Here is a 1,153,433-nt window from a genome sequence, read left to right on the forward strand (position 1 = left end):
TCGCTTCGATTACGTAAATAATAAGTGGAATGTGGATTTCTATATAATATAATATTTTGATGGATATAAATTAAAAGATAGAAATAATTCTGAATGGGCAATTGAGATATTCCTACAAGGAATTTTTAGTTTAATCAAGAAATATTTATGTTAGAAAGTATGTAGGAGGAGGAATATCTAAATAAGGTTCACAGATCATAGTGATTCATGTACGTATCTTCTGCCAAATCTAACAAAGAGAATATTGAATACATTCTATCGCGTAAGATGCAATAAATTTCATGTATCGAACTTTCAGAATATATTTATAATTGTTATTTGGAAGGATCAGCAGATTCTAATATCTGCAATCACACGACAAGTGTAATTGTCTTTTAATCGGTTTAAGTTTAAACACATGGTACATTAGCTGATTAATAGAAACTCGATGGCTTTTAAACTTGATTCATTGATTCTAACGTGGTATCAAATGTCTGTCCCGGAGATATTTATTCTTTCATTGGTAAGTGAATATTCGTGATTAATTAACGAATCTCACTATTCTTATTCTTCTTAAAATTCACCTACTAAATAATTTCTATTTCGATGAATACACGACGCTTTTTCAAAAGATTCTGAAATACAGTAGGACATAGGCTACTCTAATTCATCACGGCTCGCGTTTTTCGGATAAACGAATAACTTTGTTTTCACACGAGGAAAGATCATTGTTACGCCACGAGGCTTACTATAGGCCGTATTTCTAACCGTCGCTCGCGGTTCTACAGTGTCGCAGACAGATCGCCTTATCTGCCCGACGGAAAATATGCAATGTATCGACGAGCGCATAGTTGTCACCAAGCAGCGAGTTCTAGAAACGTCGATTTCGGTCCGTTATTTCATGCACATAAAGAAGGTGACATACGTGATCATAGGTGCGAACGGTGGCATGATCCGAGCGTAGTGGGGGTCGTCTCCCAGAGAAGACAACGAAAAGGATCGAAGGACAATTAGTCCCTTCTGAAGAGTCAAACGTTATATGGTATATCAAGAGGTCTGACGATTAAAATTAAAGTCGCTTAGTCTAACGAGTTCATTGAGAGATATCGTAAAGTCGGGTCGAATTTCTGTAACATATTAACTGTATTCATCGCTAAACAATTTGTGGCGTTTTTATTATTACGTTCATTATTGTTAAATATACAAGCTATATTAACCTGTTAATTCAGTGTTAAACTCATTTGTATCATCTCTGTTATTTTAATCGAAAGAGAGGAACGACTATTTCGCGGCGTCGATTAGCAGAATCGTAGCGAGAATTTACGCCTCTCGCTGACGTGTTTTCCTCGCGACCGCGTCTCTCCGCGAACGGTCGCAACAATCATATATTTCGTATCGTTTTATCAAGCTTGTAAGAATTTTAGAAAGTTTATAAGACTTAGAAGTTAATTATAAGGATATCATCCCGACATTTTCCACTAATCGATGTTCCAACAATCGGTGTTGATAGTTGAGGTTCTATTGTATAAACTGCGGAATTTTTCGCGTAATTATTCGGAGCCGTGTATAATCTGGTTGCGAGCCATCAGACATTCTTCTTGGCCAGGGTAGCCACGTCTGGCGAGTTCTTTTATCGCCTCCTAAAATATCGTCATCATTGAGCTTAATCGCGTAATAAAACGTTTTTGTTCCCCTGTTTGTCTAGCCGGTAGTCCCCGGAGGGTGAAGTTTGCACAGAGAAAAATAAATAAATCGCTATGGCGCATCGCCAAACCTTACTTTCCGCCATTGCCGTTACATTTCTTCGCCCCTCTGGCTTTCCACGACCTTTAGTTTCGACTGTTCTTTCGAAAATTTACCGGCGAAAGGCCAAGGATGACAGCGAAAACTTTTCCTTTCCTCTTATGCCAACGACTAACGCGTCTTTTATCGACGAGCAAAGTTCGAAACAAAACACACGCAACAGAAGATTTCAGAGGATCGTTCGATGAAATTTCATGTACCGAGAATTCAGCGGCATAGAAAGTCAGCTGCTCTGTAACTGGTCGTTATTTCGATTTCTTGTGCGATTGAACTAATACGATTGCTATGGTCACTTAGTATCGGCTTTGTTGTGTGTACGTATATGTCTGCAGAGAGGAGGTACGGATTTTGTAATGGTTCCGTGACTTCTTGTATCGGATAGCTTCCAAAGTACGTAGTCTTTTAACAATTGATACGTTTTACGATAGATTTTAGCGGAATTGAAATAGATTAATCTATTAGATACAAATTTAAACATGTACAATAAATTTTCTAAGACCCCCGAGCGAAAATGTACTTATCTATATAGGTATGGCTATTTCAAATGTGTTGCAATATTATTTCATAATATAATGGTTTACGTATACTTGTTTGATATTTATTTAATTTTTTGCATTCACTGCATGACAAGAACTAGTATAAACGACTCTCCATTTGCAGTGAAAACTGGACAAAAGTTAAAAAATCAGAGAACAGGCAGCTATGGGAGTTGGAAGAGAGGATCATCGATTAGCCCCTCGATATCGAATCCGATGGGAGGAACATTTCAGGGCGAAAACCGTGAAATTTCGATTGGCGAAACAATAACATATCGGCGGCTCGAAGGATCGCTGACCAATAAATAATGCTTTTGTAATAAATAATCGTATTACGTAGCCACGTGGGGCGGTGGACTGCGTCCACGCAACCAGATCACCGACCTCGTGTACGTACGGTTACGATGGTATCGTGATAATCGACGTTCGATAATATCCTCCAATAAATTTGCCCCGATAACGGCTAGGATTTATATTATTGGAGCACCGTGGACTATAAACGCCGGTTACGACGTGCTACGGGGCCAATTTATTCTCCTCTGACGGGTATCATCTACCTCGTAACACGATAACGAATTTTCTTCGTTTTATCTTAAAGCCTGTACATCAATTTTACAAAACAGAAAATGATTTATTTTTCCATACCTTCGTTTGTATCGTATAAGTGGATATTTATTTTATAATGAAAGAAAGTTAACACTTTGACTGCCGCGTTGGTCATATATGACCGGCCACGGTTTCTCCTGTGACGCCACGGTGGTCATTGGTGACCGGAGCGCTTGAACTTTTTACAATCGTAAAAATTCTATGAAAATTTATAGTTCGGGCATTTTGAATATAACCAATAAATAGAAGATACTTTGAAACAAAAAGTGCCCCATTGAACAATTAAACATTTTTATTGGAACATTAATAAAAAAAAAAAAGAGGACAAATCGTGCATCTAACGGTGCACTGTGTTTGCATCCATATCTTTGAGGGGTAATCTACGAATATTATTGTAAACACACCTTAGAAAATTATCGTAAATGCTGGTTTATGATCATATAATTGAAGTTAGAAGTGCGCAGATACCTTACTTTTATATATAGAATGAGCGAGTACTGTTTACTAATATCTTCTACACGTTTCAACAATATATTCTGGACGTTTTGCTTACGACGAAATAACAAATGCGAATGGTTTGTTGAAATAAACGAAGACTTGTTATAATATGTCGCTATCAGCTGTCAGCAAGGCGCCACAGTGGTCACCCGTAACCACCAATAAGATGAACGGTCTATTGGGGAAGAATGTTGTCATCATCAATTTATTATTATTTTGCCGTTATATGTTTTGAATAATATAAATATTCCCGTGAAGTCCCGAGCGTAACATGTGATTTCGGCAGTCAAAGTATTAACGTGGGAAGGGCTTATATTTGAAAATTTCAGAAATGAAGATATGATCACAAGAAACGAAAGATTCTGGGCAATTTCATTAGAAAAATTTCCTGAAGACTTGTTACGCGTTACTATACGTGTAGTTTAAAGATTTCAGAAATCGAACTGATCGATGCAATCGTACGTTTCATTCATCGTAAGTCGGAAAGATCAAATCACGCGTCCCACAATTCCCATTAGAATGGACTGCACGCATGGGGTGGAAAGAAAGTGATCCGGTTGTAACGAGGCAGGGATCGAAGACGAAGGTGAAAACGAAGGAACTGGGCCACTCTTCTCTCATCCCGCGTTGTAATTGGAAACCTTCTCGAAGATCATCCTATGTATCAACAGTCCATTGGATAACGGAGCGTTCTCTTCCGCTTATCGGATAATTACGGGGATGAATCGTCTCGTTGCCACGAATCGAACAGAAAAACCCTGGCTCATCCAGGAACAGCCAGCGTTTAGCGATGGGATTAAGTTCAATATATACGTAGAAACCCGAATCAGATCCAATAATCAAACTCCGCTTCATAGGGCTGGAGTAAGTAGACTGCGGAGTTTTATGTACTTCGTGCGAATCAGATATTTCTATGCGAAATTTCAAAATGCAAAAACGCACGGAACATCTGCGAATCAGAGACGAATAATATTTATTTGATCGCTGCATTAGTCTAATTTATTTAATAACAGACTATATAACTAACGTCATTAATGTTACTTAAGCGCAAACGAGCGCGACGTACAGTTTCAACAATTTTAGAAATCGCTTGACAACGTGTCTATTGAATTTTAAAATCGCTTTTCGATAAATGACAAAAAATATGATTCATCGTATTTCTCATCCGTGGTCTTCGTACAAAGTATAAGAGCTTCGCATCTAATCTCACTGTTCGAATCTACTTGCGAAATACTTGATGCCATCGCTACCGGTGTTCCTGGAGGAAAACGAAGGCACGAAAGAAGAAAGGGAAGTGGGACTGTACCGAGGGAATGAGAAAGAGAAGTCGTTACAAAAAGTCAGGTCGGATCAAGTCGAGGGGCTGCACACTTGTGAAAGGGGATGTAGGCGTTAGATTAGCGTGATCTCCAGTGATAACGTTCTTTTTTCCCTCTCTTTTCTTCTTTCTATCCATCGAACCGTTTTCCACGTTGCAAGGAGCCGTCACGACTCTCTCGTAGAGTCTGCCTATCCTCGCAGGCGAGCAGCATCTTAGCACGTTTCTAGCGTGCAATTACTGACCCCTTAACGAGGAGGGTTGCGGATGCAACTTTTGAAAATCTCCTATTAGAAATAACGGCCCCTCCGGCGTACGTGTCCCGAGCCGCTCGGCAAATTGGAATCTGCGCGATGAGAAGGGTGCACTTACGTTTTTCTGCCCCTTCATTGCAACCCCCTGTCGAGCGGCAGGCCTCCTCGAAGGGAATCGATTTGTGTACCGGCAGTTTCGTTAAGACGCGATTAAGCCAGCCGCTGTGTTTTCGCAACGAATTGTTTCCCCGGAGAGTTTCCCCGTGGGATTTCGCGTTTTTCCATGCTAATTTACCGACGACTGAGCGTAGCTGTACTGACTAACGCGTGAAAATCATTGCAGTTCGTTCTGAGATTAAGAGATCCTTTTTGTGTTTGCTTTTGATCTGAAAGATGAAATGAAACGTCAAGATTTTCTTTTAAGGCATTTTTTCTCAGGTTTTAGAAGTGTTTTAAAGATAATAATAGGCGACAAGTGAAATTTTATCGGGGTAGTTTTACGGTGTTTGAAAGTCGTGGCGTTGGTGTTCTGTTCCAGTACGAAATTATCCTGGAAACTTTCTATTCTATTTTTTAAATATGCAACAAATATCGGAAAATTCCCTCTCATTCTGTATTTAACATATGTATAACACATTACGTCATTTACTAGAAGCTCATTTTCTAACGATTAAAAGCAACAAAACGCGAGTAATGCCATTAAACCGGCCATTGTGAAAGGTTAATGCTAGTCGTAATCACTTTCGGATTGTTACGCATCTCACTTTACCACCGTTTGGATGGCTGTCAATAAAGTTCATTTGTATTTGTCTAATTAACCGCAGCTGCATCGTCTATGACAATGCCGACTGTAATTACAACCGTGTGACTTTGCAACTGCGTCCACCTATGGCGATAGATAGATTTAGGAAATCGCGTATTGTCGCGACGAATACCCAATCGATTGTGTTTCGTCATGAAATCAGCGTTACTCTCGCTTATTTCATCGAAGTTTCATTGAAATACTCGAAGCAACACCTTTTAACCCTTAGAAGCTGTCACCATCTTACTCTAATATCAACTACTCTAATATTAATTATTATACTCTAAATAATATTAGGTTGATGTATTATTAAATAACGTTTCATACAATAAAACATTCATTGTACATAGTTTCTTCAAAATATCTTACATTTCATCAAAATAATTTTCATGTCATTCAATATATTTTTTCAATGACTATTTTTCTTTGATCATTTCAAATTTGTAAGAATTGTCAATTTTAGAAACTAAGAAGCTTCAAAACGGTTCTGTCGTAATTTCTTTGTTCATACATTTCTTTAATTTATTTATGCATTAAAAATTACTTAGATAGAACATGAAATATGCTGAACTTTTTCTAAATGCCACTTCTTTTTCAGAAACGAAAGAATTTGCTGGAAAATAGCGTTGCCCGTTATGAATTCCAACGTTTGTTACGGATGTATAAACGCTGTGATATGTTTATATTAAAAAGGAAAATAAAGAGCTCGAATAAAATAACGAACAGCGGATCTGTTTGTCAGAAGAAAGATATTTGTAATTAGTAAGCAAATCTCGTTACACGGAAATAATTAAAGGGGATCGATGTAAATATTAAGGAAAGAGAAATTCTTTCAACTCGTTATTTACGTTATTCTCGGATTATATCTCGTTTTATAAAGATATTGAAATTTCTAACGAGTTAAAAAATTACAATTAATTATTAAAATTAAAGATTTTACTAAAATTCTTGACACTGTTCATGTGATATCATACTAATCCATCGTCAGTTCCTTAGAAGAGTAACACAATTATTATAGAAAAAATACATGAATTTTCCAAAAAGTTCGTTTGACATAGAAAATTATGCTTCCTTAATTACGAAGAAATGTTATTTCTTTTACATTTAAACTAATAATTTTTAGTTGTCCAGAGTTTTTAATAAAATCTTGTTTATGTATATCGTGTGCTATAAGAAAAAAGATTAAAACAGATTGTGAATTGTGAAATACTTAGACTTAACTTAGACGATGCTATTGTACCTTCCCTCAACTCAAATCTCGACCATAAGATCACCAAAAACCGCATTAGATCCTCTCATAAAGCCTTTCATTTGATCGCATCCCATTCGCAGCCCATTTATAGAAAGAAAAATCGCTTTATCACGGCGTTTCGACGATAGTGGCCGACAATTTTCGAAAGTGAGTCTTTGACAATTGTGACGAGACGTGAAAACGGCGTTCAAGGTAAATGAAGAACATAGAAAATGCTGGAAGAAAAGAAGAGAATGGAAGATCTTAGTAATGGTCGTGGACCGAGGGTCAATTTAGACTTCAAAGGGTTCCCCGGTATAAAGGATATATAAAAAGGAGTCTCCGGTCTCGTATATCCAGAAGAGAATTCCATCTCGACGAGTTATTGGTGCCTATGATCTACGAACAAACTCGCTCCATTATTTCTCAATAAATTCTCAACACTTAAAAGACAGAGTTCTCTTGTTCCCAGAGGTCCCTTTCCTCGATCGTTTTGTCCAAGTCCAGCACGAAAGTTTCAAGTGGTTTTAAAGTGTCATCGCACACTCTCGCGCCATCGACTCGACTCGTTTCGTTCACCGTATCGATAAACTATAACGAGACAAATGGATGTGGGAGCGGTGCAAGCCTCCTCCTACACTTTCTCTCGGAGAAGATAGACTATACTCGTTTCTTCGCCCACTTTCTCCCTTATACGCTCGGCTAAATTCTTTTTTCTTCTTCCGACACGGTCGCTTTTGTCTCTACTTCTCCTATCGCGTGTCTTCTCATCGGTCTTTCCCAGAAAGAGAATCAAAGTTGCAACTGTATGTGGCCTCCATTTTCTCTTCATCCCTTATCCCCTACCGTTTCACCCTTCGGCAACGCGTACTCTACGCGAGAAGTCACCTTGACTCCTCGATAGATATAAATGAATTCCTTATTTTCGAAGATAGCGCCTTTTCCTTCCGAGAATACGTTTCTTCTAGTTTGCGTTATTGAATATCCAACTCGCTTTATCGTTAACGTGGTTTATGAGAATTACGTATCTCGCTATCACAAGGATTGATTTCAATCTCGCTATGATTCTTCATTCTTTATATTTCGATCTTCCTAGGATTTTAACAAAACGAATATAATTTTTAATATTCGAAGAAAATTTTTAAAAAATTATTATAAAATCTATCATTCGGATTATATATAAATATATTATTGTTTCTTAGAATTGATGGTTTCTAATGTTTCGGAATCGTATTTTCTGATATATTGCATCAACAAAAGGAATATTAAACTACTACGTGAAAGATAAAAAATAGAATTACGTATATAATTTTGAAACTAATGTAGAGTTTACGGATCGGTTGGCGGAACGAGGAGATCGAATATGCGATATATGCAGGTGATCAAAAGGAGTACGGATCAAGATCAAGTCCACCATCAGTCTCGGTGTATTTGATGTCCGAGAGATGGCGGCGCCAGTACCTCGACGAAGAAAGCAATCCAATTTTGTACTTTAGTAAAAGTAGAGAGATCTTCGTATAAAAGCTCCTTTTATGTGAAATCTGATACGTTTCAAGCAACAAGCATCTACTCATAAGATATTTTATGTTTCAATCCAAATCAAATTATGCGTTATATTAAGCATCTTTCTCTTTAAGTTGATTTCGCAATTGAATTAAAATTACTGGATATTGCAATTGTTTATTCCATGATATAATAAAATTGCACTTAGCTTTATTGAAAATAAACTACATAATTAGCTTTAATTCAACGGAAGCTAATGATATGCATCTAAATTTCTACATGAAAGAAGAGACTTATCGCAGGTCGTGTAACATCTGTCGAAGCGGGACTCGAATTTGACTAAAACTCCAACGACTTCGCAAGTTCACAAGTGCACATAGATCTGCTCATATCGGACTACCGGACAGCATGTTCTTTTTCCTGATCCAAACGCATCTCGTGTCCAATCTCATCCCGTACGATCCCTTGAGATGCGAACTGTATCTCCGGACATCCACGCGCGGCCGACTTTATCTGAATTCGGGCATGCAGGCTTCGATATAACGCAACGTTACGTTCCACGCTCTATCGACTGTCATTGCAGGTTCGACTTTTCGTGTTTCTATCTCATTAAATAACCAATGAACGCAAGGCGTACATTTTTGAATTCGAAATACTAATTAAATACGTCCATTACAAACTTTACATTTAACTATTTTAGATTATTAGATTATTTAAACTATTGTTAATTTAATGGTGAGTTAAATACAATTCTATGTATAAAGTGTTTCGTTACCGTGTTACTACTCACTTGCTAAATCCTTACTTCATAAATCTATCAGAAACAAATTATCTTCGACGTTTCCTAAGAAAGAAAAACTCAATTATTTTTGTACATAATAGAATTCATACGAATTAAACACCTAGTAAATATTTTATTTCGATACTGAGATAGTCACATCTTACGATACTAAATCATCCACTGGGTGCAAACAAATTATAATTTTCCCTTGAATTTTGTATCCTATTATTGTAAACTTCGTAATTTAACGTTACAACATATTATAGAACGTATGAAATTTCATATTCCGTTTTATATAAACAATTAAAATTCAAATTAGAAGTTCCATTGGTGCCCCAGGTTTCCCGGCAATGTTCACGGCCCTGAAACAATGGGCCTATATATCGTGCGGCACATGCGTGCGAAATCGTATTAATTTATCGCGGGGCAATTACAAGGAGCCATATATTAGGCAGCCAGCCTAGGAGCGTAGCCCTGGCAGACCTACGAGAGCCACGGAACCAGAGGAGAGGAACGTAACTATCCGACAGGGAGCGGTGGAAATTGGGGGGAGAAAGAGAAGGCAACGTGGGAGAGACGAGACGTAGACGCCAGGCGGAAGAAAGGGAAGGCGAGACCTGGGGACCAGAAAGAGACTCCGAGTTCATTTCGATTCGCGGGGTGCCTGCAGCGATAACGCATCTGTCGCCTTCTACCCCAACCTCTATTCCTACCATTGCCCCTAGAATACTGGATCCCTGATTTCTGTAACTGAAATGTACTGGTACCGTCTTTACTGTTCCACTTTGACTGAAAATTTTAAATTGGAGATTTTGTCTTCTCTTTGGCGTCCTTGCTTTTTTTCTTTTTTTTCAATTTATTAAGTATACAGCTTGCTCACGGATTAACATGTTCGAGATCGACGTAGTACGACAAGACTGCTTCTAATGGCTAAGTTATTTTTGCGATTGTAATTTCTTGTTCGATAAATCGGGACGATCGGTTACATACGAGACATATGTACGAGTCAATGCGAAATATTCAGCTTAAAAACAACTGGACACCGAAACATTTAGTCGGATCGAAGTAGTTTCAGAAATATGAAAAAGAACATACTTAGACTTAGGTATGAGAATATTTGAATAAAAATGTCATATGCTACAAGTCAAACAAGTGTCTATATATCAAATAAGATAACATTATTCATTCGGATTTTAAGCATTTTACGCATTCATTCGAATGGTATTATTTGAGATAAGGTAAGGAGTCAAGTCATGAATTCTGGACAGAAAAATATTTCTATCCTTAAAATGAACTTGAACTTTATATCTGCGTATTCCAACAACCAAGATTCTTCTTCATCGCTCTTCTTCTCCATTTTCTTCTTTTTCTCTTCTACTCACATCGATATCGAAAAGGAAGAGGAGAGAAACACCTGGCGGGCAGCCGCGAGCGGAATCCAGCGGCAGGCTGTTCGTTACGAGAACAATGAGAAAAGGCGTAATTTATGGTCGACCCGACGAGATTCGGTGACCTGGGGATGGGCTCGAGCAAACGTGAATTTAAATAGACTTTCTCGATTCGCGTGCAATTAACGGACTGAGAGTTCGACGGCGGGAATCGCGGATGCGAGGAAAGTGTCTGTAGAGTTTTATGGATTGGACCGTCGTGTAGTTTCGGGAGCCAAATGGTCTGCCCAGAGTGCATATTGGATCTAACGGATTATTTGTAAAGGTTACTAAATTTTCAGGTTAAAAGGTTCCAATGTGGAATCTTGAAAGCGGAGGATATACGCTCTCGTTCGTAAGCATTAGGGAACCTTTTTGTTTCGTACAAGACGTGATAACATATATATTTTGCCTATATATATAGACAAAATGATTAATTCATCGCGATTTTACGTTCGTGCAAGGTGTTCGGAATTTTGAATGGTCGTCCGCTTATGGCACGGACAAGCCCATTCCCTTCTTTAGGAAATTCCGAATTGCATGTCCTCTCCGAGCTGTAAACCTAACGACTTCGAGGTCAGGTAAAAAACGCCTGGAAGAGACTAGCCGGAAGGGCACGATGGTCAGACGAAACCCAACGGCTGGTAGGGAGAATCAGCAACGTAGAAGGACAGTTCATCATCAGACATTGTACCATACGATTGAAAAACTTCACTCCCAACAAGATCTTACCACCGCCGTGCATCACATCGCACGTTACGTTTATATAACAACTTCAACACAGTGCTGGATTACTCTAACACTCGATATATCAAACCTCCTCCACCTTGAGCGTTAATTCATTGGAGGTACGCGATATCGACCGATCGGTTTGACTTGACCGGTTGCTGTTTAGTCGATAATTCGCAACACAAGGTAACCGGGGAAAAATTTGTCAAAATTATTTGTAAGAGTGATGAAAGTTTTATTTGCAAAGGATGATAGAACAGAATCACACATAAATTTTACACGAACAAATTTATATTGTACAAGCCAATATTTGGAAAAATTAGCTTCAATAATATAAAAAATTAAAATTCTATACTTCTGTTAAATGAACTGATCAGATTATGGAGGTTTTATTTCAGCTTAACGAGGTATAAAATCATAAAACTTGATTGACAATGGTACGTTCTGGCCGCATGAACGCCTATGCTTTTTACCAATTTCATCATACGAGGGAGAATTCATTATTTAACGAAGAGATCGATGTTAATGTTTATGTAGGATGTAAATTTGCGTATGAATCCGATAATAGATACCGCATCCATAAGTTACATTCACATAGGCGTGTGTCACATATGGTAGCTACAACTAAACTATTATTTTTAATTTATGTTCTCAATTTACCGACTAACGAAGCTCAACGCCGGGGCACCGGAATAATTAATGCTAAACCGGCTGCTCTCGTAAAATTATCTGGCCGATAATTTTTGTTGAAACTCGCCATTAAAGCGTGTGTACGCAGATAATCACCCCTGTTTACGCACACGTGTCCCTCTCATTTTCTTTATCAAGCTTAATGATGTTAATTTCCGCGCAGCTTGGCCCAACATTTTTCTTTTCGCTAACCTGCCATGCGTTGCTCACTACCTTCCCGTATCGAATATGCCTTTTTCCTTTTCTATCACCGTTAAATGAAATATGGGATATATATGTGTAGTTTTATGTACTCAATCTCAACAATCTCTTGTTCCCTTTCGTCAACAATACGATTCACTCGATAGGATCCTGGTGGCGTACAATTTTATTCTCTATCTGTTTATCTCCGTTTCCGTGGAGATTCCGTAGGATGTTCCTGGAGCCGGTGGTATTCCAATTTCCAGGGACGATGTATCTTCCCAGTTGGCTGGTTGCACTCACGGGCAAGAACGTCGGCTTGCCAACTGGAAGTTCATTAACGAACTAAATTACCGTATCCGTTACTTTTATCGTGCCACCGCGAACGTATAGTACAGCCTCCAACCCGGGAAATCGTTTCTGACGATATTTGGCTCTGTACACGGTTTGCCGGGTTAACTGCTGCAAACAGAATTTCCGAATATCCCCCTCCCCCCATTCAACTGAAGCACAGAGGAGCACGACTCTGCAACAATAATTTTCTACTCTGCATAAGATGTTGCTCGCTCTATGCACATCCTATCATTCTAATTCATCAGTTTTAGAATATATAATAAGCCAAATGAATCGTTAAAACGTTTCAGATTTTTTCAATAGTATAAAATATCACGTGTTACTTATTTTATTTCCAGGCAATTTACCAGAATTGAAAGCTCGGGAGCGAAGCGTCCGCGTCAACGAAACATCAGCAAAAGTTTCCAATCTTTACGATCTCCCAATAATCTCGACAAATATCCCAAAACGATACCGTGATCGAGTATCCCGAAATTAACGACACGTGAACGTTCGAAAATATTCGCATAGCTGCCTGGCAGTCGGAAATGGTATTAAGATTCATTTATGTGCTCGGCTAATGAGATTAACAGCGAGGGGCAGGGCGTTAAAAAGTCGCAGATTAATGTGTTAATGAACCGGGTATCGTGTGTTTGTGCGGCTATTCTATTATCTCGTTGGAATTTCGCCGCTTTTAACGTTTTATCAATGACGATGACGCCACGTGCGTGGTCGCGCGCGCGCGCGCGCTCGCGTTTACGTTGTCCGCGCATATGTTCGCCGTTGGTCGGCCAATAAATAGCGATAATGCCGCGGCATTATAGCAATAAACGGAAAATATAAATACAAATTTAGCGAGAGGCCGAAAGTGAGCCGATATTGCGAGCAAGTAGTGGTGGATGGCCAATGAAGAGGGGATGGGGGTTGAACAGGAAACCGGCTTATTATAAATTGATCTAATCTATATGCATTAAAAGCGTGTTTCGATACGCACACCTAGCCACGCGGCTGCAACCGATATCGCATTTTGATAATGCGCCGGGATATTCAAATTAGGCGAGTTTATCAGATTTAGCGGAGTGTCGCCACGGGATCGAACCGATATACCCGCAGAGATTCCACAGCGTTTGCTATCTTATCCTGCGAGACTTTTCCGCGATTCCCCGAACAATTCTAATTACCAACGTTTACATGTTCGCCTGAAAGGCTCGAAGCGGTCAGTTATCGGTTTTAGTGTTGGGGCTATTGGCAGTTTCTGGTGTTTTATCGGAGATTGTTTCATTACAAAGAGCAGTAGTGGAAAATGATGGAAAATATTTATAAAACGTCATTCTATCGGATCCAAGGATATGCGATAGCGCAGCTATTTATTGCAAATTATTGTAAGTTGTAAAAAGAAGTAGTTGAAATGTAGTAGTAGTTGAGAGTGTAGGAAGCGAAAAATTGGAAATAGTTAACTTCGTAACAAATGTATAAAATGTAAAACTTCAAACGCTATTTTGTAAATCGCGGAGAAGAAAAAACTGATATTTGCGATTTTGATAGATTTGGTTTGCTGGATTCTACTGTTAACTTTCTCATTATATGCAAATATTGCCCATAGCAAAATACAATAAATAACAACAAATGTTACACCGTAAGTTTGAAAATATGGAAAATAAGTTTGTCTGTGATTTAAGGATTTTCGTCAGAATGTTACAAAATACATTTCACTACCTCGAATTCCAAACAATGGTGTAGTCAGACGCACATTAAGAGAAAGCCCGAAGGTAATTGACGAACTGCGTGTAATGTTCTACGGAAACGGGGGATGTCTGTGTAAATGACTCACAAATTGCTATCTGAAATGCAAATAAATTCATTCGTTTCTGCGTGTGGTTACAGGGGAACAATAAAGAGGCTGCAATAAAGTTGGAAGGGAAAGTGAACGAAAAGGGCGGAGGGGAAAGAAAGTAACGATATTTGCAATAAAAATGTAAATATACGATAGAAATAAAACCATCAACTAAATGTAACTCCTTACGACATTTAGATTATTTAAATTGCGCGTCATTTTGATAATTTGAAGTTTCATTCTTATCAAACTATAATAAATATTTCACGATGATAAGTGTAACAGACAAAAATAAATTACTTTATTCTTTCAATTACGTAAACAATCATTTCTGCCAAGCATTGCAACAAAATATTTAAAACACTTTTGTATATTTATGCTACCGCTCGGAAGTTTTAAGACGATTATTATATTTGCTTTAAAACTAGAAAAGGTTAAGTACCTAATTATTCAAATTCACGAAGGAATTTAGCTCGATATTTTATATTTCAAAAAGCCACCCAATGTTTAATGTGCTAACGTATTAAAATTTATATTATGAGATATATATAATACAATCAACTTTTAAAGTGTAATCGCGGGCCTCTCGTGTCTGATATATTTTTCACTGGATAATGTGTATACATATGTCATATATACAAAAAAAACTAAATTTGCATAGATATCGGCAGTCAAAAGTAATCATGTAATTTAATTGAAACAGTAATCATCGATGTATTTAAAGGTATGTTGACTTTTTCGGAGACTGTAACTACAAGAAGGCGCGATTTTATGGGGACTTGCGGCGTGGCGCGCGCGTGCGCCACCCCTATATAGCGTTGGCGAGTAGAAAACAAGGGATAGCGCCGACAACCGACCGGCACAGAGGATTATCCGACAAGTCGTGGCCGGATAGGGCCATAAATTATGACGGGAATTTGTTCGTTCGCTCTATAATTCCCTAAGAGTGGAGTGCATGAAAAAAAGAGAGGGAGCCTCCAAGTAATCGGACGATCAGTCTCCTCACGAAAATTTTAGTTGTTTCTCCTCTAATACCGATTCGCATTACGGTCATTGAATCCTGTTGTAATAACATAAAGACGTTATTAAAATGTTTAAAATGAGAGAAGCAGTTAAACCTATAATTTATAATATAATTTTGTGCTAAAACAATTAGTTCTAATTTGTACATATTGTAGTGTATATATCATGGATGCATTTAACAGATTGTCATTCAATTTTTCATCGTAGGCAAATAATAACGAAGATTGAAAGGATAGACGATACCGATTTGTTGGAATTTACAGAGGATTAAAATCTCCACTTGGACAGTGATACGGTTTCTCTTTGAGACTTTAAATCGATCGGTCTACCCCAAAGCCAACCTCGCAGATTGGAGGCTCACCGCGTAGACATTGTGCGGAGACGAATGAATCACCGGGGATTATCGCATTCAAAATTCGTTTACGCCACCTTTTCTCGGACGCGAGACGCCTCGTAGGTAATTTTATAAAGGGATTCAATTGGCTTTACATCCGACCGGTGAAATATGAGTCTGTGCCGCGTGAAATAAGACCCGATTGGATTGAAAGAGTATCTTACCACCACTAGCTGTCTACTTATATGTATGTATACACCACCGTCTCTTCTTCCAACTTCCTGCCCTTGCTGTTAATATTGTATCGAAATCTCAGCTGTGTAATCTATGGGATGCCTCTTTGCAGTTATTACTGCGTTACGAACAAATTTCACTACATATCTCTTATTCGCTGCAACAATTACAGAACTGGAATTTAGTTCATCCAATATTCAACGAACTGAATAAATTTTCGGTAGAATTTGTTTAGATTGGTGACGGATTTAGTTGATTAAATTTGATAAACACAGTCCTTATTAATGTCCTATAGCGTTACAAACAAGTCTCGCTTATGTGCTGTTCAGAAGCCACATTGATCAACCTCATTGATTCAAAAGTACAGAAGAGCGATGTTACTACAAACATTCTTTCTTATCTTATTTGTGATCCTTTTACGATAAATGAACTTTTGGAGGTAAGAAAATTACCCTTTAAGAATTCCATTGAATGTGTATTTATATTATAAAATTACGGAATTTTTACAAAAAGTGATGTTGGTCGATTTGACTTTCGTAATATACTGATCTTTATCGAGATACGGTAAATGAATCGAAAAATCATAGCTGGTCCATACAGAAAGCATATTGAAATAGTCATTCCTATTTAATTACAGCTGAATTCCCGATGGGTTGGTCAGATAGGGTTCGAAAAGAAAGGTACATCAAGAGGAACCATGTCGAAAACCAATCGATACCTCGACGGGATTTTAATAGCTACAAAGGATGTACGAAGGCTCCCTTGGGAATCGGGACCCGCGTTCGACACAGAACGATATGTTTACCTCGGTAAAAAAGGTGCTTGTCATTCGTATTTCATTGAACGTTACAAAGTCGACGCCGGTTGTTTCATCGCGGACAGTCGTTGATGATTTACCTTTGTTATTAATTTTTAATTAACGAGTCTGTCACCGGCGATAGAAAGGGTACACGCACGATACGACGAGAAACACGTGGAACAAAACGACGCTGCGTACTTCTCAATGGAGTCGAGAAGAAAGGGGTTAGATTAGGTTGGGGCTCGACACAATGATTTCACGCACTGTCGTATTTGCGCAACGTGTTAATTATCGGACTGCTTTCGTGGAAGCGTTTCAAGTCGAATTTTTACCTCGCGGAGAAATTCTATGTTGCTTCTGGAGATGTCATATTTTATAAAAATCAAAATATCATAGAAACATTAACGTCTTCATATGTAAATATTAAATACAATATATGAATACACGTTACGATAAACGATTATTGAACTTGATTAATTAATTTATTATCACTGACTGTGACGATATTAAATGAAATATAAGATCAAATAAAATGTAAAAGGTATGAAATACATATGGTTAAACATATTCAACGATTGAACTATCGTTCTCTTGTTATACGACTCATAATGTGAAATTTATAAATGAAATCGATAAACGTAATAACGTAGAATTACGAAATAAAAAATGAATAGAATAACGAAACACGTTCCATTTTACATAAAATTATGTTAGTATAGGATTCGATGCGTCGTGTAACGATGTAAAACAAGGTAAACGGAATCAAGTGAATTCCATATCACCGATGGTGGTATTAATAATCAACCGTGATCGGCATCGAAATTTGCATAGAATTTAACGGCAACCATGTACGAAAAGAAAATGGCGACTATCCGTGTATAGAAGGAAACGAGGTAGTAACGAATAATCTCGATGCACACGGTCTCATACATATTTATTCGCGACTTGTGTACACGATGAAAGCACCAGCGATCCATATGCATGTGACGACCGAACCGCATATTCGAGGTGCAGGATAGCCTTGTAAAGGGCCTCGTTCACGGTCTAAAAGCGCAATCAGTTCCTTCTTCATCGATTAACTCCTGCATTATACGTAAGACGCAATTTGACCACTTCGAAATCAGTTCCAAATTATCAACGAAGATAATTCTCCGCGAATGTTTAATTCTTACATTATTTTATAACAGATTTCATTATGTATTCCTCTTTCTGTAAGTGCTGTAATGTTTATGAATGGGAATGTATGCAATATTCGGTACACTTTAACGACTTATTAAAACGCACTATTAAAAACATCAGGAAATATGAGTGTGTAATAATTATAGTTTACTGATAGTTAAAAATGTATTTGTTTCTCTGTTCTGAAAGTGCTAATTTGGAGTTTCTAAACGGATGAAGAATATACATCATTACACAGCCATGACAGTGGGAAAAAGTTTGGAAAATCAGATTCAACGGTTTCAAAGCATTGACAGATTAGCAGCGATCGAGGTGCATAATGTGTTCGTTAAAGCTTTCATTTACTATCGGCGAAACGTTTCGTTTCCGTAACTATTCGCCACACGTTCCGGACTGGCGGCAGTTTAAAACTCGAAACGGCACTTTAATCGGGCGTTCTTCTCGCGCAGACAGTTTCCTGCCGGTGCGCCATTCACCAGGCCAGAAAATCGTCGGATCGTTCTACGAACTTCACTCTTTTTCGTTCCCAGCGCCTTACGAATTCGTGGATAAGTCGCTGATATATCGACGATCGAACCGCAGATGGAAAACGTCTTACGAGTAATTTATTCCCGGCTAAGGAAACAGCCGGAAGGGAGAAAGCTCGCCAAATCCCGCCATTGTTTCGCTTTCCATTGATTTTTTAACCAACGGCTGTGTTATTTGAGCGTGAAATGATGATGGAAGTTCTGCAGGAACAGATGTTTAAACTCGTAAATGAAGAAATTTTATGTGAATTGTGAATGTGTGACAAGTGTGACGATTAAAAAGATTTCACGCATGAAATTGAATACAAAACAAGACTTGTCATACTGTTCGAAATACATAGAAAATATTGTTTTATTTTTATTCCTATTACACATAACAAATACATTTTTTTTGTAAGAAATTAATAAAAACATTTGAAAAATGAATAAAATCAAAACGTCTGCCACCAATACTATGAATTATCTCTGCAATGGACTAGAACTCGTAAAGTATTATATTCCTTGTATTATAAAATAAATGATAAATAAATAATGTGCTATAAGATGAAGGTTCTATTAAGATTAAAGAATTAATGCCTCGTAACGATTGCAAAATAAAATTTTACGTAACGATAGAATGACCTGATATTCCCTCTGGTTGGAATTAATTAAATTTCGTGAATGGTGTTAAGGAAACGCATACGCGGAGGAAATTATGTAATCTTAGGTGTCGAGGTAATTTCGTTCCTTCCATTGGTATTGGAAATCCAGTGATTTCAAAGGAAACAGGTACGTTCTGGCGTTGTCGGATCGAGCTTTCATCGGTGTTGATGTTTCTCGCTTTTACTTCGCGATTCGGACGATATGTAAATACCTTTTACGCAAATGAAAACTGCATACAGGCACGCGTGGTGGTGTAAGTCGCAGCGAGCAGCGCGCATATATCAAAAATACGAGGGTCATGAAGGACGAAAGGCTAATATGGAAAATTAAAAAGGAGCTTTCCCCGACTGGTTCGCCAAATTACTAGATTTTCCATTTCAGGATATCCATCGCAGAAATTGCCACCATGCAAATGTATAAGTTGGCACGATGCATCGTCTATAATAATTTTATCTACTTTTTAGAATTTTTTATATGATTTTACGGGATAAATATAATTTTGTGCCGTATTATTTAAAAAGAAGTTGTATTTATTAAAACAAAATTCCATTCGCGTTTCTTCAAATATTACAGAGACTATTTCATTAAAATTCATATGTTAGAAATATTTTTGTCGCTAAAAACGAAAGAGAGTTCGATTTGCTTTTATTCAGATGTTTCCGGAATTGTTTCATGAAGAAGCTATTGATTCGAATCAAATTTCAGGATTCACGTATTAGATAAATTTTTGTTATTTCCTAAAGAAAGAAACAAAAAGACAGAAAGAATTCGATCTCTTTCGTTGTAAATGGCTGAGTTTGTACAATATTCTCTAACGAGACACTTTCGTAAGTCAGTGAATCGAAAATAATCATTGCATTACACGTAACGATCTGCGTGCGACGGGTTTCACTCTCACCGTCTGCTCCCCGCTTTCTGGGCCACGAATCCTGGCGTCGTTACAATGTTATATGGAGGTAATGACCTCCAGGTCCGCCATTAACATGAAAATGCTTGTCATACACGGTGATAAATAATGCATCGGCGTCAAAGACCCTGCTACTTTTCTCCCCCTTCATATTTCGTCCCCATCTTTCCATTGCAGGGAACAACCGATAGCTCGTTGCTGCAACGCCTGCATACAATACCCGAAACCCTCCGAACCAGTCACATTTTTCGTCTAACGAAAACCTTTTCGGAATTTGATTCGCACTTTTAGAAAAGAGGCAAGACAATACCTTTCGTTTTACAAAAGAATATACATAGCCTGGCGGAAGTATTCGAACACTTGCAGATACCTTTTATCGATATATTATGTACGTTATACTCCATTTTGAAATTTCATTTGCATCGTTACGAGACTCGACTCGTTTGAAACAAATCTCAAAATATATCTAAAAATTAAAATATCCACATAGTAGAAGCGTATATCTCGCAGAATTGACAAAAATATTTAAACAATCAATTACCTGTTGAATTAATAAACCCGATGTTCAGCATCACATTTGGCATATATTATACAGTTAAGATACCTATTCATGCTATATACTAATGCTTTACTAAATATAAATATCACATATAAAGCTGAATGTTCTTTTGTCTTTGTGAAACTGTTCTTTTGTCAAAACATGAAAAGGAGTTGAAGATAGCATTTAGCGAATGTTGTATTTTAACGTGTGTTACGAAACGATGAATATTCGTAGAACCTACGAAAGAAGGCTGAAAACCGATCTCGTGAGACGATCCTGTGCCATTTTCCAAGGGAACAATGCCAAAAGAGTTGATTGATCCTGCGGCAATACCAACCGGTTTCACGGTGAATTCCTGTCCACGTGACGACGACCATGCACTCTTTGCTGCGTCCCATATGTCAGCCTGGAAGTCCGGGCCTTTGGCCATCAACGAGTACAAAATTCGAAGACCAGCATTTTTCCAAATAGTCCGTTTATTGGTCACTTTTTCCGGATGACGCGTCAAACGCGATCATCCGGCAATTGATCGATTCTCTGCCAGCATAACTGATCCTTTTGGTTCCTGTATATGTATATACGATTCCTGGATTGTTCGTAATTGGTTCCATTTCGAATATAATACACTTTGTATACTTTTACTTCGTATTTAATACATTTCTTACTTTGTTCTTCGTATTTGATATACCCTTGACGATTTTTCTTTATAACGTTCCCTAAAATCATAAGCTGTGATATATATACAAAGTACACATAAATAGAAGCATGATTGATATAGTTAAATGGTTTTGATAAAAAATAATCGAAGGTAACGAATATTGCAATTTATGAGGAAGATCATTAAATACAGAAATATGAAAATAGCCGACACTGGTACTAATTCTTGAAATATCTGTGTGGACGTTGTCAACGTTCAATGGGCCGTATGATCATTGGTAGAATTTGTATAGAGAGAGTATTTTGCGTCCAGTCGGTAGGAATTATTCGTTCGGGTTGGCCATTCGTCTTCGTTGGTTGAAACGAAGTTGCGGAAACTGCAGCACGCAGCTACTATTTTTCAGCGGATAAACAGGTAGAAATTTTGCGTGGACTCGCGAGTACGGTCTGGCCGGAGTTTAAAAATTCATAAGGGAGTTCGCGCGAAGATACGAAACAATGGGGCATCGTATGAATTTTAGAAGAGTGGCGAATTTGAGACACGCTGCTGGAACATTTTATCCAGTAGAAAAGCACAATCCGGTAACCGTGCTTTATCTCCTGGCGCTCGGTAAATTTTAAGGATTATCTTTTGAAATAAATAGTTCGTGGAAGCGAAGATGCACACGCTGTTGACGTAACCGGTCGACATATCGGTCGTGTATAGGGTGACAGAAAAAATCGTTATCCATCATCATTATAATTCCTCTATATATACCTTAAAAATGTTTATTAAGTAGTAATTATTAGAATTATAAATATATACAGTATAGTGTATATATATAATTTATATCTATAACTATGTATATTGTAATAAATATGAAAATCCTATAATTTGATATTTGAGTCACTCAGAGATCATACTGATCAACTCCGTAAATTGAAAAGCAGGGAATAACGATTACAAATAATGCTTTTTAAAGTTTATCTTAGAATTTGCGGTTATTTATACTAATAAACTGCTGAAAATTACGTATCTTTATGAATTCTATCATGTAAAAGTGGAGTTAATCTGTTTGGCTTCTAAGGGAGCATTTAATTACCACATCCATTCAAATAAGTAGTTTCAGATTTTCTGTTTTATAATTATTAGAAGTATGCAAGTGCTTATATAGATGTATACATGGATAAAATTACACGCGACTTATTTCGCGTTTTTCATTCGTTGGAGAAAAGAGATCAACATCGCCACGTTCCGGGTGAATCATTTTTCTCTCACCCCATATATATCTCGAAGGGACAAGCGTTCTCCGTGGCTGTGTATTTGCAGGTCCACCGCGTGTGCACGCGCGACAACGCCAGTAAAAATAACACGATAACCTCGCAGATGTCACCTGCCAGAACACTCGCGCGCTCCGACAACTGCATCTGGGCAATGAAAAAAAAACACATATAAAAAAAAAAATAAAAAATAAAAAATGGCCCACTTATGAAAAAATCCTCGACACGGTTGTCTCTCTGTCTTCCTCCTTCGGGCTTCATTGCGATTTTTAATTAGCGATTATCGAACTCCAGGTGTCACTGACATACCTCGTGACTTCGATCGAAATTCGATTGCATCTCGCTATCGAATATACCGCGCGATGACCTGTACGCATGAGTTATAACTTTAATTATATAATAAATCCTTCAATTTCGAGTGATAACGCGCATTGCACGGGCTTCGTTACGCAACAATCCGCGAAACTGATTGCCTCGATGGCAATTTCCACTTAATTCATGGAAACTGGACATTGTGGTTTCGCGAGAAACTTGCGAATCTCATTGATTCTTTTAGAGAAGTAAAATGTAGTAATTTGGAGCGTTACTATATTATATACGGTCGAACATTGTATTCTTAAGATTGATTAATTAATAACGCAATAAATGTACTATCTCTAATATCAATTATCGACTAGAAATCGAAATTATCAATAATTGCCAAAAAAAATTCCTTTATGCAGTCTAAGGAGTATTTATGCGCGTGGTCCTGAAAGACTCAATTCTTACTAGAATTTTTAATTATACTGTTAAATATCATAGTTGGTAAATTCTTATTAAAACTTTTAATTAACTTTGCACGTATAATTATAAATTATATTTACTATGAACAAATTAACGAACCTAAACACTATAATAATAATAACAATAATCCTATGGTGACCTTTGTAAAAAAAATTTATCATTAGAAAAGTAGCAACCGACGAAACATTAAATAAGAAGATGCACTCAGTGCACGAATCTGAAAATTGCCATCGCCCTAGAAAAAAAACAAAGAAAAGAAACGAGTCAATAACGAGAGAAAGGATTAAAGAAACAGAAAAAGAAGGATGATGAGAAAAGAGACTTTGCCGCGATTTCCCAAGCGGTGTACGCGCACCTGCTCTGCCAGTCGCTCCATTTCTCGCGAACACACGATGCAGATCGTTCTCAAAGATTCTGCCGCCTTCAAACACGCTACTTACCTTCTCTACCTGCTGGAGAGCTTCGTACGAACACCTGATTGTTTCATGCATATGTCGCGAGCAGTATTCGTGTGGTTGTATTCGCGCGTATGATCGTGACCTGATCGTACCGTGTCTCGGATGACCAGGTGGTCTCCAGATGTCGGTAATTTTGATAAAGAGGATGATGAACGTGAATTATGATCGTCAAAGATGATGAAGGACGAGATTGTAAGAAGTTGCGTGAGGCACGTACCTTGTGACATGCTTTTGACGTATTGTTCTGTTTTACGTATAACGTACAGGTCGAAAAATAGTGGCGTCCGGATTTATATGTATCACTGAGATTAAACGATGAAGAATTGTTCGGCTGCTGGAATTATAAATGATGGTAAAAAGTTATAAGATAGAAGAGTATGATAGACGAGATAGACATCTTTTAAAGTAAAGTCACTTGGTAATTAACAATAAAATGACCTTTCATATAATAATCGAGCCACGACTTTGTTTCCGAGCAATTATTAATTAGAAAAAGGAAGAAGTATGAACGATATAACAATATCATTGTAAACTCGCTCACGACGAGAATGTCGTAACTGCGGATTGACAGATGCAAATCCCTTCGCGCACTCGCGACAGCTATTACGTGATTTCACGATGTACGATCGCATTACTATGCAAGATCGAAGATGCGTCTAATCGATAATCACCGGTCACGTTCACCTGATGAAAGCACTGGAGCGCGATCGGTTGAAACGCACGTGACCAATTCACGCAGAGACGTGTGCCGATATAACACTCTAGCGCCGTAAATCAAGATAGTTCCACCGGATCTATTCACGTTGTTTTCTTTAATCTGTCTTCCACCTAACACCATGGGTGTTTAATACATTTATGTACATTTGAGACATTCACCGATCGGGCAATTACAGTACGTGCGTTCTTTCTTTGCAGACATATGAAAAACTTGTAAATAATTGTATGCTTAAGAATCTAGGACGTTCTAAAAATTCGAGACATTTTAATTTATGGGACAAATTCTGCAACCAAAATTGTATTTATTAAATACCTCTATTAAGAACATAAAAATACAAGGTTCCATTTTAAAGAATTAACTTAACTTTGACATACCTCTCGTTACTACATTTAAGGAAAGATTATTTCTATCGTTTAATGTCCTACATATCAACCAACTTTTCTAAGAATATTTTTTCCGATAGCTTCAATTCACTGCAATGATAAAAGGAATTAAATGAATATAGTATAGACCCAAAAATCTTGTTTTTCTCCTCCAAATATGTATCACTGCGCAAAAGCAGAAACACGACAAAAACAGGAACACGATTGATTCTTCTATTTGAGTATTCTTCTACATCTTTTTTCGATCGTTCCTGTGAATCGTTATTGCTGGTTACACCTGTAAATCAGGCCCTAGAGGCAGTTACCACCCACGGGATTCGTGGGCAGAACACGCGCGGTCAGATCTACAGATTATACGGACGACTGGTATCTTGTTGCTTTCCTTCCCTCTCCTCTCACGTGTTTCACCTACGCCGTACCCTTTGCCTCTGATTCCTCTTGCATATTGTGTTTATGTACACTTTCGTTCAGAAGTGTTGGCAGACTTGCAGAAAATAGACCTAAAAATTATTATACAACTATTAAAACCTATAAGAATGATTAAATCTTGTTTCAAATCACATTATATTATGATAAATATCGAATACATTGAAAATATAATAGATAATGGTAACGCACATTAATAAAATCTTTAAAGCATATTAATAACGATTATGTATCGTTCCTTACAGGATTATTCTTTTAGTGTTAATAATAATTGATAAATTCGTCGATGATCTAGGTCAATCATCACGTTTCGTAATCAAATGTTCCTATACTTGTGAAAGGAACTGTACATACATGTACAGGACAGACAGCAACATTGGTTATTCTGACCAATCTGAAACAACCTTCCTGCCTAGCTTGCAATAAGCCAGCGTATAGGTAATTTAGAACTGCTTTCTGATTGATACGATTAATTTTCTACCTGAGAGTACCGTTCAGATTGCACACTTATGTTTGAGCAGCGATCGCCATTACTGCTTGATGAAGTTCTGGTTTTCGTAGCAGCATTGCTTGGCGAACTTCTATGTTTCGATAGAAACAAGGTTAAAGAAAACATAAGAACATTTATAGTACTTTGTCATTTGTAATCATAAAATTCATACAAATTTATCCACTGAATCAATGAATTGAAAAATTATAAAATTCGAATTTTACTAACATATCAAATCTCTGAGTTGCTTTAATATACGCAAAGATCTACGAACGAATAAAAATTTTCATCGGTAGATGGGGGCATTAATTTTATTAGAAAGATTCGCAGAGTTGCATTAAGTAAGTGGTTAAATACATCGTTCCGCTGGTTATTGCACCGTCTTCCCTTATATCCGGCCTCGGTTCTGGTTATTATCGTGCTATTTTCGCGGCGAGCAATTACAGAGACCACACGAAATCTCTACTTTCTTTCCTGCCTCGCCGCGTTTAGGACAGGCATGCATAAAATTGCAGATTACGCAATAGCCGACGGCGCCATCGCTTACCCACTGCAACAGGGTTTAATGCAGTGACGTTCGTTATACGCGATAAAGCGAGCTTCGGATTCGCTACCTAGAACCCTCTCGGGGATTCGTACACTACACCGTCGTGTCCTTTTGCTCCTGCTGCGAATTTAACCCAGCGGAAAAGAAACTATTATTTATATCATGCGAATTCTACTACCAATTCGCGCTATTTGAACGAAGTACTCGATAACATGAAACGGAATACTCAATAACATAAAACGACAAAATCTACTCTTCATTTTTTCTTTAGTTCTTCTATTGCGTACGCAATATGTTACTTATAATTAGGCTGCAAATTTTTATGCAATTTTAGATTCTTGCGAACGTAACTAAAAGGGAGGAATTTAAATAGAGTTTCATCTACCGAATGTTGTAATAAGTTATGTTATATCTACTTTGGATATTTTTATACTTCATTTAAGTACTTGGAAATATGCACAAGGTAGAGAAAACATACGGAGAAAATCGAACTTTTAAAGTTTAAGTAATTTAGTAAAGTATAGAATGGAATTGTTTATAATAATTTGTAATAAATATATCAGTTACCAAAACTAATAAGCTTTCATACGTAATACTTTCAAAATTGAAGTTGTAAGAAAAGATCTTGATTCGGGGAGCTCGTTTCATACTTTTTATTGCCCCTCTCCCGGAATACCTTTCTCTACCATTTATACGTTATCGAGTCTCGTTAGGTCTCTTAACCAACGCCGATACTACGAAGTTTATACGCGAAATGAATGGCGAATCGAACGAAAATACAAGGGACGATAAAGAGTAGTCAAGATCGAAATTCAGTTTAATTCTTCTAGCACAGCGCAGGTTAATTTCAATGATTAATAGCAAGAGAGGTTAAGTCATTACGCGGCTCGCGTGGTCATAAGGCAGAGCAACGAGACGGGGGAGTGAGAGAGTATGGAGAAGGGAGAACACAATACGAAGAAGGAAGAGGCAAAGCAGGATAAGGGCCATGGAGGTACTCTCGATGAGGGATCCTACCGTGGGGCACAAAGAGAAAGAGGAAGACGGGGTAGAGGGCCGTGGCATTGAATGCTGCACCGGCCTTCCTCTACTGGTCCCGCAGTCGAGCAGTTCCCTTTAGTTTATTTTTCCATGCGTAATGAACTCCTCCTCTCCCGACCATTCGTCGTTGCATCGATAGGGCCGACCACCCTGCTACTCGCCACAGACTAAACCCTGTTTCGGAATTCTATGCTATTTCACGTCCGACCGTTTCCCTCCATTTCCCTCCGTTCCTTTTGATACCGCACGACCAGCAAGCTCGCGGATATTTTTGTCTAAGTTCCGCTCAACTTTGTTCCTCGCGTATCGTAACCGGGAATCGGCCATCCGAAATGTTGAAGCGTTCCAATGCTAAACGGTCGACCATCGTTCAGAATACTGGTTTGAAAGTTTGATTTGATATAGTTGATCGTTCGTAATTATAGATATACTGCTTGTAGGTATTTAAAGAAAATAAAGTGAACCTCAAGAGATAGTTAGGAACTTGTCAATGCTTCTTTTTGTAAATAATAGAAAGTTTAAATTGTAATATAAAATATAATATAAACTACAAGATAGTGTAGAAACCGAATCGAGCTTCAATCGAAGATTATCAATCTATACAAAAATGTCTTATACCTGTGCCTCGATGGACTTGCAAAATATAATTGTATTTTTTTTTTATTATACAGGATTTGTTTACATAAAAATAGCTTTCTTATAAGATATACGAAGAATTTTGTTGTAGACTATAAGCATCTAAATGGATTTTCAGAATTCATTCGCATTTATTTCTCGTCGATTTGCTATCAATTAGTTTTTCAAGATACTGTCTTCCTCCATAGTTGGTATTCTCACAGACGAAATGAGAAAGGTAACTTACAGATAACACTAGAAATCTCGTGAGGGGAGGTTGATTTTTGGTAGTCCCATAATCAGAGATCCAAGTCCAGTTTGTTCTCAATCGGCTAATGTCATCGATTATTGACGCCGGACGTTATCAACGATTGATCAGGAGCAATTAACACGACATTACAGAGATAGTCTCGAATGGAAAATCCGTTGCATCGCGGCGGTGGTGCCGGTGTAAAACATGATAAACACGCTTCGTATCGACGTTATCGATCGAACATGTCAATTCGACATCGTAGGTATGGCCAGAAACGTAAGTGCGTCCCCTAGGGGCTAGAAATCGGTTATCGCGACAGTTCGAACTTTCCGATCAATCGTATGTAGACCGCTTTTCCCGGTGTCGAGCATGAATGTGGTTGATACGTGCACAATCGATACTCCAGGTACATTGGACCTTTGGTCGGAGATCGTGTTTTCGGGTTCGTCAGAGTGGACAGAGAGAACAGAGTGTGGTAAAGAAGGGACATAGAGAAAGGAAGGGAGAGGAATCGGACAATAATGATGCGTTTCATTGGATCCATTGTGTCTCGAATTCAAGTTCACAGGCACAATTGGTGTGTATCTATTGCTGCTACTGTCCAGCGTCGCCATTCAATCGACTTTCAATCTCTGGATGGTGTCGGCTCGCGAGACTGGACCAAAGGAGACCCTCCTGTTTCCAGCATTAGGCGCATTGTAGCTATCGATTGTACTTGGAACCGTCGTATCATTTTCTTCCCCTTTTCCCCTTTTTCTTTTTTCTGCGTTTACAGCACTGAGCATGAAGTCTCGTACAGATTTAGGGTTAATAATATCATCTTTTGATGTAAATATAATTGACAGTGCAATAATCACCTACTTTGCGATTTGATCCCCCACTTAACCGATACAAGATTAAAAATAACGAACACACCTTGAACAGAATTACCCAATCGTTCATTAACTTTCAGATTCGTTCCAACGAAAGGGATACTGTTTTTCTTGTGCTTCTCTCGTCATAATCCGTTTCAGAATCAATTACACGATACTTTCACGAGCATGTAACCAGTTCAATCTCGGATTTAATGGAGATGCAGTGGAAAGTGTGTGAAAGCAACTGTACGCCAATTTCTTACATCGATCGGTATTTTATGGGCCAGGTGCACGTAAAATGTCGTTTGCACGAAATAATAACAGTACTGTTTCACAACCGATTATTCACCGTTATTATTGTAATCGGCGATACGTCGAGATTGAAGGTGGTCATTCAACCGCACGATTATGTTTTACATAATAACCTGTCATCATATAATCAGACGAACTTTCGCACGGAATTATTCCCAACAGTATTCTATGGAGATGTGACGTTTTTAGCCGGTGTAAAAGGGATATCATCCCACTGTGTAGGAGGGAATACTGCTTATTGTGCACGACGTCTCCACCTTTTTCCTGTAGTCATTACAGGAACGGAGAATATTGTTAAAAAAAAAAGGAGGCAAGAAATGGGGAAGATTCAAACGTAATAGTGCCCCTCAGACTTAACAATATTGTGTAGTGCGTGTAATGTAATAAAAGCGTTAGAAGGAGATTAGAACGCGATGAATACTTGAAGTTACAAAGACAGACCAATCTTTTCTAAAAATTATGAGAATCGATCTAAATTCTCATTATGTTTAATCCTTATGCTCTCTCGTACAGTAACAATGTACATAACTATGCATTGTACACCGTATACAACAGCACACTGGGTACTGATAACAGTACAGAGCATAAAAATAATCGTATGTATTTTAATTTACGAAGTCAACCAGCATGTACATAGTTCGTATTATAACAAGAGATATGCTAAACTATGGAAGAAATTGACAAATATAGGACCCGATGACATATCTGCAGATAGTACAATGCACAAAAATAAGAATATGACAATAATACATATGACAATCAATAAAATATTAATTTCCAAGGAACAATCGACCCGTTTGTCCAATTAAATTAAAGAACAGAGAATACGACTGGAATTTAATCGTTCGTATTTGTCTTTCGCGTGGAACCACGTCAGCCGGTGGTATGAATAACTTAAAGCGTTAATAACAGTCGCGGCGCAGAAAGCACCGTGGCACAATAGAAGGCTAGGTGGAACTTAAACGGAACGAGCGCTGGATTTCTCGATTGCGATTCCATTTGCATACGGTTCTATTCGGCGCGGCGCGGCGCGCGCGACAGAAAAGCGAAGTATTTGCGATTTACGTTTGCTCTCGTTGCAATGGTGGACAAGTGCATATATCCACGGGCACGTGTAACAAGAGGTTGCCTTATCAACCGGGTACATGTCCAATCAATTTTCAACGTGACGGCACACGCCGCTTTTGTGGTAATATCTATTATTCGATGTCCCGAGGCCGGCTGAGTCCCACTCTCGCGCATCACACACGTGATCTCCTCGTGACAATAGCTTCGTGAATACCACGAGATCCCTGGCGTCGCCGACCCCTCCGCTTTTTAGATCGAAAACCACGGATCGCGAGTAATTTCGACGAATACGCAGCCACCGACGAATTTTCGCAGGGGTTACAACTCAGACTCCCATGCATTTTCTTAAAAGCCTCCACCGTACAGAGGTGACCCCTAGGATGTTAAAGAGAAACTAAACTTGGAAATTGAAAATGTTGAAGTTGTGAGAGCTTGAGGTGAAGTGAGTAACTGTCATAATTTGTAAGCAAAGTGTCTTGACACACAAAATTGAATTAATATTATCAAAAAGATTTGACAAAATGTTTTATCTGTATAACTCGGCAATTCCTGAGTTAGCTCTAAGGGGTCGAACTTTGGAGGTTGGTTTTATCCGTTGAACTCGAATTATCGCAGTTAAAGAAGATAAGTAGCTACTATCTTTTTCTTTACTGTTCTACAAAGTTTCATCAAAATCGGACCCGGGCCGATCGCGGCCCTTCTTTACGAGCAACGGTACGATTTTTCCACCGGCGAATTATCAAACATATGGCCCCTCGTTACAGAATGGCGTCGTTCTTGCGGTATGGATGCTTCGTTTTCCTGTCCCCGTGTCTATGTGAATTCCCCCCGCTCGTCCAGAGAGTACGGATAATCTAATTATCCTGGACGACAAATCTCGTTAGCCGTGCTATGCCCATAGTCGACGACGCGGCACGACAACGAGGACAATGTCGTCCTTGACGATGTAAACGCAACGGCGTAACGCAGTGGCTCGTTGCAGTCCGAATAGAAGAAAAAGGAGAGCGACACCAGAGAGAGAAAGAGAGAGATCGATTCAGATGAGAAGAAGACGACGAATATTCGGAAGTAACAGAGAGGAGGATATCGTTAACGTAATCACGAATTTCTTCGTGAAAATTATTCGTCCGCTTCGCCTCTCTCTCGTTCCTCGGCCCAAGAGGAGCCAGGGTAGAAAAGAAAAACGTTTACGGGGGCTTATGCAAATGCAGGTAATTAATTTCGTGAATCCTATTAGCCCTGCCCAACGGTCGTAGGTGCACGAAGGCGGAAATTCTACTGGTAACCCCCCACTTTCTACCCCTAACACCACCCGCTACCACCCTTATCGCGATACTCGACTTTTCGAGATCCTCGACTTTCGAACGTAGCCCCGTGTCCTCCACCAAGGGTTCATTTCGAAGCGAACAACGATTATACATTTCGGAAGTATTCGCTTAATTGGATCGTTCTCTAAACTCGTACCAGTAACATGGGCCTATCGAACGCGCGATTTCGATGCGTTAGGTCGATTGTTCTACCTGAGGATCGTTTGGTTAAGGGCTTTATTTCCATGTGATGCGATAGCAGTTAGAAAGAGAAAGTTTTATCTATGTGTCTAGATTGGATGGTTGGTGATCGAAGTATTTCTTGCTGGGTAAATTAAGAATAAATAGTTGTGTTCTGCTATCAGATTTTCTGACAAGAGTGTAATTTTAATCTGCATATTGTTGAGATAAAGAATTTTCAAAAGTGAAAGATTATAAGTTCAGCGCAGTTCAGTTATACGTTTCCAAACAAAATCCAACCATTTCAAACATCCACCAAAGACAGATTTCTCTGTAAATCACGATTCACATTTTGCAATTTCCCTATTCGCACGTGCAGAGAAACGCAGCATCAAGTTCGTAGCCAGGTAAAAAAAAAGAAATATATATATATATTTTATATATATATATTTTATATTTATATATATATAATATATATTTATATATATATATATTATATATATATATTTCTTTATATATATATATATATTTTATATTTATATATATATAATATATATTTATATATATATATATTTTATATTTATATATATATAATATATATTTATATATATATTTTATATATATATATTTCTTTATATATATATATTTTATATTTATATATATAATATATATATATTTCTTTATATATATATATATATATATATATATATATATATATATATATATATGTACATATATATATATACACATATATATATACCCACGAAGCTATTCGATTGTATTTCTGTCATTCCGCGGGATCGTTCGCATCATTGTCATAAACGGTTCGACGCTTCTGCTGACCCAATCGGTAGCAGTTAATGTGCCTATCGTGAAAAATTCGTTAATTTCACAGTGACTGCGTCCGACCCGTTGCTCCTCGTTGTGTACAACCCGGTCCCTTCGTTCGTACGTGTTTTCGTGTGTGTACGTTCGCGTACAACTGAATCCGTATCGAGCAAACCAGGACGACACACGACTCTCGCAGCAGCTTTTCGGGTTCCCACCGGAGAGGGTTTCTACCGCCCTTCCGACGTCACGTATTATTGACGGCTTAAATTCATTAGATTCTCTCGCGGAACAATGAGAGAGGGTGAACACCATCAGAATGTAAGTTGGAAAAGGATGGATAGAATGAAGAAGAGACACGTGAAACGCGCGTGGTATTTACGCATCGAGATTGAGATCAATTATGGACAAAAAAAAGAGTTCAAGGAAAATTTAGTGTGTTGTAGCTTTAACAAGTTTTACTTCAGTTCACAAAGTTTAGTTTGGGGTATTGACGTAAATTTTTTCTAAACAAACAATTTATTGTAACTTTTTACATTTTCTAGAATATCAATAAATTGTAACGTTGGCTACAAAGATGGGGAGTATCGCCGCCTCTCGAGAAGTCACATATAATGTCTAAAGTCTCTCTTTCTTGAAACCTCATACTACTTGCCGAAACTCTGCAATAACGATAATATGTCGAAAGAAATGCATAGCGATATCGATCGAAATAAAACACCCATAGCATAAACTTCCAATACTCTATATAATGCCGGAGAACATTACGAAGTTTCGATAAATTCCGATGCAGGGAGTATACGTATCCAGGCGAAATTGCTGAGACGTGTTTTGGAAGGAGACCGAAAGTTGTAACGACCACACGAGAGCTCGACTGTCGTTTCCAATCGTGAAACGTAATCCCGGACGTTATGCTTCGATAATACACAGGAAAAGTACGGAGTTACGGGAAATTCGTTGGTCCTCCTTTCATCAATCGATTCATTTACCAATCCCGATTGAAAGACCACGCGGCGAATCGATGACCTATCCTACTTTTAAATCAATTGCTCGCTACGTGGGAACGCGCATCCGATGAAAAGCCAGGCCCTAGCCAATAGACCGGCTCGATGAAATCAAACCTTGAGCTCTGCCAAATTCGTTTCAGAGAGCACCGGCGTGCAGTTTGTTCATCGCGCGAATAGGACGAAGAAGGATGCAATCTGAAGGGATTGAACGATCGCACCGGGAATCAATTAATTCTTTCGATCAACGATTCCGTTGAGTAAAAATATTTTACACCACCAGAGCAATGCATCAATCCAGTGCACAACCTCAAAAATTCTCCCTCATACTGGTTAGTTTATTCTACTTTATAGAATATAATTAAGTGTCTATAATGTATAATATTGTATGCAGAATATAGCATAGAGTATTGCGAATATAGCGAATTTTGCAGTTTGTATAGTATCTTTTATAGTTTCACGAAGACGTTAATGGCAATTTTATTCTTTTTATTTTTTTCTCTATACCAAATATATAGCTTACTCATAAATATTAAGATACATACTTATACTTATAAAGTATATAAATTGAGCGCATAGCTGCTTCAAAATATTCCTCTGAAATACTTATTAGCAATATGACGATCGATAATGTATATAAGCACAAATAATAAAAATATAAAGATACTAAGAATGATTTTCTTAAAATGTTATGTAACTTGTCAAAATCTTCAAAAATCAATATTTATCCAGAATTTATACGTAAAAGTATTATATATTAGAAATTCGTTCATGTGATACAAATCAAGTTACATACAGATGTAATCGAATTAGCATTGCCAAGGAAGAACGAAAGAAGTAAATTCGAGAGTCGAAAATGCGTATCAAAGATTCGATCAAAGTAGAAGGATGGAAATCAAAGCGGTTCTGGTAAAAAGATGCGGGTTGGAGATCGCGTCTTTCATGCGATCCTATGCAAAGAGAAAGCCGACGATAAGGTTTAATCCTGAACGGTGCACGGCGAATGCGGATAAAGGCGTGAAAACAGGCGAGCGTGGAAAAGAGAGGTTATACAGAGAGAGGACAAGACGGCGCTCTATCTATCTTTATTCCCAGTGTCTTGGTATTAATTTCACGATTATTAATTGTGAGGACATTATTAACTCGAGCCTCGACAGACTTTCATAGAAAGGGTAAGGTGAGATATAACCGGAGGATGAGACGGTTTAAAATGCGAAAGGAATGCACGAGAAACGCTTCATGGGACGAGGAAGAGACCGCCAACGCTGGATACGACGAAGGTCACGAATACTGCGTTAATGAAAGGGAAGTTAATCACTCCGACCAGACGATAAAGACTATGTCGTCGCATCCCCACACGTACACGTAGAGTATTGGTGGGGGCAACGCGCGCTTTTTGCTCCACAGTTTAAAGCTCTTTAAAGCACTATATAGCTATGTATTTGGAATTTTTGAATTATATCTTTTAATGGAATAACATTCATCTTTAATTTTTCGCGTTTGTACGTGCTTCGAATTTAATGGAAGTCGATGAAAGTAGTTTTAGCTGTTTTCGTTCAACTGAGACAAATGAATCTATATATATTAGGTTGTCCGAAAAGTTTCGTTTTATAAGGAAATAATAGACGCACAATGTTTTTTGTTTTATATTAATTTATTAAATTATGCATGAACATAATAATAGAAATAGAACGAAATGGATCATACCTAATTGAATAAAATAATATAAAACAGAAATTGTTGTTCATCAATTATCACCTTATGAAACGAAAGAAACTTTTCGGTCAACCTAATACATTGATTCAAGAAAATATTCCATTTATAGACATCTTTATGAATATATCATGTGTGTTACACGAAACATGTAAAGTTTCATTAGCATTGTAATGAGACACTACTATCAAAATTATATTGGTACAATTTGAGACCGACTTGAAAATGTATGTTTAGTATAACACATACTATATTCATGGAAAATTTTTATAAATGTTCAAATACTTCTGTGAATCAATGCAGATTCAGCGGGTTAATTCCACAGAAGTGCTCGATTGAACGAAATTTCTCGTAAATATAACAAATCGGGAGATGAAATGGTATCGTCGACGATGTTACCCCTCGAAGACTTTCACAGCATCGAACTAAAGAAATAACTTACGCCGCTCCCCGTTCTTAGTATCGGAAGAAAAATGCGTTTGCACCAGACCCGCGATTGGAGGGTACAAAATGGATGATAGAGATATAATTCTAAGAATGCAGACGGAATCTTAAATCACTCTTTTTATGGTGAATTGAAGAAGGCTCGTCTGTGCGAATTTCATACAATTTCTCGAAAAAGGAAGAAAAGGAGAATAAAGAGTAATTCCTGTGGGAGGTGAAACTTGTTTGCGAAATGAATTAAAGATCCCCGACGAACTTGAATTTATTCTTCCATCGAAATTTACGATTATACATCCTGTGCGTATTCTCTATCGTAATTCGCAGAAAATTGAAAAAAGATTGAAATCTAACTTTCTACATTGTGGAAGAAATTAACATTCGACAAAAGTTTTGTCGTAAAATTTATGATCAAATTTTCATTAGATAATTTAACGTGCATGTTACATGAATTCTCTGCATTTTTGTAAACTAAAGTTTTCCCTAAATGCATAAATATCTCGAATCTAGTAGTAATTAACCTCCTGACATTCTCGTGAAAGCTAAACCTTGGCTGCTTCTCTAGAATCTCTTAAAAAGTCCCAGTTTCTATTGAACGGAAAGTCTGTAATACATTTTCTTGTGTAATTTCGCGATATAGATGAACGAGGACGAGCGTATCGTACGATTCCACGCATTCTGAGAATGAGAACTCGCTCATGGCATGAATAATCATACACACGCGGATTGTAGAGTGACAAGCCGCTCGCAATTATACAAAATGTAACCAGCACCGGTACGAGAACTAATTCGGAGATGCGCGAACACATCGTCAAAGGGGAAAATACGTTTCTTTATCGTTGCGCGAATCGCGAGCGGATAAAAAAATCTGCCAGATATTCAGCTTGAAGCTTCGAGCTTCAACGTTTTAACCCAGAATTTTCTTTGATAATGCAGCGGAACCTCTATATCCGCGAGAAATGCATCCCCTGAAATTACCGCCAAAGCGAAATTCGTATGCTGATACGAGGTTAAGCGGAGGAGTGGGGGAAACACGCGCGAAAATCGAGTTACGTATTGTCACATACGTATTTAAATACATGCAAACATTAAATCGCAGACCGTGATAAAATTTCGAATGAAAATCCCTCCGAATGAATCATACGTGTTACAGAAAAGAACATGCCTTCTTTTTTCGCTTTTGATAATTATTTCTTGTTGTAATGATCGATAGATTATAGATGTTTTGGCAAATACATATTTTTATGAATATGATTGGAAGATGAAACCTGAATATTGGTCTGAAATATTGCCCTCGTCGAATAAGATGATTATACATCTTGTAATTTTTAAAATTTGCTTGCTAAGTTTTATTTATATTATTAAAAAACTTCATTAACAAACATTCTATTGTTATGAAAATATAGGACTTATTTTATCTACTAAAAATTATGACGATTATTTTACTCTGGACACTTAATGTATGTTCCCTCATTGTATGCATTTTCGCACCTTTAAATTTCATACTTGATTTTAAATTCTGTTCTCTTTATGCAAAATATTAGGGAAACGATTAATAGGACCAAATTTTTTATTAATGTAAGATAACAATTCAAACTACATATACAGAAGTATTTGCAAAAGTTAGAAGAAACTAAATATATTAATATATCAACTAACTGACCACCATGTATTGATTACAACATTTTTATATAAATGATGATAAAAAATGCAATTAGAAATTTGAATACGTGGATATTTTTAGTATAAACTTCAAAATGAAATAATTTTCTAGTAACTTTTCAGGTTAATTTCATTTCACCATTGGTATTATTTATAATATCTTTATATGATCGAATGCATTAATTCACACTATTCAGTTCGAAAATCCATTCAAAAGATTTAATACATGGTTCATTACAGGTCAAGCTTCCCAGTGACTTTTTATGTTAACCTCGCTTCACCAGTGTCATAATAATTTACCAATATCCATGCACATAATTGTTCCACAACACTGAATGTTCCTGCGCACATACATAAAATTCCAATATCTAACCTAAAAAATTTTAATTGTCTACTAAAAACATACATACGTATCTCTCCTACGTCTAGTTATGTACTATAAGTACATAAAATTTGCGCAATTTGAGGTTAAGCGTACTCGAAATAGTTTTCAACTGTCATTTCTTACCTTCTTGTTGCAATGGCTGGTGCATCAGACATAATCAAAAGTCGCGACGAACGAAATTAGGAAGGCGGTAAAGTTTGAGGGAACAGTCTGCGGTGCGTAGAAAGTGGCGTTGCGGTGGTCAACTCTCTCTTCCGTCCCTTGTTTCGCCTTTTCCGCAAACGGAAAGTGCTCGTTGGTCGCGAGTGCAATTAACTGCGGCACAGGCAAGGGCGCTGAGAGAACTCTTGCTTGTAATTCGTAAGGTATTTCGCGCGGTTAGACGAAACTTGATAACTTTAGCGCGTGACACCTGCCGCGCGTAATCAACCTGCCCGAGTTAACTGGGTTTCTCGTACTAACCGTGCCCCCACGGCCCCAAAGCATTCCTTTTGCTACTGCTAGCAGCCGACGCGTATTGTCTCAATCTGGCGTTGTTGTCGAGGCTGCTGAGCGAATTCATGCTTGATCAGCCAATGAGAAAACGTGAATGCTATGTTATGTTGTACCTAAATTTCCTACAGGGGGCAGCAAGTTAATATGCGCCGTGGTTCTCGCGAATAGTTGATCGTTTCTTGTGTAGTTGAAATTTTGCGAGTGAATGGCCGTACGAATGTTTTATAATAATGTGCAACGTAGTCATATTGTGGTGTATATAGAATTGTTATTGGATATAATAAGTAGGATAAACCGTAGGTGAGCGTAGGACTGATATAATTTGAGAGACACGAATGTTGATTTGACATTGAAATCTGAAAAATCTTACAAGAATGTTGAACGTTGTTGAACGTTATATGCGTACGCGCCATGTAAAACGATGAAAATTGAATATCAGAGACAGATTTTCAGTAGTATATATATTTGTAGAGTGGTGAAGTGGCATGGTATTGGAATTCGTATAGATTTTGTCCTAAGATTCGTTTAATTTTGATTGCCTTGGTGAATGAAAGTGATATCTTTGTTTCATCGCAGAAGATGCAATTGGCGGGAAGCACGCATCGTACATTGTACATAGATAAAAATGGCGAGTATGGATCGACGATATCAAGTTTTGAATTAATCGAAATTGAGAGGTTTGATACGAATGGCTTAATTGTGACAGGTTATATGCTAGAACGTTAAAGATAAAATGTTAGATGTTCGTTAGTGAATATGATATTCAACAGTTTTATATGGATTTTCAATTCTTTATGAATGAAAGCAGTTGAATAAACGACATATTTGTTTTATCCGGGAAGATATAATTGGCGGGAAACGATTTATTACGCGTGTATTATACAGCACAATGGCGAGTGTATGGAAATAAACAGCAAAGTTGTCTATGCAATAACGGTAAAATGTAATAATACAATGTATTCTGAAATTAGTTTATCCAGGTCACAATTCGTTCAAACTTCTAAAGGAAAATAAGTATTAAAAAGAAGAATATTACACTCAATCGTATACGAATGAAAAAAATTCATTCTTTAAATATGTGAAATTATTAAAGCATAACATCCAATCGTCATTTTAGATTATTTATAAACATTAAAGGAACTATTCCTAAATATACTTTTTAATTGTGATGGTTGCAAATTATGACTAACTATGCAATATACTCGACGTTATAGAAGAAACTAGAATAATTTTTAAAAAATTTCATTACATATAAATTTTACTATATGTATATAAATTTCATTATACGTAATTTTCCCTACATCTGCAAATAATTATAATCTGATACTTAGCAAATATACTATATACTATATACGATGACACAATAATGAAATTAGACACGCTTCTGAGATTCGAAATTTACGCGGCTGAATCGTCGATGAATGAAGTCTGGTGTAAGTGAATGCGCTCTCTGATTGGAGCGACCGACGACGAATTTTATTTTATTTTATTTTGCTCGAATGTCTTGATTGGATTGCCCACTGCATCCTTCTTTTTTATCGATACTGTGCAAAAGTGAAATGACGTAGACTTCTATATATTACAGGTATTTCTAACGAAATTTTAAAGTGGATGCAAATAGCCAAACTTGTAGAAAATTCCAGATAATTTACAAATGAAAACTTTGCTAACATCAATTCGTTAATTATTATAATATTTAATAAAAGTAGTATATTAAAAGGTTTTAAGAACAACGATTTTTAATATACATATATATGTGTAAGGCCCATACAACGCTCTAAAAAAGTTTGTCAATTACTTAAGAAAAATATTGCACTAGAAAAATTTAAGAATAGAAATCTCTGATGACGATCTTGACTCGCGCTAAACTTAATAATTATTTTTGAAAAATACCGGATATATATACAATAGTTTATATTTTAAAGATACTATACAAGAAAATGTTCGCATTATATAAAGATAAGGCACACATAATATCACCTACAAGACACTCGTCGAAATTAAATGAAATCTTCGACGCGGCAGCAATTACAGCGAGGCCGCCCTTTAACCATGTAACGCATCCGCAGAGAATACAAGCAGAAATGTAACAAGAGCAAGAGCAACAAGTGCTCAAGACGTAATTACCCCTCAACTTCGCTTCAGAGACCGTTAGCCGGCTAACAAATCCGCGTTCTGCAGAAACAGCAAAATAAATCGTCAAACTTCCACCAGGATTCATGTCGAAGGAACTCATTAAATTCCTCTTCCTAATCCTCGTTGGGAGAGGGAGAACGTTCAAAGACACGTCCTCATCCGGAAGTAAATTCAATTTCGACCTTTAAACGAATCGAAACGGTGAATCTTATCTTCTTGCTCCACCAAACTAAAGAATCCCCTCCACCTGCTCCCGCGGAAAAAAGAAATTTTTCACAAAAATACACTAATGAGCTACGTTTCATGATTATATTGACAAAATTTGAAACTACAGTCTGAAAACGTATATAGAAATTATAAGATAGTCACTGCAAAAAATTTAGTATAGTTTATGAATATTCCTTTTAACACGTACACATAATAAGTGTAGTCTCACTAAATATTTAGGCTTATTAATAAAGTAGAAAATTGGCTGTTGAAATAGTTCTGTGATGTCAATAAAATATATGCATAAATATCTTGTAGTTTCTATTTATATTTTCAGATTAATGGATGTGCTTTCGATGGATTTTTTCACCTTCAAATTTCCCACAAATACATACGATTACGACTACGTGTATTCCAAAATTTATTGTTATTAATGGATCACGAATGACTTATATTACCGATCTGCTTATACTCACCTGCTTGTCCCTCCACAGGTTAATATAAACGGAGTTCCACCGTATAACGAGGGTTAGGAGGAAAGAAGATGGGACGAGACAAAAGTTGGGAAAGACGAGAAAAGGAAAAACCGCCTGGCAACCACCCTCCCGTGGTGGATGCACCTCCGCGAGTAGCAGCCTCCCTCCAAAGCATGGAACGTGGCGCATGCTCATCCGGGAATCGAACCCGCGAAGGCACAACGTCACCGGCGAACCAGCCGCAGGGATCGTCAGTGCGTTTGGCGAACAGTTCGCGAACGGACGTGTTCCTCGTGGTCTCTTGGAGAACGATCTAAACCCAAACTATAAACACAGGAGAATCTGACAGAAACACGCGGCGGTTGCGTCCACTGGTGGTACCAACCAGCAGAGGACGCGTCATGCTGAAAACCTTTATGTCGTTTCTTCGTGCTTGATTCGTTTCTTCATGATCGATGATAACGCTGGAGTTTGCGTGTCCTCGTCGTAAAACGCTTCCTCCATAGGTCTTCAAAGGATTAAACCATTCAATTCGTGTCTTTGATCTTGGTAATAGGTGAATGACGTGCTGGTGATCTTCTCGGGGAAGCGTGCACCGAGACACCAAGGTCGTTCACGATCAATGTTCGCCGCCACGTGACGAGATTCGCCGTGCACTCTGCGTTCTGTTAAAATACTTCAAATTTCGACATTTACATTTTATAATTTATCATTCTCGGGACCTTCGTTCGCCTTATTTCTTATTCGAAACATTGTATGAGAAAAAAGGACACCAGAAGAATTCTACTCGCAAGATATCGATAGCTCTCTTTTCTATATTTCGGAGTATTTCTCTTCTATGAGGAAAGAAGCCGTGAATTTGATGTAAATCCTCTATTTTGTCGCGTGATCATGTGGTGTGGTGAACTTTGTATTGTATAGAAATATATTGTACACTGTACATCGTTGAACTTTTGTTGAGTGGTTGGAGATAGAAACACGTGAGAATAAAGAAAAGGAAGAGAAAAGAAAGAGACATAGGAAGAGGGACACAGTGACGTGCAGTGCGATCTGTGGTAAGAAGACTCTAGGGACTACGAAAGCCCAGTTACGACGTGACATGGCGGGGAAATCATAAACGGAGAGGGTAAACGAGAACGAAGGGTGAAGAAATTGGAAAGAACGCGTGGTTTCGGTGAACGTGGCTCCTGAAGACTGGATTTTCGTCAACGTGGCTGGTGAGTCTCGTTTTATTTATTATTAAACGCTTGTCTTATCGTTCTACGAGGAATGTAGGGTGTCAAAATGATTTTCCAGCGATACATGAATGAATATAAGTCTCGTTGAATGAGAAATGGAAACATCAATCTTTTGTAAGAAGGAAAGAGCAACAAGTGTTGCTGCTGATATCTCACCGCGGAGACAATCTTTGATATAAATTTGTAAACACTGGCGCGCACGCGGTTTCCACGCCGATATCAATAAATTCGCGCATTTTGAACCAATTTTTGATTCTTGTGAAACTTGAAGCAAGGATTGTAGACAACGTTATATTAATTTTATCAGTGATGCTTTGGTTGATTAAAAATTGACACAATGTTCGCGGTGGATTAAGATTTCAAAATATTTGGTAATTAATTTTAAATAGCGTCGCTATAAAGGAATCTTTGTGCTATTAAGAATGAAATGATTGTAGGTTTCAGACATGCATAATATTAACTCATTGCACTCTTTATTCATCCTTGAACGATGAAAACTAAATCAATTTTGTCTCACGTAGATATTTCACGTTTATTGCTTACAAATAGTTACATAAAAATGATATTTGAACATTATTTCCTATAGTCTCTTTTCATTATGACAGTTCACATGCAAAAAATTGAAAATTTTTCCGTGTTATGATACTATTTTTATGTTTTCGAACGCTTGTTTTCTAGTCAGTAATAAAGGAAGAAGTAAATATTGGTAACTGTTAACATAAAGTTACAGCAAGGAAATCGGAAATTAAGAGGTAAATAGCTCCGTGGTACTTTATCGAAGGCAATTTCGTTCAATTATTAAGTTATCTCCTAAAGGTTCTTTTCCTGAACTAAGCAGCATAGAAGAGAGAGCGAGAAAGATTATTCGACTGAAAAAGTTTTAATAGCTTTTGAAATATTTTCTAAATGCTTTTTCTTTCACATCTGTTTTATAAGTTTCCTTTTATCGACACATTCCCTTGGTGCTGTTCGACTCGAACGTCTTTTGATTGTGAGATCGAGAATACTCGGTATCGATAGCCAATAGAAAAAATTAATATCTACACTTTTTAAACTCACTGTTGAAAAAATTCTAGAGAAAGATTTTGAAAGAAAATGAAAGTATCTCTCTTCTTAAAGAACAGAAGTATTACGTACGTGTCAAGTATATTCTATACATATAAAGATATTATTAGAGTAGTTACAGAGTACATATTAGGGTATTTACATCTCGCTTCATCGATTCATCATATTTGTAAAAGATTGAAAGAAAAAATTTTTTAAACGATATAGTCATCTTTTCCGTATCATTAAATGTAGCGATATAAGACTAGATTATACTCCCAATCATCATATTGTTGCGTTCGTTGTTGAATGAAAAATCTCCTTTACCATACCATACCAATTACCATAAAATTTCATATTTGACTTCAAAAGTACACTAATTATTTTCTAATTATAGTCAATCCAAATTCAAGGATATCATATTTTCAGCAACTCGTAACAATCAACCAAACGCGTGAACGACACACGATAACTATAACCTTCTAACCTTATCTTTTCACGTAACTTCATTAATTTAAAATATAATCAAAATTAAACGATCGGTCAAGTCCAGGGGTTAAGTTAGGTCGTCGAGGGGTGGATCAATGTGGCTGTATCACGCGAGTACCGTTCCGTATATCGTGGCTTATCGTCGGCTGGAATGAAGTCGAAAGAATTCAGAGTCTCCTCTGAAATGGCCCAGAAAATATTTGCGTGGGATTCCAGTCGCAACATCTTTCGTTTCCCTTCCGTTGGCGACGCGTGGCGTCGTTTTTGCGACACGACACTTGCCACAATGGCATGTCGTCCCGTTAGACATTACAAGTCCTATTACGCGGGAATTTTCGACGATAACGAAGTCCTGCTCCTTCCTTTTTCCCTCGACGTAGTTAATCGACCGAAGGATTGTTAGCTTTAGGTTATTGTGTTCAAATCGTATACTTAACGTTCTACAATATAACGTCTGTAGCCTTTCAATTTATGAAACAAATTCTGTAATCAAAATTGTATTTATCGGGTGCCTTCATGATGTGTATAAAATAAAATTCAAAGGCTCAAACATAATATTGAAACTATTACGATAAAACAAAGTATCTCGTGTTCCCAAGTTTGGCCCATAGGCTTGGTAAAATACTACACGATATCCCTTTTTATCTAAATTGACAAGTTTAATATTGAAAATCATCTAGTACATTATAGCACCTTAATATTTAAAAACGGGAGTATGTGTATGTTTGGAAGTAACAAGTATCGATATGTTCGAAAGATATCGAAAGAAGGGTTTGTCAGGAACATGATATTACTAGTCGGAAATTATTTTTTGCTCGTGGTGACTGTTACATTAGCGAGGAAGAATAAAAACGAGTAATATAGTCCGAAACGTTGGATGACAGCCGGTAAACCCCCATTCCGCCACGGCTTATACTCCATTGGACAAATTGCCGCCAATCATAAATAATTGACAGACAATCACGAGGGATTTAGATTTTCCAGCTCGGCTTGTCCATAAATTTGATACCGGTTTTCGTGACAATTCCGCCATTCTAATTTACAATGCGTTCCTCACATTTACGTCATATTTTTCATACTATCATCTGTCAGACCGAAAAGCAACTAATAACGTTCGTTTCATAATTTAATGAAGCATATCTGCTATGTTCATCTTATTATTGAAAATTCGAAGGATTGGAAGCTTGTAATTTGACAGATTATTAGTTGGTAATGTTAATAATTCATGAAATCTATGAATTATATATTTGATGAGAATTTTAATGCGATGGCTAATAGACTGTGGATGCTTACGCACCTATAGAAAATCAAAAAATGCAAAAGTGTTGGAATTTTTTGGTTAAAAATTGATAAATTGCTGTTTCATAACTCTGTAAATTGTTCAAAATTCTTACGACGAACGTTGTATTATATAATTGTAAAAAATTTAATTTGTAAAAAATATTCCTTTTGATTTTTTGGGGATCACTGAGATATGGGATATAAGATCCTATTCTAGATGAGACTTTAAAATTGTTCATAACATATATTTTTTTTAATTTTTCGTGCATCGTTGCATTTATTACAAATAGAAAAATTGTGTTGCCTTGAAAAATTTAAGTACACCTATCTTAAGCTTAATTACAAATTCCTGCTCTGCAACGAAAATATAAATACTGTAAAATTTGTCAAATTCTTATCTCTAATTCTTCGAAGATTGGAAAAGAGTATTTGCACCTTTCTATGTGCGAAGACTTGAAAACCAGAGTAAATTAATTATTCCTTTGTTCATGCAAATACGAATACCATCGTGTAGGAAACAAATGACAAATTTATTCGTAAAATTCAAAGGCTTCCCTTTTTTGAGAAAAAATCACTGAGGGGTTGGCTCGCGTGTGTCTCGAGAATTTGTAGGGATCGCGCGTGGTTCGAGGAACAGCCGTCACGGACACACGTATACATCAAGATCGCGAATGCCTCGGAGTAGCATGCCTTCTGTAATCAGATAACGAGCCTCGCAAACGAAATCCCGCGATGATATTTTTCCTTTATACGTTTAACAAAATGCCATTCGCGTACATTCAAACGGCACGTATCTTCATGTAAAGTAAGCGCTCAGATTGCGATCAATGAAATACCATTGTTTCTAATCTAAATTTATTTCTCTACCGTTGATTGTCTTCTCGTGTTTTGTCAATTACTATATACCATAGTTAACGTATACGATATTATTGGCACACATAGCGTCCACTCAGTAATTTAACTAATTCTGTTCTGTTTTAGCTTTTATGTGTTTCGATGGAATTATTTTACCACCACAATATACAGCATAAAACGTCACAAAATATTGGATTGACCTTTGTTTTCGTATTTAACATGGTTTTGTAAATATTCACAGTAATATGAAAACTCGCAATTGTTTCAAGAGGTGGTTTCACTTCTGTAAATCGTTTGTTAGCTAAAATAAAAAATGTCGAATTGCCGGATTTCCGTCAGGGTTTTTCGCAAAGGCTGTTTATTCGAATATCATTAAAAAATGAAACTACAAAAAATTAAACAACTCTGTACCGCCAATAGTGTCTTTTGAGTTATATCATTTCTTAAATGAGTGTGTGAAATGCATGATCTCTGCATCTTTGAATCTTTAAGTACCCATACATGCATAAAAATCCGTAGTCTACTTGTAAAAACACATAGAACGTAACTAATACAACTAACGTCGCGAATGATATTCCTAATGACATATACCTAATTTGTCACAAAACCCAGTAACTTGTCTGAAACCTCCCTTAAACTCTAATACACATACATGGATCGAGCTCGAATCGTGCAAAGAACGACGGAAATGGCAATTCCCTTGGTACACAGAGCACATAGGAACTTCCGCCGAGCAGACAAGATACATTTCCGCGTATAATTGCGCGAGATAAGATATAAGGATTTCTGTTTCGAGATCGAGCGCTCGTTCAGGTTGGATGGAAAGTCGGATCCAGGGATCGTGGAGACAGGAGAACCGCGACATTCAGAAAGGGGTACGACGACCAAGTTTCCGGGGGGTTTTCGGTTGGAACTCGTTCGTAACCGGAGTCCGATCCGGGCCGTAATTACAATTCGAACAAAGTTATGCTGGCCTGGATCAGGCGGGGATGTGTCAAGTATTTAATCAGGGCCGAGTCGAGTCTACGAGAGACAATAGATGGCGACCAACCAACCCTCCTTCTCCTCAGCCTACCTAACCCCTTCTATGGCTCTATCTTTCTCTTACCATCGTTTGCCTCCTTCATCTACCCCCTCCTGTTCTGCCAGCGCTATGACTAGGGGTGCAATTATGTCGACCTCATTTCAGGACAGCTTCACTCCTCCCTTTGAATTGTACCGTAACTCCTCGTATCTCCCTCTGCCCCTTTCCATCCACATTTCTTTCCCAGGAGATCAACCTTTGAGTTATTCCTCGATTACTGGTAGCTGTACGTTAGTGTAAATTATATTTTTTTAAATAACTTAGTTTCCTAATCCTTCGTTTCTTATAGCGTTGGAAATTTGGTTTATTTCTAGATTGCGGATTTTGGCGTACCTATTTATAAGGAATTTAAAGGTATGAAGATGAACAAAATGCGTGAATTTCTAAGAATCGACATTTTACATACTACTATCTGTTTCACAGTTTTCTTTCTTTGCTTTTAGATTCCGCAAGATTTTCTTTGCCTTGGATTATGCTTGTTTTATTTCTCTTTATGTAGCTCCTTTTGGTGTTACGTTTACCTCGTTGATTTCTTCATGAGTCTTGTTTAGAGCAAAGCGTCTTGGTTGAGATTCTTCTTATATGCTCGAATAAATTATGCTGTTTTTCTTTCGCTTCTTGTTACATCGCAGTAGCATTGTAATCGTGTTAGCACAGAGAGTAATCGCACGGAAAGAAGGTTGTTGCTGTTTTGACAAGATATCATAAAGTTGCTTTTTCTTGAGTAGCATTTTTCATATTCAAAGTTGGGTTGACAGTTTCACGGAAATGTAATTGGCCGTGCGTCATAAAATATTAATTGGGTCAACGCGTTCACTTCTAAATTATGCAATAAAATTATAAATCGCGAAATTGTGGAATTGTGGAAAAATATTTTTCAAGTAATCTGTATCAAATGTATATGTAAAGTTTTACGATATACGAGGAAATTGTACGAAAATACAATTATATTCACTATAAAAATTATTTTTTAGCACGTAGCATTGCAGATATGGAAAATTGGATTCATAGTGAATAAATATAATTTTTATTTTAGGAAATTTTAAACGAACTAAGTTCTAGATAATTATGAGGATGCACCGTATGCGTTAATAATCAAAGGAATGTATTTCTATAATATAATTAGTAAATATACTAATATACTAGTTTACTAATCTACTAATGTACTAATGTAATATTCTTATGTTGCTTGATCCTTTGAGCCTATAATGTAAACTCAGTAGGATTAAAGAGGATTTGCTTAATTGTGTAAAAAAATGCGTTTGAGCGTGCTATTGTGAGAAAAAGATAAGAGGCTGGTGATAAGGCTAATTAAAAGAAAGAAAATAAAAAGAAAAGAAATTTAAGCTACGTTGTTCTGTCATTGTATGTAGCATTTTTGCAATTTGGTAATTATTTCAGGTCTATACTATCAAATATAAAAAATGAAAATTTCTGTGATTATATGAAAATTACAAAGCCGGTTTTGAAACATAACACTACAAATTATTTTCAAGTAAAGGATCTGCAAACTTGCTTCACCTTGAAAAATAATTTCAGCCAGGCAACAAATTTTGTTTAGCGTAGCAACAAAGTTCTTGATAATAGTTAGACAAGCAACTCGTGTCATGATTAATTCAGACATTTATGTTCTTTCTCGCCATTTTGAATTAAATAGCTGGAAACGGAATGTGTTTTTGTTTGTTGCCCGGAGGATTGCTAGTACCACATAAAGATAACAAACGCTGCTACGTCTTTTTCCTTCATGAATTGCAAATTCTCGTCCTCATGCTTCTTCCGCTTTCTTCATCAGCTTTACCATGTGTGTATCTTTGAAACTTTAAATCCGCTTTGCCCGGTTGTGCCACGAGGTACATAAATTCAAACGCTTTTTGATACAGCATCTACCAATGTTCACACGTTTATACACGATGGTATTTGGTTGGTAATTTCATAAGAAGAAAAAGGAGATTATTAGAAGGCATTAATATTGGAACAGCTATTTAATAAACAACGGTTTATCGGTAATCGATTATTCCCAACAGCAAATCGGTTGTAATCAGCAGATACTGTATAAAAAAACGAATAGATTTTATTTTTAGATGTAAATATTTAAATAAAACTTTATTAATATTTTCACGTGAATATCGTCTAAAAATGTAATAATTACACTACTGATGTTTCACAGCAATTAATTTGTGGAATTTTGCAAAACTTATTCTTAATACATTTCATATATTAAAACCTAAACTTCTATTTTATTAATAAATAAATAATGGTAATTTTTTCGTTATGAAAGTATCTAATATATCTATTCCAGGGCGTAACAACCAAAACAGGGCGAATATTTGCGGAAACTAAAAAAGACTACCTAAACTATATAAGGCACACTAAACTTTTATATTACCACTAAAAAGAAAATCGTGCATATTATTTATCACAAAGTTGCTTAACTAACCTATTCCACTATATTATATGATTTTTTTTCCATAAATCGAGGTCTGTAACAATATCCAAGTAAATACACGATCAGTTCTTGGAATTTCGTGGAAACAACGGTGGGCCAGTTAAGCCATTGGGTTTATTACCGAATGAATTTTCCGGCCACGGCCGCGTCGCCGGATTATGCAATTTAAAACGAGTTAATTGAAGTGCAATAAGTCGTTAAAACTCTTGAGCAAATTAATTAATATAAAAGCCGGTTAGAATAGCGCAGAGCTAAAGCGCACAGCTCTCCCAGTCCTGTTGCCTCCAACCCCTTGGTTCCCTTGCCCTAACCAACCCCCTCTGCAACCCTTTCTCTCTCTCTCTCTCTCTCTCTCCTCTCTTGCTCTCCTCGTTGGAGAGAGCAACGGCAGCGGTAGCGACGATGGCGCAAGCAACGGCGGGGTCAGAGAGGTAGAGACCAGGGAGGAAAAGTACGGTTAATGAAATAATGTACGCCCGAGGTAGTCCTCGAGCACGCAGCGCGCAGCGCGGGATTTAACTTTTCCACGAAAATACTTGCGCAAGCTAAAGAGGCGACACCCCATCCCTTGGCTAGCAGCTACCGGCTACCCTCTTGCCGCTTTGAGTTGCAATCGCGGCGAGGGTGGTACTCGGTGACTCGATCGTTGAGAAATCAAAGGAAACACGAGACGTAACCTGTTTAATTAAGAACTTCGTACGATAGAGTTGGTATGTAGCCACGTTAATGATTTAGCCCCGGTGCTACCGCCTTTCGCCGATGCCATTTGGCAATCGTTTCCTTTCGTTTGTTCGGATGTTGTACTGTACTGTTTGCTAGTAGATGATTTTATTTTGGTAACAGAAAAATTATTAGTGCCGGCATTGGATTATTTACATAAGACACCAAATTATCCAAATTCGCACTAAAATTATATGAATTTATTAAGTAAATTTGCATGGAATAAAGAAACCGGAGAGAAGATGAAAGCAATATGAATCCCGGCGGATGTTGCGTAATTTGTTATTTAATATTGTATTGTACATTCCTGATGGTGAATAGAAGGAACATACGAGATCGGGATTCCCGACCTTGGATTTCGCGCGACGGAGCCAACATCGTGAAGCACGGGGGAATATTAAATCCAATCTGACACGAAATTCAATATCGTATTATTCGAAAGAAATCGAAAATATAGCTCTTGATGCAGCGTATTACGTTCCGTGCACCGTATTACGTCCCTTTACATCTCTACCTATGGGCGCACAGTGGTCTTTACAATCGCACGAAAATATTCATAACTCGATTTTCAATTTGCGCGTTGGAATACCAGACGCGATATATCCCCGGTTTATCATGCTGTTTCTCCCCCGGGAAACTTTTATTTCATCGCACTACCAGATAATTAAATATATAAAAAAAACGGTGCTGTTGACAAGCGAAATAATAAATCGCGTTAAATACACCGAAATTGAGAATACAGCGTCCAGTTGGAAAACATCGTTTATTAAATCAATCCTGGCCCCGATGTAATCAGAAAAAGTATGAAAGCTCCATCTGAAAATTTGACAAAAGCAGTTCTAAAAAGGGGACAAATTGCGACTAGGCTCGGGCCAAACGAAATAATTAGGACGCGAAAGACAACTGGAACGACGACGAATAATTTGCAAATTACTTTTTTCATCTTCACAGCCTCTGTTTAAGATAATTAGCATTCATAAAGCGATGAGACAGCGTTACACCTGTCGCAAACTGGTTCCGGCAGCGAGATACAGCCGCGTCTTGCCACAGTCTCAATTAGCTCGGCTTCACAGTTCGTTAGGCCTTTTAAAACCGGTTTCCAGAACTGAATGTTCTCAGTGAGGACACGCGCATAACTGAACACGACTGATGAAAGGGTGAAACGATAAAGCATTCGAAGAAGGGACGCTTCTTGAGCCAATATCGATTTAGATTGCGTAACATCCACGTAGTTGAATAATTCGGTGATGTTTGACATGGTTTGACATGTTTGGTTCTTTAAATTAGCAAGCTCATTTTTCTTAGACGGTTTATCACTCTAAACATAATATTCTTACATTTGGAACTTCTTGTTCAAAAGTTTCCGAAACTTTTTTCTTTGACAAACAGGTTCAAGTATCGAAACTAAAGAATTTCTTATTGTACTTTTCAATTTTGCAGTAAATCTCACAAAATATTTACACCTGAAATGTCAAATATACAAGGGTTCAAAACATTTTTCCCCCATAAACACATCAAAATATCAAACTCAAAAAATTGTCTATCTAACAAAACATTTCTGCTCATAAATTATTTTATTGTACTCGCTGTATACCTCAATAAACAAAACAATGAACGTTTCAGCGCAATCGACAGTGGTTGTAAATCGGGTTCTCGCTGGAGCAAAGATCCGGCCTGGGTAATCTTCCCTTATCAGAATGGATCGTATAATGCCTCGTAACGAGGATGCAATGTCAGCTGAAATCCCTGCCACGTAGGGCGGCTCTGCGGAGGATTGTTGGATTCGCAGGAATGACGAAACGCATCCTCCGTATGTAACCGTGTACAGGTGCACACGTACACTCCCGTTCATAACTATTACGATACTTTTTGGTTTGGGATAAGTTTATAAAACACGATAATTCGTTTAAATCATCAAGCAAACGATTAACCGATCGCGATTTTGCACCTGTACAAGATAAAAACTTGTAGAATCTATTTGTAAGAGTAGCAAGAGGAATGGGCGATGGTTATGAATTCAGAATCATACGTATCGTATACAAAATTCTCTAACTTCGTTGGAAAAGTTTTGTAACTTGCAACAGCTCGTTTAAAATCTCGATGGAAATTGAAAATTACGCTAAAAAATTGGATGACACAAGTGCCAGGATTGGTTAAAGAAACATTCGCGAGATACAGTTAAAATAAGTAAAGATACAGTAAAAATAAGAAGAAATTATACGCAAAGATAGGATTTTTATTCTGACGTTGAACATACGAATTCATCTTAAGATTTTATGATCTTTGTCTGCCTCTGTAATAGTTTGCGTAAGTTTCAAATCAAATGATAATTGTTAAAGGCTTTAGCAAGTTCTTAATTCTCAGATTAACTTTCTCCAAGTGTCCCAACACTTATGAACCTGAGTGTACATACTCGATTCTGGCTACTAGCAAGAAGCACATGATCCAGAGGCTAGTAGAGCAACAAAGAGGGTGAGTTTGGAGAGGGTAGGAGCGTAAACGGACGAGCATGCGAGGCAAAGGCAACCAAGCGGGGAATCGGCGGGAGCTAGAGCTGAATTAGCATGGCTATCTGGGTAATATATTGGACTGTATCGTTGGACACGACCAGCCAGAGCCACGTGATATACTGACACCCCGGCTTTTATTGGCAGTACGTAGTCCACCCTCTCCCTTTTCGGGATAGCCTCACCTCTGCCCGGCCCTTGACGCCCGGCTTATCCACTTTCCCTGTTAATCCGGCAACCGTAGTCCGGACCACCGACGCTAAAAAATGTATTCCCTTTCCATTACTTTTGCCATGCTTCCGGAGAGTCCTCCGCAACGACAGCGCCTAGCATTGGATCCCATGTCTAGCTATTTTCGAGGTTCGGCTGCAAGTGGAAAATAAATTTTGTCGTCAAACTGGAGAACTAGAGGTGGTTGTTCCTTGCGGTTTATTAGCATGTTGAAGCTGATTGATTGGCCGTGCTGTGGATCTTCGTCGAGGGAATAAATAAATGTGGTTTAAATTGGGTCCCCTAAAGTAGTGCGTTGATGGTGATTGCGTGAATCTTTATGATTGCTTCGCGAGGAAATATGTGAATGAACTACTTTCACTCTCGTCCATAACTCACGAAACACTTGTAAATTTTAAATACATATAGACGAACGATTACACGAAACGATTAAATGATCCTGGTTATTTTATGTAAAATCGTCGAATGAAAAGATTCTTAAATAGAGCCATTCAAATATTCGTAATACATTTCTATGTTATGATTGTCAATGAATATTTTAATCTGCTTTAAATCCTTATCAATCTATAGTATGTAAAGAAAAGCAAATAGCTGAATAATCGACTGGAAAATTCATGGGAAGGTGTATTAAATAAACTGTTCACCTTTCTCACTGTGTGATTGATAGATACCAATAAAGCATACTCTGGTTTTGTCAAACTTGACATAGTGCGGCTGCGGTACTTTGTCTGTTCTGAAAAATGTTGTATGTTACAGATTTCGGACTCGTGAATCTGGTAAATTCAATGGAATTTCGAAAAAATGAAATTCTCTGGAGTATTCGAATAAATTGGAATAGTTTTTTTTTCAAAATTGAACGTGTAATTCTATTTTCTATTTCATTTGGTACTTACACCACGTTTATGGTTGTGAAAATAATTTGGTATAATATAAGAATATAAGCGTGGAAATAAGTCAGTGAAATGGCGTGAAAAGTTAACCAAGCACACGCATTGGCGTGATCGCGAAGCTCGTGACTTGGCTATCGATCGTCGACGGTAATTAACGCGCGGTACACCCGAGAAAAATCGAAAACGATCAAGCGTCGGTACACGCAGCTAACTAATTACCCGCCGTGGATCGTGATTGCACCGCTTTGTCAGTCTCTCTGACTAGCCCTCGTCTAACCTACATGGATTTGCATTCTGATATTTGTTTCGCGAAAACGTCGCTCTATTTTTAACCGATATCTCCCACGATCACGCGCATCAACGGTCTAATAGTTTACCGTGACACATTTGCTATCTGTCTATCTGATGCTTGTCGCGCGTTTATTTGTCATCGGTGAAATTAGCACTTGTCCCTTGTTTCATCATTAATTGGGCAACTCGCATTCTCTGTGACCACAAGGTATTGCTTTCTATATTGAATTTCGTTATCTTCTTTTTTATTGATTATTTATAATTGCATAAATTACTATAATAGTAATAAATAATAAGTGAATAGTATAATCAGAATTTAAACGAGTTTTATAATTTTTATATGTTCGATTAGAATTCCTTAAGTTATCTTTTACGATTTTATTGATTTTGAAATTTTCATTCTTCGGTATTTCAGTGACGGATAAAAATTTCTTAATGTTGAATGCGATATAACGAAAGGGGTAAATATGAATAATTTTTGTAGTTTTCCAGTGAGAGTTGTTATTAAAAATTACTATAGAAAGACATTTAAAATGTGAGATTTCTTCTGTTTGATAATAACTGTTAGTTATTTCATTTTACATCGAATAATAATCCGCAATTCATGACATGATTCATACTATTCGAAAAGGACATAAACCAATTCCAAATAATTATATTATAATTTCAATAACGAATGATCTATGGCGCATGAAACGTGAAAAGACTAGGTAATCGACAGGTTAATTGAATAAATCGTTCCTCTTCATTCCCTTTCTTTCAGTTTTATGAATTCAATATTTTCTATTTTTACTGACGCGACGCTTCGAATATTATGTTACTAACAAAGAGCTTCGTGCGTTACTTTCCAACAAAAGGTTATTTATTTCGCACAATGGATGACGCGTTTTTAACAATTTGACACTTTTTGTATCACCGGTTTACTTTGCAATATTTTAGTTATTGATGATATAGAGGAAATATTGCATGCAAAATTTTACGCCATAGAAGTGAAAAATTATTTTTTGAAGTAATTATCGCTGCATTCTTTTTTTTAATGGAGTTTAATAACGCTAATGGACATTTAGTTTGACTACTTTAGGTGCCAATATCACCGATTGCTACTGTCCATCCTAACTCATTTTAAGGTTCAGTTTTTGATTGATCAATTCAGTCCTATGAATAGCAATTATTTTTATGTCAATTTCAATTTTTCGATTGAAACTTGTTCGAAGGAAAATTCTTTTTGAAACGTAAGATAGGATCAAGTGAAACAGAGGATGATGACACAATCTGGAACTTCAAGGTCGCCGATCGTCGCCAAACGTCGCCCCGTTCTGAAAGAAATCCGGAAAGCTTGGAGTGGCTCGTAAAGTTTTAACGTTTGTGGGCCGTACAAGCGTTCGAGTAAAATAATACGATCGGTGCGTTTCTGAAAAGTGGTTTTCCGAGGTTGGATCGCTCGCTTCGCGTGAATTCGTTCGGATTTTAACGAACAACGAAGGAACTTTGAATCGTAAAACTCGATCGAGAAAGCGAGAAAGAACGGGTCCGCGGCGTTGGCGGCGAGGCCGAGACGTTTCGGGGTCGTTTTAAAGCGAAGTAAATCTCGGGGATAAATCGGTCGCGTCGAAGACCAGATCGCAATAACGTAAAAGTTGTGTGACACTGAAGGCGGAGGCAAGAGACGCGCACCTGTGCCGAATAGCCCACCGGTATATATGTAACGCCTTATTTCGCTCTACTGGAATGTGTCGCACGAGTCTCCATTCTCTTCGTCGATTTATTTTAGTCGAGGCCTACCCGTGCTTGTAGACGAAATTTGGATGTTAACTTTCTTGTAACGGTTCTACGAACGAGTTACACTTTGTTTGTAACTTTATCAATATGATTATGGTAGCCGTGTCTTGTTCTAGTACTAATGAAATTTCACTACTGTGTACATGTAGCACTATGGTATGAATAGTCGTCACCGATTTTTATATTTGAAATTTGTTATCTCTTTAAGAAACAAAAATAATTCGTAATGTTTTAAGATTTATAAGAAGAAATATGGTGTTATATTTATAGGAAAATTCAGTGATAAAAAAGTAGAATAATAATAATAAACAATCAAAGAAATATATACTTCTCATTTAGAAATATACGAATGGATTCCACGGTGCTTTACAATAATTTTTACAACCATCACAATAATTTAAAAGCAATAAAATTGTAATGCATTCTGTGAAAAATCTGTTTTACTATACTTCCCTATCATAATACAATAAATTGGAAATAAAACGTCCTATATTGATTTCCATTGAAATTTAAATGACTTTAACCAGTACATTGAAATTTCCATTGCTTGTAGGTATTTTGCTATTGAAAATTTTACAAAAGGTAGCATGCATTCAAAGCTACTAAATGAGTTTTATTTGAATTTAGTAAATAAAAGCAGCCGTCCAAACACTGAATATTCTAGAGAAGAATATGATTGAATATCGATTTTATTGAAATACGTCAACGCATTATCAATACACTATCTTCTTCTTAATTAGCAATTAAAGAATCGTTGAGACGACTATCCATTATACTATCTTCTTCAATCCATAATTACAGCTTTTATTTAAATTTTGAATATTATTTTTCGAAGAAATTAAGTAATCGCTCACTTACACACGCCGTTTAAGTTTACGAATCAAATCTAATTTCCATTATCAATAGTCGTATTATAAAATTCCTTACATACCTAAGACCATTAGAAAGATTTCTAGAAAGGAATAATATTTATGCATGCACGCTTTTTTCATTATGGATGCTTTCTTTTAGGTAATAATTTCTAATCTACCACTGTTTTGTTCGATTATTTAACAAATTTCGTTGAAATTCCTAAAAAATCCTACATAGTAACGCTACATACTTACATTCTTGAATAATTGCATTGCATAGCAAATGTATTAACTGAAAGAATTAAATCACACGGACGCGAACCTAAACTTTACAAAGAAGCTATATTTCTCGATAAGAGTATAATCGCAAAGAATTTTCGTATAATCCTTATTCCTCGGACAATATATCGCCCATCTTCCTATATCGCTCACAAACCTCTCAATAGAATTATGACAAAATTGAAGAAAGAAGAAAGGAAACAGAAATCGGTTATCTAGCCACGTGTACCAAGTAAAACGTTGAATGAAGAGATTGTGCGTGCACATGGTAAAAAGAAAAATATTAAAAAAAGAAAACAAAAAGAAACGAAAGAAGGGAGAGCCGATAGAGTCAGGTGGAAAGATTCAGTCTGTTCAGTGACTAGCAGCGGGTTTTACACGCGACCTGTTTACACGACAATACCTTTGACACACTCGACTCTTGTGGTATCACGACTTCAAGCGACATTTCTATCTAGCGTGCGTTCTCCTTCAAATTGTACGTCTTCTGCACCGTGCGCTATTGTATTCTTTAGCAGCGTACCTTGTAAGAGGGTGTTTTCAAACAGAGAGTCCACCGGTGAGGTAACGTTGAATCGTTCGTCGAGAACGTCTCTCGATTTTCAAGCTCCACGGAAGCACGGGGAATTGTTCTCGGGATGTGTACGAATCGACGCTCTGACGACTTGTTACTACTCTTTCGACCAAGTTTATTGTCGTCCCGACAATGCCACGCCTTTATGTTTGCATGAATCTCTCGTGGTCACGTGAGCCATAATCTGAAAATACGTTTTTCTGTAGGAAATTGAATTTTTAAATTATTTAGACCTTTGATGGCGTAATGAAGCACGATGAAGAATTTAAAACGAGGAATTTAAAAGGTATTAGGTTGTTGCGTATGAAACTTCTTTTTTTCCAATTATATCTAATAATTTATATACTTTGAGATTCCTTACAATATTTTAAAATACTTAATGATTTCTTATAAATCGTCTTATAATATCCTAACATTTTTATGTGATATTTCTTACGAATTGTACAAGTTTTTAAGCAATATACGATTTTATTTTGTTTTATGAAAGATGGAATAAAAATGAATATTTTTAGCTGTATAGTTTCACGGGTTTACGTTTGTACAGGGAATAAAGTTCTTATGCGCATCTTGTTTACATGTAGAATATGTTTGATTCCGTACCAACAGGAGGTTAATAAACATTCGTACCCGTTTCCCGTTGCATTGTACGCTTTCTACATGCTACACCATTGTATTCTTTAGCATCGTGCTTGAAAACGGCATCGAATGTAAGTATCCGTGCTATCGCGTTGGTGTTAACCAGTTACATCAGCGTTTCTGTATGAAGATAACATGGTTGCTCTGCAAGTGAATAGCAATTTTATTCTACGTTTATTGGTTTGTGGCATTATTGAGTTTTTTTTACTGTAAGAAAGTACAATACTATTAATACCTCTTTTTCATTGATATTTTATTAAAAAACATATTGATCATAAACTTAATGAACGATATATAGAGGTAGAAAAATTATATATCATCACGAGATCTCAGGAAACAGAGAGATAAGAAAATAAGCATTACACCAAACATGTTATCTGAGCCGTGGGACCTGTTATGAACTAACAATACAACATGGATCATTCCACAGTTATTTCCACGGTCTTCGAAATGGTCGAAAATCACCACAGGCAAATAAGAATACGTTGTGCAGAATTCTGCATCGTGGGACATCCATATAACTATAACAATGGCTAAAAGCCAGTCTCAAGAACCATAGCCATAATGTCATAGTCGTATTAGTCGAAATCCCAGGATTCAGGGTGACTTGATCTGGTTTGATCATCTAAATGAAAAATTTACGTTTCATTCCATTAAACATAAATTGACCGCACCTTGGCTTCGATCTTAGGATATTATCGATTTAAATGTAACTGAAGACGAAATCTAATCGAATCATCGTATTATAAATTCAACTCGTTATCAAATAAACTACCATATCGTTACTTAAATATTTATATCGTAGATTTTTTACTCACTCTGTAAGCATGACAGATCTGTAATATATCCACGGTTAAACGAAATCTGTGAGCGTTCATCTGGGAGATCGATATCGAACAGTTTCGCTCGACTAAAACGATACACAAGCAAACGAGAAAGAGGAAGTGAGAGAGAGAGAGAGAGAGAGAGAGAGAGAGAGAGAGGAAGAAAGAGGAAGGGGGAAAGGGTTGGTCTGTGACATCGGAGCCAGCTTGTCGAGTTTGTTCCCGATGTTTGCCGAATGCAGTCAAAGTGCATGTGAATTACCGCACTAACCTGGTCTCAACCTCTACGCTGTCAGCGTGCTACGTAATTAAAACATTCTTGTCACTGAGCGAAACGTCACTGCAAACAGATACCGATCATTTCGATTTGAATTCATTTGGTGGCCAAATAAATTAGCATCAGGGAGCGTCGCATCAACGACTCAACAGGAGACGAAAGTATACGCAAAACGAACAACTGTTGAACGTTATATTCCCTATAAACATGCCATTCAAAGATCACAGTTGGAGGGATAGAAGGCATGAAAGAGGTGGTAATAAAATTCCACGTTTCTATTTGAAGATATCGAAGCTATAAAAATCTTAAGTAATAAGATATTGCACAGTAGAATAAAGATAAAATGCTATTAGTATTTTCCAATAAAATATAGTAGAATTATAATAATACGAAAATATCTTTCGTACAAAAGAATAAGAATTCCAAAATTATTCCAATGAAATTCAGTATTATAATGGAGCAAATTAACATTTTTCACCGAAATAATGTATGAATATATAACGCATCTGGCAAAGAAATAAACTTTTAAAATAATTTCATTAAAATTCAGAACTGTAACAAAATATTTCACGGCAGAGTAAATTAATATTATTCAATAAATAATTGGAAATACAGAATCTCTCAAAAGGTAAGAATGTCCATTGAAATGCAGCATTGTAATAAAATCCCATGGTTCTACTTGAAAATATCGAAGGTATAAAAATCTTACGCGAATACAGTACGTAGGAGAGGATAAAAACAACCCTCGTTAATCCTTGGAACAGCCACAGCCGGACTATTCGCAACACATAAAACGCCCTCGAGACAGACTTGTCGCGCCAGGCTTTAAATGCGGTTCAACATTCCATAAAACATGGCACTCGTCATGGCTAGAGCACGCTCCTGAACCACCATGCACAGTCTGAGTACTCGACTGTCAGAGTCATGGGATTATTTATGCGGAACCTCTTTGCCCGATGGTCGTTTTCTCACTATTTATTGGCCCTGCGAAATGCGGCCTCTACGTTCGCGGACCAAATCCAGAATCGATTTCGACTGGGTCGAGCAGCTCCTTAACTTACAGTATCGTTACGAACAGGGAAACGACCCCAGAATACCAAACACATATTTCCTAAAGACAAATGACCTTCCTCTTATCGATCAAGAAGATTTCAATCTCTAGGAATGCTTTAAACCTTCCATTTCGAGAACCCTATGAATGATAATGGCGTTCTTCCGCTATTACGCATAGTATGTAGGTTAAACGAAATTGCTATTGGGACGAGCATTAACGACTACTAAAATAAAATATGTCACAGATAAGTATTCCAATGAAATGATATTAGTTGAGGGTTACTATGGAATCGAGTTTCGATTCTAACTGTTCAATATCATGGCTTTCTATATAGCCAATTATTATAATAAAAATTTAGTTAATACTAATATCTGAATCGGTATATATTTTTACCATCTGTTGATCAGGTTTAATCCAATTTTTCATAAGTTACAAGCAGGTGTTCATTCATTTTAAAATTTGTAATCCTCCATTGAGTAAATTAGGAATAGCAATATCGTACTGGCTAAAGCATTTTGAAACAGTGTAGTAGGAGAAAAAGTTAGCCCATTTGAAAAATACAATTCATTATAGTGGCCATTGTATCGTGTTATCCGGCATTGTTTCACTTGGTCAATATTGGGCAGCCACCAATAGGGTACAAGTATTCCATTGGTAATTTAATTAATGTCGGTGGCAGAAGATTCGTGCCGAATGAAAGACAGATCCACGAAACTCTTTTGCCCTGGGAGTTCGGTCTTTTCTATTTCCTCCTCAAAGGTCAAGCCGCTTCTATTCTTCGCGAGGTTTTCTCATCCACTATCGGCTCGTCCTTCTTATCTACGAAAGTCCGAAAGGCTTTTCGCTTCTTTGATTCGGGAAACAAAAGACCGTAGATTGAAATTCGCTTGTTGTATCTTGGCTACCCTTCTATCGGATTCAACGTTATACTCCGATAAACCCGGCGTACTCGATTCGTGATTTGGATGTTGCCTTTTACTCTTCGATTTTTCTGTAGTGGTTTCGGGTCCCTTTCAAGGATGTGATCGAAAATGCCGCACGTGATCCTACAGGAGCCACTATGAATTCTAATCTCGTATTTAAGATGGAAACCAATACGAAAGGTTTCGTAGATAATGATTCGATTTTTTTTATTATAGCGAAATGTAAAATTGTGAAATTTTTCTTTATATCGAAGCTCATTGACTAACGAATTTTTAAATCAATTTAATACAGGATCAAGAAGTCATGTTTAATGTGAAATGAATACAGAAGCCGGTGTATAGGATTCGTAAATGATGATACGATCTCTTTTATCGTATCATAATTTTGTTTAATATTAAATTTCTCTATTTATCGGATTTTTTAAATTTATTTAATGATAAATCAAAAATTAATGTTTAGCGTGAAATCCACTATTGAAGATCGCGTATAGAATTCGGAATAAATAAAAACAGAAATTAAATTCTTATTTACCAAAGTTTTATTCTATAGTATTTTGTCCTATGTTTAAAATAATAGTATCAAATAACTGACAATGTGTCAATTTTATTAGAAATCGATTGTCAATTAAGAAGATTACATGATGGAAAGAAGGTTATTGTGTAATTTTGTTGAAAAATTTCTCTTCTTCTAAAGTATGGAGAAAATGTTACAATAAACGTTACAATAGAGTTGATTGATGTGTCGGTCAAGACTTCAATTAACAGAAAAGTTTGGTTAGTCGAGAAACCACAAATTCGAATTGTAGTTAATTATATTCCGCTAATAAATTTCGACATTTGCGGGGCTTTGCAAAGTTAACTTCCAAGCGACTTTCCAAATTCTACCAACTAATATCGTACAATAGCAACGTATTAAATTTATGATATAGATTCTAACGTAATCTATATATGTATATGTAACATCTATTATTGTTAAATATTTAATCAATCATTTGAATATTCCGTCTTTTTATTACTTTCAAAATTTGCTTTTGTAATTTTGTAACGTGATGTAAATTTTTTAATTTTTATTTAAAAATACGACAATGTTAGACCAGAAGATATCAATGTTTCAATTGACATCGAAATCGTTATGATAGCCACAAAACTCAAGACACGGTGGTTTCAAAATATCAAAAACGTTTGTGACGGCGCTCGAAAATTTCATCGATGCAAAGATTGAGAGACAAGCGACGCGAAAGAAAGAGAACAATGGCCATATTGGAGAGTTGTATCCGCCGATTCCGGATACTCGAGAAAATTCGGAACGGATAGCAAGGTTTGTCTATGCTAATTTATCGTACCATCACTCTCCTCTTGAACTCTGTATACGAATGTTCTTTATTCCTCTTTGCCTTCTTCGTCACTGACTCTCTTACCTTATTAGAATATTTTATGTTCGAAATGATGAAGGATAGGTTCGATTTAACCCTTCTGGATTAGCTTAAGGAAAAAAACTTTCGTCGGTTCTTGAATTTTTATCATTATAGAATGCCTTTGCAGTCAAGCAATCAGTCGGATAAACTTTCTAAAATTTTTCTAAAAGTCTCTTCCTTCGCGCGAACTTTCGTCTCGAATCTTAGAATGTTATTATTACGACTTTTTCTTCGATGAGTTATGGGACTAGGTAATCTTGAGTCGAATTAGTGAAAATTACGTTTTAGGAAAGTTGAACTGTTTCTTCTCCACGACGATGAACAAATTTATATAATTATAAAACATATATAACAGCAACTTAATTACTCGATAAATTTCTATATATAATACGCCATTATACAAAAATAGAACATGTATTCAATAACTTCAAAGACTTATAATAGGTATACAAATTTGGAACAGCTCACTATCGAATATTTTTTCAAAATAATTTTTACTAGGGTCAAAGATATTTATAGACTATAACAATAGCTGTATAGATCGATTCGAACTATCGTAAAACATCGATTTATCGGCAAACCAATCGGTCGGTAAAATTCTACGTCAAAGTTTCTACAATCAATCAGATCATCAGCGCTTCGCAGTAACAATCTCGCGCAATTCGTTGGCATTTCATTCGCATTTCGTCAACATGGTGTCTTATAAAAGATGTTCGCACGGACCGTTTACAGAAGACAGTGGACAAGGGGCGATTCGAACGAATGGCTGCTATAAAGATTGTCATCGCGTATTCGAAGACATCGGGATTTTTCTTGTGTCCACAGGCTCGGACTCGGAAAATCGAGCTACCGGGATAAAACGTTGTTGCAAGCTATGCAGAGCTGCGCAGCTTTGCTCTTCAGCCTTGGTTTCGATGTAAAGAGATCCCGTACATTCGGAGACGTATTTCACTGTTGAGAAGATTTCACGTGTTGCCCGAAGCTTCTGATATGCGTTTACTTTTTGCATTAGCTGAATTGAAGGAAATCCGGTATTTGCAAAAATATTAGATTTATGTCTGGAAAGAACGATGCATGCTATTATTCGATGAACATGGTTTGATGGCTCGTTAGCCAAACAGGAGAAAGAAAATTTCCGTGCATACGCGTATGAACGTATATAGTGGTTCACGATAGTATTTGTACAGTTACCATGCGAAACTTTTGTAAATATATTATGTATGTTAAAGGGAACTTTTTGAAATTTCATTAACAGTATAAATTTACATGGAAGTTACAAAATATGTATTGTAAACATGCACTTAGTAAAACTGTTAAATGAACATGAACTGTGAATTTGAACAAACAATCAGTCCTAAAGATGTTCTTACTAAATATCGTAGCTTATTAACATATTCAATAATTGTCTGCTCGAATGGTGATCTTTGTAAAATGTATGCTTACGATAAATATCTTGTAGCTTATTAATATTTTTAGTTGAAAACTTCTGGATTTGAAATACACACTTCTTCATGAGAATCTCATGAGAGATAAAAAAATTAGACATAAAGTTTTCTTTGCAACAAGGACCGAGTATTAGAAGCTGACACGCTCCGTGGAAAGGGATTACATCAAATTTGAATAAACTAGCTGTTGCTCAGAGAGCGTGAAACTGGCGTGCATAGCCACAGCTCGAGTATGTTTGTTGCTCGTTTGCGGTGGCCTACGTTTTATGAAATACTGCTCGGCGAAAGTTCGCTGTTGGACCACCGAGTCGCTGACACCTGCAATCTGCGTTCTCAGCTGCATTCGAGATGCACGTCGGGTTGTCTTACGCTGCTAGGTGTATTTCACGATTACACCCGCCTGTTTGCTACGCTACGCGACCCACGCAAACCGAAAAACATTCTCTTTTGTTCTTCTTTCCGTTTGGGGTTTAGAGTATGTTATACGATGTTCCTTTGTGGTTTAGCATTTTAGCGATGAAGTTTGTCCAGTATCGTTCTGACAATATTAATACGTACTATGATTCTTTAGGATATTGAAATTTCTTTAAACAAGCTTAGTTTTATATCATTTAATATATGGGGTACAATGCGAATAAATGCCTAATTAAATGTTTCTCTAAATTGCGACGATCAGGTATGAAATTGTCTAACCTAATAGAATCTACTATTCAAGAAACGGATTAACTTCTTCATCCGTATGGTTTCTCCTTTGTATGTATATCTTGTTCGATCTATTTTTAAGAACAAATCGAATTGCACGAGCTTTTTTATGTCAGAGTTCCTGTACTGAAATAATATTCCTAATTTAATCGTAGTATCTCTGTATCAGGCCAATGAACTGTAGGAATTCGATATATCACTATTTTAAAATTACTAAGCAAATTCAAATAAAGATTCGAGTTACCTCGTCATTCAAATTTCTGAAAACATAATTCCTTTATTTAGGAATTCTCAATGAAATCGTGTCTTATTAATTAATTGTCGTGAAAGTTAATTATCGTTATAATGTTAATACTCGTTTCCTTTTAATATACTATAAATTAAGAAGTATAATATTGCTAATGCAAAGTTACATTCTATGATATAATACTATTACTTTATAGGTGCGTAATATCGTTCAATTCCATCTGACCGATGAAACGAATCAAATGCTACGATATCAGCTTACTCATATCCAAAACATTAGAATTGCAGATAAATCACGGCGCGACCGAGCAGAAAATTATTTATGCTCCTGGTCTGTCTAGGGATTTGGAACTTTTAATAGTTCAGTGACGTTTGTTTTCCAACGGGGGCCGTGTATGACGCAACGCATATTGGGATTCTCGGTCGGAGCATCTTGCCACCTTATTTCCAGGAAAGTTTCACAATCGAACTTTCTTGAGTTGTTTATGACGTCGGTAGGTGCCTATGTGACTGTCCAACGTTGAGTTACGGTGCCTAACTTCAATATTTAAGAATGTCAGTTTCTTCAAGTGTACGCGACTATCTAGAATCTTTCAAAGTCTCTCAAATGTCTCGCTAAGTTTTGCATAAGATGAAAATCATGGTTAAAGGAAAATCAAATCGATTACTTAGACAGATGAAAAATGTGATTTTTCAGTATACAAAGTCACTGTCTTGTTTTTTTTTTTTTTTTTTTTTTTTGGAGAAACTTTGTTTTTCGGTTATATAGAGAGTTAAACTATTCATTATGCGAATCAGTCACCACTGTGTATTTAAAAATAAAAACTTTAGAAAAGTAGTAATCATCTATCTTACAAAGTCAATTTGGTATCAGTGAATTGCTTGAACATGTTAAATTTAACAAATATTTGGTTTTACGATTTATACTTTCGAGTGAAAACTATGAAGAGAATTGTCCTTTTTACTTTCATAATTATTCACTCACGACGATTCCGGGTGGCAACTACGGAAGTGTAATGAGCATCGCTCGAGTATCCTCGGTCTCGTCCGCCATTTTCACAACATATTTCTCTCTTTCTCGTAGCCTCTTCTTCATCCATTCTTGTCCCAGGCGGCTTTTACTCGCAAGTCACAGCAGATTATTAATAGCTTGCTCTCGTGTGAATTATCGTGCACTCTGCGAGATATGATCGAGAGCACGCGCGACATTCACCAACTTCGCGCGTTCAAACGCCATCTAACATTCGAAAATTTTCCTCCACGATACTCCTTACATTCTGCAACGTATGTTTCTCATGATTTTCACGTCCACTGTGAAGAATTTATATTTTTTATTTCGATAAAAAAGGAAATTTCGCTCGTATCTTATAATTTACAAATTTCTCTTTGCAAGAATACTTACGTTAAACGGTTGTGTTCTTAATGCGCGTTGTTATTTTTTAGTATAGTACGTTAATTTATATTCGCATTTCGTAAAAAAAAGGGAAACAAATATGCAAGATAATTTATATTAGCTATCGAAAATCATAACGAATACTCTGCTTTATATTATACCATACGCATTCTGTTTATTTTTGCACCTTTAAGTGCCGTATAAATGCATAAGAATACGCTGTCCAACGATTAGCATATTCGTCTGTTGACCTGTGAAATGCTTCGAATCGTTACGCAAAGCACACGGTTTCTTCTTTTCCCGTCGAATCATCGATTCATCGAACAATAGCGATTGTTAAACGAAGGAAATCACGAAGGAGTTGTCGCGGCGTCCCTTTGACTTCGAATCGAATTCTCGAAATTCCGACGCCGACTTGCACAAAACGCCGGAAAAGAAAGGGACTGAATTATTTATCGGTGAATTTGACTCCGATATTTTCAACGGCGAGGGACAGATTATTCCGTAAGCCAGGCGCACATGCGAGTAGAGACGCTGCATGATTTATAGCAGGTTCGTTGTTTCATGGATGGGTGAATGTGCTACCACTAGGATCATTCGCTGCCCCTTTGCTTCTCACGCACCATATTTACGAGAACTGACCAAGCGAAAACAATATGTATACTGGAGGACAGTCATAACTTTCCGGTAACAATTACTCACTTATAGATTCAATCTCTTCTTTAGTTTTCTTTTCTTTCGTTTTCATTATTATTAATGGCTGGACATTGTGATTTCTTTAACTGTTTCATTATGAACATAATTTGATCCTTTCTTATCAGAATGTACAGTATAATAAACAACTGAGTGATATTTTAATTTAGATAAAGAATAAATTTCTGTATTTAGGAAACTTAATTAACATAATACGAGTGTATTTGGGACTAACAACCCAAAGTTTGTATAGTGTAGTAATAAGTATAATATAATATTTCTTATAAATACAATGCTTCCGAAATATCGCGGAAATTAAAGTAAAGCATCAATGAAATATATCTAGAAATACGAGTTATTCACTAAACCTAGCACATATGAAATATCATCCAATACGAAACTCGCAGACTAACAATATTCTATTCATTCCGTTACGAAACAATTTATCGGTAAGCGAAAGAATTTATGAACCAACGAGAATCGTCTGTTAAGTTGCATTAACGTATATCTACATCCATTCTATACTATAGTAACTACGAGGAGACACGAATTTGCGTAATCACTGGCTCTCGTTCTCGAAAGCTCCGGACGAAATAGGAAGCCCCTGAAAATCCTGCGGAGGATGAAGTTTCTGGTCCATCGAGTGCGACATTCTGTGGCGGTGGTCATTTAAACGGCGCACAGTAGCGCTCCCATCCCGCGGATATTCGTTCATTGTCAAAGCCCCGCAATCTCTCGTCCGCAGCCAGATATTTCGGCTGCTATGAATGGATTTTTCGAGGTCTTCGCCGGGCCCTTTTAACGAGCAGCAAAATGGAGAGTTCGGAACGCGCTGCGTGCAACTGATAAATCGTACGTAATACACGCGACAGGTTGCTACCAGCGACGAGTAATTTTCGCGAAAATGATACTACTCGTCGAAAACCTAGCAGAAATTCTTGGCTAATTTATACCAGAGACGTTATCTACTCGTTGCGTTTCAATCTGGAACGTGTACGATCGAGGGATCTGTTATGGAAAGTTTCTCGATCGATGAATTTCAGAGAATACGTGGCTTCCTCTGTGACTAAAAAATCTGAGCAAAGTAGCGTATGTCCGTAGGGATCTATGGCCGTTCCATGAATTCAATGTATCCGGAAAAAGTTGTTGATAAAATATGTATTTGAATAGAATTAGAATAGAATTTTATAGAAATATTTAATTTCACTGAATTCACTGATACTAAAATCTGCAGAAATTTGTAGGAAATGAAGAAAAGATTCGATATCTCTATACGTGTAAAACTACATAGATATCGTCAGAATCATAGACATTTCCTCCAAATTTATAATCTGTACATCTCGTTTCTGTTTGATTTTCAATGTACATAATCAACAGAATATCGAATAAAATAAACCGACACAGCTCGATATTTACAGAGTACTCGAAAATAATACTTCACGCTGGGAATCGTTTTAAATCGATAGAATGTTTCGTTTAATTACTAATTCGAAAAAAATGAACGCTTATCGCGTTAAATTTTGTGTAATTTGATGTCGAATAGCTTGTACACTGTACACCTTTCCGAATAAAGCTTGATTCATATTACGCAGCAAAGTGTCTCGTATTGTTTGTGCTTAATCAACCTTTAATCAACATCGGAAGTTAGTGAATTGTATCATTAGTTAACGTCTGAATATTCGATAACGAGCAATTTGATAGACAATTGCGATGCCCTTTTACGCTGTCAAATTAATGAGAACGCGTATTTGTGCACGATTTACAAGGAAATATCGTACCATGAATTTGTGAACATTGATTCCACGCTATTATTATTATATTAATTCGGGTCGATGTTAATTTTCTACAAACAAAGTAAAATATCACTTTATTAATTCTTTATCTTTTTCGTTAATATTAAATGATAACAATTTATATCGCTAATTTATGTGCTACGTTGAAATTCTAAATTCTATTTTCGTCGTCTATGTTCATTATGGAGGCATTTAATAAATATAATTTTAATTATAGACCGGGAATTTTAATAGAGTCTTAGACAGATTCTCTATACTTAGAGAGATACTAAAATTCTAACAATTCACTTAAATTCAGCTCACCTGTTATTATATATTTCTGCTCTAAAGAATATATTTCGTAATATTTGAAATATTCTGCAACCCACTATTTTCCACTTATTTCGGATAAATTTCATCGTAAGTATACATTATAGAATATCCCATTTTAATTTTATGATGCGTTTATTTTGAAAATCGGGGATTGTTCGGTGCGGATAAAAATTGCTTCACTCATATTTTATATCATTCAATTTGAACGAAGAAAACCGAAAGAAGCAGTTGATTTTTGTATTTTGTAAACGCCTATAAAACAAATTCATTTATAGAGAGAGCGTAAAATCCCATTCGCTGAATGTACGTACATTGTACATATGTATATGCAGTTTTTTTAGCAATCAATATATCCATTACGCGCGAAATAAAACGTTACGATCAAATTTACGACTTTATCTTGCTATTATGAGATATTATACCGAACGTTATAGAGTGATTAGATGATTTACTGGAATTTCACGTGTAATAGAAACATAATTTTATAATAAACATCATTTTTTATGTGATCATTTCTAGAGTTAACGAACCTATACTGCACTATCTAGCAGTATAATCTAAAAATTCCTATTTTCGCGATTTGAATAGAATTGGTCGCAGGCTTGGAACAAATATCACCGATCAAAGCTTGGATTTCTGGAACGATTCCATTAGTTAGACAGACGATGGGTATTAATTCAAGTCAATGATCTACAACGCGGACAGAAAGCAAAGTACGAAATCACGTTCGACGAACTTGAATTTGCATTCGATTTGGAAGGAGGCGAGCGATGAACGACGGATTACCATTGAAAAACGACATCCGTCGTAGTTATTAGACATTCCCGGATAGGAATACGCGCGCGTTCCAACCTTTTTTCTTGTTTTATTTCACTTTTTCCTTTTGGTCTCGATCGACGTGGAGAGTCTGGACACGTCGACGCGAGCGTCGATCACCAGAGAAATTTTGGGTAAATTTAATTTTCTTTTTCGCTTCGGCCCCTAGTCTAAATCGAGTCACTCGTTTCTGTCGATGATTCGTCGATATTTCTACAATGGAATATTCCCCACGGAATAATTGACTTTATGGGATTATCCCGGCTACGTCCTCCGATACGTGTGCGCGTATATAGGAGGCACACGATGAACAAAATAAATGCTCGCAGCCGCCACGAATTATTTCGTCGGCTGAATCTCGCATCTCTCCGTTACAAAAAAAAAAAAAAAAAAATCGTTTATATTCCTTCCCGTGAAAACCGAAATGCTCCCTATGGTACCCGAAGGAACGCCGATTAAATTGTCAATATTAACACTGAAAATTCCTGTCAGTTTGGATCCACGGATAGGATCGAAAAATGGAAAGCGCTTAGAAAGGATTTGTTTCGTGTGTCTGTGTTATTTCGAGAAACGTTAACCTCTACGCGTAGAGAATGTAATAATTAAACCGGGGATTTTTATGCGAATATAATTAGGATACCAAAATTTTTAACGGAATTGAAAATATGTTTTAGCTATCAAGAATTCTAACAAGTTACTATACGCCATGGTGTTATCATTTTATTCAATAAATTGTATAATGTGCGTTGTCAATTAACCGAATCTCGACTTGAAACACACGATTACGACAGATCTGGTAAAATACCATATCTCAATTGAATCGCGAGACACGTAGTGGATGTAATTATTCGCAGAACGTGGAAGGAACATAGTTACGGCTCATTTTTGTGCAGACGTAGACTCGTGTGCGTGGTGGCACGTTAATCGAGATAAATCTCGATATTTATAGTCGACAATCGGCCGGATACATCGGCCATTGTACTTCTATAAATGCACCGACGTATCTGCAGCTGCAGCCCAGGGATCGGAGGGATATAACATTTGAGCTTATTATACACGATCGCGGTATGGCGAACGATCGGTCGTACCTCCATTTTTGTTTCCGCGTTTACGTGCCGTGAGTCGATACGGAAGGACCGTGCACGCGATTCGTGATTTATGGTGTCGTACTGATACAAAAATTTCCACCACTGTCATATTCGAGCGGAACAAAAATTTGTCGAAATTATCCGAGAATACGCTCGCGATTCACTGTTGCTCCATGGGAATTTCAATCGTACACATTGGTATTAAACACGATTTTATCAACTGGTATAAATTGATACTTTACACCGAACCATTGCTGGCTCGTTCTGCTGAAACTCGAATGTTTCTGACCAGTTTATAATTTTGAAGAAAGTTATTTTCGTTATATTATTACCTTGCTGCGTATCAAATGTCGTTTCATACAATAAAACTTAAATTCCACGAAATATCGTATATTTAATCAAATTAATTTCTGTATCTTTCCATATACTTTTACAGTAACTACTTTGTTTTGTTATCAAATCTGAAACGTTTCTATCTCAATATTATCACGAGCATACTCGAAAGCGCATTTAGAAAGGTCGGAAAATTTTTCATCTGGATGTTTCGCTTTACTATCCGAAAAAAAACCGCGGAATAAAAACTGGGCGCGAGAAGCTAGAGAAACGGCTGAGAAAGAAGCACATACCTCGTAAGAAAAGTAATTGCCAGCAACAGATCATAGGGTCGGCTTCATGATGGCGTGCTGGCGGCATTTGACCAGAACGAACGTAATAAAGTTTCGTTTCGCCACCACGGCCGAGAGAGATCTAATATAAAATGAAAATAAATCAAAGCTTCTCTCGTCAGGCTGGCCATTAACTTCTGTTTCTTTGTATCACTATCGTTTTCCTCCAGCAAAATTATTAGTCGCAGCAAAATAATTTACTTTATAGAAGTGTAACGATTCTACGAAGAGGAAGGAGCTCGCTGTTGCTCGTTATCGATTGCTCGGGAACAAGTAGAAAATTACGAGTTGGTGAAACTTGGTAACACGATTCATTTTAATTCGACCTGCATTCCTCTTCGACGAAGACAATTAAATTGTTCTGTAAATCGAGAGAATATTAAGTAGACGAATTAGAAAGAGTGAGTGCAAAAGTTTCATCGGTTTTACCTTTTTATTATTTTACTTATCTTCTCTCTATCTACGTATTGTTCATTTAATTTTTTTCTATTTACTTCACAATTGATTAATACCTGATTAATACTTAATGCTGCACAGAACTTAAAGTCATCCGTGACACGTTTGACTTGTTTCTCGATTGTAAATGCTGATAATTTAATTGTGTTTCGTATTCAAGCGATATACAAATCTCTAAAATATCGTTTCTTATTTGAAGGAAGAAGGATGAAGTTGGAATTCATTGAAAGAATCGTCGTGTACCATGCACTGGTGATAGCAATTAATTCCGGGCGCGTGTAAAATGTCGAGCGTTTCCGGCCACACTGCGCAGGGTCGACTAGGTGTCGCGATGAATTTTTAAGGTGTACGTATTTTCTGGCACGCTGGAAACGGACTCGTTGATGTCCATCGTGCCAGAAATTAAATTACCTTTCAGGTAGGCCACTGGCGTGACTTACCTTTTCTCTTGCACCTCTTTTTCCATGTTCACGGGTGCAATGTTAATATGCACTTTGACTGACGTCTCGCTTTCCCCCTGTTGACGAAGGAAAAGGAATGAATGTCGGAATAATTGTAGGAGGCACGGAATGGAGAGAGAAAAACACATTTAAAATGTATAAATAAGAATCAAAAACGTCGGAACGAGCGACTGCGACTGAATGTTGCGCGTCAGATGCTTACTTCTTTAATTCTTTAGTACACAACAAACTCAGCCGACTTTACCCTACTGTGCTCTTGTTTTTCTCTAACTTAACCAACCGTGTCTTCTAAATCTACCATTAAAACACAGGAGAATGTGTGTAAACTATGCCATTGAAACGAAACTCCACGCGTACAATAAACCTTTGTCTCCAGCGCTGTACACATTCAATAGTGACCAACGTTTATGTGCTGAATATTCATTACATTAACGATCCGATGCGTTTCTGCTTGAAATAAAATCGAAATAAGAGACAAGATTGATCGTAAATGTAACGGGTATATGGGTATAGACGGATGAAAGAATTTTTACGAGCAAACATATCTAACAAATAATACATAGAATCTATAATAGTATCCAATCGATAGTATTTCATCGAAACAATATTTCTTTCGAATCACAGATAGCTTTCCTATCGCTGAATCGAACATAGATCTCGAAGAAAGTTACTTTAAAGAAAGCATGGGAGAAAGCAGATCATCTCGCTTTATCGGTTGTATACGTGTCCACCACCATAGGCTTGAAGTCGATATCACGCGATATATCGTATTGTTCTGGGTTATATATCACTCCGATACAATTCCATTGCTCTTCCCTTCTCCAGCTTAAGAAAAATCCACGACGTTTCTTTTGAAATTCCTTTGCCCTACAACGCTTCGCATATAATCTTTGGTGTTGAGAATTCCATAAGAAATGTTTTTTCCGAAAAAAGGTGTTATACGTTCGATAAATTCAAAACTTCTATTTTTTATTAGTTGGTGATATACTTTATAAGTACTGGTAATAATATTTAAAAGATCAAATAAATTTATATTTAAATTCGAAGCTCTAAAACAAAAAGAATTTTCATAAACATTTGTGGTAATATTCGTGCGATATTTAAAATTATTTGTCACGGACAACTCAATTTCTCACTGTTTTACCCGCTTATGGTATTTTTATATTCCCGAGGAAATTTATGTTTAACATTTATTTCGTCTCTTAATTTATTTCCAGTATTCACCTGCGCAAGAGAATATTAACGCGAAGGAAAAGTACGCTGTTAGTGGAAATTAAGTAATAAATTTAACGAGCTAAGTTCATATAATATTTGCAAATAGAACGCCAGCTAAATTTCTTTCCTTTAAATGAAAATGCCAGAGATTATGCGTTCAGAGTTCAGATTTAAAATTTACTAGTTATTCGAGGAACACGCAGGGGCACTCTTAATTTACACAAGTTTATTTTTTCGAAAATAATTTTTTTGTTCTTACAGTAGAAACGAGGATACACATATTTATATATGAAATTGTGATAGTGTTATATTTGTATGTACATATTTAAATTTGTATAATATAACATAGATATACATATTTTAATCAAGTTATCTTTATTTCTGTTGCAGGTATGTAAGATCAAAAAGTTATAGCGTGTCATTAATTATTGTTGAGTAGCGAATGGTAAGTCAAAATAAATTAATTAGTTATTGCAACTTATTGCGGACACCAATTTAAAGTTTACGCGTTTCTTTACAACTTTCCCATCGGATAATTCCCCTCCCGGACAGATAATAATGATTCTCATACTCCTTAAAAAGTATTAAAAAAATATTATAAGAAACAGTAGAAGAAAGAAAAGACAAGAAACAAATAGGATATTTAAGATTGAAAACGTGAATGATCTAGCTGTCGATGCACCATAACCATAACCCGTTCCATCTTTTTCTCCCTACGTTCCGGTAGTCGCAGGCGAGCGACGAGACTTGTAATCAAAAAGTCATTATCCACCGTTATCTTGGAGCCCTCCAACTTTCCGAGTCCTGGACGAAGACCACAATTCCTCGCCGGTTCCCGGCATTGGGGCGACGCGAAACCAGAGACAATGACACTACTTCATATTAATTTCCCTCCCTGATGCTCTGGCCCCTTATTCTTTTTGCCGACAGGCATCCTCACTCGACTCGTTTCCTCTCATCCACCCCACTGTTGGCTCAGGAAACCGCATTGTTACCGCCTGCTTTCATCTTCCGTTTGCCTGACCAATTTTACAGCATCCTACCGTGTGTATCCGCGTTCTACATGGAAAACTAGAAGAAAGACAACCACAATAGCTCTGGATTCGCTATTATTGTTTGTCGAATTTGCCGTGCTTTGCAAAATTTCTTCTTGGACAGGGCGTTTCGCGGGTATCGTTGAGAGTTGATGATCTTAAAATTTGAGCGTCTTTGTCAGCTTTGAGTGGTGTAATATTCTTCAAGCAAGGTTCCCGGGAGTTTGGAGCCGTGTACTCCGCTTGAATGACACAAAAGTGTGTGTGAGGTGGTTTACTGAACGCGTTGGTTGGTTTATTAAAGAGATAAAATTGTAATAGTCAGTGTATATTAAAATCACTGTAAATACAAGTACAGAGATAGTATATGCCGGTCGTAATCATCACTTGCTCAACGCTACTGTTCAACTATACGCTCGTTATTCGACTAACTGACTCGCTATAATGACTGTCCTAGAAACTACGTTCGTCCATTTGTATCGACAGGTGTTATCATAAAAAGTTCCAATGTAACTGCGGTTGACGATTACAAATAACGGCGATAATATTTTATCGGGAGTTTGTTTACCTTTGAACCTAGCAAACCAAAACAACGTTGGTATTCCAAAGCACAATAATATGAGTCTCTCCCGATTCAAACTGTCCGCTGACTCGTATGCCGCTATATGTGTAATACAAATATATACACTCCTCGCCAAAATAGCCAGATGTGCTATCTTTAATTTCTCAATGACGCGTGTAGAGTTTTTCGTCTGTAACGTATATGCGGTTCGTTGAAAATAATTAAAAATATTATGAGGTTTAGCGTGTAACAAAAAAAAATTGTTTTATTTTAAGAACGAAATGATAGCACTTGTACAATAAGAAAATAATAATCAACATAAATTGTGACTAACAATAATTACTTATCAAACGTATATATTTATTTTATAATGGGTACATTCCCCTTTATTTTCTATTACTTCTATTGTACGATTTGGTATCGATTTATATAGTTTCTGGATATAATTTTGACTTAACGTATCCCATTCGCATACTATATATATATATATATTTATATTATATATATATATATATTTTATATTATTATATATTATATATATATATATTTTATATATATATATATTTATATATATACATATATATATAAACAAATGTATATGTACAAATGCCACATGGGAGATTTATAATTGCTGCTATAATTATTAAAGCTGCTATAATTTATAAGTGATGCTAATTTGTCTTGTTTATTAAAGTAACATTCTTTGATTGGTTCTAATTGATCGAAATATAACAAGTCGAATCTATCCATCTATATCTTTCATTTATTTAACTGCATTAACTTTTTCATTGAAAAAAGCTGCTGTTTTTGATGAATTTCATGAATGGTTAGTAACTGACCACGAAATAGTGAAGAATAATTACATGTTACTGGAAGCCCTTGGCCCGGTAGGTTCAGACAGGCTTGGATCGGTAATAAAAGAGAGGGACGACATCGCACCTCGCCAGGACACTGTTTGACGATACATTATTTAAATCAGCGCCACGCTTGTTTGCCGTCTCTGTGTGCAACATGTAAATACAGTAGCCGCCGCCGGTGTTCGACAGGGGAGACGAAAACACAAGCGGCGTGTGCACGCAGCCTCTATCACGACGACGATGATGGCGGACGCGGTTGGTGGCTGCTGTGCCATCCCGCAAACTCGATTCTGCTCGCTTTCTATCGGGCGCGTAACGTTCCGAAAATTCGTGAATGCCGACGTTGCTCGATGATCGAGTGCCCGACGCCATTGTGTGATTGGTGTTGCGATAAAAAATGTTGTCCGCGTTTGACGTGTTATTTATTCGCGGACCCTACATTTCATGCTCTCTGGTTCCACGTTTTACGCCTCTGTAGCGCGAATCCGAATTAGCCACCTCACGTCGGAAGCATTTACATAATTACGAGAAATGTAACGCGCGATATTACAATCGAGATTTTGAAGCGATCTAGTGAAAGCAAATAATTTAAGGTGCAGTTTTAAATTTAGTTTTTGAATATCTCAATTAATTTTTTGTTACTTCGATGGTTAACGTGTTGTCTGTTGGTTCGAAGTTGCGTAGCCTTCGTTGCGATTGAAATTTCGTTCCTTGATACTTGATAATCTTCCCGACGCTATTTGAGAACAATGTGTTAATATTATGCTAACATATATGACATACTATAAGATATAACATAACGTAAAACGATATATCAATATTCTGAAACAGGAATATCGTGTAAAGCAATAAAATTCACATAGAACTGGTCACGTAGAGCGATAGAAAGACGTGTTACCGATCTTCGATACGAGAGCTCGAATGTTTAACGACTTCTCCTAACTTGCCTGGATATCTCGCTAATGGAGCCGATGTCTCGGCAAGCAATATCGAACGAGCTTGTTCCGTCTTTGTCGTTCGCCACAGTGCATTTCGTGTTTCTTCCCGGAATCATCGGTATTCCTCGGTTTTTCCTACCGTTCTCCTCCCTTCGGCGGTTCGAGTGAGCCATTCCGCGAAACCGTTTTGCATAAACACGCGGCACCGCACAAGTGTCATGGATTTCCGATGCGGAAGATGACGCAAAGGTTTCAGGGGATTTCCTTTCTGCTAACATTAAGATAGAATCACGACAGGGACCAACATACATAATCACGTTCACGTACACGTAGTTTTATATTCCATGTACAATATTCCTACGTAGTTGTACTTTCGCGTAAATACGCGTTACCACGCGTTAACTCCTGTATCGATGCATTTATTTTTATTACATTGAAATATCGTTTCTTTGAGTTTCGAATTTGATGCGCCGACATCTGAATTAACGTAAACGCATTGTTCAAATCTTCGATCTTCGATGTTTAGAATCACATCCTATGAATACGGATCAAGTTTTCATTCTATATCAACTTATTGTGTCTTATTTTATCATTTAGTTAAATCAAATGGATATAAACAACTGCACATAATACCAATACGATACTTCACCATTACGAAGAAGCGCGTTGTAACGTTAATTTAAGGGAGTTAATATAAAGAATTTAATTTAAAAAGATTGTGTAAAGAGTAAGGAAATAAATATAACCGAGCTAATATACAGATGTCGCCATGGAGAAATCAATGTAGAAAAATTAATGTGATGAAAAAGAGAGAGAAGATTTCTAAAAAATTTTCAAAAATCAGGGTACAAAGCAACGTAGATTCCATTGAGTGTGTTCCCATCGAATCGGTGTCACTCATTGCGAACGTTCGACCGTGGCGCCGGAAACTCGCTCGTTATTCGCGCGCCGATACTCTTCGTGAAAGGTAAACACACCGCGAAGTTATTCTCGCGCTGGTGGATTCGCGAAATTTTAATCTTGAAAACGATGCCTTTCAACGTCGACGAGCGAGGGTTAGCGAGAAGTCGACACGGATTTCAAAACGGCATTCATTTGCTAGCGGATATGATCATATTAATGACATAAAGAGAGAGATATTCGTTGGAGAGAAATTTGACCAAGTTTTGAATCTTTTTCTCCCTTCTGTTTTTCTGTATACGCTTTATTCGAGAGATATTAATTGGCGATATAGAGACACTATGAAATCAAATATTTAAAAATAATGCAAGGACATGCAGGAATTCGTAGAAATAGACGATTGTACCGTAAAATGTACACGAAAAATTATTCCCGAGAATAACAATTTTTTTACATTTTGTTTGAAAAATACAATTGGGTATGAAATGGCTGGAAGAACGTGAAAGAGTTAAATAATTAATTTAGATTTATAATTGATAATTTTATTAAAATTATATAAATTATATAAAAATAATGTATAATTAGGTGAAATGAAAAATATTAATAATTTTATTAATAAAGTTGTTCTATGAGAAAAGTGAATTTAACTTATATTTCGTTGCAGTAATCTTACGGATTGATATTTATTTATATCCGCATGTAATTCAATTCAAAGAAATTCCCCTTTCTATCGAAAAATGTAGATTGCTCCAAAAATAACGTGAATCAGAATATGTATTTGGAAAAGAAAAAATTGCAATGGAGGTAGTCTAACGATGCATTGGAAAGAAGTCGAGCATTCATGCAAAAAGCAGACAGCTGTAAAGGTGAAAATACACTTTTACGTTGTAAACTTCTGGCTGGAGCCAGATACCAAATGGACTGAAAAATTTAAAATGCCAATCAGCGGTGCGTTTCAAATATATATACGTATATATTTTCGATCGATCGTTGTCGTAAAATGCAATGGCCTGGTAATAACTGCGCCCAACCTAGCTAAAGGTAAAACTATTCGAAACCAGAACACACGTGTATCTATACCCGTTTCACTTTTACCCTTTCTTCTCTGCTTCGCCTCCTGACTCATCTCCGATTATATCCATTCGATTCATTAAACTTTATCGTTCGTAAAATGTTGATAACGTTAATAACATTCTATTCAAAACAATTGTCGTGCTTCTCGATTGTTTCTTTATTAGTGGGTCCTTTGTTTTAAGTATTAGATCGATATGTATAAAATATTGTTTCTTTGAAGTGTAAAATAATCGTTGAGACAGTATATTATATAATATGGAAATTACTTCGATTAAGTTTACGATATTTTGTAGAAATTATGCACGATTAAAGTCTCAATGCAAAATATGTAAGATAACGGAGTCGACGCAGCATGTGCGTCAGTAGAGATGGACATGTTAATCAGACATACCCAATAAGATTATTATTTAGTAGTTTCATTGGTTTGGCTGTTAATTTTTATGGACTTAACCTACTTAGCACTTACGAAACTTTCGAAATAAATACAATTTCATAGCAATTATTCTTCATTGTTAATGATACGCAATACAGACAAAAGCGTATGAAATTACAATCTAAACGGATAAGAAATCCACTTGCAGCTGAAGATCGATGAATTTACTCGCACCATCGTCACAAATCTTGCTTTCTTTATTTTGATTTCAGTCAGAGTCGTAGATAGTGGTGGACAATACCGCCATTCACGTCGTGAGAGAACTAAAGAAGTAACAGAAGAAAAGTGAATCGAAACCTTGGCATAGCTTGAGAGACAAGGAGGCGAGACAAGAAATCTGCATGAAGCTTGGCAATAAATTAGTAACAGGCTGCCGTTTCGTATCGGTATTTATATCGAATCCGGCCATTTACTCTGTACACAGAACGATAACATTGTCGTTTGTTCGCCGTGGAATAACGTTACCTCTTTGACAATGCCTACTTTAACATATCTGACCCGTGTATCTGTTGAATGTTCGGCTTCTTAACTGACCAAGTTTCCGCAAATTAATGAACGATAGCTTTGAACACGCCGCCTTATACTGGTTTCTTTCGAGTTCCGCCTTTATCTTACGCCGAAGTTTCTTCGATTAAATTATTCATGGAGACCTTCCACCTTGACCCTTTGACTTTCCATCGACACACACTCAACAAACGTCCGGTCAGCAGTTTCCTCTATAAGGACGAACAATGAATTTTATTAACCACGGTTCGTATCGTTGGTGACTCCTTTGATTTTAATGCGTGAATCATCTTTAATGGTAATTTGTAGATTGCGGATGCTTATGCAAATTTATTCTTTTATGGACACAATGAAAGAAGTGAAATCCAAGTAGGTGCGTGTTTCACTCACCAATCATTATAACGAGTACTGTATACAGAATTTGAATATTTTATATATTGATTTATATATATATATATATATATATAACATAATTATAATATATGTATAGTTATAATATATATAATTATAATATAAATATATATAAATACATAATATATATAATATAACATAATATATATAAATACAGTATGTGGATGGAGAATAATGAATAAAAACTAAAATAAAAGACTTTATATATTTTTATATATTATTTGAATTCTGTGAATGTTTACACCTCTAAATTTTTCATAAGTGCAGAAACATCTACAGTCTTACAGCGATTTCCTTATTGAAATTTCTGGGAAATTGATTACAGAGTTATTATTATATGTACGATTATATGTACGACTACAGCTAAGACCTTTAATTGTTGATTTTCCTGTGGAAAAAAATCGTAAAAGGAATTTTCAAATCGTTGAAAAAGCAATACAAAGAGATTCAAGTTTAAGTTACAAAAACGGTGAACATCGTTTTACTAAATCCTAAGAAGAAACCTTCAAAGCGTTAAGGACATGAACTACCATCTTCTTTAGACGATTCGGAAAATGGGTATGTGCTTTTTAGGTTTCAATCTTGATCCAGGGTAAATACACGTGTGATAGGTAGAGATGTAAGCAGCCGGTGGTGACTGTGTGAGAAGCAGCTCGTCACGTCGTTGACACTACGAGTATATCTGTCAGCGTCGACAAGCGATGTTTGTACGGAGCTTTCTTTTCGAAACGTGACTGGCTTATAATCGAAAGCCACGCCGCCTTAAAGTACTCTTCGCTACAACTGCGTGACCGGATGTTCCGACAAGGGTGAAAACGATCGAGTTTATTATTCCAACGACCGACCCCGCTATCGACTTCTCTTTCTCTCTCTTTCTTCGTACTCTCGACAGAGGCAGTAGAGCGCAAAAACACTTGAGAACATGTGTCCTTATCCCTGAAGGGGTTACCACTGCAGTTTCTACTTCGAAATCGTATCCTTCTCGTGTAACTCGCCCCGCGAATAATATCATGTTTCACTGGATTTCGTGGAACAGCGTTTCGTTTTACGTTTTTCGAACCCGTCACCGTGTTCAATCGCGTACAACGTTCTACGTGGTTTTAAATCGTTTGCGATAAAACAGAATTTTTACTTCTCCTTTGCTATCTTCCCTACTTAAAATAGCATTGCGAACAAATAGACAATTGTAGGTCAGCAAGTGTTCCGTTACTATAGCTTCCTCTAAAAAATATTAGGACAGTCATTAAATCTGTTTCAAAATTTGAAGAAAATTATGTATAACATATCTAAGTAAATATTGGAGGTCGGTAATTACAGCAATAAAATTTACGCTAATCGGTCTACGCCAAGTATGCCAATTTTATTGAAAAAATATAAAACGTTGCAGAACATTTGAGCAAGAGTGTATAATCTAATAATTAAAAAGAAGAAATTATATTTAGGACTCGGAAGATCGTGATTAGAAATGAATTGCTTTAATACATCATGATAGGTATCACAAACAGCGATAAGTATTATAGATCTGGGTCTCGTACTTATTCGAACTTGCACGTTCGCCATAATCGTCTATATCATAATGAAAAATGTATCTTGCTAGCACATCGTACGTGAATCAAACTCGGTCACATTTAATCATTTTATAATTATTTACGATTATCCTGTTTCTCCCGGGATACGTTAATAAATGTTAATGAGGGCGGACATAAATTTCCCTAATTCCCAGTGGGAAGTTTAAATGAAAAAGAAAGTAGCGTGTAATTAAACACGGTGATTGACACTCGAACTTGTGTAAATGAAGATTCTTTTAATTAAGGCCACGCCTCTACAAATTTCCCAACCTTGTCAACCGTTGTCGGACTTGTTTCCATGATGTTTGGTAACTCTCGGTCCTGACGCTATTAGAAAACTCTGATCAGATCCTTAGGAACGGTTTGCTTAAATTAAATTTCAACTACATCTCTTTTTTAAATTAAATTTCACTAAAAAATTGCGTCTTTTCTTTTGCTATAATGTTAACAGCAATCGTGAAGCATGAGTATACGATAGACTCGAGTATAGGTCAGAGAACCTTAGGAAAAGGATGTAAAACTCCTTATAAAACTGAAATTTCCTTTTTGAGGCAATTAGACCTTGAAACCATGAAACTCTGAGACCTTAAGACCTTGAAATCTTGAGAGCTTTAAAGGGACCTTGAAAAAGAGAAAATTTGCATTTCCTCAACAGAAAGTAGAAACACAGGACGAACGCGATTAATTTTTCTCGCGTCCTTAAACGATGTTTTCGGCGAACTTAACAAACCTCGTTAATTAAAGGTAATAAATCGCGTTAGCGCGAACGTGCATTGCTCGTAAATCGATATATCAGTCACATAGATGTTGACGGATCATTCGATCGGCCATCGTGGAAGCAGCTGCGAAGAAAAGGGTGCCCCGTGCTGTGATACCATCGTAGGGTGGATCGAGAAGCGCAATGTTTTCGTGCGAGGGTAGCTGTTTTGTTATTTATGGTTGCATTACCGAAAGCGGTGTAAGGACAGTAAATGCGTGAGAGATGCCGCGTGCAGGACTAAAGTATGTATAAAGTGGAGAAGCACATTTTTACGATGCCACGCTGAGTTTAATCCGCTCCCACGATCGATTTCATCCCCCCGCCCCTTTCTTCCTCTACTTCCCACGGGTGCGTTTCTTCGCGTCTCTTTCACGCGTTATATAGCGCGTGTTACCTGCCACGAAACTTGCCTGCTGCTGTTTCAGACATTGTTCGACCGAGAATTTATCTTTACGACGAAAGAACTCGTTCGCGCAACAAGACTTTACGGTGAGCCTTTAAAATTTATACGAATGAGCTCCAAATAAAGCAACCGGTTCGCTACGTGAAGAAAACTTCAACGCAAGGATTGCTCGATTTGTTGTTAGCGTAGGAATAAAATATGCTACGGAGCATTGCGTTTATATTACAGGATAACCAAGCTCTTGGGTATAATAATTCATTTTATTTAAAGATTTTATATCTCCTTTACACGTTATTCCATTTTTGTTACAAATAAATTACAATAGAACCTTGATTAGTGCAACTTCTGAGATAATCGAATAACCTTATCTTCGTATGAGAGAAAATCATGATATTTGATGAAAGTTATATATTAAAGAAGAAAAACTTTCCTTAAGTGACTTCAATGGTGGTACATATTATGGATGGACGTGGTTTATTTGTTTGATTTTTGTAAAAATCAATTGTTATTGTTTACGGACTTTCTCGTAATTTGAGTTTGAAGATGTTGCGAATATTTCGGGTTGGTTCGAGTACTGCTTTATTCGTCTCGCTTCTTCCATCATTGAGGCCATTAGAACGCGCCAGTTGGGTGGCCGATTTCGAGCGTCCATCGTCATCTTCATCGTTTTCGTCGGCATTTCTGCGTCGCGCTGTTTCGTCGTCCGAAAATAGTCGACATTTCTGTACCGACGCGACGTGCGTTACTACAGTTGGAAATCCTCTGAGATGCTGGCATTTCCGTTTCAAGCGCGCAGGGTGGTCCGTCACGTCGAAATTATCGGTATTGACAAATCCATGCTCGTCGCCCTGATTCACGAGCAACGATACACCAACTCCAATCTGTATTCCGCTCTCGCGCGATTCACCAAACGATATCTCAGAATTACACCGTGTAAAATTGTGTACGTTTCGCGGCGTGAAAAGATTTCTTATTGCGGAAAGATTCTTCCACGAATTCTTCGTGTCCGTTAAATCTTTTTTTAGATAATACATATGTTTGTAAGAGAGAATTCTACAAGAGTATTCTACGACCTGTGATTTAGCTATTGTCAATTGACAACGAAATTAATATTATTACTAATATTGATAATGAAAGTAGCAATTGATCAAAAATTAATAAACAGAGTTTAGTCAGTATTTTTGCATAATTATTAAAAATTTTTTTTATAATTTGTAATTATTTTGCATAATTTGTAAAATGTACTTGTGAAACTTTATTTGTTTTACTGATCGTATCGTGTAAGAAAATTTTTTATAAACTTATAATTTTTAATTTGAAAATTTTCATAAACATGATGCGTAACGCAACAGTATGTAAAAGTTGACAACAAATGTGACTTATCATTTGTAGTTTTCATATGGGAGAATATCCCAATTAAAATAAGCTTGAACAGATTGTTTACACTACTTAAATGGCACTATTATTTAAGTATAATTAATATTAATCCATTTGTGAATATCCTGTTGTGGTTTGTGTTGGCATTTAAACGTAATGTGATATTAAGGTGTAACCATGTTTCTCGCATGTTACTGTATTTGAATAACTAATTAGTTAATTTTATAACACACGGAGAAAATTCTATTCTACGAAATGTGGACTGTTTTAATGATAAAATGAACATAGCTTTCCTTAGTAGAATGAGAAAAATTAGTAAGAAAACTAACTTCCAGAAAAGTTATTCCTATGTATGTATGTACATATTCTGCAATTATTCATTAATCAAGAATGATATCGATATTACTTACACGTGTTTTTATTTCGATGCAAATTTTCTACCCTTACACTTATTCGATCTCGATCTGAGATCGGTTTTCATGTCTGAAAAATGCGTGCGTGTGCGTGCGTGTGTGTGTGTGTGTGTGAGAGAGAGAGAGAGAGAGAAAATTTGAGCCTCTAATTCAAAGCCAATAATTCGATTGATTTCAAAGCACACGAGGTAAATAAAGTGGATACTTTTAATCTTTCGTAGCAATTTCAATGCGGCTTTTTAAAATAAACCGAAATGCGATGTACACGCTCATCCGCTTTCCGTGGGATTTTTTTCGATATTTATGGTTCAATGGCCGTGGGTTCCATTTCAAATACTAACTTTTCGGGAACAATGTATACAGAACGGTTAATTCGTTTCCATTAATCCTCTTATATTCCCTGAACCGTGCCGCTGCGTGTACTTTATCAAAATTTCATTTGTTTTATCAAGGATAAATCTTATTGCAGTTTGCTTTATCGGGAATTGTTTTCTGACTCTTCCATATTTCCGTAATATTTGTCCTTTACGAGTGTGTTCATTGCTTCGCTCTTTAAAATAAATACGCGGAATCTAATTAATATGCAACTGTTTCAATTATCGAGCTACGTAATAAGTACAGTGGCTCGTGAAAGGATTTCAATACTTACAGTGGTTATACAAAATATTGCCACATACTCTTATTTCCCGATGAAGCGTTCCTTTTTTTCATTCTTTTTCATTCTCATAATATCCAATTTTTACAATCGCACGAAGATACTACTAAATGATACGAAATTTAGTATATTTAGTTCTAATTAATTAATATGTAAATATTACGATAAATAGAATGGTCTGCCGGTACTTGGCGCTGCCAATGTATTCTGTGTTATATTTTGAACAGAAATTACAGACGGGCAAAGTTTATTTTTGTTATAAGATCTTCGATAATCGCATCTTACATGGAAGTAGATGTCTTATTACTTCTAAATAGGTGTATTTATTATTCACTTGTGAATATTTCAGCTTGGTTCGACAACATCTTTGAAATAGTCTTTGCTGTCTTTTAAAGCTCGCGCATGACTGATCTTTCGAGCGGCTGAAATATTTCGCGGACACGAAAGAAACGAGGCGAAATTGGACTCAATAAATTTCCAGCTGAGATACATCGGTGATGAATCACCGGTTATCGCTATGCGACTTCAAACGAAATTAAATGTCGTGACTCTTCTCGTACGCGTTAAAAAATTTGTCACGACAACAATGAGATGAGGAACGTGCCGAGAGGCGGCGACTTTGTAACGCATACGTGCGTTTCTCGATCGATCGATTGGTGAACCTTAAAGATCGAATCGTTGAGGGAAGACACCACGAAGTTTCTGTGTTTTGTAAATTAAATTATGGAACAATAGTTTCTTAATCTTCGTTCGGATTATATAGTCAAGTTGTCTGAATTCACGAAATTCAGATTCAGTTTAAAATCTCTTCGCCAGGATCTGGAAATACGGAATTATTTAGTTAATATGAAATATTCTCTCGAGTTTTTACGCTTATCCTCATTAGCCGAGCCATTTAGCTTTAAAAGATGTGATATTTTTATATATATTAATGGGAATTTTGATTTAACGTTTAGCTGTTTTCAGGTTTCAAACGAAGTTGTTCGCTCAACTATTTCTTGCTTTGAAAGGAAGCCTATTATCGAAAACATTTCTATGTACAAAATCTATTTTATGTTTCGAGTTTTTCACTTCACAATAATTTTAACTTCGATAATTATGAATTAATTCCAATGGAATTTATTTCGAAATACGATAAATTACTTAATTAAAAAAATTTCTTTTGAAAAAAAGTATTATCTGCATGCAGTGAACCATTTTAACTTAATTTTCTAATTATATTACATCTTGTTAACTCGATATAACAAAACTTCCAGATTCATCCTGTTTCACTTCTCGGAAGCTATCCTCTTTTCCCTTCGCTTGTTGAAATACCATATCTTTACATGTACAAGCAGGAGAATATTATTTCCACTATTCTTATATAGAACATTGAAAAAGAAGGTTAGCGAGGATACGGCAGAAGGCAGTATGCAATAAAACGTCGGAAATACACGTTCAGTTGTATCTGTTACTACAAACACTTGGGATCATTTATTCATCATGTACGCGAGTGCATTCGAGTTGCGATACGGAGCATTTTGAACGTACTAAGGGAAATGGCGCGGTCTTAAACTTTCCTTCGCTTGAAACGCTCTACTTCTTCAATTTTGATGACAAAGAAGAAGCTTCTACTAAAATCTTGTTTATTAAGTTTGGTAAAACATCGAGAAGCATAGGAAAGTATACAAAATCGTGTACTTAAGATTCTAGGTTTTATGATTTTTTAATTTACGACACAAATTGTACAATGAAAATACTTTTGAGAATCGTCGAGAAACAAGAAACCCAATGATTCACTGCAGTGTGCGTGTTTTTTGACACGCCTGTATTAACAAATATTTCGATATAGTGAAAATTAGTTGCTTGTCTAATGGCCTTCGATTTCTTTACTTAGTTTTGCAAATAAGCACGGGACACACGGTTTCTTATGGGTTTAAATACCATTCTTTTTTAAATAAACAACGTACAAAATTCTTATCTTCGAAATTTTAATTTGATACAGAGTTGTGATGATGTCACGAATCTGGTATTTCGCGAGGATACCGTGCGCAGTACGCATCTCTAATAATTGGGGTTTGCACAGCTTGCAAACGCTTAAATGCGCACTGAAGTGGTTTGGCGCGGAACATAGCGATACGCAGTCTACATTACAAATTGGATATTATACAATTACTTAGTCATTAAATTAGGCGCCACTGAATCTGTAACAGCTACACCGATGCGAATGATAGCGAGCTGCTATACCAGCCCCTTGGAGCAGTCGAGCTTTGTGGAAGGCCTTCAACAAGTCTCTATTGTAATCAATACGACCAAAAACGATTCATTATCGCGCTATCTAATTCTATAATATCACTGATGTAAGCCGCCTAGAATCAAAGAGATCCAACACTTACTCTGCGTAGGTATTACCATTCCCATTAAAAATAAATCGAACGTTCTCTATTCGATTATTGAAAAATTAATTAGTTTAGAAATATTTCGTACATAAAGCACGACCTACTTTTTAAAAATCAAAGTAATTACACGTATTGCTCATCAGGAATAAAAACACCAATAACTTCGGACGGCGCTCCTAACTTTACAAACGCAATAGATACGCTTGGCTTGTATTATTTTGCAACTGCTTCCAGGTAACAATTTCGCGAGTAATCCACGTTCAGAGTCGATGTTTCTGTCAGTGAAGATAACCTTTATTTTTCCATGATACGGTAGAATGGCGAGAATCCATCGCGAAGTAGCGCCACGTCCACTAATCACCCGTCATAAATCCCAAACACCACGAGTGCAGTATGAGGAAATCCATGAAAGCTCTGTAGAGCTAAAGCTTCGTGTAATGTGTGACAACGTGACCAACAGGATCAATGGTAAAATTAATTACTGTTAATTAACCGAGCGAAATACTCGAGCTCTTCGACGAACACCTAGAACGGACCGAATGAAAATTAAAACGTCTCTCCGGATGTGTGTTGACAGTTTTGTGATTGGATCGAAAAATGCAGTGAGAATTAAGCCCTTCATGGTTCTAGATTATATCGTTGAAAAGCAGAATATGGATATATTATAATACATAACGAAAAATAGTGGCGATTCAATTTTATCCATAATTAGTCGCCATATATTTATGACAATTCAACCTTACGCATTTGTTCAACCAAATATAAAAATAAAGAAACTCGTGGTATGGAATGATTTTCTATAAATATTCTCATAGAGCTTTCCTTATAACGTTTACGACATTTACTCCGTTCATTTCCATCTTTCGTTAAAAACAAAGGAAAAAGAATGGGAAGAGGAGGGATAAGCGCGGGGGTGGGAAAAACACGAAATGCGGGATTAAAGGAAGAAAAATGTACGACTCTCTGCGTGGATTTTATACTCCACGCGAACTACGTATCTTCTTAGAGCGGGATCGTAAAACTGCGTGCATATAGCGGCAAGTTATTTTTACATTTAAATGCATTATTTTCTGTTGGCAGTTTTTTGGAGGTAAGTAAGCAAGAACGAAGTTGAATGGACTCGTATTGATAAGTATGTCTGGATTCTGATGGACATGACTACCCAGTAAACCCAAACGTGAACGAATTCTCCTAAAAATGTTTGTTTAAAAATGTTGAGCAAAGTATTAGGACAGTTTTCGGTTTCATATAAAATGTGACAACTCGTGTAAATTATCAGTAAAATTATTAATCAATCAAGCCTTTTCATTCTTTTGCAAGATTATCACTCAAAACTTTGTAAGAACTATCTATAAAAGTCACAATTTTATTAAAACTTCTATATGGAATTACTTGCATGTTATTTCTATGACAATTCTAGAATTTTATTAATTTTAAAAAGTAACAAGTGATCAAAATAACACGAAGTATCGTTACGTTCAGTACATAGTTTTAGTATCGTATTGTACACATCATGTTTGCTATAGAAGTTGCAAGCCTGAAGTTACTGTAGAGCATATATCGTCGGTTGCATGTAAAAATAGCCGCGCATGATCACGATGGCGAAACAAAATTTCGTTGTGGGATAATGATCCTTGTATACAGCGACTCGAGTTTCGCATCGGCACGAACGGTAACGTGTTAAATGAGATAAATTATGCAAAGATAAATAGTCGGCAGACTTTCGCTCATTAGCGTAAGCTTTTCGTACTTGGAGGAAACAACGCAACAATATTTCCGCAGGCAAAAGTGCGTTGTACTGTGTGCAGTGAAAATCGTGTTGTAAAATAAGAAGAATATTAGGTACAAAACAGAACGGTTGCAGAGGTGCAAGTCCGTCAGTTTTTAAGGGGATGAATGTGAAAATATAGCTTTAATGACCATACGTATAATAAATTATAATATAACGTATCATTCGATGTCCGACAAATTGTTCTCATTTCTCATTATGCCATATTAAGATCTTTCTGTTTCAACATAAAGACAAATTAGAATCAGAAGATCATCAATGTATTTAGTGGCCATGTCTTTCTCTTGTGATCTTCGTATTTAGTTCATCGTACTATCATTTAGATTTCGTTATAATATAATACGATTTAGAAATGTTATATGTTCTATATCATTCGGTATCTTCGTCCGATTTTTCTACTTTCTATTTCTGTCAGTGACTGCTGCTCGATATCCCTCAACGTGAGTGGAATAGATTGAAAGAGAACAGTCCGATTTGTGCATTCTCCGTGTTACCGATTCACGCTTGACAAATGTCCCTCTAACTGTGTTATCTGCGCGGGACACGCCGAACAACCTGTTCTTTGCATTTCGCATAAGAGTGATTTACGTAGTGCGAACGCTATCTCGGGAAAGTTATGACCAAGGAAAAGAAGTTGCTCTGGATTATTTTCTATCCGCTCTTCAAACGTAGTAATCTGCGTTATTTATTTTCTTATAGTAATTTATAATTATTATTTTAATATAATTACTCTAATTATTTGATACTATAATTATTACAATATTAGTTTATTTCGATGACCCGTTTCGAATTATATAAACCGAGCGCTTTTCTCATAAGAAACATTATGGACAAATCTCTTTCAATTTTCTAATTTCCAATTTTACGTCCGAAAACGCTTCAACAGCGAAGCATAGTAACAATAACCACATTGAAACTAACCCTTCTTCCACGTCACTTCAGAGCACTTATATCAAGTCGCATCATTGGAACTTCTCCGTGTCCTCTCCATATTATTTCAATAGAAGAAAAATAACTGCGAAAGATCAAACGATAAAGCGCCTGATGTTTTTTCCAGTAGGAAAAAGGGTCGCAAAAACCTACTAAAAAAAAAAAGATCAGCAAAAGTTTTTTTGAATGTTTTCTCTATTCGGTCACGACGTTCATGAAACGCGAAGGTTCCCTGTGAAATAATGAAAATATTGACATTCGTGGCAGCCACGATGCATTATCTTGGCGTTTCCTAACTCGTAACGTCGCTCCCAATGTTTCGAGGAGTTGCGCGGCTTTTAGCGCCCAGTTTTTCGGCCGCATCCTAAGCAAACAGACTTTCCCAAGATGTCACCCTCCCTCCGACCAATTTCTTTTTTTTTTTTTTTTTGCCCACTCCTTTCTTTGGGAAAGGGCACGAACCTTTCTCAGGCCACGCAAACGTGTAACAACACGCGAAGGGCTGGCACGTTTTTCAGCGTGACGGCCCATCGACAAATATTCTTATAACTCTTCACGCTACTAGGACGTGTGCAAACAACCCACGGGCAGTGAAAGAAGTCAAAATGATGGAAGGATTGGTGACTGAACGCGATAAGTGCGTGCCTTGGAGGAAAATTCTTTAATATTGGGCTAACAAATAATTAACTTGTTACGACCTTGTGAAATACTAATTTCTATTAATACTAAATTCTAAATTCTAACGAAGAACAGACACTTATTTCTCGGTTATTATATAAGATGGCGTATGATCGATGAATCATGCTTGATACGGTTGTTATCTTTAAGTGGCTGTACAATTCGTTTCGTAGAACCGTTAACTGAAGAAACAGACGACGAATGATCTCTTCGGTGGAGGTCTTTCGTCCTCTTGTCCCTCAGACATCCTCTTCCGGTCCCTTGTCATTTATTACTTGCCAGATGACTTTCTTAGTTATACACCGGCAAAATTTTATGGGCCACTTAAGTATTACGATCTTATAATTTTTCCAGATACGGAGAACCAGCAGGTTAAATGTTAAAGTTATCAATTGCTTTCGAAGGCGAGTCACCATTTGATAATTTAATCTGTTGTTTTCGTAATTAGTAACTTGGCTACGTTGATATATTTCTATTAAGTAAAGTCTTTATAGACAAGAATTTATCTTATATGTTAAAAGTAAAAATTTATTATTTCAAGCTTGCTTCGCCAGTTTCATTTTAAAAACATAATGGTGTCTCCGCAAACTCTGCCAGGCGTTGCCAAATCATTCACACAAATCGATCTCTACGAAAAAGCATGGACTAACTCGTAGCAAATCGAAAGGATCACGAAAGTGAATAATAATTTGCCTAAAAGCGTGTCTAAGCGTCAGCCAAACGAAAGAAACATATTTATTATATAAACGGGATAAAATAGCGGCAACGTTTCTCACTAATAGCCTGGTAAAAAAGATAAATTGCTGTGGTATAAATAACAGTGAGGGCTCCCTCGTCAGCTTGGCGCGGCTGAAAGACATTCGTCTGTTTCGACAGGTGCGTGCCGGACGCTTCCGCGGTTTCCAAACGAACAGACACGTTCCGCCATTTTAAACGTTTTCCGTGTAACATCCGTTATATACGCGGTGCCCAATCTTCTCACGCGTGCACAAGCGGAGATCCTTTCAATTCGGACGAAAAAATTGTTGCACGACTTTTTAATGAAAGACATCGATTACGGGAGAGAAATAAATACGAAGCGTTCGTCAAAAATCTGGCGATTCGGAAATTGTTAGGGAATATTCCAAATAACATATTCTCTGATACTAAGATATAGCTATCCCATATACAGATTTTTTCATTGAATGACGAAAATTCTGAACTGTACTAAAATTTAAAAAATAGGAAAATTTCATAAATGTATGGCGGTATGGTCGTTTCTAAATGAAAAATTATATTGTGCCGTATCATCATTGTAAATTATATCGCAGAGTACAACTGATTTAAACAAAATGCTACGTATGTAAGTAAAAGAAAAAAAGTTGTATGTCGGAATGTAAATTCGTAGAACGTACATCCTCTTGTTTAATTAAAAAAGGGAAGTTCGCTATTTTGCGCGATGAACCTGACGGAGCTTCTAATGCAAAATAGTTTAAATGTGTTTTTAAATGAACACGATTCTTCTTCAGTGTGGTAATATAATGTTGCATTCCTTACTTGGCATTTTTTAATCCAGAATTCGTTATTCCCGCCGAATGAAATAAAATTTAGCATAACATCCCGGTTTTTAACAATTTCAATTCGCCTCGAAATTCAAAATTCGAAGTTTCACATTCGATTCGGAGTTTCGATCATCAAAACAGAATTGGTAATTTCACAGAATATTGAAATATTTCACAGATTCAGTATCAAATATCCTTAAAATTCAACACGATTTTTAATACAGTCAAATTCTCTATTTTATCTTTTGTATAATATAATTTTATGGCAAAAATCTTCTCAAAATATTATAGACGAAATTATTGCATAATCACACGCATATATGCATAATATAGCAGCAATAGTAGATTACACAGGTAGATTGCTCCTGTGCGATCGACTGCGCAACGCACACGTACTTTGTAGATAATGTACAAGGTGGATGGAACACGTATGATACAGCGTACATGGACTCGCAGCCAAACTAGGCTTTATATCAAATGCATAACAACGCTATTACTGCACTCAATTGGTATAAGCCGCAGATTGCGGATAATCTGTCCGCTGTCGTCACTCTCTATGGCTCTTACCAGAAACACTTACATTTTGACGTTATTATAACGTTAATGTATCAATAACCACGAATGTTAATTGATATTATCGATCGACTACTATCCAGAAACAGTGCAGGCCAATATTAACTTGTCAACAAGAGAGACATCTTCATTTTATAAAGTAATAGAATTAATTTGTTTGGAAAGAGCGTAAAGGGTTCAAGATTAATGTGATCAGGAATATTAATTAATTTTATCGGCTATCCAATTAGTCGCGGACAATGTTAAAGGATTTACCGATAAGAGGATATAATTTCATTTGCTTATTGCTCATGTATATGTATTTTCGAAACGATTGTGTAATTAATATTTATTAGCCGAAGGAAAAGTAATATAGAGAGGTAAATAACTTTTAGTCTATTCTACGAAGTTAATAATTATTTCATGATCGATAACCGATACAAATTTTGGACGTAGAAAATTTCTCGTTACATAGATATTGAAGTTACGATTCCATATATGAAATAAGGAATTGCACGCAGTCAACAGAATAAGTGTTTCTCGTCCGGTTTGCTAACGCAAGAGAAACGTAACTGTAAGTTTCGATATTTATTATACTCCGGTAACAAGATGGAGCTAGAGTTAGATACACAGGAAACCTGAGAAACACTATTAGGGTAACGAACCATCAAGGATTCTATCTGCTTCTGTCCGCGCTGCACGTAAACAGATCCATATGGCAACACAAATAGTCGCTTACGTGATAGGCGTCCTATCAACTCAGGTTAGTTTTATAGTTTACCTGTATGCTCGTTTGCTCACGCATGAAAAGCATCGTTGCTTCTTCCTGAAATTATTTCTTTACGAGTGTCTTGTTATAGAAAATTTACGGATAAATTGTCGTGGGTGGACAGAATATTTCTACAGAATTTATTCAGGATAATAGAATGCACTGTAGTATGCTTGCAGTCTTTTATGGATCATTTCCGAGGTATATTATATTGTTTGATCGTTATTCAAGATGTTACAGAAAATGGTACTTATGGTACTCGACGAAAGGATCAAATTTCATTAATTAAAGGAAAAATTCATATTAAAAAAATATATAATAATTCTGAATTTTGCAGTAACCAAACGTTTCCACGTTCTAAAAGGATCTATTTACCATCTCATCGAGTTGTCGGAACTTTCACAGGAGAAGAAGCGATCAGAAAGTTTCACAGCTACTTGACAAGTATTGCTGATGATAGGTACGAACGCCGCAGACGTGGCTGAATAAAGGGAGGAAAAGAATGAAAGGAACAAAAAGGGAGGATAAAGCGTGAGCCGGGTGAGAGACCGTGATGTTAATTAATATCAGAGAGATAGAGAGAGAGAGAGAGAGAGAGAAAGAGCAGAGGCCGAGTTTCTGACCAAAAACTTTTCACATTTTCCCGCCATCGTGAATCGCCCAACGAGCCTAAAGTTCACGAAACTCTTTCCTCGTTAAACTCTTAGCTGCATCCCGGGTATCGTCGAATTAACACGGTTTCGTGATTACATCAGAGTTCGTCGCATTATTATTAACTCTATAGAATACGAACAAACGAAGCCAACACCATGGCAAAAGATCGATTAACATATTGATGAATAGAGAATTCTACGATAGAACTAAGTTCAAACGATCTTCTGCAAGTATCTCTGATTGCTTAATTAAGTTAACAAAGCGTTAGTTATTTCGTCTCCGATGTTTAATAAGGTTTTTCTGATATAGAATTCTTTGTCTAATATGAATAATATTTTAAATAGAATTGTTATTTTTATTTTCCTACTCAGAACGAATTATTTTCTCTTAAGAGTTACACATAAGCCACACTTAAGAAATCACTTAAGAGTTTGTTAGTGAAAATTCCGAATATATTGGTAGAACAAAGGAATAGAAAAAAGTATCCAATACGTAAACAAATTCCCAATAGATCTCGTTCATCGAACTATTCTGTCATTCGAAAACTTCAAAAGAAAGGAATTACACGAGTTGAGACTTCCAAATCGAACCGAGCTCAGAGCTGCAAAAACTTCATCTCGCCAGATCTTCAAACTGGCTTTGTTCGATATTAATTAACATCGTAGGTACAGCAGCCCTTGTTGCAAAGGCAAAGTTCGACTTCCATCGTATTATCGATCCTCGTCGGAAAATTGGAGCAGAGGGCAGAGAGAATGTCTTTCGACGTCTTGGAGCAAACCTGGCGTAGCTAGAATCCGGGTCCATCCGTTTGTTCGATTACCGAAACTTCGGCTAGGATAGTCTGGGAAACGGCGGGATAATTAAAGCATCCTGCCGATAATTGTTATCGACGTGACGCGAAACTTTCAGGAATGCAGTTGTCAATTGGAAATCCAGCGACCCTATCGTTCGATGGGAGGAGGCGATTCTCAACATGCAGAAAGTCCAGCAGCGTTCCTGATCTTCGTTGTTTACGTCCACGGGGACACAGGGCGTAAGCTTTGAAGAAAGTACCCGATGAGAACTTTTAATTGAACGTTTTGAATCTTTCAACGGTACAGAAGCCCAAGTTTCTTTGGTTCGATTCGAATCGCCCCTGAGACTAATCCGTCCCTTTCTGTCCACCAATACACCCGTAAGGTCTATTTATCCACTTTAATTGCTTCGATTGTCTCGACATATCCTTTGGTCCTTGGATCTTCGATGACAGAGACGATGGATAGTTCCAATGTCTCGCTGGATTTGGCTATTGTTCGCTGTTGTTATTATGGAGACGTGGGGAATGTCACGCCGAGGAAAAGTTTCCACGTGTATACACTATCTGAACTCTCATCGATCCGGTAACAATAATATTATGTTAATTTTACTGAAGTATACAGATCGATAGAAAATTAATAATAATAACGAAATTAACTCATTAATGAAATGATAATATTGGTTTGAAATTTTCGCGATCACAACATCAGAAAATATATCGTTTTGTCATTCGTCATTGATAAAAGAAATTTGTCTTAAAGTCTAAAGTCGAAATGGATCTTTCTATTATCGATAATTGGCAGAAGAAATTCTTTTTAACATCTAGAGGAAATTTATTCAGAAATCGTTTGTTCTTGTGTGCGTGAATCTAAAATCACTCTAACATTTGTAAATCTTATACAAACAATGCATCAGCAAAGATAATTGATTTTTATGACAAACTGATTCGAACTTTTTAGCGATCACTGAATTCCCGATAAATCCTGGCCAGTTTTAAATTTACACAACCTCGCAGTTTAAACGCACGATATCGGATGACACTGGCCAATTATCTCATTAAATAATAATCAGTGATGGTTGATATAAATCTCCATAGACAAATAACAAATATTTACGTCAGTTCAATATTCACAGCGCTTCGATGTTAAAACATGAGTGACGAGCGACTTTCTAAAATCCAACGCGACGTATTTTCAATCCCCGACACGTAGGAGGCGCGATTCTTAGCCGCGTGATTGATGAGCCTAGTTTTTGTTTGAGAAGCCTAAGATCCACGTACGAGCGTGGACATTTTTAGTTCCTCGTCGGTATTTTCAAACGTCATGACAAATAGTCGGTTGTCGGCGCGTCGAATAAATTTCTGCTCGAAACGTCGTAATGAAGAAGGAACCACGCGTTTCCAACGAACAGATAATTATATTTCACGCGATACAAATTCAGCGTCTGCCCTTGTTTCTGAAATTTTGAAATTTACAACTTCTTTTATAGAGAAGAAATTATTTATCCAGGAGAGAATTAGCAAAGCGCTGTTTGTAAATCATCTCCATTCATCTTCATGCATAAAGTTTTCATCAAAGGAGAGAAAGAAGAAAAGGTTCTACGTGTAAAATTACGATGGGGATTGGCCATAAATAAGAAACCGAACGTTTCATATAATTCACTGGATTTCCATACGATGATAAAACGGATGCTTGGGCCAGTGAACCGATGATTTATAAGATCTCCACTCTTCTCCAACGTTTAAGAGACGTTTTTGTCTACCTACGATTCTCTGCAAACCGCCGAGAATGTTTGTTTGCGAAAACCAAACATTACTCTGCTCTCCTTAAATTAATTACAATTTCCTACCTATCATTCAGATCAAACTGGAGTATAGGTATTAACAATAAAATTCTGAATATTTCTGTCAAATAATTCTTCTCATTTATGCATTCTGTATTTTTATAGAGAACTTACGAGCGTAAAAATTTACAGAATTTACCTAATACAGAAAAATATTCAAATTAAAATACTTCTTACCATAATTAGACAGTGAAATAAATTTGTATTTGCAAATTGTTTTTTGTATAGACATTGTATAGACACAATCGAATTTGTATAGACACACGAGTCTAATGAAATCAATTAATGAGAAAATTTCTGCGAAATATTTCTCTGTCATGAACATCTTTCGTAAGAGAGACTAGACAACGTTCGAGGTCAGATAGCGCGTTGTAAAAGTCTCAGAATTTATTTGTCGGATCAGAGAATTCACAGTTAATCCTGGAGATTAAATAAGACGCGATGAACCGCGTCTTTCGTTGCGTTAAAGAGCGACCGGATTTGCCTTCGTCAAGTTTCTAGTACTTTCGATGTGCGAGGCAAACTTGGTAAGCCTTAGGAGTTATGCGTTCCCAGGGAAACTTGGAGCCTACGAGGCAATGGAAACAACCGCGTTAGCCGTACCATCTACACGGGACGACTTGAATAATAGACATTGTTGTACGAATTAGGAAGGGAAAGGGCGCTAGCCACGAAACGTTGCGGAGACCTCGCACTCGGACCATCGACTTTAATTAACGGTGTCTGAACAGTCAGTCAGCTCGAGGTATTATTAACTCGTCCCTTGTCGACGTCGACGTCCCTCCTCTGGAAAACGACCAGAGAATTCGACGATCTCGTCGATCGTGAGACCTCGTCCCTTTTCAAACTTCTTCGGGTCCTTTCGCAGACTGGCGGAGGAATCGAGAGAAAGAAAGAAACATGGATGGACGTTAATATCTTGTCAGTTCATGGATCGAGGATTTATTGATGATCGGATACATTATTAGATGGGAATCACGGGTTTCAGTTTTTGCCCTTTTCTGGCTGATTCCTTTTATTTCTTTTGGCTGGCGCGTCATGGTTTTTAAACTGTGGATACATTGACTTTGTCTATAGCGTTGTTTAGAGAGTTTGTAAAACATATTTAATATAAATGAATATATCAAATCTTTTTGTTTATATTCGTTTTATCTTTCGATTACAATTTGGTCAATTTTGTTATTTGTATTATGTATTAAATTACGTTATTAAAACAATGAATACTGCTTCTATCGTATCATTAGGTGCAACTGTATTTACCTTAAATCTAAAGTATTCGAGTAACACGAGTAATGAAAATAGGAAAAGACAATAGCAGACAATAGCATCGGATGAATTCCATTTTTTTCATCGACGAGATTAAGATTTTAATTGTGCAGTACAGTAATTACGGGGTAAATTTCGTCTCGTGGAAATTTTCCTGCTCTTAAGGCCGCGTGTTTTCCACTTCTTCTTGTTCTTCTTCTTCTTCCTGTTCACTTCCGCTTCCACGGGACGTCGTCGGAGCAGAAGTTTCGTGCGGTCAACTCGCGCGATTCGACTGAGTTTTCCTCCGTGCAACAACACCGAGAGAACCGAGCTTCCGCCGATGAAAACAGGTGGAGGAATATCGCTTTCCTTCTTCACGGACAAGGCTGGAATAATATTTGTAGATTGCAAGCTGCGGAAGTTGGTCGTTCGTCGAATGGAACAAAGAGGATGAATTTCAGCTGGAAAATGAACGTCGATGAATCTTAGTCGCTTCGGGTACTGCTACGCGGCAAAATGTGTTAATTAGTTCGGGAAAAGGAAATGGTAAACAAACGCCGCTATGGCTTCTGGCGTAACGCGGAAGTTGTATAGAAACGATAGCAAACGAGTTGTTCTAAATTGCGAAGGAAGAAATATTATCGTTGCGGAATATATAAGGAGTATTTTCGTGCACAGAACATTTTTGTTATCCGATTTTATGAAATAAATCGTGACTTTATTTTAACGACCTTGAAAATGAAAAAACAATTATAGTGCAGTCGCTTGATTATTTATGAACCAGTTTCTGCTACTTTTCGTGAATTGAATAGGCTCACGCCTGTTCTTGCATGTATTTTCTTTAATTAAAAATATCAGAGATTATACAAAGTATAAGGAAACTATCGTCACGTTTGTGATGCCGATGAAGATGCTTTAATTATCCGCGTAATGAGTACGAAACTTCACGAAGGACTTTAAGAATTCGCTGTAACAGTGCCCCTCTCTCGCAACAGGGATTATTCAGGAAAGTCGAGAAATATTCCACAAAGTTCCCTGAACTTGCTGTATAATCCACAAATAATCCGCCTTCGATTAATTCGGAATCTACCGTGCAATTCTAACATAGCCTATAAATTTACCAAGTAAACCAACACACGAGACTATACATAGAACGTCATATTGTAACAATAATCACGAGCCAGTTTTAACGGAACAGATAAAAGGAAAAGAGTCTTCCGATTGTCAAATATTTGACACTACTTCCAAATAGTTTAAGATACGTATATATGACGTTAGTTATATTTTATATAGTTGTGCAAATATAGTGTAGAGTTTTTACTACAATTAGTTCATTTACAATAAATAGATTAAACAGATGTTGGTTAAACAGGAAACGATGGTTGTTTAACATGAACTAATCACAATAACGTATTATAATTAAGACAACTAGATAGTTAATTTGCAATTCTTGTCACCACGGATTCAACGCTCTCTCTCAAGCGGACCACACTCCCTCGACAACGCTAGCAACACTATCTCCCTGACTTCTCCATTCACACTCTCTGACTTCTCAACTAACACTCTTTAACTTCTCAACTAACACTGACTGTTAATTCGTTTTTGTCCCTTAGCATCCCTTTGTCTTTTTTCTTAGCCCCACCACGCACGTGTTCAGCAACCGCTCATGGCTAGGGTCACGCAGGCCTTTCCCGCGAAACTACTCGATTAAAGGACAGACGATACATTATTGGGCCTGTCGGCACTTCGGCTTTCTCGCGACATTGTTTATAGTTCGCCCGATTTCTCTTAAGCCTTTCATCCACGATGCTACAATAATTATACAAATATAGTTATACAAATGCACGCTATAGTGTATTGTATTCGCTAGTATATTTACATACACTGTCTACTACCAATCTTATCTATAGTCCTACTTATACAGCAGAATAAATAGAGCATCTCACCTATAAAATACAAGGGAATAAACCACTATGGTGTTTCTACTGCAGCTTGAAGAACACGGTGGTGCAGGATGAAACGGATAGGTAGTAAGAACGTTGCCAATTATCCCGAAGGATCGTAGTGAAAAATCGCATGAGTCTCGAAGATGCTGGGATGAGCGTGGGCCAGCGGCGTAATACGAGCTTAGTTGAAAAGCTGAATCGCACTCTTGGGGCAACGCCTAGCTCGTTGCCTCGCGGAACCCTTCTGACTTACGAGCAGATTAAGAAACTCCCAGCTTCTCGAAAACCAGCCTCCGAACTGCCTCGGGTCACTGCTCGTCCGTGAAACGATATCCCACCGGAATTCACCGTAGATATTATTTTCAGACCTCGCTCTCTCCGCCCGTGTTAATTACAGACAAGCTTTATGTTATTAAACCGCCGTGCGCCGCCCCGATTCAATGCCTCCATGAAATTTTACGATCGACCGAATTTGTCCGTTCTACAACGCGCTTCCGCTGCTTTGCCTCTTAAATACTACGCTTGATCGAGGGTAACGCCACTATCGATGCTTCTAACCTTTTTACTCCTGAATTATATCGTCGTAACGTTTTTACGTACAATTTTTCCTCTAAGTATTTGAAAGTTGATTAGACAACGTGTATTTTATGTGTATGTACTTTTCACATCCCTTAAAAGTTGAAAAGGTAATATATACTCTAACAATTATGAATCTTACAATCTTTAACATTAGAGCTACTTACTGATCTTTAATACGATGGATTAGAATTAAAGCAACATGGCAAAAATAAATAACTATATAAAAATCATATAGGGAAGATGACAAGTCACATTTCAAGTGTTTGATAGAAGTGTTTTTCAAATGTATTCAAAATTGTTGATGCAAATTGTTTCTAAATACGTGAGCACAACTTGTGGTTTACTTATGTTCGCTATAAGTAGAATAGGTCTTCTGGTTCAGTCAACCTGATCTACTCTGCGTCCCGTATGTCTGCGGTCCTCGTAATAAATTCTTATGTTACTGGCATTACAAAGTGCTATTCATGTTAAAATTTACGTAGACATTTGTAGATTGAAACGAATTTTCATGAAAATTAAACTCAAGATGAAAATTTTATTTAATTAAAGGATTTGGAATTATCAGGTATTTTATATTAGCTAGATATTGTTAATCGATAGTAATAGTCGTGTAGACTACTGGAAAATTACGCTGGAGAATGACATGTAAAATTCACAAATTACGTAGAATTACCGTGTAGATTGCGCCTTGGAAACACCGCGTTTAATTGATTGTACCTGTTGATATTCTCATCTATTATTTAAGCTACCTTTTCTTAACATCCTATAGAGAATACAAGTCGTGTAGAATATCAATTTTTTCTTTCTTTTTGGAGACTAAATTCCTGGTATTATACTTGAACACATCTATTCGAACTCGATTTTCGTAACTTATAATGTTAACAAATAATTTTTGTCGTATAATTTTCGTATTTCACATGGTTTCTATGCTTATTAATAATTATAAAACTACAAATTATTTCCATAAAAATCTATGAAACCTATAAAAAAATGAAATTTGACTTTGTATATAATTGTTTCAATATAAAAAACCTAAGTTAGTATATCTATGTGTAATAGCTATGCCAGAACGGGTATAATAATTAGTTCGTTTAATAATGATTTACGATCGATTTGTTTGGAGGAGTCTTATCAGGTAAATGAAGCGCTTCCGGTAGTGGAACAATTATGTGATAAGTAAACGAAAGGGTTGCACGAGTTTCTTAATTTAAAGTGTTATCTGTACACACGAGCGAGATCCTCCGAGTCCGAAGGAAATATAGCTACAGAAGCTAATTTTGGATGTTTCCCTTCGAGGAAGATATTACTTGCCGCTAGTCATGCCCGTTTATCTCCTTTATCCGCTTCAATTTTAATCTACCACGAAGCTGCTTCAGTGTTTCTTACTTACAATCTTCCTTCATGTCATCTTAGAATGCAAATATAATTCAGTCCTATGTGTAAAGGGTTGCAACGTAAGAAAAACACTCTTTGATCTTCTGCAATTGATAGTCATCGAATCGTAATTATATATGCAATTTAAACGGAAAGCCTGTTTCCATCGAATGATCGATGGTATTTACAATTACACGTGCACTTTTCGTCGGATATTAGGAGATGAACAAGGCGCGAAGTTTGAGAGGATGGCTTCGATGTAAATGGAACAGTATGCGTCGTCCGGCGAGCTCCTTTTAACCCTTTGTAAGCTAACGTTCAGGTAACTGCAGAACATTGAACGAGCGAGTCTGTTGTTCTGGCGATGGTTGCTGGCTTGCTAACTGCTCGGTCGACCACCTCTCTCGCAAATTACCTGCAATTTACCACTAAAGTTGCATCAGAGTCTCGTTGTCCTCCTCTCTAGTCTTGGATATCCATTGCGTCCCCCCTTCTCCTCCATCGAATAATAGCGTCATCCTCTCCACCAACAAAATACTCGAACTTCATATAATTTATCTCTTTTTTTATATCGTGTTATTCTTCTTTAATTCAGCCCGACTATGTAGTCTTATTCTACTTACAGCAAACAGAGGTAAATTATTAATTTTACTTCTGTATTTAAAAACAATTTGGGCCAATGGTTCAGAAAAATATTGCAGAAATGTCAAATGAATTTACCACGTTGATTTTCAAATTATTTCATAGGAATTTTAATATATTTACATATGTAAGCTTTATGTTGGCAATTAAATTACTCCAGTTATTCAGTAAACGTATATGTAAATATGTAAACGCGACGTTCTCACTAGAAAATAGAAAAATTGCTAAAAGTAGTAATAAATGTTAATTCATAGTCAAATATTACTATATCTACTTAAAGAACAAATAATTCGATATTCTCAAATCAACTGCTTCTCTATGAATCTCAAAAAATTAAATATGCAGCTAATTCGCAAATCAAACGTAACTATACCATCGTAACTATATCCACTTAAAGGGAGAGTAATTTCATATTCTGAAATTAACCACTTTCGCTTTAATTCCAAATGAATAATTGTCCAGTTAATTCATAGTCAAATCGTGTTGCAACAATGGATCTCATCGATAAACGGTATCTTACGTCGCTATTCCTCCAGCAATTTTAATATCGGGCCGGTGGTTTCTTTTCATTCGTTCACGGTTCGAAGTTGGCCGGTGCGCCCCTGTTTTCCTCGGAACGTCCCGATTTCATTATCGAAAGATATGCCTCTTAAAAGTCACGAGACTCGTTCGATGACGCGATGGCGGTTCTTCGTCTTCGTTGGGGTTCTGTGCGCGCACGAGAAGCGCCAAGGAGAAATAAGAGACGACGGTGGAGAAGTCGTCGTTGTGGAAGTGGCGGTATGCAAATGTCCAGTCTCGGCAATCTGCTTAACTTCTCGTCTCGAAATTTCCCGACTTTCCTCTGGAGCTTATGTAAAGTCAGCCGTCTATTAATAATGTATTAAGTAATTACGAATACGGAAAAAGAGATGTCGGGCCTGCAGTTTCAAATACGATTTGCACACTTATAGACGTTCAGGTATAAACGGTGGAACCAGATCGAAACCATTCGACTACTAATTTTTCTGAAACTTATGATCGATTAGCGTTTGAGAACTTTTGCGAAAGTTGTGTTTCCAGGAAGTATATCATATCATACTAATTTCGATTATAAGAATTAATTTGTATTGAGAATTGTGGATCTTAATTGCCGAAATAAAAGTAAAGGAACACTAAGGTTACACTTAGAATTCATTAGAGTTTTAGATTTATTTAATAAACGATTTCCAGGATCTTCGTCGATATACATTTGCACGCGTCTCAGCACTCTCTTTCTCTCGCCATCTACCATACCACACTGCCAACGGAACAGTTACATTCATCTGTTTTTCGAGACGCCGCGCACACGCATACTTCCATACACTCATATTTACATACGTGTGTCACTACTACGCGGCCAATCTAGTATAGCACACAAAGTTATACATATCTTAATAATATTGTTAAATGTAGAACTGTCTACCAAATAGAAATATCTTAACGGTTTTAATATCTTGTTATACGCAATGACTTATAAGGTTAGAATATTTCGTCTTCAAGTTAAAGTCAAAAGGAAAGAGCTACGTACATTTGTTGAAAATTGTAGTTATCTGTAATTCAATGTGACAAATTTTGGGAAGGGAAAAGAACATACGATTATTCGAAGACACATTTTGCTACGCATAGAGTAGAACTGAGAGAACCTTTGGAGAAAAAGAAGCACTTTCCACGGACTACGCGAAACTTTCGCGACAAACCGTCTTCGAGGATATCCCAGAGCTACTGTTCTTTACACCTGTTCGCCTGTACCTGAACGGAAATTTTGTAAAACCGCAGGCTTCGCGATTGTGGGAATTGTTGCAAATTATGCGAACAACTTCAGAATCTTGCAAAAATTTCGAATCTTTCTAGTTATCATCCGTTTACTTATCCGAATTTTAAAATATTTGATAATATAACATTTGCATACATAATATCTACTTGAAAATCTTTTAAACAGATATTATAGACGCTAGAAAAGGAAAAAGGAAATATCGTAAATGTGAAAAGGAAAGAAAGTTTATGCTGTAATATCATGGCATTCCCTCGAATAAAATAGCACAGAGAATTCTTTTCTTTGATATTAAAAGGGAAAACGAATCTCGTGCAAAAAAAAGTTACCATAATAATTTACTATAATAATAACTAGCTGCAGGATTTTCAATCGATGTTACCTCGTATTTAAAAAGGAAACAAATTTATCGCGTTATTTTTTTGTTGTAAACAATTGTATAGCCTACAATTAAATCATTTCTTTAATAAAATTTGTCGAATAATATAATTTAATTCGAATATCGAAATCAATTTATTAATATCAAAAAATTACTTTACTAATTGAAAAATCTGAGTCATCGAGTTCGGATTATTGTTTCTTTAAGCAATTCCTCGACGAATTCCCAAACAATCAATCAAACATTTATCTCATCGTTATTAGAAAAGAGAAACCTACGAAATCCGTGAAAGCCATTACGTCTGTCAATGAAATTATTTGCACCTGGTCGATAATCGAACTAGACGTCTCAGCCGAGACGCGATTTCGCGGACGAATTGGCATCGGTGAAAGTGTCCGTGGAATCGTGATATTGAAACAGAGACTGGGGGAATAGTTGGCCATTAATTACTGCGAGGAAACGTTCTACTTAGATGACAGAGTGAGAGAAAGAGAGAAAGGGAGAGAGAGAGAGAGATCTGTCTCGCGACAAAGTTTCCTCCACTTCCGGCCGCGAGAGATCCATGAACGACCGTCCCATATGGGAGTTAGTAAGGCGCGAACTCGTAACGGCATTAATATCGAATCACTCGTTCGTTGAGAAAGTTGGCCGTGCACTTTCCGAACGGAAGAACAGAGAAAGCTCGGCTCCGCCGAGTAAATCCGAGTCGGTAATTCTGGAAGGAGTTTCAAGCTTTGCCGAGGATTTGTTTTGAAGATCGTTTCGTCCAACCTTTCCCTCTCTTCTCTCTTGGTTTCCACCTCTTTATCCAAGAGAAGTCTAACGCTGTATCGACAGCGTTAACGTGTAATACCGATCACCGTAATTCCATTAAATATAACCATTTAGTTATCAAAGATAGTATACCAGAGAAATGTTTGCCGTATAAACGCGATGTTGTTTATCGACAGTCTTCGAGAACAACAATATTGTTATTAATTTTATTTTACGCTTGACTTATTCCAGTTTCGATCCGATCGTTCCGTGTTATATTATGTGTAGATAGTACAAGGTACGCTCTACCACAGGGAATCCGTATGTTTAGTAAGATTTCTTTTTATTTGTGATTGGTGTACTGCGAATATTTATGGAAATTCCTATCGTTTGGAACACAACTAAAGCAGAGAAAGAAAGAAAGAGAGAGAGAGAGAGAGAAATTAGCTTGGCAAACGGTTACAATCGAAGTAATTACGGTACATCCGTACAGTTAATTTTTCCGCACAGCCAAGCCTCCAATATATTTCAAAGCTTCGCTCGACAGGAAAGTTTAATATCGCCATTCGGAGATTTATCGTCCTACCTAACGAACGTACACACATATACATATCGAATGTAAAGACATGGAAATTAATTAACAAACCATATTTGTTCAATTACGTGGAATTACCCGAGCGATTCGATTAATTTCTTTTCCAGCAACACTATGTACGAACGAATCGTAGTCTGGAACAAATTATAATCAGGATTGCTGTTGCGGTTACATTTAGAAAAATCATATTTAATTTAACTAAAAGGCACATATATTTCAATTCAAATATCAAATTATTCATTTCTGTAGGGATATTATTTAAAAAATGAAATCTAACAGATCGATCGTTTTACTTCTCAAATATTATAACGAGTAGTATATTTTCTACATTTTAGACATATTTGTGTATTACGTGTATTCCAAGCATTTCCCATAAACGCATAAGCGTGCAAATTGTATTTGAAGCCGCTACAAAAAAATCGACGGTATTAAAAGTCAAATTTAATTTAACACTTAACGGGATAAACGTATCGCGTAGCCAGTTACGCTCAACGTGTTTCCGCGAATACGTGCGACTGGATTTTAGCGTTCTAGAGGGTAGCACACTCGGAAGGCACGATCGAGTTATAGCCACACGTGACTGCGGTTCGGTACTTACGCAATTAGCGAAATGGCCTTTGCAAATTGAATCTCGACCACGGGCCACGGATATCGAGGAGAAAGAGAAAGAGAGAGAGGAGAAAAGAAGTTAACGTTCACGATATTACGACTGAAGTCGGTCTAAAAGAAACGACAGAAGAGAGATCGTTGCCGAAGACCGTATTCCCAGTAGTCTTCGGTTCCCAGATACCGGCCAAATTAATGCTTTCCGACTATCCTGTAGTCAAAGAATACGAGAAGTACTTTGGTATATGGACCATTGGATCGCTGACGAACCGCGAAACGTAGTTTCCTTACATAAAGTTAAGGTAATATCACGATGAGAGGGGAATTGTAATTAAGAAAGGAAGATTGTAATGAAGGGATTTTTGTTGGGATATATTAACTCGGTTACGCTCTTTGATAAATGAGAATACAGATAATGTCGAATTATCGAAAATCAAGACTACATCAGCTGCTTATTTATCAAATCGGTTCACTTCACGGAACAGAAGGTAGAGAAAATTAATGAAATTATGTAAGATAAGAAACAATCAAGTGCTTCCTTGTACTATCTAACAAATTGTAAAACGTTTATACAATACAAAAAAAGTAATTAATCATTTTGGTTTGTAGACAGTTCGTGTATTTTTAAAAAGTTTAAGAGGAACGAACAAGAACATGATCAAGTTATCCTTCTTTCGATACGGAAATGTAGCGAATAAGCGTTTATTCATGAAACATTCGCACGTATTCGCGAAGCCGCGCGCAAGTACCGAGACGATATATTCGACTCCCTCGTGACTACGTTCTTCGTATGCTCGGGGCTAGATTGCTCTAGTTAACGACAGGTATTTCAACGCTAACTACGCGGCTGCCTTGGCGTTGTGTTCGAAATGTTTCCTGGGAGAAATTGTCCGTACGCTGCGTTATATCAACGCGCGGGTCTGATTCCGTACGTACGCGTCGTATAACAGTCATAATGCGATGCATCTTTCGCGGTAATACGAAAATTTCACGAGCCGCGGAATAATTGCCAAGTATACGGAACAATTTCGTTCGAACAGGATTATCGGCACGTCGTTGCTTATTGGTACGCGCGCGCGCGCGCGCGCTTTTCAAACGTTCGATATCTCGCAGTACAATACCGCGACCGAAAAATAAAATCGAGAGATCCAGCAGGAATATTTTATTAACTTTGCCGCTGAACTTTATTTCCGTTGGAAAATATTTCTCGCCTGGTGTTTGTTATTATTTTAGAAATTACGGCGATGCCTCGATTGTATATGGATTTTATTAGTGATGGTAATTGCGACGTTTCCTTCGAATCAATTACAATGATACCGTGAGTTTTGAGAGTATTAGATACGAATTATACGAACTATTTGATAGATTTACATATTGCGCATTTATCGATTTACATTGTGAATCTTTGAAGCTCGAAAGGTACTTGTCCAGGTTTAACCATCTATTTATTATTTATTATTATCAAGGTCCAATTCGTTTTATTCGTGCGGTCGTTTTCATCTTTACATAGGGTCTTACTTTGTTTAATTCTATTTTAATTTCCATTACATTGATTTCTTCCAACACTAAGTACAAAAATTTGGGACATACATTGAGCTTACAATTTGTATGTTTCATAAGGAATCTTACTATATACACACTTGTTTCATTTTGACTTTCTTCGTTTCATTTATTTTGGGCCAAGGAAAGGTCCAAATTCTGGAACAAAGAGAACTGCAAGACTCTTCGATACAAATGACGTATCGTAAACTTGGGAGGACGACAGATTTCAAATAGAGACCATAGAATTACAAGGCAACTTCTTAAGTCAGAGGTATGAGCTGCGCTCTCCTGTATTACATTCCTGTATAGCCTGTGCAGCAAGTTTGTTCAGGTCACATGCAAAATTCAAGGAGCTACCCTAAGAATCTGCACCGGCCTTCTCGCGTAACCCTCTCGCTTTGCTCGTAATCCTTCAGGCATATCAAAGAAATCAGAGAAATTAGAATCTACGTAAGACTACAAATTAGTTGCTGCAATCATATAATCGTAACACTTTGGTTTAAAAAAATAAATAAACATATAGATTCAAAATATAAATACAGATGGGTATTTATATTCTATAATTCTAGTGTTAAATAATGCACAGGTTCAATTACCTAGATGTATTTGGTTATCCGAAAAGTTTCTTTCGTTGCATCAGGTGATAATAGATGAACAACAATTTCTGTTTTATATTATTTTATTGAATTAGGTATGATCCATTTCGTTATATTTCTATTATAATGTTCGTGCATAATTCAATAAACTAATATAAAACAAAAAACATTGTGCGTCTATTATTTCCTTATAAAGCGAAAGAAACTTTTCGGACAACCTAATATTTATTCAACATTCCTATTAATATTATTTCGATATTTAATTCGCAATCGTGGTTAAGGATTCTAAAGCGTCATCAATAGAGGCGTGAGCACGGCGAGATGAATAGATCGCGAATTACAGACTAAATAGGATGTCACGGTATAACCCTCTCGTCATTTTCCACCCCTTCTATGTCATCGTTTCTCCCCCTGTCTCTGTAACCGTCTCTTCTTTTCACTTGCTGTTTGCTTCTCCGACCCTTTCTGTTTATAGTTCGTCCGGTACATTCTACTCTCGTCGATATCTCTCCATCTCTTTCTCTCTCTCTCTCTCTCTCACACACACACACACACACATACACGCACATACACTCTTTCAGTATTTCTCTCTGTCGTTTGTCACCCCTGATTCTCGTCTCTGTTCAACGACAACGTAACAAACGCAAGCACGGCCGCATCCATCATGCGAGCCACTTTGTCACGGCGGGATCAACAGCGCTTAAATTGTATTCGCGATTCGAGAACAGCCCATAAATTCTCATCGCCACGATGCGACGGGCCATCCTCCTTAACACGTTTCTCCTCGCGCGCAGTGATTCGGCTGCTACTCATCCCTCCTGCTCTTCCTTATTTTTCGTCCAGAGAGATTTACGACCGGGTCTTCTAATTCTCCGAGAGTACAACGTGTACTCTCTTTATCGCGCCTAATGATTTCTTCCTTTCGTACAGGAGGATTTATCGTGTAGTTCAGGTTTAGGGAATTCGCAGACTGTTTATAAACGAAAGCGTTTAGGAGATCTACGGTGCTAGTGAGATAGTTAAAGTTGGGTTTCAGGATTTGGGTAATTTTTAAATAACTTCGTAAATGTGTAGTCACAAAAACCTACATACACAGATACCTTAGATATTGTAATAAAAACGTTAGTCCTAAGAATTTTGTTAACACGTTAGAACGTATATTGTTAACATGTAACACAGTTTATCTACTTTTACATTTATTAAGAAAAAAAAGGAGTAAACAAAATATAAAATACATGCCCACCCCCAACGTAAACGTCAGTAATATCCTGCTATCTTTTTGGCATTGAACAAATTTTAAGATTCTGTAATTTCCGATATAATTTTATACCAAATTAATAGAACAAATTAATTAATAGATTATTTCTTATCTTTGACTTTCATCTAGCTAATAGGTAGATATCGCGTACGGAGATGTTTGTTAAGCGATATTTCAGTGTACAATGCAAGTTTATTGGAAATAAGAAGAATCGAAGCTGTATTAAGTGATTTAATGAACGGGTCGATTAAGCAGAGCGAACTGTAGCTTTATCGGAAATATCAATTTTCCCTGGAGCTTGGTTAATTTAAAAGACGATGCCTTTTTAAAGGATCGTATCTGTTCATTTGTTCCTTTCGAAGCTTTCCACGTATCCGTTTCGTTTAAATACAGCGACCTGCTGAATTATTGGCCCCTGCCAGCCACTTGACACGGAAGCGTTGAATAGGAAATTGAAAAACGTGTTTCCAGATTTTTTTCGTTTAAAGTTGCGCGCTTCGTATGTCGGGAATAAAAGATCGAACGTTCTAATTAGAATTGAGTCGATAACGTTCGATAAATAATTAATAATATAGAATTCTCTACAGAGAAAATAACGAGAAATCTATTTTTAATATTTCCTGTGCGAATTCTACGTTTATTCTATTCGAATCAAAGTTCATCTTTTTATTCATCATTTGTTTCTTTATTTATTAAAGCTTAGAATAAATTTTCCAATTAACGACATGAATTTTTATCGTTCTTTATTTGAATGGAATCTGTTACGAGTAATAATTCCATAAAATAATTTGCCGAATAATTTTTATATTACTTATTCGAATGATGTACTTCATTTCTTTATACGAATAAAATTTGTTATATCACAAGTGATATTTTCCCAAAACAATTTTCCATGTTACGCACCATCGTATTAATCTCAACTCTGATTTTCAAGTTTCGTTTACCGTATAAACCATCGTGCTTTAAGAGGAATGCTTTCGATGTTGGAACAGCGTGCATGTTATACAAGGTTCAGAATGATGTCGTGCTAATGCATCAACTTTGTTGTGATTTGTGTACCCTGTCTCTATTCTCAGAACGCAATTAGTTCGAGAGTGGTGTATAATCAGAAACAAAATTCATAATCATCTACTAACTAAAAATTCTACCAACTACTTTTATCTTTCTGATGTTAGAAAATAGATATTATAGGCTCGAATAAAATATGAAAAGCTTATCATCGATATGAACGATTTTTCTTTTCGATTTTACGTGAAACATTTTCGTAGAAATTGCATAATTGGCATAAAAAAGAGAACTGTATTGTATTCACTGTATATCACAAAACAATAGACTCACAACAAGAACAACCTCAGACTCTCTGTACATATAATTATTTTTTAATAGCCCTTGACGAGCAAATGTTGTTTCTGTGGTTATATCGTAACCAATTATCGTAAATCGAATAAACACATTTGAATCCTTCGTTATCATAACAAGCAAACGAGTAAATAAAAAGATAATACCATGGCACGGAATTCATCTAAAATAACGTGAAATGAACAGTCGAGAGAAAAAATTCCAGATAAATATTTACACGAGCTGTGTTTATACCAAAGGTGCAAACAACGGTACAACGATAGCAACATGGTTTCATTGTTTCCGTGCTTTCTCCAAGTAGCGTTTGTAGCGGCCCTTTATCTCAGTTTCAGCATAAACATACCCTTACGATACTAGCTATGGCTACTTGCAACAGAATCATTACATATATATATATATATACGGCACATTCAGACTTGAACACAAAATCATGAAAAAGAATAGAGTCACTGGTTATGAGTGCACGAGACAATCCGACAAGGGATAATTGATCATGATAAGTAATAACGTGACTATACATCTATACCATATAGTATTCGATGGACGAGATAGATAAAATTCGCCTCTTGCCAAAAGAAACCTGCTTTATAAACGAATTTCGATGTTTTTCCTAAATTCTCTTTAAACTAAGCTTAGACAAAAGTTCACGGTAGAAACGAATTTTCCAAATGACCTACTAAAGCGACGTATTAAAAAATAAAGTACTTATGCGATTTATGGACTATTGACCATCGGGCAGCAAATATAATCCATGAAACTGTTCTGTGATAAAGGTATAATTCTGTGTTCAAATACTTTGGCGAGCTACCGTACGTTTATCGTGCTACCGTATGTTTATCGTAAACGATTCACGCGAAATTTCATTGAAATTCGACGCATCGCTCGCGAGACAGAGATTGGTAAAAGACAGGAAGGTAGAAACTGCAGTGCATGAATATTCCATGGATAGGCGCTTGCGCAATGCAGGTATCACTTGGTCAGGTGATTACACCATATCGTACGTCACTGCCCTCTGTGCGAATGGTTTGGACGCCGGTAAAAGGGGGTGCAAAGTCGATGCAGGCGTCGGAGTCACGTTTCGAGTACTAAGGGAGATTCCGGAAGTCACCTGGACGTTTCCTATTTACGGCGCTTCCTAGCGAGCTAAATTAACCGAGAACGCCAGCGATTCTTATCCCCCCATGTCCTCGCATTTTGCCTCGTTCTGAAGAAGGATCGGAGGCCCGAGACGAAACGAGGAAAAGGAAGAAGGGGTGGGACACGAGACTGGTGACTGCACTAGCTAGAAAACGACGATCCTCTACTGCTCGAGGTCTACGTGACCAAGCAGATAAGAGGGCGAGGACGTCGTTAGTCTCTAGCCCAGGCGGAAGAACGTCCTCCTGCACGCGAAAACTATAGCTGCGTCGAGATTATCGGGCGTTACTTCGTTTACAAATTTCCTCCCACTGTTGCAGGCACATCGGTGCGCTTTTATCGTATTATTTACCAGCTTTCACGTATCTTTTTCCACGTTCGCCCATTCTCCACCGGTTTATTACCCCATCCACGCTGCGGATCCTGATGTACGAGCTCTTCGCCCTTTAGCGTTCACCGATCCTTTTACCTTGTTTTCTAAGGTCGTTCTTCGTCCTCGATTAATTACCATTGAACATCCTGTGAGAAGGATCTCAGGAGCAATAGTTGGTCTACAGTTGTTTCCAAAAGTTTGGGTAGCCTATACAAAACTGCAGAATGTCAAAGTTATTTGTAAAGCTACATTGAAATTCAAGGACGAATTCGTACGTCCTTTTTTTTTTTTTTATAAATGTTTACCGATTCAAAGGTATAGAATCTGGCTATGGCGGTTCCTATTGGAATTTTTATTGACGAACATTTGAATGTGATGAAAAGTAATTGTCGAAGGACCGTCAATTTTTTGTTTAATTAGTTAGGAGGATAAGGAGCGATATACAGATGTAAGTTTCGAACAGACTTTAAGAAGGTAACGTTTATTAAGTAAATAATGTGAGACCTATATTGGTTATGCTGGATGTTTTGGCCTCGAAGAAACTCTGCAAGACGTCGTTTTATAAATAACGCTTCCACGTAGTTGATATCCCCGGGGTCGTTTCAGGCTCGTCGATGAAACGTATATACGCTTGCTTTTTCACTTCTTTGTGTACACTTACGTCTAGTGCGAAATGAAACCAAGGAGATCGATCCAAACAAACTTTCAGAGAGCGGAATAACGGCGGCGCTGACAGAGAGACGCGCGGAAGAATTTAACCTTTTTTACCTACTTCAACTACCGCGATATTATTTCTTCCTACCCGTTTCGCCGCTGGAACTTTCCAAAATTGTTTGCATAATAATACGCAATCGACAAAGTTGAAGGAGTTTATGATGTTTGCCTCACTTTTCGCTGCGAACCATCGCTTTTCTCTGTGTCTCCTCTCCTTCATTTTTTTTTCTTTTTTTGCAAAAACCAATACAACTTCTAATACCTCTATATTAAAAAAAAGGAAGTTCATTGATATCTAAGACGGAGCAGAAAATAGCACTTTTCTCAATTCTTCCTTGTTCGAGAGAGATTTTTATCGACAGAATTAATCAATAGAATGTCTATTATATTTTTGCCGATATTATTAACTTTTATCGACTTCCGTTGATTAAGAGAACTCGTACTTCTATTCTTCATTTGTATTTGAAATTTTTGCCATTTTCGAACGTTTTTCGAACACGCGCATTAACGTTTCTTTCGCAAAGTCAACGCAAACGTTAACACGACTGGCAAAAACGCGTTTGGTTAAACGTACTTTCTCTTCCCGGGATAATTAAAGCGATAAATCTCGACAATCAAAACTCGGTTAGCGCGGTATCGAAAAGTGCAAGTTGGAACTCAATTGTCTGCTAATTTCCATGACCTAATTTCCGGGGCAGCGGGGAGAAAAGGTTTTATTCGGTACTTAGAGGGAGCTGTTCGCGCGAACTCGATTATTACGACGTCGCAATTCGCATTTGCTTTGTAATATTTGATATGGTGGAACGAATTAAAGGGAATTCGAGATAAAAGATGACACTCTATCTTCGCAGTTGCGGGTGCGCAATTTCGATTCAACGTACGTAATTCGAAATGTTGAAATTCGTTTTCCTAAAATCGTCGTTTTCCGGCTTATGCCACTGTTGCGTTAAATGAACGTCGGAAGAACCGTATAAAGCTGTAGAAGGATGCGGTAGAGCTAAGGTTGAGAAACACTGCCCCTACTGATTTAGGTGTTCTCCGGTGCGCTATAGGTGCACGGTAAATTCTACTAATGGAATTTATCGTGACGTTACGAGCCTAGATATAGAAACTCTCGCCTCGGAGTTACCTTTTTATTGGACACCGAGCGCACGCCTACCTACCTGTGGATGCCAATCTTGTCTTAAGGAGAATATTGCACCGGTCTTACGCGTCGACAGAGATATACGAACTTTTGGAAATTAATTCATCTTACACCGATTTCAGATGAACGTCGTTTAAAGTTTTTCGCGTAGTTTTTCCTGCTTTAATTCATATGAATTAATTATATCATATGTATTATGCTAACAATGACAATTTCAAAGTGCAACACATGACGTTTCACCAAAAGAGGGAATCAATACAATTCTTTCGCAATTAACGCGGATACGTCATCATACGTATAATCGAATTTTATTACTCTTCAAATAGGAGAAACTTGTAGAAAGCCGTATATCATGCTTGTCTCCATAACTAAACAGAAAGAACTGGCGGCCATTTATCAGTGAATTTTCACCATATTGAAGTGTTTGTCAATATAAATTTATTACACAACGCGTACATCGCACTGAATTATTAGAATTGTTGTGTTTTCAACATCTTATTTTCATCGATTCTAAGTAGTTTATCATAGCGTTTTGGTAATCGAAACGTTTTAAAATCGTACTCTTCCCTGGTATCGTGAATTTGAAACGTAGAAACGTAATAAAAAAGATCATTTAATGGGAGGATGTGTTATTCGATGTTCAAAGGAAGCTGCATTGAAGTTTCAGATACTATAATCCTGGGAAATAACGGTTTTTGGAATTACCAGTACCTTAAACCTTTTTTCTATAATGCAGATAGGCTTGGAAACTGTTCCGTTTGCGACATAGTCGGTGTTGCACTCTTTAAATAAGTAAATGCCTAGACGTAGCGAGTGTATCGCCACTCATGTTAAACCGAGTTTCGTCGGAACTCTCTTTTTCCCGTCTGTGATTTAAATATTCAGCCTAGTGAATAATGCACGCCAGAGAGGCTAAAACTCTATGAACGGATTCAGTCGGTTCGCTCGGAGTCGTAGGCGCGGAAGTGCGGAGGAATTATTCAGAATATCATTCCGGCTTGCACGGTTTTGTTCTGCATTGTTTCGTTCAAACAGTGTGTCGCGTACTATCGCTCCTCTCTATGTAATTAACGATATTCCAACGAATCACGCGCTATCGTCATTAGTCGAGTGTCGCTTTACGGATAAAAAACATATTGATCGAATGACGAACGGTTCATTAATACATATGAACTGTTGCTTGAAGTTTGAATTTCAGTAGAAGTTTAGTAAAAGCTCAAAACTGATAATTCTTACAAGTCTGGAATAACGAAACAAAGCAGTGTTGAAAAAGTAGTATAACGAATGATGTGGAAATTGCTTTGATTAAATATACAAAATGAAAACCATAAGGAACGCTTTGAAGTTCAGTTTCGTGGAAATGATTGTATACTGCTCACATTTCGTTGTATGTGGGTATATTTTACATTGTATCTAAAGTTCTATTGAGAAGATTTTGCTTTGTGATAAAAGATAGCTTGTTGAGTAAATTGCAAGAATATTGAGAACTTTTGAAAGTTGAGCATCTACCACATTAAAACAGAACGATGGGCTAGTATTTTAAGTAATAAAAAGTTCTCGAGCCGCGAGGATCTCGTAACAGACAACAAAAGATCACTTTATTGTGGTATTTTCCAAATGAAATCGTTTCATGCCCGCATGAAAAATCTCTCGTCAAATGAAACTTATCCAACAAACGATAACAACCTGGATAGATCTGAGTGTCATATTATATGACGCCAGTGAAAAAGTCTCGTGTCAGCAAAACTATAGTTTATTAAAAAAAAACAGTTAATAGAAATACTTCATTCGGATAAATGAAAAACCTGAATATAATTATTACTAAAAGATTTATATTATATTTTGCCGAAAGAAAAATCTCGTATCTATGAAAACGTTATGTACGTGTATAAATGAAGTAATTTCTTGAAAACTTGAATTCAGACAGACGGAAGAAAAATTGAAACTTCCAGTTTACTAAGAATTGTTTTATTTAAAAACAAACATACACTGTGAAACATATGTTAATGTCTAATTTTCCCTAAAAAATCAGTATAATTGAATATTTGATAACTTTACATAATATGAATCACAAATTTATTTGCAGCGCGATTCAGTTGAAATAATTTATACAATTTTTTAATGATTCATTTCTGCAGAAAAATAATTATAATTTAATAATTTATGTAATTCTGTATAAATGCCGTTCAGCAGTTTATTTATGGCGGGGGATCATTTAAATCAGACAAATGGAATCTTTGATAGCAAGTTATTATCTCGTTTTATGCAAACTTGCTAAAATATCATGCCGATATTTGCACACTTCACAAACAGCGTAGTTATTTTTTGGCAGCGTTATTTTCAAGAGCAGCGTTCCACTCGATTCAGAAAGCTTAAAAGCTTTCAAAAGGCGATTTACTCTCTTGCAAAAGCGGATGTGCAGCATGCAAACGCGCTTGGATAAACATGACGATTGAGTTAACCTTAATTGTGTTTAAGATTGATTTCCCAATGTCAATATACCATGTCAATACACTACATAGAAAATATTGCAATGTACGCTAATAATGAATAATAATTGACTTCTAATATTTTACCAAGAATAAACTTTCATTCAACATTTCATATTTAAAAAAATACTTATATATTTACAATTTTAAACACATACATTTTAGCGCTCTCAAATTAAAAATCTTTAACGCTTTTTTCTTTAAGGAATTACGAACGAATTTATTACACAACCTAACGTCAAAATAAAATTCGTATCAGTCGAAATGTCATCGATAATAGCCCCCCCCCCCCCCCACTCCAAGAGTTAAAAGTGAAACAAAAATCTCCACTTCTACGGAAAATTCGCTGACTTCGTTCGAAAGTTACAGATTTATCGCGCCATTGTCGATGTTCGTTGCACGGAATACACGTTCAAATTGAACCCATCCTTGCCCCTCTCTGTCTCGCAGCAGGTCGTCCGGTTGGAATCGTCACGAACGCGGAGAACGTCGCTACGGACCGAATTGAATCTCCACGAAATCTCGGTAGGCGTCCCATGTTCACGTTGCAACGCTGCTCCAGTTGACGTTTCAGATTTTCAGCCGGGCATTAGCATGCACCGTGAATCGCGTTTCGTCGATGCGTGTCACGTCGACGCCATGGCGTTGCATTCTTGCGGAGGCGTCCTTAAAGGGCGACACGTTATGCCGTTTAGCCAGTCTCTCTGTTGGATATCCGTTAAAGAGAGACCTTTGGATCTCGATCTATTTTGCAAAGCTTGCCGGTTGACAAAGGCCAATCGACGTCGGATCGATAGCCGTTTTCAAAAATGTTGCTAAAAATATTTACGTGTCTTGCAGTTTCGTGACAAATGCTGCAATAAACGTTGCATACGTGGACAGACGACTGGAAGTTGTTTGACGAGAGGAAAAGTGTATCAAATAAAACTTGAATTGCACGCAATTTCTTTAAAATATCGTACGAGTGCAGATTGAAAAGTTTTCCCAATGACAACGACAGTGACAAATAAAGCAATTTCTGGCGACAGTTTCGAAAATTTGTCAATCTGTCCCATCTAATCGAAGCATTTTCCATATCATTTAATATATTTTTTCAATGATCATTTTATCTTATTTCTTCAGATCTGTAAGAGTTAACAGTTTTAGAATTCAAAAGGAACTGGAACGAAATTGGTGTAACTTCTTCATTTATGAATCCCTTTAAAATTATTTACGCATTTGAAAGATTGCACGGATGGGATAGGAAATGTCTTTAACCTTCCGTAAATGCTGAATTTACATTTTATCAGGAACAATTGTGGAACTTAAAGTCGCAATAACGAAGTTTCATATTTTTGTTCTACATCTACTTAACCTCGAATTGATTTATAATAAATTCCTCTCTCTTTAATCTGTATTAATACGCATTAATAATTCATCGATAACAGCAGATAACAAATTGAACGTGTGGTATTTGACACGCTAAATTCCAACTTCAAAGAAAAGCGTTTCATATAGGCCAACGTAATATCATTTTAATTAACATAAGCGTATACTTTCTTTCCATTTTACCACTCTCAAATTGTCCGTAAGCGCGTGAAAGCCCTCGTACCATCGCTGATCGACACGATGATGCCCATTCGAAAAGACAAATGGCTCACTTTTGCACCGCGACAACCACGAAAGAAGGAAAGTGTCGAGTAGCGAGTTCGAGAAAACATTTTGATTTGCTTCTGTGCGCTCGCGCAACCGTACAAGGAAACATAAATAAAAAGTTGCCGGGTGCGAGGATAGGGAGCGCGTGTGCTGATGCACGGAGCCTCGAATGCATCCAGCAGTCGTATTTCTCGGAAGCTCTCTAGGTACCTAGGTACCTATCCTGCCTTGCCTTCGGTATCACCTAGGAAACCGGGCAGAGTGGCTTGTTCGTGACAGTTGGAAAATAAATATTTGCACGTATTTCAACGATTAGTCCGGTATAAGCGACGCGAGACGACGACGACTACGAAGACATTGCTCTGCACCATGGGGTTCTCCCATACCCTCGGTTTCTCAGCATCCTCTTTTCACCCATTTTCAGGCAACCTTCGCTCCGTCATCCGTGCCTGACCAGTTATTCCAGCCGATATTGAAAGAGCCAAGGGCATAACTCGCGGCTACACATGTGCTCGTGCAACGTGGCTTTTCTTCTTTTTAAACCATTCCACCTCCTCGCGTAGCTATATCTCTCACACACCGTTGTTACACGACGAAAGCTTTGCTGTCGTTCCACGTTCAATTTGGAGATTTATTGCGCTGATTTAGGGATATGGAGTATTGGCTTTTCCGCCGCTCTCTGTCTCTCCTGGTCGCGCGTAATTTTCGTCGCTCTCCTCGAATGTTTCTTAGTAGACATCTAGTGCCATTGTTCGCTTGTGCGTGGTCTCTGCGTCGAGATTTTACATTATCTAGGTGGTAGGAATAACTTATGGGGTAATACATTTAACGCGTCTGTTATACGCGAGAATTGATTGCGAAATTAATTTTGATTTAATTCTAAGCTATGGAAGAAATGAATGTAATAAATGACTGACGCGGAGGCAATATCAAACATGATTCTTGATTCAGTTTGATTCGAATCAAATGTGATTAGTTGCCATTATTGGATTGTGATATTTCTGTGCGATGCCGTATATGTTTGATATGAATTATTGTTAAAATCTTTTTCCGCAATTCCGTGATAATATCCTCCACACGCGCATCAAACACTGTTTCGTTGTCAGGCAATTTTCCAAATTTTCAATTTTGAGAATTCACCGCAACAGACTACTACGTCTCTTCAATCTACATTAATGCTAACCTAATCAACGCTGGCTACATACAAAAGTCGGCGCCGACTATAAAATATTCATCATTTCAAACTACACTCGTTAAGAGGATAAAACATTTACCAAAACGAAGTCACTTTACCAGAATTACGTGGCCGGGAAGGTTCGCAGAGGAAACAGAAAAACAGAAAACGCTGCAGACTAGGAAAAAACACGTAAGAATGTCATCACAGGGGGATAGGCCCGTGTCTGCACCTACACTTCGTTATCAGGTTGATGCACATCCCACCTAACTAAATTCAGACGAAATCGCGAAAATCCCTCTTTGCACCGGCGGCTGCGCCTCACTGAATCGAATTATGAGGGACCGAGGACCAACACCCTCCTCGACCGTGAATTTCACTTCCGTCCATGTAGGGCCACAATAAAACGGACATTTGATGGACTGTGGAATGGCGAAAGGACAGAGAATGAAAAAACGCCTACCTACGTGTACTGGGGGTTTCTCGGAGTTTCAAGTGAATTACCTAAGGGATGGTAAGAAATGAAAAAAGAAGAAGTTATTTGGAATTTCACTGCGTCTTTCGCTAGAATATCTTTAAAAGTGAAAGATTCCGATGATTATCAGTCGAAAAAATTCGACGCTAAGAATTTGAAGAAGTAAAGATAATTTTGAAGTTTTGAAAATGGCTCCATTTTCGAAGGAGACACGTGAATCATGCGATGCACCATTGGAAACTATTTAAATTCCCTCTAATGAAGTTTTATCTCTTGTTGTTATAACGTTACGACCTGGCCAAATTGTGAGAAACGCCCTGTATAAACGACTGATATCAGATTTTCTGTGCTAACAGTTAACTCATTGAAGCTGATCTTGTTTCTCTCTATTTGTTTCAGGTAAGTGGAAAATAAGTAGCGAATCCTTTCATCTTCGCCCTGTTTCCATTGTCGATGTAAGTAGAAAAAAGGAAATTACCATTATAATCGTATAGCATAATTTCTATGTAATTATTATCATCGTTTAAATTGTTGTATCCAATATCACCGTTGCCAATTAACTTCCAATGTTAAAACACTTTATACGCCCACATAAACGTACATGCACTTAAACAAAACGAAGAAAGAGTAAAAAAATAAACGAAAAAACATGTTAGTGGCCTCGTCACTAGAACCACGCAGACAAAACGCGCGCGAGCACAAAGGTAAAGGGGCGCGGAGGTGAGGAAGAGCGACTATGAAATTACGGGGTAGGTAAATGAAACTGTTGCAGAGTCTCATGCATGCAGCTGCCGCCGGTAGCAGTCTAACCTGACTGAACAGTGCAACACCAGCGCCAGTGAGAGGGCGATACTTTTATTTTTATTTGCCTTTCGCTTTATTTTCGCTTTAATTTCTCCCTTTTCGTCGCGGCACGGCGCTTGCTAATGGGGATGCCGGTGGGCGTGGGGTAGAACAAGGACGCTGCACGGAGCAGATAGGAACTGCAGAAGCAACCGGCCGTGCCTTCCTCTTTCTTCAAGCTAGCCGGCGACTCCTACTAAATCCTCAACGAAACTGCAATTCTTCTTCCGATGCCGATAAAATTAATTATCCTGTCCGCTCCGCTTCTATTCCACTTACCTCCCTTTCGTCGCGAGCAGAGGTGAATTCTCGGTTAGTTTTAGGGTAGAATCGTAAATTCTGAATGTTAGGATTCGAAAATTCTTGATTGGTAACCTGATTGTGTGTAAGGTGAGATGAAAGATGGAGAATTCTCTACGTGAATATTTCTTACATTTTAATTCATTGGAATGCTAATTCTTTCGTTAAACGTTCATGCGTGTTGTGTTTTTTCTCAACGCAAATTATTGTACCATTCTTCAACGGTATTTTTTCAAAGTTTGCAGTCCCCGTATCGTTCGTTTTGATTTCTTTGTTACAAACTCTACACTTTACTTATTGATAGCCCAAGTTTAGATGTTAATAAAAGGTGACTACATTACCGCATTAATTTACAATAATTTCATAGTACTTTTTCTCGGGGCATATTCTTTTCTAATAAGTACAATAATCTTCTTCTTTATTGAATATTAACTAACCGGTCTTACTTCTACACCAAAGTGAAAAGAATGAACTTATGGGATCGAAAGAAGTTAAGGATGTCATTAGAATTTCACAAAGGAAGATCAAAAAGCAGCGATGTCAAAGAAGATGTCAATTTTCCCTTTTTCTTTCTTCAACATAGAACATTGTACCACGTGTACCTTTTATGTCAGGTGTAACCTAAATAATTATTATATGTGGTCATTGAAAATGTTGTGGCGTCATATTAAACAGGATGCTTGATATATCTAAATTAAACTGTTGATTGTTAGTTCGATCGGTGAATTTGTACGGGTAAATCGCGTTCGCCTACATATCGATATCTCGACATGACCTATATCCAAAGCAAATATGCAGGAATATTACAGAAGTGGGTGCTGCTAGGAAGCTTTTATGTGCGCCAGCGTAATGCACCGTAATCTACGATCTGCTGTGTTAGCGTTCAAAATGTTCAATCGAAAATGAACCGACTGTGACGTATATTAATTACATTTACTGGTATATGAAGTCGATTATATGAATTATTACTTGGAAATCTATCAAAGATAAAGTTGTTCTTCTTATTCTTAATTAAAAAATACCTCTACTCTCTACATAAAATGTTACAGTGTACAATCTTATTAACGACTGAAGAGATTCGCGTATCTATAATCGTAATTCTTTAGTTTCATGGATGTCGGTAATGACGTTTCAGTTTTTCTTCTCGCGTCTGTAATATTGCGCGGTTATGCAAATATACAAGAAGATTAATTATTATATATAGTAAAACGTTGGAGATTAAGATTACACACTAATGATATAGTTAGCTTGGACTGTGTCTACGAATTAAAGAAATATTTATTTTAAGCGGAGCTAGATTGTGCCGTATATATTAGAAAAATTTTGAATGAATTAGATTCGTGATTTTCGAGTTCTGTCATTGTCGCATCAAATAAGCGATACTTACATACCCCGAGGCATACTATTGCAACGACGTTTCACGTTTCGAATCGAGATTTCATGTCATGGATATACGATTTAACGCGTAGACCAAGAAGAAATTTCGGGTATCGGTTCGATGCAGCGATGTTTGTTGGCCGGGAACCTACAACGATTTCCACTTACTTCTTTCGGGAACTTCGGGATAGAGATAGGGATGTCTTGTTTTTTCTTGGACCAAGAGTCTACTCCTCGGTGGAGCCGCGTGCCGCTTTCCCTTTGCATTCCACCTTCGTCTTGGCTCGGCCGAGTATCCCCGAATTGCGAGACTAGAAGGTATCGCGGAAACAGCGTCAAGGCGGCGGCGCGTCCGGCCGCTTCCGTCTCGCTCGCGCGCGCTCGCGACCTCGTTTTCTCTCGCGCTTTCTCTATCTCGGGGTGGTATCGCGCCCCCACCGACACCCCCTTTTGCACTCTCCGTCTCGGTAGCCCCGCTCGTGCCGTCAGTTGAGTCCAGAGGACTTCGCGATTCGCACTTCCGACCTTCGTTAAGCTTCCTCTGCCGCCAACGCGATCCATGCTCCATCGTGTTTATTCGTAACTTCATAGCTTTCCATAATTTTATCCAATTCGTGATTTTATCGTTGATGGTACTTCGACATGATTTGTTGAATTATTAAATGAATAATAGAGCTACGAGAATTTTAATAAGGATCTTTTAAAAGTGGACTCTGTTGACATTGTTGTATCTGATCTATTCGTACAGATGAGTGATGCTTCGATATGGTTTGTTTAATTGTTGAATGAATAATAGCTAAATCGTGGAGAAAAGCTTTGGTAAAGTTAAGCATTAAAAGTGGATATCGTTGACCTTGTCCTGCATGATTCATCTCGTATAAATGAGTGATGCTTACGGAATGAATATTTACAAGAAGAATTCAGTAATACTAACTTCTGAAAGTGAATCTTATTGACATTATTTCATTTGATGTCCTCGATACAAATGAGTGATTCACATTGAATAAATAGATGAGAGAAGAATTTTGATAAAAGTAACATTTAAAAGTGGATTTTATTTGTTTCTATTTTAATATTAATGATTGTTATAACGAGTATATAAGTATAAGATATATGTACGTGTTGATTTTGGATGAAATTTCGTAGGAGTTGAGGAAAATCTTCAAGGTCGATAACACGATACCAAGTAAACACTACGCATCAAGTGTATCGTCTCGCCGCCATATTGACAGGCGAACACGTGAGTTCTCTCCTGCTTTTCCATCGTCCTTCACTTGGTTTTCCAAGCACTTTGCTCGATGTTATCGGAGCTCTCTATAGCTGGATCCTCGATATACACGATTTCGAAATATTTTTGGATCATCGAATAACGTCAAATCATCAGCAAGATATGCAATAACATAATAGAATCGAAATTTGGAGATTAAATTAAAGAAAAATTCAGTAAAAATTGAACAAGGTTAAATTTAAAAGTTGGACAAATTCAATGGAAATTCAGGGAAATTTTAATTTAAAAGTTAAATACCAAAATTAATGTTTCGTAATATATAAACAAAATTTCCAATTGAGATGAACGAAGAGAAAATAATATTTAAAATAAATATTCCAGAGCTATAAAAATATAAATCAATTCGAAAATAAAATCTACAAAGTTATGAAGAATCAACAAACAATTATTCTAAGATTTTGAACATCGTGTCACGTGATACGAACCTTGGCCTTGAAGGATTGCTCATTGGTTGACTGCAAGTTTCAAAGGTACAAAAGTTTAGCGAAACTAAGAGAAAGAGGGAGAGAGAGAGAGAGAGAGAGAGAGAGAGAGTTCAAAAACCCTATACATAAACTAGCATCTGTATGATTGTACGAGCGTCGTGGATATATTTCGAACTGTGTGTTGATCGTTCGATGGAAAGTGGTTCGTGATAAATGTGTCCTCGCTATCGAACGTAGACGGTGACCTTCGAAAAATCCGCCAAGATTTATGATTCGTCGAGTAAGAAAGTGACGGTGGAAATTTTGTTCCTTGAAAGCTTCCCTGCTCCGACGGAAAAAGCTTCTTTGTTACATTCCACATCTTCTATTTTCTGCATTAATGTGACGAAGTGTCTGCTGACAGTAATTTCCAGGTAAGAAAATTACGCTCCTGGCCGCCATTCTAACTGTAATTCTAGAAAATGAAATTCTGCGTTTTTCAATAATATTTCATATAATGATTTAATTGAAAACAGAAGAATTAGTGCCTGACAGTATTTTGATTCCATTCTTGTCTCTTAAGAAACGTTTAATTCAAAGAATTATCTCGAAACATGTCGATTAGATTCAAACAATTAAAATTTTACATTATAGCTATTTATAGATTGCTGCTAAATAATGTCGTAATTATTTCTGTCATTTTGTTTTCAATATTCATTTCCATTTTTTCCTTCCTTTTTCGTCTAGTACATTTTAAATAATCCGATAATAGTGCTGTATCATATTTAGACCAGTTTGTTCTATATTTGTAACAAATTGCAAAGTCGAAAAACAAAAATATGAAATATTACGAAGTTGATAGTATATGGAAACATTGTACCAACATATTTATAATTTTTATTATAGTAACATAGGTGATTTAAGAGATTAAGGGATTAGTATAGGCAAAATTAAAATATTATTTTAAATGAATTTGTAACTCTCACGGAGTGTATCTTCATAGTTTATAATAATATGTAATATATCCGTTTTAATGTCTATTTTATAATACATGTAATTTGAGAAAGGAGAAAAATAGAAATGGTTTCCCCGTGTGGAAATGTAATATGTGTGAAGCAGATGGTTCCCGCGTGCGCAAGGTGTAACACGTGAGAATAACCCATTTAATATATCTTTTTTCTTATTCTCTTCCATTTCAATACCTCATTGACTCGACGTGATTCGACATTAATTATTTTAACGTTATTAATATATATCAAAAGATAACAAAAATAGAATTTGGAAGTTTAAATATAGATATTAAAGTAAAGTACCCAAATTAGTGATAAAACAAAATTACTTCAACTAAAGATAGAAACGAAAATGCTCGGTAAAAATTTTCGATATCAAACATGTCAATAGATACTGTTAATATATCTCTTCGTGATCACCAAAATGTTATGACACGCTTTTTAAACCCGTCAGAAGTAAGATCGGAACGTTTGAACATACAAGAGACTTAATAATTCAGTGCAGCCTACGTATTTTATAATAAAATTCTATTCACGAACATTTCAATATGGTGATAAGTAACTATCATGTCATATTTTGTAAATAGTTATGGAGATAAGCACGATATACGATTCCGTATAGCTTCCCTTTAATTTTATTCGAGTATTAAGTTTCATTTTTCGAAAGGGTTTATTTTTACTTTATTCCTTCGAGAGGAAATTTCTTTTCCCTAGAGGAAAATAATGCATAAGAAAGAGTCTTTATTGGCGTTATCATTGAAATATCGATAACAGAAGTCTTACGGGATTCATCGAATCTCGAGTCTGGCATTCTGCAACTGAAATTAATTGTCAAACTTCGTTTCTACGGTACTCTCCCCGGCATATTTTTTTTTTTTTTTTTTTTTTGGAAATGTACCGCTTTAATTCCGCATGATCATTTTTATTCAAAACAGAATGTTGAACGTATATGATAGTGAACTTTTAGTAATAACGAATAGAACGAATCGCATTGATAGTTTCCTCTTGAAAATTGATCCGTTAACCATGCAATTCTCCAATATTTTTCGAATAGACAGTAATTTGAGCATAGTTATGGATTGAAACGTGTACGAAACGAATATATCTTTTTCGCAAATTTAATTTCGCACCATAGAGTGATTTACGGCGATACATTGGCGCATTAACCTAAATTGTACAAACATTGAGTACTCCTAAATTTGGTGTAATTTCGAACTGAAGAGCTGTCAGGATTTTAATAGGAATGCAAGATCCAATCACATATTAATATATTTATGTTGATATCTTCAATCTTATTAATAGCAGGATTGATGTAATATAATTTAATTTTTTTCTATGAGCAGTATCTATTATACTTGAACACAAGTGAAACAAAAATATCTTGATGGAAATTAACGAATTAAGAGAAAACGTAACTGAAACTTTCATGAAAACAATGTTTTGAAAACAGTCAGTTTTTCCAGATCGTCAATTAAAATGGTAAACGACATCAGCCACAAAAATGTTCTCCTCGATTCTCTTAAAATAAATCGCAATTCGTTGTCTTCTAAAAGCGTATAGAACAATCCGGGGAAAATCGAACCGCAACTATCTATCGGAAACTAACTCACGAAAAATTAGTTGAGCTATGAAACAGTAGTTTATTGAGACGGAGTTGGTATAAACTCGGATCGGGTGTTACCCGAATATGAACGAAAAATCGTGATAGAATCACTATACGAACGACGTTTGTTCCCTTTTTAATTTTCCCAACCGGTGATTCTCTCTCTCTCTCTCTCTCGCTCGCTCTCTCTTTCCCATGTTCTACGTCCCGTTCTAGCTTTCCTGAAAGCTGCTGCGATCGACCAGTGGCCAATATTGGTGGACTGGGATGTAATAAACCCTCAGGCGTCACACAGATCATCTCTCTTGGCTAGCGTTATTGAGGCAATATTATATGACATAGCGTGTCTCTGCATACGCAACGTGTAAAATAGAAAGCAAACGTGTTATGAGAATCTTAACAGGCTACCTGTCGTTTGTTTCGATTACCAATTGGCAGCTTTAAGATCTGAGCAGTTTCTTGGGGAATGACCTATAAAACAAATTGGGCAGAGTAAATTGCGTCGGAGGTTTCAGTTCGAATCTTTCAATATATCATGAAATTAATAACATTCAATATCGTGGAAGAATAATTTTACGAAATACTAATTGTCGCTCGCGACTTCGTCCGGAGCTAAGTTTCCTCCTTTCTATCATCGATAATCCAAAATGATCGACTTCATTGTCCTTGTAATCAAAATTCGTGCCTCGTAACCAAAACATCAAACAGTCTGAAAAAGTTCTGACTAGGTTGATTTCTGGTGAGTTCACTGTTCAGTCATTCATCAGAGCGATCTCGTAAATTCGATAAGTCGTTGCACAAGCGGCGGCGGTACGTAATTCAGCGAGGAGGCCGGTACCAAAAATCAATCGAGACCGTCGTCTGAGGAGTTTCGAAGCGTACTGCTGCGTTCAGAGCTGCTGGAAGAGGGGGTTGATGGTGGAAGAGAGGAAGAGGGAAAGTCGAGTACTCTGTCGGTACGCCTCGTCCCTTTCCAACTCGCAGGATTCCCGATAAAGCCGTCGAGCATTTGCTTGGAAGCCTGCAGTGTACTCAGCTAGTCCGACTTCCGGAAGTTTCGTCCCTGAAGTTTACCCTTTCGCTCTGAGAACCGAGGAACGTCGGAGGAATCTCCGAGAGGTCAAAGCTGTGCACGCAAGAGTTTGAGAAGCTGAATAGGCCGAGTTGGGAAAAAAACGTAAAATACGGATAATTCGAACTGGACGTTGCTTTATAATCTCGATAATCTAAATTCTATGGTAACCCTAATTAAGGATGACTGTCGAGAAAATAGTTGTGAGGAGCGTGAGTCGTTAGATGGCTATTTTTGGCATTGTTATATTTTACAATATGTAGATTAATTTAATATCAAGCTTCAATCAGAATCGTTGATATGTAATAATTTCGATTACATTTTTTAAATTTAATTTGATTATGTACGATATACATATAATCGTTATCTGTTCCCGATAGCACAGATTTCCGTGGAGATCTTCGATCTTAATCAATATACTACGCCACGACAATATCATTTACGATAAATTGAAGATTATCCTTAACGGTTCAGTAGTTTGCAGGAAGTTTACGTCGTGCTAATAAACTTCTCAGTGTATCGAACAAACTCATGGCGTTTACTGGGACACTAATCCGACGAGATTTATAGCTCAAAAGGTTGTTAAAAGTTTCTTCGAAGTTATAATGTGCTGAACGAAAGGCCTGTAATTACCCGAGTATGCCATGATTAGGCCTCGATTTCTTCTACTTTTTCCAAATAAAAGGAACATTTCGTTCTATTGTCAATCGTGTACTTCATTCAAATTCGCTTGTCTCACGCAATTCCTGCTAAAATTGACATATATAGTATAATAAATAACAAGTCTTGTCATTATACAAATATATATGTAAAACAAATTGCTTTTAATAAACATCTAATAATTTCCATACATATTTTTAGATTAACTTAAATCTCAATAACAACAATATAATCATGACGATCGTGTCTCGTTACAATGCTAATGAAATTTTCAGATGTTTTATATGAGATATGGACATAAAAATTGAGTTCAAATATTTACATGAGCCAACGTAGGTATATACATATATAGGGCCAACCTGAATCCATTGTGACGAATTTTCGACAATCGATCGTGAGCCGCGTAACTTGATAATCGGTCGTAAACATCGCCTTAACAACCGGTGGTAATGTCCAATACGTGTATCTGGTAGTTGACTTACGCGTTACAGGCCGTAACACGGTACGCGGCAATAATTCATCAGAATGAAATAGGCGTACGTGTTTAACGCGAGACGTTTATTACGCGGCATTTTTGCTTGACTCGCGTTCGTTTCACCCGGAAACGGATATTCGTCTCTTCAGCGGAAAGTAAATCATCGCAACAATGTTTTATCGAATCGTTCGTGCGTTCCAACGAATCATTTCCAGCATATCTTTTTCACTTTTATCGCTTTCGTTAACTTCCTTCAGTTCCAGTAGTTTCAATGCAAGAATGTTTATTTATTCTTAATTCTTATTCTAATTAATTCTAGTTTAAGTTTTATCAGTCTGAGTCAAGTTTCACTTCAAGTAGCTTGCTTTCAAACGAATATCTAATGAAAAATGAAGCAAACTGGTTGTGCATGAATGCCAATGGAAAAGGTACTTCGATCTTTATATCACTCGGTGGCTATGAGAAGATATTTCAATGTGATTTAGTTGAAACGATCTGTTATACGCACATCGTAATTGTAAGAAGATTTGTTGTGGTGCAAGGAGAGAGCATAACATGAAAAAAGGAGAAGAAGAATGACAGATGTAGTTGGTACTGAGTGATTTCGTTCATCATCCTATTGAACGGAGACCTTTGACCCGCAGCGATCATGGAGAGAAATTACAAGCGGTGTAATTACTGGATGATGTATCGCCACGTTTAATAGGCATTCCCTTAGCTGTTTGATGATGTTCGTATCGCTGGACAGTTCTATCTGGCCTCTTCGAAACACGGGCCAATGTACTTGATTACGTCTAATCACATCGTTGTAATACCATCGTTGCCTTACCCTGTTTCGGGTAAGTTACGCATAGTCGACGCAATAACGCATGTGTGCAAGTAGGAGGATGTTTGCATAGCTAAATGAGTAACATAGATTACCTGGAATTTCTATGGAAAGCCGAATAGGCGCTGACAATGAGCGAATAACGGAGATTTACCTACATGTATGAGAAATTATTGTACATAATTTGCAGATTAATATTCGCGAATCTTGTTATTATCTTTTTTATATATATTGTAACTGTATCGTTTGACGTATAGTCTCGCTCATAAGTATTATTATACAAATAGTTCATAAAATTTTTTACGCGGTTACCTTGTATCAGCGAAAAATCCTGATCGTTTGCTTGATCTGTTAAATTGCGTTTAATGCAACAAATATGCAACAAACCATTATCTTGGTGTTTATGAATATTTCTATGGAAATAGAACGTTAGTGATTTAACTGATTCGTTCAGCGTCAGTCATATAGAGCATGTACAATTATTATGATCGTTCAATTTCCCACGAACTATTATCCTACTTGAAATAGCCACGGGCTATTGTTACGAATGATACGTCATGATGGGAGAAATCCGTGGTATGATGCCTTGCTGACCATGTGTTATTTCGCGCAAATCAGTTTTGACGTAAACGCACTTTGTCACGTTTATCAACGCTTGATCGTATGAAGATTTATGCCAAATACCTTCTTGCTTAGTTTTACTCGGCTCTGCTGTCTTTTTTTCTTCACACAGTTTTACAAAGTATTTAACCATTTCGAAGTATATCGCAGATTCCTTAGTTAGAAAATTCTTATTGTTGTGATATAAGTTTCAAATGTTAATAGCATTCTAAAGAGAGTGCATTCACTCGATTTTAATAATATTCTAAAAATATCTGATAAAGCTAATGACATAAATAATAACAAACAAAAAGATATTGCATAAAAATATCCATTTCGAATTTTTCAATTGTTAAGATTCTATATTTCCAATAATTAGGTTACGTATAATACGAAAGCTGAAGTTCTAATTAGAAATCACATAACGAAAAGTAGCGATCATTTATTCTCGGATATTGATCAGAAATTATATCCTTTATCGGACTCACGTATTGTCCGAATGCAAACGAGCATCGAGACTCGTCATTTTCGAGCAGAAATTTCTGCGGGTCGCTCGATAAGGAACAAAGAGACTGTCAGAATCGTACGTGTCCAATCACCATCACTTCCTGCTGGAATTGATTATTAATTGCCGGCACGTGTGCTGCGTGCATCCATTCGAATCCCAGACGATGCGATGGTGCGAGGACATCGCGCGCGTTTCGGCGGCTGATAAAGTTATGCCTGTCCATCGGCTACTAATTAGCGATTGATTGACTTCCCTCCTCTTTCCTTCCGCTAGGTATCGTCACTAAGACAATTCGAAGAACGATTATTCCCAACCCCTCTCGTTGACAAACGTCTCTATGGGTGATACCAGGCGAATTTTAATAACTGCTTTATTTAAGCGTGAAGTAGTTCCAGAATACTTTATGGAAAATTAAAAATAAATGGTAGAACAAGAAATAACTTTTATGAAATGAAAACGGATATAGCAAAACATAAGTTTAACTCTTAAATCGACACATAAATAGGAAGATATATATACAGTATAGAAACTTAAGGAAATAGAAACTTAAACACATTCTGATAATGTGTCTGTTTATTTAAAGCTACGTAATACTTCTCTGGAAGATGAAATTTCTTTATATCTTGAAAAAATCACTTTCTTTATACTTAAAATAGATGAATCAACGAAATATAGTAATTACAAAATATGAAGCTCTTGCGAAGGATATTACTAATACGACAAATAATATTTAACTGAAACATTTGAGTTCCTTTGTTAATATGTTCGATTGAAAATATGGAACATTGCGAATTTGAAATACGCTTGTACATTTTATGTATGGGTATTTCTAGTGTTTCCGAAAGCGTATTAAATCAAATGAATGATATTGTAAATTCATTAAACTTCCGCGAATTTTTCGTTATGGCTTCTTTGGCATATCGTTTAAAATATTCTTTTATCATATTTGAAATAACTTTGATGTCGGGGCAAGTGGCACGTGTTGCCGACAGCGAGCGATGTCTTTGACACATCATCAAAAATATAATTATTTCGTTAATAGCTTTTCGAGAACGTGAAAAATTTATGCGTCTCAATGGACGGGTAACTCATCAATTTGTGCTCGTTTAATGCACACGGAATATAATAATTATTTTTACCTTCATCGTCGAACTCGACTCACTCTTTGAATAGCGTTAAATCTTCCTAATTTTTCCCTTGATAAAACAGTAGCTCTGGAGTAATGAAAGAGTTAAAAAGCTAGAAAATTGTTCAATAAATTCACGAATAAAATCACTTTCTATTAACATATTTCATAAACTTTTTATTAATTTTGTTTTATCATGAAGTAGGAATATACGTATTGAACGTAAATATATTAAAATGAAGATATTTTTGGAATATACACGAGTCGTAAATTTTTATTCAGTTCTGCTAATTATCTAGAGAATTACATTAGTAAAGTGTACTTTACGTAATCTACTCTATGTAATAAATTACAGAATATTTTCCTGTTAAAGTAGGTAGGTACGTAAAGTGTGTAATTAGTAATTCAAAGTTTATTATCAACCTGCTTTTTATAATGAACTCATTAAGTTAAAATTATTATTATATTAATGCTGTTACATTATGATATACATAAATCACGGTTGACCGATAATTAGACCATAATTAGATTGGCTGCATATTGATAATCAAAAATGCAAATAATAGACCCTGAAGAAAATTCATCTTGTTTATTTTACATAATATAATGCTATTTATTTAACAAGATACTGTGTTAAAGTATTTTATAATTGGAAGATATCACTAATTAAGAAAAGTACAATCTTTTGTAGTTTCGTTTTGTTCTAGTAAGCTGCATTCAGTTTTCTCTGCTTATATATATGTAATATATTTTATTTCCGATATTAATTTTCTACGTTCAAAATTTCTAATTTGTCATAATTGTCTTCGCTTCATTAATCAAAGGGTTCTAATACAATATTCTCGATACCCATTAATATCATGTTGGAAGTTTGACGTAATTAATTAACGTCATAATTTCGGAAACAATCAACAAGTCGTAATAATTGGTTGGGCGAGCGAGCAATTACTTCGCTCGGAGATTAGAAATCTGCGGTAAGAGATATCGAGCAGCAGTTAATAATTTATGTAGTCATGAAGGGTTGTGCTTCGCATTGCAACATAGGTCACCAGTAAATTATTCGACGGTGCCATGACACGAATACTGTTTAGTAGCCTGGAAATTCAGGTTACAGAAATTTCCTAGCCAAACAATACACTTACTTATCTCATTCAGTTAAAATAAAATATTTTTAATATTAATATGAATGAATATTTATACGAATAAAACTATGTATGTAATTTTAAATATTTCGTTCGAACTACATTAATTATATTAATTATAATTATTAGATTGCGTATATCTATACATTCAGATTTTTGTGGAAGTGATTGGAAAAATGGATCTAGGTAGAAAATTGTTTTATCTACTAAACACAATGAATACTCTGCTATGGATGCCTTATATAATTTTCCATATTATATGCACTCTATGCACTTTGCATCTTCAAATTTCCCATAATTTTTTATTACATTTAAATTAATTATTTAAGATTATAGATTACACCATACAATACAGTGAAAAACGATAAAAATAAAATCGATTACATTAGTCGATATCTGTAAGACAAAAGATCGAACACTATAAAAAAAGAAAAAGAAAACAGATAATGATTAACTTCTACCAGTCTGGCAGTAGTAAACTGAAGCCAGTAGTATTGATCAACGTCATAATCGTCATTCGTTGCGTAGACGTCCCTCCTTTATTATATTAAATCTTATTTTATAAGGAAGAAACGCGTCTTCGGGTAAGACGTATGGAAGATAAGACAAGCTGAGATCGTAGCATATTGGCTGGTTAATATAATAAACAATTGCCTTAACGAGGCAACAATGGAGTCGCAATATTGGTTCTGGTTCCTCGCTAACGATGACTGACAGCGGTTTTATGAACGCTCTTACGCACACCCCGAAGCTTTGACTCACCTACAGGAAGTAGTAGATATATATAAATAACCATTGATGCGTATAATATCGGTATTATCACTTCCTGATAATTTAAAAAATTAATTTTTTCAATTATTAGGTCGTCCGAAAAGTTTCTTTCGTTTCATAAAGAAATTTTTCGTTTTATATTAATTTATCGAACTACGTATGATCCATTTTGTTTTATCAAGATAAAGATCACAATGTTCGACAGATTAGGTCTGATGTTTGTATAAAGATGCGTCGTTATAAAAGACGTGTCTGTAAAAGAAAGACACTTTTCGGACAACTTAATATTACAGGTGCTGATACAGTTTCTTTGTCGATTTTTCTTTTGCTCCAGAACTTGTATGTTCTTTATGTGCAAACGTTTCTTTCGGCATTATTTCCTTAAAAAGTATTTCACTTTCATTATTATTTTCCAAGTGGCGTTGTACAGTGACAATTTTCTGCTAGCTACACGAGAATAGCTACTATATTTCATTTTCAGGCAGGACGAAATTGACTAGAAACATAATTCGATGGTTGATTTATGAATTACGTTTCATCCGGCCCTTCGAAAAGAGGACCAATTAATATGTCAGGATAGACATCGATTTCGTGGTGGTCAGGATGAAAGACGACGCGTGTGGGCGACGTGCGTGGCCATTAAACTAAACTGCAGTTGCTTGCTATGGGCCAGCGTGCTTCCGCGACGAAAACAGCGTCGTTTCAAAGTCGCTGTTCGTAGATGGAAGTAGCAACGTAGAATTAACTCTCTCGCGACCAAATGACGCGTTTTATTCACACGGCAAGTGCGATCAGGCCCTAGCGTGCACGTGGGCGTGTACAGAAACGTTTTCTCATTGAACGTTACGCACATAATAATGAAGGTGGGTGAGGCGTCTCGTTTCTGCCGCCGGATGTCACGTGGCTTCATGTGACCGCACGCGGTGCTCCTCTGGCCACCAAGAAATCACCATACCCTTTATCCATTCTGTTTTATTCTTAGAATTATTTTCTGTTCGTTTCGTCGTGACATTTTAATGGAAGAAGAGATTGATATGGAAGTGATGAAGTTAGAAGTCATTAAAGTCTGGATATTTTATTTTCTTTTAACTGCTAGTGTTACGTCTAATAAATGAATGATTCATCGCGCATAATATGTACAGTATGAAAGAAATAAACCAGTAGAAATTTCCTTATATTGCCCTCGAAATTAGAAAATTTATTGTAGGAAATGAAATCCTCGGATTATAAAACAATGAGTCAAATTATAAAAAGGATATACACGAGAAAAGCTAAAGGTGTAGGAAAATTGGCATGGTTTTAATTGCTATACGACAGTACCATCATATTCTAAAAACGCATTACGCAGAGGATGGAGACTTTCATCGAGAAACGAGTTTACACGAGCAAAAGGAAAATGTTAGCGTTAGCATAATGCAAAGCACTCTGCGCGCTATAGTTTAGTCCGGCCCGAATGAGTCGCGAGAGTGGTGCGGTTGCGAAAAATAAATCCGCACTTTTCGTGTCATACAATGTGCAATTTTAAACGTTGCGCGACTGACAGAATAGTTGGAACTTCATCTGTGGAAATGTGTACGTAAACCTGCCCGTCGACCTAGTTTGTAACCACAATTTGTGAACACATAGCTTTTTTTATTTTTCTTTACAGAAACTTCGTTTCGGAATACGCTTATGTAAAATATATCGAAATTCTACGTTCTATCATCGTATTTATTAAAAATATAAAATTTTCACAAGTATTAGCTTGATGCGTATGATATATTACTTCTTTGGAATTTGAATTTGGTACAATACCCGAATTATCAGTAGCAAAATATTAAAGAATTATTTTATATGAAAAAGATTATGCATTTCGTGAGGGTTTAACAGTTTAAAGAATAAAGCGAAAATGATAGGTACAAAAAATGTAATTATAAATCAAAGAATTAAATGCTAGTCTATTTTTCGTTGGTAAAGTAAAATGCGAAAATTCGTTGTTTTACACACGGTATGTGTTACGTTCAAAATAAGTAGAATAAATGTTCGCCGTAAAAAGAAGAATACGTTGGAATAAAAAAAGTCGCATGCAATGGCACACATTGTTTGTCGAGTAGGTATTTAATTTTCACGGTGCAAATGAGCACGTTCAATCTTCCTCTGGAGTACGATTATTTCTACCAATAAATTTCATTTATTAAGCACCGTCATATTTAAATGTCATATTACGAATTTTTTTAAATTATTGTGATTCAAATATTCTTAGTTAGATTTACACAGGCTAGAAAGGATTTGACACGAAATAGAAAAAATTCAATGAAATCTTCCATGGATCTTTATTTATTTATTTATTTATTTATTTATATGCGAATAAATTATCTTTTATCCATTTTTCAGGAATGAATAATATTTCAAATCTTTCTTTCATAAGGATACGTTTACGAAATTTTTACTTAAAGATATAAAATAATACATAATTCCGATTTTGTAATTTTCACGGAAGACGATCATTTCTAGGAAACTTAACGTAATTAATTTCTAATTGTAAAAATAGAGAGATATCTGTATGAATAAAAGTCGTCATAATTTTTAATGATATACATAATTGCATGCAATGTTTACTCTAAATTAATAGCTAGCGTGAAAGAACTGTCAAATTGTAGTTTCTGTTCAAAATACAACATTCTGATATCACGATATTTTATCAAAGAGGGATCGTAATGATATATGTGTATAAAGTATTAAACAGAGTAGCGATATTCTTAAAAGAGATGCATAAACGTAGGTAACATAACTCATACTAATGATAAGCAAATGTTATCTCAGGATGATTTTCGAGATGTATTTATTTAGAGCAAGATAAATAATCTTTTCATCGTGGTACTCGACATATCCCAATTTTAGTAGAATATTATAATTCAAAATTCTAATAGAACATTACAATGAACACAAAATCAGTCAATTTTTCTTGCCTTCTTCTCTAATGTGCGTAAGTAAAAAATTACGGTACTTACTCAAGAAATACTAACAAAGACACTAATATACAGTGTTCTCATAGTATTGTGAGTTTTTGAACGAGTTTTAGAGATATTGGCGCCAATATTTGAAAATTGCTAAAATTCAACAAGAAGCGATGGTAACGAGAAAATTTCGGAGGCACAAAATGCAATGATAAAACGTAATTTTATCGCGTCTTTTCCAACGAGGACAAGGTTCCAAACGACAAAATTGTATTCTATATCTCGTGTAAAGAATTTTCCAACAAGTGTAGACGTCAGAGCAAATTCCTCGTTTCGTAGATTCTCAGGAACGACTATGTCAACTACTGCATCTGCGTGTATTCCCATTGCAGTTAATTCCGGGGAATTTTCTGTGCTGCATAAACAGATCTCCGTATAATGGAAATTTCGAATAAGCTGCGCCCCGATAATCGGCATTCTACCATGCCAGCACTTTGTTCCGGCAACTAGCAACACAATTTTTCTATTAAAATTATGGAAAACCAGGCGGTTGAATTAACCAACTGTAATAAATCCTCTTTCCATCTTTTGTCTTTCCGATTTTCCCTGTAGTATATTCAGGGAAGTTGAGCGAAACCGTGTTAATAAATCAAATTGGACAGCGAACAAATTGGACAATCAGATTTTTCGTGGAAATATATAAACCAAATACCAAACCATTCTTATTTTATAATTTTATATGAAGAGTGTTATGATCGAAGGAGAAATATTAGAAAATATAATTTAATTTAATTACTAATTACCTTAAAATCATTATCTCTCATAAAAATCCACAGATCAGATATTAATAATTTCTTTTTCCTTTTTTAATCGCTACTCGATAAGTATTAATCAATCATGTATTTCCTTATCCTAAATTATTTTAAATTATCCAAAATACGTTACAATTCATGAGAAATACAGATTAAACGTCCCCTTCGATAATCATATATTTAAATTATTTTAAATTATCAAATAAGTACGTCACAGTAGGATATAAGAAGAAATTTCCCGGGAGAAAAGCTTCAATCGTTTTCCGTATCGAACATTCTTTCGCGACAAGTCATTAGAAAAGGGAATCTATACCTACGTTCGCGATCGTTTGTCCCTTAGACAGACAGACGAAAACGAGGCACATTCTCTCCATCTTTTTTTCCTCCTTTAATCCTCGGACTTTCTTAGTTTCGTCGTTCTCCCCTCCTACTTTACCCTCCTCGCTTTATTTTATTTGTTCTTGCCGCTCGAAAAGCTGTGTTCATTCTTCGGCTACGAAAGAAGAAGAATTGGAACAATGCTCCGGCGGTTATCGGAAGTTGTTTGTCGACCAATTAGGAAAATGGCTTGCCTTTGCTCCGTTCCATCTCCGAGTAGCACACCGATTAATACGACGGGAGAAAATAAAACGACTCTGTAATATCCTTTTGCACGATTCAGAAACAACGGTTGAAACGGATGAAAATAAATATATTTCACAAAGGCTTGCAGCCAGACGGGAGACTGAATTTTCAAGCATTTTAACGAGGTGCCAACGAATATTTAAATATTTCGATTCAATTGCAAGCGGTTCTCTCTTGTTTCGTCGCTTTCTTTCTCTTCTCTTTTTTTTTTTGTTTGTCGTTTATAAATGTTTCGTCTTTGAGAAACATCTTTTAATCGTAATGTTTCTGTATTTGCTTGCATTAATGTTCATCATTGAGAGTTTTTCGAGCTTTATGCGGAGTATCGTTTATTTGAAAAAAAAGTAGTAAAAAGAACTCAGTTTGCTGGTAATCACTGAATGTAGTATTTCTTTTTCCTCTTGACATCATTAATATTGATCACTGCCAATGAAAGTTAAAAAAATTCACATAGAATAGACATAAAGAACGAGGTTATTTTATTTTACAACAATTGTAAAAGGAATTGAGCTGCATTATTTAGCTTTGTTTTGAAAGCGGAGGCTTTCGTTTCCATTCATTTCACTCGCATCATTTTTACACGTATTCATTTCTTCTGTGTATCATATATTCGAAAATAAGATTACGAACGGCATGCAAACCTTATTGATAATTACAGAAATGAATTCGTTATCGCCGTTATTAATTCGTATGTATGAATATAATTCATAATACACGTGCACATTGTTGCCTCATAATTACTGTTTCAGTGAGGTTTTATCGTTCCCTTTGTTTCCGCGTGTCCCACGTTTTGTCTCAGCATATTGTGTGATTCTTTTATTGTACGAATGAAGACTGCTGCATGAATTTTATAATGAATGCAATTGCAGTTAAAATTTCCTAAATTTACATTCGTTAAGCGATCAAAGCTTATTATTACATGCTCGTGATATTTTACACCTAAAAAATGAATGCTTTCCTTATAAGTGTGATATAATGTAATTATGCATAATAAAGCATTTGTATAATTCTGCTTTAGTCTTTCAAACCGTTCCAGATACACCTAATAAATATAAAATTAATAGCGATAAAAGATATAATTCGCGCCTTTTTACGTTTTATAATTTGACCTCACTACCGCGAATGAATAAAATTTCAATCTTTCGTTAATCAAGCGTCCCAGTGTTGAGCGTCGAAGATTTCTCGATTAAATTCATTTACATAGTTCAATCATCGACGCTTCGATAACTTTCGTGGAACGTAATCGTGCACGCGACACGATTACCTTCGAAAGATTAATAATTACAAATGCAGCGATCTTTCAAGACGTATAGCGAATACGGCTATTCGGCTGCAAGTAGGTCGCTTTTAATTCGCTGCTAATTCGAGCTCGACCGACTAAATTTAGTCGGTCGTAAAGTTTTCAGATTATACACGCCGAGAGAAAAACATCAAAGAACGCATTACAGCTCCATTGATTAATTCCGCGCGGTTGAATACAGAGAAAAAGAACTGGCTGGCAGAGATCGTTTGATTTCTTTCTCCTCAAAGACATCGTCCCGCGTAACAGTGTCATTTCTACTCTTGACTAGCGATCGGGAAATGGGAATTCTTGAAACGAATGGCAAAAAATGCAGAAGGACCGATTGCACGTGAAAGAAAAAGTATGAACAGAGGAAAAAGGTCAAGGATTACTTTAACCATGCATTTTCCGATGAAATAGAGTATTCTCGATTACAGGAAAAAAAGTTTGGAAAAAGGAATGAGTTGTACTTACTATACAGCTTGTTGAAAGTACGTGTCCATCGCAAAGTGAGATCCTATTTCAATAACGAAGAACACAGTCAGTCAGAAGATTTTACGTACAACGAGTCACGAAAGAGAATTTGAACATTTGTAAAAACTTTTTATGAAGATAATATTATGTGTGTTAATAGTATTATGTGTAGTAAGATTCGATTATGATCTGAAAATGTACAATATATATTCAGACCTATTAACGGAAAATACTTTTATCACAGTATCGAAGTACGTGTATAAAGAACGAAGCGTAAACTGATAGATTTGACTACCAAATCTTCCTTTGTAAGATTACCAGACAGTAATAAAGGAAATCAATATTTGTTCGAAATGAATAAAGAATCGTACGTCCAACATTCGCTACTTTTCATTACGAAAGGTATTCGACTGTTTAGCTTTGCTTTTCGAATTAACAAACCGCTTGAAAACAAAACAGTCACGAACGCTAATTAAAAACCTTCCCATCTTGCCGAGAATAAGTTCATGAAATAAATAAAAAAAGTATCAAAGATATCAAAACCTTTTCCCTCTAAAAATGAAATCCCTTTATGACTTCCTGTGTCAGTCGAATTCGAAGCTTCACCGGTTGAGAAACTTATACAAAAAAAAAAAAAAAGAGAGAAAAAAATGAAAGGGAGAGAAAGAGAAAATGTTCGTTCAGAGTTACGGTACGAATATTTTAGAAAAGTGGGAAAGTATAGCCGGTTGGAAGTGGAAGTAGGTCATCAATGGCCGAGGAAAATTGCCGGCCGTGTTGTTGGAATTTAAGGTAGCTCATAGTCGTTCAAAGGATCGTAGCTTTCTGCGAGCTACCAACCGACTATCGTAAAACCTTGGCGAACAGCGCGAGCACGTTGGAAATTCATGACAAAGGTGCAAGTGAATACGTACGAACGCTTCTTTGCTGGACACGAACGATAAAATACAAGTGGAATACAAAAGTAAGAATGGGTCAGGTTGAGGGCCGATATACACGAGGAGGAATTTGATGATGATAATCGCAGACGATTAATGTCACGCTTGGTTATCGCGTTCCGCTGTTTTAGTCTCTTACGTAGAACTTAATGGGCGTAGCACGTCAATGAGTAAATTACTCCCTCCTTCTAGAAAAGTATGAATAAATACAACAATTTTTTTTATGTTATGCATAGTATAGTTTGCATTGGTGGAGTATCGTATTAACGCTCGACGACATGAGCGCCACGTAAGTGACTGTACCGTATAATATAAAAAGTATTCGAACACCTGTGGAAAATTTTATGAATATATTATGTGCGTTATATCTCCACGTTCTGTAATTTCGTTAATACTGGCCATAGATTCGGAGAACTTGGTCATTCTTTATTTAATAGCATTACGAAATTATCCTAATTGTTAAGTATAATATTATTTAACGTATATAATTGTAACTAATCGATGAGCTGGAAGAAGAAAAGACTTTATTTTAATAGTACTCTGATTAAACTGTTGAGTTCTGTTTCTATTGTTGTATGTTAATTAGGAAAACATCTAATAAATACAGCTTTGGTTACCCGCTTTATCTGATAAATTAAGAAGTAACAGAACTGGAATCTGAAGTATACGGTTTGTTATGGATTTCCCATATGCTTCTTCTTCTTTCTGCGCGTTCTTTCTCACACTGTTATCTAGACGAACGTTCTTCATTAACACACGGTGGACAAATGTGATTCTATCCTAGTCTCTGTGAGTGCGTTACGATGTTCAGGATTTCGGGGTTGGGCATTTACTCCATTTACTGCTCGCGTCGATCTATTTCCTCCCTCTGAAAAATTCATCGAGGCGAGGTATCAGCACGCGGAAAAAGAGGGAACATTAGGTGGAAGATAAACACCGGGCCACGATCCTTTGAACTTGACAAATCGTGGGTAGAAAAGGTCACGGGGAAAAGGGTAAACGAACCCCCTCGCGCTGGTCCTTGAACCTTCCATCGTCGTATCCGTGCATTATTCGAGACGGCCAGCGCCACTGGTAATGGCTCCTTATGATTTAGCGAGAGTGTTTTCTTAGTTTCCGCGAAAGTGGCGCTCGCGTAATCGTTTGTCAAGCGGCCGACGAAATAATAGCCGGGCACCGCCTCCCTCTTGGCGAGGTCCCGTGGCCCAACCGTGAAATCCTGCCGCGATATTTTACCGTCATCGCTATTAAAGGCCATTCCCCAGATGAAGAGTAACGACGCGTCCTTCGCACGGTCGAACCGACGACGTCGCTCGCTCCTTTTTTTCCAAGCCATTTTCTTATCTCGTGCCCTTTAACTGCTCACGAGCAGGAATGGCGATTAATCTGAAATCGAAGGTTTGTTTCGTAGAATCCAAATATTATTTGTATGTAGTAACCTCTGATTTTTATGTAAATTCAAATGTTTTTGTAACCTAAGATTCTGTACTTTATTTTGTATGTTTTAGAGTATTTCTATATTTATATGCCTTCTGTGTATTTTTGCATATTACGTCTATTTTCATACGTTCAATACCCAAGATTTACTTGAAATTGTAGAATATGAACATGAAGATTGCTTCGATCAGGTCACGTCAGGCACCGGTCAAAATCGCTTACACGTAAATCCAATGGAAGTATTTACAGTAGGCGGTTTGGTCAAGTCGAATGAAAATCTATTGACTATATGGCGTCGGTTTGCTAGATCGCGGTCGATAGTGGAAAAGGGCCATGGAGGACAAGCGGTTAATTGAGTTCGTACGAAATTCCAGCGAACTATATCATTTCAGTGTACTTGGAAAACGACGTTTTCCCCGAGTGAACGAATAAAAATGAAAGAGACTGCGAAGAGATTTGATTGTTTCTGACCGTTTAATATAAATGACTTGGTAAAATCCTAGATTTTGAGAGACTGTGATCTGAGCGAATCTTTGGCCGCTACGATGGATCCGGTATAATATCATTTTCATAGATATCTACCTTTGCAAGACTTTTCAACTTTCCAACTATCCTGGTCACAAATTATAAATAAGAGGCATCAAAATCAAAACATTACCCGAAACACCATCGTCGTTTATAATATCTAATTTTTATTGCAAATTCAAAATATCTAAATCCACAAGATTTTTAAGAAGACGTCTTAACGTCTCGCTCTTGACGCCAATTTAAAGAAAAAGGAGAAGATTTCACGTCCAGTTAGCACATTTCGAGGCTTTGCAGGGTAGTTTATGTCAGTTTAACACGATTCACCGATAATGACGGGGTCGTGGCCCCGTATCCACTTGGTCAGCTTGATGCTCGCGTCAAGTCACGCAATACAGCGTCACGCGACCGTCTCTCTCTCTCTCTCTTTCTCTCTCCCTCTCTCTTTCTCTTTCTATCAATTGTCACGGCATTCTAATGCTTAATTATTGTCTTCCATCGACTGTATACTGTCTCGGTCAGGATGTCGTGCGTAGCAATCGACAAAAATCTTAAACACAATGGTTACGTGCGTGTTTCGACGGTGATCGTTTGAAGAGATATCCGGTGTCTACGTGTAGCTTGTCCATGGCTATCGTTTGGTTTAAACGGAATGGCATCTTGAAGCAACGCTTGACGAAGGAGCTACCACGGAAGCAGCCGTAATCTCGACGATAACCCCGGGAATACGATTGATGTGACGGGACCGCTTTGCCTAACACCGGAACTGTTAATCTGCGTGAATCTCCCGAGTCTTTCGTTGCACGCATCTGTGCGTATGATTCGATATCTACTTCAACGCTTCTCGATTGAATACAGCAGAGATATTCAATTTAAATCGAGGATTATGAAGAAGTAGGATTAGATATAGTTGGATTGATAAAAATCGGTGTATTCGATGTAGCTTTTAACAAAAGTATACTTCTTATTCATCGAATGTCGTGTTAATCGAACTTGGACACATATTTTGAAAAATAATACAATTTATTACACTTGTTAAAAAATGTGACTATCTTGTCTTTGGTTTATACACTAAGATTGCATGTCTCCTATACAGCACTTAAATCTAAAATTTAAACTTTATCGCGGGCCATTTAAAAAATCCACCTGGTTCTTTTCTAACAAATTTTTCATATTTTGGATTCGATACGTTATTCCCTTTTCCAGATACGTTATATTTAACCCTTTCTACACATCGAATAGCGTTAAAATTAGTGAGATCTACAAATTATTAATATAATTCAATACACATGAAATTATCAACACAATAAAAAAATAACATTACTAATACAACTTTAAGGCAAGATTTTCGGTAAGTGTTTGCTAATAGAAGCGAATTCACAGTGCCAGGAAAATGGGCGACAAGACTAAATTCGTGATATGTACAAAGAATGCAATTTCCCGGCAATTTATCTGGTTGGCTCTCATTTTCTTTTCAGCAACGAGCAAGCAGTAGGTGAAAGAATTGCAGGCAAACGTCAGTCGCGACCGCTAAAACAGCAGTTGTGGCCGTGCGAATGTAAAACAAAGATCACTTCGCGATAGCGGACACATGCCTTGCACGGAGTGAAGCATAAAAACCTCGTAAAATCGTCCGCCCAGTTACGCTCTTCTGCCAGCTCCTCTATTTGCAACCACGAGATACTCTTTTCCTCCACACTGTTCTCTATAGATTCTTCAACGAGTTCTTCTTTTCTGCCGCTTGTTTTGCAAATTATTTGCAAACGTATTCGTCTGCAGAAAAGAAGATGTGGAAATATATCTTGCGTAATAACTGTTTCTAGTACAATGGCTGTTTGTTTCTTCCGTCTTCTTAATCTTTATAAAGTATGGAAGAAAGTTATATTAAATTAAATATGGAAAATTATTTATTGCATAGAATATTTTTGCATTAAGATCTTCGTGGTTGGCCCTTTGCTTAATTCAATAATTCCGCTTTTAGAAAATTCGAATTTCTAAATTCTAAAATTCTAAAATTAGTAACTTACTAAACTTGTAACTTACAACTCATCATATTCTATCAGAAAATGGATAATAAATATTTCACAAGAGGCAGAAAAGAATATCGCACGTGAATCGAAGATTATAGATAAACCGGGTGGATCTTCTTAAAACGGTTAAGTATGGATTTTACGCTTAGAGGATCCTTTAGCTGGTGGCAAGGCACATCGCCGTGAAAAGACGCGTTACCATCTTGCCCTTTTTTTCCGATAGAATTTGCGGGGTTTCTTCTTTTGACAGGCCCGGTGATTTCAAAGGAAGCGGTAAGTGGCTCCTCGCATAAAGACCGTACGTGACCCAACCTGGTTTACTCTTCGCCGTGCGATCACGGTCAGAATTTTCCTCATCACACGCATCACACGAACCAAACATTATTCTTCATGCCTAACAACGGTGCCCGTGTAAGGCGCGCCTATCTCCCTGGGCTCGTTTCTATGAAAAATTTATGTTACAGATTCCCCATCGAGATCCCTTTTATTCCTTACTTTATTTTACGTGTTTCGTCAGATTTGTGAAAGCTTTCTAAGTGTGACTTACATTTACGTAGATTAAATACACGTGATAAGGTTTATCTTATTCAAATAAAATTCAAATCACTACAGTTTAGGGTAATTATAACTAACTAATTGTTACAAATAAAACTAGCAGCTTTTTTGTTTACAATATCTTTGCAATCGTGTACATGGCATCGCAATGAGACAAAATCTAAAACTTACCTTACATAGTTCGAGTAATATTCATAATACGTGAACATAGTCTCAGAAAGTTTTCATTGCAAACGACTCGTCAAGCTCGAATTATCGAATTTGCTCGGTCATGTTCGACAATGTCCTTTTCGTTCGTAATTCACTATACTGGCATACTTACAGTTTCGAAACGAATGGAAAGCAACGAAAGGCAGGAAAAGTTTGAAGGAAAGGGAAAAAGAAGGAAGTAGCTCCGATCGAGGAAGAGGATCATTTGTTATGCGTGACTGGCGGCCAACTGAACTAAAATTGTGGTAGAAACAAGGGTTGTCTGGATAGTGAAAAGAAGGCGGAGAAAGTATAAACTTGCGAAGAAACTCGGTCCTGTGAGGAATAAAAAGGAAAAACTTCAACTTATCGCGCCTCTGGCGAAATCGCAGAACTTGTATCTACGAACGAACGCGACAAAACGTTACTCCGTTCGAATAATATTTTATTCTCTCCCTTTCTCACACTCTACAACCAGTTACTGGAAAATGCAGCTTGAATACGTAACTTCGTTTTGATTAGAATATCGAATATGTTCGTACGTAGAGCGTGACGCAGAGGAATGTACGATTTTATGTTTACAATGGAGAATATTAACGCTTAGGTTACCAACCTTCAACATGTTACACATAAATACTTAATTACAATGAAGACAATATGATAAAAATAACTAAGTACGTGTAACTGTATTTCTATCTCAATGAATAAGAAACACTTTGCAGAATCGTTATATTCTGTCGATTTCCAAAACAATAAACGTTCTGACTCGTATCCGATCGTGCGATACCATTGAAAATGGCAGCCATTCGGTGTAACGGTCAACATCATAACTCACGGTTCTTTCAATCCGGAGATTAAAAAAGAGCTTGGAAGGCGCAAGGTCGCCGAAGCGACGATGTTACGAGGATGATATCAACTTATCTGTAACCTAGAGGCAAGGTGGCCCGAGACCTTCTATGGTCTACAAGAAGAGGTGGAGGCTCACCTTCTCATCTCAGTTGAGCCGATACCCGACCTTGATTGAAAAGCAGATGACGTGGAATAAGGAGTTTCCCGGAGGGGGGAGTGGTCCAGAGAAAATGTCTTCTACCCTTGGGGCTCTCCAATTTCTCAGAAACGCGGAATTTATTTCATTCCCCTAGCCATACCGGTGGGTGAGGCAAAGACGAAAGAAGGAAGAAGGATATAGAGAAGGAAGAAGGCCGAAAGACAAGCTTCGATGGTGAAACGTCTCTGGGCTAGAATGTCTGCGTTCGATTTTGCCGTTTCGTTATGATATGAAGCCCATCGATATTGTTAGTGGCTTCTCCCACGGATTTGGAAATAAGAATTTATTCCATTTACTTTGAATTTTTGTCTTGAAAATTGTCATTCGTAGTTTATATATGCAGTCATATGTAGTTAATATTTATTTCTCATTATTTTTGTTAATATCAACTAATATTTCACTTTCTCTTTCCGTAGACATATAATTCTGAACATAAGACGTTAAATTGAAATAGAAAGCAACAATAAAATTCTCCGCTTTTCTAAATCACGAACAACTCTTCCATCATCACGAAATTCTTCTATATAGAAATTACCTAATATATCCAGAGAACGGCACCATCACTATTGGAAGTATTCCCTAAATAATCATATACCCTCGAAGCATCCAAAGAATCTAGAACGTGTTCACGATTACCATCATCCTATCGCTGCTTGAAAAAACATCCCTTAAAATAAAAAAAAACATTGACCACGAACAATCAAAATACTCGGAAGAAACGATACTAGTTGAAATAAAGAAGTAGTAAGAATATAAATATATATATACAGGGTGGTTGGTAACTGGTGGTAGAAGCGGAAAGGGGGTAATTCTACGCGAAAAAAGAAGTCGAAAATATAGAATAAAGATTTTTCGTTCGAGGGTTTATTTTCGAGAAAATCGACTTTGAATTTTCGCTCGGTACGCGTGCACTTTATCACGTCTCGTTATAACGGATCTCACTGTAGATCGTTGTCTCGATGGAAAAATATAAAAAAGAATAAAAAAAATAAAAAAAATTTTTATTCTATATTTTCGACTTCTTTTTCTCGCGTAGAATCACCCTCTTTCCGCTTGTACCGCCAGTTACCAACCATCCTGTTTATTGCAACGTATCTACTATATAAAATTAAAGAATAACTTATGAAATCCAAAAGCAAGCACACATAAACTACGTCGAACTTGCAAACTATAAAGCGGAATACCCGATCACAGTTATGGTTAGGAGATAAAGAATCAACAGTAGAAAAGTATTCTCCTATCATAATTTTGAAAATATATCAATAATCAAATACATTTCGAACGAACTGTACCAGTCATCCAAACAGTAGCATAAATCATTCATCGGTAGATAAAAAGAGGCATCAACGATCAAAGATCCAAATCTTATCATAGGACCTCGCAGTAAAGTTTAGCTTACGAGTACATTCTCCTGTATTAAGGAAGAGGTTTGAAATATTGTTCCAACAGCATGGTGAAACACGAGGGACCGCTGGTCAATCGAGCAACCTTGGAGATTTTCGAGTTGTCCGCGAAGAAGGGGTGGGAGTGTGGCGAGAAACAATTGAAGCTTCATCGTGCTTCAGGGTCTGGACGTTGGATTTCTATAGAAAAGGACGTGGTCCGAGACTGGGAGAACAAAAGCCTCGGTGGACCAACGGACGAAAAGAAGATGCTGGAACCAATATGTAGCTCGCTCTTTCGTCTCTCAGGCTCTTCCTTCTTTAGCCAGGGGCAAAACCTTTGTTACTTGTTAGTGACTTTTATCTGGTCGCCCCCGGTGCTCGATTTATCTCGCTATTCTCTCCCTCTTTCTCTCTTCGAGCTTTCGCTTCCCCTTTTCACGTTCGGCGCGCTATCACCTACCAACAGCCCGCAGCCTCGAACAGCCCGGAACTTCTTATTCCGGATTTTAGACCCGTAGGGGAAACTCTTTCTTATTCCTTTTTTTCTTCTTCTTTTTCTTCTTCTTCTTCTGCTTCTCCTTTCCCCTTCTCCACCTCTACATTCTTTCTTTTTTTTCAGTTTTGTTGAACGTTCCCAGGACCTAGCACCTGCTTCCCTTTATCAGTGACAGCTTAATCTCTCGTACGACTTTCGGTAACACAGACAACCGCGACAGTACGCGTTCGGAAACGACGACTTTCTTCCAGTAAACTGCCCTTCCTTATCTTCCCAAAGACCAAACTTTCTCCAGCCAACGTGGATCTTTGATTCCTCCCGCTAACCTCTAATCTAGTAACAATAATCCGCATCACACAAACCAATCATCATTCCCCGCTAGGGCGGAATGAAATATTCGTATTTTGCAGGGAAACATTTTAGGTCACATGCATCGTTAAATTTGAGGAAACTCTTCAAACGTGATGAACATTTTTCAATGAATTAAATACGCGATCATGAAGTTTGGTAATAACATTAAGATTCGTTAGATTCGTAAGAAACTTTACAGTGGTGGATAGAAGAAAGTTAGAAATAATGGCATAATTTTATAAGGCGAAGAAACAAAATAAATTGTTTGTAATAGAAAAGCGGATGTATACCTCTAGCTATTTTTGCAAACTAATCAAAATAATTTACGAAGACAAATTTTATGCCAATGAAATTTCAAAACGTTTTGTATAGTATATGTAATATATTAGATTATATTAAAATGTATAGTTTCAGTAGTATAAATAATAGTGTATAGTGTCAGCGAGTATATCTGTACTTTTAAATCTATGGAAATGATGACAGAAAGCGATGACTTTCTTCCGGCAAACCGGCCTCCTTCATCTCTGCAAACTCAAGTTTCTTCCTCAAGAACCGACGCTTCTTCCTTCGGATGGCGTGAATTCTTGATTCCTCGCGTTAGACGCTGATCTATATGTATAATGCCAATAATCCGCGGGGTTTCTTCGTTAAATCTCGGAATTACTTTATCGAGAAATGTCGGCGCAGATAATTCCATAGCAATCGGACGTTTGAAGTTATTGCTGGGAAGAAGCTGAGGTTTCTTTTAATGGTGAGACTGGAAATGGATCGGTGTTCCCCGTGTTTGAACTTGTGGGGTCTCTGGGGTGATAAACATCTGTATTCAATCAAAAGGAGAAAGTTTTAAAGGCGCATGGTTGTCTAGATCGTTTATAATACATGAGAAATGTAAATAAGTTTAGATGTACAATAATTCTCTTTATTATGTATGAATCTTTATAAACGTTCATTGTATATTTTCGTTATATTCATCTTTATCTTTACGTATGAAACCTTATGAATATATTATATGTATCATAAGGAATTTTTTGCTAAGAATAGAGCTGTTAAAGGATGTTACAACGATTTCTACACGTAATATCGTAATCATAAAACAAAATCCAATACAAATCTAATTATGTGATTTAGTTTGATATTCGCAAGAAATTCGTATCTTTTATCAGAGGTAACTTTAAATCAGTTTTAAGTTGGGAATGGCGACAACGTGAATGTTATTTCTTACACCTGGAAGACACGTTCATTTCCCTATCGCGCTGATCGATCAGCAATCGACGCGTTTCCAATCTCGCGAAAACGCGACGGATTTCGCGATATAGCATAGCCAGGCTTGTCGAACTCGGGGAAAACGCTTTCGTATCGCCGGAAGGAACGTTTCGCTCGTCCTTTCCACGATGCCAGAGAGAAATGACAGATGTCTACGACGCACCTGTGTCGGCTGTCGCCTCTACCGCGTTTCCTGCTCGTCGCATCTGTGTCCTTAACGGGAACCGATTGTACCTCGTGCATTCCTACACTTTTCCATTCTTAATAAAAGAAAGATACGGAAAGGTACGAAAAATGTTTCATATGTTCTAACGTTTAACGTTAGAATGTTGGTATCTTGGAATTATTAACAAGGGGAGTCCTTATATTAAATTTCGCTCGATTTTATTTGTGATTATTGTTGTTTTATACAGTAAAATTTGAATAGCATATAGTTTCTTCAAAATATCGTATGTTTAACTAAAGCAATTTCCACATCAGTCGATAGTATTTTTTCAGTGACTATTTTGTTTCATTATTCCAGGTTTAAAAGAATTATCAATTATGAACTATATGTTAGAATGAAGCATCGTAGTTTGAATCTATTAAAATCAACAGGTACAAGAATAGAACTGCCAAATGACAGACATATGAGTGTGTCTAATTAATACATCCATTTCTACTTGAGCATATGGTGCGTCGATTCCATCATTTTATACATTACCTGTATGACAGGATTTTAAAGGAAGTTATTACGAAAGAAAACAGTTAAAAAAGTATTTAGACAAATGGAATAAGGAATATGGTTAACCTACCTTAAATACTTTATGATTAGACATTATCATATGCCGCGACAATAAAGTTTCATATTTTTATTATAAATCCTTTTAACTTGAATGTATAATTATTTTCATTGGTATCATCGTTGGTATCGTGGTAAGTAAAAATGGAATTACAATATTTGCATAACAGAATTTACAAGCTATACATTTATGAAACTTATATATTTCGATATACATTTTTATTTAGAACAGAAATGAAAATTAAAATTTATTTTAATGAACCACACGAATATTTGATTAACTTTATAACATCACTACAGTTTGTTAAACATATATTTAATATGGAATGAAAATGTATATAAATTTTATTTTTATGGAAAAGCCAACAAATTTATTTATTTATTAAGCTTGTTTCCTTTACGTTGGCAAACAATCATATTATTGCAAACAACTATTTTATACTACATATTTTATAAAACATGAAACGTATGATGTCAGACTGCTGTTATTGCATTAACATACCTCGGTAGTTATAGTTTTCCTAATATCTTGTTTAGTATCATTGTAAGCGTGAGGATTACACAGCTGTTTACATATTTTCGTGCTTCCATCTGCGTATTACGAGTCTGAGATATAAAATTACGAAACTTCCGTGATTCAGTTGCGTTTCATTTCCACTTACACTTTCTGTACACTTAAATGTAACTTCTCATTATTTATGCAAGTTGTTCTACTAGATGGTGATGCCCGATCTTCGTTTTCGTAAAAACTTTTGGAACATCAATCTCCGGTTTGTACGTACTGAATTTTTGTTCTTTAACTCACAAAATTATACTATTTAAATTTATAATATTATACATGTAAATATATACAATATCGTATTTGGTTAGTAATTCTAATTATTTAAATCAATTACGAATTGTATGAATCGTACATATATTATCAAAACTGTATAAAAATTTGCAGAAAAAGAATAATATATGTAATTACATACATGAAATATGAAGATAAATAAGATATTTTTATTAATTAAAAATTTGTAAAAAGTGTATAATGAACGTAATTACATAAAGTATAATGGTAACTGGAAACGTAATTATATACAAATTTGTAAAATGAAGATAATAAATTTTAAAAAGAAATATTATAAATTCAATACCTAACAACTTCAAAAATATAATACTTAGACAATTGTATTATGTTTTTCTGTACGAGAGATTCAACACGCGAGACAAGATTACACACGTCCTTCGCTTCTGTATATTTTCGTTATTAACATTACAATTAAGAAATTAAGGTTTACTATCCTATGTTAATGTTGATTAATATTTCTCTGTTGTTTCAACAGGATACAAATGACAATTTTTTTAATGGAACAGTAAGATTTATCCTTTCATTTTGTCTTAGAATGCCATGTCTTTTAAAGAACATTGGAAATTTGTTTAATCAACGTCAATATAAAAATCGTTTTCGCTACGAAGGAAATTACTAAATGTGAAAACGAATTAAAAAATATTTTCATTGACCTGATAAATACGAAAACCTCGGCTTGGCAAAGGTTTATTCACTGGAATATAATAGAAGACTAATCGGGCTGTCCCTGTTATCAGCACTCGCCATTGATCGATATTCATTCCATTTCTAGAATATCAACCATTTTGAAAGCTTATCATTACTTTGTGTGATGGTCCGCGACTCGATGATTGATAAAACTTAATTGAATGCGCGTTTTTCATTACGTAATTAGCGCGTGAAGTTTCGTCACTTGCGCTTTACAACGAAATTGTTATAATTACTACAATTATTTTTATTTATATACAAGAATAATTACAATAAAAAAGATAGAGAAAAATGTGAATTATGAATCACGTTATATAATTCCCAAAAAAAGAACACGAAATATTCGAATCGCTTGTGATAGAGTTCACATTTCGACGATTTTCGAGCTTTTTGTTTTGAGCTCGGTTCAACGATATCCGAAGCTAACTTGGCAAAAACGAAATTAACCGACGCGACGTTCGTTATTGTACGTAGTGGTCATTCCTGTTTCGTATTCTCTGCAACACTGATTATAATTAGTACGACGAAGAGAGTTAGCCAAGTGGACTTTGCCGCAATGATGTTCCTGCTTCATTTGTTATCAGACTCATTATCATCGGACCCGCTTTTCCACCCACGTGAAAGGTCATATCGCAGGTGAAAGAGCTCTTTACCATTTTGTACCGTTGATTGCACAGTATGCGTATCTTTTATTCCCGTCTCTATCTTCTCTCGTTCGTTCATTGTATCATAAGCGCGGTTAACTCTTTCTACGACGATTGTTGTTATGGAAAGCACGTGACATCAAAAGTAAACGCTCAACGCTGAAAAAGAGTGCAATGATAAATGGTACTTCGAAGGAAGCTGTTTATTAAGTTTTTTGAGTAGTTTCAATCTTCTTTGGAACATTCACTTCAACCCTTAACGTTATGGATTTTTTCATGAAAATATGAAAGACTGTCGCGGTTCGATAAGTATAACATAATATAATATAGGTAACTAAATAAAGATACAGACATAAAAATGAAATCGAGAACATAGTGTAGCGGCACATAACTCAATGGATGATTTCAATTGGCAGAGGCTCATATTATTGTGCCTTGGAATACCAACGTTATTCTGGTTTGCTAGGTTCAAAGGTAAACGAACTCCCGACAAAATGTTACCGCCGTTATTTGTAATTGTCAACCGGAGTTACATTTGAACTTTTTATAATAACACCAATGTCGATATAAATAGACGAACGTGCTCTCTAGGACAGTCATTATAGCGAGTCATATATAGTCGAATAGTTAGTCGAATAGGATCGTATAGTTAAATAAAACGACATGCACTATCTCTGTACTTATACTTAAAATGATTTTAATATAAGTAACAATTACGAATTCCTCTGTATTAAACAAATCAACACATTTAATAAACCAGCTGAATAGAAATTAGAATGTAGAATAAGATATCATTCATGAAAATTCATTATTCTTATGAAGTAACAACAAATTCAATGACATATCTTAATTCAATTAAATTGGAAAAAAACGTTTACAAATGTTATCGAGCCACAGAAATTCCTCTTTATCCCTTCTAATACGAGATTAAATCGACGAGCAGCGATGTACGAAAATAAGACAAAGCGGAAGATTGTGGTAACAGGCGATGTGTGAATCCGACTGGAACAATAGTTTGGACTTTGTTGATTAAATGTCAACAGAAGGCAGACGCTTGAGCCGCTTTTCGACCGGTTCACAGGATGAATCCGCGCATTGGTGTGTCCTGCACCTGACGTCGTAAGGGTTGGACGAAACGAGCCGGTGGGAAAGGTGTAGGAAAAAGATGAACAACGAAGGGGGAAGGTCAGACTAATTGGATGTCGGAGGCGCAATCTTGTGGTCTCCATTTGTCATTCGAGAACGCGAGAGGCGACTCATCCTTTTGTATTTCTACTCTCTCCTCCCCATTTCCATTTTTCTCGTCTTACATTCCGTGCACACGCGCGAGTATCTTCTCGTGAATTTGGTAATCGTTGCGATATTGCAAGAATTCAGCAATTCGATTCACGTATCGCTGAAAATGGCACCAACATTTCCGTGATTTTGCATCGTTCGTGCGAGATTGTTATTCGACGTAGAACGGGCTTGCTAGACCAAGTGGAAGTTTAATGGCGAAGATGGGAAGAAATTGAAGTAGCAAATAAAGATTTTTTTATCTGTAAAGTCACTTTCAAATTCTACCTTTAATAGCGAGCGTCTTTATGAATCAAATATGCGTAACGTTTTACGCTAGTTATCTTGTCGTCTAAATACTTAGAATGGAATAGTATTAGAAAGGATTAAGCAAATTTAGTAGAAAAATGTCTGTCGCAATATCTAAGGAGAATATATCGATGTATTTAATACAAATATTTCCTCTGCTAAAATATATACGTTCGGTGTAAACGTAACGGAGAGCGGAAGGGAAAAAGATTTAAGCTAAAATGTTAGAATGAAGTTGTAGAGAAGACTTTATGCGGGAATTGAATTTATCGTTCGATATTGAAATATCTTTGAATGTATTATTGAATCGCTGTTAAGAAGGCGTATACAAATATAACCTGACTGTAGATGCGACGAAGGCTTTTCCAGAGAAAAAGGAGACTATTACCGGCTGTCAGTTTATGAAAGGTTACCAGTTGCTTCGAGTGATATTGTTCCATGCGCTATTGAGCACGAAACATCCATCGCCTTCGGTTCTTCCGCCGATGCAGCGAAAAGAAAACCGGGTACACCCATCCAGAGTGTAGATAAAGCTTCGAGTAAAAGACATTTCTTGACTTCACGGCGTTCAGAGAACGGTTGTAGTTTTCGGTTACTAGAAGAAACATCGGTTGTCTTTTATGTAACGTACCTTCCAAATCGCTGAAAAATTCAATTTCTTCGTTCCTAGTTTTCTTTTAGCTCTCTATCAATGTACATGGTTTATTTCGAATACTCAAATTTATCGTCTGAAGTACTTATAATTATTATAGTTGAAATTTAATATTAAAATATACAATTTTAGAATTTATAATAAATTTTCATACGCTTTAGGATTCGTAAAAAGATCATTTGTATCATATTCCACATATATGTATCTGTTTACAATTCTCATTTATCTATTATCGATGTTATAGAAATAAAAAATTTGAGTGTCATATAAATCCTTAAAATATCATGAATTTTCTGAATGGCAAACGCAAAATCATTAATATATATGAGTTTCTACGATATCCAAATCATCTACTAATTGGAAATTAAAATTAAATTAGTTATTAGTTTTGAAAATAGAAAACTCGCTGTTATTCAAATTCTAAATCTATTAAATCATATCACTAGGTATAATTTAATGTTGTTTACAAAGCATAATTTCGAAAACGTTAAGTACACCAAGTTTAAAGAGTAACAAGCTCACAAACAAGGTAAAATTGTTACTTGCTGGCCAAATCTACCGCTATCGAATGCATAAATCTACGTGCTCGTGTATTCGTACGTAATTAGTGAAAAATTACCTACCAGGAGAGAAAGTAGTACAACGTACAAAGCAATTGTGCAAGTTTTCGACTGGTGAAACGTTTCAGAAAGTATTCTAAGGACGAAGAAGCAGTTAAACGGATAGGCAATTGTCTATTTCGAAAAGAAGACATCACGCGAGCGGAACACTTGTGTTGTTTCAGAAAGAACGCGTCGAATGCAAAGGCATGCTTCGCGGCAATAAATCCATATGTTAATCGCCGCGAGCGTCGTTATCCTAAATCACTGCATAAGTTAACTGGCGTTTAACCTAATAACGCGAAGGCGTTCGTGACACGTAAGGTGATCATAAAAAGCTTATTTAAGGTTGCTCCACTAACTCGCACGATTAACTTGATTACAAAGAAGCCGATTCAGTTGTCGAAAACGTGTTTAATTCTGCAAATAAATAGCTATTTAACAGATACGAAGGTTTGAAAGAAAGAAAGTACATTGCTGGACATAATTGAAAATTTTGCACCTTTTTACTCATTAAAAGGGATGTGTGTATTTAGTTTAAGTAATGTCTATGAATTAAAGAAATAATTCATTTGCATTGAATTACGTAACATGCGTGAATTAGAAGAAAAAATTGTAATGTTTGTGTTATATTATTAATATACAGGGTGCTTGGAACTGGTGGTACAAGCGGAAAGGGGATGGATTCTACGCAAAAAAAGAAGTCGAAAATATAGGATAAACATTTAAAAAAAAATTTTTTTTTTTAATTTTTCCATCGAGACAACGATCTACAGTGAGATCCGTTATAGCGTATCGCACACGCACCGAGCGAAAATTCAAAGTCGATTTTCTCGAAAACAAAGCCTCAAACGAAAAATTTTTATTCTATATTTTCGACTTCTTTTTTCGCGTAGAATCACCCTCTTTCCGCTTGCACCACCAGTTACCAATCACCCTGTATAATAAATGATGTACAACAATAGGCTAAAAATTCTGACAACATTAGATGCTTGCTGTAAAGTTGATTCACCGTAGATGGACGGAAACGTGCAAGCATTTGCCAACAGATAATTTGCAGGAAACTCAGGTGAAACGGTACGGTAAATCTCCGAAGGCAAGGAACCGGGACGCGTGATGCATGCGACGTCCATGTTTGTTACTGTTTCACGTACATGGTGAACAACTCCGTTACTAATTGCTCATTAGGTCGGATCAGAGACATTCCTAGTTGTGAGAACCGTCGTGCATTTCTGCTCGATTAAACGACAGTTCGAATTTCTGTTCTAATTCTGCCTGATTAATCGACCAATCGAAGTTGAGTCTTTATAAATTCGTGTTCATTGGCGATTCTCAATCGAGATACGTTACATGTTAAAATAGAATTTCTATCATTAATTTTGTCATATCTGCATTTTCATGAAGTTTAGTTACATTTAAGAAATGTAAGTATTAAATTTCCAAATATAATTATTAAATTGCGAATGTTTAGGCATTTACAAGATAGATACCCGCAATATTCAAAAATATAAAAAATATCCGTAGGTTATAATATTTAAAGAGGAAATGAAATTATTTAAGATTCTATCCTTTGATATGCACCCAAAAAAGTATGCATTTTTGCATAAAAGTTAGCAATCTAGTAATTATATTATTAACATTTATTCACATTTATGTTCTGTTTAATTGCATAAACGTATGCGTTAAGAAATTTGTAAAAAAGAAATGGAAAGTTTGAAATATTCTGTACCGCATAAATTTGAAGAGACGAGTTGACAAACATGGAATAATTGATTTTTACGATTAATCAACGTGACTGACTTTATAATAAATGAATTTTTCTGTCCATCATGTTTTAATTTTTACCATCGAAATTTTGTTTGCCATTGCTTTCCAATTAACACATCAGTTTATACTTATGAATATTTGAATATCAAACCAATATTTAAAACTTATACGAACATTTTTTACGAATAGAATAACATTAAATCAGTGCAAATATGTGAATATCTATATGATGGCGTAAAAAGTTAGATAAATAAGTTACTAAATGAAAATTAAATACATATTTACTGTTAAACAACGGAGAAAAACGATGAATTATTCGCAAAATATTACCTCGAAGTAATAAAATTATCTCGTATTTGTTTGAACGCAACGAAATCGTATAATTTCCAAAATTCTTTGATCTTCACGTAACATAATGTCACATCAACATTTTCATATATCTTCTTATGTACGTACATTTCTCAGAGCTCCTGGAGACGAAAGAAAATACCAAACTTCCTTTCGACAGTGCCACTCGAGTGCCAGGGATATTTCTTCAACTATTTCTCAATCGTCGATGTTTTCTACAGGAGAATTCCTCGCGGCTTTGCAATTCAACAGCGTCGCCAGAAAGCCGCATCTTTCGTCACAATTACTAAATCGCTGGCAGGAAATAATCTCTCTCTTTGTCCACGTGGTGTCTCGAAACGGCCAGATATTAATTCACCGCGATTAATCACCTGAATCTAGAGGAACAGCTGAGAATGGCGAACCTTCCAAGCAAAGAAACAAACATTAAAATAGCATATATCAGCCTTTTTTGACTCCCTTTTACAATAGCCTTTCTTATGAAAAAGAAACTTTTAACAAGATAAAAGATACATTAGAGGCGAATCGGATATTTTAGAACGTTCTGTTCAGATAAAAATGTTGATTTACGTTATTTTATATTGTAAACGAAACAGAAGTGTACTTAAGTTTCTAAAAATGGAAAATATGCATTGGGAAGTAAATGTCTTAGTGGTACACAGTTATCAAGTTTCAAATATTTATTTATATTTGTTAATAATTCTATGTTAAATTGTACTATTTACTCTCCATTAAGTTATTAAAAGTTTCTATCTTTTTCTAGTTTTTCTTCTTGCTTCGTTGTTACGTTCGCTCGCAAATTTCATTTCTCCTATATCAGGAAGCATTAGGTCGAGACTTCTTCAAAATCTCCAATTTCAGCGAGATCCCTTTCGAGCATGTTAATTAATTACAAGATACCTCTCAAATACTTCAAACTCTCGTTATAACCGATCTCTTCCGTTTTGGTCCGTGAAAAATTCTTAAAACATGATACGACGACTCATCGAAAACAAACCTGCGCCTGGATATAGATACGCTATGAATGAAATTTTAAAAAATGTCTTAATAAATAAAATAATTTCCAATAAATAAGCAAAATTCTAGAATCATTTAGAATAAAAAACTAATTATAGGATTCTTTTATAGCGTTTGAATTTCTTTATAGGTTATAGAACAAAATCCTTTTATAATATTTGCGCTTTTCATTCTTAGAGCTTTAACACTAGAACTACCGATAGTTAACACGAAACTATTTCTACCAAAATCAGTCAAAATGACTGGTCTTTAAAAAATACCTAATAATAGAATATTTTTATATTTATTGATTTATTACTTTCATACAGAAAGAATTGCATGTTGTGTAGTACATTTTTGGTATTATTAATCTGTGGCGTTACTCGACAACAAATACCGCCACTCGACACTAACACCCGGACAACGGTAGCGCAGTGGTTAGCGCCTTAGGTTACGAACGTTTGGAACCCGGGTTTGAGTCCCGGCGCCCGTGTCTTATTTTTCTTCCATGTAACTAAATTAGAAGAAAAATAGCAGTACCCCAGCAGCGACATCTACAGCCAGCAGCTACAAGTATTTCGGACAATACTTACACCTCAAATCTATCTGCGACTATGATCGACCTAAACGAGAATTGACACATTTATAAAATTGTAGGACCAGTCATTTTGACTGGTGTGGCATTTCTAGCGTTAGCATTTAGCGATCTAGCGATCGATCCGGAATTTTCTTGATAACCGATATCATCATATCGAATGATACGCGGTAAAAGTTTAAAAAACGTGTGGAAAGTTGTACAAAACGAGGAATCTGGTTAATTGGGGTTCGATAAACAGATTGCAGAATGCTTTTACACTTTGACTGGTGTTGGTATAAGTAGCCTTGATACAAAATTATTTTGAATTTGAATACATAAAAAAACAAAATAAAATTCATTATATTATTCTTTTAGTTATCGTTGCGAAAGTCATTACATCATTGTGGACAAAAATATAACATGAAGAAGAAATTTTAAAATAAAATTGTAAAACCAATCAATTTGACTGGTGTGGTAGTTCTAGTGTTAATAAATAAGGATTACCACTAATGTGCAAAAGTAATATGTATGATACATTGATTATGAAATAATTTGTATTCCTTCGTTATTCATTATATTGCTTTAAAATATTTACATTCTTTAAACGATTTTTAATCGAGGTATTAATAACGAACAGAAGGTTTTGAATATAATATACAATGAGTTTATGGATGAAAATATTTAACAAGAGGAGAAAGGCTAATTATTCAAGCTCGCGTGTACGGGTGTACTTTTTTTCTTCTGGCGAATTTTATCAAATTTATCCCGGGCGTTGGTAAGGAACCACGTCTGGTTATACCGTAAAACCCAAAAATACTGGCTGACGCGTTCGTACGGGCTCTGCCTACGTTGCAGTTTGCATAATTACCCAATAAAAAAAGAACCTATGATGCTATAAAATAAATAGAGCGATTCTAGCACAACCTCGAAGAAACGCGATCTAACAAATGCAACCCCATAACAGTAATGAATTCTTTAATCCTCTGGTGTTTCAGCCTGTCAAATAAATTTTTTAAAAATCCGAGAATGTACTCGGAATTCTTTTAGATTTTCTTGATTTGAAATTCTTTTGAAAGATGGACTGAGTTATACTTAAATTTTTTAATAGGAACATTTCCATCAAAATATTCGCGAAATATTCAAGAATGAAGTAAAAGAAGGCAGTAGGCCTGTAATAAATTTGGAGGGTTATGCTTCCGCATGTAGCGATGATTTTTCGGATTGGCCTGGACGCATAAGCGGCCCGGGTGTAAAACATACTACCCCCGAGGGTAAAGCGTACCCCTCATTATCCGCGTGTTCCGCACTTGAGTTACATCCCGCGCGCACATACCCTTTATGTCAATTTGCATACTAAACTCGTTGAAACAACTAACAAGGATTCTGCTGGGGGTAGCATAAGCTACTAATATGCAAAATATTAAAAAGCCAATTTAGAATAAGTGAAAACGTACCCTACGATCCTGTGAGCAGAACAACTACGATGTCAAATAGAATGATAATTCGGGGAAATTTTATCATACGTTTTATCATACTGTGAAGAATGAAAAAATTAAAAAAAGAAAAAACAATAGATAGGTAATTTGTATTTGGTGTTTCCATAGTAATTTTGTATTAACTCCATCTTCTTATATTTTTGTATTCGATTTTTCTTCTTTTTTTTTATGAGAAATTTTTATCTTTTGCAAGTAGTATACAATTATACAGATTTTTTTGATAGTGGAGTTTTTTATTATAATTGACATGTATATACATGTATCCATTTTTTGTAAATATAAAGTATGACTTCTTTTTATAGAAATTAACTTTGATGAAGATTTTTAACTTGGACCGATACTTATAGAGAGAGAATAACTTTAACATTTCTATTTGAAAATTGAATTTCTGACTTATAATAAGATTTCACCAGAACGAGTCTATAGATTTTCGAAGGGGTGTGCTCCGACAGCTGGCGCCACAGTTGGCAAACTTTCGTACTAAAAATCGTAGAAAAATGAATATATCTCGTATGAAAATTGTTCAAATCTTCGGTAATATCGTTAATTCGATCCCTTATCCACCTTATTTTTCTTAAACATATTTCATTGATTTTTAGGTATAAAAGAACGTATACAAGAATTCCCCAGAAATATTGAATTTATCATAACACAAAATTACAGTAATAAATACAATATAATATGCAATATTTGTCGAACTTATATCAACTATGTTGCCAGCCATTTTCTTCCAGCCATTTTCGACTAAAAATTTCTCAAGCTTGAAAGAAATATAAACGAATTATCATTAATATGTTTAGTTTCTTTTATCATTTTGTCATGAAATTCCTATCCAAAATGCCACAATAAACAAAGTTACCACTCCACTAATACAACTGTTACACTAACACAAAATAAACGAATTTCAAAAATTTGATTTTCTACTGTGAATGAAGAAATTTTAATAACAAATACACGTTAAGGTTTCATACAAGCATAGGAGAGATAGTTTCCGCAGTAATTCGTTAAATCCAGACCATTAAAAGTAGCATAAAGCTGAAGTGTAATATCGAGTCGAAGGATCGATTGTCGCAGGGTACTGTGAACCTCGTCGATGCAATAACCAACGCGCTCCACGCTGTAGATAATCGTCTCATAATTCACATATCCAGCGTCATTATTATTCATACTTCGAGTGAGACCACGGTATGCGAAGGCAAATTGCCAGCCAACGCTGGCAAATACCACGTTGTACTTCCATACGTAGCTACGTAGGAGTTTAGCTTTTCATTGAGCATTATGTAACGTTCCAGCTATGCGCAGAGTGTGCCACCCGTGAAAAGAGTTAGTTTACTTTAGAAGTTAATAACGTGTTAGACAACCGAACAGGCAAATGTAGTCTCTTGTTAAACCGACTGTACCCTCGAAATGCGTTTCAATATTTAAAACAGTTTTTACAAGTACCAGCTTAGGGTATGTCTACTGTCGTTTCATGTAATACAATTTTTATCGCAACTGGAATTATATCTAATTCCAGCGACTATCTTCTTTCTTTATTCCAGATTTTAAAGAATTATCAGTTTCGGAATTTGGGAAGTTTTAGAACGGTGCTGTTACTATTTCTTCGTTCATGAATTTCTTTAAAATAATTCATGTATTAAAAAGTTGTTCAGGTGGAATACGAAACATTTTTAACTTTCCTTAAATACTAAATTTACGTTTGCAGAAACCTTCGTGATACTTTCTCTAAATTGAAGTTCATCTAAGAAAATGTCTTTATTATAAAACTTCTTACTATTAAATAAACGTGATTTATTACACATTTTTTCTTCTTTAATATGGTTATCTAACGATCAATGATAAAACAAAATTAAAGGAATGGCATTGACACGCCAGAAATACCAAATTTCAAAGAAATGACATTTTATATATGCATCGGAATGATATCAATTTTCGATCGAAGAGAAACAGTGAAAAAAAATCTGCTATTCGTTCCATAATTCCATCGCGATCTTGTAAATGTCGAGCGTCAACATGATCGATAATAATCGAGTGAAGAGGTATTTTATTGTTTCAATTAAATGTGAATTATGCAACGGAATGCGGTGGCGGGCTGGTCGATCATTTTTACCACGCACCCCATACGTTTTCCTAGAGCGGTTGATGGCCAGAAAAAGAACAGAAGGGACTTGAGCGATCACGCGAGCACCGTAAACGGTTATCGCATCACTCAACCGGAAGTTCACCGCTGCTGCCCGGAAAAAATAGCCGGATACGCACGTCCCTGTAATTATGCTTCGTAAAATTCAGGAGTTTTCTCGCGTGCTAGCGCAGCCAGATTGGATCGTTCGTGGGATGAGACCAGACGTAAAATTTAAATCCCTTTTGAGTGGCGGGGAGCCCTTTCACCAGGTTACGAGTAATTTCCTCTTAACTAACTCTGCAATTTCGAGCGTTAACTTATCGATCCAAGATTTACACGCGCACGGATTATACGCTCCTGTCAATTACGATTCGAGTTTTCGATAGTTCCAACAACGATATTTTGTCCTTTTTCCCCACGTGATTTTTTGTTATTTTTACCATTGACATATGTTTTCATTTTATCAGAATCGTGTACTAATATCAATATTTTCTCCCCGTGTATTAATATCAATATATTTCGTTAAAAAAAGGCTTTATCCAAAGGTATTCCAATGCAATTAATCCATAAATTTTTAAAGACAAACAGGACTCGTTGCTAATTAAATTACGAGGAAAATACTTCGACTCTCAATTCTCGCAAAGTAAGCTAACAGCGATCTGTTTCATTTGTAAAGAAAATATCTCTAAAATTCACGACGACTGCAGAATAATTTACTTAAAAAATAAATTACTTTCAATAAGAAGATTACGAGAAAAATATTTCCAGTAGCTTTTACGTATAATTCGCATAAACTACCACTAATTTTTGCAAGGCAAACTTTGCTATACTTTACCATCAGTCGCAAGCGCATCGAACCACACACGAATATGATGTCTCTCTGGATATTCAGACTCTCGGGACATCTTTTTCTTCGTGCCTTTCAATCATATCTTCTATATAGTATTTCCTGCTACGTTTCGATCGTGAGTATTTCGATCGATCGTGAACGTTCGCGAGGAACTGAATCTCAAGAAACAGGAATGGCGGATCTGTCCCCGTGTGGCAAATGAAAATATATCAGTGGCAGTCGGCGGTAGCCGAAATCAGGATGCGGTAGCGTTCTCATCAGCATGCGAAAACTTTGTTATTTGTTTGAACACGTTCAATTATGCATGCGCAATATGCTGACGGTTTTCAAGGGTGCAGAGGACGGGAAAAGGGGTGGTCAAGGGAGGCACGAGAGGGAGGTAACCGTGTGCCGTATTACGTCGCAAAAGAGGAAACGGCAATCCTATTGGAAGGGTGCGCTCTCGTTCGGACGTAATTGAAATGATAATAAAGCGCGAATGCGCAACAATGACTGCAACTTTTTGCATCTCGCGTTCCTTCTTTAAGGGTGGCGAATAATGTAGTGACAAAATGAAATTAGGGGAAATTTCTGGTGATTGATAAAAAAAAAAAAACTCTTTTGTTTGTTGCTGAAACAGAGAAGATTTGGTCTCATTTATTCAATTAATTGTGGTTTCTTTACAAGTACATCGTATATTCTTTGTTACGAGACAGAAAAAAACGCGAATTAAAGATACGATTTTTGAAAGCCTTAACTGATATGGATCACAGCGTTTATTGCGTCGAATCAACTATCCTTGTTGTGACATGATTTCTGAGGTAGGTAAAAGTGACCAAGATATTGAGAATATCGTTTTAAGTCCTTCTTGTTTAGTTTAACGGAGGTGTTAATAAAATTCGTTCAATTTGTATTTCTTATTAACATGACAGAAGAGATAATATATTTTAATAAAGAAGTAATATAAGTTTATAAGTAATATAAGAAGTTTCCGGAAATAAAGCTATCTTAAGAATTAAAAATTTGAGGTGATTTCTAGCGTAAAGACTTAATGATGGGAAAACAGATTTTTTAACGTTGAAAGTTTCATATAACAAAGCACGTTTAAGTCCAAAATTAATGCAAGAAATAAATTACGTACGTGCTTGTAAAGAGATAATATATTGCTTGCCGTATATCTGAGACCGCTATCTTCAGCACTACAACGTGGAACATAACAAATGAACAGCTGTACTATCGTTTACCTTACATTTTCTTCGCATCTTTCAACTAGAAATAATCGCTATGTACTTCTCCTATGTAAAACGATCGGTTCAAAACAAAATAAGATTATTAAATTATATTTCTATTTAACAAAACCCTATAGTAATAACATTTTAATCAAAAAGGTTGTAAAAACAAATTTTGAAATAACAAGATCTTTTAAGGATGTAAACGATTTGCTACAGACTATGATTGCCTGAACTAATTAAATTCAGACAAATAAGAAATTTAATGTATAATTATACATAATTAACAAATTCATTGTAATATTAAATCTAGGACAAATTCCTTGTAGCGTAAATTAATTCTTCAAAGTTTGAACAATTTGCCAATGATAATTCATGTAATAACGTGGCAAATTCAAACTTTTCGCATGCATCAATCAAATACATTGAAACATTGAAGCTTCTCCACAAAATAAAAACAACTCTCGAGAAACCAAGCGTAAATAGACTTTTAACCGCTGCTAACAAGATTCCTATTGCCTCGTATATCTCAATTTCAGTTCTGTTTGCAGCTGCCTTGTTTCCAACACTCTATCAAACGCCATCAAACAGTCTTTACCTCCTCAAGCCACGTCACGTCACGAGATTACTATGCACTGGGCCAGCTTCGCGCATCGTTAGCCGACTGTTCACCCGAAAGCGTGAACTGGGTCATCGCGAAGGAAACGAGGGGACGGTGGATTCGCGAATCGGCCAAGTATTCGGAATTATTTCCTTAGCGAGAGAAAAACGGGCAGAGGTCGGCGGAAGGGAATGAGAAAGGGAACACGGAAGGTCGACTCGGTTCCCGGCATTCCACGGAGTCCAGCAAAGAATTCAATATGCCTCAGTTGACGAGGATGAAGCGAAGGTAGGAATCTCGAAACTCGGTCACCCCGTTTCCAATTGACCGGCTCTAACCGCTCGTCTCGATTCCCTGCGGACCGGGATTGCATTATGCGAACTTCCTGCAGATTAGTTGTCGTCAAGTTTAATATTTTACCAGGTGATTCCGCGTCGACCTGGCTGTTCCGCCAACTACCACAACCTGCGAGTTGTGTATAGAACAAAGCCATAGTTTCCTCCGAATATTGCATTCCTTAGAAGGAGCGCGCATAGATTCGATAGCGGCCAATATAGACTGAGATTTTACATTGATTAGGATTGTCTTTAAATGGATATTTTGAGTTCATTAAGCAGCAGATCGTTAAATTGCAATCACGTACACGGATATGATCAAATGATTACTATCGATTCGGCATTGGTAGAATCAAGACTATTGGTTCTGTGTAGATTGCAATGGAGAAATCCTTTCAGCTTTGATAGCAAAGGTAGAAAACGCGGATGCGCGGAATTAACGCGCGTACATTTACACCTGAATACCTGAGCTTGGAAATCGTATATAGGATACGCACGTGAATGGAGTGCTCAAGTGCAGACACGTGGCATGTCGAGACCTTAATAGCTCAGTCTCACGACTAAAAGGGATTCGTGGTTGAAAAGCACCGAGGGCGGTACTGGTCAGACTGTTAGCAGCTGCATTTTCAGTTGTTCCACACATTCAATTCACCCTTTGATAGCGCTGACCCAGATTCGGCTCCGAGCAGACACGTCGAAGAGCAATCGATAACCTCTTTCTACGCAATTAACTACTCCTAACACGCTGCCGGCGCTCTTGCCCAGAAAAATTACAAGCAGATGTGCTTCAGGAAATTAGTAGCTCTTATTGTGTTTAGTGGTTAGAGGAAGAATATATTTTTCTGTGTTTATATCGAGTTTATTGTCGTACAAATAGGGGGTATGATGGTATCTCTCATTCTCGTTACTTCGTTTTGTATTATGTTTGATCGATGGTTGTGTATCGTGCTTTATCGATCACAAGAGATAAACGCGATAAATCCATTTTTCTACAGTTCTGATTTTAACGCCAGCGAGTAATTCGTTGAATCCAAAGAAAAGCAAAAGATATAAGAAATTAAAAAATAGTTGATAAGTTTTTCGAAATGTTGTAAATGACGATTTTGCTATTGATTCTTTTAAAATATTCAGGAGTTAAAAAAATCAAATTAAACGTGTCTCTTCCATCTCAACAACTACTGTTTTGAATTCAAAACTATCAATATTCCTATGAATAATTATAAAGATTAAAGGATATATTTGATTTCATTCATTATAAACTTAAAACTCTAGGGACATTTTAGAAGGTAAAGGTGAAGGTTGTATTACGTATGCACAATTAGGAACGCAAGGTCGGCTGTGAATGAACCCATACTTTTCGACACCTTGAACCTCAAGCCAGGCGTTCGTGCCACAACCTTCCCCTAGGAACCTTCGAGAGACACATTCGCAGCCAGACCGCACCGTTATTACCAGCGATAAATCGCCACCTTTAATAAGAGTTCGCATGACGTTCCAGACGGAAGTCAGAGACGCCGGCGTCGCAGCTAACGTCAACCAACGGCCAAAGAGAGGTGCGATATCAACTTGACGCGAGAACAATGCGATATCAACCATCCACGATAGTTTGTTCCTACGATTGTAAGACCAGTTTTAGGAGCATTTTCTGTTGATTTACTTTATCATAGATAAAGGAAAGTAGATAAAAAGGTGTTACTTCACTCTTAGAAGTTGACTTAGAAATTTGAATAGATAAATGGAATTAGTATTTCGTTCATAAAATTCTTAATAATACAATAAATTCCTATTACAAACGCTATCATTAAACCTAGTTCTCTTTGAAGTACGATATAAAAGCTTTCTTCCAAAAATGATTTATACACACACATTACGATAACAGCTCGTACGGATTTGTATTCAGTGGAAAAAATAATAAACAGCAATTCTGAATTACAGGAAGGTTTCGTTTGTCTCGTATAGTAAACGCAGCTGCGAATCCTCAACACAGGAAGCGTTATGCTGTGTGGAGCTGCGTTAGATTAACAATTCTTGGCGTTTCAGTGTCGCTTTGGATGCGTTGACGCTACTTCAGGCTAGCTTCGAGGCTCGACTGTAACGAGCTTCAGGATTGATTAACCGTGGCGTCGAGCGACGCGCGAGCAACTCTACTTCTGCCAAGTCTGGGCAAACGAGTCGACGTCTCGATCCCCTGGCGAAGGATCAGCGGAGCCTTAATTACGCTTGATTAATAGCTTCTTCGACGGATTGTCGGCTGACGGAGACGGCTGTTTAACGGAGGTCTACCATAATTTTTCGGTGAGACTGTTCCCTCGGCTAATTTTCGGTACACCGCTTAAAATAAAACGTCACGAAGTGGTTAGTCTACTCGATTGATGGGACAGAATCACAACGATACGTTTTCGTCTTTTAAAGTGTCCCTTTTGATTGATTGCCTGGTTTTTCCCTTTGTTACAGGAAGATTGCCTTTTATCTAACTTTGATTAAATTTTCTATACAATGCGCTGGAATTTTTTGATCGACAGATAGAATCTCGTTGTTATGCTGTTGATATCCGTTAACCTCGAGGTATTCTTAATCGAATTCCATCATTTTGTAGCGCTCATTATTATTTTATAGGAACAATAGAATAATCCTGATACGTCGTGCAAAATAATGTAGTTTCGGTAACTGGATAAATCCAACTAATAGTTGCGAATTTTGTATGTTTCAATCTCGTCAACGATCCACTGTTTATCAATATCGTATTGCACTGGAAAGATGTAAAGATCTCAGGCAGGTATTCGGAAACAAACGATGTTGTGGCAAGTTTAATCGACTGTGAGAGATGTTCTTTAACGTTTTTAGCGACTAAGAAACAGAATCATTCTGTGGATTCATTCTACGCCGTCTAGAAAATAAAACAGCTACTCGAACATCTAAGAAATCGAGCCATTATTATTCATAGACATTCTCTCTGTGTTTCTCTTCGTTAAGTGTTGTTAAAAGCGGATATATTATTCTCATCTTTTATATTAATTTTACGCTAAAAATATTTTCAAGACCATAATAGTCTTGTTATTTATAAAACCAAATAGTATAGCATTACCTGCGAAGCATTTTCCGCTTATGTCTCGATGAACGAAGCGGTAATTGGCAACAGGCCACAAAGCAACCTGAAACTTGCGAATACAGCGATTCGTTCAATTTCCGCGACTCAAAATCTTCATGAAATTTCCAGGGACGAGACGACCGCACTCTTTTCTCGAGCGGCGGTCTTTGATATCTTGCTGGTACAGGAAACGTTTCAAAGGAGAGGGGAAATGACTTAGCTGTAATCTTCCGTTTTTCAACTGCGAAGCTCGTCGAAACGGCCGGCTATAGCACCGAAATAGATTACAAACGTAATATTTCAGCCGCCATAAATATTCTCCGTTAAAGTTGCCAGAGCTTTTCACTCTCGGTGCTCTTTCGTTGGATCTCTTGGATGTTTCTTTCTAAGCAGAGGGCAAGAGAGCGGAAGGGAGTCTTTCGCGGAGTGCTGGTCGCCAACGCCGCGATCTAATTGGGATAAGACGGATTTTTGTACCAGGTGGTCCTTAATTGGTCGGCCATCATTACGGGTGGTCTCGCGGTTCTAATTACTGTAGTCCACGTTACGCAGACCTTTATACGCTTCTGCACACCAACTCTCGAAAGATTTTCGCGAATATAGAATTATTTATAACGACCGTCACTACTTCGTTGATACTCTACTGCTTGTGTGCCATTGTTTCGAGTTACTTTATTTAAGCGTTTGGTATTTTAATTTTAGATTTTTTTAACAATTCGGTGATTTTTGATTTATTATTGAGAGTATTAGAATATAATTTGAGTGTTTAGATGCAGCATTTATTTTCTGGAATTATCAAACTATAAATTTACGTTACGTATTAAGAGACTCAGTAATAATAGTTCACAATAAAGTTCACGATTCGCTGTTATGTGTATCATTTTCATGTAGATCATCTTTTTATTATTTGAATAAAGTGGTTTCTATCTGACCTATAAGTTGCAAAGGAAAGAATCCCAGAATGTTATGGTAAAAATATTTGGATACTTCTAAAATACATTAGAGAAAGTTTCTTAAAATATCTTAAAACAATTTGCTTTTATTATATTTGAAGTACCTATTAACCACACACTTTTAATAGAATAAACATTTATTGTTATTATTTATATTTAAAAAACATGTATAAAAATTTGACAATAATCTACATAAAACATAAAAGTTCTAGTTTAATTCGTAATTTATAAATCTTGCAGATCTTTCTATTTACGAATAACAGGCCAAAGTTTAACAATAGTAATAACAGTGAAATATATTTCTGACTCGTCATCACCATTGCTATGGCGCTTGGTTCCATGGTTGAATCTCCGCCGATCCAAAGATCACGAATACAACAAACGCGGACGTTTGAGCAATAATATTAATCCAGAAGACATACCTCCACTTTACCATAGTGTGCTAAATTATTAATATAATACGTGAGATCAATAAGAATAAGAAGAGAGAGTTCAAAAAATTCACGATGATTACACAGTGAACTTGAAAGAGAAAATAGTACAAAATTAATTGTTTTATTCGAGAAATAATGCTGCTAAATTAAATTTAACAAAGAAATTAGTCAGTGTGTTAAAAGATAATATTTATGTATAACGTACGTTCGAATGATTCTCGATTATATTTTAAATACTCTTTTCTTTTTCCTTCACTTATTACTAAGCTATGAATGTTTATGCTCCTATCGATGCATTTCTCATCATATTTAAACGTTTCTTTATTTTTTTACGATCAAATAACTTCTTCTATATAGAAAAGTTCTATGTTCATCTTACCCCAGTTTCCATAAGCGCGCCAACCAAAGCAGGCAGAATAAACGCAGAAATCGTCCCTGGAGTATTTGTAATGCCCATTAAGATTCCAGCATAGTTTGGTGCCAAATCATTGTGATTGGTGAGATGTCCAACAAAAATTACACCGCAGAATACTATGCTCAGTATTAATAATATTGTGGACCCTACGCGGTTGCAGCCGAGATAAGCGATTATAATAAGACATAAACTCGGTGGGATACAACCTGTAACGTTAACGAAAACCCATAGGTTGACATATAGTATATATAACTTGACGTATTTATCATATTTAAAGTAAAAATGAAATCATTCGTGTTATTATGAATACTTTTCACCAAATTTGTAGATGAAAAGAATTTATAAGATTGAGATATATTATATCGAATATAAATTATATAGCGAAACTTACTTATAAATACTGCTACTTTTCGACCACCTGTCTGTCTCCAATAATTCTTTTGTCTGCCCCAGTCCAGTAATTTACCAAGCAATGGGTTTACTATTGCATTTATCAGATATGGAGAGCAGCTCAGGGAAGCATTCTACGCAAATAAATAAATACGTTGACGACTGAATGATTCAAAACTGTACACATAATTTATTTTATCATTTATGTAACATCATTATATATTATTTCATAATTATTTATATCGCTTTTGTATTATGATTCGAAATTCGATGACGAATATAAAGTTTTATTCGTCGCTGTATTATTATTATTATTATTATTCGAATCACTTCCTCGTTTTTGATATTTTTTGCTTTCTGGATCTAAAGAATACACGATATTTTCTCATTCTTCTGTTATTGTATTAAGACTAATGGAGTATCAGGAAATATAATAAGTTTGATCATTTCATGTAAAAGTTCAAAATTGAGTTTCAAGTTTAGGTGACAAATAATCCTATCTTATTATACAGGGTGTCGCTACTTTTTTCCGCATAACTTTTCTAGCAGATCCTACTAGTGAAAATGAGAAAAATATTTCATATAGACATACATAAAAATGCTCTGTCAAAGAAGTATAACAGAAATTCGAAATCATAATTGGTTATTTATTTGCATTAACTCTATTTCAAAGTGCCGTCTGTTCTTATAAATACAGGCTTGATATTTTGTCAAAAATTGAATTTATTTCATTGCGAATTTCACGTCAATTTCCTTTCATGTTGTTAAACGCATCATAAGTTCCTTGCGCTAATTCCTCGCATGTATCAACGACTTCAAGTTTGATACAAACGTGGCTTGTGTAACCAGATCAGATAAATATCGCCAATCTGTTCTTATGCTATATCGAACGAAAATCAATATTTCGTTGTTACTTTGATTTTTTATTATAATTTTCTAACAAAGCATTTTTGATCCCACGTTGTTTTTCTTTTCTTCTTACTTTTACTCGTAGAATCTGCTGGCAAAGTTATACGGAGAAAAGAGGGACACCCTGTATATTATTATCAACTTACCGATTTTATATCGAACCTGAGTATCTTGTTCATATACAGAGGCAGTTGTGTGAGTAAAAAATACCAACAGAAGTTCCCAAAAGTATTCGTATAAATCAGTGCCCAAAAGGGTACCGACGTGAAGATGGCTTTCCACGGAACGTCCATGTGTGCAGATTCAAGGCTTCTGTGCCCATAAGAGGTCACAATGAGTTGCCTTTCCTTTTCAGAAATGTACTTTTGCGTTTCTGGATTGTCAGCGAAAAACCAATAGAACAGGGCACACCAGATCAGTGGCAGTGTACCGTGAATGTAGAAAACTGCCTTCCATCCGAACCAGTCGAGTATCAGACCAGAACTCAAGATGGAGATCACGGTACCAAGCGATGTTCCAGCGTAGATGATGGCGAACCACGTGCTTTTTTCTTCGTAAACAACCCATTTACCAACGAGGACGTTCACCACAGGTAGATGCGCTGCGCTCACTAGGCCGGTCAAGAATCTCACAATATAAAGGATCAGTAGCACGTTGGCTGCTACTGGCACCAACAACGTCAAAAAAGCGTTCCCTAACACGCATATCAGCAGCACGTTCTTCGTATTGAAGCTGAAATATGAACGATTAAAAATTTGAAAGTTTTGAGAATTCGAGAATTTATAAATTCGAAAGTTTGACAATGCATGAGTCTGAAGAACAGGTCATGAGGAATAGAAATCTAAAGTGATCTAAATCACTGTACTGATTATGACAGTAGCGGTACATACATATATAATACGTATAGACGTAGATTATGTTGAGGAGATACTTAGATATCGAATATCTTGATAGGAAGACATTTATCACATAAAATTTAAAAACACTGCTTTGATGTTACACCATTTGATAAAAGATAATTCTAGTTTCATGAACGATCATTACTATTATTATTACTGCTAGCTACAATATCTCCCTTATCTCATTAAATAATCTCAGTCGACAGATTTTTGATAAGGGGAAATAAACTTATTTTCATACACAAAAGATATTCCATAGGAGACTTATATTTCTGAATTAAAAAATGTTTAATTTTAAGTTTCACTTACCGATCCGCGAAATATCCACAAGGAAACATACCCGTGAGGTAACCAGCGAAATAAATGCTAACGACCAAGCCCTGCTCAGTTGTCGTCCAATCAAAAGGACCATCTATATCGACTCCCGAAACGTCTTCGTCGCCAAAATCACATTCATAAGTTACATCGCCTGGACTATTTGAATGCTTTTTAGATTTCACCATGCCAACGATAGCTGTCGCGATGTTGACCTTCAATCCATAGATGATCATGTTCGCAATGCAAAGCATTATAGCGAACAAAAACCTCACGATATCCGCTATCATAGTAAAATACAAAATTCATAAATATTTCTCGTCAAAATTCCTGAGAGATGTATGATAAAGATTCATGTCAAGTTAATTTTTGTGCGTTTGTCATTTCCAAGGAAATATTTATTTTTTACTATGATATTTAAATTAAAATATTCTGCGCTACGAAGCATGTGCTACACGCCACTTAAAATAAAATTACAATATTACAATAGAATATATATATTTTTAAGTAACAAAATATTTCTGTTTTAAGTAACATTCCAACGCACTGTTCATAACATTTTTCTTTCTTCCTTCAAAATCATTTGGTTAAAGCGCACAAGGATAAAGACGCGACATTTGCTTTAGCAGCAACGAACGTGTTAAACAGAAAGTAAATGTACACTAACTATTATTCAAAAGTATTTATTTGGGCATTTTCTTATTCTTGATGCAATGATTCTTGGCAAAATTTACAATAACAAAATTGATACTTATAAATGTTATGAATGTTTTGTTGTTTCACAAATCTTTCTTCATACTATAAGCGTTTAGTTTCTAAGCTACGGATAAGATAAGAAATATAAACCTAAAACCATTGAGACTAAAAAATTCTGACTAATATAATGTGACTAGTTGTGATTAATAGGAAATTCGCATGTTAAAATAAGATCATGAAATAGTTAAAATAAAAATGATAGCTCACGCATGTTTGTGTCTCTGCTTCAAGCTTGGAGATTTCAAACTTTTCACTCTTTTTGCTTCGTTACGTTGACGATCATCACAGCTCGATTCTACGTACGTCTTCGTGCAGTGTCTCTTGTCAGTTCTTGTCTCTTTTCGCATCGATCCGATCGCGAAAGTCGTTCTTTCTCTGCATTCGACGGCTCGACGACGACTATCGAATTATCGTTAACGACGCAGTCGATCGAAGTATACTAGATTTCTCGTTCTCCGGATATCTTCTTCGACACGACGCGTCGAGACGAGATTACGCGTGACACCGTGTGGTTCTGAACCGCGTGTGTCGCTTGTTTCCGAAATCGATGTGGATTTCGAGTGTCGATTCTGTTATCGCACAATTACCACTCACTTTTCCTCTTAATTGCATTACATCATTCGTTGGTAATGCGCTTTTTCTCGGAGATGTATGTATAGCAATGGAACTTTAGAAGTCACAGTGGAAGTTTCATCGAAGAGAAGTAGAAAGTTTTATGGATAAATGATAATGTAGTCGTATACTTCTGACATTGTGAAGGAAAAGATTTTTTCACGTATGTATACAAGAAAAATCATCTCGTTTATCAAAAAAGGAATACATCATAGATTATTTTTAAAAATTGCCGAAGTTTTATATTAGTAAGCAAATTAAATGCACGATTTTTCCAAACGCATATAATAAAATACTTTGAAATTGCCAATTGATGGCAATAAATGTGTGACGAGATGGTAGAAACATAATATTAAGAAATTGTTTCTTTTTTATTTCATTTTTTTGCTCGAGGAGGAAGTTATAACGCATCTAAAAAAATTTAATTAGAACGACTTTGATTAGACTAATAAACGTATATCTTTTCTAAATTTGACGAATTACGAATAAAGCTGTTACTTCCCAAAATAGTATCCATTTCTCTTCATATTTAATCATAAAATACAGAAAATAATTATATGAATTACAGTTATTAACATAACTAATCTGACATCATAAATCTGATTGCTTTCAGGAAGTTAAACGTGTCTGCAATTGAAATTCCCACGACACGTGCATGTTTATTCGATACTTATGACGAATTATCCGCTGATAGGAATCGCTAATGTCACTAGATTCATAGAGAATGCGGTGGAAATGTAACGTATATAGTAGAAACATTCAACAGGTTGATGTCGCACAATAAAAACTTTTAAGCGGTCGATACTTCTTTAAACATCGCAACCGACGTTAAATAAGAACGATGTTGCCACCAGCTAAAACAAGGTCAAAGCAATGAAATCCTCCGAACACATAATTTACCCACTGAGCAAAGATTTCACTCTTAACAAATGATATATATTGTACAATTTATAGATTATTGGTGTCCTTGAGTTTTATTAAGTCCGCTTTCAAGATCGTAAATTTCATTCTTTTCGACGAACAATGATTGTTTTTAGTCCTCTTTCGTGTAAACTAGGAAACATTGTGGGTCCCTGGATAGAAAATATTATTTTGTATTTTAATTGTTTCTCCTTGATACATAAAATATTGTTCTTTGCGAAAATCGGTGAAATTCTTTCAACGTTCTCTACTTCTTTCTCCTTTTAATTGTAGAGAAAACATTGATAATGCATTGATAATAGAGAAATAAAGAAGCTCCCTGCTTTTTCTTATCAACTCACTAATATCATTAATTACTAAATTATTGCGTACATCTTTCCTAGTATGGTCTATATGCTTCTAAATATATTAATATTTAACTTTTTCACTTCTTGTGTAAAAAAAATTAATTTATTTGTGGTAAAAGACCAGTAGTTCGTATCATTAAAATACACCTTGATATCTGCGAAACTTTATCACCTACTTTATCTATACGATATTTGCTAACTTCGTTTTATATCAGCTGAATTTCGGCTACCAGTCTGTTACATAATGGCAGCGAGTAGTATTTACTATCTAACGAGCCTCCTATAACTGTCTTCCTGAACAAAAGGCCATTGACACAAAGTACTGATAAATTAGTGCATAGCCTAGTAATACATAACCAATCTATTGAGATAATGCGCGAACATGCATTTTTGTACAACGTCACGGTTGTCAACGCTCTTACGTAACTTATTGACAAAGTAAAATTTGTATTACGTTTCATTTGTAATAAAAAAATCGGAAATTTTTACGCATAGTTTTAGACATTCCATTAAGGAAATAGAAATTAGGTGTTTGTTTTATCTATTAATTCGTTAAACGAATCATTCTTTAATTATTTTTAGAATTATGAAATTGGATATTAATAAAATCGAATCAATTTCAGATATGTTAATTTTTATTTTTCCAATTATAAATATAATATAATTTATTTTTAATACAAATCAGAGGACAGAATTAAAAAGTAGAGACTCCATAAATAGAGAAGTTATTATTTCAAAGCATTTTGAAATTGTAACAAGTATGCGTATTCTATTTCGAATATTCTATATATATTTCCATGTTATACAAGTATTGTATACGTCAACTTCGCGTGAATGCGCACAAATTTGTACTTTTGTGATAAATATTGGATTTTGCTTTTATTATTCCTTATATAAAATTCTTCATCATTTGTATCTGAATGATAGTTAATTAAATTCAAATCGTATTTGCTCGAATTATTGTAACGTGTCGTGAAAATATTGATCTTAATTTGATGCTAAAAACTGTTTCCTGATAGATTTACATAAAACATAGAGCATAAAATATTAAATATTTTTAATCCAAATTAATGCTAACCTCGATTTACAAATATTACTAAATCAATTATCTAATCAGCGGTAAATTGTTAATGTCGCTGTTCTGATACGGAAAGTTCAAATGGAACTCATTGGATTTTATATTTATCATGTGCATTTGCACGCTATTTAATTATTTTATTCGGGAGAATAGAATTAGATTTGGAACATTTCATGGTTCGCATTCTACTATCACATAGCGATCATCTACAGTCAATCACAATAATGTACATATACTTATAGAATTATTATCTGCTTTATAAAAAAAAAACTAAAACAATGTTTTATCATAAAACACATTTATGAACATAAAACAAAAAAATCGGAAAATTTTATTCCAAAAGAATTGCTGGAACCAATCTCATTGTTGTGCGGTTCCTAACGCATTTATCGGAAATTTGAAGACGCAAAGGTTCACAAAATATAGACAGAATGTAAAAATATGTAAAATATCCAAAGTATAATACTCGTAATAATATTTATCAGGTACAACAAGTATCTACTTAGATGTGTAAGCATTTCTCTTACTTTTTTAATTACGTCCATAAAAATACGAATTTGCAGAAATATCCTCAGCTTAATTACAATATCTCAAACGTATGATAGTCTATATATATCTTATCAATTACGTATCTCGTTCAAACATAGACGAAACTTCCTGCTGCGCCCTTCTACACACAAATCATTCTTCCCCGGCATCGATCCCAGGAAATTTTACCTGTTCCATTCATGCGTGCCGCTCGTCTACCGCTCGGCTTGACACATGTTTGACAAACGTGCACCTGTAACGACCAACAACAGGCCGATCGATACACCGGAGACTTCCTTTAAACGTCGGCTCCTTTCACGTCGCGATGCAAACGACAGCCGTAACGAAATGTTTCGTAGGAACGGGAACAGGAAGGATAGGGGTGATTACGACGACAGCTTACCGAGACGGATGGCGCACCCGAGGTCGCATAATATACATATGCTTCCGTTCATCAGTATTAGCAGACTTAGAGAAAGTGCGTTTAACCTCAGAAATGTTTAGAAACCTATTAAACCTTTTAATAATTATTATCAGATTTGAAACTTACGCAACGCAGAATTGAATAAAATTCACGTATTCAACGTTATAATCGTATGTTATATATGAGTAAAAAGTGTGCTAACATATGAACGATAGCGTAGTCACAAACTTACGTAAACCATTCCTAAGATTAAGAAAATTTAACAAACGTCTCTTGTACCTAGAAACAGTTTGACTTTGTATCGCCTTGCGTTACTTTCGCGGTAGGTGGTCCGAGAGTGTCGGCAAAGAACGTCAAGAGAGCATCACGCTTGTTAGCAGAACGAACTTCCAGCAGCTAATTGGTATTCCTCCGGCGGGAAGTGTCAGCCTTTGACTGATTCTATTTCGAGTAGGTTGCGGTCTTTTCAAGCTGCTCGGTGTGTTTACATTCTGGAGGGAATCGTAAGACAGCAAAGTGGCTGACCAACGTTGACCGAACACAATGCAGCATCTCGAGGGCCTTGAATCTTCTCAGACCGGTTCCATCCGAGGATTTTCAAGCGCTTCTCCTTCTAATCGGTCACCAGGCATCGTTGTCCTGACGCCTCTGAGAGTTCTTCGTGCCCGTGAGCTGTCGAGAAACGGGTTGCCTCTTCTTATAAAACGCACCATCTTCGTTCTTTCTTTCTTTCTTTCTTTATTTCTTTCTTTCGTCTGCTATACTGGCTAGTCTTCATTCTTCTCTCTGCCGCAGAAGCGTGATGGCACATTCATTTTTAACGTGTCGAGGCTTCGCATTTTCTCGAGTGGATTTCACGTTTCTCCGGCATATTCTGCGTACGGATATACGCGACCGTTCACCCCGTCTCCAATGCAACGCGTACGTGTCACTCGTGGGGACAAACACAAAGAGATACTATCTCTGGCTATCGAATTAAGAAAAGAAGAGAATCCACTTTTAAGAATGGAAATATATAGTATATATAAGTAGTGCGTTAGATGCGTCTTTGTTTGTGCAAATTATTAATCATTTGATAGGTGTATTGTGAAATGTCATTTCTTTGAAACTTAAATTTCCTCTATAACGGCTCCGATATCGAAATTATCACCAGCAAATTATTAAGATCTTCAAGAATTACTTTACACTATAAGGAAGATTCGTAAACTGTAATAAAACTATAAAAAGATTTCGTATACACAACATTAAAATAAATCGTCAATTAATGTCGCCTTCGAATATTGACTATTCGAATTCTAAAATTGACGACTCTTATAAATCTGAAATACATTGATCAATAACAAAGAGTACATTGGTCGATGTAAAAATTGCTTCGATTAAATGTATAATATTTTAAATAAACTACCGGAAGTTAAAGTTTCATAGTATAGAACGTATGATATATACACGAACCTAATACTCGGATACTATCAATTCCACTGACAATCTGATAGATACACTTGATCCAAGCAATAAACCAATCCATTGGAAGAAGTTCGAGAAAGACAGAAAAGACGCCACACGTTCAGTCTATTACAGGAGCATCGGTGACTGTTTGTCATTCTAACACCGTTGATCCGCACCTTTCATCGGTTCCTGAAGGAATTTCCTCGAGTGGCTCGCATGAGCATGTGGATGACGCCGGTGGAATAGTATATGCTCTCGATGACACGGAAGGTGAATTTGGACACCGAGATCACGGTGCAAGAATGAAAAATGAAGGTACGAAGCGGAATCGCAGGGAAGTTGACGCATTGCGGCGGGGAAATATGGGTCGTTCCCGATTATGTTGGATATGTATGGTGCTACAGTGGCTCACGAAAGTATTTCAAAACTTTTATCTACATATATTACGTACGCCGTATAAAATACTTTGTAATTTCGTTTGCACTGCAACGAGATGTGATTGTCATGATTATGTATTAGGTTGTCCGAAAAGTTTCTTTCGTTTTATAAAGAAATAATGGATGCACAAGATTTTCCGTTTTATATTATCTCATTGAATTACGTATGATCCATTTTGTTCTATCAAAATAAAGATAACAACGCTCGACAGATTAGGTTTCATGTTTGTATAAAGATGCATCGTTGTAAAAGACATGTCTTTAAAAGAAAAACACTTTTCGGACAACCTAATATATTGGACAAATTTGAAACAAAAGGCAAATATTGCATGAAAATTATTTGTTAACATAAAGTACTATGAAAAGAGAAAATCGAATGAACTCGTTGGAGGTGTATAACAATGTAAAATGATTGTGTTATTGACATTTTTCACAAACAATATTAAGAATAATCGACAGAATAATTTAACCTGTCGAACCAATTTCATCAATTTTACGTAGCAATCTTAAATAGACGTACACTTGTATGCATATATACGCGGGGCAGTGAAGACGATGGTGTTATTGGACGGGCATAAAACGGGTTTATTTGTTCACCTAGTTTACACAGCTCTCAAAGTCAGCGGCAACTTCCGCTCGACCGACTATCGTTGAACGAAATGCTAACGATGATGGATGGCCAGCTATCCTTTTCTTCCTCTGAGTAAACCGGAGCTAAAAGAAAATAATAGAAACCCACGTCTCAAACATGCTCATCATAAGATGGCCTGATATTTTAAAACTATTTCACAACATTTCATTTTTTTGGCTTGTAATTAACCTTAAAGGATGCTCGTTTGCATATTCAAATTAGCTATAGAGAAGAAAGTCAAACACCAAGTGGAAACATTCGTGGCTCTAATACGGTGATCCGGTTTCTTAGGGTGAGCTTAATTCATGCATGGGAATGTTCCTTTTTTTTTAAGGAATTCTTTTCTAACCCTTCGTTCGTTCGATTGAGTCTATGAATTTTTGAACAGTGTTTTGCATGAGAAACGCTACAAGCGATGGAAATTGAATGGAACGGTAATTAGATATATTATATACAGGTGATATAGTAAAATTGAATAACTATATAAAATTCTGAAGCCTGTATATATACTTGAAATTGCATAGATTCTATTCTACCAATTATTATATCAGTTAGTTACCCACCTAAAATAATTCTAAATAAGATAACATTATAAATAATTCCAAATATGACTAATAAAATTTCGTGCTAAAAAAACATAGATTATGCCATTGTACCGATTACCATTATATCGATTAACTTAAATCTAATTTAAAAGAATTCTAAATAAGATAAAACTATGAGTAATTTCAACTAAACTAAAGCTACAAATAATTCCAAGCAATCTAAAAGTAAAAGGAAACTCCAAATAAAGAAATAAATGAAGGCACGCGAAGGATTTTAATCGAGCAACTGTTAGCTAAAGATAGGCTGGAAATAGACGCGACACCTTTTATCGCATTACGAGCGACGAGCCGTCAGCTGGACAGCCGTATCGCCATTCTACTTACCTACACCCACTGTCAAGATTCTCCAGGTGAGACGAGCAACCTTCTCGCCTTTCGGATCAAACTGAAACGTCTTACGGGATCTTGGACACGAACGATATGATCCTCTTAATATGTCCCACGGCTTACGAGTATTATGATATTCCCTGCTCTGTTCCTAATTCTTATCGCTGGGAAGAAGAGGCTACCCTCTTGCTTTAAGCCGGACGACGAAGCCCCGACCAACGTCGGCTTACATACATATTGATGCTCCCTGAACGTAGACACTCGCATATTTATACGATAACGAGAACTGTGCTGGTTTTTAGTCGATCTGTTCGATTCAAACGTGTATATATCTTAATAAGATCGATTTACAAGCGTATTATTAAGTGTATTATTTCCTTTACCGCGTCTCTTTCTATCGAGAGAACGATCTTGTTAGAGGATTTTTTGCGACTCAATAATTCAATAACAGATTAATTCATATTATTTCGAACGTGAGAGCTAATAATAATTTTAATTGATTACTAATAATTTAATTATTAATCACTTTATTGAGCCAAAGTACTGCATTTTATAGAAAAATTCCTTAAAGATCTCAAGGTGAGAAGTGGAAAGGTGAAGGGAGAAATACGCGTAGGGTGTTCAAGGGATCGAATTACCAGCATCGTATTGTCCCGTCAAGCACAACTACTCTTCTTTCCTTCAATGATACTTCGAAACTGATTTAAGGTCAAGTTTACAGACACTTGACCCGATCAACCCTTCCTGTTTCAACACTTCATAAGGCAAAATTTACACAGCACGGTTATATTGTAGAAATAGAATAAAATTATAGAATAAACTAATTGCATTATGATATATTTAAAGGCTCTGAAATAGAAATGAAAATCTAATGGAAAGATGAAATTTTCTATCTGTTATGAGACAGAATTAATCTAAATTGATCAGATAAAACAACGAAATTGAATTTAATCTTAATTTTCAATTTAATTTTCATTTTCGTTGAACTAAGCTGAAGAATATATTAAGGTTTACAAGGTGATCTAATAATTACCCTCAAGATTTTTCAGACACTTTCGATAGACGGATAAAAGATGTTTCGAACAAAAGTTAATCAGCTTTCTATCTAAGGAAAACATAAAAGCAAAAAGTATTATGCATCTTTCTTCGTCTTTCACACCATAAGTTCTACAACATTAAAGCTAAAATATCTCTTAAACTAATCATCTTCCCACCCAAGTATCTTAATACCGCTTATAGAAAATTAAAAAATATATTGCACAAAAAAATGTATTATTCCATTTAAAGAGACAAAGGTGACCTTGACTTTTCATCGAAGTAAAGCTTTCTTTTTTTTTTAATTCATTGGACTGCAATTTGAACTCGATCGAAAGCTGATTAACTTTTGTTCGACTATCGGAAGTACTTGAAAAACCGTGGGATCTGATTTTTAAACCACCCTATATAGAACTGAAAAATGGTATTTTTCCCTTGTGCTCGTCCAATTACGCCACCCATTTGTTTCAAACTTCACATATTCTACCTACGTTCTGTCGATCTAGCTTTCAGATTGAACATTTATCGACAACTTTCCATATCAACCAGAAATCTCCTTTTCTTTCTTAAATTCAATCTTTCTGGAGTGTAATACGGGAAATTCGAACAGCTGTCAAATACAATATCGTAAAGTACAGGTCTTGCATTTTGTTGTTTATAACGTAATTACGCATGAAGATTGATTACATATCAGAGCATAGCTTTACCGTGTTGTTGGTAATTACTTCATTTTCACGCTTAGTTATTTATTATTAACTGTAATTAAGTTTTACTTGCAATGATTTACATTTATAATATTTTAATACTACGTATATTACTAGATATTACATATGTTTTTTTCTCAAATTTCCATTCTGTGCATAGCATTTGCTTTTGAACAATCCTCGGATACGAATATCCATAGTCACGTCGTTAGTTCTGCAATTAAGAAACCCGAGTAGGAACACGCGAATTCCGCGAATGAGTATCGCGCATTCAAGAATGTCCAGGTCCTCGGCAAAGGCAGAGAAACCTCGCTCTAACGAATCCGCGTGATTCTTTTCGCGTCAGCTTTATGATCTCTTCTGCGCCAGTTCTCTTTCTTATGTCTCATCAACGAAACGCTTCGGAATTCATGGCTGCATCGTCATCACCGTCAGTCGCGATAATGAGGACATCTTGCGCCGCTAATAAGACGAGTGTCACATCTCTTGTTCTTGTACATCGCCTTCCAGCCTAGAGTTCTCGCGAGCACAGGAATATCATAATGCGGTCGCTTTGCGAATTTGCTTAGTCAGAACAGCGTTGAACGAGAACCTTCGTACGATTTTGGGAAAACGAAACGCGTTGGATTACAATACGTATAGTAATAACTAAGGCAACGCGAAATCCGCGTTTCACCGCGATGACAACCATCAGACAGCTTCGAGTGCTTTCACGGAAATCGGGATCGTGACACGTGTTATACACTTTCGTTCATAAGTATTAGGATATTTAGAGAAAGTGATGTTAACTTTCGAAACTTAAAGCTTTTTGTATAACTGACAGAAAATTTAAATTCACTATAACATCATTTTCACATATTTTCTTTTTTATACTTTACATTCAATTCTATTTCCAGAAATAGTTTTTTTGTTTAATCATAATTTTTTAACTCTTTTGCCCCTGACAAGTATTTAATTAACTGAAAGACAAATGTATGTGTTTGCCGTAAAAATTGTTCTGAAGAATCATCCAAATGAGAACCTGTTCTTATTATCAATAATTAATAGACGATAATTCTTTATCACAAATTTATTTCATTTTTCAGTTAACAAAAAACGTTATATCTAAATAAAAATTCAATTCTGAAGATATAAACTTGCTAAACATGTAAAGAATGATAAAGAAGAAATAAACGCGGAAGAATTGCCAGTCTTACAAATGGCGAAGAACGATGATTGTATGACAAATGTAATTCCCGTCACGAACTTCAACGGGGCATGTTACATTAGATTGATGCTGACAACGAAATCATGCACGAAAGCACGACTGCCTGGAAATAATGCATCGCATTTGAAAGCCAGAACAATAGTGACAGTTACAATCATTGATCCTCTCCATTTGCTTTGCTTTAATGTCAGCCTGTTTCATTACCATACATCAATAAATTTCTTCTCATTGTTCAAACGAATTAATTACGAAATAATTAGTATCGATTGTAATAATATCTGATTTATTAATTTTCATACGTTCTTCGTTTTTCTTTATCTTTTTATTTTTATTTATATGTAGTTGGATCAAGATTTCAAAGACTTTTCAAAATTCAATAATATCAAAGAGATGCAAACTTACTCGGACACTTAAACATCACGAGCTGAATATTCAACCCACTTCGTTCTGAAGCTATTCGTGAAAGCAGAAATGAATACGCGTCCTTTGAACCTATCTCTCAAGATCAAAATACTGCAAAGAATCAATTTAAAAAGCGAGTCCCCGTCTATTCGAATATATAAGGAACAAATATAACTGCTCAACGAGCGGAAATTATTTGCAAAAAATGCAATATACGAAAAGCAAACAAAACTGTCAGGAAAAGAAAAATAATTCTTCCAGAAGATATAAACAATCAAATATTTATGTGTCGTTTCTTTAAGGTTTGAAGTTGGCGCGTCAATAACCATTCATTTAATTTTGTACCATCGTTACTTAATAACCATATTAAAGAAGAAGAAATTCGCTACATGTCACGTATATTCAATGCTGAGAAGATTTACATTGAAAATATGAAACTTCATTATCGCGTAACGTTAATGTATAACCAGATTCTTTAGAAAAAGTATCAGGTCGTCCAAAAAGTTTCTTTCGTTTTATAAGGAAATAATGGATGCACTAGATCTTCCGTTTTATATTATTTTATCGAATTACGTATGATCCATTTTGTTCTATCAAAATAAAGATAACAACGCTCGACAGATTAGGTTTCATGTTTGTATAAAGATGCATCGTTGTAAAAGACGTGTCTGTAAAAGAAAAGCACTTTTCGGACAACCTAATATATTTCCCATTCCTCCAAGACGAATTTTTCATTCTCATGATTTTATGCGTTTGATTCCCACGTTGATATTAATTTAATCGTGACTGACTATTCAAACGGAAACATTTTCACAACGAGAAACTGAAGGTTGCCCGCGTGATGTTGAACCGCGTATCTGATGGCCGGCGTAACGAAATCAAAGACTCACGCGATACTCGCGCTTATATTCTTCAATCCAGGTCGTGAATCGCAGCGAGATAAGGAGCAGGAAGGGTATAGGTGGCGGCGAGGAGAGGGGAAAGGGCGATCGTTATCGGGCAAAGAGACAGAGAACCCTTTGACTTCGGAATGTTATCGCGGGAAACAAAGTTCCTCTGGAAAGCATAGTTCATTCGGTAAGGAAAGGGCAGAGCTGTGTTTCCCTGCGGGACGCCCAACAGTTCTGATTGAAGAGATACGAGGATATTAAAAGCGACATTTTCTTCGTCCTCGCGATAACTTCGATTTGCAGCCGGCTAGACGTGCACGTAGAAATCGTTGATCGGCTGATAAGACACGGGAATATTCGATATCGTGCGACTTTTAAGTTAGATCGCAACAATTACACCATTTTACGAAACAAACGTATTTACCTAATAGTCGTCCAATAAGCTCATCCACAATTATCGTTTACATTAAGTCGGTGTATATCAAAGTTTTAATTGTAATTGTTTTAATTGTAATTTAGATTCTTCAAAATATCGTACATCTAATTAAAGTAATATTCAACATCTTTTAATATACTTTTTCAACCACTCCTTTGTTACATTGTTCCAGATTTGAAAGAATCATCGATATCTAAAATAATAACATTGCCAAATGCCAGGCATACTTCTACTGACGCACATGGTGCGTCGATTTAGTTTCATGTACAATTTAATTTCATATTCTTATTCTTACTTCTCTCAACACTGAATACATATGATTTATAATAAATCTCTTCTTCTCTAATGTGGTTAATAATTAACGGTGCGGCAAAGTTAAATGGGTGGTATCGATACACTAAATTGTTAAAAAATTTCAAAGAAATGTCACTTTAAAATGAACTTTGTATATTTTTCGTGCACCGGTGAAAAGATTTCACAAGGTTGTTGTAAGTTTGTTGCGCATGAAGATTAATAATGGCATGGTGTGTAATGATTTGAAAGCCGAAATATCCGTTAGGACGATGAAATTAGAGGAAGCGAAAGTCCGTTAATGGATTATCGCGATCGAGTCAGTCATTGCCGAACTAGACAGGCGTACCGATGTGCTATCCTTCTAATGTTTCATTTGCTGGTGAGTCCGAGGTTAAACACATGAGAAAGCTGTATTGAAGCACTGATTACCTGCAGCAATATCTAGAATTATTAGTATAATCTCTTAATTCATAATAATTTATTTGATACAAAACAAACGAGCAATCAAAAACATCTTGTAATTGATGCATATAATTTACATATGCTTCATTTGTATAATTGTATATTTTATCAGTAAAACATAAGATTCTTATTGACAAATTTTCTAATATATTCTAATTTTTTTTAATTGACAATTTTTTTTTAATTTTCTGTCATAGTAAAACTTTTCTAAGATATTCGTCATAATATCCTCTTTCTGTATCTTATGATATCTTATATAATATCTTAAATTACACGAATATCTTTTCAAGATTATGGCAATCTAAAACAACATACCTTCCGTAACATTTTCAAATTAATAATTACCTATTCTTTCGCTGCTAGAATCGAACTCGCTAAATTACACGACGAAAGAACCTGTATCACAGTTCAATTATTAAACCGCATTAGTGTTTACAGATCGATTTCTTGTATGACGTAAGAGCTGGAAGTTGATTCTTAAATCGATTTTCCTGTTCTCGAGCAGTTCCTTTCCTAGCTATGCATAAATGAAAGGATAAGGCGGAGGCACGATCGGAACGAATTAAAAAATAATAAGAACAGTCCTCGATTTTATCGCTTGTTGCCGGCACACAAACGTCGTAGAAACGATTCATAAGGAGGAATAACTGTTCGTCAGCGAAATAAATATCTGGCTTTAACGAACCGGCTCTTGGATACTATCGATCCATGGCGGTATCTCCTTCCCGCGTCATTAATCCTAAATAAGGTTTATAAAATAAAGTGGAACGAGCCCGTGGAGATCGATAACCTAAGGGAATAGTAAAGGTTATTCCGAGCTCACCTGAGATTCACCGATATGGTCAGAAGCAATACTTTCCTGCCATTGCACGTTCTTCATTCTTCCTGACGTTAGATTGCTTCCTTTTTTTTTTTTTTTTTTTAACTGAATCTCGCTATAATTTATACCAACTGTTGATTATCCGGCTACCGTAATTCCTACGCTTCTCAAATTAAGCGTATAACTTTTATCGATGAGATTCCACCAAGTAATTCCTTTCCAAACGCCTCGGATCGTGATCGATGGCATCGTAATCGCAGAATCGCCGCGAAACGATCGATGAATCGTTCCTTTTTCAATTATTAATTCCAATGAATTCAATTCCGCGAATTTATTGAATACATTATTGAATTATAATTTTTATTTCCTGTTTAATCAATGCGATTGTATGGATTCTTTTGTCAAATTAATTAGACTGTAGCGTATGGATGAAATGTCGTTTGTTTGAAGTTGCAATTTGACGTGGCAATACCTGAATTATTATTAGCGAATAATTAAAATCTTCACAAGAATTATTTCACATTGAAGTAAATATTAAGATTAATACGTAGGATATCTTAATATTTAGAAATGAACGTTTTTATGAAATCTGCGAATGAAGTAGTTTTTAAACGGATAAAAAAACCAAACTCTTAAAATTAAGAGATTAACTACGAAGTTTAAAAGGATAATTTGCGAATTGGTTATTTTCAGCAGCTTTTAAAAGAATTCATTTATTTAAAAAATATGGTGAAATATTATTTATGCTTTTGACAGTTCCATTCTCGAAATTTATTTATTGAATTCATTGTTTACAACAATAACATTTATCGTACGCGAGAGCAGCGCATTTTGAACGAAACAAGGAAATAGGTACATGAAAATGGAAATCCTTACAAAAAGAAATATACGAATAAAGAAATATTGCCACGTACGAGAATCGTGAATAAAAATGTAAAAATAAATGAATTTCTTCGCAACGTGGCGCGAGAGAGATTCAAGCAAGTTAAATTATATTACACGTAATATAATTATTAAAATTTATTCCATATGAGCAGTTGAAATTACGCGTTTTTTGTACTTGACGTCGGTTACGTAAAAAATGTTCACAATTTCTCATTTTATCGGAACGACGAAAAATTAAGAGCTAGTTATACCTATGTGCTTAGTCCGCTTTTACAAAGAATTTAAATTACTGCTATTATTAGAATATCAATTATCTCAATATGTGAAAAATTTGTTAATGATTCAAAGAACGTAGAAATGCAATTTTTCAACAGAAGGTCAAAAGTTTTGTCGCGATGAAGTAAAAGATTAGCTTAATCCACTTAGATTAAATCCACTGCTTAATCCGCTAGAATAAAATGCATAAAACATACTCCGGCATCGTCAACTGAATATAATTTCTCAATAAATAAATAAGAATTTAATTACAATAATTTGCATAAATAAATTTGATTTTTCTTTTTCGTGCTTCTCAAGAAATCCGAATGAACTCGTTACAGAACCTAAAAATTCAGTTTATTCCATGGTTATACATCATTTCTAATGATGGTAGAATGCAAAGACGCATGTAATCGAGGGAGTGCAAGAGAAATACTACAGCCGTTGTTCGTGAAAGCCGGTGCTGAGTATTTCACGGTTGTACATGCTCATATTTTATTCGATACATTTCACAATATCCTAGTGTTTTCAGCAATTTCCCGTTTCAGCAACTAGGGCGGAAGAAAAAACAATCCGTTCCAGGTAGCAACGTGAAATTACCAACCATTCGATTCATTTCACGCTAGGCTAAATCACTAACGTATACAACCTTTTATATAGTTATCGTTTTTATGGATCGCGTTCACCGCCAGAATATCAGTGATGGCATCAACATTAATATATTCGCTTATGTTCGCAAGTAAAATTGTGATCGATTAATCAGTTGCTTGATGACTTAAACGAATTATCATATTTTGTATGGAATCGAAAAATGGACTAATACTTATGAACAAAAACGTATCTATCCAGATTGTTTCGAAATTTTACAAATACGATCACGACATTACAGCGAAAACGAAATAAAAATTTTCATATAATACACATAATACGTTCATAAGAATTTTCTATGGTAAGTGCTCGAATAAATGTAGTTTAATCAGATAATGTTCAAATTAATACTGAATATTCAAAGGTGATTAGTTATTAAAATAAGGAGCATTAAAAATTTTGATGAATTTTTATGAATTTACGGGATATGATATCAACAAGATCCAAAATAGTGAAAATTCAGTTCTTCTTGTACGACTTTTTCCGTGCGTGTCATTATTTTTTAGCAGCATCCGCGGTTCGTGAAATACAGCCGCATGACAGAAAATCTATGATTTGATTTGACGTGACAGCAAGATAATGGATTCGAATGTCGATCATCTTCCAATACTACGGTGAAGAGTGATCGCGAAGACAACAGGTGCTCTTAATTCTTTGTCCGACACGTTGAAAAGATTATTAAATTATATCAGCGTGAAATCTGATTTAATTTTAAAATGTAATTTGGTTTTGATTGGAAATCAATGGTAATCCATTGAAAGTTTATGGAAATGATATCTCGAGGACTATTTTTATTCATTATTAAAATTAAAGTTCATGACGGTATAATTATAATATCCAGATTGTAGATTTGTATGAATTTATAAAAAAATTTAAATGTGCAGAAATAAATAACATTTACCAATTAATTGGTTAAATTTAAAGTTTGTCGAAGGTAAATGTCTCGTTAGAATATTTATGGAGTGGAAGAGATTTCTATTCAGGTTTCATTACTTCAGGTCTATCCATAAAAATACGAATTTCCATAGAAATTCTCAATCCATTAATATCTGTGTATCAACAAGTTTACGATAGTCAACTTAGTTAGAAATTCAACCATTTTTCATCGTTTGCTTCGAAGATTTCATCACTTTATCACATCGTCAAAGGCTTCAAACGATCAAACCTTGACGACCAATCGTGACATCCCGATACAATACGTGTAACGTAGAAAAATGGAGCATCGTGTACTATCCCATCTACATTCAGACAAAAGACTGAAACCCCCAAGTCCCATAACCATTACTTTAACAGTGGTACCATCAGCCTGATCAGTATTTTATTCGGTGCAAGCGTTCGAACACCGCCGAGGAACCACAAAACGCATCCTCGATTGGTGTATAGATCTGATTGGCGAGATCTAACGAGAAGAAACCCGCAGCTCGGATAAGATTCATAGAGGTGATCTAGCACGAGGGAGAAAAGACGTAGGAGATGGCAGACGTCCTCCTTTTTTTTTCTTCTTCCTCGTCTCCTTCCTCTGGACGTGAGTAATGAGCGGCGTGAGAGGCAGGCGTGGCTCCATCAGACGATCCTCAGACCACGAAAATCTTATCGGCCCGAATACGCCTGATTCTAGATTGAAGAGCACGGTTTCGTCGATGTGGGAGTGGGAATTACCGATCAAGGACCGATTTCAACACGACGCGGAATCACGTAATCAAAGATAGTCGTCGAAAGTTCGAGGAAATTCGCTTTTTACGGTTTATTGATTTGTTTTTGTCGTTGCTCGTCGTTGAAATCAGTGATCTCGCGTTGCATGAATATACGCAGATATCTGTTGCAATTGATGGAATTAAAGTTGTTAGCGTGATCGGAAAAACCAGTTATAATTTTTTATTCGATCTCCGCAAATGACACAGGATACACTCGGTATTAATAATCTCATCAAACTGAAAATTAAAAAGGTACGAGAAAATACAAATTTGCATAAATATCCGCGAACTACTGTGTGTATATCCCAAAACTGCAAAGTCTAAAGCAATACGTCAACTTTTCCAACGAAGCAAACCTCGCCTGACCTCAAACTCCAAAACGTTCCTTTCTATTCTCCATTTCCAAATCCCACTAATAACACAGACCGATCCATACACGGCCTATTTCCATGAAGGCTACTCGGTAGCGTGATTTAGTATACCAATCCTCCGTTTCTTGCCGAAGCTATAGCGCAAAGGATCGGCTGCGGTTGTCTAGATCCCTCGGGCTAGCTTCTCATTACCCCTTGCCGATGCTTCTCGTAGGATGGGTCCCGCGATGGCAATGGTTGGATGGTGGCGGTCGTAATCGTGGCTCGCGTCTCAACAAAGGAATCGTTATTAAATGGCGCGCTCGCTGGGAGACGGTTCGCGTGGACAGTTCCCGTGAGGAAAGATGGATACGTTCAATCCAATCCACAACGCCCGCCTCGCCACAGGCCTGAGGGTAATTTTTATAGAAGCCGCGATTCACTGTTCCACCGTTACTCTGCCACCCTCTTTTCTCTCTTCTCTTCTGTCGTCCTTCGAGCGAGTAATTTCTTGTCTAGGATCCCCGTTTCTTCTGTATCAAGTACGGAAGAAGAGGAAGAAGAGAATAAGGAGATTCTCTTCTTCTTCTTCATCTCCTTCTTCCTCTTTCTGTTCCTTTGCTTCTTCTTTTTCGTTGTGTAGGTTGTACTTCACCTTCCATCTTAGTGGCGGTTACCGGCGCCAAGATTCCAGATAAGACCGGGAGAAAAATGCGACCGAGTATCTCTTCCCTTCTACGTACTTACCTAGACGTAAACGATTTCGTGGATTAAAGATGACGCGCCGGGGAATTCCGGCCACGCCAACGAAATTCGAGACGAGGCTTGTGTGTGGAATTGCTGCGTGTGCCCAGAAGAGCTTCTTGATCGCTAGCATTAATTACGTCCCGCCAGGTTTCGATATACGCTGCCGTTCGTAAGTATTAGGACACTTTAAGAAAGAGAGATTAATCTCAGAAATTGCCAGAAACTTATTAAAGTTTCTTTTTTCATATGACAGAAATTTTAGATTCGTATCATCATACATCGTCGTATACAAAGTGAACCAAACTTTAATTGTAAATTAAAACATATAAGTTCCTCGTACCTATCTTAGATTTCTTACACCTAACTTTTTCTAAAAGAATCTAAAAAAATCTTTGTTCCTATTTAACAAATTTTGATGTCGAATCCTGAGTCTGAAGTATTTTCGTTTTAGCGTCGATCTTAACACAGAAACCTCCATTTAACAAACAAATGTATAATTAGTTGATGATGCATTATGAACGAAAGTGTCAAAGATTGAATCGCTCAGGAGTCACGGTCAATTTTGTATCGTGTTTATATTCGAAGCGTCTCGCGATTTCGAAACTAGTTAGTCGTTCCACTGTGTTAAGATTAAGAAATAGGCAAAGAAAAGTAAAAATATCGATCGGTGTTTTACAGAACCTTCTATTCTGTGTTAAAGAGTAAAGAAAGAGAAAAATATGCATGACTAAAGTTTGAAAAAAAGCTTAACCGATGGTATCATAGAGTTCTTATTTCGAGTCTCCAGGGCGGAAAGAAAGGAAGGAAGAAAAGGTTTCTCTGTTCACGATCCGCCATCAATTTCAGGCAGTTTGAACCGTGTTAAATTGCCGTTGGGCTTGATAAAAGGAAAGGCGAGGGCCTAGTTAGTTCCCATTACACGCTAATACCTGTGTAAATCGGTCCTTAAACAAGATCGGCTCCACAAAGGCAGCAGCTGTCGCGTCAGGTTCTTAGCTCAAGGGTTTGCGTTCCTTCCGTAGACGGTAGATGCAATTCTGTATTCGATTATAGTCCTCTCTGTGAATTCTTATTTTCTTGAACTCGATGCACTTCGATTATCCAATCTAATTGAAGAACGGAGAACTGCGTATAATCGATTCGTTTAGATTTAGATGATCGAACGACAGGTATTTAAATGGAAGATCGATTGCTTATTACCGGACGGTGAATATTTATGCGAATTCATATATCACAGGCTGACGAACGATTTTTTAATTATTTCTATATACAGGATTCACTTACGAGTAATTAAAAATGGAAAATATTTATGTATATGTTATCGAAAATTTTTTAAAGTGCTATTTGTTACCAATGTTCTTTAGGACATTTTGTTAGAATATTAATACTAATGTCTTAAATAAAATTATATGTTGAATATTAGTACTAATTTTAACTTCTTTTTTTGTTTCAGGTACGTACGTTGTTAACACTCTTTCCTATCTAGAAAAACACGGTGAGTGTTTCAATCTTTCGTTGCATCTAATCAAAAGCATTGTACACCATTAAGAATTTCAATTTTATCAAACTTTCATTGTCATTGAAATCAAATGTTTAATATATCAAATTTCCAGAAGCGAAGGAAATTTATTTTCTAGCGAAAACTATGTTCTTAATGTTAAAAAATGAGAATCTTGGGAAATATTTCGTTCTAAAGACACTCGCTTCATCGCTATTCGCATCACCTTTTAACACAACAACGCAACTCGCTGTAGCAACAGCACACAGGTAACTGTGTACGTGATACTTAGCACAATATTTGCTTCCATCATGTCATGAAATATAAAGCAAGCACAGCAAACAACTTTGCATAAAGTGTAGTGAAAGTTAAAGATTAAGGGGAGAAAGATAAAAGGAGATCGACTACAGCACAAATCTCTAAAAAAACAGAGATTGAAGATGTTCTTTAACGAAACAAATGAAGTATATACTAAATCTAAATATTATAACGAGTCATTGATTTCAATATCTTGTATATGTTCCAATATCATGCACGACCTACTTGTCAGGAACTTGGAAAACAATAAATTCCTCCACTTTCAAACGATTAGTAACAATAAGCTTACACTCAAACCTAGAAAAGATGTGTCTTAATCCACTTTTGCTATCTATGCTTTAACTAAAATAAAAAGAAAAAAGAAGGAACTATCTTCGACATAGAATCTTATTTCATTTGCGCGATTAAACGTTCTCGTGCGCACGAGTGAATTCACCGTTCGAACGAGTGAAGTTTGTCGAACCTTAGCTGTCTCTCGCCTGCACGAATCCTAACACTTACCGGTACTAATGAGTCTTCTCTCGAAGAGTGGTACGTAAGAGCGACTTCGTAATGATCGTTTATCTAAGTACTCGGACGTAAGTTTCTGCAAATTGACGTGGAGCAGAGAGAAAAGAAGGGAAGGGAAGAGAGAAGATAGAAGGAAAAAGAAGAAACGGGCGAACGAACGAACGAAAGAATGCAATAATAGAAAAGGCGTGTACGTCTTTCAAATGTCAAAGCAGCCCGAGCCAGCACGAGTTCGCAATTATACTCGGATTCTCGTTAAGACGGAGGATAGATGTTTTATGTTAAAGCTAGCCAGCAGCGCCCTCTCATTAAGAGTTCTTAAAAACACCTAACCTGGATTCTTGTTCCAGCCATGATTATCGGCTCCTTTGAATTCAAACCCAGAATTATCGGGAAGATTCGGAAGCTTGCGTTTCTCTTTTTCTTCGCCTCCTTCGGTTCCTTCCTCGTTTCCTTTCCCCTCATTTTTTCCTCTCTCTTTTTTTAATGGCCGGTTCTTAACCAGGCAAGAGCAACGCGCAGTTTAGATCGATTTTATTATAGGAAACGAAGTTTCAACTGCTTGTTTGGGTTCGACAGCGCAGAATTTTACGGTGATTACCGTGTGCTGGAAAAATACAGTGGGAAAGGAAACAAGCCCCGCAATTACATCTTAATGAGAACGAACGGTCACAAATCTCCGGTTAACGAGTGTTCTGGCGAGAAATCTCGATTGCGGAGGACGAGATCGACAGGTGAATTCGTTACAAGGGTTACTTCCAAGATCATTCGATAACAAATTGTAGTTTTGCGAAGAGGAAACAGTAAACCCTGAACAATATAGCTCGTGACATTATGAAAAAATTCCAGGCTTGGGCTTTCACGACATATTTCTTCGCCTCTTTAAATGAAATTTGTCTATTCAATCATTAATAGTAGAAATACATTCTTTTGAAGTTCCGTACAAGCGTAATTCACTACAATTAGGATAAGTTTCACTGAAAAGTAAATACACGCCCAACGTTTAATTAGTTGCTAATTTAAACCAACTACTTTCTAAAATACTCATGAAAATACTCAAACTTGAAGTAAGTTAGTTTACTAAAATATTTCTGAAAAATCGACTAATCGTTGGATCATTCTACGACTACTTCGTGTTGCAAGATAGATATCGTTTATTTCTATCAATTAACATTCGAACACGTGGCACAGCTGCAATGCGATACCACTATTAAAAACGTACCCCATCACCGGAAGTGCGTTGTTTCGCCTGAACGAGAGATGGCGAACGATATAAGTACACGATGATGCCGAAGGAAACCGGATTAAAACAGCATCAAACGTGGAATGGATATATAATTACGTTAGTCTCGTGCTATCGGTTGAAAATAATAGGTTAGACGCGCTCTCGCGCATGGCGAGCGATAATTAGGTTGTATCAGGTTCGTAAGCCGCGTTCTAAGCGGATGCGCAAACGTAGCTTCCTTCAAACACGTTACGCTCTAATGGCACCCTATTATCTTTCGTTATAGCTGCAAAGTGTTACAAACTTTTCAACCTTATTTTTGTCCCTTTACCACGTGTCTCGTTTGCTTTCTAACGGGAACGTGAGTTAGAAGCGTTGATTAAAAGTCGATTGTATGACGAGAAGTAGTAAATGAGAATGTCCTAACAATCTTTTTTACATTATCAGCTTGATACGTATGAAACGTCGTGTCTCTGGAGTTTGAATTTGGCGCGTCGATACCGCTCGTTGAATTTTGTCATTTTGTTAATTATCAACCAACTAAAGTGGAAGAAATTTAATATAAATCGCGTATATTCGATGTCAGGAAAAGTTTTACTTATAACTGTCGAGAGGATAGGTAGATTTTTAAATAGAACTCGAAGGAATACACCACAAAAATCATAAATATGTTACACTACCTCTTCCTGAGTGACTGCATTCCACATGATGTTTATTCGAGGAAATTTCGAAGGACTGAACTTCGTCAACTGCAAAGGCTCTCTATATTTCCATTAGTAGAAAATATCGTGTATCTTTCATAATTAGGCTCTTGGCCAGAGCAGTTTGGCGTAGTTAGTAGAACGTCGGTGGGCTTCCAACCCTATTTCAAAGCGAAAGAGATCGCGGAGAATTTTAATGTTGGAACGGAACAGGGAATACGGCACACGTTGGTTGATGCGAAGGTAGAAGCGTTGCGGATAGCCCGGTTGTGTTCTCATTTACCTGAAATTTCACGTAGACACCGTGGCAAGCTTGTATACGAGGCTTTGAGGGTAGTTAAGAAATATCCACGTTTCGAGAGGGATAAGATTGTTCGCTACGTCGGGAATTTTCGACAAACTTTCTTTTACGCAAGTTTTGCCACTTCCGCTATTTTATATTTCCGCCGATCCTGTAAGCTAACTTCTCGGAAACTGTACTTAAAACGTGATTTTGCAAGCCGTTGTATTTTTCCACCGGTGTAATCAAAAGTACGCAGTCTTGTAAACTAGGTTACGCTTTATCCTTTGGTACAACGAGTTTTCTGTCGTTATTGGTTCGTTGGAAATCAAGCTTAAGCGACTTCTGTACTCGCGAATTCATACTCGCACTTTTATTTCAGCGACTCGTCTACTCGTTTCTCTTTTTTCTAAATTGTAAATTTTTTAGTTATGTCATTAGTTATGAGAAGAGCGAAGGACGAAATTACGATCAATTTAATAAAACAAAGAAGGAGAGGATGGTAAAAGAAATAGCATATTTTTACATCGGCGTTTGGAGTAAAATGGCGCGTTGCACGAGACGAAATTATTTAAAGCAGACTGCCCTTTGAAACGATTCCCTGACGGGAAGCCGCGATGGGAAGCAAAAAGGGAGCATCTCCCTTAGTTCAGCGAAGTGAGAGTCGTAAGAAAAGAAACTCCTACCCCGTTGCTATAGGCAATTTGACTTTTCTGCCCTTTGAGTCGATGATCCTGGGTTGTAAAGAAAGAATCAGTTCCGAGTAAACCACTCCACTAGAAGGGCCGCCTCTGAATAAGGTAATGTTCCAAAAGAAATTTTTTCCCTCCTTTCCCCCTCGCGTAAAACCTTTAATCGGTTAAAAAATGCTTACCCATCCACGTCCCCTTCCATGAATATTTTCTTTTTTATTACAGCTATCGCAGTGGCCTCGAATCAATTCGATTGGAAATAGGGGAAAGTGTTTTACGATGGTTTTTTATAGATATTTTAAAAGTTTCGTTCGTGAAAAAATCATTCCCTTTTTTTCGTGAAAGATAGAGCATAAAGTAGTCAGGTGGATAGCTTTTTATTTAAATATTTAATATAAACCAGAATTTTCAAAGGAGAATGTTTTGTTTTTTGACGGTTCAAACTTAAAAGCGTTACTATTTTTTGAATTTTTGACATCTCTTTTAAATTCTGGTGGTTCCTTTTTTGGCTCATTTTTGTTATCGTTCGATAGAGGCTTTACGTAATGGTACATAATTCACGTAATTTCGTATAAGAAAATTTTGAACGTTCTCTGAACATCGATAAACATGTGTGCAAAAATACTGATCCACAAAATTCAGAGAGAATTAATTTTTTTTAATAACTATTTCATATTTCGATAGATCAAGTAGATTTACAATAATTCGGAGCTTGTCGTATAAGTCGATGTAACACAAAGAGTGATACAATAATAGAGATAAGCGCAACAATCGTTCAAATATGAGGCGCGCATTATTTTTCCAATTAACGTGGTCGAAAAGTTTTAATTAAAATTTAACTGGCAACAGTTAGAGGGAAGGACATGTGTAGTCTTGCATCCCTCGGGTAAACCGCGGACATTGCCAACGAAAACGTACGAATTAAGCAAATAAAATTCTCCGTTTCGTGACAGTACAGTTTTCGAGCATTTATCGCCGTGCTACTCAAATTAAATATCAACTAAATCTACCTGCTACGAATTTGATTATCAGATAATGGAGAATGCGAGCGAATGAGATTCATAATGCGTTTTGTTTTCCATTAAGATGAATGGATTTTCGTTAAAAGCGATATGGCAAGTGTTTGATAATAAGGACTACAACAGTTGATAAATATATTTTTTACACCATCGCTACCTTCAAGTAAAATGAAGAAATAATGTACAAATGATGATTAAATTTATCGATATACAGAATATTAGATCTTAATATATATTAGGTTGTCCTAAAACCTTTCGGTTGTCTTTCTTTTACAGACACGTCTTTTACAACGACGCATCTTTATACAAACATGAAACCTAATCTGTCGAGCGTTGTTATCTTTATTTTGATAGAACAAAATGGATCATACGTAATTCGATAAGATAATATAAAATAGGAAATATTGTGCATTCATTATTTTCTGATAAAACGAAAGAAACTTTTCGGACGCCCTAATAAAATGTTCTACATAAAGAAAAAGAAGGAATTGTTCCTTTTGATCTGGCTAGTAATTCTAGAACTCAGAAAAGAATAAAGAACAAAGCAATTTAAAAATATCTGATTAATGTAATTAAGCTTTTATCGCGTAAAACATTTTATACGTATCAACAATTTTATCGTGTTAATCGGTACAAGGTATGATACGATGTCTTTCATTTTAAATTAGTTATTAAAAAGAAGCGTTTCTCCTTAGCGTCATATCCTATCTAGAAAGATAAACGAACTCATCCAGAACTAGTTTCCGAGGCAAGGTGAAATTGGCATTCTCACCGACGTCTGAATGCCAAGATTCGACGTTAGATTTTGGACACAGGATATTAGCAGAGCGGTGGACGCTCTGGGAAACGTGCAGGAATTCAGCTTGGAAACATTCTCCTCTGGCTGTATTATCTGTTTCCCCGCTCGAATTCCCCCCTTGCAATCTTGTTGGCTGGAGATAAGACTAATTACCATTGTATCCATGGAGAATGGTTCATATACCATCATCTTAGAAATCTAACCCTTAATAATATCGCTGTCAGTCAACAAGCTACCTACAACGAATCGGTTAATCGCGTTTAACCAATAACACTACGGAATCCCATGCTTACCAAGCGTAATTGTAAATGTTTTGATATCGTAGCATGCTCTGGAATCAGTCACTTCAAACATGCTGGAATATTATACCTTGAAATAGGATTTGTTGGTTGAATGATTTTAGTCGTGAAATATTTGGTTATTGAAAAAGTTAGTAGAGCAATTAAAATTTAATTAATATGTTCACAGTGATAAATATATTATGATTTGTGTATAGATTGTTCTTTTCAGGTAGCTTTATGAATATTTTTTCGAAAATCTCGTTTCCGATAATGATTTTCTCTCTAATCTTTCTCATTAAAATACATAAAACGTGCTAGGAACTTATGGAAGAAAATTTTCAGGATTTGATAATCTTTGATTAAAAGTTAGATAATTTTTATACTATATATAACTTAAGAAGAAAATAAATGAAAGTTTTATTAAGATTGGCGCACATTTATACTAGTAATAAAATATTTTATGTGCTCGTGCCTATGACAGACAATTGAACAAGAAATTCATAGAATGAAGTTTGAAAGTTTACTAAAAACTATTAAAGCTAGTTTTACTACTAAAGTTGTGACGGATCGATTAACTAGAAAGATAATTAAAGTTTAACGACCAGCAATTTATTTTATAGGGTTTTAGTTCACGAGGTATATAATATTGTATTTATCTTCTGGTGTCATTTCTATTTATTTTCTTAACGATATCTTAAGCTTTAAATTATATTTTCCTGTAATTTTTAATTACGCAAACACAATGCGATCGTTTCATCCATAATACAACTACAAAACTTAATTGCTTAGTGTTGTATTTATTATAACATTAACGTACTAATTAATTAGATGAAAATATTATATTAAATTTCGTATCATTCGACCATGCTATCGTACAAGTATACAAATTTGATACTATGTGACTAAAACGCGAAACCTGATGAAAACCTCTTCATTGAAAAATGAGGCTATGTGTAAATACTTTTTCTAACCACTGTATATCGAACACCGATACAAAAAACCGATAAAACACATTCCTACGCACATACAATTTTCTCCATATTACAAAGTCGTGAATTCAGTACCGAAGCAGGTGAAACTTACCGCGGACGTTATGAAAATTTACGGATATTAAATGCCCGTGGACGGGCATGGGCATTAGAAGTTTTTGCCTCGTGCGAAACTTTGCCCTTCTTATCTGGCTTTATGGTCGAGTGCCGTTTCAGAAAGTGGGCTAACGTGAGTATCTTGAAGCAGACGCATCGATCTCTCGGGACACTCATAAAGACGCAAACACATCGGCCCGAGGAGAACGCGGAAAGAAACAAGAGCCAGGAACTAGAATACAATTCCGGAAATTGTAGTGGACAGTGTCTACATACATGGGAGAAGTAGTTCATCCCTCAGGGGGATAACTCGGTCCGACACTGTGCCAGTGACACATCGCTGATAACTTTTACACAGACGATCGACAACGGAAGCTGACGGAAACGAACGATTCTACCTTTCAGTGTAAAGCATTATGCGGAATTTTAAATCTTAGAATGGTCTAATTATATGCTGTAATCGAATCTTTGCTTTTCTTGTTTTGAGGAACGTAAGGAGAATTTAATAAATCGTGGATGTGGTTTGAAACATTTTACGGCTAGGTAGTTTTCTGAAATTTCTGCTCCAATTATTTTGGTATTGATAAACTCTTTGCTTATTGATAAACGTTTCGCATCTCTTATTTGATGAAATAAAGAGAAAATTGGATAAATAGTGGAGTGTAACATGAGATCCCTTTGGATTAAATATTCAAAACTGAAGTTCCGTTTGTGTGGGCAAATAGATCAGGTTTGGTTTCGTTGTTTGTGGGTACATTTCGTCAGTTTCGATAGCAAGGGTCGTCGAGATAATTTATTTATGCAGCAAGTCCGAGGTCGAGACTCTTGTCTTCCATGCAACCTGCTGGGCCAACCAGTGACAAAGAGAGCTGGTGTCGGTAAAGTTGCTAACTTTATGCTCCGCTTGTTTAGATTAGGCAGGAAAGCGGTTCCCCGGTTCTCAGCATTGTTGGTAATTTGGCACCGACTTTGTTACGAACCAGCCGGTGCCTTAGCTGTAATCACGAAGCTGGACGAGTTTCCCCGAGTCTGAATCACAAGAACCTTCGAGCTGCTCGTATAGGTATTAGTCGAACCCTTGGTTCGAATCTGCAAGACTGAATATCAACGCCAACTGACTATGCTCGCTCAGCAGTTGACCTGGTTTCTACGTTTATCGCATGGAAACGCGCAAATGTTCCAGTGTTGGCGTAAGATTAATCGTTAATTATAGCTAGTGCTTGATATTTCATTGAGTGGCGATCAGAGAATGCTCGCCTTATGATAATCATTTTTACGTGTTTCTAAAATCTACAGTACGCGTGATTATCGTTGCGTCGAGCTTTCAGTTTTAAACTTGCAATACGTTTAATTCATTTAGTAGTGGCGTTCAAAAATGCGAAATTAACTCGTACTAGGAACCATAAATAGTTTATCGTAATGTTACGAATACTTCGATTTCAAATGTAAATTATCGTTTTCGATATAGTGAATCATGCAACTAGTCTGATTCGACCACATTCATCGTTATAAATAGTTAACTGACTTTTCTCATCTTATTACTGAATACTCTCTTGTTATAAAATAATACTGAATTACTCGCCACTCGCAAATACCATTAACCCATCCATTCTTTTTACAAGCTTCAGCAAATACTGCTTTCTTCTTTCTGCCGGTAAATTCCAGGCGCGATCGCAAGTATAAAGTACCGGTTTCAAATGAACCCTGCGGAGCGTGAAAAAGTTAATCGACCCCTTTTTTCTTTTCGTGTCCCGTTACCTCCACCATTCTCTTGATTTCTCCTTATTAAGGAAGTCAGCTATGAAGCGACCCTGCGGAATGCGAAGAAGAATTTCGAAATTGGCATTACATTGGAACATCCACGGCGGATTGGCAAGTGGAGAAAGTAAGTTCGCGAGGCGGGATGGAGCGTGGAAATCGACGGGTGCGACAGTTGGCAACTGTTCTGCGGTTATTGGAACCGTATAAACAGTCCACTCGTTCGCTGGAACTCGTGACGTCACGACGATCGGAAAGTTATCGGAGAGTACATAGCGAGGAAGTGAAGCGAATGGTTGGCTAAACGGCTGCTAGATACTTCGTGAGGGTACGACCCTGTATTTCCTCTTTTTATTTTTTCCCTTTATGCTTCGTAAGTTCTTACTCGTTACAACGTGCTTCCACGCACCTGGCGATCGTGGAATTAAGAACGCACGATTATTTATAACGACTCGACCCTCGCGACTGAATTTCTATTAAGTTCCACCGCTGCGCTTTCTCCGGACAGTTTCTTGGGAAAATTATAAAGGACGAGTGTATTTAAGTGCATTTTTAATCGGCGGTTTTCGCGTGCGGATTTTTATTAACATCTTGAACCGTGTTGTTGCCTGAGGGTTATCTCGATGCTAACTCCGGAAGAAAAAACTAGTCGACTCCGTTTCTTATTAATTCGATCCATTTTCCTGACTAGTGTTATTTTTTGAGAAGAATAAGATAATTTAAAAATGAAATTGTGAATTGCAATTGTAAGATAATATTTTGAACTTCGTCGCTTTCTTGCACTACTTTCGAATATGGATACTTTTCTAGTGACTCATATGATATGTAAATTTCGCTATATATTGAATATCACGACGTGCCAATAATTACGATGTTCTATTTTAGATGTTATATTATATTTCATACATGAACATTTTACAGAAATTTCATTTTACGTTGACTTTGGTGCGAATTAACGTTTTTCAAACATTTTTAGAATGATAGAGGAAAATTAAAATTAACTATCCTTCACACTATGACTAGGTGAAACGATCACGAAGCTTCGTGAGACACACGATGACGTTACACAAGAAAGTTAGCAGCTTAGCGTTAACACTTGACAAATTATGCTCTTCCTTCTCTTTCACCGGTGATGACGATCTCCATATTCAGAAGCAACAACAACCACGTTCCTCTTTCTCATACACTCATATTTAACACGCCCTAACAACTGACACAACCAAGTACACACACACACACACACACACATACACACACACAAATATATATGTACATTCTACTTCATAAGTATCTATATTAGGAAACTTTCTGCTTATATAACTACGAATAACTATGAATGATACAAACGAATAATCAATTCTGTATTATTGCAAGGTAATAGTGTACAAACTTATAAAAACTATTTGCAAAAATTATAACAGGAACATGATGAGTGCGAATTAAGTATCATACACACGATCGCCTAGGCTCGTTGGAAAAGTTTCGAACGAATTAAATACAAGGATCCAGAGATGTTTATTTAGAAGACTGGAACGACGATAGAAAATAGAATTACACGAGTGGCAGGGTCGTTAAAGCTTTCAACAAGTTCCTAACAATTTCTGAGATTAAGTTCAGACACTGTAAATGTTCTAATATTTGTGAACGGGAGTGTACACCGTTGTTGTCGGACTCGGCGAGTCGTCTAGTTTGGCTGTAATTAATAAGAATAAAAGTAGACACAGCGTCGAGGTGGATCGAATGAGTTTGATTAATCGTCTAGTATAGCATTGATGGATGGTCGTGCTTGAAATCTCGAAGCTTTACTTTGACCTCGATTAATGCACAATCTCCATAATCCTTTCGTTGTGTAAATTAGTCTAAATCCAAGGGAACATCGTTAGCAAGCCTCCGACGCGAGTTAATGTAGATAAATTGAAAAGCTGATAACACGAGCTTATACTAGATCGTGCCAGTTTTTAAGGCTAACGAAATGCTACTTTTTCTTCCTTTTTTTCCCCCGTTTCTTTCCAGGTTGATATGAATAGAAATTTATTATGCAATTCTTAAGGAAATAAGGAAGTTATCTTAAGATTCTTATAATCGGTTAATCGTGCCGTTCATTGTAATCGTTATTGATTATTCATGTTTTAGAAATTACAATTTTTGTTACGGTAATAGTGCCAACAATTATTCACTTAAAATTACTTCTTATAATGAAGTAAAAAATATTGAATCGGAGAGAAAATATTTGAAAAATTGAGCTCATTAAATGTATCAGCAATACTAGCGTATTCACAATTCTCTGTAGCGACAGAAATGATCTCGACAGGCTTGAATTACGACGTGGCGCGACTCTCACGATTTGTCGAAGGATAAGGGCGAATGTAAAAAAATCTTACAGGATACAGGATCATGATTTCAACGTTAATCGAGCATTTCACTGGTCGCGAACCACCCAAGTAGTATGACGGAATGGGCAACACATGTTTGCAGTCGCGAGCAGCAGACTGTTTCGCACGTCGCGATTAATCTTACATGCGTTCTGCGAATTTCGTCTCGGAACACACGCGCAACCAGAAGACCCAAGAGTTGTTGAAACGTGTGGAAACTGACAGCCATCGGTGGAACAGAATCGCCAAGAAAGATCATCATCGTGATAAAAGGCAGCCTCAGTTTCCCTAAGTACGATACAAAAGGAATATTTTTCTCGTCTGAGATTCGCATCTTTGTGTCACGATTTTTACATCATAACTCTCCATTTTGTACATAAAATGACGCTGGGGATGATTGAAATACATATAGCCCGCTATATTTTTGTGAAATGATAGCTTTCATTAGTTTACTTTCAAATTCTTCCCCATAAATATTATTAAATAATGCAATTTGCGCTAGAAACGAAAAATAAATTACTGAAATCACGAAAAATTCTTGAAAGCGAGAAAAATAATTTTGCAATGACTTGTAGCGTCTCAAAGAATTTATCGATCAAAATCAAATTTTAATAACTTAAATACCACGTTTCTTTTCCGCTATTAAAATACGCGAATATCATAACAAAATGTTTATATTTCGCTGTTCCTCGTATTTTGTTGTCCCTTATATTTCGTTTCGTCCTACGCGTTCAATGATTCTGCAGATTTGCTTCATTTACATGGCTTTCCTTAAGTTTTACACGTTCATGAATTCTTTATCGTTGCCGGTTTCCGAAGCAGAGAATTAACCACGCATAGAAGAATTTATGCTCTGCCTCTGTACAATCTGAAATACCACTAACACGTACATTAGCATGTTGTTAAGTGCATGGCACGTACGTGTAGATACCACAAAAGATGAGGTTAAAATATTGCTCGCGCTGATAGTGCCGCATGTTCGCTATGCAATTAACGTTAACGCTACGATTTAACGCGAATATAACAATCTATTTCGCTGTTCATGCGCGTCAAACTTTCCAACGCGACAACACTAAAGTTCTAACGAATTGCGTGTATTAGTGAGGCACGTATTTCGACGATATTTACGACGATGGAGATTTCTTTCTGCACTTTTAGAATTTTTAAGCTCGACTGCGTGTGGCTGTTGAGAAAATATGTAAATTAGGTTGTTCCATTATAGAGAAAAATGTGTGAGTTAGGTTGTTCTCGGGGTAAGTGTATAAGACAAGACATTTATAACATATGAAACATAATATATAGAGTTGATACAGTTATTACTAAAAACATTATCAAGCCTAATGCAGTTCTATTTTGTTCCTCGAACTTTCCATGCGCGTTGCACGTTTCATTATAATTCCTATTGAGAATAGTATTTCAAGGAAAATGTAATATTTAATTTGTTACATATAATATTTAGTTGTCATAAAAATAAAACAGGATTAGTTGTACAATTCGGATACACTAATAAACTATTTGACAAAGTATAACATATGATAAAAATGGGGTAGTACATATACTAAACTCGGGGTTGAAAAATGGTATGGCAGTATCACTACTTCCGTGATCATAACAAACGCTCTGTTTGATAGCGGTAGTGCACAGTACAAGTACATATTGTCAAATCAGAAAATTTAGAACACCACCAAACTTTCTATAATATTTCTACCTACATTTTGATTAACCTTCGAATCATTATAACTGAAACTATTAATGCGATATAAAAATTTCTGTTAATTCTTGTGTATTTATTTTATCATAGAAATTGAAAGATTCACTAATAAATTAATAAAGCGATTACATTTAAAGTCTATTTATAATTTCAAATAACACGATAAACCAAAATAAAAAATTCCAATAAATCTTCTAAATCGACGGTACTCTTCGGGGCGAAAGAGGAGTAAACTCGAACGAATCGTAAAGGTATCATACGAATTTCATGGTGGAATTTATCGCGGCGGACGATTGCACATAACAGTGTTGAACGACGTTCCACCATGAAAATCCAGGATCGTCATGATTTCACGTCGGGTCATCGTAGGTAGCGCAAGGAGAAGGACAATTCTTGTGCATTTTTCACGGCCGGTTCGCAGAAGAAAGCTCGCGAAAACGTTCTGGCAGCGTGTGCGGTGTGAGATGCATTATTCGTAGATTGCAAGGGAAGAGAGAGGGCTTTTCGAGTACGTCCGTCGCTGTTTCAATAAACTCATGGGAATCGACAACGCGTACGATAGGTTGTGTGTCGCCAAAACCGGCTGGTGGTGCTGGCAGCGGCTCTGAAATATTAAACGATCCACCGCCGACTGCAGTACACGCGCGTTCTCGCTCACGCCCACGTGTGCACCTATCTCCCGTGCATAGTACACCCATGTTCATAAGTATTACGACACTTGCGAAGACTTAAGTTAGCTTGGTATGCTATTAGAAAATTATTAAAACGAGAATTACTTGGTTGTATGAAATGTATCATAATTTCTTTCAAGTTTGAAGTTGGCGTGTTAATACTTGGATCGTGGTGTTTGCAAAATATTAATATCTCCAACAATTATTTTATACTAAAATGTCATTTCGATATTCAATATTACAATAAATTCTCTAACCGTGTATAATGAAACTTGTGACTAAACTTGTTACTTAATAAAATTTAGGTAAATTTCATTTCGATAGTTACTAGAAAATTATTAATGTTTAGAATTATCTCAATGAAAAAAAATCTTATTTTCATACATTTATTTATCATAAGAAGATAGTATAAATAATGTAAGTTCCAAGGAGAATGTCTTTGTGCGAGAAAATTCTTGCAAATAGATTCAACAAATATTTTCTTAGATACATCTATCCAGTTACAACCTTACATAAGTGCAACATTCCGATAGATTAATCGTTTCATTGATAATTTACATTAATTATCACGTTCCGAATAAGATCAGTAAGTGCTTGAATACTTGTGAAGGGGAATGTACACGGATGCTGGGTGCTGCACCGATTTACTGTTTTACCGGACCAGCATATACCAGCATATTAGCCAAGCTCTGATGTCCCTACGTGTATAATTAGGAAGATGTTCGTAGGTTCAACGTACATACGATAAATATTATAATTAGCCGGATCAATGTAGACCCTAAACATTTGCATGACGATTCTTGCTGTGCTCTTCGACGAGACCGCTTTGGGGAACCAGTAGTCGTTCATTATGGAACATTATGGAACGAGATAACATATTACAATAATTTTTATGTTACCTCGTTCTATGAATCCTATTCCTCTTATATCGTTTCATACACTTATTCTACTTCCTTCAATTATTCAATATAAACATACCAAAAATCATATTTTGTTCATACTTGACAGTCGAAATTAGCCAATAACCAATCGTCACAGTGTCAACCCTTATCTCTCCAATGCTGTCGCTTGAAATAGAACATTGGTTTGCGATCGTCAATATTGCTGGCGATTTCAATAATAAGGTTTAAAAACATTATACTTCACCTAAAGGATCACGTTCACTTTCAGTACAAAGCCATTCACACATACATAGCATGTACAAACATCAACCGTCCAGCTAGCTATTGGAATCTATCGGAAGACTAACGCGTCTCGAAACGCGTTTCAGATGAACAGTTTGCTCCCGGCGAAGCATCGAACGATTGGTCGATCGAGCATTGTTAATTCCTCAATTATCCCAGCAGCTAAATCGAATCCCCATTTATTAATTAACGCCGCGGTAGACGCATCAGGCGGCCTGGTCCCGCGTAACGACACGTATTTTCCGACGAAATTGGGCTGACGTGCCGTATGGAGTGCGTATTGGGAATCGGGAGTCACTCGATTCCGACCACTGGCTGGACGATTGCTCCGTAATGCCTGGACTATGTGTAATACGATGGCCCTGCCATTGTCATGGGACTGGATCCGCGTTGTATGGGATCCCAGTGTCGCGCCATGCTGTCTATTATGCCAGGCAGTGGCATCGAACTGGGGGAACCACCGCGTAAACGAGTTACATCGTTACCAAACGGGCTAATTGTAATATTTACTGAACTCTGCAGGTTACAGGGGACACTCCGCTGATATAGTGGCACCATGTAATCCGATTGGCTGCCGGAGACTGCGAAACATTTCATAATTAGTCACAGCCTGGAAAAATTTGGACGCTGTGTGATGGATTTTCGGGGGAATTCACACGGGACGATTATGCAAGCTGTAATGGACTATTCGTGTTCTTTGAGAATGTCGTTAAATTGGTTTTCATGTAGGAAGAAAGTAATGCAGTGGCTCGCGAAAACTTCAGCATACATCTATATAAAACATTTTCAAACTTTCATTAACAGTGCAACGAGACACGGCTAACACGATTATTGTATTTTGTCAGGTTTGAAGTCAATCTGAGAATATATATTATATAAAAGTTACTAAATACTTATTGTAAATATATACTTAGTGAAAAATTAGTATGCAGTATGTATAACGTCAATGTTTATTAATATAATGAATAATTGACTGTTTAAGTACTTCTGTGATCTCTGTCAGATATGATACATCTTATTATAATAATACATATACAATTTCATCTTTTATAGTCATTCATCTAACACTTTCAAATATTTTGAGCAATTTAGAAGGCGATGCTGTGCGAGGTTAGAAAACGCAATCACTGTAAACCTTCGGGAACAAGCTCTCGAGTAGAATCAATTTTCACGTAAATTATACTTGAAACGAGTTGCATTGTAGCTCGGTGCAGAACGATCGTGAAGTTTCTGAATCGATATAACATCGTCGCGTCTTGATTTATGTCGCGTACAAAAGATAGCTGTGTACCGTGTACCATGCTACACGGAATCGCATGTATTCAACTCCGGCAAACATAGATTTACCGTTTATCTTGACCGTCTAATGGTCGAAGAATAAGTCCATTCCCCTCGTTTCATGTCGATGCATTGACTACATATTAATAGGAGTGATGGGATCGAGTTCAATATGGTCTTCTACACATATTCAATCTTTGCTACATTTATTTTCGAATGAAATCTCAAAGCGTTCGGTATAACCCACATATTCCATTCGTAAACAATTCCATTGATAAATGTTCAAATATTTTCAGAAATAACTGTAAGCTTCGTAGAAAGATTCTACAGAGAATTCTAATCCAGTGGATCAATATTCGAGCCAACTTGCGACGAGCTTGAGGCCATCGCTAGTTAATGGCGTTCAGGTTTCTCTTTCGCGATACACGGCCGACACGGTATAATGGAGTGATCTCGAACAGAACAAGCGAAAACAAAGAGAATCGCGAGTGTGAGTAAGCTCGCAAGGACTGGCACGCGCTGCTGTGTTAAATACCGCAGAGCATACGGTCCAGGCTGCGCTCTACACGCACCGTAAATGGCTGCAAGAAAGACTCAAACGGCCGGCGATTCGTGTACTGATGGAAATTGGACCGTTGAAAGCCCGTGTCTTAAGTGTTAAGTAAAGCGCAGCGCATTTGAAATTGCTTTGCCAGCCGCGATATTGCGCGAGGTTCTACACGAACATCGTATTTGTGTCTGTGCGAACGTTGGTTAAAGTCGAGTAAGAAAAGAGCCTCGTCGAAAGCATAATCAACGATATATACTAAATGTGATACAAGATATTGTGCTCTGTTTAATGGAATTGTTCTCTGATACACGTGCAACATGGTTCACTTGTCTGGATATTTATTTCGTAGAGTTGTGCACTTTTATTTTGAAAAACTTTACTTTGAAACGTAGTATAGTGAAACATAGTATTTTCTATAAACGTAAAAACCATGTTTTCTAGATTATTTAATACGCACAGCTAAGTAGACTATTAAGAGAAACTTTATTTTAAAAAAATATAATCCTTGTACTATGTGTATAGAAAGATCTGACATACAAATTTACTATATTTCAAAACTCTAGAAAATAAATATATACGATATGTACCGAGTTAAATATATATGTAATACAATATAGAGAGCAGAAAGAACGTTCTCTTCAGCCAGTGTCGATCTACAAAGGAATTCAAGGGAATGGCAATTTCAGCGAGCCATATTTATTGCTACGTAGCAGGTACACGTTTCGAGAGCAATATGGCACACGTGGTTGGATGGTGTGTCACCGTCATTTATTACAGTTTTAACGACCGATGCGTTTCGCGTGGCCGGGTCATCACTTTTCCGTTTGAGAAGCTCGCAAAAGAGGTAAACGGCCGGTTGTCAGCGTGGTCGCGCGCGTGCACAATGACACACACACATACACACACAAAATTAAATGTCTCGTTAACCTGCGGCAACCACCGCCACGAGACTTTGTCTCGCGTCGAATAATGTCATTCGAATCTGGTCTTGCGTGGCTCGTTGCATGAAACGCTTCAAAGATGCTCAAATAAAAAACCGTAACGCGAGCTTTTGCTCAGAGCCAGAGAGCCGCGCTCGTATACGCTCCGGTCTACGTGTTGCATGCAAATTATACGCGGACAGGATCCCGCCGCGGTAACAAGATCTCATTTCGAGTCTCGAAACTGATTCGTTCATGCCGAGTTAAATTTCTTCGCGCGGACGTGGCGTTTTTAGATATTGTAATTTGTTTTGTGCAACAGAGAATTGTTCGACTAGATCTTTGATCATCCTGATGCATAATATTTTTGTTATGTATCAGTCAGATGGAATAAGGCTTTAATTAGGATATTTGTGGTAGAAATACCACTTTGCTTTTTTATTGAGTTGCACATCAAATGTTACTTTATCGTATTTTATCATACCTTTAATCGCATTTATATCGTATATTTAATTAGAAGTATTCTCCATGCCATTCGATATGCTTTTTCAACGGCCATTTTCTTTCGGTGTTGCAGATTTGTTACGCGCGTTTCAATAAAGTGGCGTAAAAAGACATTTGAAATAAAGACGTTTTATACGAAAAGAAATGCAACTTCAGCAAATAATCAATTCCTTATATTTATACTGGCAATTGTAGTATTTTTTAATATCTTTCTAGAAACACTTTGTACGTCACTTTTGTGCTCTAGGTGTCATTTCTTGTTGTCGAAATACCGTTTACGTTGCGTATTCTACGAAGACTGCGGTATAAAATAAAACGTAGGAGGAACGGTCTAATGCCTTATTTTCTTGCTGTTATATCGTATTGATATTTCACCTTTATACCTGTAACTTTATGCTCCTGTGTAGTGTACGTTTCACGAGCGCTGTTTTCTATCATCCGTTTTACGTTTCGACCCGATAGCCGTTGGCCATATATTAAGATCCTGTTAGTATAGCTTCTGCGTGCTCGTGTATACCTCTATCTAACAAAAATGGAGCTACTAGGTGGAGATATAGCAAAAAACTGACCTTAGATTATGCAAGATCCCCTAAGATTCTTGAAAATATTGTTAGACGCGAGTTGAAAATTTCTATCATTTTTTAAAAATAATATTGTACATTTATAATTTTAACAGAAAAAGACTTCTCTAAACGTTTCAAGATTTCTCTAAACGTCGTAATTAAAAAGCAGTCAAAGTTACTTATTAGCGACGTAAAATGCAAATTACAGAGGGGTATGGAACGCTATAAGAGACAAGCAATGTTACATTTCCCCCTTCCTTCCACTTACTTACGTTATCGAGCCGAGTCTCTTCCTTGTTACATTTCCTTACTATTCCTTCCTTTGCCTTCAGATATTGCGGTTGCTAAATGGATTCATCAGCATTACCACGTCAGTCTGAATGTGGCTCAACCGTAGAGGTGGTTCACCCTTTTGCTCCTTCCGTCAGACTTCTCTCATCTTTGTCAATATACTTCACCCAGTTTGTGGCACGCGTAGTACACAAGATATGGGAATTCATTGGCCCGCTTTAAATGATTACATCTGATTCTTAACATCGATCCAAAATACATCAATACAAAATTAGCAATGACAAAAATTTGATTAAATTAAAATGAAAAGGGAAATAGGTGTACTTCCGCTACTATTTTTGAAGTTAGGATTTTCATTACGCTTTTTATATTATTTCGTCTACCTTTATAGTTCATAATATAACTATAACCCGCTTAGAATGTAAAAAGAAACAGTATTATCAATTTTATATAGTATAATATACATTAACTATTAAGTAAAGTACTTAAACAGTAAAAATTGTTTAAGACATAAAGTCCATGCGAGTGTCGTTAATTTCGAAGCTGCGAAGCTCGAAGAAGCAGCTGGATACATAGTAGTCAGTAGAACTAGAAACACCGCAATCTGAGAGCTCGAAGAAACAAAGCTTCTGTAGTACGCAAATCGGAAATCTGCAATTCACACAAGTTCGGAATACATTGAAGAGATAGGGAACTATTGAAGAGTCAAACTGGTGACACAGAGTATATGCAGGGACTAAAGATTCAAAGGCTGACAATCACCAGGCACTGTAGACTCGGAACAATGCTTTAACAATCCAGAAATTCAGTATATCAGACGTAATACATTCCAGAAGGCCAGATACGCGACAATCAGCATATTTGGGTTACGTTCCATGGAACTCCGTTTGTACTAAACGTGTACGAGTGATTACAGGTATAATAGGAATGTCGCGTAAATACAGCATAATATTTGTTTATTTGCAGATACCAAACATATAATTTTTTAGAAAGCTGAGCACGATGTTTATATTCCTTTTGTGTTACAAATTAATTTAGTAGAAATGTGATAAAATAGATGTATCGTTGCTTACAGAAATATGCCGATTTATCGACATTATGTATGTACCAGAATGTAAACCAGTTTGATTCTTGATTAAACCATTTAAATCTTTTTTAGCTGCAAAATTTAAAAATCAATGAATACATAAACTATATGTTAAACCTACAGACATGTAGAATTATCAAGAACGTCAAGATATTGAAACAAGGCAAGGCATTGAAAATCATCCAGAAACATTCCAGTAAAACTGCACTAATCTTCATTTGCTTAATACCAGTATGGTGGGTATTGGAAGTTTATAGGAAAATAAGACATTTATTTACTTGAAATCTTCACGAAATCTCGAATTTGTAAATCGTCTGATTTAGAGTTTTTATGGTGTAAGCACTTAATCGTAGAGTGTATATCGAATGACGACAATAACATAGATTATCAGTTTTATTAGCACGGAAAACACATTAGCATTGAATTTATGGTACAATAATTTATGATCTAATATTATACTTATATAGCACGTGTCGGGTGTCCTAATCCCAAAATCCGATTCAGTTCAAGTCCCTTGGTTCCAGAGTAATCCACTTTGGATCTCTAGTGAGACTCGTGTCCATAGTCTGCGAACATCCTCGTGTTGATCTCATTCGAATTTTTTTAAATATCTTTCACCCGAAATTATAATTGTTTATTTTCCGTGTTCTTAGTGTTCTTAGTATCGTACTATTCGAGTATATTTTGGAATCTGGAATGTTGCCAATATATATTTTGGTTTTCTCTTCCAATCTTTTCGTGAGAAACACTATATGACAAGTTTGAAACGTGAGTAACGAGTATACATATTTAGTTACTGAAACTCTACGTATTTCTCCTGTTCAGTCAAAAAATGTACTAGCTCGATTGGAAAGTTCGATCCTTGCATATTTGCCACTTTATTTCGGAATTCTCGTAAATTGCGTGTAATTGGAATTTAACTACTAAAATACAAGCTGTAAAATCTACACTAAAATAAATTTCATCGACCACTTAGCAATAAATTTCCTTTCTTAAAAAAAAAAGAAATAAATGAAGAGCAAAAAAAAAATAAAATTGATTTAACTTCGAAAATACTAACAGTAAGATTCCAGAAAAAATAAAAGCTCCTAATAAGGAATCGCTTTATCGGCACAAGCACAAGTTCTACGAATTCTACTTTGGATAAATTTTTGTCAGCGCTTTATACCATAGACGAACGACTTTGGTAGCGCGTGCTACTGCCAAGGTTGCGCGCCTCAACCCCCTTACACTGCAGTATCCAGGTTTCTCATGGTATCCCGGTATGGCAGGGGATTTAGTTGTATTTTATTCAACCACTTTATTCCGGGAGTTGTCACACCTTTACATTTCCATTGGCTGCAGTCAGCATCTGGCGCGTCGCTGTCTATTTTTGTACGTACACTCCCACTCATAAATAGCAGAACACTTTTTGATTTCACGTAAGATATGATAATTCGTTCAAATTATCAAGGAAATGATTATAAGCAATCATGATTTTATATTCGTGCAAGGTAACCACGCAAGAAATTGTAAAAGCTCAAGAGGAACATGATAAATATAAGTTAAAGAACATTACGCATGATTTCCTAATCACATTGGGAAAGTTTTGTTTTGATTAAATGCAAACCTCAGAAACGTTTATTTAAAATCTCAGTTGAAACTTAGAGTTACGATAGAAAAATTGAATAACAGAGTATCGAGATTGGTTAAAACAATGATCATGAGACATAGTGAATATAAACGAGGACGAATTTAACGTTATCGTATGCAAAAATAAAATTTTTATTGTAACGTTCGATATACGTAAATGTTTATTCATCTAAAGATCCTATAGTCTTCATGTCTTTGCATAAGTTTCAAAGCAGATAATAATTGTTAAAGGCTTTAATAAATTGTTAACCATATCTGAAGTCAACCTTGTTTCCTGTAAGTGTCTTAATACTTACGAACAAGAGTGTATACTGTGTACACAACACTGAACGAGTATAGCTACCTCATCAGCAACTCTTCGCCACTTTTCCTGTTCGTTTCTTCTTCGCACATTCTGGTCGCCCACGGTGAACGACACACGGCTTTCCCTTCGATATATCGCCTTACCATTTTATTGTTTCGTCGTGTTCTCTTTTCACCACCACCGGTTCCGTATACTTTATCATCTCGTTATTGCCCTTCAGCCGTACCACTTCATTCCTGTAGCCGGTTTTTCAAACGGGAAACTAGTTTTCACGGATTTTATTGTGCGTTGCCGTTATCGTTGAAATACGCATACGAGAACACATTTATCGAAACACAAAGCTAAAGCGCAATATCGATCGTTCGCAAAAACTAATTTGCAAAGTGCAATCATATGTAACGAGTATCCCGTGTAATTCCCTTTTAAAAAATTCCCAAATATTCTCTTTCAATATATTTTTTAATCTCTTCGAAAATATAAAACGAACATTTACATTTCCGTCATTTCTACGAAAAATATTTTGAAAAGGATATATATATATATCGTTTTGTCATACATACACCTATAATTAACAAAAGTACACAAAAATAATATTAATATGCTGCAGTATTATGCAAACTCAAATTTTGTTAAGCTCAATTGAAGAAATAGAACGAAACTGTTATAATTTCTTCATTCTAAGACATTTCGAATTCTAAAATTGATCATTCTTTCAACTCTAGAATAGCGAAAGAAAATAGTAGGGATAGTTGGGAAATTGTAGCGAATGACGTGCAAAGTACTTCGATTAAATACATATCTACATATATTTTGTAAAGACTGTACTTGTAATTTAATTTTTTCTACATAAAATAATTAACTTAATAGTAGGCAAAACGATTTTCTACCCATGTCTCATTTTTCAATTATTTTCATAACAATTCAAATTTGCATAAATATCCTCAGTGTGTTCACGAAATTTCAAGCTCTACCCTTGCAAACATGTTCCACAAATTCGTCAGACTACTCTGTCTACCCTTTCCTCAGGATCGTTCGTTTTAAGCCCCAAAAAAGTGGGCGTAACTTAGTCGGAACAACGGTAACATTCGTTCACATTCCAGGAAATGTTGCAGCGTTTCCATTCCTCTTCCGCGGGCATACATACCTACCGTAGGGTACCTTGGATGACCGGATGCATTATCTCCCTGTTCGGACAACGTGTAAGTGTAATTAACACGCCGCCGCTCATAACGAGGACGATGTACGCAGTCACACTAACGAGAGCAAATTAGCTCGTTTGTGCCAGTTTAGCTTCGTCTCCTTGCTTCACCGTGCCGCCATCTCTGTGCTCTCTGGTCCCCTCTGCCGCTATTTGCGGTCAAGAATGCAAATTTGGTCGTTTCGTGCTCTCCTGTCTACACTATGGTGAACATGAATTTCTGTCGGGGCTCTGGCTGACGAATTCAGTGGACTAGCGGCGGTTTGTGCCACGTAGTTTCAAAATTCATGGTCAACATGTTACCGGTTTGCCCCCACTTTGATAACACTCCGCCCGGGACAACATTGACATTATCTGTTGATCTAAATGATGAGACCTCGAGAGCTACGTTTTCTTATCGGTAATCGTTCGATGCCATCGTGATTGAAATATCACTGGTGGATGTACAGGTTTGACGGTACGTCGGGACGATAACCAAGCTAGAAGAATACTGATAGCAGACTTTACGATCGAAAGCTCAAATTTCACGTAGTTTTACTCTGGCGAAGAGCATGTAATGGTTAATTGCAAGGGATTTATGTATGAGGACGTCTCAAAGCTTGATGAAGTCAGATAAGACACACTCGAGGAATCTGATGTATGTAATTATCCGAACAGATTGCTTGATTGCATAAATTTTTAATAACTATTATTATAATTTACTAAGTAATGATATCAGCGAATTGATAAATTACAGGATGCCAATTATCCTAAAGTACGGTACTCAAATGACTTGTAATTTGAAGTGTTATATGAAATTTATATTTTTCTCGACATAACTAGTTGTAAGGAAGTGAAATAAAAAAGATTATCTTCTTAATATCTCAATCAATATCTTTTAGATATTTTGTATGTTTTTTACACATCTAAATTATATACAAATTGTAAATTTTATATTCGAAGTCAGGAGAAAGCTGAGAGGAAAATTAGAATTTGTAATATAGGTTTGACGTTTTTTTGTCCACTTTCTCTCATGTATCGATAGAAACGCTAGAAGAAATATTGTTCGCGAGAAGGAAATCGTTTGACTTGGATAGAATATACTTATCACCGCTTCAAAGCAGCTGCAATAGTTCAATTCCATGCAAATCTCTGGGGGTATCCCCGGCGCGCCAGCCCCGATATCGTTGAAACGTCTGTTATCGGGACGGGTCTATTTTACGATCAACTCGAACCGCTTCCTTGACTAGCCAAGTGAAGAAAATCGTGATATATTTAACGCTCGCGTCCCCAACACTCATTTAGGTTCATACAAAATAAAAATTTTCTATAAGTATCGAAATATTAAATATCATTGGTAGGTTCATTTGATACTATTTGTAAAAACTAATCGTAATAGACTGCGGCTGTTTGTACGTTTGTGATAGTTCTTCTGCTTTTTGTAATGATTTAGTTTCTGAAGAATCAAACACTGATTGTATTTTGCGTGCATTTTGCTGTTAAATATATTTCTGAAAGTAAAGAATATTTCTACAGTTTATTCATAAATGTAAGAAACATAAACTTTGTTAGGTGTTTTCAGCAAAAGATTTCTAATAATTAATAATAATGAACAATAATGAATGAATTATAAATTATAATGTTGTTATGTATATAGTATTCGATATACCAGAAACGTAACTACTTCCTTCCTTATATTTTTGTTGTTTAAAAACTTTGATAACAAACTTTTATTACATCGCGAATGCATTCAAAGTTTCGCAGGCCGAAACGGCGTTACAGAAACAATGTACTATCACACTTTCTTACTTCTCCTTCATTATTATCATTCTTTTTTCTCCTTTCTTGTTACCATTCTCACGCCACTCCATATAACAAAATTTTTAATACCGCATCGTAACTTCCCTACCAACTTATTTCGTTTCCTTTTCTTCTTCTTCCCTTTTTTCTTTTTTCAAAATCTCAGTGACAATGGCATCGACGACGGTTTTCTTTAGAATGAGCACGAGTATAAGCGACTACTTGGAATATTCATGAAACGCATACAGTTCGCTTTAATTTAAGTTTTTCCTTAAAGAATCTAACTGTGTGGTGTTTTAACTTTTTCTTTTAAAACTTATACCGTGTAAGTCGAAAGAAGAATTAAATGTACGATATTTCGAAGAAACTACACAGTTAAAAAAGCTTTCTCTCTTTGAAAAAATGAATAATAATTCGAATAATTACAAGGCTTTTGTTATGATACGACGATAGAAGGTTCAAATTCCCGGTTACCTTACTTTGCAACGTTTCAAAACGCGCTGGTTATTTTATGATAATAAATTTCTTCCTCTCTCTCTCCCCCCCCCCCTCTCTCTCTCTTTCTCTTCTCTTCTCGCGAACAAAACAGACGTTGAATTTTAATAATTCGCGTAAAAGTAAATGTTATACTTGAAATTAAAGTGTTACGAGGAATTCGTTTAATAATTCAGTTCGATGTGGTTAGCCTGCGTGTAAAATATGTTTGACTGTGAAAAAAAGTGGAATAACAAATTTTCTATGCTGAATAATGGCTTAATAATTCTATTCTGGGGTGTTGAAAATTTCAATGCAAAAATCATGTTATAAAATAAATTCTTAACCGTTTGTATTTAAGTAGGTTAAACATTAATTCATTTTTAACTTTCAAAGAAGCATTTCTTTGTACGTTTGTTTGAAAAAAATTCGCGTATCTTACTACTGAATTAATCTGATATTTTATTTTGGGTTCTACTGAATAACTTGAAATGTTATAGAAAAGTGTGATCACTAACATACCTTAAATAGTTTTCATTCTCACGTCTTGTTTCCTGGAAACATTTTCCATAGGAAATATGTCAGAAAGGACATCGTGCTCGAAGTGACGAAACAAGATACCTCTGTACTAGGACTAAAGGTTGCTGGTTAAGTTTCCACGCAGGTTAACCACAGCGTCACGTTATAATTCTTGGCGGACAGACAGGCGAGCAAAGTGGCATGTGCCAACGTAGCTACCGAGAACCAGACGAAACGCATATACGCGAGATCATCCTACAAATCGATCAAGACATTAAAGCTCTTTATCCTTTCTCGCCTCATGTAGCTTCTACGACAACGTGATTTCACGTTTTTTGATTTACACTCCGGAAAACAAATTTATCTTCCAAATATTTGATGAGATTACTGATACGTTAGATGATACTTTAGATGAGAAGCTTTTAGTTTAAACATATTAGTAGTTTATAATGATGACATTTTGTCAAATATACATACATCTACGAAAACCATGAGCAACTTCAAATTTAATTTTATCAGAAATCTCATAATATTAGATGCATATTTAGTGGAGACTCGCAGGTTACAAAATTCCATAGATCTATCTATTTGTAGAAAGCATATATCTTTGTTATTAATTTTAGAATTCTTGCTCGCTAATCTGCATAAGCTCTACATATTATTGTACAAATTTGCTATTTCCACTCACTCAACAATTCAAAACATTGAAACTCGTTTCTCTAAAATCCTGATCTTTGAGTAATGTCATTGGTGCAACAAATAAAAAATTGAAAATTCTTTGGCGGTTTTATAGATATGAGACGCAGTGTATCGCGTACTAACAGTTAATTAACCGCACACACATGTGGCAGTAGTTTCACATCATCGGTTGTCACAGTATTAACACAATACTCTTCTAATGCAAAACTATACTATGCACGGCACAAGAGCAAAAGCACGAAAAAGTTCGTTCGATTGAACGAATAGTCTACTCGTGCGTATAACTACTCGATCCCAACTTCTGTTCGGCATAAATAATTCCGTCTCCGTTGGCTGCAACGGCGTTAGCCCGTTATGTGCAGTATACATTAACCAGACAATTGCCGATGCGTCAACTTTGCCCGATAATCGATCGAGGACATTTCATTATTCACAAAGTTACGCAAACTCGTTCGGTCCTGACCCAGAAAGTGCTCGTTACATCGGGAGAAGGAGGATGGTTCGCGTCTATGACTTTCATTCAATGAAAACGTTTCTGCGAGGCATCGCGTCCACTCGCTTTCTCCGCGAATAAAATAAGAAAAAGAATTGGCAAACGAGACGGTTTGTAGCCGAAGGCATAGCGGCATCTAGAAAGCAGCTTCTTCCAAGTGCGATAACGAGATCAATTAGTGTGTCTATGAATGTATAATATGAATTTTCTGCTTCTAAAAACCGTTGCGAAATTACTCTTGACGAACAGTTGCTTCGAAAAAAGATTTCCTATAAACGTGTACGTTTAAGCCATTAAAAAACAAATTATGTTTTACTTGTCATCTTCTTAATCAATTTACGTCATCGAATTCGAAATATTTTGTCTGATTATTAGTTCCTCCTCCATCTGGATTCTGCAATATTATTTTGGAGAAGTTGAGGAACTTTAAAATACACACTATGGTAAACCATTCTCTCAAATTATAGACATTTTTCTGTTTATAATAATATTTTATTCTTTTTATTTGTAACAAATTATGTAAATTCAATCATGTATCTGTTACTCTAATACATTTTTTCTAACTTGATGAAATTTAATAATTTATCTTATTTATGGTTTTCAATAATATCATCCTATGTAATAGCATCTGGTATATAAGTTTCTGAATTTTTTCATTTTATTTTATTTGGATTATTACAACGATGCATGAATAAACCGTAGGTATTAATAAAGCAAGTAGCTAAGCTCTGTTTAGGTAGGAAGTTACGTGAATGGGATAATTGACTTTGCATTTGTTGAAGCATAACGTTGCTAGGTGTTAAAATTAAATGGTGTAGTGTAGAATATTGTTTGTAGAAATGAAGACAGAGTTACGGTGGGCGATAGTCCGTTATAATGTTGAGTGATATTTGATAAATGCAAGCGAGATAGCCACCGTCAATTGTTATAGGATTTCCAATTGCATGCGTTATTTGTTTAAGCAAGGCAAAATTATAAATTGTTTATTTATTCAGTATTTAATTTTCAATTTTTCATTAATTCAACTTGTTTTTCGATCCAGTTATATGGGCATTGCATTCTTGTGTAGTTTTACATTGATTATTTCCATTAATACGACACCAATTACATTGATTATTTTCATTAATAATACTTTGTTTTGTGAGTCCAACATTTATTTTCAAATTCATATTTTCGCTGGACTTTGTATATGCACAATTTTTACTTTAATAAGTTATTAACTAACTGAACGACCTATTTTTTTCATAGGCCACAACGAATTCGCTTCTGAAAGGGTTAATTTACACTATCGTATAAAATATATAAAACACATATATACATACACATATATGCAATTTTCGCGTAAAATAGCTAGAATTTATAATTCAAAGATTATAAAACGATTTTATCCTCTCTCAAATGCATGATAATTATAAATTATATACTGAATGAGACTCAATCTGAAAGTAAACAAAAAAAAAGAATAATAAATACCAATTTGTATAAAACCGAAAGAAAAGATGAAATATTTATTACGAATAGATTCCAAAACTTTCGACTAGCATTTTCATCGATTATTCCAACCTCTTTGAATTTATATACCTTCTCAGACCCTAAACTTCTAGAAATCAGTAACAATTATCGTACTCGAATTTAGACACAGAAATCCATACACTTGTTTGTCACCAGTTTCACATTTATCCTGTTCGCTCTTTTTGTTTCAACTAAGCGAAACACGCGAGGCACCAAACAAAAACAAAATAACTACCCCATGCATCTCTCATCAGATAACATTGCGTTTCTCGTGACACACGACAATCGCAATTTTTCGGAAAGCTTCAGGACTGTTTCACGGACCACTGACCCAAGACAATTCTCCGCGTGGTCGAGAAATTTAATCGCGAGACGTTCTCCGTACGATTAAACGTCACGGACGCACGCGACAGACCAAAGGGACAGGAAGAGCGTAATAGAGCGAGACACAGAGGGTGCAAGAGTATATCGAAAGGCGAGGAGACAGAAGGACGAAGGGTAGATCAACGGGTCCCCAGATTTCCCCAGCGATTGTCTCACAAAGTCTCGCGGAGTCTCGTCAGGCCATTCATCGGCGACGTGCCGAGACTTAAAGTCTCGAAGGCTCGCCTCATCTCCGTTCAACCGTTTCTCGACCTCAAAGAAACCAACGGATAGAAACGACCAGGCTTATTCAGTTTTATACCGTGATCCTCTCTCTCTCTCTCTCTCTCTCTCTCTCTCTCTCTGTGTGTGTGTGTGTGCGTGTTACACATAGAGAATCGGTCTCTTCTTCGCCCTCCATGGACGTTGGTTCTCTCTACCTTGTTACTCGTTCCCCTGTTCGTCGACGATAGGGTTGCCAACTGGCCGATAACGCTGATTGAAAAAAGGCTCCCACGCAAAATCGAATTTCCAAGTTGGAGCTCCCCTGGTAACGGGACACGCCGCGGCTGTCACGAGTACCGATTGGTTCTGATCGCTACGCAATTCGGCCTTCAGCTATTGATCCTTGCCGGCCATGCCTCCAACGTTTGTCCACAGAGGTGGACGCGCGACTTACGTTGTTTGCCGATGCACTATGCCATAGGTCTAGCTTGATCATCGTTGTAGGGTGGTGCGTGACTGCGTTTGAGATTTGTTTGCACAGCTTCATAGATTCTGGAATTATTGTGCAGTGCTTTGAGTGATGATGATTCATGGGTTGTGTCATAGAAAAAATTTTATTATTTTCATTCATAAGCAAGGAAATTTGATTCCAAGCAAATGACTACTTGAGAGAAGTAGAAGAGGAGCTCATAAGAAAAGCTTTATAAAACACATCAAAGATATAAAGAATCTTCATACTTTAAAAAGAATTCATGGTTTATGATAATGTGTATTCGAGTATTTGTGACTATTCAAATTTCTCCAATCTTCATAAAACTATAGAATGTAAATGAAATTCAAGAATATAAATTAATTAAAGAAAAGCTAGAAACTAAGAATTTCAAAATTTGCATCGATGTATCGTTAGCCTTTAGTAAGTTAGTTAATAGAGGAAATAAGCTTTCCTAATCCTGCAAATACCAAAACGTTCTCCAAGCCTAAACTGAAAACTAAATTTTACTGCAACGAATTTCCCGTGAAATTTCCATTTTATTCAGTTCCAAGCACCAACATCTAATATCGTTCGACAATGTCGTCGGAGACGAAAGGCAGCCGGCTGCAGCTGGAATTCTTCATCCTTTGATTGTTGAACCTTTAGCCGGGGTGGCGCACGTCGGCCCGCTTTGTATTAACGCAGCAAAATTTGCTGCGGACCTGACCATTCGCCCGTCGCTCCCAACGTATTAATTAGAAGCTCGCCCTTAAAGCACCTGCACGGTCTAGCCTTAAAGTACCGCACCGCGGTCTGGCGAATTCACTGCTCGGATTTCACGTAGCCAGACTGGAGTTTAGTACACCGTGGGGGTAATTATTCAAGCGGCATCTCCCGTGGCAAGGGAGAGAGAGTCACGCGAAAGTGGGGGTGCCAGAAGTGGGAACCCATTACAGGGAAGAAGAGAACCAGAGAGAAAGAGAGAAAGACAGAAGGAAAGAGAGAGAGAGAGACAGACAGAGAGTTTCTCAGAGCGTCATCCATCACTCCGTAACGTACGCATGTACGAAGCGAGTGGCCTGAAATAATTGAGCAAGCGCGCAGAAATCGCCTCCGCCAAGCTCAGTAACAAGGATTTTCAGGATATTTGTGCAGCCGCCCCGTAAATAATAAATGACGTCGTTGAGATGCAACTTTTCGCCGATTCGTTTTCCAGCAACTTGTATGCTCGCGGGATTCAAGCCTAGATGCTTACGTTTGGCGGTTTCTGAGGGAAAACCGCACCGTGAAATTTGGTATTCTTGAATGAGAGAGATTGGAGAGAGGAACTGGATTTTGGGGTTGACAGTTTGAAACGTTTGAGAAACGCAACTTGGCGATGATTAATTTCCTACTTGGAAGTGAGGATTTTTTGTGATATATTCGTTGGGAGGTACCTCTCTTTCACATGATATTTAAACATAATAGGTTAGGTGTTAATGGTTGTTTGGCGAAACTATTTTTGGTAACGCGAGTCGAGGAATAATTTCTGAGTAGAAGGAAGTAATCTACCGAACCCTTCCAATTTAACAAGGTAACTTGATATTACCCGATCTCGACCTAACCTATACTGAACCTAGCCTGAACGAGATTGCGAAAGTTTTCATGGAAAGTAACGTCTATGCATAAATCGTTTGGCCGTGACTTTGCACGGTTTCCTATGTGCTCCTTTCTTTGTTACGGAACGAGTGAAATGAAAACATACGAGTAAGATATGCAAAGAATAAAATCCCTCTTTAATGATGTTTTACCTTTACAGAAAAATAATTTCAAAAATTCCCTCAAATACTTTTTCAGTTCCAATAAATTATTTCATTTTATTTTTTATAAAAATTTATAAATTTGGGAAACGATATATATATATATACATATATATGAATTTATAACTGAGGAGCTTTTTGAAAAAAAAAACAATTTTTTACATTTACAACAATAACAATTTTAAATTTCACTAAAAATTTATTTAAATATTTAATAGCCCTAGCTTCGTTTTTCAGAATTATCACCAATTAGTATAATTACGCCGTAAATTATAAAATCGTTGGTGAAAATACTTGAAAATATTACTAGAAAACAATTTCAGTTGACGAGAACGTACATAAAACGATTGTTCCTCTAAATCAACACATAATATCCGTGGACGGAAAACTCATTTAATCTGAGATGAGTTTATGTCCCATCAAGGTGATCTAAAACCTTTTCCACAGTACTCTACTTCCGCCAAGGGCTATAATATATTAAATATACCGCGACCTTTCAGCAACGAAGCACAGCACTCTGTCACCGCGCTCCGCAACGATCGTCGATATATTTCGCGCATATTATTCTCGTTGCGGATACTTTTTCCTCCTGCATTGAATCGTTGATCCTTCCAACTTCCAAAAATATCCCAGTTTAACTTTCGATGAAAAGGTAAAGTGAAATAGACTGAAAAAGGGAATTATATTTTACGTTTCTCAGCTAGATTTCACCCTCCCTTTTTCGCTAATTCACTCATTCCCTGCCATTGTCTCTTTTCTCCTTTCACATTGTGTCTCTTTTATGCACTCTCTAATTCTATCTCATTCTTTACCCCTTTCTCCACCAAGCAACCCTTTCTTCCGTCTCTCTGTTGCACCAAGTCATTCACTGCACCTCATTTACCTTTCCTTTCTTGCATTATATGGGGTGTTCCAGGATTTATTTCGAGACGAATCTTTCTTTTAATGAACGTCATATTAAAATACCAAATTTGTATAATAAAATGTCGAACTTGTACTGAAACGTTATAATATTCTCATTAGAGATGGATAAATTCACATTTACCATTAAACCTACTCGCTATTAACACAAAATACGGCACTCTTCTGAAACTTTAGTAAAACTCACGCTCATGTTTGTAACGCAACTAACAACTACAAATTTTAGGTTGGGTCGTTACTGCAATAAACGAATAAAAAAGCAATGAGTAAAAAGCAAAGACGAAGTTACGATCGATTTAGATACATAAAAAGAGGATTAAGAAAGCGGATGAAGTATTTTTAGGTCTGCGCTTCGAATAATTATAATAATTTTAATATTTTTCCAGTAGAACATAAGAAGGACAAATTTTGTCTGTTAAAACATGGGACACCCTGTATATTTCAGTCGACCGTTGGCAATACGAATACTTCCCTTTATCCAGGCGCCGGGTGCACACCTTGGTCCCGTCGAAACGCCGATTTCCAGGAGCACGGAGACGCGACTGCTCGTCAGGCGGAATACTAATTCGGGATCGCAGATTTACAGGTTCTTAATTTCGTAGGCAGCTTTATAAATTGGAACGGCGTGGCGCGTTGCCGTGCTGAACGTAATGCAACGACTTCCCCTCGTCGCTTCTTTGTTCAGCCAGGCCTGTTCCTTCCCTCGTTTCACATCTTGTCCCGCATAGTCAAGAATACTAATGACACGGCAGTAGACTAATAAAAATTGTAGCGACGATCGTGAGCGAGGCACAGCCGGCCCGCGTCAACTATTTGTCTTTTTCCTTCGCTTGCAATTTCATATCTCTAGTTCCTACCGATGTAATTGAAATCTTTCTGTCTTTTGTTTCTTTGCAATTTCTTGGTTTCTTTAGGTTCTAATATGTTCTTATTTGAAATTCTTTCTCATTGGCTAAATGTTTTATTGCTTGATAAAAGGATTGTCTTAAGCTCTCTTCTTTCTCTACATTGGTTGTTTGCATAATTCGTTTTATCTTCTTTTCAATCATCTACGTCTCTTGATTTGCTTTTCATCCCTTTCGAATAAATAACGCGCGGTAAACGTGTTTCTTACTAAATCTCAATATTTTCAGGGCTTCGTTTCCTTTCTTAATATTTCATTTCCTGGTAATTCTTTTCACCTTTGTTTAAGATGCTCATTATTTTTTCCGTATCTTACTGACAATCTTCATTAAACTCTGGTATTTTCGGAATCCTCTTCTCATGACTTCTATAATTCTTCCCTTATGTCAATTCGTTCTTCGCTGTTCGCTATTGGACGGATGAGATTAGGGGGTCAGCGAAGCGATGAATGAACACGACGATGAAATTGATTAGATTTCATTCGTCGTTTAATCAAACGGCGCTTTTAAGTGCCATTAAATCCACGATGGAAATTACCACGCCGCGAGCTCATGGTTTAACCTTGTTACAAGTCCCTCGTTACGATCCGTGATGCGACCCTTCTTATGCATGATGGTATATTTGTCGATGGTTTGCGACCGTTTTCTCGTAGATTTCCGATTGAATGTCTTATACGAGGTTATTTGCTTTCTGCTGAAAATAAAAGGTCAAGCGAATTGTCAATATTGATTTCTTAATTATCGGGAAACTGAAAATTCCTTTATGCAAAGTATACTTGTGGAAATATCAATCGAGCAGCTTCCAAAAAAGAAGAAAAGAATTGTAGATCTATCATATATCAAATATGTAGCATGGTTTAAATTAATTTTTTTCTAGATACAGAAATAACAAATGACGAACGCAGTTCTTAAGATTCACTATGATTATCAATATATTTAATAATTAATATAATTATCAAATACTTATCAATTTAAAAGAATAATTATCAATATAATTATCAAACGTAATTGATATTAAAAAATTAAAAACTCGGGACCTTTTTGTGGGTCCTTTCTCCAGAAAATTTCTCTATCAAATTCGATTGAAGTTTTCTATCACTGCGAATATAATTGTGTTGATAATTACCGTTTAACATTATTATTATTATACATTGCAAACAATATTTCATTAAATATCCTAGGAGCTAATGAAAGTAATCTCGGCAATTAGGTTGGGAATCTCAATCAACAATAATCTGCGCCATCAGCGAAAAGCTCAACCATCAAGCTTTTAATTCTTCTGAAAAGAATGCTCCAAAGACAATTCTTATAAAAATATATAAACTGCTTAAAATCCTGATTTCGTGGCATTAAATTTTAATTTGATGGACAGAGAGAGAGATGATAATTCGCACACATTATTCCCAGTATAGATAATATCAATTAGAAAGGACGATAATTGAACGTTAGCTTAACGAACTGCAAATATTACAGTGCGTCAAATAAGGATTTACCGTCCATTTTGCTTTTACTACAAACGCTATACATTGGCAACGTGCAACGCGATTCCCTAATTAATCGTAATTATTAATCGCACGCTGTTGGCATTACAAACTACGCCATTTATTGACTTCAATGTCGAATCGATTGATCCAATAATGTACCCCTGTCGGATACGTGTCCTGCCGATAGTTAATTGAACGATAATTCCAATTTGATCAAATGACTGGACATTAATTTCACCGGTTTGCTACATTTCGTTTGTTAAGAACATGTACAGCGATTCATAGTTAACGTTGCTTGTCTGCAACGAATGTACATAAGTACATATTTGGTTGTTTGGAGAATTCATATCGAAATATAAGAAGCAGTCAAAGGCAACATTTTATTGGATTATATAATATAATACAACTTTGTGATTTTTTCTTTGAAAAATTTCCCATCTTTTCACTATCTTGTCTAATTCAGAAGCTTATGTTGATTGCTAAAAACGCTACGAAATTTCTGAACACTCCGATATTAATCAGTTTCGACGAAGGGGACTGTTCCGTGACTTAAATTTAATTTTGATTTCTTTTTCTTAACTTTTAGAAGCTTTATCGATGAAGAAGGTTTCTAAAGCTTTTTGTCTTCGCTTTATTTCCCATCTTATATCGGGACTTTCTGCTTGTAAATAACATTGATAAAAGTGGATAGAAGTAGAACAGAAAATATAACTCTAATTGAAGTTGTGTTTCATTAAAATAGTTTTATAATAGTTAAAATATTTTTAGAAAAAGTTTGCCTATGTTTTGTTTTCTTCATTATGTTCCTAAAAATATGAATTGTCATAAATATTCGCAGTCTAATTATTGATTATGAAAATGTAAAAATTTATACAAAATTGTAATAGTAACTTATTAATTATAATGAAATAATAAATATTCTAACCCTATTCAAAGTATACGTCTACTGCAGTAGAAGAACATATGCAGTATGTAATATGAAACAAATTTATACTCCAACCTTGATATCTGACGTATTCAAGCAAATGCTATAAGCGATTCATAATCAGCCGTATCCTATTACCTCGTACCGGTGCGTATAGTTTGCCACTGTCAACTCCCATTAAACCCAACAATTCAATAATCTTGAAATCACCACGAAGACCTCTGTATTAACTCTAAACATATTTGTTCAACAACAACTTTATTCCATTATTCCAAATTTGGAAGAAATAATTGTCAATTTTGGAATTCGGGAAGTTTTAAAATGGTGCTGTCACAATTTATTCACTTATAAATCTGTTTAAAATAATTCAGAAAAATTGCATTAAAAATAACTGAGGATACAGTTTTAACCAACCTCGTATGTGCCACAAAATTTCTTTTTTGGATTCTAGAAATTTCCAAAAAAAAATATATATATATATAGACCTCACATATATAAAATTTAACAGCTTTCGTACAATTTCTGTGGCGTTCAATAAAGGGAACCTTATGGTGCAAGTTAAAATCATATTATATTGTATAGAATTATATATTTTTATTTTATATTATATTTATATTACAATTCTATAATATATATATTATATATATAATTCCACATAATGCTATAATTCTAATCTGCACCACAATGTTTCCTTTGTCGAGTATCACAGAAATTGTAGGAAAGGGTGTTAAAGTTTATACTATCTGCCACACAATTGTACTATTCGTAGCAGCAGACGTGAGCGAGAATAAAGACGTTATACCTCGAAATGATTGAATATGCGTCGCAGTGAATTAGTGGCGGCGTTGAATTAAATATAAGACGCTTGAGGGGTCGGATCTTGGACGGTAGTCGCTATTAATGTCACCAACCCTAACCATGGGTCATGGATATCGCGTGGCTGGGGTGCATTCTTAATCAGTTGCGCCTTTCGGTACAGCTGTACGCCCCTAACGCGATGAGATAATAAAACTGCATCCGCGGCAAGCCCCAATAATTTCCGAAAATCTATCTCGACTGAGTTAAGTTCGACCCTAAGTCCATCACGACGGTACAAATGTAATCTGCCGGAATAATTCTTTCTTATTCAGAGGCAAATGCGAGTAAGTAGATACGTGTTCGAATTGAATTATTATAGTGCGGAAATTGTGAAGAATGAATGCACGTTATCGAAAGTCAGCTGATTTAAATAGTTTAATATGTATCAGGCTATGAATGCTTCCGTAAAAACTCATGCATACGATTCATGCTGGTAATGAGGATACGGTGCACTGATTATCGAATGCCTGAAATTGATAATTTATTCATATTCTCTGTAGAAGGTTATGTTGTAAATGGATTATGGATTTTTCTGAGTTTATGGATAATTTAAAGATGAAACATACATGGAATGCATATAATATACAAAAATATATATATAGTGTCTAAAGTATAGTACCTATTTGCGATAATATTCGCTTGATAGTAGCATTTAATTGCATTCATTAAAATATGAATTTGTATTGAATTCTCACATACGAAGCAAAGAATCAAAGAAACTATAAGCATCGAATTCGAAAATTAAACGGAGGTCTTCGCGACAAGTGCGATTCATTAATAGCCAAATAAACTCATTTGAAATTACAATCGGATGTATTGTTGGTATGTAATAGAAGTGATGCTGTTGAAACCTTGCTGCAATCCGAATTTCTGAAGATTGTATAAGTAGAATTATATTTAGTATGGAAATAGATTCAGACAAAGCCATTTTGCTATTGTAGTGCATAGAAGTGTAAACCATTGGGATAAGAGATTTGATTTTCAACAAGATATGTTTCTGGATAGTTTCTACAATTCATTTCGTGTTTCTAACGCAGAATTGCATAAATTTATGTATATAATTATATTCCCATATATAATTTCAGCAATATGTACAATTTAATTATGTGATTTTCATATCAAATAATTCAATTTAATTATTATTGTATTTATATTATCAATACACTTCACCTTGTATTCCATACGATCGAATTATTTATAAATAAAGTATATTTTCGTTTCAAAATTCAAGCCTTATCGTGTTAAATATTTATTAGACTCGAATGGATATGTTATACAATACACTATATGATACATAACAAACCCACAAAAAATACTTCATATAATACAAAATAACACAAAATAGATATAAATCTATATAATAGCATAAAACATATATAAAATTACATTTGAACGGATAATTTTTACAATTAAACAATGTCGCATATATTTCGGGATTACGAGAATTGGATATCCGATTTCTTTTTTTTCCTCTTTCTCTTTCTCTATCCCACTGTTCGTAAGGCCATTTTAATTTACGATGGAATACTATTATTTCGCTGGTATTCCACGGATCCTCGGAGCCGCTTCTTGAGAATTTTTCATCCGTTCGACTCTCGAACGGCCGGGGCTCTCTCCGTTTCCTCAATATCTCTTTCCATTAGGATCGCTAATCGTTTTATCATCTCAAGATTAATGGGATCAACGGGGCGCTTTTAATTTCTGTCGTCAAGAACCCACCGCTTACGTCAGCTCCTTCGTCGGCCGAGGGAAATGAAATTCTCGTTTCATATTCCAGATTAGAGATCCTTTTTCTTCCGAATGCGCGGAAGAACGCTTATCTCGCTAAACGAAATATATATTGGAATATACGCGAGACGTACCTTTCTGAATGCTAGATAACTCCTATTTCTATGATTATAATGTAATGGAGATATCATTTCCAGAACATTGATTAATTGAACGTTTCCGTTTAGTGGAACATTAATCTGATGAATAGAAAGATGTATCGTGTCCTTCTTTTCAAATGTGATTAATTATGTTGAAATTAGAGTTAACTAACTGAATTTTTTAGTAATTTTAGGACAATTCGTTCCTTTCTTAATTATTAAGGCTACTGAGCTAAATACGATATGTAATTGCTTTTTTAAAAGAAAGTATTCGAATGAAAGATGAATTATTTTGGAGAAATGGATGAAGTTTAGATATAAAAGAGACAGGACTCGACTAGTTTGGGATACATCGCGTATTATATAAAGACAGGCAAAGAGGTAAATCTCAATTCTCTCGTTATTCTGTTAAAATACACAAACCCTATCTATCACGCCTTTTTTCCTCATAATCAATCTCCTAATCAAGAAACAACTCTCAACAGATTAATTAATTCCTCATTCCAGCCGCGAGATCGGCTATGAATCTCTTTCAACGCCACTCTCTGACTCATCGCGACACGCTCGACATAAAATGTAACTATGGTACACCCTGGTGAATCGCACGCAATGCGTATACATATTCGCGGTGCTCGCAAAGGGTTTCCAGAGTCGCACGCACATTATTGCGTATTTATGACGTTCACTCTTCGTACAATCTCGTGGTTACTCAGGTTAATTACACATTACGATATTGCTGCAACATTGACATAACTAAAAAAATCACGATTTTAGAAAGAATGACTAAAAATTTTGATTCGTTACAATTTTACAAGAATATCGTATTAAGATGAAAAATTGGTATGATAAGATGAAAATCTTGTACAAAAATGTTATAATATTCTCATCTAGTTCGATGAATTCGCCTTTGAAGCCTAAGTCTATTCTAAATTCTTTTGATGACAATTTTACTTCGCGATCGAGACTTGTTTAATATTACGTCGTCATTGTTAAAGAAATTTCAACAGGAGCAACGTTTATTCTTCCATCTACAAAATCATAATTTGAAACGATACATTATTAACGATAGAAAAAGGAAAAGGAGTTAGAATTACCACTATAGCAATATCACGATAGCATAAGATATGACATTATTTTCGAAACATTAATGAACTTCATGCTTCTATTCTAATTGAAACGATTAAGATACGTCGTCGTTAAAGTAAATCAATAGGAGCAACTGTAAAAATGGAATGGGAACATAAGTGTTTGACAAACGACAAATTTTGCAACAAAGAATATAAATTGTTATATACGTTATTAAAAATTATTCGTTGAGCCCAGATAAATGAAATATACTGTATCTTAGTGTGAAACTAGCTTTGTCTAATAACGTGATCGAGCCGACAATGACACACAACTGCACACGGCTATGGGCGCCAATGGCACACTACTGCACATGGCTATGGGCGCCAATGGCTAATAAAACGACAGAAGACGAAACATAAAAGGAATTGCCAAAATGAAATTATAAATTACAAGCAGAGGACTGTCTAAAATACGATCGCGTCACGGCATCAAATTTTACGAGGCATCCGTGGTTGGGGTTGAAGAGTTTCGGATAGGGAGGCTAGAACCTTTAAACCTTCTCCCCCGTTTCTTTCGCTCATGAGAAAGTCTCCGCCTGTGCTCTCGTCTTTTCGCGCGTTCTCCTCTTTTTGCCGTAGGATACGACGCGTTTTCGGACTTGGACGAAAAGTTCCTGTGAAACTTTCGACACTCTTTGCGTTTCTACGGAAGACACGCGGCCCGTGAAAGGAAACGTACGTCCCTTTGACGAACGATCGGCGATGGCCGTGTAATTTTCGAAAAAGTTTCGTGCCGGGAGTTCGACGAAAGTTTTCGGGGGCTTCCGATGAAATGGCGCGATGTAATTGGAAAGTTAATTAGTTCTTTCAGGATACGGGTTCGGCGCTAAGTGTTCGATCGTGGTGATTTTGAATCTGACACGTTGCGATTATGTATAGATTTTTACACTTTTAGATTTTCTTCTGAATTTCTATACTCTATATTCTATATATTTTAATTTCTATATCTCTAGATGTTCCTCAACAATTTTTTTATTTATTATCAAATACTTCACAAAATTATTCTATGCCTTAAATATTTTTACGCCAAGATTTATGCAAAGGTTCTTGCGAGTAAAAAAAGGATAGGACAAAATAATGTACATGCTGTTCTAAACAAATACGGTGGAACCTATCACGTAGCCTGAAGGTTCAGTAACATTATCCAGACGATAGTTTTATGTCGAAAAACTTCATAATAGGAACTTTGCTCTCGAGACACCCTTAAACTCATGGATATCGTTAGATTCTATAGAGAACGCGTTAGACCGCCTAATATTCGTCTGTAAATTTTCTGGGCAATTCAGCGACACCTATGCGCCATTCGGATGCGCATATCGATATATCGCTTAATTTTAACGACGCTGCGAGGGTATATAATGTAAACTCAATACCTTGGAGCATGCATGTTGGTAAGCGCCATACGATCCGATCCTGGATACTGGCATCAAATCCCCGACATGGCCATTATACGCTCATTTCAGGTTAATACTTGGCCGATGTCGGTGCATTGACCTAACGACCGACACCGTCGGACATTAAAGTTGAGCACCGCTGAGCTCCATCGCGCGGGCCGCATTGTCTGCCCTTATTTGCGGAGTTGCCGAGCAAATTATCCTGAGGATTTTGCCGGGGATATTGACAATGTCGAGCATCCGTGGAAAGCGAGAAGAAATGTTTGCGAACCGCGAGATAATGTTCCACGATTCCAACCATTTTACCAGCCAGTACTCGCGAAAATTGTTCGAATTTTCCTCGTGTTTCGTCGTCAATCGGCGACTAATATGGCATTGTCTCGAATATCGTTGGTTACAGGTTCCAAGCAAAAATAAAATGTCTGCAAAAAGTATTTTCATATTGTTGTATTTATTATAGCGTATATTTAACGTAGAACATGATTAAAAAACGATTCATCGGAGAATAAAGGTACGTGCAAACATCATTTCTAACCAACGTATATAAGGGATTATACTGGTTATAAAAAGATGATGGGACGCTCAGAATGAATTAGGTTAAATCGTATGAAATCGATCTCTACTATTTTGTTAGTAAGGTTACACCGTGCAAGGATTAAATTCACTTTTTCCTGTGCAAGGATTGCCTTTTGGCAAGAATATTAATTTCATTATAAAACTATAATACTATTAATACCTCGAACTGTTATACGCGTAAACTGCAAAGTATTATAAAATGTAAATTCGAGACTCGGAGGGTATTAGGAAAAGAGGATTAAAATTTTTACCATTATTTCACGGAAGAATACTTAACATCGTGAACCAGTTTTATTAAAGTATGTTTAAGGTCATAAAATACATATATATGTATATATATATTTGACGAAGTCAAAAGTTGAAGTAAACGTAACTTAGCACGATGAACCAATTCGAGGAAAGGCTATAATTATGAAATATGTATATTTCTGGGAAAGAATTAAGATTATAACAATATTTAAAGATTAAAATCCAAGAGTTCCAACCAACTCGCATAGCAAACGCGATTACAGAAACCGTTGAACTACACGTGACGAATGGACGAAGAGGGCTGACTACTCGCGGAGATAGGTGGTCAATCGGGACACGTGGGAAAAGGAAAACGATAATCTAACGAGGACACGCGACAATTGGATCACAGGTTGCCTTTTCAGCTTTCGCCTTTTTTTCGCCCTTGTTGGCGTCCATAAAGGGGCGATTCAAGGAGCAACTCGCATCGTCGAAAGGGTTCAAAAAGCAAGATTCCCGGCCGATTCTTCTTTTCTCTTTTCAATTTTCTTTAGAACGCTTACGCACGTACGAACCTACACACACGCGCGTTGCCTCTGCCTGGATCTAAGATAGTCTTGATTCTTAAAATTCCCGATGCAAGTCTCTGCCGCGGGCGATATTGGAAAACCTATCGATGCCTTCTCATCTACTCGTTGGCATTCAATAGAAACCGGACGGAATATTCGGACGCAATTTCTTTATGATAATTCAATTTTTCCCTCGATCCCGTCGTGGCCATCCTGGCTTTCGCGATTCCAAGAGCTGGCCAACGCGCAGCCTACATACCTGACGTACCGACCTTCTCCAACCTTTTATCCTGCAAATGGCCGGACCTTATTCGTCCATATTGCCGCGAACAGCCTCCTGACTAAAGAATCCTACTGGCTCTTTCGTGAATTCATTTTGAATACCCTAGCCAGCTCGAGAACCAGCGGCCTTCTCCCCCATGCTGCATGAAAATTGATCGATTCGTGCCTCAGGGCGTAAGAAAATTTATTGTATAACGTAGCCCGCTCTTCGATGTCGAACTACCTAGCTTTAGGTAAAGGTTGGATCGGTCGTGGAACGGTTGAACGAGATCGTTGGTGACCTATGGAACTGCAAACGTCAGATTGATGAAGTTTTCACGAGGATCAATTGTATTCGAGTTTGTAAAATGATAATCGAGGTTAGTTCAAGTCATTTCCTTTTGTTAATATATTCCTAGCCCATTGATGGTGGTAAATGGTCGATAGCCCGTGTGCTATCGACTATTAATATATATTAAATATATATACTTAAAAGTTTTAAACAATAACGATATATGTTGATTGTTATCTATTTTTGATCTTGACGTTGAATTAATTGCACCTGTCAGTTACAAGTGGCCATTGATTACTTACATACATTTCATTTTTTGTGAATGGTGAAATTGTTTTGTTATAAACTGATATACTTCCTAAATCTCGAAAATCGACTTTCTTAAAACACCTACTTATCTGAACAATTTTCTTGCTTGTATTTTGTCAGTGTCATGATTTCATCCAAGATATTCCGTGTATACTTAATCCATTTCGTATCAATTTATCTGGCATATATCGTATCACATCCGTAAGTGTTCTTCCCTATCTTCATTTTTCCGCTTGCCGAAGTTTCCCATTATACCCTGCTGCCTTGGAAGGGCAGACGTTATCCGATTATTTCGTTCAACATTTACCGCCGCGACACAAATGCATTCTTCGGTTACCGCCCGCTCCGATTGTATTCTCTTAAGTGGTATTTGCTAAGATAACTTCGTCCACTTTCTCCTAATTCTCCTCCAATAGTTACTTTCCTTTGGCGAACAATTCTGATGAAGATGGACGTCGTACAAATGCTTATCAATCAAACATTCCATTAAATGAATGTAATTACTGATTACGTATACCATAAAATAAATAAATTAAATAAATTAATTAAATATATATATTTGACGCGCTTAAAAAGTATTCAATATATTTTAACACTAGAACTACCACACCAGTCAAATTGATTGGTTTTACAATTTTATTTTCAAATTCCTATTTCATGTTATATCTTTTTTCCGCAATGATGTAATGACTTTTGCAACGATAACTAAAAGAGTAATATAATAAATTTTATTTTGTTTTTTATATATTCAAATTCGAAATAATTTTGTATCAAGGCTACTTATACCAATACCAATCAAAATGACTGGTACTTGTCAAAGTGTAAAAGGGTCCTGCAATCTGTTTATCGAACCCCAATTAACCAGTTTCCTCGTTTTATACAACTTCCCACACGTTTTTTAAACTTTTACTGCTTATCATTCAATATGATGATATCAGTTATCAGGAAAATTCCGGATCGATCGCTAGATCGCTAGATGCTAACACTAGAAACACCATACCAGTCAAACTGACTGGTTCTACAATTTTATAATTGTGTCAAATCTTCTTTAGGGATTATAGTCTCAGATGGATTAATAATACTAAAAATGAACTACACAACATGGAATTCCTTCTGTAAGAAAGTAATAAATCAATAAATATAAAAATATTCTATTATTACGTATTTTTTAAAGACCAGTCATTTTGACTGGTTTTGGTAAAAATAGCTTCGTGCTAATTATCGATGGTTCTAGTGTTAAAGAAACGCGCTATTGATGTTTCATTGTATTTACTCGTATTAGATGACATTTGATACGCATCAATCTGATAATAGGTAATACAAATACTTTATTTAATTTTTGGCAATAATTCAACTTAACATCGTTTTATCGACGGATAACGATATATATCGATAACACAGTTTAGCTTTATTTGGCTTTAGCAGTATCTTTAATACCTTACAGCGTTATCGATCAGCTGTTACTCGAGTTACGTTCCCTACTCGTCTTCTCTTCGTCCATCTTGCTCTCCTTTGGCCGTCAATGCCGATTGGAAAATCGAAGTACCCACGAGGGTGGTTACGCAGACCCGTTAAACCCCCTTAGTGGTGGCAATATACGAGAAGGACTTATTGGCTAACTAAGCCAATATCACCGCAAACGATGTGTCCATCTGGCAAGCTAATTAGCAACTTATGAAACGAATCGCGACGTATTAGCCCACTTTATTTGTTTCACGCTCCTGCAAGTGTTCGTGTACTGTGACGATAAAGTGCTTACCGGTTTTTATTGGTTACTGGTTTTTCAATGACTTTAGCTTGTTTGGTTATTCGTGAGAATGTAGGGTCAAAATTATTACACCTACGGATGTGTATCAATGAGCCTAACTTTCAGTTAGAATACTCAAAGATGCCGTGAAAAGTACAAGACTTAAAAAATCAAGATTCGCTGAATTAAAATAGTCGGATAATGAAATAGACGACTAACGTTAAGAGAAAATACTTCAATAATTGAAAATATTTTAATTTTTAGAAATTGAAGTGAAACTCAAAAAAACGTTTTTTTATTTGCAAAAAAAAACACATACACACAGAATCTAAATTTAAAAGCACAGAATCTTTTCGTACAAACAAACAATTATGCCTAATCGAGATCGCCGAATAATGAATTTTAAAATATCAAAGTAACTATAATCATTTAATCCTCAAAAATTCACAATAATTAATACGAAAATGGAATTGTTACAGGTGTTAGCGTGTATCTGTGCGATCGCGACTCCGGCCAGGAGTAACCATCGAGGTACATGAAAGAAGGACATGAACTACTCTCAAGGTAAGCTGTGTCCGATCTCAATTCCAGAATCGCAATTCAACCAGTATACAATTTCCATTCAATCTTGCGGAACGCGACGTTGGTACATATGTATATAGACACGTACACAAATGTACGGAAACTATAGACGGTGTATATGTATGTGTGCGTGCGGAAAATTCGCCGAAGGTTTGTCGCCGTCCGATCTCGAGCTTCGCTCGAAGCCAACACGAGCGGTCTGAAACAGTTCGGAAATTCACTCAACTAATCAAATACCGCTAAAACCGCTAAACAAGTTAGGTTAGCAATCTACGTGCTCCGAATGGCAACTCCGAACTGCTCTGCGGCTGCGAAGCGCGAAAACGCTCGCGACTGCTTCCGCAATCCGCACGCCAGCTCCGACCTACCCTCCTCCACCTACGGAATCCCTTAACGAGGGGAAACGACTCGACGCAGACGTGTCCGATTCCTTCTGGCCGCAGATACAATTCACTATCAGCTCAAAGAAATTATTTCTTCTTCGACTTCCTCCAGTCCGACGTCTGCGTTTCTCTTAATCGACGTTTGTTGGAAAGACCGAGGTTTTTGTTTTATTGGGTTTGTTGTCGGGTGTTTAATCCTTTTGATAGTAGCCCTCATAACGTGGTATATATAAAAAATTCCACAGCTTTCTCTATGAATACGCACGTTATTTGGTATACGAAGTTATTTGGTATATTCAGAGATTTGTAATTTATAGAAAACATAGTACAAGAAAGTTTCCATACACGAATCTAAATAGGAAGACTTTCTTCTGCTTGAAAAAATTTGAAAAAATTCTACAAACAATGCTTTACATTACACGCGAAGCGTTTAATATTCACCGCTGTTACTAATATACAGTTGCAGAAGAATATTTCTAGCGTTATTCGCGCGATGATCATTCGAATGGTCTCTTTATGGTTGCTGAAGAATTTAATTTCGCTCGAAAAGCCATTATGTAAAAGACCCATCGTGTCCCTCGACCGCTATGTGCACGAGTAAAAAGTCACTCGAAAGCTTCTATGTAAACCGAACGAGTTTTTAATTGTAAAAGCATCACGTACTGCTCTGCCACGCTCGAACATCGGGGTCACTTCGTTCCGAGGGTTGAAAAGACACGTGCGGTTAGCCCGTCAAGATGTTTCCTCCTGACCCCCTTCTCTTCCCTTAATTGTTCTCATATTTGATGGTCGAGACGTTATCTTGCGTACGTGTCCTTTCTTAATTTGCATACATATACTTCTGTTTATAAGTATTGAGACATGTACGGAAAATGAAATTAACATACGATTCTTAATTCATTCCGCTTTGTCGTTTTCACGACTATAAAAAACATGAAATGTTTTTGGCAATTCGTATTACGAGACTAATAATAATAAGATGCTATAAATAGACGATAAATATATATTTAGATAGAAACGTGACTACGTATTACCTACTTATCTTCGTCACATTGTTTAACTCTAATTCAGTATGCACAACATACTTAGATACGCATTATCATTTTTCGTAGTTAATTTCTAGTGTTAATTTTATCTGTTAATAACACAAAGTCTCTATAAAATCTCATTGTGACGGTATATAACAGTACGTGTTATTATAGTCTCTCAAAGAATTGGCATTTCATTCGATAGAAAAGAAGAGAGAGAAGATTCTAGTGTCGATATTGCATGATCAATAATACATCCCGATTTGGAATATTGAATTGAGCCACGTGCTATCACGACCCTTCGAGAGTAACCCCGCGATCGAAACTTCCTTTAGGAGGGTATAAAAAGGAAATTCAGAAAAACCGGCTGCACGCCAGCGTACCGAATAGAAGGCAAATAATGAATTTAGTCTCTTTTAAAGAGGTTATTGACGGAATCCATTGCTGTTCCTAAACGCATGGCCGACCGAGCGAGAGAGCCAGAATTTCCCCCGGTGCTTCACCCCCTCCCCTATAACGTAATTACGAAACTCGTCCTCGACCGTGCCAAAGGGGTTGTTTCTTTGTAAATTTTTTCCCCCCGGCCAGCCTCTGTGAAACCGATGTTTACTCGGATGACCACTTTCGCCACAAATCTCGATCGCAAAGTTCACGCCGACGATCGAAGCTAAAGGTTAACTTTCCTCTCCGCTTTTCCGTTATTTTTGGCAACGACGAAATTCAACCAATGTGTTTTGATGATATATTATGTTATTGTGTTCTTTATTATAGTATCTTTATTGGTTTCGGTTGCATTTGAAATGTACGTATTTATTATCTCGTACAACTATTGTTGAAAACTACAAATCAATAACATAATATCGCATTAAAAATATCTGTACAACCATTATGTATGGAGAAAAGATCGGCGATTTAAATTATTTTTTATATATTCTATGTCCTCAAAATGACATTGAGTAATTCATTATCGAAAAATTTTTTGTAAATGGAGTTGATCAATTTGCCTTCTAAGTAACTTAATTGTGCCTTTACTTCCTCCTTTGTTCAATAATTCGTATGAAATTCTATTACAAATATTATATATAACACTATAAGTGTTGCAGAATATTATATCATCATAAACAGTAAGCACGTCACGATGTTTTATCATATTATAATATTGATGCGAGATAAGTTGTGTAACAGAATATATTCTATTATTCATTTAGAGAATAGTGTCTATAAGCTATAATTTAGAGAATAGTGTTATAAGCTAGGGATAAATATTTGATATCTATCAAGTAGCTTAAAGGTAATTTAATTGTATCCACATGCCAAAACACGGGCATGTATCTCAACTAAATTTAAGTATCTAAAAACTAATTTCTTCTTCAAAGGCCAAACTCCGTGGCATATTGAAATCCAATATCCTCTGTTGTTCGAATTTCTTATTTCGTGGTTGATGTACTTTCAATTACTTTAATCCTTCCAAATATTCCAAATTCCTATTTTATTTTATTCTAATTGTGTTTAAACGAATGAATGATCCTTTGTGACTTTAAAGCAACTTTTAGCGGCGATAGAATAAAACCAAAGTAAGAGAGATAGGTCGATCCAAGCATCCTTGACAACCATCTGACTTATGTATTGTAAATACCATGTAATCCGATGACCTCTCGGCGACGGTCCCTTCATTACCGGCGCGGTTGCCATTGTTCCGTTGCTATAATTGAATTCCCAAGGCAGCCGCTGGCAACCAATCCTCATCCTCTCAGCATCAGCGATCCGAGAGCACCGCCGATTCCACGTCGAAACTCTACGAGATCCTGATTTACCCCATTCAGCCGGGAATAATGCGATATCCCGACCCCAAAAGCCACGTCGAACCTCACTTCGAAAGCGAAGTCATCTTAGCAAGGGTTAGTCTGATCTCGTGCAGAGTCGATTCTAAATGTCCGTTCGCTCGTGTCACCCGGTCGCTTTTCCGGCCGACAGCCGGACGTGATTTCCATCTTGAAAACGAACCGCGAGTCCGCGCCTGTTTTATACATACGACTGTCTGTATCTGATAAGCTGAAATCGAGGCTTCGTTCTAGATTCTCTGTGATTAAAATGCAGAATCAGTGTGGCTGAGAGATATAGAGGATGGCTGGTAGGATAGCACTTCGTTTAGAATGCTGGTGAACGATGCGATCTTTCTTTGGTGTTGGAGCGTCTTTGTTCTGCGAAAGGAGAAAGTTGGGGTTTAGGAATGAACGTGAAGTTAGGATCGGTCGGCTGGTTTTCGGATGTAGTTATTTGTGGTGGAAGATAAAAACGAATGATAGGTTTCAATATTAATTTTTTAATTTATTCTTTTTCGATATATAGCGTGTAAATATGCTAATTAATTGTAATTCATGTGGATGCTTCTTTTCGTCGATTTAACACCTTTGTAATATTAATCGTAAATAATAGAATGAAGCTTCGAATAGCAAGTAATAGCTTTTAATACCTTCGGTTACAGTCTTCGAATAGAAACGAAGGTATTTAAATTATATTTTAGGAAGAAATAAAGTTTCCCTCTTGTTAAATGCATTCCTCTGCTCTAGATACTGTCTATTGCATACTACAAACCTACAATTTAAATAGTCAGTGTATCGACGTACCATGTATGCAATATAGTTCGAAGTGATCTAGTTTCTCTTGAATCTAGTATATCCTAACTCACATTTTATTCATCGCATCACTTACATACGATTTCATTCCTTCAAGATTTAACGATGTACACTAACCTGAATATTTCTCCTACTGCAGCTCTCTTGAAATATAAATGCTTCTAAAGAATTTTCTACATCAATCTCAACCAAATCAATGCAACAAGCTGTCAAATAGATTTCCAAAATTGGCTAATCGGAATTCAAACTATAATTTAATAACGATATCGTCAGTTAAAACCTCAAAGAATACAAACATATCACCCTGCCAACTTAACCAGCTATCAGATAAATTCTCAAATTGCATAATCACAGTTCAAATCGTTCCAATCCTGAAAAATCTCTTCATCGTTGCACTTTCCACGAGAAATGGAAAAAGGCTTGCGTCGAAAAGGATAGAAACGAGACAGAAAAATACAACAACGTGCAATCATTGACGCGATCATAGATACAACGGGTATATGGAAAGCGGGGATCGACAATCGTTCGAAACGATCGACGTGTCGTTGCGGCTACTAATCAACGCGCAGATACCGCATATTAGCGAGAACAACGTTACGGGGGTTTCGTCGAATTCGCGTCAGTCTGTCGGCGGCAGATTTTTGGTGCGGATGCGTTATGGGTCAGTCCGGTGCTGGACAGTTACGTCGACGTGAACAATCGATGTTAGCCATCAGTTGCAGTTTGCGCGAGGCAGCTATACCCGGGACAATTGTTATTGACAAATCGTAATGCCGGTCATCAGTCATGGTGGAGACAGGACGCCTGTAGCGGCGCGGCCCGCGCATTTATACGCCTCCTGCGTGCACCCACATGTGGGCGCATCCACGCACAAAGACCCTTCGTACCATCTCTATCCTCGATCACTCCATCACTCGTCACTAACCTAGATTTGCATTTGATTGCTCAAGATATTAGTCATTTCATCTAAGACGCGAGTAATTTTGGGACTAAGTACTGAATGAAAGTTAATGAAAGTAGTTCGTTGCAGTTCATCCAACAATAATTCTAGCTTCGAGTGTGAATATCTAAATTATAAAGAAAACTACTTCTCCGTCACATAGAAAAAAAAGGAAGCAAGAATAATTGCTCTTCATTCACGTCACCGCCATATTTTCCCATAAAAAGAAGAAAAAAGCAACTAAAACGATCTTTCACAGCTGGCACGCAAAATAAGAATACGAATATAAAAATCGTACAACGAGAGTTGAGCTCGAAACAGATGGAAAAAGCAAATATTGATTGCAAATAAGAAGGCAATACAGTCGTGTATTAGCTGGAACATTCTATCAGCGATAACAACATTCACGAAGCAAGTTAGCTCCGTTCCATAAAAATGCAGACACGCGGATTATAACGCGGATGCCTTTCAACGACCAACTATTATACATTTCTCCAACAATACACGTAACATCGCAACATTCATTAGCGATCGTTATTCCCATTCATGCCCCTGAATCATCGAAGGGAAGGCAAAATCCCTCAACAACGAGCAGAAGAAGGAACACTATTTCCCATTTAAGATTAAACGCACGACGGTCGGTTATTCCTTCCAATTACACCTGATTTAGGCAGCGTTACGCTTAACTAAGCCCGCAAAAAGCGGGATTCGTGCGCGTCGTGAATGGACTTGCCTCACGAAGAAGCATCGGTATCTGTAGTAGGTTAACGTTCACCAGAAGCTGGCCCCGCCAAGAACCGGAGGCGTGCTCGAGGGCCTCTATTGAATTAACTCCATTCACCAAATTGCTCTCGCATTATGCTGGATCACGCCTGAGCTAAGTTCCACCCTCGGGCCGTGTGGTCTCTCTGTCACAAACGGAGGACAAAGTCTTCGTACGATTGAAATTCGTGGCCCGTTAGCGAGTCTACATGGATCGGGATATGCGAACGATCCCCTCTTCTCCTCTTGCTCCTCCTTTTTCACCCCCCCCCCCCTCCTCTTTGTAATTCATCAAAGACCTACAGCTAGTCCAGAATTTCTTCGCCTCCTCCAATTTCCCTTCGTCGACGAAAATTTTACTCGCAGATAAGAACGAGTTCTTTCGACTAACGCTGAAAGGATTACGCTGTTACCCGAACCTTGTTCAAATTTAAATTCAACTCTATCTTTTCTCTTTGGAAGCCTCACTTTCTTTTTCTTTAGACCGTAATACGGTATAACGATTGTTTGATGATTCTGTTAATTCATTAGCGGTGATTTTAGGTTGATTGCCTGGCCTTTTGGTTGGCTCGGTTTTCTGGGAATAATAATGTGTAAGAAAGGATCTTCCGTTCTCTTAATGAAAAAGGATTTTTGAGGCACGTTTGATTATAAGATAAATTTGTTTTAGTTCCTGGAGGTCGAGCGTGGATTTATCTGCTCGAAAAAATGGGTAACCTTCGAATAAAGATAAAAAGTGAGAATTAAGTGTTTTTCGTTGTGATTCCTTGAATTAGGAAATACTGATAATAGAGAAAATTAATATCGTATAAAATATCAAGGCAAACGTTATTTCTTTATAGAGTTAATTTCCTCTGATTTAAAAGCAAATATGAAACTGAATAAAGTACGAAAAAAATAAATAATAAAATAAAATTTAATAAACTAAAGCTGAAATTTTTGAACGAGGATGTACCTAAATACGACGATGAAGAAAATCTGGGAATTTAGTCTTAAGCCGTCTTTTATATTTTCCTTTCATACCTCGTACGTTCTTATATTTGCCACACGTTGTTCCCCACATATAACATCCTGACCAGGAAAAGAGAAATACGGAACGGACAAGGATAGAAATCTTGAATTGTAGAAGAATAAAGGGGGAAGAAGAGAGAAGGAGAGAAGAAAAGCAAGAGGACATTCGCCAATTTCTCCCAAGGCTACCGCGTGCTACTGCAGCTGTGAGTAAACGAACGATAAATTTGCCCTGAAAAATAAAAATAAAAGGAAAGATCGAGCAGAACCGGAGAAACATCTCGCGCGATGCACAATACGAGTCTTCTCTCTTCCTTGCTTTTCCTCCGTTTCTTTTTCTATTTCCCCATTTCCTTCACGTGGAACTGTTCACCAATCGAGAATCGTGTCGGCGATCAAATTCAATTTCCGTTATCGATTCACTTTCGCGCTTCTTTATGGTATAAACAATCCAATAATGAAACGATAGAAAATCGTGTAATCGGTGTTCGAGAAACGGACATTAATTAATTTTATATTATAACGTTTTATTTCTGTTCAACATTTGATGAGTAAAATTTTCTAGGTGTTAACTCTTCTTTCCAAATTTTACTACTATAGAATCAGAGTTTAATTTGTTGAGAATTCATTATAAATTGTTCTTTATACGAGTAATACGAGAATTATGTAGTCAGTTTCATTTCCATGTAGCATACACGGAATATAGGTTATAAACACGCTCATTCAAGTTATGCCGTACATTCTACAACTTCGAGGTATTCTTCTCCTTCAAACTCTACTTCGAAAACCCTGCTGTGTATTTCCATATTGTTCCATAAAGTTAAATTTACGCCGCCGCACTTTCTCCATTAAAGTTAAAAAATATACAAACACATTGTTTCCAAAACGCGTGTACATCTCTGAAAGAACAGAAACTGGGGCTCCTCAATATTGAATTACCTTTTCCTAAGATATGTGCATGTATCGTTTCTCATGCTATTAAAGATCATGCTAAAAATGTAGTATTTCATGTTAATTCCATACCACATGTAATATTCTTGCTTTTTTATACATTTAGTTATAATTTTACCAAAGTGTGTTATCCATGTAATAAAACATATTTATTATTATTATTATTATCTCTGATATAATAATCTAAACAATTTGTTCGCGTCACTCTTTCAAAAGGATACACGTACAATATTTCATATTAAAATTCGTCCGGAAAATGTCGTCATCGTCGACGTGATAATACAAAATTCGAAACAATCAGGTTTCGTGTCAATGCACAAGCGATCTACTGAAATTCGCGATTCGTATCTCGCTCGTCCGCGCTGACCCTCTTTCCGGAATACATTATATCGTAACGTCAGTCCTAATTATCGATTGCACACACATACACACCGTGTACAACTGCATCGTCCCACATTTCACAAGTGGTTTTCGCCCTGCAGAATTTCTTCTCCATTCCTGTTTCTTTCTTAGCCCCTTTAGCAAAGGCAGCGCGACAAGGTAAGCTTGATCTCGCGGGGTCTGCTATTTACTCATGGCACTTTGATTAAAAAAGAAGGCGTGAAATTTCTTGGTAACGAGCAACGAGGGCCCGAGGATTTTTTAATTAAAAACCGAGGCAACGGTTGCGAAAACATTCAACATCGACGTTCGCAATCGCGGGCGACGATCTTTCACAACGAAATCCAGGTCGAAAACACCGACAACGTTGTATTATTTCGAACGAAATTACAAGGCGAAACAGAAAGAACGTCGAGGAAACGACGGAAATCTCGTTAAGGCGCGCGACATTATCTTGTATTTGCTTGGCGCATATGAAATGTCAAATGTTTATTTGAAGTTTGAATTTGGCGCGCCAATACCACAATCGTCATTAGTAAATCAATAAAGCGTACAAGAATTATTAAATATTTTAGTATACAATTTTTATACCAAAGAGAAATCGTACAAGCGACGTTATAATACACTCGTTAATCGATATAATTAATTGATAAATTATATGTATGGATATCAAATTAGAATCGTGGAATTCACAATCGCTCTTTTATATGCACAAAAACACTGAAAATTACAATTATCTTACAGATATACAAGTTTCAATGCTACCATTCTGTGTGGTACTTATCTCGTTCCAATTCAATCTACAATTAAAAGCATAACAAAGTTTCTTCACGGAATAGCACAAGGAAACAGCTCTTAAAAGTAATCAATGTAAAGTGTGAATCTCCATGATGTTAATAGAAAGAAAGACGCTTCTTTTGTTTCTCTCACCGAGGTAATTCTCTCCATCGAAAACAGTTCTTCATAAAAGGAGCACGTTGAACAAGGAAATGTCATTGTGAGGTTATTTCAAGGTAGTTTGACGAGAATTTAGTGTTATTACAGTCATTGGGGGCGTCCAGAAACGTATTTCAGGTACAGCCCTTAATTTAGCACGAGAAACCTAGCTAACAATCTTTTCAGAATTTAGATTTCTATCTTCAGATCGGTGTCCCGTGATATTCTATGTGACGTTTTTAAAACCATCTCTAGTCAGGGCACGTACTTCTAAATGAAGATTTATAGTGTGTGCTTCAGTAAACACGCTTTCAACAACGAATTTAACGCACTGAAATAGCGAAGAAGGTTTAATCTATTGGTAGAAATCACTAACGATAAAACTAATCACTGATTTCAAGTCTTTTTATCCAAATTCCTTTCAAACTTTCATATTTGTAGATCTACTTATTAATAATTTATTAAACTTTGGTATTTGTAGATCTAAGCTTGTTATATTTATAAATCCATTTTTATCAATCTTCATTCTTTACAAATGAATGTTTTTCACATTTTGCTATTTATAAATCAATTTCTTTCAAACTTTCATATCTACAAATCCATGTTGCCCATAATTCGTGTACCGATAAATCCATCCAATTAATTTCAGAAATTTCAAAATAAGTTCTTTCATCGACTCACGATTATCACAGTATACCATTCATAAAAACACGAGGAATTATCCAATTCGCAGAAGAGCGAAATAACGAGTTCGGTGGATTTCTATTAAGTCATTGCAGCGGCTCGAAACGCGGCCGCCTTATCAGTTCGGTAATGCACCGCGGCGAGGGGTGTTTTTTTGTATAACCAACCACCCTTCTTGCAAGTTATGCGCCGTTAAGGTGGTCGCAGTTTAGGTACGTAATGAAATTTAAATGGCAGCCAAGTCTAACGGCGACAGCAATTGCAGCAACGCTGGCTGACAGGTCACGTTACGAGACTTCTTATCGAACGAGTGTCGTGCACACTTGCTCCTAGCCCGTAGCTGACTATACAATCCATCCTTTCTACCTACTCATCGTCACGTGCGTTTTCAACGTTCCTCGAATTCATGCACACAGGTTTCGTTCAATTCACCGCGCGGGAGGGAAAAGCTTCACGCGTTTAATCACGCTTTACGGATGGTTCGATATAATCTTTGTTTTTTCATCAATTTGCTTTTTCGTGAGATATATATTTGCTAGCAATTATTTTATGTTATTTATAGTTGGTGATATACGCATATATAATATTAAAATATATATATTTATTTATTTACTTATTTATTTATTTGTACCTGTCACTACACTAATTTATATTTATTTATATAATATTTAATTTGAATTTTTATAATAGAACGTCATAATCTTAAAAAATTGAAAATCACACGAGATAAATACGATTCTTTTGGCAATTTTCTGATTTTCATGTTACTCTCTATCTAATAGAGTATATCTTAATATAAGAGGGAAGTAATCTGTTTTAAATTCAAAGAGATGAAGATATTAAGTCAGGAGATGTTCCAGTTAACAAGTTAAATAAATTCCTTTAGTATTACAAGCCAGATAGATAAAAAAGATACAGAAAAAAACCTAGGAGATAAAACATTTCGAACGAACTAAAAGAAAGATCCTATTTTATAACAAAAAATCACTCGATAATACGTTCAATCTGTAATGTTATTCTTTCGCTAACGATGGACCGGTTTTGCTGGAAATAGAAGTAATGGTGACTGGAAGACGGGCCATCCCGGATGGAAAAATCGATTTCTATAATTGAATTGCGAGCGACCGAAAAAAATGGGAGGTGAAACGAGCTTCATCGTCGCCGAGTATCCCGGCATAAAAATTTCAACTAGTTCTCTCTAGTCCCTCTGCAATTTTTTGCATGGAAAACAAGTCGTGCGCCCTTTCCTCGTTTCTGGGTGCTCTTTTTATTATTTTTCTATCTTTTTTCTTTTTATTTTATTCGCTCATTACCCTCCCGTTGGTTTACGCCTTAATTTCTCTTTGCCGTCCACCCCTCTTTCGCAGTGCCCGACCTTTCTGGCCGCTTGACCATTATTTACACCTACCCCTCGTCCATTCTCCCCCTCCTCCCACCGCCGCCCCTCCCCCTCCCGCCTTGTTCAAGCTCGATTGTATCCCAAGCGTAAATAAATGACCCCGTGATTTTTAATTGGACTCGGCCCGGGCTCTCGAGTTTTCAGAATAAACGAGCTGTCCGACGAATAAGATCGCGACAGAAGTTGAAGAGGGGGTTGCGCGTCGATTCACCGCTCAACTTTTCCCTACGAACAGCTTCCACCCTTAAAAAACGTTGCTACAATCACATTATGTAAGTTAACGGGAATCCATATCTGAGTTGGATGGATATCACCATTTTATGTTTGGATAGAGATACTTGAAGTGTTTTATGATTAAAACACAATACGCTACAAGTATCTGCATGCGTTTACAAATATTCTTATGTAGCGATAGGTTTGATAATGAAACGAATAAATCTTTTAAGCATCGATAATAAGACAGGTAAGTTTCACAAATGAAAAGTTAGCTGATTGTCCAATTTGACATAGGATTAACAAATCGTAAAAGAGAAGTCAACATCTTTAACCCTCTACGATATAAATCGTCATTTGTATCACTTATTTCTGCAATACCCGATATACTTGGTAATTTGATCAATCGCAAAATGGCTTGAAAACACATATGTTTTCCAAAAACTCTGAACATCGCCTCCATGAAAGAAATACGAAATAAGAAATAACGTAGCAAGCTAAAAACAGAATACACGTCCAAACGATCACGCGAAACCTAGCCACGAACTAATAAATTTTTCAAAATTCTCAATTCCGGCTGAATCGCCCCGTAAATCCGGCGCCACAAAAATTCGCCGTAACACCAAATCGCCTGTCGGTTTCAGAACGTGAGTTGCTTGCATCGTGGTGCGAAACGATGGGGTTTGCGCTCGGTTATTCGTGGGAGGCGAGCAGGATCGGGTCAGCGAAGAATGTTAAACGTAAATCTGGCGCGGTGGTAGCGTTAGAAGCGAAGAAGTCTGATCCAGTTCGAATTCTGACCCAGTTTTTAGGCGATACAACAAGAAATTGTTATCAGGTCGCGATATATACACTGGTTCTTTCGAATTAATACATACGTGTGTAAATTCGTTTATGAGTATTGGCGATGTAAGTTTGATAAATTATTAGGACGAGTATTGCGCCAGATTCGAGCTTCAAAGAAACGTGTTTTTCGGATGTATTAACCTAATACTATCTAGAACCTTAAAAAATTTATTAGAATCTGTTTTTGTTACGAATGACAGATTTATTACGTTAGATACACAACAACAAGTTTATTAATGATTACGAATGTAAGAGTATATCGCCACGAGACAAGAAGTTCTGGCATTTACGATGCAAACGAAATCGGGTTCTCGCCATATTCCCCTCTCTCCGCGTCTCTTTCTCAGTCCTCCGGTTTCTCCACTTTGGAATACGTTAATTACTCAAAGGAATTTGCCTGGCCGGCCCTCCTTAAGCGTTATCAAGTTTCATGGATTTAGTAGCTACGCGTCACGGAATCGTCGCTGTGAAACGTTGATGGAAAAAAGGAACGTTAGCGCCCACGCGAGAGTAATTAAAACTTTAAGAGATTTCCGACCGGGCCCGCCGGGCGGATCAGTCTTATTATAAATCAGGAAAAGTGAAGAACGCCGTAATCCGGAAAGATCTCGTTGCTTCTGAAACATTAACGTTGCCTGCTCCACGAGTAACAATGATGATTACAGGATTCCTTGTGTCTTTCTATCATGTAACGTTGGTGACGTGATTATATGCTTTCCAGGTATAGGGGAGACTTTAAAAGGGATTGCTTCATTGTCAATTTTTCTTTTCTTTTATTATAATTTCTCTCACTTGGTAGGAGGTTTTTGAGAATTGTAATTGTACTTCCAATTCTTAAACAGTCTTCAACTTTTGATTTCGCCCAAATTAATTTGCATTTCCTATGATTTTCACTACTTATATACTGTATCTTTATGCCAGGCAACAAATCAAAATTTACAATTAAACTCTTCGATGCAAGATCAAATTCAACGTAATATCAAACGCATACACGTACCAGCATCTGGTAAACCGCTTGGTTTTCATTCGCATTCACCAACAATAAGGCGATTCAATTTCACGCCTACGTAACGTGCTCTGTTCTTACGGAATAGTCGACGTGGTATTGTTCGTCTTTTTGGTCGATCGATGGATCCGTGACAGAGAAGAAAAGAGAGATGCGCTTCCTACTGACCCAAATCCGCACGGGCCGCTGACGGCACACGAATAGAGAGAGATAGAAAGAGAGAGAGAGAGAGAGAAATAGAGAAAGGAACGTGTACGTAGGTACACTTTGTAATCTGCATATCGATTTCCCGAAGAAATGCGTTATTCATGGGGGACGGAGTCGTACATCGCAGAAGCAGAAGCTGATACGCGTGATCGCGATACTCTAAACCCATTTCGAGACTCAACGACGACACACTCTGACGCAGGGGGAAGAAAATGCGAGCAGACAACTGCTTCAGACGGACAGGTAAGCGAAACTGAAGAATCTTTCCGTGGAGTGGACGAGAAAGCGTGGAGAGACGTACGAAAGGTTTATGACATCAGCGATGCCTCGCCATGTTACTGATTTTGAACGATATTGCAATTACAGTGATTAAATGATATTTTGAAGGAGCTACGTGCAATTAACATTTCATTGTATAAAACGACCAACCTGATATAACACATAATATAATCTAATTAAGAACCAATGATATGTATATACCATAAACCATAAACGTACAATATATAATTCTACAAGAGGATGAAACTCGTTAATTTTACAAAAGATTAATTTGGTAAAATCGCTCGAGCACAGTGAATAGATCACTGATGATAACGATTCGTCGATTTCACACTTTTCAACGGTAGTGTGTCAACGATCTTTGGATATTGATCAAGAGATCCGAATGTCGATGAGACCGCGGGATTTTCAGCGCATTGCGATCGTAATTAAATGGCTACGATCGGCAACTAAACGCAACCCGGTTTGTAATAAAGCGAGAGAATGCGGAGGTGCACTCGTTCATGGTGACAATAGCCGAACGACCCGGGCACGAATCAATTAACTGAAGTTGACGCAGCGAAACCGAAGTGTCATTATCAGTGCAGGCTAATGCGTAATGCTTTTGGAGATTGATTTCGAACAGTTCGTTTCGAAAATCACGGAGCAAATAACAAACGAGAAACCGATCGACGAGTGCGATTTATCTTTTTCAATCTGAAACAGAAAACCGTGTTTCTTCCACTCTTCTTTTGTTCCTGTTACAGTCACTTGATTGATTTGGTTTTTCTATGGCGTTCGACAAAGAAACGATACAAATGATAATAATAAAAACAATACTTAATAACGAAGGTTATACATAAATAATTGTGGTAAAAATAATGCGTCGTTGTCTCCTGTTAAAATTGTCAATTTACGTTATTAAGAGTAATAAAACATTCTTCTATATAATAGAAGAAGTTAGATACACTATGACACGTATTAATAAGTTTAATAATATTTTTATCTGAACTTGAATATTGCTCATTAAAGTCAGCTTTGTATGAATTATTATAAAAAAGTCATAATCATGTTTTCGTCTCAATGAAAGTAAACATTAATATCACGAAAAACGCTCGTATACTTTGATAGTTTCTGTAACAAAATTTTAAAAAATTACTCTTAATAAAATTCGTCATTTTGACTAATTTGATAGATTTGGTATTGACCCGCTATACAGTATCTGTTATCAAATCAATTTCAGTTTATATCTACCTAATTCTCAGAAGTCTTCCTTTAATACATCTTAAGCATTATACTTTATATTCGCTTTATTAAATTCGAGCGGCGAATCAAATGATGCTCCGGACCAATAAACAGAGTGTACAATAGTTGCAACCATTCATAAATTATCCGCATGAAAGGATAACGCTGTACCTCGCGTACGAACGGGCGAAACATCAAAGATGGAGGATCCTCTTTATCCGTGCGAGCTTGGTGTTCTTTCGCGAAAATAAAAAAGTCTCGAAACGTCTTGAGTGATTGTTGCACGAACGGGTTATGCGTTCTGAATGCGCTTTATTATAAGCATCATTTGTTATCTCTTTAAAAACGACAATGCTATGGGTTTAGCACGCGGCACAAGCGGATGAAAGCAGGCACGAGGAGCGATTTATCAGCTCGCACGATGACAGGATCAGTCATCTCCTTCTCGTTCGTCTTCTTCTCCGTCTCTGCTGTTGCACCTTGAATCTTTCTCCAGATATTCATCTCGAAAATAACATATTCCACGCTGTTTAACCGCATTAATGGAATTCGTGTTGTCACTGTCCTACCTGAACGACTCTCTTCTCCGTGTTAGAAATTAATTTATTCTAAAATGTTTTAACCTCTTGCCAAAATGAATTATTTTGTAATCTATACATATGGACAAAGAATTGTCTTCTTACAGGTCTGAAAATTTAGAATCAGAGTTAGCTCGTGATAGAAACCTTTCGTATACTTTACTTATTTTTGTATACTTAGGACACTTAAACTTTAAAAAGACCGACGTTTCATATGCACCAACCTGATATTCCTTTCTCTATATATAAACACGAACTTGAATAAAAATCCGCAATCCAATCACCACGAACCTAAAACTACGTGTAAATACAGTGCCAAAATACTTGGAAGATCGAAAAGACGAAGAGAAGCAGCGGAATGAACCTCGTACGCCCCAAATCTCAGAGTACAGGTAGCTTTGTTTCCCATTCGAAGAAAATGGGACATGGTGACAAAGTCGCATCAGTGTTGGATGAGCTAAAGAGGAAAGTACCAGGCGAGTTCGCATCACGGACAGGCAGCTGCAAGGGTAATCTGTCAATTTATCCGTCAACGGAACTCTCACTGGGTTAGCGAGGGTTTCAGAGATCGCGGATATATTCTTCTTTTCCCAAAGCTCCCTGTGCATTGCGTCGTGAGGTCACGTATACCTTCTGATCCTGTTCCACGACTATCGTCAGGGATCTCTATACGTTGGGACGACGACGACGACGACTACGACGACGATGACGACGACAACCCTCAGGAACAAGCGGGAATTTTGAGTTCTGACGTGAGAAGAGCTCGTTATCGGGTAGTTCGATGAGATTCGCTCGATCATCTCGCTTTTCTGTCGCTCAAAGAGCCTTGAAATTGAAAAGGATCCTTTTCTCCGTGTCACAGAAGCTGCCCCTTTAGTCCGACACGGAAAAATCAAGAGGTCTCCAGCCGTTTCGAAAGCAGTTTACATTAGAAGTGAATATACACATACGCTACGAAAACTAAAGAAACAGAAAATTTCTAGAAATTTTGTTACTCTGTTTCAAAAATTCTATATTCTGACCGAAAATTGATAAATTCTTTTACTTGTAAATAATTTATATTCCAACCTAAAAGCTCCAAGTTCTTATGGGTAAACACTTATATCGCGGCTCGTGGAAACTATAGAATTATTAAAGATTAAAAAATATTCATATTAAGGCGATGAAACTACATCTCGTAGAGAAAATTGTTGCGAAGCGCGGATGAATGTACGAATTTACCTATACGCGAAAGTGGAAACGCCACTTCGTCATTGCTTTACGGTAACGGTTATGCTTCTTGAAAGTTTACTAGTTTGCTAGCATCCTCTGCTGTCTCTTTCGGTTCTGAACGTCCATGCAATCGTCGTATCTTTCTCCCTTTCGGCCTCTCTCTCTCTCTCTCTCTCTCTCTCTCTTTGCATCCCACACGTTACACCACTTTCGACCCCCTTCGAAGCGCTACATCTACTCCGCTAAGAGCTAAGTTGTACATATAACACCACGACGTTATAAAAAGTAGAAAAAGTATAGAAAAAGGGAAAAGAAATGTATGAGTGTGCAGGCTGTCGCGTAACTTGTACAACCGACAAGGGGTTGATTCTGTTAAAAAAGAATTCAATGTATATTATGGGAAAATATTGTTTACCCTATATAAAAATCATTCTATATAAGAGAAACTAATACAAAATATAGACAAACGCTTTATTCTACATAAAAATAATCCTATAACCTATTTATAATAATTAAGAATAATCAAGATAAGAATATAGAAAATGACAAGGTTTGCCTTATAATATCTAAGTTTTATTCACAATTAGAAACAGAAGTTCCATTTCGTAGTTACGTACAGAAATAATTTTCACTTCAATTCATAGTATTTAGCATTTAAGAAAAAATGAACTGGTTTAACAGAGATTTGAATTTCGAACTAAACCAACGTATCGATTTATTTCTACAACAACAAGAACATTTCTATGCAACAATAAAAATCATTCGTAAAATTAACGAGCGTGACAACAAAGTTCAAACGGTATTTTACATATCGCACATTTGTGTTGGCTTGATGATTGGCACGATTAGCGAATCGTTTTCTGATTCTATCTCTTTCGTAAAACGAAAAGCAGATGTCACATCGGGTCGAGTTCCTGGGCAAAATTTCCGAATTAACCGGACATTAAACGGGTGGGGGAGGGAGGAAGAGCGAGGTCTTTCGTTTGACGAAATCCGTAAACGCGTTAGTAACTTTCGGCGAATTACACGGTCCAGGAGAAAGTTCCCGGTTAACTCGCCTCCCTGTATCACCCCTTGGGAAAGTTAGTCGTACCACACGTAAGTCCCACCATGTCACGTAATCGTACAGTGATCATGTTAATCGGGCAACCGATAAACCAGCGTGAACTTGGCTTACCACGTTGAGGTTTAATCATCTGTCTTGGCTAACGATCAACTCCTAAACATCCTTTGCTGCTTTATCTTTTCCTTATCAAAAATACGAAGTAAATCAAACGTCTTGATAGTTGGTCTGTGAGTAACTGGACGATTCTATTTATGAGACACGAATATATCAGACACGAATTACGATTTCATATTTCGTTTGGTACAAGTTCCACTGATTCATAAGTTGACTACATGGATTATTTAGAAAGTATTTCCCTTGCTACGTAGTCTTTTCTCTAGAAATTATCAAATATTTAGACTCGCTGCATATTAAAAAAAGGATTCTAACGTTTAATTTCCTTTGGTACCAATATCTTTCCACAAGTCGTTTCCAAGCCACGAAATAGGGAATATTCTTCCCCGATTGCGCAGAATATTTAAATAGGCTCTCCGACGTTCGTTCTGATTTCAAAGTGGCAGCTTCTCAGTCTGTCTTTTTCGTGAATGAAAAATTTTATTTCAAACAGGAGCAGGATTCCGTGGCTGGTTGGTGAGATGGGAAAGAAGGAAATCTCACGGGACGTCAGCCAGGATTTTCCGGCTGTCCCTTCGTTTCGAAAGACCCCTTCGACCCGTCACTTAATAATCTTTATCCTCTAATTCCGTAGGATACGTAAAGTCGAGCGGTTAAGTCCGCTGGATTAGACCATGACCGACGAACAGAAAGACGAGGGTTCAACGGTTCCCATCATCCGTGCCTCAATCGTTAAGAAGAAGGAAAGAGTAAAAGGAAAGTGTTAGATAAGCGGAAATTAGGTTGGTGCATATGAAATGTCGTTTCTTTGAAGTTTGAATTTCGCGTGTCAGTGCCTGAATTATCATTAGCAAATTATTAATAATTCTTGAAGAATTATTTTACGCTAAAAATAATATTATTCGGTATTATTATAAACTTGTGAACTATGTACGATTAAATTAAATTATTTAAATTTAATTAAATCTACCAATGCATCATTTATTTTAAAGAGGTTTATGGATCTTAATACGTAATTATCTTAGAGATTTATAACGTATGGACTTTTATTTGTAATTGGTTTGCAATGTATTATGTATCAAAGAATTGTTGTTCTTGCATTATTTTTTTCTCTTGTTTAATGTTAAATGATTATATATAGACTTCAGTAACATAAGAAGAAGAAAGAAGAAACATAAGAAAGAAAAAAAAGAAAATAAGAGAGAAAAACGTTACTTAAGCAGGTAGAAATATGAATATTCATAGAAACTTCCCGAGCGAAAATAGTTCAATTTCGAAGACTTCTTTTCGATATTGAGCTTCTAACGGCGATACATTCTCCAATATTGACACGAACGATTGCACCATATTACAATCGACGTGCTCCAATTTCTTTCTCTCTTTCTTCTTTTGCTATTGCAATGATCCGCCACTGTATTATCCTCCGTGTTCTATATTCCACCGGATTTTTCTACGTATCTATTATATTGAACCTACACATACGAAATTACGATTCGAAGAACGTTTAATATGAATTTGAAGGTTTCGTTCGTTGTTATAGTTTTGCCTTTAAACTTAATCTTACGGAAGTTTTCCTACTACAAACGCCTCTAAACAATTATATTTTTAATACTAGAACTATCAACCTCTTATGCGTGCATAATCTAAATATAAATTACAATTATATAATTACAATGAAATAATAAGTGTATAATCGTAAATATGCCGACTTCAATAAAAATGAATTATTCCAAATATACCTACATCTTACGAAAACTAAATTATTAACTGATATTAAAAGAAAAACGAATTTTACAGATTTACTGACGTTTCGAGTTTCATAAGAGCGTGTTGCAAGATCAACATGCCGAATAATTCGAGGTGCAAATCTGTTTAATACGCAGTTGTGGATCTCTTCCTTAGTCCTCTTCCTGTTGGCGCCCCGTTTCCGTCGAATGTTCTTGCTTTTCAACGTGGTGCCCTTGTAAGATAGCTTTAGGCAAGGCACGCAATATCCGCGTAACGTGTCCTCTGCCCTATCGAAATCGGCACGGCTAATAATTACCACCCTCGAAAATTCTGTTGCTCGGGTGGCACCCTTCGCGCCATTTCACGCATCGCTAAGTTGACGCAACGATCTCGAAGGTGGGCCAGTGTACCAGGCTTGGTTGAGTGCCTTCACTCGCACCCGTTCAGATATCTTGCCTTCGGGGCTAAAATCTTGCGGGGGACGACTGCAATTCAGTGAAATTGAGGGGATGAAATCAGCTTTCGCGTCGCTCAGTCGTTACATTTTTCCCGTCATCCATTCCTCGATGGATACACGCTCGATCAGCGGCAATATTATTCGGGAAAATTAAGTGGAAAATACAACCGGTAATCGTGTGCCTTTTTTTCTTAGACGACACATTTTTGGACCTTTCTCGATGAATCTTGATATCTTCTGCTCGTTGCGATGAATAGGGATGTTGCGTTACGAAGATGATGATTAAACTATGAATTTTTATATTTTATGCTGAGTATAAAATATGACATGGATTTTAAAATTTATATCTTGACAATGTGATCCAATTCTGGACGTTTTCCAATTCTGACGTTCGATCGATTTTCTTCAAATGATTCAGGAGTACCAATATCGCACAATATCCGCGGGACTTGCTTGCCAAAAAGTACTGTATAATTCGCCATTTTTCTTTGTAAAGTATATTTAATCGAGAATATCGAGGAATTTTGCGAGCGAGTTTCCTATTGTCGACGTTCAGAGCCTGGAAAAATCGCGTGCTCGTATCAAATGTTGCGCAAATTTACATAACATACTTTCCAGCCGCGTAGCTGTAATGCTCATCAAGTTGTTTACAGACTGAAAAATTCATCACGGCCGACAACCGTTTGCACAGCACTGAACCCTGCATCGTCGTGCACGTAATCACGGAAATTATTTAAAATGCCTCGCTATCGTGTACTTCGATTTTCAACGGACTTCTTATAACGTACGAACCATAATCAAATACGAAAATGTAAATGATCGGCAACAATTGAAAGAAAACTACTTACGAAGATACGAATGATACACGCTTCTGTACAGATTTCCCTTACATATATGATTAGTAGTTAATTTTTCTGTCAGTTGTTCTAAAAATATCTTGAGTTTAAAATGACCCAACCATAGGATCGCGGAAGTTAATCTCAACAAAATGCCATGTTTGGCCATGGCGTGTATGCTAAGGTAATTCGAGTGTGTATGAAGCAGCCCAGAGACGTTCGAACTGCCGAGTACCCTTGAATTAAACTACACAGGGAACCTAATACAGATACGAGCCGAGCCACGACGATGTGTTGAGCTATAAAAGATCGTTTCAGCGCCCCGCAGATTGGCTATTAAAACCTTCCATACGAAGTGCCTCAAGAGCGCGCGTTCACTCCTACGAAATCCCCTAACTTCACTGCCGACGAGAAGGGTTGTTTCCAATTTTCCTGAATTACGCCCGCCACGACGATGCGTATAGTTGATAAAATTCGTTTTCAATCCCTCTCCGTGCTCGAATGGATGGCTTAATATCGTTGTTACTCTCTCGCGCGCGTTAAATAGCGTCGTTTATGCTTGGAAAGTTCTCCGCTAAAATTTCGATACGAGATACACTTTGCTTCGCGTGTGATCGAGCCGGTGTGATTCGGCTGTGTTTAACGCGTGTAATCGTGTTCTTTAAGTCGTTTTCGAAAGTAGTTCGAGTTTATTCGTTTGTACCAATTTTTTTAAATTTGACAAAAATATGACGTACCAATGTTGAAATTAGGACAGAAAAATTCGAGAGTTGTAACACGGTTGAAGTAACGAATTTAATCGCTTTATTTAGCGATGAAATGAAGTCAGTTAGGTGGATGAAAAGTGATTTACATTAGAGATATGACACGCTTTCGTAACATTAATTTTTAAAAAAGTCATTCGAAAGCAGAATAGATAACGTGCAGTTAAGAACTGACCTCGTGAGATATCGCTGCGTGAATAATAGCGATATATTGTCTATCGTTTCTGTTTGCATCGTGATTCTTATCTATTGTTCCATGGAAGAATGTAGAAATGGAGGTGAAATAATGATTGGCTATCACTTTCTTCGTTAAAAGCAGCGTGCCGAGGTAATGAATTATTTTCAAGCGTACCCTAAATTTGCTGAAACCAGTTGATCTTCACGTTGAAAGGGTAAAAGTAGCTTTACAATTTCTGCTATTGCTTGAACTAAAGGATCATTATTGGTCAAATTACTTTAATATATTTTTCAATTCTTTCAAGACAACATCACAAAACCTTCGCAATGTTCTTCTTTCTCGCGAGAAACTTTTTGTTAAATTCAAGACGAAAAGTAACTGTCACTTGATAAATATCTTATCCCTAACATTAGCATTAAGAAAGTGTTCTAATAAAATTAGAAATAATCCTAATAAAAAGCAAGTATCGAATAAAATTGGATATTGATCCGAATGAAATATTTAGAATATTTATTCCGAACTGTAATTACGGAAACCTGGATATCTGAATCCTCTAGGTTAATTCAGTTCTCGTGGACGTTTCCTTCAGTAATTCAAAACAATCGGGCCAATTTCACGGTCGATTTCTTCGATGACCCTTGCATAGTTAATCGATAGCCATCTTCTTGGGACATCTAATTGCGTTTTTGTATAGGCCCGGAGGATACGAGACGGAAAGAATAGAGTCTAGGGTATCTTGATGTTGGACATCCGATGAGAGAGGCAGCATGATAAGGTGGAGGCTCCTCATGAATACAATAATAGCACCGTGCCCTTCGAGCAACGAACCCCAACGTCGTGGCTTTTAATGAGGAATATTGTCAATGTAGACTACGTTTACCAAGAATCTGTATTCCCCGTGCTTCTTTATTAATTTCTCGAGGTAATGGAAAGCGAGCTGCCCGTTTCGATAGAACGGTTCATCATCGATTTATTGATCCACCAATGCCGTTTTATTAACAAGAAGAAATTATATTAGAAAAAATTTCTTTATTAGAACGAAAAATTGCAAAATTTGTACGAATTTTTGAGATTGGGACAAAATAAAACACATCAAAAAAATGGATGCCTTTTGTGGAATATTATATTAAGATAAAACAACGTCAACAAAGGTTATTAACTTTTGTATCTATACTTTTCTTTGGTTTGACTGAGAGAAGACAAGAATCATGTGAAATTTTCAAAGTTAATGCAGAATAAAACAGGTGGAGATATTTGAAGAATCTTGTACTAAATTCGTACTTTGTCCATTCAATTAAGAAATACAGTTGATTGATAAATATGTTATATATTGTTATTCGTACACATTGTATTAGAGCCTATGGAGTATAAAGGTCTACCATATCTATTTTTTCGCGAATTCTAGCGAAAAAGCCAACGGAACGTGGCTGTGAATCGTTCCCAACGGGTCGTGAATGAATGTTATATGAGGTATGAATTCTCCTGCCGTCTTTCCATTTCTCGAGGATCATTCGTCGCGTAGCGTTTCTTCGACGAGAGGAAAAAATGGGACGAGGGATGACAATGGATAATCGAGCCTACCATTTCTTCGCGTGTTTGTTTCGGTCACATCGAGGGGAACGCGAACGAAAAAATCTGCATACATCGCTCCCAGGACGCTCGTACACCCCCCCCCCCCCCTTCGCCATTCGCTAACACTCACTCGTCTACCAGAAAGTGATCGTTGGGTTCAACGTTTGGGCGACGAGGGCTCACTTCGATGTCAGAGAGAAGCGTTAAAGGTAGTCAACGAAGTTTCATCTTGGTAGTCAAGAGTCCCTTGCTTGCGTTCCTATACCACAGGCTACGGAGTCATAATGAACAATTAATATGCAAACAGCGATTACTCGATTCCAAGTTAGGCGGTTGCTTTTAATAGGCTGCTCTCAGAAAGCTAGGTCAAAATCGGAGCTTGCCTTCATGCGTGCCTATCTCCTCTTCATTGTGTTTATCCGAATCGAAATTTTCTGTCTAACATTCCTTGCTTCCCAGCCACTCTTTTGCGCGCTGTCTCGTGCCGCAGCGGGTGAAATTTTATGGCGTGATAAAGCAACAACGCTAATTAAAAAATTTCCCCTCTCTATAAATTTCTTATCTTACACTCGATTTGCTTTCTGGTGACGTAAATTGGATTATTACGGCCACGGTAAGAAGGACGAGTCTAGTTTTCAGACGGCCTGGCGCTCGAATAATGCTTTCATTAATAATTTGAGACAACAAACGACGGAGGAAGGGAAAGAGAGAAATGGAATCCGTAAGCCGGAGATATTAAGCGCGTATAATGAAATAGAGGCGGCATCGTCACTACCAGATAGTACTTGCAACTACTTTCCTGTAATTTTCATTTTACCATTTCTATTTTATAAAAGGAAGAAAGGCAGAAATTTTATTGCATGTTTCTGAAATAAGATAGCCAGTGTGACAGTTTGTCATTCTTTCGTAACTCGAAAATTTCTGCTATACATGGAATTATCTTGAAATTTTATATTGATATAAATAGGAATTTTAGTTATTGTTAAGTTCAATAACATCAGATTATATATTTCTTTCTTTAATAGATCATTTAATTTTTACTATGAATAATTTTCCATTAAAAATATTAAGATTATTCCGCGGGTCAAAAAAATGAAAAGATCAAATGGATTACGCAGATCCAATTTAAATAATTTAAAATAGAAAAAATCTTACTTGATCCTTATCCTGTTACTTTCTTTTTGTTCCAGGTATGAGCAAAGTAATCGTTATTGCCCCCAATAAATACTGTAAGCAGTAAGACAAGTATGTATTATTATAACATGCATTACTGTTAGTTCAAAATGGACTTGATATAATAACTACACAAATCATCTATTATAATATACATTTAATACAGATATTCTCCATCTTATTCAATCTATCATCGATTTATTCCTCGAATTCAATATTATAAATCACAATTGTATTTCATAAAACATACCCACAAAATTAATTAGCATAGATAACGAAATCCCTAAAAGTACATTTCCCGATAAAACCTCAGCCTCTTTCTCTCATTTTTCTCATTATTCTACCGGTACACGCCCTCTCTTCCTTAAAATTTACAAACACCATCATTTTCGACATATCAACACGTGCACATTTTCACCTAGGAAAATAAAAATCGCGCCGGTACGAATAACTCGAGCGTAGAATAAGAACGAGCTCGGAAACCTCGAGTTCAGGGGTGGTGGTTACACAGCATACGCGGAGAACATTTTGACCCCGGAAGAAGATCGGGGACGCGTGAAGCCCGAGGCTCGATCCGCAAAAAGTTTCCGCTTTACGAGGCCGCGCGTCTTGATTCGCGCCTCGAGACGCGATACTGAAAATGTGCGACTGCATCGAATCGCCTGCAACTCTGCTTTTCCTCTGAATTTGGTAGCGGTGCATCGATGCACAGGTTCACGATGTGAAACTGGAAATATATGCGCGTCGGAGCACAGTAATATCAGATCTATTTTACGAGCGCGAGAACGCCAAGGCCTCGATGATTCACCGTAACTTTTAGCCCCCATAACGGATGCCATTGCGCGTTCCCGGCGAATTTTTATTCGCACCAATGCTCAAGGTACAAGGTTCCTCTTCTATCTTCTATCTGCCCATCTTGTTGTTTTTCTGTCTTTGTTTCGTTCATCGTTTGCTCCGCTGCTTGTCTTTGATCCCCGCTGGTGCTGCAGTTTACGAGGTGCCCGTTGAAATAAATAAGCATTCGCGAGGAAGATTCGTTTTTCTGTCGTTGGTGTGGGTTTCGAGTCAAGAGAAGAATGTTCAAGATATGAATAATTTGCACTAAGTCGTATTTTCATATCTCTTTTTGAACAAACTTAACTTGAAATTGATCCCACTTAATTTTTATTTAATCCCAACAGCTTAAAAATTTATTTCAGAATTCCAGCAACTCCGCTAAATTTTCGAAGATGATAATAGATGTAAAGTCGAAACTAGGATGCCTTTGAGAAATTCGAATTATTCCGACAGGTATAAGTAATTCGAGAAATTAACGCGCGAACATTATTTTATGTAAGTAGTAAACTCTGATTTCTCCTTGACACTGGTTTCGCTTAGGCACGCGGAAACTGGGTTGCGGATTATTAAGATGCGAGCTGTCGCGACGGTTAGGAGGTTTTTTACCTCGATTTTTCACTTTTTCTCACTCCACAGATACGTACGCTCTGGTGTGATGAAAAAAATTTTGCGGGGATACTGGACGATGTAGCACCCCAGCAGCAGAATATAAATTACGCAATTTGTATAAAGAGCGGAAACTACTCCTGCTCCGCTCGGAACTGCCAGTCCTGTACAGGATGTCCCAAAACACATGGCGAACTGTTCAGACACACGATATTTTTTAAAATCGATAAAACGCGAGATTCGTTTCGCACGTTGGTTCGTAAATGATTCGTTTTGAAACAAAAAAAAAAAAACAAGTTGTGTAATCAATCGGTATTCAACCAACAAACACCTATACAACAACATTTAAAAAAATTATGACGAAAGTATAAGGTATAAACTACTAAATAAAGATTAAAATCTTTTTCAATATAAACTATATGGAAAATCTATAAAATTCCATAATCGAACTCGACGTCTTATGCTCATTTACGCGTCTGCTTTCAACATCAACATTTCTGAAAACGAAGCTTCGAGAAAAAAAGAACCCTTCTAAAATATTGTTTCTTCAAAAAAATTAAAAAACGTCATTTAGTTTGTAGTTGAATATCACAAACCTGTACGGACACAAAGAGGCGTGCTGCGTAAATGCTTTTATGCTCAACAACGTCTGCATGATCAATTCGAAGTTCGGATCGCGAAAGGCATAAAAGGAATTGAAGAGAGGAACAAACAGAGAGAAAAAGGAAAGTGGCGATCGGTTTTACAGAGAAATACGTGTATATCCATAAAGCGTGAACGTTTCGAACGACAAGGGAAGATCCATTGAGAACGAATAGAATCGACGAGTTTCTTTAGTCATTTACAATTCAATTACTCTTGTAACATCGATCAGGGAGCAGATGCGAACGATTTTCACGACTTTCCGCGATTATGAAATATTTAACCTTAAGATATTATGCGGAATAACAAAGCGTCTGCTTTATTTACGTCCGTACAGTCTATAATATCGAGATAACGCGATTCGAATAAAACTGAGAATGAGAGTAAGTCTGAGAATGAGCGATGAGCGCTGGTAAAATTTGACATTTGTTCAAAATTCGCAATATATTGACCCATTACTACGATGTTTCGTATAAATAAATGTCGACTTCTGACGATTAATATATTTTGTCTGCCTCGTGATGTAATATTTCTTTATTTATATGTTGTTAGTTGACGAAGCATTAGGTTCAGAAATAGCTTTCTGAATCCAAATTTTTATTATAATTACATTATTTCTTACTAGATAAATATTGTATTGTTGCGAAGATTGAAAGGTTCAATTTTCAATTTTCTTTTTCTTTTCTAATTTGGAACGTTCTTTTAAATCGATCAATGAACAGTAATTTGTATTTTTCGTTTTTGCTGGAATTTATGGAAGAACAATAACGACACTCGATTGCGTGCAGCATAAAAGAAAAAAAAATAAAGAGAAACAAAATATATTAATAGAAAAAAGAGTAAATGAAAATATTGTCAGCGCTATAATGAAACGGATGAAAAATTGCCTGTCAATTTATCTGGCGGCACAATGGAAGTAATTAGTGGCGGAATACAATGGTATTAAATTAAATGGTAACAGCGGCCGTTCAATGGGACGCCTGTAATTTGTTCAACGCTGTAGCGTATTCAAATGACAGCCGGTGAATTTGTATTCGTTAAACAATTTCCTCGAATTCTCGGAACACGACTGTACACGAAAGAAACGTAAGGGTTAACGTTTTAATCAAACAGCGCTCTTCAATATTCTCGTTAGATAATCCACACTGCGCGTTATTAAAACAACTATCTACTAACTTCATTTTACCCCAAAACTGTCGACGTCGTAGTTCTAAAGTTACGTAACGTCAGTTCTTGCGGATAAACAGCCACTTACACTGAGTTACGACCCTAAAATCTCTGCTTGCTCAAAATTACATGAAACTCACGAAAGGATTTGAATATTTCCCGCTTTTATGTATACAGGGCTACAAAAAATATTTTCATAGTATTCTTAGTTCAATTGCTTACAATCAAAACTTCCAAACGAAGCTTGACCATTCCCTAATAGTTTGTTGGCTTTTACCTCGTTTTCTTCTATTTCAATACTTATAAAGAACAGGTGTAAAGTTTAATACGAGCCAGTAGTCTGTAAGGTTTATCCCGGCATCGAGTTAAACGCAGTCATTTTACTAGCCGTCGTTCTAGTTTCGTTGTGTCAAGTATTAACCCCTGTACGTTAACCTGGTCGACTAATTTGCATACACCCCGTCTATTACGTCCTAGGCTTTCTCTCTTACTCAGTCTCTCTCCCTTTCTCTGAACGACTTCTATGCGGGATCCTGTGCGCAGGGTTTCCAGAGTTCCACTTGCATAATGGACTGAACCATTTGGTATCCTTTGTACGCCCATCGTTCGACTAATTGATTAATATGACATTCCACCGTGCTCGATGCACTTGAACACTGGCTGAAACCACGCGGAAGGGTGTTATATGAAAACAAATCGACTCGGAAATGTGAGCGCCAATTTCAGCGATGCTGACGTGGAGAATAACGTTTATAAAGTATTTCGATGCTTATCATAGAAAAAAATATAGGTACTTAACATTATAGATATTTGTTGTATGGTATACGCATTAAAAGGTTAAAATCTATTTTCTATACGCTAAAAATCGTGTTAAAGGTTGTTACCTATCTACCATTATTGGGTTCTTAAATTTTCTTCTTATAAAAGAATAGCTGCTGCTTCAACCGTTTCCTCGCGTGTCAGAAGATTCTCGTTTCCCTTGGTCACTCAAAAACATCGTGCTACGATCTCGTAGCAGGTAATTAGCAGATGTTGGATTCTTTTTAATCGAACCATCGTTACGGTCGTATCCAACAGGGATTAGAAATTCGCGTTTGGCAATCGCGCCGTCTGTAAAACGGTACGTCGTTACCGATCAATCGATAAAAGAGGATCCGGATTTACGAAACAATGAAAAAACAACATCATCAATCACCTTTCTTCGTTTCACCACTGTTGCTGGTGAAAAATGACCTACCCGCAATTATGACGCCGTAGTCCAACCAGGCAAACAAAGAGATACAGATTCGATTAAACGAAACAACCGAGCCAGCGTTCGATTTGCGAAACTGCAAATCGAGACAGCAAGGGATTAAGCAAAAATTAATAGGACGTAGTTTTTTAAATTTAAATTTTTGCAATATGAAAAAATAATATTACCATAACATTTGTATCAATTGACAATGTAATACAAGAAATAGAACGGTAACGAAATTGCAGAAACATTTTATTATGACAACAGGGGATTCGTCTCGGTATTCGTAGCCGTAAACACGGTGCAATCAGTTCAAAGCGAAAACGGACAAAATGGAAGCATTCAATTTTCGCAAAGCACCCTCTGCAAAGCCCGTATCCTCTTACGGTAACAATGGAAGATCATTCGATGCCTCTGAGAGTGGAGTGACAATGATATTGTAATAGAATGACGCGAATCAATCCGAACTCGCGATTTACGTTTCGCCCCCTGCGTCCCGGTTACTCGATGAAATAGGATTTTCAGCGCGAACGAGACCCGGAAACAGGAGCAATAAAAATATTTGCCATTTCAATCGGCGAGCTATCGTTTTTCATCGATACGAATTGCAACTGCGATGCGATTCCCAACCAACTCCTGCGGTTCCAAAAGTCAGACGCGTTTCGTTGTTATTTATGAACATCTTTTTTTTTGTTTGCTTTTTTTAAACATCCCCGTGACGATTTATTTGTAAGACTTTGCCAGAAAATTCTTGCTGCACGTATCGTTCGTCGTTTTGTTTGATTTATTATACGTGCATTTTCGATGTATATAGTGGTTCACGAAAGTATTCCAACACTAATAGAAACTTTTCATGAATATACAGTGGAGTGTCGGTTGTCCAAAGTTCCGTATTATCCGAGGTACTTTGAACTTTACCATAACTTCATTTTCCTTGAAATTTGAACACGAAGAATACGAAAGTGTAAATAGCCGGGTACCATGAAAATAGAAACTTTCAACTGATTCGATCATTAATTAAACCTAAATATGTACACTATCACATCATCAAAATTTTTCTATGATTTTATTATACGATTTATGAACACTGCTGGTCTTTTCCGTATTTTCCGAGTTTTCGGTTATCCGAGTTATGTTCGGTCCACATCACCACGGATAATCGAGATTCTACTGTACTACGCACGTTGTACGAAACATTTTGAAATTTCATTAGTACTGTAATGACTATGGATAGAGTTTGAAACGAAGCTAAAAATGTTTCTTTGAAGTTTGAATTTGGCTCGCCAATAAACGTTCTAACAAAATGTTACTCCGTATTTTAAATTGTAACATATGAAGTGTCCATTTGAAACTACAGATTCCTTAATTAGATTCTATTACGTTAAAAGGGCATCGTAATTCGATTATCGTGATTGTATTGGCAAAATTTGAAATAAATTTGGAAATTTGTGTGCATTGCCGATTATAAATGCTGGGACACTTTTTGCTTTCAATAGACAAACATCAAACGAGCGATTAACTGGTTGTGAGGCATAAATTTGTGGATATAAATTTAACTTCATTATACTCACAGACAAGATTTTCATTGCAACGTTGAATATATGAATTCTTTATTCATCTTAAGACTCTGTGATCTCTCGTCTATCTTTACATAAGTGTCGAAGCAGATAGTAATTTGTTAAAAACATTAATAAATTTTTAATTATTTCCGAGGTTAACCTCGATTTCTGCCAGTATTAGATTATCCGAAATGTTTCTTTCGTTTTATAAGGAAATAATAGAGGCACAATGTTTTTTGTTTTATATTAGTTTATTGAATTATGCACGAACATAATAGAATGTAAAAGAATAGAAATAGAATGAAATGGATCATACCTAATTCAATAAAATAATATCAAACAGAAATTGTTGTTCATCTATCATCACTTTATGAAACGAAAGAAACTTTTTGGATAACTTAATACCTTATTACTTATACGTTATATTATAATTTTCATTGATTTAATAATAGTATTCAATATGAACAAACTTGCATCTGAAGATCAATACACTTTCACAGTGGCACAATTCGTCAACGCCTAATTCAATTTGATGACCCACGCTTCCTGGCCGAGCCACTTTGAATAAGGGAAGCTTGCTTCGAGTTGAATAGCAGTCTAGTCGGTCCATGGATTGATCAGAAACTCATCTGTGATATGACTTCGACGAACTTCTGGCATGAAGCTTTTTCACGTGCACACGGTGCATTGATATCGACATGAATTCGCGAAATGTAACGCAGCTAACGATCTAACGTTTATATATTCTGATAGATCGATATCCTGAGTGACGAGTTTCCTATTGAAGGCCATTTGAATAAGGAGTACATATTCGTTTTTTCTTTTTCATTCGATTCTACTTGACCCATGGATGGTTGTCGCTTAATCATTCGATCGTCCAGGTCGATGCATAGGACGAACCTACCTTTCTTCCGTTTGCCCCTTTGAAAACACCCATTGAAAACTCACATTTGTGCATGTATATATGTGATTGTGTGTAGATGTGCGTGAGAGAGGTACGAGTGTGTAATAGCTGCGCAATCGACTCCCTCGTCAATAAACGAACTCGCCTCTATTTACTTGTTACTTCATCATTGGAATCCGTACTTCTCTCCCCGTGTTCGCAATCTACCGAGCCACTGATTTACACGGCTGCGCGAAAAATCCAGCAGGGAAATAAATCTCGTTCGGTAGCCGGCCGACTCTCAATGACATCCTTTTATGGCATTAACGCTGCCTACCATGATCGATAACGTGATGAGCGAGATGACGCGACGGCTATGCGATTCTACGATGTAACCTATGGCTAACGAGTGTCTTTTTTGTAAATTCGATTTTGTAGCAAGCATGTAAGTACTGGTTCATTTCATATGCACGTCAATTATATAAAATATAATTTCATATATATAAAAGACATTAAGAAATATACATACGTATATAAATACATACACATTCGCTTTTCAAAGGAATGTAAACGCACTTATTAAAAACCCTAATATTCTAAATTTCTCTGTAAAAAAAAATACACGTTTAACTTTCATACATTAATCTCTACAAAATATCCCAAAGCACATACCGTAAACCCACTCCAGTAACTGGTAGAATTTTCCTTTCGACTACGAAGCGACGCTTTTCCTCTCCGAGCCCATCCACTCGTGAAAACAAAGCTTCGCTAAACGATACTTTTACCACATCTCATTACTCCAATGAATAACGTTTCTAACAATCGAGCGAGTGCGTGGCGAATAATAACGTCTCTCATAATCTACGGTCGCAATTTGTCGGGCAACATCCACTATGACAACCTGTCGTTCGCGATCGTATTCGTCGAACGTACACGGAATTCACGGTGCGCGCGCGCAAATAAAATCGCAATAGCCTCGCACAGCTCGCGGAATATCGCAACTTTTTGCACTCTTCATCCCCTCCGTTCCCTGATATCACTGTATACGGGCAGCTGCGGTGGCGTCTCCGCTCGTTTCGCTGTGTTCGAATGAATGGTAAACGCCGGGCCTCGACACAACACACCGAGTACACCGACAAGAGTTACAACTAGCTCGAAACAATTCCAACGACTTTTGATGGTGTTGGATATTAAATTTCGTTTGCGTCTCCCAGTTTTATTGGATTACGGGTAACCAGCCGGGACACAGTACGGCACTCGAGCGTGCGCTACCCCCCTCTAAGTACCCTGTGCAGGCAGCACGTCTGCATCGGCACGTAACGCTCGAGTGCCGGCTGCCGCTGGTATGGGTGGTTGCTCTGGACCCAGTGGAAAGGGGCTGTTTGTACGAAAATTAAATTCATAACGATAAAATCCTTTGCGGGATCCGAGCACGCCCGCGACTGCCATCGACATTCAACCGGGGACGCAATCAACCAAACTCGCGAGAAGCCTCCCTGTTTGTGCCAAGCGACTGCCAAAGTCAAGCACTGACTGAGTAGCCATTAAATGCGCCATTGAATTCCTACCCCTTGCCTTCGAATGCGCATGTAAAACAACCGAGTGGATGGAAAAAGCGAATGAGGCTGAAAAACCACAGCGTCTGAGTTTCGTGGTTGGAGCTGATACGAGTCTCTTTATCTTGTTCTGGGTAATTTTCGAAGAATTTTCGATGCATTACGTTGCATTGATGGCGCTTTGAGAGATGATCGTATGTTAACTTTTGTAATTCTGGATTTTACGGGATAAAGCTTATTTGAATACTGTATTTGTGGTTTAAAAGTAAAAATTCTAATGTAATGTTTTTGGAAATGAATATCAGGATCATCGTGGTATAATTTTTATTTGTTCCGAAATGTAAATATGGATGTAACGCTAAGAGATGAGTGCTGCGGAAATGAAGAGAATTGTATATTGCCCAGAGTAATTAGAATACCCAAAGGCAATATTTTGAAAATATTAAATTCTAACCTTAAATTGAAATAAATATTGTATATTTAGCATAGTAAAAAGTGCAACTACATTTCATACAGCTTCACATTACCATTCTTCTATTTTCACATTATCATTCTTCATTACACTACATACTTCACATTATCATTCAATCAAATTATTTGTAGAAAACTTTATGGTAATAATTAATTTATGTTTCAGGGAATTACATACATGATTTTTCTTATTGACTTGAAAGGCAACATAATTTTTAATTCTGTAATCATAGAAATTTCTAATTAATTCTAATAATATAATATCTACATATCTATAGTATTTACAGAATACATGGAAATCTGGATGAAAATTAAAGTTTCGCGAAATGGATTTTGTGAAAGTGTAACACATATTTTCGCATAACGAACTAAATCCGACCTACGTACTTACCCTTTGGTAATCTGCTAGTCCACCAGTTTATCCTCTGCGGTGTAGACGCATTCGTACTTATCGTTATTAATTAGTTGAACGTGTCCTGTAAGTCGGGACAAGGGTCGTATTACTGTCTCAACAAATCCGATTTTCCCAGTTCAATTCTGAGTATGAACAGCAGCGACTGTTTATCCAGTTTCTATATCGTCGATAATAACAACCCTGTAGTAGATGCATATACACAATTGGGGGATGGTAAAATTGTCGTTGCTATTTTCACCGTAAGTTACAAATATTGCCATAATATCGTAGTTATGCTTTGCAACTAGCATAATTCCTAATAATCGAATTGTCCTCCAATCAAACTTTATGTACATGTATACACATTTATAAATGTACATGCATAGTACATGTAAAATGCTTCGGATAGTATTTTGGAATGTTATTATAGAAATAATCGTTTTCAAAATAATCTATTATGCTATAATATTTATGTCCTAATATAGGAATTCTAAGTACGTCTCAATATCTTTTAATATAGTAATAAAATTGTAAATAAAATAAATTTTAGATCAGAGATGTCGTTATACACATACGTAACGTGTAAAATACTTATAGGTTTCGATCGGGGCAGCTGCCAACATAATTAAAGAGAAAAATACAGCGCTTCCGGAAGGAATACGTTTCACTAGAAAAACGATCGATTTGAGAATAGGGAAACGAAACATCTGGCTTCTTGACAACGCGGTGTTTCTATAGTCACCCTTGTCTGATCTTCGCGTTGTATGTTCAAGTGTTTAATCTCACTCTGTAGGAGAGCACGCGAAGCTCCTGCAGTCGCCTAAAAAGATATACAGTCCTCTACCTGGAAAAATAATAATAATACGTGTGTTTCCTTTATGACCGCAATATACGACTTCTTAATTTTCTTATATTTGCTAGCAAAGAAACTTATATAAGGGAAAATTGAAGACTCCTAACTTTTCAGCATTTGTCGTTATTAATTATAAAATATGTTTAAACAGTAGAAAGCATAATACTATGAAAATATTCCAAATATGGCGGACATTAAATAGTGTTTAGTCCTTACACGTAAATTTAATTAAATAAAAATAAAATCGTCCAATTGTATTAGATGAAACAATTAGGGAATGAAAGGAAATCATTGGTCTTGCGTCATTGGTGCCAGTTAAAAGAAGTACAAAAATTTAATGAAACCCTAATTAAAGGGAAGATTACATTAATTTAAAGAACATAATAAAAATCTTGTTAAAAATTTTTTGTAGCTATTCCTACGATTCTTCCAAAGTGTAAATACTTCATTGCACCAAAGGACAATTCTCAAGGCAATATGGCTATCGTCAGTGCGGCCGATTAACGTATTTGAACGCGTCCACGCAGAAAAGTTTCGGTTTGCCGGCAATAACAATAGATCTGTTTAATGAGCCCCTAAATAAGGGAAAGTAATTTCATGTATTTATGCTTGAATTACCGTAGCTACATCTAGGAGGGTACGTCCGGAGGCAATTAACGTTGACTTCGTAAAACCGGTACTTCCACCAAGCACCAAGGAACATCCCTACCTAGGAACGCATCCGCAATACACGTGCCGATGTACGTGTACGCATTACACCGACCTTTAGGAATGGCACAACCCTTCGCTGTCCTGCTGAAACGAACTAATTGCCACCAGCTCAAAATAAATACGACCACGCACGGAAAGCAGGATCACGGTTTCGGATGTAGCCAGGGTTAATTCGGTAACCGCAGCGTCGCTTCGACTACATAATTGCCTTGGCACCCAACTTTTGGGTCAATGGAAGGCGCTCCAGTTGATGAGCTCCCACGCCTTAATTGTTAAGAAACGTTTCCTGAACAGTTGAGGGGTCGTATGGACAATTTTAGGGTTTTTAGAGGGTCGTGTCATACGTCCTTTCGGTTAGATTTGTGGCTTTGCAATGTGGGAGGTTGTATACACATATATAATAACTCTCGTTCAAAAATCACGGAACATTTGTTAATTTTAAATATATTAATTATAGATGTTAACAATAAAATCCGTAATAAAATCTTCAAAGAATGTAGTTCTAAGAATGTTTCTAACGGGGAAACATTACAAACAACCACCATCGTGACAAAAATATCTAAAGACTCGTTTCTATGTAATACCGTATAGCGTGGAAACATTTGTCAAAAATATGATCAGTTGTTGTTAAGACGTTTTGCACAGTATATAGACAACTTCACAGCTGACAGAACATTTTCATCAGCCATGTCTGAAGATAAACAAGATTCGCTTCTTCGCATTCGCTTCGTTAACTTCTAGCTCGCGTGTTTCCTTCGTAATACCGTGACACAGGGTCTCGATAATTCGGCAGAAATCCGTATCGTTGAAGTGACTCAGGAGGCGAGTGAAGCCCATAGGACCCATGAAATCCAGGATCTCGAAAGTCTGTCGGATTAAGCGCAGCCGGCTGTTCGCAGCACAGGCTTGCTTCGCCATTGCACGATGAAAGGATTAATCGTTGGAACGGGAGACGTGTTAGCCATTCAATGCATTCCTCGAGACACTCTGTGTAACCGTTGTACCGTTTAACAGGCGTTCTCGACTTGGAAAATCACCAGTCAATGTCGAAGTTTCCGCTGTGTAGTCCGTAGATCAGTAATCTTCGATATTAGAGGAGCGAGTAGGTAGAATTAAAGACATTGAGATAGAGCAACTGATGACAAATGGATCTCTAGATATATTCGCATTCTTACGGATACACCTAAAGAATTTCAACTTGAAAGTTTGTCGAAAAAATGTTTTATTTTCTGAATGTAATAATATGTACTTTACTTTTCATATTTTGTATGATTTTACATTTCTGGCAACTATCACTTTAAAGTCAGACTGGCTGGCGGTGGTGACCATCATTAACCAAGCGATCAGCCACATGTTTCATTTTTATTTATGAGACGCGTGTAGACCACGAAGGGATATGGCTCGTTCCCAGCCGCATGACCAGGAACAACAAGCGTAAAAAAAAAGGGCATCGACGATGCTGCAGCCTATCCAGCTACGGCAGAATTTATAGCCGGCACAGCGATGATCGTAACAGACCCGGCCATTACGACACTACGAAACAGCTTTTAATTACTACCGGTTGATACATTACACAACACCGCGTATCGTTGCCCGCGGCCCGATAGTTATTAGCCACTCGTCGATCTCACACGTTATTACGTCGGCCAGCTATAGTTGGCGAAGAAAAATTTTTGGCTCAAAAGCAATTCGCCTCACGTTATGTCACTTTTGCGGTCTACTTGTTTTTTTTGATACATATTTTGTGTGAAGGGTTTTTAATAGATTCTGTAGTTTAATATTATATTATTGAAAATTGGAAATTTTCTTAAATTATATTGAAATATCTGGTTAGAATGTTCAGGTGACTTTAGAAATTTTGAAAATTTATTTTATTTTTTCACATATATATGAAGTTCCATTGAAAATAAATTTTACACGTGTCTCTTTGATCAAATATCTGTTGCTTCCTCATATTCAACAAATGATCTAAACATTCAATATTACAAATTTCTCATCCAGCACGCTTCACTACGCTTTATTAAATCCACCATACATCCATAAACGCAAACAAAGTTCACACAAGTACACAGAAAGCTTGAAAAAAATTAATCAGAATGATAATAACGACGTTCGCGTAAAATCGAAAGGATACAAAAGGTGGACGACCCATTTCCATAGTCGGTGGTCGAAGAGGGTATAATTTATTGCGTTAACCGGTATTGTGCGCGAGGGAACGCATTGAGAGCCGTGGACGATTCGTTTGGAACGCGGTGGGGTACGCAAATAATTGGCGGGCTCGCGAGGGTGCTCCCTTACATTCAACATCGCATTACGTAATAACCAGTCCAGTTAAAGAGGGGAGGAGCAGGGTAATTTGCAGAGAGGCAACCTACGTGCAACTAGGTAGAAGCCTTTTCGGGAGTTGATAGGGGTCGTGCACGCCCCTTCTGCCAGCCGGCAGAAGATTTAAAACTGGCGCGACTCGCTAATGACCATTAACTGCTTGTCCTCCGCTCCACCTACCGGCTGGCACACGTTTGTCGTGTCGTTCTCGGTGCGTGCCGCGCTGTCACGCTCGCCTTTCCCTTCGTCCCACATACAGAAACGACCACTGCTAACCCCCGCGAGATTTATGCACCGGATGTGACTCGGCTCCCGTACTTTATGGCTTTCGAACTGCGCCTCGCGCATGACTGCTCTGGTAGTAACGCTTTGTTTTCTTAATTTTCGAGACGGAGTAGTATCCTGCCTTTCTTAGTTAATATCTTCCGTCATCTATCTACGCGTTTTTTGTAATAGATTGAAATATTTAAAGCTTTATATGTTTTTGTACTTTTACAGTTATATCTAAGCTGCCGATGTTTATGTACATTCATATTTTCGTGGAGTAGAGATTTGTTTCATTCCGTATGTATTATAATGAATGCTTTACTACTTTCTATTTCCTTTTCATATAGCGCGCGACTCATCGCGCTCGATTCGGCACACTTCGGCAATCATCGCCGATGATCGTGAGGTAGCGCATTGCGCGTTTGAATTCGGGAAGATGTGACAAGTTGAAAATGGCTGACGTGTGGTGCTACCGTGAATTTGATATCGTTAATCGAAATGAACGGATATGGGAGAATTTGCGTGAATGATTCGTGTGAAAGGATAGTGAAGTGAGTGAATGTTTAGGCTACAGTATTGGTTGTGATTGTAGATCGATTAAGTTTAATAATGCGAGTGCAGATTGGAATGCATGATGTCGCATGTTTTTGTTATGTGTAGAAATGATGTGTGTTTTGCCTCTGAAATGTATAGCAGCTGTAATTGCCAACTGTGATTGAAATCTTGAGAAACATGATTAAGATACGAGAGAATGGATTTGAAACAAATTCCTGGAAATTATTCTGAATAAATTATCCTGCACGAGGTACATTATACATGTTAACACTATGCTCTTCTGTTTATGCGTCAATCTGTTTATAAGAAGATTAGACAGCTATTTCCTAAATACATATTTGCAAAAAATAGAATAAAATTAACGAAAATAGAAAAATGTAATAGATTTGATCGAGCTTTTTTTCGTGCGCACATATGTGTTTGTAATTGAGGTTAGGAAAAATGGTCGTAAAACATTTCTACTACGTTAGTGATATGGATATTAATAATAGAGGCATTCTTAACACATTTGGGTCTGAATAGAACTGGTTATTTAATATTTTATGGAAAATGCAAGCCTGAAATTTGCTGTGGATATTGCGCGGGATATTGTTTATTCGTCCTTGTTTGATTTTACAAAGAAAGGGTTAAAAAATGTTGAACTTCTGTTGGATATGATTTATGAAACACGAATGACGTTCTAGATTTCCTCCATATTGTGTTTCTGCTTGTAGATTCTATCTAACAGCATCTCGTGAACATGAACGCATTTTGAAACAATTCATGGTAATGGATAAACGTGTTAAAATATTATATTACGAACTTTAGTTAGTTTTTCATAAAGTTACGGGGTACAATTTTATTTTGGTGATTTTAAATACTGGTCTCTGTTATAGTTATTAATTATTTATCAGAGAATTTATTATCATTTCATTAATTTTTAGTTACGTTTTGGTAAGTTTGGTCATTTTATTTATATATTAAATATTACCCTTCGGTAATTTTAGATATAAATGTTACGATATTTAATTGAAATTTGTACTATATTTATTAATTATCCATTCTCTCGAACAATCGAAAGACAAATTATCCTTAATAATTGTATCGGTACACAAAGGTTTGTGTATCTTGGGTATCTCGAAGCTTGTGAATTGCGACAGACATTCTAGAGGGACATCCCCAGTAGCCACAGACGTTTTAGCTACTCATAATCATCGTTACTCATGAATACAACAGTTATTCGCAGGTACGGAATCAGTTAGAGTCACTTGGAGTTAGTTTGGGGCTTGTAACTTTCGAGTAACTTTGAGACTATGGTACTTTTGAGACTGTATAACGTCAACTTCGTACTTCGCGGACTTATAGTAAACTTTGCAGCAAGTTTGCGCGTTTGTAAACCTCGTAACTAAAAATACATAATAAATTCATGTAATACCTCGCACGGATACTCGTTCCATAATTTTGAATTATTTCAATACATTTCTCAGCTTTTCACGGAAAGTATGAAATTTTTTTCGCTTATAGAGGCACAGAGATGTCTCTCCTTACAGGATCTTAGGGTAATATGAAATATAGGAGTAAAATTTTCGCGTACTATTGTTGACTTCTAATAATGAATAATAGTTGCTATCTATTGTGGCATTTAAGTGATTAAAATCTGAATATGACTAGCAAATTTTTCGAGGTGCTATAAGTCACTAAAAATTATTTTTATCGTTGTCATAAATTTTTCATAGTTTCAATTTACTTTTCGTATTCAGCAAATCATGTTTTTCTTACGAGATAATAACATTTGTGAATAAGAAGTTGGAGATAAATTAATGAAAGCTCTTATTTCACAGGAATTCTTTGCGGCATTTCAAAAATTCATTCTACAAAAACTAATTTTTGTATTCACGTGACAAAAATATATACGCAATAAGTACACGGTAATAATAGCCAGGAAGAAAGCACAATTTCAGTAAATCGCATATCTTCATAACCTTCTATAATTGTCGACAGATATTTCTCGTCGATATACGAGTTTCTACGGTAACATGCAACGAAGCGGACAAAAATACCTCGACATTTAACTGCATTAACATCGTTCTCTCTCGAAAATATCATCTCGTGGAAGCACTATTTTATTCGACCTTTGAGACCCAAATTTTGTTACATACATTTATGCTTTTTATTGCGAAATAGTCAGATATGTTGCAATTACACTAAGTATGTATTAAAGGAAAATTGCATTACGAGAAAATGTCAAAATGACAATCGTAAACTCTTTTCTGTAACATTAAATGATTATAGGATATAAGCATACATCGTAAGCTTAAATTTATAGTACAAAATGAAATTCAGGAAATTTTATGGCTCAAAATAAATAATAGAGAATAATAAAATTAAAATACTGTTCCCCTTCGAACTCCTCAAAATGGCTTTCACCATAATTTAATATAATAATTATTCTTTTCCATATCAGTTTCTTTATCGTGCATAAATATAAAGCCCTAGTCAATTAATCATTTCCAGGATAATTTGAATCAACCATCAATCTCATATAAACCCAAAACTGTCCTAATATTAAAAAAAAGGGAACATAACTATTAGACCATAGCGTTCTCGTGAACGACTAGGCTCGATAGTAAGGTAACAGGAAAGAAAAGTGTTGAAAGACGACGATTACGTCTACTAGGACGATGATGACGACAGGGACAAGAGGTAACAGGACGTCGACAATAACGCAGTTCACGGATTGGCCGGAAGCTGAGGAGCTAACTCCAGCTTAAGGCTGCTACGGACTCTCTCGGGGACGGTAAGATCGTCTTCGAAGAACGAAGAAACTTGCTGGGAACGGCGGAATAAAGAGAGAGAAGTGATAGAACGGCGACAGGGCAAGGGGGATGAGACGAGTGGTGGCGAGACCTTCGTAATATCACAGGCAATTTCCTGAAGGAATTTGATCGGTTCCTATATCGTCGGGAATATTTTTCCCCGTCATTTATTTTTCGAAACGTCTCGCGAAGCTGCTACGATCTTATCGTACCTATCTACGCGAATATGTACGCCGCTATGCTGGGAGCGTGAGCGTGAGTAGATTTATAGAGCGACAAGGTTCCTTCTCTTCTTGGGACGAGTCTGCTCGCTCTTCACCTGATACCACGATTATCGACAGGATTTCTAAGCTATCGGGTAATAGTAGGATTCTTTAATATTTATGTGATTTTAGGATCCTTACTTTCACTATAATGAAACTTTATTGCACGTGATAAAAGTATATGTTGAGCGTGAGTCTTTAAGAATGCTATGTATGTGATTCCTCGAACTAAAGTTTCTTAATAGATTAGAATAATGTAACAAAAATTATATATTTTTTAGTATCTTAAAATATTTTTAGTAGCTTTTCTCATTTTGCTCTTTTTTTTCGTCCCATGATGGATCTATCTGTTTGAGATGTTTAAATTGCTTTCGCACCTGAAAGATTTTCCATCTTAATTCGAATGTCTCTAGATGTATTGTAATTTATCGCCTAATTCTCGATGCGAATCCAATTTGTCCCATGATGATGATTCACGTTGACAGAGCAGTGTGTGATTATGCATCATGCTTCTAGTTGCTGGTGCTGCAGTCTGATTTATTAACGATTCCTAATTTGTAGTTTCTAACTCTCCAACTCTGAATCTATCGAGATACCGGGATTCTATATGAATCGTGTACAATAAATTTCAATCTTGATCGATTCATACAATATACGATTTATTGATAAATGTTAAGAATTTCAATTCCCCAGTTGAAATTTTAATCATCGAGTTTAATTCTCATCTTTTAATATAATCATAATATCACATTTAATATAATTAGAACCTTCAGATGTTATTAAATAAGTTGTAATATGGTTGAGATTAGAATTCTATGCTTGATGTTTTCACTCGTCTACCCAAAGGCAATTCATAGTCGCGGATAAAGGATTTTACATACCACTGGTTGGAATGCACGTTTGATACGACATTCCTGATTTTACGGTTCTTTCCTTTCGCATGCGCCAGAACGTGTGTAACCTGTGATTCGAAATATAAGAAACTCTTCCGGAGGTATGTCCCTGAGATATATCCCCTCGAGAATTGTAAAGGTAAACGGAGTAAACCGCATCCATCGGTAATTTCTCTCATCTGTACCAAATATACAGTCATATTATTTAGTAATTCGATTCCTAGCTAATACCAGAATCATCGAAGATTAACGTATGTCTGATAAATAATGTGATATAATAAATTTTTCTTTTTAATTATAATTGTTAACGATTCGATGAAGCAATTAGCTTAGCATCGTAATTATCTAAGTAAACGTGGTTCTTGGCTATTGGCGTGTCTTCAATAAACGTTTAATTATTGTAGCTAGAGATCATTATAGCTGCACGCGTATGAAACATAAATACTGAACAACATTAGCTCAGTAATTATTATTGCCGTTACGTCGAGTTTAGAATAAACAGCAATCTCTAATTAAATAGTTTCTGCTACACTCGAGACGTAATGTACTGGTGAAAATTTGATATCCCTTGTTCCACGTAACGTTGGGAAGCGCCCAAGGAAATTAGATATACGAAATAATTTTGATATTTGAGTGTATTCCAATTACATTACTAGAATATTCTAATTTTATAGCCATTTTATATGCGTATTTTATAATTTAACAATTTCTGCGTGAAATCATTCGTGACTATGAAAGACAATAAACACCTTCTCATATATTATTGGATATTACTATACGTAAAAATTCTTTTTCTGCTATGAAAGCATTCAGGTAGATTACATTCGTTAGTTTCTTCATATACCTGAAATAATAATTTTGCATCCATTTTTATGAGATTTGACCCTTCTCCATCTAAATTGTCTCTCTCAAATGATGTAAAATAGGATTTCTTATATAGCTATTTTTTAAGTCCCGTGCTTGAAAATGAAAATAAATATATTTAAAAATAATTAAAATGAAAAATATAAAAAACTAAATAACTCCAATTGATGTTGTTGGACGTGTTATAATAACGTGTTGCAGTAAAACGTATTTAGTAGTTACAAATTATATATTATATGTATCATAGTAGTTAGAAATTACTTATACTTGAAAATACTTCATCGTTTTGCTATTGAAAGAATATACAGGGTGGTTGGTAACTGGTGGTACAAGCGGAAAGGGAGTGATTCTACGCGAAAAAAGAAGTCGAAAATATAGAATAAAAATTTTTCGTTTGAGGCTTTGTTTTCGAGAAAATCGACTTTGAATTTTCGTTCGGTATGCGTGCACTTTATCACGTCTCGTTATAACGGATCTCACTGTAGATTTTTAAAAAAATTAAAAAAAAAATTTTTTTTTCATTTTTATTCTATATTTTCGACTTCTTTTTTCGCGTAGAATCACCCCCTTTCCGCTTGTACCACCAGTTACCAACCACCCAGTATATAGATGTTGCAATTTTTGTATTTCATGTAGAATACACAGTCGTTCGTTAAATCAGACGAGGCGGTAGCATCAGCGACAGTATTCTCAACAGCCACTAGGCAGCCTCGATGAATTCTCCTCTTGGCAACCAAACTCCTTATCCCCGTTGCTTCCCCAGCTAGGTCCACGTATCAATGTTTGTGGCGACACTAACTAGGAGAGCATATTTGCCGTGCAGATCCTGGTTATATGCAGTCCAAGTTGGCTAGACGGAGAGGCACTTGCTGCGGCCGCCACTCCATCTCTGCTTCAACGGAACTATGTCATGCTTGCCAAACTGTTTGAGTAGTCGTCGAGGGTATATCGAAGGAATCCCAATCCTTGTTATAACTACTTATACCAGCTGAATTTGCTTGTAACTTTAAGCCTTGATCCGCAGTTTAATTACAGCCCACGTTGCTGTAGTAGCTTTGAAAAAATCCCTGTGAATCGCTAGTTTCATTTGACTGATCTGATAGCCGTTCTACATAAGATCTGACTTAAAATTCTTAGTTTTCCGTAAATTAGCAAAATTGAATAACATGTACGATGGAACAAATGTTAAATCAATGTAGATCATCCTGTATAATTCTTTATACTAAGATTTGTTTATGAGAATATTCTAATTGCTCCATACAAATTTTATTTTGAATTTCTTTAAAATAAATTACGAAGACAACACCTATCTAGAGCAAGCTCAACGTATCTCTCTAGACAGCAATCACATAAAACAGAATCTGCGTTCCTTTATCCTCCATTAACAGTTGCGTGCAGCGACGAAGGTGGTGAACGTAAAGTAACTTCCGACACCGTTGCTAAACGTGTGATTCGGATCGTTAGCCTATGAATTGCTGTGTACAGGAATACTCCACTACCTGCTACAAAATTAACGCTTATTACCTCACAGGAAAGTTCTTATATCTTTTAAGATTTCCTCTGAAATTTGCCCACTTTATTTGTTCCAGATAAACAAGAAATTACCGAGGGGTTAAAAATATTACTTCCCCTCATATTTTTCATAAAATTAAATTTTGAATGGTCTTCAATTATTTTTCCCTTGTTGATTTTATATCTACTTTTAAAGAATCGTTATCGTCTTAAAATGGATTAGACGAAAAATCGTCTTAATATGGATTATAATTAAAACATTAATTGCCAAATTTTATTTTATTTTTTTATAAGTGTCTTAATACTTATGAACGATGGTTGTAAATGGAGTCGAGGAGGAAAAAAATAAGGCGCTCGAGAAGCTTTTGGAAATATACATAATCTGGCTTTCCCCTCACTTTTCGTATTTCGCTACGTAAATAGTGGCACGTGCAAACCACCGTGCAACCCCTTTTGGCTCGTTGCTACCGAACCCTGAGGCCTTTCGGATCCGGTGCTGTTTACCGGCACAATATTTACCCGCGACTTATAACCATCGACTGTTAAGCCGGGTGTAAAGCGGTTACACGATGCGCCGAATATATATTCATATTTATTTACATACGACAATCTATACGTGGTCGCGTGTACACGCGTGCACGTGTATTTTGTTTTATTTGATTTCGCTTAATTGCAGCCATCTTGCTGGGTATAAGGATTCATACTGAATGCCGAACTTAAGCACAGTGTGCCATAGTGTGTTGTTATAGCGGATCTCTCTAAAGACTTTTCGTTGTTTCAACTAATGTGTTCTTTGATCCTGTTTAGAGTAGAATTCCATTTATCTGAATAACAATGTAAATAATATATAATATGCATACAATGTGTAATACGTGTAAATTCATACAATGTATATAATATTTAGAATTCTATTTATCTGAACCAAAGCAATTTATGTAATTTAGAAAATGACTATATAGACAAACTTCTGTATATAAATTTACTGATTGAATATCGCCAATCAATTAAGTCACGATACAAACTTCAAAATGATATATTTTTACAATTAATTCTGAAATATAATACATAGTTCAAACTAAATGGAAATATCAAAAGTATGAATTGTTTCATATGTTAGAATTAATTACAAACCTCCAAGTAAATCAGTTTCCAAGAATCATTTTCATTCCTCCAGGAACAAAGGAGAGTCTCCGATAACAATTTGAGACTGCATTAAAACAATTATGGTCGTGTCTCGGCAAATGATCGTCTTCCTCTCCTTTCCGGCGGTCATTCACTTATCAACAACTTGTGATACATTCTCGCGTCGCTTGTTGAGACGAGAATATACGCTTTGAGACGCTGCGTCGCGCCGTGCCAGAATTTACTAGGTCACAGTTTACCATACTCTATTTTCCTCCTTGTAATTATACATTTCGTCGGGACGGTCTGAAAAAAAAAGAAGAATTTGTTTTACGATTATACCACGTAAAACCCTGGCAGCAGCACAAAGAGAATGTAGTTTACAGATGGTGACGAGTTATATACTATTATTTATAAGTGTTCGGACAATTTCAATTTGAAGATAAAGAGATAGTCAAGTTTAAATATAATTGTACAAGGTTTGTCGACTATGAACGATTGTTTATTAATGTATATTATCCTTTAGGGATCACTTTAATCCCACCGTAATAATTTTATCAAAGTCATCAAAGTACACAATTTATTCGTAATTCTTCAATGAAAATAGTCTGTCGATACTTTTGAACGATATGCATGTATTATTTATATTTGTAGTGGTTGGATTACGATTGAATGAAAGACTAACCAAAGAAAGAGAGAATCCTTTTCCTTACTCTTCTTCCATCTTGCTTTCGCCCTTTTCTGTATCCTCGTTCGCAGCATGTCGCGTCATTGACATGCGAACCTCCGCCGTAGGCTGAATGGCGAATTAGATCTGGCTCGCGTTTCAAACACGGCTACATATGCAAATTTTTACTTTGCTCCGCGGAATCACCCCTCGTCAGTTCGGTTCGTCAGAGGAAATTTCCGGCTCCTGTCCTACCTTAATTCATCCGCTACCGACAGAAAGTGCGGGATCACTTCAAGTGCTGGCTTTTATACCGTGGGACATGGATTAATTCTGCGGTGATTCAATTTTATTTGCATTAGTTTACTACCAGTCGTATCTTCGTACTTGTATGGTTGTGATATCAAATTAAATTTCTCTTTGATAATCCAGCAAGAGACTGTAGTTTAGAAGTGTAGGTATGTTTTATATCATAACATTGTTATTACTAGCGTTGGAAGGAATTCATTCCTGCGCTGTGCTTACATAAACTTTTATATATTGTTTAATTCTTCTCAGACTAATGGAATACCGAGCCACTATTTATAGAAGATTCTGAATTATTATAATTTTTCGTGCAAACGATGGAAATTCTAAAAGATAAAATAATACTATTACAAATCCATTTTCATATTTCGGTATTACCGTGAAATAACAATTCTTGAAGCAACGAATAACTTCTTATACATTTTGCTGTTGTTATTCGTATATAATTGAAGTTGAAAGGAATCGTTAAATATTGTATATGACTATGATATGCCAATCAATTCTGACTTCACAGGCTCTATTTTCCCCGTTGTTTATCTTGCATTAATATCCTGCTCACCGAAATGTTTCACGCAAATATTTCCACTAACAAAAGTCACGTGAAATAATTACTGAGTATGTACGTGCGTGCGAATTAATGATTGTATAATGATCCACTCACCTTCATGGCCCCTACCTGATGTTTGCGGATGAGCAATTTATGGATATTATCCTCTTTCATTTAAACGATACGTACAATAATTAAATATCCCATCGGTATCATTGTATACTATCATGATGCGATATTTGTGTAATTATTGTCGTTATCACGTCCACGCATCAAACGAATCATCAATTTGTATAATGCGTTTCCTAGTGGCCCATACCGATCTCACCGAAATATATTAATAGGTACATATTTCCATGGTTCACCGAAACTTTTACACGAAAACTATTTGGTAAATTTGGTGAAATTATAATTTCAGTCTTTTCATGAACGAAATTGTATCGCACTGAATAAACAAGTAGTCAGTTGTAATGAAAGCAAAGATATATAAATATTGATTATTTTATAAGTAATCTTGTTTTTCGTTTCACTCAGCCGTGAAATTTTCAAGTTTACTCAAAAATCAATACGCTCGAAGATAAAATTTCGCTAGCTACTGATATTTTCTAAGTGATAATTTCTTTAATTTCGATTATTTTAAAATTAGAATTAAGGATCAGAACCACTGCTAAAATAAGAGAGCAGAGTTTGGAGTCTTTAAATTTTCATTTTCAATTTTCATTTATGAATAAAATTATTTCTTTCGGAATCTTAGCAAGCTTTAAGCTTTATTAGGAGCTAATAGTTAATGTTCAGCGTCGTACTGACCAGTCACCACGACTAACAAGACGTTCTTATATGTCTGTTACCTATCTATCCGGCTCGATAAATAACCTTAAGCTTCTGTGTAGAGGCCACCAACGTCGTGTGCCGAGATTAGGATTCTAATTACGATTAACGTGGACATCAGGACGCGTTGACAGGTCCGTCCAGGCGTGCATGCCCTTCCGTGACATCTGTCGATTTGGGGTGCACGCGACACGAGAAGAAAGAAGGGTGGAAACAAGGAAGGTGAACAGGAAGAGTAAGGGGTGAGAAAGGCTGGGTAAATGAAAAGCAGTAAGCTGAGCAGAACCGTATTTGGGGGTTGACTGTGTTTGAGTAAGGCACGTGACCAGGACCTCGCGTGGTCCATGCCAGCTGCGAAAAGGCTCCTCTTCCTTTCGACGTCCCGATTTCACCCTGTTTACCCCCGCAATCATATCGGCAAATACGGCGCACAATTAAAGGCAATATAACGCGACCGCTCTTGACATGTGCATCGGCACGAAAAATACAGCGACTGGGGGAGAGACGATATTGTTCCCAACGCATACACACACCCGTGCCACGTATTAATTGAATTGTAATATTCGGGGACAAGGCGTATTAACGCGCGGCCGCGAGATGAGCGCTCGTCGGTGACGTGACAGTAACAGTCAGCTCGAAAGTTCGGGCTTTTATTAAATTTTACGCCAAAGGGGAACGTGATTACTACCCACGTTAAGACACCATGCGATTAAAGGGATACAGGCGCATTGTAATTTTGAGGAATTACGTGGAGAATAGAATGATGATGTAAATTAAGACGCGCGTCTTTGTCGGCTATCTTTTAAGCGACGCATTTCTGTTGCGAGATAAGGTGGAAAATGTTAAAATTTTAGATAGCTAAGACGTGAAAAGTATTTATAGGGTATCACTCTATAATGAGAATTGCAAATGAACAATTATTTACGTTATTAAAATAACCGGTCGATATTTATAATTTACGTAAAAAATAATTGACATCATCTTTATCTAACAATCCTATTTGTTCAAGGATATATGTTTGTAATTATACTGTGTCTTATTTGTAAAGTATTATGTATTAATTGAACTCCAAATTGAAGATACGGATACATTATTTCGTAATATAATAATTAGTTCTAAGGTGATCGATTTGTCGGCGAGGTACGAAATAATATTTGTATCTTCCAAGCAAGGAAATTTCGCGATAACGTGTCACGGATGAATTGCAGTTTTAGTGAAATTATAGTTACTGCGAAGGAGAGAAACGCTTTAAAAGGAAAAGCAAACAGCGCGCAACTAGGATCATTATCGTAACCACAACCGTTTCTGAAACAGCTTGAGAAAACAACAAAACCTACCGTCGGAGGAATAACCGTGTAGAATGTAGAAAAATGGCGGTTCGCCGTGGAACAGGCACAACGAGTAGAACAAAGTGGCCAGGATACGTTTCGCGCGAAATGGAACGAAAATTTCGCATTTCGTTGGAAAACCAGCAACATCGAATCGGAATTAAAGTCATTCGTCAAAATCACTGGCCTCGGCTGTAAAATATTTACTAAAAACCGTCAACTTAGTTCGCGACAAGTTTGACGTCGAAAATGGAGCGAAAATTCGCATCAGTTTTCACTGATGGAAAAAGTTTGATTTAATTAATCGTGACCATTCGAACGTGAAATATTATGAAAAAATAGAATTATATATTAATATTTACTTTTTATAACGTTTACAAGTTAGATGACTTAAAAAGCTCTTGGTATACGAGTATATGTGCAATTCGAGGCAGGAATGTCATACATTCATACGTCAATGTGTTCAAACAGTTTCACGCTTATTTCTATACTCACTATCGTTGGAGTTGACTGAATCTCAGTTACTTTAACTCCAAATGCAACTAATAGCAACTATATATAATAAACATGTATAATAAACATACTGACAAATTTTTTGACACAACAAATGGAACTCCGAGTAACCGAAGATTCTCGAACCAATTCTTCCGCGTTCGGTAGATTCTCATTTCCGGTGCTACTTCGCTCCTCCGTAGATCCTTGTACAGCAATATAAAACAAGATTAAAAAAAATAAAGGGCAACGCCTATGGAGTCTTCTGGCCGTGGAAAGGATGTCTAAAACCTTGGAGAGGGGGAGAAAGAATAGGGGTGGCTGAAGCAGTGAACCGAAGTTAAGAAGAGACCGGTAAAAGGGAGAGACGGTACGATGTGTAATCTGCAATCCAATCTTAAGTTAAATGAGAGAAAAAGAGGGAACAGCAGCCGAGAGACGAAGAAGAGTGGGGATCGCGCGAGATAGTCAAAGATAAAGGCGAAGACCGCGCGATTACGACGAAGAAAGAGACAGCACAGGGACATAGAGAGAGAGAGAGAGAGAGAGAGTGTGTGTTCTGGTAGAGAGTCCTTGGCATCCATACTCTCTACTGCCGGAATCCCTTCAGGATCTCTCCAAGATCTCTTCTCAGCACTGTCTGCAGAAGTGTGTCGGGTGGGAAAGAGGATGAGGAAGGGGCAGAAGAGACGGCACAATGCGCACGAGGCTCGCGAGACATTGTCAGCCCCTTCTTGCTTCCCTTTTGTGCCCCCACCTCTTTATTCGAAGCCACCGAAATCCTGGAGACTCCTCTCTCTCTCTCTCTCTCTCTCTTTGTTTCTGGCTTCTCGAGCGTGTGAAAATTCCAGCACGCAAGCTGCATTTAGGCCACCCGCCGGATCGGAGAGGATGCTCAGGAAACGTCGTATACCGCGCGAATTATCCCAGACTAATGACACTTCCGATGGTGTTAATTGCACTGGTTACCAGATCCGCCGTCAATTTGGCAAGATTCGTTGGTTTTATTAAGAAATGTTGGGAGATTGATTGGTGATTTTGAAAACCTTAGATCTTCTTGTATTTTATCATTTTCTTACTTTTATCCTATCACAAACGACGAAGTGATTTTTAACTGCGGATAATATTATATTTTCTTCGTAAATAAGACTGTTCTTTTTATTAAAATGTAAGTGCACTTATAAAAGGTCGTTTATTTAATAACTAATTGTAATGGAAATTGTGGAGGTATCTACAATTGAAACTAGAATATTTCAATGCAAATCTAATTCATAAAAATTACAATTTGGTATTTTCATATGGAATAATAAATTTCATTTCTTCTTTACTTGCCGAAAGCAATTAATAAACGTAATATACGTAAGGGACACGAACTCGGATGTGGAAACGCATCACTGTAACAGATTAACGGCCGACCAATTTGCAGCTCGCATTCATCCACTAACGCGAAGGTAACATCCTGATAGAATTAGCAAAGTTTCTAGGAGTGTCGAGCTAGGGTACATCGAGAACGCATCAAGGAGGATACATGACGAGGATACACACGTGCAGGGCTAATCCCTCGATAAGTCGTTCGACTGTGCGTCCTAGTTAGTCGCTTAATATGAAAGAGAAGGGTGACGCAAATTCTACAGAAACAGCGATTCGTCGGCTGTTTCCTCTGCTTGCCGATGCTAACGTCTTCTAATTTTCCTATATAATCGTACCGATGAATCAATTCGACGATGCAAATCCGACATCCAGTTACAGACACGTGGATACACTAATCCTCAAAAGCATCTATAGATTCTTACTCGTGTTCGATGAGATGTACTTCAATTTGACTATTTACTTCAACTTATATTACTTTAATTACAGAGTACAAAAATCAAAACTACAATGATTTTATTACTTGTAATCACAGTAGCTATAGTGCTCGAATACTTACGAACAATAGCGAAAAAGGAAAATAGGTGACGATGAAAAGACGTTTTATCGATGGGCAACGATTCGCTTGATACAACCAACCGTTCGAGTTCGTTAATGTAATACTTCGAATTACAAATGACAGAAAATTGGTTGTAATCGGGGCCATAGGAAATCTCACTAATGACACTATAAAATTACTTATGGCGCATTGGTCCCCGTGACGGGTACTAATTTCAACGGCGGGATAATGAGGCGCAATGGCCACGCGTAAATAATGCTTTAAACACGGGTAATCGGCACGTGCGCCGCGTCATTGTTCCTGTTGTAACCAGAGAAACTTTCATTCCGTTGTAATTGCCGGCAACGTGAAATTTTATATGTTTGGTACTCGTTTGGGCACCACCGATTAAAATTTTATATACGCACCTCTAATTGGTCGAATTTATTGCTGATAAAAATACGCAAATTTATTTGAAACGGAAATTTCAATATTTTCAATACCGTTACAATTCTATCGTATCTATTAAATGTTAGGAAAATTTATCGCAAATATTATCTTTTATATTGGGAGAACACAAAGACATTTTAGGTTCGGGTTTAGATAAAGACTTTCAGATGTTGTATTCAACGTTCCAAATTAATTCGATAGATAACAACTTTAAAAACATGAAAATGAAAATTTGTATCTATTAGCCGTGGTACTTACTTTCGAACTTACAATTGCAGAATTGTGACCGACGCAATTCTAGAACCTCATGACCCGTCCAAGTAGGAGAACCAACAAGATCCGTAGAACCTCTGGAACCACTAAAACCCTGACAGGGTTAGGGGGTTATAACCCTCTCTGTCGACCGCTAGAACCTCTTGGAACCAACAAGACTCCAATAACTCGGCAAATCACCGAAACCTTCGACATCCGTTGGGATCTCCATAGATTTTCGTCTACTCGACATCTAACATTCTCGAAATTCCAACTATCATTGCGGTTCTCAGATTGGTGGAATTTTAAAATTTCTAATCCCCGCGTGCCAATGTCTTTTGGTCTATTAAATCTTAGAACTTGTCTTACTTCGAAACTGACGGAATTCTTGTGTTGTATGAAATCCGTGCAATCTAAATTTCAATAGCGTTGTGAATTTCAAGAATCTCGAGATGACGTACTGTCGTATTTTACAACTATGCGATTTCTGTTATCAAATTCTTTTAATTAGTAGAAATCCTCCAGTACGATTAATTCAGATTTATTTATATTGTTCCCTAGGCATTGAAAAATACAAATCAAACCTTTTAAGTTTGTGAAACGTAGAAGAATCGTTATTAACAGACACGACTTCTATCTTTAGGTGTATGCTAAAGTTATCGCTTAAAACACCCAAAGTTCGTTTGCTCGTTAAAACGAATGATTGATACGCAAAAATTTTGAAACCACAACAAAATCAATTTTCCCAAATCTGACTGCTGTACATCAAGCAAAAGACATCCAACGCTGAAACGTATCGGCATCTCACCGTTTCAGGTACGATTCACAAAGCCAGATTTCTTAGCAATCGCCTTTTCCACGGAGATGGAGAATAGATACTTCCGTGGCCGGAAGTATCGCAAGTGAGAAAACGAAGGGTAGGAGAAGGGGGAAAAGAAGGAGTCGGGTGAAAAAAGCAGGATAAACTCGCCTCTCGGAAGTTAGGAACGAGTTGGCGTTAGGGAAGAGGGCAATGAGCATCTGGGGAAATCTTGCGAAATAAGAGGAGGCAGGGTCAGAGAGAAAACGAGAGCTAGACGGAAAGAGAGAAGGTAAGAACCTGGCTCGTGTAGCTTCCAGGTCCGGTTACACCGCAAACCCGATAGCCCACTGCTCCTGTTGAGTAGCTTGCTTCGCGCCATGTCTAAAGATATCCTAGAAAGTCCCAAAACTTTTCACTACACCCTTCAATCCAGCAACTCGCGTAAAATTTCCATCCTCGTCTCGGTTTCTTTCGAACGCTTTTCCAAGCGAGAAAAATTACACCGTCTTGATGAAACGTTGTTACCTGGAATCCATTGTCTAAAAAGGCAAAAGTAGCTTGCGTTTTTTAACGAAGTTTAGTCTGAATTCTATCTTTAGTGTCGATTTCCAGGACTGAATGTTGCTAACTGTACTTTGATTAGTTTGATCAAATGTACGATATTTTGAAGAAACTATATGCAATTAATGATTTATTGTATAAAAAAACATTTGATACGTTTCTAATGCAATAATTAATTTAAGGAGCTATTAAAAAAGTTTCGAAGCGAGGGATTAAAAAATATGGAAATTCTCTACTCGCAATTATACTTCTATAAATCATTACAATATTTCTCAAAGAACCTAGAACTTCAGAATATGGAGAAATTTAATCAACACGCACGCGTCGTAAAACCGGCCGAGTTACGAATCTCTTTGGAGTTTTATCCGAGCAATTATCCGTATCCTTGCTCGATGCCAGTAAACGCGACTAGGAAACGTGTACTACGGGGGTTTTACGTGAATCGAGTAGGTTTTTTCCCCTATCCTGTTGAAACTTGCTCCCTGGGGCTGATCGGCATAGAGAGAATCGAGTAGAGGGAGTGGCAACGAAATATCGACACTGTGAAATTCAATGGGTTGATTTATGACCGCCATAAGTCATCAGTGACGTCACGCACCACCCTGCACACAGGTTAGTCGACACGAGCAACCCCGTGGAACGCGCGAGCCACCCTTTACGATCGACGTTCCGCTCGCACGTTTCCCATCTCTGCGTGAACGTTGTTCGACGATCCAACCATCGGCTGATTTTCCTTCTCCTTTTTTCTACAATCGATGGCACGGTAGTAGTCGTTTGAATTTGTTCTGTCCTTTTTTATGGAATGGCGTGGATGAGGGGACAAGGGTAGATAATAAATGGAGGAAATTAATTGCTCGCGCGCGATACATCGCTGCTTCGTTTGATCAGTCACGCTTCATGACGCACTTTACAGGCTAGATTGAAGCTCGTTTCCCTGCGTGCTGCGGGAATTAACTAACGCCATGCATGGCATATTAAATAGATTCGAAGGATCTTCTTCACATTCTCTTTTTCCTCGCTTTATCTTTTTCAACACAAATAATTGAAACGGCACAACATACACACCATAATCAACGAATGTATCGAGAAATAATAATTCCATTTATTTTTCTATATGATTCTAATTATCTAATCTCTCAAGAACAGCTCACTTTATTTCAATATCGGTATATTCATAACCTTCTTTATCTCGCTGTATTTCCCCAATAAATCATCGTTAATTAATCCGAACTCCCGATGTTGCTGAAAGCTTCCCAAGAATCGAACAATACCATCACTCGTTAATACATCAGTCATCCCAGAAACTCTTTCCCCGTTACCTAATTTACTGTCCGTAGAATACGGACGAGCCTTTTGTTCCTCGGGGGAAAGATACAGTTCGGCGAGATCGACAGCGCGCCTCGTAAATTTCGTTGATAGGATCGTCGGTTTGTTTGAAACAGAGAGCCGAATTTCGAAATTTCATCCAAGCTCGCGTATCGAGCCGCGTCATGCAAAAACCACTAAAGATAATGAAAAAGAAAGGCGCGTATAAGGAAGACAATTACATAGTCTTTGTCTTCCTTATACTATTAGATCGGTGCATATCAACAAATGTCGTTTTGTACAATAAAACTTTAAGTTTGTACGAAATATCCTATACTTAATGAAAGTAATTTCTATGTCATTCAATGTAGTTACAAACGAAAGAGAACTTGGTTCTAGAGAGTAGTTAGTACAAAAGACAAGAAAGGGGTCGATCTTACGAAATTCTTGAGCTATTCTTACTACTTATCGGATAACGAAGTGACGGCAATAATTTATACAATTAGCCAGGCACGTTGCAGTTCGCGACAACTCTGGTACGGCGTATATTTAAATTATCAAAGACCGGCATTCTCCCCTCGCTATGTACGCTACATGGCCAGGCGAATACACTTTGTTGTCGTGAAGCAGGCACGAACCAGCATAAATATGCGGTCTATGTACGATAGATGCGTGTGTACCTATTCGTGCTTCCATGCCACGCGAAACCGCGCTAAAGTATTCAAATTTCCCTCTAGACACGAATCTCTGATACAAATATCATTATCATCCATGATAATTAATAGATAGAATATGAGTATAATAGAAAATTAAGAACTTTGAAAACAATTTATTGCACGGTTGGATCAATTGGTATTATATATTATATAGGAATTTCCATAATATAAAAATGTACGCGCAAACAAAAATTATAAATTTTGGGAATTTATTGCTTAGAATTGCTCGCGGGATATGAAGATACAATAGAGCTATTCTTTTCCATTCCATTGAAATGTATTGAAAGATCAGACCTGTCAAGTGTAAGTAAACCGAAATCGCCTCATACGAGATTAAACCAGCAGACACGCGGCGAGGCAAGTACGATGGTGTGCAGAGTACTTAAAAGCTCTCGATACCTAAGTGTGCTCGTACCATACCACTGGCCATATTTATGAGTACAATTATACGCGTCGATCTTCGTGCGCGCGTGCACGCACTCGGGTTTTATGTAGGAGAATGCTTGGCGGCACGGTGCGACGCGGTGATTTCACCGCACGGAAAGGTAGTTGCCGAAGCTAATTCCGGAGGCACGCGAGCAACCGGCGGGCTTCGAATCGATGCTCGGTTGATTGTCTTGATTTATACTTAACGTGCATGAAGAAGCTAATTATTGCCTCGAGCTCTGCACCGAGCTTACTTGTACTAGTCTGCATTCTTTCCTCTATAGAACTGGCCTCGTTTATTCTCGTCGTGAACCAGCAAATCCGTGTCATGACTTGCCTGATATCACTAGTTGTTGATTTCCACTTGATTCATTTCAATGCATTTTATCAATAATTAACTAGTTCTACCATATGGTTGATAATTAATGGCAAGAAAAAATGTAATGGAAAACTTATTAACTTTATTTGGCATAAAGCTAGCAAATATTATAAATATCTATTGTATAATAAAACATTATACGTGTAGATTGCGAATTTCAAAGACAATAAACTAGCGTTAAATGATTAGTCGGGACGATTATTTAGCCGACCGGACATTGGCGTCTCCGGGATCAAATGAATTGCCGAGACGGACTAATAAAGACACATACCACGGCTCACGGTCCCTTAGATACAGAAACTCTCTTCCCCGCCATAAAGATTAGCAATGGCCCATATAATTCGGCGAGGTTCGTCTGAGCAGCGGGTCGTCTTCGAAGAAACCTTAATTGGAAGACGAGGAATTAAGATAGTTCGCGAGGCTGATAGCTTTATAGAATAAAGGGCCATTTGTTTCTTAATTCACGTCGTGTGACTCATCTTTCCGAATTCTAGGATCGATACACCAGTTTCCCATAAGCGAAATGCTATCGAGAAGTTTTCTGGAGTAATGGCCCTAAGACGAAATAGTATATGTATGGATAAAGTATCTTTTTTCTTTCTTAACTACGTTTGAATCGATAATTAAATGGCGCTTAACCCCACCACGTAGTATTGCAAGATATGTAAATCGCAGCATAGTATGATATCTCATCCAATTATCTTCTCGAAAGGTCGAAGAAATTTTATATTCAAATTAACTTTTCCTTGTGGAGAAAACTTTCTTTCGTTTTCAACAAACTGCGTCAACCAGTCGGTATCCGACAGAAATCTCCATTACTTTCTGTTCGCTGGGCTCTGTGTGAAATTGTTGCAGATACGTAGTTAATTACGTTGGTCCATTATTAAGAGAATTTGTATCGTAGATGTTAGGTTCGAATGATGTATCGAAGTTGAGTGCGCTTCAATCGGGTTTGTAGCCTTTATAAAGTGCGCGGCTTTTATTCGCGGGATTAAGAATATGACGAATCAAACTATATTATCAGATATTTATCAGTAATTGCTACGGTTGTAATTTGAATTAATTATCGGTAATTAGAAGCAAATTAGAATTAATAATATAAAGCAATTTCGTTACGGTTGTTGGCGATCAAAGAGACGGTTCAAAAGCATACCTACAGGAAAGAGAGAAAATTGTTGCCAGTTCCGAGTTATTGCAATTATAAATTCTTGCGTTATCGATTCGACGTGGTTCTAATTGAAAATGTAAAATCACGTGGCTTGTGTTTGTTTTACGTGCTGCGGCGATTCCTGGCAGCAATAAAGGCGCCGATATTTCCCAAAGAATCATTCTTAATGCTTGGTAACTTGTTTTACCATTACAAACGTTTGCTGAAGTAATATGAAAGTTGAAAAACTTTCTGGGAAAGAAAATCATATTAATTTACGATAAATATCTTATGGTAGACAGATTTATAGAATTTATAGAAATCTACATTTTACGAATATAAATGTAAGAAATATAAATGTCTTTAAGAATTAAGATTATCAATACACAAACGTAACTAATATTAGGAAACTGTAAAACTAAAACATTCTTCGCAATTTATTTGATTCGCAATTTTATCTTCTGTGCATTTTCTCAAGAATCTTCTCAATAATAAAGAGATGAAAATCCTACAATATTTTACTTTTGGTTAAAAATAAACGTTTAATAAAGTAACACTTAAATTCTTAATAAACTGTAATTAACGTTCTCATGTTACACCAAAGGAGTAATAACGCTATTAGACGAATGGCCACTCGTGTTCCATAATAAATTACTGTATAGCTTTGAGTATTTTTTATTCACGAGTATTAATAGAAACAACTCGCATCAGCTGGCATAAAGCGTAATATACACTTTAATATGTCATTCTAATGAACAATTGTTGCTATTAAACCAGGGAAATTTTCATGTATCCACCACGGTAACTACTAATTACATACATAATAGGTTTTGCCTGACCTACTTTTACTCTACGACGCATTGTACCGTCTATTGTGCAGGAAATTGCGGAAAGTTACATAGAACCACCGAAAAGGCAGTAGGCGAGGCAACGTAGATTTCTGTTCAAGTGGACAGAAACTAATTTGAAACAAATCTTAACTAGCGGAAGCTCGTTTAAAACAAATCTTTATCAGATATCATCAGGCTCCTTTTGTGTGTAGAATAAACACTGATCGTGTTTGATCGCTATCTTGGCTCTATTAATTGTAATTTTCGCCTAATAGGAATTTTCTCTAATAGGATGGAACGAAACAATAAAAATTACGTGATTATCTTCTAATAGTGAGAGAAACTTGCTTCTACTCTGCCAGATTCAGCACTGGATTTTAGATGCATCGGTTGAGTATGTTGAATTTTGTCAAACGAATTTTCGAGGTGTCGCAAGGGTTTCCTTGGAAAAGAAAAAAATAGTTTTTCAGTGGCTTGAGGCACTGCAACAAAATTGTTCAAATTCGGATCTTAACTGCTTAAATATCACCGTAGAAGGCGACTTTCGTTCACTATTAAAAGTCGCGAATATTTGAACTAGCTTACTTGGAACATGCAAACGATCATTGTCAAACAACCATACACCGTTTACACGCGTGCATGTACTTGTATGGGTACACAGATCAAGGTATAAGTGGCATAACCGAGCACTCTGCAACTCGCTGAATGTACTAACCACTCGAGTCGAATTCCCTTCTCTCCCTCTGACTTTTTCCTCCCGTACCATGTACTCGCTTTTATCTACCCCTCTATTTTGTGCACTACGCAAAGATTTACTCAACAATACATTCTACCAGGTTGTACCGCTTTTACCCTATTCGCGCACGTGACAGCTATCGAGGATCGTTTCGAGATGACTCACCTGATACCATATCCTTCCCTCTACCGTAATGATACACCTGTCACCAGAGTTCATTATTGAAGTTTATGTTTAAGAGATTTCGTGTATTTTATTATATTTTATTATATAAACTTTTATATCTTTTTTTAAATACGAATTTTATACTTTCTTTATGTTATATATCATGTAAGTTTTGTAATTCTGAATTTAGATGTGATTAAGTTTTGAAGTCGTTTGAAGTCTTATGGCACTCGAATTTTTATTTCCAAGTAAAAATACTTTCGAAGCTCTAGGAGCACGTTTAGTATAAGATTGAGACGAGATATTTAAGCGTATTAATAGCGAATCTTACGTAAGAAAATTCTAAACTTGAAAAATTCAAATATTTGAGAATTCGAAAGTTTGAAAGTGTAGCCAAGGGATAAGCTGGAAATCGTGCGTCGAGCAAAAAATAAACGAGAGAGAGATTCGTCGCGACGTCTTCCTCAGTCGCCGCGGGAGAAATCCGTTTTCACTTTTCGTCCTGAATCCCAATGCCGACTGCTTGAGAAACGAACGAACAAAACGTTTGGGCCACCGCACTGGTGGCCATTGCACCGCAGTCAGCCTGCGACTCGGTATGCAAATGCGCCCTTCTCCCCTTCTATTCTCATCCCTCTCGAAACCGACGTTCTTTCTCTCTTTCTACAAGATTCTCTCGCTACAGCAAGCTCCAAAGCCTCACGATACCAGTACGAGAATATCTGCATCGTCGACTGCTTCGATTCTTTATTCCTCTGTTTTCTTTCGGCTGCCGACAAAGAGACCGAAGCTCGCGCATGTAGTTGTATCGAATAATATACGATGTGTAACGTTTGGAATGGTTTGAGATGCTTAGAAAATTGGAAGATCAACGTTTTTTTGAGAATTGGATTAGCTAATGTTAATGTTCTAGCGCGAGAGCTTGAGAAATACGAAATAGAAGTTGCGGAACGTTGGTGAAATTTGCAAGCAATTGGAAGTTTGCAAGGGATTAAAGAGACTCGAGAATTTTTGAAGTAAATCAGTGCTTAGAACATTTTGGGAATTTTTGAGAACGTTCTAAGAAAATTGGGAAATTTAGGGATTTTAAGTAGCGGAAGGTTCAAGGGTTCGGAGGTTTGTTCGAAAGTTTGTTCCTATTAAAATACGGTCCTATTAAAAATCAATATTTTTTGGTTATTTCTGTTGAAAAGTATCCAACTAGACACGGAACTTAGAATTTCGTTTGATTATATAATATGTACATATCTGCCACCAAATATAAGACATTAAGCATCAAATGTCAGATAGACTATGAATCTTCCGAGATTTGTTTATATTATTCATATAAATGAAATGTATATATAGCCCAATAGTATAATTAGATTAAATCGTTTATAGGAAATCTCACAATAGAGAATATCAAAGGAGAACCATGAAACATGGTAAATGAGATTTAGAGATCGCCACATGTAAAATTTGTAAAGCATATTATATCGCTATCACGCGCACCGTTAATGCGAAATTCGCTGCACTCTTGAACTCGCGTAAGTCGATTATACGAAATCTATTACTATCGCAGCGACAAATTAATTAAATTTCCAGTTTCGATAATCAAGATTAAATTCAAATAAATATACCTATCCGGGCTCAACATTCGATAAATTAAAAGGGTATTATAATCGATTTGTAATGACCTACGCGAGTATCGCAAGCATTAAGCCTGATTAACACTTTGCCTACCGCTAAACTTTCTACGCACTATCGACCGATGTGATACCTCATTCGGTCGCCGATACATCGTTAGTACTGATAAAAAAAACGAACGATTCAATAGGCTTCCGACCGATAAACGTTGACGTCGAAAAGCCTATTAACAAATTTCCGGTAGGTAAAGTGTTGAAAAGCATTTTCCAAAATTCATCTGTACTATGCATGATAATAACCTCTTCAAATTTTCATATCAGGTACGAACATTCATAAATTTTCTGTAACTCGTCGTTGAAAAGGAAGTTCTTCCTTATCCGTTTTTGATTGTTCTTGTAGTTTGACATGAGCTTCAGAACTGAGTATTTTGTTGGTATTATTTAACCACAGCATACATTAATTAGCGAAGGCTGAGGAGTTAGTGAATTTTAACTAAATAAATCACCGAAAAAAAGGACGATAAAGAATTTAAAAATTCAACAAGCATTCGTATCTTATCGTTTCAGGATCTACTATCAATAGACTACTATATTATATAATGTCCAATGCATTCGTAACGATTCAACTATGCATTTTTCTGCACTTGTGAAAGATTTGAAATATACATAAAGTAATATACAAAAATATATCAAGTACAGTATATACCCGTTATCGTTTTTAGACGAAACACACCTTTGCTTAGATTCTACTTCTTTAATCACGTTCATGAAAATACAAAAACTTCCATAAGAATCCGCCGTATAGTAAGGATTTTTTAATTAATAAACATAGAACACAATCCGTATCATGGTAGCATGCGAGGCGGAGCAATTTTTACACTTGTATACCGTAAACTGGTGATGCAGTGTCGGAGAGAGGACCGCCGACTGGAACCTGTAAGATTTATGACCTCGTAATCATCTGCTGATCCACGAGCTGGCCTCATCCCAGCGTCCACCTCCGACCACCCATATTTTCTATCTGGAGTATCCAATGTTCATTGTTCGTTGCGGACCTGTAGCACGAGCAACGGGGACCAAGCGACGAAACACGGTAGAAAGATGAAGCGAGACCACCACAGGGTGAAAAGGGTTCTCCGTTGGAGAGGCATGAAGAAGGGGCTGCCACCGCCTGTGTTTAATTCGTTTCACACCTTCTGGCCTGGTAAATCGAGAGACGAATGGCTCCACCGCTGAAATTTGCTCGCGCCACTGCTGCATCGCGTTTAATACGTCGAATCTTCCTTTTTTCCACCCTCTTTTCACCTCTAGGTTATATTTGTTCTAGGTTAGACGCTTCGTTTTTTCGTGCTATGGCACGAAGATCGGAATGAAACTGTGAATTAATAAATAGTCTTTGGTCTGTTTCGAAATACAGGGTGTACCAGAACATGTGGTACCTACATCGGGAACTGATTGTACACCACAAAATAATGAAAAACGTTCTTAAAATCATATGTTCCATCTGTTTTCGTTTGTGAGATGTAACGAATGTTGCGTTTTGACTTAGTGTTATCTAATTATCTTTACAGAAGACACTCAAAATGACCACCTTACATCTCAAGTCGACCCGTAGATATCTTGTCATGGATTGTTCCTAGTGTAAACCGAACCTTTCCTCTAAACCTTAGTATTTCAACTATTTTCAATAGGTGTTGTTCTGTTTACAAAATTCGTTATATCTCATAAGCGAAGACGGATAGAGCACTTGTTTATACGAACTTTTTTCATCGTTTTTAGGTGTGCAATCAACTCCCGAAGTAAATTTCACGTGTTTCGTTAAGCTCTATTATATAAAAGAATGGGTTTCTGTTTGCAAAGCTTATATCTAAGGAAAAATATTTTTCGATAGAAGATTAGAATATCGGTAGCAACGAGCGTTAGTTTCTTTAGGATTAGTTTCAGTCGAAACGATGCTTCGAATCGCGATGTTCTTCCGGCGAAAGTCTCTACGCCGGCGAATAAAAAGATCCCCTGTCGTTTGAATTTCCGGGTATCCGAGGCGTGTCGTTTTAGGGAACTCCTCCCCTGTTATATATCGAGATTCGTAACGAGTAATATAATCGGTATCGCGACGCGCGATCGCGCCACCGATGCGTGATACAGTCGAACCGTTTACGTCGGACGGGCAGGGATATTCGATTTGCCCGTTGCCCGTGAGTAAGGACATTAAAGGATTAGGGTGAAAATCCCCGAAATTATTAGGCGATATCCAAGTGGAAAATGGAGCGCGCTGCTCGGAAACGCTGACTGGCCAGCGGCCGGTCTGCACGGTATACGGTTTGTCCATCTGTCCCGAGGGACAGCTCGGTGTACGATGTCTATGCTAAAAGGTTGACCGATGCGATTGCTCGACGGTAGCACGGGGGAAATGGCTCGAATTGGTCGGTAGGTGGGCGACGAAAGAGGATGAAGAGCGGTATTGTGCGTGTAATCACGCTAACCACCCGGAGAATGGATAACTCCCAACTAGACTCGACCGTTGCACACATGCGTGTACGCACGCTCGTCGTCTTTTCATGTCGTTTTTCAAAGAATTTAAAAATTCACACCGATCCGCTGTGCTTAAAGGACGCACTCTGGCGTCGTTGCGCTACCTATCATACGTTCGTAAATATTCTTACGTTTCTAATTATCCAAATGCAGGTGCGTATGTTAGAACTTACATTTGTGATAGAATTTGAAAATTGTCAATCAACCAACTTTAAGGAAGATCGATGTTGAACTCTCATGTTTTGCATATTTACCGTAAGCAGATTTCACAATAAATTTCAAGAACGTAGTATACGTAAAATTTCGCTACTCTTTCAATTTTGAAGTTATTCAGCGGTGTTTCGAGTGTTTCATATATGAAAATGTACGAATAATAACTGACGATTCTTTCCTTTTCAATGTCTCAATGATGTCCATAAAATACCATAAAAATCGAACAACTCGATAATGGAATCACATGTTCTTCTATTGATCTCATAGATTTTTGAATCCTTTGTTACGCCACTTTTCTGTTAATTTTAAAGCCTCTCAAATATACGTGTATCTACAACTCTGTGTACTTTTGACGTCTGAAAAATTGGCAGGTTGAAAGATTGAACCCCTCTCGAAACGAGAAGCACTTTCTTGGTCATTCGATGAATCTTTCATCCGACTGTCGTAACATCGGTGATCGTGAATTCTCGATCGGTTACTCGAGTGCTGGTAACCTATCTCTCCTCGCGAGCACATCGAATCACGAGGTGAAGTCTCGAAGGGATTTACTACGGGGTATTACATAAGCCAGTCCATTTAACGTTATTACTTGCTGCAAAAAATGAGCCCGGAGAACCTCGTTACTTCGACTCGCGTTTGTCTTTCGTACACGACCCGAACTGATTTCAACGAATTGCCGCGGCTTCACGACGTGACGAAAAATACCTCTCGATTTTATACGGAACGAATGCTGAGACGAAAAACCCTTAAATGCGAATTGGTGGAATCTCAGCCCTAGCGAATATTCTTTTAATTAGATACGAAACATTAATATACAAACATTATATGATAATTATTTTCTATTTTTCATCTAAGACTGCATATTATAAGAATTTTATTTTCTTTTGATTTTACTGATTTTTTAAATATAAAACAGCTACTCATTTATGATAGCATTATGACGTGATTTCTGTTAGTGATATCTTTTAAAGATTAAATAAAACCTCTGTTGGATTCTTGTTTGGAATTAGTGAGTTAACAAACCCTTGAGTGATCAAAATTTCAAGTTCCAATTATACGTACATATATGAAAAGTTCCAAACTAAAAACTGTAGAATATTAAAAAAATTATATCGATTGTAAAATTAGATGTGGTATTAGAAAATCATTTTTGGCGTATTTTTTCTGCAGTAAAAACAGATTTGCGGGCCATGAGAGATAAAGTCAACGATTGAGTCGGTAATTTTATCGCGGCGTGGTTAATGCGGGGCCTCTTTTTTACCATTTTTTTTTTTATCGTTGAGCCTTTCGATTAACAAAACGATCCACGGCTGCACACTCCAACCCCGCTCACTGCGAACCAAACGATAAACATAAAGTCTAATTGAACGCGGCTCGAAACGGGTCGTTCTCCTTTAAATCTCGAAATCGCACCCAACTGCGAGTTCAGCTTGCCTCTTTTTTTATAGACCAAGAGCCGATGGCTATCGGATTTTACGGTAAAACAAATGCATCGGCCCGGTAATCCCGAAACTGTCCTTCTGCCGGCTCAATTTATTTTATAGTTTTGTTTTTTTTATCTTCGATTTTGCTGCCTCCCTCGATTTCCTCTCTTTCTTCCGTATAATCGTGCGTTTCAGTCCGCTAAAATTTAACCATTCGCCTGTGCACCACCGATATTTCTATATTTGTTTTGTTGTTATTTATTATATTATTTCTCCCTTTGATTTATCTCATAATTTTGTTTTTTCCTCTTTAAATTATCATGATCACCTGTTATTCCTCATCTTCTTATCTAGCGTATCATTCCTTATCTCGATTTATATTGTAGTTTTCTTTCTTTGATATGATGATGTTTTATACTCTTGATACATCTTGAGAAGTAACTCGAATTCTAATAATAGTAAAACCTTGATTAAGCGAATTAACCATGATACACACGGTGTTCGAATAGTCGAGTAATTTTGCTTTTATACAAAAAAAAAAATTTATATTAAAGAAAATTATTTATTTTGAACTTTATAATAATTAGTATCAAATACAAATTTTTGGATAAAAATGTAGCAATCTTTTTCAGTTTTTATTTTCGCTGTACTTGACACAAATATAAAAATGTATTATTTGTAAACGTGTTATTATTTTTTTATGAAATAAGGGAGAACGGGGAATACTATTAAGCAGGTCATACACACAGCAGTCAGTCAAATGTTTGATATTTGGCTCTGTCTTATACCAATCTTTTTTATGCTGCTCTCTGGTTTCAATCCAATTAAGTTATCTGTAAGCGGTTCGCAATTCTTTGCTGAAGCAGAGATATGCGAGTGAAAATTTTGCATGTCCCCTTATTATTTTTTTAAATGAATAAGAAACCGTAAATATTACTTTATCTTATTATTTTTCTTCCAATTTTTACACTATATCTAAAAGATAGCTTTACTCTATAGGCTCAAAGAAAGTTTTGCCATTTTAATGAAAAAATTTTATTATATTTAAAATTTTATATTTAGTTAGCTAATACCGATCAAAAGGAACTGAGGCTTCTCGAACATCACAACCGACCAGGAACGATTTTTCAGATTATCTGACAGTTTCTTTCCGTTTTTAGATGGCGAGAAAGTGGATTAGAAAATCAAATAGAGAAAATTGGGACGATTTGAATTTTTGTCTTTAATATCAAATTTATACAGGGTTATACAGGATATGTACAATAAATATATCACGCTGTATATTATTTTGTTTTCTCGATTTACGTGATATGGAAGAAAAATTAATCGGTATTACCCCATAGGTGAGGGAATTCCAACCAATGCTCACTTTTCGTTCTTTTCAATATTTTTTTTCCAAATGACTAACTTTATGTATCTCATATTTTACCATGACACAAATAGTACACTGATTTACGTATCTGGTACAGAATTTTTAGTAAATCTGGCAATCCAAACTCCTTTTAGTTCAAACTTTCCTTAAGTGTTTGGTATTCATTCATTTTCCTTTAACAAGTATTAAAAAGAATCATACTACATCTACGTTATAGTGGATGGTATTCAGAGGCGGTGACATTTAATATCAGCCATCTGCTTGAGGTTCAAGCATAGCGTATCCTTTAATCGTCGAACAAATCCTCAATGACGAACGTACGGAAGCATTATAATGGGGTAACGTATACATATACAAAAGCATGAACGTCGCATGGAGCGCATCAGCCATGTTCTCTATGGTATTTTACGCTGAATCTATTCGAATGCGCCGCGTGCTTGAAAGTTTAAACGAGAAGGAAGTTAGGAAGACTTGTTATCACGGTCGTTTAATCATTGCGGATTATGTAATGGGTAGAATGTGCAGTTAATTAGCGTGGAAAGGTATGAACTTTCAGTCTTTCACTTCTCTCCTGGCATTTTCAACTTTTTCTCTCTCTTTCTCTTTCCCCTTTGTCCAATAATTTCTTGTCATTATATTTCATGCATGAACATCGAACCTAATTAATGTTAATTAGATAAATTTGTTTAGATACGTGTTTGTTTACAGTTCATTATCTGTATTTATAGAATGTTCATTGGATATATAATTTAACGAAATTTAAACAATTCTTAATAAAGAATAAATATAGCTTATGGATAACAATATCGAATATGTGTATATTCTTTCTAGTGTTAAATAATTCCTGGTGGTTTCAACAGTTTGCTAATAATAATTCAGGTATTAGCGCCAAAGTCAAACTTTAAAAAATCGAGGTTCAACGTGTACCTTACTTAATGCGAACAAACGATATGTAACTTTTAACATTATACGACGAAATAAAATAATGTAGAGTTTTTAAACGGACATTTCATATGATACAAGTTAACATATTTAATACTATTTTATCAGACGGCGATAGAACCGGACAAAGTGTTTAACAAAGCTATGTACACCTTCTGTACTTCTCTCACGGTTTGCGAATTCTCCCCTGCGTTTCGCACCAGTCGTGTGTGGAATTCCCCTACGGATAGCTGTCCGATGCGAGCCGTTTTGCGCCGTTGGCGAAAACATAAATTCCCACCAAAAGTGAATTCACCGGGCGTTACCCATATCGAACCATGAGGCAAATGTGCGCTGAACCAACGCACCTATATGCCTAGTTTTGAGCTTATACTTGTATTGTTGTGGTACGTGTCGACGTTCGTGATTAGGTTCGTCGTCAATTTATAAAAAACTTCTTCCTTTGGGTGATTGCCAGAGATGGGATAGGTGAAAGTGTAAAAGTAGAATTATATTCGCCTTCACTTGCTAGAAGACAAACAGTTCGTGTAATAATAGTTCTTCAATTTTCTCCAATTACAGTTATTATTCTTCGTTTTTGTAATAAACGTCCATGTTCAGATAAGTGGATTCATTGTACGAGACATATGTAATACACATATGTAGTACACATATGTATATGTGTAAATGAATTTCAAAAAATGTAATCACACGGTAGAGTAAATTGAATAAAAGGTAGCCAATCTTTCTGCGATATAGTATGTATATCTTAGCTTTCAGAATAAAACGAAATAACTATTTTGATGTTACCTTGTAATTTAGAATCAATTCTCTGGATTTTTTTTCGAAGTAATGTGCAATCTGATTTTTTATAAAATACAGCATTGTGCCATTTTTCTTTTTGTCAGTCTGCAACCTTATGAAGGAATTGCGTAGGTATGTTAACGTTTGATGATCGTTGGAATATACATAGTTGTGATGCTGTAGAAAGCTTCGTGTACGTGTGAGGCAGCAGGCAAAGTTGCGTTTTATCCAGCAGTTGCTGGTAGATTCATTAAAAAATTTAGCAAGGCTTCTTAGCAGACCCGTACCTTGGGTACAAGAAGGTTGAAGTTAGGAGATTATTTTTTGGGAAACTGAAGGATTAATATGGAAACTTATGTACAAGACCTGCCGTATGGTGTTATGAGGGATTTTCTTGTTTTTTCTTCTTTCTTTGGCATGGAGAAAAGTTGCTTCGCATTTTTTCTATCATGTGTGATATAGGACTAGAATTTTGCAATTTTTTAATATTACAGTGATTGTGAAATGTCGGGAGAAATACAATTCTGTTTTGAAATAATAAAACTTTCATGTGTATTCATTAAATATTGGATTAAAGTTTATTGAAGAGGTTATAGAATACAAAAACAAATGTATAACATTTTTCTGTTACTCCAAGCAACAAAATATAAAACAAAACATCGAATAACAAAATATAGCAATTTATAGAGTATGAAATTTCCAATTGATCCTGATACCTTTTATTTTATTACTCGCAAATCGAACGATATTTGCTTAAAACAACGGAACCGTTTCCCATTTGATATGAGAATCAATTTAAAGAGTGTGGGCAAATACGTGAAAATACAGCTAACTATTTGTTACAGATTTTCTTTCCTACATTAAAATGTAATAATTTACATATTTTATCTGTTTATAGACTATACAATAAACGGTAAAAAGTTCTCCACAACATATTATACATTATGAAAGAACTGAAAGGTACGAATGACCTAACTGATGATTCGAACTTGATAAAAATTTTTCTCTAAATTCCAGAAAGGATCTTCCGTAACATTCATATCCTTGAACATACAATATTTAAATTCGACCAAATCGTTTCCAAGTTTCGAACACCTGCAGTTACAATATCGACTCCATGTTATGAAGGTATTTCGAAGACCGAGAAAGGAAATGGTGGCGGGAAAAGTGTACGCAACGAGCGGTTAGATTCGAATGATCATGAAAGGAAAAGAAGAGGCGGGAACGCGACGAAATGCTAACGCGGACTTTAGCTCAATGAATATTTCAGCAAGTCAAAACCTTGAAGCCGGTTTCCAATATTCCAGCATCCATTTTCGTTCTTTATCCGTGACGGAATTTTCGCAGCCGACGAGTCCGTTTCTTCAACAGGAAGTTGGAGAGGAATAGAGATGTCCGCCGCGGCGTGACAAGCCACGCTCCAAAGATACGAGACGAAACCGATAGCAAAGAGAGAGAGAGAGAGAGAGCGAGAGAGAGACAGAGAGAGAGAGAGAGAGAGAGGGAGAAAGAGACAGAGAGAGAAACCTTTTGAGAAACGATTTCATTTTATTCTGGCCCTTTTCTACCATCGTGTTCTTCTTCTTCTGTGCCGGGATTTCCGCTGATATTCGCTGACTGAGGCGTTACGAACTCGGATATTAATATATAATTGCGTTGTCCGAAATGGATACGATTATTAACGTATTATTATCGTGATGTCATAAAATATTTCGTTAAACTGTGTGTTAATGTCTATATTTCAGACAATTGGGTGGAATTTTGTCTGCAATCTTACTACGATTCTCGAATTTGTATATTTAGATTTTGGTCTCATTTTGTCAATTCAAATGAATTTGTAATGTTTCAAGAAAATGTTCGATCTCGTGGCATCTGTCTGGTGTATTTGGAATATTTGTCATAATTAATGTCGAAAGATAATTGGAGTTGGACAGTTGGAAAAGTTGAACAGAGATTTATAATAATTTGTCTCGAAATATCGGCAAAGAATCTGCCTTATCGTGTTGAACTATTGGTGAACTTATGAGCACGATATTCCACGATTTTCTTTCTTGGTTGAATATGTAGATATAGTTTCGGAAGTTCGTTGAATTGGATAGAATTCTTGTCTTCTTAAGTACGTAAGGTTGGAAGAAGGGTAGAGGAAGAATGTTAAAGTGTCATTAGCGATGATTGATAGGCGGAGATGTCAAAGATACTTCGACAACGTTTATCTTTTATTAAATGATCCACTCGATTTCTAGTGCAATAAGATTGAAGTTATGTCATAATCAGTGACTTTCTAAGATGTATTTAAAGAATCCAAAAATTACGTATTTACGTATTTAACATAACAAATGTTTTATGACTGATACGGTTGAATAATGTTTAATGTGGTTAATCATAAACAATATTTTATTATGGGCATGGTATTAAGAATTATTAATTATTATGTAATTATATTATATTACTATGTTATTATATCATATATATTAACATGCGCATTAATATCATAAATATTAACAATATAAACTGTATTAATAACAAAATGTAACAATAATACATTAAATTGTTTCATGTTGTGTCACAATAGACGAATATTAAAGTTTGATTAATTTTAATTCATTACATTACACATTACCTGACCACTAAAATTTAGTAGAAAAATGCAACATAAAAACATCAACTTTATTTCATTTAATCCCAAATAATTAGTACGCGTATATGAACAATTAAATTGGACAAACGACTAAATATGACAATATTACTATTTCTACTACGTTCATGATAACGTTCTTTTTTTTCTGTATTTGAAATACAATCGATCAATGTTCGAATCGAGGAAAGTGGACAGTAGAAATCTTTTTCTCGGTGTCTTTGTTTCCGACGAAAAGGAGAAATTCGTAGAAACGTAGATTACGGTCAGTACCACGAATCCTGACAAAAACTGGGTCCGTCATCAGGAGCCAGTAATAAGATAAGGTTTTGTGCCCATTCGTTTGTTAGGGGCGATAGGGATGAACGACGGAAGTCAGACTCGAGATTGCCCAGAATAGAATGGTAAAGCGTAACAGGAATGAGCGATATCGACCAACGTAAAAACTCTAGCGATATGCTCTGATTCTAAAAATATAGATATGTATATATAGTGCATATATACGTAGCGAGTTTTCTATTTCAGATTTTTCACTTAGTAGGAAGATAAGGAACAATTTATCGAGAAGATAAAGGAATTCCTAGTATTTGATGACCTGAAATTGAAATAATTAACTACGTGACGAGATTGAGATTAAATCGAGACTCAAACCTCATTCCCAGCCTTCTATTTAACTGATCTCATCACTGAACTGATTAACAAACAATTTTCCATTTCCATGATTTCATTCTCATCATCCCTCTAACATCTTCATAAGCCAGTAATCAAAGATCGGACGCATTACAGTGCTGATACAACGATTTTGGCCCAAGGCAAGCGTACTTCGCAATGAAGTTTCCTATTGTACGCTTTTATTCACTTATCACGCGTCGCACGCTTCCGGCCCCCGGTTAATCTACACACACGCGCATGCTTTTACATTATTTTATTTATTTCAAGAATTAGTTCGCCTAAATCGCTAACTCTTTTCAATTTCAAATGAATATTCCTTAATGAAGATTAGGAGAAAGATAGTATGTATAAGTACAATTTTATTGATTTTCCTATTTACACCTTATTTCATGGTTCATAGTTAAAAGAATAAACTTCAATGTAACATAGTTGAAAAGAGAAGCACTTTATTCGCATACATTATAACTTTTTTAACAACTGTTCTGAACTATTCATAGAATATTCTGACAAAATTTGGCTAATTAATCTGTGGGACAACCTGTATATTATTTGTATATGAATTAGTATAATTAACAGTATAATTACATTATTAGTATCCTTTGTCGGTATAATCCATAAGATGGGAGTCTTTCGACCCTTCTGTTGTCTTATCTCGTCACGCCTGCACCTTCTGCGATGCAAATCTTCCCTGGAATCGTGCAACGAGGGCTGGCACCCTCGCAGCGCGAGGATTTTAAATTGATGGGACCACCTATGGAAGCTATCTCGCTTCCACGATCACTGTATTGCTTGATGGATGTTCCTCGCGACGAATGCGACCTTCTTCACCATAGCAAACACGCTCGACATAGAAATCCAGAGAATTTATTGATTCATGGAAGATGCGTGTGAGACCAGCCTGTTAACGATCGTTCAATGTCATCAGAAATCGAAAGATCGATATGATATGATTTTTTCGTGTCCCCTAAAAGCAAAGCTATTCCTAAAATAATAAAAAATTAAGGGCAAAATTAAGGAAATTTTTCTTCGAAGAAGGAATACGAAAATAATTGGTTGCCTATCCCATTCAATTTAGAAAAGGGAATGGATTCAAAGTAAAACCCGTCGTAACACTTCGCGTGATTTATTGGGTATGCATACGAAGAGTAAACAGGAAAAGATATATATTAATGTTACGCTCTTTGTCATACATTGCATATTTTAGAAATATTTTTCATTGCAATCGAAAGGGAAATCGGTTGGTCAAAATCTTCGGCTTTAATTACAGAGACGTAATAAAAATTTCAATAAAAGGTCTGCACAATACAACACATTATTACTTTTTTCCTTGTCTTCGTTTCATTTTTTCTTTCTCTTTTTGTCTCTTTTTCTTTTTCGAACTCGTTACCTCTGCAAAGTGCTCTTTAATGGGAACCGCGCCTTAAAAGTGATCAAAGGACACGCTACGTTTCTGAAATACGTAACGAAAAACGTCGAGCGACTTTTTAGCGAAAGCAAAGCAACGTATCGTTTCCATCTGACGAGTACAAGCTCGGCGAGCAAAGGCCACCGTTAATTAACATAAATTGTTTGCTTTTTCCCCGTTTTCACTGTTCCTTCTCCATCTTTACCTTTTCCTCCACCTCCTTTCACGTCGTATTTCTACCTTTGATTACATATCAACGTTCCAACCGCGAATTATTCGTATGATGTGTCAATCTCCTTGGAACTCGCCTTATTACTTGTCCACAGAAAATTCTACACAGAAGAAATAAAAAATAGGGATATTAGTTAAGTTTAATGGTAGAATCTGCTTTGTTTCCCTAGGTTTGCTAGGGAATTTAATTCGTCTTTTGATGTAGAAACGTAGAAAATATGATGGTCGACAAACTGAAAGTTTCAATTTGAAAAATATGAATCGTCAATTTGGAAAATTGTTGTGACACTTATAAATACTATTTATTTATTCTATAACATTTCATTAGTTACTCTATAACCTAATAAAACAGAGAAATTATAATAGCTTCATTCTAAAGCTTCCTGAATTCTAACATTAATAATTCTCGCGATAGATCTTACAAAATTGGAATAATGAAATAAAATAATAGTTCAAAAAATATATCGACCGATACGAAAATTACTTTGATCGAATATGCGATATTCTAGAAGAACTACGTACCTGCAATTCAAGTTCCATTGCATAACACAACATTTTATATGCATCCACTTAATAATTACATATTTTTAATTTAATAAATGAAGTTTCATGTATATAACAGGTGAGCAGTCGTATTTTAATAGCAATGCATGTGTTAAAGTGTTAAAGGAAGGTAATAGCGTTTGTTAGGTGAGACATGGCTAGCCTGGTCTCTAGTTTTCCTTGAAGCTGGCTTTTCCTCGATTGTGGTAGCGCAATGGTGGTCTTTCATGGTGTGGATCGAGCGAGGCACGGAAACTCAGAGGCCCGGATACCGAGCGTTATTAGTTCCGCGTTCGGTCTGTGCTGTAACGTGAACCTAGTCAAGCTCTTCTTCCTTTATAACCACCGTTCGCGTCATTTGCCTCCGCTCGTTTCCGTAATTAATGCTTTCCTACTGTGTATCGATTCTATGTCACTGATAGTAACTTGGCTCTCTTATCATTCAGAAATTTCATCAGAATTAACGTAGTATATTATAAGCAATAAGAATTTGTATTATTCCCTATGGAACTTTATTAGAAAATTTCGAATTACACGAATAAGAATATACAAAATGTTCAGCTGTTTCATAGCCAAGAAACTAATTTAAAAACACTCTAGGTAAGAATCTACTATTTGGGTGTACTTGTATTTGATCAGTAAGAATTGGAAGACCTTGATAGGACGCAGGAGTCTGTCTGATATTATCAGGTAGGTTGGAGACGTGAAAGTCAAAGGTTATCACCCTTTGTGATCCGAGATAAGTTGGAAGACAGGGTGATCAGGGTCTCTGGACTGTAGGGTCATGTGGTGTCTGAGCGTGTACGAGGAATTCCACGAATACGCCAATGCAGATCGCTTTCCTTAAATCTCCAAACTGTTTGGCCTCGGTTCCAAAAGTATGGAATTTAATGATAATGGAAAATTGAACTATTTTCTAAACGAAATGAGAACACATAAACACACAATGGTTCGATGCGTGTACGCGTGAAAATAATTCTCTATTTCGGAATAGAATGAAACCTCGGTACGATAATTGCATAAACAGGGAATCGGCGGAAGCAGTCGTTAAAATTTAGCAACGCGTACAACGATAGGAGAGGCGTCGCGCGATTGTACACGCGCCCGCGTTTCACGATATCATTCACGGACAATTATGCGAAGCTGATAAAACGTTGCCGCCAAACTCAACCACGATTTTGTTATATTTATGTAATCCTCTTAAAAGCTATAAATCAGCGTGTTCTCGCGCTCTCGTGTAGAGCCGGTAGGAAGGAGAAAGAGAAATTTTGGTCCCCGAGGGATCGATATATAACCGACAACGCAACTGTGAAATTGAGCCGCTCACGTATCATTTTAGAAAACGAGAAATTATTAAAACCGAATCCGGCCAGTAATTCGTTCGCAGATTAAAATTTATTTCAGCCAAGACGCATATTTGCTAAGCAGTTTCCATATCATGTCGCGGATTTTGATCGATTATGAGGTGTAAAAGTTTGATAAATAACATAAAAATATTTAGGTACTGAAATATAAAAGAAAGGAAGGAGTCAAAACTTACACTTGTTACATCATCCAATAGAAAATACAGAATAGATAAAGTGTTACTGGAAAAAATGTCTTGTATCAGGGATAGTATTGTTCAATTTTTTAATTATAGAAGGAAATTGTTATTTTTCCTGCTAACTAACTTGCGATTTCAGAAAACTGATGTATATGTAGCAAATAATTTTTCGTTCTTGTAAAATATCTGTATCGTATAATGTCTAATATCTAATACATAATTTAAATTATTGACAAAGCAATGTGTAATCTACGTATTTCAATAACATTGTGTATGCATATTAACGAGCTAATGGATGTTTAGCTTCGGAATGATTCGCACAACGCGTTAATAATTGAAATTACAGAAGCATTGAAACATTATTGTGAACAGTAAGAGAATTTTATTAAAATCGTACTGTCTCCTGAAACCCACTAAAACGCACATTTGCTGTAAATGGATATTTAAGAGCTTCGATGGCATCTATAATGAACTTATTACTGAACAAACTTTGCATCAGCAACAATAATATCGTTTCTTTTCTATTCCGCATACAATAATGTACCATATAAAAGAGTAATATAATCAAATGAAAGAATATTGCAATTTATGATTTTTTAGTAACTAGATAGAATATTCTTCCATTATAAACAAATTGTAGTTTGAAGCAAGTATTACATGTTTCGATTTAGAATCTTATCTGCTGTAATTCTTTTTGCTGCGGTAAATAAAAGTCATCATTTTCAAGTTATTAATAAATATCATTACACATAAAATCTTGAAAAATGGAAGAGATCTTGTCATGATACAAAAATAGATTCTATTCTTTATGAATATTATAAAATATGAATTGTATTCACATTTTTAATTCAAATATATTAATCATGTGATATGTACGACTGGACACAATAAATGGAAAAACTGCACACAAATAATAATATTACAACAACAAAAAACTATTCAACTTTCCTGATATAAAATTCCTCGAAACAATTTAAACTACAATATAACACAATTATTCCTGTGCCTGGAAAGAGGTCGCGAAAACTCGTAATCGTGACTGCGAAAAATTGAAACTTCATCGTTGTCACGAGAAGTTGTCAGGTGAATGCAATTTTACAATTTTTAGTTTCTGGAAAATTTCCTAAATTTGACGGCATAATAGATGGAATTGTGTTCTAGTTTGCGAGCGTCGTTTTAGAAAATGAGAGAAGCCAGAGACCGGATAGAAAACAGGTTTTCGGCGAGAATAGAAGATAAGTAACTTCCTCTCATTCGCATAGAAAACTGGGCCCGTTTCCTATTTTTACGCGGACTTTTTTTTCCATTTGTTTCCTCCCACAGATGAAGGGAAAAATTGCAGGCGAATGACGCCGAGGAGGATCCTCTCGACCCAAATTTTCTGCATTTCCCAGCCGGAACTGTGGTACTTCCGCCGTCAGGCGCAATATTTTCGCAGATTATCCGCGAGTACATGTATCTATCCGTCCATGTCCACTAATATCTCACCATATTTGCTCATTCTAATCGATTCTTCCATTTCAGTTGAGTAAATTATTCTCAAAGTAAAAGAGAAAGAAAAATAATTTGTTTGTTCTTAAATTCAACTTTTGACATTTTTGGAAGTAATGCTGTGTGACATTATTTTTAGCTATCTGACTTCTAAAATGTCATTTTCTTTATTAAACTTTATGAAACTTGCTACTGCTACGTAAAATTATATTAATAATATTCATTCCTACTAATAATTATTGATAATGATCGCATGATAAATATCATAATGAAATAAATTTAATACGCTCAGTGAAATGTTTCATGATACCAAACAAGAATCCAAGCGAGGAAACAAACGATAATCGATGTATCCGTGTTGTAACTACCGTAACCTCTCCCTTTCAAGCTCCGTCGTCTATAAAGAAAGATTAATTCAAATTAAAATCCAATTTAAGCGGTGTCTCTTATTCCTGCCCCCCCCCCCCCCCGCCGCCCTCAACGAGCCACTCGTTATGCTTTAGGAGGCAGCGACGCTCGTTAAGTTCTCGTCGAACTCGAGAACCAACCAGCCTCTGTTTCCCATTCTTTCTTTTCGTTATCTCGCCCCTTTGCCGCTTCTGAAATTTCAGAAATTAATGTTCGACATCGCCCTTCGCTGTTCAGATTTGAAAAAAGAGGGGAGAAACAACGGGAAGAAACGTGTCCACTTATCGCGAAGGTTCTACATCCTTGTGCAACCATTACCACCAATTGATTCTATCAGAGTATAGAATCAAGCTACCCTCATTGCATGAGGCACATATCTTCAGTGAAACTTTCTCAATCGAAGACTACGATTGTTTCACGTAAAATTTTTCATGAGAACAAGGTTTATATCGTTTTGTTGCGAAATAGGAAGCGTAGAAATTCTATAGAGCGCGGAAAAAAGTTTCCTCTTTTGTCAGCTGTCTGGGGATAATGAACAAGGTCGATCATAAATGGAAAAGTAAATGGGCGGTACTCAATTTTTGGTGATCGATGGGAATTTTTCCAGAGGTTATGCGAGGAAGCGAAGGGGAAAAGATATTTTATCAGTGTAATAATTTGTTTCGGAAGTACATAAATATTTAAGAACGTTACAATACAGTTTCCGAGTTATATGAAATATATTAATAGAGACAAGAACGTTTTATTAATCAACGAAAGTCGTATTACAATTCTTCTAAAAATTCCTCAGCACCAATGCATCTGTGAAAAAATTCTATAATTACATTTGTCAAGCTTATCCAACCAAACCAATCTCATTATCTCCCCAAACCTTCCATCCCCTAAATCGACACTTCCAAATAAATATCTGCTTTCTAGATTCAACGTCTGCATTCATCCCCTAACCGATCGCCAGCCCCAAGTCACCTCATCATCAACCACTAAACTTTTCCTTTGGAAAATGAAGTTTTTCGTCTGGTCTCGTTCGTTTCTCGCAATAACGACGGAAATGACGGAAAGCACGCGTTAGGCTGGAGCCCCTTCGCGGCAAAGTTGCAGAGGATACAGACATTAAGGGCTAGGGTGAGGTTATTCCACGAAGATCGTCGGAGATGGCCGAGAACTGAACGTTGCGCGCGGCGCCCCTTCACGATCAATACGGGCAACCCTTGTTGTAATACCGCGTTGCCCGGCGCGTGCAACGTTGGCTACAACTTTTTCACAGATTTTTCGTTAGGAATCTCAGAACCGATCCGCGGAATCTCGCGGAATTTCACGGCGAGCCTGACGTGCCTCGGAATCAGTCCAGCTGACTGCCGAACTTCCGATCCTCTCCGCAACAATGGAAGCACGCGATACCCAGACGTTTTCATCCCTTCTTCCGCGTTTTGTGTCACTGGGTTAGAAGATTGTAATCGTGTTTCTTCCGGCCGAATTGGGTTAAAGTTGAAATTCACTGCCGTTTTTGCAATTGTTGATTGTTCGTTCTTAACTCTTGATGTATATTCGCGATTATAAGTATTGAAACACTTTTTGGTTTCGTATAAGACACGATGATTCGTTTAAATTACTGAACGAACGATTAACGGATCGTGATTTTGTATTCGTGCAGGATAACCAGGCAAAAATGTGAAATAATTATTTGGAAGAGTCAAAAGAGGAATGTGTGATGAATATGAATTAACAATTGTACGTGTTGTCTAGGATAATTGTTGGTAGCAAGACATTCTTTAATTAAATTTCTATTAATTGTTTCTTCTATTCTTTCGATGAGCCATTTTCTTTAAGATTTTTTTATAGTATATCGTACATATTATAAATTACGTAATAAATTCCAGAGCAAAGAACAAATAGCGTACACATTTCTAAATACTGACTCCGTGGACTTCTATCGTTTACAGAGGGAATATTCATGGCTTCCGTGGGAATCTCTTGTAAGCTCGGAGAAGATCTTCGAAAGAATAGAAAAATATTAGCTTAGAGGCTCGATGGGGTCGGGGATTCCTTAGGCAGTGTATTCAAGGCATACCGTGCTCTATTTCACGATCGTCTTATATATCTTCGGGCTCAATTATTAAAAAATTCCCTCCTTTCCTTCTATAGTTCAATATCATGGAAATTACTTGTCTTGCTATCCAAAGCTTCGAATCTCAATATCAAAGACATGATTTCTTTATTGAAACGTGACAAAGAAGTTCGGCATCCTGTGCTACCGGCCAATTAAATTCAGCATAGATTTCATTAAGCTTTAAATAAATAGCTCTCCTACTGAATACATGAATAGCGGGCTAGAAGATCCCCAGGAGCTTGTACAGATTTTTCGACGCGAACAATTTCGTTACAATTTTTGCGGTTTTTATCGCGCGATTTCTGGTGACAAAGGCAGACATGTTTTATTCAGTTACTTCGATTACACTTCTTTTTTACATCGATTGCGGCTAAAACGACATCATATTTTAATATCGAGACTTTGGTAGCTTACAATTATCTTTTGAACCAAGGTATGCATATTTAGCCTTTGGAAAGCCGCTTTCCCACGCTTACCTTTTCGTAGCTTTAAGCTCTTTGCGATGTTTATCGTCACTTTGATATTTTACAAATCCGATAATATTTCACATTAATGGACAGTTAGCAATTTTTCTTACAAATATTTCCTTCGCCTAGGTTTACTTCAAATTGATTAAAAGTAGGACACATACAGTGCAGAAAGAAACAACTAACAGATTGTTTCCATTTTCGATTATGTAACATTAAAATTCTTCTGATTATTCATAAGTTAAACTTAGACATTAAAATCAGAAAATCAACAAAAATGAACTTATCATATTCTTATCCTGTAATCTTCATACAATACATTAACATTGTGTTAAATAATTTGTGTACTTTAAAATTCGTAATTTACATCAAATACCAAAGTGTCATTGAAATTAGGAAATTAGAAATTCTTAAGCTTCTTTTTAGATATGTGTTATTTGCATTAAAGTGTCTTATTAGCGAAAACAAAAAACATCTGATACCAGTCATTTTCGCTGGTTTGATAGCTCTCAACAGCACTCGTATCTTCACCATTATCCCTGCCGATCATCGATGTAATTGTCCCGATAAGGGAATATTCAAGAAAACGAAGATTCTCATAGTAAAAGGGAGAGGTGGAAAACGAAAATACAAAGAAAGGCAAGAAGAAGAAGTAGAAGAGAAAGTAGATAGAGAAGAAAAGTGAGCGTGAGCGAGAGGGTGGAGGTGGCAATTTCCAGTTATAACGGCTAATCCGTATTTCATCGCCTAAACGGCGCTCGTTCGTCTTCGTTCCTCTGCGGTTCAGATAGCTGGGATGGAAGTCGGAGTCGAGTCGCAGTAAAATATAATTGGGTTTCGGGGATTATTCCGCGGCCGACGTAGATCTCCGTGCGACTACCTCCACGAGGTGTTCCTTTTGCCCTCTAGAATCCTCACCAAGCTCATCGTCCCCGACCAATTGCAGCCACGGCATCCTCGCGCACCCATCTGCGAATTTATTAATCTATACCGTCTAGACTTCTTAAACCTACCACCTTTTGCGATTGATCCATTAACATTTTCTGCTTCCTAATCTCCAATTTTTTTGGTCATTTTTACAAGGAAGTATCTTGAATGGTATGCACAATATTTTTCAGAGAAACACAGTGCAATTATTTTGATTATAATTATTTATATATCATATTTTTAAATCGGTAGTGTTAATCGTGTCGACTTATAAATATTTTGTAAATGGAACCAATTTAACCGAATGTTGCTATTGATGGAAGATATACCGGTTTTTAAGAAATTATGTATTATTTATATGTATAGATAGATAGATATTAATTATGATGTTTAAGAAATTGACTCGGTTTGGACTAATATTTAACATACAATGAATATGAATCGAAAAGCCTCTCCAAGTCCTTAATCGTTGCTATCAACAAGAAACTATTAACAAGATATAGTGATTAAAATTGAATTTGTAACTTGATATACGACGAAATTTTATTTACGAGGTAAAGAAATAACTGATCATCGTATGACACGAGAGCCTTACGCAAAAACTGTGAACCAAGCGCTTTATTAATTATACTGTGCATAAGACGATTATATCGTCATTAATATGTAAAAGCTTTGAGATTTGTACGTGTACTTTACAGCACAAATTTTATTCCTGATTTTTAGACTTCTCTTTCAATTAGTTACTTTCTCTACTCATCTTTTTTTTTTTTTTTGAAATCTTCTGTTCTCTATTATATTGGAGATTAGGTACGTTTCCGTTTCACTTCATAATTACAATTATATCACAATATTTATGATATCCTCATCGATATTAGCAAAGAATTATTAATAAAATAAATAGCGAGATCGAAGAGAAACGGAGGAACTAAAACCAAACACGAGCATGTGAATGGGGAGGGTAGAGAGGAAATACGTGAAGAGAGCGAACGAAGAAAAATTAAAAAAATGGACGAGAAGAGCACACGGTAACTAACCATTCAATAAATTGGCTTCATTCATGGGAGAACTTTTCTACCGCAATGTAGCGGACTTCATCATGAATCGTCGTTATCGAATGTGCTACGAATATGTTCGTTGAATCTCTTTCGCTGCTACCAGCAATTGCCCGATGGTAATTAATCTCTATACGAGACAAAACCGATGGTCGATCGGTATTTCTTCTCTCTCTCTTCCCCTTTTTTCTTCTTTTTTTTTTTTTTGAATTCGAACTCTCCGCTTGATTCTACGCGTTTCATTCTCTCCTGTTCTATTTTTTTTTTCATGTTTCGATTATCTTCCGCTGCTATCTCGATTTAATTTCAATTCCTTTTGCTCCGATTACAAAGCAAACTCAATTTTTCATATTCAATCTATCGAGGGAGAAGAGATGGGGCTGAAAAAAGTGAAAGAGAAAGAAAAGTCCGTTGTATCAATAGAACCAAATCAATGAAGAGGTTCAAAGTACCTGCTAACGTCACCGCGTATGTTAAAAAGTAAAAGTTCTACGTTTACACCTTCGTGAAATATATAGATACTTACGCGCACGATTCCATAAGTCACATATGCAAAGGTCGAACGTGACTAAATCGGAAAACAAGATGTTTTCTTGAGATAAAATCAGAAGGATAGAGAAACGTACGTAGCTCGTATCATATCAGAAAACAAGAATAAAAATATGAAAACAAAGAATGTCCTAATACTTATGAACGTGAGTGTATATTCTCATTTTCATCCATCTGGAAGACGAATATATATGTAGGTACTTACGCGGTCGCTTTTCTCTTTTCTCGTCAGCGATTCCCCAAGTTTCCGCTCGACCGTGGAGAGAGAATCGAAACCAGCGAGCGAAGCCATTTCTTTTATCTGCTTATCTTTATCCACGGCTGCTTAAAACCGTCTAGCTTCCCTTCCGGCAGCGCGCGGCCGCCTTTTTCCCTCTTTCATTCTCTTAAGTCCTTGGTCCCTTTGCCTTACCGCCGCGTTCTTCTACATTCTACACTCTACACCTTTAGCCATGTTCCCGCGTCGACTTCGTTGCGCTCCCCTCTCCCCATGGCTAGTTTCCATTCTCATTAGTCGAGCTTCGTGCACAATGCAGTCGGCAACATTCCATCCGAGTGTCTTCTCTCTCCCGGTTTTCTCCTTCTCTTTCTCCGGTTCCGTTCTTTAGGTTAGAAACTATTCCTTTCGGCGTGTTGCTCTTTCTACTTCATAGGAGTTCTCGCGGGATTCTTCTAGCACGTCGTTGCAGACTCCTTCGCCGATACCACTTCACGTGTCCTCTTAACGCTCCGCTCCTACGTTTCGTTACTTTTCAGCGACATGTGATGAGACACCCCGCTCTATAGAGTGTTTTTGTGTCCGCTCCGTTTCGTCGTATGCTGGGTGATTTCGATGATTATTGATTATTTTACATTGAAATTGCTGCATTGACTAAATTTTGAAATTAAATTAATTAATTTAAATTCATTTAAAGTGTTGGATTAACCAAAAGGGACCAATTTTCGCGATTTTACATATATAAGAATTTTATTGATTTTAGAATTATGCATTCTACGGGATTCCTCGTGACTTTTTGTCAAAGGATTTTGTTAAAACTTTTATTAAAAATATGATATATTTTTGTCAATGCAGATAAAGACTTACTTTTCGTAATTTCATCACGTACTTTTTCATAAAATGTAGGTATATTTTATGTCTTTAAATCCTGCGAATTTTTATATATTTTCTTCGTATGCCATTTGTTTTGATTTACTAGAATATTTTTTATGCAGCGGTCTCCTAGGTGTAGATTGGAATATTTTGGTTTGACCGTATCGCATCGAGTTTATCAGGTTATATGGCTTTATTCTCAGCCTTGGTAATCAGTTTTTCTTGATGTATGAGGACAAGTTTAGATCCCTTATGTAACTAATTAACGCGTGTCGCCTAGACTATGTTGTAGAGAATGTATACACGTATATACTTCCAGCAAATATTTGCTCAAATTTTCAAGGCACATGTACTCGTCTTTTGTGAAGAAAAGGTTAATATACTCTGCTCGTTGATGACATTATTTAATCTGTTCGCAATGTAATTCATGGTTTTAAATAATTATTAACTTACATATTTAGAATTTTAAATCACATCAATTTGTTACTCTTAATCCCTAATCAATGTTTTTCTTTGGATGTAATTTTGCAAAATGGAAATCATCCTCCTTCCATAATTACAATATCTATACATGGATCTATAAAATATCCATTTATCCGAAATAAACCAAATATGATTTACGGACAACAATATACTTTCTTCTCGTAGAAACACCTACTTGTTATGGTTCGAAAGAGAAACACTGAAAGTTGGATAGGGTAAATACCGACAGAGAGAAAGAGAGAGAGAGAGAGAGAGAGAACTGTATAGAATGTAGAATATAGAGAAAGAAGGAAGCGGTATCGAATTGGCTGCAGGAAAACCACCCGTGTGGGTGCTGCTTCAACTGATATCAAGAGACACGCGCCGGATTTCCTGTGCGTCTTATCCGAAGGCGATTAAACGGCCAGATAACGCCTGGCGACTCCTCGTTTCGCGACTGTTTCGTGCAACTGCTTTCGAGGGAGAAGTTAAGTAGCAAATGCCTCTCCTCTTCGTCTTCTTTTATTCTTCTGAGAGACGGAAGAGAGAAATTGCCGAGAAAATACGTGTCTGATTACAGAGACAATGAGGAGGAATTTGGTTGAAATAGTTATTCAATTAAATAAAATTACGTGTTTAATAATACTTAACGAAATCTGCTTCATTTCTAGCAAATTGTAATATTCCAATATGAAAGAAAATGTATATTAAATATAGATTTTATATTTGCATAATTTTACAGATACATAGAGTAAATGTTTAATATGCAATATTTGATAATTTTGGACGTATTAAAATGTGAAACGCATGATTTTTAATAAAGGTCCTCGGCAAAAATACACGTCGCCAGCGCATACGCTTGTATCCTCTCAGGGTTTTCATATTCGTTAGCTCTATATGAACAGTGCTCGACACGTTTCAGACTTAAAAACATTTACTTTAACAGGAGAAAATCCAACGAAGCGAGTTTCAAGGGGATCAACATTCTATGTCCATAATCGACTATTTTCCTTCCATTGAATCCCGCTTCAACGCGGTTTCCAACTTTTCCTTCCGTGAATTGCTGCGAAATCCTTTGAAACCTGTTCCAAAGACATCAACGTTCCGCATTCAGGATCAATTATTTCCCTGACTTTTCAATCTTCTACAGGCTAAAGGAACATGTTGCAAAGCGTTTTCACTTTGTTGTGTATTTCAAAAGTCCTTTTAAAAATGAATCAACATAGAATAACTTTGACCTAAAAGAACCTTGATGAATTTTAACATACATATTATGATCTAAATGGGTGTAATAGCTATAGAGTAGTAAGATTAATATTATTATTATATACGTTTCTTGAATTGTTGTGAAAGAATAATTTTTCAATGGCTGGTAATATTATTGTCTTCCAACACATTTTAATTAAATTTCTTTATTCTTTACTTTCTTAACATTCTATGTGCATTTTCTTATCATTCTGAAACCCTGCCAACTTTTCAATATATACTAATAAATTTTTCACACGTTTTGATTGAACTTCTTTATATACTTATATTAGTAGGTATACTTTTTACAACAAAAAATCGTTTATTCCTCAATTTTGTTCAATTTTATCTTTTTGTTAAAAATGCACAGACGCAAATGCCAGTAAACTATTAGCGGATTTATAAAAGGCACATAAAACACGATATGTTGGTAACGATTGCAACAATAAAGACTTTAAAGCGGAAAAGCGCAAGTACTATACGTACATGCGTGTACGTATGCTGATTTATGTACATACTATATAACCCGAGTTGCCCCTTGAAACTCATGTACACAGCTCCGTATCGCTTATCATTAACAAACTCCCTCTCTGCGTGAATAGCACTCACTACCCCCGAGACTTCTCCATCATATTCTAGACTTTTGATTATTTTTTAAGTACTGTTTGATAATACTATACCCTTCTATATTAGTTACAACTCACTGTAGCTCCTCTAACTATAACTTTTTATAAAGTTATAACTAATATGTTATAACTTTGGAACTTACTTCCATTGAATATCGATGGAGCAGAGTGACTTTTATGCCTGATAACTTTCTAGATCAAACTCTGAAAATATCTGATTTGATAAACTGTTTCGTTTTACGCGATTGTTTTGAATAAGAATTATAGTTTAATTCTTGCTCTATAATTATAATATTTAGCTGTATTCGAAAGATTTAATGTGAGTCCCTGTATTCGTGAATTTACGTCAGTGGCACCACAAAGTCCGCGAATCTCGCTGAAAAAGCAAGCTTTTGCATTTTCCCAGGGAACTTCACGGGTTACGCGATGCAGGCGGTGCGGCAAGTTCCTCCCCTTTTCCATTTCTGCTTCTCTCTTTTCTTTTACAAACAGCATCGGCAAAGTTTCGCGAGTTGCGCGCCAACTGTTCGAAAGTTAAACGAACGACTCCAATTATGCAGCCCACCGTTGCAACCAGCCACCCTCGGACGCGGCTGTTTATTTTACAAATTTATTATTGGCACTACGTTACGAGGAATTGCCAAACTTACTCGCTCTCCTGCTTACCGAATTCGTTTCCTTCGTTTACGTACGTATCCTTTCTTTTCATTATCAACCTCCTTCATCGTGGTTTGTTCAGACTTGGATCTGTTTGTCTGGTGTCTTATTTTCAAATGAGTTGTTTGGTTCGTGGTTAGTATCAATTTGAAGTATATTTTAATTTGATGGATTGGATCCTCTAAATAGAAAATGATTTTGGACCTGGTATTTTGAGACTGTTACTGTTGTAATGTTTCAGAGAAAAGTTACAAATTTAGAGTTATAAGGACGAATCATTTCTACTGTTCAAAGCAGACAAATTTTCGACATCTTCTGTTCGATAGAAAAAGATTCATCATCGAATGAGATTCAATACGTGCATGAAATACTATCCCGATAAATACAAAATATTTCATTGCTACGCAGACTCTGGTTTCATTTCAATGAAATCGTCAAATTCAATTAATTGGAAACTGAATACTTTGCAGAACGCAAATATTGCACCTTATAGATACAAACTGACGTCAAAGAAGAACCAAAGGTAGAAATGGCGAGTGCAGTCGATCGAATGGTGGACGAACGTCGGTCAATTTTCTGCACGCCAAGCTGCAATGTAACAAGTCGTAAAAAATTGGCACGTAAAAAAAGGAGCAGCTTGTCAGAGCAGCTAATGAGGAGCTACCGGTCGCGCTTCCCTGTGTCTCGGCCACGAATAATTAGGCGGCTGCCGCGGCTACTGCCATAATCCTTAGACACGCGCCGTAAAAAGAATTATTAAAGCTCTGTGCTCTCTTGGCCGACGTCACGGAAGGATCAACTTGTTTTAGCGGAAAACGCGGGAACGAAGCTTGTCTGACGGTGGCAACCACCTGTGCGAGACCTGTGGAGACAAATTTGTCCCGCTGTCGGATAAATTGCTCGTACATATCGAACAAAAAATCCCTCGGCCCCTCGATGACAAACAGTGCGTGCACTACCACATTTTTTCCACCGCCTATTACGCGAAACATTGGGAAATATTCCGCTACGTGTCTGATTGCTGCCAATTTTTGATGGAGAGAGCATAGTTTGATCGAGATCAGTGGAATAGTCGTGAGTGATTAGGTCACTGGTGGACTTCTATCTTAACTCTATGTACACACATAGTGCAGGATTAATATTCAGTTTTCAAACAGCAAATGACTTATTTCCATAAGTTCTAAGGCAAATTTAAAAACTAGTGTTTTTCGCGTTATCTTTATTTTCCAATTTATGGAGTTGATTAATATGGCTTCTGAACGATTCAGTTACTGGCTGATTTCTATACGTACATTTTAATGCTTCAGGAAAATGTTTAATATAAAATTGGATCGAAATATATTTCATTCATACTGGAGTTACTTTTTAACGTTAGAAAGAAATAATCGAAAGAACTTAGCAAGTTTAATACGTTCGCTCTTTAGACTATGTGTATGGGACTGACTTAAATATGAAACTCGAACTAAAACTAACGAAATTATGAATTTCATTAAAATAAAATTGTATATATATCGTGGATTTTGATGGAACCTATACTTGACGGACAGAATAGATCTCTGTTTACGTTCATAAAAACGTAAAGTTACACAAATATCTGCGGTCTAATCGCTATCTTGCGTCAGCTGTAAAAGCAAAACCACTCGCAATCACTAACAAAATAAAAATTCAAAAATTCTCCATTATAAATACGCATATAGCAATCGATGAAAGCATTTAATCGACGAATTATATCAAAATTGCACCAAAGTCTCCTCCATCCATGTTTCGATAATTGTTCGACTCTATCAACGCAACGAGGCGATCGATATCGTGTGGAGTATTCCGGAAAGAGTTGACGAAACATTCGTCGATAAAACTCTGCATTCCGCGTATTCTACGTGGCAATCGCGTTACAATATCCGGAGCATGGACTGGCGTTCTATCGCGGGACCATTAACTCATCGAGCGGCTAATGCGTATTCCTTTTGGCGAGGAGCAATTATCGAACGACGACAATCATACGAATGAAACGTTCGGGGTTGGCAGCACGCGGAGGCATAATTCGCAACGAAAAGCCGGGTACAACGGTGGAAAGCGGCTTTATACGCGCTCATATACGCGAGGCGCGTGCCTATAGGCCGGATTGTTCCGTGTCGGGATAGCGGCACGGTGGGTTGAAGTTCCAATAGCTGTCGAATTATTGGCGAACGATTAAAGCAATGTAAAGTCTGCTCCGGTTCGTCCCGCGACGAATAATTTAAGCGTGCGATTGCTGGCGGGCAAATAATGCCCGTACGATAAACAACGGGCCCGCCGACGCAAGTTAATCGCTCTATTGTCCGATTGCGTCGACGTGCGTGAACGAGTTCTATCGGTACTCTCCCACCCGACCGACGACTACCGTATATGTCTAAAGCCGAACACACAGAACCGAATTCTCGTCCATTTAAGTATATACCACCATCCTGATACGTTTAAAAATAAGTAAAGTTGACCAATTCTTTTCCCATAATGCTCATCTTCTACATCTGTGACGTAACTTTGGAATTTATCAGTTATCGGTATAAAAAGCACGGTTACTGTTTGTATCTAACAAAAATACAGAAATTTCTAGTGAAATTATAGTATGATTATTTAGTAATATTAATAGAGAGAATTAAATAATAATTTATTAATAAACAGTTGTTACATGAATAGGGTATTAGTTTGGCGGATGATAATTTATATCAATTTAAATGGTTACGTAAAATTGATCGATTAGTTGTTCAGAGCATTAACAGGCAAAAGTTATATGCAAACAAAGTCATTTATTTAACGCTGTAACGTAGATTTTACAACTGGTTTCGATGGTAACAATTCGTAACCGCGTAATAATAAACGAATTAAACGGTAGGTTACACGACGAGAACTTCAATTATCGATGCAGCGTAGCTTGTGTAATTCCACTCGGAGACTTGGTTGTCGACACGAAAATCCCGAATAACACACAGGAAAATCAGCAAAAAGGGGTAACGATGTCGTCGATAAAACGTACTTATTCCGATTATTTCGAGCTGCAGCTCGTTATCGCTGAAATTTCATTTAACGAATGACTAATTAGTCTGTCATGTGGTTAACGTTCGTGTCTTGCAACGATAGCATTATGTTATAAAAATTGATTTATTGGATAATCAAAGTAAGACGAATCATATGTGTGTATTATAATTTTATAACGAACTTGGTAATTTGGGTCTCGATTAATATTGATATTGCTGATATTCTATATCTACCATTTTAAAACTGAAGAAATTTAAAGTTTCACCTGTATCTTTATGCTATTTTTATTTTGTTCGTTCTATTTGAAATACATGTTTCGTTCTTGGTTTGCCTGTATGATAACTTTAGTTATCAGTATTAAGGATTCATTTGGTCTACTTATTAACGCATTGTAGCGTATTAAAAATGAACCAGAGCAAGCCATCTATTTCAAACTTTCAACTTTCTATCTTTCAATAAAGCAAATAACTAAAACATACCTACGCTTGACATATTTCTGGTCCTTCTGCGTTCAACCGTGTTATTATTACTAGTACGCTGTGCTTTGTTTCCTCGTTACGTGAATATTCCTGTTTACTTCTCTCGTAGAAGCGATCTGAAATTTTTACGAAACGCCACGACAGAGCGCAACGTGCTAATAAAAACGCGATTGGAAACCGAAGAACCACAAATATGTCACCCAATTTTACAAGTTTAAAATTTAAAACACTTGCACTTCTAGCTCGCGAATCTTTTGTATCTTCCTTTTACCCTTCCTTGACTCATCGAACTCATTGACTTTAGACCCAGTAATTCCATAAGGGTGTCCGGACTCCAAAAACAGGGGCTGCGTACATAGTTATGAGGTTGTACGCGGGCATCGCAATCAAGAGGGTGAGAGAAAAGCAAAAAGTCAATCAATCGGGTCGGAGCATTGTTTGTACGAGGCTTAACGTTAATTCCTATTTGTAGATCTGATTGGATGGACGACCGCGCGCATCGGATTTCCTTTTCATAATCCGTTATACGGGGTCGAAACCGAAACGAGGAGGTGTGGGACGATCGTTATCATGCTTGAGAGAACGAGACGACTCTTGGCCCCGGCCACCGATGATAGATTGCTTGTCTCTCGTCGGGGCTTCGATCGTTGATGGATAATTTCGCGAAAACGCGCCGCGCGTTCCCGTTGATTAATATGCTTACTCAATCACCGGTCGAGTAGCCCGCGATAAGGGTATTGGAAAATCTTACGCGATGAAATTCACCGGACTGCGCGCTAATTCTCCGCACGTTTATTTTTCCAACTGCATCCGGATCGGTATGGGCTTGTGCGAAGTGTTATTAATGATTGTTTGCCCTCCATTTTTTGTTTTTTGGGAAGTTCGAGGCGTAATTATTTGTTGAGGTGAAGTATGTGGCTTGCTGGAGTTGGGATTTGTTGTGGAATTTCAAGTAAAATTTGGAAAATTATTTCTTGTTAAAAGTATTTTATTAATTAGTGAATTTCATTACATATATATATATATATATATATATATATATATATATATATATATAAAGTTCTGTAGTCCATATATATATATATATATATATATATATATATATATATATATATATATATATATATGGACTATATATATATATGGACTATATATATATATATATATATATATATATATGGACTACAGAACTTTGTAACTGTACCATTTAGTACAAAACAATTTTCAAAGGAAATTCCTGAAATACTTTTTGTAGCAATGTGTTTGGAAAGATAACTCGTTGAATATATTGAATATTTAAACATACACTTGAATTTATAGATTCGTTACAATCGGTCATTTCAAATGGGCGGACATTTAAAATGGAATTACATAGACTTAAAATATTATTGTTAGATCGTGGCAAAAATTGTATAAGGTTTTATTTAGTTCTTCTCTTTGCAATTATCAAAGAAATGTAGGATGATTTTGGCAAAATTAGCGTGGATTTTTATTAGACAAGCAAACGTACTAAAATGCTTAGAACCCCGCTGAAATTTTATTACAAAATAGATTCTCAAGGAGCCAAAAAGAAGCTGCAATCCGCAAATAAACAACCTGAAATCTTCGATCGAAAGATACAAAAAATTTGCCAGAGTTATGGTCAGATATATCTACTCCACGGAAACTTTCAAACTTCCTCCTGTACTAGAAAACAAAATCAATGAGTTGGCTTGGCAGAGAACGGTCGATCATAATCATTTATGGCCACGTCGTAAACACGTACTCGTGTCCTGAAAACGTTGAAGAGGGTCCGCGCGAATAAATCGACAATTTCTCCAGGCAGATTAGGTCTCGGAACCGTTACTTCATCCTTATTGTTGGAAAGGGTCGCGAAGACGAGCTAAAAGGTTGCAACGAGAGCGCCATTGGCCCAGGACGTGTGCCATCCTACCGATAATACTTTCACCTAGCGCGTAAACCCTCCTGGTTCGGGAGAAAGTGGCGGAAACTACCAGCAACCCTGGTGAAGCTCGAATATATATCTATTCCTGGGGAGCCGTTAGCTAGAGTATGACTCCCAGGGGATAGCAACTCTCAGACTCATCCTGGCAAGTAACGACCGCGTACCCTCTCTTATTCCGCTCGATCTGGGCCGCTTCCTTCATCCTCGTTACCTTAGTCGACCTTCTTCCCGATCTTTAACATCTCACCTTGCACCATTTAGCCCACCTTTCGTCGAACATGTTTGTCTTCCTCCTCTTTCTCGTTACCGAACCAGGATTCGACCAACTGCACGCGTTTATCAGGATTTATCGCACTGGATTACCTTCGCGTTTCAGACAGTTAAGTAAGATTGACTGAACTGCCTGGAACGTTTTTCATCTTGGATAGGAATTGTAGTCTGGCTTGGTTTTGGTGAGGAAGGATGCTTGTTTGATGAGCAATCTTGGGGAGATTTGGAAATAATTGGAGAGGGATTTGTGGGTAGGTGGAGCTTCAATTTTACTGGCTTGTGGACTCTTTGGGGTTAGTTTCAGGGTACTACGATTTTGTAATGATCATTATAGAAGCGTGGTAAATTTTAAGGACGCTATTTTTGCAAGATGTTACGTCGAATATATTTATTTTAATATGTATCTATTATACACTAAGGTAGCGAGAAATAAAGTAAAATTGGGAAAACACAATCTCTGCGTTAAAATTATGTTTTAGTTATATTTTAAATATTCGACTGAGATTTTCTCCTCGTAACGATTAACGAAACGTAAACATTTGTGAAGCAAAGCCGGACGTGGAATATCACGTTGAACTTTTCGATGTGGGAGGAACGTAAGCGGATAGAACATCGTTGGAGCGGCAAAAAGTCGGAGCAAAATGATACGGGACAGGGCAGGACGCAACAAGAACGCAATACTAATTTGTCCAACATCGCGAACAATGTTGGTTAATATGTATGATGTACGAGTGTCGTGTTACGTGTGGTCAATGTCGCGTATCATCTTTATCCGGCATAACGAACACGACTTTCTTGTCCTCCGACTCCGAAACAATGGTCTTGAGGTTGTAAAGGGTGGACTCGACTTGTTAACGAACTTCTCTCTCTCTCTCTCTCTCTTTCTCTCTCTTGTCCTGGTTCCTCTATATATGCGTCTGATTACGAAACCAGATACAAAAACGGAATGAAATTACACATCTCCTGAAAAACTCCAGCATCAGTTAGTACACGTAAATTTGGATAACGATGACACTTGAAAGGTTCAAACTAATGACTTTCAAGGTCTTCTCTTTTAAATATGTTGAGATTGACTGATAGAAGAACGAGTGGATGAAATTGTAATAGAAAAATATATTGAAATAAATAATGATATAAGTATAATGTATAAGTTTATGCTGATCCAGATCCTAACTCTCATAGTGTTACAATACAATAGAATCGATAGAGAGCACGTTCATATATTTATAGCAAAAGGACATTACCAAAAAAGTTAACCTTATAGCTCTAGCTAAAAGCCACAAGGAACATAAATAGAAATTTATTTATTAGTTTCTTTGTACCTAGACCTTATAACCGAAAACATAATTTATATTCAAGGGCACAATAATATGGATCTCTCCTTATTTAGAATATTTCTGTTTCACTAAATTCTATTTTCTGCGTAACAGCGGTCTCCAAGTCACGGATATACATAAATAAAGATGTAGTGTTTTTCTTGAAGTAATTACTTCAACAAAATAAAAAGTGTATTGTCTATGATATACAGTGAATTTTTATTTAGTCTCAGATATCTATAATTAGAGTTTTGTGCGTTATGAAATCTCCTCATCCTTTTTAAATTACTAGTTTACAGTACGTTGTTATAGTCAAAATACGAATTTATTAATTCTCATCTTTACGCTAGAACAGAATTATATCGAAAAGATTTTCAACTGATGGAACCTGTATTTAATACAGTAATTTTTACTAAACAAAGTAGATACAATAATTTTTTTTTAAGCGGAAATAACATTGATATTTTAACAAGTCTATTGTTACTACTTAGTGACACAAATGAACATATTAATATTAAATAAATGACTTATATTAATAAACTAATATCAAATATATCCAACGATATGAAATCGAAGCAGAATAAACTCGGGCTAATAATTACATATCGGACTATCAAGACAGGTCAAATTGGAATTCATTTATAAAATCGTGACTAATGGTTTGTCGACTGTGAGGTAAGTACAAACGTCAGACAGACGCGGTGAAGAAACGCGAGGATTCTTTGAAGTTTATAAAAAAAGGAAGGATGGAGATTGAAGAAAAGCGAAAGAGGGAGGAAGTCAGTAAACATTAATCGAATCCTTTAATCAAATTCGCTTTCATCTTTCGATAGGCGGTCTAAAATAGAGAGAGGTTGCTTATCGATTCAAACGGCTACCCTTAAAACGGCACTGGAGTCAATTCGCAGACTCCTGGACTTGAAGAAAGAAGAGCGTGGAATGAAAGGATGAAAGGTAGAGTAATGGGGGAGGATCCGGCAGGTGGAATGGAAAAGTTTGCAAATTTCGTGTATGAAACGCCTCTTTATACAGTCACGAAAGAAATTTTCAATAGGAAACAACTTTTCTAGCAATATTAAATAATTTCTTCGTAACTTATATTTTAAATAGAACAAGATCAAACTAACATAATTATGTAATCCACAAACATTTAGTGCCAGAAATTTCTATCGAACAAAAATAGGAAAATAATATTCTAAAACTGCAAATAGAATTAATTTTGCTCTAAAACCACTGGAACACCCCAGTGCTATTTTCAACATACTGTAAGCCCATTGATTAAGCAATGGGCCAACAAACTAATTGAAGCCACATCCACAATAACCTCGTGCAAAATAAGCTCAATGACAGAGGCGGGCAGCATCAATCAGAGACGATGTGCGTATGTCGATCGGCAATCATCAAAGTAGCTACTCTTGAAACGGTCCCCGTTACCAACGCAATAAGTTAACGCGTATGGGTATCCATCGATGCAATTACTATTAACGTGTCCTGTGTACGTATGTATATCGATATAACGACATCGTAACTTTGATCGTCCCTCTAGGCTTTCACCGTCCAATTCGCCAGTTCAACATGGCATAGCCTTCGCGTATGCCGTCATTTTGTACCTTAAGCCGCGTTCTCACTATACCAACAACAACGAATTTGCTAGAACTGACTCGTAACTTTCATAGAGAGAATATTTCTTTCGTCGCAGGACGAGGTGTTCTGTCGTTAATGCGACGTTGTGCAATAGATATAACGGATTTTAAAATATTTTCTATAACACATATAATGAATTCGTAGAAAGGTTCTATAAGTTTTCGCCATTTAATTTGCTACTACGACGTCGTGTGTTACAGCCTACGCCATATTGCAGCGTTATGGCAATTGGTGGTGCGAGCTATGGGTTCTCGCAAAACGTATCGCGATATTAAACGCGACGAAGGGAACGCGAGGAATATGGTAATGTTAGGGGAGCAACGAAACTACGACAGAACTGGACATGGGGTAAAATTCAGCGGAACAAAGGAAACGTCCAGCGTTATTCCGTTCAATTTCACCGCCCGGAAGTTATCCGCGCGCGTCGACAATAACGCTTTCGCCTCCTATTCTCCGCGTTTTCGAATTTCTCCGTGTGGTAAAAGCCCGTGATATCAGCCGAGATTTCACGGAACCGACAAAATTCGAGGCTCGCGGACGCCCTCTTTGACATTCAAATCGGACACACCAAGCATTAAATTGCCACGCTCGCGGGTACCTGCGATGATTTTCTCCAGAAGAATCGTTTAAGGAAATTTGGAGAAAAGTTTTCATTGTGAAAAATGGATCGCTAGGTAGGTAGTTTAGAAAATTACAAACAGTATCTTCATACAGACGCAGTTATAGGCATCCTCTTCGAAAACGCTGTAACGGTCCTGGAAAACGAATATTCAAGTTAATATTTCATGTTTCTGATTTATTACAATCCAATACTATACTATTACAATCTAATTTAATATTGTACTTACATAAATGCATTTACAAGATAGATAGTGATAATATCGAGATGAAAATGAATTGGAATATTGCAGGCTAAATAGCTTATGTAAATTCATTTTTTATATAAATTTATATAAAAAATAAATATACATTTATTATGTAAATTCAATATATAGATGTTACTGTTTGTTATCAAGTATTATCAAATTCCTAAAACAAGCTTTTTCGATCTTTTGGACAAATGAAATATAGCAGTTTGATGGAATATAATATACCGTGTTGATACAGAATCTCGTATCGTTTTACGTAACATTTATAGCCCTAAAAAACTCACAAACAAAAAAAAACTGGTTTAAAGTTTGCCAACAATTTTGTACGATATTGTCAAGGACATAAAATTTAAATTCTTGGTGTACAGCATGGCGATTAAATACTTGTGGCTCTGAACAGGCATGCTACAACATACCGAACCTAACGCAATAGTTAACGTGTTAATATCGAGCTACGCATCGTTCGAGCATTCCTAAAATTCTCTGTGAAAGATACAACCGCGTTACAAACGAGCTCTGTCTCTTTCTGCATCCGCAGTTTCCATCGCTTTCCGATTGAACGGGTGGATCGTATCGAGAAAAATTCAGCTACCCGCGAATGACTTCATTCGTTTCGTATACGCGACGCGTGATCCTTTACCGCTCGAATTTCAATACCTTTTTCTCCGAGAACATCATCGAGCAACCGGCTTACGATTCGTGCGATACATCAGCAGCGTTGCCTCACTTTTGAAATATGATTCGTTTAAATCGATTCAATTAAAACAATTTCCCTCTTTTCCACGTTTCTTCACAACATGTTGCAGAATTATAACTCAATGAAGCCGGAGTTCGTATGAAGTAAAACGACCAATTTTAAGACGATAGAGCGTATATGCAGATTTCGGGAACCTAGCAATTTGCTTTCGTATTTACTTTAATTGAGTGTTTACCGCGGAATTAGCCAGTAGGTTATTTGAAGACTGTCGCAGATGTTTATGCAAATTTCAATTTTTATGTAAATCATTGAAACGATAGAACAGAAATAAAAAGTGTTTTTATCCTCTAGCTATTCTAAATGTATAGTACCTTATTGGGCAAGCAAAGCAATTTAGGCCGACGCAGCTTTTGGCCCATTCGATGAAACGAGCAAGTCCATGAGGAAGGGTTGGGAAATTAGTGTAGGAGGAGGAGGACGTAACTCAGACTGTGCCTAGCCTATCTACATGGTAGATCTGGCATCTAACACTAAGAGCAACGCCCACTCACACTTCTGCTCGTGTCTGCGGTGAGGCTGTTGCGGCTCCTCTCGAACGGATCCACATAAAAGCCGGTGGTTCGTTGTTGGGGGGAACATTGAACAGGTACATCCTCTTTCAGAAATATTTAGACACCTATGAAACTTAAACTATATTATTAAGAATTTCCTCGTATCGAAAAGGAAGGGATTTGGGAAAAGTTCAACAAATTTTCTATCACACTCAAGTAATTTTTTAATGCGTCAATTATTTTCAAAAGATTTACTTCATTATTCTGAACAAAGAAAATGATAACAACTACGGTTTTAAGATTTTTCTAACGTTGATAAGCTTTGAGAATCTGCAATAATGAAACAAAATAGTCGTTGGAAAAGTATATGGAAATGACGTATATGGAAATTACTTCGATTAAATACGCGATATTTTCAAGAAACTATGTGCTACTGTTTAAAATGATATTTGGTATGCATCGACCCTAATATACATAGCAGGTGTCCTAGTACTTCTGAACGAGAGTGTAGGTCACACACACCCGCCACACTATACACACATGAACGCGCGACGAGGGTGGATCGCGCACAATTACCCATTGTCTGATACAGAAATTTATGTGTGGATAGCCTGGGCCCACGTAACTAACGGATGGTCAGCTCCGGCGGAGATCCACTAAATCCAAAGGCTTGCAGCAGCATGCGCCTTAGACCGTGCAGATAAGCGACGGATAGGATATAGGAGGGACGTGCTTTGTGATCCGGAACCCGCAACAGTCAGAGAGGGAGAGAGTGGTTAGCTGGCCCATGCGTACACTTGACAGAAGCCTCTGCACTCTCTGACTTGTTTTGTATGTAAAAGAGTAAAGGAGCCGCACCGTAACCGCGTAAATAAAGAGGAGGAGTCGATGGACCTGCATTCTTCTTTCACGAATTTCGACATCGTATTGAAGATGCGTGTTCTTCTCTCCCTTTTTAGGGTTCATGGTCGTGTTATCTGCATTGTGGTATTTAAAAAAAAATGTCTACTCAAACTCTTCCATTTGCTTCTAATGAAAAGAACATACAATTTCTAAAGAGGAGGACCAGCCGTTGCATTGTGGTAGCGGTGAATGTGCTAACTAAAAGGTTGGTTCGTGGAGCAGGCATGCAAATGAAGCTTAAGAAACATTCGAAAAGTTATTTTGTTCTAATAACGAACATCGTGAGATACAATGTTCGAACATATTTGAGTAACAGTTTCTCTAACAGTATAGGCTTATTCAACGAATTTTGACATTTGTTTATTAAGAGTTTTATTCTTTGACAGAATATATGCATTAAAATGTCAGTGGATGTTGCACAGCATGTAATCCCATCGAAAATTCGAGACGCTCTGTTCGAATCCGCGGAAAAGTAATTCCGATGTTGAGCGGCGCTCATTTAATTAAGGAGAAGACCGATCGTAATGAATTTCACATCTTGATGCGATCAAGGAATTTCTGGTCTCGTTGAGCAGCACCACGGTGGAAATTGCGGCGCTTCTATCGTCAAATTTCTGAAGTCGAGGAAACTTCATGCTCGCGTTCACCTGCACGTTTATGCACGCGCGTACCCGATATACAGCAAGAAAGAGAAGGAGAGAGAGAGAGAGAGAGAGAGAGCTGATTTTACGTGTCCCGGTTTAACATGGAAGGGATCGTTATCCCGCGAATGCAGTGGAGACTTAGCGACGAATTAGCCTGTGTATCTACCACTAAAACGTCGTTCGACGATCCACCCGCCTTTATTCCCGCCTCGTTAACCGCTTCGATGCTTTTCCTAGCGAATTTCTGGCTTCATAATTTTCCATTGAACGCGAAAATCGCCTGAATGCGTTCTTGTCAGAGTATGTATAAAATAGCATGGTGATAATCTAATGGATGATAGTAAAGATGTAATTCGTAGAAACGCATCGATGAGAAAGAAAAATGGTCCTTTGATGAAAGCTTCGCGGATTTACTATAAAAACTATTGACACGTATTCTTATATCACTGAAGTGATTTTTTATCACGTTCTCTGTTTCATTTTTGTAGTATCAAATTATAATGTTCTTGAAAGAGAAGATATAGTAGATTGAAATTTAATTATAATAAATTATGTTTATATCTTTTTAAAGTTTCTTGAAGTTTTTAGGTAAAAGTTATTTTAATTTACAATAATAACAAAAAGTCCTTTCAATTGTTCACGCTTTATCACTGGTATAATATCATTTATTGGAATTCCATTTGGTTCCGCATCCATCGAGGAAAGATATATCAAGTTTGTCACAAAAATTCGTCTACTCAGCGTAACTATCCGTTCCACTCGCGTTTCAATCATTGGCAAACCAAAACGAACACGTGACCCAAATTTCTCTCGTCTCCAATTTAATCCCGTCACACGTCGTTTTTCCTGTCGCGATTGCCGTGCAATGGACTTTGAAAAACATCGTTCTCGCAAATTTTGCCTCCATTACCATGGAAAATACCAACAGCGACTAGAACCATTCATTATATTACAGACGTTACATTTAACTAAGTAAGAAGTTGGATTAAATTACACATAATTAACGGATTTATTGCGATATTATTTTTGTAACATGTTTCTTAATATAATTAAAATAATTTTTGCACGTTTCAATGATAATTCAAGTATTGGCGCGCCAAATTCAAACCTCTGAAGCCAAATATTATTAGGTTGTCCGAAAAGTTTCTTTCATTCTATAAGGAAATAATAGACACACAATGTTTTTTGTTTTATGTTAGTTTACTGAAGTATACACGAACCTAATAATAGAAATATAACGAAATGGATCATACCTAATTCAATAAAATAATATAAAACAGAAATTGTTGTTCATTTATTATTACCTTATGAAACGAAAGAAACTTTTCGGACAACCTAATACAATGTTGCGACTTCCTTTTCTTTTCTTTTTTTGTGCCGAATTTAAATTCAAAAGGAGAAGGAGAAACTCGTACAGTAACGGTTGGTAATTTTTCTAAAGCAAATGGACACTGCGGCTGCGTTTCATTTGTACGTGGCAAAGAGGAAAAACTGTTATGATCGTAGTGTAACGCTGTCCAAACAAGCATTGCCAGCAGGTGCACTGAACGCGGGTATAGGAACATAGAGAGGCGGACGTGCGGCATCCCTTATTTACTCATGTGCCAGGCTAAGCACTTAGTATTGTGATATTGCCGGGGTAAATAAAAAGTATCAGGCAGCAGGGGCGGTGAACAGTTCAAAGGACCAAGTTTAAACACGTATGGTCAGGGTTACCGCAAAACGCATGGTGACATTCTCAGAGAGAAACAGGGAATACTAATACGTCAAATTCTTCTGTCTATTTCTCTTCTTTCTTATCCTTTTAGCGTGTTTCCTTATTTTACACAGTTATGGAATTCGACTATCATGATTATATTGGTAAAGTTTAAAATGAAGCTAAAATTATACATATTATATAGAAATTACAAGATATTTAACACAGGTATATATTTTGTAGATATATTACGATAATCTTTAGACAGTTGATTATCCATTGTATTAATAAACCTGGACATTCATGATGATCATTCATCCTGTAGACTAATTTTTCTTCTTATAATTAATATACACACTTTTTCATTGCTTTTAAATTTGGTCAATGATAATCATAATCGTGACTCAGTCTCCTTACAGTACTAATGAAATTTCAAAATGTTTTATGTAACACGTACATATTAAATGGATACCACACCATGACAAATGTTCATATACATCATTTTGTTTCAAGTCTCCATATAAGTGGTGGATTTTTCGGGCCTCGTTCGGTGCCACCATCAATCCACCAGAAAACGTGTGTGTATGTGTATGTGTGTGTGTGTGTGTGAATGTTCGAATGAATTATTCATGCCATGTCCCAATTCCATTTCGTACGCATGTTAATAAATACCCTTACAACAGGCAAATATGCAAGACGCGGACCAAGTCGAATCATACTTTGTTTCTGACTCACCGCACATTTTTAACACATTCCCGTGGCCCGTGCATCGCCCATAGCCACAAAACAGACGTCAGCCGATGTTTCTTTGAACGATATGTATCATCTTTATACTTTACTTCTATCAGATCGTTGGAAATGAAACGATCGAATTTTTAATTCACTTCACTTCTAAAATTAGTGTATATACTTTCTTACTTCATTTCTAATAGATTGTTGCAAGTGAGATGGCCAAACTTTTAATTTGTATTGCTTCTAAGATTATTGCGTTATAAAGTACCTCACTCGTATTAAGCGGTTTCAAATAAAATGATCGAATCCCAAATAAAATTTGCGTTGAAACGTTTACAGCTTTCTCTCAATGGAATTACTGAGGCAATTGTATTGACGCCCACGCGTTAAGTGGTTAACACTCCGATTCCACGAACGCAAGTACGAAACAATTGCGATTTGCGAATTATCACAATTAAAATCTCTTTCGTTTAAAACTATTTTCCCCTAAGATCAACAACGTCGACCGACAATTTCTAGCATAACAGAATACATTCTATGCATATCAGCAGCGAATCACAGCGATGCGGTGTTAGTAAATTTATACGTCAATACTATATAATTTCTGGGTCCATATTTCAAACTGGGTTAATAATGCAGCCGAATTATCACTCACCACTGTTTGATTAATTACGCAGCGACAGAGGATAGATCAGAAAATCAGCTCTCTGTTTCGAAATTGAAAGGCCGAGATAAAAATATTTGAACCGACGTGTGATATAATAATTCGTCCGATAAAATCAGCCGAGTCTACTACAGCTGCATAAATCACGTACAATCGGAATTTTCAATTATGCATCTTCATATATGTACTATTCTAATTGTATGGAATAGTTAAAGAATTATGTGTAGATGGTGGTGGAATGATCGATAGGAAGGATCAGAGAGCTACTGAGAACCCTTGACATCCGGTCTAGTCGAAGCCTCAAATGTATTTACGTGACTTATCTGTATTACGATTCGAACACGTGTGAATCATCGCCAAGATTATTCAGATTTATCGAATGAAGCGTTGACGTAGGAATTTACATAAATTTCGACATACTTAGCTACGTACACTATTGCTCATGGCTATACAATAGTCATATGTATTCGATAGTCGATGGATAGATTGCTTGAACAACCCAAATTCAAAGCACGTACTATTTCTAAGGAACAACGTGAAAACACACATTCCTGTGACACGGATAGACATAGTTATTAATCTAGTCGATTAATTTATTCATCCATCTTCATGGATTCAAGCTAAAAGTATTGCACATTTCAGAAGTGACAAGCTTTACGGGAAAAATGAGAAATTGTTTGGAAGCTTATGAAAGATCATTCTCGCTGGCAAATTGAAGAAGGATTTGTACATAAAGAGTTAATTATTATTTCTAAATACGCGTACGCGTAGCTTGAAAAAATATTTCTTACTTCTTAAAAAGCATACTATTGTTTTTCATGTATATATCATAGTTTGAAGAGCTATCCTGTATCAAAATTAAGAATGTGCTAATTCTAGAACGTTTTGGTCCAAGCTAATCAACATTAGTTTGATTGACACGATAAACACTATTAGTACATTATATGTACATAACCATTATCAATATCAGCAATATTATCAACATCATTACCAGTACCAAATTTGGTAATGTGTGCTTCTCGATATAATGGCTATTATTAAAAACCCTATGTCACCCTATTGTCACTAATAAAAAGTTCTACAGATCAACCGTTTGACTAAGACAGATATTGGAAAGAATTAGAGAACTATGTAATCAATAAAATGAAGTTTATTATTGGATACTAATAGGCATCGGCAGCAACAGGAAACCTGAAATTTGTGTACATTATCGGTGGAATAAGTTTCCTAATTACGTCTACCGCTCGACCAAATTGTAATTGTAGTTTCAAAATTTATTGACCACATCCAATTCGATAAAGTATACAGTTTAGAAGAGTCGCTTCATTATGGAAAAGCCCATTTCATTCTACAAAATTTCACTTTCTATTAAAATAACACAGTTCTTCTTGATCAAAATTGGGACGTTATAGTGCGATTGGAACATACGTATCCAGTAATATTTTACTCGTGATAAAAGTATTTACAATTTTTATGAGATGTTAGCTATCTATCGGAAATAAATATGCGCTTTGAGTGATTGCCTTGCATATAAAAACGTTTTTCAATCATAACTTTAAAAATATAACAAATATATAAAGATTCACATTTTTCAAAAGATTTTGATTGAATTACATCAGATTTCGAATCCTTATACACGGTAGTCTACATTACAGAGATATGGCGATAATGGCGTGACGTTGGTGTTAATATTAATCGAGCGGTGCTCGATAGATCGCATCAATTATGAGAAACGCGGCGAAAGTAACGCCGTGAATGCGCGTAAATTCGTTTCGACTCTTGCATCATACGTACAACGGTGCGTGTGATAAATAACGTAGCGGGTAATTAACGGAGGATGGAACAAACGTTTATCTATCTGCGCAGACGCCTTTATCACGCTGCCGCCGCATAACGCGCTCACGCACGCCACCGCGTTGCGTACCACCGCATAAAAGCAACATTATGCGTCCCACAAATTGCGTTACCGATAACGTACGACTTTATGTTTCCCGCGACCTTTCCGCTAGCTCAAACTCCAACTACATTTTACCTTATACGCATTCTAGTCTCTCCAGTTCGTTTCAAAACGAAAAATCCTTCGATCCCTCGTTTTGCTTAACGCCAATGCATTTTTTGAGTCATATACGACGTGTAATCGTGTCTTTCGTGCATTTCCTAATTAGATTGCGGACATTTACATAATTTTGTAGTTTGATAAAGACAGCCAAAGAATTTCACTCTACATATATGGTTTTATTTTATACTACTACAAATCTTACAATATTTATCATAATCTTAATCTTATCATATTTCTTATGATCTCTTAATCTTAAATCTTACCATATTTAAAATATCTATAGATATATGATTAATTGTATGCATTCTGTAGATATCTACACTCTTAAATTTCCGAAAAATGTACGCCAACATCAGCAATCTAGTCGTCGCCATTAACAAAATCTCAAAATACACCTAACTTTACTCAAAGCGCGTTCGTTCCTTTAAAAAATCAATTATTCATTCTATACATGTTCTAATACATATTTTACATCATAAAATCACTTAAAAATCCAAAATCGATTTGAATGGATCACTGAAGCGTGACCTCCGACTAAATACACGCGAAGCGGAAATGGCTCAGCAAGCGCGGGTGGTTCAAACCGTGTGAGTTTGAAGAGGGCGTGCTTGTTTTTTAATCCGAGTCTCGGGATCGACCACATAGCGGAGAAGCTTATGAAAGCCGTGGCCAGGTTAAAACAAGCGAGTGGAGAGCGCTGTGTCTCTCTCTCTCTCTCTCTCTCTCTCTCTCTCTCGCGCGCGTATCCACGGGCCATCGATCACGCGTACACGAACACGGGGAGCACGACGATCGAGCAGAAATTTACGACGTAACGCGAAAATCGTTTCGCAGTTTGTCAGCCAGCCGAGCCTTCCGGCAGTTCATGGGTTCACGTGCTCCGTCGGCATAAAATATGAACTTGCCGTATGTAAAGAGTCATCGCGAGAGAGAACCAAATGTTCACAGCGTTTCGTCGCTCTTTACATGTATACACTAGCCTTCAAAAGCATTCTCACGTTTTCTCTTCTTTTTCTGTTGATAATGCGTCACTTTAATTAATATCGTAAAAGATACAAACTCGTGAAATTGCAGTAACTTTCTCTTTTGTCTGCATCGTAGTTATGTATGATAGAATATGATTCTTATTGAAGCATAAGATAAATTTGTAATTATATAAAGTTACAATTCGTAATACGTTATATAATGTGTAAATTCTTATTTTTATCTCCAATTATTCTTATTAAAAAAAAAAAATATATGTATTAGGTTGTCTGAAAAATGTCTTTCTTCTATAGACACATCTTTTACAACGGTGCATCTTTATACAAACATGAAACCTAATTTGTTGAACGTTGTGATCTTTAGTTTGATAGAACAAAATGGATCATACGTAATTCGATAAAATAATATAAAACGAAAAATGTTGTGCATCCATTATTTCCTTATAAAACGAAACGGACGACCTAATATATATATATATGTATATAGCAATGAGTACACATCAAATCTGTAGCAACGCTGATACTCCCTTCGGTTCTTGACTTTGGCGAAGTTATGCACAAAACGTTTGCACGCAGGGTTAATTAGCGTACGTAGATAACGAGCCGCTGAAAGATCGATCACCCGACTGTGGAACTACCGAGTACGCAGTTCATGTAACTTTTTCTTCGAGTAACTTTTGTCAGCGACCACTTACCGATTTGAATAAAGCTGCGAGTAAATATGCATAAAGTTACGTAACATGCTCGCCATAGGAAGTTCGCTTCAGTACACGTTCATGTGTAATAGGTCAGATCGTGTATTAGCATACTTTTACGATAAATAGAAACATCGATCTTCCTCAACCACCGCTTCAATCCATACTGTCTGCACACCGCTGAAATTTTTATCCGACTCGCGTCGAACATCGATATCTCGTTATTATTAGACTACTGAAAGAATCGTTTTCCAACTACCTTCTTCGACTATACTTTCAAAGTTACGAGAATTCCTCTTAAAAATATCATAAAAGAGATACGAAAGAATTAGTTTTATATCAATTGCTAGATTTTTATGTAAATTTGTATTTTTATAAGCGCAATTACAAAAGTAGGACTTAATTAAAGATTTGCTTTATCTTAAAAAGTAAAACGAGCGTTCTACTTTTTTTTTTATATATATATCTTTGCATATTACCGTAACGCACACGAAGATCTGTATTATAATTTTCACCGAACAAATAACAAATTTATCGTAGGAATATTTATACTATAAAATACTATAAAATTTAATACGAAAGTAAGTCAATTTCCTACGTACAATATTTTCTAATATCTGTAATATTTTCATAAAAGGTTTCGTATATGCCAACATGCAGAATTCGTAGTTGAAGAATGTCCGTTCCAGTAGCTACGAGAAGGTATTTTCTAGAAGTAACAGGGAAGAAAAGAAATCGAATACATCCGTTCATCGAGAACAGTAGATAGTTAGAAACGTACTTGCCTGACCGTTGACTTTAGATCGATATTCGAAGCACGCCTTACATAGCCGACGCTCATCCAGATGAGTGCCATACGATGCCATCGCAAGAAACCTATAATTTACTCTAAACACCCGTCAGCGGATGGACATCAAACGTTATTCCATATATGGCAACCTGTCGAAGATACGGATGACGTTTGTGTTTTTCTTGAATCATAGTGAATTCTTTTCCCAAGCGACATCGTCCCTCTTTCGACTATTTTAATTTGTTAAACGAGTCATTCTTTAACGTTGGGTAGGATTTAATGCAACGTAACTAACAACAAGTAAGATTCTAGAAACTTATAAAAGTGCCCGTAACACTTGAAATATTCTATGAATGTCATCGAAAACTTTTCTAGATAAATGTGTGGACGTGAAATCGCGTGGCGTCTAAGAACGTGACTCACCAGTTACCATTTTGGATTTAGCATGTTCTCACGTATTTATGACGAATTAAACGATCTTTCGTGGAAGAATAGTAAATGTGATTGTTATGCACCGAGCGAGATTTTGAAATCATATGTAAGTAGGTACTTACGTAGGTATGCGCTTGGAGATCAGGGATTTGTTATCTTTCACAGAACCGCTTTGTAATGTTTGAAACGTTGAGTGAAAACAAGACTGATTTGAAATAATACTATGTGAAATGTTGCATCGTCTAATAGATGGCAATTAAATTGCCCTAATAATTTGTAAATAGACTGGCAGATATTTATGCAAATTTACATTCCTGCGAGTACAATTAAAGAAATAAAAGCTAAGAATTATAACAAATATTCTACTTTCAATATTTTATATATCTTTGCATATTACGTGCATTCTGTGCGTGTTTGCGATTTTAAATTCCCCATAAATTCCGCAGTGTACTCATAATATCCGCTATAGCCGTTGCAAGAAGGAGGCAAAAAAAGGACAAAGCATCGTAAAATTCGAAATTACGCTGTTCGTCTTTAATGTGACTTCGGTGGCGCCGAATTTTGCGCGATACTCGAGACGATCTCGCGAGAACATGACGATGAAGTAGATAAACAAACTAGGTCGAAGCAATTGTGTGAATCACAGGGAATAGACACCCCGATGAAACGTCCTCTTGTAAAATCGAATCGTAAAAAGGCTGCGGAGGTATATGAATTAACGAGATTCCCGGCGCAGATGCGTTGTCTGTGATTTTTATGCCCGACGAATGCCAGATGTGATCGTAAAACAGTTCTCGGATATTTCAGAGAGTCACGGCTGGGACTTTGAATTTCCTGCTCAAGTGTCTGTCGAATGAGATAGAAATTACTAGCTTAGAAATTCTGATGATTATACTTGTTTTAAGTGAACTTCTTTTTTATTTATACTCCTACGTACAACATAAATATCCTTTTCTATCTTTATGTCCATACGTAATGGAAGCAAAGATCGCAATAATGATGAAACATTATCAATATACGCTGCATCTGTCTCGATTAGGGTATGAAAAAAATGTCGAACTTAAGACTTATGGCGAATCGACACAAATCTCTACAGCTTATTTACAGTTGTTTATACATTTGTAGGAAATTTAAAGCTACAAAAACGTCTATAATGATCTATAGGAAATTTTTATCTGCGAAAATGCACAAAATACGCACGATTTATAAAAAAATATAAAATATATGAGAAATGCGAAACAAATTTCTGTTTGAATTCCATCCCTTCGGTGATATTCGCCAAAGCTAAATTTGCATAAACAATCGCAGTTTAATCAGGATTTTCTCGCTCCCACCAATAATTTTCCTCTATCCATCCTCTTCCTTATCGCCCATCCTTTTTCTAACCAGCTCGATCGGCCCTTTTGAACGTTCCGGAACCGGTTCCAGAAATCCAAAGCTCGAGACGCGATGTCTCAAAGCAACGTGCATGAATGCAGTTAGGCGCCCTTCGAAGACGCGTAAGTCGCTAGGGATAATTGGCTGGTGGCCTGCGGCAAGTGCCATCGATTTGCACCACCTGCTCTCCCGCATTGCTGCGACCTACCATACATCCGAGTATTTATTCTCGATCTTGTTAAATGGTTCACGAGGCTGGTTTCCGTGAGAAAAATTGAAAACGACCAGCGATGGCGAACGAATAAGAGAGAAGAGACCGATAGAATGAAACGAACTGGTACAGAGAAACACCAGACATCGTGTTTTCTTTCGATCCGGTGATTTCTGAAGTTTGCTCCGCGGATTATTTGTTTAAGGTCTGCGACGCGTGAAAATTCAGTGGATATGATTTTATTTTGAGAATGAATATTGGGATTTGTTAAGGATTAGGAACGTTGTGAGATTTAATAACAGCAATAAAGAGCAGTGGCAAAATAATTAATTTCTGTATTTAAAATTTGAGATGTTAAACTTCGGTTTAACACTTCATCTATATCATTTCGTTTAGAGATATTAAAATGATCCATATAAATATAATCGTCATAATTGATAGCGTGGAAACAATACACTGTTGCGAAAACCATAAACTTGAAAATTTCAAGACAGTTAAAAATATGTTGAATTTTGGATTATTTACGTAATACGAATAAAGAGTAACAATTTTCCATGTCGTCAAATCTGACGTTATTAATCAATAACTTTCTTAATTTCTCATTGGAGAACTTGTAACATAGTTGGACATTTTTTATAATGTTCCTGAATGTTTCACAAGTTAAACAATTTACCCATGAGGTGTCACTATCGCGTTTTACAAGCTTGACCTCTCGCCGAGCTATTTGACTTTAAAACATAGTCATCTGACTAACCTGATACTGCCCTTTGAAATAGCTCCGCGTCAAGTATTCGTTGTATTTTTTCCTTTTCGCTAGGGGCTGCTACCGTGAAGACCGATTCTCACGGTTCCCTGGCTCTTATCTTCCCAAGCTTTTGTTTATCATCGAAGCGCGCGTAATCAGCTAATAGTTTTCATCAATATGCGAAAGAATAACGTTGTTAAAAGGATTTGTTCGTTCAAAAGCAAAATTTAACATTTTACGCATTGTATGCATATTGAATACATTAAGACTTTTACATTCTGAGTCATCTAAAAAAAACGTCAATTGTTATAACACGATTTCTTTTTAATGAAATTTCAGGAATTTTGTTGTTAAAAGTTCTACATATTATGTTCGTTGACGTTTTATTGGAAATATCGTGATACGGCCGTAATTGAAAGTCTATTTTCTACGCGAACGAACCAAATATTTTGTAAAAAAAATTTGTTCTTCCGAAATATAACCTGACTTAAATATAACGAAACCTAGATTTCCTATATAACTTATTAATACGATCGTTTGCCTCGCGTTAATAAAATATATCGATTATCGAAGCTGTTGCGCAACTTTGTCGGTTAAAAATATTTCAATATATTTCTACATGCGCGCGATTTTTCAATGTTACGAAAGTACGACAGTTTCGGGCCAACGAATGAATTGCAGCCGGCGAAAAAATTTTTCTCCAATAACAGAAACTTTCCCCTTTCCCTGATGTACGACCTAACTTCGCATTTTCACCGTGCACGCATATCTATATGCATTAAGCTTATTTATCTCTTCTATTTTTTCTCTTTTTTTCAATGTATTATACACCGTGGTAGAAAAAAATTCATATTACAAGTTCGAAGAATAAGAAAAATCTCCCTGTTAGCTTTTTCAGTCATAAAATACAAGTATCTCGAAGTTGTACGAAGTTAACTTCGGGGTACGCGGATTTCGTTTAAATTCTATGTAAGTCAAGAAGTTCGCGTGTATTCATAAAGTTCTAGCGTAAATGTCGTTCTAAGAATACTCTTAATGTGTGACTTTATATGTAATAGTTGTGGCCTGTAATAGTCACGTGCACGCGTTTTATTGCCATCATGCAACCTAGCATCGTGACATCGTGTTAAAGCCATCCGACACGCGTTTATAGATTGTTTATTAAACCGTTTCTGGCTCGGAGATTCATTATCATTATATTAGAATAATGTCATCGATACTTACAATTCTTTATCAAATTTGAAAAAAAAAATATTCTCACATTCAAGTGTATAGTCTACGCACGTATATGATGAACGACGATTGCTAAACAGATGTGCAATAAATATGCATAACCGACTGTCTCTCTCGATTGCTATAAATCAATAATGGAGAGTATTAATCATTTAAATTCGACAATTGTATTCCCTTTTGGGTCCAAGAGCGTCTAATCATCGCGATCACAAGGGAGAATAGGTTCACAATTCGGTGAAGATCGAAGCACGGGCACGCGCAACCGTTTCATTCGGTGAAATGCTATCATCGGAGCTAAGTCGATTAAGCCAAAGGCGATTCAAATGTTCTCTAGTCATGCCCGAGCGTTTCCGCGAGTATTCTAAAATGCCTTTATCCAATTTCCCGATGAAGGAAAACGTCTATTGTTCTATCCACGACGCGATCTTTTGAGATAGAATCTGAGATAACGCGTGCACGAGAGTGGACGTAGAACTCGTTTACCTCGTAACCCCGTCAAGTCGCAGCTATTCGCACGAGACACGGGAAAATCGATAGCCAACGCTTCGTGCTGTGTCGCTTCGTTGTACGCTACACTGTTTCATGGGTCTACACCCTCGCTGCCAGACAAATACGGCATTAGATAATCAGGTGATACCGATATATCGTTATCGACTGCCACTATTATTTCATAGTGTCGTGAGAAACGGTGTGCAGGCACGTACAATGTGCGTCATTCGCCACGGTCGGCCATTCCCATTTTACCAAGTGATTTCAGGCGTCGCGTCGCCACCACTTGCTAATAATCCCTATACTAATTCCGGTACAAATAATTCCCGCTGGAATTGCAGAGGTTTATGGTAACGTCGAAGATAAGCGACAAGTATCGCGTCATTGAAGTTTTCAGAAATTTTCGGAATATGTTATTGCCGATCATTTGTTATTTTGCCTCGGAGTATCAATATCGTGAGGAAACACGTAATGTAATAATAAATAAACTCCGGGCAAAACAATGTCGCCGCTACATGCAACCGTCAAACGTAGACGAATTCGAATTTTCCGGCTCTCCCCCGACCAGTATAAATAAACAGACGCCAACGTAAGGAAGTCAGTATCCACGAGTATCTATGAGTATCTGTGGTGGCACTCGACCACGGAACTTTCCAACGGCTTCGCAACACAAAGCGCTATACACCTTCAAAGCGTAAGGTCGACACGCCTAATGTACCATCGATATCCCTACGGTTCTTTCGTCGAATATTCGGAAGAATGCATACGCGGCAACCGTTGCGGACATCTAATAAACGCGTGCGTAGTGGGGATGTCGAGAGGCAACAAAGAAAACAATCCGTTTGGTTTCGAACCAAAGATTCATTCTGCCCCGAGTTGCGAAGTGCGAATGGTTAGCGTCTTAGCGAAGCAAACACTATTAGAGATACGTGATTATAACTCTTGATAGTTAATCGTTAATCGTTAATTGTTGTTGATAGTTAATCGCTAATTGTTGTTAATTGTTAATCGTTAATTGTTGACCGTAAATCCTTGACTGTTGACTGTGAATGGTTTAATAAACTTTTCTGTTGAACATCAAGAGTATTTCTTGGAGGCACCTTCACCAACATACCACCTCATATCTATCGAGTGTCTATCAATTATAAACGAGTTATCAGCGAACAATTATACACTGTTTTAGCGAACTTGTTAGTACGAGCGTCTCAGCGAATATTGTCTGTATATTAATTTATTTAATTATTTTAGATACATTTGACGGTTTACAACAGCGAGTTATTTCGTTATTCTAACTACCAATCCTCTACAATCCTCTACAGGCATCAGGAATGTCGTATCTCTGATGTTTGAATTTGGCGCGCCAATACCAGCTATTTAATTTCATAGCGTCGTTGATCATTAATCGCATTAAAGAAAGAATGTGTTACGTATCGCGTATGTAAGAATATTTCAAGACGAATAGAATAAGTGAATAAGGTTCGCATTAGTTAGTCTGGTGAGTTGACCAACCGGGAATTTGAGTAACCGGGAATTTGAGTAACCGGAAATTTGACGGTGCTAAATAGGTTCCAAGTTACAGGAATTTAACTTGGTCAGTCTGAACGAAGATTGTAACGTAATGTAAATCATCTTCAGAAGCGGTGGTGATCGGAATTGACTTGTCCAGGAGCGTCGCACGACGCTGCAATCGATAACAATCATTTCCGCGTTACGTTAACGAAATACTATTGTCCGTGACGCGTTAATGGAATTATAGATTCTCGCGTACGCGGCGCGTTGTTGCGGTATCATGGGAACGATGATGGAATTATGTGGGTTAACACAATCCACGTTCGAGGTTAGGAAGAAATTTACAAGCCTTCACGCACGTGCGCGCATAAGCGCTGGATATATGATCGCAGGAGTCTCTATGGTGGCCACAATATTCCCCCATGGTAATTCGATAATGTATTATGGATACGTGAAATTCGACGAGAATCTCCACTGGTCGCGTAACAGGAAAATACAAAGTGTTTGGCCGGCGAGTATCCACATGGAAGAGATCGTTTCACGCCTCTTCTATGCTCACCTTCCCACGCTCTGTTCCTTTGTTCACTTTGATTCTCTTCGCCCGATTCGAATTAAACGAATTCATTCTTGTACCGACCAGCCAATACATTTCTGGTTGTCGTTCGATTCAACTTGCAAAAGTTTGCTCGCTCAAACGGACCGAGACTTCTTCGATTTTGGGAAACAAGCTGAAACTATGTTTAGCTATATGGTGGTTAAGGAATGAAACGTGGTTGGGATATGTACATTATACCAAAAGTTTGATGGGATGGGAGGAATTTATATAGTTTAGTTACTTGGTAGTTTCATTGCTGTTAACGCATTTGGTGCACCACGATAATTAGTTAATAATAAGTAATGATACCGATAAACGTTGTAACAAAGAACCTAGAAAGACAGAAAGAAAATGGGTAGTTTGTTATAAGAAATATTATTATTTGTACAACTTGTTAGCTGTAAAATTAATAACTTTGTTAAAATAATTAGCGAGATTGAATAATAACCGTGAAAATAAAAGAGTCATTAACGTAAAACTGCATCCTTACGAACATAATACTACGTTATCTTCTAGTTCATAAAAGTTAAAAGCTTGCTCTTCCACCCTTGAATACGCCAAAGTTGATAGACATCAAAATAATATTATCCTATTATCCCATCCTATCTTATGAGATAAGATTGAAATACAGACTAAACGACATTAGCGATAGCTGGAACAAACTGTATTACAGGATTTCTTTATATAATCTGTATAAAAGCGAGTAGATGGTCCAAAAATCACGTTCCATTTACAATCTTTTCTCAGACAATTTACATTATTTGCTTCTGCTTTTTTAACGTTAGTATTGTGAAAGCTAGTTCTCTTTACTTAAGTTCTACGGTTCCATAAAAGATAAAGAAATTGAAATATTTATATCTTTTTGAAATTTGCAACTTCCATATATATTTTCAAATTAGTTTTGAACTTTGCCAATATAATTACGAAGTCGGGTCTCATAACAGCGTTGATGAAACTTCGAAATGTTTCGTATCGCACGTAATGTGTTCCTGTAACGTGTCTACAAGTGTTCGAATACTTTCGCGAGCTTTCATAAGATACATAAGAGGAAGGAAAAAGAAATACAAAAAAAGGAAGAGAATAGCCGCGAACCATTGATTCGATCAGCGGCGAGTTAACTCGGTTGACGGAGCAATAGATTGCATCCATTAACGTTGTGCGCGTCTAAACCTCGTTACAAAGGATGCCATTTCATGATTGTACCTCCTTTTAATAATGCCGCGTTGAAGTAGTGGTGAGGAGAGTCTCTTTCACGAGAAAGGTTGGCGGTAAAAAATTATTTGAAAACTCGCCGAGAGGTCGGGGGAATCGCAAACTCGATGCATTACACGCAGACCATAATTAAATGTCGTGCAACTCATCACTGATGGACACACCTAATTTCATTCGCTGCCATAACTTCATTAATAATTTACATCCCTTTCAGCTTGCTTCGCTATCCTTTCCACGCCGTGGTAATTGTAGTTCAAAAGATTTTTCAGCATCGTCCGATAACGAAACTCGGCCAGCCGTGACTTCTTAATCTGAAAGAAAAGAAAAATTCAATCACCTTGACGGATTCTTCTTCTTCTTCTCAGCACCGATAGATCTGTCGTTTTCTCTTGTACGTATCTTTAGTGACAGAATTATGGACTCGCGTAAATTCGAATATAAATTCTGCATAACGACACGTGAAATTTTTGAAATACTTTAATAAATTTTCAAGGATATACGAATTAGAACGTCCAATAGTACTGAAAACATAATTAAGTTTCTTCATTGACGACGCAGTAACGTTCAATGAAGCCGCTGACACTTGGCTGCGGTAACGGGAGATATCTCACATTAAACATTAGAAGAGAACATCACACCGGCGGTGTCCACTTACCAAAGACATAGAAACGCTACATTAAGGCCCGGAGGGTTTCCCCGAAAAGGTAGCAAAACAATTCTAACGTCACACACACTTGGACAAACACGGAGGAACATGGGACTTCCGGCTCCTCTCAGCCAAGGGGAGACGGCCAAACGGAAAAATATTCTTTCTGAAGATTCTTCCATCATATGACGTCACCGTCTTCTCTTGCCTGAAGCTACAGTAGCTCACGAAAGTATTATCATAGAAAGTATAACATTTTGAGATTTCAGTACCACTCTAATGAAATACGACTGTCATAATTATATTCATAAAGTTCGAATCAAAACTAAAAATATACAGGGTGGTTGGTAACTGGTGGTACAAGCGAAAAGGGGCTGACTCTACGCGAAAAAAGAAGTCGAAAATATAGAATAAAAATTTTTTTTTTTTAATTTTTCCACCGAGACAACGATCTACAATGAGATCCGTTATAACGAGACGTGATAAAGTGCAGGCGTACCGAGCGAAAATTCAAAGTCGATTTTCTCGAAAACAAAGCCTCAAACGAAAAATTTTTATTCTATATTTTCGACTTCTTTTTTCGCGCAGAATCACCCCCTTTCCGCCTGTATCACCAGTTACCAACCATCCCGTATATATTTGGAAAACCAATAATCGAATCATCATTAGAAGTTATTTAAGTCTTCAACAATTATTTTACACTACAAAGAATATTCCTTTTTAAAATTATTTTAATGAGATTAGGGAACCAGAATAATTATCATTAAATTATTATAACCCTAGTCTTAGCCGCTAAAAGGTTTCCACAAGTGTTCGAATACTTTTGCAAGCAATTGTACGTTCGTAGACGAACTCTCCGTGAGATTTCTCGAACGTTTTTGTCGCGAAAACTTGGTTAGAGAGCTTGGTTAAATCTCGAAAGAGAGAAGACTAATTGATCCCATGGGTGGCCACGAGTTGTCATCGTATCTCAAAACGGAACAGATGTTGTTAGGTGACGAGGGAACAGGAAAACCAGTTTTTGGGTCGTCGTAAAGGAAAAGAGAAAAGAAAGTGAGGAAAGTGACGGCGATGTCTTGTCACGGGCAAGCGTTTGGGATAAATCGCGCGAAAACTATGATCGATGCCTTTAACCTTTGACTCTGCTCCTCCACGAGCCACTGCATCAACCAACCGTGTTATCGAGATATCGATATCCACGCTTTTCTTTCGCTATCTTTAGCTTTCCTCCATCGATCCAACTTTGCCTGGGGGAACTTAGTGATGGGATCAAGTTCAATATGTACACCGCCGTTCTTATGTAGACTACGGATGTTTGTGCAATTTGACATTTTTACAATCATAACTAAAGTAAGGGAACCTAACTAGAATATCGTTGTTAATAGCTTAATGATACAAAGTGATTAAAAGATCGCATTGGCCAAAATTTAAGTAGCACTAAAGTAAACAAAAATTAAAATTGTTGTAGAAATTGTACAAAACAATTTCAAAATATGTACTACACATATATTGTCGTGGAAATGTAAAGGGAATCACATCAAATGAAATTCATCAATTACAAATAAACAGCTTTGTAAAGAATTTACGTTGTATAAAAATTGTTCGTATTCTTTCTCACAATATAAAATTTTGTAGATTTTAACTGTGTCAACAGAATCGAATTGTTGCATAAATGAAACAATTGTACGCCTCACTGTGTTTGTTAATAAATAAGCTCGTAATAAAAGAGAATCATATTAATCTGTAATGTAATAAATCCCTAGTCTCTGCATCGTGAATAGAATATCGTTTTAATCCACACTCTCATGGTTTCTTTCATTCACAAAATTATGATATAAATATCATGAATACCGCGTATTAATCGAATACCAAAATAGTGTAATAAAATTCCAGACAAGAATTCAATAACCCAGCAGGGAGAACGCTTTAATCGCTCCATTTTTGTTGTGAAACTCTCCTACACAGCTGGATATTAATTGCCTAATAAAAGCAACTTTCCATAAAAAAATTTTATTAAATAAATAGCTAATAGGATACGTACGGTGGAAAATAATTTTTCTATAATAAATCTTTCCTAAGTTCAGAAAACATATACTTAGACTAAGAAATGAAAAATAATACGTCCATTAAAAAGTTAAGTATAATCCTAGGATTGATCAAAACTGCAATAACAACGGATTACTAATAACGCAACTAACATATAAAACATCTATATCGTAATAAGATTATCTTGTAAACAGATAAAAACACACAAAATTATCGTAATATCCAAAACGAAAGGATCCATCAAGAGTTTGAGTGACTTAATCGTTCAGCAAATGACAAGCCCAGATCCCGAAAACGAGGGGTTAACACCCTCTTTTTCGTGGCAGCTACAATGTCAACGTTAATACAAACGCACATAGTCGACTCGACATGGATGTTTACGTAGAACATTTTTAACGATTGTTCCAGGGAAGGGACGGCTCTACCCGGCCTACAGTTTGAGCGGCAGCGAGGGTGAGGAAAATTCGCCAAGCCTGCGAGGTCGTGCTCCCGCCTACCCTCAAAATAATCACCAGACCACGCAATCACACCTGAATCACTACAACGCCAGTCAGCATAAACAACGTGCCTATCAACAGCAACAGCAGCATCCCCTGTATCATATGCCCAGCACTGGTGCTGGACTTAGCGACACACCAACTTCCGGTAACGCGTCCGACGAAACCCTCACCGACAGTGACTTGATCACTGTTGCCCGTGACTCTGCTCTGCTCGTTCATAACGGTGAGTAACATTATTTGTTCCTCAATTCCTTCAAATAAAACAAATAAATTAGCGTTAGTTTATTGAAGAAGGACATAAACGTTACTTAACGAAAACAGAAACGGGGATGGCAATTATAATATGAAATAATTAGACCTTTGATACTATTTGTTATCGCTTTGTTTAATATATTTGTAGGGATTTTACGGAAATCAGTCACTTTGATTACTTTGATTGACTGATACTTCTAGCGTTAAGAATCTCAAGCCTACAACGCACATTCTTAGCATAGTCGAAACATTTCATAATCTCAAGTAACCTGAACACGCGTGAAGCTTATCAGAAACGTATCTTTTCATAACGTTCCCACGCAATAACTCTATTTCTCATCCGATGGTACATCTATTGCATACATCACCTTATTTGTTCCTCGTCTTTCACCGTGTAACAACATCCTTAAACGAAGTTGTCGTGTGAGTTTCGCGCTAAATGATCCGATTGACTCGTCTCGTGTCTTCCACGTGATAAATACCTTTCACGAGCAACTGTCCAGCAAAGACTTCGAATCCAGAGAGTTTCCAGGTGTTATACGAGACGAAGCTGGCGCAGGTTGGAGTAGACGTGGCTGTACCACGCTCGGTATACCTTCGAAGCGATACGTCATCCGTGACAAGCCGGTGTGCCGATAACCTCCGTCTCCGACAAACCCCCGTGTGTGGCCTCACACCTCATCGCGGCAACGACCATCCATCATGTTTGAGTAATGTAGGGACACGATTTCACGTTATTGCAAATGACCGACTCCGTCTACGTAGCAACGTACCTCTACTTCAGACCGATTACCATCCAAGAAACTGACCCTTTATTAGAGGCCATTATCGATCGCGCCCTGTGGCCCTGATTTTCAGCTGCGAGGTCAACGCGATCCACGTTCAAGGTGCATCATAATGTATTGGGTTGTTCGAAGAGTTTCTAACGAAATTTAAGGAAAGTTAATTTTAATAACTTAATTTTGTAGAAGTAGAATGTTATTAGTGGACTGCGAATGTTTATGAGATTTCAGTGAAATTTAAGTGAAGGCTAAATAGAAATTTGTTTCACTCGTTAATCATCATTGCAACCGCTTCACTTGCCATACTCTATATATTCATTTTTTATTTCTTCGTGGAAGTGAAGGACGAGTGATCGAAGACGTTATATCGTTGTTAATCCTAGCAGTTCGATACACATGACGCTACACTTGGTGTAACCACGAAGCGCACCCTATCGCGCATGACACGTTGCTTTCCACTGTCATGCTAATCCCTCGCAGGCGTAATTGCCGATTTATGCGCGGGAACATTGGTCTCGGAGCATAATGCGTACACAATGTGTCCCGGGGGTTTGGGATTACTTATCCCATGAAGAAGGAAATCGCACTGGTTTGATGGATGATGGAACCTTACGATCCCAATGTCTCGTCACTTTCTCATGAAACGTGGACGTACTTACTTAGTATAGAGTAGTCATGCTAGTGGAACGAAATTCGCCAGAAGCTCTTTATTTCCCTGGTTTCTGCACGAGGCTAGAGACAGAGTCATTGTGATTCAGCTGAAATCTTAATGGAGTATCGAGAACCGCGGAGGAACGTCTATTATGAACTCGCCTGTTTCCCATTACGGTCAATAAAAGGGGAGATTCAAAGCACATTTTTTTGCACCGCAGAGTGAGGCTAGAAGAAGACGAGGAAAGGGGGGAAAGAGAGAGAGAGAGAGAGAGGAAGGTTTACTAGGTACGCTGACGTGATTTTAGCCCGCGATCCATTCTCCGCAACGCGACGCGGGGAACACTTCCATTTAGATGCTCATCTCGCGGAAAAGATTTCACGAGGATATATTACCGTGACGTTATGTCTCCTTTCGTTCGAGGAAACCGGAACGAGATGCTATCTTTGAAATAAACGATCACGGTTAAATGCTTTGCTTGCAATACGAACCATTAACGCGCATCCACGCTAATATCCTGCCTCTAGTACGAGATGCAAGCAGCGACGGGATGTCTTCCTCTAATTAATTTAAGACAGACACTGGTTACAATATGCTCGCGTCGATCTGAATTCCAGTAATTTCTTAAAATACTCTGCAATCGTCAAGTACAGTCCAAATAAAATATTTTGACGTTCGAATAATCGTGTAACTCCCGTCAAATAATTTCTAGTTAGAAAATCGTATTAATACAATATTCAGAAATATTGGTAAATTTAATGAAATATTCGAAAACAATATCAAATTTAATAGAATATTTCGATTAGTAAGTAATGATTCCCAAATTACATTTTTCTATGCCCTGTGAATAAAAAATCATTAAGTCTATCAAAGAACAATATAAAAGAAGCTCGAGAAATTAAAAATTGATTAGCAAGCAAGTTTGTAAGATGTTCAATAAACGATAAAAGAGTGAAATTTTAATGGAATATAGGCGGAGTGAGGATTTCAATTTATCGTTGAACCAGCTGTTTTGTATCTATCTATAAATCTACACGCCTAGAGAATCTACGACATGTTTACTTACCAATGTTAATACGGACTACAGTGGCAGCGTTATCCGTGGCAAGTATTGCTACTAGCTGGGACCTCGTAGATTACTGCTTGTTCCGTTATTGTAAGGTATGTAATTACTACACCCACTATCATCAGCATGTGTATAATTACTACATGCACTATCATCAATGGATATCTAATTTCTACACGTACCCTTGCCAGTGGGTGTGAAATTACTAGATGTACGATCCAACCTGCCCCTCTCAACTAATACGTGTACTGTGGATTGTACAGTTGCGAAATGTACTTCTTAAAATGAAAGTTAACGACGCATCAGAAATCTTTCGACGTTCAAACGATCACCTGATTCCCGTCAAATGGTTTTGACTTTATATATCAGCATAGTTTGCCAAGGATTGAATTTTGTAACGTTATTAGCATAAAGTAAAGATGAAACACTTGTTTCAGCGGTATTACCTCTTATTATATAATGAATACGACGCACCATGTGCGTCAATACCAGGCAAAGTGTTAAATAATACTTTAGTTTTTTAAAAGCTTCTTAAAACTTTTTACACATTTCTTATTTCCAAGGGTGTCGGAAGGTTTTAAATGCTTTATGTGCAACTTGTTGCTCGTTTGGAATAATCTCTTACCTACTATAAGACAAAAATTTAAGAAAGGAAATTTAAATACGGATTTGGAAATAATACGACTAATGACATTTACGTGAATAATTTAAAACAGAGAAATCCGCAAACTATTTGATAAAGCAAATATAATATTCGCGTGTTACTAAAAATTAGAGGTATTATCACAGATAGTAAAATCATACGATTCAACGATGAGCAATTATTTCAATTCTGCGTGTAACTTTTGTAAATGTATAGTCTTTAATCGAGAATAACACACCATGTGATTGGCAGAAACTGTGAAACCCTTCGACACTCTGTTTCCTTGAATACCGATAGGTTGGTTTTTTACAGAGTTGCGCCAAGTTTTGACACAAACTATTCACTAATAGTCTGCGATATCTGAACGACTGGTATGTAACGTATAATGGCGGCGGAGAAAAGAGAAGTTCGCGGTGCAGTATACTCGTGGAATTCAAGGCAGCTGAAGGGGATGGTGGTTGAAATGTGGAATGTGTAGATGGGAATAGAACGGCACCAGTTTGTCCGTTCTTTTTCCGGACAAAAAAAAAAGAGTTTGTGAAATGAATGATAGGTGTCTCCAACTGCTTCTATATACAAATTTTTATTTTCACCATTAAGTCTAATAATTTTCACTGACAAGTTTATTTCCTTTATTCGTAAGTTTTTTATTTTATCCAAGATAATTATTTTAAACATATTCTTCCCCTTCGAGTATAATTACTTGCAAGTTTTTCTCTTTAGAAGAAGAGACGAGTGTCTCTCTCTCTTTACTTCGATATATTACTTAAAATATGAAAAGAGTATATTTGAGAGAAATCGTAGGAAAAAAGCTATAATATTTCCAACGTCAATATTAAAAACTGTTATTACCGAAAAACGTTTGTCTTCCTATTATTTCAAATATGATGGCGGCTGCAGCGTACATAAATTTCGACTCTCTCGATGGTCGACTCGACCCTTGACCCACGTAGCAACCTCTCGCACAGTAAAATCAATGGAGAAAATTCTAATTGCTCCCTTTCGCGGAGGGCTGCTGCCACTCGAGCAAGAGACAAGATAATCGTTTGCTCGAACGCGAGAACGCGACGAGGGGCTATAGATCAGAAGAAGCTTCCGGAATTAATGTTCAAAGAGAAGAAAGCAATATACCAGAAGGGCGGAGAGAGATTAATTATCTACGAGACGATAATTCGTAAAGAGGAACGCAGGCAAGGTGTGCCGGGGTTCGTGATAAAGCGCGGTTTTCCTTCGTGTTGGAACGGAGTCGAAGGTCGGAAACGACGTGGATTAGAGCCGCGCGACCGGAATTTCGCGGGGAAATCCATTCCTACGCCGGAACCATGACCGACCCCGAGCCCAGCTTTCAACCAGGACGAATGAATACCCGAAGAGAACACGAGGGAGGGGGATTACTTCCGTCTCATTAGCGTGGGCCACGATTCCACGCGGCGAGATCGAGGAATTCGTCACGCCTGCCGACCATACACACCCACGAAAATCCTAATTCATTTCACGACGAAACCTCCAGTCTGATGATTAACCAGCCGATGATGACGGAAGCCGAATTTATCCGACGCTCCACGTCGCCAAATTACCCGGGCTGAGTCACTTCGGTTTTTGGTTCGCGCCATGTTGCATAATTTATAACTCTAATATGTCATATTGTAGCAGTGTTTATGAATAATGCAAGAAGTGAATCCCGGGAGGGAAAGATTTCTTGTTTTGTGATTCGGGATCATTAGTACATGTACATTGCCGTTTAAAAGTATACACATCTTGACCAATTTATGATAACAATACGCGAATATATATATGTATGTAATAACGTAAATCCTTAGTGTAAATCAGACGATCGACTCTGGAAAATCGAGTTTATTACGAGAATAATTAAATTAAATACAATAACAGTTAATAACAAATCTACTGCAAATTTTACCTGTAAAATCGAGAATCGATTTTCTAGGTTCTAAATTACCATTTTTCTCTCGTGATCTATTCTATTCAATAAACGACTGCCGATAAAACAAAACAAAAGTAAAAATGTCGGTTTGAATTCTATGAAATTTACATATATATACGAATCAGTGAGAAAGTAAAGATCAGAACCAATATTTACTCTCTTCTTCTGGAATGAACGTATTATATCATATGAAATATTTATTTAAAATCATATCACGTTAAATACGTATCGTTCAGTTAGAAGTTTTAGGTTTTCTTATCATTCACGTCGAATTGCATGAAATGTAATACTCGTAAAAATGGCTGCCGTCTGGGTTGACCGTCATGAATCACGAACACTATCAAACTTGTACACGTAATTCGTTTCACGATTTCTGAAGGCGTACACTTTGTCAGCCTCCGGTAAATCAAAGAGTCACACACGTTCCGATCGAAAGGTTTCTCTTAAATTGAAAACGTCCGAGCCAGAAGTAAGATAAAATAAACAGGACGAATTCTGGGATCAGTACAGCCATACCACTTTTAGGATTTATTAAAGTATCGAATTACTTTAATATTTCTTGCAGACGAACTCTATTTTTGATGATACGTATATTCCAGCTATTCCTTTGAATTTGCCTCAATTAAAGTAGAAATATAGTTTAAATTAAACATTTTTGCAAATAAATTATTATTTATTATAATTTCTTACAAAATCTGTATTTAATCACTGTAAATGCAAACCTAACTATATTGTATAATAATCAATATTAGGGGATTGTAGAGGAATTTATTCTGGAAAAGGAATCATATCAAATGACTCGAATTTTCTCTCTATATCACATAGAATAACATATATTAAACATATTTATATATTAAACATATTTAATTGAATATTCAAAATTTCATCAGAGAACGATATTTGATATTTTACGTATACACCAATTTGTTATATCTTTTTCAAGCCAAATAATCTATTAATGACATGATTTACTTTCAATCGCATAATTGGTATCAGTTACTTATAAATTAATTGCACATTGAACATATTGGAAACTCTAAACCTCTGATTAGGATCTTAACAATGAGTGCATCATTAAATGATTACATTTATAATTACCAAGTTACGAAATTCGAATCCAATTCGAATCATATGATATTCAGTGGAAATTATATAATACATGTTTCCCACTCAACATTGTTTTCATAAAACTTGTTCTACTTTATTGTTTACGAGATGATAAATTATTAGAGAAAACCTGTTATTTTTCAAATATAGAAATACGTACACTTAGAATTTCTATGCAAATTATGAACTTGGTTCGGTACAAAAATGTACAGATGCATAAATATGCAAAAATATATAAAATATCGAAAAAATATACGAAATATCGATCAAGTATATTTACTACGATTTTTAATAGATAAAACTCTACTTAAATTCTATTCTTTCAGCTGTCATAAAAATTCCCAATCTTGAGGAGAAAATGAAATTATCAATCGTTTAATAATTATCTTATCAAGTGGCAATATGACTTTATAAAATTAATAATTGATATTATTCGAATAGCCAATGGCTAAACTCCATGTGAATGGACAATACTCTTAGCGTGATAACCAAGTAATTTTGGATTAGAAGCATAAGGATATTACTGATAGGGTCTTCTGTATACCCTTATATATCCGATACCGGTTGTTAACGATATCCGAAGATCCTTTGTCGATGGCATTATGAGTACAGTTCGTTACATCTAAGGAGTCCGTGATTTATGTTTCAGAAGGCAAAAAACCTTTGTTGTCCGTGTAGCATGTTAAAAGAGCGAACCAGGGATATCGAATTTCGTCTTCGCCATTCAAAATTAACGAGCAGCTACCCTTTGGGAATCTTTGTAACAATCGGTACTGTTTCAACGAGTTACACAGGTACGCGCCCTTGTTAACAATCCGTTTGATCCTATTACAGACAGTTTCACACTGTGTTGAGCAATTTCTGCGACTCAAAAAAACCATTTCGCGTCCATCAATGTTTGTTACCGCAGAAAAAATCTTTTCATTGAAATAATTCCAAAATGTAACATTGCGTACTGACACTTTTTATTTTGGGTAAGGTTTGTGTCATGAATGATAAATAATACCAACCAAAGTATTATGTCAAAGTATTAAGTAGGTATTTATTACGATAAATGTACTGTTTGATATAGTGTTGGCTTGAGATTATACAGAGTGTGGTTGAATAGGATATACATAAAAGTAAAATAATATTAAGAAACATTCCTAAAAAATTTTTCATTTCCGACTTAGTTTTCGAGAAAATCATGTTTGAAAATTTATCTATTTATATATTATTAATCAAGTATACTCAAACATAGTTAATTCTGGACTGGTAAGACTAAATAATCGTAGAATCAAATTTTCTGTTTCACGCGTGATTGTCAAGCAAACAGAGTTTAAACCTGTTTAGTCGATAATCACTCTAGTACATGCCTATGATAAATTTTCAAATTTATTTTTCTTGCAAACAAAATGTCTTGTGAAAAAAATTTATCCTGCATATTCGATTTACATTCACACACAGAGTGATCTAATGTCAATTATTTAATTACATGTTATTCGGCCGGACCCTGTATATTGGTGTTCAAGATACGCACAATTATACCAATTAGTGAATCAAAATCCGAATTTGCAGATTCTAAAGTTTATTCAAAAGACAAATATATTTATGTATGGAATCAATCTTAATGTTAAAATCAAGAAAATAATTTTCATCGGCCTTTCAACCAAATATTTCACTGTGCGTTGCGATAAAAGTGCAGTTTCACCGCATTTTTGTGTAATGCGTATTAGATAATTACGTTTTCTTATTTCCAAGTGCTTCTTTAAAATTAAGAAAATAATTTTGACCAGCTTTTTGGCTCAAATACTCCACTGCTTGAGTCGAGGAGACAATACAATATGACGAACAATAAGAGGACAATAAGAGGGGCATGAACCGTTCTGTATGAGCGGATCTCTTAGGCCCCAGACCAATATCGGACGATTCAGTTGCGTGCAGCAATGGAAGTTTCGATTCACTGCGGAATTCTGACGAGAAGGTGGTGAGTTGCGTGTAGGCGTTTCGTAGCACGATCGTCTCGAGAGAAGAACTTCCGTGGCGTCCCTTGACGAAGCCCCGAAGACGAACGCCACGGTGTATCCTGTCGATCGTTTGGGGGAAGTACGAGCGAGCGAGAGGGAGTTTCATTTAAGTTAGAAATTGCTTCTTCCGCAGCGATGATGGGCCGCAAATTGGGCGCGAAACTGAACGCGAGACGAGAAGAATGTAAGAGAAAGAGAGAGAGAGAGAGAGAGAGAGAGAGAGAACAGGAGACGTTAAGCAACGAAAGGAGACGTCAAATAATATATTGATTTTTGTTCACAAGTCGAAGATTACTCGGGTTTGAACAGCTGTCTTGGAAAACACGGATTGGAATTATCTTTGCTTCCAGATTTCCGAGAGTAATTCTTCGTGAAGAAGTAGATTTCGACAGATTGTGTATTGTTCAATTTTTAGTTTGAAATATTAGAAAGATTCTAATATAAAATGTTACGTAGCTAGAGTAAGGTAGGATTATTTGAGTCAGTTAAGTTTCAAGATCTGGAATTTTATGCGAAATTTAAAGGTACAAAAATGCATAGAACATGAAGAAATATGTAAAATATTCAGAGTACAACACTCGTCATAATTTTTAATAGGTGAAATATATATATCTTGACTCTACTCCTTCACTTGTATTCATAAAAATATAAATCTCCATAAAAATCCACAGTCTAATAATGATGAAAGAACGAGGAAATATCTGAGGAAAGCTGTATTAAATAAGTAACAATAGATATAAATGGTATACATCCGTAATTATTATATTGCTATTATTACATTAACAGAAAAAACCATTTAAAGTGGATCTTTTGCAGAAAATTTCAAACAAAATATAAGTGGATTTCCATATACTTTTTGACGCCTTCAAGGTTGGAACGTGATCTTATTCACAACGTGGCACACAAAAGTGCTGGAAAAAAAGTTAATGAACTTAAGTATACATAGAAACCCAGCTTACAAAGCTTTCTAAATTATTCCTCTGTCTCTGTTACTTTTTCCTCGACTTTTATTCCCCTTTTTGTAGAACCGTCTACTTACATAGTTTAACTTACGAAGATTAAAAGATAAAAGTATTGTTTCGTAGGCTTAGCGATCCGTATTTTCACATAAACGTCACTTTAACTAAGCCATCATACAAAACTTACGGTAAACTTAACGTCAACATGGTGGCAAGAATGAAATCGTATACAGGATGTTCCAGTAACCGTGGCACAATTAACAGGTGAAAAATTTTTTCTGAAAGAATAAATCGAAAATGTAGAATAAAATTTGTTCATACGGCACTACGTATTCGATAAAATCGAATTTAAAGATTTGTTTGACGTACATGTAATTAGCTAATTATCGACGGGCTATGAAAAAATATTCAACAATGGGTTGTTCTACATGCGGAAACTAGTCGAAAATGTGGATTAACATTTTCACGTTTATGGCCTCGTTTTCAAGGAAATGCAGTCTGAAACGTATACATAATACATTTTCAAACTTCATTTTCTCGAGAACGAAACGTCACATGAAGAAACATTACTCTTCATTTTTTATTTATTTTCTTTTTTTGCCTTGCTGCTTGTTCCGTGGTTACTGAAACATCCCATAGACATGGTGATTTTAAATAAGTTTTTACATATCTCTTTAGTTTGACACTTGTTCGATAAATTGTCCACATTCCACATTCAATAAACCAAATCGTATCAGGGTAATAGGATTAACCCGATATACGGATTAGCCTACTTTCTCTCTTAGACATATAAGCTAAGAGCAGCTTCAAACCGCTTACAAACTACTTGTTATATTCCTGTCAAGATCATGACACAAACTTAGATTATCCTGGAACTACACGCAACTCGTTACGCTTTCGGTGATACTATCGCCCGCATTCAATGTACCCCGATATTCTCGCGTTTTCGGCGATCTCCATCGTTAATTAAGCCATGTATTTCATACCACGTTGATAGGTCGCGGTTAAATCTCATCGCATGATACTAAAAAGTAGTAAAAAGAAGAGGTAGTTATAGACAAAGTTGAAGTTTAAATGATCATTTCTTTTAATCTGACTCTGAGCAGTGTGATTTAAATTTGTTACAAATTTTGTTTTTGTGTCTTCTACTGCCACTTATTTGAACATAATACTTAAATTACATTCAATTAAATTTATGATATCAAATATGATATAGTACTTAATAAATAACAAAAGGTGCATTAATGTTTTGAGCTCATCTGATTGATCTGTTGCTTCAGTAGTAAAATAAAATTAAAAAAAAAGAAGACCAACAAATAGTTGAAAGTAGACAAACTTAAAACTCTATCTCTATTCGAACATTTTTGTTTCTATTTAGTACTAGTTTGCAAAGCAATTCGAAGTAAACTGCTTTCTCTCAACATGAAAACGAAGTTCACTGATCTAAAACAAAGATCATCCAAAAAATTCGATTACTGCACACTGCTTTTTATCGACGTAATTTGAATGTTCGTGAAGAGGTCATTTTGCAGTGGCTGATTTAATATTCGATTACACAAGGGTTACGAGAGTTTGAAGCTTCGTCTTGCCCTTTCCCATCTGAACGATCAAACTACCTTACCCGAGATATTTGGGATGGCCACGAAAAGCGATTCTCCCCAGCCGACGTCGTATTGTGTTATGCGTTCACCATAGAGAATTCTTCTTTGGGTGTACGATCGGCAATAATCAGCTATCAGCCCGTAGAACTAGCAGCCAACTATTCTCGTTACACCTGATAATCCGTTTTCAAAGGTTTCGATACCGTATCGAACTGTATCGTTACTGTGCAACAAGATGTAATAGCAATTATGGTGTTTTGGAGATTAGATCGTCCTTTGGAGTTACCAAATGTCTTTCATTCTTTTTTATGGTTTGCAAATTGGGTTATTAAGTGCTGGTGAACGTATTTCTTAAAAATAACAAAAATTATATTACGAAGAGTTTATACAAATACTATGATATATCGTGTATAAATCTTATACAAAGAAAAATCTGCAATGTATTATAATATGCAAATATTATGTAGGATAATTGTTGAGGTTGACTAATAGAGAAACGAGTAGATGAATTTGCAATAGAAAAATATATTGAAATAAGTATAGGTATAAGTATAAGTATAGATATAGCGTATACTGATCCAGATCCTCACTCTTACATTGTCTCAATACAATAGGAAGAAGGTATGATAGAGAGCACGTTCATATATTTATAGCAAAGAATATTAACAAAAAGTTAACCTTGGTATATAGCTCTAGCTGAAAGTTACAAGAAACAGCAATAGAAATCCACTTATAGCTCTTTTGTTTCTAGATCTTGTAACCCAAAACAAAATTTATATTCAAATTTATATTCAAAACAATAATTTGGACATCTCTTTATTTAAAATTTTTTTCACTAAATTCTATTCTCTTCGTAACAGCGGTTTCCAGGGCACGGATATACAAAAGAAAAGGTATAAAGTTTTTCTTGAAGTAATTAATTCAATAATCTATCTTTCTTTAGAAGGCTTATATCTTTGCCACGGAGATAAGTCACTAATTCGTACAAGTTCGATATCTCATTGAACCGATTGGGCGTACAAACGCGATGTTCATTCAAAATTATAACGATCCAAGAGATTGAAATTCATTTTTCCTAAAATCATGATTTTTGGATTACGTCATTGTTACAGCGAAGAAACGGGCACACGATACTAAAAAGACAATACATGAATTGACATATTACAATTTCTACTCTACAATTGCATTATATGATAATAAAATAACTTAAACTTCCGTGGAACATCGTTGTGAGATTCGTACACTGTGCAAACCGACTCTTGCTTAATCAGAAAAAGGGATGTAGTAGTGGAAAATAGAAAGACAGGAAGGAAACAGAGAGAAGACAGATTTGCGAGTCTATCGAAAATTCTCGTTGGCGAATCCGGCTGTGTGGAGCCCTTGAGACAACGCGGCCAAGATTACTCTGTCTTCGAGTAAGCGCAGAGTCGACGAAGGGTTACCCGTATTTAATTAAACTGTTACTTCGCATTGATTGCCAAACTTGGGGCCCGGGGCCGCTGCAGGGAAGATTATCGAAGTTCTGCGCGCTCCCACTTCGGCCATATCGAGAGGCTGCTAAGCAATCTTGCGAACTTCCAGTCGTGTGATAGCGCTAGCCTTCTTTGGTAACCTCGTTTTATTACCACCAACTAATATATCTATTCATATCGTCACGTCGTTCCGATAAAAAATATTCGAATAAAAGAAAATGAAATTGAAAAAGCTCTATGAGAGTGTGTATACCCTTGTTCAGAGGTATTAGGCTACTTGTCTCGTATCGTATGATAGAAGGTGATCACTGATCTAGATTGCTAGAGAAACAATTAATTAACCGATTGAAATTTTGTACTTGTATTTAGAGTAATTTTTCAAAATATAACAGGAAAAGGTATGAATATTTTGCGAGAATTTTAGGGTAAAATGATAAATCAATAGTTGTAATGTTCACAGTTGTGTAATTTTTTGGTCTAACCATTGTTAAATACAAATGACACGCGAATAGGTTGTCAATGTTACGATAAAATATCGAAATGTACGAGTCACGGTCGAGTAAGCAGTATCTTCTTCGTAACATTCTTCGGTTCTTCTTCCTTTTCTTCCTAACATGCGCGATACGCTCAGCTGCTAGTGTCACGAGCAACTTCTTTACTCTTGGGAGTTTCCGTACGGCTGATTTCGATTTTCGATGAAACTTCACTGCTCCCGACTTCTTCTATTCGTACACTATTGCTCTCTCACCAATACTGGGGAATCTTCTTTGCTTGTTTACGAATTACCAGGCTCATTTCCATCCGTTTGTCCTTCGAAACTTGATTTCCACGTTGAGAGGACAAACTTTTACTGTTTATGCATATCCGGATGAAAGTGGATGCGTGATGATGCAGTCTGAGTGACCTATATCTTTGATGCATTTTATCTTTTGGAAATGAGATCTTAATAATTTGGAAGATACTTCGGAAGATATTAATTATTATAAAATTAATATCGTTGGTACCGGTGTGTTCGATCTTTTAAACTAAATAATTCATATTTACTTAGTACTGATTGGTAATAAATGGTATTCGGTACTTTGTATTAAAATCAATTGTAAAAAAGGTATTTTAATATTCTAAATTTGTCTTATCTCCTATCTTTATTTTAGATATTTTGTATATTTTCACGTATTACGTGTGTCCTACGTAAATACAAAATAAATGGCTATAGAAAGACTTGAATCATACTTTAAGAAGGTATATTTTCTGTCTTACCTCAATCTGTACTCGGTAAATATTGATATTGTCCTATTAATAAAGATTCGTCTTAACACCTTGTATAATTAGTAAAATTTTCAAAATATGAAATGATCTCCACTTAAATCCATTAATATATCATAACAGTTTGATTTCATGCTATTTGTTTAGACGATATTAAAATTGTAACAATAACATTGAATGTATTAGCCAGCCAACAACACTATTTTAAATATCTACGTATCACTTACAATTAATAAGAAATATAATCGGAGCAATTAACTAGTTTTAACCAGCGATTCGATTGCCCTCGATCGTACATTCGTAATGTTCGAACAGAAAATAGAACGACCCGAATCTCTTTTAATATCGTACTAAGTGGGGAATGATGTTCTTCCCTTCTCCGCCAATAATCGAGAGGAGCTCTATTCTGAGGCTTTCGCTACGTTATCACACTCAAGTTCAACCTATGCATTATTCAGAGAAAGAGTAGGCAGCCCGGTTCTGCCAGGGGATGGAAAGAAAAGAGGATACGAGGTAAGAGAGAGCCTATTAGCATCGAACCAAATTACTTTTTCACGATAACGTCATTCGTACAATTTGCTGTTATGGACGGCCGTAGATTTTTCAAGTTTCCTCTATTACCGAATTTATGTATTTGTGCCAGTTAAGTGATTCGATCTTGAACTTTGATAGAATAGTCAAATTTATTATATTTATGTGATGATGTACGTACTATTATTCACAGATCATACGATGCTTGCTATATATCACATCCGATAATTCTTAAATTATTTGGTGGAGAAATTAACCTATATCTTTGCTACGTCGCGTGAAACGGCCTTGACGGTCAGACAATGAAGGACGTCGCACGGACCGTTTCACGCGACGTAACACAGACTTTATTTTTAAGTATACCCACCACCATTCATACATCATCCCTTTGAAACTGTTTTACGATTCTCTTCGATAAGAATCGACTTACCTATATATATCGGTACCGATAGAGGAAAATAAAAATAATCGATTGTAGAAGACAATCAGTCAATGTTGCTTGAAAATACGGTCAGGTATTTCTTCTTGTCCGCTGGAAGTAAAGTAAACAGCCCGGTCTTCCTATGACCTGGCCTCCGCAACTTCGATACCCGACTCATGCGACGATGCTTGAATGTACAATCGAAGTCACGAGTTCGAGAAATTTAATCGTTGATCGGCCGTCGCATTGCGGGAAAACTGGCAGAGCAGAAAAATTTCGTGTCTAAATCCAGATATCGTATACTTGGAGAAAAATCTTGATCCGATGGTCGGTTTTATTCTACTTTAGAATCTTTAAAACGAATAGTTTCAGTCGTTTAAGGTAGGATTCAATTTCTGTTCTACTTGATTCGTTTCTACTTTAATCTTTAACAGAACACTCGTTCTCTGTGTAAATTACAACGATAATTGAAGATTCCGAATTTCTTTTTTAATTTTGCTGTTAAAGTTAGTAAAAAAAGAAATCCTTTTAAATGTATAAAATTCCTAGATCCTTGAATATCGAAACTTAAGTTAATAGAAATGTATTAACGTAGACACAAATTATGAACAGCCTTTGAAAATAACCTGTTGTGTACGAATTTCAATTCAACAACACTCGATGCAACAATTTTGGGAAAAATTCATATAATTCGAACGAATGCTCAAAATACCAGTGACGTTCGTAAAAATGGAAGCGAAGATAGCCGATGGAATGGAATCGATAGATACAGAAAGAAAATCAACGAAGAGGGATACATGCGTGTCGGAATGTAATTTGTTGTCTGCAAAAGACAATCGAAGAATTGGTCCTGACGGAAGGACATCGGTTCAAGCGAGGATCTACCGAGATACTCATGGAGCTAGTGAGCCACGGATCTTTTCCTGGCTAGGTCGGGGAAACAATTTCAATCGTTCGAAACGTAGCTTTGATGTTTCCCAAGGATACCTACGCATTCTTCTGCTTCTCTCCTGGACCTTGGCAATTCGTTCGAGAAAGAGAAAGCGGAACTGACTTCCATCCCTGAAACGATCGTCTGCTGCTCTAACTCCTCCTTTTCTTCCGCTTCTCTGTCTTCTTTCCGGCAAAGGACACACATGCCACGGCATTACCTTCGAATTTCTTTGGCCCTTTGTTTGCCTCTTAAAATCACGGAATTTTCGAGTTCTATGAGCGGAAAGCACCGAGACACAAACTTTAATTTTATTGTGTTAAAGTTGGAACAAATATAAAGGAGTATCTTGAAAGGAGGTTCTGCAGTAAGGTTTTGGTGACCATGCAAATATTTAGCTCCTTTTTCTCACCCGACAAACACAAGACATTTCTGCGAGCGACTCAAGTTGAGAAAACAAGAAGAGAGTGTTTTATCGAGGAATAAGCTGTGTCGTTTCTGGGAAACCTTCAGAGGATACCGAGTCTTGTGATTGTTAATAGCGAGATGATCTTTGTTGCGGTGTTCAGTTTTTTTCCACTTTAATTTTCGTTGATATTAATTATTTAATTAGGAGGCAGGATAGAGATTTTTAAATAGAAACAAAATGATGCATTTAATATAGCAGCAATTATTATAAAATATAAAGAAATAAACATTTAATTAAATCTATAACAGAATTGCGGTGTACAGAATGTTATGACGTTATAATTTCATTCGCGCGGTTCGCCTTCGTAACGTAAAATATTAAACAAATTAAAATTTCTCCAAATTTTCCAACAAACCAAGTAAATGTCCCAATGTTATATGTAATACAAACATCCCAAAACATGTTCCAAAACAGTGTATACTTTCTGAATTCGAATGGAAATTCTTATTTCTTGTGAATCCCGACCAGTGGTCGTTACGCTTTATCGAGGTGAAAAGGATAATAGTGTCGATGCCAAGATTCATATGGTGGAGGGATAATAACGGGGTCGCGAACGTTTCAATACTTCAACGACGCTCTTTATGCGTCTGCAAAGTTCTTAAACGCTCATGCAAAGCGCGTAAAAGCCTGAAGGGAAGCCAAAGGTCGGAGTCGCGAAGTACTAAATTCACAATGCAATAGCATTATCGGTCGGTATTCTTTGCACGTTCACGATCCCCGGCACACCAATCGGAAAAGCGTTGCTCTCGCAAAGCCGTGAGAAGTCGCGAATACGAGGAAATAACAAAAGAATAGGTCGGTGGAACGGAACGAAAGTTGTCGGTGAAGCCAGCGCTTACCTGAGAACGCGGTGAGATCGGATACCTCGTGTCGAGTATCACCGAACACCGTGATGTTGCGATGTTCTTTTCTTCGAGAGCTCTCCGCACTTGATCGACCACAGTGTGAACAGATAATTGAGGGAAATTTCGTTCTTTACAGAAGATCGTGTAAGAATTAACTTTTCGGAACACCGTGTCACTTAAAAGTTGCTCATCTGTGTACATTTATTCGTCTCTTAGATATTAATCTGTGCATCCATTGCTTACTTGTTTTATTACGAACGAGCAGTTTATTTTACTGACGATTAGTTGCTATTTCTTCTACTGAAATGAAAAATTAGATTTTTATCACAGAGAAACAAATTTAAATACAGCGAGCAAAAAATAATTTAAATAACTTGATACCAAAAAAAAAAGGAGAGAAAAATGAAGGTACATTTTAATGGATTAATCTTAATGCATAATAAATTATTGAAAAATTATTTCTATAATGTTGGCGATAATGATAAAATTATCCAAACTTCTCAATTTCCTTTCGGGGGATCTCGTCAGAAGCTTCAATTTACATGTCATCCGAAAATACGGCTTTGAGGTGTAAAAACTGAAAAGAACGTTGTAGACATAATTCTTAAGACACTGGCCAGAGGGTAGACCGATAGTAATAGGGGAAGAAAAGCGTCGAGGGGCGAAAAAGGAGCGTGAAGAAGGTAAGAAAACAAATTTCGTTATTACCTACGATGGCCGCAGGGTACGATGAGCCGGAAGTTGAAACAGAATAAGGGAGACTTCAGAGATACAAGTAGATGGTGCAAGCATCCGAATCCCAAGCAGTTGCTATATAATTTTTGAACACAAAAATTAATTTTGACAACACCATTTTCTACATGCCTCAGAAATAAAATAATAAATTAAAGATTCGACGAAAATTATATCAAATCTAGGTTGCATTGAAAGATTTCTTCAAAATCTGAGCTTGAATTTAATCTAGATTCTTTAATCTAGTTATTAAAATGTCATCAAGTTCAAGTTAAAGCACAGATTGATGAACTTCTCTATATATTGCTGCATATGATAGTAACATGAAATAAAATATAACTATATTATCAATCATAAGGCAATTACAAATATAATGACATTCAAATGATAGAAGCGATATACTTAACTTTATTGAAAAGAGACTTGTATTATCGTGGCTGAAGTAAAATAAAATAGATCGAAGAGTAGGAGATTTCGATCCATATATCGTACTTTGAAGACGCCCCAGGGTGTTCCATTTGGTTACTTTAATTTCGGGCCTTCGATAGCAATATTTCATTGTGGACGAAGGAACAACGATTTCGGCCTTAGGTTATTAGTAACTGACTATCGCGTTTCTCTCGTTTTGTCCATCCCCTTCGTAACTATTTCCTCGTCGTTCCTTCGATGTTCGACGCCCACACACATTCTACTGCCACCCTCGAAGATCTACATCGATTGCCATTCGATAGTCTTGGGAAATCAAACAGAAAAATATGAATCTTTTGATAACAAATACGCGCTTCTTTGTTAAGTTGAGTGAGTATACGAAAAATTCTAAAAGGATATTTAAAATTGTAAAATTGTTGAGCGCAAGTATTTCTTAAGAATAGAAAGTATAATGAACAGTTAATAACAATTTATTCGTTCGAAAACTTTTCATTTGTCTTGTGACAATTCCATGACTTTTCAAATAATATTTCTCTTGATGATTATCGAATAAGTCGTTGTGTGAGTTAATATGTAGTAAATTGTACGCTTATTAGTACTATATTTTATTTTAATTTTATAAAATGAAAAAGCCATTGTTCTATCAAATAACTTAAGATTATTCTTGATCTCGAACAAGGTCAGTCTTTCTCCGATCACGTCGTCCAACTTTTGTCTAAGGAACTATAATAAATTAGAGTGCATGGGTGGCCTCGCAACATAGAGCATCGTTCCACTCCTTCGCAGGTTCTTGTTCACTCGACCTTTACACTCTATTCACAATCCTACGAGCTGACCGATAGGAAAACAATTTTATTGCAACAGGAAGAGCTTTGTTTCGTGGAACGTCAAGGAAGTCAGGTCTCAGCCACAGCATGACCGACTTATTTGCCTTCTCTGAAAAATTAATAAACACTGGAGATCAGTACTCACCATACAAATTGTAGAATATCGCCGGAAGTCGAGATCAAACTGTGTCTTTATTGTTCTTCGGTGTATCTGTAGATTTTATGATTTGACGCTTGGATTATGTAGAAACAATACCGCGAAGCTACTGTTTATTTCTAACATAATAAATATTTTTTGTAGGCGAGCAAGTATGTCAACCTTCGAATCTTTGTGTCGTATCCTCACTTTTGTTTCGATAAATAAAGAAACTTCGAACGTTCTGAAAAAATATTCAAAACGAAATTGTACGCCAATAAAGGTCGTTTCACATTTCCCTTAAAGTTAACAATTCTTTTGACAGAAAAGTATAGTTGAAAATATGACGTCCTTGAGAATCCAACACTAGTTACATATAAAATGCAATTTAAAAAGGAATCTTCTAACGCGACATAATTTAAATTTCGTTTGCACCGCATTTCATTTGCATAGCAATAAAATTTACGTTTCTAGATGAAAACTTAAATATTTTTCGCGATATTAGCAGACGGTGTGCTCACATTTCCACAAGAATTTCTTTCCCCTTCAGCAGAACGTGGGTTACGAACGATCATAAATAATTTGTTATTCGCTGAAATCTCGGGGTGGAAGAAAATGGCGAATGGCCGAAATACGACTCTGAAACTCTCTCGCCTTTTCCGTGGTTTGAAGTTCCTAACAAGACGTCGCAGTAGGCTGGTAGGAGTTACGCTTATTAATCGACGATTTATAATTGCCGGCAGCCATTCGTATGGCGGCCAGAGGCATGTTGCGTGCGCCCTGTAAGGTGCTGCCGTTAATGGGGCGCTGCGCCGATGTTTGATTAGTCCACCGCAAAATCTACGACTCTCCTACCATCTTTTTTCCCCTTTCCACCGACGACGTTTTGCATTCATTCTGTCTCTCATTAACGCAATCACCGGAATTGCTGCTCGCGGGCGTGCATAATACAGAGAATGATAAACGCAGTGTTCACGTCATTGGTGTCTGGCGTGTTTTCTTGCCAGGTACAAGGGGAGAATTTGTACGAGATTAATATCTCTATCTTGTTACCTTAAGGTGCCTGCGAATCAGTAGAAATAGGGATAAATTTAAATTCACAAGTGTAAAGAGAAAAACATCTTTTTTTACATCTTTCCCTTTTTGTTCACTCTGTAAGTTTTATATTAGAAAGATTATAAAAAAGAATATATCTATATATTAGTAAATCTTGGGTAGCATCTTCCCAAATATTTCTTCTTTCAATTGTAAAAGTTCATACAGCTATTCTCTATTTCGAATAAAAAATTTATTTTCCATTCCTGGAAGCACGGTATTTCCCCGTTCTTAATCCAACAAGGAAATTTTTAGAGAAAGCTACAGATGCTGTTTTCGAAGGAGAATTAAGAGTAGCAAGGAACACAGTGATTTTTAAAAGACGTCATGTATGACGAACGTAGAGGAGAGTGTGGGGAGATTAGAATCGCATGAGTGAAAGTGACAAAGGTGAAACTGGAGGTTCTATGACTCTCTTTGAGGCTTTCCTCTGCGTATTCTTCACCCTCTTCTCTCTTAACCCATTTGTACATTCTCTCTTTCTCTGCTTTGAATCCACTTTGTCACCACGTTGCTCTTCTTTGTTTCGAATCCCAGTACCTTCCTTCTTTCTCTAGACTTGCAACAATCGCTTTCTCGCTTGTTGCGGATATAAACGAGGCGTTGACTATAAAATAATGAAAATTTATGGTCCCTCATACCATGATTCCACCAGACGACGAATAGAACGCAAGGGGTACGCAATTTGTAGAGCTTTCAGGGAGCTTTGCTCTCGGCTTCTGATGAAAATGGTGGAGCAACAGTGACAATTACCAGGAGCCTTGTCGCGTTTCACCCTCGTCTCTAACCTCTTTCTCTTATGCTTTCTTTCTCAGTCTTGGTACCCTCGTTACAAGTGTTCTCGTTTTATCGTCGTAACTTGATAGGCGCGTTATTTTCCGTCGCTGCGCTGTTAAATCGATGTACCCCCAAAAACGAAGCTATTCCGCCCTTTCCAGCAACGGCTATTAATTATATCTGAAATAGAACGTAATAGGCGCATGATAAATAAAACTAATTGCATAACTAAGTACTTTGGTTGTCAAAAGATCTTAGAAAATCTTAGAAACAGATCTTAGGTGAAATGAAACAGAATTAGTAACGAATTTAATAGTGTTAACACTTTGACTGCCACGGTGGTCATTGGTGACCGGAGCGCTTGAACTTCTTACAATTGTAAAAATTGAGTGAAAATTGACAGTTAGAGCATTTTGAATACAACCGATAAATAGAAGATACTTTGAAACAAAAAGTACCCCATTGGACAATTAAACATTTTTATTAGAATACCAATAAAAAAAAATGAGAACAAATCTTGCATGTAACGGTGCACTGTGTTTGCATCCATATCTTTGAGGGATAATCTACGAATACTATTATAAACACACCTTAGAAAATAATCGTAAATGCTGGTTTATAATCATATAATTGAAGTTAGAAGTGTGCACATACCTTACTATTATATATAGAATGAGCAAATACTATTTACTAATATCTTCTACACGTTTCAACAATATATTCTGGACGTTTTGCTTGCGGCGAAATAACGAATGCGAATGGTTTGTTGAAATAAACTAAGCCTTGTTATAATATGTCGCTATCAACTGTTACCAAGGCACCACGATGGTCACCCGTGAACACCAATAAGATAAACGGTTCATTGGGGAAGAATGTTGTCTTATATCATCAATTTATTATTATTTTGCCATTATATGCTTTGAATAATAAAAATACTTCCGTGGCGTCCTGAGCGAAACATGTTATTTCAGAGTGGTAGTCAAAGTGTTAAAAATTACGGTAATAGTCGTATCGTGATAATTTACAATTTACAAGAAAGATATCAGTATCGATGTACAAAGTTAATGATAGCATTTTTTATTTGGCATTATGTTCTACAAAATGACACAGATATATATTATTCTGTCGATAAGTTAATTAACTAGGATTGACAGGTCGATTAAAGCTTCGTTCAGTTTGTACGTTAGGTCGTAAAATGAATTTAGTTTTCCTATCGCTTATGCAAAAAGGCTTTAACAAGTTCCTATCCATTTCTGGGGTTAACCTCACACTCTGTAAATGTCCTAATACTTCTGAAAGGGAATGTATGTATATTAAACGCATTCATCTTGGAAACTCCAAGAGCGTCGAAAGCAAGTCCCCTTTCTCGAAAAGTCCTTGGATCGAAAAGTTTGAAAACTCGGGTCACAGAGGGCCAGGAAAGGGAGTTCGGTGTCGATTTCCTCGGGGATTCGAAGACATCGTTGCCGAACAAAAGAAACGTATTTACAACCGCGCCGGGATGCGACGCGGAATCTCGGTAGCGTCGTTAACGTTTCTCGCGGAAATATTACCATGTCAATTCTGCGCGATATTACGTTACACCGGCGAGTATCGCTTTCCTCGGGGAGTAACCCGCGAGTTGAATGCGAACGTAGGTAAACGACGCGATTGATACGCATCTTCCCGAAGTAAGGAAATCCTATGGGGACCCATTACAGGCTAGTTCATTCCCGTCTAACGCGTTATGTCGCTAACCTCGAGATTGTACAGTTGTGGTGGCGTAGGCGGTAAAATTACGAGCTAGAGATTTTTTAAGCGAACGCAGCAACGACTGATCCTTCGAACGATCAGAGGATCTTGGGTCGGCAAAGTTTATTGGATCCTCAAGTGTTTAGCATTTCACCTATTGTTAGAAGGAGTATCACAGTATGAAAGGTGAAGAATAAGAAAGTGTAGTTAATTGCGTGTGAATTAGTATCATTGTTTAACATATCCGAGATATTGGATAATGCCAGTTACGTAGTTACTGTTATAGTCAAAAGGAATAGATTGGCAATTTTAAAAAAGACAAAGATCACATACTTGTATAGAATATATTTATATTACAATTTAAATATTAATATTGACATTTGTAATCTTTGCATTCGCGATTGATATACATTTTTGAATATTCAACTTAATTGTGCATATATTCAAATATCTGCATCATTCGATTAGTATGATTTGAAAGATTACGTGTAATATTGTTGTTGGAATAAGCTATGAATAATATTCAGGACAAAGCTTGCGCGTGGAAGCGTAGTAGTAGATTCAGATTCTTAAAACGATTCGTAATTTTCCATATTCAAGAAACTTCAAAAACATTAACAAATTTTAATATGAAACAATCGTGAGAAAATAGATTAATTTAAAAGAAGGGATGAAATAAATGAAATAATCACCTAAACACATTACAATACTATAATATACTAAATCAATATATTAAAATTGTAAAATTCTTCTTCTTTTGGAACTATATAAAAAAATTGAAAGAGAACAAAGAAAAAAGTACATTGCCTGCTTCTTTATTTCTGGGTGCGACTACAGAATCGAAACGTAAACTGTATTCCATGAAATTACAGATACAACGTAGTTATCTCGCGATAGTTCGATGCTCTATATACGTGTTCGCGATTTCGAATTCTTTATTCCACGCAATTACCTTTTTACACGCAGATATCCGATGTTCAGCAGCTACTTTGCATTCAAATCCACGTATATACCATATTGGAGGTATTCACGTGCGAAGAAACCGCTTATTCCTTATTCCAGCAGCGAGTATAAACTATTCACCGGCGCCACTCCAGGAATATAGAAACTACTTATTGGATCTGCGAGTGTAGACCAAGTTTCTTGCGCTCCAAGAATTAAACCCCTAGCTGTATTACCTCTGAAAAGCGTGCTTTCCTAACCGAGTAATTCGATTAATTTTGACACACGAGGTCTTGCCTAATTTGTGCCATAAATCTCAACTAACTTCGCTGCCTGAAACACTTCTTTCATTGTCAGAATAATAAGAATTAATTTTTACAAAGATTTCATAGCGCTGATAATATTGATATTGTTCTTAATAACACAGTAATTTGAACGATATTAATATTAATATTATTATACTACTATAGAAAAATATACTTTCCAGTTCTCGGATTTCGTAAAATTTTAAATATATTTGGAAATATTAGGTTGTCCGAAAAGTGCCTTTCTTTTACAGACACGTCTTTTACAACGATGCATCTTTATACAAACATGACATCTAATCTGTCGAACGTTTTGATCTTTATTTTGATAGAACAAAATGGATCATACGATTTATTTTACTATTCGATAAAATAATATAAAACGGAAAATGTTGTGCATCCATTATTTCCTTATAAAACGAAAGAATCTTTTCGGACGATCTAGTAGATACGTATCAAATGATTGATTAAAAATGTAATAATAATGGATATAAAAAAAAACATGGTTGAAGACGTAACTTCAGACTGTAACCAGGTCTCTAATCCCTGAAGTCGAAACTTCCTAATCCCCTTCTATTACCCTAGGTTCTGTATTAATCGTAGGATGCCCTGAACCTTTAGAAACGGATTATTACCTGTAACGAGAATAGTTTACTGATAGTTCACCCTTCCGATAGCTGCTTATTGACTAACTAGACGGTCAAAGGAGACTTCTGGAGTATACCATACGGAGGCGTACCTAACTATTCAAAGCTACCCTCAAATATCCAGAATCGAGAAATTTACTTGCCCACAAAGTATCTTTTATTCATCTAAAATGACAACATTCGTTTAAATTCTCATTCTTTTCAGTCAGGTCTTCATATTTTTCGTAAATATAAATGCTTCGTTTGTCGTCATTTTTTAAATTTACCAACATTTTTAAAGTTTCGAAGCTTACAAAGATCTTGTCTCTTCCATCTCTTTCCTCCATCTCCATGTTATTTTTTCAAGACGTAGGTCATAGACGATGCGTATCGAGGCAACGCAAGGTTGTGGGTGTAATAACACATGATGGGTGAGATTACAAGCTGACTAATGTTGCACGATACCTAGGGAAAGGGTGCAACTCCGTTAAACTGCGCCTAGCTGCCGCCGACACGCTTTAATTTGCACACGCCGCATCAGGGATCACAGCGATAATTGCATGATCGTTGTCACATGGCCAGGATATTAAAATGGTTAGCATTAATTAAAGGCAAGCGAATTACCGATTTCCCGCCGTCTACCCCATCATCGCGTCTTTCGATATTTCACAGTAAAATTCGAGTGATCATCGTCTGCCGAATAATTTTTTTTTCTTTGGTTTTTTAGAGTTCTCGTTTCTAAATCACAGTAAAATAGCGAAATTGTTACGATATTGCTACAAATTTGCAAAATTACTATGATATTGTCGGAATATTGCAAATCTGCGAAGTTATCACGATATTTTTAAACGTCGGAATGACGAGAATTTAAAATGTCCATAGAGACGAAAAGGAACGCGTGTCACGTATTTTATTTGATAGTTTGGTAGATATCATTGGATGCTTCAACTTGATTAATAGGCTCGTGACAATTGAAATTTATTACCGTTCGATTCGAAATTTATTACTTGCAGTTCAGCATGCAACTATTTTTAGTACTTAAAAAGAGATATTTTTTCTCTTCGATTAAGATATATCGCGAAATATTCCAATATTCAGGAAAAGATAGAAAAAATATTTATTTTCATTTGCGAGTATTTTACAATAATTTTACTAGCTTTTGCAAGTTTTATATAGAGCAAACGCCAATAAAAATTATATACTCTTTATAATTTATGCACATCAATATGGCTATCTACATTATCATAAATTTTCGATCGACGAACATTTATGTACTTTTTGATGTTCATAAAACTCGTAAAGAGGTTAGAAGTTTCAAATTGGGACTAGTATTTTTAACAACTGAACTTCTTTCGTCTTTGTGCTTCATAAACTTCTTAACGCAATATTATGGCTTTAAGTTTGAGCAAAAGTTGTAGAACCATGACACTTTAGGTTACAACATCGAGTAATTGCAAGTAAAAGTAACAATATTTTTCTGTGAATAAAGATATAGCAAAATTAGGTCAAGTAAATTCTAAAGTTAATTATTTTAGACTCTAACTAATTGCTTGGCTAATTTTAACGAGCGTCAAAGTCACGATAATAATTTTCTAATCGAGTTGTCATACTTTTAAGATAAAGTGTGTTTTTAGAATTATAGTAAGAGTCTTTTCGAGTGACAAATGGATGATGACTCAAAGAAACTGTAATGATAAGATTTTTCATCTTGATCGTTATAGAATATACCGAATGCAGTTTGAAAATATAGACTTGGATATTTCGGTATATAAATAAGGAAAGCGTATTACCATACTCGTACCACGATTAAATGCAAGAGCTTCCAGTTAATGGCATTCGTAACTTCCCAGAATAAATACAGCCACCGGGAATCGAGTCCCTTACCGAGGTCGAAATAAATGAATCCTCGTTAAGTCAAACCGGATGGATCTTCGTTTGCGTCATTCTAAGACTCACGATTCAAACGAACCTTCGCATTTCGATGTTGCTACGAGAACTTCTCCGGAGGAAATCAATCGTCCTGATAATTTTCGTCTTCTATCTTTTTTCTTTTCTTTTCTTTTTGATATAAACATCAATTTTGATAATTTATTCGTTTTATCGTAAGTTCGAGAATTCTTTACTACAATCGTTTGATGTTTACTCGAATAAAATTCACTAGTAAATAAATAGAAATTCATTCGTGATGAAAAATTGCTTGGTAATAAAATTAAGACAAAAAAATTTAGGAAAATTTAAATAGAAATTGAAATTTACATTGCGTTTATACAAATGTTTATACAAATTCATATTTTTACGAATATCATTTAAACTATCGAACCCATACAGAAATTTGTTTTGCCTATTAAATACTATAGCTTATATTATGTCGTCCGAAAAAATTCTTTCGTTTATAAGGAAATAATGGATGCACAACATTTTCCGTTTTATCGAATTACGTATGATCCATTTTATTCTATCAAGATAAAGATCGCAACGTTTGATAGATTAAGTTTCATATTTGTATAAAGATGCATCGTTGTAAAAGACGTACGTTGTAAAAACGTAATACATATACATCTACATATACGTATATTATATTTCGGATACTTTATATATTCTTGCATATTACGTACGATCTGTAAATCTTCCCACTCTTTCCACAATTTACCAAAACTGCACAAAAATCTATTCGTAACTTTGAGACAATGATTTTCTCAAAATGGTAGGTATAATTTCTTCAATTTTTGCTGCACCTAATTACACGTCGCGTATTAGGGACGCATAATGTAATTATTCATCAAACAGAGAACGTTACCATCGAGATACACGCATAGAGCAGGCAATGTAGGGGTTGCTGGAACAGTCGTATTAAATTTGCTACTTTCACGTGCAACGTAACGTTATTAATCTTGGGCATCGTCGGGCTGGAAAGCGGGCGCGCGTTAATAAGTCGGGATTTCAGCGTTTCGAAATGCACCGGCTGATCTGACACGCGATATTATCCGCGCTCCCCTTTCTGCACAGTTTAAATAGCGGTGCCCAGCTGAGTCACGGTCAAAGTCAGATACGCGCATGATAGCCAGAGGGGGAGAAACACACAAACGACGACAGAGGCATCCGGTTCCGGCGCTGTCGCCAGTCTTTCGATCTACGAGGAAAAGTCTTCGTTAATTAGCCTCGTGTTTCCGTTTTGCGTAGATGTACAAGTGTGACGATGGCGTTCTATGCTACTATGAATGACAATGTCCTTCTCAGCTTCCGTTCTTTTCGCAAATAATCATGGGTATTATTAGCTATAGAATATTTATTAGGTCGTGTAGGTATTATTATCATCAAGTACGGAAGAAAAACGCTAACGTGATTTCTAATAGCGAACAAAATTTCTCCTCTGCAATGGTATTTGAGCTGTTAAAATTTGAATTTAATTAATAAATTGATTGAGGTGCCGTGAATTGCTGAAGAATTATTTTCATCATTCGTAGGAATTTCTGTTTTCGGGTTCGAGCAATTCTCAAAATATTATAAAAATATTCAAATGCTATATTGGCAACATATAGTTGTCGAATAAAATATATCTGGAAGGAAGAAATGCTTTAAAATCGATGACAGATCAATTTCCGGAAATTTCTACGTTTCTTAACTATTAGAAACGTTTATCCGGAACAGCAGCGAATATTAGAGTCCATTAGAACTGGTGAGAGCTACTCGTCATTATTTGACTACGGCCACGTAATAATACTTGCATTGTTACGTGTATACCAGGAAATTGGAGGTTTCGAAGTTCGGGAAGCCTCTTACGAATATTACTGGTGAAACGATGACTGGGCGATCGACGCACGATATTGAGGCACTGCTTCCATTTTCCAGCTGCCTTCTCCGCCACGCTTAACACCGGTTCTGTCACTTGTTTCGTTGTTTAGCTCGCGCAACGTATTGCTTTGTCACCAGTCTGACGATAGGAAACGCGATTGCACGTGTGGGTACACGCGCAGGAAAAGTGGCACGCGCCAGAAGGGTGTCGCTTAACGATCACTGTCACCACCAGCTCGGCCTGTGTAATGATCCTTCGATAAATTGGTCAACAGCCTCTCTGCTGCCTTTGCTTCTGCACGTGTTCCTGGTAACGACTGTCCGTTTGTCAAACCTGCGTCGATATGTTTTTTTGAAAGAGAACTATAAACTGTCTTATATTCTGCCAGGAGCAATGGAAAGTAACTAATTTTAGAGTCTATCGTATACGAATGAGGTTGATATTAAACGTCTTGCTTTGTTTAATAAAGAGACGAGGGATAAAATTGTAATAGTCAATGTATATTAAAATCACTATAAGTACAAGTACAGAGATAGTGTATGCCAGTTGTAATCGTTGCTCGCTCAATGCTACTGTTCAACTCTACGCTCGCTATTCGACTGTACGACTCGCTATAATGACTCGTTATAATGACTGTCCTAGAGAGTACGTTCGTCTATTTATATCGATCAGTGTTATTGTAAAAAGTTCAAGTGTAACTCCAGTTGACGATTACAAATAACGGCGATAATATTTTGTCCGAGGTTCGTTTACCTTTGAACCTAACAAACCAAAACGTTGGTATTTCAAGGCATAATAATATGAGTCTCTCCCGATTCAAATCTTCCGTTGACTCATGTACCGCTACACGAACAATTTTACAAACTAATTCTAAGATACCATTATTTTAATATAATGTTTAATTATTTGAATTAATTAATTAGTAAAATTATTTAACCAGAAAACTGAGTGTTAATAAATATGAAACTCCTTAGTAGCTTATTTTGTTATAAAATTACGTATCTGACAAACCTAAGTTTTAACGCAAAAGTTCTAATATTAAAGCTTCAAACTTACGCATTTGTTGGATAATCTACAGTACAGAATTTTCATTGCCTACTAATCGAACAGACACAGACAGACATTTGCCCGACACAATACTATTCATTTTTGTTCTTTCTCTCAAACCTTTTTATCAAAATGCACAAATTTGAAAACATAGAAGTACGCGATGCACCGTCGTATGCATCAATGGCATTGAAATAGTCAAGAAATTGCACTGGAAATCGAGAAACTTGCAATCCCAGCCAAATGCCATGATACCATTCATAGAATTTCACGGAATTCTTCTTTAATCGAAGAACAGCATCGATCGAGATCTGGGATCGAGTCCCACCCATCCCTTGAGGAATTAATTCAATCGATGAAAAATGCAGGACATAGCAGGAAGACCGTAGACGTCTAGACCAGGAGCGCGTTGGGACGGCTGCCAAAAAACACGAGCATAGAACCGCGACGCCGTTGAAAAGATCTTTATCCATCGGTGTACGGTTGTATCCGCTTATGTATTTTCGCGTATACATCGGCTTTTCGAAGAGGATTGGCAAGCTTCTCCTTACGGACGATTCGGTTCGCTACATAATGCGGCGAATCGCTTGCTAGCGTATGGTCATCGCCTGTTGTGAATTCAACAAACGAACCATGGAAAACGCAACGCCGTGCTGATGCTTTCATGTAACACACCGCGGGCCGACAGTGAATCTGTGAACGCTAACAAAATTCTTCTTTATTGAAACACGGGACTCGGTATTGGTGTTTTGTGAAAGAATCGCGCTAAAGAGAGGATTACATATTTGGTTTGGAATAGTCTAAACTTTTGATCGCGGGATACACATTTCTTTGGAAAATATTTTCGCGCTTATTAGCCGGCAGCCACTAAACTTATAAAATCGATAAAGCTGCCATAAAACCTACAAAGTCTACAATTAGCTACGATGAAACCTGTGAAAATAAAAGTACCAAATTATGAGAATAACCGAAACAAGTGAAACTTCCCAAAAAATCATTAACTGTACCAGCTCTAATGAAGTCCAAAACGAATTCTGGCGATCGGTTAGAACATCAGCTGGTATTTCGCTAACTGCTAAATAAAGTGCTGAAGTTTCAACTCGGTTTGCGGGTTCGCTCAGCCCCGGGGCGTATGTGGGTTAATCGACGTCGATGAAATTCCGGAACGAAATTACGAGTACCAACGATCGTTTCGCCATCGATGAAGTCCAGAACGGCGTTTATGTGCCTCGCCAAGGACAGAATTATCGCGAGCCGACTAGTCCATGGGGATTTGGCATCCTGAGCAGCTGCATCCACGTCGACGACTTTGCAACTGCCTAGAAACCGCGTTCACTAAAGATCGAATGCTTCGATAAAATTCTCTGCGCAAAGATTTTTTTCTCCTCCTTCTTCGATGACGAATCGCTTGCGTAGATCGAGGCTAGCGCTTCTCAACGAGAAGACTTTGTGACATTCGTTTAAAGCTTTGTTTTCAGAAGATTTGTTATGAAGGTGTCGTTGCAGTATGGTAATCTGCAAAAAATTTAGTATTCAAATTTGAATACTAATATTAGATTCAAACTTAATAATTTAAATTACTAATACTAAATGGTAATACTAATCTGCCACGTTTAACATATAATTCTGAACAATAAAAAAGAAAAAGAAAAGATATAACCAGTTTACTTTAGAGACACACTATTTATATTTGTAATATCTGATACACTAAATTATTCACAAGACATTGAATTTAATATCAATATTAAATACCAATAGTAATTTATACTAATTTGACACTGATATTAAATGCTAGTACTACTGTTAAGTATTCATAGTAATATTAAATTTCGTATTTTAGCAATAAATTATTGGCACAAGTTCTATATAGACATTATAGAAAATAGAATACATAGTGATTTTTTAATTAAAGCGATCCGATAACATTGATTAATTACACGGAAAAATCTTGTACCAAATAAATACACTCGTCTCTCAAGAATTCCCATACAGCATAATATGTTCGAAAAACTCGGTAACAGGGTCAGAGAGGCCAGCAACTAATTCACGTCAATCACGTCCTTTCATCACTTTTACCATCGAGATCACTCCCAACACCGTCGGCACACACAGATTTTTATAAAATCCTATTTCCCTACCCCTTTATCTCTATGAAGCCCGGCTGGTATTGTTCAAAAACGCCAGAACATGACGTAGCTGCTTGAGCCAGGAAAATCGCATTTTTTCGTGATGCAACGCACGCCAATCAAGATCGCCGAATTTCCACGGTAATTACGAGATAGACCATGCTCTTCTTCATTCTCTCTCTCTCTCTCTCTCTCTATCTTTATTTCCTCGTGCACTCTTTCCTCTTACGGCTGGCTAGCTGGCGCGCTGTTCATGACACAATTCGTTCGTTAACCGCGTGAAATAATAATTATTATCCCCGTCGGTAGCCCCGAGCGATCGCACGGGCCATTCAAGCGGACGAGCGTAGGGAGAATGATATTTTATGCAGTGGAACAATCGCTCTGAAAATTGATAAATCGCTCGTTTCTCGTTTGTCGTGGGCGGCGATCCGATCGGCGGACGAATCGTCAGATAGGGCATTGATCGAGGAACGCGTCGAAATATTTCCGAATAAATCGAAAACTAATGAGTCCAGCGTCCCAACGCCCAGCGATAATCATAATTCTACGTTATTACGTTTCTCCAGCAATTCACCTATGATGTTTCAAGAGTAATCGTTACACGCCTAGGTATATTAGTATACTTACAGAAAATGAAGTCAATCTGAAAAATGGTTGGCAATTTAAAAGATTTTTCGAATAAGTAATAGAAAATCTAAATTCATCCTATAACATAAATGTACAAACTGAAGGCAGCTTGGATTAAAATTACCAATCTATGCGATTTGCTTTTAACTTGTTGCAAATTCTATGGGGATTTTTGTTTTCACTTGAGATATTTTTATTTCAAAGAGTAAACCCGAAATGCTTTCATTTTAACAACTACCTTAACACGCGAATGTTGTTTCACTAATAGACGAATGTATTATCGATTTCTAGTGCACTACGAATGAAAGTATCGAGAATCGAATCACTCTGTGTTTATACTCGCCAATGTCCTTTATTGAATTAAATTTATTGAATTTTTCACATATTTGTTCGATGATACGTATAAAATGGGGAACACATTAACGACGAAACCTGATCACGCCGTTAAAAGCTGGCAAATAAACATTGATTATGTTCTATAGAGCAAACATAAAATCAGATGCCGATACTGAATGTTGATGATTATGTTCGCCAATTGAGCTGAAGTAAATAGCACCATTTCGTTTTGATCTACTGAATGGTAGTCACTTAATGAAGGTCTCGATTTGATCGCACTGTTCAATCATTCAATGACTGTTTTATTAGCATATCTACCTTCATTGATAAATACGTTCTGTACTCCGCAATTAGTGTTATAGATGTTTTAAGAAATAAACACGTCTATGATGTAATAATTCATTAATTCATACTAACACGGTGATTTACAAAATATCAAGATAAATCCATTAAGATCTTAAACAAATATCTACAGATTTAAATATATATAAATATATCAAGTATATGTATATATATTTCTTTTTTCATCAATTTCTATTAATTTATCTGTACTGTTGCTTTCATAATTATGTGTAAATAGATTTCAATTTTCAAGAGCTTGTAACATTTAATAATAATTAAACGTGTCACAAGGATAACCGTATTTTATAGTATAAGAAACTTGATATTCTCCTAAATATTCGAAATTCGTTATAAACTTTTTAGATCAACTTGAAACATTTTCATTTCGTTACCTTGAAAGAAGACGCATATACTAAATTTATCGTAAAATTATTTTAAAATATATGTTAAGAGTAACATATTTCCCTACTAAAATAATTAACATCTCTATAAGGATTTTAAAAATAATATTTTCTGGTAACATATCATACATTATATTACATTCGAATAAAAATCACATATCAACTTTTGATCTGCATCAAACTCCCAAAGGCTCCATCCCATCATAAAAAAAAGCACGCGCCAGAGCTCGGAACAGAACGTAATTCCAGATATGAAGTACATTGACCCAGGACCACGTGCCTTTCGATGTTATTCAGATAAACTCCGATACTTAACGATCACCGCTGAGCTCCTATGATTTGGTGCATCGATCAATCAAGATTAAGGTCCCTAATGAAAAAGCTCTAAGACGTCGGAAAGTCAAAGATTTGAGATCCAAGAAGAAGTCCTCCCCTGGGGAGTAGCAGGTAAACGGTTGTCAAGCAAGCAAAGAGAGGGAGAGAAAGAGAAAATGGGATCCAGAATCGGAATCTTTGAGCGTGTGTGGCCCGTTGATCCCCCGTTGGGCACCCTATGGTTCCATGTGAAACAAGAATGACAACAAACCTAGAAACAAGCACCGCGCTTGTCCCCTGGGGCTTGTTACGAAAGCTGAAAATATGTGTTTCGGCTTTAATAGCGACCGAAGGTCGCGACCTCTGCCTCCGCTTCTCTCTTCGTTTCGCTGCAGCGAGCGTTAATACGAGCGATAAGTCGAGTGCAAGAGGCGGAGAAAAGGACTGGTCGGACACGTGCCTCAGGGCGAACATGATTTACATACCCGCACCAGAGGTGCACCTGGCCTGCCAGATTTTTACCGTGTATCCAGAAACTTTAAATCCTCCGCTCTCTTCTCTTATTCACCAGAGATATTAGTATATCTGTATTAATGTGATTCGTATCCTCTCTTCAACTGAGCAATAAAATCCTGTTCTGAAGTATTTGCATTCATTGATGTCTCTGTCTTTTGGAAATGTATCTGAGAATATATTTCTTCATGGGACATTCATTATCTCAGATTAATATTCAGATTTCAGATTTATAGATTGCAGTCAATTATTTATCGATCACGTTTATTATTATAAGGTTTCCGTCTGCTTAAAATCGTTCGAGAAAATGAAGGAAGACGTTCAGAAAATGACTGACATTTTTTCGTGTTCCATTAGGAACATAGGAAAGCTTAGTGAAATATTAAAAGCAAATGCATGTACAGGAGACACAGTTCATCTTAGAACGACGTGGTTAATGCATGCGGAACTGTAGGTAATCTTGAGCGACGTTTTTTATTTCGTAGACGTATATGTATATTTAATTCGTTCTCCTACGGTATAATTGCTCTTCCAGATAATGCGTCTTCGGATAATCGACATCTCCATTAATCGACGCCCGAATAATCGACACTTTTCTGGATTCCGCGAGGTTTCTCTGTTTTTATTTTCTCATGAGAAGGCTGACGAGGCGAAAGGCGAGGCTCGAAAAAACTTTCAAGAAAAGAGATCCATTAGCCGTTGTACAAAAACCTGGACTCTATACCAAAAGGAAAAATCGAAATGAAGTATTCTAGAGGAGGATTAATCGTTATTTTCCAAAGTTCGTCTTTCTCCCTTAATATACAGTTTAAGTTGCCCTGAAGGATTAAGGATACGTCGAATCGAATCGAAACAAAACACTATTTTCAGATAAAGCCCATTCTTGGAATATTTACGATATTTATAATCAATAACTTCGTTGTCCTTATCTCATTGGCATTTTCAAACACGTACAAAATAATTTATTTGGCAGAAGTTAGCGTTACTAGTCATTAATAAGTATAATTCATTTACATAGTATATTTCTCCCATCGTTTGTAATTCTTGTAATTATGTAATTCTTAATTATATTATTTCTTTTCAAATGATTAAATCAGTTCAGTAGCAAGAAACGCTAAAAAACTGCATAACAATATAATGTGAGTAATCGGAATTCAATACAATAATGAAGAAGAATAAAAAGGTACCAAAAGTGCAAAAAAGTTGCAAAATACTCTCCATATATATACTTGTTTCAGTTAAAAGAACCTACAAATGAAGGGGAATCATTCATCTAATTTACTATAGCTTACATCAATCAGAACAAACATATCCTTGCAAACTGGACGTATTCCTTTCGACTTGTACGTCATCCAGAATAGCGAACATAATATCTTCTAATGATGTGATGAATGCAAAAGCACCGTAAAATCTCGGGCCGCGAAGGCGAGCTCGGTGATTTATACCCAATTACTGACGAATTCATCCTTGAAGCAGGGAAAAGAACGTGAATCCCAGGGAAAAGCCGTAGGATTAACGACCAATCAGTTTCGTTCTTGTGGCCAACCTACCGTGAACGGATACGAAGAGAGTTTATTCGACTCTTCTTGGATATATCAGAGACGATGCAATATTAAATCGCACCAGTGTGTCCCTGTAAACTCGTTTAATTGGACGCCACTTTATCGAATCTTCAAGAATATAATCTCGTTACATGGAATTATGAATAAGTGTACTTTTGGTTTTTAACGAAACCTTTCGGTTTATCGTATCGGTTAAATCGTAGAAAATCTTTTCGAAATATTTTGATGCTACTGAAAAAGGCTAATCTATATCTTTATTTAGATCTTCTTCTTCTTTTAAACATTTCTTAATTTCTGGCTAGTTGTATTTAATATAATTTCTGAAAATTTTCTTTTTAATTCTTCAAATCTTCTTCATCTGCTCTTTGCCTGATTACAAACATTTCTACTTTCTGTATTGATATAATTTCATAAAAGTATATTTATTATTACACGTTATTAGATTTTGTAGTTTCCTTCAAACTTCCCAGTCGACAACAACGTGTCGATATGCAGTGTATCATTTTACCAACAAGCTCGATATAAAATTGTAGAGATTCTGCTGTATACGATGATTATTCCCAAAGTCGAAAATTATTTCTAGCTGGGAACACGCGACTATTTTATCTTGCAAAGGAAACAGAGGGAAGAATAGAGCAGTATGATGGCATAAAGAGCGCAAAAATTGAAAAGTAAAGGGAGGAACCACATTCGATGGCATCTTGGAATTCTAACATCGAAGAGACGTTATTTCGATACGCTTGACTTCCTTAGAAGACTCAACTCAAAGTGTCTTCCTGCGTTTCAGCGTGGTTCCCCATCGGGGATCGTCCTGCCGACAAGGTTGCAGACGATACACTGTACACCAAAGATCAACTCGCCATACGCTAATGCCGATCCACGTCAAAATGTCACTCTACTTTATCTCTTGTTCTCTCTGATGTCTGCTTCTTTCAAAAACAATTATTTTTCTCTGAGATTATTCTCCAAAAGAAGGGAATAAGAAAGTTGCGAGAGATCATGGTAAATTGATACATAGGAACTTTATTAAAACAAACGCAACCTAAATACAGGTTATGAATAATGGCGACCGCTGAAGGCTACATTTCAACCATCTCGTCACTGGGTCAAGTATACCCATTCTTTCATATTTCATGAAAGCCAGTTAGGTGAAAGCCACCTTTGTCTTCATTCTGTTAAATAGATTCAACAAAATCACCCCGTTAAACCAGAAACTACGGACTAAAATAATGAAAATAAAAATTTAGCATATAAAATTCAGTAAAAAATCGTAACGTTCGCAGATCTGTCTTGATAACCGATACGATGTTCTGAGTTAAATTTAAATCTTTTAAAAATTCTCAGTTTTAAAGGTCACTTTACTTAATATAAAAGTGACTGAAATATTAAAAAGTTCCAAGATGAACAAAACCCTGTATATAATGACACGTTAATATTACGAAATACATACAAAATTCTTTCGTTTAGAATTTTATCGTCGCGTCAAGCAATCGAGAAATGTAAGAATGTTTCAGCGAGGTGAATCTAACGACTGAGTCTATTCGACGATAGGAACAAGAAGGCTAGGAGAACGCTAGGAGGAATTCGCATGCACTATGCATGTAAGATGTTTCTCTTTGAACAACCCTATAGCTGTGTCTCTTCCCTCCAATTTTCCGCGAAGACCGGGGAGTAAAAAAGACGAAAGAGAGAGAGAGAGAGAGAGAGAGAGAGGAAATGGTGTGCTATTCACCGCGGCCACTCTGAAAAATTTAGCTCCGCATAACGAGTGTAAGCTGAGTAGATGAGGTCATACTTGACAGTTTTTTCGTTCGCAACAGGAAAGTACATACTATCGTCTACCCCGTTTCCAAGGAATCGTCTATTCACTTGGACTTTCAGTTTATGGTCGTCGATACTTATTTTTTTACAGAAGATTCAAGCAATCATTACGAAAAGATCGTTTCAAGGTAGACGAAACCTCGATTATGAAATTAACAGGACGGTAATTGTTCCCTTTCAAAGACAAAGCTACTTTTTGCAGTAGTGCAAACAATTATTTAATAATATTATCTAATAAAAATAATTAATATTCCAATAAAAAAATAATTATTTAATAATATTAATAATATCATCGTGTTTATATAAATTATTGAATAATAATATCGTGTACGTAAATAGTACGTTAGTATCTTACAAAAATGATAATTAAAAAAAAAAGAAGAATTTATAATGCTTTTACTTTGATCCGATAGACTTCGTTCTGATGCAATTGTTCGCACAGGAAAGAAAGAAACTAAAGTACTATTGATTCCAGAGTAAATGAAACACTCTGTGTATAATTGTTTTTAAAAAACAAAAGGATTGTGTTTCTATTTGAAAAAGAAGTGCTCTCGATGTATTTTAAACGAACTCACGATGTTTTTTGTTTGCCGAGTAAGTATAATAAAATTTCCACACGTTACGCTCTGTATCATCAAAAATATCGGGGTTTTAGGTGCGAAATTTAATCAAAACCGGCTTTCACGCTCCAGTTTTGAAACTGATACTCGCGAAGAAAACATGTTCGCTACTAATTGGGTGGAACCACTGTTTCTAATTAGAATTTTCGATTTTAAAAACATTCCTCCGTGATATTCTATTAATCTGTATTTGTAAGCATATATAATCTATATTTCGTAATCGTACATTCTATAAATGTTTACAGCTTGAAATTTTCAATAAATTCATACATATTCATAGTCTAATAATTTCTATTCTCTAAAATAAATAAAATCAATAATCGAGTATAGCGTCACAAATATGAATTTGGAAAATACATTTCCACGAAAATCAACAAGGAACTCTACACCATCATTAAACCTTATCTATAAGAACCAAACAGAAGCGCGTTGTTGTAAACCGAATATTCGAAGACGCGTTGGTGATGCAATTCGCTTTTACCACGAGACCTTAAAAGTCGTCGTACAGTTTTCCCTAATCCTATCGACGATATATGGCTCCTGTTCTCGTATTTTTGTGAGACGACCATGTTTCGGTCGACTATTAAGAAAACGTTGAGCAGAAAATGGGATGCTCGCGAAACTGCATCGTATAATAATTTCCGAGGGACTTGCGAAGGTGGCGAAGTGCACGTGTATACTTCGCGGTAGTAACCTCGAAAGTAACCCCTTTAAAAGTAACTGTCGCAACACCTGGTCCAGGCCAGAACCATCAGTCGATCCTCTTCGCAATTTCTTCCCTCGACCAAGGGTGAAAACATCGGATCAACGAAGTTCTTTATAGACCATTATAATTATTGTAAACTGCAGACTTTTATACAAATTTATATTTTCATGGACAGAACTAACGAAATAGAATTTAAATGAAGAGTTATTTTATCTATTAAAAATTATAATAAGTAATGATATTTTTTGCATTCTATCTGGTTTTCCAGCTTGGAATTTTACATAAAAATATTGAAAATCCTGAAATTTTCGAAGCAATTTACTTACTGATATTACCTATCGTGTATACGTCCTGTGACTTATGGATGAAAATGTACCTACATATATTTCTATTTTTTTTTTTTTTTTTAACGACAGAATAATAAAGCAGTAAGTATCAATAGGGTGTACAGTGATAGTTGTTTTGATCGCCAAGTCAGCTACGACCAGGAGGGTGCTACGTTACGAGCGCGTTACGACCGATTTTACGAAGGTTCAGTCTTTTGCGTTTGGTTATTGAACGGATGTAGGATCGGATAATAATAAAATGTAATATGGTGATGTGGCGATTGTAAATGTGACTCGCTCATACAGAGGTGATTCAGCACTTTGAATATTTCAAGCAAACACATTTTCATCGCGATTTTAAGTAGCGTCGTATTCAAGATACTCCCTTTCGCTTGGAATTTTTAACTTTCGCACTAAACAATCTTCGAACTTTATAACAAACAAAAATACTTTCAACTCTTACGCTGAGTAATCTTTGGATTTTAACGTAAATAAAAATACCAATTTCGATCAGACTATGGAATCAGTGCTCGTTAGAGGTTGATCTCTCGAAATCTGGTCCTCATCAAAAGATGGTGTTTGAGAGAGCAGGATCGACACGCAAGAAACACTTTTACCCGCGCTGCAACGGCCAGCCGCTTGAAGACTTCATTACCCTGAGCGGGCGCGATTAATTTTCATGGTCGCTCCACTTAAGCGATCGTAAACGAGACTGACGAGTGTACACGGGACAAAAAGGACGTCGAAAAAATCCTACGCGTTTCGAGAGAGGTGGCGGCGAGACGTGGTAAAAAGAGCAACCCGAGGAAGAGTTAGAAAGGTGAGGCGGAAAGGAGAGAGAAAAAAAAAGGAAGAGAAGCCGAGGTACAGGTATAATGCAGGCGACTCGCCTCAGTTCGCTCGTGCTCTGCTCGTTTATCGTTTTATATTAGTCTCGTGTAAACGATATTCACCGTTTGATTCCTCGTGCCACACGCTTTCCGCCTCGAGCGTGTGTTTCAACGTGTTTACCACTCGTAACATTTGAGTTCTTTATCTTTTTGGGATTTTTACTGATCTTTTCCCTTGATAATTAATTTAGAAATTATTTTTTTACTGATTTTTCTTTTTTTATTAGTTAATTTAGAAATGCTAAAATTTTTCTCCAATCCTTTCTTTTTTTTTTTTTTTTTATGTCGCCATAGGTAAAAAGTCGGAAGATTAAAATAATATGATACACAATAATGTAATATATAGATATACAATAGTAAAATGTTATCTTAAACACAGGGAATATTTAGATAGAAGATCTGTCGATAATCGTATAGATACATATTTTAGTGTATAGAGAGCGATTAAGAACGGAATTATATAGCAAATTGACAATTTCATTTGTCGCATTCCGCGTAATGCAAGTTTAATTCAGAATTGTCCGATTACACAAACCGCACTTGAAACAAGACGCAACATGATTACGAGTTATGCATGCCACGAATAGCTACATTCTAGCAGTCTAGGTAACAAAGGACCATTAACTGGGCGAACTTCCGCGTAGATTAAACCTACGGTTAAATATAAATAAGCTGTAAACCTTGCTTATGGTATTTAATCTCGACATTCACGTTTCCATTCCATTCCCAATCTTCCTCTAAATATTTGTCCAAATGTTACAGTTCCTTTTTATTTGCATACCTTTCGTTATTATAAATTTATACTATATTCTAAATTTTATTACACTTCGTGATTAATATTTTCAATTCCATGCAATATATCGGTAATTAAATATTACGCAGAAACTCGTACGATATCATTTTCTAGAACGAATTCTTTTTAAAGACTTTTATATAGAAAATTGAATTCTTTGTAAAGAATGTTGCAACGCATATAAATAAAAGAGTCTTATAATATCCTTAAAACTATGTATTTGCATAGAAACTAGCCGTTGGAGAAAGCAAAAATTATGGTGAACTTTTGAAACGGTATATCGCAAAGAGAGAATGAGAATTCGATGTGGTTCGAGGCTAATGAGAGGACCACGCACTACTTCGGTCCATGAAATACGAAACTTTTTCACTCGTAATCCGATTATTCGTAGTGGGTGGACGCGATCTAACCTTCACGAGGCGCAGTGTCGTATTTCGTTTGACGAATGCGACCCGTAAATTTCGTTGATGCGGCATTAAAAGTCGATATATCGTTACGACTCCCGTGATAACTCCTCGTAAAGGGATAACGATAAATGTCACCAAATGCCATGGCTTTTCGTGGCTTTTATGCTCACGTTTCCTCATTCATCTATATAGTTCCCCTTATTAAATGATTTATTCACTTCGACATTCTCCTTTTCTTCTTCTTCAAACGAAAAACAGTCTCTAGACTGTCGTCTCGCGTGTTCACGATGTTTTATAATGGTGAACTTATAATTACGTTTCTATTAGGTTGTCCGGAAAGTTTCTTTCGTTTTATAAGGAAATAATAGACGCACAATGTCTTTTGCTTTATATTAGTTTATTGAATTATGCACGAACGTAATAATAGAAATAGAACGAAATGAATCATACCTAATTCAATAAAATAATATAAAACAGAAATTGTTGTTCATCTATTATCTTCCTTATGAAACGAAAGAAACTTTTCGGACAACCTAATACAATTCTTATTAAACCTGTTTACCAAAACGTTTCTTAACTAAAAAACATTTACAGTTAGAACATCAGAAATTAGTAAAAATAAACATATCTCTTTCATTCACAGAGGTAGAAATTTGTATAAACTCAGCGTCTCTATTAAGGTATGAGTTTAATTCAAGATAAAATTACTGCATACCAACACCATCGATTGCTTCGATTTCAAAATAACTTTTCCAGCGGTCACACTAAGTTTTTAGGAGACCCTTAATAATGCAATTGGAGTAAACGCGCGTGGTTCGAGGGCAACGTAAGATGTCACGTAATCCTGGGTGCAGTTCCCTCTGGTTCGTGGTTTTATGAACGCGAACGCTCGTATAACAAGGTTGGATTACCAAATGACCAGCCTTGAATCAGTGTCTACCGGCTGAAATGCATGACAGGTTGGCGTGTAGGGTATTTAACGGGGCCACGAAAATTCCATTTCCCGCTGCTGCATTTCCGCTTAAGACGTAATAAACGTGCCAGAAATTGTGGCGCGAACGTTGGAGTCGTTACATGTCCGGCCACTTCAGCGTCCCCGTTTATTTCTTAATATTCGGTTTTATAGGCAAGTAATAGAGTTGTTCACGATATAGTTTTCTCTCTTTTTTTTTTTTTTTTTTTTTTTTTTTTAGATAAGTATAAGTAACATATTTCGTTGGAACGGTTACATCTGTATAATATATATCTGTATAATCGTACAAACGTATAATCATTATAGTATAGTTAGACGTTATATTTTAAGTTTTCAAGAATTTTGTTTCATTGAATTTTGAAAGTTTCGCATCTTTTCCCTATTCGATAAATTCTTCGATAAAAATATTTAGCGAATGTCATTCATCATCAGATCCATAGGATCTTTATCACGTGTTTATAGAATATCTTTCTATGATTCTAATTTTAATTAACAAGTCCCTATTAATTATTTCGCTACGATACACTATCACAACAATATATTATCTTAATATTTCATTCCAAGGAATTTTCAAAACTTCATGTCTTTTTCTATAAACGTGTCCAACACAAACTATTCTGAATCTCTATTTAATTAAAAAATTAATTCTAGAATTCTAACTGTAGCCGTGAAATTTCCGCTATTCTCTCGATATCAAGGAAAAACGAAATTGGTACGCGATAGGAGTTTCAGGGATGCAAGACATAATAACTCCCGGGCAAATTCTCCAAAAGTCAGATTACGACGTCAGCTCACGCGCGGCTTAAGTTTGAATCGTTAACCTAAACGTGGGATAGCCTCGTAGAATAACGTGTGCACTTGACAGCTCGTTGAAGCGTCTGACCCTGCTAGAACGTCGACAGAACGCCAAGTCAGCACCTTGACTTGATGGACATTAACGCGAAATACGCGTATTTCTTCCTAGCCTAGACACAATTATCCACGATTCGGAACCTTCCTGTCGTTTTCCTGTTCGACCAATTCTATACGATCTTCTCATCCTCATCTTATTACTCTTTGACACAACATCAGACAAACCATATCGTCTTTACTTCTCTTTCAATCCTCCACTACGTTCTTCGAATCATTTTCGACTTGATAGTAAAACATTGGTAAATTGTTGTAGTAATAAAAAATGTATCAAAGGATTGTTTCATACGCAATTATCATTCCCAAGTAACAGATTCTTAAAAGGCAGCACGTTGAAGAACGATATCGAGAAGATCCATATATGGCCGTGCACAGGTGCTCCACATGTATAATCCACTAGTTAAAGCACAGCTACAATTATGGTTTCAAGGCTGTTCTCGGAAAGAGTTACAGATTTATTTAGAGATTTCACGAGCAGCTGTATCCAGCGCTGCGGCAGCTGATACGAGAACGATCGTAGTGTATTCGATGCCCACAGCGAACTGATATATTACATGTAGTGGTTCGCGAATGTATTTGAACGTTTACTATTATTTGTATTTGAACGATAATTCTTAAAAGCGCGAAATAACGAAAGAAAATAGTGAAAAAGAATTGAGAAAAATGTATCGAATGATATGGAAATTTTGTTTTGTTATACTAAAACTAGAGTGTAAATCGAGTTTCACTGCGTAAAAATAACAGATTCGATGTGCACAATTTTTACATAAGTCCTCAGACAGTCAATACATATAGCTTCAGATAGTAGGAAAGATTTCTACAAGTATTCGAATATTTTCGCGAACCACTGTATATCGACGTAGCACCTGAACGGATACGAGTCGTCCTTGTTCCGACAAATTCTTCGGGAAACGAAACACTTGCCGCGATAAAGTTGCGTTCCCACAGGTACAACAAAAGAGGTTTATGAACGTATTCGGCGAACAACTGGCGCGCAGCGACGAGAAAAGGAAGCTGTTAGCGAGCATTCTCGTAGAATAAGCGCTCACGTAGGTACACTATGACAATGATGGAAAAGAATTCAGAAAATATTACTCTACCGTGTATGGAGCTTGTGGTACTGCATATTGTTCCATGGCTATTTCGTCAGCGAGTAAGTTTGAGTGCTTGACTGCTAAGACATTCTCACTTTTTACGATTACATTGGTTTTTAGAAGAAAGGAATAAGTCGCGATATTTGTTGTATCGAAATTTGAGCTTATACTGCCATTAATGTGTAAGGCGTTCTTGCGTGCTGGATTTTAGGATCAAGTTAATTACGTTCAATTAGAAGGAAAATTTAATATTTCTGAATGAATTCTTATAGAATATCATCAATGATATTACTTTGTCTAATGGAAGATAATTAATTCTTCTACAATTAAAGTAATATCATTGATGATATTCTATAAGAATTCATTCAAAAATATTATTCGTTAAAAAATATCTAATTTTTGATTGTCTAATAGAAGATAATTAATTTTTCTACAATTAAACAAAAATTGAATATTTTTTAACGAATTGCCGTTCGCATAGACATAAATACACAATTTAATGTATATGAAGTATTACATACGTAATAAACAAGAGTCATTCGCGCGATTACCTTCAATACCAAATACCCATAAAACGCAAATGCTCGAATAATTAGAACATGATATGATGAAAATTATTCCCTAGAGTAATATCAAGAATATTAACGCAGCAATACCGCGTGGCAACAGATGAGTCTGTAATTTGTCTGTTGGCAAAACTAAACAATAGAGGTAATTAAATGTCGGCGAAGGCGTCGAGTCGCGTCTGAATGAAATAAGAGAAAAGTCGATGGCGGAGGAGCTTGAGTTTCCTGTGTTGCTACCTTGGAGGAATGAACTGTCGTTCGAATTCCGCCAATTACTAATTGACAAGTTTACTTCTTGTCATTAAGGAGGAGAAAGCGCAGGCAGATACGAAAGTTTCGTATCGAGCCGCAATTACGATTGATAACTTGCCAAACGATTTTCCACCCTCGTTTTCTCCGCATCCTCCCATCTTATCGTTCTTCCTAGAACCACTTCTCCTATTCCGCTCTGCAAACAACTTTTCCCGTTACACTTCAGCGTTCGGAAAGTTGGCCCGATATTCGACCACCAGGAAACGTCTAGGGTTTCTGGAAAAAATTTTAAGGACACGCGCAATGTTTACGATGGAGGAATAGTGCAATACGAGATAGCTGCAACCTTGATCGACAGATTGAATCACTGTTGCAGCTAGCGATATTATATGTATTCTGCATAGTCGACCGACTATTTCTGTCTGGTAAGATTGTTTGTTCCACTCACATAGAATGATATTATGATTCAAAGCAACACTCAGAAAAATGGTATAAATAATACGAAATAAAGAAGAATCGTAAAATATATTTTTAATTAAACAGAAAGATCGAATATGCAGTATGAAAAGCACACGAAATATTATTCGTCGATGTAAAATATTGATGTTTGAAAATTATGTATATAAATACAAGTAATATAATGAAAATGATGCATAATTAACTGTTGCGTTGCTACTTCAATTTATCAAATTTATCTTTCACTTTATATATTTCGAACTATATATGTAATTTGAAATAACTCACCTCTTTTGCTACGTTTTACAATTGAATTTTACGATACAGATTCGTTTTCCAATTCTACGTTCAACTCTGACCTAACACATGCATGTAAACTAAAATAAACTTTTATAAAGATTTTAAATGTTTAATAAATAAAATAAAGCATACACTCTAATAACGGCAATACACATATATTTATATAATTGTTTATACGTGATAAATAAATAGCACGCGTCCGAGGATAAGTTTCTGGCTGATAGGATCAATTTGGCGAAAGGTGTAGGAACATCAACACGATCGGCGGCAAAATTGCATCTACCAGTTCCTATGGAATTTCTAACAGGGGTTTCCCCCCCATAACACAGTGAAAACTCGCGTTGGCGTCATTATATCCGCGCACCAGGTTCGCGAGTGCGTTTACGCTACAACTATACGAGAGTTTATGTGCTTTGCGTTATCTTGCTGCTCGCTTCTATCCCTATCTGACTCGTCTGTGTGAGGCTACTTATCTACTCTGATGTATTGCTCCGGAAACTCGGCACACGAACGCGTTCGCCTGGCCCTCCTTCACCCCTTTTCCACCCTCTCTTTCTCTTCTCCTTTACCCACCACCGTTCGTTGCGCCTCGTTTTCTAACGGTTACGAGAGCTCTACGCCAATGGTATGGAGAAATTCGCGAAACTTCACTTTCGAAAGTTGTGCATCCGCAGCACTTTGCGGTTCATCGGCCGCCTCAAGTGAAGATAATTTGCACCGAATTCGACCGAATTCCGCGAGCCAAAATTGCCTTAGTTGCCACCGCGAGACGATCTACCTGGAACAGAGTAGAAAAAAGTATAGTTTTCGAGAAGCTACGGATCTAATACTAATCTAATACTGGGTGGTAGACAGAGAATTCGTATAAATATAAATTTAAGCCGACAGATCATTGTGCAATTACTAAAATGTGTGAAATTAAAATGTAAAATTACGGTCTGAAGCAAATTATCTGAAACGAAATACAACGACTTTCAATATTTTTCAATGCCAGGTAATTGTATGAATACTTCTCGTAATTAGATTTTCAAGAGAATAACTAAAGAAGTGGAAGCTGAACAAAGATTTGTTTTACTTGGTGTTTATTATAACGAGTACTTCTTCCATGGATATTTCATCTCGTTGATATATACACGTAACTGGAAAATCCTGGAATATCGTAAAATTTCCAAGGAATATCTATTGCATATCAATCACTGAAAATTAAACTAGCTTAAACTAAAATTCGAACGAACAATTTTCTATTGCATTCAAAAGAATTGGCTACAATTAATGTACATAATTAAACTTGATTCATCGAATTTTTGCTGTTTTCTATCTTAGAAATAGTTAATTGACTGTAACGATCGGCGAAGCTCTCGTATATATATGTCGAATCATCGAAACTGCGCGATGGTTTCTCGAATGATCTTCGAATATTCTTTCCTGCCTCGTTACTGACAGAAGGAAATTCGGTCTTTCGCTGTATGCTATTGACACAACTGTCGATAAATATCGATGCGGCTGACAAGCGTAATATGTACTGGGAAGAGAGCGTGATTTACTGTGACACTCATATAGATATAAAGTTCTCGTACTTGGAAGGAGATCCATGCATGCGTGTTTGCCTTCTGCAGCGGATTCAAAGGTAAACTAACAGAACTCGCTTTATACAGTAGATTGCTTTTGGCTTTCTGCGCAATACTTTATTCTGGCATCTCGATCAATGTTTCTTTCATGAACGTCTCTGTGTCACCACTCGTAACTTTAATTTAAGTTAAGCCCAAAGATACGCCGTGTGTATTGTAAAAGATGGTCAACATTCAAATGACAAAATCTCTAGTAGATCCGAGATATTTTATTTTCCACATTCTATAGACTTTACCTATATCTGCATAAATTTCAAAATAGATAACAGTTATTAAGAGCTTTAACACTAGAACTACCAATAATTAACACGAAGCTATTTTTACCAAAACCAGTCAAAATGACTGGTCTTTAAAAAATACGTAGTAATAGAATATTTTTATATTTATTGATTTATTACTTTCTTACAGAAGCAATTCCATGTTATATAGTATATTTTTGGTATTATTAATCCATCTGGGACCATGATCTCTAAACCAAGATTGACACATTTATAAAATTGTCGAACCAGTCATTTTGACTGCTGTGGTATTTTTAGTGTTAGCATCTAGCGATCTAGCGATCCATCCAGAATTTTCCTAATAACTGATATCATCATATCGAATGATACGTAGTAAAAATTGTAAAAATGTGTGGGAAGTTGTACAAAACGAGGAAACTAGTTAATTGGGGTTCGATAAACTGATTGCAGGACCCTTTTACCCTTTGACAAGTACCAGTCATTTTGACTGGTATTGGTATAAGTAGCCTTGATACAGGATTATTTCGAATTTGAGTACATAAAAAATAAAATAAAATTTATTATATTATTCTTTCAGTTATCGTTGCGAAAGACATTATATCATTGCGGAAGAAAGCTATAACATGAAGTAGGAATTTGAAAATAAAATTGTAAAGCCAATCAATTTGACTGGTGTGGTAGTTTTAGTGTTAATAACTTCCTTACCATGTCTGAGTTTAACCTCACGTTCTCACAATGTCCTAATAATTATGAATACGAGTGTGCGACATAAGTAATTTCCCCACTAATATTTCCCTACCAAAGTATTACAAAATAAGTATTACAAAATCGCTATCGATTTTGGTTAACATTTCCCCAGGTTGCACTATGCTCGAGGTAACAGCTCCCCGTTGAGCTTCCTTAGATAAAGTTTTTCGTTAGCATATTGGAAAGTCGCAGATAAGCGACGCTTTTCCTCCTTCGGACAAGGTGAATTCGCTTAAACTAGCCCCCGGTATTCTATGCACAAAAGGCAAAGCGGCGATATCCTGAAAACGCAACCCCCATCGTCCGTCCCTTTCTCTCTCTCGTTCTTCTCGGCGTCATCATTTATTCCAGGCGCCTATTTACACGCAAGCCTTCAAAGTCGCTTTCACGAGATAACCTCGGCTCGTTCGAGCAGGATAACGTCAAAGTGCTCTCCGAAAGGAAGAGAGAAGGTTACGGTCAGAGACGACCGATTGAAATAGCCACCGTCAGCAGAGCAGGCTACTATTTTTGAGGATGAGCGATCAAAACGATCGGATGCGGCACCATTGCGAAAGTAAATGCCAACCGATAGATACCTGTGTCTCTCCGGGGAACGAAACTTTCGTTTCCCAGGCATTTACCGCGGAAATCCTTCAAAGGGTAATGCACCGCAGCTCCCAAGTCCCATTCAATATCACCGAGATGAATAAACCGCAAAAAATCTCTGTGTGTACAAATTTTCCACTGCACGTAAATGATATCTCGATATTCATATTCCGTGAATGCTTCATGATGGACGACGTTTTATCATGCAGAAATTGAGCAACTAATACAGTCCGGAACAAAAATGCAAGAATATCTAAATATCTACATAGCCTGCATGCATATCGTATTATACGTAGAAAACATACTGATAATCGATTTCATGGAACATAGTTTACAAAAGTCAGGGGAAGGATTGTAAAAAGAAGCTAAAACAAATGCCACAAGATCGTGGCGCTTGCACATTTGTGCACCTTAAATTCCTTATTAATCGCTAGTGAGATCATTGAGAGATTTCCGTCTAAATTGAATAAAGCGTGGAAATTCAGAATTTCAACATAAAAGCACATAGGTGGATCGAACCGCTCGATACTCTGTAGAAGAAAATTTGCGAAAATTCAAGCTCTCCGAAGTACGAAATATTTTCATTAAAAATTTCGTACGATACCGTCAGTGAGATACTCGTTAAACATCTGATTCGTTGAAATTTCCGCTCACGCACATGTTCAGCGGCACTCGTCCGACGATTACGTTGGCTCTCGACATCACCGCTTGCCAGCAAGCAAAACATTCTAGGATACGGGTACGACGAGTTAAACCATCGTCAGAGTAGAGGAGTGGCTGGAACATTAAATGCACTCTTGGCGTTTCATCGTTGCAACGAGCGTTCGTGAATCGAGTGTACAAACAAAACAGGATAGAATGACCAATTTTGCGGGAAACGATACTGCCTGCTCGAGTTCTTTCAATCCTCGATGAGACGTTCGATGCTCGAAGAGTATGGAGAGTACGAAACGTGGAGAACCATTTTAATAGAGGAACGATCAAAGACTGGCACGGTCGTTGGTAATGAAAAGGCGAATGTCAGGTTTTATGAGGAGGGGTGAGAGAGAATCCCTGAATTTCTTAGCGAACTAAGAGGGTATAGAGGAGAAGACCACTCCATATTTCGTACGACGTAGATTTCACTGCGTCTGAAGAAGGGAGAAAATGTCGTGGCGCGACGTCACGTTTAGTCGAGCACGTCAAAATGAGCATCTGCAAGTAGAGTTTTCGAATTTACGAGCTACCTCGGCGAACAGGACTAAATAAAAAGTTTCCCCTCTCTCCGTAATCGATTTATACGCTCACCAACGAGTTTATAGGCACACATAATGCCGTGGAATGAACGAATTGATGGAAGACAGCGGAATTTTAGCTGTCGAGTTTCAAATTGATTTAAATAAATGTGTTATATTTAAAATAAATCACAAATAGTCATAATTCAAATAACGTTACTTTATTGATCTCACACATTTGCTACGGTTCGTCGTTAAAGGTAGTTGATATTAGAACTGCAATTTATATAACAAATTAATTGTGCAATTACGTAATAATATTTATATAGTCGCACGTGCATTCGATATGAATTATAATATTTCATACATCGAATTTGAGAATAATATATTTCTCTCATTTTTATTCCTCGTACGTTTATCAAAATTTATCGGGAAATAAATGGAGCGACCTAAATATTTCGAGTACTTTACAATTTTCGTGAAAAGTTATAAATCATAGAATGATGCTGAGAATATCGGATAAAACAACATAGCTACAAATCAAAGAAAGCGTGTACAGCTTTTAAGTAAAGCTTGGAATAAAAGTAAAACATTCGCCAACCGCTTTCTTATATTAACAAATATTCCTGCGTATTTCTCTTTTCTTCGATACTTTATCATCAAACAGTTTTTTCGCATTTTATATTGATATGTGAGACAATAAGAAAAAAATATAATAGTCCGTGTCTGATAATTTTGTCACGTGTATACTTAACAATCAAAAAGAGGATTACCAGAGGAAAACATTTTTGTATAAAACAGCTAAAGATAAAATAGATGATAAGTCCATAATGCTTTATAAGAAACGAATAATATTATTCGTACGTTCTTTATATACAATTGCACATAGTATGCAATATAATGTATTAATACATATGAATTATGTATAAAACATTATATGTTATTTTATTTTTTGTATGTATGTTATTTTTTATCTTGAGTTTTATTTCGTGAATCAGACAATACGTATCGAAATACGTTATCAAAAGTCATTTTCCCGGCACAATTCCTGAACGAACACAAACACCTGCAGAGTGTTAGAGACCCCATAGAAATGTAGCAGCATAGAAACGCACGCGCTTTTGCAGTCCGCTTTCTGTCAGATAGTTGATTGGCGAAACCATTGTTCTCTGAGCCGCAGACCTCGTTATTTGACGGAAATCGTTAATTACTCGCATAATTAGACCTGCGAATCTCATTTACATCTACGTTCTGTACAGGTGCAAAATTTATTATGAAATTTCTTTGTCTTATTTCACTCGACTGGAAATATTATGAAATAACCCTCTTTCTATTCTCGTCGCGTTTCTAATAAAAGATCGTAGTATGATTCGCATACAGGATTAAAAGAAAGGGAAAATAATTTTCAAAATTGTCAAACTTTTGATTACCTTGGAATATATAAATTTGTTCAATTTAAATATACGTGATCGAAATTATGTCACGAAATTATCATTATGATCACCCAAGTTTATCTTCTTTAATTGAATTTAGATGAGAAATTTAATTCAATTATGCGTAACACAATTGACGAGTTTATTGTAATATCGGATATACGAATTATTACTACTATACTAATTCTTGAAACTTTCAATAATTTGCCAATGTCGATTCAGATATTTGTCGCGTCAAACTCAATTTTTGAAGAAACGAAATCTCATATACACCAACTTGATAGAAGGCAACAAAATCACTGAACCTTCTTTATTCGTCTAACTTACAATATATCTACTGATATATTCTTGCTCCAGCAAAATGCGACGTTCGATAATTTTCGATGAGATGTGATTTGCAAAAAAAAAAAAAAAAAAAAAAATGGCAGCTTCCAGCATTCAAAGGGGCAGATAACGTGGCAGCATCGCAAATTACGGTTGTAGAGGATGCGAAGTAGCGCGTGGCACGCAAACGTTGCCAAAGGATAGTATCGTATTTATGCAAGAAGAAGGATGAACGCGACCAAATCAGAGTGGCGGCAGATCAAAGGGAAACGGAAGATGGGAACGAGGTGCTGAAGCGTCGGTGCTTGGTAATCCATCATGCGCTGTCTATACCAGTTCCGTAGCACTCGCTCCGGGCTAAACCAATCCATGCGTTTCATTCCGGTGACTTCCTTCGAACCCGTCATTTTTCTCGCTGCATCGTCACTGCATCATCGCTTTCTGATACGAAAGCTCTACTTACGTATGTGACGCCACCCCTAAACGCAGTCATCATTCCTCTTTCATCTTGTTGACAGACACATGTGGATTACTCGTATGTAAACCAAAGCAAGTCCTGTCAGAGGTGAAGAAAAATTTTGAAAACTGGAACGAATGATGGATGAAAAATCTCTGTAATTGGTGACTGATGTTTTGCAAATGATTGTGAGTTGTTTTGTAGGTGACGCGCTTGCCTTTAATCATTCTCTGTATCATTGTGATTTATCCAGGATCTTATAGTTCGTGTGTGTTTATGTCATGATATCGAAGGTTGCTATGTGAAAAGCTTCGTTCTATTATTACTACATTGCAGATTTCTATGCAGAGTCATATTTTTGAGAATACGTCTTAAAATACATCGTATTTACATGAAATCTAATATAGCCGAATACATTATTTTGCACTTTCGAATTTCCTATAAATACATATGTAAAATTCGCAGTCTGATTATTATGTTTATTACGAAAACACGCAAACTTTTAACGTAATGCGTGGTACGAGATACGTAAATACACTACGGTTTATTCAACAGCAGAAATGATATCGTCAAAAACTAGATGCGATTTTGTAAAAGAACATTGTAAGTTATTGAAATACGAAGCACAATACTACGCGTTTCACCAAATACAGACGCATTAGGGATGGCGGAATCGTAAATTGTCTTTTCGATGTTTGATATCGCACTCGATATTGCTTTACGGCGATAAAGATTCGAAATGGGGGTGGAAACGCGGAAGAAAGATAGGAATAAACGGCACGATAACTTCCTCGCGTACATTCGCCACGGTACTCGACTACGATTCGACGTTCTGACCCAAAGTTCGGCGACGAGAGTTAACGGGCTCCTCGAGGAGCCATTCCGATGATTGATCGTTTCTACAGGGATAGAAACTCGGTTCCACTCGCACAAAGCATTCGACACGACGAACAGTCCTCTGGTATTCTTCTAGCGTGATTACTTATCGTTTCATCCGTGCAAAATTTTTTTAGTGGCGAATTTGACGAAATCGCAAATAGTCAAATACCGAAGGAAATTATAAAATATATTCGTAGCATGTATAAGGAACATAAGCAAATTAAACAAGGAGAATCGTTAAAAATTCATCCCTTTACCGCAAATTATTATACAACTCTGTAGATTTTAATTAATTTTCAACGAAAGGATATTTAATCTAAAATTCCGATATTCTACATCCCTTCGCTTAAACAGCCAATAAATAGCGCGAAACTTCTTCGTTCCAATTACGACTGATAATGACAAACGAAGATTTCTTCGACAGGGTATCTGAAGACGTTAAACAATTATCATTTACAACAAACTTTCCACATACGAAAATATCAAATAATCTTTGATAAAACTGGATATTCCATCTTTTCTCACTCAAACATCTAGCAACCACTTCAAGGTTCTCCAATTAAATTACGACCCATAATAAGCGCGTATTCCTTTGATAGAGAGTCTGATCGTTTGATTTTGACGATACCGGTGATAAAATAAATCGCAATGCTGTTGGTAAGCAGACGCGATGATCCCCGCCGCGCTTTCTCGCGCTGTGCCGCGAATTCCGTAATTAAATCGGAATCCACGAGGCGAGAGGCAAAGTAAATGAGCAACGCGGAGAGACTGGTTGCAACGCTGTCGCTACCTGCAACGTTGCTCTCTCATCGGCATTGGCAGTGAACGCGTAGAAACTCGAAAAGGAGAACGACCGAGGGGTTACAGTGAAAGATCGACGAAGAGGGTGAATCGCGGAGGGTGTTTGCATCGCCTGTGTGTCTCGTGTGAATGCTATCCGCGTCAAGGGCTCAATTAACGAGCGATAACGAACGCCCGAGAGTAAACACGATGACGGAACAGACGGAGGAATCCGTGAGCAAACGTCGACGAATGTCTTATTCGTTTGATACCGGAATTCGGCAAACTGACTCCGTGTTTAGCGAAATGTCACGCTTTGATTTCTCTGTGAAAAACGAGGAGAAAGCTGTGCGAGATTTCTTGGATGTCTCTTTGGTCATGTGACTATGAATTAGGAGCTTGTTTTCTACGATTAAATAGAATTACAATAATTACAAAAAAACATTTGTACGCCATTATATCTATTACTGCATTTACATATTAATTAATTAGGTTCGACTATGTTAAATTTTATATCACTTAAATTTGATACTTTCCGAAGATAAAATGTAGAATATGAATGGAATAAGCGTTTTAAACCATTTTCTCATTTGTTTAATAATTTCATAATAAATATTGTAATATCTTCATAATTTATATATTTCTTTATCTTTCTACTTTGATGAACGTATTACTTCAATAGCTGTGTATAAATTTTTCAGAATAGTTTTGTGTTTATAGGATGTTCGCGAAACGAAATCCCTTAAATATAATGAGAAAATCATAATAGCCGATAAAATATTCTAACGATCGAGTCAGAATCAAAAACGGAGCAAATAACCCACGCTTTAGTTGATATTGTATCATAAAACAAGGAGAGGAATAAATAATCCCAGATTTCACTTTATACGGATATAAAGTTTGAAAATATAATCCTATAAAAGCGCTTCTCTGATAACGAGAAAACGTATACTGATTCGTTTTTAATGTTTATAACGACATAAGGGACGCACAACAGAGGAACATTATTTCATAATGATGATAAACATCCGTTCGGTGGTTGTTAACACTGTTTTAATAAAACCTTGGCTCTTGTCGATCTGTCATTATCATAAATCATCGATGTCATTAATATATAGTATTATATAATATTATAATTATATATATAAAATATATATTTATATATATATAAATAAATATATATAAAATATATATATATATATATATATATATATATATATATATATATATATATAATAAAATATATATTCATAGTTATGAGGTGGTATTGGATGTAAGTGCTCAAGGACTACTCTCGATGTTCAACAACAAAGGTTTATTTAACAATTAACAGTCAGTAATCAACAGTCAATAATCAACAATCAACAATCAACAATCAGCGATCAACAATCAACAATCACGCTTCTCCAATGTGTTTGCTTCGCTGTAACGCTAGACCCTTCGCACTTCGCTGTTCGTAACGGAATGAATCTTTTGCTCAAAACCAAACGGATTCTTTCCTTTGTTGCCCCTCGATATCCCCACTATGTACGCGTTTGTTACGTGTCCACGACCGTTGCCGCGTATGCATTCTTCCGAATATTCGGCGAAAGAACCATAGGCATATCGATGGTAGATTAGGCATATCGGCCTTACGCTTTGATGGTATAGCGCTTTGTGTCGCAAAGCTGTCGGAAACTTCCGTCGTCAAGTGCCGCCACTGTTATCTGTAGAAAGTAGAAAACGGTATTTTGGTTTTCTAGAGAAATTGTTTCAACAGAGTTATCTTTTCTAATCGATTTGTAAAATCGTCAGTAAAAATTATCATTCAAATTGTCGAAATTCGCAAATTCGAATATTGTGTCTTCAAGTGTTCAAATTGTCAGATTTCCAAGCATTCGAATCTTCATACTTTCAAACTCTCCACACTTTCAAACTAAATTTCTTTCGTAATCACTGACATATTATAATTATTAATTATAGAACTAGATATTTGTAAGACATAGAAATCGAAAATCATTTTACGCGCAATCACATATGAACTCACGTTCGTTCAAAATCCATAAACCTGGGTTTAAGGGCGCGATTCACGAAAACTACCCCTTTGATGTAATTACTATGAGCGAGCAAGTAGTTGACCTTGCGTGATAATTCCACGCTATGAAAGCTGGGCTTAGGTCCTTAAAGAGGTTTAATCGTAAGCTGATTAAACGTAAACAGGACCTTCGGTCCTTCTAAATCGATCAGCATGTTCAAGATTCAGGAGGGACGCTCTGTTGTTGCACGCGTTGCGTAAGGTACATATTGTAAACACTCGAATTTTCTCCAATATATTACCTATCACTAATATATGTACGTAGAACTAGCATAATTTGCACATGATAATTTTCACTACTCAGCCACTTGACTTTTTCGAGTTTATATGAAAATACCTAATACGATACGTTAAAAAGTTCTATTGTCTCAATTATCAATCCTATCTAATCTTTCACGCTCTTTTAATTAATTTCACTTGCAATATTTTATATATCCGATCGATATGTCGTTTATAGTCATTCTCAGTATTCCCAACCTCTAATAAAAAGCTCTCAATTTTATTTCTATGTCTTAGCTTTCAAACATGAAAGAAAATAATTCTCCTCGCTGCATTGGAGACATCAATCAAGAGCAACGATTTCGATGCATATTTAAGGCTGATGTCTCTTATCATAGCCTTTCGATTTCGTGTCGTACAGAAAGAAAAAATATTTCATCGTGGCTTCGTAATTTAGTTTCCCTCGGCCTTGATGCTCGCGCGAGAAGGAAAAGAACCAAACTAAAGAACAAAACACCTAACGCAAAGAAATCTAAAACGAACGAAAGAAGAAGAAGAACGAACGGACTGAAAGAAAGAAAGGAAGAAAGCGAGAGAGAGAGAGAAAGAGAGAGAGAAAATAAAAAGGATCCTTTTCTTGGAAGACGTTGGCAGCCGCGTTTCGCGGTTCTCCAGTACAGAAAATATTAAGCCGCGTTCCTTTTTCCCTTGACTTTGAGACGCGAGAGCCGGCGCACTTACCATTCGCAGCCTATAATAAATTGTGCATGGCGGAACATTTTAACAGCCTCGTTTCTTCCTGTGTTTAAAGCACTGCAAGAAGAAAAAAAAATTCCAGGGAACGGAATAGACGCTCTTTCTTTCTCTCTCTCTCTCTTTCTCGCTCTTTCTTTCTCTCACTCTGTTGATGTGACAGAGATAGAAAACGGTCAGAAAGTGAGGGTTGAGAAGGATGGTGGAGGAAACGAGGGTGAAATGTCTGGTCGGGGCTGCCAACCCCCTTAACTGAAAGTGTAGACGGTACTTGGGAGCATGGAAAAGAGAAACTTCACGTAGAAAACGCCGAAAAGGCAACGTACGCGCCGATTTCCTTCCGCGTAGCGAAAGCTTTAGACCGGTTTTCCCATCCCTTGGCTTAAACCCCCGGAAGCCTGAACCAGCCAACCAGTCAGTCTGCCCATAAATGCACGCGTTTTCATCTTCGCGCAAAGCATTTAGGTATGCGTACGCGAAGCGCCCTGCAAACTCATTAGGAGCTGAAATAAATACGATGCAGTCGTTGCACCCGGCTGGCTAGCACGCTGCACTTGCTTATAGAGAGTCTGCCTTCATGCTAGAGACCCGAAAGTTTCTCTCCTCGAGCTCGTATATCTGTCTATATACAGTATATGCGCATAGATATATTCACAGGGTGGTGTAAAAAATAAGGGATGGATAGGTCTAGCGACTCGTCAGTACTTCGTCTTCCACTTACAATTTCACGTTTTGTCGATCGATGATACCAAAATTTATTAGTAGAAGAATAAATTTTTATTTACGGGTTTCAGACGATAAATTTCATCCCTAATGAAGTTGAGTACTATATGAGAATTTGGTTAATCGTGGAAAATAATCGATCAATGTAAAAGGTAGTGATTCAATCTGAGAGAATGAACCGAATATGTTCATTAACATTTTTTATACGCAGCTTCGTTGTCGGGAAAATTGAGGCTGAACACTTGTCAAGTAGATCGAACTTTCCTAATTTTCGATTGGATAGAAGTGAAATATCGGTGGAGAATTAGTCTGCGTGCAATTATTAATCGAAAACGTAAAATAGGATTCTTTTGTGTAAGCTTCTATATTTGTGGGAAAATAGAAGTCGAAAGTTTATCAAATATACTTTAACTCGTTAGTTAATTTGCAATTGGATAGGGGTGAATAACAGACAGATTAATTTACATGTGAAAAAGAAATCGAAAATGTAGAAATCACCCTGTATATACATGAGCGAATCGCAAGGAGAGGGGAGATGAATGACGAAAAAAATAAAACAGAAAACAGAAGGAAGGAGGAGGCAGAGCAGTAGGAATCCCGATTTTCCAACGTCAGATGGTTTTTTCCGGTTTTCGTCCTCCTCTTCGAGCGTGCCTTTTTCTCAGCCAGCCCTACACTCTCCACGCTTTAAACCGTTCGAGCAATCTACCGCTTTCTGTTTTCCTCCGCGACACTATTTTCCTTCCCTTCGATTCTTTCTTTCAACCTTTTTCTCTCGTTTCGACGCGTTTCCTGCAAGCGCGGCTTGTTTCTGATATCATCGGTGGACTTGGCGAAACTTTTCAATGGAAAAATGTAACGAGCAGAGTCTCCGTATGATGTAGAATCGAAAAAACGGGGAAATTTCCCTGGGTTTTACCGCGGTTTCCCCATTTTTTCCCTCATTGCATTCTCGTTTCCTTCGAACGCCTAACACGATCATACTTTGCTCTTTTCTCGATTGTCACGACTGTTTATTGACTCAGGCGAAACTATTCCATTAAGAGAAACGGTCTCTGTTCTTATAATCAGGCAGGCGTCACATAAATTGTAATTTGTAGTCAAATAATTAACACTTTTACGTCCGGTGGTATCAACGTGTTGTCAAGCGCAAACAAATGTTATTGTCATTGACAACACGTTGGTGTAAAACACCGGCTACTGGCTAGACTTACCAGTAAATTTATACGGACAGCCAAGTACTAATATTTTGATAAATGAAAATATCGCTCATTCGTTGCGACAATTGCATAACTCAAAATGTACAGTTTTTGAGTTATTGATATAGTAGAAAGAGTTGTTAATATCATTTATACGTGTTTTCTCAAAAATGACAAAAATTATATAATTATACTAGGAGTTAAGGAAGTTTGCACAAGTATCACGATACATTACATATAAACATTGTAGAACGTAGTGGATTTACCTATTTTTAGCTAGAATACTTATACTTTTGTCGCTAATCTCAAAATTCTATTCCTTATACAAATTCCACATCTCATTAAATCAATTCGACACGAACCGCGAAACGACCGCCGAACGAACTCAGAACGATTCTCATATCTGATTTTGCTGTAACTGAATGATATTTTTACAATATTTCGTAATAGGCGATGTTGAAATATAAAATTAATTTTAATCCATGAGAGACGCGTGTACATGATCCGTTGCACAGGGCTGTAGCTGTACGGATTAGCCTCCTCGTCCGGTGACCTGCTTCAGCACCACCCCTGTTAAGCCAACCTATTCTGTGATCCGCTTTCGCCATTTCAATTTCGTTGTCCCCTCGTGTCGCTCCTCTTCCACGTCTTCCGCATCCTGAGAACATCTACAGCTGCGCCTACAGCACTGGAAAGAGCGAGTAAGAGTGATAGAGGAGAATAGAAGAAGAGAGATAGAGAAGGCAGACTCTCTGTCGAACCTGCGAAATAACACGGTACTTCCACCTTCAGACTTTGCAACCTTTCTACCGGTGGCTTCGAGGACGGGACCAGAAGAAAGGGGAAAACCCAGACTTCGTCTTCGAAATAACCGAAATAACCTTTCTCCTGTGAGGATAATCGTAGAACGATAGACTTGGCACGAAATTCGCGAGGCCGGGAATTAAGTTGCTTCTTGTACGGCTTTGCGAATGGGATTTCGACAAATCGAAATCACCTTCGAGTAGCCAGGCCTTCGAACTGTCTCCGTGACTTTGTCGTCTGCCAAAATTGCGGCCAGGCGCTTTGTCGTCGGCTAAATCTAGCCGCACCGTGAAATTATACTGTCACGTTCACGCGTTCCAATATTTTTATTTTTTTAATAAAGGAAAAATGAATTTGGAAAGTCACCTGTGCCAGTCCTTTGTGTTTGTCTATCATTGTTTTGCTTCTACTACATAAAATCGATTATTTTGTATTAAAACTTCGTTATATTGAAATATATCAGAGTAGATAAATTGGTAACTATAGCAAAATGACGCATGGCAGTTTTGAATTTGATCTATTAAGTGTGAACTATTGTGGACCAGTCACGATAAAATGCTCGACGCAACTTGAATCTCAAAGAGCCAATTTCTGTCGTAACTTTGGGAAATTTTGATAGGAAAACTGATACAAAAATATCGCTCTATTAGTTCACGTTTTCATGACGCGCGTGTATCTACCTTTTATTTATCTAGATATCAAATTCTTCTCATATACTAATAAAATATTTTCCATTTCGAATCCTATTTTTTCTCTTCGCTTTGTTTACATTCGAAAGTGACCATTCGCCATTGTAAATTCCAACGTGAAAGTACCAACAGTTAAAATAACAAGAGACGTAATCTCAAACAACGGTGGGAAACAAACCAATGTTTCAGCGGAATCAATTCTTCGACAAGACACGATCAGTCGTCACTGCACCTGCACGTACGTCAACAGTCGCGTTGCAACTGGAATTCACTTCTCGACTAAGAGTCCCGTAAGACTATAAAAGAGCCCGTAAAAATGTGGTACTTAAAGATAGCAGCTGGCTCGACTATGCAGCGAAGATGATCACGAAAGCTATTTGGAATATACATAAGAAACAATTGTGAAGCAATACATCTAGCGCCGATAACTTGAGCTATCTGATCTTCTTGCGTCGATAACAGTCTTCCAACGACGGCCAAATTTACGTTCTCAAAGCTAGAATAATCCCCGTAGATTAACATCTGATAATTCAGTTACAGCGTACTGAAACGGAACTTGTAGCCATAAAGATTCCTACGAATGGTCCTGGAACTTGCTTTCTTGGTTTTTAGGTACCAAATCAAACGCACTAAAAAATGGTAAAACATTATTGTTCCGTGTAATTTTCCATAGAAATACGTAAGAAAATTAGACATTCAGAAATAATTCGTTATTCTAGAATCAAGAAATTCAGGAACGATTTACTACATTTTTCATTATTACATTCGAAAATCTTTATATCGAGATTCGTATTTTGATAGTTGCATATAGTTATATGATCTAGTTATTAGAATATTATCGCACAAATATTCGCAGTCTAAACATACGTAACTAATCTAAATTTCATTAAATTTCACAGTCCAATAAATTTTGAAATATTTTCCAACTCTACATTAACAACCAAATATTCCAACTTGCATCGTTAAAAATTGTAAAGAAAATGTTTCTATATATATACGACCGTATTTCTTCGACCAAGCACGGGATATAAACGAGCGGAGTATCCAACGATGATCATCTTCGACTACGCATAAACACGAAACACAGGTCGTTTCATCTCTGTCCGCGTTCTCGAAATCAGATTAAAGGTGGACCATCCGACGCCCACAGTCCGAACGATCCATTCCTCAAGTTGGAAGAACGCGTTTCGTCTCGTATTCGTGTACGAGACATCTTGATAGGATCACCAATTATTCTTGTGGCTGGAAGTGCGGAGTACGAGCCTGTCAATTATCTACCTGGGCAGTGAATCCATGAGAAACGATCGTTCGAGAAGAATCGTTACACACCATTGATAAACACCATTTATTCACAAACTGGTTAAACGAAAAGAAAAAGTATATGGAGTATGATTTATGATGGGCACGTGCGCTCGTGTAACCGAGTAATCCCTGTACCTGCCTTCAATTTATAAGTATTAGCACACTATTTGGTTTTCTATGTGATGTGATAATTTGTTTAAGTCACTAAGCAAGCGATTAATCGATCACGGTCCTATTACTGTAACTCTACTAAGGGAAAATAAATTTACAATGAATAATGTTTGTTCAATAATAAGGAAATGCATAATAATGCTAAGAATGAAACTTGTATATCTTTGTATTTTGCATATTATGTATATTAGAATAACAATAGTCTATAGCACTAACGTTTATCTAATAATTAAAATAATCGTGCGATTTTCCCAAGTGACATTTTTGAAATAAATACCGTGAAGATCTCTGGAAAAATGGAATTAAAGTTTTATCGCATAAAACGGCATTTGTTATACATCTAACTTCACGAAAGGACAGGTGGATCTGATGAGCTGTGCACTAACTATCACACTCTCTAAATTGCCAGGAATAAAACGGAAAAGAGTTACGTGAAAATTTTGCAGAAGATCGTGTCGTGTGACGGATTATATTTTTTAAACAAACGTTCCACCCTTTCGGGCTTGGTCGCTGCTCGTTTCCGATGCGAACTACTATCTTTCTTTTTTTCTTTGCAATTATGCGAATGGTACGTCGCAATGTACACACACATACAAACACACACACTCATACACACACACGCACACATCGTGCACGCGCGCGCATACGTACACATACACATAACACGATGTGTTTCGAGCGGATATATGAATCCTCCGTACTTTGCTTCGTACCTCGCTTCAACCCTCATGCATGTGTACATAAACTCGGCGCGGCTCGGGCTCAGCCGTGTATATTTTAGCGTCTGTGAATAATCAGCAATCAGCAGTAGCTGCGGCAATGGCGGCGGTAACAAATTGCACGTGTACACACACAAACTAGGCATGCAAATTCGAGAAGCGAGCGGAGACTTTGCCCGAATCCCAGCCTACGAGGATGTCCCTTTCGGGCTAACGAGTCATGAAACCGCCGCAGAGAATCGACGTATTGCTCTTCAGGGACCAGTCGAGAAATTCACCGATGAATGAGTTTACCTTCGCTACAATGCTATTTCCAAAGACGATCCAGTTTTACATTTGTCTTGTAAACCTCTATATATATTACAATTTTCACATTTCAAACTTTACATTTACGTATAGAGTACATTTCAAGTCTCTTAATATCCAGAACGAACTCGAATAACAATTTTCGCAATAGTCAGTGTCGCTATGATTGTGTCAATAGAGTGCGAACGATTACTAATTAGAGAAAGAAATTTGCTTTCATCCAAATCGTCAGTAAAAAAAAGTGGAAGACGAATAGTAAGGGTGTATATATTACGTGGCGTCGTTGCAAGTTCTCGTAGAAATCGGAGTAAACGGAGTAAAACGACACGCGGCAACGACCGACAAGGGGTTTCGTTCCGCGTTTTCAGTGAGAAATTACGATCGTTACCGATAATTAACGCGAAACGTAGTCTACGGGCTACGAGCATTGCATAACCTCGTATAACATAAACGAGATACCGCCGTGGCAATTATCGCTGCTTACGACTATTAATAACAGGATTTTCTTGGCAGCAACGCTCCAGGAAGATCCTTTCCTCCTCCTCCTTCCGGTTTCACAGAAGGGTGGCATCGACGGTTCTTGCCATCGGTGGTTAGAAAGTAGCTCTCCAAGCCACGATCCATTGTACGTTCCAGCCCAATTTGCCATGATTATTTTACACTCGGTGAAATTCATTTCGTCGGGTGGTTTGCCCTTCGGTGGTCTTCCCTTCTCTTGGAACTGCATAATGGATGAGTCGAGTATGAATCGACCATCGAGACATAAATACTTCGTTGACACCCTTCTTCGTTCGTTAGGATTCACAATCCTTTTACTTCGATCGAGAAGTAAATAGTTAAACGAATGTTTCCGAGTTCCTTTTAAAAAATACTTTCTGTTCTGTGTGCTATAAGTTGTTTTGTTAGAGAGACAGTACAGTTAGAGGTCAGAGTCGAGTTACTTAAAATATAGATCTTAGTGGGTTATGTTCGTTGTATCTTCATGTTGTAAAAGCTGAGAACATCGAGAAGCTTTACGAACAGTCATGTTACATCTTAATAAAAATTAGCATTAAAACAATTAATGCATCCGACGAACGATATTTACACAATTCTTCTTGCATCTGGAAAATATATTTGATTATATAAATATTTTCTTTATGTCAAACCACTGTCTTAACTTGAAAGGATGTCTGATAGAAAAGAAATTGGATTAGTCAATCGTAATAGCTAAGTTTCCGCTGTTCATCTTTTCTCTCTCGATCTTTTAGACACATTTTAAATCACCATTCCATCTCCAAACCATGGGAAAAGCGTATAATTCGTTTAAGCGTGGCGATCGAAGATCACAGGGCAGAAAAAGGTCGTAAAAATGGTGGAAAATTTGGAGGAAATTTCTAGGACAAGAACCGATGTAGATACATGCAGATACAACGTCGATAGGAGTTGCTTGTCAAGCTTCCCTTAAGCCGGCTGCAAGAGACAAACTCTCCAACGAAGATAAGCTCTTGCTCATAGTAATTGAACCGCAGTTGCTCTAATCTCGACTGGACGTGTTTCCAGCGAGAGTCGCAAGTGCAAAGTAACGAGAGTAGTTAAGGCAATATCGCGTATTCTGTGGAATCGTCGAATTACGGAGTACTCGGAAATACATTTTAACTAATTGAACGTCGGCGAACTTCTGCCAGCGAAACGGTGAAATCTGACGCGAGTATCGGATTCCTCTTCGTTTAAAAATCAATGATAGTCATCAAATGGTGGAAATATTTCGAGTACGTATGTATATCGTTTAATACAAGAGAAAATGAAAGAGGAGGGCTATAATTGATGGTCTTTTTTTTAGTGGAAAATGGAGGAGAAAGAAACAAAGGTCTGAGAATAACAATGACCACGAATTGGAAATAATTGTTTGTTGTAATTGTAATGTATAAATATGTTAAGTATTATATGGTAGATAAGATTTGCATAATGAAATATATAATATAACAAGATAGAATGAACAATTACACGCAATACTCTATTTTATGTAATTCTAGCTTTAAAGGATAGAAAATTTTCACGTAAAATTTTATTTTGTAGAATTTTGCAAAAAAAAAAAAAAACAACGAACAATGTCAGCAATCACTGTTATTACGCAAATATTAGAAATACAGGGAGTGTCTTAAGACGAAGGGTTGATGGAACGTCGCGCGACCAATCTGCGATATTGTCTATATTTTTCTGTCGTCTTATTCCCCCCCTGAGAGAGTAGAGAATAAAAAAAAAGTGTAAAACGGAGGGATGCAGAGTCATACTGCGACAAAATTGCCCTTCAGACTGAGCTTCATAACTGTGCGACAAGTTCGAACTAGCGAACAACGAAAATGAGAGTGCCTGACGTCTCGTACATCGCCATAATCCAGATGAAACCTGTAGGAATAAGAAATGAGAATATCTAGACAAAGAAATCACAACTACCATTTCGAGTCTATAGCACAAATATAAATTCGACTCTCCTTGCCTCTCTTTTTTTTTCTTTTTTTTTTTGACGATGAATATGTTTTCTTCGCCAATATTCTCACGTTTAATTCAGTTGAAAACAAAATATTTCTCATTTAACTCTCCTGCAGCTTGTTTAATCATTTTCAACAAAATAATATTTTTGTATCGTAAATTTCTTAAGTTCGGATATTATTATTATTAAATTTAGAATAAAATGTGGATAATATTATACAATTAAAGTCGTATAAATCTAAAAGTTATTGTGTATTAAATTTCTACTCCTTGATATCGTTGTTTTCGTGTTATTCCTTTGCTTAAGATTTTTCGAAATATTACATATCGAAATTTTGTCTTAATTAAATTAATATTGAAATATTAAATCCTTGATTTGTTGAAACGAGATTTAAATATAAAAATTCGAGGACTTCAGCGTGGTTAAGGCATATTAGAGAGTGAAATTTCTCAACACATTTGAGTAAGAGAAATCGAAAGTAGAAATTACAATCTTAATCAACTTCAGTTAATAGACATCTGTTTCCGAAAGATTAATTTAACTAGCATATAGATCCTCTTCATATGTATTAAATTATAATGTGAAATTAAATATGTTTCGTCTGTTCCAGGTGAGTACTTATACGAAATCATCTTGTGGATGAAGTATGCGACTTCAGTGAGTGTTTTAAGAACGTACATATTTTAATTGGATTTACTTTATTTAGTTTGTAATTTAAAATAATAGAACAGTGGATAAACATTGTTTGAAAATGTAGAAGTGTATGTAGAAAGTGGAATATTACTATAGCCAGAACGCTAGTTACTATGAAGTATTTTCAGGAATTAGGAGATTTTCTAATATTAGCTCGCCACCAATCTCTTTACAGATGAGTAATTTGATTGCTATATCAGAAACTGTGATTTTGCTAATAGTGTCGTCATGTAGTATAAATAACGTGTATTACATATTGATATCCGCATTAAATTTAATCTCAGAGAACGTAGTTAATTTTTAATATTCACATGAAAGATTGAACGTGTGCCAGAAATGTGTACAGCGAAGATACAGTATTAATAACAAGGAAGATTAATAACATTAAGAATGATACTAATGAGACACTACAGTTTATCTGCTGAAAGCTGAAATGAGAGAAATATAATGACAAAGATATTCTGATTTTTATTAAATTAACATCTTATTCAATTTTAATAAACTTCTTCTAAGATATTTCAATACTTGTTTCAAAACATACTTTCTCATTCAACAATCATGCTATTCCTAACTCCCAATTCTACTCAATCGAATGAAATCAAAAAGTCAAATAGAGAGACCAAAATCGAAGAGACACGCGAATAACATCGAACAACAAAATCGAATACACAACGAATCGAAAGTGAACAGACACGTAAAAGGTATGGACGTTTTTCATCGACTTAACGAAGTCGTAAAATATAGTAGCTACAGCGTGTTCTCTAGTCCAAAGCTGAAGCACGAGAGAAAGAGAGAGTAGGGCGAACGTGTGTAGGAAATTGCCGAGCAAACAGAGACAAGAATGCACACGTGGTACAACGAACGTGTGTAGGAATCGTGGTTCATACGTGCGAATACACGCGTAGGTAGTGAGAATACGGAGAGCGGGTCAGAGGCAACCCGATGCATTATTCAACTCGGTCAACCCTAACTCACGCAAGACGCATCCTCATCCACCCTCGACCACATTTAGAATGAACCACGTTAACTACCAATCCGCGTGTACAAGTAAGCCTCAGGATGATAGTAAGCCACTCTCCGATCGCGTAGTACTCCGCTAGAGTTTAACGATACAAACAACTGCTTATCAAGAAGTTTCAGATTAGTCTACTTAGTGTTTTCAACTTAGTTTAACTCCACAGCCTTGATTTTTCAGCCTGAAAATTTCCGTGAGCGTGTGTTTGAAGGTTTGAATGATGCAATTTCATCTTGGTTTCTTTTATATGAAAATATTTGTTTTCTTGTTGAAAATTCGAAGTGTTCGTTCTTATGGTTTGGTGGATTATTTACTAATATGTTATAAATTTAGTATTATATAAAAGGTCTGTCTATTCAATTTCATCATTTGGTTACAATCATGCTTTTAATGTTCGAATAATTTTCATTTCACACCCAGCCACCCTGTAACCAATTTTGCCTTTTTTCTCCTCTAGAATAAACGAATAACGTGTACCTACATCGTAAAAATGTCGAAAATAAGGTCAGCCGGAATAAACATTTGTACAAACTTTTTTTGATCATTTCTATGCAGTGAGTTCACCCCTGAAGTAATACATTTTATGAAATGCTCTGTGTGCTCGCGATCTTAATTTTCCTCATAGCACAAGCTTGCTGCGTTCGCTTTAAAACCACCTTCACGAGATAGAAAGATACCGTGTTCCGCTGAACACAAGCGAACTTAACGTGTCACCTACAAGAAAGCTTCCTATATAAATTATCATAAATGTCCGCTTGTATTACGCGTTATTCGACTTTTTTTTCTTTTTCAAACTTTCAAGCAATGAAGAAGTAGAATTTAGTAATTGTTGTAAAAATTATTTCCAGAGTGACTTGACTTGTTAAGATCATCAAGATCAAATTAGCTTCTTTCCGAAGATTAAATTCAACTAAAAATCACGTTTTTCTCTTTTACTCTCAAAGAACTTTATTCTTTCTACATTCACAACATAAATCAACATTTTATAATAATTCAACCATTTGATTAAAATATACTCTAGATCTGTAGGCTTCCTTCTTTTTACAAAGTTTACTGTCTATAAGAAGTAAAAGATCGTCGCTGTTGTTTATCGTTCACACGGTCGAGCGCACGATAGTAAGGGTCGAGAAAAATCGGAAGGAACTGGAAATGTTGGAGACAAGGAGGAGCAGGGTCGCTTTTGGGGGAGTTTGAAAAGTCCTTTGCGAGTCGCGGTCTGATTCGAGAGTGGTCAGGCGAATCGAAATGGGTATTTGGTATTCTGACGAAGTAACTCCGGCCTCTTTCCTCTTTTCCGCTCATCGCACATGCACGCCAACTATCTTCCGATCGTTCAAGAGTTCCCCGTGTCTTTCGTCTCCGAAGCGAATAAATATTTGCGACAACGACCAGACCACGAAACTCTTCATACAGCAAAGGCCGAAATAGAATGACTCTGCCTACTCGACTGCGCTTTCGTTTGCTTCTGAAAAATAGAAAATGCTCGACTCGTTAATATTAAACTCTATACACACTGTATAACGAAATGTATTGCAAAAATGAGAATTGTGTACTTTAATGTCTTATTAGCCCTATTATCGAGTATAAAAATTGCATACGTGCTACTTATTTACGTTATTAAAAAAAAGTTAAATAACATAAATTATTGTTTTGTCGGGGTATGTAAAATAATTCGACGTAATTCAAAATCCATTCCAAAATAAATAAAAAAAAGGGAGAGTACAACAAGGAATAAAGAAAATTGATTGAATTTCAGCTTACCTCGATTCACAGCGCCTTATCATTCAATTTATACGTCGTAGAACTCGAATTCCTCAGTGACCAAGCTACAATTCCTCCCCGAGCACCAACAATCGATAATCGAGCCAAAGAATCGGAAGACTCGTCCCAGCGACTACATTGGGTAGTTTCCAGTTTTTAATTAGCGTTTCTTTACGTAATTCGAAAAGCAATTTCTTAGCAAGTTAACAAACAGGACGATGTCTAGCTCAAGTCTTTGGCGGAGACTTCGATTTGAAGCAACTCGCGGTAAACATTCGAGATGCTCCAACTTTCCACACGGTCCCCTTCGCGACTTAAGACGAGAAAGGAGTCGTTTTCATCCTTAGCCTTCTCCATTCTTCTTTCCTTATCTGTCTTTTCCTTCGTGAACTATCACAAGTTCGCGAGGGCTATCGATTTGATCGCATGGCGAATTCGTATCAAACGAACCGATTGCAGAAAACTTGTCGAGAGCCCGACGAAATCCTTCCTTACCTCTCTCTCTCTCTCTCTCTCTCTCTGTCTGTCTGTCTTTCTAGTGAACCACCCTCCAATTCTTGCAGCCCTCTCCGCAACCGTGTTCTCTTTTTCTGTATGCTACATCCCTCCTCCGTTTCTTTCCCGATTGTCCTGGTTTTATTCCAGGCCATTGCCCTCATCGTCCTTCCTCGCGAGACGCTACAGGGAATATAGTAAAAGCTACGAGGTATGAATCAAAAGACCTCAAAGGATTGAAAACACTCTTACGAAGATGCTGTTCAGTTTCGATCACCGGTTAGCCGAATCCGGAACGCCGAGAAATTGCTGTATTCTTCACGTCCCGTGGTAAATGGCCGCGGTTTGTCGATCGAACAGACACACTTTCTGTACACCCTGTCGCAATGGTAGTTTTGAAGTCTTTTTCTATCCTGCGAATCCTGTATTTGGTGTTGTAACAGTTGTAGATTGTAGTAGTTTGGAAGATTTATTATATATCTGCCAATTGCTGTTAATATATCGAGTAGCTTTTCCAAAAAACTATTCGTTGTTTCAGTAATGAGACTTGTCGCGAAACGAAATCTTTAGAATTAATCAGGAACAACACTACTTTTAAACTTAGCATTTCTATGATATATAATCCTTCTTTAATCTCCTATCAAGTATAACGCAGAATATATCTACTGTAAAAGAGGTTATGAAATTTCCAAACGACTTAATGCTTCAAAGATAAGTTTAACTCTTTCGATGAATAATCGTAGGTTTAAAAAAGAAATTCGAACATCGCGCCTCTTGGCACTTTGTTTTTGCGAGATATCGGGCACGGACAAAGAAGTGCAAATTTCAGAACTTAGACGTCATTAAGCGAAGAGTGGCAGTCCCTCGAAAAGTTTTATCAGTTTATTCAGGGTAATCTCCTGACATTAAATTAATGAACGTCGTGGCTCTTGTTTTGTCACGTGGTTTTCTAAGAGCAAACAACTTCGGAGGCAAGGAAGCGGGCTCCATTTTACCCTAAGGATGAACATTTCCTGTGCCAACGCGTAATTTTGGAAGCAACAAGAAATGAGCTCCTTTATTTTACCCTTTAATTTACCTATAAATCTCGCAATACTACAAAACTTTACGAGGGTTCAACTGAATAATTGAATTATATAGGTAGTCAGTTGCTTTTAAATTGCCACTGTACCGTACATTGTTACGAGATAAATTAGACCTGCCGCCGACTTCTCTGTATAGTTCCTGCTTCTCCCTCCTTTCAAATTAGCAACCTTCATTCCACGCTTACGATTATGGGCATAAAATGTCACTTTCATTTGTCACCAGCTTAAAATCTAGGTTTATGGAACATGTACCATTCTATCGGATATAAAGTTTTTCATGATCTTATAATTCGTTAACGTTTTCAAAGGGTGTGTTAATTGAAAATTATTTGATTTTAAAACAGACACGGTACTTACTTTTTACTGTCCCTTTGATCTGTAGTTTCGCTGTTTTATATTGTAACTTGGTCCAATTCTTGGAAATTCTGCGTCTGTTTAATATTCGAGGACTAAGTTCTGATACCTGCAGCTATTTCACGTTTATTACTTTCTGACGGTAGATTACATTCGTACGTTATTATTATATCAGACTATATAAAAAATTCAAATACAAAAATCGTTATCGCTAGACTGCAGGTGTTTAAGTGTTTTAAAATATTCTTATAATATTATTCTATTGTTTTAGTAGAGACACGATTGAATCTTTTATGAATATTGAAACTTTGGTAATCGTCAGTTTTCTATATAGAAGATATTTTTGAAAACTTTCGATAGAGATAATTTGAGATAAAGAAAGGAAAGAAATTTTTCTCTCTTTGCAATGTAACGCTGATGATCCGGTCGTACTGGAAACGAGGTCATCGTTCTTCTTCTCGTCGATCGGATCATGGAGCACTAGTGAAATACAGCGAACACTAGATTGCCGTACAACGAGATCGTATACAAAATTCACGTAATCCTGTCGACTTTTAAGATAGCCTTTAAATCATTTATCTTCGTATCGTGCTTGATCGAACGATAAATATTTATTAATCATACTCGAAGAAACGTATCTACTTACGTACGATACCTTGCTGTGTACAAAAATTGCTGCTATATATTTCCGCTTGTCATATTAAAAATTGAAAGATCTTAGCATGCGTATTTTTATCTCAAAAAATTTAGTAGAATCATTTCATAATTATAGAAAAGCAGAACAATTTTTCACTAAATCGTCTCCTAAACTAGGATCGAACTTATTAGATATTACGTAGAACTCACGTATTACCCATTTGCATGCAGTTTTCTGACTGAAAACACAATAATATGCAAATGCGGTTCATTATATCGAAAAGAAACAAAGGACGCATCGACACAACTTTCCAACTGAAACTTTAGAGAATAGTTAGCGAGCTCGCATAAATTCGCACCTGAAATATTTTCTGGAAAAGGAGGAAGGAAGGTCTGGTGGCTCGATGGCTTTTGCACGTCCTTCAGAACCTCGGCCCGTGTTGCCGATAACATCCTAACATCCTTCAAATCCAACGAGGTGTACACACACGAAACACGCCTGAAAGCGGAACTCATCGACGTTGGTCGACACACACCGATGCACATCTCAAGCCCCGGTACCCATCCATCTTATACACGCGTCTCTGAAGAAGTTTTATTCTGTACGTTTCCAACCCTCTGGCCTATCTTCCTTTGCGCGCGATAACGTCAGCCTCCGCAACTGATTGTGAGAGAAGGATGTCGCCCCCTATACGGAATTTCCTTCTACGTTTCGTTCAGGATCATCCGAGACAACTTAAATCTTCGACATATTCCTCGTGAGTTCACATCGATGCCCTTTTATTACGTCGTACATCTTGTTATATCGTTTATTTTTTCTTTTAAACCCTTTCCTCGATAGCGATAATTATTATGGTATTTATGCATATGCCTAATCGTTCTAAGAACACTTCTTACAAACAAATGAAATATTTAGGTTATCATAATACCTTCATCTAAGTCAGTAAGGTGAGCTCTACGTAATGTACTATTTCTTCTTTTTATATATTAAAATAACTATTTCTCCATTTATAGTTTTCAAAGCTTTGAAAAAGACGTCTCTTCTTCCCATTGAATAATTCAATTTTCTTTTTAACTCAAATAGAGAAGATAAGGGAATTTGGACGAGTTTCCCTCTGGGAATGATCGATGCAGAATGAATGTGCATGTATGGAAATGCTGGCTAGGAGTCGTCACTATTCTAGGAACGCTTTCATATTTACATATTCGTAGATTGCTTCAGTTAAGTCTGTGCACGATACAAAAGGACGATAGGATAATGGCTCTTACTGATGCATATGTAAATCAAAATCGAATTACCTCGCTGGATCTTCCCGAAGCATCTTTCGAAAAGATGACTTGTAGAGGAGTAAATAGGACAGAATCTGACGTTTAAATATTTATTAACTGTGACTATCTTTCACAGACTTCTTTATTTAAATACGCCACAAAGGCACTCGGCAATTTTGAAATACTTCTATCATGCGGGTTATTGAAAATTTAAATTTGAACGAAAGGAGAGAAAATCTGGCAAGAGAACATTCTATTTTCTAATATATTTATCGACAAAACATAAAAAGATAAAATAGAATAGATTATAAAACTGGCTGAAAAATGAATGACACTACGCTTCGCTACGTTGAGAAAAGGATCACTTTTCTTCAATTTTCAGTGATTTCGCCTCATCTCGCTCGCTTTCCCTTTCATACGGAACAATCGTATAAATATCGGCACACCACCGATTCTTCGAAAGATCATCCTCCTTTCTTCGCCAGAAGTCGACATTGAAGAGCAAGTAGGATGAAAACAGAGCGTAGACAAGATTCTCAAAGCCTGCCTTCCTTGCTCTTTCTCTCTGGTAAACGAACTATTCCAGAGCCCCGCCTCTATTCCTTCCATTCTTTCCTTGACTGCATTTGTTCCTTATTAGATATTCCGTTTTATTGAACGAAGCCTAGAAGCCTTCCTTCCTGACGCCCTTTCTTGCATCCTTTTGCTTTGCTTCAGCTACATACGAGGATATATTCTTCTTCTGTCTTCTTCTTTGCTCTCTCCAAACCCTCTTTGGTTCCTTACTTTCCCTTCGATGCGAAACGCGCGGCTCCTCGTCCACGACATCATTTTATTCCGCGTCTCGAATTTCAAACGTTATTATTCACCCTTCCGCGAGCCCCTCCTGCGAATCTTAGATCTTTCTCGTAGAGCATTTCCGGTTAGGTGCGCACCCGGAAGCCATTCTTTCCTTCTTCTTCTCTTCTCTTCGATTCGATTCTTAGAAATGTTTCGCTCGGGCTATAGTCGTCGATTCCATTTCTTGTTCACGCGCGGGGGCGTCCCCGACAGGGAAATTTCTTTGTACATTCAATCGGGGATCAGAAGTGTATTTTGATGAGGAGACAAAGCCCGGGTTTTATCGTCACTCCGTGAGTTGAAGCGTGAGCGATCATGGATATAGTAACGTAATGCGATCTCTCCCGTCGTATCACTCGTATACTCGCATCGTAGTCTACATAGAAATTAATCTGTGTGAATATTATGTAGAACCTGTTTTATTTTACAAGTTAAATTACATTGTGTCTCTTATTTATGTCTACATTCGATTCTATAACGTAGAATGTGCATTTTTTATGCAGAGGCATGGTTAAGTAGCCTGTTAGAAATATTATTTTTAAAATAAGAATATAAATTTTTAATTTGTAACGAAGAACTTAAGATAGAAATTAGTAGCTAAAGAAATGTAGTTTTACACTCACTATTCTATTATCGGATAATAAGGAAAAAAGGTAGAAAAGAATTTTTATTATTTTCGCGTGATCTATATTAACAGTACAGAAAAGTGAGCCACTTGCAAGGCAAATATTTGATATTTTTCCATATTAGATCAATCGAAAATTAAAAGCTTTCCCTTCGACGAAATAACGAAATTTTATCATTTTATCGATAGGAGGAGACTACGCGCAATACAACGTCAATCACAAAGGTGTAGAAATTAAAGCGTAATATCGTAACATTGGAAAGTATAGAGCGTCGTCACTTTTTGCTCGCGGAGAAGAAGGAAGGAAAACAAACGAGTTCTTCCTGTAATTCGAAACGATAGAACACTTTTAAAACGAAGTTACCGGCAACAATCTCCGATAAAATGTTTCTAAAGCTCTCTCGTTACTTAAGCTGTATAACGATATTGAGTGTCACTGGCATGTTCTATGCCCGTTCTCACGTAATAAAACAATTTCATTCACGTTCGAATGAAATACCGTGAACGGCCAAGAGACCGATGGTGGATCGATATCCGAATGATATTTTATACGTGAAAGCTTCCGAAGGTAGCGATAATAGTTGTTTCTAAACGTGTCAATGTTTTCGAATAATTTATTTGCGACTAAATAACGCACACATCACGATGAAATACATGTATCGGATCTGACGATCAACAAACGAAACATTATTTATAACTTCTATTTATCTCCAACACAAAAGCATCTTCGCATTAAAACTATTTCGGCGATGTTAATTTGTATCTTTTAAAATCTTTCTTCCCACTAGCGAGTAACTCGTATAATTGCCATTTCGTTAAGACAATATGGTCAGTTTAAAGGTAACTAAAAGAAGTCAGAAAGTGAACAATCAATAGTCAACCTCTAAAACCTTCCAACTCATTAAACCCAAATGCTCAAATAATAAAACAAGAATTCGAAACGTGAATAATCAATATCAGTCAACCCTCCCAGATTCCTCAATCTCTTTTCCTCCCTTCAGCTTCGAGAATAACGAACGCAGCAATATCTGATCATCCTAAATTGGTCGTACCCTTTTCACGGTGCTCTTGATCCAGGCAATCGTCCTGAAGCCATCATCCAGGAGTGACCCCAAGAAAGTCGTCCCTGTGTATCCTGTACGTTTTGTTCCTCTGTCCATTCCTTCAATTTCTTTTCTCGCTCGTCTCTGTTCACCTTCGATACGTATTCCTTCCTGGATTCCTTCTCCACTCACATCAGTCGTCAATCTTTCCTCCTGCATCTATCGTCTTTTCTTTTTCATTTTCTCTTACATTCTACGAGGCTCTGTCGCTTTTTCTTCACGTTTTCCCCCTTGGACCTTCGATTCCCGCGTTTCTCACCTGAACAGCCGATTATGTCAGTCGGAGTTAAAGCCACGTTTGTTTATCTGATCCCACGTTATAACTACAGACAGACAGGCTACCGGTGGCTGCTCCGGGCGCTACCTCTTGCGTATTCGAGCGAGACGAGCAGAGATAGAAGATAAGAAGAAACGAAAGAGAAAGAATGAGAACAGCGTGCTCCGTAATGTCGCTCGAGGCGAGGACGCCTCTCCTTCGGAAAACAGTTTAGTTACGATGAATGGAGCGAATGAATCACGCGAACCAATTAAGGATTACAGTAGAAGATAGAGAGAAAGCAAGAATCGAGGCTGCTTCTTCACGCCTGCTTAACCTTCGCTGGCTCCCACTTAATTGCAACTGCTAAATATACTTTCCTCCGATCGAACGTTCCGTAAATTTTCCTCGAACGCGTCCAACGAACGTTGAATCGCGAGTTAAGTCGACTTTCGTAATGCCCCGAGCAGTCAATTGAGTGTGTCGTGGCCATTGTGGGTCTGCGTGCAATAGCCGAGGACGATAGCTTCTATTTAGTCCTGCTTCGTGTTCACGGTATATAGTTAGGTTTATCTTTGCTAATTACAAAATGTAATTGTAGAACGTGAGTGTGGATAATATCTATTATCTATTATCTATTGGTAAAATCGATTGGTAGACGCAGATTTTGCTATTAAATGGAAAGAGAACTGTTCTAAGCGCAGTATAATTATTCCTTTCGTTCGTTATTTATACCATACAATACCCTTACTTACTTATTTTTCCATAATTTGATATTTCATAGTATTCCAATTTTCCTTCTCAAATTGTTGCAAATCTGTCATCTTGGTATCGTATTCAATCATCAAAATTGTGAGTCTATGCTGCATAGACTTACGATAAATTTAAACAAGGTGGGTGTTGCAGCAGTTCCGTTTATACGTCCAGAATCAATTTAGTTTATCTGTTAATCTGGCAGTTTATCTTCAACACGAAGCATTCGTCTATGTTTTTCCTCTGTTTTATCTCTAACGAGATCCACATGCCATGCATTATGACTTTAATACAGTGAAGCACCAAGCGTTTAAGCTTATTCGATAGCTATGTGATTTCAACAACATTTGTTTTCCGTTACAAGAATTTCGGCGAACAGGATGAATTTTATTCAAGATTTTTCAACGAAGAATGATATTCCGATCACGTTGTACTTTCATTTAAGAACGAATTACATACATATATAATCACATCACCGACTCTATGCTATCCTCCTCTAATAATCTGATCTAGGTAATCAAATTTAATTTTATACTCCACTTCTTTCGTAGCTGAAATAAGAACGGACCTAATCTACTGCTGTTGGTAGTGCTCGCGTTACGTCCTCGAGCGGGCGTCCTGGAGAAGAGGGTATTTGACGCGAGAAGCCGACACCTCTTCTTCCCCGGTCTTTTCCTACGGTGGCACTGGTGGCTCGCGCTCTCTTCTCTGGGGCGCGGAGTGCCGATTTAGGGGATGAAACACGGAAGTAGGTTCGCGTGTACGCTCACATAGGTGCACACGCGTTCCTGTGTGTACGTAGATGGACAGGATAGGGCAACGAAGGGAGAAAGGGGTAACAATGCCAACGAGGACTACGAGCAGGACGAAAACGTCGACGACGACGACGACGACGACGATGTCAGCGACGGTCGTTGACGACGGCGCAATGTCGCCACGGTGTCGCACGCATGCGCCACGTAGAAGTAACAGCCGCGGACTCGGGTCGAACCGGGAAGCCAGTCAGTGTATTGCCAGCTCCTGAACCGCGAACGCTGAACTCGCACATTCCTATATAATCGCGAATCTAGCCCCTTACTGGCCACCGCACACAGTGTTCCGGTTTCCTCGCGACAGACTCGAACCATCGACTACGCCTCGAACTAACCCAAATCTCTCGACCCTCTGACAATATCATTCTTCTTTTATGATTCTCGTTGTGATTTCGTTCAATGTAGGAGAATCGAGATCAGTGGAGAAGAATAGTGCAGGACATTGGCGTGTACATGTGTTGTGTGCCTTCCAGCGGCAGGATACACCGGCTGTCTTTGGATATATGTAGCTACCTTCCCGTGGCACGGATTCCTGCGACTGCATTGCACAATCGGCCTGTAAATCGACAATCGTGTTTCGTATCGATAAATCGGTGCTTACTATGATGATGATCATTATTATGGTGATTTGAGAGTGTGTGCAGTGCTCGTGTGCAATGACACAGAGGGCAACCGCCGGTGTACTTATAGGATCTTAAATGTACCAATTAGGTGAGTAACGCATTCTAGCGGATCTTTCACTTTTTGAATCTCCTACGGAGACACGACTTCGTAGATTAAGTATTGTATGTTAGGCATGTATATACCAGTTATTACGAATATTTAACCTACTAATTGCGTGACTGTTTTTTGAGCATTTCTGAATTTACAAAGTTCCTATAGAAACATAGTTTCGTAGATTAACTATGCTGTGTTAGTACGTAGATATATTGAGTTGTTAGGATTTTGTTGGTAGTGTGTTTGTTACTTATGGTCAATCGCGCGCTCTTTCGGTGTTTCTTGCCTCCCCACCACGCCCAGAGTTTAAGCTCGTTCGTTGTCCCGAAAGTTCGAACTCGGCAAGTTGACAAGCGCTCGGTTTTTTTAATGCGAGACGTGATTGCTTTATCTCGCGTTCCAACTGCCGATTGATGGACAATTGGTGGGTGAAAATGGAGCGCTAAACTCGCGATTTCATTCAAAGGACATGCAATTACCTTTCATATACATAGGAACAGGAGAGAACGGAAGAGCACGTTTAACAGTAGCATTATTCATTAAGGTGTATGGTATTATGGTTGAAACTATAATGAGAGAAACGACAAACGTATGACTATACTTATTAATATTCAGATGTGAAACAACAGTTATATATATAATACACAATTTGTTAATTTCAATTTTGCAGTGAAGGTAGATACAGTAAAATCATCACATGATTTGGAACGAGTGAATTGTGTATTAAAAATACATTCAATTATATGAAAGATATCTTAATATCGTATAATTTTTTTCTCATGGTGTAAAATAGATATACATGCATTAGATGAATTAATTTTATAGGCATATGAAAATATAATGTGAATTTTCGTCCGTCAATTTTTTTTAGGTTTCGTTGAATAGTCGATGATAGTTCGATTCTGTGAATATCCGAGTGTTCAAATTCTTCGAGAAATATGCATTTGTACTTTCTTAAATTTCTGATTGTCACTTCTAATTATACTCCTAATTATTGAAATTTCTAATTGTTGTAATTTTATATAATTAGTGGATGATTGCGTCATTTGTGTCATTTTGTGATACATTTCTTGAAAATATTCTCATTCTTAAAGAAAACGTAGAATTAGTATCTTTTAAAGAAAACATAACATAAGAATTACAAATTTATATTTCTCATAAATTTGAGCAAAATATCTGAAAAGTAAATATGAAAATAATAAATTATAAAATATGTGGTGACTTTTACGGTAAATTTTTTTAAATATTCGCATTAAATATACTTATTCTGAGCTGTTATCGGATATATTTGCACATATCAGGACGAAAACAAAAATTGGTTCTTGTTCGTTCACGGACACGCTGTAAAGTAAATTTGTTTAGAAGCAAGTTCGCTGACGCTGGACATTCTTGACATTCGCGTTAGAAGAAACGTCGACCTGCTGAATGTTTAGTGAACAAGTTCGTAGAAGCTTCTTAGCGTGGTATTTTGCTCCGCGTGAAAGCTCATACGACGATGTGAAAATATTGAAAAGTCGGTAGTAAAGTTTGATTAGAATATTCTCAATAAAATAACGAAAACATTTTTCTTTATCTTCGTCACACTCTTCGAATTATTTTCGATTCCATCAATCAATGGGGTTTTCCTTTCAATTAAGTTTGATAAATTTTCATCCTAAAGTGTTAAGAATCTGTTCGTTTGTTGAGTGATTGAAATAAATAAGAATCAGATGTTGCTAAATCCAGAGAATAAAGTGAATGTCGTAATATTTTATCTAATGTTGTTTTCACTACGTGAAACTAATATGACCATGGTCATGTTGAAACAGAATTCAATTTATAATTGATCATCATCGTATTTCAACTCAATACCCATGAATGCAGTGTTGTTGCTATTATTACGATATTGGAAACGCAAGCGTGTTTCATTCTTTTTCAACATGACTAACATTGAATAAATATCAAAAATTGGCATGTTATCAATGTGTGATGGTAATATTGAGGAAAGAACGTTGAAACATGAATTTCGTAAATGGGCAAACAATGCTACTACTTTTCCAATCGCGTTGTGCTGGAATTAATTAAAGAGTTATATTAATTGAGTATATGGCTTGCAAATGTATACATCAATGCAGATATGAAAACAATGTGTCACTATATAAAAATCATGTGTGTCTTCTGTTTTTAACGCGCTTTGTATCATTTCGATCCAATGTGTGTATTTTTCTCTAATCAAAATAATTTTTGGTTGGAGGAACACGTGAAAAAAGTTGTGCTTTTTTTAGAAATTAATTCATCACTGAAAAAGATTGAATTAATTAATAAATTTTAATTTTGAAAGAACGATGCGTTACAGGCGGGCGACCTATCGGTGGCATTTAAATGGAAACAAACGCGACGCGCGTTTTCGCTCTTCAAAACGACAGCACGTTCGGTTCGGCGTGCGGGTAGCGTGTCACACGTGCCGTTGGCAGCTACGAAAATAGTTGCGCGAAAAATAATGACCCGCGTTCAGCCACGCGAGCGCTGCGAAGTAGAAACGCGAAATTGAGCAGGATATGGTAATAGCGGCGAGGGCGTGTTAGCCTCCGGCCACACCATTAGGCTTCTTGTCACGTAGAAAAACTATACGCGACGCTAGAATTACTAATAAAATTCTATTGTCCCAAACTTTCGATCTTTGTAACCAGCAATCGTTTTTACTACACGTTCAATTTAGTCATAGACTTTTTTGTATATTTGTTCGTACTGTGAATGGCAAATGACCCTTTACTAACACTTTCGTTATTATTGATGTGTATCGCTTTAATTGCCTAACAATCAGTTTTTATCTTCGTTAAGTATATCTTTCGATCAAATTGTCCAATAAGGGAAACCTGTATGAAACCGTATACTTACAGTTCTGAGTCCATAATCTTTTAATTTATGAAACAAGCGGTGCAATTAAGATTGTATTTACTAAATACCTCCATAATGAAAGATCAAGACACTTAAAAACACAAGAAACTTGATTCACTGCAGTACGTGTGTTTTGTAATAAGCTTCCAGTGAAAAACGCTTGAATGTGGTAAAACGTAATTGCCAAGGGGCCGCCGGTTTTTTTTTTATTTTAATTAATTATGGAGATAAGTATGATAGACGGTTTTGTACAGCTTTCTCCTAGTTGTGGACGAGAGTGTACATGTGGGAGTTGTAAAACGATTTCGTAATGAAACTTGTTAGAAGGTGAACGTTGACCGGGAGCGATACGGCGCGAATAAAGCCAGCGGGTGTTAGAATCGAAGAATGCATAAATATGTAGGCACACGCGGACTACATTTGCATGTCGATGCTATCGACGATGGCTGGGTCGACGACCGGCCAGTTAAGTATTTTTAATAGGCGGTCAGACCAAAGGAGCGCTTCGTTCTCGTATTCACTGATCCGTTCTATCAAGAGCAATTGATTGCCATGCTACCGAGAAGCTAATCGCAGTCATTTGTCGTTGTTCTCAACTTGTCCCGCCGTCAAATAGCATTCAATCGTCTTAAGACTATCGGATACGTCCAGTCTTCGTGAATCATCTGCAAGCATCCAAGCCTGTCTTCGAATCTCTGACCACTTTCTTCGCTAGATAAAGAACCGAGGTAGAAGCACGATCTTCGACCTTTCACCTCCAACGCTTCCTCCTCATTCTTTCCAAATGCCTGTTTGTAAATGCGCACGTCAATATCGAACAATATACATACATATCATTTCTTGTTAGGATGTCGTTTAAGGAATTATTAGTTACAACTATAGATAAGCCTAATAAGTGAAGAAACATCAATAGTAAATATAATGATGTAAATAACGTTCTATGAGCTGTTTTCTATGTATCGAGTGTCTTATTGGTAATAAAAAGATTATTTAATTATTTTAAACAATAAATTAATTTATATTCACTGAATAAAGTAGACTTTCCAGCTGATTTGTTTGAAGCAGAAAGTTTAGAACCTGAATAAATAATTTCTCATAAATAACTTACGTTTAGATTTTCAAAGATATCTTCAATCGTACAATTAACACATTTAAAGTCCTAAGTAATAATTATTAACGGAGAGTGTAATATTTGATTTTGAGTTAACTGACCATCGACTATCCTATAATTTCGGAACAAATGCTTTCGCGCCCGCACGATTAACGCCGTATTCGAACGTACAAACAACAAGCATGATGTTAATTGATGCCAGGTCAATTACGTAGTTCGCAGACGTGTCATTAACTTATAGTCCCCGGTTGAATTGCATGTTTGGAGAATATTCTATTACGGATGAAATGACTTAACCCTGTCGCTTACACAATTAGCTGAGAGATTTTAATTTCTGATTTAACACGTTTTTCATCGAGGGGCTTGTAAAGCCTTCTATTTCTTCTCATTGCGTGACTATTTACTTGAAAAATATAGACGTATTTTATTAGCTTTTTTGTAGTTTGAAACGTATATGAATGATCTGATGAAAGAATCGAATCTGATCGCATTTTCTATTAGAATACTATCTTCTCTTTCTTCTATAAATATCAATCAGTGTTTAATAAACCAGTTGTTCTAAAATGTAGTTAAAAAAGTTCTGTCTTTAATAGATTAGTATTTTAGAAATTAATTCATCATAATCAGAATATTCAGTTTTTTCTTCTCCATTTATCTTTATACGAGAATTAGACAAACACGACAAAGAGCCACAAAAAACTCTCGACCTCAAAATATGCCAACATGAGTTTATGGTGTTACGCAAAAAGCATTGAAATTCCCGTAGCCAGTTAAATTATCGAGGCGCGTCGACAAAGATATTTCGTTGCTTAGTAAATATTCATTTCGAGAGCATCGATCGTGAATGTAATCGGGCAGCTTAGCGTTTGCTCCAGGTTCGAAACAGTGACCGACATTTTCTCTGTCCAAACTGCACAGAAGAGTGAAGCGAAAAAAATTAAAATTATACGGCAACTTTCTAATAGTAAAAAAAGCTCACTTCAACTCTTTCAGATAAGAGGTTTAATGTAATAGTGCTATACTTCGTTCTCCTCTACAACCTTATACTCTAACTAATCACGACGAAAATATCTCGTTTTTCTTCCTTTAAACATCTTTTGTACCCAGAATTCATCGATGCAAAGCAATTTCTCAAGAAAGTGGGATACTTTACATCGGGTTGTACAAAAATAAAAGGGTTAGAGGAAAGGTATCGATAGAGTCTCTCTGTCGAAGTGCACTGTTTCAAAGAAAAGAGAAGAGAGTAGGTGAAACGTAAAGTCGGAGGGTGAGCGTCAGACCGAGGGAAACGACGGTTGTAGGCTTGAGGACGACAGATGAAGGTGAGAAGAGGGACGTACGCAGCGGACAGTCGCGTTTAAAAATGCAATCAGGATAATAGCGTGCCTTGAAGAAGGAATTCCTCTTTATTTCTCTGTTTCCCCTCCTTAGTTGGAGTCTATGTCTCCTTTCGAGGCCCTCCCTCTTCATCTCGCCGACTTACTTTGCTTCCGGCGCGTGTTTACTCACGAACAAAGTCCACGTTCCTCAGCTTTAATTTGTTAAAAGCACGAAAGACAGTAGCTGTGGAAATTGGAAGGGTGAGAGAAATCACGCGTGCAAATTTGAGAATTTTTATGGTGGTTACGAGAAATGTATATAGAAGCGTGGAAACATCGTATAATAGGATAGAAAAGCTTCAATGAACGTTGAATAACACTGAGAAGTATTTTCGATACGGTTGAGGACTTAATCATTCTTTATAACGATAACTCTCCGTTGGCTCAAGTTTGAAAAGAATTTCACACAATTGTCACGAAATAAAGCTTGAACGAGTGGTACAGTTTTTACTAATCCTGAAACATTACTTTCTTGGCAAGTCGAACTTTCCATAGGAAGTTTTCTCAACAGGAAATAAACTTCTGTTATTTTCAAGTGGCATAAACTCTAACCGTGAACGTTTGCCCAAGGGAAACTATGTAACGATTACGCTGTGGGAGAAGTTGAAGAAATACCGAGCCTTAGATTACGATAATTTATGTTGAAACTATTCCTTAACATAATTCTCGTTAGGCAGAAAAAGAGTAACAGGTGAAGTGCAGCGATTGCGGTAAATATTAATGTTTTATTCCATCCATTGTAGTGCTTTCAACACAATACAGATTTAAAAAAAAATTATACGTTAGAAATTAGAAAAAAATTAGATAAGAACCGTAAAAGAGGAATTTTTATCGAAAAGTTTTTGTATTTTGAATAGTATGATTAATAATCAATAGGACGTTTATATAAATTCATATTTTTATAAAGATAAATAAGAAGTTAATGTTTATGTTAGATCGGTATATATCAAATGTCGTTTTATACAATAAATCTTCAGTTGCACGTTTTTTCAAAATATCGTATATTTATTCAAAAAAGTAACAGTTAATTTCCTTCTTTATATAGAGATTATAAAGCGCGAATCTTATGATTCGGCACACCGGCGGTCACCGCTTATGATTAACCGTAATCGTTACGATCACCGTAAGGGAGCGCATCGTGCGGTTTGAATTCGCGAAGACATGACAGCCGAACATGGCGGATACGATATTGCTATCGTCTACGTATTTAGTATTCTGATTCACAATGAATGTAGTTGAGAGAATTTGCGTGAATGATTTGTGTGAAGTGATAATGGAATACGTGAACGTGTATTTTAAGATATTAACGTTGTGAGTGCAGGTTAGTTGAGTCGGAAAATGTAAATATAGATTAGAATCTGCGTGTTTTGGTTATGTTTAGAAATGTGTTTAGGGTGTGAAATTTTTAAGAACTGTGATTGAAAGCTCTGATTGCAGTCTTGAGAGGTGCGATTGAGATGCGGGAGAATGGATTCGAGATCAATTCCCGAAAATAATTCTGAATAAACGAAGAAAATATTCTACACGAGGTACATTCAACATGCAATATATAGTCACATTATATACATATATATTTAGGAAAAATCGAGCAAAACAGAATCTCACAATGCTTATAACACACGATTATCGAATATGTATACATTCTTTTTAGTGTAAAATAATTCTTGACGGTTTAGTAATTTGTTAATGATAACTCGAGTATTATGGCGCACCAACTTCAAACTTCAAAGAAACGACATTTCATACATTTGCATTAACCTACATACACATAATTAGCGATGGTACTGTAATACTGAATACATGAATTCTTTTTACTATAAGATAGTAAATAATTCGTGAAGATTGTAATAATTTGATTATTCGTTTTTACGTTTAAATAATTAAGAAATTTAATTGAATTACATGTACATAATTGACGAATCTATTGTAACATTAAATTCTTTTTAATATGAAAGAATCCTCGAAAGTTTGAATAATTTGTTAAATAATAATTCAATTGTGTGTGGCGTATCAAATTCAAGCTTCAGGTAAACTACATTTTCTTCCTCAAAATCCGGTAAGCAGATCTTATTCTATACTCTCATTGATCGATATGGAGCGCGTCTTAAATTAGTCTGTAATATTGTAGGGGGTGATAAAGTTGATAGACATTATCGCGAACAGGGAGGTCGGATGTCATAGAGCCTATATGGCTGGGAGCAAAAGCCTTCCTATATTATTGTGTGTATCGTATACACACGTACACATATGCATACGCGTGTCACATGCACATGTACAATGTACACATATGCAAGGCGTATGCTGTCATACCGATATGCACACGTTCGCGCGCATGCTTTGGTGCATCGACGAATCCGCGCCGCGACGCGACGTTTACGCAGCAGCCTGCTCGACGTCGTGCGAGCTCACTGCTTTTGATTACATACATGTACGTGTGGGTGTATAGACGTAAGTGTACCATACACTGTACACTGTATAAGATGTGTATCAGTGGCTCTTCCACAACGCATCGTTTTTATTTTTATGGAATTATCCCGAGGAGTCCGCTAAAATACTGCTTATATCATTGTCTTTCTATAATCATATACAGTATAGAGTATTCATTTTAGTTGAAGCCCTTTTCTTTTCATTGGTGTGTATCATATGTGTATGATGTGTGTATGATGGTCTATGGAATTTTGAAAATTTAATGGTTCGATGGGTTGAATGAAATAATGGCAAATAATGATTAGTAGACTGCGGATTTTTATGCAAATTAATGTTTTCATAAACATAACTAAGGCAATGAAACCAACGTAGAAATTTGTTCCACCCGCTAAATATTATAATGAGTATTATTATATTTTGAATATTTTATATATCCTTGCGTTTCATATGTATTATGCACATTTTTGTACAATTAGATTTTTCATAAATGTATAAAACTGCCGCAGGCTAATAATTAAAAAAATGAAAGCTAAGCGTAGCAAATTAACACAAGTGTGGTGTCAGCATCACATTTTACGTATTTTCAAGTGGTGGGATGCAAGACATTAAATGTTTATGTGACTTTACAAAATGTAATAATAAATAATAATTATATACTAATACGTAATACCAACACGATGTAAGGTGAAAATTCACTAGGATATCAATTTTTCATTATTGTATAATCAAGAATTTTTCTAAAATTTAATTTCATTTTGAAATTTTTAATAAAATTTCAAAATATAAAGTTTAGATTTCGACTTTGCTTTAAATCTGACAAATATTCCAAAGCCAGTAGAAGCTTTTTGATTCGTCCGTAGTATTTTTATTCGAATTATCTGTCTCTCATAGTCAGTCCGTCAAAGGAGTACAGCAAGTACATTAATTTCGGGACGACACCCCGAACGCAAACTTACACACATGTGCCTGTACACTCTGTCTGAATATGTACATATATATGTGTGTATGGTCTAGCGTATAGGTGGTCCGGGATGGTGACCACGACACGGTATATAGCTACGGCTAAACCCTGCTAAAGCTCGTAATGTATAGCCTAGCGCAACCCGTGCTACGCCCTCTGGCCAAACCCCACGATCCCTCTCTCTTCTCTTCTCTTCCTTCTTGTCTCTTTTACTCTCTTTTCCACGTACATAGTCTGTTTTTCTATTACTTTCAGTTCCTCGCCCGGAGTTTCGATGGCAACTAGAAACCACCCAGGACGATATTGAACTATCGCGTTGGATTTAACCAATCGTTCATTAATTACGTCGAATCGTTTCGATTTAGGTAGTTTAGCGTGGCATTATTGGTAGTTTAACCTAGTATTAACGCGTGAGAGTATGAATGTTATTTGAATGGAATGCAGAGAAGATGAGACTGGATGTTCCGCTGACGTGTTTGTGACTGTTGGAATTGCGGTAAAGGGTAACGCATGGATTAGGAGGGTTTGAAATGAAGGCGGAAAGGAGAAAGGGTTTAAAAATGAAAATTGAACGAAGTATTATTGGTATTGGGATAGATATAGCTTTACGATCGTTATTAGTGCCTAACAAAATTGCTTTAGCTAAGTAGAATTTTAAGTATTAGGAAAGCATAATTTTAGATATTAAGTAGGTAAAATTTGTAATGTATTTAAATATTAGATACGTCGAATTTTTAGTATTATAGGATTTTTGATATAGGATTATTAAGTAGGTAGAATTTAGACATAGATAGGTCAATTTTTAAGTATTATGATTAAAATTTGTTAGTTTTGTGAATTTTTCAATAAATAAAACCATAAATGGCCTAATAATGGTTCTGATTAGCAGTTGATATCGAATAGGATGCAAGAAGATTATAGGTAATATGATAAATGAAAGATTAACGCTGCACCGGATGAAATATCATAACTGAACCAGGTTGAAAGTGCGGCTTACGATATCGTGATTCAGGCAGAGTAATGTACCGCTGATTAAATTATCAAAAGCGTTGAGGTTATTGGGGTGAAGGGTGGATAAGTCGTAGCCGCTGCGGATTCCGCTTTACCGATCGAGGGGGAACGGCCTTAGTTCAATTAAAAATTTATGAAGGGTTCCCCAGCTTCTGTAGTTTCATTATGTACCGATATTAATATTTCAAGGTTTATCTCAGAAGCATCGTGACATTCTCTTTCTCTTCATACCTTTCGTATATTTTTTTCTTCGTGACGCTTGCACTCCCATTCAGAAATATTCAGACACTAATATTTTGCTTCTGTATAAGATCGATAGATCAAGTAAATTTTCCAATGGTCTTTCGTATGAGACAATAATTCTTAAGCGGATAATTCTCTAACCAACCAAACATTATGAAATTAAAAGTAATTAAGAACAATTTAATTGGAACAAAACATTAAAAATTAAGAGATGCATAAACAAAGAAATTATTGTATATATCCGAAAGATTAAAAATTTGAGTGACGACTTCAATTATCTTGCTTGGTTTATGGGTTGTAATTTCTCCATGATTTTCCAAATTTAGTTAGGTTTTTGTAAGCATTCCAAAACTAATAGACGAAAATGTGTAAGGTATCTTCTAACATCTCAGAATTTTGTCCACGCCCAGGGTGGGCAGAAAAGAGACGACCATGGGGCATCCTCCTAAGGGAAGGTCCGAAAGTTCCCACTTTTCTAGGTGGGGTAATTCCACCTCCTCGATCCTCGGTGATTCAGTGCGTTCACGGGAACGGTCAGATAACGAGTGAGTCTTTAAAGCCTTCGTTCTGGCATCACAAATCACGTTAGGATTAAGGGCGGCGGCACCGTCGGAGGTGGCAACGCCGACTCCAATTACGCTCACCGACCCATAGTCGTTTCCTTCTCCTTCGTCCTGTTTTCTTAAACCTGAATTTATTGTTTATTCCCCGGCGCTTTCGTTCGGCCCCGGTGTTTCTCATGGGAGACACGGTTAATAAATCTTCGTCGTGTTCCGCGTCGAGTAGGAAAACAAGGTTCTTGTCTTGGTTCCCCGTGGCCTTTTCCTACGCGTCACTTCCGGTGAGATCTTCCTCCGTTTGGAATCAAGTCGTTGCGTTCCCCTGAAAACACTACATCTCAAATTAAAGAAAACACGGACTGCTAGGGACTACGATATTTTCAAAGCTGGATAGAGCCAATTAATGTAACGCGCTGGAAACTAATTACATGGGCTCCAGAGTGTCCTTGTTGTTGTGTCTTGTCTTGAATTCTTTTTTTTGTGACTGAGTGAATGGGGGATAAAGCGTTTAGTAAAATGTGAGCGGGTAAGTGGATTATAAGATTAATAGTTTCTTTAATCTTGCTGTTTGATTAATGCGTATGGCGATTGTTCATTCATTCTAAATTTCTATATCTCGATATTCTATGTCCTTAAAATTCTATTATAAAAACATACAATTATGATAATTTAGAAATATAGAATACATCACGATATTTATATATGGTACATACATATATAATCTTCATATCGAAACGATAATAAATTTGAAATTTAAGTATTTTTTAATCAAAATATTCTAAACCAATAACAACGAACAAAAACAATGATTTGTTTCGAAGTATCCGACTATATATGTGTATATATATATATATATATACTTGATATAAACGTGATATATACGTATATAAACGTGATACTTGTTGTATATATATATTGTGTATCACGTTTCCCCAACGATTCAAGGAAAATCAACTCGGCATGAGTACTTTCGCGTTCTTTTTTCTTTTATATCGTCTGTCGTTTTTCTCGTCAACCAGTATGTACCAGACAGGCTTGCACTTCGTCGATGGCCCACGGGTAAACCGTACCAGATATTGTTTTAGGGCTGCAATCTGAGCATCAGCGGGGGATAAATCTACAGGGACGTTTTGTTTCAGCTTCTTCCACTATCTTTCTCCTTTTTTTTTTTTTTTTTTTTTTAATACAATAACTCGGCGATGTTTTTTCTCCCTCTCTCATCTGGCTCTAGTATTTCTTTGTTTCCGATCCTCTCGTTTTTAACGGCATCATTTTATGGCGATACTAAATTTCGCTAGGTGCGTGAAACGAAACGATATCTAGCGGTTTCGAACAGAGTACAGTTTAAGAGTTCAATTTTCTATCGTAATTCCAAAATGCCTTTTGAGATTGCAAGGAAAACATTTGTGAGGTTTGCATCTATTTCGTACAAAACTTTCCGAAGTTAAGTTAGGGAACTGCGTGTACGACACGTATGATTCTTAATTCAAGTTCATCGTGTTCACTCTTTCAAACATTTTTTCCAAATTTCGCATGGTTACCTTGCATGCACGAAAAATCGTAATCGGTCAATCGCTTGTTTGATAATTTCAACGAATTAGCGCACCTTGTATGAAACCAAAAATTGTTCAAATGCTTATAAATAGGAGTGTACGTGTACCGACGCTAGTGGCGGACTCATCACCAATCCCCCGCGTAGAGTAAATCGAGGGAAATCGGCGATCTCGTTTCCCCGTTCCCTCTTTCACCCCTATCTACTTTCTTTTTTTCCCATTTTGTTTCATTTTACCAGCGATCGAGCCGCGAGGAAGGGTAGCGCGAACGCGAACGGACGAGAGGTATTAAAACCGGTCTAATTGACACCGATAGGGAAATTTCGCTGTCCCAGTTACAATTGCCTCGACGTCCCATGTAATTGGCGTGGTCGTTTGAAAAAAAAACAGACAAAAAAAAAATACCAACAACGAAGTTCCTGCAATCGGTCCGCGGCTACTTGATTTCTTTCATATTTTGTAATGATTTCAATTGATTGTGTCTCGAACACGTGTAGATTGGTTTGCGAAATGTTCGTTTCGATTCGCAATTATCGTACTAGTTTCAGTGCTTGATTTCGCGACATGAAATAAAAATTGTGTCATCGATTTAACCGCGCGCATGGAGACATTACAGTGTTTGTCGATTTGCGAATAAATAACTTTGTTACTTTGGAAAACGTGATGCCTCTATATAAACGCGTTACGTTACTGATGTCACTGTTATGCAAGGACTAAATTAATGTTTCGTAACAAAATAGAACTTAATGTTTCATGTAAGTGTAGAGATATACAAATACCCATTTTTCGTTTTCATAGGAATCCTTTAGGTTTTCAATTAACATTATGGAATGTAATTATCTTTTTATCTTGAGAGATTTCCTATCTTTCTGATATCAGATACAAAAAATACAAACTTTCAACGTTTGATGAAAAATAAATTTCTTCTTTATCAGTCCAAATCTCTTTCACAACATTTATAATGAATTATTGGGTACTTGTAGGATATTTACACTTTTTATAAAGATTTACTCATACATATTTTGAAAAATCTGAAATATTCGTTTGTCTATTTTGTTATCAATTATTCTTCGTTCTCAAATAATATAATGTCCTAATTGAATTACTAAAACGAAAAAAAGAAAAAGGGGGGACGGTAAGAAACTAATCGGAAATAAAGTCGTGTTTAATACCTGGCAGTTGGTAAAGTGAAGAGCTCGCTAATCTTACTTTCGCCAGGAGTTAATTAGACAACGAGAAAAACGTGTTACGCAAGGTGTATTGGCAAGCAGCGAAAATTTGTTGCGGATTTGCATATTCACGGGGTGCGCACGTACTTACCCCAACGCGAAAACATTTACCTTCGGTCGTCTTTATTATTCCTGGCCGTTACGAAGCCTTCGAATCCGAAACTTTGCTCTTTCCAGACGAATAAGTTCCTGCCTTCTCCTGAAACTCTCATTATCGTGCAAATGGAAGTAAAACATTCGAGAAGTGCCGGTTCTTGTTTTTTCCCTCTTTTTATTACCGGTCAATAAATTCCTTCGAATTTCCTATTCTGTGTAACATCGTGAACGTGCTTGCCAGATTTGCAATATGTTATTTTGTTGAAAAAATATTAACAAACATTAATCAATGAAAAATTAATTTTACTTTTTACTGTTATTTTTACCATTTTTGCTATTGTTAATATCATTTTTATTATTTTTGTTACTTTTGTTATGATTTATAACTTATTATTATAATGTATTCAGAAGCTGCTTAGAAGGGTTGCTTTTCTTGGGATTTCGCTTTGACTGGCGAATGTCAACGATGATCGGGGACGATTTTATTCTTTCAATCCACCTTCCGAACTACCAGCCAAGTTCTCATTATTACAAAACTACTAACGATCCGTTTCAGACCATTCAATTTCTCTTTCTCTCTCTGCCGTCCATCACTCAGCCTCCTTTTGCGCCTTTTCCTCCAGTTATCTCTGTTACACTTAGGATAGTAAACCAAATTGAGTCGTTTTCTAACTTGTAATTGCGAGCACGAAATTAAGCTACTCGTTTGAAAGATTGTACCGATCTGTGATATGAAATACGTACAATCACTTCAATTACAATATATGAAGATATCAAGATCTATTACCATTCGTAAAAATAAATTTCTAACAGACGATTTAATTATAATTACCAAAATACCTAACCAATTCTTTAAGAAGATACAAATCCACTATTTATCTACCAATTTATCAACCTAGAAAGATCCACAATTTTATTCACAACAATCAAAAATTAAAAATCATTGTCTCCATTCCAACAACAGGTTAACAACTCTGGCCTTCTTCCTAAAAAAAGATAAAAGAAATCTTACTGAAATTCATCAAATTATTTGGAATGCGGCGTTCTAACATAAAGTTTCCCAGCTTTGTAACGTTTCCTGAAAACTGTAGAAACGACCAAGAGAGAGAAATGGAAAATCGTCTGCATGGACGAAGAGAGTGATATAGAGTGAGAGAGAAGCATTTGGGGGATGAGATATATAGGCATCGGCTAGCATCGGCGCGATACATAAATAACGATATCGGTGTTTTCACAAGCACACGCTCCGAAGCGTGTACAAGGGAGGTTACTCTAGCGTGGCGGCGGGCTGCGGTATATAACTCACCCCGTCGAGAGTCGTGTACGCTGAATAGAGTCACCGGGATCGATACCTATTGGCCTGTACGTAGATACAGCTCGCGGGACAGGAATTTTTCCGCTCCTTCCAATTTTAATCCTCGTCGTGCCACCGACATACACCAGACCCGTCCCGCCCGCGGAAATCGTTCCCGCTACGGTCATTCGTTTCCCTGTTTAAAATGATAGGATTGCTTCCTCATGTTTACTCGGTCGACGCCACGCGAGCCAACATTCAAGTTAACTGGACGTCCAGACTGTGTGTCTGCGGTCTCTCCTCGAGATGTTGTAGACAGTGAGTGAAAGATCGATCAATTAGAAGCCAAATATGTTTGGTTCTTGATCACAATTGGTGTCTCGTAGACAGATGATGGTGTGCTCCTTTGTTTGATTGTGTTTTATTAAAATGAATATAATAATAGACGAAATATTTTATTGAAGATGTCCGTATTGCTCCTCATTCTGGTATTTACAAGTTTCAAGTTTGAAACTAAAATGGTGGAAATTTGAAACACATTCTGAGTCAATGAAGCCTTTTTATTTTATATCTGCGAATGCAATCAGGAAGAGTTATTTTGTTCGACTACAACAGCGAATGTTACTGTATTTCCTTTGAACATACATTATGTGTTATATAACTATTCATACATAACAAAGTATTAAAAATTTCAATTTCACTGGTGGGTTTTTTATATGTACAAATAAAAATGTCCACTATTCAATAATTTCATCTTGTCAATATCCTTTCTGAGCTAAGCTCGATTGTACAAGATCAGTCGATTTTGTTGCTTATCACACTCTACGTTTATAAAATACATTGTGAAAAGTATAGAAACACAGCGGCACCAACTTATTGGGCGACTTAAATCTATATAAATATATATGTATAACATTACGCTTATGATACAATTTACGAGAAGACAATGATAATTATACAAACAAAGATGCACCAACTACTTCGGATTTATTCGGAATTATAAGAAATTAACGTTTTAAATGAATTTAAAAAGAATGAATAGAAGTAACAGAGAGTACATTCAACAATGTTGAAACGAAGTAACGATTCTCCAATCCATTTGAGCTTTCTTATCGTTTAAAACCTGGCCGCGATCAGGAGAATCGATCGAGGCAGTAGTCATGACGCCGTACACGAGATCGCGAAGCTACAAGCTCAAACCATTGCGCACCGAACCTAATTCCGCGCGGGATTTGCTAATCCAGGGTTGCAGAGTCGGTCATTATTTGGTGTCGCGTGATCCCGGGGGTAAAGCAGCACACGGGGCGTACACCGGACCACAGAACGCGCTGTATTTATCCCCCGATATATCACCCAAACCCCTAAACACCCTGGAAAAGCCCATCTGACCGAAACTGGTCGCGTATAAAGCGTCACGGTAGAAACCTACAGTAAAGTATTTAGCAGTGACGCGGAAATTCGAACGCGAACCCATTGTGAAAATGTCCTCTGTTTCCGTAAATCGAGCGCTATTTCCACGATCGTCCGATAAATAAGCATCCCAATAGCACAAATCGTACAATTTTTACGTTTAGAAAGCTACGAAATATTCTATAATATATGATCTATCTGTTTCACGCCAATAATACAGAAATATTAAATTTTTATATCTACGAAGTTATGAAATATTTTATAATAAATAGTTTATCCGTTTCGTTTCAACAATGCAGAGAGATATTAAATTTCTACTTCAAGAGATTAAATAGAAGAGATTCTTTTTAACCATTTGACGAAAAATGCAGAATTTACAATTGTTAGATACAAAGCTTTTGTAGGAAATAAATATTGATAATCGTATTATGTGCGTGTGCTACATTGTGAAATAGTTGTATGGTTTGATAAAAAAGAACAGATTACCGTAACAGTCGCTGAAACAGATTGAAGGAAAATTCAAATGGACTTTATTTAAACCAGATTTTCCAACATTCAACAATATTTTACCTAATGGTTTAAATATAATGGTAAAATATATGTCTATATAATAATTATGATCAAAATGGAACATAAAATGGATATATATATTTTTTTTTTACTCATTTTCATTATCAAGATTCATTTTCATGAATTTGATAGTTTAAGTATTCTAGCTTCTCGCACTTCCTCAAAATGACCCCATGCAGACGGTTAATGCTTCACGCTTGACGCGATGACGCATTCCTTAATTATTAACGCGGTTCGACAGATGCGCGAACGATCAGTAGGGAACACGCGCGATTTGTTCCACATCTCGATGTATCGTTCAGCCACCGATACTTCTCGAAAATGTAACGCGCAACTCTAAGGGGAGAGTGATGCGAAATGCAATCGATCTCATCAGGATTGTACTACTTTCATGAATAATGCAGCATCTATATGTAGCGGCTCTTAGTTCTACTTGCAACAACTCCATTCGCAAGTGGAAAGCTGCGGATGTTCCTCGATAATCTGGTGGGCCAATCTAATCGGTAGCCTTCTGCACCAAATTTGATCTGTCTTGTCAGAAACTCCGTGAATAATCAATCAAGCGTCGCTTTAAATCCCCAACTTGTCCCACGTTATATGATTACATTCAGGATTTGTGCATCTGATGCATGATATTAATTAACACTTTCGCTGTTGAGGCGAACGGTGCGCCTTTACAGCGTGGTCCGTAATTCACAGTTCAAACGGGGTCAGGGAGATCGTAAGGCTCGAAATAAGACGAAAATCAAGACTAACACAATTGCGTTGAAGGCTTCTGTTTCTTTTTTTTCTTTTTTTTAGAAAATCAAGTTCGAGCATTTGTGAGATGCTTAATTTGGATGAATAGAGGCGATCTTTCCGCGCTATTAGACAATAGTCACATAATTTTGCTTTTTTAGTCTCGCTGTAATGTGTATTCAGAGGGGTTTGCCGTTGCGCCGGGAACATGGAAAATTAATAAAGTAAAAGCAGAAATGGTTGCCAAGGTAAGGAGTAAACCATGCCGCAACTAGATTCGAGCTTCGTGTGTAGAAGCTTCGTGTAATCTGGCCGAGTTATATTTGCATTTTTAGATAGCCGGATAACGTACGTAGAGCATGGCGCGGCATAATGCGCGGTTACCAGCGACACACGTTCGACGCCATTAAAATTTCCATGAAATTTGTGCGGTTCAGCGTTGGTTAAGTGAAATTCGATTCATTAATCATACACGACAACGTTCAATTAGAAGTCGGTGTACAGATATAGCTCTTTCAATATTTCAACCGAGTAAAGATTCTCTCGATTCCGGGGCTTAACGCCGATAGAAGGAAGCCGTGGCTCGATCAGAAAATGCTCGTGTTTAATCCACGCGCCGTATATGAATATGGAATGGAGGAATCGACGCGCGAGACGTGCGTCTTTTATCGAATTTCGCGCGCGCGTCTGTTCGCGTTACATTGCTAGTTTTCGAAACATTTTCTTCATCAATTCGCGAGAAATTTTCATTTTTGATATAATCAAACACTACAAGTGAGTCGCTTTAATTAATATCGTAACTATTACGACATTTACTTGCTATATTTATTGGAAAAATCGAATAAATTTTATTCCATTTAGTACTTTATATTATAATACGAATAGAATATCAGATTTATGAGAAAATAATTAGGAAATAAGAGATAGAGAAGCATTCAGTTCGTATATAACCGGGTGAGTAATAAGTACAACGAATATGAACGAAGAAGAAATTAAAACATTTATTACGTAATTGGCAAGATTTTGATTAAAATGTTAAATATATGAGTCATTTTCGATCTGAAGTCGCAAATGAAATTTAACGATATATATACGAGGTCAGGGTGATTAAGTAATGAAGCAGCATCATCGAGAGGGGCTGATGAATTTTTCAAGCGTTCTCGCAGCGGCAGGCTGCTCTACCCGGAAATAAAAATGCCATAAGTCGAAGTGAATCGATAAGACGACGAAAGAACACCATTGGAGAGAAAGACAGAGCCCTGAGAGCAATGTAGGTGTAGGAGTCAAAGCGGTGAGGGAACAGAGGGCTATAACAAGAGAGAAAGAGCAAAAGCACACACAGTCGATGCAAGAAGCGCTTGCTACTAAAGAAATGAATTCGAAAAGGGGTTATCCACGCTCAACCAGTATCTATACCCGTAGCCTATCGATCTGAGCATTATTGCTGCAGGAAGTAGCGACCTCAAATTCAACCATCTGTGCCGAGAGAACACGATCATTCATATTTCATCGCGAGGTGGTTGCACCGTAGTTACCGGCACCGCTGCAACCCTGATACGTCTATGCACGCTTCCCTCTCGTAGAACACGACGAGTTTCTTCCTCGGTACACTTTTTATCATTAGCCAGACCCCACAGGCTGTCGTCAAGCGTTTACTCGGTCACAGCTGCGAGCATTCGCGTGCACGCACCCGTTTAGTTCCTTTCTTCCTACAGAGTCCTCGAAAATAGGTCGACCATTTCTGCGATTCTTCGTTTCACTGTTATGTCGCTATTCATAGTGATTCACAGAATCTTGTGTTGTGTAAATCTATAGAAATCTCATTAGATACTGATGCTTTTCTGGCTATTTTCTTTCTAAGTTTGTTTTTTAAATTCTCTTATTATCATACTTAAATGGATTAAATATACCAAACAGGCGTGAAAATTATAATTATCAATTTAATGACGAGGAGGTAATGCAAAGCGCGTGCATGTTTTACTGGCTCCTTGTATTCAAAGCAACTACTGCCCTAACCGTTACGGAAATTTGATCAACTTTCTGAAACAAGCCATCACTACGAGAGCCAGAATCACCGGTCCGCTAAGTGGACCAACAGAAACGAGGGGACAAGCCCGTAAATTTGATTAGTCTGCGAATGCGGTAGCGTCTGCACTTAGCAGCGCGTATCGAATATTCAGAATTGCAGAACGCGACAGGAAACGAAAAACCTTTGGATTCTCCCGTGAGAAATCACAAAAACCAAACGAGAAGTCGGGGTCAATTAGACTCGTTCCATCGATTTCTTAGCCGTGACTTGCGTTAAGAGTTTCACTGAATCCCCTTCGATATTTCATTATTATCGAGGAAACCAGCCCCTGGAGGAGTTTCTGTTTATTTCATTTTATACAGGAAATTTCTGCTTCTCAATTTACACAGGCTCACGAAAGTATTTGAAAGATGCAACTACCTATGAATATATTAAGTACGTTGTACTTCTACATTTTCAAATTTCACTAGCACTCTTACGAGATCGACTATCGTGGTTGCATTAGTAAAGTTTGAAACGAATCTGAAAATATATAGTATATAAATCGCAATATATTGGAAATAATTCAAAGGATAAATTAAATTTTTAGATAAAAGGGTAGAAGTTCGATAAATGATTTATTTGCAATAATGGAAAAGCAAGTATCTTTGACATTTCTTTAAAGAAATATAAACGAACTTGTGAACGGTATTCTAGGATTCATTAACCCTTCGGTCTACTAACGCGGGTGAATCCTGGCAAACTAGACTAACGGTTTGTAGCAGATCAGCCTAACGGTAAACGGACCAGGGTAAAATGAGAGAAAGATATAACTATCGGACATTAAAGACACCGGAAAGGATAGGATACACGAAGAAGCAAAGGAAGGACTATGTAAAATAGAAAATGGAAGATAGAAGGAGAGTTTGGGAGGACCAGGGTAGGACAGAAACGCTAGAAAGGGAAAAAGAGGGTGGTCGACGTTACCATGGCGACCCTGTGAACCAAATGGACCCACACGCTGTCGAGGTATGCCTGGCTCGAGTGTGGAACGGTGAAGGAGGGAAAGAGGAAAGCGAGAGGACGCTGTCATCTCTACTACTACCATCAGCCTCGTTTCACCATTTTCTCGTAGCCGCCTTCACCCGCACAGCCTCTCTTCTCCTCGACGAAGGCGCGCAGCCAACGGAATTATGCTAAATCCTCGACGAGGAAAATTCGCGACACGACGTCGCGACGTGTACCTACCTCTACGTGCTGTATCGCCATCTCGAGAGAAATCTCGGAGAGCAAACCCCCTGTCTACCGTCCCCGACGACAGTTCGATCTAGATCGATCCGCAGGGAAACGTTTTCATTTCGTGTAGGCTGTGCACCAACTTGATACCGATCATCCAATCGAAATCTAGTCCCTTTTCGTAACGTTACGAAAGTTCATAGCGAAATTCAAGGAACATTTAACATTCTATTAGATAATATAAGCATTGTTCCTTTCAATGATCCTTTTTCCAGGAATTTTTTATTCTTTTTATCGGACGAGTTCCTTCAAGTAGATTCTATTTGAATTCCTTCGAATTCTTGAAATACTCCATTTCTCGTAATTAAGAGAATTTTATAAAACTTATAAGACAAATGCGACAGTTCAATTCTTTTTGTCTGCTATTCTTTGATATACGAGAGATTCGTTAGCAACTTGAGAAAATAAGATTTCATTTATGAGATGCAGAATATTAATTATGTAACTGGATAATATCAATTTGACAGCTGTATAAAAAATCAAGGTCACCAGTTTTGTTTCTGAGCAGCTTGTTTCATAGAAATTTATAGCAGAAACGCTACGATACTTGTACCCAATAGAGAAATGACCTTGTTTACCAACTATTCCGTTTTGATTTGGAGAATGACGCGCTTAAAGGAGCGCTTTCCACGGGGCTTTACTTAAATCGACCAATGCAAATACACGGCGAACCTTTCGATACATATATATCCAGCAGTTATGTCACCCATGGGTGCCCTCTTTGCTTAAGCCTAAGCGTCGACTCACGTTCTTGCCCACGACACAGTATTAAAGATAACAAATCTTGAAATATGTCGCTGCCTCGAGATGGGGCTTGCGATAATACAAGGGGAATATCGTAAGCTTTCTACATTATTCGCGCGCGTATATACGTTCACGCGTGTGTCCATAGAGTATAATATATCATCTTCATCCGTCGTTCGCGCATACACGTGCACGTGTCCAAAGCATACGTAAACGTGTGCTGTGATTTCAAAGATTTTTTTGTCAGTTTTCACGCATACTTTACGCCCTTTATAGGTATTAATACGAATATTTCTTGGTTCCATATAAGATACGATACTTGGTTTAAATCATCGAGTAAATGATCTTTTCTATTATTATTAAGCATCTGAAATTTTACGCGAAGTTCATTTCAGTCGTACAAGTATTCATAATATTTTTGTAAACAAAAAGCACGTAATTAGAGTATAGTATAATATTTCTACATATATAATATATATCATTTTAAATTGCAATTCAAAAATTTGAAATACTTTAGAAAAAGTTTATTTATTCCTTGTCTACATAGGAAAATATGTATTGTATTCTACTTTGGATATTTTATATATCTGTATCAGGTCATCCAAAAAGATTCTTTCGTTTTATAAGGAAATAATGGATACACAACATTTTTCGTTTTATAGCGGCCGACCAATCCACCTCAGTTTTATATTATTTTATCGAATAGTAAAATAAATCGTATGATTCATTTTGTTCTATCAAAATAAAGATCACAACGTTCGACAGATTAAGTTTCATGTTTATATAAAGATGCATCGTTGTAAAAGACGTATCTGTAAAAGAAAGACACTTTTCGGACAACGTAATATATATTATATACATTCTCTATACTTTTGTATCTTTAAATTTCGCATAAATATTTCTATAAAAATCTAATCGTCACGAAACTATGAACATCATAGGAAATCGAACAATGTGGAATGGACATCTAATTTAATCTGTAGATAACTGCTGAATGAAAAATGCAGGAAATGTATTTGAAGTCTTCTAAATCGAAAAATTCATTTGCGATAGATCTCTGTCTCGATTCACAGGGTGAAGGTCACTATATAGTAAAATAGAAGTCAGCAGCATGAAGAATCACGAAAGGAGAAAGATAAGAAAGACGTACGATGTCTGTGACGAGATATGCGTTTGTAAAACAGTTTTCCTCGACGCGACGGGTTGCTCAGTACATAGCTTCTCCGAGTAAACCAATCAGGTTGAATAACAATCCGTGCAAACACATCGAGCGTGTTTTCCGCGACGGGAGAAGCTTCCCTCGTTTCAGTTTGCGTTCGAATTTCTGCGATCCATGCCGGAATCTATTACTGTTTTCGCACTCCGTGAAATCGCGCATACTCTCCTGCTGATCCTACCTTACCAATTATCTTGATCGCATTATCGCGGGAATGCGGTTGAAAGTGAGGTGAAGTTATGGGAAAGCCGTACAAATCCGTGTACTTGAGACTCTAGATCGATAACTTTTTAATTGCAGAAATAAATTCTGCAATTGAAATTATATTTATCAAGTGACTTCGTAGTAAGCCTAGAATAACAAAAATCTAATTCGCAAGTTTAAAAATAGTATTCAAATTCACGATAAAAGAAACTCTCTTCTCCTTAAATTACCTAATTATTCATGTGTTTTGTAATAAATTTCCATTCAGAAACGCTTCGACATGGTGAAAAATAGTTGCCAAATAAAAACTGTAATGTATTACAAAAAGCTTAGAAGACGTGTGATTCATTTTTCTTTCTCTTCTATTTGGTAGAATTTTTACAATCAATTTTCATTGAGAATTGTAAGTAAATTATTTTGGCGTGGTACTGTAACTTGGAACGTGTGATTCATCTCGAGAAAAACGTGAACGGTTCGCTTTGAACAGATTAGAGCGTATAAAATAATCAGTCGAGCGTGTATTTTTTTTACCCTCGATCTTTTTTTTCTGAAAAAAGCAAAAAGAAAAAAGAGAAAAAAGAACAAGAACTCGTAAATTATCTAAATGGAATATAACGTTACAGCTATAAACGATATCGTTGAACGAGGAGAAGCTGGATTAGAGTCTGCTTTATATACGAACACCATGCTCTTTACTAGCCTAGTCTTTTTTAGACGTTCGAGCCACTCGACCAGATTGTTTTAATGGGACTTCTAAGTGCTCCTACGGACCTTATCTGCATACAACCCCGCGGCCGGCCCACCCACGAAATTCCTTCCACGAACCGACTCAAAGAAAGTGTTATATCCCCTGTAAAGTCGACTCTCGTTTCTCAAAAATTGTCGGAAGAAAAAAGGGTACGGATCAGGAGACCCGGCCACACCCTTCGTCTATCAAGAAGGTTTTTATTCCGCTGTTAGGGAAAGGAAGGAATGCGACCTACCCTAACAAATTGGTGAAATAGACCATGTATGTATATAGCGTTCCGTTGCATATAACGGTGTTGGTCTAGAGACTGGGTAATAAAAATTGTTTACAATTGTGACAGTAAAGGGGTTGGCGCAAAAGATATATTTTCACTTCATTAAAAATACATTTCTCCTTCTCATTTTTCTATTATTACATATTATACAATGACATTCTCTTTTTAGATAAATGTATCATTCATTTGTCGACATTGCTTCTCTGTAAATCCTATTATTTTTACTTTTAATTGAAAAGTAAAAATGATTTATAATTGATCCAATGTATTATAAAGGCATCAAGTTAATTTCTACGCCTAATATTATTTCGTTCTGTTTGTCCTTTTTTCCCGATAATCGATACTCGGATAATCCGCGTTTTCATTAATCGACGCATCACTCTCGCGATGATTCCCCATGACTCTCGGCCCGCAAACACTCTCCAACTCCCCGCTTATTTTCAAAACAAGCCTGGATTAGCCGTTTCATCGGGTAAAACACAATCGACAAATCTGGAAGCGAATCACGGGGGAAGCAACGTGATGTCAGCTGGCCGCGTCAACGAGATGCGATGACGGCTGTCCTCCCTCTTTTTGTCACGCTAATACGCATACCTGACAGGCCACAATACCTCACTTATTTCGTTACCAGTCACGTGTGCTCTGTCACACTCGATCTGAATGTTACCGATAATAGTATGCGAAGGAGAAAGCACATAACGTGAGAATGTGCTCTATCTCGTTACTACATGTTTACAAAAATACATATGTATGTACTTGCGAAAAAAACGTAAATAATAAACCTAAAAAATGATTAGGAACTCATTCACGTCTAAATTCATTCTATAACATATGTAACTAGAAAAAGTATTTCGCCACGATTGTATTTATTATATTTATTACACTAATAAATGAAGTCCGAGTATATTACATTTCATATCAATTATTAATATTTTAATATGAGTGTAAAAATTTGATATCATCTGCAATGTAGAACTTTATTAAAAAACAGTTCATTACAAAATAAGGGTATTCGAAAATACGTTTCATAATCGCTATATATGTACAATACAAGGAACGCTAGGTGGGCACATTTATGTTAGTATCTGTTAATTTTACGTATTTTTTAATGAACATTTCATAATGTGTACAACGGAACTCCCCGTGCAACTTGATATTATATCACGTAGAATTTTAACGATATCGTTCTAGGTTGAAATAAATCACAAATTCACATAGTTTGTATTTAGAGTTTTAGATTGTATTTAGTATTTTAGAGTTTTGGTATTTGGAACTTTCGTTTCGCGGCATTTCGGAATATTCGATTGAAAAGTTGTATTGGTTGAAACGCGGCACTCGAATTTCAAACTGGATACAGTTTTCAGTACAATCACAATCGCATCGAATGATTGTTGCTTTCCCAGCGCCAGTTAAAAAGTCAATTGCATCAAACGAGTACGCTATGCATTTTAACGGGAAGTTAGCTTTGATCGGAACCAACTTCGAGAATGACCCTTAACTTATTCGTAATCTGTATCGAACTCTTTGTTTAACGTCATCTACATTCCAGTTTAAATTGTGCTTTCTCTTTATACGTACAAATTTCTTACTAACTTGGTGAAAAGGATACTCTTTTTCGTTCTGCAGGAATTCTTGACAACAAATCTACCAAAGATAGTTGCAAAATTCTCTTTGGGTAATACTTTTTTTAGCACTAAAGAAATATTTTTGTGCAACCTACAAGTCTACATACAACAAAAAACACATACTTACCCATAATAGTATTGATCCATTTGTTTATACAGTACATTTTTAAATGACAAGAAACGAAGCACTTTAGAAACAATTTGTCAAAAATTCACTATTTATTATTCAAGTTCACAAATTTCATTAAATTTGAATAAGATATTTTATTTGATATTTAAGACGAATTTATTACAACATTCAATATAAAATTCTATTTAGTATAAAATAGTTCTTAGTGATTTTAATAATTTGTTAATGATAATTTAGATATTTAGCACACCAAATCCAAACTTGAAAGAAACAACAATTGAATGATAAGAAACATTTTGTTTGAAAATACAAACAACAATCTCAATTAATTGATACAATAGCACAGTATATCGAAGGAATGTGATCCAGTGAAATCGATACGGACCAGATTATCGATAAAAAAAAAAGATGGATGCAACGGGTGAAAATAGATTTCTTCGTGTCTACAAGAGACACACGCGAGCCGATGGAACCGAGCCGAATACCGTTCGTTGGATTTGCGCACGAGTGGATAATGGAAAACGCATTTTCGATGTATTGTCACCGATCTCTTCTTTTTTCATCGGTATCTTCGACACTATTGATTCTTGCTCCCGCTGGTTCGGCCAGGTAGGCATGCACAGGATGTCCCCGATGTTTAATGCACGCTCGTTCACATCGTTCGTCCTGGATTAAACGGCCTGACACAGCTATTTTTACAACGGGACACGAAACCGTACGTGTCGATGAATATCCAGCCAACGATGTTAATTCATGAATTAACCTTAATTGGGCTGAATCGATCACCTCGATACAATCAGAGAACAATTATATCTTCAAACTGCTATTCTTTGCTGATTATCATTCTGCTTTCTTCGCATTGTATATTGTTAGTGTATTTTTAGTATTATAAGTATTCAAACCTTTTGAAAAACTTTGGTCGACTTCTACAATAGTAAATTTATATGATATTAAGGTAATATGGAATTAGTAATTAAAAGTAACAGTTGTTACCCTTTTAGGAAATCACCAGACTATAAATTTGAATTAGCTATTGTAAAACGTAGCAACAAGATATTTTATTATTTATTATATGTACATATGTACTGTCACATACATTTGCTTTTTAAATATCACTGGTTAATATCAGAAGTCCATCTATCAATTTAAAAGACCCTTTAAAATTAGAAAATGAAAGAACGTGAAGAATCTGACATGGAAAATATTTGATTATTTTTGTATAATTAATCTGTCCATTACTTAATATGAGAAATTAGTTTTTTATTTTAATGGTCTAATTTACAGTTTACTAATAAAATATATATTTCTTAAATTACTTATTTAATTTATTACGTTATATAATCAAATATTCCAATCGCGTATAATATTAATTATCAATTCGGAAGATGACAAGAAAAATCCAATATGAACAATACAGAAATTAAAAAAAAAAGCATGGAGAAACGTGACGCAACTAATTGGCGTACAGCCATTTGAAATCTAAAGAACAGTCGCGTCGCGTCGTCCTATAAAATTGTTATCCGTGACAGTCACAGCGTCGAGTGATATACGATCGAACTGGAAATACTAGAGTTGTAGGTAATTCTATACAAGAGAAATTAATATTTCCCCGCGAGTCACACAATAACTGCGTGTTGCTCGTTACCGGCCGGAAAATTTAGAAACTTGCCTTTATATAGTGGAGCATGACCGTAGGGTGAACAATAGCGATTCGATAATGACTTACTTTTTCCGACCGAGTACAATCGCTAATTAAAGTAGCGAAACATATATACACGTATGTATGCATTCGGTTAACGAATTCAATTTATAAGTTTTAGAGTGCATGATTAAGCTTCAAATGGATGTCGAATTTAATGGAGCTCGGTTAAAAAAGCGGCCCCAGTTTGAGAAATTTGGCCGATTTTTGGCACGTGAAAATAAAATTCTTTTTTTCTTGGTACAAAATATCTGGTATATAATATAAAAAAGACTAGTTATAAATTTAACAAACGCATATTCCTAAATCTAAATATTTTCCAAAATTCAATTCTGAATCGCTTAAACGTAAGCATAAAAAAAGACATGTTTAACTGTACTGTGTTCATTTTAAATCATTACAAATCCTTGTTGATTGGTAAAATTGGAGCAAGATTGAAATGTGAGAATTCGAGGATCATAATAGAACAAAATTTCTTACGTATTAGATCACTACCTTCAATTACGAAATCAAAACAATCAACGGATTCCCGCCACTTAACTCGACCATTCAAGCCACGCTAACCGCTCGCAGTACAAACTTATCTCGACGAGAGCCGTGAGGGAGGTAAAAGACAACGTTGCGGTTAACGAGCGATCATTTACCAGGGTCACGCAGCCACTAGGCTTTGAGAAACGGAAAAAGACGAAGAAATTCGCGCGCTCGGGTTCGTTGGACAGATACGAGTGTCTTCGCGACTTCCCTCTTTTCCTCTTCAGTCTCTTCTCTCTACTGAAAAACGAGTGTTTATCAGGCCACATTTAGCGTAATCTCACCTCCTGAGGCACTCGCGTAATTAGGATCGCCTCCACCGGCGCGCTACACCCGCTACTCCACAAACGTACACTCCCATTTATAAATATTTTCGTTTTCCTGATATAATTTCTTTAAATCGTCAACCAAACGATAAACCAATTATGATTTTGCATTCGTGCAAAGAAAGGCAAAAATTTATAAAAGCTTTTTCTATAGAAGTCGCAAGAACAACGTTTTCTTCCGTCTACTTTCTCGTATCCTGGTTGGACAAGTTTTGTATGAATTAGATGTAAAAGTGCAGAAACGTTTACTGAAAATCTCATTGAAATTTAGATTTACGTTAAAAATTCTGTTGAGGTTGACTGATAGAGGAACGAGTGGATGCATTTGTAATAGAAAAATATATTGAAATAAAGATAGCTATAAGTATAGTGTATGCTGATCCAAATCCTCATTCTTACAGTGTTACAATACAATAGAAGAAGGTGATAGAGAGCACGTTCATATATTTATAGCAAATGACATTATCAAAAAGTTATCCTTGGTGTGTAGTTCTAGCTGACGGCTACAACAAACAGCAATAGCTACTTATAGCTCTTTTGTTTCTAGACCTTGTGATCCAAAAACAAAATTTATATTCAGAGGCACAATAATATGGACTTCCCCTTATTTTGAATTTTTTTCACTAAATTCTATTCTCTTCGTAACAGCGGTGTCCAGGTCACAGATATACAAAAGAAAAGGTGTAGAGTTTTTCTTGAAGTAATTATTTCAACAAATTCAAATAACACGAATGTCAGGATTGATGAAAGATCAAGAGACGTAGTTGATATAAAGGAAGGGGAATTTAAAATTATTACACGCGAAGGTAATATTTGCATTGTAAAGTTGAATAAATTAATTCTTTATTCGTCTTAAGGTTCTACGGTCTTTATCTGTCTTTGCATAAGTTTTAAATCAGATAATAATCGTTAAAGACTATAATAAGTCTCCCTAACCATTTCTAAGGTTAATCTTACTTTCTGTAAGTACCTAAGTCTTAATACTTATGAACAGGAGTGTACGTTTACGCGTTCTCTTTCCCTATCTTGCTTCGACTCTCACTAATTTCCAAATTCCTGCCCTTTATATTTCCACGTCCTTAGCACTGCATCCTCCATCTTTGTCTCGCGAAGGAAAAGCTCGCCTTGTTTCTCTTTTGCACGCGTTACTCCTGCCTGACTCTCTAATTTAGATTGGAGGTAAAAGTGGGGTGGCTCGTGAGGGGTGAGACTTTCTCTTAGAGAATTTCTCGGCTGTTCTTGGTGCTTCATCTTCCGTGGCCCGTTTCCCCAGCCTTCCTTTTATTTGTTTCTCGCCCTCTTTCTCAGCCTTCGTCCTTATCGCGCCTCCTTCACCGCCGCGAATAGATTACCCTTGACGCTTCATTTATTTGTCCGCGATAACCAGTAACCTATCTACAGGTGTAACGTTCGTTGATTGTCTCGTTTAATGGCTGTGCTACCTAGGATGTTTGCATAATTCACAATCAGCTCATAATAGAGAAATGTTAAACGACTGGCCATTTGTTCTAGGTACCGGAGAAATTATCACGAGACATTTAGCGCGGAATTATACAGTTTTAAGAAATCTAGGTAAGGATTGAATGGACTGATTAGCACCAACCCTTTTATTATGCCACTCTCTAAGTTAAATGTAAGAGCGAAATAGGTTTTAGCGACGTGTAGGACATCTTCGTATGCAGGTATTCAAGTTTTCTAAAAAATCATTTACATCATTATCCATCGGCCCACTTACATCTTCTAAGATATGGACCGTACGGAATAAAATTGTGTTATTACATACAATACTATTGTTATAATACGTTATTACAATTAAGCATTTTGTCAGCCACCATTGTATTTATCATGACACCATAAACACTAGAAAAGACAGAGAATTTATTAAAATACCGATAGATATACCAAATTCCGCAATATCCAGTAGCAAATAATTCGTCAAAAACCATCGAACAAACCGCAAGATCGCGGCGAAACCATGAACTCCAATCAAATGTCCATCCATCAAAGAAATATTTGAAATCGGCTAATCGAACCGCGGATAACGACAGGACGGTTCGTTTCTAATTGCAAAATAATAACCGCTATCGATAACGCATTATACAGAGAGCGCATTGAACGCGGTGCACGCTTTTATGTGTAGCCTGAAACGCGAGCAGATAATGCGTTCGTCTAACACGCGTCAGATCAGTCGGCGAACATTAACTGTTCCGGGGCGATTCGCGATAAGAACTTAGAAGCGCACGTGGCCACGGCGTCTGTCGTTTCAGGGTGGAACACGTGGCCCGTGTCGTCGAAACGAGGGAAATAGAAAAGACCAGAGCCAACATAGAATAGATGATAGTCGCTGTTATCGCGACATCGGCAATGCTGCAGGGCTACGCAGGATTATCGAGGGTCTGTGCTTCATTCGATTTACTCTAACGCAGTGCTCGGATCATCCGAACTATCATTTTCGATTTATCTTGAGAACCGTATGCATCAGCCCGCGTAAAAAAATTGAACCGAGGGAACGAATCGAACCAAAGTTCGTTTCAAATGCTATATCGCATGAATTTTCAAAGTAGAATACGGGACTCGGTGAGTCGCAAACTGGTTTTGGGTGGGTCGCATTAAATATGAGAGTTCATAAAAGTTGATATATGTACAGTATTGTTCGATAATCTTAATGAAAGACCATAAGAAAAATATACGATAAACAATTTTAAAATTCAATAATTCGGTCCTATGTTAAAATTGTTCTTCCATTTAGCTGTGGGATTAAATATATATTTTTGCATCGGAAATTATTTCTAGAAAGATACAAAATTATAATTCGGCTTGAAATACCATATGTTACGATAGAATACATCTTTAAAACAAAATAATCGCGGTATACCGATCGGAAACCCTTTATTTTAGAAAATTACGAAGACGATGTATCGCCACGAAACAATCTGTTTAGCTTGAGACCCGTAAATTAATGTCTCGCCCACGCTCATATGCCCATTGTGTACGAGTCCCTAAATCACACGTGAAAGCCCTCCGAAGAAGTTTGTCGGTAGAAGCAAACCGCATAGCGCGTTTCCAAGAAAGGCTACAGCAAATGTGCGATAAAAAGAATACAATATAACGAGCAAAAAGGAAATTCTGTATAAGGAATCGAAATAAGAAAGAACTCAATTTAGAAATGATTAATTATCTAAATAACTAACTAATCAAATAATTAACTAATTGACTAAATAAGAAAGAAAAGGATTTGCAACGTTCTAAGAAAAATTTCAGTATTCGTTTATACTGAGAAATTCTATATCAACGACTGTTTCATACCTGAAAAGTAAAGAAATTTGTTAAGATTAAAATAAACATTATTATACTTGAAATGATTAAAAAAACGCAACAGGGTTAATAATTGCTGAAACATAATTGTTCTTAAAATTTTCAAAAAATTCACTTCTAGAAGTGTTAACCAACTTTCGTTCCTCACATTTTTCGAGAACTTGTCTCCGTTTGTTACCATCTCCTCTTCCGACAAACCACAAAGACACTCGTCCTCAGAAACCGTGACGGGGCGATTCGTTGGTGTTCCTGTTACATCGAAAACCGACCCTCCACCACGTTTCGTAGCCTTAAACATGATAGATACGTTTTGTCTCAGGGAAATCCTCAGCAGACAGACGCCTAGACGCGACTGGTTTTACGAGTTCCGAGATGGATTTAAATAAGAAGCTTCGTTCGGTCTTGTTTGACGAGTGGAATCGTAGCTGGCAGCCGGCTGGCCTGAATAATTACCAAAAAATGCGTTAATTGTCCCGGAGGCCCCCGTATCTGCTACGCACGATCTACGAGAGGCCATTTTTAATGGGCATTCCTGCAGAATGTTGTTCTTCAAATGAGACGGCTCTAACAAGCCTCTTTGGGGCCGAGAGTGAATCCGTTCAATGTTCTACTCGAGCGTGTATGTGTGTGTAATGTGAATTTATAGCGCTGTAATGGAACGCTCTGACATTGGTTTCCGCGAAAAGTGCGCAGTTAGTTTCGTTTTAATCCTTCCGTTTAATTTTATTTTACTTCATTTTATTGTTAACGGAGTAGTTGCTATTGGCGCACACGGTGCGTTAAATTAGTGATAGTTTATAACGTAATTAATGTAATTACATTTCTATTTTTGCGTATTCGGACAAAGTGGTTTAGAAATTAAGAGAGGAAGATGAGTTGATATAGCTGTGCTCAAAAATCTTAAAACAATTGTCATATTAGCTCGAAAATTGCAGAACATTAAGCGAACTAATTAAGTTAAAACCAATAGTATTATATAGCTCAAAAAAATCATTTAATTTCTACTAAATATCGAATGTTTCCAATGCGAAAAAGGCAACTTTCCAATGACCTCTTTGAGGAAGTAGGGAAAATGTCAATTCGAATCTAAAAATACGAGCTCGTAATTCAACATACAGTGCCGGACGAAAGTATTCGTACACCTTTGAGAGTAGAATAGCTTTTTAAAATTGGATCAAACGACTTGAACTTTTTTGAGAGATTGGGGGACTAATTGACTACATGACGTGTAAAAAGTTTTGGAGGAATGTAATCGATCGGAATCGCGAAGAAGAAAAGTAAGGGTCACTTTTTACATTTTTAACCGGATTTGTAATGAAAATTTAAACAACACATTTGTAAAAGCAAGCAACAGGCGCTGAAAGATGGACAAAAATGTAAATTTATTACAGTTATAGGCTAAAAATCGTAGAAAACTGCGATTTTCGTAAATTTTAGGCGTTTGTAACACAATTACATAGCTGACGTAACTGTTCAATATATGTTGTTTAAATTTTCATTACAGACCCAGATGAAAAAGTTGCAGAAGCAATTTTTCTTTTTTTCTTTGCATTCCCCATCAGTTACATTTTTTTCAAAATTCTTCTGCACTTCATCTATTCAACTAATCCTCTTAACCTCTCACAAAAAATTCGAGTTGTTTGGTACAATTTGAAAAAAGTTATTCTGTTCTCAAAGGTATACGAATACCTTTGTTCGGTAACGTATGTAGTTATTACTTATACATTTCTGTTGGAACAGTTTGTATCGTATGACAGCTCTACCTGTCATGAATTAAACGATTCCTCGCATTAAACTGTTTTCATGACTGGTTACTTATAATGCTACAGCATCGAAGAATGCGAATCACATGTGAACCGAGTTGCAGTACAAGGAACACGTGCAGAGCATAATGTGTCGTTATGTCGGCACTCCTCGTCCGGTTCTCTCAGGATGTAAAAGCATAAACGGGGCTTGGTAGCTGTGCCACGCGGAGTCCACGAACGATTGGCTACAAGTTTACGACCGCGGGTCGTCGTGTTGTCGTTAACCGTGCCGCTGTTATTAGACAATATGTCCTGATGCAACGCAGTATTGCCGACATATGCAGCTACACATACTAAGAGTAATGAAACGTATCAAATTTAATGTTTCATTTGTTTCCTGCCAATACAAACGCATTCGTGTACTTGCAAATTTAGGAGTTTTCTTACAAATGTACATTTCTATGACAAGATACTAGATATAAATGATAGACGTTTGAAGATTTGATATTTAAAACTTTTGTAAAATTGTTGATGTATAAATGGCTAAAGGATAGTATCAATACTGTATAAATTTTCTTCTACAAAATGAATTCAAACCAAATCTTCTCGTATGATGGAAGCTTCTATTAGATAAGAAGAACAATAAACCAAACTTTGAATTAAAATTCAATAGATATAAATAAGTTTAAAGATTTGATATTTAAAACTTTTGTAAAACTGTTAATGTAAAAATGGCTAAAGAATAGGATCAATACTGTATAAATCTTTTTCTACAAAATGAATTCAAACGAAATCTTCTCACATGATGGAAGCTTCTATTAGATACGAAGAACAATAAACTAAACTTTGAATTAAAATTCAATCGAAATATCAAATACTCGACGGTACTACAATAAATTATCATTTGAAATAACGTACACGACTTCAAGCAGAGCGACTGCCGGATAGTAACGTCATTACACTTGGAATTAACGTCAAAGTTAACAGGCCGCGAGCCCATGAACAATAAACGTACCGAGCTAAAAGCAACTCCAGCTGCATTCTCCTCCTCGATGCGTTTCGAGTTCGATACGGAGAACGATCTGAGGGAGCTTTAGGCATGGCTTCTCCTAATTGACTCCAATTGTTCCATTAAAAATGAAGGCATATTCGAGCGGTGGCCCTCTGCTGCGAATATTTCATCAGCAGAGTTTTGGTTTCATGCGAACATGATTTTTATTGGTTAATCCATTCGTGCTAAACTAAAATATGACTGGTTATATAATAGAATCGAGTGAAATACTGTTAATCCTTAATGAAAAAGTGTCTTCAATAATAAATCGATGTCCGTAAATGAAAAATAAGAGAAACTTCAACCGCGTTCTAACTAGTGTCACCTCCTATAAATACAGAGCCGCGTGTTTCTCAGGGACATCCCCAGCTTCCATTTTCTTATTTCTCCCGCCAAAAATACTATATTGCTCAAAATTTGCACTGCAACCAAGGCGACGAAGGATGTACGAACGATGATGAATCTCTCGTAGCTTCCAATCTTTTCAACCTCAGTTCCAAGACGTGCATCTGTCTCTTTCTCTCTTTCCGTTTGCGACCACCCACGTATTTCTAGACGCGACGAGAAGCCTGCATTCTCGTGGAAACACATGGTAATTCCAGACCAGGATAAAAAGAAGAAGGAAAGACGAAGTGGAGAAATGGAACGAGCGAGAGACGACGCTTCACGCGATTGAAGTTCATATCATGATTCCACTCTCGCGTGGTTATCGCGGTCGGACAATGCGGAAGGTGGTAGCTTGAGGCGTGCTTGCACGGACGGTGGAACAATTAAGACTAATTGCAATGTCGTACTACGATCAGACATTTTAATAACGCAGCCAGGGAATATTAAATCCGCGTACGGTCCGGCTTTGGTTCTGATTCGTTCGGTCACCATCGAGAGAAAATTGCGTCGAAGCGAACCCGAGAACGAGCGATTTCCTTTGTCCCCGCGTGCTCTCTTAATTTTTAAATAGTCGAGAAATTACGCGTTCGTGTCGAGCCACGGTTCTCTTGAGAAGACCTCGCAAAAATAATTTCAAACTTGTCTTAAGCGTTTAAAGTGTTGGCTCCTATTGACGCACACCGTACGTCCATGTGATTTATTCAAGTAATACTACTTTGGACGATTTCTATAAAATTCATTACGCGGTTATAAAAGTAGTAGCCTGTATGTGAGGATAATTATTAATTTCTTATCAATCCTTCATCGATCAAATGTTTAATTCGTCTGCCCTTGTTTCATATACCAATATAAGTTTGACTTATAATACAATAAACCGTATTATAACTGTTAAATTTTCTCTGCCATTCATCAACTTTCTAACCAAACTCGTACTTGCATCCCCAAGAACATAGTAATCCGCGAAGACTTACTATCTTACTATCACTTACTATCTTACTATCAACATATATCACTCTTACAACTGCTTTTAAAACATAAAAACCTGGATTTCGAGCTTTTCAACGTAAAGCTTGCTAACCTAAAAGTACGACGTATTCCACGTACTACGCAAGCTTCCTAACCTAGAACGTCAATCATCAACATCAGTGTTCTCTTACTGAATACCAATATCAATTGGCAAATTTTAAAACATAAAAACCTGGATCTCAAGCTTTTCAACGTAAAGCTTGCTAACCTAAAAGTACGACGTATTCCACGTACTACGCAAGCTTCCTAACCTAGAACGTCAATCATCAACATCAGCGTTCTCTTACTGAATACCAATATCAATCGGCAAATTTTCGTCGGTGTCGATTTCAAAGAAATGTATCGTGGCTGCAAAAGGAGTATAACTGACAGCAGGTTGTAATATCAAAAAACGTAAGATTTTCAACGGCGAGTTTTCTCTGGACGTTGGGATCCATGGCGTTTGCCCGGGAGAAGGAGTCCAGCCGGATGGAATATTGGAAACTTTATTCCCGGCTGTCAGGAGGAAGATAGAGGGACGGGAGGGTGAATAAGAGAGGGAAAGAGAGAAGAGGGCCGGATGGCAGCGGCTGTAAACCATGCATCCCGTTTTCCCATTCAATAAGGGGGATGCGCAATGATTTAGGCGAGCCGGCCAGCCGAAAAAGGTGCAATAAATAGGAAAAGCTTACGTGCTCGGAATTCGCTTGTACCTTCGACGAGCACGTCGATTTCGAAGGGACGAATCACCGAGAAAGATTCTCGAGAGCGAATCGTGCACTGGGTGAACAGGGGAGGAAAACGAAAGAGGAGGAAGAGGGTCGAGTTCGGATTCCTAGTGATGGAATCAAGTTCGATATGTACACTTCCGTTCGTAGGTATTGTATTAGGGCACTTTTTGGTTTCGAATAAGACACGATACGTAATACGTATTACACGGCACACGAATTTCATATATTTTCTGTGAGTGTCATAATATATTGAAATATAGCATAAGCGTAATATTTCATTCGTGTGAAATATTGTATTCTCTGTCAATGTTGTCTAAATATTCGTGTAGGAAATTTTTTGATCGGTGTTTTGATCGGAATTTATGTTATTTTAATCATTCTGAAAAATTTAATAACGCGAGTCACCGATGGCCACCGCAACAGTTAACATATTGAATCATAAAACAATAATTAACTGATCACAATTTTGCTTTTTATACATAACATCGTATTCGAATAATTCACTGCTAAGCAAATACATATACGTTTTATAATTCTTACATATGTACATATCCAATTGGTTGAAATTCATTTTAGTATTAATGAAATTTTAATTTTATAATATACATAACACATAATGTACATTCGTAAAAATTTTCTAAATGTTGAGATATTTCATGAGTCGCTATAAAGAATTTGAATTCTTGAGTCCATCACTACCTTTTATGGAATAGATTTTCTTTGGAGATGGGGGGGGGGGTTGAAACGAAGGGTGGCCATTTTCGATTGGACCAAGTCGTCTGAAAATACGGCACCAGAATGGGGCGGCATAATTCCGGCTTGATAAAGCACGGATGATCGCCGAAAAAGATCCCCTTTCTCTTTTACGCTTATGTTTCACGTACATACGTACGTATAAAGGGAAAAAGGAGCAGGCTGTTATCGCGGCATTATCTGGCCTGGAAATCGACACTGGCTTATTGGCGACGCGATTTGAATGCATCACGGCACGCGGCTGTGCTTTTGCGTGCTGCGTCCATGTTGATTGAAAAGCATACATGGACCGCATGACGAACCGAGGAACTCGTTAGGATTACTGGCTCGATTCATCGAAAGAAAAACTGTGAATGCTACAGAGAATACTTCGATACTTTCCTGTTTTATGCTGATAGGAGATTTGGGGAGGTTTTGAACTAGAGCAAAATGGATTATCATTTGGAAATCTTTAAGAATTTACACTGGAACTATTATGAAATTCACCAAAATGTTTGGAATTTCTAAGAAGATTAATATACACTTTTATTCAGATCGGATTTTTATTATAAAATATACTTTTTCATTTTCATCGAGTCAATTGTAAACGTATTTATTTATGCGAAGTACATTTGAGAATGGAATAGTCTTTGTTCGTTGAATAAAACAAGTACCGAGTCTTCTTTTTCCATCTCACCAATTCTTTCTACACGAAAGATTCGATTCGACGTATCGATTCGATCTGATCGCAGTATCGGATCGTACGATCTCCAACAAATAGAAGAGCGAAATTAAATAAATCAAATAGGGGCTGAGCCGCCCCTTCTGCCTTTTATCTTTCGTCTATCTACGATCGTTCTAGGGTCTGTCCCTCTGCTTCAGGAATCCTTCGTTTACAATCCTAACCCCGACGAATCCCTTAAGCGAGATTTTCAAGACTCTTTGCCCGTAACTCGTAGAAATGGCCCCGCTAGGAAAAACTTAGCCCTGAGCGACCCTACGCTTCGTGCCACGTATAAAGTACTCGTGCACAGTCGAAGGTGGAGGTTGTAATACTTATCTGAAAGTCGACTACTCGGGGGATCAAATTCTAGAGATTTCTTCGATCATGTGTTACTTCCGTCTCTCGCAATTTTTATTACATTTAATAAATAATTATATGGAAAATTGTATAAAGGATTTGTAATATTTGAAAATGGATTATAGGAGGAACGTTTTATAGAAAACTTGAAGTTGCCCAAATTTAGATGAATTTAAATTTAAGGTCGATAAATATAATCGGAGAGCTCGCACGTACAACTGTTTCCTTTCTGTAAATATTCACGTCATTGTAGACGTAACTTGAATATAAACGTATGTATGCGCATATAAATACTCTAATCATAATTCGAGCAGCTTCACTTCGCTGTTTCGCTATTAGCGCCAGCCATGAAATCGCTTACGTGAGTCTATTAATAAAATACAACTAATGGTTGAACGCTACAAAGCAATGCCAAGTCCATCTCATTGCAATAACGTGTGTATTAATTCTTCTTAATTATATTCTTTCGTTTAACTCCCGAGATTATGTCATTTTGTATTATTAGATTATAAATATTTATGGAAAATATTATATTATATTATATTATAATATAAATATTATATAGGAAAATTTGAAAGTATAAAATTATACAGAATGCACGGAATATGTAAAAGTATGTGCTATCCAAAGTAGAATGTACTATATATAAAAGTATAACGTGTTTGAGGAAAATAAGGAAAGATCGTGAGATTTCTGTTTTTAATTTTGTACAAAACATTTTCTGAGAATACTGAAAATCCTCTTTTTTTAGTTCAAGCGAAAGAGACCTTGAGATGTAAAAATCTCTGAGATTAAATATGTGTCACCCAGAAGCCATATTGATCAACTCCAAAATGATGATTACAAACATAATTTTTCAAAATTGATTTTGGAACTTGTTACAAATAAATTGCTGTAAATAAGTTCCTCGTTTCCTTAGACTTACAGTACGAAATTATGTATCCATGAATCCTATTGTGTAAAATTGGGATTAATCAGATTGGCTTCCCGAAAGGCTGGCATAATACACAAAGGCACGCAAACTCCCATCGATCATTTCACCGTTTTGCTATTCCCGGATCGCATCGGGACGAAAAATTGGCCAATCTACAATCGAAACGCGGCACGATAGTTCGTCTGGCCCTCTCTTCGGGTTCCCTTTCAACGCAAATTTCGAGGGACGAGTCGAGCGTGCATCGTACACGCGTCACGTAGCTGCAATTCGTACAGACCGATCATGTCGTGTAACTTTCTCTGTACTCGTGCACACGTATCGAAATTACGTATCGAATCCACATACATACACACATACACAAAGGCATACATAGTATGTAGAGAATACGCGTTACATACGTCCTCGCCAGAGAGAGTGAGTATTCCCAAGGTGGCTATAGAGCCACTCGAATACATTTTGCCTTAGTCTCTGAATGTACACTGGAACGATAGCCAGCTGATAGGAGGAACGAGCGATGACCGGTTGCTTTGACAAACCCTTGACCATCCCTTCTCTTCGTTTTCTCTTTTGATTCGCCCCTGAAAGTCTACCATGCAACCCTCTCCGCGTTCCTCCCTATTTCCTTTTTAGCTTGGCGTGCACACCAGTGATCTGGCTCTTTCAGATCGCGGACCCGGGTAATTCCCGTAACGAGAACGAATTAAAAGGCGAATTAATCGAATCTCTCGCGTTCGCGCCGCGTCCTCCGACAATCAGCGATGGACACACGAAACGAATTCATTTAGAGGGATTCGATTTTACGCGTAAGCTGTCCTCTACTGGATTTTCATTAAAATCCAACGTCCATCTTTCGAAAAGGGCATTTTACAGTACACTTATAGAAGTTCTCTGAAATGAAACCTAAGTCGACGGCTACGTGTATGCATTTTTAGGTTATGTTGTAATATGTGTTTCAGGAATGCAAAATTTCGGTTGCATCCTTAAAATACGCTTTAATTTGATAAGTTTTGGAAATATCAATCGATCACGTGAGTTACTAACAACGCTATATTTCTACTCTAGCGCAGAATGCACACGTAAAACAGAGCATTGGACAGTGAAAGAAGAGTGAAACCACAGTGATGAGACGTCTGCTGGACGCATAAAGATTCGAAATTATTTTCGCTTCTTTCACGTGGCCGCTCGTTTACGTTAGCAGCCAGACAAAATAAGCGTCTTTGTCTAGACGCTGCTTTTGTCGCGTCTCATTTTTGTATAATTAAATCTTCCCTGTGGTTGCACGAGAAAAGGGACAAATTTCGAGATAAGGTCGCCTAGCCCAGAGGCATGTATCATTTTTTATTTTTCTTGTGTCGCGTAACCATCCTGTCGCAGCCCTTACTGTTCCTACGAAGATTATGCTACGCCAGCTGACCGCCCTCAATATGCTCCTGACATATCGTTTTGATAAATCGTAACAATTACTCAACAGAGAGGTCGTACGTACGCATATGTCGAGGGTTGCTTTCGAAACGCATCCTGCACCCTCGGTATGCTGGCAACGTTTTTTGTTAGTCGTGTTCGATATTTCGAAGGATTATGCGGACCCGCCTAATTGTAAGCTGGTACCACTGGGGAACCTCGTTCGATGAAATCGTGGTAATTCTAAATTCGACGGTTGGAGTATACTCACTTGAAAAAGCAGATTCAATATTTTATATGGAAAATAAAATCTGTTTTAGATCGTATTTGTTATGCGTGCACATTTCTTTACATTCGATCACAACTCTGTTTAGTGTTCTTATTATTCGTACAGTGAAAAATTGTCCAAAGATACAATCAGAAGAAACAACTAAATGTCCCAATCTCCGCGAGACCACCAATCCCATTCCCAAATCCAACTCTCTTCCGATAATCCTATTCACGATAACCATGTTAAAGCCTAATCTCCGAAATTGCGATTCGGAAACTGGGATCCGACTTTTTATTCCATGGTTATCAAAATTCTGTGACCTTTGAACAAAAAAGACGGTTCCATTTGCTTCATCCGTACTACTATGGCAAAAGACACGAAACCAGGTTGCCAGCCATAGTCCACGAAGCTAGTTATCCCGGTAATATTTTCTTTCAATTTCGTCTAGAGGGGTAGGCGAAGGGAGAGAAGCGAAATATACGAAATGAAAGGGCGACGAAGGGTGTTTCGGGTGTTGACGTGCACAGGGACCACCGAGAGGTTTCATTGCGCAGCGCTGGTATCAGCGATGCCAGTCGGCAAATTATAGATGAGTATCAACCGCACGTGATCCGAGCAGATAATGCGGCAAATGAATAGGCTAGCTCGACAATGAGGGACCACCGTGACTCTTTCATACGGCCGATCCGGGCCGTAACTCCTCTCCCCTTAATCAGTTTTCGATCCCCTAATGATTTTGGGCGCGGTTACGGCCCCTACAGCTTTCCACCGAAACCGATAGCCGATGCGCCACGTTAAAAGGTTTACATAGTCATCGGAGCGACGCGCGTAATTCGCGATACCCTGATGCACATTTCCAGCAAGATTGATGGTCCATCTATCACCGGGCTGGGTTGAACGTTTCTTTTGATGCCTGGTTGACGTCTATGTCGTGGACGTTTGATAACGTGCCGTTGTTTAGATTCGCGAAATGCAAAAGATTTGTCAGATGGGTTGAATGAACTCTTTTATTTGGGCAATTTCTATTTTCGTTTACGTTTCGTTTCTGAGTTCGAGTTGCCGATGTAATTTATACAATTTATGACAGGAGAATATTAACTGTTTCTTCAATTATTTTGGCTATTTTACAATCCTAACAGCGATGTATCAATCTTAATTCTTAGGATGCAGGATTGATCATGATTAGATTACGGATGTTTAAAAGGAAATTTGAGAATGTAAAAATGTGAATGTAAAATATTTTATCATATTTAAAAGAGATGTTAATGAGTGAACAGTTTTTAACCTACTGATTCGATATGGTTTTATCAGACAATATGTATTTTATAATTTTACGTAGCATCGCGAATAAAAATATTTAACGTTCACGATATATTCTTGTTATCGTCACACCAGTCGTTTTTACTTTCCCTTCTCACCTTCTTTGTCAGAATTCGCTCTAAACTTTCTAAATCCCCTTTGTTCCTTGTACGCTGTGAAACGCCGTTTTTTCAACGAATTGACCGCCCTTAAGAACATTTACCACCATACACATGTACATTCCACACCTTGGCCTCCGTTTCTCTACCACCTTTAGTTCGCCCATACTTTTTTAGAATCTTAATTTTCTTCTCCACCCTGTCGCGTTTCGTTTGTAAAAAAATGGAAGAATTGTATCTCTAACACGTTAACTGAAATTAATATTCTTAACGCGACATTTTTATATTTGTTACTCATTTTTCTACATTTTTCTATTACTGATTATTTTCACCTATAAATAGAGCAGTTTTCGTATAATTTCGACATCTGTGAAGATTTATTAAGATTAGTCGAGAGATGTTAACTAAATTAAGAAAAGTTTTTCTAAAATCTCGCTCATCCAACGTGCGTGAAATTGATTCAACAAAAATCTCCAGTATCATTGGAAATAGTAATCTTTCCATCGTTAATAACATTTGCTAAAAAGCATATCACCACGCTATATTAACAATTCGCGACTAAGACAGACAATTAACTCACAAATGATTAAACCCTACAAGAAGCTGGAAGCAACGTACATGTTGCCTAATAGACAGGAACGACAAGATTTAACAAGATCAGACGTAAAGAGAAGTCGCATTAAGCAGAATACGAACTAACGAATCAATGGCGCTCTCCTTAAATCTGGATTCAAAAGGGACTTCGAGGGGGTGGAAATATCGCGACAAAAGGGTGTCGTAAAACAATATCGCCGCGTGGATTGCAGTTATTACGAGGTAGAACGCGAGCTAGAATCATCCGACCAGTTAAAGATTAAAATCTAATTAATCAAGTCGACGGGCCGTGGAACGGGGGAACGAAGCAAGAGAATGGAGAAATACTCAATTAAGCTCCGGGCCTTTTCGCCTCTCCTGGGGACTCCCAGAGAGATTTATCTTGGATAACCAGTCGCGGCGGTTGCGTATTTAAATCAAAGTGGTATTGAAGATAAAAAGGAAGGGAAGAGAAGATGTTGAATTCGGGACAAGGTACTCTCTGTCTTTTTCCAACGAGATTCAGAATTAACATATACATGTAGCTATGTACATAGTCCTTACACGTTCGAGAAAATATCTTATCCCACCATAAAGCATTCGAACGCTTGTAGACACCTTTTATGGTTATTTTTATTGTTATAAGTATCATATGTACTATTTTGAAATTTCATTGCCACTGTTACGAGACTCGATTATCGTGGTTATATTGGTAAAGCGTAAAACAAATCTGAAAGTGTATATAGAAGCTATAAGGAGATGTCAAAAAAGTGCTTAGACAAACAATTAGTAAATTACCCATTACATGAATAAACCTCGATATTCTGTGTGATTTAATATTTATTATATGCTTAGCATGACTATTCATGCTACATACTAATTTTTTACTAAATATATCTTTGCGATAGATCTTACAACTTTTCATGTACATTCTCAAGTTGGTTTAAAATTTGATCAATAAAATCACGACTGTCGTGTTTCATTACAATGTCGATGAAATTTCAAAATGTTTTACATAACATGTACAATGTGGACATAAATGTCTCACGTGATAATTGCAAGCTAGTGTTTATAACACGGAAACAACTGAAAGCTTCGTCTCTGAAGACGAATACCGACTGATCGAAGGTAGTTAACCCTGTTAACCGTGCCACGGATCGATTTCTCTTCTCTTCGTGGATATTTCTTGAGATCGGATTACCGGTGTCGAGAATGCCGGGGTTAAGATGTTGAGTGTACCCTTGAAGTACAAATGGTACTAGCGCCTCCACTTTTCCTTTTATTCCGGAGAGCCTGTTTACCACGATCGAATGTTTACGGAGACGATACATGTAGAGTGAGAATTCTGCGCGATTATTTTTGTGAATATTTCATTTATCGTGGATTTTCATTCAAATCAGTATTTTTATGGCCATAGTTACAAGAAATGAAACTTAAATAGAAATTTGTCTCATCAGCACAATAATTTACCAATTAATAATATTAATAAATTGACAAGCTACAAGTTACATGTTGTAAATTTTCCCCTTTAAAATTTGATATCTATTAAAGATAAATTATAATGACTATACATATAAATCATATACATTTGTATAGGTTATATTTGCATCAATGGTTGGATCATAGGTTCCATTGATTATGTTGATAACGTTGCGTTATAGGGTGTTTGTTTTGTGTAATTCTCTCCTTGATCATACCTATTAAATAATTGAAACTTAGTAAATCGTGACCATACAGGTGATTTATAGTACGTATATTTTGTTGCTTATGGGATTCGTGTGTAACAATATAAAGTCCAGAGAGACGTAAAATAAATTCAATCTGTTTTCCTATTACGTATGATCAAATTTACGATTTCACAGTTGATTAAATTTACATTTACATTAACGTATCAATTATCTAATATAATCTAACATAGTAATTATTCCATTTATGGACAATAACAAATTTACATTCCTATTTATATATAAACTATTTACACATTTGACATTACGAGTGTTATATAGTTGCATAAAGTCGCTTTATCGATTTTCGTGTACCATTGTAATTGAATTAACAATTTTCATCTTCAAAAAAATGAGAAGGCATCTCTATATTAAATTTAAGTTAAATTTAAGACATTGAAATAAATTTGAAAAAAGTAGAATTAGTTTTAGAAAATCAATTTGTTGTTGACTCTAAAATTAACGTAATACAGTAGATAAAGCAACAAATATTATCAAACAATTTACATTGAAATTTTTATTTTTCCTACATTTTGCAAGAAGGAAGATTTATATTAACTCACAGTGACTGGACGGTCGTTAGAGATTTCATAAATTATTTCAGACACAGCGCGCGTAAATTAAATAAAACAACGGTGTGGAAATTGCGAGAAAGAAGTCTGCGTGAAAAAATTCGTGGACAAAGGCTTGCTGCGAGATTCAATGTTTCTTCACCCTTCGATAGTTTTTCTAAGTTAAGAGGAGGCAGAAACGTGCTGAACAACGGCGACGATGCGTTGATTAAAATGCATTCGTTGGATTTTTCGCGTCGACGCTTCTTTTTTTCGCGTTCCGACCACCGCCATGCGTGTTACCGGTTGTGCCCGTAATTAACGTTAATTTTTTAATTAGAATACCACCTCGAAACAACGATAACGTCGGCGTGCCACGTTCAAGAACGTCGTGACAGTCGAACGATGCAAAAATAGGAACAATGATGACGCGAGAATGTTAGAGGAAAATAAAATAATGACAAAGGCCTGTGGAGAAGTTAATGGTTGAAAGAATGAAAAGATTCGTTGAAGTGTGATTCTAACAATGTGTTATTGAAACTTTGGATCTTTTATTGAAATAATTGAAACATTTATTGAAACTTATTTTTCTGTACTTGTTTGATTGTTTGTTGTTTATTACTTGTTTATTCGCAGTGTAGCTTTCTTAAAACACATTCAGCTTTTGTTAAGAAAAGTTTTAGTAAAACCATTATGAGTGTGAATAAACTTATAGTTTATTTCTGTAAAAGATTTTTATATATTAGGTTGTCCCAAAAGTTTCTTTCGTTTCATAAGTGAAATAATAGATATACAACATTTTTTATTTTATATTATTTTATGGATTTACGTATGATCCATTTTGTAGTAATAGAATAAAATGGATCAAACATAATTCAATAAAATAACATAAAACGAAAAATGTTGTGCATCTACTACTTCCTTATAAAAGGAACTTCTGGGACAACCTAATATTTAACAAAGAAATTTGTAATAAAATAAAGATATTCGTAATAAAAAAAAGAAGGCTGGCAAAGAAGGGATTATAGAATTTTATGAGAAAAATCTATTTGATATTAATAGTTAATATGGATCAAAGGAACAATAATATTACCCAGCTCGTTCGATTTTTTCATTTTTATCAAACCAATTGCATTACTACAATCCTTTCGCACACGAGGATGAACGATGATTTCACAGCGGACATTTTCTCCTTTTAATTCGCGCTTGACACGGCCGTTTGCTGTCCCAGGCAACAGGATATGCCTTTCAATTATTCCATCCATGCCACGCGTAACGTAATTCGAACTGTGCTCGCACTTTTTCGTATATACCTCCATACTATACATCTATATACCTCCTTCTATTTCCCTGGGCTCGTTCCTCTCTCTCTTTCTTCCTTTTTTCCCTGTTTTGAACGCGTGAAAACTGCAAAGTGTACCGCTGCGGGAAACAACAGAGAGAAAGAGAGAGAGAGAGAGCGTGAGGGAGAAAAATGGAATTTTCAACGACGCTTCGCTACCGGTCAAATGGGCTTTCGATCGACTCAAATGACCGGCGCTTTAATTGCGTTCCTTTTCCTTTTTCCCTATCTTTCTCACTCTTGCCTTCGTGGAATCTCGTTTTTTCTCAGTGGTGACCTGACCGTGTAATTTGCAGCGTCCAACGCGGAGTTTATTCGTCCTAAGTGATGTAATCGGCGAATTTAATGCGTGCCCCGGAAAAATCCGGGACGTTATTGTTTTATCTGCAATAACGGACGCAGTGAGGGCGATTTGGCGCCTCCGTGAAAGGATTCACGCCTCAATACCCAGAATTTTTGTTCCTTAAAAGCAATATGGATTATAGAATATTTACAGAAACTACGAGTGAACTGTATTTAAACTTTTGCAAGAATTTTCTGTGTCAGCTGTTTCATATTTTTGAACTATGTTAGACGAATGACTAACTAACCAAATGTTCATTTTTTTCTGTTACAGGTAAGTGTGATCGATCATAAATCGAATAAACAGTATACTCATCATCAAGAATCATCGAGTCACCAATGGTAAGTTATTTGATATGAGCCATCAGGGTTTATCGGTCGATTAATAAGCAGCCGTTCGACAGTTTGCGAGAGAAGCCGTCACTCCCCTAATAAATATAGATCGAGGCACGCGCAAGTTTGAGGAATTAATTAGTGAAAATTCAACAGTGGAATCAAGGGAAAAGGCGGGTTGGGCTGTAAAGATTGGGCTGCATGGGCTAAGGGCGCGAGCGATGGAAAGCGGTAGACTTTGGTACTCGAGACTTTGCCCTTCCAAACCCTCGTAGCAACGAGCTTCTCCCTTGGGAGCTGCTTCTCCTTCTACTACTCATTCAACCTCGCTCTTCTCCATTTTCCACAGCCTCTCTCGTCAATGTTGGTATGGGAATCCGTAGAAAATCGTATACTTAAGGCTTTAGCTCTAACACTTTTCATTTTATGAAACAAATTGTGTTTTCAAAATTGTCTTTATTAAGTGCTTTCATAGTGAACACAAATAGAATTCGAAAGTTTAAACATAATGTTCGAGTTAATGATAAAACTTTCAACGATAAAATTTTTTACCCTCTTTTTCTTTTTTTGGCTCTTTCGACCGATACTCGATATTAACGCGTCCAACGTCAAGCCGTTATCGTTATAATAAAGAAGTAGAAAAAGAGTAACAAGGGAGAAGAGGCCGTAGACTGGGGTTGGGTGAAACGAAAATGGTGCAAGATTATCTACGACCACCAACGAGACTCTGTATGACTAGCCTGCCGTGCCAGATCATTTCGGAAACGACTTGTAGAAAGTGTATAATATTTTCCCAACTCGGCGTAAATTGGCACCCCCTTGGATATAGGGGTAATATTTTATGGTTATACGTTGCGACAGACCAAAGTTTGGGGAATTTGGCACAGAAATGTTGCGTAGCTCGTCGCCTCTCGTTGAGACTTCGTGTGGGGCGATTAAACGGCGATTGAGAAGAATTGAGGTGGAATAAGGGGATGAATAGTTTTGGAATTGTGGAAATGGAACTTTAATAAGTTTTAGAATCTTAGAATTTTTGAGAAATTTCATTAAAAATTCTGGTAGTAGATCGCGAACTTTTATCTATTTATAAATAAAACTAATAATGCAACTATTGATGGTTAAATTAATTTTTATTTGGAATTCTAAAATTGCAGAAGATTTCACTACTTTTTCCAGAAATGTAATCAAACAAGAAAAATGTCACGTGTATCTTTATGCTCGTTTCAAAAGCTCCATCCAACCAAAAACATGCAGCCGCTTTTCACCGCATCCACACGATAGAGACGACAGAGCCGTCGTCGAGTTCCGCGCAGTCCTTCGCGTTTTCATTTTTTCCCTCCGATTGTCTTCTTAGACGAATTACATCCCCGTTCCCTGAGCTCTTCGTTCTCCGTCTGAATAAATGACGAGGTTCCACGCAGAACATACTCGTGCACGCTCGTTGTTTGGTGATTTTTTTACGACTCGCCGGCGAAATAGCGGCACGAAGGAGGGTTCGAGCACACCGGGACTCGTCACCCCCCGGGGGCCTAGCCCTCTACCTCCGGTTTCGTTTTCACACTCCACTCGATTATCCCGCGCGAAAATGAATGAATATTCGTCTTCCACGCCTAAGGCGCTATTCATATACTCCCTGTTTTAAAAACTTAATGTCGAACCTTATCAGAACAAGAAAAAGATTTAAGTAAACCTGAGTTTAAATATCATTAACTTCGAAGTTTTAAGGATGTGATCGCAGTGAAAGCATACTCTGACGAATTGTCATTACCAAGACTAAAATATCTGAAGACTAGATACAGTGCTAATGAAAATTCAAAACGTTTCGTACAAGACACATAATACGTTCATGAAAGGTTTCTACAATTGTTCGAATATTTTCGTGAGCAACTATATATTCGTTGTATGTAATAAACATAGAGACAGGATGAATTTATATTACAATTCAATATTTCACAAATGATAACGTATGAAACGTATATATAATGAAAACATCTTATAACGTTTTAATTTATAGATCTACTAATATTTGGACTCACATCTGTTACGGTCCTTTCGTTTGATTTGACAAGTACCTCGTGCTCCTCGAGTTTGAAACAGCCCGTATGCTTCCAACTTTTATCTCTCTTTTTCTTCGTAGGTTCGCAAAATTCCACGCGATAATGTTTGTATTAGGCTCGGCAGAGACAATCATTAATTGTATTTCTCCCGCAGACGGTCTAATTAAGGCCACGGATGAATGAGCGTCCAGACTCGTCGCAGTGCGCCCAGCCGAGTGTTTGATTATTCATCTACGCCTTTCTTCCTCGCTTTTTTAGTTTTCATCCTCTTTTCTTCGTAGTAGCAGAGGCGGTGAAAAGAGGGTAGAACCAGCGAAGGCCTACGGTTATGCAATCCCTGGGGCTAGTCCTTTCTCGCTGCTCACTCTCCTTTCACTCTTCACCACTCGACCACCTCCGCGAAGGGAAAGCCATTCTAATGCCCCATTCCGACTTTTTCCAACGACCCGGAACATCTAGCTTACGCTTTTCCCTCCAAAAAAAGAAATGAAACCTACCCTCTTGCAACCCTACTCGTATTATCTTTCGTTTCCTAGATGTATTGGATTGTCCGAAAAAAATTCTACCAACTGTGACTATCTATGCATATTTGATAAATGAAATATTCTTGTCTGATTCTTGAGAATCTTACTAAGGTTTATAGCAAAGAGAAGTGTACGTCTACATTTGCAATTGACCAAATCGAAAGGTTGTATAAACGAATACGATGTTTCGACAATCAGCACCGTTACTTCGATAGAAAATTTATTTTTCTTCGGCACAGTAAGTAATCGCGATTTTCATTTACGATACAAAAGATCGTAATAATATTTAACGTCCAAACCAGAATCGCAATTCGAAACAGCAAAATCCATTGGAAGCAGTTATTATCTCTTATTCATCACACGATCCATCATCCCACAAAAATTGACTTTGCAATACAGTTACAGATTGTCTGGCTAGTATCTTCGTTTAGAGCTGATAACTATCTGAAGTTCCGTTTCTAAACATCTCTAGCCCAACTCGGAACACAGTTTCTGCTCGACAAACAGAGCTCGCTATTCAGCTTCCATCGAATCTTACAAAACGGTCGAAAGAAAGGAAAGAAAAAGAAGAAACGAGGTTGAAGCGAGGCTAGACAGGGGCAGGCTATAATCATAACGATGGAAAGAAAACGTGCGCGCGGAGGAGGTAGGCGGCGAAATAATATCGTGGAATAAAGCCCCGAGACGAATGAGCGGAATTTATTATCGCGTCAGCGGATAGTTGTTACGTTGCGAGGAAAACGAGCAAAACGAGGGGGAAAGCCGCGCGAGGGGGCGAAATGGAGAGAGCAGCGGTGGTCGTACGAAAAGAGAGAGGGTGCCTCTTTCTTGCCGACTCATGAATAACGCTTTAACGTCATTTTTTACGTCTCCCGCTGCGGCGAGCAGTTTCCAGAGAAACAACCGCGGAATCTAAGTGGCTCGAATGTGCGTATTCCGAAATTCACTGTTGCCTCCAAGGCGATATCTAGGGGCTCGTCGCACCCTAACACGCAAATTTACAGAGCTAGATGCATTTACCATTATCCACCCCGAAATCAAACCGAGAATACTTCTATTATCGGATCAGACGCGAGCTCCAGCACTGCAAAAAGCTCAGACAAAGTAGTTGACATTATCTGCGCTGGAGGGGATAAAAGTAACGCGATTGTATCATGCGTGATTGTATATGCATTAAAGATGCACGCAGAGTGAAATCCGATGAAGAACTCGATGAGCTTTTTGGGAGATGAGAAAGTACACGAAACACGTTTATTTCGATGGACTTCTTGGAATGCTTGTGGCTGGTTTTTGTTTGAAGACAGTGGAAGCGTGTTTGAAGTGATATTCTAAATTGAAAATGATGGATATGTTTCAAAGAGAATAAGAATTATATTTCAAGGTTTAATTAAATATATGTATATTATATTCAAATTGTGAAATTTCTAAGGTAATACAGTGAAGAATATATATGTAACACGAGAGCTAATTAAAAAGTTGTAGGAAGCTTTATTACATAAAACGGGCGAATAGGTTCGACGATAATTCTTAGATAACATTTTTTAAAAGCTTTATGTGACAGGCAAGTATCGATAGAAAAGGACGATTCAAGTTTCCCATAGTACATACAATATAAGTTTAAAATATCGAAGTATGGGATTTAATAGAAGTTTCAAAATAATTAGTAGCATCTGGTTAGATGGAACATTATGTTCTAGATTAAATTTTTCATTAAACGTCGTACTAGTTCGTAGTAGTTAATCAGAAAAATAAATTGATACTTCCTGATTAAGAAAATAATCTACGAAACTTTCCAACATGTTTCACTGTAACCTATAATTGAATTTTGCTCTAGATTTCGCCGATTTAATCTTCCAATGTCTTTGGTTTATAACCTCGTAATAGCTACCCTCAATATAGATTCTATAATTATCCAACCAACATTCAATCATGCAAAATTAATTCGTCATTGCATGAAACATCATGAGATCTAAGCTCATTGGTCGGTTCGATAAATTTGTATACTACAACGATAACGGTCGCTAATTGCTTTCCAATAATGAAAAAAAGCGGAAGCAGGAGCAAGGTAAAAACGTGACAGAAGGGTGGCTGCACAGGGAGCAAAAATGAGAGGAACAACAATCGAAAAGGGGATGAATAAATCGCGTGCAACTTTGCGATCGATTCGATTAATGAGGCGTGAAATGGTCGAAAAGGAAAACGCGGAGAAACGAGCGATAAAACAGGCAACTAACTTCACGCGATCCACTAATAAATGATTTCTCTTCGGCAAGTCGCTTCAAAGTTCGAATCAAATCTGATGCTCAATAAAAATTTTCGGCATTTACCAGTTTTCTTTTTAATAAAATTGCGGAGCGTGAGCGAATTTTATATATGATAATAAATGTTATTAATTACTGAAATGTTGTATATACACATTAATAACTTATCATTTATGTATATATACCATAATAGCTTATCATTTATGTTACTATATGCGTTATACGAAACATTTAAAAATTTCATCAGTAACTGCAATGGGTATTCATCTCATTTTAAAGAAATTCATATAATACATATAGTTCATAAATTCAAAAAATTGTACATGTAAGCGTTCAAGTACTTTCATGAGTCACTGTTCGAAGCTACTTCGATGTACTTGAGCTGATCGCTAAATCTGGATGCTTTAAGCGCAAACAGTTTCTGGATTCGAGGCTTCTTCTCGAAGGAGATTCCCGCGTACACGCGTCCTCGTGTAAATCCTCGTTCATCCCATAAAATACAGGAAGACGCACCCCTCTGCTAGTCGTCGAAATTGCCGGAGGAACGAGGAGCAATGATAGAAGGGATTCGCGTTCCTTCCTCTTCTTTCTATCTCGTTCTTCCCCTTTCTCGATTCCTTAACCTCACCCTCTGTTACTCGTAGATTCTCGATTATCCGAGACGACTCGGTGCTTCGAATCGCTCGTAATCGGACAAGAACTCGAACAAAGAAAACCAGAGACAGCGTAATGGCACGCGTAGACCGGTGCGGTAGCCGTGAGCGAGACGGAGTGACTGATCAAAAGAAAGCAGATTCATCGGCGCTGATGCGCATTAATGAACAGGAGGTCTTGTAATGGCGACGATGACGATTGTCCTACGAGATCGACGCCAGACGATGGAGTTGGGTTAGACAATGCGAATAGACTCCTAGATTTTTGACATTCCACGACGAGGTTTCCCCTTCCTCTCATTGTACGATGTAAGTAATATATGTGTAGGAATGTTTGAGAGAATTGGATGTAGCGTGAGTGTGTTGGTGATTTTCATAGAAGCTTGAGAATGAAAATAGATTTTTAACTGAGATGTCTAACTTTAAAATTCTAGATATGGTATTTTTCAAAATAATTGACATTTTTAGTCGGATATTATTAAGTCTTCGTATTACCATTTATTACTCATTTATTACACCATCTCTGCGAATAGAAGAATATAGCGGTAAATATTATTAAAGATTACGAATCAGGTACAATCGTTCTTCTGAAAAGATGACAGGCATATCTGGGTTAATAATACGATAAACTTAAGTTTTGATTAAGAATTTATGTCTATCTAGTATCTTAGAACAGTCAATACATCAACTAATACATCAGAATGATAACTTGAAACGCGAACACATTACGAGTATGGTAGGATGTAGAATCCGTGACGTTGGTTTCTCGAAGGCGGGCGAGTAGCGGTCTGATTTAAATTTATTTACATTTGTCCCTTTTCTACAGGACGCTTCCTGCGCGCCGCTATGAACCCGACGGCGCTATTGATTTCGTCCTCACTCACGAACCACCTACACACCCCTTTTGCAGCGACTCTGCTCGCAGAGTACATCCCCCAGCCACCCAAGAGCACCGCGCCACCCTTTGCCCGCGGAAATTCGCTGTTACGAAATTCATCGATTCGTCCTTTCTGCTAGTTATCGGGACTTGACAGCGATGTCGGCCCATTCTCAACACCGTAAGTCGTCGGTTCGTCGATTCGGCTATATGAATTATCGGGGAAAAGAGAATAACACGAATCAATCCTTCTTTTCCTATTTACGAAGATCGGCTACACTCACGTTCAAAAGTCACAGAATATTTCTTTCGTATAAGACGCGTTAATTCGTTTAAACCGTTGTCGTAAAAACGATTAGCACGATTTCGCATTCATGCGAGGCGACCATGTAAAAATTAGTAAAAAGTAATTTGCGAGAATCGCAAGAGAAACATGAGAGATGAATACGAATAAGAATCACACGTGTTGCACATATGGTCCCCTAACCTCGTTAGAATATTTTCGTTTGTTAGAATCGTATTTTTGAAATTCTGCTGGTTCCTGAGAAGTTTGATGATCGAAACAACTGACGATTGGCTTGGTTTCGTTTAGACTTGATTGTTGTGTATGCCTAGAAAGATTTTTGCAGAATAGATAGTTTCTTATTGGCACTTGCTTGCTAGTTGAAAACTTTTGATAGTCACTTGTTGTTCTCGTGTGCGAGAAGTTTTTGTTGGCTGTTAGGATTTGGGGCTGTTGCTGCTACGTTACGTTGATTTGAAAATGGTCTTTGGAAATGTTCCTATAGAGATATTTAAATTTCAGTTTATCATTTATATATATATATAGTTGATTTAGTAAATAATATACGTCTTCCTTTCTTGTGAGACTTCGATATAAATAATATTAACGTGGGAAAAATAAGAAATCAGAAATTATCTTTTCAAGCTACCTGTTAGCAACAAATATAGACAGTTTAAGACATTTAAATGGATGGAAAATATACGTGGAAGATAATAGCTGAACGATCCAAAATTCCTGGATTTTCTGATCCGATAAGAAATTAATCATTGCAGCCTACAAAAGGGACCATCGCCCACGCCCAGCACAAAGAAAGGGAGAAATTTACATGCAAATAAAGTCAAGGTCTGTTGAAATTGAAAGAATGCTCCCTGTAATGCTATGGATATCGTTAAACACGCGAAATAATCGCGGGCGAAGGAGGTTTATCCGAAAATCAGTCGATCTTTCGCAGTTTGCTTGCGAGAACAAAGGATTCGTCGGGTCACGCTTTAGAAATTTTCAGGGGCGAGAGTCTCCATTGAGATGGAAATATCCAGGCGGTGGTGCTATTCAAAATTTAGTATCGGAACTCTTCCGAAATTACATTTTATAGAGGCAATTCGTTCCGCGCCGCACCGGGATTGGCTTGCATTAATAATGCCTTTATGGGGCGCACCGGGTGACCCCGAAGTCAGCAGTCTGCCTCGATTTTTCACGATAACCTGGAACCAAAGCTCTTTCAGTGAAGGCACGAACGAAAGAACGATGCTTTCTATTTCTGCGTCTTAAATTTTCGATACTGATCCCTTGTATATATGACACAGTGCTCGGTTTTTCTAATAGAAGAAAGTCGACTAGCAGGTGGATGTGTGTTATATTAGATATTTAATAAATAAAGTTAAATGGAATAATGTAGATCAAGCAGGTATAAAGGAATAATTGTTGTGATTTTTATTCATCATTTGTTTTCTATTGTCGATAGTAATTCACAAAATCTGATGAACAATTTGATTAGGCAAGATACAATGGTTAAACACAATGATAAATATGAAATAAAAGTTTCTTGAAACCTAGCAAATATGTATCTTTTTCTTCTCATTTTTATAATGATTAATATTTAATTTTATCTGGTTAATAATTGCACGCTTCAGTAAAAAATTTGAGAAGACGGATTATGTATGAAACGTATATTACGTATAAATGTTTCTTGAGGGACGAATGCATTGGCAAGAAACAATTTGATTAAACGAGAACTATGGGTTTCGGGTTTCAAATTGAAAATTAATACCTACCAACCAGAAATCGAAACTTTGCTGTAATACTAAAATGAACAGCAACTAGCAATAAGCAATAATTAATGGTAATTTCGTGAGCGACCGCAATTGCTGCCGCCACAAGTGGAATTGTTGCATAGGGGCCACAACTTTGTCCATGTCATCCTAAATGGAATCAAATTTAGTTATACTAAAATGTTGTACAGGTCTAATTGCCGACACTTTTACCGATCATATTATGTACGTATTAATTTTGAAGAATTATTATAAGATATAGAATTATTATAAGATATAGAAGAAATTGTATTTGAGATATAGATGGTTTTATGGATAACGAGATACAGATTGTTCTCTACAGGTAGAATGATGATTATTTTAATTTCCGATTTAACGAACTTTCAATCATTTATGTGCTAATTATCGAAAATCAATTATACACAGATTCTTATTAAACATTCATTTTTATATTACTCACGTATTATAACTTTATTTCCCTATCTTAGTTAACTATCTACTATTTCATTACTTTCTTACTTAATTATCCAATTTCCTTTTGTTCGAGTGTTTTGCAAAAGTCCTTACATAATAAATAATTTTCTTTAAATCTTATCAAATATTCATATAATATCCAAGGTATAAGGAGAATAAATCGATTGTTAAAAAGCCCTAGGTGCTTTCCGAATAACTCAATAAAAGGCAAAGAGATAAAAGTTTACTCGTAAGGCGTAATTGCAACAAAAAGGAAGAGTTAAAATAACGAGTTTGAAATCCGATTAAACTCTCAAAACGACTATCAATTCCTCTCTCTGCTAAGGTTTCGAGCACAGTTCTCTGAAACTCGAGAAAATTGTAACCGCGTGACGCGATCATACGCCAACGGAAAACCCATAAATTAAACCTTCACCCCGGAGGGAAGAGGGAATATTTTCCCAGAGACAACGGATAATTTCTCGAACATCTCGACTGGTTGACCGCTCGCAAACTTTCTCCCATCGAGCGCGAAAGTTAAAGCGGCTTTTTAACTTCGACGCATGTTACTCACTGGGAAAATGGATTTGCAAAATCCGGATAGATAAAAATCGATGCTTCGAATTTGTCGTCTCACTTTGTATCTGTAATAGCGTTTGCTATGTAAATTCTATAATAAATACAGCGCTGTGCAAATGTATTTTGTAGCCACTGCATATATATATATATTTATTTACCAGATAAACATTCTGATACAAAAAGATATAACGAAAATTAACGAAGCGGGAAATATACATAAGAAGAGAAAAAGAAGAACCAGATAGGCGTAATAAAATAAATGGGACAAATAATTAAAATATACGTTAAAATATGCGGAGCGTCTTAAACATTCTAGGGATTCGTCAAATATGTCACTATCCTGATAAATGAAGTTAGTATGCATAGACATTCGAGTTAAGATACACTTACAATAAAATACAACAAACATACTTCCACCTAGACCATCGTCTCATATTTTTGTCTGCAATAAAAAATTTAATTCTCTAATTTTCTCAGCTCTTTACATACCTATCGTAGCTCATGTGTCCGCAATTAAATTAAGGTACTTTTCGTTGCTTTCTCATGGAACGAATCTTTTTGCTAAACGCATTCGGCGCAAGTAAAGTTTAATGCAGGAAAATCGCGGTGCGGTGACACACGTAACGTCGTAAGTTCGTGTCATGCCTCAGGGACGCATTACAGTCGGTTAAGTGTGTGTGAAGGTATATACGAGCGAGTTTTTTTATGGCTACCTTGCCGATTTTTATGATATCACCAAAGAGGCTGTTTGGTTTAAGTTGCAATACCAAGCCTTCTTGGCCTCTGTGTCGACCAATACCGTATTGAAGCAATTGAAGAGTATCTATATGGAGAAAGAATTACTGGTTCATTTTTATTGATTTTCTTGCCTTTTATGTCATTTAGTTGCTCACAGACAAGTGTTGATCGAAAGTCTAAATAAGTAGACATAAAGAAAAATGCCACTTATTTATAGTTACAGACTAAGATATTTGAAAAGGAAATAACTTCTTATTTAGGTCGAAACATATAAACATTTTATATTGCATTCAAAATATTACTTCTTTCTTTGGATTTCAGAACTTTGCATTTTCTGTTGTAAACTAGGACGGTGATAAGCATGTAAAGTGGAGATTAGGGGAACGTATGAGGTAACCAAAAAAATCCTGTTACTTTCTTTATAAAAGAAAATAAAGATCTAAGGAATGAGGGGTTCATCAAAATAAAAGTGACTATTTCGGTAATGAAAATTATATTTTTTTGTATTGCTATATCATTCTTCTCTGTCGCAAAGGAAACGGTATAACTTTTTTGATTATTTGATAATACCGTGCACCAATTCACAATTTATCTGCAACTTATAAAATTACTAAATTATAAAATTACTAATACCGACAAACGTATCCGAATATTCTACTTCGATACACGCTTTCTTCTTCCTCTTCTATCAAACGGAAACCACGCTCCGCGGGGCGCATCAACCAGGATTTAATTGATCGTAGCGCGCCCCGTCACCCGCCGCGACCCCGACATTCCTAAACGAACGTTTGATCGATCCAACAATCCGAAAACGAGTCGTAACATGTACCTACCGATGGCACGTCGCTTTAATCCCTCCCTTTGCAAGAAAAAAAGAAACACAGAAGAGGGTAGACGTCAGGAGTAATGAAAAATGTATCGACTAATCGCGAGATCGGCCCGCGATACGTACACTCCCGTACATAAATATTAGCACACTTCTTGGTTTTATATAAAATGCGATAATTCGTTCAAGTCACCGCTCAAATGATTACTACCGACAGTGATTTTTCATTGCAAGGAAACCAAGCAAAAGATTGCAAAATCTACTTGTAATAGTGGCAAGAGGAACTTGGATATTAACTAAGATTCGTATGTATTGTATAAACGATTCTCTAACTTTAATGGAAAATGTATGTGCGAATTAAATGCAAAACTCAAGTGTTGAATTAAATTCTCAGTTGGAATTTGGAATTACGATAGAAAATTAAATCACGCGACTGCCTGTAACGGATATAGAAGAAGAGAAATTTAACGTTATCATACGCAAAGATGAAATTTTTATCGTAACGTTGAATATGTGTAAGTAATTATTAAGACTTTAATAAATTCTTAAGCATGTCTGAGGTTAACCTCGCTACCTAGAAGTGTTTCAGTACTTGTAGACAAGAATGTACCAACGAAATCTCGTTGATCGCGTTTATTTTCCTACTTCTAACCCACATTTCATTCTCTACACTTACACCGATCGATCGTTTTACCGTGGAAGGTGCAGCAAGTGCATTCCGTGCTCGATGAAGAATGCGAGACGGAATCGCATTTGAAGTGCAAACGCTCGCAAGATAACGGAATCGCCGTTGGCGACCACAGTTACGCTGCTTTCCATCGATTCGATCAATTCGACGCGACTAAACTCGAATAGAACTGGATCCAGGTAAACTCGATTCGGCTTACGTACTTCGAATTAGAGACGAACTCGCCGGTTAGCATCGTCGATCTCTGTCACCTGTCGATCCAAGATGGTCTCTCTCTCTCTCTCTCTCCCTCTCTCTATGTAACTTTCGATTTGAAACGTTAGAGTTTTGACTCTATAGCGAAACAATGCGTGCAGAATTTCGAAGATTTAAAAAAAAACTTTTCCAACGCTTCGAACGCAATTGGATGCTTCGAAACATTCCTACTGTTTTTATTATGAATTTTTATCTAACGATGACACGTTCGAACAAATACTAGTTCTATTTGGATACTAAAGAGAACAATAAACTTAAATACCCATATGTGCCGATTGTCATCGATTATTTGCCAGTTTTCTATTAAACCTTTTTTTATGAAATTTCTATCCAGCTCTGTCAATTCTCAGGAAAATCGCGTTATTTGTGTGACCTAGCACAATATAATCGTCAAATTCGATAACTTGTGATTAAGATCTTTCTTTAAATCTGTATCTGTAAACAATATACGATGACGGCCGACCAGTACTTTTCTTTTTGCCATAATCTTCAACATTTTATAAGAAACTGTGTATTACTTCACGACTTCTTATTACTTTCGATATTTTTCCTACTTATAACTGTTGCTGTTTTAGTTCAAGAATTTGCTTTTTTTCAGACTCGTTTAATTTTTTTCCGCGTCCCATACTTACAAATTTATATAACATTGTACTATAATTTTTACTCGTTGATAGATCATAAACTTCTGAACAATTTCTAAACATATTAACAGACTGCACTATCATTTCGTTCTCAAAATAAAACAATTTTTTTTGTTACACACTAAATCTCATAAGATTTTTAATTATTTTCAACGAACCGCGTATTCTGAGCTCATAATGTTTTGATATTATACGTTACAGACAAAAAACTTTACACGCGTCATTGAGAAATTAAAGATATCCCACCTGGGCTATCTCTTTGACGAGGAGTGTATCTTTCCTCGATGACATTTGGTTATTTCATCGAAGATTCAAATGGTTAATCGACTGGCGGCTCGCGTTTTGGCTGGCGTTTTCGAAAACGACTCGTGAACTCCCACCTGGGACACAATTAGTCACAATCTACCTTAGTTATGACTTATTCGCCGCAGCTGGCTTGGCGCACAAATTACTTAACTTGGTCAGTTTACTCGGAACTTGTTACGTGGCGCGTAACTTTGGGCCCTGACTTTACACCCGTCGTAGATTCTCATTAGCCGGCTTTTCGTCGTTGTCGTCAATGTCGTCATCTTGGTACGAGCCAGAAAGAGCCCTTAGGGTCCGTCGCGATCTCGCTACCATGATATTAGTTCGCAGTTGTGTAACTGTTGTACCCTGAAATACGATGCATCTCGTTTCGCGAGGACCGCCAAACCCTGTCAATCGTGGAAATTCGATCGATCTGCCTGAATGTTATCTTCACGATAATGGATCTAATTAATTACATCCGTATAAATGCGGCATACAATTTCGTCACGACTTTACGGAAATCGATTCTCGAATAATTAAACGTATCAGGGAAACTGGTATTTACAGGCGATTGGACCCAGCTTTATTTTCACTCGATGCTCAGTTTGTTTGAACTGGTTTTCCCAGCTTTTTGTCGTAAACTGATGGAGCGATATTTATTTTACACAGATAAAAATGATCTATTTGTCAATGATGGATCGTGGGTGAAATAAATGAATTTCATTTGAGTCTAAGAAAAGATCCAAATTGGATCTAAGAATTGAACCGGCGAGGTATTCGGAATTAAAATAAGAATGTTTGAAATTTTGATCTTATCAAGGGCTGTGAATCTTAATTCCTTGAAAAATTGTCGAATTACATTGCGTTAGCCCATTTTATAAATAACGAAATTTTTCTATTTTTTTCTTTTTTTTCGATTAAAATAACGACAAAATTTTTATTCTCCATTTATTCAGATATATACGCGAATCGATAATATTCACAATTTTATGGCACATTGTATCGTTATTTTGTTTTTCGACTAAAAATGATCAATGTCCAGCAGGCCATGTCGCATTTCGACAGGCATCACTATGAGAAACAATTAACCGGTTTAAAAAATACCGAGGCACTAGAAATACCGATTCGATCGGGCAACGTTTTAACAAGTGAGACTGGAAAATGACAAATTTTCATGCGAATGGAAGCCCAGTGAATTTAATGAGAGCACTGCCGGCACGCAAGGATCTGTAGGACGTTATTAAATGCGTGCGCGGAAATATGTAAAATAACGTCGGTATAACGGGATGTAGAACGTTGAAAAACGGCGCAAGCATGTTTTTAATATTTACTCGGTGGTTGTGTATGCGCCATCGAGCGAAAAATCGTCGATTTTCGATGAAAACGACTAAACATTGTCGCGGATACACCGTATTCGCGTTTTGCATCTCCATATACAAGGTGTCAGTTGAAAGAAAGGTTCGTCAGTTGATTTAAATACTATTAGACTGGCGTATATGAAAATGACGTTTCTTTGAACTTCAAATTTGGCGCACCGACATAATCCATCCAATTTTGCTCTGTCATATTGAAGGAGAGGAAATTTACTATAAATCACATATATTCGATGTTATTATTTTTTTACAATAAAAATATAAAACTTCATTACCGTGATGTCAATGGCTAATGAGAACATTCGTTTGATTTTCCTATGCGAATTAAAATTTATAAAAGGTTAAATACGTTTCTCATCAACCACTATTATATAAACTATCGTCATATAAACTACGTACAATTAAAATTTTATTACTTACACGCACCTTTACATAATAGTACGTTTCTAGGCCTCACGACATTTTTCTATATAAGTCGTTTTCATCGTTTTGATGTTTAAAATCGATTTATTTTGTGACGCCTTGTGTAGTCCATGTTGCAGCAAACCGAGTTCCTTCGTGGAAATTTCCAGTTTCTCTTGAGAGGCAAATTGCGAGCGTCCTGTGAAAAGCTTTAAATTAAATTTCAATCTTGTTAGTATTACGTTAACCACCGAACAATCCCGAGCGTGGCTTTCATTGCGAGTCGCGGAGGAAAGTCGTGCTCGGTCTGTGCAAATCCACTTTGGCCGACGAGAGAAACGAAGAAAGGAAGACAAACGGTTTTACGAAAAACCACGATCGACTCGCTTTTCAAATCACCCCTTATAAGTTTCCATTATTTCCTCTGGCCACAATTGTGCCCGGTCCACTGGACGTTCGATCTTTTGTGCTAACCTTTTCTTCTCCGTGACCTGGCACCCAAGACAAATAACCTCCCGATCGCCTGTGGGCTTTCGTCAGTTTTTAAACTAGGGAAAATAGTGTCAAACACCGTGATTAAACAGACTATTCGTTATTGAGGAATGTATAGAAGAGAAAGAAGCTTGGCAAAAGTTTCACAATATCGTCTGGCACAATAATTTACCAATTAATAGAATTAGAGAATCGAGAAGTTTGAAATTATAGGTTACAGACCTCTCTCCTACGATTTTAAAATTATAATTTATAAAATTTACCTCTATAAAATGTCTTACTTTATTAGCAAACATGTCACTGTTACACAATTACGTGACAAGTTTCATTAGTAACAAAATTCATTTTATTGAAAATTCAACCACAGTGATCTAGTTAATCCATATTTGTTTAAAATTTAAACGGTGCAATAATAATTGGATCTTCATGTATAAGCTAACGCCGAACGAATATAATGTGTAATTTTAACATCATGATAACTAGAATAAATAGAATAAAAATAATATGCATAAAATATATGAAATATCCAAAATGCTTAAATGAAATTTTCAATTATTTTTTTACAAACATGAATTCGTATGAACATCCTTAGTCTAATAATAATTCAACAATAAATAAGGAACTTTTTTTTTTGAACTCGAGGAAGAAGCAGTAGTAAAGGTTGCCTGGTTAACAGGGATATCCCTTTCCCCGGGAAATAAACTGATGATTTAAGGCGTCTGAAAAAGGGATCTTTATTTCGCGCGGCGCACTTATTTCTGTAACGGGTCCGGGCTAAGGGCTGATTAATGGGTGTTAGTTTTATTCGTTCGTACCCAAGCTTTCTAGTTGGCTGCTGCTTCGAGGCTGGCCTTTATCCCCGAGGTCGAAAACCAGCTACCCCCTAGAATCTCGCGTCGCTCGACCACTGGACCATGAAATGATATAATGAAAAAGACGCTGTTGCCCTCACTCCCCCCTCGTCCTCTTTATTATTATGTTTCTCATCCTTTCTCTTCCGTTTTCACGGAGAATTTCTCCAACCAGAGGAATTCTTTCCTGCTTTCCATTACTCTACCACCATTTTTGCTGCTGTTGCCGACAGGTTGTGTAGATTGTCCCTGTATAGTGAACGATACGCGAACAATTTTATTCTCGAGATGTATTAATGCCGCTGAGAATCGTTATCTACGAAATAGAGATCATCGAATGAAGAGTATGAATTTAGCGAAATGCGAGCTTTAAACGTGCGCATTGAGGGCTTTCGACGAGTAACACAGGTTACTGGTATTCAAATTTAGTCTATACCTATACAAATCAGAGAAAATCGGGAAACTGATTCTTATAAAATATAATAAAACTATCATTCCCTTATAATTTCTTTAAAATATTCTATATTTGATCAAAGTAATTTCCGTATTTGCTTCGTCATCGAAAAGTCTTCGAACGGAGCTGTTATAATTTGTTTATTTATAAAACTCTTTAAACCAACTGGTTCAATTAATCGGAGATTTTTATTACGACTTTACACACATGAGTTCTTTACAATCTAAGCTACCAAATGGCTTGCCAAGCTTTTCCTTGTTCTTCTGTAAAAGTCCTGATACCTTTGAATAAACGAGGGTGCAAATATACGAGTAGTCTAGTTACACCGCATCTATTTGACTACACGCGAATTATGCTTGTAAGAGTTACCCAGGTCTCGACGCCCATGTCATCAAACTCATGACAACTACTTAGGACCACTCGGAAATTGAGGGATCTCGATCCCATGGGACTCACATAGGGCTAACCTTGGAAATTCGTCTATTCTGACCGTGAACTCGTGGGATTCCCAGAGGGTCAGCTTGGGATCGAAGGATTCTAACCTCTCTGACTCCCTAGTGGTGAAATTCACGTGGAATTCAAGCCCCAGTCTCGAACAGACGGGCCTTGGCATCCATAATTTTCAGTTGCTGGATCATTCTGGGTTTACTTTTCGTAAAACTTTTGTTGATCCTTGATACTAGGTTAAAGTACAAATATTCTTCGTATACTTTCATTGAAGTTTCTTTCAAACTCCATTTTTTTCTCAGTTTCTCAATTTTATTTCACGAGTATACAATTAACGTTCGATTTATTTCCACGAGTGTGTTCGTGATAAAGAAGATTATACGCGTGATAATAGCTTTCAATGTGAATTAAAAATATTTGCAATAAAATTTTGGCTATCAACGAATTTAATTTAGCTATCAATCTCTTTTCTTACGATTTCCGCTCAACAATTTGTAAACTGAATACACCGGTAAGTCACAGCGTAAATTAAACTTCAAATTAAGCTTCCTCAAACCGTTCTCGCCTCACAAGAGAAACAGTTAATCCAGAAATCTCCAAAGATCGAAACTTTACTATGAAGAAGAGAAAATCAAAGAGGAACTTAAAAATTCAAGAACGCTCGTGGTCAACTGGAGAGGAACGTTTCTGGTAACGAAAGTTCGCTGTAAACGTTGGGATCGAACAAAAGGCGAGTCGAACAGCGCTTAGCGGTTGCATTTTCAGCGATTTGTAAATCGCGATGGCGTGTTACGGCGCAGGTTGGCAGTAAAAAGGTGAAGGGAAACTTATGGAAGTAGCATCGTTAATTTAAAAAGCAAGGATCTCTTACTGGAAGAAGCTTAGCGTGCGCTCTTTCTCTCCTTTGGACGTGGAGAGTGGGCATGAAACGAATGGACGAAGCTGGTATTCGTTACAGTCCAAGAAAAGGAAAACGAGCGAGCTGCTTGAAAAGTCTGACCCCAGTTTCTCTGTGCCGCACGCTTTTGACCCAGTATTACGCCAGTGGCACAAGTGGCCTAGCTCGACGTGCTCAAAAAGCGTATGTAGATAACGAGGAAACGTAATAGCCACTTTGTCCACGGCGTTTCCATGATGTATCAACAGCCGTCTGCCCCGCGCGTTCTCATTCTACTGTCTGTGAATTTTATTACGTATACTGCGTGACCACGTTCACGCACACTATAATTGACAAGAAAGAGTGTGGAACACTAGTCACCAGTTTAGTTAAAACTTTATGTACTCAGAGGTTTCCTTAATTCATTAACGAATGGCGAGATGATGAAAATTGTAGTGGTACGTAAGTCAGGATTTAGAGTATTTAAATATAATTACGCACTTCAACGCTTAAAAGTGTCATCTTTTCAGTTTCATAATAGAACAAGCTTTATGATTATATATTAACTAATTATATACTGCAATATATTTTCGTCAGTTGAAAGGAATATAACAAGTCTTTTATAATAACGAGTGATGAATATTATTTTATACGAACTATTACAGACATTGATAAATGATAATTTTATCATACCTCACGTGCATGTATTTCAGGCTTGATAAATTGATCGTTTGTTAATTCCATCTTGGCAATATGCCCTACGTTCGTTTAGTTGAAACGATTCGCTCTAAATGCGTCAAATAAACGGACATTGCGTCAAATACGGAGATTTGTTCATAAATGAGAGACGTGTTCGTGGTACAGGTGTGATACATTGTATATCACTAGATGTCATAGTTAGTCGAGTAATTTGTACGTACGAAATCAGTCCGAAAACGTATATAGGAGCCGTAAGATATTTGCAAATTTTCTACATTGCAAACATATACTTTTTAAAGTATGAAAAGATAGTATACAGCATGTAGACTTAAATATACAGTTAACGCTAAAGATAGTCTCGCTAAATATTGTTGCTCATTGATATAGTTTGATACCGTACTTATACCATATGCTTCCAATAAATATTTTGTAACTTTTATATACATTTTCAGGTCCGTTTAAAATTTTACCAATACAATCACGATAGCCATTTCTCGTTAAAGTGCTAATGACATTTCAAAATGTTTTGTATAATATACACGTAAAACGTTTCTAAGTGTTCAAATACTTTCGCTAGCCAGTGTACATATTTGAATTTACAAGTTTATAGATTCGTCTGAGAATTTCGATGGTGTTTGTGGAAGAGCCAGGGGCAGGCGATTGCTTTATTTTGATACACGGTTCACTTTATCTGGCTACGTGTCGTTGGACGCGAATATTAAGCTGCACGATCCGTGTGCCAGGTTAGTGCATAAACAAAACGGGCATCGTTAGCATCGATCCATCGGGTTGTGCGCTTCGTGTTATCGCGTCGCGTTTCGAAATCGCTTCTGGTCAATGATCAGTGAATTCCGATTGATGTCGGCTATGTTGGTTTTGTTTTCGATTACGTTATTGCACGGGGACCGCGTTTTTGATAGGGACGCTGGTATTGTCCGTGAACGAATTCCAAAGTTACAATGACCAAACGAGCTTAACGGAAACGCGTGGGTGGAGGATTATATTGTCCACGTTTTTATTCTGCCTCGTTACGATCCTTTTTTCCTATTTATGAAAATTAACAACTATACTCTCGTTCGCAGGTCATAGAACACTGTCCGTTTTTGATAAATCTTCGTTATTTCATCACACACCTCCATATTGGGACACTTTTTGCTTTCACATAGGATGTGATAGTCAGATTTTCTTCGGAAATATAAAAGGAAGAGAATTTCTCTTATTAATAATTAACACAAAAAAATCTCCCTCGCATTAACAATAAAGAATAAATTATCACGATAGACGTTAAAACACAAGGGAACGGAGAAAAACGTATTCCAGTTGTTTTAATAACAGAATCGATCAAATTTCTCTTCTTCGAATTCCCAATTCGCGAAAGACTTTTTCCATCAACTTCCACTTCGTACATTTCGAAATTGTCGAAACCAAACTGGATTGTTATTTCATCGAACACTAGCATCGCGAAACGTAGTCCTTTCTCTTTCTCTCTCTTTCTGTCTCTGTCTCTGTCTCTCTATCTCTTGCTCTTTCTAAGCATCCGCGACTGAGACTCCATTAAGACGGAAAGTTGTGGAATCGGGAGCAATTCGGGCGATCGGCGCCGATGGTTAATTAAATCAGAATCAACATCGAATTAAATTGAAGCCTGGTGCCGCAGAATCATCTCTTATTCTACGCGGTGGCGCGCGGATCGTCTGAAAACTTTCGATAAGAAGAGAAGAAAGAGAACAAGGAGGCCGGAATAGCAAAGGGTGGGCACACAGGTAGTGAAAAGAGAGAAAACTGGAAAGGAAAGGCGACTAGAGTAGATCGAATAAGAGTACCCCGAAGTATCTGGTCGAATTCAGGTTCATTCCTTCCTTCCTTCCTTCCTTCCTTCCTCGAAGCTTCCTTCCTTCCTTTCATTCCAAGTTTCCAATGTATAATTCCGAACTTTCCGCCGACAATGGCAGTTCGCCGCAGTTCCGCAACACAATTGATCGCACCGTCGCGATCCGCCTTACCCGGCTGACACCCTCCGTTTGCCACGAGCTTGAAGAATCGAAAAGAAGAGCAAGGTACTTCGAGTCCCATGTAAGTACTCAGATACGCGTGTGCCAGGCCTAATTTAAGACATCTGCAGACAGAACATCTGTTTCTTAGATCGTGTTAATCCTGTTGCCATACGCAATTGTTATCTTTCGATCTTGTTTTAGCAAACAACAAGATTTGCATCTAATGCTGCGATGCTGTAGAAATTATGTACAATAACAATTGGAAACATGAGATATTTTCTAACATTAAAAAAATACAATTAGGTGGAGAATGAGCGCAGAAACATTGCGAAGTTATGATACTGATAGACACCTCCACTGTTGTTGAAATTTTAACTTTTATCCTCAAAAACGACGTGTTTCTTTGATCCTATTTGTCGTTATGTTTAACTTTGTGGACGATCTATTTAAACAATGATTGGTGAAATATTAAAATTATCGATAGTCTAACATTAATGGAATAACGAATATTCCAATTATATAGTAAATATTGTGATATATAGCATAAATGTTGCATCATAGTCATGAATTTTTATTCATATAAATTTTCTAATGGAACAAACAGAGAGAAAAAATTTGTTCCAATGTATTTAAGTGAAACCGTTCGATGACCTACATAGAAAGCCAATTTGGACTAATGCGTGTTTCTAGCTTCAAATATAAATCAAAGTGGCGAAGACTAGTATCCAGGTTTAAAAAAAAGGAAAATAAGATATTGTGTGTACGCAGGTGTACGCAGTATTCGTTAGAGTCGTGGAAAGCGTATGTATGTATCTATATGCGCTCACGTATCGAGATGGAACCATGTAGAACATACGGCATATGAGGATACGTTTTGGTAACGAGAAGTATCGGCGTGCAAACTGACGAGTTGATTCGCAACGTTTGAAAACTCGAGAATTTACATTGTATCGGGAATAAACAAGTTGATTGAAAATTGAGCAAAGCTTCTCTTGATAGTTTTGCCTCAAGTGAATCAATTTTACTGGGTAGCTTTTATCGAAAAAATGTCGACGTAAAACACAAATTTGGCGGCAAGTTTTAGTGAAATCTATCTATTTCAAACCGTTCCTTTGTTTCAAAGGAAACCTTTGTGATACTTCAAAAGTTCGTTTGCCAAAAATTAGCTTTTACATGTTTAATCTGCAGAGTAGAAGTGAAGATTTCTTAATTGTTGGCAGATAGACGAATAATTTTTTTTTTTTCGTCACGCTCTAATACACAATTCATATCAAGATAAGTCATCTTCATGACGGTCCCTCAAAAATTTCTTTGCTATCGGAAACATCGTAACAGAGGGACACGCAGCTCGTGCAGAAAATATGGAAATGGTGGTTCGACGTGTGCAACGTTCGCCAGGGGGAGACAAACCTCGCGGAGGGTTGGTTTCGTTGGTGCAGCGAAGGATTCGTGCGCGCGATAACGGAAAAAACTGTCATAAATCACGGAGGCTCGGGAGAATCAGAAGCGACGGATAAAGGAATAGAAGGAAGAGGAGAGAACGTGAAAAAGGGGATGGTACATAGGGGTGTGAGAACGCAAGAAAGGGAGAAAGAAAAGCGAATGGGGAAGGCTCGAAAAGTCGGAACGAAGGAAATATATCACTGAGGCTATCTCGACGTCTCTCGAAGCGTGGCATAACTAGTGTAGCGAGATGGTATCGTTACCTCTCTGACCGGTTGGATCGGGGCGTTGGATGAGTATATTAGACGGCCAGACCCTCTTAGAATTCGCTTTGCAGCGTAGCTGATGAATGTGGCGTAGACACGCGCCGTACGCGAATATTCATTCCACCCGGTGTGTAATGCGCTACACTCGTGTTCATAAGTTACAGGACACTTGCTAATCTTACATTAACTTTGGTAAAATAGATCTGTAATAAAATCTTCGAAACAGTCAGATAATCGTTAAATGATGGATATGTGGTATTTTCTTATCTAGTTAATTTCAAATTGATTTTTTCAATACCACGTATGTATACGTTTAACTTGTCAGGTGCGAATAGTCGAAACATAATATCTGTTTTTCTATTGTATAAACTACATTTAATTTAAATTTCTCGGTTTTAAATTTGAATTTCTAAAATATTTTGAAACGAAAATATTTAGAAATTTGCAAGCGTCGAGTGACTTCTGAAGGATAGTGTACCTTGACCCTTGTTTCGTTTCGGTTCGTGTTGTCGTGGGGACTATGCTAAATCTTGCTGTTTTCACGTCACGTACGCGAAAGGGGGAGATAATAGCTATTCAAGGTTGTTTAAATAGCGACTGATTAATTTCGACCGGGCTGACTTTCTCGTTTCGTTTCGGACGACGCGACGTTGATACGAACGATAATGGGGCGTGACATGGTTGAGCGCGGTCGTGTTGTTTTGAGAAATGGGAACCGGTAGATCGGGGGAATTCGAAGCCGTTTTGAAATCAAGTAAACACCGGATCGGAATGTATGGTTTTATTTGAACACGTATAATGATGTTCAAATGATCGTTGGAGGATGTAAATGTATTTCGATTAGGGGATTATGTTCTTTAAATTATTGCTTTAGATTTAGAACACAGGGTATTTATTTTTTTCCTATCGAATTTTTTTATTCGAGATCTTGCGCAATGCAAATATTTTTGTATTACAATTAGTATAAAAATTATTAACAATACCATCACAAACTACATTGTTCGAAAAATATACATATCTGTTCCAATAAACCGTAAATACACGAGTAACAGCTATTAGAACTACTTGAAGTTTAAACCATTACCGTTGCAAAATTATTGAAAATCCTGAAATCCAGGTACAATCGCTAGGAAGAGTAAACCTTCCCTTGCAAAATGCTTTTTATTTTATTTCGATCCAACTCTCCGCTACTGAGATATCATCGTTGGATCAGAACCGAATTCTTCGATAATTCTCTAGCGCTGTTTCGCTCGCATGTTCAGACTTCTCACTCGCACCGCGTCACTGACCAACCACAATCTCGTTAGTAGTACGCTGGTCAGTGACAGACAGCGTCTGGGTTTTTTTACCATTAGTATTACTAAGCGTACGCGTTTCCTGGAAAAATGTAGGTCAAACCGTTGCATGTTATAGACTTAGGTTGGTACGTCTATTATACTTTGCAGTATCTTCAGAACCGATTGAGCTATCGATTTAAATCAAAACGTATTGCGAAGGATACATCTTTGACTATCTTTTACGTAGAGAATATTTACAAATTTCGTCACTGTTCTATATCTATTATTTATAGAATATTGTATTTACTATATTTTTCGTGATTTGCTGTTCTCTCTTCTTTTTTTTTTTTTTTTTACGTTTTTATTTCTTTAGATATCCTCGTCTCCCGAAATACCGAAAAAAGGCGCGCAAACTTAAAAGTCGTGTATTAAGTTAAAAGTTAGCTTAAGAGTTCAACTTGAAAGTTAAAGGAAAGAGGTGGAAATTAAAAATTCGATTACACAGTTATTGGCAACGTTTGTATGATATAATCGTTCACATAAAATAAACAAATACGTTCACGTAGAACGATCATAAATTTTGCACAACTAATCAGCACCACGTACTCAGGGGATATGAAGAGAAAAGAAAGAAAAAGCACGTAATTGCTTCTCTTTCGCGTTCTAGAGAGATTAAACGACGGCCATAATGCATGGTACCGGGGAATCTGCTTCGTTGAGATTTAGATAAATTTGAGAAATTGGCTGCAGTTATTCAGATTTTACGACAGATTATAACTCTGGCTAGGGTAATTAAGTGGCGGTTCTGGTCTGCTCGACGAACGTGCTGGCCCCGGCCTTTTTGGCGGACCACCATGGAATTTCAAGTGGAATTGGGGGATTATTTAATTCGCGTCTTTTGGGGTAGAGTTTCCTGCCCCTACGTACGTTCGTCGTTTTAAGCGTTTTCCATAATGCCTGCGTGCGTTTACCCCGGCCAATTACCATTTTAATTAGAGAACAGTACTCTAGTTCGACGTTTGTACGACAATTCCATTATGCCCTTTTAATCAATCCGAAATTTCTTGTCCAGAGACGGATCGATGTTTCTCCTAACATAGAAATCCTCCCATTGCACTATATTGCTATCTTGTTCCTAGAAATTCAAAAAAAGTTTCGCAACAACTCGATGTTTTTCATTTTTCATTTCCAAACGTTCAAATGAAACTCGAACGGACACGGAACAAAGGAAAACGAGTTTCTCAGGGAGGAATCAACGAAAGAAACGACGCGTATATTATTTGATAGTACGCTCACTTTTTCTTGAATTGCGGTACGAACTTTCCTGTCATCCAAATATCTCCTTATTACAGTACGTTTATTTTTAATGGATAAAACGCGATATCTGGATAGATGATGGCGTAGTATCTAAGGAACGCCGCAGCTTCCGTTTCCCGAACGCCCCCGATTTCCGGCAACTCTGGTTTATCAGACGTCGAACGGAGCGTACATACACGGGTTAGTTTAATATCGATGTCTCGCGTTGCAGGGCCGTAAATTTCTGGCTGTAAAGGGGTGCACAGCAATAAATAGAGAGGCGAGGGGTGGCTTGCACTTATCGTTCGTAGGGCTAACCGCAAAATAACGGGTTGCGAACTGCGAACAGTTAATGCGAGGGCGTGTGTGCGTTTGCAAGGCATCACGAATCGCGATATACACGCTTTGCTTGCTGTTTAGCCACCTCCGCCGATTTCTTTGCTTCTTTCGACGTAATGTAAACGTATCGGACGCGCCTAACAACCTGCAATTTTTTTTACGGCCCACGATCAAACATTTCCGATAAGGTTAGCCCTTACGAGCTGCCTCTATTATATAGCATTGAACACTTGGTGCTGAGTGCGTAAAAGCAATTTCAGTTGGAGCTGGAGAGATGAAGGCAGATTGTTGATTATCTTAGCCAGGTTAACCGTTCAAGTGTGTAATGAAGTGGTGAAATCGAAATGGAAGATTTATGGAATAAGTACTTCTTTCTAAGAGAGATTTCTAAGTTTCTAGGTCATTCTGTACGACTGAACTATAGTAACGCTAATGTATCCAATAAGGAATTTTATGAATTACATTATCTTATGGCGTAAATATAATCAAATTATAGATTAATATAATGTAATTGTAAGTAGTAACTGTGAAATTATAACAGCGAAGTCTGTAACTTGGAATTTATTACTTGCCAATACATCAATTTTATTGGCAAGTAAGTAAAGATTAAAGTCGTGTCGTCCTTGTGAGTCCTTGATCCCACGTCCGAGGTGAAGAAAGTTTGAGAATTTGGTAATCGTAATTACAGTCTGACTTTTGACAGAGTGGTAAGTATTATACGTGTTTAGAAAGGTGTTTAGGAAGGTGTTTCATTAATACGAATAAGAAGATGTTGATCAGTACCATATTTTAAAATAAAGAAAATCGTGAAAAAGACTGCGATAATAATAAATAATACAATAAAGAAAAAATGGACAACTGCAATAAGAATGTGCTATTGCTATTCATACGTGCGTTTCAATTAAAAATCCTTTATTAGTGGATGTTTGTTTAGGCTTTAATTGTCATTGACTCGAAGTAAGTCTCGTTAACGACAATAATTAGATTGAAACGGTAGTTTCACTCAGAAGGCACGATTGTTTCCTAGTAATAAACGGAGTAGCAGTTCTCGTAGAACGAGCTCATTGACATAAAACTTCCTCCCGTTTAATGAAACGTAAAGCTGTCTGTTAAAACGATAAATTAATTGCTTGAAATGTTTATCATTTCTGCTATTATCTTACTAAACGATTATATCACTTCCTGTTTTATACTATCTTTCAGCCATTGCGTACCAGTACGATACTTCTTACAATAATACATTAAATAACTAAACGTTTATTTCTGTCAAATTATTAAAACGTCTTCTCGTTACAATTTCTAGAGGCACGAAAATCATACGTCGAAAATCAAATTCAATGACTTGCTCCATCCTCATCTGTCCCATCGATCGATCGAAATGAAAAGGGAAGGAGAAAGGTCGCGGGCTAAATTTTTTCGATAGGTGTGCTCGCACGAAGCCCAAGAGCGTAGAAAAAGGACCTTTAGCCGTTTGTTTACTCGGTCGTCTAGGCCGGCCACAATAAAGGAATCGGCGAAAATGTAGAATTCGTCCTGACAGTCGGAGCTGGTAGTGGTTTCTTGTAAGGAGCGACGAAAAACATGGCAACGAAATTCGCCGGGCGAGGCAAAGCTGAAGAACGAGAAAAGGAAGCAAAGAGGACGAGGGAAAAAACGAATACAGCAAAGAAAAGAAACAGAGAGAAAGAGAGAGGATGCGCGCAAGAGTCGGTGAACTGGGATGGGTGAATGGGCTTCTTGGAAAATGAGAAGAGACTTTATCCAGCATGGATAGATACCGAGTGAGAAAGTAACCCCCTGCAGCCAGTGCGAAAGCTCCACGGAACGGAATACTCGAAAGCACTTTGGCCTTAGCCTGACATCCACCGCCGACTTTAATCGTATCCATTGCCCTGAGACATTCACGTTCATTCCCCTTTTCTTTTTTTTATCTCGCGTTATTAACTCTTTACGTACCAAACCGAAGTTCGTCAAGGTATATGTTATTTTGATGGCGTTTGATAAGTATTGTAATTGTAAAAAATTAATCAACAGTAATGACACTTTTTGAAATTTCCCTACTGTCGTAACGTCAGAGATACGAGATATTTAGTACAAGTATATATTTCACAGAGATCATTAGTATAAGTCCCGATAATAAGATGGACCATATGTAACACTTGTTTGCCTTTAAAATGGCTATTTATTATATAACAATAACAACATAATATTAGATATATTTTGGTGGTGGAGTAAATTTCACATCAAAGAATGGATATTGGTAAGAATGGAGGCAGCTTTAAGGATAAATGTGAATTTATCAGATTAAAGAAGAATATTATAATTCTTTTCTTATACTAATTTGTCATTTTAATACGATGTTCTCATAAAAGTATAACAATTCAAAACGTACAGACTCGTTTTTTCCAAAAATCGTGGTTTTTTAGTTATATGAATGTTGCAGAAAATGAATCCAACACAACGAAGAACGTTTTAATAAGAAACGTTTGCGTTTACAGTATAATAACTGGATAATAATACGCGACAGAGTAGATGGCAGTAGATTACAGCTATGATTAAAGATAAAACTGTTTGCGACGAGGTTTCTCGGATACTGGTAACTCTCTTTGCATCTACAACGGGAGGCAGCCTCGAGAACGAGAGAAATATCTACTTTTCGAGAGGTCGGTGTGTTTTGGTCGCGCTCTTGCAAGATAATTGAATCCGATAGGTTAGGTCTGTAACGACTGCTTAGATTTGAATTTCAGCAGAATTATCGTGGAATTTGAGTGCAAGGTAATGGCACATGAAACTTTAAATGTGGATACTTGAATATTACATTACGTTTTTGTAGCCATTAGCCAAAATTTTCTGAGCCTCTAGAAAGCAGTCGAACCACCGAATCGAGCACCGCATTTCCACTGAAATCCAACAGAGTCTATATTTTCAATAAACGCAGGTTACTCTGAATGCGAAGTCGTTAATATTAACGAGGGGAACCCGATTAAACCGGTTATTATAATTATTCATTTACGGGATCAATAATAATTTCATGAATGAATGCTAGTTTAATTATGACGGACAAATGCGTCGATACGGTTTAAGGTAATAAATGTAAAATTTGTAATTGTCACTTGACGGTTCAACGCAACATCTCAACCTAGACATGACTACCAATTTGGCCACGGTCAGTCCTCATTCATGAATAAAGCAAGATAGCGGTATTTGAATCAAGTTAACGCTAGAACTACCACATCAATTGAATTGACTGGTTTTACAAATTTGTTTTCAAATTCCTACTTCGATGTAACGAGTTTCGCAACGATAACTGAGAGAATAATATAATGAATTTTATTTTGTTTTTTATGTATTCAAACTCAAAATAATTTTGTATCAAGGCTACTTACACCAATACCAGTCAAAATGACTGATACTTGTCAAAGTGTAAAAGGATCCTGCAATCTGTTTATCGAACCCCAATTAATCAGTTTTCTTGTTTTGTACAACTTCGCACACGTTTTTAAAATTTTCACTGCGTATCATTCGATATGGTGATATCAGTTATCAGGAAAATTCCAGATCGATCGTTAAATCGCTAGATGCTAACACTAGAAATATCAGTCACCAGTCAAAACGACTGGTTCTACAATTTTATAAATGTGTCGACCTTCGTTTAGGGATCATGGTCCCAGATGGATAATAATACCAAAAATGTATTACATAACAGGGAATTGCTTCTGTAAAAAAGCAATAAATCAATAAATACAAAAATATTCTATTATTAGGTATTTTTTAAAGACCAATCATTTTGACTGGTTTTGATAGAAATAGCTTCGTGCTAACTATCGGTAGTTCCAGTGTTAAGCAATATGTGAAATATATTCTAAGAATATGAGAAGTGATATAGTATTTTATAAAAACAAATCAGAAGATTTGAGATATCTCGTGCTATAGACTTACAAGTATAAGATTACAATATTATATTACATATACATATGGTATTAAAATTGAAAGCTCACAGTCAGTTGAAAAGTCGAGATGTTAACAGTCGCAGAAATATGTGCTTTGAATATTTAACGAGATTCATGATTAACTTTGAGTACGGGAAGAGAATCTAATATATGGCAAGTCTAATGTGTGATCTAGGGAAATGATACGAAGTTACATTTATCTGCAAGTTTCTAAGTAACGATGTACAGATATAATACATGGTAGTTGAGATGAACACTGAGAATTTCAGTATTTATTATCCTTTTCATGGACGATATTCTTGATGTTAAATATAATCTCCTCGAGATATAGGTAATATTTCTCATGTAAATATCGGAAGTTTCGAATTGCTCGATCATTTTGTATAACGAATTTGTATATTTTTTGTATAATTTATATAACCTTTTCAAACATCTTCAAACCACGAATAACAATTAAATAAAAAACATAAAATGTCGATTTCATTAAATTATTGATTGAGTATCTAAATGGAAAAATGACTGTCCATAATTGATATACTTTTTTTTGCGTTTATAGAATCAGATAAACGTGATATCTGTAATATTAGTGTATTTAACGATTGTTGACGGGCCATAATACGAGCTTTTGTATTATATCCGAGATTTAACGGGGCAATCTAATGACCGTGTACGTTCGTCCCTTATCGAGTAATGAAAAAATAATTAGTAGCCTTTTGGGGACGTGCTGTCACGAGGGATCGTTATCTCTCACGATATAAAGTTCATTGTTTGATTATTGAGATTTGCGTGTCACCAAAATGAAAGGGTGCTACACAGTTGAAATCCTCGAGGGCCAGTGTTCAATAAAAAACAAAAGCTTGCATGCACATGTTACATTATCGTATTAAGCAACCAATATCTCTTCTCTGTTTGATATCTCGTTCATTCTGAAATGTGATGTAACTATTCTTGCATTTATTACTTAATTTTATCACAATTGGTAGACGAAATTTAATAACGTAAATTATACTAAATCTAGCGCAACGAAATTTTCGAATATCCGCATAACCAAATATAGAAATGAATATTGTTGGACGAAATCCATAAAGTAGAATTTAGTAGAATATCATCGCGATGCAAATTTTGGTTCCTTTCCCGATAGAATCCTCGAAACGGGCATCGAAGAAACGTACACGCTCTTATAAAAGCACAAGAAGAAACGTAAAAAGCACGTCGTTCCAATTCCTTCGAGTTTTCTCAATGACATCGCATTACAAGATTAAATCGTCGCACTTTAACAGACATTTTCAATCTCCTTGATAAGAATGTGCCTGGTATGTTTGCACTCTCTTTCATGCGTTCCTTTTCTACTCGAAAACTGGAGCATCGAACTCCCTTGCCGAACATTTTTACAAAGTAGACGCGGCAACATTTGGTCGGAAACATTGCGCAAACAGATGCTACACGTTCTAGAAGGAAGATACATGTGTAGTTCATAGTTCATACGATACTGAATTATGTACATGGCTGTACGTGTGTTGGTTTTTTAATATTATCGAGAAGAATTGAGATTTGAATAACAAGAACAAAGATTTGAATAACATCATCGGTTAAACGTATGCAAGTACGCTACAATATTTTACAAAAATAAAATGATATAGTTTCATACATATCTCAATCTATTGCGACCCTCCAGGAAAAATATATAAACTGTACGTGGCGGTCAACGTGTTAATCATTTATTTGACGATTTAAACGAATTATTGCGCCTGATATGAAACCGAAAAGCATGTCAGTCTATGAACAAGCGTTGTAACCTGTAAAGGTGTTAAAACCTCTTTCATCAAACTCTGTGTGACAGTTCAATAACTAATTGATTAGCGTTTTCGTGATTTCGAGACGACGAAGGGATTCGAGAGTTTGGCGGTAATTAATCGTTGCCAGGGAGAAAGAGATAAGAAGAAAGAAGAGAAGCGGTGGGTGAAGTGGGAGACGGAGGAATCATTGCCATTCGGGGCGTGTATGCAAATGAGCAGTAGATGCCGCGATGCTTCCCTACGCTGGAAAACGGCTGGTTGCGTGCACGCTCGCGGTGTTCGCTCAGATAGTTGCCGCGATTCGGCGAATTTGCATTTTTAGCGAATTTACAATTTGATTAGGCCCCGAGTTGGAGTCGTCGGATCCGCTTCGCGGCTACGGACGACCACGCCAGCCGCGTCGTTATCTTACAGACGCTTTCTGGCCACGCCTGGCTTCGTAGAAGACAGATTTTGGATAATACAGTCACCGGCCACTTTTAATCAGGCCCTCGTTTCTCTTCTTCTCCTTCTGCTGGACGATAAGCTCGTGTTACTCGCGACTCTTCTTTTAAACCAGCTACTTAGCCGCGTACCATTTGAAAATAAATTTGACGCAAGTACAGGTAGAAAAGGAAATTTGCTTGAAAGATGATTAACCGCTTGTTTCGTTGCTTGTCGTTTATGGTAAACTATTTATAAAAAGGAATACTTACTATCTTTTTGTAAAATCCACAGATATATAATAATAGAAATTGTTTATTTAAGACTTTAAAAATATTGAATTAAAATTAAATGCTTAATTCATGAAAGTTTCGAATATTGAAGATAATGAAAACCTTAAGTAAATTCCTTTTTTCTTGCCTATTAACTTTCTAGCTTAATGACAATTCTTATGAAGGATAAACTGGTCCTGGATTTTTGTATTTATAATTTCCTGATTAAACTGTATTCTTCGCCTCTGATCGGTTGGTGTAACATAAACGTTCGTTCTACTTATCTTCTGATAAAATTCATTCAAGCAGTGTATTTTAGACATTGGTATTCTATAAAATCAATTTTCACTCCGACCATTTTAGTAATCGTATGTAAAAAGAAATTTAACGTAACCGGTGAAATACAGTAATATTTAATAATATCGTGATAGGATTTAATTAAAGTATCGTAAAGTATCGCATGTTTGTTATCCAACGACAAACTCTTCTATATTCTTATCTCTGCTCTGTGCTATCAATCACGATACTGCCTTTGTACAAAATCACGAAACCTGCGGAATGGTGCTATTAACCCATCGTATAATCACCAGAAAAATCATGGAACGAGGTGTTTAATGCCATTAACAGCCAGCAATAAATCTACACTGACAATTATCTGCTAATGAATTAAACACATTAGGTACCGCAGTTACGAAGTTTAATGTCATAAAATTAAACATTGATAGATCAGATACACGGGGCCTGTTATTTCCATTCATAGAACGAGCGAAAGCTTTTTATCGTTTTTGATATTTAATTGAAAAAGACAATTTATAAACCTGGCTTTTCCGCGTCTAATTGTATTCAAAACTGCTGGTTTCCGTGCAATTCAGTCATAAATATTGTAGTTTGAATCGACGATGAAACGAGATAGGATCGAAATAAATTCGAGAGAGAGTTGGCAAAGGTCAATATGGGGTCAGGAACGTTTAAAGCTCAAATCAAACAAAAATAAATCCACAAACATTTCTCTAAAACAAAAGAAAGATAAGAATAGCTTGAAACTGTTTGCTTTTAAATTATTTCAATAATAATTCCTGAGTATTTGCAATTTTTAATTACTTTAACAGTTTTTCTTAATTTCTTTGTGCGTTGTTAAGAATGATTTTTGATACTGAAGATAATTTTCTATTCGAGGGAGCATACTTAATAAATAAATATATAATTAGTGCATTTTAATAAATTGACAAATTCTAAAATTATATTACAGAATATTATATATTATTATAATTTATTGTCTTTATTCTTTCTTGCAATATAAAAATAATATTTTTATGTTTAAAATTCTAATCCCAAGTATACCATATACGTGGAATAAATTTGTGTCTATCTAATATTTTTAATTTCGTATAAAAATAATTCTTCATTTGTTTAAGATCAAAGCTTTTATATAATGTGTGTGTATGCTTATAAAAATAATATTGTGAAATTCTATTCGTATGAAATTTAGAACCTGAACTTTATACTAATGTTCTAGCACAATCGTTGAGCGAAAACGTTTCTGGCCGATGTGATTTCCCATGCGGTCGCGAAAAGATTAGTGGCATCTGTGGTACAGTGAACGAAATGTGGTCATATCACTCGCGATTGTCAATAAAAGTGCGGTTTATGGTCAAAGCTATCGATTGCCACTGCTCCGATTCAAGACTGATGGAATGAATAAATATCTTCCTATTATGCCAAAGGGGGTCACTGTACAATGATCGCAAAGTAATGACAATTGGCGCTCGAAGTTTATTTTTTAAATATATGTATAGTATCCGTAAATTGTTTACTTTTGTTAGGATATTTTAGAATTGAAATATTATAGAATTATACTTTCAATAATAATAAGTAAAAAGAAATTAAGTGATAATAATTACTAAATAAAATAACCTGTTTCGTATCTTACGATTTCGTTCCTTAATATTAATTCTGCGATTTTACTTTTCATGATTATACAATGCATATAACCAAGGAAATTTTAATATTGGAATGTAATATAATTGATAAAAGGCGTGTTTGCATTATTAAGCGATCTCAATGGATCTAAATCATTTGAATTGATCACTTAAATTAATTCATAATGCTGTCATTAATAAAGAGAAACATAGTGGTTTCTATTGAAACCTTTGAACTGACTTTCGCGTTCGATCAAGAAGTTCGATGTATCGAACGCATGTCCTGCCATATGGTGGAAACACCACGAAACACCAAGAAGGAAAATCGAAACGCGGACCCTTGGAGCTCGTCCAGTTGATCCTTTATTTATTTCCCTGGCTCGCTGTAATATTCATCGACCAGAAATTGATTTGAAATTAGACCTCCTCTTAGACCTCTCTTGTACTTCCTAGACATTCTCGAGGGTAGACGTCCCTTCGAAGGGAGAACCATTCTATGGTGACTACCGCCATCGCTCTTCCAGTAATTTCGGGCAATTCTTGTGCAGATTTCTCCCGGTACGAGAGATTAAATTGCCCATTCTTAGTGGTAACCATAGATTTACGATTGGGGAAAAATTACTTTATTTTGTCCTAATATATCGTGGCGTACAATGTGCTTCAATCTTAGGTGCAGTTTATGTTAGAAGAAAGTGGAAAAATGATGAAATAATTAATTATTATGATCAACAAATGATTATTAAAATTAATATGAACGTTGAGATATGTATAATTTTCTGTGCTGGACTGGGTTAAATGCGTAGTAGAGATACTTGTATGTGAATATCAGTGTGTGGAAGTATGTGTGTGTGCGCAGCGTCTCGAAAACAGAGGAATGTAAACTGTTCAGTCGGTTAACAGTCAGGTATAAAAGAAAGTGCTGAGACGCGTGCAAGTGTGTATCGATGAATATATAAGAAATCGTCCATGAAATAAATATATTACTATTTTAATATTAATCCTCAGTATAAATTTAGTGTTCCTATAACGTTATTTCGGCTTCAAAGATCAACAATTCTCAACAATGAAATTAATTTTTATATGAGGATATAAATCTATGTTCTTTGAGTTCAATTATATTATTGGAAAATATAATCATAATTCGTGTTGTATGATGCTGGATATTATTGGGTTGGCAATTAAGTGATTGCGGATTTTGTCAATACCACTTAATGACAAAACTCGCAATCACTTAGTTGCCAACCCAATAGTACTTACGAAATTTCGAAATGTTTCATACAAAACACATAATATATTCATAAAGATAATTTACAATACTTTCATGAGCCTGTATATATTGTTCGAAAACTAACACTCGTTGAGCCAGGATTGTCAATACATTTAGCCAAGCCTACCCTTCAAAACGTGGCTGATTCAGAGTGCATTCCTTGCTATTCCATCATCAAAGTTCATTGACAGACCGTTCCAGCGTATTAGCTTTTGCTCCATTAGCGGCGGCAGTCTGCGAGACCTGATAATTCAGCAGCGAATCTCCACAACGAAGCAAAAGGGGTGGCCAGCGATGGAAGGGCTGCTTCGGACGCGCGTAGGGACGCGGTCAGCGCACCCTCGTCGCCAGAAACAAGGGTCAGAACCGAGATTTTTCCCGATAGGTCGAGGCGTTTTGTCAAGCGGCTAAAGTGGTCCGCTGGCTCTGGTTTAGCCGGCCATCGTCGTCGAACCGACCGAAAACGAGAGAGGAAAAGGGAAGCAAGGATAAAAGGGGTGGGTGGCGTTGGTCGATGGTTGGAAGGAAGGGGCTGATTCTCGACGGCAGGTTCGCGTGTAGGGACGACATGGCATGTCAGGTTACTCCTTTCAGATCGGTCGATGGTAGCGCGCCGTTAGCTTTGACAGCGTGGCTGGCGTGATTCCGAAAGCTTTAGAGACCGCACCGGATATGAAACTAACTTCGTTCGTACGAAGCGAGCTTCGAGAACGCCATGGTAGGATGGATAAAACTCGAATGAGACATTGGAAGGGAAAAAGGGATCGTGACTATTTTAATATGTACACTCCCGTTCATAAGTACTAGGATACCTTTTGTTTTTATAACAGAGTAAGGATTATTTGGAGAATCAATGATTCAAACGAAGCTAAGCAATAAATATTAATAACGTTGATTATGCAGGTTAATGTTGATCAAACTACCGTAACGACTAAGCCAATGTTATTTGTATCTTACTAAACGTTGTGGATTTATCGTCCACTTAAAAAAGTTTTATCGAAATCTCGAAATTACATTTGCTGGAAAAGAACGTTGTATTTCATTTGGCAGAAATTTCTTCACGCTTATTCTGATGATGTTACAATTTTATGGCCATTGATGCACATGCAGTAGTAAAAAACGTTGTTTACGAGTCTCGCGTTTCGAGCGGACGAGATTGTTCGATTTTCCTGGCTTCCGCGCGGTTTCAAACTGTAATTTCGTCGAACGTACTTAAATGAAATTTCAACCGGGTGATAGTCGATTGTTTTCGCGTTCATAACATTGCCTGGAGGGGGTGAGAAGAGGAATATACATGCGGCGTTATATCACGCGTGAGCGAAACGCAATGCGACCGCAGGGGATGGCTTTTATCCCTCGAAACGGGCCGAAAAATCGAGGGGTTGATTAATTAATATAATTTCGATTCGCCGCTTGTAAACACGTTAGTCACGAGTTTCGCGTCTTCAATTAACACTTTTCTGCGTGTATCGTGAGTCTCGCGCACTTCGTCTCCGTTAACATCGTAGCGATGGCCTCGAGAACATCGCAAGTAGCATAAACGTAAGAATAAGCCTACATCGTGTGAATGATTCTGTTCGTAAAGGGAATCATCCCCTGTACACTTTTGCTATTATTGAAGTACGCTTTGCGTCTCACCAATTATCTTACTTATAGTTTAAATCAATTCGTACTAAAACAATTGCATTTTGAATTTAAAAAGGAAAATAAACCAATAAACGATGTATCAAAATACAACGAATTAAAATTCGATAACTCTGAGAATACGAATACTTTTGTGTAAATCTTATTCAAAACATGTTACTGTTGAGAAAAGGTAGAGAAGTAACCATTTAAGTGCATAAACCAGCAACGCTGCAAATCCACCTCCATCGATATCTATATGAACGTTCCCAGAAATACGAAAAGATCGTAGTAGATTTAATTGGACACCACTTGGATGACTATCAGCGGGGCATCGATAAGTACCACTTTCAACTTTCTTCTCTTCGGTTCGCGTTCCCGACATGCTTTACCTCTTTCGAGCAAAGCCACAAAGTTTCTTATGCTATTCCCCGAGTCTCATCCACCCTCTTCTTCGTCCATTCCCTCCTCGACCAATCGTGTCGTTGCTCACCAGCACGGATGTCGGCTAACGAGCGACGTTAGACAGGATGCAATTAGCAAAAGTCCTCTTTTCAGGCCAGGTATACGTCTTTTCCTTTTGCTCGAGGAACAAGTGACGAACTGGAGGAAAAAGTCCCAGGACACCCCCAATTGAAAGTCACTTCGCCGCGCACCTAATTTATTTCTTTCTTTCTCGTTCTTGTTCGGATGTAAATTCGTCCTTGGCCAACGGTGACGCCCCTTTTTATTTTATTTTTTTTATGAAGGAGACAGAGAGACGAAGCGAAGAAGAGTTGTCAGTGGCCCAACCCTCTCAGGATTTGGTGTTCTCACCCTCTTCTTCAACGTCCCATGGTTCACATCAGTATTCCTCTCATTTGTCTCGCACTGATTGTCCAGGAAGCGTAATAGCGCAATCTCTAGGGCCGAGTGCCGTGAAACCCTTCGCCAAGTCACGTATCATCCCTGAATCGGCAACCTACGTACCCACCGGGATAATCAATTTCTTTCGTCGGAGAAAAAATCCGCCGGCAATTAAGTGCTGATACATGGAAAATGGAAATTATACGAGTGCTTTTAGGGGATGATAGAAATTTTCTAATCGACGAAGTGAACAGTACCATGCAGATTTAAGGGTGAAATGTATGCTTTGTTTAATTTATGAGGATTATTTTATGTACAAACAGTTGGGAAATTTGTGATGCAGATATTTAGGAAAATCGATATTTTATTAATACCAACTTGAATTTTTTATTATTCTACCAATATTATCGCGATAATCGAACGACAGTGCTGATCGAATTTCAAAAATATTTTGCACAACGCGTACAATATATTTATAAAACGTTTCTATAACTGTCCAAATACTTTGGCGAGCAACTGTAAGCGTGACGAAAATGCCAGTGACTTCGTCAGAGGCTTTGAAATGTCAGTGAAATTTTTTCTACATCTCTATCTATCCCTAAAACCTATGTACAATATGCACGTAGATACTCCTAGGCTTCGAATTACTCAGAATCCGCGATCCGTGATGACGTTTACGAATCAGATCACGGGTGACCGAAACGAAACTCATCGTTGCTCACGCTCCGGTTCACAAGCTTGGGTACCTACACGTGTTGGACGTGTCGTCGGTTGGGACCGGTTCGCGCGCGTATTCGTCAAGCGTGTTCTCCACGCACGTCCACCGACACGCGTGATCCTGGGAGACGGGAGACGCGTGCGTACCATTCGCGGAGCGTATCGTTGGTTGGCTGACGGTTAACAGAGCAAGGGGGTCACGGACGACTAGATCGCGTTAAGGGTCACGCTCGGTTGCATCTAACTTGCACTCGCACGCCGCCGGTCAATGCACGTTGACCGGGCAATTTCTGATCCCGGGGCACGTCGTGTGCGAACGAAGAGAATGGCGAATTGAACGGAGGAGATGCATCGAACGATCGTGATACCAAGCTTCGAGGAAGACGCAATAGAGAATGGAGAAGGGAGATTGGCGCGTGGGAGCAGAAACAGATTCCTCGGGCATAACCGGTTCGCACACACGTTCTGTAGTTTCCGTAGTGAGTTTATCGTGCCGCGGGCTAGCCGACGTCAACTCGCCGCACTGGGGTTAAGTAACCGACGGAATCGCAGAGAAATATTCATCGACCCACGTCCCGGCCTGTCTTCCCGTCGCTCCGCCATCGATTTTTAATAGTCTTAATGATGGGGAGCCGGATAAGCGGATGGACGGATAGGTTATGTTGCATGGACCAAGATTACGGATAGATGGGATTCCAGCTATCTTTGAACTGCAGAGTCCTTCCTTAGTTACAGCAGTGTTTCCCAACCATTTTTGGATCGTTCACCGCCGCAACGCCTCAAAGATTTTAATGGCATTCCTAAAAGCGGTGATCTTCTTTGAAAAATTCAAATACAACCAAGTTTTGGTAAATTACGGTATAAATAGATACTTGGAGCGAAAAAGAAAGGAAAGTAGGTAAAACTGTTTTTAATTTGACTGCTTTCAATGAATATAAATGTTTAAAATATGAAAGATATCATGTTTGCACGACATATCACGTTTAATGTTTGTCGTTGTATCATGTCATCGTGTTTAACATATCATATTTATAGAACGCACAATTATGGCAAAATACAAACCTGATACAATTGTATATTATATTGAATAGCGCAATTTTTGGGTAATCAAAATCCTAACAGCATATAAAAACGTTATATAAAAGAAACGCTAGCGTAAAAAACGATCGTGATTTCCTCAACTGTAATCGTAATTTTTTAAATTGTATAATAATGGTAATGGGAATAATTACATTATACATTACATACACAAAGCCATAAACCATTCAACCATTTTCTCTGTAACAATCTAACGTTTGAAACCTAATAATACTTTCTGCTTGAGAAGAATTACAAAACGCAATTTTTTATTGAAATGATTCCGCTTCAATGCCGTCGGAATTTTCTATATACGAATAAAAGTTGAGCAAATCCAAATAAAGCCCGCGGTGTGTTATTTCTAAAATCGAACGGGAATTCTATTTTAAATTACCGTTCGGTTAACCTAAATTCGAGCGCAAGTCAGCCGAACTACTTCGTAACTTCATTTTCAAGCGCATTTCACTCATATAGCGAAATCTACAACGGAACAAACGATTTCAATTACTATTTTAGTCGCGAGCTATATTCAACGCACGTTCTCATGATGAAAGCACAATTTCATTACAACAAAACCATGTCGTTCTAACGAAACATGCGCTCCGAATATATCTTAAGTCTGCGTTACAGAAGTGAGAATGAAACGTACACTTGTGTTTCAAAAGGGTTTGAAAGATATCGTGGATGTTTGGATGAGCTTGTAGACGATCGATAAATGGTTTTGGAAACCAAGAATTGCAAGTTATTTCGTTGGATGTCCTTTGGATTGAACGGTACCTGAGTAGCGCGTGCATCGATGCCGCGTAAGCAGTATTGATCGAGCAGGTGCATTACGGTGGTGGCCCCGCAGAAGATGGCGGAGAATACGGGGTTGCAGAGATCTTGCCAGCACTGGCTAGCCAACACCGAATATAAAGTAAATTTAACATTTGGGGAAGATAAAGATAAAGACTATTCCATGTAAACAATTTTATAACGCATGGATTATTCTCGAAAGTTTTATGAACGAGGAAATTATTAGTTATATAAATCACTTTAAGATTGTTTGAATTTTAATATTGATAATTCTTTCTGATTTGAAATTCCAATGAGATGAAATAGTTGAAAAGGTATATCGAATGGTATGAAAATTGTTGTTATTAAACGTTGAAGAAATCACGTGCATTTAAAGTTTTCATGCATAAAACGACATTTGATATGGACCGATCTAATCTAACGTAAGATACGAAGGGGAAATGAAAGGGTTAAATTTGGGTAATTTGGTTCCATCGCGCAGTGACGAGCAATTTCTTCCCGTATCGGGTCCTTTTAATCACGTAATGCGTTCCATCTAACTGCTGATAATTAGCTGCCAATAACAAGCGAAACCTCGACAGGCTGGCGCGCCATCGAAATCAGAAACATAGGCTGCTTATTAAATTGCACACGGAACCCATTATCTCGATGAACGTCGATCGAACGGCGAACCAAGGGGCCCTGCCAGAGCATTCTACTTCCATTCGCAAGTAGCGTATCTCGATATCTGTTGGTTGCTGTTCCGTTTCGCGCTTAAGGGCATACTCACTTTCGGAACTATGCCTATTAATATCTTTGCCATGGGATTCTGCTGACCGCACCAGGTCAGAGGGAACGAACTAACGAAGGCACGAGGGGTTGGCGACCAACCGTGAACCATCGATAGTTCAACCAGACTCGCTGGAACCTCCATGTTGGCCTGTAGACGACTATCCAAGAGAGGATTGATCGCTAGCTAAGAGAACTATAGCGTACATAAGAACGAAGGTATATAGAATTTTAATTGAAAAAGAAGTTGCTTGTTTGCGTTAGGATATAAAGATGTCCATATAGGAATGACAGAAAAATAAAACTAATAACCTTCGATTGATATAATTGGATCGTATGTTTTTAGCGACAGGTCTCCCTTTGATTCTATACTGTTCCATTGACGTTATATGGAAAATAGACAAAGTAAAATCGATGAAATCTATTCGAAGAAATTCGGTCATCGCGATGATTAAGCGCGCGCTCGTACAAATATACAGGCGCGCAGCGCGATATCCACCAAGCGACCTCGCATTTTCCGATTGAGCCGCCGATGCCGCACCTGCTGCACTATCCGTTTTAATTTCAAGTCATTTAATCAATGCGTCCAGGCAGCATTGAATCAAAACGTCCGGCCGGTCCGTTACTATGGGCTAAACATTCTCTCTCTCTCTACACCCTTTACGCACGTGCGTTCGTGAATGCGTCGCGTACGTGTGAGTTTGCCATCTCTCTCGCGCAATGAATTAATCAACCAGAGTGATGAGGGACGCGTTCCTACATACCGATGGCAGAGGATCGCACGCGATTCCTAGTCGATCCACACGCCGATTTGCTTCAACGAAACCTGCGACACATCATGTACAGCATCGATGTGCTGAGTCTCATGATGAATTCGGAGATGCTGTTAAAGATTATTGGTTACGTGGTGATACAGTACACAGTAAGTAACAGAGAGCTGGCAAATTAAAGCATTCGATAGTTGTGTGATTTGTTGATGTACCGAGTATATGGAACATTTGAAGTTTTCGTGTGTTTCAGGTGAATTTTTTTTAGATTCTGGTTCTAAATTAAAGGACAAAGCAGTTTTGTGATTTATTGATATATTGAGCTATATGCGATATTTTAGGTTCCTGTTTGTTTCCGATGGGCTGTATTGAGATTTTAATGGTGATTGAACGCGATGTTGGCGGTGTCGAACTTTCGATTTGATCTACAACGTAATTGGTGTAGTATATGGATGAATCGTTGGATGGAGAGGATTTACGTCGTACGTTGAGATGATGTTGAGTATTCCAATTTCGGATTGATTGGTTTTGTCAGTCGATGAAGGAAATGTGAAGAAGTGCTTATAAGGTTTCTCTATGCGATTTTGTAAAACGAAATTGAATAATATTTTAAGGTTATTTCTTGGATAATTATTCACCAGTTAGAGAGCCCGTTTTAATATTTTAATTCATTAATATTTTTAATTTATTAATGTCACGATTTTTAATACGTTATTGTACACTAATGCATATGAGCGATGGACAGTTAGATTTTGATGTAAAATATTTGTACAACTCGTAGTAATAGTTTCATAATGTATGTTATCTGGAATCTGGGACGCATTTCGTGGAAAAAGTGAGCGCATATGCTTGATGTTGCTTGAAAAGAAAGCTCAATATTCTCGCAAGAGCCGTTGTCTTGAAAAAAACATACAAAAAGGGAAAAATGTAGAACTGTGGTTGGCTGACAAAAAGTGCGTTTTGCCATGTCGACGTTTCGAAAAGGATGAATAGTATAGACAGATATGTATGCATGCTGATGGAACAAATTTTCGTACATATTAGATATTTCTATATATGTTTACTTCTCTACTTACTTTATTTCTGACAAAATTATATTTCAATAAATTGTATTTCAAATTAATTTTAAACTTCCTCACACACTGCCCGACTGTGCATGTTTATGCAAATTCATATTTTCTACCGACATTAATAAAACAGTAAAATTTGAATGAAAGTATGCCTCAACACACAGTATGTTGTAAGATGTAGTGCCTTTTTTTAAATATGAAGTTCAGTTTAAGGTTTAAATTTGAAATACTAATTCAATTTAGTTCATATATTATTAAATTTATTTATTTTTAAACCATTATTCTAGATACTATGTCAATTTAAATGAAATTCTCTTCATATTGCAATCAACGTGGAACAACGTATTCCCGAATTCGTTCTCTCGAATGATGGATAAAAAAAAAAAGCATTGGATGAGAGACAAATCGAACGTGGACATTCCTATTGTACGTAGAAATGATCGATCCGTACCATCCCCGTTGCCTTTCAAGGCGCACTCTCGACTCACAGCCGAAGTCTTTTCTTTTCTCAACAGCGACGTTCAGACTATTCGGGTCGATACCTTAGCTCGCGCCTGTCTTCCGCCAGGAAAGATCCTATCTGCCAGAAACGCGACGACCTACTTTTGCTGTCGAGTCATGCGATATCAGCTCTCTCCACAAAGTGATTTGTACGGTCAGAAAGTACTTCTGTTATGGTCAAATCGGACCTCACTATCGTACATTCCCTTTCAACCTACCGCTTAAATGGTTCGAGTAGTATCCGTTCTTTGACTTAATCCACATTTTTGACCATAAGTGTATATACATGCTGCAAATGCGTTAGATCATCAAGTATTAATTATTATATTAGATTTAGTTGTAACAGGAAAAATTAATTGAACTTGAAGCAATTGGGATTTGGTTGTGAGGTATCCTAGGAACTTGTAGATAATTTTTGGAATTTTTAGATTAGATTAGGAAGAAATAAGAAATGAATATTACTTTAAATAGAAAGCAATATGATCGATTTTCTCAGTGGACGATCGAACGGTATTGTATTTGCAACAGAACGCAAATATTTTGTCGAATATTAGCGCAAACAAACGGAGAGGCAGTCTACGCAGAAAGGCAATAGCTGGTTAACTGTAAAATAAACCGGTTGTATTACAGTGTGTGGACGAGGCAGTACGACATAATGCCGTTAATTCCGAATCGAAGGGGGAAACTTTCCGTTAAATCAAACGAGACATTCATGACTGTGGCGAGCGTCTGATCAATGCGACAGCGTTTACACCACTTCCGAGGAAATCGAGTTAAAGAGCGAAGTGTCCACACTCGAATCTGTCCGGACGGTATATACATTGATAGTAATCCCAGCACCCGCTCGCCACCCGAGCTACGTAAACTTGTTAATAACGGGAGAACCTCGAAACTATTGATTTCCAGTGACACCCTAAACTTATACAATTCCCCGTATACTTACTTTGGTTTGCATATTCATGCAGAGATCGACCGAAACTAAGAGTTGTGGAAGTTAATGCACCTATCGAAATTAGCTACGAAGGATGATTAATGGGGTGAAACGAAATGTAGGGACAAAATTTTGCTATACTATTCATGATTTCTAATAGTGAAATAATGTTGCATTCTATTAGGAACTGAAGTTCCTAATACATTTTTTAAGATATCTCAAGCCACTGAAAAATTGTTTTTATCGCTTTCAGGAATTGTTGGTGATTTTAGTAATTTGCTTTCTTCTTTATGTTTTTCTTACTATATAATAATATTTGTGAGATAAGAATTTGGAAGTAAATTAGTGAAAGCTATGATCTCGTAAGAATTCCTTATTTGGATTCTATTAAATTATTTTGGATCATTGTATTTTTACACAAAAATTATAGAAAGAAAAAGATTCACTTAACACAAAGTTACAGGTTAAATGGTTTGATGGTTAATTGATAATTAGAATAAAAAGCTAAGAATCATTCGACTCTCGCTATTAAACGATAATAAATTTGAAAATTCTTCAATGTTATCAAAAACGAATGCCATTTATCCTTTACTTTCTTTTATGGATGTTTCGTCTATAAAACAAAACAATCGGAATTTTAGGAAGTCTTTACCAAAAAGCAGTATAAATATTAAAGGGTGTAAAGCCGTTTGATTCGTTGAGGCGTCGTTCGGTGCATTTTGATTGGGCAGGTCGCGCTCAGCGTGTGACCAAGCAGCTAACTCGGAAACACGCCGAGTGGGAAAAGCCCACCCGTCACGTTTTCCATGCTGACGAATCGTTTGAGTCTGGTGTACATTGAATATAAACCGGGCGCAAGAATTATTTGTTCTACGCGGAAAGCTTTATTAGCAAAGGAAGAGCAGGAAGGTTTCGCGTCTTGCTTTTGTATTTCGATGAACACGGTTAATTCAACACCGTGCCGCGCTTCTATTTTGCCTGCTCTACCTGTCTACGAAAATACACGAACAGACAGGTAAAGATAGATGAAGAAACAAAGAAAAAGAAAGATAGAGACGAGAATGGTCAGAGAAGGAAAGTTCAGAGGTAATGCTGATTACTGGCGACTACGTCAGACAGAAAGATACAAAGAGAATAAAAAAATACATATATATACATAGAGAGAGAAAGAGAGAGGATGGGAGAGAAGAGAAAGACTGAATGGAGAGAAGCTAATAAACGAAAAAGGTGTTCTCTCTGGTACGAACCTCTTTGTTGGTGTTTTAATAGCGACAGATATCGATATCTCCTTTTTACTTCCGCTAGTCGCTGTTTTGTTTGCGGATCTATTATCTGTATTTGCCTCTGTCAAAGTAATAAAGAGATTTAATTAATATGCCGTATAATTGCACGTGACTACGGGGATAAATATGATATACGTCGGATATGAACGATGTCAATTTCTTGTTCTATTTTATGCTACCGAACTTTTATTTTAAAGTAAGTATTCTGTCAGGGAAATTTTTAGAAATTCTCTTTCCTAGGTGTTCAGTAATTTGTAGATTATCGTTTTAATCAATTTTATTACGTACTTCGCTCCTATTAAACTCGTAATTTTTTGAATCATTGCGTCTTAGTTTCTAAATTTCTTTCAGTTTCGCATTACGTGTGTAAAATATCTTCTTAAAGGATATTCAAAATGTTTATCTTGTCTTCCCTAACTCTCCTTTGTGTTTTTCTTATAAATACTTATTGTCACTGCATATATCAGTTTTAAGTATTTTACTCGCATCCTTTACAATCTTCATAAAAATCAAAATAAGATTGAAATATCAAATTTATTTTGAGCTAACGCGTGACATTCAAGTCTTCCCTGATCTGTGTAATTAAATTCCAAGTCTTAATATTTCAAATCTTTGCACTTTCCACGTAAAAGTTGAGATCCGAATCTTTCACTAAAAAGTAAACAGGCTGTGCGCATTCAAAGATACATCAGAGTAAAATCATCGTATTACCCACTTCCAAGTTACCATCCTATCACAATCCGCATTTCAATTCACTAATCACAACCAATCGGCTATAGCTTGACATTTCAACACCTCCAGAATCCTGGAGAATCGTCAATCTAACATGGCTTTGAGGACAATCATCGTCTCCTCGACCCAGAGTCGAGACATGGAGGATTGACGTTTGAGAATTTAGCAAAGTGAAGGGACTGTCTTGGAAACAAGAGCAAAATGGCGGAGTATTAGCCGGCTATCGATCACGAGGATCGATTTTACACGTGGGATAATTGGATCGTGGCTACTTTGTTGTACAGGGGTGTAGTTCGGTGTAGCTGGTCGGTTTAATAACCTCGTGCCCGAGATTCGTCGGCTGTCAAGCTCGATTCGACGAGAGACGAGCTCGAGCAGAGGCGTGTGTAAGCTGCAAGCGCTTCCGGGTGTTTCCTGCATCGACGATCGCCTTTGGGGACACAGTGGGGTGTTCAAAGGGTGGACGCGTAAATCGAACGTGCATGTTTTAAAAGGCTGGCCAGCCGAGCCGCAAAATTTTCAACGCCGGAAAAAAGAGAGCCATGTAAATTTCCACCCAGGCCATTTACATCGTTATGGGTCGGCCAAGTTTTCGGGTTTATCAGGTTTCCCGGATGTGAGGCGCGCCGCTATGAGCGATGTCTCGTCCAATGTCTCGTCGTTCGCTGCGCGTGTTTGTGTTAATCGCGTTTTCTGTAGAGGAAAGCGTGGAATTTTTAGGAATATCTTAAAATAATGTCATGGACTGTTTCAAAGTTCCAAATTTATTGCAAAATTGTTCATTTTATGAAAGGCTCTGTTCCATGATGTTATATATCAATCGTATTTTCTAACGGGATATCGATAAAAAGATGAATTTACATTGAAATAATATGAAATAATATCGTTTGACATATTTAACGTATACAAGCGTACTTAAATTTTACAAATACATAATTTATAGTGAACTTCGTGCATAGAAAATATTCCTTCTATATTTTAGCTACTATGTAGGTATGTACGTAATTCCCCACTTTCTCGACACAGCTCTATCACATTAATTCTGGATAAAGATAGCATAGTTGTGACGCCTCACGCTATTCTACAGTTTCGCTGGAAACAGCTGCTTTCATCTTCGTGCATACCCCTAACATGACGTACGTTATGTATATACTTCATACTCCACAGATATAACGTAGCATCATGTACCCTATTACCTGTCGCGGATATATCGTGAATCTTATAAGGTATTGAAACAGGATACCGATAAGCAGAATATTTTTGTGTTGGCAAAAATTGTCGATACCTCTCGAATATCTGTGCCTTCCATTAACCGAAGGAAATTCATACAGCATAGAAATATATTTTTCGAATATAGATACGAGTCAGGATATTATAAAATTCAAATGTAAAATATGGAAGTCAACGTGTTAGCATTTAACAAATATTGTCCTGTTTGAAATTTATTCACGTATTGATAGAAACCACAGAATCCTAAAGATGAATGAAGTGTATTCAGCATTGTAAAGCCTTGAGCATTAGTTTGATCGAACTTGATCCCATTGCTACTGTCCTCTGTTAGATGGATTCATATCTTGGAAATCGCGGTCCTCGAGTACAATTAATCTGTAGTGTTAGTCAAAATTTCGGGTCAAAATTTCGGGTCAAAATTTCGTATAAAGTTAGGAAAAATGCGTGTGTGTTGTTTACGGTTCGATAAGTTTGCGCTTTTATATATCGCGTGCACGGCAAATATCTCTTTGTCAGGCGTAGAACAATTTTTTTCGCCTGTGATGTTTCTAAAATTACACTTTTCAAAATACACCCATATCTTTGACCAAAGCAACGATTTCATCCGTTCGACCGTACCTGTTCGTAAAAACACACAATGTAAAAACATTTCCGGCCACGGATTCCGAACTGATCGGTTCTCCGCTTAGCAACAACAACTGAAGAAAAAAAAAAAAAAAGAAGAGCGATCTATTCAAAATTTCGATAGACCAGTTTTTTCGTATTTTGTATTCCGTGCGAATTCACCAACAAAAAGACGCGAGATTGGAACATGGTCGTACTGCTATACAATAATAATGAATTTCAAGAGAAATCTGCTTGAATAGAGAATAGAGTAGTTCCGAAAAAGCTGTACAATGTAATGGCGTAGCTTTAAGATAAGAGAGGACGAATATTGTTTGCTTGTGAACCATCTGTTTGTATGAGAATGTTTAGGCGTGCAAACAAGAAAATCTTGTATAATGTGTATGTGGTCTCGTTGGGTTGCTTATCGAAAAGTGGAATATAAATATTTGACTAATTTATGTTAATCTAGAACCAAACAGTGAAGAAATACGTAAAATTTGTGTAAGCGCAAAATTGTTAAGAATTTAAATTGTTTCTATACGTAACACAATCTACTGTGTATACAAACTATAAATAAAAAGGATTTTGCGATTAAAAAGACAATTATCCGTTATAACGTGTAAATGTTTAAATTTCTTCAACCCTCACAACAATTTCTGAGGTTCACCTTATTCTCCGTAAGTGTCGTAATACCTGTAACTCCCTTAGAACGAAAAAGAAAAGAAAGTTGCAAGGTGTTGGCGATAATGCGAGAATTCTCTCGACAGAGCACGCTGAGCGAAATAGAAGTCGGAAGGCAAAGTTGCAGAGCGTGTGCCGCGCAGCGTGTTAAGCTGTGGTAATATTTCGTTTGAGGTTGGCCTGTGCAGCCGCGCATAACCGACTAAAGTCCTCCGTGTTGCTTTTTCTCACCGGAAATTAAAACTCTTTTTGTCAAACCGTACAGAAACTGTGGACACATGTAGAAAGGAAGAAAGAGAGTGGACCTTCCTTCTGCGTACCCCTATGTTTTAGCGGGGCGTACTTCATTTCCTCGATTGAATAACCTGTAATTCGCGTCTTCTTTGCAGTGGAATCCAAAAGCCTAACTTTCCGAAGAATATTTAGCCAAGCAATATTCTTCGTTCTGAGAGACGATATTATTGCCGTTTCGTTTCTTCGGTTATGAGGAATGATCGCCTTTTATCCTCCTAGTAATTTGTTCCAACTATGTTTTCTCGAAGAACTCTTTGTGACGAGGATTTGTAGTTTCTGCCGAAACGAATATTACTTCCGTTATGGTCTCGAACAATCGCTTTTGAGGTTCTAATTAGAAAATACTCGTATATCAATGTTTGTAACTAGAATTTGTAATGTTATGAAGAATGAATATGTTTCGAATAAACGTAAAACTCGTTTCAGCTTCATATTAGTTTGGTTAATATTTAATGTTATATAACATTTGATAATATTATTCGGTACTACTAGTCGATAATTTATTAAATACAGTTACCGAAATGTATCGAGTTTTCATTTTATCAAAGCTTCCTATTAGGCTTGCTATTTTAGGTTAATTTGAAACACAAATTCCTTGAGTATCTATAACAAGCGTGGTACACTGCAATTAAAAGGATAGTTAAAATTTTACTATCTTCTGTGACAATTATTAATAATTAATATTGAGCGTATAATAGTATACGATATTTAAGGATAAGATCAACATAAATTTTATCATTCGATTTCGTGTCAAAATGCCTTGACTTCCCTACCTGATTTAAGGTTCGGAATAATTGTTCCCAGAACAATAGTTCTCTGGGATAGATTTTATCTTGGTTGTTTTTGAAAACGGCTCTTTTTATTATACTACGCGGTTTGAATCCGCGAATCGACAAACTCGACGAGGCAATTGATTCGTACTGACACCGTGACGCGGTCAATCTCGCGTTTTCATTACTCTCCATGAAAATAAAGTTTCGCTTCAACTGGTTTACTATTTTTCCTTCCTCTTCTTTTCTTTCATTTGTCACATTTTTCGTTTCCATGTGTATCGTGCATAACGATAAGCTCTCAAGTATATCGCAAGTAGATTCGGGTAGATTTCAACCCTTTATATGATGACTCGGAAAATTTTTCATGAAAGATCTATTATACTTTATGTAATAAATTATCAAGATTGTAGAGGACTCCGGCTAGAGTATATTTTTGTATGAAGAAACGCGCGAACCAAAGGAAACTATAGTCTACAATTCGCGTTAAATATCCCGCAGCAGTCTCGCGCAATTTCCCGAGAAAGGTAGCTCGCACGTAGCCGATTTTATAAACTGCGAAGCATCCATTCCCCACGAAGCTACGAGTCACGAACACGAGAGTCTTCCTCCATCGTACAGAGAGTTTCGACCGGGACGACTTGCCCGGGTACGGGGCTAAATTTCGAGCTCGTTTCTCGCGGCTTAAATTGTCCGGAACCACTTACGGCACGTTCGCGAACCGCACGTCGAAGAGTATCGACGCGAGGAACACACAACCAGAATTCCTTGTAACCGTGTCTATATAGTACAGTCGCTGGCCTTCGAATTAGTTCTACATATAGAAATTTTACTTTTTTACCTACAATGTCATGTACACTCCCGTTCACAAGCATTGAGACATTTTTTTATTTTATGTATAATTCATTTAAATTATTACCAGATCACGACTTTCCATTCAAAGTACGTACAGTGGAGTAAAAGTGCAAAAAGTATTCCAGCATTCGTACATATTATGTATACTAATTGATTAAGTTCAAATGTAAGTCCATCAAGTTTCGTATCATTTGGTAGTAGCATCGTATGATTACAGAAAATTAGTAACAAGAAAATGAAACGTGGAAGCAGCTAAAGAAACGTTTCATTGGAATAAAGTAACTGTGGATACAAATATTGTTTGTAATTGTCCGGATATATTTTAACTACATATGGTGTTATGTATCGCTTGCAACTACAATACCCACGATTTTCTCCATTGGCAGCGAGTTGAAAACGTTATACGGGCAAGACGAAGAGATATTGGCGCAAAAGTTGTGCTATCAAAGAAAGACAAAGAGAGAGAAAGAGTGGTATGCTGCTGACTCTGCTGGCGTGGCTCGTCTTCAGACGTCGTCGCCGAGAGAAGCTGGAAATTCGCCTGAATCCAGCTTTCTCTTGGTACAGGCGACTCTTGTCTCTCTCTCTCTTGCTCTCTTCGCGTCTGCCCTTTTCCCGTTTCCATGTCAGTCCTCCATCCCACGGGATCGACGTAATCCTCTTCCATCATTTCGCAACGATGATATGAAAAGAGTACTTATGTGGGTTCAATTATGGGGCTCCATACCAATAAAAACTCTCTCTCTCCTCCTTCAATCCTCTATCTTCTCTCTCTTCCTTTCATTTTCTGTCTTTTCTCTCGCATTGCACTCTGGCTTTTCAGCTCTATCCTATGCGTAACACGCTCTCTGTCTATGTAGTCGCTTCTTTCCTCCTTTAGTTATCTAACTTTAATCTTAATTCAACGGTTTTTGTACGGTATCCAGTTGTAATGTCCCGGGAAATGGAATAGTCAATGTATGGAGGTTAGACTTATTAACGTGTTTCAAGGTGTTTCAGATGATGATTTAAACGAATTGTCGCATCTTACACGAAACTAAAAAGTGTCTGGGCATTTCTGAACGGTGATGTATACGTTCAGTGTATTCCTCCGATCAGCAACTAAGAAATCTTTTCCATAGTCGTTCTTTAATCCATTAATTATTAATCACATTAAGCGAGCGTTATTAGCTGGCGAGCCAATTTGCGTGCGCTGACGATGATTGCGGTCGGAGCTAATAAAGGATAATAAATAATATTATCTTATTACCGACTAAGTAATTGATGTATTGCAATTAGCGTTCGCGTTACACGTTCGTACAATTTTTCCCTGTTTCCAGCCCGGTTTCATAACGACCAGTTACAATTCAAATTAGAAGAGTATTTCTCGAATTATCGATCCGTCGTGCAAACGTGCGCATATGTGTGCCTGCGTGTACGCGTATGTGTACGTAGTTCTCTAATTAATTCGACTACGGAAAATGGAAAGAAAGTAAAAAAGGAAACGCGAAGAGGGTTAAAATAGATTTCGCCCTAATTAAACATAAACCTTCGACTCGCCGTTCTAACGGACTTTTGCTCGTTGTGGAGTGAATTTACAATGAATCGGAAATGGATGGGGCAGTATAGGCGCGTTTTTGTCCTGCTTCCATTTACCGTCATGTGAACGATAAATAATGACACCCGTGATAATAAGCTTCCCTCTATTGGCTACAGATAATGCGCGCGTATGCATAGGAACCCACAGATTATTGATTTTAATTGCATGTCGAATTTAAAGGATGTAGTATCAACGAAAGCTGCACAGAAAATTTCGGTGAGGGTATCTGAATATTTTAGAGTAGAGAGAGAGAGATAAACATTTAAAAAATATAGTATACTTGTGCCAAATGTCTAAATGCGTAAAAAAAAGTGCCAAATAAATTTGTTAAACGTAAAATGTAATTTACCACTACTAAATTGAATCGAAAAATCTATCCTTTAATCTTCGATAATGTATATCGTACAAAAAAGAAACGTTTCATCAAAATGATGCGAATTCCTTAAAACTTAATCGTAATTTCCTTTACATTCATATCGTATTCATTGAATGCATTACGACGGAGGGATCCAATTAATTTCTGGAGGATTCTCATTTGGTCAAGAGCCGAAAGAGCTGTTCATCGCTTAACTCCGAACTATTTTTTTATATACGATTTCCGTTTTCGTTCGTTAACAACATTTATCGGTTAATTATCTCTCTGTGATAGCAGGTAATTATACGACGGAAACTAGATCACGCGTGAGAGTGTGCTGGTTGACCGGAAAGATTGACCGGAAACGTTGCTTTCCGTCTGAGATTCGCTCCGCTGCTTTTTTGATACCCTCCCGTCCACGGAAATGGAAGTAACTTCATTTCATATATAAGTGATACAAGTATTTTCAATCTCTGCGTTATCGCTCGAACGACAACTGTGTGTAGTAGACCTGTTTTATTTCTTGTGTCTTCTACCAACCGTAATTCCATTCGATAAGTTTCTATTTTGCAAGTGCTTATTGTTTGTTCTATATTCTATACATGTGCCTGTCGGAAGTCAAATCGATCAGTTTTGCGAATTTCACAATTTTATTACATGGGTACAGGACAAGAACCATTTTTACCTACCAATATATCCATTCTTCGCGACTTTTATCACTAGACTGCGGATTTATATGCATTTATGGGGAACGTAAAGGTGCAGAAATGCGTACAATCAATCTCGAAAGGAAATAAATCATAATATGAAGAGTACGGTATTATTCGATCGATGGATGCATGACTGAGAATAATGAAATATTAAAATGGATCGAGGTGTCATAGCATAGATCACGGAACACACATTATACATCGCAGCTCTCTATTAATAGCTGTATGGCATACGCGTCTGCCACGGTTCGTCGTATGTCATCATTTTATTTTTCCAGTTACCCGCGTCCACGGTCCCTTTCATCTTCAGCTTGGCGAGGAACGATGTATCCCTTCTTGTAGTCTCATCGTACGGTTTCTTTTCGAGCTCGAGGACGTCGTAAATTGTGGGCCGGAGTCACGACGCAACGCGCACCTTTGCCTGCTATTCACAGATAGAAGAAACCGCAATGTTCCGCGGCGCTGCCTTACGGCAGCTGTCGTACTCGTTGTGCCCGAATAATCGCCGGTAATTTCTCCCGTGCGCCCGGTATATTGGCGCCATTTTCGTTTCTTTATTGCACAGCCAACATGGTGAAGACGACCCCGGTCTGCGTTTCGGTTCTGTAATTAGTTCTGTACGGATGAAACGGGCGCTACGATACATCGAAGCTTCGTTAGGCGTTTGGTTACCATGATTCATAGTCATGCGCTCCTTTTAGGATCTTCAGAGAGTCTACATAGTCATCTTAGTCTTCAGACAGTCGTCTCAGGCTGGAACGAAACATAGGAGTAAAGGTTTGTTTAGTCGTGACTCGTAACAGTGGAGAAAAGCTGTCTTCTATAACGGTAATTACAATTGTTAAAATTCGAATTTTATGAATCTTTGTCGTAAGACATTGGAAAATTGTTGTTTTTGTTAATTTACTTTTTGTCCTCGGTAATTTATGCATCCAACGATATACGTAGATAAAAATTTGAAAGTGAATACTTCTATTACTAATTCTATTGTTAATAGGAGCTATCATTTAAAGCTAAAAATTGAAGAATTTAAATTGAGGTCTGTTTCACTTATTAAAAATTTAAATCATCATAAAATGGATACTCTATTTTCGATGTTCTATACATTTTTACATATCGCACTTTTGCATTTTTAAGCTTTCTACAAATGCATAAAAAATACGCCATTTGCTTTTCGTTATCAGGCAATAAATACGAAATAATACTAAAAAAAAAAGCAGTTTTATTGAAAAATAGAAGATATTGAACCCTAAATCCGAAAATATTAAAAACAAGAGAATTCGATATGTCGATTATCATTGGTTTGGAACGAGTACCCTTCGAAATGTAAATTAGCTCGTTTAATTACGCGGTCCTTTAATCACTTGGAGTGGTGCGTATATAAATTACACGTCCATCAACGGAAGACTGGTCGAGTACGCGTTATTCGACAGTCGAAGGTAAAGATTTTCTGTTTTAACGCTTCTTAACTAGACGATGACGATGTTCATGTCACTTTCTGGACAGTCGTTTCGCCGACAGGTCCACGAATAATCTCTCTCCGGGCACCGAGTGCTATCAACGCCAACGAATGCCACCCCTGATAAGCAGGAAACGGTCGTCGGTGCATTCATTTGCACGTTAATTAAAAATAAATTTTACTCGTCACCGTGGACGAGTGCATGATCAACCACATAGCTCCACGATCATTCTATATGTAATTTGTATTTACCTCCTACCTATTATTCTCGTATTTTTGTGCAACTAGTATGTGTAATTTTGGATTCTAAATTTATAAGTTATTTTGGAATAAGTGACTCGAGGAAATATTTCAAGCTACCAACTTTATATCTGCATATGCGGATATTGCTGTACTCTGTGACGCAAATAATCAGTGTATTTGTATTCCAGGAAGATAATATTGTAAGTAGTCCTTCTGGTTATAAACTGTATTCTTTTTTTAAAGAAATACGAAGAAAAGCCTCTGACGTTATCACGAAGAATTATAAACAGATTTGATAGTAGGTGGAAATATAACGGAGTCACACAGGAATAAACGATTGTTATTTTAAAATATGAGGTGAAGGTTACAGGTGACAAAAGTAATAAATCACTTACTGTGTTATTTACAGAAAATTAAATGCATACCAAAATTTCCAAACGCCTTTTTCTTTAAATTATCAAACGAATATTTCATTTGTGAAAGCTTGAATCATCAGTTTTAAAGATGCTGTAATATTTATGAAATATCTAGAGCATTTGTGTCTCCCATTCCTCTAAATATCGTATTTTTTTTTTTTTTTTTTTGCAAGTGATTAATAGCAGAGAATTTTGTAAAAAAGGAAATGTCAGTAAAGTAACATTAATACAGTTGACAAATGTATATATGATATGCACGGTTTTATGGTTTTAGGTCACGAAGAATAAAATGAAAAATAACTTTTTCGATGTAAAAAAAAGTGACATTGTACATTGCACTATGGATGATTAAACGCTTATCTTCATTCTTCTTCTACGTATATTGAGGTTTAATCTAATAATAATTATATCGTCATGCTTCCCGCTTAGATCATGTGTGTTTATACAACTACATATATTATAATCTTTGTTCGCATAAATTCGAACAAGACATTGAATATTATTCATACATGTTATGAATCATTGCATTCTAGATTAATAATTACTAATATTCCAATATAAAATATATTCGTAATATAAATTTTATGTTGAAAATTTACATTCATATGACTTTTAAAAATCATTTAATTAAAGAGAAACGCGAGAAATTAATAAATTATTAAGGTTTCGTTTTTATCAAAGTAACGTTAAGCTTCGTACATCGAGAGAAAGCAATGGATCTTGATTGAAACATTAAATTCCATTCACTAATTATGCGTAACCGAATTGTTTAAGGATTTGAAGAAATTCGTCTGAAATCTCTGTGAAGAAAATCTGTATGAATAGAATATTCAGTAGAATCGAAAGAACGTTCAATTCTTCTGGAACTTTGCTACGAATTTTCGGAACAACTTAATATTATACAGAGAAAGATAGGTTGTTCGTCAGCATGAAGCTTTTTCTACGAGGTAAATCAATTCTCCCGACGTAACGCTTTTTCAACGACAGTTTTTTATTTTTTTTTTTTTTTTTATTCCGACGATCCGACTCTGGCCGATCGTTAACTGGCACGTGCGTTATATTGGAAAAAATATCGTTGCAAAAGCCAGCCTGCGCGATTCGGTTAATCCTGAATGGCTACGTAGGATGGGAGCGTCGCGATCCGTTTCGCAACAGTTGAATTTAGGAAAACTGGTGACAAGGTAACATTATTTTCACTGATATTTTCTAGTTTACTCTTAACCTCTGTGGAAATTGAGATACAGTAAGCCTCTAATGGGATTTTGAACGTTTCAATAGAAAATTTGTATTTAATTTAAGTTTACAAATTACATTAGATTGTGTTCTCATGATTTTCATCCGCATTTCTTTAACATATAGATTGTTTAGAAAACCTTAGTGTACTAAATCTAGATTTCATCAAAAATGATAATGCAACTTTAACCTGCTATGTGAATAGTTTAATTGATTCTGTACTATCTTGTTAAATTTGATTATGTTCGGTGATCTTAATTTTAAGAAAACATCACGAAATTCATAGTAAAAACGTTGCGATCTTCCTGAATACGTCAATATAATACGAAAGTGTCTATATTACATTAATTAACAGCAGAGTTACGGAGATACGCGTATCAGCGGCCGTAACGCATTAAATCGAGCATTTCCGGTTGATTAATCGACGATTGATGACCTCTGCACAGACTGGATGCGTAATAAACTGAGCCGGTGCCATTGACACGTAGAACCAAGTCTCGATATATGTATAGATCGTAAAACAACTCTCAGACGCTTGTATCGCAAAGTTATCGCGATCAGTATATGATCGTATAAGCAGTTTGTTTAATTAAACAATATATACATAGTGGCCTATGAAAGTATCTATTTTACCGTAGAAAACTTTTATATCCATATTGTATGTGTTTTATGAAACGTTTTGAAATTTCATTAACACCGTAATGAAGCAGTGCTGTCATTTTTTACCTCAATCTTAAGGACTCTTTTCACCTTTTAAATGTACACTCTTACCGATAAAAGAAATACGTGTCTGATATTTTTGGATGCACTACAAAATTTCATGAAAATCAGCATGTTGCATTTGGCTAATATGCCTTGTTAGTAGGTAGAAAACAATGTTTACATTATGAATAAGTATGTATAAATTTCTGCATAAACACGTGCATTCTAATTATAGTTATATATACTTAGAATTTCCGGATTTCTTCGTTTCGAGATGTTCGCGTTGCGTTCTTATCATGGACTCTTTCGTGTCTTTATGTTTCGCTCGTGAAACAATGAATCACTTAGTTTGATGAAAGAGGTTGTGTATTGTCTTGCAGAGGTCGTGGAAGCTTTTATTGATTTCATTGTTACATTATCTTCCTTTGTGCTGATTAAATGTACCTAGAGTACGTAAGAAATTATGATTTAATGAGTGCAAGTTGAATGTACTCGTTTATATGCTAATTGAAACGTGAGCTTTGTTTAAGTATAGTAGCTTGTTAAATAAGTAGCTTGTTTGGATCACTGTTCTTAGTATAATGTGTATTAGTAATATTTTATAAATTCAGCGTAGAAACTACAGAAATACATTGATCATTTTTAAGTAAATTTACGATCTTGCATTTTGGAAACCTACAGCAATGATATATATTTATCAGACCTAGTCAAGTCTGTAATAAAATCATTTCACGCACTGAGGAACCTTTTTCTAAGGGGCTTTAATTAGGCAAGCTTCGCTCGTTCTTCCCAAAGCAGATTTTCATTAGTAAATCGAGTTCAAAACGAAGGCAACGAAATTAATGTACAGACCATAGAAGAAATACTACAGGAAATTAAGAACTTGCGTTAAAAAATAACTCCATCAGTAAAATTGTCAATTTAAGGTGTTTTACAAGAATTGAAATAAGACAAAAAACCAAGAAAATGCACACCATCATATTTCCATAAATTTTTATTGAAAAAATCATTATGAACCTAAGCTCGGTTAAGAATTCCTGTCTATACATTTATAGTATAGAACTCTTTCTTATTAAGTATTCAATTAAGAATACAAAAAATAATTAAATATCTACACATATATCTTTTTTCCTATTAACACAGACAGTTTTTATCTCTGCATAAAAGAGATCTTTCATTTCACGATATCGAACGTGTTTAACCAAATTGCTATTTCATTAATTTCCCACTTCATACTCAAACTTCGATATTCAATTAACACTTTTCTCTATTCAACAAAAATTACCACATATACAAAACATGTAATTACTCTCCACCTTAATCACAAGCACGTATCTTCTTAAGACTTCGTACTTGTAACGTGCAATTAATTCCATCCTCTTCCATCATTTATCAAATATCTACTTTTATTGTACAACCAACACGATTAATCATTCGATCGCTATATATCAGTAACGTTGTTCGCGAAGGCAAAACGCTGACGTTCCACGTTTTTCATACGTTCTATCGTCATCGATGGAAGCGACGTGGCTATTAGAACGTCTTCGTCAGGCGTGCGGAAAGGACGTGAGCAGGATCAGAGACGGCGAGAGGATTTTCCGCGAGGCACCGTCAGGATCGTCTATATATTTTCGAGCAATTAGTGTCACGATCTTTTTCTAGCGCGCGCTTAACTTTGACACGCTCTGTCACTCCGAGCCCTGGTACCCTTCAATCCCAGTTGTCTGCTATTCGGATGCGAGTAATTACGCGTCACTCATGGCTCTTACGTTCGACGAGCGTGCCGGCGAAGTTTCCTCGCTTCGAACACCAGCCACGGCGAAACTTCTGTCGCGACGAGCGTGCACGGCCGTTCGCCTTCGTGTTTCCGCCCACTTTCTACCCCCTTTCCGCTATTTTCACCCGTGATCGCGTTCCCCCGCCACCTCCAAATGAAATATCGGAAAGATTCGTGCGCGATGAATTGTTTATGCGAAGTAGAGACTGCCAGATCCATTTGATTCCTTGAATGAAACATACTGCGATTAGTGTAGAAATTGACCTGCTGCGTTTTTAGTTTTTAGACTTCATAGTCTATGGGCATAGTCTTTAGAAATCTTTTTATTCGTCTGAGTTTTTTCAGATATTAAGAATAAAGTGGTACAATTTGAGGTAGCGCTAGATTTTCAACTTTTTCCATCTTGTGACAAACGTAAATTAGTTACCAAAATCCTACGCCATAACAGAAAAATATATTTGCTTTGTTTTATTCGTAACTTTCGACCATCCGAAGAATTAATTTAACTAACGACTAACTTTGTTTGGTGCACACGATATTCACGTTCACGGCAACGGGTTGGCGTAGGTCGTAACCTTTCCGGTGTCGAGGTAAGCAGACCGTGTAGCAGACGGCTGCAGCTGCACATCGGCCGTCTCCAGTGGCCGGCGATTTCCGTTTTGTCAATTAATTCGCTGCGAAACAGGCTGCGCGCTTTTCTACCAGCCACCCCAGTGAAATTGCATGGTCGACGAATCATTTCACGGACGACTCGCGGAAGGGACAAATTTCGTTATTAACTCGACGGTCACTGCCTTCTCACTGGAATGTTGGATGAGTTTAATTCTTCGCTTGGGGGATAGAGCTCGGATATTGTTTTCTTTTTGGAAACTTCGGGGGTGGATATAGAGGGTAAGATGCAAGAAGGAATTATTGGATCGTCTGATGGAGTGGGTGTACTTGGTGAGTTTACCGAAGGGTAGTTTTAGCAAGTGTGTTTGTGTTTGTACGTTGGGTTGGTTGGCTAAAGGAAATTGTCTTGATCCGAACGGAAGAAGTCCAGAATTTCATATAGATATGTTATTATGTATTTCATACAAATTTCGTTATTATATTTTTCTCAAATTAAAGATATTGGTATAAATTTCCAATATTTTATACGTACATTCCCGTTTGTAAGCAAAGGACACTTCTTAAATATAAATTCAAAATCGTATACATTAGATAAAAACCTCGTAGATGTTTTTTTAGAACGTCAACTGAAATTTGGAATTAGGACACAATATTAAATTGCAATGAAACGGGGAGAAATTTAACATTATCATACAATCGAATGTAATATAGTATGTATTAGGTTGTCCGAAAAGTTTCTTTCGTTTTATAATGAAATAATAGACGTATAATGTTTTTTGCTTTATATTAGTTTATTGAATTATGCACGTGTATAATAATAGAAATAGAACGAAATGGATCATACCTAATTCAATAAAATAATATAAAACAGAAATTGTTGTTCATCTATTATCACCCTGTGAAAAGAAAGAAACTTTTCGGGCAACCTAATACTATAAAACCAGCAGTTCAATCAAATTTCTTGATATTAAATTTAGCTTGATATAAAATAGAAAAATATCTAAACCAAGGGAAATAGAAACAAAGAAACCATGAAGCGCACCTATATAAACCGGAGGGACTCATATATCCCGTTTGAAATTTACTCTCCGTGCCTCGTTCTTGCGCCCTTAACTTCACCCTCCGAAAAATTCATAGTTTGCCGGGCCAGCTGACGCGGATCTATAAACATCAGACACTCGGCATCTCTATCTCTGCCGTTTAATATATTGAAAAACTTTAATTGCCGACAGAATGCACTTGAACGAATGCACGGTTCCCAAACGAGTAGTTGTTTCTCCTTGCAGCACACGGATGAGTAAGCGGCTTTTCGCCGTGGCTCGCCTCCCCCCCGAAAACTTTGTTCTCGTTTACCTTTATGCAACCGCGAGCTCGGCAGTGATTTATTAACTTGTATAATCCTACAACTGCTGGTGCTTATTAGACTCTGGGACGCAGGCAGTGGTGTTTCGTAGACTGTGTCTGGCTACGCTTCGATCGAAAGCGTTTCCCTGGCCGCGTGTGTGCCGTTTATTTTCGTTTTAAACAGTCGATGCGGTTCGCTGGTCGATCGGGCTACGCTGAATTTTAACATAGGAAAACTTGTATGCGCGGGTATTTTAGATTTTGCGAGACATTCTTTTAGTTTTGCTTCTGAATTTTGTTGACTCTTCTTTATTGTTAAGTTTTTGTTGCTGTGCCTTTTTCTATGCGTTCATCAGTTAGAATTTTTTTAATTCAAGCGAAATTCACTTTGTTAATTTCTTAACGTCCAAGAAGGTTTTTATCCAATTGTAAAAAGTTAATAATTGAAAAAAAAGAAGGTAAACTGAGTTTCTGTATATGACAGAAAATTTTTTGTTTTGATTCGATGCGAACAGGCAGTAAAGGGCAGTTAATAACAGAAACTTTCTTTCGTTCGTCGAATATTAGTTTATCCAAGTTTTTGAATGTAAATTGTAAACGGCCTAAACAAACATTTCCACAAATGAAAATTGTTTAATAAATCATAAAACGTTCTAAAATAATACATATTAGTAATAAAAGTCAAGAAATTTAATAACATTTTCTCTGTCACGAGAAGCTTCATACGTGCAAGTGAAATATGTCCGTTATTGTTCAGACTGTATTCTCAGGCGATTTCGTAAGACCTGCTTGATTTGTTAATGAAACATAGGACACGAGTTATCTGCATTAAGTTTAAGCTCGTGTGGAAAATTAAAGGTCTTTAAGACAGTAGTTACTCTGTTGTTCGTAACTTATTTATCGAAAGTTTGAGAAAAGAAAAGGAACTGTTATGAAATATCAATTATCTATTTTACATTCTACGAAAAGTATATGTGCAAGAAAAAAACAAGAATAATACGCTTCCTCTGAACAGTTATAGACATTTCATCAATTGATCAAAGTACTTACATTAACAAAATTTCTAAAAAGTGCAGTCGATTAGTTTGACGTCTGAATGGCTGATACGTTAAAGACAGGAGTTAATAAACTAAATATTGGATATTATGGATCGTAATATTATGGATCGTTTATCAAAAATTCATTGAAACCTGTCGCAACCAACGAGCGAGTGATCACGCGCGCGCAATGTGATTGGAGCTCGCAGCTCGTTAGGCGGAAGCTGGGGCAAGCGTACCGCTTAACAGGGCAAAGCTTACGCTTCTCAAGACTCGCCAGAAAGCCACAGACCGACGCTTATTAAACCGCCCCTAATTATATTTCAATATACGCTCGCGAGCGCGGAATATCAAGAAAGGAGATTGGCCGAGTCGAGAAAGGATGGCGAAGGTAGCTCGAGAAGGGCTGTAAACGGTGGTATGGCAAGAAGCTTGGAGGGCGAAGGGTACTGGAAACTGCGAAGGGATGCTAGGAAGCTTGGCATCCATCGTGCAATCCCTCTCGACCGCGCTGGTTACCCTCGTTACCCTCGTCGATCCCTCAGTCTCATCACCTGCTCTGCTCTAATTAATAGCTTCGTCATAGATTACTGAGGGATATTAAAATAGCGTTCGATCTCCAGCGTTACAGGGACTATGCAGAGCCTTTTGAGTGTCAAACCCTTCCAATGCGCAGGAAATAAGGATTCGTGGAATTTGTTTTTATAGATTGAAGGATCTTCCTGTGTTAGTTTGCGTTCAAGTAATTAATTATATAAATTTCTGAATAGCATGTTCTATTTATTATAAAACGAATTTCTCTATGATATTAAATGGCGAACAAGTTGAAAATAAGGAAAGATTATTCAAATAATGCTGTGATATATCCATGTCTGATAAATGTGTGTTGCTTTCTGTTACAGGTGAGTTAACTTGAAAAACTGAAATAGCTATAACGATCACGAACTTGTAAGTACCTACATTTATGCGTACCATAAAATTCTTTTTTCGGATCTATCACGTGATAATTTTTGTAGCCAAAACACCAACTATTTTCGTCTTTTTACAACTTTCAGTAATCCGAATACCATAGAAATAATATTTATTCTAACAACTATATAACATTTTCATTCACCTTCATTAAAACACGTAATAATAATATTAATAGTATTACGAGTAATACCAATAGGAATTTAACACGCAAGATAAAATCTCGAAATATTGTTTGTTGAATATAAATATTACTAACGTTGAATTGCAATGGCATAATCAAAAAGTGGCGACTGCCGTTATGCTGCAACGTTTCAGATTTTTTGATCTGTACTCATAACACCCAGGAACAAAGTCTACTCTCCCCCTATAATCCGTGGAAAACCTTCACTCTCTCGTCATCTGTTTCGCACCTACCCCTTTCACCTTTACTGGCCTCGAAATATCGATTGCCTTAGGCGCCGATTTCTCTCTCTCTCTCTCTCTCTCTTTCTCTCCCCCTCCCCCACTCTCTGTTTCTCTGTGCAATGCACTCTGACACAAGTTCACCGACAGTAATGGCTGTAATTACAGACGAATGATTCCATTAAGGGTTACGAGACTTACAAGCACAGTGTTTGACCTCCTAATCGACGATTAAACGTGAAAATCCAACTCTTATCCGAATTCTTACCAATCCTTTTTTGTCGATAGATACAGTGCTAAAAAGATTTTTAATTGTAAAATGTTTAATTGTTTATTTTAAAAATTCGGAACTTTGTTAGGATTCTTTTTAAGAATTTAGGATTTATTTGGAATTTCATGTGAAATTCGTATAGTATAAATTTTTAAATTTGGGTTATAAATTATAACTGTTGTAATAGCTGATACTATTATCAATACATCGTTCTTATCTGTTATCTTTCAAAACAAAATTTATCATGACTTCGAGCTTAAGCGAATTTGGATATTTTGTATAATTTAAAAACACGCAAAGCATTTTTGCAGCGGATATTACGAGCGTTTGAAAATGGACTGTTCGGAACATGATTCTCGATCGCAAAAAGGGAATCTTCCAGCGACGCATAGCTTTGCGCGATAAACAACAGCGTCATGTTGCCGTTTTGAAAATCTGGTACAAGTGCGAGCAATCGTGCAAACCAGCAAAAGAGCGCCTCGTGAAGTGTGCAGCACGATCCATCACTCGTTAAACGCAGCTGCGCTCGCCGATTTCCATTGTCTGTGCACCTGCTGTTGCATGTTTGCCCGAATTCCCCGCCATCGTACGCTCTCGACCTTCCGAAAAACGCCGCATAACATTTCCTAATTCGTGGAATTGCCCGTTCGCATTTTCGTTTTCGAAAATTTAGATCGCTATAGTAAAATATTGAAAAATATATCTACATGCAAAATTATGGAAATTCCTATTGTTTATGTTACTATTTTGAAAGTAAAATTTTTTTCAAATGAAATACGACAAATAGATAAATTGCTTTGTTCAAGAAAGATATAGAAATAAAGATACGAGATACCTTAAAGTTTCAAAAAAGAGGAAGAAATGAGAAATTAAAAGAAAAATTGTAAGAAACAATTCTAAAAATGGTACGTATCATTTCTCTCAAGCGAATTATATGTTACTATAATTCCATTAACGAACGAACAATTGTTCTTTGCAAAATATGTAATTCTACTTTCAATATCTTCGATAGAGGGATAATAGTAATTCACGCGTCATGTGATGACGAGAATACACCGTTCCATTCCATTTTAACGCATCATTTCGCTATCTGTTTATCTGGCTATTTAGCCTGTCTCTCGTGAGTTCACCACAGCCGCTTGTATCGATTCGCATAGCCTCATCGAAACGTAATGACTGTAACGAACATTCCGTGTCAAGTGGCTCACCGGTTATCGCTGATAAGTAATCACACTTTACCGCACACCCTCCATCAGCGTGGAAATAAAATACAACAACGAACTGACAGAGCGGAGGAGCGTGGTGAACGATTACGCAATATCGTTTCATCTAGAATCGGCGATCGCGATCCACCGATATTATTTACGTAAACAGATCGTGTACATTGTGAATATACGCATGGATTTACGTAATGCTCCGATCTTAACCATTTACATAGACAAACTCATTTGCGTCTAAACCTAATTCTTTGTCGGTTTTAAAAAATTGGAAAAAATTCCAAGATGTAAGAAAATTGTTTTCTATTTTACTGGATAATTATTTAATAGATCTAATTTTTCAAACTTTTTTTTTAAGTAAATATAAAAATCCGAAAAAATTAAATTATAATTTGATTGTTTGACTTTGAAACATTCTGTATAAGTATTTAATACTAAACGATAAGATTACGAGTTAAATCCTAAAATATAATTTAATTCTATAGAATTCCATAGGTCATATACGTTAATATTTTGACACGTTGTTAATTAGTACAGCACTAGTTATCGACCAGTCGATTCTTACAATCGAACTGTATTTCCTCCAGCAAGTAACTGTATACGTGAACATCGGAAATTGCTAAGTAGCGAGTGTTGGAACTCTCGGTAAATGCGAGCAAACTGTCGCGTTGCATTTGTACTATTCGCAATGATATCGAGTGAAACCGTTTTAACTGATTGATTCGGTCACTCCTGTCTTTGTGACCTCGGAATAATATAAGCATTGTCTTGCTTTCAATTTATATACCATCATCCAAGTTCCTACAGGATGACAGTTCCGCCAAGTTTGCGAAGAAAATAAAGCACGAATGTTAGCCTATTGTAATTAAGTTTCATTTAAAACTTTTTTTAATCTGAAATATCCACAATTTCATGACATTTTATGAATTTTAATTTTAAATAAAAAATGGCTGTTTTCGTTTATGTTTGAAAAATAGCTTAGACAATGCGTGGATTGTGCTGGGATACAAAAATAAAATGAAATCAATTTTTTAACTTCAATTCAGTAAATTTCAAGTTCCTTTAGAATTTACATATGTAGAGTTCGAACGAGGTTAACTTTCGACTTAATTATACTGAAAAGGTTGTACGAACGTAAAACCAGAAAATTATATTATCATTTTTATAATTCTCTCTCATTTTTTTCCAATTTTCTTCCTATGTATTATGGTATTGAATTGCAGAATGACAATATCTGTTTAATAAAAATCCAATTCGCAGCAGGCGTCATTTACAGCAGTATTCATTCACAGAGATTTGTAGGACCATGACAGGTGCGAACATTCTTCCCTGAAAATATCTCTCTAGTGTTATAAGGTATTTAATGTTCCGTATAATTGATCGTTCTTTAAACGGAAAAATTTGGATGGAACTAAGGCCGGAACTGGGTCAAACTATTTAATCATGAGTCAAACAAGACTATAAATATATCAAATGCAAAAAGCAAATTCTTCGAAAATTGTTAAATTTAGTCACTTAACTCGGCGGAGCGTGGAAAACAGGCCACCCTTCGTTCAGTAATATTTCCTTAAACGAGTCTGCAATTAATTTTCGTGTCACCGCATATTTTATCGTTCGGTTTTTCATCGAACGTTGCTTTCATGGATCCTTGCGAACACAAGTATTTTCCCCCGCAGTGAAAAACGCCGGTGTATTAAACTCTTTGTTGTCTGAGCTACGATGACGTGGGAAAGCCCCAGGATGATTAATTATCTGCTTAATAAAAGAGTTTCAACGGAATATCTGAAATATATTAAACCATTAAACTTCGCAAATATTTCCCGTGGCTACCGTAGTCCCTCAAAAATTTCTGATCGTATCACTTCGTCGTATGGTAATGTTCTTTTACAAACGAAATTTATGATTAATCTTACATTACATTAATATAAAAAAAATGGGAAGCCAGGTATTTTGAAAACTATAAGGTGTAAAGGATTCACAGATATATTCGAAACACGTACACCATCAACACCATCAGTATTCGTAAGTAAATATTTATATTCTATAATCGTGTCATTTTGTCGTACGATGATGTTCTTCTAGAAGCGAAATTCGCCATCGATCGTCTTAGATACAGTGTTAAAAAATCTGTAATATTACGAAAGCTAAATGTTTCTATTCGTATGCATATCGTTACATAGCAATTCCAGCAATTCAAAGGCGCAGGTGGATAATTTATTTCGCAACGTTAATCGCGAAATCTTTTATCGACCAGCATTTTATTCTTCGCGAGCATCAACACTTTCGCCGTGAAAAACGTCCGTGTTGGCTGTACATTGAATTTTTTTCCAGTTCGATGCCGCGAAAAACTGGACCCGATGATTAATTATTCTTTTAATGAAAGAATTAGGCCGGTCGAAAAGAAAAACACGGCGGAGCAACACAACGTGGCATTGTCTCGCGCTCGTTTTCCACGACACGACGTCGAGGTATTTGCACCTTCGCTTCGGCATGAATGACGAGGGTGGCCCGAATGATTAATGAGCGAACCGAGTTTTGATTGTGGTGCCTCGGAGGGTGGCCCGTCATGCAATTAGAAGATGAATCATTTGTAGCTTGAAATCGCGGTAATCCAGCGGCGGGGACTTACGAGAGTGAAATCGAGATTGCGAAAGAGTTATGAATTATTATTAGACCAATTTCGACTGTGTTTAATGTCGATGCCTAACGATTCCAGGTTATAGTTTTTCACGCAGTATCGTATAATTTATTTTCGTTCGTTTCGATTAAAGAATTGATGAGTTTTAAAACGATGACTTTATTTGTGTTCTGTATATGTATAATACTTATTAATCTTTGATGTGTTCGTTTCTAAGATTTTTCTTCCAATCACCGTGAAGCAATTTATTATCCAATTTATCAATATATTTGTCGAAAGATTTTTCTTTTTGAAAAATATAAATACCGTGCTGCAGTTCCCATCGCGTGAAAGAAATCTTATTATTCTGTTACTTTCTCGTAATTCGCAAAAAGTACGAGCAATAATCGCGTTAAACCGTACAAATTCGAGCGACGTTTCTCACCGGGGCTTAAGCACGATAATCACGCCACCGAAAAGCAATGAGGTCGCGAAAAGAGTAATTTCCACTGGAATTTTCAACCGTAACGTGATTAATATTTTTGGTCGTGTCAGTTTCTCGCGTCTAACAAAATAATTTTCGACCTTTATGATACCAACTCCCTACGTATTATAATCCTCGTCTGCTACGAAACTCGACGTTTGTTGTCAGTGATTTTATATATTTGAAAGGTTTCAGTTACAGAACATTCGCGAAATATCTGTTTGTGCATCGATCATTGCTAATTATCACACATAAGACGATTAGGAGAGTATTGCCGTTTGCTAATTAAGAGATGACTTTTGATTACTGCAGTTGCCTATATTACAGGATTAATTAAACTTTCGTGGCAGAATCAACATAAATAAATTTCAAATGTGAAATACTTCGATTTTTTAATTCTTTATATTTTAGAGAAATTACAAATTTAATGCGAGGTCATTGAATATAATTAATCTTAACCATTTCAGGATCAAATTTCGTCCTAGTTATGGACAAAATTTCTTTCCCATCAATTATATATTAATAACAGAAATTTCTGGAAACCTTGACTTACACCGCTATGATTGTCAGTCCGTGTTTGATTTGTCTGGCAACTTTCCTTTTCTCAGACAGAGTTTCTCGACAGTTCTTTAAAAAACTGGAAAACGTTTGACGCGCTTTTGCGCGGAAATAAACTCTTATGCGATGAAATACCGTTATTTTGTTAATTCGCCGTAATTGCAAAATTTAAGTTGAATGCATACTGTGATGAGATTCGCGAATGTTTCAACAACGTCGCGCGTGATTTAATTAAACGCTTACGTTCCCCGCAATCACGGATGCAGGGAGTAAATTGAAATTTCCGTGGAATATTTTGAAAAATTTATTGTGCAATTAAAACGTGATACAGGTTTCTGTTTATTTTAATCTTACATCCCGCATCGAGGAATTTAAGTACTCGTGATGCGACTTTTCATTTTGTCGAAAAATTCGTAAATAGAACTGTAAAATGCACTTTACTAAAACTGCGATAAAAACAAAATATAATAGCTGTTTGTAAAACATTCAAAACTAGTAAAGCAGATTCGTGTAATTTTTGTTAAATTTCATGCGGAACTTTTTAAAGGTCCTTAATAAGTAGAATATTTAATTAAAATTATTTTTCGTTTCGTAAATATATTTTTACCTGAAATGCGTTACAGTTTCACGAATATTTTCATACTACGGAATAATAATATTAATTTAAAAGTAACTATATTTAGCATTATTTGTGTTCCAACGCTAATTTATCGATCAACTTTTTTAATATACAAGCGTTTACAAAATATTTATCTACGATACTAATTATTTAATAGACATTTAATTCAAAAATCACTCCCACTATAAAAATCTCATTCAACCCCTATTGCTTGCAACATCATCGACCTCTCGTTACCCGGTGGCACGCGATCAACGAATTCAGGTTGACTTTGAAACGTTTGGGCAAGCGAGAGGCCATAAATTAACGGTGGCACAACGTGCAGCATCCGATTACACGGGGATCGATCTTCATCAGAACCCTTCAGCTTATCCCGAAACCAAAACAGCGCCTGCTTCATCAATTATGCTTCGACTCGATAAAAATATCTTGGGATTCAATGCTGTGTAAGAGTCAACCAATCTTCTGGAGTGGCGTTTTCTCTTTCTTCTTTTTTCTCTCTAACGTGAGTACAGTTGTTCGCGAAAGTATTTGAAGAATTATGATAACTTTTAACATGTATAATGTATATTATATAAAAGAGTTTGAAGCTCTTATTAATATTTCTATTGGTTATCTATTATTGATTTGTATTGGTAAAATTTGAGACAAGCCTAAAAATGTATGTAGAAATTACAAGGCGTTTATCGCAAACATCTATTAACAAGAGAAATTCAAAAATTTCTAGAAACGTAATTCAAGCGACGTTAACAAGGAAATCACCGTTTATCAGAAATTTGTGTCTCGACTAGTAAAGATCCAAAGAACAAGAAACTCCAATAAACATCTTTTTATTTCATTGTTCCATATTATGTATCAGATATCTTTACTCTCTCCATGCACTCGATCGAAACTTGCAATAACTGGGTATAACTTCTAAATAATCAACAAACTGCTCTGCAATTATAGAATCTTCTCTACAAAAGCATATTCCATCGTATTAAAAACAGTTTCAATAAACTTCTTCCTCGCACCATTGTCTCATACAAACCAGAAGTCACCCTAACTCTCACAGTCTATCAAACACTCGATCTAAACGCACTTCTTCGACAGACGGATCGGAATCGCGAATCGAGATCCCTAATCTGAAAAGAATCCCGCGGTGGAATAACGTAACGAGCGGAATGAATGGTTGGTAAGCCGTGGAGCAGACAACGGTCGATCTTCGAGCTCTTCTGCGAAGTGTCTTTCGAGACGAGCACGGGACCAGGATAGGCACGATGTCAAGACAATGATGCCGCTTGATCCAGGCTCCTCTCTAGGGACCAACGATGGCGTACTCTCGCGCATCCGAAAGACCTCGAGTGAGCTTTCATTGCCTGCTGTGATCTCGAGATAAACAATCGACGCCATTGTAAGGGCGGATCGTGGCTGCATAGAGCGCTGACACGCGTTCTCGCGTGTGTGCACTCGCGTCTTGGCTTTTTCCCTCCTTTCTGCTTCTCGATGTTCCTAACACGAACGAAAGAAAGCACACGCGATACGGAGAGCACAGTGCCAGGCTTGTCCAGGTCCAGCTGGTTTCGTGGAGCGATTCAACGCTCTGATGATCCTTGTACAGTGACTCACGAAAGTATTTTTACGTTTATTGTGAGGAAAGTTTGCTGAATGTACAGGGTGTTAAATAATTAAAATAAGGGCTGCATCTTTGGCTTTTTGTTAAAAGAAACTTTGAACTCGCTTTAATCACGTTGCAATGTCCGATAAAAGCACAGATTGATCGAATCGAAATATTCATGGATAGTAATGTAACGAAAAAATACTATGAATTGTTAGACAAAAAATATTGTATGATCAATGCCCATGTTAAATTTGAAACCAATTTGAAAACGGATATAGAAGTTACAAATCATTTACTGCAAACATACGAAAATCATATATATCTATATAAACAACATAAAAAACTGTATCGTTTTACAGTTATAAAGTATAGAATCGCGATTCACCATGGGATACCTAGTGCGCCCCTATCGACGACCCCAATTACTCCGTTGCTGGTTGTCGGGATAAAGGACCGAAAGCCAGAAGAAAAAGCAAACAAAGGAAAACATGGTTCTTTGAGCGAGTCGAAGTATTACCGATAAAACGCGGTGGGAACAAACGTAACACCGTGGAAATCTCCCTTTTGTTACGTGTTCACCCTGGCCTATCGCTGGATAAATATCGATTGGCAGCGTTACACACACGTCGCGTTTCTTGCTGTCGAGCCCGATTTCGCCGCGATCATGACGAGTGTGCTCATCGAGCTTGCCTTTTTTTCCCTCTCCTTTTTTACTCTCTGTATGCCACTTCTGTTCCGAGACTTTTTTATCGAAGAGAACCAGAGCTAGAATGAACGTCGCCGATAGCTTGGCTGTCGCGAATCTCCAACAAGAATCGAACCCGTCTCTGGGATAGAAAACGTTTCGAAGGAAGGATTTTAGAGAGGATGACGGGTAAACATGTAATCCGTCGTAATACTATGCTACAGTTGCCGCGTCTTATTTGCTTCGTGTAATCGCCACAGCGGGATTTACATCGAGATCGTATTACTTGTAGAGCAACAGAATACGTGGTGAGCAAGTGTACGGTTAATTTCGCTTACGGCTTATTATTTTGACACTGCTCAGGGCTTTTGCCTTTCTAAGTTAATTACTCGATGGAGTTTTGTAACCGTAGAAGGCAAAGCGAAAGGAAGCTTTGTGTCGAGATTCTGTGTTAGTACGTTTAATTAATATTGATTGCAAACGAAGAAATTATGGAAAAAGTTTTCGAATCCGCGGTTCTTTCAAATTTCATACACGTATTATCTCGATGGGAAAATCGGTCTAAAGAATAAGTCAATAATTATAAATATCCACAAGCGTACTCCAGAAGCTTTTAAATTCCCAAACAAATTTCCATCCACTCAAACTCTAGCCTAGTACTTATTCCTCAAAATGGTTTCAATAGATCATTTCGTCATCCTCTTCACTGGAATTCTTACCTAACCCTTGTCTCAAATTTCATAAAAACAGTCCGAAGTGTCATTAACCACCCACATTGTAGCCTTTTAAAACCGAGCCTAAATATCGAATGCTCTTTTCAAACGAAAATTCAGAACCGTAGCCAAGAGCTGCAAAGTAAACAGTAGCACAAGTATTCACAATCTCACCCCTTCATAACCAACACGAAACTCGACCATAATCTAATCTCTCACCACTCCATCATCTATTTTTGCCATCTACCTATCAAACCAACCAAACATTACTCCCCTCGCTCATTCCACGCTTTCCATGTCTCGCGGGAGCCTTTCAGAAGAGTCGATGTTTTTCTCGTTTAAAAAACAGGATTTCGCATTGAAAGCGTGCAAAGCGAGGATTGCGATCCTCGTCGCCATTTCAAGGGACGTAGGGGGATGAAAGGGTGGTTTAGATGGGTGGACAGACGACTGGGGGTAAAACGGACGGGGGTGCACAAGAACGAAAACATTGCACTCTCTCAGCCAACAAGCCGGGCTTCGTTGTAATTAGTTTCTGTAGAGCAAGAGTTCAGCTAGCTCAGCATAGAGAGGAAAACACAGAGGCTGCTGTCCGGCCGCGTATACGGCCAACATTCTGCCACGAGAACACGCGCCTCTATGCACATACATACATTGAAAAGCCACGTATAAACATAGACAAACTCGCATTGGGTAAAACAGATATATAAGCACACATTGGACAAAACACATACGAGTATACGGGTATACACCTACACTTACAAGTTGCCAAGCTACGTACATTCCCGTTCATAAGTATCGAGACATTTTTTCGTTCCATATAAAATGCGATAACTCGTTCGGTTTATGAAGCAAATTAACCGATTATGATTTCGTATACGCGCAAGATAATCGCGCAAAAATTTCTAGAAACTATTTGCGAGAGCCGTAAAAAGGATGAATATGAATTACGGGTCGCACGTGTCGTACACGTTGATATTCTCATCTTACTGGAAAAGTTTTCTACGAATTAGACGTCAAACTCAGAGAATTGAAATTTGGAGACACAGTGGATAGAAACGGCCGGAGAATTTTAACGTCCTATTGCCTTCATTTATCTTTACAAATGTTTCGAGCTACATAGTACTCGTTAAAGGGTTTAGTAATTTTCCAACCGTTCTGGTGCCAGCCTCACATCCTCCAAGTATCCTGATACTTATGAACCTGAGTGTATAAACACACACACGCGCGCCGTTGCATATAGATGGTAGAACACGAACAGAGCTACGTATACAAGCGTACATTGGATAAAACACACATGCTTGAGTACATATATACCAACGTTAGCAGAGGTACGTGTCGTCTGGCTGGCGCTATTGCGGCCACGCTGATGGCGGAGGAGCAAATAGGACGCAATAAACATGGCACTACATCATCCGCGAGCAACCCTTTATCCGTGGAGGATCGGCCGCGGGGCCAGCATTCGAACTCCCTGCGGATAGTTGGTTACGTCGCACGGGAATTACCGTCAGGTATGTATTCTGTCTGCCTCTTGCGTTTCCGCCGCATGCCGGCGAGCACCAGCGGTGTAGGGAATAGGCAGCTTCATAAAAATGAGCGGGACAGAGAGCGGGGGATTGATTAGTTGCTCGGATGCTCGTTAGCACGGCAGAGAACGGAAGTTATGAGTTTTGCGACCGCTGGAAAAGCGTGTATTGGAATTTGAAGTGGCGGGGACGTGAGAGGTTGAGGTTGAAGAAATTGATGTATTACAGCGCAATGGACGAGGTTGTAAGAAGTTTGAAGATTCGAATTTTTCGCGTTAGCTTTTTTGCGAATTTCAGTATGGTATTTAGGGACGAAAGATTTTATTTGCGCTGTGTAGAGTAACATATATATTGGAAATCTGAGTGAGATAACGATGTCGTAAAAGATCGAGTTTGAAGATGTGTTATGACGTGTTGAATGAGGCTGTAATAATTTTTGAATGCAATAAAATTGGAATTTTTCAAATTAGTTTCTCTTAGTAACATTTCGACCACGAGAAGGGAATATTTTATTTAAAAGAAGCGGTTTTTTTACCGTGTGAGGAAAATTGTATTTTATTAAATTATAAATGCTACATAAAATAAATAAGCATTATACAATATAAATGTTTTTATTACTAATCGTTCTCTTATCCACACTTGGAAACACACATGAAAGATGTGCAATATTGATAAACGCGATTAGAATAAAACACGAGGTAGTGTAATCACCGTTTAGCAATCTAACCACGTCAGATTGTGTAAAAAAGAAAAAAGAAACATGACCCTGTTATTTTATTTAGTTCAACTTTAATATTAACAAGGCCTTGTTCTTTAAATATACTTCTCCGATTTAATCTTTCTAAATATACTTCCACTAAATCGTGTTAAATGTAAATTTAAAAATTCTCTATATTAAAGCTTTACATTCACGAGTTATTACTATCTACACCTGCGCACAAAAAACTTATTATCTTCGATTTTTAATGAAACTTAGATATTTAATAGATTATGAATTCTATTACGTATATTTAGACATTTGAATTCTAAAAAATTGACATTATACGTAATATCGATCGTAGTATCTCTAATATTGTTTTACAACATGTTTTCATTTATTTAATTCATTTATTTAGTTTGCGAATAACCTTGATTTTTCTATATGTTCTCTCAATATTCTGCAATAATTCGTGTCTCATTCCAACATACGTAAATTGTAAGCAACATTTCACGAAACGTCCAGTTAAATTCGTGTTATTGATAAAAATCGTAGAACGAAGGCAGTCGTTAGCTGCGTGTCTCTGTACTACAGGATACCATTTTCATCGTATCGGCGTGCAGTAAACGAGCAGTCGATTTCTCCTTTTGTTACACTTTCTCGGGCCATTGTGCCCTGGCCGTGCAACAGAAATTCACCCACATCCCCGTTATTGGAAACGTAATTAGCGATTGTTTGGCCCCGTCAATAACGAATGATTTCGGAGCAAAGAAAGAATGATAAAATCATTAGCAGACTCGAATCGACGACGAATTATGTTTTATTTCGATATGTGTTAACCGTAAATTGATCATGTTTCCATAATTACCATGTTTAATTTGAAGTTAATAGAGATACTGCTTATTAAAATCATTTAATTGATCGTTCAATTCCTGTTGAAATTGTGTCAGTTCAAATTTCACAATATGTAGTAATACACTTTAAATTAAGATTTCATACTTATAAATTATTATTACGTAAGTACACGTTCGCTGAAATGTTTTAAGACAGCTATTACTAGATTACGAGTGTTTATACAAATTTATATTTGCACGAATTTAATCAAAGAAATTGAAATCTAAGAATAAACTTCTTCTACCCATTTTTGCATATTACAGATATTTTACGTGTTCTGGTAGTTTCAAATTTCTTTAAGCGTATAAACGTCCGTAGTCCATTACAATATTTGCTTGGGAATTGAAAAACAAATTCTGACTAAATCAAGCCATAATGATTCAGTTGACTTGATAAGTGACTTGAGCATTAATACATTAATACTTTGATTCAAACTTGCATGTAATTTATCATACACATACTTCTGAAAAATTTTTTCCCCTCGCTTTTATCATTTTACATCCACAAATAGCTTACATCAGCCGCATCGTAATTTATAACACAATTTAACCTACACCTTGGCTGTCAGAGCTTAAACTTCTTCTAATGTCATCAATATTCCATCGATAGGATCTAATTGATAATTGTCAGCGGCACGTCGGGCGCAGACCGCGTCGCCTCGTTTGCATGATACATTTTCGCATAAAAATTAGAAGATAGAAAGCAGAGGAAGAGATGGTGAAAATCGCTGGAACTGTGGACGGGATAAATAAAGAAAAAACATGGAAAAGAAAAGAGAGGTAGATCGGAGTAGAGAAGACAGATAACGAAAAAAATGAGAGAATGGGTGGAGGGTTGAAAAACGAGGAGGTTCGATGATTGATGGATACTGGTCGATTGAAAACCGCGCCGGCTGTCTGCCCGCACGACTGAATTTCATGTTTAAATTCGCCTGCCGGAAAGTTTGCGTTTTAGGCTTCGTTTGGTGACATCGTTTTTCGTATTTTCCAACCCTGATTACACCTTGATAGGTCAACACGAAAAATGATACTTCGAATAGATCGTTTTTCTTAAAATGCACCCGTTCAAGAAACTTGATGAACTTGAAAAATTGCTTGCGAAAAATCGCTAAGCGATGGATTGATTTCTTTTATTCGTGGAATATTTTATTTGATAAAGAGAGGTCATGTTAGCGTTAAGTAGTCTTGTTCCTTTTTATTTGATTGTTGATAGTCGCATCAATCAATGTAATGACATATCAGTATTTTTAATATGATATTTATTTCTCTGTATTTTTTGCGATACATGTTATAAACGAACGGGTCATAAATATCCATTTTTTATTTCCTTTCGCTTTATGCGTACGCACCAAGAAACACAATCTCGAAACGAACAACGATAATAATAATTTTCGAGAAAACAGGACAAATTCTCCGCAGGCAAACAGAACGATAGATATCGATGTACATAATCCTTTCATTGCAGCTTAAATTTTAATTACCTATTTTCGATCCGTGTTGTATTTTCTGTTGTTACGTTTATTAATGTCGAAACAAACGGCCAATGAAAACGACGATTTTCGTGGGCGTTTTATTTTTGGCAGAAAATTCGGTGCATCGACGGTAACGAGTTGATTCGGTATGAGAAAACAAGGTATGATCTAACAAAGGGTTCTCGTTCATAGGTTCGTTTGCATATTATACCGGTGATAAATAATCCGGTCTCGCTCCACGTTGCGGCCATTCACGTTTATATTGAAACGAAACTTTTATATAGTTACGCCAGAGCTGCACAACTTCGTAACACGTTCCCTGGCAATGCTTCTATTGACAATTATTGACGTTACCATTTTCATATCGGCTGCATTATAAATTTCCGCCCCGTTGCTTATTATTTACCAACTAAGAATAAAAATTCTCTGTATTAACTTTCGTGATGCTTTTTGCGATTTTATTAATAATTCTCATCCTGTTTTATTTCCGTCTCACGCCTTGATGGACAATTATTAGACAGGAAGCATGTAAAATGTATTAATTATATTTTCTCCTTCTTTTTAACCGCTTTTTTTTAGATATTACATAATTATTTTCTTTTGTTATGGTACACAAATAAACTAATATCCAACAATTTTCATTCGAACAGTTGATATTCTGATTGGCACGTTAGATCAATACGTTGCGTATTTCACCAAAAACATCATTTTCAATAAGTTCGCAATTGCTTCACGAGATTTGCTTTTAATATATAACGTACAGAACGCGTCTAAATAATTTACTATAATAACTGTTCGTTTCTTTGAAAGACACGCACGATAATTAATTAATTTGGTCGCGCTGGTCTTAAATACAAAGCCATTTGGTGAGAAACTCAATCGAACATTTCGACCAACTATTCAACAGCTTTTTGTTTGAATATACATAATAATAAAGTAAATCATGTTGTGATATAAATACAGGCCACAGGTGATACACACAGGTCATATTTCTCGTCTTTTATAAAACAATTTTAATACAAAATATGATATAAGACAAAATATAAATTACAAAATATAATAAAAAACTCAGTATGTATCAATTTTACATCAAAGAGGTCTTATTATTTGGTTTTAACATTAAATATGTGTTTTCTTACCCTTTTGAACATTTAACAAATATTAATAACACTAATTGTGCAGACTAATATTAATCGAGTTTAATCGAATTTGTTAAATTAACGTGACGATTAAGCTAATATTATTCGTTTCTTTCGTACAAAACTATTCGATCTTCTCGTTTTTGATATTTTTCTTACCCTTGTGTTATCATATTAGACTTATGGTGTCTTATAATATACGATAAATCTCATTGTTCTATGCAAAGATTAAATTAAAGATGTTGAAACTTGGGTGACTCGAATAAATCTTATTATTTTATATTAAAATACTTCTTTTGAGCTATCGAATGATACAAATGTGAGAGAATCAACAAAAATAGACTTATCATGCCTTTGCCGCGTGATCTTTAATTAATATCGATTTTATCAAAGTTATTTCGACGAATTAAGCGTAGAAGAAAATTAAACGCGGGTTACATTCAGAATTTCATGCGTTGGAAAGTCAAAATACGCGATAGTCGTGGCAGAAAATTCTTCGAGTAGACCAACTTATCTTCGATTCGCTTGTTTCTTTTTCACTTTTCCGTCTCCCTCGACATCTGCGGGGATCGGATTATACCGGTGTGCTGATTGTTTTTCATTCCGTCTTTCCTGGACGAGAAAGAGAGAACAATCCAAGGAATAATATCGTCAGGAAACTCTAAGGGTGAATAATTCATAAAACGCCGGACCTGTCGACGTTATTTATTAAACGAACGACCCTGAAAAAAAGAAATGACGAGTATGAAACGTGAGACACACGTATGATTGTGTTCGTCGAATTATCTCTTTTCCCATTGAAATTTATAGGATGATCAATTTAGATTAAAGAAGAAAAATTCTATCATCGAATGAGTAGAAGATATTTATAGAAGACTTTAAGAAAATTATGTTAAATATATAAATTGTGTTGCACAGGACAGAACAGTGTATTACGCTTTATTCAGAATCGTTTCTCGGAATAACTTGCGACGTCAGAAACACTTCTTTTATAATTAGAAGCGAATCTGACAACTTATCCATTTAAATCTCTATGTAAAAATTTATTTAAATTATTTACGACTAAAAAAGAATACGAGATCAAGTATTCTGCTGCTTTTTTCATTTTTAATTTCGCTATGAGTGTTTCAACAAAATAAACTTGACTTCATGCATACAGGTATAATACGACTATATATATCTATCCATTCGTCGATATGGTTTACGAGAGGTCACGTTCACAGATATCATCCTGTCGTCAGTTTCAAAGGCTACACCGCTGTTGGAAATCAAAAATCACGATCGACGGCTATCGCTGCCAAATTATGGAAAGTATCGAACAATCGGTGAAAGCTTTCGTCAATCGGGCTAATAAACGATATTGTTTTTAGCGAGGGAAATCGCCTCTCGGATCATCGCATTATTTTTCCCTCAATATTTTTTTTTTCTTTTTAATACGCACATTTTCCTAATATTTTTTCAGCCATCCATTCGATCTTGTATTTTCAAATATGAAATAACATTTGTATTTGATTTATAAGGATCAAATGTCTGATCTCTTATCTTATTAAAAAATACATATTAGATATATCTTCTTAATATTATCGTAATGTATCTTAGCAATTAATAAACTGTGGATTTTTATACATTTTTAAAAAATTTTAGAAACGTACAGGACATCAAATTTCTATGTATGTACAGAGTCAAGTAAATTTTAGTTCAGGTTCCATTTCTTTAGTCGTATTCGTAAAAATACCATCCATAGGATTAAAAGTTCTACAATTCTCCAGCTCTGAAATTCTAAAATTCTAACTTTAGAATTATTTCGTTCTATTCATAAAAATCCCACAGTCTGGTAATTTGAAAAAAGGAAAACTGGCATCCATGATATTAATAATTAGTACTTTTAATGTTAAAAACTACCAAAATTAAAACTAAAAGAACCATAATGTATTAAAAGTAAAATGACCTTTCTACGTATGAAAAAGCGGAACGATACAACTTGGATTTTTCGGTGCAGCGACGATCGTGCGTGCACCTGTTCCACTTTTTAATTAAACTGCACACTCGGCCCAATGAATTCGCTAATCACGTCATTGCCGATGACTGGCCGGCCAGGGCGAACGCGCGATTTGTTCTGTAAAATTTCAATAAAACGGCTTAATCGATTAATCTGCCAGTCGAAATATAGGGAGAATACCATGGGGAAGAATGAACGGATACACGTTTGTATTTGTACGCAAATTGGATAGACGTACCTGGTCTCAACGTAGTTTTCATCGATTTCCAAAAAACCAGATAATATATCACGATACCAAAAATATCAAACACATCTAAGCCCGATTTTTTCTATCAGGCTTTGTACTTTCAAAAAATCTAGGACTGTTGTACTTATCAGTATCCTTGAAGCAATTTACGATCGTTTATCAAGTAAAATATTCGAAACTTTCAGCAATAAAAATAAAAATTCGAGACGAAATAACTCGAGGGTAAAATTTCATTTGAATCTTCAACGAAGAAATTTATCTATGAAGAGATAAAAATATATGACGGTAGGAAAGATAATAATACAATATATACATTACATAAAATAGTAAAATAGTATTTAATCTTATTATTAAAATAGTAAGATAACGTTTAGTAAGATTTATGTATTATTACATAAAGTAGTGTACTAATCCGATGAGTAGAAATTTCAAGCTTTTATTTATTGTTTTATTTATTTCCTGCGTGAATAAATGAAACAGATAAGAAATAGTAACAAAGGAAAGATCCATGGTAGAATGTGGCTTGTTTTTAAACTATTTTCCCAGTTAATAACAGGAGGTTCTCTTGCTAACGATCCTATAAATGCGATGGAACGGCCGCAGGGCAGCTCGAGATTTCAGGACGCGGCGTATACAGTACGTACTACGAACATATTATGCACAAAACGCGAGCTACATTGAGACTTCTGTACGAGCACCGCGGGTATTGTTATCGCTACACCAGCTGCCAAGCCGCGGGTTTACCTTTCCTGCTAGCAGTCGTATATGCGACCCAGAAATACACCTATCCGCGCACTTGAAGCGAAATTCATGTGTACTAGCTGCTTCCTTAATACGCCCAGTATCGAGCTGGAATTTCTCACGAAATATTATTAGAATATCTATAAATCGTAGCCTGTGTAATGAAAATTTGTAAAATATTTTCTGTTTCATGGAAATTGGTGTATTCATTAAATCAGACACTGCACCCACCAGTTTTGACAATTATAACTCAGCCACACGACATTAATTTTGATAAATAGCAATAAATGAATATAATATGTTGAATAATTTAGTAACGCAAGAAAATAAATAATTCTCTTACGTAAAATAATTATTACATTTACATTATTACATTACATTATTACATTTACTTTAATACGTAAAAGCAAATCTTTCGAATCTTAATTTTCCGATACAAAAGTATCATATTTCCCGAAACAAGATTTCCATCAGATAACATAGCAAACCTCGAAACCATACTAGTAAACCATCTTTAACCCGATACATTTATCCAACTCCTTTAAAAACACAAGCAGCTTTAACTAGGTCACAAGGAGTCCATAATTCAGAAACAATATGATACCCTAAACGGCTATTTGCAGGAGCATCCTGCGTTATTTCTGCAAGTTAAATCCGTCCGTACTACGTTCGCCGCAAGTTTGGAAACACCCTGTACAACAAAAGATATGTATATATACGAGTACGTACACGAAGGTCGAACGCAGAGTCTGGTCGAGCCATATTCGCATAACCCGCGGCCAAAACTCTTGCACAAACGACCGAGGTGGCCCAGTGCCACTAATTACGAACAGTGTGCCATGGACACATCCCTTCTCTCGCGAAAATACTACTTTTTCTCTTTGTATGCGTTAACGGCGCTCGTTTCGTCCTTTTTCTCGTCTCACACATCGTGTTTCACTCGTTTCAGTTTCTTATTCTTCTCCACGTAGTATCGTGCGGAAAATCATGTATGATCAATTGATCTTTTCTTACCATGTAACATTCCCAAGTTGGTAACAATTCATTCGTGAAAACGTTTTATAAAGCAACGATATTGGGATTATGTTTACTGAGGCGCTTTTGCTTGTTCGAGCAAATTTTTCTGGTTCAGAATTACACGAAGAAATTTCGCTTTTCTATCTGCGATATTTCATGTTCACTACGTACTGCGTCAGATAAATGGCAAATTGTCCTTGTCCAAATTGTTACTGGTATCGTTTATAAGTATCAGGACACTTCTGAACAAGAAAGTACAGATATTTTATAATTTTGCATATTTCCTATGAATTAATAGAAAAGTTTGATTATAAAACACAACTGTAATTTCGGTAGTATTACGAGGATAAAGTTTCTTCGTAACTTAGAGAATTGTCCTAGCTTTCGGTGTGTACATCAGATGAGCACCCTGGGGACCCTTTGGGGCTGTACCGCAGGGAACACGTGTGTCTCGAATCTTGAAGAGCCAATCAGCCTTAGAAAAGTTGCTACGCTGTCTATTCTTGTCTCTTAATTACGACTACCGGGGGTGAAAGTCTGAAGAAAGTTGGTACGATTGTTTCTTTCTCGCGAATACATGAAACTTTGTTTATCAGTTTTATCCTTTTGAAACATTATTTTATGTATGGAAGCCAAACTGCGATTATTTGCTATAATGTTAGGTAATACAGGATACATTGTCACGTATCATAAGACAATGCAGTTAAATTATTTCTGATACGATACAATGTGATAAAGTTAGATTTAGGTCAAATTTTTGAGAATTCAGTTTTATTTTGTTTCGCGTTATTATGGATTTTTACATATGTTATTATAATTGTAAATTGAATATTTTTTTATTAATATCAGATAATTTTATCGTAATAAGTCTTTGGTGTATGGTTCTGTAAGAATTATTTAAAAGAAAATACATTCTCTTTATTCTAATTCTCCCAAACCAGCAAAAAGCGCTGGCCAAAAGCTTTAGGACGATTCTCTGCATGTGCGATCGAAACGTAAGGGGCAGAATGAGAAATGGCGGTTATAAGGGGGACAGTATCCCCTCGATGCAAGGAAACTCCCTAACAAAGCGTTCGAACAGATAATTCCCCGTCTGCTGCAACGTCATTAAGTTCTTCTTATTGCGCGAGTTACACCCTATACGCATTCGTCGTAACGTAACGGGGGTTGGTAACCCTCCTATGTTATTTGTAACTCATCGATCAACGATGGGAAAGAACAGGAAAAAAGAATGCTGGGTATCTACACCTCCGCGAACACGGATTTCCTTCGTAATCGAGTTTGTTCTCGATTATTGGCGGTCGCACCTACCGGAAATGTGGCGTTTCCGTTTCAACCCCTGTTTTCGAAACCATCGTTACGTTATATACTTATGGGAGTGGGTGAAACGAAAATACAGCGTTTGTTTGTCGACGGTGCGAGTCGCGTTGATAGGATTCTACGTTTCGAAGAAATAAAAGAATTTTTGTTACAGATATGAGGAAATATTCGCTGTTTCGTTCATTTGTATCTACAGTGACTAAACAAATTTGATACTATGAAACTGAAACACAGAATATGATAAAAAAATATGTGATTGGAAAAAAGGTGAATGTATCAGTCCTTTTTGTAACTACTGTATTTACAGTTGGTTACAAAAATCTAGACACATTAGAGTCGATTTCAAATATCACAAAGAAGATGAAAGTAAATTGCAGAAATCTTTTCACGTCAAATTTTATATTAATTGAATTTAATAGTATATGTATATACATATAATATGTAATATGCATATACATAATATTTATATATGTGTGTATATATACATTGATAAATATATATTTTTATATCTTATACGTCTTTCGAAATTAATACTTAGACATTAATTGCGGGAATTAATAAAATTGAGGTAATTTTGTAATTTCCAACGTAAGAAAATTCGGTAAGTGCATACAGACTTTTTTGACTGAATGTTTCTCATTGAAGTCTGTAATAAGTTTGTCGCAAATTGTTTCGAGGTTATTTTTGCTTTTCCATCTTAGATTGTGTACACTTTTAGGATGATTTTAATAGTTAGATGGAGATTTAAGAGGGAATATAAAGATAGCTGTAATTCAGAAGTAGTATCTATATACGCGTTTATATAAACTCTCTTTATTGCTGGTACGTATTGAGGCTACCCCTGAAGCCTGTCCCAGCAATAAAAAACGCTATAATAAAACCTGCAATCTTTTATACGTGAGATCATGGATTGTAAATCTAAAGGTCCGACGAAACGGTTTGTTGCCTGAGTATTTGATCATAAGGATGCCTTAAATTGAAGTTATTACTATAACTATAGTAATACATATGTATACTATCAAACAGTAATTCTCAAAGAGAAGATTCGTCACTCGGAAAGATTCACGCTAACTTGCATTTTTCCCGTAGAAAGTGCAATTTCATCGCGATTCGAGCGTGTCCAATCCCCCACAATGTCCAAAAATTGCAAACATATGTGAGAAGAGGATAGAGATACACGCGACACGGTGTATCGTTCGTGTTAATGTCGTCACAGGGAAATTCGTCGAAACGCTTACGCCGTCGCGGTTGCCGATCGATTTGTCACGCTGTCAGACTGCAATCCCATAAAACATTCGATAATGATATTCATATGTCGCGCGGTGCGCCGATGAATACCAACACAGGAGGAGAAATCGTCGAATCGAGTCAGTGGTCCCGCGGGTGAAGTCAGCTAAACGTCCCTTCGTCCCTACAGGACGATCGTCACCAAGGGACATGGCACCCTCTCCTTCCTTTTGACCACGAGCTAATGAAATATCACGTATGCGAAATTGACAGCAACGAAATAGACTGACGATAATTCAACCCTCGCGCTAACGTTGCTTGTTCTTCCCTCGGGAAACCGCAAAAGATCAACTTGCCCTTCCGCTCTTTTTCCGGGTTTTTCCGCGACGATTTACAGGAGATATTGCCAGCTATGTAGAAATCGATAGGTTGCGTCGTGTTTCTTCAAGTGTACAGTATTGTGTAGGATTTTTTAACTATTTATCGTAGTAGAGTTCGTTTATTATTTCCATTTAGTGTTTTATGTAGAGGAACAAATTTTTGGGTATTTTATTTATTGTGCTATTGGATCACGGTTTTCGAAAGAATACATCAATAAGTAAAAACCTGAATTAATAATTACAAAATATGTATAGAGAACGTAAGTAAATTATTTGAAACGCCACAAATGAAGTGACGAAAGGAGTTTATTGGAAAATTATCTGACAAGATCGTCGAATGAACTTTTGCTGTTAAAAAACCAAAAAAAAGCTTACTAAGTACGTTAATTATTTCAAATTAATAAATGTTCATCGAGTAAGTTAAAAACACGTCTTAAAAAGTGAAGATTTGAATTTAAAGAACGACAGGTTTGATATAAAAACAAGTGGCTTTATATTCATTTATAAAAACAAAACATTCTTTGTAAAATGGTTAAATCAGTAATGGTTCGCACTATTTAATATTGCTATACGTTTGTCTTTTTCGTGTTTTACCTTCCTTGTGCCCTGTTTCTTCTATTTGTCAGTATCTATGTGTGTTCCTCTCTGTTCGTGGTTCATGTCCAATCGGCAGTTTTAATTTCAACGAGCACTTCTGCATCGGTTTGTATTCTCGTTGAATTGGATAAAGTAATGCATCGCAATTTGAAAAGCGTATAAGCAGACAGAGTTAAATCGCCGGACGCATTGAATTTTTCGTTTAAATATCGGCATATTTTCGATCTTCGTCAAATATTTGAACTGGTAAAAATCTTTGCGTTGCATACGCCGCGCCGGAACTGATATACGGTACGTATAACGTGCGTATATTGAAACTATATCGCGAACCAACGCGATACAGGTTCGGGTTTAATAATTGAACGCGTAATTACAAAATTAAAATCTATTTGTAACGATGTTTTGTACGGTAACGACTGCCGGATATTAATTTAGCAATACGATGTAGCTGGACAGACTCGTTTACTTGTGTAAAAGTTCCGATATCTTCGTGAAATTTCATAAAAAGACGAGTATTCAATAGCAAAAGGAAGAAACAGAAATTGAAAGTTTAATTAATTTAATTTCTGTTATTCTTCTTTTCAACATTAATTCGGAAACTTCAGGAATTTGAAACACGAGTCACGACTTTTTCTAAATCACAACTTTCTTCATTTCTAACTACAGAAGCTGACACGTTACGTCCAAATAAAGAAACTTCACAATCCATAAGAAATCTGCTCTTCGCTAAAAAATCGTTTAACTTCAAACTCTTCAAAAAGTAGTCAGGAGATCGTAATGGCCGCAGAAATCGTCTCCGAGATCGTATAAACGTTGGGATAGTCCTGCAACCATTCTGGTGTACTACACCTTGATCAAACTATCCAACGTTCCGTTACCTTTTACGCTCGGTCAGCGTTCATAAAAATGAAAGTTGTTGCACATAACAATAATTTTCCGTACATCGGTTTTAAGAAGGTAGAAAAATCTTTAGACGCAACTTCGTAGCTCGATCAAGCGTACGAGAGGAACATTTCCGGCATGAAATGGCACTCGTAAAAATATAGCAAACTTCTCATAAAACATAATCGTCGATTAGCCTGGGGAGGCGAAACGATGACTCTCGACTGGTCCAGCTTGCTACCGTTTCATCCAAGCATCTCCTAAATAGGTGAAACCCGATAGAAACTTTCCTAGACTTAATAGAAAGATCCGACAAAGTTTGATGAAGATTTGATCGTAAAATAAATGACACAAGCTTTTAAGATAAAGAACGAATGATATGATGTATTTAAGGATTGATATAGACATTACATTTGAAGATCAGAGTAGATCTTTGCTATTTTTGTGGTATTTTATAATTAAGAAGGAATATTTTAATATATATAAAATAAATAAAAATGAAAAGAAGCTGTTAAGTTTAAAGATATAGTTGATGAAGTTTTGTGGAAACCAGAACTTTATATGCTAATAACTAAAAAAATGCAAACTTTGAGTTATGCCATTGTTGTGGAATATTCCACTTTATGGAATGAAATATTTTTATCATATATTTAATTTCTACTGTCTAGAGACAAATTTTCATTAGAATATGAGGACACGATTTGATTGAGACATCGTTTGATCCACATATGACAAATTAACTGTAAATGTTACATATGTACGATATGATCATCCTTGATTTAATCCTGTTCTGAATAGATAATAGGAGAACAAAACATAACCGTGCGTGATAATTAGCGAATTTCGGAGTACGCTGGTCGGATTGATTCCTCTGTTATTTTACTGGGAACAAAACGTAACTCATGATATAACAGGACGTCATTGTTCTTCATTGCAAATGAATCAAACAAAGAATGGAGTGGATAGGAATAATGGAATTTCTATAAGCGTTATTGTAAAACAATGGTCGCTGAAAATGAAAAATATCAAATATCTAATTGTCTTCACTGTTATTTATTTCACCAGATATCATTTCAAAAATTCCGAGCTACACTGGAAAATTAAAGAATCATATTTTTCAGAAAATTTCAGTGTGTGATTATTTTTTCAAATATTACTTTAAAAAATTAAACTTTTAAATATGCAAACTGTTCGGAATAATTCTTATTTTTAGGAAAATTAAAGAAAGAAAGGAATGGTGTAGCAAGAAACAGTATCTACATATCAAATATAACAATATACATATATATATATATTTAATAACAATGAATTAGAGCAGCATAAACGTAACTGGAGATTATAACTTGGAAGGTCTATTTTCTCCGTACACAGAGCACTTCGTGGTTCAATTCTCAATTTCTCAGTTACATAATTCACGTTTTCTCTTAAAACTAACAGAAGCTAAAGGATAACTTGGTTGAAACTTTTCCCCTTAAACCTGTGTTTCGCTATGTGTGGATAGAAAACAAGATAAATTTTCTGCTACTATAGCGCGATGATATTTACAGAATGTACGAGTAGACGAGTTATAGTAGACTTTTTTGATATTCTGCATTTAGCTAAAACTTAGGAATAAAGTTATTATTTTATCAAGCCATATTGTTTTATAGATCAAATCAAACATTTATCGCTTCAACCTTTTTGCTTTTTAAATATTCCAAGTTTTAAATTTTCCTACTTCATCGATTCTTGTGGTGAAATGTAGGTCGTATTATTAAAAAGAAGTAGAATATTCTAAAAACGTTCAAGTAATCTTTTCTGCTTTATCTCCGAAGCATATAGGTACACCAGCGTGCAATAAATGTGAGAAAATTCGGTCTCTTGATAAATTTGTCGGCTTCTCGATCTCACTTATATTTAGAGAAGTATATTCACGTCACAGGTGAACTAGGTAGAGAGAGATCGGCAATACTGTTCGCTTTGTACGAAGTTAGCATAAGCAACCTACTTCTGTCGTTCGAAGATGCATTCGACCGACGAAAATCTCGTCTTGCACGCACTTTTCTTCGTCGAATAGTTGTTCGAGGGTCGATTGTTCCCAATTTCGTTTCGAGAGACATTTAATGCGCTTTGTCAACGCGATTTATCGATCGTTTCACGAAAAATCCTATTTCCATGGCTAACAAAAATCTGCTGTGTCGCGTTACTGAACCATTTTTCGACGTGAGCCGTTTTCGGCACAGGTCGATGAATCGCTGCGAGACCCAGACACACTTTCCATTGTCGTTAACGGCGTTATTAGGGAATTAGGAAGCAGACGACGACGGATTAAGCCACGTGACGGCGTACTGTTGCGTGTTTCAATGGCGAAACGGGAGGAGCCTCGATGTGAATGGACCTTTAGACCCTTAAGCTCGGTCTTCCGCCTTTCCTCGACCGCCTTCCGGTTTAGCGACCCCTCAGCTTTCTTTCTTTCAATTTTCACCCTCCTCTCTTTTTCTGTCAACGTCCTGCGTGACGCTACGTCGAATCTCTCTCGGAGAGATGTCGTAATTAGCCAACAAAAGTCGAGTATAGCAAGATATGTATTATAGCGCTATCGTAATTTTGTAATTATAGCAAAAGGGTAATTAACCTTACAGTCGAGTAGTGTCAAAAGATCACGATCACATCAACGAAACGATATAATGACCAGATTCGGCTAAAAAAAAAAAAAGAAAACAAAACGATGTCCTAGTTGGAAATTCGGTGACTTTCATTTGGGGGGAACAAACGGGCTGGGGGTGTAAATCGAAAATGTTAAAATTGTCTGACGTAATTAACCGCAGCGAAACGAAGTTGGCCGTGCTCTCGGTATCGGCTCTGGAAAATACATTTGTCCGCCGGGGTAGAATTTGATGAGATTTTATATTGTCCCGCATTTTATCATCAGTTTCGCGCATTCGCGACGCATTAATTTCGTTAGCGTGCGTTAACATAAATACAAATGGAAAGTAGCATCGGAATTGGATCTGAGGACTGTATCCGGTGATTTTTCGGAGGTAGCTTGCCAGTTGATAAATTCGAGTACAAAAAATAGGAAGAAAGAAAAGAATATAATAAAGCTCTGTTAATATGAATGCCTGAAATAAAATTCTTCTGTATACTTTTATTATTCACAATCTTCCTTACTATTTCAAAATGTGTATTTCATGTCAAAGTTACCTAAATTTTGCGATATAAGTTATTCATCATTATGTCTTCCATAAAGCATTCCATTGGATCACGTTAATATATCGCGTCAATTGTCCGAGCTCATAGCATGATACTATAACTTCGTCACAAAATAAATATACAATGAATTCGTTAAGCATTGCACGATTATTATACTCGCAAATTAAATCGTAAATTTCTAAGGCTGAAACATTGTTAGGAATTTTTGAGCAGATATTTGAAAGGTAACAGAAAGAATGAAATGAACTCTGTGCTATTATATGAACCTGTTTGGTCCTCGACAGGCTAATATGAAGGAAATTCTACTATTACATAGAAGGAGGAGCAGCGATTATAACAGTGAGCAGACATAAAAAAAAAGGACAAAGACGTGAAGGAGTGGGCACAGTGTTGAAGTCGTTGAAATTTTCGTCAGTCTCGAAAATGAGCCGCGTTATTTAATTGCGGCCGTAATTATGGCACGCGTGCTTAACGATAGTAATAACAGGAAACATTTTTCACGATTAAAAGGAAACGTTTCGTGAGTACTCCATTACGCTCGTGCATATTTCAAATATGAAATTCAGTTGCACGCGTGGAAAATCGCATCACTTCTCCCCGCCTCGTTAACATTACTTGGCCAACGTTTATATTAAACGTGGCTGCTGCTGTTGAAGAACAGTTCGCAGATCGAACAAAAAACCTGGAAGACGAAAAACTTTCGAATCGCGCTCTTTTTCCATTAGCGAAACGAATTTTACAATATTAACGACTCTTGGCATATCGTAGGAAGCATAAAATTACTAGCTACTCTCCCGCAACTAGTAACTATGTATTGAAGAAGCTAAATGAAAAAAAATGTTGCATTCGCCCGGGATGCTACCAAAATGTTCCACAGTGGAACAAACTTTGCACTTTCGTTCGTGCAAAAACGAGAATGCATGACGGTCGTTGGAGCTCTTCATTTCGAGCATAAACAAAGAGTTTGGCTTCTATGCGCCGGATGTACGCTATGTTTTACAGACCAAGCATATGGCCCAATTGTCTGCTCGTTTTCATGCCGAGGATACCAAGAAACATCGCTTTCCAAGCAATATGTCGGAAACTATAGCGATCTAAAATAGAAATCCACGTTTCGAACAGTATACGCTATACATTGTGCGATTCCATATATATCATAATTTCGTATTTTCATTAACGTAAGAAACTAAAGGAACGGAACCTGCATAAAGATTTATTTCCCCCATTGAATATTATAACAGATATTCTCCTCGAATATTTTTTACACTTTTCCATATTATGCGTATTTCTTACATTTCTGCATCTTCAAATTCATAAAAATCCGTCTAATTATCGCGTTGTATATTATATCAGCAGGTATCCTAATACTCGCGAACAAGGCTATAAACACAACGAATACGACAACTCGAGTACGTTGTAACCTCTGAACGTATGTAGCTAGGCAGGCTATCGGCATTCTCCCGTCGACCCTTTCTACTCGTGTCCCGTCGAATATGACAGGAGTCGTGGTTCTCCCTTTGGAGACAGTGCACGCGTACGTGAATAGGTTTGGTGCAGCTCGCACACCCACGCAGCTTCGTACACGCAGCTGGGCTTGCTAATGACCAGACGCATCCAGGAATCAAATTCAGATGACGGGGGTACGCTCGTCTACGCGCAATTTCAATTGTAACATGTTCGAGGGCCGAGCGTTGCCTCGACCACACGAATACACGATACCGATGTTCGCGTAGCCTCGCCCATTCATGCTGCCAATTATTATCGAAAGAGCGACGTAACCGTGCGCTCCACGGGGAAATTGGCTTCCTTTATGCGCTGGCTCGCGAAAGTATTGTAGCACTTATAGAAACCTTTTACGTATAAATTCTATGTGTTATACGAAATATTTTGAAATTTTATTGACACTATAATGAAAAGTACATTGCGAATTTTTATGCATTTAGGAAAAATTCGAAGATACAAATTTTTACAGATTTTTCTTGTAACATTAAATGTACCTATATGAATTCGTTATTCATTAGAATATTCTATTGTCTTTGCTTGTCTTTTTATAAATTTCAAACCAGATAATAATTGTCGAAGACTTTAATAAGTTCCTAACTATTTCTGAGGTTAACCTCATCTTCTATAAGTGTTTTGTTACTTATGAAACGACCGTGTATATAACTGCTGTACATTTCGCTACTTAGGGGTAGTTTTTATCGAACCGTTTTTGGTTCGCCACTTAATTCTTGCAAAGAAGAAACGATCAGTTACTTGTAGAATTCGATCTTCCTTTCACTCGCGTCCTTTTTTTTATCCTGTTTCGAGAGTTGAGCGTATATTGTTTCGCGGCGAATCGATTCGACGATGCTGAATAAAGCGAGACAAGTTTAACAGAGGTAATATTTGGTTCGATATCGGACTGTCAATGTATTCCACGATAATTTTCGAGTTGACGAGCCAGTAATGAGATACTTCTCTCGGTTACCTGTAATTGGAAGCGCAGTTAACGTTGAACATTGGCGAGAACTTCTTGAGATGCTCTCGATCCTGGATTTTACCGAGTATTCGGACTTGGAGGGATATTTTATTCTTTGCCAATCTCGGGATCATCTTCCAGATATTCTGCTTTTTTAGGATACAAAGATTCAAAACTAGAGTTGTACGTCGTAAATTGTGTCATTTTGTTTCTGTATACACTTTGTTAGTGACCGTTTCTTTCTTTACATTTGTTTTGCAATCGATATAATTTCGTCTTTTAACAACTTTTGTCGATTTTAAATGATTTTTAATCGTTTCCGATTTATTATTAACGAAACAATTCCTTTTTATTTTATATCAATAAACTATTGTATTTCTGATAGTTGTAATTTAAATCATTTCGTAAATTAGAAATTTAATAAGCATTTAAATTTTCTATATTTTCTTATTAAATTTTCTTATTATTTTTATTATTAAATATTGTCATTTTACCAACTAAAAAATACAGCACAATCAATAAGAATACAGAAATTGGTATAAAGAATATCAAAAGTGCAAGGATCGAAAATATTAAATACCTTATTTCCATTAACAAAACCGTTTTTCAATGTACGATACACGAAACTTGATTGTAAAACAATAGTGTTAACGAAACCACTTACGTTCGTTTAATACATCGACGTAATAAAGCGTTGTGTAACACGCGAGTTATTTGAACAAGGAAACGTAGGGAAAAGGGTAACTCCTATCAAGCAACGACAGTAAAGAGATCGTCGGGGTTGGTTTCGAATGTACCTCTGGAATTGCTTATCACGTACGATACGGAACGATAGTGTGTTAGCTTTATGATACGTTTCGTGACCACAGCATTACATAGCTGTACATATACCTCAATTTCCAAGCGGCACGAGAAGTCGGCGAGGGCTCACGAAAGAACTGGAAGGAAAGCTTATCCTTGGGTCATCGACTAGGTCACCCACTTGTGAGTAACTATCGTTGCCTACGAGCCACGATCAAATGGGAAAATGATGTTCCGTGAATAACAAACTTACCACTTTCGCGGTATCGAAATAATAAGGATTAAGATAACCACGAATTTATTTTGCATCGTTATCGCTCGATAATCCCGATATGGCAACGATCTTTTCTTCATCTACAATCGACGAAAAAAATTCATTCGTTTCACTTAATACTTCCTTTTCTCTTTTTATTGATAAATCTTGCGATGAACAAGGATTTTCACTTCTTGTGCATTGTACATTGTGTGCATGTAGATTTTTTTAAGGTATTCACCGTAGGGGAGGGGAGCCTTATTTTGACGTGTGCAAAATTTTGAAAAAAAGTTCCATCGCTGCAAAAAAAAAAAAAGAATGATGCCAGGATGGACATTAAACGGGAATCAATTGAATTTCAATAAATCTCGAATCTACGAAATCTCGGATAGGATCGAAGGAGCTCGCGGATCTCTGGTGAATGGGAAATGGAAGTTACAGGATGTCTGGAAATGAACGATTTCGAAATCAATTTTCTCGATACAAGCGTGGTGACGGGCGGCCGCGTGCGAGGGATGAAACTGACACTTTCGTGTCGCGCGGAGGAGGGTCGGTTTCGACCCGTTCCCAGTCCCCGTCATGAATAATGGAGGATGTTTGTCAAAATTTCTGAAATATACAACGGCCGCTTATTGGTTACGTCACGGGGATATAATATTTATACACGTTGCTCGCGCAAACTTTTCACAATAGATAGGAATTACGAGCGTTCGTTCGTCTGACGAACTTTCTTCTGCAAACAGCTTTTTGTCTTCGCCGCGTTCCTGTCGATTTAGCTCAGAAAATTCGATTATTCGTTCGAGAATATCCGACAGTTTCGAATATTTTCCATACAAATACGTAAAGTATAACACTTGAGTAAGTGTAACACATACATAAACGAAGACATGAAATTTAAATCGAGAACACAAGAATTAATCTTTGCTGATATAAATGAAGTAAATAAATTTAGCTTCAACTTTAAAGCAAGATAAATGAAAATGAAGTCTATACTCTACATTATATCCACATTCTACATTAATTTCTATATTACATCCTTCCAATTCCCTCGTCCGACCAAGCGAAAACTCGATACATCAAAATAAACTGGTCGGAAGCGTCTCCGGTACCCCGTGGTTTCCGGTTGTTCACCCTCGTTCGAAAAGAAATTCTAAACAAGTAGCCGGATCGATAAAGTCCAGCTGCCAGACTATCCTGCCTTTGTGGACATTAATTCGGTTCATATCAAAGGACCCAGCTATGCGAAACCCTTTCTATTTTCCGCGAGTCGATAACTGCGGGTAAATGCGAATTCGAGCCAAGTGAGAATATAATATTTTCATACATGTTCGACCATCCTTATTATACGAATTTAATGCTTCAATGCGATGTCTTTAAAATCATAACGCTTTAAAATGTTACCTCATATTTCTCTTTTTCATATTTCTCTATTTTATTAATCATATTTATAAAAACACTTACTCCCTTTCATTTGCTACCATGTGTGTTCTGCGTCTCACTCTGTTCAAGATGTAGGATATAGCATTTGAATTACAACAAAAATATATTATTATACGATTTCGCCAAAAAAAAAAAAAACAAATTGTACGTTAAAGATATTTATTTTGCCAGGATCAGAAATCGATATTACTCTCTCAACTCAATATATTATAATATAAGAGCTTCTCTAGCAAGAAAGGGTAGCAAGAGCAGGAAGCGATTTGAAACACTGGCAAGAATAATAAGATAGCCAAGGGTAATCGGTAAGATGCCGCGAATGGGGATGAAAGTGGCGGGAAGAAGGGTTTGCGAGGATGGTCCGTTTGAAAGGAATCGCGGGAAGTATTTCGTTCCTGCCGACAGCCAGGAATTTCGGGCTCTTTGTGATTGGCAATAGACCGAGGAAATTGGTTTGAAATTCGCGGGGCTATGGAATGTATTGGCAATCAGATTTTCCATCCTTCTCAGCCCCCTCTCCCTACACTCACACACACATACAGAAATCCTTTTCTTCCTTGTACGTGTTAAGGTCAGTCTTTCTTTATTTCTCTCTCTTTCTTCTTTGGTTTTTCTCGCAGTTATTCTCAGAATGCGGAGCGTAATCGAGACGGCGGCTATATTTTCTAGAATTTCTTTCCGCGGGAATTCCGCGAACCGAATCGAATACGCGGATCGAAAGGCGAACAGAAAACGACCCCCGTGGCTAACTGAGCGACTCCGCGTAACACGCCTGTACTGCCAGTAGCCCATTATCCCTGGCGAGTTTTATGGCCAGCTGTACGGAAAATACGCTCCCAGTCGCCGTAAAGAAAAGCAATATCGACCGATCTCCGATCCTAAGAAGAGGAAATCCAGCAAGGTGAGGGCGTTAGCGGCTATTGTTTCAGAATTGTTCTGGAATTTTAAAGAGTTGGATAGTAGAGTATGTGGTATAAAAGTGTTATAGAATTCATAATTCATGTCAGAACACTCGTTGTCTCGACGAGGAATTAATCGATCAGAATTTTATATTCGTGTAAGATTACGAGAAAGAGATACATAGTATAATTTGACTTTTTTGATATTCTGCATTTAGCTAAAACTTAAAAATAAAATTTAATAATACTTTTCCATACAGTTCTATCTGTTACATTAAATCAAACATTTTTATTATTTTATCAAGCCGTATTGTTTTATAGATCAAATCAAACATTGACCGCTTCAACCTTTTTGCTTTTTAAATATTCCAAATTTTAAATTTTCCTACTTTATCGATTCTTGTAGTGAAATGTAAATGGTATTATTAAAAAGAAGTAGAATATTCTAAAAACGTTCAAGTAATCTTTTCTGCTTTATCTTCGAAGCATATAGGTACGCCAGCGTGCAATAAGTGTGAGAAAATTCGATCTCTTGATAAATTTAATAAATTTAAATAGTTAAAACTATTTGTTAGAGTTGAGATGTAGAAATATATAATAATTACGTGTTGGCCTCGACAGTTTTCTTACCTAAATCTTAGAAAAAATGTCAGGCGAAGCTCCAAAAAGTCTGGTCAAAGTCTGTGTATTGTTAAATCGTTGAGAACGTGCATAGAATTAATTGAACAGAAATGCACAAATTTTGATGAGGAAAAATTCGTAGGATATATAAGTGATATGATAATATAATATATAATATAATGGACCTTCTTCTCTTCAAAATTTCCCATAAATGCATGAACATTTGCAGTCTGCTCGTAACATCATTTCGAGTCAACTCACAATAATCACGCGTGACCTAAAACTATCCATCGGTAAAACAGTTTCTCATAAAATTATGAATATTCGAAGCATATTCACTTGACTATATTACAAGAGAAACAAGAAGATTATTTCTGGCCATCGATTTCACGAAAAGCACGCTGGGTAAAATCAGTTAGAAGGATTTACGATTGGCGAGGCGGTTTCGAACGTGTTGCACGGCGAAATATTGGCACTTCCACTCGTATGCTGATAAGAACTGCATCTCACGACCTTTCGTTGCGGTTGTATCGCACGATGCCCAGTTAAAGCAGCCCAGGAATAAAGATGAAACGAAGGATAGAGAAATTTATTGCCATGCTTGTGTTTCAGCGGAGAGGTATGATAGGTTCGTAAGTCTCGATGCTTGTAAACAGCTTCAGACGCAAGTATAAAGATGCTTTCGCAAGGCAACTTGATACTCGTTCAATAATTTCGATGCAAATCTATAATCCTGTGGCCTACGCCGTTTATCCATGGCGAAGATGTTTTTCAGTAACGTTTAGTAATACTTTGTTAGAGCAACGTAGTTTCGATAAATTTTCGTACTTCCGGGTGTACTGTTAGCTGAACGTGTTTGAGAAAATTACTTTTTCATTCATTTTCGCAAGCTTTAAGAAAATAGGGAATTATAATCTCATAACTAGAGGAACTTCGATAGTTATTTAATGAAACCGGAATTACTCGAACATGCTGTATGAAACCGAATTTATATGTTAAAATGATTTCACGATCGCATGATTTCAATGTTTCGTATATTTTAATTGCGACGAAATTATTTCACACGAAATATAAATTTGACAAAATGCCACATTGTTTAAGCGATGTGACGCTAGGGCGAGTCTGTTTTAATTGACGATCATGGCATATTGAAAAATACGGCATTTATTAGTTTATGGAGACCAATACACGTTTTCGCTGTAACAAATATAATCGTACATGGAAATGGAATTTTTACAGAATATTCCCGATTTTGCCAATAACAACGTCAATATCTGCTCGCGTATTACGTCAGAAAATTCTATACGCGAAATATAAATAAATCCGAAACGTAAATACGTGTCCTATGTTGCGCATAATGCGTTTAACATTCATCTCGAATCCATAATATTTCAATCATCGTGAAATTTCAAATAAACCATTGGAAAATTTGACTGACGGAATTAAGTTCCGTTTATACATCGAACGGAAGAACACGTTTACACTGCATCTTCTTGCACTTCCGAAAAATATTTCCAATAATTATAGGAATATTATATGTTCATGATAACGATCCGCCTAGTTTGTTAACTTTAGTCCCGTTCAAAAATTTGAATCGAATGAAAAATTCGGAGAATCTGGATAATAAAAAAAAAGTACAGAAAGTGTTCAGATTGTGTACAGAAAAAAATTAAGATTGATATAAAAGCAAGATCGATAAATTGAAGCTCAGGGGACAGCAAATGATCCTGCCTTACAATATGACAGAAGAAAAATTTCCCAAAATTTCCAGTGTTCTCTAAATCTCGACAGTCAGAGCTCTTCCACAGAATGTGTAATCCTTCATCTGGTTTTATGACTTCCGGCGTGGTTTTTTTCGCGCATCCCCGCTGATATGTTGACGTCCGGCGAAATTAAGAAGGTCGTTCGTCTTTCGTCCAGTCAGTAAAGAGGAGGCCAACTTGGTTCCCTGTGGTGTTTTTGTATCGTTTACGGAAATGCGAAAACAAGCAGGCCCGAAAGAAAGAACCCGCGATCACGATGACGACTATTTTTCACTGAATCAATGCCGATCCCGAAGAAGAGCACGAAGCTCGAAAAAAGAGAGCCGAGTGTCTCTTGAAATCCGTCGAATCCCAGGATGCAATGATTAATTCATTACTTTCAACTCGAAATAGGATGACAAACTGCGGGGATATGTCTCTCCGTTCTCCTTTTTGTTCTTACTCTTCTCTTACAGGGATTGTTTTCGATCTCCGAAAAGTTTATGATTTTTTTTATTAAAATAGCGACTACAACTGTTCAAAGAGTACTGTTAGTAATGTAGTAAGTATAGAGATAAATTCGGTACTCTTTTTTGATAAATTTGTTACTCATTTATCTAGTTTGTTTCTCAATCAATTCCAATTCGTTTACCTTTGATTGGAAAGCGAAAATAACGTCATTTTATTTATTAATGTTCCTCAAGGTTATCTTTATATTATATTTTAAAATTCCATAAGAAAATAGTTAATATATTTAATTAGTTCAGTGTACTGTAAAGGAACCAAATTATTTGCCTATTTCTTCGTTGTATACTTTTCTACACTTTTCACGAATAAAGTATTTCGAAATTTGAAAAGAAAATATCGAAAGAACAACGTGAAGAACAAGTGGAAAGAACAGCAAAGTTAATATTATACTACTCATGAACGAAGATATCCATCAAATTATTTCAAGTAATATACGCGAAAGGTCTAGAAGAAAAGGTGGTTAGAAATTAGGAAAAACGCGAAACGATCATTTTTCAAGGTTCGACATTGAATCATTAGAACGTCCGCAGGATTTTACGCGCTGCATTTATAAATGGCGGTGCAAGGATCATAGTCCGATCGAATATCCATTGGATTCATCGTCGAACCTCGATTACTGTAATTAATTCGCTGGCAGGTTATTCTTTGACGCTGCGTCATCGCGATCCAGCTTGTGATTAATTAAATTTAATTAAGCTCGCTCGATTTCTTGTAACTCGAGACCTGCGCGTACACCTTCTATCGTACATCATGCAATAATTAATGCGATCGGTTTAACTCTGACAACCCGTGATACAAAAGGAATAAAATTTTATATACGTCGCTTGCAATTTGAATGGACCGAAAGAAGAAAGAATCACTCTATTCTCAAAAGTCACTATTCAGGTGGATTAAATGTATAAATATTCCTGAAAATCATAGTTCTCAGAGTATTGAGTTCGGTAGAGGCTCCTCATCCGAATAGCCTAAGCTTTATTATCCGAACATAATAGCTCCTAGTAACGGATGCTTTTGCTCGTTTCAAATATGTACATATTTTATTAGCATTTATATATTTGCAATGTATTCTTTCCTTTATTCGACCGAGTGAATTCTGATTATAGGAATTTAGTATAGCGTTAATAGCGTTCTAACTGTCGAAACAAAATACGGCATAATTAAAAAGAATTGGAAAGTAGTGTAATTGCAACAGAATTAGTAAAAATATATGACGTTGGAGAGGACACGATCGCACACATTAAAAAACAAAAACGTGATATCGAAAATAATTGGAAACAAGTAGATCCTTAGATGTTGGCAACGGTAAAAAAAATCTTGAATGTGCTGAAATAATGAAAGGGTTTCATTTCGTTCAAGACGATAATAAGGCGATTTTATAGAAATGCACGCAGCAAACGAGAGTGGTAATGGGGAAGTACCTTCTCGTGTCGAAGTATTCATGGTATTCGAAAATGAGCTGCGATGGTTCGAAGTACAAAAAGAATGTAACTGTATGCAATTACTTACGCTGAAAAAATTATGTGACTTGACAGCTGTCAATTAATTTTAATTCGTATTTGAATATTCAACAGTTTTGTTTCCCTATTAATTCGTATAAGGGAGATTCCAATATGTTCTTAAATTGTGTATAATACTTTTATAGATTTGCAGTCCGCCATATAAAAGTAAGATATTGCAAAAACTATATTTTAGTAATTTTTGAAGAAACTAGTTGCTAAGATCGTTAACGAAAATTAATTACACGTGAAAGCAGCTGGACATTATAGCATTAATAAAGATAATTTAAAAAAGAAAGTAGCACTCTAAAAGCTTCTCGTGTTTTACAAATCGAATTGTTCTGTAAATTGTCTCGTTGAATCGAAATGTTCTGTGCCATCTCATATACAACGTTGCGGAATTCTTGTATGCACTTAATTTATTTTATGGAGGCTGATATTTAGTGTACCCAATAGATTGTCCAATTTCTCGAATCAATGTGCCTTGCGTAACGTTTAATTTTACTGGAAATTTTCCATGCGAATTAAGCGAAAGTAATAAATAAAATAATGTGATAATCTGTTGAAAGCCATGAACTGAACAAATAAATAAAAGCACTTAACAAATGAATAGATCTTGAAAGCAATTAACAAATTATATCGTAAAAAGAATAAAATGTGGGAAAATAATAAAAAAAAAAAAAACACGAAATAAAATATGGAGAAACTTTTAAATTCTTAATTTCTTCGATACGAAACATAAATAGAGGACGTCATGCGAAAATGTATCGAAAATATATTCAAAAAATATTTATATAAAATAAAACAGAGTATCGTTTTATAATATTTATACGAAGTGTATTTATTGTATATTTACTTGCTAAATATATACTCTAAAATATACGTAAATATTATAAAGCTATGTGTTCTCTGTAACGTAGAATTATTTTTATTTGATAACGAAAGAGTTCAATCACGTAGAGTCTATCAATCAAAATCGATCTGGTTCACAAATCGGTGCACACAAAGAAAAAGATCGAAAAGAAGAAATCACGTTACGTGAGAAAAGAGGAAAAAACCAGCTGTCTCTATAATAGTCGTTCACGAAGCGCGCGTGACAAATCGAGGCGCGAAGAATCGCCGACTTCCGGCACCGTTGACAACTAGTCAACGGTGTCTCTTGGCGCATGCGGGTAATTCCAAGTTTTCGTAACGATACGTACTAGCCGAATTAAGATTTATTAAGAAATTACACAGTAACCAAATGAAGAAAATTTATTGAAGTTTATTAAACGACAGTTGCATAGATCTTTTGATGTTACTTTAGTTTCCTTTTTTATATATTTATTGTTTTAAGAAACGATTTTAAGAAGAATCTAATAATGGATCAATGTTTGATAAGGAAATGGTCAAATGATATTTTGTTCAATCAGAATAGTTGTTAAATTATAGTGCAAAAATTTGTTTACAAAAAATCGGTTCTCTTCGCAAGATCATCCACATTTTTCTTTTCCTTTTATATAAATACAAGTTCTGAAGCAGTATTGAACGATCAATGCTCGTTCTGCGTTTTTACGTTTTCGTTCAGTCGCGTGAATGTCTCGTGGGACTCGAGCTCTCCTCGTAACTCGGCGTTGGAATTTTGAGTTTCATGAACAGAGAACGAGAGAGAAGAGAAAGCGAGAAAGAGGAAGAGAAAGAGAGAGAGAGAGAGAGAGCGAAATAAAGCCCTTTAACTCATCACGAACTCGATTCCACAGAACGACAGACGGAACTTCGACTTGGAACGGATAATTGGACGAAATTGAACACCGTTTGACCGCTTTCTCCGGAATCAATCCGACAGACTGATGGACGTTCTTCGAGCGAGACCAGGCTTTTCGAAAAATATTGAAAAATCGACGCGTATTAAAGGACAAATGGAAATCGTTATTCTGACGATGTTGAGAGATTGAAACGGGATTGTTCTTGTTATGGATTGTTCTTTGTGGAAAGTTTTAGATTTCGTATGTTGGTAAATTGATGAGTGATTGCCTGTAGTGTCGTATATTGAAGTTACAGGATGAATCATTGCGAATAAAATGGCGAATGGTTCGAACGTTCTAATATAATAATTGGAATTCAAACGTATTTGCTAAATTTGTATTATTTAGAAGACAAAGATCGTCCTGTTTTCGTTATGAATTTTTCAATTTACAAATCTGTCCATTTCCCATCTCTCTTTTCTCAAATTACGTCAAAGTTCTTCGACGCGAAACGTCGCGTCAATTAGTCCATTTATTAAACAAGTAGCGCTAAATCTCGCCCTCCTTCAACGCGGAAAGAAAAATATCTGCGCTGGCGAAGAAGCTCGCCCTCGTCTCGTCCTTCTTCATTTGTAGCTTTTCACTGAACAAGGGGCCTTATAAATCTAATACTTCGTTCGGTGCGAGCCGGTGTTGCGATATTTTCCCCGTAACCAAACGTGCAGACGGGTGGCTAACACCATGCAACACAGGGGAAGGAGGCAAGCAGACTGCACGAAACAAGGAGAAAATCACGACGCGAAGAAGAGAATGGGGGGTGAAACCGGAGGAAGGCGGAGAAAGAGACGCGTCAAAAGAGAGACGCTTAATTTCCTGTCGCGCGCGCTTTATTTCATTAAAAAGTCGTCAATAATATTACGTTAATTACATGGCCGTGTATGCGTGTGTACAACAGCAGTTATACACGCTAGCTAGGAAACACGAAGCTAGAGGAAGCTTCGTTCGAACGTTCGTCACTGGTTTCTGGCTGATTCAATGCCATGTTGTTTCCTTGCTTCTTCCTACCATCTTTAATTTCATTTCTTTCTTTTTATGATACAGAGTATTTCGATTGTATGTTTCCTTTAGTTTTTCGTTTGTAGCTTGATTGATTTAAGCACAAACTGTGGAGATTTTTAATATCTCAAAAGTATACATAGCAAATTCATTGTGAAATTTTACGACGATAAATAAGATTAGATCGAAAATGATTCGAGGAAGCCAACAGAATTAATTTTTACTGTCTGAGTCTTTAACAGTTTTTTATTATGTCATTGCGGCTTAAAATCGAGAAATTCGATGGAATGATTTTTTTTTTTATTTAATTTCATTGATTCGAAAACATCAGTGCAATTTCCGTTGATCGTTAAAGTGAGAAAAACAAACTATTTTATTCCCTTACGACTTGTACTCTGACGTTAAACTCGCCATCAACGTTTCGGGAGATGATGGTGCACGCGACGCCGTTATCTCGTCGCTGTAATATCGCCGAAAGCGTCGCGTCTGCGATGCATTTTAAACGGTCGCAGCTTGAGGGCAAGGAGAACGCGTGAAACACGTGGAAGAACGTCGGAGGGCGAAAGTAAAAGCGACGTTCCGCGATGTAATCGGAGAAAATATAGCCGCTCCCGTGAATTACGCGCGGCGCCTCGCACTCTATAACAATTTAGACCGAATAACGGCGTTTTTATTAAAATACTCGACAACGCGACTACGCTACCGTTCAAAAGTATCCGGTCGCTTACCTATTTTTTTATAAGACGTTACTTTACCTTGCGGAAAGTTCACAGATTGTACAGAGAAACTGGGAAAAACTTTCGATTCGTGAATCATGTTTCATCATCGAAACGAATAATATTACTAAATAGACTGTGGATAAATATTTATGAAGATTAAAATTTTTGTCGACACAACTAAAAGATTGGAATCTCAGCAGAGAGTTCTTTCACTTTCAAATATTTAAAAATTAAAGGGGGAAAGTAAAGAGGATTAAACAGATAAACGTGTACATTACTAATTAACAGACATACGTATTAGCACCCTACAGCCATTCTTAACGACCATAATCAGTACAATTTTGTAACTGACAGTATAGGAAAAAAAGAGATGCCTGCAAGAATACTTAAGAATTCGATTTCAAGTTGCGAATCATCGCATTGTAATAAGTGACCCGTAACGATCATCCTTTCTTCATGATCGATCACGATCGTCGATGAATATCGCAGGATAGGATAATTAATATCAAAGTTATGAGTTTCGACATGCTCCTCGAGCGTTATCCTATAACATCCAAGATTGAAGATCGACTATCCTCGATACTCCGTGCACTTCACTCTTAACGCTCCAGTTAATTAATTCCGATTTAAAACATCGATTACAAGCAAAGTACTCGGTGTTTGTTCGATTCGAAACAATTCGCGTTAAATCGGAGAAAATTTTTTCCCTTGGAAAAGCTTATTAACCGTTACGTGTCACGAGAGCTGGTATAGTTTTTTGTTGCTTCAGCGAGGTTTCGTGTTAAACACGCTCCTGCTTAATGCTCTAACTGTGTTATAAACAAGGAACGTTTCTACTAAAAGAGAAAATAATTTGTCATTCTGAAATAATTTCATTTGGACTGAAATATCGCCGCATGAAACATTCTGAGAGATTTTATGATACATTTTGATACATTTTTGATATATGACGACGTACCATGGAGTTTCTAGCAAGATCTTTTAATAAAATCGTTTATAGAAATTCTCTTTTCAAACAATTTCTCTGTTCCATTCTCGTATTACATTAAATTCCGAATTTTTAGATTTTAGGCGAAAGAAAAATATTGTAGGGATGTTGTACCAATAGGAAACATCTTTCTTCGGTGTTTCCTGTTTTTTTTTTTGCGTACGAAAGAAGTCTCATTTCCACCTCTCAGGAGAGTTTCAGTAAACCCAGTTTTATATTGCAAATTTGAAATTTTAACCCAGCAGAGTTTGCAAATTTTTTCACAACTTTATGAATTTTTTAAACTTCCTGTAATCCTTTTGCAGATACACTTTTACATCTGTAAAAACCGATGTGAAAACAGAAGAAGAATATATTTCAGTTTTCTATCCCTCTAACTCGAAACTTCAAACTTTCAAGGAAGAAAATAGACAAAGTAAAAGAAACCTGGTATCATCGATATAGCGAATGAGATGAAATGAAAATATAAATGAAATTTTCTTAACGTCGTACCATCCATTGAGTCACCATTTTGTATGAAATTCGTTTCTGCTGTAAGGGCTTCGGGTAATCCGTAATAGGAGCATCCACCGTACGTTAATCTACTTTGGTTCAGCAGTAATCCTTCGAGACTTAATTGAAAAGCTCGATCAGAAAATTTGCTTTAATAATAGATTCTATTTTTCGTTTAGAAATATCCTATCCGTATTTAATCACGCTTGATCATGATTCATTCACCTAACTGTATAAAATCCAATTACTCTTTAAAAATGAATACCATAGTTCAAGCTAATTTTGCGAAATAAGCACGATTGTTCGCTTCGGTTCAGTTTTCATTCGCCTAATACTTTTAATTATTTCTCTCGAACTGTCAGGCACTGATCTAGAGACGATCGTGCCCTATAATGAAAACAGAAATGCTCGGCAACTGCAGATATATCTGCTCTCTAATTAAGGTTAATAATTATGTTCAGAGAAAGCCTGCCCCAGATCAGCTCCAGGGGGCTAAACCGTTCTCTCTCACTCTGGCTCGACCCAAAGCCTGATTGATGCAACTGTAATGGCCTGGCAATTATACAATGAATTACCAGTTCGTTGATAATATCTGTATTAAGCTCGAAAAAGACGGACGCTAGTGGAATATATAATAGCATTATTTAAATAAGGGACGATAGAACGATGAATAACTTGTATTGTAAAATTTAAACAACTTTTAAACAAGAAAAAATGTGAATAATGAAAGTAAAAGCATTGCTCCGTTGTTCACATCTTAAGCATTCGTGTAATTGGAGCTTATTAATGTTTGGATAATAGAAATTCAGTTATAATCTCAACAATCAGCTACTGACGGCAAGTAAAATTTCATTCTTATAAATGAAATGCGGTTCAGATATTCTAAATAAAATCTCATCCGTACAAATGAATTTCAAATAAATAGAATCCTATCATACTCGTAGCGCATTTTCCAACACTTTGAACTTACGAAGTAAGTCAGGCAGATGTTCACCGAGAAGAAAGCGGATAAAACTGGGGGGCTACGTATAACCTGAACAGCAAGCAGCACGAACGTTAAAAAAAAGAGAAAGAAAAGAGAAGACGAGACAATGTACGAAATCTCGCAATAAGATGCAACCGGAGATAAGCTAGGACCCCCAAAGAGACTTCTCATGGAAGGTCGAGTTATTATTACGAATGACAGAGTTTCCGTGGTGCCAGGTGCCTCTGACAGATCAAAGAGATCAACCATCGTGATCTCCGAAAACGGGTACGTATTATTTTTCTACAGTGGAAAGGAGGAAAAGGAAAGACACCTTCTGTGATATTTCGCGTCTGTTCTCCCTCTTTATCTATATTTTGCTCGATGTCTGCTCGAGGTCGATCGAAGAACACGAAAAGCTGTTGGCTATGCTGTGCTCTGCCTGTCCACACGTGTATCCTCTCTTTTGTACCACGAAAATTGGGACATCGTGTTCTGGTCAGGCACGATGCAACCAATCGATAGCTAGCGACCTGTGTACATGGCCATTCTCACCTTTCTGCGGGCCGTTCTCCTTTTTTAACGAGCCAGAAGAACCACTTTGTCCTCGAGGATGTTCCAGTCAACGATCCAGCTCGGAGAATTTAAAGTGCTGCCTTCGTGAACGTGCTTTTCAGTCTCGGATTTATATGATTAGCATCGGTTTAGTTTTGAATGAAAATGTTTGAACCGTGCGAGAGTGTTTATTTAATTGCTATCTCTGCTTGTTTTGAGGTTCGTGTAACGTTTTACTAGTTACGATGTATCACGACGATAGAAACGTATTTTACCATTACCTGTCTGTGAAATGATACGACACGCACAACCAATCTTAACAAAATTGATCTTAGATCGAAGACTGGCAAGTAAAAGCAATGATAGGTTAGATGAATTGAAATCAAAACTATCACCATCGTGCTGCAAACAAGGCGTCAATTTATGGTTCAACTCACAAAATTGACAAATTTGCTGTATCTCGCCCCATTGAAGTTCGTCCACAGAATTTTCTGACAGTTTTGATTGTTAAAAACGGAAAGTAGTACTTGAATTTTATGGCCAAGAATGTTATAGCTTTTTCTACTGTTTGAGCCTCCAGATAGCGTATTTTTACGATTCTAGATTTCGACGCGGCTTTGCTAGACTTTACGACTTTAAAACAAACAATCTACGATGTGTACGCTATATTTCCCCCTCTCTTCCCCTGCTGACGCCTGAGAATTTTGGGATTTATGTCTCCTGTCAACGATAACGAAATCGTTCCAACCTATATGTATTATATACATCTTGAGCTCCGAAAATATTGCGTTTAGTTGACAAGAAGTTATTGATCATTAATAAATATTGCATAATGAGAATGCTTCGTGAAAACAACTTTAATAACTTCCGATAAGAAAATCTCCTCTAAGAAATACATCATATCGATAACTTAAATTTATCTTTCTGGTTTGAAGTTTAGAAGTCTATAGTCTGAAATAAACTCCAGAAAAACTATCCCAAGCACTCGTATCTTTTCTTTTTCTAATATTCAATATCTTTTTCCTCTCTTGTTTTCATCAACTACTTAACTCATATTTATATAAATTGTAATACACAAAGCTATCAACTATGCAATATATATATATATATAATTCCAAACCCATGAACGGTTTAAAGAGGATACGAGTTGCAACCTCCAAAAATGAATTCGATCTATGCCAGAGTTTACAAAAGATATTTAAGCTTCTTCGCCTTTCTTTTACAAAATGTCACGTTACAGTACACTAAGAGAACTATAAATTAATCAGTAACAGCACAAGCTCCCAATAATTCATTGCAACCCTCTCAAACCAGAACCTGAATCCTGATACATCGAAGGACCACCAAGGAACTTTGGACATGACGTAACAATTTAGACTGCCCCGAGTGTCGTGTTTCGAATAACAGTCACGTGTACAAAAGAATCGCATCGGAAACTCAAGAGCAAGAGGGGAAAGACAAATTATAGGAAAAGCACGTTCGCAAGGGCGAGAGAGAAGTTAGATCTGTTAGTTTAGGGCTTGGCTCGGAAGAAACACGACACCGAGCGTTCAACAACGTTCTCGAGCCATTAGCTATTTACGGAAACACCGCTGCAAATGGGGCGTTCGACAATTTTCGTTTTCGTCCCGTCGACGGAGAACTGGATGAAAGAACTATAGAGCTTTTTTTTCAGCTCTCCCGAACATCCGAAAGAGCAGAATATCAAACCATGGGTGAAAGGGTTGCGACGAAAGGTTGCTTCTTTTATTTCGGGACTCGCGTGGAAAATCGTACGTAACGATTGCCGTTGAGAACCAAGAGGATGGCCTCACCCTCTTTTTTCAACGTATCGACCTCCTTCCTTTCCTTTTCGCCTTCTTTTTCTTCTATTCTTCCACCGTTTTAACGCTCCATCGCATTGGAGTCGAGACAGTTGTACCGCGCGACGAAAAGAGCCGTGCAGCTTCCCGACTATTTTTCTTACGGCCATCGTCGCGGTAATTAGCACCGCGTACGCGTTTCTTCGAAGGGAATAAGCTTGACGAGAGTTGGAAGCGGGATAAAGCAATTAGTCGTGGTGTTTTGGAAAGAGCCCGGTGTAAATCTGTCCGATGTTTTACATTTGGTGTGGTTTCTACCTTTACAATTGGTAGGAAAACGTTGCTGAATAATAACATAATTTTTAATTCACGACATTGGTCAGAATTATATAGCAAAACTATATACATATACTATAGTTATCAACTTACGCTGTTGATCGAAAGTAGTATAATTTATACCGCAACTTACACTACTGAAATCACTTTCTCGATTGTTCAATAAACGACATCCCTATAGCGATGTATCGATCAGAAACCTGCGCAATGATATTTTCGCAAGTGATACAACGTAGTTACGTATTAGAAGGGACAGCGGTCGTTCGATCCTCTCTTTTTGTCGCCTGGGTTTGCTCATAAATTTTTCAGGAAGCAGAGTGGTCCGATCGCGTGCGCTAATCTCGCAAGCAGATGCCACGCGATGCTTCGCAAAACCGATTACGGAGACTCTGACAAGAGAGAGTGGATCGGTCGTGTGTCGCGCCGGTAAAGAGACCTATGGAGGATGAAAGTGGTACTTTTATATCCATCAAACTGCCTATAAACCTGGCTACGGATAAAGCGACGTCCTTTCTAACACGGCTGGCCGCTCTTTTTCATCGAAAAGGACACTCGGATACCGTGACTAAACGGATTCCTCTCTTTTTCCCGGAGATCGTCGGTTTCATTGTTGAAACGTATGCACGCAACGCGATTACCGACCATAACTGACGTGACCTAAATACGTGAAGATATTTTCGGGATCGTATATATAAGAGACATTCTTTGTTCTTCGCACGGTTGCATGGTATGTAACTATATCGGTGGTGCCTCGTTAGGTTAAAAAGGTGTACACTCTCGTTCAAAAACATTGCCTTTGGTTTTATACAGCTAAGATACGATAAATCAAATTATCAAACAAACGATCAACCGATTACGATAAATGGAATTACGATAGAAAGTTAAATAACACGAGTACCAGAATCGGTTAAAGCAACGATCGTGAGACGTGGTGGATACGAATTGAGGAGGAGGAATTTTACTTTATTAGAGAAAAACGAAAGAATAATCACCGTTGAATCTCAACGAGACTACCAAAAATTTCGCCAAATATTGATCATTTATGTCGTAACGTGTATTCATCTTGTTTTCTCCGTTCATACAATGAATATAGGAACAGGACGAATGTAGTACATATGTTACAACTACACGTTACAAGCCGATACCTCAAAATTTCGATTTAAAATTGAAAGCATTTCATAAACGTTCTATAAACAATCGCCGTGAAGTAGCCAATCAACGAATAGTTAGAAAATCAATAAAAAAACAGGATAGTTTGTCAATACGAGAAATCAAGGAACGTATTTAATCTTATTGTCAGTTAACAAACAGAAGGATTGTTCGCGTGCGTAAGTACGTAGCTTGTCAATAAGCCTCGTTTAAACGGTTACGTGCCTTCGTACGGCTTGTCGTCGAATTAACGTCGATTAGTACGTCCATTAGGCAGACGTTGAACCGTCGTCATCATCGGTCAGCCAGCGTCAATGCAATTGCGAGGTCAAGCTAGGATTTGTATCGAGAGCTTACCTATAATTTGCTTTCGTCACTATGCGGGGGGTCGTTTCCGATTCCGACCCCGACAGGAGATTTAAACACGAGCTACTCAAATATTGAACTGCGTCCTGTTTCTTATCGTTGGAGGGGGTTGTGTATACTTCATGCGCCCCCAGGAAGCGGCTCGATACTCGGGGTGGGGTAAGAAAGAAGGTAAATAGAACTGCGATACTTTCGCTAACCCGATGCTTCTTTTTGTGAAAGAAATTGCTACTTTGTTACTGTATTGTGCTATCGCAAACCTTTTGCAATATTTTATTAGTAGTACTCCCGACGCTAATTTGTCGAAGAAATACAATAGTACCAAACTTGAGAGAAAAGATTCAATAATATTCTATTAAGTTGGTTATAAGATTATCTACATTTTATCGAACAAAAATGATGAAATCTATCCAATGAAGTTAAGTTATTTCGTTCCTCTATAAATCCTGCATAAAGTTCCTCTATCAATATCTTCTATCAAAAAGTTCAGGTATATTTCTTACATGTTCGAAATAATTTCTATATCGTCTTTTGTAATCCATAAGGTAGTGAAAGATGGACGAACTTATTACTTAGTCCAATATAATTTCAATTAAATATTCTATAGCATTCTATAGTTTATATTAAATATGCCAATTCTAATCACTGGCAAACATCATTCCAAACACATCAAACATCATTTCAACACACCTACCCTAACAACCTTGCCATCTAACTTCAAACCAAAGCACTCTCGCCCAATATCTCTTAACACGAGCATCGTTTCTTCACTGTCAAAATATCTGGCGAAGACAGTGATCCTCGTAGCTTTAAAACTCTGCTTATAGCATCGGGGAGGATTAATGGAAATGCACGTCCGACCGGAGGAGACGATAGACGTATGAGAAAGAGCCGGGGGCTCGGTTCAGGATTGATAAAGGCAGCTTTTAACCCTTAACTGGTATTCCGGCCTGGTAACGATGATATATGACGTGGCAGGATCACGCCTGACCTTGATAGCTGCCGGAACGAGGATAAACGGGACTATAGCTTTCGTTTCATCGGCATTCTCACGCGTTAAATATCGATCGTTTGATATATACGACGTCGCTTCGAACGCGCGTTCTTGTCCGCAACATCGTCCGATGGTTTGTCAGATCGCTATCACCACTGAAAGACAAGCCGGTCATTCTGTTCGACGCTCGATGCACACGATGCTCCACGCGACGATGAAGTAATTGTCGATCCTCCAGGAACAGGTAGATTATATACGCGTGCACGCGTATTCAACAGGTGTCGTGCTAAGAACCACCTCATTTCCTTTACTTTTAGTTTTCTCCTCCCTTTTTTTTGTTGTGCATAGTTGCATCAAACGCTTGCATGGGCTATTAGCGATGCAAAGAAATAAAATGTTGTGATTATACAGGGTGATTCTCCCGCTAGAGGCCTCACTGTACCTGAGCACACGCGAATATTGAAAATAATTCGAAGCTTCTAGAAAGAGAAGTTTCAGCCTGTATCGACCTTTCTATAAATACATAGTATCATAATCGAAGCTAAAAAATTTTAGTGACATGAAGAAGAAATGTCACTTATAGGAATTTAATTTTATCATATATCGTTATTTAGTTTTTAATAAAACAATTTAATGATTCAATATTGTGTATACGGCCACTCAGAGTAAATACTTTACATAATTTGGCGATTATAATATTACCTTTATTTAGTATTGTAGTATCGTGGACGAGGAACCTGGGGGGTATCGGATGAATTGTAAACAAGCGGTTGCGGAACATGTGCGTGGTGGAGCTAAAACAGAAGAGATGAGGCTAAGACAAAAGACAAGGGGTTGCTAAAGGACATAAACAAATTAACAACAGTGTTAGTCGAGAAGTCAGAGAGTGTAAATCGGGAAGTTAGGGAGTGCGTATTGCGTTGTCGAGAGAGCGTTGGATCCATGGTAACGAGAATTGAAAATTAACTATCTAGTTGTCTTAATTATAATACGTTATTGCGATTAGTTCCCGTTAAACAACTATCGTTTCCTGTTTAATCAACACTTGTTTAATCCATTTGTTGTAAATAAACTAATTGTAATATAAGATCCTACAGTATTATATTTAATCGTAAACTTAATATCTGCAATTACACGAAAAACGTAGTACGTCACCGAAAAGGCATGTGTTTTAAAAGAGAGTGGCAAAACTGATGCGAAACCCAAGGGCAATTTCTGTGGAATGGCAGTTCTTCTATCCTCGCAATTTCCCGTGAACTAACGATCCCTTTTCGGCCTGTAATTATCGGTCCGTGGCATGAGTCATTGCGGTTCGGATTAGACTGTTACGCGAATCGATTAGCGATCTCGAGGCGAGCCACGATCATGATAATTCGTCGAGGTACCCGTCATTCTACCTGCTAGTAATGACCTTCGCCGGAGGGTCGAGTCATTCGTGGGAGGGTCGATCCTTCTCTTGAAGACGTATCCGATCCACGACCATGAGAAAATAATACCGGCGAAACTTCTCTAAATACTTTTTAACGAACAATCGCAACCTTGTTCCTGAATAATGCGGCTCGTGATTCACTTAGAAAATACAAACCCCCCGGGTATATGATTCTCTGCATCACCTTTATTACTGTTATGGAAATGATTCTTTATCGAAATGTTTGAAATTTCATGGGAAAGAAATATCTTCATTTCAAGAGGCATTTCAATTTTTATTTCAAAAGAGATTTGTCATTTTCATTTCTTTTTTTACACTTTTCGTTATGTGACTTGTTTACGGAATGTGAAAAAGATTGATAGAAAGATTTAAAGATAGGACGAGAATCGAGTCAAGACTAAGATGATAGGAAAGATTAGAATTTAGATTACAATTTCTTACATATTTCTATATTTCAAAAACAAGTGTTGTTTACTGGATATTTTGAATGGTAATGTAAATGGAATATTTCGCGTGTAAATTTGAATTTTATTTAAACAGCATAATTCAACCATTTTAAGCTTCCTGATAAATAAGCTAATATCCAAACCCGTAAAAATTAGAATAAAAATTACCAATTTCTCTCATCAACTTCTCAGCATCTTTCAACCGAAATCGAAGAGGAAGCAAATCGTTGAACGAGACGAAAACCGTGGACGTTCGCCGGAAAGCCAATTAACCGAGGAAGTAATTTTGATTTACGTTGTGCTGGCCCGGTAGAACCGCGGGCGGTATCCTTTATTCCCAGAGCTAACACTGCCACGGGAACCACTTTAAGGGGGATAAGTTATGTACGTGCTCGCGGTCACCTGCTACATCGGCCCTCGAGATGCTTTCGAAGCTCGTTGCGCGAGAGCAGGTGCATTGTGTGCGCTCGTCGTCGTTCGAACTTGAGGATCGCTTACGCCCGGCAACCCGCGTGCAACGAAATGTTCAAGCCGAGGCCGAAAACCGGCCGAAAGACAAAGGAGCCACGGGGGCTAGCGTAGTTGAAGCGTGCACGCTCTTCATTCCGCCTCTGACCTCGAGACTCCAGTTAACACAAGAGATGCCTCGGAATAATCGCACTCTGACTTTTTGCACGTCGAGTGTTTTCTCTTACACGTTAAGTGGAGGTTCTGTGTTCAGGTGAAGTGATTTTGTTAGGGAAAAATCGAGATAGGGGTTGCTTGGTTTCTCGAGCTTTGACTGACAATGTTTATGTAATTTTATATTTCTATATAACTAAAGAAATTCATCTGGTGAAGATTTCAGAATATTAGGAATGTTGTGTTATAATTGGAATTTTTATGTAAATTCATACTGTTGTGATCGATGGAATCTCCCAGAAAGTCAGTTAAGGAATAGATACATATTTCAAAATGCAAATGAGAAACCAATTGAGGAACGAAACATTTCGACGACTAATACTATTCATCTACAAATTCGTTATACATAATACATATTATACACGATATACATGTTATTACAAGTATTATAATACTTCTAGAGACATTTAAATTCGCTTGAAAGATTCATTTTTCGATCCATATTTTCTTAAAGCGCCGCTAGTACCTTCCTCGAATATTTAACGCGCGGCTTGCACCGTTTTCATTCCGTCGCGGTAGAGAAGGAACCTCTTACCGCAAAATGAAAAAGCCACCCTCTTTTTCACGCGGCAAACCCGCGGGAGAACGCGCGTTCGTCTGAATTTTTTTGTCGCGCCATTGTGGTTATTCGCAAAGTGCAACACGGCAACACGCGCAAGAGGGTTCACATCCTGAATGTAGGATGGGGGAGAACCAGACACGAATTAACATCGCCAGGGGTTGCGTTTTAATCTGAGGTGTGTAGAATTCGCTCGCATGAGTGACAAACTCTTTCCACCGGACACCATACGGATTTAGATTGTCTTAGTACATATTATTACTATTATTATTACGATTGTTATCAAGGCACACAGTCATATTGTCATTTTGTAAATTAGTACCTTTTCTTATTTATTTTTGTTACGACTCTCTTTAATTTGCGAGTTTTTTATTTATGTGCACGTATTATGAGTCTCTCTCAGCAGCCAAACTGGTTAACTCCACCTTTACATGATACAATAGAATTTATAAATAAATGCAGGCAATTAGTAGATTATGGATTTTTATGCAAATTTAAAAATTCGTTTTACGTATTAAAAGTTATAATGTATAATGACTTTTTTACGTTTATGTATATTATATGCATTCTGTGCGTTTTTGCGTCTGTAAATTTTTCATAGATGCATAAAGATCCGTAGTCTAATAATTAATATCCATGTGAAAGAACAAAAAATTTGTTTATCACTAGGAGGTACTATAAATAATCACAAGATTCAGCGTCATTGGGGCGAGAACGCGGCGACTAGAACCTCTGTCACTCTACGTCATAGCATTCACCAACCCTAAAGATTGATGGTGACAGCGCAGGGGTAGGTCCAGTCATCGATTTGGGAGAGGAAAGTTTAAAGTTTCTCTCCCAAACACGTATTGCCTCTTAAATACACTTAAGCTTAACAGTCATTTTTTGCGTGGGTAGTGGAGATTTAACATTTTTACTGGATATACGTTGATGACGAAGAAAGTTGGTAAAGCTATATAGGTGGTCTCGAAGTTTTCAGTGATTTTAGTCTTGATCTAAAATACTTAGCCGAAGAAAGAGGTCTGAGATGACTGATTTAAGATGTAAAGAAAGCATTTCTAAATATTTTTCATTATTGACAAAGTCTATTCGTGAATGAGGTTAAGAAAAATGGTAATAAAAATTGTATGTTCATTTGGAATCTTTACGAACCGATAAAATTTAGTTCTTTTTTTTATTAGAATTAAATTTAACAAGATTCAACCATTAATTGCCAAGTTTGATCAAACTTTATTTATTGATAATTATCCACATTTCTGCGAATATTCGTCATGTTAAATCAAACAAAAGTTGTTCTAGGAAATTTCACAAAATGTAGCAACTGATATCGCAATTTTTCATTCGCACAAATAATTTTTTAGTTAACTAGAATTTCAATAATATTTTAATAATAATGGACACTAATGAATTCTAGCGAAAAGTAAGCAGTAGTTTCGAGGAACGTTTTGAAAATGTTTTATGACAAAGTTAGAGAGAAATTGAATGAGTTGGTAATTATATCACTCGTATTGTATTTTAATTTCTATGTTTCATCTTTTTAATTAACGAATGGTTTCTCTTTTGTTTCAGGTACGTACACACGATTTTAACATACGATGCACACTGATGCGCTCCACTAATACAGACACGGACGAGACGTCGTGTAAGTAAATTTGAAGGATTCTAAACGTTCACAGGCCTCCTCTTTTTTTTTATTTTCTTTAAATCTTTTCCCTGATTCTGTACATTTTCCCTGTATTTATGTATTTTTTTTATTTGTTACTTGATAAAAATTTGGGATTTAAAAAGGTATGGAAATATGGAAGTTATCGGTTGAAATATTAAAGAAATTTAGTATGAGCCATTAACGTTGAACGAAGAATATTATCAAAAGTTTTCTTCGCTTCATTTAGCATTTTACACTCGAATGGTGGGTAAATCTAGATCTTTACTTTCGTAATATATTATAGATCGGGCGTAAATATTGCGGATATTAGAGCGGAAATGATACATTTTTCAAATATTGCAGTTTCTCTAAAGACATCGAACGTCGAATTTAAAAATTTGTGAGATAATCTATACACCATATGTATTATGTCTTCAGCATTAAATCTTTAACTTTCAACAATCTGTATAGATACGACGATCGAAAAATTAATATTAGAAGCTTGTATAAATACTGTAACTTAATTAATTAGAAAGAGAATTTCTATTTTTTTACATTGCAACATTGAAAATCATACATTACCTATATTTAAAGCAGTCCAAAATTTGGACGTCAACAACTTAGTATTAGAATAATAATATCTAACTAATATACATATAATAAATAATAATATTTATAGAAATATATAAATACAATAAAACAATAAGAAGTAAAACGCGTACTAAAAAAACAAATGAATGACATAATGAAACGATTACACATTATTTCATCATTGACTACTCATAGAATAAATGAACATAAGAAGACAAAAGCACATACACTTTAAATCTAAAGCTCTAATTTCAGCCCTTTGATATATGAAAAGCGACAAGAATAGAAATAACTTCGAAAATCACATAATCTCAAGCTATATTTTATATAACATCAGTACCAGATTTCTCTTTCTAAGAACCATCCTCATACGATCATCTGGTTACCTTGTTTATTTATGAGTCGTTGAAACATCGACCAATGATTTTCCAAGGTTCGCGCAAACGAGTTTCATCTCCCACGACATGTGGTTGAGCCGGTCGCTTTAATGTTAAAATGATTTTACGGTTTTAACTTAGCCCTTGCCGTATCCCTGCTTCGATTTCTTTTTAAGTTTCTCGGGAACGTCAGAATTCACGACCTAATGTCTTTTTAATTGACAAGAATGATTATTCGATGTACTATCCCGCTTGCAAGCTGATTTCCTTCTTCGAAACAATTTGTAATCGTTCGTGGGATTGTCAGTTTTTTGAAATTCAATATAAATTCAATACCATTAAACCAAATATATTTGCTGCGTTTCCCACAAAACTACAAAACATTCTAAAAGGATCCGAAAATATCAATCAAGGTAAATTGCTTTTTGTTATTCCCCCTTTTTATATTTCTCTTTAAGAAAATCAAGAATATTCATTCAATAAAAATTATTCAATAAAAAAAAGAGGAGGACAATTTTATTAGCAATAATCTGACAAGCCAATTGTCATTCATTTTCTTGACATACACAAAAAAAAAAGAATAAAATAAATAACCTATAAATACTACAGGCTTCTTATCATAATAAAAGTATAAAAGAATATCTTTCAAGACTACAGATTTAACTTTTTCTTCTCGAAAAAAAGAACATATTGAATGAAGAAACGTAGTTAGATGCAAAGAATTCCGAGAGGTTACTAGATCCACGTGGCTGAGAAAGCAGGGCCTTTCTCGCAATATTATTCTACGTTATGTTTGAAAGGCGAATAAAGTCCACTTTCGAGGACATCGAGCAAGGAATACAATCGAGCTAGCACTTCCGCAACAAACCATTGTAGGCTAAAAGGGCGAGCCTCTTTAAATCTGGCCTGCTTTATAGAGAATTTTACCTGCTTTCAATCGACCATTTCACATGAACGTTTCGCTATGTTAAATCGAGTACTGAAGCTGTTTGTGCAGCCGTCCCGCGTTTATCCGAACGAGAAATCACCTGGAGAGTCCAAAGACGTGTCCTTACTCAGTGTTTATCGAAGCAATTTTCTGCTAACTGAGCCAAAATAGCCCCATTACGAATGTCCAAACCACTTTTCTGGTATACTTAACCCTCACTTTGTTTATCTTTAACTCCTATAGTTATAATTATCCTGATTAAACTATATTAGTAGAAGTAGCTATTTGAATAATTTTGGGAAAATTGGAGATTTTTGTTCGATGAGCTTAAGTAGCCGTTGTTTGTATTGTTGTTTTTGAAGATTAATGGGGGAAAAGCTTATGGAAATGTATAATTTATTATTATTTAATGATTTATTCATTTAAAGTCGCGCTTAAATGCAGAATGTTTTATTTATATTTCCGGACAATATGAAAATAAGTTACTGAAATCGTGAAAAATTTCTGAAATAAAAATAATTTTTGTGTCAGCTCAACAAATTCAGATTTGCACAGCTTAAATGCGATCGTCGCACGACAATGCAATTTTCCTTCGCTATTAGAAATCGTGAGTAGCGTAACAAAATTTTTCTCCTACATTTCGTTTCCATCCTATTCTACAAACTTAATTTATCGAACATTCTTATATCGTCTATCCAACACAACATCTTACAATCGAACGTAAATGTGGCTTTTAATATAATCGGGACATAGCAGCTATCGTTAATAGTGAAAAGTAAAAAGTAGAATAGTAAGAAATTCGTAAGTCGTCAATGAGCAATTGAGTAGAATAGTGACGTTGTATCGTATCGTATTACAATGCGTTATGTTTTCACATCATCTTCATATTATTATTATTATTATTATTATTATTATTATTATTTGTACGCAAATGTATACATATATCTGTCTAACACAGGCAAATATAGTGTCAATAGAGTTGCATAACTTAAAAAGCAGACAACAACTGCTGTGGAAATGCTCCGTTATTCGAAGATAAACGACACGCGATTCACTTTGACTAGTGTGTTCGCTTTACACGAGCGAATGAAGGCGATAATCAGATTTCTGTTGGCGTAATCGTTTCGCCCGGCGTCGAAGCTTTCTAGCGAACTATCGCGGCTCTCTTCGTTAAGGTGGAATGAAAGCTAACGCTATTTTCCAACAACTAACAGGGTGGTCTCGTCACAGACCAATCAACCGCTGCTCGCTTCCGAATAGCCCCTTGAGGTACCTAAAATTACGAGGTCCGAGACTGGGCTTGGCCTATCGGTCTCCTAACGACTCAATTTCCCATCCACTATCTCCTATACACTCATCTACTAGTCGTCCTCATTCTTCGTTGTTTGTTTTTCCAATTTTCCGCAGAGCCGGTAAACAGATAGAAAAAGATAGATGGAAAGTGAAAAGAAGGAAGTCGTTGCTGACAAAGGTATTTCTTTTGGATTTGGGTTCCCAACTTGTACGTTGATTCTTAATATTGCAACTTTTATTTATAGTTTGGCTCATCGCTTTACAATCGACTTAAGATCATACAATGTTGATATGAATTGAGAATGATACGTTTAGAATAATTTTAATTTAAAATAATACGCACACGATCAGAATAATATTAATTTCGAATGACATATCAATTATAATAATGACAAACGAGATAACGTATATCTTGTGGATCGCGAGTGTGTTAATGATGTAACACTGATTTTGAATAAATGAAAGAGAAAAGATGTAATATACAGGGAAGTCACGTATTGTTTGATCTCAAAGTCTTGAAAAAAGATTGAGGAACACTGTCCAAAACCAACGGTGTGACACTCGGAGGCTAAAAGGGACTAATTGTGTCTACGGAGAAATTAGGATTGCCGTCGAGGCGTACTTCAAACATCCTTTCCGAAAAGGAAGAGTCCCTTTTTCAGCTCGGACGCTAAAAGATATCCCTTCTGATAGGTAGAAAAAAAATACTGACCCAGCAGGAGACACGACGCGGCGTCTGGCGTCCAGGAGGGCTAAACCTCTATTGTCCTGTATTCAGGCGCCCCGTCAGGACTGTTTAGGCTTTAAATGCAAATTCTGAACGAGGACAATACCTGCCACGATTGCCAGGAACCGTTCGCTTTGGGTGGCAAACGCAATGTGTACAACAGACACCAAGTATATACATAGGGAATGTTGCGAAATGAAATCTTAGGTAGTCTGGACCCGTAAAGAAGAAACGATGCCGATCTTTAGGTTAAAGAGACCGGCGTGTGCACCACGTGTCACTGGTCACCGATAAACAGTAAACACATCCAGCTCCATAGTAGAGAAAGCAATTGAACAAAAATACAAAAATTCTGCATTTGCATTAACACGTTGAAATACGATGACTTTTATTAACATTGAAACCACTATTATCGAATTGAATTAATTGTTCTTTGATATTGGATTGTTCGAAAAACTCGTAGCAAATTTAAGAACGATTGAAAGGTATTGTATTTTTCTAGAATAATAGAATTTTATTAAATAATCAATGCATCACTTCTTTTATGATAACATCGTTATTTAATTTATAACATTTTACACTCAACAACATTTTATAACACTATTATAAACAAATATAAAGTGTCTAAAAATTAGTAAGAGTCACTATGTACACGATATATTGCGAAATGAAATCTTCTCTTGGAAGGAAATCTGTACTCGTCAGGAAGAAATGGTGGCAGTCTGTGTACCACGTGCAGTTCACCGGTGACCGGGAAAAAGAAGGCCGCTACGTGACGAAGAACAATCGTAGACAGATCCTGGAACAGATGGATCGACGATACCGCGACCTGAATCCGACCAGATGAAATCTGGTAACACTCGGCACGTTCTGGTGTAGAATAAGAGAAAACCTATGCAGTGTGCAGCTTTTTAAAGCTTGAACAGTTTCGTCACTTCTGCTAGATAACGAATTGTGCGGGCTAAAGAAAGCTGCAGGACACGTACCGGAAAAATGTTCGGTTGGAAGGATTTATTATATTTCATTTTGTAATAGTGAAGATTTGTACAAAGCTTGATTTTCAAAGTCATGGGATCTTGGGTTTAATCAGACGAGGTTGTATAAATCGATTTCATTACGCGGTGATGAATTTTTAGAATCAGTGTCTGTGAATGATGATTCGTTAAATATTTCCCATGTTTGGTTGTATTTGAAGAAAATCGTATTTTCTAAATCTCAGTTACTTTCTAATCTTGAGATAAGGTTTTTAAACACGTTCTTTGTTTACGTAGGATAATCTATTCAGAAAGCTAGAAAGTACATTTGTTGTTATGGTCACTAGCCAGGAACCTGTCCTTTTAAATAACACTCGAACCACTAACGATAACATAGGATTCCTCGAAGTTAACCCTTTTAGAACACTAATTGCTTCTAATGCACGTTAACTTTGTGATTAGATAATATAGCAAGTCCCCAGAAAATTTTCAGATAGCTCTTTCCAAGTATCTATCCTAAAAATAATAAAGCTATACTATTTGAAGAAAATACACGTTTTGTCTTAAGAGCACAGAATATCATTTCTATTCTCCTATTTCGCGGCAAAGAATATTTTCTGAACTAGGCTGGACATCTTCACACTTTCCTCAGTCACAGCTGGAATTGTTTGCGTTAAGAAGTGTCGTGTTCCCTCGTGGTCCATCTGGATGTCGGGTCAGAGATCACGCTTCGGGTTCGCAGGATGTACAACTCGAACGTGACGTGATATTTTGTTTCCTTTAGATCTTCGCGTTTCTAATATACCGCTTTCTTATAGCCAGTTTAAAATAGAGCTGGACTACGCAATACCGCTATCGGTACGATATTTGGATAATTCAACTAACTACTTACTTATATAGGGTGGTCCGTCATGTTTATCGAGTGTTAAAATTGTTTATCATATTTTTATCTCGTGATCTTCATATTTATCGATCAGTGGTATTGCAATAAAGAAGTTAGTGATATTGTACAAAATATACCATATGCGAAATTTTCCAAAATATCCTACGAAATTGTTTTGAAATAATTTGTGCTGTACAATAATATAGAACGCATTATTCTGTCAACAGCGTTTTCGAAATAAAAGAAACAAAGAACGGAAATATAGGTATAAAATATATTGAAATAACAATCACGATTTGAATTAATTCACTCGTTTTATCGTAACGTTAAATAATAAACCACGTATCGAGATAATAAAACATAAGAAATTATGTATAAAAATATCATAAATGAATCATTTTCAATCATTGGGGAAAAATAGTCACGTTATACAAAATATACATACAATACATCTCTTCTTTTTATCATTCTTTTAATTCTATAATACTTTCATGTTTTGTATTAAATGTATTATATTTTACTGAACGATAAATCATTAATAATCGTAGCGAAGCTTTATTCAAGAGTTAACAATCGGATTGTAGAAATCAAAGAGCCTTTTTGCAGAGTGGGAAATCCAAGGAAAGAGTTCTACTTTGAGTACGGGGTGCTAGTGATCGATGGCAGTATCGATTGGTATCAGGGGGCAATATCATACCCCAGGGATGTAATACAGCCGCACTTGGAGAAATTGCTAATCCCCCACGAACCCCGTTCCTTCGATACCCTGTCATGGTATTGCGTTTGTTGTTCGCTATATTTTGCTACACGCTGGAAATTTTCTTTACCCTAAACGATCATTTTCCTATAATATTTCCATGGCACTACTCGTTTATGGACTCTGATAAGACTTACAGTATCGAATTAAATGAAAATTAAGTAGCGCTTTTACTCGTCAATTTTTATAAATTAAGAGACATCAGTTATTGATTTATTGTTATGTTGAAGCTATTATTTAAAAAATTGCGGTATTATTAACGCGTTAAACTAACTACGTTTACGTGGTAAATTTTTTACAGTCTTTAATATAAATACCACTCGGATTTCAAATAGATTAACAACTTTCTGAAAATTTACCGAATGTCTAGCTGGGCAAATTGAAGTACAAATTAAATAATAATAATAAAAAGGAACTTTCTGAATATTCCTTAAGTTTGGAACATATGGCTAGCGTTTAAGTCTTCAGAAGCCAGATATTTATCTCGATGAAATTGTTATATAATATAATAGGCACGTACCTGGTGAACTCAAGATGTTTATTAAAAGACTGCAAGTTCGTGCATATAATCCAAAGGATCTGTAACGATGCATTTCGCACTTATCAGTTGTAAACAGAGTTAATTTATAAAATTTGCTTGTGAAAATTCGTTTTATTATCGCGAAAGTTAATTTTATTATCAAACTTGTTAGTCGCTAAATGATCTATAAAAACTCACACGAAACTCATTAGTACCAAAAATGCCACACCTGTTCGAAACCATCTAAACTCTCTTGCCGAATGTTGTCTCCGTGGAGATCGGGGAATCTTTATCGGAATCCGCCCTATTCCCTTAGCACATTCGGATATCACTGTGGCTGACGTACGTGTGCGTTAATGCTCGGTGTTTTGCGTGGTTTGATAGGGGTGAGTGTCGGAAGAGGAGGGATTTAAGGACCCCTCTCTAGTATTCGCGCGCGTGCAATCGTCTGAGTATGCGTAGCACCGGTGAAATCTTCGTCACGCGTACGGCATAGCATAGGTGCGGGCCCCACGTCTCTGTTTTGGTCCGTGGAATCACGCAAACACCCACTGCGAATACCGAACGAATGCCTGGCATCGGCCGATGCGCTCCAGAAGGGTGGTAATCCGATCCGGTTTCCGGCAACTCGGGGCTTGCACCCCGTAAATTTCGTATTCCATCCGCCCGCGCTGTGTCTATCATTCGACTCCCTATTATCGCGTTTTTCACCCCTTTCTCTTTATCTTCTACTTCCTCCTTCCTATACCTCAAGCCTTTACAGCCATGAATTCAACCATCTTAGCTCTTTACAACCTAGATTTTGCTCATTTCTATCCTAAAATTTCAAAAATATGTGAAGAATATATATAGTATATTGTCAAGAAAGTTCAGTTTCGCAATAGGAAGAGCAATTGGAAAACGAAAGAAACTACAGATCCTGCTAATACTATTATGAATTAACACGTTGAATTAAATATCGTATTATATAGTCACTAAAATGTGCTAAATGATCGATTTGTTTGTTACAAGTGTCACAGAAAATTAATGAGATGTACAGATGTCTGTAGAAACTAAAGAATCAGAACGAATGGAATATGATTTTTGTTATATTTTTAGAAAAAGTCGACGACTTTGAATACTTGGAAAGTACAAAAATAGAAGTAAAAAGTAATTAAAGAAACATATAAATAGATAGAGGACCGTGTACGTTGTGCAATAGTGATCGTCGTAATACCCGTATTAAGAAGACAGTCTAAATTTGAAACCGCGGATCTGCCGGACATTTGGCCGAAGGTGGACTTAGCCCCTTTATCGAGCGAGAACATACGAATCGAGGGTTGTTGTGTAAATGGAGCGAGGAAAAAAAAGGGAAGGTAATGCGTGAGATGTAATGGGAGGAAAGGAAGAGGGATGAAAAGTGTTTGGAAGGAATGTGTACTTTCGGGTATTTGATTGAGATTTGTGATATTGGGGTCGTTGAATTAAAGATACAGCGAAGGAATTGAGGATATGAAATTATTTGTGGGATGTGGAAGGCATCTCTGGAAGTAAAACTAATGTTTATACATATAAATACACATATATTACAGCCTACAATTTGAAAAGAAAGGAAAAATGATGATACAAACACTTTTTCTTAAATCTACTTCAGAATTAACATCATTTATGTCATATTCTTGCAATAAACGAACTTATGGCGGCAAATCGTTTGTTTCTTAAGAATTAATAGTTATTTTTTATACATTAATCGTGTATTTGTATAATGAAATTAGAAAAGGAAAAAGAAAAAAATAAAATTAATCAGTTTCATTCCTGAAAGACTCATACGTAAATCATTGGTCATCGACACGTTTCTTACGAATTCCTGGAACTGAAGAAGCCGCCAAGTTCGTTACGTTCCACAACTTAAGAGCTTAAAAGATATTATTATCAAGGTATTCGTTCGATGATACCTTCTCGAGCCTATCAAGATTCGTCAAAACTAGTCGAAGAGCATTTTAAATGCAAAGAAGATGGGATGGATAGGATGACTGTCGAAGTAGGAATTTCGAAGTGTGTCTAATTGGTTGAAAACTTGTCACGCGGCATCGATCTCGATGCTCAGCTGGAGCTTGGTATGATTAATGGAACCAAAGGAAAAAAGAAGGGACATGCACCTCTAATGCGTTTCGCCGATGATCTAGCTTCACTCTATGACACGTAACTGCCCTTTCCAGATGAGAAAAAATTCAATATGCCCGAAACACACGCATCTATCGTTAAAGGGCCCTTTGTGTTGACAAAGCTTCTCTTTCAGCCTCGACATTAATTATAAATTACGACGTGTTTGGGGAAACATGTATTTTGAATACCAAATAAGGACTATAATTTACAAGTTAATACGGCTAATTATAACGACGACAGTAGAATAGATCGTTAGTAGCCGTATTTGTAGTTTAAACAGAATATCCTGGCACAAAAGTTTGGAAATTACGGTTGTCGTATCGAAGGAAGATTCTTTTGTAACTTCTCGTTTCATTTAACGTATGTACGTTTAACCTAACTATCTTCTCGAATTTGTAACTTTCTATTTCTTTGCTTCAGAATTCCTCGAAATTCGAAAATATCGAGAGAAACATCACGTCGAGCTGTAAAATTAATCGACACGTTATAACGATCCAAAAGAGTTAGTCATCGATTAAAGTTCAATACCGATCTATGTTAATAAATTATCAGCTATGAATGAATCGTCGACACAGTCTAGAATTATTATAATTGCTCAATAATTTCAGGTAACCGCTCAACTAAGAAAAACACGAGAGAAAACAAAGATAAAAGGATTGTTTTAGAGTAACTAGAGTTACAGGAAAAAATTTGCACGACTTCCTCTTCCTATTCTTATTCCCAATAAACCATTTTTATTTAAATTTTCGGTTCAACATAAGGATTCCAAGTTCTCTTATTAAAACAACAAATTTCCATCTCTTGTAAATTTCAAATAACCATTTAATTCGCTTAAGAATTCTCCGTCCAAGAAAAACACGGAAGCGAAGAAAAATAAGAGTAAATTGCGAAGAAGGAAAAGAAGATAGCGTTTCGTTTACGCAAAGTCGGTCACCGGAAGCACTGTGTCGCGTTTCTCTCCTCTTGATGGCGAGAGGGACTACGAATTCAGCACGCATCGGTGCCTCGCAATGGACATCTCGTTCACGGAACGGAGAAACGACACGACACGGTGTAACTCGTCACCGGTGGCATCGTACAAAGCTGACAGGGACGAAGAATGCCTAGAAGGGGAGAACACTTTTAACCGTGCGCGTTTGAATAAGTGTCCCCCTAATTCCTTGGAGCACCGCGACGACGCCCGAAAGTCAACGACATGACAAACACGTTTGCGTGATGCTTGCGTAGAAGTAGCATCCGGTCCGACCGTAACAGATGTCCTTACGAACCGAAAGTCCGATTAGTCCCGCTGAACACGCCGATTAACCGCGTAAGAACCATCGTTCCCGCTCGTTATGCAGGAGGTCTCGAAGATCTATTGCTCGAGAAAATTCCGGTGGCCACCCTCCATCGCTATGTCCATGAAAGATGTTGTTTAAACGTGGTGTGATTACATATGATATTTTGGTATTAAATAAGATTGACCTATAGGAGATTACGTGTTAAAAAAAAAAGAGACAAGATGGTGGGAGATTTTCTTGTATACAAATGGTATAAAAACGGCCTATTTTTTAATTTCACTGAGTTAGAGGTGTACTCGTACGTCTTATAAATATAATTCCTTTTACACGTTCCTGATTCGAGTTATAGAAATATTTTTATAGAACTTCACTTTTTTCATAAATACATACAACGATATATCTATTTACAAAATGCAGATCAATTATTGTTCAGAATACTGAAAACATGGGATACTTGCTAATTCATATTTACTGTACATTATTATATATATTCGTCAGTAAATTAGCATATTTGAGACTGAAAACGTTTGTGAGATATCCATTTCGAACCACCTCTTAATCAAAATACTCGCAGATAATAATTTCATATCTCGTATAATAAAATATAACGCGAAACATCATTCCCACAAACACCACCAAAACCGTTACCTACGCTCTTGTAGAACGCGTTTGATGTCTCGAAGGGTCAAAATGAAATACACTCCACACGCGTAAAGACGAACGTCGTCGACCGTTTTCTCCGGTTATTGCCCATTCTCAACGATTGCACGTTACAGTACACGATCATTATTATTATCGGGGCAAACGATTCCCTTTTATTGGCACTTTAGAGGGCCGATACCATGGTCGTAGATCGAAAGAAAAACGCTTTTCATTTCGTCATCGCGAACTTCGTGAGGAAAAGTGCTTACTCTGGTATAGGTACCGGTTGAATAAGGCGTACAAGCGGTTTTTCTCATTTTGTCTGTCGAGAGAGAACGCGTCTCTCTTGGTGCCACTATCCTAAACGTATTACGATCGAAAAGTAGCCTTTTTCGTGGACAGGAAAGAAAGAGAAGAAAGAGGACGGGCTAGTCAATAAGAGACCATGCGTGCTGATACGAGCATATTTCGTCGTCGAGAGGGTAAAGTCTGTGGTGAAATAAGGATCCAATAACTGGCGAGTGGACGAAGCCAACGTAGGTTGGTAACGCTGGTGTGCGTTCGGTTAACTATCTACGATGGAGAAAAAAGAAGCTGAATGGAACTGATCGGAATAACAGTGAAGGGATATTAATCCCTAAATGCATGATTTTTTCAGATATAATAAAATATTATTTCATAATTGAAGAGTTTAATTGATATTTAATTTTAATTACAATATTTAAATTGTATTCATTGGAAGAAAAAAGAAAAGATATAGGCTTCATATTTAAAAGTGTGAATATTTATTCACAGAATTTAATAAAGAAATCCAATAATAGAACGTTAATGTGCTTTCTTCATTGTTATTGATCTTCGATCTTAACAAACCAAATTATTAAAAATCTGTAATACACCAATATAGAAAATTTACGATATAATACAAAATTTCCGTAGCTATAAGAGAAACGTATGTAATTCAGAAAAAAAGATAATTTATGAATGTACATTTATATAATAGAAGACATATGATATAGATATATATGATAGTATTTCTAATCATTTCTACGCATGATAAATCTTTCAAATCGATTTTTTAAACTACCCAGTATGTACTTTTTATATCAGAGAGGGAATTTAAAGCGGTCCCAGGGAAATGCATCAGCGATTACAAAATAAATCCTGGAGAAGATCGGAACGGGCGGACATCGTAAACACAGTTCCACCGGAACGCTTCGCGAAAATGTTTAATCCAGCGGTGTCCTCAAAAGTTGGATAATTTGTTGGACGAAAGCTGGGGGTATATCTGTCTGGAAACGCTTTTACCGGGGACATGGTTTTCCACTAATAAAAAAGCCTTCTAATTATCGGCCAGCCTGTCCGCTTTAGTTATTTTAATCCATTTATACTGCAGAGAAGAGTTGAAAAGCGAGCGCGACAGAGAGAATCGGCTGGCTCGGCGGAAAATGAATAAAGAAAAGAAAGAGAAACGGCGGAGAAAATCAGAGGAAAGTCGTGACGTTTTGGCGAATTTCTATATTTCTTAAACGTCGAATTTTAAGGAAAAATTAATTGTCTATAGTGTCGTTATCTTATATTTTCTTTCTTAAAATTAACAAAGAAATATTTAATAAATTATGAACATATGAAGATTGCAATTACTTGAAAAACAAAACAATTGAAAAATGTAATAATTAAAAAATGTAAATATGATACTTTAAACCTTCTTTTATCAGGGAGAAATAATGATTACATACAAGTGATGGTTTATTGAAAGTGGTGGGAAGTCGAGCGATTTCACGCAGCACTTTCTTCGACATTTTCTTGCTCCAGTGATTTCGACCTTTGGTCACATGCCTCTGGATAATCCGGCTAGACTATCGAGACCTCTTCGAAACTTGAGGAAGAACGATCGCAAGGACCTTCAACCTGATAAGACGGACCGTCCCGTTCTTTTGGTGTTCTCTCGAACGTGACATTTTCTTCGATTGTAAAAAGATGTTTCTTCGTCTCGTGTGTCCCTCTAACAAGCTCAGGTCTCGTCACGCAATCAGACGCCACTTTCGACAAACCTTTTTCTTCTCAGAATCGCTTCGATAATTCCACAATTTTGTAACATAGTGCCTTATAATTGATTTCTGCATCACGAATTGTTACAGATCTATTATTTTAATAATTGGCAATATATTTACAATACAATTTTCAATCACACTGAAATTCTACGACTTTTTCTAAATTTGCAAACTATTGTCTGTATAGATTAATTACTTTGTAACGATACTTTCGCGTTTTCCAGAACATAAGAAATATTCTAACGATAAAAGACACGATCGAGTCGAAAATAATATAAGAAACATAGTAGAACCGATATAGTACACTGGGTTATTTAACAATTTTTTAAACGACATTTATCTAATTGAATATGCACTTTCTATATTCTGTTGGAACACGCCACTATATCTGAACAGATTCGATTCTTTCTTGTCGGTTATTGAATCTCCGAACGATTTCTATGGAAAATCGCGAGAGAGACAGAAAATACGAGATTAGATGAGCAAAAGTGGCGTTGAAGCGTTCTTAAAACGCTCGTTCAATCCGTAGTTGTCGTGCAAAATCGACCTTATTTATCGTCGATATCTTCGTGGATGTCTAAAAAGGTTTCACAGCTGACTACCCAAAGGAACAATGGTTAATAGTGTCTTCCGTAGTTGTCTCTGTTTAAGGCTATCGGCTCGTGCTGCAGGAAATTGTCTTTTGGTATTTCCTTCGCGGCACACTTTGACAGCAGTGATGGTAATACGAAAATTGATGAAGCTTAAAGGCCTTCTACGGACCGAACGGTTGCTCCAATATTCTGTGGGTAATTGTCTTTCAGGAATTTGTACGAGATCTGTCTTGCTATTCACAAATACGTTAATCAATAATTAAGATAGATATTACCTGCGAGTTGTAGAACTTCTTTGTTTTTGAACCTTTTTTTCCAATTATACCAATCATTAATGGATTAATATAGATAGTACAGATAACAGAATTATCTGTAACAATAATTTTTGGATAATAAAAATTAACAGCAGTTACATTATTGATTTCAAATTTTTTGGCTAAAGTTATATAATCGCAATAAATAATCAAGAATATTTGTTAAGATGACACATTCGCTTTTCAAACAGCTATTACGAATACCCATTCTTCCCCTAATTTCATTACATCTTCCCCTCCTCATATCAACCCTACAACCGTTTCCTTTTCCTGTTCTAAAAGAGTTCGACAGGTGGTTCCTCGCGAGAACCATTCTAAATCAGCTACAATGTATCTAGCCCTTAAATTAAACGCGGAACAACCCCTAAACACGAGACCTCTTTCGCAGGAAGGGAAGGTGCCGCCTCCCTAGGATGTCCCTGCAGTGTTACCCTATACATACATACGTACATACATAGAAAAGAAGAAAAAAAGAAAAGAACAGAACAGTGCAGAAAGAGGTAACACGAAACCCGTAGAGTGCAAAGCACGGCCGCGGCGCTGACAAATGCCTGGTAATAAGCCCGATTGTTCAGCGCCGGGCCAATTTGAGTGGCAGCCTAGCAATTTCGAGCACGGGAAGCTCCCACCGGAAAAGGTGATCCCGTTCGGTCCTTTTCCCTTCAACAGAGCTAGCCGACAACGTGCAACGTCACAATGCAAGCGCAAACACGAGCCCCTCCAAAAAGGGTTGCGTGCCCCGTTTTTTTCGACATTCGACTCGCTCCCCGTGCGCCGTATGTTACTTCGTGTATTTTAAGTTAGGTAACCGTTGTCCAGGTCAGGAAGCGAGACCAAAATGCAGTATTTTATAGACGAGTGTAATTGTATTTGGATTTATTAGCGTCTGAGCGTCGTTATCTTGGATTATTTTGGTTGCTTTTGGATAATCAAATTTGTGGTTACAGTGGTTAGTTACGTAGGTTCATGCGAGTAGGAATATTGTTTATTTGCGGCAACATGAGTAAAAGAGTCACGATCTTAGAGAAAACGAGTTTCAACGATTAGAATGACAAATTGTTGTAAATGGATGTGGAACTTATACAAGTCGAATCTTAAAACTAGTGACCACGGATAAATCTATGGAATTTTGTTAACTATTCAGCACGTATCTGGATATTAAACTCATAAGCCGAGAGACACGTTCCACGTGTCCTCGGTCACAGAACTGTTCTCTTGCACGGAAGCACCAAAAAGAAAACGAAACAAGTTTCCATTGATTGTTCACCTCAAATGGCCCGTAAACTAGCCGATGGAACAATGCCAAACTATCCTGCTGCCGATCTCTCAGCGAAGTGCACAATTGTTCTTGCTACGATTTCCAAGAGCACGTTGGCCAGATATTCGCTAGGACGTCGATCGAGCGTTATTCGAAAGAGAAAGAGAGAGGGAGAGAGAGAGAGATGGAACGATGGCGACGAGTGTAGTATAACATTAATGTGCTCGTTGACATTGTGTTTCCCCTTACGTGTACACAAGGGTGGTGAAGAAGAGACGAAGAAAGAGAGTGATTTGGAAGAGAAGGTTGAATAAAGAGGAAATTTTCGAAAGGGAAGTTGCGTACAGGTCCAGCATCGACCAGCCGATTCAAGAGGGGAAAATCCCTTCTCTTCGCCCATGGATGATGAATGTCGGGTCCTTTCAAGTCCCTCTGACGGCTCTCCCTTCCTTCCTCCCCCGTTTGCGCCGCTGTTCTTTGCTGATTATCTAATACGACCCCAGCTAGAGCCGAGGGGATCACAATTTGACTGATCGTCGCCGATACAAAGATTCCGATTGGGGAGACTCGCATGGACAAACCAGAACAGTAACTTTCGTGTTCGCCGCGTGTTCATCGAGTTTGACTTTTTCATGGGATAATGCAAACTCTTTATTAGCAGGTTGGCGTGTATTTATACGAAAAGAGGAGAAATTGCAATCTGTGAGAAAACAGTTTCTCAAAGAGATATTTTCTTTGACGTAATCGAACAGTATATCTAAACTTAACCCCGTTGCAACGTTTATCATAGCAGTTTAGCTATATGCAGATAAACATGTACAGTGGCTACAAAAAATGTTTGCGCAGATGTGTTTTAAAATTAATATTCAAGAAAAATATTGGTAGAATGACGATAGAGCGATCTATCGCGAATTATGTATTATTTGACTTATTACAGTACGCAATATCGATAATCGTTAGAAGCATCTCTATTTCAGAAGGGGAGACCGGCATCCGAGCGATCTATTTGAATAGGACACGGATGAAATTGTAGGGGCCGATGGGTATACACAAATTGCAGACCATTAAGAGTAGTTGCCTGCCTATTTCCATAAAAAATGATCTTAAACATTGAAATTTCGAAATCGTTCCGATCAATCTCCTTTTTGTGTGAAGGGTTATGATTATCGATGAAATGATGAAGGTAGCCGCTACATTAGCATGCCCATAGTACTTTAGAACACTTCTTATACAAGTGGACACGATTTATGGTCGACCATCGATTGTTAAATTTCTACATGTCATTTGTAAATGCAAATATGTAGATACATTAAAACGTACTTTGCTTCTAGTTAGAGAGATTAAAGTATAAATTAAATTATTTATCACTAAATTATTAAATTTATACGTATTATTTGTTAATAATCTATGAAAGTCAAAAGTCCATCTCGAAGATCAATACGTGTATTATATTTTCTATTCATAAAACATTTTAAAGAATAAAACTTAAAGATTTTGTAACTCAATTTAAACTTTATATTGCATTACCTACATCTCCCCACCTCTTCAACGTTTATGTTTCTTTATCTCTTGCAGGTACATCTGTTCACTTCTTCAAGGTTTATGTTTTATATTACGTTACATACAACTTAAAATTTACATACAAAACTTACTTTAAACACCATTAAAACCGCTCTTTACGCAAGCACAAACTAAATGAACAGGCTGTCTCATCTCTTAACGTCATTTGTAAGAAAGAAATACCTGAAAGTATCAAACTTAATTATATCTTACCTTTAAAACGTTTCTACGTTTCACAACACCGAATATTTCAATTTCGTTCCTCCTTAATTATTATTATGTACAGACATATACGCATATAGACATTAAGTCTTAATCGTTTGCACGAGAATATTGATTAATAAACTCGAGTAAATTTCGCGCTTATCAGTCAAGTTATTCCTAAGAGGTTAAGTTACTTAGAAAATTTGAACCTCGTAAGTCACTCTCAAAGTTTTGCTTGGGTGATATTTATGCGAGTACGTAAGATGTTCGATTAAAGTTGAGGAAGAGTTACATTTCCATTAAAATTGCCCCCGTGTACGCACGGTGAATGCGTTTCCAGCTGAATGGAGAGGCTTTCCATTACGAAAACTTCGTTTTCCCATCCCTAGCCGCTCTGTGTTTTCACGTAACCGCTAAATGACTTATTATTCAACGGCGCAATTAAATTATAAATTTCCATATCCATTACGTAGGGACTCGGTCGGATTATCCTAGTCACGCCCATACATAAATGCAAGCGTTTATGATAAATGATACGAAACGAGGGGCAGAGGTTCGTTTTCGAGACGTGACAGAGGCTACTTTGAATTTCGACCGTCTCAGGACTAAAACCAGGGGATGGAATCGAAATGATGATTTGCATACAAAGAATTCGTTTTCGCGCTACTGAAAAATGAGCCTTTCGCGGCATACGTATGGAATATCGCTGGAAGATTTTGTGTTTATTTCGGTTTAAACTGATTTTAAGTTAGCTGAAGAAATTATGTAATAACGTAGATTTAAAAAATCGTCGTAATAACGACGAGATTACATATTTTGCTATAAACGGTAAAGTCTATTAATAAATATTGCATAGTTCTGAAGCATTGTAGGAGTAGGAAATATCAGAACTGTATGTAATTACGAAAATAACCGCAACATCAAATTTTATAACCCGAATATTTACATTGAATAACACGAGCTACTCAACAAAGTAATACAGTGCAGAAAATAACAAACAAGATATTGAATTTTTAAGGTAATACAATGAAGGTTCATTTCTTTGTTTGTGAGATATAAAACCAAGAAAGCTATTAATATAAATAGACGAGTAGGTTGGTAATATAATAATGTATATAAGTATAGACGACACGTATAATATTGACTGATTGGTATGTCAGCCACAAATTCGAAATTCTATAATTTGTATATTTAGCATGTGACGAATTTGTTTATCTGCACGTGTGTAAACGATATTTGCAATTTCAATCCGATACCCTACTGTTTATAGTGGTACTACCCTGGAATTCAAAAGTGAAATATCTGTGACACATATAATAAATTAATGCAAACAACCAACAATACAGGACAATTCTAAACTGAATCGTTAAACCTTGTGTAGAAACATTAGTTACAATATTTAACATTGTTAAATATTCATTTATTTAGAATAATATGTTTTATATATTATTACAAAACATTTTTCTTCAATTTTTACCTCTAAGACGAGCCCAATTTCATTCTATAACATAAAAATTTCTACCATACGCTATCACCAATTTAAACGCACCAAAACCTTCCAATTTCCTGCCCCATTAAAATCCTCGAAGTATTCCATCATTTTTCACCTAACATTGATGAATACCTTACAAATGGCGGCAAAGAATTTCAGTGCCAAGTATGGTTTTTCTAAATTCGACGTCTGTTGACCAACCGTACGATTCTTCCTTTTTTCTGTAAGCACGTGGTGAGCCAGTCATGATTTAGAAAAGCTTGTAGCACGATCGCAAACAGAGGTCCGGCCGTTTCTGGCCTATTTCATGCGCGAACACGCACAGAAATGTAAAACGTGCAGGAAACTCGAATAGGGAGGACCACAGCATATCATTCGTTTCCTTGGAAGTTCGCACGTGAGTCACGTGCCTTTTCTGGTATTATATCATGCGCCGGCAATGTCGACGAATACAGGCTTTTTCCCTGAGCGAAAAACGAGTGAAAAAAGAAAGGGAAGAACCTTGGTTCAACCGGACTCCTTTTTCACGACAGTAATCTTTGTAACTTCTCGCTAAACGACATTTATGCGCCGTTCGCGACGACGCGTTCCTCCGCTTTTATAATGCACTGCACTCGCGAAAGCATTTCTGGCGGAAGAGCTACGCGAAACGGGACACGCGAGTTTTACGCGACACCCTTCTGAGCTATTGTTATGGCTATTAATGTAGAATTTCAAGAAAATTAAAAGTCTAAGGTGTTTAGGAAATGTGAGGTATATAGTGTTGGTGGTGGATTTTTGTTGCGTTGAATTTTAGAAAAATTTGTTACTTGTTACACGCGTTAATCTTAATCAATCTCAAATCCTCCAAAAATGCAGAAATATCGTTAAACGGTAATCTGTACACAAGACAGAGTGTTAAATTCTAGAAAAATTTGTCCAAAAACACCCACAAAAATATTAGAAGCTTTCCTTCAACTTCGTAATTTGCCCCACCAACTGTGATACGACTGTAATACAAACCATTGGATGCTCAACATTTTTCAACGAGCATTATACCCATCCTCAAATACGAAATAATACGATCGCCCATGAAACCCAGCAGACTCCAAAGGATACCATAACCTAAAAAAAAAAGAAAAGGAAAGAAATAGGATCGAGCGATTCGAAGCGTATCGACGTCGATAGAAACGATGAGAGAAGAAAAGAAAAGAAGGAGATACAGAGACGTAAACGTGGGTGAGGGTATTAGCATAATTCAGGCGGAGCAGCGTTTGAGATTTCTTGGTCTCGTAAGCTGGACGTCAGATAGCCTACGAAGAAGCCGGCAACAGCAGAGGGATCTCCCGTCGAGGACGAGTTTCTCGCGCGGAGATTAGCATCGGCTAACGTAAACGCCAGAAAATAAGGCAAGACCCCTCCCGCGCATTGTCGGCCGCCGAAAATTTATTCCAATCCTTTGTTCTCGGACGCCCGTTAGTTATCATTAGTACGCGGCGCGCCCCAAGCACTTGTCAGCCTCGAGGAACGTACCTGAGGAGCGAGCAAGGCGGAACGAACCACCAGTCGTAAAGAAACGTACGATTTTCTGCCTGCAAGTATTTATTAGCGCGCCGCTGCTTCGCGTGAGTGCACGCGAAATTTTGCGTTTGATTGTTTGTCGGTTGGATAGTATTTAAGAATGTTTACGATGCACGTTTGATGAATTGAAAACGAAATTAGGATACTTTTTCTAACAGAGAGTTTGTAGTTTTAATTTATTCCAATAAGCCGTATTGATTATTAGATATCGATTTTCTGTCTCGAGGTAAATGTAAAACTATAAGTAGTGTAAATCGTGGAGGATTCTAAAATTATAACTTTAAACCCCATACCTGACCCAACGTGGGTGCATAATACATAAATTATAAAACTACGATGTACCTATAATATGTATATGCGATACGTTTCAAAAATTTTGGAGTTCGTTATAACTTCAAGTTCTGAGTATACATGTATAGCATGTCCTGTATTTAAATTATGGACTGGCAGGGTAATGCATTTTCAAGTTTCGGCTATATAAGAAGTTTACAAGTATGTATACGTTGCACTGAATATATGTATTATTAGGGTTGTAGGTCGTAGTTTTATTGAGGTTTTACGACTACGAGGTTAAATTTTTAAGAAAAGATAAAGTCGTTTCGAACAGCTTTGAAGTTTTAGCGCTTGCGGTGATTTTTGAAAAAGTGGCAAACTACCCTTAATACCCTGGGATTGTGTACACTCGCGGACCCTATAGTTTGAGAATAGTCCTGTTTAAACAGTTCAACCATCCAGTGATGACGTTCCCTTTATGAGATGACTGTGACGATTATCGACTATGTAAACAATAATAAATTAGATAAGACATGAAGTATATATAAAATATATTATGCTTTAAGCATCTTTTGTGACGTTTCTTAAAAAATGTCAAATCTGACAATCTACCCGTTTGTTATTAATGACAAAATATAACAAATGTTTCTTAAAGTATTGCATCAACAGCATTGTTAATCGTATTTTTCTTAAAGATACAGATAGCAGGTAAAACAATCCTGTAGAACGTATAGTTTTGATATTCCTGAAAAGATACTAAAATACGATAACTAGTTAATCAAAAATCTTGATATTTCAAAGCTGTTGATGATTGACAGTGTGTGTTGTAATAGCATATTGTTATATTCCTGGATATTAGTTTTCGAAAGAAAAAGAACAAGATCTGCAGAATTGGAACTGTCGACAGGTCGAAAGTACTAGTCTCGCCAGTTTTTAGTTACCAGTCATTTAATCTCTCGTACCTGGTGGTCCATGAAGAATTCCGTAGCTCGATTCGCTCCTTTGGTGGCCAGAGCGCATCCCTCTTTCGTTTGCTATCTTTTATTTAATCTAAGAAACTTGTAAATAGTAAGTTATTTTTATCTCCAGGTCAAGTTTTTAATACAGGTACTTCTTATTTAGTCTACGTTGATATCATTCCTTTGTTTTACATTTCGTTTATATTTTAAACCATTTTAGGAATAGATTATCAAAAATATATTCCAGATATGATTACGCACAGTTCTCAATAGCATTGAAGCTATAAAATATAGAATTCGATTATTCATAAGTTTCTGCACACGTTTCGTCCCAATTTTCCCGTTTGTATCTACCAACGAAATGCACATATAATACATACACAAACGTACACACGCAATCGCGACTAATTTACCGAAACGAAATTATCCCTACAAACAATAATGGAGCGTATTATTATTAAAAGCAACGAATGCACAGTTTTACTTAGTCAATATTAGCAGTATCGCATCGTTTAAAATGAATATCAACAGCGAGAACGGAATAATAACCTCGTATTAATAAAATGATCACAGAAATTGATCATTATTTATCCACCAAGTACTACCGTGCCTAATGCAAATAAAATAACACGTGGTATATGGTGTCGTCCATTTTCAAGCGTGCAGTTGACAGATCATACGGCAAACCTGATCCAAAATCATCAATGAATTCGAAGTAAATCAACAAATAAATCTTTCCAATAATTTGCATGAGTGTACTAAGTACTATAACGTATACTTTCTTCACTTTGAATATTATATATATCTTCATATTATATGCATTTTTCAAATTTTTCCAAGATTCCATAAATACATAAACTTCCACTGTCTATTAATTATACACGATTGGTTTGATAGTAATACAATTTCAATTTTCGGACATTTTGGTTAAGATATCTTTTTAATAATCTATTAGGTGGTCCGGAAAGTTTCTTTCGTTTCATAAAGTGATAATAGATGAACAACAATTTCTGTTTTATATTATTTTATTGAATTAGGTGTGATCCATTTCGTTCTATTTCTATTATTATGTTCGTGCATAATTCAATAAACTAATATAAAACAAAAAACATTGTAAGTCTATTATTTCCATATAAAACGAAAGAAACATTTCGGACAACCTAATACTTCAATCTCATTGCATTTGAGTTATCTCTGTCGCAGGTGCGTCGGTAGTATTGTTCTATTTTAAATAGTTGCGCTGATGCATTGTATCAATGACACCAAATCTCTTAATAACCCTAACAGCACAAATGCAGTGGAACACGATTGTTCCAAAGGAATTCCAACTTTCCTGATACAGTTCCTCTTCTCGCGACACTGGAGATCTTATCTCAGCCCCGTATCTCACATTGTTTTCCCTGGAGTCGCAATGCTAGTCGCCCCTTATTTCAAGCTGTACGACTGGCCAGTTCCGGCCTATCATTTTGCTTGCACGAGCTTTATGGCCTCGCCACGGGAGCGGAGGCGCTTGTATCCCCAAGAGGTAGGAAATCACAGTAAGGTTTCTCTCAAGAACCTCTATCTTTTTCGGCAAATGCTAGAAGGGACAAGGAATTCACAGAAAGCACAAGACGGCCTCGATCGTTCGCGAATTCGCCTTGTTTCTATTCTCATTCGAGGAGTAAGTATAAATTTATAATTGGGTGTCATCGACACATTAAAATAATCAAATAACTCGTAATTCGTAAAATTGCCTCGGAATTTTCGTTTACGTTATTATCGATTGCTTGACGTTGCATAACAGAATTTATAACATTCAGTTGAACGTTACGTTTTATACTAATACAAAACACCACGTAACTAATAAAAATGAACACCTCCTAGGTACAATGATTTTACCTGGCCGTAATATAGATCACCGAAATGTTACACTATGCGACGATGCGAGAATTCTAGCGACACTTTTAGCGTACGCCACGATACGATGAACATCGATTCGCTGTAGCTATTACGAATTAATGTAACCGACCCATGCGAAAGGACTCACGAGTGATTTGCTGGTAGTTAGGTTTTAATGAGACACGTTACTATTTCGTGGATATTGGACCGGTGATTTCGCTAGATTATAAAATATCCACTTGGTTAAATTGCACTCTGTTGATCGTGGTTCTCGCGTGTACAGTCAATCACGAATGTCTGTATAAACCTTCGAAAGGTTAGACGTTTTAAATTTAAAACGCGTTACATTTACATCTACATGAAGTCACTTTAACTTTAGGTATTTTATAAATTGTTATTTGAAACGGAATAATTGTTATATACGATTAACTATTTATTTTATTGCCTTTCTTACATACTCTACGTATCTACTTTATTTCTGTTACTTTTATTCCTCAGACTCTCTCTTTCTCTTTCTATTAACTCGCCTTGTTTATTGTATCAAAGGGTTGTACCGCTGGATTAATAATTTAAATTGCGTTAAATCCACAAATTGAAAGTATAACTTTCCACGATTTTCTGCTAGATAAGGGAAAACAGAGAAACAGCGGAAAGGGATCGTGGGTCTTCCAAAAATAGCTTCTTCCTTAAAAAAGAAAGACGGTGTAAAAATCCGAGTACAAAAAGCAATTCCAGAAGAGGAAGAATTCTCACGTAGGATTACGCGAAAGAGTAGGGGTGAAAAAAGGATGCGAGCTAGGGAATTCCGAATTCGATTTTCGCGGCGATACAGCGGCTTGAATGAAGTCTGGTGGCCAGAGAGACGAGTGACGAGGAGGAACGGCTAGGCAAGAACGAGTTTCTCATCCCAGATTGGGAAACGGCTGGGATTACATAAAAAAAGGAGTAAGTCAGATTGCACATCGGCCAGATGGCAGGCGTTCACCCTCGTAAACCTAACCCCCTCTCTTTTACCGTAACACGTTCCATATGTGTTTGCCTCTACCTGGCGCGATGCATCTATTTCTTTGTACGCATCGCGACGAAACAGGATGGTAAGTAGTGTAGCATGGCGGTATTTTGAAACGATTCTTTGCTCCAAAATTCTTGTTTATCACAATATAGTGGTAAATTATTGAGGAAAGGAACGTAGTTAATATCAGGAAAATATCTTTTGTTTATATCTTTCAGGTATTTCTGATTTTATACATTGGATCCTAGATAATGTTTAATTGTTCTGTAATGGATATCAGAATTCACCTTTACTGCACATATTATAGTCACCAAATACCGAATTTGACGATAAGATCGGACTTGTACTCAAGTACACGTGCTGGCCCATCTAAAAGAATGAAAATCATGGTGGTTGAAGATATAGGATACGACAGAAGAAGGAACACGTTACCATGTACGGCTTAGGTTTCGAAAAGAGTGGATCCCACCCCTTTCATTCTACTCGGTCAATGTTGTCCTTCAAGAGAATTTTCCATCCTCGTTTCCCTTCCTCCATTGCTTCTCTTTTTTCTCCTACGATGGTATAGAAGACGAAAGTTCCATTCAGCGAATCCGAGCAGCTCGAGCTTCTTCGCGTTTCACAACGTGTTAAGGGTTCGACCGAGATTTTCGTGTATTATCGAACGAAACTATCGTTGCACGCTTTTCCATTCACAGCAAGAATGGGCTTAAACTGGAGATTCGATTGTTTCATTTTATTTCATATCGCTAGAGGAGAATCAAGAAAAATTTCTTTTTGGTGAACTTTATTTTCAGTGATTTTGATTTTTCTATTCGAGTGGATTAGTTTACTGGGGGACGATGCAAGCAGTCTAATTCTATATTTTAATATTCTATCAACAAAGATAATTGTTCGTAATAATTAACGATTAAAAAAGGGGGAAGAATACAAAGGATTAAAACGTTTTTTTCGTCAGTAAGAGGGGATTCAATCTGTGTTCGATTTGTAATTTTCTACTAGTCATCGCCATCCATCCTAGAGAAAAATAGTAGCACGGGTAATTCGGACAGGTTCACCGTGACTTTGCAAGTATCATCCCGGAGGCTGAAGGATCCAGCGGACAGAATAATCCTTTAAACGCATCTTCGGCAACCAGATGTTCGATCGAACGGCCACACTTCGCACAAACCAATAACATAATCGATTACCCGTATTGCTCTTGACAAAAGAAGCGGTTCCAGCTTCGCGGGCACGTGTTTCGTTACATCGCTGTAAAAGCTTCATGGTGTATTGAAATTCAAATCAAACGATGACAGAAACTATATTACGAATTTCAATACCGTTCCTACATAATTCCATTGTTATTTAATCGTGAAAATGAATAAACGCCAAATAAACGCTTCTTTCAGCTTAAAATTAAATCCAAAAGCAGCTGCCTCGGTAATCGACACAGCTTAACCATAATTTATTCCAAGAAACCTTCGCGTAAACCATCCAAACTTGCACGATTAATCTTCCGACTTGTCCCATAATTTGCACAGCTGTTTACTCACGGTGCAACTATGCGTAACATTTTTTCTCCTCTATATACAAGCTTCACTTAGGGTCGTAAGTTGTTCACACAAGACTAAGGAAACTCAACCTAGCTGGCCATCTTCTTACGCGGGCAACACCGCGTTTAACCAGACTAACAGTTATGAAGCATGACGAGGACGTGCCCCGGAAGTTTCCTCCCGAAGATTCTTGCCGCGTTCCAGTTGTGCGTCAGTGTACCACGCGACAAATGTATGAAGTTGGAACGGGGCAAAACCCTATGGAACGTTACACAGCCCCGATAGAAACTACATGTATATGTATATATATATATATATATATATATATATATATAAACGTATATATACGTTTTCTTGAACTCGATAAAAGATTCGGCCATCGCGATTCCATTTATCTTTCCGGTAACTTCTTCTTCTTCTACTTCTGCTTCTTCTTCTTCTTCTTCTTCTGCGAATAACGTGGCTAGAGCAATCTTAGTTTCCTTGTTCTGATTCGAAGCTTCTATCGGATGACTTTATTCCCTTGGTTGATAGAAATAGCGGAAGCAAAGGGGAAATTTTAGATTAATTTTAGATTAAGTTATTATAATTGTCATTTCCAATTTCATAAACATCGAATAAAGATAAATTTAAAGAAAACTTTATTTTAAGATAAATTTCATAGCGTTTTTGATAATCAATATATTTTAATAATCAATTTCTTGTTCTTCCTATCAGATTGTGAAAAAATTGGAAAGCTTTTCCGAAAGGAAATTATATTATTAATCAACAATTTTGATTTTCACGAAGTATGTTGTATCAAAGAGTTGTGGGCGAGATTTCATCCAAAAATAAACTAACATGCGCATCCACGATAAAATGCCCTTGTTATTAGTCAACAATTCCGACTTCCGTGAATTGTACTTCATCCACGACTAAATTATAGTATTTTGCGAGTAATACCAGTGACTATAATGAGTCATTAAAAATGGCACACACGAAGTTCGTCAGTAGTACAACCCAAACGTAAAGAAATCTTCAGAAAAACATAAATACGCGTCCTCTACGGACTGCAGCAGCCATCACCATTACACGCAACTAAAATCTCGAGAAACCTCGGCAATGGCCACGTGCATCAGCGTAAATCGACTTTTTATCGCGACCACGCCTCGAAGCCGGTATGCAAGCCACCAGCAGATCACTCGTTACAACGTGAAACATAAAAAAAACGAAGGAGAAAAACGTCCAGGGAAAATAGTAGTAATCCTCGGTATCTACGCGAGTTTATGTCTCTATAGGAAGCACGGACGACCCTCCAGCTAGGCGCTTAATCTCTTTAATCCACTATCGGCTGTAAAATAGTGAGTTAAGCCAATAAAACTGTGAAGCACGGTTGAACCGTGCGGGAGGTCCGGCTAAGTCGTGTGTGATGACGCTGAAGAGCAGGCTCGAACGTTGGAAAAAGGGTTGTTGGTTCGAACTCGTATAACCCTCGGGCCCGTACCATCTGCATACGAGAATGATTGGTTCGTAAATTACGCAGCTCTAGGCAACGACTCTTTCTCGTTGCCCGACACGATTCTCAATTGCGTTGTTTCGCCGGTCAAAGGGCCACAGAGGATTTCTTCCTTTTTTCCTTTCAAAGCCTTCGAAAATTTCCTCACACGTCGCGCCACGATGTAGCCGCCGGCTTGGATAAACACGCGTTCCGTGAGCGTAATGTGCGAGTCCGCGCGAGAAGAACGCGCGTAATAACGGACCCTTCTGAAACCTCTCTTAAAGCGCCGCTCCACCGGTCCCGCCGGAACCTGATGCATTAAGAAAGATCCCAACGATGGGCTGAATTCACGATGTTCACGAGGAAATCGAGGCTATATCGTGCGGTTTTTCATCCATGCCGCCATCCATAAGCTATTTTTTGCGTAAGATTTAAGATTAATAATTTAGGGGGTGCAATGTTATCCGAGATTCTGTGTCTATAACCTTCGGCGGTTTACAATCGCGATTATACTTGACGCATTACGTTTGGATGTATGAACACATTCGCTGTTATTCGCGCACATGGTGCGTCTACGCAATTTTATAAATACTTGACTAATTCTACCTATTCTATTCTATTCTATTCTATCCTATTTGACTATCGACAAATATATTGTTTAACTTGAAGAAATGCACGTGTTAGATAAATTGACAACAAGTAATCCAAATAAAATATGGTATTCGAAGAAAACAAAATTTCTTTACAGAAAATTTACATTCTATTCTATTCTATCCTATTTGACTATCGACAAATATATTGTTTAACTTGAAAAAATGCACGTGTTAGATAAATTGACAACAAGTAATCCAAATAAAATATGGTATTCGAAGAAAACAAAACTTCTTTACAGAAAATTTAACTCAAGAGATCTCGTCATCAAGATCAGTTCATAGAATTCTGTTTTGGAATCGCGTTTTATTTTTCCCGGACCGAGTTATCAATTTAACCTTCATTCAGGTCGATTCGTCTCTCGCTATGAAGCAAATGCACGAAAAAGAAGAAAGAATATCCAATTCTCGCGTGTTCTAATCGTAGAGAATGATCATCCTGTTCCATGAATATGACTCTCTTCTCAAAAAGGTCGGCCTTGTCACGATAGCAGAACCGTGACCGAGGAAAACAGCAGGAAAGGAGAATTGGGTCGTGCGAACGAAAATCGGCCAGCAGTACTGTTCCCCTGGAAAATTGAAAATTTTCCCGCAATCTCTCGCTGCGGTAGATACGAATTTATTCTGTCTCTACTTTTTTTTTATTTTATCCCCGGTTTTTTTTGTTCGTTAAATATCGACAGCGAAAGATTTCACGAATTCGGTAAACAAGCGAAGTTGATTTGTTTTAATCCGCATCTCAAACATGTCCTTGTATATTCTGTATATTTCACTTGCGTCAGAACGACACTGGGAAAATAGTCAAAGATAGAAACTGGCAATTTCCGGACCTGGTTAAAGTAATTTAGGCTAATAATCGATTTTTAAGAAGACAACTATTTTAAAGAGATTTGTGAATAAAGAAATTGTAACAACCACATTGTAAAGATTTTTAGAATTCTGAAATTGATAATATTAATAAATCTAGCATAATGGAACAAAATAGTCGTTGAAAAACTACACGCAATTCGAATTAAAAATATACAGTAATCTAATAATTAATTAGTTCTCTAAGATTTTTGTCGATCGTTCTATTTGATATTACGATTCGTTCGAAGGAAATCATCTGAATGTAATAGCAGTTCATTCATGAATCATGATGATTGAATAAAAACGAAAGAAATTTCTGAATCAAGGAATGAAATACAGTTCCGCCCAAGACAATCAGCTTCTGTAGAGCCCCATCATTTCTGTCGAACCTCATAAATTATACGAGCAATTCGCCTTTTCTTACGACATCCGGTTTCTTATCGTTCTGACCCATTTACAAATATAATTACGCGAATCGACTTTATCTATTTATACGTTCCTATGTATATTAGTCTGTTCGCTGGCCGATCTTTAGAGACTATCGGCCAAATCAACACGAATCAATTATAAATGCAAGGAAAGCATCGGTCGTAAACGGATAGGTGATCGAGAAACGAGAATATCCTCCTGTCAGGTGCTTTAAGAAACAAGCAGAGTAGTTTTAGAACACTTACCCGCTGCTACTTAAAATAACTACAAATATTCAGGTATTAAATCAATTCTACCTAGAATAAGTTAAGATGAAAACGGATATTCTATGTAAGATTTTCATTTGTTGTATATTTGGAAAATTTTATTCCACGTTAACGCACATTTAGTACAATATTTGCACATTTTCATTTTTACACGTTAAAATTTGTATCATGTAAAGGCGCGAATTTAGTTTCAAAAATATTCGTGTTATAGTAATGAATTTTGAGCTTAATTAGAAGAAAGCTTCGTCAGACATCGCATAGGAATATTTTTTATGCAACTGTTGAACGAGCAACGTTTTAAAAAATATGTTATTATTATTGAATCTAGCATACCTTATTTATTTCCGTAATTATTAAGAACTAGAGTTTCGATAATAGTATTGTCCATTCCTGTTGAGAAAGACGCGTAATTAGACATTTATGTACCGTATTTATGTTCATCGCACGATTTTAATTCTATATAAAATATATACTCATAATATCCTTTCCTTGATAATCTGCGCAAATTTTACACTATTTGATATTTAATGCGTAAATTGATAGAGGAAGGAAGAGAAAAAGGGGGAACTATCGTTCCGCGTTGTCAATACTTGGTCCGTTTACGTACGAACATTCGCGTTGCCCAGAGGCCCATTCAAGTCTCGTTACGCTAACCATTCACTCGTTAACTCTCTCCCTCTCTCTCTCTCTCTCTCTCTCTCTTCGACTCGGCCATTAATTCGCGATACATTACGAGGGCATTAAGTCGAGTGTGAATTCCCTGAATGGTTGCTGTTGCCTCAAGTAACTATAATTCGTGATCTTTTTACTTTGAAATCAGCATGTCCAAAGACACATAAAAAGAAGAGAAACGCTATCGGAACGACAAGTTACTCGATAAGAGAAGCTTGTCCCGGCAAATAAGAAGGGCACGGTGTCACGAGAATAGGCAAATGACTACGATAACTCTCGAAACGAGATTATCGTCGGTCCGTTTGTCGTGGATAACCTTATCCATGTGGTCATTCGTCGAAAACACTGTTTACGATTTTTCGTCCTCGCTGGTTCGAGGAAACGAGACTTTTCGACTGATTAGACGTTGAACTGTAATAGGGAGTCACTGGAATTGAATTTTAAAAAAAAAGGTACGCTTTTATCATGAAAACTTTTTGATTTATCGCAAGGTGGATTACACACTCTGCTTTTTTGTAAAGTAAATAATATTAGTTAAAATAGATGCGTGATTTATGTTGAAAAACAGAATTCTGGTTTGAATTCAGATTTAACATTCAATTTTCTTCCGTAAACATACGACAGAATCTCTGACTTTTTGTGTTCCTATTTTGAAGGAACTTTAACGTAAAATTGGGAGTCATCAATATTAATTATATTGTTGTATTGCTGTAAATTCTACATTCCATGATACAGAATACAGCACGAATTATAAGCACATTATTATCTTAAATTGTTATTTTTTGTTTGATAAATGGAATAATGGATTTCGTAAATATAATAATATTTACTCGATGTTTGTGAAATCTACGTACAAAACATGATTTTGTGATATATTATTATTTATATATCTTATTATATACTATATGATGGAAATTTGTTATTTTCGATAACATTTAAAAGAGAAATCGGCGAAAATTTGTAAATTTTCAATTTTAATGACAATATATTTTCCCACCAAACGCGCAGGATTTTCATGCTTTGATTGTCGTATTGTTGAACACCGAAAAGAAAAATAACGCAACAAGAACAATATGGTAAATCGTGAAGCTTTATTTGTTTTTAAATTATAAACGATAAACAAACAAAAGCCATGTATTGTTAGAAGCAAGAGACAACACACAATAATATCATGGGAAGTGACGGTGATTGACATCGCTTGAGAGAATAGAAAAGTAAAGATAAAAGACCGTACAATATTTTTCTAATTGAAAAGGCTATAAAAAATTATACCTTTATTTTTAATTCTGTTCGCTTAAAAATTACTATATTTTTTCATGGCTGCCGCGGCGTTATAATTGCAGCTGTCGTTAAATCGATAATCTGTCGATAGAAAATGTACAAGTACTAACATTTCTCTGTCTGTTATTAAATTATTCTATTATTCTATTATGGAATCAATTCGATTTTATAATTCGAACACACAAATTGCAAATCTGGTATAATTTTCTAGAACAAAGCGTCACGAGTTCCATAATTATCTCACCTATTCTTATCACTCCATACGAAACACAAAGCTTCACACGGTACTAAGCGAATTAAACACTCGCGACAAGTCAATTTATCGTAGCCGCTGCGGGGGCGTTCTTAAATCGACCAGACACGACCCATCTTCACTCTGACCGACAGAAATTTATTCTTATAAAAACAATCGTCTCGGTCCCTTCCGGATCCTTCTGCTTAAATCTTCCTCCAAAGTAGTTCACCGACTCTATATTTTCAAAACTTTCAGATACTGTGAAACATCTCTTCTTTTGCAACAATCTTAACTTTTATCTTTACTTCATCCATGTTACGCTTTAATAACCATATCCACTAGTATTATTATTTCGAATATATGTAGATATGCAAGATCAAATTTAACAATTTAAGTCTATCCACAGTGTAAACATTTGAACATGTTGACTGCAGATGACACGAAATTGTTTTCAAATGACGTCGGAAAGAGATTGACGAGTTATAAGAAAAAAAATTCACGATTGAAAACCACGCGACTTTGTGCCAGCAGTTAACAAGCATTAATTACATAGTGCCACGTTTATATAAGCGTATAACAACATCGAAACATAGAAAGGAAGAAACAGGAAAGGAATTCAAGGAAGAAAAATAAACGGGAATAAAAACAATAAAAAGGATGCGAAACGAGGTGAGATAAAGAAGCAAGAAAACGCACGGTGTCGTCGGAAGAAAGGGAAAGAGCGAAAGCGTCTTCCGATGGAATCCACTGCAGCATCAGTGAAGTAGTGGTTGCTGTGATCGTCGAGGACCGGCTGTTGTGCTTCCCCCTCCATCTTTCCCTACCCTTTACTGTACACCGTACAGTCTACACGAACCACCCCCCACCCCGCAAGATCTCCCTGCCGCTCGTTTACTCCTCCCCACTCCTTTCCTCGGCTCCATCCGCCACAGTGTCGGGAGTCATCGGCTGGCCCTGTCTCCTCAGTCTGTCAGTGACCGCGCAAGCGTGCGCATCGCCTTCTATTTAAGCGTCGTGTGCAAACCTTGCGGAGGGAATCTTCATCCCTTACGCTCGAAAGATTGATATACTCAAAGCAACAACATGCGACTAACCGTAATATATTTCATTGTAAATACTTACAAAATAGTTGAATTCATCCTTTAGTAGAGATAAATACCGTTCAACGTTGCTGGTCAATGTTACGAATTTAGTGAATTTTGAAAATTTAACAGACGGTGATATAGATTTGTGATAGGAGAAAGATATTTCTGTCATAATATAAAGTGAAGTTTGCAAGGTTTTTGAAGTGAAGAAAAGGAAAATAGAAATTTGGGTGCCGGAGGACGTGTCAGGGTTATCGATCAGTTAAAGTTTCGGCACTGCGAACTTTCAACCCTTATTGGAAACGTGAAAGGTACAACGATTGGTCATCGAATCGCTGAATCAAAGAGATTCGCTGATACGTTGCCAATGAAAGAAGAAACGTGATTAAGAGTGTTATCTTGTTGTTGGTGTCTTGGTGTAGTGTTGTATGGTGAAACATTCGGTTGGAAGAAAAAGAAGTTCCTTAAAACAGTGGCTGTGACAATTTACGTGAAAGTTCGAAAGATTCGCGCAAGTTCTCGAAATATTCGTTCTGATGAAAAGAAACTTAGAGAAATATTCGAAGAATTTTGAGAGCATTCGAAGCACGTGTGGCGATCCATTTGACTTTTGAAAAATTAAGAGAGAGAAAAAAGATCCGAATAAAAAAAAGAAAAGCAACAAGAGACGAGAAAGGTGGAATTTTTTGAGCCCACGCTGGAAGCAAGGTATAACAGGTGCACGAGGGCAATTCCGCTCGCAACTTTCCACGAGCTCGTCGTATTTCACGTGAACACGCGACGACCAAGTTTAATTTAGGATTCGTGGCAGAGTTTCGTGTGTACTTACTTTGTCGTACGTCGACGTTATCCATCGACGTCTCACCAATGCGATCCCTTTGAAGTCCATACCGGAAGGATCATTTGTGCGAAGGTCATCGAACCTCAAAATTCTCTCCTTTGCTTTTCAAACCTCCTACGCGTTCTCTCTCTATATATATCCTGTGTTTTTAATGCAAAAATTGATCGCTGGATACAACTGACAACGCTAAAAAAAATCGAAACATTCTTCTGTATTGAAAATCAGGAAGGAACAGAAGATCAAGTTCGACGTGTTGAAAAGTGCAGTTTTTTTTTCTTAATGAAGAAAAAGGATCGTGTTCCAAGGAAATTCATTTGTATTAAAAATTAAGCGACACAGTGAATGATGGTATTGTGTTACAAGCAGAGTATGTTCTATTGTCGATGATGAAAAGAAACTGCGATAGTGTAGCAACCATCGACTACCGACGGCGCTCAAAATATTTATCTACGTTGAAAATTCGTGAGGGAAAAATTCTATATTAAAAATTTGTAAGTGAAAAATTTGTCTACGTTAGAAATTGCATACTAAAAATTCACGGATAAGAAAAATTCGACTATGCTAAAAATTCGCGAGTAAAAATTTTCCGCTCAGGAATCATATATATATATGTATGTATATATATAGTAAAAATTTGTGGCCTAATATTTCGTCTACGTTAAAAATTCGCCACGGACACATTCCTCTACCTAAAAGTCTGTGTAGGGGAAGTTAGAAAGAAAAAAAGAAAACTCATTAAGTGTATGCACCGGATAATGTTGACTCGTCGATGACGGAGAAACTTGAAAGTTCATCTCAATGTGCGATCCCACGGCGTTGTTGGACCTAGTGCCCAGCGAGGGATTACTCAAGCGGCCGTCCATGGACTATAACGAGTACACGTATTGCTACGGTGGTGGTCGAGGTGGGTGGTATTCTTCCCTTGGCTTCTTCTTGTCGGGTCTTGCGTAGTTTTTCTTCTGTCAGAAACCAGTCCGTGCGGTCGAACGAACGTGCAGGATTTTCCCTCGATCTCTTCTCGCCGATTTCTTCAGAACGTTCTAAAGGTTAACGCAGCTTTCGAGCTTCCTTTTAGCCGTGTTCGATCTCTCATGGTACAAGGAAACGATTTTTATGGTGAACGCGTACCACGAAGCTGCGGTAAAAATTGAACGTGACACGATGCGCGTCATTTCGATCGAAAGCCCCTAGGCATTGTCCAAGAATCGTTGTCGTCGCGAATCTTGTTTTTCTGCCCACTAACACGATGTTCTTTCTTCGTGGTTTATTGTTCGAACGAGCGATATTTAATGGAATTCTCGTAAAGGAAGGCAAAGGAAAAAGAGAAGTATGCAATCTGATAGTTTCTGAGAATACGTTTTGTAAGAAACGAATATTAGTTTCGCTTAATTAATGTTGTTTAGTGCTAAAGTCAAACGGAAAGACGATTTTTATATGGAATTCCTGGGTAACATATCGAATATGAGAATTGCTTCTGCCTTGTAAAAAGTAGAAAAACCACGTGTATATAAAAGAAAATAGTAAAGAGAGTTTCGTTTGAAGAAATGATATCTTGAAATCCATGATTGAAGGATGATAGCGAAAGATTCTAAAACGTTCATTTCCACAATAGACGCGATACGTGGGCTAGCCAATTTCGAAATCTCGCGAAATTCCCGGGGTGCGGCATTTCCCACTTGGGCGCATGAAAAATTTCCACGCGTCACGATTTGGAAACGTCAACGTGACAAATACGTTCGGCGTGATAATGCAGTTGCGTGACACCGCCTTGCCACTCTCTAGCTGGAGGGATGTTTTCTTCATCCTGTTCCTTTTTCCGAGCGCGCGCCACCGCGGCACAATCAATTTCAGTCAAAAATGCCCGCTTTATTCTCACGTAGGCGCGGCATATTTTCTCATGCACGCGCAAAACATCACAATAGAACAGCAAAAAAAGAAGGAAAAAGAACTCGTATCATACACACGCGATATGAACAAAAGGAAAGGCGAAAGATATCTCATGGATCGGTGAAATGGTAAAAAATACTCAATGGCAGGGAATTAATCGAATAATTGACTGATGGAAGAAAAAGACTGATAGAATCAAGTTCAATATGGTTATTTGGATATCATAGTGATGTATAAATCAAGACTTTTAGAGAGAGAGAGAGAGAGAGAGAGAGAGAGAGAATATCATTTTAAAATAAGATGCATTTTAAAAGTTGTAATAATTTATCGATATTTATACAGGATTATCTGATTCAATACAATTTAAATAATTAAGAAATCTAATTTGTAATATTGAACACACACACATACATTTACACATGTGTATCCTTTTTAGTATAAAATAATTCTTAAAGGTTTTAATAATTTGCTAATAATAATTCATGTATTAAGTTTTCATCAAATTAATTATTAACCAAATAGGAACTTACTAAACGCATCATTAGCCATTAATGTGTTAATAAAATTTCTCCCGCATATCTAAGGACAACACTCGCAGAATTCGCCTTATTTCCAACTCAAATAAAGCGAAAAGTGTGGACGGCGCTTCTGTAATGGCGGGAACGTTTAATTCCTCCGCGTGAATATGAAAATTCCTGGACCGCAGAATCGCCAACTGGTTCGAGCGTATATTCGCTTGATAAATCATGGAGCCGTCAACTGTCGCGGCGCGAAAATCGCGTAAAATATTCAATGTGGCCGGAATTATGGCCATGGAAACGGGAAACTTTTAAAGAACGCGTCGTCGCAATTAAGAAAAGAGGAAAACCGCGGAAACTCAGGTGCGAGCAAAAAGGAGAGGCTTCATTGCATTTTCCTTGGGGCAGCTCAGGGCACTTATCACCGCGGCTCATGCAAATCGCTATACGCTAAATTTATCCCCGTGTAAATTCATGCGCCGAGGCTCTAGACCGCGTGTATCGATTACCACCACGAAATCTCGGCTTATCCAGCGATCCGCCTGCTGTTCGCGTGATAAAAGCCTCCTCACCCTCCACGTTTCCCTCTCTTTCTTTCTTTCATCCTCTATTTCGAGCGCCGATCGATTTCCCCGAAGCAACACTTTCACCGGTTTAAAAACAAGAAAGAGGACTTCCGTTTAATCGTCCTGGCAGAAAAAGTATACCTAACACCGTGTTTCGGATAATCGAGAATAAATTGAAGGGATTGAGGTCTTACATGGAAATTTCTGCAAAGAAATAAGCGTTTTGATATCAAGTCCATTCTCAAATGTGCGTTTACCCAAGTTTAGATTTTTATGTATATCATTGAGGAAATAGAATATGAATAGAAATTTATTTTACCCTTTAAATATTACAAACTTTAAATATTTCATATACATATCTTTACCAATTAAACGAAATCTATATATATATTTCTGAACTTATTTTTTTATTATATTTCTGATCTCTATAATAAAGTATAATTGCCGTCATGCTGTTGCCAACCCCTTCGGATAGCAAATAGTGATAGCTTACGTGATTTCATGGATAAGTCAAGTTTAGCCAGGCTACGAGTGCGCTTTTATTTGAATTAATTTATCGCAGCGCTCTATATTTTCAACGTTAAATGCAATAATGACTGTCTCTGGCGTCTTTTGTACAGTTTGATTAATCACTTCTTGTTTCCTGTCTGAAATTATGTGACTATGCATTTTGTGCCTGCGAAACTATAAAATACCCTCGCTGAACTTTCTCATTTCACCTGACGTACAAAACTATTACGTACAGTCTGTGTTGTACACTCCTAGCAATAAGTCACCAGATACTTGCCATACATTTCTAAACAGGGTGTTTATTAAGACAGAGAAACCTTAAAGAAATAGTGTTATTTATATTTTTTCTTAGCACTCTCCTTCCTTTGTAACTAGATGTATTTTGCAATGAAAATGAACTTTTATAGCAACTCGGTTAATCGGTACTTTGCGTGCAAAAATCCATTTAATCTTTTCTATAGACTATTACGAACAACGAATTTCTCTATTTCTATTCTCTTTCGCTCTAAAATATTTAACTGTTCCTTCGTTTTATTTCTCTCTGTATTATACACGTCCAAAGTCCATTAACATATTGCATTATACTCTCTACAGTTCATCTGAACAAACAGAAAGGTAAGAAAACGAGTTTCCGCGACGGTGTTCGTGTCTCCGTGAGAAGAACATCGTGGCAGAGATCGTCGTCGTGTTTATCAGGTTGACATTTCGAAATGTCGCGCGGTTTATCAGGTGTTCCCCGGTGGAAGCTTAAGGTTGAGTCGCACGCACGCGTGATCGCCACCATGGGAACGGTCGCGCGCGTGCATCGAATCAACGACGTCATTTTTACATAATAAGGCATCGCGTGGTCGAGTTCGGGGCTGTAATCATCGTTGCTGCTGCTGCTGCTGCTGCTGCTGCTCTGTCTATTGACACTTTGACGTGGATATTTCAAGTGCAGCTGCAACGATCGCTGCCAATTGAGAACGAATCAACGTTTCGTTAGGGTGCATCGAATTCGAGCTGGGGTTCCAATGAGTTTTTAAAGGCATATTAATATATTATTTGAAAAATCAATTTTACATGAAAGTAGATCACGAACAGATTCATTTATAAAATATACGCAATAACGAACGTTGTTTGATTATTTGTATGAGTTTCGTTTGTAAGGGAATTTAGTAGACGAATTAGGTCTTGATTTTTGTTCTATTTCATAGGAAATAGATTCGAGTTTGAAGAAGTTTGTTTGAGGAGGTTGTTACCGATGGAATCTTTTAATTATGCTTATCGCGGTATCGGTAGACTTTCATGCAAACGAAATATTAAAAGGCAGAACTTAAACAGGCTGCGTGGTTACCTCGCATCGTAATTATTTCAATTATGTGTAATCAAAAGTATATCAATTTTAGAGGTTCAGTTATTTATTTGCACAAAATTACTCGTCAGGTTAAACGCGTAGTTACAATGCTGGTACCTGTATTTAGGTATACGAATATCCATTTAAAATTGATTAACGCTTAATTGATTTTCAACTTGTGCAGAATTTCAATATTTTGCTCAAAATTCATCAGAAGTAACATCACCAACAATTTTTGTGCCATTTATGTTCATCGAATAGATTTACTTCCCAAGATTCCAATTATTTTCGTAATTCCTGGGGCCAGTCTCTATTTGTCTGAGGACACCTCGTATATTCGGTTCATTGGCGCGCGAATTAAGAGGGAAGCGGAGATTAATAATTTTCGTTGGGGCAAATCTCTGTTACGCAAGATGAAAAATCTGCCGTATAACTTTCGATCGTACCAAAATACAGTAATTCGAACTCGAAATTAATTCCAATCCATTACTTGTATATTTACATATACAGTAACCTTTAATAATTCTCGATATCAGATAAAAATAAGAAACATAAAAATAATAATAATAAAACAAGACCAAAAACTACCATTTCTCGTCAATCACAAATAATCATCAAGTATTATATATTCTTTATAAATCTGAGACCTTTCTCCAAATCTGACATTATAAATTTTACAGGATTTTCAGATTTTTTACCAAAATTAAACAGCGTAGAAACGACATGACGTTACTCGGGCCAGGTTTAAACATCTCTCACACTCTCCTCTGATTTCCAACCACGTAACACGTCGCGATCAACTTATTCACTGAAACTATTTCAAGTTTCGAAGCGATCAGGCAAAACCCAGTGCACCAGCCGCTACTACGCTCCTGAATGCACCGTAACGATCTCACATAGAAACGACAGGGCGACCAGTTTGTACTCCTTCCGCTTTTCTGTCGGATTTCGCCGTCGACGAATTGATTCGGGAACTTTCGTCGGAAATGAGCTCTCGTAAAAACAAACTATGTGTATCGTGGACACGCTCCTCGTATGTCTGCTTCGTTCTACAGATTCCTGGTAATTTTTGTTCGATTTCCTGCGATACGGAGATTGCTGGAGAATATCCAGAACCTCGTTGAAAAGCATAGTTTATAGGAATAACTCGTGAGACTATTCTGAGATCGTAAAAAGAAGAGTAGCGAGTTGAAGGTACAGAAATTTGTAAATCGATGAAGTGCTCCTGAAGCAGTCTGACAAGTGTAGGTCTGGCCTTCTTCTTGTTTCTTTTTTCTCAGGTTTCTCAGTTTAGTTCTTGGAAAAATATGTGGCTCGGTAAATAAGTTTCTGGAAGATGGATAACTGGAACAGTGTTTTTGAGGATAGTGGAAGTTTTGGAAAACTTTCTTTGGATTGCAGATATATTTTTCTAATAAGACATACAACGAAAATGTGGGAAAAAGTGTTTACAAATAAAGAGCACGAAAATTACAATGTTTATGTAATGTACACCTGACATCAGGAATCTTAAGATAATTGTATCTAATATTCATAATCTAAGAGTAATATTTTATTGAATAATGGGAAATTTTGAGTTATGTCACTGTTGCACTGGACGAGGTAAAATACGAGGTAATTGCCTCGTGGAACTTTCATCGTAATCCTCGACAGCGTGGCGCTTCAAGAAGCTGCTTCAGCCCAGGATAGCAATTAAATTCCAAGTCTAGAGACTCGATAGACGCTGAGCAACCGATAACCACGCGCGTGCCTCTAATGAGGAATCTTTGGTCCGTGTTGCACCTACCAGCCGCAGCATCGTTTATCGTTTCTTATATGTGTACGTTCTTCAAGTCCATGTACACTCTCGGCCATAATTTTAAGATATTTTTTGGTTTCATATAAGACGTGGTAATTCGTTTAAATTCATCAGGCAAGTGATTAACAGTTCATAATTTTGCATACGTTGAAGGTAAGCACGCAATCTGTAAAAACTATTTATAACATTGTCAAGAAGAAAGGTGACGAATACGAATTAAAAATTGTATGTGTCACGAATGTTGTGTTATGAATTAGATGCAAAACTCAGAGAATTATAATTTGGAATTACGATAAAATATTCAATAGCACAAGTGTCGAGATTTGTTAGAACAACGACCGAGAGACGTTACACGCAAAGATGTGATTTTTTTTATCAATTTTAAGATTTTATATCTAATTTTGATCTGTTCTTGCACAAGTTTCGAATCAGATAATAGTTGTAATAGGTTTTAATAGGTTACCAATCATTTCTAAAGTTAACATCGCTTTCTGCTAGTATCCTAATACTTATGAACAAGAGTGTATCTCACTTCGCCTATCTTTCTCCCTTTGTCTGACTTTCGTTCGCTTGTTATTACTAGACGTTAATCTCGCCGGCACGGCATGCCGCGTAATTCAAGAAGCTTGCCCTCGTTACAGTAGCATTTTAGCCTCCCTGCTCGATAATAGAAACGTTCGCCGAGGGTTGTTAGCTACGTGACGCCATGTCAATTCTGGAACTGATGTCTTACACGCGGAGGGATGAGTCGGCACGTGTAACCTCTCAGATTCGTGTCGCTGGGTCGCCTGATTTGGGAATTGTGAACGAATTTGGAAATCTAATTATGATGTAATATTGTTACACATTCAAGAGAGGAATCTAATTGCGATAAAGTATTTTCATACATTTATTCGTATCTTATCGTGTTTGAGATTACTTAATACATAGAATATAGGAATAGTATGTAGAAATTATAAGATATTTATTGTAAACGTATATGATCGCACCGAATATCAACGTCTATAAATTAATGGATAATCGACTGTTTAAATACCTTTGCGATCTGTGCGTAATATACTTTTGTGCTTGCAATTTCTATGCATACACATATTTTCAAATCTGTTTCAAACACGATAGTATTAATGAAATTTCAAAATGTGGAAGTGTAACAAACATGCATAATGTCACGGAATATACTAATTCATAAAAGATTCGAATACTTCCATGAAACTGTGTATAATGTAGAACACCGTTTATACGAACTCCACATATCTCAACGAAATTTTAGTTAATGCCCGATTAACTGAACTTTTGTTGGTTGAATTCATTTATCTGAACCTGAGCTTCTATTATACGAACGAAAAATACCAGGTAGTGGGGATAATTAGTGAGTTGCTATTCTACGAACTCCAATTATATAAACTGTTTGTCTCCCGATAAGTTCGGATAAATAGAGGTTCTGCTATACCCAAAAATTATTATTTCAAATAAATTTCACCCGGGTCTGTGCCAGAGTTAGCAAAATGTGATTGCTCGAGCAAAAGTCGTCGAAAAGAAGGAATCTCGGAGTAGCATAAGGACGAATTCAAAGCTCTCAACCCTAAGATCGTCTTCTATGACCTCGTCGGGCCTCCTTCCAATATCCACGATCTGCCAAACGCAGAATCTCTCTCTCCTGCGCTTTTTCCACCCTCAACCCCTCGACGACTCCGCTTCTGCTTCATGTCCCTCCTTTATTTCCCTCCTTTCGTTTCCCTTTTCCTTATTTTACCAGCGTCTACCGAGGCAGCTCCGGCTAAACGACTACTGCATCGATTTTAACCTTGGCTTTGCGGATATATTTTGGCCCCGTTCTTTTGTGTCGGGGCAAGAATGCCAGGCCACCGTGTCTTCATGAAGAAATAGCTTCTCTTTTGCCGCCAGTCTAGACAATGGACCGGCAGAGCGACACGGAACAGGAAGTTAGCCAGACTTTACCAACTAACCCCCTGTAATAGTCTCTGAGCGGATGGAAAATGGATATGAAGTGGGCGATTATTATTTGGGTGTTTCGTTTCACAGAGTTTGGCAAAGTGTTTGTTTGTTCACTCATATTTAGGCGTTTTACATTTCAAGGCCACTTTGGTATTCTTTTTATAAATCTTTCAGTAATTCATTAACTTTTCCTTCTCGTGTGATTATTGTTAGACTGCGGATTTTTATGTAAATTCATATTTTCATGGATACAGTTGAAAGAGTAGGAGTTAAGCAAAACTTCGGATATTTTATTGTATAACGTTAACGATGGAAAATTTCATTTTACACATATCAGAAGAATTAATTTTTTAATCTAAAATACTCTTTTATTATTTTTACCGAATACCATCTCCAACATCTCGATATTTCTCTAACCATTCACATTACGAATTCCTGTGAAATAATAGCTTTTATTCACATTAAGAGGGATTATTACGCCTATATAGATACTGATAATTTGGAAAGTTGAGAGAGAGAAAGAGAAAGAGAGAAGTCCCTAAATCATGGCTTTCTTCACGTACGTGAACTAACGAGGCGATCTCCACGAATCGGAAATGCTTTAATTAATAGTTGGTCCGCGCTTTCAGATTCTATATCACCGGATTACGAACCAAGGTGGGTCGATCACGGTACCTAGATATTATAAGACGATAACATACGAGGCGAAAGCAACCTCGGACCAACGAGAGATCGAGCCTATCGACGATCTCTATCGACTCTTAATGGTACCGATTAACGAGTGCCGATGTCAAAAGCACACTCACCTCGTTAACGCCCACGCATTTCCGTTAATTAATTCCGCACAGATCGTGTATCCTCGTAAATACACCCAGAGCCCAGTGTCGTTTCACGTTCAGATGGTGAATTTATGAATGCGGAAAATGGGAATCGTTGGTCTACTTCCAACCAGATGAAACGGTGAATGAGTTTTCGAACCAGGATATACAGAGTAGACTACAGCGAAATACAGGAGCAAAATTTTGTTGCGATATTCATGACTTGTAATGGTGAGGGAAAGTTGCCTGTTATAGTAGTAATTTAAGCTGTTAAAATCTGAATTCGATCAATAAATTTGCTGAGGTGCGGCAAACTAAAGAATTATTTTTATCGCTTTTAGCAGTTTCTCATGATTTCTGTAATTCACGTTTTATTTTCCTGTTTTATATTTTTCTTACTATATAACAATATTTGTCACAGACTCGTAACACGGATTTATAAGGAACGAAAGTAATGTCAATAACGATCATTATGTCACTAGAATTATTATTCGCACGATATGATTGCTAACATAATTTCATACATCCGAATTAAAAACATCAGCAAACAAATCAAAAAGGATTATCTAAATTCATTTGAATTGTTGAATATTTCACATGCATTTCGCAACGATTAGCTGTGTTTTATGATACAGTCGATCAAGCAGGGACACCATTTCTGAGATTGGACAAGTCGATCGCGCCTATACGATCTGTACTCTGCGATTAATTTTCGCACTAAGGTTATCCAATCACAGGTTACCACCGCACGGTCAAATAAATCAACGGTATCGATCGTCATTGACACCGTTGCGGAATCGAACGCGTTATGTATATCTGTGTCGAAATCAAGGAACGCTTGACTTCGCTTTTCGTCGAGTGGAACGTGATTAGCTAGATCGAAGATGAATGCCTTGGTATTAGTACACGTGGCAGGTGTATCCGATTATAATGCTCTATGTATAGGATCGGACGAATGCTCGACGAATTGCCATATCACACTGATTCTATACATATAGCGAATGAGTGTAGCGATTCGAACGTCGATTAAATACTATCGTATCGGAGCAGCTGAAGAATATGGAAGGTATACAATAGATTGTTGGCTGTTGTTGACACAAACAGGAGAAAATTGAGTCGGTGAGGTTCAAGTGCAAAGACAAATTTCCAAACACCTTTTTAGAAGTATTTGAAGCGTCAAGATTTATCGTATCTTGAGATTAATCACACTTTCTGTAGATGTCCTAATACTTATGAATGGGAACGTATGGCGTTGCACGAAAAGTAATCGAATGGTCGCAGCGTCAACAATTTGAACCGTGACGTAGTGCATCGTTAGTGTCCCGAGTATTGTTGTGGGCTCAGGATGTTCACGTTACGAGGGCGGGGAACAGATAAATTGCTCGTTGAAACAAAACGATCTTGTCGACTCTGTCAGGGCTGCTGCGTGGGTGGGAGGCTGGAATCATGGATTGGCGCTTTTCAGCGCGTCAGATCGCTCCTCAAAAGGACACGAATACCACTGTAACCATTTCGTTCGAACATCCGCGAATCGTGTTCCTATTTTTTACGATCACTTGCAATTCACTACGAAACTACTCGTTCGCAATTCCGAGATTCTTTAACCTGTTTTTCAATGGGTACAATAATCCACGCTCCGATGGATTTTTATATTTTCGTTGAAGAGAATACAACATTTTTATAGAACGTTTAAGCAGCAATCTAATTATACTTTTTATAATTGATCGGTATCTCGATAAAATACATAGTTCTTCAAATGCAAAATATTTTACTTCGCAAAGTATTCGCAAAAATGCAAGTATTTTACATATAATTCTATGGATTTTATTAAGTTTTCAGTTTATCCAATCAAGATGTATTTTTAAAGCATCAAATATACATATCTTTCGATTTAAAAGAAGAGTCTTCTAAGTCTTCCTCATAAAATCACATACATCCACAAATTTCTTAAATTCAGAATATATAAATTTCTTTTTACGGCCTTTAAATGGAAACCACGACGTTCAATGATCCAATATCCTCGAAAAAGCGTACAACGTAATTCCACGAGAAATAGAAACTAAATATTTTTAATTCGCCCAACCATAAGTATCATCCTTTCAAGGTCGCGAAAGCAAACCACTCAATGTCCCATAATCTTTAAAAATCTTTGAATTATTTCTAGATTTAAGCATTAGATTCAGCTAGAATCAAGCATACGATAATCACTCATTATTTACATTATAGTACTACGCCAGAATAATTTACTTATAATTTTCAATGAAAATTGATTGTAAAATTCTTACAAATAAAAAAAACCTTTGGATTATGATAATTTGCTGTAAATCGGTCAGCACGATCGACTCTCAACTGTCGTGAATACGATCTGTTCAGCGATAATGATCGATCGCGTGGGTGACGGAACGAGTCTGCCTGGTTTTCGGTTAGAAAATGCAAGAAGTCAACCGTTGACTAAATTTTACACGGGAAGAAGATGCGTGTTAACGTTTCTCGCACACGAACGACCGTCGAACCGCACGACTCTCTTGAAATGGTGATGTTTCAGTTTCTCACGTCATTGTAACATCGCAGGTCGTGAAAAAAGAGTACACACGTGCATTAATTATTCCGACGCTCGTTTATGACGTAGGGAATTATGTTCTGGGAGTTGCGAGTATTCTCCTGGATCCTGTCGATGCTTTTTGCTCTGTGATTTTAGACGTGGAACAGCCTTTTTTTTTTATTTACGGTTAGAAGGAAGCTTTTGTCATATTTGGGAGATAATAAAGATAATGGATCCGTAATAAGCCTAATTTTGAAAATAATTTGCTGTATGTATAGTAATTTCCTGGTATTTTTATCCATAAAAGATTTTGGTATCTCTATGTTCAAATATAGTAGATAATTTATTAAGAAACCTAATTTTTTAAATAATTCAATGCAAGTATAATAATAATATTCTTGTGTTTCTTGCATAGAAAATTATATTCGTTTCCATGGGAGGAATTTCTCTTGGATGAGATTTTAACGAATTAAGATTTAAGATTAGAATTTTCGATTAAACTCTTTAATTATTAAATTAATTTAAATTGAAGATTAAGATTTTCGAGACAATTATTTGTTAAAATTATATAGTGTAACCATTAATAAATCTTTCGAAATGGAGACTTTATACTTGTGTAAAATGATACAATACTTTTTATAGTATAATATAATATAATATTGTAGAACGTGAAAATCCTGTTGTAGAAAAAAACTAAAAATATTGGATCGATGTGCAACTAATTTTCGTATATTTCGTTTTTCTCTTTTTTTTAAATCCTTTCGCTACGAAGGACGCGCATTCACGTCACGATAAAACAGACGCTTGTTTATGAAGGGCGCGCATATGCTGTACACTCTAAACAGCAAGTAAACACGCGCTGTTACACGCCGGAAAGTCAGCGGAAAAACGCGGAACCAAGCTGGCTTCTCGTGTAAATCGCAAAATATAAATGCAGTTGTAAAACGTACAAATTTTACCTCACCGGAACAATGGAATTATCATACTTCCATGAGCAAAACGCGAACAAGCAAATTGAAGAAGAAAAAAATTAAGAATTATTTCCCATTTGATATTATTTATTTAATCTTTTTATATTTCTTCTTGTTGATTCACTGTTTAAATGGTTCATTGTTAATAGTTGAATATTTCTGTGATTTCCAATTTTCATATATTCGAATTTATTTCAAACTTTATCAATATGATCATGCTAATCGAGTCTCATAACAGCGATAACAAAATTTCAAAATATTTGTATAATACTCGTAATATGCGAGTGTTCGAATACTTTTAATAAGCTTGTGTATGTATGATATAGTTGTATTAGCGTACAAAACTTTAACCGGCGCAGTTTAAAGAAATCGTAAGTTGACTGAAAAAGAATTCGAAATGAAATGTTGCGTTAACGCAACGTTATCTCCTAATATCTTAAGCACATTACCACGCATAAAACAGCCATAAACGGAGAATTCTTTGGTGAAAATCATCTCGACTCGAGATTCTGGGAACGCGGTGCTCGCAAACGAATCGTCTGCGGTTCACAATGCCTTGAAAGAGAGTTGGAGAGGAGCCGATAAACGATTGGCCGCTCGTAATAACTCCTTTAACGAGCCGATAATGCCTCAAGATGAAAAAAATGAATGTTCGTTTGCCGTGCTGGAATATAAGCAACGAACGAGAAGGAAAAGGAAAGAGGGTGCAAAACGAGTAGCACGTTTCTGTAGTCTGGTAATCGAATGATATATCCTACCATTCATGCTAGGAAAGCGTTCGTAGAGAACAGAAGCGCAAGAGTCCACGGGGAAATGGGCCAGAGCTTAATTCCTTTCCCATTGGAATTTATGTGCTGCGCGGAAACAACGCGTTCGAGACAGACGAAAGGTGTAGTAGAGCGTGTTTCAAAAAGTTGTGTCTTTCTCATCAACTAATTGACTTTATTTAATTCTATGATTATAACCCAGACAACATTTTTGTCCATAGACTTCTTTCATTATCTCCATCTTTAGTATCATATTTTACGTATAATCATATTTATGATCCACTAAGAAAAAGCAGTTTTCACGATTATTTATAACTTGAAAAATATGCATTTCTCTCGTCTGTTCCGATTACTAAACTTAAATTTGGCTCACTGTTATCTAACACCTTATAAAAAGACACGAAAAGGCGGTGGTCGTTGAAGATCAGATGCGTTGAAGCACGCGCGTTCGAGTGGACGTTCAGTGGAGCAGCTTGATACGACATCGAGCCTGTTCTTTCTCTTTTTCCACCATTTTTTTTCCTCTACAAGCAAGATCTAAGCCATGGACCGTGGAAAAGTGATGGTTTGCTGGTGTTCCCGCGAGGAATTTTTCTTTGGAAAATGGAAGGGGATCGAAATCAAAGGAGCGCCGGTCCGTGTGAATTCAAGTGCGCGTCTTGGGGGATCTTGAAGGTCTGTGTACGCGTCCGCTCGGTTTCAACGCGGTGAAAGAAAGAAAGCGTGGAGGAAAAAACGTGCCCTGCAGCACGCTCGACTTCCGCTCATCGCCGATTAACGATCCTCGATTAGAATTTACTGACTCGTGAAATGGAACGTTATTACTTTTATACCTCCTTCTTTTCGCACGTTTTGCGCTATCTACGCGCTGTCTTTGTCTTCTGGCCGTTGTTTGATATAAGTAGCGATAAAGTTGAAATAACTGTGTGAATTATTCAATCTTTGTTGAACTTATGAATATGACTCTGTCTTGAAGCAATTATCAAGGGAAAGTATGATCTTAAAATTCAAAAATACAATATTAAAGTCAAACTATACTAGAGACTTCTTAAAGTTCTAACATGTAACAATTCTAATCAAAATATAAATAACATTCTTTTCCGAAAAAGCAAGAACACTGTAACATTTCTGGCTATCGATCTCTCGTGACTATCGGAAAGCGAATCGCATAAAATAGATAATTCAACATCGATTTCCCTCGATTTTTCGCATGAAACAGTGATTCGAACCTTCGTTTCTTCTTCTTTTATCTTACACTCGTGTGCGCCGCATCGATAAAGCTAATTTTATTTTCCGCGGTGTTTCCTCGCCGCAAAATTCGATGGTTGTTACGCGAAGAAAGAAAAGTAGAAAGATTCGAACTCCCTTTTTTTTTCTCTCTATCCGTTCCTTCCACCCTCCAGACTTTCTTTTCCCCGGCAGTTTCGCAGCCTCTCTTCATTCCCGTGGCGCGTAAATTCTAATGGGAAACGAATTAAGTCCTTTTTCCTCCCCTAACCAGGGAACGAGTCACTCTCGAGATCCGTCTCTCGAACCCGTCGAGTTTCCATTTTGTTCGCTGAAAAAACGACCGCCCTTGCCGCCATTCTACACAGTTTAAGGAACGAGAAAGACGAGAATGGAAGAATTGGCGATGAAGAGAGAGAATGAGACGACGCAATCATGTTCACGTGTGCACCCGTTGATGTATACATAAAACGTATGCGGAAACCACGCATAAACCACTTATCAATACGTCAATCATAAACAGCGCATTGAAGTTATACATACTGTTGCTTTTACACAAGTTTTCAAACGGACAACTAAAATTTATTATTTGTTATTAATTTCTCACTAATTTGTACATTTCGCTAATGTTCATATACCGTTGCTAAAAACCAGTTAGTGTTCCAATTCTTACAAGCAAAATTCTTTTTCGCAAAATACACTTTGTATCTTCTATGAAGATATCTTTTCCCTTGCCTTCGGAGATAAAAAATCGAATCAAGTTTTTGTGTTTTTCAAAAACCTTTGCCTGATTTATTCATTTTTCCAATGTGGAGTGTCTCATAAATTGTTTTATAGACCATTGCAATAACACGATATTTCAATTACCTTTCGAAATTTCCAATTCTGTGGGAATTAATCTCAAACAACGCACAACCGAAAGACGTCCTCTGGATCGAGCCAAGAACTGAAAAATCCAACGTGTTTTCCATAGAAACGCGCGTAAACTCCGAGTGACCGAGGCGCAAAGTCCTCTCGACTTCTTTTTCCGATTCGACTTGCCGGCGTTAGAGGAGAAAAATCTTTAAAAATGAAAGGGCGTACTGCCGTCCGTTGCATGGCCATAGAGAAAGAGGGGCAGAAGTGTCGAAAGAGAGAGAGAGAGAGAGAGAATGCAGGGCTGTGATGGACGAAAGGATTTTAATTGGAAGCCAGAGGAGGGCAACGATGGTGGTAGCGTTGCCTGGCCAAAGCTCGAGATAGGGTGAGGTGAACCGTGAGGGGAGGGTGCTGGAGGAAGGTTAGAGAGATGGAAGGGATAGTAGAGGCCGCTATGGTGGTTCTTTACCCTCGTTCTTCGCTCCCTTTATCCTCGACTACGTACATTTTCGCGCGCGCGTTCACCGCCTTGAACACGCTGTAATATACGTGTCTCTGTCTCTATATATATTCGTGTTCATGAGTATTGGGACACTTAGGAAGAGTTAAGTAAGCTTCAAATGTTATTAGGAAATTATTGTAACATTTAAGAATTATTATCTCATTTGAAACTTGAATAATATTAGGATCTTATTAAAGACTTTAAGAATGATTATCTTATACGAAATCTTAATATGAAGAATCCACGTATTCAATATTGTAATAACAATTATACTAGTAAAATATATAGTATAAAATAATGAGAAATAATACTTATCATTTTCTTGTGGAATCAAGAGTTAGAGTAAATCGGTCAAAGAAGATGGTATTAGACAGCTTAAATAAACGATTGTGATTGAAATATACGAGGATTATGTGAGAATACACGGGTGGCCGATAATTTATGGGCCGGCTGACACCACGACATTTAGTTGTATAATAATATCGCGAACACGGTTGATCGGTTAGTATTCCAAAGTTCTCGTGAAAATTTGCCGGCAGCGCAACGCGCGCTGGCTACTATATCAATTTGCCGTAATTGAATTGCGTTTCGATGAAATATACCAGAGCCGACTAAAGTGGCGCTATCGAGAGCCGCTCGTTCGATTGAAACGGTCACAAAAGGAGAATCATTTTTTACCATCGAAATCGGCCCAACCTACTATGGCCACCAAAACCGAGCTTTGTCGTGCTGAATTATCTAAACATCGAATACCATATGAATCATGATCTAAAGGATTTTTTTGCGCCGAATGGGATGTAAATTTTTACTATAAAATACATAAATTAAATTTCTTAAAAGACAACAGACAATGCACAGAAATATATAGCATATTGTTTTGTAAAATATATAGACGTTTCAATGTATGTATAAAGTATTGTAGCTCTTGCATCCATAAATTAAATCTTGTTATAATAAAAAAACAGCTTACAATGCAGACAGGTACACAATATATTTTCCATAAGATATATATTGTAGTATATGTATAAAATGTCGTAGTTCTCAAGATCATAAATTAAATTTTTCATATTAAAAACCAGCAGACGATGCAAATAGGTCTACAATGTATATATCTTTTAATAAAATATATGGGTATTCTGCTATATAAAATTTTGAATGAGCAAAGATCTATGGCTAAATTAAAAACAATTTTTATATGTTACGGGTACGTGCGTTAAGTGGTTAAATAAATTATCGTCTCATCGCTTTGAACACCGTATCGAACCACCATGACTAACAACTATAAATAGGACTTTGTAATTTCTATTATCTTCCATAACTATCTACGACTATTTTATTCTTCTAGTAAAAAGAGAATATATTATTTTAAATTATGTATTATATGTTAAAGCTATTTTTTTCATATTTCGAGTCACGTCGAAGGAAGGGTATATATTTGAAAATGAACCTTCGAATAACGTGAATAACCTGGCCTGTAAATTTTCGAAGCAACCGATCAAAGTCGATCAAAGTTTCCAACTTCGACACCGAAACTTTCCAGAAAGAGAGAAGGGAAGGTGGTGGTGTCTGTAAAAAGACAAGATCGACGTGTCCCGACTGAAAACGTACATCCGGAAGGGCTTCTGACGCAGGATGTGAATTATATCCTGCCTCGTGCCGAGATAATTATATTCTGGTGGATCCAGACAGGCATGAACGCAGACCCTCTATGAAAATATTATCGAAAGAATATTTCTGGTCCTTTTATCAGCCAATACGACGCATGTCAGGCCACTTTTAAAGTGAGTTCGATTTCTAGTATCTAGGATCTGTTTCATTTATCACGAGATTATCTTAATTAACAAATACACATCCACTCTTTCATCTTCCATTATCCACGAAAAAAGAGACAAAGAGCTAAAAAGCCACGGAAAATGCTCTCAATTACATATCATATCACAATTTATAATTGTCACCTTTCATTTTTTGAATAACCTTACTCTAAAAAAAAATAAGGACAAAAAATAAATCGTAGTATATAATACGCAATTGCGAGTTGCATTCGGTATGCTGTTGGTCCATGATCTCGATCCTATTACACGAATTCGTTTCGGGATCGCGATTCCCATGGTACACGGGAACCCAGACTTACGCGTACACACATTTTTTCCCCCATGGCGTACTCGTTTTAGTATTAATTCGTTCCGGTTCGAAAGCTAATCCAGACACGAGGCTAACCCTTGTCCATTTTCCTCCGTTCCACTCCCCAAAATACATCGATTTCGGTCTGGTGATACGTGACCAGGGATCCCAATCGTTTGCTCACTTCTCCCCATCGTACCAACGGTAAACGTTACGCTACCATCTTCCTCCATGTCGCGTTTTACTTCTGAACGATTTAACACTGGCCACGATTTCCTACAAAAATTAATTCCACGCTCTGTAGAGTTTATTCGGAAATTTTATCACGAACGCCCACTCTCGTGATTTTTTTTTTAACCAATAGGGTATACATCGACGAAGGTTTACAATTCCTCTCCCTCTGTTGTACTTTTCGATTTTTGTCGAAGGGTAAATTGGAGCGAAACGTCCACGATTACAGACAATTTCTCGGTCGATGTTGGTAAAGCAGTACGTGTTTCGGGAAAGATTAATTCGATCCTGTAAGCGAGCATATTTTTCAGAATTTGTCCAGATTAAGATTCGAGCAAATCCTGACATTCTTTTGCAGTTGGAGAATTTATGATAACGAGCATTAAGAATTAACGAGCGAAGTCAACCAGCAAGTCGATCAAGCTCATTAATAACGAAACATAAAACAAAAGCCAGAGACATTTGTTATTTGGTCAGACAAATTCGAACATTTAGAAAGCCATAGGAACATCTCCACTTTCCCAAGCCGCAATTACCATAAATCAAACCAGTAATCCCAAGCGTCTCGCCTAACCTACAACACGCATAAACCTATTTCTACACGCGACAGCTAATCGTAAGTGCTAACAAGAAAGCAACAGAGAAATCACGACGCTCTTTTTTTCGTTTGCTCTTGATTCCGATCGAAGACGCATGCCACGCGGAACGAACGTAAGCGAAAAAGGAAGAAAAGATTCTTCAGGTATATCTTTGGCGGAGGCTCCCTTCTCTAATAAATTCCATTAGACATGGGCTCTTGCTCGCCCCATATTATGTTACGCGTTTCGACGTGCATTTTCAATGGGCGCACATCCATTACGCGGCCCGGTGCGACAACAACCGTCCTTGCCCCGCTCATTCAACAAAATCCTTTTTTCTCGGGACCACTGGGTCCTCTTTTCCTTTCTAACGTTTTCATCGTCGCGTTTACGGGACCCATGGCGCTGAATCTTTGAAGAAAGAGGACCTAGTAGGTTCAAGCAACCGAGTACAATTCGATTCACCAATAGGACTCAGCTTCTCCCGCAACATGTTTGTCCTGTATTTGTAGTAGCAATGAACTCAAGTAGGTTCAACGATGGATCAACTACGCTCCAAGCTTCTATGTAGTAATTCACAGAAACATTCGGACGTTTACAATAGAAACTTTGTACGAATTATTACGCGTATTATACGAAACTTTCTCAAGTTTCACTAGCGTTGTAATGGTACGCGACTGCCGTGATTATATCGAGAAAATTTAAAATTCATTTAAAAATGTATATAAATACAAGATACTTGTTTCAAACACACATTTAGCAAAAAATTAGTACAAGTATAGTCTGGAAACAAATTGCCTATGTCGCACCATGATCTATAAATTATGGAAATTAAGAAGTTAAGAAATAAGGAAGAAATATATACACTTCTAGATTCTTCAAAGTAAACTCTTGAAACTTTTGAGACTTACTTGCTGAGTCTTTGTAGGGCTGAGCCCATGGCACTGAATCTGGGAAAAGAGAGGACTTGGTAGGTTCAAGTAACCGAGCATAATTCGATTCACCAATAGGACCCAGATTCTTCGGCAACGTGCTCGGTCTGTATAGCACGAGACTCATCCTGGATTACGGGATAGTGAGGTAGCCTTGGTCGACCTGGCGCTGATTCTTTATGTAGTTGCTGTCCTCGTCGTTGCTCTTTTCGTCCTTTTGACGCGACCCGATCGGCAGAGAAGAAAGGATCGACCGTGTAACGACCGACACAATGACTACTCCCGCCGATCTATTAGGAAGAATAACGACGTGCTGCGAAGAGTCTTCTGCTTCGATGGCTTCTTGCTATTCTTCTTTGCCTCCTGATGCCTGGACGCAAAGTTACTTATGCTGTTATGTCAATGGTGGCTTGTAGATTTTGGAAGTGGATCGAGAGGTATTATGATGATTCTGTTGAGTTGACGAATACGGTGTGATTAATGCTACTGGTGTTCCCTTTGTTGTGGGATAGGTTGAAGCTGTTCGAATCTTTCCTAATGATATTAAAAATAATAGTTACATGCGTCTTTTAAGAATTTTCAGAAGCCCGGAAATTGTCAAATTTCTTCTATTTCTATTATTCTTTGATAAAGCTTCAATACTGTTCGGATTAGAAAATTAACTCGTAGTACATGACATTATATGTGAGAAAATATTGTCATTACTAACATTTATATTATACGGAAATTTCTCACGACGATATATATATATATATATATTTCAAGTGCATTTTACACTTGGAACTTTCATAGGAAATAGATCATTTATTATTAGAAATTATTATTAAAATAGTATTTGAAACTATAAAAATATACTACATATAAATACTATATAACTACGTAAATATACTACAGAAGTACAAGAAAACTACACGGAAGATATTTAACAGTTCCGATTTTTACGATTCTATTTCAATTTCTTGATTTATATCGTACGCATTAAGGACGAAATACCGAATACGAAGGTTGAAACTGTTTAATTCGATCTTTATACATTTTATCGGAATATTAATACACCAACGATACTATTAAAGTTTACTGGGTTAAGATATACAACAATTAATATGACACTAAACGTTACTAATATGACAGTAATTGACACAAAATGATACTTGACAGATCTTAAAATTTACTCGTGCATACTGTATTTGTATCTAAATATATTTTGTACAAAATATAATATTCGCCATTCGGAAGAAAAAGAAAGAAATTGTTGGCCATTGTACCGTAACAAATAAACATATAGAGAATATAATTAAACAATTCTATGTAAGTTCATAAAATTCATTCGTAAACGCGGCAGATAATTCGAGATGAAGCAAGTTTATTTATCGACGCAAAGAGGTTTCCGCAGTGAAACGGAAGAGAACGAAAAAAATTGTAGTCGTATAGAGGTTTTCGAGTTATTCAAGCTTCTATTGTACGTAATATTAGATTACTTGTGGAAGAGACCATTGGTTCTCATTCTTTCATTTTCCTCGACGTTAGCTTGATGTCATTGCAATTTACATGTCCGAGGCTTCTTTGGTGAACCGATGCATGCTGCTGGTAACATAAAATGGCGGGTCGCCCCTCGGGGGAAAATGTCGAAACTGAGAAAGTTCGCTAGTAAAAGGGTCGAGTGCTCTTAGTTGAAGGCGATGGGGCGAAGGGGTGAGGTAGTGCAAACAGAGCACGAATCGAAATTCCCTCACAAATCGTTGGGGATAAAGAAAAAGTGAGAGACGAGCGATTAGTTGCAGATTGGGAAAGTCTTTGTCATTTTACAGAGTGAAGGTCTTTTTCCACTCCATTTTTAGCATAAGATAAGGTAACTACGATTCGACGAACTAGCACTTATTGCTGTCAATATTCTGCAGTTAATTGTACGATAGACTTAAATCATTTCAACATTCATTCTCCTTATTCGCCGGTTTCGATGGTGTCTTCAATAGAAACTGTTTCAACCTGAAGAAGCGAACCTTGTTTGCCAAATGTCGGAACATGGTGTAAACTAGGTACAACGTATTAAAAGCATGATCGAAACTCGAAGAAGCACGCGTGTCACCTAATCATCGCAAAAGTTTAAAATCCGACATTCTCTCGTCTTTTTCATATCTTTTTTCTTGTGCTTCTTCTTTGGTACCTTCTTGCTCATACCCTTCGAGAAGAGCACCCAGTTCTTTATTCGTTCAGGTTTCTCTCTGCTTCCTGTTGCGTACCAGTCGATCAAATGTCAGAAGGACGTTCTTTACAGGCGTAAAAAAGGGCTCGAAAGGATCCAGTTCATTGGCTAATAGAGAACGTAAAAAGAACGCAGCTCGAGTTTCTTCGACGGTCACCCTATCCGGGGAGCTCTGGTCTGTTAGGCGTTTTAGATTGTGCTCGATACAATGAAAGAGAAAGAGAGAGGGAGGAAGGGTGAGAGAGAGGGGGGGGGAGAGAAGGGGGTGCTTCGAATCTGACCGGGCTTATAATCGACTTAAAGAACCCAGAGACTGCTCCACTTTCCGAGTATCGACTTCGAGGAAATCTAAAAATGAGTTGCGACCCTCTCTATTCGGCTTGCTCGAGAAACTAAATTTATGGAACCGTTGCTCTCGGTACGGGATAACATTCTACATAATGGAATTTCGATTCTTTTTTCCTGAAACTCTTTGAGATGAATGTAGATTTAACGTAGCCTTGTATTCGAAACGCGTCTTTCCAGTCATTTCTGACGCAATTGCATGAATAAGTTGATATAATAATATGATATTATAACAAGCTGAACTGCGGATCTTTGTAGAAATTCATGTTTTCATGAAACGATTAAGGTAATTTGTTTTCTTTTTAAGTATTATAAGCACTTTCTTTCGGATACTTTATACATTTTTATACGAATCTTTAAATCTCTAAACGATTACTGATTTCATATTGAGCTACTTTTTTGTAGTTTCATCAAATTCAAAACTTCCTGTGCTCCTTCACCTCTGTAAAATCAGACTTACCAATAATTTTCAAAGCCTGTAGCAGAATCGATTTTACACCAAACATTTCGTTCGAACAAGCCACGAATCTGGTATATTGCTTCCTGAAGACCATCGATTGACGCGCGAAAAACGGATTGTTATAGAAATTCTAACAAAGACTTCCGATACATCAGCGACAAAAAAGAAAGGAACGACAACACATCTTCCGTTATTGGTGTGTGCTTTTTGGAAAAGTGAAGAGGAAAAGAGAAAAAAGAGAGAGAGAAGGGGTGACATTGTTATACCTGGCACAGAGCACTATGACAAAGCTGTGAAACTGCCTTCGAAAAATTTTCATTTCGCATCGTTGCGCAGAGGAGAGAGAGTTTTGCAATTCTGGGTCACTCCCCCTAGTCGTTGTAATCCCTGTAGCGGCGGCGAAAGCCTGGCTGTGTGAAACGTGCCTAATCGCGAGATCGGCTCAACCCTTTCGCCTCGATGAAAACCGCCTGGTCACCTGCCCAGGATTACGCTTAGACATTGTTCGAGTACCTGGAAGAAGACTCGGCCCAGTAATCTAAACCACAACGTTATTTTTAAGCGGAATCGAATTGTCCTTTGAACGTGTTTTAATAGCAGTTGTAATAGCGGTTGCGTGGTATATATTGTTTGGAAAATTCAAAACAAAATTTTTGATATACGGTATAGATATTATTATTTAATAAAACGCTAATTTTATTAGAATACAAAAGAGATCTAGGCATGCGGTAAAATTATTTAAAACTAAAATAAGAAAGAATCCGAAGGTTAGGCAATAAAACACAAAGCTAACATGAAAACAAATCTAAAGCTCCAAAGATAAAAAAGATCTTCTAAAATTTCTGAAATATTTCAGTTATCGAGATATTCACGGGCATAATTAACAAGTATCCCTTCTCGTTTGTTATAGGGTGTTTGTTGGACAATTCGGCGCCACGGGGCCCGCCCGATGTGCCACCCCGTAACCCTACAATGAGCCGCGTCAACGGAAGATTGCCAGGAAGTCACGCAGCCAGCGATCACGAGCGTGATCCCGACCTTCAGCCGTCCTGCCTCGTACGCACCTCATCAGGCGGCTTCTACAGTATACCAAGTGAGTATTAAGGGTTGCTCAAGGCATTGATTTACGTTCTCAAAGCGAAAAAGAGGCCACGACAAAGACGTGGCAAAGGGGTTTCACTTCCTCGAAACACAAAGTTGTTTACGTATCTCCGCTTGATCAGCTCGATAACTGTTTGAGCTTGTTAAGAAACTGCTGGATGAAATAAGTCAGAGCCGTTCTTTCGATGACGACACGAAAATTATAGTAGATCTGTTGCTAATGTTTCGTACTTGACAAGTTTTGATACACTAAATATTCTATCAGAATTCTTTGTGTCTTTGGTAAATATAAACTATGATTTAAATCGACATTGAATATCGTTTGGGTAAAATTTTATGTATAAAACGTTTTATAAATATTACTCGAATATATGCTTTTGTTTAAACTATTTGATCGAGAGTTTCGAAGATTTCCTAAAAATATTCAAACGTCTTTTTGTGGATTCGAAGTGGTGGATTCTTGGTAATGTTTGCATCGGATCTCTAAATAATCGATCTGTAGATAAACAGAGGCGAACTTTACACCGATCGACATTTTTCCAGGATCTCGAGAGTTTCCCCAGGATGATATCGGTTAAAAGTGTTTGAGAAACAAATATCTAGAGAGTAAGATTGACTGCCTAAGAGACAGTAGATAAGGATTCTGTTTGAGATACGTAGCTTTCGACTTTGCGCCAAGTAAACTCTTATAGCTTTTGCGTTTTTCTGTTTAAACATAGATAGATTCTAACACTGCATTATACATAGCCATAAAGGTATACCTTCTTCAAACGTTATAAAGTTACTTAAGGATTTTTCAATCTTCTCTATTTAACGAGAATTTCATTTTCTATTTAACAAAAGGACGATTTCCGAGGATACAAAAACTAGCCCTAAACTGACACGAAGACTGTCCCTAAATTCATATTTTCGTCTAATTCGCGTATATAAAAATCCAACGATCAAAAATCTGATAAAAAATAAATTTTTGATCGTTAAGACGACACACCATATGTTATCAACAGCAGTAAATGCGTTTGAAATTGAGAACTGATTCAAACTTTGAGATGATCTTAGAAGAGTAGCGATGATTCGAAAGATTCTTTAAAAGTTTAAGAAAACATCGGTGATTTAAAATTGATTATATAGACTTCAGTCGGTTATCACAGTGACTTGTGAAGTTTACTGAACGAAAGTAAAAGGGAAAAGATTCTTGGAAGAAAAGTGTTTGGAGGAGGTGTGTCCACCGATAACACGGACAATGTTTCATCGAGGGCCGTAATAAGAAGGCTTAGCCAAGGAGAGGGGGAAGTGACTGACGTTTCTGACGAGGGTAGTACACGCTGTAATCAGTGGTAACCAATGATGGGCGGGGGTGCGATAATTTTCAAGACGAAGTTTCCTTCTAGCCGCTATCTTATCGGCCAACCAGGACCCCGAGTAGTGTCTAAAAAATTTAACGCTTTTGTTAAAAATTTATTTTCGTTATTTGTCGAAATATCCAAATGAAAGGCTCTTCGTTTATTTTGGAAGAACAAATAGGATCTGTTCCCTAGAAACTTTAAAACAAGTCGTTCTACCTATATAGAATACTTTGAAAAAATTTTAAGAAGTTGATCTGTATAGAATATTCTGAAAAGATGCTGCGAAAAGTGTTGAAAGCTGTAGGAAATCGCTACTCAAATATCTGCCACGTTAATTTTGAATATACTTAACAGAATTAGTAACAGATTCGATATAACCACTGGAAAATGATTCCGAATTTTTAGTTCACAATATGTACATATAATCAGTCATAAAATCTTCAAAGCTACTAAATCCTTTTCTCTAAAAAAAGAAGAGATTCTTCCTCAGTTCTTGGCTTCAATCAGTAGCCCCAAAATTTTCCACATTTTCGCAATAATTTTCCATCTGTGTCGGAGCTGATGACCGAAAAACTACCCTAAGAGGCGCTTAAAACGATTTTCTCTCAGAACCAGCAGCTAGGTAATCGAAATTTACCAGAGACGCACAGCCATGAAATGACGTACCTCAATGTCCCAACAGTTGAGTGCATTCGACAGAGGAAAAGCATACCGTGAACAGGCTTTTCGAGACGCTTTAACAGCAATCTACACCAACTACAGGGAAAACATAAACGAAAACCGAGCTTTATGATGTTTTGAACAACACAATAAGACGCGTTCCTTCCTTGTTCGGTTACTAACTAAGGACTCTAAATATTCTACGGTTCAGACGACCCAGGCGCCAAAAATGATTCTCCAGCGAACCTCGGAACACTTGAAAGCTTTACGGCGTTTCAAAAACGTGAGATGCGGCTCGAACGGTGATTTATGATCTCTCGACTTATTGACCCTCGGTTATGACACTGGCTGACGCTTATGACCTTCCACAGAATACTTTAGGCTCCACCTAAGGTCGATCCTTGGTCTTTCACTTTTTTCCTCTCTGGTCTGGTCATCGACACAGCCACCAATCTTTTCTAGGCTTTTGTCCCTTTCGCCGCTGTCGATAATGCACTTCTCGGCTTCGTCGAATCCGTCATCCGAGTGTTTGCGAAATTCTATGGTCATTCATCTTTCCTAACGGTTAGGCGAATCATGGTTGTGGACATTGAGATTGTATCGTTGTTGGAAGAAATACGTGTATTTTCATGTTCCTTGCTATTTTTATACCACAGATACAATTTTTTGTAGGTACTTTATTCTTTAATGCTTTAACCAATACGACTTCTTCCTTTATTTTTACAACTCTATTTACATAATATTGTAATGAAAAAAAGTCTCTCTTACATCCCCTATAAATAACATAATCTCATAAAATTATCTTGAAAAGTAATCAAACAACAAAATCTTTGCCTCACGAATGCTTTTTTATAGAAACGTGTAAAAGTACCGCATTGAAGTACTCTTGGAAACCCTTCGTTTTATTCTTACGTTAGAATTCGTTGCTCCACCCTTCACTCGTTACATATACCTGGTGAGCAGGAAATCGAAGCGTGGGAAGACGAAGGTCCGCAAAAGTAGACCCCAAGCCGCTAATTGCAGGTGTTGCCGGTCGTTCGGCCCCAAAATTCGATGATTATGGCATTTAGGCAGATATCCGTGATTATGGGGATTCTGGACTGCCTCTTTGCCCATTCGTTTTGCTTCTTTATACGTAATTATCCGCCGCACGAGACGACGCCTAATGCCAGGAACCGTAGAAAAAGGGATATGTCTACGATTAGCGTGTCAGAATTGCCTTAATCACTCACCAGACCAACGTGATTTACTTTCACGCATTGGAAATACCTGTCAATGTATAACATGGTGACTATGTTTTATTGACTAAGGTTTTTATTGGTTATTGAGGTTACATCTAGAAAATATCTCTATGTAGATTCTTTTAAGGATTAAATTTTAATTTATATGTGATTTTAATCTGATGGATTATTTAACAAAGTTGTATTTTAATTATAATTATACAATTTATATTATGAGGAACTAAGGCAAAGGGTTTTAAAAAACTGTAGTGCTCTTGCAAAGTTCTCGAATATTGGTTAATTAATTTTTCTCAAGTTCCAGTAAATTTTTTAGTAACGTTAAGTAAGCAAGTGCATTAGCATATATTGACAAAGTAATGCTTGTAGCTACTGAATTTACTTAATTTCAGTAACATCAAGCTAGTAAGAGTTAAAAGAAAAGGATAACAAATTTAAACACGAGTGCGTTCACTCGCCAAGTAACATTACAGAATGTTAAATTTATTCAAAAGTGGCTTATGGGGAGTATTTTTATTTCATAACAATAACCAAAAATATCCAATAATACGTGACAGTCTAAATAGAAATATTTCATCCAATTAAATGCAAATTCTATAATTAAAAAAAGATAACCCATAGGTAACATAAATCGAATATTTATTTTTTATTCATCACAGTTAAATGGACACTCGGAATAACCAAAACCTCTATTCTTTCAAACCATTAAATCAAGTTGGGTAAAGCTTTATTTTACTAGTACATTTACAATATTAATTGGACATTTATGTTCTACAAAAATTAAACAAGCAGTTTACTAATATCAGAAATTCTACAATAAATAAATAAACAAACCATCGTATATTTAAAGATTTTATTAAAGATTAATAAATCGTTTATTAAAGATTAATTGGTGGAAATTTGGAAGAAACCTAATCCAAAGTTAATATGTACCAATATTTACTAATCATTCACCTAAACAGAGCTTCAAATCCTAAATCCTCTCATAATAGGTCACAACCTCACAGGTAGACCATTTCAACATGAAATCAAAGCCTTTGCAATGGTACTCGATGAATGGCCACCACTGACAGGTTAATTGTACCCTTTTTACCTGTTCGACATATTTATTATACACATTTCTAATTACTCGAGATACACTTAATTAGAGTGGACACCGCGTATGGGCGGAGCTGACGGAAAAAATGAATTAAACAAACCTTCGCGTCTTCTTTCTTTCTTTTTTACTCGTTATACGACCAGGTAAAGCAGGATTATTCATTATTATTTAAATATCAATCTGCATTAAAGACTAATGGTGCCCCATGATGTACTACAAGTTTGATTATCCGGTGCAAAGTTCAAGATTAAATTTTAAGATATTTTGAAGCTTAGGTGACTCGAATAACCCTATCCTGAAATATGGCGGATAGAGGTTCGCGCATTTTGCGATGCCAGACGCGGCGACCTTTTCTTTACACCGTGTTCCACCGATACAACCCGAAGACGAAGGAAAAAGAGGAAGAAGTGAGACGGTGAACGAGGCCCCGTGTTGAATCGATAAGTACATGATTCATCGTGGTTTCGGTTTGAATTTCAAGCGGCCAGACCACAAGGTGCATAAGGAAAACTGAACACCTTGGAAACACCACAAGATCGTCCCCGTGTAAACGATGGTGGTTTTTCTAGCAGGCCACTCATCGATCCCTCGGACTTTCCTTCGAACCGGATAATTGAAAACGGCGTTGTATAATGAATACTGATATAGACGGAATCATTGTCCTTAAGTATTTTCATTTTCTTCTCACGTTTCATCGTATGCATCGGGTGAATGCGATTGTTTAAAGTGGAGTTGGACGATCATAATTTATACGTTGGTGAAACAAAGTTGTGTACTCATATGTTGCATACTTACATACTCAGTTGTTCACTTAATAATATTGAGCCATCAGCGTATTAATGTGAACGATAAATAATAACTATTTAACTAAACTGGTTAATTAGTGTAATACGTTATTATTATTCCTTTTTAGTAGATTATTCTTCTATATTGAACTCACTTAGCGAAAGCATCTTACTGAAAATGTGCAAATTAGAAAAATTAAGTCTGTTATATCTCTCTTTACATTTCCTTTATACAAATATGAAACAAATTATAAATTACTTTCAAAATAAAAATAAATAATATAAGAAGAACTATATAATAAAACAGTTACATTAAAAAAATTATTTATATAATAGAATACGCTTTCCTTTTTTATATAAAAACTTCGAAATAAGTAATTACTATTTATAGTAATATCGCTTCCAACTTTCTAACTAAACTCGATCTACGTCTGTCAACTACGATATCTTCGAACAAAGCGTTAAACAATTGATAGAACACGATGCAGTGCACATTGTCGGAATTTAATGGAATTAGATCGGTGACTTTTGGATTGCTGCCTCGATTGCCCGACATGTACACCAATGAATTATTTCGTACAGAAAGGACAACAGAGGACAACAGCATGATACTGTATAGAAAGAATCGCGAAGATATTACACGAACGAAGAAAAACTGAGAGAGAGAGAGAGAGAGAGAGAGAGAAAGAGAGCGGGAGAGGGAGAGACTGAATAAAAGTTGGGTTAGGTAAAAACTAGGGCAACATTTCCCACGAGAAATTTCGTCGATCTGCAACGTAACAAATTGTCTCTATCGTTCTGTTCTCTCTTTTCACAGAGATACCGAAGAATGAGTACAACAACAAGAATCAGTCCACGGGGAATAGTCCAATAAAAGTCGAGCTACAGAACAACATGGACAGGTAAGCCTATCTCATTCTCTACCATACGATTCTATTCTATATAAATAGGCTTCTGTATTTTTCGTTTTTGCTCCTGTAGAAAGATGTGATGCCTGAACAGCAGACAGCGCAATTTTTAAATTTTGCTCGCCCCCTAATAATTAAATGTCTGAATTTATTGGAAACTTCTGTATCAGATCCTATCATACTAATTTCATTTGGATCTACAATTACATTAAAATATCACGATTTATTAAATAACAAGTGTATATTTAGAATCAAATGACAATCGATGTTCCGACGAAATAATTTGCTTGAAATAGACAATTTATTATTCGAAAATTTACAAGCTTTTTTTAAGTCTTGCACGACTTTCGAACCTTCATTGTTCGAAAGTTAAAAGGAAGAAGAATAAAAAACGAAAAAGGGAGGCAATAGGTCGTGGAAATTTCGAAAAACGAACGGTGCTAGATCGGAACGAATGAACCGTGGCGAACAATCGCTTCTTCGTGTTCTCTTCTTGAACAACGGAGAACGTACTCAAGGGAGATCTCGTGAATCATCTATTCAGATGGTGTCGTACAATGAGTCAATGTTTGAAGCTGAAGTGTCATCCCATCGGAGAATGGTTTTTGTGCACGTGACACCATGTTACCGTGAAAAATCGTGCGCTTTGGGACCACGAAGCTTTATAGATCCTCGAGTTTTACTAAAACATACTTGAAATTTACTAAACCGTCGTAAACTAGACGTTATAGGGATTCTGGTTTCGTGGAAATGTTCTTATTGTATTACATTGTGCAATTGTTGTGATAATATATTGGAAGAGGACAAATATTCGTCGAATTTTTATTTATTGGCAAAGCTTAATCTTACGATACGAACATAATACGATATTTTTTCTTTAGGAAATATTTTAATTTATCCTGGAAGACGATAATAAATTTTTTAAGATAGTTTGTGGCTTTGGTAGAGCTACAAAATGTGATACGTGCAATTATCAGTAAAGTCATGAATGAATATCCATCGATCGTATTAATGAAACATCACCTTGTATAAAAAAAGGTATCAAGTCACGAAGTAAGCTCTTCGTAGAAATTCAGTAGAAAGGAAACAACGTTTTTTAAATTTCTTTGCTTTTCAAATGTTAAAGCATGAACAACCTCAAACGAAAATACACGAAAAAGAAAGAAACATATATACTTCGCACAAAGGATTTCTGAACTCCAGATTTAAAACAGAAAAAATCCAAACTTCCGTTCAAAGTTTCTAAATTTTTCTCGACTCATGCAACCCAGACTTAATTCGTACTCTAAATATTTAGACGCAAGAATCAACTTGATCGGTCATTTAAAAAGAAAAAGAGGGGAGGAGAAGAAAAAATATAAAGAAAGAGAGAATTCGCGCGATTTTCGATTGCACACAGGGTTGTAAAGTGAAAGAAGGGGAAAGATCTGCGCGAATAAGACGACGAGGACGATGCGTCTGGCTTTCGTTTTCCATTATCGCGTGATGCAACGAAAGCAAACAGGCAGCCTCTCGCTGCTCGGAAACCCGGCCCGTCCCGTTTAAATATTTTTGTTAGACGTTTCTGAGTTACTTGGAAACGCGCGCTTCCACGTTCAGCATAAACATACTCCAGGAGCCCTGGGTTGATGCTTTTGCGCGAGAGCACGTGACGAGTACAAATATATTTGCCGCGTATCAAACGACGTGAACCGGCGTTCCGCTTCCTTTGAAATCAACGTTCGGAGACAGCGTCGAATCATACGGGCCGTGCTACCACTTTACGACTCCGCTCCGGATATACGTATCTTACATCTTCTTTTAATCATTAAAACTCAAAACAAATTCTGCAATTTTGTAGGAGAGTCGGTATCGTGACTTTTTTTTTCATTAAAACAAGAAGAAATTCTTTAATTTTGGAAGATAGTTAGCAATATGATGGTGTAAATTAGATGAATTATGTAATTTTTAAATTGACTAAAGTTTGGTAACTTGACTAAGAAGAAACACGAAGATCCGATAAAGAATATGAAAAGAGCTCAAAGCTGTTTCAAGAATATGACGAGTCTATTCTTGATGAATTGATTTCTCAAGTTTGATGTCACTAAATTTATAAAACTCCTAAATACATATCGAAGAATTGGATCGAAAATGACTCGATGAATACGTATATTATTTAAATAAATCGTCGCTTTTTATCTCTTCAAATGAAAGACAGTTCCATGACCTATTGTTTTCCTGCTATTACAATATTCGAAATCTGTCTAACATAGTAAAATTTCCTGATGAGAGTAAATAATCTTTGATGTATAAAGCGGAAGTAAAATGAGATCAATTTGTTGATTTCAGGGTACCTTTACCGTATGGCCACGCGCCCTCAATGATCCCAATGAGGAGACAAAGCATTCGCTGCCATTTTGTCAAAGGGGTCGACTGGTGCAGCTGGAAATTAATTGCAATGATACTGCTTATGGTCTCGCTGTGTATAACGGCGGCACTATGCTACGTAATAGGTAAGTCGTCGCCTAATTTATATTTAATCTTTGTACATCTAGATTAAATAAATAAATGTTTATACCATCGTTCAATGAAATAATAATTCGTTAATAAGTAATAATTAATTGATTTTACTTGTTAGTTTTCATTGTTAAATACACGGTAATTTCATAAATAAATAAATCTTCTGAATCATTAACGATTTAATTTACTATCAAATTTGTTTTTACATGAATCGAAGATTAGTGGAAATATTTATAGCGACTAAATATCAGAAAACCAAATAAATATAGAATAATTTCATAAATAAATAAATAAATTAATCTTCTAAATCACCGATGATATCAACTTAGCTTTTAGATTCTTAGATCTTTTGTGCTAAAGGTTGAACGAACTGGATAGAAATATTTATAGCGAATAAATTTTTAAGAAATTAAATGAAGTACCTCTATATTCTGTAATATTTAAGTGAAATAGTATTGGTTTACGAGTCACCAAATATTATGGGCAATATCGGATTGTTCTACATATTCGCTGTGTTTTATCAGTGAGGTTCATAACATGAATCCTGCTTTAAATAAATGATGACGAAGTCTACCTAAGATCACCGAAATTATCTATATTATTGTTCTATAAATACATTTACATTAAAACTAAAGCTTTACTCATTTACATCACGATACAAATACAATTACAAATTTGCATCACGATATACCTATGTCGATAGTTACGAGTACCTCGTACGATCTATTTTCTGACTGCAAAAAGAAGTATTTTAAGACTTTATTCAAAATTTCTATTCTCTTCATCTCGTCACATTGAAAAATATCAAAGATCTTAACAAAACCACCGTTAAAATTTCAGTTTCCAGCATAGTGAACCGGTCGTACCAAAGCACGAAAGCCTGCGCAGTTCTGGTTGGCGAGAACTCGGATACAAAACCCCTGTCCTCGGACGGGAACAAGACCTCTTCTTCAGCAACCGCATCCTCGTCGCAGTCGAGCGGACGAACACGGCAACAAGCATCCTCAGGAGGTAGTATTAACCCATCGGCTAGCATGTTAGAGCACGCGTACACCCGTAAACGTAGGGACACGTTTAACCAGCATGCGTTGCACCAAACTGTCGCATCCCGCGAACGTGAACAGCTCTCGTCGACCGTGACAAACGAACCAACGTCACAGTTCAACGAGGATCGTCCTGGTATGGTTAATGTGCATGAAACGGAGCATGCGGACGATCAAAAATCTTCTTCGTCGTTGCCTTTGTCATCAACGAGTCCATTGGGATCGTTGCTTCGTGCGAATGTCTCTGACTCTTCGATTATTACTAATAATTACACCACTGCCGCTACATCCTCCTCTGTTCACCCTGCTGCTAGTGACTCTTTCGTTTCACTTAACGACCAACCTCCAGAGAGTCAAATCAACAACGATTTCACGCAGTCTGAGTCGGATAATTTAGATTCGATTGTTGTCACTACAGAATCGATCATTGAGAATCGGGCTACAACAGATTCGATCACCGAATTTAGCGAGTTTGGTGAGTCGAGTGGAGACAATGGTAACGCTCAGACTAGTGAAACTTTCGTCCCTAGGGCGTCCAGTTTTGGAACGTTCTCGGTAGACATAGAATCGAACGAGTTTAACGTCGAATCGATCACCGTGAAACATTCGTTCAACGAGGGTAGTATTGGTAGTAGTGTTGTAGAAGTTGCACAGAAAGATTTAGGATTAAATGTAGAGAATAGTAGACAGTTACTAGAAAACGATAGAGAACGTAATAAAGAACCGTTTGAAAAGAATAAACACACAAATAATACGTCTTTGTCCGCGGATTTCAAATATGACGAATCCAGTGTGAATCTTACTAAAGTAGAGTTACACAAAAATGGTACAGAAGGCGATAGAAAATTATTAGAAAATAATAAATACATAAATGACACTACTTCGCCCACGCATGTCAAAACTGACGAGATTATCGCGAATCTCACTGACATGAAATCGATAGAGAACGATAGAAAGTTACTAGAAAACCATATATCTACAAATAACACGACTTTCTTTGCGGATGTCACTGAGTATGATATGAATGTCACCGATTCGTTAACCGTAAGTACAACAAGTTCAACAAAGAATGATTTCGAAGCAAATATTGTGCCAGCGCTGGTAGTAGAGCACGTAGATGTCGTTAGTTCGTTAAGCACCCCGAAGGACGAGAAAGACGGTAAGAATCTGGAAACTGAAAGTACTGCTCGGAACGGACCACAGGATCGCAGGAACGCGAGTTCTTCCGATGATTTTTCGGATGTTGTGAAGGAAACACGAGAACTCTCCCGAGAAGATTCTTCGTCCGAGTCTGAAACTTTGCCCAGTCATGTGAACAGTCCTGAGAAATCCGAAGAATTCCAGAGAGACTATCCTGTTTATAATTACGGGCAAGACGAGGTGGAAATTGTCAAATTAAATCATGAAATAGCTGAAGATCATACCGCAACGAAGGACAAGAAGCTGGACCGTTTTTTGGAGAATGAACTGAAGACCAACAATGTTCCTCAGAAATCAAATTTGGTGCACCAAACTGGTGATCTGAGGGTTATCACTAGAGAAGAGAGTAACGAGGAGTTCTTGAGAGAGTTTGAGAAAATGTTTCACGAAAAATCTGCAGAGGTTGACGCTATAAACGAAGATTCATATAAAAAAGTGCACGGTAATTTTAATAACATGCAATCTACAACTAAATCTAAGTCCGATTCACTACCGCCGCGGAGAATGTATCACGAAAAATCTTCAGAAACCGGTTCTATACACGACGATTCGCTGAAAAAGACACACGATGCTTCTAACAATATTCAAGCTCCGATCAAACCTAACTCTGAATCGTCACTACCATTGACACAGCAAGTGAAAATCATCGAAGTACCAGTCGATGGTCTTCATCGATCTTCATCAGGTTCACCAAGTTCATCGAGCTCTTCATCCTCATCCTCATCATCGCATCGGGTGCTTGTGAACATCACTATAGCTTCTGGAGACTCGGCTTCCTCGAAACCGCTTTACGTGCTGTCTGTCTCTGTCCCAACCAATGGTGACGATGTCAATGACAAACAAGCCACTAAAGTAAACGTGGACGAGGTTAAAGTTCACGAGACACCTGTGGAAAGTGCTTCGAGCATGGCAAAGAACTCTGTCGCGAATTCTGAAGACAATCGATTGCCTCCGCCGCCTCAGCCACCATCTTCTCCACCGCCACCAATTTGGGCTGGTGGCGAGTGCGAGTGCTCATGTCCATGTATGGGCTCATCCTCTGACGAGTGGGATCCATTTTCAGCCATAGATGATACCCTGAACTTCGAGGATCAACCACATAATTTGAATCTTTCGATGGATGAAATAGATGAGCGTCAAGAGTCTGCAGTGTTTGATGGGGTCACACTGAAACAGATGGACTCTAAGGACGGAAAGGAAACTTCTGTAAGTTTGGAGAAGGAGCCTGTAAAAGAAGGAACGAGTACGAGCTATGAGAATGATTATGAATCGACGACTGAGGAGAGTACTGGGACTGTTGACTGGACTACTACTCCGAGTTATGAGGATGAGTCGAGCAGTGTAGGCTTATCGTGTTCTGGGACAACTCCATTACCCCCAGAACCCACTATACTGATCCTGGAAGGTGAGGCCCCGTTTATGGTTGTTTTCAAACGTTTGCCTCTTAATTCTTATCTTTTTATTATATCTTTGTTTAGTAGTTTGATTTATGAATTTTGCTGTAATATATTATGCTTATTTTATTCTTTTTAATTAGGCTCTTTCTAAGCTGCCTTTATCCTGCCGATGCAAGCTTTTCTTTGAGGTTTGGATAGTGTGATATACACGTAGATTCTTGATGTAGTCGTTTCTATTAGATCGTGGATGTTTATCTATATAGATTTGTGTTTTGGGGAATAAAATTAAAGAAATGGAACTGAAGGAGAAATTTGTACTTGGGATATTTCATATGAAGATCTCATGGCAGAAAAACAAGTCATATCTCTTGTTTTTTTATAGGAAATATGGCTCATATTACATCATATACCGTATCACATATAATTCCATGTTACTATTCCTTCTTTTGATTCCGGAATTAAGAATTATGTATTTTTGTATATTATGTAAATTTTTATATTGTGAACTTTTGTAGCTTGAAATTTCCCATAAATGGATAAATATCCATGGTCTACTTATCACGCTCGAAGTTCGTTTGCCTGTAGAACTTTCGGTGTGTTTAGATGTTCACTAGTGGTTAGAGAAGTTTGTGTAATATTGTAATATGGTGTTGGTACATCACGGCGTTTACGCAGCTATGTAACCGAGCTATTTTCTAATCAGCTCTTGCACGAGATTCTTGAAATAAGGAGAAAGAAAAACGATGTTGATAATAGTGTTACGCCAGAAGAACGTGATGAGAATTCGTTCAAGCAACCTAAGAACCAATTTTATTTTTAGTATCTTTTTCTTTTCTATCTGTCTTTCTTCCTTTTTGTTTAAATATTGAAACGGAAGTTGAGTGGTTCTTCCGAAGATCGAAGACAATCGAACGAAAAAGATTAAAATTTATGAATTGCAAATTAACATTTAATCCTTAGATCATTTAAGAATCAATTTTGCTTTTAGAATCTTCTTGCTGTTTCTTTATTGTATAATAATATTGAAATCCAGGTTAATTGGTTCTTATAAAGATGATTAAAAGAATGACAGCGGTGAGAATTTGTGAATCGTAAATAGAAGTTTTATAGTTAGAAGTTAGTCGAAGCGAAATGAAATCACGAAATTCGCTGATGCACAAGCCTAGCTAAGTATAAAGCCACGCAATTTTTATAAACCTTTTATGCTTTATAATTAAACAACGACAATCTGTTTTCTTACGGAGAATATCTTTCTTTTCTACATTAGAAAGAATAATTCACCTAGTAACCAATCTTCGTTGCTTAGCGATTGATATTTTCTTTGCCTTTATTTTTAAAAGCTCTGAAAAGGAATAAATACTTCACTTATCAATGCTCCAGTTTCTAAAATTGTCATAGTCAATATACTCCTAAAGAGACGATTTATTCGATGAAAATATCAAAAAATAGTAAAAAACGAGTCATCCGAAAGAAAACTGATTTCATACAAAAGCGAAAGGATGGTAGTGACGTTTCATCTCGCGTTCATCTCTCAGGTGCAAGAACTTTCCCCGCCAGGTCCTTTCCACCTGACGGAACGACTTTCGCCCAAGTGGGTCTCGGACAGAAGCTCAGCAAAGAGATTCCACCATACAGCTACTGGAACATGCAATTCTACCAGTCGGAAGCCGCGTACGTGCGATTCGACTATAATATTCCTCGTGGAGCCAGTATCGGCGTCTACGCAAGAAGAAACGCTCTTCCTACGCACACGCAGTACGATCTTCTGGAAGTACTGAGTGGTTTCAAGGCCAGAACCACACGGGCGTCCCATGTTAGTGTTATTGTATGTGCCACTGCCCCATTTTTCTTTTTTTTTTTCTAGAATAGAATCATAGAAAGGGTCATTGACACGTTACGTGCCGTGAATTTTAAGTTCGGACGATTCGTATTGAGTGAGATGTGGTAGTTTTGTGGTTTGAAATACTTGAAAAAGTAGTGATTTATTTTTTATATTCTTGAAGAATGTTCGGTGATATAAAAATGAAGCAAATTAGTTTCTTCATTTCAAATTTATAATAGAATGTTTGTATTTAGTCGGTGCATTTGAAGACAACTACCGCACTTAACGTGTTGAATTTAATAAGATCAAATTATCGCTTCATTCTAACGAAATCTTTAAAAACAGTTAATTTCTATTATTTTTTTTTTCTCTTAATTGTAACAGGAGAGAAGATCAAATATTCTGGGTTCTCAGAGATTTTTTTTTTATTTTTTTCCCTCGGAAGCACTTCTTGGGAAGTGTTTCATCTGTAGTAAAAGAATAGCTAGAAAAATCGATAAGAAATTACTAAAGTTTCCTGGTTTCTCGTCTAGCCATCGATCAAGAAGGAAGTGACGCACTATATGGAGCCTGGTCATTGGTTCCTTTCATTGTACAACGACGATGGTGATCCTCAGGAAGTGTCGTTTATAGCTATGATCGCGGAAGACATGACGCACAATTGTCCGAATGGCTGTAGTGGAAAGGGTGAATGTCTGCTGGGTCACTGCCAATGTAATCCTGGTTTCGGTGGCGAAGATTGCAGCGAGAGCGTTTGTCCTGTTCTCTGTAGTCAACGTGGTAAGTGAACATTTATTTAATATTAGTTTCAAAAAGCAAAATAAATAATATCAAGGAGAAACATTTTAGAAAGATCTATAACTTGAGAATATTCCGAATTTAAACCTTGAAATCAGAGTTCCTACTGATCAGGTTGTCCGAAAAGTGTCTTTCTTTTACTTTCTTTTACGTTTTTTACAACGATGCATCTTTATAAAAACATGAAACTTAATCTGTCAAACATTGTGATCTTTATCTTGATAGAACAAAATGGATCATACGTAATTCGATAAAATAATATAAAACAGAAAACGTTGTGCGTCTATTATTTCCTCATAAAACGAAAGAAACTTTTCGGACGACCTAATACTTATGAACGTACTTACATCTAACTATCGTATATCTAACATTCTCTATTCAAAATTTCTAGCGAAACATGTGTCAATCGTTGCAATGTCTCATGGTTATGATACAATTCTATCTAACCAGAACCTCGAGGTTCAATAAATTCCTGGCTTCGCCTTCGATTAAGCTTCACCGTACAATCTAACATTGCAAGAAAACAATTTCTTATGTTTCCGTTTTAACACCGTTTTATTCCTCTGGGCTACAGGCGAGTACATAAACGGAGAGTGCCAATGCAACCCTGGCTGGAAGGGCAAGGAATGTTCCCTGCGACACGACGAATGCGAAGTGCCTGATTGTAACGGACACGGCCATTGCACCAATGGAAAGTGCAATTGCGTACGTGGCTACAAAGGAAAGTATTGCGAGGAAGTGGACTGCCCTCATCCGACTTGCTCTGGCCATGGTTTCTGCGCGGAGGGCACCTGCATCTGTAAGAAGGGGTGGAAAGGAGCAGATTGTAGCCAGATGGACAAAGAAGCGTTACAGTGTTTGCCCGATTGCAGCGGACATGGAAATTTCGATCTTGAGACGCAGACTTGTCTATGTGAGCCTATGTGGTCTGGAGACGACTGCTCGAAAGGTAAGAGATATTATATTAACAGTAATCATGTATTGTATATATTGTATATATTGCAGTAGAATCTTCTTTACATAGACAAGTTAATGGTCAGATTTATATATACGAATACATAGCTGAGCTATATATTCTGTCAAAATGTCCTGTTAATTCATAATATAGATTATAAATAAATATTCCTCTATTGAAATATTCGAAGTTCTCCGTGTTCTTATATAGGATTCGATATTAAGATCGTACATGAATAATGCTGAAACTTGAATAATATCATTGGTGATCGTGTTTAAATTAGTAATATGCATTTCAAATTCATTGGTCTTATCGGGAAATGAATTTCTAATTTGATCTAAATGACGATCGATAAACAGCAATGGTAGTGGTTGGTATGTAATCTGATGTAGATTATATTAATGTAGATTGTCTTAATGACGTTTTAAATTATTAATTCTAGCTCTTCAAAAGAATGTCTTTCTAAATTGTGTCGTAACTTGAAATGTTCTTCATATAATATGTATGAAAGTTCGCTTCAATTAATCGATTCTTATGATTCCAGGTGTGACATCGATGAAATTCTCTATTTTATATCCATTTCGTTCGTTCTTCCGGTTTTTTTACTCCTTTGCTAATTGTGATCATTGATCCAATTGCCCATTAGTGTTAACTAATTCCACCTTTTACAAGATCATAAAAGGTTTTCTCCCAGCTTCTGTGTTGCTTAGTGCCTACGCTAACTAGTGTTTCTCAAAGATATTCGCAAAATTTTGAAAAATTATATTAATTGTGGTTTCTGTTACTCAAACTAATGATTCGTAATTGTTACAAAAATAGATGTAGTGACAACCAGACTGCGGACTTTTATGCACTTATGCGAAATTTAAAGATGCAAAAATATATAAAATATTCAAAATAGAGTAACAAATTTTTGATAAGTAACAAATAGGAAATTTCGAAGAGCTAGAGAGTCCAAAGTAGAGAATTTTCAATAGTTAAAACAGATCTCTGTTTAAGTTCCATCTCTTCGCTCTGCAAAAATACAAATCTGCATACAATCCGCAGTTATCTAAGGACAACTCCTACAAATCCCTCTATTTATATAATAACAATATATTCCATAATTTTCAGAATTATGCGATTTGGATTGCGGTCCCCACGGGCATTGCGTTGACAATGCTTGCGACTGTTTGCCCGGATGGTCCGGCGAATTGTGCAATCTAAAGCAATGCGATCCTCGATGCAACGAACATGGCCAATGTAAAAACGGGACCTGTTTGTGCGTGACTGGTTGGAATGGAAAACACTGCACCATGGAAGGTTGCCCGAATTCCTGCTCTGGACACGGACAGTGTAGAGTCGGCAACGATGGTCAATGGGAATGCAGGTGTTACGATGGCTGGGATGGCAAGGACTGCAACGTGCTTCTTGAACAGAACTGCAATGACGGAAGAGACAATGACAAAGGTACAAAACGAGGAGTAAATCATTATTTATAATTCGACAAATTAGATTATAAATGTTGTTATTTAGATCATTAGATATATATGTGAAGAAAATTAAATTGAAATTCTAGTTCAACACTACAATAATTAAACACTATCGCATATTTAAAAATATAAAATATATAATATATTAAATATATATAAAAAATTATTATTGGGATGATATGATAAAAATGCAGTGGATGTGATCCTCTAATTACTTTAAGTAGGGTGCCTTATTTTATCCATGAATGGTTCTAGAGATAGAAATATGTTTGAGTATGTTTGAAAGTATTCTATTGACACACCAAATCAAGAAACGTGTAATTGTTTCTTAGGAACTTGTTACTGTATTTTGAAAAGTAAATAGTAAAGTTAGTATTAGAACAGTGAAATTAACGAAGTTGTAAGATCTATGGACAAGGTTCTACCTTCGTGTTTTCGCGTTTCATTTTCATATTACTTCGAGCTCTAAATCATGGGTGTGGCTTATGCCAGCCATTTAGAGCCATTAGTCTCCGATATAAAGAACCCATTACTATACTCTATAACAAAAGAACGAACACAAGACGTTATACAAACGCATCTAATTTAACAAATGCGATGTGATATGTAGACTGTTGATTTCTATGCGTTTCTAGGAAATTCTAAAGTGATAATATGCAGAAAATGTGGATAATATGCAAAAATATGAAAAACTACTTGTTACAATTTTAATGAATGAAACAAATGTTTATGCACATAGGTATATTTCCTTAGGTGTCGTAGATTATATCTTAATAGAAACATGAAATTGCATCAAAATTTGCTGTCTAGTGACACGACTATACGTCGAATGCGCCTAGCACCGATCATCTTTTCTAATTGCACGATAACGTACATACTTTCCAGACGGTCTCATCGATTGCGCGGATCCGGAATGTTGCTCGAATCATATATGTCGTAGCAGCCAACTTTGCGTGTCAGCACCGAAGCCGATCGATATACTTCTGCGAAAGCAGCCGCCGGCCATCACCGCTTCCTTCTTCGAGAGGATGAAATTTTTAATCGACGAAGGCAGTCTTCAAAATTACGCGCGTCAAGAAACCTTCAACGAGAGGTGAGTTTGTTCAGCACGATCACGTATTACGATTCTCCTTCGTCCAACGCGTCTCGTTACTTTAGAGAATCATTCTAACTGCAATAATAGGAATAATAACAGAATTATTATATAATAACACACACGCGTTATATTATTATTGTATATACTCGTGAGAAACGAATATATTCGTCGTACATTATAATACTTGAACGTGTCCGTCCCGTTGGTCCGTCCCAACTTTGATGTTACGTGCAATTCCTTTCTTTTTTTCTTACGTGTGTTCGATTAGACACTTGGAACAAATACAGTGAAACTCGGTAGCCACGACATATTATATATATATGATACGTAATGTCTTTTACTAATGACGTATACGTCTGAGAAGAACGCGTGTCTTGCGAGACGGCTAGAGTTTATCGAGGATTTAAGGAGATTCAGATGACTGACTAATACCGTCTACTGCTACTGACGCACATGCTGCGTCGTTTCGATTATCTGACAATAATACGAAGACTACAGGGAAAGAACGTAACAAGTCACATTTCCTACTTTTTACACAGAAACTTTACGATTCAGCGCATTGTGAATAAATCCTATATTACCAAAATTGTCTATATATTTGGTTGTGAAGTTAAACAAGAGTTTTCTCATCCTCTTACAGATTTTCAAAATAATGCTCGTTATTGTATTACAATATTGAAGAGATTAAAATATTGCTTGTCCGTTACCTTCTTCAAGCCATTAGTTATTTCTAAAAGACTTGCATCTCTGGATCTGACAGGTTGTTTTCATTTTCAATTACGTCATATAAAAATTCTTCCGTTTGATCATAAAGCGAAGTTAAAAGCAGGAAATCAATAAAAATATACTTATCATATTTTTCCCCTGTGACCTTCGTATCATTCTTCATGTTTTATATGTTTATTCTGTATGTTTTAATAAAATATTCAGAAAACAAATGTGTGTTAAAAAGATATTAATTATCATTTAAAAGAAAAATATTTCTAACAAGAGAAGTATCTAACGTTCAATGTAAAGCAATGAATGTGTTAATTATAAAAAGTAACCTTTAGCTGTCTCGATCTATGACAAGACACATGCATCCTCTTCTACCTATCTTTATCTATCTATATATATATTTTTTCGTTATACAAAAACACGAAGACGTATACATAGATATGATATATTCTCTGCGTTGTTGTGACCCGTGTGAAATCACATCCCAAAAGTTTTATACATATGTTTGTACGTACGTGTGCGCGAGCGTGTGCCCTGCACTGAACCCCCAGTTCTCTTCACTCTACACTCTCATTCTATACTTTCTTCTTCGACTATATTCGCTACTCTCTTAATCATTCAATATGAAATCGATCGATGATACAACGAACGATCGACGGTCTTCTCCATATACACTGTTCTTTCTTTCTTTCTTTCTTTCTTTCTATTTCTATTTCACGTGTCCGTCCGAGTGGAGCTTGCGTGAATGTGTGACACCATCTACGAGCCTCGAGCTTTATGCCTATGATCATTTATTAAAAGAGTAATTAAAAATCTATAGTAGTTCATGAAAGTATTTCAATATTTACCATGGAAATCTTTTTATGTGTGTATTGTGTGTGTTATGTAAAACATTTTGATAGTTTAACACAGACAGAATTGACGGACATTTATTATATAGTGTTTATATAGCATATATAGTAAAATTATAATTGTTACCTAATGTCTAAAAATATTACATAAAATTAAGACAAAGAAATTAGTGAATGTTCTTTATGTTTCGGATAACACACATAACGTATTCATAAAAGGTATCTACAAGTGTTCGAATACTTTTGTGAATCATTATATTTAGAACCGTGTTTTCCCAACCGCATTTCTGGAACTGATTCTTAAAGACTTCTGCCTAACTTTCTTTCGAAGATATTTTGAAACATTTCGGGAACTCTTCTCGCGTGGTCTCTCTATGTACAAGATCTCTATTTCATCCCCTATTACCCTAACTTACCCTTACTAAGATCCTCGAATTTTTATTTCATTGAACAAAAAACTTTCAATGTTTGAAGATATTTGACATAAAATTGAAACGCAAAGCCACCTTCTTTCTATCCTGGATTAACCCCGCTGCGTTCCTCTTATTCCTATACTACTATCCTTTTAATTCTTATATTTTAATTTTTATTTTCATCTCAAGAAACGAAATTGCTTTAATAAAAGAAATTTATCGAATAATAAAATTTATTTTTTTGGTGTATACTTAAACTTTAGAAACATAGATTTGGATTAAAAATAATCTAAAAAAACTCAGTAGGATTAATCAAATTATTTCTCTACTCATATATTTCCTTCCTTCTCTCTATTTTCTATTCTCTTCTCCATCTTCTATTTCTTCTTCTTCTCTATCTCTCCGTCTAGTTTCGCCTTTAATCACATCATTTTAACTCGGCTCTGTTTTATCCGTGCTGCCCGGTCAGTATGTTCTGGAATCACTTCAACACAAGGTAAGAAAGCTACTATGACCAAGGAACAAAAAAGATACAAAAGAAAAAAAAGTAAATCAAAAGAAAAATGATATGAAAGTACCGGTTGCGAGTTCGTTTTGTAGAGTATAAGCGGTTGAATAGCTGCTGATGCTGTTTGACGACGTTTTGCATTATTATCATGTGTAACACATAATATAACAATTCCTGCATCCGAAAAACGAGGTTGATACGCGCGCGTTCAATTCAGTTTCGAGGACGAGTCTATTCACGACTTGTCGACATTTGCAAAGGTCATGAAAATTGTCGACAAAACTGAAAAAGAATCTTCCTCGAACATTGTGACGCTGCGTACGACTGAATTAAAAAAAAAAATAAAGAGATATATGAAAGCTCACAACCACCAAACCCCATTCGTCTCCTTCTCATCAATGTTCGAATCTCTTTCTCGTTGCATGGTTTGGTTACCTTATTATTCCTACGTTGTCTTTCGTGCCTTTTAAGTTGAGCTTCTGACTTTGTGTTATTCGTGTATATGTGTATGTATATATATGTATTCATAGCATTTCGACCAATGCTTCTTCAGTGCCAACGAGGCATCCATAAGGAGTGATATGTCTCATATCAATGGTTTGCTCAGGTTTGACGCGAAAGAATGAAAGTTTTATCTGGGATTTTTATCTTGAGATCTTTCGTGAGAATTTTTAACGTACGAGAGGAAAAAGAGCAGCACTGATCACTCGATAAAAAGTTTGTAAATTCTCAAGCACAGGTTAAATCCAAATGATGAATATTCACAAGAAATTAATTAATACTCTTCGACCAAATAAATTATTCACCTCTTTAGCACTGAAAAGCAGCGTTGACGAGACTGAGGTCGCGTTGACTGAATTTTCGACTTTATATTTCCAAGACATGTACAATGTACACGCACGAAGTACCAATATATTTAAACGAAGAAGTACTGCCACCTAAAACAACCAAGAACTTCGATCTTTGTAGATTTCATGAATTCTTGATTAGTACTAATAATTTTTTCCTTCATAAATATTAACTTATGAACATTTTGCAAATGACAGTACATTTTCGTTAGAAAAGTTCTAAATTAATAAACACTGCAAGACAAAGTACGAACTTCCAAAAGTAATACTGTGGTAGATTGAAATTAGATTAGAGATAACAGTTGCTTTGTTGTTAGCGTGCCACGGAGCACAGTGGAAAAAAGTAATCACCTTAGTTTGACACGATCGAGCAGAGACAGCTATTGGATCGTTAACATTGTTGTTTCCTGACAGTCGATCGGCTGTTGTCCGTGGCCGCGTTGTCACGCATCTTGGCACCGGTCTGATGGGAGTGCGAGTCAGTACCAGCACACCCCTGGAAGGCTTCACCTTGACGAGAGACGACGGCTGGTTCGATCTCCTGGTGAACGGCGGTGGCGCGGTCACTTTACAATTTGGAAGATCGCCATTCAAACCGCAGAGCCACATTGTTTTTGTACCATGGAACGAGGTAATGCTACATTAAATATGTGATTGATAATTGCAAATTGTCACTGTATAAGTCGAATAAAGATTATCGAGAAGAATATGATAAGCAGGTAGATTACGGATTTTTAAGCATTTGTGGGAAATTCAAAATCAGAAAATATGAAAGTTTTTATTTTTGATGTAATTTAAATGTTCAAATATTAATATAGAACGTATAAATATTAACAAAAGAATATTTATAGTAAATAGTATAAAGTACAATATACGAAATGTAGTGTCATGTCTAAACTAACTTGAGCACAAAATGTCCTATGTTTACACAATAATCGATAAACAAACACATTTTTAATACATGAAATCTTATCTGTTCTAAAGGTGGTAATAATCGATAAGATAGTCATGAGCACCGCAGAAGAAAAGCAAACAAGCCACATTCCATACGCTTGTGCAGCGCACGATTACGACCTGATGAAACCGGTGGTCCTGGCAACGTGGAAGCACGGTTTCCAGGGAGCGTGCCCTGACAAAAGTGCTATTCTGGCCGAGTCCCAAGTTATACAAGAAAGCCTGCAAATACCTGGCACGGGTCTCAATCTCGTTTACCATAGCTCCAGAGCAGCCGGCTATCTCTCCACCATACAGCTGCAGTTGACCCCAGAAGTCATACCTCCAACGCTTAATCTAATTCATCTGAGAATCACAATCGAAGGAATTCTGTTCGAGAAAACCTTCGAAGCAGATCCAGTGATAAAATTCACATATGCTTGGAATCGACTGAACGTGTATAGGCAACGCGTTTATGGTGTCACCACTGCTATGGTGAAAGTTGGATACGAGTATAATGATTGCAAAGATATTATTTGGGATGTTCAAACGACGAAACTGAGTGGCCATGACATGTCTATTTCTGAAGTTGGAGGCTGGAATTTGGATATCCATCATAGATACAATTTCCACGAGGGGATTCTTCAGAAAGGAGATGGCTCGAATATTTATTTGAAACAAAAGCCTAGAGTGATTTTGACCACTATGGGCGATGGACATCAAAGGTCTCTGGATTGCTATGACTGCGATAGACAAGCAGAAGCTTCTAACCAGAGGCTTCTTGCACCCGTTGCTCTTGCAACTGCTTCTGATGGATCTATCTTTGTTGGGGACTTCAATCTTGTCAGAAAGATTCTTGTCGATGGCACTGTTAGAACTGTTGTTCGGCTCAAGTAAGTTTTCTACTGAATTTTGATGTATCTTTTCGTGAAATTTCAAGTTACGACGTGTGCCCTTACTCATGAATCTTGCCTTGAAATTGGAAAGAACTAGATAATTGTCAAGAAATACGAAGAGATATCGTTTAATTTCGCATTATTCTATTCGCATCTTATCACTCTTATTAATTGAAATACACGTAAACTACTTTTGATAAAACAAAATATGTCTTAAAATAGTTTTATAATCGAATTGAAAACAGTCTGTGTACAACAATATCTATAAGATTAAAATAATCAGAACTTTTTACGCAATCTCATCGCTTTTGTGTTCTTTTTTACAGTGCAACAAGGGTATCCTACCGTTATCACATAGCCCTCAGCCCTCTAGACGGCTCCCTCTACATTTCTGACCCAGAATCACACCAAATCATTCGTGTGCGCGACACCAACGATTACTCTGAGCCCGATCACAACTGGGAAACAGTCGTCGGCTCTGGAGAACGTTGTCTTCCTGGCGACGAAGCTCATTGTGGCGACGGTGCTCTGGCCAGAGACGCTAAACTTGCCTATCCCAAAGGAGTAGCAGTCTCTGCAGACAACGTGCTCTATTTCGCCGATGGAACTAACATCAGAATGGTCGACAGAGATGGTATAATCACCACAGTAATTGGAAATCACATGCACAAGTCACACTGGAAGCCAATTCCTTGTGAGGGTACTTTAAACGTGGAAGAAGTTCATCTTCGTTGGCCTACAGAATTAGCAATCAATCCTCTGGACAACTCGTTACACATGATAGATGATCATATGGTGCTTCAATTGGCTCCTGATGGTCGTGTCAAGGTCGTTGCTGGACGTCCTCTTCACTGTGCTTCTCCATCTTCATCGTTTGACACTGAACTAGCTACACATGCTACCTTGGTGATGCCTCAGAGCATTGCATTTGGCCCTTCAGGAAATCTATATATAGCAGAAAGTGATTCTCAAAGGATTAATCGTGTGAGAGTGATTGGTACAGATGGTAAAATTTCACCATATGCTGGAGCGGAGTCCAAGTGTAATTGTTTGGAACGTGGTTGTGATTGTTTCGACGCTGACCATTATCTTGCTTCCACTTCGAAGTTTAATACGATATCTGCAGTTGCCGTTTCTCCTGATGGAGTGGTTCATATTGGTGATCAAGCGAATTACAGAATTCGATCCGTGATGGCCAGCATTCCTGATGCTAGTGGTGCTAGAGAGTATGAGATTTATTCTCCAGACACTCAAGAAATCTATGTATTCAATAGATTTGGTCAACATGTTGCTACCAAGAACATACTCACTGGAGAGATTGTTTATCAGTTTACTTACAATGTAAATACTAGCAATGGAAAGCTGAGCACTGTCACAGATGCAGCTGGGAATAAAGTATTCTTGTTAAGAGACTACAGTAGCCAGGTGAACTCCATTGAGAACACTAAGGGACAGAAATGCAGGCTGAGGATGTCTAGAATGAAGATGTTGCACGAATTGAGCACTCCAGACAATTATAATGTAACCTTCGATTACCATGGACCCACTGGTTTATTGAAAACCAAATTAGACAGCACAGGAAGGAGTTATGTGTACAATTATGATGAATTTGGCAGGCTCACCTCTGCAGTCACTCCAACAGGCAAAGTGATCAGTCTGACTTTTGATCTAAGTTTGAAAGGAGCAGTTGTGAAGGTTGGACAGAATAATAGAAAACCAATCTCAATGCTCATCAAAGGATCGTCTGTGGTTACGAAGGTTGGAGAGGCTGAGCAGAGAACAACAGTTCTTTCTGATGGTTCAGTGGGTCAGGTCACACCATGGGCTCATACTGTCAGTACAGATACCTTACCATACTCAGTATTGGCGGAAATAGAACCATTGTTAGGTGAAAGCTACCCAGTTCCTGCTAAGCAGAGAACAGAGATCGCTGGGGATTTAGCAAACAGATTCGAATGGCGATACTTTCTCAGAAAGTTTCAAGGGAATAAATATAGAAGCGAATCGAAGACTGTGGCACAAGTTGGTAGAAAGCTTCGCATCAACGGGGACATTTTATTGTCTCTTGAATATGATAGAGAAACTAACAGCGTGGCAGTGTTCATGGATGATGATGCGGAGCTTTTAAATGTCACCTATGACAGAACAGCAAGACCAGTTAAATGGGGACCCAGAAATGGAATCTTCTCCGGTGTAGAGCTTGAATATGATCGTTTTAGTAGATTGACAAGCTGGACCTGGGGAGATATCAGTGAAACCTATGGCTTTGATAGAGCTGGAAGATTATACGAAATTAAATATAGTGATGGAACATCCATGGTGTATGCATTTAAGGACATGTTCAGTAGTCTTCCACTGAAAGTAACTACACCAAGAGGAAGTGATTATTTGTTGCAATATGATGAAGCTGGAGCACTGCAGTCGTTAACCACTCCTAGAGGACATATTCATGCGTTCTCACTACAGACTTCTCTTGGGTTCTATAAATATCAGTACTACTCGCCGATGAACAGACATCCGTACGAGATTTTGTATAATGACGATGGACAGATCTTGGCGAAAGTGTACCCGCATCAGAGTGGCAAGGTTGCTTACGTTTATGATCATACTGGGAAGCTGGAAACTACTCTTGCTGGTAAGTGATACCCATTATGATCATAATTACTTATAGTCTTAAATACCAATACACAAAAAATAACGATTATAAATATTGTTTATTGCAATTCATCGATGTTAGTTAACTATTCAGTGTAAAAGAAGAAAATTTCTTTCAATGATTTTTTTTCAACAACACGTACTTTTAATAGATTTAATGTTTAGTGGAATCATATATACTATATCACTAATACTTTTAATCTGTAAGAACTTACTACACTATATGCACCCACAAAACTCATCATCTATCTTCGTTAACGTTCCCTAAATTTATTAAATCTCAAATATCCCCATACAGGACTGTCTTCGATCCACTACACGTATCAAGAAACCACGAGCCTCGTCCATAGCATCGACATTAACGAACCCAATTTCGAGATGCGTATAGAGTACAAATATCACGCAGGAATCGTTAAAGATGAAAAGATCAAATTCGGTAGCAAAAGTGGCTTGGACAACGCACGCTATCGTTACCAATACGATGGCAATGCCAGGATATCCGGTATCGAAGTTGACATCAACGGCAAACAACTTCCACAATTACGTCTGAAATACAATCAAAACCTGGGAATATTGGAAGGCGTAGGAGATCTCAGAATATATAGAAATCTCTTTAACAGATCTGTAATGCAAGATAGTAGCAAACAATTCTTCACCGTCACTGATTATGACGAGCATGGTCGAGTTAAAACAGTTTTGATGAACATTAGATCATTGGATGTATTTAGAATGGAACTCGAATATGATAACCGAAATCGTATAAAGATGAGAAAATTGTCTATTGGAAAAGACGCCATGGAGAAGAAAGAATGGACAAAGATGGAGAAAATAACTTATAATGCTGACGGACATGTTTTAGAAGTTGCTGATACTGAGAATAATTGGCAATATGCTTATGATGAAAATGGTAATGTGATTGGAGTTACAGAACATAATGAGAAGATCGCATTAGGTTATGATAGTGGAGATCGGGTTGTTCAATACGGTGACGTCGAGTTTAACTCTTACGATGGACGAGGATTTGTTGTTATTCGAGGAGAGCACAAGTACAGGTTCGTATAAAATTATATTATATATCATTTTTTAACATGTTTTATATTCAAGAAGAAATTTAAGATAAAGCTGGGTTGAAACATTTCATTACTTAAAAACATTTTTGTGCAGGTTATTAACCATTGTTATTTTTAAAAGTGATGACTTCCATGTTATAGACAAATATTTGAATAATAATTTTTTTCTACCATTTATTTTATGTCGAGATAAAAAATTTGCTTTAGGAGCAAAAATATAGCACACAAGGATCACTATTATCGAAATTTGAATTTCTATTTATTTAGAACTAAATTATTCTTGACCTTTAATGATTATAAAATAATCTGCTGAAATTATAAAGCTAGAAAATTCTATATTTACGCGAATCATTCGTGTACAATTAATCGTTTGTAGTGTACTTTAGCGGAAAGCTAGTTTTTTTATATCAAGACAAATTCAACCATGTGCAATAAAGGCTTCCAAAGTCAAAAAGAATGGGGTCAACGAAAATAGCTCTCTTTTATAACGTAATTCCTATTATATTTAGAGTCAATATTTTTATTTTTTTTAATTAAAACCACAACTACTCCTATACTTGACTATTATATATAGAATTGACTATATAAGCGAAGTATACATTTTATCATACTGACGTGACCAGTGTTATTACTATTTTTTAAATAATTTAGCTAATTCTTACCTGACTTTAACTTTGTTTTACACAGATACAATTCACGCGGTCAACTGATCCACGCTTCCGAGCACAAGAAGTTCCAGATCTGGTACTTCTACGACGACCGTGGCCGACTGGTCGCCTGGAACGACGACCGCGAGAACATCACGCAGTTCTTCTATGCGAATCCAAAGACGCCGGATTTGATCACGCACATCCATTTCCCGAAGTCCTCGAAAACCTTCCGATTCCTCTACGACTCCCGCAATTTCCTCATGACAGTGGAGACATCAGAGCAAAGATTCTACGTTGCAACAGATCAAAATGGCTCTCCTCTAGCTCTCTTTGACACCAATGGAAATCTGATAAAGGAGATGAGACGTACACCATTTGGAAAAATCATCAAGGACACCAATCCAGACTTTTACTTGCCCATAGACTTCCACGGTGGTCTCCTGGATCCAAACACTAAATTAGTTTATCTAAACAAGCGCTTGTACGATCCGACTGTTGGCCAGTGGATGACACCAGCGTGGGAGCAAATGGCCAACGAACTCACCACTCCAACCGACATTTTCATCTATCGTTTCCGTAATAATGATCCAATTAATTTCAAACAGAATGTGGAATACATGACTGATCTGGCTAGTTGGCTGAAACTATATGGCTACGATATTTCTGCAATGCTTGGTTCCGAATACATGAAACAAATGGTATACCAACCTAGCGCAACCATCACATCACCTCAATTGACCCCAGACTTTGGTGTTATGTCTGGTTTACAGTGCATTGTGAATCGCGTACACGAAAAGTTCTCAGATCTAGGTTTCGTCCCTAAACCATTACTCAAGCTGGAACCGAAGACGAGGAATCTTCTTCCCAGAGTGGCTCATCGTCGCGCCGTCTTTGGAGAAGGTATCCTAGTTTCCCGTGTCGGTGGAAGATCACTTGTCAGTGTAGTAGACGGTGTGAACAGCGTAGTCCAGGACGTAGTGACATCCGTGTTCAACAACTCATATTTCTTACCTCTACACTTCAGTGTCCACGATCAAGACGTGTTCTATTTTGTGAAAGACAATGCACTGAAAATTCGTGATGACATGGAGGAACTTCGTCGTCTAGGTGGCATGTTCAACGTCTCAACCCATGAAACTACGGAACACGGTGCAGGTACCTGGAAAGAACTAAGATTACACAATCCAGACGCTGCTGTGGTGATCAAGTATGGAGCTGATCCTGAACAAGAGAGACACAGAATATTAAAACACGCTCATAAACGAGCAGTAGAAAGAGCTTGGGAGATAGAGAAGCAATTGGTTATGGCTGGTTTCCAAGGAAGAGGCGACTGGTCTAAAGAAGAGAAAGATGAACTAATTAGTCGAGGCACGGTTAGTGGCTACGAAGGTGTGGACATTCATAGTGTGCATAGATATCCACAATTAGCTGACGATCCTGGTAATGTAGCGTTCACGAGAGATACCAAAAGGAAACGAAGAAAGAGTGGAAACAGGCGTAACAGAATCCACAGGCATGACTCGTGATTCGAGGATGTGACGCGGGATCGTAACGCTATTTGGGACTTGATTCACGCGCCCACGTGAATCGCGCCGCCGGACAAAAAACGAAAGAATACTGAAGAGAGACAAGACTAACGTTCGTTCCATCGAGCCGATTATTATAAGGCTCGTCGTATACGTGCCGTCTATCCTCTAATCCTCCCCGATCGTTCTCTCTGTTCTCTTCTCACCGCACTCGTGGATCAAAATAGCGGACAAGGAAGCGAAGAAACGCGTCCTCTCGATCAGTGGCGCTGCTGTCTTTATTTCGTGTGTAGCAAACCCCGCTCGGTGTGCCATAATAGCGTCGCTTGTGATTCAATCGTGTTCGTAATCGTTTCTTTTGTCGACAGCGCGATCGAAGATGTCCGTTCGAGTAAGTTTATTAACATACGTACACGCCAGAGGTGGAAATATCGTAATGTGGTGTTAAGATTCAGCTAGTCACTGAAAGAAAAGGAAAGAAGGGAAGCTTGTTACGTGGTGATTAGTTTGTAATCAAACGGGATGATACTTACTCTCGCGAGTATAAGTATAATTACGTGTTATAAGACTTTGAAGTTATGTGCATGAACTTAAGGTGCCGTCCGTGAAACGAAATTCAAGAAAAGACGAAGCCGAAGAAAATAGAGGACGAGTGCGTGAAAGAGATAGGAGAGAAGTACTTTCATGCTCGTTCAGAGTGATCGATCGATCTGGAGCTTGGTGTATCGATGCAACAGGGTCTAATGAGACGTGCACGTCGGGAGCGTTTTCGTTCTCGTAGAAGGAATTATATTTATGCAAGACGACGATACTTTTTTCGCGACCTATAGATCAACATGCGAAGGAACGAAAGGGAAATGCAAAAGAAAAAATGAAAAAAAAGGAAAGAAAATAGATACGTCGACACAATAAATATACAGCAGATATTTTTAACATGACGCAAATGATGTGCTAGTGCGAGGCGTGCGATTGTACATATAGCTACTCGATTAATCGTAATGTGTAGATAATATATATATAATATATATATATATACATAAAGAAACCGGTAAACTTAAGTGGAAACTGTCGATAATGCTTTTATATATGTATACATGTACACACACGTACACGTGTAATAAGCGTTCGTGTGTGTACCAAACACGCGACACACATACGAAATATATACATACAATATATACGAACAACACGCGAGACACCTACACCCATTATATGTAGGAGATGATACGTGAATTGATCGAGAAATGCGTTTTTCGAGAAGAGAAAAAGGAAAATGAATCGAGATTGGATTAACATAGACTCAGGTCTACGCGTATGTACTCTCGTTTGCCTGTTGAGAAAGAATATCCACCTGGAAAAATCGAAAGAGAAAAAGAGATAAAAGATGCTGCGTTTAATCTGTTCGAAAATTGAAACGGCCGATTACATTATATGTATGTGGAAAACGAGAGTGGAAAAATAACGAAAAAACGTGTAAATAGATATGATAGATATAAAGAAAAGTTTGCGTGTCATACTAAAAGCTATACTAATCCGGCGTGGAATTCGTTACGTTGTATTTTATGCCTCGTGTCAGTACTTCGCGTGACGTGATGTAACGGGACGAGCAATAGACGAGCAAAGATGACGTGACGAGATACGTCAAGGTAATAATGTCCAGGTGGAATAATAATAATAGTAATAAAATAATAATATAATAACGATAATAATATAACGATAACGGTATAATAATAATAACGTAATAATGATAGTAATAACGGTATGATAATACTAATACTAATAATAGTAATAACTAATAAAGAAGGAAATAATATTAATACGATATAATATACTATTGTACGGAAATACCCCGCCTATCTTTCTACTAAAAATGAAAAATTATTTTTTGAATTGTGTCGTCAAAGATGTCCTATGTAACCGTGTGTCTGTGGGATCGTCCCGTGGAAATCAACCCTTGCGCCCCATCGAGATATATCGAAGAATCTCTTTGAAAAAAAAAATGCAACACCTCCTCTCTATTTAATAAGGGTATAAACTGAATTCATCGGTGTTTATCGGTATTGGGTAAATTAAAGAAAAGAAAAAAAGTAAAAAAAGAACACGAGTAGTAGAAGTCAAGTTCTGTGGTTTCTGAAACGAGGTGAAATCTAAAAGGGGGGAGAGCAAGAGAGAGATGATGAAGAAAGGAAGAAACTGACATAGAAAGTAAAGAACGTCAAAGGAACGAGAGAAATAAAACGATAACGCGATATAATACGTACATGTAAAAGTAAACGTAAAAAATAGAGGAATAGCGAGCCAACGTGCGAGCCACGTCGCTCAACCACGTTGTGTTCCAGGTAGTTGTACCGTGGACTTAAAGCAAAATAAAAAAAACATACATAATCATAATTAACAAAGTAAACGTACACTAGACGAGTTAAACGAGGGATTTTAGTAAACGGTGTTAAGACTTGTGTGCTAGTGAACCTTTAAACAATAAATGAAAAAAAAATTGATAAAAAGCCGCTGTACATATCCGTTGTGTATAGCCAGTGTGTCGCAAAACCCACGCAAGTATAGTAGATTCGCGTCCACGTTGTAAGAACGGTGCATTTTTCTACGAAGTAACGGAAAGTGATGGTCAAACGACGCGCGTGTCCTTATTTTTTCTTTTTTTTAAACTCTTTTTATTTTTTCTTTTTTCTGAGTTAACGATCAATCGTCACGTTCAAAATTCGAACGACTCCAATGATGGCTCACTTTCGTCCGTTTCGTTTCGTTTCTCGACAGTTCCATTTCCGATTCGTTCATCGAATTGCCTCCATTTTAGCGCAACTGGATGGATCGTTATCGCGACTTTTCTTTTTATAGCAGATGAGACGAGGCCCGGGGTGACACGAGGCATATCAGTCTGTGATCCACCATTTTTCGATATTCCCCCATACACGAACTTTATATCGTAACTTAATACGGATTTTACATTCGTTCCTACCTTTCGAAGTTTTTTAGCGTTGGGCCATAATCAGCCTCGGGCTCGACTCTTGCCACATATTTATAATTAGGTTGGTGCATATGAAATATTGTTCTGAAGTTTGAATTTACCGCTGCAATATCATCCATTCAATTATGTCCTATCGTTAATTGTCAACCACGTTAATACGTCGAGTACTGATGACCACATGTTGGAGTCACGGCGGTGTTGCTTTCGAAGACACGTGACGCCACGTTAACGTCGCGTGAAAATATTTTTCGGTTCAATTACAATGGGAAGCCATGCATCTTCGACCCAGCACTCGTCGACTGTTAAAAAAGAAGAAATTTATTATAAATCACGTGCGTTCGATATTAAGAAATTTTAGAATAAAAACACGAAACTTAAACAAATTTAGAGAAAGTGTCAGATTTCTGGGAATTTTGCATTTGGGTAATGTCGAAGACATTTCTTCTCCCACCTAAGCAATCTTTTAATGCGTAAATTATTTTACTCCGTTCCGTTATGACTGTTCGAATTCTAAAACTGATAATTCTTATGAATCTAGAATGATCAGACAATAAGCATTGAAAAAGTATATTGAATGATATAGAAATTATTTTGATGAAATGCGCGATTAAAGTTTTCGATGTGCACCTACCTAATAAATCGGTTCCATTTTAGTAAAATTTCTACCTGATTTTTTATTTCTTTGCCATTTTCGACTCTCTCGAGAATATTATAGAACATTTAAAAGGGCGATGCTTGTCTGATTTGTCCGTTAACTCGCCGTTACCTGCCATCCGCAATGTAATAGTGTTCTAGATACTCAGCATGTAAGACACATGTGGTATGTGTGAGCTCTAAGATGACAAAGGAGCCGATAGATACCACACCAGGGAAAAAAGAAACACTTTTCTATGTGTACTCGTCTATACGCGAAACGATACTTAGGGAGAAAAGATGAAGAAAAAAACAACGGGAATATGAAGGTCCTGTGTACTCGAGTTAACTTTACGCTTAGCGCATGGTCACCTTCGAGCGATACAGCACCGTGAGAATTCTGCTTTTGAAATGCAAATACATAGCATGACATAAAAAGATACCGATATCAACAACTGTATAGGTTGTCCACTAATATATGTGAAATATTTTAGGAATTAATTCAATATCTAAAAGCAGAGGTACCTTACCATTTGAGATATAATTACTTTTGCAATATTTTCTGATATTTCCCAAATTTGTTGAAACTCAATTTCACATTGGAATATCTCGATATTTCCAATAGGTGTTCCATACGAAATGGATTAACATACGTACGAAATTCGCTATATATTATAAACAAAAATTTATATGAACTTTTCTCGCTACTTTTAGATACTGAATCAACTCTACAAATATTTTCCACCTTTTATTGAACACGTCTAAAATGAAAGATACTCGAAGTTTAAAATCAGCTTTCCGATTTAATTAAATCAATCACATTTATTATTCGTAATCTATACATGTGTATGGAACAATAGAGCTCGCAGGATTCTTGCGGAGGCTCGATCCCGTGGTAAGTTGCGGAATTAATTATTGTTATGCTCGACACGAATCTTCGCCGTCGACGGGAGACCGTCCGCTGTGTTTGGAGGGCGAACCGCGATCGGCACGCGACTAAAAGAAAGCAATACTTCGTAACTATCGTGTATATCTTTAAAAGAAGAAAAAAGGATATCTAATGCGTCTGACGAAAGAAAGAGAGAGAGAGAGAGAGAGAGGGAGAGAGAAAGAGAGAGAGAGAGAGGGAGAGAGACAGAGTAAAAGAGCGTGCAAGAATGTGTGTCAGGTAAAAAAATGAGGAAAACGTTCACATGAACAAAGAATGAATGAGCAAAGAGTGAGCCAGAGCTATTATAGTAAATTAATATATAACATATGAGTTGTGTTAAACTATAGCCGAAGAAGAAAATCGCGCGCGTTTTTTACTTTTCTTTCTTTACGTTCGAAGACGAACGAATTCTCGAAGAACCTCGCTGTGTAAGAGGAAACACATTTGTTCGTGATCGGTGTCTCGTTGTGTTTTTCCTGTTTTTCCAAGCGACACGTAAAAAACACGATCGATTTTTACGTGTCGCTGTGTCTTTTTGTACATATGCACATACTGAACTGCACGTCGTCGTCGATCGAAACTGCTCGATAACATATTTCTATTTTCATCTTTATTTTTGTTAATCTTCGTTTTGATTTCGTTGACATTGTCGATTACTGTGTGTGTGTTCCGTACGTACGACATATGTAGTATATGGTAATCGAAGTGGCGACGCTTTTTTCTATTGCTCATGAAAACAGAAGGATCGAGCGAATCGGACATACGCGACATCGATGTCGACGATTTATTTTATTTAGGGTATCCGCAAAGTATCGATATAACGATAGTTTCATACAGAATGAGCCACGCCATCATCCACGCGACAAAAGAAACAAAAAGACAAAAAAAGAAAACCAGTCACCTCGATAATTGCGCCCTTTATACTTTCGTATAGAGTACGGTTGATCTAAAAGCGATGTGAGAACAAAAAAGAGAAAAAGAAAAATTCGAACAATGATTCCTTCCTCATGATTCGTAATCGGCGAGCGCGGAACATGGATTGAGAAATAATTAGGAGGAAGGTTCCATGGGACGCTATTTTGCAGTTCGTCCGTTTTTCTCTCTGTAACTTTTTCGTTTTGTCCTTTCGTCTACGATTGTACATATATTAATTATTGCGATCATTATGTAAATATTCTTCGACAACACAAATGAAGAAGATGAATGAAAGAAAGAAAAAAAAAGAAAACACACACAACACACGCGCAGTCTGTCCGCGCGAGGTTTATTTTAAAGACTACATCATTATATAATGATTACCATGTAATGATATTTAATTGATAAGGTAACATATATTCTATACTCTTACACGCTAAGTACTCAATAAATATATCTATAAAATTTCCCCGTGTTTGTGATTGTCTGCCCTTTAACCCATCCCGAAGGTTCCCATCGTATTCGTGGCGTCTGAATCCAATCAAAAAATTCTTTCTCACACCTCTGTCGTCCGTTTTGTTTTCTAGAAAAATTCGGCTCTGTTTTTATACGTACATACATATGTAAATGTTCTCTTCGCACCTCTTGTCTCTTACCTATCGTACAATTTCTTCCCCATGACAATAGCGAGAGGTTTTTAGATTTAAGTGTATAAATAAATATTTCTATATACATCATACATTATAAATGAAGAGTACAGAGGAAGGACATGATAAGTTACATTTTCCATTTTTCATAGGAAAGCAGTTTTTAACTTTCATATATACGTTGTCAATCAATCCAATGTTACCAAAATTATCTTTCTATTTCATTTTTATATCCTCTACGTAATTTTCAATATATCCTCTGTTATAATGTTAAAACATCGAGGATATTAAAATATTCCTTGGTAATAATTTTTTAGTAAACTTTGACAAAATATTAGCTGCATTTTAAAAACCATCATCTTTGATCCTAACAGGACCAAAAATGTAATATGAAAATATTACCTTTTAGTCATAAAACGACATCAAAATAAGAAAGTGAACAAAAATGTATTTTATCAGGTTTTTCTCCTGTGATCTTCAAATGTATCATCCGATGCTCTCGCTACAAGTCCGAAAATAGTACCTACGAATGCGTGATGTGATAAAAAGTTGTTTTTTGCTAAACGAGTAATGATGAGAGATTGATTAAAGACTTTTAGTAACATCATTGACAGAGTTCTCATTATTTATTTCTCTCTCTTTCGTACAAGCCCGTAAATTCGATTCTAAATGCGTATCCAACGAAATTCTTATCCTCCACTTTTACATCTCGTGTAACCTTTGCAACAATGAAGCCAAATTATAATAATATATAAGAAAAATACAGAAATTTTTTTCATTTACTCGATTTCTTGTGAGAAAATTAGAATACGTACGATGCATCCCGATGAGGAATTACAGTATTTTAACGTATATCGATCCCTAGTTTCGTCGTATTCACATTTCCGTCGTCTGTATCTTCCGGCAGTCTGGAAAAATTCGAAAACAAAAACAGGAGAAGAATTAAGAAAACCTTTTTAGCCAGATAACTGTTCTGTTCGATTAATCGCATGAAAGTAATTATAAATCGAGGAGAAATTGCAGATGGAATGGTAAAAGATCTAACGCTTTAATGGTTGAAAAAGTAAATTCTAATTGTTAACAGTTCCTACCGAGATCGACTGTTTTATAATCTTTATTGATGAGAAATAAATTTTACATGAATTTCGTATGCTTTTTGTACATCATTTATTACGGAACAACGTTTCTTTATGTTTCGAATCTTACAATTTGTATAATTTTCTCCAAAATATTTACAATAATCGCGCAATTATCTTATTTGTTTTATAAAAAGAAATCACGAAAAAAAGAAATGTGTACTTTTTAGACGGTGTGAAAATCGAATCGCCATCGAATCGAATCGTTAAGTTTCATTTTTTACAATATACGTATAATGTGTACAGTTTTTACTTTACAATGATACAATATTTTGTACAGTTTATATAAAATTTTGTATCATTCTGTGATGATGATACGCACCAACTTCTCGTAAAATTAAAATTTCTGTTGTAGTTGAGCAACCTGATTTATCATGGTAACAAGTTTGACAACCATAAAAAATTTTTGTTCCAAAGATTTATAAAAATTTCTATTTATAAGTATATAGTATGCACAAGTCGTAGTTATGAATCTATTAAAATTAAAAAATGATTTATTCCATTTACTCTATTTCACTACCTTTTCTTTTCTTTTATGCATGAAACAACCGACAACCAAATCACTTTATCAGTGGAAATAATAATTTAAAGGATAAAAAATGCACATATGTGAAATAATACTTATAGAAATATCATAAATAATTTAATTCTATTGCTAGCCACGATTTTCTTTTTGCTTTAAAAAATATTACATTGGATATTTTCTAATAACCTACTTCTCTGAATCCAGAATATATTAAGTAAAATTTCCTCTCTTTGGCATAACAAAGTTTATTTGAATATAATTACCAAAGCAATTTTCTTATGAAATATCTTAATATTTTCTAGTATACGAAACAACTTTATAAGCTTAAAATTTACAAAATAATGTTGTTACTGTCAAAAAATTTCATTAATATGCAGAATATAATTAGTGTATATCTTTAGAAAGGATTATTTGAATTAGGTGTATGTACCGCATGAAACATAATTTGATTGTGTAAAATGATAACTTAGATTGACTACCTTGAATGAGGAAGTGGAATGATAAATGAAATGATAAGGTAAATTCCTATCATTCTCACATCAATTCAGAATATTTCTACACGTATTATACAATCAAATATTTCAAGATTATCCGAATTGAACTTCTTCCAAGGTAAAAGATCCGCACGCCATATCTAATTTTTCATACTGTATATTTCAATTCTAAAGTACAAAATGAGAGTAGGATTTTCTCTATTGTCAACATCTCTTTCTTATTATAGAAAATATTAGATTATTTGTTATGTTTCCGCTATATTAAAGTTAATTCGGATAACCATGGTTCATATGCATTTCACACTGCATATTTAAATTAAGATACATTATTTAGTAATTACCACACATTTGTTAAATGAGAATTTGAAAATGTTCATATACATTGCAAAAAAAGGATGTTCTATGGAAGAACTATTATTTAGTGCTACATAAATGGTGTGTAAATTTGTCAGTATAGAAGAGATAGCATTTTATAATGTTATATCATCTACAGTGGCAAACATCCTAACCATATAATATAAGTTATTTATAACGCTGCAACCTGAATGCAATATTGGTATCGAAATTGGATTAAAATTTTAATCTCAAGTTGGACTGGATTTATATCTTTCTAATAGAATTCGTTGTTACAAATAGCAAATATAATAGCAACTATTTGTAGAAAAATACAAACAGATACTTGTTTACAAGAATAAATCATTAGTTTTACAGAAACTTAATGGTTTTCAAAGTGCAATTTAATTATCCTATTACAATACTACTTACTCGAGGCCTAGGCCCCAATTGATACCTTGAGCGAGAAACAAAATTAATGGTTGCCACGCAACTAACCACCTGACCCAATCTAGTAGTTGACCATACAAAACATGAGGTCGTTCCCATCTTTGCATATTATTAAGGCACATACATATATATGTATATATATATGTATTCACGAAAATAAATTATAAAATATTAATTACATCAAAAGGATACGGATTGTAAAACATTTTCTTGAGATCAACTTTTTCTTTACAATATGGACATGTTTGTTTTTTTCCTACAATGCACCATCCTCTGATACAAAATTCGTGAAACACGTGTTCACAACTAAGTTTATATGTGTTTTCAATAACACCAGGTTCATTTTCTGACACTAAAAGTCTATTTCCACATACTGCACACACACCAGGTTCTAAAGTTCTTGTTGGCATATGGCCTGGTACATAATACTGCAAATTATTTAATATATTCCACCTTTTTATTTGACACATAGTCCACATCTGTATCCGATTACTGTGTACGTACCCCGATATGTGAAGCCATTTTATCTGCACATATTTCTGCAACATCTCTTCCTAATACTCCAAAATAAAGACCATAAAATAACAAAAGTAAACCCCAATCTAGCCATATTTGTGGCTTAACCTCAAATACAAGATGTAAACCAAAAAATGTGGCTAACATTAAAACATAACTTATTATGCCCAATGTATAACTTAATTTATAAATAAAAAGAAACCATTTATACACCAATCTATAAAAAAAAGTTGAATGAATTACTAAGTTCACAGTAATACATAAATTATAATTAAAAAAACATACATACCTTGGTGTTGTACCTGCTATAGGTTTTTGAACAGCCTTCCTTACTATTAATCCTGTTATACAAGATGTTACTAACCAGATAAATATAAATCTCCACCAATGATTTTTTAAACTTAATCCAAATGGAATTATCCACATAGCAATTAAAGTAACAAACTGAAAAAATATATAAATGTATCAAACTAAAACTTATGTGATTTTAGGACATACAAACTTTCATTTACCTGATATGACTTATAGTGTAGTTTCCTCCATTCAACTAATATAATCTGTGCTACTAACAAAGTTAAAAATAAAATAAGCACCATTTCTAAATGCATGTCATCATGCCCTTTATGTTGTTCGTGCATTTTTACATGTTGCACCCTGAAACGTCAAGTTAAATTTATACATTCATAATATAGTTCCTTGAATATACAATATCAGTTAGATTATATAATAATGAGTATTGATATTTACATCCATTTCTCTTCTACTGTCATCTCATCTTCACTCTGTAAAATATACATATATTTAATTAGAAAATAGTATACATATAAAAAGCAAATGAAATACAATTCATTGTTTTTCAATAAAAATTATAAAAATCGAATAATAATGAAACTGAATATACAAATAATTGCAAAGACAGCATGATGTTCATTGATGCATAATAATTTATACCTTTTTTAACATAAATATTGTCCTTGGAGGTTATATTTGCATGACTTACGTGTTCATTCTTATTTTACATAATATCAATATACTTGTATTTAGGATGATACTGTACCTTATTTGGGATTACGTGTGAATGCATAGTTAAGGTTATATTATGCTATCACTTATAAAATAGATTTTAATTAACTGAAATAATACAGCAATAGCAAAGACTTTTTGGAGACATTGTAAAGTACTGTTCACAATGATGTAATTCTGACATGTTGATAAGCAGTAATGACGAACTTCATTTGATTTATATACATAAATAAAAACAGGTAAGAAAACAATAATTTGTTTCTTATAATATATTATCACTATATTGTCGAATGAAATATCTAAAATGTAAATAATTTATTTGGACAATTAATCATATTAAATATTATTTCAGGCATATTTTCGATTTTTCGCGCTGAAATCCTTTCTCCAACCATATTGATGACGATACAATTATTGAACCTGCTATTGGAAACATATTATTCAAGTTGTGAAAAACATAATTCATAAATGCGGTAAGATAGCAAAGACAAAGATTATAAAAATATCAATTTAAGAAGAGTAAATAATCTCCAGCAATTACTTTGTTAAAATTTCCGCAAAAGAGTAGTAAATATCAGTAATATCTATGTTACTGTAAATATATTCTTAATTATATGCTGTGATGATTAGCTTTCTTTGTAAAATTTTAAGTAAATTTAAAAAAGAATATGATTTTGTATTTAATTCTTTTGCAGAATATATTTTTAAAGAATAGAAACTGTTGTAACGTTGATTTCAGTTTTCAAAACGCTTATGTAGCACTTTTATTTTGAGTAGTTGCTATATATACATTACTATTCCTATTCTAAATTATGTTTTTTTGTTTTATATCCGCTCTACAATTTTATAATAACTGAAATCTTATGTATTTTTATTATTCATCTCTTATGGTACAGCTGCTTGTTGATAACGAATTACAATATGCTTACATTTTCAATTAGAAAGATATATTTTATAAAGAATCCTATCTTTTACAGATTCACATAGTATTTTATAGGGAACGCAAATTTATATTAACATACTTTCTATTATTGTATATTTTTCCACAAACTAAAATTCGCTTATAACATACAATAATATCGGCAATTATAATATGCTTATACTTCAAACTTCGAAATTATATTTTACAAAGAATTATATGTTTTACACAGTATTAAATAGGACAATCAGATTTGTGTCAATACTTTTGCTCATCATTGTATACTCCTGTGTAAAATACAAATTCACATAAAATTTGCTTACAATATACAATAATATCAACAATCAATATATTTTACCATTTTGCATAAATTTATTACGTGTCATAAGAAATATTAAGTTTAAACTGCACGCGCAATTCTCATTCGTCATACACTTTTGTCCAAATGTGAATCGGTTCAGAGGCTCACCAATTAGCGACGTTCGTGTGAGTTCGTAAGTATTCGAGTGATCACGGATTTAAACCACGCCCATCGCTGCTGGCCAGAGAGGGAAGCTGGTAATTCACTCTGCGAAGGAGCAATATGAGCGTTTGTTTCTTGAGAATACGCGCGACGTGACGAAATTCCACAGTCGTAAAATCGCGTGTCGGAAGTGTCATCGGATCGCGCGTCGTTCGCGGATTCAGTGAGTGATACAGTGTCGTGATTGGTTTCGTTCCGTCCACGGGGATACGGTTTTTGGTTAGTTTTCCAAGGCCCGAAAGGATATCGCCGCTCGTCGGTTCATTTGCCTCGAGGAATTGCCTTCGGTGAGTGAGAACACGGCACGTATTTAGAATGTGCGCGTGTTTCGTTAAGGTTTTTTCTGTCTGTCAAATTGTCGCACATATTGCCGACAGATTGTGCGTGCATTGTCGTCAATGAACTCACATGTCGCTTCTTATACATGATTAAGGTTACGTATATGTGTGTATGTGTCCATGCAATTCTGTATAATTTGATCAAAAATTTGCAAAATAAGCTACCAAATTGCCCATCCCTTCCTGAACAATCCTCTTCCGGGATAAAACATCAAACGCTGAAATAAAATGCATTCTTTTTTCTATGTAATTTTATATGTATATACATACCATGCGGTTTATCTATGTGTGGTAGAATTTTTGTAGTTCACTTGCTTTAACAGGTAGTTTCTTCTATGTACGTTGGAGAAGTGTTGTCAGTACGTAATACTTTGGTAAACAAGCGGAGATGAATTAGGTCGATAATTTTACCTTCGGTTTCCACCTGAGTGCTAGATCAAATATCGAATCATAAATCTTATTTATCTATTGCTACGTATTTAGAATTTTTCACTAGCAAATGTATACAGTATACAACCTATACGCCTTATCATTCGTCATTCTAATGTTCAATATTGACTTCAATCGGTCTCCTAACCTGACATGTAGTGATTTAATCAACGTTAGGTTAGGTTATAAATATAATTCTAGAACAATAACTATTTGAAAAAAATATTTAGTAATAATTCTGAAAATTTCTGGAAATTTATGTTTCTGGATATCTTCGTGACACTTTTGTCAAATTTAAATTCACATAAGAAAGTCACATGAATATTTTGATTATGTTGCGTTAATCAAGTTTCGCATTTTTATTACAAATTTTTTCAACGTTCAGTACACATGTTTTTGTTATAAATCTTTTCTTCCTTAATGTGGTTTATAATTAACGACAAGACAAAATTGAATGGGTGGTATTGGCGCGCTAAATTCGAACTTCAAAGAAACGACATTTCATACGCATACACCTAACACAATACATAATTCTTACCCTGTTACATAAAAATATTCAATAATTCTGATAATTGGCAAATAGAAGAAATCTATTTGAACGTTGTGTGAATTGTTGAATTCACGTTGCGTGAAATTTAATATAGTTCGTTTCGAAGAAATAGTATTGAATGTAAGTTACGTAGTGTCTATTTTACGCTGAATCAGTCAAAGAACTCGAAAGGAGCAAAATCCTCGTAGCTGCGCTGTTTGAATGTTGTATAAATTGGCGGCTATCCAAGTTTCCGTACTCTCACCACGTTCTCGGTCTCGGGGTCCACGCTATCACATTCCTTGCTAGTATATGTACGTGCTGTCTTTCCGCATGATTTTGTGCAAACTACTTTTATCGACTGATACAGAATGTAATAATACTGCAGTGTTATTTGTAAATACATACGAATGGCCTTAGGTTAGGTTAAGCATTGAGCAGCTTTTCTGAAACGATTTATATTTAAGAATGGAATTACAAATTTTACTTAATTATAACATAGACGGATATAGAATGTGAATCAAGTAAATAACATTTGCCTTAGTTTTAAAATACAATCGTTAATGTGATCGCAATGTTACATCATTTCTTCAATGATCGCATTAGTCGGCCTAACAGAGACCGTTTTTCATAATAGCATGATACCTTACAAGACGCATTCATTTTTAAAGTTCAACGCGTTATCTTTACAGTTGAGTATACATGATTACTTCGCACGTAATATACAAATAAATTCAATAGTCATGAATAAATTTTGAATTCTGTCTTAATACGATTTAAAATCAGTAATAATAAATAGATCATAAAATCTCTAAATGGATGACAATTTTTATTTTAAATATAAAATTATTTACTCTTCTTGAATGAAAATACATTTAATATTGCAAGGTTAGAGTATCTAGAGATTAGAAATTTGAAAGCAATGTTTATCGCGAACATGAAAGTGAATATCACGTGAGAGAAGCAGTCACTGTGGTTTATTCGCGATAGTAATAGTAATCCTGGAAATAAGTCAGAGACGCGTAGATGTATCGTTGTAAATCACGGCACTACTTACTATCAAAAGATAGGACGCATTAATTATTCACGGAACTACGTTCGATACTATGTTAAATAACTACGTATTTTAAAAATATTGAAGTCGTAGAAATGTGATTTTATCTAAATTATAATTATTTTTCAACTAATTTTGTTAATTTCATATATGCAATTCTTATTTAAAAAAATAGTACTGTTTTTCAAGATATACGTATTATTCAAAATTATTAAGAATTTAGAATAACGAATAAATGTTTGGAAATGTTTGGAGTCGATGTATGTGTCCCGAACTTTTTCCATCTCATTTACCTGTTCCTCGCGTAACTTAGAAAGCCCACCTGTTGAAATCGACCTTCTCTCCGTAGCTAACTATAAAACCCATAAAAAGTGAAAATCTAACGTGTAGAGCTTATTGGATTCTTGCATGCTTCTTTAAACAGAAATCAAACAATATCAAAAACGTGCAACGTGAAAGTCTCATACGAACTTCTAAAGTATTTCACGCGCTTCATAAGCTTTCTTTTACTTTCTTTACATATTTAGAATTCTCTCTCATCATATACGAAATTATACTTACAAAAACTTACAATTCTGAATATAAAATTTAATAAAAAGAACTGCAGATAACGAGATCTAACGATTTAATGAGAAGTTACAAGAAAAGTAAAATAATTTTGAATGTAGAAGCTCATAAAAAAATTTAGATAAAATATTCAAGGAAAAGTTACAAGCTGAAAATCTTTAAACGATGACTCAGACAGAAAGTTATTTACAAGATAACAATTTTATCAGTTTGCGTCGCATGAAAGCGAAAAAAATACTTCAACTACTAAAACGATTAAACTCACGTACATATAAATTCATGATTTCTCTGATCTTATCATATTTGTGCATATATGTATATACATATATATATATATATATATATATATATATATATATATATATATATAGATTATTATAAAACATTTCTATATACAAAATATTATTCATATGACGATTTCAATAAAATCAATAATATCAATAATATTTCAATAATATTCATTGCTATTGGCGCACATATTGCTTCGACTCTAATAATTTTAACTTCATATTTGATAAAAATCAATATTAAGTAGAAACAGAAACTTCTGAACGAAAGTGTAACAATTCCGTTTTTCATTAATAAATTTTCCATTAATTGATATTTCCATAATCCATTGTTTCTTTATTCAGTAGTCTGATAATTGTGATTTTACTGTACTCCGAAATCTAAAAAAAGACAAAGGAACAATGAGAACAGCTTTAAACCGAATTTGATTCTTCGTTCGCGTAACACAAATTTCGGAACACCTTGTACACGATCGGATCACGTAATTCGCATTAACCGTACGAAAGGACGTTACGTGAGTAATGTTGAGCACGACCGCGAATAGAACGTCCGATGGCATGCGAAGTCTTTAATGTTAGCGTCACCCCTAATTCCACTAGAATTCCATCTTTTACCATCGATCGCGCCGCCATCATTTGCCCAAGGGAAAAGTTACAAACAGCACAGCAATTACGCACTATATAACAAAATCTTTTCTCTTCTTCTTGTTTTTCTCATAGAGTGCACAGTTCTCTTTCGTAAGCGGGGAAAGATCGTTGTCGATGTTGGAAAGTGAAAAGCGGACCCACTGTTACGATCAAATTTTAACTCGCCAGGGACTCGATCGCACGCTGTCCCGCATACAATCATGCGGGACATGTGATCATCTCGTGATGAGATTATTAAGCGCTGCTATTGAGGAAATTGTTGTAGAGAAAGATAAATAAATAAATGCGGAAGAAAGTTCTTACTAATAGAGAATTTCTAAGAAACTTAATATTTACGATTACAGCAATCGTTAAAGATTTAGTAGTTTAGGAAAGGAATATTGAATAGAATTTAAAGCTATGACAAATGTATTCGTGGCACTAGTATATTGCACAAACTCGTACAATGAAGTAATAATTCGAAGAATGCGGAACATTTATGCGATTAGCACCTATGAAGTCATTAAATGCCAACCACCGGTCGCTATTATTATTGGCTACTTTCTATTCAAAACTCCACGTTATCCGAATCATTCAGCTTCCAGAGTTCTCTGTTCATCGAGAGAAACGAAATTACTCTCGTTCTCGATCGACCGCCAGTTATTTATTTTTATCTGTGACCATATGAAAAGTGTTTGTCACTGTGCAATAAAACGGCGCAGATTTATTGCACACAGTATTTCCTTCCCCATATATGGCGCATTCATGTGTGTGTCCTACTATGAAGAAAACAGGATTTTTCCTTTTTTGTTTCCACAAGAAAGATTTTTGCGGTGTACTAATTTCAAGAGAAGAAATGAAGATTTCTTTTTATTGTTGATTTATGATACTAATTTAACTCTAAATTAAAACTCTTTGTTTCTTTTTGATACATTAAATTTGATACATTCGCGACAAAATACGCAAATTAATTAACAAGCAGTAAATTTGAAATTGCTAATATCACATTGACTTCAGATGAAGTGAAATGAAACGAAAATTCTTTCTCTTCAATCAAATGTATGGAACACACATGCACTATTTGAATTCTACTGATAAAACTTAGAATTTACTGGACCATTTGCTAGCTAGAGCCTAAACTTCAGTTTCTATAGTCCGTGCAGTTACTTAGCTTGGAATACTCGCTGGCCTGCAGTTACAGTTTCCATCAATGCAAAAGTTTTCCACTGCTTTCAGTTGCAAATGCTTTTCCTAGTTTCTCATTTTAAGGGTCACTGATTCCTTCAATGCCCAAATATATACGTGTACATGTGTTTGCACATGTTTGTCGAACATTACATGTGCATTCAAAATTGTGGCTTTTCATATGTACATAAATTTCGGTAGGACTTTAAATATTCTATCAGAATACGTAGGAAAGAAACCATAGTAAGCGTACATCGGAATTGTGGAATTCATTTTCATAAGCAAATTTGACACTTCGATTGGAACGTCTGTCAAAATCGATCGAGTGTGATTAATGGCATTGGATATAGGAAATACAATGTTCACGGAGAGAAAAGTCAAGAACTAGGTCGGTCTTTCTAAACCTGTAATTTTCATTACTAATTTATCAAATAAATTATTCAAGATCACTTATTTTTCATTGATTTTCACAGTTATACTTTCTACATAACATCCGATTTATTTAAAACGGATCGATTTCCTTCGAAAATTATTACTTCAATTTTTCAAATTTATAAGATTGTTTTTCCCGTTTATTGTACTTCTGTTATAAAATATTATGTCTCTCTCTCTTTCATTCTGAATTCTTTTCATATAGCTTTCGTTTTGATTTCTTTCATTTAAATTTTATACTTGATGCTTCAGTAATTGCAGTGTTAAACATTTCCTAACAAACAATATTGATTTAATTGTATAAATATTACTTGTCATATGCATCGAATCTATTTATCCGTATTATTGATGGTCATTATTATTACCACAAATAACATACCAGTACAGTAAATCATGAATTGCGTGATGATTAAGTCACGAAGGACGAAAGTAGTCGAATGATGTTTTACCTGCATAACATAACATGGTAGGAATACAAGAAACAAAAGTGATCTTGGACTTTCGTGCGACACCGTAAAGTGGTTCCAGTCAGATCGATGCAACGAAACCATAAATCTGTGGAAACGATGACACGTCTTTCTAAAGACGGTACGTGCATACCGAGGAACGAAAGTAGGTTATCCGAATGAAAACGGTGTATAGCCGTGGCTGTTCGATTTTCTCTTGCAGTTCTTCCTGTGCTAATCCATTGCACTCTCTCGAAAACGAGCGGCGTATCGAAACCGCCATCGATGTGTAAAATTGTAGCTCTTCCGTATGAGCTCCTAGTTATTCGAACCAGTAATTGGAGGATCATTTTCATAGGTTCTGAGAAAGCGTGATATCCTCTTGCTTATTTATTGTCTTAATAAAGGCTTGACTTTTTTCGCGTGACTCCTCTTTTACGTACTATGTCACGAATGATCGATGTTGAAGTATCTGTTACACGTGGCTGAATTATCAAATAATTTACATAAAAGACACCAGCCTCTGCTGCAAAAACTAACCGTTTCAATGTATAAAAGGAAGTCATAGAATCTTGACGATTTCATTATTGACGATCTAGTAAAAAAATGCGTAATAATTAAGAGAGAAATTTTTTAAAAGTTTCATTTTAACATATTAATAACATATTAATAATTTAATAATTTAAAAAGATGTAATTTAACAAAATTGTAATTGTTGATAATGTATCGATAATATAATAATTACTTTACAAATAATACAAAATATTTTTTAATAATCTACCTGCGAATATTAGAGATACGAAATGTACTAAATGAAAAATTCATCACAGCTCATCCGTGATGCACACATGGTATAGAATGTGTTAATAACATATCGCAAGAATAAGAGCATCGTAAAATTGTGCCAAGAGAATCGATCGAAACGCAACCGTTTATTTACGGGCTTGCTTTCTGCATAGAAATTGTGATGCACGAAACAAGCCTCGAGTAGAAAGGCAAACGAACGCCAGCCTATATTAGAAGTCACGCGTGAACACCCGTCAATCAAATGCAGTATTAATCTTTTTGCTTAGTAATTAATTATTTTCACGTTGATACGTGAATGAAATTAACGGATCATTTATAAGAATTATCTCGATCTGAGAATTTTGCAAAATATTGAAAACTTTATAACACGGTAATTTAGACTGAATTCATTTTATTATAATTTTAGAATTGTTTCTTTCTGCTTTTACCATTTGGAGCTGCTGATTCATTGACAATTTCCCTTAAAATTGGACAATGAGTCCAGAAATACGATAAACTCTTCCATCTTCCTTTCTATATAATTTCTACAATCTCATTTATAGTTAATCACTTCATCGCTTCAACATTTCATTCACTTGTCCTCTAGTATCTAATTAATCTTCTAGTATCGATCTAGTATTGAATTAATTGGTCTACTCCGTATATATCACGAGCGAAATGTCAATTTAGTAGTTACATCGATATGTAACACACTAATTACACAGATATATAATTACGTTGCACTCTAGATCAAGATATATTTTATGTATTCGTTTGTGGTTAATTAAACGAATGATTTAATTGATACAAGAGCAGGGACCTTAATAGGATTTAAGCAGTCGAAAATCGTCGATGTCGTAATAGCCACTTCTCGAAGATACTTAGCCAGAGTTTGCCAGAAAATGTTCTGCCTCATCAGCGATATCGCGTGCATGATTTAATATTGATGAGGAAGTGGATGCTGTACCTTCGTATTTCGCTTCCACATTTTCATTTTCATTCGCCATTGTTTCCTCCAATTCGATTCTTTTGATCTTTGTTGTTCGTATCGTATTTATATTACGACTAATTTTACCTATACGAATTGCACAGTTGCATATTGCAATAAAACATAAAAATATACGAAATGTTTTATTTAACTTAGATTCGTTAATATCGTACGAAGATATTGTTTCTGCTTCTCTTCTTACGTTGTATAGGATAATTTTTACTTTAATTTTAGTTTCTTTTTCGTTGCTCTAGTGTCAATGTCGATACAAAATGAAGATATACGAATAATTTAACATTTAGTTTCAATGTTTAATTCAAGAAACAAATAATGTTTTCACTCAAGTATCACTTATATCAATTTTCTCGTTTTTCTTGTTCATCACTATTAATTGCTGTAATAGTAATAATATCCCGTATTATGATATCCCGTATACAAATGATGATAGCGAATAATCGATGCCACGATTATTTTGAAGAAACTTTCAAACTTGATATTTCAAACTTTCTCAGTTGTCGAATTCAAAGGCCAACGTATCATACGTAATTTGACATACAAGGAATTATTTATTCACCTTTGCCTATTCATCGTAGATAATGAGAATTCTGTCACTTATCCTTGAGTCAAATACTCGTTAATGTATTTTAGGTTTAATTAAAGACAAAACCTTGGATTGCATAGATAAAACTTTAAGGTAATATTACGCACAGAAATGAGAAAGAAACAAAAAATTAAGTAACACGTTATGGAAACATAAATATTTATTTGTTACTTTTATGAAATTCTTCATCTTTGAATTCCACTCACGAACTTAATGAAATTTTATGCGACTTTTGAGGACAAGCGTAAACAGTAAAACATGAAATCCAAGGAAAGGAAGAAACTACTTAGAAGATACACGCATCAGTGATTTCCTTCTGGGAATCACATTTGTTAATGTATCATAAATATCTCGATTATTTCCATTATACCGTACCTAGATGATAAAGGAGAAATTAGTGGAATTTAATAAAGTTATATATATCGATAATTGCGCTCGAAGCTTTAAGTTTCCTCAGCAAAATGTAGCAAATTAATAGAACATTGTAGAAACCAGTGGCTGGAAACAGAATTCCAAATAAAATTCTATTTATTAAGTGGCGAGCATGTTTCTTGAGAAAATATGTTAGGGAGAAAAATTTCTTGAAAAATAATATTAATATAATTTAGTGCATAATATATTATATTAACGTTAAGACATATGCTCTTGAATACATGTATTATAGAATTAGAATAAAACGAGAATTGACTACAATATTTCAATAAAATATATTACACCTGACACGATATAGCGTCACGCGATTGTATATACATCAGCTGATTTAAGATCGCCGAGTCATAAATATTTCATGTGCTAATTTCTTAAACATGATCTTCCAGAGAAAAGGTCAGAGTATAACAAATTTAACACGAGTACCATTTTTCTTTAATTCAATATTCTCACGTAATTTTCTACCAAAATACTTACTTATTATACGAAATATGTTAACAGTCCATTTTAAATGTATTATTCCTCCGAGTGTTAAGTTCTTCTGAATCTTGAATGAAAGTAGATCATTAAACGATGAATGTATAACTCGTAATTTATCAACTCACTCATATTGTTAGTTACTATTTATTAATAGAATAGATCGTTGAACAAAAGACTTTGATTTTATGTCTGACAAAATATTACTTATTCTACTTATTCGTTCGTTCTTTATTTCTGGGCGCACTTGCACTGTAATTTACTAACTAATAATATTAGCGATTAACGAAGTGATAACAAATTTTTAGCTGTACATATTTATCCCAAAATCTTTCATTCGTATCCTGCTATCCAACTTGCACAAAAAATCACATCAATCTTGTTACATATACATAATTATCAAATAATAAGCTGCAATTAAATTACTGCAATTACTGCAAAGTAAAACGGTAAAAAGAGAATCATACACTTACCATCAGTATTATACATTCAATTTCTCTTTCCATATTAATTAATCGGCACATTTTTAACAATCAGGCAATCCTGTTTCTGAGGATTAACGAGGATAATAATTAATACACAGGTTGAAAATCACGCGTTTCTTTTGTTTTTAGCGTCTTTGCCCATTCCATCCTATGAGATATGCTCTCATTTATTCCAGTGTTTCGTGCTTCGTTGCACTCGATGGATTATTATGCAGCCACTTTTACGATCCGTACAAATTCCATTACGTTCGCTACCGATGTCCATAAATTCATTGTTATTACGGGTCGAGGGTTCAAAAACAATTCAACATTCATGTAAGAACAATGCATAAATATATACAGCGACGAATAAAAATATTTTGATCATAGAAAACCAGCTTTCTTTTTCTAAAATTTTCTATAAGTGTATAAAAAAATGTACAATTGTTAATTGTTGTACTTAATTCTTTCAAATTATTTTTACGTATATTTCTTATTTAAAATTGATATTTAATCTTTTATGACAAGTCGTGGTTATAGCGTGGATTTTATTGTGTAAAATAGTTATGCAAAACATTTATTCGGAATAACATTTACGAAAAACTAAAATTTCCAATACTTTTTGTTTCTTTCATAATTAGTATATCGGTTCTGGGATTATTATTTTTTGGTGCTACATTAGTTCCGAATTTGTGTTTATATTTCTATTCATCGCTGTACTAAATACAAATATACTTTTAAAAAAATGTACTCGTGATTAAATAACAAACAATACAAAAAATTCGTACGCGTAAGTCTATCAAAAGAAGTCGAAATGGTATAAAGACTAGCCATGCTAACGTAAAAGTTAACGACGCGTATATCCGCGAAAATCGAATATGGAAGACGATACAGCCGCGGCATTAAGCGTTAAATATAATTAATATCTTCTGTCTGATGAACGTTCAAAACCGCTAAAGAAGAAACGCTGATCCATTGCCAAGATTATGCAATTTATTCCGACTGTAACTCTATCGATCGAGGTATCAATAACCATGCTTCAGCCCAGTGGCTGCAAATGTTTATCGTAAGACAGAACAGTGTAAACGAATTTTCCATCACGTTCAATACGGTATCACTTATTAACAATAAGGAAATGAATATAAACGAACTCGCGTTCATAAGTATTAGAAAATGTTTTGAGTTCATATAAAATGCGATAATTCGTTTAAATCATCAAGCAAACTATAGTAAAAACTATCTGTGAGAATTGAAGAAGAACACGATGAATATAAATCAAGAATTATACATATTGCATACACGATCCCCTAATCTCGTTTGAAAAGTTTTGTACGAATTAGATGCAAAACTCAGAAATGTTTTCCAACTTTACTTAAGATCTCAAGTGAAATTTAGAATGACATTGAGAATCACATGTATCATAGAAAATTGAATAACAGCAGTGTGAAAATTGGTTAAAGCGACGATCGTGACACATAGTGGAAATAGGAATTTAACGTTACTATACATAAAGATGAGATTTTTATTGTCACGTTGAATACACGAATTCTTTATCTTCTTTCATTTATCTTTGCGTAAATTTCAAATCTAATAATAATTGTTAAAGATTTTGATAAACTTCTAACCATTTCTGACATTAACCCCATCCTGTGTAAGTATCCTAATGCTTAGGAACGATAGCGTACGTACAATTTACCATTGGCGGCAGTGGCCGGAAGAACCACTATGAAAACATCATAAGAAACTCAAGAAACAGCAGATGAGGCGAGAGATCTAACAGCGATCATGCAGTATGCACGTTGTGGAAACATTTCGCCACGGAGGAACTTTTCTGACTTAACGGGTTCTCTCTTTTCACCTTCGACCTTCCGAACGCCTTCGGCAGCTTCTATCTTTCTAGTCTTGTAGTCTTGTGCTGGCTGCCGGTGAACTTGTCCCAAATTCCGTCGAGTACGCCAGCCACGATCCTTGATCTTTTGTGAGCCGTAATTAACTCTCTGTCGATCCATTTCCGCGCACGATCTTCCGTAGAAAAGATCTATCACAGTGCTCAGAAGTAAGTCGTTACACGGTTCGACAAACTTGAGACTCGTAACGGAAGAGGAAAATTGCTTCAAGTTGGATTTAGATGAGTATTTAACGTTTTGTTTGATGTGGTTGGTAATCGATGGAAAAAGATTTTAACGAGTTTATGTAAGCGTTTAGGAGGGATTTATCAAGCTTTAGATTTCAATTTCTTGAAAGTTGCGTTGTCAAAGAATGATAAGAATTCTTCTATGTATATCTCCTAAAATTGTTTAATTCTTGTTGATGGCAGGATACTTTCCAAGGTAATTTTTAGAAAGACTGGTAGCTTATTATAGTTTCTCCGAGATTATGTGAATTCGCTATAAATGAAACTACATATCCTATTTTTTAAATTATGTTTAATCTACGTTTCCTTTTAATTTTTATAGAAAGAGAGAAATTCTGTTTGTATTGTTAATAAATTGTAAAATAAACCAGCCTTTAACGTAGAAAATCATATTTCATTGTTAATAACGCAAACTCATTCAGTTTGTTGAGAACGACACATCTTCCTCACAATGAGACAAGTTTTCGTATGTAGGAAGATGAATTCGAGTCATTATACATACATATATATATATATATATATATATATATATATATATATATATATACATAGAACCGCCCGAGTACCGTTTCCACAGTATTGTAAATTGTAAATGAGTCTCGCGACTTGCTTCGCGTTAATGCCGAAGCTCGAACGCGATTCAAGGCTAAGTTACTTAAAGTTTTAAAAATATTTTCAATGATAAGGCTACTTATACTTATTACAGACATGAACTAATCATACTCAAATAGATTATTATCCGCTAACTTCGTTATCTGTTTTACGAAACGAACGTTGTTTTACAAAGTTCTGAAGAAACATTCATTTGAAGAAATAAAATATTTGCGGAAAGTATAAGTATATACATGGTGTAAAGTATTCGTAAAACTGTTAGCCTCGGACTTTCCTCCAACGTGCGATGTTTTTCGATTAGATTCCATCGTCTCGAGCCCATCCGGCCAAGGAAATCACTTTTCTTAGCTTTAAAAGAAAATACAGAATGATTGCTTCATCTTGGATTCGTTAATATCTTTTTTTAACTTAAAAGAAGAAATGTTCTTGCAGAGAATTATGCACTTACATATATGGCTTCGCAAAAATTTTATCATAAAATTTTTACGTTATCAATTTATTGGAAATTTGTTCGAAAAAAGAGTATATTTGGATAAATGTAAGAAATGCTTTCTTGTGGATATTTTTTATTTGTCGTGGATGTTGTATTATTTACCTTATTAATGAAACTGTAAATATAGTATAAAGTAGATAATGAAATAATGGAATAAAATGCTACATTAAAAGTACTTTAATGAAGAATGTAGATTTATGTAAGCAATGTTATAACGAAATTCCACGGTAGCTATGAAAAGTCTTTAAACGAGAAGAAACGATGACTTTTTTCGCTTGGAACTGGCGCCGTTCTAACAATTTGTGCGACCTACATTGCAACTGTTACGTAAGGGTATAGGTATGTATTATTATCAGTTCACGCAAAGAATGGTTCCTCATAGAGTACGCGCTATAATACCCTTATCAATCGATACAGTGGCTTAAAAGTATTCACTACTGAAACCTCTAATTTGATAAATGGGACCTTATAATTTGATAAATGGGATTCCGCGGTATAGTTGGATGTACAAAGAATTGAATTAGCTAAACAGCTATTGAAGTTTAATTTCTTGTTTCTATTATTACTCTGTCAATAATAATGTAATTATAATAATTAAACATTTTTCATAATTTAAAACTCTTCATAGAAATTAAAAATTCTTCAATTTAAACGAAAAAAAACGTTATCATTTAGATATTACTATCTGTATTAAAAATCTTATAGATAAAGAAATCTAAGATTTTTAACACAAGTTATATAACTAGTTCATATAGCTAAATTTGTATTATTCATCCCATTTACAAAATTATAAAATTATTAGATTTATTAATAAATAATAATAAAACTCTATATAGCACTTTTCGTATAGGTATTGTTGGTCTTTTGTAAAAGGTTGAATGTAGAAGGTAAAATTTTTCCGCGACACGGAAACGGATCGATCGACGGGGGGAGAACGAGCGTCAAAGCCAAAGGAACAATGTAGGAATGCGATCAAATGCGCACCCTTATCAAGAGGTTCTCCTCATTTCGCGACGTCGTATTTCGAAAGGTGACCTTAGGGAAAAATCGATGCCAACCACCGTATCTACACTTTTGTAGGACACGAAGCTACCGACCGATTCGATTCTCTATGAAGAACGATTCTCTTTCCATTATTGTACTCTCTATTCTTACTTATGCATTTGTTGCGAAGAAAGAATGGTATCTTTAGGTTCTGAGACGTACACAGGTTCGCGAAAGCATTCAAACATTCGTAGACATATTTTTAGGAATATGTTACCTCTATTATTCGATAGATATCTAATAAAAGTGTTTTGGAACAACAGTATTTTTATATAGAGTTAAAATATTCAGATATTTATATATAAAAAGGAAATTTAGTTATTGATGTAGAAAATTTATTTAGAGTTGCTTAATTACTAAGTATCGAGCTAAAAATGTAATTAATGTGTAAATTATTTTATCATTTATTTGAAACGCATAATGCAGAAATAGCGTTTTATTATATTATATATGACATAAATTTTACATAGAAGAATTGTATTTTTCGCTTGCAAAGAGGTGAATACCTTTGAAAATGTCTATCTTGTCATTAGATCTCCGTAAGAATTTTTATAAAATTTAGAAGAGAATTCATTGATAATCATTGATAATACTTCAGATATTTGCTATGTTAATCTTCCAAACTTGTTGTATACTCTGTGATTTGAAATCCTATGTGGCAAAGTATTATAACTTCCCTAAAATTGCAAAAGTGTAGATTTATACATTATGTCATTATTGACTTTGAAGAATTTTTGTTTGATTTCATTACTAAAAAAAGATATATCTTTCGTGAGATATAGATAAGCAATAATAGATTATTTCTTTATCTAAAATTCTTTTTCAAATATGGAACTCATGATTTCCTATCAGTTTGGGTAATAAAAATTACAATGACTGAAAGTGGAATACTGAAACCTGTCGATCATCGAAAACATGAATTATATAAAAAATGTCCATCAAATTTAAGTTATTTACACATGTATATATGACAACTTTGCTAAAAGAAATTATAGAACACTATATAGAGAAATTAAGAAGAAATTATTCATAAAGTTGTTTAAGTCAGTAGAATAATTTATCAAATAACTTCAAATAACTGCAACGAATTACATAGAACGAACGATAATGAATAAGAATGCAATAATCGCATCGATCAAATTAATTCGTCGTTATCAAAACCTATTCGACTATCAAAAGTAAACAAACTGATTGGATTCGATCTATTCTTACTGAAATTAAAGTTCTCACCGTGATACAAAGACCTGAGTCATTGGATGACTCTACCAACGTGGAGAGAAGATATTGACGTACGAGGCGTGCATAATAATGAGCAATCAAAAGATAGTAGAGGCTGTCAGATAGATAGATTCACATGTATAGTGCATAGTTGGCTCTCTCGAAAGTGAACTCGTCACGGCGACCTCCTTTAAATTGTAGACAGAACTTTCGTCCGAATAATTTCTCCGCGTATACACTGAAAACTTTTCACGTGTTATTCTCACTCGCGTTCACTCTCACGATTGACGCGTTGAATCGATGATGACGATGGTGGCCTGTGCTTTTTCGATTTTATATTCACACTTAACATTTGCACTTACATTGCTGTTCATAAATATTAGAACACCTTTTCCTTTCGTATAAGATAATTCGTTTACAGCCTGAACTATCAAGCAGAAGGTTAACTGATCGCGATTTTACATTCGTGCATGCTAAAATTGATCAAAACTATTTGTAGAAGTAATTCCATGATTTTCAAAATTCGATATAGACATTCAATATAGATTATAGCAGATAATATAAATTATTTGTGTATATGTATAAGTAAGAAATATGTTATAAATCTTAAACTTTAATTTATCATATTATATTAGTATAAATCATTTTCATGGACATTTTGGTGTTCTTTCATTTGTTCGATTTAAAATACTAAGTAAAAGTTTACAGAAATCTCTGTTTTCAACCAAATACAAGGTACGTTCTTTTTTAACAGATGAAATTAATTATCTCGAAAGTGAATTTAAAGCAAAGGTCGCATACCTACTCTACGAATGACCATGACTTTCGACCTGAAAATCAGCAGGAGTGCGTTCACCCTGATTCGATTCATTGACGCCTTTCTAAGCGGTCTGACATTCCAGCCGCGTACAACTCGATTCGCTCGAATCTAGATTGCGTTTCCATCGTGTTGTGCGTATCTCTCTCTGCTTTCATCTGAAAAATTTGCGCTACATTAGTGTGAGAATGTCACGTCGATCTACTATTAAACAGATTATTACTAAAAAGGTAATTTAGTAATTGACTTCCAGTAATCCGGTAACTTCTTAAGCTATTTTAAAGTAAACATTTTTTATTATTTGCTTCTTATTTTTAATTACAGTTATATACATGTTATCGTAGTATAGTCTAACGTTTTAAATGGAATAATAATTCTTAAAGGTTTTAATTTTTTAGTGATTTATTCGAGTTTTCGTAAGTGTTTCGAATGTTTCTTTTTTATTTATTTATTATTATCCATACCTCTTTCGGCTTTGGATGATTTCCGATTATCCGTTGCATTAAACTTGAGTTAAGTCGTAAGTGTTTTGATACTTATGAATAGGATTGCATGTTAGTTGAAGACGCGTAGTTAAAGCGCATTAAAGCCTTTCATGGCTCCTGTTGGGATGTTGATATATCGGAGGGGATAGATAGATTCCTTGATAATTCTATGACGACATGGAATAGAGACAGCCTTAGAGATACAACTATGTTATCTCGGCTGAATTATTACGCATTAAAGGAACGCGATATGACCAGATAATGTATAGATCGATTAAAGTTCTTCAATATCGAGTACACGAGGTTCTCCAATCCATAAGATTCTTAATTAACCAAGAAGTACTCCAACAACTGATTTATTGGAAATTGGACATGATGTCAAAATAGATTATGGGACGATTTAATTGTTCATTGGTTAGATACTAGTTAATTACGATGATTTTGAAGATCGTCGAGTTTAATTGAAACATAAATAAGTAGCTCGAGATTCTTATATCGAATATGTATTTTAAGTGAAAAAAATTGATAAAAGAAATATATTTTGTTAATGTATTTTAGGATTGGTAGGAAGAGCTGAAAGAATTTTATATGTTAATTACAAATCGGAAGAAATTTGCTAATTAGGCAGACTCACGAATAGCGAACGAAAATCAATAACACGCGATATCACATGCACAGTTGCATTGACAGTGCCTTCTAAGTACAATGTGTCCTCGATACGTTTCTATTATCCACAAGGTCTCGTGTTCCCAATTAGACTTGAATAAAGAACAGCGTAAAAACGCACGACTGACAAGGCAATTGACAAATCAGGATACACTTTGACATTACATATTAAAATAGAAATTACTTGCGTGTTCCTGTCATAAATTTAAAATCTCCTTTAAAAATTTGTTTAACCAAAAAGAATTCTAATACTTACGAACGAGAGTGTATATGACTTATTCTGGCTAGAAATGTGAAATTTCTGCTGGTGGTTCTGATCCGATGGCCAGCGACTGTTTTAAGTATTTTATTAAATAATAACACAATGCATCGAACAAAATTACAGTACTTTATAAAGGAACAATTGCAGGAGAAAGATTTCATAATCCTTCCCTCTAGAATTTGAAATTCAAGTCTCTTTGATCATCAATCATTATACTAAATCATAGTGGTTCGTTGCTCAAAAGGCTTGTATCATTTTCAGTGAATGTGAAATGCTGTTTGCTAAGATTATCGTTAGGATACTGTGGTAATCCAGATGTAAATTTTGTAAGCACGAAGGCGAAATCGATTATGTAACATGTACAGTATGGGGAATTATGGTGTGTATATCAGCTGATGGTCGACCCAAATTTTCGAATTCCAATCTCGGTATTCCGAACGGATGATTTGGTTCTGCTGCTCTGAATATTCCCTAGAATACTTGAGATGTACTGTAAACAATTTTTCGCTCGAATAAACTCCATGAAATGAGTAGTTCATCGTCCAGTAAAACGATGCTCTTGTCGAGTTATTTATAAAAATTATTTATAAAAATATGTTTATTATTATTAATATATAAATATAGAACTTTTAATATATATATGCAGTTTCTTTTATGAGTAAATTTACAACAAGTTCTATGTACCGTTTTCATCAATGAGAGTGTTATAATAATTTTTATAATTAACTCTTTTAAGGCTCAAATCTTATTGAGCTGTAGAGAAGGTTTTATTAATTACAATAGAAATACATGATGTTTTTGTAAAGAAGACGATACATTAAAATTAGCTCTACTTTCAATTAAAAAAAATACACTTGTCATGTAATTAGATAATAACTTGTTATAATGCAATGAGTGAGAGGATTGAATCTTTTCCGACTATAATTGTATTAAAAAAGGTATATTTTAATATTGACGAATGAACTTTTTAACAATAGAACGGTGATTAAATACATTTCGCATTATAAGCTAAATATATTAAATAATATAATTCTCGCTTTATTTCTTATGAGGAAAATGTAGAACTAACAGTGGAAAAGGTAGAAAATAAACGTGTTTTATATATAATTCACAGGATGATACGAAAGACTATTTCATCGCAATGACGTCAAAAGTTATTCCGGGATAAGCGTAAAAGAATATTTCAAGTAACCAGACGAACTGACAATAGTACCTTCTGTAAAAGGTCTAGGAGACCCGTAAGGGCTATAAAATCACCCAGCTAACTGTGAGTTACCATCAACGACCCGTCTAAAACGTTTATGAACGTAATTAAGACGCCAGACGATGCTCGCGTCACGCCCGGCAATTTAATCTAGTTATTTTTATCTTTTTCTTCTTTAATCACCTTTCTTTCGTTCTGTTAAATATGTCTCTGGAAAATAACCAACTGTTCCACCGTATCTTACGTGATCGAACATATTTACAACTCGCAACAAACAATTTTAATTATTCCGATTACTTTTGTGCACTGTGTAGTTATAATTCTAAAATTCCATAACAAAGTTCGAAGACTTTGAAATTCTAAGATCCTAAAATTTCAAAGCTGGAAATTTATACAATTCTAAGATTTCAAGATTTAAAATTCCCGAATCCCAAAATTGTAAAATTCTAACAATTTTCAAATATATTTGGTATGTGTATGATTTGTTTAAATAACACACGAGGAATATGAGATAAAAGATCGAAAGATAGAATTTAGTCATGTAGGGTATTTTAATAAAAACAAGAAATTGAACTTTTCACTTTAGAAATATAGAAATTTACAGCAGGAGTATAAAATATAGAAAAGAAGATACGCAGAATATTTTCAGTAAAAATAGAAATAGGGAAAGGTCAAACGATCTTTGCAAATGGCACAGTACCACGCAAACGTCGATAAAATCTCAATCCTGCACCGCGTATGATGGATGATAGATAGAAACAAGACCAGTCGTGTATTGAAATAAAAGATCAATTTCCCTTTTCATGGAATTTTGATCCAATCAGGTACATGTAGACTTCATATACCAATATACTCATATAGCGTATACATCAAATATTTAACATTATCAAATATTAACATATTTCCATATTACAATTAAATTACAATATTCAGTAGTTTGATATCTTCGTACATACGTTACAACATTCTCTAAATACATCTTTAAAAAAGTAAGAATTACCAAACGATCGATTATACGAAACAGAGTATGTATTACGTGTTGGTCAGGGTCGGTCTGACGATCCAGATGTCTCGAGGTTCCGATGCACTTATTCAGGTCTCTAAACTCTTCCCAACGAGTTGGGAAGACCCCCCGGTCTCTAGAACCGGTCCCGAGTCGTCCTACCTGTACCGATTTACCGATATCAACCTGTGCGTAAATACATAATGTATCGTATGGGCATGTGGCCGAACTCGACCTGTCTCTAACCTCTTCGGCACGCTTTGGGAACTCTCGTGGGAATGAACTAACTGACCGACTGAATCCAGTCATTCGAGTATGGACTTTCTTGGAATGTATGACGAGATTCCTTTGTTCAAACCCCTCTTTTTTCCTTTTCTTCGTTTCTACCTTGTACTATTCCTTTTTTCTTTTTTCGTTTCTTTTCCTTTTCTTGTTCGGCCTTGTAGTAGACATCGCAGATGTTTACTGCATGAGTGTTGATTAATTTCTGAAACGTCGTTACGTAGAGGACACACGTGTTCTCTTTTTGTAAATAATTTTCTTTGATACCTTGGAATACTAGATTCAAATGCTTTACCAAAATCTTAAGACACTTTTAATTGAAGCTTTATTTAATAACGTAGATTGTCTAACAAAAATCTTAAATCATTTGGTATTTTACTGTATAAGGATGTACGATGCGAATGAATCGACAGATTTTTCAATAAAACAATTAGAAACTAAAAGCAGTGAAAATTATTGAATTTGATAGAAATTGCGTTTCGTGTATAGATTTCATAAACATAAATTCGGTTGAAGAAAACTAGAGCGAAAAATTAAACTTTCTGGAATTTTTAAGCGTCCATGTAATACCTTAGGTTGTTGTAAATTATTTCTTTTTGGAAATTGTGTCTGAAATCTTGCCAACATTGTAGTTGGCTTGGTGGACAATTTAAGGACGCGATAGTGAGACGTGCTTTCTATTTACCCTTTATTCAAACGCGTGCTCTCATTCTGACGCTACACGTATAATACTCGCTGGCAAAACTTCAAAACTATCTTCCAAAACGATACGCCTTGCATCCGGAAGCCTAAAACGGCATTAACTGCGGACGTTATCTCTTCTCGAAGAATAACAAGAGAATTAATATGTGACGACAATTTATGACTCTGTCGATAAATCATAAAATCAGCAAGCAACAATCCTTAAGCAAATTAAATCAGATCATGCAGCAATTGATTGAAACAGTTAACCCACTTGCTGCTATTGACGCACACGATGGGTATTATTAATTGAATTGAACATCTTTTTCAGACTGTTTGACCTTTGCCTATTTCCATCTTTAGTGAAAATTAAAATTAAACATTTTTAATTTAGAAATTCCAATATTTCACGTGTTCTTTTTAATTCTTGAAATGTTTGTATTTGTTTTAACTGTATATATTTTTTATTTTGATAGAAACAAATCTATATTATCCTTAAATCGTTATCTTTCGACTACGTAGTAAAAGGAATAATAACAACAATCGTACCTTTATAAAACTTAGAAAATAATGTGCTTTTACTTCAGAAAAGTATCGTTAAGTATAGTCAAGTATATGGTATCGAACGCGTAACTGTATTTAATCAAATATATTACTCAAAGTATGATCTTATCGACGGATATAATATTCTTCAGAAACATTATTATGCAAACACATAGGCCAACCATAGTGATTCATATATTTTATCGCGTGCGACGTATAACACGTAATTTCCATTGACAGTGCTCGTTAATTTTTCCAAGAGAATCTTTTCAATAGAATAATCCATTCATTCGATTCCGTTCACGAATCAATTTTTGTGTTTTACGAATGCTTTGTCTCTTATTCAATCTTTTTATCAGACGTAACCTTTTATTCGGTTATTTTTTTAAATAAATTTATCCTACCTAATCCAGACCTATCAACATTGCAAGAGAATATTTAAATTAAAATTCAACTGGCTCTGCTTCCTATCTGATCTCCCATTTTCTCTTTATTAACTAAGTATGTATATGACATCTTTTCTTATTAATTAGGAAAATTTTTATCTAAATATGTTTATCAAATACTTTCGCCTTATGTGAGAATCTTTTCTAATGCAAGAATTGTGACTTGAAGACATATGTACGCATTCATAGGGAGAAGTTTTTATTTCGCCGCATTCATTTTCTAGATAGATACGAATGTTAGATTCGTTGTACGTTTCCCATGAAACGACTTGGAGCAACTTCCTGTTGAAAAGAGAGAAGCAGATGTGGCCTTCATAAAGCCCTTTTATTGTGTTCCTCAATTCTATTTAACATAAGAATCGCCTCGAATACTCTATAATGAATACTCTGTGATGGATTTGCTCAATCTGAAAATTATTATACGTTTTATTACAACATATGTTTTGTCGTCAGAAAGATAGAAATAGGAAAATTCTGATACTCCATTTGTTTAAAAAAAAAGGTAGAATTATTGTTGAACTTTTTTGAATTTTTCCTGAATATCTACAGATTTTCAATTAATGTTATACAACTGATTACTATAAAATATTATAGAACTATAAAAAATCTTATAAAAATTCATTCATTGCTAATTTTATGGATTATAGTAATTACTAGATAGTAATTTTGTTATTAGAGTATCTTAACGACGAAAGAATGCAATCTCTACGAGAGGTATCGCTTTCACCTGCACGTATAATCTCTGTCACTTCCGGAATTGTGTGCATTCTTGTCGTAAGTGGTGCGTTTACGTGCAGAATTAAATTTCAGTTATCATTCTTAGCTTCAAGAACGATGCTATCTAACGTTATTAAACTAGATCATGAATAACGGTGCGAACACGTTGCAATAAGGTGATCGTGTCCCTATAACGTTGCATCTTATGCAACTCGTTTGGATTTCAAAATACTCTTCCTAACGGTTTCATAGCGATTGTCCTTAATATTATATATCGTGTCGCATAAAACATATACTTTAATTTTTAAAGAAGATACTCCGTGCATTTATTGTTTTCTTGTAATACTAAAAATTAGACTTATCATTAAGTGATAAATATTTTGATATTATATTTTTCTTTTTTTACGGATTAATTAAATTTAGAGAAATGTGATCGTCATAAACTGTAAATGTAACAAATGCATGAAAAGGGAGAATAGATTTATTTTGTTTATAAAGTAAAGATAGAATTGCTTTTTAGCTTGTACGTTGCCAAGTATTTCCTCGTGTCACGAAGGTAGCTAAACTACTGTTTTATTGAATCGTCAACGCCTACTTGCTTAAAGCTGTCGATATTGCGTACGTCAGAAGTCGTGTTAATAAAGGACTTTTATTTTAAGAGAACACGAAATAACTAATGGAAATTATTGAGCGAACAACTCCTTATTCCCTTCATTTTACAAATGTTACACTATCAATATTGCCAATACTGTCGTTCATTTACTTTCGCTACGTTGTTTTCAAATATTCCTTTATTCACCGATCAATGTATATTTTGAGAATTATTGAATATATAGTTATATTTAAATCTTCTTTGTTTGAATTTCTATGTTTTTATTTCTATTTTAACAAACAAGAGGACTTTAAGAAAATGTGTTAAGAATGAAAAGTCACATGATTGGATTTAAAATCATCCAAAGAACACAGCAAGGTTAAAAAATCTCTTATTCTCTCGTGTAAAAGCGTATCCCTTAAAAACTAAACTTACACTTCCATACACGCAAAATCTATTTTAATTTCAGAGTTCTAAACCCACAGTAACGTGAGTTTATGCACCGGGCGAGATGTAATATTCATCTAAAAACGTTTCCCTCGGCACTCGCGCGGCCCTTCCACAGTCAGAAAAATCATCTTCTTTTTTCTCGTCACCCCATCATTAAATCCAGCGTTTTCGTGTCACTGTAAGGGAAAAAAGAAAAAGCCCTCGACTGACTATCTTTGAACATCTCTATGTATAATACGCGACAAAACCGACGCTACGCGACGCGATAGTATTTATAGAGATTGGAACAATGTACGTCCACGTTATTAATAGCATCGAGTTTCTTCCTTTATCCTGTTAATTGTTCGCAAAGAAAAAAAAAATAATTTAAGGTTATTTTGCGTCGTTTTCAATGTATGTAATTGCGAATCATCCGGTTCAAGTACTTTTGACGGGAAATATAGGATACAAAATTAGTCAGAACTAAAATTACATATATTTTGATCGTCAAAAGAGGAGAATATTTTATGGGAGACTAATGGAGTGTAATTTTAAAATAAAATTCTGAATTAAAATGAATCGACAATCTTAAGACCAATCGATTGGATCAGGATTCCCTAAACTTTTATGACACGAAACCCCCTTTTGAGAACGATAAAGTTTAACGATTCACTCGAATATTACACGAAATGTAGGTAATTGTGAAGATTTGATTGATCTGCAATTTAAAATTGATTTGATATTACGAGCGGAGAAGCACTAGACAGAGATAGTAATTCGTCTTTGAATTGTTTATCTGACGATTCTCTATGAGTAAAACTCTTCTAATGAACATGTAAACTACCTTCACATTTTAATATTTAACGCAACCTATCAAAAATCATCTTCGCCAGTAGCTCACGAATCTATTGGTTAGATCAACTGGTATGTTCGTTTAATTCTTTAATCTACAAGCTCGCTGTATTCAACTCAGCAAAGAATACTCGAGGAAGAAAAGAAAGAATAAGAGAAAACTAGGAATGGACGTAACGCCGCGTGCAATATTAACATCGACGTTTATACAGCGCACTGAGACGATGAGCGCGCGAGCGCGTAATTTACACTCGTCATTCAGACGGAGTACATCCTCATTAAACCGATCAGACTGAGTTTGCATGCATTACCTATATGAAGATCGCGGGACGGTTCAGAAGGAGACCGCGCTCGAAACTGGCGAGTACTCAATCAGGAAGCCACATGGTCAACTTCCGCGAAACACCGAACGCCGAAAAATAAATTATACATACGATGGAATTACCCGTCGTATTTGGAGCGGGAAACATCCCGTTGCCCCGTTCTTTTTCTGCGGCTTTGCTGCGGAACAGTTAGATCATAGTTTCTGTTCCATTTGGCGGAACCGAAGTATCATTGTTCAGATATGCCATTGTAATAGTAGAAACATATACAGATTTATGAAAATATTCGAACACTTCTACCTAGATACCACTAGTGACTGTATATTTTGTGTCTTATATGAAATAACTTGGAATTTCATTATATAGCACTATAATGACGTCTATCATGATTGTATTGGTCAAGTTTAAAACGAATCCAAAAATATATATAGAAATCACAAGATATATAGTATGGGTGTATATATATATGCATTTTTAGATTGGTTTTATGTTAAAATGGTTCCTTCTAAAAACACATTATATTTGTATTTATCTTTAGAATTTTCTTAATCTTAATAGTAATTTTACACGGATGTATATCATTGTATCTTGCATCTAGAGCTGTTGCACAAACGATTGTCACACTCGTACCTTCACCCTGTGAACGTGTAGTAAAGCTACAAAGTGTCTCATAACAACCGTTTCTTTTATGAGATTTACTTAGAGTCGGGGAAGAGTTCTTGTCGTAGAGAAAACGAAGCCTGGTGTGGAGTTCCGTGGTTCGGTTTTTCTTTTTAGAGAGTATTTCAGAATTACAGGCTTCTCTACTTGTGTCGGGGATGTATTTGACATCCAACTACATACCTCTTAGAATGCTGAAATTTGTAAGTTTCATTTTGATATTTATAGTAAGAATGAGGAATTACTAGGTTATTACATAAAACTTTATACAAACACTTCGACTATTATCCACTATTACGATACGACATAATACATGTTATGTACTCTCAGGCACAAACGAGTTAATAAATCAGTGCAACATATAATTTAAATAAATTAATTCTTATGTCTTTTCAAAGATGAAGCGCATACAATCTTGCAAGTTGATCAAATTTTATAGCGCGTAAACGTGTCTTCGTGCAATAAAAATCTACGAACCCAAGTTCCTTTCGCGAATGATGATCATTACTGAAGCTTCACACGATGTCGTAAAATGTCCAACACACAGAGTTCGGGCTCTTCTTCTTCCTCTTCGTCTGTGAGAGTTCGTTAACCGTGGACATAGTACGAATCCGTGTATGTAAAGTGCAGAGGTACATAAGCGGTTCTCCTACCATGTGCAATATAATCATCGTCAGATTTATAACAGGATTGAACACAAATAGGGCCTCTCGAACCATCAAGCTACGACAGTCGAGGAAGCCAACCCCCTTTGTACGCTCTATTGGTAACTTAATCAATAAAGACAAGAAACGTAGTACGCTTTTTCCTTATACGACGACCCCACTTACAAATTAAAAAGGTGTCAATTGCTAGATTACTAAATGACAAAAATAAAAAGCGACGGAATAACAAATTCTCTTCTTCCTTTTTAAGGGGAATTTTCCTATTAGATTTACCGAATTTTCGATACTGCTATACGTTATAATTAAAAAAGAAAAAATGGTTTGTTATAGATACTTATAAAGTTACTCGTAAATTAACTAAGTGCCAATTACTAGAGGCAAAAATTATATATCAATAGATCCTTAAATTTGTGTATCGGATTTACTAAAATTATTGATCTAATTATAATTATAATTTATTTTAATTATATTAATATATGTTATAATAGAAATATTATAAGAAAAGTGTACTATTACTAACATTTCAAAACATTTGCACTAATCTTACATTAGAAAACAAGAAAAGTTTCTATACAAACGTATATAATACAAATGTACAAATCAGTACGTGTATAAAATACGAAAATTTCATAATAATATTTTCCTCCAAAATAGAGAAAACCTCTATCAACATCATGCTACGGAATAGGAAAGAGTGTATTATTTCTACTGAACAAAACCGGGGAAACCATTTATCTCAATTTCAACAACACGAGCTATTTCGCTGACGAAGATAATTCCCGAATTCGAAGAAAGCGTGCGCCTTTAGCTTACATAACAGTTAGCGAAATGCAACCGAAGCTTAATCAAACTGGACTAACACGCACGTGCTATGGATGCTATAATGCCGGCAATGTTGGTCAGGTTATCCGAAGCCAACTAAATTCGTTACCATAAGCAGTTAGAAAGCTTGTTTCACTCAAAGGTTATTTTCCGTTTTTTTTGTTTATTCACTTTTACATTCAAATTTACTCCGTCTTATCTATCGTAATAAATCGCTGTGCTGATAATAATTTAAGCATCATAATATGATCACACGTGTTGTTCTACGACTCATTATTTTTCTGCCATTTGCAAACATGTAACAAAAAATGTTTTAAGCCGTCGAGGTGTCGAGTGTGCTACAAATGACGACAAAAAATGTCCGAAAACACTTTGTTTTCATAGCGAAATCAGGCTCACCTTAGGCAACATAAATAGGACCATACGTTGTATTTTTTCGTGAAATTGGATCTTGCGACAAATTCCAAAAGCATATTACACGATATTTTTACCAACTCGATATTACGTTTAATACTAGGTAGGTAATGGAAATAATATTTCATTCGTTGATACATTTTAGAATATTACATACGTGTCAGAAAGAGAGAATTACTGGCAGCGTGTAGTGTTATACGCCCAGACATTCTAATAACAGCAAGTCATTCAAACCTCTGCAAAAGAGCAAAATGTTGTATTATGGAAGGCGATATGCAATTTGAACAATTTGCAAGTGTACTGACATTATAAACCTGGTATCGAGTTTATATCATAAAATAAAATATCATGTAGTATGCTTTTTAATTTGCCGTTAAGTTTCCTACACTTTCATAAAGAAAAACAACATATGGTCCTATTTATGTTACCCAAGCTGACCTTGGTTTCGTTCTGAAAACAAAGTATTTTCGGGATTCTTTTTATCGTCATTTGCAGTACACTCGACGCTATTAAAGTACTGTTCAAAACACTTTTTATTACATGGCGGCAAATGACAGAAAAATAGTGAATCGCGTTATAGTGAACACTTGTGTATGTACATAGATTATTACAAAAAGTTATTCGTTTCATAATAATGATATCAACCGTGAAATATCTATAAATATATAAGTTTAAGAAAATTATATTTCCTCAGTATATGTTTAATGAATCTATCAGATAAATTTTCAAGAATATTTTACTGTTTGATATTTCCCATTAATAATCGATGATAGTAGTTGATTTGTGTGACTAGATGGTATTAGGTGGAAAGGAGGAAATAAAACTTTTATTAATATAATACAAATTTTAAACAGTCGAAGTACAAAAATTTATTACATAATTCAATTATTTCCTATATACATATTTTTCATATAAACTATTCTTATAATAAAGATTTATATTTTCCAATGATTTTTGACTACATGACTGTTAAAATTTGTTTTTATGCCTTACAACATAAAGCTTCGTGATCAAACGATAGTCAGTATGAATAACAAATATCAGGTCTACATGATTCAACAAAAGTTACGTTTATTTAAACAGTTAATTCAGCTTGCTTTACGTCATATTGTAAAGTACGATATATACTGCTATTAACAGTAATCATGGATCGAAGTTCACTATTCTCTTTTAATTATCTCCTTATGCAAATATGGTAATGTTCTTTTTAATTTGATAGCCTGTATGTTCACTGATCCGTAAAATTAATTGTCAAATTAAGACATTGAAACACTGTTATTAGTTATTCTAAATATGATACGTATCTATCTTTATCATTTTCAAAAGATCATAAATTCAATTTATATCATTCATAATTGCTTGGAAAAAATTAACCATCCTTGACCGATTTGCGATATAGAGGACGCATATAACGCCGTGGGGCTAATTAGCGGTGTAAGCAAATAAATTTTTACGATGAAGGAGTGGTAGTTACGCAGGCTCTCTTCTGTTCTTAATCGATTAGCGGTTAAAGCGTGCGCCAGACCTTCGGCCATAGCAATGTTGGTTTCGCGTGTAACACTGGAGACTCATCGATTCGTCATTTTATTGCTTTGGATCAATTGCGTAGATTGAAGAATCGTGTGTCATTTGAAATTCAACATTCGATTTAATTCAATGAGTTTTACGTTGTTAATTTTTATAGGAAATTGTTTTCTTCCAACTTAATCTTGTTGCAACATTTGGATTCCGTTTTTTACCTCATCATAATTCTTTTTGGTTAAGAAATTTTGCAACTATTTGTAGAAGAACGTACTTCATCTTTTTACTAAAAATATTTGCTTCTCCTAAAATTAAAAATTTTATTTCCTTTTTTTTGTATATATATTTGGAACTTAATTTTTTGAAAGCAATTGTCAATAAAAATTGGAATGTATTACATTGAATAGATGAATCTTGATGTAGTGATTATATTTTAGAAGTCTGAAAAATCTTAACTTCAATAAGAATTGTTGATAAAGATATTTGAATAAAAGACAGTAAATATTGCAGCATGTAAAAAAGAGTTACTCAACCGCATTAACACTTCCATTAGCATCGTAATTATCACTCGTAGTGATAAATGGGTCGAACAGTAGTTTTCAAGTTTCAAACACGTATGATTAACGACATATTTTCAACTTTACTTTTATTGTGAATAACATACAGTATATGAACATAAATTCACCATTATCGGAAACATGTTTTGATATAAAAAATTAAAAAATGGAGAAATAGGAAGTATCTTGAAATCTTCCGAATGTCATCGCCTAAAAAAAGAATTTCTTTCGATCTACCTTATCTTCCCCGGAAAAAAGCACAAAACTTTTATCTCTCCCCGTTTTTTCTCCGCAAGTACGAATATCAATCTACGACAGCCTGATAAGGCCACTCACTTTGCTCCATAAATTTTTAAACACCTCGCGTGTGACTCAGTAAGTCCACAATCATTCTTCCGCAAACGCACAGACTTATACAGGTATTCAACTTTTAACGCTTCTTATATGTTTAAGATTCATGCTGTATACTAATTTTTTACTAGCTATACATTTGTAGACTATCTTTTGTCATTTTTATAATTTGCATATACATGTCCAAATTTGTTTCAATCTAGCTGACATTCAGATGTTTTCAAAATGTTACAAACTTGTATCTTCCGCATAACCCGCTCTCGAGACATATGAACTTACAAATTGAAGCGAGCAATACAAGGAATTAGCTGAATTGACTGCTCGGAACTGACCGAGTGTTTTAGAAACGTTGGAAAACTGCGTATTAAGATTATGATTATGAGAAATGTTCCTTTTGTGTCTCTGCGGTGTACACAGTGCGACGTTAATGCTGGCGACATGTCGAATTTCAACGTTCATATCTCGATAACAGATGGTGCGAAAGACACGAATTGGAAACGTGTTTTGGAAACGTCTCAATGTCAGCTAGCAAGAGCACGTAATAAAAAGACAGTTTCCCGTTAAAAAATTGTAATATGCTTCACTGTACATTTCAAAGTTTGACATGGGTACAGTATATGTCCCCGTTGATTTCATGCAACCTTTGTCTGAAACATTTTTTCGTATCATTCGTATTTTTCCATGTGTTTGAGCGTTCACGGTTAAACATGACTGTATATATATATTTATACTGTATACCTATTTATCTATCTATATATATACATACGATGTATAATTGTATATTAAATGCACGCAAGATATAATGTTATAATTCTGTGTTATATATACAACGTTAAATCTATGGTAAATGTCCAAATATTAGGTTGTCCGAAAAGTTTCTTTCGTTTTATAAGAAAATAATAGATGCACAACATTGTTTGTTTTATATTATTTTATAGAATTATGTGTAATCCATTTTGTTCTATTGAAACAAATGTAACAGGAATATAAAACAAAAAATGTTACGCATCCATTATTTTCTTATAAAACGAAAAAAAAAACTTTTCCTACTTACCTAATATTTACCAGTATATGTGATTATCTCCAACCTAATATTTTTAGTAAGTCGCTATATATATTTCACGAAACTAATCTCAAAGTCATTAACGTAAAATCTTTTAAAAACATATGAATTTGCTGGTAGCTAGATGTGATTAAATCATAGAATACAGTATGAGGTGTTAGCTATTATTATCGTTTCGACTAATTGCATGTCCTTTCTGGCGAACATATAATACAACATCGCATCGTGTGCGTATTGCTTTTTCCACTCTCGTTAAGCCTCGGAGGTAGTCGAGTTCTGGAGAGAGGAACGTCGTCAGTTCAGTCAGTCGAGTCAGTTTACTTTGAACCGTCGCGTCGTACAGTGTGGATTTCCTTCGCGTTCTCTCAGTCGACGCGTTATTTATAAACTTCGCCGTCGATTCATCAGGCTTTCTCAAACCGACCGAAAGTATGCGGTGATTTCAGTGGCGCATTTCAGTGGCGCGTTTCAATGATATCGAACCGGTGCCGTAATTCCGTTCTGTTGGTATAAATTAAGAAAATTGTTCCGTTTCACGAGGATCGTTGCTCAACCATGCCATCCAGGCAAGGTAAAAATCCTCTCTGTTGTATACTTACTGCCGTCTTCTTGCGTATGAATGTATGTACATACTTTGCTGCGCGTGCGACGGACTATCGTGACGAATGGAAACGTGCAAGATTTAATTAGCGTGTCGTTTATGGGCATATAGGGTGTTTAGCATAGAATTAATTATTTTAACAGTGTTTTTATACTTGATAAAGTGAATATTTGAAAGTTGTATACTTACTATCGTCTTCTTGATGAATGGAAACGTACAAGATTTAATTGAAAAATTCTTTGCGGGTATAAATATATATAGGGTGATCTAAAAATCAGTCCTCCTGATTTTTCAGATAGTTCTGATCTACGGACAAATGAATGTTTTGAACAAAATTTAATCAACTTTCAATCGACTGCAAATTGCAGTATGAAGAACTTTTTAATATTGCAACTTTATAGTCGATTGAAAGTTGATCAACTTTTGTTCCAAACATTCTTTTGTCTATCGATTGGAAGTATTTAAAAAATCGGGGGGGGGGGGGACTAATTTTTAGACCATCCTGTGTATATAGGGGAGTCCAAATATAGAATTAGTTAGTTTGAGGATGTATTTATACTTGATGAATTGAGTGTTTAAAAGTTGTATATTTACTATCATTTTTTTATACACTGTTGCACATGCGACTTTTGATTTGTGGATCTACAAGACACAGCCGAATAACACGAGAAAGCCGACACGACGTGATTTGTTATGGAAAAATAAGAAAATAACAAAGAATAAAAATTTCTCATTTTTGGTTTAGTTTTCGAGAAAATCGAGTTTGAAAACTTGAACATACTTGAACATAGCTAATTACTATGATATGGATACGAGTAAACAATCAATAGGATGTTATTGTAGAAGCGAAAGTAAGTAAAACATATGAAATGCAATTTTTTCGTTTGACGCTTTATTTTCAAGAAAATAGAGTCCGAACATGTTTATATTCGACTTATTTTCACACGTAGAATGACCTCCTGTCGATTATTTAATCCTCTGTAATCCGGAATTAGCCATGTTCATGTATACTTCATAAATTTTCAAAATCGATTTTCTCATAAACTAACCCGAGAATGAAAAAAGTTTTATTCTATATTTTTTTTATTTTCCTACAAGGAATCATGTTCTGCACGCTTTTACATGTTATTCGGCCGCATCCTGTATAAGGTGTCCCCACATAGAATTAACTACAGCGATGTACATTTTATATTATGATAAATTTATCGAACGATTCACACGACAGAACAAACACGAACGTAGAAATGCGGAGCATGGCTGTAAAGTGTGCGCACACGAAATGTTCCAAGTATTTACGTATAGGGAAGTGAATCAAGGATACGCTTCGATAACTGGATGCATTGTTATGTGCGCAACATCCTCGCTTATATAGGGTGTTCCAGTAATCCCAGTATAATAGGTAAGGGGATGATACTTAGTTAAGAAAAAATATGTCAAAAATATAGAATAAAATTTGTTCATAAGACGCTTCATTTTCGAGAAAATGGAATTTGAAAATTAATGAAGTACGTGCTTCAGCCCTAGCGATATTTCTTTACATTTGTATTCGTTTGTAAGTGAATTAATATGGAATACGCATACCATGCGTTGCTGAAGGATAATGACGCGTATCAATTCTTCGAAAGCTTGATTCTAAATTCCGGTATAGTGTGCGGATTACGTTCACGCGAGCGAAAATAAAATAGAAAAAGGGGAAATTACACTGTAAGGATGAGGTAGACGCGTCCAGAGACTGCATTTCCTTTGCGAAGGATACAGTTAATTTCGAATGTAGCCTAGTAGAGGAGCATGGCTAGCGGTTTACCATAATTCAACGAGAAAGAAAAACACAGACTCGGATATGCTCCCGGCTTATTTAAAATGCTACCTCCGTTATGGTTGTCGGTCGGTTAGCTTCGTTTTAGAAAGATATTAATTATAGTGCTAATTATTGTAACCGCGTGCAATGCTTATTCGTTATTGTATTTAATCGTGGAAATACGATATTCCATTGGATAATGAAAAAATTGCGATTCCTCTGTGTTTAAGAAAGCACAAAATAAAATTCAAATGTTTATCATTTACAATAAAATCATATATCATACTATTATCTATACTAATTATAATAGATCACACTAATTATTAAATTAATTATCATGGAATATTTCTAATATGTACTAGCTTATGTAAAATAATTACAAAAAGAAATTATCGTCAATCAATCATAAAACAAATATTCCATTGTATCGTCATGCATCATACACATTAAAAGGTACTGAAAACACAAGACAGCTTAGTATTCATAGATTTTAACAATTCTTTACAAATTAATATCTTAAGAACAAAATTAATCTAAAACTAAAGCGAAAAAGTTAAAGATGTAATTCAAGAATAAAAGTCATTAGATTTCATAAATTCTGTAATTAAGTTTAACTCAAAATCGTCCTTATTCGAATAATTCCATTAATGAAAAGAGAAACGTAGTGTGTAGAAGGTGAAGAGTGGTAAACAGCCAATTATCCAGGTTTTTGAAATACCTCAAAGTTGCTCGAGTGACAAACACACCGCGTATAAGTTGGTAATTTGAGGAAGTTGTAAAGGGACGAGAAGCTTGGCACGATGAATGCTGCAACACGTTAACCTCCCTGTTTCGTTATTTTCGTATGTTATTACGTGTGCAGACGCGTATTACGGATGCGCTTCGTTACACAGTCGCGCACGCTTGCTCTTCGAATATTCTCCCTTATGCATCTCTTCTTCCTTCCCTTCTCGTCTTTCTTTTTTTTCTTTTTCCTTTTTATTGCGAACGCAAGCATCCTTTTCGTTTTATATTAAAGACGGTTTTGATTTAATCAAGATTTGAAGAGTATGAGAGATCGTTAGTTCAAGTAGTACCGAATAATTGTCTAATCAATGGTGCATGAAATTCATTTGATTAAATTTTCTATAATTTAGCAGTAGAACTATCAAAGCGATCGGAGTGAGCAATTTGTAATTTTTCATAGGTATTTTATAGATTTAGAACATCAGTGTTTAATTTCCTGTAGAAACGTTAGAGATATAGATTATCAGTTTCTAGCATTTCATAGAGATTTTATAGGTTATCAATCTCTATTTTTCCATAGAAACGAGATCGAATGTTTCTTTCTGAAACTGTTTGTGAATGATATCGTCCAAGTTCGATTCAGGTCGACATTAGCGGTTAATCAAGCTCTCACGATGCCCTAATACTGATTATTAACCTTGACTTTTCTCGACTACGAGCTAATTCGATCATCGCTCATGGAATAATCGCTCCCCCTGTACTAGGGATCTGACCCTGTGTATAGGCAGGGTGATGTTAATTACCAATATCTACAGTGACTTTAACAAGCAAAACATAAAAACATAGCCTCCAAACGATTCGACAAATGAATAGAACAGTACCCGTGGTTTCAAAAGAATTTTCAAATTTTTCTGCATTATCGCAATTTCGGTTGCAAGCGAAGTTGTAAACGTTTCGTGGCTGACTGATTCACGTAAATTTCGTCGGAGCACCGGTTAAAATGAGATCTCAGCGACGAGGCAACTTGACTGCCTAGAGATGAAACATGGCACTGAAATTTGTCGGAATCTTTACGCCCCGAATATTTCAAGTCTTTTCCTGTGTCACTCCACTCGCTATTCTCATCCATTTTCCAAGCTTTTGTTGGAATTTCAGTTACCCGAAATTTACTTACTACTCGCGATGAAAAGAATTCGGAAAACAAGAAGTGGCTTGACAGAAAATTGGTATAATAAGACATCGAGCTTTATGAAAAATACTATAATATTCTCATTTAACTCGATAAATTCATATTTACTACTGCGATTCTGGGTTATGATACTCTTCATACAAAATTCACTCATTTTGTTGTCAAACAAATTTCAACAAGAGCCATGCACGTTATTTCATCGATAAAGTCATAAGTTTGAAATAATACATTATTAATGATAAAGGAAAAGGAAGAAGCAATAATCATCTTTACAACAATATTCTCTTTAAAACTTCAATGAACTTTAGACTTCAATTGTAGTGATGCAATTGAGATACGTCACTTCTGATGTAAACCAACGAGAGCAAACATAACGTTGCTACAACGGTACAAGTGTCTTCGTGTTAGAATTTTAATTAGCCGGAAACTTATTTAATACTTACGATGAAAGGAATTTGGAAAACAGGAAATGGCTTGGAAGAAGGAGAAAAAGAGAGAGGGATAATTGTAATAATCATGGCTTCTCTATTCAGCCTCTTGGCCAGCAACTCGTGATTTGTCATACTACGGTGCTTCGAGTAATTAAAGGATCGACTAATTAGATGATCTTGTCCTTAGTAGTACTGTATCTTGTTTAAGCTTTTGAGGTCTTTCCAAAGATTACTCGAAAGTAATTCTACGATTGTTTTAGTTGTGTTCAGTTGAACTTCTATAATGTGGTTTGCATCACATAAAGAATTAAATAAAATTTGCTGTAATTACTCTCATTGCAAGTTGCACGAATAAAGCTGAAAAGAATAGACAACGATTGTAAACGAAGACAGAAATTGGCATAGCTACACAAAGTTGCATACATCCTTCAATTCAAGAGGCTGTGTTCCCGAACAAAAGAGCTTTTTGTCAAGACTTGTTTTACCATCGATCCGGACTCAAATCCTTTCTTTTCGTTCAGAACCCTCGTTCACGATCTATACACATAAACCCTGCCCTGTACTATTTTTATTCGACGATTTCTCTCTCACATCTTTTTACAGTGCATTACTTCCTGTTCCTCTCTTCTTGTTCATAGAACCTTTACGATAAATCAATGAAAAGAAATTTCGCAAGTCATTTAATCATAGATAGTAAATGGTAATAAATATGGAAAACACGAATTGCGTTGGTTTCATGTGAATTTTTTATTCACGCTACGCGGAACACTGATGAATTGTGATTACAATCTTATATTTCTAATGCATATTTTATAATATTTGCGATGTAATGAATGTAATTATTTTTTCGAAAGGAACGATAACGATATAATGTATAAAATGTGTTACACGATAAGACCACTACCTTTTTTATTTATTCCCTTACATCCGATTGATCGAAGAAATTTGCACCTATAAGTCTTTTGTATCTTATATGCATTTGCATATTTTAGACTTACACAGCGTGTAATTGTAAGTATCAAATTCCATTGAATATGAAATAAAATCTAATTATGTATCAGTTAATGAAATCATGATTACTGTATCTCTATGGGTTAATATTAGGAAACTCAGTTATTTCTAATGTAATTAAAAAATTATTTGCTTAAAAAATGACGACATGTCCCATATGAAAATTTGCTAATCTCCAAGATAATACTATGTATTTACATTCTCTTAATTACGATAGCTAATACAAAGCTAGCACCTATATCTATGATATAAATTTATTGATTTATCACTCCATAGGCAAATTCAGTAAATTTTATATTATACCGTAAGATTATTAAAAATTCGATATCTTTATAGGTATATAAAGTTTTAGTGTATTAAGTATAGGATTTTGCGGTCACGACAGAGCAAAGAGTCAATTTGATCAAGATTCCTTGTTTACTTTTTTCTTCTATATAATTCTGTTGCTCGACAAATATTTGTACGATTTTGAAACGTAGTGACGTAACCTACCACAACACAACTCTGAACAATGTATGACGTCATGACCTAAAGGGTTTCTTGTCCAAGGCCAATGGGAGAAGCTTGGCCTAATTGCAACGTTGTATCTTAAATTCTGAAAAGAATACTTCTAACAAAGATTCTGACTTTCGTCCTTGCAATTCTAGGTAGACTCAAGAGAAAAAAAATCATTTTTATATATATCAGGTTGCCCGAAAGTTTCTTTCGTTTTATTAGGAAATAATAGCTCCACAACATTATTTATTTTATATTATTTTTTCAAATTATGTATGATCCATTTTGTTCTATTGCAACAAGAAGAAACTTTTGAGACAACCTTAATACGTTATATTATATATATCATATCTTATATTATATCATTTTTATTATATAAAATAGGTATTTTTCCTTTTATTATCGATATATTAGTCTTTCTTCTTTATATTGAAATTTCTTAATAGAAATAATTTGTAAATATATTTATAAAGAATGACCTAATTTATAAACGAAAAATGTAGAATTAATCTTTCTTAGAATTTTTCTGGTATTAGTTTTTTCTTTTGATATTAGAATTAATTTGTTTGTGATTATTAATCTTCGAGGAGAGAAAATTATAATGGCTGAAAATCTGGGATATACATTCTTCTTCGGACGTTTAAAAATCTGGCAATTTATCTAAAAGCTTTCGCATTCAGCCTCTAAAGTAACTCAAAAGTGTAAACAAAACTGGAAAATAGCGGAGCATTATATCGCAACGTTTCCTACACACATATAATTGAAAAATGAGATATTCAAAATTAAGTTTTGCTGTGAATATAATTGGAAAAATATCTTTTTAAATTAAATTTCAATTATGAATTTATAACTTGTCTAAAATTATCGAACGATAATTTCTGCGTTATGCAACGTCTAATACGATAAATTGACGTTAATTTGCTGATTTATCGAAATTCAATATTGGTCTTAACCTACATCTATATTTAGGGAATTACTCTGTGCTCTAGAGTATAAGATAAAATATTAGCCAAATTATTAAATCACTATGTTACTAAATTATTAAATTTCGGATTAATGGTACAAAATTTTTTCACTCAGAATAATTTATTAAAGATTATTGTAATATACATAAGTACATTGTAATATATAAATATATAATTACTAATTATTAAATTACTAAGTTAGTAAATCGTTAAATGTTATCTCAATGTCGACGATGAATTATAATAATCTTCTCCATTTCAAAGAGTTTCCTCGATCGCAATTAAATTCTTTATAAAACTTTCGATGTACAATAGACACACTTTACTTTCAATCTCTTTATCAAAGCAAGGAACAAAACGCATTAGCCCATTTATTTCGATCGTGCCGTAAAATTGAGTGTATTATACGGATACCGCACATAAATTCAAGGACGTAATGTAAACCGTAACCAGGTCGATCTCCAGTAACCTCGTGTCGACGACAAATTACTATTTGCAATCTCTCATTGCCAAACGCTGCGATTTCAATAATTAGCAAATTGAAACTTATTAAGCCTCTATCACAGTTATCAATCTTCGTTTATTATCATTCATTCCATTTAATAATTCATTATTTATATAGCGCCAGAAATACGCAGGTAAGCGTTGATTAAAATAAGGATAGATGATACTGAAAGCAAATACGTACCATAAAATCTACAAATTTTATTTTCTATTTACTTTATGTTTCTTATAATATCCACATCTTTCAAAAGATCTTTCAAAAAAATATTCCTCCAGTTTTATTTCATTCTTTTCCCTTTAAAAAGTAGATATTTCTTTCCTTAAAAATTGTTGTTTATTTACCGAAATGTTTCTTTCTTTCGATATAAATTGCCTCATTTCCCCGATACGACTAAAAACTAGGCGATCGATAAGATGATGAACCGAAGGGAAAAATTTTTCGGTGTCTGCCGAGTATGTTGACCCGCGCTGGTTCGTTGAAAGCCATCAGACTACCCAGAAGATGATTCCATGAATGACACACTCACACGTTCACACCGTTTGCGAATCTATTTCACTTGGTAAGGGTATTGAAAACATGAATTGCTCGACGTGTTGCTACAGAAAGAAGCTCATTTTCCTACACAATCATGTTGCCGGGCCTCTTTGAGACGCTCCAGAGAACTACTTCGAGGAACCAGTTAAGAAGTTCCAGGCGAGAGGTCAACTCGCACCCTATTTCCTCTAAAGTACACTATCGTTCATAAGTATTACATCAGGACATCTGTTGGTTTCATAATATACACGTGGTAATTGAAAAAATCAATCGGCCAGAATTTTTTACTTATGAACAATTGGCGAAAATTTGTGTTTAGGTCTTAGACTAAGTTTAGAACGTTTACATTCATTAAAATGTGCTTATACACGTAGACACAAGTGTTTATTGATTTTGTTATTGGATTAAAATGAAACATGTTCCTGCATAGTAAGTTGGGAAAATTGATCGTAACATAGTATCGTGTGGTTACGTAACACAAGTGTTTCGTAAACTATCGACAACCTGTCGATAGCTGTCAGTCACGTAGAAGTGAGCATCATTTTGTAATAGAAAATATTATCTTACTTGCTGAAGCTTTCCACATAAATTGGACATTTCAATAAAAACGAACTACATGTATATGTGAAACGAAATCAAAACATTTCTTTTGATTATAAATTAAGCCTTTGCATCAAATCAATATTAATAAATGATAAATAACTGTGATATTTTACGCGTTTACACGAAATTTAAAGATACAGAGGCACAAAAAAGAGAATGTATGTACTACACGAAACTATATAAAATATATAAAACGAGTCTTTCTACTTAAATTGTATTTCTATAGTTATGTCCATAAAAATATAAATTTCCATAAAAATCCGCAGTCTGGTAATAAAAATCTTTATTGTTGGCGAATCAATCACCTATTGTCGAATCAACTACAAAAGACCCATGGCTCTTCTTTAGCACGTTGGCATCACGTACAAAAATTGACAAGTTTCAAGAAACAAAATTTCAGTCCTAACGAAGAACCACACCTCTGTTCAGCGGACAGCATGTTAACAAACTGCTACGTATTCTTCCATCAGAATATTTCTAGAATCATGAAACAGTTCATATTTTTATACAATGTCATCGTTCTTGCTCCTATAAATGAAGATATAATTACAATTGGAGAATTAGGTCAGAAAGATATTTCTTCTCGAGCCGAAAAGATGAGGACGAAGCGCATAGTTGGTTCCAAAAGGAATTCGATACACGTAAAGTTCTTACTTCTTCCTCGGCAATTCGTGTACGAGGTTGCTTTTAAGGCCATCCATTTCCTCGGTTGTTGTATTCCCAGCATTGTTCTTGCTGCATCGCGACACAAATTCCCGCCAAACAGATTTCTGATCTCTTGCTATTGCTCGTGCCTTAATGAACAATCTGTTTAAAAGTAGTTTGCCTCTGTCCTTTCTCTTGACAACAGTTTCAAGCTGTTAAGGACCAAGCAACAGTTCATCATAATGTTACGCGTACTTCAATTTCTTTAAATTTCATAAAATTGTAGAATTTCGATGGAAGAAACGGCGATGACAAAAGTATTAAGCAAATCTTTCGAATTCTCCTTCAAAGCTACGACGTTAAAGCGCGGAATTCGATAATGTAAAATGATTGAAAAAGATTTGCAAGCGAAATGTTGTGTAAACAGCGTTGGCTTATAATGGATTAAAATGAAATGTAATGTTTTAAATGATAATATAAAAAGCATGATTATCTGCTTAGATAGAGAAAGAAATCTCGTGCATTCCGATTGATTGCACTTACCTTAATCGAAAAATCATGATAAGAAAAATTAGGTAATGTGCCTCTTTTGTTGCTTTTACGGAAATGTACCCTAATGTACTGTACATGACTTGTTTAAGAAAAACACTTGAATAATGTATATTGGAAAATGTTCTACGATGTGTATATAATCCGAAGGTTGCCTTATCGTTAACCGACGTTTATCTGCAGGTTTTAAATGGATTTTCCTTGGAAATTTATTTCGTATGTGTAGATATCGACACAAAATAAAGACTTTACTTGTTAATTTATAAATATATGTTACCCTGAATAATAATAGATAGTAGATTCATGAATGTGGATAATAGGGATTATTTAAAGAACTATCCGTTTTTAAATCAGTCTTTAAATATCTCAAAGAATTATCTTATATTTTTGCTTAACGTTTCACACCAGAGTTTTCTACAAGTTACGGAAAGTAAATATTCCTTCCTATATTGTAATTATATACTTTACAAAGAGAAAGGTGAATACACGTAAAACTCCTTTTATCATACTCGTGCCATAGACACTACATAAAAATAACATTCTTGTGTAACCACATCAACATTGACTACGTTATTTTTATATGAAACTATGAACTTTGTTTGTCTCGTTGCTATCGAGACCGATTATCACAATCGAGGTTGTCGACGCTACTCTCTATATGTTTCATTTGTTAAATAAACTATTTAGTTAAACAACTAATGATACTGCGTGTACATATTGATTTTGATATTGAGAATTTTATTCTCGGTTATTTTGTTTTATTATGTCAGATTAAAATAAGAATTATCAATTTCGGAATTTCGAAAGTTTTAGAATAAAACTGTTACAGTTTTATTTCATCGTTTATAAATTGCCTTAAAATAATTCACGTTAGTCACATTTATTCGTACCTTTCAATGTTATCGACATTCTTTATCGTGATCGTAACACACAAAACACAGACATTCCAACACGTTTCTGTCGAGTATGATGTCACTAATATGGAAGATGATCGAAAAAAATAGCCCGATCAAAGATGAACTTTTCTCCGCTTTTTACCAAACAACGATGAATCATGTATATTTTAAATAGCAATAAAGGAGATCGTAGTTGCTTATCCTTCCATCTCGGTAAAATATCGTAGCTTTTTATATTGAGATGTCGGGTTAAAAATTTTAAAAATTCGGAGACAAATGATGTACCAGTGAGAGAAGATCAAGCAAATGCAATCATGTTTTTACTCTTGGGCGCAAGCTGATAATCGTGACATAATGAAACAAAACGAACGTGATGATTCATCTGGAATTGTTTTTCATCGACTGTTTTTTTTTCCTTCTTTTCTTTCTTCATAGTCGATTATGTAAAGACGATGATTAATCGTTGACGTCCCAGCGTCACGAGACATCGATCTATCAACGAATTGCATTTCGTGTATTTTTAGTCTTTCCAGTTAAGTTTACAAGCGGAGTTTACTTTCTCTACTTTTACATTTATTTTCCTTATTAACGTTTAATTGGTCTTACGCAATGGAAATTAATGCAGTTGGGGCTTATTCAACTACTTTATTTAGTTATATTAGGAACAAAGTAATTAAAGATCGGAATTTTCCAGACAAGTAGACTTTAAGAGGAAATGACAAAAGTCGGAATATTTTGTCTTCATGGTTCATGTGAAATGTACATATATTATTTATTTCTAAATTAATATCATTAATATTGTATAAGTGTAAAAAATTAACAGCTTGAAATCGCTAAGAAATGCGCAATATCACAAAATCATTAATTATTCATAAAAGCCAATAAATTGAATTGTTCAAAATCTTTCCAGAAAAGTCTACATTCCTTCAATAACTCGTTTAACCAAATTTTTCCACAATTTTAACTACATCTCTGTCAATCAACCGTCGACAAGCTCATTCCTAATCTGTCATTCATCTGAAATGAAAAAGAAACACTGAACAGAAGTAGACAAGCAAACAAAGAAAAACACGAGATCGAGGAAGCCAGTAAAAAGAAGCGAAAGGACGAAAAATGTTAAAGAAGAAGCATAAACCGCGGAATGCTGCCAGGCAAGAGGATCGAAAGGCCTTTAAGCTCCACGCGGAGGAGGAGAAGGTCGGATCAAGGCTTCGTGGAGTTCGATTTTCGGCGTCTCGAGCGAAAAACAGATGAACCAAATGGTTTCCTGTTTCGTCTCTCACGCGAGAATTCTATGTGTATGTGAGCGCGTGCAGTTCAGAGCGTGACGAGTAGCGATGGGCTTAAGTACGTCGCAAATAGATTCAAGCATCGATCATCTGGTCTTAAATCCTGTAAACCATGGCTTCGCAACATTTATAGGCTGAGACAGACCCACTTTCGTCAAATTTTTTTCCCGGTCCACGCGAAGATTACACGGAATGTAATTGCAGTCGAGAATTAATCGATAAGCAATTCAAAATTACTTTAACATAGACCTGCGGAAAACTAAACAGAAACAGTAATTCTCACGCGATCTTTAACTTACAATCGTTCATCCGACGATTCTCGATGAGTAAGAGTAAAACTCTTTCAATGAACATGTAATTACTCCCATATTTTAGTATTTAACGCGATTCGTACTTTGGGAATCCACGCTTTATACTAATTTATAGAGTTATTCGCGAAAGTATCTTCACGTTTACCATAAAAGATTTTTATGCTTTTGTTGGTAATTTCACTAGCATTGATAATAAGGCAAGATACATCGTGATCATATTGATAAAATTTGAAACGAATCTCAAAATGTATATGAAATTTGTGTCCGTTCTTTTGACACATTCTGATATTGACGCATATGGTGCGTCGCGTCGGTTTAATTATTATTATTATTTGTGTCATTGAACTCGTGATATCGAACTTGATCCCATCACTAGTGTGGCAGTGCACCTTCCATGGAGAATGCTCTTTCGCAGGAGAGCGTGCTGATGGAATGAGTGTGGCCATTCCGTACCGTGGAATGTTGCTCTACCGGCTCGATAAGCTGCATGGTATCAGAGATCTCGTAGGCGCCATGACTCGTGTTGATTACTCGATTTCAGCGTTATTGCCACTGGACGAGTTATTTGTGATCCTAGGGCCCTTCAGCTGTGAAATAGATGACACAACGCTAAATAGGTGTACGTAAAGTGGATATATACGACGATGGTTAAATACAAAGACAGTGTGAGATTTCCGTGTTGGAAGAAAGTTGTTTAGTTTCTGTTCGTTTTCTAGTTCTCGAGAGGATAAATGGAGAATTTATGATCTATTGAAGTGAAGATTTCAGAGAAATGATGTATGGTGGGTTGAAAATTTAAGAATGTGTTAGTTGTGATTCTATATATGTAGTTTTGTTCAGATGTTTATATATATCTAATGATATATTACTGTTAAGTTAGTTCAGCTTGAGAGAGTTTCTATTTCACTTAAAAAATGTGCAACTTTCCGGTCGGTAGAATTTTTATTTATTAATGTATTATATCTGACTAAAACTTAGTTATTTTATCACGATTTCTGGAATTTCTATTTTACTTTAGAATCGGAAAATAGTATTTTTAATTTAGCTTTCAGTTATTCGATTCCTGTTTGAATAGGAATTTCTAAATTTTTTTAAATCGTTTTATTAATTAGAATAAATGGTATCCAGTTGAAGGTTTCTAATTTATTTTAATATAATTTTTGAAATTTCTTTGTTATTTTAAAAACAGCTTTTCTCTATTTATGTCGGTCAGATTTTCTAATTAAAGGAAGTAGATAATATTTTCGAACAAATTGTTTTATACTCAGAATAATCTTACTTCAAGATTAATAAATTAATCTATTCACAGCTCGGCTCATTCAGTTATCCTAACTTATGTTACGAATTATTACAATCGAGTTGATAACGCTATGAATTATTGAATAAGGTTGAAGTTATAAATATTACAATGAACTTGAATCATGGGATTTTGATCCACCAGAATTCGACTTTTTCAGCATCTGGATTATCCCAGCTCCTACCGTTCAAGGTTCTCGTTATGTAATCTACGATTGTGAAATATATTGGCGTTTATAAATAGAAAATGTAATGGACGAAATAATTTTTCTTTCCAGTATAAATACCCAAAAAGTTAAAATAATAAAACATCTGTAAAATATATAAATCTATAAAGATATAAAAATTTGTTTGTTACTAACACCTGGTCTATTCTTGATCGTCAAATTGTATCAGTAATTTTATTCTATCAATTAATATTTTTCACTATTGCCATAATTGAACAAAATTCGAAAGAAATTTACAATTTATTGTTATACAATTTCTTATTATTATTGTTATACTACAATTTCTTTATCCAATATTCAAACAATTAAAGTGTACTGTTAAAATGGAATAAATTGGTACATGGAATAATTTTCGCTAATTACCTAAATAAATGGTTCTTTAATTGCTTCAAAATTATTCTTATCGCACGATTATACGTTTCACCTGGTGATCCAATCGTGAATCGTAACAACTTAAATGAGAAGAACGAAAGATCTAAATGTATTTCATGCAGATTGTTATAACTGTTATGTATGTATAGTGCTCGCGTAACATAGTAATGTAGTAATTCTGCTCGACTCCGGTATTGATGCAATGTGTCCCCATTAACAACCGCTTTGTTTCAATGAAAGTGCTGAGCTTGCAATCCAAACATCTTGATTGCGTCGCGTTCACAAAACGTTGCACTCTCAAATTTATAATTCCATGAAATTGATATTCGAGACGTAATTCTTATGAGAATACTCTAAGATAATTTATTATCGCCTGGAGAAGATCAAATTTTTTATTCCAGTAAACACTCTCACGCGCGACGATTATTACACAGAAAAGATTACATGAATTAAAATACACCAATATGTATTTCTATATTCTAAATTAATATTTAAATATAACTAAATGTACAAAGTAAAATAAAATCTTCTAGAATTTAATGGTCGAATAAGAGGGAAAAAAAACTAATATCAAGGTAACAGGAACACGTGAATTATTTTTTTGTACCATTGAAAGTTTCGAATTAAACACGCTCCTTGAATCGTGTTTTTATAGAAAGTATTTCTGATTAATGACAAGTGCGCTAAAGACTTTATTGCTTTGTGCGTCAAAAACTGTTTTCTACGTATTAGCAGTTAAGTGGACTAAGAAAAAGACAATTAAGACGTCGATGATTACGTTATTACATTCGCGGTAAAACAGCTGGTATGTTAATAAATTATTTTTATAGAACGATTTATAAAATAATCGATCTCGGTCAAGGGAGAGTATCGTATAGATGAATTGAATTATTTCATTCTATCAATCAACAGATTTTTGATTCGTTAGTAAAGTCAACATTTGGCAAACCAAGTATTTCTATGAAAGGAAATTATGTCAGATTTATTTATGAAATATCATTATTCATTTAATTATTAAATGAAATTACTCAATTCGATTCGATTACCAGAGAACATAAATTCGTATCTACGATTTTCATGGATTAAAGAAACAATGATACACGGCTGCAATAAAATGTACTTACAATGTACAACTGCTACAGGACAGTTCAATTATGGAAACCATAAAGTTTTGTCAGTACAACCACAATTGTGTACGGTGCGAAATCAAATTTGCATGTGTGCCAGATTTAGGAGATGCAACGAGTCCAACAAGCTATTCCAACTAATTGTCACTGTTATCCTACTGTTGACCTAATCAGACTCCATCTCCCTCCATATACGTATACAAGTAGACACAATTCCAATGAAATACAATGGAAGAGCTCAAAAGAAAAAATAACAATGTTTGTCGCTTTCTAGGAAATCTTCTAGTATGTTTAATTTCTGTTCAGTACATTTCAATTTCTTGTGACGAAATACGCATCATATTACACTATTTCTATAAATGTATCAATAATTATTACATCATAAAGGAATTATATTTGAATCACGAAATTATAGAACCTTAGAATTATAGAACCTGTTTTTGTAGAATTATTTCATTTTCATTTGACTATATAAGCCAGAACATAAATCATGTTTCATCATACCAATTCCATGAAAAAGTCAAAAGTTTGACAAGGATCGTGCTTATTATGAACCTCTCGATCGTAACCAACTTTATACACATTACTAAGTTACCTTTGCATTCTTAACGAATATTGCAGTTTAACGATCTCCAGTTACCACGCAACATCGTGCGTTATATCGTGAAAGTTAATCGAACGATGGCTCCAATATGATTCAAAGAGAAGAGAATTTCGAAACAGACTGCTATTTGTCGTATATGTAATCTTCACTCTGCTATAGTCCCGTAATCGAAAGAAATAGCATAGCATCGTGGACAAAGATTTGTAACGATCGTTCTTAATTGGATATCAAATCAGGACAGTCGATGTGCATATAATCTAGTTAGCTATTTGGCTTATGTTATTTACGGTGATAATCCACGGATAGAAATTTACAATCGTTCGTGTATCAGCTGTTAGTGCTACAAGAGAATGATGATATAGAGATAGTATATAAAAATGATTGGTCAGAATAGAGCATTGTAATTAAAATCGCTTAAATATTATATTTAAATATTAAAACGAGTATTTATGTCTTGCTTATATTTTGCATACTTCTATATATTCCGTATATATTTGCATATTACAATTTTTCATAAATACATAAACATCCGCAGTCTAATAATTACTCAATTCATATTTCACGCGATAAACTAAATACTATAATAAATATGATAAATAACAAATCACAATACATGTCATGAATTATTAATTTATATTTCATTATGATTTCTGTCCATACAAATGAATATCCATGATAATATTTTCATTTAATTCTTGATTACAGGTGAAAGGAATTTCTCGACTTAGGCTAAGATGTCACATCACAGCGACGACAACATGCTGATAGCAACCTCGGACTCTTTCTGGGAGCCAGGTAACTATAAACGAACGACCAAGAGGATCGAGGATGGCCATAAGCTCTGCGACAGTTTAATAGCTCTAGTCCAAGAAAGAGCAGAGATTGAGAAAAGTTACGCGAAAGCGTTGAAAAATTGGTCGAAAAATTGGAACGACAAGATCGAAAAAGGACCGGAATATGGAACCACCGAAGCTGCTTGGAAAGGAGTTCTCGTTGAATCGGAGAGGCTGTGCGATCTCCACCTCAGGGTCAAAGAGAATCTCTGTAACGACATCATTCACCAAGTGAAAACGTGGCAGAAAGAGACCTATCACAAAGTACGTGCTCTTTTCTTGTGAATAATCTCTGACATATCGAGATGAAAGTCTATGTTTCCTTTTCTCTTCCCTTTCTTTTCTTTTTTCGTTTGCTTTTTCTTTGTGTTAAATGTTTGATTAGTGGATCGGTATTTTGGAACAATGTTGAATAAATCAACATTTAACCTTAAACTTTCACATTTCTTTCTCCGTTTTATCTTTATTTTACTATCTTTACAAATAATTCTTTCCCCACGTAGGTTTTCATAATAATTAATAAATTGCACACTTGGATGTGGTTCGAAATTGCAGTCAATGATGACGTTGAAAGAGCGAAAGGAGATGGAGGACGCGTTCAAAAAGGCGCAGAAACCATGGGCGAAGCTTTTGCAGAAGGTTGAAAAAGCAAAGTCCGAGTACCACAACAGCTGCAAAACCGAACGAACCGCGGCGAACATGGAAAGGAACGCATCGGCGGACAGTTCGCTTTCCCCTGACCAGGTAAAACGATAGTCGTCCTCTCTATGTCGATTACAGTAATGAACAGTTACATCATTCTCACTCGTACGTTATCGACGACTAGCGCAATCGTTACGTTACATATTTGAATCACAGTGATTGTCATCGTGTTCGCTTTCAGAAGGTACTTTTCGACCACTCATTGTAATGTATTGAAGAAAACAGAGTACTTTGAACGCTTCGTTCGAGTTAGAACGATTAAAATTATGACACTTGAACAAATGGTTGAGAGAATTGTTTACTATTCAGAATCATGTTCGACGGAAACTTGTAATTAAATGAATAATCATAATCAACATACAGTGTTTTCATCTTTAAATTTGTGACAATTATTTGAATATCCGTAGAAGTAAGTCATTGCATAAGTTATTGGAAAAATCTCCAGTCTTGTATGACTTGGAATTAAGTAAGAAGAAAGTTTTTTTATTATCTACATATTTGATTAAAAGTTTACATTAAACAATCTATTAGACGATCTGCATTTTAAAAACGAGGAAAAGTTTTCTTAATTAAAATTCTTTTACGCTGTGTTTCGTTTTCCTGGATATCCTGGATTGTTGTTAGATAACAAAACAAGATGAAATCGAAGTTGAACTAATGGAAATTTCACACTATTTAAATCGAACGATTCTAAAAATTAGGACGTAATTATCTTACATCTAATCTAATATTTAAAATATGTATAATTTCTATTAACGCTTCCACTAATGTTGGAGATATATATTTATATATATGTATATATGTCGGAGATGAAAGAACATCGAAGCCTCCCCTTTGGAACTTCGGGATAATCCCCTAACACCGTAATCTAGATTCTATCATAGGCGTAATTAAACAATTGTCGTCTTTCGATCCGATTGTATTTGTTTGAGATTTGTGATAGTGAGCTTGGGCTCGAGGCGACAGCCAGTCGCCGAACGTAGCCGCGGTCACGGGATGAACGCTTTGTCTAACAAAGGTACGGAGTAATTCTATAACTCTCCTTAAAAGAAATATTTGTAGCGGCACGCGACAGTAAACATTCCAACGGTTTCTGTCCCGTGGCTCGCGGATCCTATTCTTCGGATATGATGGTTACCAGATGCCGACGCGTCTCCACAGTACGTGATCAGCTAGCCCGAGAGCCGTTATCTAAGATCTAGTTACCTAAAGTCCTTCAAACAGACAAACAGTCTTTGTCCCAACTACGGGAAGATAGGAGAGACCTATTTTTCAACGAACGGCGTCTCCCACCAACAATTTTCCCTCGAGGGCGGGTAGCATCTTTTTCTAACCACCGATATGGAGATTGACCAATTAGCAGCAACGTCAGTTTCCCTTACTTTCCGAACGCAGGATATCCCCGACGAATCCGATGATCTCGTGTCCTTAGACACACCCATCATAGTTTTCCTCTGAGGTATCACCGGGACGGAAAGTCATTCTCTCGTGAGGTCGTATTAGCGAGATACTTAATGTCTGTACGCTCGATCGATATTCCACGTTTTAACAAAGAGTCCGACTTAGATATTGTGAGCATGTTCATCCATCATCCCGTTGACCGCGGATTCGTTATTGAACCTAAGATCATTGTCATTAGTTTCTCGAGTATCTGATTACCATGGTTGCTTGTCCAATTCTATAATAATCGTATTTGCACTAGTCAATGTCTTCTCTGTTGCATAACGACATCGTGTAGTCCGAACAAAGATTCATTTCACGCCCCTAACTCTAATTCTAATGTAAACCCGACATATATAAATTACTCTGAGAGAGAGGGAGATAGAAACGAATTTTACAAGCGATATCTTTTGACATAAAACGATTCTCCAACCACTTTAAGTAGCATATTATATTTTTTTAAAAATAAAATAGAAGATACATCCGTTGTTCTATATAGAAGGTATTACGTACAATTCTACGAAAATCAAATTTTTCTCTCTTCGAAGCGACGGTACTCTTGACAAAACATAACGCATACGTACGTACTGATACACAGTGTATACTTACATGTGCGTAATACTAACATTTAGTATGTATCTCGATTACGCAATCGCGGTTGAATATAAAAGTAGATACTGTTGTTCTTTAGCAAGTATTATTTTCAGATGGCCCGAGGCTCTGAAAACGTATGTGAAACAAAAAAAAAACATCTCGTGTTTTAATTTTTATCGAAAATCTGCATGTCGTGTTGTCTTGTGTCCTTGAGAATTATCGATATTTGTACTCTCTGTCTTTTCGCTTCCAAATTTTTCGTGAATGTCCGAATAATCCTTTTTTTCCTGCACGTTTCAGTCGTGGACTGTAAACTTCGTTAAATCTTTCAGCTGCATTATTAGATATTGATTGTGAAATTTGATGTTCAACAATTTTTACGTACAATACAGTTACACGAAATATTTACAATATAATTTTTTTGAATATTAAATATTAAGTAAAATAAATATTTAATATTTTATGAACAAGAGTAGATCGTAGAATTTTGTTAGCGCACAAAATTATTTTCCCTTATTTTGGGTTGCATCACTTTCTGTTATTTTTAAGAAGATTTCGAAACCTGTTTTGAAATGATATTTTTATAGAAATAAAATATCTGGAAAAAACGTTACTCTACGTCTCGAGTGTTATGAATTTGATAAATCGCCAAACGAGAGGCGATCTTCTGAAAAAACGACGTTTTTAGATGACAGTTTGTGGATGTGATGCATGGGGCCACAGAATGCGAAAATCCTTTAGGAAATCTAAAATAGGAGACGTTCAGCTTGTATGTATAATAATAATGCATGCAGCATGTATGTTTAATTAACATTCTCTCATTTTTCATTACAGAAAGCTCTGCTGGTAAGCAAAATCTGTTTCACGCTTTCTTCCGAGTAATAATTTTATCACGTAAACATCGAGCTTTTAAATGGTTATTGTTCTAAGATTCAAAATTCAATTTTTTAAATAATTCAAGATGAAAGTTCGAAAAAAATAGATTTTTTCTATATTATCTAGAATATTCTAAATTTGGAAAACTGAATTTTTAGATTTTTATACAACTTGACAAATTTGAAATCTATATTCAATAAATAATTTATTGATTATCATTTAAAGAGTAAAGTTTATACCAAAATTCTAGATGACATTCTCATATGTTTGTATTTCAATTAGTAAAAGATGTAAAGAATAGACGGAAAGTAACGAAAGAATTAAAACACTATTAAGCAAAGTTTTAAATAGAAACTTTGCAATTTATCTTTTAGCGAAATCAAATATTATACATATAGAACAGAATTATAAATCCATGAATTCTTTCATATATAATTCTGCAATTTACTTCTATAATTTAATCAATTTACTTACTATAATTACTCGATGATTGCTCGTTATCTCTGTTTAGAAGTGAATTATAGTGGCCTAATACGTTTCAACATAGAATTTGCTCTCTCTATCCCCTTTGTGCATAAATTTTTAAATCTTGTGAACCACTATGCTCTAATTGCTTGGCCAGTTACCTACCTTCTTCAATTGTAGATTTGTAATTTCCAAGAAACTATAAGTCAATCTATTAAATTATTTCATTCTCAAAATCAAATTATTAATTCTATATATATATATATATATATATATATATATATATATATATATATATATATATTATATATATATATATATATATATAATGTGAAACTTTAAAGTTTTTACATATTATATATTAAACGTTCATTTTTTAAATTTCTTTTTTATTTATTATACGCTTCTTCTTCTTACTCTTACATCTATACATGTAAATGTTACACAACAAGAAGTTATGCTTACACGACTTACTCTTACATATCGTATTGTAATGAACTGTAAAGAATGTTTCTGAGGAGTACCATGAGGTAAGAAAACTAAAAAATACCGCTAATCATTATTATGCATGAGTCCAGATAGCATTCTGACTAACAATAATGTAAGCTTTTCAAGCTTCGTAGTAGTTGCGTTACTAGAAAAAAGAACAAGTTCAAGGATATTCTGTACAGTTCCTTACAGTATCTACAACTCCCATTTTACATTCTTTCACGCCAGATATATCTATTCTCTTTTTTTCTCAAATTTCGAAATTTTCTTATAAATATTTCACTTATAAATTTTATTTCTCTTCATTCATAACTACATTCAGAAGAAACTACTCCATACAGTATTTCTACACAAACCTTACAAAATACAAAATACACGATACAATAAATAACTAAAAACTTCTCGATCTGTTTTATTACAATACTTATAATACTTACTGTGTTACGACTTTATTGCACTAGTAAATCCTGTAGGTATTTGTTACGTAACTGCTAAACCTACATAGAAATCACGCTTACCTTTTCAAAGGTATTTTTTTGCCATCTCGATAGTGCGCTAGATAAGCTTGAGGGTAAAGAATTGGAATTATTATGATAAATAACAGAATATTATTCAGAACACGTTTCGACACTTATAACAATAATAATGCAATATTAATTAATCGCTTCGATATAAAATTAAGAACATTTTCTCTTCGTTATTTTTCTTTAGATTACCAACGTGTTGGGTTTGTACCAAGATCTTTACCTTCAATGTAGACGGTGAAATTATTAAATTAAAAATTGTGTATTTATCGTATGTCTTCTTCTATTTAATTAACAGGTGAAGAAAATGCAGGATAGGGTGCAGAAAACGAAGGAAGAGGTACAAAAAGCGAAAGAAAAATATGAAGCTGCGTTGCAAGAAATTAATCAGTATAACCCAAAATACATGGAAGATATGACACAAGTGTTCGAAAAGTGTCAAGAAATGGAGGCACAGCGGCTTCAATTCTTCAAGGATGTTCTCTTCGGCATTCACAAATGTCTCAATATATCTCAGGATCCAATGTAAATTACTTTTTGTTACTTTCGTTTACACTCTTCGATGAAAATTATTATTTTCGAGAGTGTGTTGTATAATGACTCGCAAAAGTATTTGAAGCATTTGAATTGAATAATTTATTTCAAGTATTTACATTACGAATACCTTTAAAGGTATAAAATCATGTGTTTTATAAATCTTCAAAATTTGCTAAATTATAAAGTGAGTTTATTTCTTTAGAAAGAAATTTAAAACAAAAGATTTGATTTCATTTGGTTTACAGACTTCCACAAATATACGAAGAATTCTATCATACAGTTAACAACGCGGACCATGAAAAAGATCTGAAATGGTGGTCGAACAATCACGGTGTAAATATGGCGATGAATTGGCCACAGTTCGAGGTAAGTCGACAAAATACAAATATACGCATTACAATAATTCTTTCTCATCGCATGTAAACTCTTGCTGATGGTTGAAGATCTGATGTTAGAAAATATAGCCGTAGCGTGTATTGAATATCGTTCTTGTTCTTTCCTTTTTATAACTGCATTAATATCGTCCATTAGTTATATTCTGTATGTCTGGATATTCTGTAGTATTTCATTCGAATTAATATAAATATCGCCAATCTGTTTCTGTACTCTACCGATGGAGAAACAAACCTGTCGTTATTTCGTGTGTCTGTTATAACTTCTAAAGAGAGCAATTATTATGAGCTTCTTATTTTTATTCGTTAAATACCGCTCATAGGCATCTTTTTATTGGAAAAAGATTGAGGCACTCTGTGTAGCATAGTATCGAATTTCTCTCAAAGCTTCCAATCAAAGAAAGAAAGAAATACAAAAATGAAATATATCCCCTGAGATTGAAATATTTTCTGGAATGCATGCATGTGATTGTTCTTTTTTTTTGGGCGTTGCTATTACGCAGGACTACACAGAGGAGTTCCGTGACATCACCAAGGGCTCAAAATCGAAGGAGGCTCTTCCGGCTGGCTCCATCACGCTCATCAATCAACGCCCGGTCGGCGAGGATGTGCATGTAAAGTTTTGTTACGTTTTACACTTATCCATTTGCTTATTCTTCGTTCACATGCTACTCAATGAGCGAAGATTCACACAAATACATATACGTATACGCACATAGAAAAAAGAAAATGAACTTTTTTTACTGATCAAGAACCACGAAATAGTGTCGTAACAGGCAAACACGACGAGGTCACCGAGGATGGGTTTCCTTTTTCAGCTTCTGGCTCGCCTAACTTAACTGAATTAACCGTAACCCGCTATGCGCTTGTTTTTGCACGTGATCGCAGATCTATATCGCGAATACACGCCGAGCATGTTTCCACTGTTCGATTCTGGAGCGAATTTGCAATAAGATTAATACGTTAACCGAGGAAGATGTCATTTGAATTTACTTCAAGTTACACGTTTCTTTCTTGTCTCCTCTGTAAAAAGAATTTTATTAAAACATGTCGGCGCTTTCTAAGAAGTGTAATGAAAATATCCAGATGATCGTAAAGATCTAGCGGTGTAATGTCAGCAAGGTCGTTTCAAATCTCTTTATCTATTTATAATGCATGCCGATGACGCGAATCGAACGTGCATCCATTATACAGGCGATCGTAAATGAGTAAGACCAGCAAACTGATACCGCGTGTCAAAATACAAAAGAAATTCCAATACTGTAAATATTTATTCATTTGTAAGAAATTTAAAGGTGTACAAATACACAAAATATATAAAATATCCGAACTATAGTATAAACAAATATATAAAAATACACAAGATTCATATGTATAGGATTTTTTTTAATGTTTAGGCTTGTAATTTGGATCTCCAAAAATTCGTAATAAAATGGAGAAAACATTAGAAAAACGTACAATTGTGAAATTGGACATTCATATTTAAATTTACATAACTGCATAATAACCTCTTGTGATACTAATTGTAAATGTGATAATTTCTGCTAATTGATTTTAGTTATTTTGATTCGTCCATTGAAGAATACCTGTATTAAACACATTTATGAATGACAGACCTGTATAGTAAATTCGCTCTATATTTACTCGCACGTTTAACAAACACGATCATTAGTATACGTATTTATTTATTATTATTATATAGAGAGACGAAGCGTTAAAATAAACATGCTTGCAACCAGAAACCATGCGCACAGTTAATTCGCACGAAAAAATTGTCACAGCCGTAAGTGTGAATTACGTTCATCCATTGTAACAACGAATACGTATATTGCCACATTCGTTACCGCATGATGTATGACAACGATCTTTGTAGGTAATAGGTACCTGTGCGACGCAATTTAACTTCATTCCATTCCAACACGTTCGTTTTCGTTTCATCTTAAATTATACCACTTCTTTTTTCTTATTATGATACAACTTTTTATAACATGATAATAAATTTTTATCATATGTGAAGCTTATACTCTTAAGCTTAAAAATAACAAATTAAAAATACTGCAAACAGGTATTATAATTGTATATATGTGCTTATCATATTAAATAATTAATAGATACACATAGCCTGACGAAAGTATTCAAACACCGTTTATGAATATATTATATGTATTGTACGAGACATCGTGAAATTTTATTGGCTCTCATTGATAAAGTTTAAAATGAATCTCGAAAGTATATGTAAAAATTAAAAGACATTTCGTACAATTATATGCATGTAGAATGCGCAAATATATATTTCGCAGAGATCATGAAAGTATCATAGTAAACAAAGTAATATGCTGATAAACGTGTCACAAATAATCGAACCGGTGACCTACCATAATGTGTCAGTAAGATATGTCAAAAGAACAGACACAAATTCTATATGCGTTTTTAAATTCATTTCAAAATTAATATGATCGTGGTAATCGTCTCTTATTACTGTATTAATGAAAGTTCAAAATGGTTTACATAACAAACACAATCCGAACATAAAAATTTTCTATCGTAAATGTTCAAATACTTTCGTGAGTCGGTACAGAGATGAAAAATTTCTAGATATACTATAATTGGTTGCACGCATGATTTAGATAACATTATAAATATTTAATATACATATTTAAACTATAAAATTATATATATATATATACACAAATGTAACTTTAAATTTTATAGTGTGATGTATATACAATGATGTAATAAATATAATGATCTTTCATTAACGTAGGAGTACCCACCAGTTAATAACAAATCAAAATCGAAGCCCAGTTCCCGGGTAATATCAACAGATGGAGGCCATGGGGATAGCAAAACCGACACGATGAATTCCAGCAAACACTCTTCAGAGAAAAACAATCATGATGGTAATGCTGTAAACAGGACCTCCACGATGACGTGAGCATTCAAAATAATTTCATAATAAGAATTAATAATAATAATATGTTTAATTCGATTTCTCTGTTTTAAATACAAAAAACTTCGTCTTCTATTCTTTAAATTGAAGATCTTCAAAACTATGTGTGTATTTCTAAACTTTTACTATTCTCTAATAATAATAATAATTCACTATTAGAAAAATCTTATTAAATCCTAGAATTTACATTTTTATACTGCTTTATATTTCACAAATAGCCACTATTAAAAATTTGTTATTAAATGATGGAATTTTAATTACACAGATTTAATTATAGGATTTTTTAATTTATATTGTTTTATATGTTAGTACACCTGTATAAGTATATAGACATAAACAAAGCTAGTGTATCAATATGAATAAAAATTGGAAATTTTTCTCTCCACAGTAATGGTACAAACGTTAAGCAAGAATCAAATCCATTTGAGGAAGAAGAATGGGATGAAGACAGTGGCGAACCATTGGTAGATAATGGAGAACCAGGTGTTCTTGTACGCGCGTTATATGATTACGAAGGAGCCGAAGCTGATGAACTTAGTTTTAAGCAAGGTATTATATAAACTATATATACAACATATACGTATTATTAAATCACAGTACATATTTAAGCATTTTATTATATAGAACCGACCTAGCTCTTAGCTGGTCCAATTAAATGGACCACCCTATATGCATGTATATACAATACGATTTAAATAATTTTTAAATTTTCATAGGCGATGTATTCGATAAATTAGAAGACGAAGACGAGCAAGGATGGTGTAAAGGACGAAAAGACGGTAGAGTGGGTCTCTATCCAGCAAACTACGTAGAACTTGTGTCTCCGTAAAACTACCACATAACGCCAAATTACATGAACATTGTTAGTTACTTAACACGTAACGCATACGAAAGCAAAGGAAAGGAACGAAATTTTTATTTTGTTGTTTATTTCTTTACGAAATAGCGAGTTCGTTGAAAAAATAATAAGAAAATTTGTAAATGTCGTTAAATAATAATTACATGAGACTCTATATTAGGGATCGTTCATTTTGTGTGATATATAATGAGCGTTGAAAAAGACGAGAAAGATTATAAAATCTTACGGCTCGATGTTACGATTGAAATTCAAAGAAAACTGTTATAAGAGTGAAAAGGGAAAAAATGCATACATCTACTTCATTCTATTTCTCAGATCGATGTAGGGTCGATACGATAGAACTTAAAAAACGAAACTTTTACTCCTAATGGGTAATTGGTTTCCATAGATAGTTAGGGTTCTCTATATCCATCTATATAAATTAGCGCTAAACGATAAGATGGATACACATACACCACGAGTATATTATAAGTTTAGATTTTTGAGATACTGTACAATTTCAAAACATTTTTCGACTCATTATTAGCATTGTTGCTATGAAATATTTTGGCTAGCGCGACGAAAAGTATATTTAATTTATTGTTATTCAAATGATACTATTAAAACCTATTCTTTTCGAATGGTATCGTTGTATATAATAGCTTTAAGAATATAAACGGTATGTAAAGTTACAATTGTTTAGCGAAGTTGAGATTTTATGATGAGAAAGTGAAAAAAGAAAAAACTTGAATACGTACGTAAGACGTACCAGGCAAATAAAATTTGGGACCCAGAATTGTCCAATCTTTTTCTTTATTGTTTTTCCTTTTTTTTTTTAATAATTACAATATTCTAATGTTGAGAAAAAAAATGAAGGGACGAGAATTATTTATATATAAGAAATAAAATAAATTAAAAATTATAATATTATGAGAATATTCACGTTATAAAAGATTATAATGAGAAGTTTTCGTCATTGGTTAATGTGCTTTTTTGTACATAATTTCTTATATTGAAGCAATGTTGATCATTTATGAGAATAAAGTCATAATATCTTTTTTAATTGAACGAAAAATTTTATATAAAACGAAATATATAATACTGAAGGTATTTCATATAATCATTATCCATTTTCTGATAGATGTAACACAATTGAAGAAGTATGGAAATGAAAGCGCAAAATTTTGATTGTTAGATATGTGCTTTCGTAACAAATTACCTGCTATTAAGTTAATCGATGTACCTTCACGAATATATACTTTCAGGAAATATTTGTAGTATAGAAACACGTGTTTAAGTTAATATTGAGAACAATGGTGCGGAGTGATTATGAAATTGAACGAACTGTAGATTTATATGGTTTGAGAAAAAAAGCATTTATAATTTTCTATATAACGAGACAAATTTGAGAGTTAGTATTAACGAAGTCATTTGTTATTTAAATATTCTTTTATTTTATAATGCGCGCAGGAGAATCAACTTCAAGTCAAGTCAAGTTTTCATGGTATATAGTGATAAATGCTAGTTATTCGTCACGAGTAAATAACGTGTTACTATACACAATATTTATGTAAATATAGTAGAGTATAATAACATTTACAATTCAGCCAGCGACTGATTTTTGTAATTGTTTACATCATTAGTCCTCCAAATTATTTTCTGTAAAGAGTGTTCGCGATTCCATGATGTTGTTAAATAGATTATAGTTTGTGTATAAAATTTATTATGTATAACTTAATAAATAGCATATATACGAAATATTACATAATACATGATGCAGCATCTATTTTCACTTACAAATATCATAACGATGCGTCGATACATTTTCATAAACGCCAATTAAGTTTACAAACAACTGTGGTATGATAAATTCGTGTGTTAACTGCGAAACTGAATTTAATAATCATGGTTTTGGCCAAAACTATTAAAAATGTATATCAGTTGAGTGAAAATTGTTTCAAGAAAAAAATTATTGTATAACATTATGGTGTGTAAAAACATATATTTGGATAGTCATTAAACTTCATACACATTAAATTTCATTGAACGAAACAGATTACAATTTTTACACAAGTTCATTTAATCGCTCCTGGTTCTAATCTATGATAAGTATTATGGATTAGCTTTGATATTATAATTCGTTATATGTTAAAAAACAAATTATATGCGATATATATAACATACGTGTAATATATATCGATATTATATATATATGTATATCGACACTAACATATGAAATATCGTCTATTCATTGTGTAGTATATGTACATATAAGTCAAGGAATTTTTTATAGCTTGTGAATAATATTATACACTAAATTATCATAATCAAAATCCCTACGTTTAATTTATAAATAACCATATTGTTTACATTTAATTTCGATGATTCTAAATTATATGAACATCTGCAGATCCATTAATGCAGAAAAAGTTAAACATTACTTACAGATGAAGTGGAACAGAATTCAATAAGTATCAAAATGGAAGCAACATAAATATGCACTTAGAAACCTATCCTTAAGTTCCAATATATTTGTATACTATTATACATGTTTATATATACTATATCAGTGAACAAAATTTCGTTGATTACACTATAAATTAAAAGTTCAAGAGTCATTGCATACATTATATGTAGTAAGTAATTAATGTAGAAACATCGGAATTCTCAGTCTATATGAAGAATAATTAAAGTAATTGGAGTAATTAAATTAATGAGTTGCAACATGTTTCTGTAAGTCTTCAAGACTGAAAAATGGTTTATCACATAATTGACAAACATGCGTAGTTTCATTATGTATATCTAAATGTTCCGATAAATCCTCTTCTGTTTCAAAAAGTTCATCACAAATCATACACTGAAATTCATAAGTTTTTATTCCTTGTTTCTCCCATTCTGCTATTGCAGCTTCTTCTTCATGAGCTTGCATATGCATTTCTAGTAACATCTCTGAATTAAACACTTCTGTACATTGCAGACATTGATAGATTTCATCCTTTGACTTATCATTTTCACTGCCAATACTAATAAGATTGGGATTATCATCCTCTTCATCAAACAAATGTTTTTCAACGTGTGCTTCCAATGCATCCTCAGATTCTAATGAGTCCCCACAGATTGCACATTGATACTGCTCTTTGCCAGGACTTTGATCACCCTCGCTCATATCATCACAATGCTTTTGTAAATGATCTTTTAATATTTCCTCATCTGTAAAAATTTTGTCACATACGAAACAAGTATACGTTTCCTTTAGTTTCTCTGCTCCTGACACAGTATCTTCCCTTCCTTTGGTTGCTCCTATTTTCTCAATACTTATTCCTGTCCTAGAATTCTCTAACTTCATAATTCGATTATTCTCTACTTTCAAAAGTTTATCTGACTTTGAGTATACTGTGCCTTTAGAATTCTGTGATGTGTTTGTATTTGTTAACTTTTGAGATTCTCCTTTTGTTATGTTTTCTATATTAAATTCAGACTGATCATGACTTTCTAAATGGCGTACCAACAGTTTCTCAGTTCGAAATGTAGAATTGCATACATAACATTTGTGAATGTATTGTTTTGTAGATTTACATACATGAGCTTTTACGAATCTAGCTTCTACTATTTCATGACATCTTTTACATCGCATCATTTTGTGCTTATTATGTCGCAATATAGTGGTTTCTGTTTTATGCATACGAACATGTGTAATAGCATCACTACGATTAGCAAATGATTGATCACATACACCACATATATGTTTTTCACTATGTGATGAAGTAATTTTAAAAATATTTTCTTGAATTTCTATTTGATGTTCATTTTTAGTATTATTAGAATCCGCAACTTTCGATTCATCTATCTGTTTTACGACACTATTTTGTTCTTTATTTTCTTGTGACTTTTGTACATTATTATCAGTTTTAAATGTTTCAGAAGTTTCATCTGATAAATATGAGTCAGAATCCAAAGCAGAAGTATTATAATCATTATATCTTATTGGTGGTACACTTTGTCTTTTATGAGAAACCATACTAAATGGCCCACCAAGATTGCTCTTAACTGTACGCTTAATTAAAACATGCATATTATTAATATTGTAGAGTTTACTTTCTTTTGTAATGTCCAAACGTTTTAATATGACTTTTGGTTGGTACTTTTTAGAATTCATTGCCTCCTTTACAAACGCTGGAGAGACTGTCCCAAATTGATGAGAATATGAATTAAGATCAGTGCCACAACTTCTTATCATAGACGATTCGAAATTTTTCTTTATAGTCTTTTCTATTATAGTTTTCAACTGTTGATCTAGAGTTTGATACGAAGTTTTATAGTCATTTCCTATCTTATCTCTTCTTATACTATCATTACTCATTCCAAATAATCTGTATTTCATTTCTTTCTCTACAAAACTTGCTAATTCAACTTGTATGCGTTTTAATGCTTCTATCTCTGTTCCCTCTACTTCTATATTCAAACATCTTTCGACACATTTTTTATTATTAACATCTATTGGAATTGGATTTATCCTACGAAGTTGCACAGCATCGATAATATCGGTATTTTTCTCTTGAGAATTTTGTTCAATACTACCATCTTTAGATTCCTTTGACAAAGTATTTAAATTTGCTTTATTTAAATAATGAGGCCCAGCGAGCATTAATGTAGATGTAACAATATACGTAACATCTTCAATTTCTAATTCTGATTTTACTGAATATGGTGTAAATGTATCTTCGGTTATTTCCGTTTCATCTTTCTTCTGCGATTTCTTTTTAACAACTTTTTCTGGCTGTGAATTAGGAAGAATTTCTTTCTCTTCGAAAAATGTATCTTTCTTTGCTTCATTTTGTTTAATACTTTCTTTGGCAGATATATTTTTTCCTCCAGTTAAAGAACCATCAGAATTTATGTCTTTAAGAGATCTTGTCTTATGTGTATCCGTATCACTGTCTAAACTCACAAAATCATTTCTATCATGTTCATATTTATCTGCCAAAGTGTTTTGCAAGTTCTCTAACACTTTGACCAATCTTCTTTGCTTTTCAAGTTCTTTATCCATATTTGTCTTTGCTCTTGCTTTCTGTACTGGTGATAGCTGTGTATCGTCTGAAGCCATAGAATCTGTATCTGAAACAGTTTCTCCTGTTGCTGCAAGGAGTGCCTTTTTTCTTGCAACCCATCTTTTGGTCGATGCTTTCCTTCGTTCAGTTATATTACGCCTCCCAATTAATGGCTTGATCTTCATTGGAACTAAGGTTGGTTTTAATTGAACATTACCTTTATTTTCTTGCTCTTCGTCATTTTTACATTTATCATCATTGGAAGCATCATGAGCTTTTTGCGAAGAGTCTTTCGAAGATGTAACGTCATCTTCAGATATATACATATCCTTTAGCATCGTTTGATTTGTTATGTTTTCTGTATTCGTAAACTGTAAAGGTATTAATGGTGGCACATCCAATTTTGTTCTTTTCTGGAATAAATTTTCTTATGAAATTGTATGTGATTAATTAAAAGAAATGTGTTATTACAATTAGTACTACCTTATCAAAAGTATCAGAGAGACTGTCTTCTCCACTTTGATGCAAGTTATTGCATGATTTTATGGTCTTTAAATTAAAGTTATAACAAAATTATAAAGCTGTGAGACATTATTTTAATAGACATATGTAAGAGAATATTATTTTATATAGGATGTCATAATTTAAATGTAAAACTTTGTCAGCATATTTTACAAGTCTTTATACATAACACTTTCTTCGTATTTAAATTCATGGAATATACTGACAAAGTTGAACCACCAAATCTTGAAACATTCTATAAATAAATATTATAATGATGTAAATCAAAATTTTGAGAATTTGTATTTTGGCACGTATTTCGTACCTGTAGTTTCCTAACTAATTAAGTTACAGTTTTATTTTTACCATAATACAAAGAAATATAATCAGTTTTTTATAATAATACATGCAGAACATTACCTTATGGACATTAATAGTGAAATTAACCTTATGCTTTATACCATTATATTCTTAAATATGTCTAAATATATATAATTAAAAGTTTAATGTTTACACTAAATAATCTTACATCATTATCAGAAGATTCTATGAGTTCCAACTGACTTAACAACATTTGATTTGATCGTATAAACTGTTCCTTAAACTCATTCCACATTTCCAATTTGTAGAGGCATATATGACAAATAATACCTGGCATTCCATGTTCTTCCTTAATCTAAAAAGAAAAGAAGATCCATTATAAGACACAAACAAGTATAGAATTAATTACAAAAATTAAAAAGATGGTGTAAACATACATTGATAGAAGTACATTTACTCAGATCATTTAGTTTTGATTGTAGAACTTCATCGAATAAATTTTTCATACATCCATGGTCAATGAGGCAAATACGACATCTTTCTTTTATAGTTGATAATTTACGTTTTCTCGACATTTTGCTCGACTTTTCCAAAATACAAAATATGATTATGCGTATCTGTATTGATACGGAACACTGTGAACATGTTACGAGTGAACTACGGCGGTTGTAATATCGATAGATCGAAATATATATCGAAATAAAACTATTCATGATATGTTCATGACTCACGAATCGTTGCGAAAAATCCCGCGAAAATTCGTGTCTAGTTATTTTAGTGTACGTAGTTTAAATATATTTAATTAATGTATATAAACATGTTAAAAACAGGATCGCGCTACACGACGAAGTAGATACAAACTCTAACAAATCGATTGGAGCACCTTACTTGTGAAACATTTTTTGGTCGCTAAGTGCCTTTCCCTTAACACGGAAGTTGTCAGACCTGTTAAGTATTTACAGTATATATGTATAAATGTATACTTATAGAGCTTATACGATCGTGGTCGCAACTACCTTTTCATGCACCCTTGGTGTGCCATCTTCTGGTAAAGGTGGGTCGTTACTTGAATTGATGCAAGGTGTACGATTTTTCGAGAAAGTTTTTTTGAAGATTTTTCTGTTTTAGGATAAAAAAGTATTGTAGAGGCATTCATATTTTAATTGTAATTGATCTAATGTTACAATAACAAATGTTAACAAATTAAAACATGCGAGATTAACGTTATTCCCAACAAACTTTTAAATACATTAAATTCTCAAGATTTCATTCATATTATCTGAGATGCAGAACATACATAATGATAAACATACATTATTATTGAGCGGTTAAAATTTGTAATTTAATTAAATTAAATAGACTGTACATTAAATCTTAAATCTAGATTCTTAAGTATTAAGTTCATTCTTCAATATTAAATGAACTTTCATTTTTCATAATTCTTCGTAATAGCATTAAAAGTGATCATTTAAAGTAATACTCGATGTCATCGTGTTTCTAAAATCATTTTCGTCAACAAGTATAATATGTTTAATACGCATGGTCAGGATTTACATCGTTTACTACAGAAGTAGCTTCGTAAGCTAATCGTGCTGCCTCTCTTTGATTTGCAATTGCTGCATGCTCCTCGGCTATCTTCTGGTAGAGTTGAATATGTCTGTCCTTCGCTCTCCCCACACTCGCCGAATCCTGTAAGATGTTATACACGATCATCGGGTGAAAGCTACCGTACCGAATCTTCTCTAGCAATAAAATTAAGCCTCAATCGAGTATATTTGTTCACGACTGATACAAGAAACTTGGATAGAATTATTATTGGACTGCGGGTATCTATGTAAAAATTCATATTTTTATAAATATAATTAAGAACCGTAATCTAGGTAAAAAATTGTCTTACACTGTACTTTGGATCTTTCGATATATCCATCATCAACGCATCATGCTTTTTCATTAATGATATATTTACAATTCAATTTATCAATAATTTCAAATCTTAATTTGATTCTTTTACATCTCAATGGTTTGAAAAAACGACACATTTAATAAGGAGTAATAAATAGTAAATGCGTAGTATTCAGACCAGGTAATAATCCTTCAGCTAACTAATAATTAAACAATCATAGAATTTAATTATTACTGTTTGTTAAAAGACACAATTAAATGTTTATTACCCGTGGTAGATTGATTGGGACGCCATGAGCATTTGACTCGGCAATTTTCTGGTATAATCGAAAATGTTTTTCCTTCGCGAGTCTCACAGCTTCAGAATCGATAGGTTGGGCGATAGTATCTTCATAATTTATTAAAGATGCGTGAAATCCACTTTCATCAGCAGCATATTGAACTGTTCGTATTTTATGCTTGGGATCGATGAAGGAATAAGAGCCTAAAATATAAACAATTAAAATTTATTTATATAATAAAGACAGTTTATAAATTGAATATATATTATTTGTCGATATTTGTCCTAAATACAAACAAGATTACAAACACAAATAAAATTATTTTTATGTAAAACAATAAACACAAGACAGAAGTTAAATAAATATGTAAATATCTTATATATCTTCATATATTATATGCATTCTGTGTATTTTTATGTCTTTAAATTCCGCATAAATGCATGAAAATCCATAGTCTAATTATAACCTGTAATAATGATTTCATAAGAAGCATTGAATTACCTTGAACATGTCCAGCGCCATCTCCACTCTCTTGATGAACACGATCAATGTTTCCAGGATATCGTCCCGCCTGGTATTGAAAACTGTAAGGTCTAGGAGGCGGTGGTGGAGTAGTTGTAGTCGTCGTAGAATATTCTGACAAAAGATGCGATACGTCCCCCAGGCAGGGGCTAATCAGAACGATTGCGATCTGATTCGAAAGTATAGTAATCTAATTAGCTATGTACACCGACCAGTTAATCGAATGTAATACAAGTTGACGTCACTTTTGTACAATTACAATTGAGTAACAATTATGAATTTAGTTTATTACATGAATGTTTTAAATTATCAATAGATTTACCAATTTAGTTAAAGAGAATATGAAGAATATATATATATATATATATATATATATATATATGTATATATATTCATTAGTAATTCTTTCTATTTTAAGTTCATAGACAATATTTATAGAGATATAAAAATTAGAAAATAAAAAACTAATCAATAATTGTAATTATGTGAAATAATAAGAAACGAATAAATCAATAATCATATGTCCAGATGATGAAAGATGAAACCTGCGTACGAAGTACATAAATACCAAACTGATTACGGAATCAAGAATAATAACTTCAACAAACAAATAAACACGCGATGTAACAGTATTTATTATTTCTATTCTTAAATTTTAGTTATTTTTTAAATTTCACGTATCAAATGTTTTACTGAATGAAACGAATCTTATTTAAAATACATTGAAATTAATTGATGCTTTAGTTAATAAAAATTGAGATATAATGGCGCGATTAAAATATTACGAAGAATTATATAACGATATTGATATGGATTAAACGATGATGATATTAAATATGGTGAAATTGATGTACATACCATTAGATTTCTCATCTTGGCTGCTATGAGTCGACACTTTCGTATAGACGAATCGACATAAACTGAGATACTCTGCCAGTGAAAGTAATATAAGAAACTAACGAAAAGGTGGAGGCAATACGTGTTAAGCCTGTTTTAATATTGGCGCTTCTTCGAACATAGTAAACATTCCTTTTCATAGTAAAATAATTAAAGCGGGTATTATAACGTGTTGTAACACGTTAAACATCTCTAGATCGAATCTGTTATCAATTTTTGCTTTAATTTTCAATGAAAATTATGTAAAAAAAGAGATTTTATTGAAATTACCAAATAATTATATCTGAATAAAATTCTAGTATATTAAATAAATTTTCTATAAAAAGCTAATAAAAATAAAATTCAATGAAATAAATTCTATATCTGGAAAATCTATGCAATAAAAATACCTATGTATAATTTCATAAGAAAATAATGAAGTCGGGAAATCATTAAGAAACTAATATTATATGAGATAAAATTAATTATAATTTTTATATATTTATTATAAAATAAATATTTTAGAATAAATTTACAATACGTAGGATAGAAACAGAAAAAAAGAAGGAAAAACATTTATGCTCATTTATTCATAAATTATCTCAATGGATGGACTTTAACGAATTTGTTTAAATCTGTATAGACAATTGAGCATTTAATCAATATCGAGTTTCTTGAAAGTGCCTTCAACACCAAACAGATCGGTCGCTGTTTTCCCTTTACCTGCTCTCAATGATTCATTAACACGCCTTGTTTGTTCTTCTTCCAAAAACCAGTCACGATTATCCTCGAGCATTTTGACAGACTTTTCGTGGAGTTGCATTAATGGACCAGCCTTTCCACCTGCCTCGTTTGGTAATATATCTACTGGTAAAAATTTCGCTACTGTATCCAAAGTTGTATGTGTATGAAGCTGTAACAAATTAATATAATCAATTAATAGTACCGTAAAATCAGTTATTAATAATATCTTCAGTGGGTTTCGAGGTTTAAAATTTTTAAGTTTGAAATAAATCTGAAGTGCAAGTTGTACCAATACTATTCTATTACCATGTCTAATAATTCCTTCTTCATGAACGGTTTCATCATATTCAGTATCACATCCATCACGCTCGTAATATTCATAAAATGGAACCCTTTCAAGCGAACTGGCAATGCCTCTTGCAAATAAAAAAGATACTTCTTCAAACCCATCGGATTCAATCGAGCAGCGTGACCGAATACAACGTTCTTCATATCGAATAAAATGATGTGCCCCTGAGTTGTGCCTTCTTTGTAAAGCCACAAATCAAGCACCATGCTCAGAAATTTCATTGCATCGTTATAGACATAATTCGAAGGATCCGTATCGATTAGTCTTCCGTAAAGAACAGCGTAACCTTCTGGCGTTTTCGTCTCTAAAACTTGAATAGATCTAAAAATCCAATAATTATTAAATTACTAAAAACTCCAAAATCACTATTATATAATTAATAAGATTAATTGAGATTTATATTTTTCGACGCTTAGCTTAAATATCGGGTTATTCAGAAGGTTTGTAGCGAAATTTGAAAAGAGATAATCTATTACTGTAAATATTAATTAGAATTAGAATTACAAGCAAGGATTAGAATTTTATTGATTAATACACGCAGATTTAATATATTTATAATTTTACGAGTTTTCCTTTGAACATCTTTTCGCTTTTTCACAATTTCGCCAAATATACAGTAGAGTAGAGATTTATGTAGATTATTAGAAACATAATGAATTCTCTAAACAACTTGATAAATAATATAATACGTTAATACTCATTTTTCTTTTTTTTTTTTTTGTGAATGATAACATGTATTAGCAAAGAACAGATAATGGGTTCTGTGCGTGAAATTAGTAATTAAGTGTAGTATTATACGTAATATAAGATAATTAAACGTGAGAAGATTAATACGTGAGCTTTTAATTAAGAACAATGACTGTGAAGATGAAGCATGTATGGTATTTGTTAGGCGCCTTTAGTTACTACATTCAATTTCAGTTGTAATTATTATTTATAATGGAATAATAATACACTATATATGTATATGGCTTAGAGAAATCGAATTCTTTAACGCTAGAGCTATCAGTAACTAAAGTATACCCACATTGTCTGAAAAGATTTCCTTAATTCCTTCGTCCCTAAAGGATCTCTATTGGAAAAGAATTCGGGTACGTGGCTCCTCACAGTATAATATGCATCAATAGTCGTTTTTGTGGGTTCCATCCGATAGTAATTACTATGTAGAAATAACACCAATTCGGAATCTGTTATTTTTGGTAGATGAGGCTGTTTCTTGTACCAGTCTCTTAACATCTGCATGTCTTCCTCTTTCAGGTCTTGATTATTCTTTAACTCATCTTCATATTTCATTCCTTGGGATGCCATATTTGAGTTCCTTCAAAAATTTGACAAATCTCCTTTATATCATAAGACTCACAAGGAAACTTTAAAACACAGTCTTTAAATTTTGATCAAATACGTAAACTTAATTTTTATTTAGCTTTTTACTTATTAATTAATTTGTAGCTTCCGGTTTTGTTTTATCTTTGAAAATTTGCAGTTTTGTTGGATGAGAAGAATGTTTTTCCTATTTAAGATACAGATTTTACTAGAATCTTGTAATTTTCATGTATACATGAAATATATGTAATTTTAAATATCTACAGAAACTATTAACGATATAATTTAGTTATCAACTTCGATACAAGAATAATTTTATAAAATGTACAGTAAAATTTATAAAATATTCTTACATATAATAATGAACTCAGACGTAAATTATTAATTTTACAATGATACAATGTACAAGCAATAAAATATTCACGATATGAATGATTAATTTTGAGACATCGATTTTTCCAAAAATATTGTAAAAATGCATCAAAGTCGATGTGGAAAGACTCCTATTTAATTTTCTTGAATAAATTGATGATACTAATATTTTATATTTATGGCCTTAAAAATTTTTAACGAAAGTCGTAATTTTGTTTATTGAATAATTAAAATGAAATATTTGAAAAAAATGGAACACTTCAGTACCAAGGAAAGCTTATTTCCTGAAGATCACTTCAACGCGATACTACGGTGGCGGTTTGAATAGTACTAACTTCTTTAGAGATCCGAGTACAATCGAGTGATGGAATGAGTTAATATCGGATAATCACACATAGCGTGACAGTCGAGGTCGTCAGACTTCCAAGTGCCAAATTATATATCTTAACATGACATGAAAAATCCTATGAAAGATTCTATGAAAATTGATATGTTTTTATATAACCACTTATGATGCATAATAAAGTCAACGAGATGTGTAAACATATAATGAAACGTTTATATAAATAACTTTTACATATGGTATTTTAAAAAGATGTAAACAATTAAATTTAAGGATGTTGAGTTAGTTACAAATACTGCGATATATCAAGCAATTAATATTAAGAAATATCAGATAATTATTATTAAGAATATTAGGGAATATTAGGTAATCTATTATTTGTTTAATGGTTTAATAATGACTAATTAGTAGAAATTATTTTCTAAATTCTGGAATGTATGAGATTAATTCAAGTACTAAACTATTAGGAAAAGTTTTTTTCTTATCATTCTGATCAAGCAAAAATGTATAGACGTAATGTACTGGATAGAAATAAAATGCATCATGACGTTGAATAATATGTCCCACAATATTGCAAACAGGAACTTGTCATTAAAGAAAATTGTTAGGTTACGGATACCGAAGTCGGACTTTAAAATGATGCACACGTAGACAAAGTGTCAGTTTTACATTAGATTACACCGCAAGGTATCAGTAATAAAAGTGAATCGTTTAGCCAAAAAGATTGGCAAACTAGTCAATTATTATCTGTATTTGTGTTTATTTTGTAATAGTTAATTTATTAGATTAATAATTGCATTGTTTAAATTTTTACATTGTTTTATCATGATTATTTATCAAAAAGAAATATGTGTATAACGAGCACCAATTTTCTAAAATATATTCTTACAACCTTGTACAACTTAAATATTCTATCATTTTCTTGAAATTATTTATGAAATTATACATGGAAGAGTTTCATAAAGAATTGAAAGGAGATGATTTCGAAAATTCCTTTGTGATAAATTACCAAGAATATATCTTGTTACCCAAAAATGTATGAAGCTGTAAATATTAACAGGTAGCAATTAGTACGTAACGGTATAGTTAATCGTAGAACTAAAGAATTCTACTGGCTCTAATTACTAGCATACGAACAGAAAAATTAAACAAAGAAGACAACGATTTATTGAGTAAAATGAACACAACTCGTGTACAGTAATAAAACTTTATTACTCTTTATAAGATACGCGTAACAAATAGGTTTCTCAGAATTTAAATACCAAAAATTGTTCACAAAGTCGCATACAGAGAGGAGATTGTTCATTAAATAAAAAATATGAGATCGATACTGTCTTAATCTATGTCGAGCTTTTTGAATGTGCCCTCGACACCAAACAGATCATTGGCGATGTTACTTTTTCCAATACGCAACGACTCATCCACCTTGCCATATTTCATTTCTTCGAGGAACCATTCTCGTTTACTGTCGATTTCATTTATCCGCGCTTCCTGCATGTCAGCTAGCGATCCAGCTTTTCCACCGATTTCATTCGGTAAGAGATCGAGAGAGATGTATTCTTCCAGTGTTTTTAACGACGAATGCAGGTGTATCTAAAAAAAAAAAAAAAAAAGAAAAAATATGGAAACTGGTGAAATGTAAAATAATATTTAACTTTAAAAAATATATCGAAGAATTTCTATACAAATATTTTTATTTGGTAATCGTGCTTTGTGTTCTCACTTGAATTTTATTTTTACTATGTTCAAATACTTCCGTGAGTCGCTGGTACAGATTATTCATTTCAATAAAAATTATTGATAATATTACGAAATATTTTAGATAAGAAGAAAAATAATTTCTGAAGGATTAACATGGTAATTGCAATATCGTTTCACGTACGGAATAAATAATGCACCTACTTCGTAACACTTTTAGCATCGAGAAATGCATCACCGTTGTTGCTCTACAGAGCGGAAAATTATCATTTTATGCAAAGTCTAACATAGATAAGTAATTATTTCTTATGTAAACCGTCGTCGAAAAAGACATATATGATACATAAATTACAAATGATACACCGATGTTCTCGTAATACGTGAGCAAAATATTATGAAACTAATGTAATGTAATCGATACATACAATACCAGGAAATTCGCGTTAACTAGTGTATAATTAATTATTCAATAAACACAAAATGAAAATTGTAATTCAACAGATGTTACTAAAATACCAATAAATCTTAAGTCAAAATATCTGGTTTTAACATTCAACGTATTATTCATATTCCTTTTATCATTTTTCACAAATAAAATATATTTCGAAATTTGAAAAGGAGTGTACATCTGTTGGTATACAAACATGAAAAAGAGACGAATAGAACAGCAGATTCGGATAAAACTGCAGATACTTTTAATCTTTTTATATTGTTATACAAATAATTAATGATGGAACTAAAACTCTGAATCTCGTTATAAAATTCCTTACCATGTTCCAAAGTTCCTTTTTCATAAACGGTTTTGCCATATTCAGGATGACATCCATCACTGAAGGAGTATTAATAAAATGTATGCCCTTTATACGAACAGGTATGGCTTCCTGAACGTACATCACTAGCTTTTTCATCCCCATAGGATTTATCCGCCCTACGTGGCCGAGAGTCACGTTAGATGTATCTGCGATAAAAATATAGCCATCGCAAGTGCCATTTTTCAAACCAATCAAATCGCATCCCATGAAGATATTCTTATTACTATCTTCGAAAGAATAGTGCGATGGATTAGTATCCATTAACCTTCCGAAGAGTATCTTGTAACCATGCTTCGAGAGTCCGGGCAATTCAGAACTGAAACTACAGTACAGGAAGAGAGATTAATTACAAATTATTTACTAATCAAGAAACCAGTAACATTAATAGGTTTAATTACTAACGGAGAAAATTTCAAATTAAACAACTAAGTAATAGAAATTATGAAACAATCGATTAAAACTTACACAACATTAAAAGCTTGCCGCAATTCTTTGGATCCCAAAGGGTCTCTGTTATCAAAAAACTCAGGAACATGAGATCTAATAGTAAAAAAATTCTCTATAGTATTCTTAGCTGCCTCCATGCTATAATAATTACTATGAAGAAACAAAATGAGATGCAAATTGGAAGGTTTAGGTAAATGTTGCTGTTTATCACACCACTCTCTCAACATTTCGATATCCGACATCTTTAGTTCCGAATTCTTCTTCAATTCTTCTTCCAAGGAAAAAGGATAAGGCAAAGGGATCATCTTTTTATTGACCATTTTCGTTTCGTAATTTAAACCAGTCGCACTGTGAACAAACGAGTCAAACAACAAGTTCTTCTGAAGGTGCACAAGAATTTTTGTCGCGTCGCGACGATCTTTATCGTCAAATCCTTGAATGTTTGAAGAGTTCTTGATCACTGAATCACGATAATTTCATCGATAGACATCGACGCAGGAAAGTCTAACGCGGAAAACGTGTACGCGAATAAATTAATCGTAAGCAAAAACGGTATCACTGATCGGTCTGGAGTCTTAACGAAGACTGAAAGAAACACTGGGCGCGTTGATTTTTAATTCAGACCGTAAATTGATTGAGTAACGTGTGGAGAAGGTAGCATTAGGCCAACGCACGGCAAATGTGTGTGTTTACGATTCAGGAATATTGTAATTGTTGTATCGTTAGAGTATACGGTGGAAAAAGATGATAATTACGATAGACGAAAACACATATTAGACCATTCTCTATCATTTCATCTGTGAATTATGCGTAAACACTGTTCATAGATGGGTATTAGGACACTGAGAAAAATGAGATAAAAGTTTAAAATCATTAGCGATTTGTTATAAGTAGTATGTGAATTTTCATGTAAGATAGTTTTATAAAGAATTAGAACAGAGAGAAAGGAATAAGGGTAAAGTGAAGATAATATTTGTATCGATGATTATGAAAATGGAGTAATTCGTGTATTCTTCATTTCGAGATATTTGTATTTTTGCGTTCGAATCGGTTAAAAAATATTTTACCATTATAGTACGAAATTTTCTATTAAACTGTTTGCTCGTATAGCATAAAATTTACTCTTATTGCCCGTGGTTGTACAATTTTACAAGAATCTCATATGGGAATATATGCATTTTAAATAATAAACAATTTCATTAGTTTAATCTACAACTATGTTGTGAAAATTCTTCTATGTTATAGTAAAATCAAACAATATAATACAGAATAATTGACTGATCCTTTGGTAATCTATCTCAATTATTTGTATAATTCCTTTGCTAATCTAAATTAATTATTTATATAAATGTATAATTATATAAATTGCTGTATTCTATATGACGTTGCGATATTTGTAAACGGGAGCGTACTTGCATATGAAATCATAAACAGTAGACTGCATAAACCGATTCAAGTTGAAAGCACCACGCCTAAATTCGCCGGTAGAAGCGTCATGCTGCTACACATAATGTTAATTAATTTTCATAGAGGAGCATCAACGGAGGAATTATGAAAGCATCCGCTGGAATAAAAAAGGCATTCACCGGAGCCGCAAAGGAATCGCGACGCTTTCTAATTTAATCATTTTCTGATCTAGTTCCTCGTTGTTCCGCTTTGAACACGGATGTCTTGAGTTTGCAATTATCTGCAAAAAAAATTCTCAAGAATATAAGATATTTATAATGATTGTAGACAAAGTTCATTATCAGAAGGGAATTAACAAAATGTACTACGTAAATATTTAGTAAGTATTTATTTTTAAAGAAAGTGATCGTACAGGGCGGTACGTAAGTCCTGTTTTCCGTTTAAAAGTTGTATAACATTTTTATTTGTTAATAAATTGCGTTTATTTATTTATTTATTTTTTGCTATAAAATACACAAAGTGGAAATATTTTTAATTCAGAAACAGAAAATAATGTGGCGTAAATGATCCCCGTTTTCTGCATCGCAAGCGTGGGCTCTTTCCACTACGTTCTGCATAACAGCTGTTAATGTTTCGGGTCTCAGGGCTTGAATTTCTTCCTGGATATTGTTCTTTGTCTGTTATATTGTTTCAGGTTTATCAACACACATTCCTACAGATATTTCTACAGAAAAAAGTCGGATGCTGTTAAATCGGGCGACCGGTAAAGCCAATTGAATTTGGAAGCTCGCGAAATTAAGCGACATAATTATTAAAAAATTCAATTACTTTTACTCCTTTTTCCGTTATGAATTTGTCAATCATAAAGTTGTACAAAAGAAATCAAAAACCTAGGAAGAAGATTTTAAAATATGTGATAGAGAAATCGTTATAAAATTTTTAAATAGGAAAGTACCTGTATAAATTGAAGTGCGCAAAAATAGAAAGTTTTACACTTATGAACTTATGCATGCAGTACGTAGAACTTATATTTATATACGTAATTGCTCATTATTGTGAAATAGTGATTTACATCGTTAGATAACAGCATGCAATAGAAATACACGGCAATAACGAAACCTCCTTCAATTTCCTTCAGCTTGAACGACACTTTAAGACATGTAGTGCAAATTAAAGGTACGACAACCCTAAAGCAATTACATTGTATTAAATAGTAAGTTTCGTTAACTACTTCTACGAATAACTTAATAACTACTTTCTTAATATATTGCAATCAGAAGGAGGAAATTATAAAAAATTTATATGTAATAAAAATGTAAGACGAGCAGGTTTTTAATTAAATATTTATACGTATGATATATCTATTTAATTGATCAATTAAATATTTAAATAAAATTCTACTTTGAATTATATAAGAAAACAAAAATAATGTTAATTTAAATTCCATTCGAATAAAAACTAAATAAGATGATCAACGACATATATTTTTAAATTAAATATACTTAATATAATATAAACTTAATAATATTTATCTAAAACATTTATTTTTTTACTTATGAAAATCTTCATTTATTATATTATCAAAAATATAGAGTCTCCAAGTACGTATCTTAATACAATATCAAAGAAATTATATAAATCTCATATTGAAGTGAAATAAAATATAGTAAATCGATTTTATTTTTTAGATCCAACAAAATTTCTCGCAACAGAACACGTGCCTTTTAGTTCTTCGATTTACCGTGAAAGACGATGGCACAGTTGTCGCTGCAGTGTATTTGATCACACAGATTATAACACACTTACATATACACAATACACCTCGTTTCCTTGTAGTAACGTACACATGGTCGTAGTGTGATGCAAAAATGGATTGCGTGTTTAACCTACCATGTACTTTACCTGTACTGTAAGTTATTTGTAATAAAACATATACGAGGTTGTCAATATACATATGTACCAATGTGCATTGCAAGGAAGTTTACTTTATTTCTTAGCAATTAGAAGATAATATTCCATGTAATTTTATCATTAAATATGATGACTTCACGGTTGTATACACTTTTACACTTAAAACCCTGCAATGTCGTTGAAATCAGAAATTTCATTTTTCAAAACGTTTCTAAAAGTTCCAAACTTTTTTATTGCTCTTCAACTGAGGCAATTAAAGATAAAGTAACAGATATTAATGATAAAAAAGCTTACTTATCAGAGAATATTAAGCCTGATAATATAGGTTACACCGAAAAATTAACAAATAATGCATTTATAAAAAGAAATGAAGATATCGAAAACAATAGTAGTGTGACAAAAGTACATAATGAACTACAGCAGTTACGTGGTACTGAATCTTTAGCAGGAAATATCTACAAAGTAAATGATACCTTGGAAGATATAGATGAAGAACTACCAGGACCATTTGATCATTGCAATGAAGATCTGTCTGACATTGGACCTAAGATGACAGCAACTTATAATTTTGCAAAATTTGCAAACGACTCACATACGATTCAACAGTTAGTTAAATTAGGAGTTGAATTATATAAATTAGAAGCAAACAAAGAAGTACTAGAAATGTTTCTGAAACTCGACTTTGAAAGAGATATGAAACCATACATACAATTTTTATCTGATTGTGGTGTAAAGTCAGAAAATCTTGGATTCTTCATCACCAGATACCCTAAAGTTTTTAAAGAAAACTTGGATGATCTTCATACAAGAATAAGGTATTTGAGAGCTCGTAACTTTAACATACAAATGATACAAAGAATAGTAAACATACATCCTCCGTGGTTGGCTTTCAAGACACAAGAGATAGATAGCAGATTAGGTTATTTTCAAAATAATTTTCAACTGAATGCTTCTCAAACAAAAAATTTGGCAGTAAAATCTCCAAAGCTTATAACATATGATATGAAACGCATAAGAAAGAGTACCTTTGCTGTAAAAGAGGAAATGGGTTTTAATGTGCCAGAAATACATCTTATTTTGCTTAAGGCACCACGTGTCTTGATTCGAGGTAATTAAAATAATTAATGCTAATAATATCTTAATAGGAATACATTTACTCTATCTGTTTAGATGTGAAAATGTTTTATTTTAATTACAGCCAGAACTGAAGTGGTGAAAACTTTTGATTACCTCCATAATTATATGGAATTGTCACATACTATTATAAGCCAAGAAGCGCAGGCTTTATTGTGTAGAAAAAGCAGGCTTGAAAGAAGACATAAATTTTTAGTAGAATTAAAAAGAAACCAATATGATCCTACAAAACCATTATATGTGTCACTATTAAAGTTAGTCAAAGGTAGTGATGATGAGTTTTGTGAAAAAGTTGCAAAAGCATCTATTCAAACTTACAATGATTTTCTAAAGACTTTTTAATGTATAAAATAAACATAATTATATTATAATAAATATTTATATTTTTTCAGCCTTCTTGTTGTAATATAACCTTTATTGTATACATTTTACTTAAATATTACGTTTTCTTACATATTTCCATAGTCCTTTATGTATAGTTCTATATATCTTATACAAAAATGTTTAATCTGTTGTATCAATACAAGTTTAGGCAATATAAAAAATTGGTAAATTTTATATTGTTACATCAGTATTTTCTTCTTTTTTATGTTTTTAATAATACGCTCGATAAAAGATTGTTACTTAACTGACGTGTAAAATCAAATCACCCGTCGTACAAAATATTTTCAAATATTCTATAATACTCTTCAAACTTATAAGCTAATCTAAATTTTAATTGTATTTGCCCAATTCTATCTTTTTCTGTATTGCTCTGACAGAGTGATATAATAGCGAATCTATTAGTCCAGCAACTGTAAATACGCCACCGATAATTGCACATGCATTCGTCGCGAAATGACCAAACGATTTCGTTTTTTCTGTATATTTTACCATTAATGGACTTAACTCATAATTAAAGAATATACCAGGCATTCCAGATTCGCCGTTAAAGAAAGACACTTGTCTGGCGTGTCGAGTTACAGAAAATTGATTTGTCAAAAACGTGGAACCATCAACGCGCACGTAAGTCGTCGGTACAATTTTGATGTAATGATAAAACATTATCGCACCTAAAACAAAAACAACAAAATATCTAAGTAGAGTTTTAACTGCAATGACACAAATTAATACAAATGTGTGTTGAATGAAGTCTAATAGTTTAATATCTCAAAATTGGAAGTACAAGAACTTTCTGTAAAACGTTCCCATAATCGAAATATTTACGTATTAATCGAATAGTCCGCCATTATCATTGACGTCATAGAGAACGGAAATAGAAGAAGCAGCCATCTTGCATTATAAACGGAAAAACTGACATGGCATCTTCCTTACATTGCTCGTGCGAATTGTGCTAAGGATTTACCAGTTGTAAAAGACAAAAAATCGTAATAAAACGAAAACTAATTAGAAGTTCCAAAGTTGTACGCTTAAATCGTGAGTGATGTTAACTATAACGAATGTCAATACATTTTTTTGCGTATAAACTAAATATATAAATATGACTTATTCGGATCATGGCAAGAATAATTAGCTCATAATGTGTTAAAGAAATTTTATAAATTTTATGTTAAATGATTGACTAAAAATTAGTTTTACATACTAAATTCATTAAAATGAGAAATTATAATTAATGTTTATCATGAAATGTTTATCTCTTTAAAAAAAAGAAAGTTATATGTTTTTATAAATTTATATTCATAGAATAAAATGCCGGCCGTACCAGGCATGTATCAACAAGCTCCTTCATGCTGGGATAGGATGAAGCTTGGTTTTATGATTGGATTTTGTGTTGGTATGGCATCTGGTGTTTTGTTTGGCGGGTATTCTGTTGTTAGGTGCGTATTTATTTATGGTGACTAAATTCTGGACAGTTTGAAATAAGAAGCTAATGGTGTGTGTTTATTACTAGATATGGACTAAGAGGAAGGGAATTGATAAACAACGTTGGAAAAGCGATGATTCAAGGTGGTGGGACATTTGGAACATTCATGGCCATAGGAAGCGGAATAAGATGCTAGTATTTGAAGACTGATATGTTGGAGATTTAGGATACAAAAAAGTGTAGTATCAAGATATTCTGTTAATTTCTTAATAAAAAGTTTCTATAGTACAAGGCCATACCTTCCATTGCAATTACAGTAGTACCATCCATAGGATTCGTCTTTCCTGGGATGTTTAGCCCAAAACTCAAATGGCGAATCTTGTGGGTCATATTAAATTGCGTTGATGTGTATGGTTTGACATCATGCACTATAAGCAAAATAAAAATCATAATATTATTACTAATACTTTAATTTATGCAAAAAATAACATTTTTTTCACTTACCATGTACATGGTTTACAGAGAAGCTGTCACCTGGTGCAATGTGAAAACTCCCACCCACTCTATTTACTTCCATATAACCATAGATTTGACACCCTTGAATAAAGGCAGTTTTCATTTTCTCTACTGATTTGTCATTTTTACATTGCTTTATCATTCCTAGAGCAGGAAGTGCCCAATTTTTAAGTCTATAGGCTTCTCTTACATCTTCACAAGTATTACAACATCTACAAAGTTAATTGATATTGTATGATGGATATTTCATAAAATACATACATAAATTTTTGTAATACTATACTTGATAATATCACCAGCAGCTCCATAACAGTCTCCACATGCTTTCTCAGTAGTGTTTTCTACTGTCTATGGAAAAAATTATGTTTTAGTATAAGTTTTAAAACTTATATTGTAAAAACAGATCTATAAGAGTCATACAATTCAGTTACCTTTGTTGTTGTTTTACTACGTGCTTTTGTGTCAGTAATGTCTACAATAAAATAAAGAAAAAGGTATTAAATTTATATTATTTAACTTAAATATTTTAAAACTCTTATGATATTATTTTGTACTTGTCCTTTGTGGATCTTCTATAGGTTTCCCATTTAAGTCTAAGCGTCTTTTAAATATATTATGCTCTATTTGTAAATGATGTTCACCTGTTGTGTCCATTGCATCTATTGATAAAACTACAATGCACTTAATTTAATATACATGTCAGTATTACTCATAATGTATTTATATTCATAAAATAATCTATACCTACCATCACAAGATATTGTAGGTACAATTATATCTAAATTAATTCTTAATTTTGAATCCCTTGAAGTATCTACAAACAATTCTTCACTTAAGGTTGGAGTAAGATAATAATTCACTTCGGATAGAAATAGAATACCCATGATAATGGTACTAATAATTGTCACTGAAACATGGAAAGGTACATAAATAGTAAACATAGATTATAAACTTTATGATAACTGATAACAGATATGTAAACAATAGTTATGAGATAGTGGAAACCTTAACAAATACATGTAAAAATTGAAATACAGTTTCAACAAAGTGTAAGAAATGACGGTATTCGGTTTTAGAAACAAGAGAATGATAGAAATTTCTACTTCCGTTAAGTATTATCAACGTTTGAGGTTAAGTATGTTTATCACATCATAATATCTTGAAATAATATTTCAGATTGTAGAATAGAATAATTTTAAAATTTTTCGGCATTATGATGACACCAGAAAATGAACTAAATTGTTTAATAGTTAAAAGTATGCTGGTAGCAGAATAAAATCGATAAGTTGCACACGTTTAAGATTTGACAAGTAAAACATTTTACCAACAGCACCACTGAAGGTTCGTACGAGAATATCCGCCTCTTCGCGCACTTTTGGGTGCACGTCTAATTGCCGTAATATTTGCATGTTCAGTTAATAATAAGATAAACTACTCAACACGGTTTGAACCGTGTCTGAAATACACTCGGCGCGCTAACTTTTCCCGGAATGTTTATGTCACAATGCGACAGCTTGGAAATGTGGCAAACGATAGTACATGATTGGTTGTCGTCGGTGCATCGTGGGTGCATCAAGTGCATTCGATAACCAATCATATTTCAGATATATTCATTATGTTCATTTAAAGTTGTTCATTCTTACAGAGTTCATTCTTCAGTTTATATAAAAAATTTGATGTTATTCAATTCCAGTTATTTATTTTTTTCGTTACCATATAGAACAATTATACATATTTTTAAATTAATGTTGGAAATTGATTTCAAAATGTAATTAACTCATTGTCGCTCGTATTTATGGTTATAGATCAGAGGTACATATTTGTTAAATAGTTGATTGTATTTGTAATAAAATATAATTTCAGCTCTAATTTTTACTTCAGTTATTCAGATTGAAATATGAAATTCATTCATTATGAAACATAAAACAACCTGTTTATAATAATTTCTAAATTAAGTCTTTCATTTTGTAATTTTCAGAGTAGAAGATGGACAAGAGATACATGACCCTATGAGTATGTTCTGAGTGTGGGTAACAAGAAGAAATTGTGAGAAATAAGGATAATGAAAATGATAGAAAGGTATTAGTAATTCAAATTCGTAACAAACGCTCGATAAACTTTATTTTTCCGTATATCACATGGCACGATCGGGAGCTTCCGATCAAACGCATATATAGCGATCTGCAACGGTCGTAATTTCCATGTGCATGCGTGTCAGAGCATTAGAAAAAATGTGTTATTAGACGTGGCTTTCGCAAAACTCTCGAGTATAAGAGAATATATCGTCTCGACATAGTAGGTCTTCGCTACAAGCCCGGTAAGGCTGTGCTATTAAGGCACTCTATGCCAGGAATATGTTCAAAGTGCACGAGCGGTATAAACAGGATTCATGAAATATATAATGTATATATAATAGATATCTCTATAAAAGAAACGAAAGTACATTGTATGACAAATGGTAAATAAACATACATACATATGCAGACTCGTAGTTCAAGGGAAATTAAAACTAGGCGTATCCTAAAAATAATTGGACGGCGGTCTATAACGTATACCTACTTTAATCGCGATCCGTTTCTGTTTAGTTGTTCTGGGTGATAAAGGGGAATGTATGCGAGAATTCTTTTTGTAACGTTACTTTAGTTAGCGTGAAAAGACAATTTAGAGACTCACAGAGGATATCATCAGATATTGGATCATTAAGATATTAAAAATATTAAAATAATTAAAACTGTTTAACTACTATCATTGAAATCAAAATTCATATGCTTCTTTTCTAATTTTCTTATTATTTTCTTATATCTTTTAACGGTACTTTTGTAGATTTCTAACGAATATATGTTATTAACGAGCGAAATTTAGGAGGCGAACGGATCGTTTCATAAACCTAAAACAAAGTAACGTAAATGCTACATGACTGTACTTGCTGGAAACGTAGCATCGTAAAGCGAGATACTATCTCTTCTTGGCCTTCATAGCCCCGAGTATTTTTCTAATCATAAGTAAAAGAAGAATGCGCGTGTTCAAAATTTGTTGCTTTCGTTTCGGAGACTCCCCGCTCGATGGAAGAAACTCACGTCCCGTTTCTTCTTTACCCGATTCGAGTGCGTCATTTCGCTTAAAAGTATTTATACATTTGATGGAGACAATATACACAACACACTAGAACTCTGTATACACATATTACAACCATAAAATTGTTCCATTGCACGACGATACGATGCTATAAATATACTAACGATGCACTCGACATCAAGTTTGCCAAGCATGGGTATATTAAAGACGCCATCGCGTGTTCCACAGAAAATAATGCAATAATTTGTTATTTTGCACGATACTGTAGACCGGAATTGGATCATCTGTTCTGAAACTACTTGTTCCCTCAGGTAGCCTGAATGGTGTTTAATAAATCCAGTTCACCGGAACCCATTGGTGTTCGGTGGCTAAGGCGTCTAACGCGGCGATCACCTGTCTAAATGTATTGTCGAAGTCCTCGTTCACGATCACCAGGTCGATATATTTCTCGTAGGCACGCTGTAAGGCCGCGGATTCTTCCAACGTTGCTTTCAGATCGTCCTCCTAGTTAGTGAAAAACAAACTATAATTTAGCTGCACGTTGTAAAGTTTGAGAAAGATTAAGTTTTGATTGCATTTAGTTCAAGTGTGTTTGTTGATGGTGATTCTTTCCAATCGGAAAATTGAATGTTAGAAAGATTGTAGCTTTCATACTGTGCCTTGAATATATTTATTCTTTGTTTTGCATTAAGTCGCTACATAAGTCCTATCCAGCAGAGTGGATCTTCTATAAATTCCATTTATAAATTAATAAATAAATTAAAAGAAGGATATATTTTATTACATTTGTTATGTATTGTAATGTCTGAAAAAAATGAGAATTTTGATACTGGATTTGTCATTATGGGAACATCCTGAATGTCTGATTACTATGTGATTAATGAACATATTTTTTCCTATTTTCTGTGAGTTTCAGAAGCACAGTTTGTATTGATTTAGGTAGTAATGTTATATCTACCACAACATTGGTAACTTATTTATATGATCGAAGAGGCGGACAAACTCTATGCAGCGACCTAATGTCATTAATAAACTACATTTTAAAATTAATGCATTGTCAATAAACTGCATTTAGATATTATATAAATTACAATTTTTCTTTGAATGTTACGTGATTCTGTATAGTGGTACATTTCAAACAATAATACTACACATCTACAAGCAATCACATTACGATAAAAGGAAAGAAAAATACAATGAATATGCATGCAAATACAAACCTCGTACAAGGAAGCAAGAGATTCCAACGTCCTGGCTCTTCTCGAGCTGTACCTGATGGAACTCTGGCGGTCAAACTAGCAAAGCCAACATCAAATACATACGAAAGATTAAATAAAGAACGCTACGTCAATCGAGAGAAGGAAGTTATACAACGGGTAATATGTGAAAATATTCAATATCAATCTAAATGGAGTATAAAGAGTAGTTGGTATTTGGAATTTTATGGAAGAAGAATTTCGTGGAAGAGAAACCAATCATTGAGTCATTGTAATCGAACAAAAGTGCATGCAATACATTTATAATAGGCAAATTACACGCATTTACACGACGACGGTAGACTGGCAGGCAGAGATTCGGAAGGTTGCATCGTAAAATATTTGATGGCTATGTTTATTTGAAACGCGGCCTGTGCCGTCGATATATGTTTCTTCTTTATACAAATTTCGCGCATCGAATCGTTCCATTTCAAATGGATTTCTTATTTCTCGTACGCGAAATTCGAACATGTTTTCAAAAAATAATAAATACTTAAATCATTCTGTAAATTTTTAAATATATTGTATTCGTGGAAATGTATTTACTTGATAAAAAAGTCATTTTAACGAGTAGTTGTAAAACTCGATTAACAAAACTTGAGTAACATTAACCAGTAGTTTCAATAATTAAAAATGATACCAATAATCAAAGCAATTTTAAACATTCAGTAGAAACTTCAATTCATAGAACACTTTCATTCTCGGCGTTATTATTGGTCGTAACGGAGATAGAAAAATGTAATTTTCATATAGAGAAAAATAGAAAGGGCAATGATATATAATAGCAGCGTAATTACCGTCAAGTTCCGACTGCTCGTTCCAGTCGACCTCGCCAAATCATATAACCATTTCAATTGTTCCATTCCTGGCGCCGCTATGAAGATGACATAGGGCATAAATTCCGTGCTGTTGTGAAGTATTTTCAGAGCAGCTGGACTACAGTCCAGAACACACATTTTGCCAGCTCTGATTAACTCCCTCACGGAATCCAACTTTGTACCATACAAATGCCCACCGTGTTCTCCATACTCAAGGTATCGATGCTCTCTAATATCTGTTTCCATGCAGTCGCGGTCGGTAAACCAATAACTCTTGCCATCTTCCTCGAGTACTCTGGGTGGTCGTGAGGTATCTATAAACATATGACTTCTATGAATCACAATATTATAATCCTAATTTGTAACTGTTAACAGTAGAAGAGAATGGTATTTTCCCATCAATTTTGTTTGTTATTCTCGTCAAGATCTCACGACACACAAAAATTATGACACTTACACGGAACAATGGTGCCGAATTTCTCAGGGTCGCTATTTATCAGCCTATTCTTCAGCGTCCTGCGACCAACTCCTCTTGGACCTACTAAGGCCAAGGTCTTACGTCTAAATGGCGGCATCCTGGCCACTTCTTCGTACAATAACAGTTCCGCACTGTCAAATTCACCGTTGGACTTCGATTGATACATCTTCCTCTTCTTCTTTTTAGAGATCTTAGTCCCACAGATGCTAATTTTGTGTACAAAATCCGCTTCCGGTGGCACGAATGCTTTTCTTCGTTCTTCCAGTTCCAGCGACGGAATTAGACCAGGCGGACCTAGACCCTCGCCCTCAACTCGCCGAGCTTGCCACCAATTTGGGTCTGCTTGGTCTACAATTTGTAGTACGTCACCTTTCTGGAATGGAAGTCCAATCTCTACGCACGGTAACAGAGTGTCTTCCGATGGATCGTAGTCGAACAGCGCTCTCATGTAACACTGTAATGTGAAAACAAATTCGAGATTTCAGGAGAGAAACGTGGTAGGAGGACTGCGGATTTTTATGTATTTATGGGAAATTTGAAGATGCAAAAATGCATAGAATGCGTTATAATGTACAAAAACGCATAAAATAATGAAAGTATAGTGCTCGTTAAAATATTTAGTAGGTGAAACAAATGTCTGCCCAGATTTTACTTTCTCGGTTCTTTTTATAAAAATATAAATTTGTTTAAATATTCTCAATTTAACGATGAGTTCTATCTTCTCTTTTCTTTAATAGGAGAGCAGTTTTAAAATTCAATACACTGACTAATTCTTCTTTAATTATAAATTTTCTCATTTGATTTGAGGATTAAATATATGTTTTCGCTGTCGATCTATTCTTGAATATTTGCAACATATTTATTATTATAACATAAATTATTTTGTTAGCTTTTACTAAATTCCTTCGATTTAACATATAATTTTAAAAATTAACATATCTGTACGTAGATGATTGTTTTTTCTAGTAATAATAGTATGTAGTTCTTTAGAATTTCATCCATTCATACTTTTTATCCACCTATGTTTTATTCTTGTCTTCAAAACATAAGGTTTTTAAGCTCCGATGTTTTCCTTCACATAATTCTTATCTATTTCCATTCCTAAAACCTTTCACGTTTTTGAAAAAATTGATATTACAGGATATATAAACAATGTGCGAGCTATTCGCAAGTGTTCTTCGAGGGATTGAGTTTCCCATTCTCGATCCACATTATCATTTATTTACACACGAAATACAGAGCTACCGCTAGATATAAAGAGTTATTACAATTTGTGTTTCCAGTAATGATTTTTATATTTAGAACACAATTTTGACAGCATATTCTGTTCAGTCTTTTGGACAAATTCTATCAGTGAAATAGTAAAATTTTATAGTCTAAATCCAATCGCGTTAAAGAAACCTCTTGTCGGAAGGTGGAAATTGTAACCACGTGTCTCATATAGACGCCATTAAATTGAATCGTAAAGATCCTAAGAGGTCGATTAAACATATTTTCGTACCTCTATACTTTCATGCTTTTAATAGAAGCAATCTTCTTTTCAAGAAGGTGGCCTTTCAAGAATTTTATTTTTACTTTCCTTTTAAATTCCCACCTTATTCGTGGTGTAAATTCAATTTAGATTTATACTATACGAATTAAGATAAAGGAATTTAAAATTAGCCAACTTTAACCAAATCAAAAGTTAAATTATCTTCACTTACCGTAGATTTTACGGGTCGATTGCCATCAGAAGCGATTCCAGGTGCAAGTTTCAGCGACAAATTCTCTTTCGCCTCGTGAATGGCTTCCTGAAGCTCCTCAGGGTTGTGAACTTCCTTCCCGTTCACTTCGAGGATTACCTCGCCGGTTCTCAGGAGTCCCTGGCGGGCAGCAGTGCTTCCGCCTAAGATCCTGGCGATGATCAAATTTCCGGATTCGTCGACCTGCACCGTCAGACCCTGTACAAAAACGTACCAGTGAAAATAAACTTGTCTGTTCCCGTTGAATGCAATCAGGTTTGCTATTTAGTACATTTAGAGAACAATCGACGATTCTCTACGTCCGTTCCATTTTTGTTGTTACATTCTTGCGATGTTGCTTATTTGAGAAGACCTACTGTTTCCATTTTAGCGTAAAAGTGTAAACGAACATTGATGGAAGGCCATCATGCAAGATCATGGCTTTGTGCACTTGTTTGTCGAGAATACCTTTTGCTGACAATGAGAGAAAATAGCGAATGTTGAAATAGACTGTGGTTTAGCATACAGAGAATTCACCAGGGCTCAAGGATGTTTTGGCTGGTTTTTAACACGTGGAATCGACTTCACGATAATGTAAAGATCGTATCGCTAATGTGTCATTTGTCTCTTTGCGAAAGAGAAGCCTTAGCTTCCAAGAACTTTATTATAAACGTGTATCGGTGCTGCTGCAATTTTATTAAAAAAATTTTTTGGATGCAGAAGGTTAAGAGCAGCATAAGGAAGAATAATGTATTATGTGTCTGTTAAAATGTTTTCTTCGCTTGGTATAAAGCTTGGAACAACGTGCCAGATTCATCGAAGAGGCCACGTGGCCTCGAATCAGCATCGCGCGGATAATAAACGTTTCCGAATTATTTATGAACTGCGAGTGGCATTTCCGTCTTTTCTTCGTTCGAGCGTGTTAAATCCGATTCAGAATGGGAATTCTCTCACGTGACGGAATGGTAAACCTCTAAAACTAGAGCCACGAACGAGAAAGTCGGCGCGAACGATTATATTTCTTTGTTGATTGCTCGACGTGCCTTCTCGTCAGCCGCTTTCTTCACCAACGAAACAAACCGTCAAACACAGAAGCTAAACATCCTTTAACACCCTGAACTCTTGAAATCTTTACAAAGATTTCCAAATATTCAAAGATATATTTCTGAGACTTTGAGCTATAAAAATTATTTGATTATTTGGAACAGCGTCAAACGTTCATATCTATCTGTTCATATCTTCCGTTAATTGTATTTCAATTAATCTTTTTTGTTAATTGTAAAGCCACAAACATTACACAGAGTGATCCAGTCGTTATAGTACGACCAACAAAGATTTCATGTGAAAATTTTAAAATTTATTTTCGTCAGTCCTTTCCGATTGCATAATGATCACTGGGACACTGTGTTCTTTCATTAATTCTAGAATTCAAGAATTCTATCATGAAAGAATTTTTACCAGAGGTTCGTTAGGTTGCCTCCTAAGTCCAACCATCCTGACAGCTTCCGTCCTCTCGTTGGTAGGCATCGTCAGTTGTGATGGTTCCGGCTTCGATGGCGCTTCCTTTCGTTCGACGACCGCGTCGTGCGTCTCTAGAAGGGCTTTTAGATGAGAGCCTCTTAATAATCGTACGAGTTCGCGCGCGTTCTCGTCCCTGGAGGAGCGGAGCGCGTGACACACCTCGTCAACGATGTCACAAATGGACGAGCATACCGGTTCCACGTGAAGTGGAGGATCCTCCAGACGCTCCTGGACCTGCAACAGTCACGCCACGATGTCTGTCAGGTTTCCATGGGAACTGGTTTTTGTTCAAGTCGTCCTCGTTCGTCCTACTAACTCGACCGGCAACTTTTAGGATCTCTCGGTCAAGATTAGATTCCTTTCTTTAGATATTTTTCTTTGGGATGTTTTAGCTTATCTGGTAAATTTAGTTATTAAGTTTAGTTATTTGATCGAGCAATTATTTTCGAAGATTTGAAAATTATGCTTTTATAGATATAGTGATAGCATAGGAATTTGATTATCGATGATTGAACTATGTTAAAATAAAATTACTGCAATGATACGAAGCTAACGTATTGTTGCGCAGAGGTTTACAGAATGAATCGATCATCATCGACGAAATAATAAGTCCCTGGAGCCCATCGAGGGCATCGAGCGCTCCTCGAACTCCTTTCTGGGCTACGTGGTAGCGTATGGCCAAAGCCACAAACAGTGAACGGCTTAGTCGTCGTCAGTTGTGAAAGTCGAAACGGGTTTCCGCATCAAATTCACCGTACGAGGAACCTTGGTTACTCTTGGTCCCCTCGTACAACCCGAGAGAAACGAAGGTTTTTACTCTACACTTGAATCAACAATGTTACGCGTGATATCAAAGGTGTTTCAATGTTTTCTATATATTTATCGAACAAATTCTTTTCGTAAATGTGAAAATTTCATAGAAGATAGTAATGTATTAGATTCAATTTATTTTTTGATTGATTAAAATCTCAAGCATTTTTTGCTGATTTATCACCTAAGAGCGTGAAATTATCATTGCGCAACGATGACCCTGTGTCAACGAGGTTTGATTGGATTAGCGTCGAACCACGTAAGGCTAGTGTACTCCACATTGAACCAGCCAATGCAGCGTTACAACAATGAAAGAGTAATTACGAAAGTAGGTCATTCACAGTGTTTCAGAGCCACCTTCGAGAATACTTGATACCTGAACGCTACGACGGAAAATGCCGAGCAACGAATAATCATGCACCTCTTAGAATAATTTCTTTAAAAAACAGATAGAGAGAAAAAATTATATTCCAACTAATGGAATCAAAAGAGATATATCATGCAAATTCTCAACTATAATAAAGGGAAAGTGGAATTTTGTTTAAAAATATTACGAAAAATTCAGATGTCAGTCAAAATTAGCCAAATTAATTCTTTGAGACAAATAGCTATTTTTCGACAACCACTTAATATTAGTACAAAAAATTTATTGTTATCTTTAATATGAACGCTAAATAAATGCGAAGTGATATTTCGAGAGAAATTATCAAAACGATCGAGCATATTTGGATTAATCGAACAAGATCAGATGAAAAATTCTCCTCTCGTGTGAAAGACTAACGCGAATCATTCGTCTATGGAAATTGTTTCACGAAGCCGTCGAAGTCGATGTTCCTCACCGCCAGTATGATTCATCGTCGAATCATTCGCGTCGATACATGTGCATCGCAGATGCACGATGTCGATTCAACGATTTTGTTCGATTATACGAATTGCGACATGGCATAAGTTTCCGTATGTAAAATATCGTACATTTTGGAAAAGGAGCATCGAAAGGAAGTAATGAATCTTCGATTTAGGCCTCTCTGCCCACGCGACTTGTATGTACACGCAACAATAAATCAACTCACGACGCGAGAGACATCAAAGAACACGGTCGAAGTTGTATTTTGGTTGAAACCTAAGAAAACAGTGTGTGATTTATCGAGAACCGTGTGTGCACGTTGAAATGTGAGGGATTGCTTTCATTAACGCGTGCTAGAAAGTTCGATTCCCTTACGAATTACTAATTCGCACACAAACGTTAACTTCGTATTTGGATAAGCGCGACTCCAACACTATTTTCGAGAATTCAAATACTGTTTTTAGAAAATCAACCTTGCTACGTTTTGAAAAAATTATTATTTATCAGATCAGTTGTATCTTTTCCACATGAAAAGATATGTCAAGTAATAAAATTAACTTTTTCATTTTCTTGGTCTTTTTCGACTGAATTGTATTCTTGCAACCTTTATAACAGACTTATATTTGTTCATAAGCTCGTGAAAATTAAAAATGAAACGTAGTTATTTTTATATAATTTGGAGAGACAATCGAAGGAAAAGAAGCAACTAACAATTAGTGAGTAGCAAATAAAATTAAAATGCCACGTTACGTGGAACGAAGAATCGTGGTATTTCTCCATATGTCGCAAGATTGTCATTGTCGTGGGCACGAATTATACCGTATTTATAATGAAAACGACGGTAGAACAGCTGGTGTTCAACGAACGTTGCAGCCTATAATGAATTCTTCTGTTCTTCCGTGACGTCCCTGAAAAACCTCTCACGAAACAAACACAGGATTATTGCGCTTCAAGAACAAACAGCAACTCGCTCATTACACATATCAATAACTAATTTATGTGTGGCAATTCCGTGTCCTTCTTACTTCCTTTATGTTATCTCTCGTTTTGAAATTTTTCAAAGGAAAATCAAATAAATCACACATTTGTACAGTAGATGTCGCAATTCTAAACGATACTGCAGTTCGAATGACTTGAAAGAAAAATGTTAATCGACGTTCACTTACTGCTACAAAAACAAAACAAAGAATGGAGTGACTCTTCTTCAGAAAGCAATTTGAAATTCTACCTTATCTATTTCCAAGAAATTACACAACAAGTGGAATATCTTTCTTTAAGAGAATTAGAAGACTTCTCCAAATATTGTTTTTTCGCTCACTTCAAGAAATTATGCGGCCTTTCCTTAACAGAATCGTCGAACGATTCCACCAAGTTCCGTTTCTCCAAAAAATGAAGCAAAGCACAACGAATGGTTCAAAATATGGATGGACAACAGTACCTCTCTCCTCCTCTTCTTTTAGAAATTACACAGGAAGTAGAATAATACCTTCCCCAAAACAGAATTATCAGTCCACTAAAAACTCCACCGTTATCTTTAAATTGCCTTTGTTCAAAAACTGACACGAATAATATTAACAATTGATAAACGAAACACGTCTAATGTATGAAAATACAGATCATAGTACTCTCTCAAGATCGAGCTACTCTCTACCTCAAAATCCACGGGCCACAGACGCCAAGAGGGGCCAACGGTCAACGAATCGCGCTTTCTCCCGATCTCACGTGTCGTCGTAGCAGCAACAGTCTTCCACTCATCCACCTTTTTCATCTATCCACATTTCTACCCGAAGCTCACCACCGTCCCACCAAAATGACGAAACGAGCCTCCTCAAAGATTTCTTCGCAGGAATCCTAACTTACACTGGAAGCCTGGAGAAACGCCGAGGCAGAGGTCGCCTGTCTCCGTCAGGTAGGACGCAGTACTCTGGAGAACGAGCTGGCCGCCGTCCTGGAACTGTAGTTCGCCGTATCGATCGGCCAGTGCCGTGAGGGTGCACTCACGCGGCGACAACCGACGGGGTAAACGGCCACGGGAGAACCTGGCGAGGGGTTTCCACAAGGGATAAACGCGACTTGGACAACACGCACACCGTGTGTGTTACTTAGGTAAGCGGCGTCAGAAAACTGCCGCGCCTACTGACGTTTCTTTCGCCCCCACCTTCGTCAGGCGGCCAGCCTGAAACAGGTGGGGGCCCTTCTTCGGATGGTATGCAACACTCCGCTACGTTCGATGCAGGGCCGTCTACGTGCGTGCTTTAGACCCCATTCTACTAGATTTTCCATAAATGGATGATTCGAGATTTTGAAAATCGATGGTAGTTTTCCATTTAGAAGCTTATTTGGGTAATTGTGATTTTGGCAGCCGTTCAGAAGCAGCTACATTCGTCAACTGGGGGAAAAGAGGAAAGCGATGTTGGAAATATTGCTTTTTATTTATCTTGGAATTTACTGTTATTTATAGGTTCTGCTTGTGCCGCATAAATTAGTCTGTGAAAGTGAGCCACTTGTTTGTTGAGAATTGAAAATCGATTACGTGGGTAGCAAAATTGAGAAGTCCACAAAACGTAGTTTTAGATATATCTTGTACAGGTCTTAGAATCTTCTTACTCTTTTTTTTTTATTACTGAATATATGTAAGATGGGTTTGATCTAAAATTGTTACAACATGATTAAGGATTACAGCGAAACGAGGTCAATTAACAATACCAATTGTCGTGCAAAAGTTCGTGGGGAAATTAGAATTTTGATAGGTAGTAGGCATGTATACTGTTATTTTGATATTTTAGGTAGTAGGTATTTATTGGTAGTCTTATAATAAAATTTCAATGCAATGACATGGGGTTAATTACCAATTGTCACCTTTTATAATATATCAAACGAATGAATAAACGAAGTCCATTTATTGATTGAATTAGCTCTGTCAGATCTAAAGTTAAAGGGTACTCTCTTAAATTCGACGAGCTTACGATTGACAGTAATCTCACTAATTACGCGTATAGAGTTAGAAATCGAGGATTTTAGGATTAAACTAAGTAGGTCATGTTGCACTAGCTGGTTACACGATAATATTATTATCTAGCTAGTATCATTGTCGGAACTTCCAACGTTTCTTTCGACACGGGAAAGCGGCGATGTTTAAACGGAGTGCCAACGTGTAAACGAGAACGTGCCTCGTTGCGAGGAATGTTAAATATCCTAGCTACTCTATCTAGAAGAGGTAGAGGGGTATTCCTCTTACTACTCGAGCATTCCAATTGCGTACATTATTCCTGCGTGAAAGTACACATACACACAAACTCCTAACTTTCGTTTCATTCTTGTCCTTGGACATATTTTCATAGCTACTTTTGTCAATGATAGGAATTTATGACGTATGTACGTATCGTTGATTTGAAGAATTATGCAATTCGATTGCAGTCGGGTCGATGAATATAATGTCGTGGCAAAAAAGAAACGCTGGCAGTCATCGACACCGATCGGTTTGTCGATCTTGCACAGGTAGACCCTTCTCGAGATACTCAATAATCCGTTATTCGATACAACGGGATCGTATGACTCTAATGTTAAAGACAACTATTGCTACGGCAACATTAGCGAGTCTCGGTGTATTGAATAATTAAGAAAGTTTCACTTTTGAAGTAATTCTTCTTTCCGGTATCTTTATTAAATATTCTTTTAATCTTAAAATCTTTAAAGCTTTTTAACTAATCTTTAATCTTTGATTATTGGAAGGGCAAAATCTAGCTCCAAAAGTTTACATAAGAAACATATGCCTTATATCGTTTCATAACAAAATTAATGTCAAATAATTGTAATATATTTTATAATCGATTCATTAAATTCATCATTTTGCGTTACGAATGCTTTTTTCGAAAAGTTTCTAACTTTTCTTTCATTGTATATACATGTCGGAGTCAGGTTGGCACTTCGGGGCCTTCTATGAACCTTTACTTACTTTACCGTCGCAGATGTGGTTAGTGTTTATCAGTGCGAATGTGGGCACTACAAGAGGCTATGAGTAACGGCAATAGGATGTCCGAGATGATGGTGACAACTAATCCAGGTTCGATAACGAATCCACGGTTCACGGGATGACCAGTATCAGCGTGACTTACTCAGCAATTCGCTCAACGACTAACTAACTAAAAACTCCCTGAATCCAGATGAACCTACCCTTATCTACTCCTGTCCCCGCTTCTCGGGTCGATCCTTGTTTTTAAGGAGAATCATAAAATCATTCCGTACCTCTGTCAGGTACGCGGCCCTCCCGTGACCGTGGCTACGTCTGGTGACCCGTTATGTCACCTTAAACCCTAACCCATCGTCGTAACGCCAGGTTGGAACATTAAAAGTTGTTTTCCTTATTTTTATGGCTTAAACATTAAAATCTTGACTATGGTGATGGGAGGTTTTTCCCAGCATTCCCGACGGAAATACATATACATGTCACAACCATTGTTCCAAAAATATACCAACAAAATTGTATTCCAGATTTCCATCCTCTCAAATTGTACTAAAACGACATCAAACTAAAACCGCATGGCGCCTAACTTTGCCAGTTACGTTCCTGTCACTTACACGTGCGTCAATGTCGCATACGCGTGTTCTCCGCTCGTCCCTTCGCGCGATTACAAAGCCGGTTGAAATTACATCGTAATCCGTGTGTGTACACGAGCGCACGCGACGTGACACTGCCTCGCGATTTCTGCGAGAGCGGTCATAAGCGATGACTCGGTCGCTGAAGTCCGAGCCTGGGCCAATTGGCCAGGACCTCCGAGGTCGCGGTCAATTACGCCGGATATCAGAGAAGCTGCGGCAACGATTTGTCAATTAACATACTCGGATTATTCACGAAGCATGGTTCGCCAGTGGTTTCCGGCGCCGCTGGCGCGCGACCGCTTGATTCACGGTTTGTCTCGCTCGCTTCTTCCCTTCGCAGGAAACGCCTTTGTTCCCAAGGAGGACCCTCGCGGTTTCCGCTTTTCGGTGGACTGTCCACGGGATGGCTTTGTAAAGTGCACGTTCGAGACCGGGATGAATGAGACGGAGGAAAAAGAACGGAAGTGGAGTTTGTCATTAGTAATACAAAGGTTAGAGTAGTTGGTACAGGGGTGGAAGATTAATGAGACCTTCTTCTATCCGTAAACTGTGATGTTACTTTTCAGTTAGGATTCTTTTCTGCTAGAATTTATAGGTTTATCTGCGTAAAAGCTATAAAATTTAGAAATGTTAGACAAGAGAGATGAGATGGAAAGAAAGATCGAAAGTTCTGTTTGTTATTAGTGGAATATCGTAATATACGAAGTGTCCGATTTTATTATATAGATTCCTGAATCTTTCTTTTTTTTCACTCAAATTGGTGACTTTGATTTCTTTATAATACCATTTTATAGTGAATATCAGAGTAATCTTGTATCTCGAGTTTTATCAAATTCATAAAGATTGACAAGATTTACTCAGTTTCTGTTTTGCACCTACTCCTCGAGCACGACGTAACTCTATTAATGGAAATTTTCCTATTACTCAGGCGACTTCTCGGCCTAATTAAACCTAACCACGTTCGGCTGAGTCATTAAGACATTCCCAAGATAAACTAGCAATTTTAGAATATACGAAAATAAAAATACCTGGAGGAGAGATACCACGAGAAAATCAAACTTCTCACACCTCTCTTAGATCCTTTCTTCCAACAGTTCCACATTAGCCACCAAATTTACCAAGGTTGTTTGGTGACCGGTTTTCACGGTTTTCGACGAAACCAGTAACGCCATATCGCATCTGTCAACGTTTGCTATTGTTGTCTTGAACCGAGCCGGAAACGAACACCGGCTTCTTAACGACTTTTCGACACCAGACGAGACTTCTACCTGCTGATCCCGAAGAACAGGATGGAATGTGGGCCCAGCAGGTGCGGTAAGTTGTATACATATATACGTGTGGATGGGCACTAACGTTTCGCAGGAAAGCCACGGATGCGTGCAGTTGATCGGGAACAAGATAATTCGAACGGTTTTGGGTCACGAGCCAGCAACCAACTTTGAGACTTTACAGATACGCTAAACTTCAAAGATCTTTTACGCCATCATTTTGGAATATTTTTAGAGACCTAAAGTCAAAGTTCTTCTTTTTTATAATTCTAAGAATTTCAAGAAAATGTTCGACTTGTTGGACCACTTCCAATAAAAAGATGCTCGAGTCTTCCAACTGCACTTCTTCCTCTGTATAGAACACTGAATTATTGAACGTTTCTTAACTCTCCGTAGATACAGTGAATCATTGACAAAGTAACTAAAATTCCATCAAATTTTTTATTGAATTGTTTTATTGAAAACAGATTTTATTCAACAAATAGTTGTATAACTTAGTAGAGACCTAAGATATCTACGGAATGTGAAAAAATATATTTTACGGAACATTAAATGTCGTTAATGCATTATACAAATGATGAGAAATATACGCAGACGTATCATAGTTGTTACGTAATGGATCAGAGAAGAGGTGACGTACGTAGTCACGTCACACTGCTGAATTTACACCAATCGGCGGATAGTAATATTTTCACTTGAAGAGCCCAAGTTGTTCCATGGTTCGACGGGAAATGTATGTCACGACCAAAATAATGCGGCTGTTTCACGCAGCCATAGTGCAAGCGGTGTGTAAAAAGAAGCCGCGTAAAAGACTTGTTTCGAAAATTTCATTGGTCGGACCGAGTGTTCCGACGTTTTCGAGTTCCAGCGTCGCGCATTCCTGCGCTACAGGATCTTTGCGGTTAGCGTCTCTTAAATTTCGTAGGAATTGCTCGGTTAGTGGAAATGTTGGCTCATCTTTGCACGAGAAGAATTGAAAAATCGTATAAGAATTAAAAACACTATTTATGTTTTAAAAATCTAGTTTTAATTATTGAGGAATGTAGCAATTGAAATTAATGTATTGTAATCAAAGAGACTGAGAATGATTAGAACAAATAGTTTGTTGCGAATTTTTATAGAAATTAACTGTGTTATATGTATTTCTAGAATGATTCATTCTGTGCAAATTTTTGTAACGATTTACTACAGATCGTAATTCCCAAAAACGTACTGGTCGTGTTGAATATCGAAATACGAGGTGACAAAACTATATTCGATGTTACCAGATCATTTTCTAACCAATATCACGTGCACAACCTAGTCCGAATATTTTCAATCGTAGCGACACTAGTTTCGATGGCTAAAAACGTGCGAATTAAGTCTTAGAAGATTTATGTGTCTTCGTGTGGTATATCGAGTTCATAGTCGATTTATTGCTTTGAATTCAGGTAGCCGTTGTTAGATGAGATTGTTTGAGAATGTCTGGCGTAACATTCATAAATTATAGCGAAAGGTTTTCAGCGTCTGAATTTCTTGTTTTACAAAACAGAAAGTGGCCATTACAAGTTGAATGAATGGATTGAATGTCAACGATGGGAAATAAAAATTTGTATAATAGCGCTGAGTGTTGGATGTGAGAACGAATAGTATTTTGAAGAATAGAATACAGTCGTGGAAAGTGTTTTGTTCACTGACAGGAAGCTTTCGTAATATAAGAATACTATACATCGCAATGGAACAGAAAGCTGAAATCAAAAGTTGAGAGAAATAGGCAAGTGAAAAGGCGTTCATTTATTACAGTTTTGATGGTGAAGCTGTAATGAAACTATGGAAACGAAAACGAGCGGCGACACGGTCAACGAAGCGTATTTATGTACCGTGAAAATGACATAGATGACGTTTTTACTAAACAGTAAAAAAGCACGTAAAAATATTAACCTCTTCAGGAACGAATTTATTTAAAGTTAGAAAACGATCATTATTTCTCATTTTTCTGAGAAAAGGAGTGTACGCTATTGAATACATACGCGGCAAGTGGGTTTTCAGGTTAACTATTTGTAAAACGATTTTCTCCGTCAAGGGAATATTTATGATTTAAATTAAAGAAAAAGTAAATACGAGACATATATACAAAATATATATACTTCCGTTCACAAGAGATATATTGGATCACAATCTGATACGAATATAGATTTCCAACCGATTAATTGTTCCCTTAATAATTTAGATTAATTATTATATTTTGTATGAAACTAAATGTTCCGATACTTCTTTATTCATAATTTCCAAAAGATGAAAAAATAACACTTTTATTAAGAAGATTAAGGGAAACACTAAAAGCCCAAATAAATGAAAAATCGAGAAGGAAAGCTTTGAGAAGGCATAGAAATGAATAAACGTACCCAAAGGTTAAGTATTCAGCTTTACAGAATTCCAAATGTTAAACAAGTTAAACAAAGCTCGGTAATCGATCAATAAAAGACAGGATAGTAACAGACTAAACAAGCCAGCCAGCCCACGAGTAAGTATATCTTTCCTATTTTTACGAACGAGCTAAGAAACCGATCCCAAACGAGTATCGAGCGTGGAAGGAACGAGTTCAACGACATTCGAAGATTTTTACCGACCTCGGTAAGGGGACTCGCGGCTGGCTGCGTTACGTTTTCCATTTCACGGCGTTGCATTCGTACGGGGATTTCACGGCGGACGAGGCACTCTCTCGTAAATGACGGTCTCTTTCTCGTAAAATCGAGCGTAGTAAACACGTGGCACGTGCATGTGTCTCGAAACCATCTGCCCTCAGCGCGCATGATCCAACGACGCACGCTATTGTTTATTTCGCCGGTGCCAAAAATAATACACACACGCTCGAATAATGGTTGCAATTAACCCGATTCGATATATGCTGAAAAAATTCTATACTCAAGCAAGTGGCAATTGACAATCTAACAAATAAGCTATCGATTACGAGGCTGTAATAGTTGCGCTCATCATTTACTACGAATGAGAAAACACAATCTTCATCCTGTTGTAACAAAACTAAACTTCTTCGTTCTATTCTAGTGAACTGCAAATTAGCCGGTAGTGCGAATAAATAATGATTGATAACAGGAAACAATTATAACAAACTGTCAGTTCAGTTCACAGTTGTAAAAGAGAAGATATCGCGGTCATGCTTCCCTATAATATTAGATATTTCGAAACAACATCTTTAATTTTAATTATTTTCAATGGAATATTGCTTGAAAATTGTATTCTTTCGACGTAGGAAATGTCCACTTGCATCACATCCAAGCAAACTAACCTCATATTTTTATTTATTAACGAGATTTAAACCAACTTGTTTAGAATTTATTTTCTAATATACGTTATTGTAATAACACAAAATAAATGGAGAAGATTTCTAAATTCTTGAATTCTTCGTATTACGAAAGTTTATCATCGTAACTGGACACAAAATGGGAGGACAATGATGTAATACAGGAGACAGAAAAGATCACTAGCATGAAGACACGCGTTTACTCACCTTCACTAGAGACGTGACCACAGGGCTATCCAGGAGGCCTTTGAGGAACAGCAGATCCGTGTCGTCAGCCACCTTGCCCAGCTCCTCCAGGTTGTCGCGTACGTGCATGAAGGCGGCTGGAACAGTGACCAGACACTTTTCCATAACACCGTGCTACGTGGACGTGCGCGAAGGGCAACGACACTACCGGCACGAGCGTCGAGGGTGCAAAAGAGCGACGCGAGGGGATGCCGGGTGTGGCCATTCCATGGATCAATATTGGGGCAGCCACAGGTGGCTGGAGCTAAAGCATGAGACACTTCGGTGGAAAAATCGAAAAGCGGGAAGTCGAGTAAGTGTCGATGCGAAAGGAAGTATTATTCACGTAGAGGTAAAATTTTTAAATGGTTACCTTTAGACCGCGAATATTTATGCATTTATGGAAAGTTGAAGTATACAAAAATGTGCAAAATGCATATAATATGCTAAAATGTTTTAAGTACTGTAGTATATAGTACCTCTATAGTGGTTATAATATTTATAAAATATTGAGTTATATTATTTTTATAAAAATGTGAATTTGAATTAGTATAACCGAAATTATTTCCCGTTTATACATATCAGGTACATTTTCCCCTAAAACGCTACGTATTATTTGAGCAAACATTGTAATTTTGCGAATATTTCATTCCACGGTATAATAGTATTAATTTAGAAATAAACAGCACATACATATTTTACATGAGTTATGAAAACAAAATGTTCTGATTTATATGCTCACTAGCGCGTGTATATTATTTCGTATATGCAGTTCACATGCCAGTAGAATAAAAATAAATAATAGAAAGAAAATAAATAATAAATTTAACAACTTGGGAAAATATGTTTTTGCAAGATTCATAATTTAATCAAGATCAAAATAGTAATGAAATAATGTTGGGTATTAGTTTTCAGAATATAAACTTAAGGGTTATGTATTTTATATTAAAAATTTAAGTTTTTGTCAAGATTTTAGCAAGTACTTCCTTTATGAATGTGAATGAATACCAGACTTTTCATTACATACGACTTATTTGTGATAGAGTTACTGCTGAACTTATTTTTCCAGATTTCAGAATCTAATTAATCAAAGACTGATAATTAACCGAATCTCAATTTCAAGTATGATGTTCGTCAATCTAGTTTGTACAATCTAGACTCAAACATATTATGTTCGGATTCGAAAGAAATTTGAAGCAAGCTTAAGGACCAAAGAATCATCTTACTGCTAACAATGGTTTCCAGCTGGTGCCAATTAACATTGAATCCATTCACAAGTGCCAGGACTAATTAGAGTCATAATCATACTTCGACCTACCTTTTCACTCTCGTTCGACCTTACTTCGTCGAACAATTTTCAACACGAAACAACGTTTAGCGTAATTATGAATGAGATAAAGCCTTTTTACTATTTCAAACAAAGAATACAAAAAGATCGTTCTCTTGTTTAATTGTCAATATTAATAGCGAAAAACGAGTTTAAATCAAACATTACAAATCGTTCGTAAAGTATTTGAATGTGGCGTCTCCTCCTGAAAAACGCCTTGAAATCTCAATTTTTTATAGATGATATATTAAAGTTTTGATTTGTTTTAATAAAAGCAACGACACAAGATGTTTTACTAAAAATATCTCTTATTTTCGCAAACATATTCTCTTACAAAGTTAAGTCACAAAATTTTCTAAAATTATCTCACTTGCAATTATCTTACATCCCTTAGAACACATTTATCATAAAGGGCAGTTTGTCGAACCAGTTGTATCTTTATAATTTATGATGTTTAATTATCGAAGACCAGACGAGGCGTTCTCCAGGTTCGAGTGGTTCTGATAAATAGTGATTGGCCACTTGAATGTACGATGATAAGCGATGTCGACGACGGGAGGTTTGCATGATAAATGCGTGTAGTTACACGAAGCTATCGAACCACGAGTGCATAGAGCCATACTATGACGATCGCGTATCGTCTTTCCGGAACGCCTCGACCTATTTCTCGCCTGGTTTACAGCCGAAGGAAAAAGTTCTTAAACCAGTCTGTCCGTGTGTATACAGGCGAAACGAAACGCTGGTTTGACGATGCGTTATACAAGCAACTGCAAATCTTTAACTTTAATACGAGACAATATAAAGAAAATTATATCTTCTATTTGAAGAAAAATATGATCGTGCCAAATTTAGTATAATTTTTTACCATATTTTTTTATTTGAGATTGTCTAACGTCAATATTGGATCAGAAAATATTCCGCTCGCTTGTTCTGACCGAGTTTGTGCATGAAACAGAAATGCAGAAGAATTAAGAAGGGTATTTAAATACACTTAGAATTGCGTCAATTTTTTCGAACCTTCTCTATTTTAGATTATTGAACTCCTTGGTAATTTTAATTAATTTCAATTAAAAGGAAGAAACGACGAAGTTGCAAAAGGGCATTCAAATTTGTTAAAAACCAAAGCGAAGCACATAAACGTGGAGGAATAATATTTTGATACGAGAAGTTTGTTCGCGGAATTCTGATGTAGAACGAGAAGAAAATATTTCTTCTGAACGTTATATTAGAAAAATTTTCAATGGCATTTTTTCAATGTAGAATCAAACAAATCTAAACTAACATCGCAGCTTTACCATTTTCTATTTGATAGAGTTTGGTGCCATTCACAGCATCGATGCTGGCTAACAGCCGGCGATCTTCTATCTTCTCCTTTCTTCCGAAGAAAACCATTTTGACGTTTCTTCTTACACGACGATGTAAACTCTTATATAAGAAATCTTTAATACATCAACAAATCATATTTTCACTTTCTTCTCCGTTTCACATTTTACATTCTCATCGTCACATCTAACGTCACGTCTCATTGACGTCACTAAACGCCAGACACCATAAGTAAGTACGATTATTCTCACATTCTTGCACTATCAAACGAAACAAGAAATCTCTTCTTTAGGAGTCTGTATCTACTGAATCCTATCACAACGTTGTTAGAGCGTGGGACAGTTTCAATTACCATAACTCAATTATCACCGAACTATCCATCTCACTATCAACAATCGCTGTTCTTTGTAACACGCATTCTCACGCGATCGTTGATCTTTCGGGAAGCCACGTTCCTTTCGGTAGCCAAGCCAGTGTTTGTCAAGGCAGAGCAAACAAGAGAATTTTCTTCGAAGACGTAGGAAGCGTGCACACTGGTCCGTTCCGCGGCAACACGTCACGGTGAATGGAAACTCCGTGTTACACCTGCTTGGGGCCCCAGGCCCCTGCCAGGAGACTAAAAGCGACACCCCGTGGAAGTGATGGAACACAACGAAGTTAGAAGAACGTTCGCGCCGCGCCGCACTGCTCCCTTCGGGCTCAGGAAATTCGTGACGCTCTTTAAGGGCATCCTGACTACATCACAGAAAGTGCTCTTTCTTTTGCGACGGAAACATCTTTAACGGCTGATGCTTTAAAGTGCTTTTTTTTCAAATCAAATAGTACAAGCATATGGAGCTGGTAGTTTTTAAATAGTTATTTGTGGCATTCGTCGTGGCTGATTGATTCTCGAGGAATTCTTTTTTTTCTTTTTCTTTTAAAATGACGGATGTCGATAATAGATTGAAACTGTTAAAACGTGCGGTTGCGTTGCAAGGTGCAAGAAGGTAAACAGGTTATTCATTCGGACCGAAGATTGTTGAATGTAGGATAGTCCATGGTTTGATTAAAAGTTTCGTTCAAGTTTTAGTTGCTTTCTATTATGATTGAGAAGAATTGGCCTCTCTTTTAGTAAGATCTCGTTAGTGTTAGTTGTTCGCTGTCGTAATTGAGGAAAATGGTTCTTGCTTATGACGTGACCTTTTAAAAGTTTTGTGAAAGGCTTGAATGATATTTGTTTCATTGTGTCCCATTTCATTTGTCAAAGTTATTTCACATATTCACACATACATAACTCTGAAGATTTCGCACAATAACGAACCTCACAAATTGATTTTCTTTTAGGACTTTGACGATTGATACCATCAGAATGGTTCAGCTGGTTACGTTACGAAGTTTTTAAAGTATCAAAGCAAATTTCAAATCTAATTGAATTTCACATATCCATAGGTTTCCACTCAAGAAGAATCACACTTTATTATTTACATGATCTAGTCGTTTGAACTACATACTCTGTGAGAAAAGACGCTGGGGCGCTTTAAAAACAGAACGTGAATTGTATAGTCTACGAAGATTGTCGCGATGCGTGTTGTCGTCGCCGAAGAACGATTGAAACTGACGTTTCCAAAATTTCGTCGGGGAAGGAGCGCATCAAAAGGAGAGGAAAGCTATTCTTATTTTTGTAGACAAATCAAAGCGAGGGAATACGAGAAAGAGAGGAGCGTACGATGAAAAGGAAAATACCACCGGGTAACTGCCCGCGAGAATCCGAGCACGTTGACGAAGGATCCAGAAACGAACCAGCTGGTCTCCGGAGGAAGGAAATCATTCTTCATGGACGTAATGAAAAAAATCGACCATCACTTGGCTCGTGTCTCATTTTGGATAACTTTTTTGTACAATTTGTCGCGATTATTCACCCTTTTCTCCTTTTTACGTTATTTTTTGTTCGATGTATCTTAAACAAAGAGTTGACTTCGAAATAACTTTACGATGAATGGAGGAATTTTGTTGTAACCGAAAAACACGTTTTTGGTCTTTTGGATTTTTGAAATATTTGAAAATTTTTAAATTTATTAGTAATTTTTCTTCTACCACATTTTTGTCTTTGACGGAACGTTAGTCTCTTGTTTATGTTACTTTCGGTTAATTATTTTAAAGTATTAGTTGATCTTTGTTGAAAAATTATCTTATGATCAGGGGAATTGAAATTCCATGATTTTCTTAGGTTCTTTAGATAGATATTTATAAAAGTTTTAGATTATATTTTTCCATTGGATTTTTATCAAGGTGAAATACTAGGGTTATTTAGAATATTTTACGCGAGATACTTCTGAGTCGATTAACTGTTTTATCGTGAACAGATGTTCAACGTAACCCACCGATCGTGCAAATCGTGATTTTATTGACGTTTATTTTGTCCCACACTAGAGAAATACACAGGCTCCGGACCAGGGATGTGAAACTGCTTTCAATCAGGATGGCCGTAAGGTGTAGATGGAAACCATTTGCTCCATCGAAATTATAAAACGGAAGCAACTATGAATTCGATACTAGAAGGCATCGCCTGGAATCCATGAAGATTTTTAATAAACTTTTCATGAAGCAACTCAAATTTAAAATTGTACATAAGATAAAAGTTAAATATAAAATTCTTGGAAAGTACATGAAAAAGATCGCTTTTACGATAGAAGTAATAGTATAACAGAAAAACAGTTGAACGAAAGTAAGCAGCTTTCGTGGAAAGCTTAAGAAAAGAAGGAGGAATGAGTCTGAACACACAAAATTTTTAGAGATTCTTAAATCTGTGAAAATAAAGATCGAATAAAATTTGAATTCTGAAAATTATCCTGGCTGAAGATTGTAAATTTAGAAAAATTTGGATTTCGTGATGATGTTACTATATTATACGTAATCATTGAAATTAGTATTCATTCAAGGTCCTAAGGTGTATAGCTGGCTTTGTTATGGGTTTTATCGATCGTCCGAGTTTTCTTCTCCAGAGCACGCGTTAATATCGACCGTCTCTTTGTTGTAATTTTTCCATGACGTCGTGAATTTCTTTTCGGTGTTTCAAAGATGTGAAATATTCGTGAAATTGAAATTTTGGAAAAATATTGATATCAAATCGAGATATCTGATTTAACTTGTCAGTCGTGAAAGAAAACTAATAAAGATAAATTAATACTCATTAAGTCGAATTCGAGCTATTCAAAAAGTAGTAATACATATCTGAAATGATCCCATTAACAGGTTATTCTAGCATTCTTCAGAAATGAGGTAGGTAAAGAATTTAATGTAAAAGTATTTGCAAATTTGTTCCAAAACCTGATGACCACGTCAATGTGATACTAAATCCCTGTGAGACGTGTCTGAACCGCAATGTGAAAAACTGGAACGTAAGTCAGCATCGATGGTGCTTCCACTGAAATCACGTTAAATTCAACAGGATCACAGACATTTTGTGTCAGAAAAGGAAGAATCTTCGAAGAATGGTAAACGAAAGTTATAGAGAAGGAAAAGTTCGTGGAAGTCGGATGAAACGGTTCAATCAATATCCTCCATCCGTACAAATCAAGATCCAGAGAACTGTCAAGAATTCAAAGTGACGAGTGGAATCTATCGAAAGTTTTGGGGAGATCTGATAAGACGAGACTTTAGAAATTCTACGAAAGTCGAGCAGCAAAGTACAAGGTCTTTAGATCTTTAAAAGGTTTGCGGCTATTTCGTTAACTAGATATTTAAATTCAGATTCTATTTAACGCAAGATTAGAATTACAAAGATTAGATTACAAATTTCTTAAGATAAGTTTACATTTTTTAATTCAAGTTCAGATATAAATCACTAATGCAAATTCAAATTTTCTTTCTTTTATATTCAAATTTGAATTTTCAATTTGAAATTTTCAATTTTCTAGACCTCGATATAAATGGCGGGAGAACTAATCGAAACCCACTTCGATAACAGAGGTGAGTAAATCAAATGGTTCGCATAGTCAATAAAACGTTACTCGACTCAGTTCAATCTCTCCAATCTCGGACAGTTCAATCTACAATCCGTTCTGTACTCGAATAATTTCAAACTTACCGGAAGTGGATTTCAAGTGCGGTAGTTCCTTCTTAGGAATGATCGAGGGTAGTTTCGAACACCCACAAATGTCCTCGATATCCATCATCGACTTGCTATTCTTCATCCTGGTGGACGATAGTGGAATGTGGTTTCAGGTGACGCCAATCGGCATCACGATCAGCATGGATCCCAGCCCCGAGTATTCCACTGACAGGATCGAACTTCCGTTTGCCCAAATTCCCGATTCACCGGCGACCTTGTCATTCTCCCTGTCACTCTTCCTCTCGAATGTTCCACGTGTTGTCCACGTCCCCCCGTCAATTGATCTACGTTTGACGCGAAGTCAAAATGGCAGTCGAAGATCTCGTGATCTATTCATAGATCACCGGTAATGGTCCGTGATTGTGGTAGAGAACGTCGAAGAGAACGAACGAACGAGGAAGACCGCAACGGGACCTATAAGCCCGCGCTCTGTTCGTGTCCGGTACTTATAGCATGTTGCGCGGGGGGTGGGTTTTTGCACCCTCTCTCTCGCTCCGCTTACACGATTTTGCGACTCGTGGCAACGAGTGCCGCGTGCGTTCGGATCGATCGATAGTAAACGCGCCCACGGAAGGGTAGAAATATTCTGGATTACGGCGTCATACAACTTACAACAACAACATACAAAACAAACGCCTTGACGATCGTCTTTTCGAATCAAAAGATAGATATTTTTTTAAATAGCGGGGAAATTATGTTTGCATCTTCAATTATTGGAGATATGAAGTTTGGAGCTTTTATTAGAACGTTTCTCGGTGAACTTATAGTTTCTGATTGAATTTGAAATTTTAGATCGAACTTCCTACATCTAAACTATTTTATAGTACGACGAACAAATAGTGATTACGTGCGAACCGTTGACAAGCCACGCTGAATAGCTTCGTATAAATTATAAAATTGAGAAATTACAGATGTTTAAGCATCTTTTTTTCATTCGGATCAACTGGATAGATTTATTGCGTTAAGAAATTGTTTTCCTTCTTTTTATTGACGATTGTATATTATAGTAATATTCAACACTAATTGCAATACCTTGTAACCGTTCTGAATGTCTACCAGTCTACCAGTGATATGTCATAATGATATTTATATATCGCATATATCGCAGGTTCCGAATGACGAAGAAAATGACTAAAGAGCTATGTGAAGAAAGAAAGATAATGTATAGCGACCTAATAAGCTCGTTTTATTTTTTCATTTTTATTCTTTTATTTATTCCCGATTTTTTAATTTCATTGTTGTAACTGATATTTGATGCTACAAGTTGATATCAGATTGTTCAGTGCGTTTTATTATATTTCATGTAGACTGTGAAAGTTGAACCGCGTCCAATTCCGTATCGATCAATGAAATTGTTTTACCCGATCGCGACAAAGATATGGCCATTTTGTGGGATTCGAACTTGATTTATTATTTTAAGTTTAACTGTATCTTAGATAAGAAACTCATTGTCATGAAAATATATCGACTTATGAACAAATATTCTCTATAGAAGAAAGCTTATGAGATGAATATCGTTTATTATATTTCGAATATATTGGAACATTAACTAAATACAGGATATAGATATCGCATTATGTGAGCACGGACCAAATACAGAATAGATCTGTTATTATATAGGGACTTTGTGTTTCACGTTCTGTAATACCGACCTTGAGAAAAGGAGTGTTTCTTACGCCCTCTGTGATTTGCTATGGCGAATATAGGAATTACATCATATTCTAGTAAATTCTATACTAGAGACATCTAGCGAGATTAGTCAAGAATTAAAACGCTTCGAGATTACAGTTGCATATTTACAGGCGTTTGAGTATCTAGTTTTATTGGTTAGCGTTATCACATTCTTCGTTATCAACGAGGGGTGACGCTACTGACTTGATAAATGAGATCTGATTATATACATATACATTAGATGTTATTGCCGTATCTGTTATTTGCTATTTTGAATATTACAACATTGTTGACACTTTACACGCAAGAATAAACTTCTCCGTGCTGAATCAGATTTATCATAAATTTAAGAAATCTTCAAACCTCTGTGAACTGTTAATTTTTGGTTTCTGGTACTTTTATACTTTCCCCAAGTATAATCAATGAAACTTTATTTTTGCTAAAAATTATCGTTTATACATTGTTTACTGTTTAGTTTTATTATAATCCTGCTCGATGACAGTGTAACTATAGTATATTTAAATTATAAATTTGTAAGTTACATCTTATAAAAGAATCGAATATGAATTTTGTTTTACAGATTCATACAGGGTTTTACAGGAAAATATGTACAGTCTGTACCAATACTTCAGTTTATCCTTGCCTATCTATAAGTTCGTTAATTGATTGTTTCTACTCGAAAGCGTACAGTTTAGTTGATTCGTGTTTGAAATATCTCTCAGTTGAATCTTATCACGACCCCGCTCGAAATACCGGAACAATGGGCATTCAGCAAAGATTGGCTGATTAGGTTCGTCGAGGTCGACGATATAAGCGGCTTGTTTCCGGCTCTCTTCCGAGTCTCGTCACGCTCCCTGTCAAACGAAAGATGCGTCTGTACTCCGCGGACCTACCTAGCAGTTCGCGCCTCGACTTTGCTCTACAAACATTGCTTCACGTGGCATTGACCCAACACAAGTTATCATTCGCGTTACCCACACGTTCTTGGGACCACCAATGTTCGGATGAACCTTATCTCCATTCGCGTAAATAGATACGTACGCTTATTATTATCTGTTTCGTAAATACTATCATTAATTGACGCGAAGTATGCGGAAGCTTTCGCTATAAATTTCATGGATTTTACTGTATGAATATTTACATGTATTATTCCAATCTACTTCTAGAATGTAAATCTTACAACAACAAATGACTATGATACTCGTTTAGATCAATAACGATTCACAAAAGCAATTTACAAAGCCACGATAGAATAGTCAATGCTTAACATTTAACTGGTAATTCCATAGATTAGCGCCTTTTGTTAGACAGGTCACGAAGCTAGTAGCGATTACGCGTGGCGCGTTACTGGTTCGCAGAATAATTTCAGCAGCGTGCAATTTTATCGGTCGAGTATCTTTTCCTGGCCCGGTTCACCGGTTGTTTGCGCGTCATCGAATCAATGAGCGTCCTTGTCGTGACGCGTTGCAACTTGCAATACCGAGCGACGATCTCCGCAGCGACGATGAGTTGTCGTTCGATAACCGCGATTTACAGCGGCAGAATTTCGTAAAGCTTTACGAAGTTATTGACAGCGTTGGCCCGTGAATCAGGATTATTAGTGACAACCGACGACGGGGAAAGAATGTGAAGTGTCTGCGCTCACGTCGCCAGATTCCAGCCGACGTTAATCCGTTCGATTTCCCCTCGTTTCATTCTTTTTTGACATTAACTGAATGGAATTGCATTCTACATGTTATTTATTTATTTTTTTCGTTTTGATATATCGCCCAAATTTGATTTTTTGTGTTACATAGTTGCGATCATTTTTTTTTATAGAACCGATGATTCCAAAGGAGGATTATCTTACTGTTTTGTCTGCAATCGAATATTACGGTATTGTTTTGATCAATTTTATATTTGTGGTAATATAATAAATAGGTAAATGGAAGCTATGATGTTATCAATGGTATAATTAAATTCAGAGGGTTAAGAAGAGATTAAATTCGAATTAAAATTTAAATTAAGCTTTACTTAACCTTTTAAAGTAATGTTGGCTTATATAGTAATGAACGAAAGTATTGATACAGAACTAATTTCCTACAAAACTGAATAAAAAAAGTACTGAACTCAAAGCTTTTGAGTTTAAAGCGTATTCGTTATCGTTGAGCAACTGATGTGGTCAGATTGACTTCTAAAAGTCGATGCGGAATAATAATGATTGTGTTTGAAATTGTCAAACTTCGCAGTGCTATTTTCTAACTTATGAGCTCTGCATCTTTCGATTTGTTCATTTTCGTATATCAAGAAGATTTTTTGCAAATTGATAAAAAATATACTAAACGTGACGTAAGTAGTGTTATGTGAATACATAGTAGTCGTACAGCAGATGTAGAATAACTAGAAAAAAAACATTGTTACTACACCTTTGAAGAAGTCATTTAAATTTATAATATATATAATTAGAATTCATGATACTACAAAAAGGCAGTAAGTGCTGCTTTTAATTACTAATTCATTATTATTTTATATACTTTGGTCGAGTTCAAATACTATGAGTATAAATCTGTCAAGGTTTCCACATACAGCCAAAGTTTGGACAGCAGAGCAACGTATACATTATTTTCCTTGGAAAAATATATTTTCGTTATCTTTCCAGCTTTAGCAAATCCATTACGGAAGACGTTAAAACCCCAGTCATAATACAACGCTATATGCACGACTGTATACAAATCTTTCGATACATCTACCTCTTTGCTAATTCAACATCATTAGACAAAATCTTCCATATGCAAGATGACCAATTCTTTCTTAATCCATCATCGTATTTTCCTTACTCATTAAACTCCATATACGAACTCGATCGAATACTCACAGTTCGCGATATACAGATAAAGAGAAGATGTCCTTATCAGTCGATCGTAGCGATAACCGGAGAATTAACGAAACTAGAAAGGAGGAAAAAGACTGAGGCCAAGATCGAGTACTATGAGGGAATGCCCCGTGTTGATCGTCGGAGGTGGGAGTGATCGCGGCCTCCGGCACATCGGAAAACTACGTGATGGATCAGTCTGTGTTCGACGCACCCGTGACATTCATCGAGCCGTGTCGATCTCTCGATCGTCACTAGAAGGAATCACACGATAGGGAAATCGACATCGACGGACCCTGCTACGTGTTCGCTATGTCGTGGAACCGGGTAGGTTATCGGAGAGCAAGCTTTTTCTTCAATCTCTTCCGCTATTCACGTGATTATATAGTTTGTAGAAGTAATTAAGATCGACCTGTTGTTCTTATCGTCTAATCGATTGAAGTGGAGGTCACTATCACTTATCAATGAAATTCGCTGACTTTTTTCTTTTCTCCATTTTTATTTGTTTTTTGAATGTGTCGAGTCTCGTGACACGTTAAATTATCAGTCTCATTATGTAATTTTGCTCTTTTTATGTGATATGGATGTCATGTGAATACCGATAAGTCGTTGTATAGGAATAGGTAACAGAGTATTCATTTTTATCGAGGCAGTAATTGTAACAATATGTGATACGTTGATTTCTAATACATCAGCTGTTATCGAAATATTACCAGCGATTACATTTAAGCGAGTTTGTTTAAAAATTTAGAAATTACATGGATAAGAGATAAAAGTAAGGGATTATTACATGTTTAGAAAACAATTTTTTTTTGGATTAACTGTATCACCTGTACTATTTTTCTCGTTTACACGGTAATCTATATTTAGGTAGACTCTTCGTGTAACCGGTTTTACGACGATCGCACGCGTTCTAATAACAAAAAAGAAAGAAACGGTCGTGTTAAAAGCAAGACACCCTGAAGATAATTGCCGATCCCGTAATCGACCGACATTTTCGAATTCCGTTTTCTTCCAGAGAATCGTATCGATTCGACAACTTCTCTTTCCAGTTGTTTTCGTCGCATGGATGAAGAAGTTTCGCGTGCCTCGATTTATCGTCGACGATGCGTCGCTTTTGGAAGAAATCTCGCGGAAAAAGAGGTTGGAAACGCGAACATACAACGTGATCGTGAAAAAGAAAAAAGACGGGTTGATAAATCAAAACAGCTACTTTTATTCCAAGATTATATTTGTTGCTTGATCGGAAGATTAATAATCTTGAGAGAATTATTAACAATTTTTACACATCGTGTTTGCAATGCATTCGACGAGCCAAGGTGAACAAACAAAAGTTAACCTGCAACGTGTACGTTTGACGTTAATTGGTTAAATTAGAGATTAACCGTATTAGCCAATATTTTTAATGAATAGGTGTTCCATATTTCATAAATAGGGATTGTAACGATAAATCGGGTAACTTTAATGAATTTTCGCCGAGCTGGAACTTTCAAAGATTTTCTTCGTTAAATCAAGGCACTCATTGCTTATGAAATAAGTAAATATATCGGCGATGAATGAGAAAATGCAATTTTATAATTTCAAACTAGCTTTGGTCTGTCAGTTGGTCTTCATTAAGCGAGGGGAACTTCGAACATTTTCCTCCAGGTTTCGTACATGCAAAGAATATTTAATTTTTCGCTGTATTTTTCTTTTTTTTTTTTTTTTACTGTTCTTACTTGAACGAAAAAGAAACGCTTGCTTTTATCGCAGACTTTTGACTTTCGATAGCCATAGTACAAGTTCTAAAATTTTCAATGTCTTTACGGTTTGAAGTTTATTTTTATTAGGCTGTATCTTAAATCGTGAGAATGTTATAACCGAGTAATTCGAGTAAGTGTTTTTAGGCTCGAGTTTTTTGAAAAACAATTCCACCCAACTTCGATACTGTGTATCAACAATATTACTTAGATACCGATAGATAACAGAGATATCAACGATGTTATTGCTGGACAGTTAATGTATAATTTTATTTGTGTGCGGATTAAATAATATCATATTTATATTTGAGCGAATTAAAATCGATCTACTTTAATTTTAATTTTGAAAATATAGAAATTTGTGGTTAAAAGATGATCGAATTAACGAGTTAGATAAGAAATTTAATTTTTAATTTTGCAGAAATGTTAAGGATAAAAATTAGTAGTTTCTTCTTGAAAATGACTTTGAAGTGGAGTCTTTTCTCCTTCGCTTTAAATTTAGAAATTTAAGAATACCTGCTATACCTAGTATGTGTTCTTAAACCTGATCCTCTTCGAACGAGAATTCCACTAACCTTATATCATTCACGAGATACTTGTGCTGACCAACGGACTTTCTCAACGTGATCTATTCCATCCTGATGTCTCCTAAAAGATTCACAACCAAACGGAAAAGTCCTATTACTCCTTTCCTGGTTCAACTTTTCTTTATCGTGCAACATCGTTCGTTGATCCTTCTTTTCTTATCTATCATCTCATTGTTATATTTCCAGTTCGCGAATTGTCCTCCTTTCTTAACTCCAGCTCAATGTAGACCAGTTTCTATTATAATTCAGGAGCGTGATCGATAAAGGAGATTGTCTTTTGCTTTAATCCCTCGTGACAATCCCTTTGTAACTCGACGACGTATAATAAGTAATATAATTATATTATAAGAGACAAAAGATAGATACTTTAAAATATGAGTAAGAAATAAAACGTTAATAAGTATTTCAAAAGTGACGTATAACACACATAATATGTTTATAAAAGGTTTCCATAAATGTCTCGTTTGAAAACTTCAGATCAAAAATTAATTAGCGAGGCATCGATGGATGATATCTAATCGATATAAAAATAATACTTTGATGATATTTTGTGACACGTCTCAAAATGTATTTCTTGAATTCGTACCGTTCTTCAGACTTCATCGACCCGATTCTATCTTAATTAATTCTGGAACTAATGAAATAATCATTTTAATTGTCGTAATACGCGACTAAATCTAAATTCTCAAAATATTTACTTGCGCTACTATGATTTTCATTTCGCCATATAGCGAGATATCTTGTCTATAGATGTGAAGGGCTTAAGAAAACGACGATCACAGCCATCTTGCCAGTCGGAGGGTTAACAAATCTGGTCAGGAGTCGTCCAGCAATTTCGCGACAGCAATTTCGCGGATTTTACTAAGCTCGCGAAATCGTCGACGCGAAACCTTTATGCGATGCACGTGTTGCTGTCTCCGGGGTCGAACGCCTTCAACATGTTCTATAAATCCGTCTTTCCTTCTTCGCCTCGCCGTATCCTGACGAGGTGTCGCGGACAGAGCAGCACGGAGAGAGGAATGGAATTCCAGATGCGAGGATTCTTTTTCTTCGACCTCCTTTTTTCTCTGTCTTTTTATGGTCTCTTTCAACGGGAACGAAATCTTTTCCAGATACTGCCACAGCTGATACTGGTGCTGCACGGATTCCTGGTCGTCCTTGTTGCTGGAAAATCCAGTAAGTCTTCCGCTTCTTTGTCCTCAAGAGATAATCGCGCTTCCGTTGAGCCGCTTAGGGACCGGACGTCTCGGGATACAGCCGGGTGCCTCGAGATCGACGGGAATCGGGCTAATGCTCTTCACCGATTTGCGTTATTTGCTTGGAGATAAGTTTAATTGTAGCCCTATTCCGTATACTTTCTGCCTGTTACGATTTCGACGCTACGGTGACGCCAGAAATCGTTGATCTAAACGTATGACGATGGTTATCTTGTTTTTTAACAATTGTTTCATACTGTTGCCAAATGCAAGACACTTTTGAAAACGAAAAGTATAATTGCGTTGAAATAATCGGTATAACGTAAAAAGAAGTATAATATACTTGTTATAATATTGAGTGGATGAAATAAACTGTTTTAAACTGTTCCGTTTTTTTTTGAAATCGTACTCTTAGAAATCGGAATTTGAAGAAATAAAGATGGACAATTTGTTTATGAGGGATAATGTATATAGCAGTATACCGCGAAGTAGAATGGAAAAATGCAGAAATAACGTGATTATACCGATTGCTAATTCTAATTTCAATACGGAATAAATCAAGCACTATTGCTTCATCGTTTGGCAATTTTCCATGAAATTTCCCTAATGACTTGCGCCACTCGAACCATTAAAATTCTCTCGAAGAGTATGCAGATTATGGACACCTAAACCTAAACAACTCTGACATGCATGTGGATCACGGATATTCTGAGTCACAACTTTGACCCACATGTGGCTCGATGAATAATAAATTCGCAATTAATCAGTCTACCTATATCAAGAAACTCGTACAGTTCCGAAATTTTAGCATTAGTCGACATTTTTCCAGCCTCGTTCTATCAATTCGCGATTGATCTCCTCCTTGTCTTTTCTTCCTCTTCCTTCACTTTCCTCCTTTGGTTCTGTTCGTAAGAAAATACTAAGTGTTCCCGTCTTTCCGATATAGTTCCACAAGTGATCGACAAGGACGTGGGCAGATACGAATCCTCGGAGGGCAATGATCATCATGCTGTTAGGGTTCCGTTCAAGCTGGAAGAGACTTATGATCAAAGCTTTCGGGCGAACAGCTTCAATGCTACTTGGGAAACAGACACGGAAATCATTTATTCCGATAATTATATCGGTAACATTCACGTATTCGACGTGACTAAGGGAACCACTTGGGTCCTTTTGGATTCTTCCGTAATGGTATGATTTATTTGATCTATTTTCACCTATACACGTATATGCTATATGGTGTATTTTTACCTATATACAAACACACACACATATATATATGTATATAAGTATACATATGTATATGTAGCATATATATGCTTTGGGATCAGGAAAAATTTATCAGTTTCGTATTGGAACAGAAATACATAGAAGTTCCTTTGCCTTTTTGCAAATTAGAAATAGTCCACGATCAAAAGCAAGATGTAACTTTCGTCTTGAACTTTTTATAAATATTTTAAATTTAAATGATTGTGATAATTGTGAGAGGATAGAGAACAATGTATATGTTGACTGTAATCAAAAATATAAAATACACGTAGGTACATATTAGGTTGTCCGAAAAGTTTCTTTCTTTTTATGGGGAAATAATAGACGCACAGCGTTTTTTGTTTTATATTATTTTGTCGAATTACGTACGATCCATTTTGTTCTGTTGAGATAAACACCGCGACATTTCACAGACTTGGATTCACGTTTGTATGAAGGTGCATTGTTGTAAAAGACACGTTCGCGAAAGAAAGACACTTTCCGGACAACCTAATATTAAGATGGATGTAACGAATTACGATTGATGTTACAATTGAAAGAATGAAATCATGTCATATTAGTCGTTATTTAATATCCGAACGAAATACTCAAAAATCAAATTTATTCAAATTTTTAAAAGATTCTTTATTTTAGTAAATGCTATTTATTTATTGAATACCAAGAAATTAAATGTCCAATAAAACAATATAAAAGAATATAGAAAATTTGGAAGAGAATCTTGAAGATGATATCTGATATTTTCGAATTTCTACAATATTTCATTCAGTACTTTAATTATTTAAGCAATTTGGAAATTCTATTGGATGTGGGCAGCGGGCTTTCGAGAAATTACGTTTCAATTTCAAGAACAAATTGCTTGAATGTCGGGCTCTCCCTTTTGCTCGATCGGGGACACGTACAAATAACACGGTTACGTTTAATTAATCGTACGAAAATTCTCAGCGTTTACCAGCTTCTTAACCGGTGAATTACATTGTCCACTTTTGGCCATGAATCAACATCGGACGTTGTTGATTTAAGAAACACGATGTCTAACATTTTCTCTTCAATTTTCTCTGGTCTCGAAGCGTTTGCGTCTTTTTTAGCGATATTCCAGCTAAACGTTTACTGATCATTCCGAACTAAAATCATTCCAAATTATACATTATAAATAAGATTTTTCAAACGTTTTCCTATCAATCCTGCTACGGTTTTCGCATTTTTGCGTCCCAGTCTTGTTCTCGTTTCAACAAATACGATTTCTAATGTTTATCCGAAATTTGCAAGTTTTTAACTTTTCAAGTTTTGTTACATACAAACCTATAAACTTTCAAATTCTGAAATATTCGAATATTGAAATATGGTTCAGAGAGCATAGAACGAAATACAAAATATCATTCGTGAAATACAAAACGTGAAAATGTTTCCCATTTTACCCCCTCAAGGAAGATCGAAGCATGACGTAGCATTTCGACGTTCGATGAATTAATACCACGATAATGTATCGATCGTTCCGAACAATCTAAGATTTATCGTGTCGTAACGTATCCGATAACTTGACACGAAATCAATAGTATCGATACTCCAAATCACTCAAGCATTTGTCCAACCATACTGCCCCGATACCTTGATATTGCTCCCAATTTCGAATACTTGCTGTACTCCAGGGATCAATTTCCGCTTACCACTATGCCGATAAAATGGTAGACGAATCGTTACTCGATCCTTCTTGTCAAATGTATCACGACTGTTCTTCGCTAATTTTGACAGGTGTTTTGATTAAAAATCTGCTCGACAACGTGGGAGACGAATCGTAAATTTTCATATTTCCACGTCTTGAAATCGTTAAATTTAGAAATTGAAAGATTTTCAAGTTTTTAAATTTCCGAATTTCCAAATATTCGTCAAAATTGTCAAACGCACAAATATTCAGATTTTTCGATTTTCAAACATTGATATTTTCAAATTTTCGGAAATGATTGTTCTTCGTTATCTTGACTTCTGTTTCGATTGGATGTTTGTTTGATGTTTTATTAATGAATATTAATGTGGTTTCAGGTCGATTACGAGAAGCCTTCCATAAGCTTTTCCTTCGACAATTCTTTCATTGCGATTGGTCATGACTATGCAAACGTGAGTATATAATTTTTGCATGCTACAAGTTCCGATCGATCGTATCGTAAACGTTTTACTAGCGCGACGGTTAAAATTCCATCTCTGTTCTTTGAGTATAAAAAGATATATAAGTTATCGATCTCCAGGGTTTCCGGTATTCACTGTATCAAAGGTGCGACGTATACGACACTAAAACCAGGTAAACTATCTACTTTACATTACCGACAATTTTAACGGCACCGTGATAAATCAAATTACAAAACAATGCAACATGCCAGTAGCGATAATGATAAAGTTAATGTTCGTTCAGTTAGTTTCAGTTATATATTTCGAATTTGTCAGTATTCGTGTAAAAATAAAATATTACAAATATCAATAACAATTTATCAGACTTCTAACTGTAGTATTCCTAATTGCAGATTAATAAAAAAAAAAAAAAAATTCAGGACTTTCTTGTTAAATTATTATCAAAAAGTTAATCCTTATTAATTTGTATACGTTTCCCTTTTTATATTTTCTTGCTTTTATTCACGTAGAACGTACACGAGAATTGCGAATGGCGATCGCATACCTCTGTTCAAGTGGTCGCCCACGAGGAACGCTTTGATTTATGTTCACGAGAACGATATCTATTACCAAGTGTTCTCCGAGGGGGGCAGTCATATTCGAAGAATAACGAACACGGGTGTGCTCGACACCGTTTATAACGGAGTACCTGATTGGGTTTACGAAGGTAATCGAAAAGAATGGTCGAACAGATAATGTGAATCCCTCATTTATTATCTTGCTAACATAAAAGTGTTCAATGACAACTTTAACACGTTAATGTTAGAAAAATTCTAATTGTAAAATTCTAATTCTCCATTAAGATGAAATTATTAGTTTGATTAATCGATAGAATAATCGAAATAATTAATGTGTTAACGTTTACAGAGGAAGTATTAGCTTCTGCTTCGGCTCTCTGGCTTTCTCCCGATGGACGACACCTTGCTTTTGCTACTTTCAATGATACGAACGTGAAAGATATCGAAATACCAAAGTATGGATCTCCAGGAAACATGAAAGATCAATATCCGAAGGAGATAAAAATCAAATATCCAAAGGTAGTTATTTTTGTTGTTAACAATTTCCGGAACGTATAGAATCGAAAATGGGAATTTAATAAGGAAGAATCAATCGAATCGGATAATCGGCCTTTTGCTTTAGTCAGTCTGCTCGGATACAAGTAACACAGTTTTGCAGTCGTTAAAAGACGAGATTAGGAAGCTCAAGCTATCCTTACGGCGTCGTTGCGGGGTTTAAAAGGGGATGAAAAGGGTTATCTTGCGGTCGTCGTAGCGTTTAACCGTTAGTTTTTTCTTGTAACAGACCTATTCTCTCGTAGTTGTATTACAATGGCGAAAAACTGATTCGATTCGATGTTGGACCACTTGTGAAAGCAATCTTTATTTTATACGCGGAGAAATTTCAATGTGAAACACATGTATCATTTACTTGTGTTCTCTTTCGTAAAATTCTATTCATCTTCTTTAGTGTAATTTTTTGTAGGGAAGTATTACGCATATAATATTTAATTAAGAACGATAAATATCAATTATTACAAAATTCTAATTATCCAATTTAAAAATCTAATTAAAAATTTAATATTTAAAAGCTCGTGGTTCTTTCTTTGTTAATGTCGTTTAGATATAAACATATAATTTTTCAAATTTTAGGCAGGCAGTCCAAATCCAGTTGTATCAATGAGCGTCGTTGATTTGGATAATTGGTCCTCTGAATTACTCAATCTTGAGCCTCCTACTGATATTGTTGGCACGTGAGTATCTCACAAGGATTAAGGTTCCGTTCTTACAATTGTTCGGTTACTTACACTTTCGTTTAACATCAATATATACTACACGAATTTAACTTCAGAATAGCGATCGATCAACACATTATTTTTTTGCTTGATGGTCAATGGGTTACCTAATTGTGATCATGAAAACACGAGTTTTGAATAAAAATCCCTAGCTTATGAATAAGATAATTAAGATAAAAATTTAGGAATTTTTCCAAACGCGTTTTTCTTTCACAGAGACTGCGTCCTCTACACCGTGAACTGGAGGACCAATCACCAAGTTACTGTCACCTGGACGAACCGCGTGCAGAACAAAGCTCAGATAGTTCTCTACGACTTAAGGGGTAACAACAGTAATATTTACTACGAGGAGGAAAACGAGGGCTGGCTTCGCATTCTACCTCTCGTCTTTCACGATGAATATGTTATCATTGTGAAGCTTCAGGATTCTGGAACGCCGGCTGGACGGTTCCAACATGCGACTAGGTTCGAGTACAAGGATGGGAAGCTGGTCGGCGAAAAAGATTTGACGCCAGGAGCTAAGGAAGTTATTTCCATCCTAGCGGTGGATCACGCCAGGAAGAGACTTTATTATTTGGGCAATGAGCTCGATGAACCTTCGCATAGAAATGTGTACTCGGTGCAGTTGGATGGCAATGGGGCACCTGTTTGTTTGTCCTGTAACGTCTTTTCTCCTGAGGGCAAGTATTTGAAACTTGGGAATGGGTTTCGAATACATATACCGTTGTTCAGGAAAAGTTGCCCAATATTGATGAATAAACGTATTATCCATATATGTTATGCGATTTATTTTGAAAAATATCGATTGCTTTACAGGAAATCGCTGCACTTATGCCTACGCGTACTTCTCTACCGATAGCTCGAACTATGCCCTGTCTTGTTCTGGTCCGGATCCATTATTCATCACGATTATGAACGCCAATCATAAACGTATTTATAATTGGGAGGAAAATCGACCACTGAGACAAAAACTGGCAACCCGCACGCAGCCTATCTTTAGAAATTTCTATGTCACTGTTAATGGATACAAGAATAAAGTTAAACTTTCTCTGCCGCCTGATTTTGACGAGAAGAAATCGTACCCTTTATTAATCAACGTGTAAGTTTATATATCTATATATACGTAAATATTGAAAGGAAAATTTAAGAAACATTCAATCCTGAAGGAATTAACTCAAACTATGTGTTCCATGATATCAATTAGGAGCGTTAAAACAGCGACTTAAAAAAGAATAAAAACTATATTTCATGTCTTTATGAACATAAAAGCGTTCCAAATACATTTCTCTCGAATCGATAATAACAAGCAAGAGATAATAATCCAAGCACACAAATGAAGGGACGTATATGCTTCCGAGAGGTTGGAATCCATTCGTAATCTATCTCGAGTCACGTTCGGAATGCGGTGGCTGTTCGATTTTCCGATTATCGTTGCACCGTTGCGAGCAAAAATCCGCGAGACCAAGTGGTTCCTTAATCCTGAAACTCGTTTTCCACCGTTCGAGATTATTAAGTATGATTGATCTGCACGTGAGAGGGAAAGAGAGAGATTCTTGATCTCTATTTCCAATCGCAGTATAGTTCTTGCGTTAGTACGACGTTTCATCAATTTATCTTCCCCGAAATTTTTATTTTTCTTTTCACTTTTACAGTTACGCCGGTCCAAACACTGTTAGGGTCACCAATGAGGCATCGTTTGGTTTCGAATCGTACATGGTGACCAACAGGAGCGTAATTTATGGTCGCATCGATGGTCGTGGGTCAGCTTATAAGGGTAGCAAGATGTTGTTCGAAATTTATCGACGACTTGGCACCGTGGAAATCGAGGATCAAATTGCTGTTACTAGGTAGATTCAGGTTTTACAATTTTTAGATTTCCCTTATTTGTTTGAGAAAAGCAAATGTTCAGATTCTTTTGAGAATACGACAGAACCTCTCATATCTGATATGGTAGGAAGGCACGTTTGAAAAGGAAGAAACGTCTGCATATTATAACAATAACTCTTTTGGCATTACATTTTATTTATTTAGGTAGAGATTAAAAAAAATCGTCGGTCTGTTTTAATATTTTACTTTAACTCTTTAATTACAAATTTTTTTACATAAATAACTTTGTAGAATTATATCCTTTGTATGGTATTCTGGCAAAAGTCCAAGTAAAATGAGCAATTTAGCATTTCAGGAATTCCATTTTATGTAATTTTTGAAATGAAAGTTGCTAAAAAATTAATTTTTATAGGAACAGTAGAAAATTCCTAATAGTAGGAATTTCAGCATGCGTATGATTTTTAGGGTACTGCAAGAGACGTATTCGTGGATCGATTCAAACAGAACCGCGATATGGGGTTGGAGTTATGGCGGCTTCTCTACTGCCATGGTGCTGGCTACTGACAAGGCCTCGGTGTTCAAATGCGGTATATCAGTCGCACCTGTGACCTCCTGGATTTATTACGGTAATGCCATTACCGTATTGGCACATTAATAAGTATTTAACACCATCTCCACTTGGGTTCCGGGAAATAACAATAATTAATTACTAAATATCTAGACAATTGAAAAATATAGGGATATACCGATACGATTATTTTTTCTTACAACAAAGCAACTTTAATTCACTCCATCTTCACGGTTAATTGCGAAGAAATTCAAAAAATTAGAAACTTCGTTTCTATAAAATTTTACAATTTTTGCAAATCTACATTTTATAGATACGATTATTCTTAAAATAGAGTATCTTCCATTTTTTCTTCGAAGCATAAGTTTCCAATGGTTTATACAAATCAGAAAATCCATTTCTACTTAAACCTTAATCTACCTTAATCTAAATTGCATAGAGAAAAAAGAACGCGATGATTTACAATATAATATATATAATTATAATATATATATATATATATATATATATATATATATATATATATATATATATTATAATGTACCAACGCAATAATTCTCTACTATAACAAATTGCTCCTAACTCATAGTCTGACGTCACAAAACCAAACATTATCTTCCATCGCAGATTCCTTGTACACGGAACGGTTCATGGGGTTGCCTACTCCCGCGGATAATCTATACGGTTACAACCACACGGATGTGGCCAGAAGGGTAGAAGGAATTCGTGGCAAAAAATACATGCTGATACACGGTACCGGCGACGACAATGTGCATTACCAACAATCTATGGCTCTGAACAAAGCTCTGGTGGATAAGGACATCATGTTCGAGCAGCAGAGCTACACGGACGAAGCGCACGCTCTATCTGGCGTTTTCCCTCACCTTTACCACACGATGGACCGATTTTGGGCAAATTGTCTGGGATACTCGCATACTCACTGACCCAAATCCAAAATTCTAAATCACACGTACAGAGTATAGCTAGTCCAGCTACCTGTTTGACTTTCATCAACGATACATCGTGTCTGCTGTTATTTTAATAGCGTGGATCGAATTTTGTGAATATTCTTTGAGCGATTTGCGAGTTTTGTTGTTCGTTAACACATTCGCTGTTACTGGCGTATATACCATGTCGATGTGATTATTTACGTAATACTATTTACATAACTTTTACTTTTTGACAAAATGGCTTTGAAAGTTGAAAAAATTAGTACAGAGAGCGTTGGAATAGTTGTTGTCCCTTAAAGTAAAGGAAGTTAAGTGAAAAGGATGTTCAGTTCCAAAGATGGCAGCGAATGTGTTAAGTTACAGTGATCTCGTGAATTCTTTCCTGAGGAATGATCGACGAAGATCCAGATCGCGAAAATTTGTTCCAGTTCAAAGGGTAACAGACAAGTGTCATTCTTCAATGTAATTTGAAAACAAATTACATTGAATTTGTGGCTGGAGAAAATGAAAATTTTCGTTATCTTCGAAGACTATACAAGTGTTAAGATTATTCTTTAACACAATTCCGAAGGAAAATAAGAAACTCTGGCAAGAAAATGAGAATTTTCAACGTGTTCGAAGAGTGCCATACTAATGTCAGGATTATTCTTTAATATAATTCGAAAGGGAAATTTGGTTGAAGAAGAGAGACGTGGATGAAAAGAGGCGTTGGGATCGGTTTCAGAGATTCGTAGACGTGTTCACACGCGTGTTCTCCCTTGGCACAGACGCGATGCAAATACTTCAAAGGCAACGACGTCGTGGGTGAATCGATACTTAAGGATGCTCGATACGTTTCCGTAATAGTCAAGCAAGTGGAAAATGGATCGCGAGGAAGATGGAATGAGTGAATTTCTCGTTTTGATCTTTTTTCTTTTGTTTCCTATCGTAAGATCTTATTCGTACACCGAAATTCGATTGTGGCTTCGAAGGGAGCAGTTGCGTTCGATTTATCATTGGATAATCATCCTCTGAGAGAAAGTTATATAAAATTGTTAAAACGATTGTTAATAAACCACGGGAACAATATTTTTGTTTTAATCAACAATTAATTAGAACAGCTTAGCAGTCCAATTTCTATCATTATACGTTATATTTGCGTATTTAATGGTTTTATTTTTCAGTTGAACGAATACGCGACAATACATAAACGACTTGTTCCACGGATAATAATCCATTTACGTTTCACATATCGAGAAGAGAAGTTATTAATGTCAACGTGAAAGCAAAATTTGAAAAATTCCGATTGACACTTAAAGAGCAGATATCAACGACTACTGATTTTCATTTCCTATACTTTCAACGCGTGTTTTTTTGGATAAATCGAATTAATAAGTTCGAAAACGTAGAAAGGAAATTCGGTACCGGACAAAAGATAATCAGAAATTTAATTTAATAATATCTTAATCTATCTTCTTCTTTTTTCACACCCATGAGATTCAATTTCATATACTATTAAAATACCAACGTTCAAAAGAAATTTTAGAAAAAAGGAATGTAGCATGAAATATAGGGAGAACCGTTTAATATCGAATAGAATTTCTAACAGATAAAACCTCCTGTATCGTAATCGTATTCGTGATTACAGCGAATGATTTCATCGACGATGTATCGCTGATTTTTATCCATGATGGAAGCAGTAACCAGAAAATATCAGATTAAATCTAGCCGGTTGTGATTACTCCAGGGACGAGTTAAGCTTGCATGAGAAATCAGAAAGAATCATAAATGTCGACAATGCAGTCACAAAAGAGTGCGCAACATCAAACGTGTTGGCCGTATATCAAACGAGGGAGAGTAACAAAAATAGAGAGATAAATGATCCTTCTCTACTTTGCTTAGCGGATCGATCGCATTTCATAGCACGTCACTCGTCGAATTAATCGACGATTTGTACGAGCAGCTCCGTGGGATTCGCTGTTTGTACGTACAACCTTCGCCGGATTCATATAGATTTTAAATACTTAAAAAAGGAGATTTATATTTAAAAAATGTTAATTTACTATTTTATTCATATAGATTAATTTTATTATTACATAGACATTTCATTACTACATAGAACGGTCAAAATATTCAATCTGGTAAATCATAATTCGATTAGTATAATTTTCAATATAAATGAAGTCGGTCATTTGCAACGACTTAATGTGTCCATTGATTTTTATTCCTTGTTTCCTCCTCTGTTTTCTTTTCATTTTTAACCATTACCATTCTCTTTTTCCATTTTTTCCTTAAAACTCGCGCCTTTTCATTTTTCCATAATCCGCGGTATCCTCTGTTCTTCATTTCTTTAATGGCTTGTTTCGTTCCTTTTAGATTCCTACTGTTTCATATACCATGACTCCTTTGTCGCTTTCTTTGCCTCTGTATTTTCTTTTTCCGCTAGTTTATTCATTCGTATTCCGTATAAATTCTTTTACCCGTCGAGTATACATTCTCTTCGATTTTTATTTTTATACACATGTATAGCGGAGCACGAGAAAAAATGTAGAATATTCTATTTATCTGCTTAAAACACAAGAATCGTAGAACATAAATATTCAAAGAAGAACTAAAATGTTTCTATTATGATTAACAACGATTTTTTAATTCACTACTGTTCTGTTATTTTCATCTCACAAGTCTTCGAACCTTTCTAAGTACTTTTTTCTTTTTACCTGAAGTTGTTCGTTTTAATTCGACCATTCCGCAACTTTCTTCCTCTCTGTTTCATCAATCCACTTTTTCTTCGAATTCTCTTATTCTTGCCAGTGATTCTCTATTTCTCTTCTTTATAACCGAACTTTCCCATTCCCTAATTTCCTTCGTTTTACTCGACGTTTCCTGTATTCTTCCTCTCTTCGTTCAAACTTGGCCCTTTAGCCTTTCATTCTCAATTTCTTCCATCCCCTTCAGCATCCACACAGCTTCCTCTCTCAGCTGGACCGTGAAACAGATTCAGAAGGACGGAAACGAAGTTTGTCATCCTTCCGCGCGGTCGATGCCTACAGCCGATGCCAACTCGATCGGCCGGTTCCGGTCAAAGAGACTTTTGTGTAATTTAATCAGCCGGTCCAGTATCCTCCGCAGCGTCGCGACGTTGGAAACGCTGCTCGTTGAACATCCACCCCCATCATCGAACCTGCTGACCTGGAATCGTGCGATTCGCCAGCCAACGGGAAGAAAAATTCGACGAACGAGGAATGCGTGGTGCACTTTGCTCTACCTCAAATTCCTACACGTTTCTCGTTTTCTACATGGTCTCGTTGAATATAAAAGTGGCAATGGATATGATATCTCATTCCACGGCGACATGAGATGGGTCCGAGTTTTGAGGACATGTTATTACTTGAGTTTTTGGAACATGTTATTTTAGACATTATGGTATAATGAAATACGTTGATAAACTTTAGCGTTTTAATCTCATTTACGATGCCAATACTTTAGCACGAATATTCTCTAATTGTCAACTCAATATACAATAAACAATATACAATAAACAACTCAACAATAAAAAATTTTTACCACTATACTTTTCGATTATTCTATTTTAAATTATTCCACGCAAGTGATCTAAGAATTTAAACTATTCTGCACAAGTTTAGGATAAGTCTATGATTTTGAATTATTCCACGCAAGTTTGATCGAAGATATGGAAAATAAAATTAGATTTGCAAATTAAACGGGTCTGTCCAGCATTTACAAACGAATGGCTTCGGAATTGGTGTTTGTTTCCAGCTTAAGATGTCTTTATCGTATAGTAACATCGTCCACCCACGCGATGGTATCCATTTCCTTAGGGTGAACTGGGCTAAGGCCTCAGCTTATCGCCGCGTATGCACATCCTGACGGCTTAAGCGCTGCTTTAATAACTAAGGAACATCGCGAAGGACGAGTTGGCACGCAAACCTAACCATTTTCCGTTTGATTTACAACGAGAAATTGTTCCTCCGGCGAATTGAGGCCGCCTGAAAAATTGTTTGTCGACCGTCCAATGGCTATGGTCGATTTGGAACGTGCACTAATGTTTCCAGCGATTCAGAGACACTTGGACATTTGTATAGATGTCAAGGCAGGCGTTAATAGGAAATAAATTGTCTCTCGATGATCGTAAATCTGTCTACCTCAACATTTAACAGCATATAGATTATTCCGACATTTTGTAAATATCAGAATTCGAGCCAGCTAAACCGATGGCTCGTTGTTTGATCTTTCTGCGTTCTTTTCATCGTTTCAATCTGGTGCCTCATGATTTTATAGTTTGACATATGCCTGCTCTATTTTATCAAGGAATCCAACATGATCTCACCTTCGCAAAAATTTATCAAAGAACAATAACTGGTTAATTTTTATATTTACGCATCTTGTATTGTAAGTATCCTCCCGTCAAATTCTCTATTTAAATATTTCTTTTTCATTTTATTAAAGAACTGTGGTGGACGGAGTGACGTCTTGTTGGTCAAATTAATAGCGAGACGAGTTAATTCAATTAACTATATTTACAGATATTGTAAAATGTAGAATACAAAGTTAATCGCAAGCGTTGCTCACTTGATGATATTCATTATGAGATTGCGCGATACTGTGGTACTGATACTAATTGTTATAGTGATTCGCTAGACTGATTCGTTGCACTTATTCGCTTGACTGACTGACTGACTGACTGACTGACTCGATACTGATATTGATTCGCGCGACTGACTGTATCTGGAGGACATGGTCGTCTATTTATACTGGTCGAGGGGGATACCGAAAGGTTTGAACCTGTCGCCGGTTGTAGATTACACGTAGCAGCGAAATTGCTTTGTCCAGAGTGTGTTTATTACATTATGTGCGTCGTATAATGTTAATTCTCTGTGGCAAAACAACTACGTGAGGTTTCTTCGAATCGAAACGTCCTAAGACGCATATGCCGCTACAGAACCCAATAGAATTTTACTTTCCTTAATAATCGGCAAACATCTATCACAGAACAAAAATCAATCAATATTTATATCCGCATCGACAATATTACTTACCAACTTCCTAATTTAAAGATTCATTCGACACATATCTGTTCCATCTTATCAAAGAACGACATCACGAAGAAGCATTAAAGATCGCGGTCACGCGGATAGATAAATTCGTTTACGAGCTTGCTATTTTTTCAGCCACCGTGCCACGCATTAAACAATCCCGCCGCATGCAAATCTACACGATCGGGTAACAGCCATCGATTTGTCATCGGTTTGACAGCTAAGAGGCAGATAAATGCACAGAGAAAGAGAGAGAGAGAGAGAGAGAGAAAGATGGAGAGAGAAAGGTGAAAAGGAAGGATGCTGAAGAGATAGTATCCGGTGGGGGTGTCTTTCTCTCGGCCTCATCTCGCGGAACACGAAGATCGGTGTTCGCGTCACCGATAGCGTTTACGCCGCGATGAAAAGCGTCGCTGACACAGAGAACCATTGTTACAGGCCTCGGTAGAGGGTTGACAATAGATTGCACCCCGTCTACCTCTACGTTACTACCCGGCTACCAGCAGGAACACTTTCAACGCGGGAAATAGACTCAGTCCCTTTTGTCTAGCTTTTCCAGCCTCCGTTAACTCGCGCCTTTATATTCTTGCTCCCTTGTTCGCATCTCTTTCTTTCGCTTTCTTCCATTCTAAATCTTTTCATTTTGCTTGTTTTTTTAAATCCTGACCAACGTGCACTGCGTTTACGATCGCGTCTTAACGTGGCTTAATGTGCAGTTCTTAGATTGGGTTGTTCATAAAGTTGTGGGTATTTAGGGAGTTTCCTGTAATTTTTTCCTTGTAATTTACAGATTACAGCTTTATGCATTTTAGTAGTTCTAGGATAGATTTATAGCTAGAACGAAGCTTCGATTCTCGAAATAATAATTGTTTCACTGGTCTTCGGTAAGCTTTGGGAATTTGAGAAGATTTTTAAAGTTTTTACAATTCTTGATACAAAACTGCGTTCCTTTCATTTTTTAAATAATTTTCAATCAGGTTTAGAGCTAATGAAACGAGGTTCTGATTTTCGACTGTTTCGTATCTATCCTCGAAATAATAATTGTCTAAATTGTTGACTGATATTAGTGGAACTTTAGGAACATAAAAAGTTTTCCTTAATTTTTGTTACCAATAAAGGACACATGATACAAAGTTTCGTTCTCTCTATAATAAGCAGTTCTAGTTAAATATCTTAGATGGTGATACGAAGCTTTGAGCCTTGGTTGCTTCGTACCCATGTATTGTCAAGATAATGATTGTCCAGATTCTTGACTGGTAATATAGAACAATATGTAGAAAGGGTTTCCTAAGATACGCGGTTTGTAAGCGTAGTTTCGAGTTCAAATAGCCTTTCGAGTGTTTCAACAGATTCACGGACGATTCTTGGCTATTCACGTGGGACCAGATACTGTTGGAGCTTTCCTACACGATGGAAGAAGAGGCATCGGAGAAGTTCTCTGAATGTCTTTGGAAGCTTTCAACTGCTTTCAAATATTCATCGGAGTCTACTAATGTTCGTCGATCCCTATCAAGCAGTACAGAACAGGTTAGTCAAACGATTGAATGTTTCATGAACATTGTGCTGTTGTCTATAACGCTCCAGTTATGAATTCGTAACTTCTTAAAATTCTTCTATCAGATTCTTAAGTGCACAAAGTTAACTTAGTAAACTCTGTGATGAGCTACAACTCTCGTTCCTGAATTTTTGCATATTTCTATGATAATCTAAGAACTGGTGATAGAAACGGTTTTTTTTTTCTTTTAAAGAAAACAAAAGAATGGTCTAGCATCTTTAATTTCTATGTTACGTCTATGTATATCTGTAATTATGTCGCAAAAAATGATCTCTAGTTGAATCACAAAATTGTCGACTTCACGACAAAAGTTGTTTTTGATTAAATTAGAGAAGCTACTGTTTCTACATAATTTTCTAGATATTCTCAACAGTTTTAATCACTTGCAGTTCACACCTAATCTAGGAAAGTAAGAAGTAACGATCCATCGAAAGTTCCTAGTCTATTTACTTCTAACGAGGCAGCTTCAACGTAGGTCGCGTGACAGACCGGAAATCCATCTTCCATCCAGGGAGAACGACGGCGAACTCGAAGCTAGGTGCCAAGGAGAACTCAGCCTGATCACGTGACGGGCATTATCGCGGTTGGCGTGACGCGAACTCATCAATTACACCAGGTTCCTCTATCCTGGAATAGAGACAGCCATCCTTGAACTATAAACCGTGGCACGACTTCCGATGCAACCCTTTTCGAGAGCTGGTGATTCCTCTCTGACAAGCTGTGCCAAACCTTCCGCTGTTATTGGCACTCTAAAGTTCCTAAAACACGATGGTGTCGTTTGTGATGTTTTTTCGCACAGTCGCGCCCCTTTTGTTTACGTTCGCTTCTTTGTTTTCTATCAGCGTTTTTTCGCGAAAAAAATGTTCGAAAATATGGAAGGCAATGGTTGTTGGAACAGAAGCTGAATTTTTCAAAATTGCCAATTTTCTATTGAAAATTTCTATGATCTATATTTTTCGATTTATATTTTTTAAATACCATATATATGCATATGTTTATGATTTTATTTGGATCTTTCAATATTATTGGCATGCAGGATCTATCAGAGATTAATGGTCAAACTTTGTCAACGTATAACATTTTTGCTTGTATATGCTCTATTAACGGAGTATGGTTATTAAATTCTAAACCCATCTAGGCAACGGGGAACGAAATTTTTAAAGGAAAAAGTAAACAAAAAAATAATGTAGTAAATGATAGAAGAGTTTCGTAAACGAACGGGAGAAAAGGAAAGTTTTTCAGCGTGAGTTCCACCTTTCAAAGGGAAAGTTTCGAGAAGTTGGGGAAAAGAGGGCGGAAAAAATATGATGTCTCTTCGAATTGGCGTTAATTATCGACCAGGCGAAAATAAATTAACACTGTGGTGGCTTCGTTGCAGGGTTCGTAATAACACCGCTACTACTCGAAGTAATTACCGTGAACCAACCATAATTCCTGGCCATCCGGTTACATTAGAACGGCGAATCACGATGCAACAACTTTCTAGCCGATAGACAAGAAGGAAATAGAAAAAAACTCAAGTTTTCAACGTCTACTGTTGCGTCGACTTGTTTCAGTATTTTTAATTTTTACTGAATTAATTACACAGCGAGTTGTGAGGATACTTAATACTTGATAAACTGCAAATTAAATGCGTCGATGAAGATGAGAATCTACTTTCTCTGTGAATTTAACTTTTATAAATGATTTTCATTTAGTTTACCTTCCTGTCTGCCTGTGGGTAAAATTTTGTAAGAGAAATTTTACTCACTTCAGTTAGAAAGTTATATTTTCCAATGAAAAACATTTCTTTTTAATTTATATACTTTCTTTTCATCCAGTTGAAGTCAAAAAATAATCGTCTCATCCCTTAGAAACCAATTTCTTATTTTACGATACTTTTAGTAATCGTTTAGAAAGACTTTAGCTACATTTGTACATATATTTTGATATCGTATCTCACTATTGACTGATAATTATTGGAGTATAAATATAAATAGGTATATCTATGTGAAGTTTCTACATGTACGTAATGATGATATTACGAATTCATTCATAAGACATACATAGCGTATCATTAGATTCGGATGAATCAAGCAACGAAAAAAAATCTGAACGAGAATGAGGTTAATTATTATTGGAAAAACGAAATCGGGTAACAATAGGTAATTATAACGGATTTCGTCGATTTGGTTCGGATAAGATGAAGGAAAACGAAATTATGCGACGAGAGTATCGAGTGGACGTGGAAGCGGCCGCTAAATCGTGTACCTGAATTTTTTTTTAATCTCCTGAGTGGCTCCGCCCAGAGTTAGCTTTCAATCTCGTTGAACTTTCGGAGCCACGAAACTTTCTTCCGCTCTTTCACTACAGAGTTCCGGGCTTCTTTCATTGCTTTCCGAGCAAGTATCGATTCATGATTAGGTTAGAGATGTTTAACACCCATCAATCTTTAAAACGTTACTCGTAATGTAATATTGTCGAACAACTAAGGTAATTATCTTCATATGTATCTATGTGTAATCAAAGTCATACGAGAGAAAATTTACGCTAAATTTTCTCAACTTATTTCATTCAACATTTCTGCATTCTTCAAGTTTTTTTATATTTCAATATAAAAATCTGGTTTTATCGAATGAAACACCTTTATCGTTTTAAAAAACTTGTGCACAAATTTGCATCTTTGCTATTATTATCCCCACTAAGCCCTTAATTTAATCATTGCAACCGAATTAACTTTGTCTTAATCGTCAAACCGTTCCAGTCTCACGAACCCAGCTCTAAATTCTCGCGTGTTAAAGGATTAGATTCAATTCCGTCAACAACAGAGATCCTTACACAAAACAATAAAATCGAGGTATCAGTTCCTTGAAACGGTCCACGATTATCCTTGGATTACCGAGAAATCTCTTCCACGTATCATCACCGAGGATGTTCGTCTAGGGTCTTGTTATTTCGATCAGAAACGATCGCTATCCCGTAGCTGGCGGTCATTAAACGGCATCGTTCGACCAGCTTTCATGATCTATCCGCCGTCGACATCCACTTCGACTTCCGTTGACGTGGAAATCCCGCTATCGTTGTTCTTCCGTGACGAACGAGCGTCACCGGAACAGAAACTGAATAAATGTCAGTCGTCTCGTTAGACAGCGAGCAAGCTGGATCAGCACGAGGAATAGTTTACTTTCTGAATAGTGACTTCGTTTAACCTGTACTGTCTTTTCGATGAATTTCATTAGAATACCTATGCTAGTACATCTTTAAATGAGATACGAATGATACGAAAAAGATCACAGGGTCCTTGGAAGGTACATTATGATGGATTTTGTTTCACGGGAGGGTAAGATAGAGAGGATGCATGATTGATAGTTCGATTACTAAGGAGATAGGAACTTTTAGAGAGATATGCAAGATTAATAAAGCAGTAATGTAGAAAAACCATGAATCGATGGATTCTTACAGCATGAGAGTTTTAGGTTACGTACCTTTGAACTGTTATAGACCGATAAATCTTTATTGCGATATCATACGGATAATTTCTTTCTTTCTGTTCGCTTGGTTGATGTAATAGAACTGTTTTCTAGTAGCTATTCTTTAGTTATTTCGATAAGTGTGTTTTTAAATTTTCTATCGCAAAATTCTTGCTTGAAGTGTCAATTAAAATTTTACTTCATCACTTGAGCGCAAACACAAGCCACGTTTAAGCTGAATTCTCGTGGAATAATCCTGTTAAGGTGTACTTCTCGTGATTTAATCCTCTTTCAAGTCGGTAGTCGGTGTTACTACCTTGCGATGCACGCTGTAAAATATCGGCGAGGCGCCCTCTCGATTCCTAAATTTCATCTTTCCTTGAGCTGGACTTCGGTGGTTCGAAAGTCTCGGGAAAAAGTTTCCACCAGCGATACCTCATCGTTGGTTCGCTACGTTTCGCAGCCGAATTTGTCTGGTCGAAGATCGATCTGGCCACAGAACGAGAGTTTTTCCAAGAATACGCCGCGATTCTGGCCAGAATGGAAACATTTTATCTCAAGAGCCCACCTTCGATTTATTTCCTCGTCAATTCTCAAGGAAATTCGTGTATCTTTTCGAATAACACATTTTGAATAAAAAAATATATCGTTCCATTTAAAAACATTAGTTTGATATTGAAATTTTTTCCATTATCCTATTTGTAGAAGGATGACTTATACCAGCTATATGTTTTTCTTCGTACCAAAGGATTTATGCAGTAATATATTTTTAATATATATGTCGGAGATGAAAGAACACCGGAGCCTTTGGAATTTTGGCTAATCCCGCAACATTGTAATCTAGATTTTATCATAGCTGTAAATAAGCAATTGTTGTCATTCAATCTGATTGTAATTGTTCGAGATTTGTGATAGCGAGATTGGGCTCGAGGTGACAACTGGTCGCCGAACGTAGTCACGGTCACGGAATGGACGTTTTGCCTGACGGAGGTATGGAGTGGTTGTATGGTTCTCCCTAGAAATGAGGTTGTGGCGGCATACGGCCTCAAGAACGGGCCTAGCCACATGGGATTGTACCTCGGAGGTGTCAATATAATGGGACACACGTTGTATTAATAATCAAACTCCAGGCAGAAACTGCTTAGCAACGGCGATTGGAACTTTCTCGATGCTTCGACGAGTATATAACAAACAAATGCAATCGTACAGCGAGGAAAATTTCCATCAATTTATTATTCGTGCGATCGCCTTGGAGAGTGACACATCGAGCAGTTTATACCGAGCGTCTCAACAATCGTATTTTGTGCCTAAAATTATTCTACGCATAGTAAAGAGTTATCCCGTTGACCGTGGATTCGTTTGAACCCAAGAACATTGTTAATAGCGTTCATTAAACTCATTATTCGTTAATCTTATTATTCGTTAATCTTATTATTCGTTAAACTTATTATTCGTCAAACTTCTTATTCGTTAAACTCAATATTCATTATACTTTGTAAAAGTTTTGTATATACGTGTAAATATAATCTTTGCTTCGTAATCGATGGCTAAATTCTAACGTTAACCTGACATATACATATCCTGATCTTTATGTGATATTCCTGTGTTGCCAGTTAAAGTACACTCTGTGTATTATAAAACGTCGCGTTTTGCTTCACGATTACTATACAATGTTTATATTACAATTTATTTGAAGGATACATTTTTTATACCTTTATATATTTTTATATCTATTTCTATTATTTTCTAATCTGTGGTATTGATTAATAAAGCATCAGTGCGTTTCATATAGATTTTTTAACCTCTGTTTTTATTTTTCTCAAACACGCCAAGTAAATGTGATTGAAAAAATTATAAATTTAAAACATTTACACGTGTCAGAGTTGACCTAGTTTTCGTCATCCAAAGGTTAATTAAATAGAATTCCAGTTTTGTGGAAAAATTGCAAACCAAGATAACTCCAAATCACACGATAAAAAATTTAACAAAATTCAGCGCTTGGAGAAGCTTCCATATGCAGATAGATAAGCAACATTTTACACGGTGACAAAGGATAGACGTCGAAATTCATTGGTGCGCGCTCGAAAGTGAGTGAAACAAGTAATGGTGGAAATTCCATACGGATTTTGTAAACATTGGTCGAAAAATTGGTCGAGATACGGACGGTAAAAGTTTTTGTCACCGCGGTGACGTTGAACGAACAGCGAAAAAAGGGCAGCGTGACACCGGTCGATAGATTAATTGAAAAATTGTCGGCAACGACGGCCGATTGTAAAATATATATTTTACAACGTGCCTTGACAGGTCGCGATCTGCTGATGTTCCCGTTCCATTGTCCACGTTAATTTCCCGTCAACCTCTATTTTTTCTCCATTAAATCCCACAGATACGAGCTGATCGAAATTGCGTTTCCCGCGTTTGTTTTCTTCGCTTCATATCCCCTCACTTCCACGAGCTAGAAATCCTTGAAATACTTTTATAAAAGGATTTTGATAGATATGAAAAATATCGATGCGATGTAGAAGGTAAAGGAAAAGTAAACTATAAATTTATAAAGAGACCGAAGAATTTTCAAAAAAGAATTCGGTAAATAAGGAAAATATCGACGATATACGAAGGTGCAAGGAGAAACTATAAATTTGCAAAGGAGATGAAGAATTTTTAAGAAAACTTTTATAAAAGAATTTTCGTAAATATGAAAGATATCGTCGATGTAGAAGATGCAAGAGGAGAGTGTACATTCATAGAGAAAGTACAAGGAGACATGAAAACTTTTCTAAGTTCTTTATTATAGAGAAGAATGTTGTAATTGTTGCTAGGTATAATATTCTTTATTTTATATTGTTTCTTTCATCTTCTTCCTGAATTTTATGATGCTTCCCTTTTTAGTATAGACCCTATGAAGTTTTCTAGCAACGCAAAAAAGAGGCTGAAGAGACATTCGAGACATCCTGACTCATCGTATGTTTTTGTTCTACACGAGAAGCGGTTAAGAAAAGAAAATCATCTTCTTTATTTTGAAATTTTCATCCGTTTTCCTTCCCAACAGTTTCCTCCGTTTGTTCTCGTGAAATATTTGCAATTTCATTGTTCCTTTTAGTCGATACAATTCTCGAAGAACGACATACAGCCGACGACTATATCACTGTTGAAACTTCGTTAGTTCTTCACCGATGAAAAATAGAAGGTGTGGTAGTAGGAGGTTTTATTTCACACGGTGCAATGGAGGAATCTGAAGATATAATATAGTTTCAGGAAAAAAGAAAAGAAGAGCTTTTTTACCCTTAGATATTCAGAAGTATCCTTAAACGTATACGATATCTATGTTCTCCTTTTAGATCAGAGATTTTCAAACTATTTGATCTCGTGAAATATGTACCACACCAAATTACATACCAAATATTAGATCACTCGTATTACTGTTTTATATCTTATATTGACTAGAAGATTTGATAGAAAGTTGATGGTAAATACGTGTATCTGGAGTTTCGAAATAGTTAATTCACCCCATTTAATTTAATTTAATTTAATCTAATTTTACTGGTACTTCGACTTTCAATTGCATCACTGTCTCGCACTAAACTAAAAATCTCTCTTTTCCGTGGGATACCAGAATAAAATCATTTCATCGCAAAATTCCCTGTCATAAAGAACGGAATTTCAGGATGCGCGTTCGTTTCCCAATGGCGATGCATCGCACGGTGCGTTTCAAATACCTTCCCATTGAAATCTAATCCCGAAGGCTGGATCGCCACCACGGGAACCCGACGCCTCGTCCGTCGTGCTGCCGTTCGATTTCTGTTAGAAAAAAAGCGTCGTCGCGTGGTACGGTTGACTCGTCGAACATCCGAATTCTGCGATCGAAATGGAACACCATTGTCGTGGTAGTCGCGTGCAGATTAAAGGTAACCGTATATTCCGACGCGGTTGAATATGGAGCGTGAGAAATGCAAGGGGAAATGCCAGGAAATGAAAATCTGTAAAACGTTAAACACACAAACTAAAATCTAAAAAATAATACACAAAGAACTTGAGATATATAAAGCAAGTAAACGGTTTTTCTTGAAGTAAAATGTAAACTTAAATGTGATAAAATAATAACACTGATAAAATTAGAGTTTGGAGGTGATATTTTTATGATAAGACAGATACATTTATGATGCTTTGAAGTACAAAAATCCTACTGGTTTTTAGTTCTATATCATACGGGACAAAAAAGAAGATAACACTTTCCATGATACAGTTGATGAAATTTACGAGTAATACACACACGTTTTTTTCTTTAAGATTCGTGAGGTGTTGGTTAAAAGTTGGACATTTCGTACAATAAATATATTGGAAATTTTGCGATGCAAAACTCAATTACAACTGAGGAACGAAACACCCGACCACCATTCCTCCACTTCTCACGCTACAAAATCCGTGTACACCAAAGTGCCGTTATTTCTACCACATCGTACGAGCCCCTTCATCGTCCTATACAACTCAAATAGTTTCTGATCACGATCGAGCAACACTATCAATCGGACAAAACTGTCGGATAGTAAATCTTTCGCGGCACGAATTCGAGCACCGTGTCTACGATGGGTCACGACACACGTATACACTGCATCTTACAGCGGTGCTCGTTAAGTCGAGCCTTTATTTTCACTCTCCGTTGATCACGCAAAATGGAAAGTCGCGGTCTAACCTTGTTCACCGTCATCGATTTTCGACTACCACGGGGCCAGGAGACGTTGCATGCGCATCCTTGACTCCTATAACCTTTCCATTTCTGGGGTCAAGGACGCCAGGTGCGAGATTAATCGTCCAGGAAGTTCGCGGTCTTTCGCTATGTACGAAGGCCTCGCGCTATCGCAGCAGTTGTAGATCGCTGGTTCAGATCTTTGAGAAAGGTCTACCCACGTCACAAAGTTAATTGTATACGGACTTTGCTTCGAGAAAGAGCAATGGCGTAAGTATACAGCGTGAGTTTAAGTGTGTGATACATGGAGACTATGAAAGGTATTGGCACATACTATTATTGTTCAAGGCAGTGTTTTTCATTTTTTAATCAGGTTCTACGTTTCATTTCCATAGTATCTTTGTAGTCATATATGAAAAAACGATTATTAAGTTATTAAATGACACTTTAATGTATTTGGTTCTAATTGATTGGTACGTAAATTATATAACAAATATTTATTAGGTTGTCCGGAAAGTGTCTTTCTTTCGCGAACGTGTTTTTTACAACAGTGCACCTTCATACAAATGTGAAACCAAGTCTGTGAAATGTCGTGGTGTTTATCTCAACAGAACAAAATGGACCGTACATAATTCGACAAAATAATATAAAACAAAAAACGTTGCGTGTCTATTATTTCCCCATAAAGCGAAAGAAACTTTTCGGGCAACCTAATACAATAGCGTGACAATACTATTCGTAGCCACTGTAAGCGACGTTAGGGATTCGATGACTTGAAATAAAACGGAAATAAGGAATAATAAAATTATATTGTTTCGGAGAAGATCGAGTTGAATTTGAGAAAACTTGTCGAGTGCACGCATACCGAGTACGTTTTTCACTGAACTTATTCAAATTGTATTAAAATTTTTACACTGCTAACTTCATAGCAAGGTTGTAAGTTGATGCTGCTCTTTAATTTATCGTGCATTTTTAAAATCAAGACGCGGAAATTATAGGAAAAAGAAGTTGGGATGATCTGTATCCTTTAAAGTTTGGAAATAAAGCGAAGTCCGAGGCCAGATCTCAGATGCTAATTGTGCTACTTGGCTGTGGTTCCAAGAGTCACTCTAGAAACAAACAGAGCAACAATGGTGTAAGCGACTATTGAATTCTACAGGTGCAAAATGTAATACATTGGTGGCGACAGGGCTTTCTATTGCTCGTTATAAACTAGCTGCGCATAGTAACAGACAGTCTTATTTGCGTTACTTCCGATATCATTTATCACAAGATAATTATTCGGCCGAGTGAACAATTATATCTAACATTCTTAATCGCTCAATAGTCAGAATTTGTTTCATCGAGATACCATTCCATGCATGTAATGTATCAAAGGAAAGTGTGCGATTCAAACAGTAGCGTAGGTAACGATTGAATTGCAGAAACTGAGCGCGTTAATAATTAGCATCGGGATCAAGTTCATATAGTGGCCAGTGGAAATATTTAAACGCTTATCGCAGAGAACTTTTATGTAGTATATACTGTGTGTGTCGTACAAAACACTTTGAAGTTTCATCGGTACTATAATGAGACACGACTGTTATGATAACGTTGGTAAAATCTGATCAGTTTCTGATTCTGTTTGGATGTACATTTAAAGTACTCATAGAGAGTTCGTATTTGTCGCGTTCACATTCAATTCTACTTGAAAATTTTGCTGCATTTTTTTAAAACACTTACAAAACACTCAAATCTGATCGGTCAATATTCGAGCCCACTTACGATGTGCTTGTGTACATCGCTAATAATAATGACATTTCTAGTTCTGTAATTGCCCCTTGACGCAACGTTAGGCGTCTTTGAATCGAGGAATCACCGCGAAATTCCTCGTGCGCTTTTGTTTGCTGAAAAATAGTTCCACATAAGGAAGTCATTCTTTTCTTTCGGGAGGAAAACAAGCTCTGAAGAGAAAAATTCAAAGAGAATCGACGACCAAGAGTTCGAATTCCCTATAAATTGGGCAAAGTTCGGGGGTTGAAGTTCGATTTACGTGACCATGGCGCATCGAATCGAACATCACGTTACCGTAGAATTCGTATTTTTGTCCATCGACTATCTTTATTATCATCTGTAATGCGATTGTCAGGAATTTCGCGGATCGTGGTGAAATCTTTATCGCATCGACGGCTTGCAGCCCAGTGGCGGAATATTATTAGCATAACAATGCGACCATGCCGCAAATCAGAACCTTATCCTCGATCATATCGCTACGTCGAAGGTCGTGGCTCCTAGAGGCTCCACTTTTTCTTCCTTCCATATTTTCACTTACCAATCGATCCAAGGGATAAGAAAATCGATCTCGTTTTAAAAGAAAAATTGCATCTGTCATGTGAGCAAACATTTCACTAGAATTTTTAAACGTTTTATGCATATCGTGAAATACTTAGAGAAAATAATAAGAGATTGTATTATGTCTAGGATACTGCTCTTCTATTAAACCCTTACTCGTTTTTATTTAGCAATAGCTTAGATATTAAATATTACAAATATTTAAGGGTTGGAAGAAGTTGATTAGCAGAAAAAAAAGAGCAGACTGTTCGACGTCATTCAGTTTGAAACAGCAAACAGGAACGTGATGGACTTAAATATTTCGTGGTTTCACGAGACACATTGAGAGATCCCGTGGATTGTGTTTATTTCATCGTTGAGGCTGCCAGCAGGATGGGCTACACGGGTTTGCGGCAGGGTTAGAGGGGGATGAAAGAGTGCCAGGATCGTCACGAGCTTGAATTTTGTGGTGAAACGCTGTAGAACAGCAAGAATTTTCGATGACGTGGAACTCGGTGCCAACGCTATAGCTGAAAGAGGAGGGAAACAGAGAAGGATGGAAAGGATAGAGAGGAAAACAAGCAAAAAGGGTGCTACAGGGTTGTGAATGCAAGACATGGGAAAAGAAAATCTCGGTGAAAACCGGGCGAAGATGCAGCTGAGAAGGGAGAAGCTGAGAAAATTGCGATAAAGGATGACGAGGACGAAATGGACGAGTTTGGTAAGAGGATTAATGGAGGTAGGAAAACGAATGGAAAATTCTACACGCATGGGAACGAAAACAAGAATCTAAAAAAAACGTAAAATGATTAAAATCGGGATAGAATAAAGGTGACAAGTAAATAAAGGATGGAGGTAAAACGTAAAGTCACGAAAGATGAACGCATTCAACGAGTGAAATAAGTGGAATCGACGTAAGGAACTGGACGATACTATAGTTTAGTAGCAAATACTTCACAGCAACTAATACGTTCGTGGTAAAACGGGAAACAAGAAGGAAAGTGAACGAAATGAAAGATTGGGGGTAGAAAATAGGAAGAACAGGTAAAGGGTACTGAATGGAGGAAATAAAAACGACGTGTAATAAATGCTACACGTCACAATTCGAAGCGTCCTTAAAACGAATAGCCCACGTTTATGTATATGAAATAATATATATAATATAGGTATGTATTCCCAGATAAAAATAGCGCAAAGCTGAAGATAAAGAAACATGTAAAACATTGTGGTAAGAAAAATCACCAAGAGGATGCTTCGAATGAATCCACAGAAAACGAGAAAGTAGAAATTAGGATACAAAACCAGAAACTCTCCGAAAGGAATAGGGAATGGGTAGCGTTCGAAACGAAGATGCGGCGAGGAACAGGATAAAAAGGTTAGCGGAAAAAACCAAGAAAATGCAAACAAACCTCTCGAAGCCCGGTTGATGTATGTTAGAAAAGAAGAGGACCGGGCATTGAAGAAAGAAGCAGAGGATTCAAGAAAAGGTTACGGGAGGGGCGCGCGTTCGAAAACACGGACACCTATCCCGATCAAGAAAGAAGCATCGAGAAAGCGAGAGGGATGCAACGGCTAGTAAAACAGAGATAGAAACTGCGTCTAGGGAGGAAGGAGGATAGCGGAAGAGGGGTGAGGGTGAGGAGCGCGTGTCAGGGGTGGCGGAGATCCGAAAAGAGAGAGCGGGAGGTGGCGGAGAGGTGTGTGCAACAGAAGAGAGGTAGACGCGTAGGGGGCGGTTAGAGAGAGAAATTGAACTTGGAAGAGGGAGAAGGAGAGGCAAAGAGAGAGAAAGAGAGAGAGAGAGGTAGAGGCGGGGAACGAGAGTCGAGGAAAGAGAGAGAGAGAGAGAGAGAGAGAGTTAGTCGAGCAACGAGAGGGGAGGGAGTAGCAGGAGAGCGAGGCTGCGGCGTAGCCTCAGTGCCGGCGCAGTGGCCGGGCCATCGTGTCCTGTGCCTAGTTTTCTGTGCTCTCTTTTCTCTGATCCTGTTCGACAGCCGACCACGATTCCCTAGAGAGATCGTCCTTTTTACCAACCCTGGACCTGGTGTGTGTCACGCTCCCTGTCTTCACAGTAGCCAACGTCATCTCGATCAACGACTTTTTTTCTTTCTTGCTCGTTGGATGATCCTTCGGCTCTGTTGCGTTTCTCGCCTCCTCTCTTATCGACGCGTATCGTACCAGTCCAAGTGTGACGCGTACACCGAGAAGACGTAACCGGAATGAGAATCGTGTCGTCGTCGTTGTCGTGACGCGTATTCTTGACACTCTCGAGTTCTAAGGTCCTGCCGTTGAAGGATCTTTGTTCTACTACGGTGTATACGGAAGCATACTTTGGTATTTTCTTGTGTTCGACGTATTTCGACTTCCACTCTGTGCGAACAACGTCCGCGGTTGCCAAACGAATCAGCACAAACAGAGGAAGAAGGACACCCTGCCGGGCAGCAGTCGGGAGGATCACAGGGCGAAGAGGTGGGAGCCATGCCGCCCGGGCGAGCTTCCCTCGAGGTAGCCAGGATCGTCCGGCATCCCTGTCCTTCCACAGTACTGCGTTCTGATCGCCTCTTTTGAGGTAAGGGATCCTTTTCATTGCTCGCGTTCCGTCGATGGATTTTTGGGTCTCTCGCGATGGTGTTACGCGACGCGCGGCTTGACGCAGGGACGTTCGCTTCTGAAGATGCTGAACGATGCACGGGATTAGATACCTGAGAGTCTTCGTCTATGACTAGGATCCTAGGTAGAACACCTTTCTGTGTTTCGTGATGAAGTGTGCAAAATTTTGGGACTCCATAAGTGTATATTTGAGATTTAGTTCTTTATCTTCGATCGAGGATAAACATAGAAATGTTTGTCTCAAAAATGCGAAACATCTTCTTTCGTACGAAGATGTTTTCAGCTTTGTTTATCGCAACACTAAATGTTTACGAGAATCTGTTAAAACCATCTCTTGCACTACGACTATGTTAAACTTCAATAATGTCACATATCAACATTCGTTGGAAAAGCGATAGAAATCGAAGAGCTGTTTTCAATTGAACGTACGTTATGTCGTGAGATCGTCATCCATTCCGCGAGAGTGGTCAAAGCTTGCGCCACTGTTGACATTCGCGACGCGCGATGAGGCTTCCGGCGAACGTTGGCCAGCCTGGTCGATTCACAATAGCGAACGGCAGGGCACATGTTCCAGCAAGGAGAAAGAAACGAACGGTGAGCTTCAATGAAGTCGCGCTGAATGCGTCACACGAACAAACGTCGTCTGTCTCTGTGTTGTGTTTCTGTCGTTACATTTCGAATCTGCTCACCCATAAAAAGTCCCCTTGGAAAACTTTTTAGATAAAGGTCCGTAAAAAGAGGGGAAATCAATATTGATATTTATAGTATTGATTGTCAAATAGCAAAATTGGTAGAAAGTTCGCTATACATATAACCTGGAAGGTGATTCGAAGTTTTTCATCGATAATATAGGTATATACCTATATATAAAAAAATACTTTTAGTGTCAAATTCAAAATTCGTAAAATTTTTAAAGTTAACATCAAACCCAAGTATAAACGTAAAATGTTATTTTCAAAACTCGTAACTATAAAACTCGATACAAGACGAATGTATGAAACTGTGAAGTTTTCATCCAGAATTTTATCGATTTTGCCATATTAATTTCCCTGGACGTAGCGCGTCGAACTCGTAATATCGTTCCTGACGGTTCAGCCAGCCATGGGTCATTTAAAATTCATTTTTTCGCGCCAGAAAGAATTCTCACGTGTCAACGAATCCACGATTTAAATCGCACGGTTCTCTGAAATTTTACGGTTGCCTCGGTCGTTATCTTGCGACGGAAGCACAAGACGAATCCGCACGTTGCATTTACGAGCACTCGAGGTTGCCAAAATTTGCGTATACCAGGGTGGAACGATGGTCTACTACAAGATGCAAGAGTAGCGCAGCATCGCTATTGGAAATTCAAGCGTGACTTATTGTCGTACGCGTTCGCAGACTCGCTCGCCAAGAATGTCGAACATCCCTATACGACGACATCCACGGAAGAATTCTGCTGGCTTGCGGTTCTCTACATCGAACAGGCTTTCGGCATGTTTCAGAATTTATTAGACCGTAGCTTTTTAATGTATCCGACGAAATTTTGGGTCAACTGTTCTTATTCCTGTCTTTATCGTGTTTCTCAAAAACTGTTCTCTTCGATAGATCTTCTTTGCTCTTTCGTAGAGTTTCGCTGAGACTTTGGTATTTAAAATATTCTACAAAGATGCAATTTCAAGGAGAAGGAAAGAGAAGGAAATTTAACCCTTTCACTACTCAGACCGTAAGTGAACCAGCAGTGAACGAGTTAAGTAATATTATTTGCGGAATGTTATAAGTAACTGTTGTAATGAAGAATAAATTCAAAATTCTCTTGTATAATAGCAGAAAGATTGGTAACAAAATGAATGATTTTCTAGAGATAAATATTGTAGATCGCAGTATAATTATTCTCACAAAATTGTAAAATTTAAAAATGAGGTTTATGATATATAGCTTGTGACTTGTCAGTATCGGATGATTTGTGATTTATAAAATTTGCTCACGGTCAATTTCATTTATTTTATTATTGCGAAATTTATTCCAATTGTCGGTACTGACAATTAGTAAAATTTCGTTAGTAATTGAATTAGTATTCAATCGTGCAAGAGGGCTCAGAGAGACCAATTATCCGGTACTGTTACTATTTGAATTATCAATAATAAACAATACAGAACATAATATTTTACAACGAGCTCTATAAATCTTTCTCATAATTGTAGAAATCTGCGGTTTGATACTTTACGATATCAATAAAGTTATCGACCGCGAATCTGCTAATATTATCCATACAGGTCCACATGATCTATAATCTCCTATTTCGAATTCTAAACAGATAGCTTGAAACGCTAGACTGCATCATGAAAATCAGATCGTCGATGGTGTAAATATAAAATAAATTCATAAATGTCATCGACGTCCCACATTTTATCTCCAGCGTGACCACGAATCCATCGCACTTTAAACACGCGAAACCAACTACTTCCGCGCCTTCGACATTTTATTCTTCAACTACGGTCGTTACAGAGCGGAACCTTTTCCTTTCGACTCGACAAAGCAACAGATTTCAGCCAGGTTCCGCGACGCTGAATCGTGGCCCAAAGAGACGCGATGACGCTGCTTCCGGTTTCGCTTTTGTCAGCGCAAAAACGCATTTAAAGGGAACCCAGTGCCGCAGATAACGTTGCCATTCCGACGAAGAAACGACGTCCCTCGGGACAACGTTGCAACTTGCATTCGCTTAACAACAGTACAGTGCGAACGCAAAAACGAATAAAAACGGCTCACTTTATACACGCTGCGTTCTGTGTGTTCTCCATTTTTTCGAAACAGAAAAGTTGCGGCGTTTCCGTTCCGCTACAGAGAAGGTCCAACCTTCCCTCCTCTTTCTGTTTCGATTGTGAGTTCCAAGCTTTCAGATTATACAGTTCGCGGCCATTTACCTGGCGACGATCGATCCAAGGGAAAAGTTCGTGTTCCGGAAAGTCGAGCAGGTTTTGGCGTCGCGATTGTTCTGAGTTCGATTTATCCACCATTGACACAGAATTGTGGTTTGGGTTAAAAAATTGTTCGGAAGCGATTTGTACGTGCGCAACGCTCGAGCTTTGCTGCTGCAATATTGAAACGCAATGAGATAATTTCGAGTGGAAAATGAGTTGAGTGGAAAAGTGGTATAAATGGATTCTTCGCTACGAAAAATATAGAAAATTTATATTTATCTAGAGGACTTTCTAAATGGATTTCCAAGCCTTCATGGCTATGTGTAATATTATATTTTAATATCTGGAAGCGAGAAATAGAGTTTAACTTTACCCACAATTTTCTTCATTTAAGGACCTTATCGATTTTTCTTTGCACTTCTGCTCCATATTTGAAAATGATCTTCTTAGATTAATTTTAAGAATTTTGGTGATGATAATGTTCCATACTAAATTGATAGAGAGTTTGATTTTAATTATATTTTATATTTATACAATATTAAATATTCTTGAGGCGGAGGGCTTGTTTAATTGACTTTAATTAAGCACAGTTGACAGAAAAAGAGCTCCTGAAACGAAACATTCATAATAAAAATGATCCCAGTTTTCACTTGCAGAATGTATCGCTTTATAACAAGTTGAAAAAGTATTCAAGTTGAAAAGGTATTCAAAAATTGATTCAAAGAATTTCTATAAAAACAGTCAATGAAAACAAAGTGAAGCTACCATTAGTCTCCAAACATAATACACTGCAATTTTGTTCTTGATCAGCGTAAATCATTTCAATTCATTGGCCAACGCAAAATTAATTCTCAACCAATCTGCAAACATTTCGAAAGTGTACTTCGAGCTTTGCCCAACTCGATTCGAGAGAATCCAGCGTCAAAACAGCTAGTAACACGGTTAATATCGTTGCAACGTCTCAATTTGCGTTGCTCGAAGCTTCGTGACTGACTGGAAATTTCAGTATCCGCGTTATTCGATCGTTATTAGCTGCGTTATCAGTCATTTACACCGGTCGTAACACGTAGTTCGCCAGTTTGCACGCTCGTTCATGCAACGTTCGTACAAATTACAAATTAACGTACAACTTTAAAGCACAAAAGAAGATGAAGATTTGATCGAACGACGAAGAGGGTGTTGATAGTTGTTCACTTCTTTTTGTTTCGATAAATAGCAATTGAAAAACTTCATAGTATGTTCGGCTTGCTAGATTATATTCATCTAGAAACTAACACTTTAAAGTATCTTCTATCTTGAGTTTTGGAAACAATAAATTCTGGCTTTCCGTAGTATTTTTCCAAAAATCCATTAAAGTTAAGAAAATTCTTAAGACTTTGAACTACAATGATCCAAAGTCTTCGGTAAATGCCGAGATAATCACATTAACTTTTTTCGCTCTACAAGCACCAAATTGTCCTCTATCGACTGGAAGACAGATCAATTCCGTTGGAGAATTCTGCCGTATCCTTCACAAGAGGCTAATCAAATTAGTCTCGAGCCTGCAGCGATAACGCGATTATCGGACGTCTTCACGTTGGTTCAATCTGACGTGCGATCATTTTACGATCCTGTGCTCTTCTGTCGTAGAATTTAGAGCAGGTATGAATTATCAAAAAATCGTCAACAGAGAATTTTGCCGTTTTAAAGTTTCCTCTTAGAAATACTGTTTCTTATAAATTTACTTTGGTAAAATATTCTTAAGCAACTATTTTCAAATGGTTTTATATCTTCGAGTCTTTCAGGTTATTTCCTTTTTCAACATTTTTTTCTTAAGATACATTTTTTTAGCCACTATGTGATGAAGTAGCTAGGAAATGAACAAAAGAGAAATTCTGACATTTTTTTCACGTGGTCCTTAATTACAGCATTTACCATGTTCTCCTAATAAAATATAATTAACCGCTTAGCTCGTTTCATCGTTGCTAAAGAAAGTAATTGAAACTGAATCTCGAGCGATCACGAGAACGTGATTAACACGATTAACGCTATAGAGTAGTTTATCGGCACGGGGCGATAGCGTGTCCAGTTGTTTTCAGATCGTTAATGGAATTCGAATGGAATTTAAAGACAGTGGAACGAAGTGGAAATCTAATTAAGTTTTCGTCCTAGAAATCGTTGGAAAATTTTTGAAATCAACTCTGCTTGTATCTCGAGACGAAGTCAAAAGACGCGATGAAACATCGAATTTGATGGGACGCAAATTTCACATGTGTCTCACGGGATCGCGCGATTAACGTTTCGCAAGGAATAACGTTTGTCACACGTTGTCGAAAACGATGCGTCACCCAGAATTATCGATGTGTATAACTTCGTTCACCAAGCTGAGCGAACTCTCGCGAATTAGGACACGGGGATCAACCAACGATAAATCGAGCCATGGATTATTTCAACTTAACTTTTCGCTGCACCGTTATATTAACGAACCATTCAAAGGATTTATGTTCCCTTTGACTCGATGATAATTCTGGGATATAAATCCGTAAATGAAATGAATTATAAGTAAATTCTGCCCAAATTTTCGATCTCGTTGGATGACAATTTTATCGTAATTTTTTAAGATAAATAAATATGAAATGTCATAAGGTACCTGGGACTTTCTGAAAGTGAGGAGAAAGAATGAAATGAAATGGCGAAAAAATTCCTGTTTCAGTACAATCACGCTTTTTATTTGAAATTTCAATTATCGGCGGACCGTTCCTTTTGAAGCGTTTCTACAGAATCTCTCAAACATCTTATCACCTATTCATCCTAATTCCAACGCAATCCTAATTGTGACGCACATAGGCGGATGGAAAATCGTTACAGCGTATACGTAATCAATATACCTGCACGGTTAATCGAATCAACAGCTCGTTTAGTTTAAAGAGGCGATTAGTGGAATTAGAAGACAACTTTGTTATCCGGTAGCTTCGATGATTTTTAGCGCGTCATAACGGAACTGCAACTTCATAATCCTACGATTATGAGATCTTCTGTAAACGAGTTATATGTAACGCCCTAAAAGTGTCGTAAGATAATGCTCTTCGAAGTAATACGAAAGAGGATCAAACGGCTCACGAGGGAAAATTCTGTAAAAAGTTTCATAGGTGAAGTTTCGTAAAGAAATATTAAAAAATGAGGAAGTAGCGAAAAATCATTTAGCGGCGTAGCAACTTCACTCACACAATTTCGTACTTTGCATAAGATATCATGTTTAAAGAATCGTTATCCTTGTTTCCTATCATTCTCTTCACGAAAAATTCGCCTACCACGTACAACATTCCGTATTCCTCGTAAGAGTGGGACTCTCATTACACGAAACTGAACGAATATAGAAGATTTATGAATAATTGTACCGATGATAGAGAAATTAAAAATTTTCATAGCAGAACAGAGTCTTAACACGTCGAATTTTTAATCATCATCCAACGCAATAATTTCTCGAAAAAGCATCTCCTCATCGAAATTCGTACATGGACCTCTGAAAAATATCAAGAGCTTTGGCCGATTAACAAAAGTGCCGTGCAATTAAGCTACGTATAGCGCGGATGTTCGTTCGTTGAGAAAAAAATTTTTTTTACCTCTCTGTTCCCCCGTTTATTCCCTTCTTTCTTTTTCGATTTTCTGTTACGAGAAAAAAATTCCAACGAAATCACAGAACAAAAATTTCATTAACAGCACGAGGTGCTTACCCAACTAGTTCTCGAACGATTCGCGCACTCGCGAGTAATTTCGTTTCAATTCGACACGCCTCTCTCCCCCTTCTGGTCGCCCCGAGGGGGCAGAAATGGGAAAACTTCGTTCCGGCCGGTGAATTAAGAGATCAACGAGAAGCCGGAAATGTCCGTGAATCACGCGACGAACGCACGGGCCCGTCGTTAATCGTCCAGGCACGAATTTTCGATTTTGCATTTTCACTGCCGCAAATGGTTAATGCCAGTCGAATAATAGAGGCCAGAGACCGGGACGGTCGCTTTTGCAGCCGTTATATGGCTAAACAGCCCACGCTATGGCGGAAAATTGCCGATGTTCATTGAAATAGCTTTTGTATCAACGTGAAAACGAGCTTGATGTTCCACGATTCTCAGCGATTTTTTCCCCCTGTACTCATCGTTGTTGTTACTCAGCGAAGCACAGTGTTACCAGATTTCTGGATACGTCAAATTTATATTTTATTTGTGATCGATAGACTGCGGATTTTTACGTAATTCCATATTTTTGTTTAAAGAGATTTAAAAGAATGGAACCTACATAGTAATTTGTTTCGTCTACTAAGAATTATGACGAATACTCCAGGTTGGATATTTTATGTATTCTTATATATTATATGCATTCTTTGCATGTCTGCTACTTTAAATTTGTCATAATTGCACTTCAACGATCAATGATTAGTTGCTTTTGAAGCGTTGCGAAGGGAAAGTCTGGTTGTAAATTATATTAATGGAAGTTTCAAATTTCATGTTTTTGAATAATAATGGAATATTACATACACAATTAGTAGTGTAATACTTTTTAATAAGTAATACGTAATACGCTATTTAATTAATAATCGATAATCAAACATATCATTACCGTGAAATACGAACTTTAAACTTCAATCGTTAAAAATTGCTTACGCCTATATCCCCGAATTAACTTGTTAATCAGAGCCGAACGAAAAGAATTCCCACGAGATGCTTCTAGTCCGAACTCATCACCGTGTTCACCGATTAATTTAGCAAATCCTGACACCCCAATGACGTCGTTTGAAAAGCCAAACCGCGTAACGCGTCCGACCAACGACACGCGCGAAACCGCGAATCGCATGGCTAATTATTTCAGCCTCGTCCGATGTACGTCGTGCATGTGCTACGTGTTGGAAGTTGACCGCCGCGGTTTGAAATAATGCGATTCAGCGGGGGCGAGACGTGCCAGTTACAATGGCACCGGTAAGATCTCATCGCAGGGAGAAAAGCAAGTGGGCGAAGTTTGTTATCGCGACGGGACAGGAATTTCACGAAGGGGGTGGGGTTGAAAGGGAGCGAAATGGTGCGAGGACAGGAGGCCCTTTGCTCGTTCCCCGGTAACCTTCTTTCGTTTGCAGAACCTCGTCGACGAATCTTGCCGGCACGACTGTTATCTTATTATCAGCGGCATTGTTCCAGAAGTTGAACGGAAACGCGTCGTTCCGCCGCTGGAATCGACGTGGTCCCTTTGTCACAATTTGAACACATTTTGAACGCGATGTATCAACGGAAAAACACAAAATAAAGAGCGAAAAAACGAGGGACCGTTTTGATAAACGAGGAAAACAGGTGTTACTGGTTGTTTTGCACATTTTTTGCATATGATTCTTCCAGTCACGTGGCTTTGTCAACTGCGTCGCTTTAAGCTTGGAAGTGCTTCAACGCTTCCTTGCATTCGCTCAGTAAACGAAAAAATTATGGTTATTTGCTTTATTTTTATTATATATACATGTATTTATTTAACAAATATCTATATTTTATAATTGCATAACGTTTTTACGCGAGATAGATTTTCAAACAACTATCTGGATGAATATTTGGAAGAGTCGTTATAGACAAAAAATCAACCCAGATTTCTTCGAATCCAATTGTAGGCTCATTAAAATTAATACATTTTTTCCTAAAATGAAATGAATTTCTTAGGTAAATCGAGAAAGCTGCTAGTTTGTCTGAGGTCTTGACCTGATCTTCATATTTCATGTTTGATTTCTTCCAAAATGTTATCTCTAAAAAATTAGATTCAATTTCTCTGGTTATATCTATAAAATAAAAAGAGGAGAGAGAGGCAGAGAGAAAGATAGATAGATAGATAGATAGATAGATAGAAAGAGAGAGAGAGAGAGAGAAATCTAGTTCAGAGACAATGTTAATGATCAGACTACGAATGTCTATGTAAATTCACTCTTTTCTCTTATTTTCATGCTATTTTCTGTGGATCGTCATTTCCTTGATAAGCGTATAACTGAAAGCAGGGAGCGGAAATACCAGATAGAGAAACATGGAGTAGTATTCTTCTCCTTTTCAATTTGTCGGTTTTGGGATTACAGAGAATTGGATGTCGATAATGCGGCATTACCGAATGCGAGCGCGTGTGTTGATTTCGTTAATTTCACGGACAGCAAGGCGACTGGACGTTTTATCGTTTGGAGAGTGATTATAGAAAGTGGAGCAGACTGCACTTTGTTGCTTTGGAGAGAATGAATATAATCGTTAGAAAAATTCTTCGTGTCTTTTTAAATAATATCTTTCTATATAATTCTTTCGAAGAGGTTGTATGCTGTTTGTATAAAGACGAGAATAAAACGAATTGGTATATTGTATATTTCTATACGGGTTTTGTGTCAGTAGAAGATGGGGTGCTCTGTTTCTCTTTTTCAACTGTGAATTTTTAAAAATTTTAGATAATTTTAAATTCATATGTTTTTTAAAATTGTTAGATCTTCGATGGAACATATAGTGATTCTAAACTTTAGGTTAATAATTTTATACAATATTGTTGAAATCCGAGACTTGACGGATCTCTTTTTCTAATTTTTTATGAATGAAATGTTTAGATCTTTGAGCTTTCATAGCTTCTGGTTTGTTTTTATTATATGATAGGTCATCGTGAAAGTTTTCAGGATTTTTCCTGTATCTAGCTTTAACGCTACGAACTAACGTTCGGATTGTGTTGATTTTTAATATGATTATACGGATATGTTTATGCGTTATATTTTTGTTTAATAATCCATGAGAGGAGTTGACAAATATCAAATTATCAAGGAAACATGGAACAGTCCGATCTAATTTTATAATTTATAGCGAAAACACCTGATCGATTTACATTTTATCGAACGCACTATTTGTTATTGTCGCCGTTAACGTCAATATTAGTCACGTGGAATTTTCATCAGTGAAATTGACGTGACGATATATGCATCTCGATAATTTATTCCGCGTTGATTTCGGACATGATAATCATTAAAATTAAGCCTGTATCGCGCTACGATTATATTGTTTTATTTTAAACGTATTTCTAATAAAAGGAGAAGATGGCTTATGTATCTCACGTCCGTTCTTCAAATATATCTTGTAGAGCAATATGTCTAAGAAATGATAACCGGAGACCAATTTTCTTTACGTCCGCTCCTGTTTCGTGCTCGGTTAAACGTGGTCTCTATTGTAACTAGATCATGGATTTATAGAGAATTGAAATGTGTAAAACGAATAGAATACGTATAATACGAAAAAATATAAAATATTCAAAATACGGCATTTCATATAATACTTTTGTTACATCTTTATTATATTAATATTATATTACGTTAACACTAGAACTACCGATAGTTAACACGAAACTATTTCTACCAAAACCAGTCAAAATGATTGGTCTTTAAAAAATATTATTCCATGTTATTGAATGAATTCCATGTTATGTAGTACATTTTTGGTATTATTAATCCACCTAGGACCATGGTCCCTAAACGAAGGTCGACACATTTATAAAATTGTAGAATCAGTCGTTTTGACTGGTGTGGTATTTCTAGTGTTAGTATCTAGCCATCTAGCGATCAATCCGGAATTTTCCTGATAATTAATATCATAATATCGTAAAAACATGTGCGAAGTTGTACAAAACGAGGAAACTGGTTAATTGGGGTTCGATAAACAGATTGCAGGGCCCTTTTACAGTTTGACAAGTACCAGTCATTTTGACTGGTATAGGTATAAGTAGCCCTGATACAAAATTATTTTGAGTTTGAATACATAAAAAACAAAATAAAATTCATTATATTATTCTTTTAGTGATCGTTGTGAAACTCGTTACATCATTGCAGAAAAAAATATAACACGAAGTAGGAATTTGAAAAAATTTGTTAAACCAGTCAATTCGACTGATGTGGTAGTTCTAGTGTTAATAATATATAAAATACAAAGAGAGTGGGTTAATTTCTTCGAAACCTTGCTTGAAATTCGAAAATTTCCAATTCGTCTTATCCGTATTTTGCATCATAGCACTGATTCCATCACAATTGCTTTAAACATCACAACCACGAATACAAATTTGTCTCGCCATCAACACCTAATAAAATCAAATCAGAATTAATTAAATCCGTAATACCACTCATGTGTCAATTAATTTGAAGTACGTAGAAATTTTGATCAAAGTTGAGAGTAATGGCCAATGGCGGGTAGAAGAGGATCGATTGCCGAACTAACACAATACAACAGGCACGTAAAGCACTCGCGTAACATAACCGCTTTCCATGCTCTTAGGATGTATTTCACGCACGGGATCAGGCCGAAACAAGGGAAAGAGCATTGGAATTTCGGATGGACGAGAGAGGCTACGAACAGAGTGGGGAAGCGGAGGAAAAGTTCGAGTTGGACCAGTAGTAGGATCGATAGTTCTGTCATAAGCCGGCACGAGCAACAAAACCGCACGCGTCAGCCTTAGCCGGTTGCGGTTCATGATAACGATTCAATTTTTCCTAGACAGGGAAATCTTATCCGTCCTATTATTCGCGGGATCCCTCCCACATCTACCTTCCATCCGGTTACTTTCACGACTGCTTCAGGATCGTTCCGAAAAATTTGATAACTTCTGACGATCCAATTTCACTGGGTGTGGCCCGGACCACGCGACAATCGCGCGAACTATGTTCGAGATTTCACTTGTTATTTTCTCGAATGATTCAGTTTCATTTGTTACTTAACACTACGATAACCGATTAGCTTCGAGCATAGTAGCCTTTACGATGCGAATTAACAATCGTTACATTCGCAGCGAGCGTCTGTAAAATAACACATGAAATAATAATATTCTTATCCATATCATAATCTTTAAAAATTGGGTCATTTGAATATAAAGAGAAAAGCAAAGTTTCGTTCATATATTTTACAAAAAATCATTAAATTTCTTAAAATAAAATTTCTATAAAAGGTCACAGATTGGTTACTTTGATCACCGTCGTGGTTTCAATATTCTCCCGTATCTTAGAAAAGTCCGAATATACTCGGTGGTTTGTTTCATTCATTTGTCGCGAAGGAACTAAAAGAGAATTCCAAGAAGTAGTACCCACAAAGGCGAGGTAGACGAGAAATATTCGTGGAAAGAGGAACGCGAAATACTTCAACTCCGGGGAAAATTAAACAAAGCTCGATCTTAGCTAAAATATATAACGCGTCAAGTCTTAGCCTCGTAAGAATATTTCTGCCGTAAAAATGATTGCCGCAAAGGACATTGTCTACTGCTGAAGCTTTATTATACGTGTAACAGGAAAAGGAGGAACGTCGATTATTTGATCTTCTTCTTACTAAATAAGAAACGAAAGGAGCAATGCTCATAATTCGTAATCATCGTAGAAAATATTCCCGGCTTCGCACCCGCGATTTTATCGACGTTTTCCCCTTTCCAGCTCTGTCATTTCTTCCACTTGGCTTTCTTGCACGTGGATTTTTCTTTTCATCTTTAATAACTTGGACGTTCGCGAAGACTTTTCCATGAAGTAGATTCGACGTTCGCAGATATGCAATGGAAAATTGCTCCTGGGTAAGGTGAATTAATTAGAACGAATTAATGAGAACGGAATTGAGTTTCTTTGAGAATCGGGTTTCTGTATCTTCTCTCGAGGAACGTATTAGCAATGTTTCCTTGTTTGAATAGTTCTTACCCTGTAACTGCTCTTGATTGGTTAACAAGAGTGAGATTCTTTTTGTATAGCGTCAAGTATTAGTTAAATGAAAAAATAATTTCCGTTTTTGAACGTTCTAAGATAGACTGTTTCAAATGGCTCACACATCACTGTTTACAATAAAATCATTTTACTAGTGAGATATTCTGTGTTGATAAGATACATAGCACACGTTTCGATTGAGAAATCAGTATAAAGATTAAACACAGTTTCAATAGTTATACAGGGTGGTTGGTAACTGGTGGTACAAGCGGAAAGGGGGTGATTTTACGCGAAAAAAGAAGTCGAAAATATAGAATAAAAATTTTTCGTTCGAGGCTTTGTTTTCGAGAAAATCGACTTTGAATTTTCGCTCGGTACGCGTGCGGTACGTTATAACGGATCTCACTGTAGATCGTTGTCTCGATGGAAAAATTAAAAAAAAAATTAAAAAAAAATTTTTATTCTATATTTTCGACTTCTTTTTTCGCGTAGAATCACCCCCTTTCCGCTTGTACCACCAGTTACCAACCACCCTGTATATATATATGTATGTATATATATCTAGCATAACAATTAATGTCAAATTGTAGCATACGAAATAATAGAATTTCATTGTATCTTAATTTTCTAAACGTTGCTGTCCGTAAGGAGAATATTTTTCTCCAAGTTTCTTTCTGCCTATTATTCATTAATATTCCTAGAGTCCTATTTATAGTCAATTGTTATTCTATTAGTATTCAGAATTGGAAAACAATTCTGGTGAAAATTCTGCCTAGAGTATGCTTCTGTCGTCGAAAAACGTCTCAATGGAATGTTCACGCTTCAGTCATTTCAACGCCGGGAATGCCATTAATTCATTACGCGACGACGCGGTTGAAATGCGGCTGAAAAGGTCCTGACATTAGCAGGACTCGTTTGCCGATGCCACCGTGTATGATGTGCGGATATTCAACCACAGATAGAATTTTGACGAATCGCGCGACATGTTTACCATACCGATCCTAAATGCCAGTCGTCCGTTCGCGTTTGCTATTGTGCCGTGGAAACAAAAATAAAAAAACACTAGAGAAATCTTCTTTCGTGACGAGAGGAGTTAGACGAGAGAATTGCAATGGGTATTTAAACGGTAGAATTGCAATGGGCATTTAAACGGCAGAAGAGCTTACGTATTGAAAACAAAGCTGTGGTTGGAATAAAATGTTTTAGTGCTTTACAAGTTGATTGCTTCGTTTCAGCTTTCAGCATCCTGTTGACTTTTTAGATAGTTTGTTTGTGTTATTCATTCTACTATTGTGCTCTGTCAATGCTTCTTCTTCTGTTTAATTTTGAAAAGACACGTTATTTTATGAGATTTCCTAGGAAGATTAAAAATAACTCTTTCGCTGATCTCATAATTTGTTTTCTAAGAAAACATTTGTTGAAATATTATCGCTTTCTGCTGTCAAAAATTAACCATAAAATAAATAGAAATCTTCTTCTACAACAAACAACCACCTCCATTAATTCTCCGATTAGAAACCGAAATTACATCGGTACCATCCTTCCTATTTACTTCCTTACCAAATAAATCCAATACGACAAAACTGTCCCAACCATATTTTTCGTAATTTCCAGAAGAAACGATGCCCAAACTTGTTTGTTCTCACGGTAAATAAAACTGTTCCGGTGCTCGATAAAGAAGTGAGGTGGTATTAATTCCATGCCGATTAAAAGACACCGAACTGGTTGGAAGAGCAGGACACGCATGACCGACCAATTTTAATAACCAGCGCTTGCCGTTTGAGGTGTTCCATGGAATATATCCTGGGGCACCGATAAAAATCGTCCACAGCGACCAGCTAGTTCGAAAACCAGAGTGTTGGAAAGAGGAATAAGTGGAGAGGGTGAAGGACAGCAAGCGTCGCTCGAGACCGAGTTTATTGGACGACGCGTGGCGACTCGTTCGCCGGTCGAAAGATTAAATTGGAATTCGATTATCAAACTGGCGTCGTTTGGCTTCCGCCTCGATTCAGTTCCGGTCCCCGGTTATCGGTCGTCACTCATCGATTTCATTGCTCGCGATCGGCTGGCGATGCGACGCTTCGCGACGCCAACTTCGGCTTTCAAAGGGACTTTGTCCTTTTTCCCTCTTTTTATTCTGTGTTTGGGTTTGTTTCCCATGTTATATAGGTGTTCGCGAATTAATGGTGAAATGTGTGAAGCAAAATAGTATGAGAGATCGAAGTTGGATGTTGTGAACATCAGGTTTGAAGAGGCAGAGTTCGTGGAATACCTGATTAAGTTAATTGGCTAAGGTCTGTGTCTAATCTCGATCGAGCAATCCAATCAGGTAATTGTTCCTTTCCACAATTTCAAGTCAACTTCAGATTAGAGTTCTAAGCTCCTATAGTCTCTTTATAAAAACTCTAATTCATCGATCTTTTGTATTTCTTAACTCTGACTTGTCAATTTCAGGGAAACGAATATGAATCTAATAATGTAATAATAGAGATCTTAATACTCGATTTTAATTAGTGATAAAATTAGGAACACCGTATGGAAATTGTCACAAATGGGATTGAATTTGCCCCGTTTCACTCGCAGTCTTTCTGATTCACGTCACCATACGACCTGATACGTGCTTGAAATGGAAAATCAGAAAAATTCGCACGCAAAAGTATTATCTTTTGGTCCAATTTGTAGCTCGTTGTGCCCAGCACAAAGAAATATCGTGATACTTCCACTCGTATCTCAAAGGTATACATTACGTTCTAGTTTACAAATGATCGCTAGTATTCATGTCCGTTTTTCAATAGAAATTTTAGTTGTACTATATCGCGTATCAATATAATATATGCTTTTTCTAATTACCTTTGATATATAGGGGTTTGAACTTTCACTGATATATTATTCACAGTTTTTACTGAGATTATTAGACACTTGATTATTTAATGATGTACGAGTATCAGAGAACTGAATATATTTTAAGGAATAATAATATAGGAAAATAGCTGTTACTATAATTTCTGTTGTGCAGTTCTGTGTTAATCGTTTGACAAATTAAATTGTTTCTTTTCTGGTTAACATCTTTGAATTGAGAGTTATCAAGGATTTCTTTAATGACTCTTTTTTTGGTACAAGAATTTAATAGAACCATTTTTTTAATTGCATCATTCGTGCAATATTCTGTTTCCCTCTTTTATTTCTAGTTTTTAACAGTCTGACATGTAATTTTAATTTTCTACTTGTTTCACAACATATTCTCCTTTTAGTTTTTTATTAATTTAAAACTTCTAATTTCGGTTGTATCAAATTTATTTTTATTTCAATTGCATCTAGTTTTAATACCATTTTTCAGACGAGAATTTTTTCTGAAAATTATTTTAAAATACGTAATAAAACTCGATAGATATATAGATTAATTTCTTTCCTTTTTTGTAATGAAAAAACGTTTCCTAAATGTAGGCGAGAAAATACGAATATTTACCTACGTATTTTCAAGCAGTTTGTTTCGCGCAGAAATGTGTAGAAACGTAATTAAGATGTAATATATTAATTTGATATCAAATTTCACGAACTTCGATTTTTTAATATCGATATTTGCCGCAGATAAATATGTCCAATAAAAAAGTCACGAATTGCGATGCGAAAATACATCGAATGGATGTTTAAATCCATGATTCCCGTTGGGAATATCGCAATTTTTCTCCTACAAACATCGCGTTCGCAGTACGTACAAAGAGGGAGGGAGAAAAACTCACTCGTCATACAGCGTCCAATAATGGACATGTTTTGCCAATTCGAGGTCGATACTGGCGAAACGCTCTTACGCTCGATTACGTCGCCATTACTTTCGCCAAATTCCATGCACAACAGCTCAAAGAATTCCGTGCGTTTATCTCTATTGCCAACGCATTACGTTTTACTTCGCCAGCAATTGTGTTTCACTGTCTTTTTCGCGTAAAATTAGTTTAAACTTTGCAAATTGCTATCCTTTTCCATCGATTCCTTTTTTATTGTGAATATACATTTTTGTGAAAATTTTAGTGAAAAGCAACAATGGACCCTTTTATCGTTGGATTTTTATGAATTTTTATGCTTCACTAGTTTCAAACGTTTCAAGAATTTTATTGAGTATTTTCATTCGCTGAATGTAAATTTTGATAAAGAGAGAGAGAAAGAGAGAGAGAGAAAGAGAGGAAGAGGAAGATTTTGACGAAAAGATTTCAACAGAAAGTAACGATAAACCCTCTTATATTCTACTCTTCTCACAAAAGAATTATTAACGAAGCCGGTTACTTGAAACTAATTTCGATTGTCCAAAAACTCTCTTTCGTACCGATCAATCGAAACACAGATATCCTATAAGTTTCGAGCGAGAAGTTCGATCGAATGCTAATATCAAACTGAAATCGAATTCTCGACGCAATCAAGATAATGAGTTCAACTAAAATCTCCTAATTACTTTAGATGTGGAAGAAATTGAAGTGGGAGAAATGATTCTTCGGCCAATTCGTTTTAACTCTATCTAAAATTCATTTTAAATCAACATTCAGTCGATCTGCCACGATAAAAAAGTAAATGGTAGGTATCAATACAAATTGTTCCGAATTTTCCATTTTCCTCTTCTATTTCTCTTTTTTCGATCTTATATAGATACTTCAATAGATATCTTCTTTTTCGAGCAAAACATGACTGCATTTGTATTGATACGTAGTAATGGATGAGAAATTGTTTTTGTTCAAACAGATTTACCATGCAAAATAATGGGTCTGTTGCGTATATGACGATGATGGAACTCGGTTACACATGTTATCTCCATTGAAGGTTCTTTGAGTTATTTTCTATTGAAATCCTCTTTGATGAAACGAGATCACACGGCTAGCATAATGGCGTCAAGCAGTCGTGATAACAAACGAATTCACGGTTCGGCTACAGATTTTAATGGCCCATTATTAACAACCGAAGTTGTCTCGAAACGTGTGCATGGACAAAGTGAATCGTGTGAATTGAGCAGGTAAATCGTGCGATAAAGATCTATGGATTAAATAAATTGCTATCCAAATCTTCGTACTCTAATTATCACACGATGTGTATCAAACGTAGATGTAGGAAACAAAAAAAAAGGATGATTTAAAAGGACAAATAAATCGTTGAGGCCCTGGTGATCGATGAAAATCATTTTGCATCGTATTTTCAATGCAACGGGGCGTTGGAAACAATTTCCCCGGAGAAACGCGGGCAATTTGCGAGGCAATCGTCTGGCTATATCGATTCCGAGGTTGATTGTAGAGAAGCGTGGCTCACTTCAGCCGCTGTCAAGATGTTGTTCGAAGCTTAGTCAACAGTCGGCAGGGCGAACCACTTGGCTAGTTTTCCCGAACGTCTCTGAAGTGTTACGAGGTTCACCCTCGAGTGGAATAGGTCGGCGCGCGGTCGGACACTGCTCAACGCCAGCATAAACAGAGCTTGTTAAACCGAAAGTGGCTGCCATCTACGAGAGAGATATTTTTATTCTGCTCTTGTGTTTTCTGGCCTTCCTTTGACACGTACCAATTACATAGAAACTTGGAAAAGATTCTTCTATTTCTGTCAGAAGACGCACGATATGGACAAACATTGCGGTTTGTATTGAAGCGAAAAGATATTTTATTATTTCATTGAATTTTTTCTGACCAAGAACATGCTATACTACTGTGCAATATCAGCGTTCGATGTGATGACAGAAATTAGACAGTTCTCATCATTTTATTATCAAAAGAGCAAGTATAATAATAACTTAAATAAAAGATCACGTTTGTTGAGAAGATACATGATAACATTTAAGGAGAGAATTATTATCGGTAAAGTAATTGCATGCATCTATAACTGGCAGATGCGAGGCAACGAACGTTGTTGCGGTTAAGACAGGCTCGACTTCGTCTCTGTGTCGGCTGGTGTGTGGCCACAAGTTGGCCAAGTGAACCACAAATCCCATTACACGTCTATGTTCTCCTTGGCTGGACCGGTATTTTCGTCTTTGTCTCGTTATTTGCGATTCATTTCGATTAACCTCTTCACAGCATCTTTCCGTTACCTCCGTTCTTATCAATTTTCTTATTATTACATTTTTTACTTGTCAAAGACATTATATATTTAATCTATTTCTAATAATCTAGTCGCCCTGTAATTAACGTTTCGTTAACAACGATTGGATCAGGAATCCTATAATTATACTGTATTCTCTCGAAAGACGGTCAATCATTTGTAAAAAATCTTTAATTCTATCGTCTATATTTATCTAGTAATCTTTTATCCTGAAAAAACGCTTGAAAATAATATAAATATTTAATAATACTAAAATAATATAAAATAAAATAATACTTCCAAATAGACATCCTCCTAACGATTTAGATCTCTCATTTTCTATTATTCAATTTAAGTCGTACGATAAAGTTATAATACAAGCGTTGGTTGAAACATAATAGAGGCGGTAAAAGACTGGTTTCACAGCTCGTTTCTTTTACACAAGGCTACTCAGCCTGCCCATTTTCGTTCCTTAACTTCCGTTTGGCGCCCAACTAAAGATAAGGCACGTAGTCATTAGTTTCGAGGCAACACGTGCCTCGGGGTGTCGACACATCGGAAAGATGGCCAGCCTTCGTCGTCACCGTACTCCCTACCCTTATACCAACTCGAATTCCACCGAACACTAATTGTAAGCCTGTAATTTACTTACACTCTAGCTAAAGCTTACGTCGTTGCCGTGGTAACGCTCCGAATTCAATTGAGAATTACCGTCTTCCGCCTTCCCGTGACATCCTTCAGCCACCACTCTATTCATTCTTATTGGCGGCAACGTTTAATCTCATCGTTGGAACCGGTCTAATTTCCTTGATGGCGTTTTGTAGTCGTAACACGTAATGGACCGTGCGGATCCAGAAGTTGGACATTTGTAACCCGAAATGAGAATCGATATTATAATTTTAGAATTCCAAGTATTAGGAATTTGCATTGAGAAGGAGCAAATTTCAATATAGGATTGATAATAACTCGACTGTGGAACTCCGGAATTTCAAAATAGAGATGACTATATACATTCAAAAATAGAATGTTGTGAATAAGAATTTGGAATCCACTGATCTCAAACGTGAAAATTAACATAACAGTACTTTTTGATATTCTTAGGATTTTAAATATTTACATCGAGAAAGAAGAAGATTTTATTTGTGATTTTGAAAAATCCATGATGATCATAGAAATTCGAATGACGGAGTAGACAACAATTAGATTTTTGAATTCCAGAATGGTTGTATGCATGTAAAACATCGGGTGTTTGGAACTCTTTAATAAAACCTTCAATTAATTATGTATTAAATGTGGCTTTCATTTTCACCAGAGTAATGCTACTACACTCATCCCTTTACATTCTCATACTCGTATCCGTTTGAGAAGCTGCAGCACACTTGAACGGATTCACAGGTCGCGATTGCTGTTTGAATTTCCCTCGGAAATAAATGACCTACTCTATCTATTATACTCCACGTTATTCGATCCTATTTCCGTCACTTAGATGGCCCCCTATCATCAAACAAACGATCGTTCGAAAGCTCTACTCGTATATACTGTAGCTACACGCGAGTAGTCAATTAGCGATGACAAATATACACGGCTCGGTCAAGGAACACGAATGCACAGCGATTCTTAGTCGCGAACGTCTATCGTATGCCTCGATATAATTGAGTTTGCACCGATTAGATAGCCTCTGGGTTGAAGGAAGACAGCCGACGAAGACGGTCTGATATTCCATTCGATTGATTCCTCCGATCAATCATCGTTTCGTCCACGACTTATCTTCTTCTTCCACTGTCTAACTCGTCGAATTACACCCCCGCTTGTGATTTATCGTTCTCGTCGATCCCGCTTTGCTTCATCTATTCTCTAACTTTAACCCATTTCCATCGTCCGACTTTCATGGAATTACTTCCCATCCTGTTCGCTTATTTCTTTTGAATTTGTCGAGAAAAAGATGCAAAGATTCTGATCGTTCGCTAACGACGTGACAAGTAGTAGGTTTAGAGTTATGACTCGTATATAGGTCAGTGTAGTTCCAACTCATTGTTAAATGTTCGCTGGTTTATCTTTGGATCAGACAAACTCACAGTCGGGGGTCACATATTTTTTTTTATTTAAAAGGTAGTTTATGTTTAAATTTGTAAATGCAATAATTCAACTTTATTTTTATCTTTACCTTGTCCTTATTAGATGATACTTGTTAAATGAAATTAAATGATAGTTTTGTTGGGATACGATATTTTTGTAATATCAAATAGGGCTCATAGTCAGATTTAGAGTTGAGTTTTACAGAAACTTCGATTACGAAGTTTCCGCCGTATTGGCGTTTCGCGTTCAACGCCCTATAAGTGTTCTGTCGTTTCGATGGCCTTCCGCAAAAGCGTCACGATCGCTTTCGATAACTTTTCACGTGTCCAATTGATACGTGAGTACCTAGAGAAGCAACGCGATACGGAAACGTTCTCGTATTCGACGTTTCTCGCGAAACTTGCAAGCGGTCTTTGTCGTCCAGGAACCACTTTCGCGTGTCGAGTAAGTTGACGTGGACGAAGTAAACAGGAGGAAGAAAGTGATTGCCTGTCCGAATCGATCTCTGCTGGAATAGTCCAGGATACTAGAATAGCAAACTCGAGCACTGGTATAACTCGGGGAAAACGTTTGTTGCGTTTTGTACATATGGTCACGTATTTGATTATTCTATGTTTGGTATCGTGTAGTTGTGAATGATCTGTGTGGACTTGTACTTGGAATCGTGAGAGCGGATTTGTAAATATTGAATGAGAAGAATGAAACTGAGTCGAAAGTTTCCTACGTTTCCTCCGCAGGGCCATGTCTGTTTAACAACAGTCTTATTCTACTTGTTCGTCCAGGGACAATTCTTACTTCTTCTACGATTTCTTTCAGCATATATTGTTTTCCTGTATATCAATATGCGATCTCGTTCTACTTATCATTACTTATCGTACTTGTTATACTTACTATGTATCGTGTCCAATCTTTGATCATTTGAATAAACGAAAAATTCTTTTACCGTTTGATTATGTAGACTCCCGTACTACTGCATTCTATATTTCTAATTTAACTATTTAAATATTGGATGAGAAGAAGAAAATTGTGTCAAAAGTCTCTCAGGAGGTCGTGTCTGTTTAGCTATAGTGTTATTTTACTTGCTCGTTGCGGGGCAATCCCAGTTATACGACTTGTGCTAGCGCACGTTCTTTCCTTGTCTGACCAGATACGATCTTGTTCTACTTATCAGATCGTACTTTTGTCGCTCGAATAACGAAAAATTGTTCCACTGTCTGGTTATATAGACGGTTATACTACATACTTCGTTCTATATCTTTCGTTTAACTTTTCTAAGTGATCCATCGTACTTTCACTATTGGAAACTTTCCACATACATTTTTCAGTTGGAAAATGAAATACAAATATACTACGCAAACATTATCAGTCCGATCTTCTCATAATTTTTCTTCCTCGTATTCGTCTTTCTATTGTACGTCAATTCGTTCATTCGTCAACCTATCACGTTGCGATAACTCTAAGAAATGTTCTGCATCGGTTTATTTTATCGTCAGCGTATTTTCGTCTAAATGTGCAGAAATTTCTTGTTTGAAATAGAAGGATTTGTAAATTTAACTATTTACTTTATCATTCTACTGATTTTTTTATTGCAATATAAACCTGACGTCAAAGGACAAATTTACCCTTTATCTTTCACACTCGTGACATATACGGGTATTTATCGTCCTTTGAGCGTTTTCCCAATCATTTTACATTGTACGAATTCACGTTACAAAGGAATACATCAAATAGGGGTCCATTGTATCTCAATTAACTTCAATTATCATATAATATTTCATTTTCTGCTTTTCTGTATCTATTTTGATAAAACTATTTCGTGTATTACTAAAAATACAATGTATGAAATAAAAAATTGCGCGTTTTTGAAGAAACTAAAATATCTAAAGAAGAAAATGAAACATTAAGAAGTTACACTGAGGAAATATAGAACAATCGTGAATAAAGCACATACACGTTCGCTATAATCGAAACTCCAGATCGAACGTACACGAAATTCACAACTTAAAACTCGTTGGTTTCTCGTCGGAAGGGGTTCAATCTAAATATCCAGAATGCAAGTTCCTCGTCAAATTCAATTATTTGCATCGCGTCGATGTATTCTAGCTGTCTGCATGGTGCAATGCAAATACGCGAGTCGGAGGCAGAGCTCGAAGGTAAACCGAATGACGTCTTCGACTTGGATTAGCGCACGTGTGCGCTCTTACGAGATTGCTTTGAGTGTACTCGAAGAACTCCCGCGATTTTTTTCGTCGAGAGAAAAAGACACGGCTGCTTGCCTGAGAGTTCTCGATTTACGTGGTAGCGATGTTGTCCCTTGAAGAGTTGGTTGGCTGATTAGGAAGCAAACCCTCGATTATTGGGTCCCTTTGATACAGCTTTTCGCATTAGACGAAATAGGTTCGTGGAAAGTACCGTTTGCGGCAACGAAGAAATTGGTGGGAGATTGATTTCACATTCCAAAGATTTTGATTTCGAAGAATCTATTGAGGTTAACCGGAAAGATTGGTCTTTTCAGGAATTTCTTTCGTTGTCTAAAGGATGTATAATTTTCAGTAAAATTTCATAAACGTTACTTCTATATTTTGGGCTGTGCAATAAGAACCTTAATTTTTAATATATTTCTACCATTAAGCTGTGTTACGTGTTACACTTGTCAGATCTCACCTGGAGTACACTACGCTTAAGAAATACGACACTGTTATAGAAAGAGCGCAACATAAATTCTTGCGATTCACTACGTTCAAACTTGGCGTGATATTTTTGTTTATGATTCTTTGTATTTTTATTTATAATTATTAATATTATATATATTATTATCTTTTTATGATTTTATGAGCTTGTTTTGTGGCATTTTTAATATTCTTTCGCTTGATAATCGCAGGAGGATATGCGACATGATTTTTCTCAAAAAAATCTTAAGCGGTCATATAGATTGTTCTGCTTTATTTAGTATCATTAGTATCCATTTATCTCGTAGGGATACAAGGTGTAATAATATTTTTCATGTTAATACTGTACGCTCAAAGTATGGATATTTTGATTCGTTACATCGTATTCTCAATTGTGTTAATAGTCTTGGTAACTGCTTTGACTTTTTCCCCCGGAAATACATCGTCACTAAAACTTGGCTGAATGGAAGGCGGCTTGACATTTTTCTTTCTGTACTTTTCTCTTGTTTCTGTGTTTATATAATCCTATTTTCTTTTTTTATGTATGTGTAATTGAGCTATTGTCTGTATATAAAGTAACGATAAAGAGTAATAATAATAGTAAAGCTCAAAATTTTTCTTTCATTCGTAGAGGACATTCTTAGAAAAAAATTGATAAATTTTTATATATTTTTGTAGCCGTATATACATATGTGGACATTTTTATCGGGTTCTATTAGCAGTAAATACGAATGTTGCATATGAATATCTGAATCACCTTGATTTGTATGTTGAGTTTGAATGTTATATAATAAAAATTCAGTATATATACTATAAAAATTGGAAAGGATCAAAAATTCCATTTACATCTCATCATCACCTGCATTTCTGTATCGAAAATTATAGAAATGCGAAAATGCGCCGCGATCATTTCTGTAAATAATAATTTTCCCAAGCATGAAACCATTCTCGATAAACTGTACAGGTATCTCGTGTAAAATGTAAAAGTGCCATGTAATGAAATTGTGAATTACACCGAAAAATGAGAGATAATTTCGGTTGGTTTGCAGCTGCGGCAAAATAAAATTCATACGTGTGTCGGCTGTTTTTTACATTGGTGCGCATTAAGCCCGTACAATCACGGCCCTGTGGAAATAAGGAAATAAAGAAGGGACACTGGTAGTCGTCGCGAGCGTAGACCGGCTGAAAAAGCTACAGTTCTTTCACAGAGGCGTTAATTCCGTGAGTTTGCAGCACTATTTTCAAATGCAACGTGCGCGAGAAGCTCGCGAAGTCTTTCTCTGTGTGAAGAAATTTTTTAAGAGGTCTCGTCCTCCTTCTCGTTACAAAGACGCAACTTTTCTTTCATCAGAAGACGCCCGATGAACAGGAAGTCGATTCATATGCATCGAAACGGCTCTGAGATTTCGATGGGATGAGCCTTTCTGTTCGACGTTAGCTGGAAGTGTTAATTACAGAGGACAAGTTAACTTCGGCCCTTCTCATTTAAATGAGAGTTCAACCGGTGGATTTTTCACCGCCAAGAATTCACGTGCTTTCTCTTCGGTGGAATTCCTGTTCGTAATTCGAGGAGTTTCAAGAAACTAATCGCGACCAATGAAAATTAGTTAATTAGTTAATTAGGAAGGTTAAAAGGAAACATGAGAATTTAATCTCTCGTGCGAACGAAACTAACGCCGACTGGTTAGTTATACAATTATACACAATAATAGATCTTCATGAACCCGTAAAACAAGCAGAAGTAAAAATTTATAAAACTCCTCCAAAGTAATTAACACGATATAAACATCAGTCATTCGCAATCTTTCACAACAGTTTCCTTCCTTCTTGGGCTTTTCTTGCATTTTTCCAATTTTGCATACCGCTTTCACAAACCTTTCTTTCTCCCACATTAAATTTTCTTTTCTTATCTAATCATACACTGCAGTTTTTTATTCTTCCTCTCTATATACATACTATGTACCTAGCATTCATTTACATACATTTTTTGTCTGCAGAGTACAACAAATTCTTTTGAAGACTGAAGTTTTTACAAGGCTTAACACGAGTCAAGTAGCGAGTTAAAGGGCGAGATTTTCCCAAAATTAAACAGGCGTATAACACTTCTGTACGACGCGTGTAAAATTCCGGGAATTATCCAAGAGATTCTAGTCTCGGTGTTCCCACCCTCTCATCCCGTGGAAACATTTGAGAGGAAGAAATTACAGTCTACGCATTCCACCGAGGTACACGTTGATTTTAGACCTCGCTGACTCTGAACACATATTCACCTTCATAAATTTTAAGACATCCTACGATTCCCTTTCGAATTCTATAATACTTGTAGTTATTCTATCATTGAGAAAAACTTTCTTCGATATTAACCGTAACTTTCACCACCAAAAAGTTATTGGGAATAATTAATGCTATTATATGTCGGTATTTAATCGCATGATGTATATGATTTCATAAGTCAGACTTTAAACTGTTCAATTCAACATCAATTTTTTCAATGAATCAGAGATTTGTAATGAATATATCTATATATCAATATATTATATTTGAATATATTTGTTCTAAATTCTAATCAATTAATTACTTGTCTAACAATATGGATTCATTAGGATGTTATGTATATAAAAATTAAAAATTACGAATTATACTGCTAAAAACGTAAACGAGTATCATTTCCATGTGAACATTTTCCGAAACGACGGATTCAAAGTTTTGTTCTCGGGAAATACAACAATAACTATAATTATTCGAAGATATTCGTGAGTTGAAGCGAATGCGTGGAATGGCCGGCCGAAGCCATAATTACAGAGGAAGAAAACTTATTTTAACGGATTGCTCTATTAAAGACAGCCGGACGAGTCTGAGTTTAGGTCCGACAATTTCGTCCCTCTCTCGCGAGTCAACACTCGACACCACAAGGTGATATAAACTGTGTCCAGGTCGGTCGATGTGGAAACTTTGCGAGCGGAAACACGCCTCAAGCGTTGACCACCCCCGTACTAACAGGAAGGGACGATTACGGCAACGGTTGGCCATTAACTTCCCTCATCCCGTGATGAACGACTAGGTCGCTGCATCTGACTAAGAACCTCGCGGAATTTGCAGTCACGCTCGAACCTCGCCATTATAACTGTCCCTTCTGTCGAAATTTTCCTCTCTGTCCGAGAAATTTCAGGCTTTACTACTTGCCATTTCGAGCTCACCGTGTTTATGAGATGTAAGAGGACTTGAAGGGCGAATTTTGAACACGGAAGTGAAAATACGAAATATTTGTTCGGTCGTCACATAGTAATTGTTTTCTTAGAGGAAGCTCTTCAGATATAGTTGTGTGGCGATTTGTAAGATCATTCTATAGAAATAGTAGGACAGTCAGACGGTTATCAAATGCGTATGAACACTTTATCTGCCAACATAAGGATTAATAAACTAAATGCGAACGTATAAAACGATTACTAGTTGATGGAAATTTTTTTTTCTCAATAATAATTCGAATTACTCGGATCATTGGCATGATTCTATCGTTTCATTCCGCGAGATTTACCTTTGAAGACTCGCAACGCCCAGGAATTGTAGCATTCCGGAACGCGGGATAATTCCCGTGAACCGAGTTCCGTCGTAACGTGCTTCCGGCAGAACGTTTGCCACGCGGAACATTTACCTCGGCCAGCGAATTCATAAATCGTGCCGCGTGGTTTTTATGTGACAAGCATTTAAACATTTCATTTGAAACTCCCAATTGAAGCTACCATATTCATGGATCAGAATTCCCCAATTTTATTCTTCGATCGAAAGGACTTGGATAGGAGGAAACGTTGATATATAGTTGATATTTGAAGATGAGAAATGTAGAATCTCGTGACGTAGAAGACACAAATGCACAATTTGAAGGATCTATCGAAGATTTAACACTCTGAGATATTATTTTATTCACTTTAGAAGAAGAATTTTGGTCATTTGGACCAACTGTCACTTCGTGAGAATAATCTCTTGTGGAATTCAAAATTTCTTCAATCTGCCCAACGTAATGCTATATTAACCTACTATAATACTAGGATTAAACTGCTAACATTGAAGTAATAGTAAGAAAAGAAAAAAGAGTATATCAGAGTACCTATTATGATAAAGTGAATATTAGCGTAAGTGGTAGAGTTGAAAATTAATGAAACCTTTATTATCTAATATTCCAACATACATTACCACTTTACACAAAAATAGAAAAATGAAAAAGGAAAGTATCAAGTACAAATCCATGACGAATCTGTTATTTTTAGAAACCAGATATCCAGACTTTGATCTCGAATAACTGATCGTGGATACTTGTTAAGCCTCGAAACAGAGGGACGCAATTACTGTACACTGGCTTACGCTTGAGCATTTTCGTTTCCCGGTAATAAGCTGTCAAAGTTCCTTGTTCCGGGGGGAACAGGGAACAAATACCTTGGTGCGAATAAATGGAAAGCCGTGTGATGTGCACCCAGACGTCTGAACTACGTTTATCCAGTTAAACTTAATCCCGCAGAGCAAGTGGAAGCGGTTCTTCATGTATTTAGGATATGACGCTATCTTGCATAGCATAGTGGCTGTATTACCCACATGGGTGACAGACTAGGGACAGTGTTACAGGTCTGCAGACCGTAATATTCATTACGTTTATTATTATAAAAGTATAATAATACTTGCTGCGAGACAATGGTACAACGTATGGTTAATCAGCTAGAATACGCGATTAGACAAGTAGAATAGGACCATTCATGGTCAGACGAGTAAAAGATGACACAGAGCGATTATCAAGGAGAGCGAGACAATTGTCCACGAGACCAGTAGAAGAGGATAATATCTCATCGAACAAGTGATACGAAATATGTACTTTGTCTGGTCTAGTAGAGCGAGACAGTCTATGATGAAACACAAATATTGTACATTAGATAAAGTTTATATGCTTGTGTGAGTTGATACAAGTTGAAAATGTTTGATGAACGTGATAATGTTGGTGACTGTTGAAGTATACACATAGTATACAATATTCGATGCGGAGTGTATGATTGTTCTCGTAATTAAGCAAGTAGAATAGTGGTTCGATGCTTGCATAAACATCAAAACGTAAAATACATTATACGGGTATTGTAAAGACCAAAATTAAAAAATAAACAAATTTACTGCTGAGAATTGAAAATGAGAGTTTTTTGAAAATTTTCGTTGATCCATCTGTTATGTTATTAAAATTGATAATTCAATGAATTCGCAGAATTCGATAATAGCGTTAGGTTAACCGCAACGGAAAGTGCCCGACGCATTATAGAATCCGATAAGCGCCAAGTATCTTTGGCGCTACAATCGATCGTTTATTAACGAGGTGCAAGTGGTCTCGCGCGAGGGCCGCTGAATCACGAGCACATAACATTCAATATTACCCAACATATTTAGAGAGCGGATGTGGCAGCCCATGAAGCTTGCGCAAACCTTTAGCAAACAATTCTCGACTGGCCGACAGGCCTCATCTCCGGTCTCGCGTCGACATTAAATCCTAGCGCGGATTGAAATTCTTGAGCGCACGAATTAACTTGTATTGTCAGAAAATCGTCATTAATTGTCACACAGATTCATTGAGATCATCTTTTACGTAATCCTTTAATATATGAAATAAAAGCTATCGAATTTAATTGAACTCCAGTTGAGCGTTAATTAATACTTTAAAACAATGTTATTGACAGTATTAATTAATACTTTAATTTGAAATATTGATCAATGCTTTCAATAGTGACATTGTTTAAGACAAATCTTATAAATATTATGATCCCCTGACCATTTAATTCTATATTCTATAAAGTTAAAACTTGTTGATACTCACCTCTTTCAGCCTTAAAAAGCAACGTCAATTCATTAACACGCGAACAAAACCAAACATCGTTGAGTCATGTCGCGTTGAAGATGCAACAGCGAAACGAATCGAGTTATCCCTACCGCTTATTCTCCGCTATTAATGACGCAAAGGCAGGACGTGGTGGACAGTGGGAGCTCGCGTGCAGTTAAAGTGGCGCGCATAAAAGACGGGGGGTGGCTGGGCATCTGCGGGCGTTAGCTCGCGTTCGTGTGCGTTAATGCAGGAACGTTGCCGCATTTCCAGAGATGCTTTTGCTCCACCCCCAGGGCTAATGCGGCAACGGACACTAGCCAAGACGAGACGTGTCAACCTACAGGAATTTAGTATACCAATCTTGCTTCAGTGTTCTTCCGTCTTCCACTTTTCTGCTTCGCGTCTCTATTTTACTCATATTTTCGCGTGACATTTTACTCATATATGCTCCGCTTAGAACTCGTTCTTTAAAATGCTAATACGAAGTAGATTGGGGATTGAGAATTATTACTATGGGCGAAAGGAATGAAAAAATCGTATGTTAGAAAAGGTCTTCGTTACACCGCTTTATATCTACCAGTCTTGAAGGATAAGTGTACGATGAAATTCCCTAATCGAATATCTATCCATCATGTTCCCTGGTCTATCTTCGTTTCGATAACATAATAGCATCTTCTTTGGAGTCAAGATCGATGAAGATCGACCGATGATTTTATCTCGCTTCTGTGGTACTTGCTGATCTATCGACTTACACAAGCGCCACTTGTACGAAAAACGAGAGATAAATATAAAATACTCGTCCCTTTGGGCGGAATCGGTGCATCGGGTTATTCATCAAGCGAATCGTCGCTTGGTAACTCGGAGGCAATTCGAGATAACCGGCGAAAAGAGAGCGGAGTCGAGGCGAAGCGAACGGGGGCCGGAGGAAAATGAGTGGGCTCGTGACGAGAATTGAAAAGCATACAGGATGAATGGTCAGGAAACTGGCGCCGTCAAAGGGAACACGTCGCTCGTAATTACGAGTAATGCTTGAAACCGGAAGGGAACACGGGACCAATTTCAGATTGCTTCGATCGGTCGGTACCCTGCTGACGATAATGCCTTTTTTCACTGCGATTCCATTCTCGTGTCCTCCGGCGGAAATGCTTTGCACAGCTCGATCGAAACGGCGATCCACTCGATCCGAAACGGTAACGTCGTTTCCCATCGGACGACGTTTTACTGTATGGACTCGAATGAATCGTAGGAATTGTTAATTTTTTTTAAATCACCCTGTAATTTTAGAAAATTGTATATTCCGGGCAATCGATCGGAGTCGTTTCGAATAATCAATTGAAAATCGAGGATTTATGAAATAAAGTCTTGTTCAGATTGTAGAAATTAGGGAAATTTGAGCGATTTAATTCTCCGCAGGCAAATCTCCTCCGAATTGTTCTTTTAACTTTATTTAAAAAATGATTGTATAATGTTGTGGTAGCTTTATTAAATGTTTTAGAATTTGTAAAACAATAAATAAGATAAAGAAGAACACCAATCAAATTGACTGGTTTCACAATTTTATTTTAAAATTCCTATTTCATGTTAAATATTTTTCCCACAATGATGTAATGACTTCTGCAACGATAGCAAAAAGAATAATATAATGAATTTTATTTTGTTTTTTATGTATTCAAACTGAAAATAATTTTATATCAAGGCTATTTATATCAATATCATTCAAAATGACTGGTACTTGTCGAAGTGTAAAAGGGTTCTGCAATCTGTTTATCGAACCCCATTTAACCAGTTTCCTCATTTCGTACAACTTGTCACATGTTTTTAAAATTTTTACTGCGTATCATTCAATTTGACGATATCAGTTATCAGGAAAATTCCAGATCGATCGCTAGATCGTTAGATGCTAACACTAGAAATACCACACCAGTCAAAACGACTGGTTCTACAATTTTATAAATGTGTTGACTCTCATTTAGGGATCATGGTCCCAGATGGATTAACAATACCAAATATGTACCACATAACATGGAATTCCTTCCGTAAGAAAGTAATAAATCAATAAATATAAAAATATTCTATTATTACGTATTTTTTAAAGACCAGTTATTTTGACTGGTTTTGGTAGAAATACCTTCGTGTTAACTAGTTCTAGTGTTAATCAATGGAGCGCTAAAATCAAGCAATCTGACTTCAAGTCTGTAAAAGAACACATGTCTAAAACGAAATATATTTTATGAAATGACACACCTGTGAATCTACATTACAGAATACTTCAAGCCATCTATTTGATCTTGCGTTTATTCTAGAAAAGGAGAAGAAACAATGCATACAAAGCAACATTTTACAACGCAGTTTTAATTGAAGGATTATCGTGCGTCTGGCAATGAATGACGTAGAGGGGTGAGAGTGGCACGCACCCTACTTGTAAACGGTTAAGAAGCTCGTAACACGTGAAGCCAGCCTCCCTATCTTGACTTCGCAGCTCGACCTCCAGGAAACCTCTCAAGGACGTCCTTGCAGGAAAGTCAGGGACAAATTGATGAGAGGCTGACGTCTTGGCACGTACATGGCGAAGGACAGAAATCCCTCCGGGGACGTACACAGTTTCCGGTACAGTGTGTTTCTCCGGTAAATCCCTTGAAATTTTGATGCCCTGGAAATGAATTCGAGGAAAGCTCGGGAAAAATGTCCGTGTCGTTTGACGCGAGAAGACGAAGATAGTATCGAATAAATAACGCTCGAGACAAAGGTGCCAGCCTTTGAAATAGTATAGCAAATGTTCACAGTGGGATCGTGTGTTGTAAAGGAGTGAAGAGTTGTGATTTAAAAAGAAAGTAAGAAATGGGAAAGCGTTCGAGGAAGAAGATACGCGTTTGTCACGTGTTTTCATTCAAAAAGTCCTTTCATGATTTTACGATTTCGTTTGATGCACATAAAATTGAGATTACTAGAAAAATGTCGAACATAGAATTAATTTAATAACGTTTAAAGAATTGAAAAAATTGAAAAAATAACGTATTTAATTTTTGTTTCAAAAGGTTCTTTCGGCCTACATCAACGTTAAAAGGTATAATAAAAGATTCCTCTCGTAGAACGTGTAAAAGGATATCACGAAAAGAGAAGCAACAAAAGTATCGAAATAAGGTGAAATTCATTTCGAGTGACGGTACAAATCCCCGAAATCCATGCTCTGGCATCGGATTGCCAGGGAGAAAGTTACGGAAGCTCGCGGAAAAGAGGAGAGAAGGGGCATTTGTCTATATATATTTTTAAAATCCCGCGGAATCGAGAAATATAGCCAAGCAATGTTTGTACGTGTGTACATACGTTAAAAGGAAAACGATCGCTGAAAATTCATGAGCAACTCGCGATGACTTTCCAATGAGCGAAGAAGGAGAAAATAGGAGTAAAAGCAGAAGAAAAGAAAACCCGAAAAGAACATTTTCTTCGACGTGATATGGGTCTGTAATTTTATCTGGTATTTTTTCTTCGTATAACATCGCATAGGAAAAGGATTATATGAACCGTATACTTATACAATTACGCGTCTATTTCTGACAATGGTTGACGCGTCGAATTTCGTCGAAAGAGAAAAGAATTAGTGATGGGATCAAGTTTACCGTGTATTTTTACTTCTTTATCTTAGTTACAGCTTGTCAGCTAATGGGAAGGAGGTTAACAAACTTCTTAAATGACAAAACTACTTCATAATACTATTTCACGTAGCTGGCTTTGATTTATCGATAATTGTAATACTAAAACGTATTTTCTTAAAAAATAAGCAAGTATCCGGATATTTATAAGCACGATCATACGCTCGCGACATCACTAATTTAGGGCATCACTAATGAAAAGCAAAGAAAATCATCTCCTGAATCGTCTGAAATCCATTTCTTTCGCTACGGGCTTTGCTTTCAGTTTTACGAGGATAGTGGAACTAGTAGCTATGAGAGAAATCATTTGACCCTCCGCGCGAGCAGTCGTAAAAGGTTTCTCCACGCTCGCGTAGTCCGCTTCAGATTTTTCGTCGGCTTCCCACGCTTATCACGAACGTCCGCGGATTTAACGGTGTCGTTGGGGCAGTAATTCTCAAACGACTATTTAAAAGAACGATATTGCCAATATCGTGTACTCCCATAAAACGAACTAGGCTTTGGGGAAGTGTTTACGAGCCGATATTATTAACATTATCAGCGACGCTACTTGGGTTTCGTGAACTGTAAATTGCGGCTCTGACGTATACGGTGAAGCGCGATTCGCCGAGTTGTCGATAGTCGTTCGGTCGGAAAGTAACGTTAAGCGGAGTTTCATACTTTCTCTTGGTTAGAATCGGAATCGGAACGGACAAAAATTGTCTGAGATTTAAGCAGATGAAGTTACTCGAGTAAAACAGAAATCTTGAAATTCCGATTGTTAAACATCTTTTCTGTATCCTGAAATCAATGTTACTTTCTCTTCTTCACGCAATATCCTTTCTACGCGATTTTATTTGTCCGATTACTTCTCCAATACTCATTGGCATGTAACAATTAAACGAATTCTCGCAAATTTCGTACATGGTACGAATAATTTCGAATGGGATAATACATACTCTTAGGCAATTAACAGTAATAAGCTTCACCTTATACATTTTTATTCAGAATCTTTCCTATTGAAAGTTAGGCGAGATGTATTCGACTTCAGAAAAGCCAGACGGAAATCTCGATATGTAGATTAGTCGAACGCGGGGAACGAAAACCCGCTCCAATCGGAGTGCAGACTTCGGTTTCTGCGTCCTTCAACCAACCAGCGTGGAATATTCAATTGCTCGTCCCCTCTTGGTAGAACCGACCATGTTCCCTTTTCAACCTTCTCTGCACTCGCCCTCTTCCCTGGGTTAAAAGCCACTTTTTCTTCCCATGAAATGTGTACTTCATCTCGAATGCTGAGTGGCCTGCCAGCCCTCACCTGTCCCGGCTTCTCGAGTTCGGACGAAATTTAAAATCAGCTTCGTCATCGTTTAAATCCCCGGTGAACTATTGTCTCTGCTAATTTACAGATTAATACGTTACACAGCTTATTAATCCTTTGTCTCGTAATATCGAGCCACGTTTGTGAATTATAGTTTTGATTTGATAAAGACACATACTGTTTTTGATACGCATTGTTCCTTGATGTAAGAAAGCAGAGAAATATCTTTGGGAAGTAGAGGACGGCCGAAACGAGACTGAAATATGGACTTAAACAACTTCTTTTTATTAATTCTTTTTATTAGGTTGTCCGAAAAGTTTCTTTCGTTTTATAAGGAAATAATAGACGCACAATGTTTTTTGTTTTATATTAGTTTATTGAATTTTGCACGATCTATTATCATCATATGAAACGAAAGAAACTTTTCAGACAACCTAATAGATTCTTTTTTCGTACGTTGTAGAGAATTTTTTGGAGATTTGCGACGACTACTTTTCATGTTCTGTAAGGAGTAAAGATCACTGATTTTCTTATTCCACTGGGCGGTCTATTATTCTGACTCAATGGAGATACCGTCAGCATTTTGTATCTCAAAAAATTCGCAATTCGTTTGTGCCAGCCTGATTCCCCGATTTGACGGCTCTCGATTTCTTCCTCTGGGGATATTTGAAGGAGCGGGTGTGTATGAATAAACCACAAACCATTCAGAGGCTCAAAGACAATATTCGCGTCGAAATTGGAAATTTACAGCCCGAAACCTTGTGTGTAGTAACGGAAAATATTCTTGAAAGGGCCCGTCTTTGTCAACGTAAAATTGGGAGGTGGGATATTTGCGGGCTGTTATATTTTATAGGTAAACAAAAAAATTTCCATGAACTATATTTTCTTGAAAAAAAGAGAAAGAAAAGGAAAGAAATGAAACAGTTTCAGAAGTTATTTAAATTTTACACCCTTCACTTTTATTTGGGTCACCCTGTTTTAATAAAAAAGAAATTCGTAAGGCGTAACACTAAGATTTGGCTATTTAAAAAATTCTGGGTACCCTGTTTCATCGGAAATATTCGTACGTGAAAAGAAAAAAGAAAAGAGTTACACGCGCGAATGTTTATGATAGTATTTTCATTTCTAACAACCTAAAATTCGTGAATGCAGTTCACGGAGCAGTTCTTTTGCGTAGAATCCGCATCGTTTAGAGAGCTGCTAAAAAAAATGCATACGGCGAAAGTTTGGAAGTTCGAAAGGGTTCTCGGTAGAATTAGAAGCGGCCTCCTTCGAAGTCCATTTTTTCGACTTTTCTTCGTGTAGATTCATAATGTTGATTTACAGAAAGTTGACGTTTTCAGAGACGAATTTTTATTATGGCATGCTACCCGCTTTACATATATTCCGCATTCAGGTGCGAGCTTCTCATCCCGCATTCCTTTCTGCCCTTCATTCGCAACTTCGAACAATTCATTTTCCGCCATTACGGTGTTCGTGACCACAATTCTTCTTGTTACCAGCACGCGGCCTCGTTCGCAACGGTTCACGCTAATTTTCGAATATCTTCCCCTCTTATACCTTGCTACACCACTTATTTTCCCTTCTACTAGTAATTTCTCTTCTCACGGAACGATTTAATGTGATTTACGCGCGGTTCTCTTAACGTGAAATATTTCTATCCTGTGAAGATATAGAAGAAACGTCCGAACGTTCGATGTATCACGTCGAATCGGGCCTATCTCTCCCGAAAAGGTTTTCCCAGAGTGGACGCGATAGTTTTACGACGCTACGTGATTCCGCAAAATACAAAAAGCCTGATTCACGCGTCACGAAAACCAATGAAGTCTCTAAAAACGAGTGATCAGTTTATTGGCGAACAATTCTGTTCTGCAATGGCAAAAGCCAGTCGGTGCATCGAAAATGTGCAACATGGAATATCAAAATACAGGTTACAGAATACCTAAAGTTAATTCAATTTCACGGAATATACAAAAAATAATTTACTATACTACGCTACTTACGCTATACTTACGCTATACTTACGCTACTTTAATCTGACTAAAATTTCTATTGTTTCACGCTTGATGTTACGTGTACGTAACACTGTACATTGACAAATTATCGATTAATTCAATTAACTAGGTTTAAGAAGATAATTGTTTGAAATCATTCTTACAACTTCTGCCACGCTATTGTCATTGAATTGGCAGGTAAAACAATGTCTATTTCTTTAATAGATTTGATTTTAACGATACATTCGAACAAATCTGTTAAACAAGAAACACCCTTTCTCTTAATCAAAAACACGACTGATACAGTAGACCGGGTGAATACATATTTCCGTAGCTATTTACATTTTAATATCAATATTCATGACCCTCTATGTTTCCCGATTATATTTTCAAAGCAGGGAATGCCCGCAACGCGATGAATATTTAAACGAAAATTTCGTTCGTTACCGAGTCACCGCTTTTTCCAATTTTTTCGCAACTTGTTACGCTCTCGAAACTACACAACAACGTTCCTGGAAGCGTATACACGGCTTAAGCGAAACTCGTTCGCGACTTATCTCCTCGTTCGAACGTTTTGCGAAACAATCGACGTAAACCGAATGGAGAATTGTAGATTTCCTTTTTCCTATCTCGACGAACAGCAAATTCAGCAGATTTCAGCAGATCTCGTCTAATAAAGAAAGAAAGAAGATGAAAGAAAAAGAGTACAGAAGAGGACAAAAATGGGATAAAGAGAAAAAGAGAGGAAGGAAAAATGCAAGAAAGAGACGTTTAACATAGTTTGTTCGAATGGTGGCCGAAACGATAAAGGATTTCGCTCGTGCTACGATATTACTCGCTTAATGACCACGCGGATTACTAGCCATATTGCAAAACGACTTCTCGCCTTCTATCGTTCAACGTATTCCAAACCCTGTGACCTGCCACACTCCTCGTGGATTACACTACCGAACGAACCGTTGTTACTGTCGTGAAACGCTAGCTGGGCTTCTGGAATTAGCGTACTGCTGGTATAAGATGCAAACGATGAATTATAGCGAAACTGGAGACGCGTCCTGTTCAACGGATGCTGGCTGATGCACAGCTCGTAAAACCGTGACTCGGTTGTTTCGTGCTTGGTGGAGAATATTGGACGATGAATTTATGGTCGCGCTTAGGTTTATCGTTAAAATAAGCTTCGCCTGCAGGTGCTTTATTTGATAATTATAAAATAAAGGACTGATCTCGCTGTTTTTGTTATCCTCGATATATATTGTCAAAAGCAACGTTTTGAGTAACTTTACACGCGTACAACCGTACATTGGGCTATGAATGTTGATGCATTTATGGGAAAAATAAACAAGAACGAATATAAATGCGATAATGTACGAAATATCCTGAGAAAAACATGTTAGAATCTTCAGAAAGTAGAAAGACATCAATCTTCATCAAACTTTGTTTTATTAAAGTTTTTAAAACATTAATTTGTACAAACATTCACGATCTACTAATAATACCGTTGAAACCAGAATTATAGATTTTTGGTTGGTTACTATAGTCATTTGAAGTTTGGAACTAGACTTTTATTATCCTATTTAAATAAGACTATTGAGGTTTCGTAAGCAATTATCTCGATACTAATAAAGCCGTAATGAATTAGCTATCATAAACGAAGAAGCTCAACTGAAAATGTTTCGTAATTGTGTCTTAAAGTCTTAAAGCTGGCTCGTGGATGAGCTATTCTACTGCTAATTCAGCTTGGCGTTCACTTTATGATGGTTTATCGAATTTCTTTTCGAAGAAACTTTCAACAGAGGCTCTTAATCCAAAGATTTCAAAAGTAAAAGACAACGGATGTATTTCATTCACTACTTTTCTACAATAAAATAATAGTTGCTTCTCTAACTTCCGAGAAAGAAGAGCAGTTCGCTTAGAAATCTACCATTGCCAAAAATTTCATACGAATGTTTCTATGTATGCGTGTACAGATGCAATGCGGTTGAAACAGTTTGTTTTGTTTGAAGATACCCCTAAATTTTTTACTAGTCCAACATAGCGAAACATATGAAACATTTGCTCAAACTATAAATTCTGGCATCGTGCCTGGTATTCGTATCTCATCTCCATCTATTCTATCATAGAATAAAATAATCCATAATTTTTTTGAGATCGTGTTACTGTCGGATGTTAGAAATGTTCCTGCTCCTGTTCGTTCATCAGTAAATTACTGATGCTCCGGTACAATTTTAGTTCAAATTATACCTCTCCAAAGAGTATTACTAAAAGAAGATAAAATATCCTGTTCAAATAATTCAATTTGAAAAAGCGTGAATTAATCTGCGAAAAGATACATATGTTTACTAATTCTGCGATAAATCATACTTTTGCACAGAGTATATTATTAACAAAGAATTAAATATTCTTTCCGAATAATTCGATATGAAAAAGTATTAATTAGATACGAAAAAAAATTTATTAAAATATGTGTGAGGTGACATAGAGGTTTATACACAATTAATAGAGCTGACAAATTGTAACGCAGTTATAAAAAGCCAATAAAAGATTCAAGAGTCGAGCCATCGAGGATCAATTGGCTGGCGTCACAGAGTGGGTGTTGATGGTTCCAACACGAGAAATATGTAAAATCGTATTTTATTACGCTTTTTAGCGGCGTTCTCTTTGGCTACTCTGTTGGTACTTGTCTGGTAAGTCGTTTAATGTCTGTCGTATAACGCAAGGCTACAAAGCAAAAATATGCTCAGTATTCGCATCTCTGGCCGCCTCTGTAACGAGTAGAGTTAAACAATCCCTCGGCTCAAGTAACGATAAAACGGAGTGATATAAAATGCGAATGGCAACCAACGTCGGTCAGTTCACTGTCATCCAGTCGACCGTTAAAGAAACTAATTTATGTTTTACTGTGTTAGGTTTATCTCTGATGGATTTTAATTTTCCATCATACATTTGATAATTTTCATACAACGAAGAAAAGAATTTAGAAACCTTTATCAATAGACGAAAAATGTTTCTCAGTAATTTTTTTCTTTTCGAGAAATGAGTAGCGTTAAATTTTTTATAACATGTCTTATAAAATGCATCGAACATTATGGACTACATTTTAACTAGAAATTTTTAATTCCAATGAACATTCAGGATGACCTAATATTATAAATATTATTTCATATCTTGAATTTTATTTCTTCATTACCTATACTCCTTTTTCTTTAAATTTACTGTTAATTATTGAAATAAATAAATAAATTCCTGTTAATTATTGAAATATCTTCCGAATATCGTTCAATAAATTTCAACACAATGACAAATCTTTCGCCAAGATGTGTGAGTGGCATTACTTATTATAATCCTACTCATATCTCAGACCGTACTCATATTCTCAGAATTTATCTATACTCATCCGTACGTTCAATCTACCATCATCGACGGTTATAAAAAAAGGAAATCGAGGTATACAGAAGGACCATCCTGATATCCGCCACGCGAGTACTCGGCAACAATCGGTTTTCGTCGAGTGGCCATCGAGTAATTGCAGACTGAATGAACCTCTGGGCAGAAGTTTCGCCGTCGATAGGCGTTCAGAGGAGAAACGAGGGACAATTTTACGAGGTCCCGTCCGAAAGATCGAAGCTCGACGACCGGTCGAGATCAGTATTACGCCCACGGAAAGGTCCACTCGGTATTTGAAGAGATCTGTGATACGCGCGAGGGTTCTAGAGATAAAGGGGGCCGAAAACCATGCTACGGGACGTTTATATGCCAGATATGAATCTCATAACTACACCGAAATTACCGTTCCTTTATCTGTGCACGACTAAATCCGAAGTTCCATGCTATTGCGTGAACTGCCCTTTTATACGCAATTTAAAATTGTTTTGAAGTTTTAGTATTCCGCGATGAAGATTTATTTTCAAATAATCATTTTAAAAAACATCGTTGCGTAAGACACGAAACAATGAGTATAACGATCAAAGTGATGTGGAAAGCCTCTGATTATTTAGAATAATCTGTAGTGTGAACAATCTATATATTTTTGTGCATTTAAATCCTTTATAGTTTCATAAGCGTTTACGACCGAATTATCTATTATAATATCGCGTATATCATTAAGTTTTTCAAAATATCTCGTTCGCAAAATATTGAATATTTCTCGGAACGAGGAAGGAAATTAATTTCACCTTAAAAGCTGCTGTTTTGCGAACAGTAATGTAAGGAAGTGAGGCATAATCAACGCAAATCGACGGTCCTTCCGTCAATTCTCCGGAGGACCGTGCAGAGACGCTGGAATCACAGGGGCGGCCCTGAAGGGAGACGAATCTGACTTGCAAAGTCGCAGATTTGGGGATGGTGTTGTGTCAGGAGAGTCAACGCGATTGGCTGGTCCCTTGGAACGCTCCTATTTACTCGAACGACCCTGGCTGGCCCATTTATTTTCAGGTTTGAACGTTCTATTTATCTTCGAATTCGAATGGCCGATTTAGTCATCGAGTCCGATTAAATATTTGAAATGATGGCGGTGGGGGATTACTGTGTTGGTACGTTTAATCGTTTTTACAGGAATATATGTAAATTTGTATAATTGATTAAAAATTTGATTATCCAATAACTTGTTATGACTCTTATATATTTTTTATAACGTGTTTTATGAACACAGGAAATTATGCGTAAACACTCAAAATATCTGGTGTTATACGATCAAATTTTATGTAGAAAAGACGTTGAGAGAAGAAAATCAACCAATGATTAGCATTTTAATTTCTACACATGTGGTTCAACTAACTTTATCTTGATACAATTTATTAGACAAGACTAACAAAGGCATTAACAAATATAATATTCGCCATACGAGTTTCATTGTAATTATTCGCAGAATATTTCGGTACACGTTAGGGTTTGGTTGCTCTAGTGTTAAATCGTCATTTTATTTCCACGTTTGCAATTGTAACGACTTTAAAACACTCGCAGCGCCAAATTTGATCGTGCGATTAATTCTGTGGACGCTGGTTCGATTTTTCATTAGCAGGTAGAGGTGACACAGACAACCAGAACTTTGGTCCAATATCCGTGTAACTGGCTGGTAGCGGAAGTCCTGGCGTGGACCATTAATATGCTAATTATTATCTTGTTAAGGGTGGGAAAGTCGTGGCCATGGACCAGTGTTATCTAATTAATATCCACGAATTCAGTAGAGGAACTGGTGAATCGATGTTGGATGCTAATGCAAAAGTTAATTATCGTTCCACCTTTCTAGCCGCTCGTTTAAATAATTTATAACGTGATGTTAAGGGCTTCTTTCTAAGATGAAGCTGACCTTTGGCCGTAAAGCAAACGTATTTTAATGGTTCAGGTCAGAGAACGAACTCAAAGTAGAATTTTAGTACTTGATTTTTGTTTAGAGAGGTTCGAAAGTTGCGCGAGTGTTAATTATTCTCTGGTGTTCTTTACTCGTTAAAATCACTACCCTTGTTAAGACCACTAAACGAACTTAAAGAATGTGTACAACTTTGAATGTTGTAACGCAGGCTGAAAAATTGCTGGTTAAGAATTTTTGATAAGTGTACTCGAATTTATTACGACTGCTTAAAAGTCGAAGTGCAACTTTTTTTCTTCTATGAATTTTATGTACTCAAAATCTATGTCTTAAATCGCAATACTAATCTTTGCTAATCGTGATGATAAAAAAGAAGTTTAAATATATTTTCCGTATGAAATCCAAATACAGAGCGCATATATATATATATATAGATTACGATACACTGTATCGACTTTACACAAATTGTAACAGACAATTAGTATCTAAATTGTATTACACAATTCCGAGTCGATTAGGCTTCACTGCATCGTTTGTCAACCGAAAACGCAACACGAACCAAACTTAATTGATAGTTACCGGATAAACGAGCTTTCTTATCTATTTCGTCCTCGGATGAGAAGCTATTGAAAGCCTTTAGGTACACGGTGAAACTCGAAACCCTTGTCTCTTGACGTAGATCCTGATTGACGTGTCGCGTCAATAGAAACAAGCTAAATCAGCGAAACCTATTATTTGGAATTCCATTGTAATCCTTCAACTAACATTTACAAAACAGGGTGGTTTCTCAAGGATTCTAATTAATTGGTTTAATTAATTAATGACATGTCAAAGTACACTCAATATTAAGCGAGAAAGATTTAACAACAATTCTTCCGTATATTTCTCAAATGTAGACATTTTTTAATGGTAGAGAAATACCGTGGCTTTGAAAACAACACAAATGACGTGGCAGAGTTAAATTTATATTTCCCTATTCTTCTTCGTTTCTATTTAAAGAGTCATTGATGTTAACTGGTCAACCACCGCAGTTCACTTTCGTTCAATGAAAAAGTCCTGAATGGTGAGCACGCACCATTCAATCACAACAACCAGGTGGTTGAAAGATCGATGCGCTTCTGCCCTGACTATGCGACACACCGCGAGATCGTCTTCCAGGTGAGGGTTTCGGTTCCCATGGAAACCGGACTTGTCCCGGTTCTCCCCTAGGTCAGGGCCATCTGGTTCCTACGTCAACTCCCGCTCCCTTCATTGGCTTCCTGTCTCGTGGATATCGCATAACAGGTGTGTGTTTACCTTCCTTTCCAATCCAACGTTTCGATTCTTCTTTCTATCCAAAGAAATTTCAAGATCTCAACAAATTTTACATCAGGCGAATCCATACAAAGTTATCGAGAACGTTCTTCACAAAAGTGTTTTTCCACTCTTTTGTGACGTTATCGCGAAAGCAATGTAGATCAAATTTTAGCTGAAATATCAAGATACAAATTACGTACAACTGCTATCTACTGTATGTTTAATTAACCGTCTGCATAAGAAAGCATTTCAGTGTTCTTTTAAATCAACTTGATATTTAAAAACCGAAGATATTAAACAAAATTTTGTAATTATCTGTTTACTATGATTATGAAGCATTAATTTTTATGATTTGTACATTAATTTACTAATGTAAATTTACATTCTATAATTTCACAATGTTTTAAAGCGTACTTTCTGAAACAATTTGAAAGAAATTATGATCAGAAATTTATCCATTCACTTCTGCCATAGACATATAATTGTATAATAACTATAATATAATATAAAATAGATGAGTCGAGTTACGAGTATGGATTTGAGAAATCTCTAAATCTGTTTCCATAAATTTACGATGGCTTGTTTAGTTTCGTTACACGTTTGCCATAAAGAAGGGTGGTTGGAAGAAAGATGGGAATAAGCGAATATGCGACCATCGCGACAACGGAGAGCATCTATTTCGGAAGTGTCACGTGCCACGAGTGCCACAGACCAGAGCGCGAACCTGGGATCATTCGAGTGTTCGGTATTCGCGTTGGAATTTCGCAATCGAGAACGAGGAAATGTCGTGGGAACTTTCAGTGTGTTTTGAATAGGACACGAGAAGCGTCTAATTCTCGAATAGTAATTTCCTTTCTCGATCGTGAAATTTATTAGGTATCTACCTACTAATAAATTCAAGTAAACGAAATTTCTCAAATTTTCCAAATTACTTTTCATAAAAACCCGTAGTTTGGTGATCACTAGATCGCGGATGTTTATGCATGTTTGGGAAATCTAAGATTCCAAAAATTTACAGAATGTATAAAATATACAGAAATATAAGTATCTACTTAAAACAGAATATTTATTACGATATTTACTAGAGGAAACAGATTTTTATTTAAATTCCATTTGCTTAATAGTGTTGATAAAAATACAAAATTGCAGGAATATCCAGAGTTTAAGTGAGCATCTGTAACCCAACGATACTATAATAAACTGTTTAATAAACTGTGTTTCAAGAAAATAGGTTTACGATTCTCGTCGAGATCCATCCTTCATTAGCTGCATCTTCAACTTCGAGTAATCTCGTTAGAATTTTCATCAGGCAGGAAGAAATATGAGAGTTAGCGAATGAACCAGACGGTTTCGTCGTTTTATCGTTGCGTCTAAAGTCTCTTGCCAAATGTCGCGGCTTGGACCGCGAAAATTCTGCGACGACCATAACCGGAGCATCGTAGTTCGTTGAACCAACCTCTTCTCTCCTTTCCGTTCGTTATTTAGTGGCGGGAAAAAGGAAGTATTACTTGCGGTTAGCGAACGATCGTACTATAAAGTAACTTTCTCAGACTTGTATTACCTACGGCACCGGCTATTTGTCGACCCGCATTTTACAAACTTCTACCGTGCTTCGCTAACCTGCAATTTTTTGCGGTTTCTCGAACCACGTCCACGAAGTTTCGCCGTGCAGTCAACGAGCCAATTGAAAACAATTGGCTGCCGGCTTAGAGATTATTAAGCGATGGGGATGGATTCTGTTCAAAATTCAAAGAATAATTTAATATTTTTCATTTACCATGGATAAACTTGTCAAGGAATCGTTTCACAAGATAGATTTCACTCACACAGAAATTCTATATTTTTAATTTATTGTAGATATTTTATTAACGTTTAAAGGAGTTGTTTTGAAACAAGGAAGTATTAGTTTAACGCAAATTTTTGCTAAAATAAATAATTTCAAATGACGCACACGTTACTATTTACGATGCAATAATTTTGCCATAGTTCTATGTTTATAAAATATTTGGCTAAACTTTTGAGTCAACCCAGATCGAACAATATTAATAGTTAAATACGCAGCTCGACGAAGTTTATTTTCAGGTATGCAAAATGGAATACAAATGTAACATTAGTTCTTATAAATCAAGCATCGTATGAAAAGATGTTATCCTATATTTTCCATGCATCTTTTCACGTGGAATCGCCCGCTTTGTCGATTTACCATGATTACCAAAACTCTTTATACAATTAATATGTATTTCAGGTTTAAAGCGTAAACGATTGCGAAATTAAGAATTTTCCGTGAGATAGTACGTCACTTTATCTGTACCTGTATAATAGTCTCTATAATACGCAGCCATCAGGGCTTAAGTACAGCGACAAATCTTCAATATACTTTCAACTATATATTTACTATTTCAGTCTCGCTCCAGCCTCGAAATAACCCGCTACAAAGGGACGAACGAATTAAGAGCTGCGATTAATAGACGACAAGAAGCATCATCGCAATTTCTCCTATTCTTCCCCTCTCTTCTTCCTTCACTCTATCTTTCTCTCACTCTCTTGAGCCACTAATTCCTGCCAGTCTCTTTCAGACTTCTCACTAAAAAGGGAAATCAAAAGCGAACCGGTCGCGGTTTGTTCGACGAAACAGAGACGGATAGAGGGTAGGAGAGAGATAAAAGTGACGAACAGAGGGGAAGAGACATAGAATGAGACAGTGGACGAGTGTTTATTCAGTCACGAGCATGGAAGCGTTCGCTTCGCTTCGTGGACCGGTGTGGAAACAAACTCGAACGGATATTTCCGGATTCGAAAATCGTTCTCCTCGAAAAACCCGAGCTTTAATCTCCGCGTGCGCTGACCAGACACGCGAAATTGACTTTCTTGTTTGTTGCGTTCTTTGACCTTTACTCTCATCCTTGCTCGCTATTCTCCTCTCTTCACATTCGTCAACTTCGACCCTTCGAAATCGTTTCTTCGACAAAGTAGTACATTCAATCTTTCTATCCCTGTTTTCTCCGTTCGCAAGTGATACTTAATTCTCGCGAGTGAAAATCGCGACGGTGAAAAATGTAGCCAAGAAGTGAACGAATCCATTTGGAAATAGAAACGTTCGAACCGAAACGGAGAACCGAATTATCGATCGTTACTCGTTGCTGGATGATCAAAGTTGCTGCTGATTGGCGAGACCTCGGTGAGATTTATTGCTTCCGCCATTAAAGCTTGAATTTTACCGAATCAGCTTCTGGTTCCGGTTCGAAGGCGAACGAGGACTTTTATCAATTTGAAAGAAAGCGTGATCGATTTTTGAATGCTTCATTTACCGGGTCCATCTGGGGGCATTGTATTTTAATTCCTGAACTTTCCAGTCGGTTCATTCATTATCGAAGATCGTCCGAGGCATACGATATTTCTCGTCGAAATTGAATCCAGCCTCCCCTTTTTGGCTCGCCGTTCAATAATCGATTCGGTATCGCGAACACGCTCTAATGGAATGACGCAAAAATCTGCATGGATATCCGTTCGAGCGTTTATAACGCTCGGGAATGATTGTCGAATTCGAATTCGTAGCGAAGGAAAAAACGGTATTAATACGACTGATGGATCGACCGGTGAACATACTGTTTTACTCTATGCCCCTTGAAGGACAAACAGATCATAAAAATATGGATAAAATGTGGTTTCTTAAAAAATGATGATCAATTTTATATTATTATATGTATGTATATTGTATGTATAGCGCGAGAAAGAAAGGAGCATATGAAAAATACTTGTCGTGTATATTAATTTACACTTGTTATACTTTAATAAACTTGTAATAATTGTCGCGTATATTAATTTACACTTGTTATACTTTAATAAACTTGTAATAATTTTATTATATTCTAATGATAATTTTATTAATTCGTTAACTACACAATATTTTTCTGATTCAGCCGTGCACGATTTTAGAATTCTCCGCCCTAGATTTTTTAATTGTGGCTTATAATAAAAATACAGTTACATTAATATTCGGACGCTATACTATCTTTGTAACTATTGCTATGTATAAGAGGGAACGATTTAGATATTATATCGTTTATTTTGCAAGCAGACAAAGCAATTATTGTAAATTGAAAGTATATGAATAATTCCATTCTAACAATAACATTTAATTGTTAATGTTCGGACACTATGGTATGTTCTGTAATGTAGCAGTTCTTAGAAACTATTCGAACTGTAAAATTGATTTGTTTTATATACAAACTGCTAGAATGTAGTTCTATCTTAGTACAAAGTTATATTTCGAAATACTAATGTCTGAAATCTAACATGTCACGAGGAGGACAGAATACCAGTTTTGGTAAAAAACAACTTGTTATTTATCATAGAAAAAGAGGTAAAAATTGTCGGGACAATTGCAAGATTATTAATGACGAGGAAGAGCACAGTTGCAGATATTATTAAAAGATATAGAGAAGAAGGTCGTATCGAATTTAAGAAACAAAAAAGGAAATGAAAAGGAGAAAAGAAGAATAATACGGAGAGTTAAAGAAAATCCGCATTATAGCAATTGACCTCAGATATTTGTCATGAAACTAGGAAAAAGTCAGTGCTGAAGCAGTACGCAGAATAATGAGACGCAATGCGTTTAATGGCCGACTAACAAGAAGAAAACTGCACATAAACAAAATAAACAGGAAAAACAGATTGGCTTTCGTTAAAGAGTTCTTTAAAAAGCCTGAAAATTGGCGGAATGATGTTACATTCGCCGAGAGTAAATATTGCATTTTTGGTTCGGATAGAAAAAGTATAGCATGGCGTAGAGTAAATAAAGCTTTAAAACCCAAAAATTTAGAACCTACTTTAAAACACGGAGGAGGTTCTGTGATTGTATAGGGATGTATTTCGAGTGTTAGAGTAGATGAACTGGTGTTTATCGAAGATATATTAGATAAGAATAGATACTTATACTTTCTAAAAAAACAATCTGCTAAAAAGTGCAAACAATATAGGAATACAAAGTACTTCCAAATTTTATTAGGAAAACGATCCAAAATACAAGAAAAGAATAATACATATGTATTTGTTATACAATTGTCCTAATGTTTTACACTCACCTCCGCAATCTTTGGACTTGAATCTCATAGAGAATCTATGAGATCAATTAGACCAAGAATCAGAAAAACACTAATAAATTCAAAAATTGAATTGTAAACGAGGATAAAAAAAGAATGGGCAATTATTTCTTCAGACTATAAAAAAAAATTATTTTTATTATGCTGAAAATGTTACACGAGGTCATTAAACAAAACGGACATGCGGCAAAATATTAATATCGCAATTTTCCGTGAATTTTATATATAGAATATTTACATTTCATAAATTGTCGGAACATTAACGTGGCGTGAAAATGTGACAACTTTTTATTTAAAATGTATTATACAATTAAATGTTATTACTAAAATGGAATTATTTATATATTTTCAATTTACAATAAATGGTGTATCTGTTTGTAAAATAAACGATATAATATCTAAATCATTCCCTCTCACACACACCAATAATTATAAAGATAGTACAGTGTCCGAATATTAATACGAATAACTGATTTTATTGATACATCTTTTAATAAGTAATTTAAACATATAATTTTCTGATCTCATTCCAGAGGTAGTGAATGATGCTTCTGATTATTTATTAATTTATCATAAATATGTATATTTCGTTCAAATTCAGCAACTGTTGCTATAAATCGACCGAATTACTTGAATATTTAATAATAAATGACGCTGTATTTAAAAAAGCATTCGATGCTTTCCGATCGACATTATAAATTGTTAAATTTGCATTCATCATCGAAATTTTTCTTCCAGTATCTCTTTTTACAATTGTAAATTATTCTTCCTGCGATTATTCACATTCAGCATTCGATCGTGTAAAAGCAGAAGTTGCAAGATGAAGGAGTTCATTCTTGTAGATCTTTTGCAAAGAAGTTGAACTCGATGCAACCATCCGATCTACCGGTTCGAGCGCGAGAAAGCACCTAGAACCGGCGGAATTCGAGGAAGTCGATCACGCGGCGACACGTTCGACAAGTTTCGTTGGAAGTTCTGGGATGCAGGTTCGTGATTGAGTCTCGAGCTCGACTAAATGCGACGAATTTCAATGCACCTCGATTCACCGTTGTAACGGGTTATTTACCCTGGAACCGAGGACTGAATAAGAGAAACAAAATAAGAATATATGCGTGGAGATTTGTTTCGAACGAGATTTGTTTTACGATTACGGTAGAGCGCCATTTATTTCAACTGTAGCTGTTGGAATGAAATTTTACACAGTTAACTAAACTTTTATCGATTAAATCCTCTAATCTAAATTCACATAATTTGAATGAAAAATGCGGAAACAAACCCGTGAGGTATAACAATATTTATTGCATTAATATACTTAATTATACTTTTGTATTTCGTTATAAAAATGATCATTTTATGGAACACTGCCAATATGATAAAAAAAAAAAAAATCATTGTTGAAATTCTTCACTGGCAATCAGAATTCTTCTGGGCTTGGCCTTTGATTTTTTCTTATTGTATTCGTATATTTAATCGCTGTGACGTGAAAGTACTGTAATTGTAAGAATTTCACAGACACATTCAAGCGATAAGAATCTTTACTTCCTTTCGTTTATTATCATTTTCTCCATCTATCTTCTCTTCTATATAATTTAAATCTTTTCTATGTCGTAATCGGTTGTCCCTTATTTTCCACTTTGTCTTTCCAGCTGAGGTTAGGCGACAGCACTTTCAAAACGTTCTGAGGACTTTTAGAATAGAACATGGGACAAAAATATTGATAGTTACTCGCTGCCAAGAATGTCACGGCTAAGCGACGAGATGTTCGAGCGTGTCGTTGAGCCGAGCAAATTTTTCACTGATTCTTTTCTCAATGGAGTTGGAAGGGATTCACATCGCGAGAGCGCGACACACGTGCCTCTATGTATAGCGCGATTCGCACGCCATTCGACTTTGACAGAGATAAATCGGCCGCGTATATTTAGCGGAACGCTCGATTTCTCGACGAGGAAAGCGGATGGGTCTCCCGTGGGTTCGCTGATGAATACCAGATAGAAACCACCTCTTGTGTTTCTTTTATCTTCGACATATAGTCGATGTTTTATTTTTCGGTTCGCTTGGAACCCCTTTTTGGTCTTCATTTTCTTTCTACGAGGATGGAAAAAGCACGAAATTCGAATTCTTGATAGCTGAATGAACATCGGCATCGTCCACGAGCAATTAACCTTCTTCAGGATACCATAGCGATTCACATAAAATGTTGCTGTATTTAAATATTCGATTCTATTAAACTTTATAATATAATATAATATAACATAATAAGCAAACTTCATAATTTACTAAAGTGTCCAAGTGTTGCAATGAATTCACAGTTACGATTTCTCGGAATGCAGAATAAGCGGAACATTTTTCGGGAAATAATTGGTCCAACTGGGTCGTAAATCGAATCCACTGAATCACCTAATACACCATATAAAACGTCGTCTCTCGAAGAGTAGCGGCTATAATAGCCTTTATCATGCCACCACCTGCTGGCCAAAGATAGAACGCGACACGACGATTTGCATAAATACCTATGGAGCGTTCTTTCTTCTCAGTTAAAACTCACCAATTACTCGAGCGTTTCGCTATGGCCCCAGCTGGCCACTGTCGATTCCGTGCACCGTGACCATTAATCGAGCTTTGCGAGGAAAATCAGCGAATGCCAGCCAACTTCCTGTATTCCTCGATTTTAACGAATACACAGGACCCGTGGAGAATTTTGCAAAGTCGAGAAATGGTCGAATCGTGTAACTATTCAGTTGTAGGGGTTCATTTCGCCACGGTTAGAAACTCGCTCGAGAATCTCTTGACTTAATGACGAATAGAAATCTTGCAGCCACTCGAATCAGACTTCCAAATGTTTGCTGCTTAAAACCGAGTCCCACTATTCATGGAAATAGGGTTGAAGGATTTTTCCTGAAACCTTTTGACCCAGGGATCATTCTTCTTCGAGGCTAGCTTCCAAAAGCGTCATGATTCTCGCGATTCTGTTCAATGCACCTCAGTGAATGAAGGAGATGATTACGAGGAACTTTCGAGTGGCTAGATTAATGGTTCCTCCAGGAGATATCGTCGTACTTCGGAGTAAAGTAAGATCCCGGATGCGATATTTTTCGCTCTTGTCTTCGTGGATAACGCTGCCAGCGTAAAAATATAATGGAACACGATAGGATAATTAAAGATGGAAAAGATACAGAACGTGCGTAATATGGTGAAATATATACCTGGAAGTTTATCATTCATGATAAATTAATAGTTTATCGATGCGTCAGTCGATTAGATCATAAATATACAAACATTTACCACAAACTAACTATCATGGTGCTGGACATTCTCGTTATACCAGAGTGTAATAATGGGTAATTGATAACTATAATCTTAATCTACCGTGAAATCCAAATCAAAATTGATCAAGTTTATCGAACCGAAATATCTAACAATACAAATTTATATAAATATCCTTGCTCTGTTCATCTCAAATTCAGCAGCGAAGTAATTGCACACGTTTAACGATCTACATTACAGTTTTAACGAGCAGTTCTAAGAAAATTCCTGAGTATACAACAGTAAGTAACAACAAGCCGTGGAATAATCGCGAAAAGTGACGAGTTCCTTTTTTAACGAGTGAATCCCGGCCGACCATCGACTACCTTAGAAAAGAATCCCGCGTTTTCTCGATAACAGGAAGCGGAGACAAAGGCGTCGGGAAAATAAAGAGAACGTTGAATCGAGGATTCGGAGAACGTGCTCCGAGGAGGTTGTCCTTGCAGTTAAAGCAAGCGAACAAAAGGGACAACATTTTTTCCGTGCATTTGTAACTTGAAATTCGTTAATTGTGCGTGGTGGGCGAATAAAACGGGAAGTGAATGGATAGAAAAAAACCGTTGGTCTCGACTCTTCGTCTGCGGTTTCTGGAAAAAAGAAGTACAAAGACTCCTGTCTGAACGTAATGAAATCTCGTTCCGCAGTTCGCTAGCTCGGTTGCTGAAAACTAGTCGGGTTGTTTAGGCGAATAGAACTTAGTGAATCTGACCGGTTGACCGAGGCGAAGTTGGATTTTTGGAGAAGTTGGAGTGGACAGAGAGCATAGCTTTCTGGTATGATGAAACTTTTCTTTCGGAGAATTTGGAAAGCTGGAGGCGAAGTGAAAACGCGCGATGGAGTGAAAAACGAAGTTTGACGCAACGGAATTCGGTCACTGTTGTTTCTGTTTGGCCAAATGGTAATTGCCAAAGAGTATCAGCTCTTGTACAAAGAGCCGTCGAATACAGCAAACTCAAAATGTAAATTCAGGATGCTAGAGGAATATCTGTATTTTGCTGGTGTCTTTTGGGAAAATTAGATGAACAAAGGTATTTACGATTATGGGGATTAAATTGGTAACAGAAACTGAAAAGCAAGGAAAAATTGAAAAAGAAAGGAATCCAGGTTGGCTGGTCACGAATTTTTCCTGGCAAACTTTCCGTCAGCAGGGATCGTGACAATGTTGCAAACCTCTTTCTACAAGTTGGAGATTGCAGAAAAGATTGAAATTTTGTTTCTTTGAAAGCAGATTCCTAGCCCCGAGGCGATATTTCTATTCGCCTGAGTTTAAACTCACTAGGGACAGTAAGAAACCAAAAACTAGGAAATATTGGATTGTTTGGAAACTTTGTAATGAAATTTAAAGGAAATTTGATGGTACTGTATTATTGTAAGATTAACGTGTCATTGTTCGTTTTTCTGAAAAACTTGTTTCTCTCAGAGGCGAATTTCTTGAAGTAGCTTCTGCAAGTTTCGCGAGACCTGGAATCAACCGCAGTTCGTGGACTGTCTTTCTGAAATCTCGGAATAGATGTCCGACCGTGTATGATATTATTAGATGGCACGTGATGGCGAATGTGATCTCGGTTATTAATATCGGATCGTAGAATCCGTTTAATCGCTACCGACGAAGGTAAACAACGCTCGAAACGCATCCGCATGCATAATTAATGCAGGTACCATCGATTGGATAGGATAGAATTATGCATGAGCTACTTTACCTTTTGAGCCATTATGCAACGGTGTTCGAAAGAAGCAAGCGTTCTCTTTGTTTTTTCCCTTGTATATCGAAGAGAACTGGTGAATTCGTTAAAACGACTCCTGCGTCGTTGCTGGTTTATTATTCGAAACGAAGGTAGATGCTCGCTTCATGGTAAAAAGCGCATCGGATGGAAAATGGTACGGTATACAATATCGCGAATGAATCTACATCGCGTTATTGTATGCGAGATAATTTGATTTTGATCACGGAAGTTGATTCTTCCCTGGGAAATTTTGATACTGTTCAAATACGGACTGTCTACACGGTGCAGAGTCGATGGGACGATGGTAAACGGGTCTGATTCGAAATCGAAGTAATCCGGCAGAAAGTATTCGTAGACTGGTGATATAGATAGATTTTGTTGAGTATTAATGTCGAATATACAACCACTATCGATTGTCCAAACTAGTTAGTTACAGGATAACTGGCTAATCAAATTTTTCAAATAAATGAAACAAAAAAATTATGCTCTTGTTTCATACAACAATACACTATCGAAATTTATCTGTATTAAGTGTACGATAAATAACGATGATAAATATTTAGAAAATAGTTTCCTTTTATAACGAAGCAGAGACCATCTGAGTTTTTAAATGGTATATATTGACAGTAGAGAGTTTGAAATTTCTTTTAAATTTGTTAAATTTGTTCGAATTTCGTACAGTAAATATTAATCTACTTACTCTCTACATTCCAAACCAAGCGAATGTAAAAAGCTTTATCCACTTTCTACACAACTGGAAGAATTTTCTAAAAATTTGCGCGTTTTCCTAGTCACAAAGCTTTAAGATTTAATTTCGCCATTTCAACAGCGCGATTTTCATCTCCACTCGTCCACAACGAGCATTCTTACCTCGTGAAGCGAGAAAGGAACGACAATGCCACGCGAGGATAATTCCTTTTTCCTTTTTTCTCCTGTGGCCAACGACGAAGTTCCACGTTGTGTTATTAAACCGGATCAAACGTTGCGAGCTTTGTCGATTCAAAAGCTTCTCGGTACCGTCTCGATAACGAAACATGTATGTAAATCTCCGTGACTTCCTTGTTGCGCTAGCGCCCGTCGTGATTGGAAAACTCGACGGTGCATGCCGTCTGGTATAATGAAGTGCCATATCACTGGCAGGAAACGAATGGGCGCAAACAGATCGATGCATCGCGTCCTACGCGTCCATCGGCATCCGTGGGTGCCACGTACGATTTATTTTTCAGTTCCACCAGAACATCCTTGAGAAATTAATATGGGATAGTCTGGAACGACGTGATTTCCTTTCGCGTTGAAATTACTCCGTCTTTCAGGTGGATTACCCCGAACTATGTTAGATATGGAATGAAAAATCATTCATCTCTTTCGGAGTACAAAGGGATTGGTAGATTGTTGTTTGCGTTTGAGCTTGGACTAATATTACTTGTTCTTATTCTTAGAATTCTGGGAATGCACTGCTATTGTGGTGCTGCATTCTCCATTCATTTTTCTTTTGGTTATATGTTTTTGAATTGAAACGTAAATTTGTCATGTATTCATGTGTAAATACGTATAATATGTATAAAAATATATAACATTATTATATTTTTATACATATTATGAATTATAATGTTGTTATATGCACAACAATAGGCCAGTTGACGGGCGATCGATCCTTGGAAAATCTCGAGACAGGTATGCATCATGCGGATGACAAAGGGGCCTGTGCGCAAGATGAATCCACAGATCGTATCTGGCGCGCGAGTCGAGCACGGTCGAGCACGTGATTAATTGCTCGATTCTCTCGAAACGCTGACTAAAGGGCTGCGCGCCAATAGTAGACACGTCAGCCAATCGCATCTGGCCTACGGTATTAATAACAGGACGCGTGAAAAGATGCCTCCGAGGAGGCTGTCTTCCGGCTTTCCAGCAGCCTGTGATCTGTCAAACGGAACCGTGTCAGCGATATTTTCCATGATCGATGTGAATAGGAAGTTGGCACTGATTCCCATTAAGCTTCGTGAGAAATAACTGTTCAATCGGCAACCAGCATCGAGAATTAAGGACGTACTTTCATTTGGGAAGAGGGATGGCGAAAATAATGAATTTACCTAATAACCTTTTATGTTAAAAGTCATCTAAAGTGATGCCTCCAAATGAAAATTTTCTCTCTACATGTACAAGGATTTGTTCCGTAGATGAATAGTTGAAAGTGGAATTTAATTGAAATTCGGCCATTTACACTCTGTACGTTAATTGTGATCGAACAACGATAATAGGAGCTGCAATTGTACTATCGGTCATTTAATGTGGAAGATTTGACGTGGATGTTCGTGATTGGTAATATTTCGAGTGCTAAGTAGTTTAATACTGGGATAGATGAATCCATTCGATGTTTCAAATGTTGATTGTTTCAAAATCCTCGATTACATATACTGAAATGCTGAGTTATTGGTCGACTATCGTTAATTAATTTCAAACACGAGCATTCCAATAATTCAATACCTTTGGTTTGAAATTAATTTGTCATGTGTGTAAAACAAGTAGCAATTAATTAAAAGTTTATAGTAATCTTCTACCATGTAGTTTCTGTAGTTGCCGTTGAATTATTAAATGGTAAATGTGCAAAGTATAAAAGTGGATTCATGAAAATCCTATCGAATAAATCGAGTTGGATAGGCTGTTCTAATCGATCCTAACGCCAGGCTTATTCCGCACGAGATAATAGCGTGGCGATGAAGGGAAGCGGGTAGTAAGGGCTACCCTCGTCGATGTAATTCGTTGATGGTCCACCTCGCTTAAAATCCTACGGGAATTTCAGATAGATGCGGTTGAGTAAATGGCCGGGCGTATAACGAGGTCTGGTCAGTACAGACAGATTCTACTTCCGCCTAACACAGTCGCTGCTCTCGAATATTTCTACAGTAGCTACCGTTTTATCCAAATGATAGTTCCTTTCCTTTGGATTGGTTAATAATAGCGAGCATTTTCTCTAATTTTCTAAACTTTCAAATTTTTAAATATTCCATTTTTCAAACACGCAAATCTTCGAATTTTCAAACATTTAAATCTTCGATATTAGATTATTATTACACATTATAATATTGACATTTTTAAACTTTCAAATTTTCTTATTTATAAATTTACAAGTCTTTAATTCCTAAAACGCGAAGCTCCGAATTCGAACAAAAAGTTTTAAAGCTTCAAATGATCTAATTTCCAATTCTCCGATCCTTGCACTCTTATATATCAAGAGTTTCTATCACGGTGTTCTCGGATCTACCGAGAAATTTTCCCTACGTCGCATAACCATAAGCAAAGGGAATATTGTAAAACGAACTGTTACAGATTCAAAGAACTCTAATTTGGAATAAAGTATTTATTACTGCAGACGTCAATAGATAAATTATGCAACGTTCAATTTAGCTGGTCGTGCGAAATCCGCGAAACAGGTACTCGGTTATCGTGTTAACTTATTTCGCGACCTATTTCGGATTTCTGAACGACGACGCGGAAGCCGCTGACAAGCGGAAGCGGAGAAAGGGGCGGTTGCTCGCGCTCGACTTCGACCATAATAGAGAAACTTTCAGTGCCGGCGAGAGAGTAACGTTCCGTTAATTTTTTTCTCTCTGTCCTTATTCCTCCTCTGCTCGCCGAATTTCAACGGCGGTAACCGGTGCCAAGTCGCTGGTTGCAGAACGAACGGCCCGCAGCGATGTCGGTGAAATAAAAAAGGATTTTCCAGTTGGCAACGAATACCGTGGTCGCCAGCATGGCGCGGGGGAAAGAAACAAATACTTTCCTAGATAAAAAGCTGACGGAATGAAAGCAACTGAAAATCTCTATTATCACGAGTAGACCGACGTGACTATGAAAGGGATCTACCCTTGCGTTCCTTTCAACGACTCGTTCATTCGAGTAGGATGAACAGAAATTTTCATGAGAATTTCACGCGTGAATACTTTAGAATTAGGGATTTGTAGGTATCCTAGTTCAAGATGATCCATCTTTGTGGGAGAACTCGTTTAATTTTTGATGCTGAATTACTGGTACGAAGGATTATTCGTCGCTCATTCTTAATTGTGCCTTAATTTTAGTCGTTTTCTACTACTTCATTCTTGGTCTGTTTAAGTTTCGTGCAACATAGATAAATTGTCATTTGTCAATTCATTAATATCGTCGGTTAACACACTATTATAGATTATTCCAGATTATAATTTTCATAGAAGAAAATTCCCTCCTATAATATAATTTCCCAAATAGATTTACTATTAGTTTCTCATATAAATTACAACGCTTATTTAAATCGCAACAATGTGATTCTTTCCGTGTACCTAACGAGCTTGCATATATCAGAAACTCTGGTGAAAAATTCCTCGATCTCCGCATCAAGCGACAACTATACTCGATTCATCGCTGCTGTTACATGCGCCACACGGTTATTCCACGGTTCTTTTCATCTCGCGAGCAAAAGAACTTTCCCAGAACCCCTAAGTCAGGAAGAAAAGGGGGAAAAGAAAAAGAGAAAGAAGAGGGGTGAGCTTAATTAAAGTTTCCGCAGTTGACTGAAATTTACGCGAGGGCAACCGTCGAATTCTTCTAGCGAGAGGATCGAAAATTCAGGAAGGAACGCGTTTCCGCGAATCATCGAGGACGTTCTCTGGCAAATTCCACTGGGCGGACACTGAATAATGGAAAACCGCTGGAATCGCGTATCTAGCACGGTTTTTTCGACGATGCAACTCCGCGTGTATCGCCGTTCTTTTTCAGTTCTCTTCGTGTAGCCGGTAAAAACAGAGCGACGTGATTCCACGTGAAAGCATGTGTTCCACTCGACTACCATCCCCTTGCCCCGACACAGTCCCCTTTGTTCTCTGTCTTTCTCTATCCACCACCTATTCACGGGACATACTCGATTCGTGGTGGCATAAGCGCCTGCTCGAGCGCCATACTCCTCTCGACAACAATTTCTCTTTTTAGCGCTTTTGATGAGCGTGCATGCGACTACTGGACAATACCTACGTCGATTTTACGCGATGGACGCGCCAGGAAACGAACAGAAAGCAGCGTATTTCTTGAAATCGGGTTTAATAAATTGATTTCTAATGATTATTAGCAACAACGGATTACCTGATTCTGAATTTCCCGAGATATAACAACTTCTGTGGAAAATATAAGTTAAAACTGTTCCTTGAAACTTGTACTTTTTCGTACGGTTACTTTGTAAAACATTAAAGACAGGTAATATACTAAATGAAGTTGCAAAAAAGGAAAAAAATCATTCGAACCTCTTTCCTCACGGTTAATTTTCCCTTTTTGCCGCTCTTCTGTGCACGACTAAATTAAAACCTACAGAGTAACTTGAAATAAACCGGGATTGCAGACCGAGTCTGTTGGCTCTTAAAATTCCCGATTAAAATTTTCGTGAGGTATCGCGTTCAGAATTCTCTCACGCAAATTTATGCATTACACCGCCGGTTTAGATATTCCATCGCTCTATTGCAATTCTTCTGGTCGTGCACGAAGATCGTTTCAGAGTCATTCTCCGAGTTATTAAATGCGTAAAAGATCGCAAAGAAGAAAAATATTCAGATTTTAAATTCGATCGTATTTTCGTTTTAAACGATTCGTTCAGGATGGTTCCACATATCTTTTCATTGACGTTAGATTCCTACATTTGACAATAATTGAAAAATGTAGTTGGAACAGAGTAAATATTTTAAGAAAGTCTATTTCTAAATGCAAGATAATGTCAACGAGTAATTACCTAAAAGATTTTGTTATGAATTTTTAAGAAATTGATCTAACAGCTGACAATTTATTATATGTAATATATTACATACGATACCTATATATTATAGTGATATATGTTTTATTCATTTCATAATTATGTTTAGAATATTTGTTTAATTATGATATTCATCCAATTTATTGTTTTGTATATTTACGTTCTTAATTTGTTTACCTGTTTGTTTGTTCGTTCATATTTTCACATTGAATTAATGAACACATAATTTAGTTTCGTATTAAATCATGACGGGTGTCCATTGAAGAGTTTTCGTCTCAAATTCGACACACAGAGATAAATTAGAGAAAAGACAAGGGAAAGTAAAGTCAAAAGATATTAGGTGTTAAATAATGGAACGCAGGAAAATGTACGATTGAATGCTGATGCATTTAATTTGTACCTGCCATAATTTCCGCTTGGCGCACCTTACGTTTTGATCTTCGGTTAAAATTCGATGCACGAACTCGTAGTTACGCGCAGCAGCTAATTAAATCCGGAAATATGCGAGATAAAGGAAGCTTGACTCGTGTTCCTTCCTAATTGTCCTACTTTTCGCAATTAACGATCTGTGCTCGTTCACTTCTAGACTTTACGTGCGTAATTACACGAGGCTAATCATAAAACCATGGAAAATATCATATGTGGTATTATCATTCACTTCATTTTATATAATTTCACTTTCTGCTGTAACATTGATTTTAAGTTCGAATAATAATTAATAGTTTTAAATTAACTAATTAACTAAGACAATTGACTATAATTTTCTCTTTCTTCTTATAAGCAAGCAAGATTCTAGTTGTAGAAAGTTAAATCTGAACTTACAATTATTATATATAAAGTTGCACCTAATTAAATATTACCGAAGGTCTTAACGTTATGTATTATTTTATAGTAAAATTATGACAATATTTATAACGTGTACAATATCTCATGATTCTGCAATAGGAAAAATGTCTTTCACTCAACTGTTCAACGAAATTTATGTGAGAAGGCAATACGTTTGGCAGAAAGTCATGGATCGTTTTCCCCGCTGTTCTTGGAAACCTCGATTATTAAAGCTTCCTGCAAACCACTGACCTGGAAAATCTGTTTTTCCTCCCGCTGAAGACCCAGGCCACAGCTTTGCTTTATTGCGTGTCCTGCTTCCAAGTCCTACGACCGTGTGACCAAGTGCAAACTTGTTTTCCTGTTTCATCCCCACGGGAGCCTAACGAGTTTCTAAAGCTTAATTCGTAAGATTTTACCTGGCTTATCTTTGGATTATTGTACTAGTTCATTTTCCTATTTGGCTTATCCTTAAACTTTATTGTTCTCTTAAAAATTAAAATTTACTAAGAGAGAAGTTACGTATATTTTGTTTAATAATTACAAATTATGTCAACTTTAACAAAATTAATTAAAACAAAATTAAACCTTCCTACAGTTTTTATGTGAAACTTTTATCACTGTATTTCTCACATACATCCCTATTCCTGATGAAACTTTAGAGCTGCAACCTCGTCAGGGTTAGCCTATAAAACTTAATAACATGGAACACAGATAAGTAATACGATTACATTTATAGGATCGCGATTTCTTCAAAGTCAACCTATAAAGCTTAATAGTGCACAATGTGCATACTAAGGCAATGTCGAAGGAAAGTATTTCTTCCAAATGATAAAATTCTTCGTTTCTTTTCTCCAAGAAAATACCTCTTATCTCTGATAATACATTTTTTCCTTATGCGTCATTTAAAGTTGGTAATACATCGGTCCTGAAGAATCGTGTTCGAGCATCGGTTCCAGACACGTCCTCCTATCCGAGACATCGATCCTCGTACAGCGTAAGTAACTCGATATATCGAGTGGCTGCCTCTTCTTTTTCCCCATTCAACGGGACAAGTTGGAATATCGTAACGTCGAGACGATATTCGACGATACGGGAAAGTCTCATGGAACAGGGCTACGATATAAGCGACATACTGCGAGCGAACGAAACGAAATTCTGGATGGAGGATTACATGCTTCCGCCGCGACACGCTGCTTCCGTCGTTCATCCTTCATCTTCTTTCGATTTTCTTCTCTTCCTACTCCACTTTTTCTCTCTGTCTCTTTCTTTCACTGTTATGTTACACTGCTTAACGTCGAGGGACTCAGAGCTTTCCTTTTTTTTTTTTTTTTTTTATTTCATAAAAATAAAACCCAGAAGTTGTACCATTAAATTGTTTTAAAGCTGAATAGGCCAACTTAAGAATACATCGTTACGAAATAGTAAATGCTATTGGAAACGATTTTTGGAACACAGTCGTGTGGACTTTGCAATTTTGAGAATCTTATTATTATTTGGTAACAGCAATGTCGTAGGTATTTTATAGTTTGGAAATTCTCGTTATGGAAGTCTGCTAATCGAGGCATCGTCAAAATCGAGTTTTCCTGTTCAGGAATTTCCAATATCAAAGCCTGCAGTTTCCGAGTCCTGAATGTCTAATTTTACGAATCGGTACGAATGGCCAAACTATTGTCTCAAACTTTCCAGAATCGCATTCAGTTTAGCGTCCCTTATCCGTCTCATGTTTCATCGTCTTTTACAACCTAGAAATTCTCTTTTCCATCTCAGATACCATAAACGCAGGAGAATCGAAGGAAGAGGGAGCAGGTTGAAAAACAAGCCGACTGAAGCTAAACGTTTCCAGGCGGCGCAATAATTATCGTCGTTTTGTTCGCGCTAGCGCACACACGTAACTACTCGCGCACAAAAAAGGTAGAAAATTAGACGAGAAAGAAGAAAGAAAAAGTAGGGTCGAGGTTGTAAGTGGCGTCTCATGAAAAAATCCTTCGACGGAAGTCAATTGTCCCGCGCCACGCTCGGAAAAAACAAGATATGCAAAAAAGTGTGGGAGTGGGAATGAGTGTGAACGCAAAAGTGGAGCACGTGTGCACAGCAGAAGTTCCGCTCGCTGAATGCTGGAGTGCGCGACGACACGAAGTGGTCCTCCCGTTGGTCCCACTCTTTTGCATTTCACAAGCCGCAGAAATAAAAAAAGAAAGAAAAAAGTAAACCAAAGGGGGAAAAGAGGAACAGTATAAAATAGAGGACGAAGGAAGGATGGAATTGTGATATTTGTAAGGCACGAGATCCTTTGTTTTAACTGCGTTTGACGTGTATACTCGTCTGCATTTATTTTCGTACTCCACGACCTAACCCCATGAGAGATTTCTACGATTAAATTTCGCAGTTAATTAGTTAAAGAACGACGTACGTTGATTAAGAGCAATTTGAGGGCTGTTTAAATTGTGAGATTTATGAGGTGTAGAATCCTTGAAGAAATTTGCGTTTTGAAGAACGATAAATGCTGTTTAGAGGAAATTATGGATTCTTGATCTTCTGTGGTAGATAATATTCTCTGAAATGGGAAAGCTTCTTTGGCCTTGCGGTGGCTGTTTGAGAATAATTTCGAAGATACGATACTGCCGGATAGAGAGTTTGAACATCTGCGATGGTAGTTTGGATGTGCAGGGTGGTGCAGGGCGGTGAAGACGTTGTGTTATTGACACGACGAACTCGGAACTAAAGTGCTGGATAGTGTAGAGATTTTTCTAAGAACTTCGTGAAGTTTACTTATACTTAATACTTATAAACGGAGACGTACGTGTCACGAAAATCCAACCAGCTTCGCAACAGAGAACGAAATCTAACAACCTGACACCGACAGTTCCAAAAGAACGACGATAACGCGGCTAATAAGGCAGAAGGGCAACGAGGAGAAAAATTAACGACGTTGTAAGAAACTTTGCTCGTTTGTTGGGAACGTTGTTCCTTCCGCCATCTAGCCGGTGTATCGAACATTCGTAGAGATAGACGAAGAAAGAACTGCTTGGCAGTGAGCCATTTCAGCCGCGGAAATCGAAACGATACCGTGGCACGGTGCATTCGTGCTGTTTTCGCGCGTGAGCGAAAGCAAACATCGCGAACACACTGGGACCGAGTCTCCGGAGGAATTCGCGTTCTCGATGGAAGATAGGTCAGCCGTGGGAAGAAATTGACGAAATATTGCGTGCATCGGTGGCTCTTCGCGCGAACCCTCTTCGACAAAGAGAAAGGGGTCGAAGTTTTCAAGCGAACGAATATTCCCAAGGCTGGACTAGTTTTCGGCATGGAAAGCAAAGCATTTAACTTTGAAAGCGGATACATCGGAGATCAAAGAGCTTGTTGCTGTTCATAAAGCGTATCTGTGGCTTTCGATTTTTGATGTTTATGCACATGTAATATCGTGGGTGGCTTCTTTTTGGCTGAAACGATTTTTTATGAATTTGAAAAGTTTCGAAATAACTGTAAGATGATTCAAATCTTTATTTTAAATGGAAAATATTCGAGGAAACGAAGTATTTTTGAATACCGAAAGAAAACCTTCCTCGCGTTCTTATTTCCTAAATGGTGTTGCTGGCGTTGCAAATTCAGGTGAATTGGCTGGCAGCAAGATGGCCGACGGAAATGAAGTTTTATGTCCCGATAAAACACAATGGCCCCTAAAATATGAAGAAACCGCTCGTCTAATAGAGATATATACATCGATGGAAAAATAAAGGTAATGCTACTAGCGAACGCAAAACAGATAGCGATAAGATTGTTTAGCTGGCGGCGTTGGTTGTTGGCGAGCTCCGTTAAAATAGCCACCTGAAGCACGATCGCAATTTTACTCTAGCCTTACGTAGCTACATTTTGCTCTGTCCTGCTCGATAATTGAATTCCCCTGTATTTGTTTTATTAAACGTTAGAACGTGCTATAGCATACGGTGAGATGGTGAAAAAAATTAAAAAAAGAAAAAGAGACAAAGGCGAGAACAAAAGGAGGGAGTAAAAAAATTACAAAAGCCGAAGTGCAGTCGCCAAATATATCGAAACCATAAAAAAAATGGTCTATATGGAACAACTATCGTTCCATACATTTTTGTCCCAAATAGAATTAAAACAGGAAAGAAAAAACAGGGGAAGAAAGAGGAAAAAGAAATTTGTAGACAGCACTTTTTGGGTAGAATTACTGCCGCTCTCGCACGTGTATCGTTTTTCCCAGTATCACTCTCTCGTCGATAAAATACAATTTCGCGATGGTTCAACGATTTCTGTAAAAACAGGTTTATTTTATTGATCGATTCCATTGCAGATGCTCTGTTTACCGTAACCATCTTTTCATCGTATTTTTTCCGGAAATTACTGCTAGGGGTTATTTGTGGAAATCATACATCTCGTGAAACACTCGTTTCGAACAATGATATCGGTAATAATTCACTAGTCATACTATGCTGAATTTATCATATGAGAATCTCACGAGAAAAATATGATACGTTCATTTTTGTCAATTTTCTGGCTTTTATGTCATTTGGACGTAAAGATAGGTATTTTGATAAGAAATGGCGGAAGATTGAACGAACAGCTGATTCGAAATTACTGCTTCAACAATTTTTGCGATAAAACTCCATGAAAAGTTGTAAAAAAAAAGATATTACAGCGCAAAGTATAGACATCTAGTCGAAAACTTCACTGTTAAACGAGCGTGTGATAAAGTGGGGGTTGATTCGCGAATGGAGGAAGCATCGATAATCTCGTTGTGTATTATATCGGATGCGCTCACGCTTCCCGTAGCCGGTGGCGATGGTAATTGTCGTCGTGACGGTAATTAATTTAGTCCAGTGGAAACTGAATGATACGGAGAACGAGCAAAAATTGTATCGTTCCGAAAAATATTTCACGGTTCGCCGTCGACTGTTCTTCCGGAACGCTGGACTGTGGTTCGTTAATGGCGTTCAGCCGAATCATGCGTACTCTTTTTTCGAGATTGACTTCAAAACTCGTCTAACGCGATCATGATAGTACTCAGAAACTTCCAAAATATCGAATACTTTTGTGAACCACTGAAATTTCCAATGCTTATATATGACATCTTATATAGGATAATTTGAATATAATAAGCATGTGGTAATAATATTATTTCATAGACATGATTGAAAACCAGTGTCCCCCGTCAAACCCTTTATAATAGATAACTTCTAATAGTAAAATTCTTGCGTCAAAGAGCGCTGCTGTTTCATCCCTTAACCGTCACTTTCCCAATCAATGGTTCCACCGCAGCACGAATAAAATTCCACCCTTCTCTCTCGGGCCATATTCATGAAACAAACTCGAACGAGGCGACGTACAATGGAAGGCCAACGAACTATCCGAAAACTGTTCTGAATTCGTCGAATTGACGTCTCCATGGCACGTTAGAACTTCTCGTTTCCGATTATAAATTAATCTCACGAGAGCATTCGGACAAATTGTGCATCAAAGGCAGACATCAATCGTCTTCGACGGAAATAGAAAGTCGTTCGTGTTCGCTCGGTACGCGTTTCACGTTCTGCGGAAGTTACAAGCATCAAGGATATTTCCTTGAAATATCCTCGAATTTAAACCCAAGTATCCCAGATGTGGATGATCATCCGAGCCTGGTGTAACTTTGCATATAACGCAATACTATACATACATCGTGAAAGTGTTAAAGAACAATTAAAAGAGGTAAACATTATATGCAATAGAGTGAAATTAACTTGCATTGTGCTTGAATACGTTAGTGATAAACGAAGAAGAACAAAATTAGAAAGACGAAGTTTCATTGGATTTCCAAAATATAAATAAATTATTTAGGACACTTGTATATTATGGTTTATTAATATGTTGAAATCTTCTTGAATAGTGATTTTTATATCTGACAAACGAAAAAGGATATAACCAGAAAAATGGAATTTTACCAAGTTTCTGGAATATAGATATATTCCTTATATAACGTCTTTATATCACGCTCTAAAAATATCGAGGTCCTTCTCAATTTTTGTAACCAGAATTTATCGAATAAGTAATCGTTTCAACCCATTCAACTACGTCACGGTGTTGAAATCGAGACGAGAGAAGGATGAAATTTCCGGGAAATTCGAAGTGAATTGAAACGAATCGCAACAAGGGAGACGAAACACCCAGGAACACCAATGAAAGCTTCAATTTTCTCAAGTGTTCGCCGTAGAAACTGTAAAGACAATGAGAATACACCTTCCTGTTCTAAACGAACAGAAATACAATCGGGAGTGTTTCTACTGTCAGTAACTGAGATCACAATAAATATAATCTAATGTTAGCGACGCTTACAGAATAAATTTATCTTTGTTTCTCAAAAGCCTGGGAATCCTTTTTACGTGTTGTAACTGGCTTTGTTGCGTCCTGAAATTCCTTGTCTTCCGCGTTTAGCACGACCAGTATTTGAATACCTCACTTTATCCTTTCTGTTCCAACAATTTCTTACTTCGAACTATAGAAATATTTTCGAAAAATTCTTTACTTCCAAGCTGGAATCAGTCATTGAATTTTTACGAGAGAACGTACATCGCTTGGGAATCCGCGGAATTCGGTTGTGCTTCGTCGCTCGAAACAAGCTCTCTTTCGAATCGTTGCATTTTCGTTTGCCTTTTTTAGATCTAGATCAGTGTTCCACATTCCCGAATTAAATTTCGCCCAGTTAAGCAGATATAATTAAGGAAACACGAGGAAACGAGCTGATATGCGTTATTCTTCGTCGACGATTTATCTTGGAACTGGAAGGATCTTGAAAAGGAAGAAACGAGTTAGCATATGAACTAGAAACCTTTCATGCTTCTACTCTGCAATTATTTGAATTGTTAATTTAGAATTTTGTTATGTATTTAGTGTGTTTGTGGTATGTTTTTCATTGATATTTTTAATCATTCATTGATGTTTATTCATATTAAACATAAATAAACGTATTATACATAAATATATAAATTGTATAGGATAATTATTCACTGGAATTCTAGTAAATAGCTCGCTTTTAAAGTATAATCTTTATGGATGCATGTCAAAAGTAATTATTTATTATGTGTCAACTTTTTATCAAATCCACGAAATGTACGTAATTAGAGAAATTATTAACGAGTGGAACAGACGAATAAGAAAGGAACAAGCTGAAAAAAGAAATATTTCACGTAATAATAATTCTGGTTCCCCTCAATCTCATTAATTTGTACCACGTCGTGTGAAACGGTACACGTTGCAGATTTCTATCCTCTTTCGAATGGATCGGTCTCGCCAGAGATTAATCACGTTGGCTACATGCCGGCTGCTTATTTCTACGACTGGTACAAACGCGGCTGCTTTCTTTTTCAGCGTTCTATAGGCGCAGTCGAGGCCCGTGGCGTGGATAATAATTTCGTTGCTGCTCACGATGCTCATAAATTAAAGGAACGTCGGCCGACAACGCCTGTCCCGAAGGGAATATTTCCTCGTCGACCCTTGCAGGTCTAGGACGCATTTATTTCATGCCTGAAAAACATCTCTCTGCTTTCTGTACTCTGCCATTGTACGAAAAAAAGGGACATTGAGGAAACGACGTAACAGAGTTGTTTAGAGCTTCCTGATCTTTTTGCTGTTGCATCGTTTCGCTAGATAATGGTACGGTACTTTAAAACGTGTAAATTTTTATATACATTAGTCGAGGTTAATTTTGAAATTGTAATTAAGACAGATCGATTATAGCCTCGAACACCAGAGTTGATATGCAAATAGTGTGCAGTTTATCTTATAGGTACGTCGCGCTTGTCTTTTATCATGAAACGCTGCGTGATCAAATTTGCAAATAGCTGATAATGAAATTTTGCCTACTTTATCTTTATGTATCGTCGTTACTTTTATCAGTGCATTTTTGTTTGGAAATAATTGCGAATCGATTTCCATCCATAGGCACCGCCAAGTATAAATATGGTAAACTCACATATTAATTCAGATATGCCTAACAAAACAGATAATTGGAAAATTTAGTAATACAAGATTATTCGAGTGACCTAATCGTGTCGTCTGGTTACGAACATCGTCCTGTGAAGAGAGAGAGAAGGTATTTTACATGTGAGAAACTGATTTAAGGTATTCTGTGGAACTAATCCGATTAATAAGGCGGCAGACAGCCAGTGTACGAACAACAGGTAGCTCTGCGAATTAATAAACCGATTAGATCGTGCGAGCACACGGTCGACCTGGACTCGCAAGAAATTAATTCGTTGCAGACTTGAAAACGCGAATGGAACATGTTGCTCTAGATATATCTCGGATTTTCGGGAAATATTTATGGGGAAACGAAGGAACGGAGCGAAAGTAAATAGAAACTCGAGATAGTACTAGCATGTGGGTATTCTGAATTTAATTTCATGTCGAATAAAGCTTTGTAAATATTAAGAGTGAAATTTAGTAGAAAGGAAGGACTCCTAATTTGTGTAAATTCACAAATAAAGTTGGAAATATGGAAATATGCAAATAAATCAAAATCTGGCGTCAGAATTTTTCGACTTATCTAGTGTTCTATGAGGAATCGCTCGCTTTCAGTTTGTTTGTTGTTCGTTAATCGGCAACGGCAAACTAGAGGAAGGGAAGCTGAGAGCGACCGCGTAATTCATAATTAAAACCGGCGTGGCGAACGACATCGTTGAAGCAGACTTACGAAGCTAATGAAAATAGGAGCTTTATGGATTAATTAAGCGCCACGACACCAGATCCCAGCATTTGCGTTTCCCTTCGTAGACACAATTTGATTCCGTCTCGTGTCTTTTCCAGCTGTGCTGCAGCCTGTCACATTTCTCACGAAAGACGAATTCGGAAGATTTCACGCGTAATTCGGGAAATCGAAGCCCTTTGTCTTCGTACACGCCGACCTGGATTTACTTTCGCCAACGATCGTAATATATTTTCCATCAATCGTCCACGAGGAAAAAGATACTTGGCAAAAAAAGAGAAACTTTCATCCAAGTTTTCCCCAAATGTTCGATATTAACGACACTTTACGTGTTGAAAAGTTTTCCTGCGGATCCTGAAACTTTCCGATGGTGTGAGTTGCTGTTGGTTTATGACTCACCACTTGATGGACTCTCTTGACGACTCGGAATTATCCCAAATGATATATTATCGTTTTATTCGAATTCTTAGTTTAAGGACCGCAGTGTCTGAAGCACAATAATTAGTTATTTCATGGTTATTATGGTGAAAAATTACTACGTTCGAGCCATTAAGAAGCATCATCGAGAGCTCTGAACCCATTCAGAGGGCACACTGGATTCTCCATCACTGTTCGAAATCGACCACTGTCGAGCGTATAAAACATGGATTCCATCACAAACACAAATTCGTTCAACTTGCTTTTTCGCTCGACGCGCTTCGAGAATTACAAACTCATACTTTATACCGGGACGAGAAAACTCTCCGCTCGATTTTCTATTTCTCTCTCTCTCTCTCTCTCTGTCTTACTCTCTACGAGCTATCGACCGCGTGACAGAAACTTTTCCAATTATTCTCTTCGGCACATCGATACAACCAGCGGTAGCAATGGCTGCAACGAATATTTCTAGGCATCGCCGACCATGTGATTAAAACGGACGATCGCGCGTGATCGTTGAAACGCGCTCGTTTCCGGAAACCGAGCAGTTAATGCCCCTGGAAAACCGTTGCGCCGCAAACAATGGCATAGTACCAACGACCAGATCGACCTGATTCGTAAAAGTACGATTGCTGACGCGGCTCGGATCGTCAATCCCATTAGATTGGTCAGGTACCAGAAGCTAGAAAAAGCAACCGGCTTCGAGTTGATTCCTGATGAATCGTTAGATGTTTAAGCTGATGAGGTTCTCGTGAATTCGCTTCTATGATGTTAATGGATTAGACTAGGTTCTGTACTTGGTCTATGAGAATATGTAGGTTTATTATAAAGAACGTTTTCTGCTTTCCCGGTCTTAAAAATAGCTTATAAGCTGACAAAGTTTTGTAAAAAAACATACAATTAGAAAGATAAACAACATTTTAATATCATAGCAAGCGTTATACATTATGACAAGCATTTGAAGTCTCGGTTGAAACATTTTTCTCTTCCCCTTTCCTCTATGCCTTTTTTCTTCTTTTTCTACATTATAGTACCATATTCACTAACAATAACATGATCTATTCCTGACTGAAACTCGGTGCAGACAAGCGGTATTTTTCTCGACTGCTTTCGACGTTGCCACGCAGTGGACTGAAACAGAGAACATGTAAAATAACGCTCATCGTGAAATGTGTGACAATCGTTCATGTATATATAATGTATACAAATGTACCCAACCGCACACATGGCAATTTTTATCCGCAACCAGTACACCCGCTTGTGTTATTTCCTTTGTCTGCAATGAAACAGCTCGAAAAATTCTGTGATGTGTAACTTTCGATCACCATACACGCTTCTTTTTATGACTGTATTAAATCTATTGAAAATAACCAATCGGATCCGCACTCGTTCCATGTACCGCCTTCTAAACGATCAACAGTACTTATCTTCGCGCGAATGAGCTCTAACTGCCTCAACATAGCTCTTACACCAAAGTAGGACGATTCAACGCTCAGATCAGTCCTGTAGTTACAGATCGCATTATCTATTTCACAGACGTGGCAAATTACGAATTCTACAGTAGCTGGCTGCAGTCCACGTACACGTGCATCTATCATCGTCGTTTCTCACAACGGTGTCTTCTATCCGCCAGGACAAATGACTTTGTTTGCGCCGTGGAACAACTCTGATGGAACATTGATTAGCGGGACTCGGAAGACAGGCTAACTTTGTTCCCAGCGTGGACAGGTATTTATGGTCGAAGCTCGCTCGGCCATCGGGCCAATGGAATTCCGATTTGGTGAATACGGCCCGTGCGCTCGTGGATGAGCGAAGTTTTCGCAATTTCACTTCACGGCGAAACTTCCTATGTTTCTGGATGGTCGTTAAAAGTGCTGCGACGGTCTGCAGAGATGGCTAGTTTCGTTGTTCGTTTTAATTAAAAAGATGCTTCGATGGGGAAACGAGGGTGGGAATTGGTAGTTGCAATCCTCGAGTTCGATAATGGGTCGTGTTAAAAGCAGAGCAACGCGAGTAAATTTGTCGAGTTATCAATAAACTTTTGTGTAAAATTTTCGATATTTTATAGAAATACGTTTGAATGTATAGTGGTATATATAGTAAACAGTAAAATATATTATTAACTGAATAAAAAATAATGTACGTGATCATTCTTTTTCTTGTCTCGATTTATAAAATTGATCGGCATCATTCGATAAATCAAGTAGACAATCTAAGCCAAAAATTTTTATACGTAGCACTTGTTGAATCCGTCGACAGGACATGGATTTCGTAATACTACGTAACATTATACATGTAACACCAATGTCGTTTATTTTCGTTTGTCGTTGATATTATTAATATCAAAAAGGGATATTAATTCATCTGATTTTAATAAGTCAATATATATTGAGTTGTTTGAAGTGGGATAACGAGTTAAAATAGTCGTTTCGTTGAAAGTAACTGTTTGAATGTTCTTGTCATTTGAACGTTGTTTCTTCGAGAACGAATAAACAGCGTGTAAGCAACGGAATGACGGTCATGAAAACTTTCGTGCCAACTGAAACGACATCATTTTAGATCTATACAGGGTAGTACACGTTTCTAGAGGCTGAGTTACTGGAAACTATAATCGGCTTTTGTGTGCTGATAAAGTAGTTCTAACCTCCGGGAAACGACGCGATGAATCACCTCGAAATTACAAGGATCCCTTGAATGTTCGTTGAATGTGTAATGATGTATACTATACCAGCAGAATTATGATTAAATTCCATTGTAATTAATTAAAGTCTGAGGTGCTTTTAATCTTAATTGAACGACAGGTCTAAGACATTTTATGTAATTAATCGTATCTTGTAAATTAGAACTAGGACTACCGCCCTGTACTGTGTATCCAAATATATTGTACAAAGACTATTAGACTTGAAGTAACATTACAAAACCGAATGCATATACAGAATTATGCTTTAATGAAAGTCAACATTAATTTTGTCAGATGCACAAACTTATAGCGATGCAAAAACGACGAATAGAACCCTTTTTATTAAAAATGACATAATAGATGGTAAACCCGTAATCATGTAGAATAGTCATATAAAAAAATATTTACAATTATCGAGTTTCACGAGAAATATTGTCATCCGTTCTACAGACATGCTTCTATAAATAGTGGAACGAGTCGCAGATGCAAGTGCCTTAATATCCGCAGCACTAACCTCGCTTCCTGCTTTCGATAGAACTTCCCGATATCACGAAACTAACACACGCGCGTCGCAAGAAATATTGAGAAATATACGTCACAATCAATGTTAAATATCGATTAGAAGATCCCAATTGCATTCGGAATCTGTACAAATGCCCAGTATAATTTTTTGGCAATTTTGGAGTTAAATTCTTTCTAACATTAATGTTCTGATCAAGAAATACTTTGATAAAATAAAGAAGAATGTTTAATCTTTTGTAGTCCAATTAGTAGTCCACTAATAAAAGATTTGTGATAAAAGTTATAAAAAAAAAAACTCTGTAGCTATCGTGTTATGATTCGCAGTAAATCACTCATCGTAAACGCATTGAATGTGCGCGCACGACTGGATAAAGGCAGGGCCCAGGCCAGCAATGGAGACTGGAAGTCACGAAATAGCAGTAACGCGTATTCCTGACCCATGAGTCGGTTGGGTCGAATATATCTGCCGAAACGTGCCAGAGGCGGAATTATCGTGAAATATACAGAGCGAACTCCAGCGAACGTGCATGCGATATTCTTCGCGCCGACCATAAATCATACTTGTCGAAAACGCGAATCGTTTCCGAGGAGGATTGGGAGGATTTCTGGTAATGCAATTACGGAATCGTATAATGGCTGCAGTGCACGACGAAACTTCGGTTAAGTTCGTTAGTTTCAGGGAAAATTAACGATACGTTTCGGCAGATAAACGATCGAATTCGATGGAAATTCGTGTCTGTTTATCGCGACGCGACGATGACCGAAAATTGGACGGTGGAGAACGGGAAAATGGACCGACATTAATGATTATAAACGTGTTTACTACGTTGACGCGTTTTACATTTGCACGTGCCGCTGTGATATTGAAGGACCTCGTGAACGCGAGTCCCTCGCTGTTGACGTTTTCGCGGTACGTCGTTTTTCACGTAAATGGCATTATGCGAAAACAAAGGTTCATTCGTTTCTCTTTTTGCTGGCTGATATTGATTGCGTTATTATAGTGTAGTTCGTTTTAAAGGTGAAAAATTCGTTGAAAGATGTACTGTACATGGACTACTATGAAACTGAATAAGTGTCAAACGTTACTTACAGAATAGTAATAAAAAATATTTAGAGTATTAATAAAATAAATGTAGATTACTGAAAGTTAGTAAAGGAAACCCATATAGAACTGTGTTACGAGTTAATGTTATAGGTCTATACAATGTTTCAGTTTAAAAATGCAATAACTGTGTTCAGAGACTAGACTCGAAGATTGTCTGCCCAAAACCAGGCTCATTCCACTTCGCCCGCCGAATCCGCTTCGAATTTCACATCGCTTTCCACCTTTGTTATCTTCAATTTCTGGTAGGAGACCGGTAGCTTTTATCCGGTCCCGATGTCTCGTGAAACGACAAGATAGGAAACGGTTGATCTTCGCCTGAAATTGGCAGTTAAAGACGAAGAAAGAAAGGCCCCTCAAAGACGCGTCGCAAGAAAACTTTAACGAACCAATTTGGCGCCAAGTGGTTGGCGAGCGAAAGGAAATGGACAGGACTCCGTGCGAAAGAAGCAGCCGTTGACGACATTTCGCGGGATCTATTCAACGGAGCTGTGTAAAAATTCGATTAGCGTAAGAACTTTGCCTTTTTTACCATGTCCCGTGTAAATGTTTTTGCCAGAGACGCTTAACGAATGCCAGATCGTAAAAACGTCGCACCGCCGCAACGAAGTTCTCGGTTTAGCGATTTCCATCTTGGATGTCAAAGAAAAAGCGCGAGTACAATGGTAGAAAACATATTCAAACATCAAATAATTAAAAAGGAGCTTTTTATTGCGCACAATACAAATCCCTCTTAAATTTCGTTATCGCGAGACAAATGCGTGAATCGTTATTCAGCTTGGAGACACTAGTCTCGTTATTTTAATCTTGCAGGTTCTCGAGTTTTTATGCCTCGATTTTTGTTCTTATTTAAAGAAACAAGAAGATTTGGAACGTTTTATCTCATTCGCTACGAAAGACGTACTTACATATACATCCTCAAATATCGAATACATAATTATTTGCTAAAAGAATACGTACATGTCTTCTACAATACAGAATGATTTTTATTTTCATTTATGTAGCGACTTACGAATGTATTTGGACATTTACTAAAAAAATTTCTATGAGTAGATTCTTTAATTATACTTAAATATCATCTCAATAACGATTCTGTTATATTTCCCCTAAACTTAAGAAATTTTCCAACAATAAAAAGATACAGAATATGTCAAAAATCCTATTTTTAATCTGAAACTAATCCATAGCGCAATATTAATACTCCTTTTGTTTCCTTTTGATTGAATCCTTTTGACTGAAACAGCATCATGAATGTTTCATGGAGAAACAAAATCTCTGAAGATAAATCCATCGAGCAAATTCGTCGGCAACTTTCGAACAACTTGAAACACGCACGTGCGTGAAACGCATCTGCCATCAATCTCCATTGCGATTTCGGTTTTGTCGTTTAGACAGGGCTGACAACTGTGGAGGATTAATCCAGTTAGCCTGGCCACCGTGGACTGTGACTGATGAATGAAATCCGGGGTGGCCGACCTTATTTTGCGTCAACCATTGCCCCAGTCCCTCCACGGCGCCTGCATCCCCTTCGCTGCTTTGCCCACCCTCTCTTTCTCTCCCTCTGGTTTCCAGCAACCCTCCTACCACCATTCGAGCGAAGCTTCGAGCCCACACAGTCTGCCGCACTACTGACGTAACACATCCCCTTCTGACGTCACGACCTGGGAGCAACGTGGTAACCCTTTCACCAGGACAACGTCCTCTTTCCGTTTTTCCTCTCGTTGCTTGCACGCTGCTCTTGTGATTCTGCCTTTCCTCATCCGTTGTTATCAATCGTTGTATGCGGTTAATCTTGGAACTGTTTATGGAATCTGCCCTAATTACCACATTAGTTTCTGACAGCATTGTAGCGTATTGTTCTTACCCGCGAATATGTTCGTACGGGAATTAACCCTTTCACGCTGCAATGTACGCAACACTGTATTCTCCTAAGTTATTAACCGACTGAACCAGTGGTTCTGAAACAATGCTGCGTGTACCATTGGTGATATATTAAAGTGGTTGGGTGACACGTGGATAACTTGTGTAATATATTAGATTGTAACATACACTGTCGCTAATAAGTATTCGGATAATTTAGCTATACATGACGGTACACGAATGTTGGTAATTAATTACAAAATCAATTTGGATTTGAATCTAACGTAGATTCGTGTAAAATTTTGATGTAGAATTCAATTTTGTCTAACGAACTTAACTCCGCGAAATTTTAAAATTTCCACGTTTTCGACGTTTAAAAGCTGGTGAACTAGAAAAATTTCGCCGTATCCTTACGAATCTACAAACCTCGCATGTGCTCGTCAAAAATACCGACGTCCATCGTTCCGTTTCTATTCTACAATTTCGACAATTGCCAATTAAAACTCACCGAATCAATCAAACGTGTCTAGCAACAAAAAAATAGAACTGAAAAAAGAACCGGCTCTGCTTCCTCCTAAAAAAGAAACAATTCTGCTTGTCACGCCACTTGCTCGTTTGCAGCAACTACAAGCGACGTGTCCAGAATATCAATTCTGAAATTCGGACGATTCGTTTTGGATGAAAAGTCGTTTCGAGTGAAAATTCGGTGCAACTCGGGAAGCAATGTTTAAAGCAGAGTTGCGACAATAGAGCGCAGAACTTTAATTAAGGTTAATCCGTCTTGGAGGGGGCGTGACTCGTTCGCCACGGACGTTGAAAAGTTCAAAGTGCCTCGGTGCCAATCTCGACCGCCTCCTATCGGCTTCCTGACGAATGAAAAGAAGCCGGTGATGTAATTAAATGATTCCTTCGGGCAATAGCTTTTGGCCAGCCGACGGCTCCCTCATTATCTAACTTGCCCGCAAACGCTCCTTTCCCCATCCCCTTTTGTCAGCTTGGACTGAGCGCGATGGATGCAATTCAATCCCAGGCGAAGAAAGCGAGAAGATCTTGAAAACGATTTAATAGACGTACCCTCGACACGGCGTCAGCTGGATAGACGATAATATCGTTAAAAGTTGGACGAGGCTGCCCTCTGGCTTGATCCTCGACTTTGTCGGTCGACTTGATGTATTCGACGAATCTTGTCCGAGTTCTTGGGTAATTCATTTTGCAATCATCGAATAATTTCTCGAAGCGCGAAGATGAGAAAAATATAAGATTTTATAGTAGTGATCCATTTTAAAATGGAAATATAAATTGTGGAGCAGTGGAATACTTCCATATAACGATGGAATAATAAAAAATAATTATATTAAAAATATTGATTTCAAAAGTGTACTTCTGATATTAGATACACCGTTTTTTCACAAAATGTTATAAATTTGTCATCTGTTGTTAAAATATCTTCTACTTATATTTGTTATACTTTACTCTCGGAGTCTTTAAATATAAACAGAAATTCATAAGTAAGTTTCAACGCTAAGATAATAAGAGGCAAGACGATTTAAAGAAAATTGTCAATGAAGGTAATGGGATATTGAATCCATAGAAAATGTGTTCAATAGAAAGTAGAATGCAGAATGGTATCATGTCGAAACAGTAATTTTGCGATTCCGCAATAAAACATTGGTGTATTGAAATCCACGGATTCAGATACATAGTACTTTTATGACATTGTGTTACATCGAACCGACCGGGAAGCAGAAATGATGCATGCGGTCGCACATGTACTTTCATCCAATTTCTCGTTATGAGACAGCAATGCGCGGAACGATAGAAAAGCGCCAACCAGATTATAATAAGGTTTCCGGTAACCAGCGCTTGCATAATGAATGCCCTTCGTTTATCGTGGCCACGATAAACAATAAACGTGACAACGTTATGAAACGGTGTCCTCTTAAGTTGCATAGTTCAGACAATTTCAAATGTTGATCACGTGGACCATTTTTTATATGAGTTGGTTCACTCTCGTTATAACAACGAAAGGAAATACATATTTGATAAGGCAGAGCTTGAATAGAGAAGTTATCAAACATAACTGTGGTTAATAATATTAGGATGATAATAACAAGTTGATTATACCATAACTCTTGCTGTATTCGATGAAATATACAGCCGAACTATAACTCAGCCTTAATTTTCCAAACTATGAACTCTCGCTGCCCTTTCCTTTCTTAATCTATTACTCTTATATTATTATATTATATATGTCGGAGATGAAAGGACACCGGAACCTCCCCTTTGGAACTTTCGGGAAATTGTAATTAAAGTCTATAGTTGTAATTGAACAATTTGCCGTCATTCTACCCAATTGTATTTATTTGAGATTTGTGACAATGAGCTTGAGCTCAAGGCGACAATCAGTCGCCGAACGTAGCCGCGGTCAACGGGACGAACGTTCCGTCTAACAAAGGTATGGAGTAATAATATAGTCCTCATTAAAAGAAATATCTGTAGAGGTACTCGACAGTGAACATTCCAACGGTTCCTTCGGGCAAAATGATTACCAGATATCGATGCACCTACACAGCACAAGTTCAGCTAGCCTGAGGACCCGCTATAAACCTTAGGATTTTGTTAATTAAGGTTCTTCAAACGGACAAGCGTTCCTTGTCCCAACTATGGGAAGATCGGAGAAATTTGTTTTTCTCACGAACAACGCTTCCGCTAGCAACTTTCCCTCAAGGGTGGCTAACATCCTTCTCCAAACACCAACATGGAAATTGACCAATTAACAGCAGCGTCAATTTCCCTCACTTTCTGAACGAAGGCTATCCGCGACGAATCCGATGATCTCGTGTCCTTAGACACACTCCATCATAGTTTTCCTCTAGAGCATCATCGCGACAGAGTCATTCTCTCTCATGAGGTCGTATTAGCGAGTGATTTGTTGTCTTTACGCTCGGTGGATATTCTACGTTTTAACAAAGAGTTAGTTTAGTAATACTTTCACTGTAGCCAAGCAAGTCGATTACGACTTGGGCTTTGGAAGAAAGCGCATTCTGCTACGCCGTTGACCGCGGATTCGTTGTTGGACCTAGGATCATTGTCATTAGCTTCTCGAGTGTCCGACTACCGCGGTTACTTGTCAAATTCTGTAGTAGTCGTATTTGCACTAGTCAATGTCTTCTCCATGGCATATCAACAATGTGTAGTCCAAATGAGGATTCGTTTCACGGCCCTGAGCCTAATCATAATGAGAACTCGACATATATTACTCTTATATTGTGGTTAATAACTATTTAAACTTGCATATCGATGTCTTCTCATCTTTTATTTCTTTAGTTAGTTTAATCGAAGTAACTATTCTTACTTAGAAGAGATTCGGATATTTCACTATCGTTACACGCATCGTAATTAATACAGTGCGAAGACATCCGCTTATATCAAGGAAAGACACGAGCACATGATAAACGATGGAAATGGCGTGATACAAAAACGTAAAATGCGCCATTCTCTATGGTGACAAAAATGACGCTTGGTCTATAGCAGCGTGAATAAAAGTTTCAGGTTAATGGCCGGCAGGCAACGGCAGTTAAATCGCTGTTCCGCGACGCAGTTTTATAAATGCAATCACGAGAATTTAAATGGTGGAGGCGTGCTGCGAGTGAAGCGTAAGAGTGGAAGGACGATGAATCCGAGGCGGAAAGGAAGTATCGTGCGTTTCTCGTGCCGTTCGTATTTCCTGCTCTTTGCATTCCTTTTACGTCCCATAAATTCCCGCCAGCTGAATCGCTAGTTCGTTATCACGATCTATGTTTCACAGTCGCTTCCGGAACGCGTTCAGGCGGTCTACCGAATGAGCGCCTGATATTACGGAGAATGTTAATCTCCGCGGTTGATCTAGCGATCATCCGGTTTCGAATTTCGTAAATTTTGTACATAACATGCTGACTGTAAGAAACCTACTCGGGGAGGATCAATATAAATACAGCCATTCTATTATAATTATTTCAATATATAAATATAATTATATAAATGTTTTACTATTAGAAAAACCTTCTTTTAAAAATATTAGCATAGAAAAACAAGGGAAACAAGGCAAATTATTGGGAAATCATTATCCCTCATCCGTCCTTTGTCTTTGCTTGTTACCGAATTGATACATGCTCGTATCTATGGAGCTAAATGAATATTTTATAGGACTTGGATTACCATGAATTTGAAGATCGAAACTTTCCCTTTATAATGGTCTGGTTTTATTTTGATTCAAAACATGCGATCTCTACGATACTTTGGAAAGCGGAGGTTTTTCTTAGTCAAATGTCATTCAGATCGAATTCTCTAATTTGGTGATCGAGGGTATAGAGTTCTCCAATTTGGAGGTCATTTCTCGAGTTCGTATCGAGTTCTCTAAATTAATGGCCGTTTAGGTGGAATGCTGTAATTTGGATGTCAAAGGATATCAAGTTCTACAGTTCGAAGGTTATCTATGTCGAATTGTGCAATTTAGGAGTCGAAATTCAAATGTCAAGCACGTCGAAGTTTATAACTTAGAAAACGTTCGATTTCTACCGAAATAAAAATACCGAATTCTATCATTTAAGGATAAAGAATATCCTGCAACCTCCAAAAGAAGTACATTTTTCGACTGAAAATAAATACTACAGCGCAGCAGATACCAACATTTATCTTTAAAACTCTAAAATCACTAAAGACTGATGGAGTAAAACTGTTATTACATCAATTCAGAGCTCTCACGAGTGAAACATCTTCGAGACCAAAGTTCAACGCCTCGGGGAGCATCTAATCCTACTCGATGTCGATACGAGTAACAACTATCGAGTCCCTTGAAACATACTTCTTTGGTGTCAAGGTATCGGGCCTAGTTCCACGTCTCCTGAGTCCCATAAGTTCAGGCTCATCTGTAGCTAGCCGTATATCCAGACGATTTTCCAGAACGTGAAGAGTTTCCTCAAAATCTCTACCTACTAAGGTACTCGGCGAATGTTCGTCCGCGAAGGATGCATTTAAGTTTTCAAGGACTCGCGCGATGTTCCGATCACGATGTTGTGTTAGGTTAGTTGCGAGATGTGCTTCGTCTGAACTGTAAAGGATCTCGAAAATTCACCGGAGCTTCCTGAAGGGTCGACGAGTAGATAAGGACGTCTAAACGTGGAAGATTTGGAAATGATGGAACATTAAACTCTCGTGAGTGCATTATGATGACGGAGATATGATAAAGATGTAAAAGAGATGTGTACTATCTCGTTCATGAATATCTGGATACTTAAATGGAGTTATAGCGCAATAAAATCGTGATTATCAGAGCATGGATTATCAAGAACATTAATTATTGAAATTATTGTTTAACAAAGAATTTAAGAGTATTTTCCTTTAGGTGTATAAAGAAGATTAGAAAATAAGAATAGAAACTGAAAGAAATTAATTCAGTTTTACTAAAGCTTCTGTTCCTGTTTAATATTGATATTGATAAAACAGTTCACAATATTCGCATACGTGGAGATACAGAAGTGTTAATCGTTTCGTAATTCGTTTCTTAAGTTTAGCGTACGATGCAGCAGCTCGCATGCATTTAGAATTTATTGTACATACCGGCGCAGGCTTAATCGCGATTTGAAATTTAAATTGAAAATAAACTAATGGCTAGCTGTGTGCGTTCTCGTCCGGAAATTTTGACTTTAATTAAATTATTCATAGGGGATGGCGGACAGGCCGAGCGGTGTAATCCTTTATTCAGGTTTAATTCCCTGGAGAATTCGTAATTATCCTTTGTCCCTATCCCTCGTCAATGATTCAAAGTGTCCATTCATGCTTTCCACGAACTTGTAGGACATATATTGACGTTGCTTGACATCATGGAGCTAGAAGAGTTATGAAATGTGCTATAATTGACAATTTAAGATTCTAAATGTTTAACATTTTAAGGAAAAAGAATCGAAACTTTATATTAAATGCAAATTTAAACGCTGTAAGTGGTAAAATCATTTAGTTTAACTTTTAAGGCTAGTGACCTAATACTTATGAATGGACGTGTATATCATTTATTAACCTAAATACGTTCTCAATTCTAAAAATCAAGGATTTATTATCATTTTCAAATTGATTAAATTCGATGACGTAATGGAACTTGATAATTAGCGAAAATTATCGCCAAATTAAAATTATGAAACGACGCTATAAATAATTTACGTGATCATCGGCGGGAATAAAAATCAGATAAGACTAACGAAGTGGCAGACAAGAATGTCGATGAAGCGTCTCATGCAAATTACCATGACATTTCATGAGAATCGTCCTTAACCTTTATCCTCGCTGACCGAAGCTCTAATAGAAAAATCGATATTAATCGACCTGAAAACGATTCACACTATTCACTCGATCATGGAATCGAAAGGACGAGGCCGTGTTTCGATAAAGTTTCAATTCGTTATTTATCTTCGTGTTTAACTTAACCGATTGCCGTGGCTCAATTCGATTTTCAGTTCTAGTTTCTTGTTATTCTTCTATCCACTTCTGCCTTGCCCTTCGTGAATTCTTTCAGAAACTGTTCTTCAATCTTTCTTCGATTACCCTCTAACTGGATGAAACTTTATCGGGCCGTGTGTCTTGTTTAAGGAGCGGCAAAACGCAGAACAGTAGCCTTGTTATCGTTTCTGGTACTTATATAGTCTTGTTTGATACCCCGTAGTTGAGAGGAAAGGAAAAGAAGAAGAAAAAAGCGGAAATAAATGATGAAATGGGAGAGAATAAAGTTGGCCTCATCTTGGCTTTGAAATCAAATAGCGAATACTGATAGAGTTTACAAGAGTAATCTTACAAAATGAGACTAAGAATGAAGAAAAAGGAGATTATGTATCTTTGATGAAAGAACTTTTCCTTATTCCATGACTAGTTAACGAAGAAAAATTCCCCATTTTAAGTGATACTATCCATCGTAATACTTCTACGGTAAAGCTTCATTTACTCGAACTTGTCGGGGAACAAAACAGTTTATATAATTGGAATTCATATAATACGAGCTGAGAAATCCTTCGCGTTATCCATTATATTTTATTCACCTAATAGAGGCTTGCGTTCAGTTAAATCGTTAAATAAAGTTTCGTTTCAATAAATAGAGTTCAGATAAATTGAGTTCCACTGTAATTTATTAACTATAACTTAATATAATTTTAACGTGACTCGACAAACAATTTATAATGCTTCGGTGCTCAAATTGAACCAATTTCGTTCACCTTGTTCCAGGTGAGGAACTGTGGATTGCTGGTGTAAGACCTCGGCCCCAGGAGTGGCCCGGGGGTTACCCTGGGGACCTTGGGCAAGTGTTTGTGCAAGGACGAAGCTGTTAAGAACGACGAAGGACACGGGAGGCGGAGGAGGAGGCCGCTATGAACGCCAGCGTCAACATCGAGAGGAACTCCTGGCGGCTGCCTCCCGACGAGACCGTCCAGGTCGCCGATCCCCGTTCAAAGTCAGCCCAGGTAAAAGAGGTAAATCGCTCCAGCAGTCCATCGTGCGTTTTCCCCCCTCAGATATACGTTGTCGATTCGAGATCGTTCGAGATTCGTCGTAACGCAGCGAAAATTCGTCAGGTTTTCAACGCATGATTCTGTCTAGTGTCTCTTCACTTCTCTGACAATCACTGATCGTAGTTGTGGGAACTTCTATATGGGATCTGGCACCATAGACTAGTGCACAGGATGTAAAATACGTTGGTGTATAGTTTAAGGGATATTTTGGGTGAAATAAAAATGAGACGATCTTTGTAGATTTTGTGGGAATTTGTAAATAAATCTTTGTCAAGTACAGACAAACAAAACGTTCACGATTTATTGTTGTTGCTGTTATTGTATTTATTATTGTGTCAATAGTTTCGATACATTAATCTTCCTGAGATCTTCGAATTTTTTATATCCTAGTTTTCAAGCGAGAAAAAGATTTTTAATCCTTAATCTTAGATCCTATCTTTAATCATACAATTTTATTTTTAGAAAGCTTGTTAAATCGCAACACGCAAGGCTTGAAAGTATCATGTTTTGTCAATCGTCTCATTTTTGTTAGAACAAGTCCCTTAAACGTGTGTACAATGGAATTTTACATATATCTCGAATGTTTTGTCTTTCTTCCTCGTAATACCGTTAGCGATATCGCAGTTATAATGGTTGACTGGTAGCAATGGTACCTAGCCGAAAATATTTTATAGTAGCAGTCACGACTAACTTAATTGAAACGCATGCTAGTACGAGGATTTTGCATTTGAGGTGGAATGAGATCGATGGTTGTGAGTTAGAATACTGAGTAAGATAGAATTTTAGCTGTGTAGCGTGTGCCATACTGTTACGAACATTATACAGAGTACGCCTGTTATATACATATAAAGGTACACGTTAACATAATTTCAAGATAACATGACACAGTTCAGACAGTTTCCGCACAGAAAATTCATTGGCGCAACATCGCATCTGGTAGTCGTTAACATGACTGTTAAATTAACTTGTTGATCATTAACGAAACGGGAATAGCCGGCGAAATGTGTTGTCCCCTCGTTCGAATTGGACACCATTCTTAAATTAAAAATGAGTAGCTAGTGCAAATTAAAAATGACCGATTGCTGAGAATTTAGTCAATTAAACGATTTCAACATCTAAGAATTTGAAAATTGGAAATGCTGCAAGTAGGCGTGAATTTGAACGTTTGGAAATTTCAACTTAAAACTTGGATGTTGAAAAGCTTAAAAGTTCAAACAGTTAAAGATCATAAAAAATTGTTGCTGACTATTAAAATCCATTCTCTCGGCGAAAACCATTTACTCGAGATATTGTCGTGTTCAAAGCAGAAATTGCACGCATCCTTTTTTACGTTTCATTAACTGCGCTTTGTTTCGAGTACCTGCCTCCGGTTTACGAATGCTTCCCCATCCGAAATAAGGACTGGTATACCGTTTCCACACTGGCGGAGTGGTCTTCTTAAGCAGCGATCTTTGAATTAACGAAACAATTAATGGAAAGGAGCGTGAATGAACGAGTCCGTAAAGTCGTCGTTTTTCACAGTAGCAACTAGTGAATTTTCCACAAAGACGAGCTCCAAGTGCCACTAGGAATTAAGAATTTAAGCAAAAGAGTTATAAACTTTTCGTCCACAAGAACACTGATCGTATTTCTTATGTTCACTTCAGTTTACGTCTCTCTTACACCTCTATAAACGATCATATGCTTTCAACAATAAACGGAAGATTGCTATCTTCTCCAATATCAACAACGAATGATTTCTGCTTGACAAAAATTCTAGTAGTAATTGATGCGTGACTTGTACATCTCTATAAATCTGACTACTTGAGATGATCCTGATGATTAACAAGAAAATGTTTTAAACAGAATTTCACTGACATAAAAAAGACTTTCAAAAACATCATATAAAAACATCATATAGTTTCATATAGAAACAGCAGTAGTTTTGTATTTTTATATCTTTCTGATCATATTCCAACGAAATGCTAATCAGATTGAACAGTATTCAACTCGAGCCATTTATCATCGATTAATCAAACTCGCAAATACGAAAAGCGTCGAACATCTTCGATTGGCGTGGATTCGATAAAAAGTTCCGGCAGATTTAGAAGGCGACGTTGGAGGTCGACGAAAGAGAGAGAGAGAGGCACGTGACTAATTACGTAGCACGAGACGAATCGGAGAGAAGAAGAGGATAGTCAAGAAACGGGTATTCATTATGCAAAGCTGGCTACTAGCTTCGCTCCCTTTGTTTCCTCAGCTCTCGTCAACGGCCACGCGGGAATTGACTGTTGGGAGGACTCGCGACTAACCGTCCTATCGTGTCAACTAAACGCCATGTTGCCAACCGAGGACACCTTTGAGGAGCCCTTGAGAAAGTTAATTATGCAAAGAATGCGAGAGAACAGCGTGGAGCGTTCGCCGAGAAACGACCCCAGCCGCGCCATCTCGAGATGGAAAACTAGCGCGTTTGAAGGAAATCTAGCCGACTGCGAGCTGCAGATAACTGGCGACCGATTTCCCCTCGCATAATTCACCGGTAACCGAGTATCCTCGGGGCTCTCTCTGCGTTTATCATTCGCATTCTTCAGAAACTCTCGAGTTTTCGTCGGCTGATTGCTTCTTCGGTCCGATTGAAATTTCGCTGGATGATGAGGGCTGTTCTCGGGGAAAACGAAGGTAAATATAACTGGAGGAAATTGAGAAATAATTATCGACCAGCGAAAGACCAAAGATATCGAAGTTTCGAGAGTTTCCTGGCGAGGTAGAAGCGCGGCGCTATGGTATGCGTGTACAGTATTGAGCAAAAGTTCCGGGATGCTTGATATATTTAGAATAGGAAAGAACAAACGTTGGAATTGTCACGTTGTAGAAAATTCGTTCACACTTTCTTTAACCCTCGAATGCGTGATTTTTCCAAATATAACAAGAGATTTTAGTATTGCCAATTTAAAAATGCATTCAAGTATTTTGTATCTTTATTTGGTAAAAATTTTTGTGCCAAATAGCGAAAAGATACGTGGAAGATATATAGACATATATATTAAAGTCGTAAACTAATTATTATAATAATTATAATATACTTCTCTGTTGATTAATCAAGCTTGAAGATACGATAACGTAATATATGATAGCGTAATTTGTAAAATATTTTGACTTCGTATCGTTTTAAATATGCTATATGTTATATGACGAATGCTAAATTTATTTTAGCAAAAATTACATTCAAATAAGCATACAGTGACTTATGGATGGTAATACATATGCGCCATTCCACAGCGGTCTTTCACTTCTCGAGTCTGACTCGCGCGAGCCTATACTACTCGAACGATGGCTGGCTTGTGTGCTATACACTCGTGCCGCGGCTAAGTGGCAATCGACGTTTATTAACCGATCAGCGGGTTGGTTACACGGGTACAGTCGATCGATTGAAAAACGCTGATTGCCGGTTACTAGATACACGCGTAATACACGAAGTCGAGGGCTTTCACCAACTTGCGGATCGTCGATTAACGAACAATTAATTCAGTCATCTGCGAAATTGCCCAGAGAATAGCCGGAGATTCGAAAACACGATATTACTAGATGTATCGACAAATTGTTTATCTTTCAAGCCTTTTTTTATCTTTCTAAGTTTTATTGTTGTCTTTTTACGGCGAGTGGTGGCTAGGTAAAGAGAGAATGTTATTGAGCTAGCTTCAAAGAGACATTCCTGGCGTACCACTTACGAACCGTCGATAAACGAACTATTAATTCGGTCACTAGCAGAACAGCTAGGTCAAAGACTCGAAAATACGATAACAGTATTTATAAATTTACGTAGCTTTATTACATACAGTTTTATCGTTTTTATTGCTTGCATTTCACGGTGAATGACAAGTAATGGAGTTAATGCTAAATTTGCTTAAAATATGAGGGCAGAGATTCGACAGTACAATAACAATAAAAGTATCTATAAATTAACGTAGTTTATAGCTTCACTGTGCTTTATCCATAGCGAGTAACGTCTATGGACCGAGAGAATGTCATCGTGCGTGCTTCAAAGAGGCATTCTTGGCGTAACCTTAAAAGGAGAAGTTTGGAAATAGTTTACGCGATGTCGTAGAAAATCCCACAGATCCTATGGACCTGTATATAACTCTCTCTCTCTTTCTCCCTCTATCTATCTCTCTCTCTCTCTCTCTCTCTTTCTCCGATACCACTATTTATAAATCGAACTCTGGTAAATATTACGTGTGCGCGTATGTACGTACAGTTATAATTCCCTAGGAACGGCGAGGCGCGGAGAAAGCGGCACTGGAATTCCGGATCGATAGAACTGAAGCCTTCAGCGGGAAAATCTAAATTTATACCGACTGTTGGAATACAACTGCGTGTTTGGATAACATTTACATACCGCGCGACGTTGTCGCGCGACGGGAGCAACGGGCTCGAGCGAATTTTCAGACGCATGCAGATTTATTCATGAAAGACCACGTTGCAGGACTGTGTCGTCAACTATCCCTATAACTGGCAGGAACTCAGCGGTCAAATAATTTTCATCGCCTTCCGGTATCCGGAATTGTTTTATATAACACGTTATATATATACATCTACTTGAGCTGGAGAAATTTGCGTGGGAAATATATGAGATTATCGCAGCCATCCTATTATCGCCGTTGCTTGTTAAGCGAGTTAACGTTCGACGCTGTGAAATAGCAATTTCATGGTTCTCGTTTCTTGTGTATATTACGAACAAGTACATTAGGCAGAAACGATATAATGTGGGTGTAAAATCCGTTAGGTACTAAAGCTTATGCGTTTTGAGAGATGAAGCGTGTAATACGAGATATTTTTGGGGCGTAATAAACTCGGTAATTATTCATACAAGTAATTATTCAGATTGCCGGTTATTTTCCAAGTTTCTCTATTTGATTCCAATTGATTTTTGATTTAGGTCACATTTCAATAAGAAGAGCAGTCGACTTTTTTCAAAGCCACCAATTGTCTTGTCCATCTAACCTTTTTAATAAATTCTGAATATTAAATGAATGTTTATTAGTGCACGCTAGTGAACATTTCTCGATATCATTTCCATTCTACCATCAAATATTCCATCATATTCCGGTCCAATAGACCACAATCGTCGAGGTTGCACTTTCGAGTTCAGAAATTCTCATTATCTGGAAACAGACGTGGTCGTGAAATGAAATGACGCGGCTCCTCGGAGGAAGTTTGGTGCGATGATCGGCAGGGAAAAGTGAGACCCGATGGCAAAGGTCGCCGTTTCGCGAGATTGCATCGTGCTCGTTAATGAATCGTCGCGATAACGTCGCTGCCGATCGTTAAACGCGTCGTTGTTGGGCGCGAATCGCCAGCATCGCACCGAAAAGGACTCGAAAAGCTTCCAGCTGTCAACCACGACCAATTATGAGGGCGAGCGTGTTTCTCGACGGTTCGGCTCCTCTCTCAAAAGGATTTTCCTGTCGACTCTTCTGTGCAGTTCGGTGCATGGCTAAATTGCACCCCCGGTGGACTCCTTCCAGGCATTATATCGATATACCTCGATATTTCTTCCACCTGAAGCTGTCTTTGCTTTTAAACACGTGGAAAGGGTGGCTGCGTCTGACTCTAGTCGATTCGTTTTCCTCGCGAATTTTTTGTTGAACAAAAGTACTTTTCTGACAATATCATATTCTTTTAAAGAAAATATGATAGGCGAAAGAACAACACGTTGAAACTTGTACACATTGACGTAAAAACATCAGGTGATTTTTTATAATCAGTAAAAAATTCTTAAAATGGTTTGATTACTATGTTATTTAAGATCGTAGGGCATAAAGAGATCATATGTTCAACATTGCAATTATAATCTTATCAATTATGTATATGCTGGCTACAAAAAGTATTTTCACGTGATTGTGCCTACTAATTAATTAAGCCCAAGTATCTCAAATTACATATTACTATTATACATAATTACTATACATATAATTATTTAGCATAATTGTTGATTCATTATTTTTCTAATAATGAAAACATCCAAATACCTTTAACACTACCAAACAAAAATTAATGCATATACTTCCAACTAAAAAATATCGATTTACTTGATAATTTCTTTACAAATTTTCCTAAATACGGGCCACCACTTTAATCCCCTTCTTAAAAGAATTTCGCATCCAGGCGAAAAACCTTTTCACGCGACAAGCTTCGAAATATGCTCGCCTTCACACAGGTCACCGCTAGGCTACAAAATGACACGGGCCAACTACCTGTTTCACGGTTGTAAGAGCTATCCACGAAACTGGGAACTCGTAGTTTGAGAGGATGGGGCACCGCGGAACTAGCGAATAACACGATGGTGGCTGTGGAGGGCGAGAAAGCGAGCATGCATAGAGAAACGCGAAATCAACTTGAAATCGCCATTCAGTATGCGGGTGAGATCGAGGCCTCTTTGAAACAGTATGCGTGCGGCTCACTATGCCCATTACACAGCCTCGGGGAACTGAGCATACTGAAAGCAACAATTGCTCCGCTTGACCCTTTAATCGTCCGTGTTGCGTGTTATCTAAAGAACTCTCTGATAAGAAGTCTCCGTGGGAACTACTTTGAAAAGCCTCGTAGAATAATTAACCTGTGCCTGACAAATGCCAGCTTGTTGTAAGAAACATCCATGCGATTTTGACGAATGATGACATTTTAGATGAATAAATTATAAAATTGTTCAGCAAATTCATAGCGAAAGTTTATTAGCGAATCAAATTGGAATTAAATCTTTTGTCATGTATCTTTTTAATAACGAATTCTTTCAAATAATTTTCACAAATACTTGGAATATTTCAGTTTTTATCCATATCCTTCGAATAAGCTTCAGATCTTTGTTAGAGAATTGTCGACAACGGAAAATGAAAAAGAAAACACTTTTTTTCATGACGACTGTTCATTTGGTACAGACGGGAGCAACAGTGCTGCCCTCTGTTTGGTCGATATCGCCTCTTCGCGTTTCTTCGCGACATCATCCTCGCGATAATCTGGACGTATTAATCAGCTGGTGAAAATCGGGCCACGAAACGGTGGCTGAAGATGGATCAATTTAGAAATCCTTCTAAGTTTAAATTATTCGATAGTTATATCGGACGGCGACGAAATGGACTGATAGTACGTTCCGTGTCGCGCCAATTTTGTGTGATTTGTCGTCCAGGGTATATGAATCATAGGTTATGTTTGCTATACGAATTAGATAAATTATGCTTCATAATGGCTATAATATCTCAAAAATTACTATTCTATGGAAAAATACCTGATGTATAAAATAATTCGATGTACTTTGTAACTACATATAATATGTACAGTGGCTCGCATTAATATTAATATTATTTAGTCATATCACTTGTTATACAAAAAACCATATCCATTAAATAAATCAAATTTATATTTCTATTAACTACAACTGTCGCGCTACATTAAAAAACAATTAATTCGATAGCGCTATTATGAACAAATATCTAGAGTGATAATTTCTCGAAAACCGTGGTGTTCGAATATTGATGCAAATCAATAGATTTTATAATTTCCTTTTATTTCATCTTTCTGAAATAGAAAATCCAGCACGGATCAGCTGTGATCCACGTGATACGGAACGTGCTTGAAGCCAGATAAATATTCGACGAACCATTTTATTTTCTCGTGTCTGATCGATACTCTGATACAAGAACACAGTAATGAAACGATAAAATTAAAAGAAGGAGGCAAATCTTCTCCACCTGGATTTTAAGTGAAACAGAGACGACAGATGAAACGACACGTCCGTTCGATTATCGACCCCTTTCGGCGAGTGCTCTCCTGACCCCTGAAGGGTCAGCCGCGCGAGAGGAGAATCGGCATATGTTACCCCTTTGAGCTTTCTGGCTCGGGCGAAAAGAGACGGGCGACCGGAGAAGGGTCTCTCTTCAAGCGGCGAAAAGGCACGCCAGTTAGACATTGTCTTTCGGCCTGAACGGTGCTGATCTAAGTCGCGAGAGTCCCACGATGAAAGCTTGCGCACGGCTACATGGAACGCTGGTGAGCTAATCTCACGTATTTTTCACGGATTCGTTTCGCTTGAACCTTCTCGATCCTCCGAGCACGTAGCTTAAATTTCCAGAGTTAGAGATTTTCTCAACTAAATTGTAGAAATCAGTGGGCTCTTAGCTGTATCCGGTCCATAAATTCATTTTCCTTTTATATACACTAGACATATACAACATTTGTAACGAAAGTATTTGCATATTCATAGAAATTTATATACTAAGAGAGACACGAAACCTAATCCAATCCAAAGAATTTAGGCCTTCCAGTAATAAATTACAAATTCACGAAGTATTGCGAGAAACTAACGGCGTATGGTTGATGTTGGAAAATTTAACAAAAAGACAGCCTTGGTAAAACGTAACTGGTTATAGGTATTGGATTTCAAAATTGCTCTTATATGAAAAACGAAAAAAGATTCAAAGACTTATTATTCCTTTTTGTGGTCTTCGTACAAAGATAATTTATTCTGAATATAATACATAAATTTGCGATATTATAATATCAAAGTATAATTAAGGTGATTGGGTTTTGGTATACCCGGCGAACTCCAATTTTAAAGCTATAATACCAATATCGAATCAGCCTATATTTTACTGCTCGTTCGTCCAAAATCCCGCTGATTAAGCGAAACCGTGACGTAACCATCTGGGACATCAATATTGCTGGCGGTTTCATCGACCGGGTATCCACTCGTGTATCGATCGGATCTGCCAACGATCCCTGCGATTCATCAGCAAGCTCAAAGAGGCGCGTTACTGTCAACGATTTCCACTACACGAGCTACCGCGTGTGTATATAATTTATAACACGTTAAGAGAGGTACGGCGAGGGACAAAGAGAACACTGAGGTGTGGAGGGCAATGAGCCAGAAAGTCTGGCAGAAAGATTCTTCTCAGTCGATGCTGGTTGCTCGGTGACGAAGGATTATACTCGTTCGATACTCGCGAATATAATACTAATCAGCGACGATATCCTAGTCGTGTAAGAATGAAGCATTACGTGCACGAAATCGTCAGTATCGGTGAAACGTTGCGTTGATCCGTGCTATTTCTGGAAGCTAGTGCTGAACTAGAGGAACAACGATGGCCAATACGCCGCTCAATCTGTCGGAAGATAAGCAAGCAACTTCGTCTTAAATCACTTTTACGCTTTTCATGTTTGAATTTTCACGATTTTCTTTATATATGTTTATTTTTAGTAGTTATAATTATCTCACAATGCGCAGTACCTTATTCTCGTTTCATCACACTTTATTTTATCCTACGACATTCGCCATGTTTTTATTCAGCCTTCTAACATTGCAGTAATCCACGAAAGTATACCAATACTTATAGAAACCTTTCGTCGCTATATTGTACGTGTTATAAGAAACATTAAAAAATTTCATTTGCGCTGTAATGAAACGTCTGTTTACCAGACTGATATTTGCTATATCAGAAAAAAATTTTTACGCTGAATATTTAAATACGTTCGTGAACCACCGTATCCACTTACCTATCACAATTTTCACGTTTTACTCGAAAAATAGTTTCACTAAAGGACTTTTAACGTGAACTCAAAGTTTCATAAGATTTTGAATGGAAGTGTCTATTCTGAATTTGATTTCGTTGTACGAGAATTGGGAATGCTGACAATACATAGACCGTCCAAGATTCTCTGCTATTGCTCAATTGTCGGATTTACGAGTGTTTTGGCAGTAACTGCACCCTTATCTCGTTAACACCGCCCACGCTCGTACGATATTACTGTACAATGTTCGTCACACTAATGCGTCCCGACGGCTCGACTTTCAACTACGAATTATTCGTTATCGAAGATAATTTGCTTACTTTGTCTCGTGATGGATCATCAATGTCTGGTACAAGTTTGGTGGTGATTTAGAGAATTCCATTTTCTGGAACAAAATTTCAGCTAGTATTTTATTAAATGATTAACTCACTAATGAATTTCATGTGAAGGTCGTAGGTGAACAAAATCTAAGTTAGATTTCTCATTTTACATAGAAGAGCGATTTTAAAATTCAATAAGCTCTATAGTAAAAGATGTGAAAAACTGGGTAGCCTCAGATAGTTGGGCAATACTTTCGATTAGTTTCGTAAGCAACATCTTTACAGTCTGGCTAATAACTTTCTAATTGAAATGCTTGGGTTTAACGGTCGTAAAAATATAGGAGCATTCAAATGAAGTCGTCGCTAAGCGAGCAGCCTGCTCGTCAACGCTACGTACAAATTTAACTACAGAAATCTATAAATGTTGGCCCGTGAAGTTTACTTTATTACCGAATCAGTATGGGTCAGTATTTTCTCAAGTGTTCCACGAGCATTCTTGAATGTACTATAACAGCATTCTGAATCTTCGAAGTTCTTGTCCGAGGATAACGAGCGTTGTTCAATTAGTAGCAACAACTTTTCCACTACAATGGCCAGCCCTTCGCGAGACCGAATCGGCCAGACAGAAGAAACTCCCAACGATTTCTTCTTAATATCAAGCTGTCTTCGATTGATTACCAGTCAAGGAATGCTTAGAACACGAAACATATTTCCCGTGAATTCGAAGCGGGACGTGGCTCGTGAAAGTACTTGAAGCTTTTTCTGAATATATTGGATACGTTGTATAAAGTATTTTGAAATATCATGAAATGAGACACGGCTATCATGATTATATTAAATGATAAAACTTAAAATGCCAGTTTTCTTCACAGCGTATTTATTTAAAAAAATACTAATAATACTAATAATACTAATAATAAAACTATATCGTGAAATAATATTCTGTGACGAGTCTGATAAAATATCAATCTTTCTACTTATAGTGTTGTAATTAAATAACGCATTGCTAAAAATAAACAAGTGTCTATATACTTTTAAGTGGTTACGAATGTTCGAATCGATAAAGAATTTCGTAACATTTTATAGGAGATTATGTACGCCCATAATCTTTTGGAATCTTTTGAAATCTTTTGGAATCCGACAAAGCTGTGGTTGGATACTCCGTGACCTGATATTCTCGCGATCATATCGGTCTAGCCAATAAAACGTAAGGTTTATCTTCGCGAAATTTTCCGCCCATCCTTTCATTTAGCCGTCAATGAAATCCAACAGAAAGAAAGATTGGCCTGACTTATCTCCTCGCCACCTTCCTCCTATTTTGTCGTTCTTGCACAACTTAGTTTCTAGTAGAGACGTTTCGTTTGCAACGAACTGACAATGAACGTACAATTACATTTTTACAATTGTTACAATTGTTTTTACAATTGTTACAATTGTTTTTACAATTGTTGTATGTTAGATCCTTGAACGAGTGCTCTGCTAATTATAAAATGGAACGTATGTGCTAACTATGTCAAGTAAAGAAAAATTAGAAATTTAATGAATATCCTACATAAAACAAATATTTCAGTCGAGTGAATATTTCAAAAATAATGCAACGGTACAAGATTTGCTTACGCTAAAATATACAATATAAGCTTCAAAGAAGATTGCACAACAGAACCTCAAACCACCATACAACGTACCTTTACCCCCATACCCAACGAACCTTTCTCTATCCCTGGTGCAAACAACCGATCACCACGACCTCTTGACACAGAGACGAACATTATAACCCTACGACGGAGGCAAAATCCATTGCATTTCCTTCGCTACATATACTTCGGTGGAGCCAGGATCTCCCATTTATCTTTATCGAGGGAAAGGGTATCCAAGTATTCTCTTCGCTAAAAATAGAGAAAGAAAAATAGTAAACCACCAACAAGGGAATCGATAGTGCTACTATTCACCAAAAGGAGCCGGTTTGATTGGCGCAATAATTAGTTCGATTAGGTACTTTAGTCCTGAATTCAATCAAGCGTCACAGAATCCTTGATACCTTTGTCTTCATATGTCTGGCCTCATCAATCAAAACACTTCTATCGTTTTGATCGTATAAATCGATATGAAATGCAATGATGGATTTAAATTGTCAAAAGAAATTAATCGACCAGAATTATGTGCTCCTGATAACGACTTAAAATACATAGCACAAATATTAAGAAGTTAAAATAACGAATTAAGATTTATATATCGCTAAATCGAAAGTAGCAATGACAAATTTTATAATTATATTTTGTTTGTTACATATGCAAGATTATATTACCAGCAATCATACAATGAAGAAATATTAAAATAGAAATTTTATCAATAAAATTATATATACTAATTATTATTTTTCTATATTCATTTATATTCATATCATTTAATTTAATATAAATTTTAATTTAATCCTTAAATTTACAATTTAAAATTTTCACTTAAACTATATTAAATTTAATATTAAAAATAATAATATTAAAAGAATTTTTAATCTCCATAAATAAATTTACAATTTCTGTTTTTCTCAGACATAATACTTTAAGATTTTAAGTTAATTAAAACTATTAATCTTCAAAATTAATTATATATGTCGGAGATGAAAGGACACCGGAGCCTTCCCTCTGGAACTTCGGGAAAATCCGTAAAATTGTAATTGAAGTTTACAGTCGTAATTAAACAATTTGCCGTCATTCTGCCCAATTGTACTTGTTTGCGATTTGTGATAATAAACTTGGGCTCAAGGCGACCATCAGTCGCCGAACGTAGCCGTGGTCAACGGGGCGGGCGCTTCGCCTAACAAAGGTGTGGAGTTATAGGATGACCTTCATTAAAAGAAATACCAATAGAGGTACTCGACAGTAAAACATTTCAACGGTTCCTTCGGACAATGAATACCTGATGTTGAGGCACGTACACAGCACAAGTCCAGTTAGCCCGAGGACCCGCTATAAAACCTGGCTTTTTCCGCCAATTAAGATTTTCCAAACGGACAGACAGTCTTTGTCCCAAACTGACCAATTGACAGCGGCGTCAATTTCCCTTACTTTCGGAACGAGGGCTATACTCGACGAATCCGATGATCTCGTGTCCTTAGACACACCCCATCATAGTTTTCCTCTGTGGCATCATTGGGACGAAAATTCTTTCTTTCTTGAGATCCCACCGACGAAGGGAGCAGCGCCTGACGATCAGTGAGTTTGAGTTAGAGCAAGTATATCTTTCATCCCGTTGACCGTGGATTCGTCATCGAATCTAAGACCAACGTCACTAACATTGCAAGTGCCCAACCACCGCTGTTGATTGTCGAATCAGTAGTGTCCATACTCGTAGCATCAGGCCGTATCTTCGTTATCACACAACGATGGCCAACTCCAAGGGAGGTCTATCAAACGCCCACAACCCTGTTCCTGACTCTCCTCCGACATATATTTAAATCTCATAAATCTTAATAAAAAAATGATTAATATCTACTAATCATAAAAATTTTGTTTGTTATATATGCAAGATTATATTACCAACAATCGTGCAATGAAGATGAATTACAATAAACATAACACAAATATATCAGCTCAATAGGATCAGAAATGATTAATTCTTCGTTTGACCAATCTTTCTCAGAGAATATCGAAAGAGCTCGAAGTTGGTTCGACTCGGAAAAGTTTCGTCGCCTGAAGGAGATTGAAAATGCGCGCATTATTTCCATTGGGAACGCGGTACCGTTGTAAACATGTAAATATCGCGGTTGCAAAGCTCGTGAGTAACGACGACTCACTACAAGTGTTCGCTTCTACTCGTTTCTCGCCGCGCGACATTAGCGTCTGACATTATTCACCGGAGAGACGAAAGCTGGCGCAGGTGAACGCGAGTTTTCCAACGGTGAATTTTACAAAATTCCCAGCTTTGCTGATGGACGACAGAGCGTTCAACTCAGTGGGTATTTTCGACGAATAGAAATTGAATTTTGGGTGGCCACATTTTGAGGAAACCAGATAGAAAATTAAAAATTTGGAATAAGTTAGAAAGATTTGGATTACATACTGAGTTGAATAGTGTTTGTTTTTAATTTTCTAGGGCAAAATTTCCTGGGATAGATCTGATGGAAGCATAGTGATGATGTAAAGGCGAGTCGAAGAATGATATTCGTTACGAAATCGTACACACATTTCGCGGTTTCCCAGAATCCCGAAGGTCGACGTTGAACAGTTCTCGAGACTCAAAAAAAAAGATGCGAATAGATTGACGAAAATCTATAGTAGATCAAAATTAGTATCTTTCGGTTAATAGTAACGGCGATAACTTAAGTTTTAGCTTATTTGGCTTTAGTTTTTTGACTCATTCAGAAGCAATATTGATCATAAATTAATCCATAGATTGACAAGTAGAGAAACGTAACAATTTTACAAATTTACAATTTTACCCACGAAATTCGATTTAGCTTTCATTATGTATACAATATTTACGAAAAGTTTCGCATTCACGAAACCATTTTTTGAAGCATTCGAAGAATGAATCAATAATCCATGGCTCATAAAACAGCTAGAAACGGTGAAAATCACAGTGATGCATTTCGTTGTTTCCTCGTTTGCTAAAGATAACAAATCGAACGGGAGACCAGGCATTCATTATCGAAGAAACCATGACGAGGACTGTAATTGCAGAGCAATTATTCGGCAACAGAACAGAACAATTCTTCACCAACGAGGCTCGAGGCTATGCTTCGAAACGTTCGACCGCGACTATTATCTCTATGGTCGATTAATTCCAATCCGGCGATACGTCAATCGACGCGAGAGTTGTGTTCACTTTCCATCGTTGCATTCGCAAAACAACGCAATAGCATAATCCAGACGCAACCCTCTGTGGCAGACATTTCTTCGCGAAGGTTCCAATTTCCAGTCGTCCCCGCATAGTAAAGGGTCGCATTGCTGCTGGAATATAAAAGCAGAAGTCGCTCCAGGGAGTCGGCATTTCATATAGAAAACGTTAAATCCCTTGGAAGACCGTGCGCCATTTCTCGACGTGTATCGAGAATCGATGCACGACGAGAAGAAAAACGTGATACGTGAATACGTGCACGTAGCCAGGAATTAACAGTTTAAGGGGGTATGCTCATGTTTAATTATTATTTTTTACACTCACGTCTGGTCTTTTTGCTGAGAAACTGTTAGACATTTCAGCATTAGCCTTTTTATACGTGTTTATCTATAAATATTTACCATTATTTTTGAATAATGATAATCAAAATTAAGTAAATTATACGTAATTGCGTATGAATTTGTTTTATTGACTAACGTAATTCCAACAGTCAAAGATCGTGTGTTGTCGTTCATCTCTTACGAGAAATATTTTTGACCAAGTGATTGAGAATTTGAAGAGGTATCACGATCGAGGATGAAAGAAATTTGACTCGATTGTGTAAGATTGATTTTCAAGGAAAGGAGATTCACTTGAATTCCTCGAGGACCATGTATAGACTTGGCGAAGCCAGCACGTTTCAGAGTCCCCGAATCTTCAAGAGTGGACAGCGTTCAAACGAGAATGCTATCTGAATAACAGAACTGATAAAGTATGAATTATTCTTAAATCAGTTCTATCTTTTATCTATGAAGACGGGATAACGTGCTTATCCTTATTCTTGAAGAAGGATAATGCCCTATTCGGATTCAAATTTATTCGCGAAGGAAGGTTTATGGTTTCTCATTCCAGTCTGTTTATACCCACTCTTTCCATGAATGCTTTTTTCTTATCTTTCAAGTATCATTTTCAACATCTTTTATTATAAAAGCACGAAATCAACGATTCTTTCTGAATTATAATTCGTAGTACTTAATAACTCAGCACTACTATAGATTTTTTATTTTGAATGTTTTACATATTTTTGAAAAAACTTTTATTTTTATTATTTTTTTATATCGTAGGATTTAAAAGTACAATTCTTGGACTTCAAGGCATTATAAATGTAGAAGACCTCTCAAAATTTATATTTCTATATTGAAGATAAAATAGAATACCCTGTAGTTCAATCTATTGAGAGGAATTCTCCGAACCCTATGTTGCCACTTTATCCCGAATGCAGTAGATTTTGTACCGTTTTCCGTAAAATAGGAAATAAAATACACAGAATAGCTGCGACAGGCGACTGAATTAAATTTCAGAGAAGGCACAACCTAAAACTAGATTCCAAATATAAGACACAGCAAGCTTCGAATGCAAATGATTAAATTAACAAACTCAATAATTTTTTGTATTGATAGCAAACCGCGATCAAGTGAAAAGTAATCAAATGAACTTGGCAACGATAATCGCATTTGTAAAAAAAAAAAAAAAATACATCAGCAATCTTGTTGTTTCTAAAATCTAAATGCCACTTATATATATATATATTTCTAAAAGTTGTGCATCAATATTGCCATCGATATCCATTGGAAAAATCGCGATCAAACATGGAATTATCACATTATCGGTGGCACTTCACAAGCGGACCGTTCGAGATAGCTATGTCGCTGAAAATACATTTATTATCTCTCGAAGCATAAGGATCTGTAGAAGATGCGAGAAGAAACTCTGTGAGAAGAGTGGCATAGCAACTCTGGCGGATATTTTCTTACCGCGAACGTACTACCGTGGTACAGGGAATATTATATTTTCCTCGCGCGCACCCTACGCGCGTCTTTCGTATTCGCCGCGCCCCGTATCATGCTAATACCATCGTGGCAGTGTTGTAACACTGCTATTTTACTATTCTGAAAAGCGTCGTCGTGCGGGACGTGTTTACCGGCAAGTTCTGAACACGTTTCCGCGCATGGTGTCGCTTGCTCGCGCGAATATTCTTCCCTAAAATGCATCCACGACGAAGCATTCTAATATTTTCTTTACTGGATCCTTGAGATTTGACATTATATCGCTCGGTTATTCATTTCGATAAACAGTTAATAGTGTATAATAATTTTATTTTAATACATAATTTGTACATTAAATAACACACGAAGTGACAAAGAAAGATACATCGATTGTCGCTAAGTTTACTCTGTACGAGGATAGCAGTGGATTTTTCCAGCATGAATGGAAATTTTGTTAGAAACTAATAACGTGCAAGTACCGCAGTTACCCTGATATAACGAGATCATAAATTCAAGCATCGGATAACGGCATTGATTGATGCAATGACATATGACTGTGCATGCAATATTTTATCTTTTTGAACGCTAGCTGAGCTTGAGCTAAAGCATACTTCATAAGATTCGAACTAAAATTAGATTGACATCAATTCATTTGTCAAGATGCTGCAATGGTATAAACGCCAGTGTCGTACCAAATTATTAATGAATGTAGTTTATTTCTTAATATTACGTCAATCATATTTTTAATCTGGCACGCTTTATCGTAATGAAACTTGGAGCTTGAAAAATCTCCAGAAATCCGCTTTTTAACACTGGTAGAAATTCTGAGAATTCTGAGCGAAATTCTGAGAAAAATTCTACGGCGAAAAGAAAGCAAAAATAATATAAGGACACTAAAAAGAAGATTAAGTCTAGCAATAAAAAATTACGCGAGGGTATAAAAATAATAGAATTTTAGCAATAAAAAGAGATAACGGTAAAGGAACACTACCTATCTATAAATACAAATACGAAGAAAGTGTTCCGACAATAATAGACGCAAATCAGAAACACAAAAAAAGACATTTTAGAGCAACGAAATTTCAGCACTAAAGAAGCAAGCAGTATAAGGAATCAAAACAAGGAGTTGCAGTAATAAAAGAAGCACGAGGGCACTAAGCAAATATTTGAGCAATAAAAGGAAAGCAGTGCACAAGGGCATCTAAAAATGGAATGCCAACAATAATAATGATATTATAGGAGCGCACAGGAATAGGAAGTTCCAACAAAACAAGAATAGGGGAAATTCCAACAAAAAAGAACGATATAAGGAAGTTAAAGGAAATATCGATACTAGGACAAATGATACTACGTGTGTAACAAACATACGATAATACCACGATACAAGGAAAGGTGAATTTTCTTGAGGTGAATTTTCTTGAAGTGAATTTCCATAAAATGATGACACTTCAATTCTTCGATAGAAACTACATAACTTTCGCATGTTTAATCTGCAAAAGTAGAAGCAAGATGTGTTCTTATTACCATTTTTCTTACTCTACCCTAATGCGCATATGTGTGTATATTGAATATTTTTTATGTATGCACACATGTATGAGTATGTATTTGAATACTTTTCATGTTGCAAAATTTACGAGTATCCATAATGCTTGAAACGCAGTAGCAAATGGACACTCGTGGCATTGCTCTTTCACTAAAAAGTGGAGCATTGGCGAGGAACCGATGCTCATATTCAATCTTCCTCGTCATAACTGCGAACAGAGCTGGTTCTCGAATTACATATACCGAAATCGCGAATAAAATTCGTTCTTGGTTCGATAGTATCGAAACCTGAATTCTCGTAACCATCTAGAGGTGCTATTATATCCTCGAACATTCCCTTTTCGCACTCTTGTTGAATAATCGAACAAATTTCAAATCGTAAACACGGATACTCTAATAAATTCCGAATATATGGGAGAGCAACGTAGAAAATCACCTAGAGAATGACCTAGAAGATGACACTTGCACGCCAAATGTTCGCCATGTGTTGCCCGAAACACACTGAATATCAATGTCGACGATTTCGTCGCGATACTTTCACATAGATGATCGATAGCGTGGAAGAGATAGGGAGAGAATAATTCGAGGAACAATGGAGAATCCGGAGGAAAACATCGAGACGAGCACATCGACAAACAAACGTTCGGGTCGGTCACGTTTCATCATGATGCGCCCTCGATACGAAATGTGCAGTATCGAAAACATTATATCCTGCTCCAACGCACGTGCACGGCTACATGCTTGGAATTCAAAGGCGACGAATCGATCAGCTTCCCCGCGGATGCTAAAGCGACATTAAAGAACCGTAAGCTGTAGGGTAGAGGGAGTGGAGGAGGAATCGAAATGAGAAACAGGAGGATCAGTAGTAGAAAAGATAGGTAGCAAATAGAGAAGAAACTATAGAAGGTAAAAAAGGATGCAAAGGACAGAACTCGAGGATCAATTGCTACACTGGAAAACACGTATGCTACCGCACATAAATATCTGGACACTTTAGCTGGTTTCTAGCAACTGTAAATGAATATTAGTAAAAGTATAAATTAATGAGAAACTAATGACTAAAAATAATGCTTAGTCTTCTTGTAGAATCAACAAATAATATATTTTTGTTATTCAATTAAAAACTGAACGATAATGTACTATAATTCAATACGCGATTTATCGATGTACATTTCTGATGGTTTTCATGAAAATCTAGTGTTAACGATTTCTTGAAGAAAAAGGAATAAAAACTAAATGGAGAAAAATTTGAGTTGAGACTTAAAGGAAGATAAACTGGAGAAACGTACGAGGAGTTGAAATGAGAAACAGAAGGAACAGTGGACAAAACAACGTGAAGTAAATAGAGAAGAAACTGTGGTAGGAATTAAAAAGAAGATGACGGAGATCGATGATCAACCACTGTGATAAACAAGTCGTTCGAAACCGATTATCGTGTTCCAATGCTAATATCGATGTTTCGTCAATGAGAATGGAACTATCTTAATTTATCAAGCGATAAAAGAGATAGAGGAGGACTACATTTTTATTGTATTTTAAACATGCTATAAATTTTCAGCTGCGAGTTTAACGAGAGAAAAAGGAGAAAAAATCTCTTTTCCAACCGTTGTTCTTCCTATAATCGTATAACTAAAACGTACGTTGTACAAACAGGCACGAAGGACCGTTTAAAAGCTGTTACAAATTTAATGATCGGGCTCCGAACCAGAGAGAGCTTCGAGCTGCGACTGGTTCAGCTCCTTTAATTTGATCGTTCTGAGGGAATTTATCAGATTCAGATGTGACATTGTATCTGTCTAAAAGAATTGCAATTTTATTTCTTTCCGAAATTAAAGGTTTCAATGAATGATATAAGCCGAATCGATGAATTTATGATGAGATAATTTACTATTTATACGCCACTGCATATCTAAGAGAGGTAGATCATCTCGCCCTATTAACAGGTTAATACGTCATTACTATACAAGTCGATGTGCTTCTCGCAATCAAGTAAAGGGAGACAAATAACACGGTGATCGTTCACGATAGAAGCTGTTGGATAAACAGCGGTCGGATTAGGGACGTTTACGTGGCGAATCGATAACCCCCGGCGGAGGCCGGATTTTGCAAACACGCGTGTGCGTAGCGCAGGTCGCGTGGTCATTCAAACAGGTCCCGAAAATCCAGTCGCGCCGCTATGTATTACACGGTAGGAACGTGTTATCTGGCTTAGCCCTGCGAACAGAGGCAGCCACCTACATTGCGAGCATAACCCAAATACAATATGCATGTCACGAACCATAACGCGTATCCTGCACGAAATCCTTCGATATTCCTTATACGAGTACCACCGTCGCGATTGTACCAAAGAAAGTAAGCTCGATCGTCCTTGATCCTTATGGTATCGTTTTACTTTCTAAGTAATAGAAGGAAGGATATTTAAACATTTATGGACAGCTGTATTGTTCACGTTTTATGAAAAGATGTATATCTTGAACTTTATAAACCGGTCCCGGAAAACAAGTTCGAAATCTTACCAACGACTCTAATAATAATATATTTAGTAATTCTTGAGAACATTGGGATTTCTTCTTTGAGACTCTAAAGATTTTTTCAATTGAAATACTCTCGAAACAAATATTGTCTTGAGAAGAGCAACAGTCATTAGGTAACGTAATCTGTTATTTCCAATCTCAGGATCTGTTCTTTCTCAACGCCATTTTAGGTATACACTGTCTTCCATTAGATTTGACTTGACTCGAATTTAAACGAACTCGCTTCAATTAAACACTGTTGAAGTGGTCGCCACTTCTAAGAAAACTCTACATCTGGTCTGTTTAGTTTTCTCAAGCACTGAAGCCATCGACAGCGTGTAGACAAAAGACTGCGACGAAGTCAGACCATAAACAGTAGACAGACGACGTTGGTTTTCAGTTATTGGGTAACACAGCTAGCGTGCGGATCTGGACCAGCTCAAATTGTATTCTTACTTATAATTACACTTCTATTTAAATATACTTTCTGCCTTACAATTTATCCACGAGTTTTCTCTGTTTACACATCGAATAACCTCAACAAACACGAACTTCAGTTCAAGTAACTCAACTAAACTGAACGAAACCCGAAACACCAATATTAAAATTGTCACCAAAGACTGTTCCCCTAATTGTCGAGAATTCTATGCACGAGCCCAGACTCACTCGCACTAGATCTCAATCACACGAACCCAACAAGGCCACTGTCTTGTAACCACCGAAGAAAAGTCACCGCAGGAATCTCTGGCTTCGAACAAACCTGAGAATGCCCAACTGAAACCAGATCCAATCAACTAACAAACCAATTACCAGCATGAGCCGTGTTGACTGTCGATCGTAAACGTTTGTTCTTCCCCGAAGGTTTCGCGGGTTGCATGCAAGCTTGTGCATTTGGTAGATTCCTCATTTGGTGGATCGATCGATCGCTGACAACAAAGATCTTTGGTCTGTTCACAGGATCTAACGTACGCGGAGGGCGGCCACAATTGGCGGAGCATAATCTTCTCGCTGTTGGTCATCGGCTTCGTTATCGCCGGGATCGTCACGGCCATTTACCTTCTCGGGTAAGTATTCCAATGATTTCTTTCGTTTCTCTTTTCTACTCGTTATTGGTCCACGGTCCTCTCGATAGTTTCCGCTAGCCGAGGATGCAATTACACAGTCGGAAATGCCTTACCCGGTGTAGATTCGCAAAATTAAGCGGAGCTGCTCCCTCGTATCGGGCGAAATCTCTTGATCCCTTTATATTAACGAGCCACGACCCGTAGTCGTCCCGGAAACCCGATTTATCCACGTGGAAATTCTACGGAGGAATTTTATGCAGCTTTTTGTAAACGATATTATTTTTCCACGTTTTTTACCGTTGGGACTACCAGGCTTAATATGAGTTAAAATTAACTACTTGTAGGTTTATATCGAACTTTTATAGGTTTACAACGTTGCACTTGAATGATTTATAAGTATCGGAATACTTACAGAGAAACAGAATAAACTCGACACATCATTAGGAAATTACTAAAATTTTCATTAATTCGTTTAGGATTTTTGACTGTGAAGAACTCGTATGTTCAATATCGTAATAAAGATCTCATCAATTTAAAGTATTTAGAATCACTATTTTATAATGTTGATAAATAATTTTCCATGTGTATAGAAAAAGCTATTATTTTGTTGTTAATACGGAGAAATTTCAGCTGAATCTTATGATTTATTTCGTAACAAGGTTTTATGTTCTCTTCTGTAAGAAGGAACTAATCAAGATCGAGTTACATCCCGAAACAGGATCAGATACAGAGTTCGCTCAAAAAGCTCGCGAGTTGACTTTCACTCTTTACCTTCGAGTTCACTTTTTGCGAGAAATTCTCTCGGATAACCAGCCTCGTCCCGCCAGAAAATCTCCATTTTATCGCTCTTAAAGCCAACTCGGAATGAGAGCATCCCTTCGCTTTCTATAATATTACCCTCTCTATACTTTTTCGCAACCCTTAAACGTCGTAAACACGGAAGTTTAGCCTTAAAAGCTTTGTGATTTAAATCATTAACGAACGTGATGAAAAAATCGATAACTCTAAAGCCGGAGAATAGATGGAAACATGCATCTTTTAAAATATTAAACATCTTTTCCGATATTAAGGGAATTATTGACAAGCATCGAATATTCAACTATGTTCTAGACAAACTATTATCAAATTATATATGAACTTAAGCTCGTTGCAATTTAAATATTAACTAACTTTATGAAAAGATTAATAATTCTAAAATTAATCGAAAATATTTGCAATCTAACTCGATACTAATTGCAAGGTAATTGGTAAACTGAATTAGATGTTTAACGAACTGATATTCCGGAAGAGCTATTATCAAATTAGACATGAACTTTCAGGTACGTCGACGAGCTGTTGTACTGGAGCGGCAGACGGCTCACGTTAGACGAGTGCCTTCGTGATGATCTAACGCCGCATAGGTTAACACCGACTTGGGTTGCCCACGACAAGTTTGTCTATCAGGCTGACGACGGTTCCCTCACTCTCCTGGACACCAGCAACAATTCCGTGTCCCTTCTGGTCTCTAATCACACGCTCGTACGTATCACGCAAAGCGTGTTAACGAAAGTTTCTTTCTCAAAAGAAGAAGACCTCGAACGCAATTTTATCGTTCTTAATTTCCGCTCTACTTTAAACCATACAATCTCTTCGACTTCATTTATATCATTTGGCAAGAATCATTTTTGTTATAAGCTCTTCAATATTCGTTTCACGAAGTAGGAGAACAGCAGAGGATTGTTCGGTGTGAATCTGCATAGTTTAACGCAAGAGTCGCATTGTATTTTAATCTTTCTATGCATCTTTATGAAGCCTGGCTGTGCTTGTTGTACAATCGGAGAACGTTGATAGAAATTTGAGCAGAACGAACACGGGGCCGTGAAACACACAAGTGGAAACCGTCCTTCAACGGTTGGTCCTCGATTCGAGTAAAATCGGTGCAGAAGCAGCCGCGACAATTAAAATTTGCTCTAGCTCAATTAATCTATGTAGACCGAACGTCCAAGTGCAATGACCTCGTTCAGCGAACGTCGGGCAAGAACTTCAACAGGGGACGCTCCTTGGTTAACTTCAATTAAGTCTAATGCAATCTCGCGGTTCAAAATTGCAGAATATTTTTCAAGTCCTTCGAGTTTGAAATCCGCGCTGCGAGGAGGTATCAGCGTTCTTACTTCTTGAACAATCTCCCAAAGAGGATTATAAATTTCAGCGCATGAACGAAATTAATTAAACACGTGGAAACCAACCTGGCGGAATGCAGCCTGAGGTTAATAGCAATTAAATGTAAAGACCTCCTCCGAGAGGAAAAACTTCGACTGCGGAACGATCTCATCTGAGTTCTCGTCTAAACGCTGAATGAACAATGCAAATTAACAACTTAGGTGATGTGAAACGAAAAATTTCTGCTCAAACGTAGAACAGAATTTAATGACGCTAAGGTATGTTGTCGAGTTAAGTAATTCTTTCAATTAACTTTGTTCTTATCGTCTGAACGTTGATCTTCGGAACACACTGCGATGACCACACAATATTAATTTTATAATTTCGTATTCTCAGTTCTTGGAAATGCCTCTTCAACGGTTTTAACATTTAAACATATGACTAAATTATTTTCATTTGTGACATTTTTGAAATATATATATACATATTTTAATTTGTACTTGTATGTAATATATATATACGTATTTCAAAATAATGGAAATCTGTTGGATATGCTATATTCCATATATGTAATTATTAAAATTTGTCTGTATGATGTACATAGAACGAGAAAAGGGGTGGCAATAAACGGTCTTAACTGTCGAATATCAAACGTCCATCGTCTTATCTATCGGACAGAGTTTAGCCCGCGGCGCGTCATAAAACACAGAGAGTAGCCCGTATATACGGCGAAATTTGAGGCATTCGCCGGTTTATTTGGGGGAAAAGGGAGTCGCTCTCTTCCTCGCTCATTTCAGTGGTATTGCATTTTCACTCGACGAAACGATACTGCATGCCCGTGGGGTGAGCGAGAGATGATCGAGAACTAAAACGAAGGCAGAAGAAGAAGAATAATAATGAGCTAAGTAAAGAGAGGAAGGAAGTGAAGAAATTGTGGAATATTCGTTGCAAGAACAATCATGTTCATGATGGTTATGATCTAATAGATGGGACTTGACATACACAGACAGGATTTAACAGCTAAACTTTAATTAATCTCAAATGATTCATTAAAAAATGTCCGACAGATGTAGGTCACTTGAGTCAGTGAGTATTGATCTTTTTGCATTTCATATTTTCATTAGAATTTTTTAATACAATTTTATTCGCACAATATACTGACAAAGTTTGGTTATTATACCTCGGAAATTTCGTATAAGAGCGGAGAAGGAGATTTGAGAAGCGAGAATGTCAATTTACTAACCGTTAACGAAGGAACCTTCTCATCTGACGACGAGGAATATGAAATACGATTGAGGGTAATAATGTTTTCTAGTGGTTGAGTTGTAAGATCGCCGTTAATGAACGCGAGCGGTGACGATCGCTATCATTGCTTTTGCTGATTCCAAAGAACCCAAACGTCAGGGGATTAAATGCTCGACTATAGACGAGGCTCTTCTTGCTTGCTGATGGAGAACTCTTGCTGTTCATGTTAATGAAATTGGATAGAAGATTGTACTTGATAAATGTATGATCGTTTGATTGCATTAGGTAGTTTTGCTCACGTAAAGATACTCGTGTAATCTCTCCGGAATAAATGCTTCTTAAACCAGCGAATGTGCAGCTATAGAAGATGGTAATACTTCGAAATGATTTTGCTTGGCTGAGGAGAAACAAGTCCAACGTTCTTGTTCCTTTATTTTTATAGCTAGTCAGTGAACGAATACATTACATTTATTTGGTGACCAGAAAAACACACTTCAATCGCCACATAACTCGTGCCTTTCATCTTCTGGTCAGAAATAGATATCGAACTCTGGTCTAGTGCATAATCCAATTGCACAGCAATTCACGAGCGCACAATGGAAGCCGTTGTCTATTAAACGATGCAATAAGATTCATAACGTTACTGATAGCGGACTGTTATAATTAAAAAGGGTGATGAGGATGTGAGGAATAATTTTATACGGGAAACATCGCGTAAATACAGCGTCGTACTGCTTTTGATTTAAAACGGCCATTGCACGTGGATCTATGTTTCGAGGGATTGTTCTTGAAAGTTCGAGAATCGTTTGGTTTTACGAGGACAGTTAATGGTCGTAAAATTCCCGCTAACACAGAAAATGGAAAATGCATAAGCCCGTAAATCTTGGCCGGCTTTATTTCCAGAGACAGCTGAACGTTCAAGGCTACCAGTGCAGCGGCGATCTGCGTTTTGTGTTGTTCAAACACAATGTCAAGCCGGTGAGTAATGTAAAATACGAGGAACAACTTCGCAGGCATTTAGAGAGCCCACTGTTGTTGCATTAAACCAAATTATTTGAAATATAACTTACTACTAATTACTGTTTAACTACCCTAGAATAGTGTTTTCAAATGTAAAAAAGAATTGAAAAATTATGTTCATAATCCAATTCGTAAATTTATATCGATATATAAATGAATTATAATTCATAATTTATAAAATCACGATAACGTAAAAACCTCGGAAATCTTTAAATTCTCCGAAAGTACTAAATAACCAAACGATTCCACTATTGCAGGTGTACAGAAATACCTTCACCGCATACTATACAGTCTACGACGTCACGAACGAGTAAGTAAACTGTCCATCAATAAAACCTTTCTATTCCATCAAAGCTATATTTACTCGTACATCCTCACGCACTGTTTGCTGTTTTCAGCCATCACACGCCTCTTCGTCTACACATGTCGGGGAGAATGCAGCAAACGCGATTACAACACGCAACTTGGTTGGGTAACACGTCTGGCCTCCTGATGATCTCTGAGAATGATATTTACGTGAGGATAGCACCCTCCGCGGCGGAAGACGTGCGGATAACCGATACAGGTGTCCCTGGAGTAATTTATAATGGCGTGCCAGACTGGTTGTATCAGGAGGAAGTGATGCCGCGGCCAGAAGCAACCTGGCCTAGTCCCGATGGCACGCACCTTCTCTTTGCTAGCTTCAATGACACCAAGGTCACTGCCCTGGAATTCCCTTGGTTCAGTAGCCAACCGGGTCAGGATGGGCCCAGTTCCAGTCCCTTGTCCACGCCTAGGAGAGGCTCATTCCCACCATCGAGGTCAATTAGATATCCTACTCCCGGCTCGTTCAATCCAGAGGTCGATCTGTGGCTCATGGAATTGAGCAACCTGACCAACTCCTACAATGGAAATGGAACAGCGAACTCGACGACCCTCTTCAGGATAAGGCTGAAGCCGCCACCTGCTTTGGACGGGCAGTAAGTAGTTGAAGGAAAGCTTTCAAGAATAATTTCGTATATGTAAACAAGTCTGAAATAATTAACACACTCTCTGCTACTAACATTTCTAAAAATTCATTGGAAAAGACACCAGAAATCGTTAAAGATATTTTTAATTTAACTAATAATATTGGGTCATTCAGGAAATTCGTGGCGTTCTTGACACTCGATTTATTCTATTACATTCTGTATATTATATGTTTGGCGAGGATTATGTTTGAGGAGAATTATGTTTTATCTAGTTTTACAAAATACTATGATACTAGATTGACAGATCTGATTGGATAACAAATGCACCAAATTTTACATAAGTCAATGGAAGGAGCGTTATTTTTAAACAAGATAGAACTACCTTCATATAATTGAAAAATTGATACTTGCTTAAAATTTGTCTCGTCCTATTCATAAGTCTTCCTTATCCTATTTCGAACTAAATAAAATGTGGAAATGAATCGGTGAAGAAAGAGTTTATTTTTTTTACAGAGAATATTATCTGATATCTGCGGGTTGGGTGGGCGACGACTCCAGCCAAGTAGCGGTCGTCTGGATGAGCAGATCGCAGAATCTCTCGTTGGTATCCGCTTGTCGAGCACCAATGTGGGAATGTGAGGAGACTCACTCCGAGAGAGCGCCAGAAGGACAATGGTTAGACGCACAACCTCATCCCCTATTCGCCCCTGATGGTGACAGCTTCTTGCTCCTAGCTGCTGTTCAGGAAGGCGATAAAGAGCACTTCACCCACATCAAGCACGTAACCTTAACACAACAAAGGATAGCGGTCCTATCTCACGGTCGTTACGAGGTGAGGTAAATTAATAAATTAATTATAATATATCGTATTGAGAATCAGCGTTGTACATATTTTTCTGGATATTTAAGGTAAGTGAAATCTTAGCGTGGGACACGAAAGCCCATTTGGTGTACTATTTGGGCACTAGGGAAAGAAGGCCAGGTCAGAGACATCTTTATGTCGTTCGTGATCCTACTGCTGATGATCCTCGACGTCTGGAACCGCTCTGCGTCACGTGTGATCTCGGCGAAGTTCTATGGAGCAGTAGGTGGGTTCTTACGTATTTAGAACGTAAATAGTTTGTGTTATAGTTGACTTTACTTTACTAGAGTCCTCGAAATTTTATGTCTAAATCACGATCACGTTTTAATGAACAAAAGGATATTTCATATTTTAATAGAATTTCTAGCAAAAAAATTAAAGGAAAATGTCACGTATCTATCTACTACATTTTTCGTGTTCTAAGTTAAATCCAGACTGGAAGAATCAAATGTCAAAGCCTAACTGTAGGGTGCACCTAATTTGCTTTAAATACAAAATGATGTAGAACTAGGCCAACGGTATTTCGCTATGCAAATACAACCTACTTTAAAAGAACGTAGAACTATATCGGTAGAAACGAGCTGCAGGCTTTAAAATTACGCACAACTACGTTAACTCCTACGAATTTATTAGCTATTAAAATTTCGATCGCGTCAATTCTCTAATAAGATATTCAATAAATGGGCTTTATAGGTTCTACTACACCAACTGCACGCATTTTGGTGCGTCCGTAAGTCCACCAAACGGAGACGAAACTCAGGGTTACTACGTTCTCTACTGCGAAGGTCCAGGCCTTCCACTAGCCGGTGTCCACTTGATGACCTCTCACAAAATGATTCGCGTGTTATATGACACGCGAATCCAACGGGGAGATAAACTTTCTCAGCTGGCGTTACCAACTCGAAGAAGCTTCGAGGTAAATGCTTCGCACAAATGAAAAGATCTACTGAAATTGATCTACTGAAAGATCTATTTCACACATTTCTACTAATAACTAAACTGATTCTTTAGGTACCCCTACCTCAAGGCTGGAAGGCACAAGTGCAGCTATTATTACCGCCTTCGTGGCGAGAGGAGCTCAGAGACGCGGCATTTCCTGTCTTGGTTGAAGTGAACGGTCGTCCAGGAAGCGAAGCAGTGACTGATCGATTCAAGATCGACTGGGGGACCTACATGTCTAGCCACAATGATGTAGTTTATGTCAGGTTGGATGTTCGTGGCGCTAGAGGTCAAGGAAAACGAGATCTGTTCAGGCGAATCGGTGGCGTCGAGGTTCAAGATCAGTTGACCGTACTGAGGCACTTGCTAAAGACTCTGAAGTACCTAGACGTCACGAGGGTGGGAGTGTGGGGTTGGGGATACGGCGGCTACGTGACTGCTATGGTGTTGGGTAGCCAGGAGAACGTGTTCAAGTGTGGCGTTGCTGTGAATCCTATTGCGGATTGGCTCTATTACAGTGAGTTACTGCATTTTGTATAAATCTAGAATATTCCCTAGAACAAACTGAAGGGAATACGAGTTTTCTCTACCATTTTTTATTGTATAAAGTTTACTAGATTAGAGCTCTGTATTCCCTACAACAAATTGAAGGGAATACGAGTTTTCTCTACCATTTTTTATTGTATAAAGTTTACTAGATTAGAGCTCTGTATTCCCTAGAACAAATTGAAGGGAATATGAGTTTTCTCTACCATTTTTTATTGTATAAAGTTTACTAGATTAGAGCTCTGTTCTTTTCGAATAGATTCCGCGTTTACGGAGCGAATCCTTGGTGCCCCAGCAGAGAACTATAAAGGTTACGTAGAGGCTGACCTGACCCAGCGTGCAAGGTTGGTGCCCAGTCATAGCCTCTACCTTCTTCACGGTCTAGCCGACCTCACAGCGCCTTATACGCACGGTGTCGCCTTCGCTAAGGCTCTGTCCGAAGCGGGTATCATCTTCAGGTACCAGGTATGTGATTTATTCAAAGCTTTTCTTTGATTACAATTGACTGAATTAACAAAATCTTCACAGATATCTTACTTATTTAAAACATTCGAATCTCATACGGTGTATTTGAATTATATCTTAAACAACGCTTTTTTCAATTTAACAGAGTTACGCGGACGAAGACCACGCCTTATCAGGTGTGTTGGAACACGCTTATCGTTCCATGGAGGACTTCCTCGCAGAGTGCCTCGCCCTGGACGCGTCCTAGTGCCTCAAGCCGAACGCTCCCTCGTTGTCTCTAGCTCGCCTACTTCTGATACATCCCAGATTGATCTGGATGCTCGTCAAGAAGGCTGCCGTCGTTCAGGACTAGACTAGCTTCGAGTAAATAGATATATCGGACGTCACGGAATACACTGGTCCTGATCGTTACGTATCAGACCAACGAAAACGCGAACGAAACAAAAATAGCAAAGAATCGTATAGAAGAAAAAATAACAAAACGACTAAAATTAATGCTAGTCTGTATCGAAGTCAAGAATGCTTGTGACGCAGAGAATGATTACGCGTAGAAGACAAGCGATGATGAGAGGGATGAGGTAAACTTAGTGTTTGTATAAGTAATACCATTAAATAACGTTATGTATCAGTCGCCTGCATCAGCCTGCGGATTCCTCTTTGCTACGAACAACTTTCACTTTGCTCTTTGGACGCGCACCCCGAATAAATTTCTAGTTTAGAATCTACCCCAGCCATCCAGAGAACTATGACACAGTTCACTGGCGCTTGGGCACTTTCAGATTCTGCAAGCTCGAGATTCACGCGTTTTCTCATCTTAAGATCTATCTCTTACGATCCACGAAAGAAATTACACAAAAATTCAAGAGAATCGGCAAATGGTGTCGTGCTTCTCGCAGGCTTGCAAGCTCTTTCCATTTTTTATACAGCGAAACTTTCGAGATCGAATGACGATCGATGACACACGGAGGATACTCAGCGAACGACGATCGAGCGTATCGAGCTTAGCGCGAGCTTGCAAGCTCGCGTTTCATGTTTTTTATATCGATCTTCCACCATACACACTCGTCACCGCTCGAGACATTCATGCCGTTTATATATATTGTTCCGCTTTCGAGCTTATCAAAGAAGCTTGCAAGCTCTCCCCCCCCCCCCCCCCCCCTCCGCCTTTTTCATCGAGGAACAGTTATTCTCGAAGATGTAGACTTCTCCCTATACGAACGAGTCATATCTCTAGGTTCAATAAATCACGACGTATTACGTAGAGCTTGCAGGCTCGCGTTTCACGACCGTTTTCTTCTTAGTCTACGTCCCAAATATATCGGTGCCATCCTGATTTTTTGGAAAGCTGGTTACGCCTGTGCGATGACGCTTGTCTAGGGGTACCGACTCATTTCATCGTTTTGAAAACGAACGCCTAGTGCTAAGGTTTGTGTTGTACAGCTTTGCGCCTAGTCTATGTACCATAATGTTACTTGCGCGTAAAAGCAAGGAAAAGAAGACAACAGAAAGGGAAGAGAAAAAATGTATTTCCCTAGCCCTTTATCGACCTGATCCCTTTTTGCCAAACTTCACATTCGATCCTTGAATATTTGTATATATCCGTATGCACGTCTCTCGATGAATCCCTTGATGCAGGACACGTTCCCCTCGACGAGGTTCGCGAGTGTTCCCGTTTATCGTTGATCGTTTGTTGTACTATATCGCTAAGTTGTACTATAAACACACAGTTTCCAGATTAACTAACTATCGTTAAGTAAGTTAAGCGACGCGAGGCTTTAGGATAACGTTACAGGTTCACCATATACTTTAGCTCGTTCGAGAGGACGAACCTCGTCAAGGGTAACGAACCTTTATCGTATTCCTTTTCTCGATCAACGTCGATCATGTGCAGTGTCCTGACAAAGTCAAAATTGAATGCGCCTTCGGATCTTCGTGGCTTAAGGACACTCTCGATCGACGTGTTAATGATCGATGTTCGTTCAGACGCGGTTGATGTTGGAGGATAATCGTTCGAGATCGATCGAACTCCCGAGATCTGTTTTCAGAACACTTTCGTTAGTCCTTTCGCTACCAAAAAAAACCCGCTCCGGTGATTCGTTTGTTCGAAGATCCGTTACTTAACGAATATAATTAGTACCTCTATGTGTCTTTTGAAATTTGTACCGTGCCATCGATTCAAGCTTCTTCCGAATTATTCCTCATCCGGATGATAAACGTAGCGAAAGGGTTGAGAGACTTGGATATTTTTCGCTCGCGAGTCCGATCGAGACGAGACTCCTTTCACAGTTGATTAAGAGGATAAGAGAAAACTAAGTGAACACAAAATATGTCGCGCTCGAACGAAGAGAGTCGCACGTCGCCATAAAACGCTGCCTGCCCAGCAGCCCTTAAATGCCGACAATCAAGGCTAGTGCAACTAATCAAACGATAATAAATAGAAACGGAGAGGATGAAGAAATTACCTAATAATAATTAATGAATTCTTAGATGAGTGATCGATGTGGTTCGTCCGCGTCAGGCTGCGTGGCTGAGGGCCTCGACGAGATACAAAGAAAGAAATTAGGAAACCACAGGAAGAGAAAGACTTGTTAGAAATATGTCCAACGTATGAAAAGAATTCTCGTCGAGGAGATCCACATTTGCGCGTGGACGGATAAGTAGACGTGGCAAATCGATTAGATTGAAATTACGTGCTTGATGTCGATCGTAGAGAGTACAAAAGGTGTAACAGCGCCTGGCTAAGGAATTGCCTCACCAATTATTCACCTGAACGTCTACCCTCGAATCCACGAACGTTTCTTCCACGGCCCGAAAAAATATATTCGAATCAACGTAGCCTCAATATTTTTTCCAGGAAGGATACTAAATAAAATATAACGGCGCCATTTGACGCGGAGATCATCCTGCATTCGTGAGAACGAGAAGAAACGTCGCAATTCCTTAGAAAATGTTTCGCTGGATCCTTTCTAACCGGATTGCGCGACAAGGACAGACGCATTATTGTTAGATCATGTTGTAAAAGATTCATTTTTCTTTTTCTGTTTTTTGTTCGTTTTCGTGAGCAACTTTTCTCGCGTATGAATTCGAGAGAAAGGGTTAGTAAAACTCGAGAAACACGAAGGGAGAAGCGTGAACGCGAATATAAAAGAGAGATAGAATGTGAGGTAGTGAGAATGAATGAGAGTGTGAGCGTGCAATCGCAATCAATTATTAACTTATAATTAAATGGCAAAAAAAAGTGCGGCGAACTTTAACTGTAGGCATATAGATAATCGGTCTCACGAACTCGGCAGGCACGCAAGCAGTAAAAAAAAAGAAAAGAAAGAAACAATGGCAAATAACAATTATAAACAGCGATAAGAAGAAAGGAGAACAAGAGGGAATTGCAAGCATGCGAATTACGTGAAATTAAATCGCAAGAAAATTAAATAAATAAATAAATGAAACCTTGGTAGCAGCGCATAAGGGTATCTATAAGCTTTTGGTAACGTATTATCGCCGCTAGGCTAAAGAGAATTAATTAAAAATAAAAAAAAAGAAAATATATATATATATTATACAATAAAGAGAAAAAAAAAGTAAAATGCGACACACAAAGAAAGAGAAGACACATACGCAGGACATGCAGATTGCAATTGACGCGGAAACTCGAGTTTAATATATCGGGCCCGTGCGAACACTCGGACGAATTTATGCGAACAATGTCGACGAATGTATTCGCCTGTCCGACCACGCGAAATCGCTCGTCGACGTGCAACTATTTCGAGATGACGATAGAAAATTATACAAGAATAAAGAGAAGAAGAAGAAAAAAAAAGAAGAAGAAGAAAGAAGAAGAGAAAGAAATAAAAAAAATGAAAAAGAAATCGCGAGCGTTTGTATCATCCGTAATGGGAGAACAAAAATTTACTGATAATAATAATAAGGAGACTATTTGAAATTAATTTGGATAATCTGTGATACTCAGATTGACGATTATTATTCGGATTAGACGGTATTTCACGCGTTTTTAACGTCATCGGATAACACTCGAACATCGAGGTATTAATAGATAAGGTATCGATAAACGAAATTGTTCGAGTAACGCATGCTCCGAACTAAGTCCAAGCTTCTCCACGAGAATCGATGTACACTTAATAAGTAGTAAACGATATTCAAAGCCTTCAGGGTTCTTGAACGACAAGGTATTGTTATCGAATTGTTATCTATCTAAATATATTAGAATTTCTAGCTGTTGAAAGTACGATTTCTTACTTATACTCTTTAATGTTTCATTGTGAGACTGTTCGTTAAACTACTCTAACACGTCGATATTTAAATATTCGATGTCAGGGTTAAAATACAATTTTCACTACTATATTCGACGATCGAATTTGATTCAAAATTTATTCACACTTTTTCTAATAATTCGATCTCACATCAAAGGAAATAATCAATCGTATCGATGTTCATATCGTCGAGAGCTTGGACTTGATTTCCGGAAGTGGCCTACTCGTCACGACGTTTTATGTATATCAGACTCCTCGATGTGAATCGCATCAGGCGAGCCAACTCGAAACGACGTCTGAATGATCAAAGATTCGGTTTAATCGATCAACATACTCGGAAGCGTTGAGTCGAATATTGGCCAGCGACTCGTTGAATTCAATCGTGCTTCGCGAGTGTGGCCAACGCGCTCGGACAATTGTTTTTTATAATAATAATAATTCGCTCGGATCATCAAGCGAGCGACTATGCGAGAGTGCCGTGAATTATCGTTATCGAGAGACAGGGAGGCGTTCTCGATAGTTTCTCGTGGGAAACGAGGGCACGCGGATTGTTTCCACTCGGTTTTTTACGATATTCGCACGGACCTGGAGACCGAACATCCACGAAATCGGCCACGCCAAACAATCGATCGTTTTCAATCGGTTTCAACGAAGTATCCCATAAGTGAAACGCAAACTATTGTGATAGCACGTTGGATGATCGAAAATGTCGTGTCCTTGATTTCATTTTCTAATATTCAATTATACATCTATATTAGAATATTCCATGTGTTATCTGTTATTTTTCGAAGCTATTTTTTCTGGCAATTTCTAAATTCCTCGCTCGATGAGTTGTTAAAATATTCACACAAAATATTTGATTATTGCTTTGGGAATTTCGAATAGATCAAAGTTTTTAGTTTCATAGCATTTCGTAATGGTCAAAATAAATGAATATTTTCCCTTACTACATACGTTTATTTTCCAGATTTTTAATATGACCACATATTACAAACAGAGTTGTATATTCGCATGTTTTATTTTTCTAGTAATCAAATATGTTTCATAATGTGATTCAACGTGTTAAAGATTAATTTTCAATATCTGCAAAGAATATTTCCTACCTTAAAGAATAAAGTTTCGTTTGTAACCACTGTTGTAAAATCAATTTTCAAGGAGGCTTCCTGTAATCGTTTAAAGACGCCGATTTCGCGGATATCGTTATAATTCCACGTAACACCCACGAGATAATCATGTTACTAAGACTCTGCGTTTTTTAATATCAGCGAGACTCGGCCCTGACCACGGGCGATCAAAAGTGTTTTCAATAAACTGTTACATTACCTGAAATCTTGTTGTTTTCTTTCGTTCCATCGAATCTGAAACATACACAACTTCCGGTTATCGTATATCATAAATAACGACTATTCGCTTTTGTTTTTTAATTAACATCATAGTTCTGGAAGGAATGTATACCAAAATAATACCGAAAAGATTTTAGGATAATATTTTCAGGGTATTTTATACAGACGAAGCTTTTCGAGAATTAAAATTATGTCTCTACGACGACCCCGCAAGAAGACTACACGTAAATGGCTGAGTGTTCAAGGAAATAAAAAACGGGAGCTTCATCCATCGTTTGGTAATCATAGGTAAATTATTTGATTGAATTATCAGAAAAAAGAATATCTTACTAAATGTTACCGATGGTTATCGATTATTAAAATGAAAGACTTTCGAGACGAATATTTCATAATTTTGTTACATTAAGGTTATGCGATCATTTTTATGCGACGAGATCGAAGAGTCAACGAAATACAATCACAGTACCAGACTCGAATGAATCATTGGTTATTTCGAAACAATCATCGGATAGCAGTATTATTTATTTGGGAACGTTTCGAAACGTTCCCGAATTAATAAATTTAGAAGACAGCAATGACGATTATCGGGAGCAAGTAGCAAAACCGGACGAAATCCAATCTCCAAGCTTCGCGGTAACATTATATTTCTCATGGCTTTATATAGCAGACAATATGTTAAGTATAAATTGATGAATAGAAAAACAAATCTTGTTACAGACACAGTGCAACAAAATTGAAAATCCAACAGACTAATCGTCCATTTAAGAGGTATTTTTTTTTTCAAGTATTATTAATGGTACGATTTCTCTTCCATAAAATTAAGATATAAAATATTCGGCTGATCGAAAAGTTTAATGTTTTAAAATTTCGATTGTACGATTTACACGGGAGGACAAATGGCAAAGAGAAAAATACCGCAGAAATTTCTTTTCGTAATTACAATGTGAATTCGATGAAACTCAATAATGTAAATTGACTAAACAGAAACGACCATTGAAGCGTTGCATTATCATTTTCATCCTGAGTAGGTTAACAGAAATTTCAGTAAAAGCAATTAATTTTTTCTTTTCAAAGAACAAAAATTACAAAACTTCTCGATCAACCTAATCGATCTACAATCTGCACGTACATTTTTAATTATGAGTCATCCCGTATCATTCAGCAATGTTAAATATAATCGTTGCCTTTGATCTTGCAAGGTAAATAGGTGGCTGCTAGAAATCTTCCCGAGGAGGAATACACATTCTCTATCTCCGCTTTACCAGTTCGCATAATTTCAAGTTCTTTCCTAAACGCGTCGGTCATATAAGGCCTGCCTTCGAGAGCCATCAGTCTCGAGAAATCGAATTCCGTGAGGGGAACGGTATTCACTCCCAGAGCGAGCAATTCCGATGGATGTATTCCTAGCCAGCGTACCTTCGAACAGGCCAAGCATTTCCTCTCTCTGGATAACGCAGCCGAGCCAAAACTAATTCAGAAAAACGTGAAAGAAATTTTATCGTGCGATCTCTGTGCATTTTCAACCTTCTTCAACTTCTATTGGAAATATTTTCTTTTTCCGCGGTTGTGTAAGAAATTTGATAAACGTTTGATAAATGACCTTATATACATTTTTCATTATTTTCTTTCTTGAGTATTTGTTAGTAAAAAAAAATATCAGTTTATTTTAAAATAAAAATTTCTCAATTTGATCGTCTTTCTCAATTTTATTTCCCTCCTTTTATTTAGAAGTTTCTTTGAACTTTACAGTTTTAAAACTTTACAATTTTGAAACTTTACAATTTTCATCATATCATCTGATCATTGATTTACCGATAAACACACATGATGTCCACACCGAAAGGGTCTGCATCCACGATTATATAAACCGGAAGTTCCAATTTCTCGGACAGCAGTTTAACCAGCATTCTTGTAGTCACGTCCGGATACCCTTTTCCCGTGACTAGAATGCAGCTCAACGAAGAGATACAATCATCCTTTAACAATTTTTGAAAGACAGCATCTTTCTCGACAATCAACACCATTTTGGCCCTGGTGCGAACGGAAATTACCTCTGATATATTGTGCGGAATAAGGACACCTCCGGGCACCGTGCAATCGATAATACGATTGTCAGTTAGAGTGAACGTCAATTCACCAGCTACTAATCCCTTTGATGTTGGCAACAAATCTAGATAATTAATATTTCGTACAAAATACAATAATATAATAATAATGTAATATACAATAATCACGCAAAAATTAATTTCTAATAGATTTCTAGTAATTTCTGCTTTATTATCGATTGCTACTCGCAAACAAATTATTTTTAAACTTTCACAGATTTTTAATAATTTTTCTATTCTTATTGTTCAAAGATTGATGTAATTAAATAGAATAAGAAATATAATAATTATTAAATCCCTTGAAATTGGATTAAATTCATTAAACACTTACTGAGCTCCCATGGCGAGCAGTTTAGTAAATTAGCCACATGATTCACAGCCTGATCCAGATATCCCTGTTCTGGAACTAAATTCAACGTTTTATCGTTTTTCAGGTCGTAATAAAGAGATCGTCTTGTAATGGTCGAGTTTATAATTAGCAAACGATGCGCAGCAGCCATCACGGTCATCGTTAAAGCAAACTTGTCTTTGCCTCTTTTAGTAGCAAAGTTGATCACCGTTCTTATTTCATTTCTTTTGATTTCTTCGGAATTCTGATCAGGTTCTTCGTGAAATTCCGACTCGAGATCATTGTCTTCGGCAGTATGCGTGTCTACCGTAGCATAATTCCGTGCTGATGAGTATGAAATTTGTGGTAATCGACCCGAACATATCTGTTGGATTATAGATGAAGTAATGTTCTCGATACGGGCTACTAATTGCTTCCTAAATATCGTAAAAATGACTTTGTATTTTCTCGTTTTAGGTTTTTCTAAATTTTAAATTGATTAATAAAAAATATTGAAAATATCGATCCAACCACATTCGACATTCACCTCGATTCTGCATTATCTACCACGGGTATATCGATTTTCTTTTCCTCCGCGTCTTGTGGTTGACTGTCGGTAATTCTGAATCCCATTTTCACGTTTCTATTTATTTTTGACATTTTCCCTACAATAAATAATTTAATATATAGAAAATGTTATATTTCAGTTACACATAATTTTATCCTTACGAAGAATTTCATTGATTATTTTTAATCGATCGAGTTGTTCAAGATAGGCACATATAAAGAAATATTTAAATATCTCGACAAAATAGACACATCTTATATACCTTTCACAGATGATACTTAATATTATTTTACAGAATATTTTATAATTTTATCGTTTACGCTTCTGAGCAATATTAAAGCGTTCCGTTTAATCAATTTCCTCGTCCATAGATGGCACGAGGAAGGATTGCATTACACTCGGTGGTTCTATCCCCCTACGCTTCTTTATCAACGTTATTAAAATACAACTTACCCTGATCCAAAATTCTAAGCAATTTTCCAAACTTTCGAAACCCGTACGATCTTTCTTCGCGCTATATACATACGCATAAGTAAATATACGTTTTATAAAAATATATGAAAATATATATTTTCAAAGTACAAATACCACATTAATTCGATGTATTCGCTAAAAGTACAAAATTAATATTCCACCAAATTTATTATACAATTCATTCGTTAACGCAATCTTGTTATTTCAAAAATTGATTAGCTTTCTGATAAACCACTCATAATACAAACTGACGAATTGAATCGATCGCTTTGGAGTCTTAATTCTAGTTCTAGTTTGTTAATATTAGAATATCCTTAATTTTTTCCTGTTCGCTACGGACAACTCGATATTATAAAGTAAATCTTAAACGTTGCATTTTGGACGCGTGCCAAAAATATTGCCAGCTTTTTTCCGGAAACATGCGCAAAAAAGGAAGCGGAAGGGAACGAGAGAAAAGTCAAGAGGCGGCGCCAATTCGGAGTCGACTTTTCCAACAACTAAGACGAGTTTCGACGCGAGCTTAGAAGGCAACGGGGTCAGATAAAAATCTACCACCTATCCGAACGTAACATTCTCACAGCAATAAACATATTAAATTGTTGCAGGACGGAAAAAGTATTGATCCGAGGTACGTAGTCGAGATTGTCCAACGATCGACAACGATTTTCCTGGTTGGGGAACGACGGTCGTATCGAGTAGCGAATCTCAAGAGAGCCGGACACCCCGCTGTGCATTTGTGAGCGGCGACCATTGAACGTCGCGCTACCGAGTGCACTAAAGACACTTCAGGACCTCATTCGACAGTAGAAAACAGTGACCGTGCCTGCAAAACGCTCAATTGTAACGAAATTCGGCGACCAGTCTCAGCACTGAGTCGCGTTTGATCGATTTTGATAAAGAAATATTTGAACCGAAAAGATGAAAACACAAGTTATACTATTGATTTTTAAACGTAGGATGAATAGTTAAAATCTGTGGTTTCCGAAGCAATCAATCGTAGGCAAAGTGTGGATCTTTCAGGATCAGATTTGGAAATTTCCATGCGTTTTCATATGTTTCTAAATATAAATAAACAAGGAGATGATTTTGGATAGAGATTTGTTAATCACATGCAATTCCTTCAGGATATCATATACGAAGATCACAGGAAAGAGACAAGATAAGTACATTTTTATTGATTTTTTTATTTCAATACTACTTCGTAATCAAACAACAAAATTTTACTATGACGTAATAGAAAAGTATATTCACTTATAGAGGGCTAATTATATCGAATTTTGGGCATTGCTTCGTATATTTACATGCGTAAGAGATTCTTCAAAAGAAAGTTAGCTAAGTACGAAACACGTTAGATCACACTTCCTGTATAAGTATCCGCAGATGGACCGTAAATTTCCTTCAATAGAGGTTAGCCAAAGCAAAGACACCCGAAGGGACAATGAATACTAACGAGCGGCCACAGGCATTTGCGACGCGTGCCAAAACAGCTTAGGGTCACTGAAACTGCCCCATCTCAATGATCTCTCCCGTTCTCTTCCCTACGAATATCAAATTTATCCGACATTCGCATAATATCGCAAAAAAATACCATACATTACTCTAACAAGTAGCTGTATATTGCTATATTAATTATATTATATGCTGTATAATGCTGCATACTTAATTATATGCTGTACATTGCTGTTCCCTATTATTACTTTTACTTACAATTGACAGTATCCAGATTCCCCGCAGCACTGACTTATCGAAATTAAACGACCGAAGGAGAAATATTTTTCAATTCTTGATCATTACAAGCCTCGAGCCTCCGATTAGCTACAATTTATCGAGTAAATCTTGTTCGAACGAATTTCGTTGTGTCAAATGGACGAAGCCGTGTCTTCTGCGAGCGTTCATCTCGATGATTGCATACATTGCGGTCGCTCGAGGCTGTCGAATCGCTTTCCATTCTTCACCGATGTAGCGTGCTCATTCGCGCAAACGGGTAGAAGTAGTAGATACTTCGTCTTGAAGACCCGCGCCAAGCCTCTTTACCGTGCATAAAGGGATTATTCACGACAAAATAATACATGAACGCCGCTCGGTTTCGCATTAAAGACACTTCAAGGCTGTTCTTCTATACCAAAGGGGGATAGTGTTACATTGTGCAACGAGTGTGTTCGAGAAACACCCCTGAGAATGCGCTCTCCAGCCCTCAAATGGCCCGTATATGGCCGCGTCCTCCTCAAAATATCGGTTGGAGCCACTGAACATCATGAAAATATGCCTAATCTTTTGCGCTCACGTGTGTCAATCTCGTGAAACCTTCGAAAAATCGAAAATAATCCCCCAGCGAGAATCATGCTTTCTTCCTAGGATTTGCTCTTACATGGGAAAATACGAATCCGTGAATCTTTTACATGTCATATGTAGGCATTTGGAATTTTCAGTCGGTGAATTCGTAGAACTCGATCCGAATTTAGACTATTTCCGATAGAGAAGGTGCGAATCTGTAACACGAATCGGAGGTTATTTTTCCTAAACCGAATATCTTTCGACTGAATAATCGCGCGTAAGCCCTGAGACCGAGGTAATCCCTTCGTGTTTAGGCCGATTTCACTGACCAGAATCGAAAACTTGTTCCCGTATTGAAACGTCAAATGCTCGCATGATCGAGTGACAAGAATGGCACGGTACCTGTTCGATTTGTTGACAACAGTGATTTGTCAAATCCATTATATTATATATTCGCATGCAAGTGTACACAGACGACGTATAACGTGACAGAGAGAACAAAATTTTTTTTTTAGATTTCGACAAAAAGAAGATGGAAAGAATGCGACGAGTTGTGGACAAACACATTTCAAGGAACAGCTCGAGATATATTGCCTGTCATAAATTTCACGCTGACTGAACGGATACTTTATATTAAATGGGATAAATGAATTATTACGATGTATGTAAGATGAAATAAAAAAATATATGAGTACAGCTAGTTAGTTACAAGGTATGATGAAAAATAATATTTTAGCGGTGGACTCGAATAAGAATTATTATAAGATTAATTTATCATCGACCGAACAAATCAATTATATTATAATCTTTTATATCGGACAACTTGATTAAGGATCATTGTGTACACAAGATTAGTCAAGATAGCGTATCGTCGGTACATCAAACGAATTGTCCGAATGCGTTTGTAAAAATAAAACTATAGTTTCTTACAAGATATCATGAAAGAAACTTTTATCGAAGATCTCGAGCGAAATTTATCGTAGTTTCAAAACCAATCCATCGGTGATTCCCTGAGAGCTTTCCCCGGTTTTCGGTAGAGGGGTGGAAACCGCAGAGAACAATAAAGCCAGAGGAATATTTCAACGATTCCGGGTGTTGAAAAACTCGGTCAAACAACACGGAATATCGATAAATCGGCAATCCATCTTTTGTAAGAAGCTGTAACAGTCGGCGACACGGAGAGAGTTCTGTTCAGATCGAATCTACGTCACCTCGCTTAGGAGCAGCTCCTCGTGCTGTTAAAGTGGAACAGATAGCATCGAATTTGTCCAAACAGTGGGGGTTGCAGTCAAAGACGCAGGGGTTGCTTAACGTACGAACAAGAAGTAAAAGAACGCGGATAAGCAGTTCCTAGGAAGAAAAGGTACGTTCCATAGGGTTTTATTGTCGAGAATGTTGTTCGTTGACGCGAGGAAATTGATCATGAGTTTGTAACAGAACGAATTTCATTGATGGAAGCCATCTGAGCTAATAATAATTTATGATCTTCAACTTGTATGACCGATGGGAAAAAATTTACGTACATTACAGGCTATAAATACAATAGAACCTTCGCTATATGAATTAACTAACGGATATAACCGTTTAAATAAGAAAATTGTAGACATAATAATACAACAAGCGAATTTCAACAAATTATAGAATTGAGGATAAATTAATGAAATCGCAAGAGGAAATTGTAAGAGAAAGGCTCCTATTGAACGAAACTAGACTTTTCGACTCTTTCTATCTACGAATACCCTAATTTTTTCGACACACACCCCAGATGGGTTGTTGAACAAAAATTCCAAGTGTACTTGCAGTGGATACTCGAGCGCAGTTTTGGGGAGTCGAGCAAAGTTATTGTAGCGGTCTGTATATTCGCATACTGGGAGGAAAGTGTGTTAAAGAGCACTTGACATCATTCGTAAGCTTGGGAAAGTCGATCGTTCTAAACGGTGAAATTCTCACCATAAACTTCCACTCTTTAAAATATCGAATAATGTGTTGCTCGATAAAAATCGGCCAAGGCAACGTGCAGCGTATGATTCGTTGTTCCAACAAAAAAAATTCCGCAAATAGACAGGTAACGCGTAAGCACATATACACGGTTCTTTGCCGAAGGTTCATGCATCGTTCAATGAAAGCGCAATAAAGGAAGCCCGGTTTGGGCATTTGCACCCGATAAACCTGGATGCGTTATACGAATAATTCACGGCAATTTGATTCATCTTTCGAGCATAATCACTTAACGACCAGTTTGCGGCTCCCTTTAAGTCCAAGAATCCTTAATAACAGACCAGCGCGCCTCTCTCCTTCTCTCTTAACACGGTCCGGGATTAAGACCTCCAGCTAGCAGAAAACGAGCAGCTCTCGTTGCACGTCAAATATTTTCTCAAGGATCTCCGTGCAAAGCGGAAAAACGAGAGAAAGGAAACGCGGCGAACAGGATGAAAGAAAATATCGAAAGATCGGATGACACGAAACAGAGAAAGGGAAAATGAGCGGGGCAGGATGAGGAGGGAAAAGAGGAGAAAAAGCGGACAAGCAGGCTGAGTTCGTCGACACGAGTGCTTCAGGCAGATTCGGTAGCTATTATAATAAAGTCCGTAGAAACTGTCGCCTCGATAGTAACGCGGTCGCCACCTTCGAACGCATCCTGATCCAAAGAGGATCGATCGTCTGATTAAAGTCATGGAGGGAAGGAACGCTGGCCGCGGGCGTGCCCGGTTTCTTAAGTGTAGGTCAGTTATACCAGACCGACTGGTCCGATCGGCTGCCAATTAAATGGAAACTGGCAACCTGTTATTTCCCGACACGCTTCTGATCTGTACGAAGAGAAGGTCGACGTCGTTTTCGCCTGCTCGCTTCGTACACCGCTTTTTATACCCGACCATCGCATCGAGCTTAAACTTCGATAGAGATCTCAACGAGCACGCGGTATCTTTGACATGGCGCGTCGGATTCCGCGTCTTTGCCACGCGCAGACGCTTGCTGATCCAACATTACCCACGAATCACCTCGACTTTTCGCCATCTGACCACCTAATGTTCACACGTTTTCAACGCTTTCATCGCGCAGTAAAGCAAAGAATTTATTACTATATTATTTTGTTCGTATTTTTATATTTACTTACACTTACGTTTAAATGTCTCCGAGCAACTTCAATTTGTATTAAAAATAGACACGTATTTTGACAAAATTTTTATATGTTATTATATAACTATTGAGAGTTGCTCGCGATGAAATATTCAAGTATTGAATTATTGAGAAATAGATAACTACTACAAAACAACTGTTTTTATAAGCTATCATAATTAATTTTCTGGTTTCTTGTTCGAATAAGAATCTATCGAATTGATGAAATACATACGGATAAGTCTTCGAACGAATCGACCGACAGTTTAATAGCATGATCAATTTCTTGCGGATCTTTGTTCATGGTGACAAGTACCATAAATCTGCGAATCGGTTCTGACTGAAGACGGTCGACAAATTAAAGGTATACGCAAAAAAGGAATTCACTTGAAAATTTTATGATCAGTAACAAAAACAGTAGAATCGAAGTCCTTGGATGCGGTCGTCCGTTTATGTTGCAATGCTTTTTTAAATTGCTCGATTCGTCGGCGACGATCACCGAGATAAAGTGGCGCGCTTATAAAATATCTTCGTGAATTATTTACAACGACATTGCCACGTGACACTGAATTGTGCGAATCTGATCTTAGTCCGGATGTTCAAGCTGGCAAAAAAAAAAATTTCTAACCTTTTTATAACTTCTTCGCCGACATTCGAACGTTTTATATTTCATAGTTCTTAAATAAACTTTTGTTGACTAATTTTCTCCAGATTTTACGTCGTGGTATTTGCATGATAGTTCCTTATTTCTATTTTATCAAGGATTTAATTGCAACGAGGGAATCGTCGATAGAAGCTAGTAAAATTTGAATTCCTCGTACAACCCGAAAATTATGCGATTCTCATAAAACACGATTTCGATGAATTACTAGTCTTCGTAAGTCACGGAAATGTAAATTTTTCAAGGTATTGCATAAGATTTTCAACAAATTAAATCGCGGATGAGAAGAAAAAATCAAATGAAAACAAATGGAGAAAATTCGAGGTCGTTCGCTGTCCTTGGGCTAGGTGTATTGTCCAGTTGGTAACGGGAGAGCCGGACTCGAAAAATTTGTTCGACGTGTGTCGCGTGACAGCGGTTTGCAGCTGCTAGATTTTTTCCGCGAATTTTTCGCGATTCCGAGGCCCGAGGCGAGCAGATGCGTCCTCGACGCGAGATGCACCATTCCTCTCGCGTACTCTTTCTTCGTATTCCCTCTGTACTCCGTATTCTGCTCAGTCGAATTAAATCGCTGCCTTCCGATCGACAGATTGCGACCCCTCAGCCACGATATTTCATCGGGGCGACCTTTCACCCCGTGGGCCAGTTTGCGCGCGATTATCCTGGCACCATAATTTTTACACCTTCGCACTCGTTTCGTCCTCCTCGGTTCTGGCAAATTCGTCGATTCGCAGTAATATATACGCGGCAAATAATCGTTCGAGGTCTTGGTTGCCAATAATTATTAACATTACGAGACATTTATTTGGGAATTTTTATAGCAATTTTTATTCCACATTTGGAGATAACGAAGGATAGAAATTACACGCTTTCGCTGCTCCAGGTAATTTTACACAAAGTTTGGCGAACGCTGGAATTATTTGTATCTCAGAAGGATTAACTTCAAAATTATAAAAATAATTAAAATAATTAATCCGTAATTTTTCATACGAATTTTATAGATTTTCAAAAGTGTATTTTTAAGTGTTTGAATGATTTTCTGTAAAGTATATGGATAATAGCTTCCACAGAAATTTTATACAGTCATAATGTACTTTGGGGGATTTGATTATTTTTTTTACAAGCTTGCCCTTTCCCTTACATTGTATATCTCTTATTTTGATTTCTTTGGTACAGATGTAATACTTTACTCATCGATACTTCTAGACCCTCTTAATAAATGATATAAAAAAATGGAAGATTTCAGAGGATCAAAGTCCTAGTAAAATGTTTGCTCGTTTAGAGGCACGTAAAGGGAGAAACAGAGATTAGGCTCTACTTAGCGACAGATAGTTTGGGGTTGCAATAATTAAGTGTCGAAGAGAACCCTTGATCGTTACGGACGGTCTTTATCGTGACTTAAGAGGGGATTAACCGTGAAGAATGAAAAGCTATTGGCTGACCCTGAGGATCATCGGTTGTTCGATAAGAGGTGAACGGTCGCTGATAAACTTGCAAGACTTTCGGTTGCCCTTCGCGACATTACTATAATGAAACCTCAGAATCTTCGCGTGTTACAAATGCATTAAATAAGAAAGAAAACATCCAAGGACGTACACATGGTCACTTAATCATCAGATTCTACAATATGATTGCTCAATTCACAGCCTCGATGCAAGTATACTTATACGGTTCCACTATGAAACAAGTCAATTTGTAGCAGATGGACATGAACGTTTGCAGCTTACCTTGTTTGCTACATTTTGTCTACAGAAACGCAGAATGTTCCCAACAATTCTCTACTATATCTTTTTGTAGTATTACATTCTATATATTATACCTTCTGCTTCAACAATAAATTTAACTATACACATTAATTACGAATATTAAATATCGTTACTTTTAGTGCCTCATTTATATAATGGAATAAAATTATTCAATCTCGGGCAAACAATATAAACGGTCACCAAGCATCCCTCGACTGTTCTACAACCAGAACCTACGCTGAAAAGAAATCGAATCGCATCCGTAGGACAGCAACTCAATATAAATCAGTTCAACGAGTGTCTGTCAAATCGTGGAGGCGTGATCCTTTCTGTTTGTTGGTTTTTCAAGAGCATTCTACGGGACTTATTGTTCGTAAACATATGTTCCTGTGGGCGTGCAGGAAGAGTGGTTTCCTCGCGGAAGACAGAGAGAGAGAAAGTCGACAACGACGAAGGAAAATGGATGGACGAACAGCAGACAGTCTGGCATCACCTGGACGAGGAGCACGCGCCTTTCGCGCGCCTGCAACTCATGCAGAGAAGGACACGCGTGAATATCGATGCGCAACGACTGCATTGTATAATACACCGTCGATTGGTGATCGTTGCAATAATGCGATCGTGTAACGTCGCCACGTAACCATGGTACAATGGTCTATACCCTATGCCCTATGGTTTCGCTACTTGCTATACGAGAAATCCTTTCGCAAGCAATGAAAATCCTTTTAGGGGAATCCGTTTGAATACCGAAGTCAGGGGCTAGATTTGCGGACAAAAGCTATTTTTCGAGAGTTGCGGCATTTCCGATCGCAATTAAGAATCAAGGGAACGATCTGCGGTTTGAGGGATCCGACCCGGTGACTGGGGCTTAGGTTTGGGTTTGGTCGTTGGTATTTTGATGAATTTTGGAATATGTGTTTGGTAGATTTACGTATAGCCCTGTTCACAACATGTAGGATGTTTATTATATTAAATTCACAGAAAATGCAATAAGCTTGAGAAATGTACAAAATGAAATTATCGACCAGAAGCAATAAAACTTCTCGTAACAAGGTTTAATTTAAACTTCAATTACAACTTCAATTCACCGGATGGGATATTATTAAATGCAAATTATGCACAATATTTCAATATTAAGACATTTGACATGCTGTACAAAGCAATGAATAGCTGACGTTAACTTGGATGGTCGCTAAAGGAATCACAAACCAAAGGTTAATAATATCAAAAACAAAGATGCGGTCATTATAAAACACTAGTTGTTGATATGAATTTAACTTGACGATTCTAAATTCACTGCCATTTGTAATAGAAATGAATACAGTAAATAGTATTTGAGAAATACTTGTAGGAAGTAACCGTCGACTGTCGATCGAGCGAGACGCGACAGTGCAGTTTCCGTGTGGTGGAAACCAAACTACGTTAATCCGATTTGAGCCACATTTATGCTCATTATCCGGTTCCTCGAGGAGTAAACGTAATGAAATATAACTCGCGTCTATCTGGGGGAAATGTCCTTTCCAGCGGCCAAAAAGATATCCAAATCGGTTGAATAGTTTCTGAGATTACCTCGGATACACACATATACCTCTGTACATTATAATAATAGTATAGATTATGTTGCAGCACATGGTGTTTTACCTTTGTCGTCGAAAAATAGGAAGGCGGGGATTTTCTGGAAATCGGAAACCTGCACGTTGACGCGTTATTCCGCAGTTAGAACCATCAACAAATTACGAAAGTAAATAATCACGAGTTTCTTTTTTCCACTCATAACACAAGTTTCTCCTACTCTATCGTTTTTGACAAGTGTTTGACGAGCACGCGGCTCATGTCTCGCTGAGATATTCAATTGTGGATACTCGTGACCCCATAAAAAGTCCAGGTGAAACAGCGCACAGATATTAAACTGACATTTAATTTTGCAGGGAATAATTAGACTTATGCTTGGTTTTTAAAAAACAAGTACTTCATTTTCCTCTTCTATTTTTCCTCGTTTCGTACGGTTCTTAATTATGAAAGTTATGTCCCAGGTATTGAATCATTCTGATCCGTTATAGTTAGGTATATATTTGATCCGGTAGTTATTATCTTTAACATTCATTTACATTTGACAACATTTCTTTAGAATGTTGCATTTTCATGTATTATAACAGAATACAGAAAAGAGGAGGCGGATTGTAATGGAATCCCGCGTAAGATGTGCAAAGAAACACGAACGACGAAAGAGAAGCAAAAGGATAGCATTAAATATGCGCCGGTTAGCCTTCGGAAAGTGCACAGGGTTTTTATGACATCCTTGACTATTTTTATCATACGAAACATAGCTCAGTATGCGTACGAGATCGTACATGAGGTTAATTAACCCTCAATAAAATTTTAATCCAAGGTGTTGCCAATCCGAGCGGTTGCGGATGGCATTCGATCACCTCATAATATATATTCGCCTGTAAAACTGACATCCAGCCAATTATCATCAATCGCGAAGGCGTAGAAATTACGTCGAGTGGAAGATCTCAGAGTAACCTCATTAACGGTTGTGCTTGAACTTTACGCATTCTCAGTCAAGGAAATTCTATTGTGGTAGATCTCGAATGTTGAATTCGTTCATTGCGATTGAAAAATCAAAATAGTAAATGATATGCAGTTACTCATAAAGGTATTCGCACATTTGTAGCCACCCTTTATAATTATGTTATGTATGTTGTACAGAATACTTTAAAATTTCATTAGCACTGTAACGCTAATGATCGAATGTAAGTAATGTCTTATTGCTTCTCGTTTGAAGATTGTAAAGTGCAAAGAACGCGTAAAAGATAAATAGATATGTCACGGCGAGAAGTTGCCGTCCTCGAGAATTTACGAGGGAGTTCGAAGAGAAAAGAGCGCAGAGTAATAATTACGTTAGTCGGAGGCACATTAATGAGGAATATGATCGACAGGATCGTGACAGGACGTGGCACCGTATACGTCATTATTGCACAAACAATTGTAATAATAAACGCGTTCAAGAGCGCAACGAGTTAGTTTATGCGACTTGCTTCATTGTTTATTCGTACGTCAATGAAGTTTAAGATCTTATTACCAAATTCGTTTATTAGTGCAGGCTATTCGTAATAAGAATGACAATTTGAAGAATACTTAATTATATTCATAGTTAATGTCGCTTCTATTCGAACATTTTAGCATCGAAATATTCAAATTCGTCCAAATTCGAACTGAAACTCATTCCAAAGCTACAAATTTCCAATCTGCGTCACTCTATCTCGTTCTACGAGGAAACTGGGCCAAACGAACAGTAGCACTTGTCGCGAAAGTCGTCCCGAAAACGCACCTTGCAACGAGCCTCCTCGAACAGCAGCCACCAGCAGGGACTGGTCTAGGTTCAAAGAAAGAAAAGAAATGGAGAAAAAAGGTCGAGGTGTGAGAAAACAGAATTAGAACGGATGAAAAGAAGACGGGGAAGAAGGAAAAGACCTGGCCCGAACGGTGGGCCATCCGAACCACGTAAATAAAACGTTTTGTAGCCGGTTTCGTGAGTGCGGTCGTGCTGGCCCACCTACCGAAGAAAAAGGGCTACCTGCCTTCCTTCAGCTCCCCACACCAGACCCCACCACGAAACTTTGAGATCTTCATTCAAGCTGGATTCCTTCCTGGGACTCGTTCCTCACATCGGAGACCATTGACTTTTATCCACGCAAAGAAGAGACAGGAGGGGTAACTCTCTCGATAAAGAAGCCAGAGACTTGTGTCGATATAGGGTACGATCGGACAATGAAGATGACGTTCGTGGCAGAGGTTCAACTCTTCGTACAGATGTAATCGCCTGGGAATCCGCGAGCTAGCGATCATTGAATCATTCTTCTGTGACTCTTTATGTCGGATAGGGTGGACGGAGCCGCGACCGATGAACGACGAGGGCGCACAATAAGAAGGTCTACCACCTCCGCGTGCGTGCCAGCACCCATATTAGCGATCCATCATATGACTCCGTAAAATAGGAGGACTCTAACAAGTTCGTCGGGTCCGATCTCACATTAATCTGCCTCGGATCACGCTGGATCAGATAAGACAAGTGCATCGTATCTCGCGGACACGAATAGGGTCCAAAGTATCCAGATAACTCGTCTGTTACAGGTTATTTATGATTGATCGTTCAGTGTTAATTGCTTTGCATAATCAACACGGACATCGGTAGTACTGCCTTACCAGGCTCGGCCAGAGTTGCGCATAAGTTTTCTGTCTTTCTCTGATCGCATAAGCTTTTGCAGCTGCGATATTTTTCTAGTCACGTTAGTGTCCCCTGTCTGAGTGTTTGCGCGGTTTCAGGTACAGCGCGCACGCGTACGCTCGAGCAGACTGCGTGGATTTTTTCACTGTCGCAGAATTCACCTGGCGCTAATAATTGCGTTTGAAAACCGCAAAATAATCAAGTGGCTCGCGTCAAGGTGCGTTTCTCCTTGCTGTTTATTAATCGTTCTAGCTACGTTATAATCAAATTTTATAGAAAAATCCGGAAAATATGATCGAGAAGAAACAGGTGGAACAAGCAGTTCTATCTCACGCGATCCAGAAAATTATACGAGACAGGACACTTTAATGATTAATGGATTTTTGCGAATCATTCTCGAACATGATATTTGAGAAATTTGCAAGTGTCCCATAATTTATGAACAAGAGTATGATTAAATGGTCGCGATGCATCTGTGTTTGCTTCTCCCCGCCCCCAAAAAAAGAAAAGTTGGAAGAAAAATGTAAGTAAAACAGATACGACGATTGTAATTTTATTGAATCAGCTACTGCGAGAGAACGTAGGATCCAAAAACGGATTACGTGTATACGTGTATTCGTGTGTGAGAGAAAAATATTTCCCGAGACTCGCAAACTGTCCGAATAGGCGGACAAATTATTATCCAGAGTCACAACAGAGCGTGCCCTTTTCTTCTCGCAGCTCCACCTTCCTTTTCTTTGTCGCACCATGAGAATTTCCACCTTGCATGTTTGATTTATCGCAATCTCAACGTGTTAGTCTCTCCCGATGTCTCCACGGGACTCCCACGTGGGTCGCACTATCCTCTTTCTCCTCTTTGTCGCACCAATAGACATATTCGAGGTCCATACAGCTCTTCGTCGTCTACCTTTCCCCTTCGAATATCCTGTCTGACCTCAGTCGAATTTCTTGGTGGTCGTGCGTACAAAACAGATCCATCTGAGATCGATTATTCAGAAGACTCTAGACTCTCGAGGAGACGGTTAGATCTTTTTCACTAGATTGCTTATGACAAGAAAATCCCCTTAAATATAGCCATTTCTAAGCGAGCTTCGTGTCCGAGGCAGCTCTATTAGCAGCTTCCAAAAGAGTCGTTATTGAATCCTTATAAAAATGATCGAGATGAAGGTACGTATGATCAACGACCTGGAGAATTTGATGAATTGAGAAATGATAGGTATTTTAGATGACTTTTTATGAGACTTTGCACCTCTGCCGTATAGCGATTGAACCTTAGCAATTTTAATGATGGCTATGTGGTAAACATTTACGGACGACATACGCTTGTGATTGATCGAACATGTCCAACAGGTAAAGAATATAAGTAGATACAAGTAATACAAATAAAATGTTAAACGAGTAACATAACGAATATTTCTTATGAATAAGATCAGAATGCTACAATGAGAATCATACTTGAGCTTAAATCAATTAACTCTTTCCCTGACAAATAGAGATGTAGAATTAAATAGTTCGTTCGAGCGTTTTCCGCTATATAAATCATATATCGAAACTTCATGATGTAAGTGAAGTACTAACCGGTCGACTGATTGAAACGTATGAAAGAAGCAGGCACGAAGAATACTACTTTCGTAGAGAGGCAGATGTTGAAGAACTGGTAATACGTCTACAGATCGAACCGATGATTACGTATTATTTATATTTTAAGGGGTTGCGATTGGACGCTGCCAAAGAAGCCGTGGTGTCCACCCCCTGCAGATATACCTGATCAGATAGAGGAACAGACCACCTTTTGCCTTCAACCGTGTGGAACACCATGACGAATATACATTACAATGCCCGTTTCATCTATATTGTCAGACAGCCATCGATTTTCGTCCTTTCGCCCTTTTACGACCATTAAACCCTTTTTCTCACTTTTAAGCGGTTGAATCATTTGTCAATGTTTGCTTTGGACATGTCATTGTAATAACTTTTGTCTCGCAATTATTACCAATTATTATCTAAAAATGCAAAAAAATTCTTTTTTATGTCACGTTTACATGCCAAGGTTTCAAAACCGAAGCACAACATTCGCTAAAATTACATTTTAGAAAATGAAAATTCAGAAAAGTGTTCTTCACGGGGAAGACATGGACGCCGTTTTCATAGCGAGGTAAAGCAGCTCGCGAGGAACGGTCGCCATCGAGAGAGAGAATAAGAGGGGGTTGCGGCACGCGACCGCCACGAACGCATGCGTCGGGACGCACGCACAGGGCCTCCCGATAAATGTGCGAAAGGAGCCGCGACGCGGGTAGGGAATGGGGCGAAACGTGCTGGTCGAGACGGAACAGCCAAAGAGAGGAAAAGGAGCAGCAAGAACGGCGGATCGAGAGGAACGAGTCTCCGCGACCTTGGGATCCCTAACCCACATCTAATTCGCGAGAGGCTGTTTCCTGTGAGCACGTGTGCGGCTCGCGAGTATCGTCACTTTTCCCTAGCCTTCGTAGCGATGGCCTCTGGAATAGCGCTATTAATTGGGATATACTGTAGCTCACAAAATTATTAGAACAATTATCATAGAGAAGTTTTATGTACACTGTGCGTGTATTTTTTATGTACATTGTATATATTGTGCGTGTTACGTAAAACATTTCGAAATTTCATTAGTACCGTAATTAGACACGATTGTCACGATAATATAGGTGAAATTTGAAGCGAATTTGAAAGTTACCTATATATAGAAATTACAAGATATATATTTACTTTGGTAAAAAATTAGTATACAGCATAAATTGTGATGTTACATATATGCACATATGTATAGGAGTTAAAGATGGTCTTACTGAATATCGTGGATAAGTCCAATGACTGCAAGCAACAACAGCATTCGCTTGCCTCACATCAAATTACAGTAAATCACACTGAACTTGCGGCAAGACAAGTTTCATCGTAATGTAGAATATAGATCGAGTATTCTGTGGACAGCGTAATTGGTTTCTGCCGGAGGATCGACGTACTTACATACGTGATCGCATTCTCTTCGTGATTCTCACGGACAAGTCTCATTACAGATGCGTGACGCTCGATTACCAAGTTTCCAGCCGTTTCAGTGGCTTGTCGACTCGATGAAATGGATGGAATACCAATACCAATGTTTTTAAAGGAACAATCTGTCGTATTCTTCGGTTTACACGTCCATTATTTCTCGTGAAAATTGTTAAATAACATCAGTGTAGTTGCTGTTGTTACTTTCTCTCAGACGTTATTGTCGAAAACCTTAGGCTTTCATGATCTCAGTTTGTAGAGTAGTTATAATCTTAAACGCTTCCAGGCGTAAACATTTACGTTCTGACAGCAGTAGCTAGCAATTAATTTTACAGTTAATTCCTTCGTGGGATGTTCTCGCTAGTATTCGCGGAAAATTACTTGTCTTATTTTTTTTTTTTTTTTATCTATTTCTATCCAATTTATGAACATTTTTATAAAAAATAATTCTTAGAAACATTTGCACAAAAGTTCTTGCGAACACAATGTTGTAGGTATATAATAAGTATAATAAGTACTTATACAAAATATGTTTATAGGTTTCGAAAATTGTTCATGGATCTATTAGGAGCCATTTTTACGAGGAAATCGTAGAGAAGTCGTAAAATGCACCTAAGACACTATAGGTCTGAAAGATGCAAATTTTCGATAGAATCTAAGTTACCAAACTATGGAAATCAACGTGTAATTTTTAAATTACTACATATATTTCTTCAATATACTGGATTGTGATCTTGCACGAAGCTATCCTTCGCCTCCTATCGGAGCATGGCAATGGCGGGGTCTTTACAGCGCGGTTCACCGCGAACTAGAATCGCGTTTCAGCTGTCAGAATCGTGGTGAGCCGGCGAGAGGACAGATTCTACACGATATCCCTGGCCTTTCTGTTCGTTCGTTTCAATTTTACGATCCCGATATTTTTATCGGTTCGCGAGGCTGCCAATGACAAGGTGGGCAGGTGGCAGGCCCCGTGTGGTAGTCTATTTGCGTTGTCTGCCGAGACCGTTTGTAAGTCCACGCTTACGTGACCGTCTCTGCGCGCCTATATAAAGCACTCGTGTGGCCGTTTGTGTATTTGAAACACGTCGGTAGGGTAGCGATGCGGGCTCATTACTGGCACGAGCCAAAGCGCGCGACCGTTCGCCAACCTATCGCCACCGTGACCGTTCACGGAATCGTTTCGTATGCCGTTCGATCAGCTATGTATAGTAGGTGGAAATGATACGACAAGACCGTAAAATAATGCGCTAAGTAGGTTTACCGATAGTCTACATTCTGTGCGCATTTCGTACGCAAGTGGCAACATGCGTCAGTTTATTGAAATCAATTTCTATCACTATTGATTGATCAACAATGAGTCATAAAATTGGAACTTCCAGAATGTAGTGTGCCTCTGCAATCGTTGTACAACCAAGAAAGGAATCATTTCTTGACTAGTAGTTACGCTACGATTGCACAGTATAAGTTAGACACGAGTTATGACCATTCCTCTTCGCAAAGAAATGCAAAGGAAAAATCGATCCTGAGTTGACATCGTACGGTCCTGAACGAGACTTTAGATCCTCGTGACGATTTAATTGTTGCGATCTTTGCAAATTTGTTCCCAAGTAAGTACGACCCTGCCGTCAAGTAGTAGAAAAGCTTCCACAGCTAAAAGTTGGATGTTGAAATCGCCGGAAACCGGATAGATCGTGGTATAAAAATTACTTCTCGAACAAGTTATCAGGGCCATTTTTAAAATATTACCATTTGTCTGCAGCTCGATATAAGCTAATGTAACCAACATGCACGACAAAAGCGTATACAGACACAGTGAACTTGTCGAAAAGGATAGAAGAAAATTTTCCATTTTTTCCTAGATACGGCAGATGCACGTCGTGTACTTGTCTGTGTACTCGCACCTGCCTTACGCCGTAACTGCATATACACACGCTTAAATATTGCGCATCGAAAGAACGTTCGACGCTCGAATGTGCACGATATTATACTGATTCTTTGACTGTTAAATTTCCTTCAAGGATATCTACATTGATAGCGAATTCGTCGATTGCTATTAGTGTTTCTATCACGCCAGGTGTGTAGTAAATCGAACGATTTAAATAATCGATTTTACGTTGCGCCATCAACGCGACCTTATTTTTCTTGTACCTCAATCAGGCATACATGATGCGACGCGCCGCGATGTCTAATTTCAAGCTGGAAATTAACTCGTAACGGTGGTCAATAAAGTTTGATGATATGCCTTGCATCCTGCTGCGCAAGGGACCATGGTATTTGCATGTTGGTTCTGGTTAAACTTGTATTTAAGGATCTTACAAACGCGCTATTAATGCTACAGAAACTGCTTGTGTCATTTACAGTGGTTAAAAAAATATATTTGCACATCACTGCTTACTCTAGCATTTACATATTAATTGATCATATAACGCTTTAGCTTTTGAATTTTATTTTTATGCTCGTTCGAAGGCATTTCATAAATTTATTTCATTAATTAAAGAGTCATTGGTATAGAACATTTTTCCCCATATGTGTTTGTTTATTCTCATAATATCGAAGAGCTAAAACAAGAAGTTCATCGTGTACCATCGGTGGTCCACACGACAGAGGATGCGTTAAAGGATCACGGAGGACGACCTGGAAACAGGAGGGTTTGGGACTAGTCGTTCGTAGAATCGCGTGCAGGCGAAACGAAGCATGCAGGCTCGTCCCTTTTAGCGCGTATTTAGCGCTGGTATTCAGTTTCGCACAATAAAGCGCTTTGTGGGGTATCCGCTTACCCGGGGGCACGTCGTGCGCGTGCCAAAATGAAAAAACCGCAAAACGGCGCCCCGGCATACCTTTTGTACGGCCTTGGCCACCGTCCCGACGCGTTCGCGTTTTATCGTTCCGCCTCTGTTCTACGTACGCACCTCTCTCTTATCATCGCGAATTTATATTCCAACGAGATTGCTCACGAGGACACAATAAGGAAAACGCTTCGCGAGGTATTTTCTCCACATCCACTCTCCTTTCATCCTCTTTGTCGCAGTAGCCATTTCATAAATCAATCCGGGCCAACGGTGCGGACACGTTCAGAGAAACACGGAGTCGCCATTCATACTCTTCGTTCATTGAATTTTTGTACTCGTTGAATTTTGTAATAATTTGTGAATGAATTCCTTCGATAACCAAAATCGATAGAGTAATAATTATATCTTTTTTAAGAGAAGAAATTATTTCCAATATAACATATGAAAATAGAAGTATATTCTCCTTGCTCTCTTATTTTTGTACTTTTAACATTTCATTAGTGTTATTATGTGAATCGAATCTGTATTTGTGGAAATAAAAGGGTGAAGAGTCCTAAGACATATAAAGTGAACAAAATTATTGAAGTGAGTAGATAATAGATGCATGTACAATAGACAAGTTGCTTTTTTAATACCCTGAACTGGTCTGGTGTTTCGAGAAAATGCCTTGTCAGAGGGGCATTTAAATGAATATTTCAACTCCATAGCAGCGGGCAGCTGTCCTACTCGGGAAAAGTTATTTAAGGGGGTATTCTCGTGTCAAACGTGTCTTTTTAGAACTTTGTTATCATCTTTTTTACCTCAGTATTTTACATGTGCATTTATCCACGTCTCCATTACATTTACAAATTTTGTTAAACGACAAGTAAAAATCGTATCGAATAGAATACTTCTTAATTCTATGGAAGGTACGAAATGACGAATAAAAGATTAGAAATTTCGCATCAAGACGCTTAATAAGATTTCTCTGTAAAACATTAGTCTATAAAACATCTCAAGATACTTGAATCTCATCCTAAATTCATAAGTAATTTACGAGTAACATTGTTGAAACAATTAAACAAGTCAATGGCCCACATTCAGAAATTGAACTTTCGAGTCACGTTCATCATCCCCCAATTTGTGCACCATGAAACGAACGTAACACGAATGACACGGATCTCGTGACTTTCACAGTTAATTTCTACTATTCCCTAAATAAAATTCAATTAATCGATCCACCACCTCGGATGCGAACAGCACGGAGGTATATCGAATCATTTCAATAACATCAGGTTAATTCCATCACAGATGGCTGAGTCTGGACCAAGAATGATTCTGCAGAAGCAGAACGAATCGCATTTCGAAACATATTGCGACGGCATGCAGGTATAGCACGAGCCAAGTGCCACCCTCTAATGAAGCAGGGGGTGAATATATCGAAACAGAAGCGCTTGTTACATTTACGAATGTAAATGATGCTTCGATGACGTGGTAAATGCTTCGGACAGAGGTAATCATCGTATGAAGTCATTAGTCAACGAAGTAGTCGCGTGCTGCGATTGTTCAGTTCATTGAAAACATTTTCAAATATCGCTGTATGGTTAATCGTTTAGAAAAACTGAAAATTAACGCGAAAGTAATGCAATATTATTACCATTCGGTAAAATAAAAATTTTCTATTTGTATTTGTTAATTCATAACCAGAAAATTTTGCAATAGCGGAGTGTTACTGTTACAATTACCTGGAATTATGTTTTTTAAATATTACATGGTATTCTTTTTTATAGCTTAATGGAACATAAGGAACCAAAATCTACGTCATTTCATCGTCTAATTACGATAATTTTAACTTGGAAGTAAGCTTACGCCGAGTAATTTCTTACAAATTAAAAGAGCAATAAATTCGAAATCTTTTATTTTGAGAAGTTTGGTATAATTCTAATGCCAATTTGACGAACCTATATTTTGAATTTTTTACAGTAGGACTAATAAATTTTATGCTATGATCAGTAGCTAAATGTTGGCAAAGAGAAACCAAGCTTTCGTGATAATAGAGAAACTGTTTTACAATTGTATACAGTTAGGAACTGTTCGAAAGTTGTATTCTGTCGCAAATTACATCAGATTCTCCGCAAAAATCGTACGCACACGTGTTTCCTCGATAACGATAATTTATGGATAAATATTTTCCGGGACCATGAGCACGCTTATCCGACCAATAAAAGCGGTGATGTTGCTCATTACCAGGAATGACGATTGTCGAACGCGCTCACGCGTTTCTACTTTGGACGAGCAGGTGAAGCAGCAGATAGATAATGGGTGAAACAAATACAGGATGATTATAACATACGGGCTGATTATCTCTTCTTCGGACTTTCCACATCGGCTTTTACCGCTCGCGTTTCCTGTGACTTGCACGACCTATCGACGCCACTCCACCGTCGAATTCTGCCATTGAACAATAATGGCGGAGCGGCGCGCGCGCCTGATACGTGATTGCAATTTTAGCCTGACGTTTAACCCATTAAACCGCTGTGTCTCTACTCGAGGACACGCGAATGAAGGTTTTTGTCATTTCAAAGACAAAACATTCTAAAAACCGTACTTTTGGGTGGATTGACACTTTGCCTATGTAACAATAATGATGAAGAATGTAGAACGAACGACTTGGAAAATATTGCGTTATGTGGAAAATTCGTAGCAAAATTGAGATGTAACTAAAGGTAGATGGATCTTTATTGTTAATAAAAATAAATTTGATAAACTGTTTCAAAAGCGACTAAACGGAGGAAGAGTCGAGACCGGTCGCAAGACCGAACAAAGTGATTCATCGAGTGGAATTCATAGCCGCTTTCCGCGGTGATTTTTCGAGAACGGAAGAGAAGTAAGGTACGCCGTGAAAGCTATGAATCGCGTATTTGCCTATGAAAAGGATCGAAGACACTGAGGTGCCACACACAGCGACGGTAACCCAAAACCCCCAACCCCGGACTCGCAGCATCGCGACAGACATGTCTTGGCACAAAGGATCTCTCGAAGAGAGGAGGCCCTTTTCAGGCCGCGGCCTGAGATCATCTTTCTATTGATGCACTGTTCCGTGCCGCGTGTAAAATTGCGACGATAATGAAGTGCGTCTCGCGAAAATCTCTGCCGTAATTCCGATCGCGCATTATTTCTACGCGCGGGCCATGTTACCTCGAATAGAGATAACCCTTAACATCGGCGATGCATTGATAAATAGTCATTATAATGATCATTAAATCATATGTATTGGCTCATTAGGCTTGCATAGCAGTCGCAATTCTTCTTCGTCTTATGTTATTAATATTCTGATACCCTATAGTTTCCATTTTGTTCTTGTACCTTGTATCTATTAATATAGTTTTAAGCGCATGAAATTTGCTTGCACGAAGCAGCATCTTCATATTACACAAAATTATTTGGCGCATCTTGTACAGAATACTAATGGATTAAGACATTGTAACATGAAAATTTAGAGTAAATGCCTCCCCAGACGTTTGCAGCAAGTTCTAAAACTAAGGTGACGTACGAATGTGTTTACAAATCTTCAGGGAGATGGATGCTAGTGAAGACCGGTTAGCGCACATCGAACCGTGACCAACGACGTGAAAAACAGGGATATTGTCGAAAATGGTTGGATGAATCAGGAATTTCCATACGTAATTGCAGCGATTATAGCGTTGCGCAACTGGTGTCGTCGCAGCCTGGGCCGATGGTGGTTCTACCCTTAACGCGGCGCGATCAGAAAACTACCGGCTACACATGCTAAAACTTTTTTCCTACACCGATCAAGCGATCAGGGTGTCGAGCGTTTAAAACAGCATAAATTAGAGAGGTATTTTGCGACAGATGCGGGGGTGGCACGTGTCAGGGCAATATGGTCGTCAAATTTCGCCCTCGTGTCAGATCTGATCGCGAAACTCTGTCGAACTATGTCTTTATCGGTGCAATGCAACTCTGTCAACATAATTCTAACATTTTTTAAACATATTTTTCACTTGAGTGTTCGATAGTAAATATGAGTTTATTGTTTATTTATTAGTAACACGATACTGAAATAGTAAAAACGCACTAGATAAAACAAAATAGTACAAAATGCAATAGGTATATACGATATGTAATAAATGTCTTTAGTCTCCGAAGCACTAAAGATACCAGTGTTTCACTTGGTTATAACATTAAGCAGATATATCTCTTTTGTACTTGAACAAAAAAAAACATCACTGGTAGAATTCTTTACATTGAAGATAATTTATTATAATTTTAAAAAGCATGCTTATATTTCTTTGAAGTCCAAACGTTGCAAATAATTCTATTTATTCATATCATTTACTGATTATTGTCAATATTTTTAAATAGATCACAATATTAACATTTAACTTGATTGTGTGCTAAATTTCATCTCTAATAACAATTGCATCATGAAACCAAACCTCGAGATAACCCGTGGCTTCTTCTTCGTAGCAATCCCGACCACTTGGTCGAGCGTCATCCGCGAGACGCATTAGCGACGGCAGCGTAATTGAATTCCCGAAAACGAGGCGCGGGAAGCGATTCCCGTGGCGGTGGCGTGAAAACGTTTCACGCGAGGTAAAAAAAGGCTGCAATTATACAGTCATTACTTCCACAAATTACGTCGCGAGGCGAACCTATCGCACGGAATCTACCCTTCCTGGTACTCCCCGCCACCCTCGGCGCCCATTGATCGTCAGTGCAATTATTTCAGGACTTAGGAGAGGGAGGTGAGCGAGGGAGAGGACTGAGAGAACGTGGTCCCCGTTCCTGTTAACCTATGATTCACCTCTTAATGCGGCTCGTCTTGCTCGATTATTACGGCCACGAATTAAATGAATATGTACACGAAACTCCGGCTAACTCGATTTATACTCGTTTACGACGCTGTTTCGAGTATTTTTGTCTACCGACGACTCGCAGACGATCTACAGACGTGTAACGTTTATAAGTAAATAGGTAACGCAGACACGAACGTATCCTATCGATGATTCACGAGAACCTTTTTTTTTTACAAAATGATTTAACCTTTTAATCCTATTGAAATTGATAGAAGGAAACGATCCAAGGTAATTTAAGAAAAGACGTTGGGTTACTGTAATTGTTTCTGTCACCATTGAGATCAATTAAGACTTGATTCCATTGAAGATGAAATTACCGACAAAAATCTCCGTACATCTTATAGAAAGACGATTTTTGTTTCAGTGAAACATATGCGAAGCAGGAATAAAACATTTTTAGTTTTCATAGCATAAAATATTTTGTCGGGATTGGCCATATATCCCATTTCGAAAATTACGATTTTTATTCAACGGGCGATGATTCCAAATTTTTTTCCTTCTTTTTTTACGTAGTATAAATACGGAGGAAGAAGAAACTTTGAAAAATCCATAATAGTAGAACATTGTAATCCTGAAGAGGTATACGTTCGGAAGTTACAAATTGCGTTCATCAAAAAGAGAATGCTTCGCTAGAATAGCTTAATTAAGACCGGCTGCATCGTCGCCGAGAGAAAGAGAAGCGAGCGTTCTTCGAAATTTTTGAGTGCACTCGAGACGACACGGTTAGAAAAGGGCAAGACAAAGGCTTGGTGCCAAGCATTCACCAACATTGTTTGCGGTACTCGTGCAATCCTGAAGACCGGGCAGGAAGTGGTCTTCGCGTGGCGTGAAATAATGGCTAAGACGAAGGAGAAGATTTCGATAGACGGTACCTTAAAATGGTACACGAAAGAGCGCCCGGTCATAGTGGTTAGGCAAATTAGCAAGCAGAGAACATAAATTCTTCACGGTGGTCGAGGACCGTACCGCTTCACAGGGGGTAGATTCATCGACATATGGCGGCCGAAATTCCAAAGCTGTTGTTCTCCTTTTTTTTTTCGCTGGTGCAAACCGTATTTGCGTAAATATTTATCAAACGTGTGTGTGTAGTAACGAATAAAATATGAGGGGCTAAGAACCGTAATAGCGTGAGTCAGTTCATTACTAGTTTTCAAAAGATAAAAACACTGCGAATTTTTATAAAAACTCTTTCTTTTATTAATATAGAATTAAAGAGATGGAACCTAATTAGAGATTTAGAGATACGCTCGTAAACAATGATGTAACATACAAACACATCTAAAGAACAAAAAAGTGAGATTCCAAAGGTAGAGTAACGTAATTGATATTCAAAAAACTAGGACTAGAACTTCCAACACGATTTACTGGATTTGCTATTCTGTCTTATGAGTTCTTTGCCCAGAAAACTTCTCAGTGATATCACAGTGAATAAGTAGTAACGAATTCACGTATAGAGGGAAGACCAAGTGAAATCAAACGTTCATAAAGCATAAAACCAACGACACAATCGACATAACATCGAGTGAGCCAGGAAGAATTCCGATTCCCGCGCGTCGGCGCTTCTAACAAGAGTAATAAACGAATTAAAGGAGGGTGTCCGCCACGCCACTTTACGGGCCTTGCTCCTGCTATACGGTAGTCCTTTTTAACTGGTTCAATTAAACGCCGTCCATCGCTAGGTGGGGATCTTAGGTGGATTCATGGGCGCGTATCAAATGCCACGGGAATGTTCACGAGTGTGTAGAGAAATGCTCGCTTTGTCCTGCAAGCCGCAAGATAAACATCTTGAGGCTTCCTGCGTTGCTCTCTCCCTCGAGCAACTAGCGACTTCGTGCAATTTCTGGCTGCAATCATGTCGGTGATCCAAATGCATGCAAGCTCGTACACCAACATCAAGCCTGGACACGCTTTGTGGCTTTACGTCGGACCACCGAAGACAATGGAAGGAACAACGATTCTACCTAGTCGACGAAGGCGTGTTGATGACACTCGCCAGATAAACGGACAACCCCTCGATTATTTTGTCCTGAATGAATCCTTGATGATATGTTCGAGAGAGAAAGTTGCTTGAAATTCTGGATGAATTCATTTTAAAAAGACATTTGAGAAATTAAAATGACAAATGGTACATATTACAACTAAGTATAATACCTGCTCATTAACTATCGTTAATGTTAAAATTAAATACTATTAACCAGTCGATTCAGCAAAATATTAACCAGTTTTAAATACGATTGCTAAGGCCAATGATGAGAGTGTTTATTTGTGAAAACTTTCTCTACATTATTCATATTCATTTGTTTACCATATCAGCTTCTCATTTACAGATGAGAACTTAAATTTCGCTGAAATTAGGGTCGTTTTACAAAATAGTAAGCTTGTTCAGAATTAAATTTTAAATATTAGGGCTTATTGACGAAGTGTATAGATGAAGATACTCAGTGAAATTCGTATATATTAGTAAGGTATCTTTTTCCTAGAATCGATAAGTAGGTGTTAGGTCAAGAAATTCCCTAGCAGAAGCAGTCACAAACAGAGCTTAACTGCTGGTGAATCTTCCCACACCAATCAAAGAGCACCCCTCGAACGCTTCCTCTTTCGCCGTTTCTCCTCTCACCCCCTCGTAATTCTCTCGGGAGTTATCTACCCCTGATGTGTGCCGGTCGCCTCTGCCTGTGTATATACGCTTCTAAAAGCCCCTTAATTCCGTTCATTTGTACCACTGGCATCCGTATCGAAGAGCAGAGGGTTTGAACTGTCGTCGTTGTACCAGTCGATGTGTTTCCTCGTGTACGTACAAACCAATCGATCACTATACTCCTTCCACATTCTTATACTTCCATTTGAATGTTGTTGACAACGTTTCATTCGAGACATCTCATTCTTCCGTATCATACTTCATTTTTAAACTAAGGTCTCCTTTCAAGGCTTCTAAGGAAACAATGATACAAAGTTTCAACGTTCGTTATTGGTAAGCTATTGCTTAGGATATCTTATTTTTTGAAAATGAAAGTCTTTTTCGTCAGAGTGCAATTGAAATGTTTACTTTCGGAGCTTTCAAAGGAACAGTGTTACAAAATTTCAACTTTTCGTTGATGATAAGCCAAACGTTGAAAAATTTTGTTTGGAAGTGCAGAAAAAGAGGAAAAGATATTTCCTTTTGAAGCTGCTGGTTTCAACTGGTTTGATGCTGCAAGGTTTCAACTTCTCGAAATATTGGAAGTTGGCGAATGGCATTGTCGTTTCTCAATCGACATCAGAAAAAAGAAACTTCTGTATAGCTGGAGGCTGGTTCAACGTCCGAAAGATTAAAATTTCAATAAGGCAGGCTTTCAACGCAGGAACGCGCTGACTGTTAACAGTCTGTTAAAGCAGTAACGATTCGATTCGCGAGATACTCGAGAATCGTATTCACACGAGCGCACTCAAAGTCCGAGTAACGCGAACACGGGATGTTTATGGGGCCGTATTCGGACTGGTAGCGTATTGCTGCGCTCAGCATGGGGCATGTACGAGGAGCACCCGTACCCCCATGCTGTCAGTGAAGTGCCCCCTCGTCCAACGAATCGCTTATGTATATCCATGGGAAAAATATTGGTTTATTTGGACGCTACAAGACGCATTCGGCTAGAATATTAGACGTTTTGCGGTAAGTCAACTCTACGATCCTAATTACGTAGAAAATTTCAGAAGAAACGCCAATTACGGTTATTTCGCACCGAATTATATTCTTTGTACTTGTCAGAAAATTGTTTAATTTCGAGGGAAATCAGAAAGAATTATTATTTACCCATTTAAATTTTGAGCTAATGATTTGCTTAATATAGTGAAAATCCCTTTGGCAGTTGAAACGAAATCGAAATAGAAAAGCAAAGAATTCGAGGATCACAGTGGAAATTATTATCAATTATTTTGTGATAACATCCTACGGGTAATGATAATAGTTACGGAAAAACAGGGATGAGTGATACTATGAGTGATACTTGGACGTAAATATGCGAAAGTCACGAGTACCGTTTTCCGAGGGAATGTGCCATGGTGGACACGTGACCACCACGTTCGACACGTGGTTTCAAACGCCAGGTGGTCCTCCTAGCGTCACGCATCGCGTCGTTAAACGGCGATACCGTGATAAGAGGACACGTGGGGCTTAATGCACCCCGCGAAGAGTCGTTTTTCCGCAACCGTCTTATCACGCTCATCTATAGACCCTTCTGACCTGCTTGAACTTTTTTGACAAATGGAAAGTGTGCCATGGAAAATATGGAAGCCGGTCCATTTCTCTTCTGACTGAAGTGAAACCGCATGATGCAACTGATTTTTAGAAAATTCGATAAACTTTTAAATTTATTATTGACAGGTTCAATAAGTTGATAATTTTTGTAAATAGCTCTTAGAATATTACAAGTGGCTACATACTGTATATAGCCATACTGCAGCAAGAGTATACATGTTGTATTGAAGATATATCTATTTTCCCAAACACAGCTTTATAAACAACCCTAAGATCGACACAAATTTATCAAACGATCCAAGGATAAGTAGACCCTTCGGTTAAGTATATTCTTACGTATACAACTCCACGAGATTTTTATTGAGAAATGTATTGAAAAGAATTGCATAATTCAGCGTGAAGCCGGACATTCAAGCGGAATCGTGGGAGGCACGAAAGAGTCAATCGCACACGGAAATGAATACCTTAATTGTATACTCGATGTGGGCGATCTGACTTGCCAGTAAGCCGTGACATGACCGATCAGTTTACTTCTCTTCCTCTCTTCAAGAGCATTATTTCCCGGTGTCGAGATTTTCGCTATCTTCCTATCTTTTCCGACGAGTTCACACGAGTCATGGCTACGTAACAAGAAGGGGGATGACGTTACATAATGGAGGATGATTGCCGTTTGACAAGCATTCATTTTCTCCTTAATTCTCTTCCACAAACGATAGGGTTTGCTCGTTTCCTCATTTCTTCGTATTAACGATCAACATTGAGCTTTGCATTATAAAGGAATTTCCTTTTGAATAAATTATTCATAAAGTACGCTCTAATACAGATGTTGCCTTCTTACTCTAACATATTTTCATTAGTCCTATCTTGTATTAAAAAAAATTATTTATTACCTTTTTACAAAATCCAAAATGAAAAATATGATTTTTGGTATCTCAAGAACTTAATAACGAATCTCTTAACGAACTTTTCTGATATTTTACATACAGTCTATACTCCCGACAATTGATCAGAAGAATGCATCAAGAAGAATTTATCCAGGTTCCTTTTAAATCATTCAGGATCACTCGGACGAGCAATAGAGAATCAGGATCAAATCCCAATGTCTGAGTCCCATTATGAACTTATTAGGATGTCTAGGTAACCACCCCATATGCTGTTCCAGAACCCGTACAGGCTCCCATATAGAATTACCAGAGAGCATCGTCTCCCTCTTCACTGTCGAATTCTCAGTCTGTCAGTGCGCCGGATAATCATTTTACTTTAATAGACTCTGATCGGTCATTGAACAGCAGAGGCGCTCTGTTTGCTTGTAGGGGCGCGTGCCAAGCAACAATCGAAAGGAAGCTCCCTCGACAGTAGTTTCCCGTGACTTCGCGAAAATCCTCGGACCATTCGCCGCGTTTTTCATCCTCGATGATGTACGAGTCGCCTCTCTAAACATTCGATCCTCGGTGACTATGGTTTCATACAAAGTGACCGCTTTCGCGCGATAGAGAATTCGAGATGGCTGACGCGTGGGTGAAACGCGTCGCTTCCGGATCGATCTTGACCGATGTCAAGAGGATTTCAAGCGTTTCGCAGAATCTTTGTGATGCCTTTTGTGGAATACAGACACGCGTGCGGATAGCAGAAAGAAGAATCGCTGATCCATCATAGGAAAGCTTGTTAGGGGCTATTGTCGTCAATCCGGAAGCTGTGCTCCATTTTTTCCGACGTTCCTGTATCTTCCTCTTTTTTTGCGGAGAATATTTAAATTCCACGGAAAATCTTATTAAATTAGAAATTGTTATTAAATCGGAATAACCAAACTGTTCCTTTGTATTTGTTGAGCTTATTAGATGTATAAACAGAAAAACGCGTGAATAAATTGTAAGGTAGAAAATATAATTTAATACAGAAGTTTAAGTACAAGTAGGAATATAATTTGAGCTGGTACAGTTCTGCACGCTAGCAGTGTTACCCTATAACTGAAATCCCCGAAGCCAACGTCTACTGTTTATAGTCTGCGTTCGTCTCAGTCTTTTGTCTATACGCTGTCGATGGCTTCAGTGCTTAAGAAAACTAAAAAGACCAGATGTAGAGTTTTCTTAGAATTGGTGACCACTTCAACAACTATTTGATACTAATTAAATTCTTAATTTTACATTTTTTAATCACGGTAAAAAGTGTGTGCGAACTCGATTTCAGAAATTTTCAAAGATGTTAAGAATTTGTACGAATTGTCAGTAAATTGACAATTTTAAAACGTAACGCGTAAAGCGATTTTAAAGTTTATTATACTTGAAAAAATCATGCACCTAGTGATTAGTAAAAAATAATTTGGCCATCTAAAGAGAATTTGCTATTTACGACAATATCGTAGTTAGACAAGTAAAATTTCTGCATATGGTCCTAATTCGACGATCAGGAGCTATTGTTATGAATTTTTCGTCAAATTGTCGTTAAAGAGACTTCAATTTCTCTCATGATTCATAAGTGAGCTTAACAAACTTTTTCTATTTTTCAGGAGTGGAATCTTATAATGTGAATTAAGAAGTCATTTCCGCAGCCATTCTCAACGGTCATAAGCGCATCAGAAGGATCCCTCGTGCCGAAAGGATTACAGGGTTGATTATTGACACAAGGGGTAAGTCTGGTCTTAGGCTGGGCCCCTTTCCACGTCTGGTGACACCCTATATGTTTGAACACATTTGTTGATAACCCCTTCACGATACCTGGCGTATTGAGTTACAGGGATTTATGGAGTACAAATAAAAGATGCGACGAAACATTTAGGGCGCGACATTGATTCCCATACCACAAGATCTCATTGAAAACCTTTATTCGCTTTAATTCGAGGAAAATTTCGGGGAATCATCATTTCACATTAAGATAAAGCGCTATCTCTAAACGCTAGCATTTCTAAACGATGGTCGATGACTAATTAAAATTCGTATTTGCATGTGTTTAGATTGATCCAATCTCCAGCGTCCGAGGGTCAACGTACGTTGAAGATAAACGAATCCATTAGAGCAGTGGGACTAGGGTCAGTTTTTAAAAATTGCAAAATTTATATCGTGCACGCGTGCCAACCATCGAAGTCAGAGGATCTTCACGACGGGATGTCGAGCGGTCTAAATGGCCAGCAAATTTAATTTATGCAGACGCCAGCGGATCATATCCTAAACGGCTACTCGCCCCTACTCGCTGCCGGTCAAAAAAATGGTCGCGTGTGTTCGAACAAAACAACGGAAGCAACGAAACTTTAATGAGAGAGAATAAATGAACGAATGTCCTTTTGTCCTGCGATGACGATATTTCTGGCCGATAGCCCTCGATGATAAAGTTTCAAAAAAAATATGAGTGACGTATATAGATAAAGGGTTAATTAATTACATGATCCTTCGGTAAATTCTATGGATATGTTATTACCGAAATTGTACTTCCGCCGTAAATTTCTTCCGATAAATTCAATTTTATAGTCGATAAATTCAATTATATATGCCGAATTGATAGAAAAGCTATCAAACTCTTTCTCGAGCCCAAAGAGTTAAGGAATCTCTAAAGTCTCTTGAAACAGTCTTAACAAGAATACAACGCCCTACGTAAACCGTTAAATTGAGACAAATTCATGCTAACCCAAACTATACCGTGTATAGAAAACGATTAAATGGAAACCTCAAAAACTGTTATTTCCAAGAATTCAACAGGAGAATACAAATTCTTTCTACATGGTCGAATCCCAGACGATCAGACACTTCCTCCATAGAAACTAATAAGCCAACAAGAAATCGTTCGATCACGTTGTCCCTAAGGTGACATCCAGAAACGTCCCGATCTACAGGCAGGACAAACGAGCCGAAAACGGGGATAAAAGGCGCAACATATAAAAAGTATGGTGGATAGATGAAAAAGAGAAAAAAAAAGGATTCAACTGGAAATGTCGATCTCGGACCGTGATAAGTCATAAATGGACGTATAGGTGCAACAACTTGTACACGCCTATCTGGTGAATTCGCAGCTGAGAGCATACGGGTGCCCTAATGGGACGCCACGAAATTCATCGAAAAAATTTATAATAGTGACACACGGAGGAGAGAAGCGAAGTCAGGTAAGGAGAGTATAAATGCTCCCGTATCGTGGAAAGATTCCACACGGCGATAGAAAGAACATATTTTTCCCCTCTCTCTTTTTGTCCATCTACTGCGGCCAAGCCAATTTAAATCAATTTAGCTGCCACCCCCCGCTTAAACGAGCTTCAATTGGCGCACAATGAAAGTTTCGGGGGTCCTTCGAGGAGGGAGGCACCCAAAGAAAGACGTGAACCACTTAAATCTTCGTGGATGGAGCAAGTTTGGTCTTAAGGGACGCTCGAATCGAAAGCTAGGATATAATCAGGAGTTTAATGCACTCTGAATTGTCCCTATAATGTTTTATCAATTTATCGCATGTATGATTAATCTTATATTATAATATTCTGGTGAAATACTGCGTGATCTAATCACATTGCTTTATCTATTTCTAGAGGCAAGTATTCATTGGCGAATATGTTCGCATACATGTATTTCAAAATCTTAAAAGATACTGTACGAGATGAATGGATTTCAGAAGTTCATGGATTTATAGGGAATTTAAAGATTATACGTAATGTGCAAAAATATATAAAATATTGAAAACATAGTAAGTGAACGAAACGTATTTTCGTTCAGATTCTGCTTGTTATATATGCTTTATGTAAGTTATTATAAAATTTCTTTCGCGATTTCCCTTTTCTTTGCATCTCAGATTCAAATCAGTGTCACACGCATATTCTAAAAATACATGTCATACGTAATAAACGTGTTAAGATTTATGATAGGTGAAACATAAAGAATACAAATATTCTCGAGTTAGGGGTGTGATGGGGATGAGAAGGAAAAATTGAAGCATTTAATTCGACAGACATAGTAGATGGGTGGAAACCCCACGAAAATGATTCGACACGTGATCAGGCAGACGATATTAATCGACTACCATCGATTGTTCCCCCGTTTTCCTACCTCGTTACAAAGTTGCCTGGACGCTCTTGATGGGATGAGAGAGTCGTGTTGCTGTCGATAACAGATAAGATGCCGACTGGCAGTTTAATGAATGTGAGAGAATCGGAAAGAGCAACGCAGGTACAAACCGTGTGAACCGAAGAAAATTATCCAATTTTATTACGTGGCGATCGTAATTACGCGATTAAACCAAACTATCGATACTGAAAATATCTTTAATAACATAAATGAAGATCCTCATTCAACGATTTATGTGAGAATCGCCGATGTATTCTTTTTATATTACGCTCTGAGGCGTCTTACACGATCGAAGTAACTTATTATTAGTGAAATTTGACAAGTTAAGCGTTATCACCTTACCTGGATATAATAGTTTCTCTATTTATGTCTATATTTAACTCTGTTTAGTTTAGAAATTCTTGGTTAACCGATAATCCTGTATTGATTGATTATACGGTATAAATAAATGATATCATTTTTGTCTAACTTCCTACTTGATTCTTTTTTCACCTCCAACCTCGAAACGATAGGCTGTTGCACTCCACGCAGAAAATCCCATCGTCATAAGCTGCCTAGAAGCATATGTCACAACACCCCAGGGATATATCTCGAAGGGTGGTTTTTTTCTGCGAGCGAACCCTTCATTTAGAGGGCGTGTTTTCTGGGGTAAATTCGGTTAAACGCGAAGCACAATGGCTTCCGCTCGCAAGAAAACAACCTGATCGATATGATCGTCAAAGGATTGACAAATGATTAACAAATTAATATTAAATAAAAATATCTAATTTCAAAGATGCGATGTTACTTTTAAAATAAATAAAGATTGATAAAAGAATTTTTAAGAATTAGCATACAAAGCATTCGACAAAGATTCCAGCAGAATACAATACTCAAATGCTATGCAGTTTTTTTTTTTTTTGAAGGTTGCGGTTAATGATCGTATTTCGGGAAACATCGGTGGATCATTCGAGATGTTACGATACGGAAACAAAGCGAATCTTTTGTACGTGTTTTCGTCCCTCGATAATCTGTAAGGATGACGCGACTCGCGCTGAGTGAATTACAAAGTTCACATCAGATCGAATCTCCGTTCCAGAAGGCAGAACCGCTTTGAAAAACCGGAAGCAGCCGGCACGAGCCTAGAGATGCGAGTGGGTTACCAATGTTCCAACACGCTCTTGCCTCATCTGCCTTCTATCCAGGTAAGGGTTTTCCCGATACGAAAGCTGTGTTATTGTAGATAGATATCGTATTTGCTGTTTTCATCCCGCGAAATTAAAGATCAGCTTATTCGTTTGTTGGAATTCGCTGCAAATTCGTTGAAATGAATGCATATTATGGTAAAACTTCATTTATCTAAACTCAGTCTTTCTCGAAGGCAAATAGCTCATAGAGTCAATTGCGAAAGTCTTCGTACAGCTTTCATTCGTTTTATTTATTTATTCGTTATATTCGTCTATTGCCATGTCCGCATAAATTGAATTCGTATAATAAGAATTCACTGAAATACAATTCAAGAAAGTATAATTTTTTAGTCGCGTAATAGTAATTCACGTTCGGATAATTGAATTTGGTCATTGGACGATTCGCTTAATCAGACGCTAACTAAAATTTCTAATAAACGCTCTAAAAGCGTCTTGCCATATTCACGAACACAGAAAGTTAACTGCGGCATGAATGAACACCTAAGAGCAGTTCCATCGTATTCGAGGCTGTGCACGTGGGTGACAGGTGATGGAATATTTAAGCATGATGAGCCACCACAAGCATGCTACTGTTAAAGCCACGCGACGTGCATTCTATGCAAATGTCCCTGGCAGATGCACAGATAATACAGAAAATTTCTACTCGAATGGTACAATTCCGCGTCTTGTGAACGTGGCTAGCGAAACAAATGAATTACTTCATACGTATACGTTGAAACGTAGCCTCAAAACGATCGTTCTCGCAGATTAATCCCGTACGCGGTGTTTTATCAAGTACGGATATCAGGAACAGGGTGCAAAAAATATAATCGCGAGGCAAACGGGGAATCTGGTCATAAAAATCGCGACAAAACTCGCTCATCGGGAAGTCATAAAAATACGGAACACCTCGTCCGAGACAATAGGGAACGATGAAGGGAGAAAGATTCAGAAAAAATGGGAAAAAATCGGGGCGAGAATGGGGGTAGGCGTAATTTTTTCGCAATATTTCCACAATAATTGTCGCTTAAAGCGCGGTATCGAAGTTCGCCAGTTTGGAAACGGAATGGCGACCAGCAAAGAGATAGTGTCACAGACAGAAACGTACTTCCAACCGTGCCCTGCTACCTGTGTGCAAGTACCGAGCCTGTACCGACACGGGAACAAGTACAATAGGCCAGTGTCGAGGACAATAGCCGTGGCCAACAATCAAATCAGAGCGCTATCAGCCGACCACCCACCCCATTCGCGTTTATCCTTTGATCCGCTCGCTTGCTCGCTTACTCGCTCGCTCGTGTCCCAGCAAACACTCCTGATTGCACACCCTCTGTGTTTAAACAGACCCGAACTCTGTCTTCACTACCCCACCCCAACTATTCATCCTTTTCTGCTGCACTCTGTCTTTCTTCAGCTGACTGTTTCTCTTTCAGTTTCTCCCTTTTTGCGATTCCTCCTTTTATCTTCCTTGATACGAATTCTTTTCCGCTGGTTCATAAGCAACTGGCATTTCTCAACTGCGATAATCCTGAGAAAATCGTTGTTTTGTGAATCGCGATATATACTACGTTTTATCGAATTTCTTCGAGACACGTTCAGAAATATAATATCTGCGTTAGTAGCATTATATACTTGGAATTAGAATCAGAAGTAAGGTAACAGAATCAACGCAATGTATAGGTCAGCTAATGCGTTAAACGTAATCGGTTATGAGATGTTACTTTTCATGTTTTTCCTTTCACAGCAGTCTATCTACAGTTGTATGTTTTTATGTTCGATCTGTTCTGTTCGACCCTTTGACACCATCGACCCCTCTCTATGGCGGTATTTAAAGTTCTTCTGAAGAAGGGAAGGGGTGAGAGAGCCATCAGCCGGTACAACGAAGTCTCTACCCTTTGACCGACTGTTTCTTTGCCTTCTTTTGGAACTTTATTTCTCAGAAGCGTATTGATTCGACCGAGGAAGTTACCGTAGATGGAAGCGTCTCCATGTCTAATTAAAGACCGTGTTAGGTACACCTGTGAACACGTGGTAGGAAGTGGTGTTATCGCGTACACACGTGCCGACGACTCCGAATCGCACGTGCAGTTACGCTGCGGATACGCGTCGTTACGCAGAGGTGACAAGAATGTTCTTTGAATTAAAGAACGGACACTTTTGTAGATACTATCAGAATTAACGGACTAATAGTCGGTACTGAAACCAGTTACAATAATATCTGCAACTGCGAAGATTGTGAATCATATGTTCATATTATTTTCCTCTACGAAAAGAATCCTATGTCAAGTTAAAAATACTTCTTTACTCCATATACTTCTTTATATTTTACAAAGAAATTCTAATACCGAGCCATAAATATCAACAAGTCCGTACATTGAAATTACTTCATTTCTTTAACGATCCACTGACAATTTCATCAGTTTACCAAAAGTTACAAATATAGAACCAATAATATAAAAAAGCCACAATTTTCTTTTCAAATGAGTTGCATACTTAATTGCAATTGGGTCGCGAAACGAGCTAGGGATTATTAAGCGATCCAACAGCGTCCTTCTGTACTTAAGGGGGAATCGCGGCAACTCTTCAATTCCGAGGACACGCTCACCTCGGCAGATATGTTTGCGTCGTGGGTTCAGGTTCGATCGAAGCGTAACGGGCCGTTGTCTTGGATGCGGGTACCTGGGGTTGGAGGCAAAGGGATGGAGAAGGTAGGAAGTAGGAGGATTCTACGAGGGACACCCCCTTAAAGCGCCGCGGAACCAGCTGATTGCGAGCTCGTTGCGACCTATGATCCCGTGCAATCACATTCTAAGCCCAGTGTCTCATCTTCTCTAGCTTGATAATTCTAGTTGTCGTATTTTACTCACAGACACATTGTCTACATTCGTTTGCAATTGGACTCCGTTTACCTGAACATATTCAGGGATTCATACTTATATAATATATATATGTTACACTTACGTAATAGATAAGTTCACCAATGCTCCTCGTTATCTATTATTTCTCGTTGACATAACAGAACTCTACGTTCAAACAAGTGGATTCAATCAACGGGAATTTGTTTAATGAAATAGCAACTAAAATTTCGTTGCAGTAAATAATATCTGGATAAACGAAATGACACTGTAACAATAATATTTGGATAAATGACAGAATAGACTACAGAATACAGGACAGAACAGTATGTAAAACAGTATATAACAGTATGTAAAAATGGGCTATCTGTAGACTGTCCCTATCGAAGATTAAAATATCAAGTATTTTCAAATTTATTTCACTATCATTATATCATTATCAAATACTTTTCTTCTCCACTCTTTCGCTAGCCACGCGGAAGTTGAACCGATCAATTCCATTCTTTGAAAATTCCTTAATATTAATACTAAAAAATATCAAAGAATTATCCCCAATAAATTTGATCAGTTTGCTTCCTCTACGATTCGCGTGTCAGGCGACGAAAGCTGAGAAAAATCCCTTAAATGGAGCAGAAAATCGCAAGGGACCTCGTCTCAAGCTGCGCTCTGCAATTCGTTCTGATAAAATCCCGATGAAGCGGTTGACGACAAACGCGCTGGCAACCTCAAATAAAACGGCTATCGAACGATCTGTGGCCGCTTGTTCCATCGGAGTCGGATACCGGAAAAGCTTCACAGTCCGCGTCGCGTCGAAACCATCGAGTAAAACATCAATAGCCCGAAATCGAGGGGCCCCAATTCCGGAGCACGAGCAATAAAGCCTGTGTTACGGGCGAGAGAGTGGTGGTTGCACGGTGATCGATCCTTCGGCAGGTCGAGAGGGGTTGCTGTCTACAATTAGGCACCCTGTGGCACACGGTTAAGCCAACAGAGCCGATTGGTCGAGAATGGCCACTCCTCTAGGCGTTTCCTGATGCCGACCAGGACTAACCACGACGTGCACACCATCCACCAGCGGCAACGTGCTGACTCCAGCTAGTACGCACCCGAGTAGAGGCGCCTCAGTTCACGTAGCGACACCGTGTCGCACGCATCGACACGTACAATCTCACGCGTACCAATAAAAAATCGCCTACACCTTCTCCAAACTCGTGTATAATCATTCGACAATTATTTATATATGATCTCTCCCGTTGGAAAAATTTGCGGCTAAGGTTGCAATTGTTGGAGTATCAGTGAATCTGTTCCGATGCTCTCTGTGCATTTATCTGAATTTAGACGATGACGAAGGGACGAAGTTAGTTTCGGGTGATAGGTTGATGAGAAACCTTGGTTAGGAAAAGTGAAGTGTCCTAGACAGACGAAGATCGGGGACTGTTGTGAATATAGAAGTTCTGCCACCGGTGCGACGTCATCTAGGAAGCAGCTACGACTATGGTGGTACTGTAAGTATTTCAAGTGCTTTCTTATTCTTTTACTGTAAAGGGTAGATAGTACTAGGTAAATAAAGGGACAAGTTATTGGCTTTTGACGCCAAGCTTTCGATAGTAATGATAGAGAAAAATAGGGATGATAGAGGATCCGTGTTATCAATATTGTATTGCGAAGGATCTATCATTTTCATCGCTCAACAACAGTCTGATATTCGATGTTCCTGAAGCATAGGAGGTCTCTAAAACTTTTTCCTGTTGCAAATTGAAAGAATCTAGCGCCTAGCTGAAATTTAGGAAGGACTAACGAAAGTCAGGCTAAACTTGTAGTGATAATTCAAAAGCTCTGAGCAGGTGGCGACCATTTCAGCATCGATTTCTCTTCCTGGACGAGCAGCGAGATTTCCCTAGTATCTAATCAGTGGGCGTTCTGCGGGTTTCTCATTGGTGTGTGGGCGTTATCACGAGTTCCGATTGGCCGATGGGTATTCTAGAGTTCTCTGGCGCACATACATGCGCACTTCGTAACGCCGTAAACCGAGTCCTGAAATCGTGCAAACCTAATAACGGTTGCCATTTGCCAATATTACAATGAGCGCTATTTTGCAGTTTCATAAATATACCAGTTTAAATTTGCAACTTTCAATTTTCCACCATTTTACGAACTTATCTTTCCGATGTTTCTATCGCTTAAAATACGCAAGATACGCTCCGATATTTTGTACTACATTTAATATCCAACAGATACGTTAAGCTAAGCACATTCTTCATCCAAAATTATTTAAGTAAGACGATTACGCGATCAAATATAAAATTATTCGATCTTTGAAAGGGATGATCGAATCTTCGAACGTGTATCTTCTATTTGTGAAAGCCCGATTACAGATGCAGCTGTGGCTCGCTATTGATCACGGCCCAACACCTCGAAGACAGATTAAACGAATGTCCGCGAGTAAAACGATCTGCCTTTATCTCGAATCTGAAGAACGTCCTCTCCCTGTCCGCCGCGGTGAAGAACTCTTTGAACCCACTCCCTGTCTCCACTCTCTTCTCTCATCCACGCTCAGCCAGCATCCTTTTATACGGTGGCAACCGAATGGAAGCTGACAGTTTACCAGGTATTAATTATGCTCGTCTGTCGAGGATAACACTCTCTCTCGGGACCCCTTTTCACTTAACTCGAATTTTAAATCTAAATCACTTTTTGACTATTTTCCTCTCGGTAGCCTCGATAAGAGACTTAATTTCGATGATAAAACTTAGAAAGTAGCTTTAAAAATTCAACTTTAAGATTTGTCATCTTTTTAAAACAAACATTTTCAAAACAAAGAGCGTAAACATAACGCAGTATGAGCGAGAAACGTGAGTCACTAACTCAACAAGAATTACACGCACGTAGGTCGAACCTTTCGATTTTATTATATCGGAAGTATTATAGAAAGGCAAACTACGCTGTCATAATGACGGATACAAATTGCTCAGTGATTCGTGACAACTGCATCATCGTGATTTATTTTTTGCTCCATTTTTCTTTTTCTTTTTTCACTTTTATTTCTTTCACGGACAACCGCGAAGCGTCTGTCACGACGACGGGGCGCGAGAAATCGGGAAGAATGAAATAGCGGCCAGGGGGGGGGGGGGGGGGGGACGAAGAAAAGGAAGGTGGCTCGATAAAACTCGATGAACCTCAATGAAACGCGATAGAACCAAACAAAACCGGTCCAGCTGGATTTTTGTAAGTCAGGTTTTTTGCCGATTCCCCCGTGCTCTCTTCCAGAGTAAATCGAGAGGAAGAAGATACGAAATAAAAGGAGGAAAAGGTAGAGACGAAACGACGCGAGGGAATTCGAGCGTTTAGATACTCCAAAAGAGGAACGCGTGGGGGACTGGCATTGTGCTCCTGAAAAACTATTCCATGCCAATTATCCGACGCGTGATTAATCTCCCTTTATTTATCAATCAGCTTGCCGCCGCTTCAAATTCGGTATTCTTTTGAGAATCTTATAAAGCCTTCGTATCACGCTTTAACCGCGCTACGATGAGTCAATTAGGATAAATGAAAAGTCCAGAAGAAAAGTAATAGCGTAATCAGAAACGAGATACTACATATTTTGAAAAATTTATACTCCGTTTGAGCTTCGTAAGAAAACATTTTTTCAGATAGATACAGTTAGTAGAACATCTTGAGAGATTGTTTCTATCGAAACAAATTAAAGTTCCAATATATAGGTATCATCCTTAAAAGATTGGAATTACAAATGTGTTTTTCAAAGAGAACACTGGAGGTGTACCATTATTTATCTCGTTATTGGCAAAAATACACTTGTGCCACTTCTCCATTGAGATCCTCAATTTCATCTACATTTTAACTTCATTCGCTGATTCTCTATTTACTCGAACTGAAACGTAGGCAAATTCTGACATAGAAGATGTAAAGAAAGGAAATTTATGAGCATACGAATTTCAAGCGTGCGGTGCAGGAGTTAAACTTTTCCCGTTAGTAACGGAATACGCGCGTAGTATGTACTTCTCTACTATGTAATAATCTGAGTAAATATTCTACGCTCTACCTACGCGATGTCTTCGCAAATGTAACTGCGCGAACTGAAGGAAAGATCGAAGCTTCTTAGGTCGTTGCCTATCGTGTCGTCTATTTTCGAACTTACAAGCAATCAGAGTTCAAAGTCCTCATAAGCTATACACATAGCGCAACGATTCATTTAAATGAATATATCTATAACATATCTAATACACATTTGATATCTTCAAATAAGTGCATACCTAACGTCAGTAAATTTTTTAAAGAAATTCGCACTCTATAATCTATCCACTTTTCTCGTAAACTACCCTACGCGTCTCGTAAACCTAAAACCACAATGAAGAAAGAAACTTCACAGTTCGCTACACGGGTTTGCGGCAAGGCCGGAATCGAAGTCGGCGAAGAAGCCGCGAGAGAATTAACTCGTTTAGACGTAATCTCGGGGGACGATCCCCAGCGAGGCGCGAGACTAGTCTCGCGGTCCATCGAGGGGAAGAGAAATCTCGGCTTTCGTCGCGGTGAGACTCGCGTGATATTTTAGTGGACTCGCGGTATCAGTCTTAATATCTGAAATTCTGAAGGCGCCCATACCGACCGGAACGAGGATATAGTCTCTTCTCTTTCTCTTCTTTCTTTTTTTTTCTTTTATTTTCTCGTCTTCTGTGGAAGAAAGAAAGAAAGGGTGAGGAGAGAAGGACCCGCGGCGGCCGCGAGTGTATGCGTCGCTGACACCAGCTCGAGGCCTCTTCGAACCGCGGGACAATCTCCTCGCAGCATCGTCCGCCGATGTATCATCTTACGCCGGTGCTAAAGGCGATGACTTTATCACCGATCCGGGCAATCATTCACCTAGGCCGGCTCACTCTTCGTTTCTCCCTCGAGCGTTCTCCTTCTCCTCTGCCTCTTGTCTCGTGTCCCTTCTCGCTTTTCTCACAGGACACGAGGCGCGTCCACGTAACGTACAGGCGAACGCTTTGCGTGCCGGGCCTGCCTTCCTCGACTTCTCTTTGCCCAAGCTTGGATAACGGATCGGCCGGTCAGGCGAAATGCTCGCGTGAAATTATCGCCTCGAATTCGCGCCCGTTCGAATCCGACGGTGCAACGAGGTAGCCGTTTGCTCCGCGAATTAAACTCTCCACTGCCGTACAGATTTTTCGTTGTTGCCTTCGATCTTTCTTGTTTTGGCGAGGAGAATCTCGCGATCGGTCGCGGTTTTACGCTTCGATGTTGTGGTCTGTCCTGGTGCCTCCGTGACCACTGCGGGGTGGTTTTTATCGAGACAAAGCAGCATTATTTGGCGAACATATCGAGGATAGAGAGACTTTGTTGCTAGCGATGGAGTGGAATTATTATATCTGTGGTGGATCTTCGATTCGAGAGATGGAAGACGATATTGGTTCTTTTACGCCAATAGTGCGGACGTGCGAGTCGGTACATTGCAGAAATTGAACGTAAAGCAAGTACATGATTGTAGAAGTATCGTGTCAAGATTCTAGTACAGCCACTATACAGCGGATCTTTATGAATTATTGAGGAATTTAAACGTGTAAAAATATCCAGAATGTATATAATATGCAAAACACATACAAATTACGTTATAGGTAACATAATGCCCGAACAATTAGAGAATCGCTTTCGTGCTGCCTTTTTAAATCTCAGTTTTTATTTTTCTACAGCTTTCTAATGGTAAGGTCAAGGATTGAAAGTACTAAGAAATTGTCGACAAGATGATTTTACAGCAGAATGATTACTAAAATCGATCAGAGAAAATGTGCATGTAACGGCGAGTTTGCTGCAGTTTAAAATTGAAATTTGATCGAGATCCATCGTAGAGCTTTCACGATGCTTTGAAGCGTGGACCCACGTGAGGCGCGAGCAAACTTCGTCGAGAGTAGGTGTTCGAAGATCGTAAACGTCCGCGTACGAACTCGACTCGATAAAACCCACGGAAACTGTGTGCACGCAGCTAACGCGTAACCTGTACGCTGTACAAATATCGTAGGAGGCGTGCGAGGACCTTCTCAAGTGGCCCCTTGAACTCGATCATATGAGATCGAGAGTCGAGGAATATAGATTTTCATTACTCCATATATCTTCGAGAACTCTATAATTCAACGAGCTTTCCAGATTCCAATTGATAACTATAAGATTTACAACTACAAACCGCGACATATATGTAGTATGCATATAATGTCCATGTGAACGATTTAGATTTTCCACATTTATCGTAGCAGGAAGTACATCATTTGGTTGCAACATATAATTTTTATGAAAGGATAAAGATTGTTTGTTGGATATTTTCCAGTATTCTTCAACCAAAGAGCTGAAATCGAGCGTGAAAATTTGGTATACGTATTGCCTCCATCGACTTATAAGCTTTCACAAGCTTGTAAATTTAATGAATTTTCTTAACTTTTGCTGAACTGGCGCTTAGTCAATGTGAGAGACACGTTGAAGTCACATCTCAATAAAGCGAGGCGCACCGGCTTGTTCACAGTTCCGTTTGTAACTTTAGATAGCAGGTTATCCTGGTAGAACGTAGGCGAGCAAAGCGTCTTCTATGGTTGTCTTCATGGTCAATGACACCTGACCGCCGATATTTATAACATTGTTGTACGAGCAACGCCTATTTCGCGTCAAACCGAAACCTTCTGCTTTCCCTTGAAACGCACGATAATTTACGCTCGTGCATCCCCGAACCAATCTGTGCGGATATACCGCGCGATAAACCGATCGGGTCCAATAAGCGTTACCTGCGACATTCTTCGTCTTTGAAAAGGCACAAGTACGAAGACGAAGGGACACGAACGAATGCTGAAAAGAAATTCCTGAATTCCCTTGTAAATTGAATAAAAATCATCCAAAACACGTGTAAAGTGTTTAGTTGGCATCGTTCAATCGTAGAAAAGCAAATCTGCTCAAATTACGTGATTTCTGATTTTATAAATATTCTGAATATTACATGTAATACAAGTTTCGAGACACTCTGGGAATGTTAGAAATCGCTCGAGCGTAGAGAAACGCTTGAAGTATCCTTCGTAAAGAATTGATACTTTATATAACTAACTTGAAGCCAGAAAAGAGAGCACGAGGAACATAAGCTTATCGCGTGACCTATCGTGACAAGTGACGGCTTGCAGATCGTTTTCGTGCAGCTTAATGTCGACGCAGATCATAACCGTGCACTTTAATGTCAACGAGAGAAAGGCAGAAGCTGTTGTTGCGTGACGTGACACCAGCTAATACTTATGCGAGAATTTATGCAGAAACGTTGATCGCTTTCTTCGCTAGTTAGGTTTCTACGCTAACGATTACGGAGAACGTTCCGATAGCTCTTTAATTTCGTAACAGTACGTCATATCGCGAATCTAGAGAAACAATCATTATTCGCTGGGAAAAATATAAAAAATGTGAAACACTATCGATTTACAAAAGATCCTCAACCTGTCTCCTATTCGACGTAATTCACTTCTCAATTCCATTCACGATCAATCGTGATTATTCGACGCAACTAATGGCTGAACATCTTAGCCCTCAGCGATTTATCACAATTTATACAATTTTCAAAAATATGAACAAAGTATGTAAAAAAGGTGGACACGATCGTGAACGTCTGTTTAACCGAGATTCACTGATCATAAAGATGAGAGGGTTGAAGAAAATGGCTAGTTAAAGGAACGAAGAATTCGTACGTATGCGCAATGCGATGAGGATCGATCTTTTTCTTCGCGATCGAGAATCGCTCGCGACGAATATAAGGATTCCGGAAAGCCAGTGAACGTGCTCCTTGTCAGGCCACCCACGGGCTCCCATAAGTATGGCGCGAGCTACGGCCAGCTACGTGCCATAAATCGGGATTTTATCTCGAAGCTGCCGGTCTCTTGCTACGCCGGCGATTGCGTAATCCTAAATTGGAACTCGAGTTCGATGCAACGAAATTCGGGTTCCAAAGGACCTCAAGGTCGACCTCGTTTCTACGAAGGGAGATCATTTTCTCGTGCTCGAGACATCGATTCTTTCAATAGTACTATGCCAGTATCATAACTACGATATTAATCTATGCAATATGGAATTGCATTTGTTGTGTAGGAGTCGCGTTGGGTCGCCGACGATGTCAGCGACTGTTGCCGGCAACCAGCAACAGCAACATCCTCATCAGGAGTGGGACATCAACGACTCGAATGTACCAAAGGTAACTATTTTGTATCTTTAATCATCAAAACTCATTATTCTGTTAAGGATATTTAAAAGTTTTACCGCGCGCAATACATTATTCATTCGGGTAATTCCCGTGCAGTGTCTCGGGAATGTCCAAAGGCTTGGGAATTTCGATGATCATATCTCTCAATTTCCCCAATTTCGTAATAAATACAACCATTAAACGTTAGATGATATATCTGGTATACAATACGATATGGCATACAGTAGGATTCAGTCTTCCAGAGAATCGATGCAAAACAAATGAATAATTAAAACTATATATATAAATTATAAATGTTTTTTGTTTTATATTAGTTCATTGAATTATGCACGAACGTAATAATAGAAATATAACGAAATGGATCATACCTAATTCAACAAAATAATATAAAACAGAAATTGTTGTTCTATTATCACCTTATGAAACGAAAGAAATTTTTTGGACAACCTAATATCTTTAGCCTGTTGAAATAATATTTCGATATGTTTCGAATTAATTGCAGGTAGTAGAATACGATCCCTGGTGCGAATGGGCTGATGGTCACGTAAGAAGGGTCTATGGACCTGAATGTGAAGAAGCGAGAAGACACGCGTCTGGATGGGCGATGAGAAATACGAACAATCACAACGTGAGCATCTTGAAAAAATCCTGCCTTGGCGTTTTGATCTGTTCGCAAGAATGCATACTACCTGGCGGCGGAAGGGTTCACCTTCGACCGGCGATTTGTGACAAGGTAAGGAAACCGAAATTATTGGAAAGCAATCTTTGGAAGAGAAATATCCTTCTCCTAATGATTCACGATATATATTTCTTCCTCTTTCATTAATCGCTTAACCTGCCTAATTACTAAACCGTTAAGGAATAACTTAGAAATATTTAATATTCAGTATCAAATTCAAAATAATTTATACTCGTTCGATACTCTAGGATAAACGATTACATCGTGAAAATCATTGAGAAGATGTATTACGAAACCCTTAAAAGACCAAAACACCCGGTCAACAGATTTAATATAATTTACATTAAAGAAACAAAGTACTTAATATCATCAAGCTTAGGTTAGTTTATATTCATATGTCGGAGATGGAAAGACAGCGGGTTTCCCGTCCGGAATGTTGGGAAACCCCCCAATACACTAGTCCAGACTTTTACTATAGCCGCCCTTAAGTAATAAAAATAAGAAATAGTCTTAATGTTCCAATCTGACTTTATGACGATGGGTTTGGGCTCGAAGTGACATAGTAGGTCACCGGACGTAGCCACGGTCACGGGAGGGACATGTACCTGACAGAAGTATGAAATGATTATATGGCTCTCCTTAAAAACAAAGATTAACCCGAGAAGCGGAGACAGGAGTATATAAGGGCAGCCTCTTTTGTATGAGGAGAGTTAGAGTTAGAGTGTTAGAGTCGTTGGACGAATTGCCGATCGAGTGATCCGAATCGAGTAGTACGTTGATACTTGTCCTCCCGTGGATCGTGGATTCGTTATCGAACCTGAATTCGTTGTCACCATCATCTCGACCATCCTATTACCATTACTCATAGCCTCTTGTAGTGTCCACATTCGTACTGATAAATATTGGCTACATTCGCGACAGTAAAGTAAGTAAAGGTTCATCGAACGCCCCAAAATGCCAACTTGCCTCCGACACATACAATATTTGAGAATAAATGACTAAAATAGCGAAGATCAGTGAGAAGATTTACATATTACAAAATCCTTAAGTAACCAAGATATTTAATATCATCGACCAATTTTAAACTATTTTAGATTCATTTGATATTAAAGGGTGAATGCTTTACAATACGCGAAAATAAAAATAAATTTTTAGGCGAGAAAAAAGCAACAAGGAAAGCCATGCCCGAACAGACAATGCACGGGTCGGTTGGAGATACTTTCGTGCCGTGGCCATTGCGGTTATCCAGTGACGCATTTCTGGCGGCATACCGAGCACGCGATATTTTTTCAAGCCAAAGGACAACACGATCATCCGCGACCGGAAGCGAAATCTACGTCCGAAGCGAGGCGAAGCGTGGGTGCTGGCAGAAGGGTGCGCGGTTTGGCGGTTCTTCTGGCGAACGAGGCTGCTTTAGGGTCTAAAGTATATTTACGAATAATTTATTTACCAATTCGCAAATACCATTTTATTATGAATATATTTCATGTATCAAAATTCCTCGATATTTCAAATACCGAGCCTAATCGTGACACTTAAATGAAATATTAAGTGGTATAAATAAATAGTAGAATCATTATATGCTTGAAGAAGTATAATGCTCCAATTCATGGAAACGATACTTGTCATTCCAAAAAACTTGAATTGTAAATTTGATTCGGGTCAGGGAAAACCTTTCTTTCGAATGCGCATCGACCATTGCGCAAATTTTATCGGAACAATTCACGTTGTGCAATGTACGACATACTAATAGAAAATATTCTGTGAGAATTTCTAGTAATCGAAACTTGGAAGACTTCTTGATGTTTCTAACGGATATGTAGGAAATATATAAAAGCGGTATAATGTTTCTTAAGAGTATCTCTAATTCACGTCTTAACTTTTCTCAGTCGTAATTTCTCTAATTTCCGGGACCGTTGGTCTTTCAATTACAATACCGGGTAATACCCAGACTTTGACCGGAAAGAGTTAATATTTCACACTATTCCGATCTCTATCGTATTCAAATCGACGCCATTTTTATCAACGAACGACAATCTGTACGTTAGTATACACATATACATACATATATATATCATTGCACTAATGCAATACATTAAAATCGATGTTTTTCTGATGTCACTGAATTTCATATTTTCACATAAATAAGAAGTACTTCTCTCAAATATCGTGACCATAATAAACTCTACTCGGAACATAGATACCAATACCGGAATATAGATACCAATATATATCGATAAAAACACGTTCGAAATATTCGAACGCTCAAACGAATGAATGGTTAGTTATATATAACAGACTTACCGAGACAGGTAGCTGGGACAAATAACAGATTAGAATAATGTAAAGATAGGCTGATCCTCTCCTTCTTTCGACTTCTTTGATGCGAGTAACGTATAAATTCTTGTGTTTTTTCAGTTAATGTCACTGCGGGGTACGAAAAGACCAAACTCGGAAGCGATCGAACCGCCAAGAACAACACAACCACCACCACTGATACCGGATAAAGGTTAACAACCGTATTATTTCAAAATACTGTTATCACACTCGTTCCGCGTTACGTTAGACACTTCGTTAATGGATTTGCGTAACTGTTTCGAGGAGATCCGATCAAAAAATTCACCTTCGAAACCAATTTCGTGAAGCAGCGTGGAACGTTTGCCGCAATCGCTTTCGCGCCAATAGTAGCTTCTTTTTCCGCTAGGCGACGCCACGTCCCATAATATTGCGCTCGTAAATTTAAATTGCAAACTCGGAGACTATTCTTTAAACATCAGGATACGTTTGTTATTTTTATAACAAGAGAAACATTTCGGATACTTTTCATTTATAAGCAGATACAATTATAATATCAATATTATTGTTCGAGGAGAGAAAGATCCATAACACGAGCATTCTCTAAATATGTTAATTATATATTTATGAAATCAGAATTAATTATTTTTCCACTGTTCTGCTTTTTCTCAGTGAGTACAATGTATCTCTTTCTAGAAAAACATTGTTTCTCGATACGATTTCAAATATCACTACTTAACAAATAAGAATTAAAAAGTTTTGTAGTAATTTTATAGTTATAAGTCGCAGCGTACATTTACCATAGACCTATAAACCCTTTTTTTATTTTTAATATCTACATTTTTATTCCTGCGAAACGATAATATTCTCTTCTCTTTCAGGATATTCCTGTTCCTGTCCTCCATTTGAATGTATGTGTGGTCTACAGACCAACGCCTCGGCTTATCAACATTCTCATCATCATCAGACAACTATGTATCCTCAACAAACAGCCTCGAACGACACCCCCTACTGGCTCCAAGACACCGTGCCAGCCCAAGAGAACGCTCTCGGGTACAATCTTTCCAATCAGATACCCCAAGAAGCCACCTACCCCGACTTTCCTCCGTTTACCGGAGAACTGCTCCAACCAGAAGAGATCTTCCAGCTGGATCAGCCCCTAAGACCAGAATTCAACATGAATTCTCAAGAAGTAGCCAGATCACCACCCACTTTACTAGATCTTGGAAGTGGTACCATTAAATACGAGATGAAACAGCATCAGGATCAAGCTTATTGGAATCAGTTTCTCAGCGAAGATTCCAGTAGTAGTCATTTGAGCATGCCTCAAGACGACAGACTTCAATTTCCTGGTTTTGAGACAGATAAAGACTCCAATGGTTTCTGCGTCAAGAGACCCGTAAACCATTTCATCTCCAACAAGGAAATGAGTCAGAATCATCACCTGAGCAATCCATTAAACTTTCAAGATTACCAACGACAGCATAATCACAAGAATTTCGTGGATGGAACGGTGAAGAACGATCAAGAGAGCAATTATTGGACTCAAAACCACCAGGATGACCGTCTCACCTTTCCTGGATTCGATCCTCAGAAAGAAGAGGATTTGTTACCCTCTAGAAGAAACCTGAACTGTTTTCCCAAAGAAAATTGTCAACCAGGACTAATGGACAGGGGGAATTATAACGTTTACCCAAAAAAGGAAAATGGAATGGTTGATCCTGTTCGTCCTAGTCGCAGCCCCATGGAGAATAAACATTACTCTTACGATGGTTATAATCATATGTTCGAGCAATCAGATGCGAAGAATCAATTAACCAGTCGACCAAATCAAAACGCGAATCGAATGGTCCTCGATGAAAGACTGCAGAACAATTACGGTCGTGAGACGAATCCAGATTCGACTGAAAGATTATTTCCGGATTCAAATGGTATGGAGGCAGCTATGCCAACGCAAAACAGTCCAGAACCTTTCTTTTATCCCAGTAATGATCGTTGCCATTACACTTGCGAGATACTTGACACGCGGCTACCTCAAATGACCATGAATCCCACAGTTACACAATCGAGTATAAATAACTATGGTGATGTTAGTGAATTGGATTTACCTCCCTTCGTCGATTACACGCTCGTAGGAATGCTGTGCTCTACGGAAGAAGACACGTCGAACTTACTACCTGGCTGCCCCCAGAACTCACAGAGCTACGTTCCCCATCATTAGATCCTCCCGACCACCATCTTCATTTGTATTATAAATACGAAGTATATGATAGTTACAGCTTGAACACGCGAGTGTCGTGCAGTTTTGTTTTCCATCCCTCGTCGAGTTCTTCATCCTGTCGTATTATAAAGTTGATTTTGCGATTCTGAGAGATCAAACTCGACACAAACATTGTAACTCTAACGGACAAAGATCTTCTTACGTTGAACTAGAATTTCGAATTGTTATTTAACTGAAGGAAATAAAGAAATTTTTGTTAATAGGAGACTCTTGGTTTAGAAAAGGACACACCTTGCCGTCCCCTTTTCGATTCATCTTTCCACGTAAAGTTGTCCCATTACCGATTCTTCCGTGTTTGTTGGGACACCATGTATAATTACTAACTCTACTGTCGTTTTAAATGATTTTGAAAGGTTGTAGGGTTCAAAGCACTCGAGTCGAAGTAGCTTGGAAAAAAATCACGTGATTTATTCGTAATTTATTTTATTCGTAACAGTTACTCTCACGATCACAATTGTATGTATATTATGTAATATTATCATATACCTATTTTGCGTTACACTTTCTCGATTACATGCGCGATATTCGTTTTTCTTTTTGCTATCCATTTTTTTTTTTCATCCCTTTTGAAACAAATGCTGATACCATCTGCTCGATGTTCGAATTGTCTAATCTGTTTATTTCCTATTTCGCGTTGCTTTTCCACAAGCGGCGAGCACAAGGGAGACGAGAAACGAAACGGGTGCGAATCCGGTCACGTGCATCGTCGAACGATCAACGAAATCGATCGCCTATTCTATCTTTCGTCTATCTCCCATTTCTTGTTCGTTTCACTCTCGCCGAACTTAACTATCGAAGAAAAGAGTGTTGCAGCGAGTAATCTAAACGGATCGCTTACGTTCATGTTTGTAAAGCGTACTACCGTGGCTCAGCATTGACGAAGATTTGAGAAGAAAACGCAGATAACAAACAAGAAGGCTCGTTTGATCGTTCGATCGCGAAATTCACGCTCGCGGATCTCGTTGATTGGTTCATCTGATATAGTGGTTCGGTGATCGCGCGAATTATGCCACAACTCAGATCTAAGTGATTAAACGCTACGGATGATGTGCTATTATCTCCCGGAAAAATCGCTAAATCTCGCAAGAAAGTATATTGAATCGTCAAGATGTAATTTACTTTTACAAAGAGCGTCGAATAATGGTTTACGTATCGTTCTCGCGCAAATGAAACATTTCTTCGTATATTCTAAAAAAAAAAAAAGAAAAGAAAAAAAGACAGAAGAAAGGACGATGCCGTCGAAAGAAGCAAAACCTACAACAAATCACGTCACACGACATAGTCTAAAGCTCGTCTTTCTTCGTCGTCTCTACGTGTTTCATAATTTTAGTTTTTATTTTTTTGTCCTTTCTCTTTTTTCGTATTTTTTTCATCTTTTTTTCTCGTAATCATTCCTTTTTGTACGTGAATTACGATTATCTCTCACACAGAGTGTAAAAACGTTTCTAAGCGTATAAATTTTGGTCAGTAAAAAAAAGAATATTCTATAATATCGAATTACATTTTTTCCTATACACATCACACGTAAAACAAACTCTATCGATACTACGTTTACATAATTTTTCTTATTAATTCTTTTTTTGTCGTTCTTTTTTTACTTTTTTCTCTCGCTCACACAGACACGCTCACTCATTCTTCTTTTTTAGGCGTCTAGGTAAAAAAAGGGAGAGGGGGGGGGGGGGGTTGTCGTCAAACAACGTTCGTTTCGCACGTCAGAGAATCGCTAGAAAAATAAAAACGCGACTCTATCCTTCATGAGTAATCCTTTCTCTCTCCTCTCCAAATATCTGTCGACATTTTTTTCTGCTTCCAATCTACCCTCTCTCCATCCCAGTTCGACCTCTTTCTCATCGATTTAATTTTAAATCTCGCATCATTACAAAATTCTTCTGAGATGTGGCTCCAACAAGTTCTTCGCACCCATCGTGGAACGCGGTTTTGCACGCACGGGGTTCTTTAGAAAATACTTTCACGCGTTCGTTTCATCTCTTCTCGCGTCTGGATCCTCGTGCGTCCGCTCGCGAGAGACCAGATCCAGTTCCTCAGGTTTTCTCCACCGATCTCGTCAAAATGGACAATAAAAAAAGAAAGCAAAGGCTCTCTCAAACACGAAAAACGTGAAAATTCTTGCTCTGTTCTCTACTGTGTTCGTTCGTATAATATACATTCGTAATTTTTCGATTTTTCCGCTATCGTAGAAAAACCATTTGACGAACAACACAAGTAGAACGTTGCAGGCACGTCGATTTGGTATTCGTGTAAGTGTACGTCACCCTGGTTGAACGAGCATATTGGAAAACCCGATTTATACACGAAGTTTCGATCGTGATTAGTTTTCTTGAGTTGACGAGATCTTTGAAATCCACGCGTCGAAACAACAGTTAGTGATCTCTTTAACTACTAAAAGCTGTCGTTTACGAGGTAATTACGTTTTCGAATCGTTGAGAAGCATCTGAAATTGTTCCTTGTCGTTCAATGAAAACGAAAACGAAAACTAACCGTGTCATTCGTATTTAGAATGTTCGGTTTCGATTTTTATTCGCATCTAATCGCGCAGACCAACTCTCAACGCACAAGCTGCCCGATCACCACGTAGATTCGAGCGTTTCCAAAGCAAGGAAGGAAAAGAAACACTGCTTGCCGCAATTCCAAAGTAAATCAGGGTAAAGGTTCATCCGTGCAGAAAGGGATTTACGTTGTTTGATAATGTAATCCCGCAAAGAGTCTCCTATCACGATTGCTTCATAATCTTTTAGCGTGCTTTAAGATGTATGTACTAAACGACTCGAGACAAAATTCTATTCTTTTGTCTCTCAGTGATATAGAAGAAAACTTCGCGATCGTCGAATCGATAAGAAAATTAAAAATAGAAGCTGAACGATTGCAAAGTTTTCTATAATCGTCAGAGACGCCTTAATTAATTAAGAATTTTATAAAAAATGCAATTCTTTGTTACTTCCTTAAGTATATAAATCGGAGCATTCTTCGTTTCACATCTTTTTTGGTCAATAAACCAAACATCGACATCTTAAAATTAACCTTCGAGATCTGTATAAGCGCTTCATAAATACGAGTCAATCTCTAAATTCTTAATCCTCTTCCACTGTAAGTCGAGTCGCTTAATAATCCAAAATGTAGAAGCAAATCGTGAATACAATCGTCGCGTTATTCTACGATAAAAACTAACTCAAAGCATCATGTCGTGGAGCATAAGCTGGCGCGTCGCGTGACCGTCCCACAACGTTACAGCTAAATGCTCGTCTAACACTGCTCGAGCTTTCAAAGTGCAACGTGCAAGCAAACGTTACGTTTAAAGTCGATCGATTATGTGTGCTCTTTACGAGACAGTGCTTTCTCGTCGTCTTACCGTGAGTTTACCTTCGCGGAGGTGTAACGGAAACAGGGACTGTGCGGAGAGCGTGCTCTACGTGTGCTCTTTGACTTCTCTTCGAGGCTCTTCGATCGAGAAGAGAACTGGACGAATAGAAACCGTGGACATGTAAACTTTCGTGCTGCACGAGGAAAAAGAATTTCATGGTTTTTACGAATATTTTTACAAGTCTCGAATATCGTTCACTTCACAACGTATCAACTCCAATAATCTACCGTTCGCTAAAATTATTGGATCTAATTAGATAAAATTATTGAATTATTCTATCGAAGCGTTTCTCTACTACGACCTAAGCATTTACACAGAACGTCCGTTTAATCTATACATCTAGTGATCTACATTTTGATTCGAAGATTCGAAGAAATCTTGGTAACAAATTAGGAACACATGTCCCAGAATATAAGAACGACATGGAGACTTAATATCGTTTCTAGGCACAGAGTGCTAGTTATGAGAACTAGAAACCCGAGATCGCGTCAGAAATTCAAATTTTCTCGTGCACGATGTGTCTGCTCGCGAATTGATACGACAATGGAATGTCGATCGCCATGGAAGCAGGACGATCGCGCGGTTTCCGCAGAGAAAGTGTACCTACGAATAACAAAGGGAATGGAAAGAACCGGCGAGGCCAGGTTCCGTGTTGAATTCGTGCTAAATCTGTGCATGCGTGCGCGCGCGCATGTGTATGCGAATTCCTCTTTCCGTATTTCTTTTATTCTTCTCTTTTCTTTTTTGTTTTGCGTTTTCCTTGATTTTCGATCGACGAGAAGAAAGAGGAATCGTTCGAAACGAGCTACATCAGCTACACGTCAGAAGCGGGGTGCGTGGTTCTCTCGACAAGCTCGAGCTACACAACTTAACGAACGAATTTTTGTTCTACCTCGTCTTCGTTTATCTTACTTATCAGCATCGTGTGTGTCGGCGGGCCACCTCGTACGCCGGTGGCTTCGCTCGAACACGAAAAAATTAAGGCCGACGAGCGAACAAGCACGTCGCTGAATTCCGCCTGACGAATCAGGTACGCTGTGTGCATGTGTGCCTACGTATACGGTTTCTCAGTTCGTGATTTCGGCAGAGGAAAAATATACAGAAAAAGAGAGGAAGAGAGAAATGAAAATAAAAATAGATACGGAGAAACAAAAGAGAGGCGTAAAAAAGTGTACTTACATGGACCGTCTCTTTTTGTTTTTTGGAAGTGGACGACGTCGTTCGAACTTATAGTTACCGTCCGCCCCGAGGGATTTTAAGATTTTATTATCAACTATAGGTAGAAGTGTAAACGTCGAGCTTAACGATCACAGCTATTGTACGATACTATGAGTGTCTAGAAATTGTCGCGGAGGAAAAAACGATAGTATTAATATTAATAATAATAATCAATAATGATAATAATAGTAGAAGTTAGATAAACGATACACAATAGATAATTAAAGGATCCTACGAGCAATTTATCATAAGGAAGCTAAATGTCGGTTTCTCTCGTAGTACGCCCTTTTTCTCTCGATCGTAATTCGATTGAACCTCGAACTTTTGCACATTGAACAATAGAAAAAAATATATATATACTATATATGTTTCGTGTATGTATATATGTAACGTGTATGTACGTGTTTATGCGATTCACGTATGCATATATATGCACACATATATACATACATATATATATATATATATATATATATATATGTATATATATGTGCGTTTAGATATATATATTTATATAATCTATAAAATTCATCCTACGAAGAGTTTTGCCTCGCACCGGTTTTATCCACGGAGCTAGAAAAAATCTAATCTTCTTTCATCGGTAAACTTCCGTCGTTACCTTCAAAGTAAAGATACATATATATCTGTGAGTATCATGTGGTTTCCACTCCTATGCTTCACACAGCGAATTTTCTGCCGCTGGTGGGAACATTTAAACTGGTGATTCGAAGAAAGATAAATCGACCACGAGGCACCTAAAACGAAATTCATTTCAGAAAGAAACGCTGTGGTCGACGAGAGGAGAGAGCCTCGCCTACAGCGTCTGCTCCGCCTCTCTCTATAATATACTTTGTTCTAAATTAAACAGACTTTCTAATATGTTAAAGACGTGTCTCGATAATTGAACGACACACGGTTATTTCACTTTACAAAATCTTAGACTTCAGCTTAGGACCTACGCGCGCGCGTGTGTGTGTATGTGTATGTGTGTATTTTATGTGAGTGCGTTATACTTCTCATACACGAATATTGCACGCTTCGATACACGATAAACTGTGTACACGCGTTTATGTATATTATATATTATATATCATATATATAATATATAGTAGTTTGCATATACAAAGCATTCGTAATTTTTCGTTATACCCCCTTCTCTTGCCTCTATCTTAATTATATTTTTTTTCTTTGTTTTCGCTTGTTTCTTTGCAAAACTTATTCTACTACGACTTTTTTTGTTCACCGCCTCGTCATTTTGCTGTCACTCAGTGCAAAGATAAGAATAGTAGTAGTAGCAGTAGTAGTAGTAGTAATAGTAGTAGTAATAGTAATAGTAGTAAGTAGCAGTAATAGTAATAGTAGTAGTGATAGTAATAATAGTTTAAATTGTTTGAATAGCAGAACGAAGAAATTTCGTTTCTACATCCAAAATTAAGAAGAAAACAATACAAGAAATTCTCTCTTTTGCACTTGCGCATATGTAACTCTTAACAGTTACACTTATCGAATTACAAGTAAAAGATCGTTTCATAGCGTTTAGTTATTCGTAATAATAATTATATATCTGCGTTTGCTCGTGATTTTCTCTTACGTTCTCTCTCTCACACATACATACACTCCCTCTCACTTCATTCTCACGCCAGGTCTCATGTGAAAAAAAGAAACGAGAGAGGAATACAATCATTACGTTTCACAGCTAACCACAGCATTCGGCAATTTGTTTCACTCGTTTAAAAATTATTTGTATCACAATGAAACGCCAGCGCATCCTTTTGTCTCTGATCCCTATTTGTAAGTGATACCCAATTCTAAGTATCCATACCCCTCTTTCGATCATCCAAACCTTTCTCCCAGCTAGTGAACTTTCAAGGATGAGTGTCGTAAAGTTCTGGCAGGTTTTGGCCTTGATCCGAGGATTTCCGGATGGTTGCGAACGTGTATACTAAGGATCCGCGTGTCGGATGAACTGCACGTGCAAGGCCACAAGTGTTCATCCCCGCGACACGGATCCGCGGTCACAGGGCTTATCAAATTGGTGAAGAATCGATGGATTCCTCTCAACTCGTCGCTCGATTACTCTTCTTGAACGCTCGCTAACATAGCTGCACTATCACCCACAGGCTTCACAGCTCTTACTCGATAGAACTTGGTGCCACGTGGAACGCGATACCGGTTATCGATCTGAAACATTGACAACATTAATCCTGGGTACACATCATCAATTATAAGATATCTTATATTTAAACAACAAACGAGAAAAATAATCTCACCTTTATAGCATGACAGTACTCCTTGGAGGCAACTTCGACGATGCTCTGAGTATTTTTCAACGACTCGTCAGGATTCCAGACCAAATCCAAGGCAGCGGTGGATTTTGGGTCGAGGAAATGAAGCGTCGTCGATTCCTGGTAAAACGTATACGTTCTGTGCGTCTCATCCCAGAACACCAATACGTTATCCCCTGGATCGCAGCTGGTCACGGTGATATGGCCCAGTTCTGCCAGCTTCGCGGCGGTTGTGTCTATTTTCTTTTTAATGTGCGTGAAGCACGTGATGCAGCCACACGAACGTTGTGGTTTCGGACTGGTCGTTGCGTCCTGAGACGAGCTTGAATCGGAAACGACCGCCACAGAATCGTTCATGTCTTTCTCGCGACTTCCTGACGAAGGCAACGTATCTGGGGCAGTGAAGCTTCTAGATCGTTCCTTCACCAACTCGATCTCCAGCCGAACCTTATCTGCTTCCAAGGTCTCGACTTTCGTCTCGGCCGTCTCTTTGCTCTCACGAAGTGTTTGCAGCTCTGCGTTCATTCTCTTGTTCTCGTTTTCGAGGATCTCGAGCCTTCTGGATAGACAACTTGGATCGTCGCTCGCTTCCAACCGTACCTTTTTCGATTCAGATACTTCCACCTCGTCTTTCTCCGTTTCTAAGCTCTTCGTTTCTTCCTCTAGACTACTCTGGCTCATTTCCAGTTGTTCTTCGCTATGTTCTTTATGTAAGCCAGCCTCGATGAGAACGTTCTTGAAGCTCTCCGAATCTTTCAAACGCCTAATCGTGCTCTTGTAACGTTTGCACTCCTCCGTTAATGCAATTTCTCGTCTCCTATACATCTCCATTGTTCTATCTTTCTCCTCTATCGCTTGCGTGGCCAATCGTAGATCGTGAACCAGCTTCACCATCCTCTCATCCTCAATACTTCGTATCGTCGCAGAATTCTCTGGCTTCATGTCTTTCGTCGATTGAGCTAACGCGTGACTAGTGAGCTCGATGAAATCTGGTCTCTGAAAAGAAAGTAACAAAATATTGTAGATTTTTGGGAATTTATGGAAAAATTTGAAATTGAATTTAAAAGTGGGAAAATGCACACAATGCGTATAAGCAAAAATATTATAGAAATATTTTTCCATAAAAATATGTATTTGCATAAACATTCACAATTTATTTAGAATCGACTACACATACCTCGATCTTCTCGAGGCTGCTATCACTCGGACTGCTTTCCATGGTTGATGCAGTCATTAGCTTGAAACGGCTTCTGATGGATTGTAGTTCGTTCTTATATTCCATTTGCAGCTTTTCGGTTGTTTCTTTCACCATCCTTTGCTGTTCGTTGCGCGCGTGTTTCAAACTTTCCTCCAGCTCTTGAATTCGTTTCTGGCTTTGCGCTACCGAATTCGTCAAGGACGCTATTTCTATAAACCTTTCATCGTTCGCCTTCTTAACGGCCGCCTCTTTGTCGGCGCGAGCCTGCTCCAAGGTTTCTTCGAGCTGTTGATGCAGATGCGTTTGCAGATTTCTCATTTCCGTTTGTTCGTTCTCCAGTTTCTGACGCATGGTGGATATTAGATGCTCGTGTTCAGCCAACTCGGTTTCTTTTTCCACGAGATTTCGTTTTAACGTGCATATCTCTTCCTCCCGATTCTGCATTAGCTTCTTCACGTCTGCCATCTCGAGCTCGTGATCTACGGTGAGCTCTTGCTCGCGTTCTCGAAGACGACGATCACACTCGCGCGAATACAACGATAAAGTCTCGCGAACCTGTTCGGTCATCTTCGAGAAACCAGCTTGCTCCTCGTTAGTTCGATCCCTCAGAACAGCCAGCTCCTGACGGACAGTCCTCAATGCCTCGTACACCACCGCCTTCATCGTCTTCAAGATCGAACTAAGCCTTTCCACTTCCTCGCGCGTGTTGCCAAGATTCTCCTGAAATGTCGACCGTCAGACACATATCGATAAGTATCGGTGAAGGATCGTTTCCTTCCGTGCTAAACTCGACTAAAGACGTCGAAAACAACTATTCATGACCAAATCGTAAAATCGCAGGCGTGATAATAGAATTAATGTTGTTAGCAGAGGAAAAAACAGAAGGGAAAAAGTAGTTTGATAAATAAGAAATCCCAAAGGTGTCGAGTATGTAACGATGATGAGAGCGACAGTAGCATGGGTATAGTCGGTCCGGTCGAAACGATCTCGAACGAAGTCGTCGGGGTGTATTCTGAAAAGCGAACTCATGACTTGAGTAACATCTCAAGGAACGTACTTCGAGGGTCATAGGATCGGGAGAATCGAGTGCGACGGCAGCTAATCCTGTAAAAAAAATAAAACACACGCACTCACACGATAACGACACGCGGCTGGCTAATAAGTACGGAAAAAGTAACACGAACACGCAAGCACTTAGAAAAGAGCAGATAGTACGACTTGTCAGAAAATGACGACAAGCAAAAAACATATACCTACACGATTTTGAAAATTACTTTGCATTATAGTCAGCGCTAATAGCTTACTGGACAGCGAATATAAAGACAATGACAACGAAAGTACCTAGAAATCACAGAAAGGGAAAAGTAAGTGGATATAAAAATTTAGATAAGCGACCAACGTCGAATAGAGGGTTCTCAAATGTACGAAAAGAGGTGTTACAGATACGAGGAGATGGCGTAGAAAATGATACACATAGACACAGAGAACCAATAAAACAAGAAACACACGAACCAGAATAGAGATACTAAATGTCGTGTATGTATATAAGCAAACAAGTATACCATATATTCATAAACTGTGGAAAAGGAAAAGGACTTGGAACGGAAAAGATACGTATTAGCGGTAATGGAACGTTTACGGCTACGACTACAAGGTCCGTTAGCGAGCTGTAAGTCGTCCAGTACCTGGAGAAGGGAAACGATAGCCTGATGCTGGCCGTCGATGGGATGCTCGCTGAGACTGCTCGGCAGAGATTCGTCCATGTAAAATTCAGTACCCATGAAGTCAGTAGCGCATACTCCAATGGAGGGGCTGCTACCACCACTACCGGATAGCTGCTGGCATTGCTGCTGCTGACCGTCGCACATCACGGACCGTGACAAGGAAGAAGGAGGATTTGGACTGAGGGAGTTCGGCTCCTCGGCCATCGTCGTCGATGGCGTTTCGTGATATTTAGGAAGACCGTTCGCAGTAGCGCAATGAAGCAGACAGCTGCTCGATTCGCCGTTCTCGGCACACTCGGTTAACGGACTCAGCTGAGCTGGACGCTCGCTGACGGACAGACTGGGAAAATGGAAGGATCCAGGCTCGCTCGAGGAAGATGACCGGTTCGTCAGGTCCGCGACTTTCGAATTAAGCGGGGATACGTTAGTTGAGGTCGAGGAAGCGGGGGACACGCTTCGCGAGGCACCAACCTCCAATTGCTTCTGACGCATTTGTTTCGCGCCATCGTACGACTCCGGCTTAGAGTCCGTGGCACCCTGGCCGATCTTCTCGAACTCCTCCGTGTCCGTCTCCGATTCGAAACCACCCCTAAAATCGTATAAATACACAGTTACTCTATAATGTTTTAAAAATTCTCTACTTTTGATAGGAATGATGGTTACCTGTCGAACAACATCGGAGCTCTCGTTCGTTCCTGTTCCTTGGTAGCTACATCGACGCGCATGGAGGTGCTATCTTTTTCTTTGTTGCCATCGGTGCTTGCCTCGGTGAGACTCTTCGACAAGAAGAACTGCGTGATACTGTTCAGATCTGGCGACGAGATAGTGAGCGCCAGTTCGGGTAGCTGCGATCTAAGAGATTCCATATCCTCTGCTGTCAACTGCAACGCGTACAATCGTGTTAGAACTGTTTGCCTTTGCTCAATATTAAACACGAGCAATAGATATCCTAAATAAATACCTTGGGCAGTCCGTTATCAAAAACAGACGGAGCTTGCGTGGCGAAAGGTGGCGGCGTATCCTCAAGGCCAGGGAATAGGGTATTCAAGAAGTGACCATCGAATTTGCTTTGGAATTCTCTTCTACGAGCCAGTTCCTCGCTATGAACAGTCAACAACTGGCACGCCAGGTTACTAGCCCAAACAAGGAAAGCTTGCGAGAAGGTTCGTCTTCGAACTACTTCGGCCACAGCGTTCATGTACATATGTGGCGCTAGATGGATTTGCTGAAGCACCTCGAGATGCCTTCTCAAACGTTTCAGGCTTTCGTGGTACATTACCAGCTTGCCATCCACCTCCATCATCTTATTCTCCACGTACATGATCCACTTGAGCCGATGATAGATGTTCACCGACAGTTCTTCCTTCGCTTTAGTGCATCTACGCCTAATGTCGCGCAATTTGTTGTGATTTTGCAGCATCACAAGCAATTGGCGCCTGTGCGAAGTGCAGAGATCAGGAAGTACACTGGCATCCCCCAAGTTGTTCGCTCGGCTCTGATTTTGAAGAAAACCTTGAGCAAGTTCTCCCTGCTCGTGGACCAGTTTCTTGGTTTGCGCCATCAGTTGTTCCAACGCAAACAGTCTTTCGCCAAGACCCTTGATCTCCTTCATATCCTGCTTGTTCGCGTTGTCAATGGCCGCGTTCACTTCAGTCTTCAACGCCTCCATCACTCTCTCGTCGAACTGTTCCAAACCCCTCGAACACTGTTCCGCCACCTGCTCCAGACTACTTTGATTGTCTTTCGCCGAGATCCATCTAAGCAAGCTGAGAACCTCCTCTCTGCCATCTGAGTCCTTCTCCGATTGATTTGGCTGATCGTCCGGACTCAACAGACCTTCGGCCTGAGCTCTTAACGCTGGTAGAATCGGAATCTGCGCCAGTGTGCCCAGGTCAGCGTTGAAGCTGCAAGAAAAAAATTTAAGTTTGCGAAGATAAATTTATGAAGTTTAGAGAATGGACACGTTCAATGACAGCAAATGATAACTAGAATTATCGATATAAGGTATTAAAAAATGTTTTTTGCGAAATTCACTTTCCTTCCTATCTGTAACAACGCGATGTTACGAGCCTAAAATCATGTATCAGTCACTGCTTTTCTTAGCCCTATTCGCCTTCTTTTACACGCAAGTTAAGTCTCTTTAAAGACTGAACGACTTTTGAATATGTAATAAATATAATAATGGCCCCTTGGCCGTTTAAAGACAGTTACAACGTGTAACAAAATAAAAGAGGTCTTTAAACTTGTCAAAAATTTACGTTTTTAGCCACTTTTGTGGCAATTTCTCCAAACTCATGATCAAAATATACGACACTAACGTTCTGATTTCGTACGAGTCCAATAATCAGATTGTTATATTTGTCTTATAACTCGATACAACATGGTATATACGTGATTTGCAACAAGTCTCTCCATCTTTAATATGATTTGATAGTTAACGATGGAACAACTTTAATGGCTAGTAATGACCTATTAAATTCGAAGTTTGATATGTACCCATTTAATACATAGTATGCAGACGGCAAATACGAATGACCGATTTAACAATTACTTAATTGCTAGTGTTTATAGTATTGCTAGGACTGTTACGTTTCGTTGATCACGTTGACTGTTATTTTACTACCAGTATCCCAATTATGTTCGTTTCCTTGAAACTCACGTCTTCCTTAATGTCACGCGACACTACACGCTCTCCACACACGATTCCTTGGAACGTAACAATGTATCGAGCGTGTGATTAACATCATTATAAAAAAAAAAAAAACTAACCAACTATCACGTTTGCAATTTGAACGTGAACCATAAATATACACGTATGTGTGTGTGTGTATATATATATATATATATATATATATATATATATACATATTTTACGGGAAGCGAAGCGAACCCGGGACCTCAACAACTTATGTCACGACGTGATTACAGTCACGACGTGATTATGCAAATTGGATGATATCGTTAACTCTAATTGAACGTTGCGCTTGATCTTAATTATTTATTGTCCCCAAAACTTAAATGCTATGCACATGAAACTTCAACTTATCCATCTTTTAATAGAAAAATACTTAAATATGTATCACTTCCAAATCTTGTTGTAAATTAAATTCTAAACTTGCTTACACCACCGTATAACCAGACATCTGCTTACTTCTTACAAGATGTAATTTAATTACACAATTACAGATTAAAGAAACTGCAATAATTTTATTCTCATATTATATAGATATATATATATATATATATATATATATATATATATAATTTATATACATATACAGGGTGGTTGGTGACTGATGGTACAAGCGGAAAGGGGGTGATTCTACGCGAAAAAAGAAGTCGAAAATATAGAATAAAAATTTTTCGTTTGAGGCTTTGTTTTCGAGAAAATCGACTTTGAATTTTCGCTCGGTACGCGTGCACTTTATCACATCTCATTATAACGGATCTCACTGTAGATTTTTAAAAAAATTAAAAAAAAATTTTTATTCTACATTTTCGACTTCTTTTTTCGCGTAGAATCACCCCCTTTTCGCTTGTACCACCAGTTACCAACCACCCTGTATATTTCTATACAATATGAGAATAAAATTATTGCAGTTCCTTTTATCCGTAATTATATATATAGAAGTCTACGAAATATAAAAAGCATTTATGGTCGGTAATATTCATATAACCTAAACTCTCATAAAAAGAAGACTAAAAAGAAAACACCCCACTGACCACACTGAAGAAATAAAATAGACAAACTCGAAGATGGCATCCCGCTGGGGGTAGCCATCCACATGTTAATTAGCAATATAGTTAGAAAAATTTCCGAGTGTCCAGCTGGACAAACTGTGAAATGCAAATTAAATAAAAAAAAATATATATATGCATATATGGATAGGAATGTTTGTTTTCTGTATTACTCACTTTTGAAGTAGTTCCATGTGTTGTTGCCTCTCCGACAGATAGACGGTGAAACTCTGTTGTAAAACATCGGCCCGTGACTGGAACATTTGCGTGATGTCCTCGAGATTCGCGACCACGGCAGCCCAGCCCTGTTGCTGAAGGTGTTGATCGTGGACCAGCCTCTCGCAGATCCTGGTTTGCTCCCGCGCCAATCCACAGCATTGCTGAGCCAATTGGGCACGGGCAATGAGGGTCTGATAAGTGGCCGGCATCGCCAACGACGCATCGATTTGGTTCTGAAGATCGACATCTGCAATGCAAAGGGCGATCGATCGTATCAAACTCTTAATCGCGGGATATTTGTCCAAATGAACTGTCCCGCTTTTATTGATCGAAATACCAATCGTCGAACTCTAACCAGTTAAACGGGAAAGGCGAGTTAATCCGTTCGAGAAGACTTTTTTCTTTTATCAATAGGAGAAGTAACTATTACAGAAACAATCGGTAAATTAAGAAACGAATTGTAATAATTAATAAAAACACACATATATATTTTGCATGAAGCATATTCTAGTCGTGCTTCTATATTTATGAATGAAGCCAAAATTCTGAATATCACTGCACCAATCTATGCTGCTACTTGATGCTTTTGTTTAGAACTTAGCTATATATATCGTGAAGGCTATTATACCTCCAATGGCAAGGGATTGAACGAGCGACCAACCGACACAGTGTCCGCAAGTCGCTTGTATAATTGATCGAGCTTCACCGATGTAATGTTGGCACTTTGGCACGCGACGAAAGCTCAAGGTCGCGTAACAGCTCGGATCATCTCAATACCTTGCGTCATACCCTGGATTTGTAGTGATAATTTGCACCTAATCGTCCAGGTTTCGTTCAAACCGATGGTTCCAAACAATTCTGCTAAGGATTTACATTTTTCTACTTCTACTTTGATTTGATGATAGATACGATAGAGATTATGATATCGATTCAATGCTTAACTAATTAACGAACAAATTATCTCTTCCATGTTATCGTGTTATCGATGCATAATCATTGGTTTCAGCCTTATCTAATTTGAAAATCATTTAAAATTTAGGTGCAAGATATATTTACGAAAAGTACAATTCTTTTTACACCGATTTGTTTTTCATGAAAATTATCGTAAAGAAACGCGAAGCTTCGAACACTCGGAGCGGCTGCCTGGGTTTCGTCATTCCCGATTCGAGGAAGAGATAACAAAGTCACTCGGGAGTGCAGTAAGTTGTAAATTATGCCCTCTCCCTTGCCGTGTCACGGGGCTAGAGGTCCTCAACGGTGTCGCGACTGCGTGTCGAATAATCTTCGTAGAATCATCATCACGGACGAATGAAACGAACTATCCACACGCGTATTCTGCGATCCCGAGCAAACGTGGGGTTTCGAATAAATCGGGACGCGTTTATATAAATAACAGATTATATCCCTTTGTATTTTGCTTACATTACGACATCCAATCGAGGTCCAACCGATATTAAAGGAATGAAATTCTCTTCTAAACCTACCCAACCGTTTTCTAACTTAAAAATTCTTCTAGATGTGTAACAAAATCGCGACTTATCTATTTTTACATCACAAAAAAATATGATGTTCTAGCAAACTACGTTCTCTAGCGATGATACGAGACGATGAGTGTCTCCTTACGAGTCTTGTTCAACGTTACGTGGTCAGTTTCGAGACGAGTGTCCAATGTGGCAGTTGGAAGTTGATGGAAGGGAACTGCTTACATACTGCGATACGTTCTGACAGCAAGGAAAATCGCTGCTGGCCGGAGTTAATTTTATTTAAAGTTTAGAGGCTGTTTCCACCGATTACCTCGCGTATAAACAGCACGTTAGGCTCTCTCATGAATGCTTGGTAAGATTACGTCAAGCACACTTTGAAACTCGAGGAATTTTGTCACGATGATCGTACACTTTATTACTAGCAATGTGTGTTCATAGGTTTGAGCGAGAGAGTAGAAACTGATTGATGAACGTTGCCTAATATCATTCAACGTGCTATTTTTCCTCGGCAAATATTGACCGTAACGTAGATGGTAGTCATCGAGGAAGAAATCTATCAAGACCTTTCAATCGATGAAATAACCATCCTACAAACTTCATTCTTCCGTAAGTTTTATCTGTATAAATCGATTCGTTCTTCCGTACAACAAATAATACTTCTCGTAAATGAAAGTTTCGTCAGTTGAACAAATTACAATTGAAAATTTGAAAATTAAAAGCCGATACACGAGTCGATACAACTCGATACAAAATAATTTCCATAGGTTCGAGTATACCTTTGTCTTCTGTTAGCTTTTTCGATGAATAGAAAAATAAGACCCGATACGATTAGGTGAATCTGTGGTTCTTAGAATTTCAAATAATTGTTAGCCGATTGACCGAAATTCACGCGGCAAAAAGAGCTGCCGCATTGAAAAAGAAAGGAAAGTCCAGTAAAGATGAACCAGAAGAGTAAATCGAAGCTAAACATGTATATGTTGCACAACTGTTGGATATCGGATCGATATTATAGCGCGCTGCTGCATGGGACGCTGTCCTTTTTCTCGCTGCCCCTTGTTCCGGTGTTTCATTTTAGAAAAAAGAAAGGACGATCAGAGGGAAAATTCGTTAAAGGGTAAAAATGTCAGAAGGTGGAAATCGAACGATGAATTCATGAGGTCATAAAAATCGAAGAGCGAGGACAAAAGAACCGTAGAACGTGACTTTTCTCTTTCTCACTCTTAATTTCAATCATTAATTCAGTTATGACCGATTTCCATTCGCAACAATAGACTGCGTTGTAGACGAAGAAGAATACGAAATAAATCAGAGATCGAGACCGAGTGACCCCGACGATTTGCAAATCCAAAACCGATTTGATCGTCGTCATCAGCGAATTGAACGCAGAATGCCGTTTAAGGGGAAAATAACTGCGATGATTTGCGATGCGTGATCTCACCTGGAACTGCGACGCAGAACATGGACAATCGGTAATTAGCATCTGCGATAAAACTTCCATCACGAATGCTTATGGTCAACTTGCGTTTTGATTCGTGTTTCGAATAGCTCGATCATTGTTTAGAGTTTAAAGTGTGGATAGAAGAAAGTTTAACGCATACGTTGTTACTGACGCGCACGTTACGTCGCTTTAATTAACCTGAAACGTATAATTAGTTGCTAGAGCTTTTCTGATAACTAGCCTGCGAATTTCTAGGTATTTATGAGAATTGTAAAAATGGAAAAATGCACAGAACGCGCATAATGCGCAAAGATAAACAAAATATCCAAAAAGGAATTATTGAATAGATAAGTTTTTACCTATTTAATAGATTAATTCGCCACTAAATAGGTGAAAGTAATTTCTACTTAGAGGTTCTACTTCTTGTATAGTGAAATTCTAGGAAGAACATAGTTATGCACCTATATACAATAAAAGCTCCATCGTCTATCGAACCACTCAGGTTACACAACGACGAGGTAGAGGCAAAGCGGGCAAAAATGTTGAAGATTCGCTCGCGTTTCGTCTACCGCATATAACGACGGTAACCTCATTTTAATCGTGTAATTGCGTAAGCTTCCGGCGCAGGTTGAACCTGGCAAACAGGGGCCAAGAATTTCACGGCACGACACTGAATTCCCAGAATATCTTAACTTGGACTAATGCTCTCCTTTTCTAATTATACATACTACGCACCGCAAACACACGCCTACGCGTTCGAGAATGTACCCCTCGTTGCCAGAACAATCGCAGTACGTACGTACATTAATCTAAAAGGGGAAAAAAACGCATTTTCTTCAATTTCCGTATTCAACCAAAATTATAAAAATTTACTTAAATCGGCATCGATCAGACTCGACAGTTAATCCCCGTCTTCTGTATTTCTACCAATCACGCTATCAACCAACTATCCGGATAATTGGATATTGGGTTATTCGTCGGAAGCGGTTAAGCAAGCCGCCACGATGAATGTCGTGCAATCTATCGTAACTTATTAAAGGGTTAATAGGTCGCGGGCCACGCTTCGCGGAGCGCCGTGCCAGACATTTGCGAACGCTGTTTCATTCGGATCAGTACTCGTACGGTTGATAGTCCAGCGGCCTGCATTAAAGCCGCTGCCAAGCATCCCGATGGGACTGCGTGGACGCATGAATGAAGAACCATAGCGGCTCGATGGGCCGCGATCTTATCTGCGGTGAAAACTCGGTCAGCCGTAGGCTATCTGGGGAAAAAGGGGGAAAGAAATCGCTGGTTTAGCGGTCGATCTATTGGTCGATCGCCAGAAACCGATTGCTGAACGAAAACGCGTTCCTCGTTGGTAAATATCACTCGATTTCTCTCTCCTTTGTTCGAATTTGATTCTTTTCCCTCCTTTTTTTTCTTTCTTTCTTTTCTTTCCATTTTCCCCTTTACATCGTTCGCGTTAGTCTATCGATGGCTGCATAAACGTGGGACGTGACTATCAAGACTCCTCTTTTTCTCTTTTTATCTGGACACGATTCACTTTGTACGAACACCAGATAACATCTTCGCGTCGCGAATTAAGAATTCACGGAAAAGTCTGATTACTGATTTTTAAAAGAGAAAGGAGAGCCAGGTTTAAGGTCTGTGTTTTTACGTCGTTTAACGCTGCAGCGAATCGCATCGATTTACTTTCATTGCCATGAAAGTCACGCGACTTTCGGTGGAAATATGAAGTAACAACGAACGTACTTATGCATCGGCGCATTCAGGAGTGAAAAGAGTCGATTTGAGATTGTAAGCCGGGAATTAACGAATAGGCAACGTAGGTTTGTTTCGTTCCTCTCGTTTTTCTTTTAATATAACGGCCAGACTCAGATACGCAGATCGTTAAAGCGGTACAAATTAACCATTTTCTCTGGTTACCAGTGAAACTCCGTACTTTTACCACAAATGCGAAACATGTGTTTTCTCAATTAGAACGAATTTCTTGCAGACATGGCTCATAATCGTTGAAATCCCGCCGTTTTGCTTCAAACAAACTGCAAAACATTCCCACGCCAGCACAAATCTGATTTTTTGCTATGTAAGACGATGTTACATTACCATTTTTCTAACAGTAGTAGAAAAGAAAGGATAAAACAGTTCGGTATTAGCAAACTTGTATACTGTAATTAGTTTCTTTCATTAATTACGGAGTATGATTTTCTATCTACTGCTCTAGTAATTATATCAAAGTGGGAGAAACGTTTTGATGGAGAAACAGTTGGAAATAGCAATTTCGAACAGGCAACGAATCAAGTTTCCACGCAATCCTCAAAAGTGCACAATCCACTGCGGTTCTCGCCACCTGACACGCACTCCTTCGACGTATCCTATAGCTTTCTCTCGCTATGTATCAAGCCTCCGCTATCGGCGACGAAGCGCAAAACCAATAAAATACAAGATTTCGATATGAAGTAACCTGCGTGCGCTCGGATATATTTGCACGTTCGTTCATAAATATTAAGTCACATGCTGGTCTCGTGCAAAATCTGATAATTAATCTAGATTTTTTTTTGTTATTTGGAAGAGTTTTACAATCAATTCTCATTGAGAATTATAAGAAAATTATTCTGACGTGGTACTATAATTTGAATAATAAGTATTTATCGTATGTTTGAGTTTAGTTGAATCTAATGTTTAAATCTAATTAATCTAGATTTGTAAAGGAATAGAAAATTGGTTAGAGTTTTGTATTCTTACAAGATCAAGATTCAAAATATTTCAGAGAAAAGAGTCAATTATATTTTTCCATATAATTATACGGTTGTACTATTATTAATTATACAATTTAAATCTTCTACGTAATTGTCTCAGATTGTCCCAAAAGTTTCTTTCGTTTATATAATAATAATAATAATAATAGGTGCACAACATTTTTTGTTTTCTATTATTTTATTAAATTACGTATAATGATGTTCTATTGGAACAAAATGGATCATACATAATTCAATAAAATAAAACAAAAAATGTTGTGCACCTATTATTTCCTTATATAATGATGACAACGATAATGTTCTATTGGAACAAAATGGATCATACATAATTCAATAAAATCATATAAAACAAAAAATGTTGTGCACTTATTTCCTTGTATGATGATGACAATGATGTTCTATTGGAAATGTAGCGGCACTCGATAGCAAATCTGTTTTTTTTATTTGGAAGTAGTTTACAATCGATTCTCATTGAGAACTATAAGTAAATTACTCTGGCGTGGTACTATAACGTGAATAATAAATGATTATCGTATGTTTGGTTCTAGCTGAATCTAATGTTTAAATCTAGAGAGTAATGTCTTTTTAGTCTGCGGATCTGATCCGTCGTGTCAAGTAATTGAGCAACTGGCGATTGTTAATTCTTATTGGAACAGTTAGACGAAGAAGAACATACGCTCGGCATCGAAATATCCGAGCAATATGATAAGTTAGCGAATATGCGATCATCTCTTGCGACAAACATCGATCTCGAGATCGGCAAATTGCGAAGCAGGTATTGGTTGCGAGCCGACACCGATTAAACTTCCTGAAATTCATTTGCCTACTTTCGACGGCACCATCGAGAATTTTTTTTTTTTTTTTTATTTAGTTGTTTACATTCACAATTTGTCCGATTTGGACATTTGGTAGAATTTCATCGAGGATTGGCATTCATTTTACGACGCCTTCTCGTCCATTATAGATCGTAACGAACGACTTACACCCGTGCAAAAATTTAATTATCTCCGATCAACCGTGACTGGGAAGGCCGCAAGAAGTATCCAGTCGTTAGACGGTACAGAGGCCAATTATTCTATCGCTATTGACATTCTGAAGGAGAAATTCGATTGCCACCGTAAGATCTGTATGCGCCACTGGGCATTGATCTACAACTATTCTCAGATAACGACGGAAACACTCAAAACCGTAGACTTTCTCGAAACGGTCAAGATGAATCTCCGGGCGCCAGAAAAATTAGGCGAACCTGTCACATCAAATGTCGTCCACCATTCGCGACTGGCAATGCACCTTACCCAACAAAAAAATGCCCTCTTATACACATCTGATAGACTTTCTTACAACACGGGCGAACGGCGATCAAATCAATTCCACATCAAAGCAGAGAAGGGGACGTTCTACCAACGTCCCCGTCGACAGCAACACGCGCTACAAGAACTTCGTGATCTATTACAATCGGACGACCACAAGAAAAAAGTAAACGCATTCCTATCCGATAAGCAAATCGAATGGCGTTTCATCAATAAACCTTTAGAAAACGATTATTCCCAATGCGAGAATTGATTGTAAATTTTAATAAATAAAAAAAAAAAACGATTGGGTAAAGAGATGTTTGTTTGGTCTGGAGGACCTTAGTTACAAAATTCCTGAGATTTATGATAAGTGCTAGAGTATTGACGCAATAAGGATGTGCGGACATCTGGTTGCCAGCCTGCCCGCAGTGTGTGGCCTGGTCTAGGTAGAGTGTCGCCAGACGTGACACTTATGTTATATTTATTACTGAAATTGGATATTTCTTCTTTAACTGTAGGTATCTTAAGGTCGCAATGTATTGTTTCGTTGGTAACATACCAAAGTGCATCTGTTAAGGATCTTAGAGTAACAGTAAATCTTCCAACGGTTTCTGTCTCATGGCTTGCTACACCCTATAAGACCCTATCCTTCGGACAAGATGATTTCCAGATGTCGAAACATTTTCATAGTATACTATCAATTATCCTAAGGACCCCCAGTAAGTTTTTTTTTTATTTAATTAAATTTTACAATTTGTCCAGTAGAACATTTGGTAAAATATCATAGCTTAGTGGTATAATAGTATAATATGTGGGTGGTTACCCCCAGCGAGGTACCATCTTCGTGTTTGTTAGGTTATGTCCTTTGTGAGATCTGTTGGGTGTTTCCTTTTTAGTCTTCTTTCCATGCTTGATGTGTTGACCATTTCCGCTGCCAGTCGATTCGGGTGCGTTGCTATTCTTTCTCTGTATCTTCTTGCACATCTGCTAATCTCCTCCTTGACCGTTGGTATTCCCAGGTCTTTTCGAATGTCCTGGTTTCTAACTTACCATGGTGCTGTTCTAAAAATTTTAGCTATACTCAGAACAATAGTAAACGCGCCATGGTACGTTAGAAACGAGGACATTCGGAAAGACCTGGGAATACCAACGGTCAAGGAGAAGATTAACACAAGTGCAAGAAGGTACAGAGAAAGAATAGCAAAGCACCCAAACTGGCTGGCAGCGGAAACGGTCCACACATCAAGCATAAAAAGAAGATTAAAAAGGAAACACCCAACAGATCTCACAAAGGACATAACCTAACAAACACGATGATGGTACCCCGCTGAGGGTAGCCACCCACATGCTATATTAGTATACCGCTATAATATTTTACCAAATGTCCTACTGGACAAATTGTAAAATTTGAATAAATAAATAAAAAAAAAAAAAGAATTTTAGCTTGCATTGCCTCTATTTTGGTTATATGGTTCATTGCTGCTGTTCCCCATAGTGGTATTCCGTACGTTCAGATTGGTTTTATAATCATCCCCGCAGTAAGTCTTAGGATTTCTCTAGCTAAGGTCCTTCAAACGAACAAATAGTTTTTGTCTTAGTATTCCCCAAATTTATTATCTACTACAAAAGATACGGGATATCTAGTTTTTCTCATGTACAATGCTTCCCGCTAGCAACTTTTTCTCGAGGGCGGTTAGCACCTTTCCTCAACCACCAAACTAGAGATTAATCAACTAACAGCAACGCCCATTTCCCTTACTTTCCTAACGGAAGTTTTCCTCGACGAATTCGATGATCTCGTATCCTTAGACGTACCCCGTCATAGCTTTCCTCCGCAGCATCATTTCTTTTTTTTTTTATTTGAAAGAATTTTACCATCTATTGTCATTGAGAATTATAAGTAAATTATTCTGGCGTGGTACTTTAACTTGAATAATATGTGTTTATCGTATGTTTGATTCTACGCGCAGCATCATCGTGACGGAAGGTCAGTTGACTAGAGTTCCTTGACGCATCTTGAGCAATCATCATCCGAATTCAATAAAATAATATAAAACAAAAAATGTTGTGCACCTATTATTTCCTTATATGATGATGACAATGATGATGTTCTACTGGAACAAAATGGATCATACATAATTCAATAAAATAATATAAAACAAAAAAAAAGATCGTGTATCCATTATCTCCTTACAAAACGAAAGAAACTTTTGGGACAACCCAATACAATTGTGCTGTTCTATTCTTTATCCAATTTATCTTGTCTCTTTAAAAATATCCTAACGTTTGTGAACGAAAGTGGAGGTGAAATTCCTGACGAAAGATAAGGGTCGGAACGAAGACGACGTGAAAAGATCAGCCACGCGGAATGAAGGGATCGGATAAGGAGAACGTAGATGTGTGTATACGCGAGTGACAAGCTTCATAAATCTATCTCCGCCCTTTGGGAGTCTCCATTCTCCTCCACATCGTTCTGGCATTATGCAAGACAAATGCAGTGATTGCAGCGCGCGAGATCTGAAAAGGAAAGCCTCGCGTTACTAGAATAAACCCTCAAGGCTGGGATCTGGTCCAAGTATCTGATATATCGCGCCTATACATCACGCACTGTGTATACAATGTATCCACGGACCGCTGTCAATAAATGATCATCATAATTTACGATGCAGCTCCTGGTTCACGCGCACGAAAATCCCTCCAGCGCTCTCCACCGTCTATTTTTTCACAAATTTCAAATTAGGTAGGTGTCAAACGAACAAAGATTTGTGTTCGTGGCATAATTCGCGTGGTTACGAATTGAAAAACCGAGAAATATTGTACATTAATCTTCGCCGTAACTTATTATCTGCAAGAAATTTGTAAACGTTACAATAAATCTGTATCGTATTATGCTACACGTAGCGTATACGTATATTATGTAGCTATGTGCACATATGGCACATTATCTCGAGCGTTACAAAATGAGTGCAAAGAAAAGCGTATCGACAGCGATAAATTCGCGTGCAGTTAATTGGCCCGATAAAAGCTTGCCCCCGGTCAAATCTTAACCCGATCGAAGATAACCCTAAGCGCCCGTTGTTCTTCTCCAACTTCCGCTCAATGTTCTATTTCTCTGATCGTTGTTTTTCGTTTCTATTTTTCTTCTTTGTTTATTCTCGTTAATTTACTTGATAGATAAATCTCGAAGAAATATCTTCCTTCGCGATATATTTCTTTTATTGCAATGTTGCAGGGAATTATAAATAGACTGCCAACATTTACGTAAGTTCATATTTTTGTAAATATATTTTTAAAAAATTGAACCTAGGTAGAAAATTATTTTGCCTATTAGCTGAGTATCGTAACGAGTACTGTACTTGGAATATTTCATATATTTTCGGATATTAACTCGGTATGATTTCTAACTGGAAAATCTTAGTTTTTATTTTGAGCTAAAAAGCATGTGTTTCTGCGTAGCGAAAAGGTGACGTGTTTAATTTATTTTCATTTATTTGAACCTGTAGTAGTAACTAATGCGTGGGTATTCAATATCCATGAGCTTGATCCAGTCGTATCATTCAAGATCAGATACGTGTCTGATCAATGTAAGTATGAGCATGCAAGATGTTCGGGAGTAAAAATACGAAATTGTAGAAACAAACACACTGGACATTCTATAGACGTTTCAGTTTTTAAGTTTGCGATCACACCGTTTCGCGAAAGCGCCATGTGCTGTCAGCTTTACGGTGGAGAACGAAAAGAGAACGACAGCGCGATAATCGTCACAGGACAGATTACTCCTTCGTAACAATGAGCATCGTTGTGTGAGGAAAAGCGAGGAGAAATGGTATCGGGGTCTAAATAAAACCCAGCCGATTGGTTATCGACAGCTAAATAAAGAATATCGGCCCGGCTCGATGCCGAGTGCCAACGTGGAGGCTTTTGTTACGTGTTCCTCATTGGCTTCCCTCGCTCTTTCACACCTACCCGATCGACACCCTCTGATTTCCTTTCGTTTTCGACTCGACTTGTTCATTCAACGAACTCGCTTTCGTCGATGCTTTTACTCCGCCACCGATTTGTCTCTTCGGTGTTCATTGATACTCGTTCGTCAAAGACGAAAACGAAGACGAAGACACGAGATTTCAATTTCCTGAAAGGTATAGAGTAAAGTAACCAGTCTCTTGCTATTGAATTAGGTGCATTCAAATTTTTTTTCTTATTATCTAATTTGTACTTTACAATGTATCCAGCTGGGCATTCGGTAAATTTTTCTAGCTTAATTATTAAATAACACGTGGATGGCTATCCTCAGCGGGATACCATCTTTGAGTTTCACTATTTTATTTCTTTAGTGAAGTCAGATCAGTGGGGTTTTCTTTTTAATCTTCTTTCTATAAGAGTTTTGCTCGCTTTAGCAGCCAGCTGGTTTGAATGTGTTGCCATTCTTTCTTGTATTTTTCTGCATACCTGCCGATTTCTTTTTTGACCATTGGTATTTTTAAGTATATCCTCGTTTCTGACATACCATGGGGCGTTGACTACTGTCCTCAGTGTCTTCAATTGTAGCAATTCTAGGTTATTTATGGGGCTCATTGCTGCTGTCCCCCATAGTGGTATTCCGTACGCCCAACTTGGTTTTCTTATTCTTTTGTAGATTTTTAGTTCATTTTCTATGCTGAGTTTGGAGTTAGTTATTGGCCAGTATATCTGTCTTCTTTTTATCCGTACTTTGACTATAATTTATTTAGTATGTTGTTTCCATGTAAATTGTGTGTCTAAGTGGAGGAGTTCTAGATATTTAACTTGCTTTGTTTGTGTTATGTGCGTGACATTCAATTGGATATTTGCTAGTTTCTGTGTTCTTATTGTAAATGTAATATGGTTGCATTTACAGGGGTTTGCTTTTATTTATCTTGTAGCCATTTTTCTGTAACATTCAAATTTACGCGCGTTCTTTTATTTTTTTCTTTGCAAAATTAAATAGCGTTATAGCGAATTCTTCATATACGCTATCATTTATAAGTATTAGCGCATCTACTGTTCTCGTACAGAATACGGTAATTACCTTAGATTATTAAAGAGATAATTAATCATATAATATACTATATTATAATAGATATATATGTCGGGTTTACATTAGAATTAGGGTTTGGGGCTTGAAACGAATCTTCGTTTGGGTTACACGTTGTCGTTATGCAATAGAGAAGACATTGACTAGTGCAAATACGATTATTATAGAACCGGACAAGTAACCGTGGTAGTTAGGTACTCGAGAAACTAATGACAATGATCCTAGGTTCAATAACGAATCCGTGGTCGACGGGATGATAGATGAACGTACTCACAAAATCTAAGTCGGACGCGTAATATTCACTGGTCGTAGAGGGATACTCTTTTCATCGATGAGATCGCGAGCGAGAATGACTTTCCCGTGCCGATGATGCCACAGAGGAAAACTATATTGGGGTGTGTCTAAGGACACGAGATCATCGGATTCGTCGAGAAAAGCCTTCGTTCAGAAAGTAAGGGAAATTGGCGTTGCTGCTAATTGGTCAATCTCCATATCGATGGTTAGAAAAAGATGCTAGCCGCCCTCGAGGGAAAGTTACTAGTGGGAGACGCTGCTCGTTGAAAAATAGGTCTCTCCTATTTTCCCGTAGTTGAGACAAAGACTGTTTGTCTGTTGAAGGACTTTAGTTGACTAAATCTTAAGATTTATAAGGGGCCGTCGAGCTAGCTGAACATGTACTGCGGAGACGCATCGACATCTGGCAATCATCTTACTCGAAGAATAGGGTCTGCGTGTGGCGAGCTACGGGACAGAGACCGTTGGAATGTTTACTGTCGAGTGTTACAACTATTTCCTTTTTAAGGAGAGCTATAGAATTATTCCATGCCTTTGTTAGACAAAGCGTTCATCCCGTGACCGCGGCTACGTTCGGCGACTGACTGTCGCCTGGAGCCCAAGCTCACTATCACAACTCTCGAACAATTACAATTGGATTGAATAACTACAATTGTTCAATTGCAGCTACAGTAGACTCTAGGTTACAATGTTGCGGGATTATCCAAAATTCCAAAGGCTCCGGTGTTCTTTCATCTCCGACATACATATAAATAATAGAATTGTGCATTTGTATAACGATCCTAAATACATGGTGAGAAATTATAAAAATTATGAGCAAGAATTTTAGAGGAAAATAATAATTATATATTGGAGCGTATAAAATTCTCTACGCTACTAAATAATGATATATAAAAAACGACAAAATGGGTATCCAATATAAATATGAAAAACCATAAATATTTGTTTATTTGGAAGAATTTCAGAATGAATTCTCATTGAGAATTATAAGTGTTGAGGTTATTCGGTGTGTAAACAGAGAAAACACGTGGATAAATTGTAAGGTAGAAAAATATATTTAAATAAAAGTGAAATAAGTAAAATACAATTTGAGCTGGTCCAGATCCGCACGCTAGCTGCGTTACCTAATAACTGAAAAACCCCGAAGCCAACGTCGCCTGTCTACTGTTTATGGCCTGACTTCGTCGCAGTCTTTTGTCTACGCGCTGTCGATGGCTTCAGTGCTTGAGAAAACTAAAAAAGACCAGATGTAGAGTTTCCTTAGAAGTGGTAACCACTTCAACAATAAGTAAATTATTCTGGCGTGGTACTATATCATGTATAATAGGTGATTATCGTATGTTTGGTTCTAGCTGAATTTAATGTTTAAATCTAGAGCGTAATGTCTTTTTAGTCTGCGGATCTGATCCGTCGTGTCAACTAATTGGGTAACTAATGGGTTTTAGTGGTTGTTAACTCTTATATTATATCTGTTTCTGAACTTAAATATTTCTTCTTTAACTGTAGGTATCTTAAGGTCGCAATGTATTGTTTCGTTGATAATATACCAAGGTGCATCTATTAAGGATCTCAAAGTTTTTGATTGGAATCGTTGAAGAACTTTTATGTTGGAATTACTCGCTGTTCCCTATAATTGGATCCCATAGGTCCAAACAGGTTTTAATATGGCTTTATATAGCATTATTTTACTCTGCACGCTTATGTTGAAACGTCTGCCAATGAGCCAGTAAAATTTTTTATATTTTGATCCATAAATGACATTTTTTTTATTTATTTATTAAAATTACAATCAATTCTCGCGAAATATGAAAATTGACTAAAATACTGGTCGAAAAATATGAGAAACGAAAACCAGCGCTGTTTGAAGTTAAAGGAAACTACCGATCGAAGACTGAGGGTCTAAGAGGCCTATATTGGACGAAGAGAAAAAATACTGTTAATGTAAGTGAGGAGCGTAATTTCGGTACGTTTGATGAAACGAACGGTCACATCGGTAGAAATCCCTCTTTTCTTTGGAGAAAACGAATGGTAGGTAAGGTTTCTTTCTGGGAAAACTAATCCGGAACATGTTCGTTAAACCAACGTTGGAGAAAAAGGGATGTTCAGGTATTCTTGATCCACCAGAAACTTGTCCCTTTCGTGAAACGAGTCAAAGAAGGCAGGTATAGAAAAGAAGACCAGAAAGTGAAAGTTATGGATCTTAGGAAACGTGGAAAATGTCCAGAAATTAACTAAGAAATATGAAGATGCAGGTCAATAGTACGAGACAAAGTCCCTCAGTCATCCATAAAATAATAAGTCCAAAGTCATCCATAAAAAAGCTAACAAAAAAGCAATTAAAAAGCGACCTTTATTGTTAACTTGAAGGCTTTGGGATTCATTTACATTTTTCAAGGATTTCAATCACGCAATAGAGTAGAGAAAGAACGATTGAAATGAAAACTACAGGGTTTGAAAATTAGATTAGCAGTTATTTTTTATTGGCATTCTTGAATAAACTGGCGTTAATCAAAAGATTCAACAAAACAAATAATAAAAGTAGTAAAAAACTGATTTCAAGTTTTAGTTATCTACCAAATATCCAACTGGACAAATTGTAAGGTACAAATTAAATAATAATAAAAAAAAAAGTTTTAGTTGATTTCAAACTTTACCAAGATTTCCGTCATCCAATCGGAAAACGACAGACACAAAAGAGAAGCGACCTAAAAGTCGGGTAGCAGATGTTTTCCATTTTCTAAATGACCCGAGTCACTCTCGATCTCCCAGATCCAGTGAAACGCTCCCTAGCTCGAAATTAATATTCTTTCTTCGCAGCAGCGCGGACACACCTTTTCTCTTTCTCTTTTTCTCGCGGAGCATGCTTTTTTGCCGAGCATATCAGTGCCGTGAAAGTTCGCGTTTAAAGTGGATCGCGGACTTGAGATTCAGAGGTCGTGGAAAATGGCCGGCGGCCGTTCTGAACGCTGAACATCTCCCGCGGGTGTGAACGTCATCGGCGATTCGTTTTCGACCTCGTTTGCCAATGGGAAAAGGAATCGTGCCATCAAGAAATAGTAAAATGAGAACAAAACGATATGTCCATTGGCAGAAACCACATCGACAGAAAAGTTTTATATGTATTGGATTATATAGTGAACCACTCATTATCACTTCGAATCTTTTGCCAGCCTTTGAACGTCCTTTGCTGGCTCCTGCAACTCAAAATTCTGTCGAAGCGCCAGGTTGCTTTTTCATCAAGCATTTTCGACCAAGTTTTTTGACCAACGAATAGGAAGATTTAGGTTAATGTCCGAGTTTTTACGTTATGCTTGCTATTCAGTAGCGACATTTGAATATACAAATAGGGAAACTAAAGATAAGTAATCTTGCTACGTTCTTTGAAAATCATCTTTGGCCCAGTCATGTTCTTGTAATGTAAAGAAATCTGTTACGTGCGACATTGCGAACAACATGTTATGTTCTTCATATTCATAAACGACAGTCGCGCTTTTCCTCGTCTTCTCTAATCTCGATTCTCATTCAATCGCGCGATGAGGTTAAGCAATAAACGGTAACAGCGCCGCACATTCCCACGTACATACACACTGCACTTTCCTTTCTGTTTTCCCAAGCAACGTCCTACTAGTTGTTACATAAAAGGACTTAACAGGCTGATGGATTGAATACAGCCGTCTATCGATATCCATTTGGATCTGGTCGAGATGTTGTGAAAGAAGTACGTTTTCAACGAAATACTCAATGTTTTCCATTTCAATTTTCACGCGTTGCAGCTCCCGACGAAGATCCAGAAAAAAATACCGAAGATTAGTCGAATCGCTGACATTTCATATTGCAATTGCGATTCAATAATTTCAGAGATTCTAAGTAGAATTAGTAAGAACTTCCTTCTTAAATTTTGGAAAAATGTCGAAAGTTGAGCAAAGTTTGGAAATAATATTCCTATGAAACCTATTTACTACTAGATTGCAGATATTTATGCAAATTCATATGTTTATAAATATGGTAAAAAAATGGAATCTAGATTTCAGATGGTTTTATCTACTAAACATTATAATAGCAGCCAGTACTACACTTTGCATATTTTATGCGGGGTGCTCCAAGCTTTTCTTGCCGTATACTTTTCCATATTATGCACATTCTGCGTATTATCTGTATCTTCAAGTTTTCCATAAATGCATAACAATCAACAGACCGTTTGTTATAGAATTATTATAGGAGAAAAGTATAGAACGTTAAGTGTAACGTTTAAATCGACAAAATTTAAGAAATTTTTTAGAATGAAAGTTTCAAGAGTTAGACGTTAACTGTAATGATATAGTTTTCTAGAATTCCTGTAGAATGGATTCTAGAAATTGGTCGCAACTTGCGAATACAGAACGTTTCCTCGCACATTATCGACACTTAACGCTGCCTGGAACGCAAATAATTATTCAGAATTGTTCGAAGATGCTTTAGAAACGCTATTTAAGCGCGTTACTGCTCGTACGTAGCTCTAATATTATGTATTCGTTGATTAGACCCGTTCGCTTATTTTATTCGCGTATATATTTTTGCATTGCATAATACAACTAACAATGTTATATAGCAACTCATGTGTCAGAGTTTATTTATGTACTGTTCAAGTTCATTCTGGTACATCCAGATGCTGCGTAACATTGTTTCTTAAAATGCAATCATACAATCCGTGACGAATATCCTGCTGTCAAAACGTGTTTATATTTAACCTCTTAAGAGATAATAATATAAACGTATAGCATATATTATTTTAAATAAACTTGGACACGTATATAAATCCTTTATGAATGTATTGTTTGTTACGCAAAAAATGTTGTACTTTTTTCAGAAAAATAAAAACTAATAATCTTTGTCTGCAATTAATAAATTACTATGAGCTGATAAGGGGATTTATCCAAACCAAAAGTCCTATTAGTATGGGTATAATAAACCGTCAATTACGCTAACACCAAACTACACTACACTAATTTCGTGCCTGTCCAGTCAACGAAATAAAGAAGCATCTATGTCTGCAGGTGACACGGAACTCTTTGGCGTTCACAAACGCTGAAACAAAACTGCAGACATGATTCGACCTCGTTCACACGACAAGCATAATGCACGAAATAATTGCGCGGTGGGAGTGATACACGGAAAATCGCCGCCTCGCGTCGCGTTTCGAGCTGAGTAAAAAAGCCAGCTCCGTGGAGAACAATATCGCCGGCGTGTGCTCGCACTTACATCACCTTCGCCAAGGCAATTACCATCCTGTACGTGCTGCTGTACATGTATGCGTTTGTGGCTAAATACGGTATCGTTACTGCGTTTGTTGTAACGTGTCATTCATGATCTGGAACGTTGCTTCCGCGAAATATTGCTTATTACCATTATTACAGTAGACATTGTAACGGAATTCGAATAAAATGTGCATATAATAATTTCAACTTGAATTAACATCGTTGTTAATTTATCTACAAAAAGGTAGTTTCATAAATATGTATTTACTGAGGAAAATTTATGGACGACACTGCTTTCTTTGCTTATGAATGAAAATACTGTTAGCTCGTAGCTCGCAGCTTGTAACTTCCTGCTGACGCTGAAACTAGAGCATCCTGTCACTTCGTCACAATACTCGGCTGTTACTAAATTATTGTATTGATTACACTCTTGACGTTTGTCCTCTATACCATTTTCCATATTACCAGAGCGATTTTTTCCTCCCGAGAAAAATTGCTTTTTCCATAGAAAATATCTCTTCGACGTTGCAACCAACGAAATACGTAGGTCGATTCGTCTCGTTTCGAGCGACCAACGAAATGGTTCTTTTGAAGAAAAAAACATTTCTTTCGCCCGTCGATCAAACGAAACAAACGTTTCGTATGTCGCAACTAAATACATACGATGTAATCGTAGCAATTTCCATCGTGTAAAATCGTTTAATGAGCGTGGTTCGCCTTTGATTTCGATTAATGTAATTCGCATCAATTACGAGCCATTACCACGTCAACTTTCTAATCGGCACATGTAATTCGTTTCATCCTTTCTACGAGTTCTTGATCGTTCAAAGACAGGAGAAATAATATGTGAACCACTGTGTTTGCGAGTTCGGACCAATTTTCTTTATTGACGCGTATATTCAAGATGGTGGTGGAGAAAAAAAACGCGTGCAAAAAAGAAAATGAATATGATTTAGCTAGAAGGCAAGTACCTACGTTTATTAAAGCGTTGCACATCGACCACTTTTGTACATGTGTATTCATGTGTATATATATACGGAGGAAAGATCATGAAACGAGCCTCAACGATGCTAAGAAAATCGCATGACCGCGTTGCCATGTTCTGTTGCAACAGTCAGAAAATAAAAGCCGCCGGGGGAACGGAAGAATATGGACACGTGTACGTGCCGTTCCCACACATCGAAACCGCGCAAATAACACGATGAATAACGAAGCATATTGCTTATTCATTGCGGTAATGCGGAATTTTCACCGCGCTAGCAATTTCTTTTCATCATCAAAACGGTGCACTGTAGTATTTAACCTAAAAAGCTGGCCAAAAATGAAATAAAAGTTCATTTAAAAATAAAAAGTACTCTAATTTTAACTGGCTTCTTTAACCAAGTTACTCCACTGTGCGTTCTACGTATTTCGAATGTGAAATATTTTTCTTCCTCTTTCGTATATATCCGTTTGACGTTTCGTCGCAACATTTAACGACGTCTTTTGCCAAGCGACATGATTTTAACATGGATGGATGCGGAAACAGCTACTTCCACGATAAAATCGGTCTTCGAAAGTGGAAATTCGAAGAAAATTGCTTCGCGAGTAGCAGGGCTTTTTTCGAGATTGAAAGCTGCAAACGAGTTTCGAACTTGGATTGAAACTACCTACTTTTGGAATTGTCGATAGAAAGTCGTCGAGGAAAAATCGTGTTTGAAAACGTGTTAACTGTTGAATAAAAATGCTGTAACGTTGTATACAGCATTGTTTATCCATTATCTAACAGTCTCGGACGACGCGGTTAAGTATTAGTAGCGTGCGAATCGGAGAAAAATAGTAGAAGTCATTCAGGTCCAAGGATATCCAACGTATCTGTAGATGAACAAGAAAATCGAGTAAAAAATCACGAAGATCATAAAGCAATAAATCGAATGAGCTCACCGAGAAAGTGGTCTCAGTGGATTTCCTAAATACGAAATAAATACTTATAGCATGATACGAAATTACGTAAATGATACGTAAAATCTATATTTATCGAAAAATCTTCGTCATGAACTTTCAGACCGTTGTAAATACACGCAACAATGAATATCGTTAATTTTTGTCATTTATCTTAAAAAAATTTGTGAAGTTGAAATATATATAAATATATTTACGAAACAACGAGACAAAAAATTATATAGTCCTTTTTATATTAAAAAACAACAACAAAATTTATCATATTGGAACGCTTTTTTAAGTTTTAGAATGTCATTTACCTCAAGTTTTCTTAGGCGGAAAAGTTCATCACTTAATACCATTTTCCATTAAGTTGTTCGATTATAAATGCGTCTCAATTTCTATTATATCAGCTGATCTGGTTGTACCGGACGATAACGTAATTGATGTAGTTATTATTTCCGCGAATTATACGGAGCAAGGAAATCTCAGAACGACAATTCGTATTTAACGACGCGAACGTCTCTCATTCTAATGATGTCGTTAGATATTAAAAACCATTAATATCTCTGGAATTCGTTAGAAGATTCAGCAGCGCGGTACTCCTTGACACAGTCTGGCTATGTCTTAAATTATTAATCGCGAGCTACAACGTCGAAAGAGGAGCGCGAGACAGATCGAAATGTACCGGGTGGCCTGTTTAGATTGAGCAATGAAAACGTCATGACTCACTACCAGGAATAGAACGAATAACGAATTAGACGTGGATTTATGAGACTCAACGTAGAGCGATCGATAGATGTCAAGGTCACTTTGAGGTTATTGTATTTCTCTCTCTTGCTTTCTCCCTGATTCTCTTTCTTCCTCTGTCTTTCTCTCTCTTTCTCTCTCTTTCTCTCTAAATACTACTTAGTTTAGTTAACGTCTTATCATTATAGAACCAGCTAAGAGATTTTTATATGTCTAGTTTATTTTTCTAAAAAAAAAACAATGTTTGTCGGTATAATTTTAGACACAACGCACTTCGTTCCTTATCATATTAATTACGACGTATAAAAATTGACGTTTTTTAGTTGGTTCTACGACGATAAGACGTTAACCAAACAAATAGTATTCAGATAATATTCACTGGAAGAAAGAAAAACGATAAAAAATAGTTTATTCTCGTTTCGTTTCAGCTAAGATATACATCTGATTAGATAGAAATAACGCGAATTCAGAAAAACAAATTACTGTCTGATACAAAGTTGAAGAATACACGGTATACTGCATAAATAAAATGGAGCAGATGAAGTAAATCTCCAAGTCAAATTCCTTTAGCCTTATTTATAAAAATCAGAGTCTGCATAAATATCCGCGGTCCACCGATGACAAAGTTCTATAATGAAAAAAAGGAATATTTTTAGCGTTTCCTCCATCGATATTTTTCCCTCGCGTACCTCCACTATTGCTAATTCAATATACACCTCCGGGAACATATCCGTTCATTGATTGACCAGATATACCCATCGCACCATTTACGTCATTTCTGCTCAACGAAGTTCGCGTCACGCAGAACGCACGTTATACCATCTAGGAAACTTATAATCCGGTGAAAGGGCACGAGAGATAAGGTGAAATCGCGGACTTTCCTACTGTCTTTTGATTTTTCCAGGCCAAACGGAGTAATAGCGTACGTGCACGTGTAACCTGCAAAAGTGTCCGTGCGACACGTGCACTACCGGATAGTGAACGGTTACGCGGCCGACTCACGCGCGGTGCCAGCTTGTCTGCTTTAAATTAAAGTCGCGTCATTCGTCGTCACACGTCGAACCACACGTATACGTATTCCGGCCGCGCGTGCAAACGTGGTAAACATCGATGGGAGAAAGAGGATAGCTGATGGAAAATGGCCGCGACGAAATCTACGCGTACGTGATTATCGATCGGCTGCTAATCGCCTGGGAAAGTGATTTTGGGGTGAAAGTTAAGTATCTGAAAATGTTTCTCAAATATCTTGATATTTCTCATATTTTCAGCATCTCTGCTATTTTTAATATGTGTTTCTGATAGTCTTCGAGTAAAATTTATAGCATCTCTGACGTTTTTTCGGATAAAGCTTCGTCGTATCTTTTTACTTTGACTTTGAATCGAGAAAAAAATTCATTTCCAAACAAAATTTTAATACATCTATATATTTTTGCCACTTTTTGAATAAATTCTTCATCTCATTCCGGATATCATAAAAATTTCCTAATTTGGCTTCTAAATGACAAGGATAAAGATTAATTTTTAAATAAAACTTCGTGTAGTCAATTAAGGAATTCTGCATACCATACGAATGGAATATCAGGTAGAAACAGCGTGGGTCAATTGTGAACAGAGCCATATCAGAAAATTGCCGCGCTTCGCGTTGCTACAATAACGTGAACAGATTTACAGAATGGAACGACCTCGACGAGTTCAAGGGTTGAAAGTCTCAAAGGTCTACGAAGAATCGTGCTAACACGGTGAAAATAATGCTCGAACGTATGCCTGCGAATTGTAAATTGCACCGAATATTTTGCGAAGTAATATTCCTGGTAACTATTACATTTTATTGCAACAAGCCATTATTTCAAGTAATCGTTCTAATTATTCGCTCGACTTTCGTCATTCTTGACGTATCGTCACAATACACAATTTACATAATTATTTTGATAATTATGATAATGATTTGCGTAAAAAATTGAATTTATCAGTTAATTTATCACGAATATTTAAAATTGCTGGAAATAGTAAAACTTGAAACTTTTGTCGACAAAAAAAGGAGGAAATTACTGTCTACTAACAGAAATTACGACCAAACAATGTTGACTGTTATGTTTGTTTTCAACTTGCTTTTCGTAAAAAAATTTTATTATAAATGCTCTGTTGCTATTTTTATCTAGGATATATCACTAATTCCGAAAATGCTGCAGGTTTTCATTATAGAGTTCAAAACAAACACAATTCCAAGCTAACAATCAGCAGTTTATGTACTTATAAACGATACGCAAACTTTTATTCAAAAAATTTGTCAACTTTTAATTACGAAAAAGGATGTATGTAACATTCTGTGAAATATTGAGTTACATAACGAGCAAATACATACTAGCCAATAAAAAGTAAAACATTAAATATCTTCAAACAGAGAACATAATCATTTAGACCACTTTCATAATCACCGTTATAGCCACCTATATTTATGGTAGCGAGTATAAATTCACCTCGATCGTTAATCGGATTTGACGTGATAGAAAATCACGTGAAACGATCCTAAAACGATATTCCGTATTGCATGGGATACTTCATAGCCGAAAATAGCGTACGTAGCGAACCGCGTGCTAAAAGGAAACATGGTTTGCTTACAGCTGGTTTGCGTACGAAGAATCTATGAAGCACGATAAGTAGACTGTGCAAATAGTCACGGCAGCGTGGACGTAATATGTAATTGCAATTGACTTTGCTTCAGCCCAAGGACTGTAAAACAAAAACTAACACACAAGCCTGAACACGGAAACGATTTTTTGTTACGTGAGTGTAACACAACAGTTGCAACAGAAAAAAGACAACGAACAAAAGAATCTAATGAATCAATGTTCTTTTTCAAACGAATTCTCCTTGTGCTAAATTTGCAAATGAGATTTTTTCGCTTTCTAATGGACAAATTTTTCGACTTCAAAACGACATACCCTTTGTACGTGCATCGATAACCAATCGTTTCTCCAAGGAAGCTCTAACTACATGGCTGAGTGATGATTTTATGTTTATTTTATTCCAACAATCGAAGAGAGAAGACGTTCGTTATTCATATACAGGGGTTGAACCTTCTTCACATATGACATATAAAAGATGTTTCCAAACATCTGTGTATGAACAACAGACATCTTCTCGCTTCGATTGTTAAAATAAAGTAAACAGAAAGCCACCATTTATTAGGACATGTAGTCGTAGTTTCCTTGGAAGAACGATTAGTTACCATATACATATATGATATATAAAAACTGTTTTCATAATTTTGTCCAATTCCTATACATACACCGTTACATGTTAAATAAATATAAGGAAGATTGTACTACAAAAATATTTATCAACAATATTTTGTAAAAGGCATTAATTAGTTAAATCGCAGAATGAAATTAACGATGTATAGATATATGGGAGATAAATAAAGATAGTAGAAACTACTATCGTATTTTAATTACGTAAATCTACAGAACTTCTACACCTTTAAATAATACTTTATCTATATGCTTCCTTCGTATTACAACTTTCATATAAAATCAAAAGAATATTTAAGTACACACTTATCGCTGTCATATATGTAGATATATGTATCTTGGTTCATTTGCCACTGGGACCAATTCCGAGTAATACATGATTTCATTTAACACAGGAAAACATTTCTACGAACACATTCGTATGTAAGTAAGGACCTACTTCGAATCGTAATACATTCTCTCTTTCTCCCTTCTCATCGTACTTACGCAAGCTTCAACGAAAAGAACATAAATTCCGACGATAAAACACCGGAGTCGTTGAACGAAGAGATTTATTAAAACACCACACGAACAATCTTTTTTTATCCAAGCTTTTACGAGCAGATATCAGCTTCCTATCGTGAAGCTCGTTCCGCGAAACACGCAGATACGAAAGAAATAATACTTCGAATAATATCTGTTTCGTGCAAATGTCCACGTACCACTGTTTGCGAACTTGTATCGACAGATTACCATATTTACACGAAGGTAAGACCCATGCGTACCCGTAGATAGCTGTGCGTATACACGAACATCAGATCCATCGAAACTTCGAGTTGCATTTAAGGAAAACGACCGAATCGATCAGACGACCAACGGAGGATATACACTGCCGACCATAAATCCAATCTTTGTCAATTAAGATCACCTACTTACAAAAATTTCACTTTTCTATTAGGTTGATACATGCGAAATATCATGTCTTCAAGGTTTTAATTTGGTGGCTCAATATTACCCACTCAATTTTATCGCATCGTTAACCAACCATATTAAATTGTATTGCGTCCGTGCTTAATTTGTTCGTAGATTATACCCGACAACGTGGAACATTGCCGCACAACGACGCATTGTTGTTGGTGAAAATAGAATGAAATTAAAATAAAATTGTATCGACATTTTCATTCGGTTCGCACAATCGTTCACGGTCAAGGGGAAAATAGCTGAATAGTAGCACCGATATGCAAATCAAATCGGATTAAGGCGTCGTTGTCGGTGCTCTCGAGGAATTTCGCGATTGCCACGCGATCGAAGAGACGGGAAAGGAGTCATGGGATAATGGATTCGCATCAGTTTGAATAATGCGATCCGCGTGGACCAAACTGGGGAGGAAGAATGCACGAGTTCGTTTAGAAAAGCGAACGGTATCGAGGAAATATCGCGTGTACTTGACCGGAGTAACTGGAATACCGCAATTTCTATGGCCTTACCTTACAATGTTACCTACTCTTTGTTTCAAACGAATTGCGGACACAAAGGTAACTTCAAAGGTGAAGTTTAGGAATTAAAGTGCCATTAGAAGTAATCCTTCAAAGTAAATCAAATAACTTGACATCTTTTTTCGTCGAGTGAAGAAGTGTACGATCGTGTTTATCGATTATTATTTCTTCGACTTCAACGCTATGTATACTGAATAATAGTAATTCTTTGTGTGTTGCGGACGGTATAAGTTATTTGGAGAGATTGTAAAAGTACATCTTCGCTAATGTTTGAGAATAGTTAATAGCGTGTTTGTTATCTGTTTGTATACTGTCCGTGCACGTATTCGCGAAACATACGCTATATGATTCATTCAAAAGCCAAATTGACCAATTTCACATTTGAAGACTACACAAGAAGAAAGAATGTAATATACGACTTTAAATAAGTCTACAAGGCTAAAACACAATCAATGATCCCCCCTCCTCACTCCGAGATTTCTAATTTACGAAACTATCATATCTTTGCTTATATACCACATCATAAAAATAGAAATACTGAAATGACGCAGAAATCTTACTTCCAACGATATCTACACTTTCGTTTTATTCCACTCCAAAAACCCTTCACATCAAATATTGTTCGTCTGAAACCTATCTGACTTCTCCAAAATTTTTTCTTCTTAATCATCTCTACCTGGCCGAAGGACTCCGAAAATGTTAAGTCCCACATAGTATTTACTCAGAATGTTCAGGTCAATGACTCAGTCACGGACCTGTCCGAACAAGTATTGTTGGTATAAATTAATTCAAGGCCAGCCAGAAGAAAAAGACCAGGGGGCCGTAAATAAGGAGCGAAAACGGCCTGACTGGCTGGCTGGCTGGTTATATTCTCCCGAGCGTTATCGAGATCGAGCTAAAAACAGAGGTCAAAGGTGGCCGGTCGTCATTTCAGCCGAGACGAAATCCAATTTCGCACGCACCTCGAGGCGAACGAGAATCAGCTGACGGACACCGGTCGAGCCAATTGAATTCAATGGTTGGGAAAAGATATCGGCGATGGTGGACACAAAATCTGTCGACTGGTTGCCAGAGGAAAATCCTTGTAATGCTTTCTGCTCTACAGGAAAACGAACCTTTTTCCTTTGATTCGTCCGCTTCATGAAAAATAGCCAGCGGACGAATCGAATAGAGCCTTCGGCATCGACGTTTATTTGTATATCTTCAGGTTGAAAATTCATGGAATAAATTATGGCATTGTAGAAATTTCCGTCGCTTTTTGCAAAAGAATCGGTGTTTGATAGTTGGATAATTTTTATAAATATCGAATAATGATAGTCGTTAGGAATGTGCATTAAATCGTATTCTGAAGAAATTATATATGGTTGGATTTCTACTTGAAAGAACATTTCCTATACAACCTAACACCCATGTATATTTTATAAGATGTATACTTGTTGAATCATCGTCGAATCTTTAAATAAAGAGGATTTGTTCCTATTTGTATAGTCGACGTTGAGAGGAGGTCTATGACTCTTTCCACGATCCTCAAACAGTTACTACCATTAAAATTTGTATTTACATAGGAATCTCTGGGGCGCGGAGCGACTGTTGGAAACTTAGATATCGAATTTGAGCATCTGTTAAAATAGTAATAGGGACGATAAGGCAGGATTAAAATATGTAAACTGGTGACTTTAATCTCGAATATGATATTTCGTATTTGCATTGAGATTTGGTTAGGTTTATTAAAAGACCGACTGTCAAATATAGATACGAATAAAGGATCTCCTAAATATGCTAATTCCTCGTTTTTCGATTATTAAAAATTCAGTCGAAAAACAGTCTTCGATTTATATTACCATATACCATATGTTATAGAACGTTCGCAGAAATAAGATTTCTACTGTTAAATTCCATATTCTGTCTCAATTCGCACATCCTCGCGACTCGATTCAATCATCGCAGCTGTTCCATGTGCCGCCTACGGTCTACGGAACCGTGTTTCCGCGAACGCAATCGTAATTTTTGCCAGTCCAGTAGCAAAGATTCGAATGCCTTCTAGTATTGATACAGCGTGAGACAAGTCGTTCGTCTATTTAAACACATGTAGATTATACATACGCGTTGTGTGTTATACAGACACATAACGTAGCTGTTTCTTCTCTTAGATTTCGTTCATGACGAGTTTCCTGCGTGATCTAACGCACGATGTCGATTGTCGACTGACAACGTGTATCTTTATAAATCGTAAATTTGCTTCCTGATAGAAAATGCGACTTATCGTGTCCTCCCCCTTCACTTGCGTGTGCGACGCATTTAAGCGCACTAGTTGCGTGACATGTTACGTTATTTTCTGATTACAAGAGAAATAATCACTGAAAATAATTCTGAGTAATCGAGTGGAACAAATTCATTATACATGTGTATATATATATATATATATATATATATATATATATATATATATATATATATATATTCGATGTAATTAACTTTTTATTCGTTCGTCATTCTTCATACTATTAAGTTTTAATTGGCAGAATGATTGCTAAACTCGCGTCATACATAGCTGAACCAAGTATTCCACCTGTTCGTTTGTTCCGAGTATAGATTGATCTTCATGGGTTATGTAATGCACGTGCCGCGGCCTCTCCATTGAGAGTCAAACGTGAAACATTAAAATGCACTTGTTTCAACAATTCTAGGAAGCTTTTCCGGCTAATAAGACTCAATTGCTACATAATAATGATCGCGAAAAACATTAACACACTATTATATTATTACACTGTCACACTGTCGTCTATAAATATTTCAATTTCCAGAGCAATCTGATCTGAGGATATATATTTTTATTATATTTCAGTTAGTTTTGGTATGGTCGCTTAAAAGACAAGATCGTTAAAGTTAATAATAGAGAGCATTATTTGAGAATTCTACAAGTACCTTTTATATATTTGTAATAATGTGAAAATGTCCAAATACTTGTTAACAATAGTGAATAAAGACACGCAGGTAAAAATCGCGAGTAACAAAATGAGAAATTCGGCCCCGACTATTCGTTATCAGCTCTGTTACTCTCTCGTAACTGTTATGTCATTGCCGCTGATATTGTTATCATTCTGTTTATAATAAGCCGAGAACAATTAAAAATTCAAGGAAAAAGCACGTGTATCTTTCCGCGATTTATCACGTTCATCCGACATAGTATTATTTTATAAATAATCGCTCCTTCGAATTCATCATGCAACGAAGCGGATACCAACGTTGCACAGCACCACCGAAATCGTTCGCGTGACTCTAGTGCATTTCATTTGACTCTCGTGTTTATCCTCTGTAGGCTTATCGTTCTCCAACATTCTGCAATTGCCATACTTTCTCGCGAACTTCACGTGAAAAACTCGCTCAAGTTTATAAGATACGTTAAATGTATTATAATACATATGTTGAATTATTTAAAATATGAAAAATATCGAATGAAAGATTGTGTTCGAGGACAACTACGGCTAGCTTTCGAAATATCGGCTTTAGGTTCAGAACAGTGACGTTGGAACGAAGAAAAGAAATATGGCACGCGGTCATGTCTGGTTATAGCGAACAACGAAAAACCTACGAGTTCGGGGATATCACAGGCGAGTCGACTTTTTCCCCTGCTGACTCATCGACCATATTGCGATTGACCTCTTAATGGCACCGTTCCTAGGCCATCGAAACGGCGAATGCGTATTAAAGTTTTTTCCCTGAGCCGAATGAAAGGTAAATTTGTTCCGCGTTAATGAACACAACCGCGAATAAAAACAAGGTAACAAAGAGAGAAAATTAAATTTTTATCTCGTACTATCTGCTTCTAAGATATGAAAGCGAGGATGTTTTTGACAGTTTGAAAAAGTAATGCAATGCTGACTCTTTTTCTCCTATACTTACTTTTAATGCCGTTGTTAAAACTTCTAGAACAAATGCATACCAACTTTTATCTATTCTCGAGTATGACACATTAAGAATGGATTCTTATTGTGATTCAATGGACCGATTTTGTCTAGGAATCGACTATCACCGTTTCGAGGAAGACATTTAAAAACCATTAGCGAGCTAACTCTGCTCTTCGTTGATACCTTTAATTCCTACCCTTTTTGAAAAATTCGTGCAGCTGTTAACGGATAGCCACCACCGCAACTAACGAACAGTTCTATGCATTAAACCGTCTCAATTTTATCTTATCTTTATCTCAAATCTTGCGAGTGATTGTAGATTGAGAATATAGATTATACAAAAAGAAATCGATTCTTTTAAAATTCTAAACTAAATTATCCTTTCAAATTAATTTAACTTCATCTTCGAGCTAGCAACGTTGAAATTTAATTAATTGGCCAACTGGTACTGCAATTTTGTAACCATCGGGGTTTAGACTTCAAACTAATAGCAATTGAAAAAACTACCGACACATTTCGATATTTGCTTCATGTCATATTAATCAACGTAATCATTATTCACATACTATACATATATGTAACCAACTCTACACAAAAGATACTATACCGAGCCGACCCACTTCCTTCGACTAAAAATCGACACTTTACTATCAACTTGTAAGCATCCTAATCATTAGCTATTGCAAAATTTCCTATTGCAACCGATAAAATACATATTACGTAACGACGTAATACTCGATCGCGTTTGTTCAATGGGATGTTAAAAACTGGTCCTCTATCCGCTTACTTTCACTTCAACCCGACAATGATAAGATGCAATGCAGTAAAATATTAAATAAGGAAGAAATTCATCAAATCTTAACTTACACCGTTATGATTTTCAATCAGCCGCTTATGCGTCAGTGATATGTATTGACATTTGCGGTTACAGAGTAGAGAGACGAAATACGATTACAAGAAATCATTTAAACATTTACGTTGCAACAAAAAGTGAGTAAATACCAAAAAACCTAATTACCGGGAAACGTTCTTAATTTACAACCGGTATAACACGGATTTATATAACACAAAACCGCGCGTTATATACAATATGTAAAACGAGGGTCTACCGAACACGAAAGCAGAATCTCAGTTTGCCATTTGCTCGCTTTCTCTACTCTAGCTGTTGCTCTTTCGGCCGTGTTTCTGTCAGTAGCCTCCAGCTTCACGACGATTAACTAATTTTCCTCAGAAAACGATGCTCGAACACCGACCCAGTTTCGGTTTCGATTCGTCAACACGAAGACACCAATTCCGTGCTCGGTGCACGTTTGCAATGAGAGCCAACGGCAGATCGTTATCCGTTGTATAAAAGAATCAGGTCAAAGTTGCTCGCGAGGCTCATTGACACGGGTCAAAGTCTTGTTGCGTCTACAAACGAGCCATATATATTCGTTGTAAGCTAGCCAAGGCTCCCTTCTTCAGGAACAGGAAGCAAAAGGGAAGACTCGATGAGAAAAACGGGACATTACGGGATTAGCTGTAGCCTCTTTCTGGCGATCCGCTAAATTGCCGCTGGAAAAAGGGGTCTGTCTCCTCGCGGTTCATGACGCTTTACGGCCCTGTTAACGCAGCCACGGATACGATAAAACGATCTCCAAGACTAGGCAAGAAAGGCTATAAGCTTGTTCATGACTGCTGTTTAATCGTCCATCGTTGGTATAAATATTCGTACAGACGTAGATTAATTTCATCGCGTCGATAAGCGATTCTCCCAGTTTTCTTTGAGATGCTTCAAGAAGTTACTTGGAAATTGGCTATTTAGAGATTAATGGAAGAATAAATCTTAAGGCAGTTCTGACTGAAGTTGCTGGAGGTTTATAATCGCAGGAATGTTTTTTGCACTGTATTGAGATTTTAGAAGTTTGCTAAGAAATACTCGTTGAGTTTTTTGTAGAAAATAATGTAAATCCCGTACGACGAGTAAAGTTATAGTTGTAGCTCCGATATAATTTAATCTATTCTAGCTCGTGGCGCTATATTGTAATAAAATAAATTACAGCTATACTAAAGATATAATATACACGAATAAACGAATTGAAATAATTCCAAAATAATTAAATTTAATCAAGTATGTGCTATTTATTCTCCTTTTAAGTGTGCACAGATGCTAAACGTTAAAAATCCATTAAGTCAAACACATTTTTCGCCTCTAGTGAATGTGTTTTATTTATATACGTTATTTTACATATCAACTTATCAATTAATTATATTCTCATTAAATAACGACCTGAAGCATTCAAGAACTACTGAATGAATGTCAAAGCATTCGTTGGAGGAAAGGAAAAAATCGACGAGTTGAATAACGCTGAGAGGCGCATAACCGATGCGTTTCGTTGCGAAAATCGAAAGTGCGACCGATAAGAGTGAACTTGATCGTTACTTCATCAGCGACTAGTGGAAACGGTCAATGCGAGGTGCATCGGAAACGGGTACGAGTGGTTTGCGGTCGCATTACCGGTACGCGCCTCGAGGAACGTGAATTACCGCATGAAACCCGAGGCTAGCTGTATAAGACGGACAAATAGGAAAGAAGCTCCGCTGGGAAAGAATCGATTTCACAGCGCCTGAAAGAGGCAGAGATGTTAATGGACGAAATATAACCTTCCTAACCAGCTATTCTTTAACTTACGCCTACACAATATCATTTTCTTCATTCAATATTCTTTATCTTCAATTATTGGCTAATCTTAAAATGTCCAAAAGTTTGCTCATATCAAATTATCTCCTCTTTCAATGAACTACGGTCATTGTTTCATTAAGCAGAAAAATTCTTACTTTGTAATCACGATTATGAAGACTTACGAATATTTGAGGATCAAAAATTTATGATTAACACAATTCGAGTTTCGCATACAGCGACTATCATCCCTACATTTTTGTTTAATATATTTCGTGTCATAAATTATTGTGTATATTGGACTTGTATAATGTGGTTTATTACGTTTGTGGAAAGTTAAAGATTTCTTGTTTTTTTTAAAGACGTAGTTCGTCGATTCTTCGATCCACATCGTTGTTATTCCCCTGAATCGAGCGCGTCGATATTCTCACTAGTCGGCCGTCTAGACGCGCGACGTTCTTGGAATCGGACCACCGTTGTTTTTCTCCAGCTGGATCTCGCGTCTACACGCCTCTGTTCCGCGTTTTCAACGCGTCGCATCGCGTTGACGCGCGTTTCAACGTCCGTTCGTTCACCAGCTAAGCGATGTGTAAGCGCTAACCGTGCAATCTCCGTACCGTTACGTCGTTAAACTCGTATCGTGCATTCGCTTCATTATTACGCCTCTGGATCGTATGTTTCGTCAATCACGAGGTCAGACTATGATTCTATTATATCTGAGTTCCCATCAAACGGATATAGCACAAAATACATTTTCTCAAAACCGACCTTCGAACGTCACGCAATCCTCTATCTGCTTTTACTACAACTCTTGGAATTGTACCACTCTCTGATAGAGTCTTTCTCCGCTAACTTTTCATGGAAAGACTTTCAGTGGTCAACCTTTCAGCGATTTGAGTATCGACTATAAAGTGTATCCTATCGGAACAGTGTTGTTCCAAAGATATCTTAAGATCGTCGAAAGTTTGCTAAGAAAGTTATTTTCTCTTTCAACTAATCTCATTGTGTTTTTTTAACCCATTAAGAATCAACATCGTATCGACCGCAACATTTTATTTTCAAATTTTTGAGTCCTCGTTTCACTTATTTCAATCGTTATTCGTTATTATAACGATATGATAAAGCTTCACACCATCGGATCCCGGTTAAACATTACCGTTCATCAGATGAGGTAGCCCTGATCAACATCCACGTTTCAATCACGCTCCGCTGCATTCGGTAAACGCTCACCATCAACGGACCGTAGTCATATCGTGGTCGTGATTAGACCGCGACTACAAGTCGAATGCATTGCTGCGATATATCAAAATACGTCCATAAGGTACAACTGTACTTACATGTAAGTACAGTTGATAGAGAAGATATAGTGAGACCAAGAATCGAAGCACTTAAGTGATACCGAGTGATCTAGCGACATCTAATTGAAAGATCATATGCGACCTGGATCTTAGATCGCACGAAGATATTTGAACGCGCAACGAAGGTGATGAAAAATAGTCAAACGAGTTACTGACGTTCTCCATTGTGTTTCTATACGGTACTGCAAGGCTGGCTCGTACAAAGAATTGAGGTTGCCTGGGTGTCGCGCGAGTATCGCTATCTTCACGCTGATATCATCTGACTCATTTTTTCTCTCTGTACTCGCGAACACTCGCCGATAAGGATCATTTATTAGCCGCGTCCTTCCGGCACGATTCTCGTTTAACGAAGCCAGCCCACTCTCTTTTTTGCCACGTTTTCTTCGTGAGACATTTCTTTTCGGTCACGCGAGTAACATTAACATTCAGCTACGTATCAAATACTCTTAGAAGTTGAATTTTTCTCGAATTAAACGCGACAATAGTTTGTTGAAAAGTCTCTGATCACTTTGTGATGGTAATAAAATTATGAAAGTAAAGGCAAGAAAAATCTTTATCTTACAACTGGTTTGTAAAGTAAGTTTTTATCAAACGGACGGACAATGTTAGACAGGAAATGAAAAAAGCTGAGCGGATAGCGGTGAGTTAAGAAAATTCACAGGTGAAGAAGCTCGTCACTCACCGGAACCGTAGTCTATGCTTGGCGTGGGTGGATGGTGGCTCTCAATAGCGGCCTTGCTGAACAAATAGATCGGATTCGTGTCGGTTCCGGCCGAGTAGGAACACACACGCGCGTTTGGTTCCAGGCTTTCGCCTCCACTCATCAGGAGCACCTGGTGCGCAGAGACCACGCCGCATTCTCTCTCGATCGCTTCCTTCAGCTGGGAGACACTGCGCAAAAAAAGAAGCAGAAAAGTCAAATAATTATGGTGATTGTAGGCCTAGGAATTATAGCCTCTTTCGGGAAAGTGCAAAATAAGAACAAATAGAATTGCTGAATTCATAGCAAAATGAGATTCAGCAATTCTAGCAGAGCAAATTTTAAAATTTTAAATGGCAGAAATTTCTTATTTTAAAAATGCTAAAATTAAATAATTTGACGATCTCAATTAAAAAATTTTGAAATATCTAAGTTTTGAATATTTTCATTTTTCCAAGTTTGAAATATACAATTTTTGAAATCTTAAAAGCTTGTGAAATTTCAATCTTTGGAAAATTGAAGTCTCAACCCTCTGGAAACTTTTAAAGTTTTAAAACATTTAATTTTCCTGACAGTTCAAATTTTAAAAAGTCAATATTCGGAAGAACCTAAAAATTCTTAATAAAAATCATCGAACTCCGGAAATATCGAAAGCTCAGAGGTTCGATAGCACAGAAATCCAAACGTTTTAATATTTAAACGATGCGTTTATACCGATATGATCAAGCATAATTCTGAGAATGCTTAAACATTTAACATCTAAAAGGTGATCTCGGTACACGATAAGTTTTATGATAAACCGGAGCAGTTGTATAGCTTCAGTGTCGTCGATGCCGTGATTAAGGTCAAGATTATCTTGTACCCGTATCAGGGAGGCGAGCTACTCTTAGGAGAGCTAACAAAAGTCAGTGTAATTGGGGAAACTTGGAAGACTTCTGCGTAGCCGAACTGATATCTAGCACGAGATCACGCCTTCGGTCTAGGAAACGTTGGAAGACACTATTAGCCTCCTGTCGGCTCTTGCACGACCTGGTTCTCGCAAGGCGTTCACACAGCGTGGTAGTAATTGCCGGATGATGCGTTTCTGTAATTCACGTGGAAAGCGACTAGAGTAAGGAGCTTGATTGAAGAAGAAAAAGAAACCAGCTCTTATGGACAGTTAATCGAGCCCCTACTTTCGATCTCAAAGATAACCACTCTCTTTGCTATCAGTTTTTATTCGAACGCAAACAACGACGAATAAACGATTAATTTGCGATGCTCAAGACGAAAGGCTCGTGCGTAATCCGATTGGCCTAAAGAGGATAAAAGTGCAAGCTACGACCGTGGCAATTATGTCAAGGCAATATTCATCGAGACAACCGATAAAATATCCAGTAGATTTTCAAACATAGAAAAAAAGGAACCAAGAACGAAATTAAAGTCACTCTATCATTATTCACGTGTGGTCATTAATTGTAAATAGCGGAGGATGAGTTCGAAGATAAAAATTTCACGAGTCCCTCGATTTAAATTCTGTATCATTTAAATATTACATGAGACCAGCTTTTATAATTAATATGACGCGATGCGCCTCACGTCGTCCCCGCCTTGGACAAAGAGTTCTCCTTATCCGTTATTTAACCTTGCCAAGGGTGTTAATGACGACTCGCCTGTGCTCACGACCACCGTTCCAATTCCTTTTACGCGCAATTTATGGCCACCGCGTGTTGTTCAAGACGAGTCAGTCGCTTGAGAATCTTTCAAGAATAGTCTGATAAAATACGCGCCGTCTACCACGACAACGTGCCTCTGTCGCGACAACGATGCAATTTCAAACCAGATAAAACGGACCTTGAACCGCGCAAATAACACAAACACGCGGGCATTACAAAGGTTACGTCGAATTTCGTAATCGTCGAATTATCGAATGCTACGTATTCCACAACCTGTCACGATCCGAAGATTCTGGATTGAATAAATGCAGCAAAGATGTAAAAATGCTTGTAAAAAATAATGTACTTATAATGTTTTGTAGAAAATTTATAAAAATTCAGCCTTGTCCATAACGCCTCAGTTCACCCACCGGGGATGAAATTAACTATAAATAAAGTTGATCGCAACACGAAAATTGAACGATAAACGTCTGGACGACCGCGAATGAAACTAATTAAAAAGACTCGATTATCCGTCGACGAGACACGGCTGATAAATTTGTTTGCACATTCCTGGCAATCGCAGTGGCCCTAGACGCGCGATATTTATCATGGTTCCGGGGGACGGATTTTTGCCGAACCGTTTAACGATCCATCGTCTAAACCGGGAATAAATCGCAATTACGTCGCACCGTATTTACTCTTTGGGGCTTTAGCGGTACACTTTGTAATTACGCGCGGGCGAGAATAAAAGTTACGGAGCAAAGGCGCCACGCTGAATCGACACACAACGTTAATTGCCTCGACAAATGGGGTCGCTGACCGCCGCAACCACGTTATCTTATACACAAATATTAGAGGTACTTATTTGCGAGGCGGGCACCTTTTCGCGCGTTGACTCGTTAAAGCTATTCCTTTCTGTGTAACGCTAGAAGAGAGCTAGGCTGACAATGAGTTGGTCGTACGAAAGCATGTTACATATACATACATAGAATGCTATAGATGTTTCAACTTCTATTGTAAAGCGATTCGAAGGTATTTTAATTCCAATTATTTCGAACGTGATTCGACGATTTTCGTATTTACATTCTATTTACTATCTTTACTAGCGTACTAGGTACAATAAATAATATTTAAAAAAAAAAGGAATTCATTCGATTCTTGCGTATTTAGCTGTCAGATGTATCGCTATGTTACTATCCACTTTCAGAAGTAACTGTATATTCGAAACGATTAAAATGTTTCATAACGCATCACTACACATGCGGCACATATATGTATCTAGACGTATATTTGTGTGTGTCGATATGTGCGTGCACTAATTGCGAAGGGAGATCTGAAAAAGTGGTTCGAGAGCTTCGGGGAACGCACAAGTTGCGGAAGTGGGCGAGAAAGGGTTGATGGGACCGCGTATAAGCGCTGACAGAGGGTCACGATTCTGCCTGACTCACGATGTACTAAATTCCACGATATGTATTTACTATTTACTCTGTTTGAAAACCAAATAATTACAAGCAAAACATACAGACGTCTAAATGAATTCAACGATTTGCTCGATTTCTAAAAATCGATCGCTAGCGTTAAGCAATAGGTAAATAAAGGATCGCGTGCAAACTTGGAAGAGATCGGATTGAATAGTCATCTTAAGACCTGAATTCGTCGGACTTTCTTTTCACCATGGTTAGATAAAATGCGCTTAGCTTACTCATCCGAGGGTACGTGAAGCGTAACGCGGTTTAATCGGAATAATGGATGTTGTATAGGCCGTGTGTAGCATTGGAAAACTGCATGTTCCTCATCGGTGATAGGCCTGAGCGCACGCTTACCAGTTTTATTTTCCTAATTCACGTTAACCTCGTTCCGCTACCAACTTTTCCTCGATGTTCGTGCTGTTAACACTGTTTCCGTTCTAGGGAACAAACCTCCCGTTAAATCAAGTCGAAACGAAAGTTCTGCTCATTTGCCTGTTAATGTTCAGCGAGACGGATTTGTGTAAAGGAAAAGCAAGCGATCAACGATTGTAACCTCCCTATTTACGCTTCATCTCTTTCCACTCTCACATTTCGAGCTACCTCTCTGTTTATATTGTTCTCTAGTTCGTATTTTTAACTCTTTGAAACTGGATTTTTCTTCATATATATTGGTTACTGTTTTTTACATATGTTATTGGTTGCTGTTTTTCATTTGGATAAAAAGAGTAAGGAGTAGTAACTGAAATGTAATTTCAAAATTTAAAGAATTTATAAAATAGTTCTTGTAACATATACACCACAAACATGTAGGTTATATAACTTCCGAATCACATGATAGTATAGAGTGTTAACTGATACTCAGATCTAGCAGATTTCTACAAAAAGCAAATACAGCGACTAATTAAGCGAACAAGGAACAATTAAATACTTAGATAATATATTAGATTACATTTCATACGCATTCCGTTCGTAACAATGTACTTGAATTGGTATCGCTGTTGATAAAATTACGAGTAACGTTACTCGAACAGGTCAGAACGGTCTATGATAGTATCCTACTTTTTTATCGAAAAAGGTGAGGTTCGACTCGAAACGCTTTACGGCCTAACCCAACTGTATAACGTTCGTCGATAATCCTTTGCATCGTTTGGCAAATGTTTACGAGACGTTCTCGGGGAAACTCGTAATAAAATACAGATACGACATTGCTACCGAACATTGCAATTCACGTTGAAACACGCATTACATTCACCGTTCTCCCGATCGAACGGCCAATCGAATCAATGGGATTAACCCCCTTTGCACTTTGTGACTGCCATATTTCAACTAGCTCTAACTTCCTGTAACCCTTATTCTCCATATTAAATCAATAAAAAAAATAATTTCGATATAACAAAAAAAAAAAAAAAAAAAAGAAAGGAGATAATAGGTTTGTAATTTGCTCTCGATCTTGTTACAGCCTTCGAATTTGTATATTTCAATTCTTTCTCGTGTCAAAATAAAAGACCAATTTGCTTCTCAAACAAAATATTAAATAGCAGTGAAAAGCAAACTTTATTCTCGACACAGTGATTTATAACTGTCGAAAATTCATAAAAGAAGCTCTCGTAACTGCTCACTAGAGATTCAGAAAAGCTGGTAGACGACACGAAGCGCAAACAACGACTGGCAAATGTTCCAAACGAAGTTTCGCAAGAGTCACAGTCGTAGCGTGGACCGCAAAAGTAGACCGAGCCTCGAGAAGCGTTTGAAGCTGATTCGTTCCAAGGGATGCACCAAGCGTTCGCATTAAAGACTTGGCCGAGTTTACCCGTGGGTCAGACTCGTGTGTGACACGAGCCAATGGTCGCCCACGCTCGACACGCCGATTTCATTACTATTTTCGTAGCCACCTGCACTTGCCGCGCATCGCAGATCTCACGTTCCTGCTCGCTCAAGTCAAAGAAAAGCCTTTCGAGCACGGCCTCTATGTGCCCACGTTTGTCCGCGATAGACAAACGGTTTTGCAATTTGTTCACCTTCGAGGGATCCTTGACACTTCTCCATAGCGTGGCGTGGCGTGTTCGCGATACTCGCGCTTGCTACGAGTTGCTAAACGACAAACGACGAGCAATCGCGTGGACGACCATCGATAAACAAAAGGCTTGTGTTGAAACCTTTTGTTGCTGACTCTTCACGTTATTTGCTTTTTTCTTTTTATTCGATTCTTTTTTTCACGCGTAGACATTATTTAGATAAATGTCGCAATATATTAATGAAGCAAAGATATCGATCTAGAACTGATTTCGAAAAGAAAAATAGATACGTCAAATAAATAATAATATTTATTATAAATTGATACGAAAGTCTGATTGATTCATTCAGATAAAATAAAATCATAATAAACCTTCTAGAATAATGAATTTAATCTATAAAAAGATGTGAGTCTATCTCCTGAGTGCATAGATCTATTATCGGAAATGCTAAACATCTTGAAATATAGTATTAACATATTGATTATTCAGCTATTCTTGTTTTATGACGTAACAACCACTTTAAATCCATTATTATTGCGTTAATATCTCGCATTTTTGTCATAATATCTTAAAATAAGATCTGCAGTAATTTAATAAAATATTCTGACAAAGTTTAACTGGAAATGTCCTTGAACATTATATAATTTGCGTGTAGCGACTTTCGATAGGCAACTAAAGTTGAAATGGAAATTAAACTTTGTTAAAAATACGATACGACGTTTGTGATGGGAGGAAATATATAAAAGGAAAGAGGCTTCAAGTGAAGAAGACGAAGAGGCGAAAACGGAACGCTTCAACGCGTCAATGTGTATTTATTTGATATAGGAGGTAGTCAAGGAAGCAGATCCGTTTAGAAGGCAGCCGTTTATTGCAAAAACCGACTCATGTGAACCGGCCACGAAAGGATGTGGATATACAGAAGACTTTTGCGCGCGAAGAAATGAGTTTCCGCAGCATTCAAGTCAAGCCGGACTAGGCTCAATCCGATAACCATCGCCGAGAGTTTAACGAGAGAGTTTAAACTGAGAATAATATCGAACGTTCCTTTATGATACCATAAGTGATATGAATAGACACCATTCGAGAAGTGAAAGGGAAATTGAGAAACGTGAATTTGATTATTTATGGAAACAAAGAAAAAAGAACAGGGAAGGCTAGAACCTTTTTTATTCGAAAAATTCAATCAGATAAAACCTTTGAAACTCACAGATTTTTATCTTCCCCTTGAGATTCGATTGTATAAACATGAAAACGTGTTTCAGATCATGGTGATTTCCTTCCGTGAAAAATAACGACGATATCTTGACTGAGTCTTTAATTTAAATAAGCGTAACGCACAGTGTAGCCGCGTTGCTTGGCCTATATTCGACGAAACTTGAAAAATAAACTCGTTGATGATTTATCGGAGCAAGTTTTAATGGTTCATCATTTTTGTTCGGCAAGAACAACCGGCTGGCAAGAACTGCTGCTATTCTTTTATATGAAAAACGAATCTACCGAGTAATTATTCGGTTTGCGTTCGATTAAGTGAAGAAAATACGAGTGGATGAAGCACTATGAAGTACAATAGAGAAATAAATGATGGAACGGTGGAATGTTTATCTCAATCTATCTTACGAAATAAATATGATATTAAAAGATAATAGATGACTAAAATTTAAGAATCAAAGAGATAGTTACACACAAAACTGTAATAGCAAAATCAAGCATAAGCACAAAGGACATGTCTTTTTAATGGACCTCTTATTGTTGAATTAATTTGTAATGTGTTATTTCTTCATAATAACGTTGACATTGAAGAAATTACAATTAACAATCTTATTTCCAATTCCTATTTAACAAAATTACTAGTTAATCCCATAGATAAATGGCTGATGATATATTTCTAATAGTTATTTACATGTAGCAAAGAAAATATACATCGTGATTCTTGATACATTACGGGCTAAAAATCTTTAAAATTGAATTTCTAGAGATCAATGACCGTATTCCTCAAATAGAACCTCTTATACTCTACCGCGTTCCAGTGTCACGCGCCACAAGCATGAATAACACATACATATAAATTGATCGATAAATTAGCACGTTTATCTAAGTACTACAGAACATAGTAAATCGCATACCCAAATCGATTAAAACTCCTCCAAATTAAATTTCTTTTACAAATTCATCGACGAACTAGCACATATAACCATGTACGTAACCAAGTACTCTAAGTACGCGTGACGTGACTAGTAAACAAATAAGGTAGGAATCTATCGGATCCACGAAAGGCGCATGACGCAAGATTCTAACCTATTGCAAAAGTAAATAGCAACAGGGACTAAACAAACGGAAACATTAAGGGAACAAATGAATACTTACGTCTGCAACGCCAACTTGATGTCGAAGGTGATAGTAGTGCCGGTGTCCACATGGAATATGTAGAGCATTTTCGGGCCGGTCAAGCTTCTTCCAGTCGGACGATAAGAGGGAAACGGCCACTAGCCCGCCTGAAAAACTCCACTGGCATTCGGTGGTGCTTGGCGTCCGATAATCGCGACGCCCGACCGACAGAAGATATGTCACCTCAGGCTGACTCCTGCAGTCAGCTTGATCGGGGCCGTACCCCTCGTTTCACAGCGCTCGCGAGTACGGCCCCCTCGGGTTTATGCCGCATCGATCACCAATCCGTTCGTCATCGTCGATTCACGCAAACTCGGAGTAGGGTTCGACCAGCTCACCGTATTTCCTTCTCGATTATTTCGCGCGTATATTGTTTCTTTGTTATTATTCTCCGTCGTGATCGGTAGGTATCGGTATCGAAGTTAAGTTGCGTTGAATGGCGCGCAAACCGACGAAAATACGAGCAACACCGAAAAAGCTCGAGAAACTCGACGATATATACCTTGCTATAGGTGTATGACGCGTATGTATGTATAAATATAACGTGTGTGTATATACGTAGATTGGTTCGAAGGAAAGCAGCGATGCTGTATACCTAGGTCTGACTGCTTTCGAGTACACTCCTTCGCGAGATTCGTTGAAATACTTGGAATATAACAAAAGCAAGAGTAAAGAGAAATATATTACGAGATCATCGGTAACTAAGAAAAAAGTCCCGCACAGCCTTCAGAAGGGAAGCTATTGTTACAGTCTGTAAAATGGTCCAGCTGCAGCAAGTAAACGACAGGCGGACCGAATTAGGTACTATTCAGTTTGCAACCCACGATCGTTATTTACAGAACGGTTCTGAATGAATTTCGTTCCGACCGGGGTTCGGTGACGAGAACAAACGAAAACGTAGAGTTCCTTGGAAACCGGGAGCTTAACCAACACACGTAAAAAAGTCTTAAATATTTGACCACTTTTCAACCGTAGGATAATCACATAATAACAATTCTTGATCTTATCGTTCGTCCGCCTGTCATCGATGAAAACTATGTCTCGTATAGGTTGTGTAGGTACTGTTGCTCCTCGAAGTATCGGTCGATCGCGTCCTCCGGTTTTTGTGATGTAACGGAGCACTGTTAGTACGAGCCGACGATCCCTTTAAACACAAGTTCACGACCCGTACGATAATTTCGTGTACGTAGACGAAAAACAAGTTAAAAATCGGTGAAAAAGAATCACCGTTGCAGCGATGGAGGACTAATCGACGCGATTAACGAGTAGCCCCGGATCAGCTGCTCGTCAAAACAAAGCACTCGCGCGTACACGAAGGGCCAGCGATTCTTACTTTGATTTGCTGTAATGCTGTCCAAGCTCAAGACTCGGCACAATACGAGCAAACGCGTATTCTATGGTTGTACGTGGATGAAAAGACTCGAAGCGAGATCAAGCAGGACGCTAGGACCTCGTCTTATATCGTGATAGGCCCGTGTACACGCCGAGAGTGACGTACCGACCACACAAACAATGCTGCGCCACTCGCACGGGAACGTATGCGCAGAGATCGGAACACGAAACAAAGAAACTCCACTTTCGCCACGGATTTTCTCGTTTATGCTTTTATTCCCCGTATTCTCTGTTCAGGTACTGATTACTGACACTTGTGTACTTCACGTCGCTGTCGAATTTTCACCGCGAATGCGCCGAACGCTTGCCCGAGAACGACCAGTTTTATGAAGCTCTTGCACCGTGCCAGAGAGAGAGATGGTAGGGGGGCAACTAGCTTGGCGCAGTCCCGTTCGACATTTTGCTCTGACGCATCGCGTCGCCAGCTGTTTACTGCCGAGTCCAGGTCTGGTCGAGCACGGAGGACAGAACGTCTGATTGCTGTGTGCTCAGCTTACGCAGATATTCCACTCGCCACTCAGCTGTTTGTCCGCGATTAACGCGCCATCTTCGCTTTGCCAAGATGGCGTGATTGACGCGTGCGGTAGTTTGAACGATCTGATATTGAAACTTTAAAAATTACAAATTGAACGTTTCCTTCTAATCGTTCTGTATCTTCAATAATATTATTGAGGCGCGTGCGAGTACTTCTTGATAAATTCAATAAAGTACTCTGCGTGTGTTTGTGTGTATCGTGCGTGAATGTTGATACCTTGTTCTTGAGTGACCATATCGTTTGAATCGCGTCATGCGCAGCGATTCAACGACGAGATGGAAACCGCTGTTATTCTTTCTTGGTTGATGTATACAGCACTTGAAGCAAGCTAGTTTTTCAGGAGGCAGGCACGTGAGTGACGAACAACTTTCTTTCAATATAATTTAGAAAATGAGAAAACAAACTTGGACTTCATACCACAAAAAGCTACAGACATATGTATCATAAACATCAGCTAATATAGATATTAAAGTGATAGAAATTTGTTTCTCTGAACATCAACAATTTTTTAAATGACCGAATATACTTGTATGGTATTAATTCCGTGGAAACGTAAGTCATAAAAGTATATTTGTGTATATAGTGGTTTTAAAAGAAGTTGCAAAAGTAATAGCGCTGTCATCGACCGAGAGCATGAACGCGCATGCGCAGAGCTATAAATGGCCCACCGCCATTATCGCTTCCGTGTGGAGACTCTTTATGCTAAATCGACTGTGAAAGGGGAAAACGATGCAAATTTCGTACTGACAGAGCGTGGGGTTGCAACTGCACGTGCCGTATTTGTTTATATGCCATAACATTATCGCAGCCAGGGAACTGTTAGAAATTCAGGCTAAAGTTTCATTGCTTTGTAAACGCTTCATGAATATGTGCCTTAATTTTCGAAAAAAGTAATGAACTCTCACAGAAATAATGTAGTTGACCAAATATAACTATTGCCATTTGTAAAGCTATAAAAATTATTGCGCAGTTTACAGATAGCTGCGCATTTCCGCTTAATGCGTTGTTAATTTATGAAATGAATATTAAATATGCTCTAGGCATTAGTGTTATTATATATGCATGATTTACAATGTCGCAGAATAATATAATAAATAATCACGTAATTGCATCACCGAGTGGAAACTCAAACTCGGGTCGATTCTCCGCGAAAAAGTAATAATATTTACATCGACGGAGAATCGTTCACCTTTCGCTCGAGGCCATGAGAGCCATAAATGCGAATCGTTCCCGCCTATATTGTAAGCATTGTCTCACGCGTAATTCCAAATCGATACACGACGAAATCGCAACACAGTTAGGATAGCAACATGCTACGCGGCTTCTCGGTGAATTTTAATTCAGTCGCGGTTCATCCGACAACGGCACGGTGTCAACGAATGGCCAGGAACTTAACTACGTCGTGACTTCTGCATTACCTCACTCGAGACCGATGTAGTAGAAAGAATCTTGATATGTATGCGGCTATATAGGTGCGTCGACACGTGGCATACGATAAAGTCATAGACACACGCTGAGCGTTCAGTATCGCGAATTAAAGGACTTATGAAGGAGAGAAGGAAACAGATACGATGACAAAAATGTAGCTTCGAGGGGGACGAAATATCGTTGTGAACACGATGTCGTTGTATCGTTGTGATAAATGAGTTTTAGCTTAGCATTTTCACACTACTATCGCCCATGAACACGTGCCGTAGTATTGTCTTACGCGTTTTCCATGTGTTTTACGCAAGGGAGGAAATTTCATTTTCACGCGCGTGTATTATTATTGAATACAATCGTTATTCTATGGCAACCGGTGATAATGATTTCCTCGATTAGTCATATGCCGCGCATTTCGCGCAATGCCCTGATGCAATAAAAGATCTATTGCATTTACTAGAAATACGTCGGTCTCTTTTATTTATTCGGCTAATCTACGTATGTTGTTATTTCAATAAATGTCATCATATTTACGAAAGATACATTGATAAACAAACTCGTAGATTAGGAGATATGTGAAAATGATTAATATACACATAATTAATACCCTTTCATGTGCACATGCGGGATGATATCATCTCCCCTTTTGAAAGAAACCAATTGCTTTACGTAGATCGAAGTTTACTTGAAAGCAACAGAAATATGATAAGTACTTTCATTTGTCTAAATATTGATAAAGGAACTATCGATATCTAGAGAGATTAGATGAAGAAATTGCTACTCCCCAGGGACGTACCGTTTTAACCAATTCATAACCGGTAGTTCTACACGGTTAGGGATCATTAACGATCATTTTCCCCTCGTGAAAACGCGAACCTTGACGTTGTCTCGTGGTAAGTAGCCAGTCGATGCCTGATTTCTCGATTTTGCCATTGCGAAATGTTGCGCGAGTATAATGTAATCGCTGTTCGTTGGAAAGTCGAAGGCGAAACGCAATAGAACGCGCACAACTCCCTTCTCCAACTCCTTTTCTTTTCTTTTCTTTTTTTGTCACATTTCGCTTAACTTGGACGGCGTCGATCAATTATCTTTCCAACGTCGCATTAATATACAGCTACTTGCGTAAATCAAGTTTTTGTTTCACTCGTTTCCATATGTATATCAGCTGAAATGTAACAAACCGTCAATAATCATACAAATGTTTCATAGCAATGGTTGTAATTTGGTAGGTGCGTTGATAACACGTTAGAGAGAAGGTGAAACGTAAACGTTACTTCAATGATAACAAGCTATAATTTCTTCCTTTCAAAAACGGAAAAAGAACACCGGCAAGAATAAATTTCTCAATTGTACAGGTTTACAGATCTACTTTCCCCAATACACGCTCCGGCTTTTCAGTGATTACGTTCTTAGTTATCAATTACTGGCATTGCAAATGCAAGGTTCTACCATGCTTCAAATTATATATGATACGAGGAAGCAAAGTTAGGCATGTAATCTCAGTTTTTAAAAAATTATGGGAGCTTTGCCTACCTTCTCAACACTTTTGTAGTTCGATCTTGCTACGTTTTTTGGGCTGTTTTCTACACAATTATGTTTTACTATTTCTTAAAAATTTCTCAAATTTAAGGTAAATACGAAAGAATCGTTGTTGATATACAAGATTCCTCGCTTCAATCCTATGCTAAAGTTCCTCTCTAAATATTCAAAGTTTTAAAAGTTAAAAGTGTAAAAGTTAATGTTTATAATTTTAATTATGACTCGTGCAACATTTTTTAAATTTAATAAAAATCCCATAATATTTTTCTCCTCGCTTCGAAAAATATCAAATAACATTCAAAAAATCTCTATTCCATCGCAAAAAGTAAACAAACGAACGGAACCTCGCATGGACGAATAAACATCCGGTCCAGTAATCTGATCAACCTATATTCCATTCCCTAGAAACCTAGAAGAGAGATGTAGTATTTCATGTACATGATCGTGCAACAGTTTCCCGTCATAACGAATAATAATGCAATTACTGAAAGACGAGGGATAGGAGGAGGGTGGGCCGGGGAGAGGGGATGAAAAGTGGGAAAGAAACTATTTTATAAACACGAAAAAGAAGCCGTAACACGTGAATCATTCGAAGGCGTCGAACGGACGAGCGGATCGACGGGAGAAAGGATCGAGAGTATTACTTGCGATGACCGATGGAACGATGGAGAAGTAGAAGTAGAAGTAGAAGTAGAAGGGGAAAGATGATTTTCTACATCAGCTAAAGAGAAGAGGAACGAGGCGCGCGACGAACTCGCAGATCTTTATACGTGTGCGCGACACACGCGCGGTTTTCACGTCTCTCTCGTACGAAGGTCTCTTGTTAGACTCCGTAGCACGCGAATCGCTGGAGAGCCATGCGGGAGGTGCGTGGCCAGAGCGAGGTCAGCTCACGCACGTGCACGTCGTGCGTACTTCGTATTATATGTTACATGCTACGGACGTCCCGTTCCACTAGCAAAGGCGTAACCGGCGAAGAGGGCGCAGCCCCAACCTCGTTATTAGGCTGTTGCATAATGAATATCGAATATTTTTTATCGTTCACATCTTTGTTCAACCCTTGGCAGCAGTCAACGGACTAGGAAACGTTGCACTTTCTAGATTATCTCAGAGTATTTTTTAAACAAAAGCCATACTAATCAATGGAAATGATAAGATGTAGTACAAAAATGTAGTTTAAGATGTAGTTTAAAAATATCGGTTTTAAATTATGTTTTTTTTTTAATTTACCATGGTATTTATGATTGTTCACATTATGCGATAGATGAACGTATGTTGAGTAATAGAGTTGAGAAAATAGAAAGTTGATCAATTCGTCTTTCGAGAGATTCGTAGGTGTAATATTTTATATGTATGATGTTCGAGGCAACGTGTCGAGGACGAAAACATTGTAGAAAAGATACGACCAGGAAGTCTATAGAACGACATAAAATGAAGTCAGCGAATCAATTGAATTGCTGAATCAGGATCCTCGTTCGAATCATTAGTTCGTTACGAGATTGGTCTCGTCAATCGAGTCGCCCTAATCGAAATTTTCTCTCTTGACCTAAAATTCGAATATGATTTCTGTTTTTACGATCTTTACGTTCTACGCGTTATTTTTTATTACGTTCATTAGCATTCGTAACCTAGAATCATGGAAAAGTTGAGATCACGTGAACGTTATTAAAGTTACCCAATATTTCTGATAGTTATAACAAATTGAATAGAATCGTACGCGAATTTTTGCTCTGGTTAGACCAATTAATTTGCACATTATCAATAGAGAAGAATTGTGTGAATATGTTAGTTTGTCAGGTTTGACAAATGTCTGTAATCAAAGACCAGCATGCGGTAGGTTCATGTTATCGCTCGTAGATGATTATATAAGTTCAGATTACGCGAACGAGAAATTAATATTCGCAGTTATAAGACGTATACTTTGCTAAAGAGAAGCTACGATCGAAGGATACGGTAGACGAAACAAAAATATTTAATTCAACGTTTGTCTTTAGATCCCTGATGCAACGTGACGAATGTATCATTTCGAAATTTAAATATAAATTTTTACCAACTTCGTTGATATTCTCGAGAAAGTAGAATTTGTTAAAGTAAATGATACGAATTAGCGTTTCAAGGATCTGAGGAACGTTTCCCGGATATTCATGCTGATTTCTACGCCGCTGAGTGACGGTAAGAATCGACGTTCTATTCCTCTGCTCTGGGTTATCGGCCGTTTCTTTTATCGTTTTTCGCTTCAGTGTCGACGACACGCGGACATTTCCACGGTAGCAAACATAACGAGGAAAGCGAAGATAAGAGATAAGAAGCGTGTCAAAACCGATACTGTCACGAAAAAAGAAGAAACCGGCTGGTAACTTGTTATACGTATGCTCGTGCATTTGCAACGAGTAACTTCTTTCCTAACGATCGATGTAGCGAACAGCAGAAAAGGATCCAATAGTAAACGAAAAAAATTAAATACATATATAAAATTAAATATATATATAAATAAAATTAAATATATATATATAATAAAAAGAAAGGTATACTTATACCAGTACAAGAAGGTAAAAAAAATATATTCGTTAAGAAAATGAAGCATAAGGTAGATCGTGATTCTGATAAGAATGAAAATATTTACTTTCTCGAATATCCCGCCACTGTAACCGATAAAATAAAGCGACGATTAAGACGCTGATAACGAACGTGCCGCATTCGTACTCTCGTATAATAATGCGCAATAGACTTTATCTAATCCCGTCATGAGCTACAGAGAACAACGATATACATATAGCATTCTATATTTGGGCATTCAAAATATTTTAGGCAACTCGCGCGCATGTGCATGCGACACCGCGTGCTTGATACTTCGAGGAACACGGAACCGAGGAACCTTCGTAACAAGAAAGAACATTACGAAGGAAAGCTTATCGATGGTAGACAATCGGTCGATACGTCACAGCACGTCAATGACGAATTAACCACTTGTCCGTTGAACGCGGGATTATTCATCGTTTAAAATTAGTACTTTTTTCCTCGATCGGCCGTGATTGTCTTATCGAGCGTGTAATTCAACGTGAATCGGTCATCGAGATAAGGTAAGGATGATCAGCCTCATTACACACGTGCTCCTATGTGAGTGCACAGACAAATCGATGCGATCCATACATCGCTGATCTGTCACGTTTTCAAGCGGAATAATATTTGTTATTTCTGTGTACGAGACCGAGAGACCTTCGAGACGAAACACAAAAATATTTCGAATGCATTTTCGAAGGTTAATCATTTGTTCATTATCTAGAAAGCGCCTGAATTGTCGAAACCTGTGTGATCGTCGCTATGAAACAATGAGGTTCCATCAGTATCATATTCGGTCACGTTTTATCCTAACACTTGCATGCCCGTAAGCTAGAATGACATCGATAGCGGACGATACATCATAGTGTGAGGTCAGGCGAAACACGTGACTAGACTGACGTGATGCACGCAAAAGGTTGCACGAGAGATCGCTCATTACTGTTATCTTTTTATCTCGGCGAGATGCTAGATACGATAAACGAGGCAAAAACTTCATACGGAAGCGGCTCGTTTGCGTTCTCTCAGTATCTCGCGATCGTAATCATTGAGTTTTTGAAGTAAATCGAGCAGAGAATGCATTCTGACAGAGTATGGAGAAAAGAAAAAGAACAATAACCACGTATATCTCGAGAGAACCATAAATCGACTCGGGGAACGTTAGGCTGTTTGAACTTTACCGAAACGTGTTTCTGTAGTCCCGACACACATTCGAGTACCTATCTAACGTGCGACGTGTTCGAAGTATTCAAAGGTTTTTTCAATGTGTGCCGCGTTTTAATTGCGACTTAATTATTCACGAGTCTCGCGTTACTTTGTAGCCGGAAAGCGACCACAAATGCAAGGCTAGGAAGAGGGGGGTTATGTGATTACAAGCGAGGCAGGGAACCGTGAAACATGTTTCTTATTCGCGGTTTCGATGCCGCGTTGTAATTAATGCTCTATCGAGTTTTGTCATTAAACGTATAGTATACGAAAATATTAGTCTGTTGGTACGTTATGATACAAGTTTATTGAATCACTGCTTTCTCGCAAATGGACAATGACAGTGGGCCCTTGAGTTGCTTTTTTCATTTTTTTTTCTCCTTTTGAATCGCGTATGTGGTAAGGTACCAAAATTCCTTTCACGCCCGTGGCTCGTTTTCACATTTTCAATGTAGCCATTGACAGAATGGTAATCATGATGACAATAATAGTAATAATAATTCATGACAATAATTAATAATAGCGACAATAATAATAATGATAGTAATAATAATAATATACAATAATAACGAGATATGCTAACTGTCGATATATCAAGAGATAACAAGTAAAATATACATATGGTCGTTTCTTCGTAGATTTCTTCTCGATATAGCAATCAAATGACGAAAACAATTTTCATATTTTCCCGCGTTTCGTCTCGAACGATATACATCTAATTCTTACGAAATTTTGCCTTTGATTTGCGATATGGTTGCTGTGATGCAAATGATTAATGATTAACGCGCATAGGTTAGGTTCGGCTCCTACAAATATCCATCTCTTTCTCTGACAAATTTTCTCGATCATTTTCCGCTTGCGCTCTCTTTTTCTTTTACATATTCTCTTTCATACTCGTACATACACTCTCTCTTTCTCTCTTACTCTCTCACTCTCTCACTCTCAGATTCGTTTATCAAATTTTAGAGCTGCTCTCTGCGGTACTAATTAATCGAGTCATATATATGTATATAGTCGCAATATATATATATATATATACAATACATGTTTCGTGACAGCGAACAGGCCGTCGCAGCACAATAGTTTAAATTACTTATACGAACGATCTTCGTAACAAAAAACATCTTCGATCTGTTCATAATTCATAAAAATTGTATTATTTCGTTTCTAAGATGCCCGTCGATCTAGTTTCCTTTCATCGTTTCGACTTATCACCTCATTTCGAATCGATGTCTCAGATTTTTGACCCATGATTCATTCTTTAAACTAACATAATTTTCAAAAAGATTTTCTCCATCGATTTGGTCGAGAGGAGAAACAAGATGGCACGGGCATCGTGTACCTTTCGATTCGCACAAAATTCATCACGCGCATGAGCGTTTTTTCTATTTTCATCCTAACATTTGCCGTCGATTTAAGTATTCGAGATGGTACGTAAAAGTGCTAGCGTGTAGGTACAAAGAGGAAAATATATATGTATATTAATTAGCGTAGGATGAAAATAGCGAGTCTTTTCTTTTTTGGAAAAATAGCTTCGAAACGGTTTGTTAGTCGCCCGTCTAGCTTCGAACATACGACGCGTCGAAGGGGCGCGAGCCAAGAGGATTTTAGACGATTAACTGTGACGATCGCAATCTATAATGCTCTTCTCTTTTATTTACAAATTCATCTAGATATACAAGCTATGCCTGAGGCTAGAAAAAATGCGATCACTCGAGCGCAGGGAGATTGATTCTCGATCGCGACATGAACTCGAGATTTTTAACTCGATCTCCGTGCCACCGCGTGAAAAAAGTCGACGTACGTTTACATCGCACAAAGACAATTTTTTCATCGTATCATTTATTCATTTATTTTGTTCTATTAAAGAGGATTCCAGAGGGAAACGGCTCAAAAATGTATACAAGTAATTTTCCTTGTAAAAACTCCGTTAATCTATCGAACGTTGCGAATCACCAAAACGACGTCACATTCGTTTTATCGATGAATTTATGCATATATCAATTGCATTATATTCATTGCAAAGTTGTGCACGCTCTTAAATATTCATCGGAGAAATACAAATGATGCCCAGGTTAACTTTTGAACCGTACGCACCTAGAAAAAAAATTGATTATCGAAACGTTTCTCGATCATAAATAACTTCTATCTGATTCTCAACCGACTGGTGATAACAAGAGTAACGTTTATTTATTTTTCTAAATAGATCTTTTTATCCATCTAACACATCACATTACCGAATTACTTCTTTTTCCTTTTTTTTTTTTTTTTTTTGTCATGTAAATACAGTTATACCGCATCCAAGGATAACCAACATATCATCGTGACTTCTATTGCCATGATTCGAAGTTCATATTTTTATTCCTTTCCTTGTACAATTTTCGATCGAGACAAGAGATTCCGACCGCATATCAACGATCATGTATAGACGACACGTGACTCGATTCTAACGCGTATATAAAAATCGGACAAAAGTGTTTTATATACAATTTCCACGTGAAAGGCAAGACTACACGTAAAGACTCCGCAAACGAAGTGATCTCCCGTAGGATTTTGCACGATTACAATTATATCGATATCCACATAACACCCATATAATTACATGGACACATCGATAACACATGAATACATCGTAACGTTAACCGTACAACAACGTACAACTCCGTTCGTCTATCAAATTCGTAGAAATTGTAACAATTGTATAGAAATTCTAATTCCTTCATTGCTTTTTAGTCCTCTCGCGCTCTTTTCCCTACCACCGCAAATCTACATTGTGAAACTTCCAAAGTGTCCCCACGATCGATTGGCATAACGTTTGGAAAAATATGTTCGATCGTCTGCGGGTTTCTCTTTTTCGAGAATCTCTACAGGACAAAATTGTTTCACGCTACTCTAGCTGCTCTATAGCTTCTTTGTATAAAAGTCGTTCCGGTGTCCACGCTCGAGTCGATCGTCGAGAAAGAACAGGAAAAGTGTAGAGAGATTCGTGTGTGCGCATCGTGTTTAGAGCGTGGTCGCTCGCACCATCGGGACACGACCAGCTCGTACAAATATTAATATTATTATTATTAAAATATTCGGTGTAAAAATATGTATGATACAGGCGCCAGGGTACCTCGGCGACTTTGGTACCCTGTCTAAGAAACAACGAGCGGCTCTTCTCTCTTTCATCATCCGTCGATAATCCTAGTTTCCCATGAATCCTCGCCGGAAATCCTTCCGCAAAATTGAATCGAGTCGAGAGTGATTCTGACACTACCCCAAATGCTATAGTTTCGACAGCGATTCGTCAATTTCTCTCTTCAGTCTCCTCGCAAGAACGCGTTGAGATACTTGAAAAAATTCTCATCTTGCAAGTTCCTTCTTCTTGTTACTGTTCCACGCGAATCCTCGAGGTCCAACGTTCCCTTTGTCCGACCTTACCACCGTGGGACCGAGTTGGATCGCTCGAAAGCCGTTTTCAGCGGTTTTTTTCGTGATTTTGTCTCGAGAGCACTGGGTCGCGCCCTCTTCTTTATCGTTTTAATCCTGGTAATCGGTGACGACTCGGGGCGTCGTGACACGCCCGGGTCTCAGGTCACGTCCACCACGAGCCCGTGAACCCAATCATCGGCTGGCTGCTACGTCAGCAGCTTGAAGAACATCAGGGCTAAGGATATGTTGATGAACAGCACCAGCATCACCAGCTGTTGCCGGGAGAACCAGTCCTGCAAATTTTCGTTCGAATAAAAAACCAGTTTCGTTTACGGATCTCTGAATTATTTATTAGTGATTTGTCCTTTTACGGAACTACCGCTAATAGGATTCCTAATATAAATTAGGGAATAGAATTAATGAAGCTTTATATGTTCATTCGACAGAGATAATAGGAACCACTAGTAAGTAAAAATTGATGTCAAATAAGTTACAGGACATGTAGCACAATTCTAGTCTTTCGCAAGAAAACCTTCAGAAAAGAACTGACAGAAAATTCGTAATACTCAGTAACGTTGTGTTCGAATGTAAATGATGCAAAAAGTGAATCCGAAATTTACGACTGAAACATGCAAATGTATGTAAGGAAGAGTAGTTTCGTTTCGTATGCTGTTAGAATATATTATAAGCTGCGTGACGCTCGTGATTAACAGATACAAATAAACATTTTATGAGCGAAAAGAGACTAATTTATCAAAGCAGATTGCTTTCATTATAACCGATCAAAGTATATTCATTTCAATTTATTTGGTATAAAATAGATCTTGTCGAGAAATAAATTTATTATGAAAAGATTAATATATAAGATTAAAAGGTGATTGATTGATCGTTCGTCGCACGTATGAAACTTCATGAGACAATTACAATTCAAAGGATGTTCTAGAGAAAGCGGATATTCAAAATGATTTGATTAAACATTCATATTTGCGCATCAATACTCGTGCGACCTACTCTTGGAAATACCCGATAAGAAGCGAACGTTTTTGCGTCGTCAATTCGAGCGTGAGGTTGTCTCCCCTCTTTAATTTTTTCCAAGGTCGTGTCACCCGATTGTATTATGAGTACATAATTCTACATTCTACGCGGTTCTATGCATCGTCTACGCAATCTTGTAATCGCGAGTTATCGAGAGTGTCATTTATTTCGTCGCATTTATATATTTTAATAAGTTCGCTTTCGTTGAAGAAGACGAGAAATGTTACTTATCACGTTCCCCACCTGCGATCTTCATTTTTATCTATAACAAAAGTTTGGTTGCTGATCCTATCGATTCATTCATGAAATTTTAAAAAGCCGCGAAGGTGTAGATAAATTTGGCGCACATGGAGAAGGCAGCACGACAATGGTTTAATTAAAGCTTTGACGTTCATATTAAACTTATTATAATGCTAACCACTTAAGACGATATTATCAAACGATGCTCCGACGTAATGCGTTTACATATGTAATTGGTTTCCCATGTAATTATATATTACAATGCAAACTACGCGTAAGATTAGTATTGAATTGTATTTTTATGCCTCGCATGGAGAAAAAAGTGTTGGCGTTTTATATGTTTACTAGAAACTTGAATTTTTAATTTAAAATTTATAGCCTTGATTTGAATTTAAAATTGAAAATTAAAAATTAGAAATTAAAAATTAAAATTAAGTTTTAAAAATAACAAAATTGAAAATTACAAATAAGAATTAAAAATTCAAATTTGCATTTGAATTTGGTAACAATTGAATTGTCGGAAAGAACAATAGGGATACTCACTTTAACCTGAGGACTGACCAAGTATAGCAAGGGATTGGCCCTGAGTCTTTCACTCTCGTCGATCTGCCTGCGGATCTCCTCTCTCCTCATGCTGCTCAGGACACTGACTTCCTCCCTGGATAGCGGTGCCGTTGCTGTCAACTGAATAGGTTGAGCCACATCCGGCAGTGATTTCTTTCGTTGAAGGGATACTGCCGCCGCCGCCGCGGGCATCGCCTGCACGAAAAAAGGAAACGAGAAACAAAGAGAGAGAGGTGGCTCTTGAACACGATCGATCATGTAAAGATGTAAACTTTCATTTCTATGGATGTACGTATAGCGTAAACGCGCATCATACTGATAAAAGAGCTTTTAAATAAACTGCCTTAAAGATTTGTCTGATCAGGAATTCGGCAATTAAAATCTCTGTGAAAATTCAACTAGTGTTCACGATCAGGTTTGTCGATACTTCGCGAGAATTACATGGGAAATTATATTTTTGTTGTTAGAGATATCATAAATCTGTGATCGCAAATAATCGCAATTAATGATACTCGAAGTTCTTATCTAATGTTGAAAAACGACGAAGGAATAATTTATTCTCGCGTCTGAACTGATAATAATGGTTAAGGTGAAGGTTCGTTGGTTATAACGGTTGTAAGGTCGTAGCGACCCGTTTCAGGAATGGCTTCAATTTGTTTGGCGCGTCGTCGAGCATCGGGGACGTTTACGTGTTCATTAGTTACACATTTTGAAGAAGCAGAGGATACAGGACGGCAAAGGGAGAAAGACAAAGAATTCTTGGACCAGTTCCAAAACGTGCAATGTCGCTCGTAATCGTACGTAATAACGGTGTAAAGGCCAGGAATTCTAATCCCAGTGAACGTGATGCGTTGACCTTCGGCACCGAATTTTATCTCATTTACATAAGAAAAAGAAAAAGAAAAGGAAGGCTGATAACAAAATAGTCTATTTAGTGAAAATTATCTATTTAACTATGCTTCATAGCCTTATTTTTTTATCAATATGTTACATAAACATTTGCCTTCAAGTAATTACTGCTTTGATATTCATATCAATTTAACGCAACCCACCATAAAGAAATGAAAAAACTCAGTTACTATCTAAATTAAAAATTCAAATCTATTTTTTTCTCAAGTTGAATTTGGAATTTAAATTAATAACCAAACGTTGTTTTATAACGGTCATAATGTTACGTGAGTCCAAGTTTTCCGCGTTTTAGCAAGCGTAAAATTAGACCGGCGCCCCTGCTTCCTTCGGCGATAATTTTCTTCGATGTCATTAATTAGCCTCAATCAGAATAATTCGTCTTATTTCGTTGTCGTATCTGTCGCTACGGTTCATCGAGATCCTGTTCCGAGGGTTTAAAACTGTCTCTCGAGCGTACTATAAATTGCAACGATAGTGTCGCGTGATATCTGAGAAGAAAAGCCCGGCTTTCATTCTCGATGCACTCTCGGTCGCGACTCGTCTTTGCTATCTTTCATCCCCCGGTCTCACTATTCGCGATATCAAGCCCGGCTTATCGAACGATTTGCACCGTAGCAATCTCTATGGACAATCATTTCTTATCTATTAACACAATTCTTGCTGAATTTAAAATGTTTGATATCTTTCAAACATGAAAAACCGTATTAATCGTAAATTCTGCATCGAATTCAAATTTAAATGCAAATCATTGTAATTAAGATTATCAATGTGTAAAGCTATTTATTCATAAGTATTTTTTCTAATATCGTACTACCTCGAAAGAGTATTATTCCTTTTTATATATCGATAGTTTTACGTATTAACGATTGAACAGCACACATTTTCATTGAAAAAGATGACATTTTTTGATTGTTGTTATGATGATTTTTGTTAATGTTTTAATTTTAATGTCACTTAGCTGCAATCAGTAAATATCTGAAGAACCAAGGATGTAAGCTTTCTAAGAATAGATAATTGAGCGAAATTTTGTAAATAACCAAAGATATATGTAATGTTATGACGATCTATAAAATTAGTTTTTAAATCGTTTATTAGGTTTTCCGCTTTTGGTTTTCAATCGTAATTACAACGATTTGAATTGAAGCTGGCCGTCGATGAATTCAATTGAAAGAGGTCAAGTTCAACTTCGATATGGTCCTCCTAAGATAACACTAGCTTATGAGAGGGGTTCATCGTCACTGAAGACAGATTGACAGAATTTGGGACGTTTTTTTTGCCTCTGTTCATACCTCCACTGGAGGCGCGACGATCCATGACTCGGAGGCCCTCCTGGCCATCAGAGCGGGGCTGCATAATAGCGCCTCTTCCTCCTCGTCGGGTTCCGACCACAACATCTTTGCCTCGAACTTCCTTTCTTTCCAAAGTCTCTAAAGTTCACGGTCGAGAGCCGACAGCTCGAATTCGTCCGAAGCACCGGTCAATACCGTTGTTCTACCTTCTACCGGCTCTATCTGAACATTTCGATTCAGTTTCTCACAACAAGGGATCTCGAACAAGCTTCTTTTACAGCGATCTGCCCGGACTCCGTGGCGCTTTTCTCTTTCCAGATGTTCTTGATAAGCGCTTCTTTTAGTTCACAACGATGAAAATGGAAAATTCGGACCTGCAGCCTCCTGGTGAGGAAGCCAGGCCGCAGACTGAACGGCCCTGGCTTGTTCGACCGAAATAGAGAGACGCCCCACTATTTTCACGTCGAAATAGCATCGACGAACAGCACGTCGCGACGCTCACGGCTGTGAATCGACAACGGATGCCAGAGCCTTGTCGATTCGCTGCTCGTTGATTTATGACACCCTGTCGTCGAACAGTCCTCCCCGTTAACTTTATTTTGGAGTCACACTCGGAATTGTCGCTTTTTCGCATCGTGCATCGTATCGAGCGATAGTTATTGATCGGTATTTTTAGTCGAGCTCCGTTCTAGGCCGGATGTTGATCTATCCAACGATGAAGCCAGAGGGCCGCTTCTTCGCTCCTGACCACGCAAGGAACTGTTTGCTTTTGTTTCAACATTGAACTTGGATTCTTACAATTTACGGAATCTATCATTTATTTTCGTCGAATCGATTTTTATTTGCTCTGAAAAAACTTGTGGGTGGAATTGCGGAGGTTATGTTCACCTAGATATACTGATTACTCTCGCAGAAAAATAATCGTAGTTTCGTCTCGTTATTTCTGATAGTACATCCACGTTTAATTTCGTTCTTTTCGGACCCTGAACGATTGCGTATTCATTTTTGTAGAAAACGAGGAAACGGTAATAGGAAAGTTTTTCAATTTAGATTTTAAATAGAGAGAAACTAATATTAATTTGGAAGACGTCATTTGTGGCGCTTTCGCAAGTCAACTAACCACTAAATTTTTTTAAATTTTGGAGCAAATGTAGCTTTGAGCAATAAATACGGCGTTTAAAAAATATATCATTCGTCAGGTCAGGAATAAACGCTTATCATGAAACAGGAAAAATGAGAAAAAAGAAGAGGTATAACGCAGGGACGAAGAAAATTGCGTAGGGTTGTTCACGGGCGAAACACGACCGGAAATATTGTTACGCAAATAAAGTCGAACTCGCAATTTGCTGTCTGATTCATGTAGCTGGCATGCGAATAAATTCGTCGAAGGCGAAATTTTCGAGAATTCTACGCCCCGTCTTCTCACGCCAAGATGGGGCTCGGCCCACTTTATTTGCTTTCTTGTTTCCTTATTGCGTCTCGTTGTAGTCGTTTATATCATTTTATGAAACATCCAAAGATCTATATTGACTATTTGTCAAGCAAACAGAATAACAGCAATGCTGTTTAGTACACATTATTTGTCAACAACAGTTTACATAAATTAATATATTACTCTTTTTTTCTTGGAATAGTCATCATGTTTTCCTTCCAAACAGGATGTTATTTTTTTATTTCGTTCAGAAAAATATATGATATTTTCTGAATTCAATAACATCATTACACATTCATATTGACCAAGTTATCGCGTTAGACCACTTGTTTTTCAGTCAATTCATTATGGAATTTTAATCCTGGTGGCCATGGTGCAACAATAATTAGCTTTGTTAATTGAGGCGATAACGCGCATTGCAAATGCATTTCATTGCCGTGGTCTCCTGACCAATGACGTATCAGCGTACAAGGTAATCATTGTAGCAACTCTATATTTTTCTTATTCTAAAATAGTTTCTTCTTATGACAAGCATAGTATGCAGAATTTTTTTCTTCTCCGCTTTTTTCTAGCGTGTGAAAATACAACGTTTTACGAGCAATGAATATCCGGTGGCTCGTATTCATGTTCTGATAAACAGTACGTAGATACTCTATGTAATTAACAAACAATTAATCTATCGGGATCATTGACTCAACGATTCGATAACATAGACGAAATTCAATTGAGAGGAAACTGATCGTAAAAGTGCAAACACCTAGTTTTCTAGAGGCTTTGCGGCCACGAGTTTCTGCATTGCAAATTTCTCGTTCGCGTCGTGTAATTCAGGTCGAAACACATGTTGACCTTATAAATATTTCAGGAAGCTCGTTTTACAGTTATACAGTTTACGATTTAATCCTACATTAATCGCGTTCGATGGCAAATTTAATCGATCTTTCGAGTTAATTAAGAAAATCTTTATTTCCAGTTTTGCAAACCAGTTTCGTCTTATAGAATGGTGACTCATATAGAACAGAATACAGCCTACACGGCAGATATAACGAGGCTCTGAAGATAACTTTCAAAAGTGCCTACTGCTCCTCCGAACATAGTTACGAAAATATCATCCGTTGTTTTCACGCCAATATATATTGTCTCGACGAGTGCGGACATCTTGTTGCATGTATTCGATGTACGCGTTTCTTGGCACGACTCTAAAGTCCAATTAAACCAGCATATTTCGTTATACAAAATACACGAGATTTTTCTTTTGCCGAATTCTTGAACAATTTGTATTAGCGGCATCGTGAAGCAAGATATTTCAAGGCTTTGTCATTTCGATTTAATTTCAAGGTTACTGTTTACCACGATGACGAAACGATATCGAATTTTTCCGCTCATTCTACTCGTAAATATAACGAAATTGGTATAAAGAAATCAGTGTTTTCTGCAAAATAATAAGAAACGACGATGTGCATCCGAGTTCATCGGGATATCTGTAATTCACGCAAGCAAGAGGTCAAGGAACGTTCGAGGTTTTTCAAAATTTTAAATACTAGATATCCTCCTAATCGACATGTTTTAATCTGTCGGCCAATAACAGCTTTTACATCATATACATAAATACATTCAATACATCGAACCAACATTTGTAATATCGTTGTGTAATTAGCAAGGTTTCATCCCAATATATCTCTATATCGGTAAACTCGTTCCTCGAAATGTAACCTGGAAGTACATCGTTGCGTGTGTGCATTGGTTATTCTCGCTTATCGATCTGCTTTCCTCTAAGGACTCTCCTACTACGTTGTTCTCCTCTAATACAACACTATGAATTGTCTTTATATTAAAATACGTGAAATCCCGGTTATATGCCACGGTCAGTGTCTTTAGAAATCGTATCTACCGTTTTACAGAGTAAATCACAAACGCAATTTGAACATCTTAGAATTCTTCGTGCAAATATATCAAAAAATATTTTTTAAATACTTCATATTGTTTCTTTTTGTTAAGAAATATTTACACAAATCAATTATTTTTTAAAGAAGAATATTATTATTTATTAAAGAAATAGATAACTCTTAAATAGTTCGACGTGTAACACGTCATAACACTTTGTTACGCGTACGAGAGCTTACTATGTACGAGATAATGATCAAATTTCAACGTTTGTGCTGTACCCAATAGGATTATGTTGCATCTCAGATTCTCGTGAAAAGACACTTTCGAATAACTTGGCACTTGAACAACCCCGACGTTAGCTTCACGATACACCCACGGTGGTGCTCGATATTTCGCATAAAAAATAGTGTTTGAAAGGTCAAGGAACTTGGGGAGGTTCAATTCCAACCGAGCTTCGTCGTCTAGATTATTCTCGTTTTGCGCTAAGGTTCCAGGTTTCATTCGATTGTATCTCAGGTTATAATCTTTTCCTCCTTCCCCCTTTTCTCTTTTACGTTGGTTTATTTAGTTTTCGTTTCTTTAGGCACGACCATTGTTGAGGTACAATTGCAACCACGTTGAATGGAGAAATTCTCGTAAAAAAGTTTCGTTCGAAATAAGCCTTTAACGAGTTTCCATCTTTTTCCATGTAAAAAACTTGCCATTGATCTCGTTCGCGTATAGAAAGGGTTAGAAATTTTCGTAGAAATTCTTAATTACTTCGAGTGTGTACAACCTTGAGCAACGTGACGCATTTAAAATTCAATGTTTGTTATCGGTGGTTATATTTTATCGAAATAAGTAAGCTTTAAACGTCATCAAAAAGTATTGTTTTATTCTTTCGTTCGTCGTAGGCTAGCGTCGTACTTTTAAGGAATTCAACGTGGCGCACAAAAAGCGTTTCGTAATTGTACTGTGAAAAACCGTGAATAAAATAGAGAATCCTGATATATTTATTACGCGTGTGTTTGTGTTCGTGTGCGTGTATACATATACGCGTTAATGTTTTTAGGGTCGTACCTAATGCACAAAATTATACTTCCTTGCGTCGTTCTAATTCGACGAGAGGAATAGTATGTGTATTCAGAGGTACGTCGAGAATTAAATTTACGTATTCATAATGCACATTTGGTACCGACATTTGTGCCTGTTGAATAACAAAGATCAACCCGTTCGAGATATTTTAGAATAGTAACTTAAAAAGTAACTTAAAAGGAACAAATACACGGTCAATGTAAATATTAATCCTTTTAAAATTTAACAGGAGAAAGACTTTGGTATCAAATATAGTAAGTGATATAAATTTCATTCATTAAGTAATTATCGATATTGGTTAATAGTTGTTTATATTTAGTTAATTATCAATATTTATTTCCCAGGAAAAGTTGAAGTAACGTTTTTGTTTGTATTTAATACCAAAAATGCAAGAAATCTTCACGATAAAGAAATAATTCTTTTCTAAACCGTTCATTCTGAATTCTTTGTTATTTTATAATATTATACTGTCAAAGAGTTAAATCTTCAAAATATCTATCTTTCTCAGAATCTCCCATTATATCACCAAACTTGATTTTTTTTAGACACAAGTTCCATTTTACATCTTAAAGAGGAAATTTAAGAACAGTTATTACACAATTTCCACTAAAATATCTCTCCTTTCGTCCGTCGGTAATCCTACGATCTCGAAAGGGTTATCATCGTCTTCCATTCGTACAGTATTTATTACCTAAATAATTATCTCACACTACATATTTTCTCTTACTTATATCTACGAAATATATATGTATATATAACATGTGTGTATATGTGTATGTATATATATATATGTGTGTATATATATCCCATCTTGTAGAACTAGTACAATATATCATAAACTTTACAGAGTGACGCTACGTCATAGAAGCATGCGTTAGAAAAATAATGTTTCTGATCAAAAAATAGGAGAAAACAAGCGGCGTGGAGGTGGAGGGTAAAAAAAGATTTTTTTCTGGTAATCGTCGCCAAGTAAACGTGAAACGTGGACAAGGGGGACTGTAACTTCCGTCGGTAAGGGTCGGGGAATGCATTCGAGACAGTACAATTAACATCCGACAATGACGGATGAGAGACAGATCGTAGAATTTGAGGTAGAAAGTACATAGGGTCTTGTTGAGACAGAGAGGAATCGAAAAAGAGGTACGAAGCTTGTTAAAAGGAAAAGAAACGCACGGTCAAGTAGAATGGAAGAATTGTAAAAAAACCGGTCCCCGCCTCCACACCGCGCGAACCTTACCTTTCGAATTCCTTGAATTGCTTAATTAATGGACGTAACATCATACACGTTACTTTGCTTATTTAATGGACGTAACACCATGTTGAATGAGTTGGAATCATTTGCGTGCGTGTGTAAGTGCATGCTCGGTTTTCGATCGTTCGACATTCAATCGCGATCAATCGATCATTCAGTGGAAAAGTATTCGATGTTTGGATTTAATGAGAAAAAAAAGGAAAGACGATTGAAATAGATTGAAAGAAAAAAAAGGAAGAGAATTAATTAAACGGTTGTGTTTTGAATTATCGGTCGAGTAGTTTGGCTTTCGTTCGATCACTCGAACGAAAGTGTGTGGAATTAAAACGAGTCTTTTTTCTGTTTTCCTTTTTGGAAACGTTAACGACGTAAATATCTTTGCATCCGGGTCTGTACTTCTGTACCATTGTTCGATATTGCGTTTTTCTTTTCTCTTTTTTTTCCGCTAGAATTTTTACGTCGGAACGAACAGTCTACTAAGCACCTCGATTTTCGACAAATTTTCATCATCTTGTTGCTCTCCCCTACAAGCTATGTAGTCGAACGAATCGCAATATCGACAAATCGAGCACAGGTCGTCTGCATCGCCTGACAGAACTCTCGCAAATATTCGTTCATCCATTCTACTACATCTATTGTGCTTCTCATAGAAAAATAACTTCTGTCTCTGACAAGAAGGCGGAAAGAACGTTGTCCGCTTCGTTCAATGCCCAAATTCGATTTAACCCTTTCAGCCTCGATAATACTATTTTACACCGAATCCATGAAGAAACCTTTTTATCTGTGCGTTCAGCTTTTGAGCTTCTTTTCATCTCTCAGAAATCTTACATCCTTTAACCGAAACCATAAAAAAACGAAAGAAAAGAAATTATTATGTACCAGAGGTTGAAAGGGTTAAGTGGCTGTCAATCACGAATGCGAATTACCTACATAATAGCTAGTAACAATCTACGACCAGGTACGAGTTCTTTGCTAATTCACACCTTGAGAATTTCAAGATTTGCCAGTGTTAGGGTAAGGCTATGAAGAGCGACCATATAGCACGGTGATGACTTATGCGCGAAAGAAGTCATACAAATAGAATTTTTGTACAGCAAACACCTTTCAATTTGCACCAAGGTCTTTTATGACAAAGAAATACGTTCAACCCATGGCGTAGTCATCAGTGACTCACGACAACTTTGTTTTCATGATAGATTGTTTACTTCGAGTTATTCGGTAGAACAAACCGACGGTGGGTTATTTTTATGTTTTGTAATTTCTTACATCAACGTTTTTCTGTGCCGACCTTTTTTATGTTTCATAACGATCCTCGTTGCATAAGGATACTTCCCGATTATATGTTATCCCCTAACAGTATTTTATCGTTCAAAGGAGAACATCCAGAATCGTTCTTGCTATAACCTTACCCTAATGCCCCTGTCTGGCACACACGCGATCGTTGAGACTAAATGGTCGGTCTGAAAATATTTTCTTTTTCGACGCATACCAAACAACGGTTCCGGTCTCTGTTCCCGTTAACACGTCGCTCAGGATGCCCGTGTAAACTGTAAGATACCCGTTCGCTAAACCATGTACAATACCACGTGCACCAAACGAGTCGAGTCCGTTCAAACATCCAACGAATGTGTTTGATCGATCAAAACGTTGACGATACGACTGAGCGAAAGCCTTAGAGTTTAGAGAAGCGGCTAGGCCATTCTCCTCTAGACCACGTTAACAAAATTCAACGATTATTCGTCCAACAACGAGCAATCGCGTGAAACACGCATTTTGGAACGTATGATACTTTGGAATGTACTTGGGTATTAATAATTATTGGTCGATGGAGGTTGGAATGTATTTAAACGTTGTTGCACTGTTGAAGCTCGAGAAATTGTTGGTTGCGCGCGGTTCTTGTCGTGAATAGACCCTAGATTCTTAAGCAAAGATTCTGCAAAGTTCTTTGCCCTTGATATTAGCTTCGTTTTTCCGCGAAGAAGCATGTATTTTAGTCACACTAGCTGTTGTTATGTGGCCATAAGTTAGAACACAACGTGTTATACGCCCTACGGGTAACATTACATTCTATAACGAACACTAAACACAGTATCACACTGAACAACATACAGGCTACGAATTAATTCGTGGACCGTGTAAGGGTAATCGTAAAAACGATCCATCGGTATATCTTGATCTTAACCCTTAAATTAATTCTTCGTTACATAATCATTTGTCGCAGGCCACACTTTCTCTCCGATAGAATCGGAGGAGGCAGACCCACCCCCCTTTCCTGCCCTCGAGCAGCCCCTTCTCGCTTGTTCTCGTCAGGAATCCAGGATCTAGTCACGAACGCCGCCCCTCTTTAAACTGGTCTCGACTCATTCGTTATAAAACGCGACGCGACTCGCGTTTGGTTCTATCGCAGTGTGTGTGTGTGTACATATTTTATTTATAATACTTATACTCATAGGGTTGCGCGGCCCTTCGACGTTGCGGCGAAGGCGGGGACCGTCCGGCCTGCGTCCTGGGATGGCATGCACAGAACACAGCACAAAATGCCACACAGTTACACAGACAAACAAATCGACAGAGAAGAAAAGGTACAGATAAAGAGACCCGTCACCTGGGCGAGGATGGACAAATCCATGGGTGTGTTATTCGGGGTTAAGGTCGTGATTAATAATCGTGAATTAATGTACTCTGACTCGAGGGAGGAGATAATCTTTAGGTGAATTATACAAAGGTGAATTATACAAAGGCGAATTAAAAAGCGTTAAGGTCGAAGAGTAAAAGCTATCGATGAACGTTAATGCTTGACGTTCGTATAAAAATGGCGACCGTTGCTTCGAACCATTTTCTCCAACTATATGTATAGAAATCGTTGTTCGGTTCGTGGTAGAGAAAGTTGATTAACGAGACGAACGAGTAGTTTGATCGTGGAGAGAAGTAAAAAAATTCGGAGTGCTTACTTCAATTACGTTCGCTAACTAATGACTATATGTAAACTATAGAGCGGGAATTAAGATGCGAGAAAAGAAAGAAGGATACGATCATTACGGTCGCTAGAGATTGAGCAGAGAAAGATCGTACGATGCGTCTAATGAGCAGGCAGAGTGAATATATTATAATGGTATATATAAAATTGAAAAGTAAGAATCGAAAGTGCAATGGCGTTATAGAAGAGAAGTAATAAACTTTAATAAATCGGAGAACTCGATATGAAATCGTGCTACGAGGCTAGCGAAATTCTACTCTGGTTCCTTTTACTTGTTCTCGTTCTAGAGGCTCATCTAAACGATTACGTCGTCCCGAAGGTATTTCCTTTCATGAGAAAACTCTCTCTCTCTTTCTCTCTCGTTGCGAGATAGTTAGCTATAAATTCTTAATGTTCTCGCGGGAAGCGTGAATGAACGAGTAACAGCGAACGATTGTTATCTTGTTTAACATCCGGTGGTATTTTTGAACGACACTCTTGGAAAAGCGTCTCGTTGCATTTCGTCGAAAAATCGTTGCGGTCGAGCGTACTTTTAAAACGAAACCGATTTTAATACGTTGAAACTATTTCCCGAACTTTTTACAAATTTTCCTTTTTTTCCGCGTCGCGGCTTTCCCGAAAGGAACTTCCTCGAACGTTTGTCGAAGAAATATAATCCCCGGAGAATCTCGGTGGATAGACTCGTGACAAAGGCCTAAATAATGCACTAAAGGGAAAGCCTATGAAAAAAGGAGTAGCGAATCTATATGGATCTTCCTTGATTTAACATTCATGATACTCGGAAGGATGCGGACAACACGTGAAACGTATTCCGGATCATTGAATTATATATAACGAGACACTACATCCGAGAAGATATGTAAAAGGAATACTTCATATATCTTAATTTGAACAACCACAAATGAAGAAGATAACGTAATTCATATATTTAGATTAAAAATTATACAATAAAACGTTAGAATTTAATGCAAATTTACTTCGAAGAAATACAAAATTTTTTGTTTATCACGTATTCCAAATTTCAATTCGAATAACGGATTAAACAGGATATGTTACACAGAAATAAAGAAACAAAGGTATAAATTAGCGTGTGAAGTTCAGATCCAAAAAGCTCGCAGCTCCTTTTCGAGGTCTCGTGACGCAAGTGCAAGGACATCGATGTCGCGTGACAAGTAAAGAGACATAAGAATATGCGAATGTAATATCTATGTGGTGGATGGTAAGTACGAAAGAAAGAAGACTCACCTTCGACATGCCACCTCCGCCACCGCCTCCGCCACCGGATGCGGTCGAACCGCGTCCGGGAGCGACGTAGAGGCTTTCTGTACGTTTAGGCTGCCCTGGACTCGGCAGAATATCTTGTCCAAGGTTACGATTCTTCAGGAGGGCGCCCTCGAATTGACCGGAAGTCGAGGCAGCGTACGTCGGCGTTGCGGCACCGCTTCCCACTACGGATCCGTTTAATGGTGTGCCCGACCGAATCGCGCTCGGTGCTCTCATAGATCTAAATTTGCAGATCGAAGCGTTAAAATTTATTCATTAATACTTTTGTTATTACTAATCTACTTTTGATTGTAAATGAGTAATTTACAATTTAATCCATAATTACAATGGTAGATTAAAATTTGTTACATTTTTTAATTAATATCGTAAAAATTGAAATATCGAATAAGTAGATAAGCGACATGAAAGATTGACGAATGAAAATGGGATTTAATATTTTGGGAATGTTAGTTTCTATTATTATTGATCAGTGTTTAATTGTAAACGTAATGGATAACAAATTGTTAAATTGTTTACTTCATTTTACTTCATTTGGCGTAAAATGAAGATAATAAATATATATATAAATAAATGAGGAGAATAAGTTTTGGGAATAAAAAACTAAAAAACAGACAAATTGCAAGGCACCTGTCGAGCATATCTAGGGATGGATTCGTGACGGATTTATCGACGGACGGCTGTCTCGATCCAGTCAATCGGGAATGCGCTCTAGCGTATCGATCTACGGAACTATCACGACTGGGCGGCCTCTTATAATGATCTAGCCTGTAAAATGATAGATCAGAACCGATATAATTAAGAAAATATCCTTTGAAATAAGAAGAATATAAAACAGATCCTTAACGCTAGAATTATCAATAATGTGTACTATCTAATTATTATTGAAATGGCATGATTACAGTAAATACTAATATACAGGGTGTTCCAACAATCGTACTATCCGTGTATTAAAAAAATGTTAACTCCGTGAATGTGACGAGTTTGATACTTCTAGCGTTAATCGAATTTGTTGTATTAATTTACTCGCGTAAACAATGAGCTCAGAGACCTGTCGTTCAGCGTTTGCCCAATGGTATTGGGTCGATCCTGGGGAGATAAAACCCTGCTGTTTCTTCGTATACTCGTAGAACTCGGTGGTCGTTTTGCGTCGCCATCAGGCTCGTATTGTTGTGGAATTTGGGTTTGTGATTGGGGTGGTAATTGCTGCTGTTGCGATTCCCCATATATTTGCTGGGAGTTGTATTGATTCATTTGACTTAGCCCATATTGATTCGGTAACGTCTAAAAAGAAATTGAACAGGATTGATATATATGCACAAAATTATATAACCTACACAGTTTAATCGAAAAGAAGATCTAGTAATCTACTTAATGTGTTATTACCTGCTGACTAGGATAACCTTGCATATTCTGATACGCGTGTGGTCCAACTTGCTGCTGTTGTTGGTACAAATACTGATCGCCCTGAGGTGGATTCATAGGTTGATATTGAGGCTGATTATAGGGACTACCTTGAACAGGGTACTGATTCTGCGGAGCGTATTGCCCTCCCTGGAACTGACTCATTGGCTGATACTGATTCGGTATACTGTTAGGATACTGTTGAATAGGATTCTGAGCCATCGATTGAGGGTATTGCGTTTGATAAAGATTTTGACCGCTCAAGGTAGTCTGGTTCAATTGATTCAGAGGTAGCTGGTTCACCAGTTGAGCTGGGGTCACCTGATTCGCTAGCTCGCTCTGTGATAGCTGATTCTGCGGTAACTGATTTTGCGGTAGCTGATTTTGTGGCAATTGATTGCTCAACAGTTGATTTTGCGACAATTGGCTCTGCGGCTTCATGCTGGCTCTTCTAATCGACTGCATCACGTTACTTGCCGTGGTTGTCGCTGACGTAGTTGTTCCCGACGTTGTTTCCGAGGTCTGGTTCTTCATAGGCGTAGAGCTAGGTTGATCCACGCTGCCCCCCTTGTGAAGAATACTCTTCGCTGGAATACTGTCCTGAGGTGGTGGCACGTACTTCGGTATCTCCCTGTTACGTAATCTCTCGAGTCCAGGTTGTCGGAAGTCCGGCGCAAATTGCTTCGCCGTCTGCTGAGCCAGTTCCGAATCTTCTCTCGCTTGCTCGGCAGCTGCATCCGCCAACTCGGCTCTTCCTCGCGCAGTGGCTGTTCTCGAGATCGCTATATCCGCCTTCTGAAGAGCGATCTTGCTCGCCCTTTGAGCCGCATTCACCGCAGCCTCTATCCTCTCACGGAACTTGGCCGATCTGATAAGGAACAGATGCTTCTTCTTCTGGCTGGTGATCAACACGTTGTTCTTGTACTTGCCCTCTTCCTTGGTGCCATCGCGGAACGTTGTCACACCGTATCCGTACTTTCGATTATTGAACCATTCACCCTCGTATCGCAAGCCATCGCTACGCTCCGATATACCGAAGCCTGTCCTCTTGTCGTTCTTCCACTCGCCGAGGTACGTCTCGGTCACCGAGGCGTCCATTTGTTCGTCCTGAAAATGAAATATTGTTCTTATACAAGGAAAATTATATTAGAAAACTATTCAGCCGTTTCAACCTCTTTCGTACTACTATTCGCCAAAATATCACAACGAATCTCACCTCGATGACGAAGGACGCATTGCTGTCCGTATGAACAGATGCCGAAGCCTGACTCTGCGAGCTTTCTGTCGACATCCACGATGCTGAGCTAGCATTACTCCTAATACTGCCCCCAGTACCATGTTTCTCTAGATCACCTGTACTTCTTTGCTTTCGAATCTTCAGTCCCTGAAATTGCAATTATCTTTTAAACCAACCTGTCTCAAATATCACTATCTTTCTCAAATTTTGATAGGATTAAAATTACGCCTTACCGAAAGAATGCCCTTCTTCAAGGATTTCTCCGTGAGACTCTTTCTCCTTGCTGGTGGATTGTCGCTTCTAGCTTTTAACACGAAACCACCCCTACTGTCACCGACACGACGATCCCTTCTGTCGGTCGGTTCTGGTGTTGGTGCCACTGCTCCGCCATCGTCCGCGCTCCTCAGAGACGTTAAGGAAGCCCTGACGTGCTTTGACGGTTTGTAATGACTCGCCAAACCAAACGGAGCACTCGCTCTCACGCCATAGCCGTGCCGCATGCCGTGGTACCACTGACCTTGATACGTGCCTATGAAAAGTTAGCCTATCGTTAATCACTTGGTTTTCTTAATCGCTGTCTATTGAAAATTCCATTTATATCGCGTTCTCTTATCGATTACATTATACAATAAATCATTCAATTAAGTTTGCGATATTATCAATGTTTAGATTTTTTCTTTTTTTTACCTTTCGTTTTTTATTTAATTTGTAACCACACATGGCGGAGTAAATAATAAAATTGCTTACATTAACTACTATTAACTACTATTATTAACTACTATTTGATTTGACTTATAAACGAATTACTCGTATTCGTAAGCTTCTGTATCTTACGTTTAGTTGATAAAAGGTCTCAGTAGACTATCATAAGGGTTTCACTTACATTTTAAATATTAACGCGAGCGTAAAACCATAGGAAGAACTCAAATCTTTTCTCGCAAGCAAATTTTTCTGTTTACCATCCTTTGATAAATATACATATGCTTACATTTGCAAATTCGTTTAAAGCGTATCCCATTTCCTTTTCCTGGAATATACCAAGTCCAATCAACTACCGACAGCCGCTTTTGCCGCGGAATTTACATATTCCCACCGTAAAGACGAAACTTTGTGGTTCACCGGTTCATGTTAGAAACAGGGTCCTGGAAATCACGTTCCAGGAACGATGCTACATACGGGCGGATGTGACGAATTCCCGGGAACGCTTGCACTTGGTAATAAGGTGCATTGTTTTTGCCAAAACGTGACCGCGTTTCAAAATGTCTCGCATGAGTCACGTAGTGGCGCGCGACTGGCGAGAACAAACGTGTTACGTGTGCGACTCAGGGATGGAATTATTCCGGATAACGTGTGGGTGCATTCCTCATTCGAAGAAAATCTAAATTCCACGCCGATGAGATACCGCAGACCGCCTGCAGACCGCTGATCTAGCACCGGCTGAATGATCATCGCACGAAGGCTATCATTAACGGCCACGCGATCTTTCGTGGAAGAATTTTCAATCTTTGTCGAGTTTCCCTATTCGACGCCTCTTATACGCTTTCTTTCTCTTCTTGACGAAAGAATTTGTATATTGTAGTATTATAAGCGTTACGCGGATATTTATGTGGCCATAAGAAATTTCAATTCATTGATGAGGAAGTAAATTTTCATAAAAGCCACAGACCCGTTATAACTCAAGATTTGAAAAAATTGTTCTCAGCATATATCTGTGTAACATGTATACATGCATATAAAAGGAAATTTTTAAGCATTCCGTGTTTCAGAAAGTTTCAAGTTGACTATGCATAGAGTCGGGAAAGTATGATCGTGAAGTTTAATGAGCAGGTATATAGGTTAAACTAGAGAGAGTCAGGTAATGATATCGCGGATCTATGATATTGGAAATGTTTGAAAATAATTCAATGCATCTATGGCGCGAAACGTTTCGGTGTAATAACGTTTGAGAAACTTTTTCACGAATTTACATTACGGTCTATTTTATCTTTCGTGACCACTGTGTTAGCACGCGAATTCCGCGCGATTCACTGGAAAAGTATTTCGCTAGGAAAAGAAACAAAGAACGACGACAATGAACACTTTTCAGTAGGCCGCAATGATCAACAAAGTAGCAGCGAGCTACTCGAAAGCGTTTCCATTCTGCACCGTTCCTCGCACAGTCCTGCATTATTCGACCAACAATAATCATCAAAGTCTTCCGTCCGTATTCGTCGGGCATTAACAAAGTACCACGATTGCAACGGGAACGATGCATGTCGTTTGTCGTTCCACGATGCACGTTAGTGATGCTTCTCTCCCTTTATTCCAGTCGTGATTACAAAGCAACCTCCCGCGGATTCGATTCGTACATTCAACAACAATGCGTTTCTCCGATAGTACGTACGTGTTTTTAGATTCTCAGTTATTGGACATCAACTTTTGGAAACTATTTTTTCAAGCACAGACATCCTCAATTAAATTTCCTGTCTTTTGAGTTTGTTTCGATCGAATTGTCTTTGTAGATCGTATGGTTACAGGATTCAATATTTTTGGTCTGCGAGAAAAATTCTTTTTTATCGATTATTAATAGCGGAAATATTTTTCGGGTGTCTTTACAAAGAACAATAGTCGAAAACATTAGAAGGTTTTTTTAATGATCAAATTAAGGATTGAGATTGAAACATAGAAATTCATGGACGAAGGGGTTAATGGAGAATAAACCAGGGATAGACAGAAACTTTGTCGAGCCTCGTTAGAACTAGCTTAATGATTATCATTCAATCGTATTTCTTACCGTTAGTTTTCAAGTTTACGGAGAGTATGAAAGAATCATTATTTATATGCGTCATTTTTTATCGTAATTTTATCTCAATAATTCCTTGGCGTTCTTTGACTTATTTCTCTCTCTTTCACTTTATTTTTTCATCAAATCGTATTTCTTTTTGGACGTTTAAGAATTTTTCAAGTTTAAGAAATGTAGCCTGGATTTTTGTTTCAATGGTATTCTAATAATCTTCTTAAAACACTAAAAGTAAGAGATTTTAGATTAGGACAAAAGCGAAATTGACGTAAAAAACTGGCTTGTATGTATGAATCTACTGAGAGGTTCTACCGTAGAATCTGATCATTAAGACACTAGATGTCACTACTCTCATAGGAAAGTTTCTCCTGTACTTATCTCGTTTTAGGAAAAAAAAATCCGCATTTGCTTACATGGAGATCTTGGGTTAATTCCAACACGAAAAAATTTAATTTCTTATAAATTCTTTGTAAATTAATTTACCTAGAGGAAACATTTTGTTCTAATATAGGGCAACGCTCTAATTGCAGCAATCAGCCAGAATAGTCCTAAATACAAGAAAATAATAATCAACGTTAATAATTAAACACCTCGGCTCAGTTTCAGTAGTAAGGCCGCAAATTCGTTGATCGTGCGGTGTAATCATCGTCCGTGACGATCCTCACGATCGCCAGGAGGCTGAAGACTATTAAAAAATTAACGACGCAATTTATCGCGCGATCTATCTATTTACTAAGGTCATTACGAGGAGAGGAGCTGGTCGTCCGCTGATCGATTGCAGAGCGGCAGCCAGCCTCGTTTCAGAAAAGTACCAGGGTCAGGAGAGAGGACTCGGAAAATGGAGTCTGCGGACGGCATTATTGCAGCCGACTGTACATATGGAAACGACTCTCCCTTCCCAAGCGGAATATTATTTCGCCAGCGTTTAAGCAAGTGGGTCATGCCGTGCTTCTCGACACGGTTCGGCTGCCGATGCGAGCCCGGTCCACGAAATTGCACCACCGTAAATCGCGGCTAACCGTGCCTCCTTCTTTTCTACTTTAATTAATTTCGCCCACGATTCGACCACTTGCCGTTTCGTTCTGTTCCGTCAGTGAACGAACGAAAAATCCTACCTCTCCACGGTTCAAATTCTTCTCGTGCCTCTTCGGGCCTTGTTTTTTTTTTTTTTTTGTTTCTTTCTTCGTTCCATGAAACAGCGAATTTTTCAGTAAGCATCTTGAAAAATAATTAGGAGCGGAAGAATTCCTTCAAATAATCAGAGACGCGTGAATATTTGTCTATAGGTTTGATGAAAACGTGACACGGCTAGGTAAAGTACATTTTTGAGAAATCGATTTAAAATGGACAGTTCGATGAAGTTTATGGATATGGAGATTATGATTTCTATGAATTATACGATTAAGGAAATGTTATCTGTATAAAGGTTTGCATGTATTTAAACATTCGTATTTGTATTTCTATTTGTGAGGATAGACAGTCCGAAATAGGAACCTATTAATAGATGTTGTGAACGTTTATACAAATTTATATTTCTATTAATATCCTTGAAATGCACAAAGATGCTCAATCTGCTTATTAACAATTTGATTATTTAGCGATGGGGAAATTTTTGACGTTTTAAAATTTGGGCAATAATTCTTAGAGTTTCTAATAAATTATTGTTTATGTACATATATATTTCTTACTATTAAAAGAAGGTTGGAACAATTTTGGCTTATGCGATTCTTTTTGTTAAATATTACTAGGAATAATAATATTCCCATTTTAGAAAGTAGTTTATTTTTAGAAGTAATTTTTGCGGATACCTCAAAATTGCCGATTTTCTTGGTGTGTACCAGTCTTTTCGTAAATCGTTTTGTTGATACGTAAGATGACTTAGAGTTCTAGAAATTTAAAGTGCTTTCCTATCGTAACGAAGAATAGCAAAAATATATCCTGTACAATACAAATGTATAGATAAGGTTATCTATAACTGATTACTTCGTTTACACGTTCGTAATTATTTTCTATACGGTAAAAATATTTGAAGTTCCACATGTACATATAATGAGTTTCAAGCGTTTCTTTAACTTTCATATCTAATTCGTTTAACTTTTTTTCAATAAGGCCAAGGAATTGTGAAAGCGAACATATGACTGTTAGTCTATTATTGTGCCTTTTATAGTATCAATCTCTGTTAGCATTATCAGTTACAATGGATTTTCGAAAAGTTCTAAATCATTATCTTATATAAACGCAAGATTCTGACTAATTATTGATCATTCCCTTGAACCAATTTCTTATCTTATATAAAATCAAAGAAGCGTTCTAATATTTGTATATAAGAATTTTAACACTAGTAGGAGCATATCTACGACAATTTGTCGTAAATCAATCTCGAAACTGCATGGAACAATTCATGTAATCTTATCGGAATACCGTCGCAACTACGCTATTCGAATTGTAACTTCACAGACTTTCAGAGACCGTTAAGCAACCCTAATCAAATTTCATTTATACTTCTCTGGTAAACGTACTTCGTCTCCAGCTAGTTACCCTTTGTCCCAGTTGGAAATCCAAAGAAGGTTTACTCTATCCCGAGGAACATCGTGACCATTCGTCATTTCGAATTCTAACACAATTATGGAAATTAGCTTGCCTTCTTCCGTTATATTCCTATCCTAAGCACAGGTCCTGCGAAATCCCAACGGGACCGAGATTAAAATCGCTCGTAGCAACGAGGGACGTTTCGTGGACCGTTTCAGCTATTCGGGTCAACTCTTGTTCGTTTGTTGGAAACGCCTCGGGACAAAAAGTCCCGTCAACGCTCTTCTGTCGACGATTTTTACGCGAATATTGCAATATTCACAATGCAGAAGAATTCGTCGTGGAAAAGTGATATTTTTACGGTTGAACGAGTGGAAAAACTATTATTTATCGTAGTAGTACGGTAGAGATCACAAATTTCTTTTAATTGAATTTGATTGAGTTAGTGGATCACCTACGATTCGCGAAAATGTTTGAACATACAAAACTTTTATGTACATACTTCGTGCGCTGTATAAAACATTTATTTCACTGACGCTGTTAGGAGACACGACTTTCATGACTTACGTGGTGAGAACCTTTGACCGTTAAACTGAAATACTATACAAATATACAAGTAAGTAGTAAAAATACGAAATTGTAAAGAAAAGGACAAAGTACTAATTGTTGAAGATTCTATTTAATTGGTTGGTCATTTCTAAACGACGACCTATATTAATTATTGTCGAGGTTCTAATTTCACAATGTTTCATCTACTAGCCGTCTGTATCTTTCGCAGGTGAGATAGAAAGAGAAAAAAAGATTGTTCGTTCGTTCTCTCCGTTACGGAAACTTTTACTGGTTATTGAATTTCCGTCGAGTCTGCTTTTCCCTTGCCTCTCTTCGTAACACGCTTGCTCCACTTCGTGGAACTCGAGCAGCGTCGAATTTCGTGCTTTTCCGTTATTCCACTTTGTCGTTTCGACTCGAGCTTCTCTCGTTTAAGGCATTATCCGTGTCGTTTTCTTCGATTAGGCTAAGTTTGTTTCGTTCTCTCGTGGTCTTCAAGGATAAGGTCGTCTCTTCGTCCGTAGTTCGACCTTAGTACAAGGTTTACGAATAAATATAATGTAAAAATTATAATGTAAAAAACAAGCTTTATATATATTCTTCATAAAAGAGTCATTCAAATTCTCAAAAGTATGGCATTGTAAATCTATAAAATTTCTATCAAAAATCACGAATTCAGAAGCTTTATGAAAAAAAGGGTCTCTAGAATGTACAAGTAAATAAATACTTGAATTATTATGAAATTTTTCTTTATTTTATTAATATAAGAAAATCGAAATTCCTTAAGAACCATTATAATTATCAATTCAAACGTAGCTAATATTACAAAACTAGAACTAAAGCTTTCCACGCAATTTATTCAATTTACCATTCTATCTTATGTGTCCGTTGCCCAAGAAGATGGTCAATTGGTCATTTGAATCATCCCGGTAGTCCTAATGCGAAGAAGCTTCGACGTTTATGTTTTACAAAATTTGTTCGCGATAAATACAACTTCATACACGCGATTACAGAACTTCTGATTTTATCCTTTTGGCGGTGGAATGTTATTTCTGTTACGCAAACATTACCCCATATTTCATGATATCTATGGAAGGCAAACTGCCTGCGATCTAATTTGCGCTGAAAAGCACGTGACCGCGTAGGCGCTGTAAGGTTAAAACACACGTCCGTGTTCGCCGGTTGATTGTCCCTAAAAACGTTTACTACGGGGTCGTTCTTCTATTTATCAAACGACTTCCAACAGTTCCAACTACGAGCGTGTTCTCTATTTACTCGGTTTCCTCATGCGAGCAGGGGAGTTCCAACCTGTTCCGTATAGATTACGAGGGTGAAGACCCTTTCTGGCTTATATCCGTCGTGCATGAAGTATCGCGGCCATCGAGCCACGCAAACTTTCATTCGACACAGGCATGATAGGGAACGGCCGGGTATCTCGCGCTAAAATAATCATCGGTGAATTTCGCCGCTGAAAAATTGATCGCCAGTGGTCTGCCATTTTTCCATTCTCGAACCTTGCTCTCTTTATTTTCAACTTTAAAATTATTAAAAATTGATGACAGTTCGCCCAACAGACGAACATTATATTCGATCATGTATTGATAGCGATTTACACGATCGTGATGGATATTACGATAAAAACGAGATTCTTCGAAGAGATTTCTTTGTCTACGGGTAAACAAAAGTCGGTGTACGATCCTGTTTCGCTACATGGCACTGCCTGGCCCGCCTGAAATAGCGCGGCCACCATCTAAGATGGTGGTTGGTTGCACGTGCAATGAAAATCGCGTTTGTGCTAGTAAGAATTGGCCATGCGAGTGTATTTCGGTCCGCAGCCTCCACCAGATCGTCACTAACCACCCCACAAGCCTGTCGTTCTCATCTGTTTGTTTCTTTCGAATGATACCTGAACGCACAACGCTATAGCGCACCTAGCCCCGATTGTCAGGTCGGATTTTGTACCTGACCTCGCTTCTTCATACGTTCTCGCGGTCGTGTTTCAAGCTTTCATGGAATTCTAACGAGTCTTGACTTTCGTATCTTCGATTACTCTTTTAGTTTTACTTGCTCTCAGAAATATCAAATTGTACAATTACTTTGACGCGGTGTAATTGAATGATATTTTCTATAAATAAGGTGGAAATAGCTCGTTATTAATTGTTTCTTATATCTCAATTATTTGATATTTTCGTAACGTTTATGGTTGATTCATTTTTCCTCAAATCGCTGCCATTTCTATATAATCGTTAAAATTTGTCAAAAATTCTACGCTACATTTCGCACGATGGATTAGTGGAAATAGTCCCATATGTTCTGCTTGCTCGATCGGCGCTAAATCATTCGACTCGCGTACGGCCGTATTTATTCGAAACTATTCACCGTTGGCGGTTCGTGGCCGTTAGACGATCGAGAAGCGGCCAAATAAAAGCAAAATTAGACCATCGAATCTCGGTTATTTCCATCTACCGACGTTATCGCGGTGAATCGTGTATCGGAAGGAAGGTCAGTCTATTTGAAACCTATTAATTAAGTACGACGACAGAGCGCGTGTGTAGTCGTGTGAGCTATTATGCGAGGGAGGCGGAGGCGTAAAGCGGCGGAGGAAAAAAAAATAGAAGATTGTCCGCATAAAAAGGAGCCGCGTCTAAAACTGTAACGGACATACTCTCCTCGGGTGGACGATTACTTTCGCACGGGCACGCAACAAACCGTGACGCAAGGCGTTCGAAAAACGGAAATGACGGCAGTTTACAAAGTAGGTGACGCCTGTTTTATCAACGACAGGCAATCCGCCGTTATGATGTTAAACGGGAGAGGCTTTGCACGCCGTGCGAGCATCGGAGGGTTGTGTCACGCTCACTAGAGAAAAACTACACAGAACAAAGGAAGAAAAAGCGGATACGAGCTTTCGTTATCCACGCGTGAATCGTTCCCTTCTTTGTGAACCGGGACGAGGCAGCCGAACTGTCCTCGATGAATGGCTCGACTTCGTCGCGCAAACGAGCTTCTCCTGCGACGATGGCTAATTGCATCGTGAGTCGGCTAAGTCCTCCGGGGGTTGTAACTGACGGTCGGATCCGTTGTTCTTCTGTCATCGTTTCCTCTTCGATGGATCTCGAGGGTCGTTTGGCGAGCATTGAGCTTTGCCTAACGAGGGACTATTTCTAGGTATACATCGTTGTTAGAAAGTATCGGTATACTCATTTTTTACAGGATATAGTTTAATTACAATATTACACGAGTCCACTTTTGATTGCTAAAACTATCAATCCCTAATGTATTACGGTAAATCTACTCCACATTGATGGCAATTTACCTAATGGATAATTTAAATGTATACTGTGTTAATTCCATCGGTACGTTACAATGGAAAATAGAATGATTTGTAAAAACTAGGATTTATCTAGACAAATTGAACGATCACTGTCGCATCGAATGTTACAAAATCCTGCTGAAAACTCGAATATCGCGGAACGAAACTCGAATTTCAAGGGTCAAATTCGTTATGCGAACGCGATTAACGAGCGCGGCACGGAACAATCGATTCGCAACAAGTGTTTACACCGATCGGTCGTTCGCCATTTGTCGCTGCAACATTAACGCTTCCGCGAGTATAATCGACTCTGACCAACAAACGAGCCGTTCCTATTTAAAATGCTAGAGATTTCTCTTGTCAAATATAGAACCATTTTCATATATACTTCCTAAACACCGTGCAGGGACTCCTCGTAATTTCTTCGCGCTGTTCCTCGACAGCGCTCGAACACGGGATGTTCATCACATTCTACGAATATTCGACCTGCCTTAAAGTTTTCTTGGGAGTACGTTTGAAGTTGCAACAGAAGGTCAAAGCTTGGTGAAAGTCGCGCGCGATATATTGACGGGGCGTGGTAGGTTCAAGAACTCTATTAGCAACGTGAGCGTTCGTGAATTGATAGCGAGTCAACCCGGTCCTCTTCTTCTTATACGACAGAGATCGAGCATCCTGAGTTTACGCATAATCTTCACACATGCACACACACGTTGTTCTAGTCCAGTTATACAAACGCGTACAATCATGGACAGCTGTGTGCGGTAGCATTGGTATTTATAAATAAATGCGTCGGCCACGTGCCACGAGAGAAATGGAATGGCGTTTGGAGAGTGCCTTAACTCGATCAAGAAGCTTAAAACGGTCAGGTCTGGGGGTAGAAGTGACCGCTGGTGGGGAGATCAAGGTGGAAGGAATATGCCAAACGCACGATCTAGCTGCTTCGCACCGAGTCGGCTAATCGTATTTTGTTTGATTTTCTTTGAAACAGCCGGAATTTTGATGGATCTCCCAGAGTTCGAAGTCTTAAACTTCGTCAGCGTTTCTTTGACCGCGAAGAGCGGACGATCGGAAACGAGAATGGTGTAAAGGAAGATATAAAAGACAAGGGAAGCTTCTGTTTAGAATTCTGTTGGCAAGCGTTGAACGACGTTTGCTGGTTATTGCTTGAGAGAATTGTTATTTCGAGCTCTCGTTTCTTCGTGAGATAGGGAATTTTGTAATAAGAGGTTACCACGGAAGCTCGGTTCGCTGGCAAACATGAGAGAGACTTGTATATAACGTTAAACTATACCGTACGTCATATGCGTAGAGGAGAGTCTATAAAATCAGCCACGCGTACATGGCTATGTCTTCTGTCACTGTAAACGTTCTATAAACGTTAGAAAATAAAACGAACGAAAATATCTCTGGTTGGCTACCATTAAGGCTTCTTCGAAACGATAAGATTTTTAAATACTTTGCGCCCGACGGCCGATCGACAGCCATGAAATACATTGTTTCTAATTTTAGCGATGGCTCCGGCGCGCGTTCATTGACGAAAGTTTGTGTTGAAAATAAAAATGAACGCTGGCTGGCAGCTTCCGATGGTTTCTCGCCGTTTCTAATCACGATTTGCAACCGGTACGGGATTCTTTAATGGGGGAATCGAGGTAAACCGTTATTAGAACGTATCGATATTATTATTAGACCGTTATACACGTCCCGATAATCTAAGGAACGCGTAAATATTTATGTAATCCTCGTGACGTAAATTTATAACATTGTTGTACGAGTACCGCGGTATCACTCGTGTTGCCAAATGACGTGCGCGTTGCGATCAGAATAACGTAGCTGGTAACTAATGCTCAACGAGGAATCCGACAGAGCCGTAGTGGATTTTTCTTTCTCGTTTAAAATCTGCCTTGCTACACGAATAAAAAAGTGTATTATTAACGCTCACAAAAAATAAACGATATATTAATTTACGACACGGTGTCCTGATCTTCTCAGAGCTATTTATTATCCATTCTACTTTTTCTAGCCTTAATCACCGTGCTACTTTACAAATTATTGCGAATGCGAATATAAGTACTGTTGCAGTGCTGTTAATGAATCTTTTACGAGCCGCGAATCATGCGCTGAAATGTCGCAACATGTGAAACGTATATTTTTTTTAATATAATTGTATTTGCTATACAATTCGGAATGAACACTATCGAATTGTTTTAAGCCCAATGACATTAATAATAAGAAGGAAAGGAAAGAATCTACAAAAAGGAATGGTAATTAGAAATGTTTTCAAAACGACGAGAAATGATGAAATAAATTTCACTCGGGCGACCGGGTGTCCCATAGTGTCGTTTCATCTTCCGTGAATTCCTCGCGTCGACCGTTAATTAAGGATGGTAATTAAACACCAGCAGGCCACTGATACATTCTGGCGACGATAAATCTCCACGACGCAGTTCCTCGTGTTTCAAGGCGTCCTGATGACGCTTATCGGCCCCACAGTGGGTACGTTTATTCCGCACGACAAGCATTTTTCACGTCGACTTTTGGATCCGCCCAATTGACATAGCTATGCTAATTTGAGACTAAATACGCCACGAACGAAGTCGGTCGCAAAGGGAACGCAAATACGATGTGCGAACACTATCGTAAATGATTTTATGTTTGCTATATATGTTTTTGCCAACATAATCACGATAATTATGTTTCGTTACGGTACTAATGAAATTTCTCTCAAAATGTTTTCTATAATACACATAATACACCTATGAAAGTATTTAAATACTTTTTGTGAGTCAGTCTATATCGCTCGAGGTTCGATATGAAAATAGAAAACACTCGATAAATATTCCACGGCGGGCGCTGTTACTCGTCCAGACATCGAATAAATTAAACCTAAAAGTATCTTACTCTCGTTCGATATATATCTAGTTGTTGCTCCTCGTACTTTCCTCTTTCCTGTTCTGTTTATATCCAACAACACGAAACCGGTTTCAGAACGATCCTTCAGATCATATTTATTCGTAAAGATTTCGCTCAGCGCCAGTGGAACAAGACGTCAATGATCAGACACGATTGAACGCGTAGCTTAAAGGTATCGAAAGCCTGGAAGTTAATTGTCCGAAAGAAGCATCCAGATCAATCTTTATTTTACCAAATAATTAATAAATTATCGTAATTGTTACTGTAATTATTATATATAATTTAATGAATTATGAATAATTTAATGAATTTAATTTTTAATGAATTAACAAGTTATAGATTTCTTTAATCTATATAATATAATCTTACAATTTTCCGTCAAATAAGCTCGCCTGAAAAATGTTACTAACAATATTATTTTGATCGTATAACAGCTCTGAAAATACTAAAAGATACTTTCGATCGAAGGGCGATAAGTAAGCGGAAAAAGAATCCCAGGTCGAACGACCCGAAATAATTTCTCGATAGGTAGATCGATTAGAACCAGACGCCGGGCTTAATTCGTTAGACGCAGAAATTCGCATTCATCACGCGAACATCACGGAAACCGAACTCTCTTACAGGAGAGACACTCGTTTCTTCGTATCTTTGACTTTCCCTCTTTCGTAACGTCGGGCAAGCATCCATTATTTAAACGAACGACGTTCTTGTTCGAGGGTGTGCAGCAGCAGTCGTTCAATATTTATGAACTACGGGAAACGAGGGAATGCTTACGAAATATTCGGCCAGGCTGTGATCATGATCCTCGCGTAATGAATCGTGTCCCTGAAGTACACGAACTTTAATTAATCGAACCTTTTCCCCCCTTATTCTTAACTAAAAGATTGTATTTCGCGTTGTTTCGTGTGTTGGAAATCTTACTATACAGGGTGTGCAAATAATCAAGGTACAATCAAGACGAGGATGGTTCTAGAAAATGAAATTTAAAAAAATATATGGAAAATAAAGAATAAAATATTCTTACATGAGGCTTTATTTTCGAAAAGGTCGAATGTTAAGAATATTCTTTGAATATACCTGTACTTAACTGCGTCGTAGACGAATACAGATTTTGATACAGGCCACACCCTGTTTACAAGTAACGTTAATATCATACCTAATATTGATTTCTTATCAGTTTCTGTGCTATCTAAGTACACATCAGCGGTAGATATTAATTTTATGCCTCTTTAGATAAAATTTCCGTTTATTTACTGATTTTGCTTACATTTCAATTTGTGAAACGAGTTCCTCGTAAGACAGAATTTCACGATTACCGAAATATCCTGTATACTGGACTTATTTCCTTTTTAATATTTAACATCGTAACTCTGCTCTCAGATAAATTTCCAAATAGATTATTATCAATCTGGAGAAGTTAGAATTCCGTCCCGCACAAAGATTGTGTTTTCCTTATCCTAATCCTTGCCCGTTAGGTATTATGAGCGTAATGAAAGGGAGGAAAGTTTTAAGCGCCATCGTAAAATTCCTTTATTCTGGGCTCGTTTCAGGGATACAAGCTCGATATTTTAACATCGGTGCATGCCGGTTAACCAAGTTATATTGCCGCTCAAAGATAGAAACTCGGATGTTTATCGAATCATCGATATGTATCGTTTCGCATTCCCGGTTCTGGCCGCGGAAACGTCTTGTGTTTCTCTATGCCCGACTAAGATCCTATTCTACTTCCTTCGTTTCTGCTCAACTTGTTACTTTACCGAGGAAACTCCGATGGATCTCGTTCGACCAAAGAAAGAATCACGAGCGAAAAAACTCTATTTCGTTTCCTTTAATCTTGAAAAGACAAGACGTCTCTTGTTCGCGGTGAATCGTCTGTTTCTGAAAATAAGAAACAACAAGCGCACACGAATGGCCGGGGTAGTTCATTCAAAATCGCTTTTCCAGCAGCGTAAAATCACGCCGTGCTCGCATCACCGTGTTTTCTTTACTGAAAGACTTGTAAGATCGTTCCTCTCGCCATTCTCCACTCCTAACTTCGCTGATTGCGGGATAATCTCTGTGAGAGCTCTCATGGTTTCAACGAGAAGCGATAAGAATCGTATACAAAAAAAGCAGGAAAGGTATCTCGGTAATCAGTGCGTGAAAAAATGCTCTTCTACAGTGCGCTAAGAAAAGCAGGTAACATTTATGTGGTGTGATTTCAAGACAATTCTAGATATCCATTATCATTCTATACGGCTATCGATGTATTTCTAGCGTAAAATTATTAGATTGGTGGATATTAAATGTCATTTATTTCTTCATAAATTTTCTCCATTGCTTTGATATTCAAATTCACACCACATGAATATCGCTGATCTTTTTTAACACTCTGTATATGTCTGATTTTTCTGCTTTTTCTTTTTTTCGTTTCCATTACATATGCTTTTTTCTCCTTTTCGCTTATGAAATCCTACTGGCTATATCGTAATCGCTTATAAACGTTGCTCTTTCATTAATTTCCACCGTTATCATGGAGGTGGGAGAGAGAGAGAGAAACAGAGAGAGAGAGAGAGAGAGAGAGAGACAAAACAAATCACTGGCGTTTTATCTCGGCGAGAAATCGCCTTTTAACGCGAACCGCGCTTCTTCCGTTCATACGGTTTCCACGACTGCTGGTCCCACGTGTAAAGGGACAACAGAACCTCCTCGAATTAATTCCCTGTGCAAATTGTTATGTAAATTAGACACCCTCTAGACCTCTCCGTCTATTGAATTTTTATTCAGTGATCTTTCTTTAGTTTCGTTTTCCTTTTCTTCCATTAGAGAAGAAGAAAGAAATATTGTTGGGATCCGGTCGAGAAACGTGAAAGACCTCGTTCATTTGCTTGATCTTTTTTCTCATCACGTTCTCTTTTAACATCGTAATATCGTGCAATTATTCAATACTCGAGAAAATGATCGATAGCATTGATCAACAATCAAAAGGTTCAAACAGGAGGGTGAATCAACGCGGTCTGCATGGATTGCTTTAAAGGTGGAGCGCTATGGTAAGTATAATTATGATATTTGCACGATCTTGTCCTTCTCCACGCGGTTTGCACACACATGCGCTTCCACATTTCACACTCTATGCACGCGCCTTTACACAGCTGGTGCCTGGATACACTTCGACGTGGAATTATTTTCTTCATTCTACTTATTTTGCTTCGTGGCTTTGTAATCAATGACCTTGAAAGCGTGCATTTCAAGAAATACTAATATTTAGACTGAGGATTTTTACGCATTTCCGACAAATTTGAAGGTATGCGCAGAATATTAAAAAGTATATGAAACATTCAGAGTATAGTATTTTCGTTATAATATTAAATACATAGATGAAACAAAACTCTATTCATATTCCTCCTTTTTTACTTGTTTTCATATAATTATGAATTTCTATCAACGACAAACATCCACAGTAATTCGTATTAATCATTATTTTAATAATTCTTTATTTATTTATAATAAAATTATCTCCTACTTCGTCGGAATATTTGCGATCGTCTGTAAATTTGCTATATCTCGTTTAATCGGATGAAGCTACGTATAAACTGTGAAAAGGTTTGATCCGGTGCATTGTGGAAGAAAGATCCAAAAGTAGAAACAACTGCTTCTATTGTTATCGGCCGTATCAGCACGCAGAATAGAAACTTTCTGCGTATCTTCTTCTGGTAATTCAGCACCTTTCCCGAGGCCAAACTTGGCTGAGATTTTTGTGTTACACGCGCACGTGTATTTGGAATATACCGTGACGTATTTTCTCGGTGTTTGCGCGTGTTTTTGTGTTACATTGCACAGCTGCATCGCAGATTTCCATCGATCTTTTAATGATCTTTTAAGTCAGCAATCCTCGGGCGTGTAATCAATCATTCGAACGGTTCGCGGATCTAAACGTTCGAATGGTTACGAAAAGAGATGGATAGAGAAAGAGACACAGTTATTCAACCGTTAATTTGGTTTTGCGCACGAACGAGGACCAAAGCGCAGGAAAATAGCGAGCTTGTAACAGGTATGGACCTATGGAATGGTTGGCCGGTTAATTGTCTTCGGTTCGGTCGAGTAAAATTTATTCTAAATTTTCCTTGTCCAATTTTAACCTGTCTTTCTTCAATTTTCTATATTTTTCAAGCGGTTCAATCGTCAGAAACTGTAGATATGTCAATCAGCTGAATCGTCTAAAAAATTCTAGATAGAATTATTCATATTCAAATTAGATATAAATCTCGAAGATCCGCTAAAAATTGTTCCGCTGTTCTCGATTTGAAAATAACATCTCAATGCATCGAAACTGTAATGAATTTTCCCATACGCAAGAATAATCGTTGACTCAGTTGATTGTCAAAAACTATGGGCCAACCATACTGGAATTACCTAAAAATTCTAAAATTAAAGAATTATTCACACCAGATTCCTCTATTTAAAAGGGAAACTGTGTACCACTGTAACGAAGGGAAGTCGTCACAAAGCTCCACCTACGCATCCATGATTCCTAATTGCCAAAAGCGGCACGCCGATCGTCAATTTCGAGAATTTCGCCTACAAACCATCGTATTCGCGACGCGACTCGAATAAGAAGCGGCCTGGCACAGTCACGTCATCTCGGACGTGCGTGCAGTACACGCGAAAATAGCACGATCATTCGGCCGGAATTGGTCGCACGATGAGTTTTCTCGGCTCGTTGATTCCGTGAGACGTCACGAGACATTGGTGCACGTGCTAATTAAACGTGTTTCGATGGAATTTAAAATGTTCACCGGGCATTTCGTATTCCGTGCAACGATCCAGCAGTTCAGTTTCCTTGGTTTACGAGCTACGTTAGCTTCAATGGCGTCGTAAACGAGACAACAGGCACAAAGTGAACACGTCCTTTTAAATCTTCCAGCTACGTTTACGTTCGTCTCGTATGTTCTTATCGTAACGACAATCGGTAATGATCTCTAGATTATTGGTTCTACCTGTATTATCCTTGGCTCATTCTCTGTTACTATGAATTTTTCTGTCTCCCTCTTGCTCTTATTTCAACAAACGAAAAGACTTGCAATGTTTCAAGAAAATTTTTGTGGATTGTGAAACTGGTCTTCTTTTAGCACGGTGTATCCTCTTTGTAAAACCATAAAAAATATGTATTGATTTCATTATTGTTAATTAATGAAAAGTAATTTTTCCACAGACTAAAAAATATTCGGTGCCATAAGGTATAAAAGAAGAAAGATTAAAACAGTTTCTACTGATCTTTACAATGTTAGGAACATTAGCTTCTTGCTTTAAAATCTTACGGTTACAAAAGCATTTTTCCCAACATTTAGACATGTTCGCCAGTCATGCTGGAAAGATAAGTCATCAAAACTGATGGTCTTAAACTTGTTGCTAGTAACTTTGCTCCAGAAGCTGTTCCACGAAAGTCCTTTTAATCACTCGAAATACCGTGTGGCGTGTAACTGTAATGAAAATAAACAGGACAAGAAAAAAGAAAATCCAAAAGGTTCGAACGGCGCGTACAACATCGTTTAGCGTTTCTTTGACGAGCCCGGAAAACGCAGAAACGTTTTTTTTTAGATCAGGCTGCTTGCGTAATATAATTTTCAAAAACGTGTCACCTTTTGCACGCCTCTTGTCGTGCATGGCTAAGAATCTTTCTTTCTTGAATGTATGAAAAGCAGAAGGTGATCTACGAGGAGAGGATCGTCCAGACGTTGAAACGCAATCACAACGTTTCTCGCGTGAATTTCATAAAAATTAGGACATTGGTTGCTCGGATAATTCTTAATTCATTAAACAGATGAAACAGCCTCCTTTTTTGCCTAATTTTGACAGGAATACAGTGACAATTTACAACATTTATAGAACATTCTAGTGTGTGTATTATTTATGAATATTATTCATAGAAGATTTGTATGAATGTATTATGTGTGTGTTTATATGTTTATACGAAACCTTTTAAATTTTCATTCATACTATAATGATACACGACTATCATGAATACAGCGATAGAATTTGAAACCAATTTGAAATAATAATAATAAAATAAAATAATAATAGTTACAAGCCGTTTATTGCAAACGTACACTTAGCAAAAAGCAAAGATACATTATGAGTAAGTTAAAGGCTTAAATATGTATAGGTATTCCTTACTGAGATTGCATTTACACAACTTACACGCGTTATTTCACTGTTCGGCGGCTAATGGGTTAAGTAATGATTTTACAGGGCGAGCATACATCATCGTCGGCGTTTCTTCCTTGACAGGAGGGCGCCGTGAGATCAGAAAACGCGGGCAGCTGGCTCGTTTGGCTCTAAATAAAGCGCTCAAGTGCGGCAGGCGAAATGAAACGCAATAAAACTTATCCGCACTACTGGCGCGTTCCTTTCTCTCTCTCCAACTTCTGTCTCAGCTCCCTCGCCTCTTTTCTAAATTCTCATATTTTCTCGTTTCCCTTCTTTTCTCATTTTCACCCTTTCACGACTCTCGCCGTGCCTTCTTCTCTACTTTTCCCTCACGCTCCGATATTTCATCTCTTCCTTCCAAGTTGCTTCTTTCCATCGTTCCTTCCTTCTAGTTCTTGTTTTTCTTTCGAACTCGGTCTTATTGTTCTTCCCTTGCCGCGATTGTTTCCATTCTTCCGTTCTTCCGCTCACGTTCGAGGTGAAATTAATATACAGGGTGATTAAAAAGTGGAGCAACCGACTATTCTTTTTTACGATTTTCTTTACTGATAGTTACAGAAAAGTCGCGCAAGTATCGCCGATTATTCTTGTCGCTGACTTTAAACGATCAGAAAGATGACAGATCTGGGGAATTCTTAATATTTCAAGATATTTTGAAAATTGAAAAATGTTAAACAGAGCATTTTAACTAAAAAGGGCAACTAATTTAGCTCAATTGTGTAATAAGGTTCAACAGTAAGCAAAAGATATGTTTTATGGTTGAAGGTTTTTGTTATCTAAGGACTTCTGTAAATTGTATGTCATATATTTCGTTATGTGTTTGTTAACGAATACGGTTCTTCTTTCGAGATTGCAATTATATCTGGTAAAAGTTGATCCAAGATTTCGCGATCGTTTCCCCATGTAATTTCGTAGTTATCTACGGGTATCATTATTTTCAGGAGTAATCCTGAACAGTATGTCGATGCTTTGTATCACTATCGATCGATTCCGGAATATTAAGCCAACAATGTAATACTCTCTAAGTAGCACAACAATTTCCTTCCAACATTCGATTATCCGTTTTAGCAACGTTTCATCAAATCCTATCGAACAATATTATTATGAAATTCTCGTTAGAACTGAAATTAATATTTTGTCACTGAGCGAGCAATATTCACAAATAAAAGGAAAAACATGATATGGTCTGTTAAATGTTCATTCGTAATTAACTTGGTCTTGGTTTTCAAACAATACGTAAAAACTATGCGTTTACCAAAGTTCTCAATTGAATTAATATTATTAGTAAAACCTTTCTTTTTTTGAAACTAAGTTTTCTCGATATCTCGGCGCCTTCAATGAAAAAATTCCATAAAATATTTTCGAATATTTCGTACCACGCCTTATATAATATTTTCTATGTCTCTTTTCTTTTTCTTGATATAGACGAATATTTTGTTTTCCACCACCGTGAAAATAGTTTCTATAGATGGGTAGGGATTGATCGAAGGACGGGACGAAAAAACAGATGTGCCGATCGACGATATATTGGAACAGAAGATTCGATCAATCGCAATTTACTCGTTTATTTCCCGCTAGCGATCCTTCTCTTGCGACGAGGGCCGAAGGTCAGACAGTGGTACAAGAGGGTGATGGATTTTGTTGATCGAATAAAATAAAAATAACGAAGCTATCTCCGTGGAGCGATTAAAAGGAAGAAAATGATCATCGAAGGGAAGATTGTTTTCGTCGTTTCCAAGTCTGGAGATTCTAAAACGATGAAATCATTGGCACGGGGAGTTGCTTGGTGGTATCGATTTGTCCAAATCCTTTCTATAGCAGCTTTTATTCGTTCCGAACACGAGGTCGACCAAAATAATACTTAACATGGTTCTATTCTATTTCGATTGAAGTGTGGATATATTATGCGTGGTTCCTATCGATTATTTAGAACAAGTATTAAATACTTTTCTACGAAGTGTTATTTTATCGAGTAAAAGTTTAATATTAAAAACAGGTTTATATAAAAAGTATAATACTGCCGATATTACCTTATAGAATACCAAATTGACAAAAATATTTCATACGTGTCTATTTAATGTCTTCAAAGTGTATAAAAATAAATTAGAGTGTCGAATTCAACGTTTTTCAAGGATAAATTTTCATCGATGTTGGGTGAATATGATTCACCGTGACTTATAATTAGACTACGGATGTTTATGTATTTATCGGAAATTTTTGGCCGCAAGAATGTACAGAAAGTACATGATACACAAAAATACACAAAATATCGATTTACAGGGTGAAACTTTTTTTTTATCGAAGTTACTCATAAAGCTATAAACTTGTATAAACATCTAGAGTCTATTTGTCATTTCATTTTTTAAATTTTGTACTTTGTTTAGTTACTTAATCATTTCCTTTGAACCTCTATTTTCTATTAACACAGCGAACCTAACCCGAAACTTTGTAACAACACTTCCTTATACGATACGTTATACGACCAAACGACGACTTGACATTTTATCGATACAAGGTAAAAAACGCACTATCGGCTCTCCTAGCGAGCCATATATTATACTCGAGAGGTGAACGTCCAAATTTCACGTTTCACTAACATAGGTTACATAAAATCGATGACACGCTATCCCTCTGACACTTTTTCCTTCCCATTCGCTAGCTCATATCCACATCGTCGACGACGCTCGTCTTTCCTACAGCCATAGATCGCCTGGATTTATTTCTTTCTCTTTTCTAGAGTCACGGCAGTGTTTCCCGTACGTGTGCGTACGCGAATCGGGGTCGATCCGTGGACTCGCTCGAAATGCTACAACGGCCAGGGAAAATAGTTGGAGTGTGAGTCACACGATTTTATCGCGGCCAATCTAAAAGTTGCTTTACGAGCCGTTGTGGACCACCGACCGTCACTTTGCATTTCCATGGATCGCAGAAATGCTACACGATGGATATTAAATAAACCCGTCGGAAACGCGGAAAGGAACTCTGATTTTTATTTCAACTGTGACTTCGCACCGTTTTCACGTTGCTTTCGTGTCTTTTCTCAGACATCATGCCATGCTGTTTGCTGTTTTCTCACCCTGGTTTAGGAATAAGGTTAAAATTGCCTCGGGGACACCGGAGAAATTTCGATTGACAAGTCGAGCGAATGGAAATCCCGATTTCCCCTCGAGGGATCAGAGTCGCATTGAAATTACGATTCTTTTGTGAAAAGATACTCGTATCACGAGATTAATCGACGCAATGACGTATGAAAGAAAGCATAGAGATGGAATATAAGGCTTAATCTGTTTGAAGTCGGTGACGCATTACTGATAAAAACAGCCAATAACACAGGTTTCTAAAAGAAATTTTTATTATCAGCTAGTATTAAAGACATATTTTAAAAAAGCTATCTGGGGAAATACGTTACTGAAACGAAGTAATAGACGATATTACGTAAAGATTAAAGCAAAGTTTTATGCATATGATGCATATAGTGTGCCATCACAGATTAATTTAGGAATCAATGACACATGTATTCTTTCATTCCTCGGGCAGGACAGAAATCATCTAAAATCTAAAACATGTATTTTTCATCTCCAAAACCTTGTTACTTATTTCATTTCCCTACATAAACGGAACAAATTCGACTTCGAATGAATAGTTTGGATTAATTGTAGGTCGGGTGTTTGTTGAATTAGTGGAGGTTTATGTCCGATTTCGTTAGCACGTGACTTTAAAACATCGACTAACCGCACGACGCCCACGAAAGGAAATACCTTCAAAGGTTAGAATTATAGGATTCCAGATATATAGCTGGTAACGCGACACGCACTGTCATCGCACGCAACTCGTCGACACGCGACGTTAATTAATGCGAACGTTTACTTATTTATTTCTATCCCATGAAATTACTGTCTTTCATCAAGCATGCACAACTTCATTAAGAACTTAAATCGTTATAATAATCTTAATATCGTTGTGATTTATTTCACATTATCATCTTTTGATAAAAGAGTGACGTAATTAAGGAAAATTCCTTATTAATTAAGAAACACGTAAGATTCTTGTGTAGTGCGAGTTACATATATATAATAAATGCTATAATATTTTATTATATAATTATAACATTGCTATCCTAATACACAGTTCGATTTTTTGATATATAGAAACAACTTCTGTAAATATTTCAAAACTGACAATTTTTTAGATAAATCGCTCATCTAGCAAAAGGACGGTATAAAATATCCATAGGAAATTTGTCTTCAATCTCAAAGATTTTCTTCGCGAATTTAGATTAATAAATGAAATATCAAATTATTTGATACGAAATCGAACGAATATCTATGTTTATTGATTATTAAAGCAATGGAAAAGCTAGTCATAAAGATGGTCGTGTTGGCTATACTGCCAAATTGGCAGTGTTCCAAATTTCGTGCGAAAAAGAGACTACGTCTCTAGCAGACAGATTAGTAATTAAAGTACTTATTAATAACTACAGGATTAAACGCAAAAAATTCGAATGGCGGTTCTCATCGGTTAAGTGGGATCAAAGTTCGTCGAGGAATCGACAGCTTCGAGTCGATTAATCCGCGTCGAGATCAATCCCGGACACGTGGCTTGTCACTTGGAGTTGACACAGATTTCCACGAGTTGCTTCGACACCCAGGATACGCCGTATCCTTTGATCTGTTTCTGACAGCTTTATTTCGTTCCTATTACGCGTCAACCTTCCCTACCGCGTTCTCCAATGGTTCGTATTATTTTGCATTTCGCCTGAACTTCTTTCAAGCGGCAGGAGATTCTGTTCGTATCGAGTCAGACAACGAATAATTCGCTGCCTCCTCCATACTCGAAAAATGTACAACTTTGTACAGAAATTGTAATTAATTTTCTAGACTTTTATTTTTTTCAAATTATAATTTTCAAACTTTGCACTTGCGATGTAATGCTACTCTATTCGTTCTTCATTCCATTATTAATAATCCCATTAAAATAATGAGTCCCCCTTACATTAATTATTTATCTCTCAAATATTTATCAAGCCTTCGTTAAATTGTTTTTAAAATAGCATGCTTCGCGGCATAAAGTACCACAGAAAAATTACAATAAGAAATGATCTATATAAACAACGCATCCCATTCAGCCTTTTTTAATATACCACACTCGATATCTCCGCCCACGTACGATGCACAAAATGCACGTAAAAGGAGCGAGAAACCAGCGTTCTTTCAATATAAAAGCACGATTAAAGTAGAACTCACCGCTGTCCGCGTAGGTCTCTGAACCGTATCCATCCTGAAGTCCACTCGCCCACGTGCCCTCGTACCTCGCCGTGGACGTGGTCGATTGTCTGACACCGTATCGACCCTTGAATCCTTGAGACCATTCGCCGCGATAAATCCACCGTCCACGGGTTTCCATGCCCAGACCGTGGCGTTTCCCATTCTGCCACTGGCCTTCGTAAACCGATCCACTGAAATTCAATATTGTTGACGAGTGATAATACGATATAAGATGTTCTCAGAAAATCAGTCGCTTGCGTTTCGCCCCTTAGCCTCGATGCACCACAGTAATCAAATACACTTCCCGGACTTGTTGCTCTTCGTGATTCAAACTGTTTTGCTAATTGGGTTTGTCTCGTGTTTCTTACTGCTTTGTATTGAAAGGGAAGTTTCTTTCGGAGAGATAAGGCTCGTCGAAGGGTGAACAAGATCTCTTTAATACAATTTTGTGTCATGGAGATTGCTATTTAGAGAATTTGGAATATATAAAAATTGTTAATTTTATTGACACTAAAATTATGAGAATTACTAAAAGATTCCTAATATTTTATGGAAATTTTATAGATTCAGAACAAATGATTTCTGAAAATTTAAAAATTACTAACTCTTTTTTTTAATTATACACATTTACTAATATATATGCTTTTTTAACGATTTGAATATATGGATAAAACTTTTTTTTGTTTACATCGTATATTTTTCCGATAGTTTTCATCTGGATTATCTTGACGCATGTTCTATCCTTCGTGTTAAATGATTGATACGAAGTCACCTATTTGAAATATATGAATGTATGAACTGTTGTGTTTTTTATAGATTATAGACTGTTGGTTTGCGTATCTTTTATAAATCTGATCAATAAAAGTAACAGGAATTATATGGAACAAATCAGATTTTGCTAGTCAGCTTCCAGCATACAATCGATACGAAAGGAACTCGTTATCGAAATGCTCTTTGGTCTTTTCAGCAGCTTTTATCGCGTTCAAATTCGAATACTCGTACGCTTTTCCATACAACAAATACTCGGTGCTCAAAGACGAATATGTTTCGCACGAGTGGATCCTCCTCGACTTCTGAAGGGAAAAAGAAACAGATGCTTCGATCTGAAGGAGCGATTTTCCTTTTTATGTTTCATTCGAAGTTGCAATGAAGAATCTTTCTCTTCCTCGATATTGCGCCACGCGAAGAAAGACCAAATTCTTTGTTGGTTTTGTCGCTAACACATATACAGTTCTGTATATATAAAAAATACGTTGCAACAAATGTACTTTGTTCTTTTCACGGAAAAGATATACGTTTTTCATAAATATTTATTTGACACAGATAGCTTTTCATATAAAAAGAATCACGATTACTCATTGTTAAAAATCAGTTTCTGTTATCTTTGGTTCTTTATCCTTGATACTACGGTTGTTTATGTAAATTCTTATTTTTATAAATAAAATTAGTCGAATAAAACCTAAACTAAAATTTATTTTATTTTATTATCTTATTATTCTAGTATATTTGTTAGGTAACTTGTATATGTTTGTAACTTATATATCTTCACGTTTAGGTTTATTAACCGTTCTTTTCTTTTTTCTATAATGTGGACTTTTGGCGACATTGCTTGCTAGAGATTATTCGGAAATTACGGTTCGACATTCGCGACAATATTCACGCACCAGTGTCGCTTGCACACAGCTCCAGAGCTCATTTTAATTAACAGCGGACGAAGATTGAAAATCGTGTTGATATCGAATATCGAAGACGGCCGCTTAGGAGAAACGAAAAATGGACAAGTCGTTGATATTCGCCATATGAATGAAGTTGCAACATTTTCCTGCGAATAATTTGAATTTTTTATTTTCAAACAACTGGAACTAAAACCTCTGACGTCATTTACTTGGCCCATCATTTTATCTTATTGGATCCTTTTTCAGAAATCTTGTTGAATATAAAAATATCGCAATATAAACTTAGTACAGTCATCCACCTTATCAACGAAACAATATTTCTTCTTAATTTCAAGAGTTATCCGATGACTCACAAGCATGCTATCTATTTCCACCAAAAATATAAACGAATAAAGTTTTCCACTTTATTATGACCAATGACAGAGATAATTGCCGAAAAATGGTTCCACGTCATTTGTGGTCTCGAGTTCGTCATCAACGAAAGGCAGCATCGTAATTTATCGGGCATCCCTAGGAAAACGTGACTTGACGAAGACCTTGCTCCAATTTAGACGGAAACGAAACGACGGAATCTCTCGGCCCAGATACGTGGTCGCGAGAAACACAAGTTCCCCATCTTTGTCCCTTCTCCTTTTTTCCTCTTTCTATTTTCTTTCCACGGTATTTCCACCCTTTCAACGTCGCCAGCGACGCACTCTGATCGAGAGGAACCAACACCGAAACGTGGCGAGAGTATTAAAAGAATAAACGACCACAGTCACGCTGGAAGATCTTTAATACCCTCTAATTGCTCATTACAATTATAGAATGACCTTGTTTGAACTGTTAAACACATGCACGATAGCCATCCGATAAGGTTTAGTCAGTGTAATTAACGATTAAAGTGGAACGATCATTTTCTATTTTAATTATTCTATGATCCTCATTATTGCGAATTGGATCTTGGAATTGATACTCTATGTATACATCTGTCACGATATTAATTTATGTAATTCGAAATTTTGAAGCGACCCTTCTTTCGTTTTTCTCTTTTTCTGTTTTATATTATTTCAATGATCATGCCAGATAATTTGGTAGTTTAAAATAAACGAAAAGACGAAGAAAAAATCGATCAAGGGACGAAAACGTGTTGTTATATCTCAATTAGAAACTTGTTCGACGTGCGTGACTTTGATTCGCGATACGATCAAACCCAGACCTTTCGAATGACATTTTTCTGTTACGTGAGGTCACGGAATCCACAACGTGTTCTCGTAATTGTAACATGACTGGTTAACGTGGTTGGTTAATCGATACGCATAAAACGCACGAAAACGTCGTGCTTATCTACCACCGTTTAAGGAGGTCACGAATTCTTCGATGGGTACTCCAACTTCGCTAATATCGAAGCCAAAATTCGAAGAATTATGGTATAAGTTATCGCTGTCAAAAGTGTAGATAGAAATTTTTCATTATTAGTAAACTGCGAATATGTAACTAAAGTAAATGGTACCGACCTAATTTAAAACCGCTAGCAGGAAACCTTCGTTTCTCTCGAGGCAAAAGAAAATTTGCAATAGGATCTGTAACATGGAACTTGAATACACAGAGACGAACAGACAGTTTTGGTATCTGGATGTTTAGGATGGTTCAGATGTCCCAATAACTGACATTCGATAATATTGGTATATTCTTGGACAATCCAAGTTTCGATGCATCAACGTGACCTATTATCCGAATAGTCGAACCGTGGCTACCGAATGCTTCAAGGATCTACGAATTATTTATGGTTTTTGACAGGGTGACGAATTCAGGATTGTTCCAAGTCCCGCGAAACACTCTAAATATAGTAATTTCGAATTCGCGGTAATTCTTTTCGTTTCGGCCTAATCCCGAGTGTTCCCATTGATGAACACCGTCGTACTAAAAATACATAAAAATGTGGGTCAATTCCCCTATACGTTGAAACGTGCGTGTGTCAGCCGATGTTAATAACACTTATATTTACGAGCTCTCGTTGCACTGGACTATTTAAAGCTGCGTGACAAAATTTCTTCCGGAACGATCGACGGCTCAAATATAGTCGCGCAACTTACAACGTTACGCGGTCCCGTGGAAAAGAATCACCGAGAGAAATGTTTCCACAATTTTTATCACAGAAGCTTATTACACCGTCTTTTTTTTTATTTATTTACGAATGAGGCAAAAAAGAAAAATGCCTTTGATATAATAACGAGCGAAATGTATCTAGTGATTATATTTCATTTCATCAAATTTTTGCCTTGTCAAAAGTCAGATCTTCTCTAGAAGAATATTAGACTGTGAAAGTGATACATATGGTAGCATTGTTTGTTATTTGAGCAAACTATAGGTAAAGTTAACCGCTTTACTGACCGCAAAGATAATTATTTTTTATTTTTCTTCTCTAGACGAAACTAGACAGAGATTTATTTTATCTTCGAAATACCAGAACGAATATATTATAGTTTTGCATATCATACGCGGCTTATATATTTTGGCATTTTTATTACCATAAATGTAATCTTCATATTGCTATACGTTGTCGCAAAAATCCTTTCGATAAATACAAACGTTATATATTATTATATTCTATATACATTGATCTCATTTGAAGAAGAAATGCACTTGTACCCATTGAACACAATCGAAAAATCTCTCAAGAGGCGATTGAACAGGAATACCATTGAAAAACGAAAGAAAATAAGCTTCTATGATGAACCGAGGATTATTTCCCCCCTGTCAGAGCCGTTGGCTGAAAGTCCTGGAAATTTGGCGAAACGATTGTTTGCCGCGTCCGTGAACTAGGTCCTAACCGCTCGGATCCCACTGACCCGGACTCGTTGTCCTTGCACTCGATGACCTACTTTCAGGATCGGGAGATTCCCGCCCTGCCCCAGGTATATACCGAGATACGTGTCAAGGTCTCCCGTTTATCTCGAATTCACGCCGTTAGAGACGGTTCCCAAAGATAGAGTAAAATCAGCTAAATGCCGTACGGCCAGGCTAAATGTACGAATTTATCATCTCTCTATTCGATGACGTCTGCTAGTCGAAATCGGTTCACGCTTTCTTTCCACAAAAATGCATTAATAGTGCGACTGATAAATGGGAACATCGTTATTGTGACATTTATGGTTACTATTAGGTGATTATTGTATTGTGAATACGTCATAACGTTCAGAGTTGCTTTTCCACATAACAACGAGACCAAATCCTCATCACTCAAATATCAACTTTGGTCATCTCAACTATAACGTTTCAATGTGCTCGTTAAAGAGCTCTACGTTTCCTCTTTGAGCGAAAACCTTCATCCGTTTCGTGGTCGTTTATCTGGATCTGTGTCGTCTTTAGGATTCAGAAGATGAGGTTTACGGGTTCTTTCTGCTTCTAGCGATGTATGTAACCCGTGAAAGCTCTGCTTTTGCTTTTGATAGAGAAGCTTCCACTGCCTAATCCTATATTACGGGCTGTCTATATTTATGAAAACGATAGTTATATCATTCACGTACGACGAAATGGTAGATGAGTTGGATGAAATTTGATCGAATATAATCGATCGTTTCAAGTTTGGACCGTGTTTGTTCTATCGAGAGTAATTATTTTAGTACTCTTGCGAGTCGAGGAGATTTAGCTTTCGAGACAAGAGAACCGAGTTTGAAAGCATTCGACCGCGATCGAGATATCGATGCTGTGCCGGTGTATCCCCGAAATACTCGGGCATGCACGCTCCAGCAAGAACTAACGAGCCTGAACCAGTTTCATTTACACGGATGCCTGTTTCAAGTGTTTATTATTCACCGAGAATCTTCAAAATAGAAAGACGAGTGACAGCAAGCAAATCTAATGTCTGTTTTTGTAGTTAATGGAAAGGCAATTAGAACATGAGGTAAAGATTGTTCTAGATAAATTGAAGATGAATAACGTTTTTATTAATTAAATTCACGATGCCTTTGATTTGACATCGTTCCACTAATTAAAGACGGTTTACGATCTGGATAGTAACAATGTACACGGAGATTGGCTTAACCGAGAAGATCAATTTTAATCCGTAACGAACAGAGAGGGCATTTGTGGTTTTAAATCGTTGAAGGCCAGAATTTCAAGAGTTGCGATGTCTTTGTAGTATCTTAAACGAAGTTTCCAAAAGATCCGTTTTATCGGAATTTTAATGTAATCCACATTATTAATGTTTAACTATAAACCACTAAGAAACGATTTTCATATATAAGTTGCATTTAATGATCGTCCTTACGTTTATTTTACATCAACGCATTTTGATAAAAAAAAAAAAAAAGAAAAAGAACAGAAAGAGCCCGTATATCAACATCCTAACGGAATAACTCAGGATTCTCGAAAAAAAAATAAGAAACCCGATCAAAATTCGCCGGAGAGAGTCGAGAAAAGCGGCGCTAGTAAGCGAGGCAAGGGGCGAATAGAGCAAATTGAAAGCATGCCAAAAATTAATAAGAATCCGAAGGTCTGGTCTCACCTAGGCCAGGTGTAGACACCGGAGACCTCGAAACCAAAGTGCCAGCTACCAGAGTATGCACCTTGGCCCTTGGGTCCCGTACATACGCCGTGTCCATGAGCTTTTCCATCTTCCCAACCGCCGCAGTAGGTGCCGCCATCGTCGAAATCGAATCTGCCACCGTTAACCTGGGCACGATTAGACGCCGCCGTGGCGGTACCTGTCGCTCCAGGTTGGGCAGTGCTTATGCCACCTGTTTGAGGCAATTCAGCACCACCTGCCACCCCGTTTGGCGCTGGCTGTTGCTGCATCTCTTAACACCACTTTCTAGTCTTCCACCACCTCCTCCTCCTCCACCACCAACTTGTTTCCCCACCACCCACGTCGTAATCTTTGCCTTTTTCTTTTTCTTCCTCGTCGTGATTGTGGTCGTAGTCGTAATCGTTGTGGTTGTCGTGCTCCTTATCGTCGTCTTCGTCTTCGTCGTCTTCGTTAGTGTCGTCGCGCTGACCCGTTACCAAAAATCGCACGCGCCTCGTCTCCCTGCTGAACGTTGCTCCGTCATCCTTCCTTCCTTCCACCTCCACGGTTCTTCTCGTTTTACGCGTACCACCAACGGACCTCTGCAAGATCACACGAACAACCCTTTGTTGATCACTCCAAGTCGTCGACGAGAAACACTGATCGCGTCAACTATTTTACTTAGCCACGTGAAAACTCGCGTACGCGATTATGTCCGATGTCTTCGCACGGGAGCGCGGGGTCGTCTTAAAGAACGATTCGAAGAATCGACGAGACTCGAGCGCTACTATGCTCTAACGACGAGATTAGGGTAAATTTCTCTGAACCAGCATGGTCACGCGTTATCGATCAATGATCGACCGGTTGGTTATTTGGATGTCAAGGATACGGTTTTTCTCTTCTTTGTGTACGATCTATAAATACGAAATTCAGCCCGAAGCGAGGCTAGACGAGAACGCTCTAGGATTCGACACGGGTTAATTTTAGTTGCCGTTGGTCGGACAGCAACGGACCTGAAAGGAACATCATCGCCGCAAAACCTCGAGTCTCGGCAATACGAACTACGATCACAGTTCACAAAGACGATCTCGTGACTCCCCTGCGAAACGGCTTCGACCGGCTTCCCGTGGCCTTGAAACACTTGAGGACACAAGGAGAATCGATACACCCGTACGATTTCCTTCGTAGCACCGTGCGTCGTTTTACACGTTCGATACTTTCGTCGATTTCTTATTCCTTGCACTTCCTTCTTCTCCTCATCCCTACGTTTCTCACCACTATCGATCGACAGGGTTCTGGCGATTCCGCTAATCGATCGCCGATTATCCTTCGAGCCTAACACGCGCTCGACTCGCACGCACACGCAGCCATTCGCACGCACTCGCCACCGTAAGCAGCCAGTTTAAACGCGGCTCAGATTCCCTATCGAGTCAGCAGCTGATTTCGCGCCACGCGCCACGAATCCGCGACAATCGATAAAAGGAAAGGGAGAGAGAGAGCGTTTTCTCTTCTGCTAATTCGCCCCTAAATCGACGATTCCGATCAACGTTCCATCTAGATCCGATCACCTGTGGTCAGTCGGCACTGCGCGAACGGCACAATCGACGATACACTTTCGAGTTTTCCCGAATATCAACGTAGTAGTATCCGTCTCCAGGCATTCGATGGGCAGTCTTAATACCAGGAGAGGATGCAGCAGGTTTTTCGTCGAACTTGTCGAAACTCGACGGCTGAACAGCAGCCGCGGTTTCGCCGTCCGTCTGACGCCGTTACGCAACGCTTCTATAAGCATCCGTGATCCGCTCGGAATGTGACCCTCTCTCACTCGCTCTCCCTCTGCTACACAGTCTATCTCTGTTCCACTCTTTCTCTCGTTGCTCTCCTCCCCTCTGCCTCTATCTCTCTTGTTCCACCTCAGCTTTAGCTCGCTCCTATCCTATGTTCTGTGTTCGTATGTCGCTCGGTCAGTTGTTAAAACGAAGGCGCGAAAGCTCGTCCGATTAGAGGAACAGTTGGAGCTTGGTTCCTCTCTAGATTAGTTGCTGGTCGCGTTAGTCTACGTGCAAGTAGTAGATGAAGAGAAGAAGAAGAAGAACAGCGGCATTCTGTACCGCCTGGTCTCCCTGGTCCTCCTACGTGCGAACACGATGGCCAGTGAATCAGCCCGCGCCGCCTCTTCCTACATGCGGCCTCTTGTCGGTCTTAAAATATTCACTAGACTTCACGACGAGCAGAGTTTCGCGAGGAGCAGTGCCGTTCGGCCAGGGAATATAGAGCGATTCCTCGTTGGACTCGACGGCCGATTCACCTCTATCCTTTCGTTTCGTGGATCCACCGAACGAAACTACGCACGCGGTACACTATAGCAGAAAACGATAGAACGCAGAAGAACAAGCGATTAGCCGGTTGAAGCACACACTCGCACCTTCTTCTCTCTCTATTTCTTCTCTATTTCTCTTTCTCTTTTTTTACGACGTACAGGACAAGCTTCTAGGGATCGAGATGATCATCGGTAACGTCACCGTTGCCTTCGTGTCCGATCGCGATTTACTTCGTGTTGTTAAGTCTTGGTAGGAGCGATAGTCGTTGGTGTGATGGTAATCGCGATGGTACGCGTCAGCATGATCAACGGGGGCCCGGAAACCCGGTGTCGTCGCGACGTCGACGTTTAACCGTTCGCGACCGCTGGCTAGACACGATTCACCGCACCCGCCCAACGTCCGTCCGCTCTAGCAACACGCTAGAGCGGTGCTCGTGCTCGAGCTCTAGCCTCGAGCTTCTCGGCTAGCTGGCTAGGAGCTTCTATTTTTACCATGGGGTGGCGAATTGTTCCCCACACCGGCGGCGGCCCACGAGGCGGCAGCTCGAGCGGACCAGAGGTTCGCCAATGCGACCGGGTTCAAACCATTTATAAATAGTAGGAGTTTCTCGCGCCGCTCGCGGAAAATCGGCGACGATTTGCCGAAATACAGATTCGGGTCTGACTCGATGCTTTCGAGGACGTACAGTACTGATTCCTGGATTAACCTGTTAACCGGGTCATCCCTTAACCCTTTTATGGTCCAATACTTATTTAGCTTCCGAGGAAAATTATGTTTTAGCGATTATTGATAATAAAAACAAATTTTGTCGAATGATCTAAGAGATGTCAAATAAGGACATTCTATTGATCGAGAACGTACTAAAGTACAGATAACGTTGCGTACACGTAATATATATCGAGAGTGAAAGGGTTAACCCTGGTTCGTGAATACCAAAGAATAGCTATAGAATATGTTAATTGAATTCGCAAGAGGAATTTACGATAGGTTTGGTTCAAGAAGAATTTATATCTTTGATGTCTGGGTGGTTTAATTCGTCGATGAGTGCGAGGCAGTCGAGCTGTTCGTATTTCCGATTAACCAGCCGCCTTGTCGAACACGTGTACCGGAGCGTGTAGATAAAAATTAATGATATTTAGAAATAGCATCGGCGAACGCGATTGATATGGTATGGGCTCTGAATCTCAGCGAGATTCACGTGTACGAAACGAACACGCTATATTGCTAATTAACGTTTGTTGATGTATCGTGTATACTTGTATACGTAGGAGCTTGCACGAGTGATTCGAAAGAAAATTTCTGAGAGCCGGTAAATAGAGGCTGTAAACGGCGGTAAAGTATCATGGCATGAGTGTTCATTCAGATTTGTATGATTACTAATTCATGGGAGAATTTACGTGTTTGATATATTTAGATGATCCAACTTTGAATGAACGCGTAACGAGAAATATCAACAATTATATCTAGCACACGTGTTTCCTATTCGTAGAACATCCTTGCATAGAATGAAATTCGAGGAAATTTACGAGAAACTTGGAATGTTTCGTTCACTCGCCTTCTCAATGAAATCCGGAGAATATAACTTAACGAAAAACTTAGAAAACTCAGTGATAGATTTTTTCATTCTACCAAAAGTAGAAACATTAACGATCACATTCGGCGCGCAATCATGTTCCCTCTTAAATGGAATATTCTTCTTCAGAATGAATTCAAAGAAATTTACAAGCAACTACGAAAACACTCAACAATCTGTCTTTCGATTTGATAACAGAAGAATCTTGACAACAAGTAAACGTAATAACTTGCACGTCGTTGAGTTGAAGTCGTAGTAAAAGTTACGAAATGGGGGGTGCTTTGCTTGCTACGGGAACATGCAATGAGATCTAAACGACTGGGTGAACAAAGATTTCGATCGATCGATGAAACAGCATGGACGCGTCTATAGCCGGTGCATAGGACTGCATTTTTGATGCTGCACTCATCAATGTCGGTCAGTCGCTTTCCTCCCCCTTACAGAAACTAGGCTTCCTTGAATTTATTAGAATACATTCCCCCGTGTCAACGATCCTACGAGACTCCGACTGTAACGTTGTCTATTTTTTTTATCTTCTTCTTTGTGCGTCGAAGAATGAACGAAGAGAGCTGATCGAAAGCTACGGAGTCTATGTAGAACGCGGACCGTCCAATCCTCGCTCGTGTCCTCCCGCTTTTTTATATAACAGAAATCAATTAATCGATCCCCCTTCGGTGTGCCTATTGTTGCACGCAACAACGAGAAATAATTACGCGTTCCCCGATGATGCTCTCACGCTCGCCGGCGCGGTCACGAGAAAAAGAAAAGAGAGGCCACAAAGCGCCGGTATACCCTCATTATTAAAATAACTCCTCCTAGAGGATCGTTTTTCCCTCGAAATGCTCGTTCGAGTGCCAACTTCGAGACGATCGACCGCCTTCTTCACCCAAAAATCCATCGACTTCCACCCAGTTAATTCTTCCATTTCGGTTCGATGCGACCGCCTCGATCGGCGTTTAGTCGGCGAAAAATATTACAGGCCAAATCTAAGCGAACGTGCGACGCCCTCGTTCCACGCATGCCTCTTGCACCTGCGGACGCGTCCGACCGCACCGTGGCTGCGAATCGCATCGTCGTCGTCGTGCGTATCCGTGATCTTTGTCTCGTGTCACCCACTGATGATTATACCGATGTTCTATGTATGTATATAGTGTCACGGCTATCACGCGGTCGTTACGCGGGAACAGAAGCACCTGAGGAATCGTCGGTAACGTCCACGAGGCTTGAGGATTCCTTAGAATCTTGCGAACTTACGTTACGCGCTCTGATATTGTAAGTTTTGTTGCAGTAAAAAATAATAGACGAGTAATAAATGTCCGTGGAAAAGAATAATCTGCAGGTAATCGCGCGCATCCAGAATGTTTTCCAGTAAAAACAAGAAATCATGGAAAAGAGAAGCACGCTAAAATTAATCACCGAACATTCTATAATACGCTTAATGGACGATGGATAACGAGAAATCGATAAACTCGATCTATATCGAGGTAAGAACAGATATAAATATTTCGGAGTTGAGATTATCACGCAGCAGAATTGGTAGTCCTCGAAATATCGCGTCACCGGTGACCAAGTCGAGGAAGATCCTTACATCTAGTGGTATCCTGCGAATGGACGAGTCGGGATCGATCCGTGAAAGAAGAAAACCGACGCACTCGCGACCCAAAAATACTTGGGAAAAATCATATTCGAAGCGCAGCTGCAAGCATCACTAAAGAAAACACACGGAAATAGAGCGGACACGGCTAGAGCACACGGCTCGCGCGCGCCAGAGTGAGGCGCTCGTGTCACCGTGACCCATCGGGAGAAGAAAGAAGCTAAACTAGAGTCCTTTCAACGTATTCTTCTCACCAACTATCCTCATATTTTCTCGCCATAATTCACGTTGCACACGCTCCACCCAGAACACACCACCAATTTTAAAGCTCTCTCGGGTTCGCACTTCCGATCGATCGATCCGCGCGAGCGGCACGTGCAGTTTTCCGCGGACGATTCCGGCCGAGTCGTCTATCGCGCACTACGCACTGCTCCGTGGAAAAACACGTTGTGCGTTTTTCCGCACACGTGCGCCCCGGCCCGCACACGGCACTTGTCAAGCGCACTTTCGCAGCTGCGCCACACCGCATTCACGCATGCAACCCTCTGCAGCAGCACAGGCACACGCATTCAACCAGACGCACGTTTCATCGATACTATATCGCGGTATACTTGTGCACGATACTCATAGTTTAACCGTTAATACGATGCGATCGAAATAGAGAAGATCGGAAATGACGATATACCGTGCCGTGATGTGGCGTCTCGACGCTCCGGCATCGATGGGCCACCGTGGACGCGTCGATCGTTGCTTCCTCTGTTACTCTCCACCGTTGCGCACCGGTCTCTGGCTCTACTCGACCCTGGTCCTTCTTCCTTTTCGATCGTTCACTGCCTATCCTCGTCGTGGTCGTTGTACGATGATCGTGTCACGCTGGTCGTCGCTGTAAAGTTGTCTTCTCTTGTTCTCAACTCTTCTACACTTCCTGTCACTTCCGGTTCTCGCGTGTCGTTCCGCAATAAAACAGGTATACTATGCCCCGCGAGATTCGTTTTATTGCGGAGGCTCCGGCTCGGTTTTCCACCTCTGCGTCGTCGACGTACACGCACCGTGGATACGGGAACGTGCGTCAGGGTGGTGGCATGATTGCGACTATCCACCTCAACGTACATCGCCGTCGGCGCTGCCCTCGACGCCGTGCGACGCCGGCGTCGTGGCGCCTCGAGTCGGCCGCTCGAGTAGCACACATGCGCTGCTCGATACCGATGGCCGCGATTCGTCGTTCGCGCCGTCTGTCTTGAGCGGGATATCCTACGGTGAGCGAGTTTGTCCGATGAATTTTCATTATATCAATCGAATCTGGTTTTTGATTATTTTTACTAGATAAAGCTGCCACTTAGCGTTTCTGTGGTTTGATTAATTGGCCTGTGATATCAACGAATGAATTGTTTTTAAAAGATGTGAAAGATTTCGTTCGGTTATTTGGATAGAACGAGGTTTCGTCTCGTTGCGCTTAAATTTTAAATTAAAATAGTTCCACAAGTTTATATATAGTTAAATATGAGTTTTAGGCAATCTGACAGTCTTCCAATCTAAATTTCTAATCTAAACTCCTGCCATTTGTTTCGGCTTATCTTTTGAAATAGCACAATGTGGAGAGCGTCGTTCTATTTAAGCTCAAATATCATTCCCGAAATCGAGAAAATATTGTTGCCCGAATGGTCGTGGCAAACTTTTGCAATCGAACTTTCAACGAAGTTTCATGCGACAGAGCTTCGGAGTTACGGAGAGCAAATTATTTCGAAACGTTTTAAATTAGAAAGAAACGCGAACAGAACCTTCGAACATTACAGGTTTCCACAAGCTACGGAGAGGGATGTTACGATAATTCGAACGTGATCGAACTAAATTTCAGGCTCGAGCGAATTCACTTCTATCAGGTCCCGTACTCGAAAGTACATATAAACAAGAAGATGGGATAAGGAGGGATGGCAGAACACATTTACGTGCATGTCGAGCTAACTATGTAGTACATATTTCGAATGTAGGATACAATATGTGACCACTGGATGGAAAATCGAGGTGTGGCAGCGTTTACTGGAAAATCGAAGGCAATTACTTCTGTAATACGCTTCGTAAAATTCAATAGATTCGACTATCGACAAGAGAAATGGTTCATCCGTCACATTGTCGTATCTTCCGTATAACAATGCATCAGATAAATTTACGAATATATCTTTTTCGTGATCGAGCAATTTAAATATTAGACAAATTCTTGGAATCTTGATCACGTGAGCTCGTTGACCGTAGCTTATTGTTTCATTTTACGATAAAATTACATTCGCTATGAAAAGTACGAAACACTTTTATTTCTTAAATTATAAGTTTGAATTTATCAATGACATAGGATTTTTTATCCTTAAGTAAATATCTATGAATACTACGATTCTGTTTTCTTATTTATAGTGTACAGGATTCTTCAGAAACAATATCGTTTATTAATCGTTGTTAAACAAATTTTGCCGTCTGCTGGCAAGATGTCAGCACAGGGCGGCTGGTAACATCGTCTGTATCGACGGACAGTTAAATATCGACATTAAATCCAAGCTCGAATAGATATCCACCGTTGTTGTGTTCGTATGCACTGCATCTCATCTGTGATTGGCGATCATGTTCTTTGGAATATCGAATTTTACCATCGAAAGTTACCCTCAGTTAAATGTGCACATGAGATACATAATAAATATTATCATACTATAAATTTTGTTACACGAACTGAAATACCGACTGTATTCCTCTCTTACTCTGTCCTTACTTATTATCATGTTTCTTCTCATTTCTCATCCTTTTTACGCCCTCTCACTGCTTGTTTTTCTAAGATGCATAGATGACATTGTAAACTATATTAATACACTATAGAAATATATTTAATATTTTAAACATTGGTTGATCCTTATTGTCGAAAAACGCTTTCAGTATTGCGTTTGTTGCGATAGTTAAGTAATTCGATCGTTGTCCAATTAATATACATATTTAGTAGTAGAATCGGTGTAAATTTTTATTTCGAATATTATATCTTACGGAAACAGTTAAAAATTTGGAGTTTATCTCGTCGTTGTTACGTATGCTAATTTACAAGAGAAAATATCGTTCGAGATAACTAAAATCTACGACATTGATTATGTTTGACATTATCATAAATCGTAATATCGCTATCGATTTGTTTCATTACGAAGTGAATCGTTCTTCTTATAAAAGGTATAACCTTTTACATATTTATCACTATTATTTTTTATTTATCACAGTGCTATGTTCTTATAATAATCATCCTAATGAAACATGAGAATTAAAATCTTATCCTCTTATGAGCGAATAAAAATCAGATTATAGATAATTAACGGAGCTGAGAAGCTAATTACATATGTATTTATAATATAGTTAATTAGTTGTTAATAAGCATAAGAATAAAACGTTACATTCCTAAATCAGCTATCATTCATCGACATATCTACGCTTCAAAAAGCTGTATCGTAATTTATGGTGTTTCTATTTCTACCATCGCATAACCGCTAACTTGTCAGATTACACGCTATCATTGACGTAGCTAAATGTGAACCAGATTTATCTCACGAACAAGAAGTCAGTAGCAACATATGTACATTTTAGTGACAAATCTTTGTATTCGATAAAAACGTATAAAAAAATATAATACATTTCTTGAGGATTACATAATTTCACGTGTTTCTCTAAGAAATGTGAGAAATCTCGCTGATAAAGATACTTTGATGTACTTTCTCCTGCAAAGTTGAATGCAACGGTTGACACTAACAGAAAGTAAGAACTCAAGAATAAATTCACGTTTACGTTATAAAATATGTTTGTATACTCAAAAATCGATTCCCAATACAGGTGAAAAATTTGAAATTATTTTCCCAATTGTATCCATATCGAGATTTGTTTTAATTTTATTACTAATTAAAATTCCTATCGAATAATATTACAATTATCGATAGTAGTTTCCTGTATTTCGATTAATTTCAAACGAAATAATTTCATAAGAAGAAAAGAAAAACCTAAACCGATTATTTTTTTAAAATAACAAAGTAAGCGCTATCGAGCACTTTATCTTCTTTCGATAAATTTCTAACGAAATAATTTTCTAAAGTAGCAGAACTCGAGGCAGATATTTCTTTGAAACGCTACATTTATCAATAGTCATTTCTTTTCTTTTCGTAAATCTTTCCTGAAGGAATTTTCTAATATTACTGAATTTTAAGGTGACTTTTTTTAAAATTCTTAATTTCTACGGAACTTTTGACCAATAATCCATGTTTTAAAATATTCGTAAAAATACGAAAATGGATCAGAAATTAACTTAATTAGATCAGATGGTTTGATTAAATAATTAAATTCATAATTTATCACGAACATTGAATCGCTACGCCATTGGATAGCCAAGGCAAAGTCTAGTCAGGGAACAACTAACTTGTATGCATCGGATTTCAACCGGTAATAGAATTATTTTCCCTTGCCCCCGATTGATTTCTAGGCAGTGTCCAGTACTGCGTGCAGTGTCTCATAGGTGAGAACTCGTGTAAATAGTTAAAGGGAATGGAGAAAAATCGGGAGCATGAACGAAAGTAATCACTATTGTTGATTTTTCGATCAATCGTAAATTTAATAAAAATCGATTTTCGACGATAAATCTGATAACAGTTAGATAGTAAATCTAAGTGTATCGTTTATTTTGTAGTCATAGCCATAAAAAAAGCCTCGCTAGTTTTACGACTAAATTTAAAAAATGATATTCTTCACTGCATGTGCGATATGAAATATCAAATGGAAATTACATCAAGTGAGAAAGTATCGAACGTTGAATTTATTATTTTTTAAGTGACAAGATTTATCTTCGTTTTAAAACAATTAAGCAAATTCACGAGATTATCGAGAAATGTTCTATCAGACACATTGAGTCTTCCATTTACTTCTTTCATTTTCTTCGTCATAACTTTATTTTATTGATCGTAGAGAATCTCTTCTTCTTTAGGGGATTGAATTTTTTCAAATTGCATCGAATTCGTATAATTTCAAGTTATTAATTATTTCAAATTAAATACTTCAATAGAAGAAAAATATTTGTGGATCTCTTGCGAGATTTCGCTGAATTCATGAAGAAACAAACTCGATAACCTCTAACCCTACCGAAATTTATTAATGTTCATGAGTCATATACAATTAGTATCTAGTCTACCTCTGGATTCTGCCAAAGGAACACGTACGATTAATCGCGTGTAAGATTAAACGCGGTGCATTTTCTTCAGAACCGAGCCGCGTTTCAACAAAAATCTGTATTTCTTCTTATTCAAACTCTAATTTATTCGAATAAGAAATAGATGGTGATTAGAAGCAAATTAATTGAGCAAACCGGAATTTATTCTTTAAATTCTTTGTCGTCATCGCTATTTCAATTTCAATTCGAGTGTAATTAATCTGCATCCTTACGAGAGGCCTAATCGCGTCTTATTTGCCACCGCATAAACTTTCTTGTTATTGTTATTTCACAAAACTTCGCATCTGAAATACGTGAAATCTCTTCAGCTATCTAACGCTCATTTCTATTGCGATGTTGCGTCAGCCAATGATCGTGAGTTATCATTAAGTTCTCTCGAACATAACGAAGTGGTGCGAGCCATCGATCGTGTTTCTTTTTAGACGTAGCAACGCAGCGACCAAAAGCATGGATCTCCTCGGTCTAACCTTCCAGTCTCTGGATTTCAGGGACAATAAATCTCAAGAAGGCGATTTCCTTGACTTGGAAAACCAAGAATGCGAGGAGTCTTCCGAACAATCTAACAAGAAACCATGGAAAAAATCTAAGGAAGACTTGGCGTCGTGTATCAAGACCGAAAACCAACATCCAAACCAACAACTGAGGATGATTAGCTTGGACGAAGTTGCGTGGCATGACACTGCTAACAATTGTTGGATCGTGATACACGATTTTGTTTACGATTGCACAGAGTTGTTGAAGAACCATCCTGGTGGATCAGACGTGATTCTTGAATACGCTGGCAGAGACGCGACTTTGCCGTTCATTGGCACTGGACACTCTTCTATGGCGAGGCAGAGCTTAGAGAGATACCTCATTGGTGAACTTCCGCTCGAAGAAAGAATCTTTCGTGTATCCAACGGTGTCAAAGTCGCTGGACTTTAATGTATAATAATTACGTTTGATATTCTATTTGTTAGATGATTTTTGTTCAAAGACATGTTATAAGTATATATAGTGTTTTGTGTGTGTGTGTGTGTATGTGTGTGAAGATCTCGAAATTGTGAAATTTGACCCAACATTAATCTTATACAGTATGAAGGTTTTGGAATTGCAAACCGCGATAATTACGCGATTAGACGTAAAGATCAAAGACCAAGGCTAATTTCAGTTTTCCCGATACTCTTAGTCTTACGACGAATTTTTCCGTGCGCTGCCGTCCTTTTATGCATTACGCCATTAAATATCTGTATTAAGTGTATCAAGTTCCTACGTTCTCTTTTTACAGTAATAGAATAAAGAAATTTTATGAAGTCGTTCCTTAAATCGACGAAAGAAACGTATCTTTAATGTTAATGTTTTATCATCTTTTGATACTTAAACTGCGAATATAAGCACAAGCACATCGCTATATTTGTGAAATAGATTTATTACGAAATCAATATCGCGTCGCATAATTGTAGTGGATGATGAAATGTTTAAATGTTATAAATTCTACGAATTTCTATTCTTTCTGTTTATAACGTAGGATTTAAAAATACATTTATTATAGTTCAAAACACTCTAAATGTAGAATGACTTTCAACTTGTTATTTCAGGCATTGAACTGGATTCAGTCGAATTTAGTATAAGATAAAAATATTACCTACGTTCGATCGAAAGGAAATTCAAATATAAACTGTAAAATATAATTTATAAATAGAATATAAATTATAAAATATTGAATAAGCTATATGATATAACGTATGAAAATATAAATATTCTTTGCCTAGCAATAAATCAACAATCTCATTACTATTCTATGTTGAAAGCAATATTACGAATCACTCATTAATACCCGAAAACCATGCACACGAGATTCTAATTCATGCACTGTTTCACACGTTTGTTCTCGTTTGAAGCGGAATTCAAATAACGATGACGAATTAACTATCAGCGTGTATTATAATTTCACCGCGGCATCGCGCACCGGTTCACCGCGTTGCTAATACAGGACTATCGTGCCAAGTACAATTAATCGATGCAATAAGCAGCGAGTCACGTGAAAACGCGCAATTCATGCTTAATTATCCCCGGTGACGATCTTTATTTGTAATGTCGATATGCAAAGACGATAACGAGGCTTTAATTGTTTCTTCTCATCGAGCTGTTGCATCGGTTCGCATCATTTGACACGCGATCTCTCGTTCGTTTGATCGGCAACCGGCATATTAACGACGTAGAATAATCCGATGTCGTATCGGAAAGTAACATTAAATGTATTAATAAAGCTCGCGTAACATCGGTCTCGGAGCGGTTAACAGAGAAAAAACGCGTGTCTACAGCTCGTCCAAACTGAAACAGAAAATTCTACACGCATGTAAAAGTTTGTAGTTCGGTGGAAATTTGTATCGTGTTGTGTGATAATTTCGTGATAAATAATATGTCGAATAATTTCGTGAGCCTGTGTATATGTATCTCATGCAATATTTTTATTTTTTCAAAAATTATATATGCTTCTATTAATATACGTATAGACTACATAGACTGTAAAGCTTAGCTTTCATCGGGCACGATGTATTTGTCGAGTTAAAAGCAAAGGAAGCGCGTGCAAGGTCGATAAATCAGCTTTTCGGAGCATCGTCCCAATTGAGTCGGCGTATACTCACGGGAACCGTCTGGGTTATTGCAAGAGGTGTTTCATTCTTTAATTAGACACCGTGAAATTAGATACGTTCGGTGTGTCTGCGGTTGCGGGTTAAGGTATTTAAGTCACGCCTTCCTGATCATCTTACATCGTTCCATCTAGCACTCGTTTTTTCGTGCCCATTTCGCGACTGTACCTTTTGGTTTCTCCTATATGTACAAGTGAAAAGCGCGTTACGCTTACCACGACGATATCGTTCAACGTCGTGCTGCAAACGTACATCTCAGTATTAGGAATTTACACTTGTGCGAACAACGAGAAATTTCAAAAATCATTGGGATTTTCTTAAAAACTCGGGAATTATTATATTTCGTTTGAATTCTTTGGGATATAAAGAGGAATAAAAGGGGAATAAATGGTACGCTTTACATCGGTACATTATATTTCTTGGTCCTCTAAACATTCATAATATACACAACATACAATATGACATAGCGGTTCAGCTTTGTTTAATTTCTCGTTCGAACGCGGTACCGATAGAACGTTGTAATTAAGTTTCTCGTTACTTGTGAACGTTGCTTTTCCCTCCGCCACTATTTCCTCCTCCAAGTATCTATCGTGTGCCATTGTGCACAAGGGCAGGAGATAGATCAACATTCACGGAAATTAGTAGGAGATATACACAATGATGAGAAAAATATTTCTATATCGGAGTAATGCGTCTACTAAATACCATCGTAGATTCTGTTCTCTTTTTTTTTTCTTTTCGTCTTTTTCTTATTTAGTTTACAACGCTACGTCTCTTATCTCGTACTTTGTATGGAAACACTTGACCATTTTTCACTTTCGCTCATATTCTCGTTGAACGATTTCTCTCGTTTCGTCTTCGCTTACGGTTTCGGATTAAATTAGAAAATTTCGTTCAGTCAAATTCAAATTCAGAGAAACGATACGTTACGCTCACCAATCGCCTGGTTGCTTGCATTGTGCATGCTTTACTCACAAGACAATGTTCGGACGATAAGATTTCCGCGCTATTTTAGGAGAATCGTAAACAATGCAACCGAGGAAAAAGGAAACTTTTCATTTCGCAACTCGTTTCACGCAAGATTCACGTTCAAGACTAATAAACAAGATAATTAAAGATAAACGATTACTTAATAAGCGTAAGGTGTTTATAAACGCCGACAAGCGAAGAGTTTCACAATTCAAACACCGAAAAATATTCAATTTCGTACGCTCGACGAAACGATTCCATACATACGATGCAATGCGAGCTTTCTCGTTTAAACGACGGTTGAAACACGCAAATTGACACGAATTAATCTCGTGCGGGAGAACCTATGCATTTTAGAAGTTTCGCGCTCTTTGGCAGTCCTGGGTTCCATTCCCCCTGCGGTTAATTACGCTGGAAGTCAAGATGCTCCGAGAAATAAATCCCCTTCGACGCATCATTGTTACACCTTCTTTTACATTTATTATCTCTTTATCGCGTGAACGATAAACTGTGTGCGCTTAGACGTACATGTATCATCTGAAGAGACGATTTTCCTGTCGCTGTCGTTATTATAAACGCGAAGAATAATTTTAGTCCTGCTACGATCTTTCAATTTTTACTTTATAATCTCACGTTTCAATTGTAAAGATCTTAAGGGACAAATGTATATATATATATATATATATATATATATATATATATATATATATATATATATATATCATCAAACAAAGTAGTTGTACCAGATTAATTTTTATAAAATTCGGTTATAATTTTTATAATAGAAATAATGCAAGTGATTCAATCAATTAATCCGAAGGATTATTATATATAATATATGTAATAATAATAAATAATAATAATATATATAAATAATAATAGCTAAGAACGTAATAATATTATAATTATTATGTATATATTATATATAATATTATTATATAACTATTTATGGGAAGAATAAAAGAGGCTTTTAAAGATGAAGAAACACGATTCACTCGAGAGTGATGGAAAGAACGTAGCAGGATTAATTATATATTAATTATATACCACTGAATGCAATTCTTCTCGTTCACCTCGTAACGAGTGCTTTGTCAGTTTCGCGTTTCTGTTTAGTCTTGGAAGTCAAGACTCTTGCACAGTTTGTGCTCTCAAGCCTCGTGGAAGCAACTCGAAAGGAGATTAAACTGTTTTCATGGTCGAAGAATGCTCGACAGCGCATAGGAGAATCACACGCTTGAAACTCGACGAGGTTAATGTTAGCTAACGTTAGATCGTTTGAACAGGAGAAGCACCACGAAGTACTAAATCTACGCGACTGCATTATTTTTTTTCTCCGCTTTTTCATTCTTTGTAACGCTAAACACCGTCTCGAGTTCGTTCGAACACGAATTCGTTCGTTTTTCTAATAAACCGAACATCATTCGTCGACTCTATGCATTGAACTCTATGCGTTGAACGTTTATTTCTATGTCCGTCAATACGGCGGAGAATTGACGACACGCTGATTTCGTTATCCTTTCGCCGTATTAATTTTACAGCGAAATTATTTGCGATTTTCGGGATTTCATATTAAGGAAATGAGTTATTAATCCCTCGAGTGCCGATGACGTTTCATTTGCGTATGCTGCGTTGCTCGAGATTACAGCGATCGATCGGGTAAACACTGTGGATCACTGAGAGATTCGTGGATTATTCGTAGCGGTATCCACATCGATCCGTGCGAAAAGTCAGAGTTCACCGTGCGCCCGTAACGTGTTGTAACACCGACTATACGTATCGTGAATTATTTATCAACTGAAATATTGATTTTTTAACGAGATGATATAACGATTGACGAAGAAGCTGTTGAATATTGTTTGGAAGCAATTCGTCGTTCGAGTAGAAAAAGGATTGACAGGTATTCGTAGCAAATGGTGATTGACAGATATTACTTTAATTCCTTATCGCATAATTCTTTCTTTTCGTTTTGTTTATCAACGATAAAATTGTTTAGTAATAAAAACAACTATTGAAAATGATACATTAAGTGATGTATTTCATTACAACAAGACAGAAATGATCTGTCACAAAAAGAAACGTGATCGGAGACATTCCCGAACTCGAATCATCGTTTACGACGCTAAATTTCAAGCACCTTTTAATCATTCGCATTTTTTCAACGTAAAATACGGATTCCGAATCGTCGAATCGCTTCGTTACTCGAGTGTACGTTAGATGCTCACGAGAGTATGGCAATAATACACTAACGAGTCACGTTTTACGTGTTCTTAGCGACTATCGTACATCCACCTCGTTCCACTAGACCTACTTACGATCCGCGGAATGCCATCGTTAAATTCTTAATAACATCTGCTTTATAATCCTCTCGTAACATTTTTGCATCTTCTTTTCCCACGAATGCATAAAAATCCACAGTCGATTATAATAACATTAGTCCAATTGTGCAAGAAGATACTGATAGTTACCTATATACGCAGTAAACTTCCAAATGAAAATATGGCGAGTCATTATTCCAAAGAGACGACGTAAAAAAACAACTTTTCTAAATCTAAAAAGAGCGTCCCAATGGATGCACGACCTTCGTCAAATATTTACAATTATTTTTAGATTACCAAGGCGGAACGCTTCGTTAAGGATAACAGAATGCACGCATTCTGCGGCAATGGGAACTCCTAAACTCTATAAATCAACAGACAAGACCATTCGCTCTTCTAAATTACATCGAATATGTCGGAACGTTGTTCTAAATACGATAAACGTGCCGATGTGAAACAACGTTAATATAATACGTTGCAACATAGGCACGTCTCTTCTATCGTTTTTTTTTCTTTTTTCCTTTTACAACACACCGACTTTAATTTATACGCTACTTTCTGCTTTGTATGTCGTTAGGACAGCCTAGGTTCGTAGGTTCGAACGCCTAGAGCGCCGTAGTTTACTTAATTACTGAGTCTTCCTATGGTCTAATGTGGTACGTCGAGTGGCTCGATAACTTTACACGATTAATTATTGTAATTATCCACGGGAATTGCGATTACCGCTAACGAAGACAATTAGTCGCGCCCAGAGCAGTACGACGATTTTTCATTTCTCGTCGAATTAAGTTACCTCTTTTCTTTGCTGATATAGAGATCGAAGGTAAGGGGGGGGGCTGGAAGCGATTCGCATAGAAAAAATCCATGTCTCGAGTATTTAACTGAATCGTTTAATCGATACTGTGATATTATGTATTTTCAATACATTTGATCGATGGATCTTACGAGCGCAGAGGAACGCCATTTATCTGGATATTGTTGATAGCTATCCGGAAAAGTTAGAATATGTGAGATTATGTATAAGCGTGTGTATGGGAACAGTCTAGATTTGTGATAGGTCAAGATAGTTCGACAGGAAATTCAAGAAGCATCGAATACGTCGAAGTACGTGTCAAGATATGATTGTATATAGAGCCCCTTTTTCGAATAACAAGCAATGAACGTGCAATGACAGAGTTATTAGTGCGCGTAACATATGTATTAATTACGAATAAATTTTCATTTGGTAATACAATGTCTGGATAATTGATGTTCTACGGCGTCGTTCCGTGAACATTCGTTAAAATTTCGTCAACGCATACTTCTGAACCTTACAGTGTATTTGCTGTGACGAAACACTTGAGTATTGTTACAGAATCATGTGAAACGAAATGTTTCCGATAAATTCGTATCGTTCACGTATTTAGCTTACATTGCTTGGGATTGCGTACCCGAACGAAATTCAAGGACACTATGTTTGATAATAATATCTTAACTCTTTATGTTTTACGATTAGATATGCGAATATATACAACATGACAGTAAAGATCGACACGTTTTTCTATTTCCTATAGAAATTTTTAATGTCCTTTGGTTTCTTTCGCACACCTATAGTGCCTTTAAATCGAAACTATAACTGTAACGAACTAGGATAATTCGCAGATATTGAACGTTTCATTCAGGAAAAGAACGAAAACTTTGAATGAAAATCTACCAGATTGTGTAATAAGTGGACTGTGGATGTTTATACATTTGCTGAAAATTGAAATATATAAAAATATGCAGAATATTTGATATAGTTTGTATATATAAAAATATATGAAATATCTACGGTCAAATATTTGTTATAATATTCAGAGAGTTAAAGAAACTTGTAATGAAATTTCTTGATATTTTCATAGACATTAATAGTTTTCAGAAATATTTCTAACTATATTGCATATATGAGCGATAATGAATGGACATACGATAAAGCCGAGAAGCAACAGGGATATATTGCTTAGTTTGTATAATTTAATGATATAAAGTCAGAACGAAAATCAGGGCTGTCTTTAGTAAACAAACTATTTATAACTGAAATCACCACAGCTTCGTTAATTCTCGCAATACATGAAATATGTGTTAAGTTTCAATATACGGAGATTTTGTTAAACGGGTAATGGTTAAAATTAAAAAATAAAATATTTTTGACAATTTTTTAAAGATATACGACAGTTCAAACTTATTACACAACCTAATATAATACTCGTCGCATTTTCGATCGTTGGAAACAAACCACGTGGTTGTTTTCACGATAATTTTGACGAATGGAAAGAAGGACATTTACCAAGAAACATGAAAAATGAACTTAATGTGGCGACAGTCAATGTATTTGTAGTGAACACAGTGTTTGCTTGGATAATTTGTTTATCGATAAAACAGGATCGACAGTGAACACGAATTTGAATTTCATTTCGAAACGACCATCGAGGGCCTGTTAAATTCTTTTTCGAGGTTTCATTCATTGAATCAACCGACGATTGAATCAACTTCCTCGCAATCGAGGCTCGAATCCATTGAATGCAAACTTTGTAAAATATGCTGCTTTCGTTGGTCTTTAATGTAAAATGGGTAAAATTATCGAGACTATAAATAATATAATTCCTACACTGAATCCAGCATTAATCTTTTCGTTCATCAAAAAATCCATAGCATCCATATACAGCGACGTCTAAATGCCTAATGCAAAATTATAAGCCCATTTACATAAACGATTGGATGCAACCGTGCATTACCCTATTAGCTCATCGATGATGTGGTGTCACGTTACACTCGTAATACAAACATTAGATAATCCAACAGCAGAATGACTAGTACCGTTCAAATTACGTGCAACGTTTGTATAAATCTAGGTGTACGTACTCGTAATCGCGATAGGAATCAGAACATGCACGCGTAAAAGCCATAGAAAAAATAGAACTCTCTAGCGAGATCACCGTATTAAAACAAAGAACAAACGATCTATAACGCCTGTAAAATTAGGTCTACGCGAACATTGTGCTTCCTCGATTCATTCCGAAGTCGTTGCATCTCCCTTCGTTTAATTTCTAATTAAAAATCTACGCTTTCGTTTCTAGTAACGAGTTCTACGTATTTATGAAAATTATAGAAAAATGGAAGTCAGTATGACCAAGGTTCTCTTACATGATAATCTAACAATTAATATTATTAATAAATTAATAAGTTACAAATTGTAGGTAGGTTTTCCTTTACAATTTAAAGTTTTACGTCTCGAACGAGTTCTAAATTGTAAAATTTATTCGCGGAACTTCGCTCGTTTAATTCAATTAAAGTTTTTATCTTTATAAGAGAGAATTTATACGATATATTCACGCTAAACGTATGGAGCTTGTATCAAAGAAATAAAAATGAAAGCTACTTGGAAGAATACATATTTATAATGCAAAGAGGAAAACGAGCTTTTATATTTTACAAAAAGACATTAATATCCCAAATGGGATAAATCCTTAAAATTTGAAAAATTATAAACTGATCATTCTCATTACTTTCGTAGCTCCAGCGTTAATAATATGGCATTATTAATTATATTGTTCAAATTAGATATTAATTTAGTACTTGGAATTTGCAATTTGTGACATGTAAAATTTCACTAATAATACTAGTTCGATTGTGTAAGAGTACCCAGGTTTTAATTGCTATAAGAAGACACGGAACGAAAGGTATTCTTCCTTTTCTCCCGTTTCGTTAGGCGCGCATAAGGCCTGGACTAGCCAGAAAGGACAAAGGCAATGGCGAAATATTTCGTTTTCGGTTCACAGAACGATCGATCGATTACCGAAGATGAGACGTCAAGTACTGCGAGTAAGAGCTTCATTCTAAATTATTCGTCGATTGCTTGCTCGTAGCTGAATTATCTACAAACGTTCCGTCGCACTTGTGATCCGTGAATAGCGAATGCAATTGTCATTCGTACGTACTGTGAGCTCTGGAATTTTCGATTCGTACCATCCTTTGGAATAGAATCAAGTAACACGATGTATATCGATTTGGTCGTTTCATAAGTTCTGCTCCCCGTTTATTATCAATTGTCAATGCAGTATTCTTTTCTACTTATCAAATTATATATTTTGTTAGATAATTATTTTCGATTTTTCTAATTAGTTTAACACGCGCGTTGCTACTGCCGTATATATTGTATCGATTCAAATATTTAGCAATAGTAACAGAAAGACCACATCAAGTAGTCGAATTAAAAAAAGAAAAATAGCAACTGAGAATATAATCTACGAGACAAAAGAATATAACAGATGGTTTTTTAAGTTCCAGAGGGGAAATATTTATCAAAAGTTTCTACATACTATTTTTATCAAATAGGTGTGGTAGCTTAGGTATAAAAAAATTAAAAGTTTTCGGATCACAAAATACGATAAAAGACAGCGGCGGTACTTCATATCAAATTTCTAATAAATAGAACAGCACAACTTATGAACCAACGTATTACATACACTAGGTTATTTGCTCGAAGAAAGATTTGTGCGAAGAACACAGAATCTCATCACTTAGGGTGACTACAGTCGAGTCGACTGAGTATGTGAAATGGCAAGTAAGAAGTCGCTTTGTGTAAGTGAAAATTTAGGCTAGTTCAGTCGAAAGTCGATTAAGGATCGAGTGATGGGTAAAGTTTTCGTATACAAACACAAAAATTTAGATACGCAGGTGAGTGAAACCTACTTTTTTAGATCTCAACTACGGTTTTTTACCGGACGATCGTTGCAATCGATTAAGCCAGTCGATTAAATTTGCATTTACACAAAGCGACTTACTAAAATTTCTCACTGATCGACCACTTAGTCGAGCCGTCTGAAGCCATCCTTAGCGAATAGTCTTCCCCGTTAAAGACACCAACGGGGGTTCTATGAACGTCCAGAATTTCGACGGAGAAGCGCTAGACGATGTCGTGGAGAGCAAGCTCGAAAGTTTCGAGCGTTCTCGGGATTTTTTGCGTGGATAACGTTGACAGTTTCCTCGAGATCCTCGCGGTTTCTCGGAAGTTTCCCCACGTTCCTCCAACAGATTAAGTCCAGCATGGTTGGAAAAACTTGGAGGATCTCCGGCGACTTCCGGCCGTCTGGGAAGTTTCCAACTAGCCTTAAAAAATTCCGAACGCTCGCCCAACTTTCGAAATCCCTTTCGTGCTCGTGGACGTCCATCGATTTTGTTTCTCCTCTGGATAAAGTCGAGCGAAAAAGTTACACTTAATTATCGGTCATTTCACGATAGTCGTGCTAGTTCGAAACTTTTCACGTTTCTAATTCTACCCGGACACGATGAAAGGAATAGCAAGTTAAAAGGAGGAAAAAAGAAAAAGGAATCGAGGGGCGTGATCGATTATACCAAAGTCGATCGAGGGATTTGTCGCCGGAACCTTGACGGGCTTCGTTGCATCCACGATGAAATTCTTCTCTTCTAACGGTCGCGAATAGAGACGCCTCGATTTTTCGAATCGGGCAATTCTCTAGTTATGTTCCGTTCCGGATCGCTACGCGGATCTTCACTGTGGCTTACATCAAGCTGCACAGGGCTATCCCGTTCTCGAATGCTGATTGCAACGCGGTCGTTTCCATGCAGAACGCGCCATCCTCGTACATCGTCGCGATTCTTTGCTGCTGCACACGGCTCTCGCTTTGGGATCTGAAATCGTGCGTGAGATTAATCTTCTTGGGAATCGCGTGTCGCTCGAAAAATTGCATAATCGTGTAATCGTCTTCGAGGGGAGGAATATTCAGATTTCTTAACCCGTCCAATAGCAACGTGAGAAATAGTTGATGGAATAAAATGATATGGAATATCGTATCGAATTAAAAACAAATGTCGATTCTTGGAGGAAAAAGGAAATGAATAGTTCAGAAGAAGAATAGAATAGAATTTCAAATTGATTTCGAGTACAAAGATCTTCTATTTTCTGTCAAAATCGTAATAAAATGTAAAAAATACTATAGATGGGCATATTTTGTTCCTTAGACACGAAAGTATCAACGAAACTTAGAAAATCGCGTGATAAACGTAAATCTCCTCGCGTGAACGATTCGATTCGTGTTAAATCAGAAAAGCACTGCGTCTAGCGATTTGTACTCGTAACGCATCCACCCATTACGATAGCCCAGGGAGTTGTAAGGCACGTTGCCGTTCAGTACGAGCGTCTGAATTATTTCGTGACTTCCTTCCTCACCAGTGAAACGTATGCCCTTCTCGCGCGTCTTTGAAAACTCACCTGGGAGGCATAGCTCGTGGACGTTGTTGCGTCCTCACTTGCTCCCTCGAGACTTGCTGGTTCGAGAGGTAGCTGCTATCTCGCAGAACGGTTCCCTGATGGTGGTGGTGATGGCCAATGGATCTCTCGTTGTTCTGAGAAAGCGACAACTGCGCCAAATATTCTCTGAGTTCGGGCTGACTGGCCAACAATTCGCGACGCGTCTGAACGTTTGGTGCCGTAGGTGTCGTCGTCGCTGTCGTAGAATCTGACCATGGAGGAGGTGGTGTATGAGATCGCGATATCATGGCGTATTTATGACACAGGTATTCCTCGTAGGTGGGTGGCAATCCGGTCTGAAAAATCCAAGATTTTTTTACATGTTCCTTTTACCGACATCCTTCGTGTTTTTCGTCTTTTCGAACAGGACATTCTGCACATTATGACGCAAATAAAAATATTTTCTATCATTTAGGGTTTGTGTTGTTGTAAAAAAATGATATCCAGCCAGATAAGGTAATGATATATCGTTTAAATTATTATTTTTCAAATATTTTACTTGAATACTGGCCAAGCTTGTTAATTTAAAAATTCTAAATATACCTTCACGTTGAACGAATTATAAAAATATCAGAATTATCAAGCTTTATGGAGTTTTTCTAGGTTTCAAGCATTACCCTCGGACTTTAGAAGTTTTTCAATTATTAGAATTTCATAGAGTTTCGAGCACTTTGTACGTGGAATATTTAATTCGAGAATTTCGAATTTTATAACAAACTACCATTGCTATTGTTGTTAAATATATATCCAGTAATTGGAATTAAATTTTTAACTTATAAATAACTGGCTTCATGAACAGTTCCATGGCAGTTTCAACACACTGCAAATTTATCGTGATTTCGATTTCAGAGTCTGTTTTGTTGTAATTTTGGGCTGATTGTCGAAGAAGAATTATATTCGTTAATGACGCAGTCCAGAGAGTTTGGCATTTAATTACTTGTATTGTTCGTGTGTAATCGACTAAATCTCTATCGTAAAGAGTTAAAGCCGAGATGATGGAATTGCATTAAAATACAGTTGAAATGTAATACAACCACCAACAATGGTAACACATAAATTTTGTAATTTGAAGAATAAGCGGGCGATGCGTTTCTATGAAAGGACTGTTGCAGTAAGTTCGACGGAGAATTATTATTTTGTTTCACTCCTTGCTTTACAGAAATGCTCTTCTGGTTTCTACTTCGTTAACTTTCGAGAAGAATTTCAAAGAGCTACCAGGAAACTCGTAGCGAGTTTTGTCTGGATTTCTACACCCAAAAGTAGGGAATTAATTCACAACTTATTTATAAATGTTAATTCCTACATCAATTTGTCGTTTTGAAGAATACATTAACTCTTGGAATTTATTTGAAGAAAGAAAATGAAAGAAAGATTTCCTGCGATGATCGGGAATCGAACAAAGTGCAGTTACTTGAAAAGCAGAAATGCTGCTCGCATCTATTCAACCAATCTACCGTCAACTTCTTTCTTCGAATAAACTCTTTATAAGTTATTTCCACGCAACACTTTCCTATGACACGATACTTTCTTTTTTACTTCTTCAATTCGGTAGACAAATGACAAAAGTCACAATTAAAGTTAAAGAAAGACAAATTACAGGTTAATTACAGTTTGTAACGCTAAAATTATAAAATCTTTAGAAAACGATGTCGACCAGTTCCACGTGCCACACATACGATTATTACAATAATTTTTCTGTACTCGGAATACTTCGATGTAAACTCTTTATTGTAAACTGCTCGTAAGAATTTTCGTTCCAATTTCCATGTCGGATTAATTCGCAAGTTATGAAACAGAAAAAGGGCAACGAACTGTAATCGAAGCAATCAAATCGAACACGAGCGGTGACGGTCGATAAAACGGTAGCAAGAATGGAGCGGTACAAACTCGGCAGAACTCGAGGTGTTCTGGCATCGTTACTGGGTGTTTCAAGTGGGTCGCCATCGGGGGTGGCAGTGTTTTTCGCAAAGGGTAACCGCGACGTGGCACGAAAATTTATGTGTCGCCCGGCGCCGAGAAACTACGCGGTCGAAATGGCTGGCCACAACCTGAATGGTTCTTCAGTTAAGGAGCAACTCGAAGAATTTGCCTCTTGTTCTCCTGTTTCAACCCCTGCCCATCCATTTTCTTCTTTTTTTTTTCTCTCTCTTTCCGATACTGTACAAAACGTAACCGTGAGCGATCCACGATCGTTACAAGAATTTCTTTGCTCTTTTTCGACCGACTACCTCGTTCATGAAACTACGTTAGGTCTGGCCTTGTTCGGATCTGGATAGAAGGGGGCTGCAGAGAGTTGATTATTCGAATAATCGAATATTCAGCAAACAAGACTCGAGTTAGCAGAGTGGATCGAGCGTTTTGAATATTCAAGCATTAATTTTACTGTCACCGGATTACACGCACACCGACGTATACCTTATCACGAGATTAAAATTCGGGCTTTTTAAATTCATTCGTCAAGCTCATTCTCAACAGTCTCGTTCCATCGCGAATCTAAAACGTTCAAATGGCAAATTCACCCTCGCAATATCGCTCCACCTTCGAATTTTTTTTCCTATACGTAGATGAATGGTCACGAAGGACAAACGAATCGCGAGATTATTTGGAAAAATATATCTATATATCTATATATATATTCTACTGCAATCATCGAGGAATTAGGGCGGCTTCGAGATAGCTAGAGCATCGATTTTATGGATTGCACCGGTTCTGCGGTCGTTTTAATTTCGTACACCGAACTCAGTCCATCAAAAACGATGTCCTGGTTTCCTTGAATTTGGTTAATCGTCGATTAAACGGGAAAGAATTCGTTTTGTTCCATGCCAAATGAAATTTCCTTTATCTAGTTTCCTTGTGCTTAATTAGTAGCTTGAACATGTAATTAGTGAAACGTCAATTCGTTTACAGAAGGTCTACGAATTCACTGGTCGATTACGATCCGCTATCTAACAAGTCTGACCACGAGCGTGCTCTGTTACTGCGGTCGTCCAAGAGAGAGTGCGATTCTATCTAGCGTCTGACTAGGACAGGTCATTACTACTCAATAGTTAAATCCTCATCGTCACGTTTGAGAACGGTGAATGGCTTCTAATTCCGTCGTGTGCCGTCGATACATCCATTCGCTTGGCAATTTCGTGACACACGTAACTAGCAACAAACCGTGTCCGTTCTGTTCTTTTACGGCATCTCCGAACAACGCGTGTTTGTGGAGATAGAAATACTTGTCGCTGGAATGTTAACGAATGTCTAACTTTTGATCAAAGAGATTTCTGTACGAGGAAAATACCTAGATGTGCTTTTCGTAAAGCGTTGGAAAGTTATATGTGATATTTCGCAAATCCCAATTTTGCCACAATGAGTATGCGAATAAATAAATCAAATATTATTTTTATGTTTGTCGTTTGATTATCAACGAAGTCTTTTACTTATTCGCCCATTATATAAGATATACAAGAAAATTAAAAGAGTCGTTTGGAAAGCGTTGAAGAGTTTCAAGCCATGCGAGAAAGTTTGGGAAAATTGAGTCGTATTGACTGAGAGCCTATCCGGGTGGAGTATGGAAATTCCATAATTTCTACTATTTTATGACACAAATTAATTATACGAATTTCAATGACGATATATGCGAATAATTGGGAATAACAGAAAAAGGGGGAGTTTCGTTTAATTAACGCGTTTATATAAAAGAGAAGCAAGTGTTAATTATAAGGAACTTCGTTAGAAAGGCTAATTACGTCGGCCGTGTTCTCCGTTTGAAAATCTATTTCTAACTGGGGGTTAATGATAATCACTTACCTGCCACGTTTTCGAGATCGCCACGTCATAGGTGGGCGGCGGCGATACCATAGAAGGAATGGCGTAAACGGGTTGCGATCTACTTTGCGCATTTAATTGACTATTTCCGGTTTCGTTGGCGCTCGCGTTCGGCGTGTCTGGAATGGTGGCATACAGCGCCTCCGCTATAGCGTTTTCCCGAATCCCGCCGCCGAGTATGCTCGAACCAGAATCTACAAAGAAACGTCAAATAATCTGAAAAATGTTCGACATGAGCTTGGAAAGAAATTTCAAGTTTAAAAAGTATCGTATTGCTCCTGAATTGCTGGCTTTTGTGACGTGGAAAACATTTTTTTTTTTTTAAGAAATAAATCTTCATGAATTTATCTGAGAAATTCGCAATTAGAAACGAATAAAATCGATTAAGTATAGAATCTGTTTTTTTGAAAATTCATATATCGAATCTTAAATCTATCAAAATTTACGTACAATGCTCTAAAAGTTGAATAAATTATCAAGATATAACAGTTGTCGATGTTGATATTACGGTAAACGCTAAATATTCTACGATTTATACTCATGTAAGTAGTTCTAAGACTTGGCAATTAATATTAGGTCGCCCGAAAAGTTTCTTTCGTTTTATAAGGAAATAATGGATGCACAATATCTTTCCGTTTTATATTATTTTATCGAATTACGTATGATCCATTTTGTTCTATCAAGATAAAGATTACAACAGTTCGTCAGATTAGGTTTCATGTTTGTATAAAGATGCGTTGTTGTAAAAGACGTGTCTGTAAAAGAAAGACATTTTTCGAACAACCTAATACAATGAATTATTCAAACGTAAGATCTGAGGTCGATATTGGTTTCCATAAATTGAACAATTAAAATTCTGTATGTCACCGACCTATATAAGTATAGTGCGACTCCGCTCTGTCTGCGCTTCGGGTTCTCCTTGAGTGATTCAACCGCTTCTCGTGTTTGCTACTTTTCGTAACTGGTCTAGCTTGTTCTGTCACCGAGCTGCAGCTTCCTGTTTCAGAACTTCTGCTCTTCCCACGAGCGTCGTCTTGTTGTTTCTTGGCAGCCCGCCCGTCCGACTTGCTACCCTTCGACTTTGATATTCTGATCGTAAGCTTCCTCGAGGACAGGGCGCCACTTCGTGATTTTGGCAGATCGACCACAACTCCGCACCCGCACACTGGCGCGTTTTCATTAGGCATTCTGCAAGAACAGAATCTTCTTAGAATACAAGTCATGAATATTCTCGATTATTATTCTCTAGAATTAGAACTA

The 1,153,433-nt window shown here is 36.9% G+C and overlaps 20 protein-coding genes and 2 long non-coding RNA genes across 56 annotated transcripts in view; 9 read left to right on the top strand and 13 right to left on the bottom strand.

Annotated features, from left to right (window-relative positions):
• The first annotated feature begins 41,660 nt into the window (after positions 1 to 41,660).
• Positions 41,661 to 692,992, top strand: LOC126863389 (teneurin-m). 8 transcript variants are annotated; one of them, XM_050613487.1, is made up of 18 exons: positions 41,661 to 42,606; positions 241,493 to 241,577; positions 359,368 to 359,682; positions 657,493 to 657,675; positions 663,626 to 663,710; positions 666,045 to 666,208; positions 667,056 to 667,226; positions 671,391 to 671,680; positions 672,211 to 672,457; positions 673,050 to 673,424; positions 674,544 to 674,879; positions 675,788 to 675,995; positions 678,449 to 678,475; positions 679,750 to 679,966; positions 680,320 to 681,161; positions 681,491 to 683,799; positions 684,118 to 684,871; positions 685,577 to 692,992. In XM_050613487.1, the coding sequence occupies exons 2-18, from the start codon at positions 241,562 to 241,564 to the stop codon at positions 687,063 to 687,065; spliced, it is 8,028 nt and encodes a 2,675-aa protein (XP_050469444.1). In that variant the 5' UTR covers positions 41,661 to 42,606; positions 241,493 to 241,561; the 3' UTR covers positions 687,066 to 692,992. The 8 variants fall into 8 exon arrangements, with proteins under 8 accessions (XP_050469444.1, XP_050469445.1, XP_050469448.1 ...); XM_050613488.1 differs by lacking the exon at positions 41,661 to 42,606 and adding an exon at positions 126,050 to 126,635; XM_050613491.1 differs by lacking the exons at positions 41,661 to 42,606; positions 241,493 to 241,577; positions 359,368 to 359,682 and adding exons at positions 436,787 to 437,308; positions 599,787 to 599,859.
• LOC126863409 (sialin-like) lies at positions 172,674 to 176,132 on the bottom strand. Its single transcript, XM_050613537.1, has 5 exons — positions 175,837 to 176,132; positions 174,775 to 175,360; positions 173,721 to 173,853; positions 173,294 to 173,535; positions 172,674 to 172,922 (listed from the first exon to the last, which is right to left on the bottom strand). Exons 1-5 carry the CDS (start codon positions 176,130 to 176,132, stop codon positions 172,803 to 172,805), a joined length of 1,377 nt encoding a protein of 458 aa, XP_050469494.1. The 3' UTR covers positions 172,674 to 172,802.
• On the bottom strand, positions 674,704 to 675,924 carry LOC126863414 (uncharacterized). Its single transcript, XR_007688854.1, has 3 exons — positions 675,781 to 675,924; positions 675,328 to 675,441; positions 674,704 to 674,850 (listed from the first exon to the last, which is right to left on the bottom strand). It is a non-coding gene; the product is annotated as an uncharacterized LOC126863414 (long non-coding RNA).
• LOC126863404 (RING finger protein 121) lies at positions 691,484 to 697,848 on the bottom strand. Of its 5 annotated transcripts, none has more exons than XR_007688842.1 (10): positions 697,687 to 697,848; positions 697,377 to 697,411; positions 697,142 to 697,283; positions 696,919 to 697,073; positions 696,618 to 696,846; positions 696,306 to 696,541; positions 696,096 to 696,212; positions 693,990 to 694,082; positions 693,577 to 693,892; positions 693,184 to 693,433 (listed from the first exon to the last, which is right to left on the bottom strand). XR_007688842.1 is itself a non-coding variant. In XM_050613528.1 (9 exons), the coding sequence occupies exons 1-8, from the start codon at positions 697,711 to 697,713 to the stop codon at positions 694,019 to 694,021; spliced, it is 1,005 nt and encodes a 334-aa protein (XP_050469485.1). In that variant the 5' UTR covers positions 697,714 to 697,848; the 3' UTR covers positions 691,484 to 693,110; positions 693,990 to 694,018. The 5 variants fall into 5 exon arrangements, 3 of the variants coding, with proteins under 3 accessions (XP_050469485.1, XP_050469484.1, XP_050469486.1); XR_007688841.1 differs by having other exon boundaries at positions 693,184 to 693,495; XM_050613528.1 differs by lacking the exons at positions 693,184 to 693,433; positions 693,577 to 693,892 and adding an exon at positions 691,484 to 693,110.
• Positions 697,849 to 699,116: 1,268 nt separating this feature from the next.
• On the top strand, positions 699,117 to 758,173 carry LOC126863399 (protein kinase C and casein kinase substrate in neurons protein 1). 6 transcript variants are annotated; one of them, XM_050613519.1, is made up of 11 exons: positions 729,883 to 730,160; positions 731,416 to 731,589; positions 746,469 to 746,860; positions 747,152 to 747,340; positions 749,446 to 749,466; positions 751,985 to 752,211; positions 752,469 to 752,589; positions 753,119 to 753,229; positions 755,380 to 755,546; positions 755,954 to 756,114; positions 756,282 to 758,173. In XM_050613519.1, the coding sequence occupies exons 3-11, from the start codon at positions 746,498 to 746,500 to the stop codon at positions 756,392 to 756,394; spliced, it is 1,473 nt and encodes a 490-aa protein (XP_050469476.1). In that variant the 5' UTR covers positions 729,883 to 730,160; positions 731,416 to 731,589; positions 746,469 to 746,497; the 3' UTR covers positions 756,395 to 758,173. The 6 variants fall into 6 exon arrangements, with proteins under 6 accessions (XP_050469474.1, XP_050469477.1, XP_050469479.1 ...); XM_050613517.1 differs by lacking the exons at positions 729,883 to 730,160; positions 731,416 to 731,589 and adding an exon at positions 699,117 to 699,381; XM_050613520.1 differs by lacking the exons at positions 729,883 to 730,160; positions 731,416 to 731,589; positions 749,446 to 749,466 and adding exons at positions 699,117 to 699,381; positions 750,167 to 750,178.
• Positions 758,174 to 758,385: 212 nt separating this feature from the next.
• Positions 758,386 to 763,296, bottom strand: LOC126863393 (uncharacterized). 2 transcript variants are annotated; one of them, XM_050613499.1, is made up of 5 exons: positions 763,162 to 763,296; positions 762,711 to 762,908; positions 762,482 to 762,628; positions 761,935 to 762,000; positions 758,386 to 761,864 (listed from the first exon to the last, which is right to left on the bottom strand). In XM_050613499.1, exons 2-5 carry the CDS (start codon positions 762,846 to 762,848, stop codon positions 759,114 to 759,116), a joined length of 3,102 nt encoding a protein of 1,033 aa, XP_050469456.1. In that variant the 5' UTR covers positions 762,849 to 762,908; positions 763,162 to 763,296; the 3' UTR covers positions 758,386 to 759,113. The 2 variants fall into 2 exon arrangements, with proteins under 2 accessions (XP_050469456.1, XP_050469455.1); XM_050613498.1 differs by lacking the exon at positions 763,162 to 763,296 and having other exon boundaries at positions 762,711 to 763,120.
• A 117-nt stretch (positions 763,297 to 763,413) lies between these two features.
• On the bottom strand, positions 763,414 to 766,077 carry LOC126863407 (uncharacterized). The gene is made up of 4 exons (XM_050613532.1): positions 765,837 to 766,077; positions 764,958 to 765,147; positions 764,445 to 764,659; positions 763,414 to 763,962 (listed from the first exon to the last, which is right to left on the bottom strand). The coding sequence occupies exons 1-4, from the start codon at positions 765,849 to 765,851 to the stop codon at positions 763,804 to 763,806; spliced, it is 579 nt and encodes a 192-aa protein (XP_050469489.1). The 5' UTR covers positions 765,852 to 766,077; the 3' UTR covers positions 763,414 to 763,803.
• Positions 766,078 to 766,335: 258 nt separating this feature from the next.
• On the bottom strand, positions 766,336 to 774,819 carry LOC126863575 (uncharacterized). The gene is made up of 6 exons (XM_050613841.1): positions 771,961 to 774,819; positions 771,454 to 771,817; positions 770,325 to 770,578; positions 767,975 to 768,265; positions 766,905 to 767,268; positions 766,336 to 766,767 (listed from the first exon to the last, which is right to left on the bottom strand). The coding sequence occupies exons 1-6, from the start codon at positions 772,260 to 772,262 to the stop codon at positions 766,510 to 766,512; spliced, it is 1,833 nt and encodes a 610-aa protein (XP_050469798.1). The 5' UTR covers positions 772,263 to 774,819; the 3' UTR covers positions 766,336 to 766,509.
• A 161-nt stretch (positions 774,820 to 774,980) lies between these two features.
• On the top strand, positions 774,981 to 776,785 carry LOC126863401 (transcription termination factor 3, mitochondrial). The gene is made up of 2 exons (XM_050613523.1): positions 774,981 to 776,368; positions 776,459 to 776,785. The coding sequence occupies exons 1-2, from the start codon at positions 775,387 to 775,389 to the stop codon at positions 776,734 to 776,736; spliced, it is 1,260 nt and encodes a 419-aa protein (XP_050469480.1). The 5' UTR covers positions 774,981 to 775,386; the 3' UTR covers positions 776,737 to 776,785.
• Positions 776,786 to 776,787: 2 nt separating this feature from the next.
• Positions 776,788 to 780,252, bottom strand: LOC126863403 (endoplasmic reticulum-Golgi intermediate compartment protein 3). The gene is made up of 8 exons (XM_050613526.1): positions 780,039 to 780,252; positions 779,463 to 779,621; positions 779,269 to 779,385; positions 779,146 to 779,186; positions 778,998 to 779,062; positions 778,703 to 778,926; positions 778,498 to 778,626; positions 776,788 to 777,446 (listed from the first exon to the last, which is right to left on the bottom strand). Exons 1-8 carry the CDS (start codon positions 780,121 to 780,123, stop codon positions 777,109 to 777,111), a joined length of 1,158 nt encoding a protein of 385 aa, XP_050469483.1. The 5' UTR covers positions 780,124 to 780,252; the 3' UTR covers positions 776,788 to 777,108.
• On the top strand, positions 777,644 to 781,262 carry LOC126863408 (reactive oxygen species modulator 1). 3 transcript variants are annotated; one of them, XM_050613535.1, is made up of 4 exons: positions 777,644 to 777,810; positions 778,078 to 778,211; positions 778,286 to 778,435; positions 778,721 to 778,821. In XM_050613535.1, the coding sequence occupies exons 2-3, from the start codon at positions 778,084 to 778,086 to the stop codon at positions 778,392 to 778,394; spliced, it is 237 nt and encodes a 78-aa protein (XP_050469492.1). In that variant the 5' UTR covers positions 777,644 to 777,810; positions 778,078 to 778,083; the 3' UTR covers positions 778,395 to 778,435; positions 778,721 to 778,821. The 3 variants fall into 3 exon arrangements, with proteins under 3 accessions (XP_050469492.1, XP_050469491.1, XP_050469493.1); XM_050613536.1 differs by lacking the exon at positions 778,721 to 778,821 and adding an exon at positions 780,693 to 781,262 and having other exon boundaries at positions 777,654 to 777,810; XM_050613534.1 differs by lacking the exon at positions 778,721 to 778,821 and having other exon boundaries at positions 778,286 to 778,489.
• Positions 780,819 to 805,787, bottom strand: LOC126863396 (protein PALS2). 7 transcript variants are annotated; one of them, XM_050613505.1, is made up of 8 exons: positions 805,347 to 805,786; positions 798,613 to 798,728; positions 787,521 to 787,817; positions 786,045 to 786,281; positions 784,321 to 784,795; positions 783,843 to 784,177; positions 783,010 to 783,084; positions 780,819 to 782,293 (listed from the first exon to the last, which is right to left on the bottom strand). In XM_050613505.1, exons 1-8 carry the CDS (start codon positions 805,450 to 805,452, stop codon positions 782,117 to 782,119), a joined length of 1,818 nt encoding a protein of 605 aa, XP_050469462.1. In that variant the 5' UTR covers positions 805,453 to 805,786; the 3' UTR covers positions 780,819 to 782,116. The 7 variants fall into 7 exon arrangements, with proteins under 7 accessions (XP_050469462.1, XP_050469463.1, XP_050469464.1 ...); XM_050613506.1 differs by lacking the exon at positions 805,347 to 805,786 and adding an exon at positions 801,253 to 801,838; XM_050613507.1 differs by lacking the exon at positions 783,010 to 783,084 and having other exon boundaries at positions 805,347 to 805,787.
• A 2,266-nt stretch (positions 805,788 to 808,053) lies between these two features.
• LOC126864256 (venom dipeptidyl peptidase 4) lies at positions 808,054 to 823,045 on the top strand. Of its 3 annotated transcripts, XM_050615398.1 has the most exons (15): positions 808,054 to 808,714; positions 808,860 to 808,916; positions 809,912 to 810,219; positions 813,331 to 813,394; positions 814,361 to 814,602; positions 816,718 to 816,792; positions 816,921 to 816,973; positions 817,311 to 817,507; positions 817,708 to 817,877; positions 818,490 to 818,590; positions 818,849 to 819,312; positions 819,449 to 819,731; positions 820,285 to 820,479; positions 820,925 to 821,085; positions 821,655 to 823,045. In XM_050615398.1, the coding sequence occupies exons 3-15, from the start codon at positions 810,205 to 810,207 to the stop codon at positions 821,969 to 821,971; spliced, it is 2,337 nt and encodes a 778-aa protein (XP_050471355.1). In that variant the 5' UTR covers positions 808,054 to 808,714; positions 808,860 to 808,916; positions 809,912 to 810,204; the 3' UTR covers positions 821,972 to 823,045. The 3 variants fall into 3 exon arrangements, with proteins under 3 accessions (XP_050471355.1, XP_050471354.1, XP_050471353.1); XM_050615397.1 differs by having other exon boundaries at positions 808,054 to 808,916; positions 809,680 to 810,219; XM_050615396.1 differs by having other exon boundaries at positions 808,054 to 810,219.
• Positions 823,046 to 840,921: 17,876 nt separating this feature from the next.
• Positions 840,922 to 959,295, top strand: LOC126864219 (dipeptidyl aminopeptidase-like protein 6). 5 transcript variants are annotated; one of them, XM_050615324.1, is made up of 13 exons: positions 840,922 to 841,577; positions 923,629 to 923,873; positions 945,426 to 945,532; positions 946,852 to 947,050; positions 949,820 to 949,894; positions 950,194 to 950,246; positions 950,335 to 950,895; positions 951,400 to 951,718; positions 951,796 to 951,974; positions 952,442 to 952,664; positions 952,760 to 953,204; positions 953,493 to 953,698; positions 953,844 to 959,295. In XM_050615324.1, the coding sequence occupies exons 2-13, from the start codon at positions 923,772 to 923,774 to the stop codon at positions 953,943 to 953,945; spliced, it is 2,571 nt and encodes an 856-aa protein (XP_050471281.1). In that variant the 5' UTR covers positions 840,922 to 841,577; positions 923,629 to 923,771; the 3' UTR covers positions 953,946 to 959,295. The 5 variants fall into 5 exon arrangements, with proteins under 5 accessions (XP_050471281.1, XP_050471282.1, XP_050471284.1 ...); XM_050615325.1 differs by having other exon boundaries at positions 923,629 to 923,864; XM_050615327.1 differs by lacking the exons at positions 840,922 to 841,577; positions 923,629 to 923,873 and adding an exon at positions 930,925 to 931,934.
• A 1,181-nt stretch (positions 959,296 to 960,476) lies between these two features.
• Positions 960,477 to 962,402, bottom strand: LOC126863576 (meiotic recombination protein W68). The gene is made up of 4 exons (XM_050613842.1): positions 962,290 to 962,402; positions 961,746 to 962,179; positions 961,122 to 961,479; positions 960,477 to 960,777 (listed from the first exon to the last, which is right to left on the bottom strand). Exons 1-4 carry the CDS (start codon positions 962,400 to 962,402, stop codon positions 960,477 to 960,479), a joined length of 1,206 nt encoding a protein of 401 aa, XP_050469799.1.
• Positions 962,403 to 1,006,867: 44,465 nt separating this feature from the next.
• Positions 1,006,868 to 1,013,484, top strand: LOC126863577 (uncharacterized). Its single transcript, XM_050613843.1, has 5 exons — positions 1,006,868 to 1,006,993; positions 1,007,505 to 1,007,735; positions 1,008,837 to 1,009,106; positions 1,010,100 to 1,010,190; positions 1,010,858 to 1,013,484. Exons 1-5 carry the CDS (start codon positions 1,006,868 to 1,006,870, stop codon positions 1,012,195 to 1,012,197), a joined length of 2,058 nt encoding a protein of 685 aa, XP_050469800.1. The 3' UTR covers positions 1,012,198 to 1,013,484.
• LOC126864212 (RB1-inducible coiled-coil protein 1) lies at positions 1,012,641 to 1,070,504 on the bottom strand. 2 transcript variants are annotated; one of them, XM_050615308.1, is made up of 9 exons: positions 1,067,079 to 1,070,504; positions 1,059,576 to 1,059,784; positions 1,025,977 to 1,026,265; positions 1,023,023 to 1,023,965; positions 1,022,725 to 1,022,942; positions 1,022,023 to 1,022,650; positions 1,020,317 to 1,021,057; positions 1,019,125 to 1,020,135; positions 1,012,641 to 1,019,035 (listed from the first exon to the last, which is right to left on the bottom strand). In XM_050615308.1, the coding sequence occupies exons 1-9, from the start codon at positions 1,067,144 to 1,067,146 to the stop codon at positions 1,018,928 to 1,018,930; spliced, it is 4,215 nt and encodes a 1,404-aa protein (XP_050471265.1). In that variant the 5' UTR covers positions 1,067,147 to 1,070,504; the 3' UTR covers positions 1,012,641 to 1,018,927. The 2 variants fall into 2 exon arrangements, with proteins under 2 accessions (XP_050471265.1, XP_050471266.1); XM_050615309.1 differs by having other exon boundaries at positions 1,022,533 to 1,022,650; positions 1,067,079 to 1,070,495.
• Positions 1,070,505 to 1,073,275: 2,771 nt separating this feature from the next.
• On the top strand, positions 1,073,276 to 1,078,023 carry LOC126864248 (uncharacterized). The gene is made up of 2 exons (XR_007689104.1): positions 1,073,276 to 1,074,159; positions 1,074,228 to 1,078,023. It is a non-coding gene; the product is annotated as an uncharacterized LOC126864248 (long non-coding RNA).
• LOC126864245 (uncharacterized) lies at positions 1,077,386 to 1,093,212 on the bottom strand. The gene is made up of 4 exons (XM_050615388.1): positions 1,093,065 to 1,093,212; positions 1,083,201 to 1,091,348; positions 1,080,982 to 1,081,197; positions 1,077,386 to 1,079,456 (listed from the first exon to the last, which is right to left on the bottom strand). Exons 2-4 carry the CDS (start codon positions 1,083,303 to 1,083,305, stop codon positions 1,079,370 to 1,079,372), a joined length of 408 nt encoding a protein of 135 aa, XP_050471345.1. The 5' UTR covers positions 1,083,306 to 1,091,348; positions 1,093,065 to 1,093,212; the 3' UTR covers positions 1,077,386 to 1,079,369.
• LOC126863578 (junctophilin-1-like) lies at positions 1,092,903 to 1,132,056 on the bottom strand. The gene is given in 8 exon segments (XM_050613844.1): positions 1,092,903 to 1,093,323; positions 1,093,731 to 1,093,868; positions 1,094,152 to 1,095,611; positions 1,095,721 to 1,095,888; positions 1,095,975 to 1,096,270; positions 1,119,251 to 1,119,462; positions 1,125,437 to 1,126,038; positions 1,131,610 to 1,132,056. Coding segments are annotated over 7 exon segments (2,985 nt in total). The 5' UTR covers positions 1,125,727 to 1,126,038; positions 1,131,610 to 1,132,056.
• A 2,690-nt stretch (positions 1,132,057 to 1,134,746) lies between these two features.
• Positions 1,134,747 to 1,137,105, top strand: LOC126864244 (uncharacterized). Its single transcript, XM_050615387.1, has 2 exons — positions 1,134,747 to 1,135,504; positions 1,136,643 to 1,137,105. The coding sequence occupies exons 1-2, from the start codon at positions 1,135,476 to 1,135,478 to the stop codon at positions 1,137,076 to 1,137,078; spliced, it is 465 nt and encodes a 154-aa protein (XP_050471344.1). The 5' UTR covers positions 1,134,747 to 1,135,475; the 3' UTR covers positions 1,137,079 to 1,137,105.
• A 2,362-nt stretch (positions 1,137,106 to 1,139,467) lies between these two features.
• Positions 1,139,468 to 1,153,433, bottom strand: part of LOC126864234 (uncharacterized) — a 106,837-nt gene continuing 92,871 nt past the window's right edge. For all 3 annotated transcript variants that reach the window (XM_050615366.1, XM_050615367.1, XM_050615365.1), the window contains 4 exons: positions 1,153,045 to 1,153,361; positions 1,152,156 to 1,152,367; positions 1,148,322 to 1,148,656; positions 1,139,468 to 1,147,741 (listed from right to left, as the gene is read on the bottom strand). In XM_050615366.1, the coding sequence (XP_050471323.1) occupies positions 1,147,612 to 1,147,741; positions 1,148,322 to 1,148,656; positions 1,152,156 to 1,152,367; positions 1,153,045 to 1,153,360 (993 nt within the window). In that variant the 5' untranslated portion in view covers position 1,153,361 and the 3' untranslated portion in view covers positions 1,139,468 to 1,147,611. The remainder of the gene's footprint in view (positions 1,147,742 to 1,148,321; positions 1,148,657 to 1,152,155; positions 1,152,368 to 1,153,044; positions 1,153,362 to 1,153,433) is intronic.

This window comes from Bombus huntii, chromosome 3 (assembly GCF_024542735.1).
Source record: "Bombus huntii isolate Logan2020A chromosome 3, iyBomHunt1.1, whole genome shotgun sequence".
In the NCBI taxonomy this organism is placed as follows: Eukaryota; Metazoa; Arthropoda; class Insecta; order Hymenoptera; family Apidae; genus Bombus; species Bombus huntii.

Bases quoted from the DNA above. Each gene is read 5' to 3' on its own strand.
- LOC126863409 (XM_050613537.1), bottom strand. From the start codon at position 176,132: ATGATAGCGGATATCGTGAGGTTTTTGTTCGCTATAATGCTTTGCATT. The intron at 173,854-174,774 runs GTAAGTTGATAA...TTATTTGCGTAG, and splicing joins TCAGGTTCGATATAAAATCG to AATGCTTCCCTGAGCTGCTC. The intron at 172,923-173,293 runs GTAAGATGAACA...TTAATAATTTAG, and splicing joins GCGCGCTTATGGAAACTGGG to CACACTATGGTAAAGTGGAG.
- LOC126863389 (XM_050613484.1), top strand. From the start codon at position 667,250: ATGTTAGAGCACGCGTACACCCGTAAACGTAGGGACACGTTTAACCAG. The intron at 674,880-675,787 runs GTACAAAACGAG...CATACTTTCCAG, and splicing joins CGGAAGAGACAATGACAAAG to ACGGTCTCATCGATTGCGCG. The intron at 678,476-679,749 runs GTAAGAAAGCTA...GTTTCCTGACAG, and splicing joins TGGAATCACTTCAACACAAG to TCGATCGGCTGTTGTCCGTG.
- LOC126863404 (XM_050613528.1), bottom strand. From the start codon at position 697,713: ATGCATTCACACGTAATCCCAAATAAG. The intron at 696,847-696,918 runs GTATGTATGTTT...TTTTTTTTATAG, and splicing joins ATAGCAGGTACAACACCAAG to ATTGGTGTATAAATGGTTTC. The intron at 694,083-696,095 runs GTAAGTAGTATT...GAATTTTTCCAG, and splicing joins AATTGGGGCCTAGGCCTCGA to ACTGCCGGAAGATACAGACG.
- LOC126863399 (XM_050613517.1), top strand. From the start codon at position 746,498: ATGTCACATCACAGCGACGACAACATGCTGATAGCAACCTCGGACTCT. The intron at 746,861-747,151 runs GTACGTGCTCTT...TCGAAATTGCAG, and splicing joins AGAAAGAGACCTATCACAAA to TCAATGATGACGTTGAAAGA. The intron at 753,230-755,379 runs GTAAAGTTTTGT...TCATTAACGTAG, and splicing joins CGGTCGGCGAGGATGTGCAT to GAGTACCCACCAGTTAATAA.
- LOC126863393 (XM_050613498.1), bottom strand. From the start codon at position 762,986: ATGAATAGTTTTATTTCGATATATATTTCGATCTATCGATATTACAAC. The intron at 762,001-762,481 runs GTAAGATTATTT...TTTAATTTAAAG, and splicing joins TAGAATCTTCTGATAATGAT to ACCATAAAATCATGCAATAA. The intron at 761,865-761,934 runs GTAGTACTAATT...AATTTATTCCAG, and splicing joins TCTCTGATACTTTTGATAAG to AAAAGAACAAAATTGGATGT.
- LOC126863407 (XM_050613532.1), bottom strand. The intron at 764,660-764,957 runs GTAATTCAATGC...TTTATATTTTAG, and splicing joins TGGCGCTGGACATGTTCAAG to GCTCTTATTCCTTCATCGAT. The intron at 763,963-764,444 runs GTAATAAACATT...AACATCTTACAG, and splicing joins TCCCAATCAATCTACCACGG to GATTCGGCGAGTGTGGGGAG.
- LOC126863575 (XM_050613841.1), bottom strand. From the start codon at position 772,262: ATGGTCAATAAAAAGATGATCCCTTTGCCTTATCCTTTTTCCTTGGAA. The intron at 770,579-771,453 runs GTAAGGAATTTT...TTTTTTTTTTAG, and splicing joins AAAAGGAACTTTGGAACATG to ATACACCTGCATTCGTCGTT. The intron at 766,768-766,904 runs GTAATAGAATAG...AATTTGTTACAG, and splicing joins AGAAGGAATTATTAGACATG to CTTCATACACATACAACTTT.
- LOC126863401 (XM_050613523.1), top strand. From the start codon at position 775,387: ATGATGACTTCACGGTTGTATACACTTTTACACTTAAAACCCTGCAAT. The intron at 776,369-776,458 runs GTAATTAAAATA...TTTTAATTACAG, and splicing joins ACCACGTGTCTTGATTCGAG to CCAGAACTGAAGTGGTGAAA.
- LOC126863408 (XM_050613535.1), top strand. From the start codon at position 778,084: ATGCCGGCCGTACCAGGCATGTATCAACAAGCTCCTTCATGCTGGGAT. The intron at 778,212-778,285 runs GTGCGTATTTAT...GTTTATTACTAG, and splicing joins GGCGGGTATTCTGTTGTTAG to ATATGGACTAAGAGGAAGGG.
- LOC126863403 (XM_050613526.1), bottom strand. From the start codon at position 780,123: ATGCAAATATTACGGCAATTAGACGTGCACCCAAAAGTGCGCGAAGAG. The intron at 779,063-779,145 runs GTAACTGAATTG...TTTTTTCCATAG, and splicing joins GTAGTAAAACAACAACAAAG to ACAGTAGAAAACACTACTGA. The intron at 778,927-778,997 runs GTATAGTATTAC...TTAACTTTGTAG, and splicing joins GCTGCTGGTGATATTATCAA to ATGTTGTAATACTTGTGAAG.
- LOC126863396 (XM_050613505.1), bottom strand. From the start codon at position 805,452: ATGAAGAATAGCAAGTCGATGATGGATATCGAGGACATTTGTGGGTGT. The intron at 786,282-787,520 runs GTAAAAATTCTT...GTTTTTGTACAG, and splicing joins GGCAACCTAACGAACCTCTG to GGTCTGACGGTGCAGGTCGA. The intron at 782,294-783,009 runs GTTTGTATTTGC...TTCACTAACTAG, and splicing joins CTCTTGCTTCCTTGTACGAG to GAGGACGATCTGAAAGCAAC.
- LOC126864256 (XM_050615396.1), top strand. The intron at 814,603-816,717 runs GTATGATTTATT...ATGTGGTTTCAG, and splicing joins TTTTGGATTCTTCCGTAATG to GTCGATTACGAGAAGCCTTC. The intron at 819,313-819,448 runs GCAAGTATTTGA...ATTGCTTTACAG, and splicing joins TAACGTCTTTTCTCCTGAGG to GAAATCGCTGCACTTATGCC.
- LOC126864219 (XM_050615324.1), top strand. From the start codon at position 923,772: ATGAACGCCAGCGTCAACATCGAGAGGAACTCCTGGCGGCTGCCTCCC. The intron at 945,533-946,851 runs GTAAGTATTCCA...ATGAACTTTCAG, and splicing joins ACGGCCATTTACCTTCTCGG to GTACGTCGACGAGCTGTTGT. The intron at 950,896-951,399 runs GTAAGTAGTTGA...TTTTTTTTACAG, and splicing joins CCACCTGCTTTGGACGGGCA to AGAATATTATCTGATATCTG.
- LOC126863576 (XM_050613842.1), bottom strand. From the start codon at position 962,402: ATGTCAAAAATAAATAGAAACGTGAAAATGGGATTCAGAATTACCGAC. The intron at 962,180-962,289 runs GTGAATGTCGAA...TACGATATTTAG, and splicing joins GTAGATAATGCAGAATCGAG to GAAGCAATTAGTAGCCCGTA. The intron at 960,778-961,121 runs GTAAATCAATGA...TTTCTGAATTAG, and splicing joins GACATCATGTGTGTTTATCG to TTTTGGCTCGGCTGCGTTAT.
- LOC126863577 (XM_050613843.1), top strand. From the start codon at position 1,006,868: ATGGAATTGCATTTGTTGTGTAGGAGTCGCGTTGGGTCGCCGACGATG. The intron at 1,006,994-1,007,504 runs GTAACTATTTTG...AATTAATTGCAG, and splicing joins ACGACTCGAATGTACCAAAG to GTAGTAGAATACGATCCCTG. The intron at 1,009,107-1,010,099 runs GTATATTTACGA...GTGTTTTTTCAG, and splicing joins AGGCTGCTTTAGGGTCTAAA to TTAATGTCACTGCGGGGTAC.
- LOC126864212 (XM_050615308.1), bottom strand. From the start codon at position 1,067,146: ATGCTCTACATATTCCATGTGGACACCGGCACTACTATCACCTTCGAC. The intron at 1,022,943-1,023,022 runs GTATTTATTTAG...TACGCGTTGCAG, and splicing joins TTGATAACGGACTGCCCAAG to TTGACAGCAGAGGATATGGA. The intron at 1,019,036-1,019,124 runs GTGAGATTATTT...TCAATGTTTCAG, and splicing joins AGTACTGTCATGCTATAAAG to ATCGATAACCGGTATCGCGT.
- LOC126864245 (XM_050615388.1), bottom strand. From the start codon at position 1,083,305: ATGTTGTGGTCGGAACCCGACGAGGAGGAAGAGGCGCTATTATGCAGC. The intron at 1,081,198-1,083,200 runs GTATGAACAGAG...TTTTTCGTGCAG, and splicing joins TCGTCGCGCCTCCAGTGGAG to GCGATGCCCGCGGCGGCGGC. The intron at 1,079,457-1,080,981 runs GTGAGTATCCCT...GAAAATTTGCAG, and splicing joins TGGTCAGTCCTCAGGTTAAA to GACTGGTTCTCCCGGCAACA.
- LOC126864244 (XM_050615387.1), top strand. From the start codon at position 1,135,476: ATGGAGAAAAATCGGGAGCATGAACGAAA. The intron at 1,135,505-1,136,642 runs GTAATCACTATT...TCTGGATTTCAG, and splicing joins AATCGGGAGCATGAACGAAA to GGACAATAAATCTCAAGAAG.